General features: G+C 44.8%; 3 protein-coding genes across 3 annotated transcripts; all 3 read left to right on the forward strand.

Moving 5' to 3' along the window:
* The first annotated feature begins 25,131 nt into the window (after positions 1-25,131).
* On the forward strand, positions 25,132-689,984 carry kif6 (kinesin family member 6). The gene is made up of 22 exons (XM_078542714.1): positions 25,132-25,242; positions 33,921-34,027; positions 42,026-42,100; positions 74,139-74,286; positions 79,388-79,497; positions 160,273-160,402; positions 204,045-204,251; positions 205,975-206,118; positions 221,184-221,270; positions 248,854-248,957; positions 282,604-282,709; positions 288,564-288,705; positions 294,342-294,557; positions 449,874-449,976; positions 481,946-482,001; positions 543,635-543,685; positions 593,020-593,104; positions 600,955-601,090; positions 629,474-629,571; positions 670,975-671,064; positions 674,588-674,694; positions 689,139-689,984. The coding sequence occupies exons 1-22, from the start codon at positions 25,183-25,185 to the stop codon at positions 689,153-689,155; spliced, it is 2,379 nt and encodes a 792-aa protein (XP_078398840.1). The 5' UTR covers positions 25,132-25,182; the 3' UTR covers positions 689,156-689,984.
* A 31,552-nt stretch (positions 689,985-721,536) lies between these two features.
* LOC144681034 (potassium channel, subfamily K, member 16-like) lies at positions 721,537-753,814 on the forward strand. The gene is made up of 5 exons (XM_078542718.1): positions 721,537-721,749; positions 740,881-740,995; positions 744,108-744,274; positions 746,780-746,948; positions 752,682-753,814. The coding sequence occupies exons 1-5, from the start codon at positions 721,537-721,539 to the stop codon at positions 752,876-752,878; spliced, it is 861 nt and encodes a 286-aa protein (XP_078398844.1). The 3' UTR covers positions 752,879-753,814.
* Positions 753,815-836,969: 83,155 nt separating this feature from the next.
* Positions 836,970-870,675, forward strand: kcnk5a (potassium channel, subfamily K, member 5a). Its single transcript, XM_078542716.1, has 5 exons — positions 836,970-837,206; positions 863,604-863,715; positions 863,833-863,999; positions 865,020-865,188; positions 866,877-870,675. Exons 1-5 carry the CDS (start codon positions 837,021-837,023, stop codon positions 867,725-867,727), a joined length of 1,485 nt encoding a protein of 494 aa, XP_078398842.1. The 5' UTR covers positions 836,970-837,020; the 3' UTR covers positions 867,728-870,675.
* Positions 870,676-1,128,146: the final 257,471 nt, after the last annotated feature.

Genomic DNA, 1,128,146 nt, shown 5'->3' on the forward strand with positions numbered 1-1,128,146 from the left:
CGTCAAGCCAAAAAGGCGTTCTGCCTATCACACAAATGAGTAATGTGGTATATGAATTTCAGTGCCAGTGTGATGCTCAGTATGTAGGCCGTGTGCCCCAAAGACTGGCTGATCATATCAAACAGCATGCCCCAGACACTGTTCGTACCAGGCAAGGTACATTAGATGTGATTCCGTGAATGGACAACATTTGCTAATTAATCCTCAGTGTGCTAAGAATGACGCTGACAACCAATTGAAGATTGTCAGTCGGGCTCACAGTATGGCACTTTTGCGTATACTGGAAGCTACATATATTAATATTAAAGGCCCTGTTCTTTGCAGACAAAAAGAACATGTACATACATTGCACCTGTTTCAGCTAAACAAAATAAGTGACAGCCATTCGCTGACCCATTCCTCAGGGCAATGCCTTGACCAATCAGTGTCAAACTGCCTGGTTTAAATTTCAAACAATGCTTGGCAGTTAACTGTCAGTCACCATCACTGGTGTATTCTCTGTGGCAATGCCTCTATGAATCAGAGTCCACTTGCCAACTAATCAGCACTCTCTTCACATACAGTATAAATTATTGTTTTCCACTTATATTGGCATTCTTGCAAAGTGTCCTGATGAATGCAAGATGAAAATCTTGTCTCTTTTTCAGCAATACAGAATAACCACCAATCCTGGACCTTCCCAACTAGTGTTGGTTAGCTTCTCATCAGATAATCTCAATGAGTCATCCAAGTTGCTTGCTGAGTCTTCTATTTAATAATGTATGTGTAAAACAGTTGGTGTCTTTGACATGCCTCCAATTAAATCATTTACTCAATATCAAAATATAAATTTTCTTTTAATTCATCCTCAGGATAAGGGTGTCAAAGGTAAGGCCCATTCCTAGTTGCACTAAATTGACTGACTTGCTATACCACTTCAGAGGATAGTTAAGAGTCAATCATAGATTGAAGTCACACATAGAACAAACCGGGTAGGGACAGCAAGCTTCCTTCCCTAAAAGGCATTAGTGAACTGGTTTGGGTTTTTACAACAATTTGACAACATCAAGGGTCATAGCCCTTGTTGTTACAGACCCTGAAGAAGGGTCAAACGGACTCGAAATGTCAACTCTGTTTTCTCTCCACAGATGCTGTAGACCTGCTGAGTTTTTTGAGCATCCTCAATATTTTGCTTTTATTTGACAACATCAGTTATTGATACCAATGTTTTGTTCCAGGTTTATTCAAAAACTGAATTAAATCCACAAACTACCACAGGGGGATTTGAACTCACATTCTCTGGTTTATTAGTCCAATAACATAACCACTACATCACACTACCATATTCAATCATGTAAGCTACCTGTCCTATGTATGTAGGAGTCAATGGCAGCTCTGGCAGCTCCAACCGCTGCCACTATAGTTTCATTAATAACCTCTACTGGGCTGCAAAGGTGTTTCCCACAGCTCCTTTGGATTTGGACTCTATAATCATACCTCCGAGTAAGAAAATTCTTGTTGAGGAATGGCAAAATTGGCAATATTGCATTTAAAGTGCAGGCTAACATGGTTTATTGGACAATAAAGATAGATACTTAACATTTCATTAGTTGAGGCATGGCATGATACACAAGTTCAACACATGTTGGTCTGTCTTTCCCATGGACCCCAGGACTTCAGTGGTCTTCTTTTCTTGTTTCCTTTTACCTGGTCTCTTGTTCACGATGTCCTTTGAGATTTCAGCTAAGCCAACTTAAGTCCACATACATACAAACCCCTTTGCAGCTTTAAGACTTCAACTCTAGTGGGTCCTTTACCAACCCATAACTTCCCAGTCTACCTTAACTGCTGAATCTTCCAGTCCACCTTAACTGCTGAGGATACACACTTCACAGATGCCTGCTGAGCATTCTCTCTCAAAGACTGGGACTTTCCCAAAATGACTAAAACTGTACTTTGCCACTGATTCTCCCAAGCTAGACTTAAAATGACTGAATAATTCCTCGGTGGCTAAGTGGTTATACGCTTTCTATTCACTCTCTCTTAAGGCCTTTAGACCCGGCAATCCTGTCTATACTGGACATTGGATTCTTATCGTAATCCTCAGCACTGTGATAGTTCCTATATTCATTAGCTAAGCCTAATACTGGGTTCTTACAACAACCCCTCAACCTGTGACAAACACCCAGCGACTGGCAAAGTCCTGTGCAAATAATAACTTCCTAATAAGTGTCCTACTCTTGGCAAGTGCGCTCATGGCAAGTGCCCTACTCCTAACTCTCTCTCCTGACAAATGCCCCATCGCCACCTGCCTCCCCACAACCGCGCACCCACCCCCGCACCCCCCCAACCCCTGTAGCAAGTGTCCTGTTACAAATACTAACCCTTGGCAAGTGCAAAGACCTCAGTGAGGCACCCCTATTTTTATACCCTTTATACCCTTTTTTATACCCTTTTTTCAGGTAGCTGTGCAACATTTATGTATAGCTGGATCAACGCAACTAATTACTTCTAACCCAAAAGTGCTCTTAGCATTCCCTCAATGATCTAACCTTAATTTGTAACTCTAACCAGAGGCCCTTGGAACATTCTAGGCCCAATCAGCTTTGCATCCTTGGTGTTTCTTCAAACTGCAAAACTGAAGGCCCTGGAACATCTAGTCCTCAGGCCACCTTCCTGGCTAATCAGCATTGTAGCTTTGGCTTCTCTTTACTTCTAAGCTAAAGTTGCTGGAGCCCAACTTTAGTTCACTTCCAAAGGACATATGTGTTCTTTCTTAAAGCTACATCACAGTATTTGGCACTTAAAGAGATTCCAACTTTAAGACTTTCTTAACAACATACCCCAAAATTCACAAATCACCTCAATAATGCACACAAATTAAGACTTTTCATCACTAAGCTTATGCAGTTTATGAATTATGCAAATGTGCCAATGAGATGAAGTCTAACATTTGGAAGCAGCAACTCCACAAGGGTGAATGTAAATGATGCCTCTGGTACACCGGACCATCTTGTCCAGATTAGGGCCCACCTGTAAGAAGGCAACAATACAGATTCACACTACTGAACCGTCCAGACCTTCCTCAGCCTCTGTGGAAAGTCTGGTGGCCAGAAAATGACATTGACATTTACTGCTTCTGAACTGTGCAAAAAAGAGCTTGAGTGGTGCTGGGAATCTACGCTTAAATGGGACATGATCCATGCCAGCCCTATAGGCTCCTCATAAACCACATCTTCTTCAAGCAAGTTTAATGGAGACACAGTGAAAAATTGGTGTATTGAAAGGTAAGGCAACATCAAGGGATTCAAATTCTCAAACAAACTCCACAAAAGCAAATCAAAGGTTCATCAATCACATTTCATCTCTAATGTGTTTAAATCCCTTGAAACAAACTACTGCCATGCTACTAATTTTATTTTCTCTCTCTCTCCCTTTGAATCTACAAATTACTGCTGGTGATTTCACCAGAGTGATACTTAATGCATTTGTGTAGCATTTTCTGTCTACTGCTGAAAGGAAATGTTAATGTGTTTATTTTACCTTTAAGGCTTAACACCTCCACCAGAATAACAGATAGCAAAATGCCAGACAACCACATTGAAAATTTGTTCACTGGTCGCACCAGCTGTAATTTCTAGGCTAATATTCCTGAAGTTACTGATCAATTTGAAAGATTAACTGACCAATATTGCGCAGTGTTTGGTTTCAAATGGATGGAAGGCACCTGGATACCTTGTGAGTCAAAGTGAGGCACACTGGGTTTTATAGTCAGAACTTTGAGATGAACAGGGTCATAATCAGAGGAAGAAATAGTAAACCCAAAAAAACAGAAAAAATGGTTCTCAACCATGATACGGCTTCTGGCAGAAAAGAACACAATACATTGAACAGGGTAAAAGGTAATAACTCACTGCATATTGTACAGACGCTGCACTATCTTCCAAGGTTGATATGAAATGGATGAAACGATCCCACAATGTTTTTGCAGCTTCTGACATCAACTCAGCATGTTACTACCCTGTAACATTGTCCAAACTATGTGCAATCATCTATGTAACACTACACCATGTTACCTTATTTGCAATGCTGTCCTGCCTGTGGATTATCATGTGTATAACACGGTCCAGCTGTGCTATCCTGTGTAACATTCTCCAGTCCCCCTTTTATAATAACAATATATAGAAACAATATGCGTTTATATAGCAGCTTTAACATAGCATAACATCTCAAGGTGCTTCACATAATCAAATAAAAATTGACATCAAGCCAAAGAAGGAGTCAACTGTGGCTCAGCTGGTAACATTCTCGCCTCAGAGTCAGAAGTGATTGCATGCCGATGTGTTTCACCAGAGCATATATAAGGCGTGCATTTGGCAGGCTGCACTTTGAGCGGAGATTGGAGGTGAGTGCACATTTTGCAGTGCTTGCTCAGGTCACCTGTTGGACTTCAAGGTTGAGGCATGTTGTCGGGGGTGGGGGGGTAGGGCTGCCCTTTGGTTGAGGTGACTTGGGAGTGGGGCCAAGGGCTACCCTGTGGTTGAAGGTAGTGCACAAGCACGTGCAGAGTTGGGGGGAGGGTAGTGACACATTAGGGAAACATTGTATAAAGTGACCATTCCTCTGCAGCTGAGACAGTTCAGACGCAAGCACATTGACATGCGTGGAGTTGGATCTCTGGCTTATCTGTCCACTCAAGCAACACAGAGGCATAAAAGTGCCACCAAGTGCTCCAGAGCTTTTCATCCCCTGGCACAGACTGCAAACTAATGAGCATTTTAGTGAACTGCAGAACAGTTGGATGACTGGGCACATTGTACAATCTTCTTGCTAAAGCTGGCCATGGAGCAGTCACTGGTGGAGGCGCTCACAGCCCCTTGCATTGTCATCATCCCGGTTTGGACCAGTCTCCCCCATGGTTAAAGCTAACAGTGCAGTTTTGCAGCATGGGTTAGGAGAATGCCTGCACCTGAGCTGAGAGCACAGCATGCACTCCAGTGGGCAAAGCTGCCACCAATCAGTCAGGTGGAGTGGGGCGGAGAATTTTGGGGTTTTGGGCAGCCATGCAGCTCACTAAATCCTGGCCGTCCAAGTGGTGGCCAGCATCCTCCAGGATGCATTAAGGGGCCTTCAGACTTAACCAAGCGAGGTTCTTAGTGCACCCAAGCTAACTCACACATCTCTCTGTTTCATCCTGCAGGGGGAGTACATTAGGAGCATGGTGCCTGGTGAACTAGCTGTATGCCTCATGGCTTACAGAGAGCGGAGATAACAGAGAAGAGCGCGACAGAGGCGCCTGGCTGCGCAGTGTGAGGAGCAGCACCCTCAGGAAGAAGGGGCAGCTGGGGCTCCTGCACACGTCCCTGAAGTGCTACAGTGAGCCGTCATTGGTCAGCGCCTAGCTAGACCCAAGGTGTATAGACACTGCCATTCATTCCTGCAGATGACCAACAACCAGTGTCGCCGAAGACTGCACATGTCTAGGGAACTGACTGGTCACATCTGCCAGCTACTGCAAGTTTTGGCACCACGGGAACATGGAGGGCATCCACTGCCAGTGGCCATGAAAATGACTGCGGCACTCAATTTTTACGCCAATGGCTCCTTTCAGGGCTCTACAGGTGACCTCTGTGGGATATCACAAGCCTCCACCCACAAATACATCCATGAGGTCACGGATGCCATCTTCATGAGGGCAGGCAACTTTGTGCATTTTGCCCGGGAACAGGACAGCCAGGATGCAAGAGCGATTGGATTTGCCCAGATCTCAGGTTTCCCACAGATGCAGAGTGTGATCGACTGCAAACACATGGCGCTCAGACCTCCATTGCGACACGCAGTCAACTACATCAAACGCAAGGGCTTCCATTCGCTGAATGTGCAGCTAGTGTGCGGCCACCACAAATGCATCCTGCAGGTCTGCGTATGGTTTCCAGGGAGTGTCCACAATTCCTACATTCTCAGTTGGTCACAGATCCCTGACACTTTCCAGGATCACAGAGACTGCAGCGTTGGCTCCTAGGGGACAGGGGGCTACCCACAGAGGACATGGCTGATGACACCCAACTGCAGCAGAGCGAAGGTATGACGAGGCAACTTGGTGGAGCAGATCATCGGAATGCTGAAAATGAGGTTCCGATGCCTGGACCAGTCTGGTGGAGCCCTGTAATATAGTCCACCATGGGTGTCATGCATTGTTGTCATCTGCTGCTCCCTTTACAACCTGGCACTGGATACTGCGGAGGCTATGGGCCCTGATAATATTCTGGCAAAAGCGCTGAAGACTTGTGCTCCAGAACTTGCCACACCACTAGCCAAGCTGTTCCAGTACAGCTACAATACTGGCATCTATCCGACTATGTGGAAAATTGCCCAGGTATGTCCTGAACAAAAAAAGCAGGACAAATCCAACTCGGCTAGTTAACCACCCCATCAGTCTACTCTCGATCATCAGTAAAGTAATGGAAGGGTCATCAACAGTTCTATCAAGCGGCACTTGCTTAGCAATTGTTATTCCTCTTCCTCCAGTTAGTTGTGTAATTCTTAGCTTTGTTAGTATGAGATGGAATAAGTACGATAGCAAGGAATGATCTTGGATCAGAAGATGTGGAATCCATATGGATGGAGTATGAAATAACAAGGAGAAGAAGACACTGGTGGGAGTAGTCTATAGGCCCCCTAACAGTAGCTATGCTGTCAGACAGAGAATAAATCAGGAAATAATGAGGACATGTAAAAAATGCAACCTATTAATCATGCAGATTGGGAAAATCAAATTGGCAGAGGTAGCCACAAGCAAGAATTCATAGAGTGTATTCTGGACAGATTCCTAAAACAATATGTTGTGGATCCAACCAGGGATCAGGCTATTATACATCTGGTAATGTGTAATGAGGCAGGTTTAATAAATGATCTCAGAGTAAAAGATCCCCTCGGAAACAGTGACCATAACATGGTGGAATTTAGCATTCAGTTTGAGAGTGAGAAACTTAGTTCGGAAATAGCTGTGCTAAACCTAAATAAGGGTAATTGCAAAGGAATGAGGGCAGAGTTGGCTGCAGTGGACTGGGAAAGGAGTTTAGCAGAAAAGACGGTTGATGAACAATGGCAGATGTTTAATAAAATAGTTCATGACTCACAACAAAGATATATCCCAGTGAAGAAGAAGGATTTTAGGGGATAAACCAACCAAGGAAGTTAAGGATAGTGTCAAAGTGAAAGAACAAACATACAATGTGGCAAAGATTAGTGGTAAGCCAGAGGATTGGGAAAGTTTTAAAACCAACAGAAGATGACCAAAAAAATAATAAAGAGGGCGAAAATAAACTTTGAGGATAAACTAGCAAGTAATATAAAAATGGACAGTAAGAACTTCTTTAAATATATAAAAAGGAAGAGAGAGGCCAAAGTCAACATAGGCCCCTTAGAGAATGAGGCTGGGGAAATAATAATGGGGAACCAGGAAATGGCAGAGGAGTTAAATAAATACTTTGCATCAGGCACTAATAGCATACCAAAAATACGAAAGGGGGGAGGAAATAAATACAATAACTATTACTAGAGAAAAATTACTAGGGAAACCAATGGGGTTAAAGGCCGATAAGTCACCTGGACCTGATGGGTTGTATCCTAGGATATTAAAGGAAATAGCAGCAGAGATAGTGGATGCACTGATAGTAATCTTCCAAGAGTCCTTAGATTCTGGAAAAGTCCCGGAAGATTGGAAAACTGCCAATGTAACACCCTTATTCGAAAAGGAAGGGGGACAAAAAAACAGGTAACTATAGGCCAGTTAGCTAAACATCTGTCATTGGGAAAATGTTCGAGTCTATTATAAAGGATGTAATTGCAGAGCATTTAGAAATACATAATATAATTAAGTAGAATCAGCATGGCTTCATGAAGGGGAAATCATGCCTGACAAATTTATTAGAATTCTTTGAGGAGGTAACAAGTAGGATAGATAAAGGTGAACCAGTAGATGTAATATATTTGGATTTCCAAAAGGTGTTCGATGAGGTACTACACATAAGGCTACTTAAAAAGATAGGGGCCCATTGTGATGGGGGTAATATATTAGCATGGATAAAGGACTGGCTAACTAATAGAAGATAAAGAGTTGGGATATGGGGGAGCATTTTCAGGATGGCAACCTGTAACTAGTGCAATGCCACAGGGATCAGTGCTGGGGCCACAATTATTTACAATATATATTCATGACTTGGATGAGGGAAATGAATGTACTATCGCCAAGTTTGCGGATGACACAAAAATAGGTGGGAAGGCAAGTGGTGAGGATGACACAAAGAATCTACAGAGGGATATAGACAGGTTAAATGAGTGGGCAAAAATGTGGCAGATGGAATGTGGGAAAGTGTGAGGTTATGCACTTTGGCAAGAGGAATAGAGGAGCTGAATATTATTTAAATGGAGAAAGACTTAAGAAAGTGCAGCACAGAGGAATTTGGGGATCCTCATGCATGAATCCCAAAAAGCTAACATACAAGTTCAGCAGGTAATAGAGAAGGCAAATGGAATCTTGACCTTTATTTCAAAGGGAATGGAGTATAAAAATAGGAAAGTCTTGCTAAAACTATACAAGGCACGAGTTAGACCATACCTAGAATACTTTGGTCTCCTTATCTGAGGAAAGATATACTGGCATTGGAGGCAGTCCAGAGAAGGTTCACTAGGCTGATCCTGAGGACGGGGGATTTTCTTATGAGGAGAGGTTGAGTAGGTTGGGCCTGTACTCGTTGGAGTTTAGAAGAATGAGAGGTGACCTTATTGAATCTCAGAGTAAAGGGGCGCCCATTTAAAACAGAGGTGAGGAGGAATTTCATCTCTCAGAGGGTAATCAACCTGTGGAATTCTTTACTGCAGAGGGCTGTAGAAGCTGGGTCATTATGTATATTCAAGGCTGAGATAGACAGATTTTTAATCAGTAAGGGAATCAAGGGTTATGGCGAAAAGGCAGGAAAGTGGAGTTGAGGATTACCAGATCAGCCATGATCTCATTGAATGGCAGAGCAGACTCGATGGGCTGAATGGCCTACTTCTGCTCCTACATCTTATGGATTAATAACCTGCTCACTGACGCCCAGTTTGGGTTCCGCCAGGGCCACTCAACTCCTGACCTCATTACAACCTTGGTTCAAACATGGACAAAAGCGCTGAACTCTCGAGGTGAGGTGAGAGTGTCTGCCCTTGACATCAAGGTCGCATTGACCAAATGTGGCATCAAGGAGCCCGAGCAAAACTGGAGTCAATGGGAATCAGGGGGAAAACTCTTGCTGGTCGGAGTCATACCCAGCACAAAGGAAAATGGTTGTGGTTGCTGGAGGCCAGTCATCTCAGCTCCAGGTTATCACTGCAGGCGTTCCTCAGGGTACTGTCCTCAGCCCTACCATCTTCAACTATTTCATGAATGACCTTCCTTCCATCATAAGGTCAGAAGTGGGGATGTTCACTGATGATTGCACAATGTTCAGCACCAGTCGTGACTCCTCAGATACCGAAGCAGTCCATGTCCAAATGCAGCAAGACCTGGGCAATATCCTGGCTTGGGCTGACAAGTGGCAAGTAACATTTGCGCCACACAAGTGTCAAGCAATGACCATTTCCAGCAAGAGAGAATCAAACCATCACCCTTTGATGTTCAATGGCATTACCATCACTGAATCCCCCCACTGTCAACATCCCAGGGATTACCATTGACCAGAAACTGAACTGGACTAGCCATATAAATACTGTGGCTACAAGAGCAGGTCAGAGGCTAGGAATCCTGTGATGAGTAACTCACCTCCTGACTCCCCAAAGCCTGTCCACCATCTACAAGGCACAAGTCAGAAGTGTGATGGAATATTCCCCATTTGCCTGCATGAATGCAGCTCCCACAACACTCAAGAAGCTTGACACTGTCCAGTACAAAGCAGCCCGCTTGATTGGCACCACATTCACAAACATTCACCCCCTCCACCATCGATGCACAGAAGCAGCAGTATGAATCGTTTACAAGGTGCACTGCAGGAATTCACCAAGAATCCTTAGACACCACCTTCCAAACCTACGACCACTACCATCTAGAAGGATAAGGGCAGGAGATAGATGGGAACACCACCACCTGAAAGTTCCCCTCCAAGTCACTTACCATCCTGACTTGGCACTATATCGCAGTTCCTTCACTGTGACAGGGTCAAAATCCTGAAACTTCCTTCTTAACAGCACTGAAGGTGTACCTACACCACATGGACTGCAGCGGTTCAAGAAGGCAGCTCACCACCATCTTCTCAAGGGCACTCAAAGGGGAGGCAATGGCATAGTGGTACTGTTGCTGGACTAGTGATCCCGAGACCCAGCGTAATGCATTGAGTTTTAATCCTGCCATGGCAGATGGTGGAATTTGAATTCAATAAAAATCTGGAATTAAAAGTTTGATGATGACGATGAAACCATTGTCGATTATTGTAAAACCCTCACTAATGTCCTTTATGGGAGGAAATCTGCTGTTCTTACCTGGTCTGGCCTCCGTGTGACTCCAGACCCACAGCAATGTGGTTGACTCTTAATGCTGGGGTGATGCCCACATCCCATGAAGGAATGAAAAAACAACTACAGATGGGCAATAAATGCTGGCCCAGCCAGCGAAGTCCACATCCCGTGAATGAATAAAAAGAAAACACAACCGTCTTAGTTTGTGCTGGGTATGACTTCAACCAGTGGGGAGTTTTGTCGTAAATTTTGCAAAGGCTCCTTGATGCCACACTCAGTCAAATGCTGCCTTGATGTCAAGATAAGTCACTCTCACCTCACCTCTGGAATTCAGCTCTTTTGTCCACATTTGGACCTAAGCTATAACAAGGTCTGGAGTTGAGTGGTCCTGGCAAAACCCAAACTGAGCATCGATGAGCAGTTTGTTGCTGAGTATGTGTTGCTTGATAGCTCTGTCAATGACAGCTTCCATCACTTTGAAGATGATTGAGAGTAGGCTGATTGGGTAGCCTGATTGGATTTGGCCTGTATTTTGTACATAGGATATGCGTGGGCAATTCTCCTTATTGCCGGGTTGATGCCAGTCTTATAGCTGCACTAGAACAGTTTGGTTAGGGGACGCAGCTAGTTCTGGAGCACAAGATTTCAGCACGATAATTGGATGTTGTCAGGGCACATAGTCTTTGCAGTATCCATTGGCTTCAGCTGTTTCTTGGTATCACTTGGATTTAGCTGAAGTCTGACAACTGTGATGCTGGGGACCTCAGGATGAGCCAACGTGGATCATCTACTCGGCACTTCTGGCTGAAGATGATTGTAAACATTTCAGCCTTGTTTTTTGCATTGACGCGCTGTGCTCCACCAACATTGAGGGCGGGGATGTTTGTGGAGTCTCCTCCCCCAGTTATTTATTTAATTGTCCCTACCATTCACAATTGGATATGACTAGATTGCAGAGTTTTGAGCTGATCCATTGGTTGCGTGATCCCTTAGCTCTTTAACGTTTTGTTTCCATTCTTAGGCATGTTCTGTGTTATTGCTTCACCAGGTTGGCCTCTCATTTTTAGATCTGCCTGGTGCTGCTCCAGGCATGTCCACTGCATTCCTCATTGAACCAGGATTGCTCCCCTGGCTTTATGGTAAAGGTAGAATGAGGAATATACCAGGCCATGAAGTTACAGATTGTCATTGAATGCAATTTTCTGGCACTGATGGTCCACAGCCTCTCGTGAATGCCAATTTTTGAATTGCTAAAGCAACTCTGAATCTATCCCAGTTAGCATGGTGGTGATGCCACACATCACGATGGATAGTGTCCTCAGTGTGAATACAGGACTTCATCTCCGCTAAGACTGTGCTGTGGTCACTCTTACCAATTCTGTCATGGATAGATGCATCTGCAACAGGTAAATTGGCGAGGACAAGTTCAATACATTTTTCCCTCTTGTTCGTTTTCTCACCACCTGCTACAGGCCCAGTCTGGAAATGTGTCAGATAGACTTTTGGTAGACAAGGGAGGTTATGGGGGGCAGATGGCAAGGTGGAGTTGAGAGCACAACCAGATCAACTATGATCTTATTGAATGGTGGAGCAGGCTCAAAGGGCTGAGTGGCCTACTCCTGCTCCTAAGTCCTAGGCTTTTATATGTCCTTCAAGATTCAGCCAGCTCAGTTAGCAGAGGTGCTACCGAGCCATTCTTTGTGATAGATATTGAAGTCATCCACTCAGAGTACTGTACATTCTAAGTCTTTTCCACCCTCAGTGCTTCTTCTAACATGGAGGAGCCATGTCTCATCAGTGGAGAAGTGTGCCCATGTTTGCCCTGATGCCATGAGACTTCTGGCATGAATGTTGAGGACTTCCAGGCCATTCCCTCTGACTGCATACCACTGTGCAGCCACTTCTGATGGGCATCAGCCCTAAGATGTGATTATTTAAGGTTATCAGTTAGATCTTCCAATCTTGGCACATGTCTCCAGATGTTAGTGAGGAGGACTTTGCATGTTTGACTGGGCAGAGTGCGCTTTGTCATTTCAACTGCTTAGGTCAATGCTGGGTGGTCTGTCCAGTTTTATTCTTATTCAACTTTTCTGTAGTGACTCGATACAACTGAGTTGCTTGCTAGGCCAATCAGGCACATTATTGTAGGTCTGGACTCATACATTGGGCTAGACCACGTTAGGATGAGAGGTGGGTTTTTGTGACAATCTGGTAGCTTCTTGGGCATCATTACTGAAACCAGGTTTTTAATCCAGATGCATTAATTAATTGAATTTGAATTCCCCAGCTGCTATGATGAGAATTGAACTCATATCTCTGGAGCATTCAAAACAAAAACAGAATTACCTGGAAAAACTCAGCAGGTCTGGCAGCATCGGCGGAGAAGAGCACAGTTGATGTTTCGAATCCTCATGGCCCTTCAGCAGAACTGTTCTGTTGAAGGGTCATGAGGACTCAAAACATCAACTGTGCTCTTCTCCGCCGATGCTGCCAGACCTGCTGAGTTTTTCCAGGTAATTCTGTTTTTGTTTTGGATTTCCAGCATCCGCAGTAGTCTTTTGTTTTTATCTCTGGAGCATTCGCCCAGGTCTCTGGATTACTCATCCAGTAACATTTCCACTGTGCTACCATTTCCTTACTTTGCTGAGTTACCAATCTCAGATAGCACTGGTATAAGGAGCTATCTGGTCTCCATGCAGAAGCAGGCATGTGATAGGGACATTCATCATTAGGTTGCTGTTCCAAGCTGAAAACTGGAAAAGATGCTGTCAGTGGCTGTCTGTCTGCCATCTTTGTCGCAGGTGATGTGTAGATTTACAAAACCTGTTTGGAAAAAAACAGAGGAGGGAAAGAGAAAGATTCTTAACATGCAAGTACTTAACTCAGTGTGAGAAAATGGGGAATTTCTGGTTATATATTTTATTTGGCTTCTGACTGGGTAAATTGGATTTAAAAATTGGCATCAGCCATTGTATCTTGATGGAAATCTCTTTGCTTTTATGGGTGTTCAGCACACCTAACCAATAAGAAACATTTGCCCTGAAAAGATTGTTCTATTATTTCCTTTGCTTGTTTTCTGGAACTAATTAACTGTTTGCAAGATGGCTAGGACAATTTATTTGAAATGCCACTAGATGTGGATCAACAGACTTGAGAATAGATAAGTTTAATATATCTGATGGCTGAATCACTAAAGGAAATGTTTGGGAGGAAGACGGTAATGTCCCAGCATCAACAGCTTGCCTTATAAGGTGTGGATCTTACTGAATGTTTAGGTTACTTTTTAAGAGTGGTTACTAAATGAGAGCCTTCCCACGTGAATAAATTGCAGTCATCTACTATTTAGCTCTAGTTTTATCTAGAAATCTGAATTATCTGGATTGGTCATTTGCACCATTGTTGTTCAACTTCACATTGTGAAGCTTCACAAAAGTCTGTCCTTTACGAGTGTTGTAAAAGCAATACTTCAATTCATTGTGGATTGATTATATCTTTAGTGTGTTGAGCATTATGCTTTAAGTAGCATAGTGTGTTTTAGTGTTCTTCTGTTTGTAAATAAATTAATATGTTTTTGTCTGTACTACTTGGTCCGACAGTGTGCTATTTTCTCCTTGTCACAGAAGATTGGAGACTATGGTGTGCATCCCACATGATCTTCAGTGGCCAATATCACAACATAGAGGGTAATCGTTAACCCTAGGCACCTAGACACAGCAGGTACAAAGGAGCTGGTTTCAGTTTATGGGCTATTTGGTTTGCTTATGGAAACCACATTTTTTACAGTGAATACAAAAGCGCTGGAAGGGAGCCTGAACTGTGACTATAACGATGGTTGTTTTTAAAATTCTAGTTTCTCACAGATGTTACTGAAAGATATTCCAAGTAAAGTTTGCAATTTCTAGGCCCAGAAGAACCCTGTAAAGTCTCTTTCATCTTTGAATGGGAAAATTAGGGATATTCTCAGCACTTCGCAAGAGATTGGTTTTGATCTGTTCCAGCTACCCTGGCCTGTGAACGACTACCTTTTTTAAAAACCTTTTGAATGCTGGCAGCGTGACAGTCTTGTGCAGAGCTGCCAATCTTTTCAGTATTTAAACTGAGTGTTCTGTTTTTTCACTCCCTTGTTAGAAGAGAAAATATAAATTCTAACAATCCAAAAACCCTCAGAGAAAACAAAACACTAAAAGATGTGATTCTTTCATTTTACTTAGAAGTTACACAATGCAGGTGTCCATGAAGATTTTATCCTACCTCCCACCCTCTGTAAACTTGAGCTATCTAAAACTCTCCTGCCTACATCCCAACTTGCACTGTCCTGCTTAGAAGTGGCAGATGGAATACAACGTGGGGAAGTGTGAGGCCATGCACTTTGGTAGGAAGAATAGAGGCATAGACTATTTTCTAAATGGGGAGAGAATTCAGAAATCTGAAGTGCAATGGGACTTGGGAGTCCTAGTCCAGGATTCTCTTAAGGTTAACTTGCAGGTTGAGTCGGTAGTTAGGAAGGCAAATGCAATGTTGGCATATAGTTTCTGCAGTGCATCTTGTAGATGGTACACACTGCTGCCACTGTTTGTCGGTGGTAGAGGGAGTGAATGTTTGTGGACATTTCGAGAGGACTAGAATATAAAAGCAGGGATGTGCTGCTGAGGCTTTATAAGGCTCTGGTAGACCACATTTAGAATATTGTGAGCAATTTTGGGCCCCGTATCTCAGGAAGGATGTCTGGCCCTGGAGAGGGTCCAGAGGAGGTTCACGAGAACGATCCCAGGAATGAAAGGCTTAACATATGAGGAACGTTTGAGGACTCTGGGTCTATATTCGATGGAGTTTAGAAGGATGAGGTGTGGTCTGATTGAAACTTACAGAAAAACTGAAAGACCTGGATAGAGTGGATGTTGGGAAGATATTTCCATTAGTAGGAGAGACTAGGACCTGAGGGCACAGCCTCAGAGTAAAGGGAAGACCTTTTAGAACAGAGATGAGGAGAAACTTCTTTAGCCAGAGAGCGGTGAATCTATGGAATTCATTGCCACAGAAGGCTGTGGAGGCCAGGTCATTGAGTGTATTTAAGACCGAGATAGATAGGTTCTTGATTGGTAAGGGGATCAAAGGTTATGGGGCGAAGGCGGGAGAATGGGGTTGAGAAACTTATCAGCCATGATTGAATGGTGGAGCAGACTCGATGGGCTGAATGGCCTAATTTCTGCTCCTATGTCTTATGGTCTTACGGTCTTACCACTCCTGTGCTTGCTGATCTACATTGACTCCTGATCTGGCAGCACCTCAATTTTGAAATTTTCAACCTTGAGTTCTTATCCCTCTGTGGCCTTGACCTTCCATGGCTTGCCCTTCCATACCTCTGTATCCTCTTCCACCCCTTCTCTATGTTAAAAGCCCTATATGAATGTAACTTGTTGTATGATGTGGCTCTGTCAACAAACTTTAAAAAAAAATTTATTTACAGGATGTGGCCTTTGCTGGCTAGGCCAGTATTTATTGCTCAACCCCAAATGCCCTTGAGAAGGTGGTGGTGAGCTGCCTCCTTGAACAGTTGCAGTCCATGTGGTGTAGGCAACCCACAGTGCTGTTAGGGAGGGAGTTCCAGGATTTTGACCCAGCGACAGTGAAGGAACAGCGATATATTTCCAAATCAGGATGGCATGTAGCTTGGAGGGCAACTTCCAGATGGTGGTGTTCCCATGTGTCTGCTGCCCTTGTCCTTTTAGATGGTAGTCGTGGTGGGTTTGGAAGGTGCTGCCTAAGGAGACTTGGTAAGTTTCTGCAGTGCATCTTGTAGATGTACACACTGCTGCCACTGTTTGTTGGTGGCAGAGGGAGTGAATGTCTGTGGAACGGATGCCAATCAAGTGGGCTGCTTTGTCTTGGATGGTGCAAAGCTTCTTGAGTGTTGTGGGATCTGCACTTATCCAGGCAAGTGGAGAGTAATCCATCACACTCCTGACTTGTGCCTTGTAGATGGTGGACAGGCTTTGGGGAGTCAGAAGTTGAGTTACTCGCCACAGGATTCCTAGCCTCTGACCTGCTCTTGTAGCCACGTTATTTATATGGCCAGTCCAGTTCAGTTTCTGGTCAATGGTAATCCCCAGGATGTTGATAGTGGGGGGATTCAGTGATATTAATGCCATTGAACATCAAGGGTGATGGTTAGATTCTCTCTTGTTGGAGATGGTCATTGCCTGCCACTTTGTGTGGCATGAATGTTACTTGCCACTTGTCAACCCAAGCCTGGATACTGTGGGGGTCTTGCTGCATTTGGACATTGTCTGCTTCAGTATCTGAGGAGTCATGAATGGTGCTGAACATTATGCAATCATCAGCGAACATCCCCACTTCTGATCTTACGATGGAAGAATGGTTGGGCCGAGGACATTACCCTGAGGAACTCCTGCAGTGATGTCCTGGTGAGTTGAAAGTGACTGCCCTTGACATCAAGGCACCATTTGACCGAGTGTGGCATCAAGGAGCCCTGGCAAAACTGGAGTCAATAGGAATCAGGGACGAAACTCTCCATTTGTTTGAGTCATACCTAGCACAAGCCTTTATTCTACAGCAGCCCTATTTTATTGGCAATGTCGAATCAGATGATGAAATACTCTGTCAGGATGATTGTCACAGCATGTTAAAAATAATAGCCAACTTTCCTTAAATTTAGAAATATGGTATTTTTTTCTTCCAAAACTAGAGAAGCTTGGAATTAGGGCTGGATTTTATCAGCTCTCTGGGGATAGGCTGGGAGGTGGTGAGGCCATTAAAATAGTGAGGGAAGACAGGACTGGCATGCCTGTCATCTTCCCGCCACCATGGCATGATGCAAGCGGATGGTGGTGGATGGCCCTCCTGACCAGAGGCCAATTGAGCCACTTAGCCAATTAATGGACGTCCTCCCAGGCAGCTGCCAACTGATAAGATGCGGCCTTGGGTCCTGCAGATTGTCAAAGTGGGATCGCCAACCCCTCACTTTTGGGCTCATCGGCAGCATTCCTACCATGATGACTAAATCCAGCCTGAGAATATTTCCTTGCCACTTTTAGGAAATCTTGCCCTTTATAAAACTTTGTCAGCAAGGTCAAGGTGGGGTTCTCGTTAAAGAGTAATTCACCCCCTGACCCCCTCAAAACCTCTCCACCATCAATCAGGCTCAAGTCAGGAAGGTGATAGTATACTATCCATTAATATTAATGGATACAGCCACAACATCACTCAAGAAGATCAAGATCACCATCAGGGAAGCGGCAGCCCACTTGGTTGGTAGCCATGCCACTGGATTCAATATTCCATCCTTTCTACTACTAGCACATTTAACACTCAGTACTACCTAGAGGAGATATTTCAGCAACTCACCAAACTCTTATCACCAGGGAGGTCATGAGCAGCAACATTGTGGGAACTCCATCACCTCCAAGTCACATGGCATTCTGACTTGGACATCTGCCAACATTCCCGCATTGTTGTAAGGGTCCAAACATTGGCATTTCCTATCTAACATCATTTTGTGAGCACCTGAAGTGGTTCAAAGAGAAGGCCAACCAGCAACTTCTCAGGGCCACTTGGGATAGTCAATGAATACAACTTCCGCAAGTCTTCAGCATGAAGTGAGTAAGGCAGTGAGAATCAACATCACCTGAAATGGCACATCTGGATCTGGTGATGGGTGACTGAACCAGTTGTGCTTCAGGTAAGCTAACATTTGCATCCTTTGGACTTGAGGGAATGAAGATGGTGGAGGGGAGGGGTGGGAAAGTGAGGAAATACCAAGGGGGATGACCTGTACAGGAGGCATTAAAGTGCTTAATAGAGAGTTAAAGCTTATTTTGCTCAACCAAAAATCAGGACAGCTCCTAATAGCCCGAATTGTTCATATGTTTATAATGCCTTATGTGGTGACCATGAGCTTAATTAGATCCCTTCACTTAACATGGTGCAGGCTTTCAACAGGAAAGGAGTGTAGAATATATCATGTACTTCAGTTGATTGGCATGAATCCTTACATTGTATGCTATTTGCCAAGTTATTGCATCGTATGCCGAAGATGGTATCAGAATACATTATATACTCAGGAACTAGAAGTGGAGCACGGATTGAGTGAAACAAACTTCCCTGTACAATCGGGAGCTGTCATTAAATCCTCGGTTCCAAATTGCTAATGGCAAACATTTAAAATTCCGACCAGTGATGAGCTCCTTATTACAATTATGATGCTGAAAAGTTTAAAGCCTTGAATATATTCCTTCAGTTTTGGGGCCAAATTTATGTCATGCCTCTCACACTCAATAAAATATTCCATTGACGATATAATGAGTTGAATCAAAGCCAAAGCCAATATGAACCCAAGATGTTACCCAGTGGAACAGCTTATAAAGAAAAGAGGGGAGCCGCTATTTTTGGCAACAGAATTTGCAGTGCAGATTTAAGATTTTGAACTTCTGAATGAGTTAGTCAGTCAGTCAACATAAGGATAACCAGGTCATAAATATCTTAAAATCTTTGATTATCCTCTACGTCACCACCGCCTGCACCCCCGCCCACCCCCCCCCCACCCCCCCCCCCCCCCCCCCCACCCCCCACCCCCCACCCCCACCGCACCTACCCTGCCCTGCCAGTTCCCTTGGTCGTATGCCTGTTGTCATTTTTCAGTTCAATCTTTCCATACACAGTTATACCATGCCATCTTTACTCTTCCATGGCATCTTTTCTGAGCTGGGACCTATTCCATAATTTTTAGAGTGTATTAATCTTCAGCTGTGTGGCTTTTGAATGATGTTATTAATTTTTAAGAGATATTTAACAAACACTGACTGCTAATTAAGTTCATTGATTCAATCTACAGGATCGAACTGATGGAAATTCTTCAATAGGATTCCTGATGGCCTGGTAGGCTGAAGCGCCACCTGTTGTAAAATGAAGCCAGAAGGAACTTTGAGCAACCTGACCTCAACCAGTACAAATGGTTTGATGCATTTTGACCAGAGACCATGAAAGAAAACAGTTCCTACTCATAATCATTAACTATGTAACCTGCAAGGAAAAGCCGTAGTGGATGGGGTGAGCGCTTTGATGAACCCCGTGGGTGACTGGCCGACATTTAACATTTTGAACAAAAACAGAATTACCTGGAAAAACTCAGCAGGTCTGGCAGCATCGGCGGAGAAGAAAAGAGTTGACGTTTCGAGTCCTCATGACCCTTCAGCAGAACTGAGTAAAGTTAGGAGTGGGGTGAAATATAAGCTGGTTTAAGGTGGGGGGTGGGGTGGGGGGAGAGAAGTTGAGGTGGGGGGTGGGTGGTGGTAGTAGGGACAAGCAAGCAGTGATAGGAGCAGATAATCAAAAGATGTCACAGACAAAGAAACAAAGACGTGTTAAAGGTGGTGATATTATCTAAGAGAATGTGCTAATTAAGAATGGATGGCAGGACACTCAAGGTACAGCTCTAGTGGGGGTGGGGTGGAAAGACTGACAGGGCATTACCGGTATAGATTTAAAAATACTACACCATGAGCTTTTATTTTCTGCAATAACGTTTGATGTGGCACCTTATCAAATGCCTTCTGGAAATTTAAGTACAGTACATCCACTAGTTCTCCTTTATCCACAGCACATGTGACTCCTTCAAAGAACTCCAATAAGTTGGTTAAACATGATTTTCCTTTCCCAAAACCATGTTGACTCTGCCTGATTGCCTTAAACTTTTCTAAGTGCACTGCTATAACATCTTTAATAATAGCTTCTAACATTTTCTCTATGACAGATGTTAGGCTAACTGGCCTGTAGTTTTCTGCTTTTTGTCTTGCTCCCTTTTTGAATAAAGGAGTTACATTTGCCATTTTCCAATCTAATGGAACCTTCCCCGAGTCTAGGGAATTTTGGAAAATTAAAACCAACGCATCAACTATTTCACTAGCCACTTCTTTCAAGACCCCAGGATGAAGTCCACCAGGACCCGAGGATTTGTCAGCCCTCAGCTCCAACAGTTTGCTCTATACCACTTCCCTGGTGATTGTAATTTTCATGAGTTCCTCCCTCTCTTCCATTTCCTGATTTACAGCTATTTCTGGGATGTTACTTGAATTCGCCAGAGTGAAACTGATGCAAAATACTTGTTACTGGTGCAAACGCATCGACCATCTCCTTTCCTTTCCATTGTTAATTCACCAGACTCACTTTTTATAGGACCAATGCTCACTTTGTTAGCTCTTTTCTTATTTAGATATTTATAGAAACTCTTGCTATCCATCTTTATATGTCCAGATAGCTTTCTCTCCTACTCTAATTTTTCTCTCCTTATTAATCTTTTGTCATTCTTTGCTGTTCTTTATATTCTGTCCAATCTTCTGACCTGCTACCCATCTTTGCGCAACTATATGCTTTACCTTTAAGCTTGATACTGCCTATAACTTATTTAGTTAACCATGGATGGTGGGTCCTTCCCTTGGAAGTTTTCTTTCTCATTGGAATATATCTATTCTGTGGATTCTGAAAAATCCCTTTAAAAGTCTGCCACTGCATCTCTATGGAACCATCCCTGAACCTCATTTGCCAGTTCACTCTAGCAAGCTCTGCTTTCATGCCCTCATAATTGCCCTTATTTAAGTTTAAATACTAATCCTGGACCCATGCTTCTCTCCCTCAAACTGAATGTAAAATTCAGTCATATTATGATCGCTGCTACTTAGGGGTGCCTTCGCTATCAGGTTATCAATTAATCCCACCTCTGTTCTGGAGCCAAGCAAAGAGCAGGCTATAGTAGACTTAGTGCCAGTTCTAGTATAGCCTGCTCTCTGGTTGTGCTGTTCCAAGAAACGATCCCCAAAACATTCTATGAAGTCATCATCTAGGCTACCTTTGCCCCTCTGATTTTTCCAGTCTATATGTAGATTAAAATCCTCCATGATTATCACTGTACCTTTCTGATAAGCTCCCATTATCCCTTCCTTTATACTCTGCCCTACCATGTAGTAAATGTAATGGGGCTTGTACATCACTTCCATAAGTGACTTTTTGTCTTTGTTGTTTCTCTTAATGCAAACTGCTTCTACGTTCTGGTTTCCTAAACTTAGGTCATCTCTCTCTAATGTGCTAATTAACAAAGCCACCCCTCCACTGTTTCCTAGCTTCTTGTCCTTCCTATATATCACATACTCTTCAACATTCAGGTCCCAATCTATGTCATCCTGCAGCCATGTCTCTGTAATGGCTATCAGATTGTACTTATTTATTTCTATTTGCGCTATCAGTTCATCCGTTTTGTTTCGAATGCCTTTAATTTTGTCCTTTTATTATTTTTGTAATGTCTGGCCTTATCTGCTGATTTATCCTTAGATTTGTACTCTCTGTTCCTTTCTGCCACGTTCTGCTTATCATTTCCCATATTAATACCTTTCTCTCTTGGCTTGTCTCTACTCTTTGGTTCACCACATCTTCCCAAATTTCATCCCTTACCCCCACTATTTAGTTTAAAGCCCTCTCCACTTCCCTAGTTATGCGGCTCACTACCCCTCCCATATGCCTTTTTTAACCAGTTTCACAACCTGCACTGCAACTTTTAATAATTTGTGCACATATACCCCCAGGTCTTTCTGCTCCTGCTCCCCTTTTAGAATTGTGCCTTTGTTGTATATTGCCTCTCCTTGTATTTCCTACCAAAATGTATCACTTCACACTTCTCTGCATTGAATTTCATCTGCCTATGTCCTTTAAAAGTCTGTCACTATTCTTCTTATATTTCCTAATATTTCCAAATATAGGAGGAAGGTGAGTAGGCAGGTCCCAGGTCTACATCAGCTGGAACAGGAATTGAACCTGTGCTGTTGATGTTATTCTGATGCACACGCTAGCTATCTAGCTACAGCTTTGTTTTTTGTCATTCAGCTAACTTTGTATCCATGCTGCCACTTTCTCTTTTATTCCATGGGCTTCGACTTTGAATTGTACAGTGGATGCACTTTCAAACTGAGCTATGTTGCACTTTATGAATTATATGGCTACTGTTTGACAATGAACTGTGCTACATTGGATGAATTGTATGGGTGCAGTTTTTTCCCGATTCCCATTGATTTCAGTTTTGCTAGGGTTCCTTGATGCCACACTCGGTCAAATGGTGCCTTGATGTTAAGGGCAGTCACTCTCACCTCATCTCTGGAGTTCAGCTCTTTTGTCCATGCTTGAACCAAGGCTGTAATTAGGTCAGGAGCTGAGTGACCCTGGCAGAACCCAAACAGAACGTCAGTGAGCAGGTTATTGCTAAGCAAGTACCGCTTGTTAACACTGTTGATGACTCCTTCCATTACTTTAGTGATGAGAGAGAGTAGGCTGACGGGGCAGTAATTGGCTGGGTTGGATTTGTCCTGCTTCTTGTGTACAGGACATACCTGGGCAATTTTCCACATAGCCAGGTAAATGCCAGTGTTATAGCTGTGCTGGGACAACTTGGTTAAGGGTGTATGGGTGCAATGTCACTGAGCTAAGCTGCATTGTATGAACTGTATGGGTGCAGTGCCACTGAACTATGTTCCATTCCGAAACAAAAACAGAATTACCTGGAAAAACTCAGCAAGTCTGGCAGCATCGGCGGAGAAGAAATCAGTTAACGTTTCGAGCCTTCATGGCCCTTCGGCAGAACTGGAGCATAGTTAGAAGAAGGGAGAAATATAAATTGGTTTAAGGTGGGTGGGGGGGGGGGAGAGAGACACATTGAGGGTGTGGTGTGGTGATTGTGGAGATGAGCAGATAATCAAAAGATGTCACAGACAAAAGGGTCAAAGAGGTGTTGAAGGTGGTGGTATTTGTCTGAGAAAAGTGCTAATTAAGAATGGAAGACAGGATATTCAAAGTACAGCTCTAGTGGGGGTGGGGTGGAAAGACTAAAGGTTTTAGTTTTAGATTTAAAAATAATGGAAATAGGTGGGGAAAGAAGAATCTATATAAATTATTGAAAAAAAAAAGCGGGGGGGGGGGGGGGGGGGAAGAAACGGGGTGGGGATGGGGGGAGGGGGAGTTTAAGATCTAAAGTTGTTGAATTCAATATTCAGCCCGGAGGGCTGTAAAGTGCCTAGTCGGAAGATGAGGTGCTCTTCCTCCAGTTTGCGTTGGGCTTCACTGGAACAAGGCAGCAAGCCAAGGACAGACATGTTGGCAAGAGAACAGGGTGGACTGTTAAAATGGCAAGCGACAGGGAGGTTTGGGTCTTTCTTGCGGACAGACCGCAGGTGTTCCGCAAAACGGTCGCCCAGTTTGCGTTTGGTCTCTCCAATGTAGAGGAGACCGCATTGGGAGCAACGAATGCAGTAGACTAAGTTAGGGGAAATGCAAGTGAAATGCTGCTTCACTTGAAAGGAGTGTTTGGGCCCTTGGACGGTGAGGAGAGAGGAAGTGAAGGGGCAGGTGTTGCATCTTCTGCGTGGGCATGGGGAGGTGCCATAAGTGGGGGTTGAGGAGTAGGGGGTGATGGAGGAGTGGACCAGGGTGTCCCGGAGGGAACGATCCCTACGGAATGCCGTCGGGGGGGGTGAAGGGAAGATGTGTTTGGTGGTGGCATCATGCTGGAGTTGGCGGAAATGGCGGAGGATGATCCTTTGAATGCGGAGGCTGGTGGGGTGATAAGTGAGGACAAGGGGGACCCTATCATGTTTCTGGGAAGGAGGAGAAGGCGTGAGGGAGGATGCGCGGGATATGGGCCGGACACGGTTGAGGGCCCTGTCAACGACCGTGGATGGAAAACCTCGGTTAAGGAAGAAGGAGGACATGTCAGAGGAGCTGTTTTTGAAGGTAGCGTCATCAGAACAGATGCGACGGAGGCGAAGGAACTGAGAGAATGGGATGGAGTCTTTACAGGAAGCGGGGTGTGAGCAGCTGTAGTCGAGGTAGCTGTGGGAGTCGGTAGGCTTGTAATGGATATTGGTGGACAGTCTATCATCAGAAATTGAGACAGAGAGGTCAAGGAAGGGAAGAGAAGTGTCAGAGATGGACCATGTGAAGATGATGGAGGGGTGGAGATTAGAAGCAAAATTAATAAATTTTTCCAGGTCCCGACGAGAGCATGAAGCAGCACCTCATTTCAAAGGATACTTTGAATATCCTGTCTTCCATTCTTAATTAGCACTTTTCTCAGACAAATACCACCACCTTCAACACCTCTTTGACCCTTTTGTCTGTGTCATCTTTTGATTATCTGCTCCTATCACTGCTTGCGTATCTCCACAATCACCACACCCTCAACGTGTCTCTCCGCCCCCCCCCCCCCCGCCCACCCAAAACCAATTTATATTTCTCCCTTCTTCTAACTATGCTCCAGTTCTGCCGAAGGCTCGAAACGTTAACTGATTTCTTCTCCGCCGATGCAGCCAGACTTGCTGAGTTTTTCCAGGTAATTCTGTTTTTGTTTTGGATTTCCAGCATCCGCAGTAGCTTTTTGTTTTTATCTTTATGTTCCATTCCGTCCTCCTGAGAAGCCTCGCGTGCTCTAGGCTACAGCCTGGCGCGTGCCGCTTTCAACCGACACCACTCCTTTCAGGCCCCGCCCACTTCTCTCCTGGGAAACCAATGAACGGTCGTGATACCTGAAAAAGCCCCTGACAGCACTACCAAGGCACCCAATAGGCGCGTCCGATGCTGTTGCTGGGGCAGCGGCTCTGGGTAGTTTACTTGTGGCGGTTGTTAGGGAGACGGGCCTGGCCCTCCTCTCACTCTCAGGCCATGGTCAAACAGACAATTCAGATCTACGCGAGGCTCCGGCCCACCAAGAAACCGATTGCGGTGAGTAATGTGGAGCGAAGCTGCCGCTGCCTGGGAGGAGGGAACGGGAGACCCGGCACTGCTGCCCGGTGTGGCCGTCTTACTCTCACCGGCTGCGGGGACAGCCCGGGAGTATGGAGGGGAGAAGGTCAGCGTATCCACCCTGCTCCCCGGGCTCCCCCCGCCCGCACTCTTCACCCCCGCCCCCACCGCCCGCACTCTTCACCCCCGCCCCCCCCCCCCGCCCGCACTCTTCACCCCCGCCCCCCCCCGCCCGCACTCTTCACCCCCGCCCCCCCCCCGCCCGCACTCTTCACCCCCGCCCCCCCCCCGCCCGCACTCTTCACCCCCGCCCCCCCCCGCCCGCACTCTTCACCCCCGCCCCCCCCCCGCCCGCACTCTTCACCCCCGCCCCCCCCGCCCGCACTCTTCACCCCCGCCCCCCCCGCCCGCACTCTTCACCCCCGCCCCCCCCGCCCGCACTCTTCACCCCCCCCGCCCGCACTCTTCACCCCCCCCGCCCGCACTCTTCACCCCCCCCCGCCCGCACTCTTCACCCCACCCCCCGCCCGCACTCTTCACCCCACCCCCCGCCCGCACTCTTCACCCCCCCCGCCCGCACTCTTCACCCCCCCCCGCCCGCACTCTTCACGCCCCCCCTCCCGCCCGCACTCTTCACGCCCCCCCTCCCGCCCGCACTCTCCACGCCCCCCCTCCCGCCCGCACTCTTCACGCCCCCCCCTCCCGCCCGCACTCTTCACGCCCCCCCCCCCCCCACCAACTCTCCCCCCACCCTCCTGCCACTCCTTCACACTACCGCCGCCCCCCCCCCCCCCCCCCGCCCGCCCCGTTCTCGTGCGGCCCTGTGGCCCCCCCAGCCCCGGCTCCTCAGGGCCTGCCCTCCCCCATTCAAATTTGGTGGCAAGAAAGACAGTCCTACAGCAGCCAACTTTGCCAGCATCAAGGTATTAATTAATCACCCAAAAACATCTCTGCTGGGCAGGACGTGTTGCTTGCAAGCCTTACACCAGACTCCTGAAGCAACTGTTCTGCTTGGAACTCGGTCATGGTGGAGACTCCCAGGAAGACAGTGGAAAAGCTTTAGGAATGTCCTCGAAGGATCCCTGAAGAGGTCAAATATCCCCGCTGACAATTTGTCAATTGACTGGGTCAAATATTTGACCCTGATCTGAATTGCCAGGCCCATGCTCTCTCCATAACTCAGGAGGCCGACATCCACCTCTGTAACATCACTGGTCTCTCCCACTGGCTCAGCTCACCTACTGAAGCCCTCATCCATTTCTTTCCTACCTCCAGATTTGACTATTCCAGTGGTTTTCCTGGCCGGCCTTAGATCCTCCACAAACTTGAGCTCATCTAAAACTCTACTGCCTGGATCCTAACTCATTACAACTCATTCACATATTACCCTTTTCTTGCTAACCTAATTCAACACCACGAGTTTTAAAATTTTCATCTTTTTTTCAAGCCCCACCATGGCCTTACCCCTTCTAATCTCATGGGTAGGGCGATGGCATAGTGATATTGTTGCTGGGCTGAGATCCAGCGTAATGCTCTGGGGACTTGGGTTTGAATCCTGTTATGGAATTCAATAAAAACCTGGAATTAAAAGTTTAATGATGACCATGAAACCATTGTAAATTGTTGTAAAAATCCATCTGGTCCCTAGGAAGAAAATTGTCCTTACTTGGCCTGGCCTACATGTGACTCCAGACCCACAGCAATGCAGTTGACTCGTAATTGCCCTCTAAATGGCCTAGAAAGCCACACAGTTTTATCAAACCTTGACAATTGCCTCAGAAGGAATGAAACTGGACGGACAACCTAACATCGGAAATGACAACTCCTTTAGACCCTGCAAAGCCCACCTGACTAACATCTGGGGCGTTGTGCCAAAATTGCGAGAGCTGTCTCACAGACTAGTGAAGCAACAGCCTGACATGGTCATCCTCACGGAATCATACTTGACAGGTATGGAATCATACAGTACTGAGGGTAGTCCGAGAATGTACACTGGGACTTCAATAGTAGCTCGGTAGCACCACTACTGACCGAGCTGGCTGAGTCCTAAAGGACATAGCTGCTAGACTGGATCTGCTGCAGGTGCTGAGGGAACCAACAAGAGGGAAAAACATACTTGATCTCATCCTCACCCAACCTGCCTGCCGTAGATGTATCTGTCCATGACAGTATTGTAAGGAGTGACCACCACACAGTCATTGTGGAGATGAAGTCCCGCCTTCACATTGAGGATACCCTCCGGCGTGTGTGGCACTACCACCATGCTAAATGGGATAGATTTCAAACAGATTAAGCAGCTCAAGACTGGGCATCCATGAGGCGCTGTGGGCCATCAGCAGCAGCAGAATTGTACTTGAATGCAATCTGTAACCTCATGGCTTGGCATAGCCCCCACTCTACCATCACCATCAAGCCAGGGGGTCAACCCTGGTTCAATGAAGAGTGCAGGAGGGCAGGAGCAGCACCAGGCATACCTAAAAATGGGGTGTCAACCTGGTGAAGCTATAACACAGGACTACTTGCGTGCCAAACAGCATAAGCAGCAAGTAATAGAGCTAAGCGATCCTACAACCAACGGATCAAATCTAAGCTCTACAGTCCTGCCACATCCAGTTCACAGAATCACAGTGCAGAAGAGGCCCTTCAGCCCATCGAGTCTACACCGACACGTGAGAAACACCTGACCACCCTACCTAATCCCATTTACCAGCACTTGGCCCATAGCCTTGAATGTTATGATGTGCCAAGTGCTCATCCAGGTACTTTTTAAAGGATGTGAGGCAACCCGCCTCCACCACCCTCCCAGGCAGCACATTCCAGACCGTCAACATCCTCTGTGTAAAAAAGTTTTTCCTTACATCCCTCCTAAACCTCCTGCCCCTCACCTTGAACTTATGTCCCCTCGTGACTGACCCTTCAACTAAGGGGAACAGCTGCTCCCTATCCACCCTGTCCTTGCCACTCATAATGTTGTACACCTCAATCAGGTTGCCCCGCAGTCTTCTCTGCTCCAACGAAAACATCTCAAGTCTATCCAACCTCTCTTCATAACTTAAATGTTCCATCCCAGGCAACATCCTGGTGAATCTCCCCTGCACCCACTCCAGTGCCATCATATCCTTCCTATAACGTGGCAACCAGAACTGCACACAGTACTCCAGCTGTGGCCTCACCAAGGTTCTATGCAACTCCAACATGGTCTCCCTATTTTTGTAATCTATGCCTCGATTGATAAAGGCAAGTGTCCCATATGCCTTTTTCACCAACCCACTAACATGCCCCTCCGCTTTCAGAGACCTATGGACACATGTGCCAAGGTCCCTTTGTTCATCAGAACTTCCTAGTGTCATGCTGTTCATTGAATATTTCCTTCCAAATTATTGCTTCCAAAGTGTATCACCTCACACTTTTCAGGGTTAAATTCCATCTGCCACTTATCTGCCCATTTGACCATCCCGTCTATATCTTCCTGTAGCCCAAGACACTCAACCTCACTGTTAACCATCCGGCCAATCTTTGTGTCATCCGCAAACTTACTAATCCTACCCCCACATAGTCATCTATGTCGTTTATATAAATGAGAATAATAGGGGACCGAGCACAGATCTCTGTGGTACGCCACTGGACACTGGCATCCAGTCACTAAGGCATGCTTCTGTCATCACCCTCTGTCTCTTACAACTAAGCTAATTTTGAATCCACCGTATCAAATTGCCCTGTGTCCCATGTGCATTTGCCTTCTTTATAAGTCTCCCATGTGGGACCTTGTCAAAGGCTTTGCTGAAATCCATATAAACTACATCAACTGCACTACCCTCATCTACACACCTGGTCACCTCAAAAAGTTCAATCACATTTGTTAGGCATGACCTCTCTCTGACAAAGCCATGCTAACTATCCCTGATCAAACCTTGCCTCTCCAAGTGGAGATAGATTCTCTCCTTCAGAATTTTCTCCAATAGTTTCCCTACCACTGACGTGCGACTCACTGGCCTGTAGTTGTGAATGGTGGGGGAGGAGGCTTCACAAATAAACTCATCCTCAATGATAGGGGACCCCAGCACATCAGTGCAAAAGATATGGCTGAAGCATTTGCAACAATCTTCACCCAGAAGTGCCGAGTGGATTATCCATCTCGGCCTCCTCCTGAGCTCCGCTGCACGACAGATGCCAGTCTTCAACCAATTCAATTCGCTCCACGTGATGTAAAGAAGTGGCTGAAGGCACTGGATACTGCAAAGGCCATGGGCCCTGACAGTTATCCGGCAGTAGTACTGAAGACTTGTGCTCCAGAACTTATCGCGCCCCTAGCCAAGTACAGCTACAACGATGGCATCTACCCAGCTATGTGGAAAATTGCCCAGGTCTGTCCTGTACACAAAAAGCAGAACAAATCCAACCCAGCCTATTACTGCCCCATCAACCTACTCAATCATCAGTAAAGTAATGGAAGGGGCCATCAACAGTGCTATCAAGTGGTACTTGCTTAGCAATAACCTGCTCACTGACTCACAGCTTGGGTTCCGCCAGAGTTACTCAGCTCCTGACCTCATTACAGTTTTGGTTGAAACATGGACAAAAGAGCTGAACTCCTGAGGTGAGGTGTGAGTGACTGCCTTTGACATCAAGGCTGCATTTGATTGAGTGTGGCATCAAGGAACCCTAGCAAAACTGGAGTCAATGGGAATCGGGGGAAAACTCTCCACTGGTTTGACTTATAGCTAGCACAAAGGAAGATGGTTGTGGTTGTTGGAGGTTAGTCATTTCAGCTCCAGGACATCACTGCAGGAGTTCCTCAGGGTCGTGTCCTCAGCCCAACCACCTTCAGCTGCTTCATGAATGACCTTCCTTCCATCATAAGTTCAGAAGTGCGGATCTTCGCTGATGATTGCACAGTGTTCAGGACCATTTGCAACTCCTCAGATACTGAAGCAGTCCATGTCCAAATGCAGCAAGGTCTGGAAAATATCCAAGTTTGGGCTGACAAGTGGCAAGTGACATTTGTGCCACACAAGTGCAATGACCACCCTGCAGAGAATCTAACCATCGCCTCTGACATTCAATGGCATTCCTGTAACTGAATCCCCCACTATTAACATCCTGGGGGTTACCATTGACCTGAAACTGAACTGGACTAGCCATATAAATAATGTGGCCACAGGAGCAGGTCAGAAGCTAGGAATCCTGTGACGAATAACTCACTACCTGACTCCCCAAAGCCTGTCCACCATCTACAAGGCACAAGTCAGGAGTGTATAGGAATACCCTCCACTTGCCTGGAGTGCAGCACCCACAACACTCAAGATGCTGGACACTGTCCAGGACAAAGCAGCCCACTTGATTGGTACCCCATCCAAAATATTTACTCCCTCCACCACCGACGCACAGTAGCAGCAGTGTGTACCATCTACAAGGTGCTCTGCAGGAATTCACCAAGGCTCCTTAGACAGCACCTTCCAAAGGCATAGCCACTACCCATCTAGAAGGACAAGGGCAGCAGATAGATGGGAACACCGCCACTTAGAGGTTTCTCTCCAAGTCACTCTCCATCCTGACTTGGAAATATATCGCCGTTCCTTCACTGTTGCTGGGTCAAAATTCTAGAACTCCCTTCCTAACAGCACTGTGGATGTACCCACACCATATGGACTGCAGCAGTTCAAGAAGGCAGCTCACCACCTTGTCAAGGGCAACTAGGGATAGACAATAAATGCTGGCTCAGCCAGTGAAGCCCACATCTTGTGATTGAATATAAAAAATAATCTCCAGCCTCACAATCTTTTGGGGTAATTGCACTACTCCAATTCTGGCCTTTTGCACATCCGTGAATTATATTGCTCTACAGGCAGTCGGCTGTTTAGGCTCTCTGGAATTTCCTCCCTAAACCTCTCCAATTCTTGACCCCTTGCTTCTTTAATTTGGTTTTGTAGAACCACCTCTTAGCCACCTCTGCTAATACCTCCTTATGTGGCTCGGTGTCAGTTTGTGTCTGACAATGCTCCTTTGAAATGCCTCAGAACGCCTTTGCCATAAAAATGCAAGTAGTTGTTGTAGTAACTTGTTCAAAAAATTCAACCAAATTGCACCAGAAACCGTGTTTCGACTTATCAGTAACCTTTTCTCTGTCAAGGAATCTCTAATGATTTCTTTGAGTAATTTGCTTGTGGTCAAAATTGTGCTAATAGACCTGCAGTTTCCTGGTCCTGACTTATTGCTCTTTTTAAATATTGGCACCACATTGTGCTGGTCCGTGGGGACTCTAGTGCACTGTTAAATTTGTGACAAGGGGCTTATTTCTTTCAGCATCCTTGTGTGAACGGCATCATGGTCAGCAGCACAATCTTTTGTTGGGAGATCCTTTAATCTGGCCAGGATTATATCCAACTCCATTTTTGTACTTTCAACTTTAGTATCAACCTCATGATATATTGTTAATGTAGCATTATCTTCTGTAGTGAAGACAGATGCAAAATATCCATTTCGAACTTCTACCCTGGGAGTTTACCCAAATCTGCTCTGAGGGATTGTTTAACGGTTCTTTGACTCTTAAAATAGCTGAAAAAGACCTTTATTACAAGGATAGTAATCCACTCTAATGTCCAAATGGCTGATTCTGATATTGTGTTCATTGCCTTTAACCAAGATTTATACTATTCTCCTGAGGACTATTTTCTTTATGGCTGTAAAATATTTCTGTGTAAGTCTGATTTACCTTTGAACATGATCAGTTAGCCTATTTGGCTTGGTTTTGCCATGTCACTTTTTAACTCTGGGGACGTACAGAGCTTTCTTTCCATAAGAAGGGCTTTGTTGCTGATGTATTCCACATTGTAAAGCTGCCTAATTGACTTGGAGGGGTCGGTGGTGGTGGTGCGGTTCATTTCCTTTATAAACTAGCTCTCTTAAAGCCTTGTGCTGGCATAACGCTTTGGCTATGATCAAATTTAAATGAGGTTGTGGCCTGTATCCCACAGCTTCAATGAAAATCGCTGACAATTCCGAGGACGCAGCTTGGGAACACATGCTATGCAGGGTTAGCCAGTCTTCTGTTGCATCGGTTTTTGTATGATCCCCTTGATGGATTGCTATGCTGACTATTTTATCCTCCATTTCCCCGTCCCTATTCTATCACCTTTCCCTTTTTTTTCTCCCCTCATTGTTTCTGTCCCCTCTCCCTCAGCACTTTTGCACCCTTCCACTTTTTCACACCCCCTACCCTTCCAATTCTGTGTCTTTCTACCGAGCTAGCCCTTATCCCCTTCGCCTCTGGTGGGTTCAAGCATCCTAACAGGATTCAAATGCTTCACTGCCAATGAATTACTGTTGTTTGGGGAATGCTGCTGCCAATTTACATTCAGCAGGATCCCAACGCATTGAGTAATCTTAGACCTAACCACTAAGCAGGTGCAATTAGCTTTGGTTTTGAGTTTTAACGTAGAAGGGCTAGGCGAATCGAATCCTCATTTTGTGCATTTGCCAAAAATAGGAGGGAGGGGCGGGTCAGCAGTCGAAAAGAAGTAGATTGCTCATTGCCTGGACCTGAACATATGTGAATGCTAGCTCGAGAGGAACTGAGCTGAGCCACATTGTTCATCATATAGGTTTAAGTGCAAAATTTAGGGAGTACTGCATTGGTGTGCATCTTTTGAATGAGATGGTAAACTGAGGTTCCCCTGTTTGAAGAAGGGTAGGAGGTTCTCTGTTGTTTTTTTTATTTGTTCAGGGGATGGGGGCATCACTGGCTCAGCCAGCATTTATTGCTCATCCCTAATTACCTTTGAGAACTAAGTGCTAGACCATTTCAGACGGCATTTAAGAGTCAACCGCATTGCTGTGGATCTGGAGTCACATGTAGGCCAGACCAGAAGAACTGCAGATTTCCTTCCCTAAAGGACATTAGTGAACCAGATGGGTTTTTACAACAATCGACAATGGTTTCGTGGTCATCATTAGACTTAATTCCAGATAGATTATTGAATTCAAATTTCACCACCTGTCGTGGTGGGGTTCAAACCCAAGGCCCCAGAGAATTACCCTGTATCTCTGGATTACTAGTTCAATGACAATACCACTAAGCCACTTCCTTTCCATTTATACCTCAATCAAAATCATCAAATGCATGTGAAAATTTTAAAAATTGTTGTGTTGCTATAGGTTAACAAGAACAGGACGATTATGTGAATGAGTTGTGATATGTTTATCTCATTTATCTCAGTGCTGTATGCAAATTAGCAATTTCATTGGCTGTGAAGCACTTTACATACGAGCATATGAATTTGGAGCAGGAGTAGGACATTTGGCTCCTTGAGCCTGTTCCGCCATTCGATAAGATCTGATTGTAACCGCAACTCCACATTCCGCCTACCCCTGATAACTTTTGACTCCCTTGTTAGTCAAGAATCTATTTACCTCTGCCTTAAAAATATTCAATAACCTTACCTCTACTGCTCTCCAGAGAAGAGAGTTTCAAAGACCCATGACCCCCTGAGAGAAAAACTTTCTTCTCACCTCTGTCTTAAATGGGAGAGTCCTTATTTTTAAACTGAGTCCCTTGCTTTCAAATGCCCTGAGGACATGGAAAGCATAATGAAAATACATGTTCCTTTGCTGATAAATATGCTGGAGCTGAGATTATCCAGAGTGTCTGTTTTTTGTAGCTTTACTCATTAGCTGAAGATGGTGGAGGTCCAGTGCTGGAGTTTGTTGTGCCACATGATGCAGCTGATGGATTTATAAATAACAAACGAGAAAGCTATAAATTTAAGTAAGTACCATATATTATTTATCTTTCCTGTATCATACCATTAAGTGGCAATCATCTTTACAAACTGGAAATCAAGGCTTTTATTGACTGAGATGAGGAAAAAGCTTTAGACTTTTAGCTTTATATTTATATTTGTAGCTGAATTAACCACAGGGGTAGTGTTTTATTTTATTTTGATAGATAAACTGTCTATTTTGTGTTGCTTCTCTTGATCTTGAACTGGCCCTAGCTGCTTTGTGATAGCAGGGCGTAGCATATTTTTTGTGACTTATCAGTAAATATCCCCTTATATCTGCTTTTTGGTGTGATGTCTCTGTAGGTTGGATCGATTAGATCCTTTCATCACACTACCAAAGAGTAGATCTTAGTAGGCTGAAAGTTTTGTAGCAATGTCAGATTGTGTGTTTGCCTCTGCATTACTGCACGCTCTATTTTTGATCTTTGCTACACTGCTGGGCAAGTGATGAGTGCAGGACAGATGCTTTCTTAGAGGTAGAGTTGCTGCTGACCACTCCTAGCACTTGTTGCCAAAGCTACACACTCCAGGAACCAGTGAAACCGAAAATTGCCTGGTGTCTGGGAACACATTGCCTAGCTGCTTCACTACCCTGGAATGATGGATGGGGCTCCAAATGAAGTTACACAGTTGAGGCTCACAGGAATGGTGCGCGTAGGCGGCTCTCGAGACTGAGGTTGTACAGAAAAGGCGTGTCTTTTCCGCAGATGAGCAACGGGCAGTATCGCCGACGCCTCCGCATGTCCAGGGATCTGGTGGCATACGTCTGCCACAGTCTGCAGGATTTGATGCCATGGGAGGACATCCATTGCCAGTTGCTGTGAAAGTCACCGTTACTCTTAACTTCTACTTGATTGGCATTTTCCAGGGCTCCACTGGGGACCGCTGCAGGATCTCTCAAGCTTCCAGGCACAAGTGCACACAGCAGGTAATGGACGCCCTTTTTGCCAAGGCCCACAATCATGTTAACTTCGATAGAAATTAAGCCAGCCAGGATGCCAGAGCACTGGCCTTTGCTGCGATTTCTGGTTTCCCACAAGTCCCAAGGTACCATCAACTGTACTCGTGTGGCTATAAAAGCTGCTTGGCAACAGGCACTCCAAACATGAAAGGCTTCCACTCGATAGATGTCTAGCTGGTCTGTGGCCACAAGAACAAATCCTGCAGGTTTACCCAGGAAGCTGCCACGACTCCTGGCCATATTTGAGGGACCAAACAGGATCCAGGGTTGGCTTCATGTTGACAAAGGGTACCTGTAAAGGACGTGGCTAATGATGCCCATGCGGCAGCCATAAAATCTGCTGAGAGGAGGCGCAATGAAGCTCATACCACTGCCTGAACATTGGTGAAGCAGACTATTGACATGTTAAAGATGTAATTCTAATGCCTCGACAGATCTGGCAGAGTACTTCAGTTCAGTCCCCAGAGAGTCTCTCAGATCATCGTGGATTGCTGCGCGCTGCACAACCTGGCACTGCAAAGAGGGGAGGACTTACTAGATGCCAACATGGAGGAGTTGCACATCTCCTCTGATGAGGATAACATCAAAAGGGATCAGGGTGATGAGGTCAAGGAGGTTGAAGCTGCAGGGGAAGATGCCATTGCACGGGCCAGATGAGGCAGGTGTGCATGTGAGGCCCTCATAGCCACCGGATTTCACGAGGAGGATGATGACTAGGAGTAAGACTCCTCTTGGACAAGTGCCCTCCATCATGGGCCCAAATGAACATCAGCGTGACTCTCCCTCCCATCCACTTCAATCGGAGAGTGAACACTTAAACATCAAGCTCATGTTGTCCTGTTGCTTTGAAGGATGATGTGGCCTCTGGAGCATATGTCCTTGTTGAGCTAAGGTTCTAACTGACATCCGGCATCAGATGTTAGAAGGTGCTGCCTTTTCAAGCGTCGCCACAGCAGCCTAGTAGAGGCAGGAGCTGCTCTACATCCTCAGTGTGCCTGTAGCTGTATGCCCTCAGTCTGACAAAGGTCCTCAAGGAGGTCCATCTTCAGCAACAGGATAACGCTTTATGACTCGCCTTGATGTTGATACTGGCGATAACAGCCGAGGGGATTACTCATGCATTTTGAGATGACTCAGTGTTGTGTGTCACCTTCATCTCCATAACATTGACGTCCAGCACTCTGCAGGTCTACATTTAGCCTGACCTTTCCATATAGATTGATGGCCTGAGGATAACCATGTTCAGACACTTGCTGGCCACACATTAAAATGCTTCCCCTTGAACACAGACAGCCTCCCCTGTTGGCCAGCCCTGGGCTTTGTGACCTCAGTACAGCAATGACACTATGGAGACCTAAAGGTAAGGCTTTGTTCACATCAATGAGCACACATCAACTTCATTGCATTCTGGCTCCTAGGCCATTGCTGCCTTCAACATTGTCTTCCCACCAAGGTCACTTATGCACATCGAGAGCATGGCCAAAAGCTCCATTGACTGTAACACATCATCATTTAGATTTATTATCACTGACCTCAGTGACTGTTTAGGTGAGGGGATGCTATGCACAAAGTCTGGCACAGTGCTGCTTCCCTACATTATGATGAGTGTTTTGTGTGCGAAAAGCTCAAGGTTGTAGCGTTGGAGTGCCAGGGCAATAACGTGGCTGCGAGGGGCAGAGTTCCGGCACATTGAGCTGGGAAGGTGGTCACACTTATAGGTGAACTTATCAGATGTACGCTTGGAAAGTGGGCAATGCTCAAGGCACACAGGAGCGCATATGGGCTGTGATTTTCGGCTCATTGATTGAAAACCTTGCCAGATGACACACACAACATAGAGTTGCAGTATATGTGAGCCTTCTCAATGCTTTTCAACATCCTTCCTTGCACACCAAACCTTCACCTTTCATTAATGCCGAGGAGATGGCTGAACACCTCAGCCTTAACCTTACACAGCCAATATCTAATGTTACATGACCCAGCAAAGCGAGAGAACGAACTCCCTTCCACAAGTATCCTTTACTTTAAAGAAGAGGCATAACTGATGCCAGAAACAATCTGAGAAGGGGCACACAGTGTGGTCAGTTGGAAGCATACAACATTGACCAGAGGTGATAAGTGGAAGGAGGGATCATGGTGTCACACATGATTGACAACAAAACAGCTGATCATAAAGAGGACACATACACAAGGGGTTTTGTGAAATGGGTGCGATTCTATTTACATTCATGAACACTATGTACATGGGCAGAATTTTGCCCTTGGTGGGTGGGCGGGCCCCACTGGCTCGGCGGTAGGCGGGCAGCCGATTGCCACCGCTGAAATGGGCCCTGCCGCCATTTTGAGTGGGCGGGCCAATTAAGGCCCACCCAGCGGACTGCCCGACGGGAAGCGCTATGCGCTTCCTGTGCTGGGGGGGTGGATGGGGGTGCGGATTTCCCAACTGTCAGAGTGCGCTCTTTCGCGCATGTGCGTGAAAGAGCGCACATCTCCCTGAGACTAAGTGCTGCCTCAGGGAGAGCGTTGACAGTTTTTGAAAGTTGAAAAATAGAAAAATTAAAAAATTATTAACATGTCCCCCTCATGTGACAATGTCACACGAGATGGGACATGTTAATAAATATCACATAAACTTTATTAAAGTTTTTTAAAACAGACATGAAACCTCATCCCGCCGGTGGATGAGGTTTCATGTTTTTTCAGAAGCCCGCTGGGGCTCCTGGCCTGCCCACCAACCTTAAGGTTGGACGGGCAGGGCCTTTAATTGTCTTAATTATCCTGTCAATGACCTCAATTGGCCATTGACAGGGTGGGCGGACAGCTGATCGCGCTGTCCGCCCGCCTTCCTGAATATTTAAATGGGGCGGGATGACATTGGGGGTTCCCCCCGACGTCACCCCGCGTCATTTTCGCCGACTCGCCGGCGGAAAAATTCTGCCCCGTGTGTTTAACATCCATGCCACTGATGAGATTCTAATATTCTTTTGTCTTCCTGACCCTACTGCTACGTCTTGGTGCTTTCCCAACACCCACAGCAGAGGTGGAAGGAGACTGCTGACTGCTACGCCCTGTTGTCTGATGATTTTGGTGGGTGTCCTCTGCAGGTCTGAGACTGAGGGCTCCGGCCTGCTGTGGGGCAGGTACATTCTCCTTGGCCTGTGGAGCTGAACCTGATGGGGTCACAGGAAGAGAGGATTAGGACCAATTATACACTGCTGGAGTCACCTGGGTGGATGGCCCTGGGGTGCCCAGCTGCTAGTCCTCATTCCTGTGGGTGCCCGAGTTCCCCTGGCTAACTACCTGAGGAGAAGAGTGACACAGCTGCTCTGAACCCCTCCCCTCCCCCGGCACTCTCACATAGCCACTGATGGATGCCACCAGTGCCTAGACAGATGAAGTGAGGCTCCAGCTGCAGTGCAGGATCTATATCCTGGACCAAGGTCTCCATGGCAGCTGTCGTCCTACCAGAGTTGACCTCGGTGCATTGGCACGTTGATGCTATTAACTGAGACTGAACGCGGATGGACTCCTCCATCGTTTGTTGATATTTGAGGAATGCAGTTGATATTCCTTCCTGATATTCCCCTGATTGTAGTTGCAGCTTGCCCAGCCGAATTTGGACTGACTCCGGAGGCTTGTCATCTGATTTGCAGCAGAATCCTGGCCTTCAGCAGTCCTGTGAGCGCTGGAGAGCTTGGATGTTCCTGCCTCTGCCTGCTGTGGACCAGATTGTGCGCTGTGCTCACCACATTGTGGCACCCAATCCTGCTCTAGGACTAGGTCCAATTGAGGTGTGTGTCTGCGCTGGTAGAGGGTGTGGGTGAGTGCCGTGACAGATTTTCAATGGTGCTGTCCTCAGATTCCTCACCTGAGGTGTCGTTGGAGCTCGAGCTGAGGGCCCGGCTGGTTGAGAGCCTCAAGCGCTTGGCAGAGGTGCCGATGAAAGAAAGTAGAGATGATTAGTGCGTGGCAAGTGACTTGAAAAACAGTCAGTGTAATCACAGTGTGGTTGTCTGAGGGATGAGCTGGTGCAGGATCCTTACTTGGGTGATTGTTGTCGACCTCATCATTGCCACAGGAATGGTCTGCGTCATCTCCAGCCAGTGTGATGGCTTGGTTCTCATAGGGAGTGAGGACCTTGATCTAGAATCATAGAAAAGTTACAGCACAGAAGGAGGCCATCTTGTCCATGCCAGCCCGAGGACACCCAGGTGCCCTTTCTAATCCCACCTTCCTGCACCCGGCCCATAGCCCTGCAGCTTACAGCACTTTAGGTGCATATCCAGGTACTTTTTAAAATAGTTTAAAGTTTCTGCCTCTACCACCAACTTGGGCAGCGAATTCCAGACACCCACTACCCTCTGCGTAAAAAAGTTCTTCCTCATGTCCCCCCTACACCTTCTGCCACTTATCTTGAATCTATGTCCCCTGGTTCTAGAATTCTCCACCAAGGGAAACAATTTTATCCTGTCCACTCTATCTATTCCCCTCATAATTTTCTACACCTCAATCAAGTCACCTCTCAGCCTTCTTTGTTCTAAGGAAAATAACCCCAACCTATCCAATCTCTCCTCGTAGCTACACTTTTCTAACCCTGGCAATATTCTTGTAAACCTCCTCTACACTCTCTCCAGAGCAATTAATTCCTTCCTGTAATGTGGTGACCAGAACTGCACACAATAGTCCAGTTGTGGCCTCACCAGTGTTTTATACAATTCCAACATTATATCCTTACTTTTATATTCTATACCTCTGCCAATGAAGGAGAGCATTCCATATGCCTTCTTTACAACCTTGTCTACTTGAACTGCTGCCTTCAAGGACCTATGTACTTGCATGCCAAGATCTCTCACTTCATCTACCCCCTTAGTATATTCCCATTTATTTTGTAATCCCTAAATAAATTTGACCTCCCTAAATGTATGACCTCACACTTCTCTATGTTAAAATCCTTCTGCCACTTTACCGCCCACTCCACCAACCCATCTATATCATTTTGGAGATTATGGCTATTGTCTACACTATCCACTACTGGGCCAATCTTTGTGTCATCTGCAAATTTCCCAATCATGCCCCCCACGTTCACGTCCAATTCGTTAATATATAACACAAACAGCAAGGGTCCCAACACCGAGCCCCGTGGAACACCACTTGAGACAACTTTCCATTCGCAAGGAAATCCATTGACCATTACCCTTTGTTTCCTGTTACAAAGCCAACCTTTTATCCAGTTTGCCACATTACCCTGAATCCCATGGGTTTTTACTTTCCTGATCAACCTGCCATGTGGGACCATGTCAAATGCCTTGTTAAAATCCATGTACACAACATCCACTGCACTACCTTCATCAACCCTTCTTGTCACTTCCTCAAAGAATTCAATCAGATTTGTGAGGCAAGACTTTCCTTTGATAAATCCATGCTGACCATCCCTGACTAGTCCATGCCTTTCCACATGACAGTTAATCCTATCTCTCAGGATTGATTCTACTAATTTGCTCACCACCGATGTAACACTAACTGGCCTATAATTGTTTGGCATTTCCTTTGATCCCTTTTTAAGCAGTGGAACTACGTTTGAATTTCTCCAGTCCTCCGGTACCTCCCCTGTATCTAGTGAAGATTGGAAAATCATCCTCAGAGCATCTGCTATCTCGCCCCTGACTTCCTTCAGCAGCCTCGGAAACAATCCATCTGGCCCTGGTAACTTGTTTACTTTCAAGGATTTCAACCCTTTGAGTACTTCCTCTCTCTTTATGACTGTCCCGTCCAATATCTCGCAGTGTTCCTCCTGGACTACTATATCTACATCCTCCCTTTCCTTCGTAAACACAGAGACAAAATATTCATTCAAAACCCTTCCCACAGCCTTGGCTACTCCACCCCCCCAGTTTGAAACCCCTCCCGTTGATTGTGTGCAAGCTTGTCCTGCATAAAGACAGATGGAGAGAGTATGAGCAGGACACATACCAGGGCAGATGAGAAGGATGCCTTCCATGTGTGGGTGCTGAGTGGAGCCATGGACAGGATGAGGACGTGAGCTTCAGAGGATAAGAGGCCAAATGGAGTTGAAGGTGCGTGTGAGAGAGTGAGTGGCGAGGTCCCTTGAGCTGACAGTGTGTGAGATGCCAGTGAATGTCTGCCCATTGGACTGGTGAGTTGAGAGTGATGATGTGATTGACTTACCCTGGTGGAATGGATATCATTCATCCTCTTTCTGCACCTGATGGCTGACCTCTGCATAGCGTTGGCACTGACCACCTCTGCCGCTGCCTTCCAAGCCGGAGTGGCGATGTTGGTGGACCTCCTTCAGCCAGAGTGGGGGTAGTGGACATTGCGGCGGTTCTCCATGGCATCCAGTAGGTGGCCCAGGGATGCGTCACTGAACTTGAGGGCTGCTGTCTTCTTGGCTTTCAGGGCCATGTCTTCAGTGGAGCAGTTCTGCGTTGCATTTAGTGAGACAGCTGTGCGTGGCTGCTCTTTAAATATGGTGACTGGAATGAAGTACCAGTGAGATCATGGCGGGGCGGGTGAATCAGAGGCCGCTCGCCCGCGATCTGATGTTTTTCCTGTGCCTGCATAACTAATAAGGCAGGTAGCGGACAATATGACGATAAAACCCTCCATTTGGGTGGAGGGAAAAACGCAGGTTTTCACGTCTGCCACTGCACTTAGAGCCTGGATGGGAAAATCCCGCCCATAGAATGGTTCAAGCACAGCAGGAGACCAATTTGGCCCATTGTGTGCATGCCAGCTCTCTTAGAGCAGCCCAGCTAGCCCCACTTCCCAGCCTTTTCCTGGTAGCTCTGCAATTTTTTTCTTGTTAGATAATTATCCAATTCCCAGAATGTAGCAAAGTTAGGATTGGATTAACTATGGTAGTGGGTGGTGGGGGGTCAATATTTAGGATTTTCAGAATTTACAGGTATGTTTCAAAAGCCAGGCAGAAGATGGGAATTGTTTTTATGAAAAAGTTCTATCAAGGATCATATAATTGAGGTGAAAACAATTTATTTTACAGATTCCGGAAAATCTTTGATCAAGGTGCAAAACAAGAGGAAATTTTTGAAAGTATTGCCAAGCCTGTGGCTGAAAAGTGAGTGTTGTTTTGATTTAAGCTTTTCAATCTGGGACTGAGAGCTTGTGCTGAATTTTGTTGATATGTCACGGGTCCTGACAACAGACAGAATGCCTATGAACGACCCCACCTTGGCCATTTGCAGGACTCCAGTCGTATTTTTGGGGGCCAAGCAACTAATTAGTTGTTGTTGAGGCTGCCACCCCTTTAAAGGTCAGCTAGCCACCCCCAGAAGCTGCCTGCGAATTGGTGGGTTGGCAGCTCAGTGGTCTCGTCAGCAACACCAGGATCAGTGGCCATTGCTGGGGCTGCACCTGAAAGAAGAGGACAATGTGAAAGTATGTTACCCTCCCGACTAGGTAAGTGGGGTTTGGAGACTGCGGGGTCTGTCTGATTAGCCCTTGTAAGGGGGCAGGATGTTGGTGAAGGCAGGTGGGCGTTGCCATGGGCCCCCTCCATGGGCCACAGTATCTGAATGTGGGGAAGGAGTGTTCACTCCTGAGCCCAAAGGGGGTCTGCCATGATTCACCAGGTAGCCACAGGGCGGAATGTCCACTCATTGCTAATGACATGCCAGTGGCGGTGGGAAGAGCCTCTTTAAGTGGCTCAGTTGGCCTTTAGCAGGATGCCTGCCCTCCACCTTCCCTGCCGCTGGTAAAATTGCATGATTGTGGTAAGACCATGCCATTTTCCGCCCCCACTCCCCCTTCTCCTAGCCCATCCCTAGAGGAGAACCTTTGAATTCTGATCCTTTGAATTCAACTTTGAAGGTACCAAAAAGGAGACTTCACAAATTTGAAATTCCAGTTTGAAAATGAAAACGTTTTAGGGCAGGTGAATGGTACATACGAACATACAAAATAAGAGCAGAAGTAGGCCATTCGGCCACTCGAGCCTGCTCTGCCATTCAATAAGATCATGACTGATCTGTTTGTGTTTGGAATTTCACATTTCCATCTACACCCAATAACCTTTGATTCCCTTGTCTGACAAGAGTCTATCTACCTCTGTCTTAAAAATATTCAGTGACCTTGCCTCTACTGCTTTCTGGGGCAGAGAGTTCCAAAGTCGCACAACCCTCTCAGAGAAAAAAATTCTCTTCATCTCTGTCCTATAAGGGCGACCCCTAATTTTAAAACAGTGCCACCTTGTTCTTGACTCACCCACAAGAGGAAACACCCTTTCCACGTCCACCTTGTCAAGACCATTCAGGGTCTTATATACTTCGGTGAGTCTTAGAATTATTCAAAAGTGGTTAATGATGAAGATCCGCTAAACTTTCAGTATTCCATGAAGTGCTCTAATCCAGTGCATTGTTCGCAGTTCCATCTCAAAGGTGAGCTTATTGTTGTACTGTCATGACATTTAAAATGTTGAAAAATCAGCCAGCATCTAAGCCTGCAATTACACTACTGTTGGTGCATTTATACAGCATTCTAGCATCATAGGAGGACTCATTGTGGAATCAGACAGGGCCAGGATTAAGATTTGCACTTCAGCTTTTTAGCTTTGTTGCAAACTGAAACTGCTTCCTTCAGGGAAGTGCCAGCATGCCTCACTTCAGAGTCAGGTCAGGCCCCGTTTTCGGGTTTATGCTGCAGCTTCTGTGTGTTGGTGCAAAGCAAAATCCAGTCTGACACAGCTTGCAGTAACTCCCTGGTTTCTTGTTCTCCTTTGTAGTACAACAATCCCACTGGGTTTTGGCAGGAGTAAGTCCATAAAGATGACAGTTATTCCCAATGGTTGAAAGTGGGGCGATTCTTGTGTCAGTATGGCTAAGCGAGCGTGTTGCATGCTCTGTATCATCTCCCACCATCCCTCAGTTGGACACCCTAGTTAAAATTGGATTTTATGACATTGCTAGGGTTCCCTTGAGATTTATAATGCAGTAACTTTGATCTGCCTTTGGTCAATGCTTATTTTTGGTTGGGAAATGACCCATTGTGCATGGCAAAAATTGGAGCACTTTGGGGAAGTAGAAGTTTATGGTTGATCATGGATAGTAAAAAATAGTGTTTGGACAGGTGGTAATGTTCAAGTAAACTCTTTCAACAGCATATTTCCAATTCTTTTTTTGTTTAGTAGTTTTTGTTTGCCTTAGATATTTTTCTGTCCTCCATTGACTTTGCAACCATTTATTTATTTACTAACTAGCTACAAGTAATGCCTGTTTGATTTGAGTCTTAAATGGTACATTTGTGCGTGGGCTGGAGAAGACTTTGTGAGTAACTGGCTAGTGTCAGGAAGCATCTATAGAAATTTTATTTTATTCATTCATGGGATGTGGGCTTCTCTGGCTAGGCCAGCATTTATTACCCATCCCTAATTGCTCTTGAGAAGGTGGTGATGAGCTGTCTTCTGAACTGCTGCAGTCCATGTGGTGTAGGTACACCCACAGTGCTGCTAGGGAGGGAGTTCCAGGATTTTGACCCAGCGACAGTGAAGGAATGTCAATATATTTCTAATTCAGGATGGTGAGTGGCTTGGAGGAGAACTTTCAGGTGGTGGTGTTGCCATGTGTCTGCTGTCTTTGTCCTTCTAGGTGTTGTTGGAGCTGCACTCATCCAGGCAAGTGGAGAGTATTCCATCGTACCCTTGACTTGTGCCTTGTAGATTGTAGACAGGCTTTGGGGAGTCAGGAGGTGAGCTACTCGCTGCAGGATTCTGAGCTTCTGACCTGTTCTTGTAGCCACAGTATATATATGATTAATTCAGTTCAGTTTCTTTTTTTAATTTCATTCACGGGATGTGGGCTTCGCTGGCTGGGCCAGCATTTATTGCCCATCCCTAGTTGCCCTTGAGAAAGTGGTGGTGAGCTGTCTTCTTGAACCGCTGCAACCCAAGTCAGGATGGTCAGTGACTTGGAGGGGAACTTCCAGGTGGTGGTGTTCCTATCTATCTGTTGTCCTGTCCTTCTAGATGGTGATGGTTGTGGGTTTGGAAGGTGCTTTCGAAGGAGATTTGGTGAATTTCTGTAGTGCATCTTGTAGATGGCACACACTACTGCTACTGTGCGTCGGTGGTGGAGGGAGTGAATGTTTGTGGATGTGGTGCCAATCAAGCGGGCTGCTTTGTCCTGGATGGTGTCAAGCTTCTTGAGTGTAGCATTGGAGCTGCGCTCGTCCAGGCAAGTGAGGAGTATTCCATCACACTCCTGACTTGTGCCTTGTAGATGGTGGACAGGCTTTGGGGAGTCAGAATGTGAGTTAATCGTTGCACGATTCCTGGCCTCTGACCTGCTCTTGTAGCCACAGTATTTATATGCTAATCCAGTTCAATTTCTGGTCAATGGCAACCCCCAGGATGTTGATAGTGGGGGATTCGGCGATGGTATGCCATTGGACATCAAGGGGCAATGGTTGGATTCTCTCTTGTTGGAGGCGGTCCTTGCCTGGCACTTGTGTGGTACGAATGTTACTTGCCACTTGTTAACCCAAGCCTAAATATTGTCCAGGTCTTGCTGTATTTGGACATGGACTTCCTCAGTATCTCAGGAGTTACATACGAACATATAAACATACAAACAAAGAGCAGGAGTAGGCCATTCAGCCCCTCGAGCCTGCTCTGCCATTTAATAAGATCATAGCTGATCTGATAGTAACCTGAAATCTGCATCCTACCTACCCACGATGACCTATCACCCCTTTGCCACGAATCTACCCACCTCAGTGAGACAGCTGCCCCTTTTTTGGCAGGAATGAGTTGGATGAGTTTGCCATTGTAGTTTCCAGTGCCTAGGCTGATGCCGGGTGGTCCATCCAGTATCAGTCCTTTTCTGAGACTTTGTAGCGGTTTGTCACAACTGAGTGGCTTGCTGGGCCATTTCAGAGGACATTTAAGAGTCAACCACATTGCCTTGGATCTGCAGTCACATGTAGGCCAGACCAGGTAAAGATGGCAGATTTCCTTCTGTAAAGGACATTAGTGAACCAGATGGTTTTTACGACAATTGACAATGCTTTCATGGTCCACATCAGACTTTTAATTCTAGATATTTATTGAATTCAAATTTCAGTATCTGCCATGGTGTGATTTGAACACTGCTCCTCAGAGCATTGCCCTGGGTCTCTGGATTAATAGTACAGTGACAATACCACTACACCACCACCCTGATGGATTGCAGCATTTCAAGAACGGCACCACTACCTTCTCAAGGCACGTTGTGATGACTAATAATTATGAATTGCCAGCATCGCCCGTGTCTTCATAATGAAATTCTAAAAGTTCAGTATTTATTTTTGGTGAACAAGTTGTCTAAATCAAGTATATCAATTTAGAATATACTAGAATACCAAATGATGGGCCAAGAGAAAGCCATTGGCTTATTAGATTGCCTTTTCTAAAGGTTGCACTCAAACATGAACTCTTCCTTTTACTTAATCTACGGAGGGAAAGATCTGGATAACTAGTCCCTGACCCCCAGAAATAACAATGATGCTGCTGTCCCAGTTTTCTTTCTTCAGTTCTGTCCCACTGTTCTCCTCAGACAATATTTCACTCTGGCTCTCCTTCAAACCAGCAGCACATGAAATGTCATTGGGGTATATTGCATAAAATAATTTATACCTTAGCTGCTGTCCTTACTTTTGTAGTTGAGCCAGGATACCTTTATCTCACTTCAGTTCCAGAGTGAAAGCAAAAAGGAAACTGATTTGACCAACCTAAAAAGGGAAGAATAGAAAATTAAGAAGAATGTTTTGAGGGAAAAAATATAAGGAAGAAAATTAAAATCAGTTTAAATAGTGAAATATCATAGTCCCATACACAGCAGTGTGATGAATGCTCATTTGATCTCTCTCCAGTGATGTTGAGACAGTGTTGATCCTGAGAACAGGGTTAACATTCTTATTCTGGGGGCAAGGGGAACTTCCACCCTTCCATCTGACACTGTTCGAACCCCCACCCATTTCCCTGGGTTGTATTTCATCTGATGCATTAAATGAGCTCCCAGCTGAATCACTGTCACCTTTGACGTTATAAAATCTTGGCAGTGCTGCAGCACTAGCAGGACCACCATTGGAGCAACAGAATTTGCTTGAAGATCTTACCGCTAAACGCCTCAGCTAAGATTGAGATCCCAGGAAGGCAGGTGGTGGGCTTTAACTGAGGTACAAGCCCCCTCTATGTGACACCTCTGGGCCATTACACTGCTTCCTGGGACTTACCACACTGTCAATTATGACCTGAGAAAGACAACAGATGTGGGTAGGAGGGACATCTGCCAGCAATTTGTGCTCTGCATCCCCCATCCCTCTCCGGCTTACTGCCACCTGATTGTTGTTTTTTTGCACTAGATGGGGAAAGAGAGACCAGTGAAAGTGGTGAGGAGGAAAATATAGATTGGGCAACAAGGTGGCTGTAGTTTGGATTTTTCCCTTGCGTGGGATTGCAGAGGTGAATCCAGCTCTGAGTTTTCCTGTTTTCCTTCAAACATTGAGAGAGGATTGTTCATGTCCATTAGTGCAGCACATCATCTCGTACAAAGGACGAGACATTAAACTATCTTAGAACTATTTGCTTGTAAAAAAATGACTTTACAGGTTTAAAGATTTGCAGTAAATATTTCAAGATACTCTCAAAAAAACATGACTGATGCTTGTTGCTGAAGCTTTTTGTCTTGCACTCATCAGGACAAACACCAGAGTGCCAAATTTCACAACCATTTAGATTGCTTGAGTTGTTCGTAATAGGTAGAGTACAGACTGTATTCTCCAAAACCTCCAAAACCCAAAACAAAGCATCTTCTGTTAGATGTGATTCCACGATTAGGCAGCACTTGCTGAACATTGAGTGTGCTAATACACTAACATCCAATTTAAGATAATCAAGCTCATAACATGGCTCACTTAAACTTGATAGAAGTGAAATAAAATTACTCAGGGACCGATTCTTTGCAAACAACAGGAATAAGTTCAAGTCTTACACCTAATTTAAATTACCTGGGTGCTTAGGAGCCTATAGTTCACCGTTGCTTTCTCCAGGGCAATGCCTCGGCTGATCAGAATTGACTTCCCCAACCAATAAGCACCCTTTTCCCCTGTAGAATAAATTGCTGTGACCATTTGAAATTTGGCATTCTTGTGTCTGTTTTGAATAGAGAAAGATGCAAAGCTTCTGCAATATGTCTCTCTTTTTAGCAATATTCAAGTTTTGTTCTACCAAGCAACAATTGATGCGTGTTGGGTCAAACCACTCCTTACAAAGGATAATCTCATCCTAACAAAAATGTTACTTGCTATAGACACGGCTTGCTCATATAAAATTTAGTTCTACCGATATCCAAGGTTGAAGGGAAACTAGATGGCATAGTGTATTAAAAATATCTGTTTTAGTCATTGGGGTTTGCGTTTGTAGACAAATTAAACTTATGATAGTATTAAGATATGGATGAATCAAAACCTCTACCAATTGAACGTTGGGAAGATTAAAGTGATTGCTTTTAGCTTGTACCATATCCTGCTCCCTCACCACTTCTGTCCCCTTCTCTGTCCACGTGCTGAGATGGAACTAGATCACATGAATCCCTGTTATATTGTTCGATCCACAATGTTTACTGTTGACCAGTAGCTTCCAGTAATGCTGGTTTGGCTGTCCAGTAATTTCATGGCTCAGACTTTGAGCAGTGTCTCTCATAGAGGGATCCTGTTGAGTTTGCTGCATCTATTGACGAACCACAAGCCTGCTAATTATTGTAAAATCCAACTCCTGATCCAATTTCATAAGGTATCCATCCAGAGCTTCTAATGTTACACCTGCCTTAGGAAAGCTAGTTTCCAGTTCTTTTTGGTCTTTTCTGAGGTTGTTAAATAAGGTTAGTCTTGTAGCTTTTCTTATTACTGTTTGTGGGAACTTGCTATGTACAAATTGGCTGCTGCATTTTCTACACAATAGGGAATTCACTTCAAAAGCACTTAGTTGGCTGTAAAGTGTTTGGAATGCCCAAAGGTCATGAAAGACACTATTTAAATGCAAGTTCTTTGTTTCTTTTCCAATAAACTCGCTCGTTGCTTTCATAACCATTATTAAGTTATTCCAAGGGCCCAAAGTGCTAATTTGGACCCCTTTGATTATTTTCGACTTTCTGCTTATGCTACCTATTCCGCTGTGGTAAATGAAAACATTTGTCTTCTGTCTTTAACAATGGTTGTTTTTTTTATTTGGATATGCTTGTTTAGTAAATCACAATTGGATGGAAAGATACTGAGAGCATAAGTGGAAGGCAGAAGTAGGGGCATTTCTTTCATTTGGAAAGAAACTATAGCAAAATAACTATAGGTTGTAGACAACTAAAAAGATTGCATAACGTCTAAAAACAAGATGTTTTAAGTCTGAGGTTATCCTGACCGCCACAATGAAATTTGTTTTTCTTTAAATTAATAAATGCCAGAACAGTGAGTTGCCGTCCTGATTTCATTAATGTTCAATGTGCTCTGCAGTGTGTGGGTTTGAGTTACTTTTCACAGTATTTTCAATAAGGGAATAATTTTAAAGCTTGATGCATTTTTAAGTGTGTATCATAGTAGCTTGTGAAAAATTGGCTTGACAATTTGGGTTCGCCCAAATGCTAATCCTGTTTTAAATAAGTGTTCAACTATGAAAAAGCATTTTTGAAATATCCCTTAGAAGATAAGAGAATAACTAAAACTGAGCACGGAGGATAGCAGTTGAAGGAAATATTTGCTCATTCCATGACTGCATAATGTCATTTTTTCATTTTTCATAAACAATACTATTTAACCTTTCACTAAGTCTGGCTAATGGGAAGTACTCTGGAATTATAAGCAATTACCTGTAATTCTATGTGATGTATTATGCAGCAACTGAGATTTGGCAGAAAACCATTTTGAAATTATAGAAAAGATTTGAGTTTTGAATGCAGCAACGGAAATTGAGTGTTTGAGTTAACTTAGGACAATTATCAGAGGAAAATTATTTCCAAACTTGTAGTGTGTGGAATGAATTTTGAGATGGGAGGAGGTGGAGAGAATGTGGGTTTAATGTGTCCATTATGGGCAAGGTCAGAGTAATGGCATCTAGGGAGTTGACATTTAATGCCTTGTTGCCCTGTTCATAGTACATGTTTTAAATTGGGGGACCTAACTGCCATTGCAAAGTGCAGTCGAACTGGCAGGGTTTACCCCCAAACTGCCCACGATTGGAAAGTAAAATAGGGCAGTGTTTAAAGTGAACTGCCGATTTGTTTGCTATGCGCTATTTTTGAAGAGAAATTCCCTCCGCATTGAATTTGGAAATGACAAATGAATGGCGAAGGCGTTTAGTGACACTGGGACTGAGATGGTGATGAAACTAGTCAACGTTAAAGACGTGGAAGCTAGTAGTCCTTGCTATGGAAGGAGCATGAGATCAGAAGTTCAGCTTCAGGTTGAATAGGCTGTCAAAATTTGAACTGCCTGAGACTGTGGCCAGGGCAGGGTTTGGTGTTTGTGGCAAGGTATGGAGTTTGTGGCAGGGGCCAAAGAGAGTGGCTTTGGCCTTCCTAATGTTTAGCTAGAAGAAATTTGAGTTTCATCCAAGGCTGGATGCTGGATGAGAGAGACAGTGCTGGGTATTACTGCATACAAATAGAAGCTGATCCCATGACTTTGAATTATATCACCTGAGAGGGAAGCATGTGAAAGAGGTAGAAAATGAGGCCATGATATGGGAGTTGGAAGAGAGGTTATTGTTAGAGGGACTTCGGTTCAGACTGAATAACTGATGACAGTGGATTCAAGTGAGGGTAGTCTCATAGGCTGGACTATGGGAGACAGGGACCAGTTGAAGATTGTATGAACATGTTGTTAAAGGCTGCAAAGATGTCAAGGGAGAGACACCATCTGTAACTTTTGTTTGTTTTGGTGGTTTGAATTGATTGGAAGGAGTCAAACAGTTGTGAGATAAGTAGACCTGGATCTGGGAAGCAACAATATATTCATAGTTCGTGGAAAAGAAAGGGAGGCTGGAAATGGGGGTAGCAGTGAGGACACAGGAAGGAAGGATTTTTTGTCTTGAAGCTTGGGTGACACTGAAGAGCCACACTACCACTGGAGGGGTTTGAGCACAATAGGTGATGGAAGGTATAGCCAGATGGGGAAGCTTGTCAAGGGCAAGATGTTGCCACCCACTAGCCAGGTTTTACTCCAGTTGATATCAATAGGAACACCTACAATGTTCTTCAGGACAGTGTTCTGGGCCTAACCACCTTCAGCTGCTTCATCAATGACTTTTCCTCCATCCCGGTGTAGCCTGGAGGGATTCAGATTCTTGAGGCACTGGGACCGGTTCTCGGGAAGGTGGGACCTGTACAAACCGGACGGGCTGCACCCAGGCAGAGCTGGGACCAGTGTCCTTCCGGGGGCTTTTGCTAGTTCTATTGGGGAGTATTTAAACTAGTGTGGCAGGGGGATGGGATCCCAGGAATAGGATCAGATAGATCAGATTCAGATCAGAAAAATGGAGGTAGAACATTAGCTAGGGACGTTGTGATAGACTTGGAGTTACAGGAGAAGCAAAGTTTACAAAGTGTCAAGCAAGGGAAATTGACGAGGCTAAACTGTTTATACTTCAATGCAAGGAGTATTACAAACAGGGTAGATGAGTTAAAGGCACAGGTAGACGCATGGCAGCAGGATGTCATTGCTATAACAGACTCCTGGGTAAAGGAGGGACAAAACTGGCAGCTAAATATCCCTGATTATAGAGTCTTCAGACACGATAGAGTAGGAGATAAAAAAGGAGGGGGGTAGCACTAATGGTTAAAGAATCAATTCCAGTTGTGAGAAGGGATGATATACTAAATGGGTCAACAAACGAGGCTTTATGGATTGAGCTTAGAAATAAAAAAGGGGCAGCCACACTGCTGGGAGTATACTACAGACCCCCAAATAGTGAAAGGGAGATAGAAGAACAAATATGTAGGCAAATTTCTGCTTGTAAGAACAAGAGGGCAATAATAGTAGGAGACTTCAACTATCCTAATATCAACTGGGATTCAAACAATATAAGGGGCACTGAGGGAGAAAAATTCATGCAGTGCGTCCAGGAAAATTTTTTCAACCAATTAGTGACAAACCCAACGAGAGGAGATGCAATTCTAGACCTAGTATTGGGGAATGAAGAAGGACAAGTGGGTGAAGTGACAGTTGGCGACCGTATCGGGGACAGTGATCACAATTCAGTTAGATTTAGCATTACCATGGAAAAGGACAGAGATAAGGCAGGAGTAAAAGTCTTGAACTGGGGGAAGGCAAATTTTGCAGAAATGAGAAGGGACTTGACTGAGGTGGAGTGGATAACACTGCTGGAAGATAAAACAGTGGAAAACCAGTGGGAAGCACTAAAAAGCGAGATCCTAATTGTACAAAGTTTATATGTCCCCTGCAAAAATAAGAGTGGTACTGCCAAATCTAAACCCCCCTGGTTGTCTAGCGGATTACAGGGGAAGATCAAACAGAAAAAGAAAGCATATGATAGGCACAAAGAATTAAGCACTGTAGATAGCCTAGACGAATATAGGAAGTGCAGGGACGAAGTAAAAAAGGAAATAAGGAAATCAAAGAGAGGGCATGAAAAAAGATTAGCAAGTAAAGTTAAAGATAACCCAAAGATGTTTTACCAATACATTAATGCTAAAAGGTTAGTTAAGGAAAAAGTGGGACCTATCATAGATGATGATGGAAACTTGTGTGTAGATGCAGAGGCTGTGGGAAGGGTTTTGAACGAATATTTTGTCTCCGTGTTTACAAAGGAAAGGGAAGATAGAGATATAGTAGTCTAGGAGGAACATTGCGAGATATTGGACAGGATAGTCATAAAGAGGGAGGAAGTACTCGAAGAGTTGAAATCCTTGAAAGTTGATAAGTCACCAGGGCCAGATAGATTGTTTCCGAGGCTGCTGAAGGAAGTCAGGGGCGAGATAGCAGATGCTCTGAGGATGATTTTCCAATCTTCACTAGATACAGGGGAGGTACCGGAGGACTGGAGAAATGCAAACGTAGTTCCACTGTTTAAAAAGGGATCAAAGGAAATGCCAAACAATTATAGGCCAGTTAATGTTACATCAGTGGTGAGCAAATTAGTAGAATCAATCCTGAGAGATAGGATTAACTGTCATGTGGAAAGGCATGGACTAGTCAGGGATGGTCAGCATGGATTTGTCAAAGGAAGGTCTTGCCTCACAAATTTGATTGAATTCTTTGAGGAAGTGACAAGAAGGGTTGATGAAGGTAGTGCAGTGGATGTTGTGTACATGGATTTTAGCAAGGCATTTGACATGGTCCCACATGGCAGATTGATCAGGAAAGTAAAAGCCCGTGGGATGCAGGGTAATGTGGCAAACTGGATAAAAGGTTGGCTTTGTAACAGGAAACAAAGGGTAATGGTCAATGGATTCCCTTGCAAATAGAAAGTTGTCTCAAGTGGTGTTCCACAGGGCTTGGTGTTGGGACCCTTGCTGTTTGTGTTATATTAACGATTTGGATGTGAACGTGGGAAATTTGCAGATGACACAAAGATTGGCCCAGTAGTGGATAGTGCAGACGATAGCCATAATCTCCAAAACGATATAGATGGGTTGGTGGAATGGGCGGTAAAGTGGCAGATGGATTTTAACATAGAGAAGTGTGAGGTCATACATTTAGGGAGGTCAAACAGTTACAGGGATTACACAATAAATGGGAATATACTAAGGGGGGTAGATGAAGTGAGAGATCTTGGCGTACAAGTACATAGGTCCTTGAAGGCAGCAGTTCAAGTAGACAAGGTTGTAAAGAAGGCATATGGAATGCTCTCCTTCATTGGCAGAGGTATAGAATATAAAAGTAAGGATATAATGTTGGAATTGTATAAAACACTGGTGAGGCCACAACTGGACTATTGTGTGCAGTTCTGGTCACCACATTACAGGAAGGAATTAATTGCTCTGGAGAGAGTGTAGAGGAGGTTTACAAGAATGTTGCCAGGGTTAGAAAAGTGTAGCTACGAGGAGAGATTGGATAGGTTGGGGTTATTTTCCTTAGAACAAAGAAGGCTGAGAGGTGACTTGATTGAGGTGTACAAAATTATGAGGGGAATAGATAGAGTGGAGAGGATAAAATTGTTTCTCTTGGTGGAGAATTCTAGAACCAGGGGACATAGATTCAAGATAAGTGGCAGAAGGTGTAGGGGGGACATGAGGAAGAACTTTTTTACGCAGAGGCTGCCCAAGCTGGTGGTAGAGGCAGAGTCTCTAAACTCTTTTAAAAAGTACCTGGATCTGCACTCAAAGTGCTGTAAGCTGCAGGGCTATGGGCCGGGTGCAGGAAGTGGGATTAGAAAGGGCACCTGGGTGTCCTCGGGCTGGCATGGACAAGATGGGCCGAATGGCCTCCTTCTGTGCTGTAACTTTTCTATGGTTCTATGGTTCTAAAAGGTTAGAAGTAGGGATGTTCGCTGATGATTGCACAATGTTTAGCACCTTTCTTGACTTCTCAGATGCTGAAGCAGTTTGTGTCCATGTGCAGCAAGACTTGGGCAATGTTCAGATTTGGGCTGATAAGTGGCAAGTAACATTCGTCCCGCATAAGTGCCAGGCAGTGACTATCTCCATCAAGGGAACATCTGACCATCTCTTCTTGACATTGGCATTGCTGAATCCCCACAACTAACATCCTGGGGGTTACCATTGACCAGAAACTGAATGAGACCAGCTATATAAATACTGTGTCTACAAGAACAGGTCAGTGGCTGAGAATTCTGTGGTGAGTAACTCACCTTCTGACTCCCCAAAGCCTGTCCACCATCTACAAGGCACAGTTCAGGAGTGTGATGGAATACTCCCCATTTGCCTGGATGAGTGCAGCTCCAACACTCAATAAGATTGACACCATTCAGGACAAAGCAGTGTGCTTGATTGGCACCCCATCTACCATCTTAAACATTCATCCCCTCTACCACCGACGCACAGTTGCAGCAGTGTGTACCAGCAATAAGATACACTGCAGGAACTTACCAAGGCTCCTTAGACAGCACGTTTAAACCCACGATTGCTACCACCTAGAAGGACAAGGACAGCAGATACATGGCAACACCACCACCTACAAATCGCCCCCCCACCCAAGCCACACGCCACCCTGATTTGGAACTATGTCGTCGTTCCTTCACTGTCACTGGGTCAAAATCCTGGAACTTCCTTCCTAACAGCTCTGGGTGTACCTACAACACATGGACTGCACTGGTTCAAGAAGGTGGCTCACCACCACCTTCTCAAGGGCAGTTAGGGATGGACAATAAATGCTGGCCTCAGCAGTGATGCCCACGTCCTGTGAAAGAATAAATAAATAAAATAATGGTGATGGATGGCTATGATGATGAGTACATACTGGTAGGCAATGTCTGGTAGTCAGTGATTTTGATCTGCTTCTGAGCTTGGTGAGTGGGACAGGAAGAAAGTTGGTGAGGTTAGTCCCTAGCGGCCCTCAACTTCTACATCCTTAGCTGGTCTCAGATCGCTGACATCTTCCAGGGTCCGGAGAGGCTGCAGGGACAAGGGCTACCCACAGACGATGTGGCTGATGATGTCCGTGCGGCGGCTTTGGAATGCAGCAGAGAGATAGTGCTATGAGGCTCATGCTGCAGCCCGGATTTTGGTGGAGCAAATGATTAGGCATATTGAAAATGAGGTTCCGGTGCCTTGACAGGCCTGGTGGAGCACTGCACTACAGTCCACAGAAGTTGTTGCGCATTATCGTCGCTTGCTGCGCATTACATAACCTGGTGCTGTAACGGCGGGAGGAGCGGAGGAGATGGAGGAGCTGCTCGTCTCCTCCATTGAGAATGCTGAAGGGGATGAGGGTGATGAGGTCCTCGAAGACGAGGATCCCGCCAATGACCACACGAGGCAGGCGTGCTCATGAGGCCCTAATCGCCCCAAGATTCGTGGAGGTTGATGACACGATGCAGTGAGGACAGTCCTGACACCCTCACCTTGCATCTATAAATATGGAAACATAGAAACTAGGAGCAGGAGTAGGCCATTCGGTCCTTTGAGCCTGCTCCACCATTCAATATGATAATTGCTGATCCTCTATCTCAACGCCATGTTCCTGCTTTCTCTCCATACCCCTTGATGCCCCTAATGTCCAAAGATTTATCAATTTCTTTCTTGAATATACTTAGTGACCCAGCCTCCACAGCCTTCTGCGGTAGAGAATTCCACAGGTTGAACACCTTTGAGTGAAGAAATCTTTTCTCATTTCAGTCCTAAATGGCCTGCCCTATATCCTGAGACTGTAGCCCCTGGTTCTAGACTCCCCACCCAGGGGACACACCCTCCCTGCATCCAGCCTACCTAGCCCTGTTAGAATTTTATGTGTTTCAATCAGATCCCCTCTCATTCTTCTAAACCCTCGTGAATACAGGCTCAGTTGAACCAATCTCTCCTCATGCGACAGTTCTGCCATCCCCGGTATCATCCTAGTGAACCTTCGCTGCTCTCCCTCTATGGCAGTATACCCATTCTTAGGTAGGGAGACCAAAGCTGCACGCAATACGCCAGGTGTGGTCTCACCGAGGCCCTGTATAACTGAAATAAAGCATCCCTACTTCTGAACTCAAATCCTCCTTCAATGAAGGCCAACAATGCCATTTGCCTTTCTATTTGTTTGCTGCACCTGCCTATTTACTTTCATTGACTGGTGGACAAAGATATCCAGATCCCTTTGTACATCCACATCTCCCAATATATCACCATTTAAATAATACTCTGCCTTTCGCTTTTTCACACCGGAGTGTATAACTTCACATTTAGCCACGTTATACTGCATCTGCCATGTGTTTGCCCACATACAAAACTTTTCTAAATCGCCCTGAAGCCTCCTTGCATCCTCCTCACAACTCACAACCCCGTCCAGCTTTGTGTCGTCTGCAAACTTGGAAATATTGTAGATAAAGGCAAAATATTGTGGATGCTGGAAATCTGAAACAAAAACAAAAAATGCTGGAAAAACTCAGCAGGTCTGACAGCATCTGTGGAGAGAAAGACAGAGTTAACGTTTCGAGTCCATATGACTATTCTTCAGAGCTAAAGAGAAGTACAAAAGTGGTGAAATATGTACTGTTTGAGGGGGGGTGGAACAGGTGAAGCTGGATAGAAGGCCAGTGATAGGTGGAGGCAAAGGAGAGATTGCCAAAGACGTCTAAAAACAAAAGTCCAAGGGATGTTAATGGTGGTGGTACTGGCTAAAGGAGGTGCTAATGGTGACATTAAGAGTAGAAAGCAGAATGTGTGTGATAATAGCTGGACCAGGCTAAGCACTCTGGAAAGAAGAACATGAGCAAGTGACAGGGATAAAGGCAAAATACTGTGGATGCTGGAAATCTGAAACAAAAACAAAAAATGCTGGAAAAACTCAGCAGGTCTGACAGCATCCGTGGAGAGAAAGACAGAGTTAATGTTTGGAGTCCTTGAGGACAAGGGGGTGACCCTATCATGGTTCTTGGAGGGAGAGGAAGATGTGAGGGCAGAGGTGCGGGAGATGAGTCAGAGACGGTTGAGGGCCCTGTCAACCACCGTGGGTGGGAAACCTTGGTTAAGGAAGAAGGAAGACATGTCAGAAACACTGTTTTGGAAAGTGGCATCATTGGAACAGATGTGACAGAGGCGAAGGAATTGAGAGAATGGGATGGAGTCCTTGGAGGAAGCAGGGTGTGAGGGGCTGTAGCTGAGGTAGTTGTGGGAGTCGGTGGGCTTGTAATGAATATTGGTGGACAGTCTATCACCAGAAATTGAGACAGAGAGTTCAAGGAAGGGAAGGGAAGTGTCGGAGATGATGGATGGGTGGAAATATTGCATTCGGTTTCCTCATCCATGTGAATAGCTGGGGCCCAAGCACTGATTCCTGCGGTACACCACCGGTCACCGCCTGCCACCTGGAAAAATACCCATTTATTCCCACTTTCTGTTTCCAGTCTATCAACCAATTCTCAATCCATACCAGTATATTACCCTCTGTGAACCATCTGTGAACATTTGACTCCCGTGTGGCCGATGGCAGTGCACATACCCTCAGACTCATGTCATGGAGGGGCAGCAGAGGCTCCAATAGTCGCAAGATTCTTGGAGGATGATGAAGACATGCAGTGAGGACACTCCATAGATATTCACATTGCCTCTGTGAATGATTGACTCCCGTCTGGCTGATGGCAGCTCACTTGTGCTCTGTGATCAGGGTCATAGCATGGAGGTGCAGCCAGGAAACTTTAAAAGCACTTGATCCTCCGACAGCCTTCTTGAACTGTCCTATTCAGGACCATACGGTCATCAGACAGAGATGTTGAAGAGATGTGGGGGACAGCCCCACCCCAGAGGTACTGAGAGCACACGGAGAGAATGACAGAACTCTGTGACACCTGCCCACTACATTCTGGCAACAATGACAAGCATCATTGTGGTGCAGGCCTCACTAATGTGTCCAGTGAGTGTGAAGCTGCACCATCACTTTGCTCTGAGGGTTACACACTGCACAGGGAAGAGGCCCTGGACTGAGACACTTGCATTTTTCTTGTGCAGGAACCAAGGTTTCACATTTGAGAGACACGAACACTGCTCATTATAACAAGGAGCCATAGGCATTTTTGGGAATTTATTTACAATAGTGACCATTATGTACAAGTGATTTACACCCGTGCCCATGCGGTGCAATTTTGACCCCTTTAATCACATTTTGGTTTAATGTTTGTAAGTTTCCTTTAAACTTTGTCCTTGGTTTTACAGCTGACCTGAATTAGGGGCTGTGCTTGATTTATCCCTTGTTATTGTTAATTTAGTTAATTGTTTTAACTCTACAAGAGTTACATCTTTGTCACCTTCCTAAACTGATGCTCCCCCGACATCCACGGTGGAGGTGGAGGCAGTTTGCTGAGTGCTATTCCCTATTGTCTTTGAAGACTTGGGTGGGCGTCCTCTGGAAGGCTGAGATCTGGAGGGCCCCGGTCAGCCTTGGGTACCTGGCTGTGTGCCAGGTGCACCCTTCTTGGCCTGTGGAGCTGGAGATGATGGGGTCAATGGAAGAGGGGATTTGGATTGGCTGGACATTCCTGGAGTCACCTGGGCGGATGGCCCCAGGGTTTTGAGCTGCTGTTGGTCCTTCCTATGGGTGCCCGACGGCCCCTGGCCTTCTCCTTGAGGAGAAGGGGAAGCTGGAGTGTGATTGAACTGTCTTGCATCCCTCTTGCACTGACACTGTTGAAGGCCAATTATGGCGTTAGTGACGGAGCTCAGCATGCTCAGTAGTGCAGGACCGATGTCCTGGACCAAGGTCTCCATGATGGCTGCCATCCTGCCAGTATTGACCTCAGTACTTCAGCATGCTGGCGCTATCACCTCTGACTGAAGGCGGATCAACTCCACCATCGTGCCTTGCAATCTGTGGAGTGCACCAGATGCCCCTTCCTCATGTTCCCGTGATTGTCTTTGCAGCTCCAACAACTGAATGAGGACCGAGTCTAGAGGCTCATCATCTGAATTGTCCTCAGCAGATTCCTTACATCCAGCAGTCCTCCGAGTGCCGGCGATCTCTGATATCTTTGCCTCCGCCTGTTGTGGAATAGATTATGTGCTGTACTCACCAGATTGTGGTCCTGAGGCTGCTCTACATCTAGTCCCATCGCGGTGTGTGTTGCTGTGCTGGTGGAGGGTGTGGGTCAGTGCCGTGATGGGTCTTCAATGGTGCTGCCCTCAGGATCCTCATCTGAGGTGCTCTTGGTGTTGGGGTCCGGGTCAAGGTTGCCTGAGGGCGATGTGGCAGATGTGCCTAGGAGAGAAAGTGGAGATTATTGGTGCTTGGCAACCATGTTACACATAGAGCAGTGGACTCAGAGTAGCGTTGACAGAGGGATAATATGATGCAGGATCCTCACATGGATGCTTGCCGCCAACCTCACCATCGCTGCAGGAATGGTCCACGTCATCTCTGACCAGCTCCAGTGCGTGACTCTCGAATGGAGTCAGGACCTTGCTGTCTGGCACTCCACACACGCTCTGGGGACCTCTCCCATTGATTGTGCACAATCTTGTCCCGCGTAAGACAGATGGAGAGAGTGTGAGCAAGGCGTATGCCAGGCCAAATGAGAAGGATGGCAAGCATGCATGTGTGCTGAGTGGAGCCATGGACGGGATAAGGCCAGATGGAGATGTGGGGATGTGTGTGAGAGTGAGTGGTGATGTCCCTTGAGGTGGCAGTGAGCGAGATGCCAGTGAATGTGTGACGGCTTGTGAGTGTGTGAATTGAGAGCGATGAGATGGTTGACTTACCCTGGCGGCATGGATAAGATCATTCATCCCTTTTCTGCACTGGATGGCCAACCTCTTGTGTGCAGCAGTGGCACTGATCATCTCTGCCACCGCCTCCCAAGCCAAAGAGGTGAGACTGATGGCCCTCCTGTGGCCAGTGGGAGTAGATGACATCACGGCATCCAAAAGGTGTCCAGGGATGCGCCACTGTCTTTGCGCAGTTATGTACTTTCCTTTAAGTTTGACACTGTCTTTAAGTCTTTTAGTTAAGTACGAATGGTGGTTCCGTCTCTTGGAAGTCTTCTTCCCCATGAGAATGTATCTATTCTGTGTATTGTGAAATATCCCTTTAAGCGGATCTCTATTGGCCTATTCCTTAACCTCATTTGCCAGTTCACTTCAGCTAGCTTTGCTTCCATTCCCTCATAATTGCCCTTATTTAAGTTTAAAATACTAGTCTTGGACCCACTCTTCTCTCCATCAAACTGAATGTAAAATTCAATCATATTATGATCGTTGCCATCCAGGGATGCCTTCACTATGAGTTTATCAATTAATCCTATCTCATTGCACAATAGCAGGGCAAATATAGCCTGCTCTCTGGTTGGCTCCAACATGTGCTGTTCCAACAAACTATCCCAAAAACATTCTATGAACTCCTCATCTATGCTACTTTTGCCCATCTGATTTTTCCAGTCTGTATGTAGATTAAAATCCCCCATGATTATTGCTGTACCTTTCTGACAAGCTCCCATTATCTCTTCCTTTATATCTGTCCTAGTTACAATTAAGAGGCCTGTACACCACTCCCACAAGTGACTTCTTGCCTTTATCATTCCTCACCTCAACCCAAACCACTTCTGCCTTCTGGTTTCCTGAACTTAGGTCATCCCTCCCTAGTATGCTAATACGATCATTAACTAACAGTGCCATCTCTCCACCTTTTCCTAACTTCCTATCCTTCATAAATGTCACATACCCTTCAACATTCAGGTCCCAATCTATGCCATCCTGTAGCCATGCCTCTGTAATGGCTATCAGATTGTACTTCTTTCTATTTGCACTATCAGTTCATCTGTTTTGTTTCACATACTATGTGTGTTTAGATACAGAGCCTTTAGTTTTGTCCTCTTATTATTTTTGTAATGTCTAGCCTTATTTGCTGATTAACTCTTAAATTTGTACTCTCTGTCCCTTCCTGTCATGCTCTGTTTATCATTTCCCATATTAACACCTTTCTCTCTTGGCTTGTCTCAACTCTTTGGTTTACCACTTCTTCCCCAATTTGATCCCTTGCTCCCACTATTTAGTTGAAAGCCCTCTCTACTTCCCTTGCTATGTGGCTCTAAGCATTATCTTGGAGAAGCAGCCAACCAATGGCAATTTTGATTTGGATATAAACTGCCATTCCTTCATCATTGGTCAATATCCTGTAATTCTCTGTCAACACAGTTGTTGGAGCACTATTAGCATAAGAACCATAAAAATTCAAGGAATTTGCTCAGGGGAACTATTGATAGGCAGTAAATGCGGTCTTGCTGGTGTCAGTCTTCATCTTGAGAGGGCTGGAACAAAGGTGGCAGTCATCTGGAATATTGCATTCACTTCTGGGCATATCAGAAATTGGTCTTGAAGTGGGTGCAGTGTAAATACGCCAGAATGATACTGGGACTGAAAGGAATGCATTATTAGAGCTTTATCCCTAGTTGGTTTCACAATGTATTTCTCCAAGAAACTCACAAAAACATTTTGCAAACTCAATTTCAAGACCACCCTTGCCCATTTGGTTGGTCCAGCTTTTTTTTAAGATTAAAATCACCTCCCATTTATTACATTTTCTTTGTTACATTCTCCATTAATTTCTTATTTAATGCATTGTCCAATGGTATAACTACTGTTTGGGTGTCTATAAACTACTCTCACCAGCATTTACTGACTCCTGCTATTCCTAATTTCCACCCACACTGATTCTATGTCCTGATTTCCTGAGCCAAAATCCTTTCTCACTAATGTCTTTATGTCATCCTTTGTTATCAGGGCTATCCCTCCTCCTTTGCCATTCTGCCTGTCTTTTCAAAATATTGTGCACCCTGGTATATTTATTTCCCAACCTTTGGTCATCATATAACCATCTCTCTGTAATGGCGGTTAGATCTAAATCATTTATCTTTATTTGTGGCACTATGACTATCATTTTGAGCTTGTAGATTCCCCTTGCACAATTGACTCTTTAGAATTTCACCTTCAGAATAAATGCAAAACATTGCCTTCAATTCCCGTGACCAATTCCTTACTTTTAAGCAAACACCAAGATCATTTTTCAAGCTCATCCAGGGGTAAAAAAAACAATTATCTACTGCAATAATATAAAAGCAAAATATTGCAGATGCTGGAAATCTGAAACAAAAACAAAGATTGCTGGAAAAACTCAGCAGGTCTGACAGCATCTGTGGAGAGGAAGACAGAGTTAACGTTTCGACTCTTCATCAGAACTAAAGAGAAATAGAAATGTGGTGAAATATAAGCTGTTTAAGGGGGGTTGGACAGGTGAAGCTAGACAGAGGGCCAGTGATAGGTGGAGGCAAAGGAGAGATTGCCAAAGATGTCATAAACAGAAGGTCAAAGGGGTGATGACGGTGGTGATATTAGCTAAAGGATGTGCTAATGGTGACATTAAGGGTAGAAAGCAGGATGAGCAAGTGACAGATGACCCGAGTTGGGGTGGGGTGGGGGGAGGGGATCGAAATAGGCTAAAAGGTGGGGATAAAACAATACGGAAATAAATTGTAAAAATAATAATAGAAATAGGTGGGAAAAGAAAAAAATATATATAAAAATATATAATAATTATTAGAAAAAAGGGGTGAGGATGGAGGACAGAGTTCATGATCTGAAGTTGCTGAACTTATCTACTGCACATTGGTTGTCAGGGTGCTGGATGAAGCGTGCAGCAATACTGTTTGCATTCTGCTTGTACATCACTAATGCAGTCTATAAATTCAAAGCCTCCAGGGTTTGGGGAACTTGGTTAGCAGGATATTCTGCTGGTGGAATTGTTGCGACAGTGGGGTAACCTGCACAAAAGAGAAATTTAGCTATAGCAGCACAAGAATCTGGTGGGGCAGGAGAGAATAGAGAACTTTGGCAGATATATTCCATTGAAATAGGAGAGAAGGCCACTACAGGGTTCTCGCCTATGGGGCACTGCAGACTGAGTATAAGCACTTACCAGGGTCTACTGCACTCTTTACACGGCAGGAGAATGGGCAATAATAGATAGACACAGAGCGATCAGTTGGATTTCCAAGTTTATTCTTCCACCCACCCCCACCTCCACCTCCTCCACTGCCATTTGCTTTGGCAGGCAGGCAGGGCAGCATCCAGGAGAAAAACACAAATTGGGTCTGCACGACCTACATAAAAAGAATTTATACTTATGGACAACCATTCCTATGGAAATAATGTTGAATTTAGTAATTCTTTGATATTTTATTTTATGAGAGAGATCATGATATTGATTGTGATGAATGGCCACGGGAAGTCCGTGCTAAAGTAATTTGAAATTCACTGGATGGATGGTGCTTTATGAATTGAATGGCCTTTTCTTGCTCTGGACTTATGCTCAAATACATTTTGAGATTATCCAGGCCAGTTTGTTATGATAAGCTGATCCTTTATAATGTAAAAAGAAATGTTGATTCTGAGAAAAGCTATAACTCCAAGATAGATTTGTTGTTGGGATTCACTGTGCTACGTCTATCAGATCATATACCATAAGCTGTAGGAAAGGTGTATGGTGTAATTGGCACTTACAGTGATTTCAGTTTCCTACTTTAATTACTTGAATATTGTTCTCAGAGTGCTAAAACTGAAGCTGTTTACATTCTTCAGTCCTCCAGCAGATTATCATCAAGTCCTACATTTTATGTATCTTATTTTTTCTTTTACTTTTTCCCAATCTTCTTGTATCCTGCATCATTGCTGTTGGCTGTTAGCCCGACATGTAGGTTTTTTATAAAATTAAAATAAAAAAGATGACAATGCACCACAGTGCTACTCCTAGTCGCCACAGGATGGCTCTTCAAACTAGGGCAGGTATTGGATGGGTGGCGGGGGATATGTTGTGCAGAGAATAATCTCTTTCCTAAGTAAGTTTTTTTAAATGGACTGAGAGTCATCTTAAACTGCTCTTTGGCATTTCTGGTCACTTCTTCAGCCCCCTTGTTGGGAAGGATGTGACACTTGCACGGACGGCATAAGTCGTCTATTAAATGGGATCACATCCATTGCAGTGTTATGGCAACAGAGCCAGTACCAACATGGGTAAGGTGGGCTGAATGGACCTCCTTCTGTACTTATGATTCTATGATTTTATGAGAAACTGGATTTATCTTGCAAAATGTGATTTAACTTTCAGGTCCCATGTCCTCTTCTTCCCCAATGTATTCCGTATTTATTTGGTTAATGAGGAAAAGGCATCTGGATTAGATTTTGGATTCCACTCATATCTTTGAGGTGATGCAGCAACATTTGATGGCTGGTATGGGAAATTTCTAGTATATGGGAGAGCAATTGAATATCAGGACTACCCAAATATTAATGTTCTGCCATTTACAAAATCGACATGATGAATGGATTAAAGGACGGTGTGTATTTAGAGAGAGCACAACCATAATGCATTGATAATGACCATTATTTATTTAAACTACTCAGTTATATCAATAATGATTTGATTCTGCTTTTTAAAAAATAATCCTTTAAATCGTTTCCATATGAATATATAGTGACCCTGATGGAGTGGTCTTAAAGCTGTAAACTCAGACTCCAAACCTCATTTTCCCAAGATAGGTTCCATCAATTTGTTGGCGTTCACTAATTTACAGAAACCTAGAAGCCCATAGTTCTACAAAACACAAAATTGAGATTCTATCCTTGGATTGATGCTGAAAGGTCATTATAATACATTTTTTACATATGTTTTCTTTTCATAGTTTGACCGTAAAGCAGTCTAAACCAGATGTCTACTGTTGGACTGGCTGGTTGATTTGGAACTCCTTACTGATTAGGCTAATAGACTGTGAAATTATGGGTTGTTTTCTTCTGTGGCCATACACCCACCAAGAAACATATTGACATTATCCACACAGTCTACTTAACTAATGCAAATATTCACTTAATACTGCAAGTGCAATGTGCTAATCCAGTCCTTTGAATTGTCATTTTGTAGAGAACAATTTTTGTTTTTTTAAAAATCTTATTGATTGGAAAAACTGGATTTGAATTTGTGGGTGCAAGTGGATTGAATTAATGTTGACTCTTGAAATCTTATTATTAACAGCATCTGCAACATTTTTCCCCACATGAAGTAGGGTAAGAAACTTAAGTGCTTCTTATAATAAGAGTTGGGTAAATATGGGATGGAGGTTGGCACGCTATTGAATAATCACATGCGGACTCTGTATGGAACTCGTTTTGATGCCACAAATGGTGAGATATTCTCAGCTCCTACTATGATCACAACTACTCCTCTGTGTAAGTGTTGGTTAAAATAGCATTCTGATCCCAATTATGTCATTGGGTACAGATCTGCATGTTTAGAGAAGTATCCTACTAAGCTTCTAGCAGGTGCCCCTCTCATCTGCTCAGAAGAGCAGGTCTACATCGGAACCCATGGGATGATTGTTGAACTTCGGTGGATATGTCTTATGAGTGGTCAAGATTAAAACTGCCCTTTTATCTCCTTAATTTTAAATCCACGACCTCTTTACTGCTATTAAGGGGATGAACTAAAGATATGGAGAAAAAATGACAGTTGGAAATTCTTTCAGAAACTAATTTGACAGTATTGATAGGTTTACCATTATTTAATCGGTAAGTTCTCTTGGCTGTTCAACCAGGACTTGTTTCCAAAAGTCCTTAGTAGCTTCTTGTTATTTTTCTGGTCAATTCCCTCACTTTCTGGTTTTTATGATCTCTGCTTTACCAGCTATGATCTTTCTATTGTCTTGCTTTGAGTCAGAGAATGTTGTAGTAGGTCAAGTCCTACAGGAAATCGGGGATATGGTACTTCTGTGAAGTGTGTGCTGTGTACGAGGCTTTTAATATTCCACGAGTAAAACCCCCATGGTATTGCAGATGCATATAGTGGTTGTCCTATAAGGCCCTATAGGATTCGGCCATTGTGCAAATGCTTATACTCCATAACTCTAATTTAGCGTCTTCCAACCTCATGTGGCAATTGTATATTTACCAGCCTGTTGGATGTTCACCCCAGGCTAAAGGCTTATGGTAGCAGTGTGAAGTGTGCCAAGGTTGTGCTGATGCTGGCTCCTAAATTGTTCTGTACTTATTTTGAGTGCTGTTTGAGGCTATGTTGGCTCTCTCTGTCTTCTTTTCACAGGTGAAGGTTTTCTATAACAATTTTGTGGCTGGGATTGATTTTTTTTTTTGCCTCTTTTGAAACATTAAAGCTGTTATGAATTCACCCATTGGTTGTAGGTTTAACTTGCCTAGTCATTTACGGTTATTGGTGGCCTGTTTTGTTATGAACGGACTGTACTGCTATTTTCTGGGATGTGTGGTGCCTCTTTTCTGCAACAATGGCCCTGAATTATTTTTGCCAGTTTTTCTGTTTCCAGCCTTCAGCTTGTTACCATTGTTTTATTGCTATTTCACTACTGAAAATACTGTAAGCATTTATAACTGACTATACCAAGAAGTGCAGTATGCTAATATTGTCCAATAGATATAGCTGACTAACCACAAAGGTGACTATGACAAAGTTAGAACAGAAAACACTGGAAAAACTCAGCAGGCCAGGCAGTAACTGTGGAGAGAGAAACAGAATTAACGTTTCACTGTTTAAGCCACTAATTTTAATGGAAAACTTACACAATAGAGGTAAATACACGTGACATATGCATACTTACTTAACAAACTATTCCCAACCACTGCCAACATAAAATCCTCTCCAGAGAATTGGAGACTGGCAAATGTGACACCCTTGTTTAAGAAAGAGTGCAAGAACAGCTCAAGGAACTTTTAAAAAATTTATTTACGGGATGTGTGCTTCGCTGGCTGGACCAGCATTTATTGCCCATCCCTAGTTGCCCTTGAGAAGGTGATGGTGAGCTGCCTTCCTGAGCTGCTGCAGTCCATGTGGTACAGGTACACCCACAGCGCTAATAGAGAGGGAGTTCTATAATTTTGACCCAGCGACAATAAAGGAATGGTGATATATTTCCAAGTCAGGATGGTGAGTGGCTTGGAGGGGAACTGCCAGGTGCTGGTGTTCTCATCTATTTGCTGCCCTTGTCCTTCCAGATGGTAGGGGTCATAGGTTTGGAAGGTGCTGTTAGGGGAGCCTTGGTGAATTCCTGCAGTGCATCTTGTAGATGGTACACACTGCTGCTCCTGTGTGTCGGTGGTTGAGGGTGTGAATGTTTGTGGAAGGGGTGCCAATCAATCGGGTCACTTTGTCTTGGATGGTGTCAAGTTTGTTGAGTGTTGTGGGAGCTGCATTCATCTAAGCAAATGGGCAGTATTCCATCACACTCCTGACTTGTGCCTTGTTGGTGGTGGAGAGGCTTTGAGGGGTCAAGAGGTGAGTTACTCGTCGCATGATTCCTAGCCTCTGACCTGCTCTTGTAGTCATAGTATTTATGTGGCTAGTCCAGTTCAGTTTCTGGTCAATGGAAACCCCCAGGATGTTGATAGTGGGGAATCCAGTGATGGTGATGCCATTGAATATCAACAGGCGATGGTTGGATTCCCTCTTGTTGAGGATGGTCATTGCCCGACACTTGTGAGCCGCGAATGTTACTTGCCACTTGTCAGACCAAGCCAGGATATTGTCCACGTCTTGCTGCATTTGGATATGGACTGCTTCAGTATCTGAGGAGTCGTGAATGGTGCTGAACATTGTGCAATCCTCAGCAAGCATCCCCGCTTCTGATCTTATGATGGAAGGAAGGTCATTGATGAAGCAGCTGAAGATGGTTGGGCCTAGGACACTACCCTGAGGAACTCCTGCATTGTATACTGGAGCTGAGATGACTGACCTCTAACAACCACAACCATCTTCCTTTGTGCTAGGTATGACTCCAACCAGCAGAGAGTTTTCCCCCAGATTCCCATTGACTCCAGTTTTGCTAGGGCTCCTTGATGCCACACTCGGTCAAATGCTGCCTTGATGTCAAGGGCAGTCACTCTCACCTCACCTCGGGAGTTCAGCTCTTTTGTCTATGTTTGAACCAATGAAGTCAGGAGCTGAGTGGCCCTGGCGGAACCCAAACTGGGCATCGGTGAACAGGTTATTACTAAGCAAGCACAGCTTGATAGCACTGATGATGACACCTTCCATTACTTTACTGGTGATGGGTAATTGGCCGGGTTGGATTTGTCCTGTTTTTTGTGTACAGGACATACCTGGTCAATTTTCCACATAGCCGGGTAGATGTTAGCGTTGTAGCTGTACTGGAACAGCTTGGCTAGGGGCACCAAGCTGTTCCAGTACAGCTACAAATCAACAAGCAGCTGAAGATGGTTGGGCCTCGGACACTACCCTGAGGACTTTTTTTAATACAAGTAATAAGCACCTTCCAAACCCATGACCACTACCATCGAGAAGAACAAGGGCAGTGGACACATGGGAACACCACCACCTAGATGTTCTCCTCAAAGCCACTCACCATCCTGACTTGGAAATATATTGCCATCCCTTCACTGTCATTGGTTCAAAACCCTAGAACTGTCCCCCTAACAGCACTGTGGGTGTACCTGCAGCGGTTTAAAAAGGTAGTTCACCACCACCTACTCAAGTGCAATCAGGGTTGGACAATAAATGCTGGCCGAGCTAGCGACGGCACATCCCATGAACAAATGAAAAAAGATGCTTCCGAAGTCCTTCACTGCAGTGTTGGGAATGGTGAAAATGAGGTCTGGAAAGTTTTTTCCATTACAAGTAATGGCTCCTACAGCTTTTGCCTGAACTTGTATGCCCCGATTCCCATGGTGACGAAAGTGGACACAGAGCCGGAAATGGAGACGGGTCTTCTGCACCCCGTCCGCCATTTTTTGTTTCGTTTCGAGATGGACAGAGGCATTCACATCCAGGCTACCATCTTGAAGCGAGATGGTAAATCTGCCAGTGAAATTGAATGACTGTATGTGAACAGCTAGGTCTCCATCTTCATCCCCTTCAACTGGAAAGTGTTTGATATTCAGTTCCTTTCCCTTACCCAAAATAATGTGGCTGAAAACAATAGTTCGCAGGATGTTAAACCAAAGAAGTCTTAGCACACAAATTGGCAAAATTTTTGCAGAAGACTTTTTGTAATAATGCAAGAGCACTGAGCTGTTGACTTGCTCAGGGTTTAAAAATAATTACTGATGACAGCTATGGAATCCAGGAGACACAGTAATTATATTGTGGCCAGCAGGTAGAGGCTTTCAGGGAGGAATACTGGTGAGCGGTACGGTACTGATTACTGACATTGCCTCGTACAGTTTTGCAAATATTTCATTTTAATCTTTTTTATATTCTTTTGTTGGATGTAGGCATCACTGGCAAAACCAATATTTGTTGCCTGTCCATAATTGCCACAGCTGAGTGGCTTGCCATTTCAGAGGACTGCTGAACACAGAGTCAACCATATTGCTTGGTTAACTTCAATTGCATGGTTCACCACCTGAATGGTCAAAATTGCTTCACTTTAATGTTGGAGTGCATCCTTGCTACTTATTTTTACCGAAGAGTTAAGATGCTTTCTCTTTATATTGGTTCTTGATTTTTAGAGTGTTGGAGAAAAATCCATTTCACTCCAAGGGCAGAATTTTCTGCCTGCCGGGTGGGCGGGCTTGATCCAATCTCCGGCGGGTGGGGAGCTGATCCCCGTTAGAGAAGCGGGCCCTGCTGCCATTTTACGTGGGCGGGCCAATTAAGGCCCGCCCAGCATGACGTCTGGCGGGAAGCGCTATGCGCTTCCTGTGCGAGCGGGGGCGATTCCCCAAAAGCGAGAGTGCGCTCTTTTGTGCATGCGCATGAAAGAGTGCACATCTCCCTGAGGCTAAGTGCTGCCTCAGGGAGATCGCTGACAGTCTTAAAAACGTTAAAAATAGAAAAAAAAACTCCTTAACATGTCCCCCTCATGTGACAATGTCACACGAGATGGGACATGTTCATAAATTACACAAAAACTTTATTAAACTTTTTAAATCCCTATATGAAACCTCATCCAGCCTGTGGATGAGGTTTCATGTTTTTTCTAATTCCCGCCGGGGCTCCTGGCCTGCCCACCAACCTTAAGGTTGGACGGGCAGGTCCTTTAATTGTTTCAATGATCCTGTCATTGGCCTCGATTGGCCATTGACAGGTCGGTGGCCCCGCGGCTGATTTTGCTGCGGGCCTGCCTTCCTGAAAATTTAAATGGGGCGGGATGACGTTGAGGGTTCCCCCCGATGTCATCCCGCATCATTTTACGCGTCGGCAAGCGGGTCCCGCCCCCTTCTCGCCGACAGCAAAATTCAGCCCCAAGAGTGTATTAATGAAACGAGGACTGACTGAAATATTTGGCTCTGTTAACTCTTGGCTTACAGGGAACAGTTTAATTTGGACATAAGAAGGCCCTTTTTGGTCTTAAATCTTTCGGTCTGAAATCTTTAGCTTATGTCAACATTTAAAACTTTCAATTGCAGGCACCACAATCCAGGCAGTATATTTATATGATAATGTGAGGGTCAGTGTTCTGTCTGTTGAAAGTGACAGCTATATTTGAATTAGAAAGAAAGACTTCTATATTTGAAAGAGAAAGAAATATTTCTAAAGCACCTTTCACAACCTCCGGATGTCTCAAACGGTTTATAGCTATTCAAGTACTTTCTTGAAGCATTGTATTGTACGAAATAATAGCCAAGGATCATAGTGGAATAACCTATAGCAATCTAAATCCAATTCCTAATTGTGAACAGAAGTGTTGCTTTTATGGGAAAGGAGGGGATGCATATCTTTTTCTTGTTGGGTTATGCCCTGGAGGTCATATGAGATATCTATTCCATGCCAGCATCTTTGATAGGTGGTAACCTGCCATGGTATCAGTGTGTCTCTTCAGGCTAAAACTGCAAATCGGATTTATTGTGAAATGCTCTGAATTTTCTATAATCACCTTAATTAGCGGTGCTCATTAATTGCCAAGAATTCTCTCATGTCAGGTTATTTGCTTGAGCTGCTTCATTGTCAAGAACTAGATTCAGCACTGCATTTTTCTTTGGGATATTCTGTTACATCATGCAACACACTGATTAAGGAATCAGTTTTGAATGCTTTCTAAAATATTCTTGAAACCTCCTCCCCATTTTTCTCATTAACTATCCTGAGATTTACTGAGGCAGAAGTTTATGTCCCTCATAATTACAACTTTGTCACTGCGGGAAATCTCTCTAAATTTCCTATAATTTTCATCTTTGATTTCTTTCCCACATTTGGTGGTCCATAATGTACTCCCGATATGGTTTGATCTCTTATTATTTCTTAACCTTTCCCAGACACTGTCTGAGTACCACCATCAAATAAGCCATTTTTTGTTTTACTGTGGCTGGAATTATATCTTTAATAACACTAATTTCTTCTGGGTATTTACTTTTTTGTCTCCTGAAATTTTTAAAACTGGCAATACTTAGTTCCAAGGCAGCAATGTTGTTTCCATCCATTCTAATTGGTGACTCTAGTTCCCTAACATTATTTCTAATGTCTAGGTGTCAGCCTTGGCTCAGTGGTAGCAATCTTGAACCAGAAGGTCCAAGCCCCATACTAGATACTTGAGCACATAATTCAGACTGACACTTTAGTGCTATACTAAGGGAGTGACTGTCTTTTCAGATGAGATATTAAACTGAGGCCCCATCTGTCCCCTCTATATAGGAATCCATGGCACTATTTGAAGAGGAGTTTGGGAGTTCTAATGGTATCCTAGCTCGCAAGTCCCGTTTACCATCACTCCTGTGCCCTGACTTAAATGGGTTCCGGTTCCAGTAATGCATCTATTTTAAAATCTCATCCTTCATTCATATTCCTCTGTGGCCTAATCTTATCTGTAACTTCCTCCAGCCCTGAGAGATATATGTGTTCTTTTAATTCTGGCCTGTTATGTATCCCCAATTTCCTTCAAAACAATAATTAGCAGCTGTATTCTTGGCTGCCTAGATCAAGAGTCGGCAACCTTAATAACAGGCAGAGCCATTTTTCAAAATTAAAAAAAATGCAATATCTTAAGAGCCACAACACTGTTACTCAAATTCTAATAATAATGAAAAACAAGAGAGGCACAATTCAACAAAGTTTTAAAGGTTTTTATGAAAAAGTTGTTAATTTAATACTTTCTCACAAGTGTACTGTTGACGAAAGTTTAAAAGAAATGAAATATAACATTTTCTAATTACCATTGACCAATGAAGGTCAGGAGCTGCAAATGGTTCCTTCATGAACTGCAGGTTGCAGACCCCTGGCCTATGTCCTAAGCTCTGGAATTAACCTCCCTAAACTTTTCCACCTCTCCACTGCACGATTGCATCTGGTGTTACCCAAGGATCTACACATGATCCTCTCGTTTTCCACATCTAATCTTGACCCTTCTACTGCCTCTGTGCTGGCAGATTATTTGCCAATGTCCAATCTTGCATGAACTTAGTTTCTTCCACTTAAACATTGGGAAGAACAAAGGCATTGAGTTCAGACCCAGCCCACACATTCCATCCTCTTCCTATGCCTTTATCACCTCCAAACCCAAACATTCCAACGTTTTCCAGGACAGCCTTCTGCCTTCCACCCTTAATAAATTTGAACTCGTTCAACGTTCTGCTGCCCATATCCTTTCCCAGTATCCTGTTACCCTAATTTTTGCTGATTTGCATGCTCACCTCTTTCAATACCTCAAACTGAAAATTCTCATTCTTGTGTTTAAATCCTTTCATGGCCTTGCACTCAACATATCTCTGTGACCACCTACAACCCTTCTACTGAATGCTCTGTTCCTTTTGACTCTGAACACTTGTGCACTCCCCCTACCTTTCACTCCACAGTTGGTGGCTATGTCCTCAGCTAGGCCTCATGATCTGGAACTCCCTCCCTGCTATCCCTCGTCTCTCTATCTATTCTTCCTTTTCATATTCAAGACCCACCTCTTTGACCAACCTCAGCATCTATTTCTGAATTAAGCCTCCAATGTGTTTTGGGATTTTTTCTGTATTTAAGGTGCTTTCTAATTGCAAGTTGTTACTGTTAGTACCGCAGTGCTTTATGTTGGAAATCCTGTGTATCCCTGGTGTCCTGAGTTGCTATGGTGTGAAGGATGGAACTTAAATTTTAAGTCATATACTCATCAATTACATTTCTGGATCCACTCAGTTTTAAAAATTTTGTAAGATTTTGCTGCCCACTACAGCCATCAAGGCTGTAGAATCTTCACCAGCCTTATTTCACTCTTTCCTGTGGGTGTGCCTCTGACTGCTAGTGGGTCTAACACTAGAAGACTGTCAAAAATATTGTGTGGCTCAGCTGGTGAATTTCAGGCCAATGCAGGACTAAGCATATGAGTAGAAATTCTGATTAGCTACAGTTCTGGCAGGATCCCACCAGAGAGGAAAATCTAGGCCAGCATGTTATCTATTGGCCTATAAATGATTCGGATAACTGAGATCAGATAAATTTTATGTTAAAATATATGATTAATAACCAGCAGTCCTGTAATATGTTTCTAGCTTCGTGTACTAATATTTGTTTGTTTTTCTTTCCAGTGTCCTTGCAGGTTACAATGGCACTATTTTTGCTTATGGGCAGACAGGCAGTGGGAAGACATTCACTGTTACAGGAGGGGCTGAACGATACAGTGACAGGGGTATCATTCCCAGGACACTCTCATACATGTTTGGGGAGTTTCAGAAGGTAACGTGTTTCATCTGTTAGCTTCTCACTTGTGTTCCTAATGCTAAAGCAGTAGGGGGTTTGGTTACAATTGCAAGGGAAGTAAGTGTAGTCCAAATATTGAAATTTATGTAAGTTGTGATGTGGAACACGAGGAAACCTGTTACTGCCATATAACATAAATTAGCTTGTAAAGAAAATATTAAGGGGGGAAAGAATTACTAGAGGAATTCAGAGCAAATGATCATGTGCATACATTTAGCTTGGTTTAGATTTTTATTTTTAGATTTAATGTCATGTGTCTAAGCCTCAGTCTTCAACAGTCTCTAAAACCACATCTGTGGAGAGTTTCATCAGCTAAGTCAGCTTGCTGGTTGGGGCAACCCCATCTGGAAGAGGAAAATTATGCAAGTTTGACTAACAGTCCTGTTGAGCTTTAGTGTTTGTTCTTTACCTGGCTTAGGTGTCTCAACAGGAGACATAGGAAACTTAACAAAATCAAGAGCTGGCAGACGTTTCCTCCTATGGGCCTCAGTTTAAGCTATGGAAAAGTCATTAACTGTTGTGATTATCCCTGTGGCAGTATCTTAGTCCTTCGCTAATTTCCTGGCAGTCAGAGAAGTCCAGTTTGTTCCCTTTTGTTTTCTGTACAGTATTTCCAATATTCCAGAAAGAAAAAACAGTAAAACTTGGAAATGACTGATACTGATCCGAACTGGAGTTCCATTTTAAGGTATACTTGTATACCTTAATGACAATGTATTCAATGTTTTGAATCATTTGTGTTGGATACAACCTGCAATGGAGATGCACACCATTATATAGGACTATTGCCCCTGTCTAACGTGCTAGGTAGATTCTATTTGTTCTCCAGTACCAGCCAGCATCCACCCAGTACCAGCCAGCATCTTTGTTGTTGTTTAAATCTCAGCTTTTTTGTCACAATGGATTTGCAATTTCAAGATGCACAGCTGATTAAAGGTGACAATTCACTTGTGCATGGCCTTGTATGACTTTCATACACCACTGCAGCTGAAGATTTCCATACAAAATGAAACATGAGTGAAATTTTACATTTAATCAGGTGTTCACTATACACATATAGGTGCCTCACTTACCCTGCTTCTCCCCACTGCTCTTGCTCAGCTGCTGTGGGATTGCTCCCAACTGAGAAATCAGATAGGTAATCGCTCCTGGACCTGCCTTTACTGCTCTGTACCCACCATATGGATGATATACAAATGTACTGTGGAGTCATCATCAACAAGGGAAGCAACTTGTCATCTGATGTCCTAGCTGCTGTCAGAACTTCACCTTGTTAAGAACCCCTGACGAAAAAAGCACGAGAATGGAGGAAAACTGAAAAATAGAAAGATAAGAGCCCTCACACCTATTCAGTATTTCCTATAATCTCTTTTTCCCTCTGTCTGTTCAGATTTGGGCATCATGCAATGCTTTTACTGTCTGCTGCATATAAATACTCTAGGGGGAGATAACAAGTATTTATATTACTAGTTTAACATAGTAAAAGTCTCAAGCCACTTCACAGGAACGTTATGAAACAAAATCTGCCACTGAGCCTCACAAGGAATTATTAGGACAGATGACCAAAAAGCTTTATCAAAGAGGTAGTTTCTGAGGAGTCTCTTAAAAAGGCAAAAAAAAAGTAGAGAGGTTTAGGGAGAGAATTCCAGAGCTTAGGGTCTTGGTAACTGAAAGCACAGCGATCAATTTTGGAGTCATTAAAAGTAGAGGCCAAAATTGGGAGAGTGCAGATAATTCACACTATCACAGTATCTTTACAGTTCAGAAGGTTGCAGGGCTGGAGAGATTACAGAGATAGGGAAGGGTGAGGTCCTGGAGGGATTTGAAAACAAGGATGAGAATTTGAAACTTGAGGTATTGGTTAATCAGAAGCCATTATAGGTGATGGGTAAATAGGGACTTGGTATGAGTTAGGATACAGGCAGCAGAATTTTGAATGTGATCAAGTTTATGGAGGGTAGAACATGGGAGCCTGGCCAGGAGTATGTTGGGATAGTCAAGTCTAGAAGTAACAAATTTCAGCAGCAGATGAGCTTAGGCAGGAGTGGTTCAACTGATGTTACAGGGGTGGAAGTAGGCAGCCTCCGTGATGGTGCGGGTGTGTTGTCAGAAACTCATCTCAGGGTCAAGTATGACACCAAGGTTGTGGACAGTCTGGTTCAGTCTCAGTCAGTTACCAAGGAAAAGGATGGAGTGGGTTGCTAGGAAACAAAGTGTGTGGCAGAGACCGAAGACCATGGCTTCATTCCTCTCAATATCCAGTTGGAGGAAATTTCTACATATCTAATGCTGGATGTTAGAAAAGCAGACTGACAATTTAGCGACAGTGGAAGGATTTGGAGAGATGGTAGTGAGGTAGAACCGGGTGCTAAAACCGGGAAGTAAAAAAACGCAGTGACCATAAACTCAGTTAGATTTAGGATAGTTATGGAAAAGGATAAGGTTGGGCCAGGAATAAAAGTTCTAAACTGGGGAAAGGCTAATTTTACTAACATGAGATGTGATTTGGCCAAAGTGGACTGGGAGCAGCTACTTGCAGATAAAACTGTGTCAGAGCAGTGGGAGGCATTCAAGGAGGAAATAGCGAGAGTACAGGGCAAATATGTTCCCCTAAGGACAAAGGGGACTAAGTCCGAAGTACCCTGGATGTCAAGGGACATAAAAGTTAGGATTAAGAAAAAAAGAGAAGCTTAAGGCAGACACTGAGGGCTCAATATGGCAGAGTCCTTAAATGAGTATAAAAATTGCAGGGGGAACTTAAAAAGGATATTAGGAAAGCTAAGAGACTGCATGAGAAAGCATTGGTGGGTAGAATAAAGGAAAACCCAAAAGGTTTTAAAAAATATATAGAGAGCAAGAGAATAATGAGGGAAAGAGTAGGGCCAATTAGGGACCATAGAGGTAATCTGTGTGTGGACCCGGAAGTTGTGGGTGCAGTCCTCAATGAATACTTTGCGTCGGTCTTTACAATGGAAAGTGATGATGTGGATATAGACATCAGGGTGGAGGACTGTGAAATATTAGAGGAAGTTAACATAGCGAGAGAGGAGGTACTAGAGGGTTTAGCTGCCTTAAAAGTGGATAAATCCGTATCCCAGGCTGTTGAGGGAGGCAAGGGAAGAGATATCAGGGGCCCTGGCAGTAATTTTCAAATCCTCCCTGGCTACAGGAGAGGTACCAAAGGACTGGAGGACTACTAACATTGTCCATTATTTAAAAAGGGAGGAAGGGATAGACCAGGAAATGACAGGCCAGTCAGTCTAATCTCGGTGGTGGGGAAGTTATTATAAAGAATTCTGGGAGACAGAATATATCTGCACTTGGAGAGAAACGGATTAATCAGGGATAGTCAGGATGGATTTGTTAAGGGAAGGTCGTGTTTGACAAATTTGATCAATTTTTTTAAGGAGGTAACCAGGAGATGTTGATGAGGGTAATGCATTTGATGTGATCTACATAGACTTTATCAAGGCTTTTGATAAAGACCCTCATGGCAGACTCAAGAAGGTAAGAGCCCATAGGATCCAAGGCAAAGTGGCACGTTGGATCTAAGATTGTCTGAGATGCAGGAAGCAGGGATGTATCTGTGACTGGAAGTCTGTTTCCAGTGGAGTTCCTCAGGGCTCTGTGCTGGGGCCCTTGCTCTTTGTGGTGTACATAAATGATTTGGACTTAAATGTAAGGGGTATGATCAAGAAGTTCATGGATGACACCAAAATTGGCAGGGTGGTAAAAAGTGAGGAGGATAGCTGTAAACTGCAGGAGGGTATCAAAGGGATCGAAGGGATCAAAGGATTTGGGGAGAAAGCGGGAGCAGGCTATTGAGTTGGATGATCAGCCATAATCTTAATGAATGGCGGAGCAGGCTCGAAGGGCTGAACGGCCCATTCCTGCTCCTATTTTCTATTGATGTTTCTATGTAATGGACTGGTCAGGTGGCAGAGCAATGGCAAATGGAATTCAACCTGGAAAAGTATGAGGTAATGCACTTGGGGAGGGCTAACAATGCAAGGGATTGCATTATGAATGGTAGGACCCTGGAAAGTACTGAAGATCAGAGGGACCTTGGTGTACATATCCATAGATCCCTGAAGGTAGCAGGGCAGGTAGATAAGGTGGTTAAGAAGGCATGTGGGATACTTGCCTATATTAGCCGAGGCATAGAATACGAGAGCAGGGAGGTTATGCTGGAACTGTATAAAATGCTGGTTAGGCCACAACTGAAGTACTGTGCAGTTCTGGTCACCACATTATAGGAAGGATGTGATTGCACTGGAGAGGGTGCAGAGGAGATTTACCAGGATGCTGCCTGGGCTAGAGGGTCTGAGCTATGAGGAAAGATTGGATTGGCTGGGGTTGTTTTCCTTGGAGCAATGAAGGTTGAGAATGGACCTGATAGAGGTGTATAAGATTAAGGGGCATAGGTAGGGTGGATAGGACGACACCTTTTCCATTTGTAGAAGGGTCAATAATCAGGGGGCACAGATTTAAGATAAGAGGCAGAAGGCTAAGGAGTTGAGGAGAAATTTTTTCACCCAGAGCGTGGTGGGAGTCTGGAACTCACTGCCTGAAAGGCTGGTTTAGTCAGAAACTCTTGTAACATTTAAGAAGTATTTAGATATTCACTTGCATTGCCATAGCCTCCAGGGCTATGGATCAAGTGCTGGAAAATGGGATCAGTGTAGTGAGATCTTTGTTGACCAGTGCGGACACAATGGGCCGAATGGCCTCCTGTGCTGTAGACGTCTATGAATCTATGCTATGTGTCTATCTGCTGTATGACTTGGCTGCAATGTTGTACCACTTAATGCCCTAACTGACTTCATTGCGTGAGCCAACAGCACCTGGAGCTGGCCTCATGAAAAAAATCAACTTTAATTCTTTTTCCCTTGTATGACCTTTTGAGTTGCCTAGTCTGAGGTTTTAGGAAAAATATAACTATCATAGTAAACTGTTGAACTAAAAATCATAATGTGAAAATGCAAAACTGTAGAGTTTGCCGTAATAAATTAAATACCTAACCATCTGTATCAGGGCTCACCTCTTTTTAAAATTTGTTTCATTTCCTTCGGAGCAGGACAGCGGCAAAGTCTACACAACCCACATTTCCTACTTGGAAATTTACAATGAATGTGGTTACGATCTTCTTGATCCACGTCATGATGCCTCCAAACTTGAAGACTTGCCGTGAGTTCAATTAATTTCAGCTGCCCTTTTCCATGATCTACTCCCTTTTTTCTCTCTCAGAAGTAATTCCTTTGAGGAAAAGCATTTATAAATTGCCAAAGAAATTGAATAGGTTATTTAACATATTTACTGTCTGCAACATCAGTTGCATATTTGTGACATTAAAATCCTTCATTGACTCATTATTTTTGAAGAGTTCTGATTATGACTCTGTACTTCTTGTGGCCATGCTTTTTTGTTTGATGTCCGCTTTTGTTTATTTCTCACATTGCTTTAAAGTTAATTTAATTGCTGGGTTCTCCCAGAAGAATGAGCAGCCACCAAGTAGTCATTGGAAGAGACCACTCGAGACTATGGAAGAATCTGGAGAGTGATAATCACTTCAAATAGTTTAATGTTTTGCAAAGCAAAAACGTTGCTAAAGGGCTTGCTATGTTTGGTTGACGACAAACTCATACTTTAGGCTGCTATTTCTTATGACGCACGCTAAAAATAACACACTGTCTGTAGTTTTTGTTTTCGGAAACAAATAGATTTCTATGACATTGTTCATGGCTTGTGAGGTGACTTGCCACTAAGTCCTTTATTGTGATCTAGAATCTGATTGATCCCTATAGACACCAGACAGATGACACATGTCTGTTTGAATTAATCGCAAGCTGTTTAGATGGAAGATCTTTGATTAGCTACACTGAAGTTCTATTAAAATACGATTGAGGAGTTTGCAAGGGCAATTGAGGGGTGAAATCTGTCTTGGGCAGCAGTGCTAAAAAGGCAATAATGCAAACGGGAGATTTTCCTTTCTGTTTATTTCAATTTCATCCATATAGTTTTTTTATATGGCAAAGAATAATAAGAATGTTGCAGTCCACAAAGAGTCAGGAGTACTTTGCATTCTAATTAATCCTCTTTTCTTGTTCCTCTTTTTTTAAGAATTTAAAAATATTCTGAAAATGTATCAAAGTTGGATTCAACATACTTAACGCTGAATGTGAAATCATTAAAATTCAGTTGGTATTTTTAATGTAAACATATTGGGCAAAGTTTTCACCTCAGCAGGCGAGTGTGCGTCTGACCAGCTCGCGCGTGAAATGGCACGCGATGACGTCAGGCGAGTGTCCTGACGTCATCGCGCAGTCATGCGATAGTTTGGTCGGTGGGCGCGTGCGGGAATCGGCAGCACGCCCATCGACAATTTAAAGGCCTATTAAGGCCATTAAAGTATTAATTAACTTAAATTTTTCGCTGCCCGTCCAACGTTACGGTTGGCAGGCAGGCGAAAAGATCGAGCAGTCTTTGCACTTTTTAGGAAACCTCATTCACGGGCAGGATGAGGTTTCCAACAGCAAATAAAAATAAAATAAAACATTTTATATTTCATTCATAACGTATCCCTGCTCATGTGACTGTTGGGACATCTTGGGACATGTTTTTTTAACACACAAAAATTCTTTATTTTTGTTTTTCAGAACTCCTCATCTGCCTCAGGGAGCTTTTCCAGTGCGTACTTGCGCACATGTGCGAAGTTTCCTGCTCGCCCTGCTTGCCACCCCTCCCCCCGCCTGCACGGGCAGTGTTGAATGCTGCAGCATGTGTTTGGTGCTGGGCAGGCAGGCAGCGGGCGGCTTTATGACCGCCCTCGCTGAGCCTGCCGACAAGGGCAAAATTCTGCCCATTTTTTACTTGTCTTTTCCCTTCAGGATTGATTGGAATAAGTTTGTCTTCCTCCAAATGCATGTGTTTCTGTATAATGAAAATCTATTATCTGACCCAATACTCATGATATAAATGGCTGAAATGCCTTTCCACACATGCCATTTATTTCTGTATTTTCTAATGCTCTATCATTCCTGAAGCTTTTATCTTACCAGTAGTTACTGATAAAACACAAATGTTATCATTCTACTCCTTTTCACCTTGCCCATCAGTTTCTGTTTGACTCGAAGTGTCAACTGTATCCCTCTCCGCAGATGCTGTCAGACCTGCTGAGTTTTTCCAGGTATTTTTGTTTTTGTTCTAGATTTCCAGCATCCACAGTATTTTGCTTTTATCCTGTTTGAATTCCTTCAGTTCAGTTTCAGCCTGATCCATAAAGCTGAGAGGCCTTGATCAGACTTATCAGTTACATCTTCTGTGTCTGCAGCTATGATGTGTTATCTCTCCAGGAGTGCTTTATCCTGCTCCATTATATCTTCTGCATGAAATTTTTGTTTGTTTCACTCCTACCTTTCCCAGCATATCTCCTATGAAACCTTTTCCTCTCAAATTGTCACCTCAGGAGAGCCCAATGTTCTATCCTTCGTTCCCTGCAGTTCAACTTTGCACTGCCCCTTGATGCCACTTTCCGTATATTGGGGTCAGCCTCTATAAATATTACTTACTTCTCTGCTACCTCGTCATGAAGAGAAATTAATGTGAATAATGTTATTGGAAATTATTTTTTAAAATAGAATTCTAGTGGGGGTCTGTGTCTCTGTGTGTGACTGTGTGTGTCTTAATTGGATTGAAGCTAGCTAGTCTGGGTGCTTTAATGTAAAGTAGTTTTGAGATGTTAATTGGGTGAACAGTAAGGAGAACAGTAAGGTAAAGTGTTCATTTGCATTTGTTGAATAAACCATTCAAGACTGCGGATAAAATTTTGTACTTAGCTAGGAGAAGCCGAAAAATGTGTCTATTTTTTCAGCTTACTAATAAAATTGATGCTCTGGAAGGGGTTTTATTGTGAGAAGAGCTGAAGTTCAAAAGACCTAGTGATACAATGGAAAATTTACATTCAAAGGGAAAGCTAGGCCAATAAAGAAAGGAGTTTGTGTGTGTAAGGTAGAGGCATTTAAGGCCTAATCAGCCTGTATGCCTCCAACCGACTTACAAAGGAACCTCATTTGAAATTCGTCAGGTCAAATGTGCTTTGCCTGGTGTCTGTTTAAAGCCTATGGTTTACTGTTGCCTTGGTGGAGGTTTACCTGGGGGTGATTAATTTGGGGATTTGTTAAAAGTTTTTCTCGTAATTTGTAGCCATGTGTATGTGTTTAATTTGTTGTTAAATTAATAAATGTTTAATTTAGTTTTATATAAAAACCACGAGACTCGGTGGTCTTATTCCTATTGAATTCAAAGTCTGCATTTCGAAATTACAAATTGCATCAATGGATTATGACAGTTGTTTCAAGTTTCCTTCTGGGATTTGAACAACTCCGCCTTTACCATCAGCTGTGTCATAATATACCTCCTCAGTTTGATAACTGTCATTGTGCTGCCTGACATCCAGTAATGAATAAGCCTTAATGTTTTCCAAATTAATAACGGTGAAAGGAAAAACGTTCGGTTTGTTTTCTACAAGAACTCTAAACCTAACCCCAATCTCGTTATCCTTTCGAGGGGAATCTGGTGGTATATAATCTCTGTGTCTTATTTGACTCTGAATTGAGGAATCACCAAGGCTGCCATTTACTTATCTCTAATATTTCCCACCACCATCTTTATCTCATTCTCACTGCTGCTGAAAGTCTCATCCCTGCCTTATTCTGTCCTCCTCCAAGTCCCACTTGACTGTTATTCCTGTGTTCCCTGACTTTCATTCAAAATCCATATCCCCGTTTACAAATCCCTCCATGCCCTCTTCACTGCCTAAATCATGGGCAGAATTTTCTGCCTGTCGGGCCCGACCCAATCTCCGGCAGGCGGGGAGCCAATCCCTGCCGGAGAAGCAGGCCCTGCCGCCATTCTACGTGGACGGGCCAATTAAGGCCCGCCCAGCGTGACGTCCGGCGGGAAGCGCTATGCGCTCCCTGTGCGGGCGGGGAGGAATTCCCAAATGCGAGAGTGCGCTCTTTCATGCATGCGCACATCTCCCTGAGGCTAAGTGCTACCTCAGGGAGATTGCTTACACTTTTAAAAATATGAAAAGTAGAAAAAAAAATTCCCTAACATGTCCCCCTCATGTGACAATGTCATATGAGATGGGACATGCTCATAATTTACATAATTTTATTAAACTTTTTAAAACCCTACATGAAACCTCATCCCGCTGGTGGATGAGGTTTCATGTTTTTTCTATTGCCCACCGGGGCTCCTGGCCTGCCCGCCAACCTTAAGGTTGGACAGGCAGGTCCTTTAATTGTTTCAGTGATCCTGACAATGGCCTCAATTGGCCATTGACAGGTAGGCGGTCCCGCAGCTGATTTTGCTGCGCCCCCGCCTTTCTGAAAATTTAAGTGGGGCGGGATGACGTCAGGGGTTCCGCCCGACATCACCCCGTGTCTTTTTATGCATCGGCGAGCGGGCCCCGCCCCCTGCTCGCCGACGGCAAAATTCTGCCCCATGACTACCTCTAGTCTTATGTACCAATTGTGTGCTCCTTGCTTTTCTGATTGGCCTCCACCTTTAATGACATTGTCTTTAGCTTTTTTACTTCTACACATGGGGCTGAATTTTTCCGTCGGCGGGCAGGGGGCGGGTCCTGCTCGCCGGCACAAAAATGACGAGGGATGACGTTGGGGGGAACCCCCAACATCATCCCACCCCATTTAAATATTCAGGAAGGTAGGGGGCACAATGTGATCAGCTGTCTGCCCGCCGACCTGTCAATGGCCAATTGAGGCCATTGACAGGATAATTAAAACAATTAAAGGACCTGCCCATCCAACCTTAAGGTTGGTGGGCAGGCCAGGAGCTCCAGCAGGCTTCTGAAAAAACATGAAACCTCATCCACCAGCGGGATGAAGTTTCATGTAGGGTTTAAAAAAGCTTATTAAAGTTTCAGTGAAATTTATTAACATGTCCCATCTCGTGTGACATTGTCACATGAGGGGGACATGTTAAGGATTTTTTTATTTTTCTATTTTTAAAGTTTATAAAGCTTTCAGCGATCTCCCTGAGGCAGCACCTAGCCTCAGGGAGATGTGCGCTCTTTCGTGCGTATGTGCGAAAGAGCGCACTCTCGCATTTGGGGAATACCCCCCCCTCCACCTGCACAGGAAGCGCATAATGCTTCTTGCCTTAATTGGCCCGCCCATGTAAAATGGCAGTGGGGCCCGCTTCTCTGGCGGGGATCGGCTCCCCGCCTGCCGGAGATTGAGTCGGGCCCGCCCGTCCGACAGGCAGAAAATTCTGCCCATGGAATTTGCTCTCTAAGCACCTCTGCCTTTCTTAACTTTGTCACCACATTTAAAAGCCTTTGGCCAACTCCCTAATGGTGCTCAACATATTTTTTACATATCTGTTAGGTGTCCTTGGATATTTGTGAAGGTGTTATAAAAATACAAAGTCATTGCTTGCACTTAATTTGGTTACGTCATTTGATAAATGTTCTGATGAGCTGAATTACAATTTGTCACTTTAAGCACACTTCAGACACAGCATATTGACACCAGCATTTTTCTCACTGGCTGTGACATAGGGCGGGATTTTCCACAGCTGCCCGCCGCCATGACCTTCTGGTCCTGCTGCGAGTCAGTGGCCTTCTGGCTGGGGCACCGCCTCGCCCGCGACGGGGCTGGAAATTCCCGGCCATAAAAGCTGTTACTATGAAACAAAAAATGGCTGTTTAGAAAATCTGTTGCTGCGCTCCCTTTGTTCAGTTTGTCAATGATATACAATCTGAAGAGCTTCCAGTTGAAAGACATACTCTACCTGGTTTTACTTGGACTTTAACTGGAGGAAATACATCCATAGTCAGTGTATTCTCAGCGAACTACGTGCTGGGTACATGTGAATAGAAACATCCCCGCTCACTGGAATCGCTTAACTTTCATCCTTGTTCAGTCTGTTTGTCTGAACCATAAACTACATTTGCAAGCTATGCTAATCTTTGAATTTGCCTCTTTAACTTAATAGTATTGTTTTTTGACATGAATTATATAAAGATTCACCCATGTTGTTAGAAATTTGAAAACTTAACATTCCTTTTAACTGGAATGGAGGAGAAATAGAAGGAACAAGTCGAATACAAAACCATGACCAGAATTTCCACGGGTTTCCGTAAAAGCACGTGTTGAGGAACCCTTGTTTATATGAGAAAACTGGATTTCCATTGCATTCTGACAGAGTTACTGTGGTGGAAACTCAGAAGAAGTTCTGGGCCTAAGAATCTTGATTGAGATTTATCTATTTATGATCCCTTGCAACTCTACAAGAAGTACATAGGCATTGACTCTAGCCTACCGCCGTCATGGTTGACTTATTCCTCTCCAGCCCAAGATCTAATGCTTATATTTTCCTCTTCATCCTTACCTCTCCCCTGATTTTGATCAAGTCAAATGTGCCTTGATTTGTTGTATGATATGAATGTGCCATTGTAGAGTATGGTGGCAGAGGGGTAAGTTTAGTGAAAAGTCAACCAGATTCTATGTTAGCATTTTGACAAAATGTTAGACTCTGGTTAGATGAGTAAAGTTAGGATTGTTAAAGTGTGCTCAGATCAGAGTCAGGTTTTTAAATTTACACTGGTTGCTATTGTGAGGGGGTAGTGTCACTGAAGATGAAAAGTTCTGGCTGTAAGTACTTTATGCACCCTAAAACAATCTTTATTAAAGTTGATTGGATATATTTTAGCATCCATTAATTCATGATATTTTACCGTGATCAAGTCCACAACTGATGAAATGTCCTTTGTCTGATAACTCTAATGATTCCATGTCAAATGAGTTTGTGCATTTTCAATCTGGTTCCGTTTGGGCATGGACTCAAACCCAAAAACAATCCTTAAATCAGTAGTAATTGGTATGAACAGGATGGCTGGTATTGGAAATAGAAGTTAAGGCTGAAACATTTCTTCTGAGGCTAAGGCTGAAACATAAGTTTGGGACAAAGTAAACTGAACATCTAGTTATGCCAAAGTTGACCTAGGATACTTACACTGGATGCCCATGATGAGAAACTGTTCCATTCCTCCGCACTAACATCTCCCTCTTTGAAAAGTACGAAATGCACCAAAATATTTAAAGAGAAAGCACAAATATTTAGAAAAAAACTTGATAAGCTTGTGCACATTTCTAAAAATAGAAGTTTTACTCAGCTGAATATGATGCTTAAATGGCCCATGACCTTCTAACTCTTTAACGGTTATAATTTAGGTTCATTTACCCTTGAGCTAAGGTTTAATTTGCTTCTCCTGGCAGATGATCAAAGAATCCTAACAGAACTATTAAAAAAAGCGCAGCAAAGTGGGCATCTGCAACTTTAAAAGAAATCAAACTGCTGCTTGTACCAAATACACCACAGCAGAAATCCAATAATTGTCAAGAAGTAAGAATTTAGTGACGTGACAGTTAACTAATCGCATTCTATCTATATCTTTAATCATAAGTAACCCCCTAGTTCATGTTTTGTAAAGTGTGGAGCTGATTTTCTTTAGTTTAACTTGCCTGTTTGAAACGGCAACCGATGAAGCCAGGCGTATACTCCTTTTGCGCTCGGCATGCATTTGCAGGACCATCCTTTTGAATCGGGCAGGGAACTCTCACCCAAAATAAGTGGGGCCATTTGAATTGCATGGGAATGTTATAGGAGGGATGTTAAAATGCTTCCCGGTTTCCTAGCTTTCTGCCTGACGTCAACTGAAGAATGTGGCTGTTGATAGGATGCAGCAAACCCTTTCAGGTTATATCACCTGATAAAGCTGGTGGTAGCAACCTTCTAACACTTCCAGAAAAGTAAACTGGGAATGGTAATGGACTAGTGGGGCTGGAGGCCATCTGATTGCTGCTTTTAACCCTGGGATTGGCCAGGGGTATTTTCTGCACCTGGGTGAAGGCCAGGCTAGGGCATGCAAACAATCTGAACCCAGAAATATATTCACATCCTGTTGCATTTTAATCGGGTGCTGCGCGGCAGGGTACTGTCCAACTTACAGAGATAGAAGGAGAATGAAAGGTAACTATTATAGATTTTGATAAATATTATTATTTCAAATTGCTAACAATTAATTAAACCCAGCCCAAGAAGAGTTGTTGTGTTTAACAGAGATTTGCAATTTGTATATTGATAAACCCTCTTTTAAGGAAAAAAAAATGTCCGAATATTGGAAGCAATATTAAAAAAAGCTTTTTTCTTTCAAATGGCTTTTTTCAATTCTTGGGTACCATGTCTCAAGAAGGATATATTGATTGAGGAGCGGGTGCAGTGCAGAAACTGGGGCTAAAATTGTTAAGTAATGAAGTCTGGTAGCATAGACTAGACGTATTAACTTGAATATAGAAGATAAGGAGTGTTCTAATTGATGTGCTTAAGATTATTAGTTGGATAGATAGAGATAAATTAATCCTCTGTGGGTGTGTCCAGAACCAGGAGCACAATCTTAAAGTTAAAGTTAGAGTGTTCAGATATGATATTAGGTAGCTCTTCTTCACAGAAAGATAGTGGAAATTTGGAACTCTCTTCCCCCAAAATGATGTTGAGCCGAGTTCAATTGAAAATTTCAAAACTAAGATCGGATTTTTGTTAGGCAAGGGAATTAACCAAGGTGAGTAGATTAAGTTAAGAGTAAGATCAGCCAAGTTGAATTTTAAATTTTAGCTCTGAGCAAAGATTGAATAGGCTGGAGTTAATTTCTTTGGAACAGAAGCTGAGCAGAGATTTGATTGAGATGTATAAAATTATGTGGGGCCTAGACATAGTGTTTAGGAAGGACCTTGTACACAACCAGGGGACATAGTTTTAAGTTATTGATAGGAGAATTAGAGGGGAGTTTTGGATATTTTTTTCACCCAAAAGGTGCTAAGGGTCTGAAATCCATTGCCTGAAAGGGTGGCAGGGGCAGAAAGAGATTACTGCACTGCTGTGAGAGTCTGCATGCCCCTTTGAGCACTAAGATCCTCAGCAATGCTGGCAGCAGCCTGAGTTCCCATGGCACTAAACATAAGCTCTGTCTGAGATACCATTGCAGCAATGAGACATTGGATGGTCTCTGCCTATGCTGCAGTGGAAGCTGAGACAACGGCTAGGTTTGCAAGTGCTATAATGGAGTAAGCCATCACTTATGCACTGGGAAAGATGGGCTCACAACTTTACGTAGTGCCCTGTGTCAAATTGGAGCTGGATCCATGCTGCTTAACACAGACAAGAGGCTGTCTAGCAGGCCTCCCAGTGCATCAGGAATCTTGTTATGCATGCTGATCAGCATTCTCCTGTACACTACCCAACAAAGTCCTCATCTGAGTGCCAAGCAGTAGAATTTGTTTGTGACCACATCCTCTAGGGAGGCCCCTGGCCTTCTAACCACTTGTGCCTGGTGACTCACCATGTGCAGATCGCCTCTCTACATTACCCTCTAAAGTATGTACTGTGCTAGCATTTGAGCTGGTGATTGCAATTGTCAGATCAAGTGATGGTGCTCCTTCATCAGAGCTCGGATCAAGTAATGGTGCTTCTTCATCAGAGGCCTGGTACATCTCTCCTCTTTCCTCATGAGACTGCAGTGGCTGAACAGGAGACAGTCCTTGTACATCTGAAAGCATAAAGACAGAAGGGGAGGATTGAGATAAAGGTAGGGGGCTGGGGCAGAAAGCAAGAGGCCAATGATCCCATTATCTGCAGCTTGCATTTCATTCAGAAAGCAGGATGAGGGTAGGGTGGGATTTAAGAAGGGCATAAAACAGGAACATTAAGTCATCCTCAATGTTCTCGATGACACTGGATGCAACAGGGTGAGTCATTGCTGCCCCTGTGATATAATGCACTATCTCCTCCAGAGGGTGCAGGGATGCCTGCCCCTCTCCAGTTCTAGTCTGCTCGAGTTTTCTCTTTCCTGTTATGGGTCACCATGTCCTGCAAGAGAGAAGGAAGAATGTCTGTGATTGTGTTTCACTGATGTGTCTGCCATGGATGAATAGCTGGAGATATGTGGAAGTAGCAGTAGGTGGGTGTCAGATTGAGAATCTTTGTCAGGAGCACACAGAGGAGACGTTGCGGCATCGGAGGGAGCACACAAAGCTCCAAACACTTCATTTGCCCAACCTTTCAAGCACACATGGCAGAATCTGTAGATCGCATATTGGACTTATCAGCCATCTCTAAGCCCATCGAACCGGAGTGGAAGCAAGTCACCCTGAATCCTGAGGGACTGCCTAAGAAGGAAGAGGTGAGTGTGAGGCTGGTAACATTGGAAGGTGTGTGAAGGTGAGGTGGAGTATCTGAATGTCAGGCCTGAATCATTGCTAGAGCTTGCTGATGGGTGAGTGGGTGTGTGTTGCATTGAGCAGCATGAGAGGTAGGTAGTGTGATGCATTCACTGACCTTACATGTGAGGTCATTGAACTTCTTGCAACACTGCTACCAGGTTTTTCAGCCCAGTCTCATGAAATTGTCCTTAGCCCCATGGGAAAATATCGCTTCTCTCCTCCTTTCAACCTGTATAAGGCCTCGAGCACTGTATCAGAAAACCTGGGAGCCCTCCCTCTTCCCTGGGTCTCTATGTAGGGTGCTTCTCCTTGTAATCAGTTCCTGCCTAGACAATCAACAACAGCTTCCTTAATCAGCGCAGCTCCTCTTTAATGAGAGGTGGACTCCTCCATGCGTCTTGATATTGAATATCTTCTGGCAGGTTTCCCAAAGCACCAAGTATTTTGCTGTGCAACTCCATCAGATTTCTTCGTAGACTGCCTTATCAAAGTTCTCAAGGGAGTCCACTGAAGCCAAACCAGTGTGCAACCTCACTGACTTCCAAGCTGGCATCTTTGCTGTCCTTGCCATGACTGCAGAGCACCTGTGTGCAGTGTCACGCCACATGCAGATCTGCCTCTGATGTATCCTCAATGATGCATGCAGTGTCACGAACTGAGCTGTTGACTGCAAATATGAAATCAAGTGATGGTGCTATTTCTTCATCATAATTCTTGATGCTCTTCAACTTCAGTATACCTCCTACTTTAGTATAACATACAAACTCCCAAATGACCTGGATCATTTATAGGAAGTTTTAAAGCTGGGACCCCAGCATCCGTTTAACTTCATTTATTTTTCTGTATCTAGTTTGAGTTTAATTCACCCTCTTTCCTTATCTGTTGTTTCTGTTTTTTCTCATCCTTAAATCTGACTGGATATGGTCCCATCGTTCACCAAGGTCCCAGCTGCCCTGTTGACCTTGCTATGCTGTTATCAGAACACACAGACTAGATGTTTCTACTTTTGGGGCAAACCAGCAGCTGAGAAGCTACACGATAAGTTGAGACACTGGCCGAGTTGGCCGAGTCCTAAATGACATAGCTGCTAGACTGGGTCTGCGGCAGGTGGTGAGGGAACCAACAAGGGGGAAAAACATACTTGACCTCATCCTCACCAACCTGCCTGCTGCAGATGCATCTGCCCATGACAGTATCGGTAGGAGTGACCACCGCACAGTCATTGTGGAGAAGAGGTCCAGCCTTCACATTGAGGAAACCCTCCATCGTGTTGTGTAGCACTACCACCATGCTAAATGGGATAGATTATGAACAAATCTAGCAACTCAAAACTGTGTATCCATGAGGCACTGTGGGCCATTAGCAGCAGCAGAATTGTACTCGAACACAATCTGTAACCTCATGGCCCGGCATATCCCCCACTCTACCATTACCATCAAGCCAGGGGATCAACCCTGATTCAAAGAAGAGTGCAGGAAGGCATGCCAGGAGCAGCACCAGGCATACCTAAAAATGAGGTGTCAACCTGGTGAAGCTATAACCCAGTGTGCCAAACAGCACAAGCAACAGGGCAAAGCGATCCCACAACCAACGGATCAGATCTAAGCTCTGCAGTCCTGCCACATCCAGTCGTGAAAGGTGGTCGACAATTTAACAATTCACTGGAGGAAGCAGCTCCACAAATACCCCCATCCCCAATGATGGAGGAGCCCAGCACAGCAGTGCAAAATATAAGGCTGAAGCATTGCTACAATCTTCAGCCAGAAGTGCTGAGTGGATGATCCATCTCTGCCTCCTCCGGAGGTCCCAGCATCAAAGATGCCAGTCTTCAGCCAATTTGATTCACATCACGTGATATCAAGAAATGGCTGAAGGCTCTGGATACTGCAAAGGCTATGGGCCTTGACAATATTCCGGCAATAGTACTGAAGACTTGTGCTCCACAACTTGCTATGCCCCTAACCAAGTTTTTCCAGTACAGCTAAAACATTGGCATCTACCTGGCTATGTGGAAAATTGCCTAGGTATGTCCTGCACACAAAAAGCAGGACAAATCCAACCCGGTCAATTACCGCCCCATCAGTCTACTCTCCATCATCAGTAAAATAATGGAAGGGGTCATCAACAGTGCTATCTATTGGCACTTGATTAGCAATAACTGGCTCACTGACGCCCAGTTTGGGTTCCGCCAGGGCCACTCAGCTCCTGACCTCAATACAGACTTGGCTCAAACATGGACAAAAGAGCTGAACTCCTGAGGTGAGGTGAGAGTGACTCCCCTTGACATCAAGGCCGCATTTGACCAAGTGTAGCATCAAGGAGCCCTAGCAAAACTGGAGTCAATGGGAATCAGGGGGAAAACTCTCCACTGGTTTGAGTCATACCTAGCACAAAAGAAGATGGTTGTGGTTGTTGGAGGTCAGTCATCTCAGTTCCAGAACGTCACTGCAGGAGTTCCTCAGAGTGGTGTCCTCGGCCCAGCCATCTTCAGCTGCTTCATCAATGACCTTCCTTCCATCATAAGGTCAGAAGTGGGGATGTTCGCTGATGATTGCACAATGTTCAGCATCATTCGCGACTCCTCGGATACTGAAGCAGTCCATTTCCAAATGCAGCAAGACCTGGACAATATCCAGGCTTGGGCTGACAAGTGGCAAGTAACATTCGTGCTATACAAGTGTCAGGCAATGACCATCTTCAACAAGAGAGAATCCAACCATCGCCCCTTGATGTTCAGTGGCATTACTATCACTGAATCCCCCATTATCAATATCCTGGGGGTTACCATTGATCAGAAACTGAACTGGACTAGCCACATAAATACTGTGGCTACAAGAGCAGGTCACAGGCTAGGAATCATGCGACGAGTAGCCTGCCTCCTGACTCCACAAAGCCTGTCCACCATGTACAAGGCACAAGTCAGGAGTGTGATGGAATGCTCCCCCTTGCTTAGATGAGTGCAGCTCCCACAACACTCAAGAAGCTTGACATCGCCCAGGACAAAGCAGCCCGCTTGATTGGCACCATACCCAGAAACGTCCACTCCCTCCACCACCGATGCACATTAGCTGCAATGTGTTCCATCTACAAGATGCAGGAATTCACCAAGGCTCCTTCGTCAGCACCTTCCAAATCCATGACCACTACCATCTAGAAGGACAAGGGCAGCAGATAGATGGGAACATCATCACCTGGAAGTTCCCCTCCAAGTCACTCCCCATCCTGACTTGGAAATATATCGCTGTACCTTCACTGTCACTAGGTCAAAATCCTGAAGCTCCCTTCCTAACAGCACTGTGGGTGTACCTAGACCACATGGACTGCAGCGGTTCAAGAAGTCAGTTCCCCACCGCCTTGCCAAGGGCAACTAGGGATGGGAAATAAATGCTGGCCCAGCCAGCAAAGCCCACACTCCTTGAATGAATAAAAAAAACTTAAGTGGAAGCTAGATGAACATGAGGGAGAAAGGAATAAAAGGCTATGCTGATTGGGTTAGATGATGGAGGGTGGGAGGAGGCTTGCATGTAGCATAAGCATGGACATGGACTTGTTGGGCCAAATGACCTGTTTCTGTGCAGCAAAGACTAGATATTTTGAACTGAAGGACAAGGAAAAATAATCTAACAAATGGAGTTCTGCTTCAGCAAAATCTGGCACTGTCTTGGGTTCAAAGACCATCTAGAATAGCTTTCTGGTAGGCATGTAGAATGTCACAGTTGGTGTTTGTATTTTCCTATTGTCTGTGATCAAAATATTTTTGTGTGTGAGGTTAGTGTGTGTTCTTACCCTCAGAGTGGTTCATCCCAATTTAAATAATTTCAAGCAGTAAGCTTTTGTGAGTTTAAAATTAAAGTTTATTTATTATCACATTCTTGCCCTGGAGGCTTTAATGCGACATCTCACACATACTATCATACACAAAATAGATACAGCTAAGGGAAAAAAATACAGTTACAAATTGAAATGACTTAGAACCATAGAACTATAGAAAAGCTATGGCACAGAAAGACGCCCTTTAACCCACCGTGTCTGTCCGGGCTGAAAAAAAAAACTAGCAGCCCATTCTAATCCCGCCTTCCAGCACCCGGTCTGTAGACTTGCAGGTTACAGCGCTTTAGATGCAGATCCAGGCACCTTTTAAATGAGTTGTGAGTTTCTGCCACCAACACCAAACCAGGCAGTGAATTCCAAACACCCATTCCCTTCTGGGTGAAGAAGTTTTTCCTCATGTCCCCTCTAATCCTTCCACTAATTGCCTTAAATCTGTGCCCCCTGGTAATTGACTTCTGCGCTAGGGGAAACAGGGTATCCTCCCTCGTAATCTTATACACCTAAATCAGTTCACCCCCTCAGCCTTCTCAATTCCAAGGAAAACAACCCAAGCCTATCCAATCTTTCCTCTTGGCTGCAATTTTCAAGCCCTGGAAACATTCTTGTAAATCTCCTCTCCACAGCTATTATATCCTTCCTGTAATGTGGTGACCAGAACTGTGCACAAAATTCCAGCTGTGGCCTAACCAGCTGGAATTCTACAGTTCCATCATTACAACCCTGTTTTTGTATTCTATACCTCGTACAATAAAGGAAAACATTCCATATGCTTTCTTTATCACCTTATCCACCTGTCCTGCCACCTTCAGGGACCTGGAGCATGCACTTCAATGCCTTTCACTTCCTCTACCCTCCCACCCTCAATATCCCCTCCATTTATTGTGTATTCCTTAGCTTTGTTTGCCCTACGCATGTGCATTACCTCAGACCTCTCTGGATTGAATTCCATCTGCCACTTTTTTGCCCACTCAACCAAACCATTGATATCATTCTGGAGTCGACAGCTATCCTTTGCACTGTCAACTACACGGCCAATTTCTGTGTCATTGTAAATTTCCCTATCATGCCAGCCACATTTAAATCCAAATCATTAATATACACAACAAACAGCACTCAACACTGAGCCCTTTGGAGCGTCATTGGAAACCATTTTCCATTCGCAAAAACCATCAACCATTACCCTTTGTTTCCTATCGCTGAGCCAATTTTGGATCCCACTCACCAGATTCCCCTGTATCCCGTGGGCTTTTTTTCTGAGCATTCTGCCATTTGGGACCTTGTCAAACGTCATGCTAAAATCCATGTAGACAACATCCACTGCACTACCCTCATCAATCCTCCTTGTTACTTCCTCAAAAAATTTGAGTAAATTAGTAAGACACAACCTTCCCCTAACAAAATTATGCTGACTATTCCTGATTAACCTGTTCCTTTCTAAGTTACAGTTTATCCTGTCTCTCAGAATTGATTCTAATAATTCACCGAATTCAGACTGAGAAGCCTATAATTATTTAACCTATCCGTCGCACCCTTTTTAAATAATGGTACAATATTCGCAGATCTTCAATCTTCTGGTGTATCTCCTGTATTCTAGTGAGGATTGGAAATTGATCCTCGGAGCAACTGCCATTTCCTCCCTCACTTCCTTTAACAGCCTGCAATACAATCCATACATAAAAGCAAAATACTGCGGATGCTGGAAATCTGAAACAAAAACAGAAAATGCTGGAAAAACTCAGCAGGTCTAACAGCACATGTGGAGAGAAAAACAGAGTTAACGTTTCGAGTCCGTATGACTCTTCTTCAGAACAATCCACCTGGCCCTGGTGATTTATTCACCTTCAAGGACGTTAGTCCCTCCAGTATATCCTCTCTCACTATGCTAATTGTATCTAATACTTCACAGTCCTCCTCTTTAACAAGAATATTTGCTTCATCCCTCTCCTTAGTGAAGACAGAAACATAGTACTCCTTGAGAACCCTGCCCACATCATCTTCATCAGCGCACAAGTTACCATGTACATCTCTGATCGGCCCTACCCTTTCCTTAGTAAGTCTCTTGCTCTTAATGTATTGGTAAAACATCTTTGGGTTTTCTTTGATGTTATCTGCCAATATTTTTTCATATCCTCTCTTTGCTTTCCTAATTACTTTTTTACTTCACCCCTGTACTTCCTATACTCCTCTAGGCTTTCTACAGTATTAAGTTTTTTGTGACTGTCATAAGCTTCCTTTTTCTGCTTTATCTTGCTTTGTATGCTTCTGGATAACCAGGGCGCTTTAGATTTGGCAGTACCACCCTTTTTCTTTGTGGGGACATATCCGAACTGTGCCCGTAGAATCTCGCTTTTGAATGCCTCCCACTGGTCTGTCACTGATTTCCCTTCAAGTAGCTGTAACCAGTCCACTTTCGCCAGATCACCCCTCAGCTTCGTAAAATTTGTCTTTTCCCCAATTTAGAACTTTTACCCCTGTTCTATCTTTATCCTTTTCCATAATGATGCTAAATCTGACTGTATTATGGTCTCTATCTCCAAAATGGTCACTGCTATTCCATCTACTTGCCAGCTTCATTTTCGAAGACTAAATCTAGAATTGTCCTCTCGGGTTTGTTTCAGCTGGCTAAAAAGGTTCCCTTGAATGCAGTTCAAGAACTTTGTGCCCTCTGTGCCTTTCACACTGTTTGTACCCCAGTTGATATTAGGTTAGTTGAGATCTTCAATTATTATTGCCCTATTGTTTTTGCATTCAGAAATTTGCCTAGATATTTGCTCTTCTATCTCCCTCTCACTATTTGGGGGTCTATGGTGCACTCCTAGTAGTGTGGCAGTCCCCTTTTTATTTCTGAGCTTAACCATATATCCTCATTTGATGATTCATTTGGCATATCATCCCTCCTCACAGCTGTAATTGACTCTTTAACGAATAATGCTACACCCCCACCTTTTTTACACCCCTCCCTATCCTGCCTGAAAACTCTATATCCAGGGATGTTGAGCTGCCATTTTTGCCCCTCTTTTTAAGCCAAGTTTCCATTACAGCGATGATATCATGCTGCAACGTGTCTATCTGTGCCCTCAGCTCATCGGCTTTGTTTGCTATACCCCTTGCATTTTAATAAATACCGTTTAACATTGCCAAATTCCTGTGCTGTAAACTTGTTAATGTTTGTTTCTTGTCTTTCGGAGTCACTCGCTAATTTTCTGTCTCCTGTTCCCTACTCCAAATTTGCCCTATCTGAATCTGACCTCAGGTTTCCACCTCCCGCCAATCTAGTTTAAACCCTCCCCATCAACACGAACAAATTCTCTGCCACGACATTAATCCTGGTCCTAATCAGGTGTAGACTGTCTGGCTTGTACAGATCCCACCTTTCCCAGAACCGGTCCCAAAGTCCCAGAAATCCGAAGCCCTCACTCCTGCACTATCTCTTCAAGCACGCATTCATCTGGTGTTTTCTCCTATTTCCATACCCACTAACATGTGGCCTTGAAGTAATCTGGAGATTACTACCTTTGAGGTCCTGCTTGCTAATCTGTTTCCTAACTCCCTGAACTCAGCCTGCAGGACCTCATCCCTTTTTCAACATATATCGTTGGTACCAATGTGAGCCACGACCTCTAGCTGTGCATCCTCATCTTCCAGAATGCTCTGAAGCTGCTTGGTGATATCCATGACCCTTGCACCAGGGAGGCGACTACCATCCTGGAATTATGTTTGCGACCCTGAAGTGCCTGTCTGTTTCCTTAACTATGGAATCCCCTATCACTATTGCTCTCCTGTTTTGCCACTTCCCTCCCTGCACAGCTGAGGCACCCATGGTACTCTTGTCATGATTCTCGTTGATCTCTTGAGAAGAACTCTCTTCCCCCATTGGTACTCAGAGTACCTGTTAGAAAGTGGGATGTCCTCAGGGGTCTGCTGCACTACCTGCCTTGTCTTTCTTGTCTATCTGACAGCCACCCAGTCCTTCTCTACCCGCTCTTTCTTAAGCTGCGGGGTGACCACCTTCTGAAATGTGCCATCCATGTAACTCTCATCCTTGTGAATGCACCCAGGATAAAGCGCTTGAATTTTTCAATTTGGTGGCACCTTTCTGCACATGTAGTTGTCCAGGACATGGGTAGCATCCTAGAGTCCCACATGGTACAGGATGTGCACTTGACAGGTATGAGCAGCCCTGCCATGCTCAAATTATTTATTTTCTATACCAAAATTAGAATTTAAGTAAACGCAATAAAATGTTAATTAACTCTCATTCTGTCCTCGCGCCGGTTATTTTTAAATTTCCGATTCTTGCTGGAACTCCCGCTCTGTCCTCGCGCCGTTTTTAAAAAAAAAAATGCCTGACTCTCTGGAACGCTCACTCCGATCTTGTGATGGTTATTTTTAAAATCTGCTACTCTCGCTCTGTCGTCATACTAGTTTCCTTTTAAATCCCCAACTCTCGCTGGAACTCTTGCTCTGTCCTCGTGCCAGGTTTATTTCAAATCCAAGACTGCAAATACTAATTTGCTGCCCTCCCCCTTGTATTGATCACTTTAAATGTGTTGCTGCTTTAAGGCAGTAGTACTGTGTACAGTATTGGTCTCCTTCTTTAAGCAAGGATTTAAATGCAGTTCAGAGAAGGTTTAGTAAACTAATACAAGGATTAGGCGAGTTGTCTTACGAGGAAAGGTTGGACAGGTTAGTCTTGCATCCACTGGAATTCAGAAGAGTAAGAGGCAGCTTGATTGAATCCGTTAAAGTCCTGAGGGGCCTTGACAGGGTGGATGTGGAGAGGATGTTTCTCCTTGTGGGAGAATCTATAACTAGGGGTCACTGTTTAAAAATAAGGGGTGGCCCATTTAAGACAGAGATGAGAAGGAATTTTTTCTCTGAGGGTAGTGAGTCTTTGGAACTCCCTTAAAAGGCAGCGGAACAGAGGGCGGAATTGTCCCAGATTTGCACTAAATGTGGTAGCGGGTGGGAAAAAGGACGTTTTACCCACCGCCGCAATGGTGGCTTTTCACACCATATCGTCCCAATCCCGCCTCGTTAATTATGCAGCCACAGGAAATGCACTGTCTCGCTGGCAGGCGGCTTTTGAATTGCCCGCAACGCTGTTACCTCACTCCAGGTGCCATATCTGAACTGCAGCTTGCCCACACAGTTCTCAATGGTTGCTGCCCAGGACTGCTGCAGTGAAGACAGCGTCCTGAAAGCCAAGAGAGTTCAGAGACCTGTCACTGGAATGCCTTTCAGAGGCCGCGTGATGTCCTCCACCCCCATCTGGCTGCAGGAGATCCAGCAATCTCATCGGGAGGCGATGGCAATGGTGGACAATGCCAGCGCTGCACAGAAGAGATTGCCCATCCAGTGCAAAAAGAGGATGAATGATCTCATCTGTGCTGCCAAGGTAAGGGAACTATCTCATCACTCTAAACTCTCACACTATCAAGCCCATCACACATTCACTGGCATCTCACTCACTGTCAGCTGACATCACCACTTACTCTCTGTCACACACACTGTCACATCTCAACTGCAGCCGTTGAAAAGCCACCCCCACCTTACGTCTGGTCTGGTAGGTAGAGACTTGTCCTTGAGCCCCCCTAAAAGTGATGTGTCGCTGCCTGCAAGGCCTGGCACTGATGGCTGTGAGTGCTTCCCGAAGCCAGGTAGGCAAACAAACCTTGAAGTCCCAAGCGAAGTGCAGCTCACCAGGTGCAATCCCGCTGATGTGCTCGGATGATCCAGCTTGGGGGGATGATTCCGGCAAGCTGGGCTTATAATGATATGCAGATGTATTACAATGAAGTTCTCGATGTGAGGCAGCAGGAAATGTGGCCTACCATTGACGGGAGGAGTGGATGATTGCAAGCTGGTTTCACGACGTCGTGGAAATGACCTTTGGCCTTCCTGCTATATTGTCCGCTCACGCCCACTATGATGCCCGATGCCAACAGGCACGGAAAATTCCACCCAGAGTCTTTGAATGTTTTCAAGGCAGAGGTAGATAGATTCTTGATAAACAAGGTGATGAAAAGATATCGGAGGTAGGCGGGAGGTTACAGTCAGATCAGCCATGACCGTATTGAATGGCGGAGCAGGCTCGAAGGGCTGAGTGGCCTACTCCTACTCCTAACTCGTTTGTTTGTATGTTTCTCTGGTGTGAACAGCTTTTGCTATAACTTTTTAAAAGCAGGTACAGGCATGGCTGCCTTAACCATGTGATCTGTACAATTTCAAAGACCTTTCCCAAATAAGGTAGTGGGTAGCATCAATGCACATCCTGTGTTGTGGCTTTTCACACTTTGAGTGTTTTGAGATGAGGGACCATCGCGATACAATGATAGGTTGCTGAGTCTCATTTCATATTTGTCTAACACCCATTGAGTTTTGATATTTCTGTTGTCCATGATGAGGCAGGAAAATAGATCGACTGGTATCATAGCCCTGGTTGTTTATGGTTCATTCTTAATGAAAGGACTTGTGAGTTTCAAGATGGCTAGGAGTTCATATTTTAATGAGATATTTACTTGAGTTTCATGATGTGTTGTCAGCCATCTTAAAAGATTTGTGTCCATTTAAAAAAAAAGCTTTAAAATTTGTAATAGCTCCATGTCTATACTGAGCATGACAAGAAACTAAAACCACCCCAGGAGTAGTTGGATACTAGAAACATGGTTTCTACGAAGGATGCACAAATGGGCCGAATGACCTCCTTATTTGTACTTGCCTATTGCCATCTATTGAACTTCTTAGGGTATCTCTTAATGGAGAAGGGAAAAATTATTTTCTTTTTCCCTCAAGGATAATTTCCCTTTGTTCTATTTGGTCTTGTAGACATGTCACCTACAACTCTAGCTAAGTGGAACAAAATTATAATTTTGGTGAGATAAGAAATCTAGTGTACAATATGAAAGAAAATATTTTTGAAAAGGAAAGAGCTTGAATTTAGTTAATAGCTTTCATGTCCTCAGACCATCCCAAAGTGCTCACCAAAGTATTGTCGCCCATTGTTACATAAGAATACATGACAACCAATTTGTAAGCAGCAAGGTCCCACACACATTAATGAGGTAAGTGATCTGTTGATGTGTTAGTTGAAGTATAAATGTTGGCCAGGGCACTGGGAGAAATCCTCTGTGAGTAATTTATTAGAATATTTTACGTTCACCTGAGAGGCCCGACTGTGCCCCTGTTTAGTGTCTGATCCAAAAGAAAACACCTTGAACAGAGGAGCATGACTCATTACTGTATTGAGGTGACAATCTAACCTTGTTTCTCACTACAAAATTAGAATATAGGTAATGTTTGGCTCTCTGATAACTCTCAGGGAATGCAGGCTTTAGCTGGTGATGGTTTCTATGCAACCTATACTAGAAAGCAGTTAAGCATTTAATTGAGCACTGAGTTCCGTGCATTGCAACATTGACCAAACTTCAGAAGTACTTTATAGGCTGTGAAATGCTATGAGACACCCTAAGGATGTGTAAAGTGCTATATAAATGCAAGTTCCTTTTTAATTGCAACATTTGGAGCTGGTTGGAGCATTTTTATTAATTTTTCGTATAGCAAAGCTACTGAATAGGAGGAGCTCTTGACCCATATCCCTACCACCACCCTCTCTGAATTATTGCTCTTAGCATTTGTTTGGCATAATTTTATTTTCTTATAGTGATTGTGTGATAATATTGGAGGCTTGAAGTAAAATGAAAAAGAAAAGTAACATACAGATTTGAATTCTGAGTTGTATTTCCTGTTTCCAGTAACCAAGTATGTAATACAATTAATTAATTACAAGTTGATGAGGTATGATTATGATTGGTGCCAATTCTAGGCTAAATGTTTTGTAACAGTAAACTCTCTCCAGTTCTCCATCCCCCTGGGTGGTATAAATACCCGCAGATAACTTGTGCAAATGCTGGATCTGTGTGGCATTATACGACTGAAATGCATTAGGAACAGATGCAGTGGAATCATCAATTTTTTCTATAAAGTCTAAAAGAAACAAGGAACCATAAATTAGAAAGAAAGATTTGAGCATGCCTTTGTTTTCCTGCCATCGGGTTTTGTTGGACCTCAGTTGATTGCAGTTGAAGTTCTGCAGGTTTTCTCAGTTGCTCAGCCTCACCAGTCTAATGTATTAATTATTCAAAACTCTGCACTCAACACGTGCCCCAAGACCTAGGCATAATTGAAAGGCCTGCAAACTATAGCGGTAGATATTGACTAAAAGAATTGGATTGATCTATTGGCTATGGACCCCATATCCATATGATACTAGTTGCAACTGGTGTTTGTATCCATGTTTATGAGAAACATCCTATTTGCAGAAAAGATTTTTGAGAATGGTTCCAGGGATGAGGGATTTCAGTTACGTGGATAGTTTGGAGAAGCTCGGGCTGAAATCTATAGAGAAGGGAAGTTGAGAGGAGATTTGATAGAGGTGCTCAAAATAATGAGGGGCATAGACAGAGTTAATAGGAACGGTTCCCATTGGCACAAGGTTGAGAACTGGAAGACATAGATTTCAGGTGAATGGCAAACTAACCAAAAGCGACTTGAGGAAAACTTTTATGTGCAGCAAGTGGCTATGATCTGGAATTCACTGCCTGAAAGGGTGGCAGCGGCCGGTTCGTTCATGGCTTTCAAAGGGAAATTGAATGAATATTTTGACTCCGTGTTTACAAAGGAAAGGGAGGATGTAGATATAGTAGTCTAGGAAGAACATTGCGAGATATTGGATGGGATAGTCATAAAGAGGGGGGAAGTGCTCGAAGGGTTGAAATCCTTGAAAGTTGATAAGTCACCGGGGCCAGATGGATTGTTTCCGAGACTGCTGAAGGAAGTCAGGGACGAGATAGCAGATGCTCTGAGGATGATTTTCCAATCTTCACTAGATACAGGGGAGGTACCGGAGGACTGGAGAAATGCAAACGTTGTTTAAAAAGGGATCAAAGGAAATGTCAAATAATTATAGGCCAGTTAGCTTTACATCAGTGGTGAGCAAATTAGTAGAATCAATCCTGAGAGATAGGATTAACTGTCATGTGGAAAGGCATGGACTAGTCAGGAATGGTCAGCATGGATTTGTCAAAGGAAGGTCTTGCCTCACAAATTTGATTGAATTCTTTGAGGAAATGACAAGAAGGGTTGATGAAGGTAGTGCAGTGGATGTTTTGTACATGGATTTTAGCAAGGCATTTGACATGGTCCCACATGGCAGATTGATCAGGAAAGTAAAAGCCCGTGGGATTCAGGGTAATGTGGCAAACTGGATAAAAGGTTGGCTTCGTAACAGGAAACAAAGGGTAATGGTCGATGGATGCCCTTGCAAATAGAAAGTTGTCTCAAGTGGTGTTCCACAGGGCTTGGTGTTGGGACCCTTGCTGTTTGTGTTATATATTAACGATTTGGACGTGAACGTGGGGGGCACGATTGGGAAATTTGCAGATGACACAAAGATTGGCTGAGTAGTGGATAGTGCAGACGATAGCCATAATCTCCAAAATGATATAGATGGGTTGGTGGAGTGGGCGGTAAAGTGGCAGATGGATTTTAACATAGAGAAGTGTGAGGTCATACGTTTAGGGAGGTCAAACAGTTACAGGGATTACACAATAAATGGGAATATACTAAGAGGGGTAGATGAAGTGAGAGATTTTGGCATACAAGTACACAGGTCCTTGAAGGCAGCAGTTCAAGTAGACAAGGTTGTAAAGAAGGCATATGGAATGCTCTCCTTCATTGGCAGAGGTATAGAATATAAAAGTAAGGATATAATGTTGGAATTGTATAAAACACTGGTGGGGCCACAACTGGAGTAATGTGTGCAGTTCTGGTCACCACATTACAGGAAGGACATAATAGCTCTGGAGAGAGTGCAGAGGAGGTTTACAAGAATGTTGCCAGGGTTAGGAAAGTGTAGCTACGAGGAGAGGTTGGATAGGTGGGGTTATTTTCCTTAGAACAAAGAAGGCTGAGAGGTGACAATTGAGGTGTACAAAATTATGAGGGGAATAGATAGAGTGGACAGGATAAAATTGTTTCCCTTGGTAGAGAATTCTAGAGCCAGGGCACATAGATTCAAGATAAGTGGCAGAAGGTGTAGGAAGAACTTTTTTACGCAGAGGGTAGTGGGTGTCTGGAATTCGCTGCCCAAGTTGGTGGTAGAGTCAGAGCCTCTAAACTCTTTTAAAAAGTACCTGGATCTGCACCTTAAGTGCTGAAAGCTGCAGGGCTATGGGTGCAGGAAGGTGGGTTTAGAAAGGGCAAACTGGGTGTCCTCGGGCTGGCATGGACAAGAAGGGCCGAATGGCCTCCTTCTGTGCTGTAACTTTTCTATGGCTCAGGACCTGGTGTGAAAACTTTGTCTCTCTTGTTGGAATATTACTTGCCACTTATCAGCCCAAGCCTGAATGTTGTCCAGGTCTTTCTGCATGTGTGCATGAACTGCTTCAGTATCTGAGGAGTTGTGTATAGTACTAAACATTGTGCAATCATCAGTGAACATCTCCACTTCTGACCTTATGATGGAAGGAAGGTCATTGATGAAGCAGCTGAAGATGGTTGAGCCTTGGACACTACCCTGAAGAAATCCTGCAGTAATGTCCTGGAGCTGAGATGACTGACCTCCAACAGCCACAACTATCTTCCATTGTGCTAGGTATGATTCCAATGAGTCGAGAGTTTTCCCCCGATTCCCATTGACTTCAGTTTTGCTAGGGCTCTTTGATGTCACACTTGGTCAAATGTTGATGTCAAGGGCAATCACCCTCGCCTCACTTCTGAAGTTCAGCTCTTTTAGTCCATGTTTGGCCCAAGGCTGTAACGAGGCCAGGAGCTGAGTGGCCTTGGTGAAACCCAAACTGAGTGTTAGTGAGCAGGCTATTGGTAAACAAGTGCCACTTGATAGCATTGTCGATGACATCTTCTATCACTTTACTGATCATCGATTGTAGACTGATGGGATGGTAATTGGTCAGGTTGGATTTGTTCTGCTTTTTGTGCACAGGACATACCTGGGCAGGTTTCCTAATTACCCTGCAGATGCCAGTGTTGTATCTGTCCTGGAACAGCTTGGCTAAAGGCGCAGCTATTTGCTGGAATGTTGTCAGGACCCATTGCCTTTGCAGTATCCAGTGACTCAAATTGGCTGAAGACTGGCAACTTTTTCCTCAAGGTGAAAAATGCAAGTACTGAGAATGGGAACATAATTTTTCCAAATTTGATGCTATCTTCAGGCATATCCAAGCTCAAATAATAATTCTTGGGATAAGAGCAGAAAATGCTAGAAAAACTCAACAGGTCTCCAGCATCTGTTGAGAGAGAATTGGAGTTATCCTCTTGAGTGTGTATTACTTTTCTTCACAGTTCTGAAGAATAGTCATATGAAATTGAAATGTTGACTCTGTTTTTCTCTCTTCAAAGATGCTGCCAGACCTGCTGAGTGTTTCCAGCATTTTCTGTTTTTATTTCCGCAGTATTTTGCTTTCATGTTAGTGAATAATTCTTGGGATCCTGGGGACGAGAAGATTTGGTACCCCTTTGCACCCCTTGAATGGTCGCCTCTTGAAGTAGAAATGTGTAGCAAAATTGTGAAAAATCCAGCCTGTAGAATATTTTCATAATGCTGTAATAGTAAAGTTTTTTAAATTCATTCACGGGATGTGGGCTTCGCTGGCTGGGCCAGCATTTATTGCCTATCCCTAATTGCTCTTGAGAAGGTGAGCTGCCTTCTTGAACTGCTGCAGTCCATGTGGTGTGGGTACACCCACAGTGCTGTTAGGAAGGCAGTTCCAGGATTTTGACCCAGCAACAGTGAAGGAACGGCGATATATTTCCAGGTCAGGATGGTGAGTGACTTGGAGGGAACTTCACTGAAGGGCAGCTGGCGTGTGTATTCAAAACTGACTCACTGTCTAACAGAGACAAAATGGAAAAATCCCAGACTAAAAGGTGTCAACTACACATACCTTGACACCATCAGAAGATATTCCTGAATTGAATGGGTCATTTTTGAAACAAAGCAGATGATTGTCTTAACCACCTCATGATGAATGTCTTAAATCAGTAAGCCAGAATGTGGCTAATCGACCCAAGACCATCCCATGTTTGGAAAAGGAACTGCAATTGTGAGGAGTAATGTGTAAGGTTTGTTCCTTTGTAATCTTTAAGTGCTGACTGCAGAAAGTAAAACGCAGCAGCAGGGAGAGCAACACATCTATACCTTAAGAACCGGTGGCTGTAACATCGTAAGGTCTCCAACCTGTCCCTTTTTGAGCCCACCAACACAGCAAACAGAGCTCCTGGTAATGAGATACATGCAACTAACTTTGTTACCTGTAGATAGGCCATCCCTTCGCGAAAATCCTGAAACTACTTCAGCATATGACTTTGACTGTTCAATTCACTTAAACTACCCTTCAGGAGTGAATACATTGTCTTCATCAGGACTGCAACGCATGTATTCCAGAACAAGACAATCACATGAATTATGAACTATACTTTTTGTTTAAAGCTTGTAAAAGTGTACTGTACTGTACTTCCCTTGAGTGTGTTTGTGTGTGTTGTTACGGCACAGCCGATGGTAAATGCCGAGTTGTTCGAATCCCAGAGGGAAACTTGAGACAACTGCCACAACTATTTTTTTTTGCAATTTGTATGTTTCGAGACGCGTGCCTTGAATTCAGTAGTAATAAGACCACCGAGCCTTATAGGTTTTTACAAAACTAGATTAAACATTTATTAATAAGAGAAATGATTTTAAGCGCATACATATGCCTACAAATTACTACTATTATAACTTCTAAATCCCTTATTTAATCTGACTCCCAGTTACACCTCCGTTAAGCAACAGTAAAACAGATTTTAAAAGACTCAGGCAAAGAGACATGATACCCTGAACAATCCAATCAAAGTAAGTTTCCTTAACTTCAGTTCTTTGTAGACAGCAGCTTGAGGTGTAGATGCTGAAGGCTTTTCACACTTTTTAGATCTTAAAATTCCTGCCCTTAAACATAGCCTTTGCTCCTTTATACATACTTTCCCCATTGAATTCAATTCCCATTGTTTCACTCTCTTTGGACTTTACCTCCCTGATCATAAAAAATTATCATAGTACTAATTTTACCAGTAATCTTTGGGGAAAAATAAACACACTGTCTGAACTTCACCTGGCTAGGTGACACATTTCACTTCCTCTTTTGAAAACAATCCAGCCTAAAGCTTTCTGCTGGTTATTCAAATTGTCCATGTATAGAGGGATTAAAAAACACACTCTCAAAAGGTTACTGATTATGGATACTTGGGAAGTGAACAGGGATTTCAGCAGTTCTATCTTGCTTTATCTGTAACGTGCTCTTAAGTAAAACTGTTTAATTTTGCTATATACACAATTCCTTTATATTTGTTCATGGGATGAGGATGTTTCTGGCAAGGCCAGAATGTATTGCCCATCCTGAATTGCCCTTGTGAAGGTGATGATGAGCTGACTTCTTCAACTGCTGTAATCATTGTGGTGAAGGTACTCGCACAGAATCTCAGAATTGTTTTGTTGTAGAAGGAGGTCATTTAGCCCATCGTGTCTGCACTGGCTCTCTGAGCATTTTAACTTAGTGCCAATCTCTTGCCTTTTCTCCATAAGCCTGCACATTGTTTCTATTTAGGTAATCATCCAATCCCCTCTTGAATGCTTCAATTGAACCTGCCTGCACCACACTTCCAGGCAGTGCATTCTAAAACCTAACTACTAGCTATGTGAAAAAGTTTTTTCTTCACCTTGCATTTGCTTCTTTTGCAAAACCTCTGGTTCTTGATCGTTTATGAGTGGGAACAACTTCTCCCTATCTCTGTGTTCAGACCCTTCATGATTTTGAAAACTTCTATCAAGTCTCCTCTCAGCCTTCTCTTCTCCAAGGAAAACAGTCCCAGCTTCTCCAATCTTTCCTCATAACTGAAGTGTCTCATCCCTGGAACCATTCTCGTAAACCTCTTCTGCACTCTCTCTAACGCATTCACATCCTTCCCATAGTGTGGTGCCCAGAACTGTACACAATACTCCAGCTGAGGTCTAACCAGTGTCTTATATAAGTTCATAATAACCTTCCTGCTCTTGTACTCTGTGCCCTATTAATGAAGCCTAGAATACTGTATGCTTTAGAACCAGCTCTCTCTACCTTTCCTGCCACCTTTAATGACTCATATACATATACACCCAAGCCCCTCTGCTCCTGCACACCCTTTAGAATAGTATCCTTTATTTTGTACTGTCTCTCCATGTTCTTTGCACCAAAATGTATCACCTCACTTCTCCATTTTGAACTTCATCTGCCACCTATCTGCCCAGTCCACCAATGTGGCAATGTCCTTTTGAAGTCTACACTGTCCTCCTCACAGTTTACAATTGTCCCAAGTTTTGTGTCGTCTGCAAGTTTTGAAAATGTCCCCTGCACACTAAGATCTAGATCATCTATATGTATCAGGAAGAGCAAGGATCCCAATCTGGACCCCTGGGGAACTCCACTACAAACTTTCTTCGAGCCCAAAAAAACCCAATAACCATTACTCTTTGCTTCCTACCCCTCAGCCAATTTTGTATCCACGTTGCTACTGCCCCTTTTATTCCATGACCTATAACTTTCCTCAAGTCTGTTGTGTGGCACTGTATTGAACGCCTTTTGGAAGTCCATATACACCACACTTACGGCCTTGCCCTCATCAAACATCTCTGTTACCTTTTCAAAAAACTCCAAGTTAGCTAGACACGATTTTCCTTTAACAAATCCATGCTGACTCTGCCAAATGAATCCACATTTTTCCATGTGACTATTAATTCTATGCTGAATAATTGTTTCTAGAAGTTTCTCCACCACCGAAGGTAAACTGACTGGTCTGTATTGCAGGGCAGGTCCTTACAACCTTTTTTGAACGAGGGCGTAATGTTTGCAATTCTCCGGTCCTCCAGCACCTCCCCCGAATCCAGGGAACATTGAAAGATTATTGCCAGTGCCCCTTCAATTTCCACTCTCAGTTCCTTCAATATTCTTGGATGCATCTCATTCAGTCCCGGTGCCCTATCAACTTTAAGTACCAACAGCTTATCCAATACCTCTTCCTTATCAATTTTAAGCCCTTCCAGTGACTGAGTTTCCTCCTCTGTCACCATAGCATGGGCAGCATCTGCCTTGTAGATAAAGACAGGTGCAAAGTATTCATTTAACACCTCAGCCATGCCTCTTGCCACTATGTGTACATCCCTTTGTTGGTCCCTAATCGGCCCTACTCCTCCTTTTACTACCCTTTTACTATTAATGTGCTTATAGAATACTTTGGGATTTCCTTTTATGTTAGCTGCCTGTCTTTTTTCATAATCCCCCTTTGCTCCTCGAATTTGCTTTTCCACATCCCTACTGAACCTTCCGTATTCAGCTTGGTTCTCAATTGTATTTGCTGCTCGATACCTGTTGTAAGCACACTTTTTCTTCTTTAACTTAGTTTCTATCTCCTTTGTCATCCAGGGAGCTTTGGATTTGTTTGTCCTACCCTTCCCTTTTGAGGTAATGTACCTTGACTGTGCCCAAACCATCTCCTCTTTGAAGGTAGCCCATTGTTCAGCTACTGTTTTTCCCACCAACTTTTGGCTCCAGTCTATCCGGCCCAGCTCTGCTCTTGCCCCTTTGAAGTCCACTTTCTGGCCAATCCAGAGTAGGAATAATCAACTGGCAATGTCATTTTCCACCATCATCCTAAACTTTATGATACAATGATCACTCTTCCCTAAACGTTTCCCCACTGCCACTTGATCTACGTGGCCCATTCCCAAGAACCAGGTCTAGCAGTGCTTCATTTCTTTTTGGACTAGACACATAGTACTGTAGGAAATTCTCCTGAACACAATCTAGGAACGCTTGTCCCTCACTGCCCCTTACACTCCCACTATCTCAGTCTATATACAGGTAATTAAAGTCCCCCATTATAACTTCTCCGTGATATTTACATCTCTCTGTAATTTCCTTGCAGATTTGTTCCTCTATATCCTTCCCACTAGCTGATGGTCTATATATTATACTGATCAATGTAATTGCACCCTTCTTATTCCTTAGCTCTAGCCAAATTGATTCTGTCCATGAATCCTCTGACACATCCTCTTTCTCCAGTACTGCAATACTCTCCTTAACTAAAAACGTCACCCCTCCTCCTTTTTTCCCTTTCATATTTTTTCTGAACACCTTGTACCCAGGAATATTTAACATCCAGATCTGCCCTTCCTTAGGCTAGGTCTCTGTTATTGCCACAACATCATAATCCCACAAGGCAATCTGTGCCTGTAACGCCCCAATTTTATTTACTATACTTCGTGCATTCACCTACAGTGTAACCCCGATTTAGACTTCATTACTTGCTCCCTTACTCTGACTCCATCTATTAATTTACTATTCTCTATTTTAGTGCTATTTGCCCCTCCCAGAATTCATGCACATTGGTAGTACTTTCTGATATTGTCTCCTGGTTCCCACACCCCTGCTGAATTATTTTAAACCCTCCTCAGCAACACTCGCAAAAAGCCCTGCAAGGAACTCAGTCCCAGCTCTGTTCATATGCAACCCGTCCAGCTTGTACAGGTGCCATCTCCCCCAGAGCCAGTCCCAGTGTCCCAGGAATCTAAAGCCCTCCCACCTGCACCATCTTTCCAGCCACGCATTAATCTGTCTTATCTTCCTATTTCTGTACTCACTTGCACGTGGCACTGGGAGTAATTGGGAGATTACTACTTTAGAGGTCCTGCTTGCTAATTTTCTACCTAGCTCCCTCAATTCAGATTGCAGGACCACACCATTCTTTCTACCCAAGTCATTGGTACTAATGTGGACCACGACCTCTAGCTGACCACCCTCCCTCAGAAGAATGTCCTGCAGCCGCTCTGAGACATCCTTGACCCTGGCACCAGGGAGGCAACATAGCATCCTGGAGTCATGTCTAAGGCCACAGAAACGCCTGTCTGTTACCCTAACTAGCGAAACCCCTATCACTATTGCTCTCTCTTTCTTCTTCTTCCCCCACTGCACAGCCGAGCTGCTCGTGATGCCACAAACGTGGCTCTAACTGCACTCCCCTGAGAAACCAGCGCCCTCACCAGCTTCCAAAAGGGAAAACCGATTTGTGAGTGGGACCCCAGGGATCTCCTACATTACCTGCCTACTTTTCTTGGACTGCCTGGTGGTCACCCATTCCCCCTCTGTCTCCAGGCCCATTAGCTGCGGTGTGACCACCTCTCTGAACGTGCTATCCACGTAGCTCTCAGCTTCGCAGATGCGCCATAGTGACACCAGCTGCCACTTGAGCTCTGAAATGCAGAGCTCAAGCTTCTGTAGCTAGCAGCAGTTCCTGTACATGTGGTCATCTAGGACACTGGTAGCGCCAGGGCTTCATTTATATCCTGCCTGCCGATTTCTTGCCTGAAATGGGCGGAAAGAAGTTAGTGGCTGGCTTTGGGCGGATAAGAATTGTAGGGCCCAGATGTGGCCTGTGGCAGCAAGATTTGACATGGGGGTGGAAATTGGGCAAGTTTGCGGATGGGCATTGGGAAGGAGCTTGGAGAAGCAGATGCCCAGAATTTCCTAGTTGAGCCCAGAAAATCTCTCCTGCTCCAACTGACCTGACTAAGGAAAGTTTTTTGATTTACCATCCTCTCTGCCAGATTTTACTGAGCGAGTTGCTCATGGAGGGGAGCCCTGCTTAGTCAATGGTTAAAACGTCAGGTTCCTATAGGTGTCATTGGACCCTGATTAGCACATGATATTGAGGCCTATTCCAGTGTCCAGCGGGTGCCTCGACGCTCGTAAAAGATGGTGGCAGGCAGGAATCTAGTCAGAAAGAGGCATAAGATTTATTTAACAGCTATTTTAACTGTTCTGCCACTGCATCCCCTCCAGGCGGGTGGACTAAAATTGCCCACTTCTTTCACTTGGGAGAAATAAAAAGCGAATGCAATTTTTAAAAAAAATTAAGACTCAGTTTCATCAATCCCTATGCAGTTTGACGTGACAAATGCCAAAATGAAAGGGAAATAGTTGCAACAGGCTATTTCTACCCAAAGCCACCACTTCTAACAAGGAAGCTGAAAATTGACTGCAGCATTTAATTTAGTTATGGTACATTTTTCCCTTTAATCATTTCAAGCATGCTTTAATAAAAATGAAAGACATTCAGGTTGATTTTTATTTTCTGATCACAAACACATTATCAAAGGCAAGTGTTTTCTTGCCTCTCAGCATTTATATCTTAAAAAGCAGTTGGAATTTACACAAAGAACAACATTTTGGTACAACAAAAGGTAGGTCTGAAGTCCCACAGTTGCCCAAGGGGTTTTGCATGGTGTAATAATTTTGAGGCAGAATGCAAACCATATGTTAAATGTGAATTGTCTATTTTCAGAATGCTTCATTTAGGGTAATTAAAAGATTGAGTAAAACATTGTACCGCAAATGAAGATAACCACAGGGAAAAAAGCAACATAAGTTGCATAAGTGCAAGGAGAATTCCGGGCAACACATCACTTATGTTTTCCATGCATCCTCTTGTTTTTGTTTCTTGGAGGCAAGCCCCTAGGGTGCAGTGGAATCTACAGATTACATCATAACTGAGAGAGGCTGAATAGCTTCCAGTTTAGCTCAGCACTGGCAAATTCTTTCTGGTTCATAGAAACAGGAGTAGGCTATTCAGCTCCTCAAGTATGTTCTGCAATTGAATCAGTTCATGGTTGATCTTTATTGCAACCCCATTTACCTACTTTTGCCCCATACCCTTTGATATTCTCAACCAACAAGAATTTATTGATTTCAGTCTTGAAAGCTTCAATTTGCCTAGCAGCCACAGTCTTTTGGGTACACAAAATAAGTTTTTTTATTTCAATTATAAATGGTGTATTTTAAATTTGTGTCCTTTGTTCCCGATACCTCACTAGAGAAAATAGTTTCTCTGTATTTACCATATTGAATCTTGTATTGTTTTAAAAATTACAATTAGATCACCTTTCAAACTGTTAAATGGAAAGGAATACAAGGCAAGTTTTTGCAACATATCTTCAAAATATAACACTTTAAGTCTATTATTTTGTTGAAACTGTGCTTCACCCCATCCAATGATCCCAATACTACAGATCGGGGTCTAACCAAGGGTCTGTACAATTTAAATATAACTCTCTCTCTCTCTCTCTCCTCCACCACCACCCCCCCAACCTTCCTGTTTCAACCCCTTCACTTGATGCCCAACATTGCGTTAGTCATTTTGACAGATGGGTAGGTGGTGGCATAATGGTATTGTCGCTGGGCTAGTAATCCAGAGACCCAGGTAATGCTCTGGGGCCTCTGGTTCAAATCCTGTGGCAGATGGTGGAATTAAAAGTCTAATGATGAAGCCATTGTCAATTGTAGTAAAAAACTAATCTGGTTCGCTAATGTTCTTTAGGGAAGGAAATCTGCTGGAAAGGAAATCTCACCTGGTCTGGCCTACATGTGACTCCAAACCCACAGTTGATTCTTAAATACCTTCTGACATGGCCCATGGCCTAGCAAGCCACTCAATTGTATCACAATCGCTAGAAAGTTTATAAGGAATGAAACCAGACAGACCACCCGGCATCGACCTAGGCATCCTGTCGACCCTGCAAATTCCTCCTTACTAACATCTGGGGGCTTGTACCAAAATTGGAAGAACTGTCCCATAGACTAGTCAAGCAACAGTCTGCCATAGTCATACCTCACAAACAATGTCCCAGATAGATACCACCATCACCATCCCTGGGTATGCCCTGTCCCGCCGGCAGGACAGACCCAGCAGAGGTGGCAGCACAGTGGTATGCAGTCGGGAGGGAGTTGCCCTGGGAGTCCTCAACATCGACACTGTACCCCAAGAAGTCTCATGGCATCGGGTCAAACATCGGCCAGGAAATCCCCTGCTGATTACCAAATACCACCCTCCCTCAGGTGATGAATCTGCTCCTCCATGTTGAACACCACTTGGAGGAAGCACTGAGGGTGACAAGGGCGCAGAGTGTACTCTGGGTGTGGGACTTCAATATCCACTACCAAGCGTGGCTCGGTAGCACCACTACTGACCGAGCTGGCTGAGTTATAAAAGAGAGCTGCTAGACTGGGTCTGTGGCAAATGGTGAGGGGACCAACAAGAGGGAAAAGCATATCTCATCTTCACCGATCTGCCTGTCACAGATGCATCTGTCCTTGACAGTATTGGTAGAAGTGACCACCGCACAATCATTCTGCAGAAGAAGTCCCGTGTTCATGTTGCGGAGACCCTCCATTGTGTTGTGCGGCACTACCACCATGCTAAATGGGATAGATTTTGAACAGATGTGGCAGCTCCAGACTGGGCATCCATGAGGTGCTGTGGACCATCAGCAGCAGCAGATCTGTACACAACCACAATCTGTAACCTCGTGGCCTGGTATGTCCCCACTCTACCATTACCACCAAGCTAGGGGATCAACCCTGATTCAATAAAGAGTGCAGTAGGGCAGGCCAGGAGCTGCAGCAGGCATACCTAAAAATGAGGTGTCAACCTGGTGAAGCCACAAGACAGATCTACTTGTGTGCCAAACAACATAAGCCACCAGTGATAGAGCTAAGCAATTTCACAACCAACAGATCTAAGCTCTGCAGCCCTGCCACATCCAGTTGTGAATTGTGGTGGACAATTAAACAACTCACTGGAGGAAGAGGCTCCACAAATATCCCCATCCTGAATGATGGGGGAGCCCAGCACGTCTGTGCAAAAGATAAGGCTGAAATATTTGCAACAACCTTCAGCCAGAAGTACTGAGTGGATGATCCATCTCGGCTTCCTCTGGAGGTCCCCAGCATCATAGATGCCAGTCTTCAGCCAATTCAATTCACTCCAAGAAGTGGCTGAAGGCACTGGATATTGCAAAGGCTATGGGCCCTGACAATATTCCGGCAATAATACGGAAGACTTGTACTCTTGTTGGTCCTCAAGAGATTGACAGTGGGGAATTATTGGTAGATAATAAGGAAATGCCGAATGAAATTAACAAATATTTTGCTTCTGTCTCCACTATAGAGCAGGCTTGTCCAACCTTCTCGTGCGAGGGGCCACATTTCAATTTTTTTCTTACTCAAGGGGCCGATAAGAAAATTTTAAAAATGAGTAATTAATGACGATGACCATTTGAGTGTGAGAGGGTCAAATTCTGTTTGTCTGGCTCACTCCCAGTCTCAGGGTGCTGACACACTCACCTTACCACACCCATTTTGTGAGGTGGTACGAGTGTGTTGTTGTGTGGGGGTGAGGGTGAGTGCAAACCCTGAGACTGGGTGTGAGCCAGACACACACACGCTCCCGCACACACACACACACACACACACACACATACACACGCTCCTTCACACACAAATGCTCCCATACATACATGCATATTCCCACACATACATGCATGCTCCCACACACATACGCATGCTCCCATACACAAGCATGCTCCCACACACATGCACACACGCTCCCTCATTCACACACGCTCCCTTACTCACACACGCTCCCTCACTCTCTCACCCACACACACACACACGCTCCCTCACACAAACACATGCGCTCCCTCACACACACACGCGCACTCCCTCACACACACGCTCCCTCACTCATACTCTCTGTCACACACACACACACACACACACACACACATGCTCCCTCACACACACATGCTTCCTCACACACACACACACGTGCTCGCTCACACCCACCCACACACACAAATGCTCCTTCACACACACACAAATGCTCCCTCACACACAAACACACACCTTCCCTCACTCTCTCCCGCTCCCTCACTCTCACACACGCTCCCTCACTCTCACACACGCACACCTATACACTCACACACTCGCTCACACGCGCACACGCTCAGACACACACATGATTCCTCACACACACACACACACATGTTTCCGCACACACATGCTCCCTCACTCTCACTCACTCTCACATGCTCCCTCACTTACACATACTCTCACTCGCACACCCTCACGTTCCCTCACGCACACACACACATGCTCCCCCACACGTACACCCATACACACACATTCCCACACATACATGCTCCCTCACTCTCACACACTCCCTCACTCTCTCACACCCTCACGTACCCGTGCTCCCTCACACACACACCCACGCTCCCTTACACACACACACACACACACACACACGCTCCCTCACACACACACACGCTCCCTCACACACATGCTTCCTCACACACGCGATCCCTCGCTCACACAACCCCCCTCGCTCACACAACCCCCCTCGCTCACACAACCCCCCTCGCTCACACAACCCCCCTCCCTCACACAACCCCCCTCCCTCACACAACCCCCCTTGCTCACATACCCTCCCTTGCTCACACACCCAGCCTCCCTCACACACGCTCCCTCGCTCACACACACTCCCTTGCTTACACATGCTCCCTTGCTCACACATGCTCTCTCATTCACACACACTCTCCCTCACTCACAGATGCTCCCTCACACACACACACACACACATACACACTCAGCCACTATTATCCCCCCAACAGCAGCTACTCTTCCCCACCAGTAGCCACTCTCCCCCACCAGGGTGTGTGTGTGTGTGTTCCCCCACACCACCAGCAGTCTCTCTCCCCTTGCTTGATAGTTGCCCACTCCCCCTGCTCCCTGAAAACCTCCCTCCCTAAAAGACTCACCGCTGCCATCATGCCATTTTTTCAGGCCCCACACTGAAGGAAGCTGCTCCTCCAATTCACAGAATCACAGTGCAAAAGAGGCCCTTCGGCCCATCGAGTCTGCACCGACACGTGAGAAACACCTGACCTACCTACCTAATCCCATTTACCAGCACATGGCCCATAGCCTTGAATGTTATGACGTGCCAAGTGCTCATCCAGGTACTTTTTAAAGGATGTGAGGCAACCCGCCTCCGCCACCCTCCCAGGCAGCGCATTCCAGACCGTCACCACCCTTTGGATAAAAAAGACTTTCCTCACATCCCCCCTAAACCTCCTGTCCCTCACCTTGAACTTATGCCCCCTTATGACTGACCCTTCAACTAAGAGGAACAGCTGCTTCCTATCCACCCTGTCCATGCCCCTCATAACCTGGTTCTGTCCCACCTTTGCTGCTGATAGACTCACCAGTGAGCCTATCAACAGCAAACGCGGGAGAGAAATGACCTGCAATTGGAGTGGCAGAAACATACAGAATCTTCAAATTTACTTACATTTTAAACAGGGAGTCTGTGGGCCAGATGGAACATATGAACACACGAAATGGGAACAGATGTAGACTATTCAGCCCCTTGAGCCTGCTCCACCATTCATTAAGATCACGGCTGATCTGTTTATGTTTTGAATTCCACCTTCCTATCTACCCATGATAACCCTTGACTCCCTTGCCTAACAAGAATCTATCTACATCTGCCTTAAAAATATTCAATGAACCTGCCTACACCGTTTCTAAGGCAGGGAGTTCCAAAGTCGCACAACCCTGAGAAAAAAGATTTCTCTTCATCTCTGTCCTAAAAGGGGCAGCCCTTAATTTTAAAACAGTACCCCTTGTTCTGACTCATCCACAAGAGGAAACATCCTTTCCACTTCCACCTTGTCTGGCGGGCTGCATAAGCACAATCCTACAATAGAGGATACAAAGAAACATTTCAGTTATAGTTGTAAATTGGGAGGTGGAAGGGAAAGGGAAACTTGATGAAATTACAATCACTAGGGAAGTGCTACTGAGCAAACTGATGGAGCTGTGGGCTGACAAGTCCCCGGGTCCTGATGGACTTTATCCTAGGGTATTAAAAGAGGTGGCTACTGAGATAGTAGATGTGTTGGTGTTAATTTTCCTAATACCGCTAGATTCTGGAAAGGTTCCATCAGACTGGAAAGTAGCAAATATAGCCCCTCTAGTCAAGAAGGGAGGGAGGCAGAAAACAGGAAAGTATAGGCCAGTTATCTTGACGTCTGTTGTGAGGAAGGGGTTAAAATCGATCATTAAGGAGGTTATAGCCAGACACTTAGAGAAACTCAAGGTAATTGGGAAGAGTCAGCATGGTTTTGTGTAACGGAAATCATGTTTAACTAATTTATTGGAGTTCTTTGAAGGAGTAACATGCACTGTGGATAAAAGGGAGCCTGTAGACGCACTGTACTTGGATTTCCAGAAGGCAATTGATAAGGTGCCACATCAAAGCTTATTGCGGAAAATAAAAGTTCATGGTGTAGCTAGGAGTAACATATTAGCATGGATAGAAGATTGGCTGGTTGGCAGAAAACAGAATATGCATAAATGGATCTTTTTCTGATTGGCAGATATAACGAGTGGAGCTCCGCAAGGCTTCTTGCTGAGGCCTCAACTTTTTACAATTTATATCAGTGACTTAGATGAGGGGAGTGAAGGAAGGCATGGTAGCTAAATTTGCAGATGACACAAAGATGGGTAAGAAAGTATGTTGTGAAGAGGACATAAGGAGTTTGCAGACAGATACAGATAGGTTGAGAGAGTGGGCAAAAATATGCAAGATGGAGTATAATGTAGGAAAATATGAAATATGTTCACTTTGGCAGGAAGAATAAAAAAGCAGAGTATTACTTAAATGGTGAATGGCCGCAGAGGGATCTTGGTGTTCTAGTGCACGAGTCACAATAAGTTAGTATGTAGGTATGGCAAGTAATTAAGAAGGATAATGGAAATCTATCCTTTATTACGAGAGGAATTGAACATATGAACATACAAACAAGGAACAGGAGTAGGCCATTCAGCCCGTCGAGCTTGCTCCACCATTTAATAGGATCATGGCAGACCTGATAGTAACCTGAAATCTATATCCCACAACCCATGATAACCTATCACCCCCTGGCTTAGCAAGAATCTATCCAACTCCGTCTTAAAAATATTTCAGGAAGAGAGTTCCAAAGACTCATGACATTCTGAGTGAAAAAATTTCACCTCATCTCTATTTTAAATGGGCAACCCCTTATTTTTAAACAGTGACACCTAGTTCCAGATTTTTACATAAGAAAAAACATCCTCTCCACATCTACCCTGTCAAGGCCCCTCAGGATCTTATATGTTTTAATCATGTCACCTCTTACTCTTCTAAAATCCAGCGGATACAAGCCTAGTCTGCCCAACCTTCCCTCATAAGAGAACCTACCCATTCCAGGTATTAGTCTGGTAAACCTTCTCCGAACTGCTTCCAATGCATTTCCATCCTTCCTTAAATAAGGTGACCAATATTGTACACAGTAATCCAAATGTGGTCTCGCTCGTGCCCTGTACAGCTGAAGCATAACCTCCTTATTTTTGTATAAAAGCAAAAAACTGCGGATGCTGGAAATCCAAAACAAAAATAAAAATACCTGGAAAAACTCAGCAGGCCTGGCAGCATCTGCAGAGAGGAACACAGTTAACCTTTCGAGTCCGTATGACTGTTCAACAGAACTAAGTAAAAGTAGAAAAGAGGTGAAATATAAGCTGGTTTAAGGTGGGGGGGGGGACAAGTAGAGCTGGATAGAGCGCCAGTGATAGGTGGAGATAGCCAAAAGATGTCATAGACAATTATTTTTGTATTCAATTCCCCTCGCAATAAATGATAACATTCTATTAACTTCCCCAATTACTTAAAAGTAAGGACGTTTTGCTCTAGTTATACAGGGCAAAGGTGTGACCACATCTAAAATATTGTGTGCAGCTTTGGTCTCCTTATTTAAGGAAGGATGTAAATGCTTTGGAGGCAGTTTGGAAGAGATTTACTAGATTGATATCTGGAATGCGTGGGTTGTCTTATGAGGAAAGGTTAGGCAGACTGGGCTTGTTTCCACTGGAGTTGAGAAGAGTGAGGGGTGACTTGATTGAAGTATATAAGATCCTGAACGGTATTGACAATGTGGATGTGGAAAGGATGTTTCCTCTTGTGGGTGAGAGCAGAACTAGGGGGCACTGTTTTAAAATTAGAGGTCGCCCTTTTAGGTCAGAGATGAGAAGAATTTTTTTCTCTCAGAGGGTTGTGAGACTTTGAAACACTCTGCGTCAGAAGGCGGGGGAGTGGGGTGGTCATTGAATATTTTTAAAACAGAAGTCGATAGATTCTGGGTCGGCAAGAAAATCAAAGGTTATCGGAGGTAGATGGGAATGTGGAATTCGAAGCACAAACAGATCAGCCATGATCTTATTGAATGGCGGAGCAGGCTCGAGGGGCCCATATGGCTACTTCTGCTCCTAATTTGTATGTTCTTATGCCCCAGAAGTTGCTGCGCCCCTAGCCAAGCTGCCCCAGTACAGCTACAACACTGGCATCTGCCCGTCATGTGGAAATTTAAATTTTTTAAAATTTTATTCATTCACGGGATGTGGGCTTCGCTGGCTGGGCCAGCATTTATTGCCCACCCCTACTTGCCCTTGAGAAGGTGGTGGTGAGCTGCCTTCTTGAACCGGTGTAGGTACACCCACAGTGCTGTTAGGGAGGGAGAATGCCCAGGAATGCCCTGTACACAAAAACAGGACAAATCCTACCTGTCCAATTACTGCCCCATCAGTCTATTCTTGACATCAGTAAAGCGATGGAAAGTGTCATCAACAGTGCTGCCAATGGCACTTGCTTAGCAACAACCTTCTCTCTAACTTGCAGTTTGAGATTTGTCAGGGCCACTCAGCTCCTGACCGCATCGCAGCCTTGGTTCAAACATAGATAAAGAGCTGAACTTCCGAGGGGAGGTGAGAGTGACTGCCCTTGAATCAAGGCTGCATTTGACCGAGTGTGGCATCAAGAAGCCCGAGCAAAACTGGAGTCAATGGGAATCAAGAGGAAATCTCTGCACTGCTTGGAGTCATACGTAGCACAAAGGAAGATGGATGTGGTTACTGGAGGTCAATCATGTCAACTCCAGGACAACACCACAGGAGCCCCTCAGGGTAGTGTCCTCGGCCCAACCATCTTCAGCTGCTTCATCAATGACCTTCCTTTCATCATAAGGTCAGAAGTGGGGATGTTCACTGATGATTGCACGATGCTCAGTGCTATTCGTGACCCTTCAGATACTGAAGCAATATTCAGGCATGGGCTGACAAGTGGCAAGTAACATTCGCACCACACAAGTGCCAAGAAATGGCCATCTCCAACAAGAGAGAATCTAGCCATAGCCCCTTGACATTCAACAGCATTACCAGCACTGAATCCCCCACTATCAACATCCTGGGGGTTACCATTGACCAGAAGCTGAACTGGACCAGCCATATAAATATTGTGTTTAGAAGAGAAGGTGAGAGGCTAGGAGTCCTGCAGCGAGTAACTCATCTCCAGACTCCCCAAAGCCTGTCCACCATCTACAAGGCACAAGTCAGGAATGTGATGGAATACTCTCCACTTGCCTGCATGAGTGCAGCTCAAACAACACTCAAGAAGCTTGACACCATCCAAGACAAAGCAGCCCACTTGATTGACACCCCATTCACAAACCTTCACTCCCTACACCACTGATGCACAGTGGCAGTGGTGTGCACCATCTACAAGATGCACTGCAGGAAGTCACGAAACCTCCTTAACAGCGCCTTCCAAACCCATACCACTACCATTTAGAAGGACAAGAACAGTACACAGATGGGAACACCACTATCTGCAAGTTTCCCTCCAAGCCACTCTATCCTGACTTGGAAATATATTGTCGTTCCTTCGCTGGGGTCCAAAGCCTGTAATTCCCACATGGACTGTAGTGGTTCAAGAAGGCAGCTCACCACCAGCTTCTCAAGGGCATCTAGGGATGGGCAATAAATGTTGGCCTAGCCAGCAAAGCCCACATCTCCTGAATGAATAAAATAAAAATTGTCAGGGGTTGTAGCACAAAGCAAGCAAAGTGGATTGGTAGTCAGATTAGAAATCACGACAAAACTAAAGCAGGAAGAGTGCAATTACCCATCTTGCACTGCCTCTCTGTCTCATCATGCATTTATATCCAATTGTTTCTTCGGATCGCTCATTACTGGAGAGTTTGTATATTCTAGGTGATTGTCTTTTTTCTAAGCATGAAATATCTATTTGGCAAAATTGGATGCCTGAAGTGAAACAGACAGGACATGTCTGCATCTCTGGAACAGAAAATTTTCTGATGCTATTCACTTCCTGTCTGTTGTTCCACACTTCGGAGTCATAGAGTCATAGAGGTCTACAGCACAGAAAAATGCCCTTCGACTCATCGAGTCTGCACCAGTCAAACAAGTACCCTAGTATTCTAATCCCATTTTCCAGCACTAGGCCCATAGCCTTGTATGCCATGGCATTGCAAATGCACATCCAAATACTTCTTAAATGTTATGAGGGTACCTGCCTCTACCACCCTTTCAGGCTGTGAGTTCCAGATTCCCACCACCCTCTGGGTGAAAAAATTCTTCCTCACATCCCCCCTAAACCTCCTGTCCCTTACCTTAAATCTATGCCCCCTGGTTATTGATCCCTCCACCAAGGGGAAAAGTTCCTTCCTGTCTACCCTATCTATGCCCCTCATAATTTTATACACCTCAATCATGTCGCCCCCCCGCAATCTCATCTGCTCCAGGGAAAATAACCCCAGTCTATCCAATCTCTGCTCATAACTAAAACTCTGTAGCCCAGGCAACATCTTGGTAAATCTCCTCTGCACTCTCTCTAGTGCAATCACATTCTTCCTATAATGCGGATTCCAGAACTGCATGCAATACTCTAGCTGTGGCCTAACCAGCGTTTTATACAGTTCCAGCATAACCTCCCTGCTCTTATATTCTGTGCCTCGGCTAATAAAGGCAAGTATCCCATATGCCTTCTTAACCACCTTATCTACCTGTCCCGCTACCTTAAGGGACCAGTGGACATGCACATCAAGGTCTCTCTGATCCTCGGTACTTCCCAGGGTCCTACCATTCATCGTGTATTCCGTGCCTCATTTGTCCTGCCCAAGTGCATCATCTCACACTTATCCGGATTAAATTCCATTTGCCACTGATCAGCCCATGTGACCAGCCTATCTATACTTTCCTGTATTCCAAGGCTATCCTCCTCACTATTTACCATCCCGCCAATTTTCATGTCATCCGCGAACTTATTGATCAACCCTCCTACATTAAATTCTAAATCGTTTACATATACCACAAACAACAAGGGACCCAACAACGATCCCTGTGGAACCCCGTTGGACACAGGCATCCAGTCACGGAAACACCCCTCGACCATCACCCTCTGCTTCCTGCCATTCAGCCAATTCTGGATCCAATTTGCCAAATTACCTTGTATCCCATGGGCTCTTACCTTCGTTATCAGTCTCCCACGTGGGACCTTATCAAAAGCCTTGCTGAAGTCCAAGTAGATTACGTCAAATGCATGGCCTTCATCTACACACCTGGTCACCTCTTCGAAAAATTCAATCAAATTGATCATACACGACCTCCCCTTAACAAAACCATGCTGACTGTCCTTGATTAATTCCTGCCTCTCCAAGTGTAGATTAATTCTGTCCCTCAGAATAGCTTCCAATAGTTTCCCCACCACTGAGGTCAGACTGACTGGCGTGTAGTTCCCTGGTTTTTCCCTTCCTCCCTTCTTGAATAACAGTACCACATTGACTGTCCTGCAGTCCTCTGGCACCTCTCCTGTGGCCAGAGAGGTATTGAAAATTATTGCCAGTGCCCCTGCTATCTCCTCCCTTGCCTCACTCAACAGCCTGGGATACATTTCATCTGGGCCTGGAGATTTATCTACTTTTAAGCCTGCCAGACCACTTAGAACCTCCTCCCTTTCTATGCTTATTTCTTTAATTATATCACAGCCTTTCTGCCTGATTTCCATACCCACGTTGTCTCTCACTTGTGAACACCGACACAAATTATTCATTTAGAACCCTACGTACGTCTTCCGGCTCCACACAAAAATTACCACTATGGTCCTTAATGGGCCCTACTATTTCCTTGGTTAGCCTCTTAATCTTAATGTACTTGTAAAATAACTGGATTTTCCTTTATTTTACCTGCCAATGCCTTTTCATGTCCCCTTTTTGCTCTCCTAATTTCCTTTTTAAGTTCCCCCATACAGATTCTATGTTCCTCTCGGGCTTCCGCTGTTTTGAGCCCTCAGTATCTGCTGTAAGCCTCCCTTTTTCTCTTTAACCAATCCTGTATATCCCTTGACATCCAGGGTTCCCTGGATTTGTTGGTCCCGCCCTTTGTCTTTACTGGAATATGTTGGCCCTGTACTCGCTCTATTTTCTTCTTGAATGAGTCCCACTGCTCTGATTCAGATTTAACTAAAGGTAGCTGCTCCCAGTCCACTCTGGCCAAATCATACCTGATCTTATTAAAATCGACCTTCCTCCAATTTAGAACTCTGACTTCTGGCCCATCCTTGTCCTTTTCCATAACAACCTTGAATCTAACGGAGTTATGACTATCTGCAAAATGCTCCCCCACTGATACCTCTACCATTTGCCCGCATTCATCGCCCAAAATTAAGTCCAGGACCACCCCCTGTCTTGTAGGGCCTTCTACGTACTGGCTTAAAAAGCTCCCCGGATGCATTTTAAGAATTCCGCTCCCTCTAAACTTATCACATTATGACTAACCCAGTTCATGTTGTGGAAGTTGAAATCCCCCACTATTACTACCCTATTATTTTTACACTTCTGTGAAATTTTGCCTACATATCTACTGTTCTATTTCTCTCTGACTGTTTAGGGGCTTATAGTACACTCCCAGCAATGTGATTGCTCATTTTTTGTTTTTAAGTTCTACCCCTATGTCTTCATTTGAGGATCCTTCTAAGATGTCATCCCTCCTTACTGCTGTAATTGATTCCTTGATCAATATTGCGATACCCCCTCTTTTATCTCCTTCCCTGTCTCGCCTGAAGACCCTATGTTCTGGCATATTGAGCTGCCAATCCTGCCCCTCTCTCAACCATGTCTCTCTGACAGCAATTACATCATACTTCCATGTGTTAATCTGTGCCCTCAACTCATCTGCCTCATTCGTCGGACTTCTTGCATTATATAAATACCATCCAACCTTGCCAAACTCCCTTGTGCCTTAACTGGCATAATTTCTATGCCTTCCAGTCTCACTTGCTCTCTTTTCTAATTTTCGCTGTGCATCTCTCCTTGCTGAACCTTGTGTCAGGATCCCAGCCCCCTGCCAAGTTAATTTAAACCCTCCCCAACAGCACTAGCAAACCTCCCTGCAAGGATGTTGGACCCATTCCGGTTCAGGTGCAACCCATACTCCTTGTACAGGTCCCACCGCCCCCAGAAATGGTCCCAACGTCCCAGAAATCTAAAGCCTCCTTACCATCCCTCCTGCACCGTCTCTCCAGCCACACATTCATCTGGACTAACCTCCTATTTCTACACTCACTAGCGCGTAGCACCGGAAGTGATCCAGAGATTACTATCTTTGAGGTCCTGTTTTTTAATCTGCTTCCTAGCTCCCTAAATTCTGCTTGCAGGACCTCATCCCTCTTTCTACCTATGTCCTTGGTACCAATATGTACCACAATCTCTCTCTATTTGCCCTCCCCCTTTAGAATGCCTTGCAGCCGTTCAGTGACATCCTTGACCGTGGCATCAGAGAGGCAACATACCATCCTAGAGTCACGTTTGTGGCCACAGAAACGCCTGTCTGTTCCCTTTACTATTGAGTTTCCTCCCACTATTGCTCTTCCCTTTTTCCTCCACCCCTGTACAGCTGAGCCACTCACAGCACCATGAGTGTGGCTGCACTCCCCGGAGGAACCGTCACTCTCACCGTTATCCAACACAGAAAAACGGTTCTCGAGCGAGATGCACCCTGGATATTTCCTGACTACCTGCCTGACACCTTTCTTCTGACTGATGGTCACCCATTCCCTCTCTGTCTGCACTTCCATAAGCTGTGGGGTGATCACGTCTAAAAACATGCTATCCACGAAACTCTCAGTCTCGCAGATGCACCTAAGTGCCTCCAGCTGCCGCTTAAGCTCCGAAACTCGGAGCTCAAGTAGCTGCAGCTGGTGGCACTTCCAGCACACGTGGTTGGCCAGAGCGCAAGGAGCGCCTAGGACTTCCCACATGTTGCAGGCGGTATATAACGTGGGACTGAGCCACCCTGCCATGCCTCTAGTTGGCAAAAAAAACCCTTATTTTAAGTTAAATACAGTAAAAAAAACGTTAAATTATTTATGTACTTTAAATAAAAACTAGAACCCTTACCTTTCCTTAGCTTAATCGATTTTAAACTGGAGAAAAACTGGAGAAAAAAACTGGCGAAAACACATACTCACTGCTCACCAATCAGCTCTCACCTTTGTGCTGACGTCAGTTTTTGAAGCTTCCCCGCACTCGCGCTGATTCTAATCTCTCCCCCACCCTCTCGCACTGTCTTGTAATGGCATTCTCGTTTATTTTTGGAAAAATATGCTTTATTCATAAAATACCTGAAAGAATGTTACAAAACATTTCTAAATGGCCATCACAAAAAGTACAATCATATTCAACGTTTATACATGGGTCACGAGGTGCTTCAAAACGATCAATGAATATTACAGTCATTCCAATATGGTCATTAGACAGTCAGACATTGCAATGGTATTGGAGTTATTGACATACATCATGTTGCACTCTGAAGTGCTACAATACAATTATGATACATTTAACATTCACTATTTACAATCTTTGTGAGTCGTACAGCCCGAGGGGTCCATATAATTCCCAGCCCCTCAGTGCACTATGGCAAAAATGTCTTAGACAGCGACCCTTCCTCATTGTGTCTTTACGGCGGTTGTCCCAAGCTTTAGTGCGTCCCTCAGCATGTAGTGCTGGACCTTGGAATGTGCCAGTCTGCAACACTCGCTTTGGGACAACTCTTTGCACTGGAAGACCAACAAATTTCGGGCAGACCAAAGAGTGTCTTTCACCGAGTTGATGATCCTCCAGCTGCAGTTGATGTTTGTCTTGGCGTGTGCCCCTGGGAACAGCCCGTGGAGCACAGAGTCCTGTGTCACTGCACTGCTCGGGATGAACCTCGACAAAAACCGCTGCATCTCTCTCCACACCTTCTTTGCAAAGGCATGTTCCACAAGGAGGTGAACAACGTTCTCTTACCCACCACAGCCATCTCGAGGGCAACATGCAGAGGGGGTGAGACTCCTGGTGTGTAAAAAGGATCTGACAGGGAGGGCCTTTCTCACCGCCAGCCAAGCTACATCTTGGTGCTTGTTGGAAAGTTCTGGTGATGAGGCATTATGCCAAATGACTGACAGTCTGCTCAGGGAACCATCCGACAGGATCCACCATCTCCTTTTCCTGCAGGGCCTCTAGGATGTTATGTGTTGACCACTGCCTGATGGACTTGTGGTCAAAGGTGTTTCTCTGCATAAATTTTTCCACGAGGGACAGGTGGTATGTCACGGTCCAACTACTTGGAGCATTCCACGGCAGCGTGGCCAGACCCAACCTTTGCAACATCGGGGACAGGTAGAACCTCAGCACGTAGTGGCGCTTGGTGTTTGTGTACCGAGGGTCGACGCATAGCTTGATGCAGCTGCACGCAAAGGTGACCATCGGGATGAGGGTGATGTTGGGCACGTTCTTCCCCCTGTTATCTAGAGGCTTGTACATTACTTCCCTGCTGACACGATTCATTTTTGACCTCCAAATGAAGCAAAAGGGTGATCACCATTGCGCAGGAGTATGGAATGGGCCAGACCTGCACCACGTATAGCAACAGCGAGAGTGCCTCACACGTGATGACCAGGTTCTTAACCACAATGGAGAGGGAGCGTCGTTCCCACATGCCTAGTTTCCTTTCCACCATAGCCACTCACTACTTCCAGTTTCCAGCACATATCCCCAGCACCCTCAGGCCGTCCGACCCGACGGTGAAGGGGACAAAGAATCAGTCAGCCCAGTTCCCAAAGAACATGGCCTTGCTCTTGCCATGATTTACCTCGGCTCCCGAGGCTAGTTCAAACTGGTCACAAATGTTGACCAGTCTGCGCACCGACAGCGGATTCAATCAGAAGATGGCGACATCGTCCATGTACAGGGAGGCTTTGACCTGAGTGCCTCCACTGCCTGCAATCATCATTCCTCTTATGCCTGGATCCTTCCTGATGGACTCAGCAAAGGGTTCTATGCAAATCACAAGCAGGACAGGGGAGAGAGGGCAGCCCTGCTGACTCCAGATTTAATTGGAAAGCTTTCTGATTCCCACCCATCGATTGAAACTGCGCTTGAAGTTAGTGTAAAGCAGTTGGATCCAGTTGCGGATTCCCTTCCCAAACCTCATTTTGGACAGCACATCCACCATGTAGGTGTGCAATATTCTGTCAAAGGCCTTCTCCTGATCCAGGTTGATGAGGCAGGTGTCCACATCCCTGTCCTGTACATAGGCAATCGTATCCCTGAGTAGCGCAAGGCTGTCAAAGATATTCTTGCTGGGTACAGCACATGTCAGGTCAGGGTGGATCATCAACTCCAGAGCATACTTGACCGGATTGGCGATGACCTTGGATGGAATCTTATAGTCCACATTCTACAGTGGAATGGGTCGCCAATTTCTAATTTCCTCCCTTTCCCCCTTCTGCTTGGAGATGAGGGTGATGATGCCTTTCCTCATTGATTCTGTCATGTTACCCTTGTTATTTTCAACAAGAACTGACTACAGAGTACTCTTCCCAGACTACTTCACTGCGATGCTGATTGCAGGACACTTCCCAGACTGCTTCACTGCGATGCTGACTGCAGGACACTCTTCCCAGACTGCTTCACCGCGATGATGACTGCAGGACACTCTTCCCAGACTGCTTCACTGCGATGCTGACTGCAGGACACTCTTTCCAGCTTTGTTTGCCAGATCGCAGTATCACACTTTCTGATTCACTCAAATTTCACATTCAACAAATGAAAACTCAGTAGCAAGATATCCAGCCAAAATCTACCAATAAAGCAAAGGATAAGATGTACCAGTCAAATCATTGAATTCTATTCAAATCTTTTTGTTCACAACAAATCGTGACCAAACGGTAACCAAAGACTGAACAAAACCTGTCAATAAGTAAAACAAACTGGACCAATAAAATTGCACAAAACAAAGATGCTGCCAGACCTGCCAAACATTTTGTTTTCATTCTAGACTTCCAGCATCTGTAATATTTTACTCTTGTATTTCTTGAAGCTAATTGTGCATCCCATTTTTTCACTGAGTCTGCTGACTACATGTGGGAAGAAACACAATCTTAAATGATGATAATCAGTTTTTGTTTGTCTGGACTTTTTGATTGGTCAGATGTTGATCCAGTAAAAGATTGTACCAGTGGGATAACAGTTTGCTAAACTCTTTCACTGCAACGTTAAGGTACTGTGTGTACTGAGTGCAACAACCTTTCCCATCTGATTTTTCCTTCTTCTTGCCTCCTTTCCTTCCCTTCAGCCGCACCCATCATGCGAAACATTTCAACTTCTTTCGATGAATGTAGGCCAAGAGATCAGAAAGTGCGAGGAGCAGAGCCCGAATTTGTATATGTCCACATGCTCTTTGACTCCCTCTTTGGTTGGGGGCATGGGGATGGGATGGCATGAGAGGGTTGGGATGGAGATGTCATTGGAAGAAGAGGTGGAAAGCAGATGGGATGGGGATGATATGAGACATGAAAGTAATGGGATGGATATGAGAGGGACGGCATGGGAAGGATGAATGGCATGAAATGGGGGTTTAAAGAAGTACTATTCACAGAATCACAGAATATCACAGTGCAGAAGAGGCCCTTCGGCCCATCGAGTCTGCACCGACACGTGAGAAATACCTGACCTACCTACCTAATCCCATTTACCAGCATAAATGGCAAATTTGGCCCATAGCCTTGAATGTTATGACGTGCCAAGTGCTCATTCAGGTACTTTTTAAAGGATGTGAGGCAACCCGCCTCTACCACCCTCCCAGGCAGTGCATTCCAGACTGTCACCACCCTCTGGGTAAAAAAGTTTTTCCTCACATCCCCCCTAAACCTCCTGCCCCTCACCTTGAACTTATGTCCCCTCGTGACTGACCCTTCAACTAAGGGGAACAGCTGCTCCATATCCACCCTGTCCATGCTCCTCATAATCTTGTACACCTCGATCAGGTTGCCCCTCAGTCTTCTCTGCTCCAACGAAAACAACCCAAGTCTATCCAACCTGTCTTCATAACTTAAATGTTTCATCCCAGGCAACATCCTGGTGAATCTTCTCTGCGCCCCCTCCAGTGCAATCACATCCTTCCTATAATGTGGCGACCAGAACTGCACACAGTACTCCAGCTGTGGCCTCACCAAGATTCTATACAACTCCAACATGACCTCCCTACTTTTGTAATCTATGCCTCGATTGATAAAGGCATGTGTCCCATATGCCTTTTTCACCACCCCACTAACGTGCCCCTCCGCCTTCAGAGATCTATGGACACACGCCAAGGTCCCTTTGTTCCTCAGAACTACCTAGTTTCATGCTGTTCATTGAATACTTCCTTATCAAATTACTCCTTCCAAAGTGTATCACCTCACACTTTTCAGGGTTAAATTCCATCTGCCACATATCTGCCCATTTGACCATCCTGTCTATATCTTCCTGTAGCCCAAGACACTCATTCTCACTGTTAATCACCCGGCCAATCTTTGTGTCATCCACAAATATACTAATCCTACCCCCCACATAGTCATCTATGTCGTTTATAAAAATGACGAATAATAGGGGACCCAGCACAGATCCCTGTGGTACGCCACTGGACACTGGCTTCCAGTCACCAAAGCATCCTTCTGTCATCACCCTCTGTCTCCTACAACTAAGCCAATTTTGAATTCACCTTATCAAATTACCCTGTATCCCATGTGCATTTGCCTTCTTTATAAGTTTCCCATGTGGGACCTTGTCAAAGGCTTTGCTGAAATCCATATAAACTACATCAACTGCATTACCTTCATCTACACACCTGGTCACCTCCTCAAAAAATTCGATCAAGTTTGTTAGGCATGATCTCCCTCTGACAAAGCCATGCTGACTATCCCTGATCAAACCTTGCCTCTCCAAGTGGAGATAGATTCTCTCCTTCAGAATTTTCTCCAATAGTTTCCCTACCACTGACGTGAGACACACTGGCCTGTAGTTCCCTGGATTATCTCTACAACCCTTCTTAAATAGCGGAACCACATTAGCTGTTCTCCAGTCCTCTGGCATCTCCCTCGTGGCCAGAGAGGAATTAAAGATTTGGGTCAGAGCCCCTACGATCTCCTCCCTTGCCTCCCTCAGCAGTCTGGGACCCAAATTATCCGGACCTGGAGATTTGTCCACTTTTAAGCCTGCCAACACCTCCAATACCTTTTCATTCCCTATCTCAATTTGCTTAAGAACCTCGCAGTCTCTCTCCCCGAGTTCGATACCTTCATCTTCCTTCTCTTGGTTGAAGACGGATGTGAAGTATTGGTTCAACACTCTACCGATGTCCTCTGGCTCCACCCACAGATTGCACCCTTGGTCCCTTATGGGCCCTATTCTTTCCCTGGTTATCCTCTTCCCATTGATATAAAATATCTTGGGATTTCCCCTACTTTTACCAGCCAGAGCTTTCTCATATCCCCTCTTTGCTCTCCTAATTGCTTTCTTAAGCTCCACCCTGCACTTGCTGATTTGCTTCCCTTGCACCTGCTAAAAGCCTCTCTTTTCCTTCTCATTGTAACCTGAATATCTCTGGTCATCCATGGTTTTCTGGGCTTGTTACTCCTTCCTATCGCCCTAGAGGGAACATGTCTAGCCCGTACCTTCCCCATTTCCTTTTTGAACGCCCCCCACTGCTCCTCTGTAGTTTTCCCCACAAGTACCTGTTCCCAGTCTACCTTGGCCAGATCCTGCCTTATTTTACTGAAGTCCACTCTCCCCCAATCCAAAACATTTTTTTGCAACTTGTCGATTTCTTTTTCCATAACAAACTTAAACTGTACCATGTTGTGGTCGCTATCACTAAAATGCTCCCCCACCACCACCTTAGCCACCTGTCCAGCTTCAATCCCCAGAATTAGGCCCAGCACTGCGCCGTCCCTTGTTGGACCCTCTACATATTGACCTAATAAGTTCTCCTGTACACATTTCAAGAAATCCACTCCATCCAAGCCCTTAACACTCTGTCTATCCCAATTAATGTTGGGAAAGTTGAAATCACCTCATATAATTACTGTATTGGTATTGTTTTTACACACCTCTGCAAATTGTGCACATATTTACTCCTCAATTTCCTGCTGACTATCTGGGGGTCTATAATAAACACCTATCACTGTGGCTGCCCCTTTTTTATTCCTAAACTCTACCCACAAAGCTTCATTTGATGCCCCCTCCAAGATATAATCTCTCCTTACTGCAGTAACCGACTCCTTAACTAATAATGCAATGCATCCTCCTCTTTTACCCCCTCACCTGTCTCGCTTGAAGATTCTATATCCCGGAATGTTGAGCTGCAAATCCTGCCCCTCCCTCAGCCACGTCTCAGTGATGGCTACTATATCACAATTCTATGTGTCAATACTAATTTGGCCACATGTTTTGTGGATCTAATAGTTTAAAAGGCAAAAAAAATTAATACATTTTTGGACCATGTTTTTACCTTTTTAATTCTCTTAGAATTAATCCAATTCACTTAGAATGATGTCCAATTCTAATTGTAAATACATCTTTTAACTTTTAACTCCTTTGGAGCTTGTCCTTGCCATGTGTAGCTTCCAGCTGCTACCCAGTCATGGCCCAGTCTGACACACCCTAGCCTTCAACTATCAGACCTCTAGTCTGCTCTTGACCCATTTCCTTTTAACTTTGCTTCCTTGTTATTCTAGCCCCACGAGCCTGGTGCCAGTGGAAAACAACTTTCTTCTAATGCTAAGCATGCTTACTTTATTTCTCCCAATATACAACTGTGAAATACAGTATAAAATGCAATTAGCACTGAAATCTTTAAGATGGCAATGGGCCCTGAAAATCCAGAAACAGCTCATAGATTGATGGGAAAAAGGCAAAAACAGGTTCGGCGAAACTACAAAAGGGGATGGGTGAGTGGAATGATTCTCTTCTGCCTCTCTGAATGGTCCCAGACCTCAGGAGGCTGCTTACCCTGATTACAGCTTGACCCTGTCATGAAAATATAAAAAGTTTCATAATATTATTATGATTTATTGTAAAAGTGGGTTAATAGCAGGGTTCAGATTAGTTTCTCTGTGTGTATGTGTGTGTGTATGTGATTTAATTGAATTGGAGACTGCTGGTCTGGAGGCTTTGAGTTATCAACAAGAAGCTAGGTTTGAAATGCCAATTTCGTAAACGTGGCTGAAGTTTTAGAATGTGAGGTGTGACGAACATTTGCATTTTTAGATAAATTAGGTTAGTTTTAATTTCAAAGAGATGGTAAAATGTCACACCTAGCTACACCTAGGTTACACCTAGCCAGAAGAAGCTAATCCAAGCAGTATGTTTATTTTTCCCGAAGGTTGCTGTTACAATTAGCACCATGACATGACTTATACTATGAGAAAGGTAAAGTTCCAAAGACATATTGGAACAATGGAATTTGCATTAAAAAGGGAGAAACTTGTATAAAGCAGATGAGGCTATGTGTAAGAGGAGAAGGAATTCTAAGATCTAACACAAGTGTGAAAAGCCTCCAGCCTCTGTGCACCAAGTTGCTGTCTACAGGAACCGAAGCTGAGGAAACTGACTTTGAAACTCACTGTCCAGGGCATCGAGTTGCTTTGCCTGGGTCTGTTTAAATCTATTTGTATTTACTGTTGCCTTAATGGAGGTGTAACTGGGAACTATATTAGTAAAGAATTTTGGAGTTATTATAGTAGTAATTTGTAGACCTACATATGTGCTTGAAATCTTTTCATTTGTTAATAAATGTTTACCTTCAGTTTTCTAAAAAACCCCTGAAGTCGTGGTAGTCTTATTACTTCTGAATTCAAGGCACGCATCTTGAAATAAAATACAAATTGCATAACAGTTGTGACCACATGATCAAGTTTCCCTTGCGGATTTGATCCACCTGGCACACATCACCTGCCACGTCTTAACAACCCTAAGATACCTTTATTGGGAGACAGTGTCATAGTGGTAATGTCACTGGACTAGTAATCCAGAGGTCCAGACTAATGCTCTGGGGATAGGGGTTCATATCTCACCAGGGCAGCTGGAAGAATTTAAATTCAATTAATAAATCTGGAATTGAAACAGTTGAGGTGACATTTGACTGGAAAACTATTATCAAAAACTTATTTTTTGTTTCAGAAAGAGAGGCGCATGTGTGTGGGAGAAAGATGTAATTAGAGAAAAGAAGAGAATGGTCAAACTGTGAGTTGCAGAATAGAGATTTCATCATTGGAAGCCTTGGATAAAGGGAAGGAGAGTCAGAAGGGGGGAATAAAAACTATTTTAATCAGAAGATGAAAGCAAAATACTGCAGATGCTGGAAATCTGAAATAAAAACAGAAAATACTGCAAAAACTAAACAGGTCTGACAGTATCTTTGGAGAGAAAAACAGAGCTAATATTTTGTGTCTATATGACTTCTTCAGAGCTAAGGAGAAGTAGAAATGTGATGGATTTTATACTGTTTAAAACAGGGTGGATCAGATGGAGAAAGATGGAAGGTCAGGGATAGGTGGGAGCCAAGGAGAGATTGATAAACCTGTCATGGACACAAGACAAAGGGAGTGTTAACAGTAGTAGTAAAGACTAAAGAAGGTGCTGACAGTGGCATAAAGGTAAGATAGCAGAATGTGTTAATAGCAGAACATGGGTCAGTGCTCTGTGAATGGGCAACAAGTGTCAGAAGGCACTGTAGATGGGTGGTGGCGGGGGGTGTGCATGTGTTGGGGGCAAAGGATTAAAAAAAGAATAAATAAATAAAAATCAACAAAAATAAATAGAAATAGAAATAAAAATACAAACAAATTATATTGAAAAAGGGGTAAAGATGGAGGAGAGAGTTCATGGTCTGAAGTTGTTGAACTCATTGTTAAGTCTGGAAGGCTGTAGAATGCCTAATTGGAAGATGAGGTGCTGTTCCTCCAGTTTGCATTGGGCGTCACTGGACCATTGCAGCAGGCCAAGGATGGACATTTGGCATGAGAACAAGATGGTGTGCTCAAATGGCAAGCAACAAGAAGGTCTTGTTCATGCTTGCAGACCGAGTGAAGGCGTTCTGCAAAGCGGTCACCCAGTCTGCGTCTAGTCTCCCCAATGTAGAGGAGACCACATTGGGAGCAGCGAATACAGCATTTTTTGTTTTTGTTTCAGATTTCCGCCATCCGCAGTATTTTGCCTTTATCTAAGTGAAGGGAAGTGTTGGAGATGGACCCTGTGAAAGTGATAGAGGGGTGGAAATTGGAAGCAAAATAGATACATTTTTCCAGGCCTGAATGAAAGCATGAAGTGGCAATGATACAGTTATCGATGTGCCAAAACAAGAGTTGTGGGAGGGGGATCTCCTCTGAATATTTTCCCTCCATAGCTTCCAACCACATAGTCTCCCAACCCGACACAGCCCAATTCTATCTCCTTACCAAAATCCACAAACAGGACTGCCCTGGTAGATCCATCATGTCAGCCTGTTCCTGCCCCATGGAACTCATTTCTTCCTTTGTAGATTCCATTCTTTCTCCCCTTGTCCAGTCTCTTCCCTGCTGCATTCTCGTTCCTCTGATGCCCTACGTCATATCAACAATTTCCAGTTTCCTGGTCCTAACCTCTTCACCATGGATGTCCAATCCCTCCATCCCCCAGCAGGACAGCCCGAGGGCTCTCCGCCTCTACCTTGAACAATGGCCTGAACAATCCCCATCAACCACCACTCTCATCCTCCTGGCTGAACTTGTTCTCTCACTGAATAATTTCTCCTTAACATGTCTCACTTCTTCCAAATAAAAGGTGTGGCTATGTCTTTTTGTCGTCTGGACCTGGAAAAAATTATCGATTTTGCTTCCAATTTCCATCCCTCTCTCACCTTCACATTGCCCATCTCCGACACTACCATTCGCTTCCTTGACCTCTCTATTTCCATTTCTTGTGATAGACTGTCTACCAATATTCATTACAAGTCCACCGACTCCCACAGCTACCTCAGCTACAGCTCCTCACATCCTGCCTCTTGTAAGGTCTCCATCCCACTCTCTCAGTTCCTCCACCTCCATCACATCTGTTCAGGTAATGCCACTTTCCAAATGGCGCTTCTGACATGTCTTCCTTTTGCCTTAACCGAGAGCTCCCCCCACCCCCCCAACTGTGGTTGATAGGGCCCTTAACCGTGTCCGACCTATCTCCCACACCTCTGCCCTTACCCTTTCTCCTCCCTCCCAGAGCCATGATAGGATTCGCCTTGTCCTCACTTTTCACCCCTCCAGCCTCCGCATTCAAAGGATAATTCCCTGCCATTTCTGCCAACTCCAGCATGATGCCACCACCAAACACATCTCCCCCCCCCCGCCCCGGGTCAGCATTCCGTAGGGTCTGTTCCCTCTGTGACACCCTGGTCCACTCCTCCATTACCCCAACTCGTCATCCGTCTCCCCTGGCACCTTCCCATGCAATCACCTTGCCCCCTTACCTCCTCACTCCTCACCGTCCAAGACCCCAAACACCTTTCAGGTGAAGCAGCACTTCACTTGCACCTATTTCTTCCTATTTATCTTAATTTTTAATTTTGTTGATTTTCATTTATTTATTTTTTCATTTATTTTATCCTTCTTCCCCAACCCCTGTTAGGGCCATCTGACACTTGTTCCAATGTTGTGCTTTCACAGAATGCTGACTCTTGTTCTGCTATTAACACATTCGGCTAACTTACCTTTATGCCACTGTCAGCATCCTCTTTAGTCCTTATCACTACCATTAACACTCCCTTTGTCTTGTGTCCATGACATCTTTGTCAATCTCTTCTTAGCTCCCACCCATCCCTGACCTTCTGTTTTGCTCCACCAGCTCCACCCCCTCTTAAACAGTATAAAACTCATCACATTTCTACTTCCCTTTAGCTCTGAAGAAGAGTCATACGCACTCGGAACGTTAACTGTTTCTCTCTCCACAGACACTGCCAGACCTGTTGAGTTTTTCTGGCATTTTCTGTTTTTATTTTAATCAGAAGCCCATTTTAAAATACCATGCTCTGACTCTTTCAACCCACCTTGCATTGAAGGTAGTTTGCGTAGAACAGCTAGATGTGTAGTGAAGAATAGTTTGAAACTAGAGTTTACATTAAGTGATGGTAAGTGGAACACTTAATGGATACCTGAGCAGCTGTTAGAATACCCAGCTGGAAACTTTCTTTGGGAGAGCCAATATACCAACATTTTAAAGCATGTTGCTGTTTAAGATTAAAGCTATATGCTATAATGACCCTGTTACTATGAATCAGCACGTGCTTGGAGTTACGGTACCTAATCCTCATCTATTACAAATCAAAATATTAAAATTATATTTTTAAAAAATGTAATTTCTTGCTCGTTTTTTAATTCATTACTGGGATGTGAATGTCGCTGGCAAGGCCAATGTTTATTGCCCATCCTTAATTGCTTTTTGAGAAGGTGATGGTGAGCCGCCTACAAGTATGTGGTTTGTTAGCCCGCTTTAGAGGGCAGCTAAGAGTCAATCATAACGCTGTGGATTGGAAGTCAACATGTAGGCCAGACCAGGTAAGGACGATAGATTTCTTCCACTGAAGGACATTAATAAAACAGATGTTTTTTTTTAACAACAATCTTGTAGTTTCATGATTATTATTAATGAGACTAGCATTTTATTCCAGATTTATAAATTAATTGAATTTAAGTTCCTCTGGCTGACATGGTAGAACGTGAACTCTCCCTCTGGAGCATTAGTCCAGGCCTCTGGATATTAGCCTAGTAACATTACAGCTATGTGACCAACCCCAGCATAGTTTCTAAACTTGATTGCCCAGATTTTCCAGGGTACTTGAGCATCTATGGCATAGGGACTTTTGCATGGCACAAAAAAAGAGAAAATGATGGAGTAAATAATTTAGCCATCGAGCAGAGTTGATATGAATAGACAGGCAGAAGACATTTTCTTTAAAGAAAAGACCCTCCTGATCAGGTTCATAAGTTATATATAGAAAAAGAAAAACTGCACATTACAGTACCAGCATGGTCAGATTTCCTGAATATAGCTAATCAAAAATACTACCTGATCAGAGAGTAAAGTCCATGTAGGGAATAGTAGTGAAAAAAAACTAAATCACGTTATCCATATGTGTGGAGCTTTCATAATAAGACAGATGAACTAGTGGAACAAATGCAGATTGCCAATTACAGAGACGTGGTTACAAGGTGACCAAGGTTGGGAAATAACAATTCCAGGGTACACACAACATTTCAAAAAGACAGGCTGATGGAAATGGTGGAGGGTAATGACAGATAATGACCTGATAATGACAGATGACATAAGGACATAAGTGAGAAAGGATCTTCGCTCAGAAAATCAGGAAGTAGAATAAGTGCAGGTGGAGATTAGAAATTAGAAGGATCAGAAAACACTGATGGGAGTAGTTTATTTGCCCCTTAACAATAATTATACTGATGGACAGAGAATTGAACAAGAAATTAATAATGCTTGTAACAAAGGCAATGTAATAGTTGTTTGGGACTTTAACCTTCCTATAGACTGGACCAATCAAATTAGCAAAGGTTGTCTGAAAGATGAGTTGTAGAATGCTTTTGTAACAGTTTCCTGGACCAATATGTTGTGGAACCAAATGGGGATAAAGCTATTTTAGATCTAGTATTGTGCAATAAGGCAGAGTTAAGTAGTAATGTAATAGTAAAAGATCCAATGGGAAACAGTGACCATAATACAACTGAACTGCTCATTAAGTTTGAAAATGACATACTCCAAACACAAACAAGAATTTTAAACAAAGCCAATTATATAGATATGAGGAGAGAACTGGCTAAGGTTGATTGGGTAAATAGATTGAAAGGCATGGCAGTAAATACATAGTAGGAAACATCTAAAGAAACAATTCAACATGTTCTACAAAAATACATTCCATTGAAAAACAAAACCTCAGAGAAAAATCCATCTGCGGCTTACTAAGGAGATTAAGGATGATATCAGATTAGAAGAAGAGGCTTATAACATTGCAAAGAATAGTATTGGATTGGGAGTGTTATAGAAACCAGCAAAGGGCCACCAAAAAGTGGATAAAAATGGAAGACAATAGAATAAGAGAGTAAACTAGCCAGGAATATAAAAACAGATTGTAAGCATTTTTGCAAGTTATTACACACATTTTAAAAGGTGTTTCCCCGAAGTCATTCGTGAACTATATATATTTGTATCTATGTGTTATGTGTATTTTCTTACCCATGGTGCGAGAAATTCAATTAAAAATAACCCAGCAGCAAAGACTTTTTACTTAAATGAAAAGGTTACTTTATTTCACTCTTGCTCTGGAAGTTACCTAAGAAAAGATAAAGTTACCAACACATGCAAAAAAATTAGTTGCAGAGAACGATAAAAATGATACTTATAAAAACGGAATCACTTTAGTCTCTCTATTGTTCAATGCAGGCCTGATATGTTTTGAAGTGGAAGTGTTATGTTGTCAGAAGTGAAGGTCTTGAGGTTGTAGAGTTGGCTGTGCAGCTACGATGGCTTCCAGTGTTGAATTGCCAGAGGTTGCTTTCACAGGTAGCTTAGTAAATGGAATCGGGTAGGTGGGGTGTGAGGAGTTTCTTTAGTTCTCTTTCAAGGAACTGTAGTGCGGTCCTTTTTTAGCCTGGTTGATAATAACAGTTCGATAGTTGTGTTTGTTGGCCCCTCTTTCCCTGTGTTGAAGCCCTTATCTGTTTCTCTGAAGTTGTTTCTTTTTCTCTCAGCTTCCTGCCCTTTTCAATGCTTTATACAGGAGCTAAGATGACTGCTTTTATCATGTGGCCTGTACAAACATGTCACATCTCCCAAATAAGGCATCAACGTTTCATCAACTCTTTTTCACATGTATAGTTCTTAGCTTTTGTCCTGGCCAAGGCACAATTTACACTCTTACAATGATGTGTCAACAAAAGTTCCCTATCTCCTGGGCGAGACCACAGTGAAGCATAATTACGTTGTCTTTTGTCCTCTTGGAAAATGAGACCCAGTCTGAAATCCAAAATTCTGTCTGGTAGCTTGGAGTCAGTTTGGAACCGTCTTTAAACTCATTCCTAGGTTTTTTAAAAAGAAATTGTAACCTTTAATTCTGTTTTTCTAAAAATTTGTAATATCGTAACTGCGCAAGGAAGAGTGTAGCTAAAATGAACATTGGTCCCTTAGAAACAAAGACAGGAGAAATTACTATGCTAAACAAAGAAATAGCAGAGACATTGAACAAATATTTTGTGTTGTCTTCACAGTAGAAGTCACAAATTACATAGCAGAAATAGTGGGTAACCTAGGAGCTAATAAAAGTGAGGAAATTAATATCAGCAGAGAAAAGTACTGGAGAAACTCAAGGGACTAAAATCCAATAAACCCCCAAGACCTGATGGCTTAGGTCCTTGAGTTCTAAAAGAGCTAGTTGCAGAGATTGTGTATTCACTGGCATGATTTTCCACAATAACCTAGATTCTGGAACGATCCCAACAGATTGGAAATTAGCAAATGTAACACTGCTATTCAAGGAAGGAGGTAGAGAGAAAACAGGGAATTACAGGTCAGTTAGTCTGACATCAGCCATCGGGAAAGTGCCAGAACCTATTATTAAGAAATTCACATTATAATAATAAGGAATACACTTAGAAAAGCATAGTATGATTAGAACAAGTCAAAATGGTTTCACAAAAGGGAAACCCTGTTTGGTGAATTTTATTAGTTTTTTGAGAATGTAACTAGTAGGGTGGATAAAAGGGAACTAGTAGATGTAGTATACTTGGATTTCTGAAAGGCCGATAATGTGCCACACAAAGGTTAATAGGCTAGATAAGGGCTTATGGATTTCAGGTGACATATTAGCATGGATAGAGGATTGGTTAATAGAAAGGAAGCAGAAACCAAGAGTAGGGGCATTTTCAAGTTGGCAGACTATGACTAGTGGAGTGCCACAAGGACCAGTGCTGGGGGCCTCAGCTATTTATAACCTATATTAATGGCTTAGACAAAGAGACAGACAGTATCTAAGTTTGCTGATGATACGGAATGGAAGTCCAGAGGAGGACACAAAGGCCGTAAAGAGATATGGATATGTTAAGTGAGTGGGCAACAAGATGGCAGATGGAGTATAATATGGGGAAGTTTGAAATTATTCACTTTGGCCCTAAGTATAGAAAAGCAGAATATTTTTAAAAAGGCATGAAACTTGTAAATGTTAATGTTGAGAGAGACTAGGTTTTACTCATACAAGGAACACAAAATGTTAGCATGCAGGTACAGCAAGCAATTAGGAAAGCAAATGTCATGTTGACCTTTATTGGAGTACAAGAATAAATAAGTCTTGCTACAATTGTATAGGACCTTGGTGAGACCACACCAGAATACTGTATGCAATTTTGGTCTCCATATTTAAGGAAGGATATACTTGCATTGGTGGCAGTACAGTAAAGGTTCACTCGATTGATTCCTGTGATGAAGGAGTTGTCCAATGATGAGAGGCTGAGTAAATTGGGTCTATATCCTCTGGAGTTTAAGAGAGTAGTCTCATTGAAACATTCGAGATTCTGAAAGGGCTTGACAGGGTAGACACTGAGAGGTTGTTTCCGCTGACTTGGGAATCTAGAACAAGAGGCCCAGTTTCAGGATAACATTTAGGACTGAGATGAGGAGAAATTTATTCACTCAATGAGTTGTGAATCTTTGAAATTCTCTACTCCAGAGGGTTGTGGATGTGCCATCATTGTATATGTTCAAGCCTGAGATAGACAGATTTTTGAACTCTCAGGAAATCAAGAGAAAAGGGGTGCAGATAGGGAAGTGGAGTTGAAGCCCAAGGTCAGCCATGATCACATTGAATGGTGGAGTAGGCTTGATAGGCGATATGGTCGCCTTCTGCTCCTATTTCTTATGGTCTTATCCCAGAATGCAACTTCAACATCCTATTCAGATTTAATCCTTTTAGATCAGATGCATTGTCCAACCGTAATTGGAGCGATTGATGTTAAACTGGGCACAGCCAGAATTCAGTGTGAGTAAGATCAGCTCTCTGAACAGAGTATGTAGTTTGCCATTGAGAAATTAAATTCCCCGGACAAACTTGAATAATTGAGATGAATAGAACTGTAGGTATTTTGGGCAGTTTTCTATGCAGTCCCAAAGGCTGTGTTGCCTGCCCGGTGCCAGGGCTAAGGACATCTCCTCAGGGCTGGAGAGGAACATAGAGTGAGAGGGGAGGGATCCAGTTGTCGTCGTCCATGTTGGTACCAACTACATTGATAGGATTAGAAAGGAGGTTCTGCTGAAAGAATTCGAACAGCTAGGAGCTAAGTTAAAAAGCAGAACTTCCAAAGTAATAATCTCGGGATGACTACCTGAGCCACAGGCAAACTGGCATAGGGTAAATAAAGTCAAAGAGTTAAATGCGTGGCTCAAAGATTGCTTTGTGGGGAAATGGTTTTCCATTCATGGGGCACTAGCACCATTACTTTGGTAAAAGGGAGATGTTCTGGTGGGATGGCCTTCACTTGAACCATGCTGGGACCAGTTCCTGGCGAATTGAATAACTAGGGCTACAGAGAGGGTTTTAAACTAAATACAGGGGTTGGGGTGGGGAGGGTTCTGGAGAGGGGATACATAGGCTTAAAATACAAAAGAATATGGCAGCTTTGCAGGGCAGCTATTTAGGTAATGATACCCAGAGTGTGACAGAAAGGGACATAGTGTACAAACATAAAAAAATGCAGCAAGTAGGGTCAAAGGACGAAAAAATGGTAAAAAGGCAAAATTAATGGCTCTTTACTTAAACGCACACAGCATTCAGAACAAAATAAATGAATTAATGGCACAAATAGAGGTTAATGGCTATGATCTTATAGCCATCACAGAGATGTCGTTACAGGGAGATCAAAGCTCGGAACTAAATGTGACCTTTTGAAAGGACAAGCAGGAAGGAAAGGGTGGCAGGGTAGCTTTGCTAGCACAAGATGGGATAAGTACGATAGCAAGAAATGATCTTGGATCAAAAGATGTAACATCCATATGGGTGGAGGTTAGAAATAACAAGGGGAAGAAGACACTGGCGGGAGTAGTCTATAGGACCCTTAATAATATCTATATTGTAGGACAGAGAATAAATCAGGAGATAATGAGGGCATGTAAAAAAGGCAGTACATTAATCATGGGTGACTTTAATCTTCACGTAGATTGGGAAAATCAAATTGGCAGACGAAGCCACGAGCAAGAATTCATAGTGTGTATTCGGGACAGTTTCTTAGAACAATATGTTGTGGATCCAACCAGGGATCAGGCTGTTTTGGATCTGGTAATGTGTAATGAGGCAGGTTTAAAAAATGATCTCAGAGTAAAAGATCCCCGAAGAAACAGTGACCATAACATGGTAGAATTAACATTCAGTTTGAGAGTGAGAAACTTGGGTCGAAACAACTGTGCTAAACTTAAATAAGGGTAATTACAAAGAAATGAGGGCAGAGATGGCTGGAATGGACTGGGAAAGGAGTTTAGCAGAAAAGACAGCTGTTGAACAATGGCAGACGATTAAGAAAATAGTTCATGACTCTCAACAAAGATATGTTCTAGTGAGGAAGAAGGATACTAGGAAGGGGGTAAACCAACCATGGTAAACCAAGCAAGTTAAGGATAGTATCAAATTGAAAGAAAAAACATACAATGTGGCAATGATTAGTGGTAAGCCAGAGGATTGGGAAAGTTTTGAAAACCCACAAAAGATGACCAAAAAAATAATAAAGTGGGAGAAAATAAACTTTGAGGGTAAAGTAGCAAGTAATATAAAAACAGACAGTAAGAGTTTCTTTAAATATATAAAAAGGAAGAGAGAGGCCAAAGTGAACATAGGTCCCTTAGAGAGTGAGGCTGGGCAAATAATAATGGGGGACCAGGAATGGCAGAGGAGTTGAATAAATACTTTGCACAGTGTTCACGGTAGAAGACACTAATAGCATTCCAAAAGTACTAGATAATCAAGGGGCAATAGGTGGGGAGGAAATAAATGCAATAACGATCACTAGAGAAAAAGTATTAAGGAAACCGATGGGGCTAAAGGCCGATAGGTCCCCTAGACCTGATGGGTTGCATCCTAGGATATTAAAAGAAGTAGCTACGGAGATAGTGGATGCACTGGTAGTAATCTTCCAAGAATTCTTAGATTCTGGAAAATCCCAGAGGATTGTAAAACTGCCAATGTAACACCCTTATTCAAAAAGGGAGGGAGACAAAAAACGGTAACTATAGGCCTGTTAGCTTAACATCTGTCATTGGGAAAATGCTGGAGTCTATCATGAAGGATGTTATTGCAGAGCATTTAGAAATGCATAATCTAATCAAGCAGAGTCAGCATGGCTTCATGAAGGGGAAATCATTCCTGACAAATTTATTAGAATTCTTTGAGGAGGTAACAAGAAGGAAAGATAAAGGGGAACCAGTAGATGTAATATATTTGGATTTCCAAAAGACATTTGATAAGGTATAGCACATAAGGCTACTTAAAAAGTTGAGCCCATGGTGTTGGCGGTAGTATATGAGCATGAATGGAGGATTGGCTAACTAATAGAAGATTGAGTGTTGGGGTAAGGGGGGGGCATCTTCAGAATGGCAACCTGTAACAACAAGCGGAGTGACACAGGGATCAGTGCTGGGGCCACAATTTACAATATATATTAATGACTCGGATGAGGGAAGTGAATGTATTCTCACCAAGTTTGCGGATGATACAAAAATAGGTGGGAAGGCAAGTGGTGAGGATGACTCAAAGCGTCCACAGAGGGATATAGACAGGTTAAGTGAGTGGGCAAAAATTTGGCAAATGGAATATAATGTGAGAAAATGTGAGGTTATGCACTTTGGCAGAAAGAATAGAGGAGCTGAATATTATTTAAATGGAGAAAGACTGAAGAAAGCTGAAGCACAGAGGGATTTGGGGTCCTCGTGCATGAATCACGAAAAGCTAGCATACAAGTTCAGCAGGTAATAGGGAAGGCAAATAGAATGTTGACCTTTATTTCAAAAGGAATAGAGTATAAAAATAGGGAAGTCTTGCTAAAACTATACAAGGCACTGGTTAGACCACACTTGGAATACTGTGAACAGTTTTGGTCCCCTTATCTAAGGAAAGATATACTGGCATTGGAGGCAGTCCAGAGAAAGTTGACTAGGTTGATCCTGGGTATGGAGGGATTTTCTTATAAGGAGAAGTTGAGTAGGTTGGGCCTGTACTCACTGGAGTTTAGAAGAATGAGAGGCAATCTTGTTGAAACATATAAGATTCTTAGGGGGCTTGACAGGGTGGATGCTGAGAGGCTGTTTCCTGTTGTGGGAGAGTCTAGGACTAGAGGGCATAATCTCAGAGTAAGGGATCACCCATTTAAGACAGAGATGAGGAGGAATTTCGTCTCTCAGAGGGTGGTGAATCTGTGGAATTCTTTACCGTAGAGGGCTGCAGAGGCTGGGTTGTTAAATATATTCAAAGCTGAGATAGACAGATTTTTAATCTGTAAGGGAATCAAGGGTTATGGGGAAAAGGCAGGAAGGTGGAGTTGAGGATTACCAGATCAGCCATGATCTCATTGAATGGCGGAGCATACTTGATGGGCTGAACGGCCTACTTCTGCTCCTACGTCTTATGGTCTTACGGCCAGCATTAGAGCAATTCATGAGGAATAGTTGATTACTGTCACACAAACTGTATATTATGGACCATTAATTAAATGTTGCTGATCAGTGTGGGAATATTATTGATTACTTACTGTTTGTGCAATGTGTGGGGCGTTCATCTGATTCTTTTATGTGCACTGCTTCTGAGTTGCCACAATGCTCGCCAAGGCATATTCTAATAATTTTTCCAGCAAAGTTTGGAGTAAGTTGTTAATGGTGTCATGAAACCCATTGACCTGTGAGGATTGTAATGTTGAAAGCACAGGATGTTCCAATTCTGGTTACATTGGTTCCTGCCTAGTAACAAGAGTGGAACCCTCTCAGAGTGTTTTGATAGGTTTCCAGAACACGTCAAGGGTCAGTTAACAACTCTTCTTCAGGGAGTCATTTTAGGCAGTCTGCAAGCCGAGAAGTATCACAGACACAGGGCCAGGAATAGGCCCTGTTAAGTAAGTTCAAAGAAGGGAGCAAAGAATTAGGCTCTGAATTAAAGAAAGAGCTGCAGTGAGCAAACTGATTCCGTACTGTGGACCTTTGGGGCAAAGGTGTCACTTTGTTCTGCTTGAGATTGAAACCCTGTGAGGTGGGCCATCGTTAAAGCCGTCCGAGTGGGAGAGACGTTTGGAGAGAATTCCAAGGCAGGGTCTTCAAAGGTGGAGATTTGAAACCCATGCAAGAAAGACGAAGGGCAGAATTTTTCATCCCGTGGGTGCGCGTGCCCAATCCGATCGGGAGTAAAATAGTGTGTGATGACGTTGGGCGAGCGTCCCGACGTCATCATGCACTCGTGCAATATTTTGCTCGCCGGGCACTCGCCATTAATTAAGTGGCCACTTAAGGCCCTTAAGAGTTCAAATGAATGCGATTTTTCCTTGCCAGTGTGATTTCAAGCTTGTCGCTCAGGCAAAACAGGCAGGTGGCTAGCCAACGTTTTCAAAAACCTCATCCAAGGGCGGGATAAAAAGGGTCAGCAGCATTGCCAGTGAGGAGTTTTGGAGATAGTTTGCTGCTGGTTGCTTATTGGTACTTGGCAGCCTCATTTCTCTTCAGAGCTTCATTCTTAGCATTTACAGGCTTCATTTCAGGACCCATTGCCGTCTGCAAGGCCCTCGGAGCATTCAGACCTTGGGGACCGTTCCAGGTCTCAGACAACCTTCCCTTACCCTGGTAATGAGGATTCTGATTTCCGCTGGGGGCACCTCCTCTGAGGAGGAAAAGAGGAGCAGAAGGAAGAGGAGGCCACGTGTCCCTGTGCAGCTTCCAGGGGAGGGACTTGGGGAGGAGAGGCGCAGGGCAAGCCGGTAGTCCAAGGTGGAAGGGGCCGCAGAAGATGTTACTATCCTGCTGCCAGGGTTTACAGGCAACGATGCAGTTACCTCAATATGTCTGAGGCACGATGCCGAAGGAGCCTCCACCTCTCAAAGGAGAGTGTGACCTCCATTTTCCAGATGATTTGGCCTGAGATCAACTCTGACTGTGTGGATGAGCACCCCATGTCAGTGGCTTTGAAGGCCACAGTGACCCTCAACTTCTATGCCACCAGCTCTTTCCAGTGGTCAGTGGGGGATCTGTGTGGAGTGTCCCAATCTGCTATCCACAGTTGCGTCAAGCTAGTGACAGAAGCTCTGTTCGGGTGGGTACTGACCTTTATTCTTTACCGTACAGATGAGGCCAGCCAGTCTGAGCGAGCCAGAGGCTTTGCAGTGATTGCTGGGTTCCCCCGCGTCCAGGGTGCCATTGACTACACACATGTGGCCATCAAGGTGCCAGCGGGTCAGCCGGGTGCCTTCGTGGCCTGCTGATCCTGCTGTCTTATTGGCCTTGATGACCTTGGCAGTCATCCACTGGCCAGTGGTGCCTGTGCTGGCCCCGTCTGGGAGGGAGCTGCCAGTGCCATGGCTGGCATTTTCCCAGTCATCGCAGCCTCATCAGATGTGACGGTCATTGGCAGAAAGGTGGAGGAGCTGCTGCCATCATCCAGAGCTCCCTAAGAGGAGACTGCAGAGATGACAAGCAACTTGTGCACCAACATGAGGTCGCTCTGAACCCCCCTGCTCACCATTGATGGATGGGAACCTAGCTGGGATACTGTTTGTCTCATCCATCTCCCACACTGACACTGACCACCTGAGGTCAGTGCCTCTGTGAGGGTTTGCAGGTCCGAACACAACCCCAGGAACCTCTGATTCTGTTCCTGGAGCTGCTCTCCATGAGAGTCACCACTCTCTCAATGGAGGAGGCAGTGCGCTTGTCCATGAGGGTCAACGCAATGCTGTTGCTTCGCATGGACTCATCCACAACAGAGACCATGGCATGCATACCCTCATGGATCTCCGCCAGATCCTTCCGCACATCTCGCTGGACATCCAGCATCTGCTGCCTAATGGACGACTCCAGAGGCTCATCATCTGCCTTTGACTGAGCATCGTCCTGGTCCCCAGCAGTCCACTGACTGCCGACGCCCTGGGCAGTCTCTCCCTGCCTGCACCTCAAGTGAGTGTGCTGTGCCCTCACCAATGTGCATCGAGATACAAGCCGGTGATCTAACGCCCACCGAGGGACTGGTATCTGCACTGGTGTCTGGTTCAAAGAGCGGGTGTGATGCGGGTGCAGCAGAAGATTGGTGGTCCTCTGGCGTCAGAGGTGGCCCTCCGGGGCCCAGAGTGAATGCCTGCTGGCGAACCTAAAAGGGAGAACAAGAACGTGTCATTAGTTAAAGTCATCACACTGTCACTGTGCATGCCTGTTACCCTGGTGAGACCTTGGAGATCTGATTCACAGTGCCATCGTCTTTCAATGATCAATGGGGAGTCCAGGGTTGAAGCTCACATCAATGAAGAGACTACACTAGAATAGCTGCACAAGCTGAAAGTCTCACCTCTGTGCACTGCACTCTTACCTTCGTATGACACCCCCACCTCTCCATGCCAGTTGCACAGGGAGCGTGCCGGCTCTCGAGCTCCAGGGTGTTTTGCTCGAACCTGCTGAGCAGCAGGAGGTTGAGCTGCCCTCCGGCTGCACGTGCCCTCTCTGCCTGGTCATGGCTTGCCTTCTCCTGAAACAACAGAGGAACATTGATTCGTCCACTTTCTACCTGCAGCGCCATTGCAGCCTGGCCGCCCCACCTGAGGAACACCTTGCAGGACACATCTGAGTCATGGCCCTTGAGCCTCAAGGCACTCAGCCCAAGCAGCCATGGGTCACCCCCTTGGCCAGCTCCGGCGTCATTAACAGTTGGCACTCAGGCCCTAGCATCCCTGAGGTCCATGGGGGGGGACGATCAAACCTTAACACTTCTGCTCATTGACCCATGCCAACACAGTACTCACCCTTCCCAAGCACAGCAGGTCATTGAAGCGCTTCAGGCACTGCACCCATGTGCGCCGCATCACGTCATGGCTGCTCACCATTGCTGCCTTCTCCTCCCATGTCCTCTTGGTGAGGTGTGGTGGCCTTCTCCCAACCTTGGAGACAAGGGTGTCCTTCTTGGCATCCACCTCCTCCAGGAGGACGGCGAGGCACTCATTAAAAAAGCAGGGGGCTGAGTGCTCACCCAACCTGCCCTCCCGCCTGCTGTTTCCAGCTGCACGCGACTCCATTGGGAATGCTGTATACATGTCCTTCCATGGCAGCCTTCCAGGGAAGGAGCTACATTTCATGCTGGGTGTGCTTTAATTGGCCTGCCAGCATGAAATCGCGGTTGGGGCCTGATCGCGGGCGATGGACCGTTTTCCACCTGCTCCCGGTCCCACCCACCACGCCTGCCTGACGATCTCAAAATCCTGCCTGAAGTTTCAGTGAGATTGGTTGACTCACTGTGGGACTACCTTGTGTGTAATTTCTTGATAAATCTATGGACTCTGTCTTGGTTGCATCTGTCATTTACTCTGCAGTGTGGTGTGTTCGACCACAGTTTGTCTGTTAATTCACATGTACCTCATATTTACCCTGAATGATAAGAGTCTGAGATACATATTGTAAAATCTTTTTTCTTTCTAAACTTGCATAGCAAATTTTGAAATAAAAACAGAAAATGCTGGAAAAACTCAGCAGGTCCGGCAGCATCTGTGCAGAGAGAAACAGAGCCAACGCCTTGAACCATATGACTCTTCTTCAAAGAATAAATTTTGGTTTTGTTTGTTCAAAATCCATGGCTTTATTACAAAAGCAGGTGCCCTGAATCTCAACTGTTAACTACTTTAAACAAAACTTTATTGGTCCCAAACCAGACTTCCCCCTTCTTCTGAGGTCTGGCCAAGGATCGTAAAATGGCGATATCTAAAGTATACTACTGATATCTTTGTTGCAGCAAGATCTATACTATTCACTGCTCAAAGACAAGAGCCAAGGCGTTCCAAGTAGCTGCCAATCTACAGAAATGCCTTTTGAGTATGAGCCTCTAATTATCCTAAGATTTGCCTAATCACTCCACTTCCCTATAAAGGAGTACTTGAGCAGTGTCCTTAAAGAAACAGGTCAGGTTAAAATGCAGCTGCATCTTAGCAGTTAAACATCAGTGACATTCTCCAGGCTCCAAACCATCCACGTGTAATGCCAGATGGGAAATACGCACCATGAAAGAGAAAAACAAAATCAAAATTTGCTGTTGAGTATAAACTGGTCTATTTTTTCAAGTGAAAAGAATTTATTTAGAAGAAACTGTAATGAAGGTTCCACATGGATAATTTACAGTGAAATGGTTTCAGCTAAATTGGAAAGTATTAGTGAATATAAACTTGCAGTTAGTGGTCTTTAGAGAGAGATGCGCTGTTCACATATCAATTTGAAAATTGGTGCTAAGTAGTCTAATTTCCTGTGTGGTGCACAGTTGACTCTACTTGAATGAATTGCTGTTAAATGATTTGAAACCGAAAGCAACTAAACCAATCAAGTGGCAAGATCACATGTAGAGTACAAATTGCACAGCATCTGTATCTTCAGCAATCTACAAGATTACAGCACATTAAAAGTAATGATCACATAAAAATACTCATAGCAGTAAAAAGGCCACTAGAAATTGTGTAACACCCATGTGTTGCTAATATTTTGCAAACTACATGTGTGTGTATGAATAAAGTGCTCAGGAAGACACTTGAGAATAATCTTACTCTGCTAATATTGAAAGGCTCCTAGGAGGTATACTATAGAATCCAAAATTCAAACATGGAAGAATGCCATACTGCTGTTCATTTTGCCTGCACTGGTATTAGCTTCAAACCGGACAAAACAATTAGGAGCAGGAGTAGGCCATTCGGCCTCTTGAACCTGCTCCGTCATTCAATAAGATCATGGCTGATCTGCTTGTGGCCTCAGCTCCACCTTCCTGGACTGCTCCCCATTACCCTTGACTCCCTTGCTGATCAAAAATCTATTTAACTCAGCCTTGAGTATATTCAATGACTCAGCCTCCATTGCTCTCTGAGGAAGAGAACTCTACAGACTAATGACCCTTTGAGGAGGAAAAAAATCCTCCTTATCTGAGTCTTAAATCAGTGACTCCTAATTTTTCAACCGTGTCCCCTAGTTCTAGATTCCTTCACAAGGGGAAACAGCATCCACCCTGAAGTCCCCTCAGAATTTTAGATTTTTCAACCTGATCACCTCTTATTCTTCTAAACCCTAATGGGTATAGGCCCAACCTGTCCATCCCTTTACTTAAAAGGATGACAGTGGATAGGCAAAGGCAAACATTCAAAGAGCGCATGAGTGAACTGCAACAATTGTTTATTCCTGTCTGGTGCAAAAGTAAAGCAGCAAAGGTGGCCAAACTATGGCTTACAAGGGAAATTAGAGATAGTATTAGATCCAAGGAAGAGGCGTACAAATTGGCCAGAAAAAACAACAGACCTGAGGATTGGGAGCACTTTAGAATTCAGCAAAGGACCAAGGGATTGATTAAGAAGGAGAAAATAGAGTACGAGATAAACTTACGAGGAACAGAAAAACTGACTGTATAAGCTTCTATCGGTACGTGAAGAGACAAAGATTGGTGAAGACAAATGTAGGTCCCTTACAGTCAGAAACGGGAATTTATAATGGGGAACAAAGAATTGGCTGACCAACTAAATACATACTTTGGTTCTGTCATCACAAAGGAGGACACAAATAACATACTAGAAATGTTGGGGAACACAGGGTTTAGTGAGAGGGAGGAACTGAAAGAAATCAGTATTAGTAGGGAAATGGTGTTGAGGAAATTGATGGGACTGAAGTCCGATAAATCCCCAGGGCCTGATAATCTACATCCAGAGTACTTAAGGAAGTGGCGCTAGAAATAGTGGATGCATTGGTGGTCATCTTCCGAGATTCTATAGACTCTGGAACAGTTCCTACAGATTGGAGGGTAGCTAACCCCACTATTTAAAAAGGGAGAGAAAACAGGGAATTATAGACCAGTCAGCCTGACGTTGGTAGTGGGGAAAATTCTAGAGTCCATTATAAAAGATTTAATAGATGAGCACTTGGAAAACAGTGGCAGAATCGGACAGAGTCAGCGTGGATTTACGAAAGGGAAATCATGCTTGACAAATCTACTGGAATTTTTCGAGGATTTAACTAGTAGAGTTGATGAGGGGGAGCCAGTGGATGTGGCTTATTTGGACTTTCAGAAGGCTTTCGACAAAGTCCCACATAAAAGACTGGCGTGTAAAATTAAGGCGCATGGGATTGGGGGTAGTGTATTGTGATGGATAGAAAGGTTGTAAGGTTATGGGGAGAGGGCGGGAAATTGGATTTGAGGCCGAAATGAGATCAGCCATGGTCGTATTGAATGGCGGGGCAGGCTCGAGGGGATGAATTACCTACTCCTGCTCCTAGTTCTTATGTTCTTATGTTCTTAAAACTGGTTGGCAGATAGGAAATAAAGAGTAGGAATAAATGGGTCTTTTTCCACATGGCAGGCAGTGACTAGTAGGGTACCTCAGGGATCGGTCCTGGGACCCCAGCTATTCACAATATATATTAATGATTTAGATAAGGGAACTAAATGTAATATCTGCAAATTTGCAGATGACACAAAGCTGGGTGGGAGGGTGAGCTGTGAGGAGAATGCAGAGATGCTTCAGTGTGATTTGGACAAGCTGAGTGAGTGGGCAAGCTCATGGCAGATGCAGTATAATGTGGATAAATGTGAGGCTATCCACTTTGGTAGCAAAACAGGAAGTCAGATTATTATCTGAATGGCCATAAATTGAGAGAGGGGAATGTGCAACAAGATCTGGGCGTCCTCGTACACCAGTCGCTGAAGGTAAGCATGCAGGTGCAGCAGGTGGTAAAGAAGGCAAATGGTATGCTGGCCTTCATAGCCAGAGGATTCGAGTACAGGAGCAGGGATGTCTTGCTACAATTATACAGGGCCTTGGTGAGACCACACCTGGAATAGTGTGTGCAGTTTTGGTCTCCTCATCTGAGAAAGGCTGTTCTTGCTATATAGGGCATGCAGTGAAGGTTTACCAGACTGATTCCTGGGATGGTGGGACTGACATATGAGAAGAGATTGAGTCGGTTCGGATTATATTCGTTGGAGTTCAGAAAAATGAGGGGGGCTCTCATAGAAACCTATAAAATTCTAACAGGACTAGACAAGGTAGATGCAGGAAGGATGTTCCCAATGGTGGGGGAGCCCAGATCCAGGGGTCACAGTCTGAGGGTATGGGGTAGACCATTTAGGACTGAGATGAGGAGAAATTTCTTCACCCAGAGAGTGGTGAGCCTGTGGAATTCGCTACCACAGAAAGTAGTTGAGGCCAAAAGATTGTATGTTTTCAAGAAGGAGTTAGATATAGCTTTTGGGGGCAAAATGGATCAAAGGATATGGGGAGAAAGCGGGAGCGGTCTATTGAGTTGGATGATAGGCCATGATCATGATGAATGGTGGAGCAGGCTCGAAGGGCCGAATGGCCTACTCCTGCTCCTATTTTCTATGTGTCTATGTAACCTTTCCTCAAAAGATAACCCCTTCATCCCAGGAATCAGTCGAGTGAACCTTCTCTGAACTTCTAATGCAATTATATCCTTTGTTAAGTAAGGAGACCAAAACTGTACACAGAACTCCAGATGCTGTGGTCTCACCAATGCCCTGTCCAACTACAGCAAAACATTCCTACTTATATATTCCATTCCCCTTGCAATAAATGCCAACATTCCATTTGCCTTCCAAATCACTTGCTACAACTGTATACCATTTTTTTTTTGATTCTTGTACCAGGACATCTGGAGCCCTCTGTTCTGTAGAGTTCTGCAGTCTCACTCCATTTAAGTAATATACCACTTTTCTGTTCTTCCTGTCAAAGTGGACAAGTTCACAACTTTCCACATTACACTGTATCTGCCAAATTATACTCCCATCAGCTACAGCGAACTGTTCCTATCCCACTGACTATACTGACCTTTACTACCGTCACATTCTTATGTATTCACCCCGCCACTTAAATGGCTTTCTGTACCACACTTGCCGCGTCCCTAGCCAAGCTGTTCCAGTACAGCTACAATGCTGGCATCTACTTGGCTATGTGGAAAATTGCCCAGCTATGTCCTGGACACAAAAAGCAAGACAAATCCAGCCCGGCCAATTACCGCCCCATCACTCTACTCTCCATCATCAGTAAAGTAATGGAAGGGGTGATCAACAATGCTATCAAGTGGCACTTGCTTAGCAATAACCTGCTCACTAACGCCCAGTTTGGGTTCCGCCAGGGCCACTCAGCTCCTGACCTCACTACAGCCTTGATTCAAACATGGATAAAAGAGCTGAACTCCCGAGGTGAGGTGAGAATGATTGCCTTTGACATCAAGGCAGCATTTGACCGAGTGTGGCATCAAGGAGCCCTAGCAAAATGGGAATCAGTGGGAAAACTCTCCACTGGTTGGAGTCATACCTAGCACAAAGGGAGATTGTTGTGGTTGTTGGAGGTCAGTCATCTCAGCTCCAGGACATCACCGCAGGAGTCCCTCAGGGTAGTGCCCTCGTCCCAGCCATCTTCAGCTGCTTCATGAATGACCTTCTTCCATCATAAGGTCAGAAGTGGGGGTGTTCACTGATGATGCATGATGTTCAGCACCATTCGCAGCTCCTCAGATACTGAAGCAGTCCATGTCCAAATGCAGCAAGACCTGGACAACATCCAAGCTTGGGCTAATAAGTGGCAAGTAACATTCATGACACACAAGTGTCAGGCAATGATCATCTCCAACAAGAGAGAATCTAACCATCGCCCCTTGACATTCAATGGCATTACCATCGCTGAATCCCCCACCATCAACATCCTGGGGTTTCCATTGACCAGAAACTGAACTGGACTGGCCATATAACTACTGTAGCTGCAAGAACAGGTCAGAGGCTAGGAATTGTGTGATGAGTAACCCACCTCCTGACTCCCCAAAGCCTGTCCACCATCAACAAGGCACAAGTCAGGAGTGTGATGGATTACTCCCCACTTCCCTGGATGAGTGCAGCTCCCACAACACTCAAGAAGCTTGACATCGTGCAGGACAAAGCAGCTGCTTGACTGGCACCACATCCACAAACATTCACTCCCTCCACCACTGACGCACAGTAACAGCGGTGTGTACCATCTACGAGATGCACTGAAGGAATTCACCAAGACTCTTTTGACAGCACCTTCCAAACCCATGACCACTACCATCTAGAAGGATGAGGGCTGTAGATAGATGGGAACACCACCACCTGGAAGTTCCCCTCCAAGTCACTCACCCCCCACCCGTCTTGGAAATATATCACCGTTCCTTCACTGTTGCTGGGTCAAAATCCTGGAACTCTCTTCCTAACAGCACTGTAGGTGTACCTACACCACATGGACTGCAGCGGTTCAAGAGGGCAGCTCACCACCACCTTGTCAAGAGCAACTAGGGATGGGCAATAAATGCTGGCCCAGCCAGCAAAGCCCAGTTCCCATGAATGAATCAAAAAAGGCACTTACTACAGTGGTGTTTGCTGTGGATCATGCTGGCGTATACCAGTTCTTACATACTGCAGTCGCAACCCATCATCTGCCCAACTGTCTTTATTGTGGTTTAATTAACTAATTAATTAATTATTTTCTTTGAAAAAAATTAATGCCTCTCGTCTTGCTTGTCCTTATATACTTATTATTTCAATTTATCTTCTACTCACCCCAATTCTAAATTCCCTAGTTAAAAAAGATAAATAGGAAACCCTCACTAGATTTTTATTTAACAGAAGCCATTCACATTAATCCCATTTCCATGCTCTCTCTCTGGGGAAAAATATATTTTCTTTACATCCTTTATATTTCTTCTCCAGGTGCTTTCCTAATTCTCTCTCGAATGTTATGATTGAGTTAGGTTCAATTGCCACTTGTGGTAACATATTCAACGTTTCAATAATCAATGTTTGAAAAAAAAACTTCAAATCTTTTTCTTAACATATCTTGTGCTACTTTTCCATTCCCTTGTAATGGACACTGATCAATGGAACTAGTCTTTCAATACTTATTAACTCCAACTCATGCATAAATTTGAACAACTATTAGACATACCTCCCTTAACTTTTTTTGCACTAGTGAATGCCAGGGAGGCGGTGGCATAGTGGGACAATGGGAACACCACCACCTGAAAGTTCCCCTCCAAGTCACTAACCATCCTGACTTGGAAATATATCACCGTTCCTTCACTGTCGCTGGGTCAAAATCCTGGAACTGGTTTTCTAGTATTCTGGACTAGTATTCCAGAGACCCAGAGTAATGATTTGGGGACACAGGTTTGAATCCCACCATGGCAGATGGCGAAACTTGAATTTAATAAAAAACCTGGAATTAAAAGTCTGATGATGACCATTGCTGATTGTCGCAATATCCCAACCCATATTACTTAATACTATAACAACTGCTAAAACTCCGAATTAACCCAACTCCCAGTTACATACCCCCTTTAAGTAACAGTCCAAAATAGATTTTAGATTGAAAACAAAACCAGCAAGTTAACACAGTACTCATTTACAGTGGAATTCCAAATGGCTTTCTCCAACTTCAGTTACTGGACATAACAGATTTATGCACAAATGGCTGGAGGCTTCTTGAAGGCTGTTTCACACACTCCTGATAGATTTTACATGGCCCTCTCCTCACATAGCCTTTCATTATCCTTTATATATGTTTCTCTCTCATTAATATGTAAATTCTATTGTTCCCTACATCTTTGGAATGGTACCTATCTCATAATATAAAAACTTCCATATTTCCAATATTGTTAGTAACCTTTGGGAAAAATAAACACCCTCCTTAGCTTTGCTTATCTGGCTAGTTGTAAACAGACTAACATCCCTTTGAAATCTTAAAAATCCCTTCACTTATCAAAAAACGCAAATTCCTTTCACACCTTACAGGCTAAGTCGGCATCCATTAGCATTTCGAGCACACTTCTGCAACTTTCTTCTTTTGATAATTCCAAACTTTCAGTCTACTTGACTTCAAATGTAATTAAATCACACAGACAGACCGAACTATACTCACACCCATAAGCCTACTTTACAATAAACCAGAAAAATTTAATGAAAATTATTATACTTTCGTAACACATTTATATAACATCTTATCACATATTTCAGGCTATGCTAAAGCCCTTCATATCCAACACTTTACTTTGAAAAGTAGTCACTTAAGTGGATAACACATGAGCTGATTTGCACTGAGCACTGAGCAAAGATCCATAATATGCAAATGAGATCAATGAAAGTAAAGAAAGAAAAATTTGCATTTATATTGCACTTTTCATGACCACCAGACATCTCGAAGTGCTTTAAAGCCAATTAAATACTTTTGAACTGAAGTCAAGTGTGGGAAATGCAGCACTTTGTGCATAGCAAACTCCCACAAGCAACAATGTGATAATGACCAGATAATCTGTTTTTATGATGTTGATTGAGGGATAAATATTGGCTAAGACACCAGGGAGAACTCCTCTGTTCTTTCAAAATAGTGCCATGGGATCTTTTACATCCACCTGAGCAGGGCCTTGGTTTAACATCTCATCCAAAGGTCAGCACCGCTGACAATGCAACACTCCTTCAATTCTGCACTGGAGTGTCAGCCTGGATTTTTCTGCTCAAACCCTGAACCGGGATTTGAATCTAGAACCTTGTGATTCAGAGGTGAGAGTGCTATCAGCTGAATCACAGATGACCGATTGTTCTGTCTTTGGTAGTGTTGGTTGAGGAAGTAATGCTGACCAGGACATTAGAAAAAATCTCTGCTCTTCTTCAGAGAGTCCCATGGGATTCAGTATGTCGAACTGAATTGCCAAAAGAGGCTGGCAGGAACTTAGCTGAAGTGCAGCAGCACTCACTCAGAATCACACTTAAGTGTCAACATAGGTGCTGTTCTGGGGTCCTGGAGTGAGGTGCGAACTCACCAACTTTCAAACACTGAGTGTTGTGAAATGCGTTGAGGAGACACTTGCCAAGAAGAGGTGTTAATCAATAAAATCTTTTTGTTTTGCCAATATTCCAAGGATATACTACTTTGAAGGATATCCTAAAATAAGGATATACTAGAAATAAGGCGTGAAACTTAATAAACTTAAGTATCATTTCTTGACAATATGTATGCATGTAAATGAAATCACAAAAAAAAAACACAGCTTGGTTTTATAGGTAAAAAGAAGAAACAACCTGCATTTATATAATACCCTTCAAATCTCTCGTTGTCTCAAAGCATTTCAGAGCTGTTTAAGTACAGATGACAGATAATCTGCACCCAACAAGATCCCACAAGCTGCAACGGAAGCCAAAATGAATTATTTTAGGCGTTGGTGAAAGGATAAATATTGACCAGGAGAGCTCACTTGCACTATTTCAAATAGCGTCACGGAATCTTTCACGCCTGAGAGTACAGGTGAGGCCTTGATTTAATATTTGACGCAGAGGATGGGAGCCTCCGACAGTGCAGCACTCCCTCAGTACTGCACTGAATCGTCAACCTAGGGTATGCGTTCAAATCCCTAGACATGGGCAACCTTGCAGAAGAAAAGAGCTCCAGCACTCTGCTTAACCTTGATCAGACCCCTGCTGCCTCAGTGAAATGCAACGCTTTCAGCTTTTTAGAAAATTCATTCACGGGATGTGGGCTTCACTGGCTGGGCCAGCATTTATTGCCCATCCCTAGTTGCCCTTGACAAGTGAGCTGCCCTCTTGAACCGCTGCAGTCCAAATGTAGGTACACCCACAGTGCTGTTAGGAAGGGAGTTCCAGGATTTTGACTCAGCGACAGTGAAGGAATGTTGATATATTTCCAAGTCAGGGTGGTGAGTGGCTTGGAGGGGAACTTCCAGGTGGTGGTGTTTCCATTTATCTGCTGCCCTTGTCCTTCTAGATGGTACTGGTTGGGGTTCGGAAGGTGCTGTCTAAGGAGCCATGGTGAATTCCTACAGTGCATCTTGTAGATGGTACACACTGCTGCTACTGTGCGTCAGTGGTGGAGGGAGTGAATGTTTGTGGATGTGGTGCCAGTCAAGCGGCTGCTTTGTCTTGGACAATGTCAAGCTTCTTGAGTGTTGTGGGAGCTGCACTCATCCAGGGAAGTGGGGAGTATTCCATCACACTCCTGACTTGTGCCTTGTTGATGGTGGACAGGCTTTGGGGAGTCAAGAGGTGGGTTACTCGTCGCAGGATTCCTAGCCTCTGACCTGCTGTTATAGCCACAATACTGATATGGCTAGTCCAGTTCAGTTTCTGGTCAATGGTAACCCCCAGGATGTTGATGGTGGGGGAATCAGTGATGGTGATGCCATTGAACATCAAGGGATGATGGCTGGATTCTCTCTTGTTGGAGATGGTCATTGCCTGACACTTGTGTGGCGCGAATGTTACTTGCCACTTGTCAGCCCAAGCCTGGATGTTGTCCAGGCCTTGCTGCATTTAGACATGGACTGCTTCAGTATCTGAGGAGTTGCGAATGGTACTGAACATTGTGCAATTATCAGTGAACATCCCCACTTCTGACCTTATGATGGAAGAAGGTCATTCAAGAAGGTCACTGATGAAACAGCTGAAGATGGTTAGGCTGAGGACACTACCTGAGGAACTCCAGCAGTGATGTCCTGGAGTTGAGATGACCAGGAATAATTCTGGCTTTGCAGCCTAGCACCCTCACTGTCATGAATTGATAATCCATTGTAATACTTGTAACTACATGGAACTAGAAAGTTTGTAAGCATTTTTGAACATTTTTTTTTTAAATGAATTGCTCAGTTAGTTTCCCAGGGCCCCAGCCTGAGTTTCCTGGCTTCCAGTTCCTGAGATTTAACCATTCAATTTAGAAATGGCTGGAAATAGTAAGTAATTATCCGTTGCAAGACTACATTCCTTTTTTTAAAGCACCATTACTGGATTCCTTTGTTCAGTTTTCATTTCAATGATGATCATTGTGTGTTTTGTTTAAATTGGTGTCAGTTGGATTGCTTCTTCATAGACCACCAATTGTGGACCTGTTTTTTAAATAAAAATTCTTAATCGCTGTCAGTTTTTGCATTTGTAGAACTTAATGCAGTGGTACAAAACTACTGTTTAAAAAAAATGGGCATTTCAAATATTGTACAACTTGAAAAGCCAGCTCTGAATTTGGAAATCTGATATAACAGCAGAAAGTGTAGAAAATATGCAGCAGCCCAGTCAGCATCCCATAGGGTTAATTTTGGCCTGAGACCCTTTGTTGGAAAGCTGCTCAAAGATTACAGTGGAAATGTTAGCGTCTTTCTCTTTTGCTTTAACTATAATATTCGACCAGCTCTCTTATTGGTGCAAGCGGGTTCAATGATAAGAGTCTGATTTTTTTTTGAAAGGCACATTTTTAAGAATGATTGTTGGCGTGCAATTTTTTGGTCACCCCATTGTTTACTGCAGCTTAGAACTTTCAGTTTCTAATATGAAGTGTACATAGTGCTTTGTTTTTGATAGTATTTATTTCCTTCCATTAGTAAGGTGACCATCATGGAAGATACTGACCAGCACATTCACCTTAGGAATCTCTCCCTTCACCAGGCGAACAATGAGGAAGAATCCCTCAACCTACTTTTCCTGGGAGATACGAACCGAATGATTGCAGAGGTAGGTACTCTTAAAACCCAAGTTCAGTGACACTTCAGAGAGTTTCTCACGGCAAGAATGATCAACACGTAGGAATGGATCACAAGTAAGGGCAGTGGAGAAACTATGGTACGCTTTGTTAGAAGGACTATAGGCTTTTTTTGGGTGAATGAATGAAGGTAAGCCAAATAGCCGTCCACCTGCATATCTATCTTTGTTTACTGCTTCCTAATTTCTGCCACTGCTCATTTCAGCAGCAGCACTTATCTTGCACTCTGGCCTTGCCCCTTCTTTTTGATAGGTAATCATGATTTTATGAGGTGTTGATAAATTGAACCATAAAAAGCTTCTGATGTAATCGCAAACTCTAACCATAGAGTGGGAGCAGAGGCTGAAACTTAGAAGATTAAAAACAAGCAAGTAGTTCAGCCTTGACTACTTTATTCAGAGTATAGTTGAATGAGGAAAGAAGCATAATATCTGGAATGTTGAAAATTGGTTGGTTGTTTGACGGAGAAAGTAATGTTTGAAACCTTCAAACCGTGGGGCTAGCCAGTTTAAAAAAAAAATTCATTCAGGGAATGTGGGCTTTGCTAGCTAGGCCAGCATTTATTGCCCATCCCTAATTACACTTGAGAAGATGGTAGTGAACTGCCTTTTTGAACGGCTGCAGTCCAAGTGATGTGGGTACATCCGCATTACTGTCAGGGAAGGAGTTCCAGGATATTGAGCAGTGAAGGAACGGCAATGTATTTCCAAGTCAGGATGGTGTGTAGCTTGGAGGGGAACTTGCAGGTGGTTCCCATTTGTCTGCTGCCTTTGTCCTTTGAGATGGTAGTGGTTGTGGGTTTGGAAGGTGCTGTCTCAGGAGCCTTGGTGAATTCCTGCAGTGCAGCATGTATATGGTACACACTGCTGCTACTGTGCGACAGCGGTGGAGGGATTGAATGTTTGTGGATGGGGTGCCAATCAAGTGGGCTGCTTTGTCCTGGGATGGTGTCAAACTTCTTGAGTGTTGTGGGAGCTGCAATCATCCAGGCAAGTGGGGAGTATTCCATCACACTCCTGACTTGTGCCTTGTAGATGATGGACAGGCTTTGGGGAGTCAGGAGGTGAGTTACTCATCGCACGATTCCTAGCCTCTGACCTGCTCTTGTAGCCACAGTATTTATATGGCTAGTCCAGTTCAGTTTCTGGTTAATGGTAACACCCAGATGTTGATAGTGGGGAATTCAGTGATGGTAATGCCATTGAACGTCAAGGAGTAATGGTTAGATTCTGACTTGTTGGAGATAGTCACTGCCTGGCACTTTTGTGGCGCGAATGTCACTTGTTAGCCCAAGCCTGGATATTGTCCAGGTCTTGCTGAGTTTAGACATGGACTGCTTCAGTATCTGAGGAGTCGTGGATTGTGCTGAACATTTTGCAAACACCAGTGAACATCCCCACTTCTGACCTTATGATGTAAGGTCATTGATAAAGCAGCTGAAGGTGGCTGGGCCGAGGACACTACCCTGAGGAACTCCTGGAATGATATCCTGGAGCTGAGATGACTGACCTCCAACAACCACAACCATCTTCCTTTGTGCTAGGTATGACTCTGACCAGTGGATAGTTTTCCCCCTGATTCCCATTGACTCCAGTTTTGCTAGGGCTCCTTGATGCCGCATTCTGTCAAATGCGGCCATGATATCAAGGGCAGTCATTCTCACCTCGGGATTTCAGCTCTTTTGTCCATGTTTGAACCAAATGAATCTATTGATACCTTTCTCTCCCTTTTCCTGGAACTCCCTTATTTTCATAATTTCCTTTTCATCCCTTAGCCACATGCCTTCTGTGGCAGAAATAGAAGATGCTGGAAATACTGAGCAGTTTGACAGGTTCTGTGGAGAGAACATACAAGTTGATATTTCAGGTGTGCATACTTTGTCTGAATTAGAAAAATAACAAATGAATAGTAACCTCCAACACAGTATACTACATCTCCTGATCACGGTGCAGCCTTCTTTACATAGGGTAGACTAAAATCCGATTATGTGACCACTTTGAAAATATGGCCTGAGCTCCCTATGATTTCCCACTTAAATCTTTGGTCCCACCCTAATTCTAACCTCTCTCTTTGAACTTAGGAACGGAGGAATTGCCAGATGAAAAATGTCTTTTAGATAGTCTACAACAAACCCAGTATAAGGTGAAGAAAACCCTCTGTAGTGGAAAGCTTTGGGATCCATAGGTCCAAAGTCACTTGTTCTTTCTGAGCATGTGATGCTTACTATTTGTTGTATCCCATATAGGACATAGAATTGTAGAATAGTTACAGCACAGGAAGAGATTATTCAGCCTGTCATGTCTGTGTTGACTCTCTCCAAGTGCAACTTGCCTACTTTCACACCTTCACCTTTTCCCCATAGCCCTCCAAATTTTTCTCTGCAGATTATTATCCAATTTTGTTTTGAAGGCCTTGATTCAATCTGCCTCCAGCACACTCAGTGTATTTCAGATTCTAACCGCTCACAATGTAAAAACGTTTTTCTTCATGTTGCCGTTGCTTCTTTTTCCAATCACCTTAAAACAGTGTCCTTTATGTCACAACATATTGGTCTGCATTTAGCTGTCAAAATAACAGCGAGTGTAATGGCACTCACCATTATTAATGTGAGGAAAAGAGACCCTATGAGTTGCCACAGATTGCTAGATAGTTTGCCGTTAATTGCTGTTAGCTGTGTGAAAACGGCAGCTGGCCCTCAACCATCCTGTGAGCTTTGTGAAGTTGCTAGATTTTCACATTAGTTGCCAATTAAACTGGCTGCAGAAAGTTAGAGCTAGTAATTAAACAGCGTATGTACCTTTTTGGTGGAGAGATTTAAGTTGTTGGAAAGCCAGTTAGCCTCTTCGGTCCAGGAAGGGAGCAATTTAAACTGTGGACTCTAATCCTGTAGGTGGTAAATTGTTTTTTTTAGAGAATTTTAAATTTAATTTTTTTTTCCTTTTTCTTCCTTATCTCTGGCCTGCGCTAGGGATGGTTTTCTAAAGCAATATGTTGAGGAGCCGACTAGAGGACACGCTATTTTAGATCTCTTATTATGTAATGAGAAAGGGCTAATTAATAACTTTATTGTAAAAGAACCTTTAGGGATGAGTGACCACAATATTATAGAATTTTACATTATGTCTGAAAGTGAGATAGTTCACTCTGAAGCAAGGGTGTGAAAGTTGAATAAAGGAAATTATGAAGGCATGAGGGACAAATTGACTGAGGTGGATTGGGAAAATACATTAAAAGGTATGATTGTACATATGCAATGGATAGTCTTCAAAGAACTATTGCATAGCTTACATTCCTTCAAGGTGCAAAAACCCAAAAAAGTCAGTCAACCATCGTTGACAAAGGAAGTTGAGGATTTATAAGATTAAAAGAAAAGGCTTATAAAATTGCCAGAAGTAGTAATAAACCTGAGGATTGGAAGGTTTTTGGAATTCGGCAAAGGATGACCAAGAAACTGGCAAAAAAAGGGAGAATAGAATATGAATGCAATCTAGCAAAAAACATAAAAACGGACTGTAAAAGTCCCTATAGGCATGTAAAGCGTAAGCGTTTGGCTAAGACAAATTTGGGTCCGTTACCGGCAGAGTCAGGAGAATTCATAATGGGGAATAGAGAAATGGCAAAGAAGTCAAATGATTACTTTTTGTCTGTTTTCACTGAGGAAGATATAGGAAATCTTCCAGATTTAGAGATTCAAGGGGCTAGCGAGAATGAGGAGTTGAAAGAAATTAGTATAAGTAAGAGGGTTGTATTGGAGAAATTAATGGGACTGAAAGTTGATAAGTCCCCAGGACTTGATATTCTGCATCCCAGAGTGTTGAAGGAGGTTGCTATAGAGGTAGTGGATGCATTGGTGATCATTTTCCAAAATTCTATAGATTCTGGAATGGTTCCTGAAGATTAGAAGGTAGCAAATGTCACCCCACTATTTAAGAAGGGAAGGAGAGAGAAAATAGGGAACTACAGACCTGTTAGCCTTTCAACAATAGTAGGGAAAATGCTAGAATCTGTTATAAAGGATGCGATAAATGGATACTTGGATAATCATGATTTGATTGGGCATAGTCAGCATGGATTTGTGAATGGAAAATCATGTTTGACAAACTTGTTGGAGTTTTTTGAGGATGTTACTAACAAAATTAGTAAAGGAGAGCTGATGGACTTAGTATACTTGGATTTTCAGAAGGCTTTTGATAATATCCCCCACAGGAGGTTGATTAACAAAATAAAAGCACATGCGATAGGAAGCAATACACTGGCATGGATTAAGGATTGGCTAACAGGCAGAAAACAGAGAGTAGGAATAAACGGGTCATTCTCGTGTTGGCAGGCTGTGACTAGTGGGGCACAGCAAGGATCAGTACTTGGGCCCCAGCTGTTCACAATTTATTTCAATGATTTGGATGTGGGGACCCAATGTAATATTGCCAAGTTCATGGATGATGCAAAGCTAGGTGGGAATGTGTGTTATGAGGAAGATATAAAGCAGCTACAGGAGGATCTGGACAGACATAGTGAGTGGGCAAGAACATGGCAGATGGAATATAATGTGGAAAAATGTGAGGTTATCCACTTTGGTAGAAGGAACAGATGTGCAGCTTGTTCCCTAAATGGTAGGAAATTAGAAAGTGTAGATATACAAAGGGACCTGGGTGCCCTTGTCCATAAGTCACTGAAAGCTAACATACAGGTGCAGCAGGCAATTAGGAAGGCTAATGGAATGTTAGCCTTTATCTCAAGAGGATTTGAGTACAGGAGTAGTGAAGTCTTGCTTTAGTTGTATAGAAGCTTGGTTATACTGCACCTGGAGTACTGTGTGCAGTTTTGGTCCCCTTACCTCAGAAAGGACATTATTGTCACAGAGGGGGCGCAACAAAGGTTCACCAGATTTGTTCAGGGGATGGTGGGACTGTCTTGTGAAGAGAGATTGGGGAAACTGGGCCTGTATTCTCTAGAGTTTTGAAGAATGAGGGGTGATCTCATTGACACCTACAAAATACTTAAATGAATAGACAGGGTAGATGTTTCCCTGGTTGTGGAGTCTAGAATCAGGGGACACAATTTCAAAATAGCTACTCAGGACGGAGATGAGGAGAAATTTCTTTACTCATGTGAATCTTTGGAATTCTCTACCCAGAGGGCCGTGGAAGCTCCGTCATACTACGTACATTTAAGGTAGAGGTTGATAGATTTCTGATTAACAATAACATAAAGGGTTCTGGGGATAGTGTGGGTAAAAGGCATTGAGGTGTTCGATCAGCAATGATCGTATTGAATGTGGAGCAGGCTCAATGGGCTGAATGGCCTTCTCCTGTTCCTATGTTATCCTTTTTTTAATCTCTCTCAATCCAATCTTTCTTTCCCATGTTAATTCTCATTCTGTGCTTGATTTGCCTCTAATTTTCCTCCTTCTCTGTTGTTTATTTCTCAATCCTTAATTTTCAGTGGTTAATATCCTGTCATTCACCAAGGCTGTCTTGCCCTCACCGCACCTTATCATCTCTCACTTCCAGCAATTCACGGGGCAAAAAGTTCTTGAACTAAAGGGTGAGGGAAGAAGTGTAACCAATGGGGCACATGTGAGATGCCCCACTCCAGGTCCATGGTTTACTGAAAGAAATCAATCTAATTTGCATTTGAATAAGTAATTTCTACTGTCTCCCTATCAACATAAGATCAAGGAATAGCATTTTGTCTTTCTATTAGGCACTTTGCAGCCCTCAGGTTTTAATAGTTACTGCAGTAGGTTCAGATCTTTAACTATTGTTCCCAATTCCCCTTTGACAGGCAGTACTGCCAGTGTGGGTTGGTTGGGTCCCCATTTCTTGTAGGGTGTAAGGATTGGTGCTTGAGTGGCAAGGTGGCCAGGTCTGCTTTGCCACATTTTTGTGCTTTGTTTCTGCTTAAATCACTCCCCCCCCACCACCGCCCCCCACCCCGCCCCCCACAACCTCATCTTTTTTTTAACAATTTTTGGATCTCAAACTTATTTGAACAGTTTCTCTAATTATGCCTCCGGTTGTCTCTAATATCACTAATATCACTTCTACTATTTAACTATCTTGATTTACTCTGAAGCACTTTACAAGTCACGCTATTGCTTTACGTGTGTGTGTTTGAGTGATGCACTACATTACCTTGTTCAGTTCCTTTTTTAAATGCTGTTTATCTGTAATTTCTTCCAATTCTGATCAAGCTTCCGCACCTGAAACAGCTACTTGCCTCTTATCTCCCCAGATGCTGCCTGACCTTATGGTTTCTGTTTTTGATTTGATTTCTAGCATCTGCATGTTTTTGTTTTCCGGTTTTTGTTTGTAGTTTATATGGCAGTGCAGCTGAGTAATTTATTCCCAAACCTCAGCTAGTTTTGCTCTTAAGAGACAGCTGTGTTCAACAGGGACGTGGGCGAGGGCAGGTTTCCATGAAATTCTTTGATCCATCGCAGTAACAATGTATTACAGAGCTCTGGATATCTCTGTAAATATCTCTCATGCACTGAATGTTTTTGTCTGGTGTACAGGGAATAGATGAGAAAAGATTGTAAGGGTTATTAGTGCTCTATACTTTGACTATACGGTGCAACTTATTCCAGCTCTACCGCTATTAATGCTAACTCTGAAGGCAGAGAAAGATTTGTGACCAGTTTCAGGAAGAAGTAGGAAACCGTTCAGCGACTATGTGAAGGAATCAAGGTAAGTACAGGAGATTAAAAGTGCCCATTATCTAATCCATACCCCGATAATATCAATTTCTGATATTGAAAGGACTGATTGAAACTTTGGTTGAAACTGAAGGGGTGGTTTTGCGGGGGAATAATCAATAATTAAGCTCTTTCACGCCACTCATGTTTGCCTCCTAGTGGCCTTAAAAACTAACTATATATGTTCAATATGTTGCTTCTCCTTGCCCTTACTTTAACTTCTCTGTGTCATGCACAGCTCCCGCCATGAAGGTGGACAACCATTCAGACTTTTGCCAGAACTACCCTGTAACTGTCATGAGATTGGCCTGGGGTGACTCACCTTTTGGGTTTCTCTCTGTGAGGAGGTGTGGGAGAGATTTAAGTTTCTGAACTTAGTGTCTACTCCATGGCACCTCTCCTAGCATAGCAACAGAATGCAGAACAGCGCTGCAACTCAGACTTCAGACCCTACATTTTGACATGGTGTGTTTGAACATAAGAGCATAAGAACTAGGAACAGGAGCAGACAATTCAGCTCCATGAGCCTGCCCCGCCATTCAATACGATCATGACTGATCTAATTTTGACCTCAACTCCAATTCCCCACCCTCTTCCCATAATCCTTCAACCCGTTACTGATGAAAAATCTGTCTATCTCCCCCTTAAATTTATTCAGCATCCTGGCATCCACTGCACTCTGCGCTAGTGAATTTCACAGATTCACGACCCTTTGAGAAAAGTAATTCCTCCTCATCACTGATTTAAATCTACCACCACTTAGCCTAAAACTATGGCCTCTCGTTCTAGAATGCCCCACAAGGGGAAACATCTGCTCCACGTCTACTTTGTCTATCCCCTTTAGCATCTTATATACCTTTGGATTTAAGCTGCTCTGTTAGAGGTATCACAAGAAGAGTGGAAAAATCATTCAGTGTTCCTGCAGAGTAACAGAAAATTAACCACAAGAAAATGATCTGGCTGTGGGACAAATGTGCAGATGATGCAGGACTAGGAGGGATGACAAACGACAGGAAGTAGGCTGATCAAGTGCACAAGAACCTGGATAGATTGGAGAGCCGTCAGATTTTATTTAATTTGATCAAATGCTCAATCATGAGATTAGAAAGAGCAAACAACAGTGATAGTAGAAGCTTAATGGTTATTCTACAGATGTAACCCAGGATGGCAATTTGTGAGTGCTGGGGAATGGATTGTTGAAACAATCAACACAGTGTGGATACAGTAAAGAGAGGGAATGGGATCTTTGGCCTCTATAGCTGGAGGAGTAGAACACAAATTTCAAGAAATTATTCTGTACTTTGGAGCTGTGCTCTCTCAGCTGGGGCACTGTGTACACCTCTGGTTCGTGAATTGTGAGAAAGTAATAAAAAGCTACTAAACTGGCAGCTGTGATTAGACGCCTAAGTTGAGAGGTTGCAGTTGCTAGGACTGTTTACAATGGAGGAGATGATCATTAGTATATTTAACATAGTTACGGATCATAGTGCAAAAGGGTGAATGTATGGAATGGACTGCCAAGGGAGGCAATGGGGACTGATTGTACCATCAACTTCAGGAGAGAGTTCGATAAGTATTCGGAGCAAAAAAAAATAATGATCACAGGATATAAAATGTCTTGTAAAGTATGATAGTTCCTAGAGACTAGGTCGGCAGATGGACTACAGTGGTCTGCTCTTGTCCTTCATATTACTATGTTCCCATCGAAAGGTAACGCTGGTGGCTCCGTCTTCAACATAAAATGTGGTTTAATATGAGGCAGAAGAAAACAGCTTAAAATAGATGAGTTTCTTTTGCCTTTTTATTTCTACCTCCATGTTAACCAAACTAAAGGAACACATGAGTAGAATGTCAAACAAAGGCTGAGTAAGATTTGAATAATGACCCTTGCCAACTGAATGCTGCTAATTGTTTAAATTGTGACTAATAAAGCAGAAATATCTGCTCACGAGTTTTGTGTTTTTTAGGGTTCTGGCTGAAGTGATATGAGAATGGTTAATTTAAGAAAATCACTACCTACACTCAGCGCCTTCTTTCTTTCATTCCTTTAACTGTACAACCTTCTAGACTCAACATTGATTCAGCAATTTCAGGTTATAACGTCCATTCCCATTTTCTGAGACAGCAGGTGCTGCCAATGATTCTGCTGTTGCCATTTAACGCACTATTGGATAGATGTAATTAAGTAGATAGAGAGGAGATTTACAAGGATGTTGCCTGGACTGGAGAGTTGTAATTATGAGGAAGATTGGACATACATGGGTTGTTTTCTTTGCAACAGAGGAGGTTAAAGGGAGACCTAATTGAAAAATGTAAAATTCTGAGGGGCCTGGATGGAGTGGGTAGGGAGACCTTATTCCTCTTCATTGAGGGGCCCATAGTCAGGGGGCATAGATTTAGGGTAAGAGGTACGAGAGATACAGGAAGGGTTGCCAACTCTGACTGGACACATCCTGGGAGACATCGGTGAAAATGACATCATGGGAGCAGGTCTGCGAATGCTTGAAAATACCATTCCTAGGGGATCACCTCTGTCCTAAATATCTTCCTGCTTGAAGATGTTAACACGAGAAGTTTAGATTATTCTGACAATAAGCCCCCTCCTGGGCCCCCTATTGCGCTGTCCAGGGTAAAGGAGGATCCGACTTGTAAACTCCCAGGTCCAACTCCTGCTGCTCATGGATCATTTAAAAGTCCTTGGCTGGAGAGCTCTTGGAATCAATCAGAACCGCAGTGCTACAATGTTGTACTTTCCACTCGGAAGAGAAGAGCCACGTCCAATCAGCACCAGTTGGAGTGTCTGAATGTTCGACGAGCACTGAGGAAGCAGCCGCAGGCCCCACACATGCGCACATGCAGCATCAGCTACCTTCATTAAAAATAGTGCAGACCAAACAAACGCAGATGAGAGAAAACAAACTCTGCCTTGGCAAGTCCAGTCTGCGCGCCTGCTCTCTTCGCCGTTGATGTTGTGGTTTAAAATCTCCTAGAAAGCTTTCTTTGGCCACTGGGGATTAATGCCAATTCCAGGAGAATCCCAGCCATTCTGGCAGAATTGGCAACCCTAGTTGGAGGGCATTAGGGGATCTGGCACTCAATCTTTTCACCTGGAGGGGATCTGGCACTCAATCTTTTCACCTGGAGGGGATCTGACACTCACTGCCTGAAAGAGTGGTAAAGGCAGAAACTTAAAAAAAAATGTTTAGATATAAGAACATAAGAAATAGGAGCAGGAGTAGACCATTTGGCCCCTCGAGCCTGCTCTGCCATTCAGTGTGACTTTGAAGTGATTTAACCTACAAGGTTACAGACCAAGAGCTGGGACATGGGATCAGGCTGGATTGCTACTTGTCAGCTGGCACTTAAATAATGGCTTCCTTCCATGCTGTAAATTTCTATGATTTTACAATTCTATGATTTATACTTATCGAGCCATCTTTTGATTCTTTACTTACCATTACCATCCCCTTTTGCTTTGCATCCTCATCCCTTTTGTCATTTAATCACACTGCACCCCACCCTATCATACATCTTCCCATTGTTTATTTATCCCCACCCTACACCACCCCATTCCCCTGGCTCTACACTTATATATAAACTGTTAAGTCACTAACTTCTTCCAGCGTCAATGAAAGGTCATCGAGCTGAATTGTTAACTCTATTTCTTTCTCCACAGATGCAGCCTGAACCACTGCATATTTCTAGAATTCTCTGTTTACATTCCAGATTTCCAGCATCTGCAGTATTTTGCTTTTGTTTCTTTTTGAGACTGACAAAATGACTCCCAGCTGTTCCGACGACTCTCTGGTTATCTTGTCAGATCTTTGCCTGTGTCTGGCTGATTTTTAAAAATTACTGTATTAAACCACAGTCAGCCCATCTGGACACACTGTGGCCTCTGAGCAGCAAACTTATGTTTGATGTTCTTTTGTATGATGTGATGTAACGTAGGGACTGGAATGCCAAGTTGCGAAGTAACCACTTTCAGACAGTTGTTTTCCCACGTAATGTTCCAGTGTTGATTTCAATTGACCAACTTTATTTCCATCTTGTGGACTCGAAATTCAACAGGTTCTTGTAAACCGGACTATCACACACTCAAACTTCTCCAAAGAGGCAAAGATGGCAGTTACTCTGCATGCTTTGTAAATTTCTTAAATTGGGTTTGAAAGCAATGATGGACACATTTTGGGAGGAGTGTTTTATCTTTGTGACTGAAAAGCCTCACTGTTAAGGTCCTGATCTATTTAAGTCTGTAATTATGTTCCCTTGTGAAATGCTCTGATATGTTTTCTACTTGAGGAAGGCTGTATAAATACAAATTGTTAATATTGTTGTTTCTTAGAGATAAACAGGAAATTTGAAATAAAAATGGCATTGCATTAGGATCTGGAAAAGGAAGATATAGGGAAGAATTTTCCGGTTGGTGAGCAGGGGCGGGGCCCACTCGCCAACGCGTAAAATGAAGCATGGTGATGTCGGGCGGGCGTCCAGATATCACCGTGCGTCATTTAGATTGTCAGTTCGGCAGGCGTGCAGCCACGTCGGCTGTGTGTCTGCCAAACTGTCAAAGGCCAATTAAGGCCATAAAGAAAGTAATTAAAATTGTTAAGAATGCTGCCCGTCCAACCTTAAGGTTGGTGGGCAGGTGAAGAGCCCAGGTGGCCTTCGCACTTTTCATGAAACCTCATCCACAGGTGGGATGAGGTTTCATGAAGGGTTTATTAATTAAATAAAAATTCTTGAAAAAATTAATGGGCATGTCCCAACTCATATGACAGTTTCACATGAGGGGACATGCCCTTCAAATTTTTTTTTACCTTTATTAAATTCTTCAGAACTTAAACTAATCTCCCTGAGGCATGGAGGTGCCTCAGGCAGATTTCTGCGCTCTTTCGCACGCATGTGCAAATGAACGCAGGCCCCGACTCAGGGAATCCCCCCGCACGCACAGGGAGCGCACAGTGCTTCCCGGTGTGTATCATGCTGGGCGGGCCTTAATTGGCCCGCCCATGTAAAATGGCAGCACACACCTGATTGGATTCGCGCTCGCTCCCGCCCGCCCCTGCACAACCTCCCCGACGGGGGGAAAATTTCAGCCCATATTTTCCAGTATAATGCCTCAGGACTTTAGAATCATGCTCAAAATACAATCCTATTTTCTTATTTAGTTGCTGACGCTGTGCTTTTCCAACATTTTCTGTGTCTGTTAAAGAACTGAGTTGAATGACTTTGTCATTATAGGTTATGCTACATAAAAGTCTGCAGTTTCAAATGCTCAATCATTTCTAACACATCAGTTTCGAAATCTGTGTAAAATAGCATTTTAATTGCAGGTTTGTCATGGTAGTGGCAGCAATTGAGTTGACCTGTGAAAATCCTTGTTTTGTGAGCTGATTGTACTAAAGATGGATAATGACACTACCAAAATATTTTCATTTTTCAATTATGCTCAATTTAGCTCAGCAATTTGGCAGAGTATTCATTCTAACGCGGTCTGCACGCTAGGGCAAACAATGCAGGACAATTAGTACTCAATTGCTTGGTCCTCTTGCACCAGCTACACTATTTCTGCAGAAATAGGCTTCATTCTGGCATGAACTCAGTGGAATAATGCACAAGCCAGAATCGATGACATCTATTCATTTGTTCTTGAATGGAGCTTAATCTGGTAACAACACTAATGTCCATTGCTTTATAAGAACTGTTTCTACTTTCTGTTCCAGTGCTATAGCATATCGACATAGACTTATTGGTGTGAATGGTGACAACAAATTTTATTATTGAGTTCACAGTTAAGACCATAAGATGTAGGAGCAGAAGTAGGCCATTCGGCCCATCGGGTCTCCTCTGCCATTCAATGAGATCATGGCTGATCTAATAATCCTCAACTCCACCTTCCTGCCTCTTCCCCATAATCCTTGATTCCCTTACTGATTAAAAATCTGTCTATCTCAGCCTTGAATATAGTTAACGACCTAGCCTCTACAGCCCTCTGCGATAAAAAATTTGACAGATTGACTACCCTCTGAGAGAAGAAATTTCTCCACACCTCTGTTTTAAATGGGCGTTCCCTTACTCTCAGAGTATGTTCTCTAGTCCTAGACTCTCCCACAATGGGAAACAACCTCTCAGCATCTACCCTGTCAAGCCCCCTAAGAATCTTATATATTTCAATAAGGTTGCCTCTCATTCTTCTAAACTCCAATGAGTACAGGCCCCACCTACTCAACCTCACCTCATAAGAAAATCCCTCCATACCCAGGATCAATCTAGTGAAGCTTCTCTGGACAGCCTCCAATGCTAATATATCTTTCCTTAGATAAGGGGACCAAAACTGTTCACAGCATTCTGGGTGTGGTTTAATTAGTGCCTTGTATAGTTTTAGCAAGACTTCCCTATTTTTATACTCCGTTCCCTTTAAAATAAAGGTCAACATTCCATTTGCTTTCCCTATTTGAACTTGTTAACTGATTGAACTTGAACCTGCTAGCTTTTTATGATTAATGCACAAGGACCTCCAAATCCCTCTATGCTGCAGCTTTTTTCAGTCTTTCTCGATTTAAATAATATTCAGTTCCTCTATTCTTCCTGCCAAAGTGCATAACCACGCACTTTCCCACATTATATTCCACCTGCTCCGTTTTTGCTCACTCACTTAACCTGTCTACATTCTCCTGTAAACTCTGTGCCATCCTCACCACTTTCCTTCCCACCTATTTTTGTGTCATCCGCAAACTTGGCGATAGTACATTCATTTCTCCCATCCAAGTCATGAATATATATTGTAAATAATTGTGGCCCCAGCACGATCTCTGTGGCACTCCATAAGACCATAAGACATAGGAGCAGAAATTAGGCCATTCGGCCCATCGAGTCTGCTCCGCCTTTCAATCATGGCTGATAAGCTTTTCAACCCCATTCTCCCGCCTTCTCCCTGTAACCTTTGATCCCCTTACCAATCAAGAACCTATCTATCTCGGTCTTAAATACACTCAATGACCTGGCCTCCACAGCCTTCTGTGGCAATGAATTCCATAGATTCACCACTCTCTGGCTAAAGAAGTTTCTCCTCATCTCTGTTCTAAAAGGTCTTCCCTTTAGCCTCAGAGTAAAGGGAAGACTCCACTAATTACAGGTTGCCATCCTGAAAATGCCCCCTTTATCCCAACTCTCTGTCTTCTATTAGTTAGCCAGTCCTCTATCCATGCTAATATACTACCCCAACACCATGGGCTCTTATCTTATTAAGTAGCCTTATGTGTGGTACCTTATCGAACGCCTTTTGGAAATCCAAGTGTATTACATCTACTGGTTCCCCTTTATCTATCCTACTTGTTACTTTCTCAAAGAATTCTAATAAATTTTTCAGGCATAATTTTCCCTTCATGAAGCCATGCTGACTCTACTTGATTATATTATACATTTCTAAATGCTCTGCTATTACATCCTTTATAATAGTCTGAAACATTTTCCCAATGACAGATGTTAAGCTAACTGGCCTATAGTTACCTGTTTTTTGTCTCCTTCCCTTTTTGAATAAGGGTGTTACATTGGCAGTTTTCCAATCCTCTAGGACTTTTCCAGAATCTAAGGATTTTTGGAAGATTATTACCAGTGCAAACACTATCTCTGCAGCTGTTTCCTTTAATATCCTAGGATGCAACCCATCAGGTCCAGGTGACTTATTGGCCTTTAGCCCCGTTAGTTTCCTTAATACTTTTTCTCTATTGATAGTTATTGTATTTATTTCCTCCCCCCTTTTGCCCCTTGATTATTTAGTATTTTTGGAACGCTATTAGCGTCTTCTAACGTGAAGACTGATGCAAATTATTTATTCAACGCCTCTGCCATTTCCTGGTTTCCCCATTATTATTTCCCCAGCCTCATTCTCTAAGAGGCCCATATTGACTTTGGCCTCTCTTCTTTTTTATATATTTAAAGAAGCGCTTACTGTCCGTTTTTATGGGCAGAATTTTCTGCCTGACGTGCGGGTGGCGGAGCCTGCACGTCAGCGTGTAAAATGTTGCGCGAGTGTCCCGATGTCAGTGCGATATTTAGGTCGGCGGGCGCGCTATGCAGCGGGATGCGTGGCCGCCATTAATTAAAGGCCTTGTTAAGGCCCTTAACTTGCCAATCGACGAGGATTTTGAGGGGCCCGTGCAAACTTCAGCTCGGCGCATGGGCCCAACGGGCAGGTGGGTAGGTGATTTTTTAATTAAAACTCATGCACTGGCGGGATATGTGGACTCAGATGGGTTGTTCATGTTTTTCATGAAGTATTTAATGCAGAAAGTGTTTTAAACTTGCCCGTGTGATTGTTAGCAGTTCACATCGATTTCCAAGAGCTTTTTGTGTACTTTGAAGCTTCATCTCACCAGTCTGCAGACAGTAATCTTTATTGGGCCTGTAGCTTTCCAGAGGCCTCCATTTAGCCTGGGAATGGGTTCTGACATCTCCACTGGAGGCAGCTCCTCTGAGGAGGAAGGGAGGGATAGAATAAGGAGGAGGCCAGGAGTGGACAATCAGCCTCCAGGGGAGCCACCTTTGGGAAGCCAGGTGCAGGCACAAGGGGCGTAGGGCCAAGAGGTTATCCAAGGTGGAAGGAGCCGCAGAAGACGCCACTATCCTGCTGCCAGGGTATACAGGCGGCGAAGCAGCTACCTCAATATGACTGAGGTGCAGTGCCAAATGATGCTCCGATTCTCAAGGGAGACAGTCAACTATATCTGTCAGATGATTAGCCCTGAGATCTCCCCTAACTGTGTGGGTAGACACCCCATGCCAGCGGCTCTGAAGCTCACAGTTGCCCTCCACCTCTATGCCTCTGGCTCCTTCCAGGGGTCAGTGGGTGATCTTTGCGGTGTCTCCCAATCAGCTGTCCACACTCGTGTCAAGCAGGTTACAGATGCTCTGTTCAGATGGGCATTGACCTTCATCCACTTCCGCTGCGACCAGGCAAGTCAGGCACAGTGAGCCAGATGCTTTGCGGCCATTGCTGGCTTCCCCCGCGTCCAGGGTGCAATAGACTGTACACATGTGGCCATCAAGGCACCAGCAGGTGAGCCTGGTGCCTTCGTCAACAGGAAGGTCTTCCACTCCATGACGTGTGATCACAGGATGGTGATTCTGCAAGTTTGTGCAAGGTACCCAGGCAGCTCCCACGACGCCTACATCCTCAGACACTCCCAAGTGTCGGGGCTCTTCCGTGCTCTGGCTTGGCTGGATGGTTGGCTGCTGGGTGACAAGGGCTATCCCCTCCGAAGGTGGCTCATGACGCCTTTCCGCCATGCAAGAACAGAAGCTGAGGAGTGCTACAATAGGAGCCGAGCACCACAAGGGCTGTGGTGGAGAGAGGCATTGGTCTTCTCAAGATGTGCTTCCGTTGCCTGGACCGCTCAGGCACTCCAGTACCCCCCAAATCGCGTCTCTGTGATAGTGGTAGCATGCTGCGCTCTGCACAATCTTGCGCTGGAAAGGGGGGATGCAGTTGACGATGAAGACCTTGACGCACTGGATGAGGCTGCACATGATGTATCCAGCAGTGGCTCAGAGGGTGCGGATGCACAGGATGATGATGAGGGGCACCACACCGACCCGCTACTGCACCAAGGAGGCAGGGACACCTGGGACAATTTAGTCCAGCGAACCTTCAGCTAGCTCCACACACATCGATCATTAGGACCAGCATTGCCTGGCGCTTCCACACATAGCACTTAGGTGCTACATCTTCCACATCAGCTGCAACTAAGGGCTTAGTGCAGAAATATCAATGTCCACTCAAACTCTCATGATATGTCTGTGATAAAGAAAAATGCAGCACAAAGGAAACACCCTCAGCCATGGTCAGAAAACTGGACTTTATGCCGTCCAACATCAAAGAGAAACGTCTCTATGACAAATATAACTATTTGTTCCCTAATCTAAGGCCAACACAAAATCACTAGTGACATACCCGTGGAGTGCCTAACATGCCTTATGCTTTCGTTTGCGGGTGCTACGTCTAGGTGCCGCGCCATCGCTTGGAGTGGCTTGTGAGACAGCCTGCTGACTCTGCTGTCCTGTTGGCCTCGATAACCTTGGCGGGTGTCCTCTGGCCCGTGGAGCCTGTGGTGGCCCTGCCTGGGAGGGAGTGGCTAGTTCTAGAACTGGCACCTCCCCAGTTGTCACAGCCTCAACTGATGCAACGTTGACTGCAGAGGGGCGGAGGAGCTGCTGCCCTCATCTGGAATGCCCTGAGAGGAGCTCGCAGTGATGGCAGGCAGCTGCTGTGCCGACGTTAGGTCACATTGGACCTCCCTGCTCACTGCAGATGGATGGGCACCGAGCGACGACACTTGGTGCCCAGAACATCTCCCACATTGGGAATGACCACCCGTGGACATTACCGTTGTGAGGGCTTGCAGGTCAGAGCGTAACCCAATCAGAAGATTCTCAATCTGATCGAAGCCACTCTCCATGAGAGTCGCCAATCTCTCAGTGGAGGAAGCATGAAGCTCTGTCCTGAGGTTCATGCCTTCACTTACACTCTGCCTGGACTTCTCCATCGCAGAGACCAGCATGCAACCCTGCCAGATGCTCCCACGAATCCTGCCGCTTGTCCTGCAGCTGCTGCATTGGTGACAACTCCAGAGGCACATTATCAGTGCCGGACTCAGCATGTGCCTGGTCTCCTGTAGCCCTCCAGCTGCTGGCGCCATCGGCACTCTCTGTCCCTGCCATCTCCTCCAGCGATTGTGAAGTGCCCTCTCCACTGTTCCCCGGGACACTAGCCAACATTAAATTCCCCTCCGAAGTGTTTGTGGCTGTGCTGGTGCCTGGCTGACTGAAATGATGTGCCGCAAGTTGCACGTCTTGGCTCTCAGGTGTGGAGGGGGCCTCCGGTCTTGTTGGCCGCGGCCATGCCGTGGTGATGCTGAAATTAACAACAAGGACAGTGCATCAGTTAGCGTTCATTCAGTAACACCTTTCCCCCTACCCTCACAAGTCGCTCACTCTTCAGGAGACGAACATTGGTGGGATGGAAAAGAGTCAAGAGGAGGCCCAAACATTAGAAGCACATACAGACACGTTGGTTAGATGGCCTAAGGAATGCCACATGGAATGTTATGTGCCATTGGAGTGGGGAGAGTGCAGAGGTACCTGACCTGGATGCATGCTGGCCTGGAGAGTTGCGGTGATGAGGAAACATTGCAAACACTTGCGACATTTGCCATGGAGCACAAGAGATTGACAGGTTACATTATTAATCTTCATACTGTTATGAGGGGAATAGAACGTGTGGGCAGAAGGCAACATTTCCCCTTGGCGCAGGGATGAGTAACATGGTGGCATTTATGTAAGTTGAGTAAGTTGACAGGTGAGGTGCTGAGGACCTTTTGGACAGAGTAATGTGGGGCGCACTGGCTGAAAGGGTGGTGGAGGTACCGACCCCCCTAAGATGCAATAAATCTTTGGCTGTGCAGCAGCGATGTCATGGCATGTGAGGCCATGGTGATAGTGGTCACAAGTGGGATATGGCGACTTTGGAAGGTGGTGGAGACGCGCATCCTCAAGGGGACGAGGGACCTTTGTGTATGACCCACATGTCAGAGTGTCTCAGTCTGTGAATGAGCAGTGTTGCATCATTAACGATTTCAGCAACCATCAGTGATTTGGATGGTGGGCAGACAGAATGGATGGGACTGTGGACCTAAAATGCCTGGCCGCTGCACCCTATCCTTGCTGCCACCTGCCACCCTGGCCGCCTGCCTCCTCCCCAGCTCCATGGCCTGCTCCTCGAAGGTGGTGAGGTGCTGGAGCAGGGCGTGCCCACCACCAGTCCTCTGGCGCTCCCTGAGATTGTGCTCATTTTTGCCTGCAGAACAGAGAAGAGCATCTATTGGGGCTGATCGCTCATGTGCTCTGCACGTGCACGCCACACCCCAACCACAGTGGCCCATCTGAGGCCTCCAGCAGCTCCTGTCCACACTACTGGTGATCAGTCCCCAGAAACTAGTATGGCTGGTTCTAATCCCCTTGCCCCAACAGCCCTTGGACACATTCGGCGTCCATCACTTTGAATAACACACGGGTCTTAGCGCCCATAGCAAGGAGGCGCAACTAGGTGCAGCGCTGAGGCCAGCAGATGGCTCTTGGCCATAACACCTTGCGGCTCCCCTTCCACCATCTCATCACCATCAATATGACATGTGTTGGAGTTCTGAGTATGTGTCTAGCTGCCTCCCCTTCAGGTTGCCCTCAGACTACTCAAATGCCACAAACACCAACATATGCTGCGGGAAGAACCCATCTTCTCCTCAACCACTAAGACTGATGTAAGCATGGTCACTATCTGTTTGCCCACCCAGCTTGCCCCAAATGCTCAATGCAGCAATGACACTAAGGCGTGGGGGTGGGGTGGGGGTGTGCTCAAAGGCTAAGGCTACCTGCTAGGTCAAATGGCCAAGGCTGACATGGTACTCACCCTCCCAGAGCGCAGCAAATCATTGAATCGTTTGCGGCACTGTGTTCCTGTGTGCCACACATCGTCATGGGCGTTTACTGCCTCACCCACCTCCGCCACATCTGCCTGGTGACATGGGTGGCCCTCCTCCCATCCTCCGGATACAAAATATCCTGACAGCTGGACAGCTCTTCGAGGAGGACAGCAAGGCTTGCATCTGAGAAGCGAGGGGCACAGTGGCCCCCGCTGGCCTATCCTGCAGCCTGCCCCCTTCTTCCTCCTCCTGCTCTTGTGCTCTGAGAGCAGTCTGTCTCTCTCTGTGAGTGGCCATGGTGCACTGCCTCAACGAGGCTGCCTGGCCACTCTTTATCCAGACTGCCCATTCCCTATTGGAACTGGCGGTCTGAGCACGCCCGCCTCCCCGACGATTTTCCCGTTCTACACGGGAGTCGCTAACCCGCTGGGCTGGCCTTAATTGTCCTGCCCGCGCAAAATTGCGGCGTGGCCCGTTTCGGACGCGGCAATTGGCTGCCCGCCCGCCACCGAGTCGGTCAGGCCTGCCTGCCCATCAAGGGCAAAATTCTGCCCTATATTACTTGCTAGTTTACCCTCAAAGTTTATTTTCTCCCTCTTCATTATTTATTTGGTCACCTTTTGTTCGTTTTTAAAACTTTCCGAATCCACTGGCTTACCACTAATCTTTGCCACATTGTTTGTTTTATCTTTCTCTTTGATATTATCCTTAACTTGCTTGGTTAATCATGGTTGGTTTATCCCCTTCCTACTATTCTTCTTCCTCACTGGGTTATACCTATGTTGTGAGTCATGAACATTAAATTAAATTTAAATTTAAAAGTTAAATTTATTACTGCTGGTTCGGATCAATTAATGAGCTACTAGAAATTTCATATTGCAATTTCAGGTGCTTAGCTGAATCTTGAAACACTAGTTCATTACTCTGGGAGTGAAAGACGCAGATAGTTCGTTCAGTGCCTGATCACCTTATTACTGTGACTATGCACAATGGCAATTAAAATTATGACATCCTGAGAACCTCATCTAACAGACCCTTGCGGAATGATGAGTGGGAAGAATGTGAACACCAGATTCTCCTACAGTTGAGAGAAAGAGTTTTAGTTCTAAGATTATACAGTGCCGAATTGCAGGTCCCTTCAGCTATCTAGTGCTCATCCATTATTTTGGACAGGCATAGATGGGCTGGATTTTCCTCTCCCAATGGAGATGCGAATTGTATTGTGAAGTGCTGAAATTAGAGTTTTTGATGGAGAAACGGTTCTCTTGTGCCTTCCCTACACTGCACCATTTTTGTTTGGTCTTTTGGCAGATTGGAAGCCCTTTGCTGCAAAATGCACATGCACCCCTTCTGAGGTTGGGGGACCCCATTGTGAGGATCACAGAAATAAATTGTATTTCTTGCTGCACACTATTTTCATGTGCTGGTTTTGTAAGCCCTAACAAAAAATGCACCTCCTTGGAGAATTTCTTGCCACTGGGGGAAGCCTTTTGAGATGTCGGAAACATTCTGAACTGTATGTTTAAAATGTTTTGACATATTTGAATGTCGCGATTAGATGATGTGTCGTAATGTAGGTCTGTTTTTAATGCAGTGATTCATCACAGGGATCTGTCCTGCAAAGGTAAGTTGATCCTTGCATTGAGTAATGGTTGTCATGCATACAGTACTTTTCCGATTGTCAAAAGTGCCATAATGCATTAAAATGTCTATATAAAAAAAGCCCTGTCAGCCCCTGCTATCATGTTTTTGTGCTGTGATTTAAACTGACTGACAGCTCTGGCAGTTAAAAAATAGCCCTGCTTTTGAAAGTTTGAAAAAAAACTCTCTACCTGCTCCCCTCCATTGACTGACAGGCACTCTGCTTTGAAATGGAAATGGATTGCCATTCTGTTCTGTCAGTTTCAGGCAATGTAGCTGGAAGCTTTTGTTATGATAGTTGTAGCCAGTATGAATGCTTGGGTGGTTTTGAAAAAAATTGGAACATGGCTTCAGCTCATAGGTGCTTTATTAATCCAAGAACAATTGATCATTTTAAAAGGCTGTAATAACAGAATATGTCTTTGACGTAGTTTCTTGTTTGTTTACAAACCTAATAGGCAGTTTTATTATATTTTATTATATAATAAGGATTATATTTTTTGCGCTAGAGTAGTTTTGTTTTTCTTTCTGGCATCAGTGATAGTGTGTTTGAATTCAGAGTTTTATTAGATGGTTAGAGCTTTAATTTTTTCTCCACAGTGTTATGACCAATGCAGTTGGTAAAGCGGAGTTATTTAAAAAATCCCAGAGGGAAACTTTAAACAACTGTCTAACCTATAATTTTAAGTGTTATGTTTGAGATGTGACTCTAAATTCAGGAATCAGACCATAAGTTCTTGAGGTTTTACATTAAACTAATTGAAACATTGTATTAATTTACACATTAAAAATATATATACACATGGCTACAATTTACTACTATCATAACTTTTAACAAATTCCTAAACTAATCTCCATTAAGGCAACAGCAACCCATAGACTTAACCAAACACCAGGCAAAACATTCTCACCTTACAAATTCAGAATTAGGTTCTTTTCAGTGTGGAGCCAGTTGGAGGCTTGCAGCTGCCTTTTGATCTTACATTGCCTCTGCTCTGTACACCCGAAAACTACTGAAGTTATACCTACCACCGCTGATTGAATTCAAATTCTCATTGTCTCACCAGTCTCCTTGAACTTTACCTTTCAACAAAGAAACCCCATTCATTGTACCAATTTTATTAGTAATATAAACATATTGCTTGGTAGCTGCCAGAAAGGTATCAAATTTTCACCCCACTTCTTGAATGCTCTATTCAAAAAAATGCAAATACACTCTACCTCTCTGTTTACATCACAAACTAGCACATATCAAAGCGCCCAGACTAGCTGTCTTTAATCCAATTAAGACACACCTGCAAACTAAACATCTATTTTAAAAGAAAAATATTTTCCAAAATATTATACACACTAATAGCTACATTTACCCAGTGATTTTATAATGATTCCCATTGGCTCCTGAGGACTGTTCACAGTGCATACTAGGTGAGTGGCTATGGAGGACACATGAGGGACAAGGAAGTGGCATTCTAGGGTCCTAAAATAAGTGACTGCAGAGATTGCAGATGCATTGGCTGTAATCTTCTGAAATCCCCTAGATTGTGGCAAGGTCCCAAGGGATTGGAAAACCACAAATGTAATATTTCTGTTCATGAAAGGAGGGAGAAAGAAAGCAGGAAACTAGATCAGTTAGCCTAACGTCTGTCATTGGGGAAATGATATAATCCATTATTAAAGAGGCAGTGGCATGACATTTAGAAAATCATAATACTATCAGACAACGTCAACATGGTTTTTTGCAAAGGAAATCATGTTTGACAAATTTATTAGCGTTGTTTGAGGATGTAACAAGCAGGATGGATAAATGGAAACCCATAGGTGTAGAGTATTTTGATTCCAAAAAGCATTTGATACAGTGCCACATAAAAGTTTGCTACACAAGATAAGAACTTGTGGTGCTGGGAGTGCTATATTAGCATGGATAGAGGGCTGGCTAACTAACAGGAAACAGAATCGGGATAAATGGGTCATTTTCAGGTTAGAAAACTGTAACTAGTGGAGTGCCACAGGGTGCTGGGGCCTCAACGTTTTACAATCTACATTAATGACTTAGATGAAGGGACCAATTGTATTATAGCCAAGTTTGCTGATGATGCGAAGATAGGTAGGAAAGCAAGTTGTGAGGAAGATACAAAGTGTCTGCACATGAATATAGATAGGTTAAGTGAGTGGGCAAAAATTTGGCAGATGGAATATAATGTGGGAAATGTGAAGTTGTTCACTTTGGCAGGAAGAGCAGTATTATTTAAATGAGAGAGACTGCAAAATCCTGCAGTACAGTGTCACAACGACATGAACTGTGTCATGACAGTGGATCACAGCCCCGAATTACTTACGGGCATGTTGAACTTTTTAAGGAAGATGTATTTTTTTTTAAGATATACAAGCAAAGATGGCTGAGAATGTAAAGTAACCACTTACTGGAAAATTCCTATGTGGATTATACTTGACTGACTAGTCCCAAGAGAACATGGAATGTCGCACCTAAAAAGGTGTCAAGGCCTACTTCAGACAGACTTGAAAGGAAGAGGTGAAATGCAAAAGACTGAACTTTAATCTCCTGTCATTGTGGAGACAATGGAGACTGATTGCCACATCTCAGCAGGCACCTGAAACCATCTGCTGTTGAGTTATATCTCAGAATATGGAAATGATCTGATTTGAACGAAAATGGACTCTGGGCGAAAGACATGTCACATCAGAAGAAGGTCAACTCAGCATCCCTGCAGTTTTCAGGCAAAAGTCTATCTCTATCTCTCTCTGTTGTTGGAGGCAAGTCAACAAAGCCGCAATAAAAGGGAAATAGGACAGCTTCTTCAGCCAACCTGCAGAATCAAAGTCAGCTCTACCAGAATCACCTAACTTAACGACCACAACATTTCGTCATCTACGCCTCATGGACAAGCCAAAAACTGATTCGTATATCCTTTTTGTCTTTTAGTTGTGATCAACTTCTCATTTCTGATCTGTGTGTCTGTGTGTTCCATTTTATTTTTTTCCCCAGTTTTTAGTAACTAATAAACTTACTCTTTCTTTGGCTCAAGAAAGCCTAGTTGAATTGGCTCCTTCTAAAACATAAATACTTTTGACTGGGAAAAGGTATCCATGGGGGAAAGGGATCCCTTTTAAATTAGCCTTGTTGCGATCAACCAAGGAGGTTGAATAAAGAAAGGGTGCTAGCTCATTCCTCCTCAACTGGAAGCATAACAAAATTGGAGTGCCGTTTGAGAAGTTAACAAATTGGGGGACCTCGCCCGGGGAACGGTCGTAACAAATTGGAGGCTTGGTGCCGGATGTTACGATATGGCAAGTGGTATTTGCCAGGCTGACCAAATCCTAAAGGGAAACTTGGCCACGCTATCACAAAGGTTTTGCAATTTGTATTATTACTAGAAGGCTTGTGCACTGAAGTCAGAAGTAATAAGTCCACTACCACCTTTGGAGATTTTAAAGATTAAATTAAAAGAAAAGAAAAGAAAACTTAAACACACAAGACTACAGTTACATAGTTGCATTTAGTTTTATAACAGTTCTCACAAGATTTCTACTTAACTAGACTTCCGACTATACACCCTTCCAGGCAATAGTCCAAATGGATTCTTAATCTATAAAACATCCAGCAATATTACCACAAGCACCCTCTGTTGCTGTAAGGGAGATATTTCACAGCTTCTTTGTCCTTCTCACTCGACAATGTAACTCCAAAAGCTTTTAACACAACACTGGTTATTGGAGCAGTAAATTTCTCCAGGGTGCCTAGAAGCTTTTTCCCACAGGTCGGTTTCACAGCACACCTTTCAAAATCTCACAAGGACAATCCCCACACAGCTTTTCATCTTTCTTTAAATATATTTCTCCCTTTTGATCTCTAAATCCCATTGTTTCAACCTGTCTGTGAAATTACATTTCCCAGAATATAAAAACCTTTCATGTTGTCATTATGGCCAGCACTTGAGGCAAAAATAAACTTAATAACCTTGCCTTATTTATCTTGCCAGTTGTATATGTCTTATCATGTCCCTTTGAAAATCAAACAACCTCCCAACTTATCTAAAAATGCAAATTCCATTCACTCTGTGCCTCCTTAGTTCGTCAATTTCCAATTCAAATGCCTTTTTTACACTTAATCCCTTTGATGGTTTAAACCTTGCGGTCTGACTGTCTGCAGTTTAATTGAACTTGACACACAAACACACACACACACACAACACAGCCCCCATAAGCCTGCTTTAAAGTATCACGCAGTAATATTAAGAAAAAAATTACCTTTTCTTGACACGGAAGAGTTCCCACAGATGAAACAAAAGAATTAGAGTGAGGAAAGTAAATTGTTCCTTTGAAACCAATGAAAAAAATACAAAAAGGTTTTCTTGAGCCTGCCCTGCTAAAGTGTAAAAATGTCCACATTTGATGCCAGTGTTTTTACAAACAGAAGGGACGTTAGTTATGAAAATTTAACAGTTCTGTCCCTCGAAGAGCTAGTTAAAAGAGCTAGCAAGGCACTTAGGTTTAGAATTTTGCCCAAAAGCCAGAAAACCCGAAATCTTAAAAGTGGTGGCCAACAGTCTACAAGTGGAAATTGAGGACGATGAAATGGATAGAGTAACGAAAGAGAGATTAAAATTGGAGCAGCTGAAATTAAAGTTTCAGAAAAGAAAAGGAAAGGGAAAGAGAGAGAAGGGATAGAAGATGAAGCTTTCCAAAGAAAATGGGAAGAGAGACAGGAAAGAGAAAGAGAAGAAGGGGAAGTTTTCCAAAGAGAATGGAAAGAGAGACAGGAAAGAGAAAGTGAAAGGGGGGAAGCTTTCCAAAGAAGACGCGTGAACTGGAAAGGGAGATAGAGGCCTCCAAGTGAAATAATACTCCTGAGCAGTCAAAAAAAAGCACTCAAATCAAAAGAAGCTGAAAGGGTTGGAGGAAACCAGCCAGGATCTGTAGGAATACAGGGAACCCAGAATGGTTCAGAGGCCTTAAAGAGGGCAATAGAGCTTGTAACTGTTGGAGTAGCTAGGCAAGGGCTACTTGCAATCATAGAGGCAGGAACCGTGCAGCCAAAATCTACAGAGAGGTAGAGAGCTGGAGAGTGTTCAGGGACCCAAAAGGAGGCAATAGAACCAGTAGGGGTTGGAGTCGTTAAGAAACAGCTTCTTGAATTTGAATAGGCCAAGGTTAGGCCTATAAAGTTAATGAGGGCTCAGAAGAGACCGGTGGAATTTAAAACAGACAAAGAAGCTGACCTGGAAATTGAGTTAGTAGGTACATTTTTTGCAGAATTAAACAGGGACCAGGTGAGTTCCAAGACAAGTAAGGAGACAGTGAGAGAGATGGTACGCCCAGCTGCAGAGCTACTGGAAGTTAAAAGGGCCAAGGGCAGACCTGCAGAAGTACAAAGAAACAAGGTAGAACCTGAGCAAGTTAAAGGATCAAAGCTAGACCAGCAGTAATAAAAGAGGTCCATGAGGGACTGTAAAGTTTAAAAAGGGGGATAAGAATAGGTCAATGATCTGTTTGGCAAACAGTTTCATGCCAGATTTAGACAGGGATGAGGGGAGTTCCCTAACAGAGAAACTAATAGTGAGGGAACTGCCTCACACATTCAAAGAGCCACATGGCAGAACAGTAAAAGCTAGCCAGTCCCATGTGAGCCAGGGTGTCCCAGCGGACATGGGACTGAATAGGGACTGGCCCACCCCTGCAGTAACTATATTGGGGAAGGCATTACTTGTGAGAAAGTCCACACTTGCCAACACCCAAAAGGCAGAGCAAGTGTTGCAGTTAACTCCCTGGTATCCAAAATGGGTGGGCAGTACTCAGTTGAGGAGCCGGGGGAAGAAAAAAGGCTGGGATGAGAGCGGCCAAGGTTGGAGGAGATGCAGCCAATGAGGGGCTAGCAAAATCCTTCTCTCTGGAGATAAATAGGGGTACAGAATGTCCCCAGATCCGGCCAGCAAACTTAAAAAAAAAGGAGACTGTACTCCTGCTGGATGAGCAGGAGGTATGGCTAGCCCCCATCATTTTTCCAACTTTAGAGTTAGAACAGGGAGGGTCCCAAGTAGACATGCAGATGGTGAGGGCGATGTCTCACCTAGTTGATGAGTGGCAGGACGGTGCAGCAGGTGCTGAACCTCAACCTGAAACAAAAGGGGAAGAAAGCAGAGCCTCCTCTAAATTAGACAAGTCGTGTGGAAATCACAAGCAGATTAGCAGGGAAACCCATGCAGGGGTTAGCCCTGGTAAACCAGATGAAACTAAACAAGCTTTAGACCTCAGCCAGAACGGTGTTGATGAAAAACTCACTAAATGGGAAGTACTAGAACCAGAATCCCTACAGGGGTGGAAGTCAAAGCACGACCCAGTAACCTCCTGACAATTAGACCTGTATAAGTGCCAGGGTTTGAGCCAGCAACTTCATGGATTATAGAGGGAGGCAAAGAGTTAAACCTGACAAGAACAGCGCAGCACAGCAGCTAAACAAATTTGTATAGTAACAGAGATAAAAACAAAAACTGCGGATGCTGGAAATCCAAAACAAAAACAGAACCAGAAATACCTGGAAAAACTCAGCAGGTCTGGCAGCACCGGCGGAGAAGAGCACAGTTGATGTTTCGAGTCCTCATGACCCTTCAACAGAACAGTTCTGTTGGAGGGTCATGAGGACTCGAAACGTCAACTGTGCTCTTCTCCGCCGATGCTGCCAGACCTGCTGAATTTTTCCAGGTATTTCTGTTTCTGTTTTTGTTTTGCATAGTAACAGTCTTTGTGAAAGACAGCATGAGGCTAGTATCAGAGACTCACCCAATAAGCCCACCAGTTTTGTTCTGTTTGAATTAGTTTTTAGGCATAAAATGCGAGGCCCACTGAAACTAATCAAGGAGAGGATTTTAGAACAGAAGGAGGAAGTCTCCATGTCAGACAACGTAACAGTGTTCCAGGAGCGACTCATGAGAACCTGTGAAGTGGTCCAAGGACACTTAAAAAGCTCCAGAACAGCTTGGCTGTTGTTAGCGATTTGGGAGTTAACAGCCTGGTAAAACAAATTGAAAGAAAATGGACTCTGGGGGAAATACATGTTTGTTTTTTTCCCTTCCGGGAATACACAAAGAAATGGGTTAAAAAGCTATCTGTGCATGTTACTGTGACAGTCACATCAGAAGATCAATAAGGCACCCCTGCAGTTTGCAGGCAAAACGCTATCTCTCTCTCTCTCTCTCTCACTCTCTCTCTCTCTCTCTCTCTCTCCATTGCTAGCAGCAAGTTAGCAAAGCCATAATCAAAAAGGAAATAGGCAGCTTCTTCAACCAACCTGCAGAACCAAGTTGTTCACTGTGGCAGGAAGAACAGTGTATTATTTAAATGGAGAGAGACTACAGAATCCTGCAGTACAGTGTCACAATGACCAGAAACTGGGAATGAGCGAGAGCTACCTACAACTTCACCAGCTAACCACAGACATACGGAACTGTTTAAAGAAGATCTATTTTTAAAAAAATACAAGAAAAGACACTGATAAAAAAAAATGGCTGCCGCAAATCACCTGGTGGTTGATACTATAAAGTTGATCACTTTTCTGGAAAGTCTATATGAATTACACTGCAGACCTGTTACATGGAATTTCACACCTGAGGCGGTGTCAAGGTCCATTTCAAGCAGGGAAGCTTTTGAAAGGAAGGCATTAAAGATGCAAAGTGCTAGACTTTGATCAGATACTCACCGGACATTCAAAACCTCTGTGGAGGACGCAATAACCCACATCTCCTGTTGATTTATATCTTGAAATGTGTCAAAGGCTTCAGAGATGCAAAGATCAAAAAAGGTATTACTTGTCTACAACATTGAATGCAAGACATGCCAATTGAATTCCCTTCTGGGAATATACAGAGAGGAGTTTAAAAACCGGTTCTGCCAAGCAGAATCAGAATAGAAAGCAGGAGGAAACTAAACATGACAATCCTCTAAAAACATTGTTGGAAAAGAACAGGAAAAATAACGTTTTTATTTCTGATATCTGTGTGTGTGTGTGTTGTCGCGTCTTTATTTTTTATCTTAGGTTTAATAGATAATAAGCTTATTCTTTCTTCCTTTGACTCAAGAAAGCCTGCATTCATTGGCTCCTTATTAATAAATAAATATATTTGGATTGGAAAAGGCATTTACGGGGAAAAGAAATTTAAACCCCTTTGTTGTGATCAACTGAGGGGACTGAATAAAAGTGGAGTCAGCTCACTCCTCCTCACCCAGTTGTAACAAAATTGGGGGCTCGTTTCTGAGATTTGTTCCCACAGACTAACAAAAGTATTAGAGTGGGGAAAGCAAATTGTTCCCTTGAAAACAATTTAAAAACTGCAAAATGGTTTTCTTGAGTCTGTAATACTAAGGTGTGAAAATGCCCACATTTGATGCCAGTGCTTTTCTAGAAGAGAGGGAAGTTATTTATGAGGATTATAAAGTTCTGTCCCTTGAAGAGCTAAAAGGGATAGCTAGGCACTTAGGATTAGAAATTTGCCTGAAAGCCAGAAAATCAGAAAATTTTAAAAGGAGAGGCCAAACATCTAGAGGTGGAAATTGAGACCACTGAAACAGATAAATTAGCAGGAGATAAATTAAGATTGGAGCAACGGAAATTGGAAGTGGAGTTTCAGGAAAGAGAAAAAGAGAGAGAAAGACAGAAAAGGGAACGAAAGGAAGAGAGAGAATTCCAGGAAAGGGAAAAGGAAAGGGAAAGGAAATTTAAATTAAAACAGTTGGAACTGGGAAGCAGGGATCCCACTGTGCCCCTCGAAGACACCACTAGTTCAGACTTAAGGGCTGAGGCAATCGAGTTTGCCCATTTAATCCCTAAGTTTGATGAAGCAGAGGTGGACACCTTCTTTATCTCTTTCGAATGGTTAGCACAGTAGTTAAAGTGGCTAGTCCAACTGTGGTTCTTGCTGTTGCAAAGTAAGCTTTCAGGAAAAACTCACGAGGTATTCTCTCTCTTGCCTGAGGAAAGTGCCATATGCAACGAGGCAACAAAAAAGGCTATTTTAAGTGCATACAGTCAGAAATTCCGAACCCTCAGGAAACGGCCTGACCAGACGTACCTGGAATTTGAAAGGCTTAAGCAGCTTGTTTTTGACAGGTGGGTACCGGTATTTAAAACTGAAGCCACTTATGAAAATCTCTGAAATAATTCTCCTCGAGGAGTTTAAAAACTCCATACCTTTCCCAAAAAGAATGCACATAGAAGAGTAGAGAGTAACAGAGGCCAGGCAGGAAGCAACGCTGGCTGATACACATGAGCTGATCCACAAACCCTCATCCCAAAGGAAACCCTTTCCTAGTCACCCCAACCAACTGAAAAGGATGAAAGGTGGGAGAGTGGTAGGAAACTGAGCACCCCCTGGGAGAGAAGGGGCAGCTGGAAATGCAGGGGGCCGTTAGGCCCGAAAGGATGGTGCTGAGGAGAAAAGCAAGGCCAGGAAGCCTGTGTGTTTTTTTAAATTCATCCATGGGATGTGGGCATCACTGGCTAGGCCAGCATTTGCCCATCCCTCAATTGAGTTCAGACTTAAGGGCTGAGGCCACGGCATACTGCCACAGATACCCGATTTAAGAGTCAACCACATTGCTGTGGGTCTGGAGTCACATGTAGGGACAGCAGATTTCCTTCCCTAAAGGACATTAGCAAACCAGATGGGCTTTTACAACAATTGGTCATCATTTTTATTAAGGTATTCAAATCCCATCATCTGCTCTGGTGGGATTTGAACCCAGGTCCCCAGAACTTTACCCTCTGTTTCTGGATTACTAGTTCACTGACAATACCACTATGCCATCTCCTCCCGAACTTAACTGCTGAAATGTAGGACACCTCCGTGCTATCCACTGCAGTTAACGGGAAAAACCTGTGGGATTTTATCGGGGCACATAAGCCCCGTGCAGAGCATGGAAGTCAGTCAGAGAGCATAGCAGACAAGGCTATGGCTCTGACTGCGGCAGCAAATCCCCGTAGATGCACTACCGAGATTGTGGGTGAGGTTAAAAACATTCCTGAGAGTTACAGGGTTTTGTATCAGAAGGAAGAGTAGCCACATTTCCCCAGGGTGAGGTGAGTAAGCCTATAGTGATACTGAGGGATACAGGGGCCAGCCAAACTACTGCTGGGAAAAGGCATGACCTTTCCGCCAGAGAGTGCAGTAAGTGCCAAGGTGTTGGTAAAGGGTATTAAAGGAGGGTACATGCTCATCCCTTTGTACCGGGTGTACTTGGAGTGAAACTTTGTTTCAGGGCCAGTGATTATGGGAATCGTCTCTTGTTTGCCTGTGGATGGTATCAGCCAGCTCCACAGCAGTGACCTGGCACCTCCAGTGGTCTTGGAGGAGCCGAGACAGAGCAGCTGCAGGAGAACATGCCTGGCATTTTTCCTGACTGTGTGGTAACCTGGTCTATAGCCAGACAAGCTCCTTATGTGGAGGCTGAAGTATCATTGCAGACAGATGACTGTACTGTCCAGTTTCTGAAACCTTTTTCGGGAGTCTAGAAGGCCTTAAGGCCCTAAATAGATCTTCCTTAGTTGTGGCTCTGCAAGCTGACCTGCTGTTAAAAAAAAAAAGCTCAGACTGCCCAAAGTGAAGCTGAGGCAAAGGCAATCCCTGAATTTTACTACATTAAAAATGAGGTGCTGATGAGGAAATGGAGACCCCCTGAAGGACTTGCAGATGAGGAGTGGACAGTGATCCACCAGGTAGTGGTGCTGCCGAGATACCATAGGGAAATGTTACGGCTAGCATATTAAATTCTGATGGCTGGGCATGTTGGTATATGAAAAATGCAAACCCGCATCAGCCAATATTTTTACTGACCACACCTCCACAAGGATGTAGCAAGGTTTTGCAGAACCTGCCACATCTGCCTAGTTGTGAGGCTACCTCAATCCACAATAAAACTGAACCTATGATTCCCATGCTGGTTTTTGGAGAACCAATCAGCAAGGTGCTAGTGGACTGTGTGGGACCCCTGCCCAAAACAAAAGAGGACTACCAGTGTATCCTTGCCGTCATGGACGTGGCTACCTGCTTCCCAGAGGCTGTTCCCCTGAGAACCATATCTGCCAAAACAGTGATGGGGGTACTAACCCAATTCTTTACTAGGTATGGACTGCCCACCAAGACCCAGTCAGATCAGGGCTCTAATTTCATGTTCAAAATATTGGAATATTTTGGAGATGGTCATGGTAACCTGGGGATGACCCAGCTGAAGTCTTCAGCATATCATCTGCAGTCGCAGGGGGCAATAGAATGGTACCATCTGACCTTAAAAACAATGATCAAGGCACACTGCCACGGATACCCCATGACTGAGATAAACGACTAGGTTTTCTCCTTTTGGCTACCAGAGACTCATCCAATGAGTCCACCAATTTTACTCCATTTGAATTAGTTTACGGGCACCAAGTGAGAGATCCTCTGAAACTAATCAAGGAGAGATTTTTAGAACAGAAGGAAGAAGTCTCCATGTTAGACAATGTAACCATATTCTGTGAGCAACTCATGAGAGCTTGTGGTGTGACGTGAGAACACTTAAAAATTTCCCGGATAGCTATGATAAAATAGGCAGACAAACATACCAGGGCCTGAAACTTTCAGCCGGGAGACTATGTGTTAGAGCTCTTATTAATACCAGGTGAACCCCTAAAAGCTTGGTTCAATGGCTCATACAAAGTAGCAAAGAAGCTTGGGGAAGTAAACTATCTAATTGACACCCCAGACTGCAGAAAAATGCAAAGGCTGTATCATGTCAATATGATAAAACAATACCACAGTGGAGAAGGGGACAAGTAGGTAACGGTCCATAGCGACTGACCTAGAGGACGAGGGTAATAGTGGGGATGAATTGGAAGGAGACGTGGGTGAGGTCCACATTGAAGCCCTTCAAAGACAGAAAATGCTGCAAAAACTCAGCAGGCCTGACAGCATCTGTGGAGAGAAACAGAGTTGACGTTTCGAGTCCGTATGACCCAGAAAAGAAGGGCCATACAGACTCGAAACGTCACTCTGTTTCTCTCTCCACAGATGCTGTCATACCTGCTGAGTTTTTCCAGCATTTTCTGCTTTGTTTCAGATTTCCAGCATCCATAGTATTTTGCTTTTACACCATAGTCCATTAGTTATTTAATATCAGAATTAAGGCACAGACGGCAATCAGAGCAGATTTGCACCTATGATACTTGAAAGGTTGAGTTAATCCATTTTCAATCCATGCTCCTGTAGCCATGCCTCTAGGTCAGAAGTGAAGGAAATCGTGCTACGTCACTGTGATAGATTTTCCGAGCATACAGTCCATTCCCCTGATAGGAAGGAGAGAAGAGGATGCAGCCCTCAGAAAAACTGATGAAGCAAGTGCAGAGCATTTTCACTTTGGTTAATCAGAGCATAAAATCTAAAAGAATCAGCAATGAAGTAATGGCCATAACATAATGTAAAATTTCAATTCCCGGATTGCAAACACTATTTGTGCAGCATATTTGTTAGCATCTAAATGATCAATTTAATGAATGCAAGATAGGGGGCTGGATTTTGCTGTCCAACCCCAGGTAAATGTCCATCCAGCGGGGGGGTGGAAAAGCAAGTCTGACCGGAATTCCGAAATTGGCACCTGATTCTTGCTGGCTGCCATGATGACTGGTGCAGGATACGTGACAGGTCACAACCCAATGCCCATGTAAACAGATGTCATGACAGTTGCTGCCTATCTCACTTTTGTATTTCCTGGAATTTGAAATTTTCAGCAAGGTGGGTGGGTTTCTGAAGCCTGTGTGAACCACGTTAGGTCAAAGGGTTTGTGATCCATGGGGAAAGCTGGCTCAAGAGTCGGGAACCTTTTGACAGATAAGTTTAAAGTTGTTAACAACTTCATATGTCATTATTATGTGATGTATAATAACTTAAGTAAATTTGTAATGCAGTGATTGATGATAAGCTTGTAGAGTAAAAGCTTCTATAGGTACGTAAGAAGGAAATGTTTGGCTAAGACAAATGTGGGTCCATTCAGGCAGAGTTAGGAGAATTTATAATGGGGAATAAAGAAATTGCAGAGAAGCTAAATGATAACATTGTGCCTCTTTTCACTGAGGAAGATACAAGAAATCTCCCAGAATTAGAGATCCAAGGGACTAGGCAGAACAATGAGTTGATGGAAATTAGTATTAGTAAGAAGTTTGTACTAGAGAAATCAATGGGACTGAAGGTGGGTAAGTCCCTGGGACCTGACATCCTACATCCCAGAGTGTTGAAAGAGGTAGCTGTGGAGATAGTGGATGCATTAGTGATCATCTTCCAAAATTCTATACATCCTAGAATGGTTCCTGCAGATTGGAAGGTAGCAAATGTCACCCCACTGTTTAAGAAAGGAGGGAGAGAGAAAATGGGGAACTACAGACCTGTTAACCTTACATCAGTAGTAAGGAAAATGTTAGAGTCTATGCTAAAGGATGTGATAAATGGACACTTGGATAATAATAATCTGATTGGGCATAGTCATCACGGGTCTGAATTTTTCCCTCATTGGGCACACACGATTGGTAGGCCTGGGAGCGGTCAGGAAACAGGTCGCCGACTGCGATCAGCCCACAACTGCACTTTCACGCTGGCTGGCCAATTAAGGCCCTCCCAACATGAAACGCGTCTTCTGAATGGTCGGGAAGAGCTGGGCGGTTGCCTTTCAGGCGCCGGGTCCAATGGCGACCCAGCGGGCAGTTTAGAATCGACAGAGGCAGATTCCTGAAGGCTGCCAGTGGCGAATCTTTCTGCAGCCTGGAGACTGGAGCAAAGGCCTCACCAACGGCTGGAGACATCAGGCAGGTGGGCACTCAGCCCCCCATTTCTTGGATGAGTGCCTCATGGTTTTCGTGGAGGAGGTAGGTGTCAGATGGACAGCCTCGTTTCCAGGGATGGCGGAAGGAGGCTACCACATCAGACCAAAAAAGCTTGGGAGGAGTTGGTGCTCAGGTCAGCATCCATGATGTCTTGAGGTGCAAATGGGTGCAGTGCCGCAAAAGGCTCAACAACCTGCTGCGCTCGGCAAGGGTGAGTACCATGTTGTCATGGATCGGTGTGGAGAGGTGTTAAGGGCTGGCCGTACCCTCATGGAGCTCAGAGGTGTTAAGGTTGGAGTGTCAACTGTTGATGACGCAGAGCTGGCCAAGGGGGTGAGCCCTGGCTGCTTGGCCTGAATGCCATGACTCAGGTGTGCCCTGCAAGGCGTTCCTCAGGTGGGATTGGCCAGGTTGCAATGGGGCTGCAGGTAGAGAGTGGACCAATCAATGCCCTTCTGTCCTTTCAGTAGAAGAGGAGCCATAACAACATAGAGAGGTCAAGGACAGGCGGAGGCCCCCCATACCTAATCATGACGAGGTTTGAAATGGACACTTTGGAGCTGGAGAGCCGCCACCCACCTCGGTCAGCCGGTCATGTGTAGGCAGGGGTCTCTGCCGAAGGTAAGATTGCAGTGCACAGAGGTGAGAGTTTTGGATTGTGCAAACATTCTTGTGTAGTCTCACCATTAATGGGAGCCTCAAAACTAGAGTCCCCGTTGATCATTGAAAGACAATGGCACCATGATGCAGATCTTCATTGTCTCACCAGGGTGCCTGGCATGCACAGTGACAGTGTGATGACTTAAACTGATGACACGTTGTTGTTCTCACTTAGATTTGCCAGTACGCACTCGTATGCAGGTCCCCGAAGCACCACGCTTGACAGCAGAGGGCTGCCAGTCTTCAGATGCACTTGTGTCACACCCACTCTCTGAACCAGACACCAACGCAGATACCAGCACCTCGTTGGGCATTAGATCGTCAGCCAAATATTGGTGCACAGCATTGAGGGCATTTCATACTCGCTTGAGGAGCAGGTGGAGGCAGAGAATGCCCAGGACGCCGGCAGTTGGAGGACTGTTGGGGACCAGGACGATGCTGAATGAAAGGCAGATGATGAGCCTCTGGAGTCGTCCATCAGGCGGCAGATGCTGGATGTCCAGCAGGATGTGCGGGAGGATCTGGCGGAGATCCATGAGGGTCTGCGTGCCATGGTCTATATGTGGGGGAGTCCATGCGGAGCTGAGCACTGTGTTGACCCTCATGGATGAGCACACTGCCTCCTCCATTGAGAGAGTGGTGACTCTCATGGAGAGGCAGCTCCAGGGACAGAATCAGGGGTTCCTGGGGTTGCGCCCGGACCTGCAAGCCCTCATATAGGCACTGACCTCAGGTGGTCAGTTCCAGTGTGAGAGATGGATGAGGCACCCAATATCCTAGCCAGGTGCCTGTCCATCAAAGGCGAGGAGGGAAGTCCAGAGCGACCTCACGTTGGCACAAAAGCTGCTTGTCGTCTTTGCGGGCTCCTCTTAGGGCGCTCTGGATGACGGCAGCATCTCCTCCATCCCTCTGCCAGTGACCATGGTATCTGACGAGGCTGCAACGACTGTGGAGATGCCAGCCGTGGCACTGGCTGCTCCCTCGCAGGCGTGGCCAGCACAGGCTCCACTGGCCAGAGGATGACTGCCAAGGTCATCAAGGCCAACAAGACACCAGAGTAAGCAGGCTGCCTCCAATGCTGCTGCCAGCATGCAGAGGGGCACCAAGACACAGCACTCGTAAACGTAAGTTTAAGGCACCATGAGCGCAAGAGGTGCTGTTCACAGGTGATCTTCTGTTCTGCCATGTTTTGTTTATATGTTTACTGGTGTGGACATTAACACCAGATATGGTAATGTTCATTTGTTGTGAGTGTCAAAATTATATAAATTTTGCTTTTGTCTTAATGGCCTGAGTATGCTTCACTTTTTTTTTGGTGCAGGGTATGCCAGTATTTAATGCTGGATGTGAGTGACTCTAAACTTTATTGCGCAGGCACTGAGTGGACTTTGGGTTCAAATGAAAGGGTCCTTTCAGACATCTTGGATGGAGGTGGCAGCCCTGGCATGAGGTAGAAGCAGACCTTTGGCAGCCTAGCTGAAGGAGCATTGGATCAAGGCATCCCTGGTGTCCCTCCCTCCCTGAAGGATATAGATGTCTGCCTCCATGCCCTCAGCATTCTCCTCACTGTGCTCCCCTTCTGACTCACTACTAGATTCCTCCTCTGTGGCTTGTGGAGCGGCCTCAAGATTCTCTTCCTTCAGTGGTTCCCCCTTGCCAGTGCCAGATTTTGGAGAGCGCAGCATGCAACCACTATCAGTGACACCCGCTCTGGGGGGGTATTGTAGTCCTCCCTCTGAATGGTCCAGGCATTGGAAGCGCATCTTCAGAAGACCTATGGTCCACTCTATCACCGTCTTTGTGGAGGCATGACTCCTATTATAACACTGTTCTGCCTCTGTTCTTGGGTGGCGGAGAGGCGTCATAAACCACCTTTTCAAGGTATAGCCCTTGTCACCCCACAACCATCTGTCCAGTCGGGCTGGAGCACTGAAGAGCTTTGGCATCTGGGAGTGTCTGAGGATATAAGTGTCATGTGAGCTTCCAGGGTACCTTACACAGGCTTGCAGAATCTGCATATTGTGGTCACAAACTATCTGGATGTTCATCGAGTGTAACCCCTTCCCGTTGATGAAGGCACCTGGCTGTCCCGCTGGTGCCTTGATGGCCACATGTGTGCAGTTAATTGCACCCTGGATGCGGGGGAACCCAGCAATCCCTGAAAACCCTCTGGCCCGCTCAGCCTGGCTGGCCTCGTCTGTACAGAAATGAATAAATGTCACTACCCGCCTGAACAAAGCGTCTGGCACCAGCTTCACGCAGCTGTGGACAGCTGATTGGGACACTCCACAAAGATCCTCCACTGAGCCCTGGAAAGAGCCGCAGGCATAGAAGTTGAGGGCCACTGTGACCTTCAGAGTCACTGGCATGGAATGTCCATCCACATAATCACATGACAAATGGAGGTCACAGTTTCCCTAGAGAGGCGGAGCCTCCTTCGGCATTGCATCTCGGACATATTGAGGTTTCCGCATCGCTGCCTGTAAACCCTGGCAGCAGGATAGTGGCATCTTCTGCGGTTCCTTATGCCTTGGATTTCCTGCTGTCCCTGCGCCCTTGTGCCTGTGCCTTTCCTCCCACAGGTCGCTCCCCTGGAAGTTGCAGTGGGACATCTGGCCTCCTCTCCCTTCTGCCCCTCTCTTCCCCCTCAGAGGGCGTGCCCCCAGTAGAGAGCACAATCCTCACTACCAGGGTTACAGAAGGCTGTCTGATACCTGGAAGGGTCCACACAGTCAAAATTCTCTGGGGGCCTTGGAGACACCAATGAGTCCTGAAATGAAGCCTCAAAATGCTAAGAATGAAGCTTAGAACAGAGATGAAGCTGTCAAGTTCAAATAAGCAGCCAGCAGCAAACTATCTCCTAAACGCTTTACTACTCACAATGGCAATGTTGCTCACCATTTTTGTCTCGCCCTTGGATGAGGTTTTGTAACCTGCCCATTTTGCCCGTGTGACAAGTGCGAAATTGCACGGGCAACGTAAAATCACAAACAGTTGCCTTTTTAATGGCCTTAAGTGGCCTTTTAATTGATGATGGGAGTGGCTCCGACACCCGCGCGCACTCGCCGACCTGAAGATTGCACGCGTGTGGGATGGAGTCGGGATGCTCGCCCAGTGTCATATCGTGCGATTTTATGCCAGATGGGATTGGGCGTACACCCACCCGTGGGACATAACATTCTGCCCATGGATTTATGAACAGGAAATCATGTTTGACAAACCAACTAGAATTTTTTGAGGATATTACCAACAAAATTGATACTGAGTAGTCGGTGGACGTAGTATACTTGGATTTTCAGAAGGCGTTTGATAAAGTCCCCCACAGGAGATTGGTTAGCAAAATTAAAGCACATGGACTAAAGATTGGTTAACAGGCAGACTACAGAGAGTAGGAATAAATGGGTCATTCTCACGCTGGCAGGCTGTGACCAGTTGAATACCACAAGGATCAGTACTTGGGCCTCAGCTGTTCTCAACATATATCAATGATTTGGATTGGGGACCAAATGTAATTATTTCCAAGTTTGCAGATGGGAATGTGTGTTGTGAGGAAGATGCAAAGTGGCTTCAAGTGGATTTGGACAGATTTAGCAAGAGGGCAAGAACATGGAGCAGAATCACAGAATCTTTATGGTGCAGAAAGAGGCCATTCAGCTCATCGAGTCTGCACTAGCTCCCTGAAAGACCATTCCACCTAGTCCCACTCCCCTGCCTTACCCGTAACCTTGCACATTATTTATAATTACTTATCATGTGGAAAATTGTGAGGTTATCCACTTTGGTAGGAGGAACAGATGTGCTGAGTATTTCTTAAATGAAGAGATTAGAAAGTGTAGATGTACAAAGGGACCTGGGTGTCTTCGTCAATAAGTCACTGAAGGCTAACATGCAGGCGCAGCAAGCAATTAGGAAGGCTAATCACATGTTAGCCTTTATCGTAAGAAGATTTGAATATAAGAGTAGCATAGTCTTGCTTAAATTGTATAGAACCTTAGTTAGATTGCAAGTGGAGTACTGTGTGCAGTTTTGGTTCCCTTACCTTAGGAAGGATATTATTGCCATAGAGGGAGTGCAACGAAGGTTCAGCAGTCTTGTTCCCAGGAAGGCAGGACTGTCCTATGAAGAGAGACTGGCGAAACTGGGCCTATATTCTGTAGAGTTTTGAAGAATGAGCGGCGATCTCATTGAAACCTATAAAATTCTCAAAGAGATAGACTGGGTAAATGCAGCTAAGATGTTCTCCCTGGCTGGGGAGCCTCGAACCAGGGAACACATTTCAAAATAAGAGGAAACCACTTCGGAATAAGATGAAGAGAACTTTTTTTACTCAAAGACTTGTAAATCTTTGGAATTCTCTACCTCAGAGGGCTATGGAAGCTCAGTCATTGAGTATGTCTAAAGTAGAGATTGATAGATTTCTAAATATCAATGATGTAAAGAGAAATGGATTAGTATGGGAAATAGGCGTTGAAGTAGATGATCGGCCATGATCGAAGCAGGCTCGACGGGCTGAATGGTCTACTCCGTCTATGGCCTGAATTTTCCTGTTGGCGATTTGGGGCGGGGCCCACTTGCCGACGGGAAAATGACGTGGGATGACGTCGGGAAGAACCCCCGACATCATCCCGGTCCCTTTAAATTTTTAGGAAGGCGGGCGGACAGAGTGGTCAGCCCGCCGACCTGTCAATGGCCAATTGAGGCCATTGATAGAGCAATTAAGATAAGTAAAGACCCTGCCCGTCCAACCTTAAGGCTGGTGGGCAGGCCAGGAGCCCCAGCGGGCTTCTTATAATACATGAAACCTCATCCACTGGCGGGATGAGGTTTCATGTCCGTTTTAAAAAACTTTAATACATTTTATGTGATATTTATTAACATGTCCCATCTCGTGTGACATTGTCACGTGAGGGGGACATGTTAATAATTTTTAAATTTTTCTATTTTAAAAGTTTTTTGGACTGTCAGTAATCTCCCTGAGACAACACTTTGTCTCAGGGAGCAGTGCGCTCTTTCACGCGCATGCGCGAAAGAGCGCACTTTGACAGCTGGGGATTCCCTCTCCCCCCCGCACAGGAAGGGCATAGCGCTTCCTGTCGGGCAGGCCTTAATTGGTCTGTTCACTCAAAATGGCGGTGGGCCCTGTTTCAGTGGCGGGGGTCGGCTGTCCGTCCGCCGCTGAGCCGGTGGGGCCCGCACGCCCACCAAAGGCAAAATTCTGCCCTATGTTTCTATGATAGAGCTTTGTTCTTAAAAGGTAAGTGACCATTAAACTGACCAGCATTGTGAACGTTTTCAGATGTATTGGAGCACATTATCCAATGGAAGAAGTGCTGCAGCATTGAACAGTATTCAAATTCAGATTTTAGTGTGTCATTTTAACCGGTTTTTTAATCTTTATGTTGATTCGCAGTCCAGCCATCTGCTAAGCTTTTGAAGCAGTGGAAAAGGTGGCAGTCTGTTCAGGCCATTTCAAAAGGATTTAATGTATTCATGTTAGTCATTTGTTGAGCCTTTGAGGCAGCAAAACAGATGGCCAAATGTTCCACAACTTCAAGCTTTTAATGTATTTAGCCTTGGAGGCTTTGTTGATACAACTTTGCTGTGTAATTCCATTATGAATACTTGGCTGAGCTCCAAACCCTACTAATGGATTCAGCTTAACAGGGGTTGTTGACATAGCTGCCAAGGAGATTGAACTTTGTTTTCATTGACAATTTTATGAGCAGTTAATAGCATCTTTAGAAGAGGTTTATGATGCCTGTTAGTTTATTTTGACAGTTTTTATGAGCACTTAAAAGGATTATTGCTTCAAATAGAGTTTGAATAGCTGTGTTTGATTGATAGTTTTATGAGCTACTGAGTGAATTAATGGTTTTTGTGGAGCTTTTTGAATGGCTGTCTGTTAATTTTGACAGTTTAATGAACATGCCTTCCCAGTGTTATTATTGGGCTCGTGAGTTTTGTCCAAAGTGGATATTGGGTGAGGGCACATGGAAGTATGGAGGGGTCATGGGGGTACGGAGGGGGCATGGAGGGTGGAGAGTAAGGGCTAGAGTACCTAACTTTCCTTAATTAACCCACAGAACTGGGCAGATGTCCCAGTGAACGGATACAGGCCTCCTAATCTGCCCGCTTCCATTTCTGCCTCTCGTCTGCTTCCGGAGGCAGCGGCTCAAACTCCAGCCCATTCCCATTACCCTGCCATGAAGATAACATGGGCAGGCAATGATAGGCAGGATTAAGGCTGCTCTCGCAGCCGAATTTTAAGGTGAGTTTTCCCTACAGTGGCCGAAACAGCCCACAGCTGATCTCATGAGTTTTTTTTCACAGTTCACAATGCTCCCAAGTTTTATATCATCCACAAATTTTGAAATCGTGCTCTGTACATGAAGGACTTGATCATTAATATATATCAGGAAAAGCAAGGATCCCAACACTGACCTCTGGGAAATCCACTACAGACTTTCCACCAGCCTGAAAAACATCCATTAACCAGTAGTCTGTGTTTCTGACATTCAGCCAATTTCATATCCATGTTGCTACTTTCACTTTTATTCTTTAAGCTATAACTTTGCTCACATGTCTGTTGTGTGGCACTGTATCAAATGCCTTTTGGAAGTCCATGTGCACCACATGAACAGCATTGCGCTCATCAACCCTCTGTTACTTCTTCAAAAAACTCTATCAAGTTAGTTAAATACGATTTTCCCTTAAATCCATGCTAGTTTTTCTTAATTAACCCACGCTTTTCCATGTGACTATTAATTTTGTCCTGAATTATTGTTTATAGAAGTTTCTCCACCACCAAAGCTGACAGGCCTGTAGTTGCTGGGCTTATCTTTACGCTCTTTTTTGCACAAGGGTTTAACATTTGCAATACTCCAATCTTTTGGAACCACTTCTGAGCCTAAAGAAGACTGGAAAATTATAGCCAGCGCCTCTGCAATTTTCATTCTCACTTCCCTCAGTACCCTTGGATGTATCTAATCTGGTCCTGGTGCCTTATCCTCTTGAAGTATAGACGGTCTATCTAATACCCCCTACTTATCAATTTTAAATCCTTTAATGTATTAACTACCTCCTCTTTCATCATGGCCTGGGCCGCATCTTCTTCCTTGGTAAAGACAAATGCAAAGTATTCATTTAATACTTCAGCTATTCCCGCTGCCTCCTTGTGTGAATCCCCTTTTTGGTCCCTAATCAGCCCTACTCCTCCTTTCACCACCCATTTATGATTTATATGCTTATAGAAGACTTTGGGATTCCCTTTTATGTTAGTTGCCAGTCTCTTTTCATACTCCCTCTTTGCCTCTCTTATTTGCTTTTATACTTCCCCTTCAACCTGGTTCTATGTTTATTATCTACATGACATCTGTCAAAAGCAAATTTTTACTTCTTCATCTTAATCTCTATTTCTTTTGTCATCCAGGAAGCTCTGAATTTGTTTACCCAATAGTTTAAATGTGTTGCGAGGGCCCCACCATCTTCAGGTGCTCTATGACCTGGCCTCATCACACCGCTAAATAAATGGATGTGCTTTAAATGTCATTGACTTCCCCAGGGATTTTAGTGAACTTGTCAACTGCCTCTCATATGACAGATATGCAGTAGCATTGAAAGCATTCTTAGTTTTGCAGTGTAGCATCTTTTTGTTTGGTTAAAAATTAACATTTTTGCATGGTGTATGTAGCACTAGCAAAACCCTAAGCACAGTACCCAGGGTTAATCCAACCAAGTGAACTCTGGAGCCATTTCCAGGTGTGTATGATGAGAAGCTGCTTGCCTTCCATGTTATCAGCAGCTTTATTCCAGACACCAGAAAGCCCATGTGGAGCATGCGGCAGGACATTTCCATAAAGAAGCTCCTGCATTGTCACCCTTTACCTAAGTGCAGTGATCCCATGCCACAACTGTCCAAAATCCAATGGAGGGAACCGTCTCATGAAAATACTCATTTTGGATTTTGTCAGATGAGAGGGAAGGAGAATGGCTTACTTGTAATACTTTATTTGGAGCTGATGCAATTTTCTGGCCAGGAAAATAACAGAGATGATCTGCAGCTGATCATGGGAAACAAGAAATTGAAGGTAGACCCTGGAGCATGTACTTAATATATGACAGGGTAGAGCGAGATCACCAGGGCACAATTTTTAAAAAAGTGTCCTAATACTTCATGGTTATTTATATGTGTGAAAGCTGAAGTTCTTTTTTTCAAAAAGGAATGAGGAATCTTTTAATCATGATAGGGACATCTAATATTTGTACTTTTTGTTTTCATTTATCAGACACCTATGAACCAGGCCTCAACTCGTTCCCACTGCATTTTCACCGTTCATGTTTCTAGTCGGGAACCAGGCTCTGCCACTATCCGTCGGTCCAAATTACATCTGGTGGACCTGGCTGGCTCAGAGCGTGTCACAAAGACTGGAGTAGGAGGACAGCTATTGACAGAGGCTAAATACATTAACCTGTCCCTGACATACTTGGAACAGGTATGGTTGGATACCACACTGAGGCATTTTACTTCTTCTTAAAAAATGCAAAACGAAAAAAATAGTCATTATTCTCATTACATTAACCAGTCAACTGGTGTATTATAGACAAAGAACATCTTAGTAAAATATATGTATAATAAGCAACATTATGAATAAATGCAATGGATTAGGATAGAATTTTAAACCAGGTGAGACTGAGGACCAGAGGTAGTTTTCATGGGGTGGATTTTACCAGGGGATGAATGACCTGCTCCCCACCCAACCCCCGCCCCAGCCAAAAGTTGGTTGGCACCGTGCCGTCCAGAAATCTGGCTGCCCCAGCGATAATATGCTGGGGCATCCTTAATTATTTGAGAGTGGGACTTCTGGCCCTCAGGGATGGCCAGCAGCAGCACCAGAAGGCAGCAGTGGCCACTGACGGGACTGTATGCAGTCCCCGGAAGGAAAAATGTCTCCCAGACTTGAAGGTAAGTCTGGGTATTTTGGGCAGGCTTTTTTAAATTATTCTTTCATGGGATGTGAGCATCACTGGCAAGGCCAGCACTTGTTGCCCAACCCTAATTGCCCTTTAACTTAAGTGGCTTGCTAGGCCATTTCAGAGGGCAGTTAAATGTTAACCACACTGCTGTGGGTCTTGAATCACATGTAGGCCAGACCGGGTAAGGATGGCAGATTTCCTTTCCTTAAGGGCGTTAGTGAAACAGATGGGTTTTAACAACAATTGTTGATAGTTTCATGGTCACCATTACTGAGACTAGCTTTCAATTCCAGGTTTTATTATTTTGACTTTAAATTCCACCAGCTGTTATGGCGGTTTTGACCCAGAGCATTAGCCTGGGCCTCTGGATTACTAGTCCAGTGACATTACCACTACACTACTGCCGCCCCAGCAACAGATTGGAGACCTCAGCAAGGCTGTATGAGGGGGCCAGGTTTTAGAGGCAAAGGGGAGGGACAAAGGTGTATTAACCATCTTGGGGTGGGTCCCCCTGATGGGCACAGGGGACCACCAAAGGAGGTAAACCACCTTCCTTCCCAACAGCAGCTGCCTTCCTTCCACTTTCCCCCACAGGCTGAAAAATTGTGGCAAAGGTGGAATGAGGCCCTTTAGTGGTTGTTAATTGTCCACTTAAGGGTTTTAATAGGACAAAGCGCAGGCAGGTGGTCTGACACCTTACCAGTCCCCTGCAATATGGGGGACAGGTTGGTGGTGGGCAGAAGTCGGTGGCCTGGGCACCCACTTTTCTTACCTGCCCCCCACCGCCCTCCCCGGCCTTCAAATACGCAAATGGAGAGGGGGGTGTAAAATTCACTCCCATTCACTTCCAAGCATGTGGTATAAATGGAAGTAAAGTAAAAACTTTTCCACCTGTGAAGCTGCCCACAACTGAGTTCTGTTGCAGCCAGATGTTTTCCTACTTTCATAATTTTACATCAAACTGCTAATATAAAGTGTCACCCGATTACTTCTTGCCACGAGGCTTCACTATTGCTGCGTTAGGTTGACAGTTTATCCTTCTCTACCAAGTCTTGCAATGTGCTAATGTTACATGGATCTTCCTTTTCTGGCACAAAATTGAACTTTAGTCTTAAAAAATGTTAATGTGCAGAAATATGACTAACAAAGCAATCTGCCTTTTACAATTTCCAAATGTGAATTTGTTTGTTGGTTGTTCTATGCATGAAGGAGCACAGCTGAAATTGTTTGTTTAAATTACAGGTTATTATCGCACTTGCAGAAAAGAATCGTGCACACATCCCTTATCGAAACTCAATGATGACATCTGTTCTGAGGGATAGCCTGGGAGGAAACTGTATGACAACTATGGTCGCAACATTATCTGTGGATAAGAGGAACTTGGAGGCATGTTCATGTTGTTTTCTCTCGATTCTATCCATATAGAGTTCAGAAAATAGCTTTGAAGGAGGGCTTTTGACCTGTGTGTCTTCATATTTTTGAAGTGAGAAAAATACCTTAGCAACATGCTTTGGCTATTGTTCATGATTGGAGTAAAGAAAGTACTCTTGGCATTTTCCTTGGCATTTTCCCTAAATTTGTTCTTCACGACCACGAACTTGTGCTCTGTTGTTCTGTTGTCAAAGGGTACCTGAAAGGATTTTCCTGGGAACACAAGACATTTTCTTTTCAATTTTTATGGGTTAGATTTCAACTTTTTTTCCCAGAATGTGATTTATTCAGCTATGCTGAATGCAATTATTTAATGAATTGGTATAGTATCCTAATTGTAATTAATTGATACCAATCCTAATTTTTCAGATCTGGTGGAGGTAACATCTAATCCCATATTATAAAATTTGTTAGCAATGAGCTGTCTAGTTGTGATAAGCTTATTGGAGATCAATGACATTCAAATCGGTGTAAACCAATTGAAAGTAAAGATTAAGGAATAACAGATGCACTTTTATATAGATATTAATAGAAGAAGGACACAATGAATGGGTGCTCACTAACAAAAATGGAACACTTTTTTAACATTTGATTATTAGTCATGCATCAAGTTTTCAGCCAACGCAGAGCTGTTATCAACAAGGCTAATTTAGTACTGGATTGCATCGCAAGGGCATTTGGCTAAGGAACAAAAAAGTAATTTAACCTTGCATTCACCATTGCTAAGGTAGATTTTGGTACATTAGTACTGAAAATTTCTTTGTAACAATGATGGAGGTCTGCTAGAACGTGGATTTGCTGGATCTTGGCTTTTAGTGAAAATTTGAAAATTACAAGAGATGGAACTTCTGCCTTTCCTTTCCAAGTGACAATGAGGGAGCAGGGACACCAAAAATTGAGAGTTGCTGTGGTTGAGCTTGGGATTCATGGAGTAAAGGGTTATTCGCCAGTATGCCTAAAGCAGGCTTGTTTAAACTTTTTGCTTCAGGGGGCCACATTTCCATTTTTTCTCACTCAAGAGGCTGATGAGCAAATTTTGGAAAGATAGGGTTTGGCACCACTTTAAACTGAGGCCGGAACTTCTGGATCCATTGGCATCGGGCATGATGGCGGGCTGGGGGTTGGGGGCATACACAATATGGCGAGAAGGCCAAAGATTGGTTTTATGCCACCGTGTAACCAGTTTGCAATCATCTGCAAGGCAGCACAGACGGGCTGAAGGAAATACTTGAGCATATGCCAGGGTGAGGGACACACTTGGAAAAGTTTTTCAAAAGTCAACATTCTTCTGCAACTGAGACCGTTCAGCTGCAGCTCCATTGACATGATTGGAGTCAGGCCTCTGAAGCTTTTTGGCCACTCGAGCAACGCAAAAGCATGAAAGTGCCACCAAATGCTCCAGGACTTTTCACTCCTTGGGCACAGACTGCAAATTAATATGTGTTTTAGGGGGCAGCAGACCAATTGGCTGACTGGGCAAGTTGTATATTCTCCTTGTGAAAGATGGCTGTGGCGCAGTCAGTGGTGGAGGCACTCAGAGCCCTTTGCAATGTCTTTATCAAGGTTTGGACCAGTATCCGTTATGGTTCAAGCTAACAGTGCAGCCTTGCAGTGTGGGTTAGGAGAATGCCTGCACCTGAGCTGAGAGCACAGCATGCAGTCCAATGGCTAAAGCAGCTGCCAACTGGTCAAGTGGAGTGGGGCGGAGGTGGGTGGGGTTTCAGACAGCCAATGAGTGCACTATACACTGGCCATGCAAGTTGTGGCCAGCACTCTCCTGTATGCGTGAAGGGGCCTTGAGACTTAACCAAGAGAGGTTCATAGTACACTCATGCTAACCCACACGTCTCTCTCTTTGATCCTGCAGGAGGTGAGTGTCAGGATCATCGAGCTTGGTGATTTAGCAGTATGCCTCATGGCTTACAGAGACCAGAGAAGAAGAAGAGAGTGGAGGAGGCGCCTGGCTCAGCAAAGGGAGGAGCACCTCCTTCAAGATGAAGGGGCGGCAGCTGAAGATCCACAGCGAGCCGTCATTCTTAGCCGCCTTGCTATACCCATGTCTATAGACTGCGCCTGTCATTCCTGCAGATGACTGAGAACCAGTGTCGCCAAAGACTGCACATGTCTATGGAACTGGTTGGTCACATATGCCACCTGCTGCAGGATTTGGCGCCACGGGGACATGGAGGGCATCCACTGCCAGTGGCCATGAAAGTGACCGCGGTGCTCAATTTTTACACCAGTGGCTCCTTCCAGGGCTCCACAGGTGACCTGTCGGGATCTCACAAGCTTCCATGCACAAGTGTATCCAGGAGGTCACGGATGCCACCTTCATGAAGGCACAGAACTTTATGCATTTCGCCCAGGATTAGGAAAGCCAGGAAGCAAGTGCGCTGGGATTTGTGCAGGTTTCAGGTTTTCCACAGGTGCAGGGTGCCATCGACTGCACTCAAGTGGCGCTTAGATCTCCATGGCAACAAGCAGTCAATTACGTCAACCGCAAGGGCTTCCACTCACTAAATGTTCAGCTGGTGTGCGACTACCACAAACACATCCTACAGGTCTGCGCTCGATTCCCAGGGAGCGTCCACTACTCCTACATCCTTTGCAGGTCTCAGATCCCTGACACCTTCCAGGGTCCAGAGATGCTGGTGATGCCCATGCGGCGGCCTCAGACTGCAGCAGGGCGGGGGTACAACGAGGCTTATGCTGGGTCCCGGACTTTGGTGGAGTAAACTTTAGGCATATGGAAAATGAGTTCCGGTGTCTCGACAGATCTAGTGGAGCACTGCAATACAGTCCCCAGAGGGTGTCGCGCATCATTGTTGCTTGTTGCACACTCCAGAACCTGATGCTGCAAAGCCAGGATGACCTGGTGGAGGAGGAGGATATGGAGGAGCTGCATGTATCCTCCGATTAGGAGGACGTTGAAGGGCATGACGATGATAACAGTATCACAGAATTGTTACGGTGCAAAAGGAGGCCATTCGGCCCATTGTGTCTGCACCGGCTCGCTGAGCATTTTAACTTAGTGCCAATCTCCAGCCTTTTCCCCGTAACCCTGCACGTTGTTTCCATTTAAATAATCATCCAATGCCCTCTTGAATACCTCAATCAAATCTGCCTTCACCACACTTCCAGGCAGTGCATCCCAAACCCTAACTACTCGCTGCGTGAAAAAGTATTTTCTCAACTCGCATTTGCTTCTTTTGCAAAACGCTTTAAAACTGTTCTCTCTGGTTCTCAATCTGTTTACGAGCGGGAACAGTTTCTCCCTATCTACTCTGTCCAGACTCCTCATGATTTTGAAAACTTCTATCAATTTTCCTCTTAGCTTTCTCCTCTCAAAGGAAAACAGTCCCAACTTCTCCAATCTTTCGTCATAACTGAAGTGTCTTATCCCTAGAACCATTCTCGTAAACCTCTTATGCACTCTCTCCAATGCGTACACATTCTTCCTGTGGCGCCCGGAACTGTACACAATATTCCAGTTGAAATCTGACCAGTATCTTATATAAGTTCATCAAACCTCCCTGCTGTTATACTCTATGCCCCTATTAATGAAGCCTAGAATACTGTATGCTTTAGAACCAGCTCTTTCCACCTGTCTTGCCACCTTTAATGACTGATGAGGTCCTTGAAGACGAGGATGCCGGCGATGAGGCCATTGCACTGGCCAGGTGAGGCAGGTGAGCTCGGGAGGCCCTCATAGCAGCAAGATTCGTGGAACATGATGATGAGATGCGGTGAGGACAGTCCTGACATCCTCACCTTGCATATGTGAACGTTTGACTCCTGTGTGGCTGTTGGCAGCGCACATACCCTCAGTGCTCAGGCTTGTCATGGAGATGCAATGGTGGCTCTAATAGTTGTTAGATTCCAGGAGGATGATGATGACATGCAGTGAGGACGCTCCATAGGCCTTCACATTACCTCTGTGAATGTCTGACTCTGTCTGGCTGAGGGCAGCTCGCTTGCGCTCTTTGATCAGGGTCATATCATAGAGATGCAGCCATGAAACTTTAAATGCACCTGATCCTTTGTCAGCCTTCAACACGTGACCCCTTCAGGAGCACAGCATCACTGGTTACAGATACTGAAGAGATAGGGAGGGCAGCCCCACCTCAAAGGTGCTAAGAGCACACAGAGAGAATGACAGAACTTTGTGACGCCTACCCATGAAACTCTGGCAGCAATGTCAAGCACCATCGAGGTACAGGCATCACTAATATGTCCAGTGAGTGTGAAGCTGGACCATCACTTTGGTCTGAAGGTTACACACTGCATAGGGAAGAGGCCCTGGACTGAGACACCTGTATTTGTCTCGTGCAGGAACCAAGGTTTTACATCTGAGTGACACGAACACTGCTCATCATAACAAAGAGCCATAGTCAAGGAAACAAGGGTGTTTATTTACAACAGCAAACATTGTATACACAATTAACACCTGTGCCCAGGCTGTGCAATTACATCTTAACATTCCTATCCCTGCCGGGTGCTCCACGACATCGACAGCGGAGACGGAGGCAGCCTGCTGACTGTGATGACCGTGGCAGGCATCCTCTGGAGGGCCCCACCATGCTTTTGGGGTCCTGCTGTATGGTAGTGGCACCCTCCTCGGCTTGTGGAGCTGGAGCTGCTGGAGTCACAGGAAGAGGGAACTTGGATGGGCTGGACACTCCCGGAGTCACCTGGGTGGATGGCCCTGGGGTGTGCATCTGCTGGTCCTCCTCCCTATGGGTGCCCGAAGGCCCCTGGCTGACTCCTTGAGGAGAAGGGGAAGCGTTGACACTGTTGGGGCCAACTATGGCGTCAGTGATGGAGTTCAGTCCACGTAGTAGTGTTGACCTTGGTGCATTGGTATGCCAGTGCTATCACTGAAGACTGAAGGCGGATGGACTCCTCCATCGTCTATGGCAATCTGAGGAGTGCAGCGGACATCCTTTCTGATGTTTCTGAGCTTGCCTTTGCAGCTCCAGCAACTGAGATATGACCGAGCCCAGGGGCTCCTCATCTGATTCAGACTCAGCGGATTTCTGGTCTTCAGCAGCCCCCCAAGTGCCACAAACCTGTTAAGACCCTGGCGCCACCTGCTGTGGATCAGACAGTGCTGTGTCCTCAGAAGATTGTGATCCAGAGTCCACTCTAGAACTAGGTCCCACCGAGATGTGTGTGTCTGCACTGATGGAGGATGTGGGTGAGCACTGTGACGGGTCTTCAATTAAGGTGTCATCAGATTCTTCCTACGAGGTGTCTTTGGGGCTTGAGTTGAGGACCAATATGCCTGGCATGTGTGAGTGGTGAGTGGTCCTATGGACAGGATGAGGACAATGAAGGCGTGTGAGAGAGTGAATAGTGATGTCCCTTGAACTGGCAGTGAGTGAGATCTCTGTGGATGTGTGATGGTTTTATGAGTGTGTGAGTTGAGAGTGATGAGGAGAGTATCTTACCCTTGCAGAACATAGGAGATCGTTCATCCTCTTTTGGCACTGGATGGTTGTCCTCTCTTGCAGGTCATTGGCACTGACCACCGCTGCCACCACCTCCCATGCTGGATTGGTGACCTTGCTTGCAAGCACTCGAGGGAGGCGTCGGTAAATCTCTCCCTTTGGCAGTCATCAGTTCCCAGCAGCTTTCTAATGCCCACATCCCATGAATGAAAAAAAAAGAACACACACTCACTCTCTCACTCGCACAAACACTCACTCACTTGATCACACACTCATTCACTCTCTCAGTCACACACATACACTCAGTCACACACACACACACACACACACACTCACTCTCTCACTCCCACACACATTCACATACACACCCACACATGCTCAATCTCCCACACATGCCAGTCAGCCTCTTGCCCACCCACCTCTTCTGACCTGGGGCCCCACAGCCTCTCACTCCGGGCCTCACAGCCACCCTCTCCTGCCCAGGCCCCGGATCTCTGGTTCCCTTCCACCGGGTCCCGGCACACTGCTCGCCCTCCCAGGGCCTTGCACTCTGCTCTCCCGCCGCCGGGCCCCAGAACTCTGATTGTCTTCGGCCAGGCCCTGGCACACTGGCTCCCTGCTGCCAGGCCCTGGCACACTGGTTCCTTGCCACCAGGCCCTGGCACTCGTGTTCCCGCTCCCCAGGCCCCAGCACTCGTTTCCACTCACCTAGCACTGGCACTCGAGTTCCCCTGCTGCCTCCCGTGAAAGAACACCTCTTTCCAGCAAACTCACTACCGCTGGTGTTTGCTGCTTCTCCAATCAGAGACTGTTTTTCTCCCACATTTGCTGCTGATAGGCTCACTATGATTGGAGGAGTAGTTCTTTGCAGAATCTTCCACTCCAACTTACCTGTGACTGGTATTTTGAAAATGGGCTCTGGGAGCCAAATGGAATGGCCCTGGGACTGCTAGTTGGACAAGCCTGGCCTAAAGGGCTATTTGCCAGGTGAAAAAGGCAGAAGTTGTGGCTCAAGATAGGGGCCCATGCCTGGGTAATGGCTTTGAAACTTGAAAAGGTGCCCATCTTGTATTATTGGATGGAGTCCTGATAACTCCTCAATGTCTCAACGTTACCTCCCACCCTCTGACCCCGCCATCTGACCAGCAGTGCTGCACTTTGTGGCCTCTTGGGTCAGATAGTTGCCTATGTCAGGGGAGGGTACAGTTGGCACGGGGCAATGATCCCTAGTTCTTTATATTCTCAGCATCTACCCCATCAAACCCTTTAAGAACCTTGCATGTTTCGATGAGGTCATCTCTCACCTTCTCACCATTCTAAACTCCAGAGAATATAGGTCCATTCAATGCAAACTCTACAAGTAGATGCCCTCTCATCCCAGAAAGTGAACCTTTATTGCATCCCTCTCTGAGTATGCACTTCCTTAGGTAAAGAGATCAAAACTATGCACAGTGCCCCAGGTGTGGTCTTAACAAATCCCTATGTAATTGCAGCAAGATTTCTTTAGTTTTCTACTTGAAATCCCTTGCAATAAATGTTAACATACCATTTGTCTTCCTAATGGCTTGCTGTACCTGTTTGTTAACTTTCAGAAATATTCCCATGGCTCCCACTCAGAATGCGAAATATTTATTCGTATCTTTAAAATATTCTTATGACTGCTGCGCTTGGCTCCTTTCTTTGCCAGTTAACAATTTCAAGGATCTGACAATTTTGCTGAAATATATTAAAATTGATTTTTATGCTTTACTGTAAATCCCACATTACTGAATAAAAAAATAGGCAAAAGAACTGAAAAGCAGATTTTGCTACTTGGTTTACATTCAAGTGTAAAACAAATTGCCTGGCTTGAAAAATGGATCATTGGAACCCTACAGAGAGGCCTGAGTTTATTAAAACCCTGAAACTAGATTAAAGATTAGAATTATTAAATTGAGATATTTTAGAGTGTGTATGGGCACCTTTGAAGGATATATGGAGACTATGCATTATACATACTGTTCCATTCTGAGTCGGAGATAATGCAGTGATCAGATTGTGCACCTAGTTAATGAGGCAACAAATAGAATAACTGTTACTACATTTTGGGGAGGTGATGCAAGGAGCAGACACCTTCTTCAGGGGAGAAATCATAGCATAATAGAGCACAGAAAGAGCCTATCTGGGCTATTGTGCCTTTGCCAGATCTTTGAAAAAGCTATCCAATTAGTTCCTCTGTGCAGTGCCCTGCAGATTTCTTCACTTCAGGTATTTATTCAACTCCCCTTTACCAGTCTATCAAGCCACGTATTATAATTCCTAAAAAGACACTGTGTAATTTTTTCTTTTCGCCGCATCGCCAATTAATCTTTTGCCAATCACCTTAAATTTGTGTCCTCTTGTTATTGACCTGTCTGCCGCAGGAAATTGTTTCTCCACATTTCTGAATTTATTTTATTGGAAAAGAATTACACTAACCCTGAGGAAAAAGTAATTTAACAAAAATTAGATCCATGACAATAATAAAAGCAGCCATAGCTCTACAACAGGGTGTATTATAAAATAAGCTGTTTCCTACTGCCAGAGTTATGTGATCTTTAAAATCATTGAAGGGTTTCAAATGCAGATAAGCTGAAAGGGGATCAAAGCTCAAAGAGGGTGGTGAAGGGGTGGGTGGTGTGGCGTATTGCCACTTGTTTTAAAAAATGCCATAAAATCACTTTTCTAAATCCTACTGGAGCCAGTCAAAAAAATGTCGCCACATCAGTCTGTACCCATGATATCCTTGTTGAACATCTAATTTGCTATGCTTGAAGACACTTAGTGTTATAATTCTATTTTTCCACTCTGGCCAACAAGCTGAGACTGCTAATGTTGGAGATGGACTTCAGTCCATCTTTATAAAGTGGAGGGAGGAGACTTCGTGAAGCAGCACAGAGAGACGGGAGACTTTATAAAGCAGCGTGGAGAGAGGGAAAACTTCACAAAGCAGCCCGGAGAGAGGGGGACTTTATAAAGCAGCGTGGAGAGAGGGGAAACTTCACAAAGCAGCCCGGAGAGAGGGGGACTTTATAAAGCAGCGTGGAGAGAGGGGAAACTTCACAAAGCAGCCCGGAGAGAGGGGGTGCTTTGGGTGGAATCATCTCAGATTTGTACAGGCGGGAGAAAGGACGTTTTAGCCACTGGCCGCAATGGCGGGTATTCATGTCGTTTAACCCCAATTCTGCCTCATTAATCATGCATTCCCAGGAAATATGCCGGGTTGATAGTGGGGTGGTTTCTCATTCACCCGCTCTGCTGTCACATCAGGCCTTCACTAAACTGGGTGCCATAGTTGAAGGGTGCCCCTGCAAAGAGCTAGCCTTCCTCAAGGGACAGTAAGCTGCTGAAAAGTCATGGCAGCCAAAGGGAGGAAACATGCTGTCCCCAGATTTACCTATGCCTCCCTCGAAGGCCTACTGGACGCAGTGGAGGCCCACCGTGATGCCCTCTACCCTACTCTGTGCGAAGACCAGAAAGCAAGGTGACAAATCCCGCATGAGAGGCAGCGACAGCGGTGGTCAGCGCCAATGCCCTGCAAAAGAGGACAGCTACCCAGTGCCGAAAGGGGATGAATGATCTCCTCCATTCCACCAAGGTAAATCACTCTCCTGCTCTCAGGTCACACACTCACAAACCCATCACACATCCAAAGGGATCTCACTCACTGCCAGCTCAAGGGACATCACCATTCATTCTCTCAGATAAACCTTCATTGGCCTCATCCCATCCATGGGACCACTCGCTACCCACACATGCCAGGTGTACATATTCTGGTCTGGCAGGCGGCCTGTTTACACTCTCTCCATCTGTATTGTTGCAGGACAAGCTGGCGCAGAGCAAAAGGGAGAGGTCGCAGATTGGTGGAGGAATACCTGAAATCAAGGTCCACACAAACCTTGAAAATAGTCATCTAACTGGCCAGCGAAGATCTGGACCGTTCCTGTGCTGATTGTGAGGTTGGTGGTGCTCAGTGAAGTGAGCACCTGGCAGTGCAACATCCATCAGACAACTATGCTGTGAGTGATGTGTCCTGTTTCACAGGCCACTGCCATGTCCTAATTATCTCTCCTTGCTTTTGCAGACACATCTGGGAAACAGCCGAGGAAGTCCATGATCCAGGTACTCAACTCAACCCTGAAGACACTTTATAAGAGGAATCTGCTGAACCGTCATTGAAGACCCGTCACAGCGCTCACCCACACCCACTACGAGCGCAGGGACACACACACCTCGGTGGGACCTAGTTTTAGAGTAGACTTGGGATAATAATCTGGTGAGCACATTGGACTGTCTGATCCACAACAGGCGGCGGCGGCAGCAGGGACTTCTCAGGCATCTGGCACTCGGAGGACTGCTGGAGACTGGAAGTCTGCGGAATCTGAGTCAGATGACGAGTCTCTGGACTTACACATATCTCAGCTGCTGGAGCTGCAAAGCCAAGCTCGGGAACATCAGGAAGGGATGTCTGCTGCACTCCTCAGATTGCAAGCCACTTTGGAGGAGTTCGTCTGCCTTCAGTCAGAGGTCCTATTGTTGGCCTGCCAACACACTGAGGTCAACACTGGTAGGATGGTGGCCGCCATGGAGACCTTTGTCCAGGACATCGGACCTGCACTGCTGTATGGGCTGAACTCCATTGCTGACGCCATAGTTGGCCTCCAACAGTGCCTATGTTTGAGAGATGTGGGGTAGCTCGATCTCACTTCAGCTTCCCCTTCTCAAGGAGTCATTCAGGGGCTCTTGGGCACCTGTAGGGAGGAGCAGCAGCAGCTCGACACCCTGATAACTCTACGAATCCCCTCTTCTTGTGGCCCCAGCAAATCCAGCTCCACAGGCTGAGGAGGGTGCCAGTGCTACACAGCAGGATCCCGAAAGCAGGCCGGGGCCCTTCAGAGGATGCCCGTCAAGATAACCACAGATGGTGTAGCGGTCAGCAGGCTGCCTCTACCTCTGCTGTGGCTGTTGGGTTCGCACCAAGATGTAGCGGCAGGGTTAGGAAGGTTAAGAAGATGTAACTCTTTTGTTACAAAATAAATAAACGGAATTAACAAAATCAGGGACAAAGTAAAAGGCAGCCCCTTAAATGGAAATTGCAAAAAAAAAAGGTAAAATTTAAAGTAAACTTGCAAACATTAAACCAAAATGTGATTAAAGGGGTCAGTGATGCACCCCAGTTCCCGCAGTGCTCACTGAGCATGGAAGGCCTCAACGGTGCCAGCGGACACTGTGTGTTCCTTCTTCAGGAATACCTGGCCATGAACGTAGCCGTGGAAGAGGGGCAGACAGTCAGGCCGGACAACCCCCTTAATCGCCCACTGCCCAGACCTGTTGATAGCCAACTTGGCCAGGCCCAGGAGCAGGTTCACGAGGAGGTCCTCCTCCTTTCTTGCCTGCCCCTGCACACCGGGTGCCCGTAGATCAGGGACTGAAGTGCAAACAAAGCAAAAGCAAAAGGATTTTCAAGTAACTAAAAAGTTGGCAGATGTGTCCGACCAGTTCCCTGGACATGCGCAGTCTTTGGCGACAATGGATCTCGGTCACCTGCAGGAATAACAAGCGCCATCTATTGACCCTGGGTCCAGCTCGGCTCTGATCAGCGACAATTCACTGTGACTGTTCAGAGGCATGAGCAGGAGCCCCAGCTATCCCTTCTTCCTGAGGGTGCTGCTCAGCCCTCTGCCCAGCCAGAATGCTCTGTCATTCTCATCTCCTTCGTCTCTGCTCTCTGTAAGCCATAAGACATACAGTCTAGGTCACCAGGCTCCATGCTCCTTAGGTGTTCCTCCTACAGGACGAAAGTGAGAAATGCGTGGGTTAGCATGGGTGTACTAAGATCCTCTCTTGGTTAGGGCTGAAGGCCCCTTAACATAAAAACATAGAAATAGGAGCAGGAGTAGGCCATTCGGCCCTTTGAGCCTGCTCCGCCATTCATTATGATCATGGCTGATCATCCAACTCAATAGCCTGCTCCCGCTTTCTCCCCATATCCTTTGATCCCTTTCGCCCTAAGAGCTATATCTAACTCCTCCTTGAAAACATACAATGTTTTATACTCAACGACTTTCTGTGGTTGCTCTCTGGGTGAAGAAATTTCTCCTCATCTCAGTCCTAAATGGTCTATCCCGTACCCTCAGACTATGACCCCTGGTTCTGGACTTCCCCAACATTGGGAACATCCTTCCTGCATCTAACCTGTCTAGTCCTGTTAGAATTTTATAGGTTTCTATGAGATCCCCCCTCATTCTTCACAACTCCAGCGAATATAATCCTAACCGACTCAATCTCTCCTCATATGTCAGTCCCGCCTTCCCAGGAATCAGTCTGGTAAACCTTTGCTGCACTCCCTCCATAGCAAGAACATCCTTCCTCAGATAAGGAGACCAAAACTGCACACAATATTCCATGTGTGGTCTCACCAAGGCCCTGTATAATTGCAGCAAGACATCCTTGCACCTGTACTCGAATCCTCTGGCTATGAAGGCCAACAAACCATTTGGCTTTTTTATTGCCTGCTGCACCTGCATGCTTACCTTCAGCGACTGTGTACAAGGACACCCAGGTCTCGTTGCACATTCCCCTCTCTCAATTTATAGCCATTCAGATAATAATCTGACTTCTGGTTTTTGCTACCAAAGTGGATAACCTCACATTTGTCCACATTATATTGCATTTGCCATGCATTTGCCCACTCACTCAGCTTGTCCTAATCACACTGAAGCATCTCTGTATCCTTCTCACAGCTCACCCTCCCACCCAGCTTTGTGTCATCTGCAAATTTGGAGATATTACATTTAGTTCCCTCATCTAAATCATTAATATATATTGTGAATAGCTGGGGCCCCAGCACCGATCCCTGCGGTACCCCATTAATCACTGCCTGCCATTCGGAAAAAGGCCCATTTATTCCTACTCTTTGTTTCCTGTCTGCCAACCATTTTTCTATCCATCTCAATACACTACCCCCAATCCCATGCGCTTTAATTTTACACGCTAATCTCTTATGTGGGACTTTGTTGAAAGCCCTCTGAAAGTCCAAATAAACCACATCCACTGGCTTCCCGTCATCAACTCTACTAGTTACATCCTCGAAAAATTCCAGTAGATTTGTCAAGCATGATTTCCCTTTTGTAAATCCATGCTGGCTCTGTCCGATTCAGCCACTGTTTTCCAAGTGCTCAGCTATTAAATCTTTTATAATGGACTCTAGAATTTTCCCCACTACGGACGTCAAGCTGACTGGTCTATAATTCCCTGCTTTCTCTCTACCTCCCTTTTTCACAGAATCACAGAATCACATAGTGCAGAAGAGGCCCTTCGGCCCATCGAGTCTGCACCGACACGTGAGAAACACCTGACCTACCTACCTAACCCCATTTACCAGCACTTGGCCCATAGCCTTGAGTGTTATGATGTGCCAAGTGCTCATTCAGGTACTTTTTAAAGGATGTGAGGCAACCCGCCTCCAGCACACTGCCAAGCAGTGCATTCCAGACTGACACCACCCTCTGGGTAAAAAAGTTTTTCCTCACATCCCCCCTAAACCTCCTGCCCCTCACCTTAAACTTATGTCCCCTTGTGACTGACCCCTTCAGCTGAGGGGAACAGCTGCTCCCTATCCACCCTGTCCATGCCCCTCATAATCTTGTATACCTCAATCAGGTGGCCTCTCAGTTTTCTCTGCTCCAACGAAAACAACCCAAGTTTATCCAACCTGTCTTCATAACTTAAATGTTTCATCCCAGGCAACATCCTGGTGAATCTCCTCTGCACCCCCTCCAGTGCAATCACATCCTTCCTATAATGTGGCGACCAGAACTGCACACAGTACTCCAGCTGTGGCCTCACCAAGATTCTATACAACTCCAACATGACCTCCCTACTTTTGTAATCTATGCCTTGAATGATAAAGGCAAGTGTCCCATATGCCTTTTTCACGACCCCACTAACATGCCCCTCCGCCTTCAGAGATCTATGGACACACATGCCAATGTCCCTTTGTTCCTCAGAACCTCCTAGTGTCATACTGTTCATTTAATACTTTTTAAATAGTGGGGTTACATTAGCTACCCTCCAACCTGTAGGAACTGTTCCAAAGTCTATAGAATCTTGGAAGAGGACCACCAATGCATCCACTATTTCTGGGACTACTTCCTTAAGTACTCTGGGACGTAGATTATCAGGCCCTGGGGATTTATCGGCCTTCAATGCCATCAATTTCTCCAGCACCATTTCCCTACTAATACTGATTTCTTTCAGTTCCTCCCTCTCACTAAACCCTGTGTTCCCCAACATTTCTGGTAAGTACGCCTGGCATGTGTGGTGAGTAGTGCCATTGATTGGATGAGGACAGTGAATCATGTGTGTGAGAGAGTGAATGATGATGCCCCTTGAGCTGGCAGTGAGTGAGATCCCTGTGGATGTGTGATGGGTTTGTGAGCATGTGAGTTTTGAGTGATGTGAAGCATGACTTACCCTTGCAGAATGGAGATCATTCATCCTCTTTCGGCACTGGGTGGCTGTCCTCTTTTGCAGGGCGTTGGCACTGACCACCATTGCCACCACCCCTGGTGTCAAAAGGCATTCTAGCAATGCGTCACTGAATTGGGGGCTGTAGTCTTCTTGCCCTTCAGGGCCATGTCTTCTGTGCTGCAGTCCTGAGCTGAAAGCCCTGAGAGGTGTGCACGCAGCTGCACTTTAAATATGGCGCCTGGCATGAGGAAGCGTCGAGTTTACGGCATAATGAGTGAATCGGAGGCTGCCCGCCAGTGAAATGCCATGTTTCCCGAGAATGCATGATGAATGAGATAGGATTCAGACGACATGGCGTGAAAAGCCGCTTTTGCGGCTGGTGCGTAAAACGTTCTTTCTCCTACCCATGACCGCACTTACTGCAAATCTGGGACGATTCCACCGAATGTTTCTTCTTGCGGTGGAGACTGGAACTAGGGAACACAATTTAAGAATACGAGGTCTCCCTTTTCAGACTGTGATGAGGAGAATTTTTTTCTCTCAGTGGTTCACCACTATGTGGAATTCTCTTCCCCAGAAAGCAATGGAGACTGGGTCATTGAGTTTATTCCAGGCAGATTTAGATTTTTGTTAGACAAGGGAGTCAAGGGTTATGGGGGAAAACAGGAAAGTGGAGTTGAGGCTGCAACCAGATCAGCCATATTATCGAATGGTGGAGCAGGCTCGAAGGGCCGAATGGCCTACTTCTGTTCTTAAGTCATATGTTCCCATGTTCCTAGCTAGGATGTTCAGAGATGATCTCAGAAAGCACTTTGTCACACAATGGACAGTCGAATTCTGGACTCAATCCCCCAAAACGCTCTTGAGGTCTCGGCCAATTGAACTTTTCAAAACACGTGTTGATAGTTCTTTGGTAATGGTATTAAGGGTTATGGAACTAAGGTTAATAAATGGAGTTGAGATACAGATCACCCGTATTTTGGTATTGAGGGGTTGAATGGTCTAATCCTGTTTCTACGTACCTAATGACTTTTTGGTTTGATTGATCAATTACTCAAGTCATTTTTTCCTCTAATGCAGGAATCTATTTCAACATGCAGATTTGCACAGAGAGTTGCACTTATCAAGAATGAAGCTATTCTAAATGAAGAAATTGATCCTAGATTGGTAAGTAAAGTCAGATTTAGGATTTTTAAGATGTTTAATGTTTATTTTTTAACTGAGAGAGACATATCAAGGTATATTTACTAATCCCACTGTGAAATGTACTCACAGGGAGTTTGGGTGAGAGAATCAGTGCTGCAGTGTTCTAGCCCTTTATCTTACCCATGCTTTCTTTGAGAGTAGCTCCCTAGTCTGATTACGGGTTCAGCAGTGACTTGACCCTATGATATGTTTTCACTGCTAATTTTACAAATAACCTGTGCATTTTCATGCTTTTTGTGTTAAACACCTATCCAGATTATGCCTTGAGGGGAGGCGATGGCGTAGTGGTATTGTCGCTTGACTAATAATCCAGAGACTTGGGGTTATACTCTGGGGAGTCGGGTTCGAGTTTTGCCACAACAGATGGTGGAATTTGAATTCAATAAAAATCTGGAATTAAAAGTCTGATGATGATCATGAAACCATTGTGGAGTCATAAAAACCCATCTGGTTCACTAATACCCTTTAGGGAAGGAAATCTGCTGTCCTTACCTGGTCTGGCCTACGTGTGACTCCAGACCCACAGCAATGTAGTTGACTCTTAAATGCCCTCTGAAATGGAGCCACTCAGTTGTATCAAACTGCTACAAAGTCACAAAAAAAGAATGAAACCAATGGACCATCTGGCATTGAAACGACAAGGGGCAAACTCAGCCCTGTCGACCCTGCAAAGTCCTCCTTACTAACATCTGAGGGCTAGTGCCAAAATTGGGAGAGCTGTCTCGCAGAACTAGTCAAGCAACAGCCTGACATAGTCATTCTATCTTACAGACGGAATCATATCTTACAGATAATGTCCCAGATGCCACCGTCACCATCCCTGAGTATGTCCTGTCCCACCGGCAGGACAGACCAGCAGAGGTGGTGGCACAGTGGTATACAGTCAGCAGGAAGTTGTCCTTGGAGTCCTCAACATTGACTCTGAACCCCATGAAGTCTCATATCATCAGATCAAACATGAGCAAGGAAACCTCCTTCTGATTACCACATACCACCCTCCCTCAGCTAATGAATCAGTGCTCCTCCATGTTGAACACCACTTGGAGATATCACTGAGGCTGGCAAATGCGCAGAATGTTCTCTGGTGGGGGATTTCAATGTCCACCACCAAGAGTGGCTCGGTAGCACCGCTGCTGACCAAGCAGGCTGAGTCCCATAGCTGCGAGGCTGGATCTGTAGCATTTGGTGAAGGAACCAACAAGAGGGAAAAACATACTTGACCTCATCCTCATCAACCTGCCTGCCGCAGATGCATCTGTCCATGACAGTATCAGTAGGAGTGACCACCACAGAGTCGTTGTGGAGACCAAGTCCCGCCTTCACATTGAGGATACCCTCCATCGTGTTGTGTGGCACTAACACTGTGCTAAATGGGATGGATTTCGAACAGATCTAGCAACTCGAGACTGAGCATCTATGAGGTGTCAACCTGGTGAGGCTATAATACAAGACTACTTGCATGCCAAATAGCATAAGCAGTAAGCGATAGACAGAGCTAAGCGATCCCACAACCAACGGATCAGATCTAAGCTCTGAAGTCCTGCCACATCCAGTCGTGAATGGTGGTGGACAATTAAACAACTCACTGGAGGAGGAGGCTCCTCAAATATCCCCATCCTCAATGATGGGGGAGCCGAGCACGTCAGTGCAAAAGATAACGCTGAAGCATTTACTACAATCTTCAGCCAGGACTGCCGAGTGGATGATCCATCTCGACCTCCTCCGGAGGTCCCCAGCATCATAGTTGCCAGTCTCCAGCCAATTCAGTTCACTCCACGTGATATCAAGAAACGGCAAAGGCACTGGATACTGCAAAGGCTATGGGTCCTGACAATATTCCTGCAATAGTACTGAAGACATGTGCTCCAGAGCTTGCTGCGCCCCTAGCCAAGCTGTTCCAGTACAGCTACAACACTGGCATTTACCTGGCTATGAGGAAAATTGCCCAGGTACATCTTGTACACCAAAAGCAGGACAAATCCAACCCGCCCAGTTACCGCCCCATCAGTCTACTCTCCGTTATCAGTAAAGTAATGGATGGAGTCATCAACAGTGCTATCAAGCAGCACCTGTTTAGCAATAACCTGCTCACTGACGCCCGGTTTGGGTTCCGCCAGAGCCACTCTGCTCCTGACATCATTACAGCCTTGGTGCAAACATGGATGAAAGTGCTGAACTCCTGAGGTGAGGCGAGAGTGACTGGCCTTGACATCAAGGCAGCTTTTGACCGAGTGTGGCATCAAGGAGCCCTAGCAAAACTGAATGGGAATCGGGGGAAAACCCTCCACAGGTTGGAGTGATACTTAGCACAAAGGAAGATGGTTGTGGTTGTTGGAGGTCAGTCATCTCAGCTCCAGGACATCACTGCAGTAGTTCCTCCGGGTAGTGTCCTTGGCCCAACCATCTTCAGCTGCTTCATCAATGACCTATCTTCCATCATAAGATCAGAAGAGGGGACGTTCGCTGATGATTGCACAATGTTCAGCACCATTCGTGACTCCTCAGATACTGAAGCAGTCCATGTCCAAATGCAGCAAGACCTGGACAATATGCAGCCTTGGGCTGACAAGTGGCATGTGACATTTGCGCACACAAGTGTCAGGCAATGACCATCTCCAACAAGAGAAAATCTAACCATTGCCCCTTGACGTTTACTAGCATTGCCATCACTGAAACCCCATTATCAACATCCTGAGGGTTACCATTGACCAGAAACTGAACTGGACTAGCCATATAAATACTGTTTCTACAAGAGCAGGTCAGAGGCTAGGAATCGTGAGATGAGTAGCTCACCTCCTGACTCCCCAAAACCTGTCCACCATCTACAAGGCACAATTCAGACGTGTGATGGAATACTCCCCAGTTGCCAGGATGAGTGCAGCTCCCGCAACACTCAAGAAGCTTGACACCGTCCAGGACCAAGCAGCCCGCTTGATTGGTACCATATCCACAAACATTCACTCCCTCCAGCACTGACTCTGGAGTGACTACCCTCCAGTAGCAGCAGTGTGTACCATCTGCAAGGTGCACTGCAAGAATTCACCAGGTGTCCTTAGACAGCACCCTCCAAACCCACGACCACTAATGTCTAGAAGGACAAGGGCAGCATGGACAAGATGGGAACACCACCACCTGGAAATTCCCTTCCAAGTCACTCACTGTCCTCACTTGGAAACATACCACTGTTCCTTCACTGTTGCTGGGTCAAAACTCTGCACCTCCCCCACCCCACCATAGCATTGTGGGTGTACTTACACCACATGGACTGCAGCGGTTCAAGAAAGCAGCTCATCACCGCCTTCTCAAATGCAACTTGGGGTGGGCAATAAATGCTGGCGCAGCCAGCGAAGCCCACATCCCATTAATGAATTTTTAAAAAATTAAATTCAGAATTTGATTGCGTGAGATAGACTTTGCAGTTTTGAAAAAGACAGTAACTTGATTTCCATGTTTGTAGAATTTCTTTTCTGTCGATTTCTGTCTTGAGCACGCTCAGTGACTGAGCTTCCACAGCCCTCTTGGTGTGGAGAACTCCAAAGATTCACCACCCTCTGAGCGGAGAAATTCCTCCTCATCTCAGCCTTAAATGCCCTGTCCCTTATTCTGAGACTGTGTCCCCTGGTTCTCGACTCACCAGCCAGGGGAAACATCCTATTTGCATCTATCCTGTCACGCCCTGTAAAAATTTTGTAAGTTTCACCTCTCATTCTTCTAAACTCTAGAGAATAAAAGCCCAGTTTCCTCAATCTCCTCATGGGACAATCCCACCACCCATGGATTAGCCTGGTGAACCTCCGTTGCACTCCCTCTATGGCAAGTATGGATAAGGAGACCTAAACTGTACGCAATACTCCAGGAGCGGTCTCACCAAGGCTCTATATAACAATAACAAGACATCTTTAATCCTGTAATCAAATCTCCTTACGAGGAAGGCCATCATACCATTTGCCTTCCTAATTGCTTGCTGCACCTGCATGCTAGCTTTTAATGACTTATGAACAAAGACAGCTAGGTCCCTTTGGACATCAACACTTCCCAACATCTCACCATTTAAGAAATAATCTGCCTTTCTGTTTTTTCTACAAAAGTGGATGACATCACACTTATTCGTATTATTTTCCATCTGCCATTTTCTTGTCCACCCACTTCACCTGTCCAAATCCCCTTGAAGCCTCCTTTCATCCTCCTCACAACTTACGTTTCCACCTAGTTTTGTGTCATCAGTAAATTTAGAAATGTTACATTTCCAAATATATTGGCATAGGTTGAGAATTGGTTAGCAGACAAGAAACAGAGAGTATGAATAAAAGGGTCTTTTTCGTAGTGGTAGGCGGTGATTAGTGGGTTACCCCAGGGATCGGTGCTTGGGCCCCAGCTATTCACAATATATATCAATGATTTGGATGAGGGAACCAAATGTAACATTTCCAAGTTTGCTGTTGACACAAAACTTAGTGGAAATGTGAGTGGTGAGGAGGACTTTAAGAGGCTTCAAGGCAATTTGGACAGGTTGAGTGAGTGGGCAAACCCATGCCAGATGCAGTATAATGTGGATAAATGTGCAGTTATCCACTTCGGCAGGAAAAACAGAATGGCAGAGTATTATTTAAGTGGTGATAGATTGGGAATAATGATGTACAAAGGGACCTGGGTATCCTTGTACACCAAACATTGAAAGTAAGCAAGCAGTTAAGAAGGCAAATGGCATGTTGGCCTTCCTTGCGAGAGGACTTGAGTACAAGAGCAAGGATGTCTTACTGCAGCTGTACAGGGCCTTGGTGGGACTACATGTGGAGTATTGTGTGGGGTTTTGGTCTCCTTATTTAAGAAAGGATATACTTGGCTTAGAGGGATTACAGCGAAGGTTCATCAGATTGATTCCTGGGATAGCAGGATTGTCATACGAGGAGAGATTGGGTCAACTAGACCTGTATTCATTGGAGTTTAGAAGAATGAGAGGGGATCTCATTGAAATATAAAATACTGACAGGGTTGCACAGACTGGATGCGGGGATGATGTTTCCTCTGGCTGGGGGATCTAGAACGAGGGGTCACAGTCTCAGGATACAGGGTAGGCCTTTTAGGACTGAGACAAAGAGAAACTTCTTCACTCAGAGGGTGGTGAACCTGTAGAATTCTCTACCATGGAAGGCTGTGGAAGCCAAGTCACTGAATATATTTAAGAAGGAAATAAATAAATTTCTTAACTCTAAAGGCGTCAAGGGGTTATGGGGAGAGAGCGGGAGCATGGTTTTGAGTTAGAGGATCAGCCATGATCATATTGAACGGAGGAGCAGGTTCAAAGGGCCGAATGGCCTACACCTGCTCCTATTTTCTATGTTTCTATGTTTCTATTGGATTAGATGGGAGTTGAGGAATAATTTTTTCACTCAGAGTGTGCAAGTGTCTGGACCTCACTGCCTGAAAGAGTTTAGAGGCAGAAACTTATATTGCTTTTTAAAAAAAAATCATTTGGATATGCATTTGAGGTGCCAAAACCTACAAAGCTATGGACCAAAGGCTGGATGGTCCGATTAGACTGGATTGATCTTTTGCGCTCAGCATGGACACGATGGGCTGAATGGCTTCCTTCTATGCTGTTAATCCGTTTACATTTTTTTTTATGTTTTAAAGCTATTGCTGCTCAATGTATGGTACTGGAGTTGTACGCTAGTTGTACTGGAGACATGAGTAAATTAAATGGGAGATACATGCCAGTAATGCAGCTGCTATAACCATCTGAGGTGCTAGACAAGTGAAAGCTTGTTTCTTCAACTCAACACATTATTCTGTGACATGTTTGCACCTTCAGTTTATTGGGCAATCATTTTTACAAAATCTGTACAAAAGTTCTGACACTAGACATATGGGAATGATACAGCATTGGATTTTGACGTATATTTTATATTGCAGGCTTAAAAAAAATACCATGAGGTTTGCTTTCTAAAATAAACCCACAATCAAGTCGCCCCATAAATATATTTAAAGGACAAGTAGAGGAGTGTGCAAAAATAGACACATCTTCCTGAATGTGTTCTCATTCATTTTGTGGTTTGGAAATTAAAGAAAGTATTGGATTAGCTAAGAAGTTCTCGTGTTGTATCTGTCACAGTTCCAGAGTGGATATGGGAGCAACATTGCTAAATTGTAGTTGTGTGTTCACTGGCATCATTTTTCTTGTTGCGATCCTTTTAAGAGATCACAAGATTTTAATTGATTGTATGTTGCTTGCCAGCTCTGGAGTAATAATAGGGTAGAAATTTGCACTGACCGGGCGGGCGCGTGTAAAATGACTTGCACAACATTTCAGACAGCGGGCGCAAGAATCGCCTGCACGCCCACCGACAATTAACAGGCCTATTGAGGCCATTAAAGTTCTAATTGAATGAAATTTTTCGTTGCCCATCCAACCTTCCGGCTGGCGGGCAGGCGAAAAGGCCAAGCGGCCTTTGGATTTCTTTAGGAAACCTCATCCACAGGCGGGATGAGGTTTCCAACAGCAATTAAAAATTAAATGAAAATTTAAAAAATTCATTCATAACATGTCCCTGCTCATGTGACAGAGGCACGTGAGGGGACATGTTTTTAACATTGCTAACTTTTTATTTTTAATGTTATAAACTTTTAGCTCCCTGAGGCAGCTCTGTGCCTCAGGAAGCTTTCACAGCGCGCACTCGTGCGCATGCCTGATTTTCCGCATTCGCTTTCCTCCTGCCCCCACCCCGGCAGCGCTGCAGCGCACGTTTCATGCTGGCTGGCCGTTAATTGGCTATTTCTAGTGGGTCATATCCAGGGATGGTGCTGGTGGAATCTGGAAAGTTGGCTTAAGGTATGATTTTGTGAATATTGCTATATCAGTTTGTTGCTTCACAGTATGTAGGAGAGCTGTCACAATTTTAACATCAGTCACCAGATGCTAGTAAATAGTTCTTCACAGGGTTGGCTGGCCCTTTGCTCAATGTGTAATAATTAAGTGCAAGCTATTGCAAGCTATTTAGACATGATACAGCAACTGGCTCGAAAGCAATATTAGCAGAGATTAAGAAGTGCGTTTGCTCTGTGTTATCTGATCCACAAAATTATACATGATAACCGCAAAGGAGGAAAAAAGTATTCTCAACACATTCCCACATTTATCTGTTTCCACGCCCCCCCACCACCCTCCCGCCTTTCTTTTTGTTTGAAGGCATTTAACCCTCACTAGGGTACCTTCCTGTGGGAACCAGACAGCTTACAGTAACTTACTGATGTGGTTGTGCTTCATGTGTGAGCACAAATCTCAGCTGAATTCAGAGAAAGTTCAGTCAACTGATACCTGGGATGGTGGGGTTATCTCATGAGGAAAAGTTGGAAACGCTGGGCCTCTGTCCATTGGAGTTTGGGAGGTGATCTTAGAGTCATAGAGTTCCACAGCAAAGAAAAAGGCCCTTCAGCCCATCGAGTCTGCACCGGTCAAACAAGTACCTAACTATTCTATTCCCATTTTCCAGCACTAGGCCCACAGCCTTGTATGCCATGGCATCGCAAGTGCACATCCAAATACTTCCTAAGTGTTATGAGGGTTTCTGCCTCCATCACCCTTTCAGGCAGCAAGTTCCAGACTCCCACCACCCTCTGGGTGAAAAAATTCTTCCTCACATTCCCTCTAAACCTCCTGCCCCTTAAAACATTGAAACATATGAGATTGTGAGGGGACTTGACAGTGTGGATGCTGAAAGGATATTTCCCTTTGTATGAGCAACTAGAATTAGGGGACATGGTTTAAAAATAAGAGGTCACCTATTTAAGACAGGGTTGAGAAGAAATGTTTTCTCTTTGGAACTCTCTTCCCCAGAGAGTGGTGGTGGCATTGTCAGTGAATATTTTTAAGGCAGAGGTAGATGGATTCTTGAATAACATGGGGGTCAAAGGTTATTGGGGTTAGGCAGAATATGGAGTTGAGGCCACAATCAGATCAGCTATGATCTTATTGAACGGTGGAGCAGGCACAGGGCTTACTCCTGCTTCTAATTCATATGTTTGTATGAGTATTTAATGATCATTACTACCCATGATTTAGCTTTACTTGACATCCATATTCACTCACCATTAGCTAGGAGCACTTGATAGTAATCAGAAACAGAAACTGTGGCAAATTTTCAGCCACGTATCCCGAGGGTGTTGATGCACATTATGGAATACTTACTGTCATCTTATACGAACATATGAATTAGGAGCAGGAGTAGGCCACTTGGCCCCTCGAGCCTGCTCTGCCATTCAATAAGATCATGGCTGATCTGAATGTAACGTCAGCCCCACATTCCTGCCCATCCCTGATAACCGTTCACCCCCTTGTTAATCAATAATCTATCTAGCTGTGGTTTAAAAATATTCAAAGACTCTGCTTCCACTGCCTTTTGAGGAAGAGAGTTCCAAAGACTCACAACCCTCTAAGAGAAAAAAATTCTCCTCATCTCTGTCTTAAATGAGCGACCCATTATTTTTAAACAATGATCCCTAGTCTGAATTCTCCCACAAGAGGAAACATCCTCTCCACATCCACCCTGTCAAGACCCCTCAGGATCTTAAAGTTTTCAATTAAGTCACCTCTTACTCTTCTAAATTCCAGTAAATACAAGCCTAACCTGTCCAACCTTTTCTCATAAGACAGCCTGCCCATTTCTAATATTAGTCTAGTAAACTTTCTCTGAACTACTTCTAACACATTTACACCTTTCTTTAAATAAGGAGACCGACAGTACTCCAGATGTGGTCTTACCAATGCCCTGTACAACTGAAGCATAACATCCCTACTTTTGTAATCAATTCCCCTTTGTAATAGTTGCATTTAACTATTAGGATTGTTAGACCACTTCATAGAACAGTTAAAAGTTACCCATGTTGGTGTGGGACTAGAGTCAGATATACATCCACAGCCTAAGGATGGCAATTTTTTTTTCCTCAAGGACATTCATGAATCAGATGGGTTTTTACAACAGTCTAACAGCTTCATAGTAATTTATACTTAAATCATCTTTTTTCAAATTTCCAATTAAAAAAAAATTAGCTTTAAGTTCTTAAACTGCCATGGTGAAGACCGTGATCTCTGGAGGCTGACTTTTTGGAAGGGCATTGGAAGATGTGAGCAGAAACAAAAAGCAAATCTTGCCGATAAGAGGACCCAGAGAAAACAGAAGCTAGCGAACCAGGCATCTTCTCAGCCCACTGTCTTCCTCTGTAGCAAATGCGTCAAAGACTGCCATGTTAGGGCGGGGCTCCTGAGCCACACCAGGCAATGCTTAAAAACAGAGTTGACCACCACGGTGCAAACCATCATCTTACGAGATGGAAGGCTGCCATAATGCCACATGGTGAACTCAAGTTCTCTAGATTACTCATCTAGCAGCCCTACACTACTGTATAGGAAATATGCAGAACTTGGAACCTTACAAAAATTCTTTTTTAGTACCTTCAGTGGTTCTGCTAGTTAAATTAATATAAGGTAGATTTCTACAGACAAAGAAGATCCAAGGTCCTGTGTTCAATTAGCCAATTCCAACAGAAATGGCTAGAGTGTGATGCAGAATGTTCAGTCCCCTTACTGGCTGTGGTAATTTTTGGAGACCAGCCTCCTCACCTTGCTCTGAGTTTGTGGAGTGATGCCTCTCAAGCTATTGTCTCTTTGTCTCTAATTGTCTCTCTGTAATGGAGATGGATGCCTATGGTCCTTTTTGGACTATGACTAATTACTTAGTGATGATATGATTATGGAAGCAAATGTGACACCAAGATTGTGAACAAACTGGCTTAATCTCCAACTGTTGCCTGGGAGAGGGATCAATTTGGTAGCTAGGGACTGGAGTTTGGGGTGAGGACTGAAAACAATGTCTTCAGTCTTCCCAAAATATATTTGGAGAAAATTTTTGCTTATCTAGTACTCGATGTTGGGTAAGCAATCTGATAATTTAGAAACTTGAAGGAGTCTAGAGAGGTGGTGGGGAGGTGGAGCTGGGTGTTGTCAGAGTACATGTGAAAACTAATGCTGTTCCTTTCGATGCTGGCGCTGACAGGCAGCATGTCGATAAGACATGTCAACAAGAAATTGAAGGTGGCCAAGATAAGATCCTTAGGGCACAAAAGCGGCATTGGGAGCAGGAAGAGAAGCCATAGCAAGTGATTTGCTGGCTATGATTAGCTAGGTAAGAATTGAAGGTTAGAGCAGTCCCACTCAGTTGCACAATTGTGGAAAGAAATTGGAGAAGGATGGTGTGGTCAACCATGTCAGAGGCTGCAGACAAGTCGAGAAGGATGAGGAGGGAAGGTTTACCTTTGTCACAGTCACATAGGTTGTCATTTGTGACATTAATAAGAGCCAGCTTTGTACTGTAGCATGGGCAGAAACCTGTTTGGAGGAGTTCAAACTTGGATTTCAGGGAAAGGTGGGAATGAGTTTGGGCGGTGACAACATGTTCAAGGACTTTGGAGAGGAGAGGGACAGGAATGGTAGTTTGCAAGGATGCTGGGAGTCGGGGGTTTTTTTTGAGGAGAGGGATGATGACATCAGGTTTAAAGGAGAGAGGGGCAACATCTGAAGATGGAGATGGATATCCTATGATGAGTTCCAGCTTCCCAGTTAATGACTGAAGCCATCGTCTCTGGTCGCCAAGGAAAAATCTGTTCCCCAGCAACCACTCCATTCCTCTCCCTGACAATGTCTGTTCACAACCTTGATCCCAATATGAGCTTCTGATTATATTTGTGCCATCACCAAGACCACCTATTTCTACCTCTGTTACGTTGCCTGACTCCGTCCCTGCTTCACCTCACCTGCTGCTGAAACCCTTATCCATGCCTTTGTTACCTCTAGATTTGACTAGCATAATGCACTCCTAGCTGGCCTGCCTGGTCTAACCTTTATAAACTTGAGTTTACCTGTATTCTAACTTGCACCAAACCTAGTTCACCCTTCACCCCTATACTCGCTGACCTAATTTGCTCCTGGTTAAGATTTTAAAATTCTCATGCTTGTTTTCATTTCCTCCATGGCCTCGCCCCTTCTTATCCTCTAGCCCCACAACCTTCCAAGATATCTGCGCTTCTCTAATTTGGCCTCTTGAGCATCAATGATTTTAATTGCTCCACCAGTGATGGACATGCCTTCAGCTGCCTAGACCCTAAACTCTGGAATTCCCTTCCTTACCCTCTCCGCCTTTCTATCCCTCTTTCTTGCTTTACTGTGCTCATTAAAACCTACTTGTTTGACCAGACTTTTGGTCATCTGCCCTAATATTTCCTTATGTGACTCAGTACCAAACTTTGCTTTATAATAGTATTGTCGCTGGACTAGTAATCCAGAGACCCAGGCTAACGCTCTGGGGACCCGGGTTCGAATCCTGGCAGATGGTGGAATTTGAATTCAATAAAAATCTGGAATTAAAAGTCTGATGATGACCATGAAACCATTGCTAATGTCCTTTAGGGAAAGAAATCTGACGACCTTACCTGGTCTGGCCTACATGTGACTCCAGACCCACAGCAATGTGGTTGGTTCTTAAATGCCCTCTGAAATGGCCTAGCAAGTCACTCAGTTGTAGCAAACTGCTACAAAGTCACAAAAAAGGAATGAAATTGGACGGACACCCCAACATCAACCTTGGCACCGGAAGCGACAACGGCAATCTCAGCCCCGTCGACCCTGCAAAGTCCTCCTTACTAACATCTCGGGGCTAGTATCGCCGTTCCTTCACTGTTGCTGGGTCAAAATCCTGGAACACCCTAACAGCACTGTGGGTGCACTACATCACATGGACTGCAGCAGTTCAAGAAGGCAGCTCACCATCACCTTTTCAAGGGCAACTAGGGATGAGCAATAAATTCTGGCCTAGCCAGTGAAGCCCACATCCCGTGAATGAATAAAAGAAATAAAGCAACTTGGGACGTTTAATTACATTAAAAGCACTATATAACTGCAAGCTGTTGTTGCTTGATTAACACAGAAAAATGATTTGCTGTAAACAAGTGCAAAGCTGATCTATTGGGCCACGCAGGTTAAAGGAGGATGGCTCGAGGTAAGAAATCTTTGAAATAGAATCAACGTAGGAATACGAGAACATGAAATTAAGACATTCTGAATATGGGCATGATTTTGCTTATGAGAAACACATCTATAGTTCTCCATCAGTGAATGAAGCACAAACTTAGTCATGCAGTACCTTTCAAGGTGGTTTTGTCCTTCACACTGAAAGGTGAATAATTACTGACCCCAACCAATCTTTGGTTGTTAATCTCAAAAAATGTTTTTGTTATGAACTTCAATCACCTTGTCCTGTGGTTATGAAAATATTCTATGACCACCATTGGTAGCAAGAAGTATGTTAATGAACGTTGACAGCTGGTCCCAAAAACATGCCCATACTGTGTACTTGGGTTGCAGGTACTCATTAATTACTGCTTCATTGAGGAGCCTGCAATTTGGGGAACATTTTAAATTCCCTTTTGAAGTACGACCAGCTTTTCCATAATTGCATGGCAAATGACTCGCCCTTGTTAATGTTTTCTGACTCAGCCCTAAATTGTTTATCCCTTTTTTCAGTTGTGTCTTACATTATTACTGACGTAGTGCAGACTTTTATTCTAGTAAGGAAATAAGTGGATTTGATCATTTGTTGGACCACTAACTACTAGTGTGAAGTTATAAACTGAATGTCGACACAAGAAAGATTTTTTGAGGCTCCTTCTGTATTGAACCACGCAAACATTCCAAGCCTTTTAACTTGAACTGAAATAGCAGATTGTCAGCACCATTGACAGACATGTCGGTGTTAGGATATTTGTGAGAAGTTAAAGCAAAGATCAGGTTGGGTGTGATAAGAGATGGACAATACAGCAATGCAAAAGAAAAATATTTGAGATGGTCTCTTAACACTTTCCTTGCTGGGAATCATTTCATTACAACCCAGTGATTTAAGGACCTGAACTGGAACCTGAAGTGAGGGTTACAGTTTTTCACCACAATTTTAAAAAATTTTCATTCATGGGATGTGGGCATTGCTGGCTAAGCCAGCATTTATTGTCCATCCCTAATTGCCCTTAAGATGACTGATACTGTGGCACGGTACTTCGAGATCAGCCTTATGTTTTGAAGTAAAATAAATTTATACTGACATTAGAACTAAATTCCTGTTGCACAGCATTAAAAATTGTTTTGCTTTAAATTATTTGGTATTTCCCAATCAGGAGCAGAATTTAATCATTCACTGCCAGGGATTTAACTTACTTGGAAAGTTAGTTAGTGGTAGCTGACTTGCCAAGTATGCAGTGGGGGCAATATTTTTGAGAGTTAAAATACTGTGAGTTGAATTTAGTGCACACTCACAAAATAACTTGAGCGTAAAATTAGTTAACTGTCAGATCCGCCAAATAAGCAACAAATGCAGGAAAACCTGGAAATGTTGTACAGGTTGCTCATTTTAACACACTGATTGAATGTTCCCTTGTACTGCAGGGCAGAAATCGGCCATCAACAGATTGGCCATGCATTTTATGCCCCGCCCAATTTACATTTCCAATGAAGTAGAACAGGCAACAAAAGTGAAATATGTTGTACCAGTTACCATTTGTTAGCATCCTAAGGTCTGCTCTTTACACTTGACACGCTGCAGCAACTATAAGCAAAAGACTCAACTAAACAGGCAGTGCTTTTTTTCAGGCATTGTTATGGTCAAACTTAGGTTTGTTCTGTTCCTAATTTTCATAATGAACAGCCTGTTTTTGTAGCTGACAAAGAAGTCAATATTTCGTGCCCGAGTTTCAAATGATTCCTGAGTTTTTTATTTAAATTGTTAACACAATAACTATTGTGAATGGTGGCAACATGAGCGGTATGGTCTGAAGAGTGAGCTAAGTCAAGTCCTTTTTTCAGTAGAAACAATATGCCCCACGCTGCGTCTCCGAAGCTGATAAAAGACTGAGTACACTGGGACCCCGGCACATCACAAGACCGCGTTATAACAAGGTTCTTTCAAAAGTGTGAACCAGTAGCAGGAATAATAAACCAAACAAAATGAACACAATTAATTCAAATAAATTAAATTTTATTTCTTCTGGTAACAGAAATGTTAATATATACATAAAATTATTGAACGGTTGGATGTGTGTTGGAGAAACAATAATTTTTAGCTGTTCACATTTACTCTTCACCTCTGTCTCTGCCAGATGTAGAATGTTCTGAAGGTGTGTCACAGCAGCAGTTGATTTTTTTGCTGACTTCCAACCATCTCAGTGATTCTTCTCCAATGACTGGCAGTAGTTTGGTCTTGGCATCATTGTTGTCATCATCTTCTTCAACTTGCTGGATATCTTAAGGGTTTGATCTGTTACATTGGCCCATATTTCATCATCTATCATTGTTTCCATGGTAACTTTTTGGTTGTCGATATTTAGTTATGCATTGATGTTGTCAGTATCTAATTTGAGCTCCAAGTACAAACCTGGCGTTTTTTCGATCATGGGCATTGATTTCATCCTAGTCCACAACTATCTTCTTTCTTTCAAGTATTTCTTCTTCACTGGAGTCTTCAAAATCCTCCATGTTGTCAATGTTAGCTTCTGTCTTGAATGCAACACCCAGGGCATGTCTCCAGTAGTTTTTGATACAGTTGATTAGCATTTCTTTCCAGGCATGCCATATTTATACATTTTCTCTTTCACGTTGCTTTCCCTCAGACAAGTTGTCACGTCTTCCTTACTGTCCATCATTTTCTTATTCAGTTCTCTTCTGTAGTTAGATTGGAAGGTTAATCTGATGCCTTGGTTAAGGGGTTGAATTTTTGATGTTATATTTTTCAGTAGATGGATGCATTTGATGTTCCCATCTTGTGTTACCAGATTCTCTAAGGGTGGGTGTGCAGGGCCAGCCAGCATGAAACGCTTGCTGAAAAGCTCAGCGTTGCTGGGGTGGGGGCGGGAAGAGGGCGGGCGATGACATCACCGCGAGCGTGGGTGAGCAATGCGAGAGAGCTCCCTGAAGACAGACAGCTGCCTCAGGGAGCTGCAGACATTCAAATGATGAAATAAACATTTAAAAAGCTGCAAAAAAAGTCCATGCATCACAATCAAGCACCTGAAATAAACCTCATAAGAATGCTGTCCACAGATATTTATTTTAATTTTATTTCATAACGGAAATTTCACCCTGCCCTTGGATGAGGTTTGATGAAAAATATAAAGGCCACCTGCCGATTCGCCTGTCCGCCAACCATAAAGTTGGACGGACCACGAAAAATTGGAGACAGTTGTGCCGTTAGTGAACTCAGTTGGCCTCTTAATTGTCGGTGGGCATGCTTCCAACTTTTGTGTGCGCCCATCGAGCGAAATATTGTGCGAGTGCGCAATGACGCATCCCATCTGATTTTACGCCCCATCGGGTTGGGTGTGAGCCCGCCCGCGGGATGTAAAATTCTGTCCTTTATCTCTGACATAAAGTAATTATGTGTACGTAGTGAAAATCAGATCACTCTTCCTGTTATATCCTGCCATATTGTTGTTCTGTCCTGGGAACACTGAGGACATGATACTTTACAAAGGAGAAAAGGGATATTAAGATATTGATTTGGAGTCAATCAGAAAAAGTGATGGCCCATTTCCTCTCTTCCACAGTTCAAACTGGAACTGGCTGAAATTTTGTTAGCAGGTGAGAACTCATCAAATCTTAATCAGTATTTGAAATACAAGAGAGGGTATGCCTGATTTTGGTTTTCATATTTTTCTTTCAAGAGTGGCAAGTTCCTGATGGCAACTGTTTATACGGGTGAATATGTATTAACTTGTGCCACAGAAAAGGGTGAATACATTATGTTTCCTCATTACCTCAATTCCATTTTGATTCATTGGCATGCTGATATACTACTGCCATCTTAAAAAGCTCTGATTCAACATTGGTGAAGTCTTTCAGCAGGAGCAACAACAGAATGTCTGGTCACGGTAAAACCAGAGGCAAAAGGCGCACCAAGGCCAATACTTGCTTCTCTAGAGCTGGTCTCCAGTTCCCCATCGGCCGTATCCACTGGTTGCTGCGTAAGGGTCACTATGCCGAGCATGTCAGAGCCGGAGCCCCCGTCTACCTGGCCGCCGTCGTCGAGTACTTGACGGCCGAGATTCTTGAACTGGCCAGCAACGCGGCCTGGGACAACAAGAAGACTCGCATCATCACCCGCCACCTGCAGCTCGCCATCCGCAACGACCAAGAGCTCAACAAGCTGCTGGGAGGGGTCACCATAGCCCAAGGCGAGGTCCTGCCCAACATCCAGGCTGTGCTGATGCCCAAGAAAACCGGCCACCTCAGCAAGGTTTACGCCTGAAGGGGCGAGATCGGAAAAAGATTAAACAGCTCATGGCATCCTCTTTTTTAAAATGTAGCTTTAAAATTTATAATATCTTCATACTGAGTATGACAAAAGACTAACATATCATTTGTTTTCTAATTACTTTCACTTTAACATTCTGTGATTCATCTACAAGGGCACCCAGGTCCCTCTAAATGCCAATATTTCCCAATCTCTCACTATTTAAAAATTATTCTGCTTTTCTATTTCCCAACTAACAATTTCACACATTTCCACATTATATCCCCTCTGTCACATTCATGCCCACTCATTTAACCTATCTATATCGCTTTGCAGCTTCTTTGTGTCCTCCTTACAGCTTACTTTCTCGTCTAGCTTTGTATCATCAGCCAACATTACAATTGATGCCTTCACTTAAATTGTTGATATAGATTGCAAATAGCTGAAGCGCAAGCACTAATCCTTGTGGTACACGACTAGTTATAGCCTGCCAGCATTTTAATGACCCGTTTTTTCCCAACTCTATATTTTCTGTCCTTTAACCAATCTTTAATCCATGCTAATATATTACCCCAATCCCATGAGCCCTAATTTTAAGGAATATCTTGTGTGGCACCTTGTTGAATGTTTTTTTTGAAAATATGTTCTATTTCGCATATGTGTTAACGTTCTTTTCTGTTTTCTAGGTTAGAAATCCTTGCTTTACCCTTCTTTTACTTCCACCATTCACCTTGTATATTAAAGCAAGTTTTCTATTTATTTATGAAACACTGAAAACTAAATGTTAAAGGGCTGGTTTTTCAGTCAATTTGAAAGTCCATATTCTGACGTTAAATAATAAATACAAAGCAGTCATTCTTTGACACATGAAACATGCAGAAGGTTGGACCAATGGTAGGCTTTTAGCCTGACAACATGTGAGACATTGAAGTTGCTCCTGTGTGGAAGCATTAAAAATTATGATTGCAGTCTTTGGATAGAATCCCCCCCCCGCAACAGTCTGGGGGGGTTGTGCGGGGGCGGGCGCGGACCCGATCGGCGCCCCCGTTCGCATCTATGCCGCTATTTTATGTGGGCAGGCCAGTTAAGGCCTGCCTAGCGTGACCCGCACCCGGAAGTGCTGTGCGCTCCCTGTGCAGGCTGGGGGAGGGGGTTCCCTGAGTCGGGAGTGCGCTCTTTCGTGCATGCGAGCGAAAGAGCACAGAAATCTCCCTGAGGCACAGAGATGCCTCAGGGAGATTAGTTTTAAGTTTTAACAGTACAATAAAGTGTTTAAAAAAATTTTATGACATGTCCCCTCATGTGAAACTGTCACATGAACTGGGACATGTGCATTAATTTCAATAAAAATTTTTGAGAAAAAGGTTTTATTTTTACACTTATTATTTGTGACTCTTTGTATTGTTTCTTAACATATGAAATTGCTTTTGGAAAGATTTCCCAAAGCTGATTTACCGATACTGCTCGCTTTCTAGTGCTTTCTTGTTCAAAATGTGGACTAACCACTAATGCTTCTTAACACGGTCGACTCCAGATAAAGGCACTTTGCCAAGAAAGGTTCAATTTGAACCACGACTTCTACAAACTGCAGATGAAAACAGCCAGTTGCCAAAGCTTTGTACCACAGGTCATTCAGCAATTCAATCTCAACAGAGACCACAGAACAAAAACTTGTTTTACACAGCAGTGATCAAATTTCTGTCTGCAGGTGAAATTTGGCAGCGGAGATGGTGTATTTTAGCATGCAGAGCTTAAAAACAGGATGATGGGGAACATTTTATGTGGATCAGGATTTTGTACTTAAATTATTGTCCTTGGATCAGGAATTGAGTATTATAAGAATGAATGGGAAGTTTTGATTCATTTGTTATTTCATACTTGGATCAGATATGTTTTGTCTGGAATCAGTTGCATTTATGGCTTGTGAATTGTTTGCAGGTTTCAATAAGAAGATATTTATCCTAACATGTTTATGTTTATAAAGGTCAGCAAAAACTCAAGGGGTTTTTTAGACATTTGGGCATAAGTTCTTGCCACTCATAGGATTAACCAAAATCTTTGCCCCAGTTGTTTTTATCTTTTGATCTAGATATCCTACACCAGACATCTCACTGTTGAAGATGCGAAAACAATCATAGAAACATCTGTCCAAATTGCATATTAAATAATTCACAGTTGTAGGAAATTCCAAAGTTTGAAACCTGCTATACTGAGGTCAATACAAATCATTTATGAAGGGATTTTAAAAATTGTCCAGAGTACTGCTAAGGGCTGCTTTAATTTCAGTTTCCAACACTGAACATATGGAGCAGGTGTCAATTACTGTTGGCCCATCATCATTTTTGTTATTAAAGTATTTTCTATGTAATCCCCATAATTTAGCTTTCAAGAAAGTGTATTACATGTCCTGTCTGCAAAACTGTTAACTATCAAAAGGCACACAATAGCAATATATTCAAGTTTGAGACTAAGTGCTGGTCATATGTTCAGTATAATTCTAAACAAGTCTGAGAGCTTGTCGAATTCTGTTTATTATTCATGTTGCTGACAAGTTTAGTTTATTATTTCAATATTTTGTCAAATAGAAATTGGAATACTTAAATGACAATGTTTATATTAAAAATTAGAATCAGATTGTAAATGATCTAATATCAAACAATTATTAAGTACACAATGGGGGGAGATTGAACTATGTTGCGCCTGATTTTGGACACAATGGGGAGGCATGAGTCACTAGTTTAATGCTGCTATGCACCACACCTGAACTATGCCTGAAGTATATCTGGTGCCACATTTCTGCCAGTGATTTTTAGACATCCCTGGTGGTTGCTTGAAACAGTCATAAGATTCTTTGTATAGGCTAATGGGGCTTCTAATACATGTCATGGCCCATTCCAAGTGCGGCAGAACTGAGCTGAGTGCAGTTTTTTGGCTGCTCCCAAGAATGAAGGAAATTTGATTTGGGGAAAATTAGCAAGAAGCTCATTATCTGACCGGTGAAAGCAGCACTTTGAAATAATGGTATATTAAGTAGAAAGGTTTTGTAATGTGGAAATTGTTTCCTGAATTGTAGTTGAGCTGCACTTAACAGAGTTGTAGGCAAGTCAATACCACTGATTTGATGGTCTCTGTCTGGCTGTCAGTATTTGATCTCTTTGGTTATTCAAAAGATTAAGGAGCTGGAGAAATTGGATTTTCAGGAGTGGTGGATATGTAAATTGGGCACATTCTCACTGGGTTGAGAGGTGATATGATAGTTTTTAAAGGCACTAGATAATATAGACCATGAGAAGCCCCTTACATACAAAATTGGGATTGTATTAAAGATTAGAATTCAGAAGGCCAGGGATAATAAAAGGAGGAAAAAATAAAGATGATGACTAAGTGGAGAGGATAGAGTACTGACTGCAATGGCTGGAGAAGCTGAAGTTTACAGAGGGAGCAGAAAGGGAGGCTGTCCAGGAGAGCAGTGGAATAGTCAGAACTGAAAGTGATGACAGTTTCAGCAGCAGATGAGTGAGGCAGGCATGGAAGAGAATGTTATTACATATTTGGACGCAGGCTATCTTTATCATGGATAGGATATGGAGGTGTAAGCTCAGTTCAGATCAAATAGGATGTTGTAATTGTGATCAATCTTCTACAGTTGTCCAAAACTAAGGATGGAATCAGGAAGCACTCCCTGTCAAAACCCAAATCTTCCTAATGGCAAAGATCAGAAGAGTTCTCCCAGTGTATCGGCCAGCATTTATCCCCCAACTAAAATCCCCAAAAAACTGGGTAAAATGCAAAATATTGCAAGAGTTCTAAATCTGAAACAAAATCCCTGATTTTAATCTAACTCAGTTGGGATGGTGTGGCTCTGGGTCAGATGTCTAGTTTATGCCCCACCCAATTTTTTGCTCCATTGATTGCAGGCAGGGTCTCAGTTAGATATCTGACCTGAACCTGTAACATGCTCACCAGGCAGATTAGGTTAAAATCAACACTAAAAGCAGAAAATGCTGCAAACATTAAGCAGGCCAGATATCATCTGTGGAGAGAACGTACCAGTTAACATCTTGGATGTGGATCCTCGCATCAGAACTAGAAAAATCAAAAATGAGAAGAATCATGATTTTTCATTTGTAATTTTTTTCCAATTCTAATAAGCTGGGGATGAGGGGACCTGGGAGTGGGTGGGGTGGTGATTCCTGTTAATGAGATGTTCGTCTCCTGGCCAGTTACTGGTGGTTTATTTATTATAAATGGAAATATTAAAAGAAACAAAAGCACATTTTCCTATCTGCTTGTTTTGCGGAGACAGAATTAGTAGATAAGTCTCCCCATGCATTTGTTTTTGCTGGCTACTATTTACTCAAGCCTAAGAGTGGATCATCTGTCCTATTCCTGACTAATAGGTGGTAATTGGCAGAGAGAGGGATGAATGTCTGGGATTCAAATGTAGAGCCTATGCACTTGTTTTATCTTTTGGACTCTCAACAATTGATGAGGTGGGCATAGGCTAATTAATACCTAAATATCCACCAGTTTGTTTAAAAATGGACCTTGGATTTGTTGGAAATTACACAAAGATCTAATATCCATTTTTGTGCACTGAATAAGGTTTGAGAGTGATGTACTTGCTCAAAACTAGAGTATTAAACTTAAATAAACTTAAAATACATAGGTATGAGGAGTGAGTTGGCTAAAGTAGGTTGGGAAATTAAAGGTATGTCAACAGATAAGCAATATATGGCAAACAGTTAAGGAAAGAATTCCCAATTAATATACATTCCTTTGAGACATTAAAAACTCCATGGGAAAACAGATTCATCTGTGGTTAACTAAAGAAGTTACAGATAGTTTTAGATTAAAAGACGAGGCTTCTTGCCAAGAAGAATAATAAGCCTGAGGATTGTGTTATGAAACTATTATATTTTTCATAATATTATTGTGGTTTATTGTAAAGTAGGTTTATGAGTGTGAGTATGCATGGTTCTGTCTGTGTGATTTAATTGAATTGGAGTCAGATAGACTGCAAGGTTGAATTTATCAAAACAAGTTAGGTGTAAAAGGTATTTGAAATGCTGATGAGTAAACATGGATGAGGGCAGTATGTAGAATGTGAAGGAAATTTACATTTTTCAATAAGTGAAGGGGTTGTTTCGGTTTCAAAGGGATGATAGGATGTTTACAACTAACAGGATAAGCAAGGCCAAACAGTATGTATATTTTCGCCAAAGGTTCTGACCATATTGGCAACATGAAAGATTTTTATATTATGGGAGAAGTAAATTTCCAAAGACATATAGAACAATGGAATTTCCAGATTAAAGAGAGAGAACCATATATATAGAAGGGCGGAAGGCTATGTTGGGCGGATGGTGTGGGGGGGGCATTTAAGATCTAAAAGGACTGTGTAAAACAGCCTTGGGAAAAAATCTCCAGCCACTTTTGCAGAAGCCTGCTGTGTCCAGTAATCAAAGTTGGAGAAACGCCTTTGGAATTCCACTGTTGTGTGGGTGCTGTGGTAAAACTTGCTGGATTGATTATCTAAATTTAAGATCTATTTTAGACTGTTGCCTTAAAGAGAGTTTGTAGTTGGGAGTCAGGTTAATTAGGAATTTTGGGGTTTGTTATGGTATTCAGTAACTGTAATCCAGGGGGAGAAGGGATTCCAGGGGAGAAGGGGTTCTGGGGGAGGAAGGGGTTCCGTGGGGGAAAAGGGATGTGGAAGGGGTGTGGAGGGGGCAGGGGTGCAGCGAGGGCGATGTACAGGTGAACATGCAAGGGAGGGGTTGGACAGATCCATGCCTGCCCCCTGGGGAGCAAACTGAGGGCAGGTGTAGTATGGAGGAAGGGTGTGAATGACTGAGGGCAGATTGAGGTGATAGGGTGGGAGGGTGAGGGTTTGACGGTAGCGATAGAAGGGACAGCGAGGGTGGTTGGTGGGGACCCAGAGGCAGACATGAACCCTAGGGTTAGCAAGGAGGAGGTTGGGGAGGTGAATGTGGACGTGGGTGGGATTTTGAGGAAGGGAACGTATGTGTTCACCTGAATATCCCTGAAGGAAAAGGATTGTGGCTGGTAGGTAATGGAGAGGAGGTGGAAGGTGAAAGGTGATGCCGGGGGAGTGGGGGTCAACTGTGATGAAGGAGAGGAAATGGGTGACTGGGGGACAGTAAAGGATGGGGGAGCAAAAGTAAAACTGAATTAGCACCATGCTGTCCAAATTGAAAGTGAAACCACAGCCGTGGTGGGCGAGATCAAATGCTGCATGGGAGTGTGATCATTGGGTGGATGGAGATGCAGGTCAGCTCAGATGGACAACTGAAAGCAAACCCCAGCAGGCAGCATTCAAAATGCTCAGGACAGTGAGATGAGTGTGAAATGTGAAGGAACCGTGTGCGTGTGAGAGTGCTTGCACGAGGCTCCGAAAGTACCTGCCACACACACACTTTACCCTGCAGAATCCCTTGTGGGCCAACTACTCCCTCTGCGGTGATGGGTCTTCCAGGCTGCTTATTTCCACCTATTCACTGGAGGAGGTGCCCTCTTGGCTGCAGATGAGGACATGGTTGAAGCTGAGGGACTGGCTGGCTGAGCCTGTTGGTCCCTTGGCAGAGCTCCCTGTGAACCAAAATAGAAATAAGTAGTGCATGACAGCAGAGCCAAAAGCAGAGGAGAGAGCACTCACAGTTGGGTTGAGGGAAGGGTGGTGTGGTGCAGGATCCTCGGGTGGGCGTTCACCGCCTACCTCATCGCCACTGCAGATAGGGTCCACATCCTCACCAGTCATCACAATGGCACACTCCTCAAAGTGAGGGAGGGGCCTAATGTGGGCCACTCCATCCCCAGTCTGGGACCTCTCCCTGCTGATGTGAGCAGGCTTCTTCTGCATGAAAACAGATGGAGACAGTGTGAGCAGGACACATTGGACTGTATGGATTGTTTGTGTGGTGAGCGGCGCCATGGACAGGAATGAAGATGTGAGCTCAAGAAGATATGAGCCCGATGGAGATGTGAGGGTGTGTGTGAGAGTTAGTGGTGTTGTCCCTTGAGGTGTGACGTCCCTGTGGATGTGTGATGGTTTTGTGAGTGAGTGCGTTGAGAGTGATGAGAGGAGTGAGTTAACCTGGTGGAAGGGATGAGACCATTCGTCCTCTTGCAGCACTGGGTGGCTGTCCTCTTTTGCAGGGCGCTGACGACCGCTTCTCAAGTCTAGTTGGTAATACTGCTGCCCATCTAGTGGTAAGAGTGGGGCTAGAGGACAACATGGGGTAGGGCCTCCACATCATCCAAAAGGCATTGCAGTGACGCGTCATTAAACCTGGACGCGGCAACCTTTTTCTCTTTCATGGACATCTTCCCCGCAACAGTCATCGGCTGAAAGCACTGAGATGTGTGCATGTGGCTGGATTTTAAATGTGGCGCCCAGCATGATGAAGTGGAGCAAATGAGAGCCCGCCCGCCATGGAAACAGCATGTTTCCTGGGAATGCATAAATAATGTGGTGGGTTTGGGATGATAAGGCGTGAAAACCCGCCATTGTAGTCGGCGGTTAAAACATCGTTTTACCCACCCACTACCTCAGTGCAAATCTGGGACGATTCTGCCCTAAGTTGTGAGGTAGGCACAATGGCCACAAAACTGGGTTTCATAAGATCTGTAGGCTATGCACTTCCCCGTCTAATGCCATCTTAGTAAGGATGTTAGAAGTGTGTGCCAGGAGTATGGAGTATGCAGAGTAGGCAAACTGAGACACCATTCATCGTGTAATACTGATTTGATGGTAGTGTTGCCATTTTTGATCCCATCGGTCTAGCTCATACTCACCCTTAAACATGTACAGCTCAATATGCATTCAATTTCAGGAAGGACCTCTCCACTTCTCCTCCACATCAGTGCTAGTTAAAGGTATCATCAATCACCTTCAGGTTCATTCCTGATTAATTTCTACTTGCTCTGCTTGAGTGTATAGAAGTGCTTGGTAGTTTACAGAGTTGTTTAAAGCTGGCCAAGGCTGCACAATGCTGAATCCCCCACTATCAACATCCTGGGGGTTACCATTGATCAGAAACTGAACTGAACCAGCCTTATCAATACTGTGGGTACAAGAGCGGGTCAGAGGCTGGGAATTTTGTGGAGAGTAACTCACCTCTGACTCCCCATTGCCTGCCACCGTCTACAAGGTACAAGTCAGGAGTGTGATGGAATACTCTCCGCTTGCCTGGATGAGTGCAGCTCCAACAGCATTCAAGAAGCTGGACACCATCTAGGACAAAGCAGCCCGCTTGATTGGCACCCCATCCACAAACTTCAACATCCACTTCCTCCACCACCGACGCACAGTGGCAGCAGTGTGTACCATGTACAAGATGAATGTGCAGTTGGTGTGTGACCATGCTTAGCACATCATTCTGGTGAATAACTGCTATCCTGGCAGATTTACCATTGTAGCCTCCCTTTGGGCTGGGGTGTGTGGTGGGGGTCCCTGCTGTTCAGGCACCTGTGCCCAACAACGGCAAGGGCTGCCCCCACTTGAAGTACCCACCCCTGGGCCTCTCCATCGCTTTGCCCCACTTATCTTTACTCTGTGCTACACTTTGTCCAGAGCTTCTACAGTCCTATCAATGGCCACCATTCCCAGAGCTGGGACGGCAGAGCTGCCGGCCCTCCGATTGGCTAGCAGTTCTTGGAGGTGGGACATCCTGCCTCATGGGGGGGATGGAAGCCACGACTTTAGGTAAAATTAGTTGAGCCACATAAAATTCAGTAATGAATTACTGGACCGGCAAAGTCAGGCTTACCTTGACTTTCCAGGCAGTGAGCGGGGTCACTGATAACAGGTTAAAACCCTGTCATAGTATTAAGTAGTGTAGGCTCACTATAAGTGGTGCTTGCCTCATGCCAAATTGCCCACCCCCCCACCCCCACTGCTGAATCATGCAGCCACCTAGCAGCATGCTTAGCATTGAGTTGCAAAGCACTTTCATTTAAATTATCAGGTAGCACTAAGATTGCATGCCTCCTGTATCACATTGACTGGGAATGTGTGATGAAATCCACAGTTTGTGGGACTATTGGGGGAGTGTGTGTGAGCTCTTGCCTTAACAGATGACTTGTCGAATGTTTGGCTGGGTGCATTGATCCTGGTTTTTTTGAGTTAGCCCCTAACTGAAGGTAAAACTGAAACTTCAGGTTTCTGGGAAAGCTGCAACTGGCTGAAACCAGGTAAAAGACACAGAGCCATCCAAGCTCACATCACTCAGCGGTGCAGTGCAGGCAGTCTGAAGAAACCAGAAACAAGTTCCAGTAGCTGGCAATGGGCAAATACAAGGTTGCTGCAGCTTTTTTTATTACTCAAGGTAATTGAACGAGTGCCATCAAGACTGGCGTTAGCAGAGCTGAGGAGGTTCTGGAGAAGTCTGCCATTTTGTTGAAGATTGTACCTGTGGAACTCTGGTTGATTGGGAGCTGCTGTCGGATGAGAATCGGCGGCTAAATATTTGAAGAAAAGGACCTGGAATTCTACCTGAGGAAGATCAGAACCTTGAAGAACTTTGTGACTGAAATTGGTGCCCTGTATGCTGAGTGGACTGCCTAGTGAATCCATGAGATCTGCCTTTGTTGTATGTGCTATTCAACGTGTACTTTATGATATCTATTAACTTTGATTTGTCTGTTAATCCATGTTTAACTTATGTTGATTTTGGTTTGATTGTTAAAGTAAAAATTATGAAAAGTAAAATCTTGCCCATTGGTTTCTTGTTGGGGTCATTTGGTCAAGTTGGTTCTTTTGACTTGTTGGCCATCACGGGTATCATTACACATGGCTTACTCATGCATTGTATATGGTGTTGGTCACCATACCTAAGGAAGGATATACATGCCTTGGAAGGTTGCAACAGAGGTTCACTAGATTTATTCCGCAGATGAGAGAGTTATGCTATGAGGAGAGTTTTAGTAAATTGTACTTGTATCCTCTGGAGTTTAGAAGAATGAGATGTGATCTCATAGAAACATAGAAGCCTCTGACAGAGCTTGACAAGGTAGATGTTGAGAGGCTGTTTCCCAAGGCTGGAGAGTCTGGAACTAGATGTCACAGTTTTAGAAGAAGGGGTCAGCTATTTAGGACTGAGATTCAAAACTTGTTCATTCAGAGGGTTGTGATTCTTTGGAATTCTGTACCCTGGAGGGCTGTAGGTGTTCAGTCATAGAGTATATTCAAGATCAATAGATTTTTGGACTCCAAGGGAATCAAGGGATATGGGGATAGGACAGGAAAGTGGAGTTGAGGTAGAAGGTCAGATGTGTTCTTGTTGAATGTTACGGCAGGCTCGAGGGCTGTAAGGCCTACTCCTGCTTCTAGTTCTTTTCTTACCTCTATCAACTTCAGAGATTACATTAATGAGGATCAGAATGATCTGACCTGAATTTGATCTCCAGGTCTTACAAGGGACTCTTTACTCAAAGCTGATCGTGAACTTAATTCTCAAACCAATGTGTGCACTGGCATCTGTTCTTCATTAAAATTAGCAGGATAACCCCATCCGGCTTTTTAGTAGCCTGATGTGAGTCTCTGACTTTTTACCCTAGATCTGAGGCAAGGAGGTTGGATTCTACACTGCTGTGCAATGAGGCAAATGATGCCTATTTCTGCCAGGTTCACTGACAGCAGTGATTGCAGAAATAGTGATCAAATTAAAAAGGCCTAATTCAAATGAAATGACCTAAATAACTGTGAAGCCGTGTTCATATTTAAAGAAAATAACTGCCTTGCTTTATTGATAGTTGTGGGGAAGGGATGGAAAAGGCAAGGGATAAAGTGAAAGTAGTAATGTTACTCCATTGCAGGCAAATACATCAATATGTGTGTCTGTTCAATGAGTCCTGACAGGTGAACAAAATCTTTAGCAAACCGGTTCATGTTAAGTTAATAGGAATTGACTGTACTCGTGGTTCCTCCATACAAGGAGGTAGCTGTCTTGCAAGTCAGATGAAAAGCAGGGATTTATGATTTCAAAAGGATTTTCATAATATATATTTTTATAACTTCAAAATGGATTTATTTTAGGAAGAACAATAGTAATTTTTGTATAAAGTATAATTTTAATTTATTGCTTTGCTGATGAAGCAAAAATTTGGCTCAATTGCAGAGAGAGCCCAAAAAAACACACATCAGGAAACTGATTCCAGCTGTCCTTTTTTTTCCCCCTTTTTCTTGTCCCCATTTGCAGATGATTCTTCGCTTAAAGAAGGAAATCCAGCAGCTAAAAGATGAGCTGGCCATGGTCACTGGACAGACAAGGACTGATAACCTCTCGCAGGAAGAAACACAGAAGTACCTATTGGCTTTTTAACTTTTTTAGCAGAGTGAACCAATGCTTAGAAATTTAAAATAAATGAGTTTATTTGCTTTTGGTAAAATATTGGAACATAAAAATACATTAAACACTTCTTTCTAGACATACAATGTATCAATAAAATCCCAAGTTACAGTTTTTAGAGGACATCACTGATATTGGAATATTGCAGCCTCATAAAATATGTTCCCTTAATTGGATGTATAGTTCTCTCAACTGTACTGTGCTGAAATAAGAAACAGAAAATCCTGTAAGTATACAGCAAGCAGTTAGCATCTGAAAGAGAAAATTTACATCAGCATTTTAAGTGTGACCCTTCATCCAGATTTCTCTTTGAATTTCAGATTTCCATCATTCATACTTTTATCCCTTTATCTCTTCCATGCCCTGCATCCAAAAGGATATGGATGGTGGAAATCTGGATTTTGAATCCTGTGGAAAGGGTGCCGATCAACTGGCACATATGCTTTTATTCTGAATGATCAAAATTTGCAGTATTTACAACAATCTCATCACTTTGATTGCTGGTTTGACGACTCAGCTCCTGTTTGCCATTGTAAGTGTGGTAACAGCAGAATCTTTACATTCCATCTAATCTGAATTGCACCTGGGTTGGGAATACTCCTTACTGACTCTGGTTGCAAAATGTGGAATAGTTTTTTGTTCTAAGCACTTATATCTTTAACCGCTTTGGGCACGGAATTCCCTTCCTTGCACTGTAAAAAGAAACAAGTAATTTTTACAATATTATTTCAAGTGTTAACGCTGATGCAAGAATTGGTAGCAATAACTTTTCCTTCTTGGGAGCAGCACCATCGAGGGAGAGGCCAGAGTCTTGTCTTTCCATATCCCAACTGTGCTATATATTTTTCTTTGTAGCAGCTGCATTGCTCAGCTTCACAGATTCGAAAATTTGCCAAAGAAATAGATAGGAGTTACAATGCAGAAACAGCCTATTCTCCTTAACTAGTTTGTGAGCATGTACCTTTCAAAGAAAAAAGATTTTACTTATATAGCATATTTCGTGAACTAAAGGCATTCCAAAGTTTTACAGTCAATGAGGTATTTTTGAAGTGTAGATGCTGTTGTAATGTAGGAAATGCAGCAGCTAATTTGCACACAGAAAGCTTCCACAGACAGCAATATGATAATGGTCCATTAATCTCCTTTTAGTGAGCTTGGTTGAGGGATAAGTATTGTTCAGGACACTAAGAAGACTCCCCTTCTCTTCAATAAAATAGCGTCAAGGTGTTGGATCCCGTGGATCCTCGTCGCATGCTTGTAAGTGGTGGCCCAGTAGACACAATAGATAGAGTTGATCAGCAGACACTTCTTAGGTGGAAAACATTCTGTTTATTTACAAAGGTACTCAGCAGCGACACATGTGTGCTTTCACATCAAATCCTATCTCCATACTGCTGACTACTAACTACAGACGACTGACTACAGAAGTAGTCCGCGCTACTCTTCTATTGGTTACTGAAGATCATGTGATCTTCCTCAGCATTCTTCTTAAAGGTATATTACGCACTAGATAAAACCATAATTGCCACAGAAGGAATCTTTAACATCCTCCTGAGAGTGCAGATAGGACCTTGATCTAATGTTTCATGTGAAAGATTGCTCCTCTGGCAGTGCAGCACTCCCTCAGTAGCACACTGATGTATCAACCTAGAATATGTGCTGAAGTCATCCAGTGAGACTTGAACCCACAACCTCTGGCTTAGGGGGCGAGAGTGCTACCACTAACCCAAAGCTGACAATTCAACCAATAAATTAGTGCTACTATTTACTCTGCCTGTTTAGATATTGATTCAGTCCTTTTTCCTTAATTCAACTGAGGTCCAGCCTTAATAGTGGCTTCCTTGTGTTTTGTCCCCTACTACAATAAGGCAGGGTCCAAAGCACAATGGGTGGTATTTAATGCAAGTGACAGGGATCTCGCCTGCTGACTGGAGGGCTGGCAAGAGCCCTGCATCATCTCCTTTTGGGAAGGCCCTGCTGAATTTAGTGCCTATTAAGGATCCTGGGGGGTGGAAGTCCACCAGTGGGAGCGGTAGCTGCTGCCGAAAGTGAAGAGGCACAGGATTGCCGAGGGACCCAGGTCACAGGTGAGTGAGGACAGGACGGGACTCATGGGGGAGGGGGGTCGGCAGCAAGGGCTGGGGGCGGCTCTCAGCGGGCCCCCCTTCTCAATGACAGGTCCCTTGTTCACGCACTGAGTGCCTTTTTTTTTGGACTTCCCGGCTGGAAATTCCCATGGTTGAATATCCATTAATTGCCCACTTAAGAGCCTCAACTGGTGGCAGGGTGAGAAGGCTGTGCACGAGCCTTCCTGCCCTGGATTTATTTGGGAAGGGAGTGGGATCTCTAGAATTCACCCTCCCGCCCGATTGAATAGATGCACCTTCCAGGGAGTTACTAACAGAACCACCTTCAGAGTTAAAGACCCATGTAGGAATTTAGCAGAAAAACAAGAATAGGCATTTTGTAAAGATGTGCCAATGAACTCCTAAAGACTGGCCAGCTTACTGTTTATACAATTTGTGTAAATCATGTCCACAAGCACGTGGATGTAAAACACGTCAGCTTGCTTTCGGGCTTAATTGAAGACAGGTTTTCCTGTAAAATAGCAGATAAGGCTGAAAGCTTTGCAAACAGCAAATTCCTCACAATCCTGTAGTTGTAATGTAGTTGCAGTAGAGGCACTGTTGAAATATTGAGCTATGTGGACAGGTGCTAATGCAATGCATTGTTAAGCAGAAGAATTATGAGTTAGAGGGGCTAAGCAGTGTGCATGACAAAATAATTGGACACAATACTTATCCAGCAGACAGATCTGGTCATATAACAAGTTAATGACAGTCATTGTTATTTGGGGTAAATATAGCATCCAATAAGTCTTCAAGAGATTTCCTTGCATCCAAATAAAAATAGATATAATTAAAAATGCTTAGTGCATAGATTAGATCAGCAAAGATAGGAATAGAGCTAGATTTCAAATGTGTTAGTGTGTCCTTAAAGTAAATTTTACTCTGAAGGCAACAACAGAACAAACCTTTAATTGGAATTATAGCTACAATAATAGGTCATTTCACGCTTCTTGTTTTTTGGTGGCATTGAGGTTGCTATGCAGACATTTGTTTTGCAGTGCATAAACTAATGCAAGACATCCATTGAGATTTAATTATTCATCATGTGAGGAATAGAAATGACATTATTAATGGCACACCATGGGTGGAACAGTGTGACTATTATGATTTTGTTCCTGCATCATCTGAATGTTCCTGTTAATGAACTTTAGATAAAATATCAAAAGCATCCAAAAGTCATTATAAGGACTGAAACTCAGAAGATGCACAAATGCTGATAAATTTTGGTGGGGCCCAGCGGATTACAAGTCCATAAAAGTGTAATTTCTGGTGATGTCCACTTTATGGCAGTGTTGCGGTTGCTTCTGTTGAATCAATCCTATGATATGGAGATGTGCAGCTGTGTACAGTGAATAAAAGGAAAACGCATAGCATCTGAAAGAGAAAAGACTATTAATAGTTGAGATCCTTCGTCAAAGGACTGATTTCTGATGAAGTGTCACATTTGATACCTACTTAGCTTTACTTTCTAATACTGATCAAATTACTCTATACTTTTAGCATTTAGATTACAGACATTGGTTTTGTTTTACCTCTATAATATGGAATGATTTCAATGGGCGGAACTTTCCCACCCTCTCATGGCAGGTTTCGTGGCGGGCGGGAGCGGAGAGTCCGGCGGCAGGCAAAAAGTCGTAAATCTGCCAGCGTAAGATTGTTTGCAATTCTCTCGATGGCGGGTTAATGGCGGGTCGGTTAATCCCGCCAGCTTGTGGCCTGAACGCCATTTGCATTCGTTAACATCTCATGAATGCTCATTGAAACAGCTGCTTGCTGGAATCTTGTCACGCCTTCTAACCTTGTGTCACACCAGCAGGAAGTTACGTCGGACTCAAACCCGTTTGAAAAGGGGTGACGTGTACAAGTCGGGTCTCAGTTTGCTGGTAACTTTGAGGTGAATGCAACATACATAGCCTACCTGCCATAGCGCTGCGATGGTCTTGTTGCAGTGAACTGCTGGGGCTGTAGGATTGGTCTGCTCCTGCTCTTTGCCTACGTTGTCCCGAAGAACAGCACTGTGCTCTGGTACTCATTCAGGCCTCCACTTTCAGACAGTGACCAATAGTGCGGCTTGGGTTAGGGATTGCAAGGGTCTTCTACTCTCGGTGGCTGAGGTCCTACAAGGACATCACTGTGTAGTGATTGTCAGGCAGAACGTCACTTTCAGAAACTAACACTTCAGCTGAGGGTGAGTTGTGAGGCGAGGGTGGGGATGACGAACACAAGGTGCGCAATGGGGAAGGAAGGCTATGGAAGGACTGTGAGGGGGAAGGGCGAACACAAGGATAGAAAAGTGAGGGGAGACTGTGGAATGGCAGTGAGGGGGATGGGTGAACATGAGTGGGCTTTTCTGGGGTCACCTAAATTGTTGTCGCCGCAAGAGTGAACAGGAGTCTGCTTAGAAAGAAAGGAGGAAGACCTCCTACTTCCTTGCGATGAAAGGAGGTCATTAGCACTGCTAAAGGGCTACTCAGAACTCAGTGGTTTCACATCACAGTCGCTGCATCTCAAGGGTAACACATAGGAATTTAGATTTTGGGAATGCAGGCAATAGTGAAGGAGGCACAGCTGCATCATATATGACATCCCATCAATAAAGGCCTGTCACATGTTCCCCAGATTTGACATTCCTAACTGGCCAAAGAGCATCCACTCATTAACCATGAGCAACTGATTGGCCATTAATAAGCAGCATCAGAGATTGGAGCACAGAGCTAGGTTGGGTCACTCATCTCAGTTAAACCTTAGCATTGCACGAAGGGCCCAAGATGTTACATACCTGTGATGCCATCTTGGTCACATCGATATGCATACAAGTATCTCAGGGACAAGGCAGTATCAGCTGCCATGCAAGCAGGGCAGGAAAAACTATGGTCCCTTACAGTTTCCATATGTTTCATCTTCTGAGCTTCATTTTCCTGCCCCTTGAATCATTAATGTCTTCAATGTTTCCTTTCAGAGAGAAGATAAAAGCACATATGGGCTCAATGCTGCCTTTGTCAGAGACCTAATACAATGGAGGAGGTGAAGAAGGGAGAAGCGATCCTGCATGCAGCTCCAACAGGAGGCCACGCCTGAGAGACATGGTCAAGCTGAGCCAGAGCATGAACAGGAGGGTCAGGAGGAGACACCCAGACAACGGAGAAGAATTGCCAGAACTAGGACAGGATTTTCTACCTGTTGGGCAGGCGGAGCTGGAGTGGGCGTGGGTGGGGATGATGAACACAAGGTGCGCAATGGGGATGGAAGGCTGTGGAAGGGCTGTGAGGGGGAAGGGAAGAACCATTTGCTGCCCTCGACGCTGCACATAGTTGCGCTTCCTTGCTATGGGAGCAAAGACCGTGTGTTTCCTAAAGTGATGAATGCAAAATGTGTCCAAGGTGGCTGTTAGGGGGGTTGGGAGCAGGCATACTATCTTTGTGTGACTGATCAGCAGTAGTGGGGAGAGGAGGCCTGATATGGGCCACTGTGGTTGGGGTGTGGCGTGTGCATGCAGAGTCCATGTGCAAATTGCCGCAATGAATGGTATTCTCTGTTTCTCAGGAGAAGAATGCTCATAATGCGTCGGAGCGTTCGAGGACTGGAGGCAGCCAGGCTCACCTCATGATGTTAAGCCACCTCGAACAGGATGCCCTGGAGCTTGAGAGGCGCCATGCTCCCAGGCCAGCTAACGTCGGTGAGGCTGGGGTGGAACGGCCAGGTTTTTAAGGCCAACAGTGAGATCCGCAATGTCCCCCCAATATCCATAGTACTGATGATTGTTTAATTTGTTATTGTTGCAACATTGCTCGGTCACAGAATGATAGAGTCAGAGGTGTGGGTCATAGAAAAAGGTCCTTCGGTCCTTCAAGGATGCGCATGTCAAACGTGTTCCTAAATCTCCTAATCCCATTTCCCAGCACTATGTCCATGGCCTTGTATGCCATGGCATCGCAACTGTACATCCAAATACTTATTACATGTTAGGGGGGTTTCTGCGTCCACCGCCCTTTCAGGCAGTATGTTCCACATTCCCAATACCCTCTGTGTGCAAAAGTTGTTCATCACATCCCCTGTCAACCTCATGTCCCTTACCTTAAATCTAGGCCACCTGGTTACTCATCCCTCCGCCAAGGGGAAAAGTTCCTTTATTTCGACCCTATCTATGCCCCTCATAAGTTTATACACCTCAATCATGTCACCCCTCAATCTCCTGTACTCGAGGGGAAATAACCCCAGTCTATGCTACCTCTCCTCACAAGTCAAACTCTCCAGCCCTGCCAGCATCCTGGTCAATGACCTCTGCACTCTCTCCACTCCAATCACATCTCTCCCGTGAAACGCATTTCAGAACTGCACGCAAAACTGTAGATGTGGCCCAGGCTGCGTTTTCTGCACTCGGAACATTACCTCCCTGCTCCTATATTCTATGCCTCGGCTAATAAAGGCAAGTCAGGCATTTGCCTTCTTAAACACCTTATATACCTGTCCCGCTACCTTAAGGGACTTGTCGACATGCACAGCAAGGTCCCTCTGATCCCCCTTACTTTCCATGGTCCTACCATTCATCGTATATTCCCTTGCCTTGTTTGTCCTGCCCAAGTGCATGACCTCACACTTATCCACATTACATCCCATCTGGCATTAATCAGCCCACCTGACCAGCCTGTCTATATCCATCTGTAAGGTAAGGCTATCCTCTTCACTATTTGCCACCAATGTTCGTGTCCATTGGTTCTGGAAGGTTGAGCGCATAATGAACCGGGGGGAAAGGGATGAAGTGTGTCACCGTGTGCACGCTAACTGATCCACTGTCCTTGCTGTTCATTTTAACATCATCAGAACATGGCTGCCAGGAGGAACTGCAGATGTCCCCTCTTACACCTGAGGGCCCTCAAGTGTCACCTGTGTCACACCATTTCTGCGAGGCAGGCACTAGCGCAGATACTAGCACCTTGGTGGGCATTGGAACATCGACTAGTGTCCTGGGGCACAGTGGAGAGGGCACTTCACATTCGCTGGAGGAGCTGGCAGAGACAGAGAGTGCCGATGGCACATGCTCAGTCGGTGCGTGATGATGTGCCTCTGGAGTTGTCTGACGCAGCAGCTACAGGAAATATGGCCAGGTGTGCGGGAGCATCTGGGAGTGATACATGAGGCTGTGCTTCGCTTGGTGTCCGTGATGGAGGAGTCCACGCGGAGCACCACTGATGCAATGAGCCTCATGGTAGAGCGTCATACTTCCTCCATGGAGAGAGTGGCAACTGTTGTGGAGAGGCTCCTCCAGGAGAACACTCAGGTCCTCCTGGGGTTATGCTCGGACCTGCAAGCCCTCACAGTGCCAGTGGCCACAGCTGGTCAGTGCCAATGTGGGAGATGGTGTGGGCTTCAAGCTTCCTAGCTCGTTGCCCATCCATCGATGGTGAGCAGGGAGGTCCGAGGCGACCTCATGTCGGCGCAACAGCTGCCTGTCGTATCTACGGGCTCCTCTCATGGCGCTCCGGATGAGGCCACCAGCTGCTTCACCTCTCTCCCAACGACCGCTTCATCGGGTGAGGCTGTGACGACTGGGGAGATGCCAGCAATGCAACTGGCAGATCCCTCCCAGGCGGGCCCAGCACATGCTCCACGGGCCAGAGGACAACTGCCAAGGTCATCGAGGCCAACAGGACAGCAGGCTGTCTCAGATGTCACTCTGAGCGATCGGGCAGCACCAAGACGTAGCACCCGTAAATGAAAACATAAGGCACCTTAGGCATACCACGGGTTTCTCACTGGTGCTTTTGTGTTGGCTCGAGATTAAGTCCATATCATTTTTTCTGCTTGCTTAATGTTTTGAATTTGTGAGAACATCTGATGTGTAAAATAAAAATCAGATGTGTTACCATAGCTGAGGGTGGCTCCTTTGTTCTTCACGTGTATGTTTAAGATAAATGTCATGAGTGTTGGTTTGGACATTCAGGTTTATGTCCAAAGCCCTTAGTTCCTGCTGATGACCTGGCAGATTTAGCATTTAGGTGCCGAGTATAGAAGCGCCAGGCAAGGCTGGTCCTGTTGATCCATTTGTGTTGAGCTAGCTGAAGGTTCGTTGGATTAAAGCCTCCTAGGTGTCCTTGCCTCCTTGGTGTAGTCGTGGGTCAGCGTCTAGCCCCTCAGCATTCCCCTGTGCTTGCTCATCCTCAGAATCAGTGCTAGACTCATAGTGTGCAGCCGCAGCCACTGCTTCGACGTCTTCATTGTCCACTGCGTCCCCCCCCCCTTTCCAGCGCAAGATTGTGTAGAGCGCAGCATGCAACCACTAGCACCAACACACGATCTGGCGGGGTACTGGAGTGCACCCCCTGAGCGGTCCAGGCATTGGAAGTGCATCTATTGTACTGCTGCTCAGCTTCTGATATTGGTTGGCGGAGAGGTGTCATGAGCCACCTTCTGAGGGGATAGCCCTTGTCACCCAGCAGCCAGCCATCAATCCAAGCCGGAGCACTGAAGAGCCCCGGCATCTGGGGGTGTCTGATGATGTAGGCGTCATGGGAGCTGCCTGGGTACCTTGCACAGACTTGTAGAATCAGCATCCTGTGATCACACACCATCTGCATGTTCATGGATTGGAAGCCCTTCCTGTTGATGAAGGCACTGGGCTCACTTGCTAGCGCCTTGATGGCCACATGCGTGCAGCCTATTGCACCCTGGACGCGGGGGAAACCAGCAATGGCGTGAAGCCTCTGGCTCACTGTACTTGGCTTGTCTGGTCCCAGTGGAAGTGGATGAAGGTCAATGCACACCTGAACAGAGCGCCTGTGACCTGCTTGACACAAGCGTGGACAGCTGACTGGGAGACACTGCAAAGATCACCCACTGACCCCTGGAAGGAGCCAGAGGCATAGAAGTTGAGAGCAACTGTGACCTTCAGAGCCACTGGCATGGGGTGTTCGCCCACACAGTTAGGAGAGATCTCAGGGCCAATCATCTGACAGATATAGTTGACTGTCTCCCTTGAGAGTCGGAGTCTCCTTCGGCACTGCACCTCAGTCATATTGAGGTAGCTGCTTCGCCGCCTGTATACCCTGGCAGCAGGATAGTGGCGTCTTATGCGGCCGGTTCCACCTTGGATTACCTCTTGGCCCTGCGCCCCTTGTGCCTGCGCCTGTACTCCCAAAGGTGGCTCCCCTGGAGGCTGAATGTGCACTCCTGGCCTCCTCCTTATTCTAGCCCTCCCTTCCTCCTCAGAGGAGTGGCCTCTAGTGGACATATCAGAACCCATACCCAGGCTAAGGGGAGGCCTCCGGAAAGCTGCAGGCCCGATAAAGATTACTGACTGCAGACTGCTGACCTGAAGGTTCAAAGTACCCAGAAAGCTGCTGGAATTCATCCTGAACTGCTGCAACTCACACGGGCAAGTTTAAAATACTTTCTGCAATAAATGCTTCACAAAGCAGATTGACGACCCCACTGAGCCCTCTTATCCTGCCCGTGGATGAGGTTCATAGAAAAGTCTCCTGCTTGCCTGCCCGTTGCGCCTGTGTGCCAACCCGAAGATCGCACAGGTGCTTGAAAATCACCATCGATTGACGAGTTAAGGGCCTTTACTTTCTTGTTAATTAATGGCGGGCGCGCGTAGAACTTAATGCGCCCGCCCAGCGAAATATCGTGATGGTGCGTGGTGACATCGGGACGCTTGCCTGACGTCACCGCGCATCATTTTACGCGCTGATGTACGGGGCCCGCCCCCTGCACGTCAAGTAAAAAATTCTGCCCCTAGGGTTTATCTTAGAAGAGTCTCCTATTTACAAATGAGCGAGAGGTAATGCCTTGCATGTCTGCGCTTGTCCCAAGCTCTGGTACATCACAATGCCACATTCTTCATGAAGACCTGATGCCACTTAGAGTTGGAGACTATCCCCTGCCAGTGGTTTTGAAGGTGACCGCAGTGCTCAATTTCTTTGCCCTCAGTCTTCCCAAGGATCAACAGGGGACCTGTGCGGCATCTCTCAGTCTGCAACACATCAATGCATAAAGGAGGTTACAGATGCCCTTTGCAGGATGGCCCAACATTATGTCAGATTTGCTCTGGACGAAGAAAGCCAGGCTTTGAGATTCACTGGCTCCGCCACCATCTCAAGCTTCCCAAGAGTGCAGGGTGCATCCATGTGGCAATACGGGCTCCATGGCAGCAGCCTCTAATGTTTATCAACTGCAAGGGCTATCATATGTGAATAGGAGCTACTAGCTGGATTTTGTACAAGATGGTTTATCAAAGGAAATTACTTGCACAGAAAATTTACCTGAGATGACTGTACAAAGTACATAATTCCTTCCGATTAAGTGCCTTGGGACATTTTACTACATTAAGGGTGTTATATAAATACATGTTGTTACTTTAGGGAACTATTTTCTAAATTGATCAACCATGTAGATCATGATTCAATGCCACCTAATGCCAGAGCAAGTAATTTAGTTGTAAAAGGGAATTAGTACCATGGTCCCATCATGCATCCAATAAAATTTTGACATGGAGCCCCAAAATGCGATTAGGGCCTATAGCAATATTTGGAATGAACTTGACCTCTCTAACCATCATAGCCCAAGCATCAAGACTGTATGATAGGAAAGAAATTGTGTTATTCCAAATGTAAGGAGTCTCTATTTCCGTAGGCTGAGATCAAAGGCATTGAGTTTGGATAATATTTCTGCTGTGATTTCCTCCGAGGTTCCCTGGCTATTGCTATATAACAGTAAATACTGGACCCTCTTCTCAAAATTGAAATATCTCTAAATTAAGGGGGAACTATTCTTAAGTACCCTCGTTTGAGGCATCAGTTGCCAAATACAAAAAAGACATTTGCTTTAATGTAATCTAAGGATATGGTGTTAGAACGTTGTTGCTCAGTGTTTTCTCCTTTGTTTTCTGACACATCAGGCTTCTCTCCACAGATGAGTCGCTGTAGATTTCTTTATTGACTTTTACACTGCATACTCCTATAAAACTGGCAGTCCTCACGGCATGGTGGACTTTACATTTGTGGTTCATTCTTGAAAGAAAATTAAATTTGTATGTTATTGTTAAAGCTATTACTGGTTTATATCTGACCAATATTGGGAAAATATTTTCTAATATTGTCTCCCCAAATTTCAGATTTCTACTTTTTCTCTTGTGAGGAGCTGACTTATGTTTCTGTTAGTGCCAGAAATCCTCTGATTGTGCATCCATCGTGATTCATTCATGCATCACATGTGAATCTGAATGGTGAGAGCTGCTAGACTATTCTTCTGTATAGGGCATCATGCCCAAGATGTGCACACTACTTCCCACCGGTGTTAGTGGATAATGGTAATGAGTCAGAAACCTGTCTTAGCTTTTCTCCCTCCTCTCACCTCAGTAGCCTATCTGCTACCCAAGTTAATATTAGCTAAATCAGCATAGATTAGGGACAAAAGCAAAATGCTATGGATGCTGAAAATCTGAAATAAAAACAGAAAATGCTGGAAGTAATCAACAGGTCTGGCAACATCAGTGAGAGAAAGAGAATTAATGTTTCAGGTCAAGGAGCTTTCTTCAGATTATGAACCCTTTGGCCTGTGTGCTCTGCCCTATAAACAGTACAAGAGTTAATCACTGGGTAACAAGCAGTGCCTTTTAAAAGGTTGGTCACTGTTGTAAACCAATATCCTACTAGTTATTAACGAATTAGTGAATCTTTTTTTGTAAAGATCTCCTTAAATTAACATTTTTTGCTGTGCGAAACTACTGACCAAATTTCATTGTAAAGGGAATGAACCATAACAAATAATACAGCTTGGTGTAGATATGAAATTGGGAAGAGAATAAGGAATACTCCAAAAGATCACAGGCCAAGAAACAAATAGCTGTTGGTTAGAGATGAGGAGGTAAACACTCTGATGCTGCTCACATGCTGATGTGTCAGTTTGTTTTTTCATCACTACAGCAGGAATTTAGTCCACTCTGATGTGCTACATGAGCAGAATTTTCCAGTTTGACTCAAACTGAAGTATCTTGAGCTATCAGAATCCACAATATAGGAAGGCATCCTGGAGGATTTATCCCATCTCTAATTTTTACATGAAATACTGAGCCAGAGTGAATGAACTCTATGCTAGGATATTTGGCATCAGTAGTGAAGTAGACCATAAAATATCCCTTTTGTATTGACAATGTTTTATTATACCTGACTTGTGCCTGACAGCTTGGTTGCCAAAATGCTGGAATTGGTTCAATGAGTCAGGGACAGGAAATCAGGAAATTACTGTGCAAAAGAGAAGTACAAAATAGGCTTTTGCAGAAGTAACAAAGAGGCTTTACACAGGCGAAAGAAAGGACTGCTTTGTTTAGAGCTGTGGCTGGAGCAATTTTTACTAATTGTTTTCTCATTTTGTTGAAGTAACAGTTGAAGAGATTAAAAAGCATATGCAAACACACACACCGGAATTTTCTACAATGTGCCTGTTGCTGCACTAATTACTTGGAAACAAAAGCAAACTGTATGTCTTGGAGACGTGCCAGGCCCTGCTTTTGTATCTGGTAGTGTAGGAAGACTCAACTTGTATGGATCTAAGTAGATAATGATTGCATATTGGGCAGCAGCAATTGGCCTGTTGGTAAAACTATTTTTTTAGATGAGCACTTAAAAGTACTGTTTTGAAATGATGCACGCTGGTGAGGCAAAGTAACCTACAACATCACCTGTACGTTTTATCCTGTGTTTAATATAATTCATAGTGAGATGCAGGATACAGTGTACTTATTAGAATTACAATTAGATGTAGGAAACACATCTAGCACTGAAATTTGGGGACACCTTTGTGAATCTCTGTTTCAAAGGCAGGGAATTTTAAAAAAGGACGAATTTATATCACACCTTTTGTAGCCTTGGCACATTCGAAAGTGCTTTAAAATTAATCAAGTACTTTTTTTTTAAGCGAACGCAGTGTTGAAATGTAGAAAGTAAAGCTGCCAATTTGCCCACATGGCAGCATAGTGGTTATGTTAGTAATGCAGAGGTCTGAACTAATGCTTTGGAGAGATGAGTTCAAATTCCACCACAGTTAGGAATTTAAATTCAATTGATTAAATAAATTTGGAATTCAAAGCTAGTATCAGTAATAGTGACCATGAAACTCATTGGCAATCCCTCGTGTTGAGGGGATTCTTCTTTGTGGATGGCTGAATGGAAATGAGATGTTATTGTTGACTGTGGATTTGCAGATGCCTTATGAGCCCTATCTTAGCCTTGAAGGTTCTCCCACAGTGAGGATATCAGTTGTTGGCTGGTAGAGGTGGTGGAGGATTGTTGGCTCAAGCAGCCGACCTCTCTTTCCATCTCTCGCCATTCTCCCTCAGTGGCTACTCTTGTTGACTGGAGGGTCTTGACACCATTTTTGATGATGGATAGTCATTTTCATCACGATTGGGCATCTGTTTCCCATGTGTTGATGTTAATAGAGCAGGTGTCCATGGAGGGTTTGGGATTGTCTTTGAAAGATTCCCTTTTGTTCCTCTCTGAATAGTGTTGCCGGAGGTCACCGGTAACGGTTATTGGGTTAGTACACAGAGGAGATGAGTCAATTCTCTCTTAACTCTAAATTCGCTTTATTCACATCGTTAGATCATCTACATATAGCTTATACCTTTGGTTAAATATAGACATGCAGTTTACAGCAGGTTATACAGTTTTATACCCAAAACTAGGATCTAAATGCACATCCACTAGGTTTCTCTGACACTCCCTGAGTGGTCACAGAACATAAAAGCTAATACCCGAAAAGGAGAGCTGGCCAGGCGTTCCGTTCTCTCTCTCTTGCGTCTCTACTTTGCTGACGTAGGTTCTTCTGCTTCTGCAATGGTTGGTCTCTGGAGTCTCGCTGCCCCACGCCTGAAATCCTCTCAGTATTATACTGAATCGTATCTCTTCAAGGAGTGCTGTCTCTCTTCCCGTTGGTTTAGGCCTGCTTGCCTGATCTGTGGCATCTTCTCCATTGGCTCTGTTCCAAGACTTGCAGGATCACCTCGTTTCCCCCTTTTCTAAATAAGGACTTAGCACATTTCCTTTGTCTTCAAGACAGTCAGCTACTTCAGAACTGGTTCCAGCCAGTTTGGACCCAGTGACTGGAGTCAGGTTTCAAAAGTTATTCAGGCCAGCAACTGGACTCAGGTTACTTCAGGTCAAAAGTTGCTTTTGCCTGTGTCTGGCAGTTCAGCTGCAGCCCCTGGCCAACAATAGGTTTCCTGGCGTAGGTCTAGAGTATCTAAGTAGCCTTGAGTCTGCCATTCTGACAATATGTCATGTCCCTTGTGGCTAATGATTTTCATGGCCTTTATACATGGCATGTCTGTGTCTTGGAGGACATTCCTGAGACCATCAGATTGTCATAAATACCCATCTGGCTCACTAAGGTCCTTTAGGCATGGAAATCTGCCATCCTTACCTGTTCTGGAAGAAATGTGACTCCAGGCCAGCAGCAATGTGGTAGACTCTTAACTGCCCTCTAAAATGACCTAGCAATACACTCAATAGTATTCAGAAAGGCGGTTCACCACTGCCTTCTTGAGGGCAGCTCGGGACGGGCAATAATGGGCAACGATGCTCATATCCTAAAAAATGAAGCTAGAGAAAAAGGAAAGCGTGTGGAAACAGCAGTAAGATAATGACTGGATAATCTGTTTTAATGATGTTCGCTGAAAGGAAAATAGGGAAAGGCTGGGAACTTGGAGACCTGCTGATTGTAGTGCAGGGTCTCATTTAAAAAACCTGTTGCAGCCTTCCATACTATAGCCAGTCAAATTGACACTCTGGTTGGTGGATGGAAGGGCTAGCCAGCAGCAGGAGGCTGCACAATGATCCCCAGCAGTTAGTGTGAGGCTCTGCTGCAATTGGGATAGCGGGGTGTATCTTGCCACGATTGGGAATTGGGGAAGAAGTCTGGTTACAATCGGACAGAGAGGAGGGTGGACCAGACCAAGTGAGCCCCAAGGCTCCTCCTTGCCCACGAGGAAACTTAAAAAATAAATCTTAAAAAAACTTTAAAATTTTGCTTGTGGTCCTCACTTAGTCTAAAATCAGGGCCATCTCTTTGGTGAGGGTCTTTGGCCTTTGGTAATAGGAAGAGAGTCCATTGCAGAGGGCCCCAGTTAGAGTCTAAGACAGTAACCAAAATGTTTATATTTATTAAATGCTAAAATAAGCTTTTTATAAAAATTGAAAATTATTCTGCATTGCTTAGGAATTCAAACTCCCTGTCTACCTAAAGTTGAAGTGTTAAATGTCTCAAGTGTTTTATCATTTCTAGGGTTATTTTGAATCAATCCTCCCTGAAATGTACTTCTCACTACACCTTTGGGAAAACGGAGAGTTTGAATTTCCAAGCAATGCAAAAGAATGTACAATTTTTAGAAAAATATCTAGATGTATTCAATTGCTTGGTCTTGACGGACCACAAGAGGTGTGAACTATGGAGCCTCCGAGGCAAAATATAAAACTTAAATTAGCATTCCTATTAATCTGCACATATCTCAATATGGATACTGCTCTGAGTTAGGTTTTATCCACTGGTCAGCCAGCAACACTGACACTTCCAAACCTTCCAGTCCCATAAAATTCAAATGAGACAGGCCAGTGAACTAAAAATATTAGCACAAGTAGGACTGAGCTGGCTGGACTTCATGGAATTGATTGTTGGAGCTCAGTGACCTGTTGGTAATTTTGCCATCGACACGATGCCTTTTATGATGTACTACAGCAAGTTGTCAAAAGGTCTCGAACAATACATTTGAAACCCATATCCTCTACCTTTTAGAAGAAAAAGGGCGGCATGCAATTGGGAACACCAACACCTGTGAGTTCCCCTAAAAGTCATACACCATCCTGCTCTGGAAGTATATTGACTCTCCTTTATCGTCGCTCGGTCAAAATACTGGAGCTCTCTCCTTAAAAACGCTTTAGGATGTACCAACACTACACAGACTGCAGCGGTTCAAGAAGGCAGCTCAACTCTACCTTTGCAGGGAAATTAGAGCTGGGCAATAAATGTTGACCTTACCAGCAATGCATATATCCCATGAATGAATTATAAAAATCTTGGTCTGAACATTTACAAAACTTATTTATCATTTTATTGGTATGTTAGCAATTATATTGTTAGCTCTTTGTTTTTAATTGGAGTGACATGGTTTGATCCAATAGTAGTTAATATTAACAGTTAATCCCAAAGAATAAGCCACAGTTGCTGCTAAGATAGATTCCATTTGTACAAATGCAACCTAAACTTTCATTAGGGGTTTTGGTTGACCACAGCCCACATGAATTAATGATTTATATCTGATCCATAGAGATTTGCATAGTCTAAGTACTTGAAGGATGATGTTTCAACACTTCCAAACTATAGTACTCGAGTGTATATTTGAACGAGCCAATTTGTGCCCGAAAGTCGATGGGCAGTCCTGAGTGTTCGTCTAAAAGAAAAGAAAGAGAAACTTTACTATAAAAAATAGGGACAGAGTGGGCAGCCCTTCTTTCCATCTGTGGTGCAAAAAACTGCCTGCAATTTTATGCCACCATGAGGCTCTGATCTCTGGTGTACCATCAGAGGGAGGCAGTAGGTGGGGATTGAGTTATCTCACAAAGGTATGTATGCATGCATGCATCCATGGATTTATGTGTGAAGAATAAGCATGTAAATGAGAAATAGGAAGGACGGGTCAAGGATAGATCCTTGAGGGGCAGAGTTAGCTGTGCAGGAACAGGAAGAGAAGCCATTGCAAGTAATATACTGCCTATGATTAGATAGAAAAGAATTAAATCAGTCAAGAGCAGTCCCACACAGCTGGGTGACAGTAGAAAGGCATTGGAGCAGGATGATGTAGTCAACCTGAGGTCAAGGCTGAGTTAGATTTTTGGTCGACAAGGGAGTCGAGGGTTACGGGGAGCAGACAGAAAGTGGAGTGGAGGCCACAATCAGATTGGCAATGAATGGTGGAGCAGGCTTGAGGGGTAGGATGGCCTTCTTCTCCTTGTGTTCTTGTGTTCAACCTTGCCAAAGGCTGCAGACAGATCGAGAAGGACGAGGAGGGAAAGTTTACCTTTGTCATAGTCACATAGGATGTCATTTGTGACTTTGATAAGAGCTGTTTCGGTACTATGGTATATGTGGAAACCTGATCGTAGCAGTTTGAACCTGAGTTCTGGGAATGATGGGAATGGTTTTGGGATGCAATAATGTGAAAAAGGACTTTGGAGAGGCAAGGGAGGTTTGAGATGGGATGGCTTGCAAGGACAGTGAGGCCAGATGTTTTTTTTTAGGAGAAGGAGAAGGGGGCAACACCTGAAGCGGGAGAACTTTTACAATTTTGGCTCATCTGGGAACCAAATTGTGTGATCGGCGTTTTAGTGGCAAAGGATCAAGTAGAATGGGAACAAAGGTGTGTCTCATGGAGAACATGAGCTGAGAGAGGGCAAGAGGGGAGATAGAAGCGTGGGACGGAGCATGAAAGGAAATTTCACCAGATAGGCTGGTGAAAGCGTAGGACATGGCAGAGGTAGCTGATCGGATTGTCTGATTTTATTGATAAAGAAGTGCATGAGCTCTTCGCACTTCTCTTTGGAGGTGAGGGTGGAGGATATGGGAGTGGAGTTTAAGAATACTGTTTGCAGTAGAGAAAAGAAGCCGAGGGTTATCATTGCTTTCCAGGAGAATCCTTGAATAGCGAGCAGTTTTAGAATTTGGGAGCAGGACCCAATAGTGATTTAAAAACAGAAAATGTTGGAAAAGCTCAGCTTCAGCACTGAAGGACGTGGAAGCCTTGTGAATGGAAACCATAGCAGTTGGACACGGCAGGCGGGAGGGCAGTCGGCTCCGCGTTTCTCGGATGAGTGCCCCACAGCCCTCCTGCAGGAGGTGGAGGAGGAGGCCTCCCCCACCTCACCAAAAAGGCCTGGGAGGAGGTGGCATCTATGGTCAGCAGTCACGACATGGTGAGGCGCACATGGGTGCAGTGCTGGAAGCGTTTCAACGATCTATGATTCGGAAGGGTGAGTACCGTGTTGGCATAGGTCACTTTGCAGAACAGTTAAGAGCTGCCCATCCCCCTACGGACCTTGGAGGCGTTAGAGAGTGAATGGCAAATGTCAATGAGGCAGGAGCTGGCCAAGGGGGTGAGCCTTGGTTGCTAGGACTGAGTGCCTTGCGGATCCAGGGTCACAACTCGGCTGAGCCCTGCGAGGTGTTCCTCAGGTGGGATTGGCCAGGCTGCAATGGCAATGCAGGTAGAGAGTGGACTAATCAATGCTTCTCTGCTGTTTCAAGAGAAAACATCCCAAAACAATGTTGAGAGGTCGCGGACTGACGGGGGATCCCCACACCACCTCATCCTCACACGATATGAGCAGTAGGCCCTGGAGCTGGAGAGGTGCCATGCACCTCGGTCAAGCGGCCGCGGTGAGGTTGGGGTGCCAGAGGAAGGAGTCTAGTGCACTGAGGTGAGAAAGTTAGTTATTGTAACCATTCCAGTGTTGTCTCTATATTGATGTGAGTGTCGAACCTGGAATCCCCATTGAGAATCGAAAGATGAGGGCACCATGATGCCTATCTCTGTCTCATCAGGGTACCAGGCATGTACAGTAACAGTGCCATGACCTAAACTAATGAAATGTCCTTCTTCTCCCTTTTAGGCTTACCTGCAGCCGTTTGTTATGAGAGGCCTGAAGGCCTACCCCTGACCCCTGAGGACCACCGTGCTCACCACACACCTGCATCACAGCATCTCTGTCAAGCAGGCACCAGCGCAGATACCAGCACCTCAGTGGGCATAACGTCGCCATGTAATCTATCAGTGCAGATTGGTGAGGGCACTTCACACTCGCTTGAGGTGCAAGCGGGGGCAGAGAGTGCCCAGGCCGCCGGCAGCCAGAGGACTGCTGGGGACCAGGACAATGCTAAGTCGATGGCTGATGCTGGACCTCTGGAGTTGTCCATGAGGCAGCAGATGCCGGATGTCCAGCAGGGTGTGCGGGAGGATCTGGCGGAGATACATGAGGGAATGCGTGCCATGGTATTCGTTGTGGAGGAGTCCCTGCTGAGCATAAGCACTGCGTTGACCCTCATGGCTGAGCGCAATGTCTCTTCCATGGACAGAGTGGCGACTCTCATGGAGAAGCTTCTCCAGAGTTTCAATTAGGGGTTCCTGGGGATGCGCTCGGACCTGCAAGCCCTCACACCGGCAATGACCTCAGCTGGTCAGTGTCAGTTGGGAAATGGATTGGGTACCCAGTATCTCAGTTAGGTGCCCGTCCATCAGTGGTGACAGGGAGGTCCAAAGCGACTTGACTTTAGCGCACGTGCTGCCTGTCGTCTCTGCGGGCTCCTCTCAGGGCGCTCCGGATGATGTCAACAGCTTTTCCTCCCCTCTGCCAGTGACCCTGGCATCTGATGAGGCTGCGGCAACTGGGGAGATGCCAGCCATGGCACTGGTCGCTCCCTCCCAGGCGGGGCCAACACAGGCTCCACGGGCCAGGTGACGCTCGCCATGGTCATAAGGCCAACAAGACAGCAGAGTGAGCAGGCTGTCTCCAATGCTGGTGCCAGTGAGGGGGGAGCACTTAGACGTAGCACCCGCAAGCGAAAACTTAAAGCACCTTAAGCACAATATGGCCTTATCACGGGTGATATTTGGTTTCCCCATTTTTCTTTTATTTTTTTAATGGTGTGATGGAAAACACCGGTTAATGTTAATTTATGCAATGTTTCGCATTCACAAGTAAATGAGATGTTATTTTGTGCAACTAGCCTCTGCATGCTTCATTTATTCTGTAGGTGCAGGATAGGCCATGATGTTATGATGGACGTGTGATCCTGAAACTACATTGCAATGGCACAAGTGTATATTGTTGACCAAGGAACTGGTTCTGTCAGGGATTGAGTATGGAGCCTGCAGCCCTGGCATGTGATGGTTCTTCTTTGGTCGTCTAGCTGAAGGAGCATTTGATCAAAGCACCTTGGGTGTCCCTGCCTCCCTGGAGCTTACGCAGGTCAGCATCTATGCCTTCAGCGTTCTCCTCACTGTGCTTGTCCTCTGAGCCACTACTGGACTCATCATCTGTTGCCTGTGCAGCTGTGTCAAAATCTTTTACCACCACTGCATCCCCCCTTGCCAGTGCCAGATTGTGGAGAGCACAGCATGCAACCACTATCAGTAGCACATGATCTGGGGGGGTAGTGTAGTGCAACCCTTGAACGGTCCAGGCATTGGAAGCACAGTTTGAGAAGACATAGAAACTAGGAGCAGGAGTAGGCCATTCGGCCCTTCGAGCCTGCTCCGCCATTCATTATGATCATGGCTGATCATCCAACTCAATAGCCTGCTCCCGCATTCTCCCCATACTCTTTGATCCCTTTCACCCCAAGAGCTATATTTAACTCCTTCTTGAAAACATACAATGTTTTGGTCTCAACTACTTTCTGTGGTTGCGAATTCCACAGGCTCACCACTCTCTGGGTGAAGAAATTTCTCCTCATCTCAGTCCTAAATGGTCTACCCCATATCCTCAGACTGTGACCCCTGGTTCTGGACTCACCCACCATTGGGAACATCCTTCCTGCATCTACCCTGTCTAGTCCTGTTAGAATTTTATAGGTTTCTGTGAGATCCCCCCTCATTCTTCTGAACTCCAGCAAATATAATCCTCATCGACTCAATCTCTCCTCATATGTCAGTCCCGCCATCCCAGGAATCAGTCTGGTAAACCTTCCCTGTACTCCCTCTATAGCAAGTACATCCTTCCTCAGATAAGGAGACTAAAACTGCACACAATATTCCAGGTGTGATCTCACCAAGGCCCTGTATAATTGCAGTAAGACATCCCTGTTCCTGTACTCAAACCCTCTGGCTATGGAGGCCAACATACCATTTGCCTTCTTTACCTCCTGCATGCTTACCTTCAGCGACACCCAGGTCTCATTGCACATTCACCTCTCTCAATTTATAGCCATTCAGATAATAATATGCCTTCCTGATTTTGCTACCAAAGTGGATAACTTCACTTCACATGGTTCTCTCTACCACCACCCTTGTGGAGGCATGGCTCTTTTTTAAATTCATTCATGGGATGTGGGCATCACTGGCCTGGCCAGCATTTATTGCCCATCCCTAATTGCCCTAGTTCAGAGGGCATTTAAGAGTCAACCTCATTGCTGTGGGTCTGGAATCACATGTAAGCGAGACCAGGTAAGGACAACAGATTTCCTTGCCTAAAGGGCAGTAGTGAACCAGATGGGTTTTTAGAACAATCGACAATGGTTTCAAGGTCAGTCATCATCAGACTTTTGTTCCAGATTTTTAATTGAACTCAAATTCCACCATCTGCCGTGGACAGGATTCAAACCTGGTTCCCCAGAGATTTACCCTGGGTCCTTGGATTACTGGTCCAGCGACAATACCACTGCGCCATCACCTTGTGTTGTACCGCTGCTCGGCCTCTGTTTTTGGGTGGCGAAGAGGTGTCATGAGCCACCTTTTGAGGAGATCGCCCTTGTCACCCAGCAGCCATCCATCCAGTTGGGCTGGAGCACTGAAGAGCCTCAGCAGCTCGGAGTGCCTCAGGATGTAAGCGTCATGGGAACTGCCAGGGTATCTTGCACACACTTGCAGATTCTGCATCTTGTGACCACACACCTTCATGGAGTGGAATCTCTTCCTATTGACGAAGGCTCCCGGCTCACCCGCTGGCACCTTGATGGCCATGTGTGCAGTCGAAAGCACCCTGGACGTGGGGGAGTCCAACAATCACTGCAAAGCTAAAGGCAAAATACCGCGGATGCTGGAAATCTGAAACAAAAACAAAACATGCTGGACAAACTCAGCATGTCTGACAGTATCTGTGGAGAGAAAGACAGAGTTAACGTTTCGACTCCGTATGACTTTTCTTCAGAGCTAAAGGGAAGTAGAAATGTGGTGAAATATATACTGTTTAAGGGGGGTGGAACAGGTGAAGCTGGATAGAAGGCCAGCGATAGGTTGAGGTAAAGGAGAGATTGCGAAATATGTCATAAACATAAGGTCAATGGGTTGTTAATAGTGGTGGTAATGGCTAAAGGAGGTGCTAATGGTAACATTAAGAGTGGAAAGCAGAATGTGATAATGGTAGGACCAGGGTAAGTACTCTGGGAAGTGACAGATGGCCCTAGTAGGGCTGAGGTGGGGGAGGGGACGGTGTTGAGAAAAAAAGGCTAAAAGCTGGGGATAAAACAATGAATAAAAATGGAAATAAATTTAAAAAAATAATAATAATGAAAATAAGTGAGATAAATAAATAAATAAAATAACAATAAAAATGAATGACAAAAAAGGGGGGGATCAAAAAGGGGTGGGGATGGAGGAAAGAGTTCATAGTCTGAAGTTGTTGAACTCAATGTTAAGTCTGGAAGGCTGTAATTGGATGATGAGGTTTTGTTCCGCCAGTTTGTGTTGAGCTTCACTGGAACATCGCAGCAGGGCAAGGACAGACATAAGAGCAGGATGGTATGTTGAAATGGCAAGCGACAGGAAGGTCTGGGTCATGCTTGCGGACAGACTGAAGCTGTTCCGCAAAGTGGTCACCCAGTCTGCGTTTGGCCTCTCCAATGTAGAAGAGGGCACACTGGGAGCAGCAAATGCAGTAGGAGAAACACCTTTGGTCTGTCCGTAAGTATGAAGAGTCATATGGACTCAAAACGTTAACTCTTGTCTTTCCTCCACAGATGCTGTCAGAATCACTGCGAAGCCTCTGGCTCACTCTGTCTGGCTGGCCTCATCCATACAGTAATGAATGAATCTCAATGCACGCCTGAACAGAGCATTTGTCACCAGTTTAACGCAACTGTGGACTGCTGATTGGGAGACTCCGCAAAGAATACCCCACTGACCCCTGGAACGCGCCGGAGGCATAGAAGTTGAGGGCCACTGCGACCTTCAGAGCCACTGGCTTGGGGTGTCCACCCACACAGTCGGAGCTGATTTCAGGGCTGATCCTCTGATAGATGGAGGTCACTGTCTCCATTGAGAGATGGAGCCTCCGTCGGCATTGCACCTCAGACATATTGAGGTAGCTGCATCGCCACTTGTAAACCCTGGCAGCAGGATAGTGGTGTCTTCTGTGGCCCCTTCCACCTTGGACTTCCAGTTGGCCCTGCGCCCTTTGAGCCTGCGCCTCTCCTCCCACAGGTTGCTCCCTGGAAGCTGAATAGGGGACACCTGGCCTCCCCCCCATTCTGGCCCTCACTTCCTCCTCAGAGGAGGTGCCACCAGCATAGACAAAAATCCTCATTACCAGGGTAAGGGAAGGCTGCCTGATACCTGGAAGGCCCCATGTGACGTGAATCCTCTGGAGGCCTGGAAAACAACACTGAGTCCTGAACTGAAGCCTCTAAATTCTCTGAATGCAGCTCGGAAGCAAAAAGAAGCTGTCCTATCACAGAAGCAACTGAAGCAAAGAGCAGCCAGTGATATCCTGCATTCCTTACTAATCGCTTTGACAAGGCCGCTGACCCCTCTTATCCCGCCTGTGGAAGAGGTTTTGCAAATTGTGGCCTGCCCGTTTTGCCCATGCGATGGCCTAAAAATCACATGGGCTACGTAAAGTCAGAGACAATTGGTGTCTCAAGGGACTTAACTGACCATTTAATTAATGGCGGGCGCGCCTCCATCTCTATCGTGCGCCTGCCTAGCGAAATATTGCAAGATTGCGCGTTGACATCGGCACGCTTGGCTGACGTCAATGCGCTTTATTTAACCCTTGAGCATGTCGGCCGCGCGCCTGCCGGCTCAGCTAAAACTTCTGCCCCGTGTGTATCTTTGAGCTTGCGCCGTGACGGTTCTTTTGGAGCTTCCTCTTTGGATGTGGTCTGGGGGCTCAGACTGGTGCTCGACTGGCTTGGGTTCCTCAGTCTGCTGGTTCCTAGAAAATAGAAAATAGAGTTTCAGTTGATGAGCATGAGCTATGTAAGACTGCATGTGACTTACTGTGCATGTCAGGATTTGATGAAGTGATGAAGCTGTGATCTGTACTAGGTTGCTGGGAGAGGCTGATATCTCTTTCCCCACAGGAGCAATTCCTTTCCTCCCAAGCCAGCTCGGCTGCAGCCTCCTTGAACTGGCCATCCCTCTCCTGGTCTGCGGTCTTTTGTGCTTGTTGTGTGCCAGCTTGGCCTGTATGAAAAAGAAAGAAAGGCATATGATGAGAAGGGATGGAGCAGAGGCTGGGCGAGATGCACATTCCCTGTATCTGGTGAACTCTCCCCAGAAGGGCCAGTGGATGGAGTGTGATTAACATGATAGATGGGATTGTGGTGATGTGAAAGTCTCGTTGAGAGAAAGAGCGTTGATATGTCCCCCCCGTTAATAGTTGTGTGAGATCCCTGAAGAGTGTCGCTGTTTGAGTGCATGATGCCATAATGAGAGTTTGATATTGGAAGGAGTTGAAGGATAACTTACCTTGGTGGAGCGGATGAGATCATTCACCCTCTTCCTGCACTGGATGGCATTTTGGGCTTGGTTGCCAATCGTGCTGACTTGCCTTGCGATGGCCTTTCAAGGCTGCTGCACTCCCTGCAGCCACCCCTGGGATACAGGTCTTGCCTGTGCACCTGCAATCCTCTGATCAAAGCCTGAAGGGCCTGGTGAGTGAAGCGGGGTGCTGCCTTCTTCTTGAGGCCTTCAGCCTTCTTCTGTGGCTATAAGACATCTCTGCATGTGTCCAGAAGACAGGTAGACTGGAGAGAGTGAGATTGTGTGTTAGACTGGTGCTTAAATATGGCGCCCGGACCTATGACTCCGCCAGCTGACACCGGAGGGATAAATCAGCTCCCGACCAGCCAGGTCATTCAGACCAATACTTGCCTGTACATAATTAATAACCCTCCAAGTGCAGAATCAGGCTCGAGTTCCCGCCATTCCGGCCAGTGGGGTGGGCGCCACCAAAACCTCCCGCCACGACACTTAATCTCATAAATGGAAAATTCCACCCAATATTTCTTTTCCCTGTGGTCGCTGCACTGTAAATCCTTCTATTCTCTATCCCTCTTTTTACAGTATGAATGCAAATGAGACAATGTTGCCACCTTCCTCCTGCGTTTTGTGTGTGCAAATAAACTAACCCTTTGAGCTCATCGTATCTGGGGCAGAATTTTCTGCCTGTCGGGTGGGCGGGTGGGCGGGCAGGCCCGACCCAATCTCCGGCGGGAGGGGAGCTGATTCCTGCCGGAGAAGGGGGCCGCACCGCCATTTTACGTGGGCGGGCCAATTAAGGCCCAACCAGCATGATGTCCGGCGGGAAGCATTATGCGCTTCATGTGTGGGCGGAGGGAATCCATAAAAGCAAGAGTGCGCTCTTTCGCGCATGCGCACACATCTCGCTGAGGCTAAGTGCAGCCTCAGGGAGATCGCTTACACTTTTAAAAATATGAAAAATAGAAAAAAAAAAATTCCCTATCATGTACCCCTCATGTGACAATGTCACATGAGATGGGACATGTTCATAATTTACAGAATAACTTCATTAACATTTTTAACACCCTGCATGAAACCTCATCCCGCCGGTGGATGAGGTTTCATGTTTTCTCTATTTGCCGCCGGGGCTCCTTGCCTGCCTGCCAACCTTGAGTTTGGATGGGCAGGTCCTTCAACTGTTTAAATGATCCTGTCAATGGCCTCAATTGGCCACTGTCAGGTCAGCAGGCGCACAGCTGATTTTGCTGCGTGCCCGCCTTCCTGCAAATTTAAATGGGGCAGGATGACGTCGGGGGTTCTGCCCAACGTCATCCCGTGTCATTTTATGTGTCGGTGAATGGGCCCTGCCCCCTGCTCGCCAACGGCAAAATTCTGCCCCTGGAGTTTTCTGTGGGGTTATTAACAGAAAATTGGATCACACCAACATTGAGGGTTTGGGAAATACACCACTGCTTATAAAGGGGGAAGCAAATCAAAAACGCATTCCTGTTTATGGATGGGCGGTGAGAGGAGAAATTAGTGCTGTTTAAATTAAACCCCCCCCACCCCCCCACTGCCTCCTGTCCATAACAAATAAAGTAGAGAAAGAAAAGCTGCCCCCTTACCTAATGGTACAAGGATTAGGATTCAGAAAACAGATTTAAGATTTTGGGCAAGAGATAAAGGATGGATGTGAGGAAGAACTTTTTTATCCCTGGAACCTGCTGCCTACGAGACTGGTGGGATTGGAGACAATCAATGATTTCATAAGGAATTTGGATAGTGTAGGGAGGGGCCTGAAAGTCCCTTCCTGAGTCCACTTAGGTTCGGAGCCGTACTCTGTATGTAACAGGAATGAGTGATTATGACAAGTAATGTGTTAATACAATAATTTTATTGAATATTGAATAAAGGTTTGTAATAATAATGATATGACAATTATAATTGATAATACAGCAATATATAAAAAAAGAAAAATAAGTACAAAGAAAGATAACCTTATTGAAAAGAGAAAGCACTTTATATATATCAGAAGAAAAGAAGAAAAACAGATTTTTCTAAAGCACAAAGAATAACCCCAATTTGGTCTGTTACACGACAGCTCCTCTGATGGATACCTCCAATTTATACTGTTCCATGACAGCACCCTAAATTGTTACCATCTCCTTGGTCCATACATTACCAAGTCGCTAAGTAACCCCACGGGTAGGCATCACGGTCAGTCACTCCATTCCTGGCCCTTCCCATCTTCAGTGGTGACTATTCCACTATGGCTGTGACAACGAGCCCTCAAAGCAATGTTCCTTTTAAGCCCAACTTCTGGCTCCATTCCAGTCTTCCACGGCCTGAACAGTCCTTTTCCAAAACAAGCCTCAGTTCTTATCAATTCTTCTCACAGGCACTGCAGGCCATACAGACTTCGCAATATCGAAGTTGCTTACACATCTTTTGATGATGTCCTCCCATCTGTCATCCTTCAAGTGTTCAAACTTCATCTTCTGATGACCATATTAGGTGACCACCATAAGGCTACTCATCGCCCGGCCTGTAGTACAAGAGTCACAGAATGCAGTAAGAAAAAGGACTTATGATAAACAAAAGATAACTACAAACATGTCGTCTAAATACCGTTTCCGCCAACTCCAGCATGATGCCACCACCAAACACATCTTCCCTTCACCCCCCCTGGCGGCATTCCGTAGGAATAGTTCCCTCCGGGACACCGTGGTCCACTCCTCCATCACCCCCTACTCCTCAACCCCCACCTATGGCACCTCCCCATGCCCACGCAAAAGATGCAACACCTGCCCCTTCACTTCCTCTCTCCTCACCGTTCAAGGGCCCAAACACTCCTTTCAAGTGAAGTAGCATTTCACTTGCATTTCTCCTAACTTAGTCTACTGTATTCGTTGCTCCCAATGCGGTCTCCTCTACATTGGAGAGACCAAACGTAAACTGGGCGACCGCTTTGCAGAACACCTGCGGTCTGTCCGCAAGAAAGACCCAAACCTCCCTGTCGCTTGCCATTTTAACACTGCACCCTGCTCTCTTGCCCACATGTCTGTCCTTGGCTTGCTGCATTGTTCCAGTGAAGCCCAACGCAAACTGGAGGAAGAGCACCTCATCTTCCGACTAGGCACTTTACAGCCTTCCGGACTGAATATTGAATTCAACAACTTTAGATCTTGAACTCCCTTCTCTATCCCCACCCCCTTTCCGTTTCTTCCCCCTCCCTTTTGTTTTTTCCAATAATTTATATAGATTTTTCTTTTCCCACCTATTTCCATTATTTTTAAATCTATACCTTTAATGCCATGTCAGTCTTTCCACTCCACCCCCACTAGAGCTGTACCTTGAGTGTCCTGCCATCCATTCTTAATTAGCACATTAGTTTAGATAATATCACTACCTTCAAAACCTCTTTGTTCCTTTGTCTGTGACATCTTTTGATTATCTGCTCCTATCACTGCTTGCTTGTCCCTACAACCACCCCCCCCCCCCCTCAACTTCTCTCCCTCCACCCCATCCCCCACCTTAAACCAGCTTATATTTCACCCCTCTCCTAATATTACTCCGTTCTGTTGAAGGGTCATGAAGACTCAAAACGTCAACTCTTTTTTTCTCCGCTGATGCTGCCAGACCTGCTGAGTTTTTCCAGGTAATTCTGTTTTTGTTTCGTCTAAATACCAGCTGTGCATGGCCAGTATGGAAAAAACAAGGGGCAGAATTTTGCCCTTGATGGGCGGGTGGGCCCCACCGGCTCGGCAGCGGGCGGGCAGCTGATCGCCACCGCCGAAACGGGCCCCACTGCCATTTTAAGTGGGCGGGCCACCCGATGGGAAGTGCTGTGCACTTTCTGTGCCTGGGGGGGGGGGGGGGGGGGGGGGGTGCGCGGAGTGGGATTCCCCAACTGTCAGGGTGCGCTCTTTTAGCGCACATCTCCCTTAGGCAAAATGCCGCCTCAGGGAGATCACTGAAAGGCTGGCAAATATAAAAAATAGAACAATAAGAAATTCATGAACATGTCCCCCTCATGTGAAAATGCCACACAAGATGGGGACGTGTTAATGAAATAAACAAAAACTTTATTAAACGTTTTTAAAACTGCTATTAAACCTCATCCCGCCACTCGATGAGGTTTATAAAAAAAATCACCTTCCCGCCTGCCCGTTGGGCCTGTGCCCCGAGCCAAAGTTCACATGGGCCCCTCAAAATTGTCGACGATTGGCAAGTTAAGGGCCTTAATGAGGCCTTTAATTAATAGCGGGTGCGCGTCCTGCTGCATAGCGCGCCCGCCGACCGAAATATCACGATGCCGCACGCTGACGTCGGGACGCTCGCGTGACAGCGCGTGACATTTTAAGCGCTGGCGTGCGGGCTCCGCCACCCGCACATCAGCCAGAAGCTTCTGCCCAAGGTCTGGGAAAACAGGTCACTACTGATTATTATTGACTAATTAATCAAAGTTCAATCATAGCTCGGTTAAGATCAATGTAAGATTTAATATAAAATAACTTTAAATATTCACTTTTGGCTTAAAATCAAGAGTAAAGCAGAAATAAAATGCAAAATACAAAATTGCAAAAATTAGTGTCTGCTGGCCTACATGCCTACAAGCCTACAGCCTCCCCCCTTTAAAATACAAATGACAACAGTATTTTACAATCAAAATGGCTAATTTTTGTAATTTATCCAGTTGGAATGATTTTTTTAATATCCTATTGGGGTTTCAAAACTTGTAGAGGTTGTAGCTCTAATTCAGTTACTCGTGAGGGCAGTCGCTGATATTTTTTATTTATTTGTTGCTGTTAGCAGCAGTTAATTAGCAGAAACAGAATGATCAGTAATTGAACAAAGACCAAAACGTGATATAATCCTAATCCATGGATAAATATTCACATTCATGCCCCAATTCCACAAATCCTCCCACCGTGTGGTAATTTTGATATCATTAATCATTTTATCAATATACTCATTATGTTGCTACAAGCGGGAGTTCACTTTCTGGGATTTAGCAATGCTCTCTCCCAATTGTTTTAGGTGTGGGACATCATAAACGAATCTTTCCAGAACCTCTTGTAATCGCCCTTTCACCCCATCTTTTACACTAATTTCTGTGATATTGTGATGGTAGATATTCATCAATTCTTGATCTCCAATTCTGACAGGTCTTTCTGGGTAAAACAAAAGGTTGTTTCGGGAATTGGGCATGGATTTTCGTATCCATAATTATATTCCTTTTCTATAGTGGTAACACAGTATTCTCCCTCTCCTACATATGCAGTTTGAGTCGGCTTTAAATCAGCTCTCACAGTTTCCAATGTACAATTTAATTGTGTTTGATTAAATCCACATGTTGCCTCGGGGTGGCCCCTTATCTTGTTTGGGCGCACAATCACTTCTCTCTGTGTGTTACACCCTTCCATCGAGTTCCTAATACATAATCTCCCGAATTCATTGCATATGGATAAGTATCATGATATTGTATATGACTTCTGTCCTGAGTCAATCCTATGGCCAGGATTTTTCCTAAGGCTGGCGGGCTGGGCGGGGTCGGGCGTGGAGCCAATCGCCTCTCGCGATCGGCGCTGCGCCACATATTATGCTGGTGGTCCAATTAAGGCCCGCCAAGCTTAATATGCGGCAGGTAGTGCTCAGCGCTACCTGTGTGGAAGGGGGGAGAAGGGAGGGTTGGGGCCAACACTCTTTCGCGCCTGTGTGCGAAAGAGCGTAGCAATCTCCCTGAGGCATGGAGCTGCCTCAGGGAGATGGAATGGATAATAAAATAATTAAAGAATTGAATTAAAAATGTATTTAAACATGGCCGCTCATGTAACTATGTCACATGAGTGGGGACATGTTTTTATATTTATGAAAACTTATTTATTTCATAAAAGCTTCAGGAAATCTCATCCCTCTCATGGATGAGGTTTCCTGAAAAACGCGAAGGCCGCTTGGGCTTTTCGCCTGCCTGCCAACCTTAAGGTTGGATGGGCAGTATTCTCAAGTGGCTCAATTGATTTCTTAATGGCCTTAATAGGCCGTTTACATTTTGGCTGGTACGCACCATGGCGCGCAATGATGTCGGGACACATGCCTGACGTCATTGCGCGTCATTTTACACGTCACGCGTGTTGGGCCCACTCCTGCAAGCCGACCAGAAAATTCTGCCCTATGTTTTCCACCTGATATATTGGCAATGGTCCAGTCTCACCCGTTACTATGGGTAAATATAGAAATAAACCAATCATGGTCCAATGAGTAGTTTCATATTTGACCTGGACAGGGTAAGACTGAACCGATCCCCTGAGTTGGCAGGTTGTGATGCTATTTTTATAATTTGACAGGGAAGTTAAATGTTCATTAGTGATCCACGGGGGGATTTCACCCTCATGTATCTGCCTTGTACTCTCTCTCGAGCTTGTTCCACCAGCCAGGACCATTAAATAACATACGCATCATTTTGAGCTGCTTTTATCTTCCCTGATTAATTCATTGATTGCTTCTCCATGGTTCTCTAATTCACTGACTATATCCTTCAAGTGAATTGTCATTACCTGACCTTCCCACAATTGAGTGTCCCGATTGGTGTTCCCTTTCCAGAGAATATTTTTCAGATGTATTTTAAGATTTTCAATTGCACCATTTAAGTGGCCAGATCTATACTACTTATCACCGAAGCTCTGGTATTAAACCCTGTTGCTAAATCATTTATTAACTCCCTCTTGCTTCTGGGGTTATTTCTATTTGGAATATATATTTGTTCCCAGTGATCTGATCCTCCATTCAATTTTATGTCCAGCTCAATAACTTGGTGTAACAGATTTTTGTAGAGTGCCTGTGTTTTTGCCTTGCATCAACTTGGCAATGTCATTTCTGTCAAACTTAGCATCACAGGCACCACCTCTTGATGTAATTTATGATACAGAATCGTTCCCATTGGAATCAATACCAAACAATTTTTTTCATCCCTCCCTATACTGCGGATAATCTGGTTCACTTGCCCTAAGGAGTACTGAATGTGTGTTATAGTTCTTTAAAACACACTGTGGAGCTGCCCACTGCAACATAATCCATGTGTCCCCTTGTTCACAACTACGATCACAGTCAGGGCCACATGGGATAAGTTTGGTCCATAAAATGGGAGTCTCCTTCCCTTGGTTTGTTCTTCGTCTCGGGATGGGGTGGGGCGGGGGTTTGTCATACATTTTACCTCAGGGAGCACCCTTTTTGCTGACTGCTGGAACATCACCACCCGCTCTTCCCTCCCCACCTAAAAAATGTAGTTTTCTGAATGGAATTTACCTTGCCATTTAGACCAATATAACTGGATATAATTATCAAGTGGGCCCGTTGTCATTATTCTCGGATTATCTCCTGGGTTATAACCTCCCACCTTTTTCCATTTGCCACACTCCCCAACATGTATCAAAGCAACAATGTGGAATGTCTAAGGGGCAGAGTCATTTCAGATGCTGTCATAAGGATGGCTATGAACTTGTGACTAATCACTAATGTTTGGGCCCACATCTTCGACTGGCCATCAATCTGGATTTTTCTGAAAAATAAAACAAAATACATAGAGCTCTGTGGGTGAAAATTTTCCTTTTGCTTGCAGGCCTACAATAGTTGCTTGAAGGAAATAAACTTGCAGGGCCACAGGAATAGAGTTGAGGAATGGGACTGAGTGGATTGCTGGTGCTGGCCAGTTTCACCAGGGCAGGAGGATAGGGTGGCCAAGAGATCATGTTCAATTCATTACCAAGGCAAATTAAGATTGTAAAAGAGCTAACAAATAACTCCAGGTCTTTAAGGGGAATGTTCTGATTTTCACATGCATTGTTTGGGACAGACCAGCTGAATGGAAGTGGACGTACAATGGGCAGCCCAATAAATTAACTTGCCCCCAAGCTTGGGTGATGTTCGAGGGTCTTGTCAGCTTACCATCAACGTTAGAGACCACCTGATTTAGGTTCCTTTTGACTGAGTCCCTCTGACCCACAGTGAACGGCATGGTATAGCACTCACCCTGAGCTCCGTGCTAACATTTCCATTGAAAACATAATCTGGAACACTTAAACTTGTACCACCAATGAATGATACACATCTGCCCAAAGGTTTTACCGTCAATGTTGACAAACCCTTGCTCTCCTTTACCACCTCACACCACTTTTCTTGTCCTGCCATTAATCAAAGGAGTCTCACACATCTAGCTTCAAGTGCCACTATTTGCATGCTACTCAGAAAGTGCAGAGTTACAAGAAGAAGACATCCCAGCGATCTACTCAGTGCTCTGTGCAACACGGCCTCCACACTCGATAACCTCTAAATGATGCTCCCCTTGTGGTCTCGGATGAGGTGGAGGCACCCAGGTGACTTGTCTGCACCCGGGGCTGAGTTGCACATAGTGATCGTCCTTGACATGGAGGTGCCCATATGGGCATCTACTGAGGCTGCTATGTCTGAATCATTGCAGGGACAGTGGGCAATTAAGAAATATCACGTTGTTGTTGTGGAGTCACATATAGGCCACATCAGATAAGGATGGCAAATTTCCATCCCTGAAGGACATTAGTGATGTTCTGCGACAACCTGGTACTCTCATGAGACTGGCTTTTATTCCGGATGAATTAATTAATTGAATTTAAATTCCCCCAGATGCCATGGTGAGATTTGAACTTGTGTCTCTGGAGCATTAATTCGGACCTCTGGATTAATAGTCTAGTAACATTACTATTATGCTGCCGTTCCCCATAATCTTGAATCTTGAAGTACCAAGATAGAATTAAGTTTCTGCTTTTTGTCTCATTCCTCATCACTTGAGTGACCAACAACAACTATGAAAACTCAAGTGCTACATCATCCTGCCTTGCAATGCGTTTTACGGGCAAGGAAGAGAAATAAACAATCATGCTTTTTAATTTTATTAATCAACATTTGCTTCAGCAAAACTATGGAAAGCAAAAGGTGAGAGGCAAACCATCTATAACGTGATGGATTTTTAACATGTATTCTTTGGCTCAGGTTGGAAGAGCAGCTCAATATTTTTCTGGAGGATACTGACCCTGAGGCCTCACTTGAAGTTGGAGCTGACATGAGGAAGATTCAGCACTGCTTCCATCGATTAAAGGTCAGTGTGTAAGAATTTTAAGTTACACCCATTGACTAAAACTCGTGATGCTATTGCCCAATGCATTTTGAGTATTATCATCAGTTAGCCATTTCTAGTGAGTGACATCAATGTGTAGCAATACAGAGTAATATCAAATTGTGTCCAAATAATTAGGGTATGCCTGACATTTCCATAGGAGGATTCAGTTTGTGCAGTATCGGTGCAGTATTGTCAGCTGCCAATTGTATCAGTATTTTTTCCCCCTCTATAATACCTTGCTTTAGATTTGAAGGCTTATGACCGCTGTGGTGCACTGCTGGCAGGCCTCTGGTACCTTGTCCACGAAACTATCCTTTCACCTGGAAAGTGTTGGTTCAGCTGAAGGGTGGCATTACAGACAAACCTGATCCTGCCTCACAGAGCATTTGCACCCACCCACTTTCTAGCAGAAGTCTCTGGGAAGCCACGAGGAGCAGGAACTCAAGTCATTTTCCTCCTCTCCATTGCCCAAGAGCACTGACGCAATTATAACATGCTTACCACTGCCCTAGTTAAAGCCAGCAATGTCAGTTCAGTGCAGGGTTCAAAGCTGGGACCTTCTGGCATGAATGGCTCAGAATGACCAACTGTGACAGATGGGAAAATTTAAACTCCTGGCTGGAAAGCCAGTCAGAGGCATGAGTTATCTGCTCAAGAGGTGGAGTGGGAAGCCTGCTCCATTTGTAAATTGGAGAGTCTTGTACGATAAACCGTAGGTCTGACGAGCCGCCCCCATTGTCAGGTGTCTCCTTCTGACCCTCCTGTTCATGCTGTGGCTCCACTTGGCCATGTCCCTCCAGCTGAAGCTGCTTGCGGAGTCGCCTCTCCCTCCTTCGCCTCCTCTACTGCAATAGGACCCTGATAAAGGCAGCATTGAGCCCTGGATCCATGTCTGCTTTTGCCTTCTCTCTGAAAAACTACATTGAAGACATAATAATTCAAGGGGCAAGAAAGCAAAGCTCAGAGGATGACACGTTTGGAGACTGTAAGGGGCCCATGGTTTTTCGTGCCCTATTTGCATGGTGGCTGATGTCGCCTTATCTCTGAGACACTAGCACACATATCGAGGTGACAAAGATCGCAATGCAGATATGGAACACCTTGAGCCCTGTGTGGGTTGCTAAAGTTTAAGTGATATGATTGGCCCAACCTAGCTCTGTGCTCCAATCTCTGATGCGTCATATTAATAGCCTATCAGTTGCTCATGGTCAATTAGTGGATGCCCTTAGTCCCATTAGGAGTGTCACATCTGGTAAACACATAATAGGCCTTCATTGATGGAATGTCATATATGATGAAGCTGTGTCTCCCTCACTATTGCCTGCATTCCCAAATTCTGCATTCCTCAGTGTTACTCTTGAGATGCAGCTACTGTGATGTGTAGCCACTGAGTTCTGAGTAGCTCTTTAACAGTGCTAATAAAGCCATTGACTTTAAATGGCTTTCATCGCAAGGAGGTCTTCCTCCTTTCTTTCTAAGCAGACTCCTGCCCACTCCAGGGGCAACAAGAGGTTAGAGGGAGACCCCATAAGGGCCCCCCTCCTTTTTGCCCTTCCCCCGGTTGCCATTCCACAGCCCTCCTTCCCTGTTGACCCTTTGCCTCACAGCCCACCCCTATTTGAAGTGCTAGCCTCTGAAAGTGGAGGCCTGCACGAGTACCACAGCACAATATTGTTCCCCAGGACAATGAAAGCAAAGAGAAGGAGCAGTCCGACCCTACAACCCCAGCAGAATAGCATTCATCGCAACAAGACTGCGCAGTTCCACTCACCTCGAAGTTACCAGCGAACTGAGTGCACGCCACCCCTTTCCGAACAGGTTTGACGCCGAAGTAATTTCCTGCTGGTGTGATGGAAGATTGGAAGGCCTGATAAGGTTCCGGTGAGCAGCTGATTTAATGAACATTCGTGACATGCTAAAGAATGCAAATGGCATCCGTGCCACTCATCGGTGGGGTAACCGACCCACCATGAAAACACTGTTGGGAGAATTGCGACCTTGGCAGGTTTCCGATTCTTTGTCTCCCGCTGGATTCTTCGTTCCCGCCCGCCACGAAACCCGCTGCAAGCGGGATGGGAGAACTCTGCCCTATATCACTGTACCTTCACTGTCCCTGGGTCAAAATCCTGGAACTCCCTCCCTCGGAGCACTGTGGATGTACCTACACCAAATGGACTGCAAAGGTTGAAGAACACAGTTCACCAGCACCTTCTCAAAGGCAATTAGGGATGGGCTATAAATGCTGGCCTAGCCAGAGATGCCCACATCCCATGAATGAATGAAATAAATAAGCAAGCAGTCCAACTCTTGGACTTTAACTCCATTGAACGATGACTCTGATTTTGCGGAAGGAAAGGCTTCCACTGTTCATTATGCTCACAGCTGCCCACAGACCTTTTGTGGCCTTTTGAGCAGCAACTTACGGTATTTAAATGACCTTTTCATTGCAACGCATTTTAGGGAAGCTCCATGATGTGTGTGAGCAGGGAGAGCAACAGCATTCCTCCTTCACCAATCAGATTTGTTGGGTCCCTGGGACATGAAAAGAAATCCAGGACTTTATTCTTGACACTATTTTTTCAAAAAGTGGACTTCCTGCTGAACCAAAAAGATGGTTGCCATAAGTCACATGACCACAGGGTTGGCCCTTTGTTTCGACATTATCCCCAGGAGTTACAAGAACAAAAGAATTCCTTTCTCAGCCACTGGTATCTCACACCTCGTTGTACAGACCTCTTGTAATCACAAGAGCCAGAGGCTCACATATCGAAACTCATTATGCGTACAGAGTTGCTAACATTCATATCACACCTGGAACTGATCACATCCATTTCAAAGGGGAACCAAAGGGACATCATTTGCATCTGATTAGCTTACCTTGCTAGCGGAGTCAGTGTGGGTCTGCCTAGACAATGGCTTCCTGACGCCAGACCTTCAATGTGTGTGGCAACTCTTTCAACAACTAACGGCTGGGACATTATCAGTCCTGAAAACAAAGGCAATTCCAGACACTGGATAACCTTTCTTTTTGGAAGTCATTGTGGAGAAAGATGAGTCTTGAGTCACCATTTTGAAATCCCTGTATTCCTTTGAGAACTGAGAAATCCTCAGGCTGCTGTTTTTACATAAACTGGAAAGAGCTCCAGCAGCCTGGCTGTGCAAGCGGTCGATTACTGTCTCTCAACTCCACAAAGCCTACTTGATTTTGAAAGTCTCTATCAATGCCTGCCATGAGGCCTAAGTACAGAAAGCCCATCGTGCTGAGGCACCACTCATTTCAAGCATTTTTGCATTCTTATCTCCAACTCGAAACTCATCGGAACTGACCTGTGCGATGATGGAAACACCCTCCGGACTCTTTCAGACCTTGGAAATCATGTGCAATAATATTTATTTCTGTGGTTCTTGTATTAAAATCTTACTTTTTCTACCCCCACCCGTTTCTTCCTCCTCCTCCCCCCCCCCACGCCCCCCCCGCCCCCCCGCTACTGTGTGTGTGCCTGTGTGGGGAGGGGGGTATTTGTGGGGGGTGGGGTGTGTGTGGTGGGAAGTTGCGGACACTCCCCCCCCCCCCAGGTTTTTTGAATGTGAAATAAACTAACCTTCTGAGGTAATCATAGCACAAGTTTGTTGTGGATTAATAGTAAATTATTAGTAACTTGGATCACACAAACTGAGGAATTGGGAAACCACACCACCACACACTGTAAAAATCATACAAAATGCCTTCCTGCTTACTGGCAGCTGGTGAGAAGAAATCAGAGCAGTTTGCCTATCTCTCTTCTGTTTGTAACAGATTAATGAATTCTTACTGAGACATGCAGAGTCTAAACCAGGAAATATAAAGGAGAATATTTAATTTAATGTAAAAGCATGTTCAGAAAATGAAATCAAATGAGGGAAATAGATATGGGATTTGGAGAAAGACAGAAGAGAAATTATTTTGATTTTTAATTTTTAACAATCTCCAACAATAATTACATTCTGAAGGAATGAAATTCCATACTTGTAAAAATTAAATTCTCAGCACTAGAGAGTTGGTTGGCAGTAATTAACTCTTGCTATTTAAATAGCCACTTGCATCTGAATGGACCAGCCATATTTTTTCTGCTAAGTTTATAGGGTAGCTTATGGGTAAATATTGCAGCCTCATGCCCATTATGCATTTTAATGTTGAGTCTTATCAATAAGGAAACGTTGGTGCAAAGTTAGTTGAGGAGCAGGATTAATTGAATAGCAACCTCCAGATTTCCACGTGTAACTGCCCTTCAGCAGATTTTGGAAGTTGCTGTCCAATTTTCTCCTTTAATAACAGTGAGTGCTGATAACCTTCATTTTTTCTACAGCAAAATCCGGACCCATGTCATGTACATTTACAAAGCAGGCTTAAGGTCCTTTAGGGTAAAGCATCATTACAATTTACTTTGACTTCATGATTCCAATGCTGCAAATTACACAGTGTCACAACTCACTGGGGATAGTGCTGTGATATCAAGCCCCACTGCTCCCCGAGCATTGACAAATGTGAAAAGCTTGAACAAACACCAGACTTCCCCAATTCTACCAAACTGTCTAATTTAGGTTAACAGAATTTGAGCACCAGGTTTATAAACTTAATAAGTAAATAACTGTTTATTGAACAAATTGTATTTAACTAGTGGCAAAAGAAAGAAATATGAACTGCCAACTTCTAACACTATAACTTAAACGCTACCCCCTTCTTAAATCCCTATACACACGCACACACACACAAGACACATAAGACACACAAAGCATGGATTTTAAGGGTGGGATAAAACAGTTCAATAACACCAATCTGGAGTATAGGATTTGATGGGCTGATTTTGATCGATGTTTTCCAAATTCCTTTCAGTTCTTGTTGATGACATGAGGTGGTCTTCCAGCGCTTTCAGTATTTAGTTCACTGGTTAAGAACTTGCTTTTCAATGTCTCTAACAGTGGTTTTCCCCTTTTCCATTTTACAGGGGGTTCCCCAGAGAGAGAGCAGGTTATACAGATATGAGGAAAATAGATTATAGATGTTTTCTCTTTGCAGGCCAGGAGCTTTTTGCTGCACTGCTACCACACAAAACTCTGGTCACCTATTCAGGAGCCAATTAAAATGCTGTTGTCAGGCACCTCCCTTGTTCCAGGAATCCTTGCTGGCACCATCCTGTCTTTCATGGCACACTCTGTTCCAGGACTGCAACATTATATATATCTTTCATCCTGTTCCAGTGGACATGTCTTGCAAACTGCAGCCATTGCAATCCCAATCCACAGTCCAACAGAAAATAAAAATATATGTTCTTTACAACAGTCCAACAGAAATAAAAATATATGTTCTTTACAATAGGGACATTTGAGCACCCTTGATTTTCATAATGGGGAGAATTTAGCTCAGCACTAACAGAAATGGGCCCTTTGGGAAGGAGGAAAACTTTCCCCATTTTAAAAGTATAGTCTAAACTTATAATAAAACAAATAATAGCTCCACTTATGAAAAGTAATTGACCAAAGATTACAAAGGACATGCTGTGATTCCTCATTGCCTTTTGACTCTCTGCATTGTAACATGCTGTCACTTCAACAGTGTACCCACAATATACCGCTTAATGTTTGATTGGGATGTTGTGGCATGACATATGAGCACTGTTCAAACCATGCCAACCTGCGGTTTTTTAATTCTGATGGAGATGGAAGCCAGTCAAATTCCAACGACTATGTGTCCAGAAAATAGAAAAATATTTATAATAATCTCTCCTTGGAATGTGAAAGGTTAATCTTTAAAACATGTGACATCATCAGAATTTTCATTATTTCCCTGCATCAGTGTTTAGTAAAAGAGCTGAAACAGTTAAGACCTGGTCTTCAGAGAGAAAATGGACTCTCGTCCCCTGATCCCCATGGAGAAGATATCATGGATACAGAGATGAAATTAAGAGAAATCGTGCAGCAACGAGATAATGAAATCAGTATCCTTTTATGTTTATAATCACTTTCTTGAACTAACAGTTATGTTGGGAGTGTCTCCAAGTGTCCATTTTTGTCCCTCTTAGCATTCTCTCAGTAAAGCATTAATTTTGCAATCGTGATACTGTACTTTAGTCCTAGAGTGGTGCTTTAATCCACAATCTTTGACTTACATGTGCAAGCTGAGCCAAGCTGACAATAACTTTTAAAAATATTACACCAGGGCTCAGAATCCCTTTTCTTAATACCAGAGTAATATTTTTCGATTTTTATTTTTCCATTTCATCAGTTTTACTCAGTTACTTTATTAATGTTTATAATCAATTTGTAACTTATCAGATAATAACAATTATGACTGAAAAAACACAATTTATTGAGACTTATTCGTCAATGTCACATTCCTGGTCAGTTAAGGTGGGCAAGATATTGATAGCGATACTTTCAGTGTTTGAAAGAAGGACCATTAGATCTAGGGACTCAAAATTGCATTTCCTATCTGTAATAAGTACAATAACATCCTATTTGAAACTTCTTTGACTGCTATTTTCATTCAGTTAATGTAATTTATGTCAGCGTGTTAATGGGCAGGATTTTCCTGTCGGCGAGCGAGGGGTGGGGCAGAACTCCCGACGTCACTGCGTCCCATTTAAATTTTCAGGTGGGGGGGGCCTCAGCAAAATCAGCTGTGTGCCCGCCGACCTGTCAATGGCCAATTGAGGCCATTGACAGAGCCATTTAAGTAATTAATGGACCTGCCCGTCCAACCTTAAGGTTAAACCATGGGCAGGATGAGGTTTCATGTAGGTTTTAAAAAATTTGATTAAAGTTTTTAAAAAAGTTATGGACATGTCCCAACTCATGTGACAGTATCACTTGAGGGGACATGTCAGGGATTTTTTTTTCTATGTTTAATTATTTGTACAGTAGAGACGATCTCCCTGAGGCAGCACTTAGCCTCAGGGAAGATGAGTGCGTTCTTTCGTACGCATGCGTGAAAGAGCGCACTGTCAGGTTTAGGGATTCCCCCCCCCCCCACCCCCACCCGTCCGCACAGGGAGCACATAGCGCTTCCGTGCGGACGTCACGCTGGGCAGGCTTTAATTGGCCCACCCAAGTAAAATGGCGGCGCGCCTCCGTGCGCCTGCACTTCAACTTCTCCCCCAGCGGGGGGAAAATCCGGCCCAATGTTTTTGTTATTAATATAGCACAATGTGATCCTCTAATGTAGAAGAAGGCTTAAAAGGGCAGCAGAATATTTGTGAGATATTTTGTTAAACTTTAGAACTTGGGAACTCTATAATTATGAAAAAAGTGGTAAGGATCCAGGTTTCAGGTTCCTTCAGTAACCACTTGAACCCACAAAGGACTCTCAGCTCCTGAGTCAATTAGTATTTTGTACCCTGCAGTTACTGTTGTTTGCACGAAAATGTGCTTCCTGATTTTATTTCTAAATTGTCATCTGCAAACTTTGAAATTTTGCCTTGTATAGCCAAGTCTAGCTTATTTATCAATAAGAGGAGTGATCCTAACACCAATACCTGGGATACTACTTTCTGCTTTCTGCCCTCGGCAATTTTGTATCCATGCTGCCATTGCCCCTTTAATCTCCTGGGCATCAATTTTGTTAACAAGCTTATTACAGTAAATTTAAACTTCCAATAGGGAATTACTCTGCACTGGGAACCATCTGAAACTCCGATTTAAATCTGCGACTTTGGATGGTTCTGACTTTCTCAGTAGAATAATTACCCAGGAAAAGTTAGAAGGATTAAAACCTGGGTAACAATGGTACTGACTCCACCCCCACTCCCCAGTGGACCCCAACTACCTCCGCAACCCCACACCCCCACAGCTCCCCCAACAACCCATCTACCCCCTAAATACTCTCTTAACCTCCCGATTCCCCCCTCACACCCCTACTGACTCCCCCCCCAACCCCTACTGACTCCCCCCCCCACATCCCCTTAACTCCCCTCAATCCTCTTGACTACTCCCAATCCCCTGTTACCCTACTGACCACCTGACTACCCCCACACTCCTCCCGACTCACCCCACCAACCCTGGCCTCCTGATCCTGTCTACCCCTCATCCACAGACTATCCTCCCGACCACCAATTACCCACCCGACCACCTGACTGCCCTTTCACTCCGCGACTACTCTCCCATCCAACTAGCCCTCACCTCTCACCTACCCACACGACTACCCCGACTTTCTGACTACCCCCCCAAACACCTGACTAACCCGGACCCCCACGACTACCCCCCATATGCCCGACTACCCTTCATCCCACCCGATTATCCACCTCCCAACTCTCCTCCCACTCCCGACTATCCTCCCACTCCGCGAGCCAACCCCCCAACTACCCTCCCACCCCTTGAACAACTACCCAATCTTACCTATCCACCCCCCGACCCATCTGGCACCTCCTAGCCCCCCAAGCCATCCTACCCAATTCCTTATACATTTACCTTCCCCCTGGCTTCTCAAAATGCTCTTAAATACAGGGACCTTTAAACTTATCTGGCTTAAGGCAGCTAGTGCCGTAGAAAGAGGGCATAGCTTCACATCCCCCAATGCTGCTGCCCCACATTGGAAGGCCTCAGAAACCAGGTATACTTCTCACTTTTACCGGGTAGGAAGAGCAGGCGAGAAATGTACAGCTCCAGACCTAGGTAAGTGAAAAGGAGAGGAGTGTATTTGCCACTCCTTGTAAGTTCTGGCCCATTGTTATGATACGTTTAGAGGCAAGTAACTTTTTGTTTAAAGTAGACAAGGTTTGAAACCCTAGTTACCCACTAGGAGAATAAAGCTCCAAGATTCCATGCTTTTAAACAAATAAGATAACTTTACAAAGTCAGAAAAGTAGATCAATTTGCAATATCTATTTTATAAATAGTCGTTTGGTAGTACAGAACTTGAATATTGTTGAAAAAGAGACATGTCAAAGTTTTTCATCTTGCACTCATCAGGGCACTTTGCAAGAATACCAGTGTAAGGGGGAAACAACAATTTATACTGTATGTGACGAGAGTGCTGATTGGTTGGCAACTGGACTCTGATTGGTCGAGGTGGTGCCATGGAGAATGCACCAGTGATGGTCACTGACAGTTAACTGCCAAGCGTTATTTGAAATTTAAACCAGGCAGTTTGACCCTGATTGGACAAGGCATTTCCCTGAGAAATGAGTCAGCGAATGGCTGTCACTTTTTTTGTTTAGCTGAAACAGGCACAATGTGTATAAATGTTCTTTCTGTCTGCAAAGAATATACTGTTCTTTTCTTGCGAAGCATCCTGATGAGTGCAAGACGAAAAGCTCCGACATGTATCTTTTTTTAGCAATATCTATCCTATACACTAACATTTAGAATTAACATAGGGTAAATATGAATTAACAAGCCTAATGTAGTCGAACACATCACACTGCACACCAAATGGCAGATGCAACCAAAACAGATCCCACAGATTTCTCAGCAACCCACCCAGATGTCAGTGACCACTGTGAGTCACAAAATCTCAGTAAAACTCTGTCTCCTCAGGAGGAATTTCAACTCTTCACTTTTAAAGGTCTAGCCTCTGAATTCCCTCAAAAACTGCTCCTACTTGGACTGCCTCAACAATTGTTTATCTCCTGAGGGTTCAGTTTCCTCTCCTGAGACTGTGTTCCACGGAATTCACAAAGGTGCAGTCCCGCCTCTTATTAGTAGCACATTTCCAACTCTTTCTCAGACTGCTAGCATCACTAAGCTGGCACTGCTCCTGGGACAAAAATAAAAATAGCTGGAAAAACTCAGCAAGTCTGACAGCATCTGCGGAGAGGAATACAGTTAACATTTCGAGTCCGTATGACTCTTCATCAGAACTGCCCCCTGCGTTTCTTTGAACTTCAGTCTCCTGACTTCACCAAAGTATAAATGGTTCCCAGGACTTTACTGAGCCCTAACTGTCTCCAACACAAAACCAATGATCTTCTGTCGCTTTCTCAGCTCACCAGGACTTCTCTGAGCCATAATTGCCTGGAGCCTGCTAACATCTCCCAGGGCTTATCTGTGAGCTGCAAACCACAAACTGCAACTAAACCCCTCTCCCAGCAAACATGCAGATAAATTGAAACCAGAGAACCTTCTTAAGATGCACCCATCTCCATGACGAAGTATCCTTTCAGGGTTCACTGAATGCTTTTAAACTAATTTAGCTCTAACTCTCAAAACATTTATCTGGATCATACTTCTTTGCAAGCAGTGTAGATATCATGTTTCCAGCTCTCCAGCTAAGTAAGCCCATTTATCTTAAGTTTCTTGCTGCTAACCCGTTACGTAAACATAGCTCCAACCTTTTAAGTGTAATAGACTCCAAGCTGCTTTAGCTGCATTTATCCCATTTTCTACAGTTAAACTTTAACCTTCTCAGAATTAAACATCACCTCTAAAATAGTAACATGAACCACAAACTAGATATTTATCACAATATCCAATTTTTCTAATACCTTCTCCTTTACTGTGATATTGCCAGTATTCTCTTCTTTAGTGAAGACAGGTGCAAGATACTCATTTAGCTCCTCTGCCTCCTCAGGATGATCGTTTTGATCCCTAACTGGCCCACCCTCCCTTTGACTATCCTTTTGCTATGTAGATGTTCATAATGGACTTTTGAGTTCCCTTTTACGTAACAGGTAATCTATTCTTGTTTGTCTTCCTTGTCCCTTTTATTTCCTTTTTATGTTCTCCTCTGTACTTCGTGTATTCAATGTGGTACTCTACTGTATTGTGAACCTGACATTTATCATAAGCCTTTTCTGTTGCATATTAATTTCTATATGTTAATCATATAGTGAGTCCTTGTTCTGGATGCAATTCCTTTCCAGCTCGCGGGAATATGTCTAGCCTATATTCAAACTCCAGACTCTGAAGGCTTCCCATTGCTCATATGCCTTTGTACTGGTAAATCTTTAATTCCAATCCATGTAGGCCACTAGCATACCTCCAATTCTGTGCGCTTTTGATTTTGTATTGCCTCTTGCGGGGAACCTTATTGTCACCTTCAGGAGGTCCATAAAGACAATTTCCATCAACACTCTGCTGTCCACCACGTCAGTGACATCCTCAAAAAAATTCAACTAGATTATTCAAACATTACTTACCCTTCACAAATCCATGCTGGCTCCCTGATCAGCTCATATTTGTTCAAGCACTCAATCACTCTAGTTCTGATGAAAGATTCCAGTAGCTTCCCTATAACTGATGTTAACTGACAGCCTGTTTTTTTCTGGTTTCTACCATCATTTTTTCCTTAAGCAATGGAGTGACATTTTCTGATCAATCCCAAAATCCAGAGAGCCTTAGAAAACGACGACTAAAGCATCTGTAAGCATCTTTTTTTTAATACCTTAAGGTGGAAACGCTCAGGTCCAGGAGATTTGTTTAAGTTCTGTTTTGATTGCCATGACCATTTTCTTACTTAAATTAATTTATATTCTTGACTTATTTTTAAGTTCCCTTATACTGCTTGCTTTTTGTCCTCTTCCTGCACTATGAAAACGGATAACAGGTATGTATTAATTTAAATTGCCATTTCCTTATTATCCATTATAGTAAAGCAAAGACTGTTTTCACTGTTCATTTCCTTGAATGGCTACTTCAGATATTCTAGTGAACATGTTAAAGAAAGAGAAGAAGAGGGCACAGGATGCCATCAACCAAATAAACTCAGACAACTGTGGGAAAATACCTCCCTCTAGTGCCCAGTCTTCAAAGGAATTCAACTCAAGGCAGGGATCAAGACAGTTTTCTGAATCAGGATTTTCTTGCAACATAAGCTCCTCAGGATCTGAGTCTACCTTCAGTTGCAGGAGATTGGGTAAGCACATTAACATTCATTTGTATTTTAATCATCTGCTAGAAATTGAATGATAGCTATACTCTGATATTCATTCTTCTGAGTTTCCATTGTAGCTAATAAGGTGCAATGCACCGGTACCTCATTGATGACTGTCCACTTCTGAGATGGGTAACGACCCAATATTTTTAATACAATGACAGTCTGCTGAGTGATAAGCTTTGGATCAAACTGACATTTTTTTGTAGTGCATATTTGGCATTTGCTTTTTTATGATTTTGTACGGTGTCACCTAACCCAGAGGGTGCAGAACATTTTTCCAACTTTCTTCATTTCTTTTGCTTTAATATGTTTATTAGAATGTTGTCAAAATTACGATTTGAGGTGAATGCTAATCAGCTTTTTAAAGTATGCTAGAGAGCACTTCAGCCAGAAGTGCTAGTGGATGATTGATCCATCTCGGCCTCCTCAGGAGGTCCCCAGCATCAAAGATGCTTGTCTTCCGCCAATTAGATTCGCTCCATGTAATGTCAAAAAACGGCTGAAGGCACCGGATGCTGCAAAGGCAATGGGCCCTGACAATATTCCAGCAATAGTACTGAAGACTTGTGCTCCAGAACTTGCTGTGCCCCTAGCCAAGCTGTTCCAGAACAGCTACAATGTGGAAAATTGCCCAGGTATGTCCTGTACACAAAAAGCAGGATAAATGCAACACAGCCCCATCAGTCTACTCTCAATCAACAATAAAATAATGGAAGGGGGTCATCAATAGTGCCATTAAGTGGCACTTTTTTTATTTGTTCATGGGATGCGGGTGTCGCTGGCTAGACCAGCATTTATTGCCCATCCCTAATTTGCCAGCGACGTCGACACCCCATGAATGAATTAAAAACACAGAAGCTGGACACAGATCCTTTATGCATAAATATCAAGTTACATCTCATGTGCAGTACAGAAACAGGCCATTCAGCCCAGTTGGTCTGTTCCAGTGGTTATGGGCCACATGATCTTCCCGCTTTTCTCCATCTAACCCTATTACCATATCCTACAATTGTTTTCTCTATCACATATTGATGTAGGTCTTTCATAAATGTGTCAATGCTATTCACCTCAACCACTACATGTGATAGTTAGTTCCATATTCCAACCCCTGAAGCTAAGAAGGTTCCTCCTGGATTCCCTGTTGAACTTATTATTCACTGTCATATTATGACTGCTAGCTTTGTACTCCTTCCACAAGTGCAAACATTTTCTCTACTTCCACCCTACCGAATCCTTTCATCATCTTACAGCCCAAGATAAATGTTTCTAAGCACCAAGCTACAGTTACCATCAGTGACCTATTCACACTAAATTGCTAACTCATGAATTAACTGCAGCCTAACACAGTGAAACTTTTTCAAACAGATGACTTGAAAAGAATAGGAAGTGAATTTTTGATTCAGCAGTGAGTAGACAAATATGGGTTAGGTGAGGAAGAATGAAAACAATCAAGCAAGATCTGTGAAACAGAAAGTTGGATGGACTGGACTAGACTGAACTGTTCCCATATTCTTACATGGTAATTACCTTTCAGCTCCATCACTTCTGTTTTTCTGGAGTGTGCATTTTTTTTCATTTCAATCCAAAGGAAACAAATTTAATTGGGGGAAAATTCAATAGGAAGAAATTTAGAAAGGATCCTGAAATGAAAAATAGAAATAAACCTAAAATATTATTAGGACACGCGGTATGCATGAGAGTGCAGAGAATAAGTGGGAGCATTGCACTATTCGATGGACTGTAAGGAAAAAAGATTGTGTGTAGTTTGAGCAATTTCTTCAGTGGTTGGAGTTATCAAGCTGAAGAAGTCACAGGGAAGAAAAAATAAGTTGCAATGCTCATCACCCAGGACCATTTTTATGCACCAGCTGGCAGATGGCAACTGGGCATCATTATTGAAGGCCCGTGAGCTGGGTTATGCCATACTGTTCAATCAAGACGCCGCACAGTACAGGATGATGCCACATAGAAACATGATAAAATAAATTACAGAAAAAGGTTACACTGACTGCTGCTTTTGGCCACTGCTGTTTTTGCCATGCCCTAAAAGCAGAAAGCATTTTGTGAAAATTTTTAGGCCTCATTACTAGAAAGCTGTTATCACCACTTGTTTGGTTTTAGAAAGAGATCTTTATATTTTCATTTTCTTGCATGAAATTGACAACATCTTTCATAAGGTTATTCGGAAGAAACTTTATATTTTTTATTAATATTTGTTCATGGGATGTGAGCGTCACTGGCAAGGCCAGCATTTAAGCCTATTAATAATTGCCCTTGAGAAGGTGTAGGTGTGCAACGCCTTGAACCATTGCATTCCATGTGGTAGGGAGGGAGTTCCAGGAGTTTGGCCCAGTGGCAGTGAAGGAACAGCATTGTGGTTCCAATTCAGGATGGTGTGTGACTTGGAGGGGAAAGTGCAAGTGGTGGTGTTCCCACATGCCCTGCAAAGGTTTGAATAAATAATCAACCCATGCATTTGGTGGTTTCTGGTTGCATCCTTTATAATTGAATTTATAGTTGAGTGAATATGTGGAGAACAAGTTAGCAGCCCAAATAGAGCATCTAACCTCTAATGGGGAAATAGTAAGAAGTAATTTAGTATATTTAAAGCTTGCTAAAGGTAGTTGTGGTTGCCTTTTAAGGCCAAACCTGAAATGAAATAGTTTACATTTCCAGAAAGTACGCCATGAGACACTGAGCACAGATTTGTGAATTGCTACAACAATACAAACAAAGGGGTGAATTTTATGGGGTGGGAGTGTTACATATTCCCTGCACCCCCCACCCTGGTCGAAAAGTTGGTTGGCAGCTCACCGGCTTTAAAACAGGCAGCACCTTCCAAACCACAGAGATAATATGCTGGGGGCAGCTTTAACAAAGTGAAAGTGGGACTTCTGTCCTTCAGGCACAGGAAGTCCCGGTGTCAAGAGCTGTAAGCCAATCAGATTGGCCTGCAGCTGAGGAGTCCCAGAGGCGGCCGAACATGGGAGTGGCTGCTGCTAGGACTACAAGGACTCCCAAGAAGAAGGAAGATGGATACCGGATTTCACGGTAGTCTGGGGATTTTGGTTAGGGATGCAAGGGAAAAGGGAAGGTACCCTAGCAAGGGAAAAGGGAAGGGGTGGAAGGAAAGTGTTAGAGGCCCAGGGAGGGTGATAGGCAGTGGTGGGAGTGGGGAGGTGGGGTTGGTACCACCATGGGTGGAGGTTGCCCCTGGTAGGCACAAGGGACTCCCCAAATTAGGCAGACCCCACTTTCTTGCTGTCTTTGAACCTGGGCTGCTAAAGTTGTGGGCTGGCTACCTTCCTTCCACCTTCCCCCACCCAATTTAATATGGTTGCCCGGGTGGAATGAGGTCCTTAAGTGGCCTTTAATTGGCACTTAAGGGCCTCGATGGACCTAAAGGTGGGCAGGCTCCCTGATGCCTTACTTTTAAAAAAATTCATTCACGGGATATAGGCTACGCTGGCTGGGCCAGCATTTTTTGCCCATCCCTAGTTGCCCTTGAGAAGGTGATTGTGAGCTGCCATCTTGAACTGCTGCAAGATGGCAGCTCACATGTGGTATTGGTACACCCACGGTGCTGTTAGGAAGGGATTTTGACCCACCGACAGTGAAGGAACGGTGATATATTTCCAAGTCAGGATGTTGAGTGACTTGGAGGGGAACTTCTAGGTGGTGGTGTTCCCATCTATCTGCTGCCCTTGTCTTTCTAGATGGTAGTGGTCGTGGGTTTGGAAGGTGCTGTCGAAGGAGCCTTGGTGAATTCCTGCAGTGCATCTTGTAGATCGTACACGCTGCTGCTACTTTACGCCGGTGGTGGAGGGAGTGAATGTTTGTGGATGTGGTGCCAATCAAGCGGGCTGCTTTGCCCTGGATGGTGTCAAGCTTCTTGAGTGTTGTGGGAGCTGCACTCATCCAGGCAAGTGGGGAGTATTCCATCACACTCCTGACTTATGCCTTGTAGATTGTAGACACTTTGGGGGAGTCAGGTGGTGAGTTCTTCGTCTCATGTTTTCTAGCCTCTGACCTGCTCTTGTAGCCATAGTATTTATGTGACTAGTCCAATTCAGTTTCTGGTCAATGGTAACCCCCAGGAGGTTGATAGTGGGGGATTCAGTGTTGGTAATTATTTTGAACATCAAGGGGCGATGGATGGATCCTCTCTTGTTGGAGATGGTCATTGCCTGACATGCGTGGTGCAAATGTTACTTGCCACTTGTCAGCTCAAGCCTGGATATTGTCCAGGTCTTGCTGCATTTGGACATTGATTGCTTCAGTATCTGAGGAGTTGCGAATGGTGCTGAACATTGTGCAATCATCAGCAAACATCCCCACTTCTGACTTTATGATGGAAGGAACGTCATTGATGAAGCAGCTGAAGATGATGGGGCCGAGGACACTACCCTTAGGATCTCCTGCAATGATGTCCTGGAGCTGAGATGACTGACCTCCAACAACCACAGCCATCTTCTTTGTGTAGGTATAACTCCAACCAGCGGAGAGCTTTCCCCCTGATTCCCATTGACTCCAGTTTTGTTAGGGCTCCTTGATGCCACACTCTGTCAAATGCTGCCTTGATTTGAAGGACAGTCTCTCTCACCTCACCTGAGGAGTTCAGCTCTTTTGTCCATGTTTGAGCCAAGGCTGTAATGAGATCAGGAGCTGAGTGGCCCTGGCGGAACCCAAACTGGGACTCAGTGAGCAGGTTATTGCTAAGCAAGTGCTGCTTGATAGCACTGTTGATGACCCCTTCCATTACATTACTGATGATGGAGAGTAGACTGATGGGGCGGTAATTGGCTAGGTTGGATTTGTCCTGCTATTTGTATACAGGACATACCTGGGCAATTTTCCGCATAGCCGGGTAGATGCCAGTGTTGTAGCTGTACAGAAACAGCTTGGCTAGGGGTGCAGCAAGTTGTGGAGCACAAATCTTCAGTACTATTGCCAGAATATTGTCAGGGTTCATTGTCTTTGCAGCATCCAGTATCTTCAGCTGTCTCTTGATATCACATGGAGTGCATCAAATTTGCTGAAGACTGGCATCTGTAATAATGTGGACGCCCGGAGGAGGCTGAGATGGATCATCCACTCGGCATTTCTGGCTGAACGTTGTAGCAAATGCTTCAGTCTTATCTTTTGCACTGATGTGCTGGGCTCCTCCATCATTGAGAATGGGGATATTTGTGGAGCCTCCTCCTCCAGTGATACGTTTAATGACTACCACCATTCACGACTGGATGTGGCAGGATTGCAGAGCTTGCATCTGACCCGTTGGTTGTGGGATTGCTTAGCCCTGTCTATCACTTGCTGCTTATGCTATTTGGCATGCAAGTAGTTCTATGTTGTAGCTTCACCAGATTGACACCTCATTTTTGGGTTAGCCTGGTGCTGCTCCTGGCATGCCCTCCCACACTCTTCATTGAACCAGGGTTGATGGTAATGGTAGAATGGGGGATATGCCGGGCCATGAGTTGCTATATCTCGAAATTGCACAGCCTTGAGCTGCTATATCTGTTTGAAATCTATCCCATTTAGCACGATGGAGGGTATCCTCTCTGTGAAGGCGGGACTTCGTCTCCACAATGACTGTGCGGTGGTCACTCTTACCGACACTGTGATGAACAGATGCATCTGTGGCAGGTAGGTTGGTGAGGATGAGGTCAAGTATATTTTTCCCTCTTGCTGGTTCCCTCACCACCTGCCACAGACCCAGTCTAGCAGCTATGTGCTTGGTAATCAGCAGGAGGTTTCCTTGCCCATGTTTGACTTGATGACATGAGACTTCATAGGGTCCAGAGTTGATGTTGAGGACTCCCAGGGCTACTCCTCCGGACTGTATATGACTCCCGCCATCTCTGCTCAGCCTGCTGGTGGGGCAGGACATACCCAGGGATGGCGATGGTGGTCCCTGGGACATTATCTGTAAGGTATGATTCCGTGAGGATGACTATGTCAGGCTGTTGCTTGGCTAGTCTGTAAGAAAGCCCTCCGAATTTTGGCACTAGGACTTCACAGGGTCGACAGGGCTGAGATTGCCGTTGTCGTTTCCGGTGCCTAGGTCGATGCCGGGTGGTCCGTCCATTCCCTTTTTGTGACTTTGTAGCAGTTTGTTACAACTGAGTGGCTTGCTAGGTCATTTCAAATGTTCATTTAAGAGTCAACCACATTGCTGTGGTCTGGAGTCACATGTAGGCCAGACCAGGTAAGGACAACAGATTTCCTTCCCTAAAGGGCCTACCCTAGAACCAGATTGGGTTTTACAACAATCGACAATGGTTCCATGGTCATCATTAGACTTTTAATTCCAGATTTTTATTGAATTCAAATTCCACCATCTGCTGTGGTGGGTTTCAAACCCAGGTCCCCAGAGTAATACCCTGAGTCTCAGGATTACTAGACCAGCGGGAAAACCACTACGCCTTAATGCTCCCTGTAATATGACAGAGAGGTTGGCGGGAAGGCAGAAGGTTGGACACTCGCTTTATTTATGTGCCCCCCACCACCACCACCTTCAAATACACCAGTGAGGGGTGGGGCCGCATAAAATTCCCCCCATAATAAAGGAAGTGTAAGGCATATATGTTGTAAGGCTCAGTATTATTAAGGATATAGTAGCTGGAGACATGTTTTAGGATGGAAATAACAGACCACCTCAAGAAGAAAATATAGTTGTACAGAAAGGATAAGCCACAGAGTTCAATGCTGCAAAAGTTATATCCTGTAATCCCCTGTCCCAACTTTTGCTGGTTATTTTAAAAAAACCCTTCAGGCATGTACGCCCCATACACCAGAATTTATGGCGTGGAGCAGGATTATAGTTGGGTAAAAGTGTAAAAGGCACAGAATGTTCAGTGCTCTTCAGAAGCTTGTTTTCCAACTGTGACTTTGGTATTTTAGTCTAAATAAATATGTAGCTGAATCGGACAGCTTCTGCTATCCCGAGTGTGCTGCAGAGGCTCTGATCTTTGACCCCAATATGCAAAAGGCTTGCTCTGATAAACAAATGCTTCCTGTGGACATTATAGCAATTTTTTTTAGTGCTTGCACTCCAAAGCTCGACATAATGATATGACTGATGTTAACCAGTGTATCATATTGAATAGTTTGAACTGTCTCTATTGTCTCTTTTTTTTACGGTTCAGTTTGCAGGCTGAGGGAAGATGGCAAACCTGATTCTTTGCCAGTCATAAAAAATTTATTCGTTCACAGGGTTTGGGCATCGCTGGCTCGGCCAGCATTTATTGCCCAACCCTTATTGGTCATGTGGTGTATGAACACCCACAGTGCTGTTAGGGAGGGAATTCCAGGATTTTGAAGCAGTGAGTGAAGGAACAGCGATATATTTCCAAGGAAGGATGGTGTGTGGCTTGGAGGGGAACTTGCATGTGATGGTGTTCCCATCTATCTGCTGCCTGTGTCCTTCTTGGCGGTAGCGGTGGCGAGTTTGGAAGATGCTGTCGAAGGAGCCTTGGTGAGTTCCTGCAATGCATCTTGTAGATGGTACACACTGCTGCCACTGTGTGTCAGTGGTGGAGAGAGTGAATGTTTAAGGTAGTGGAAGGGGTGCTTTGTCCTAGATGGTACTGAGCTTCTTGAGTGTTATTGCCTTGCACTCATCCAGGCAAGTGGTGAGTATTCCATCATACTCCTGACTTGTGTCTTGTAGATGGTGGACATTCTTTGGGGAGTCTGGAGTTTAGTTACTCAATGCAGAAATTCGAGCCTCTGACCTGATCTTGTAGCCACAGTATTTATATGGCTGTTTCCAATGTTTGTTTCTGATCCAACTGCAATAATGTGTATGACAACAGCTTGGGGCAGTAGTCTTCCTGATTTCATTTAGCCTTCCCCTTCCTGTATCGCGGAAGACATTTTATGTTTTATGACCTATTCTCTTGATGATACATCTGAAGTTTAAAAATATTAAATTGGAGGATCATTGATCAGCCTGCCTGTTCAGTACAGTGCATTTTCACTCCAGGCCATTCACCCCCAGTTAGTCTACTAAAGGAAAATTTATTTTAGCCTCTATTATTTCAAATCTACCAACATCCAACCAGGTCTTTGAACATCCCTAAAATCTGCATCCCTACTATCCAATCTGGCAGAATATTGCAGAGGTTCATTACTCCTCACATAAAGAAGAACTTAATGAATTTGGGAGCAATGGCCGAAATCAGTCTGAAGATTAAGTTAACTAAATAAGACAAAAGTTACTGGAAGTACACAACTGCTCAAAAGAAAATAGTAAGGGAAAATTTGACTGAAGTTTGACTCAATTCAATTGCAAAGCTAAGTGACACTTGATTCTCAAGACCATGAAATCCCAGAGTCAAGATTGTCAATTAGAGACAGGTTCTCACTGTAGCAGGCTATTAGCAAGCAATTGAGTCTTTGCAGACATGCATGCCAAGTCACAAATCCACACGGATCAAATGAATTCTGGGATATGGATCTGATCCAAGACAACAACTCCTCAGAAGAGACAGATCCTTTCTAGAAAATCTGGGAAACATTAGAGCAATTTTTTGAAAAGGTCAGAAAGGGCTGGGACTAGAAGTTAATGTTAATGATACTAAGTCACAATCTGTTTTATAGAAAAACCATTTTAAGCCAAGTTTACCATAATATGAAAAGAGACAAGGTGGATTAAAAACCCCAACAAGAATAGTTTTTTTTCTCTTTCTAGCACTCACACTGGCAAATAATTATTTGGCTCAGAAATTGTGGAGAAACAGATAGGTCTAGCAATGTTAGTGAAGCATAGGCTTGAAATTTCTTGTGTTGGGTTACTATGACATGAAAAGAAATCCATCACTGTATGTATCAAAACTTTATTCTTTTTGCTATCTATCTTTAAAATGGACTTTTTGCTGAAGCAAAAAAAGATGGCTGCTACAAGTCACATGAGCACAGGATTGGCCTTTTGTTCTGGAAGCTACCAACAGCAGTTCCAAGAACAAAATAATTCCTCCCTCAGCCTATAGAATCTCACACCTCATTGTACAGATGCCTTATAATCACAAACCTTGCACATCGAACCTTGTATTGCCAGCAGAGCTGCTAACAGACTCATCTCACATGGGACTGCCCAGACCCATTTTAAAAGGGGACCATTGAAGGGACCAAGGGATGCCATTTACATCTGATAAGCTCACCCTTCTAACAGAGTCAGAAAGTCAGCGTAGACAATGGCTTCCCATTGCCAGACCCTCAGTATGGATGTTAACTCTTTTAACAGTTAATGACTGGGACATTATCAGTTCTGAAATCAAAGCCAGTTCCAGACACTGGATAAACATCCCTTTTGAAGTCATTGCGAGAAAGAAGGTCACATGACTCAAGTCACCATTTTGAAATCTCTATATGCCTGAGAAATCTTCAGACTGCTGTTTTAACATCAACTGGAAAGGACTCCAGCAGCCTAGCTGAGCGAACAGTAAGTTACCAGCTATCAACTCCACAAAGCCTGCTTGATTTTAAAAGTCTCAGATCAATGTCTGCCAAGCAGCCCAAGCACAGAAAGGCCATCGTGCTGCAACGTCACTTGTTTCAAGGATTTTCGTATCGATATCTCCAACCAGAAACTTATTTGGATTGAACCTCACCACAAAGGAAACACCCTCTGGACTTTGATTTCTCAGACTCTGGAAATCGCATAAACTAATATTCATTTCTGTGGTTCGTGTACTGTTACTATCCATAGTTGTAAAACTCTTCTATCCCCCTACCTTATTGCACGTGTGTGTGCAGTGCAGTGGAAAATTGTGAACTTGTGAAATAAACCAACTTTCTGAGTTAATCATAACACGAGTTTGCTGCGAGTTATTAGTAAGTTGGATCACACAAACCAAAGGTTTGAGAAGAAATGCCAGAGCATACTGCCTACAATTGGTGAGAGGAAAGAGGTAAGTTTGCCTGTCTCCCTTCTGCCTGTAACACTTGGTAAGTTTTGGTGTAATATTAGCCTTTTTGTTATTTTTTCATGGGATGTGGGCTTCGCTGGCTAGACCAGCATTTATTGTCCATCCCAAATTGCCATTAAGAAGGTGCTGGTGAGCAGCCTTCTTGAACCTCTGCGGTCCGTGTGGTGTGGGAACACTCACAGTGCTGTCAGGAAGGGAGTTCCAGGATTCTGACCCAACGACCGGCAGTATAATTCCAAATCAAGATGGTGTGTGATTGGAGGTGTGGTGTTCCCATGTATCTGTTGCCCTTGTCCTTCCAGGTGGCAGAGGTCACAGGTTTGGAAGATGCTGTCGAAGGAGCCTTGGTGAGTACCTGCAGCATACCTTGTAGGTGGTACACCTTGCTGCCACTGTGTGTAGGTGATGGAGAGAATTGATATTTAAGGTGGTGGATGAGGTGCCAATCAAGCAGGCTGCTTTGCCCTGGATGGTGTCAAGCTTCTTGAGTTTTGTTGGAGCTGCACTTATCCAGGCAAGTGGAGAATATTCCATCACATTTCAGACTTGACCCTTGTAGATGGTGGAGTCAGGAGGTGAGTTGAGCTGAATTTCCAGCTTCTGAGCTGCTCTTGTAGCCACAGTATTTGTATGGCTGGTCCAGTTCAGTTTCTGGCCAGTGATAACCCCAGGGTGTTGATAATGGGGAATTCAGCAATGATAATGCTATTGAATGTCGAGGGGAGATGGTTAGCTTGTCTCTTGTTGGAGATTATCATTGCATGACACTTGTGTGGCGTGAATGATACTTGCCACTTATCAGCCCAAGCCTGAAAGTTGTCCAGGTCTTGCTGCATATGGACAAGGACTATATCATTATCTGAGCAGTGGCAAATGATGTTGAACATTGTGTGAACATCCCCTCTTCTGTTCTTATGATGGAGGGAAGATCATTGATGAAGAAGCTGAAGAATGTTGGGCTAGGACGCCACCCTGAAAAACTCCTGCAGCGATATCCTGGGACTGACCTCCAACAACCAGAACCATCTTCCTTTGCACTAGCTATAACTTTTAAAAATTCATTTACGGGATATGGGCATTGCTGGCTAAGCCAGCATTTATGGCACATCCTTAATTGCCCTTGAGGGGCTGTGGTGAGCCACCTTCTTGAACCACTGAAGTCCCTGTGGTGTAGGTGCACCCACAATGCTGTTAGGGAGGGAGTTCAAGGATTTTGACCCAGCGACAGTGAAGGAATGGCAATATATTTTCAAGTCAGGATGGTGAGTGGTATTGGAGGGGAACTTCCAGGTGGTGTTCTCATGTGTATGCTGCCCTTGTCCATCTCGATGGTAGCAGTCGTGGGTTTGGAAGGTGCTGCCTAAGGAACCTTGGTGAGTTTTTGCAGTGCATCTTGTAAATGGTACACACTGCTGCCACTTTTCATCAGCAGTGGAGGGAGTGAATGTTTGTGGAAGGGATGCCAATCAAGTGGGCTGCTTTGACCTGGATGGTGTCTAGCTTCTTGAGTGTTGTTGGAGTTGCACTCATCCAGGCAAGTGGAGAGTATTCCATCACTCTCCTGACTTGTGCCTTGTAGATGGTGAACAGGCTTTGGGGAGTCAGGAGGTGAGTTACTCGCCACAGGATTCCTAGCCTCCGACTTGTTCTTGTAGCTACAGTATTTATATGGCTAGTCCAGTCCAGTTCAGTTTCTGGTCCATAAGACCATAAGATATAGGAGCAGAAGTAGGCCATTCGGCCCATCGAGTCTGCTCTGCCATTCAATGAGAACATGGCTGATCTGATAATCCTCAACTCCACCTTCCTGCCTTTTCCCCATAACCCTTGATTCCCTTACTGATTAAAAATCTGTCTATCTCTGCCTTGAATATACTTGTTGACCCAGCTTCCACAGCCCTCTGTGGTAAAGAATTCCACGGGTTAACTACCCTCTGAGAGAAGCAATTCCTCCTCATCTCTGTTTTAAATGGGCCAACCCTTACTCTGAGATTATGCCCTCTGGTCCTAGACTCTCCCAAGGGGAAACAACCTCTCAGCATCTACCCTGTCAATTCCCCTGAGAATCTTATATGTTTCAATAAGGTCGTCTCTCATTCTTAAAAACTCCAATGAGAACAGGCACAACCTACTCAACCTCTCCTCATAAGAAAATCTCTCCATACCCGGGATCAACCTACTGAACCTTCTCTGGGCTGCCTCCAAATACAGTATATCTTTCCTTAGATAAGGGGACCAAAACTGTTCACAGTATTCTAGGTGTGGTCCAATGAGTGCCTTGTATAGTTTTAGCAAGATTTCCCTATTTTTATACTCCATTCTCTTTGAAATAAAGGGCAACATTCCATTTGCCTTCCTTATTACCTGTTGAACTTGTATGTTAGCTTTTTGGAATTCAGGCACAAGGACTCCCAAATCCCTCTGTGCTGCAGCCTTCTACAGTTTTTCTCCATTTAAATAATATTCAGCTCCTCTATTCTTCCTGCCAAAGTGCATAGACTATTCCATCTGCCACTTTTTTGCCCACTCATTTAGCCTGTCCATATCCCTCTGTAGACTCCTTGTGTCATCCTCACCACTTGCCTTCCCACCTATTTTTGTATCATCTGCAAATTTGGCGACAGTAGATTCACTTTTCTCATCTAATTCATTAATATATATTGTAAATAATTGAGGCTGCAGCATTGATCCCTGTGGCACTCCACTAGTTACTGGTTGCCGTCCTGAAAACGCTCCCCCTTATCCCAAGTCTCTGTCTTCTATTAGTTAGCCAATCCTCTACCCATGCTAACATACTGCCCCCAACACCATGGGCTCTTATCTTATTAAGTAACCTTACGTGTGGTGCCTTATCGAACGCCATTTGGAAATCCAAATATATTACATCTACTGGTTCCCTTTATCCATCATGCTAGTTACCTCCTCAAAGAATCTAATAAATTGTCAGGCATGATTTCTCCTTCATGAAGCCATGCTGACTCTGCTTGATTGGATTATGTAATTCTAAATGCCCTGCTATTACATCCTTTATAATAGACTGTTAATATTTTCCCAACGACAGATGTTAAGCTAACTAGCCTATAGTTGCCTGTTTTTTGTCTCCTTCCCTTTTTGAATAAGGGTGCTACGTTGGCAGTTTTCCAATCCTCTGGGACTTTTCCAGAATCTAATGATTCTTGGAAGATTACTACCAGTGTACCCACTATCTCTGTAGCTACTTCCTTTAATATCCTAGAATGCAACCCATAAGGTCCAGGGGACTTATCGGCCTTTAGCCTCATTAGTTTCCCTAGTTCTTTTTCTCTAGCGTATGTCAATGTAACCCCCAGCCAATGGTAACCTCCAACCAATGGAGAATTTTCCCCTGATTCCCAGTGACTCCAGTTTTGCTAGGGCACCTTGATGCCATGCTAGGTCAAATGCTGCCTTGAAGTCACTCTCACCTCACCTCTTGAGTTCAGTTCTTTTATCCATATTTGGACCAAGGCTGTAATGAGGTCAGGAATGGAACGTCAGTCAGAAGGTTATTGCTGAGTAAGTTCCACTTGATAACACAGTCGGTGACCCCTGGCATCACTTTGCTGATGATTGAGAGTAGACTGAAGGGACGGTAATTGGCTGGTTTGGATTTGTTCTGCTTTTTGTGATCAGGACATACTTGGGCAATTTTCCACATTGCCGGGTAGTTGCCAGTGTTGTAGCTGTAGTGGAACAGCTTGGCTAGTAGGGGTGTAGCTCATTCTGCAACACCAGTCTTCAGTACTTGTGATATTTTTTCTGAGAAAATTTACGTGTAACTAATTTACAGTGATTTTACATTGAAACGTCACAATTGGTCCTTTCATCGTTTGGACTGTTCCTGAGATGTCAAAACTCCCTGACGCTCCCTTATATAGGTCCACACTTACTGCAAAAGACCAACTAACATGAGTTTTTTCGGGTTATGTGAATGAATATAGAGCACAGCTCACAATTTGGTATCGATATAACTATGATTTACATAGTCTGATATTGATTTTCTTTCCAAATTTTAAAAGAAAAGGAAATTAGTACCGAGACATGCACAATACTTAACCAAAGTGCTCCCAGTCTTGTGAATATGACCGTTTTTGGAACTCACGTTCCTCAAAATGATTCCCTTTGGAAGGGCTCCTCTTGGTATGGGTGCTGCCTGGATCTGTAACCAGTGTCCTACCTCCAAAGGGTTGCATTCTAAGACATCATTCCAAGGTGAGAGAAACACATGCTGGATACTTGAACCCCAACCTTCTGGTCTCCAGTGGAATCCAGATGGCACATGACCAGGCTCAAATTATGAGTGGTGCAATTAATTTCAACTGTAGTGCAAAGTGGATGACTTTTATGTGGGTAAACAACAACACAATTGTCTAGTTTATTAATAAAAACTGAAGGACTCCCTTCTGACCCTTCTGAGGCTTGACAAGGTATATGTTGAAAATATGTTTCTCCTGGCTGGAGAATCTAAAACATGGGCCAGAATTTTATGTCCTGCATGTGGGCACGTGCCCGACCTGAACAGGCGTGAAATTGTGCGAGATGACATTGGGTGAGCATCCCGACGTCATCGCGCGCTCGCACAATATTTCACTTGGTGGGCGCACGCAAAGGTTGGAAGAGCGACCGCTGACAATTAAGTGGGCAGTTAAGCCCATTAACGTCCCAATTGTCAGTTATTTTTCGTGGCCTGTCCAACCTTCCGGTTGACGGTCGTGCTGATCAGCCAGGTGGGCTTTACTTTTTTGATGAAACCTCATCCAAGGGCTGGATGAAATCTCTGTTAGGATTTAAAATAAAAAGAAATATCTGGGAACTGTTTTTTTTTAATGAGGTCTGCTTTCAGGTGCTTGATTGTGCTGTATGGACATTTTTTGCAGCATTTTTGGGCTATATTTTCTTATTTTTAGGTTTGCATCTTCCTGAGGCAGCTGTCTGCTTTCAACGAGCTCTCTCAAAGTGCACATCCTCTTCCTGCCCTCAATGGCAGTGCTGAGCCTTTCTCCTGGTGCGTTTTACATTGGCTGGCCGATAATTGGCCAGCCAGTGTAAGACCGTGGTCGGGGGCTGATTGCAGGCGGAAGCATATTTCACGCCCACTTCTGGACCTGCTGATCGCGTGCGCCCGACGAGCACAAAATTCAGGCCATGGAGTCACAGTCTCAGGTTAAGTAATTGGCCATTTAGGACTGGGATGAGGAAAAATTTCTTCATTCAAAGGATTGTGATCTCTGGACCTCTGTACTTAAGAGACCTGTGAATGAATGCTCAGCTGTTGAGTATATTCAAGACTGGGGTCGATAGGTTTTGGGTGCTGTGGGAATTAAGGGATATGGGAATAGTTCAGGAAGGTAGACTTGAGGTAGGAGAGCGGTCATGATCTTGTTGAATGGTGGAGCAGGCTTGAAGGGCCAAAATGCCCTACTCTAATTGCTATTTCTTATGATCTACAAAGATATTGGTCAATTGTTGCGGCAAATAGTCATTTGCTGCAATTGGAGAATCTCATTGGGCTTATTTTAATTGTCATTCAAAAACATATTTTTTTGAGAAAGTAACAGCAATCAGATCCCTTGCTATTGTTCAAGGAGCATGGACAACAAACATGGAAATTAGCTACTTTGTTGCTGTCATGAAAGCAAATTTGTTTATCTGCATTGCTTCCACCTCCCAAACCCCCGGATTCTTAAAGTATTGCAAAAGATAATGGTGTAGAAAGAAACAGTCATTCTGGTTAATACTTCAAGGCCTCAGAAGCTATAGATCCTAAACATATAGACACTGAGTGATAGTAATCTGATAAGTCCACCTGCTGTAAGGACCTGCTGTTCCAAATGTCAGGTCAGATTGTTCCAACAGGCTTCTCTTTGATAGCCTTTCTTCTGGAGAGAATGGCCACCAGCCAGTTACTCCCTCCCATATTTGATACTTTATACTTTTGGATTTTCAGAAATCTTCCCTGTGTGGTGCAGAATATAAGATGTTTATTCCCTGGTGCGTACCCAGTAAGTTGGATTCATTCTCATGATATCCCCTACATTTATTGATAACACTTGCTGAATTTGGTTTCAAAATCAGGTTCTAACAGGGATTTTATAGACCAGCTGTAACAATGTTCTACTTTCTTCCTAGAAAAGTTCTCCAAAGAAAACTTTTCTGTCTTATCAAAAACCACAGCAAAGGTCCTTTTTTTAATTTGTTCATGGGATGTGGGCATTGCTGGCAAGGCCAGCAATAATTGCCCATCCCTACTTGCCCTTGAGAATGTGGTGGTGAACTGCCTTCTTGAACCTCTGCACTCCATGTGGTGAACGTACACCCACAGTGTTGTTAGGGTGGGTGTTCTAGGATTTTGACCCAGCGACAGTGAAGGAACGATGATACATTTCAAAGTCACGTCGATGTGTGGCTTGGAGGGGAACTTGCTGGTGGCGTTCTCAAGCACCTGGTGCCATTGCCTTTGTAGGTGGGAGAGGTCGTGGGCTTGAAAGGTGCTGTCCAAAGAACCTTGGCGAATTGCTGTAGTGCTATGTACCAGTGCCGGATGGAATGAATTTTTAAGGTGGCAGATGGAGTTCTAATCAAGTGGGCTGCTTTGTCCTGCATGCTGTCAAGTTTCTTGAGTGTTGTTGGAGCAGCAGGCAAGTAGAGAATATTCCATTACATTCCTGACTTGTGCCTTTTAAATGATGAACTGCTTTTGGGGAATTAAGTATTACTCATTGCAGAATTCCCAGCCTCTGACCTACTTTTAGAGACAGAGTATATATGGCTGGCTTAGTTCAATTTCTGGTCTGTGGTAACCCCCAGGATGTTGATGCCGCCTGACTCAGCGATGGTAATGCAGAATGTCAATTGATTCTCTCTTGTTGGAGATGGTATGGCACTTGTGTGGAGTGAATGCCACTTCCCGCTTATCATCCCAAGCCTGAATGTTGTCCAGGTTTTGTGGCACGTAAGCATGGACTGCTGGTTAGAAAACTAATTTTGCCTCCTTCCTTCTGGGACCTCTTTGAGATCCGAAACTGCTCTTTCATATTTTATGTACTTTCGAACAAATGCCATTAGGCTAAATTTTCCTATGGGCTTCGAGATCCCGATATCAGGTTGAAAAGTGGGTCCAGAGATTGCACTTGCTGGCACTTGCTGGCAGTGGGACTGCTTTGGCATTGTTATCACAGGCAATCTCCTAATTGTCCATCTGGGGGCTGCCATCCAAGTAAGGATTGCAGGAGGGCTGTTAATGCTGCTGCACAATCAGAGGGCCAGCAGCTCTGAAACCTTAGCAGCACCACCGGGAGAGGTGGGCACTGCTGAGGCAGGTAGGAGACCTCAAGAGCAACTCAAAATTGAGGTGCCCAGGGACAGGTATGTAAAAATGAAAACTTTGGGGGCTGAGGATGTTAGGCCCTGTGAGTTGGAGGGTGTGGTGGGGAGTCAACAAGGGGTACTGCCTTTAGTGTCTTAGGCCCGTCTGTGGGCCATGAAGCCTTCGGCTCTGATGTCTCTTAGGGCTGCCTCAGGGAGGCCACCTCCATGAAACTGGCAGCCTTCCCATGTGTTATGACACAGCAGTTGGTAAAGGCTGAGTTGTTTATATCCCAGAGGGAAACTTGAACAATTGTCATAATTGGTATGTTTGAGATGCAGCTCTAAATTCAGGAATAAAACCACCAAGCTTCAAGAGGTTTTTCATATAAAACTAAATTAAACATTTATTAATTTAGCAACAAATTAAACACATACACATGTCAACAAATTACTACCATAATAACTTTTAAACAAATCCCCAAATTAATCACTCCCAGGTAAATCTTCACCAAGGCAACAATAACCCATAGACTTTAAACAGACACCAGGCAAAGCACATTTGCGCTTACGAATTCAAATGAGGTCCCTTGCAATTTGTTTCCCTTGCAGACACAGTGCTAGGCTTACAGGCTGGTGAGATCTTAAATGCCTCTGACTCTCACACACAAACTCTGTTCGGTTTATACCTAGCTTCCCTTTCGAATGTAAATTTTCCATTGCATTACTAGGTTTATAAATTTTACCTCTCCTAACAATAATCCTTTCATTGCACCAGTTTTATTCGTAATATGAACACATTGCTTGATGTCTCCCAGCTAGGTGCAAGATTTTACCCATTCTTTTGAATGGTTTATTCAACAAATGCAAATTGCACTTTGCCTTTTACTCCTTATGTTTATCTAATTAACATCTCAAAGCTACTATACATTAAAGCACCGAGACTAGCTGGCTTTAATCCAATTAAGGCACACACAGAAACACATTTAGACACGGACCCTAATACAATTCCAATTTATAAATAATTTCCAATAACATGATGGACATTTATATCTCTTCATGACACCATGCGGCAGGCTGTTGTTCTGCAGTCTGCAAAACGTTGGTGGCCCCATAAACTGACTTGCTTTTGGAGCCTTAATTAAGCATCCATGGAGCTGACAACCGATCCTTCTCCTACCTGCCACTGAGAAATGTTCCCAGCAGGAGGAAAGCAATGGGGAGCCGTTCTTCTTCAGAAGAATGAGAGGTGATCTTATTGAAACATATAAGATCCTGAAGGGCCTTGACAGCGTAGATACTGAGAGGATGTTTCCCCATGTGGGGCAGCCTAGAACTAGGGAGCACAGTTTAAAAATTAGGGGTCTCCCATTTAAGACTGAGTTGAGGAGTATGTGTTTTCTTTGAGGTTCATTAGTCTGCGGAATTCTTTCCGCAAGAGAGCAGTAGAGCCTGAGTCATTAAATATGTTCAGGGTTGAGTTAGATGGATTTTTGATTGACAAGGGAGTCAAGGATTATGGGAGGGACAGACAGAAAGATAGAGCTGAGGCCACAATCAGATCAGCCATGACCTTATTCAATGGCAGAGAAGGCTCAAGAGGCCTCCTACTGCTCCTAATTCTTGTGTTCTTGTGTTGCAGAATCGTCAATATAGTTGAGCAGTCATTTTTGATGTGGCAGTAAGACCACATTCCTTTATTCAAAATTGAATTCAAACTCTTCCTTAATTCATACGTAAGGTATTTTTGAAATTTTATTTTCAGTAAGATCCAAATGCTGCCCTTTCTTTTTCTACATTACTTAAAATTGGAGTGTAGATTCCACCAAGTGGAACTGGGTTTAAGTCAAGATTTTCTGTCTGCTGTTGCCAAAGTGAGGGCAGGAAAATTTCACAGGAATGCATGTAACTGCATTCAGTTTTGCTGGCAATATATTTCAAACTTGCAGGTACTGGTGTCATGATAAGGCTGCTTCCTTTGTCATTCTAGGTGGTAGAGGTTGCAGAAAGTGTTGTCGAAAGAGCCTTGGCAAGTTGCTGCAGTGCATCTTGCGGTTGGTACACACTGCTGCTATGATGTGCCGATAGTTGAAGGAGTGAGTGTTTAAGGTGTGGATTGGGTGCCGATCAAGCGGGCTGCTTGGTCCTGGATGATGTTGAACATCTTGTGTGTTGTTGGAGCTAGATTGGAGGGACAGAGTAGGGCCCATAAGGGACCAAGAGTGCAATCTATGGGTGGAGCCAAAGGACATCACTAGAGTGTTGAATGAATACTTCACGCCCGTCTTCACCCAAGAGAATGAGGATCGAACTCGGGGAGAGAGACTGCAAGGTTCTTAAGCAAATTGATATAGGGAGTGACAAGGTATTGGAGGTGTTGGCAGGCTTAAAAGTGGACAAATCTCCAAGTTCGGATGATTTGTGTCCCAGACTGCTGAGGGAGGCAAGGGAGGAGATCGCAGGGGCTCTGACCCAAATTTTTAATTCCTCTCTGGCCACGGGGGAGGTGCCAGCGGACTGGAGAACAGCTAATATGGTTCCGCTATTTAAGAAGGGTTGTAGAGATAAGCCAGGTAACCAGGCCAATGAGTCTCACGTCAGTGGTAGGGAAACTATTGGAGAAAGTTCTGAAGGAGAGTATCTATCTCCACTTGGAGAGGCAAGGTTTGATCAGGGATAGTCAGCATGGCTTTGTCAGAGGGTTTTGCCTAAATTTGCCTAACAAATTTGATTGAATTTTTTGAGGAGGTGGCTAGGTGTGTAGATGAGGGTAGTGCAGTTGATGTAGTTTATTTGGATTTTGGCAAAGCCTTTGACAAGGTCCCACATGGGAGACTTATAAAGAAGGCAAATGCACATGGGATACAGGGTAATTTGATATGGTGGATTCAAAATTGGCTTAGTTGTAGGAGGCAGAGGGTGATGACAGAAGGATGCTTTAGTGACTGGAAGCCAGTGTCCAGTGGCATACCACAGGGATCTGTGCTTGGTCCCGTATTATTTGTCATTTATATAAACGACATAGATGACTATGTGGGGGTAGGATTAGTAAGTTTGCGGATGACACAAAGATTGGCTGGGTGGTTAACAGTGAGATTGAGTGTCTTCGGCTACAGGAAGATATAGACGGGATGGTCAAATGGGCAGATAAGTGGCAGATGGAATTTAACCCTGAAAAGTGTGAGGTGATGCGCTTTAGAAGGAGTAATTTGACAAGGAAGTATTCAATGAACAGCATGGCACTAGGAAGTTTTGAGGAACAAAGGGACCTTGGCGTATGTGTCCATAGATCTCTGAAGGCAGAGGGGCATGTTAGTGGGGTGGTGAAAAAGGCATATGGGACACTTGCCTTTATCAATCGAGGCATAGATTACAAAAGTAGGGAGGTCATGTTGGAGTTGTATAGAACCTTGGTGAGGCCACAGCTTGAGTACTGTGTGCAGTTCTGGTCGCCACATTATAGGAAGGATGTGATTGCAGTAGAGGGGGTGCAGAGGAGATTCACCAGGATGTTGCCTGGGATGAAACATTTAAGTTGTGAAGAGAGGTTGGATAGACTAGGGTTGTTTTCGTTGGAGCAGAGAAGACTGAGGGGCAACCTGATCGAGGTGCACAAGATTATGAGGGGCATGGACAGGGTGGATAGGGAGCAGCTGTTCCCCTTAGTTGAAGGGTCAGTCACGAGGGGGCATAAATTCAAGGTATGGGGCAGGAGCTTTAGGGGGGATGTGAGGAAAAACTTTTTTTACCTAGAGGGTGGTGACGGTCTGGAATGCACTGCCTGGGAGAGTGGTGGAGGCGGGTTGCCTCACATCCTTTAAAAAGTACCTGGATGAGCACTTGGTGTGTCATAACATTCAAGGCTATGGGCCAAGTGCTGGTAAATGGGATTAGGTAGGTAGGTCATGTGTTTCTCACGTGTCGGTGCAGACTCGATGGGCTATAGGGCCTCTTCTGCACTGTGATTCTGTGATTCTGGACCAGGCAAGTGGAGAGCATTCCTTCGCACTCCTGACTTGTACCTTGTGGGAGGTGGACAGGCTTTGGGGAGTCAAGAGATGAGTTAGTCGCCACAGAATTCCCAGCATATGACCTGCTTTAGTAGCCACAGTAAATATATACCTGGTCCAGTTAAAATTCTGGTCAATTTAACCCCAGGATGGTGATGGTGGAGATTCAGTGATGGCAATGCATTGAAAGCTAAGGGGAGATGGTTAGGTTCTCTCTTGTTGCAAATTGTCATTGCCTGGCACTTGAGTGATGTGAATGTTGCTTGCAAATTATTAGCCCAAATCTGAATGATGTCTAGATCTTGCTCCACGTGGGCACGGACTGTTTCAGTATCTGAACACTGTACAATCATCAACCAACATCCCCACTTCTGACCTTATGATGGAGGGAAGGTCATTGATGAAACAAGTGGAGATGGTTGGGCTTAGGACGCTATTCTGAGGAACTCCTGCAGCAATGTCCCGGGGTGATAATAATTGACATTCAATAACCATCTTCATTTGTGCTTGGTATGACTCCAATCAGTGGAATGGCCCCCCCCCACCGATTCCCACTAACTTCAAATTTGCCAGAGTTCCTTGATAGCAGACTTGGTCAAATGTTGCCTTGATGTCAAGGGCAGTCACTCTTTCCTCACCAATGGAGTTCAGCTCTTTTGTCCATGTTTGGAACTAGTTTGTAATGAGATCAGTAGCTGAGTGGCACTGACAGAACCCAAATTATGCATCGATGAGCAGGTTCATAAAGAGTAAGCACCGCTTGATAACACTGTCAGTGACACCTCCTATAACTCTGTTAGTGATTGAGAGATGAATAAGTCTCTTCTCCTGAGATTCTGTGAGTTTTATAGCCCTTCTTGTGACGTGCCCTCATTTAACTATATGTTAGAGGAACAGAGGCGCTTCAATTTCCTGCTTTTACATTTGCAGTGCACTCAGAGTATCATAGACTGAGAATGAGCAAAGGAGTGAAACCCTGAGCACCTGGATGCAATAGCACAAGGACACCAATCACATCACATGAATGGCTTTCATTGTGTCGTGCTGCGCACTGTGCGTGGGTAGTGCACCACAGTCATCAGCCTTGTGGTCAGCAGATAGCCCTCTTTTGCCCAGTAGCCAAACTTTGCTTTGGTGGCTTAAATGCAGCTGGCACAGTGGGCTACCACAGAATTAAGGTATCATGATTGTTGCTTGGATACTGGGCATTAAGCTGAATGATTCTCTGCATGGGCTGAATTGTCTGGCTGGCAGGAGAAGCGGAGCAGGCGGGTGCGGGTGGGCCCAGACTTGATCGCTGCCCGCGATCGGGTCTGCACCGCCATTTTACACCGGGCCAATTAAGGCCCGGCCAGTGTGAATCGTGGCTCCCGAGGGCAGTGGGAGTGGGCGCGCGGCGGGTCTTCGATGACCGCCAGGTCCAATGGCGACCCGGCAGCCTGTTTTAAAAAGTTGCTGTGGCCTTTCCAAGGCTACAAATCATGGCCAGTGGAAGGGCATCCGCAGAGTGCTGCTGGTGAGGAGGCCAGGCAGGAGGGTAGGACAGGGGGGTACTGTGCCCCTTGTTTTTCCGATGATTGCCTTGCTGCCCTCCGAGGAGGTGGCAGCATGGCGGGAGGTCCTGGTACCCTAGGACGGGAGGAGGAGGCCTCCCCACATGACCAAACATGCTTGGGAGGAGGTGGCAGAGGTAGTGAGCTCCCGCAATGTGGTGCCCCGCACCTGGGTCCAGTGTCGCAAGCACTTCAATGACCTGTTGCGCTCAGGAAGGGTGAGTACCATGTTGGCATTGGTCACTTAACCCAGCAGGTCGGCTTACCCTAACATCTTTGTGTGAGTGTTCGGCAGCAGCGGGGTGAGAAGACACTGGAGCCCTGCAATGTACCACTCTGGTTGGAGTGGGCTGTCTGCAAAGAGTGTCCAGGTACAATTAGCACTAATCAATGCTCTTCTCTCCTTTTCAGGAGAAGAATGCACATAATGTAGCCGAGCGGGTGAGGACTGGCGGCGGGCCAGCACAGTAAGCGATTCTCAGCCGCTTCGAGCAGGAGGCCCTAGATTTGGAGAGGTGCCATGCACCCAGGTCCACTGGTGTCAGTGAGGCTGGGGTGCCACGGGCAGGTATGTTTGCCCAGTAGTGAGGTCACCATTGTTATCCCAGCAGCCATGGCAGTGCTGAATGTTCAGTGATTGAAGTTTGCAACATGGCTTGACCATTGCTTATAGAAGGATGAACGCATAATGATCCGGGGGACAGGGATACACATTGACATTGTCTCCACGTTAATTGATCCATTGTCCTTGTTCTTCCTTTCAGCACTCAGCAAAGCAGAGCTGGGAGGAGGAGCAGCAGAGGCCCCCTCTCACATCTGATGGCCCTGAAGTCTCACCAGCGTCACACCATCTCTGCCAGGCACCAGCACAGGTACTAGCACCTCGGTGGGAATTAGAGCATCGGCTAGTGTCCCAGGGCACAGCGGTGAGGGTGCTTCCCAGTCACTGGAGGAGCTGGCAGAGACAGAGGGTGCCCATGGCTCCAGCAGTTGGAGGACTGCAGGGGATCAGGCACATGCTTAGTCGGTGCCTGATGATGTGTCTCTGGAGTCGTCCGCGACGCAGCAAGCGCAGGAAATGTGCCCAGGTGTGCGGGAGCATCTGGGGGAGATACATGAGGCTATGCTTGGCTTGGTGTCTGTGGTGGAGGAGTCTACGCGGACTATCACCGAAACAATGAGCCTCATGCCTGAGCGCCATGCATCCTCCATGGAGAGAGTGGCGACACTCGTGGAGAGGCTCCTCCAGGAGACCCATCAGGACTTCCTGGGGATGCGCTCTGACCAGCAAGCCCTCACATTGGCATTGACCTCAGCTGGTCAGTGCCAGTGTGGGAGAAGTCCCGGGCACCAAGTTTCCCAGTTCGGTGCCTACCCATCCATGGTGAGCAGGGAGGTCTGAAGCGACCTCGCGTCAGCGCAGCAGCTGCCTGTTGTCTCTGTGGGCTCCTCTCAGGGCTCTTCGGATTAGGGTGGCAGCTCCTCCACCCATCTGCCAGGGACCATTGCATCCGGTGAGGCTGCGATGACTGGGGAGATGCCAGCTGTGGAACTGGCAGGTCTCTCCCAGGTGGGGCCAGCACAGGCTGCATGGGCCAGAGGACGACCACCAAGGTCATCGAGACCAACAGGACAGCAGAGTCAGCAGGTTGTCTCAGATGCCACTCCCAGCGAGGGGTCAGCACCAAGACATAGCACCCGAAAACATAAACATAAGGCACCTTAGGCACACCATGGGTTTATCACTGGTTCTTTTGTGTTGGCCCGCAATGAGGTCTTTTTGAGTTGGTGTGATTTTTAACACCTTTTTCATTTTGTTCCATTAAGTTTCTTTGGTTGCAATATTAAATTCAGACATGTCACCATGGTTGAGGTTGACCCTTTTGTTCTGTAAGTGGATGGTTTCCAATAATGTAACGAGTGCTTTGTGGGACATTCAGCTTTATTAACAAGGACCTTAGTTAATGTTCCTAACCAGGCAGATTTTGCACTTAGGTCTCAAATATAGAGGCTGCAGCCCAGGCTTGTCCTGGAGGTCCATATGTGGTGTGCTAGCTGGATTATAGCCTCCCTGGTGTCCCTGCATCCCTAGAGTATGCCCGGGTCAGCGTCTACCCCCTCAGCAATCCCCTGTGCGTGCTCATCCTCGGACTCACTGCTGGACTCATTGTGTGCATCTGTAGTCAATGCGTCTACGTCTTCCTCGTCCACTGCGTCGTCCCTTTCCAGCATAAGATTATGGAGAGCGCAGCAAGCAACCACTATCAGCGACACACGATCTGGGGGGTACTGGAGTGCACCGCCTGAGCGGTCCAGGCATCGGAAGCGCATCTTGAGAATACCAATGGCTCTCTCCACCACAGCCCTATTTATACCGATGCTCAGCTTCTGTTCTTGGATGGTGAAGTGGCGTCATGAGCCACCTTCTGAGGGGATAGCCCTTCTCACCCAGCACCCATCCATCCAGCCGGGCTGGAGCATTGAAGAGCCCCGGCACTTGGCAGTGTCTGAGCTTGTAGGCATTGTGGGAGCTGCCTGGGTACCTTGCACAAACTTGCAGAATCTGCATCCTGTGATCACACACTATCTGTACGTTCATGGTGTGGAAGCCCTTCCTATTGATGAAGGCACCGGGCTCACCTGCTGGCGCCTTGATGGCCACATGTGTGCAGTCTATTGCACCCTGGACATGGGGGAAGCCAGCAATGGCCACAAAACCTCTGGCTTGCTGTGTCTGGCTTGCCTGGTCCCAATGGTAGAGGATAAAGGTCAATGCATGCCTGAACAGACCGTCTGTAACCTGCTTGACACAAGTGTGGACAGCCGATTAGGAGACACCGCAAAGATCACCCACCGACCCCTGGAAGGAGCCAGAGGCATAGAAGGTGAGGGCATCTGTGACCTACCTCTAGAGCCACTGGCATGTGGTTTCCACCCACACAGTTCGCGGAGATCTCAGGGCCAATCATCTGACAGATATAGTTGACTGTCTCCCTTGAGAGACGGGGCCTCCTTCGGCACTGCACCTCAGTCATATTGAGGTAGCTGCTCGCTGCCTGTATACCCTGGCAGCAGGATAGTGGCGAATTCTGCGGCATGGGCACCGAAAAATCGTGGTCGATTGGCGCCTCAAGGGCCTTAAGTGGCCCATTAATTAATGGCGAGCATGCGTCGGAGAGCATCTCGCGCCCGCCCAATGAAATATCGCGATGGCGTGTGGTGACGTCGGGACGCTCGCCCGACGTCACCGTGCATCATTTTACGCAAGTGCGTGTGGGGCCTGACCCCGCACGCCAATGGGAAAATTCTGCCTCATATGATTGTGCACCAGCTAGATGTTGAGAATGCAGCACTCCTTTTGTTTGCAGTATAGGACAGAGTTGAATATAATATTTATTGTTATCACCTGCTTGGTAGGAAACTTTAGAGCAAGTTTCAATTATTCTACCACATCGACTTTTGCATCATGGGCTATTCTTAAAAATATGTAATGTTAGACAGCACTTGTAAGGCTGCTGTTGTGAATAATCCCCAAGCTAGAAGTAATCCTCATTTATTTCTCAGTTAAGAATGGTTTCACATATTCTGACTACCAATATATTACTTAGGGTGAGAGAGGCTTTCTCTTTTCTCCTGAGATAAGAATGTAAGAACGTAAGAGATAGGAACAGAAGTGGGTAGGAAGGTCCACCAAGCAATCAGTTCTGGAAGATCAAAACCAATGCATCCACTATCTCTGCAACCACTTCTTTTAAAACTCTAGATAGGATGTAAGCCATCAGGCCCAGGGACCTGTCATCTGTTAATTCCATTAATTTCTTCAGTTTTTCTTTACAGATATTAATTACTTTAAGTACCTCACTCTCGTTGGACCCATGATTCATGATTCCTTACAATTTCAGTACGCTCTTTGCATCTTCTATTCTGAAGATAGTACAAAATATTTGTTTAATGTTTCTGCCATTTCCTTATTTTCAACTATAATTTCTCCTGCCTCTGTCTCTAAGGCACCCATGTCTACTTTCACTAATCTTGCTCTTTTTACCTACTTGTTTGTGTATTTCTTACTAGTTTACTGTAATTTCTTCCTCTATCAGTGTTTTGGTCATCCTTTTCTGTATTTTAAAATCTTACCCAATGTTCAGACTTACTACTCTTTTTGGCAACTTCTAGTTACGACTATAGAGTAAAGGGTTAACATCAGAAGCACCTGATACTGATGTAACTGCTGATGTTACTATGATGCAATGTTGCATAATTAAGTAACTAAGGAGAGAAGCAGAAGTACAACCTCATGTAGAGCTACTGAGGTGTACATGGATCTCTAAATACAAAAGAATGTTTTTTTACGAACTAGTTTAAAGTAACTTTCTTAGGGAAACAGGCAAACCCTAAAGAACCCCGTCTAGACCCTGAATGCAAGATGAAACATGGTGGTAGCGGACAGAGTAAAAGACCCAGAAAAGTTCCAATGAAGACTGCAGACCCAACAGACGTACAGATCCTTGGAAGAAGGATAAAAAGAAAATTGATTGAAGGTTCACCTGAGAACTCAGAGCACCGTGGGTGCAGCAGATGCAAGCTGAGAGACAGAACCGGAGTCTGGACAGCAGTGAGCACAAATCACAATCTACAAGCCAAACAACTGAAACAGCAACAGATCCAGAGCTTAGGACAAACATGGAGTCTACACTGTCATTCCCAGAATCTTTTCGAAGCGCTGGAGGCTCTCAACAGGTTCAACACTGGGACAACTGGAGAAGGAGATTTTCGACATAGGGAATAGCTTCAGGTTTGCACAAAAAGGAACAAAATGATCAGGTCAGTACTTTACTATATGTGGTAGGAGCTATTACAAGCAAAGTAATAGCAAAACAGAAAGGTGATGAGGCTTCAAGCTCTTCTGATGAAATCCTCCAGGCATTTGATGCATACTTCAATGTTCGAAAAAATGTAATCATCGAACAAAATTTAATAATGGGAAACAAAAACAGTGGGTGGAATTGTCCGGTCCTATTGGTCACGGGCGTCATGGCGGAGATGGGGGGGAGGAATTCGGCGTGAGGGGCCGAAATCGGTTTCATGTCAGCATGAAAGCACTGCAGGATCTGCCATGGTGGACCGCGAATCCCGTTGAAGGCTGGCATGAAACCAATTTTCATCCAGGTAATGGAATGCAAAGTAAGGCCTGACTGGAATCATGCCCCCACGCCCAATTTACCGTTATGCCGGCGGGAAAACACGCCGGCCCAGAACATGCCTGGACAAGCAAGACTTGCAGAAGTTGGGACCTACCTTTAGGGCTTTGCTCAGATTGCAGATATCCAAGGGGAAGAGGATGCTGGAGCCCTACAGCTACCGGACCCTGGGGGAACATGGCTCTGCCACGAAGCATCTTTCAGAAAGTGGAAGGTCTCCATTGATGGTTCGGAACATCGCAGTCTTGGCTATGGGCTGCTATGGATGATCGGTGAGGGGAGAGGATTGTCTAGCTGCTAGTGGGCAGGAAGGTGTACCAGGGGGTGGGAGAGGAAGGTCTAGGTGTGACTGGGAGAGGAAGGTATACTGGGTACTGGAGGGTGGAAACGAAGGTGTTGTGTGGGGTTGATGTTGGGGATGAAGGTATCAAAGCGGGTGCAGTTTGGAGGAGGGAGTATGGGGGGAGGGTGTAACGGAGGGGGTGGAATACAGCAAGTGGGGAGGTAGGTGTAAGCGGGGGGAAGGAAGGCATAAGGGAAGGTGTTCGGAGGGGGAAATGAATCCAGGGGAGGAAGGTATCCTGGGGGAGGAAGGAGTTCAGAGGGGGGAAGGAGTCTGGGGTGAGGAAGGTGTCTGGGGGGAGGAATCAGGGGGAGGAAGGTGTCTGGGGGTAGGAGGAAGGAGTTCAGAGAAGTGAAGGAGTTTGTAGGGAGGAGTGAGTAAGTGTGGGCTGAACCTGCCTCTTCCTGCTTCGGACATCTGTCCATGCAGTGTCCTTCAGATTGTGAACCCGAGCATGCTCTAGGTTTAGCTGCCACTGAGATGGTTGTCTTTGCGCTGATGGAGGGTGTGGGTAAGCGCTTTGGTGGGTCTTCCATGCTGCTTATTTTTGATCCTTCAATAGAGAAGGTGTCTTCTTCACTGGAGGTAAGGACCTGGATGGAGTTGAGGGGCTGGCTGGCTAAGGGTGTCATTTGCTTGGCAGAGATCCCTGTGAACCAAAGTAGAGATAATAAGTGAATGGCAGCAGAGTCAAAAACAGGAGAGGGAGCACTCACAGTTGCATTGAGAGGGATGATGTAGTGCAGGATCCTCACGTGGATGTTCGCTGCTCACCTCACCGTCACCGCAGGCACGGTCCACTTCCTCACCAGTTAGCGCGATGGCACGCTGCCCAAAGTGGGTGAGGGGCCTAATGTGGGCCACTCTACCCCTTGTCTGGGACCTCTCCCTGCTGCTGTGAGCCAGCTTCTCCTGTATGAAAACAGATGGAGAGAGTGTGAGCGGGATGCATGGCACTGCATGGAATGTTTGTGTGATGAGCAGTGCCATGGACGGGATGAGGACATGAGCTCCAGAGGATATGAGCCTGATGGAGATGTAATGTGTGTGTGTGTGAGGATTAGTGGTATTGTCTCTTGAGGTGTGAGGTCCCTGTGGATGTTGATCCACAGTGTTTGAGTTGTGAGTGATGAGGTGGTTGACTTACTCAGGCAGAATGGATGAGATCATTCATCCTCTTCCTGCAATGACGTCCTCTGCGCTCTGGTGGCACTGATCGCCACTGCCACCGCCTCCCTGACCAGGCTGGTGACTCTAATGGACTTCCAGTGGCCAGAACATGGGGAGAGGACATTGAGGCAGCCTTCCACTAAGTCCAACAGGCATCCCAAAGAGGTGTCACTAAATTTGGGGCTGCTGTCTTCTTTGCTTTTGGGACCATCTGTCGCCTGGAGCAGTCCTGGTCTGGAAACATGAAGTAGGCTATGGTCAGGTGTGCTTTAAATATGGTGCCCGGAGTGAGGAAGTGCTGAGGTCACGGCATGGTAGGAGAATCTGAGCCTGCCTGCCATCGATGCGGCATGTTTCCTGTGAATGTATTATTAATGTGGTGGGACATGCCGAGAAGGGAACATTACGACTGGAAAACTTGCCATTGTGGCTAGCAGATAAAGCAACATTTTTCACCCTTGCTACCACAGTTAGTGCAAATCTGGGATGATTCCGCCCTTTGGTAAAATTCCTAGGGCACATTATGCAAGCTTCAGGAATAACAGCTGACCCACACAAAACCAAGGCTATTAGACTTCCTACACCCTAGGAACATTACTGAGTTGAAAAGATTCCTTGGGATGGTCAACCAAGTTGGCAAGTTCCTCTCAAATTTTGCAGAAATCGATAAGCCATTAAGAAAACTGTTGAGACTAGTTCAACAGTGGTGCTGGAATGTGCACCAACAAATGCTTTTGACAAGATCAAAAATCTTCTAATTTCTCCTGAAACTCTAGGGTACTACGACCCAGAATTGCGAACATCCTCTACAGATTTGGGTGCAGTTTTGTTTCAGGTTCAAAAAGATGGAAAAAGAAGACCAGTTTATCACTTCTCAAGATCACTCACTGACACAGAGAAAAGGTATGCAAACATTGAGAATGAAGCATTGGCAGCCACATGGGCACGCAAGAAGTTCTCTGATTATGTGATGGGATTAAGGTTTCAAATTGAAACCAACCACAAACATTTGGTTACTCTTCCTAACTTCAAGGAGAATGCAAAAAATGCCACCTAGAGTTCAACGCTTCAGATTCGGACTTAGGATTCAGTGACTGAGTACATTCAAGGGAAGAACCAAACAATAACAGATGCACTTTCAAGCTTACAAGTGGAAGGAGTCAAACTGGAAGATTTGAATTTCATTGAGGAAGCCGAAGCATATACTTCACTCATTACCAAAACTTACCAGCCACTGAGGTGAGACTACAAGAGATTAAGCAAGCACAACAACAGGATGATGAATGCTTCCAAATAAAAGACCGAGAGGATGACCAGATTATACTCCTAACAATCCAGTTCTACACCAGTACTTTGAACAGACAAAATATCTCACAATCATTGATGGGTTCTTAGTTTTTAACAAAGAATAGTCATCCCTAAAACACTTCAACTCAAAATTCTCAAAAAAACTCATCAAGTTCACTTGAGGATAGCAAAATGCGAGCGAGAGCCCAGCAGTCAGCCTGCTGGCCAGGCATTACTGGGTCTATTGAAGAATTAACCTTGAATTGCCTTATGTGTGCAGTGACAGAGTGAACCACTGGCACCATCCAATTTTCCTCTGAGGCCATGGGAGCACCTGGGAAGGGATTATTTGAGTTTAAAGGCAAAGAATTCATCATCGCCGTTTATTACTACTCCAGATGGTTTGAAGTGAATAAATTGCACATGCTGTGGAAGCAGTGATTCAATCACTGAAAAGAATCTTTGTGACACATGGCATCCTGGACATTGTAGTGTCAGACAATGGTCCTCGGTATGCTAATGAGTTATTTCATAACTTTGCTTTGGAATTTGGTTTCATGCATGTGACTAGCTCGCCTAGATACTCTCAGTCAAATAGAGAAACAGAAAGAGGAGTTTGAACAATCAAGAAATTGATGAAGAAGAACGAAGAAATTGACATAGTCTTTCTTAGCTACAAAACTGCACTGCTACAAAACGGGTTCTCACCATCAGACTTGTTGATGGGGAGATGTCTGCGAACACAACTTCCAGATCTACAACAAAAACTACAACCTAACATTACATCAGATGATCATGAGAGTGTTAGGAAGTGCGAGGAGCAACAAAGGCATAATCAAGCTTATAACTTCAACTGCAGGCATAGAGCATGAGACTTAAAATTTCTACAGCCAAGGGAGAGAGTGCAGATACGAGACCAACAGAAAGAAGGCACAGTAATAGAAAGAGCTCCACAGCCAAAACCTTATAGAATTGAAAAGGACAAAGAAATATAAGGAACCAAAAAGCCATGAGATCATTGGGAAGGAAACCAATGGAAATTTGGACTTATTATTCAGACCCCAATGGAGACAAGGAACCAGAAACAAGACAAAGCTCTACAATCACCCACCCAAAGACACTCATACTGACCGACAAGAGAGTGCAGATCATCTTCAACTTCCAAGTGAGATAAGAACCAGATCAGGGCAATTGGTCAAGGCACCAGAGAGACCAACTCTGTGAAGCCTGAGACTTTGGGGGGAGTTGTAGGAAGATGTATATAATTGGGATAATGACCTAGAGTAAAGGGTTAACATCAGAAGCACCTGATACTGCTGTAACTGCTGATTTAACAATGATGCAATATCACATGATTCAGTAACAGATCTGGAGGGAAGCTGAAATACAAGCTCATGCAGAGATACTGAGATGTGCATAGATCTGTAAATAAACAAGAATAGTTTTTAAGAACTACAGTCTAAAGTAACTTTCTTAGGGAAACAGACAAACCCTAAAGAATCCCATCTAGCCCCTGAATCCAGGACAAAATAATTACTTCTCTAGTTAGCCATGGATGTGCCTCCTCGCCATGCCCCATCCTTGCAGAATGGTGCCCAAGCTATATATAAACAATTATCTCTCTCTAATGGGAGAGATGCATATGGTCTTTTGTGGACCATGGCTAATTACCTTCCACTTTTATGGAATCTTTTTTTTTCTCAAGGGAATTTATATTAATTTGGAAAAATAATTCAGAATTCTCAATGTTTGCCATTGGTTATTCACTGTTTTATCTTTGATTCTAATTTTCCAATCTACCTCAGGCAAGTCACCCCTCATAACTCCGTAACTGGCTTTGTTTAAATTTAAGACCACATTACTCTTAAACTTTCTATGAAATTGGACCCTGTGGATCCTTTACTATAAGATTACTAATTAACTCTGTCTTATTGCAAAATGTTAAAGTTATAACAGTTTTTTTCCTGGCTCGTTCCTATGCCATAGAAAGAATGTAAAATTGAAATGGTAGTTAAACATCTTGTGAAGTCATCTTTGCTGTTTAAGTAGAAACATCCACCATTTATCCAGATTTATAGGGAAATATTATAAAGATTATTTTGCTCATATGCTGTTGTAATACTGTGTTGCTTATTACATTCAGCCTCCTTTGTAAATAAATAATCTGCCAGTTAGGCAAGATACATGAATACGCAATGTGAAGAAAAGATTGTGGTAGATAATGTGATTTCCAATGCCAAAATTTCTCAAAGGAGTGATGTCCTCTGTGGCCTTCCCTAATGTCATGTTCATCAAAAAATGAAGTATCTTTTTATAAGGTTAAGTAACTTAACCTTTTGACGAGCTCAGTCAGTAGATCCTGAGATTTTTAATCTCGGTCCTGTGTTCGAACCCTCTGTAGGGCGCTCTTATTACTTGACTGAAACATATAAGATCCTGAAGGGACTTCACAGAGTGGATATGGAAAGAATGTTTCTTCTTGTGGGAGAATCTAGAATCTAGGGGCCACTGTTTAAAAATAAGCGGTCACTCATTTAAGACAGAGATGAGAAAAGGTTTTTTCTCTCAGAGAGTTGTAAGAATTTGGAATTCTCTTTCTCAAAAGGCAGTTGAGGCAGAGTCTTTGCATATCTTTAAGGCAGAAGTAGATAGATTCTTGATAAGCAAGAGGGTGAATGGTTATCCGGAGTAGGCAGGAATGTGAAATTGAGGTTAAAATTAGATCAGCCATGATCTTATTGGATGGCGGAGCAGGCTCGAGGGGCTGAATGGCCCTCTCCTGCTCCTAGTTCATATGTTCATATGTTTTTTGTTTTCATATCACATAAAATTGTTTCTTTGGAATAGATGTTGGGGTTGGAGGAGGGAGGCTTGTGCTTGATCTCCTGCTGGAGAAGGAGAGTTGCTTCAAGTTTAGCGTGTATTTAGAAATTGTAATCCAGATTTGGAAGTTATAAGATCTTTGTGAAAACCTGGTGGCTTTTACACTGCTGATGAAATTACTGGAGTTTTCCTTCAACTCTATTTTCTGGTATCTGATCTTTCTGATTTCACAGCCGCAAACCCTGACACAGAACAGTGAGCAGATCTCAGGTCAAACAAGACTGTTTATTTTGGTTTTATGAGAGTTCTTTTGGCCTAACTGTATTTGAACTAATATCAGTTCATCTCAAAACCATGGTAGCATTTTGCACCAAAAATCCAAAAAAAGGGAAATGTTTGTTTTCATTACATTGAAGATGAAGAAAAGCTCCAAGCTTGAACACAGTTGTGTTATTCTCCTTTATGTATGTAATTTCCTCTTAAATAATGTTATAGGCTCTGAAATTTTACACATTCATTATACTTTGAATAGAGAAGAACCATGTGGTGTTGAATTGGTACAGTACTTTAAGTACAACACAGTTGAAGCAGTACAACCCATTATAAGAAGAAATGTTAGAACTGTGGAAAAGACATATTGACGTTTTATTGGAATGCTATCAAGAATGAAAAGTTGTAGTTATGAAAAAAGATATGAAAAATTAGAGTTCTTTCATGAGAATAAGAGAAACTTAATTGGGGATCTAAAAAAGGCTTTTAAAGTTACTGAGAGTTTAGGGAGATTAAATTGTGGTTGGAGAAACAGTAACAGAGGGTATAGACTTGGGATGATCATTAGGAAAAGGGGGAGAATTTAGAAGAATTATTTTCTGCAGAGAGGTCTATTAGAACATGGAATGCTTTACCAAAAATGACAACTGAGGCAGGACCAATAAAGGGGTATATAAAAAATACTGAGAAAGGGAATTAGGATTAGAGCAGACAGCTTAAGCTAAGAACTGATCTTCCAAGTGGTACCTTCTGAGCTGTGAATTCTATATTATTATGAATGCATTGAATGAGAAATTTAAAGATTAGCATTTTTGATGGACTTTAGAAACTCCATTTTATGTAGTTGCAGATGCATGTTCTAGCTTCTAATTCCCCACGAGTCTCTTCTTACTGCAGGTTGGAAATCATAACGAATTTTCAATGGTTTATATTTTTGATTTGATATTTGTTTGATACTTCCTGCAAAATTGTGAATACATTCCAAAAGAGTGTATATTAAAAACAAGGGGCTGAATTTTCCTCTGGCTGTGGAGGCAAATTTTAGTGCGCAAATGGCTGCACTTCGTTTTTTTTGGAAGAAACCTGATTCTCCGCCTCATTCCTGACTGCATGCCATTTTTCTTTGGCCTTTTTGCGATCGTGAATGCCTAGTGTGCAAACCATACTCCTGCCCCTGCTGAGGCCGGGTTCCCCATTTTAAATAGAAGACAAAAATCAGATTTCCTCCCGCAAACCATTTTTGTCTGGTGGTGCAGGCTTTTGGAAGCCCATAGAAACATAGAAACTAGGAGCAGGAGTGGACCATTCGCATTTTGAGCCTGCTCCCACCATTCAATATGATCATGGCTGATCCTCTATCTCAACGCCATATTCCCGCTTTCTCTCCATACCCCTTGATGTCCCTAATATCCAAAAATTTATCAATTTCTTTCTTGAATATACTCCGTGACCTGGCCTCCACAGCCTTCTGTGGTAGAGAATTCCACAGGTTGATCACCTTCCTAGTGATGAATTTTTTCCTCATCCCAGTCCTAAATGGCCTGCCCCATATCTTGGGACTGTGGCCCCTGGTTCTAGACTCTCCAACCAGGGGAAACAGCCTCCCTGCATCTAGCCTGTCTAGCCCTGTTAGAATTTTATATGTTTCAATCAGATCCCCTCTCATTCTTCTAATCTCTAGTGAATACAGTCCAGTCGAACCAATCTCTCCTCATACGACTGTCTTGCCATCCCCAGTATCAGCTCAGTGAACCTTCATTGCATTGCACTCCGTCTATGGCAAGTATATCCTTTCTTAGATAGGAAGACCAAAACTCCAGGTGTGGTCTCACCAAGGCCCTGTATAACTGCAGTAAGACATCCCTACTTCTGAACTCAAATCATCTTGCAATGAAGGCCAACGTACCATTTGCCTACCTAATAGCTTGCTGCACCAGCATGTTTACTTTCATTGACTGGTGTACAAGGACACCCAGATCCCTTTGTACATCCACATTTCCCAATATATCACCATTTAAATAATACTCTGCCTTTCTGTTTTTCACACCGAAGAGTATAACTTCACATTTATCCACGTATTACTGCATCTGCCATGTGTTTGCCCACATACACACAATTTGTCTAAATCGCCCTGACGCCTCCTTGCATCCTCCTCACAACTCACAATCCTGCCCAGTTTTTTGTCGTCAGCAAACTTGGAAATATTGCATTTGGTTCCCTCATCCAAGTGATTTATATATATCGTGAATAGCTGGAGCCCAAGCACTGATCCCTGCGGTACACCACTGGTCACCGGCTGCCACCCGGGAAAAGACCTATTTTTTCCCACTCTCTCTCAACCAGTTCTAAATCCATGCCGATATATTACCCCCGATCCCATGTGCTTTAATTTTGCCCACTAGCCTCTTATGTGAGACCTTATCAAAAGCCTTCTTGAAATCCAAATGTACCACACCCACTGGCTCTCCCTTATCTTTTCTACTTGTTACATCCTCAAAAAACTCTAGTAGATTAATTAAGCATAATTTTAGCATGTTGACTTTGTCTAATCCCGTTAATGCTTTCCAAGTGTTCTGTTACCACATCTTTTATAATAGACTCTAGCATTTTCCCCACTTCTGATGTTAGGCTAACTGGTCTGTAATTCTCTGTTTTTTCTCTCCCTCCTTTTTTAAATAGTGGGGTTAGATTTGCCAATCTCCAATCTGTAGGAACTGCTTCAGAGTCTATAGGATTTTGGAAGATGACCACCAATGCACCCAACATTTTCAGGACCACTTCATTTAGTACTCTGGGGTGTAGGCTATCAGGCCCTGGGGATGTTTAGGCCTTTAACCCCATTAATTTCTCTGGGACCATTTTTTTACTAGTACTGATTTTCTTCAATTCCTCACTCTCACTAGACCCTTGGTTCCCTAACATTGCTGGGAAATTATTTGTGTCCTCTTTTGTGAAGACAGAACCAAGATACTTGTTCAATTCTTCTGCCATTTCTTTGTTTCCCATTGTAACTTCCCTCATTTCTGACTATAAGAGACCTACATTTGTCTTTGCTAATCTTTTTCTCTTCACATATTTATAGAAGCTTTTACAGTCAGCTTTTATGTTCTCTGCAAGTTTACTCTCATACTCCATTTTCCCCTTCATGATCAATCTTTTTGTCAATTTTTGCTGAATTTAAACTGCTCCCAACCCTCAGGTTTGCAGCTTTTTCTGGCAATTTTATATGCCTCCTCTTTGGATCTAATACTATCCCTAAATTATTTTGTAAGCCATGGTTGAACCACCTTTCCTATTTCATTTTTGCGCCAGACAGGAATGAATAATTGTTATAATTCATGCATACGTTCCTTAAATTAGCCATCACCTCTCCACCGTCAACGCTTTTAGTAAGGTTCCCCAATCCATCATTGCCAACTCACACCTCATACCCTCGTAGTTCCCTTTATTTAGATTCAGGACCCTAGTTTCGGATTCATCTTCCTCACCTTCCATCTTAATGAACAATTCTATCATTTTATGGTCACTCTTCCCCAAGGGACCCCGCACAACAAGATTGTTTGTTAATCCTTTCTAATTGCACAATACCCAGTCTAGGATAGCCTGCTCTCTAGTTGGTTCCTCAACATATTGATCTAAAAAATCCATCACGTACGCACTCCAGGAAATCCTCCCCCACAGTATTATTGCTAGTTTGGTTTGTCCAATCCATATGTAGATTAAAATCACCCATGATTACAATTGTACCCTTAATGTATGCGTCTCCAATTCCTTGTTCAATGCCTTCTCTTACATCTCCATTACTGTTTGGGAGCCTATAGACAACCCGCACCAATGTTTTCTGCCCCTTGGTGTTTCTTATCTCCACCGAAACGGATTCCATATCATGATTTTCCAAACCAATATCCTTCCTCACTATTGCATTGGTTTCCTCCTTTACTAACAATGCTACCCCATCTCCTTTCCCTATTTGTCTGTCCTTCCTAAATATTGAATACACCCGGATGTTCACTTCCCATCCTTGGTCACCTTGCAGCCATGTCTCCGTAATTGCTACTATATTATAACGGTTTATATCTACTTGCACTGTTAATTTATCTACCTTATTGTGAAAGCTCCACGCATTAAGATACAGTGCCTTTAGCCGTGTCTTTTTAACCTTGTTAGTCATCTTAGCTTTATTTCGCACTATGATCCCATTTGTTTCTCGCTCTTGTTTTTTCTGCCTTCCACTTTTGTTTCTTACTTTTCTGTCTTTTGTTTCTATCCTTGTTTCCCTTTCCTCTGCCTCCCTGCTCAGGTTCCCATCCCCCTGCAATTCTAGTTTAAACCCTGCCCAACAGCACTAGCAAACACCCCTCCCCCCACCCCCGAGAAGATTGGTCCAGGTTCTGACCAGATGCAACCCGTCCTGTTTGTACTGGTCTCACTTTCCACAGAACTGGTCCCAGTATTCCAGGAATCTGAATCCCTCCCCCTACACCATTTCTTCAGCCATGTATTCATCTGTTATATCCTGTTATTTCTACTTTTGTTGGCATGTGGCACTGGTAGTAATCCTGAGATTACTAACTTTGAGGTTCTACTTTTTAATTTACATCCTAAATTCCTATATTCAGCTTGTAGGACCTCATCCTTTTTTTTTACTTATGTCGTTGGTACCAACATGTACCACAACCACTGGCTGTTCACGCTTACAAGCACACCATCTTTGAGAGTTAGTGAAGGAAAGGGAAAGCCTGCTGAGGAGTCTGGAACATTCTGAAAGGCCATTGTAAAGTGTTTTCACACCTTCAAGTGTCACTATTGGGTACTGTATTGTAATGTAAATGTGTTTTTAATGCAGTGGTTGATCACAGGGATCTGTCCTTTAAAGACAAGTTGACCCTTACATTGACCAGCCTTCTGTATTTGTTCACATGCATTACAGTTCGTTTCTTGCTGACAAAGAACCATAAAGAAGTGAAAAATATTATAAAATGTTCTGTCAGCCTGTGCTGTAATCTTTTCTACTGTGGTTTAAATGGCTCCGGCCACAAAAAAAACTGGTTTTGACACTTGAAATATCTTACCACCTGCTCCCTTACATTGATTGACAGGCACTAGGCTTTGAAATTGAAATGAGCACTTTCTGTTCTTTCCCTCCCAGAGAGCAGTCTATTGTTTGGACAGCCATGGCCATTCTGAATGCTTGGCTGAGTTTCAAGTGCTAAGGGTTCTCAGCACTGTAGGTGTTTCATTCATCTGAGAATGAATGACAGCTTCAAGAAGTTGTAATAAGAGATTGTCCCTTTGATGTGGGTTCTTTTTTTTAACACAAGCTAATTGAATTATAAATATTACAAGGTTTTTTATTTTTACATGGCAGAATGCATTTTTTCCTCAGTGTCAATGACGTGGAAGTTCTCATTAGATGATGGGAGGTTTATTTTTTTCCCCAAGGAATGAAAAATATTTTCCATTGATATTGTATGGACTCTGAGGGCTGGACATAGTGCAGACTGGGTGAGTGGCTATGGAGGATACATGGGGGCATGTGGTGGCATGGGTAATCTGGAGGGCATGGAGGATCCATGCAGGGCTTAGAGGTAGAATTGAGAGGCATGAGTGATCTGAGGGGGTAGGCCAGGGGTGTTGGGCAGGGGCTGAGTAAGGTAAGGGGGTGAGATTTAAGAGGTCTTTGAGCTCTGTTGGGAGCTGGAATAGTGTGTTGGGGAACCAAGGTGGGGCTTGTAACCGCCCCAGCGCCGCACCCACACTCCTCATGCACTCTAATGCACTGTGAACCTGACCCCGGTGTGAAAAGACAAAAATGGCATATGAAGTCACATGTGGGTTTATGAGCTGCAAAGTGTGAAGGTTGGATTTTCCTGAGCCCAGAGGAAGATTCGACCTAAGACATTTTCACAAATACATTTGTGATCTCACTATGCATGTCAACCAGAGGGATTCTTACTCCATTGTGAATTCCGGACCACAGTTACGTATAAAGTGAGGTATTGAAAGAAGAGCAGATGCTTACTTGAGTGGCGCTGACAAGAGTTCTGGGAGCAGGATGCCTACCAAAACACGTGGGCACGTTCAATGGATCTAAAGGTAAAAGCAAAGGAAAAAATTGTTTTTAAATCTGGAAAAGAGAACTAGGAGGTTTTTTTTTTAACAATGGACTTGTAATTGCCACTGTTATATTTTGTCAGCCTTGTTGAATGTGTATATAACATCAGCTGGTTTCCAATCCCAGTATCCATTAATTCATCATTAATGATTCTCAGTGCTTTATAAATTGCTTCACTGGTCCCTCGTAAATATCATCTATCCTGTGAATTGTCAGAGGAAATAATTGTTCAGAATATTTACTGTCTTGTGCTCATCCTCCTTTTTAAGCCTATTTGGTGATTGGATGTTCTCACCTCTTGTTTGACAATCATCTTACTATGTTCTGCAAGCATACTTTATTTTCTGCGTCTTCTTGCTTTTCTGATCACCCTTTTAACTTGTTTTTGTGCAATATTTTATTCATCCTAGGTAGATCCATCTCCTTTCTGCAGAATCTGTAGAGCTCATTTTTCCTCTTTATTTCACTTTTGACTTCTTAATCCTTTTGGGTCACACTTGTTTAGTCTAAGCATGCTTATCCTACACATATACTTGTCCTGCATATGCATCATTGTTTTAACATGTTCTATTTGCCTTCTGCTGAAATGTTGTTAAATGTCCTCCTCCAATCCATTTATTTTAACTCCTTTCCTCAACTCTGCATTGTGCCATTTTATAATGACAAAGCTGGTTCCTGATCTTATATTTAATTGAATCCCAGTTCATGTTGATCTGGATCATTCTGTATCACTGCCTGCTCAGAGGTGGAATGACTTCCAACAACATTTAAAAGTCTCATGCCTTTTAAAAAATATTTGCTCTTGTATTGCTACCAAAGTGAATAACCTTACACTTGCCACATTATAGTCCATCTGCTATTTTCTTGTCCACTCACTTAACCTGTCTATTGCTGAAAAAAGAGACATTCTATCAAAGCTTTTAGTCTTGCACTCATGAGGATAGCTACGTAAGATAAACCAACAGTAAATGGAACAACAATTTGGACTGCATGAGAAGGAAGTCCTGATTGTTTGACAAGTGGACTCTGATTGGTAGAGGCGTTACCATTGAGAATGCAGCAGAGAACAGTTAACTGTTAACTACCAGCTTTCGTCTCAAATTCAAACCAGGCCGGTTGACTCTGATTGGTCACAGCATTGCCATGGGGAATGAACCAAAAAATGACTGTCTCCCAAGCTGTTGTTTAGTTGGAAAAAGCATAATGCATGGACATGCTCCTCCTGTCTGAAAAGGACAGGGCCTTGTGTGTGAATATATGTGGCTTCTAGCATGTGAGCCCTACTCATAATCTTAATTTGTTTTTCAGTGCAATTCATCATACAAGTGTTGTCCAATCATGGAATCACATCTAATGTTGGACACTATGGCCAGGATTTTACGGCCCTGCCGTGGCGTGTCCCCCTCTGGCGGATGCGGCGAGCCATTTAAATTTCCATTCAATTCGGCAGGACCGTAATATCCTGCCGAGCGGGAGGAGCCGTAAAATCCTGGCCTATGTTTTGAGTTTTACAAGCACGGGCTGGTTGGTTATGGTCAGAGCTTTGCCTGTCATGAACAGCCAAAGGGACATGCTGTGATCCACCAGTGGTACCCAGGACACTGTGATTCCGACACTGATCATACCAAAAACTACCCATTTCCTTGGCTATGTTTAAAAAGACCAGACTTCCAATCCACAATGCAGAAGGACTCCCTCAGTGCAGAAATCCTCACAGAGAGCAGCTAAGAGAATCAGTGCAGAAGCCACAACCCATTTTTATAGCATTAGCTGCCGTAAGTTTAAATGTCCAGTATTAAATATTAATGAATGGGTGAGTGGATGAATAAGTAAATGGGAAGGTGAGAAGGTGGGTAGGCTGGTAGGGTGGGCGGGTGATTGAAGTGGGTAGATGAGACGAGGTAGATCGGGAGGGGTTGTCAGGTTGGGAGGCTATTCAAGTTGGGTTGGGGGGTATTTGAGTGGTGGGTTTAGTCAGGTCTGGAAGGGGTAGAGGCGGGTGGTGGGGGCTAGTTAGGTCTGATCGATGGGGGAGGGCAGTCGGGTTGCGTTGGGGTTAGTGAGAGGGTCAGGGGAGTAGCCGGGAGGTCAGTGGGTGGGAGGGGGGGAGGGGGGTTGCGGGGGTGCGGGGATGGGAAGCCGGGTGGGGGTGGGGGTGTCAGTGTGTATGACTTGGGGGGGTCAGTGGTTTAGTTACCCAGGAGTTAGACTAGGATTCTCCTAACATTTCCTGGGTAACTACAGGTAAGTACATCGGAACGGTCCGAATTCTCCAATTGTAGTTCAGAGTCAGAGACATTTTTGTTGGGTCCCAGGGAGCAGGGAAATTGTCCATTGGAAGTTGCAACTTCCTGTACAATTCCCACGGAGTCAGCATGTCAGAATTTCCATGGGAGCCCGATGCATTTCTTAGGTCATATGTCCGGAGACTGGAAGATCTGGGCCTCTCTCTTTGCCCCTCTTATTCCCTTTCTTAGATCTCCCATGAACTTCCTATATTATTTTATTTTTTTGCCCACAGCTGTTTTTGTTTCATTTTCAATTTCTAAAAATCTTAAGTCTGCCGTGTGAGGTGACCCTGACTTGTTTAGTCCCACATTGTTTTACTTTAAATACCTGTGGTTTGGGGGCTCATTTTTTATCAGTGCTCGTCATCAAAGTTGGCACCTGGAAGCAGTAAAAATAATCCTGAAAAACACAAATATTTTAAACGCATTTCTCCTCTGACTCAGTGCATAGTTTGGCTGATTGTAATACCCTTGTTACCAGATCATTAGGAACTTCATCAATGCATAGGTTCTATAATAATCTTTGTCTCGTTGCGCTAGCACACAATATTTACGACAGTGCTTCCCAAACATTTTCCCACCATGACCCCATTTTAAGGCTTGAAAATTGCCATGACAGCGAGACATGAGCCAAGTGAGGGAGCTGTAAGAGCAGGGGGATGAGGTGAGAGAGGCTGTGAGAGTCAGGTGGGTGTTGGTGGTGTTGGGAGGGGGAACCTGTGCAAGCCGGGGTGGGTGAGTGGAGAGCTGTGAGAGCAGGAAGGCTATTTAACCTGCAGGGTTTTAAAATAAAAAGCACCTTCCTTTCACCAACTTTTTTGGAGCAGGAATCAGGTCTCAAAGATCGATCAGTTAGGCCACACACACCATTTAAAAAACATGTGAATTTTAAGGGGCCTCACAGCTGTTAACATGGTCTGAGCTCCATGGCAGCCTTTGCTGCCTTGGAGCTCATGACCCCACAATTTCGTCTCACAACCCCGCTGAGCTGTGACCCACAATTTGGGAAGCCCTCATTTAGAGTCTGCTCAGGAAAGGAAAACATTAACTTATTAAGAAACAACCTACTGTGGCTTCCTTGCCAGGAAGTCTATAAGAGAGAGCAAGATCTTGAAACATTGTATCACTTCCTGTGATGATATGTACATTCTAATTAACATATCACATAGTTAGAATTAACCCTTTATATTACATCCCCCCCCCCCACAAGCCTCTGATTCTCCCCATTATAGTACATCACCCCCCCACCAAAGTCTCTGACTTCCATTTTTCTTTTATAGGGACAACCACTGTGACAGTTTCACAAGGTGGGTCTGTGAGAATGGATGTTATTTTAAAAACATTCTTGGGGAATATGGTGTTATTCTGTCAAGAAGGCTGTGTGTGTGTAAATTATTTAATTAAGCTGGGGAAAGGTTACTAGAGATAGGTTGTCTGTGAGGTTTAAGACCTGAAAGGATAGATGCATTAGGTTTGTCATTTGTAATGAGATATTATGGTGGTTTGAGGTACAAGTAAATAGTTGGGATCTAACATTTTTGTTTTAAGATAAATTGAGAGCTCGTTTGAATATCAAAGGGAAGTCAGAGGTGAAAAACATTTTTGCATCTTACAGGACTTCCCTGGGTAAATAGAAGAGGGTATATTACATTTTATTGATCTGAAAGCAAAGACAAAATAGAAGCATGAAAGATTTTATATTTGAAAGGATTTGAGTTTCAAAGGGGTGTGAGTACAGTGGAACCTGAGAAGAAAGGCGGAGAAAGGTATTTTAGAGTTTCTATTGGCTGTTGGTTATGTGAGGAAGATCTGGGCTGGGATAGGGTGCAGTTTGAATCAGCCATCCAGTCAAGCCAGAAAAACCTTGGGTTGCAGAAAGCAGCCTTGTTCTGAATTCTTGGATTTCCACAGCAGAGTGGAAGAAAGTTTAAGAAGTGGTGCAGTATGCCTTTATTAAAGCTACAGCAGTTTGCTTCGGGTAATATTACTGGATTTTTGTAGTTAAACATCTATAAAGGAGTGTTGCCTGGAAGGTGTTTAGTTGTGGATCTGACCTAGTAGGGAGCCTTTTGGGTGGATGTTTTGTAAGACTAATTTTAACTGTGTAACTGTAATGTGTGTTTAAGTTTCCTTCCTTTCTTGTTAATGAAACTTTTACTTTTAATTTTTAAAATCCCAAAAGTGTGACTGGACTTCTTGCGTTCTCTTCTCGTTTTCAGAATACAAAAAAAAAGGGGCATGGCATATAAGCCAGGTTTCCCTCTGGGATTTGGATTCCTCAGCAATTAACATCTGTTATGGTCATAACAGGTCCTCAACTCCTTTGGAGGAGATTGTGGATTTGAGCCCTGCTTATGATCTCTCAGGCTCTGTTGGGCAGAAATAGAATTTGTAAATGACTCAGAATCACCAACCTGATTGTCATCTGGATCTCTCGATGAACAGAGCATCTCTGGCCTAATTGGCTGGATAAATGACTGCTTCAGCTGTATAGGAGGTTGCTTCAGTGTGGCAACTAGTGCATATCTGTTCCATCTCGCTGTATTGTTTTTAGCTGAAATGACATTGGAGCATGGATGTGGTGTCTGTTCAACCACTTGTCCATAACAAGCTTTGTTTCAGATCCAAACTGGCTCTCCAGGTTGGAGGTCCGATATGTTGCGTGCTTTTTGATGTTTGTCATTGTTCCACATCTGGCTGGAACAAAACTCATCTTCTTTCTCCCCCAACTTGCCCAAGTCGTCAGCTTGTATAAGCAGCATGAGTGTATATGTGGAAGAGTGGGGAGTTGAGTTCTCAGTCTTCTCCCCATTAGGAGTTCACATGGTGTTAAACCATTTTGGTGTGGGGTTGAATGATAGCTTAGAAGTGCAAGTTAGATGTCATCATTCTTCTTTAGCGATGCTTTCACTGTACGCACTCCTCTTTCAGCTTCACTGTTGGTTTGAGGGTATTTTGGTGAATTGGTAGTATGGACAAATCCATGTGATGTCATGAACTCCTTAAAGTATACATTGGCAAGCTGAGGTGCATTGTTTGTGATTACAACGTTTGGGATTCCATTTGTTGCAAAAATCTACTTCAACAATGTAATCACAGCTTTGGAGGTGTGATCCTGCTGTTCCTTGACTTCTTTCCATCTCGAGTAGTAGTCTATCACAATCAAGAACATTTTACCTCTGTGTTCAAAAAGGTCCATCCCAAGACATTCCGATTCTGACAATGAATAACACAAGTAATACAGTTTGATATCAACACTTCCAATGACGTTGAGAGACCTGGCCGCCAAACAGAATATCTTGCACTGGCTCAACGTTTAGGGAAGCTCAAATATCTTTGGTGTGATTGTTGCAGTATATCGAGCCTCAAAACTGTCAGAATGACTGCTCTCTCGTCATAGTTGAGTAAATCATCAACTACACTGAGATGTCCTCTCTGTTCATAGTACTGTCTGAGAATGAGATTGTGTGGCATGTATACTGGCCATCCTTTGACAGTGCTCTCTGGTCTGAGCACATTCTTCATCAGATTTCTGTGCATCTTTGATTTCATTTAGTTGCTGAGTTGTTGCTGGTGGAGTTGTGGTTGTTGTCGATTCAAAACTACATCACCTTGTGCGAGTCTTGACACTGGGATACGGGACAAAGCATTTTCTGTAGTCTGCTATTTTTCCGGAACATACTCTTTCTTTGCATCAAACCCCACCTCATCATCCCGTCTGTGTTGTTGTACTCATGGAGGCATTTTTGCTAACTCCTTACAACTTAAGAGTGTCACTTGGGGTTTGTGGCCTGTCTCTATCTTGAAGTGGAGACCAAGAACATAATCTGAAAACTTTTCACAAGCCCATGTAGCAACTAATGTTTCTTTCTCGAGCATTGTATATCTGTTCAGTCTCTGTCAGGGCATGTGATGCATAGTGAACTGGTCTACGCTTTCCATCTGCCAAGCGGGAGGATAGACACACCAATAACAGTGTCCTGTCTTAAGCAGGCACCACAAGCATCAAGGCTATGATCATCTGCCATCAGCTTCACTGGGTTGGTCATGCAGTTCAGATATCAGATACCAGGGTCCCATAGTAGGTCTTCTTCTCCCTGCTCAGTCAGGGCAAACACACCAGAGGAGGACAGAAGAAGAGCTTCAAGGATATGCTGAAAGCCACCATAAAGAAATGCAACATTGACATCAACTCCTGGGATACCATCACCTTGGACCGAGCCAGATGGCAATGGAGTCTGTGGGGAAGGATCCCAGCGTTTTGAGACCCATTGACAACAAAATTAAGAGGAAAAGTGAAAGCAACAAAAAGAACATGCCATGACCCAAATTGATAACAAACACCCAAAAATCCCACATGACAACAAATACCCTATACGCCATAAAATCTGCAGATCCCGAATCAGCCTCATCCGCCACCTTTAGACTCAGAAAATGCCAGCAAGGGATAGCCAATAATAATAATCTGAAAGAGTACAGTTCCCAATCCTGTAGGAGATGCATCTGCAGTAATGATAGTGGGTGACTCTGGGTCGTTGTGAGCTAAAATATCAGGTGATATCAGCATCTCTTTGATTTCCTTAAAAGGCCCCTGTTGTGCTTCCTCCCAGCACTATGTACTGTCTTGTAACAGCTGACGTAGTGGCTCATTGACGACAGCTAGGCTGGGCAAGAACTTTACAACTTGGTTTACCATACCCATGAATCTCTGAAGCTCAAGTCACATTCCGAGGAGCTGGAAACTCTTTGATTGTTCTTGTCTTGTGTGGATCAACTCCAACATCGGATGCATCCACAATATGCCCAGGAAACTTTGACAGTTGGCTGCAAGGATTCAGATTTGTTGTTGAGTGAAAATCTTGCTTCCTGTAGGCATTGCAGCACAGCTCGCCCTCTGAGTGGATCCATGGATCAGAACATCATCTATGTGACAACTAAATGCAACCCTTCATTGTAGACAGAGAATCACTGAAACCTTATATGTGTTCCTGATCCAGAGCTGTTCACTCTTAAGCAGGAAAGCCTATACAACTTAAATCTGATTTACAGTGCAGAGGAACTGGAAAACTGAGATCAGCTGAAAACTTTGGAGCTGAATTTCCACAGCTGTTTACAGGACTAGGAAAGCTGAAGACAGCATACCACATAAACTTTCATTCTGAAATAAGACCAGTGTCTATTTAGACCTAGGGCTGAATTCTCCGGTCGGTGAGCGGGAGCGGGGCCGGCTCGTCGATGCATAAAATGACGCGCGGTGACATCGGGCAGGCATCCTGGCGAGACCGTGCGTCATTTAGATCTCCAGTTTGATGGGTGCGCAGCTGACTCGGCTGCGCACCCGCCAAACTGTCAAAGGCCTATTAAGGCCGTTTATACACTAATTTACTTAATTGTCAGGGCTGCCCGTTCAACCTTAAGGTGTCATCCTGTGCCAACCTTAAGGTTGGCGGGCAGGCGAAGAGCCCAGGCGGCCTTCGCATACTTCATGGAACCTCATCCACGGGCGGGATGAGGTTTCATGAAGTGTTTTAAAATTCAATAAAAAATTTTATAATAATTCTTTGACATGTCCCAGCTCATGTGACAGTGTCACATGAGGGGGCATGTTTTAAAAGGTTTTAATCATTTTCTTTAAGTTTTTAAATATCAAACTGATCTCTCTGAGGCACAGAGGTGCCTCAGGGAGATTTTTGCGCTCTTTCGCGCGCATGTGTGAAAAAGCACACCCCCGACTCAGGGAATTCCCCACACAGGGAGCGCTTCCTCAGCACTTCCAGACGAGTGTCAAGCTGGGCGGGCCTTAATTGGCCCGCCCACGTAAAATGGCGGCGTGGCCCCGATCGGGGGCACCGATCGGGTTCACGCCCGCCCCCGCACAACCCCCTGATGGGGGGAAAATATTTCCCCTAGAAAAGTTCCTCATCCAGTCTTGCCGAAGGTAAAGAAGGAAAATGACTATATGTTGAAGTAAGGGGCTATTTCACCGATGACAGAACCAACAAGCTGGTGCTCAGGGATGGCCTCAATGCCAAAACCCAGGGTGCCATCGGAATTTGGGAGATCTTACCCAGTTGAACAAAGCCGTTGAACATGAAGTTCATCCTGTGTCATCTGTGGATGAGAGCTTAGCAAAATTGGGAAAGAGTTCAATCTTCATGAAGCCAGATGCAAATAGTGGTTTTTGGCAACTACCCTTCAATGAAAATTCTAAGTTACTCACAACCTTCATTACACAGTCCTTCTAGGACACTTGTCATTATCCTCTGTAAGATTTCTGGTGCAGATGTGATGTTGCAGGGTAATCTTTTGAAACAAAACCTCCCAAACAGTAAACTAAAGCCAAATTCATATCAGAATCTACTCCTTAATTAGCACTCTTTAGAGTCTCAGAATTTTGCTCCCAGCAGCCATTTCATCTATCAGAATTCTCATTCTCCCAGAAATAATATCCCCTTTTGGAATCTACTCTTTTCTTGCACTTTTTTTTAACCTTCCATAATCTCCTTCCTTTCTGAATATAGCTGTGCATTGGAGAACCACAATGACTGGCTATCCCCAAACAATAGCTCTGTTTCAGGTGATGGGTAAAATGGCTTCTGCACAAAGCCTTTGTTTCACCCGAGATGACCTTAGCGGCTGCATGACTATGGCAAGCCACAGTACACAAGAGGCAGCACTGCACAAAGGAATTTCTCCAAACACCCCCTTTTCATAAAAAGAAAAGAAAACCTATTTGCAGTTACAAGTTAACCAAATACACTGTCTATAAAGGAAGTAATCACGTTAGATCTACTCAATTTTCACCGTTGCTTCGGCCTTTCCATTTGACTGAGGATGGTGTGGAGATGATATGTAGCACTGAATTTCCAGATCATTCATGAAGTGCCTAAATTCTTCACTTGTGAACTGAGGGCTATTGTTGCTCATCACAATGCCAGGAATGCCATGATGACTGAAGTGTGCTTTCAGACATTCTACTATCTCACTGGTAGTCATTGACGTCAGCTTGTCAAACTCCTAGTAGTCTGAATAGTAGTCGATGGTGATGAGATAGTCAGTTGCACAGACAGTGAAGAGATCTACTCCAAGTTTCATCCATGGTCTGTCTGGGATGTCATAAGCGACTCTTTTTCTTTCTGAGATTGATGTTCATTGCAAGCACTGAACTGGTTGATGTCGTCCTTCATCTCCTTGCTCATGTTTGGCCAGTAGAGCACTTCTCTTGCATTTCTCAAACTAGGCTTAATTCCTTAATGGCTTGCATGGATGCGCTTCACCATTTCATTTCTTATCTCCTTAGGGATGATAACTCTAGTTCCTTTGTACAAGATGCCATCCTGGGCAATCATTTCATCTCTGTATGCCCAGTCCTCCCTTAATAGCAAAAGGTGTGCCCTTGATTTTTTTTTCAGGCCATCCTTTCATCACTACTTCCTGTAGCACTTGGAGAGTTACATCTGATGTAGTTTGCTTTATCAGAGCAAGACACTTGTCTGTTAGATTCAATTGGGTGGAATCATCCGGTCCCATTGGCGGTGGGCATCGTGGCGGGAAGATGGCAAGAAGGCCAAAAATTGGTTTTATCCCGTCATGAAACCACTTTGCGATCATCAGCTCCACCTGTCAATGGTGGACCACATTTCCCTCCACTGCACGTTGGGAACCTCATTTCAACCGGAATCATCCCTTCACATCACGTTTATCGCCTACGTTGACATGACTTCAGAACAGCGTGCTTCACGCCTGCCTTTAAAAGGCATGCACCTGGCAAGCTGAATTTTGAAGGGAACTCGGAGGTGAGTGCACACAACCTTGTGCAGCACTCATGAGCATCACCCATTGGACATCATAGAAGAGGCGCCATACCTTCGGGGTGGGCACAGACAAGTTGCTTTTTCCTGGCTGGCTTTCAGTGTGGTGCCGGGGCAAGGGCTCCAGTGTGGGTCGGGGGTTGGGCGGGCATGGCGCGGTGGTGGTGCTGGTACGGGGCAAGGCAGGATAGACTGAAGGAAGTGCACATACACATGCCGGGATGGTGGTGAGGGCGCGGAGGGAGGAGGGGTGGAGGAAGCGGCCACACACATGGAAAATTTTGTCAAAAGTAAGCATTCTTCCACAGCTGAGACTATTCGACAGCAGCTGTATTTTCACACTTGGAGTCGGGCCTCTGAAGCTTTTCTGCCCACTCAGCAACGCAAAAAGATGAAAATGCCACCAAATGCTAGAACTTTTCACCACTTGGGTGCACACTGATGATTAATGTGTGTTTTAGGGGGCAGCAAAACAATTAGCCGATTGGGCAAGTTGTAGAATCCCCTTGCGAAAGGTGGCCATGGCACAGTCAGTGGTGGAAGTACTCAGAGCCCCTTGCAATATCTTTATTAATGTTTGGACCAGTATCCCTCATGGTTCAAGCTAACAGCGCAGGCTTGCAGTGCAGGTTAGGAGGATGCCTGCATCTGAGCTGAGAGCACAGCATGCAGCCCAGTGGCCGAAGCTGCCACCAATCGGTCAAGTGGAATGGGGCGGAGGTGGGTGGGATTTCAGCCAGCCATGAAGTGCAATGCATCCAAGCAGTGTCCACCATTCTCTGGCATATGTGAAGTAGCCTTCACACTTAAACAAGAAAGGTTCATAGGATGCATAAGCTAACCCACGCTCTTTGATCCTGCAGGAGGAGAACATCAGGATCATGGAGCCTGGTGATTTAGTGGTATGCCTCATGGCTTACAGAGACCAAAGAAGAAAGAGAAGAGTGCAACGGAGGCCCCTGACTCAGCAAAGGGAGGAGCACCTCCCGCAAGATGAAGGGGTGGTAGGGCCTACAGTGAATGCAGCTGAAGATCAAGCTGTCGCTTGTATATGCTTCGCTAGACTCAGGGTCTGTAAATGGCACTTGTCATTGCTACAGAAGACTGACAACCAGTGTCGTCGAAGACTACGCATGTCTAGTGAACTGGTTGGTCACATATGCCACCTGCTGCAAGATTTCGCGCCACGGGGACATGGAGGGTATCCACTTCCAGTGCTCATGAAAGTGACCACCGCGCTCAAATTTTACACCAGTGGCTCCTTTCAGGGCTTCAGGGCTGTGCAGGATATCGCAAGCCTCCACACACTAGTGTATCAAGGAGGTCATGGATGCAACCTTCTCAAAGGCACAGAACTTTGTACATTTCACCCAGGATCAGGAAAGCCAGGAAGCAAGTGTGCTGGGATTTGCGCATATCTCAGGTCTTCCCCAGGTGCAGGGTGTCATCGACTGCACTCAGGTGGCACTTAGACCTCTGTGGCAGTCAACCCCGTCAACCGCAAGGGCTTTCACTCACTGAGTGTTCAGCTGGTGTGTGGCCATCACAAACACATTCTACATGTCTGCACACGATTCCCAGGTAGCATCCACAACTCCCAGCAGGTCTCACGTCCCTGATATCTTCCAGGATCCACAGAGGCTGCAGTGTTGGCTCATTAGAAACAAGGGCCACACACATGATGACGCCCATGAAGTCGCCTTAGATTACAGCAGTGCGATGGTACAACGAGGCTCATGCCGCGACCAGGACTCTGGGGGAGCAAATGATAGGCACCTTGAAAATGAGGTTCCAGTATCTCAACAGATCTGGTGGAGCCCTGCGTTACAGTCCCCAGAGGGTGTCGCGCATCATCATAGCTTGCTGTGTGTTACACAGCCTGGCGTTGCAACGCAGGGAGGACTGGCTGAGGAGGAGATGTGCTTAAAAAGTACTTTGACAGGAAACAGGGCCAAAAGGAGGTGATAGTGGTGGTAGATAGTGAGGAAGAAGTAAAATTGCAGGATTCTGAAATTGATTTTCCTCTAATCAAATTGGGTAATGAAATGGCACTTGAAAATTTAAATGTAATATTGACTTACCTTCCAGACAACTGTGAAAGTGATTTGGAAAAGCTATTGCGGTCACACAAAGATATTTGTGGAAATAAGCTGGGATGGACAAATTTAGTTATACATGATGTGTCTGTGGAAGTTTCATCTTCACTAAGGCAACATCCTTATAGATTAAATCTGGCAAAGATTTCACAAATACAAAAATAAATCAAATTGTTGTGTCGATTGATTAATTGACTCCAGTTGCAGTAACTGGAGTTTGCCTATTGTGCTGGTACCGAAACCTGAAGGAACACAAAGACTGTGATTTTTTTAATTCATTCACAGGATATGGGCTTCGATAGCTGGACCAGCATTTATTGCCCATCTCTAGTTGCCCTTGAGAAGACGGTGGTGAGCTTCCATGTGGTATAGGTACACCCACAGTGCTGTTAGGAAGGGAGTCACAGGATTTTGACCCAGCGACAGTGAAAGAACGGAGTTATATTTCCAAGTCAGGATGGTGAGTGACTTGGAGGGGAACTTGCAGGTGGCGGTGTTCCCATCTATCTGCTGCCCTTGTCCTTCTAGATGGCAGTGGTCGTGGGTTTGGAAGGTGCTGTCAAAGGAGCCTTGGTGAATTCCTGCAGTGCATCTAGTAGATGGTACACACTGCTGCTACTGGTGGTGGGGGGAGTGAATGTTTGTGGATGTGGTACAAATCAAGTGGGCTGGTTGAGTGTTGTTGGAGCCGCATTTATCCAGGCAAGTGGGGAGTATTCCATCACACTCCTGACTTGTGCCCTGTAGATGGTGGAGAGGCTTGAATCACATGATTCCTAGCCTCTGACCTGCTCTTGTAGCCACAGTATTTATATGACTATCCCAGTTCAGTTTCTGGTCGATGGTAAGCCCCCAGGATCTTGATAGTGGGGGATTCAGTGATGGTAATGCCATTGAACGTCAAGGGGCGATGGTTGGATTCTCTCTTGTTGGAGATAGTAATTGCCTGACACTTGTGTGGCATGAATGTTACTTGCCACTTGTCAGGCCAAGCCTGGATATTGTCCAGGTCTTGCTGCATTTTGACATGGACTGCTTCAGTAACTGAGGAGTCATGAATGGTGCTGAACATGTGCAATCATCAGCGAACACCCCCACTTCTAACTTTATGATGGAAGGAAGGTCATTGATGAAGCAGGTGAAGATGTTGGGCTGAGGACACTACCCTGAGGAACTCCTAAAGTGATGTCCTGGAGCTGTGATAATTGACCTCCAACAACCACAACCACCTTTCTTTGCGTTCCAACCAACAGAGAATTTTCCCCTTGATTCCAGTTTTGCTAGGGCTCCTTGATGCCACACTCGGTCAAATGCTGCCTTGATGTCAAGGGCAGCCACTCTCACCTCACCTCGGGAGTTCAGCCCTTTTGTCCATGTTTGAACCAAGGCTGTAATGGGGTCTGGAGCTGAGCGGCCCTGGCAGAACCTAAACTGGGCATCAGTGAGCAGGTTATTGCTAAGCAAGCGCTGCTTGATAGCACGTTGATGACCCCTTCCATTCCTTTACTGATGATCGTGAGTAGATTGATGTGGCTGTAATTGGCCGGATTGGATTTGTCCTGCATTTTGTATACAGGATATACCTGGGCATTTTTCCACATAGCCAGGTGGATGCCAGTGTTATAGCTGTACTGGAACAGCTTAGCTAGGGGCGCGGCAAGTTCTGGAGCACGTCTTCAATACTATTGCTCGATTATTGTCAGGGCCCATAGCCTTTGCAGTATTCAGTGCCTTCAGCCATTTCTTGATAACACGTGAAATTGGCTGATGACTGGTATCTGTTATTGCTGGGGACCTCCCGAGGAGCCTGAGATGGATCATCCTCTCAGCACTTCTGGTTGCAGATTGCAGCAAATATTTCAGCCTTATCTTTTGCACTGATATGCATCATTGAGGATGGGGATATTTGTGGAGCCTCTTCCTTCTGGTGAGTTTTTAATTGTCCACCACCATTCACGACTGGATGTGGCAGGACTGCAGAGCTTAGACCTGATCTGTTGGTTGTTGGATCGCTTAGTCCTATCTATTACTTGCAGCTTATGCTGTTTGGCACGCAAGTAGTCCTATGTTATAGCTTCACAAGGTTGACACCTCATTTTTAGGTATGTCTGGTGCTGCTCCTGGCATGCCGTCCTGCACTCTTCTTTGAACTAGGGTTGAGCCCCTGGCTTGATGGTAATGGCAGAGTGGGGGAAATGCGGGCCAGGAGGTTACAGTTTGTGTTCAAGTACAATTCTGCTGCTGCTGATGGCCCACAATGCCTCATGGGTGCCCAGTCTTGAATTATTAGATCTGTTTGAAATCTATCCCATTTAGCATGGTGATAGTGCCACAGAACACGTTGGAGGGTATCCTCAACATGAAGGAGGGACTTAGTCTCCACAACAACTGTGGTGGCCAATCTTACTGATACTGTCATGGACAGAGGCATCTGCAGCAGGCAGGTTGGTGAGGATGAGGTCAAGTATTTTTTTCCCTCTTGTTGGTTCCCTCAACACCTGCCGCAGACCAGTCTAGCAGCTATGTCATTTAGGACTCAGCCAGCTCGGTCAGTAGTGGTGCTACTGAGCCACTCTTGGTGATGGACATTGAAGTCCCCCACCCAGATTACATTCTGTGCCTTTGCCGCCCTCAGTGCTTCCCCCAAGGGGTGCTTAACATGGAGAAGCACTGATTCATCAGCTAGGGGAGGACAGTGTGTGGACTATTGAAAGGTGAATGCAGTGACAAAAGTGGATTCATATCCTATACCATGGTTGGAAGATTGTATTTAGAAAGTGGATCAATGAAAATTGACTTCCTAAATGGATATTGGCAGGTATTGTTATCAGAGGGAGCAAAGGAGATATCGGCTTTTGTGATGCCATTTCTACTATATCAGTTTAAAGTCATGCTGTTTGGCATGAAAAACGCACCTGTAATAAAGTAATTGCAGGTCTGAACAATTGTGCTGTTTATGTTGACGACTGGATAGTTTCCAGTCAAACGTGGGAGGAGCATTTACAACATCTGGTAGAATTATTTACTCAAATACTAAAAGCTAATTTGGTGGTGAAATTGGCTAAAAGCAAATTTGCGAAAACGCAATTTATGTATCTAGGCCGTACCATTGGACATGGTAAAGTGGGTCTGAGAGATGTGAAAGTCAAGGCTATTATGGATTTCCCTATGCCTACAACAAAATTTGAGAAGTTTTGAGATTTCTGGGCATGTAGATTTTATCGGAAATTTGTAGCGCATTTTAGTAGTTTGGTTTCTCCACTATTAATTAAAACTATTTATAAAGAACAAGAAGTTTCAATGGACACTGGAGTGTCTGAAGACATTTGACAGTTTGGAAACTATTTTAATTACAACACCAGTTTTGGCAGTACCCAATTATGCCAAGCAATTTAAGTTGGTTGTTATTGCAAGTGACATAGGCATTAGGCCCGTACTGTTACAAGAAGATGAAAATGGAATTGAAAAATTGATAGGGTATTTTTCACAGAAGTTGAATGTACAATAGAGAAGATATTCAACGATCAAAAAGAGACTTTGGGTTTGGTGTTAGCATTGCAGCATTTTGAAATTTATGCTGCAAACAATTCATGAGAAATGATTGTTTATACAGACCACAATTGTTTAAAGTTTCTGGACAACTTTCGAGACAGAAGTACAAGGCTATTCAGATGGACTTTATTACTGTAACCATTTAATCTAAAGATTATACATGTAGCGGGACGAGAAAATCTAATTGCAAATGCAGTATCAAAGGTTGAAGTTTAAAGGAAAATTGGACATTTACAAACCTGGACTCTCAACTGAAATGATTTCTGTTGATACAAAGGATTTGTATATATATTGTTATGTTAATGCATGCATCTGGTAATGTAATAGTGTAAGTATATAGATAAGCATAGGAGATATTATATGGTGGGTTAATATAAATGAAGCCGTTTATTCTTTAATAAGGAGGGGATGTCAGGAAGATATAATAATGTTTTTAGAATTCATTGGAAAATAGTGGTATCTGTTTCTGTGTGTGTGTGTGTGTGTGTGTGTTTGTGTGTGTGACTTAATTGGATTAAAGGTAGCTGGTCTGAAGGCTTTGATGTAACAAATGATAAAGCTAGGTTTAAAATGTTAAGTAGGTAAACATGGGGGAAGTTTAAAATGTAAGAGGTAAAGGGAACATTTACATTTTAAATATACGAGACTAGTTTGTATTCAAAGAAAGGAAGTGAAATATTACACCTAGCCAGGAGAACTGAGAAACAGTGTGTTTATTTTTCGCAAAGGTTACTGGTAAAACTTGGTACTATGAGGGATTTTTATTATTAGACAGGTAACGTCCAAACACATTGTCAAACAATCGGAATTTGCTTTCAAAGGAGTGAAGACTATGTGTAAGGTTAGGCATTTTAGGATTTAGCAAGTGTGAAAAGCCTTCAGCATCTATGCCTCAAGCTGCAGTCTTACAAAGTACTGAAGTTAAGAAGACTCACTCTGAATTGGATTGTCAGGGTATCATGTTTCTTTGCCTGGGTCTTTTAAAATCTATGTGTCTTACTGTTGCCTTAATGAAAGTGTAACTGGGAGTCAGATCAAGCTGAGGATTTGGAAGTTATTATAGTAGCAATTTGTAGACATATGTATATGCTTTAAAATCATTTCTCTTATCAATAAATGTTTAATCTAGTTTTGTAAGTAGCTATAAGACTTGAGGGTCTTATTACGACTGAATTCAGGGCATGAATCTCGAAATTTATACAAATTGCAAAACAAGTTGTGGCAGTTGTTTCAAATTTCCCTCTGGGATTTAAAAACTCAGCATTCACCTTCGGCTGTGCCATAACAATATATTCAAAGAAGCTGTTACTGTCCATTTTATATTACTTGCTAGTTTACCCTCAAAATTTATTTTCTCCCTCTTCACTATATTTTTGGTCATCCTTTGTTGGTTTTCAAAACTTTCCCAATCCTCTGGCTTACCACTGACCTTTACCACATTGTATGTTTTTTCTATAAATTTGATACTATCCTTAACTTCCTTGGTTACCCGTGGTTGGTTTATCCCCTTCTTAGAATCCTTCTTCCTTACTGAGATATATATTTGTTGTGAGTCATGAACTATTTTCTTAAACGTCTGCCATTGTTCATCAGCCATCTTTTCTGCTAAATTTCTTTCCTAGTCCACTCCAGCCAACTCTGCCCTCATTCCTTTGTAATTCCCATTATTTAAGTTTAGCACTTTAGTAAGTTTAAGTTTCCCACCCAAGTTTCTCACTCTCAAACTGAAGGCCAAATTCTACCATGTTATGGTCACTGTTTCCTAAGGGATCTTTTACTCTGAGATTATATATTAAACCTGCCTCATTACACATTACCAGATTCAAAATAGCCTGATCCCTGGTTGGATCCACAACATATTGTTCTAGGAAACTATCCCAAATATACTCGATTAATTCTTGCTCGTGGCTACCTCTGGCAATTTGATTTCCCAAAGTTCAGCTCACCAGGTGCACGTCTTTTAGTCTAAACGCAGACTGGGTGACTGCTTTGTGGAACACCTTCACTCAGTCCGCAAGCATGACCCAGACCTTCCTGTCGCTTGCCATTTCAACACACCATCCTGCTCTCATGTCCACATGTCTGTCCTTTGCTTGCTGCAATATTTGAGTGAAGCCCAACACAAACTGGAGGAACAGCACCTCCTCTTCCAATTAGGCACCTTACTGCATTCCAGATTTAACATTGGGGAGGATTTTTCCTTCATCGGGAGGGTTCGGCTAGGGTGGTCGGGAAGCCGACTGCTGCCCGCGATCAGTGCTGGACCGCAATTTCACATTGGCGGGCCAATTAAGGCTTGGCCAGCATGAGTCATGCACGGCAGCACTCAGTGCTGCCTGTGTTGGGGGGGGAGGGAGGGCGAGCGCGAACTTCGCACGTGCACATGGGTGAGCATTGGGAAAGCCTCCTGAGGCACAGAGGAACATTAAAAATAAAGTTTAAAAAATGTTATAAAACATGTCCCCTCATGTGACTCTGTTTATTGTGAAGTATCTTCTAAATCTTGGTATTTTAATTCTTATGACTGACATTTGGCATTGCTGGGACTTCATGATACTGAATCATGAAGCTTCCAAATTTAAATGGAGCAGTCTGTATACAGTGCATACAACTCAGTGAAAGGGCATGAAGGCCTCATTCATCCAATAGCTGTTTAATAGGAATTTAGTCTGAATAGTAATATGATTATGGAATGATTCAGAGTTCTGTCACATGAGCAGGGATGTTATAAATTAAATGTTAAAATTTTAATTTTATTTTTATTTGCTGTTGGAAACCTCATCCCGCCCCTGGACAAGGTTTCCTAAAAAATGCAAAGGCCACTTGGCCTTTTCGCCTGCCCACCAACTGTAAGGTTGGATGAGCAGCGAAAAAATTTATTTCAATTATAACTCTAATGGCCTTTATAGGCCTTTAACTGTTGGCATGTGCGCTGCCGACTTTTTCCCCATTCCCCCACAGGGTAAGCTGTCGCTTGTTTTTATGTTTTGCTTTCACAGAATGCTAACCTTTGTTCTGCTATTAACGCCTTCTACTATATTACCTTTATGCCACTATCAGCACCTTCTTTACCCTTTACCGCTACCATTAATTCCCTTTGTCTTGTATCCATGACATATTTGTCAGTCTCTCCTTAACTGTCTCCTATTTCTGACCTTCTATCTTGTTCCATCTCAACGTATTTAACATTTCATTATTGTTTCAATTATTTTTGATTGTTGGAAGTCATATATTCAAAATTATGAATAGTTCCGTTTATTGTGAAGTACCTTCTAAATCTTGGTATTTTAATTCTTATGACTGACATTTGGCATTGCTGGGACTTCATGATACTGAATCATGAAGCTTCCAAATTTAAATTGAGCAGTCTGTATACAGTGCATACAACTCTGAAAGGGCACGAAGGCCTCATTCATCCAATAGCTGTTTAATAGGAATTTAGTCTGAATAGTAATATGATTATGGAATGATTCAGAGTTCTGTTTCATTTTAGTTAGTCAGCTTACATCAACATTGAATCATACAGCTCAGAAGGAAGCTATTCTTCCCATTGTACCTATATCGCCTCTGAAGGAGCTGTCCAATTCGCCTTGTTCCCCATCGGCCTGAATTTATTTCCAATTCCTATTTGGCACTAGTAAATGTTATTTTAGACAGGGTATTTCATATCATAAAAGGCACAAGATTTGACACGGGAGGGAAGGCAAAACAGGCGGAATCACATTTGCTGGCTGTTATATAACATGCCCGATAATCAGTCCTGTTGACATCAATGGAACTGAATATTGGGAGGAGCATATAATAGGTGACCAAAGTGATACTCTCTGTTTTGCAGCTCCACCCATCCCTAATTTCACCTCCAGTAACACCATGTCAATAAAATTCTCCTCATCTCTGGTTTTTTTCTAAATTATATTTAATTTGTGTTCTCTGGTTACTTCCCACTTGCCAGTGGAAACAATTTCTCCATATTTACTCTGTCAGAACCTCCCATAATTTTGAACACCTATTAATTCACTGAACCGTCTCTGCTCTAAGTGGGGTATTTTATGTGCTCTCTCTTGACGTGGCGGGAGGGAACAAAGTCTAATAAAAGGAATGAAACTGGACAGACCATCTGGCATCCACCTAGGCACTGGAAATGACAAAGGAACACCCAGCCCTGTTGAGCCTGCAAAGTCCTCCGTACTAATATCTGGGAGCTTGTGCCAAATTGGGAGATCTGTCCCACAGACTAGTCAAGCAACAACCTGACATTGTCATACTCACAGAATCATACCTTACACACAATGTCCCAGACAGACACCATTATCACCATTCCTAGGTATGTCCTGTTCCATCGGAGGCACAGTAGTACACAGTCAGGACGGAGTAGTCCTGGAATCTCATCCCTGGGAAGACTCATGGCATCAGGTCAGATATGGACAAGGAAACCTCCTGCTGGTTACCACCTACTGCCCCCCTCAGCTGATGAAACAGTACTCCTCCATGTTGAACACCACTTGGAAGAAGCACTGAGAGTGGCAAGGTTGCAGAATGTACTCTGAGAGGGGGACTTCACCAAGAGTGGTTCAGTAGCACCGCTACTGATCGAGCTGGCAGAGCCCTAAAAGACATAGTTGCTAGACTGGGTCTGCGGCAGGTGATGAAGGAGCCAACAAGAGGGAAAACATACTTGACCTCGTCCTCACCAGTTGACCTGTCACAGATGCACCTGTCCATGACAGTATTGGTAGGAGTGACCATTGCAACGTCCTTGTGGAGACGAAGTCCCGTCTTCACATTGAGGATACTCTCCATCATGTTTTTTGGCACTATCGCCGTGCTAAATGGGATAGATTTCGAACATATCTAGCAACTCAAGGCTGAAGAAGTGTATACAACCACAATCTGTAGCCTCATGGCCTGGCATATCCCCTACTCTACCATTACCATCAAGCAAATGGTGACAGGCCTGCCCGCAGCTAGGTTAATACCAGCAGTGGCGGGATAAGGCCCTTAAATGGTCATTAATTGGTCACTTAAAGGCCTCAATTAACAGCTGGATGGGAAATCCAACCACGGGCAATCTCACCTGGACTTAATTTTGGTAGAGGTGGCAGGGCCTCCCACACACCACCTTTCTGCCTGATTAATTCCTTTTTTTTACTCTTTCACAGGATGTGGGAGGCACTGGCTAGGCTAATATTTATTGCCCATCTCATATTGAGAAGGTGGTGGAGAGCTGCCTCTTGAACCGCTGTAGTCCATGTGATGTAGGTACACCCACAGTGCTGTTAGGGAGGGAGTTCCAGGATTTTGACCAGCGACAGTGAAGAAACAGCGATATATTTCCAAGTCAGGATGGTGAGTGAATTGAAGGGGAACTTGCAGGTGGCGATGTTCCCATGCCTCTGCTGCCCTTGTCCTTCTAGTGGCAGAGGTCTTGGGTTTGGAAGATGCTGTTGAAGGAGCCTTGATGAGCTGCTGCAGTGCACTGTGTAGGTGGTACACACTACTGTCACTGTGCATCAGTGGTGAAGGGTGTGCATGTTGAAGGTGGTGGATAAGGTGGCAATCGAGCGAGCTGCTATGTTTTTGTCCTGGATGGTGTTGATCTTATTATGTATTGTTGAAACTCTTTCGAGTTATCAAGTCACAGATTGCAACTCTTTCGAGTACAATCACAGTTCTTGGTTTCCGGGAGTGGGACATGAACCCACAACCCTCTGATTCAAAGGCGAGGGTGCTATGAACTGAGCTGTTGAAGATGCACTCATCCACGCAGGTGGAGACTATTCAATCACACTCATAAGTTGTGCCTTGTAGATGGTGGACAGGCTTTGGGGAGTCAGGAGGCTAGTTACCCGCTGCAGAATTTCCAGCCTCTGACATGCCCTTGTAGCCACAGTATTTATATAGCTGGTCCAGTTTAGTTTTTGGTCAATGGTAATCACCAGGATTAGTCGAGGATTCAGCAATAGTACCATTAAATGTCAAGGGGAAATGGTTTGATTCTTTCTTGTTGGAGATGTTCATTATCCAGCACATGAGTGGCGCGAATGTTATTTGTCAGGAGCTGACAAGCCCAATCCTGAATGTTGTCCAGGTCTTGTTGCATATGGTCACGGACTGCTTCCATATCAGAGGAGTTGTGAATAGTACTGAACATTGTGCAATCATCAGTGAACATTCCAACTTCTGACCTTATCCTGGAGGGAAGGCCATTCGTGGCAGATAAGCCGGGCTGTATGATTCCAAATTGTAGTTGAGTACAATTCTGCTGCTGCTGATGGCCACAGCACCTCACCATGCCCAGCTTGGAGTTACTAGATCTGTTTGAAATCTATTTCATTTAGCATGGTGGTAATGCCAGACAACATGATGGAGGTATCCTAAATGTGAAGATGGGACCTTTTCTCCACAGGGACTGTGTGATGGTCACTCCTGTCGATACTGTCACGGACAGACATTCTGCGACAGGTAGATTGGTGAGGACAAAGTCAAGTAGGTTTTTCCCTCTTGTTGGTTCCTTCACCACCTGCCGCAGACCCAGTCTCGCAGCTACGTCCTTTAGGACTCGACAAGCTCGGCCAATAGTGGTGCTACCGAGCCACTTTCTGGACTCGTCTTTATTTTCATGCTAATTGTCTCTCCTAGTTCTCTGTGCACCTTGTTACTCCTCTCTGATGCTTTATTCTGGTTTCCCTCCCCTCACAAAGTTTAAACCCTCCCTCACAACATGAGTTAGCCTTCCATGAGAACATTAGTCCCAACCCTGTTCAATCTCCCAGAATGGTATCAATGCTTCAGAAATCTGAAGCCCTCCCTCGACATTTTTTCAGTCACACTTTAAGCTGCTTTATTTTGCAGTTCCTATGCTTGCTAGCATGTTTTGTGAGAGTTATTCAGAGATTACACCCATTCCACCTCTTCCTCAGCTCCTGAAACTCCAATCATAGAACTACAACCCTTTTCTCTCCTATGCCATTGGCTCCATGACTTCTGGCCATACAATATGAGTTCTAATTCTGTTTAGTTTACAAATCCATAATGCCTGACCTTGGACTTCAACCAGAATTACAGACAGACAGATTAGCAAAGAGAGAAGATAGGTGGCAGATAAAATTTAATCCAAAGAAAAGATAAGCAGAACAGTTTGGACGGAAGTGCAGTAAAAGGAAGTAAGCCAGCGAGATCCCACGTTGCCACTTTCGAGAAGGGCCGCCGCATCTGGTGCCGATCAGGTACTTAACACACCAGCAGCAGGCTTTCCCCAAGGTTCAAAGCTTCATTGCGGAAGAAGTGGCTGCTGCTGGCCAACCGATGCCTCAGATTGAGGAGGAACTGTGGTGAGTGATGGAGTGAAGTGGGTCGCCGGGTGAGGACTGTGGGGGCGGGAGAGGATTGAGGTGGGGGTCAGCAGCAAGCACAGGAGAGTGTCTCTCAGTAGGATCCCCTTCCCGATGCTGGGCTTCTCCATCAGGCACTGAGCGAGGGACCCCTTCGCCCGGGGAACCCACTAGTAAACACTCCAGGGTTTGCTTGTTGCACTTCCTGCACGGTGAACCCCTCCCCACCCATCCCCCTAGTGGGGGACTAGGATGCTTGCAACAGCAACAGAGTCCTATGGAGGAGATGTTTCTCCACATCATGGGTATGGCTGCAACAGAATCAGTAGAGCACCTGGCATTGCAGAGCAACACCAAAACACCGATGAAAAGACCCCATCATTGAAGTTGACACTTTGCTCAGATACTGGCACTGCAAAAACATTAAAAGGCTATTTTAGAGTTGGGATCTGCATAAATTGAGTCATTGGGCACAAGTGGCCTGCATCCAGGCCAGGCAAAAGGATAGTATGTGTGCCAGCTCACCAAAGCGTGAGGTCGCAGATGAGTTCTGCTTGAAGGGGCTCAGATGAGGACTTGTATGGGGCAGCAGAGTGGAGATCGCTGAAGAAAATGCATTCTAAGATGTTGGGTGTATTGGCAGGTCTGCCAGACAGTCTCCTGTCACTAGCAAGGAGTATGGCGGAGTCCAGCAGCCTCTGCTCCATCTGCAGTGTCCTTACCTATTGCAGCCTTTGTCTGGATAGGCCACCAGATGCTCATCCCTCCATGTGCATCCCTCCAGGGGATGCAGCAATACCTCCCTGACAAATCCAGGAACTAACCTCAACACCTCCAAAAACACTTCACAGCACTTCCACAAACTTTTCAGTTGCCGAAGTTAGTCAAAATCACATTACCTGCAAGTTGAATGTTCTTAGGAAAGTGACAAGGAAATGCATTGAGTGGACTTGTACAGTTGAATTTAGGAATACATACATCAAATTGGCTGGAATGGCTGTCAGTGTATTAGTTGCCTACAAAGTCATGTTCAGTTGATCTTGATTTTAGTTTATTACAGTAAAAGTTTTAAAATGTGAAATCTTATGTGATTCTTTGAGTTGGTCACTGGGAAATTTATATCTTTTTAAAAGAAGTTGGTCTCCACAGGGATCAGAACACATTATGGTTATCTTTTTGTGCCAATTAACATATTCTAGTTTGTAATCTACTATTCATAGGAAGTGCTTCCTGAGTGAAATAAGATTGAGCAGTGAGCGGCTGGGCTGTTTCCTCAGTAACCATAGATATCCAAGGTAACATTCATCCCAGTGGGGCCAGCTTCTGGTTGTCTGGTACTTAAAAGGAGTGCATGGCTTATGTTTGAAACTCCCTCATGTGAAGGCATTGGAGGGACCGTTAAGGAAGTGGTTTAATTGCACCCACTCCTTGCAGTCCATTGACACTGGACATGTTTCTGAAATGGTACTGGTCAGTGTCAACACAGACTGAATAATCCCTGTTCAAAGCTTATACTGCAGCAAGATTAGCTGCCACTCTGGAAGCCTCTAATCTTAGAAGCTCTTCCTGATATCTTGATGCTGCAATAGCCTTCCATGCTGCCGTAATCTCCAGGGTATTCTGCAGCTATGAAAAACTTTCGAAATATGTTGCAGATGCAGATAGTGGGCTCTAGCATTTTATCCATCATCGCAACTATATACATTTCCATTATCTGCACATGAGATCAATGATGTTGAATCATTGTCCTTTTGAACACTGGATTCCCGAGAACTAGAAGAAATGGGAGAGATACTAAATGAGTACTTCTCATTAGTATTCACCAAAGAGAAGGACTTAGCGGTCGATTTGTCTAGGGAAGAGTGTGTAGATAGCCTGGATCATGTTGAGATCAAAAAAGAGGAGGTGTTAGTCGTCTTGAAGAATATTAAGGTGGATAAGTCCCCAGGGCCAGATGGGATCTACCCCAGAGTACTGAGGGAGGCAAGGGAGGAGATTTCTGGGACCTTGACAGAAATTTTGTATCCTCACTGGCTCCGGGTGAGGTCCCAGAGAACTGGAGAATGGCCAATGTTGTTCCATTTTTTAAGAAAGGTAGCGGGGATAATCCTGGAAATTATAGGCCGGTGAGCCTTACGTCGGTGGTAGGGAAATTATTGGAGAAGATTCTTCATGACAGGATTTACTACCATTTGGAAGCAAATGGGCATATTAGTGAGAGGCAGCGTGGTTTTGTGAAGGGCAGGTCGTGTCTCACTAACTTGATCGAGTTTTTTGAGGAAGTGACAAAGATTATCGACGATGGAAGGGCAGTGGATGTTATCTACATGGATTTCAGTAAGGCCTTTGACAAGGTCCCTCATGGCAGACTGGCACAGAAGGTAAAGTCGCACAGGATCAGAGGTGAGCTGGCAAGATGGATACAGAATTGGCTTGGTTATAGAAGACAGAGGGTAGCAGTGGAAGGGTGCTTTTCTGAATGGAGAGCTGTGACTAGCGGTGTTCCGCAGGGGTCAGTGCTGGGACCTTTGCTGTTTGTAGTATACGTAAATGATTTGGAGGAAAATGTAACTGGGCTAATTAGTAAGTTTGCAGACGACACTAAGGTTGGAGGAGTTGCAGATAATGAACAGGATTGTCAAAGGATACAACGGGATATAGATCGGTTGGAGACTTGGGCAGAGAAATGGCAGATGGAGTTTAATCTGGACAAGTGCAAGGTAATGCATTTTGGAAGGTCTAATACAGGTAGGAATTATATAGTAAATGGCAGAACCCTTAAGTGCATCGACGGGCAGAGGGATCTGGGTGTACAGATCCACAGGTCACTGAAAGTGGCAATGCAGGTGGATAAGGTAGTCAGGAAGGCATATGGCATGCTTGCCTTCATCGGCAGGGGTATTGAGTATAAAAGCTGGGAAGTCATGCTGCAGCTGTATAGAACCTTGGTTAGGCCACACTTGGAATATTGCGTGCAATTCTGGAAGGATATGGAGGCATTGGAGAGGGTGCAAAGGAGGTTTACCAGGATGCTGCCTGATCTGGAGACTATTAGCTATGAGGAGAGGTTGGAGAAACTCGGATTGTTTTCACTAAAGCGACAGAGATTGGGGGGTGACTTGATAGAAGTTTACAAAATTATGAGTGGCATGGACAGAGTAGATAGTCAGAAGCTTTTTCCCAGGGTGGCAGAGTCAATTACTAGGGGACATAGATTTAAGCTGAGAGGAGAAAACTTTAGAGGAGATATGCGGAGCAAGTTTTTTACGCAGAGGTTAGTGAGTGTCTGGAATTCACTGCCAGAGAAGGTGGTGGAAGCAGGTACGATAGTGGTGTTTAAGAGGCAGCTTGACAAATACATGAATAGGATGGGAATAGAGGGATACAGACCTCGGAAGTGCAAAATGTTTTAGTTGACAGGCAATATGATCGGCGCAGGCTTGGAGGGCCGAAGGGCCTGTTCCTGTGCCGTACTTTTCTTTGTTCTTTGTTCTTTGTAACTGGGTCCTTCGTCTCTCCTGTACATCTGCCTGGTAAGACAAATGCTCCTTATCTTACAGATTAGAAAGTTTTAGTGATGGTGGTCTTCCCTGGTTATCCTTTGTGTCACTGGTTGTATGCAATTTTGTTAACTGTAGAGAAAACATAGACCTGTGAATGTTGTGTAGACTTTAGTATAAGTGGTCGTATATATGACAATGATAAAAGGCTAAGTTGCATTATCTGCTGCGACTCAAGAAAGCAATTAGGGATGGGCCGTAAATGCTGGCCTAGCTAGCGATGCCCACATCCCATAAATGAATAATTAAAAAAATTAAATGCAGCATCATTGAAGGGTAGCAGAAGCTTTTGTGGCAGACAGTGTGAGTTGAGAGAACGGCCTTGAGTAAAGAAGGTGCTTGAATTTTCACAGAGGTGAGTTTCCTGGCAGCTCAGCGTAGAGAGACAAAGTGCATGATAGGTAAGGAGGGAGTGAAGTTGTTCAGACTGCATATTGAACCAGTATTTCAAACAACCTTGAGTAGCTGGTGAAGGTTACAGTGAATGGCTTTGCCTCTCTGCATCACTTTCAACTGCCCCCAATATCTGTCAGAAGGAGGTGCTGCTGGCAGATGTTAGCATGGATGCATCAGATAATCTGGGGGCCCTTCCAGTTGCTGATGCTCACTAATGGTAACTGCTCCTGTCCTTTTTCTGAGAAGTGAGGATGTTCTGGCTGCTGTACTTTTTAATGCCTGCACAGAACTGTATTTTTTACTCTCCCAGTGTGGTTAAGACAATGTTACCCCATATGGGTAATGAGAGTCCTGGGAGGAAATTGCAGCAGGTTAGTGGCGATTTAATATTGTGGGCATTAGCACCACCCTGTCCCAAACCTGCCAATAGGAGGAGTATCTGGGCACATTATCTTACTAAATTGGAGAGAGTTTGGCAACTGATGAACTTTTCAGTCATTCAGCATATTCTAAATTTGGCAAAGCAAATTTGTCCAGTATTTCTCAACATAAATAGTTGGAATTGCGATATCACATCACATTTTGTACATACTGTGTTCACAGAAACATATTTTTGTGCTGCAAGTTGCCAAGATCCATTTCCCAATTGACTTGTTAGAGTGATGTGGAATGTTGGTATTGATGCTCCAGGCATATAATTTAGGAGAGTTTGAAATGGTTATGGTTTGGGCTAATGGGAACTTTTATTTGCTGATGCACAGCAAGAGATCTTGTAGGCTGTTTATATTGCGTGCGATTGCATGCAATTTCACTGTTGACCAGTGTCTTGTGTAGCTTTATCCTGATGGTTGATTTTCATGGTCCAAGTTGTCACTCCTTTCCATGTCATGGTCGCATAGCTTTCACACATTTAAAGTTACAGAGATAGGGAAGGGCGAGGCCATGGAGCTGCTTGTAAACCAGGGATAAGAACTTGAAAATCGATTCATTGCTATACCAGGAACTAATGTAGGTCAGTGAGCACAGGGATAATGGGAGAACAAGTAACAATAAGCTTATTTTGACAGTATCTCCAAGTCTAGTCCATGACTAAGAACAATAGAACAAGAAGATCATGAGAATACCCACCCAGCACCTCCACATTCCCTTCTAAATAACATGCCACCCTAACTTCGGCATTGACTGCTGCTCCTTCAGTGTGGCTGAGCTAATATCCTAGAATTCCCTTCTTGACATCACCATGGGAGCACCATCAGAAGGACTATGGTGGCTGAAGGATGAGGCTCTCTGCCATCTTGTTAGAACAGTCAAGGAAATGCAATTTAATACTTTGCCATTATTGTGAACATCTTGAGAATAAATTAAAGCTTAGAAAGTGTGTCTTAAGGACCAATGTGATAAAAAATTGAATACTCCAGAAACAACAACTTGCATTTATATAGCACCTTTAATATAGTAAAATGCCCCAAGGCACTTCAAACAAAGTTTGACACTACGCCACATAAGGAGATATTAGGGCCCACACCAAAAGCTTGCTCAAAGATAGCTTTTAAAAGAGGGAAAAGTGTTGAGAGGCAGAGAGGTTCAGGGAGGTAAGTCCAGAACTCAGGGCCTAGGCGGGTGATGACATGGCCACCAATGGTGGAGCAATTAAAATCATGGCTGCTGAAGATTCCAGAATTAGAGGAGCACATATATTTTGAAGAGCTGGAGGAGATTACAGAGATAGGGAGAGGCAAGGCAAGGGGGGATTTGAAAACAAGGATGAGAATGTTAGTGATGGCATGGATATGTAGTCAGAAGCTCATCTTGGTCAAATATGACACCAATGTTGTAAACAGTATGTTCAGCTTCAGACAGTTTTCAGGGATTGAGAGAGGTGGTTGTGAAGTAGACCTGGGTGTTGTCAGCTTACATGAAAAAACTGATGCTGTGCTTTCAGATGTTGTTGCGATCGGGTGAGAAAAAAAGAGTGGGAGTGCAATAGTGATAGGGGATTCTGTCGTAAGGGGCACAGATAGACATTTCTGCAGCTGCAGATGTGACACAAGTATGGTTTGTTGCCTCCCTCGTGCCAGGGTCAAGGATGTCACTGGACAGCTGCAGGATATTCTGAAGGGGCGGGGTGAACAGCCAGAGGTCGTGGTCCATATCGGTACCAACGACATGGGTAAAAAGAGGGATGAGGTCTAGAAAGCAGAACATAGGGAGCTAGGAAATAAATTAAAAAGCAGAACCTCAAAGGTAGTGATCTCAGGATTACACTTAGTGCCATGCGCTAGCGAGATCAGGAATAGGAAAATAGACCAGATGAATGCATGGCTGGAGAGATGGTGTAGGAGGGAGGGATTTAGATTCCTGAGGCATTGGGACTGATTCTGGGGAAGATGGGACCTGTACATGCTGGATGGGTTGCACACCAGCAGGACCAGGACCAATATCCTCGCAGGGGTATTTGCTAATACTGTGGGGGAGGGTTTAAACTAAACTGGCAGCGGGGTGGGAACTTGAGCAGGGAGACAAAAGAGAGGGAAACAAAGACAGGAATGAAAGACAGAAAAGTAGAAAGCAAAACTGGAAGGCAGAGGAGACAATAGCTAGCAGAAAATAGGGCCATAGTACAAAGAAAAGATGTGTAACAATGTTAAAAAGACAATTCTAAAGGCACAGTATCTGAACACATGGACCATTCACAAGGTAGACGAACAATGCAAATAGATGTAAATGGGTACGATATGATTGTGATTATGGAGACATGGCTGCAGGGCGACCAAGGCTTGGAACTGAATATCCAAGGCTATTCGATATTTAAGAAGAACAGGCAAAAAGGAAAAGGACGTGATGTGGTGTTGCTAGTTAAGAATGAAATCAGTACAATAGTGAGAGAGGATATTGGCTCAGAAAATCTAGGAGCAGAAATTTTCCCTTGTCGGGCGGGCTCAGCAGGGGTGGGCGGGAGCAGTCAGGAAGCTGACCGCCGCCCGCGATCAGGGCCGGACTGCAATTTCATGCTGGTGGGCCAATTAAGGCCCGCCCAGTATGAAATGCATGCTGCAGCGCTTAGCACTGCCTGTGTGGGTTGGGGGGGGTGGCGAGCGGGGAACTTCGTGCATGCATGCGACTGCATGCTGGAAAAGCACAGAGCTGCCTCAGGGAGATGAAGAGCTTTGAAAAACAAAAATAAAGAATTTTTAAATGTTAAAAAACATGACCTCTCATGTGACTCTGTCACATGAGCAGGGGGGACATGTTATGAATGAGAGGTAACATTTTTTATTTTATTTTTATTTGCTGTTGGAAAAGTCATCCCGCCCATGGATGAGGTTTCCTAAAAAGTGCAAAGGCCGCTTTGACTTTTTGCCTGCCCGCCAACCGCAAGGTTGGATGGGCAGCGAAAAATTTAAGTTAATTAATACTTTAATGGCTTTAATAGGCCTCATCCGACGTCATCACGTGTCATTTCACACTCGAGCGGGTCGGGCGCACGTTTGCCGAGGTGAAAATTCTGCCTTAGATTTGGAATCATCCTGGACGGAGCCAGGAAGCAACAAGGGGCGGAAAACATTCGTGTGATTTGTCTATAGGTCTCCAAACAGTACTGATAAGGTAGTGGATGCATTAAACAGGAAATTAGGGATGCATGTAACAAGGGTGCTATAGTAATCATGGGCAACTTTAATCTCCATGTAGACTGGGCAAACCAAATTAGCAATAATACTGTGGCGGATGAATTGCTGGATTGTGGATGAGAAGGTTTTTTAGACCATTATGTCAAGGAACTGATTAGGGAACAGATTATTCTAGATTTGGTATTGTGCAATGAGAAGGGGTTAATTAATAATCTTGTTGTGTGGGGTCCTTTAGGGAACAGTGACCATAACATGATAGAATTCTTCATTAGGGTGGAAAGTAAAATAGTCTGATCTGAAACTAGTGTCCTGAAATTCAATAAAGGAAACTATGAAGGTATGAAGCGTGAGTTGGCTAAGATAGATTGGGGAACTTCATTAAAAGGCATGACAGTGGATAAGCAATGGCTAATATTTAAGGAATGAATGTATGCATTGCAACAGTTATACATTCCTTTCTGGCACATAAACACCACAGGAAAAGCGGCCCAACCATGGCTAACAAAAGAAATTAAGGATAGTATTAGATCCAAAGAGGATCATATAAAGTTGCCAGTAAAAGTAGGAAGCCTGGGGATGGGAGCAGTTTAGAATTCAGGAAAGGAGGACCAAGAGATCGATTAAGGGGGGAAAAATAGAGCAAGAGAGTAAACTTGCAAGGAATATAAAAGTGAGCTGTAAAAGCTTCTATAAGTACGTGAAAAGAAAAAGATTAGTGAAGACCAATGTAGGTCCCTTACAGTCCAAAATAGGAGCATTTATAGTAGAGAACAGGAAATGGCAGAGCAATTAAACAACTGCTTTAGTTCTGTCTTCACGGAGGAAGACATACATAGCTTCCCAGAAATCCTAGGGAACCAAGGGTCTAGTGAGAAGGAGGAATTAAAGGAAATTAGTATTGCTAAAAAAAAAAATGCTAGAGAAATTAATGGGACTGAAAGCCACATAATCCCCGGGGCCTGATAATCTATGTCCCAGGGTACTAAAGGAGGTGGCCATGGGGAAATAGTAGATGTGTTGGTTGTCATCTTCCAAAATTCTGTAGATTCTGGAGCAGTCCCGGATGGTGGAGGGTGGCAAATGTAACCCCACTATTTAAAAAAGAAGGGAGGAAGAAAACAGGGAATTACAGACTGGTTAGCCTAATAGCAGTTGTAAAGAAAATACTAGAGTCTATTATAAAGGATGTGATTCTTCCTTTTCAGTGTCCTGTTAGGACACTGAAAATATCAACAGGATTAGAAAAAATCAACTTGGATTTATGAAGGGAAATCATGTTTAATAAACTTACTGGAGTTTTTTGAGGATGTAACCAGCAGATTAGATAATGGAGAACCAGTGGATGTGGTGTATTTGGATTTTCAGAAAGCTTTTGATAAAGTTGCACGTTAGAGGTTAGTGTGTAAAATTAAAGCACATGGGATTGGGGATAATATATTGGCATGGATTGAGAATTGACTAACAGGCAGGAAACAGAGAGTAGGAATATATGGGCCTTTTTCAGAGTGGCAGGCGGTGACTAGTGGGGTACCGCAGGGATCAGTGCTTGGGCCCCAGCTATTCACAATATATATCAATGATTTGGATGAGGGAACAAAATGTAACATTTCCAAGTTTGCTGATGACACGAAACTTGTTGGGAAAGTGAGCAGTGAGGAGGGTGTTAAGAGGCTTCAAGGCAATTTAGACAAGTTGAGTGAGTGGGTAAATACATGGCAGGTACAATGTTACATGGATAAGTGTGAAGTTACCACTTCGGTAGGAAAAACAGAATGGCAGAGTGTTATGTAAAGGGTGATAGATTGCGAAATGTTGATGTACAAAGGGACCTGGGTGTCTTTGTATACCAATCACTGAAAGCAAGCAAACAGGCGCAGCAAGCCGTTAAGAAGTCAAATATTATGTCCTTCATTGCAAGAGGACTTGAGTACAGAAGCAAGGATGTCTTACTGCAGCTGTACAGTGCCTTGGTGAGACCACACGTAGAGTATTGTGTGCGTTTTAGTCTCCGTATCTAAGAAAGGATATACTTGCCATAGAGGGAGTGCAAGGAAGGTTCACCAGATTGATTCCTGGGATGGCAGAATTGCCGTATGAGGAGATATTAGGCCGACTAGGCCTGTATTCGCAGGAGTTTAGAAGAATGAGAAGGAATCTCATTGAAATGTATAAAATTCTGACAGGGATGGACAGACTAGATGCAGGGATGATGTTTCCTCTGGCTGGGATGGGGTCTAGAACAAGGGGTCACAGCTTCAGGATATGGGGTAGGCCATTTAGGACTGAGATAAGGAGAAACTTCTTCGCTTAGATGGTGGTGAACCTGTGGAATTCACAGAGGGCTGTGAAGGCCATGTCACTGAACATATTTAAGAAGGAAATAAATAGATTTCTGGATTCTAAAGGCATCAAGGGATATGGGGAGAGAGCGGGAATATGGCCTTGAGACAGGGGATCAGCCATGATCATATTGAATGGCAGAGCAGACTCAAGGGGCCAAATGACCTACTCCTGGTCCTATTTTCTATGTTTCTATGTTTTTTTACAATGGAACCATGGGGTGTTGATTAAACTGGACCTGGAAACAAACCCCCTCCTCAAACAAGTATAAGAAATGCCTTGAATACACTTAGCTTGGGCTGTCATTCAAAATTGTGGTTATAGTGAATTGAAAATTGATCCTGCTGCCTCTTCTTCCAACACAATTGTTATGTTTATTTGCTTGCTAAGGAGTATTGTTAAGCCTCATATACTAAATTATCGCAGTGCCATGAATAGATTATAAAAAAACAAGGAATGTATTTTGTCATGGAGCCACAGGATTCAGGAGACTGGAGTCCCACCTGGTCTTGGATGAAACAGGCAGACTAGCATAGAGTGAGAGTTGATCCAGGGACTAATGATCAATACTGCATTAGCAGACCCACCATCCTGTGAGTTAGGGGGGGAATAACAGTTTTGAAAGTGAACCAGTGTGCTGACGAAAAATGGGGCCAGGCTCCGACAAAGATTAGAAACCATTAATAATCAATTGTAGACATACAATACCATCTGCCCTGCCCCTTGTGTTATAATAAATAAATATTGGTGGTGCAATCTTAATGTCAAGCTGTTCTACCATCACAAGCAACCAGTGAAAGCATACGACTCCTTTTAAATGGGAAGACCAGGATTACTCACTGTGTGCATCCCTGTCAGAATTTTATACATTTCAATGAGATTCCTTCTCATTCTTCTAAACTCCAGCGAATACAGGCCTAGTCGGCCTAATATCTCCTCATACGACAATTCTGCCATCCCAGGAATCAACCTGGTGAACTTTCGCTGCACTCCCTCTATGGTTATGCTGCCCATCATATGCCTGAACAAAAGTCAGCTAATTGTCTGCTATCCTAATTAGAAGAAAAATGACTGACAGTAATTTTCTGTCTCTCAAAAAGCATGACTTGGTAAACTGTGTGTGTATTTTGGAGGGAAGGGATTGACATAATGTTCTGTAGGCAATGGAGGTGGTCCTCACAAATAACACACATTTCTGTGCAGAATGATCATCTCATATTCTAATTTTGACTTTTCTTTAAAACTTTGGTAGAAAGATCATCTTGCTACCAGCTGTACATGACTTTGTGCACCAGTTTAATTTGGAAAATATTTTGATTCAAAACGTTTTATTGTGTGGTAAACCGATTATTTTTAACTTGCAACATCTGAGACCAATTTAACAAATATTATGTAATTCTGAGGGTTGGTTTCATTTATTTTATACCAGTGACTGCTCTTTAGCTTCAAACAACTGCCAGTAGACATGAATCCACAAATGCTCAAGTAGCTTTACTACAAGAGGATGAGTGGGAGTGCTACAGAGTATGAATCTGAATGTTTGTTGCTCCCAAAGCTTTAGCTTTCTGAATTTTCAACATATGCTAATCTCTGCTTCCCTTCATTACTCACCAAATTGGCTTGAAATATCTATCCCCTACCTAGCTCCAATTTAGTGGAAATTATGTTACTCTCTAGAGGTTTAGGACAAAGTTGAACACTATAATGCAAAAAAGATATTGGAGCCTGGAACAGTGTAGGCTTAGTAGGATAATACCAGGTATGAGAGGGTGTTTTTATCATGAAAGATGTGAAAAATTGATACTTTATTCACCAGAGCAGTCAAATCAAAGAATGGTCACAGCATAGAAGGAGACCATTCAGCCCATCACACCTATGCTGGCCCTCTGCAAGGGCAATTTAGCAAATCCCTGTTCCCCAACCTTTCCCCACGCAGCTTTTTTCCCCTTCAGGTGCTAATCCAATTTTCCTTTGAAAGCCACAATTGAATCTGCCTTCATCACCTTTTCAGGCATTGCATTCCAGATTGTAACCACATGATCCTTCCCCCAATGGTAGCAGTTTCTACACCAAACCCCTCATGATTTTGAATATCTCTATCAAATTTCCTCTCGACCTTCTCTTCTCTAAGGAGACCAACCTTAGCTTCTCCAATCCATTGGGTGAACTGAGTGTCAGTAACAGAGTAAGTTACGGGAGTTTCTTATAGAGTTCAGTTTTTTTGGAAGAAATTGAGAAGGTAACTAGTCAATCATTAATAAGTGGGCATTTCTTATGATCCTATGTTGTAATATTGAATATTAATCATAAAGAGGATCAAAACGATTACCATAAAGTGAAATCCACATATCTTTATCCCATAACTTCGTGTGGAGTGTCCCACTAAACTCCATGAAGGGTTCATTAATAACTACCCTGCTGTATCCCAGATGCATAGTACCAGACAGGATTAGTGTTTCAAGGGCCTGACAAATAGCATGAACTGAATTGACTCTGCCTTAGAAATTGCTGTTACTGATATTTGTAGATGATAGCTTAAGGAACTTGAATGGTGATCCCTTCCTCCAGAGGCACTAACCTATTTAAAATAAATGAGTTAATATTTGAGTTAAAATAGCAGACTGAATGATATCATATGAGTGTGATTAGCATTTTTCTGCTAATATTCTTAGCTTAGACGTACCACCAGGCTGACTAAAGAATGGTTCAGCACTTGAATGATAGAAACTGTCTTAGCTAATGATAAAGTCAATTCCCTTTTCTCCAAATAATATTCTTTTTCACTCAAAGAAACCTGTAGAACATAGCAGTGTGGAAGAGTGAAATTTGGAACTGTTCTACTCATTAGTCTAACCTTGCTATTCAGGAGAAATCTGATAGCACCAGCTACAATGGTTGGTTTTAGGATTCCTGGTCCTCTTGCAAGTAAACATATGCGAGTACTCTTATATTTTTCTGCATGTTGATGAATTTATTACTTAATGTCCAGTAGCAACCATAATGCATCCATGAAATTCTGCAACACTTAATTACAGACAGCGGCTTGATATTCAGTTGCATTTCTTTGATAATGATTTTCAGTTCTGTCCTAACTTTTAGAGTTTTTATGGTTTCCAAAATGTGATATTACTCTGTGGTTATTGATATTTTCTACTCTTACGGATGCCCTAAAGACAACAATAAGCATCACAGAATTCATTAATTTAGCATCTTGAATATCTGTGTTTTTATTTCAGTAGAGATATTTGTTAAAGAAAACTGACAATGAAAATGGTCACCCATCTTCACCTTACCAAGTACCTATACCATTAAATGATATGATCAAAGCAAATGTAGATTACTCCTTCAGTGGAAGACAGGAAATCTTGAATGGTAATTGGTGAAAATAAACGTTAGAACTTAAATACCGAAAGTTTTATAAATATTCGGATTAGAAATCACAAATACGACTTCAAAATTTGCACTGACATCAGAATAAGGGTGTGGTTAATACTGAGGGAGACTGACAAAATATAGAATGGCAATGTCAAATGAGTTTCAATAAAGGCAAATGTGACTTGGGGCATTTGGATAGAAGAAATAAGGAAACCACTTGCTTCTTACAAAATAAGACTCTAAATTAGGTACAGGAGTAAAGAAATCTAGAGGTACAACTTTTCAAATCATGAAAGGTAGCAAGAGAAAAATACTTTAGATGCTGGAAATCTGAAATAAAATCAGAAAATGCTGGAAATAGTAGGTCTGCATCTGTGGAGAAAGAAAAACAGAGCTGGAGTTCTTTTCTCTAGTAAAGTTTCTACAAGTATTTAAAAAGGATAAGAATAAGTGTTTCTACAGGTATTTAAAAAGAAAAAGACTAAGTAAAGTGAATGGTGGTCCTTTAGAGAGTGAATCTGGGGAATTAATAATGGAAAGGAAATAACGTATGAACTGAACAAATATTTTGCATCTACCTTCACTGTAGATGATTCAAATAACATCCTGGAAATAAGTGTGCAACAATCGGTGAAAGGGAGGGAGGAACTTAGAACAATTACAATCACCAGAGGAAGTGTACTGAGAAAATTACTGGAACTAAAGGCTGAAAAGCCCCCACATCCTGATGGAATTCATTCTAGGGTATTAAAAGAAATAGCTGCTAAGATAGTGGATACATTGGTTTTAATTTTCCAAAATTCCCTAAATTCTGGAAAGGTCTCATTAGATTGGAAAATAGTGAATGTAACTCCTCTATTCAAGAAAGGAGGAAGACAGATAGCAGGAAACTACAGGCCAGTTAGCTTAACATCTGTTATAGGGAAAATGCTGGAATCTACCATTTAAGAGGTTATAGTGGGGCACTTAGAAAATCACAATGCAGTGCAGAGTTAGCATGGTTTGTGAAAGGGAGATCGTGCTTGACTATTTAAATTTATGAGAGTTCCTTGAGGAATTAACAAGCAACGTGGATAAAGAAGAACCAGTGAATGTGATGTACTTAGATTTTCAGAAGGCATTTGACAAGGAGCCACCTCAAAGGTTACTACTCAAATTAAAAGCTCATGGTGTAAGGGGTAGTAACACATTAGATTGGATAGGAGATTGGTTAGCTCACAGAAAACAGAGTAGACATAAATGAGTCATTTTTCAGGTTGGCAAGATGTAATGAGTGAAGTGCCACAGGGATCAGTGTTGGGGCCTCAACTATTTACAATCTGTATTAATGACTTAGATTGACGGGATCAAACGTAGGTTTTTAAATTTACTAATGATAGGTAAAAAAGTAAGTTGCAAAGAAGAGATAAGGAGTCTGCAAAGGAATATAGATAGGTTACGTGAGTGGGCAAAAGCTTGTCTGAAGGAGTATAATGCGGGAAAATGTGGGCTTGTCCACTTTGGTAGGAAGAATAAAAAAAAGCATATTATTTAAATGGGGAGAGAGAGAGGTTAGAGCACTCTGAGGTGCAGAGGGATCTTGATGTCCTGGTAATTGAGTCACAAAGATGTTAATATGCATGTACAGCAAGTGATAAGGAAGGAAAAAAGAATGTTGTCATTCCTTGCAAGGGGAATGGAGTATAAAAATAGGGATGCGTTTCTACAGTTGTCTGGTATTGCTGAGACCACATTGTACTGTGTAGTTTTGGTCTCCTTATTTAAGAAAAGACATCATTGCATTAGAAGCACTTTGGAGAAGGTTGACTTGACTGATTCCTAGAACGAATGGGTTATCCGATGAGGAAAGGTTGGACAGGTTGGGCTTGTATCCATTGGAGTTTAGAAGAATGAGAGGCAATCTTATTGAAACATATTAGATCCTGAGGGGACTTGACAGCTGAAAGGACCCTTGTGGGAGACACTAGAAATAGGGGACACAGTTTAAAAATAAGGAGACTCCCATTTAAGACACAGATGAGGAGCATTTTTTTTTGTCAGAGGGTTGTGAGTCTGTGGAGCTCTTTTCCACAATTGCGGTGGAGGCAGTGCTTTGAATATTTTTAAGGCTGAATTAGATAGATTATTGATTGATAAGGGAGTCAATGGGTATAGGAGGTAGGAAGGAAAGTGGAGTTGAAGCCACAATCAGATCAGTCATGATCTTATTGAATGGTGGAGCAGGATCAAGGGGCTGAAAGGCCTACTCCTGCTCCTAATTCATGTGTTAGAAGGCTAAGGATGATGCAACAGAGTTCTTTAAAATCCTGAATGGATTTAATAGGGTGGACATTAGAGGAAATGTTTCCACTTGTAGGGGAACCAAAAACTAAGGGCTGAATCTTCTGGTTAGCGTGCAGGGGCGGGCCCAACACGCTGACCTGTAAAATGACACGCGATGACGTTGGGCATGCATCCCGACGTCATTGCGCGCCATCATGATATTTCGTTCAGCAGGCATGTGCCAGAGTTGGCTGTGTGCCCGCCGAAATGTTAATGGCCTATTAAGGCCATTAAGAAAGTAATTAAACTAGTTAAGAACGCTGCCTGTCCAACCTTAAGTTTGGTGGGCAGCTGAGAAGCCCAAGCGGCCTTCGCATTTTTCAGGAAACCTCATCCACAGGCTGGATGAGGTTTCCTGAAGCTCTTATAAAATCAATAAATTAATTTCCCCACCTTTACAAACATGTCCCAACTCAGGTGACACTGTCACATGAGGGGACATGTTTCAATAAATTTTTACATCATTTATTAAACTCTTTCATTATCTATTCACTCTCCCCGAGGAAGCTCCATGCCTCAGGGAGATTGCTGCTCTCTTTTGTGCGCATGCACGAAAGAGCGCAGGCCCCGACTCTCCCTCCTCCCCCCGCCCACATAGGTAGCGCTGAGCACTACCGGCCGCACGTTACACTGGGCGGGCCTTAGTTGGCCCGCCTGCATAAAATGGCGGCCCGCAGCCGATCGCGGGCAGTGATTGTCTCCCCACCTCCCGCCCAGCCCGTCCGCCATAGGAAAAATCCAGGCCTAAGTGTCATAAGTATAAGATAATAATGAGAAACTTCTTTACCCAGAGAGTCATTAGAATGTGGAACTCAGAGTAGTTAGATCCATATGGAGTGCTTGAAGTGAATAACATAGATGTATTGAAAGGGATGCTAGGTAACTGCATGGGGGAGAAGGAAATAGAAAGATATGCTGATAGTGTTAGATAAAGCAAGACGAGAAGTGGCTAATGTGGAGCATTAACACTCACATCGACCAGTTGGATCGAATGGCCATTTCTGTTCTGTAAAGCAAATTGTGAGGGCGACAAGCTGCCTGTTTTAAATTTCATACAATGCTTAGCAGTTACCATCAATTGGTGCATTCTGTGTGGCAACGCATCTACCAATTTATGATGTTTGTGTTTAATGTTTATGCTTTTTTGTAACAAGGACACTTTAGTTAAAAAGAATTGATATATAAAACCTGCCAGCAGGGTGTGCTAAGTCCCGGATGTATTGCCCTCTGATGGAGAATAAGGAATAAAGGAACCTTCTGTTTTTCATACAGCAAGTTGGAGTTCAAAAGCAGATAGCTGTGTGTGTATTCTTAATTGTTAAGAAGTGACAAAACACTTCACAACTAGAGTCCATTGCCAACCAATCAGCACTCTCTTCTAATACGGTATAAATTGTTGTTTTCCCCTTGTATTGGTATTTTTTGTGAATTGTCCTGACAAGTGCAGGACGAAAAGCTTCAACATGTCTCTATTGTCAGCAAGACGTAGGCCGGAATTTTTCAGCCCAGTTGGCATCTGGCGTCATAGCGGGTGGGGGTTGGGGGCAATATGGCGAGAAGGCCAAAAATTGGTTGCACGCCAATCCCTCTGGAGGCTGGCGTGAATCCGCTTTGATTTCCCGCTAATGGGATGCAAAATAAGGCCTAACCGGAATTGTCCCCCACACCAGATTTTCACTTATGTCGGCGAGAAAACACGCCGGCCCAGAACATGTATGGACAAGTGTGACATGCAGAAGTCAGGATTCAGCATTAGGGCCTTGCTCAGATCACGGACATCCGAGGAGCAGAAGATGCTGGAGGCAAACAGCTACCAGACCCAGCAGCTCACGGAAGGTGGGAGGCCTCCGTTGATGTTTCGAGTCTGCTTTGGAACATCATGGTCTTGGCCATTGGCTGCTACAGATGATCAGTGAGGTAGGGGGAGAGGAAGACCCGGCTCTGAGTGGGAGAGGAAGGTGTACTGGTTGTGGGGGGGTGCATAATGAAGCTGTTGGAGGGGGCTGATCCTCGGAGAGGAGGAAACAAAGGTGTCGGGAGGGGTGAGGTTAGGGCGAGTGGAAGGAGTACGGAGGGAGGAGGGTTAATGGGAGAATGCAGCAGGTGGGGAGGTAGGTGTAAGGGAAGGTGTTTGGAAGGGGGGAAGGAGTTTGGAGGGAGGAAGGAGTTTGGATGGGGTGAAGGAGTTTGGTGGGGTAAGGAGTTTGGAGAGGGAAGGAGTTCGGAGCAGGGAAGGAGGCCAGGGGAGGAAGGAGTCTGGTGGGGAGGGAAGATTTCGAAGTGGAGGGCAGAAGTTCAGAGGGGGAAGGAGTCCGAGGAGAGCAAGGAGTAAGGGTGGAGGAGGGAGTAAGGGGGGTGGGGGGGGCGAAGTCCAGGTGAATGTGCAAGGGAGGTGTCTGTGGAGTCAATGACTGAGGGTGGGCACGGTAGGAGGGAATGGTGAGTATGAGAGGGGCCACAGTGAGCTGGAAGGGTGAGAGTGTGATTGTAGCGGTTAACTGTGTTCCTCTCTACCAGACCTGCTGAGTTTTTCCAGGTATTTTTATTTTTGTTAATGAGATAGTAATGCTGTTCAAAGCACAAAGGTATGCTATAGTGGAAAAGTTAGGTAGTAGAGGGACAGACCAAGAAACTTCTAACTCCTGATGTTTCTTATTTTCCATTTATCGTGTTGCATATAACCTTAAAATGAGTGGAGATATTGTAGGTTATAGTGGGACTGAATGGGAAGGAGTGCCTCAATTGCAGATTACACTGTGAATATTTAAATCATCTGCAATCACAGCGCTGTGATGTTAGCATTGAGGAAAAGTGCCACAGCCCTGGAGCTCTGCCACAAAATGCAATCCTGGCATTCATGTCAGCCAGCCATTCAGCAGTGATTTTCCTTGATGAGTGATAACTTCTTGTATCTCTCTGTGATGACATTCTGCTTTGGCACAATGATGCCATCAGAACTTAGTCAACAAATTTTGCCTTCTTCTTGCCTTGTTTCTCATTGAGAAGAGTATCAAAGATTGCCATAGCTGTTCAATTATCAGATTGGTTCAACATAGAAGCCACATTCTGTATGTATGTGCCTAGACCATGAACATTAGCAGCCTATTAGACTGTGGAGTTGAACCTAGTCCTACCTATCTAGACTAATCCTCCAGTGGAGTAATGAAATTTATTTTCGGAAGTGCTCTCTTTCAGACGTCACATCAAACCAAACTTCCATCTGCCTTTCTAGTAGTTCATGTGAATGTAAAGGATTGGAAAAGAATGTAAAGAAGTACAGGGTGTTTTTCAGTGTCTTGGCCAACATATACACACCAAAGAAACAGGTTACCTGGTCATTATTCTCACCTGTTGTTTGTAGGACCTTGCTGTATACAGTTTGGTTGCCATATTTTCCTACATACCAACAGTGACTACATTTCAAAATTCTTTAATTTGTAATTAAACACATTATCGTCTATCAATGTCTCTATTCTGTTAGCCAATTCAGTGGGACAACCCTTGCTTGGGTTCCACATCCTCAGCAATGGCTTCTGTTCCCAACTCTGCACCACATCTGGATTTCCTCAAAGTGCTGCCCTCCCTTACGGCCTTCCCTTAAATCTGCACCTAATTATGCAATTAACATAGGTAGCCGAGAGGGCTACGTACAACCAGCCTAATGTGCCAAAATTAAACGTGGAAATTGACAGGTTGAAGCAGGCTTCTGGAAAGGCTCGCATTTTTGCTGACTTTGACCCTCCACTTGCCTATTTAGGATATTGCTTTAAGAGAATAAGCAAATCATCAGGGGACCAGGATGTAGAGCAGCGTACGACCAGCAGCCAGTCAGTAGTGTGTGAGTGCAGCTGTAGTTGCAGCTGTTGCTGTGAGTAATGATGGTTGCTGAATCCCTAGCATAGTCTTTTTGTTAAGCTATCCTGTAATATGTTAATATATATATATCGAAGGAAAGATATACTGGCATTGGAGGCAGTCCAGGGAAGGTCCACTAGGTTGATCCTGGGTATGGAAGGATTTTCTTATGAGGTGAGGTTGAGTAAGTTGTGCTTGTACTCATTGGAGTTTAGAAGAATGAGAGGTGACCTTATTGAAACATATAAGATTCTTAGGGGGCTTGACAGGATAGATGCTGAGAGATTGTTTCCCCTTCTGGGAGAATCTAGGACCAGAGGGCATAATCACAGAGTAAGGGGGCGCCCATTTAAAACAGAGATGAGGAGGAATTTCTTCTCTCAGAGGGTAGTGAATCTGTGGAATTCTTTACCTCAGAGCGCTGTAGAAGCTGGGTCTTTAAGTACATTCAAGGCTGAGATAGACAGATTTTTAATCAGTAAGGGAACCAAAGGTTATGGGGAGAAGGCAGGAAAGTGGAGTTGAAGATTATCAGATCAGCCATGATTGCATTGAATGGCAGAGCAGACTCGATGGTCCGAATGGCCTACTTCTGCTCCTACATCTTATGGTCACTCCAAGCCAAAAAGCCACTATCATTCGCTTGGGCTGCATTTGCATTACCTGTCTTTCCCAGATCCACCCTTGTGGGGGAGGTACTCCCTCACCGATCATAGGTGTCTAAGAAGCCATCCTAACAACTTGATATCTCAATCCCATATAGGATAGAAGAGGGTTGAGCACAGTCATGTAATTTAAATAGACCATGCAGTTTGCAAGGTTTACTAGAGCTTCTTGCATATGTCCAGCAGCTGTGCTCCCTTAATGGCTGGCTGCCTCTTCCCTTTTCACATTCCTCTGATGGTTAAATGCTCAATGAGACCTCCTCTAATGTGACCCCAATGCCTAGTGTAGTCTTGTGTAAAAGCACATCATGAGTTACTAACTCTAGCTTTTCAATGAAGTCTTCATCAGTTCTCTCATCAGGATCCTTCATCTCCTTGTTGAAAATCTGATAAGCATGAGGTTTCCCCTGAAAGGGCACCCGAGTCTAGTTATGGGCTCCTCCCACACTGCCTCTTGGCAACTTTTTTCAAGTTCATCTTTAAACTCTGTCATTGATTTGGGATATTAACATGGTGGTGTTGCATTTCTCCAGGCCAGCTTCAGCCCTCCCCCTGTCACAGTTCACATCCCTCCAATCATCCTGGAACCCCATGGTGTGCAGGTGGACCTCCCTCTGGTCACTCTCCACCCCCAGTAACCATTGTGATTGTTGTGGGCATTTTTGTGGACATTTCTGCCCTCCGCCGTGAACCCATCACTGTTGATGTCCCCATGCCCCTTGTGGACTTCACCCCTCCCCATCTTGAGGTTGTCACATACAGAGGCCCCCATCCCCCCGAACGAAAGCTTTGGTTACCCTCACTTTTATTACGTTTTCCCAATTTACATGCTGCAGATGCCTCCCCTGACCATGACAATTCCATCTGCAGCCCAGTACCAAGCCAGCCAACCCAGGACCACCATGTGTGAGGCACTGATTATGTCCTGCACACCATGCTGTGAATAATCCCCATTAAGCAGACAGACCTTGCCCCTTCCTGGACCGGGACCATGACGCATAGTCCTGTAGCATGGCCTGCAAAGCCCCAATACTGCCTTTAATCTCTCACCAAGCCTTGGTTCAGACATGGTCCACAGACTCCCAGAATTGCCTTTAATCTGTCACCATGACTATTTGGCCACAGTTCCAGGATTATGACTGCCTGTCACATCCCCCTGCTTCCTTCAGGACTCAGTACCCCCCTCCCTCCGCCTCCAGTCTTGAGTCCATACTTACCCCATCCCTGTTGTGCAACACTAAACCCCCCTTGCCCCAGTCATGAGTCTAGTCTGTGTGCACTCCTTCCATGTTGGGCTCCAGCTCCCCCACCCCCAGTCAACCCTCTACTTGCCATCCCCATCTCTCTTCCTTGTTCCCTTCACCCCCAGTTATCCCTTTGCTTGCCATCCCCCATCCCCTCCCTCTCTTCCCTGTTCCCTTCATTCCCATTGCTCTGCCTATTCCACCCACCTCCCACCATCCTCATGCTGCTCACTGCTGGTAGAGTGCAGCCCTGCCTGCGAAGTTGCAGCACCCAGTGCCAGCAGCCCTGCGTGCGCCCTGCAGCAGCCAGTGATAGCAGCCCTGCCTGCTAACCTCACCGATCTCGTCTGACACACCAGCTTCGGTAGCCGTGACAAGACAGTCTTCTCTCGATCATCAGTAAAGTAATGGAAGGGGCCATCAACAGTGCTATCAAGCGGAACTTGCTTAACAATAACCTGCTCACTGATGCCCAGTTTGGGTTCCATTCAGGACCACTCAGCTCCTGACCTCATTACAGCCTTGGTTCAAACATGGGCAAAAGATACTGAACTCCTGAGGTAAGGTGAGAGTGACTGCCCTTGACATCAAGTCCGCATATGACCGAGTGTGACATCAAAGAGCCCTAGCAAAACTGGAGTCAGTGGGAATCAGGGGGAAAACTCTCCACTGGTTGGAGTCATACCTAGCACAAAGGAAGATGGTTGTGGTTGTTGGACAGCTCCAGGACATCATTGCAGGAGGTCCTCAGGGCAGTATCCTCGGCCCAACCATCTTCAGCTGCTTCTTCAATGACCCTCCTTCTATCATAAGGTCAGAAGTGGGGATGGTCGCTGATGATTGCGCAATGTTCAGCACCATTCGCAACTCCTCAGATACTGAAGTAATCCATGTCCAAATGCAGCAAGACCTGGTCAATAGGCTTGGGCTGAGAAGTGGTAAGTAACATTCATTGCCACACAAGTGTCAGGCAATGACCATCTCCAACAAGAGACAATCCAGCCATCGAACCTTGATGTTCACTGGCATTACCATAACTGAATCCCCCATTATCAACATCCTGGGGGCTCCCATTGACCAGAAGCTGAACTGGACTAGCCATATAAATACTGTGCTACAAGAGCAGGTCAGAGGCTAGGAATCATGCGATGAATAACTCACCTCCTGACTCCCCAAAGCCTGTTCACCATCTACAAGGCACAAGTCAGGAGCGTGACCACTTGCCTGGATGAGTGCAGCTCCCACAACATTCAGGAAGCTTGACCCTGTCCAGGACAAAGCAGCCCACTGGATTGGCACAACATCCACAAATGTTCACTCCCTCCACCACTGATGCACAGTAGCAGCAGTGTGCACCACCTACAAGATGCAGTGCAATAATTAACCAAGACCCCTTAGTCAGCACCTTCCAAACCCACGACCACTACCATCTAGAAGGACAAGGGCAGCAGATAGATGGGAACATCACCACCTGGAAGTTCCGCTCCAAGTCACTCACCATCCTGACTTGGAAATATATTGTTGTTCCTTCACTGTCGCTGGGTCAAAATCCTGGAACTCCTTCCCTAACAGCACTGTGGGTGCACCTACAGCACATGGACTGCAGCGGTTCAAGAAGGCAGCTCACCAGCACCTTCTCAAGTGCAACTAGAGTTGGGCAATAAATGCTGGCCCAGCCAGCGAAGCCCACATTCCGTGAATGAATGAAAAAAAGATGAAGCAGCAGCGAGAGAGGGCAGCAATGCTGTTGCAGGTACAATAATGTTGTACACACCGCAAAGATGTGAGTGAAGTGAAGGTGTGTGGGCGCACACCACTTATCGTGAATCAGACTGGCCTAATTTCCTGCTGCTGGGAGAATGTGATTCCATTGAATTTTGTTGTTAATGAGCATTCATGGTACGTTAATGCATGCAAATAGTGTTCCCGATATGGAGCAGCGGGAAAGTCGACCTGCCATTAGGCCACCATGAAAATGCTGAGGGGAAAACTCTGACTTGTTTTCTCACCAGCAGAAATCCAACTTTTGGCCTCAATCCGAATTTTCCGCTCCCTCTTGGCACGGGAACGGAAAATTCTGCCCTGTGACTTCGAATCTGGGGACCACTTGTAGTCCTGTCCAGTCCAGACTACTTCTGCTACTGGCACTGTTACTGGCACTGCTGGGACTATAGTGCTAGTCAATCAGATCGGCCGGCAGCTCTCAGAGACAGGACTGGCGGAAGTCGCATCTCCAGCCAATTACTCCGTGATGTTTTGAACATGGAAACATACATAGAAAATAGGAGCAGGAGTAGGCCATTCGGCCCTTAGAGCCTGCTCCGCCATTCATTATGATCATAGCTGATCATTCAACTCAATAGCCTGCTCCCGCTTTCTCCCCATATCCTTTGATCCCTTTCGCCCCAAGGGCTATATCTAGAAAACATACAATGTTTTGGCCTCAACTACTTTCTGTGGTAGCGAATCCCACAGGCTCACCTCTCACTGGGTGAAGAAATTTCTCCCCATCTCAGTCCTAAATGGTCTATCCCATATCCTCAGACTGTGACCCCTGGTTCTGGACTCCCCCACCATCGGGACCCTATCTAGTCCTGTTAGAATTTTATAGGTTTCTATGAGATCCTCCTTCATTCTTCTGAACTCCAGTGAATATAATCCTAACCGACTCAATCTCCCCTCATATGTCAGTCCCGCCATCCCAGGAATCAGTCGGGTAAACCTTCGCTGCACTCCCTGTACAGCAAGAACATTCTTCCTCAGATAAGGAGACCAAAACTGCACACAATTTTGTAGCACCAGGCCACAGCTGCGCAAGGAAACCTTCTACTGATTAGCAACATGCACATGCCCTCAGCTGATGAATCAGCACTCCTCTGTGTTGAACACCGCTTGGAAGAATCACTGACGGTAGCAAGGACACAGAATGTACTCTGGGTGGGGGGGACTTCAATGCCCATCACCAGCAGTGGCTCAGTAGCACCACTGTTGACCAAGCTGGCTGAGTCCTGAAGGACATGCCTGCTAGACTGGGCCTGGGATAGGAGGTGAGAGAACCAACTTAAATGGGGAAAACCCACTTGACCTTGTCCTCACCAATCTACCTGTCGCAGATGGAACTGTGCATGATAGTATTGGTAGGAGTGATTACCACACAGTCCTTCTGGAGAACAAGCTCCATCTTCACATTGAGGATACCCTTCCATCATACTGTGTGGCACTACCACTGTTCTAAATCGGATAAATTTAGGTCTCACAACTCAAAACAGGGCATCCATGAGACGCTGTGGGCTCTCAGAAACAGCAGAATTGTATTAAGCCACAGTCTAATCTCAAGGGGTCTGGCATATCCCTCACTCTATCATTACCGTCAAGCCAGAGAGTCAAATGTGAAAATGCTGGAACAACTCAGCAGTTCTGGCAGCATCAGTGGAGAGAGAAGCAGAGTTAACGTTTTGAGTTCAATATGACTCTTCTTCAGAATTCCGGAGTTTTATAGTTGCTGGGCTTATCTTTACACCCTTTTTTTAAATCAAAGCTGTAACATTTACAATTTTCCAGTTCTCTGGCACCATCCTTGAGTCTAGGTAAGACTGCAAAATTATGGCCAGTTCCTCTGCAATTTCCACCCTCACTTCCCTAATTATTCTTGGATGTATTGCATTGGCCCTGGTGCCTTAACAACTGTAGCCTAGCCAATATCTCCCCCTTACCCATTTTAAACCTTTCTCATGTATTAATTACCTCCTCTTTCACCATGGCCTCCGCAGCATCTTCTTCCTTGGTGAAGAAAGATGCAAAGCATGCATTTAATACTTCAGCTATGTCCTCTGCCTCAAGGTAAATACTGTAGTTATAAGTACTGTGGCTGCAAGAGCAGGTCAGAGGCTGAGAATTCTTCAGCGAGTAACTTGCCTCCTTACTCCCCAAAGCTTGTCCACCACTTAACACGAGTCAGGACCGTGATGGAATACTCTCCACTTGCCTTGATATGTCCGGTGCCAACAACACTCAAGAAACCTGACACCATCCAGGACACATTAGCCTACTTGACTGGCACCCCATCCATCAACTTAAATACTCACTGCCTCTAGCACTGGCACATAGTGGCAGCAGTGTGTACCATATACAAGACGCATTGCCCAACCTTATCCAGGCTCCTTTGACAGTACCTTCCAAACCCGCGAGCTCTATCATCTAGAAGGACAAGGGCAGCAGATCATGGGAACACCACCATCTGGAAGTTCCTCCCCAAGCACTCACCATCCTGACTTGGAACTATATCACAGCTCTTTCACTGTTGCTTTGTCAAAATTTGGAACCTACTTTTAATTGCACTGTGGATGTACCTACACCACACAGACTGCAACGATTCAAGAAGATAGCTGACCACGACGTTTTCAAGGGCAATTTGGGATAGCCAACAAGTGCTGTCCCTGCCAACGATGTATAATTATTATATCAAAAATATGACAGTGAAATAGTTACTCTGAGTAGTCAAAAAAACACAACTCAAAATATCATTTGGAACTAATATCAAGTTTCATCATAGTACAGTCCAGGAAATGTGTTACTTTGTACTCAGTTTCAGGCTTCTATTCCTTCCAGTGGAAGGTATTACTGTATGATTGAATTTGTAATAATACAAGCCGGGGTAGCAAAAAACAGTTGAACAATTTCAGTTGATCTTATGGTTTGACAATATTCCAAAATCTAACCGTATAAATTTGCAAATAGTAAGTTTCTCTATGAAGGAACTGCACGGGTTATAATATTCATACTTTAATAATTCCTATTACTCCGCCCCGTATTTATCTAATATAGCACAATGATTTTAAACACTTAATAAAGAGCCACATATGGTTTTCATTTGAAGGATTTTACACGTTAAAAAAAATTTTGTCCGCATGTTTTTGTCTCTAATAAATTGAATAATGACCAAGTGAAGTTGAGTAAGAGGTGAAAAATTTAGCCCTCACCAAAGATTTTACATCAGCACATACCATTAAACTTCATTAAAACACAGTGGTGAAAATATTTAACTGTATGCTGCCAAGACCAGGGCCAAAAACATCCATTGACTTGAAAGTCTGTAGTCTGTCTCTGACAGAAAAATGTTTGTAGCTTCTTCAGTAATGCGTAGGTTTGACATATGTTGCAATCATTGCTATCCTGTGATTGGAATTTCACTATTTTCAATATAAACATCCATTTGCTTGAATGTTATTCATTCCAATCTGACTTATTTATCAGTCAGCACAAGAAGGTCATTTGAGACTTTTTAAAAATATAAGTAGAATTTTTTTGTGAATTTGTGTTCACCAACATGAGGGATGCCAGTGGAAATATGTGAATTTTTTTTTGTTGCACTTACAGTCATAATTTTTACTTCAACTGATGGTGTAAAATAGGCAAATTCAGCCGACCACTTTACACACACTGCCTGGCTTCCCCACCCATTGACTTCAATAGAAAGGAAAATTGGGCATGGTATGTAATGGTCAGCTAATTCACTATCACCCAATCTACATCATCAACCAAAGTTAAAATTAACCCCATTGATAGAACTAGTAAACCTAAGGACAGAAATACCATCAGCCAAATGCAGAGTAAATCTCTGCCTCAACAATGTGTCTTCGGCCAAGCCTCAGTAAAGCATTTCCCCCAACCGCCATCCTTCCTTAGTGCTGACGATGACTCTAACCAGCGAGCAGGTACAATTGTGAAGATAAATGGCTGTTTTCCTTTTCATATTTTTACAAATATATTTTCTTTAAAACTTGCCATTTTCTCCACATTTTTGTTTACTCCTAATTTTATCTCTTCTTCCTTTCTAGAAGGTAGTGACAACTGAAAGAAACTTGGGCTCTTGCGTTACCCTGTGTCCAAGTGTTCATTCTTTATTTTTATTTCATGGTATGTGGGCATCCTGGCAAGGTCAACATTTGTTAGTTCATCTCTAATTGCCCTTGAACTGAGTGGCTTCTTAGACCATTTCAGAAGAAAAGAGTCAACCACATTGCTGTGGGTCTGGGGTCACATGTAGGCCAGCCCAGGTAAGGATGGCAGATTTCCTTCACTAAAAGACATTAGAGAACCAGAAGGTATTTTACAACAATCAATTATAGTTTCATGGTCACCATTACTGAGACTAGCTTTATATTCCAGATTTATTAACTGAATTCAAATTCCACCAGCTGCCATGGTGGGATTTGAACTCATGTCCCCAGACCATTAGCCTGCGTCTCTGGATTACTAGTCCAGCAACATTACCACTACATCACCATCTCCCCATGTGAGTGTTGGTTAGCTATTAGATTATGGAAGGCATCACAAGTAAATCTAATCTTCTTGTTTGCTACTTGACATCCACACATACTTTCTTTCCAGAAGGGGATAATGCTCGTCAGCAGGAATCTTATTTGGTTTGCCTTTCTCTTCCACAACCTAGGGGTGATGAGTACAACTTTGATTGCCTCTATTGCCACCCTGACTGTAGGAACATTACCTAAAGGTGAATTGAACATGAGACATCTGATCTCTTTGGCACAATTGGCCACTGCCTTTAGCAATGAGTCTTCACGGAAACCACTAAAGACACTGACCTATAATGGATGTAAAAAGGATGTTAGATATTGCTCATCAATGTAACATTAAGCCTCTCATTCTTGCATTTCATTATGTTATTTGGAGCCCAAATAGCTTTGCATACCTTTTAATGTGTTTACAATTTTTATTTCTACAGTACCTCCCCTTTTGTTTTCATGCACTAACTTTTGCGTACATTGAAGGCATTTCTACATTTAGGTATGCCATGTTCCAACTCCAATCGTGTGTCTCACCAAGTTCCTGTGGTTTCAGCTCCAGGATTTTTTTGTGCCAAGTCTGCTGTCACTGCCAGACTCACTATTCATCGAGCCAGCAGCAAAACTACTATCTTCCATAGCCTCTGTTGTTTGCCATTCTTGGAAGTTCAGGTCATTTATGAATATAGCCATGTTCCATCCCCATTGATTTCCACCATCAATGCAACCCCCCTTCCCACCCTTCCCCAATAGTTCAGCCACCCTTTGGGATCACATTTTTAGCCTGCAGACTAGAGTACATATGGAATATGAATATCCTGGCAGTTCACTACCATATCTGGCTTACAAAAGTGAAATACTGCAGATTGTGGACATCTGAAGTAAAAACAAAAAATGTTGGAAACATTCAGCAGGTCTGGCAGCATCTGTGGAGAAAGGAACACAGTTCAAATGATGGAATTCTACACTCTGCCAGGGAGTGAGCTGGGAGGCTGGTGGGGTGAAATGGGTAGCATGGCAGAGGTGCCATACCTGTTGCCTACCCACCTTCGCTGGTATTTTACCAGCGGTGGAAGAACTCTTGGGAAGCCTGCCCTCCCTTGGGCCAATTGAGGCACTGACACCCAATTAAGATTATGCTAAAGCATCATGAAATCAGCCTGTGAACTATAGGTATGATCAAATTCTGTGTTATATTATCACACGCATGGTATACTTTCATTGTTAATGTATTTTGAAGTGGCGGATGTTGAAAGTGAGACTAGAAAATCATTAAATGGAAATTTAATGATTGTTATCAATCATAAATCACTGATGAGGAAAAGAACTTGCAACAGGAATATCAATGAAATAAGGCTAGAAACACATGGCATCCATAAAGAGAAAAAACAGTTTAACCATTGGATATAAAACCTTTAGACATGGCTCAGTTGGTAATAATATAGTCTTGCATCTGAGTCAAAGGCTGTGGGTTTGAGGCCCCTTCAAGAATTGAGCACAAAAATCATGGCTGGCATTCCAGTGCAATATTGAGGAAGTGCTGCAGTGTTGGAAGTGTCATTTTGCGGATGAGATGCTAAACTGAGGCACTGTCTGCCCTCTCAGGTGGATGTATAAGATTTCATAGCATTCTTTTGAAAAAGAGCAGGGCAGTTCTTCCCGATGTCCTGCTCAATATTTTTCCCTCAATCAACATCACAAAAACAGATTATTTGATCATTATCACTTTGCTGCTTGTGGGAGATTGCTGTGCACAAATTGGCTGTTACCTTTCCTACACTACAACAGTGACTACACAGCGAAGGTATTTCATTGACTCTGAAGTGTTTTGGTCCTGAAAGGCAATATGTAAATGCAATTCTTTCTTTTCTTAAGAGTTTGCATCAGGAATATTAATCTGTATTTTCTCTTCAGAGATGCTCACCAACCTGCAGTGTATTTAAGCATAAGCAGCTGTTTTGGTCTCAGACCTATTCTTATAGCTCTAATAGAATTAGCTCGTCTAGAGTTCAGAAGTTACCAATTATGCCAATTATGGAAACGATCCTCGATTTGCCACTTTTACCTTCTTTCCGTGAAAATATCAGAGGTTATTTATTCTTTTAAATTCTATTTTCAGCCCTCTTCTAAAAGCATTGACTCTGCTGGAATACAATTTCACAATTTCTGTAACTTGCTCAACTAGCTATTTTTGTGATTTTTTCCGAGATAATGACTTGACAAGCTAGTCTTCTGGCAAAGGCATCGCAATTAACCCTGCTCCTCTTCTCATCTAATTCGCACACGTGCACATGCACACATACACAGTTTCCAGTTAGAGTCACTGACAGTGGTATGAAGCAAGAACCCTGGCTGATTTTTGCACTCCCTGAGCAGAGGAATTTGTTTAAATAGCATGCATCTCTTGCTAAGATTACCTAACTCAGTATAGACCAAGGATTAAACCTGGAATGTTTGCTTTGTACAGTTTTGGGCTACACAGGTGTGTTGCCTTTAATCACAAGGCCAGTGGAGGAACTTGCAGTTTTGTTTTTAAGTTATTTGACTTGCTGTAGTAGAAAATGACAATGGAAATTGTGGCATTTGAATACTTGTCATGTTGGCTTTCATTCTTTGCTGCTCTAGTCAGTCACAGAATCAGGAACCAGGGAGGGGAGAAGACTGATGGTCACATTTCACAAGTGCACTGTTATGTGCCTCTGAGTTTGCATCTTTGATAGTTAGCAGCTCAGAACAAGGCACATCATATCGCAGCGCTTCCTTCGTCACATACCCAAATTGTAAGTTGCCTGGACGTAAAAGAAAAAAAAATTCAGTCAAAGACTTTGAACTGTACCCATTTACATTCCTCATGTTTCATGGGGAAATTTATATAAAAAGGATCTACAACATTATGGATATTTGACAGTTAGAACTTGTACATGAGTTGGCATTGGTTGTTTCAAATGATAACGTTTCTTCCTCTGCCAGCCCGTCACCCACAGTAATTCTTGCTTGCTCCCTTCTCTTCATAGTGGTGGGTTAAAGTTTTTGAGAAATGTTTCAGTTATTTCAGGACATTCTAGTAACAGAGCACTCCACTAACCCCATTATCCTGTAAAGAGGAATGGATGAGGAGCATGCTGGAAGCCAGCAGTTTTGGATTCAGGCAGAAAAGTCGATCTTCTGTTTTAGAGCTGTGCTTTGTGTTCACTTTTCAGAAGTACTTTAAATCATAGAATGATCACAGCAAAGAAAGAAACTATTGGCCCATTGTGTCTGTGCCGATTCTCTGCAAGAGCAAATCAGCTAGTCCCACGCTCCCGTCCTTTTTTCGTAGTCCTGAATTTTTTTTTCTCTCCAGGTGCTTATCTAATTCCCTTTTGAAAGCCATGATTGAATCTGCCTCCACCACTCTTTCAGCCCTATACATCTCTGCTATTTAGCAGCTCAGAACAATGCAAATCATACAGCAACACTTCCCTCAGCATACACCCTCCCAAATAATGAGCTGCCTGGGCGTTAAAAAAAACAATCAAATTTAAGTCTATTTATGAAGGCCTGGATTCTGTATGCCTTTTTAAATGTTTTCTCAACCCTGCTGCCATCAACAATTTCTGCACATATACCCTCAGGTCTTTCTGTTCCTGCACCCACCTAGAATTGCATTTTTTGTTTTATATTACCTCTACTCGTTCCTCCAACCAAAATGTATGACTTCACGCCTCTCTGCATTAAATATCACCTTCCATGTTCCTGTTCATTCCACCAGCCTATGTTCTCTTGAAGTCTATCACTCTTCTTCTCACAGTTCGCTATACTTCGAAGCTTTGTGACACCATCAAAATTTGAAATTGTGCCCTCAAGAAAAGCAGTAGTCCTAGTACCAACCCCCTGCTGACAGTGGCGTTGGAGGCAGCCTGCTCACTCTGCTGTCCTGATGGCCCTGATGACCTTGGTGGTTGTCCTCTGGCTGCCGGAGCCTGAGTAGGCTCTGTCTGGGAGGGTGCATCCAGCCCCATAGCTGGACATCATCAGATGCAGCGGCCACTGGCAGAGGGGCAGAGGAGCTGTTCCCTCATCCAGAGCACCCTGAAAGAAGCCCACAGAGATGACAGGCAGCTCATCTTCCAGCGTGAGATGCGTTTGCACCTTCCTGCTCACCATTGATGGATGGGGACCTAGCAGGGAGACTAGGTGTCTCATCCATCTCTTAGACTGTGAGGGCTTGCAGGTCTAAGCACAACCCCAGGAACCCTTGTGTCTGCTCCTGAAGCTACCTGTCCATGATAGTCGCCACTCTCTCAATGGAGGAGGCTGTGCACTCAGTGTTAAGGGTCAATGCAGAACTCATGCTCCGCATAGACTCCTCCATGACGGAGACCATGTAACGCAAACCCTCATGGATCTCCACCAGTTCTCCCCACGCACCCAGCTGGATATCCAGCGTCTGATGGACGACTCCAGAGGCTCGTCATTTGCCTCAAATGCAGCATGGTCCTTGTCTCCAGCTGTGTTCCCACTGTCAGCTCCTTCAGACCTCTCTGCTTCTGCCAGCTCCTCAAGCAAGTGTGATGTGCTCTCACTGCTGTGCATTTTCCACGGACGTGTGAGAATCTGCTGGTGTCTGCTTCAGAGAGAAAGTATGATGCTGATGCAGGTGCGCTGTTTTCCCTGGAGTTCAATGTGGTTCCTCAGGGTTGCCTGTGGAAGGCAAAAGATCAGTACATTCAATCATCAAAGTCGCTATGCATGCTGGACAGGCTCCTGAGACAGCAGAGACCTGCTACGTGGTGCCATCTGCATTGGAGCTTCAGTAGGCTCTCTGGCTATAACGGTTCAGTTTCTGGTGAGAGGAACCTGTTACGTTTCCATACCCACCACTCATGCACCTGTCACCTGCACTCTTATCTTCACCCAAGACCCCCGCCTCACCACGACTGGAGGAACGAGCTGGCCGATGGCATTCAAGCTCCAGTGCATCACTCTCATGCTTAATGAGGAAGCACAGATTTGGCACTCCTCCACCTATTCTCCGGCGCTCCACAGTGGGAGGAGGACTCCTGATAGGGAAAAATAGCCTCATTATTGCTTTGTCCCCCTGAAGGTCCTTTCCTGGTTCCCACCCAGGCATTAGATGGACCATGTCACTGTGGCACATCTCACCCTGCAATGCACTGAGACCAGTTGTGCTGACATCCCAGCCTTGGCAAGGCAGACATACACGCTCTTAGACCCCTGAACGTTCTGAGAAACGGGCACCCGACTGAAGTCTTCTGCACAGGTCCATGTCATTTCTGCACTTAGCCTTGCTGACCGCAGCAGATCATTGAATATTTTGTGGCACTGAAACCATGTGGGGCACACCGCGCCATGCCCACTGACCTGGGCAGTGACCTCTGCCCAGGCCTTCTTGGTCAGCTGGGGCGACTTTCTATTGCCATCCCTGGGCATTAAAGTGTGCTGCCTGGCAATGACCTCCTCCTCCAACACTCCTAGGCACTCACCTGAGAAACAGGGGCAGAGTGCCCACCCAACTTGCCCTCCTGCACTCCATGACCTCCAGGTGCTGAGGCCATGACTGCACACCAGGATACCTCTTGAGCAGCTTCCAGATAGCTCCCTCAACCTCCTCCACAACTCCTGGCAACCTTCAGGGAGCTGCCTCTTCTGTTTTTGAACACCCCACTGGGTCTTCATTGGACCTGGCGCCCGACATGTTCCTGCATGGAGAACGCATGCGACAGTCACGTTTCACGCTGGGTGGGACTAAATTAGCCACCCAGCATAAGATCACATTCACAGCACGATATAAGCCGGGAGCAGGTTTTACATCTGCTTTCAGCCGTGCTGACCTCAAGAGCACCCGGAGGGTAAAATTCAGGCCCATGTTTTAAATATTAAATTTGTCAAGCTTAGTATCTGAGAGCTGAATTTTCTTAAATGTTAGTGAACAATGTAGGTTTTCTAATACAGCATTGCTGCAAAAATGAATTCTGTCCACATTTTCGATTGCATTTTAACATAAGGCTACATGCTTTTGCTTTATTTTCATGAGAGTATTTGGGGAGCTCCTCCCATTTTTTATTTTCATGTTTTTATTCTCAATGTTCCTGTTTGCCTGGACCTGGAAATAACCAGTACCCTCATCCTGCCAGAGGGAGGGGCAAGATAATAAACTTATATTTAATTTTAATTTTGAAGCATTGAAAGACTGGGAACCACTGTAGACCAACATGGGTGATTGGTAATCGGGACATGGGATACAACACAGACATCAGAGTTTCTTAGAGGCTGAAATTTATGGAGGTTGGAGGATGGTAAGGAAAGCATAGAATAGTCAAGTCTAAAGGTGAGAAAGGCAGAAAGGAGAGTTTCAGCAGGTGGGCTGAGGTAATATTATGGAGGTGGAAGTGGGTGGTCCTTGTAACAGAGGGGATTATAGAAACTAGGAGCAGGAGTAGTTCAGTAAGTTGTAAGTTCAGTAGTCCAGTTAAAAGGTTGGTAAGGTAGCTGACTCAGCTGACTGTGAGACAGTTAACTGTCAATCACCTGAAGCCTGATTAGGGCCTGAATAAGTGTTCATTACTATTTGAAGCATGTCAGCACACCTCAGCTCTATTTAGGAAAGGGACTATTTAGAAGCACACGAGCAGGGGAGAGACCTCATCATGAGTGAGACACAGCCAGAGTGAATGTGGGCATTGGTAATTTGGTGCACAGTGGGAATTCAGTGCATAGGGGAAGAGGTGCTCTTTGCATTTTTTATTTGCTATCCAACTTCTTAAATTTTCAGAGAGTAGCCTTGCCCTGCTGCAGCAGTAGAGGCTACAAGGGAAAGGAGTGACTGGTAAGTAGTGGGTAAGGTCGGGTAAGTATTTACTACTTTTATCGCTTATAGTTTAAGATCTTTTTGTGGTTTATAGTTTGTATATTCTGTAGTAACGAGGATCAGGAAAGAAGGGCCCTAGAGTAATTGATTTAATTAAAAGGGATGAGTCATGGCAGGAGAGCTCAAAGACATGGTGTGCTCCTTGTGCTCCATGTGGGAAGCCGGGAACATTCCTACTGCCCGGGACCAGCGTGTGTGCAGGAAATGTGTCCAGCTGCAGCTCCTGGAAGCTCAGGTTTCAGAGCTGGAATGGCAGCTGGGGACACTGTGGAGCACCCGCGAGTCTGAGAGCATTGTGGATAGCATGTTTAGAGAGGTGGTCACACCGCAGCTGAGGGGACTTGAGGAAGGAAGGGAATGGGTGACCACCAGGCAGTCCAAGAGAAACAGGCAGGCAGTTCAGGAGCCCTCTAGGGTCCCGCTCGCAAATCGGTATTCCATTTTGGAGGCTGATGAGGCTGGTTCCTCCAGGGAGTGCAGACAGAGCCAAGCTTCTGGCACCACAAGCAGCCTGTCTGTGCAGGAGGGGAGGAAGAGAGGAAGAGCAATAATAAGGGTTCTATAGCCAGTGGAACAGATAGGCGCTACTGTGGCCGTCAATGTGACTCCAGGATGGTGTGTTACCTCTCTGTTGCCAGGGTCTGGGACGTCACTGAACAGCTGCAGGGCATCCTGAAGGGGGAGGGTGATAAGGCAGAGGTCATGGTACATGTTGGTACCAATGACATAGGTAGAAAGACGGATGAGGTCTTACATCAAGAATTCAGGGAGTTAGGCAGTAGACTAAAAAGCAAGACCTCTCGGGTTGTAATCTCTGGATCACTCCCAGTGTCACGTGCTAGCGAGCTCAGAAATTGGAGAATAGTGCAGATGAATACGTGGCTTAAGAGTTGGTGCAGGAGGAAGGGTTTTAGATTCCTGGATCACTGGGACCGTTTCTGGGGAAGGTGGGACCTGTACAAGTGGGACGGTCTACATCTGAACCAGAGCAGGACTAACATCCTTGCGGGCGGGTTTGCTAGTGCTGTTGGGAGGAGTTTAAACTAATTTGGCAGGGGGAGGGGACACAGAATGTTAGCAGAATAGGGATACATCATAATACAGTAAAACAATCAAGTCCGAGGGAATACAACTGCATTAAGTTTCAAGGGAGTAAGGCAAGGCTGGCTGGCCTCTACTTTAATGCCAGGAGTATTACAGGTAAAACGGATGAGTTAAGGGTGAGGAATGACATGTGGAATTGTGATATAGTAGCCATCACTGAGACGTGGGTGAGGGATTGGCAGCTTAACATTCCAGGATATAGACTGTTCAGACAAGACGGGGAGGAGGTAAAAGACGAGGAGGCGTTGCATTATTAGTTAAGGAGTCAGTTACTGCAGTGAGGAGAGATGATATCTTGGAGGGGGCGTCGAATGAAGCCTTGTGGGGAGAGCTTAAGAATAAAAAAGGGGCAGCCACATCGTTAGGTGTTTATTATAGACCCCCAGATAGTCAGCGGGAAATTGAGGAGCAAATATGTGCACAATTTGCACAATTAAAAACAATAACAATAGGGTAATTATATTGGGTGATTTCAACTTTCCCAACATTAATTGGGATATACATAGTGTTAAAGGCTTGGATGGAGTGGATATCTTGAAATGTGTACAAGAGAACTTTTTAGGTCAATATGTCGAAGTTCCAACAAGGGATGGCGCATTGCTGGACCTAATTCTGGGGAATGAAGCTAGACAGGTGGCTGAGGTGGTGGTTGGGGAGCATTTTAGTGATAGCGACCACAACATGGTACAATTTAAGCTTGTTATGGACAAAGAAATAGAAAAATTGCAAAAAAATATTTTGGATTGGGGAGAGCGGATTTTAGTAAAATAAGGCAGGATCTGGCCAAGGTAGACTGGGAACAGCTACTTGTGGGGAAATCTACAGAGAAGCAGTGGGGGGCGTTCAAAAAGGAAATGGGGAGGGTACAGGCTCAACATGTTCCCTCTAGGGTGATAGGTAGGAGTAACAAGCCCAGAGAACCATGGACGACCAGAGATATTCAGGATATGATGAGAAGGAAAAGAGAGGCTTTCAGCAGGTACAAGGGAAGCAGATCAGTGGAGGCATTAGTGGAGTACAGAAAGTGCAGGGTGGAGCTTAAGAAAGCAATTAGGAGAGCAAAGATGGGATATGAGAAAGCTCTGGCTGGTAAAAGTAGGGAAAATCTCAAGATATTCTGTAAGTATATCAATGGGAAGAGGATAACCAGGGAAAGAGTAGGGCTCATTAGGGACCAAGGGGGCAATCTATGGGTGGAGCTGAGGACATCGGTGGAGCGTTGAATGAATACTTCACATCCGTCTTCACCCAAGAGAATGAGAATGAGAATGAAGGTATGGAACTCGGGGAGAGAGACTGCGAGGTTCTTGAGCAAATTGATATAGGAAGTGAGAAGGTAATGGAGGTGTTGGCAGGCTTAAAAATGGACAAATCTCCAGGTCCGGACGATTTGTGTCCCAGACTGCTGAGGGAGGCAAGGGAGGAGATCGCAGGGGCTCTGACCCAAATTTTTAATTCCTCTCTGGCCACAGGGGAGGTGCCAAAGGAATGGAGAACAGCTAATGTGGTTCCGCTATTTCAGAAGAGTTGTAGAGATAAGCCAGGGAACTATAGGCCAGTGAGCCTCACGTCAGGGGTAGGGAAGCTATTGGAGAAAATTCTGAAGGGGAGAATCTGTCTCCACTTGGAGAGGCAAGGTTTGATCAGGGATAGCAACTGCATGGCTTTGTCAGAGGGAAGTCATGCCTAATAAATTTGATTGAATTTTTTGAGGAGGTGACCAGGTGTGTAGATGAGGGTAGTGTAGTTGATGGAGTATATATGGATTTCAGCAAAGCCTTTGACAAGGTCCCACATGGGAGACTTATAAAGAAGGCAAATGCACATGGGATACGGGGTAAGTTGATAAGGTGGATTCAAAATTGGCTTAGTGACTGGAAGCCAGTGTCCAGTGGCATACCATAGGGATCTGTGCTGGGTCCCCTATTAATTGTCATTTATATAAACAACATAGATGACTATATGGGGGGTAGAATTAGTAAGTTTGCGGATGACACAAAGATTGGCCATGTGGTTAACAGTGAGGTTGAGTGTCTTGGGCTTCAGGAAGATATAGACGGGATGGTCAAATGGGCAGATAAGTGGCAGATGGAATTTAACCCTGAAAAGTGTGAGGTGATACACTTTGGAAGGAGTAATTTGACAAGGAAGTATTCAATGAATGGCATGACACTAGGAAGTTCTGAGGAACAAAGGGACCTTGGCGTGTGTCCATAGATCTCTGAAAACGGAGGGGCATGTTAGCGGGGTGGTCAAAAATGCATGTGGGACACTTGCCTTTATCAATCGAGGCATAGATTACAAAAGTAGGGAGATCATTTTGGAATTGTATAGAACCTTGCTGAGGCCACTGCTTGAGTACTGTGTGCAGTTCTGGTCGCCACATTATAGGAAGGATGTGATTGCACTGGAGGGGATGCAGAGGAGATTCACCAGGATGTTGCCTGGGATGAAACATTTAAGTTATGAAGAGAGGTTGGATAGACTTGGTTTGTATTCGTTGGAGCAGAGAAGACTGAGGGGCGACCTGATCGAGGTGTACAAGATTATGAGGGGCATGGACAGGGTGGATATGGAGCAGCTGTTCCCCTTACTTGAAGGATCAGTCACGAGGGAACATAAGTTCAAGGTGAGGGGCAGGAGGTTTAAGGGGGATGTGAGGAAAAACTTTTTTACCCAGAGGGTGGTGACAGTCTGGAATGCGCTGCCTGGGAGTGTGGTGGAGGCGGGTTGCCTCACATCCTTTAAAAAGTACCTGGATGAGCACTTAGCACGTCATAACATTCAAGGCTATGGGCCAAGTGCTGGTTAATAGGATTAGGTAGGTAAGTCAGGTGTTTCTCACGTGTCGGTGCAGACTCAATGGGCCAAAGGCCTCTTCTGCACTGTGTCATTCTGTGATTCTGATTAGGCCCTTCGAGCCTGCTCCGCCATTCAGTATGATCATGGCTGATCCTCTATCTCAATACCATATTCCTGCTTTCTCTCCATACTCCTTGATGCCCCTAATATCCAAACATATTTCGATTTCTTTCTTGAATATACTGAATGACCCGGCCACCACAGCCTTCTATGGTAGAGAATTTCTCAAGTTGACCACCCTCTGAGTGAAGAAATCTTTCCTCATCTCAGTGCTAAAGGGCCTGCCCCACATCCTGAGACTGCGGCCCCTGGTTCTAGGCTCCCCAACCAGGGCAAACGTTCTCCCTGCATCCAGTCTGTCTAGCCCTGTTAGAATTTTATACATTTAAATATCATTCTTCTAATCTCTCGTGAATACAGGCCCATTCGAACCAATCCCTCCTCATGCAACAGTCCTGCCATCCCCGATATCAGCCTAGTGAACCTTTGCTGCACTCCTTCTATGGCAAGTATATCCTTTCTTAGATAGGGAGACCAAAACTGCACACAGTACTCCCGGTGTGATCTCACCAAGGCCTTGTATAACTGCAGCAAGACATCCCTACTTCTGAACTCAAATCCTCTCGCAATGAAGGCCAACATGCCATTTGCCTACCTAATTGCTTGCTGCACCTGCCTATTTACTGACGCACAAGGACACACAGATCCCTTTGTACATCCACATTTCCCAATATATCATCATTTAAGTAATACTCTGCCTTTCTGTTTTTCACACAGAAGCGTATAACTTCACATTTATCCACGTTATACTGCATCTGCCATGTGCTTGCTCACACACAGAACTTGTCTAAATCGCCCTGAAGCTTCCTTGCATCCTCCTCACAACCCCGCCCAGCTTTGTGTCGTCAGCAAATTTGGAAATATTGCATTTGGTTTCCTCATCCAAGTCATTTATATATATCATGAATAGCTGGGGACCAAGCACTGAGCCCTGCGGTACACCACTGTTCACCGCCTGCCACCCAGAAAAAGACCCATTTATTCCCTCTCTCTGTTTCCGGTATGTCAACCAATTCTCAATCCATGCCAGTATATTACCCCCAATCCCATGTGCTTTAATTTTGCCCACTAGTCTCTTATGTAGGACCTTATCAAAAGCCTTCTTGAAATCCAAATACACCACACCCACTGGTTCTCCCTTATCTATTCTACTAGATACATCCTCTAAAAACTCCAGTAGATTAGTTAAACATGATTTCCCTTTCATAAACCCGTTCTGACTTTGTCTAATCCCGCTAATGCTTTCCAAGAGTTCTTTTACCATGCCTTTTATAATAGACTCTAGCATTTTCCCCACTACTGATGTTAAGCTAACTGGTCTGTAATTCTGTTTCCCCCCCCCTACTCCTTTTTTAAATAGTGGGGTTACATTTGCCACCCTCCAATCTGTATGAACTGCTCCAGACTCTATAGAATTTTGGAAGATGACCACCAATGCATCCAATATTTCCAGGGCCACTTCCTTTAGTCCTCTGGGATGTAGATTATCAGGCCCTGGGGATTTTTAGGCCTTTAACCCCATTAATTTCTCTAGCACCATTTTTTTACTTATACTGATCTTCTTCAATTCCCCCCTCTCACTAAACCCTTGGTTCCCTAACATTTCTGGGAAATTATTTGTGTCTTCTTTTGTAAAGACAGAACCAAAATATGTGTTGATTTCTTCTGCCATTTCTTTGTTCCCCATTATAACTTCCCCCATTTCTGACTGTAAGGGACCTACATTTGTCCTTGCTAATCTTTTTCTCTTCACATATTTATAGAAGCTTTTACAGTCAGTTTTTATGTTCCTTGCAAGTTTACTTTCATACTGCATTTTCCCCTTCTTGATCAATCTTTTTGTCCACTTTTGCTGAATTTAAACTGCTCCCAATCCTCAGGCTTGCTGCTTTTTCTAGCAATTTTATAAGTCTCCTCTTTGGATCTAATACTATCCCTAAATTATTTTGTAAGCCATGGTTGAGCCTCCTTTCCTGCTTTACTATTGCACAATTATTCAGGAATGAATAATTGTTGTAATTCATGCATACGTTCTTTAAATATTAGCCATTTGCCGATCCACTGTCAACCCTTTTAGTAAGGTTCCCCAATCCATCATTGCCAACTCATGCCTCGTACCCTCGTAGTTCCCTTTATTTAGATTCAGGACCCTAGTTTCGTATTCGACATCTTCACTCTCCATCTTAATGAACAATTCTATCATTTTATGGTCGCTCTTCCCCAAGGGACCCCGCACAACAAGCTTGTTAACTAATCCTTTCTCATTGCACAATACCCAGTCTAGGATAGCCCGCTCTCTAGTTGGTTCCTCAACGTATTGGTCTAAAAAACCATCACATACACACTCCAGGAAATTCTCCTCAACAGTATTATTGCTAGTTTGGTTTGTCCACTATATATGTAGATTAAAGTCACCTATGATTACAGTTGTACTCATACTGCATACGTCTCTAATTTCCTGCTTAATGCCTTCCTACATCTCCATTACTGTTTGGAGGCCTATAGACATCCCCCACCAATGTTTTCTGCCCCTTGATGTTTCTTATCTTCACCCAAACAGATTCCATATCATGATTTTCCGAGCCAATATCCTTCCTCACTATTGCATTGATTTCTTCCTTTACTAACAATGCTCCCCCAGCTCCTTTCCCTATTTGTCTGTCCTTCTTAAATATTGAATACCCCTGGATGTTAAGTTCCCATCCTTGGTCACCCTGCAGCCATGTCTCCTTAATTGCAACTATATCATAACCATTTATATCTATTTGCACTGTAATTGATCTACCTTATTGTGAATGCTCCACGCATTAAGATACAATACCTTTAGACTTGTCTTTTTAACTTTGTTAGTCATCATAGCTTTATTTTGCACTATGACCCCATTTGCTTTTCTCCCCTGTTTTTTCTGCCTTCCACTTTTGCTTCTTACTTTTCTGTCTTTTGTTTCTATCCTTGTTTCCTCCTCCGCTGTCTCGCTGCTCAAGTTCCCATCCCCCTGCCATTCTAGTTGTAACCCTCCCTGACCGCATTAGCAAACAACCCCCCTCTCCATCCTCCCGAGGACATTTGTCCTGGTCCTGCCCAGATTATGAGGTCAGAAGTTCACCTTTGCAGAGAAGTGAATACTAAAATTGCAAATAGCCTGGCTCAGCATGAGACAGTGGAGGGGGAGGATGATTGCACAGGTGCTGAGGTGTATTGAAAGCTGGAGATGATGGCTTTGATTTTTCCAATGTTTAACTCGAATAAATCACAGCTTATTCAAGAGTGGATGCCAGACAATCAGCCTGGCAACAGGACAATTTGTCAAACACCCGAAGCCTTCAGGAACATAGATAAGTAGTGGGAGGAAGAGGAGCCAGTTATTGTGGTCTATTTAGGAACCAATGATATGAGTAGAACTATGAATGAGATTCTCCTGATGGAGTTTGAGGAACTAGGTTCGAAATTAATGAGCAGAACATCAAGGGTCGTGATCTCTGAATTGTTACTTGAGGCATGGTCATTAAAAGGCCAGCTCACCAGAATTAGGTCCCCTCACATAATTAAGTTCTCCGTGAACAAGAAATGCATGCTTTCAGATTCACGACTGCATATAAATGGCATGCACCAGGCGAGATAGTCATCTTCCTGTACTTTGGAGTGAGTAGCCACCACCTTGCCCTCTTTCAGGAACGTTTTTCTATAGCAGGTTATGATTGAGTGTCGGTTATTGAAGGTATGCAGAGGATGACCAAGGGAAAGAGGAAGGAGCTGACTGGATTAGGGTGAAGGAGGCTTGCATAGGTGCAAAGGTCATTGGAGCAGGGTGAGAGGGTGTCTGGGAAGGAAACCAGACTGTCCGGGGCAAAGATGGCTTCTGGAGAATGAAGCCCGATGCTGTGGGACAGGGATGGTATCTGGGGAAGGAAGTGTAGACTGGCTGGGGCAGGGATGGTGTCCGAGGAAGGAAGCCAGACTTCTGGGGCAGGGAGGGAGGCAGGCTGTCCGTAGCAGGGAGGGAATTCAAGGTGAAGAGATGTGGGAGGGAGGGAAGGGCCTTGCTTGTTGGGTGTAGGGGTCCTGTAGTTGGGTGGGGGCAGAGGGTTTCTTGGAAAGGATGGTGGAAGACAGATGGTCATAAATGGCAGGTTGGTGCTTTATATGGTGGGTTCTGGGGGCTGAACTGAGGATGCTGGGCAGTGGATGGTCACAGTGATGGTGGGGGGGGGGGCTGTAAGATGCCAGGTAGGGTGGCACGTTTAAGGTCCTGGTCAGGTAGCAGATGATCTCATGGGGCAGGGGGGATCAATGAAATGAATAAAACAGGTGGCACAGATAGCAAGAGGGGTCACGTTGGGCATGGGGACAGTAACAAGTAGGCTCAGAAAGAAGAGAAGGCATGTGGCTGGTGATGGTTATAGGCTGAAGAGTAATGGAGAAAGATTGAAGGGTAACAGAAAGGAGATTAATGGTTATATCAGGTTGGTCAAGGGTAATAGGGGAGGTGGTTGCATAGTGGTATTGTCACTGGACTGGTATTCCAGAGACTCAGGGTAATGGTCTGGGGATGCGGGTTCAAATCCCACCACAGCAGATGGTGAAATTTGAATTCAATAAAAATCTAGAATTAAAAGCCTAATGATGACCATGAAACCATTGTCAATTTTCATAAAAACCCAACTGGTTCACCTTTAGGGAAGGAAATCTGCTGGCCTCACATGTGACTCCAGACACACAAAAATGTGGTTGACCCTTAAAATGCCCTCTGAGCAAGGGCAATTAGGGATGGGAAATAAATTTTGGTCTAGCCAGCGACGCCCACATCCCACGAATGAATGAAAAGAAAAGTTGGTGAGTGACGGGGCTGGAGTGGAAGGCGATGGAGCAGGTCTGCAATGTGCCACGCAACATTTTTAAAATGTGTTTGTCGAAATGCAGTCGTTCTTAAAGTGCGATCGTTTGAAGTGGAAACATAAGAACATAAGAAATAGGAGCAGGAGTAGGCCATTCAGTTCCTCAAGCCTGCCCTGCCATTCAATGAGATCATAGCTGATCTGCCTCAGACCTCAGCTTCTCTTTTGTGTCAGCTCCTCATATCTCTCAACTCCCCAATATTTCAAAAATCTATCTGCTTCCTCTTTAAATACTTTCAGTGATCTAGCCTCCACAACTCTCTGGGGTAGAGAATTCCAGACATTCACTACCCTCTGAGAGAAGAAATTCCCTCACATCTCAGTTTTACATGAGTGTCCCCTTATTCTGTAACTATGTCCCCTAGTTTGAGACTCCCCCACCAGTGGAAACATCTTCTCAACATCTACCCTATCAAGCCACCTTAAACTCTTGTACGTTTCAATAAGATCACCCCTCATTCTTCTGAACTCTAGGGAAGAATTTTCGGGTCGGCTTGTAAAATGACGCGCGGTGATGTGCGGCGGGCGTCCCGACGTCACTGCATCATTTAGATTTTCAGTTCAGCGGGCGCACAGCTGACTCGGCTGCGTGCCCGCCTAACTGTCAAAGGCCTATTAAGGCCATTTAAATAGCCATTAAAACAATTAACAGGGCTGCCCATCCAACCTTAAGGTTGGCGGGCAGGCGAAGAGCCCAGGCGGCCTTCGCATTTTTCATGGAACCTCATCCACGAGCGGGATGAGGTTTCATGAAGGTTTCATTAATTAAATAAAATTTTTAATCAAAATTCATGAACATGTCCCAGCTCATGTGACACTGTCGCATGAGGAGACATGTCTTAAAATATTTCCTTTTCTTTATTTAAATTTTGTAACCTTAAACTAATCTCCCTGAGACACAGAGGTGCTTCAGGGAGATTTCTGCGCAGGCCCCGATTCTGGGAACCCCCCCCCCCCACCCACACAGGGAGCACTCAGCACTTCCGGACGCGGGTCACGCTGGGCGTGCCTTAATTAGCCCGCCCACATAAAATGGCGGCGCAGCGCCGATCAGGTTCGTGCCTGCCCCTGCACAACCCCCCCGATGGGGGGAAATTTCTGCCCCTAATGTATAAAGGCCTAACCTATTTAGCTATTCTTGATAAGTCAACCCCTTCTTCCCAGGAACCAGCCTAGTGAATCTCTTTTGAACTGCCTCTAATGGCAGTGTATACTTTCTTAAATACGGGACCAAAACTGTACACAGTATTTCAGGTGCGGCCTCACCGACAGCCTGTATAGTTGTAACAAGACTTCTCCATTTTTAAGCTCCAGCCCCTTAGCAATACAGGCCAAAATTCCATTTGCTTTCTTAATTACTTGCTGTGCCTGCATACTAACTTTTTGTGTTTCATGCACAAGAATACCCAGATCCCTCTGTACTGCACATTTTTGGACTCTCCATTTAAATAATAGTCTGCCTTTTGATTCTTCCTACCAAAGTGCATGACCTCACACTTTCCTACATTAAACTCCATCTGCCAAATTTTTGTCCACTCACTCAACCTATCTATATCTCCATGCAGATTCCTTATGTCCTCAGCACAACATGCCCTCCCACCTATTTTTGTATTGTCAGCAAATTTGGATACATTACACTCTACCCCCCACCTCCAAGTCATTAATATAGATAGTAAATAATTGAGTCCCTAGGACTGATCCTTGTGGCACTTCACTAGTTACATCTTTCCAACCTGAAAAAGACCCATTAATCCTGATTCTTTCTCCTGTGTGTCAACCAATCCTCAATCCATGCTAATACATTACTATGAGCTCCTATCTTGTGCAAAAACCTTTTATGTGGCACCTTATCGAATGCCTTCTGGAAATCCAAACACACTACATCTACTGGTTCCCCTTTATCAACTCAGCTTGTTATATCCTCAAATAACTCTAGCAAATTTGTTAAACATGATTTGCCTTTCACAAAACCATGTTGATCCTGCTTGATTGTGTTAAGCTGCTATTTCTTCCTTAATAGACTCTAGCATTTTCCCAACTACAGATGTTAGGCTGACTGGCCTATAGTTTCCTACTTTTTGTCTCCCTTCCTTCTTAAACAGGGGCATCACATTAGTGGTTTTTCAATCCACTGGGACCCTCCCGGAATCCAGTGAGTTCTGGAATATTTCAACCAATGCTTCCACTATCTCTGCAGCCTTTTCCTTTAAAACCCTTGGATGCAGGCCATTAGGGCTTGGCAACTTGTCTGCCTTTAGTCCCATTAGTTTGTCAAATAATTTGTCCCTCGTGATGGAGACTATTATAAGATCTTTCCTCTCATTAGCTCCTTGCTTATCTGATATCTTTGTGATGTTTATGGTGTCCTCCACCGTGAAGACCAATGCAAAATATTGGTTTAAATTATCTGCCATTTCCCTGTTCCCCGTCTTCAATTCTCCAGTCACATCCTCTAATGGTTCCACGCTCACTTTAGCCACTCTTTTTTTAAATACCCATAGAAGTTCTTGCTGTTTGTTTTTATATTTCTTGCCAGTTACTTTAATAATCAATTTTCTCTCCCTTTATTAGCTTTTTGGTCATCCGTTGCTGGTTCCTAAAAAATTCCCAATCCTCTGGCCTACCACTAGTTTTCGATGCTTTGTATGCCTTAGTTTTTGATTGGATACTGTCCTTGACCAGCTTTGTTAACTATGGGTGGTTCATTCTTCTCATTGAACCCTTCTTTTTGACCGGGATAAATTTTTGCTGACTGTTATGAAATATCTGCTTAACTGCCTGCCGCTACTCATCCACTGACTTTCCCCTTAGTCTATTTTCCCAGCCGCTTTAGACAGCTTTTGCTTCATACCTCTATAATTGTCCTCATGTAAGTTGAGGACACTGGTTTGAGACCCGAGTTGCTCACCCTCAAATTGAATTTGAAATTCTACCATGTTGTGATCGCTACCCCCTAGAGTATCCTTAACTACGATATCTCTTATTAATCTCACCTCATTACACATTACTAGGTCTAAAATAGCCTGTTCCCAGTTAGGTCCTGCAATGTATTGCTCTAAGAAACAATCCCAGATGCACTCTACAAATTTGCCTTCCATGTTACCCCTGCCAATCTGATTTGCCCAGTCAAGGAGGGAGGAGGGTCATTTTGGCTGGGAGGAGTTAATGGTGAGCACAATTGGCTGACTAAAAGGATGCCCTAACAATCATGAGACAACTGGATGAGAACCATGCTGAGGTGTGTTCTCCTCTCTATGCTGAAGCCCAAACAGCAGCAGGTTTGGCCCCCTCATGGGTCTCATGACATTGAGGTCCCAGCAAGGTCAGGAGCTGCAGTAAACCCTGTACTAAAGGACAACTCAAGTTGATCAAGGCAGAGGGGAGCGAATGGAAGGAGGGAGGCAGGTGTTAGCTCTCTACGGCCTGGGGTAATGGAGTGGGGGTAAGACAACAATGTGCCGATTTATATCCTCCAGGGTCCTGGGTCTTTAGCTACAAATCTATCGATCTACTAGTTGAGTATGACAGAGCCTCCACTGCCTTATGGGGTGGAGATTTCCAAACACTTACCACTCTCTGAGTGTTAAAATTCCTACCCATGTCAGTCCTTGATAACCTACCTATTACTCTGAGACTGTGTCCCCTTGTTCTGGACACCCCAGACGTGGGAAACATCCTTCATGCATCCACCCTGCAGAGCTCTCTAAAATGTCCTTGTGCTTCACATAAATAGCCTCTCAGTCCTCTGCATTCTTGAGGATACAGACCCATTCTCCTCACTCTTGCCTCAAAGGACAATCCCTCAGTCCCTGGAATGAGTCTAGTGAACCTTGGTTGCAATCCCTTGATGGGAAGGCTATCCTTTCCTAGATAAGAAAACAAACAGGACACACAGTTGAGGTCGCCAGGTGAGTTAACTGCAGCCAGACCTCTTTAATCCTATACTCACTCCGTTTTGCAATCAAGGGTAACTTCCTAGTTGCTTCCTTACTTACTGCCTGCATGTTAGCTAACAGTTACTTTTGAAAAAGGACAGCCAGGTCAATTTGGCTGTCCACGTTGCTCATTATATCAACATATAGGAAAGACTCTGGTTTTCTATTCCTCAGATCACAGTGAGGAGCCACTGTGACCTTCATATTCCATCTGCCATGCTCCTGGCCACTCATTTAGCCTCTCTATCTCCCCTTGAGGCCTCTGTGCATCTTCCTCACAAATCACAGCAGGACACCCGCAGGACATGCAATGTCTTGGCTCCAAATGCTGCGCAGACAGCACTCTCAGAGGGCTCAAAACCAGTTGAGCAATACCTGCTGGGTTGGCTGATGCGTGTCTAGGCCGCACTTTCATGAATGATGACCAGTTGGCCTTAAGGCTTAAATATACTCAAGTCGGGATACTCAGGATGACATTACTGATGATGCGAGACAAAAAGTGGCGCATTGGCAGAACCACATCATCGCAATCCGATGGGGAATGAAGCACAATGCTCTTAAATCCTCGCAACCATTGCAGCAACTAGTAGCATAATGAGAATACAGCAAACCTATACACAATTCAACTAAACATATACTTGGAAGTGCGATTCATATAACTCTGCCAGCTATGTGCCTTCAAAATTTCTGGAATTGTGAATCATATAACTGTGCCACATATGTGCCTTCAAAATTTCTTCACCTTTCTTTTTCTGTTGCTGCGCCTAGATGCAGTCCCAGCATCTACAGCTGAGGTGGAGGCAGCCTGCTGACTACTATGCCATTGACTGTGATGACCTTGGCAGGAGCCCCCTGGTGGTCTGAGGCCTCGAGGGTTCCAGGCTGCTGAGGGTCTCCTGCACAGATGCAGGTGTACCTTCCTTGGCCAGTCTCTCTCAGACTTATGGCTGAGTCCAGCAGGGGCCTAGTCTCAGTCCTCTGAGCTTAAGAGACCTCGACTGTCATTTCTTCCATCAGCTGTAGACCCGTGTCTATGATGTGCTCAACAGATTGTGACCCCAAGCCTACTCTAGAACGTGCACCCATGGAGGTGAATGTCTCTGCACTGGAGGAGGGCGCAAGAGAATGTCATGACAGCGCTTCCACTGTGAATTGAAAGACATCACCCTCAGAGGTGGAGCCATATTGCCATATTATGAAAGGGATATATAGGCATTGAAGAGAGTGTGGGGGAGATTTACAAGGATGATACCTGAGATGCGTGGATAAACAAGAAAGGATGAACAGGCTGTATAAACAGGGTAAGTGGCTGCAGCGAGTAAGCACCTTCTAGCCATTCAAACTTCAGGGAGCAGTCCAGTTGTCAGCTGTTGACTAACCTCCTAGAATTGTTTTTTAATTCATGCAAGGGGTGTGGGCTCTGCTGGCCAGGCTAGCACTTATTACCCATCCCTAATTGTCCTTGAGAAGGTGGTAGTGAGCTGCCTTCTTAAACTGTTGCAGTCCATGTGGTGTATGTACACCTACAATACTGCGAGAATGGGAGTTTCAGGATTTTGACCTAGCAATAGTGAAGGAACGGTGATATAGTGCCAAGTCAGGATAGTGAGTGGCCTGGAGAAGAACTTCCAGGTGGTGGTGTTCTCATGTATCTTGCTAACCTTGTCCTTTGAGATGTTAGTGGTCATGGGTTTGGAAGGTGCTGTCTAAGGAGCCTTGGTGAGTTTGTGCAGTGGATCTCGTAGATGGTAAAAACTGCTGCTACTGTGTGCTGGTGATGGAGGGAATGAATGTTTGTGGATGGGGTGCCAATGAAGGGGGCTGCTTTGTCCTGCACGGTGTCAAGCTTCTTAAATGTTGTTGGAGCTGCACTCATCCAGGCAAGTGGATGTATTCCATCACACTCCTGACTTATGCCTTGTAGATGGTGGAGAGGCTTTGGGGAGTCAGGAGGTGAGTTACCCTCCGCAGGATTCCTAGCCTATGACCTGATCTTGCAGCCACAGTGTTTATATGGCTAGTCCAATTCAGTTTCTAGTCAATGGTAACCCCCCCAGGTTGTTGATAGTAGGGGATTCAGCAATGGTAATGCCATTGAATGTCAAGGGATGATGGTTAGATTCTCTCTTGTTGGAGATGGTCATTGCCTAGCACTTGTGTGGCACGAATGTCACTTTTCAGCCCAAGCCTGGATGTTGTCCAGGTCTTGCTGCATTTGGACATGGACTGCTTCAGTATCTCAGGAGCTGTGAATGGTGCTGAACATTGTGCAGTCATCAGTTGAACATCCCACTTCTGACCTTAAGAAGGAAGGAAGACCATTGATGAAGCAGCTGAAGTTGGTTGGGCCAAGGACACTACCCTGAGGAACTCCTGCAGTGATGACCTGGAGCTGAGATGCTACTTTTATTCTGTATCATTCACCAGTAAATCAAAACTTTAAACATACTTTTCCAAGGTAGCATTGTCTGAGTGACATCACATAGAGCCAAGGAACCCAGACTCAATCCGTTCACAGCATTGCTCTAGTGCACTGTCTGTTGGTTTGAATTGTAACTAGCACTGGATGGCTGCGATTCAAACTCTCTGTTCAGACTGCAGTCCTCATTTGAGGGAAATGGGCCTTTGGGCTGCATTGTCGTTATGTTTTTCCTAGAATTTCTTTCCTTTGTGAACTTTGTTATGTTGCCACATATGCTGTTTTCTTATCCATTTCCAATATTCCCAAGATTCTGGGTCCAGTTCATCCGGACTCTTTGGGGGTCCAAGGTTCAGCGTAAACAACCACTCAGGGTATTCGGTATCTGGCCACAGTTCTGGGTCTTTGCCTTGTTTGTAGACATTGACTCCCACAGCATGCATGGCCAGAATGACAGGATCCTTACAAACTTTTGGACCTTGCAGAACTTCTTTGACTCCCTCCCTATCTTTCCCTTTCACAGTGGCTTTCTTGGTGTATCCGTTGGCAGCAACTCTGTGGACTCAGCTACACTACAGCAATGCGCCCCTCACCAAGCGACAGCCCAGCAACCAGCCGCTCCAACAGCATTCACTCCTGCCACCTCCAACAACCACAATCATCTTCCTTTGTGCTAGGTATGACTCCAACCAGCAAAGAGATTTCCCCTTGATTGCCATTGACTCCAGTTTTGCTAGGGTTTCTTGATGCTACACTCGGTCAAATGTGGCCTTGATGTCAAGGACGTCACTCTCACCTCACCTCTGCAGTTAAGCTCTTTTGTCCATGTCTGAACCAAGGCTGTAATGAGGTCAGGAGCTGAGTGGCCCTGGGTGAACCCAAACTGAGCATCAGTGAGCAAGTTATTGCTAAGCAAGTGCCGCTTGATAGCATTGATGATCACCCCTTTCATCACTTTACTGATGGTGGAGAGTAGACTGATGGGGCGGTAATTGGCCGGGTTGGATTTGTCCTGATTTTTGTGTACAGGACATAGCTGGGCAATTTTCCACATTGCTGGGTAGATGCCAGTGTTGTAACTGTACTGGAGTAGCTTGGCTAGGGGTACAGCAAGTTGTGGAGCAGAAATCTTCAGTACTATTGCCGGAATATTATCAGGGCCCAAAACCTTTGCAGTATCCAATCCCTTCAGCCATTTCTTGATATCATGTGGAGTGAATCGAATTGGCTGAAGACAAGCATCTGTGTTGCTGGGGACCTCAAGAGGAGACCAAGATGGATCATCCATACGGCACTTCTGGCTGAAGATTGTTGCAAATGCTTCAGCCTTATCTTTTGCACTGACGTGCTGGGCTCCCCAATCATTGAGGATGGGGTTATTTGTGGACCTTCTTCCTCCAGTGTGTTGTTTACTTGTCCACCACCATTCATGGCTGGATGTGGCAGGACTGCAGAGCTTAGATCTGATCCGTTGGTTGTTGGATCGCTTAACTCTGCCTATCTTGTGCTCCTTGTGCTGTTTGGCATGCAGGTAGTCTAGTGTTGTAGCTTCACCAGGTTGACACTTCATTTTTAGGTGTGCCAGGTGCTGCTCCTGGCATGCCCTCCTGCACTCGTCATTGAACCTAGGTTGATCCCCTGGCTTGGTGTTAATGGTAGAGTGGGGGATATCCTGGGCCTTGAGATTACACATTGTGGTTGAGTACAATTCTGCTGCTGCTGATGGCACGCAGCGCCTCATGGTTGCCCAGTCTTGAGTTGCTAGATATCTTCAAAATCCACAGTGGTAGTGCCACACAACACGATGGAGGGTATTCGCAATGTGAAGATGGGACTTCATCTCCACAACGACTGTGCGGCAGTCACTCCTACCGATACTGTCATGGACAGGTGCATCTGCGGCCGGCAGGTTGCTGAGGATGAGTTCAAGTATGTTTTTCCAAGTGTAGGTTCCCTCACCACCTGCCACAGACCCAGCATAGCATCTATGTCCTGAAGGACTCAACCAGCTCGGTGCTGTCGAACCACTCTTGGTGATGAACATTGAAGTCCCCTACCCAGGGTACATTCTGTGTCCTTGCCACCCTCAGTGCTTCCTCCAAGTGATGTTCAACATGGAGGAGTACTGATTCATCAGCTGATGAGGGGCAGTGCCTGGTAATCAGCAGGAAGTTTCCTTGCCCATGTTTGACCTGAGCCATGAGACTTCATGGGGTCCCGAGTCGATGTTGAGAACTCCTAGGGCAAGCCCCCCCTGACTGCATGCCACCATGCTGCCAACTCTACTGGGTCTGTCCTGCAGGTGGAACAGGACATACCCAGGGATGGTGACGGTGTTGTCTGGGACATTGTAAGGTATGATTCTGTGAGCATGACTACATCAGGCAATTGCTGACTAGCCTTTGAGACAGCTCTCCCATTTTTGGCACAAACGCCCAGATGTTAGTGAGGAAGGGAGGGCCAGGTGGGTGCTGGTGAGTGATGGGAAGGGGTAGACATTTTCTCTTTGGCTCCAAAATGAAATATCTGTTGATGAACGTTTGGACCAAAATTAGACTCTGTGGGAGTAATGTGACTGTTGACTAAGTTTGGTTGCTGTGCTCCTTGAAAAATCAAAAACAATCTCTTTTATCATGCATTTGCCAATTTATTGTACCTCTTAGTACTGCTATGGTACACGTTGCACAAAACTCCTTGGGATGTTTACTATGTGAGAGATGCTGAACGAATGCAAATTACACAACACAATGACGGCCTGGAATACCAAGCTGTGGAATTTCATTCCCACTCCAATTGACAAGTTGTGATCTAGCACCTATTCAGCTTTGATTTAAAATCTACCACTGTTTGAATTGATAATATGACTATGCCTGTCACCTGGTATGCCTGTTTTAAATGGGAACATAATTTGGGTTCTTCACAAGTTACGCCACCCACAGTTTGAACCGCTTTGAACATTTTAGTTTACACTTTTTATGTGGAAAATGGACAGGTTGTTTGGGCCAACTTCAGGGTGTTATTGTATATCAGCTTTATTTGACATTCTTACTGCATGGCCCTTGGCATTTACTCAAGAGGTTTCTTTTTAACCAAAGGTTAAGGTCTCAGATGCATTTGCTTCAGGAAATTGTTGTCCCACTGTTTTACCCACAAAGTCCGGGACATTGTTTTGCCTCTGGCACCAAGCAAGTTCGCAGTCTGTGGTTCAAGGACTCAAAGGAAACTAAAACTTGGTAGCCAAATACTTGGTTTAGTGCATCCTACACTCCTACCATCTTGCTGGGAAGAAGCCCAAGTAGCAATCATTCCACCCATTCCATTGCTGCTTTCTGGGCATCTTTCAATTAAGTTCTAATTGATGACATATGATAGGCATACATGAAGCAATACTCATACACATATTAAGTATTAATGTCTAGATTTAACAGAAACCCTCAACATTTTTAGCTAATCATTCTTTTCAGCCGTTATTAAGGCTGTAGTACAATGATCTCTTCTACCCTTTCTTATTGTTTTATATACTTTAATGCATGGAGGATTCTAAATGGAAAAGACAATAGATGATCTATGATCTTCTTTCATTCTACATTCATGCTCTGCACACCATCATTTCGTTTTTCTATTCCTCCAGATATTTGGGGAAAAGGAAGAAATGTGATTAGTTAATTTCAAGTTAATTTTAAGTGAAATCAAGTTTATGCTATTATTAAAAAAAAAACTTGCATTGATTTGGTGCCTTTTATGACCTCGGGACATCCTAACATACTGTACAATCACTGATATATAGTTACTGTTGTACTGAAGAAAAAGTGGGAGTCAATTTTCATGCAGTAAGGTCCCACAAACAGCAATGTGATAATGATCAGATAATCTATTTTTGTGATGCTGGTTGAGGGATAAATATTGTCCAGAATGCTGGAGAGATTTTCCCTGGATTTCTTTAAAATGGTGCCATGGGATCATTTACATCCACCGAAGAGGGCAGCCACACCCTCAGTTTAACATTTCATCTGGAAGATAGCAAGCACCTCTTGCTGTGTAGAATTCCCTCAGTATTGCATCGGACTGCCAGCCTAGATTTTTTCTCAAATCTTAATCACCAACCACAGGAGAAATAGCAATGATGCGATAATGAGCTGACTTACTGCCAGTCCCATCAAAAGCAAAGGGAAATCCCACTTTAGAGGCAGCAGGACTGGCATTTTGCTGGCGGCGGATGATTAAGAGCTGCCACACTGCCCCAAGAGCCACCAATTCAATCAGAAGGCTAGAAGCTCAGCAGCCTCAGCAGTGCCACTACTAGTGGTGGCCATTGTTGAGGCTGCAGCTTCAAGGAGAGGACAACCCAAAGACAGAGAAAGTTGGGAAAAGCAGGAGCTTGGTAGCCAGATGATCGAAGGTATTGGGGGAGGCTGTAGAACACTGGCAGCGCTGTGGCCGTGAGGTTGGAAATTGCCGCTAGGGAATCCTTCTGTGGGCAATGGAGCACCCAAGAAAGGAGGGCCCCACCCCACCTCCTGGACACGCTGGAAGGCCCTTGTGGTTTCCCCATGCAGTGACAGACCAACATGGGCAAAATGCCTGCGGAGGCAGGAAATGGCCCTTAATTGGACATTTGAGTGGCTCAATTGGCCACCAACTGGGTGCCATGTTTCTCACTGGTGATTATATCCTATGACAGTGTGAAAATGTCGGGCTTCCCTCCTAGCTTCTCTCCCTGTCATTTTGCCAACCTGTTTCCAATGGGCCAAGAAATTTCAGTCCAATTCAGTAGACTTTCCCAGAACCTATTAATTTAGTCTCTACTCCTATGATGTGCGTAGGATCAATATCATTTTAAAAATGAGAAAAGTTACTGCAAGACGTATATAGCCTGTCATTTAGCTGATTGCTGGCAAGGTAAAGTATTGGTCACCTGCCTGAGCCATGAAGACAATTATAAAAATAATGTCAGGGAAACGAGTGTGGTGGCTAAAACAGCAGTGACAACTGATTGGGCATTAAATAACAGATTCCTGAAATTTCAAAGAGAAAAATTGAGACATAATCTTTAGTGTACTCCTTCAGATTGACCAGCCTCTTCCCTGTTCATTGATTCACTATTGGTGCAGCCCATTGTTACATAACTAAAATTAATAACAGGGTGCAATTTCAGAGCTATAATTTAATCCTTATGGTTCAAATAGCTTTTCCAACTTGCATCCATTTAAGAAAGATATTTAGAATAAAAGAATAGAAAAAAACACATCTGACTTTCATCCCAAGAGATGTGGTGGGGTGGTTGGGGGTGGGTGGAGGGATGAACAGGAGGAGGGATAGTTGGATACCATCAATGGAACAACATTGAATTTTTGGGGAAATGCACAATTACTCATCAAGACAAAAGGCATGTGTTGGAATAAAACACGTTACTTGAGGGATTGGCCCTAGATTGGACATGAAATATGCCAGATGCACAATACAGAGTTTTTGGTGCATTGTTTCGACAGTATGTAACAATTTCAGTCATGCACATACTTCCCCAGTGTAACATTTACATTTCATGCACTCTTGATTTTTCTGGCCTCTTTGAATTTGATCCACTTAGTGGCAGTTGGAGAGCAGTTTTGTGCTATGTATTTGAGCCTTTTGGGAACTGGGTTAAAACTGTCCAATTTCATTTTAGTCAGGAAAAGACTATTTATATCCCTTTTATCTGCTGAATTCAAATATAGGTCATGCCAAATCCCATGAGTGGAATATTTTAACACATAACTTCTTGTAAATCTGATTCAAATTGGCAAAATAAATCCATTACAATATACATTGGCTGTAGGATTTCCTGGTAATCAAGCACAAACACTTTGAATGATGCTGTCTCAATCATTTAGTTGTAGCATAAGCTTCATTAAGCTCATGGAGGTCACGACAGACCTAAAATGAAATGAAATTATTTAATTAAGCATCTAAATTATAGAAAATATTAGCCATTGTGGATCTTGGAATGCAAATATATTAGAAATCACTGTCACTTCTTTGGCATGCTTTGATAGCTTCTGATCTTCTTGATTAGATTGCTGCCTTGTAGGTGTAGTTAACGTTAGTCATCTGGTATTTTCTATATAAACATCAGAATCCTTTCAAGAATATTATCATTTCATTGCTTCTTAACATTATTTTGCACAAAATGAGAAGATCAGGGTGTAAAAGGTATGAAGAATGGGTGAGCAATATAAAATGAAGAGTATAGTTCTAAAGGGCTGGGGTACAGAAGCAAAGGACCTGAGGGTATATGTGCACAAATCATTGAAGGTGGCAGGGCAGATTGACAGAGTGGCTAATGAAGCATACGGCACCCTGGGCTTTATAAATAGGGGCACAGAGTATGAAAACAAGAAACTCCTGATAAACCTGTATAAAATACTGGTTCAGCCTCAGCTGGAGTATTGCATCCAGTTTTGCACACCACGTTTTAGGAAGAATTTGAAGGCATTAGAATGCAGAAAAGATTCATGGGAATGATTCCAGGGATGAGGATCTTCAGTTATGTAGATAGATTGGAGGAGTTGGGCTGTTCTGTTTGGAGAAGGTTGAGAGAAGATTTGATAGAGGTATGCAAAAATCATGAGGATGGAGCAGATAGTGAGAAACTGTTCCCATTGAAGGAAGGGCACCAATTTAAAATGATTGACATAAGAAGCAATGGAGACATGAGGAAAACCTTTTTTACACAGCAAGTAGTTAGCATCTGGAATGCACTGCCTGAGGGTGTTGTGGAGGCACATTCATTCATGGCTTTCCAAGGAGAATTGGATCATTATCTGAGGAGAAAAAAAAATTCCAATGGGGAAAAGGCAGGATGTGGGACTAGGTGAATTACTCTTGCAGACAGCTGGCAGAGACATGATGGGCTGAATGTCCTCCTTCTGTGCTGTAACCATTCTATGATTGAACAATAAAGTGGAAAAGACTAAGTAGAGAAAAAAATTACAAATGCTGGATAGCCAAAGTAACAGAAAAGATTGAATCATATATTTATGAGCATACTATTGATTAACTATTGATTAGGCGTGTACCCTTTCTCAGAACTTTGACTCAAACACCTGAAATTGATTAATTTTGAGGCTTGCACACGATGCTTGCCTTGACATGACTTTTGGTTGTGGCATCATGATTATAGCTGACATTGTGAGCCAGCCTTTCTGGCAAATACGATGGGTGACTGATGCACCAGGAAAAAAAAAGATTTTACAGCTCTGTCTAAGGACACGTGACCACATATTGACCACATACGGAGGTCAACAATAGAGTCTGGCAAAGGGAGCTCATTAACACATTATCATAGTAATCCTGGTGTCCAGTGCATGATATTCTGGGAGTGTACAGGAGTCAGGGTTACTATCATGTTACCGAAGAGGTTGTGGGGAATTAATTACAGCAAGTCATCAAAGATGCACTGTTCCATTCATCCTTGTGTTTATGGTGAAATCTATTTTTTTAAATTTCTTTTTGTCCGCATGTTTTTTTAAGTTAGCACCTGTGGGGGTAACCTTTGGTTGACTGGAGATTGTAGCATTTAACGCACAGAATGCATGAAGAATTGATACATTCGATCCTGCCCAGGAACAAGGGTAGAACACTAAGGTAAAGTTAAAGATAACCCAAAGATGTTTTACCAATACATTAATGCTAAAAGGTTAGTTAAGGAAAAAGTGAGACCTATCAGAGATGAAGATGGAAACCTGTGTGTAGGTGCAGAGGCTGTGGGAAAGGTTTTGAATGAATATTTTGTCTCCGTGTTTACAAAGGAAAGGGAAGATGTAGATATAGTAGTCCAGGAGGAACCTTGTGAGATATTGGACGGGATATTCATAAACAAAGAGGAAATACTCGAAAGATTGAAATCCTTGAAAGTTGATAAGTCACCAGGGCCAGATGGACTGTTTCTGAGGCTGCTGAAGGAAGTCAGGGACGAGATAGCAGATGCTCTGAGGATGATTTTCCAATCTTCACTAGATATAGGGGAGGTACCGGAGGACTGGAGAAATGCAAACGTAGTTCCATTGCTTAAAAAAGGATCAAAGGAAATGCCAAACAATTATAGGCCAGTTAGTTTTACATCGGTGGTGAGCAAATTAGTAGAATCAGTCCTGAGAGATAGGATTAACTGTCATGTGGGATTAACTGTCATGTGGAAAGGCATGGACCAGTCAGGGATGGTCAGCATGGATTTGTTAAAAGGAAGGTCTTGCCTCACAAATTCAATTGAATTCTTTGAGGAAGTGACAAGAAGGGTTGATGAAGGTAATGCAGTGGATGTTGTGTACATGGATTTTAGCAAGGCATTTGACAAGGTTCCACATGGCAGATTGGTCAGGAAAGTAAAAGCCCATGGGATTCAGGGTAATGTGGCAAACTGGATAAAAGGTTGGCTTTGTAACAGGAAACAAAGGGTAATGGTCGATGGATGCCCTTGCGAATGGAAAGTTTTCTCAAGTGGTGTTCCACAGAGCTCGGTGTTGGGACCCTTGCTGTTTGTGTTATATATTAACGATTTGGACATGAACGTGGGGGGCACGATTGGGAAATTTGCAGATGACACAAAGATTGGCCGAGTAGTGGATAGTGTAGAGGATAGCCATAATCTCCAAAATGATATAGATGGGTTGGTGGAGTGGCAGATGGATTTTAACATAGAGAAGTGTGAGGTCATACATTTAGGGAGGTCAAACAGTTACAGGGATTACAAAATAAATGGGAATATACTAAAAGGGTTAGATGAAGTGAGAGATCTTGGCGTACAAGTACACAGGTCCCTGAAGGCAGCAGTTCAAGTAGACAAGGTTGTAAAGAAGGCATATGGAATGCTCTCCTTCATTGGCAGAGGTATAGAATATAAAAGTAAGGATATAATGTTGGAATTGTATAAAACACTGGAGCGACCACAACTGGACTACTGTGTGCAGTTCTGGTCACCACATTACAGGAAGGATGTAATAGCTCTGGAGAGAGTGCAGAGGAGGTTTACAAGAATGTTGCCAGGGTTAGAAAAGTGTTGCTACGAGGAGAGATTGGATAGGTCGGGGTTATTCTCCTTAGAACAAAGAAGGCTGAGAGATGACTTGATTGAGGTGTACAAAATTATGAGGGGAATAGATAGAGTGGGCAGGTTAAAATTGTTTCCCTTGATGGAGAATTCTAGAACCAGGGGACATAGATTCAAGATAAGTGGCAGAAGGTGTAGGGGGGATATGAGGAAGAACTTTTATACACAGACGATAGTGGGTGTCTGGAATTCACTGCCCAAGTTGGTGGTAGAGGCAGAAACTTTAAACTCTTTTAAAAAGTACCTGGATCTGCACCTAAAGTGCTGTAAGCTGCAGGGCTATGGGCCGGGTGCAGGAAGGTGGGATTAGAAAGGGCACCTGGGTGTCCTTGGGCTGGTATGGACAAGATGGGCCGAATGGCCTCCTTTGGTGCTGTAACTTTTCTATGGTTCTATGGGAGACATTGACAGGTTCAAGAGGCAGAGTGAATAGCAGCAGCCAGTGGGCAGCAGATGAAGAGGAAGGTTGACTCCCCATAGCTGAAGTTCTGCTGTTATCTCAGTACTGCTGAGGGGGCCGGGGCTCAGAGAAGCCCTGTGAACCATTGGTAGCTCTGTGCTGCTAAGGGTTGGGGCTCAGGGAAGCCCAAGGAGCGCCATTTTCTCGTTGCAGCTATAGTTGGCACTCAAGGAAGCCCAGGAGCAGTTGTTAGCAGCAGTGTGGCTGGGAAGCTAAGACTGTGCCTGTGTTTAGATGCTGGAGTGTAGCCTGACTGACACAGGGGAAACTCAGTCTCAGTAGGAGGTCAGCTCAGCTGGAAAATAAGACCAAGAAAGCTGGACCTGTGAGCAGATTTGGGAGAAATTTGGAATAGTGTGCCATTTGGTTTAAGATTGTACCTGTGGGACTCGGGTAGAGGAGAGCTACTATCAGCTGGGGATCAGACTAGCTCTTGGAAGAAGAGGAGCTGAAATCCCTCATGAGGAAGATAGAACGTTTAAAGGATTTTGTGAGTCACAGTGTTAACTGTTGTCTGCATGGTTTATTGAGAAATTCGGGGAACCTATCTTGGTGGTGTCTGCCATTTAATGTGCAGTTTGTGGTGTGTTCAATCACAGTTTGCCTGTTAATTCATGTTACCTCATGTTATTTCTGTGTGTTAGAGTATAAGATAGGGTATTGACTGTTTGCTTTGTTGATTTTTGTGTAGCAAAATTTCTTCTATTTGTTTAAAACAGTGGAATTTTGTGGCTTTATTCTCTTAGTAAGTAATTGGGATTTCAAATTTTATTGACTTTAACAAAAAGGTTAATGGTCTCCAACTGGATCCTAACAAATTTTGGGATCTCATACGGGACTGTAACACAATTTGGGAGCCTGGTCTGGGATCATAACACTTTAGAGGAGCTGCTGTACAAAGTCCTTGAATGTTGGGGGTGGGCATTTTTAGGGATGAAGACATCTCTCCAGTGAGGAACTAGAGCAACCTGGATAAAATTGTCCCACCTTTACACTGAACCTGGAACCAGGTGTGAACATAATTTGCTGGCGTCAGGTAGATGTCACATTTTACAATGTTGCTTTAAAGGCATCTTAACAGCACTAGCACTGTAAGTGCACCATCACAGAAGAACATAGGAGCAAGAGTAGACCATTCATCCCCTCGAGCCTGCTCCGCCATTCAACTAGATCATGGCTGATAATCTACCTCAACGTTATTTTCCTGCACTATCCCCATATCCCTTGATGTCATTAGTATCTAGAAATCTATCATCTCTGTCTTGAACATACTCAATGACTGAGCTTCCACAGCCCTCTAGGGTAGATAATTCCAAAGATTGTCTACCCTCTGAGTGAAGAAATTACTCCTCATCTCAGTCCTAATTGGCCTGCACCTTAATCTGAGGCTGTGTCCCTGGTTCTAGAACCCCCAGCCAGGGGAAGCTTCCTTTCCACCCTGTCATGTCCTTTAAGAATTTTGTAAGTTTCAATGAGATCACCTCTCATTCTTCTAAATGCTAGAGAATACAGGCCTATCTCCTCAATCTATCCTCATAAGACAGTCCCAACATCCCAGGAATTAGTCTCTTGAACCTCTGCTGCATTCCCTTTATGGCAAGTATATCCTTCCTTAGGTAAGGGGACTAGAACTGTGCCTAATACTCCAGGTGAGGTTTCACCAATGTTCTACACAATTGAGTTAAGAGGGAGAATGCACAGTGCTCATGTACTTCCCAAATATGTAGGCACGCTTGTTTTCAATCAATTACTCTGCATTTGCTGCTATGACATTGCATTTTCCCAGTGGCCCTTTAAAGGTGGCAAGCAACAAAGGCCACATACAGGTTACACATTCATATTCGCATATACATGTAAGATGGATGTTAGTTGGACAGTTAGGTGATGCAAAATTTCTCACATCTTTCTTGTTTCAATATATGTCCCTTTAGCAGTTTCCTTTGCTTTGGACCCTTTGGTTTTGATATTCTCCGCCCCCAAGATGGTTGGGAGAGGTTTGGGTAGGGGGCTAAACAGATAAATATGGGAACACAACCCTAAGGCACCTTAAAGGGCCTGTCACCTTTTTTATGGTTGCTGATATTGGAATGTCCGATCTTAGAGTGACAGAATGCTTAATTAACATATTTAAATCAGGCTCCCACAGTGCAATTGTGAACCTGATTTGAAATTTACTGTTGTTACATAGGTTTTCCAGGGATTGGGAAATCCAGCACTGAACGGAAGGTGGGAGCGGCTGGATCCACAAGCTCAGCACATCTTTTAGGCCAGGTGGTGCAGGAGTGTTCCCCCGGTTAATTAAGGAAGCCTTTGGTTTCCACTGGCCCCGATCACCAACTCCTCCTCTCTCCCCTCCCGCTCCAGTTCCCCCATCTCTCCCTCCTGCTGCACCCCTCAGTCCTTCCAATTGCCAAACCTCTCCAACCTCTCAGTTGTGGGAACCATCCCCAAGGATTCCTAGTTGCCATCTCCTGCCAATGGTAATCCCTTCTGTCCACAGATTAGGCTGTTCATTTAGCCCACTGCCGGGCAGATGAGGGATCTTAAAAATAGTCATGAGGCCCTGCCATCAACTTTAGGAGAACCTTTGCAATCCTGGACTTGTTGATTCTTAAGTCATTTACCTCACCTGCGCCCTCCCTGTCTTCTTGTACATATCGGGGCCTTTATCTCCCTATTAACTCTTTCACTTTCTCACAAACATGCATATATTGCAATGCTGGAGCATTAACTATATTACAGCGCATGTAAGCTCTGTATCAATAGCTCTCTTACTGCTAGCATTCTAAAATATGTTGCTTTGCTTCTCGATGAGCCCAAGAAGAGGAGGTGACTGAGTCCAGTAGTTAATCTCAACCAAGCAATCATAACACTCTCTGTCACCCACTGGCTTGATCCCAACTGGAGCACTGTGTTCAATTCTAGGCATCACACTTTAGGAATGATGTGAAGTCTTTAAATTCACAAGAATGGTCCCAGGAATTTGGGACTTCAGTTATGTGGAGAAGCTCCAATAAAGAGAAAGTTGAGAGGAGATTTGATAGAGGTGTTTTGAAATCATGAGGGGTCTGGGCAGAGTAGATAGAGAGAAACTGTCCCCATTGTCAGTCGCTAACCAGAGGACACAGATTTGAGGTAATAGGCAAAAGAGCCAATGGCAAAATGAGGAAAAGTTTTTTTTGCGATCGGAATATACTGCCTGAAAGGGTGGCAGATTCAATCGTGCTTTTCAAAAGGGAATTGGACAAGTACCTGAAAGGAAAAAAATTGGCAGGGCTACAGGGAAAGGGCAGGGGATTAGGTTGAGCTAAATTGCTCTTGCAGACAGCCAGCATGAGCTGGACAGGCGAACTAGCCTCCTCCTGTGCTGTAACCATTCAATGATTCTATAATTAGACAATAATTGCTGGACTTGCCAGCGCTACCCACATCCCATGAACAAATGAAAGAAAAGAATGCTCAGATAAATGTGCAGAGCTTTCTTGATTCAGATACTTCAGAACCAAATTATGGTGTGCCCTATGAACAGGGAGCACTAAACCGGCCTGGCATTCCACAATGAAGGACAGTGGTAGTTTTACAGCAAAAATCAAATTTAGTCGTTTGGTAGTACAGAACTTGAGTATTGTTGAAAAAAAGATACATGCCATCGAAGTTTTTCATCGTGCATGCATCAGGACAATTCACAAGAATACCAAATTGTAAAGGCAACAACAATTTATACCATATGAAGAGAGTGCTGATTGGTTGGCAAGTGGATTCTGATTCATTGGGGCATTGCCATGGAGAATACATCAGTTAAGTGATAATTGACAGTTAACTGCCAAGCTTTGTTTACATGCAAACCAGGCAAATTGACTCTGGCTGGTCAAGGCATTGCCCTGGGGAATGAACCAGTGAATGGCTGATGCCTATTTTGTTTAGTTGAAAAAGGCGCAATGTGTGTACATGTTGCTTCTGTCTCCAACCTTTACAATTTGGTATTCTTGTGAATTGCCCTGATGAGTGCAAGACAAAATGCCTGACAGCATCTGTCTTTTTTCAGCAATACTAAAAATCACATTATCAGCCTTATAACATAGAATTAAAAATATTAGAGAACAGAAGGAGGCCATTTGACCCATCATCCTTGTGCTGACTTTTTGAAATAGCTATACATTTGCCCTACTCTCTTGCTCTTTTTCCTGTATCCTGCAAGATTTTCCCCTTCACATAGTTGTCCAATTCATTTGGAAAGTTGCTACTGAATCTGCTTCCACCGCCCTCCAGACAAAGTGTTCCAAATATTGTGTGAGTAATTTTCTGACCCGTTGCAATTGTATTCACCATGATCTATTACCAAAACTTCAAAGTCTTTGATCAATGTAACATCGGAAGCACCATTAACATGTTTTTTATTATATTGGAACCTCAATGTGTGTTATAAAATAACGTTTCCTACATTATAACATTGACTACACTTCAGAAGGTACTTTACTGGGTGTAAAGTTCTTTGGGATGTCTTGAAGTTGTGAAAGACACTATATAAATGTGAACTCTTTCTCTACTGTAGAAACTGGTTAATACTAGGATCAAATAAAATTTTCCTCTTTTTTGGTGCATGAGAATATTTTTACCCAGACTATGAAGACTCTACAGAGTGCATTGTTTGGAGCACCAAATTTTTTTTTGGATTTTTTTTTATTTTATTGATTCATGGGATGTAGGCTTCACTGACTGGGCCAGCATTTATTGCCCATCCCTAGTTGCCCTTAAGTAGGTGCTGGTGAGCTGCCTTCTTGAACCGTTGCAGTCCATGTGGTGTAGGTACACCCACAGTGCTGTTAGGAAGGGAGTTCCAGGATTTTGACCCAGTAAAGGAACAGCGATATATTTCCAAGTCAGGATGGTGAGTTACTTGAAGGGGAACCTTCAGTTGGTGGTGATCCCACCATCTGCTGCCCTTGTCCTTCTAGATGGTAGTGGCTGTGGGTTTGGAAGGTGCTGTTGAAGGAGCCTTGGTGAGTTCCTGCAGTGCATCTTGTAGATGTTACACACTGCTGCTACTGTGCGTCAGTGGTGGCAGGAGTGAATGTTTGTGGATGTGGTGCCGATCAAGTGGGCTGCTTTGTCCTGGATGGTGTCCAGCTTCTTCAGTGTTGTGGGAGCTGCACTCATCCAGGCAATTGGGGAGTATTCCATCACACTCCTGACTTGTGCGTTGTAGATGGTGGTCAGGCTTTGGGGAGTCAGGAGCTGAGTTACTTGTTGCATGATTCCTAGCCTCTGACCTGCTCTTGTAGCCACAGTATTTATCTGGCTAGTCCAGTTCAGTTTCTGGTCAGTAGGAACCCCCAGGATGTTGATAGTGCTGGATTCAGTAATGGTAATGCCATTGAACATCAAGGGGCGATGGTTGGATTCTCTTGTTGGAGATGGTCATTGCCTGACACTTGTGTGGCATGAATGTTACTTGCCACTTGTCAGCCCAAGCCTGGATTTTGTCCAGGTCTTGCTGCATTTGGACACGGATTGCTTCAGTACCTGAGGAGTCACGAATGGTGCTGAACATTGTGCAAATATAAGCGAACATCCCCACTTCTGACCTTATGGTGGAAGGAAGGTTATTGATGAAGCTGCTGAAAATGGTTGGGCCTAGGACACTACCCTGAGGAACTCCTGCAGTGACGTCCTGGAGCTGAGATGACTGACCTCCAACAACCACAACCATCTTCCTTTGTGCTAGGTATGCCTCAAACCAGTGGAGAGTTTTCCCCCTGATTCCCATTGATTCCAGTTTTGCTAGGGAAGGAAAGTCAGGTGAGGTGTGTAGCGGGTGATTGATGTACACTACCACCAAAAGTTTAAATTACCTCCTCAGTGATTCTAACAAAGAGAGACGAGAAATTAAAATTGAGAAGGAGGTTGGAGGCAAGAGATGAGAGGATTAACTATTAATTTGTATTACTGAAGGCCTTGATTAAATTACAATGCTTTTCCATTCCAACCATTCACAATTCTACATTTTGCACTTTTGAAAATACCTTATATATAGAACATAGAACCATAGAACACTACAGCACAGAAAAACAGGCCATTCGGCCCCTCTAGTCTGTGCCGAAATATTATTCTGCTAGTCCCATTGACCTGCACCCAGTCCTTAACCCTCCAGATCTCTCCCATCCATGTATCTATCCAATTTATTATTAAAACTTAAGAGTGAGCCCACATTTACCACGTCAGATGGCAGCTCGTTCCACACTCCCATCACTCTCTGAGTGAAGAAATTCCCCCTAATGTTCCCCCTAAACCTTTCCCCTTTCACCCCAAAGCCATATTCTCTCATGTTTATCTCTCCTAATCTAAGTGGAAAGAGCTTACTCGCATTTACTTTGTCTATACCCCTCGTAATTTTGTAAACTTCTATCAAATCTCCCCTCATTCTTCTACGCTCCAAGGAATTAAGTCCTAACCCGTTTAATCTTTCCCTGTAATTCAACTCCTGAAGACATGGCAACATCCTAGTAAATCTTCTCTGCACTCTTTCAATCTTACTGATATCCTTCCTGTAGTTAGGCGACCAGAACTGCACACAATACTCCAAAGTTGGTCTCACCAATGTCTTATAGAACCTCACCATAACATCCCAACTCCTATTCTCAATACTTTGATTTATGAAGGCCAGTATGCCAAAAGCTTTCTTTACAACCCTGTCTACCTGTGACGCCACTTTCAGGGAATTATGTATCTGAACTCCCAGATCCCTTTGTTCCTCCGCACTCCTCAGTGCCTTACCATTTACTGTGTATGTCCTACCTTGGTTTATCCTTCTAAAATGCAACACCTCACACTTTTCTGCATTAAATTCCATCTGCCATTTTCTGGCCCATTTTTCCAGTTGGTCCAGATCTCTCTGCAAGCTTTGAAAGCCTTCCTCGCTGTCCACAACGCCTCCAATCTTCGTGTCATCAGCAAACTTGCTGATCCAATTTACCACATTATCATCCAGATCATTGATATAGACAACAAACAAACAATGGTCCCAGCACAGATCCCTGAGGCACACCACTAGTCACAGGCCTCTAGTCTGAGAAACAATCATCCACTACCACTCTCTGTCTTCTCCCACACAGCCAATTTCGAATCCAGTTTACAACCTCTCCATGGATACCAAGTGTCTGAACCTTCTGAACTAACCTTCCATGTGGGACCTTGTCAAAGGCCTTACTAAAGTCCATGTAGACAACATCCACAGCCTTTCCTTCATCTACTTTCTTGGTAACCTCCTCGAAAAACTCTACAAGGTTCGTTAAACACGACCTACCACGCACAAAGCCATGCTGACTATCCTTAATCAGCCCTTGGCTGTCCAAATAATTGTATATCCGATCTCTCAGAACACCTTCCAATAATTTATCTACTACTGACGTCAGGCTCACTGGCCTGTAATTACCTGGTTTACTTTTGGAGCCTTTTTTAAACAACGGAACAACATGAGCTACCCTCCAATCCTTCGGCACCTCACCCGTGGCTAAGGACATTTTAAATATTTCTGCCAGGGCCCCTGCAATTTCTACACTAGTCTCCCTCAAGGTCCGAGGGAATATCATGTCAGGCCCGGGGGATTTATCTACCTTTATTCGCTGTAAGGCAGCAAGCACCTCCTCCTCTTTAATCTCTATATGTTCCATGACACTACTGCTTGTTTCCCTTCCTTCCTTATACACTATGCCAGTTTCCTGAGTAAATACTGATGCAAAAAAACTGTTTAAGATCTCCCCCATCTCGTGAGGCTCCACACGTAGACGACAAATCTGATCTTCAAGGGGATCAATTGTGTCCCTTACTATCCTTTTACTCTTAATATACTTGTAGAAACCCTTCGGGTTTACCTTCACATTATCTGCCAAAGCAACCTCATGTCTTCTTTTTGCCTTCCTGATTTCCTTCTTTAGTATTTTCTTACATTTTCTATACTCTACAAGTACCTCATTTGCTCCTTGTTGCCTATACCTGCTATACACCTCTCTCTTCTTCTTAACCAGATCGCCAATATCCCTTGAAAACCAAGGTCCCCTGTGCCTGTTAACTTTGTCTTTAATCCTGACAGGAACATGCAAACTCTGCACTCTCAAAATTTCGCCTTTGAATGCCTTCCACTTACTGAACACATCCTTGCCAGAAAACAACTTATCCCAATCCACTCTTCATAGATCCTTTCTCATTTCCACAAAATTGGCCTTTCTCTAATTTAGAATCTCAACTCGAGGACCAGACCTATCCTTATCTATAATTAACTTAAAACTAATGACATTGTGGTCGCTGGACCCAAAATGTTCGCCTACACATACTTCTGTCAACTGACCTGTCTGGTTCCCTAATAGGAGATCAAGTATTGCATCCTCTCTCGTTGGTACCTCTATATATTGATTTAGAAAACTTTCCTGAACACATTTGACAAACTCCAAGCTATCCAGCCCTTTTACAGTATGGGAGTCCCAGTCAGTATGTGGAAAGTTAAAATCTCCTACTATCACAACTTTCTGTTTCTTACATCGGTCTGCTATCTCTCTACAGATTTGCACCTCCAATTCTCTTTGACTATTGGGCTGTCTATAATACAACCCTATTAGTGTGGTCACACCTTTCCCGTTCCTCAGCTCCACCCATATGGCCTCTGTAGATGAGCCCTCCGGGCTGTCCTGTCGACGCACAGCTGTGATATTTTCCCTGACTAGTAATGCCACTCCTCCCCCTTTCATCCCTCCCCCTCTATCACGTCTGAAACAACGGAACCCCGGAACATTGAGCTGCCAGTCCTGCCCCTCCTGCAACCAAGTCTCACTAATAGCAATAATGTCGTAATCCCATGTGCCATCCACACCCTAAGCTCATCTGCCTTTCCGACAATACTTCTTGCATTGAAATAGATGCACCTGAGAACATTTCTATCATGTACAAACCCTTGATTTCTGTCTATACATGCATTCCTCGCTTGACCTTTATCCTCCTCCACCTCACTATCTGCTCTAACACTATGGTTCCCCTCCCCCTGCAAATCTAGTTTAAACCCCCCGGAGCAGCACTAGCAAACCTACCCGCAAGGATGTTAGTCCCCGTCCAGTTCAGGTGCAAACCGTCCCGTCGGAACAGATCCCACCTTTCCTGGAACAAAGCCCAATTGTCCAGAAACATGAAGCCCTCCCTCCTGCACCATCTCCTTAGCCACGTATTTAGCTGCGTTATCTTCCTATTTCTAGCCTCACAAGCACGTGGCACGGGTAGCACCCCTGAGATTGCAACCCTGGAGGTTCTGTCCTTCAACTTTGCACCTAACTCCCTAAACTCTCTTTGCAGGACCTCCTCCTCCTTCCTATCCACGTCATTGGTCCCATCATGGTCCACGACATCTAGCTGCTCACCCTCCCTCCTGAGAATACTGAGAACTCGATCCGAGATATTGCGGACCCTGGCACCAGGGAGGCAACAGACCATCCGGGATTCTCGATCTCTCCCACAGAACCTCCTATCTGTCTCCCTAACTATCGAATCCCCTTTCACTACTGCTCTCCTCTTTTCCCTCCTTCCTTTCTGAGCTGAGGGTCCAGTCTCGGTGCCAGAGACGCGACCACTACAACTTGTCCCTGGTAGGTCGTCCCCACCAACAGTATCCAAAAACGGTATACCTATTGTTGATGGGAACGGCCACAAGGGTGCTCTGCTCTTTCTGTCTATTCCCCTCCCCTCTCCTGACAGTCACCCAGCTACCTCCCTCCTGACTTTTAGAGGTGATTGTCTCCCTGAAACTCCTGTCTATTACTGCCTCTGCCTCCCGTATGATCTGAAGTTCATCCAGCTCCAGCTCCAGTTCCCTAATTCGGTTTGTCAGGAGCTGTAGCTGGATGCATCTTTTGCAGGTGTAGTCATCAGGGACAATGTTGCTGTCCCAGACTTCCCACATGCTGCATTCGGAGCACTCGATTGCCCTACCTGCTGCCTCCATTACCTACTCCTAATTTAATTAAAGGAACTTACCTGGCCTTACCTCACTGGGAGCAAACTCGCCCTTAGCCTCTACTCACTGAAGCCTCTCGAGCCAAAGCCTCAAAGCTCCACTCCTTCAATGGGCCACTCACACGCTGGCCGCTCCTCTTCAGCTTCCCCTCCTTTTATTTTCAATCTCCCGACTGACTCTCCTCTCACGCTGTTTTCAATCTCCCAATCACCTCTCCTTTCGCGCTGTTTTCAATCTCCCAACTGACTCTCCTCTCGCGCTGTTTTCAATCTCCCAATCACCTCTCCTCTCGCGCTGTTTTCAATCTCCCGACTGTCTCTCCTCTCGCGCTGTTTTCAATCTCCCGACTGACTCTCCCCTCGTGCTGTTTTCAATCTCCCAATCACCTCTCCTCTCGCGCTGTTTTCAATCTCCCAACTGACTCTCCTCTCGCGCTGTTTTCAATCTCCCGACTGACTCTCCTTTCGCGCTGTTTTCAATCTCCCGACTGACTCTCCTCTCGCGCTGTTTTCAATCTCCCAATCACCTCTCCTCTCGCGCTGTTTTCAATCTCCCGACTGACTCTCCTCTCGCGCTGTTTTCAATCTCCCAGCGCTCTTTTTTAAATGTGAATACTCCAAACTTTATCACAGTTTACCAGACAAGACTATATTGATATGTTTTGGCAGAAACTCAGCAAGCACTGGTTTAGTAGTCTGGGCAGACTCTTGTGATCTTAGCTTGACGAATGTGCAAGATAGACAGAATGCAATGTGCATATCAGCAAAGTTTATTATGAACAATAGGACTTAATTAATGTGGGCATGGGATACCTGATCATTTTAGTTCCAAAACAATTTGTACCATAAACCCAAATTGCACACTGGGTGTAATTAACCTCAATTTCTGTAGTAGACTTTGGTTGAGATGCAGACTGAATGACTAATTCCATTTAAATAACCAGGTTTAAATGATCACCAAAATAGAAGTGGTGACAACTCCACTGTGATGGAGACCAGGAAATTACAAACACACTAGTCAACACTGTTGATTTTCTTTCAATTGCAGATGTGAAAACCACAACACGGGTCTATCTGCATTTAATAAGGGGAAGGAGAATTCGGCTTGCCGTGCAAGATGATCCATCTTATTTGGATTGCATGTATTAACATTCCAACAAACTGAGTACTGTGTGGCCTTATCTGTATCTGATCAGATGTAAGTTCCATGTTTCAAAAAATCAGTACTTAAACTGGATACTAAAGTAATATAATGGAGGATCATTTGCTTTCAAATAATAAAAACATTTTTTCTGCCCAAACCATGTCACTTGATACAGTGCAATTTAGGGAAGGAAGGAAGATAAATCTCTTGTTGAAATGACCTTTCAGAAAGAAACTATAATGTAAAAGACTTTGGGTAGCTGGTTAAAACATAGATTTTCTTTATATCTCACCTACCCTCTCCTTTAAAAAATGTTTTCCATCCTCCCCACTGCACCCCCCCCCACCACCCTACCCCCCACAAAAGAAAGAAGCGAGATGGGGTCAGGCACTTCTAAGATGGGCACATTATCAAGCAGTAGTACAACATGTTGTTGATTTGCCTTAGGGCTGATCCCAGTGGCACCTTGCCCACTAAACAGGCCTAATGATGGAGTGGAGTTCAAATAGTATTTGTATTTTGCACATGCCAGAGTCTTTACAGTAACAAAACTTTTCTGCTCTCTCAAATAACAGTTTTAAATCAGTGCTACTCCCATATTTTTGACAACCTTCTACTTCAAAGTGGAAAACATACCATTGAAAAACCTTTACAGAAAACCAAACTACAGTTAGCTTAGAAATCCCCCTTTCTCCTGATTTCTTTAAACTTTCTATAAAACAGACATGAATTTTAGGATAAAACAAGTATCTAACAAGAAATATGATGGGCCAAATGGCTTCCTTCTGTGCTGTAGTGACTCTATGTAGTAATGGCTTTAAAAGCATAGATGGATAAAGCATTATACCACATGGTTGTGCTTGCAAAATCAAAAATAGGATGAAGTATATATTGACTTGAATAAGTACCCATTCAGATCTCTGGAACTTCTATTCATAATCATTTCACTCACTGCTGTGCTTCCTGACAATCAAAGTTTATTATATCATTCTCCAGTGGGCTTAGCCTCATGCTGGCAAAAGGCCTGATTTGGTCAGTTCCTGTTAAGTTTCTTTTGGATAAACTGTGAACGCTTAGGATATCAAGGGTACTGGCTGTGGGAAGTAACTGAGCTCTGGCAGTGTGAGGAAGCTAATTTAATATCAGAAGAAATATCTGTTAACCCCAGGATGCTTTGCTAATTTCCCCTTTTTAACTGCATATTTCAAATCAAATGCTCAACTGACTTTTTCCTCCAAATAATTTCCAAGATAAGGTCATCTCCATTCACAGCTTAAAATCTGGGGGGAAAAATCAGCAGAAATAAAGAAAAGAGGCATCATGAAGTTTTGCTGCAAAAGCATCATTAATGGACAGTGCAGCTCAACAGCCCATCCATTCCTTTTCTGATACCATGGGAGAATATCAAATAAGTGGAGGTTTACACAAAGGAGATAAAATTAGGCTTCAAAAATATAAAGAATGCATTTTTCTTCATAATTAATAACTGACAACTGCATCTCCAGAATGCATCAAGGCTGCATGTTTCTGTGCTTTTATCAGTGACCATTAAACATGAAAAATAATCAGATATTCTCTATTTTATTATTTTTGGGAGAAGTTTTTTCCAAAAAGGGGTTCTGGAGTCACCCAACAGCGATTTTTGCAGGATTAGGCAATTAAGAACAGCGAGCAAGCTCTCAAAGCTGGAGGGCCAATAGGAGGCCCTTACATCACTGAAGAAGCTGCAACCTGCTGTTGAAGATAAGGGACAGAGAGGGGGAGGGGGAGGTGGCAGGGGGCTCCTCTCAGTATTTTTTACAAGACTGGGGAAAGGAAATGGCCATAACTGCCAAACCACCATTGTGGAGACTGCAGATGTCAGCAGCAACCTGCTGTGAAAGCTGAGCCTCCTGAAGCACTGGTGCTCCCACATAGTGAGAGAGCTGATCTTTTTGTTCCTCATTTGAGGTGTAAGGAGACCTGCAAAAGTTGCTCCCATGTGGTGAAGGCCTGCAGCAGGGAAGTGCAGCTGAAAGTAGGTGAAGTGAACTGAATTCCAAGAAGTTGTCAATCAATTGCCCAGCAATAAAAGCACTTTAGCCTTTATTGCAAGACTTCCCTACTTTTATACCCCATTCCCCCTGCACTAACTGTGCAGTTAGCTGTTAATTTTTGGAATTTTCTACCCAAGAGATCAATGGTGGCTGGGTCATCGAATATATTCAAGGCTGAGTTAGACAGATTTTTGATCTACAAGGGAGTCAATGGTTTTGGGACCCGGACAGAAAGTGGAGTTGAAGCCATAATCCAATCAGCTTAGATCTTATTGAATGGCGGAGCAGGCTCAATGGGCCAAACGGCCTACGCCTGCTCCTATTCCTTATGTGCTTATGTTCACTCTAAGAAGAGCAGCAGCCTCTCAATTGGGCATGGCTGCAGCTCTTCAGTTTCACAGCCTTGCCAGCTTGTCAGTTTTACTCAAGAATCTCTCCCTGGTTGACCCTAACGAGTTGCTAACAGCTCAGGAAATAAGTCCATTGGCAGATAAATCCAAAATGGTTGGTTAAAACAGCAAGTAATGACTCATTTGCATATCACAGTTACTTACCCGACAGCTCCAAAGGGTTTCCTCACTCGCCTGCAAAACTGCCCTGTTGAAACCTGGAAGTGGATGGGATCCTGACCCGATGTCACTTTTAGGGTATTTAACTCCCTGCGTGCACCCAAACTGCCTCCCATGTCTTGTTAAAATTCCCTCCATTAAACAAATATTAATTGCACAGCTGTGAAAGGCCTTTCTCTGCTACAGTACTTCTCATCCCAGGAGGAACAAAAAACATCTACAAACCAATTATGCATTGACAATAGACAGTGAAACACCTAATGTATTGTAGAGCACTGATTATTACAGATTTTTTTCTTGAATCCTAAGGGGGCTAGTTGATAATGTGTTAATTCACTGACATATATCCTGCTGTTTTCTCATTATATCCTTGGATAGAAGTGAAATGGCAGTCAAGTTTCCATTTCATGGGATTCTGTGCACATGTCGGTAACTCGCTTTTGCGGTCTGCTTTGAATATGGTATTCCTGCTTTCCCACTTGATATCAAAAACAGTTCTTGGGGGAAAAAGAATAAAACATTCCTTGACAGGATCAGTGATCAAAGGACGATATACCATGTTTGTTGCTGTTTTTCTCTCTCACTTTCCAAACACAATTTTTTTGTGTGGAGCAGTTGAAGTCATGTCAAAAAAAAGGGAATTTATTAAACTCACATTTAGATGAGACAGCAAATACAGGGTGACTACTTTGTCAGACTGTAACAGCAGGTAAACCAAACAGCTCAGTTGTTGGCTGCTTAGCCAGTATGGAAGTTTCCCAACTTGGATGCCTCCCAACCAGGACACAGTTTAGGAAAACTTGCCACCTTATTTTGTAAAGTTACTAGTTAACTGGTCACCTTGCTGAGGTCAGCTGAGCAGCTCCCCACTGAGTGCAGGGGTGTGGCCTTGTTGGGGTAAAAGAATAAAATAAACTTGTAACCAGGAGATTTTTTATGTCGTTCCTTTTCACATTGCCTAGAAGTAACAGAGTGGATTTAGAGATGCCACCAGCTAATTGCCCAGCCTATGACTCCTGCGCTGAAAGAAAGGTTGCGCTTGTGTATGTTTGGACTTATTCAACCAAATATGCAGGTCTGGATTTTAATGCCTCCATTTGAGCCGGAACAGAGATAGATGGAATTTGAAACTGGCAGGTGGGACCCAACTCTGGGGTTTTATGGACCCTGGATAAAGATGCTGATCGCGAACCTGCACACAGCAATCCAGCCTTTGCCTTGCAGGGGTGGGCATTTTAACTCCCACTATTTCTGTGGAGTCTGGCCCGTTTTGTTAAGAAATGTGTTTCACAGCACCTCAAAGGAGTTGTAAAGCATGGGGGAAGCCTGACCTGAAGTCAGGAATATTTTATAGGTAAGTTCAAAAGGTGTTGACCATTTCATGTGTCATGATGTTGAATATGTTTTTCATACAGTGATCAATGCTAGGATTGTGTTTAGAAAAGGTAAGTGACCATTAAATTGACCAGCATTGTAAAATGTACATTACAATACTTTATCTAATGGATAAAGTGCTGTTTTGCATTCAAGAGTATTGAGATTAAGATTTTAATTTGTCAATTTTCCCCTGTGATTTGATCTTTTTGGATTGACAGTCCTGTCCATTTTAATGTATTCGGCTCTAGAGGCTTTGTTGACACAAGTGTTCTTTGGAATTCCGTTATGAGTCCTTGGTTGAGCTCCAAACCCCAACTCAGCAATGGTAGTTGATACAGCTGTCAGGGGTACTGTGAGCTTTGTTTTGACTGACAATTTTATGATCAGTTAATAGGATTAAAGCTTTTTGAAGAGGTTTTTGAATGGCTGTTTGTCTGTGTTGGCAGTTTTATGACCACTTAAGAGGATTAAGCTTTTTCAAGTGGCGTTTGAATGGTTGTGTGTTTGATTGACTGTTTATGACCTCCTAAGAAGAGGCAAGGTTTTTGAATGCCTGTTTATTTTGACAATATCATGAGCATCCCAAAGACTTCTCAATGTTATTATAGGGCTCATGAGTTCTGTCCATAATCGATACTGAGTAAGTAGGCATGGGGAATATAGAGGGGGCTTGGGGGATATGAGAGGGCATGGGAAGTATAGAGGGGGCATGAGAGCTAGGTGGGTTGTAGATGGATGTAAGGAGTGGTGAGCAGTAAGGGCTAGTGTGCCTAACCCTCATTTACAGAACTGGGCTGATGTCTCAGCGAATGGAGGCAGACCTTCTAACCTGCCTGCCTCGGCATCCACCGTCTCTGTTCCCGGATTGGGCTTGCTTTGGGAGATGGTGGCCTCAACTCCAGCCTGTCCCTGCCACCCAACCATGAAAATAGCGTTGGCGGCATTGCCAGGTAGGGGGGATTGGTTCCTGATGTTGGAAAATAGCTCGACTCATGATTCCCGACTCTAACATGAAAATCTGGTCTACAGACTCTAAGCTTGACTATTCTAAAGCACTCCTGGCCTCTTTCCCACATTCTACACTCTGTAAACTTGAGGGCTTCCAAAACTCTGCTTCCCGTGTCCTAACTCACACCAAATGCTGTTCACTCATCCTCCTGTACTCGCTGGCTTCTGGTTAAACAAGGCCTTAATTTTCAAATTATCATCCTTGTTTTCAAATCCCTCCTTGGCCTGGCCCCTCCATCTCTATAACCTTCAGCTATGCAACCTTCCGGAATATCTGTGTTTTTTTAATTTCAGCCTCTTGAGCATCCTAATTTTAATTGTTCCACCATTGGTAGCCATACCTTCAGCTCCCCAGGCCCTAAGCTCTGAAATTCTCTCCCTTAAACCTCTCCAGTGTTCTACCTCTCTTTCCTCCTTTAATAAACTCCCTAAAATCTACCTCTTTGACCAGGCTTTTGGTCATCTTCCCGAACATCTCCTTATGTAGCTTGAGGTCATATTTTATTTTATATTGCCTCTCTAAAATGCCTCAGACATTTTATTATGTTATTTAAAAAAAAATGCTGCATCCGTTTCTGACTTTGGACCTCTTTGTTCCTTCATCATCTGAAGTACTTTGAGATGTTTTCCATCATATGATCTCTCAAGTATAGAAATGCTTTATGTGGCAAGTAGTGCCTCTCCACCTATTTTCTCCTCCTGATGCAGCTTTTAACAAGGCTGTTTGGAGAGCACAGTGAATAAATACCACCATCTGGAATGGAGTATCCCTGAGTTTATGCAAATTGAACTATTGTAAAATATAACTTGAGGTCTGCAATGGAAAAAAGCCACTTTTCCAGAAATCAGTAAACATATAAGCACGCATATAATGCCTCTTTTCCTCTTGGCCTTGTTTTAGGATATGCTTAGACTTTATATGAGCGTGCCACCAATTGGTGGGTGAGCTCATCCTGTAATCAGCATGACTTTTTGTTCTAAAAGGAAAGCTAATCTGCATCTGTTTGCAATTGTTTGTTTTTCTTCCGTTGATTTCAAGCAAACCCAGCAAAATTATCCACGACCTACTGTGGCTGGTTTTAAGGTCAACTGTTTGTGGCCATGTTATTTATGACCAAGTACTTTGAGAAAATGAAATCAGAAGTATTGCATGGCTGTGACCTTTTACTCAGTCCAAAAGCAGCACGATTGTGTGAAGTGGGTTTGTAAACGCATAAGACGGGGGTACAGAAGTCGGCCATTCGGCTCATTGAACCTGCTTTGCCATTCAATGAGATCATGGCTGATCTGATAATTCTCAACTCCACTTTCCTGCCTTTCCCCCATAACCCTTGATTCCCTTACTGATTAAAAATTTGTCTATCTCAGCCTTGAATACACTTAACGACCCAGCCTCCACAGCTCTCTGCGTTAAAGAATTCCACAGATTCACTACCCTCTGAGAGAAGAAATTCCTCCTGATCTCTGTCTTAAATGGGTGACCCCTTACTCTGAGATAATGCCCTCTGGTCCTAGATTCTCCCACAGGGAGAAACAACCTCTCAGCATCTACCTTGTCAAGCCCCCTAAGAATCTTATATGTTTCAATTAGGTTGCATTTCATTCTTCTAAACAGCAACCTACTCAACCTCTCCTCATAAGAAAATCCCTCCATACCTGGGATCAACCTAGTGAATATGCTCTGGACTGCTTCCAATGCCAGTATATCTTTCCTTAAATAAGGGGACCAAAACTGTTCACAGTATTCTAGGTGTGGTCTAGTTTTAGGAAGACTTCCCTATTTTTATACTCCATTCCCTTTGAAATAAAGGCCACATTCCATTTGCTTCCCTATTACCTGCTGAACCTTTATGCTAGCTTTTTGTGATTCATGCATGAGAACCCCCAAATCCCTCTGTGCTGCAGCTTTCTGCAGTCTTTCTCCATTTAAATAATATTCAGCTCCTCTATTCCTCCTGCCAAAGTGCGTAACCTCACATTTTCCCACATTATATTCTATCTGTCAAGTTTTTGCCCACTCACTTAACCTGTCTATATCCCTCTGTAGACTCTTTGCGTCATCCTCACCAATTGCCTCCCCACTTATTTTAGTGTTATCTGCAAACTTGGTGATAGTACATTCACTTCTCTCATCAGTCATTGATATATATTGTAAATATTTGTGGCCCTTGCACTGATCCCTGTGGTACTTCACTAGTTACAGGTTGCCATCCCAAAAATGCACCCCTTATCCCAACTATCTGCCTTCTATTAGTTAGCCAATCCCCCATCCATGCTAATATACTAACCCCACCACTATTGGCTCTTATCTTATTAAGTAGCCTTATGTGTGGTACCTTATTGAATGCTTTTTGGAAATCCAAATACATTACAACTACTGGTTCCCCTTTATCTAACTTGGTTGTTACCCCCTCAAAGAATTCTAATAAATTTATTAGGCATGATTTCCCCTTCATGAAGTCATGCTGACTCTGCTTGATTAGAATATGTATTTCTAAATGCTCTGCTATTACATCCTTTATAATAGACTCCAACAATTTCCCAATGACAGATGTTAAGCTAACTGGCCTATAGTTTTTTGTCTCCCTTTTTGAATAAGGGTCTTACATTGGCCGTAGTCCAATCCTCTGCGACTTTTCCAGAATCTAATGATTCTTGCAAGATTACTATCAATGCAACCACTATCTCTGTAGCTACTTCCTTTAATATCCTAGGATGCAACCCACCAGGCCCAGGAGACTTCTCGGCCTTTAGCCCCATTAGTTTCCCTAGTACTTTTTCTCTAGTGATGGTTATTGTATTTATTTCCTCCCCACCTTTTGCCCCTTGATTATTTAGTATTTTTGGAATGCTATTAATGTTTTCTACCTTGATGACTGATGCAAAGTACTTATTCAACTCCTCTGCCATTTCCTGGTTCCCCATTATTATTTCCCCAGCCTCATTCTCTAAGGGGCCATGTTCACTTTATCCTCTCTCTTCCTTTTTATATATTTAAAGAAGCTCTTATTGTCTGTTTTTCAGAACTGGCACCTCCCCAGTTGTCACAGCCTCAACTGATGCAATGTTGACTGGCAGAGGGGCGGAGGAGCTGCTGCCCTCATCCGGAGCGCCCTGAGCGGAGCTCGCAGCGATGACAGGTAGCTGCTGCACCGACGTGAGGTCACATTGGACCTCCCTGCTCACCGCAGATGCATGGGCACCAAGCGCCGACATTTGATGCCCAGAACATTTCCCACATTGCGAATGACCACCCCTGGCCATTACCGCTGTGAGGGCTTGCAGGTCAGAGCGTAACCCAATCAGAAGACTCTCAATCCGATCAAAACCTCTCTCCATGAGAGTCGCCAATCTATCAGTGGAGGAAGCGTGAAACTCTGTCCTGAGGTTCATGCCTTCACTTACAGTCTGCCTGGACTCCTCCACCATGGAGACCAACTGAAGCACACCCTCATGCAACCCTGCCAGATGCTCCTGCAAATTCTGCCGCTTGTCCTGCAGCTGCTGCATTAGTGACAACTCCAGAGGAATATCATCAGTGCCGGACTCAGCATGTGCCTGGCCCCCTGCAGCCCTCCGGCTGCTGGCACCATCGGCACTGTCTGTCCGTGCCATCTCCTCCAGCGATTGTGATGTGCTTTCTCCACTGTGACCCGGGACACTAGCCGGCATTAAATTTCCCACCAAGGTGTGTGTGTCTGCTCTGGTGCCTGGTTGGTTGAAATGATGTGCCGCAAGTTGCACGTCTTGGGCCTCAGGTGTGGAGGGGGGGCTGTGGTGTCTATGGGCGCGTTGATCTGGTGGTGATGCTGAAATTAACAACAAGGACAGTGCATCAGTTAGCGTTCAGTCAGTAACACCTTTCATCCCTTTCCACCCCAGTATCATAAGTCGCTCACCCTTCAAGACCCTATGGAGACGAGCATTGGTGGGGTGGAAAAGAGTCAAGAGGAGGCCCAAACATTAGACGCTCATACAGACAGGCTGGTCAGATGGCCTAAGGAATGCCACATAGAATGTTATGTGCCATTGGAGTGGGGAGAGTGCAGAGGTACCTGACCTGGATGCATGCTGGCCTGGAGAGTTGGAGTGATGAGGAAACATTGCAAACACTTGCGACATTTGCTGTGGAGCACAGGAGATTGACAGGTCACATTATTGACCTTCATACCGTTATGAGGGGTATAGAACGGGTGGGCAGAAGGCAACATTTCCCCTTGGTGCAGGGATGAGTAACGTGGTGGCATTTATTTAAGTTGAGTGCCATGAGGTTGACAGGTGAGGTGCTGAGGACCTTTTGGACGGAGTAATGTGGGGCGCACTGGCTGAAAGGGTGGTGGAGGTACCAACCCTCCTAAGATGCAAAACATCTTTGGATGTGCAGCAGCGATGCCATGGCATGTGAGGCCATGGGGATAGTGGTCACAAATGGGATAAGATGACTTTGGAAGGTCCTGGCTATTTTTAAGAAAAGGAGAGAAACAAAAAAACAAGAGACCTAAACACAAACTGAAGACCTTATTTTTAATTTAAAGACTGGAAATACTCACCAATCCTACTCACCAATCAGCTGCTTTCCCTGCAGTCGTGTCACTCCGCTTCTGGTCTTGCATGAAGTCTTCGCACTCTCTGTGCTCTTTTTAAAATGCAGTCTCCCTGCTCTCTGCACTTTTTAAACAAATGAAGCCTCCCTGCTATCCGCGCTCTTTTTTAATATGAACACCCCCCACTTTCCGCACTCTTTTTAAAATGAAATCTCACTGTTCTTCATGCCCTTTTTAAAAATAAATTTTCCTCACTCTCCCCGCTCTTTTTAAAATGAAATCTCCCTGCTCTCTGGGCTTTTTTTAAAAATGAAGTCGCCCCACTCACTGAGCTCTTTTTAAAATGAAGCCTCCCTGCTCTCTATGCTCTTTTTTTCTCCCCGCCCTACACGCTCCTTTTAAAAATGAAGTCTCCCCGCTCTCCCCGCCCTTTATAAAATGAAGACTCCCCGCTCTCCTCAGTCATTTTTGAAATGAAGTCACCCCACCGTCCGTGCCCTTTTTTACATGACGTCTCTGCGCTCTTTTTTTAAAATGAAGTCTCCCCACTCTCCGGGCTCTTTTTTAAATGAAGTGTCCTGGCTCTCTGCGCTCTTTTTAAAATAAATTCTCCCCGTTCTCTGCACTCTTTTTAAAATGAATTCTCCCTGCTCTCCAGGCTCTTTTTTAAAATGATGTCTCCCCGCTCTCCGTGCTCTTTTTTAAATTAAGCCTTCCGGCTCTCCGCGCTCTTTTCAAAATGAACTTTCCCCGCTCATTTTAAAATGAAGTCTCCCCGCTCTCCACGCTCTTTTTTAAACGAAGTCCCCCCCTGCTCTCCGCGTATTTTTGAAAATGAAGGGCGGAATTTTCCGAGCCCGCTGGCAGCAGGCATGATAGGTGGCATGCACAGAAAATGTGGCACGACCAGCTTCTTGATGGCGTGAAGGCAGACCGCAATCGTCCGCTCAGCTCGCCAATGGCAGGTTGCGTTTCCCGTCGTCGGTTGGTGAGCTAATTAAAATGCATCCGCATATAATTAAAAAGCCATCCCGCCAGGCCCTTGGAATCCCGCCATATCGTCCGTCCACGTTGACGGGAAAGCATGCCGATGCGTTTCACAACGTTGGCGACGTGCACTAGGTGACCTTCACTTTGGGAAATTGAGGTGAGTGAGCAGCAGCGTTCTCCACAGCTCGTCTGCTGTTTACGGGCCTCAGGGGCACCGGGTAGGAGGCGGGGGCAGCTGATGCCTGGCCCCGGAGGCGACTGCTGAGGAGGGGGGTGTGTAGTGTCCAGGGGCAAGTGCTGGCCAGCCTCGGGAGCAGCTGTTGTTGGTGTGGTGGGGGGTCAAGTGCTGCCCTGGCGCTGCATCCCACGCACAGGCAATCGAGGTGGGGGGCAGGATAAGCGAGGGAAGTGGCCACACATTAGGGACACCTATATAAACTGACCATGCCTCTGCAACTGAGACAGGTCAGGCTCAGCCACAGGGGTGAAATAGGTGGGGCTCCTAGATTGCCCACCCATACAAGCAACGTGGAGGTACCTAAGGGCCACCAAGTGCTCCATGCCTTACCCCACACGCCCCCCCCCTCCCCCTAGCACAGACTTGGAGTCCACCACCACGTAATTGGACCGCGGAGCAGTTGGACTGCATATGTACAATCGCCTAGCCAACGCTGGCCATGTAGCAGTCACTGCTGGAGGTGCTCACAGCCCATTGCAATCTCAGCACCCAGATTTGGACCCGTGTGCCCCATGTCACAGATTGACAAGGCAGCCATGCAGCGCACTCATCTCTGGCCATCCGAGGGGTGACCAGCACTCTCCGGGAAACATTAAGGGTCGTTCACACAGGGCCAGGAAAGACGGTAAGTACAATCATGACAACCACGTCTCTCTCTTTCATGCTACAGGAGGACCACGTCAGGATCATGGATCCTGGTGATCTAGCTGTATGCCTGATGGCCTACAGAGACCGTAGAAGACAGAGGAGAGAGCGACTAAGGCTCTTGGCTGTGCAAAGGTAGGAACAGTAACCTCATGAAGAAGGGGCAGTAGGGGCTCCTGCACAAGCTGCCCAGGACCGACAGCGAGCTGTGGCTTGTCGATGCCTAGCGACATCCAGGGCCTATAGATACCGCCTACCATTGCTGCAGATGACTGAGAACCAGTGTCATCTATGACTGTGCGTCTCTAGGGACTTGGTGGCTCACATCTGCCACTTACTGCAAGACTTGGCGCCAAGGGGACATGGAGGGCATTCACTGCCAGTGGCTGTGAAAGTGACTGCGGCGCTCAATTCTATGCCATTGGCTCCTTTCAGGGCTCCTCAGGTAACCTCTGTGGGATTTCACAATCCGCCACCCACAAATGCATCCATGAGGTCATGGATGCCATTTCCTCCATGGCACACAACTTTGTGCATTTCGCCCAGGTCCGGGACTGCCAGGATGCATGGGCCATTGGATTCACTCTGATCTTGGAATTCCCACAGGTGCAGGGTGTGATTGACTGCACTCATGTGGCGCTGAGGTCTCTGTCGTTACATTCGGTGGACTTCATCAGCCATAAGGGCTTCCACTCATTGAACGTGCAGCTGGCATGCAACCACCAGATACGCATCCTGCAGGTATGCACATGGTTTCCAGGGAGTGCACTGGATGCTACATCCTGAGTCACTCACTGATCCCTGCAGTCTTTCAGGGTCCACAGAGACTGCAGGGTTGGCTCCTTGGGGACAAAGAGGAAGTGGCTGATGACACCCGTGTGGCGGCCTCAGACTGCAGCAGAGCGACGCTATAATGAGGCTCATGCTGCAGCTCGCAACATGGTGGAGTAGACCATCGGGATGCTGAAGATGCGGTTCCGGTGCCTGGAGCCCTGCAATACGGTCCATAGCGGGTGTCACGCATCATCATCATCTGCTCTACCCTTTAAAACCTGGTGCTGCGACGGGGAGATGAGCTGGCTGAGAAAGAGATGGAGGAGCTACACACCTCCTCCGATGAGGAGGATGTCGACAGGGCCGAGTGTGAGGGGATTCTCGGTGGTGACGATGATGGGAATGAGGCTCTTGCACTGACTAGATGAGGCAGGTGCGCTCGAGAGGCCCTCATAGCTGCCAGATTTATGGAGGATGATGACGACATGCAGTAAGGTGTCCCTGTAGATCCTCACATCGCAGTTGTGAAAGTTTGACTCCAGTCTGGCTTATGGCAGCGCCAATACCCTCTGTGAAAATGCTCCTGCCATGGAGATACAGTGGATGCCCTAATAGTCACTCAATCACAGGAGGATGATGACAACATGCAGTGAGGACACTCCATAGATCTCCATAAAGCCTCTGAGAATGTCTGACTCCTGTCTGGCTGATGGCAGTGCACTTGTGTTCCATGATAAGGGCATCTCGGGGATGCAGCCATGAAACTTTAGATGCATCTAATGCTGTGTCCGCCTTCAGCACCTCAGCCCTTCAGGAGCTGGTGCACAGCATCATTGGTCGCAGATGCTGGTGTGATAAGGGCCAACCCCCCCCCCTTAAAGATGCTGAGAACACACAGAGAGAATGAGAGAACCCTGTGGCACCTGCCCACTACATTCTGGCAGCAATGACCAGCACCGCCGAGGTGTAATCATCAGTAATGTTTCCAGGGAGTGTGAGGCTGGACCATCACTGTGGTCTGAAGGCCGCACAGAGCACAGGGAAGAGGCCTTGGGCTGAGACACCTGCCTTTATCTTGTGCAGAAAGGTTTCACATCTGAGTGACAAGAACACTACTCATCAGAACAGGGAGACACAGGTAGGGAGACATTCTTAGGATAAAGGCAAAATACTGTGGATGCTGGAAATCTGAAACAAAAACAAAAAGTGCTGGGTCCAGCACATTTTGTTTTTGTTTCAGACATTCTTAGGAGTTTATTGACAATAGTTAACAGTATGTACAAGTGACCAACATCCGTGGCCAGGCTGTGCAACTACTTTTACCTAACTTTCCTAACCCTGCTGCTACGGTTTGATGCTCCTCGGACATCCACAGCAGAGGAGGCAGCCTGCTGACTGTGACACCCTGTCTGTGATGACTTTGGCGGGCCTCTGGAGGGCCGAGACTTGGTGGGCCCCGGCCTGCTTTCAGGATCCTGCTGTGTGGCAGTGGCACCCTCCTCAGCCTGTGAAGCTGGAGCTGCAGAGGTCACATGAAGATGGGATTCGGATGGGCCGGTCACTCCCAGAGTCCCCAGGGTGGATGGTCCTGGACTGTGCATCTGCTGATTGTCCTCCCTATGGGTGACTGGGAGCCTTTGGCTGACTCCATGAGCGGAAAGGGTAGCTGGAGTGAGATCGAGCTACCCAACACCCCTCTCAGATACACACGGTTGGACGCCAACTATGGCATCAGCGATGGAGCTAAGCCCGGGCAGCAATGCAGGAGTGACATCCTGGTCCAAGGTCTCCATGGTGGCCGCCACCCTGCCAATGTTGACCTCGGTGTGTTGCAATGCCGGCGCCATCACCTCAGCCTGAAGAAGGATGGACTCCTCCATTGTGCCTTGCAATCTGAGCAGTGGACATCCCTTCCTGATGTTCCCTAGTTAGCCTTTGCAGCTCCAGCAACTGTGACATGACCAAGTCCAGAGGCTCAACATCTGACTTGGACTCAGCAACGTTCTGGCCTCCAGCAGCCCTCCAAGTGCCAGGGACCTGGGAAGTACCTGTCTCCACCTGCTGTGGATCAGAAAGTGTGATGTGCTCACCACATTGTGATCTCGAGGCTACTCTAAAGCTAAGTTCCACCGAGGTGTGTGTCTCTGCGCTGGTGGAGGGTGTGGGTAAGCACTGTGATGGGTCTTCAGTGAGGGTCCGTTCAGATTCCTCTTCAGAGGTTTCTTCGGGCTTGAGTGGAGGCCCTGGGCCATGAACTCTGTCGGCTGTTTGGCATATGCCTGCGAATGCAAGGGGTGTCAATTAGTGCATGGCAGTGGCCTGTGAAAGAGGATACATCAGTCATGGCATGGTTGCCTGATGGATGCTGCACTGCTGGATCCTCACTTGGTAGAGCAGCGCCGACCTCACTGTCAGCACAGGACCAGTCCCGGTCATTGCTTTGTTTTCGAATTTTATCAGAACTTTGATCTCCGGTACCCCTCCACCTGTCTGCAACCTTTCCCTCCTGTTGTGTGCCAGTTTGCCCTGCATGGATAAAGATGGGGAGAGTGTATCAAGATGCCTGCCAGGCCAGATGATAAGTATGCCTGGCCTGTGTGGGTGGTGAATGGTCCCATGGACGGGATGAGGATAATGAGGATGTGTGTGAAAGAGTGAACTTTGATGTCCCTTGCACTGGCAGTGAGTGAGGGCCCTGTGGATGTGTGATGGGTTTGTGAGTGTGTGAGTTGGGAGTGATGAAAAGAATGACCTACCCTGGCGAAACGGTGGAGATCATTCATCTTTTTGTGGCACTGGATGACTGTCCTTCTCTGCAGGGCGTTTGCACTGACCACCGCTGCCACCATCTCCCAAGCCAGGTTGGTGACTTTGCTGCTCATCCTGTGGCTAGGGTGGTGGTAGAGCACATCCCAGTGGGCCTCCACAGCATTCAGCAGTCGCTCAAGGGACCCATCATTGAAATGGGGGGCTGCTGCCTTTTTTCCTTTGCTGACCATGTCTCCTGGGCAGCAGTGGTGAGCTGGTGGTGGTGAGCACTTTGCTGGCAGCTGCCTTTTAAAGATGGCGGCCAGTGTGATGCAACAATGGGATGATGGCGAGCATGTAAATGAGCACCTGCCATGGAAACTGCATGTTCCCTTGGAATTAATAAATAGTGAGGCGGGCTCAGGAAGATACGGTGTGAAAGCCCGCCATTTTCATCGGCAGGTAGGACTCCATTTTACCCGCCTGCTACCGCACTTAGTGCAATTCTGGGTAAATTCATCCTGAAGCCTCCTTGTCCGCGCTATTTTTAAAATGAAGTCTCCCCGCTCTCCGCGCTCTTTTTTAAATGAAGTCTCCTGCCCGCCATGCTCTGTTGTAAAATGAAGTCTCCTCTCTCTCCGCGCTCTTTTTTAAATGAACTCTCCCTGCTCTCCACGCTGTTCCATTTTTCAAAAGCAGCAGGGTAAAATCAGGTATTTGCTATCCTGTATCCATATCTCTATATAACTATCAGGTGGCTACCCCCAAAGTTAGAATAAGCTCTCCATTGAATCTTCTTTACCTGTGCATAATATCAGTGGATGTAGTGGAGGAATAGGATTCAATGCTAACGTCAGGAGCAATTTTAATGTAATGAGCCACGCATACTGGTCAGTAACAGATAGTTTTCAACCCTCAGGTTATCATTTATTGACTTATTTTAATGTGTTTCTCTGGCACATTTGTATAGGCACACCAGGGAAGTAATGGCCATTTAGTCCCGAAGTGTAGGATCAAACTTTTGGCAGTGTTGCGTGGGGGCAGGTAGGATAAACCAACTTTTAAGCCTCTCTGATGGAAAATTTGCAAGTTTGTTGCAAATTAGTAAATGTTTGGTTTTTTTTTATTTGTTTACTACCTGTTGATTACGTACAACATTGCACAAAATGTTTAGTCTGCTGCTTTGGCTTTATATGTATCACACAGACCATACGTTGAGCAGAAAATTTTTGACCTTAAAGTAAGGGAGCTCTCTTCATACCATGTTTAGTTGATTATGATTTGCTTGATTACAGTAGAAAGAAAAATGTAATGCTGCCCTTGGTACTTTGCTTACTGGAAGGTTCACTATGTGTGTCTCAGTGTTGTTTATGCCAGAAATCTACTCAGACTACCATTTTTTTCCAAACCTAAGGACAAGACACAGGAAATTAGAAATGTTTAAGCAATTTTGCCCTATTCTGTAATGATTCCATCCAAATTATCTAACCCCATGCAGCTCTGTAACCTGGCAATCCAGAAACACATTTATAAACAGGCTATGACTGCTGTTGCATAGTGGAAGATGTCAGGGCAGGTTTCCTCACCTTCTGATTTTCCTTAACTTTGCCTCCAATTGCTACCTTCCATGAATCAGTCCATATCTAAATGCAGCAAGACCTATACAATATCCAGGCTTGGACTCATAAAGCCATAGAGTCATATGGGGCTACAGCACAGAAAAAGACCCTTTGGCCCATCGAGTCTGTGCCGGTCAAACAAGTACCTAACTATTCTAATCCCATTTTCCAGCACTAGGCCCTTAGGCTTATATGCCATGGCATCGCAAGTGCACATCCAAATACTTCTTAAATTTTATGAAGGTTTCTGCCACTACCACCCTTTCAGGCAGTGAGTTCCAGATTCCCACCACCCTCTGGGTGAAAAAATTCTTACTCACATCCCCTGAAAGGTGGCAAGTAACATGTGCCATTCAAGTGCCAGGCAATGACCAACTCCAACAAGAGAGAATCTAAACATCGCCTCTTGACATCCAATGACATTATCATCGCTCAATTGCCCACCATCAAAATCCTGGGGGTTACCATTCACCAGAAACTGAACTGGACTAGCCATATAAATATTATGGCTACAAGGACAGGTCAGAGGCTAGGAATCCTGCGGCGAGTAACTCACCTCCTGACTCCCCAAAGCCTGTCCACCTCCTACAAGGCACAAGTCAGGAGTGTAAGGAATACCCTCCCCTTGCCTGGATGAGTGCAGCTCCAACAACACTCAAGAAGCTTGACACCATCCAGGACAAAGCAGCCCGCTTGATTGGCATTGCACCCACAAACAAAAGCGTGTACCATGTACAAGATGCACTGCAACAATTCACTGAGTTTCCTTCAACAGCACCTTCCAAACCCATGACTGTTACCATCTAGCAGGACAATGGCAGCAGATGCATGGGAACACCATCACCTGGAAGTTACCCTCCAAGCCATACACCATCCTGATTTGGAAATATATCGCCATTCCTTCACTGTCGCTGGGTCAAAATCCTGGAACTCCCTTCCTAACAGCACTATGGGTGTACCTACGTCACATGGACTGCAGCAGTTCAAGAAGGGAGCTCACCACCACCTTCTCAAGGGCAATTAGAGATGGGCAATAAATGTTGGCCTAGCCAGCAATGCCCACACCCCATGAATGAATTTTTAAAAATTCCTCCTGAAGGCCTGGATAAGATGCAGAGCTAGCCCATTAAGAAGTCACTAGTGTGCAGTGTTAATGTTGCACTAGCTATGCTGGGCAGCCTTACAGATGTATATCTAAAAATGAATAAGGGTCCACCAGCACCGCTTATCACCATGTAATTTGTGACAGCTTCAGTTCTCACAGTCAAATATGGTTGCCACTCAGAACACTGAGATACAAGATCAGCCTGTTTGTGGGAGGTGGGTGGGGTGAGCTAGCAGCTGACATTTCTGATATACAATTTTCTCTGGTGTTTTTAAAAAATGTGGCGTTTTGGAGAAACAGTCATTTGGATTTAATGTTGAAGCCTGGCCTCATCTGTTTATTCTCGGTGGTGCTCTTTGATGCATCAGGTTAGTCTATGAGACTAAATCTGTAGATTAGCTTAGAGGCAAGAGTGCTACCAACTGAACCATGTTGCATGCTGTATGTTCAGTTCAGTAGGTCCTACAAAGAGGTTCTGAGTCTTGTGTGGTTGAAGCTTAAGTGTTTGTTGATAGCACATAACTATGTCAATATATATATAGGACATAGCCCAATCTATGAGCTAACTCCATGCTTGCTTCTACACAGGTCTCTAACCTCAGGCCATGTGTTTCTTTACATCACATTGTGGACAGTACTGTTTCCCAGTCCTACATTAACCCTTGATAGGCCAGATACCCTTATACAACAAACCAAGGTAAAATTTGTTGAGTTAGATATATAACTTTAGCATTTTGAGTATTTCTTAATGAAAATCAGCTAACTTTATTTTCCTAAGTCAGAGTCCTCATAAGAACCTCAATTATAACCTGGTCAGAAGTGTACATTTCTGTGCCTATTGATCACAAAAATGGGTAAATCATCCACCATTTGAGTGAAGCATCCCTTGATGAGACCATTCGGTGTCAAACCATTTTTGGTACATGTACAATTTAAATTATGGATGTAAAATTGGCCCCCGTTCACCAGTAGTTTTTATGCTATAGCTGTTGACTTGGTACCAAAATAGCCTCTGGGTCGCATGCACACTTTCTGCTCTGAAGAAGAGTCCTCAGGACTCAAAACATTAACTCTGTTTCTCTCACCACAGAAGCTGCCAGAACTGCTGAGTTTTTTCAGCATTTTCTGTCTTTATTTATTTCTTTGATAACTGGAGGATCAGTTTCCTTTCTATGTTTCCCTTTTCTGTTCCCATTTTCAGTTTTTTTTTCACTTTGGTCACGCATTAAGTTTCTTCACCTATTGTTTTATAGCTATGTCTCTTCTATTCTTATTTGCGTTGCATTCACCCCATTCTCTACAGGTAAAACTTTAATTTCCTAAACTAAAAGTTATATTGCAAATCCCATGAATCATGAATTAGATATTCACAACACCATGTTAGTGAGGGTGTTAGAGCTGGTGATAGCATGCACCAGAAGTATGCAAAGAATGCAGATCTTGACATTAGTCAGCATGTAATGCTGACCTGATGCCAGTAAAGCTCCAGCTAACGCTTTCTTTTAAAGAGACACAGCTGAACATAGGCTCAGCAGCAGGAAGAATCCCACACCAAATGCTATTTAAAGAGATAATCAGTTATTCTCAGTTTAGTTACCGTTTATTCTTTCCTTACTCTTTCTGAATTTGTAGGAGTGCTTGGCGATTTAAACTCCATTAGGTCAAAAAGAGTGGTGTTGCTTGAAGAGAAAATCTTGCCGCTGACTTCAAGAATTCTGGTCAGACCTCTTAGCATTGGAGCATCGTTGCATGTTCAGAACACGCTCTAACTACCTTCAGATGTCTGAGGGTCAATGCCAGGGATGCCTAAGGCTTTCCTGGGAGCCGGTCACTGACCCATGTGTACTCCTTCAACAAGACCTGAAGCCCCCTGGCTTCGGAGGGAACTCAATGACAGTTGCTGCCAAAGTGACACTGGCTGTAAATTTCTGCACCATTCCGGGGCCCATTTTCTAGGCTGTAACGCATAAATGCATAAGGGAGGTGGATAATGCCCTGTTCAGAAGGGCCAACAAATTAATTTGATTCACAACAAATTATGATAGCCAGGCAGCAAGAACAGTTGATTAGGGGCCATTACTTGCTTCCCATAAGTACAAGCTGTATTTGAGTGCACTCACGTGATCATTAGAGCCTCCTGGGAACAGCCAGCTGCATTTGTAAATTGGAAGGGGTTTCTCTCCCTTAACATTCAACTAGCCTGCGACTACCGGAAAAAAATTATGCAGGTGTGCTTGCGTCAACTGAAGCGGGGATGGACACTTTCTGCCTGCCCCCACCACGTGATTGCATGTGGAGCATCTGCCAGCCGCACACATGATTTGCATCATAATTGTGTGTGATACAGTTCCCGACACATGAGTAGAAGTGACGCTCACTTCCTTTCCTGCTGTTGGGAGGTGCGCTCTTCTTATTGAATTTAGGAATCTATTTAGTGAACCTTTGTTGCATCACATCTAGGGCAAGTAGACCCTTCCTCAGGTATGGAGATCCAAACTGCTGTTGTGTGTCCTGCAAGTCCTGTTTCAGCAAGACCCTTTTACTGTATTGCAACCCCCTTGCAATAAATCCAAACATACCATTTGCCTTCCTCATTGCTTGCTGTATCTACATGTTATCTTTCTGTGTTTCATGTACAAGGAAATCCCTCTGAATAACAACATTTAATAGTTTCTCCTATTTAAAGAATAACCTGTTTTTCTATTCATACTACCAAACAGAATAACCTCACATTTCCCCACATTATCTGTCACCTTCTTGCCCACTCCTTTAACCTATATATAACCCTTTGCAGACGTTGTGTTCTCCTCACAGCTTACTTCCCCACCTAGCTTTGTATTTTATTATACCTGGCATAGTTGAATGGCTGACAGTGTGTGCCTGCTGAGAGATGTGGAGGTGAGGCTTGCCACAGTGCTAAGTGTATGAGGGTGCAATGGGGCTACGATGGTAGTTATAATGGTGATTACGATGATAGATTTAGATGGAAAAAGATGGGAGGAGGCTTAAGTGGAGCATAAACACCAATATTGACTGGTTGGGCTGAATATCCTGTTTCTGTGCTGCATGTAACATTATGATCACAGGCTTCTGGGTTTCGGCTTGTGTCATTGGATGGTAATCAGAAATGGCACCCTTTGTTAATAATTCTTTAAATCCCTAACTAACCTTAGACACAGAGCTAATGGCACTCTGGTGGCTGCTAACTCAGCAAAGATCTGGAATCAGACCTAGCTACTTTTGATTATTATGTCCTATAAACACCTAAATTTTAGGTGTAGCAAGACCAGAAGCCACCATGTCTGGTGTTTTATAACAATTTTGTTCGGTGGTATTTTTTTCCAGTGTTTCCCCTCACTGCATGCTACGTTCACTGTATTCTTTATATCTTTGAATGCTGTTTTATGGCATCAGAATTTGTTACAAAAAATCGAAAGCTTGCATAATCACATTTTCAAAAAATCGAAAGCTTGCATAATCACATTTTCTTAAAAATGCTGTGCTTTCATGTGCATAGATCATGGATTGGAAGCTTCAAGCTCATTTTCATAAGATGAAGAGGGACTTAAAGAAGAGAGGTCGTGTTTGTTCCTTACTTGCCTTGAGCCCCAGTTATTTACACTGATTTCCATTGCCTTACAACATTCTTTGTTTCAACATTCTGCCATGTGTTAATGCATTTTTCAGGAATTTGGGGTATAAGTTCTCACTGACAGTATCGGTGTATAAAGCCACTTTAATTTTGAGGTATTTTCTCCGTAACTGATATAGCAAATTTCTTGTTTAAGCATGTAGGTGAAATTGTAGATTTTGATTTTACGCCAAGAAAATACATTTTTACTGCTTTTGGCAGTGGAAAGAAACCCCGAAAAATGCTTTGCACCTCTTTTATTAATTGACAGGTGACCTTTCACTTTTTATTATGTAGCTGAGACATTTCTACAATCAACACCATGTTGGTCTGCTGATATTTACAAAGAACATATTCACTTAGTTGTTCTGCCTTCCATCTATTCCACAGCAGGGGAAATGTCACTTGGACGTCAGGAGGCTTTTGAGATATTCAGGAGGGACTATGCTGACAGCATGAATATTGAAGACAACAAACAGCTTCTGAAGCAGAGGTGAGTCATTTCTGAATGGTACCTGATGAAGGATTAAAAGGAAAGACTGCCTGTTATTTAAAAATTAGTCACTGACTGCTTGACGCATTAAGACTAGCATCCTGGTGAATGCAGTGACAGCTTTCAAAAAAGTATTGGGATACCCTGTTCTGTAAGATAAATAACCACTGAAAAGATTGCCAGACCCAACATTTCCATTATAAAAAAGTGAACAGCAATGAGTTACAGCTGATCATTGTTGTTTTACAACCTTGACGAACCTCAAACAAAGCCAGTAGAAAGTAATCAGCAACTGACCTGCAAGTTATTGCTGACCCCTTTAAATAGCATTGGTGGGGTGGTGCCCTTTTTGCTGTAGCTTGCATGTTATGCTGTGCATGTTGAAGAAGAAAAAGTGAAAGACTTGCATTTATATAGCACCTGTCACAACTATCAACTGCTCCAAAGTGCTTTAAAATGAAGAAAGTGGTTTTCTTTTAAGTGTAGCTACTGTTGTAATATAGGAAATGTGGCAGTAAATTACACACAGCAAGATCCCATCAACAGGAATGTCATATTGACCGGGCCATTTGTTTTTCTGATGTTAATTGAGGGATAAATATGGGCGAGGTGTTATGACGCGGCAGATAATGTGTGCCAGGCAGACCAAATCCACAAGAGAATCTTAGTTACGCTATCACAACGGTTTTGCAATTTGTATTTATTATGAGATGTGTACACTGAATTCAGAAGTAATAAGTCGACCAAGACCTATAGAGATTTTAAAAATTAAATTAAAATATGTATTAACAAAATATAAAAGATTTCAAGCACATACATTATATTACTATAATAACTCCTGAAATTCCTAATTAACCTAACCCCCAGTTACATTCTCTTTAAGGCAACAGTCCAAAATAGATTTTAGATTTAAAACAGAGCCAGCAAGTTAACACAATGCCCACTTGACAGTGGAATTCCAAATGACTTTACCCCAACTTCAGTTTCATTATATAGCAGACTTATGCACAAATGGCTGGAGGCTTCATTAAGGCTATTTCACATACTCCTGTTAGATCTTACATGATCCTCTTCCCACATAGCCTTTCATTCTCTTCTATATATGTTTCTCTCTTTGTAATATGTAAATTCTATTGTTCTGTGTGTCTTTGAAACTGTATCTTCATAACATAAAAACTTTCATGTTGCCAATATTGTCAGTAGCCTTTGGGAAAAATAAACACACTCCTTAGCCCTGCGTATCTGGCTAGTTGTGAACAGACTAATGATCCCTTTGAAATCCAACAATCCCTTCACACCTTACATGCTAAGCCAGCATCCATGTTTACTTGTTAGTATGTCAAGCACCAAGCTTATTTTGTTGATTTAAAACTTGCACTCTACCTGAATCCAAATGTAATGAAATCACACAGACAGACCCAACTATACTTGTCCCCATAAACCTACTTCACAATAAACCAGAAAAATATTATGAAAATTATTATACTTTCGTCACACAAGGACACCAGTATAACTCCCTTGATCTTTTTTGAAGTAGTGCCATGGGATCTTTTACATCATTTTGAGAGGGTAAATGGGGCCTCAGTTTAATGACTCATCTGAAATACGGCACCTCAGACACTGCAGCACTCCCTCGGTACTGCAGTCCTGGAGTGAAACTTGAACACACAACCTTCTGACTCAGAGGCAACAGCGTACCCAATTGTGCCAAGGCTGATACCTGGGACATTAACTAGCCTGACGAGGTCCAAAGTGACAAGTCAGGCATCAAATCAACATTAGATCATGACTGACATCACAATCTGCCTACTCTGCATACTTCTGGCACACGGACGTAACGCTCAAACCAATTGCATTTGATGCGCTAACTACCAGTGCCACCAAGCTGAATACAGTGGCGTGATGTAGTATTGACACTGGAGAAAACTCACACCTATACACGCACATGCATACATTTCTCCCATACCCGCAATTACATTGTACTCATCAATTTGGGAAATGAAGAACATGGGAGAATGGAACAGATTTTATTTTTGTACTATATATCAATATTAAAAGAAGTGCTAGCTCCAGAGAAATAGAGTTTTGTATGTGGAATGAATTCATATAACTGAAAATTAATGTACTAGTCTTCACAATCAAAGAACTTGCGGCACTTGCTGTCTAAACTCAAAGATGAAGAATAGCCTCTTGGGTGAGGTACTTAGAGCTCCCAGGAATACACACGTGGGCCTTCAGGAAAGGAAGGAAGAAAAGGGCCATAATTGAAAAATATATGATAATGTTTGAGAAAGTACAGAGAAATGAAGACAAGATCTGCTAGAATGATAAATCAAAAAAATGCGTATTTTAAAGCTTAATAATGGAGGGAAGTAGATTACTGCAGCTTCTCAGGAATTTTAACAGTTTTCCATCCATAAACTGCTTAAATTAGATCCAGCCCCCAAAAAACTGAAGTAAGGGCTCTCTACAGTGAGCAGATCCACAACTTTCCAGAACCTCTGTCTTTAAGATCCTAAGGTACCAGACATGTTATGATTTACTACAGTAATCAAGGGGGCCCTTTTCCGTTGCTATATTTTGATTTATGCAGACCATATTTGAACCAAAAGAAAAAGGTTTGTAGTAGTCACTTGCACAACAGGAGATTATAAAATGCTGTTGGTTGTGAATGGCCCCTTTATAATGAACTACTTATCCACATAAGATTGAAGCTGGAGTTTGTGAAGTTCAAAAGAGGCAGTCTTTGGCCCAAATTTTCACAAAGGCAGAAGGGCTCCACATCTTAGTCAAAATTCCGCAGGAGCCTGGAATCCAGAAGTCCCACCCCCGAATCTGGCACCAACGTTTTCGCTGGGTGGTGGGGTGGGAGGAGAGGGGAACAGGACCAGGCAGTATTTTACACATCTGCGTATCATGGAGGGAGCGGTACATTTAGGGGAGGCGGTGGAGTAGTGGTAATGTCACTGGACCAGCAATCCATCGGCCCTGGCTAATGTTCTGATGTTCATGGCAGCTGGTGGAATTTAAATTCAATTAATAAATTTGGAATTAAAAGCTAGTCTCCATAATGGTGACCATGAATCGATTGTTGTAAAAATCCATCTGGTTCACTAATGCCCTTTAAGGAAGAACATCTGCCATCCTTACCCAATCTGACCCTACATGTGACTCCAGACACACAGTAATGTGGTTGACTCTGAAATGGCCTAGCATGCCACTCAGTTGTATCAAACCGCTACAGAAAAGCCAATAAGGAATGAGACCAAACGGACCACCAGGCATCGAACTAGGCACCAGAAATGACAACGGCACTCCCAGCCCTGTTGACCCTGCAAAGCCCTCCATCCTAACATCTGGGGGCTTGTGCCAAAATTGCAAAATTGGGAGAGCTGTCCCATAGACTAAGCGAGCAACAGCCTGACATAGTCATATTCACGGAATCATATCAATCATCTCAGTCCTGGGGCATCACTGACAGAGTTCCTCAGGGTAGTATCCAAGGCCCAACCATCTTCAGCTGTTTCATCAATGACTTTCCCTCCACCATAAGGTCAGAAGTGGGGATGTTCGCGGATGATTGCACAATGTGCAGCACTATTTGTAACTCCTCAGATACTGAAGCAGTCCATGTTCATATGCAGCAAGACCTGGACAATATCCAGGCTTGGGCTGATAAGCGGCAAGTAACTTTCGCACCACACAAGTACCAGGCAATGACCATCTCCAACAAGAGAGAATCTAACCATCTCCCCATGACATTTAATGGCATTACCATAACTGAAGTCATTTAATCCCTTGCCTTTTAAATTTGGAAAAAAACAGCTAACCTGCAGTTGAAAAAAATCGGTGTTGCAATTTTACCAGATGTCATTGACATAAGCCTAAGTGCTATCATTATAGTATTATTTCTGCCTGACTGCTTCTACAACCTATCATCATTAAAACTAGCGGGGCCTGTAAGTTCACAGTTTGATTGACAGCTCCAAGCGGTCATAAAGAAATTAGCTTTCTTTGATGTGAGGCTGCCTCACAGCTCCAGCGATCTGGGTTCAATTCTGACCCCAGGTGTCTGTCTGTGTGGAGTTTGCATGTTCTCCCCTTGTCTGTGTGGGTTTCTGCTGGGTGCTCTGGTTTCCTCCCACTGTCCAAGACGTGCTGGTTAGGTGGATTGGCTATGGTTAAATTGCCCCTTAGTGTGTGCGAGTGTGTGCCCTGTGATGGGACTGGGTGCACCCCGCCTAGCACTCTTGCCCTGTTGGGATAGGCTCCAACTCCCTGTGACCCTGAATTGGATAACGTGGTTCTGGAAAAGTGAATGTGGTGTGAGGCTATGAACATAAATGTTTTCCAGAATGAAAATCCAACTCCCACCATTCGGGGAAGTCTCCCAACTCTGCACAGCTGACTTGGGAGCAGAAGTTCAGCCCCTTGTCGCTTAGCATCTTTCTTTTTCTTTAGAGATTAGCAGAATGGCCTTTACCAGTATTGATAGTTTATCGAATTCCAAATGCAAATCAAGCTTAACACAAAAATAGAAATTGCATCCTCAGGATGTCCCAAACCCTTTACAATGAATGCATTACTTTTTGAAGTGTAGTCCCTGATGTTATGTAGGCTAACACAACAACCAATTTACAGACAACAAGATCCTGCAAATAACAAATGATTTGAATGAGTAATGGTTGAAGCAGAACGCTGAGAGAACAAGGTGTTCTTTGGATAGTTCTGTGGGTAGGCAGACAGAGTTGTATTGGAAAGGCACCAGATTTCAGAAGAGCATTACCACTAAAAGGACAGACGATTTGGAATGGGTAAATTGGCTAACTCTATTAGGTGGTGATGAAACCAATGTGAATACATATGGAAAGCTTTTAAGAACAAGATAAAAAAATGTAGAAGACAAATGTGGACCATTAAACTGATTCCGGTACAATAAGTCCTCGTTTAACGTTGCCTCGTTGAATGTGGTTTTGTTTTAACATTGGTAAGTTAGTGGAGGCTGTAATCTTGTTGAGCATCGCGAGATTCGTTAACATTGTTTCTCGCATGATGCCAAAATGGTGCCATTTTGGAGCTTCCCGAGTTGTGGCCTCCCCCTCACCCGACCTCTGAGTTGCGGCCTTTACCCCCATGCCCCCACCCCCCGATGTCCAAACCCTCCAACTTGCAGCCTTCCTCATTCCCCTACCTCCAAGTAGCAGTCTCTCAACCCCCCACCACCTACTGCCCCCCCACCCCCCCCCACCCGACCTCAGAGTTGCAGCCTCTCCCCCTCCCTCATCTCCTCCCCTCACCGCTTCCCTCTCCCGCACCTGCATTTCTGTTCAAGATCCTGATTCGATTTGAAGCTGGAGCTCAGATGCTGTGGAAGTGCAAGCCCCAATGGGGCTGCTTAATCCGTATTTTTTTTAAAAATTGACTGTTGAAGCTGCTCCTGCCTCACTTTTCTTCCCCCGAGTCCTCACTCACAGTGAGGATTCAGACGAGGGAAGTGGCGAATGGGAGCATTTTAAAAGAACTTGCATTGTAGCAGCCTAATCACGGCATTTCTGCACCATTTATGCACCATCAGCGCTCCGGTTTTGAATCAGAACTGGATCTTTAACACAAGTCCAGGAGACAGCAGAGGCGAGACGGTGAGACAAGGAACGGGAGATTTGGGAGGGGAAGATGCCACAACTCAGAGATCAGGAATGGGGAGAGGCCACAGCTTGGATGGTCAGGAAATGGGAGAGGCCACAACTCAGAGGATCAGAGAGGGGAGAGGCCACTGCTTGTTGAGTCAGGGAGTGGGGAGAGGCTGCAAATCGGAAGATCAGAGAGCGGAAAGAGGCCACAACTCGGAGGGCCAGGGAGGGGGAGAGGCTGCAATTCATAGGACCATGGAGGGGGAGAGGCCACAACTCACAGGCCCAGGAGTGGGGAGAGGCAGTTATCGGGGGTAGGCAGGAATGTGTGGTTGAGGTGGCATTCAGATCAGCCATGATCTTATTGAATGTGGAGCAGGCTTCAAGGGCCGAGTGGCCTGCTCCTGCTCCTAATTTGTATGTTCATAACCTCTAGGAGCTGTCAATCAAACTGTGAATTTATCGCTCCCCCCACTATGATAATGGCAGGTTGTGGAAGCAGTCAAGCAGTAATAATTCTAAAATGATAGCCTTGAAGTTTTTGTCAACAAACAGCTATTGAGACTGCAAGCACTGATTTCTTTTAGCTCAGAGACACATGCAGGCTGTTTGATTAATTTAAAATACCTGGGAATTTTAATAACTTGACAGCTTTACAGTTCGACAGACCTTATCCTCCTTTAACGAACATTTATGTCTACGCTAAAAAAATTGTAAGCCACACACTTGGGGGAAAAAACCCTTACTCCAGTAAAAATGAAGCATTGAGTTCAAATGGCCCTGCTGGGTTCGGGGTTCCACCGTGAGTGAGATCCGTTCTGGCGAAAATAGGATCTGTCAGAAATGGGTGGCGGGACTTCCAGATCCGGAATCTAGCAGGAATCCAGGCTTATAATTCTGTTTTATGAAGCATTTGCCATGTGTGCTCAAATCGGACTCAAGCAAGTGAAAGTACTACTTATTGCTCAAAATGCTGCATTCAGCAAGGAGATACCAGAGGTATCGGGAGGTATTGCATTGGCAAAACCAAATATATTCACATCACTGTGGGGATGACACCTGGGATAATTACAGTGGGTGTGACACCTGAAATAATTATAGCAAGGATAGTTGAATAAATTGGATCAGATTTTGGGATGTAAATTGAAAGCAAATACAAAATTGAAAATTATCCTAGAAGTGCACGAGTCTATCAATCTCAGTTTTAAAAATTACAATTGACCTAGCCTCAACAGTTTTTTATGGATCCAGTTCCAGATTTCTATTATTAATGATGGTTAAGATACCAGAATAATTTTCAAATGGTTCCTTAGGATCTTTACAACCACCTGAAAGGTATATATGGCCAAGTTACATCTGAGCATTGACACCTCCAACACAAGTGAAAAAAGCTATACAGTTGAATAGATTATATTTAAGCAGTATTCATGCTTGGAGACACTTGGAAAATTAAAGATTAACACAAACTAGAAGGGATAAGTAAAGGTCAAGTGGCCAATCAAAGCTCATCCCTCTAATATCCTATACACTACCATTGAGGTGTCTAGTAGCGTTTTTAATAGCCCCAATATTTCTTGTTTAGCAGATTTCAAGCATTTATCACTCATTGACTCATGAAGTTCAATAGAGAATTGAAAAAGAAATGTCCTAGCCTGTGGTAATTTCTCCTATACACTCAGAATTCCTAGGACTTATACTTAATAATAACAATGTGAGACCTGGCAAAACTTGCCAGGTTAGTTTCCAACTTCAATAAGTCAACATGCTTTCATGCACTTATCATGGCATTGAAAATAAACTCCCAACCATACTATGTTTGTAAATGAATGTGGTCAGTTTATCATTACCACAACTGTAACTGCATTACAAAGCCGAATTAAGGTTCGTTAATTACTCCCATTAAAAATAACCGTGGGAAATAAAATATTATTTCTGTCTCATGTGAAACATGCAACGTAGTTAGAAGTTAAATCTGTCCATGTAGTGCTTAGCTACTGGGTAAATTGATGTATGCCCCTGATATTCCTTGCTGGTATGACCAATTTGCTGAAGTATTTCTGGCTACTGGCAGTGAAGAGGATATTGGGGGATCAGCTTTGATGGGCCACATACGAACATATATACTAACATAGCCATGCAAACTTTGCTTATCCTTTCCAGTTTTTGTGTTAATCTTTAACTTTCCAAGCATCATCAAGCATAAAAACTTTTCAAATCTAATCCATTCAGCTGTACCATACTGTTTTCTGTTTGCATTTTAAGGGGCAAAATCTCTGGTTCCCCTTATAATGGAAACGATGGCCACAGGGTGAAGCCAGCCATGTTGACTAGCTGCACCAGAAGTTTCTAGTCTTTAGGCACAAATGGGATCTGGTGTATCATTAGGTATGCTGGTAACTTGAGTTGTACAGGCCTCCACACAATAAATAGGTGCTACTGTTAGGCAACCAGAGAAACTAACACAGGAACTGGGGAGGGTGATTTATTATATGGTATTCGCTGCTCATGATGTGGCCTCCTCAACATTGGCAAGACCAAATGCAGACTGAGTCATCACTTTGCAGAACATCTCAATTCAGTTCAGAGATGTGACCCCAAGCCTCCAGCTGCCTGTCATTTTAATTTACCGCCTCACTCCCACTCAGGGGAGGGTTTTCGCGTCGTATCTTCCCAAGCACACCTCATTATATATTCACTCCCGCGAAACACGCCATTTCCATGACAGGCGTGCTCTCATTCACTGCTCGCCATCACCTCGCTGTTGCATCACACTGGCTGCCATCTTTAAAAGGCAGCTGCCAGCAAAGAGCTCATCGCCACCAGGTCACCACCGCTGCCCGGAGACATGGCCAGCAAAGGCAAAATGACTGCAGCCCGCCACTCCAATGACAGGTCCCTCGAGCGACTGCTGGATGTCGTGGAGGCCCACCGGGATGTGCTCTACCCCTGCCCTGGCCGCAGGATGGGTAGCAATGTCACCAAACCAGCTTGGGAGGCGGTGGAAGCGGTGGTTGGCACGAATGCCCTGCAGAAGAGGACGGCCACCCAGTGCCACAAAAGGATGAATGATCTCCTCCGTTCCGCCAGGGTAAGTCACTCTTTTCATCACTCCCAACTCACACACTCACAAACGCATCACACATCCACAGGGCCCTCACTCACTGACAATGCAAGGGACATCACCATTCACTCTTTCACACACACCGTCATTGTCCTCATCCCGCCCATGGGACCACTCACCAGCCACACAAGCCAGGCATACTTATCATCTGGCCTGGCAGGCGTCCTGATACACTCTCCCCATCTCTATCCTTGCAGGACAAACTGGTTCACAACAGGAGGGAAAGTTCACAGATAGATGGAGGGATACTGGAATTCAAAGTTCTGACAGAATTTGAAAACAGAGCCATCCAGCTGGCCGGTGATGATCGGCGCCAGTCCTCTGCTGACGGTGAGGTCAGCACTGCTCTAACAAATGAGGATCCAACAGTGCAACATCCATCAGACAACCATGCCGTGAGTGATGTGTCCTCTTTCACAGGCCACTGCCATGCACTAATTATCTCCCCTTGCGAAGCAGCCAACGGAGTCCACAACCCAGAGCCTCCAAGCAAGCTTCGAAGAAACCTCCCTGAAGTCCTGTCACAACGCTCACCCACACCCTCCACCAGCGCAGAGACCACTCTTTGGTGGGACCTAGCTTTAGAGTAGCCTCGGGATCACAATCTGGTGAGCACATCGCACTTTCTGATCCACAGCAGGCAGGGGCAGAGACTTCCCAGGCCCCTGGCACTTGGAGGACTGCTGGAGGCCAGAATGTTGCTGGGTCCGAGTCAGATGACGAGCATCTGGACTCAATTATGTCACAGTTGCTGGAGCTGTAAAGGCAAGCTAGGGAACAACAGGAAGGGATGTCCGCTGCACTCCTCAGATTGCAAGGCACAATGGAAGAGTCCGTCCACCTTCACTCTAAGGTCATTGCGCCGGCATGCCCACGCACCAAGGTCAACACTGGTAGGATGACAGCTACCATGGAGACCTTGGTCCAGACTTCACTTCTGCATTGCTGTGTGGGCTTAACTCCATCGCTGATGCCATAGTTGGCCTCCAACAGTGTGTACGCGAGACGGGTACTGGGCAGCTTGATCTCACTCCAGCTACCCCTTCCGCTCACAGAGTCAGCCTGGAGCCCTCGGGAATCCATAGGGAGGAGAACCAGCAGGTGCACGCTCCAGGGCCATCCACCCAGGTGACTCTGGGAATGACCAGCTCACCTGACTCCCCTCTTCCTGTGACCTCCACAGCTCCAGCTTCACAAACCAAGGAGGGTGCCACTGCCACACAGCAGGACCCCAAAAGCAGGCTGGGGCCCTCCAAGTCTCAGCCCTCCAGAGGACGCCCGCCAAAGTCATCACAGACAGGGCTTCACAGTCAGCAGGCTGCCTCTACCCCCGCTGTGGATGTCTGAGGAGCACTAAGATGTCGTGGCAGGGTTAGGAAAGTTAAGGAGAATTAGTTGCACAGCCTGGGCATGGGTGTTAATCACTTGTACATAATGTTCACTATTGTCAATAAACTCCCAAAAATGTCTCCCTGCCTTGTTCTGATGAGCAGTTTTCTTGTCACACAAATGTGAAACCTTTCTGCACAAGATAAAAGGGAGGTGTCTCAGTCCAGGGCCTCTTCCCTGTGCTCTGTGCAGCCTTCAGACCACAGTGTTAGTCCAGCCTCACACTCCCTGGAAACATTACTGATGCCTGCACCTAGGCAGTGCTGGTCATTGCTGTCAGAATGTAGTGGTTACCTGTGGAGCCCTGAAAGGAGCCACTGGTATAGAAATTGAGCTTTGCTGTCACTCTCGCAGCCACTGGCAGTGGATGCCCTCCATGTCCACTTGGCGCCAAGTCCTGCAGTAAGTGGCAGATGTGAGCCACCAAGTCCATAGACATGCACAGCCGTCGGCGACACTGGTTCTCAGTCATCTGCAGGAATGACAGGCAGCGTCTATAGACCCTGGGTGTTACTAGGCGCCAACCAAGCTCGCTGTCGCTTCTAGGCAACGTGTGCAGAAGCCCCTGCTGCCCCCTTCTTCATGAGGTTGCTGCTCCTGTCTTTGCACAGCCAGGTGCCTCAGTCGCTCTCTCCTCCATCTTCTTGTCTATACATCTCTGTAGTCCATCAGCCATACAACTAGGTCACCAGGATTCGTGATCCTGATGTGGTCCTCCTGCAGCATAAAAGAGAGACGTGGTTATCATGCCTGTACTTAGCACCTGTGTGACTACCCTTTAATGCTTCATGGAGCGTGCTGGTCACCCCTCGGATGGCCAGAGATGAGTACGCTGCGTGGCTGCTCTGTCAACCTGCGACATTGGGGGACACTGGTCCAAACCAGGATGCTGAGATTGCAAGGGGCTGTCAGCACCTCCAACAGTGACTGCTATATGGCCAGCGTTGGCTAGGAGATTGTACAATGTGTGCAGCCCAACTGTTCCGTGGTCCAATAAAGTGGTGGCAGACTCGAAGTCTGTGCCAGGGGTGGGGTTGGGGAGGCGGGCGGTATGCCTGACCTGTCTCAGTTGCTGAGGCATTGTCAGTTTATACAGGTGTCCCTAATGCGTGGCCACTTCCCTCACTTACCCTGCCCCCTACCTGTGCGCAGGATGTTGCGCCAGGAGAGCACTTGACCACCCCCCGCTCAGCAGTTGCCTCCGAGGCTGGCCAGCACTTGCCACCCCCCAACCCCTCAGCTGTTGCTTCTGAGGCTGGCCAGCATTTGCCCCCAGACACCCCCCGCCCCTCAGCAGTCTCCTCCGAGGCTGGCCAGCACTTGCCCCCAAACAACCCCACCCCTCAGCAGTCGCCTGTGGGGCCAGGCATCAGTTTCTCCCGCCCCCCCCAACCCCCCAGTGCCCCTGAGGCCTGTAAACAACCGCCGAGCTGTGGAGAATGCTGCTGCTCACTCACCTCAGTTCCCCCAAAGTGAAGGCCACCAAGTGCACATCGCCTGCGTGCTGTTGTGCAACAGGTCGGCGTGCTTTTCCGCCGACATGGACGGGCGATACGACGGAGTTCCAAGAGCCTGGCAGGATGGCCTTTTAATTATATGCTAATGTATTACAGTTAGCTCCCCACCGACCGATGGCAGGAAATGCAGCCTGCCGTTGACGGGCTGAGCGGAAGATCGCGACCTGCCTTCACACCATCGCGAAGTCGGTCCCAACATATTTTCTGCGCATGCCACCTATCACACCCGCCACCAGCGGGCTCAGAAAAGTCCGCCCTAAGGGTGGAATCATTCCAGACTTTTCACTAAGTGCAGTAGTGGGTGGGAAAAATCATGTTTTACCACCTGGCCACAATGGTGACTTTTCTCACCGTATCGTCTCAATCCCACCTCATTAATCAAGCATTCCTGGGAAACATGCCAGGTCACTGATTCGCCTTCCCGCTCCGTCACCTCAGTCCTTCAGTAAACTGGGTGCCATGTTTAAAGGCCACCCCTGCACAGAGCTAACACCCTTCAAGGGATAAGAAGCGGCTGTGAACTGATGGCTGCCAAAAGGAAGAAACATGCTGCCTCCAGATTTAGTGACGCCTCCCTCGAGCACCTACTGGATGCATTGGAGTCCTGCCGTGATGTCCCCTACCACTGCTCTGGGTGAAGGCCAGCAAGCAAGGTCACCAATCCAGCATGGGATGTGGTGGCAGTGGTGGTCAGCGCCTATTTCCTGGAAAAGAGGACAGCCACCCAGTGCAGAAAGAGGATGAATGGTCTCATCCATTCGGCCAGAGGGAGTCTCTCTTCTCATCAATCTGAACTCACACAGTCACAAACCCATCACACATCCACAGGGATCTCACACCTCAAGGGGCAAAACCACAAAATCTCACACACACCCTCACATTTCCATCAGGCTCATATCATCTGGAGCTCGCGTCCTCGTCCCATCCATCTCTCCGCTCACCACACAAACATTCCATGCAGTGCCATGTGTTCTCACATTCTCGCCACCTGTTTTCATGCAAGAGAAGGTGGCTTACGGCAGTAGGGAGAGGTCCCAGACTGGAGGTGGAGTGGTTCACATTAGGCTCCCCACTCACTTTGAGGAGCATGCCATCGCGCTGACTTGTGAGGACGAGAACTGTGCCTGTGGTGACGGTGAGTTCGGCAGCGAACACCCACGTTAGGATCCTGCACCACATCATCCCTCTCTCAACACAAATGTGAGTGCTCTCTCTCCTGCTTTTGACTCTGCTGATGCACTAATCATCTCTACTTTGGTTCACAGGGAGCTCTGCCAAGCGACCGACACCCTCAGCCAGCCAGTCCCTCAGCTCCATCCAGGTCACACCTCCAGCCAAGAGGACACCTCCTCCATTCAAGAGGTGGAAATAAGCAGCCTGGAAGACCCGTCACAGCACTTACCCACATCCTCCATCAGCGCAGAGGCACACACCTCAGTGGGACCTAGATCTAGAGCAGGGTCAAGTTCACAATCTAGTGTTCACCACACGGACACGTGTCCGCAGCAGCAGGAAGCAGGTTCAGTTGAGCTCCCAGGAGCTCAGAGGACTGCTGGGGAATTGGCATCTATGAGGTCCGAGTCAGGTGATGTGCCTCTGGATTCAGCCTTCCAACTCATCGTGGAGAGTCAGCAGATGGCGGGGGATCATCACACAAAGCAGTTGGCAACCCTCAACAAGAGTGATAGGTGAGTCGGAGGAGTGCGTCAGCTTGCTCTGTGAAGAAATGCTGCCCACATATGCGCTTATGGACGCCTCCGTGAGAAGGAAGGTGGATGCCATGAAGACCCTGGTCCAACAGAATGTGGAGGTGCACACAGACCTGCACATCATCGCGGGATCCATGGGTGAGTTCCTGCAATGGCAATGCAAGAGGGAAACGGGGCACTTTGATGTCCCTCCAGGTGCTCCTTCCCTTCAAGGAATCAGACTGGGGCCCTCGAGCACCTGAAGGAAGGAGGAGCAGCAGCTGGACACCCCTGGGTCATACACTCAGGAATCTCAGAAGCTGTCCTCTCCCTCTGAGTCCCCTTTGCCTGTGATCCCCTCAACCTTGTCCTATGTCTCCGCAAAGGGAGCAGCTGGCCCACGGAGGACAGCCAAAGCACACCTGCATCCCAAGCCTCGGCTCTCTAGAGGACCCAAGCCAAAGTCATCAGAGGTAACAGGACCAACCATTGCACAGCCTGTCTCCACCCTTGCTGCAGATGTCAGGGCAGCACCTAGAAGAAGTGGTAGGCCTAGAAAAGAATTTCTGATCACGTGGTTGCACAGGTGAACACATTTGTCACTTTATAATCGGAAAACATATTCACTTTCACTGAATAATGTGTAATGGTGTCTTTCAGCTTCATTTGGAAATATATCGCCGTTCCTTCACTGTCGCTGGATCAAAACCCTGGAGCTCCCTTCCTAACAGCACTGAGGGTGTAACTACGCCACATGAACTTCAGTGGTTCAAGAAGGCAGCCCACCACCACCTTCTTAAGGACAACTAAGGATGGGCAAAAAATGCTGACCCAGCCAGCGAAGCCCACATCCCGTGAATGAGTAAAAAAAATGTACAGGCTTCGCAAGTCCTCCCCCTGCATCCCCCCAACTAGAAGTTCAGCTGCACGCAGCTGGCCCACAAGTGATTCTGGAGGGAGAAATATGTGTGGGGCAGGCTCTTCTGGAGCTTCGTGCAAGGACACTCCCATGCACACAGATCCTTCCTCCATTGCACTCATCTCAATGTCCTGAGCATTTTCAATTCTGCCTACTGTGGCTCTCCTTCAGTTGTCCTTCTGAGCTGACTTGCATCTCCGCCCACCCACTGATCCCACTCCCATGCAGTACCTGTTCCCGCCTAACACGAGGCTCTTTTCACTTTTGATTTTGCAATTTGGTTGTAGTGAAGTATGTCTTCAGCTCCCCCATCCTTTCCCCTCTTCCAGTCACCCATGTCCTTTCCCTCATCACTGTTGAACCCCCTGGCATCACCTTCCACCTCCCCACTGTCACCTACAACCCAGAACCCTTTTCTTACCAGGATGTCCAGATGAACGTACATGTTCCCTATCTTCCCGAGAATCCCACCCCCATCCACATTGACCTCCTCGATTTCCTCCTTCCTACCCCCAGGATGTCTACCTCTGAGTCCCCACCAACCATCCTCGCCGTCCCTTCTACTGCTACCGTCGCACCCTTACCCTCCCACCCTACTGGCTCACTCTGCCTGCTCTCATCGTCACCATTCCCTCTGACCACACCCACCCTCATTTCACTCCCCAGGAGGCAGTCATCGACTCAAAAGACCACTCCTTTGAGTGTTCACCTGGACATCCCTCACCTTTCTCCTTCCTCCGCCCTTACTCCTTCCTCCCCCCCACCCGTTCCTCCCCCTGGACTTCTTCACCCCTCCGACCTCCTTCCTCCCCTGAAGTCCTGCCCCCCCCTGAACTGCTTCCTCCACCCAAAGTTCTTTTACCCCTCCGAACTCCGTCTGCCCTCCGAACTCCTTCCCTTACACGTTTCTCCCACCTTAACCCTACCTCCTCAGTTGCTGCATTTTCCCCTGTTACACCCTCCTCCCCCTGTACACCCTCCCCCCGCCACCTCTCCCCTCCCGACACCATCATTCACCACCCTCCCAACCTCACCTCCCCCCTCCTGACACCACTGTTGCCTCCCAACCTCACTCACATCGGTGCACTTTCCTCTCCCAGTCAAACCTAGACCTTCCTCTCCCATCCACCCCACCCCCGGTACACCTTCTCTCCCACTCATAACTGGACCTTCGTCTCCACCTCCTCGGCCATTTGTGGCAGTCCATGGCCAAGAAACTGAAGCAGACCCTCAACAGTGGTGTTCCACCTTCCCCGAGCTGCTTTGCGGTGGAGCCATCTCCATGTCCATCAGAATCGCCCCAGATTGCGATGCACGAGTTCCTCCAGGGTCTGGTTGCTGTAGGGCTCCAGCATCTTCTGCTCCTCAGATGTCCGCGGTGTGAGCAAGTATTATGGCACACCTGATGGTAAATGCCGAGCTGCTCAAATCCCAGAGGGAAACTTGAAACCGCTGTCACAACTGTTTTGCAATTTGTATTTTTATTTCGAGATGTCTGCCTTGAATTCAATAGTAATAAGTCCACCAAGTCTTAGAGGTTTTATACAAAACTAAATTAAACATTTATTTATTAAAAAAATGATTTTAAGCACATATATAGGTCTACAAATTACTACTATTATAACTCCTAATTAATCTGACTCCCAGTTACACCTCCTTTAAAGCAACAGTAAAAACAAATAAATTTCAATAGACACAAGCAAAGCACACAATACCCTGGGGAGTGATATTCACAGTGAGTTTTCTTAGCTTCGGTTCCTGTAGACAGCAACTTGATACCTAGAGGCTGGAGACTTTTCACACTTGTTTGATCTTAGAATTCCTTCTTGCTTACCCATAACCTCATCTCCTGTATACACGTTTCTCCCTTTTTAGTATAAATTCCATTGTTCCAATATGTCTTTTCAACTTTACATTTTCCATAATATAAATCTTCCTAGTACTCATATTATCAATAACTTTTGGGAAAAATGAACACACTGTTTGACCTAGCTTCATATGGCTAGGTGTAACATCTCATCATCTCATTGAAATTCACAATCCTGGTTTATCTAAAAATGCAAATGTTCCTCACACTTCACATTCTAAAACTTCAACCATGTTTACGTATTTAGCATTTCAAACTTAGCTTTTTTTTTGATCACTTAAAAGCTCCAGACTAGCTGTCTCTAATTCAATTAAATCCCTCATCCACACATCCACACAGAGAAATTAAATCAAACCCTACTATTAACCTACCTTTACAATAAATCACAATAATATTATGAAAATTATTATATTTTCATGACACAAGACCCTGATGGTAATTCCCAACTTCTGCACGCCACACTTGTCAAGACGTGTTCTGCACCGGTGTGTTTTCCTGCCGACGTGTGTGGTTAATTTGACGTGGGGGGGAATGATTCCAGCAAGCAGGGCTTATAATGATATGCACATGTAAAAAGTGATATCCCTGATGCCTGGCGGCAGGAAAGGCAGCCGCCATTGATGACAGAGACAATGATCGCAAACTGCTTTCACAACAGCGTGAAGCCAATTTTTGGCCTTCCTGCCATATTGTCCTCTCATGCTTGCATGACGCTCAATGCCAATGGGGACGGAAAAATTCCACACGAAAAGTTGATCTTTGGGTCGTGAGAAGTCCAGCTTTAAAACACAGGTTAATACATGCTCTGCTTGTAGCTGCAGATAGTTAATTTAATTATATATCTGGCTTAAACAGGTTTTCAGAAGCTAGATTTGCAGAGCATAAAAGCAGGCCATCTACAGTGCTGCCTTGTCTGCACTGGAGTGCTGCTTTGGGCTGTATTAGAGTGCTTATGTTGGAGTTTGGTGAGTGAGGAGGGTTGGTGAAGATGGAAGGAGGTGATTCTTTTATTTCCTACCATTCCTTAGAAACAAGAGGGCCAGCCTCAGTGAGTAGGACCTCGTGAGTATTCCTACTGTCCTTAATATTTTCTAAACTAATGGAAATAAAAGTAAAAGGAGTAATTTAAGGGTAAGTCACGGCAGGGGAGCTCTGCTACGTGGAATGCTCCTCCTGTGCATTGGGAAAGTCAGGGACACTTCCAAAGCTGGAGCTGTGGCTGGAGTCACAATGGAGCATTTGCAAGGATGAGATCTTCATTGATAGTACATACAGTGAAGTGGCCAGACCGCAGGTAAAGAGTGCACAGGCAGAAAGGGGATGGGTGACGGCCTGACAGAGTAAAAGCACCATGCGGGTAGTGCAGGAATCCCCTGGATCCATCTCCCTCTCTAGCTGATTTTCTCTTTTGGCTACTGCTGGAGGAGATTGCTTTGCAGGGGTATGCAGCAAGAGTCAAGTCCATGGCACCAGGAGTGGCTCAGCTACACAGGCAGGGGGATAGAAAAAAGAGTGGGAATGCAATAGTGATATGGGATTCTATCGTAAGGGGTGCAGATAGATGTTTTGGCAGCTGCAAACGTGACACCAGAGTGGCATGTTGCCTTCCTGGTGCCAGGGTCAAGGATGTCACTGAGCATGAGCATATGAGGATGTCATATCGGTAATAAGAGAGATGATGTCCTGAAAACAGAATATAGGGAGCTAGGAAATAAATTAAAAAACAGGACCTCAAAGGTAGTAATCTCAGGATTACTCCCAGTGCCATGTGCTAGCGAGATCAGGAATAGGAAAATAAATCAGATGAATGCATGGCTGGAGAGATTATGTAGGAGGAAGGGATTTAGATTCCTGAGGCTTTGGGACTGATTCTGGGGAAGATGGGAACTGTACAGGTTGGACGGGTTGCACCCCAGCAGGACCAGGACCAATATCCTTGCAGGGGTATTCGCTAGCACTATGAGGGAGGGTTTAAACTAGAGTGGGGGAGATGGAACCATGAGTGGGGAGGGACAAGAGAGGGAAAGAAAGCTAGGAATGAAAGACAGAAAAGTAGAAAACAAAAGTGGAAGGCAGAGGAAACAAGGGCTCACAGCAAATAGAGTCATAGTACAAAAAAATGTTAAAAAGGCAAGCCTAAAGGTACTGTATCTGAGTGCACAGAGCATTTGCAATAAGGCAGATGAATTAACAGCGCAAATAGATGTAAACGGGTATGATATGATTGTGATTACGGAGACATGGCTGCAGGGTAACCAAGGCTGGGAACTGAATATCCAAGAGTAAAATGAAGGACAGACAAAAAGGAAAATTAGTGGGTTGGCATTGTCTGGATGGAGCTAAGAAGTAACATGGGGTGGAAAAAATAGTGGGAGTTGTCCATAAGCCTCCAAACAGTAGTGGTAATGTAGGGGGCAGCATGAAATTAGAGATGCATGTAACAAGGGTGCTACAGTAATCATGGGTGACTTTTAATCTATATATAAACTGGGAAAACAAAATTGGCAATAATACTGTGGCGGATGAATCCCTGGAGTGTGTATGAGATGGTTTTTTAGACCAGTATGTCGAGGAACCAGCTAGGGAACAGGTTATCCTAGATTTGATATAGTGCAATGAGAAGGGGTTAATTAATAACCTTACTGTCCAGAGTCCTTGAGGGAACAGTTACCGTAACATGATAGAATTCTTCATGAGGATGGAAAGTGAAGTAGTCTGATCTGAAACTAGGGCCCTAAATCTAAACAAAGGAAACTACGAAGGTATGAGGCGTGAGTTGGCTAATATAGATTGGGGAACTTCATTAAAAGGCATGATATTGGATAGGCAATGGCTAATATTTAAGGAGCGAATGTATGTGTTGCAACAGTTATGCATTCCTTTCTGACACAAAAACACAGCAGGAAAAGCGGCCCACCTTTGGCTAACGAAAGAAATTAAGGATAGTATTAGATCCAAAATGGAGTCATATAAAGTTGCTAGAAAAAGTAGCAACTGGGGCCATTTAGAATTCAGCAAAGGAGGACCAAGAGATTGATTAAGAGAGGAAAAATAGTGTATGAGAGTAAACTAGCAAGGAACATAAAAGCAGACTGTAAAAGCTTCTATAAGTATGTAAAAAGAGAAAGATTAGTGAAGATAAATGTAGATCCTTTACAGTCCAAAATGAGAGAATTTATAATAGAGAACAAGGAAATGGCAGAGCATTTAAACAACTACTTTAATTCTATCTTCATGGAGGAAGACACAAATAACTTCCCAGAAATGCTAGGGAACTTAGGGTCTAGAGAACAGGAGGAATAGAAGGAAATTAGTATTACTAAAAAAGCTGATAAATCCCCAGGGCCTGATAATCTACATCCCAGGGTTCTAAAGGAAGTGGCCATGGAAATAGTGGACGCATTGGTTGTCATCTTCCAAAATTCTGTAGATACTGGAACAGTCCTGGTAGATTGGAGGGTAGCAAATGTAATCCCACTATTTAAAAAAGGAGTGGGGGAGAATACAGGGAATTACAGACCAGTTAGCCTAACATCAGTAGTAGGGAACATTATAAAGGATGTAATAACAGGACACTTAGAAAATATCGACAGGATTATACAAAGTCAACATGGATTCATGAAAGGGGAATCATGTTTGACAAACCTACTGGAGTTTTTTGAGAATGTTGCTAGCTGAATAGATAAGGAAGAACCAGTGGGTGTCCTGAATTTGGATTTTTAGAAAGCTTTTGATAAAGCCCCGCTTAAGAGGGTAGGGTGCAAAATTAAAGCACGTGAGATTGGGGGTAATATATTGGCATGGATTGAGAATTGGTTAACAGACAGGAAACAGAGAGTAGGAATAAATGGGTCTTTTTCAGAGTGCCAGGCAGTGACTAGTGGGATACTGTAGGGATCAGTGCTTGGGCTCCAGCTATTCACAATATGTATCAATGATTTGGACAAGGGAACCAAATGTAATATTTCCAAGTTTGCTGATGACACGAAACTTGGTGGGAATGTGAGTGTTGAGGAGGAAGTTAAGAGGCTTCAAAGCGATTTAGACAAGTTGAGTGAGTGGGCAAATACATGGTAACTGCAGTATAACGTGGATAAGAGTGAAGTTATACACTTCGGTAGGAAAAACAGAATGGCAGAGTATTATTTAAATGGTGATAGATGAGAAATGGTGATGTACAAAGGGACCTGGGCGTCCTTGTACACCAATCACTGAAAGCAAGCATGCAGGTGCAGCAAGCAGTTAAGAAGGCAAATGGTATGTTGGCCTTCTTTGCAAGAGGATTTGAGTACAGGAGGAAGGATGTCTTACTGCGGCTATACAGGGCCTTGGTGAGACCACACCTGGAGCATTGTGTGCAGTTTTGCCCTCCTTACCTAAGAAAGGATATACTTGCCATAGAGGGACTGCAGCGAAGGTTCACCAGACTCTTCCCTGGGATGGCAGGATTGTCTTTTGAGAATCGTCTAGATTGGGCTGTCTAGGCCTATATTCATTGGAGTTTAGAAGAATGAGAGGGAATCTCATTACAATATATAAAATCCTGACAGGGCTGGACAGACTGGATGTAGGGATGATGTTTTCTCTGGCTGGTGGAGTCTAGAACATGGGGTCACAGTCTCAGGATAAGGGGTAGGCCAATTATGACAGATTAGGAGAAACTTCTTCACTCAGAGGGTGGTGATCTTGTGGCATTCTCTACCGCAGAAAGAGGCCAAGTCACTGAATATATTTAAGAAGGAAGTAGAAGGATCTCTAGATTCTAAAGGCATCAAGGGGTATGGGGAGTGGGCGGGAGCATGGCTTTGAGATAGAGGATCAACCATGATCATATTGAATGGCGGAGCAGGCTTGAAGGGCCGAATGACCTACAACTGTTCCTAAAGTTTTCTATGTTTCTATAATCCTGGAGGGACAACCCTTCCAGGGGGTGGCCTGCTGCCACAGCTTTGGCCCAGTGACTGTTATGGGTCCAAAACAGGGTTTCTCTAAGGCCCCCTCCCTCCCACCTACTCTGAGTCTACATGGTCTAGGCCAACGGGGGCTGTCTGCAATATCGACTAGAAATTCCAGTGGGTGTGAGATCGTGGCCTTAATAGACCCTGTAATTAAGAAGTTTTATCCTTAATTGTTTCGCTGGCCATGCTCTCTGTTCCCAAGCTGCCATTACTCAAATTCGCTGAAGAGTGGTGAATAGGAAACAGAGGTCAACAGCGCCAAATTGCATGCCAATGCACCTCCAGTCTGGGCCCTGATTGTTTCTGTTTCTGTTTCTGTCTCCAGATACTGATAGACCTGCTGAATATTTCCAGCATTTTCTGTTTTTTTACTTTTGACTGAGGAGGATATCGGCAGACTAGGCCGGAAACCTAGACTGCCCTTAAGGACCCAGGATGTCAGGAAGATATAATAATTATCATAAAGTTATTGGAATTTATTATAAAGTAGTGGTATCTGTGTCTGTATGTATCTGTGTGTGTATGTGTGAGACTTAATTGGATTAAAGGCAGCTGGTCTGAAGGCTTTGGTGTAAACATGGGGGAAGTTTAGAATGTAAGGTGTAAAAGGACATTTGCATTTTTAAATAAACCAGAATATATTGTTTTCAAAAGAGCGAGTGAAATGTGTCACCTAGCCCAGTAAAGTTTAGAAACAGTGGGCAGAGTATTGTTCTCGTTAGGCGGGTGTGAGCCCAACCTGAACGAGTGTAAAATGACACGCAATGATTTTGGGTGAGTGTCCCGACGTCATCATACACTCACGCGATATTTCGGTTAGCGGCGCGCGCAGGAGTCAGCAATGCACCCGCTGACAATGAACAGGTATATTAAGGCCATTAAAGTAATAATTAAGGCCACGATCTCACTTAAAGTAATAATTAGATGAAATTTTTCATTGGACATCCAACCTTACGGTTGGCGGGCTGGCGAATAGGCCAAGTGGCCTTTGAAATTTTTAGGAAACCTCATCCACGGGCGGGATAAGGTTTCCAACCAAATAAAAATTAAATAAAAGTTTTTAAATTTCATTCATAATATGTCCCTGCTCATGTGACAGAGTCACATGATGGGACATGTTTTTAACATTACTTAAGTTTTAAATTTTTTATTTTAAAAATCTTCAGCTCCCTGAGGCAGCTCTGTGCCTCAGGAAGCTTTTACTGCGTGCACTGTGCGTGTGCGCAAACCTCAGCACTCGTGCTCCTCCCTGACAGCGCTATGGTATGTGTTTCACGCTGGCTGGCTGTTAATTGGCCGGCCAATGTGAAATTGTGGTCGAAGTACGATTGCGATCAGCGGTCGGCTTCCCGATCGCTCCCTCGTCTGCCTGCCGAGCCTGCCCAACCACAGGAAAATCCTGGCCAGCGTGTTTATTTTTCCCAAAGATTACTGGTGAAATTTAGTGCTATGAGAGATTTTTATTATCAAAAAGACAAAGTCCAAAGTCATCGTGAAACAATGGGAATTTACAGTCAAAGGGGAAAATATATATCAAAGAGCGAAGGCTGTGTGTAAGTGTAGACATTTTTAAGATCTAACAAGCGTGAAAAGCCTTCAGCATCTATGCTTAAGCTGCTGTTTTCAAAGAGCTGAAGTTAAGAAAACTCACTTTGAATTCGACTGGTTCTGGTTTGTGTGTCATTTTGTCTGGGTCTTTAAAATCTGTGTGTCTTACTGTTGCCTTAATGAAAGTGTAACTGGGAGTTAGATTGATTAGGGGATTTAGAAGTTATCTCAGTAGTAATTTGAAGATCTATGTATGTGTTTAAAATCATTTATCTTATTAATAAATGTTTAATCTAGTTTTGTAAAAACCTATAAGAATTGTTGGTCTTATTACAACTGAATTCAAGGCACGCACCTCGAAATTTATACAAATTGAAAAACAAGTTGTGGCAGTTGTTTCAAGTTTCCCTTTGGGATTTGAACAACTCAGCATTTACAATCGGCTGTGCCATAACAAGGGTAAGAGGTTTCCACTTGGCTACCCATTAGAACAGCCAAATGCTGCATATGCACCTAAAGTAGCACTTGCAGTCAACTTTCCCCATACTAATTAGGTGCTCTCTCAGTGATCCCATAAAATCTGACAGGGGCAGCACTTGTGAATGTGTCGTTGTGTAAGTGCCCAGATCACACCCTCATATTTTCTTCCTTTACATGTGAGATAGAAGGCCTTTATTTCATGAACAAACAATGCTTTTTAATAAGAAAAATCTTTGTTGATTTTCAGAATTGTGATGACTTTGGCCAGGTACTCATTGTTCTGGTTTTGGTTACTTTTCCAGATGGCTTTTGGGATTAAGAGGTTAGGTTTCCTTTTACATCCAAGTTCTTCTATTGTTCCATGTGGAAAAAAATCTTAAAATCTCTCATTTAAAAAAAATCGTATTTTAACAGCTTCTCCATAGAGTCCTGTTAGATTTCTATTGGCTGAATAAAGACCGAAATTAATTCATTTTGGAAACGTCAGCCAAGAGTTGAACATTTGTGAAGTGTATCTTGTTCCCACCACATGACAGTTCATCAGAAACTGAGGTAAAACAGAGGAAGCTTGTGATTTGTCTGATAACAGTTCAAGTGCATTGATACAATAATGACAGCTTTCATTTTTATAGCACCTTTAATGTACTAAAATGTCCCAAGGCACTTTGCTACATTAGGACAAATGAACATAAGCTTGATTTAAAGAGCATGTTAAAGGAGGAAGAAGAGATGGAGAGGTTTAGGGGGGAAATTCCAGAGCTTTGGTGATAGGTGGCCGAAGGCTAATGGTGGAATGATTAAAATCAGAGATGTTTATGGGCTTAGAACTGGAGGAGTGCAGAGTTGGGGTTCTAAGGTTACAGAAGATTACAGGGATATGGAAGGGCAAGGCCATTGGAGGAGTTTGGAAGTGAGGAAGAGAATTTTAAAGTCAAAACATTGCTGGATTAGGAGGCACAGGGGGAATGTGAATAGGACTTACTGTGCGTAACAATATGGGCAGCTGAGTTTCAGATGAGTTCAAGTTTATGGAGGGTACAAAGTGGGCCTGGAGAGCATTGGAAGAGTCACCTTTTAAGGTAATAATGTAGGCTTCGTTTCAACAGCAGGTGTGCTGAGGCGGGGTGAGACCGCTGATATTACAGAGATGGAAATAGGCAGCCTTGGTGATGGAGAGAATATGGATCAGAAACTCAATTCAGAGTTAAATAGGTTATTAAGATTGACAGAGATTTTGTTCAAACAGCCAGTGGCCAGGGAGTGTGATAGAGTCAGGGGCTTAGTTCATAAGGTATAAGAGCAGGAGTAGGCCATTTGGCTCCTCGAGCCTGCCCCGCCATTCAATAAGATCATGGCTGATCCGATTTTTTCCTTAACTCCACTTTCCTGTATGGTCCCCATAACCTTTGACTTCCTTCGATATCAAAAATCTGTCTAATTCATCCTTGAGTATATTCAATGACCCAGTCTCCACTGCTTCCTGGGGAAGAGAATTCCAAAGACCTTTTGAGAGAAGAAATTCATCCTCAAACTCCTTCATCCCTGGAATTAGCCGAGTGTACTTTTGCTGAACTGCTTTCAATGCAAGTGTATCCCTCCTTAAGTAAGGAGAGCAAAACTGTACACAGTAATTTGGATGTAGTCTCACCAATGGCCCATACAATTGTAGCAAGACTTCCTTACTTTTATATGCCATTCCCCTTACAATAAAGGTCAACATTCCATTTGTCTTCCTAATTACTCTCTGTACCTGCATGCTAACTTTTTATGATTCAGGTACAAGGACACCCAGGTCCGGTTGTACTGCAGCATTCTGTGTCTCACTCTATTTAAATTATCCTGCTTTTCTATCCTCGCCAAAGTTGTTATGATCACAACCAATGTTAATTGCTTCACACATCAAATCCCAGAAGGAAACTTGGCTTACGGGCTATACCCTTTTTTTTTACATACTGAAAATGAGAAGAGGACATACTGATCTCAGCAGTAAGAAGTCCAGTAACACTTTTGGGATTTTAAAAATTGAAAGTAAAAGTTTTATTAACAAGAATAAAAGAAAACTTAGCACTCAAGATTACAGATACACAGTTAAACTTAGTCTTACAAAACATTCCCTCAAAAAGACTCTCTACTTGGTTAGACCCACATGTAAACACCTTCCAGGCAACACTCCCTTATAGATGCTTAATTATAAAAAATCCAGTAATATTACAAGGGAAACTGCTGTAGCTTCAATAAAGGCATACCGCATGACCTGTAACTCTCTTCCACTCAGCTGTGAAAAGCAAAACTTCAGAATAAAACTGCTTTTTGCAGCCCAAGACTTTTCTGGCTTGACTGGATGGTTGATTCATGAATGCTCATTAAAAACGCTACTTGCCAGAATCACGATCCGCTTCCCAATTATGTGTCACGCCCGCAGGAATTACAATGGTCAAAGTCACGACAGGATATAAGTGGCATGCAGCTGTCTGCCCTCATTTCACTCGTGACTTTGAGGTGAGTGCAACATTCAAAGCCAACCTACAACAGCGCTGCTCTAGTTTCTCAGCAATGGCAGTGTTACGCCACGTTGGTGAGGCTGTAGGGTTGGTCTGCTCAAGGTGGGTGCCTCCGTACTCCGGGAAGACAGCACTCAATGTGTGCTGTAGGTCTCAGGCAGGGCTGCACTCTGAAACACAGACCAGCATTGTGTCCGGGGGTGGGGGTAAGGGGGAGAATGATGAAATAGACATGGGTTTCAATGGGGTATGGTGGAGTTGGGGGGAAGGGGTGGGAAACGATGGCAGGCAGAGGGGAAACCGAGGGTGGGGAAGCTGGAGCCGAACATGGAAGAGTTGAACACGGAGACAGAAGGCGGTGAATGGGAATTGAAGGATATGAATGGGAGAGGATGAACACAGACTCTGGAACAGGAGCGGGGGCTTATGTTTGTGTGGCAGAAGAGGGATGGGTTGCACAGAGACTCATGGAGGGTGGGGGGGTGGGGGGGGGGGGCGGCGAGGGAGGGAGACTGTGTTATGATCAGCCATGAAGGAATGGGAAAGCTCATTGAAAGACAGTCATAGCCCCTGGCCTGGGGCCAAGAGTTCAGAGTGAGAAATTAAAGGCAGTCCTCGGGCTTTGTGGACCTCATAGTCAGGTATAGAGATTAAAGGCAGTCCTGGGGCTTTGTGGACCATGCTACAGAGCTATGTGTGACTCTCACATCATAGTCCTGCTCCAGGGAGGGGCAAGGCCTGTATGTTCAATTGGGATAAGGCACAGATTGGTGTGCAGGGCATGTTCTTGGTCTTAGTCCATGGCAATGCGGTTGTCTGGCTTGGTACTGAACTGCAGATGGGATGGTCATGGTTAGGGGAGGTATCTGCAGGCTGTAAATGGGGAAAAGGTAGTAAAGGTGGGGGTGCTCGAAGCTCCCCTGGGAGAATTCTCCTCTGTATGTCACCGTGCACACAGCCTTGAGATAGGGAGGGGTGAGGCCCACATGGGACATGGGGACATCACCAGTGATGGGTTTAGGCGGGAGGGCTGGAATTTCCACTTCGGTAGTCCCTCGGGGTTGAGAATGACTTGCTTCCACACTAAAAATGAGTTCTCAGGTGACTGAAAAGCCCAATGCGTGACCTACAGGAACCGCACACACTCGTTCTCCTCCTCCTGGCTGCTGGGCGGCCTCCTGTTGTTGTACCTTCCCTTCCCCCTCTTGGAGGCCAGGGCTTTAAAGGCGGTTATAGTGAAAATTTCTGGATACAAAAGCTCTACATCTGTGCCAGATGGAGAGCGAGAGAGTGGCTTGCAGGGCTCCGCGAAATAATATTGTCCCAGGAAGATATAAAAACAACTTCAGCGGCTTGCTTGGTAAGTGCTGGGGCGAGCAGGATTTGCTGAGGAGAATGTTAGGCCGAACACAGCCAAACGTTCACTGCCATCCAACGCCATGATCACCACAATGACAATGGGATCCAGGGTTACTGGGCATTGCTGGAGAATAACCGGAGGGAGGTCTACCTGCACATTGTGAGGTTCCAGGAAGATTGGAGGGACTTGAGCACTGACATGGGGAGGGTCAAAGCTGGTCTCAAAGTAGAAATACAGCACCACTATCTTGAAATCTCTTCCAACCTCTATGGGATAGTGATGCCAAGTATCAGAGTTGGCATCTTGGTCACCTAGATCTGTGAGTTTACGCCTCATTACAAGGCTATATCAGCAAAAAGCCAGCAGTGCAGATGCAGCTCTCGGGAATGACATTGGCTTTCTGTTTGTGAGTGAGAGGTCTACTATATTTATCCAGCATTCATTAATCTGTTGCATCTAACAGTCCACAGGGAGAAGGAGGCTTGAATACTGGTGCCTGCACTCAATGCTGCCTTCTTGATGGCAGTGATCCAATTGAAGAGAAGGAGAAGGGCCTAGTGCCACCTAGTGCAGCTTTGAGAGGAGGTCCAGCCAGAGGTCCATGGTTCAGGGGAGCACCACTAGACCCAGAGGATGAGGAGGTTAGACTCATCCCAAGGAGGCTATCCAGAGTCTACCGATGAAGCATTTTCTATCTGGAGATGAGCAAAAGACAATGCCGTGTACGTCTGTGCTTATCAAGAGATGTGGTGGATCATATCTGGCACATTCTATTGGAGGATCTAAGGCCCCATGGACTGAGGGGACATCCCCTGCCAGTACACCTGAAAGTCACCACCGCACTCAATTTTTTTGCCTGTGGATTGTTCCAGGGATCCACAGGGGACCTATGTGGCATTTCACAGTCCTTAACGCATAAATGTGTCAAGGAGGTGACAGATGCCCTCTACAGTAAGGCTCATCATTATGTGCAGTTCACACTTGATGAGGATGGCCAGGCTGCTAGATTTCTGAGGTTTGCAGCTATCATAGGCTTCCCTAGAGTACAGGATGCAATCAGTTGCACACTTATGGCTTTGAGAGCTCCATGGTAGCAACCCCTGATGTTCAGGAAAGGATTCCACTCCCTGAATGTTCAACTGGCACGTGATCATCAAAAGCACATCATGCACATTTATGCCAGGTCCCCTGGGAGTTCTCATGACTCATACATCCTGAGTCACTCCCAGGTGCCTCACATATTCGCAGGGCCTCAGCAATTACAGGGCTGGCTAATTGGGGATAAGGGGTACCCACTGAAACGATGGCCCATAACACCCGTGCATTGTCCTCAGAGTGCCTCAGAGGAGAGATCCTACACGGTGCATAGCTTGACACAATCCATCATCGAGCAGACAATTCTGAAGATGCACTTCCAATGTCTGGACCGCTCTGGTGGCACCCTGCAGTACTCTCCACAGAGGCAGCCCCGCATAATCGTGGCCTGTTGCGCCCTTCACAACCTGACGCTTCAGAGGGGTATCCCTTGCCAGAGGGAGATATGGAGGAGGCTGAGAACTCTTTGGACGTTGAAAAGCAGGAAGGGCAGGAACCTGAGGAGGGAGTTGAGGGTCAGTTTCCATGTGAGGATGCCACTGAAGAGCACAACGTGGAACACGCCCGTGCCACACTGATAACCAGATTCCAGAAGGAGAAAGGGACACGACCACATTTCTTCTGTCCCTTAGTGCCATGCCAGTGCACTGAAAGACGTTTACAGACAGTAACATCAAAATCAAATTCAGCACTTGGACTTGCACTTTCAACTCTCATGATTCACGATGCCCTAATCTTTGGAAAAGTCAGCGACGAAACCTGCAACCATGCGCTCTGGGAAGTGAAAGCACGACAGCGCAAACACTGCATCAGAGGGATACAGTCATTGCCACCTTAATGAGAAACTTAGCGACACTGAGATGTGCGCATGGTTGGAGAGACCTTCATGGCAGCAGGTCTTGTTCTTTGGCACCGCCAATGAAGATGGCCGTCTGATCTTGAGAGACAATTACAGCTAACCCACCAAGGCTATTGAGCATGCCTTGCTCCATGTAATCTTGTAAGGAGTAGAGGCTACTACCTCATTTTGCAAACACTTCCAGTAAAGAGTTTGACACATCTCCCTGAGATAACACAAGGGTGGAGTAACTATCATGACTCAGCTACACATCATGAATGTGAGGTACCAAGGAAGGCGATCACTGAGTGGGACCACGGCTCACCCTCGCAATAAGTGGGCGCGTAGATGCACATGCACGAATTCAAATTTCAAATGACTAGACCCTTCCCATGAACAGCAAATGTATTTGCAAAATTGCATGATATATGCAGTGATTGAATATACATGACTCAGAAAACTGTGTTAATTTTTCCAACCCTACCGCTACATCTTGGTGTATCCCCAACATCTGCAGTGGAGGTGGAGGCAGCTTGCTGACTGCTGCGCCCCGTTGTCTTTGATGATTTTGACGGGCAACCCCTAGAGTGCCGAGACCTGGAGGGCCACGGCCTGCTTTATGTGTCCTGCTGTGGGGCAGGAGCATCCTCCTTGGCCTGTACAGCTGGAGTTGATGGGGTCACAGGCAGAGGGGATTGGGATCAGCTGGACACTCTCAGAGTCACCTGGGGGGATGGCCGCGGGGTCTCCAGCTGCTGGTCCTCCTCCCTGAGTGCTTGAGGGCCCTTTGCTAACTCCCTGAGGAGAAGAGGCTCATGGAGGGAGGTCAAGATGCCCCGCCCCCCCTCTCGACTAGCCACCGATAGATCCCACCAATGCCTATAGTGATGGAGTGCAGGTCTAAGTGCTAATCCGGCAGGATCTGCTGGACCAAGATCTCCAAAGTGGCCACCACCCTTCCCATGGAGACCTCGAGGCACTCTTATGTCAGAGCCATGACATCAGGGAGAACGCGGACGGACTCCTCCATCCTTCACTCTAATCTATTGACTGCTTCTTGTAACTCTATGTGATTTCCTGCCGTCTGTTATTGTATCTCTTAGTATGTTAGAGACAGCTGCTTGCAGTGGCTCATCACCTGACTCAGGTCAGTGGGTGCCTGATCTCCAGCACTTCTCCAAGTGCCAGAGACCTGTGCTGTCACTGCCCCTCACTGCTGCAGATATGTGTCAGTAAAGTGTTCTCCAGAATGTTACCCTGGGGTGTGTGTCTCTGCACTGGTGGAGGGTGCAGATGAATGCGGTGACCAGTTTGTCATCTGATGCATCCTCAGTATCCTCCTCTGTGGTAGCCTGGGGGCTGGGACTTATGGTTGGGCTGGAGCCCTGTCTGGGCCTGCTGTTGCCTGTAGGGGAGAGAAGATAGATTTAGTTCATAAGCAGGCAGAATACAACATTGCATGTCACTCACTGTGATTATCAGGAATGGTCAACGAATGGAGGGTTGATCCCTACTGGCTTGCTGGGAGAAGCTGATCTTTTCTTTGCCTGCCAGCTAGGCAGCATCCTCCTCAAAGTGGGACAGTTTCTGGACGTCTGTTGTCCCCCCTTCCATCTGGGATATAACCCTCTAGTTGTGGGTGAGCTTGGCCTGCATAAAGATAAATGGAATAGAATGTGACGAGGAGAGATGCCTGAGAGATTGGAAAGCGTGCTGGCCTGCAGTGTGTGCTGAGCTCTCCCCAATAAGGGCTGAGGATGGAGTTTGTGCAGCATGACGGACAAGATGCTGGTGATGTTAAAGTGTCCGTCAGACAATCAGTGCTGATGTCTCCCCCACTAATATTGTGTGAGATCCCTGAGCAGTGTGACCCTTTGAGTGCATGCTGCCATTATGAGAGTGGAGTGAGCTGAAGGCTAGCTTACCCCGGTGGAGCGGATGAGATCATTCATCCTCTTCCTGCACTGGATGGCATTTCTTGGGCGGGTGCCCGATGAGCTGACCTCCCTTGCAACTGCCACCCAGGCTGGCGAGGCAAGGCTGGTTGGCCTCCTGGAGCCATCTGGTGCTGGCGGACTCCATGGATGAGGGCCTCAAGGGAGTTGCTGAACCTGGGAGCAGCTTTTTTCTTTGGTGGAGCCATATCAAGAAGTTTCCCACACACAGTTGGCCTCCTGAGAGTAATCTGTGTATTCGGGTGGCATTTAAATGTGGCTCTGAACCATCGATCCCATTAGGTAACAGTGGGGCAGATGAATCAGTGCCTGCTCCGCCATGTGATTCGGGGAGCTACTTACCAATGCATAATTAATGAGATTCCGAGTGTGAAACTGGATGCAATTTCGCACCCCTGCCACACATGAAACCCTCCCCCCACCCACGGGAACAGAAAATTCCACACAAAATGTGATTCAATACAGTGACAGACCCTAACCGTCAGTATTGTATGTACCCCAGTGTCCTACAGTGACAGACTCTTACCCACCAGTACTGCTCCCCTATGTTATGCAGCGGCAGGCCTACACTCACTAGTACTGTACCCTAAGTGTTAAGCAGTGCCTCTTTTCACTAGCCCAAATTTGGATCTGGTGATAGCCCTGGTGAAGGCATTCCTTTTGGCAGGAGTTTGTGCTGGAAGAGAGGGTCACAAAAAGACAGTAAGCCAGAGGGGGCACTAGGTTGGGGGTACTAGGTGGCACTAACATGAAGTTAATGCAAACTGGATGAAGGCTCAGTGTCACTGGTGTCAACCCCAGTTTTCTGCCACTCGTACCCAGGATTAATTAAGTATTCTCTTGCTGCTGTTGACGGAAAAGTTGGCTCCCATATTAAAATTAGGATGACTGTAGTCCAGGGGAGTCTGTACTTCGACTGCTTGACTAGGGAAAATTAAAATATAAGAAGTGAGAATTTTCATGAAAAGCACTGACATGAGAAAATAATCAAAATTAATATGATCTGTATCTACGAGTGAGGTTTTACCAATCATAACTTCCCCTAGAGGGAACTTTGTTCCTTTTCTATTTTCATCTTGTCCAATTTATTTTGTTTTCACCAGGTTCACTGAAGCAAAATCACTTGGCGAAAAAGTGAATCAGTCCAGGAATAAGATTAGTGAGTACCCATATCATGTTCAAATAGTATAACATTACAAAAATACCTCACTGATGTGTGTATAACCATGAAAATAAAAGTGAAGGGAGGGAAATTGGCTACACCCTGAAAATGGGGGTGCATTTTGCAGCACATAATAATCTGTGCCCATTCATTGCATTGCAGGCACCATATTAAATTGATGCTGCCTGCTGTTTTAAATAATTGCTACATGCAGCTGGCACTCTCCAGGCTGTTCATTGGCTGCATGCTTCAGCATTGGGACCAATATCATTAATTATTTACACTACTTTAATAAATCTATTAAAGCGAAGGTGCATTGTGGCTGCAACAAGTGTTGGCAGTCAGTTGAAAACCGAATGTGCTCTGATGCTTTAAACAATGACTGAACATGCAAGAAATTAAGCACCAAAATTTACATACAATGCGCTGGAGGCCTTGTTGGTGGAAAGAAGGGGACATGCTCTACATCTACAGTTACCAACTCAGACAGGCTATGATAGAGGAGGGATCTGCATTGAGGTATTGGGCACAAGAGCATGAGAGCTGGGGCATGGGGGAAAGGATTGCTCAGGTGCCAGCTTGTTGGACAGTGAGGTCGCAGACTAGTTGTTTTGTAGAGGAGGCAGATGAAGACTTTGAAAGGCCATGCTACAAAAGAAAGATGCACTGAAAAGCCTTCCAAAAAGCCTCCTCTCAATGTCAAGGAACATGGATTTTCAGCACTAATTTAGCTTAGAGTTTTATGCAGAGCTTGGAGCCCATTCCTTCTAATGTTGGACTAGTGGTCAGGTCAATCAGCATACCTTTGGAATCCACCACGATGCAGTGAATGATGGCTGATGTCACAGCTTATATTACAGCACAAATGGTTTCTATCAAGGTCCCGAGTACACCAGTGTTCTAGGCCCAGAGCTGATGAATGGGGAGGTGTGGTTAAGATTACTGGTATCACTCATGAATTGTTTGATCAATTAGAGCTCAGGCAGAAAGGGGCTGTCGATGTTGAATCCTTTACTCCTTTTCATGTTCCTCCGCTTCCAGTTGGACTTCTTCCTCCTTCTTCCCCCCCTTCCGCTTCCAGCAGCAGCTTGCAACACGCCAGGCAATACTTTCCTTGCACTACTTTGAGGTTGCAGCTGTGACTGCAGCAGATACCAGATTTCAGCCAAGAAGTCTTTGTAAGGTGAAGACATCTAATCATTGGTCCTCCCTGAAGTTGAGGTAATAGAATTGCTTCCAGAAGATCCTCTGTGAATATGGCTTCCTGCTGAGAGCCCTTTGCACTCTACTTTTTTATTCATTCACAGGATGTGGGCTTCGCTGGCTGGGCCAGCATTTATTATCCATCTCTAGTTGCCCTTGAGAAGGTGGTGGTGACCTGTCTTCTTGAACCACTGCAGTCCATATGGTGTAGGTACACCCACAGTGCTGTTAGGGAGAGAGCTCCAGGATTTTGACCCAGCAACGTATAGGAACAGCGATATATTTCCAAGTCAGGATGGTGAGTGACTTGGAGGGGAACTTCCAGGTGATGGTGTTCTCATCTATCTGCTGCCCTTGTCCTTCGAGATGGTAGTAGTCATGGGTTTGGAAGGTGCTGTCGGAGGAGCCTTGCTGAATTCCTGCAGTGCATCTTGTAGATGGTACACACTGTTTCTACTGTGCGTCAGTGGTGGAGGGAGTGAATGTTTGTGGATGTGGTGCCAATCAAGCTGGTTGCTTTGTCCTGGATGGCTAAGCTCCTTGATTGTTGTGGGAGCTGCACTCATCTAGGCAAATGGGGAGTATTCCATCACAGTCCTGACTTGTGCCTTGTAAATGGTGGACAGGCTTTAGGGAGTCAGGAGGTGAGTTACTCATCACACTATTTCTAGCCCTTGAGTTTTCTTGTAGCCACAGTATTTATATGGCTAGCCCAGTTCAGTTCCTGGTCAATAGTAATCCCCAGGATGTGGATAGTGGAGGATTCAGCGATGGTAATGCATTGAACATCAAGGGGCTATGGTTGGACTCTCTCTTGTTGGAGATGGTCATTGCCTCACACTTGTGTGGCGTGAATGTTACTTGTCAGCCCAGGCCTGGACATTGTCCAAGTCTTGCTACATTTGGACATGGGCTGCTTCAGTATCTGAGGAGTCATGAATGGTGCTGAACATTGTGCAATCGTCAGCTAAGATCCCCAATTCTGACCTTATGATGCAAGGAAAGTCATTGATGAAGCAGCTGAAATGGTTGGGCTTAGGACACGAGCTTGAGGAACTCCTGCAGTGATGTCCTGGAGCTTAGGTGACTGACCTCCTACAACGACAACCATCTTCCTTTGTGCAAGCTTTGACTCCAACCAGCGGAGAGTTTTCCCCCAATTCCCATTGACTCCAGATTTGCTAGGTCTCCTTGATGCCACACTCGGTCAAATGCGGCCTTGATGTCAAGGGCGCTCACTCTCACCTCACCTCAAGAGTTCAGCTCATTTACCCATGTTTGAACCAAAACTGTAATGAGGTCAGGAGCTGAGTGTCCCTGGCAGAACCCAACCTGGGTGTAAGTGAGCAGGTTATTGCTGAGCAAGTGCCGCTTGATAGCACTGCTGATGACCCCTTCCATTACTTCACTGATGATCGACAGTTGACTGATGGGGCAGTAATTGGCCAGGTTAGGTTTGTCCTGCTTTTTGTGGACAGGGCATACCTGGGCAATTTTCCACTTTGCCGGCTAGATGCCAGTGTTATAGCTGTACTGGAAAAACTTGGCTAATGGCGTGGCAAGTTCTGGAGCACAAGTCTTCAGTACTATTGCCGGAATATTGTCAGGGCCCACAGACTTTGCAGTATCCAGTGCCTTCAGCTGTTTCTTGCTATCACGTGGAGTGAATCAAATGGGCTGAAGACTGGCACCTGTGCTGCTGGAGACCTCGAGAGGATGCCGAGATGGATCATGCACTCGGCACTCCTGGCTGCAGATTGTAGCAAATGCTTCAGCCTTATCTTTTGCACTGCTGTGCTGGGCTCCTGCATCATTGAGAATGGGGTTATTTGTGGAGCCTCCTCCTCCAGTGAGTTGTTTAATTGTCCATCACCATTCACGACTGGATGTGGCAGGACTGCAGAGCTTAGATTTGATCCATTAGCAGTGGGACTGCTTAGATCTGTCTATCACTTGCTGCTTATGCTGTTTTGCACGCAAGTAGTTCTGTGTTATAGCTTCACCAAGTTGACACCTCATTTTTAGGTATGCCTGGTGCTGCTCCTGGCATGCTCTCCTGCATTCTTCATTGAACCAGTGTTGATCCCCTGTCGTGATGGTACTGGTAGAGTGGGGGATATGCCAGGCCATGAGGTTACAGAGTGTGGTCGAGTACAATTCTGCTGCTGCTGATGGTCCACAGCGTCTCATGGATGCCCAGTCTTGAGCTGCTAGATCTGTTCGAAATCTATCCCATTTAGCAAGGTGGTAGTGCCAAACAACACAATGGAGGGTATCCCCAATGTGAAGGTGGGATTTTGTCTCCACAATAACTGTATAGTGGTCACTCAAACTGAAATGTCATAGACAGATGCATCTGTGGCAGGCAGGTTGGTGAGGATGAGGTCAAGTGTGTTTTACACTCTTGTTGGCTCCCTCACCACCTGCCACAGACCCAGTCTAGCAGCTATGTCCTTTAGGACTCGGCCGGCTTGGTCAGTAGTGGTGCTTCCGAGCCACTCTTGGTGATGGACATTGAAGTCCCTCACCCAGAATACATTCTGCACCCGTGCCACCCTCAGTGCTTCCTCCAAGTGGTTTTCAACATGGAGAAACACTGATTCATCAGCTGAGGGAGGGTGGTACGTGCTAATCAGCAGGAGGTTTCCTTGCCCATGTTTGACCTAATGCCATGAGATTTCATGGGGTCCAGAGTTGATGTACAGGACGCCCAGAGCAACTGTGTCGTCACCTCTGCTGGGTCTGTCCTGCCAGTGTTTATGTAAGATCATATCTATGTAAGATATGATTACGATATTACTCTGTCAGATTGTTGCTTGACCAGTCTAAATTTTGGCACGAGCCCCCAGAGGAGGACTTTGCAGGGTTGACAGGGCTGAGAGATTGCTGTTGTTGTTTTCGGTGCCTACACCGATGCCAGGTGGTCTGTCCAGTTTCATTCCATTTTTGTGATTTTGTCGCAGCTTGATACAACTGAGTGGCTTGCTCAACCATTTCAGAGGGCAGGGGCAGTCAATGTAGGCCAGGTAAGGACTTCCTTCCCTAAGGGAGGTTAGTGAACCAGATTGATTTTACAACAACAAACACTGGTTTCATGGTCATTATTTGACTTTTAATTCCAGATTTTTTTATTGAATTCATATTCTACCATTTGCTATGGTGGGATTTGAACCCAGGTCTCTGGATTATTAGTCTTGCAACAATACCATTACACCATCACTTCCCCTCCCCTGCTCCCTATTCCAGCAGCTTGTCCAACTCTATGTGACCTTTCTTCAAACTCCAAGGGCAGAATTTTGCGCTTGGTGGGCGAGCGGGCCCCACCGGCTCGGTGGCAGGCGGGCAGCCGAACTCCGCCGCCAAAACGGGGCCCTCCGCCATTTTGAGTGGGCAGGCCAATTAAGGCCCACCCAGCGGCCTGCCCGACAGGAAGTGCTATGCGCTTCCTGTGCAGGGGGGGGGGTTGTGGGGGGGGGGGGGGGGGGGGTGGGTGAGTGAATTCCTATCTGTCAAAGTGCGCTCTTTTGCGCGTGCTCCCTGAGACCAAGTGCTGTCTCAGGGAGATTAGTGACAGGTAAGTAAAGTCTAAAAATAGAAAAATATTGAAATTATTAACATGTCTCCCTCATGTGACAATGTCACACGAGATGGGACATGTTAATAAGAAACATACAAACTTTATGAAACTTTTTAAAAATGGACATGAAACCTCATCCCGCCAGTGGATGAAGTTTCATGTATAATCAGGAGCCTTAAGGTTGGACAGGCAGGGCCTTTAACAATCTTAATTATCCTGTCAATGGCCTTAATTGGCCATTGACAGTTCGGCAGGCGGACAGCTAATTTCGCTGTCCGCCTGCCTTCCTGAAAATTTAAAGGGATCGGGATGACGTCGGGGGTTCCTCCCAATGTCATCCCGCGTCATTTTCCCGTCGGCAAGCGGGCCCCGCCCCCAAATCGCCAACGGGAAAATCCTGGCCCAAGTCTTGCTTGGTTCCCAGAGGAAACCCTATCAGACCACCTCATTTCTGGAAGCAGCTTATTTCAGCACAAGATCTTAAATGACCAAAAAAGCATTTAAGACTAGCTAGCTCACTTCAGTAACATATTGAAACTTTAGCCGAGTCCAAGAAAACTCCAAAAATAGATACAAATGCTCCAGCAATGAGAAGAAAAAAACCCAGCAACTAATCTTTAATAATGCTGGAGGGGGAACCTCCATTTGTTTAATGCGTGTTCAGCTGTCCGAGGTTATGATAGGGTATAGGCTTGAGTGTGACAATCAGAAATGGTAGCATTGACATAAAATCAGTGTTTTACATGCGTTGACATAACCTGTTCTGTATGCTGCTGACGGTCATTAGGCCAGTGTGTGCAAAACTCCTTTATCAAGATGGGATCCAGCACACTTTCCACCAAGAGTGCGCAGATCATCTTAAAACCCATTTTCAAGCAGTAGGAGGCTGCATAGCGCCTAAAGAAAATGGCCGCTATAGAGCCTGATTTCTACGCCCAAATGTCTTTCACCTAATTTTCAAGAATCCAGCATTACTTTTAAGGGATAAAAATAAAAAGTGCTGGTAATACTCAGCAGGCCTGGCAGCACCTGTGGAGAGAGAAACAGAGTTAGCATTTTGAGTCTAATGTTTTAAGAAGTAAAGCGTTCTTCATCACTGAAGCAGTCCAAGTCCAAATTGAGCAAGACCTTGATAATACCCAGGCTTGGTCCGACAAGTGGCAAGTAACGTTCACTCCACACAGATGCCAGACAATGATGAACTCCAGCAAGCAAGAATCTAAGCATTGTCCCTTGACATTCAATGGCATTACTATCGCTGAATCCCCCACTATCAACATCCTAGGGGGTTACCATTGACCAGATACTGAACTGGACTAGCCATATAAATACTGTGGCTACAAGAGCAGGTCACAGGCTAGGAATCGTGCGACGAATAACTCACTTCCTGACTCCCCGAAGCCTGTCCGCCATCTACAAGGCACAAGTCAAGTACGTGACGGAATACTCTCCACTTTCCTGTATGAGTGCAGCTCCCACAACACTCAAGGAGATGGAAATCATCCAGGACGAAGCAGCCCGCTTGATTTACACCCCATCCACAAACATTCACTCCCTCCAGCAGCGATGCACAGTAGCAGCAGTGTGTACCACCTACAAGATGCACTGCAGGAACTCGCTAAAGCTCCTTGGACAGCACGTTCCAAACCCACGACCACCACCATCTAGAAGGACAAGGGCAGCAGATAGATGGAAACACCACCACCTTGAAATTCCCCTCCAAACTACTCACCATCCTGACTTGGAAATATATCACCGTTCCTTCACTGTCACTGGGTCAAAATCCTGGAACTCCCTTCCTAACTGCTCTGTGGACATATCTACACCACATGGACTGCAGCGGTTCAAGAGGGGCAGCTCACCACTACTCAGGAACTCAAAGACAATAAGGGATGGGCAATAAATGTTGGCAAAGCCAGTTGACATAGCCACATCACATGAATAAATAAAAGAATCATGGGTCAGCTTGGATTGGAAGGTTTTATGGATTTCCAGAGTGTTCTGGAGCTTTATTGCCATAGGAGTTTGAGAAAATTTTGCAGACTTATCTTAACCTTGGATTTTTTTTATCATCTCTTTCTTTACCTCTCCTAGGAAATTTCAGGATAAGAGGGTCAGTCAGTGGTGTATGTAATGTGGTTGGGGCAAGATATTTCATTATTATAAATTCTAGAAATACATATCAGTTCATGCGGCACATAGTCTGCACTAGCAACATCTCAAAAACAGCGCTGAAATGAATGACCAGTTTTGGTAATATTAACAATGCATCCCCTATGGCTCAAGTCACCGTAAATAATGAAGTGCCAATTCAGTTCACATTATTTTATTATGGTGAATTCCAGAGTACACTCAATCAACCTACCTTTTATTAACTCCTTACTTCCCCAGATGCCGACAGGCGTTTTTTTTTTAACCTGTTTTGTGCTTCATATAGTTGCCACCTGAGAGCCTGATTCATGGGAAGTGATTGGCTGCTTATGCTATGCAGAACACCGTGGAACTGAGGTGGTCCTCATTTCATGTCAACTTAGTTCTTGGCCGTTTTACATTGCTTCCCACATTTCACTGGTGTAGTCCTGAAGGACTGCAGTGTCTTGCAGTTGAGACTCCTGGGATAACTTGGCCCTTATCCCTTGGCCCTCTTCATTGCAACTTTCCTCCCTCTGTGTTGCCCATTGTTGTTGTGAAACTGCAGGAAAGGTGGATGGAAACTAAGAATGGATTAGCATCTCGACCTTGGGAGCAAGATGACAGAGAATGAGTTGGAAGATTAAGGTAGTCTGGTGCTTCACAGGGATACCAGGATGTCATTTTAAGTGCTCGGTCAGGAATCCGGAAGTTTAAAAATTTCACCAACCTCAGTATCTCTCAGAAAGAACTGAGCATGTTCTTCTTCCCTGCCTTGGTTCCATGCATACTGGTGACTTCCACAGATTAGATTACGCACAAATGCATCCTCAGAACCATATTTTGTTTTGAATCATTTAAAATAGAATGGGGCTGCACCTTCCCATCTACTTACTGTCTAAAACCCATCATGAGAAGGGATGCTGCAACCTTAATAATAAACACAGTTATACATCTCAATGTCAGCTCTTATGTATCTGCACTGTAAACTGGGTAAACGGCATGCTTTCCATGACAGAAATGGTGATGCAGTTGAACTTTTGCAGTAGATCGAGGAAACACCACAGTAATGCTACCTTTTTGGATTACTGTATTTGTAGAAAAATAGAACAAGATGCTGAGTAAAACTGTTAAATAGGAATAAGATTAACATGATACAGCAGCTAGCCTCGTCCTCTCTTGATTGTTATGCCTCCATAGAGAAGAATAGCTCACCATACCCCTCTGCCCAGTTTCACAATGAAGAACGACTACTTCAGAAAGATACCAGAGGACTTCCAGCACTCATGGAACCATACTCCCATGAAAGTCAATGCCTTCAAGAGCAGAGGGGATAAATAGACTGAATCTTCTGCCCTCACAGGAGGTGAGGACGGAGGCAGGTGGGTCTGAGAATTTGGCGGGTTGGCATCGGGACCGATACCCGACACCTTCCTGCCTCCACTGGAAGAAAGTTCTGGGCAGGAAAGTCTATAGTCAACTTTTCCGCCGCGCCTCCACTTGTGTCCCTTAGGTGGTTAATTAACAACCACTTAAGGGTGTCTTGCTGCCTCCGCTGCAATCTTCCCAGCTTCAGGCGGGCCTGCTGACATGCAGCCTGCATGACTGGTAAAACTATGTGGGCTGCATGTCAACTGGAGGTTGGGGGGGTTGCTGGTCTCTTGATCTGCACTAATCTGTGCATGATTGAGTCATGGACATGGGGCAGAGGGTGGCTGCAGACAGCCAAGCCCTTGCTGCCGACTCCCATTGCCCCCCTCTCCCCATGTCTCCCACTCAGTGAGAACCCCCAACAGCACTTACCTTTTTCTTGGGTCGCTCTGCGATTTTGGGACTCCGGGGGATGTTGTTCTTGCAGCAGCCATGGCACCTCCGTGGTGTTGCTAAGTGCAAGAGCTGCCGGACTTTGATAGAACAACAGCTCTTGGCGAGCAGGTGGTTGTCTTCTGGAGTCCTCAGAATAGAGGAAGGCCTACTGCTACCTGATGGGTAGAAGATAAGGCAGGCCTTCCTCCTATTAGTGCGGGTGTCTTACCACTTTTTCAGACAGCAAGAGAGACACCTGCTGAGAACAGAAGATTCTGCCCATATTGTATGATCAAATTTGTACTTTATTTAACTTCTGGGAAGAGTAACCTTAAAAAAATTGTTTGAATTCAGTGTTTATCTAACACTTCATTTTTAAATGGAGCATGAATTGGAACACAGCATGTAAATGATGAAGTGTCTTTATGGTGTCTGCTTTTCAAGTCTGCTAAATCACAGCAGCTGAGGAGGCACTAAAATTTCAAATAAAATTAGCCAGTATCCCTTTTTAAAAAAAATAGATTTTCCATTGTTTAGGCCATTAGCAGTGATATATATATGGGAAACTATTCACTGGGTTTTGTCTGTGCCTGCATCTTAACATAATCACATAGAATTGTTTTGGTGAGCTCGAGACATATATTTGTGTGGCCCTATAGACTGTAGGTAGAAGCTGCTGAGAAGCAAGTTAAATTAACTCTCATCAAACAGCCACAGCAACTAGTACTTACAGAATCCCCATGTGACATAAGTGTTGATAGATAATAGCGAGTTTGGAAATAATTCAAAAAGCAGTCCAAATCAGATGAGAATGGACCACACGCTAATTTTGCTGCAAGTGGAAAAATCTTTCTTTGACTAAATAAGTCAGGTTATTCTGTAAACATTTAAGATGTTGAACTATTAAGGTGTCATTTTAGTGGTCATTGACGGACAGATGAATAAAATATCTGTTCCCAGACTGACTTTTTTATAAAGAATTATGTCTAGGAATGGTGGTGCATGCAGAAGGATGAAATCGGTACCTGCTTTCATTTAAGAAAAAAAAGGCTTTTTTTTATTAAATGTTTTAATTTAATAAAAGATAAGAAATAGTCATTTTTGCGGTAACGTGTTCATTTTTATCAAACGAGAAACCTGAATAAAGGACATAGTCCAGGACACCACCAAGTTTGAAAAGAATAGATTGGAGGCCTGGTAATTCAATGAAAGGGCAACAAAAAAGAAGTTTAGGAGATATTTTTATTATGCAGAGTTGTTGTGATTTGGAATGTGCTGTTTGATACAAAACCCATAAGAAGTTTAACCATCTAAAAGGAACAGCAACAAAAACAACTTATTCATATCACAGCTTTAACATCATAAATGTGATAAAACAGGAACATTTTCTAACAAAATATGACGCCAAGCCAGATATAGAGATTTCAGACCAGATGACCAAAAGCTTGGTCAAAGAGGTAGATTTTAAGGAGTGAACCCTCATTGAGCAGTCCATTGACCTGCTGAAGATGTGTTTTGTTCCCTGGGCAGCTCAGGCAACGGCCTACAGTATTTACCTGCCAGAGTTTCTCGCATGATTGTGGTCTGCTGTATGCTTCACAACATAACCCAGCAAAGGGGAGTGACCCTTGAAGAGGTGGAGAGAGTGGCAGTTGTGATGTCATCAGAGGAAGATAAGCAGGACATGAGAGAAGATGGGACAGGGGACACAGAGGGATAGCCTTTTGCTGCATGAGGTATCCTAGTGATCATGGAGGTGGCCAGGCCTGTAGTCTCACAATGAAGCCTGTCCAGGAAGCCATTATTGAGATATTGATCCAGTAAAGATTAAACAGATGAACTTTGAGAACTGTGGGACCAACCACATGACTGAATGCCGGAAGTATGCACTCCTACAGAAAAAAACAACAGTGCATTCAGCCTAAGCAATCTGGCTGTCACAGGGAGAGGGACTGCTGCTTTTAGTCTCCACTGTCACCAGTGAGAAGACTTTTTGTTTAGACACTATTACTACTTTTTTGCACAAAGTTTTAAAGAAAATGCATGCCATTATAACAGTATTTATTTACATAGTGAGTTAAAGTTAATATTTGCATGCATTATTTACAACACTCCACAGTGACCAACTAAGTGATCTGCCAACGTGATGTGCTTTGCATTCAGGCACTCCTTAGTTGTGCCTCCCTTGCTGCCTGAAGGGGGTAGAGGCAGCCTCCTCCAATCACTGGCTTCTTGGTTGTGAGGACCAATTCTCATTTTGGAGGTACCAGTTAGGGCTTCTCCTGGGATTGCTCTGCCTGCATCTCTGCAGAGGCAGCCGTCATCACTGGGACCTCTTACATGGATGCTCTCTTTGTCAGAGGGGCCAAGGAAGCTGAGGATGATGAGGATGCCACAAGTGATGTGCAACCCTCATCCTCCTCTAGCACATCCTCAGCCCTGGTAGGCTTTCCTGTTAGCTTGAGGGAGTCTGCTGCAGGCGCACTGCTGGAATCCCCTCCAGTCACCATTAGGCCACCTATGCTGCTCAGAGCTTAATGTATTCCATGGACATCAGTGCCCAGATTCTGAACTGACTGGCCCAGGCTTCTTAAAACATGCTATATCCTGTGCAGGATATCGTGCTGTTCTTGCATGCACGCTAGGTGCTGCGCATATGATTCCCCATGAGAGTGGCCACTCTTTCATGGAAGGAGCTCATATGCTAGAAGCCGTGAGACATGGCGAAGCTCATCTACTGCATCGACATTTGCATTCCATGAGCCTGCACAGCCTCAGGGAACTCCAACATATGACCACACATCTGCACCTGGTGCTTCAAGTACCGAGCCCCAAACTGTGACTCCTGAGGCTCTTCCTTACTGCTCAGCGGAGCAACACTGTGATTGTTCTCAACCCTTCGAGAGGGACTCTCCATGAATGCCTTTGCCTTAGATACCATCTCCTGCACATGAGTGCTGTGCTCCTCACCCAGTGCCACCGTTCCTATACGTGCACATGGACCCACTGAGGTGCTAATGTTGTTAGACTCGGGTTCGGTCCCAACTCCCAATTCCCATGCCTACGGGAAAACCGTGGCCCTTGCATCGAAGAATATTTAATGTCCAATCCAGCCCTCTTTTGAGCCGGGTCTCTATAATCGCCATGACATCATACTCCCACATGGGAATTGCCTGCGGCTTTCAAACCTTATTTACCACACTCCGTGCATTAATTTACATGCACAGTAAAACATAATTTAAACCTTATTACATTCCCTCTTACTCTGACCCCACTTAATACGATAATATTTCTTGCTCTAGTGATATCTGTCTCCCAGTTCCTTTGGGCAAGAAAAAGGGCAGCAAGTTAGCAGAACATTCACTCCATGCCAGAGCAGGGCAGATGCCAAATAAGCACTGGATCTCATGTACAAGCGATGAGCTTCACACACCCGTCAGACATCCTGACGCAACTCACTAGTTTGGAAGTCATCAATTTAGATAGATGGAAATCAGATAGATCCTGGGAGGGCAGCGGACGTAAATGAGGAGGGGAGGGGTTTGGCAGAGGGAACTGGCAGATGCTGGTATTCATAGTCCTGGGCTTCAGTATGTAACTTGGAGAGCGAATGTACAAACACTCAGGAATAGCACCCGACAGTTATTTTGCTGGGGAAGATGACCAGTGTGGCTTCATAGAGTATACTTTTGTTGGTCATTGCTGCCACTTTCATTATTAGTCCCAATGCTTATGCTTAGAAATGCAGCTAAAAACAGGAAAGCTAAATGTCTCCAGTTGGCCGCACTCCAGAAATATAAACATGCTTTAAGTAAACAAAAACAGAATTACCTGGAAAATTTCAGCAGGTCTGGCAGCATCGGTGGAGAAGAAATCAGTTAACGTTTCGAGTCTTCACGACCCTTCGGCAGAACTGAAGCATAGTTAGGAGAAAGGAGAAATATAAGCTGGTTTAAGGTGGGGGGGGCGGGGGGAGAGAGAAGTTGAGGGTGTGGTGATTGTGGAGATAAGCAAGCAGTGATAGGAGCAGATAATCAAAAGATGTCACAGACAAAAGGATCAAAGAGGTGTTGAAGGTGGTGATATTTGTCTAAGAAAAGTGCTAATTAAGAATGGAAGACAGGACACTCCATCATTTTCACATGGTCCATCTCTGACACTTCTCTTCCCTTTCTTGACCTCTCTGTCTCAATTTCTGATGATAGACTGTCCACCAATATCCATTACAAGCCTACCGACTCCCACAGCTACCTCGACTACAGCTCCTCACACCCCGCTTCCTGTAAGGACTCCATCCCATTCTCTCAGTTCCTTCGCCTCCGTCGCATCTGTTCTGATGACGCTACCTTCAAAAACAGCTCCTCTGACATGTCCTCCTTCTTCCTTAACCGAGGTTTTCCACCCACGGTCGTTGACAGGGCCCTCAACCGTGTCCGGCCCATATCCCGCGCATCCTCCCTCACGCCTTCTCCTCCTTCCCAGAAACATGATAGGGTCCCTCTTGTCCTCACTTATCACCCCACCAGCCTCTGCATTCAAAGGATCATCCTCCGCCATTTCCGCCAACTCCAGCATGATGCCACCACCAAACACATCTTCCCTTCAGCCCCCCCGACGGCATTCCGTAGGAATCGTTTCCTCCGGGACACCCTGGTCCACTCCTCCATCACCCCCTACTCCTCAACCCCCACCTATGGCACCTCCCCATGCCCACGCAGAAGATGCAACACCTGCCCCTTCACTTCCTCTCTCCTCACCGTCCAAGGGCCCAAACACTCCTTTCAAGTGAAGCAGCATTTCACTTACATTTCCCCTAACTTAGTCTACTGCATTCGTTGCTCCCAATGAGGTCTCCTCTACATTGGAGAGACCAAACGCAAACTGGGCGACCGCTTTGCAGAACACCTGCGGTCTGTCCGCAAGAAAGACCCAAACCTCCCTGTCGCTTGCCATTTTAACACTCCACCCTGTTCTCTTGCCCACATGTCTGTCCTTGGCTTGCTGCATTGTTCCAGTGAAGCCCAACGCAAACTGGAGGAACAGCACCTCATCTTCCGACTGGGCACTTTACAGCCTTCCGGGCTGAATATTGAATTCAACAACTTTAGATCTTAAACTCCCCCTCCCCCCATCCCCACCCCGTTTCTCCCCCCTCCCTTTTTTTTCAATAATTTGTATAGATTCTTCTTTTCCCACCTATTTCCATTATTTTTAAATCTAAAACTAAAACCTTGTTAGTCTTTCCACCCCACCCCCACTAGAGCTGTACCTTGAGTGTCCTGTCTTCCATTCTTAATTAGCACTTTTCTTAGACAAATATCACCACTTTCAACACCTCTTTGATCCTTTTGTCAGTGACATCTTTTGATTATCTGCTCCTATCACTGCTTGCTTATCTCCACAATCACCACACCCTCAACTTCTCTCTCCCCCCGCCCCCCCACCTTAAACCAGCTTATATTTCTCTTTTCTCCTAACTATGCTTCAGTTCTGCCGAAGGGTCGTGAAGACTCGAAACGTTAACTGATTTCTTCTCCACCGATGCTGCCAAACCTGCTGAGTTTTTCCAGGTAATTCTGTTTTTGTTTTGAATTTCCAGCATCCGCAGTAGCTTTTAGCTTTTTGTTTTTATGCTTTAAGTAACACTGTCAGGAGAGACATGCTGGGCAGCTTCACCCACTGAATTGTACGTGCTGATGTTTTGGTGCATAGGCATTTAAAGCAGTCTGAGATTTGAATTTGATTATGTTTTAATGCTAGATGCAAATTTCTTTATGAACTGTTTTATAGGAAGGTCTCAGATTCACCACTTTCACTTATTTCAGGTCATACTGACCCCTGTAGCATTTACATTACAAATGATGTGAAAAACTAAATTTGCCTATTTCTGATCACTCCTAGAGACTTTGTAATGTAATGACAAATTTATGTAATGTGACAGAATGGAAAAGTAAACCCAGCTGTATTTCATATCCAAAAAAATCAGTATGTGTTAGCCTGAGTTTGGTTCAAATGTTGCTAACACCAGTTAGAGGAATAGGATAGTGTAACAGCTTGTTTGGAGGTATTTCTTGTGATCACGAATAGCTTTGTAACATTCAGGTCTCCTTTGAGCTCTGTTGTCAGCATTACATGCAGTCCACCATAGACCACCATGCACAATCTTGACCTCTCTCTTCAGCAGCATGGTGTTAAATTATTCCATCACTGTCTTGCTTCTTACTTCTATATCATTCTTCATCTACTCCATTGCTTTACTGAAAAAAAAATCTTTTTTTCTTTCTTTTTGGTTGCAAGCTGAAACCTCATGCAGCTCTTGGATGCCAGCCATTGCCTATCTGAACCCACCTTCTCTACACACAATGCACTCAGCCAGCCAGTCCCTCTGCTCCGTCCAGGTCCCCACCTCCAGCCAAAAAGACACCTCCATTGAAGAGCTGGGAATAAGAAGCCTGGAAGACCCGTCGCAGCGCTTACCCACACCCTCCACCAGCGCAGAGACACACACATCGGTGGGACCTAGATCTGGAGCAGGCTCGGGTTCACAATCTGGTGGTCACCACATGGACATGTGTCCGCAGCAGGAGGAGGCAGGTTCAGCCAAGCTCTACTGCACATGGAGGACTGCTGGGGAAGAGACATCTGTGAGGTCTGAGTCAGATGATGAGGCTCTGGAGTTGGCTTCCAACTCATTGTGGAGTATCAGCAGAAGGCAGGGGAACGTCACGCAAAGCCCTCAACAGAGTGGCATGTGAGTCGGAAGAGTGTGTCCACTTGCTTTCTGATGAAGTTGTGCCCACATGTATGCGTATGGAGGTCTTCATGGGAAGGGTGGCGGATGCCATGGAGACCCTGGTCGAGCAGAACGTGGAGATGCGCGCAGAACTGCATTCCATCGCGGGAGCCATGGGTGGGTTCCTGCAGTGGCAACAAGAGAGGGATACAGGGCACCTCGACATCCCTCCAAATGCTTCTTTTGCTCAAGGAGTCAAACTGGGGCCCTCGGGCACCTAAAGGGAGGAGGAGCTGGACACTCCTGGGTCATCATCCTGTCAGGAATCTCTGAGGCTGTCCTCTCCCTCTGAGTCCCCTGTCACCGCAGAGGGAGCAACTGGCCCACAGGAGGACAGCCAAAGCAAGCTGGGGTGTTCAATGCCTCAGCTCCCCAGAGGATGCACGCCGAAGTCATCAGAGGCAACAAGGCCAAGCATTGCACAGGCTGTCTCCACCCCTGTTGCGGATGGCAGGGCAGCACCGAGAAGAAGTGGTAGGCCTAGAAAATTAAGAATTTCTGATAACAAGTGGTTGCTCGGATGAACACATTTTGTTGCTTTATAATCGGAAAATATATTCACTTTCACTGAATGTTGTGTAATGGTACCTTTCAGTTTAGTTTACAGGCTTTGTGAGTCCTTCCCCTGCATCACACCTCCCTGCCCCACCCACTAGCAGTTCAGCTGCACATAGCTGGACCATCAGTGATTCTGGAGAGAGAAGTGTGTGTGTGTGTGTGGCATGGGCTTTCAGAGCTTCGTGCAAGCATTCTCACCTGCACGCAGAGCCTTCTTCCATCACACTCATTTCAATGTCCCGAACGTTTACAATGCTGTCTGCTGCTGGGGTCTCTTTCGATTGTCAATCTGAGCTGACTTGCATCTCCGCCCACCCACTGATTGCGCTCCAAGGCAGCACCTATGCCCGTCTGACACGAGGCTCCGCTCACTTTCAATTTGAGAAAAATGTTGATCATCATGTTTCTGCTCAGCTGCCCTGTCCTTTCCCCTCCCCCAGTCACCCATGTCCCTTCCCCCGTCACTGTTGACCCCCCACCACGACATCACTTTCCAAATCCCCACTGCCACCTACCAACCTGAGCCCTTTCCTTTCCAGGATGTCCAGGTGAACTTGCACATTTCCTACATTCCTGAGAGTCCCACCCCCATCCTCATTGACCTCCCCGACCTCTTCCTTCCCACCCCCAGGGTCCATGCGTGCCTCTGAGCCCCCACCAATCACCCTTGCCATCCCTTCTACTGCTACTGTCGCACTCTCACCCTCCCACCCTTCTGGCTCACTCTGCCCCTTCTCACACTCACCATTCCCTTCTACCATGCCCACCCTTGGTTTGCTCCCTAGGAGGCAGCCATTGACTCCACAGACCCCTCCCTGTACATTCACCTGGAAATCCCCCCGCTTACTCCCTCCCCCACCTTACTCCCTCCTCCACCCTTACTCCTCCCACCTGACTCCTTCCTCCCCTGGCCTCCTCCCTCCCCATGGCCTCCTCCCCTCTCTGAACTCCTTCCTTCCCCCAGACTTCTTTCTCCCTCTGAATTTATTCCTCCCCCGAAGTCCTTCCCCCCTCTGAATTCTTTCCTCCTTCCTTCCCTTCCTTCCCTTACACCTTCCTCCGCAGTTGCCATATTCTTCCCCCTCCTCCCCCCCCGTACTCCCTCTCCCCCACAACCTCACCCAATCGACACCTTTGTTCCCCCCTCAACCTCACCCCCCAACTTCTTTGTCCACCCCCACCTAAGTTCTCCCCCACCGAGACCTTCATCCCCCCATCCCAATCTCTCCCCCCGCCCCGCCCCAGTACACATCCCTCTCCCAGTCAAACCTAGACCTTCCTCTCCCATCCATCACCAATCATCCGTGGCAGCCCATGGCCAAGACCGTGATGTCGTGAAGCAGAGCCATCAACGGAGACCTCCCATCTTCCGTGAGCTGCTTCACGGCGAGCCATGTCCATGAGAATCCACCCAGCATGCCGTGCACATATTCCTCCAGGGTCTGCTGGTGTAGGACTCCAGCATCTTTTGTCTGCAATGTGAGTAAGGCCCTAACGTTAAGTCCCAACTTCTGCACACCACACTTGTCCAAACCTGTTCTGGGCCAGTGTGTTTTCCCGCCAACATCGGCGGTAAATTTGACATGGGGGGGATTATTGTGGCAGGCAGGCAAGGTGATGAGATACAAATGCATTGAAATTAGGTTCCCGATGTAGGACTGCAGGAAAGGCAGCCGCCATTGACGGGCGAAGCGGATGATCGCAAACTGCTTTCACATGGGCATAAAATCAATCTTTGGCCTTCTCGCGATATTGTCCGCTCACGCCCGACACCAATGGGGGCAGAAAATTCCAGCTATAATGTCAAGTTCATCTGCTACTCTTTTCTTTGCCAAGAAGATCTCCCACATGATTCTGGTCCCTTCTTTAATCTCCTCAGTGCCTTCTTCTATTTCTTACCATCCCTCAATCTCCAAAATGCTAACTGATTCTAATCTAGAGGATACAAATAGCTGCATCGTAGCAAAGTGATTATATTACTGGACTAATAATCCAGAGCCCTGGGAGAATAATCTGGATCCACAAGTTTAAATTCCTCCAGAGCAGTTGGGGAATTTAAATTTTGTTAATTAAATAAATCAGGAATGAAAATCCAGTATTAGATAACAAAACTACTGGATTGTTGTTAATAACCCAACTGGTTCGCTAATGTCTTTAAGGGAAAGAAATCTTCCACCTTTAAACATCTGGCTGATAAGAGATTCCAGACCCACAGCAGTGTGGTTGGCTCTTATCATCCTTTACAGCAACAACAACTTGTATTTATATAGCACCTTAAATGTAATACAATGCCCCAAGATGCTTCACAGTAGTATTACAAAGCAAAGTCCAATAACGAATCACATAAGGCAATATTAGAACAGATGGCCAAAAGCTTGGTTAGTCAAAGAGGTAGGTTACAAGGAGCATCTTAAAAGAGGAAAAAGACAGAAAGGCAGAAAGGTTTTGGGAGCAAAGCCTAGATCCAATGGCTAGGCAGCGCAAGGCAGGGTCGACAATGGCGAAGCAATTAAAATCAGGACTCCCAACAAGCCAGAATTAGATGAGAGCAGTTATCTTGGAAGGTTGTGCGGTTGGAGGAGATTTTAGATGTGGGGAGGGACAAGGCCATGGTGGGACTTGGAAAGAAGGATGCAAATTTTAAAAACAGCATTGCTTGATCGAGAGCTACTGTATGTCAGTAACTGTAGGAGTGATGAGTGAATGAGACTTCTGTGAGTTGGGACAATGGCAGTAGAGTTTTGAATGACCTCAAGTTATGGAGGGTAGAATGTGGGAGACTAACCAGGAATGCATTCAAATATTCAAGTCGAGATATAGCAACACCATGGATGAGAGTTTTAGCAGCAGTTGAACTTAGGCAGGAAGAAAGTCAGGTGATGTTATGGAGGTGGAAATGGATGACCATAGTATGACCACAGATATGTGGTCAGAAGCACAACATGGGGTCAAATATGACGACAAGGTTGGAAGCAGTCTGCTTCAGCCTCAGACAGTTGCCAGGAATATGGAGGGATTTGTAGCTGGAGAACAGAGTTTGTAATGATGACCAAACATAATGGTTTGGGTCTTCCCAATATTTAATTGGAAGAAACTTCTGCTCATCCAGTCTGGAATTCAGATAGGCAGTCAGAATTTAGCATCAGTGGAGTGATGAGGTAAAGTTAGGTGTCATCAATGTACATGTGGAAACTAACGCAGTGATTTCTAACAATGTCGCTGAGCGGCAATATGTGGAGGATAAATAAGAAGGGGACAAGGATGGATCCTTGGAGGTAATAGTGCAGAGGAAATCAGCAGTCCTCACCCAGTCTAGCCTATATGTGGCCCCAGACCAACAGCAATATGTGACTCTTAACTTCCCCCTGAAATAGCCTAGTAAGCCACATTATTCATATCAAAAATTGCGACAGGAAACTGTAAACCACACAGACTGCAAGAGTACAAGAAAGCTGCTCACCACCACCTTCTCAAGGGCAATTAGGGATGGGCAATAAATGCTGGTCTTGATAGTGATGCATACTTCCCCTGATTGAATGAAAAGAAAACAAATATGGGTTGTTCATCAGAACACTGTTTGGGGGTGGGGTTTGTATACCAGGGCTGGCCTGCTTTCTCTTTTTTAGTGTTGGTTTCCAGTATTTTCTTCTTTTCCAGATTTTCTTCATTTGCATTTTTAATTGTTAGCTTGTTTTTCCTTCCCCCCCATCCATTTAATTGCAATTATTAGCTTCTCTATTTACAAAGGGTCCAAACCCAAAACCATAGCCTGTTTCTTTTCTCTTTACAGGTAGTGACAGCCTGCTGTGTATTTCTAACATTTTTCGTACTGATCTCTGAAACAATATTATTCCTCTCATTTAAACCTCCACACAAATATGTTTTATTTGAATTAAGAGCAGGAGTAGGCCACTCAGCCCCTTGAGCCTGCTCTGCCATTCAATAATATCATGGCTGATCTGGTTGTAACCTCAAATCCATGTTCCCGCCTAGCCCCGATAGCCTTTCAGCCCCTTGCTTATGAAGAATCTATCTATTTCTATCTTTAAAATATTCAAAGACTCCGGATGGAATCGTCCCAGATTTGCACTAAATGCGGTAGCAGGCGGGTAAAACATTTTACACGCCGGCCATATGGTGTGTTTTCACGCCATGTTATCCCAAACCCATTATTATGCCACATTATTTATGTATTCCCGGGAAACACGCCCTTTCAACGGCGGACGGGCTCTCATTCACCCGCCTGCCATCACCTCGCTGTTTCATCAATCCGGGTGCCATATTTAAAGCTCAGCTGCACACACACACACTTCAGTGCTTTTTTTTATAAACTCATTTATTCATGGGATGTGGGCATCGCTGGCTGGGCCAGCATTTATTGTCCATCCATAGTTGCCTTCTTGAACTGCTGAAGTCCATGTGGTGTAGGTACATCCACAGTGCTGTTGGGAAGGGAGTTCCAGAATTTTGACCCAACGACAGTGATATATTTCCAAGTCAGGATGGTGAGTGATTTGGAGGTGAACTTCCGGGTGGTGGTGTTCCCCTCTGCTGCTCTTGTCCTTCTAGGTGGTAGTGGTCATGGGTTTGGAAGGTGCTGTCTAAGGAGTCTTGGTGAATTCCTGCAGTGCATCTTGTAGATGGTACACACTGCTGCTACTGTGCGTCGGTGGTGGAGGGAGTGAATGTTTATGGATGTGGTGCCAATCAAGCGGACTGCTTTGTCCTAAACGGTGTCCAGCTTCTTCATTGTTGTAGGAGCTGCACTCATCCAGGCAAGTGGGAGTATTCCATCACATTCCTGACTTGTGCCTTGTACATGGTGGACAGGCTTTGGGGAGTCAAGAGGTGAGTTACTCATCGCATGATTCCTAGCCTTTGACCTGCTCTTGTATCCACAGTATTTATATGGATAGTCCACTTCAGTTTCTGGTCAATGGTAACCTCCAGGATGTTGATGGTGGGGGATTCAGTGATGGTAATGCCATTGAACATCAAGGGGCGATGGTTGGATTCTCTCTTGTTGGAGATGGTCATTGTCTGACATTCGTGTGGCACGAATGTTACTTGCCACTTGTCAGCCCAAGCCTGGATATTGTCCAGGTCTTGCTGCATTTGGACATGGACTGCTTCAGTATCTGAGGAGTTGCAAATGGTGCTGAACATTGTGCAATCATCAGTGAACATCCCCACTTCTGACCTTATGATGGAAGGAAGGTCAGTGATGAAGCAGCTGAAGATGATTGGGCCACTACCCTGAGGAACTCCTGCAGTGCTGGAACTGAGATGACTGACCTCCAACAAGCACAACCATCTTCCTTTGTGCTAGGCATGACTCCAACCAGCGGGGAGTTTTCCACCTGATTCCCATTGACTCCAGTTTTGCTAGAGCTCCTTGATGCCACACTTGGTCAAATGCTGCCTTGATGTCAAGGGCAGTCACTCTCACCTCACCTTGCGAGTTCTGCTCTTTTGCCCATGTTTGGACCAGTTATTGCTGTGCAAGTTATTGCTGTGCAAGTGCTGCTTGATGGCACTGTTGATGACCCCTTCCATTATCTTACTGATGATGAAGGGTAGACTGATGGGGCAGTAATTGGCTGGGTTGGATTTGTTCTGCTTTTTGTGTACAGGACATACCTGGGCAATTTTCCACATGGCCGGGTAGATGCCAGTGTTGTAGCTATACTGGAACAGCTTGGCTAGGGGTGCAGCAAGTTCTGTAGCACAAGCCTTCAGTACTATTGCCGGAATATTGTCAGGGCCCATAGCCTTTGCAGTATCCAGTGCCTTCAGCTGTTTCTTGACATCACGTAGAGTGAATCGAATTGGCTGAAGACTGGCATCTGTGATGCTGGGAACCTCCGGAGGAGGCCGAGATGAATCATCCACTCAGCACTTCTGGCTGGACATTGTAGCAAATGCTTCAGCCTTATCTTTTGCACTGATGTGCTGGGCTCCTCCATTATTGCGGATGGCGATATTTGTGGAGCCTCCTCTTCCAGTGAGTAGTTGAATTGTCCACCACCATTCACGACTGGATGTGGCAGGACTGCAGAGCTTATATCTGATCCATTGGTAGTGGGATCGCTTAGCTCTGTGTATCACTTGCTGTTTATGCTGTTTGGCACACAAGTAGTCCTATGTTATAGCTTCACTAGGTTGACACCTCATATTTAGGTATGCCTGGTGCTGCTCCAGGCATACCCTCCTGCACTCTTCATTGAACCAGGGTTGATCCTCTAGCTTGATGGTAAAGGTAGATTGGGGGATATGCTAGGCCATGAGGTTACAGATTGTGTTTGAATACAATTCTGCTGCTGCTGATGGCCCACAGCTCCTCACAGATGCCCAGTCTTGAGTTGCTAGATCTGTTTGTAATCTATCCCATTTAGCAAGGTGGTAGTGCCACACAACACGATGGAGGGTATCCTCAATGTGCAGGTGGGACTTCGTCTCCACAACGACTGTGCGGTGGTCACTCCTACTGATACTGTCATGGACTGATGCATCTGCAGCAGGCTGGTTGGTGAGGATGAGGTCAAATATGTTTTTCCCTCTTGTTGGTTCCCTCAACACCTGCCGCAGGCCCGGTCTAGCAGCTATGTCATTTAGGGGTCGGCCAGCTCGGTCAGTAGTGGTGCTACCAAGCCGCTCTTGGTGGTGAAACTGAAGTCCCCCACCCAGGGTATATTCGGCGCTCTTGCCATCCTCAGTGCTTCCTCCAAGTGGTGTTCAACATGGAGGAGCACTGGTTCATCAGCTGAGGGAAGGCGGTACGTAGTAAACAGCAGGAGGCTTCCTTGCCCATGTTTGACCTGATGCTATAAGACTTCATGGGGTCTGGAGTCAATGTTGTGGACTCCCAGGGCAACACCCTCCATACTGTATACCACTGTGCCACCACCTCTGCTCGGCCTGTCCTGCCGGTGGGACAGAACATACCCAGGGACGGAGATGATGGTGTCTGGGGCATTATCTTTAAGGTATGATTCCATGAGGATGACTATGTCAGGCTGTTGCTTGACTAGTCTGTGAGACAGCTCTCCCAATTTTGGCACTAGCCCCCAGATGTTAGTAAGGAGGGTCTGCAGGGCTGAGATTGCCTTTGTCGTTTCTGGTGCCATGTTGATGCCGGGTGGTCTGTCCGGTTTCATTCCTTTTTTGTAACTTTGCAGCGGTTTGTTACAACTGCGTGGCTTTCCCATTTCAGGGGGCATTTTGAGAGTCAACCACATTACTGTTGGTCTGGAGTCACATGTCGGCCAGACCAGGTAAGGACAACAGATTTCCTTCCTTAAAGGACATTAGATGTGGTGTGTTTCCCGTCAATCCTTTATTAATGAGGCGGGACGCGCTGGAATTGGAACGATAAGGCACGAAAACCCGCCAATGCAGCCGGCCGGTAAAACGTCCCTTCTCCACCCCCAGTTACCACACTTTGTCCAAATCTAGGACGATTCTGCCCAAAGTTATAATAGTTGCCTCTCTAGTATGTTGCTCTGCAGTGATAAAACTTAAACTGAGAGGGGAGGTAGTGGCGTAGTGGTTTTGTCACTAGACTAGTCATCCAGAGATTCAGAGTAATGATCTGGAGACCTGGGTTCATATCCCATCATAGCAGATGGTGGAATTTGAATCAAATTAAAGGTCTAATGATGACTATAAAACCTTTGTTGATTGTCATAAAAACCCATCTGATTCACCAATGTCCCTTAGGGAAGGAAATCAGCTGTCCTTACTTGATGTGGCCTACATCTAATTCCAGATCCACAGCAATATGGTTGACTCTTAAATGCCCTCTGAAATTGTCAAGCAGATTCTCAAGGATAATGAGGGATGGGCAATAAATGATGGTCTAGCCAGCGATGCCCACATCCCATGAATGAATGAAAAAAAGCTAAATATACTCTCAGCTGTCGACTAATCTTGAGTTAGTCACCAGTTTAGAAATGCCCTAATGTTGGATGAATATGGGTGATTTTAATAGACAGAAAAGTCTATGGTGTATGCTACCCTCAATGCCTGAATTCCGAATATGTGCACCTGGCACATCACATCAGAAGATCCACATCAGAAGTGAAATCTACTCCTATGCATGAAGCATTGCATGTTTTGTAAAGGCAAAATACTGCAGATGCTGGAAATCTGAAACAAAAACAAATAGAGCTGGGAAAACGCAGCAGGTCTGACAGCATCTGTGGAGGCAAAGACAGCATTAATGTTTCGAGTCCATATGACTCTTCTTCAGAACTAAAGAGAAATAAAAATATGGTGAAATATATACTGTTTAAGGGGGGTGGACTAGGTGAAGCTGGATAGAAGGCCAGTGATAGGTGGAGGCAAAGGAGAGATTGCAAAAGATGTTATAAACAAAAGGTCAAAGGGGTGTTGATGGTGATGGTACTGGCTAAAGGAGATGCTAATGGTGACATTAAGAGTAGAAAGCAGAATGAGCAAGTGACAAATGGCCCTTGTGGTGGTGGGAAAAATGATTAAAATGGGCCAAAAGGTGGGGATAAAATAATGAATAAAAATGGAAATACATTTTAAAAAAAATAATAATAAAAATAGGTGGGATTAAAAAAATATATATATATAAATTAAAAAATAAAATTAATATTTGAAAAAAGAGGATCAAAAAGGGGCAAGGATGGAGGAGAAAGTTCATGGTCTGAAGTTGTTGAACACAATGTTAAGTCCAGAAGGCTGTAAAGTGCCTAATTGGAAGGTGAGGTGCTGTTCCTCCAGTTTGCGTTGAGCTTCGCTGGAACATTGCAGCAGGCCAAGGACGGACATGCGAGCATGAGAGCAGGATGGTGTGTTGAAATGGCAAGCGACAGGATGGTCTGTATCATGCTTGCGGACAGATGGAAGGTGTTTCGCAAAGCGGTCACCCAGTCTGCATTTGGTCTCTCCAATGTAGAGGAGACCGCATTGGGAGCAGCGAATGCAGTAGACCAAATTGAGGGAAGTGCACGTGAAGCGCTGCTTCACTTGAAAGGAGTGTTTGGGCCCTTGGATGGTGAGGAGGAGGCAAGTAAAGGGGCAGGTGTTGTACCTTTTGCGATTGTATGGGAAGGTGCTGTGGGAAGGGGTTGAGGTGTTGGGGGTGATGGAGGAGTGGACCAGGGTGTACCAGAGGGAACGGTCCCCACAGAATGCTGACGGGGAGATGAAGGGATGATGTGTTTGGTGATGGTATCATGCTGGAGTTGGCGGAAATGGTGGAGGATGATCTTTTGAATGCGAAGGCTGGTGGGTTGAAAAGTGAAGACAAGGTGGACCCTATCATGGTTCTGGGAGGGAGAGGAAGGTGTGAGGGCAGAGGCGCGGGAGATGGGTCGGACACGGTTGTGGGCCCTTTCAACCACTGTTTTTGGGGGGGAACCTCGGTTAAGGAAGAAGGAAGTGTCAGAAGCACTGTTTTGGAAAGTGGCATCATCAGGACAGATGTGAAGGAGTTGAAGGACCTGAGAGAATGGGATGAATTCCTTACAGGAAGCGGGGTGTGAGGAGCTGTAGTCAAGGTAGCTGTGAGAGTCGGTGGGCTTGTAATGAATATTGGTGGACAGTCTATCACCAGAAATTGAGACAGCGAGGTCAAGGAAGGGAAGGGAAGCGTCAGTGATGGACCATGTGAAAGTGATGGAGGGGGGGAAATTGGAAGCAAAATTAATCAATTTTTCCAGGTCCAGACGAAAGCCTGAAGCTGAAACAGTCATCGATGTACCGGTGAAAGTGTTATGGGAGGGGGCCTGAGTAGGACTGGTTCAAGGAATGTTCCTCATATCCCATAAAGAGACACGCATAACTGGGGCCAATGTGGGTACCCATAGCCACACCTTTTATTTGGAGGAAGTGAGACAAGTTTAAGAAGAAATTGTTCAGTGAGAAAACAAGTTCAGCCAGACGGAGGAGAGTGGTGGTGGATGGGGATTGTTTGGGCCTCTGTTCAAGGAAGAAGCGGAGAGCTCTAACACCATCCTGGTAGGGGATGGAGGTGTAGAGGGATTGGATGTCCATGGTGAAGAGGAGGCGGTTGAGGCCAGGGAACTGGAAATTGTTGATATGATGTAGGGAATCAGAGGAATTGCAGATGTAGATGGGAAGAGCCTGGACAAGGGGAGAGAGAACGGAGTCAGATAGGAAGAAATGAGTTCCGTGGGGCAGGAACAGGCTGACACGATCGGTCTACCGAGACAGTCCTGTTTGTGGATTTTGGGGAGGAAGTAGAAGCGGGCTGTCTGAGGTTGGGAGACTATGAGGTTGAAAGCTGTGGAGGGAAGATCTCCAGAGGAGATGAGGTCAGTGACAGTCCTAGAAACAATGGCTTGATGTTCGGTGGTGGGGTCATGGTCCAGGGGGAGGTAGGAGGAAGTGTCTGCGAGTTGGCGCTCAGCCTCTGCGAGGTAGAGGTAAGTATGCCAGGCAACAACAGCACAGAATCACAGAATCACACAGTGCAGAAGAGGCCCTTCGGCTCATCAAGCACCACCCTTGTCAGCAGGTTTGATAACAAAGTCAGGGTTGGACCTGAGAGAACGGTGTGTGGCAAGTTCAGAAAGAGACAGGTTAGAGTGGTTGAGAGGAGCAGAGAAATTGAGACAGCCGATGTCACGCCGACAATTAGCAATGAAAAGATCAAGGGCAGATAAGAGGCCAGAGGGAGGGGTCCAGGTGGAGGGAGAATACTGGAGGCGGGTGAAAGGCTCCGTTGAACAGGGGGAGGACTCCTGCCCAAAGAAGTGAGCACAGAGATGAAGGCGGCGAAAGAAGAGTTCAGCATCGTGCCGAGCCTGGAATTCATTGAGGTGAGGGTGTAAGGGTATGAAACTGAGTCCTTTGCTGAGTACTGAACATTCAGCATCAGAGAGGGGAAGGTCAGGGGGTATGGTGAATACATGGCAGGAGCTGAGATTAGAAGATAGGATGGGGTCAGATGGACAGGAAGGGGTGGTGAGTCTTGGATGGGCGTTGGTATCAATGAGTTGTTGGAGCTTGCGTTCCTTAGCACCTGAAAGAAAGAGACAAAGCTTTGTAACTGCTTCTGTGAAAACAAGGCAACTGCACAACAGAATGGGGAAGAAGATGCTCAAGAATAAAAATATTTGGAATAAAGTCATTTTGAAAATACCCTTCTCAAGAACCATTGGAAGTGCATAATCTGCAGCCATCTCAATGCAGTGTGCTGTTATATCAAGTTACAAGCAGTGCCCTACTTCAGTAATCTCACTGAACTTCCCATATGCAGATCTTGTCTCCCTTATGAGTTGAAAGATGTATTCCTGTGGTTTGCTGACGTCATATCCCTCAGGACTTGCAGAATTCTGGATCACTAGTACTTTCCTCAATGTACTCCTCTCCAGGCCATTTCAGAATTTGTATAAGGCAACGTGCAGCAGTTATCTTCAGAGCCTGAATTAACGAACTAGCATTATTGACAGAAATTAAGCAAGTGGGACGCATACAAAACAGCATAAGCTTGTATACATCATAAACAGCGGTAAATGTGCTATATTTTCAGAACCATATTCTGTTACTGACAGCAGTCAATGCAGTGAGAATCTCTATATCCATAGGCATGTAAGCCATGGCTTAGTGGTAGCACTTTTGCCTCTGTATAAATATCTGTATATCTATTATATAAATGAAAAATCATGAGGCGTCTAGACAGAGTAAACAGAAAAACTGTTCCCATTGGCAGAAGAGCTGAAAACCGGAGGGCAAAGATTTAAGAACCAACGGTGAAATGGGAACTTTTTTTTTAAAGGAACAGGTGGTTAAGATCTGGAATACACTACTCAAGAGGGCAGTGGAGGCAGATCCAGTTCTGACTTTCAAACGGGAATTGGATAAGCGCCTGAAGGTAAAAAATTTGCAGGGTTACAGAAAAGGGCAGAGAGTGGGACCGGCTAAGTTGGTTTTGCAAAGAGCCCATAGGGACTCAATGGGCTAAATCGCTTCTTTCTGTACTGTACCATTCGTGAGTCTAAGTTGTTCTTTCTTTCTTTAATTTATATCATGCTCCAGCACGCTTACAATTCTGCTCCACCCAGGACCAACAGTTCTCAAACTTTTATAATTCAGTCTCTCGCTTTGGCTCACACACTATAGCTGAAATGATCATTAACCTTTGAAATGCACAAGCAGGCATATTCTTAGGTTAGGTTCATGATAGAACTGTGTCCTCTGGCATATTTTCCATCATTAACGCCCATTAACATCTGGAATGTTATTGCCATGGCACTTCTGGGGCCGGATTTGCAACCCATGTCCATATAATTGACATTATATGTCAATTGTGCTATTTTCCCTCCAGGGCAGTGGAGCAGGATGGAGCTGGACCCACCGACCCTGAAAGCAGTTAGGAGATGGCCTCGTGCATGAGTGCCAAGGCAGCTGGTTAGAAGGCCCACTTTCTCTGGGACTTCGGCTCAGTTGTATTAAAGGCCATTTGCCCCTCTAGCCCTCACGCCTCAACCCCTCTCAGTCCCATATCCACTTCCCATTCCCCCTCATATCTCCCACCTCAATGCTCACTCACCCAGTATGCACTATGTATAGAACCAATGAGCAAGTCTTGAAATGCTCGTGCAGAAAAATATCACTCAAACACTGCTGTTCATAGTTTCAATAACAGAAGCTCTACCCTACTTAACACTTCTTAATCTTGTCCGAATTAACATACAGACATTGAAAAGACATTAAAGGAATAATAACTTATTACAACCTCATAAAGATGCCAATTAATCAAAGCTAACACTCCACTTCAGCCTGTTGTAAACAGTCCCCTGCTAAGCTAAGCTATTAGTAAGCCTTGGAGCTCAGCATTCATAAAAAATAAAAAATATATATATAAAAAAATATATAATTATTAGAAAAAAGGGGATCAAAAAGCGGGTGAGGATGGAGGAGAGAGTACTTTTTGATCACCTATTTTCTAATAATTATATATTTTTGATATATTTTTTTCTTTTCCCACCTATTTCTATTATTATTTTTAAAGTTTATTTCCATCCATTGTTTTATCTCCACCTTTTAACCTATTTCAATCCCTTCCCCCCCATCCCACCCCCACTAGGGCCATCTGTCACTTGCTCATCCTACTTTTTAACCTTAATGTCACCATTAGCACATCCTTTAGCTAATATCACTACCATCAACACACCTTTGTCCTTTCGTTTATGACATCTTCGGCAATCTCTCCTTTGCCTCCACCTATCACTGGCCCTCTAACCAGCTTCACCTGTCCCACCCCCCTTAAACAGCTTATATTTCACCACATTTCTTATTCCTCTTTAGTTCTGAAGAAAAGTCATACGGATCCGAAACGTTAACTGTCTTCCTTTCCACAGATTCTGTCAGAACTGCTGGGTTTTTCCAGCAATCTTTGTGGATATGGAAAGAATGTTTCCTCTTGTGGGTGAATCCAAAACTAGGGGGCACTGTTTTAAAATAGGTGTCGCCCTTTTAGGACAGAGATGAGGAGAAATGTTTTCTCTCAGGGGGTTATGCGACTTTGGAACTCTCTGCCTCAGAAGATAGTGGAGATAGGGTCATTGAATATTTTTAAGGTGGAGGTGGATAGATTCTTGTTAGGCAAGGGAATCAAAGCCTCCGACTTTGGCTTACAGACTATTGCTGAAATGATCAAATAACCTTTGAATTGCAGTCAGGCATATTCCGAGGTTCAGTTCATGACAGAACTATGTCCTCTGGCATTGAATGATCTTATTGAATGGTGGAGCAGGCTCAAAGGGCTGAATGGCCTAGTTCTGCTCCTATTTTGTAAGCTCGTATGTTCATAATGAGGCCATCTGTTTCTGTTGATACAGTTTCCAGCTCACTACACGAACCCTTATCCCGCACCTGCAAAAATTGCCAGCACTAGAAATGGGGGCCAAAATCCCATCTGCCATCTTTAAAGGCCTCCAGAGTAGACCCGACTCCATGAAAATCTGCCTGCTGGTGTCTAACACTGGCAAGGAGGTGACACGGGATTTAAGATTTAAAGAGCGGTTAGTTGCATGAGCAAAGCAGAGTTTTAAAACAAATTAAAAATATATGTTTTTCCTTCAGTTGGAAGGGAAGCCATGCTCTGCTGTGACTTTGATTCAACAATTTTCTCCCCCGCCGAAACCGCCCAGCCAATTCCCATCAGCCAACATGGTGGCGGAGAAATATCACTGGGGGCCAGTCATCAATATCTGAGTGATTCTAACCTTGAACCGACTCATCAGAGTCAGGGTAGAGTAAGACATGTGGGCATAATATTTGTGTTCTCTGTTTCTATTGATGTACTCATGTCACTGTAGTTCTAATGTGATACGTTTGCATTTCGAATTACTGAAAATCTTCAGATAATGTTTTTTTTTAAAAGTGCTTGCCTCATTAAGTTGCATGAAAGACTGCACAAAATTTGTAAAATTCTGATGTATTTAATTTGGCAGCACAGCCAAGCCACAAGATTTTTTGAGTAGAGTTTTACAGAAGTATTTGTATAAACTCTTTGAATTGCGGTATTTTTAATACAATCAGATGACAGTGACATAGTTCTAGAATTCCAATTATTCCAAATTTTCACTTATCAGATGCTGTTAACACTCAAAACGATAGCCTGCTTTGATAAGCTGAGTCTGGTTTCTATTAAAACATCAGCACTCTTTTTGCATTTTTTCTTGTTCTTTCCTTCACGTTTTTTCACTCTTTCCTTCTCTCACTCACATGTTCTCCCATGATCAAGAGACTGAATTCTGATGCGAGACTTGGGTTAAACTTGGGTTATACTTCCTGCAGATAATGATTTTAAAATAATGAAAGGAATCAACAGAATAGATCCAGAAATGACTATGCAATCTCATAGGAGAATCCAGAACAGGGGGAAAAGACTGGATTATCCTGATCCTGCTCATGGAGGGTCAGGGCAAAGACTTCGTCCTGCATGAGTGGGAGCCCATCAACCGCCCCAAGGATCAGGGCAGCCCATCAGCTCCTGGAGAGGTGCAGGCAGCATTAAAAGGCATTGACACACTGAAGGCAGGAACAGCACATTGTCCAAGATTGAGGTTTTGGCAAGTATTTGGAAGGAGTGGAGGCCTTTATTAAGCCTTGCCCTCCATCTCCTAGTTGAGCTATTTCTGCTGCATCCCAGGGGCTGATGGTCCTGCAAAACACCAAGCACAGGGGTTGATGGGAGGGAAATTTGAAATCTGAGCCTAATCCTTTCACCTTGCATTTGCAGTGGGGAACAAATGCCAGGGTGGAGGAGTGAAATTCAGATGAGACAACAGTAGGCCTGACCATCCAGTTTCAGTCCTTTCTATTGCTGTCTTCCTCATAATCTTAGAATTGGAGCTAAAGTGGTGAAGAATAAATTCAAGAGAACTCCTTCACGGAAGAACGTGCTATGACCAAATAATTGATTTCAGTGATGGTGGTGAAGAGATAAATAAAGACCAGGACAGTATTTGAAGATTAGTGAGTTCTTTTGATATTCTGTCAATATTTGCCCTTCAACCATTGCCATCAAAGACAGATTATTGTTCAGCATTTTTATTGTTGCTTTTGGGATCCTGCTGCACATAAAGTGCCTCTGAGACATTGGCTGGAATTTTCCGGTCCCATTGGCAGGTGGTGGGGAGGGGAACTATATAGCATGAAGGCCAAAAATCGGTTTCGCACCGTCGTGAAACCAGTTTGCGATCGTCCGCTCCATCATCAATGTCAAGCTGTGTTTCCCGCCGCCGCACGTTGAGAACCTAATTTCAATACTTTCGCATCTCATTATCAGCCCTGCTTGCCAGAATCATCTTCCCATGTCAAATTTACTGCCCACGTCGGCATGACTTCAACGGCGTGTTTCATGACGGCCTTAAAAGGTGTGCACCTGGTGACCTGAACTTCGAGGGAAACTTCGAAGTGAGTGTACATAACCTTGTACATCGCTCGCAAGCATCTCCCGTAGGACATCAAGGAAGAGGCGCCTGTTATGACGTGGCAGGTGATGTGTGCCAGGGGAACCAAATTCACAAGGGAAACTTGGTCACACTATCACAACTGTTTTGCAATTTGTATTACGAGAAGATTTGTGCATTGAATTCATGAGTAATGAGACCACTAACACCTTTAGAGATTTTAAAAACTAAATTACAACATTTATTAACAAAAGAAAAGATTTCAAGCACATGCCTAATATTACAGTTACTTAATACTATGACAAATCCCAAAATCCCTAATTAACCTGACCCCCAACTACACACCCCCTTTAAGGCAACAGTTCCAAGATAGATTTTATTTTTAAGTATCCAAGCCAGCAAGTTTACCACAGCACCCACTTGACAGTGCAATTCTAAAGGCATTTTAACATAACTTTAGCTACTGGAGCTAATATAGGAGCTACTGGAGCTACATACTTCTGCAAAAGTGGCTAAAGCTGTTGCTCGTAGGCACCTTGCTAGACCAGAGTCTATAGACAGCGCCTGCCATTCCTGCAGATGATTGAGAGCCAATGTCACCGAAGACTGCACACGTCGAGGGAACTGATTGGTCACATATGGCACCTGCTGTAGGATTTGGCGTCATGGGGACATGGGGGGGCATCCACTGCCAGTGACCATGAAAGTGTCCGCAGTGCTCAATATTTATGCCAGTGGCTACTTTCAGGGCTCCACAGGTGACCGGTGTGGGATCTCGCAAGCCATCACACACAAGCGTATCCAGGAGGTCACAGGATCAGGAAAGCCAGGAAGCAAGAACGCTGGGATTTGCGCAGATCTCAGGTTTTCCACAGGTGCAGGGTGCCATCGACTGCACTCATGTGGCGTTTTGTTCTCCATGGCAACAAGCAGTTAGCTACATCAATAGCAAGGGCTTCCACTCACTGAATGTTCAGCTGGCGTGCGACCACCACAAATGCGTGCTACAGGTCTGCGCATGATTCCCAGACCGTCAATGACTCCTACATCCTTAGGAGGTTTCATATCCTTGACATCTTTCAGGGTCCACAGAGACGCTAAAGTTGGCTCCTCAGGGACAAGGGCTACCCACAGAGGATGTGGCTGATGATGCCCGTGCAGCGGCCTCAGACTGCAGCAGGATGATGGTATAACGAGGCTCATGCCACTACCTGGACTTCGGTTGATTAAACAATTGGTATTTTGAAAATGAGGTTCTGGTGACTCGGCAGGTCCGGTGGAGCACTGCAATTCAGTCTCCAGAAGGTTTGGTGCATCATTATCGCTTGCTGTGCTGCAACGGGGGAGGACCTGGCTGAGGAAGAGATAGAGGAGTTGCATGTCTCCTCCCATGATGAAGATGTCGAAGGGGATGATGATGATGAGGTTCTCGAAGGCGAGGATGCTAGCGATGAGGCCATCACACTGGCCAGACAAGGGAGGCCGTCATTGCCAGAAAATTCATGGAGGATGATGATGAAATGCAGTGATGGTGATGCACGACATCCTCACCTTGCAACTGTGAAGTTTGACTGAGGGCTGAGACTTGGAGGGCCCCGACCTGCTTTTTCTGCTGTGTGCCAGTAGAAGAGGGGATTCAGATGGGCCGGACACTCTCGGAGTCACCTGGGTGGATGGCTCTGGGCTGTGCACCTGCTGAACCTCCTCTCTATGGGTGTCCAAGGGCCCCTGGCTGAATCCTTAAGGAGAAGGAGAAGCTAGAGTGAGATCGAGCTGCCCCGCACCCCTCTCACATTGATACTGCTGGAGGCCAACTTTGGCATCAGCGATGGAGTTCAGCCCAAGCAGCAGTGCAGAGCCTATGTCCTGGACCAAGGTCTCTATGGCGGCCACCATACTACCAGTGTTGACCTCAGTGTGTTGGCATGCCAGCGCGATCACCTGAGACTGAAGGCGGATGGAATCTTCCATTGTGCCTTGTAATCTGAGGAGTGAAGTAGACATCCCTTTCTGATGTTCCCGAGCTTGCCTTTGCAGCTCCAGCAACTGGTATGACTGAGTCCAGAAGCTCGTCATCTGACTCGGACTCTGCAGATTTCCAACCTCCAGCAGTCCTCCAAGTGCTGGAAACCTGGGAAGTCCCTGTCTCCGCCTGCTGTGGATCAGACAGTACGAAGTGCTCACCAGATGCTGACCTGAGGCTACTCTAGAACTAGGTCCCACTGAGGTGTGTCTCTCTGCGTTAATGGAAGGTGTGGGTGAGCGCTGTGACGGGTATTCAATTAGGGTGCAATCAGATTCTTCTTCTGAGGTGTCTTTGCGGCTTGAGTCGAGGCCCTGGCTTATGGGCCTCCTCGGCTTCTTCCCAGATGTGCCTGCAAAAGCAAGGAGAGATAATTAGTGCATTGCGGGGGACTACGGAACAGGGGAACTCACTCACAGTATGCTCACCGTCAGCACAGGTATGGTCCAGGTCGTCACCAGCCAGCTGGATGACTCTATTCTTCACAGCTGGAGTACTGTGTGCAGTTCTGGTTGCCACATTATAGGAAGGATGTGATTGCACTGGAGGGGGTGCAGAGGAGATTCACCAAGATGTTGCCTGGGATGAAACATTTAAGTTATGAAGAGAGGTTGGATAGACTTGGGTTGTTTTCGTTGGAGCAGAGAAGACTGATGGGCGACCTGATTGAGGTGTACAAGATTATAAGGGGCATGGACAGGGTGAATAGGGAGCAGTTGTTCCCCTTAGTTGAAGGATCGGTCACAAGGGGACATAAGTTCAAGGTGAGGGGCAGGAGGTTTGGGGGGATATGAGGAAAAACTTTTTTACCCAGAGGGTGGTGACGGTTTGGAATGCGCTGTCTGGGAGGGTGGTGGAGGCAGGTTGCCTCACATCCTTTAAAAAGTACCCGGATGAGCACTTGGCACGTCATAACATTCAAGGCTATGGGTCAAGTGCTGGTAAATGGGATTAGGTAGGTAGGTCAGGTGTTTCTCACATGTCGGTGCAGACTCGATGGGCTGAAGGGCCTCTTTTGCACTGTGTGATTCTGTGATTCTCAAAGTGTGTGAGTACCTTCATGTCGGGCATTCCTCCACCAGTCTGCAACCCCTTCCTTTTGTTGTGTGCCTGCTAGCCCTGCATCACAACTGATGGAGAGGGTGTAAGCAGGGCACCTGCCAGACCAGGTGAGAAGGATGCCTGGCATGTGTGAGTGGTGAGTGGTGCCATGGACAGGATGAAGGCACGATCTGTAGGGTAGATGAAGGTGTGTGTGAGAGAGTGAATGGTATCCCTTCAACTGTTAGTGAGTGAGATCCCTGTGGATGTCTGATGGGTTTGTTAGTGTGCGAGCTGAGAGTGGTGAGAAGAGTGACTTACCATGGTGGGACGGAGGAGGTCATTCATCCTCTTCGTCACTGGGTGGCTGTCTGCATTTGGAGGGCTTTGGCGCTGACTACAACTGCCACCACCTTCCTTGCTGGATTGCTGACCTTGCTTGCTAGTCTTTTGCCAGAGCAAGGGGTAGAGGACTTCACGGTGGGCCTCCACTGCATCCAGTAGGCACCCGAGGGAAGCGTCACTAAATTTGTGGGCAGCATCTTTCCTCCCTTTGGCAGCCATGACTTTCCAGCAGCTTCCGATCCCTTTGAGAGTGCTAGCTCTGTGCAGGGGCTCCCTTTAAATATGGCACCTGGATTACTGAAGGCTTGAGGTGACAGCAGGGTGGGAGAATCAGAAGCTGCCCTGCCAGCAATCCGGGAATGTATTATTAATGAGGCGGTACACTCCAGGAATGTGACAATACAACTCGAATACCCACCATTGCGGCCAGCTGGTAAAACAACTTTTTTCACGCCTGCTACCACACTTTGTGCAAATCTGGGACAATGCCGCCTATTATTGAGAAACGTGATAAGGTGTAATAGAATGCACATGTATCAGTCATTATCCTTAATCTGTTTGTCATTGCCACCTGATTTTCATGGGCAATATGAGTTTTTAAATCTAAGCTGTAATCACTTGCCAATATGGAAGCATTATCTAGAACAAGCTGAACTTCACAATGAACTTGGACACTGTGAGTCATAAGTAAGTCATAGCACCACATGGCACCTTTAAGAAGTTTGACAATTAAGCTATCTTGTCATGAGTTGTCTGAGTTTCTTGTTTGGCTGCAGTAAAATTTAAAACTGTGCACCTTTTTTTGGGATTTATCCTCCCAATGTGGTAATAGCAACCTGAACAACCTGAATGGTATTCCTCTCCTACCAAAGTCATGGAGTCTTTTGGAGTTTTTGGAGATACTCCATTCCACAACCTAAGGTTTTGTTTTATTTATTTATTGTCCAAATTTTTTAGCTAATGAGGAAAAACAGTCCTCAGGTCAAGTACTCACCATGTGGGGAGTTGCAGCCACGTATCTGTGTCCTGACATTTTGCAGCAAAGCCACCAGCTATATTGTTTTCAAGGCACCCACCTTTCCCTCTAGCAGAACACTCTTAAGAATGTAAGAATGCTATGTAGTTATGTTATATTAGAGTAGATTTTTTCCATTTTTCATTCATTATTCACATTGTTCAATTTCTTTCTCATAAACCTGAACCAAGAAATATTCCAGCTGATATAATTGTTGACCGTGATGAAATATTTCAGTATTATTTCCCCATCTCTATTTTTATGACAAGGTATCTTTTGAGGTTATGCAAGTAAACAAATATCTGCATTCTGGATCTGCATAAATCCTCAGGCATAAGGTATTTCTGTGGGGTGTACCTCCACCAGATGAACTGCAGCGGTTCAAACAAGGCAGCTCACCACCACTTTCTCAATGCAACAAAAGCTAACCTAGCCAGCGATGCTGACATCCCATGAAATAAACAAATACATTGAAGTTCAGATGATTCTGGTAAACAGAGGGAAAAAATTGAATGTCATATCGACCATCATATCAACTTGCCCCAAGTAATAATGCTATTGCCTCAGAATGTTTAAGGTTTCAGTTCGTTACAGACTCAAGCATATAGGGCTGGATTTTCATCTTCGAGGTGGGTAGTGGGAGTTGGGAAAATTTCTCAGGAGAAAGTGCCCACAAGGATGGGATTTTCATGTGGGGATGGGAGGTAGGGGGAAGATCCGAGCTGAAGTTGGGACAGCCGACCCGGGACAAAGGTCAGAGGTAGCCACGAGGGTTGCCAGGTGCCAAGGAGGGCTATTTAAAAGGCTCTCAGTGCTGTAGGACTTTGTCCCAGGTAAAAAGAAACATAATGGCCCTCAAGCTCTCACCGCTCACCACACACTCCCCATGTCCCATCCATGCCACCTCATGCCTGCCACCAACTCCCTTGGCCCTCATACACCCCCATGCCAAGGTATGCTGCCCAAACAACCCCTAAGGTCTCTCATTCCTCCCCACCCCATGCTAAAGTATGCCTCCCAACAACCGCTATGGCACCTCAGCACCCCCCCGTTGCCAAAGTATGCCCCCCAAACAACCCTTATGGCCCCTTATCCCCCATGCCAAGGTATGGCCCCCAAACAAGCCCTGTAGCACCTCATACCCCATGCCAAGGTATGCCCCCAAAGAACCCCGTGGCACCTTATTCCCCCATGCCTCCACCCACCTCCCATTGTCCATCAAGCCCTCTATTTCAATCTATGCCCTCTACCCACCCCTATGACCCCTCATACCCCCTGTGCCAAGCTATGCCCTGCAACCCACCCCCCATGGCCCTTCATGCCCCCTGTGCCAAGCTGTGGCACTTCTATGCCAATTAACACTGTACATTGTATAGAAGAAATGAACCCTTTAGTGACATTGGGATGTGCAAAAAAAAGCTTTTGAAAAAGCCATTGATTCATAACTTTCCACTAGGTTAAAAGAAAATCCATTTTCTACAGGGCAATAAAGGTATCAATCATTCAGACCCTTTAAAGTTTCAGTAGTTGAAACCGGAAACTATTGAAATGTCTTTATATTGTGTAAATAAACATGGTGCAATTGACAGCATAGATGCAGCCAGAGCTGTCAATCAAGCAGTATTTTCTCTGAGCCTTAGGTGTTTGATCAGAATAATGAATTTATGGTCGTCAGCTGAGCCTCATTATGTATTCAGCAATGGTAATGTCATTGACTGCCAATGGGACATCTCTTGTTGGAGATGTTCATGGCACTTGTATGGCATGAATGTTACTTGCCACGTATCAGCTCAAGTTTGATTGTTGTCCAGGTCTTTCTGCATATGGACACAGATTGCTTCAGTATCTGAGGAGTCACAAATGGTGCTGAATATTGCACAGTCTGCTGAATAGAAAAGAATAGATCCCATGGCCATATTTTTAAAAGAGTAAGGAGTTATTCTCATGTCTTTACCACTATGTGTCCAACAACAAAAACAGACTATCTGGTTAAAAATTCATTCCTTCGATGTTTGTGGGACCTAGCTAAAGGAAATTGTCATATCAACAGTGATTGCATTTCAGTGATTGTAAAGAACTTGGGGATGTCCTGAGAGTGTGAAAAGGTGCAATACAAGTGTGTTTTGTTTTACCCAAAACAATATTTTGACAGAAATTGATGCATCAATACTAATGTTTTTGCCTAGAGGCTATCAGGCAGCATTTGTAAGTTGTTGAGGGGGATTTTGGCAGGACTCTGTGGATGGGAAAGGAAGAGAGCCTAAAGCAGCAGAGGCCAAGACCTTCACTGTGGGAACCACAAAGTAAAGTATTTTCACACATTTGAGGGGAACGCAGTGCGCTGCCATGGCTCTATTAATTAGACTACGATTGAAATTTGAACTTAGGGCAGAAACTTCTGCTCTCGCCGATGGCAATCTTGGAGGCGGGCAGGGAATGTAATTAGGTGGGATGGTGGCTAACTTGAACCCCCGCCAACTTTCCACCTCCACCAGAATTAAGTTTTAGGCGGGAAGGGCCATGGTTGACATTCCAACCCCATTGCCAATTGAGGCCCTTAAAGCCAATTAATGACCACTTAAGGGCCTCATCCTGCCACCACTGGGATTAACCCAACTGGAAGTGGGCTTGTTGCCATGCAGCAAGCACGACAGGTGAAATTGTATGGGCCATGTCATCATGGGGTGGGGAGGTGCTTCCTTTCGATCAAAGGCAATCAGTGTCTGATCGAGGGACTCGATATTGGGAAGGGGGGCCCATTGAGAGCCAACCCCTGCCTTGCTTCTGACCCCCCTCCCCGCGAACATCCCCCTTCCCCACCCCCCTCCACCACCACATTACTCACCTATGGTCTAGGTCCTCCGTGATCCTGGGACTTCCATAGTGTCCTTCCAGCAGCAGCCACGGTCTCCTCAGTGATGCTGCTGAGCGCACGAGTTACCAGCCTCGGATTGGCTGGGACCTCTGCCTCCGGGGTCTTTTTTCTAGGGGGAAGGCCCACTGGTGGCCGCACCACTGCCTGATTGGAGTGTGGTTCAGCAAGCCTTCCTAAAAAGAGGAAGCAAAGGTCTCTTGTTGGCTCTCAGCCAGCAGGCAAGACCCCTGATGCCACAACAAGATTCCGTGCCTGATACGTGTCCCTGATTTGGACAAAAAAATACATTCACCAGTTACCCATCAGTCATCCCATTTCTTTTATTTGTCCTTGGGATATGCGCCTCACTAACAAGGCCACCATTTGTTGCCCATCACTAATTGCCCTTGAGAAGGCGATGGTGAGGCTCCTTTTTGAACCACTGCCGTCCATGTAGTAGACACGAACAGTGCTGTTAAAGAGGGAGCTCCAGGATTTTGACCCAGAGGCAGTGAAGGAACGGCAGTATAGTTCCAAGACAGGTTGGTGTGTGGCTTGGTGGGGAACTTGCACGGGTGGTGTTCCGAAGCAACTGCTGTCCTTGTGCTTCTAGGCGGTAAAGATCACCGGTTTGGATCGTGCTGTTGAAAGAGCCTTAGCAGGTTGCTGCACTGTACCTTATAGATGCTACACACTGCTGCCATTGTGGGCTGATGGTGGAGAGAATGAATTTGTAAGATGGTGAATGGCGTGCCAATCAAGCAATGCTGTTTTGCCTTGAATAGCATTGAGATTTTTGAGTGTTGTTGGAACTGCACTTGGCCAGCCAAGTGGAGAGTTTTTTTAAGTTCATTTTATTCATTTATTGCCCATACCTAATTGCCCTTGAGAAGGTGGTGGTGAGGTGCTGCCTTGAAGCGCTGCAGTCCCTGTGGTGTAGTTACATCCACAGTGCTGTTAGGGAGAGAGTTCCAGGATTTTGACCCAGCGACAGTGAATGAACGGTGAAATATTTCCAAGTCAGAATGGTGAGTGGCTTGAACTTTTTTTTCCCATCACATTCTTGGCTTGTGCCTTGTAGATGGTGGACAGGCTTTGGGAGTCAGGAGGTGAGTTACACATCAGTCACCTTCATTCTATGATACTCATCTTGAGAATGGTGCAATTTGCTAGAATCTGGAATTTATCGATTTTGCTATTGTAGGTCTCTATGGATGTTTTTGTCTGCGTTGAATTCTCTTGGGGAACGATTTTAAGGGGTCTAATTTTCCTACTTTGACCACAAATTAACCTAATTTTACCACTTTTTCCTCATATCTTTCGATATTGATGTGACTCAGATGTGACTCAGTTGGTAGCATTCTTGTCTCTGAGTCAGAAGGGTGAGTGTACAAGTCCCACTTCGGAGACTTGAGCACAAAAATCCAGGATGACACTCCAGTACAGTACTGAAGTAGTGTTGCACTGTTGAAGATGCCATCTTTCAGACTCCCTTGCTCTTCTTTGAAATAAAGGCATGGGATCTCTTACATGTACCTGAGAGGGAACATGTTTCCTCAGTTTAACGAATCATCTGAAAGTGGCAAAGAGTAAGATAGAGTAGAAGATAGTGCAATAAGTTTTGATTTCAGCAATGAGAATCGAAAGGAAGGATGACTTCTTTGCAGTGTAGGTGCAATGAGAGAGTAAAGTTTAGAGGAACATTAACTAAAGCATGACCAATAAAACGGAGAGACAAGAATGGTCAACAGATAAAGTTGGAAGCCGGAGGCGAGAAGGACTCCCCTTCAAGTGATGAATTTTTCTGTACATAGAGGAGAGTGCGAGAGGACGACCTCGAGCCAGGAAGTCAGCAGCACCTAGAGGACAATGGAGGGGAGGAGGACCCTGGGACAGGCAGTCAGCAGCACCTAGAAGAGAGTGCAAGAGAAGGACCCCGAGCCAGGCAGTCAGCAGCACCTAGCACCTAACATCACAGGAGAAACACAAGTTCATTAGTTGGCGAGAAACTGCTGTTCGGGAGTGTCATCAAGTAGCTGAGAATTAGAAAAACACATTTTTAAAAGAAGGGGCTACTTATATTTAAGTAAGAAACACAAGCAATAGGGAAATAAAGTTAAGTCAAGGCCAGGTAAAATAAAGTAGCATAACTAAACCAAAGTAAAATAAAGTTAATGCAAGGGAAATAAATTGAAGCCATGGCAGGACAGCTCAGTCGTGTGGAATGCGTGTCTTATAATATGTGGGAAATTGTGGATGCTACCGATGTCCTAGACGACCACATGTGCAGGAAGTGTCACCAGCTGCAGAACCTTAGGCTGCGGAATTTGGAGCTCGAGCAGCAGCAGGAGTCACTATGGCACACCCGCAAGGCTGAGAGCTATGTGGATAGTACATTCAGAGAGGTGGTTAGGAGCCTGGAGGCAGAAAGGGAATGGATGATTGCCAGACAGTCCAAGAAAATTAGGCAGATAGTGCAGGAGTCTGCTGGGGTCCCGCTCACCAATTGGTTTTCTGTTTTGGATACCAGTGAGGGTATTGGTTCCTCGGAGGAGTGCAGTCAGAGCCAGGTTTGTGGCACCACAGGCAGCTCTGCTATACAGGTGGGGAGAAAGAAGAGGGGAAGAGCAGTAGTAATAGGGAATTCGTTAGTTGGGGACAGACAGGCATTTCTGTGGCCATAGACATGACTCCAGGATGGTGTTTTGTCTCCCTCGTACCAGGGTCAAGGATGTCACGTAGCAGTTGCAAGACATTCTCCTGGGGGGTGAGGATGATCAGACAGAGGTCCTGGTCTACGTTGGTACCAACGACGTTGGTAGGAAGGGGGATGAGGTTCTGAAAGCAGACTTTAGGGAGCTAGGAAGGAGATTGAAAAACAGGGTCTCTAAAGCAATAATCTCAGGATTACTCCCAGTCCCACGTGCAAGTGAGTATAAAAATAGGAGTATTGAACAATTAAACACATTGCTGGAAAGCTGGTAGGAGGGAGGACATCAGATTTCTGAAGTATTAGGACCTATTCTGGGGAAGATGGGGCATATATAAGCTGGATGGTCTACACCTGGACAGGACTAAGACAAATATCCTCACAAGGGAGATTTTCTAGTGCTGTTGGCGGGGTTTAAACTAGATAGGCAGGGGGATGAGAACCTGAGGGAAAATTCAGAGCAACAAATGGGGAGATGGTTAGTGAGTAACTCTGAAAAACAGAAGCAGCACAGGTTAAAAAGTGTACAACACAGGAATTTGGCAGTGTTAAAAGGTATATGCGTAAATGCAAGGAACATAGTAAATAAAGCCGATGAGCTGAGGGCACAGATAGACACATGGCAGGCTGATATCATTGCTATAATGACTTAAGGGAGGCAAAAATGACATCTCAACATCTTTGGAGTTTTCCGGCAGGATAGGGAGGGGAACAAAAAAGGTAGGGGTGTAGCATTATTGGTTAAAAAATCAATTACAGCTGTGAAGAGGGATGATATACAAATGAAGCATCAAATGAGGCTAAATGGGTTGAGCTCAGAAATAAAAAACGACAGCCACACTGCCAGGAGTGTACTATGGACCCCCAAATAATGGAAGGGAGTTAGAAGAGCAAATATGTAGACAGATTTCTGAATGCAAAAACACCAGGGCAGTAATCGCTGGGGACTTCAACTACCTTAATGTTAATTGGGATATGAACAGTCTGAAGGACACAGAGGGTGCAAAATTCTTGAATTTCAAGAGAACTTTTTTAGCCATAATGTAACAAGCCCAGCAAGATGGGGTGCAATTCTAGATTTTGTCTTAGGACATAAAGCTGGGCAAGTGAATGAAGTAGCAATGGCAGACCATTTTTGGAGATAGTGACCATAATATAGTTTGATTTAGCATCATTATGGGAAAGAACAAAGATAGAACAGGAGTAAAAGTTCTGTATTGGGGAAGACAAATTTTACAAAGCTGAGAGTGGATTGGATACAGCTATTAGCAGGAAAAACTGTGTCGAATCAGTGGGAGGCATTCAAAGGCGAGATTCTATGGGCACAGTGTAGACATGTCCCTACAACGAAAAAGGCTGGTACTGCCAAATCTAGAGCCCCCTGGTTATCCGGAAGCATACAGGCCAAGATAAAGCAGAAAAAGAAAGCTGATGACAGTCACAAAACACTTAATACTGTAGGAAGCCTAGAGGAGTATAGAACGTATAGGGGTGAAGTAAAAATGGAAATTAGGAAAGCAAATGGAGGATATGAAAAAATATTGGCAGGTAAAATCAAAGAAACTCCCAAGATGTTTTACCAGTACATTAAAAGCAAGAGACTAACTAAGGAAAAGGTAGGGCCTATCAGAGGTGTGCATGGTAACTTGTGGGTTGATGCAGCAGATGTGGGCAGGGTTTTCAATGAGTACTTTGCCTCTGTCTTCATTAGCGAGAGGGATAATGCAGACATTCTAATTAAGGAGGAGTATTAAATATTAGATACAATAAGCATTGTGAGAGAGGAAGTACTGGAGGAACTGGCATCCTTGAAGGTGGATAACTCACAAGGCCAGATGGATTGTATCCCAGGCTGTTGAAGGAAACCAAGGAGGAAATAACAGATGCTCTGAGGATCATTTTCCAATCCTCACTAGATACAGGTGAGGTTCTAGAGGATTGGAGGTCTGGCAATATTGTACCATTATTTAAAAAGGGTGCGAGGGATAGGTCAGAAAATTATAGGCTAGTCAGTCTGACTGTGGTGGTGGGCAAATTATTGGAAACAATTCTGAGAGACAGGATAAACTGTCACTTAGAAAGACATGGATCGATCTGGGGTAGTCAGCATGGTTTTGTTAGGGGAGACCGTATCTCACTAACTTAATAGAGTTTTTGAGGAAGTAACAAGGAAGATTGAAGAGGGTAGTGCAATGGATGTTGTCTACATGGATTTCAGTAAGGCATTTGACAAGGTCCCATATAGCAGATTAGTTAGGAAAGTGAGATCTCATGGGGCAGCATTTTCCCCCCGTCAGGGGGGTTGTGCAGGAGCGGGTGCGAGCGGGTGGGTTCAACGCGCTGCCATTTTACGTGGGCGGGCCAGCGTGACGTGCGCCAGGAAGCGCTATGTGCTCCCTGTGCAGGCGGGGGGGGGATTCCCTGAGCCAGGAGTGCGCTCTTTCGTGCATGTGCATGCGCATGATAGAGCGCACAGATCTCCCTGAGGCAAAGGGCTGCCTCAGGGAGATCAGTGTTACTTTTGAAAAGATAATAAACAATGAGAAAAATTTTATTGACACTGTCACATGAGCTAGGACATGTCAATTACTTTTATTAAAAATGTAACACAAATTTTAAATCCCTCATGAAACCTCATCCTGCCTGTGGATGAGGTTTCATGTCTCTTCTGAAGGCTGCCTGGGCTCGTCGCCTGCCCGCCAACCTTAAGGTTGGACGGGCAGGTCCATTAATCATCTTAATTACTTTTCAATAGGCCTTAATAGGTCTTTGACAGTTCGGCGGGCGCGCATCGAGTCGCTGAACTGAAAATGTAAATGACGCGCGGTGATGTCGGGACGCCCGCCCGACGTCACCCTGCGTCATTTTACACGTCAGCAAGCGGGCCCTGCCCCTGCTAACCAAAGGGGTAATTCTGCTCATGGAATACAGGGGGAAGGTGGCAGGTTGTTTCCAAAATTGGCTCAGTGACAGGAAACACAGGGTAATGGATGGATGTTTTTGCGTATAGAAAACGGATTCCAGTGGTGTTCCACAGGGCTCAGTGTTGGGGCCCTTGCTGTTTGTTGTAATATATTAATAATTTAGACTTAAATGTGGGAGGCACAATTGGGAAATTTGCAGATGACACAAAAATTGGCCATGTAGTTGAAAGTGAAGAGGATAGCTGTCAACTCCAGAATGATATCAGTGGTTCGGTTGAGTGGGCAGAGAAGTGGCAAATGGAACTCAATCTGTAAAATTGCGAGGTAATGCATTTGGGGAGGGCAGACAAAGCAAGGGAATATTCAGTAAACAGAAAGCTATTGAGAGGGTTTGAGGAAATGAGAGACCTTGGAGTGCATGTCCACAGGCCCTTGAAGGTTGCAGGACAGGTGGACAAGGTGGTCAAGAAAGCATATGGAATGCTTTCCTTTATTGGGCGCGGTATTGAATACTAAAACGAGGATGTAATGATGGAACTGTATAAAATGCCGCTTAGGCCACAACTGGAATTTTGTGTACATTTCTGGTCAACACATTATAGGACAGACACAATTGCTCTGAAGAGAGCACAGAGGAGGTTTACAAGAATGTTGCCAGAGCTTGAAAATTGCCGCTTGAGGAGGGATTGGATAGGCTAGGGTTGTTTTCTTTAGAACAGAGAAGGCTAAGGGGTGACCTAATTGAGGTATACAAAATTATGAGGGGCCGAGCTAGGTTAGACAGGAAAAACTTGTTTCCCTTAGCTGAGGGGTCAGTTACCAGGAGGCATAGATTTGAGGTGATTGGTAGAAGGATTGGAGGGGACATGAGGAATAACTTTTTCACCCAGAGGGCGGTGGTCATCTGGAATTCACTGCCTAAGCTGGTGGTTAAGGCTGAAACGCCTAACTCATTTTAAAGGTACCTGGATCTGCATCTGAAGTGTAGTCACCTGCAAGGCTACGGATCAGGTGCCGGAAAGTGGGATTAAAATGAGCGGCTAGTTTCTTTTTTCTCTTTTTTTGTCTGGCGCAAACACGGTGGGCTGAACAGCCTCTTTCTGCACCGTGACCTTTCTATGGTTCTTGCTTGCCTTGAATACATTGTATTGAATAACTGTTGTCTGCCAGTGAGCTTCAGAAAGTAACTTAATTGGGACCTCTGCTGATAGCTTCAAAAACTGAATTGCTACCTTGCAATTTACAACCAACTTAATTATGTGTATTTCTTTCCCTGCAACTGGGAACCTGAAAGGGTTAAAAATTGAAAATCTCCAGCTATGCAGTTGTTTGTGGTCACATTAATTGAACTCAGTTTCTCCTTCTGCTTTTTCACTTTAATTATTTATAATTTATAGCACCAGCTTGTTTGAGCTTGGATGCTGAGGCCAAGATCTGGGTTAGTTTAGTGTGATTCTCAGTTTTCTGATCAGCCAGACTTATTCGGTAACCCCAGTGAGTCTGACTATTTGGAATTCTTTTATGACAATGCCACAGGCACTTTATTTAGACAGTCCTGAAGATCTATCAAAAGCTGATGCACAGACTTAGTTGTTCTGTTAAAATTAGACTGCCATTCTCTCTTGTTACTCATGCATCCGGTTGTCTTTTTTTAACCAGCCTCTTTACTAAAAACACACCTCTGACAATGTAATAATCCTTCGATACTGCACTGAAATATCAGTCCTGAGGTGGGGCTTGAATTCACAACATTTAGTTGGGGAAGAAAGTGCCATTTCAGAATTTCACTCTCTCGCAAGAATGCTAGCAACAGTGCCAAAGTGGCACTTAACCATTTTATCATCTTTTTGACAAGACATTAAACTAACCGTCCAGATAGACGCAAAAGATAGCATGGGCAGAAATTTCCTTTCGTCGGTGGGGGGGAGGGGGTTGAGTGGGGGCGGGCGCGAACCTGAACCCGATCAGCGCCCCTGATCGGGGCTGCACCACCATTTTACGTGGGCAGGCCAAGTAAGGCCCGCCCAGCGTGACGCACGCCTGGAAGCGCTGAGCGCCACCTGTGCGGGTTGGGGGGGTGGGGGGGGGTGGTTGCAGGGAGGGGTATTCCCTGAGTCAGGGCCTGCGCTCTTTTGCGCATGTGCACGAAAGAGTGTAGTTATCTCCCTAAGGCACCTCTGTGCCTCAGGGAGAGTACTTTCACTTATGAAACATTGAAGAAAGGTAAAAAAAAAATTTAAGGACATGTCCCCTCATGTGAAACTGTCACATGAGCTGGGACATGTCCATTAATTTTTTCAAAATTTTTTATTTAATTAATAAACCCTTCATGAAATCTCATCCCGCCCGTGGATGAGGCTTAATGAAAAATGTGAAGGCCACCTGGGCTCTTCGCCAACCTTAAGGTTGGACAGGCAGCATTCTTAATAGCTTTAATTACTTTCTTAATAGCCTTAATAGGCCTTTGACAGTTCAGCAGGTGTGCAGCCAATTCGGCTGCACTCCTGCCGAACTGACAAGGTAAACGATGCATGGTGACGTCAGGATGCACGCCGGACGTCACCACGTGTCATGTATGCGTCAGCAAGCGGGGGCGGGGCCCGCTTGCCAACACAAAAATTCTTCCCCATGGCACCTTTTCAAAAAAGAGCATGGAGTTCTCTTCTGTCATGTTCTGGATTCACTCCTTAACCAACAAAAGAAATCAATATCAGAATTATGGTTGATCCATCTCATTGCATTGGGAGCTTGCTGTCTGTGGGAAAGGGAGATGTTGGAAACCATGGCCATCAGAAGCCAACAGAAGTACAGTAGAACAGGAAGGAGCACCACTGCTGCTCCTTCCTCCACATGAATTTTGTTTTAAAACTTTAATTGACCTTTTTGACTGCATCTATGCACAGAAATCTCATGGCAGCTCTGAAATAGGTATAAAACCTCTCAGTAGCAAAAGTAAGATGCTTAAAGCTGTTTTAGAAAACCACTCTGGATACCTGAAAATCAACTGAAGCTAATATGACGTCAGGCATCTTTGGCACTCAGCATAGCCCTGCAAAATTGGACATTTTTTTCCCTCATTTGCACCCTGACCCAAAATTAGCTGCTGCTGTAAAAGGGTAAACTGGCTGCTGGAGGCGCAGCCAACACCGGCAGCTCATCAACATTATTTAAAGGAGGCTCAGTGCCAATTTCGAGCCCCTCGGTCTGGCTGCGCTTTGCGGTCGCCTCATACTTTTGTGCCTTAAATTGGGTACTGACAAATTTTCATGTCATTCTCTCCTATTTGCAATGTACCTAGTCAATGCCCCTAAATGTGAAACTGTGAATGATATTTATACTTTTTATGTATTTTTGCATGTGCAACTCTTTTTATAGTCGCTAGGTTATTCTGCTCCTCCATTCTTTTGATAATTTTTCCATTCAGAGTATATTTAATTCAACTCTGTAACATCCTTCTGTACTCTCACATGTTCTCATTCATGGTTTGCCATGGTTCGATTTAGCACAGTCTGAAAATTTTAATATCATTCCAGAACATTTAAACAAAAGAGATCTTGAAACAGATCCCTGAAGCACACTGAAGACATATTAGCTATGTCTTGCCAATCCAAGAAAAATCCGTTGATCTTCCTGTCTGCTTTCTTACCCATGCTGCTAACTTTACCTTTAGTATAATGGACCTTAATGCTTTACAACAAACCTCTTATGTGACACTTTGTCAAAGTTTTTATTAAAGTCCAAATACATCGTACCTACTTTGGACTAGTTTAACAATATTTAATTAATTAAAGTCTGTTAGTGCTTTTCTCTGTTACAATTTGGGGTTCTTATTAAACTATTTTCTTCCCCACTATATTTGGAAGTTGTACCTTTTATGTAACCTGCCCTTATCGGCGTGCACAACCTGAGGAAGAGCAATTACTAGACATAATCACATGCTATACATCCAAACTCATTTGGATATTAAACTCAAGGGAGTGAAGAATATGGTGAAGGGCATACATGCCAACTGCTGAAAGTCAGTCAACATTTGCTAACGAAAACCTGTACAAGCTCTTTACTGCCACTCCTCTCTTTTCCACTCCCTGCTCCTAAACCACATCAGCTGAGTTCCAAAGAGTCATATCATACTTGAAACGTTAACTGTTTCTCTCGCCAGACCTGCTGAGTTTTTCCAGCACTTTCTGTTTTTATTTCACACTGGCTACTAATGGGTCTATTAATGGACTGGGTCCATTTTCAGCAGCTCATGCTCAATGCTTCTAATGGCAGTGACTTCTGGCATGCTAAACTGTAGGCAAGAACTCTCAGTGATCAGAACCACTGCTATTAGTGGCAGGAATGGGGGCTAATGTTGAGCTTAATAGCAGCTGGATTCCAGTAAGAGCGGAATGGGAGAAATGAGTGGTAATAAAGAGAGTACAACAGTGAAGAGCTAAATGAATGATGAAGAGAGAAATAGATGGCACTGAAGGGCCAGCAGACAGCAATGAAGTGCAAAAAAGTGAGAGAAGAAAGGACAATGATTGGTAATGCAGAAGAGGGAAAGGCAATGATGGAAACATAGGGTGAAAATATGGAAATGAAGAGGATTGGGAAGGGAGTATCAGATAACAAATGGGAAAAAGAAGTCAATAAAGGGTAAAGGAAATTGAAGGGCAAAAAAGAGTGAGGAATGGGGCATAAATTGGGCATTGTGCTTTGAGATGGTAAATAATCGAATGCCAGCAGTAGTGGATGGAGGCAAGAATAACAATTGAAACGAGGGATAGAAAGAGTACCAGGATGAAGTGGAAGGTAAAGAAATATCAGTTTGAACTGGGGGATTTGCAGGATGGAGAGTGTATAGAGGGGGAAATGTTTGAAAAGGAAGGTCGGTAGACTTGACTAGGCTTGTTTGAGGCAATCAGCATGTTCCTATTCCTAAATGTTTTTGTTCGTGTCTAATCTCAAATAAACTTGCAACACCTCAGTGGCTACTGTCAGCACTATAACAAAGATGCACACTTAATTGACAAATAATTTTGTAATAACACGATAAGTATTAATTAGTTTCTGTTTCGTAGCGTGAGGATTACTGTTGCTATTAAAATGTGCATGCTTTCTGTTGTATCCCTGTAACTATTTCAAGGCGTTCATTTTTTCTTCCAGTAGTCATGTGAGTATGGGTCACCATTTGTTTCTTGAGCAGAGATTGGTGATTGGTCAGCTTGCAATTCATGGCATTGGCTCAGAACCAACATGTCAATCATAAGGAAGGGGATGTAATAGCTTAAGAATCTGAAAAGTGCTACACGCCTGAATATTCTATTGGTCATGTCCCAGTGAAGTAATTCCATTTTTATGAGGTCAAGTTTTATGACAGACAATTCAATTTAAGACTGTCATCTCTGGGTCTGCCCTAGTAGGGGGGCAGCAATTGTGCACTGTGGAAATATTTCCCTTGCGTGCTTAATAACCTTTTTCTATAGAATTTTATGATTCACAGCTGCATAAGTAGCATGAACAGTTCGGTATGGCTCTTAGCTCTGCAATTAACTATGTTGCTTGGTAGGAGAATCTGTACAAAGTATGCATGTGGGCTGGAAAAGAGCAAAACATCTCACATTCAATGAAAGGATATTTATTGAATGTTTTACACATTTCCAAATCATTACCTTTGATCCTATCACCTTGAGATGTTGTGAAAAAAATCACTGTCAATTATTGTTACTTTGTTTTACTGGCAGTTCACAAGGTGCAGATGAACTGCTACAGGGGAACCAGGAAGTTAGTTTAAAATGTAGTACATGGACCGCGAGCCAGTGGCGGCTCCCATCCTCGCTAAGTGCCGCTCCCCGACACTCCCTTTCCTGCAATCTCGTTGAGCGTCGCGAGATTTGTTTTAATATCATTTCCATTATGATTGGCTTGGCGTCACTTTGGAGCAGTCTCTTGCTGCTCCCCGACATCCAAGCTGTGGCCACTCCTCGACCTATGAGTTGCGACCTACCCCCTACCTATGAGTTGCAGCCCATGCCCCTCCCCAACCTCCGAGTTGCGGCGGGATCTTGAACAGGAACACAAGTCCAGGAGAGGAACGCTGTGAGAGGGTGAGTCAGGGAGTGGGAGGTTCTGCGAGAGGGTGGGTCAGCGAGGGAGAAGAGGCCACAACGCGAAGGTTGGGGAGGGGGTGAGACCACAATGCTGAGGGTTGGGGAGGAGGAGGATCTGCAGCAACCAGGAGGATCAGGGAGCAGAAGAGTCAGGAAGCAGGATTGGTGGCAGACAGGTTTAAGTAGAAAGTTGTATTTTTTTAAATAAAATGAGTTTAAAAATATAAAAGTTATTTACCAATACCACTGTAGGAATTTAGCAATGTAGAATATTGTAACTTAGTGGGTATAATGTTTTAATATTTGTTTTTTTCTGATGAGGAAGTTCCTACAGAACCTAACATTGATTCCTGTAGGGAACCAGTGATTCACTTAAAGTTGTTTCACTTAAAGTTACGATTTTCAGGAACGCAACCACAACTTTAAATAAATGCATGTCTATTTATTTTTAAGTATAGTATGTGATTTGGTTTTAGTTACATGCATTGCCCTGTAACATTACATCATGAAGGAGTAGCAAGCAATTATAATTTATAAAGTAGTCGATGTGGCTCTCACATTCCAGGTTTTTTTTGCTAAAGTGGCACTTGCTTGAAAAATAGTGATTGAAAATAGTGATAGAAAAATTGGTGTATTAAGTAATTGAGGTGCATAAGATGATTGAAGGATTCAGTAGAGTGAATAGAGAAATACTATTTCATCTGATGGGACACTCAGAATAAGATGTCATATCCTTAACATTAGGGCTAAGCTGTTCAGGGTGATGTCAGAAAGTACTGCTTCACATGAAGGATAATGGAAATTTGGAACCCTCTCCACAAAAGGCTGTTGTGACTGGGATTCAATTGAAAATTTCAAAATTGAGATTGATAGATTTTTATTAGGCAAGAGTATCAATGGTTACCAAGGCAGGTGGATGAGGTTAAGATACAAATCATGATCTGGTTGAATAGCAGAACAGGCTCGAGGAGGTAAGTGGCCTACTCCTGTTCCTATGCTCCTTTGTAATGGGTGTTACCCACTAATTGGTTATCAACGTTAGGAAATTCTCAAATTTATAACTCAATCACAAATTGTTCATTAGGTCAACAAAAAAATGGCTGACTAATGTCAAGATGTTTTATAAAATGATGAAAACTTGTGGAAACTAATAGCTAAACTGAATTTTGTTATGGTCAGACATTAGGTTTGGTTTTCTGGTTTCCTGCCTACACCAGATGTTGCCAAATAACAAACCAGCCTTTAATGTGCTTTTTTGTTCTTTTTCCATTTCTATTCTGTGCACTTCACTGCTCTAATAGCCTACAGGCAGTGGTTGTGAAATAGGAGTCACTACAATCTATATCAATGAATTAGATAACGAACAGAGTTTATCCAAATTTGCTAATAATACAAAGATAGGTAGGAAAGTAAGCTATGAAGAGAATGTATAGAGGCTGCAAAGGGATATAGACAGGTTAAGGAAGTCGGTGAGAACATAACATATAGAATATAATATGGAGAAATTTGAAGTTATCCATTTTGGCAGGAAAACTAAAAAAGAATACTTTATATAAGTTGAGAGACTAGGAAATGTTGGTAATCAGAAGGACCTGAGTGTCCTTGCAAACAAATTACAGAAAGTTAACATGCAGGTACAGTAAGCAATTGGGAAAGCAAGTGGTATGTTAGCCTTTATGACAAAGGGAGTGGAGTATAAGAGTAGGCAAGTCTTACTGCAATTATATAAGGTCTTAGTGAGACCATGCCTGTACAGTTTTGGCCTCCTTATGTAAGGATATATGTCTTAGAGGGAGTGTAACAAAGATTCACTCCACTGATTTCTGGGATATGGGGATTAACCTGGAAAGAGAGATCGACTTGACCGGGTCTATATCCCCTAGAATTTAGAAGAATGATAGGCGGTCTCATTGAAGCATGTAAAATTCTCAAAGGGCTTGTCATGATAGATGCTAGGAGGACATTTCCACTAGCTGGGGAGTCAAGAACTAAGATTCACACCCAGAACAGGACTGAGATGAGGACAAATTTCTTCACTCTGAGTGTTGTGACTCTTTGGAATTCTCTTTCCCAGTGTTCTGTGTGTGCTCAGTCATTGAGTTTGTTCAAGAGAGAGGTCATTGGATTTTTGGATCCTAAGGAAATCAAGAAATATGGAGATATGGCTGCAAAGTGAAGTTGTGGCAGAAGATTATTGTAAAGTGTTGGCTGTAGATCGGTAGAGGGTATTAGTAATCTTAGGTAGTTCAACAGTAAGTATTTATTAACTACTAGAAATGATATACATAAGTACAGTAAAGGTCCAAGTTAGGAGCTGTCCCCATGCTTGCTTCTACACAGAGCTGTCCAACACTACACTGACAGGTCATGTGTTCTCTTACATCACTGTGTGGGTGGTATTGTACTCAGTCCCATATTAACCCTTTATGTGCCAGATCCTTATACTACACCTCCCCACACCCCCCCAAGTCTTTATCCAATGTATTTACAAGTTATCCCAGTTTACCCCATGTATTTTTACCATTACTACCACCCCAAACCCCCACCTCCCAAGCCCCTGAGTTCATAGGTCTGAAAGCCTTTTAACCCTCCCATATTTTGTTCTCACTACTGTTTGAGGAGTGGTAGGCTCTGTCACTGCAGGTAAACTTTGTTGAATTGGAGGTTATTCTGACATTTGGGTATCTTTCTCAATTTCTCTCCATGTACACTGGGAGGAATCCTTCGAAGGATGAGGAAGAGGCTGCTTCTGTTTAGCCTGACTATCTGGTGGGGCCAACCAGGTATGACCAGGGCTGGTCGTCGTCTTTCCAGATGATAGTGCCCTCTCTGTTTTCTGTCTGTTAACCAATTTTCAATCCAAACCAGTATATTTCACCCAGTCCCATGTGATCTAATTTTGTTTACTAACCTCCTGTGTGGGATCTTATCAAAAACTTTCTGAAAATCCATATACGCCACATTCACTGGTTCTCCTTTATCTGTGCTATAAGTAACATCCTCAAAAAACCCTAAAGATTTGTCAAACATGATTTCCCTTTCATAAATCCATGTTAACTCTTCCTAATCAATAAGTGTCTAGTTATGGTTTAGAATCGAGTCTAGCCCTTTTCCCTACTACCGATGTCAAACTAATAGGTCTGTAGTTCTCTATTTTCTCTCTCCCTCCCTTCTTAAATAATGGGGTTACATCTGCTACTTTCCAGTCTGCAGAAACCTTTCCAGAATCTGTAGAGTTTTGAGTGATAACCACCAATGCATCCACTAAGTTGGCAAATGTTCCACCACCTTTCGTGAAAGAGGGAGAGAATACACAGTGAACTACAGGCCAGTTAACCTAACATCAGTCATTGGGAAAATGCTGGAATCTATTAATAAGGAAGTTATAACAATGCACTTAGAAAAGCATAGTATGATTAGAACAGGTCAACATGGTTTTACTAAGGGGAAATCCTGTTTGATAAGGTTATTAGAGTTTTTTGAGGATGTAATTAGTGAGGTAGATAAAGTGGAACCAATAGATGTAGTAAAGCTGGATTCCCAAAAGGCATTTGCTGAGGTGCCACACAGAAGACAAAAGGCTTTTTGGGCTCATGGAGTTGGGGTTTGTGTTTTAGCATGGATATAGGTTGGTTAACAGACAGAAAGCAGAGAGCGGGTATGAACGGGGCTTTTCCAAGTTAGCAGGTAGTGAATAGTGGAGTGCCACATGGAGCAGTGCTGAGGTCTCAGCTATGTACAATCCATGTTAATGACTTAGATGAAGAGACAGAGCATACTGTATTTATTGCTCATCCCTAATTGCACCTGAGAAGGTGATGGTGAGCTGCCTTCTTGAACTGCTGCAGTCCATGTGGTGTAGGTACACCCACAATGCTCTGAGGGAGGCAGTTTCAGGGTTTTGACCCAGTGACATTAAAGGAACGGCAATATATTTCCAGGTCAGGGTGGTGTGTGGCTTGGAGGGGATCTTCCAGGTGGTGGAGTTCCCATGTGTCTGCTGCCCTTACCCTTCTAGATGGTAGCGATCGTGAGTTTGGAAGGTGCTGTCCAAGGAGCCTTGGTGAGTTCCTGCAGTGCACCTTGTAGATGGTACATACTGCTGCCACTGTGTAGGGAGTGTTTGTGGATGGGATGCCAATCAAGCGGGGTGCTTTGTCCTGGATGGTGTTAAGCTTTTTGAGTGTTGTTCGAGCTGCACTCATCCAGGCAAGTGGAGAATATTCCATCACACTCCTGACTTGTACCTTGTAGATGGTGGACAGGCTTTGGGGAGTCAGGAGGTGAGTTACTCGCTGCAGAATTCCGAGTCTCTGACCTGTTCCTGTAGCCACAGTATTTATATGGCCAGTCCATTCAGTTTCTGGTCAATGGTAACCCCCAGGATGTTGATAGTGGGGGATTCAGTGATGGTCATGCCATTGAAAGTCAAGGGGTGATGGTTAAATTCTCTCTTGTTGGAGATGGTCATTGCCTGGCACTTGTGTGGTGCAAATGTTACTTTCCACTTGTCAGCCCAAGCTTGGACATTGTCCAGGTCTAGCTGCATTTGGACATGGACTGCTTCAGTATCTGAGGAGTCACAAAAGGTGCTGAACATTGTGCAGTCATCAGCAACATCCCCACTTCTGACCTTATGATGGAAGGAAGGTCATCGATGAAGCAGCTAAAGATGGTTGGGCCTAGGACCCTACCCTAAGGAACTCCTGGAGTGGTGTCCTGGAACTGAGATGATACACTTTGCTCGTAAGAATAGAAAAGCAGAGTATTTTTTAAAATATGTGAAAATTGTAAGTGTGGATGATCAGTAAGACTTGGATGTGCTTGTGCAAGGAATGCAGAAAGGTAGCATTCAGGTGCACCAAGCAATTAGGAAGGCAAATGGCATGTTGGCCTTTATTTCATTGGGATTGGAGTACAAGAATAAAGAAGTCTTGCAGGGTTGGTATAGAAGTTGTGCAGGGTTTTAGTGAGACCACATCTGGAATACGGTGTGCAGTTTCGGACTCTACATTTAAGAGAGGATATATTTGCATTGGAGGTGGTACAGCGAAGGTTCACTAGATTGGTCCCTGGGATGAGGGGATTGTCCTATGATGAGAGGTTAAATAAATTCTCTGGTGTTTAGAAGAATGAAAGACAATCTCATTGAACCTACAAAATTCTGAGGGGGCATGACAGGGTAGACGCTGAGAGATTGTTTCCACCGGTTGGGGAGTCTAAAACACAGGGACATTGTCTCAGGATCAGGATCCAATCATTTAGGACTGAGATGAGGAGAAATTACTTCATTCAAAGGGTGAATTATGTATTTGGAATTCTCTACTCCAAAGGATTTTGGATGCTCCATCGTTGAAACATTTAAGGCTGGGATAGACAAATTTTTTCTCAGGGAATTAAGGGATGTGGGGAGCGGGTGGGAAAGTGGAGTTGTAAAGCAAATAACACATTTAATGAAGGAATTGGGTGTTAATTGAATTAATAAGCAAATATCAGTAAGTAATTATACTGGGTTATATGTACAATACTTTATAATCAATATTTGTTTGTATATCCAAACTGTTTATTAAGGTGAATTTAAAAATTCTATCTTATCTTAAGTATAATTAACATGTTATAATTAGCTTTAGTTACCATTTATGCTATGATATAATTCTCTTCTATAAATTGTAATTTATAATTGGTTTTTACAATAAATATTCATTAAACAAATATAAAGGAGTTGTAGTCTCACATTTATATCCTCACGAGCCCACATATAACAATAATATCCTATAATCCTAATTTAGTATTCTTTAAGAGCTGATATTGGTAAGCTCAACAATAGTTTATTCTGCTGTAATATGCCTTTAAGTATATTCTATCCTAAGATAATTTTGCTGGTTTGGAAACTTCTGGGAGAAAGGACTTTATATTTCAGGACCCAGTCTACAGCTGATAAAGCAGACTCATTTCCTTTAATGATTTGAAATTTATTTTAGTTAAGGCTCTAAGCTAACAATAAGTTCAAGGAAATAGGTTGCCGGGAGATAAAGATAGTAGAGTCATTAACAGAGTCGAAGCCCAAGATCAGCCATGATCGTATTTAATGGTGGAGCAGGCTTGATGGGCCATATGTTCTACTCCTGCTCTTATTTCATGTGTTCTTGTGTTCAAATAGTCGTTTGGTAGTACAGAACTTGAGTATTGCTGAAAAAAGACATTTTGCCAAAGCTCTTCATCTTGCACACATCAGGACAATTGCCATAGAGAATGCACCAGTTAATAGTGACTGACAGCTAACTGTCAAGCATCGTTTGAAATTTTAACCAAGCAGCTTGACACTAGATTGCTCAGGGCAATGCCCGGTTTAAATCTCAAACAATGCTTGGCAGTTAACTGTCAGTCACCATTAACTAGTGCATTCTCCATGGCAATATCTCTACCAATCAGAGTCCTCTTGCCAAACAATAAGCACTATCTTCAAATACAATATGAAGTTGTTGCTTCCCCTGGCATTGGTATTCTTGTGATTGTCCTGATGAGTTCAAGATGAAAAGCTTCATCAAAATATATTTTTTCAGCAACACTTGTGTCCTTATGTTCTTAAGGATCGTTTCACACTTCTCTGTGTTAAATTTCATCTGCTACTTTTCTGCTCATTTCACCAACCCATGTCCTTTTGAACTTCTACATTATCCTCATCACGGTTCACAATGCTTCCAAGTTTTGTATCATCTGCAATTTTTTAAATTGTGTCCTGTACTCCAAGGTCTAGGTCAACAATGTATGTCAGGAAGAGGAAGTGTCCTAACACTGACCCCTGGGGAACTTCACTACAAACTTTTCTCCAGCCTGAGAAACATTCCTTTAATGGCTACTTGCTGTTTCCTGTCACTCAGCCAATTTCGTATTCATGTCGCTAGCGTCCCTTACTTCCCATGAATTATAACTTTGCTCATAAGTCTGTTGTGTGGCACTTTTATGAAATGCCTTTTGGGAATGATGGCAGGCTACACATGAGCACATTTAATCAGGGGTTGGACAGCCTGCAGTGCTCCACTGTGCCCAAGCAGGGAGCCCATCCTATGGTTTGATTACAGGAAAGCCGCAAAGCAAGAATCATTTTGACACTGTAACCACCGCCAGTGACAAGATGTTATGATCCTTGACCAGACCGCTACATTTTTGGTAAGATCCAACTCAGAACCAATAATGTTTTACTTAAAGTCGACAAAGTTTGAGATTTTACACACTTGCTAATAGAATAAAACCACAAAATTCCATGGGTTTTGTGAAACAAAAATAAACTTTACTATACAAAGTCTGAAAAATAAAACAATTTACAATATCTATCTTTACTCTACCATTCGGAGTTAATACGAGGTAAATGTGAATTTACAGGCAAACTGTGGTCGAACACACCACATTGCACAATAAATGGCAGATGCGACCAAGACAGAGTCCATGGAATTCTCAACAACCCACCCAGACGTCAGTAACACTGTGAGTCAACCAATCTCACTGAAACTCTGTCTCTCTCACAAGGGATTTCCGTCTTCACCATTGCAGCTTTTGCCTTGGAATTCTCTTCCAGACATAGTGATGGGCAAAGTGAGTGCCCAAACTTCTTACAGTGAACTTGCATCTGAACAGTCTCAATGGTGAGACTCTTCAAATGCAAAATGCATACATTTACAACTGCACAAAACCAAAACTTGCTAGCAGTATGAGCCTAATGGTGTAATAAGATATTTGCATCAGAACATTGTGATAAAGGTTTGACTCGCAGCACAAACCAATACTCAAAGTCATAACTGATGGCTTATTTTTTATTGTTAAATAACAGATGGCTTATTTTTTTATTGTTAAACAGTTTAACAGGAACAAATGTGTAACCTGTCAGACTGGATAATGGTACATCTTGGATTTGGTTCAGCGCAAATTAAGGTCTCAGAATTGAAGCTGTAACAGAACCTACTTGTCCACTTGTCCTCCAAGATGAGGGAGAGTGTATTGTAAAGTGTATTGTAAAAAAAATTGGACAGAGCTAAATTGTAAAAAAAAGTCACAAGAGGCTCTTTAGCTCCTAACTCGTACAAACCAGAAATAGATTCCACATTTCCCTTCCAGTTTCTCTGTTACATTTCCTATGCTTCACTTGTGTTTTCTATAATGCTTTCCTCTGATGGATGTTCTTCTCATGCTTCTCCCATCAGTGCTGATGAGTTCATTGATCTTTCCATATTTTAAAATGTAGCTCAGTGTAGCCAAAAGGGGAAGCCAAATTCAACAAACATATTAGTTTAACTGCAGACCTGTGTTATGTCCTGAGACAAGTGATTATGAACTTAAGAATGTGGTGATTTTTTACATAAATGACTAGCTGAAAGTGGTAAATGAGAAATTAAGCATTTCTTTTTATATGCTATTCTTAAACATTATGAGTACTTTTCCATCTATATGCTCCAAACAAGGAATCTTTTACATTTTTATAATTTGTGTGCAGGTGATACAGCTCTGAACTATCTATATCAATGACACGTTTAATATAGAGGGGGTAAATTAGTTAGCCCCCAAAAATGGAGGTGGGGATTGCAATGGGTGCTTATCTCAGCCCAGTTCAATAAAATACAGCCAAAGCACCAACTTTGTGTTGTCTGCTCATATGCATGATTGTTCCCTACCGCTGGAGCTAACTGTGCTGTTCATGTGCATCAAGGGGGGAGGGGGGCTGGGGGGAGGGGTGGGGGGTGCAAAATCATAACTTCCTAGCACCACTTAAAGATAGACTGCACCTCTTAAAGGGAGTTACATTGTGGCTGCAGCAGGCACTGGATGTTTTGTAGGAAATGAATCTGACTAGGGAAACAGTGAGAAAGGACACAAAATGGCGACAGTGGGCTCCAAGATTGTTGGATGCGGCACTGCAGTCCTTGCTGGAGAAGGTGGAAAATAGGAGAGATATTCTGCATCTGGAGGGAGCCAGGAGGCTTCCGAAGCACCCTAGGCAGAGATGGTCTCCTGCTGAAGGTCTTTCTCCACCTCCTTCCTCATTTGGCAGCTTATCTTACTCTGTGTGGCCAACATTAATTCTTTAACCCATGCTGTAATCCAAGGGGAATGCCTACTAGCGCATCTATGTCTGGGAGCAACTGGATTTTGCTGAATCCTTGAAATTAGCAAAAAGTCAAAACCCAGGAACTCCTTTCCTAGCAGCACTGTAGGTGGACCTACACCACTGGGGCTGCAGTAGTTCAAGAAGATGGCAATTAAGAATGGGCAATAAATGCTGGCTTTCCACTGATGTTCCACATCCCATGAACAAATAAAAAAATACCAGCAACGCCATCTCCCGTAGATGTATGCAACTTGAGATATCTATACAAAGCACCAAGCACTTGTAAAATCGTAGCAACAGCCAAAAGTTCAAAACAGCAACTAAAATGTAAGTATTTGGCAATCACTTTTCTGGTGGTGGGGGTCTTTCCTGCTGTTGAATGCATGTTCAGCTGTGTGAGGCTAAGAGGCTAAAATGACAGCACTGCTATCAAATTGGCATTGCACACTGATTGACAAAGTTTGCCTGCTCTTTATATTTCCTGCAGCAGTTACATGTGTTAATGCCCTCACCAGCCTAGCATCTGGTGCAGTTCCCGCAAAAACTGCATGGACACGTGGAAACCATTTTTTCACTCAGAGTGTCCAAAAAAGTAGGTGCTAACAAGGCCACTGCCTCGTCCAGAGTGTTACAATGCCATAAATTATCTATACCCACAAGTTGGTGAAATGAAGCATATGAAATTTAATAGAGAGAAGTGTGAAGTGACGCATTTTGGCGTTAAAAACGGGGCAAGGCAATATAAATTAAATTGTGCCATTTTAAAAATGATCCAATAACAGCGACCTAGAGGTTCACAAATGCAAATCAATTAATGTAATAGGAAAAGTTGATGAAGGTGTTTATAAAACAAGCAGAATTCTTCGCTTTATAAAAAGAGGCATTGAGTATGAAAGCAAGGAAGTTATGCTACACATTTATAAATCACTGATTGGACTCAAATGTTGTGTTGAAATTTCTGCACTTAATTTATCCATTGATGGGATGTGGGTGTCGCTGGCTAGGCCAACATTTATTGCCCATCCCTAATTGACCTTGAGAAGGTGCTGGTGAGCCGCCTTCTTGAACTGCTGAAGTCCATGTGGTACAGATACACTCACAGTGCTGTTAGGGATTGCTGCTTGCAGTGAATTGGGCATGATTAGAAAGAATGTCAGTGCCTTGGTACCTGGTATGAGGGAGTTCAGTTTTAAGATGTAGAAAGAACAAAATTGAGAATATACTGAATTGTTGCTTCTGAGGAATCAGTATGATTACACAGACATTTAGACTTACCTTACATTGGCTGCTCAAACGATAAAGGTCACACCCAGTGCCTAATATACAGCGCAATTAGTCATCTGAGGTTATTAGAATCATGAACTAACTGGTCACAGAGTTTGCCTCCTCTTATGATTGAATTAATATTTGGTTTGTCTCACATTAGAAACAAGCTAAGAAGTCTCCTGTAATGCCTCTTTGAAGACATTTTTTTCAAAAGGAGAGTCAATCGCTTCATAATTGAAATAACTGACCTGAATCTATTTTATTCTCTTGCAGACCAACTGAAAGGTCAACTAGAACAGAGAAGAATGCAAAGGGCTGCCTGTAGTAAGTGCAAATGATTCTGGAGTCAATATTTGACACCAATTAGTTGTTTAAAAAGGGAGATGAACAAATAAAGCAAATCAGAAGGAATAGTGACAATTACTTAATTTCAAAATCTCAAATGACAGAGCTGAGCAATGCTAACATGTTGGTGCTCCGCCATCGTTGAGCATGGGGATATTCATGGAGCCTGCTCCTCCTTCTAGTTGTTTAATTGTCTATCACCATTCACATCTGGATGTGGCAGGACTGCAGAGCTTTGATCTGATCTGTTACTTTTGGAATTGCTTAGCCATATCTCTAGCATGCTGCTTCAGCTATTCAGCATGCACATAGTCCTGATTCACAAGTTTGGTGTCTCATTTTTAGGTATACTTGGTGCTGCTCCCAACATGCTCTCCTACACTACTCAATGAATCAGAGTTGGTCCCCAGGCTTGATGGTAATGGTAGGTTGGGAGATATGTCAGGCTATGAAGCTAAAACATGTCTGCTGTGGCTAATGGCCCACAGTGCCTCATGGATTTCTTCTTATGAACCGATGGATCTTCTGAATCTATCCCATTTAGTTCAGTGATGGTGCCAAATAGCACGATGGATTTTGTCCTCAGACAGGACTTGGTCCGCACAAGGCCTTTGTAGTTGTAACAGCTACTAATACTGTCATGGGCATACGCATCTGTGACAAGTAGATTGGTGAGGGTGAGATCAAGTAGTTTTTTCCCTCATGTCGTTTCTCTCATCACCTGGAGTCTGGCAGATATGTCCTTCAGGACTCGTACACCTTGGTTGCTAACAGTGCTACCAAGCCACTCTTATTAGTAAAGATTGAGCACATTTTGTGCCCTTTCAACGCTCAGTGCTTCTTCCAAGTGTTGTTCAACATGGTGAAGCTAAGCAAAGGCAATAGTTGGTAATTAGTTGGAGGTTTCCTCCTCCATGCTTGAGCTGATGCTATGAGACTTCACGGCGTTTGGAATCAATGTTGAGGGCTCCCAGGGCCCCTCCTTCCCAACTTTATACTACTGTGCCACCTGCCATCTCTGGTGAATCTGTCCTGCCAGTGGGATAGGACATATGCAGGGATGGAAAAGAAGACTTTGGCTGTAAGGCATGTTTTGGTGAGTATGACCATGTCAGTCTGTTTTTTGACTATCTGTTAGACAACCCTCCCAATTTTGGCACAGATCCCCAGATAACAGTGAGGGGAACTTTAGGGTGTTGTGTCGTGCCCAGTGCATAGGTCGATACTGGTTGGCTGGTATGGTTCAGTTCTTATGAAGTGGTTTGATACAACTGAGTGGCTTGCTTGACAATTTTAGAGGTTAATTAAGAATCAACCACACTGCTGTGGGTATGGAGTCACATATGTGTCAGGCCAGGTTAAGGACAACAGATTCACTTAAAGGACATTAATGGACAAGATGGGCTCTTAAGACAACCTGGTAGTTTCATGTGTGTTTTTATAGTACCATTACTGATATTACCTTCTCATTCCCAATATTATTTATTTAACTGAATTTGAATTGCTCAGCTGCCTTTGAGGCATTCGAACATTTGTCTCTGGATCATAACTCCGGGTTTCGGAATTACTATTCCAATAATATAACCAGTGTTCCCTTGCACCCGTAAAACCGGGAAACACATCAGTATTCCTTCATCAACTCTGGATCAAAACCCTGGAACTCCCTACCTAATAGCACTGTGGGAGTACCTTCACCACACATACTGGAGCTTTTGAAAAAGATGTTCAGCACAACTTTCTCAAGGGCAATTAGAGATGGGCACTAAATGCAACATCCACATCCCGTGAATGAATAAATAATATTTAAAATTTTGATGCGTTTAATGGGAAGTTAGATGAATATATGAAGAAGAAAGGAACAGGATATGTTGATAGGGTGAGATGAAGTAAGATGGGAGGAGGCTCATGTGGATCATAAACAGCTGCAGAGTCCTGCTGTGCCAGATGGACTGCTTCTGTATTGTCCATTCTATGTAAATTTATGGGAGTAACTGTAAGCCAAAGTATAAAAATACCTCCAAACATTCATTTTGAATTGATTGAAATTCCAGTCACTATCAGTTTAAACTAGTTCGGTATACCAGATACTTTCACAGTCAAGATAGGGTCTGAATGAGGCTACAGCACAAAATATGCACAAGCACACTAGCAAAAAAATATAGTCAGCCTGAAGATCACCAGCAGTTCTAAAACAGGGGGAAGAAACTCATGTGCATAGCACCGTTTTTGGATGGCACAATACAGACTTACATTGACTTTCTGGCAGCATGCTGCAGACTACTTACTATCTATGCAAAGTTCTTTATTGATATCATTGAAGAAAGCCACACACATAGTGGCCCGTGGCACTATCTGCCTCAGTGAATCGAGTTAAGTCTGCGTAGAGCCGGTAGAAGCAGCGCCACATGAGCAAATTTCATCTCCAGGATGCGTTTCATCTTATCAAATTTTCCAATCACCTGTCTCTGCACAGTGGAGTGCAGGGAACACCTCATAGAGTTTTCCACAATTAACAACAAGTCACATCTCCAATCTGTTGCTGCCTTGTTTAATTTTTTTTGTTAATGTTGGCTTCTATATGTATTTGTCCATCATCTCTGCCGGTTTAACCAGCTACCCAGCAGGAGCATTGTAACCATACCTTTCGACCAACTGCTCTCTGTGGCTGGATTCCAGCCATCACTCAGCTTTCTGAAACTGATGTTTCTCATTCAGTTGGAATTGGATCATCAACAGCGGGAGCACTGATTAGAATCAGACCCTTGAAGCCTGAGCTCTGTGAAGCTACTAGAATGAGGTTCATTTACAGTAAGCTTGTTACTGATTTCAGCATGTACCAGGCTCAGATTCAGAAGCCTTATAAATTCAGCATAAAGCAGGAAGGAATTTGGGTAAACCAGACTTCTGTCACACTCACCAAGAGATACCGATCAATTGAGTTGACAGATACCAAAAATATTTCAACATATGACAATCAGATTGATACATGTGTGAAATATATTGGCATCTGTCAACTAAACTGATTGCTGGTCTTGATCTGAGATTAATCCAAAATGAAGTTGCAAAGGATGGGTTTATTCTAAACAGTTGTCATGCAGAACCAGTGATTTTGGTCCTGGATCCCACAAATTCTACATGACAGTGTTTTAGAACAAATGCTTCCTTTGCACCTTTCTTCAGCTGGAAGTTAAGCACAGATCTGGACAAGCATGCCAATCTGATAATCAATAAATATGAGAAGTTTATCTCCATTCTTTGGAAGATCAGTAGATTTCATGCAGTTCTCAGTAAGCCCAGAATAGAATTTATACCTTACTGTACCATAAGTGGAATTTATTAACAACTGAGGATACTTGGATTGTATTATTCTGAGAGACTGTACAATGACAAAACTGAGGATTGGAGAATGGTTTAGTTTTCTCCCCTTGTCACCTTGCATTTCTACCTGCCATCGCGTCCTCTTATTGTAATTGTGGTAGCACAATGGGAATCTTTGTACCTACTATACCAGTGTTAATTCATCTCTGATGGAAGGAACTCTTTCTGTATTTTCTTTCAGCTAAGATTGAACAGTCAGACTACTGCAGAATGCAGCAGGTTAGTCGAGAACTAGCTTGGCTTATCCAGCCTGGAGAAGAGAGAGTATGAGTTAAGGGTAGTTTTTCAGAATGGGTAGAAGTAGGGTGGTGGTGTCCCACAAGTTTTAGTTCCAGGACAACTCCTGTTTAGTGTGTACATCAATGATTGGCAATGGGCTTTGAGGCAGCAGTTTCAAAATTTGTAGATAATACCAAAATTCCAGGTATAGTTAGTTCTTTAGAATAACAAAGGAAAGTGCAAAGGGATATTGATAAGATGGGGGAAATGGCCTAAAAAGTGGCAGATACAATTCAACGTCATTAAGTGTGAGTTAATGCATTTTCATTAAAAATAAAGCAGTAATTATGCATTGCTGTAAAAACATAGAAGAACTTGGGAGTACAGGTTCACAGAATATTAAAGGAAGTGCTTCAGGGTGATAGGGCTATAAAAAAATAGCTAATCAATTTCAAGGTTTTAATTCAGGAAATATAGGGGAGGCGGTGGCCCTCTCCCTGGATTTAAAAGTTGGGGGCAAGTCCTCCCCCATGTGGCTGGGAAACTCCAAGCTGATTTTATAGTCATTGGAATATTGATTGGCTCAGGGAGAGACTTCTGACCCCATCTGGGAGGAAGACCACCTCTGAGAGCTGCCGGCAAATAAATGTCTGTCAATTTTCTAGTCTTAGAGCGCCACAGGGAGTGGTGGCCACTGCTGGGTTTGCAGGCAGCCTCCAAAAATGATCGTTACTGGAGCCAGATTTGAACGTGATTGGGGGTTTTCGCCAGGGCCAGGCTGGCAGGCCCTAGCAAGGGGGGTGTGAAGGGCTAAGATCAAGAGGGCAGGGGTGTGAACATGCAGGGGCAAGTAGTACTGTGGTGGAGAGCCTCCATTGAACTCACAGGGTGACCACACAGGAGGGAATCCACCACCCAGCCCTCAACAAGGCTGCCAGGGTTCATCTGCACGGCAACCTGGCTTGGACCCCCTCCCCACCACTAACAAATTACCAGTGGTGGCAGGAACATATGGACACACAAATTAGGAGCAGGAATAAGCCACTGAGCCCTTCAAGCCTGCTCCACCATTTAATAAGATCATGGCTGATCTGATTTCAACTTCAACTCCACATTCCCGCCTAACCCCAATAACCTTTCACCCCCTTGCTTATCAAGAATCTATCTACTTCTGTGTTAAAAATGTTCAAGGACTGCTTCCACCACATTTTAAGGAGCAGAGTTCCAAAGACTCACAACCCTCCAAGAAAAAAAAAATTTCCTCATCTCTGTCCTAAATTGGCGACCCTTTCTTTTTAAATAGTAACCCCTAGTAATAGATTCTCCCACAAGAGGAAACATCTTCTCTACATCAACCCTGTCAAGACCCTTCAGGATCTTATATGTTTCAATCAAGTGATGGAGGCCCTTAAGTTGGCATTGATTGGCCACTTGTAGGCCTTAATTGGCCCAAGGGTGCACGGGCTGTCCGATACTACCCCGACCCCTCCCCCACCCACCCGCCACTGCAAGTAAGATCCCAGTGGAAGCGGATAGGTAATGGGCCTGGTACCCCTGCCATGCCACCTAATTTTACACCCCTGCCCCTCCCCCACCCTCCATTTCCCAGCCCACTCCTGGGGAGGGGCTTGGGGTTATGTAAAATTCCACCCACAGAATATGAAAACCAAGAAGTAAGAAGTAACAAGGACCCTATATAAACATTAGTCTCTGTTAGAATATTGTCTGTAATGTTAGGCTCCGCACTATAAAACATAACACTAGAAACACGAGCGGGAGTAGAGTACATGGCCCAGCGAGCCTGCTCTAGCATTCAATACGATCATGGCTGATCTTGAGCTTCAACTCCATTTTTCCACTGTAGGGGTTCCCCTTTTCCCTCAGAGATCCTCCCCATGCTCAAGTTCGTGACACCAGATTCACAAGTGTATGGCTTGAACAGAATGACCAGAGAGACAAGTTTCTTCTGATAATTCATAATTGCTTTATTGAATCACCTACAAACCCACAGTGGAAAGCCCAAAATTTAAAACAACCTATACCCTGTACCTGACACAGTCACCGTGACTCAGTTAAGACTTACAAAACCATAGGCAAAACACCACGTTGTGTCCTGAAACCTTAAGAAAAAAATCCCTCAGACCAATATCACCAAGACATAGCTGAAACAAGTTACATGGTACCAACAAAAAACACCAAGTTTTCGCCCCAAACCTTCACAAAACTTGCAGGCCAGTATCACCACGATATGGCTGAAAACACTTACAATCCCCAACATGGCTGGTCTGTCTGATGTTGACTGTAGGCCTGGAGATTGACCTATCACTGGCCCTCTATCCAGCTCTACCTGTCCCACCCCCCCTTAAACCAGCTTATATTTCACCTCTTTTCTAATTTTTCTTAGTTCTGGTGAAGAGTCATACGGACTCAAAACGTTAACCGTGTTCCTCTTTGCAGATGCTGTCAGACCTGCTGAGTTTTCCCAGGTATTTTTGTTTTTGTTTCGGATTTCCAACATCCGCAGTTTTTCGCTTTTACCCTTGATTCCCTTACTGATTAAAAATCTGTCTATCTCAGCCTTAAATATACTTAACAACCCAGCCTCTCCAGCCCTCTGCGATAAAGAATTCCATAGATTCACTACCCTCTGAGAGAAGAAATTCCTCCTCATCTCTGTTTTAAATAGGCGCACCCTTACTCTGAGATTATGCCCTCTGGGCTTGACTCTCCCACAAGGGGAAACAACCTCTCAGCATCCACGCTGTCAAGACCCTAAGAATCTTATCAGTTTAAATAAGGTCGCCTCTCATTCTTCTAAACTCCAATGAGTACAGGCCCAACCCATTCAACCCCTTGTCATAAGAAAATCCCTCCATACCTGGGATCAACTTAGTGAACCTTATCTGGACTGTCTCCAATGTCAGTTTATCTTTCCTTAGATAAGGGGACCAAAATTGTTCACAGTACTCTAGGTGTGATCTAACTAGTGCCTTGTATAGTTTTAGCAAGACTTCTCTATTTTTACACTCCATTTCCTTTGAGATAAAGGTCAACATTCCACTTGCCTTCCCTATTACCTGTTGAACTTGTATGTTAGCTTTTTAGGATTCATGCACAAGGACTCCCAAATCCCTCTGTGCTGCAGCCTTCCGCAGTCTTTCTGCATTTAAATAGTATTCAGCTCCTCTATTCCTCCTGCCAAAGTGTGCAACCTCACATTTTCCCACATTATATTCCATCTGCCAAGTTTTTGCCCACTCACTTAACCTGTCTATATCCCTCTGTAGACTCCTTGTGTCATCCTCACCACTTGCCTTCCCACCTATTTTTGTGTCATTCACAAACTTGGCGATAGTACATTCACTTTCCTCATTTAAGTCGTTAATATATATTGTAAATAATTTTGGCGCCAGCACTGATCTCTGTGGCACTCCACTAGTTACAAGTTGCCATCCCAAAAATGCCCCACTTATCCCAACTTTCTGTCTTCTATTAGTTAGCCAATCCTCTATCCATGCTAATATACCACCTCCAACACTATGGGCTCTTGTCTTATTAAGTAGCCTTATGTGCGGTACCTTATCGAATGCCTTCTTGAAATCCAAATATATTGCATCTACTGGTTCCCCTTTATCTAACCTGGCCATTACCTCCTCAAAGAATTGTAATAAATTTGTTAAGCATGATTTCTCCTTCATGAAGCCATGCTGACTCTGCTTGATTAGATTATGTATTTCTAAATGTTCTGCTATTACATCCTTTATAATAGACTCCAACATATTTCCAATGACAGATGTTAAGCTAACTGGCCTATAGTTATCTGTTTTTTTGTCTGTCTCCCTTTTTGAATAAGGGTGTTACATTGGCCATTCTCCAATCCTCTGGGACTTTTCCAGAATCTAAGGGTTCTTGGAAGATTACCACCAGTGCATCCACTATCTCTGTAACTACTTCCTTTAGTATCCTAGGATGCAACCTATCAGGTCCAGGGAACATATCGGCCTTTAGCCCCATTAGTTTCCCTAGTACTTTTTCTCCAATGATAGTTATTGTATTTATTTCCTCCCCCACTTTTGCCCCTTGATTATTTAGTGTGTTTGGAATGCTATTAGTATCTTCTACCATGAAAACTGAAGCAAAGTATTTATTGAGCTCCTCGGCCATTTCCTGGTTCCCCATTATTACTTCCCCAGCCTCACCCTCCAAGGGGCTTATGTTCACTTTGGCCTCTCTCTTCCTTTTTATATATTTAAAGAAGCTCTGACTGTCCATTTTTATATTACTTGCTCGTTTACCCTCAAAGTTTATTTTCTCCCCCTTTATTATTTTTTGGTCATCTTTTGTTGGTTTTTAAAACTTTCCCAATCCTCTGGCTTACCATGAATCTTTGTATGTTTTTTCTTTCAATTTGATACTGTCCTTAACTTCCTTGGTTAACCATGGTTGATTTATCCCCTTCCTTAAATCTTTCTTCCTCACTGGGATATATCTTTGTTGTGAGTCATGAACTATTTTCTTAAACATCTGCCACTGTTCATCAGCCATCTTTTCTGCTAAACTCCTTTCCCAGTCCACTCCAGCTAACTCTGCCCTCATTCCATTGTAATTACCCTTATTTAAGTTTAGCATAGTTGTTTTCGACCCAAGTTTCTCACTCTCAAACTGAGTCCTAAATTCTACCATATTATGGTCACTGTTTCCTGGGGGATCCTTTGAGATCATTTATTAAATCTGCCTCATGACACATTACCAGATCCAAAACAGCCTGATCCCTGGTTGGATTCACAACATACTGTTCCAAGAAACTGTCCCGAATACATTCTATGAATTCTTGCTTGTGTCTACCTCTGCCAGTTTGATTTTCCCAATCTACATGAAGAATAAAGTCACCCATGATTAATGTACTGCCTTTTTTACATGCCCTCATTATCTTCTGATTTATTCTCTGTCCTACAATATAGCTACTGTCAGAGGGCCTATAGACTACTCCCACCAGTGTCGTCTTCCCCTTGTTATTTCTTACCTCCACCCATATGGATTCTACATCTTCCAATCCAAGATCATTTCTTGCTATCGTGCTTATTCCATCTCATACTAACAAAGCTACCCCAACACCCTTTCCTTCCTCCCTGTCCTTTTGAAAAGTCACCTGCCCCTGAAAGTTTCCAGCTTTGATCTCCTTGTAACCACGTCTCCCTAATGGCTATAAGATCATACCTATTAACCTCTATTTGTGCCGTTGACTCATTTATTTTGTTCTGAATACTACATGCATTTAAGTAAAGGGCCATTAATTTTGTCTTTTTATCATTTTTTCTCCCTTTGACCCTATTTGCTGTGTTTTTTTAGGTTTGTACACTCTGTCCTTTCCTGTCACTCTGGGTATCATCACCTAAATAGCTGTCTGCAAAGCTGCCATCTCCTTTTGCTTTGTAAGCCTATATAACCCCGTTCCAGAACTCTACTCCGCAACACCTCTATTTAGTTTAAAGCCCTCTCTACTGCCCGAGTTATTCAGTTCGCCAGGACACTGGTCCCAGCGCAGTTCAAGTGAAGCCCGTCCCCATCGGAACAGCTCTCTTCTACCCTAGTACTGGTGCCAGTGCCCCATGAACTGAAACCCATTCCTCCCACACCAATCTCTGAGCCACACATTTAACTCCTTGACTTGATTTACCCTATGCCAGTTTGCCCGTGGCTCAGATAGCAATCCTGAGATTATTATCTTGGAGCCTCTGCTTTTTAATTTAGCTCCTAACTGTTCAAATTCTTTCAGCAGAACCTCCTTGCTAGCCCAGCAATGTCGTTGGTACCAACATGGACAATGACAACTGGATCCCTCCCCTCCCACACCAAGTTCCCCTCTAGCCCTGAGGTTATGTCCTTAACCCTGGAACCGAGCAGGCAGCACAACTTTCAGGACTCATGCTCATGGCTGCACAGAACAGTATCTATCCCCCTAATTATATGGTCCCCTACCGCTATTATGCTCCCACTTCCTACCCCAACTTGAATGGCTCCCTGTACCATGGTGCCGTGGTCAGTTCGCTCACCCTCCCTGCAGTTCCCGCTCTCATCCACCCAGCTTGCAAGAACTTTGTAACTGTTGGACAGTTGCAGGGGCCAAGGCTCCTTGAACACTACCCCCTGGGTCCCCACACCTGCTTCACCTGCACTCACACCCTCCTGGCCCCGCTCACAGACCAAATTTGAATTACCTAATCTAAGAGATGTGACCGCCTCCTGGAGCAAAGTGTCCAGGTAACTTTCCCCCTCCCTGATGTGGCACAATGTCTGCAGCTCGGATTCCAGCTCCTTAACTTGGATCCGAAGTCCCTCGAGCTGCAAACACTTGGTACAGATGTGTTCGCTCTGGATCACCTTGGTGTCCAGCAGCCCCCACATGCTGCAGCAGCAACATATCACGCGTCCTGCCACCGCTATCATATTTTTTCAATTTATTAATTAATTGCTCTAGTACCTCCACTTTAAATTTCTCAGTTGGAGGGGATTTGGATCCTACACCACCCACTCCCTTCATTCGCTGAAAGACCAAATTGAGGCTTCAGAGGGAGTACAATGCAGAATAACTAGATTTTGTCAGATTTGAGGAAATACAAATACAAAAGGAAACTTGAAAAATTGGTTCTTTCTGCACTGGAACATTGTAGAATAGAAAATAAAAGGTGCAATGAAACATTTAAAATTTTGAGAAGTTAGGACAGGGTAGATGGAAGTAGACTGTTTCCAGCAGTTCAGGGATCTGAAGCAAGATACAAGATTAAATGTAGGAGATAATTGCTTGGCAGCATAGATCTTGAGTACTGCTGAAAAAAGAGATACGTCAAAGCTTTTTGTCTTGCACTCATCAGGAAACTTCGTAAAATATCAATATAAGGGGAAAACAACAACTTATACTGTATGTGAAGAGTGCTGATTGGTTGTTAAGTGGACTCTGATTGGTAGAAACGTTGCCTTGGAGAATGTACCAGTAATGGTGACTGACAGTTAACTGCCAAACATTGTTTAAAATTTAAACCAGGCAGCTTGACCCTGATTGGTCAAGGCATTTCCCTGAGGAATGAGTCATCAAATGGCTGTCACTTATTTTGTTTAGCTGAAACAGACATGTGTGTACATGTTCTTTCTGTCTGCAAAGGACAGGGCCCTGTGTATTAATAAGTGTAGCTTCCAGCACATGCAAATGTACCACACTGTGAGCCCAACTGACAATCTTAAATTGGTTGTCAGCGTAATTCTTAGCACACTGAGGATTATTTAGCAAATGTTGTCCAATCGCAGAATCACATCTAATGTTGGACACTGTGTTTTGGGTTTTACAAGCATGGGCTGGTTGGGTACGGTCTGTATCTTGCCTGCCACTAGCCAGTGTCCACGAAAGATGTTGAGTCCTTGAAAGCGTGCCAAGCTGATCTAGTGCACGCATATTGTGGGATTCCAAATGACCTGTCTAACTTTCACCTGCAACCCAAATGTCTTACAGCATTACAAGGCCTTAAGACCGAATCGGACACACACATCAGTAAACCTGACTAAGGGACAGGAATAGTCATCCCTAACAAGTGTGACTATATCAACAAAATGCACACCATTCTTAATGACAGGTCCAAATTCATATCCATTGGACCTGCAACTCAACACGACCAGACTGCCTTGCTCCAAAGTAAGCTAAAAAAATGCTTGCTGGACTTGTGTAAGAGCGATGAGCTACCACGTGATGTATATGACAAGGTTCATCCTCACAGTTCGGTACGTCCGCGTATGTATGGGCTGCCCAAGACACACAAATGTGATGCCCCTTTATGCCTTATCTTATCTATCACTGGTTCTGCACAACACAAATTGGCCAAATGGTTGGGCTCATTGTTGCAATCAGTCTTGACCAAGTTTTCCACATACACGGTGAAGGACTTCTTCACATTCGCGAAGGTCATACGGGACTTGCCTATCGATAGCAATGCTGTGTCCATGTGTTCATTTGACATTGCTAGTCAAATTAAGGAAGCCAAAGATATTTGTGCTGCAGCACTATATCATGGCGATTTAGACCCACCACCATTACGTAAATCAGTATTCATTGAACTTATGAACTCGGCAACTCGTGCAGTTGAGTTCAGTTTTAATGACACCACGTATGCCCAAATAGGTGGTGTTGCCATGGGATCCCCTCTAGGCCCAGCTCTCGCAAACATCTTTGTTGGGTTCAATGAGACACATGTCTTCGATGGAATGACAACTAACCTACCCCTCACATATTTCCGATATATAGATGATGCGTTTGTTAAATCTGCAGCTGCTGTAATAAATTTCCTTACATGTCTTAATGGGCTTCATCCTGCGCTCAAATTCACCTTTGAAATAGAGCAGTCATATGAACTCCCCATCCTTGACATACTAGTTAAGAAATCTGTCCGGGGGAACTCTACCAGGGTCTACCACAAGCCTACCTTCACTGGTCAATGTACACGTTGGGATTCTTACAGTTCCACACGTTATAAGATTGGTCTTATTGGCAACCTTGTAAATAGGGCCCAAGCCATTTGCTCACCATGCAAGCTTGATGCTGAAATAGAGCACATCAAAGGCATCCTGCAGGACAATGGCTACACTGATCAGATCATTGCGTGCTGTATATTATGCAAACTCATGAAGGGGCCTAAGGCATTGCTGGAGAATGCACCAGTGATGATGACGGACAGTCACCATCGCTGGTGCATTCTCCATGGCAATGCCTCTACCAATCAGAGTCCACTTGCCAACCAATCAGCACTCTGTCCACATACAGTTTATTTTTTTCCCCTTATATTGGTATTTTTGCAAAGTCTCTTGATGACTGCAAAATGAAAAGTTTTGACATGTCTCTTTTTTTCAGCAATACTCAAATGTAGGAGATTTTGAGCAGAGGCCAGAAGAAACCTCTTCACACGGAAGCTGTGAAATTCAGCTTCCAGGGCTAGTGGCTGAGACAGGAACAAAGTCAAGATTCAGCATTAGCTTGGATGGGTGGATGAGTGTCACAGGAAAGATTGAAAACTGTGGTTGGGAATCTCATAGTTTTAGACAAATCTTCTCATTTTTGGCCCTCATCTCTCACCTTAATGAGAAGATGTAACGTAAAGGTAAATATTTGAATTCAGTGGTTCCCTTCCACTTCACTGTTAACCTGATTTACTGCGTCTATTCCTCTGGCTTTTCACAGACCATACAAATCCATGATGGTGTCTGACCTGAAGAACTGCTTCACCAGACTTGAAGTAATTTTCAGACTCAGTATAGGAAAGACTGTGTTGCTATATAAGATTAACAGTTTCAACTCTTTCTGACAGAGAGGGAGTAAGAGAGAGAGACTGTTATTACTTGTCATTCGTGCCAAAATTGCATTCCTGAGGCCCAGGTTTTGCTTCCCAGATTTTCTGCTATCTCCTCATCTGATTTGAACTTGGCAGGATTTGAATTTGTAAAGTTTTCTTTTAAAAGAAGGGGGAATTTGAACAAAACTTTCCTGTAAAACTCATCAAGCCAAGAGGTTGTCTGGAGAGCAGTGAAGTGAAGCAGAACGTGTAACCAGATCTTGTAGCTGCCCTCAGCTCCATTGCCATTCATGTCCCAATGACCCCAAGTTCAAAGCTAATTCAGCACCATTTTCAAACTGACTGATTTAAAGTGGTAAAACCCACTGTTTACACAAGGAATAGAACATTCCACCCGTAACCAAATTAAATTTTAATTTTGGTCGAACTGGACAAGAAACAACTCAATTAAAAGAGTAAAAAAATTACAAATGTAGGAAATCTAAAATAGAAATGGAAAATGTTAGAAGATAGTAGGTGCAACAGCAGCCTTAGAGAGAAAAGGCATTCTAACATTTCAGGAGCACCTTCCAGTTAGAATTGGAAAGCAAAGCAATTTGCCAGCTTCCAAAATAAATTGTGCTAGTGCTTTCTTCTGTTTGCATATGTTGGTGACTAAGTCAGCATGAGTTTAATTTCAGGTTTCCTCATTTTATTCTCACATCAACTCATTTATCCAGTACTGGATGAGCAAAAATTTCTTCCCTCGAAAGACCAAAGCCATTGTCATTAGCAAAAACGCAAAAAACTGCGGATGCTGGAAATCCAAAACAAAAACAAAATACCTGGAAAAACTCAGCAGGTCTGGCAGCATCTGTGGAGAGGAGCACAGTTAACGTTTCGAATCCGCATGACTCTTCAACAGAACTAAGGAAAAATAGAGTCCGTGGACTCGAAATGTTAACTTTGTTTCTCTCTCCACAGATGCTGTCAGGCCTGCTGAGTTTTTCCAGCATTTTCTGTTTTTATTTCAGATTTCCAGCATCCACAGTATTTTGCTTTTATCAATTTTAAACTTATGATCCTTAGCTTCAAGTCCATGGCCTCAAGCCCCTCTATCCCTGTAATCTTCTCCAGCTCTACTACCTTCCTACATCTCTGTGCTCCTCAATTTTAGCTTCTTGCACATCCCTGATTTTAATGCTCCCTCCTTTGTGCCTTCAGCTGCCTAGGCACAAAGCTCCGTAATTATCTCACTAAACCTCTTTACTGTTCTAATTCTCTCTCCTCCTGTAAGACTCTCCTTAAAGCCTATATCTTTTAGTCACCCATTCTAATATAGCCTTATGTAGTTTGGTGTTATATTTAGTTTGATAAATCTCCTGTGAAATGCCTTTGGACATTTTACCATGTGAAAGGCATTATATAAAATGCACATTGTTGTTGTTCACTAGCGTTAATAAATAGTGGGAAATGTATAACCCTTATGTTGAAATTGTGCCTTCAGTTCCTCACCTTTAGTATTTCTCTCTTTGCTCCTTTGCTGAATAGGATTCTACTTTGTCCTGTGACAGCCAACCTCTGACTAACTCCTCATCCTGATAAAAATGGTGATATATTCCTTTTTAAAGGATTAAATTCCTCTTGTTGAATTTTCAGATTTTGCTGAGCACAAGTACAGAATAAATAACTTGTGACAGCAGAGTATGCAAAATAATTCATTGCTGACATCAGGCTGCATAATTCACTTACACTTTAGACTCACAAGCTATGTAGTCTCTGTCACAGTGCACTATGTTACATATTATGCAACTCCAACACATATTATATCCATGTAGCTCATATTTCTGCATATTTCTCAACAAACTAAGTTTGTTGACATTTAAATAAAATGTCACATTTAAATAAAAAACAGAAGATTTACTATACACATACATTTGACTTTTATCTGGCCCAGTTCAATGACAGTTTTTGCCTACAGTCATATCGATGATGCTTGATAAATAGTTGGGAGTAAATATGCAATTTTTGTCAATCAACTTGGTTCTGTCACTTTGAGTGATCAACATTAATTCAGAGAAGGTTGCTGATTTCCCACCCCATTGCTCATTGTGTAAAAATGATTTACACTGTGCGTCTTGCAGGGCGCTGTGGGCACCGCTTTTATTTTTCAGCTGGACATGTCATTGGAAACTCAGGAAGGAGAGAACAGGGCTTGAAACTGGATGGGAAGGAGTGAAGCCTAGGCGAAGTACTCCTAAGCTGGCTTGTGATTTGGGAAAGGGTGGATGAGGTGAAGCATAAACAGATCCAGAAGCAGAGCACCTGGGCCCAAATAGGGAACTCAATTTGAATGCAGTGGTGTGGTGAAGTGCACACCTAAAGCTGAGTCCAAGGCTTTTAGAGGTTTAGGAATATACACAAGACTGTGTTCTAAATTAAGTTCCATGTTTTGCGGACAGTATATACTTCAATTTATCCCTAAGAGCATCTACTCAAAAGTTTACAACCAATGGAGTGCCAATTTGTAATAAGGAAATCTTGCATTTATATAGCGTCTTTCAAAACGACCGGATGTCCCAAATGCTTCATAGTCAATTAAGTAATTTTGAAGTGTAGTAAATAATCTAATATAGGGAAACATGACAGCCAATTTATGCACAGCAAGCTCCCACCAACAACAAAAGGATAATCGCCAGATCATCTATTTTTGCGATGCAGATCGAGGGATAAATATTAACCAGGACAGTGGGGAACAGCATCCCCTGCTTTTCTTCAAAATAGTCCCATGGGATCTTTAACATCTGCCTGAGAAGGCAGAAATGGCCTCGGTTTTACATCTTTGACATTGTTTATCGTCACCATCAGGGTACTGATAAAAGGTCATCAACCTGAAACATTAACTCTGTTTCTCTCTTCACAGATGCTAACTGGTCTGTTTCCAGTATTTTCTGTTTTTATACCAAGGAGAATTCTCCTGCTCTTGTTTGATTAGTGCAATAGGATCTTTTATATATGTCTAAGATGGCAGACACACTCAATTTAATGTCCCATCTGAAAGATGGCACTTCTGACAATGCAGCATTCCTTCAATTAGAGCATAGCTGATCTGTATCTTTATACACTTGTCTAACAGAAACCTATTAATCTCAGTTTTTACATTTCCTATTGACCTCTAGCCTCAACAACTTTCAGGGGGAGAGTTAAATTGGTTCAAGGATCTGGTGATTTACTGTGGTGAATGAAAGGGTGGGGAAGCTTCTGTTCTTTCTCAAGGGAGGTGAATGGGCTTATCATGATTTGTCTCCTCGATCCACATCAACATCGTTAGCTTGGGGCTTGTAAAAGTGCTTTTAACTTTTAGTTTCTGGTTATCTGACATCTCTGCTGTTGTTCAAACAAAATGTTGTTTGGGCAGCCCTTATTTTGAAACTGTTTTTGAGGTGAAAACTTCCTCTTCCTCGCTGCCTGTACATCGTGATGCCTGGGATTTATTCTTTTTGTTATTTGTGCCTCTAAGTTACTGAATGAACTTTACCAATATGTTCACTGATCTCAAAGGATAGGATTACTCCAGTCCCACCTAGTGGACAAGATTACTCTAATCACACTGTGATTTCACAGAAAAGACTTCAGATTAGTTATTTGATGGCCATGTAATGTTAGATTAGCTGCAATTTAAGTTAATGGGCACATAACCGTGCTCTGACAGCGCCATCTGCTGGATTCTGCAGCCACTCTTTTTTTAGTATCTGTAGATAATATTTGGCTACTTAAAATATTGTCAGACAGTTATTGGGATTGATTGTTCTTGGCTACGTGAATCAGATCATTTAGTTTAATTGATAATATTGGACTATTTGAATCACTATCTTTTGTTATCATGGCACTGTAACACTGTAACATGATAAAAGCAAAATACTGCGGATGCTGGAAATCTAGGACAAAAACAAAATTACCTGGAAAAACTCAGCAGGTCTGACAGCACCTGCAGAGAGGGATACAGTTGACGTTTCGAGTCTGTATGACCCTTCATCAGAACATGATAACTGTCTTTGAGTCTTGAAGGTTGCAGATTGAAGTTGCAGTCCATCACTTGAGTGCATGATCAAGCTTGCTGCAATGTAAGAGGTGACATCTTTTGGAGAAGATGTTAAATTAAGGTCCTGTCTGGCAGTTCAGGTGAATATAAAAAATCCCCAAGGCACTATTAAAATATTATCAAGATATCCTACTGACTAATATTCACCTCCAATCCAACACACTGCCAGATTAGGCGTCATTTTAATTTGTTGGCAGTAGTTCATACAGAAGATATCAGATCAGGCATCCATTATACACCTCTTCCAATTTGTCTTTTTTTAATACATTCATAGAATGTTGGCATCACTGCCTAGGCCAGGATTTATTGCCCATCCCTAATTGCCCTTGAGAAGGTGGTGGTGAGCTGCCTTCTTGAACCGCTGTCATTGTAGAGTAGTCTTTGTAGAGAAGGCCACGCACAATGCTGTTAGGGAGGGAATTCAGGATTTTGACCCAGTGACAGTGAAGGAATGGCGATATAGTTTCAAGTCAGGGTGGTATGTGATTTGGAGAAGAACCCGCAGGTAATGGTGTTCCCATGCACCTGTTGTCCTTGTTATTCTAGGTGGTAGAGGTCTCGGGTTTGGAAGGTGTGCTTTGTAACAAACTTAGATGAGTTTGTTACACAGCGCCTTGAGTTTAGATTGGGAATTTGGAGGTCGGGAACTACATTTCCCGGCGGGCCTTGGGACTTCTGCGCATGCACCAACTGGGAAAGGGCTGCACATGCACAGTTTGTCCATTTCACATGCCAGGAACCAGCCCTGCACACATGCACAGAAGAGAAAGAAGGGAAGTGAAATAGTGCAAAACTGCAGGTCAGGTGACCTGAAGAGGCATGCCATTGCAAAGAAGGTGTCCCAGGGAAGAGGACACAGGGAAGGAGACAAGGGAGAGGTCTCAAACCAAGAAGACTAAAAAAAAACTTATTAGTTTATGGGATGTGGACCTCGCTGGCTAGGCCAGCATTTATTGCCCATCTCTAATTACCCATGAGGTGGTGGTGAGCTGCCTCTTTGAACCACTGCAGTCCCTGTGGTGTAGATATACCCACAGTGCTCTTAGGGAGGGAGTTCCAGGATTTTGACCCTGTGGCAGTAGGGGAATGGCGATATATTTCCAAATCAGGATAGTCAATGGCTTGGAGTGGAACTTCCAGATGGTGGTGTTCTGGTGTTCAGAAGGTCCCAAACCAGGGACTGGGACAGAAAGAGATCCTGGGTAAAGAGCAAGGACGGAGATCAGAAATGGATCCTGTTAAACAAAGTTAAGAGAAAGGAGCAGAGTAATTGAATTAAAAAGAGAGAGCTGTAGGGAGCAGACTTGAAGCAAAGAGGGCCCGAGGGAAGCCCTGAAGATCTGAGAGGATAGCCGAAGTTTGGTGACTCCATGCAAAGGTATCCTTTGGAGCAGTGGCGTTCTGCTTGACATGGCCAAAGATCTGAAATTGTGCTAAGAAGGTGAAGCTTGAGTGTCCGTGGACATCCAGAGGAAAGGAATCTCAGAAGGCGAGGTTGAAACCCTGCAGGTGGATCCTTGTTGAAGCCATCCAAGTGGGAGCAACGTTTGAGAGAGAAATCCAAGGTGAGTTCTTCAAACCTGGATATTGGAAAGCTTCGTGAGAAAGACAGTGTTTCAGTGAAACCAGTTGGCTCTCGGTGTGACAAGTTTCTGAGTGGATTGCTGAGAAATCCTAATAACCTGCTTTGGTCACATCTGTCATTTACTTTAAAGTGTGATGTGTCCGCCCACAGTTCGCCAGTTGGTTCACATGTACTGCAAACCCATCCTGAATATTAGAGTATAAGATAGGTGTGGTAAATTGTTCTATTTTTCCAAATTTATATGAGATAGCTGGGGTGAAGGAATAGTGAATATTTGAATCATTTTCTTGTTTGTATTGAGATCTTCCCAACCTTTTTGTCTGGTGTAATAATGTTCATTTTTCTTGTCTAATAAACGTTTTTTCTTTATGTTAGAAGTTCATCAGCAGACTCATGTGAATTTGTTCAGTAACTTATCGCCATGGTTTCTAAAAAAATTAAAAGTTAGGATCTATCACGCCAGATTTCATTCTGAGATCTGATTTGTCATGTATTAACATCATCTGGGATCGTAACAAAGTGGGGGCTCTTATGGGATTAAAGATCCTAGAATTTAAGTGGGAGCTGTGAATCCTTAAAGAAACAAGTATGTGGAGGTACTGGGCATGGGAACAGGATTTGCTGTGAAGTATATTACACTGGCTGGAACTCAAAAATGGCTTTGACTGTTGCTAAGACTTTTCTGGGAGTAGAAAATGTAGCAGCGGATTATTTGAAATCCTTGATTAAGGCTCAACTGAGAGAGTTAGCCAATAAATTGAAGATAGAAATAAAAACAGGATTTTGTAAGGAGGATACGATTAAAGTAATTACCCAGCATTTAGGATGAAAAGGAGAGAAAACTGAAATTGGTGTCTCAAAGCTAGAGTCATCTAAAATTCAGTTGCAAATAGAGCAACTTGAGGTAGAAAGAGATAGAAAAAAGCAGAAGCTTGAACTGGCAAAAAGAGAAGAAAGAAAAAGAAAGAGAAATGGAAATGTGAAAGCTTGAATTTAAGTTTTAAGAGAGAAAGAAATCAGACAACATGACTTGGCTAGAGAAAATGAATAGAATAAAGCAAGAAAGGAGATATAGTGGTTCAGAGGATGATTCTGATTCCACTGAGGATTTTAATTTAACTTAAAATCTTTCTTTAGTGCCTAAATTTACAGGGGCTGGAATTGAAAGATATTTAACCTCATTTGAAAAGATAGTTCTGAAATTTAAATGGCCAAAAGTTGCTTGGACCTTAATGTTACAAAGTGTCCTGTCAGGTACAACTACGAATGTATACAATAGTCTGTCAGAAGAGCGATCTGCATTCTGTGAAGTGGTTAAAAGAGCAATAGGCTCTGAATTAAAGAGAGAATGAGCGCTGCGGGGAGCAGACTTGAAGCAAAGCGGGCTTGAGAGAAGCCCTGAGGAATCGAGAGGGCAGCCGAAGGTTGGTGACTCTGTGCTGTGTGTTTTAAGGGCAAAGGCACCCTTTGTGGTGTTCTCCTTGGCATGGTTAAAAATCTGAAATTGTGCTTGGAAGGTGAAGCTTGAGTGTAAGCGGAGATCCAAAGGAAAGAAATCTAGAAGTCGAGATTGAAACCATGGAGGTGGATCCTTGTTGAAGACATCCAAGCGGGAGCGATGTTTGGCAGAGAATTCCAAGGTGTGTTCAGATTATTGCTGAGTAACTGCTGCATGATAATACTGTCAATGACACCTTCTGTTAATTTGCTGATGGTTTAGAGTATACTGATGGGGTGGTATTTGGCTGAATTAAATTTTTCTTGCATTTGTGGACAGGAGATACCAGGGCACTTTCCACTTTGTCGGATAGCTGCCAATGCTATAGCTGTACTTGAACATCTTGGCTAGGGATGCGACTACTTATGGAGCACAAGTATTCAGCAATGCACCTGGGATGTTGTCGGAGTTCTTAGCCTTTGCTGTGCCTGTTTTACGCCATTATCGAAAGTCACAACTATCTACACTAACTGGTCAGTTACCTTGGCCGGAATTGTGCAACTAAGGGCGATAGCAGGCGGGAAAAATGACGTTTTATCCGCCAGCCGTGATGGCGACTTCTCACACTGTATCGTCCCAATCTTGCATTAGTTATGCATTCCTGGGAAACACGCCATTTTGATGGCGGGCAGGTTCCAATTCGCCAGCCACACCGTCACCTTGCGACTTCATCATGCTGGGCACCACATTTAAATACAGCCTTTAAATTTAAATTTAAAACACACCTCTCAGTGCTTCCAGCCCAGTACTGCTGCAAAGAAGACATGGCTCCAAAAGGCAAGAAGACTGCAGCCCCTGAGGTTTAGTGATGCATCCCTCGAGCACCTTGTGGACGCTGTGGAGGTTCCCTGTGATGTCCTCTACCCCCGCTCTGGCCGCAGGACAAGCAACAACATTACCACTCCGGCTTGGTAGGCGATAGCAGTGGTGATCAGTGGCAATGCGGCACAAAAGATGCTGGCCATCCAATGCAGATAGAGGATGAATGACCTCAGCCAGGATAAGGCAACCATCTCATCACCCTAACTCACACACTCAAGCCCATCACGCATTCACTGGCATCTCACTCACTGCCAGCACAAGGGACATCGCCACCCATTCTCTCATCACCATCTGGCCTCCTCCTCTGGAGACTGCCTCCTTAGCCCTCACCATCTTAAGGCCACTTGCACAGATTAAGAGGTGCCCCCAGACACATCCTGGGATACCCTCCTTCCCCAAGCAAACCCTAGCCCTGCAGCCATTGCAAAGCCACTCAAGACTTTTGATTGGTCTGGTAGGTAGAGACCTGCCCGTGCCCCCGCTAAAAGTGATGCGGTGCTGCCTATGAAGCCTGGCGCTGATCACTGCAAGTGCTGCCCGAAGAAAGATAGACAATCAAACCTTGAAGTCGCAAGCAAAGTGCAGACTGCCAAGTGAACGCCTTATACATGCTGTTGTGAAACACATCGGAGTACAATCACACTGATGTGTTCGGACGATCCAGCGTGGGGGGATGATTCCAATGGGCTGGGCTTATAACGATATGCAGATGTATTAAAATGAGGTTCCCAACGTCCGACAGCGGGAAACACAGCCCGCCATTGATGGGCAGAACAAATAATTGCAAACTGGTTTCACAAAGTCGTGAAACCAATTTTTGGTCTTCTCGCCATATTGTCTACTCACGTCGCCAAACATGCCCGACGCCAGCAGGCATGGAAAATTCTGCCCCTTATGTCCTGTTTGAGGGACCTTGTTCTGCGTAATTTAGTTGTCCTGTACAAAATAACAATGACCTCACTTCAAAAGTAAGTCAATGGTTAAAAAGTGTTTTGGTATGTACTCAGGACATGAGAGGCACTACATAAATTAAGTTCCTTTCCCAATAGTGCAGCTATTGGGATTGATAACATTCAGATATTTGATATCACTGAGTTGCTGGAATTACATAGAAGAAAAACAATTACAGCTGCAGCACTATGAATTTGTTTCTCTGAAACTGAAATAGAGTTGCCAATTGATCTAAAATCCACAGGTTGCATGTATTTCAATTGAATAGCTTGGTCCCTCGCTAATATGCCTGACACAGCATATTATTGTCTGTCAAAGCAAGCTATTCCATTTTCTCAAACCACCCAGTATTAACTGGATCCACGTTGATTGGTGAAGTCAAAACTAAGACACAGAGCCTTTCCTTGCTGAGAGAGTGTATTGACTTTGCTCAGTGTTAACACTCCTCACCTCAATCCAGTGTGTCCCAGCTATCCCCTATTCATATGTGTTCAAATACCCAACACCAGTTTCCTTAACAATGAAATTGACATTATGTTATAATTTGGAAGGTGGTAATAGCCAGGCTGACCAGCTCCCAAAGGGAAACTTGGCCAAGCTATCACGATGATTTGCAATTTGTATTTTATTATGAGAAGGTATTTGTACTAAAATCATAAGTAAAGATTCCACTACCACTCTTAGAGATTTTAAATATTAAATTGAAACCTTTATTAACAAAAGAAAAGAAAACTTAAACCCACAAGATTACAATTACAGTTAAATTTAGTCTGAAACATTTCCCAAAAGATTGCTAATTAGCTTCACTCACAAATAAACATCCTTTTCCAGGCAACCGTCCCTATAGATTCTTAAGCTCTAAAACATCCAGTAATATTACCGCAAGGCACCCACTATTGCTATAAGGGAGGTATTTCATAAGCTTCTTTCTCCCTCTCACTTGAAAATGGAAATCCAAGGCTTATAACAAAACCTTGCTTTCTGGAAAAACCAGACACTCTTCTGGGGTTACTAAAAGCTACTTCCTTCACAGGTCTGTCTTCAAGATCACATGGCCATACACCTCATACAGCTTTTAATCTTTCCTTAAATATTCTCCACTTTTATCTTTTAAACCCTAGTTCTTAACTTTCTTTTTGAAAATTACCTTTCCTAGAAGCTAAAAATCGTTCATGTTGTCACTATGGCCAGCATTTTGGGAAAAATAAACTTAATAACTTTGCTTTATTTCTTTATGCTCTTAGCCAGTTGTAAAACGTCTATTCTGTCTCTTTGAAATTCAACAGTTAAAAATTCAACTCCTTACCTATCTCCTAATGCAAATTCCTATTCAGGCCGTACCTACTACCCATCTTAGCTCGACCATCTCCACTTCAAAATGCCTCCTTTATACCTTATCCCCTTGATGATTTATACCTTGCAGTCTGACTGTCTTCAGTTTACTTAAATTAGTCACACACACAACATGCACACAGTCCCCACAAGCCTGCTTCACAGTATCCCACAGTAATATTGGAAAAAATTATATTTTCTTTATAATTAACAGACCTTAACAATGTAATTGATATTAACAAACCTTAACAATGTAATTGATAAACATTGACACCCAGTGCATTACTCACCTGCCAGGTTCAATCCTTATTAACCTCAATGAACATAGCATTAAAGGTACTATGATAGGTCTCAGTGCCCGTAAATTGGGAGGGAGAAAAACAGTGCTGGCTCCTTCTCCAAATTAGTATTATGTTATTTGAGGGAGACAATTGCATATTGTCGCTGGACTAGTAATCCAAAGACCCAGGGTAATGGCAGATGGTGGAACTTGAATTCGATGAAAACCTGGAATTAAAAGTCTAACAATGACCATGGCCAGGATATTGGGGGGACGGAGCCCGTTCGCCGATGCGGGATGATGTCAGGCGGAACTCCCGATGTCACCCCGCGTCATTTCAATTTTCAGGTCAGCGGGAGCGGAGGCGAATCAGCTGCGTGCCCACCGACCTGTTTGCGGCCATTAAAAAACTAATTGAACTAGTTAATGGACTGCCCATCCAACCTTAAGGTTGACGGGCAGGCCGGGAGCCCTGGCGGGCTTCAGAGAAAGCATGAAACCTCATTCACGGGCGGGATGAGGTTTCATGTCAGTTTTTAAAAATTTAATAAAAGTTTAATTAAAAGTGATGGACATGTCCCGACTCATGTGACAGTGTCACCATAAGACATAGGAGCAGAAATTAGGCCATTCGGCCCATCGAGTCTGCTCTGCCATTCAATCATGGCAGATAAGTTTCTCAACCCCATTCTCCCGCCTTCTCCCCATAACCTTTGATCCCCTTACCAATCAAGAACCTATCTATCTCGGTCTTAAATACACTCAATGACCTGGCCTCCACAGCCTTCTGTGGCAATGAATTCCATAGATTCACCACTCTCTGGCTAAAGAAGTTTCTCCTCATCTCTGTTCTAAAAGGTCTTCCCTTTACTCTGAGGCTGTGTCCTCGGGTCTTAGTCTCTCCTACTAATGGAAACATCTTCCCCACGTCCACTCTATCCAGGCCTTTCAGTATTCTGTAAGTTCAATCAGATCCCCCCTCATCCTTCTAAACTCCATCGAGTATAGACCCAGAGTCCTCAAACGTTTCTCATATGTTAAGCCTTTCATTCTTGGGATTGTTCTCGTGAACCTCCTTTGGACCCTCTCCAAGGCCAGAACATCCTTCCTGAGATACGCGACGCAAAATTGCTCCCTAGGACTCCCAAGTCCCTTTGCACTCCAGATTTCTGAATTCTCTCCCCATTTAGAAAATAGTCTATGCCTCTATTCCTCCTACCAAAGTGCATGACCTCACACTTCCCCACATTGTATTCAATCTACCACACAGGTTCCCCTAACCTGTCCAAATCCTTCTGCAGCCTCCCCGCCTCCTCCATGCTACCTGTCCCTCCACCTATCTTTGTATCATCTGCAAACTTAGCCAGGATGCCCTCAGTTCCTTCATCTAGATCATTAATGTAAAAAGTGAAAAGTTGTGGTCCCAACACTGACCCCTGCGGAACTCCACTAGTCACCGGCCGCCATCCTGAGAAGGACCCCCTTATCCCCACTCTCTGCCTGCTGCCTGACAGCCAATCTTCTATCCATGCTAGTACCTTGCCTCTAACACCATGGGCTCTTATCTTACTGAGCAGCCTCCTGTGCGGCACCTTCTGAAAGGCCTTCTGGAAGTCCAAGTTGATAACATCCATTGGCTCTCCATTGTCTAACCTACTCGTTACCTCCTCAAAGAATTCCAACAGATTTGTCAGGCATGACCTCCCCTTGATGAAACCATGCTGACTTTGCCTTATTTTACCATGCACTTCCAAGTATTCTGAAATCTCATCCTTAATAGTGGACTCTAAAATCTTACCAACGACCGAGGTCAGGCTAATCGGCCTGTAATTTCCCATCTTTTGCCTCACTCCCTTCTTAAACGGGGGTTACACTAGCGATTTTCCAGTCCTCTGACTCCAGTAATTCCTGAAAGATCACCAATAACGCCTCCACTATCTCTTCAGCTATCTCCTTCAGAACTCTGGGGTGTAATCCATCTGGTCCAGGTGATTTATCCACCTTCAAACCTTTCAGTTTTCCTAGCACCTTCTCCTTGGTAATGGCCACCATACTCACCTCTGCCCCCCGACTCTATTGAACTTTGGGAATGTTACTCGTGTCTTCCACTGTGAAGACTGACGCAAAGTACTTATTCAGTTCCTCCGCCATTTCTTTGTTCCCCACTACTACTTCTCCAGCGTCATTTTCCAGCAGCCTAATGTCCACTTTTGCCTCTCTCTTACCCTTTATATATCTAAAATAACTCTTGCAATCTTCTTTTATATTACTGGCTAGTTTACCCTCATATTTAATCTTCTCCCTCCTTATTTCTTTTTTAGTTGTCCTCTGTTGGTCTTTGTAGGCTTCCCAATCCCCTGGTTTCCCACTGCTCTTCACCGCATTGTATGCTTTCTCTTTAGCTTTTATGCTGTCCCTGACTTCCCTTGTCAGCCATGGTTGCCTCATCCTCCCTTTAGTATGCTTCTTCTTCCTAGGGATGAATTTTTGCTGTGTCTCCCAAATTACTCCCAGAAACTCCTGCCATTGCTGTTCCACTGTCTTTCCTGCTAGGCTCATCTCCCAGTCAATTCTGGCCAGCTCCTCCCTCATGCCTCTGTGGTTGTCTTTATTCAACTGTAATACCATTACATCTGATTCCAGCTTTTTCCTCTCAAATTGCAGGGTAAATTCTATCATATTATGGTCACTTCCTCCTAAGGGTTCCTTCACCTTAAGCTCCCTTATCAAATCTGCCTCATTACACATCACTAAATCTAGAATTGCCTGTTCCCTAGTAGGCTCCACCACAAGCTGCTCCAAAAAAGGGTCACATGAAGGGATATGTCAGGGAAATTTTATTTCTCTACATTTACCACTTTTGAATTTGGTGCCGATGTCCCTGAGGCAGCACTTAGCCTCAGGGAGATGAGTATGCTCTTTCACGCACTCCCGGCTTAGGGAATCCCCCCCCCCCACCCGCACAGGGAGCGCATAGCGGCCTTAATTGGCCCGCCCACATAAAATGGCGGCGCGCCCCCAATCGGGAGTGCCGATCGGAGGCGCGCGCGCCCCTGAACCTCCCCACCAACGGGGGGGGAAATTCTTCCCCATGAAACCATTGACGATGGTTGTAAAAACCCATCTGGTTCACTAATGTTCTTTAAGGAAGGGAATCTGCCGTCCTTACCTAGTCTGGCCTACATGTGACTCCAGACCCACAGCAATGAGGTTGGTTCTTAAACGCCCCCTGAACAAGGGCAATTAGGGATGGGCAATAAATGCTGGCCTTGCCAGCGACGCCCACAACCCAGGAATGAATATTTTAAAAAATTCCAGCCATTACAACGCTTGATGCTGGCAGCTGTCTCAACGATGGCAACACTGTTAACCCTGAGGTACACACCATTTAATGATCATACCTTCACAGATTTTTGGTAATATCTTTCAATTTCCTACCTAACATTATTGTGAGAGCACCAACCACAACTGACAACTTCTCAGAGAAATGAGAGAAATATGAACTGATTTCTTAAGTCCTATTTATCTGCTGATGTATTAGTTTTAATTAATAAATAGTTGTCCTGTGTGAAAATTCCTTCAGCAGATAATGTGAAAGTTAACCAAACACCTTTTCAACATCTGGATGATGCATATTGTCATGTAAAATTAATTAAAAATAAGCCTCAATGGATTTAATTTCTTCTGTTCACTATTTTCAGTGGTTGAATAAATCTCTGTACTGTTTTAATGCAAGTGTTGGTTAATCAGTTTAAAATGGAGGAAATTAAACTGATGGCATAGGCTGCTTATCAAAGGCTTCATAGAAGGAACAAATTTGCCTGATTCAAGTCTATGTTCTGCTTATTGAATCCTGTTCTTATATATTCAGCTGGTACTCGGTACATATTTTTGCAGTTAATTGCTCAAAATAGTGATTTTATGTTCTCCATAAGGAAAAAAATTGAACTCCCGGTGATCAGTTGAAAGAAATTATGCCACAAGATTTCACGTTTTAAATAAAAACAAAACTTACTGTATAAAAAAAAATAAAAAATTAAACAAAGCAAGTATTACTAATTTAACACAGTCTTAGTTAATTACTTTGTACAACCATAGAAACATACAAACATAGAAAATAAGAACAGGAGTAGGTCATTCAGCCCTTCGAACCTGCTCCGTCATTCAATGTGATTATGGTTGATCCTCTATCTCCATGCCATACTCCCACTCTCTCCCCATACCCCTTGATGCTTTTAGAGTCTAGAAATCAACTATTTCCTTCTTAAACATATTCGGTGACTTGGCCTCCACAGCCTTCTGTGGTACAGAATTCCACAGGTTCACCACCCCCTTAGTGAAGAGGTTTCTCTTCATCTCAGTCCTAAATAAGTCCTAAACCGTATCCTGAGACTGTGACTCCCAGCTAGAGGAAACGTCATCGCTGCGCCCAATTTATCCAGCCCTGTCAGAATTTTACATGTTTCAATGAGATCTCCTCTCACTCTTCTAAACTCCAGTGAATACAGGCCTAGTCAACCCAATCTGTCCTCATATATCAATCCTGTCTTTCCAGGAATCCATCTGGTGAAGCTTCGCTGCACTCCCTGTATGGCAAGTATATCCTTTCTTAGGTAAGGAGACCAAAACTGCACACAGTACTCCAGGTGTGGTCTCACCAAGGCCCTAGACAGCTGCAACAAGACATTCTTGCTCCTGTACTAAAGTCCTCTCGCAATGAAGGCCAACATACCATTTGCTTTTTTACTTCTTGCTTTCAGTGATTGGTGTACAAGGACACCCAAGTCCCTTTGTACGTCAACATTTCCCAATCTATCACCATTTGAATAATACTCTGCCATTGTGTTTTTCCTACCAAAATGGATAACTTCACACTTATCCACGTTATACTGCATTTGCCATGTATTTGACCACTTAGCTGTGAGTCAGAGAGGCGGCAGACCTGCAAGGAAGCAACCTGGAGCAAGGGAGTATAAATCGGGACCGAGACTTGAGGCCACTTACCTGGGAATCAGAGAGGCAGCGGGACCAGTCAGCTGCTCAGAACCTGCCCGCGCTGATTTCAAAAGCAGAGTGAGAAAAAACAAATAGTGACATCACAGGAGAACCGTAAGCTCTTTGGATGGTAAGAAACTGCTGTTAGGGACTGTCTTTAAATTGCTGTAAATTAGAAAAGCGCATTACCTTTAAAGAACTCTCGACACTTGGATTTAAGTGAGATACATCAGGAATAAGGGAAAGTCAGGGCCAGTATAATAAAGTAACATAAATAAACCAAAGTAAAATAAAGCTAAGGCAGGGCAGCTCGGTTGAGTTGAATGTGTGTCCTGTAATATATGGGAAATCATGGACACTGCCAATGTCCTTGGCAACGATATGTGCAGGATATGATGAGAAGGAAAAGAGAGGCTTTTAGCAGGTACAAGGGAAGAAAATCAGCAGAGGCATTAGTGGAGTATAGAAAGTGCAGGGCGGAGCTTAAGAAAACAATTAGGAGAGCAAAGAGGGGATATGAGAAAGCTCTGGCTGGTAAAAGTAGGGAAAATCCCAAGATATTCTATAAGTAGATCAATGGGAAAAGGATAATCAGGGAAAGAGTAGGGACCAAGGGGGCAATCTATGGGTGGAGCCAGTAGACATTGGTAGAGTGTTGAACGAATACTTCACATCCATCTTCACCCAAGAGAATGAGAATGAAGGTATCAAACTCGGGGAGAGAGACTGTGAGGTTCTTGAGCAAATTGATGTAGGGACTGAGAAGGTATTGGAGGTGTTGCCAGGCTTAAAAGTGGACAACTCTCCAGGTCCGGATGATTTGTGTCCCAGACTCCTGAGGGAGGCAAGGGAGGAGATCGCAGGGGCTCCGACCCAAATTTTTAATTCCCCTCTGGCCACAGGGAAGGTGCCAGAGGACTGGAGAACAGCTTATGTGGTTCCGCTTTTTAAGAAGGGTTGTAGAGATAAGCCAGGGAACTACAGACCAGTGAGTCTCACATCAGTGGTAGGGAAACTATTGGAGAAAATTCTGAAGGAGAGAATCTATCTCCACTTGGAGAGGTAAGGTTTGATCAGGGATAGTCAGCATGGCTTTGTCAGAGGGAGGTCATGCCTAACAAATTTGATTGAATTTTTTGAGGAGGTGACCAGGTGTGTAGATGAGGGTAGTGCAGTTGATGTAGTATATATGGATTTTAGCAAAGCCTTTGACAAGGTCCCACATGGGAGACTTATAAAGAAGGCAAATGCACATGGGATACAGGGTAATTTGATAAGGTGGATTCAAAATTGGCTGAGTTGTAGGAGACAGAGGGTGATGACAGAAGGATGCTTTAGTGACTGGAAGCCAGTGTCCAGTGGCGTACCACAGGGATCTGTGCTGGGTCCCCTATTATTCATCATTTATATAAACGACATAGATGACTATGTGGGGGGTAGGATTAGTAAGTTTGTGGATGACACAAAGATTGACCATGTGGTTAACAGTGAGGTTGAGTGTCTTGGGCTTCGGGAAGATATAGACGGGATGGTCAAATGGGCAGATAAGTGGCAGATGGAATTTAACCCTGAAAAGTGTGAGGTGATACACTTTGGAATTTGACAAGGAAGTATTCAATGAACGGCATGAAACAAGGTAGTTCTGAGGAACAAAGGGACCTTGGCATGTGTGTCCATAGATCTCTGAAGGCGGAGGGGCATGTTAGTGGGGTGGTGAAAAAGGCATATGGGACACTTGCCTTTATCAAGAACAAAGAACAAAGAAAAGTACAGCACAGGAACAGGCCCTTCAGCCCTCCAAGCCTGCGCGATCATATTGCCCGTCAACTAAAACATTTTGCACTTCCGGGGTCCGTATCCCTCTATTCCCATCCCATTCATGTATTTGTCAAGCTGCCTCTTAAACACCACTATCGTACCTGCTTCCACCACCTCCTCTGGTAGCGAATTCCCGATACTCACTACCCTCTGCGTAAAAAACTTGCCCCGCACATCTCCTCTATAGTTTTCTCCACTCACCTTAAATCTATGTCCCCTAGTAATTGACTCTTCCACCCTGGGAAAAAGCTTCTGACTATCTACTCTGTCCATGCCACTCATAATTTTGTAAACTTCTATCAAGTCGCCCCTCAATCTCTGTCGCTCTAGTGAGAACGATCCGAGTTTCTCCAACCTCTCCTCATAGCTAATAACCTCCAGACCAGGCAGCATCCTGGTAAACCTCCTCTGCACCCTCTCCAACGCCTCCATATCTTTCTGGTAATGTGGCGACCAGAATTGCACCCAATATTCCAAGTCTGGCCTAACCAAGGTTCTATACAGCTGCAGCATGACTTCCCAGCTTTTATACTCAATACCCTTGCCAATGAAGGCAAGCATGCCATATGCCTTCCTGACTACCTTATCCACCTGCATTCCCACTTTCAGTGACCTGTGCACCTGTACACCCAGATTCCTCTGCCCATCAATGCACTTAAGGGTTCTGCCATTTACTGTATAATTCCTGCCTGTATTAGATCTTCCAAAATGCATTACCTCGCATTTGTCCGGATTAAACTCCATCTGCCATTTCTCCGCCCAAGTCTCCAACCGATCTATATCCCGTTGTATCCTTTGACAATCCTCTTTACTATCTGCAACTCCTCCAACTTTAGTGTCGTCTGCAAACTTACTAATTAGCCCAGTTACATTTTCCTCCAAATCATTTATGTATACTACAAACAGCAATCGAGGCATAGATTACAAAAGGAGGGAGGTCATGTTGGAGTTGTATAGAACCTCGGTAAAGCCACAGCTAGAGTACTGTCTGCAGTTCTGGTCGCCACGTTATAGGAAGAATGTGATTGCACTGGAGGGGGTGCAGAGGAGATTCACCAGGATGTTGCCTGGGATGAAACATTTAAGTTATGAAGAGAGGTTGAATAGACTCGGGTTGTTTTCGTTGGAGCAGAGAAGGTCTGGAATGCGCTGCCTGAAAGGGTGGTGGAGGTGGATTGCCTCACCTCCTTTAAAAAGTACCTGGATGAGCACTTGGCACGCCATAACATTCAAGGCTATGGGCCAAGTGCTGGTAAATGGGCTTAGGCAGGATGGTTAGGTGTTTCTCAAGTGTTGGTGCAGACTCGATGGGCCGAATGGCCTCACCTTCACTGTGTGATTCTGTGAATTGCTGCTGGCTGCAGAACCCAGAGCCCTGGGTTTCGGAGCTCGAGCGGCAGCTGGAGTCACTAGCACATCTGCGAGGCTGAGAGCTATGTGGATATCACATTCAGAGAGGTGGTTACACTGCAGCTAAGGAGCCTGGAGACAGAAAGGGTATGGGTGACCACCAAGCAGTCCAGGAGAACTAGGCAGGTAGTGCAGGAGCTCCCTGTGGTCCCACTCACCAATCAGTTTTCCGTTTTGGAAGCTGGTGAGGGGGCTGGTTCTTCAGAGAAGTGCAGTCAGAGCCATGTTTGTGGCACCACAAGCAGCTCAGCTGTACAGGAGGGGAGGAAGAAGAAAGGAAGAGCAATAGTGAAAGGGGATTCATTAGTTAGGGAACAGACAGGCGTTTCTCCGACCGTAGCTGTGACTCCAGGATGGTATGTTGTTCCCTGGTGCCAGAGTCAAGGATGTCATCTAGTGGCTGCAGGACATCCTTCTGGGGGATGGTGATCAGCCAGAGGCCATGATCCACATTGGCACCAATAACTTAGGTAGGAAGGGGGATATGGTCCTGTGGTCAGAATTTAGGAGCTAGGTCAAAAGTTTAGCAAGCAGGACCTCAAATGTAGTAATCTCTGGATTACTCCCAGTGCCATGTGCAAGTGAGTACAGGAATAGGAGCATAAGGCAGATGAATGTTTGGCTGGAAAGATAGTGCAGGAGGGAGGAGTTTAGATTCCTGGGACACTGGGACTGACTCTGGGGAAGATGGCGCCTGTACAAGCTGGACGGGTTGCACCTCAACAGAGCCGGGACTGAGTTCCTCGCATGGCGTTTTACGAGTGCTGTTGGAGGGCTTTAAACTAACTTGGCAGGGGTGTGGGAACAAGTAGAGAATATTAGAGAGGAATACCAGAGTGCACAAAATAATGGGAAAGACAGATAGCACTAGTATAGAGAATAGTAAGTTAGTGGGTAGAGTTAGAGTAAGGGAGAAAGTCATGAAATCTAAATCAGGGTTACTGTGCATGTCTGTGAATGCACGGAGTATAGTAAATAAGATTGTGGAGTTACAAGCACAGATTGCCATGTGGAAATATGATGTTGTGGCGATAACAGAGACCTGTCTCAAGGAAGGGCAGGACTGGGTGTTAAATATTCCTGGGTACAAGGTATTCAGAAAAGATAGGAAAGGAAACAAAGGAGGAGTGGTGGTAGTATTGGCTAAGGAGAACACTGCAGTGCTGGAGAAAGAGGATATCCCAGAGGGTTCAAGGACAGAATCAATTTAGCTAGAGCTAAGGTGTAGTCTATAGACTGCCAGCTAGTGGGAAGGATGTAGAGGAACAAATCTGCAGGGATATTACAGAAAGATGCAAACTTTATAGAGTAGTTGTAATGGGGGACTTTAATTACCCGAATATAGACTGGGACAGAGGTAGTGTAAAGGGTGGAGAGGGCAAGAGTTCCTAGATTGTGTTCAGGAGAATTTATTACAGCAGTATGTGTACAGTCCAACAAGAAAGGATGCATTGTTGGACCTGGTTCTTGGAAATGAGGTGGCCAAGTAGATCAAGTGTCGGTGGGGGAACATTTAGGAGACAGTGATCATTGTATCATAAGGTTTAAGATGATGGCAGAAAAGGATAATGTGCAATCCAGAATAAGAATAATTAACTTGGGCGAGACCCAACGTCAATGGGGCAAAAATGGAGCTGGGCCGGTAGACTGGAACCAAAGGTTGGCAGGAAAAACTGTCGCTGAACAATGGGCTATCTTCGAAGAAGAAATGATTCAGGCAGTCAAGGTATATTCCCTCAAAAGGGAAAGGTGGGGAAAACAAATTCAGAGCTCCCTGGATGAAAAAGGAGGTAGAAATTAAGATAAAGAAGAAAAAGTGTGCTTATGACAGGTGTCAGGTAGAAAATACAATTGAGAACCAAACGGAATACAGAAGGTTCAAAGGGGAGGTGAAAGAGCAAATAAAAGAAACTAAGAGGGATTATGAGAAAAGACTGGCAGCCAATACAAAGGGGAATCCCAAAGTCTTTTATTGGCACACAAATAGTAAGAGGAGGAGTAGGGCCAATTAGGGACCAAAAAGGGGACTTACACATGAAGGCAGGGGGCATAGCTAAGGTGTTTAATGAATACTTTGCATCTGTCTTTATCAAGGAAGCAGATGCTACCCAGGCCACGGTGATAGAGGAGGAAACTGACACCAGAAGGGTTCAAAATTGATAAGAAAGAAGTGTTGGATAAGCTGCCTGTACTTAAAGTTGACAAGGCACTGCGACCAGATGAGATGCATCCAAGGATGTTGAAGGAAGTGAGAGTGGAAATTGCAGAGGCACTGCCCATAATCTTTCAGCCTTCCCAAGACTCAGAGGAGGTGCTAGAGGACTGGAGAATTGCAAACATTACGCCCTTGTTTGAAAAAGGTTGTAAGGATAAGCCCAGCAATCACAAACCAGTCAGTTTAACTTCAGTGGTGGGGAAGCTTCTAGAGATAATTGTGGGTTGATTAGGAAGAGGCAGCATGGATTTCTAAAGGGAAAATTGTATTTAACGAACATGCTGCAGTTTTTTGAAGAGGTAACAGAGAGGGTAGATGAATGTGGTGATGCTGTTGATGTGGTGTACATGGAGTTTCAAAAGACACTTGGTACAGTGCCACACAACAGACTTGTGAGAAAAGTTATAGCTCATGGAATAAAAGGGGCAGTAGCAATGTGGATACAAAATTGGCTGAGTAATAGGAAACAGAGGGTAATAGTCAATGGATATTTTTTGGGCTGGAGGAAGGTGTGTAGTGGAGTTCCCCAGAGGCTGGTATTGGAACCCATGCTTCTCCTGATATATAAATGATCTAGATCTTGGTGTGCAGGGGACAATTTCAAAGTTTGTGGATGATACGAAACTTGGAAGCATTGTAAACTGTGAGGAGGACAGTATAAAATTTCAAAAGGACATGGACAAGTTGGTGGAGTGGGCAGATAGGTGGCAGATGAAGTTCAATGTGGAGAAGTGTGAGGTGAAGCATTTTGGTAGGAAGAACATGCAGAGGCAATATAAAGTAAGGGGTACAATTCTTCAGGGTGTGCAGGAGCAAAGGGACCTGGGTGTATGTGTGCATAGATCATTGAAGGTGGCAGGACAGATGGAGAGAGCAGTTAATAAAGCATACAGTATCCTGGGCTTTATTCATAGGGGCATAGAGTACAAGAGTAAGACAGTTAAGCTGAATTTAAATAGGACACTAGTTAGACCTCAACTGGAGTTTAGTGTACAGTTTTGGGTGCCACACTAAAGGAAGGATGTGAACACTTTGGAGAGAATGCAGAAGAGGTTTACAAGAATGGTCCCAGGGATGAGAAACTTGAGTAACAAAGGTAGATTAGAGAGGTTGGGACTGTTCTCCTTGGAGAGGAGAAGGCTAAGATGAGATTTTATAGAGGTGTTCAAAATCATGAGGGGGCTGGATATAGCAGATAGGGAGAAAATGTTCCCGTTCATAAAAGGATCAAGAATGAGAGCACAGATTTAAAGTGATTTGCAAAAGAAGCAGATGTGATGTGAGAAAAAAATTTTTCACGCAGCAAGTGGTTCGGGAGTGAAATGCACTGCCTGTAAGTGTAGTGGAGGCAGGTTCAATCGAGGCATTAGATGATTATTTAAATAGAAACAATGTGCAGGGTTACTTGGAAAAGGCAGGAGAATGGCACTAAGTCATAATGCTCAGTTGGAGAGCCGGTGCAGACACAATGGGCTGAATGGCCTCCTTCTGCGTCATAACAATTCTATAATTCTGTGACTCATTCAACTTGTCTAAATGGCCTTGAAGCCTCTCAACAACCTCCTCACCAATCACATTCCCACCAAGTTTAACATCGTCAACATACTTGCATATATTAAATTTGGTTCCCTCATCCAAATCATTGAAATATATTGTGAATAGCTGGGGCCCGAGCACTGATCTCTGTGGTACCCCACTAGTCACCGCCTGCCACTCCAAAAAAGACCTATTTATTCGCACTCTATGTTTCCTGTCTGCTAACCAATTCTCAATCCATGCCAATATATTATCCCCAATCTCATGTGCTTTAAGTTTATACAGTAACCTCTTATGTGGGACTTTATCAAAAGCTTTCTGAAAATCCAAATACACCACATCACTAGTTACATCCTCAAAAAACTCCAGTGGGTTTGTCAAACGTGATTTCCCTTTCATAAATCTGTGTTGACTTTGCCTAATGCCGTTGATATTTTTCAAGTGTCCTGTTATCACATCCTTTATAAAATACTCTAACATTTTCCTTACTACTGAGGTTTGGCTAACCAGTCTGTAATTCTGTTTTCTCCCTCCCTCTTTTTTTAAATAGTGGGGTTATATTTGCTACCCTCCAATCTGTCAGGACTGTTCCAGAATCTAGAGAATTTTAGAAGATGACAACCAACATATCCATTATTTCCATGGCCACCTCCTTTAGCGCCCTGGGATGTAGATCATCAGTCCCTGGGGGTTTATCGGCTTTCAGCCCCATTAATTCCTCTAGCACTGTTTTTTCAGTAATACTGATTTCCTTCAATTCCTCCTCCTCACGAGATCCTTGGTCCTTAGGATTTCTGGGAAGTTATTTGTGTCTTCTTCCATGATGACAGAACTAAAGCAGTTGTTTAACTGCTCTGCCATTTCTTTGTTCTCTATTATAAATTCTCCTGTATTGGACTGTAAGGGACCTATATTTATCTTCACAAATCTTTTTCTTTTTATATACTTATAGAAACTTTTACAGTCCGCTTTTATGTTCCTTGCAAGTTTACTCTCATACCCCTCTTAATCCACCTCTTGGTCTGCCTTTGCTGAATTCTAAACTGCTCTCAATCCTCCGGTTTACTACATTTTCTAGCAACTTTATATGACTCCTCTTTGGATCTGATACTATCCTTAATTTCTTTTGTTAGCCAAGGTTGGGCCACTTTTCCTGTTGTGCTTTTTGCACCAGAAATGAATGTGTAACTGTTGTAATGCATGCATTAGTTCCTTAAATATCAGCCATTATGTATCCACCTTCATTCCTTTAAATGAAGTTCCCCAATCTATCTAACCCAACTCACGCCTCATACTTTCGTAGTTTCCTTTGTTTAGATTTAGGACCCTAGTTTCAGATCGGATTATTTCACATTCCATCCTAATGAAAAATTCTATCATGTTATGGTCACTGTTCCCTAAAGGATCTCTCACAACAAGATTATTAATTAATCCCTTCTCATTGCACAATACCAAATCTAGCCTGTTCACGCCTTCTCCTCCCTCCCAGAAACATGATAGGGTCCCCCTTGTCCTCACTTATCACCCCACCAGCCTCCGTATTCAAAGGATCATCCTCCGCTATTTCCGCCAACTCCAGCATGATGCCACCACCAAACACATCTTCCCTTCACACACACACACACACACACACCCCCCCCCACCCCCCCCACACGGCGGCATTCCGTAGGGATCGTTCCCTCCAGGACACCCTGGTCCACTCCTCCATCACCCCCTACTCCTCAACTCCCACCTATGGCACCTCCCTATGCCCACGCAAAAGATGCAACACCTGCCCCTTCACTTCCTCTCTCCTCACCGTCCAAGGGCCCAAACACTCCTTTCAAGTGAAGCAGCATTTCACTTGCATTTCCCCTAACTTAGTCTACTGCATTCGTTGCTCCCAATGCGGTCTCCTCTACATTGGAGAGACGAAAGGTAAACTGGGCGACCGCTTTGCAGAACACCTGCGGTCTGTCCACAGGAAAGACCCAAACCTCCCTGTCGCTTGCCATTTTAACACTCCACCCTGCTCTCTTACCCACATGTCTGTCCTTGGCTTGCTGCATTGTTCCAGTGAAGCCCAACGCAAACTGGAGAAACAGCACCTCATCTTCCGACTAGGCACTTTACAGCCTTCCGAACTGAATATTGAATTCAACAACTTTAGATCTTGAACTCCCTCCTCCATCCCCACCCCCTTTCCGTTTCTTCCCCCTCCCTTTTTTTTCCAATAATTTATATAGATTTTTCTTTTCCCACCTATTTCCATTATTTTAAAATCTATACCTTTAATGCCCTGTTAGTCTTTCCACCCCTCCCCCACTAGAGCTGTACCTTGAGTGTCCTGCCATCCATTCTTAATTAGCACATTCGTTTAGATAATATCACCACCTTCAACACCTCTTTGTTCCTTTGTGACATCTTTTGATTATCTGCTCCTATCATTGCTTGCTTGTCCCTACAACCCCCACCCCCCCCCCCACCAACTTCTCTCCCCCCACCTTAAACCAGCTTATATTTCTCCCCTCTCCTAATATTACTCAGTTCTCTTGAAGGGTCATGAGGACTCGAAACGTCAACTCTTTTCTTCTCCGCCGATACTGCCAGACCTGCTGAGTTTTTCCAAGTAATTCTGTTTTTGTTCTAGCCTGTTCCTTAGTTGGTTCCTCGACGTACTGGTCAACAAAACCATCTCATACACACTCCAGGAATTTGTCCACCACAGTATTATTGCTAATTTTGTTTGCCCAGTCTATATGTAGATTAAAGTCCTCCATGATTACTGTACATATGAATTAGGAGCAGGAGTAGGCAATTTAGCCCCTCGAGCCTGCCCCGCCATTCAATACAATCATGGCTGATCTAATTTCGGCCTCAACTCCAATTTCCCACCCTCCCCTTATAACCTTTCAACCCGTGACTAATTAAAAATCTGTCCATCTCCTTAAATTTATTCAGCGTCCCAGCATCCACTGCACTCTGAGGTAGTGAATTCCACAGATTCACGATCCTTTGAGAAAAGTAATTCCTCCTCATCTCTGATTTAAATTTACCACCCCTTAGCCTAAAACTATGGCCTCTCATTCTAGAATGCCCCACAAGGGGAAACATCCGCTCCACGTCTACTTTGTCTATCCCCTTTAGCATCTTATATACCTCAATTAGATCTCCTCTCATCCTTCTAAACTCTGGCAAGTATAGGCCTAAACTGCTCAATCTCTCCTCATAAGACAAGCCCCGCATCTCTGGAATCAATCTAGTGAACCTCCTCTGAACCGCCTCCAATCCTTCCTCAAGTAAAGGGACCAAAACTGTGCACAGTACTCCAAGTGCAGTCTCACCAATGCCTTGTACAGTTGCAACAACACTTCCCTATTTTTATACTCTATTCCTTTAGCCAAAATTCCATTTGCCTTCCTTATTACCTACTGTACCTGCATACTAGCTTTCAACGATTCATGCACAAGGACACCCAGATCCCTCTGCACTGAAGCATTCTGAAGTTTCTCTCCATTTAAATCATAAGCCGCCTTTTTATTCTTCCAACCAAAATGGATAACCTCACACTTATCCACAACAAACTCCATCTGCCAAATTTTGGCCCATTCACCTAACCTGTCCATAACCATTTGTAAATTTCTTATTTCTTCATTGCAACTTACTTTCCAACCTATTTTGGTGTCATCTGCAAATTTAGCTATAGTACCTTCTATCCCGGAATCCAAGTCATTAATACAGATTGTAAACATTTGGGGCCCAAGGACCGAACCCTGTGGCACCCCACTAGTTACAGCTTGCCATCCAGAAAAAGACCCATTTATCCTGACTCTCTGCTTTCTGTTGGTTAGCCAATCCTCTATCCAAGCTAATATATTACCCCAACTCCGTGTGATCTTATCTTGTGTATTAATTTCTTGTGTGGCACCTTATCAAAGGCTTTCTGGAAGTCCAGATATACTACATCTACAGGATCCCCATTATCCAATTTGCTTGTTACATCTTCAAAGAACTATAGCAAATTAGTCAAACACGATTTACTGTTCATAAAAGCACGCTGACTCTGATGGATTGCATTTTAACTTTCCAAATACCCCATCACTACTTCCTTAATAATGGATTTCAACAATTTCCCAACGACAGACATTAAATTAACTGGTCTATAGTTTCCTACTTTCTGCCTCCCTCACCTTTTTGAATATGGGCATTATATTAGCATTTTTCCAATCCACTGGAACCTGTCCAGAATCCAGGAAATTTTGAAATATTGTAGACAGTGGATTCATTATCCCCGTTGCCACTTCCTTTAAGACCCTAGGATGTAGGTCATCAGGTCCTGGGAACTTGTCACCTTTTAATCCCAATAGTTTGCTCAGTACTTTTTCTCTAGTGATGGTGATTGTTCTAAGTTCCTCCTTCTATATACCCTCTGCACTGCCTGTTACTATTGGAGTGGTACTAGTGCCCTCCACCATGAAAACTGAGGCAAAATATTGATTAAGCGTCTCTGCCATTTCTGCGTTCCCCACTCCCCAGTCTCATCCTCCAAGGGACCAACATTCACTTTAGCTACTTGCTTTCCTTTTATATACTTGTAGAAGATTTTGCTCTTAGTTTTTACATTTTGCGCTAGTTTTCTTTCATAATTTACCTTTGCTCTTTTTATTATTTTTTTTTTAGTAACCCTTTGTTGATCTTTAAAAGTTTCCCAATCTTCCAGCCTGCCACTGACCTTTGCAATTTGGTATGCCTTAGTTTTTGTCTTTATGTTATCTTTAACTTCCTTGCTTAGTCTTGGATGCTTTTTCCCCCTCTTACCATCTTTCTTCCTCTTTGGAATCTATTTTACTTGGGAGGAATTGAATATCTCCTTAAGTATCTGCCACTGTTATACCTTGTCGTCTTCCTGCCCAGTCCACTGGAGCCAAATCTGCCCTTATGCCTATGTAGTTACCTTAGTTTAACTCCAGAACACTAGTGTGGGACTCAAGTTTCTCGCTCTCAAACTGAACTTAAATTCTAGCATGCTATGATCACTCTTCCCTAGAGGATCCTTTACTATGAGTTCGTTAATTAATCCCATCTCATTACACAAAACCAAATCCAGAATAGCCTGCTCCCTGGTTGGTTCCACAACATATTGCTCCAAGAAACACTCTATGAACTCTCCCTCGAGGCTACCCTTGCCAATTTGATTAGTCCAGTCTATATGCATATTAAAATCACCCATAATTATTGCGATGCCTTTCTTACATACTCCCAGTATTTCCTGGTTTATACTGTGCCCTACTGCTGAACTACTGTTTGGGGACCTATAGATTATTCCCACCAGGGACTTATTTCCCTTGCTATTTCTTAGTTCTACCCAGACTGACTCTACGTCTTGCTCTCCAGTGCCTATATAATCCCTCACGATAGCACTGATCTCTTCCTTTACAAACAAAGCTACACCACCTCCTTTTCCTTCCTGCCTATCCTTCCGAAACACTGAGTACCCTTGGATATTCAACTCCCAAACCTGTTCTCCCTGTAACCACGTCTCAGTAATCGTCACCAAATCATACCTATTTATCTCTATTTGCGCTGTTAACTCATTAGTTTTATTCCGAATGCTACGTGCATTCAGATACAAAGCCTTTAAGTTTGCCCTATTGTCAATTTTCCCTACTCTTATATGATTATTTGGTGCAATATGGCGTTCACACACTCTGTCCCTTCCTTTCACTTTTTGGTAACAATGAGCCTCGTCACTAACCTGCTCCACTAATCTGCACTTACCCTCTCCTTAAACTTTGATTTTTTTACATTTCCATGCAACTGAACCCCCTCCCCCCGACTATTTAGTTTAAAGCCCTATCTACAGCCCTAGTTATGCGATTCGCCAGGACACTGGTCCCAGCATGATTCAAGTGGAGCACGTCCGAACGGAATAGCTCCCTCTTTCCCCTGTACTGATGCCAATGTCCCATGAATTCAAACCCATTTCTCCCACACCAATCTTTGAGCCACGCATTTACCTCTTTAATCTTATTGACCCTGTGCCAATTAGCTTGTGGCTTAGGTAGTAATGTGGAGATTATTACCTTTTTGGTTCTGCTTTGTAATTTAGCCCCTAGCTGCTCGTATTCCCTCAGCACAACCTCTTTCCTTGTTCCACCTATATCATCGGTACATACGTGGACCACGACAACTGGATCTTTACCCTCCCACTCCAAGTTCCTTTGCAGCCCAGATGAGATATCCTTAACCCTGGCACCAGGTAGGCAACACAGCCTTTGGGACTCTCCATCCTGGCTGCAGAGAACAGTATCTATTCCCCTAATTATACTATCCCCGATTACAACTATATTTCTCTTTTCTCCCCCAACTTGAATGGCTCCCTGTACCATGGTGCTATGGTCAGTTTGCTCATCCTCCTTACAGTCCCCGCTCTCATCCACACAGGGCGCAAGAATCTCGAACCTGTTGGGTAAGGGCAAGGGCTGAGGCTCCTGCAGTGCTACTTCCTGGATCCCTCTTCCTGCCTCACTCATAGTCACACCCTCCTGTCCCTGACCACCGGCCGAATTTAAGGTAGTTAATCTAAGGGGTGTGACTGTCTCCTGAAACACGGCGTCCAGGTAACTCTCCCCCTCCCTGAGGTGTCGCAGTGTCCGAAGCTCAGACTCCAGCTCATCAAATCTGAGCTGGAGTTCCTCGGGAAACCAACTTTTGCTACAGATGTGGTCACTAGGAACCACAATGGGGTCCACCAGCTTCCACATCATGCAGCTACAACACATTGCCTGGCCCTGCATCTCTATTTTATTTAATTAGTTTTTCAATTTGTTTTTAAATTTCCTACTGGTCTTTAGTTTATCAATCTGTAAAATATTTCTCCTATTTGCCTTTAATCTGAAAGCAAGCTAAAATAAAGATTCAAAATACACTTTATAAAATCAACTGGAACTTGCTCTCTCTGCTGAGTTGAAGCTGAAGTGTTCGGCCTCCGATCCTGGGCCCCAGTAATCACCTTTAACCTGAAATCACTTAGAATAGGTAGTTCAAACTAGCAGTTACTTACCAGCCAATTAACTTACGGTTTTCCTTTGATGTCACTCTTTGTGTTTTTTCACTCGGCGACAGTGACTGCAGAGGATACTCTTCCCAGACTGCTTCCTGGCGATGGTGTCTGCAGAGGACACCCTTTCCAGCTCCTATTCCCAGCTGTAGTACACTTGTTACACACATCTCTAATTTCCTGTTCAATGCATCCCCTACCTTATCACTACTATTTGGAGGCCAATGGACAACTCCCACTAATGTTTTCCGCCCCTTGTTGCTTCTTAGCTCCACCCAGACTGATTCTACATCTAGATTTTCTGAGCCAGTATCCTGTCTCACGATTGCACCGATTTCATCCTTAACTAACAACTCCACCTCACCTCCTTTTGCTTTTTGCCTGTCCATCCTAAATATCGAATACCCTTGAATATTCAGTTTCATCCTTAGCCATTTTGTAGCCATGTTCTGTAATCGCCATCATATCATACCTGTTTACATCTATTTGCATTGTTAATTTGTCTACCTTATTGCAATTGCTCCCTGCATTCGAATACAGTGCCTTTAGACTTGTCTTTTTAACATTTTTACACACCTTTTTTGTACTATGGCCCCATTTGTTGCTAGTAGCCCTCATTTCCTCTGCCTTCCACTTTTGTTTTCTACTTTCTGTCTTTTTTCCTATCTTTGTTTCCTTCTCTTGCATCTCCCCGTTCAGGTTCCCATCCCCCTGCCACTCTAGTTTAAACCCTCCCCAGGTTAGGAGAGGTAAATTGACTCCTCCCTTTGTCCCACTTCTGGGTTGGTTATAACAGTTTGAATTTTTAAAAAGATTTGATATTGCCAATTTAATATGCTCTTGGCTGTATATAGCTCAGTGTAAGAAATAAGCCAGCCAGGTTCCCTAAGTTATTAAGTAAACAGTTAGTTTTATTGCTGAAACTCACTCAGGTAAAGATGCAGAAATTATTAATAAAAGGTTTAAAATGTACAAAAATGTCCACTACTCACACACAACCATCTCCCCCAAGCATGCAAAAAAAAACTCTGCAAAGTATCAGATCCTAAAACTTGGCCAAGTAAAAAGTAAAGTCAGAGAAAAAAATATTCACGGATTGTCCGGATGCGTGTTTACTGCTGAAGGATCACTTTCCACAGTAGCTACTGGTACTTAGGTTTCCCACTGGAACAGTTGTGGCTAGTTGATTCTCTTTTCTCTTGGAGACAGTGGTGTTGATTCAGAATCCTCTTTTAAGAACACTCGGTTTTCAGCAAGGGGGTCATCTGGTGGGTTTCAAATCACAATGTTTCAGCTTTGATGAGAGAGGTTTCAGAGAAATCCAGTCAGACAGTTGCCCCTGTCACAGTCTCCCTGACTGTTCCAATCTGGCTTATTTTAGCGACTGTTTTTGAGAGCTCCATAGACTCCGTTTCTCCATAAAGCGGCTTGTGGTCTTTGCAAATGCAACATAGTAGCTGTTGCAGGCCAGTGTCCTTTGCTTAGCAAAAGTGTTCTTTTCAAAGTGATGTCCAGCCGATGACATTATAAATTAATATTTGATATAACATATCTTCATAACAACTTATACCTTACGTTGAAAAGCACAATAAAACACAACCACAGATACCTTAATCTAAAATGGTCAACTCAACCTTCCCTTTTCCTTTGTGAGTCGCCCCCAGAAAGTCTTTGGCTACTTATCTGATTCTTGAAGGTCCTCCACTTTCTTGGGATCAACTCCAAATTTTTCCACAGCAGCCTTGTAAGGCCTGGGACTTTTCAGCTTGAGCTGGATCTTCAATCTCATTTCCTACGCAGTGCCTTAAGCAGAATATTAGAGGCACTCCTGGTTTCTAATAGCTCCAAGCTAGGCAAATCGTCCAGCCTCTATTTCCCTCATGAACTCTGTCTCCAAACTGAGCTCGAGCTCCCACCTGCATCCCACGCTGTGAATGATAAAAATTAGTGTTTTCTCGTTTTGAGTTGCAGGCCTGGCCTATGTTCTTTGCTCCTTCGACTTAGTTGCAAACTACGGAAGACCCAAAGCTGCAACTACCACTGCTTCTGCGAGCAGAAACACACACACATAAATTAAACAAAGAAACCTCCCTAATCTCCGCAGGCCATCTCCAAGGCACTGTGACATACTTGAAATGATCCAAACAGAAATGTAAATTAACTATATTTTACCTTCAAAACAACCTTGTAATTTTATATTTCTAATGGAGTTAACGGCCTTCTCTCCAGACTCTCTGGTTCCACAACGAACCCCAGTGTTAACAAAGGTGCTTTCAGCTTATTTGATCTGGGAACTACATATATAAGTTAAATCTTTTATTGAGGTAGGTGTAGACCTTGTAGCTCTATCAAACTCAGAGACAGGTCATCCATTGTTCAAGCTTTCTCACTTCCAACCCTGACCGTAGTAACTAAACATAGGTCACCCCTTGATTGCTGTTACTTGAGTTGTTCTGGCAATTTCTAAAGAAATTGCAGCAAGTTAATTATCTTTCCCATCCAAATTTAATCTCCCCAAAACTAAGAGTTACCTCTAAAATATTAATATAAACCCATGAAACTAGATGATTATGACAATATACTTTCTGAAAAAACATACAAAAAAAGAGAACAAGTAGATATAACAATACCTGGAGGCAGCCAGACAGAATCCAAGCAAAAGGGAGAAGCAGATTGGAAGAGATTAAGGTTAAGAATAAGATAACCAGCTGGGAGAGAGACAGAAACCTCTTTCATGGAAACCAATGCGCTAAGAAACGAGAACAGCAACATAAAGCTTGTGAAGAACAAGTGAAGGGAGAGGTAAAAAGGCTTAAAAACTGACTCGTATGATGTAAAATATACTGTAAACTGGAAAAAAAGGCATATGCACTAGCAGTTTAAAGTAATTCAAGCAAAGGCATGTGATTCCCTTAAACCATCAAGTGTAAACCACAACACGCGCAATATACCATTACAAAATCTCTTTCAAGGAGTTCTCTGTTTTTTGGCTGTTTGAAATTTCAGCCATGTTAACATTTGATCGGAGTTATAGATGGATGGAAACAATTAATAAAGTATGCACATTTTAGCAGCAAGAACCTTAATTGCCTACAATTGCCCAAAGTAAAAATACCATGTGGGGTTATGTTCTCCAGGCAGATTATATTTGCTGTCTCCATGCTGCATGCAGAATGCAGCAATTTGAACTTCTAAGTAACCATAACAACATTTGTTTTGTTGTCTAAACATAAATGATCTGCTATTGCTTTAACTCAGCCATGGAATTCTCGGAACTTTAGGACTGTTCAAAATGTTAATTATCAAATCAGAATGGAGATCCAGTTGCTGCTTTTTTACAACTTCTGTTTCATTCAGTAATCCTTTAAAGGCAACATGTACGTGGAGGAGAAGCTCTTTTAATGCAAATTATATTACCCATTTCCCGTCTCTCCTCACTAACGTGGATTTTTTTGTTTATCCGTTAGCTGTATCCCTTCTTCTACAGACATACGACAAAGGAGCAGAAGTAGGCCATTCGGCCCCTCGAGCCTGCTCTGACATTCAATAAGATCATGGCTAATCTGTTTGTGTTTTAAGTTCTACATTCCCATCTACCCCGATAACCTTTGATGCCCTTGCCTAACAAGAGTTTTTTAAATTCATTCATGGAATGTGGACGTCGCTGGCTAGGTCAGCATTTATTGCCCATCCCTAATTGCCCTTGAGAAGGCAGTAGTGAGCAGCTTTCTTGAGCTGCTGCAGCCCATGTGGTGTAGACCCACAATGCTGTTAGGGAAGGAGTTCCAAGATTTTGACCCTGCAACAGTGAAGGAACGGCGATATATTTTCAAGTCAGGATGGTGAGTGGCTTGGAGGGGTATTTCCAGATGGTGGTGTTCCCATCTATCTGCTGTCCTTGTCCTTCTGGATTCTAGTGGTTGTGGGTTTGGAAGGTGCTGTCTAAGGAGGCTTGGTGAGTTTCTCCAGTGCATCTTGTAGATGGTACGCATTGCTGCCACTATGCGTTGATGGTGGAGGGAGTGAATGTTTGTGGATGTGGTGCAAATCATGCGGGCTGCTTCGTCCTGGATGGTGTCAAGCTTCTTGAGTGTTGTTGGAGCTGCCCTCATCCAGGCAAGTGGGGAGTATTCCATCACACTCCTGACTTGTGCCTCGTAGATGGTGAACAGGCTTTGGGGAGTCAGGAGGTGGGTTACTCGTTGCATGATTCCTAGCCTCTGACCTGATCTTGTATTCACAGTATTTATATGGCTAGTCCAGTTCACTTTCTGGTTAATGGTAATCCACAGGATGTTGATAGTGGGGAATTCAGTGGTGGTAATGCCATTGAACATCAAGGAGTGATGGTTGGATTCTCTCTTGTTGGAGAGGGTCATTGCCTGACATTTGTGTGGCGCGAATGTTACTTGCTACTTGTCAGCCCAAGCCTGGTTATTGTCCAGATCTTGCTGCATTTGGACATGGACTGCTTCAGTATCTGAGGAGTCGTGAATGGTGCTGAACATCATGCAATCATCAGCGAACATTCCCACTTCTGACCTTACGATGGAAGGAAGCTGAAGATGGTTGGGCTGAGGACACTACCCTGAAGAACTCGAACAGTGATCTCCTGGAGCTGAGGTGACTGACCTCCAACAACCACAACCATCTTCCTTTGTGCTAGGTATGACTCCAACCAGAGGGGAGTTTTCCCCCTGATTCTCATTGACTCCAGGTTTACTAAGGCTTCTTGATGCCACACTCTGTCAAATGCGGCCTTGATGTCACTCTCACCTCACCTTGGGATTTCAGCTCTATGTTCAGAATCTATGTACCTCTGCCCAAAAATATTCAGTGACCCCCACCTCCACCGCCTTCTGAGGCAGAGAGTTCCAAAGTCATAACCCTCTGGAAGAAATCATTTCTCCTCATCTCTGACCTATAAGGGTGACCCCTAATTTTAAAACAGTGGCCCTGGTTCTGGACTCACCCACAAGAGGAAACATCTTTTGTGTTAACATCCTGCCCTGCTCCCATTCTCTAGTTTCTGTGTATTAATTACTTTGTGAACAAAGACTTGCACTGAAATAGTGTATTCATAACCTCAGGATGTCCCAAAGCGCTTTACAGAAAATTAAGTACTTCATGAAGGATAATCACTGATGTAAAGTTGAAATTGACAGCCAATTCATACATGGCAATCTCCAGCAAGGAATGTCCAGATCAGCTGTTTTAGGTTTTGTTGAGGGATAAATATTGGCCAGAATAGCAGTGAGAATAGTTGTTGGAGGTCAGTCATCTCAGCTCCAGGACATCATTGCAGGAGTTCCTCAGGGTAGTGTCCTCGGCCCAACCATCTTCAGCTGCTTCATCAATGACCTTCCTTCCAACATAAGGTCAGAGGTGAGGATGTTCGCTGATGATTGTACGATGCTCAGCACCATTCACGAATCCTCAGATACTGAAGCAGTCTGTGTCCAAATGTAGGAAGACCTGGACAATATCCAGGCTTGGGCTGACAAGTGGCAAACAACATTCGCGTCACATAACTGTCAGGCAATGACCATCTCCAACAAGAGAGAATCCAACCATTGCCCCTTGATGTTCAATGGCATTACCATCACTGAATCCCCCACTATCAACATCCTGTTTGACACATTTGTAGAGTGGGAAATGGAAAGAAGAAGAAAAGAGGGTCCATTGATCAGAAACTGAACTGGAAAAGCCGTGTAAATACTGTGGCTACAAGAGCAGGTCAGAGGTTAGGAATCATGCGACGAGTAACCCACCTCCTGACTCACCAAAGCCTGTCCACAACCTATAAGGTACAAGTCAGGAGTGTGATGGAATACTCCCCACTTGCCTGGATGAGTGCAGCTCCTACAACACTGAAGAAGCTTGACACCATCCAGGACAAAGCAGCCCACTTGATTGGCACCACATCCACAAACATTCACTCCCTCCACCATCAACATACAGTAGCAGCAGTGTGTACCATCTACAAGGTGCACTGCAGGAATTCACCAAGGCTCCTTTGACAGCACCTTCCAAACCCATGACCACCACCATCTAGAAGGACAAGGACAGCAGATAGATGGGAACACCACCACCTAGAAGCTCCCTTCCAAGTCACTCACCGTCCTGACTTGGAAATATATTGCCATTCCTTCACTGTCGCTGGGTCAAAATCCTGGAACTCCCTTCCTAATGGCGCTGTTACCACATGGACTGCAGTGGTTCAAGAAGGCAGCTCATCACCACCTTCTCAAGGGCAACTAGGGTTGGGCAATAAAAGCTGGCCGAGCCAGCAAAGCCCACATCCCATGAATGAATTGAAAAAAAATTCCCCTACTTTTCTTCAAACAGTGCCATACGAGCTTCTAAGTCCACCTGAGTGGGCAGCACTCCCTCAGTACTGCACTGGAGTCTCAGCCGAGATTATGTGCTCAAGTCTGTACAGCTACTCAGAGCACTACTACTGAACTATAGCTGACACCATTGGACAATATCCTTTTGTCATTGTGTGTTAGCTACATTGTAAAAACACGCAAAAGGAAGCTCTCCTTTGATTGCAATTTTCATCAAAATCAGTAGCATATTCCGAAAGAGCCCAGTTATGATTTGGCAGAAGTCTTCACACATTCACTTGGTGACTCGAGGAATTCCTACCCCAAGAAAACAGAAGGTGACTTCTGTCATTGGTGCTAAATTTCTTTTTGTCATGCTGGGACAACATGGCTGAGAACTTGTGTGCTTGCAGCAAATAAATTGCACTAAAGGATTTCAGTAAATGATCCTTTCTACTGCACTTCAATATTTCTTTGTACAATATCTCACCAGGTGTGACCAGTGAGCCAGGAGATGTCACTGAACCAGACCACTTAGAAGCTGATCTTCGAGAGAAAATTGAAGAAGAAAAAAAGAGGTTTGTTTATTTGATTTATTTAATTTAATCTTGTTATGTACAGCTCCTACAAAAAATGTAATATAAAACAGTCGAGTAGGAAGCTGGGACAATGTTCCTGTTTAATCCTGTGGGCAGAATCTTCTGCCTGTCAGGCGGGCTAATTGGGAGCGGGTGCGGGCGGTTGGACTGGCAGCCCTGTCAATTAGTTTAATTGCTGTATTAATGGCCTTAACAGGCCTTTGACAGTTCAGCGTGCGCACAACCACCTCCAGCGCGCGCCTGCTGAACGAAAGATCGGAATGACACGCAGTGATGTCGAGACGCACACCCGACGTCACCGCACGTCATTTAACACGTCGGCATGCGGGGCCCGCCCCTGCACGTCAAAGAGAAAATTCTGCCCTGTATTAATTTAAATTCATGTTATTGTTTAACTGGCAGTTGTTATTATTGCAATTCTGACAATTATTACTTTATTACTTACTAGTCTAGCCCTCATCTACCCAGCTGAGGGTGACACCTTCAAAATGGGTGACCCCCAGGATACTGTGCCACTTCATCTGTTTCTCAATCAGCATGCAATGCTGTAAAAAATGCATTCCCTTTTCTGGTGAGGCTGGGGTCTAGCCTGGTTCAAAGTTAAGGGTTTTTTTTTTGTTTTTAAACCGCACCAGACACCCCTCCCCACCCAATTTCAACCACTTTGCTAGGGAGTGTATTGAGTTCGGGTAGCCCTGTTGGAGGCCCAGAATCAGGTCAGCTGCAATCATTAGTGACCTGGATAAAGCAGGTAGAAAGACGAAGGGGCAGATTTCCGTGGACTTTTAAAATGGTGGACTGGACTTGGATCCGGAAATCCTGGTCCCATTTCTGACAGATTCCATTTTCACTGGTCAGGGTAAGGGAGCAGGGCATGAAGCACACAGGTGTGAATTACAAATCAGCTGGACCATTTAAACTCTGTGCACAATACAAGCAGATCTAATTGTTGCTCCAGGAACAGACTCAACCCGCAATGTGTGTTCCATGACTTCATGGTGGAAATGTAATTGTTCTTGAAGGGCAGATAAAGTATGTAGAACTGCCAAGCTGTCAAGTTATTTAAATTCCCTGCCCTTTAAAATTTGAATAAAATTGCTTGCTTGTGTCTGTGAGGGTAAAAAAAATTGGTTCTCTCAATTTCAATTGATGTTTGTTGTCATAACCCTAAATGTTATCATTATAGCATTATTACTTCTTGACTGCTTCCACAACCTGTCATTTTCACAGTGGGGTGGGGGGTGCACTGTAAGCTCATAGTTTGATTGACAGCTCCAAGAGGTTATTGACCAATTAACTGTCTTTATTGTAGAGTTATGAGTACAAATGTTTGTTTTTATAAGGGATTAAGTACTTCATGGGATTTAAATATATTGACTGGGCTTTCATGGGTTTTTTAATTCGTAAAGTCTGTAATAGATACTTAGATCTTAATTTTATTTCATCTCTTCATGATTCCTGAGGTCTACACATGGTTGATACTGGGTGCATTGGCATGGAGGGTGTAAGGGCGAAGGCTGGTAGGTGATGAGCATAGGTTTGGATGAGTTAGCACTAAGTTGTCACAAGGAACCAATAGGACGAGTGTGGGGTCATGATTGGCATGGAGGGTTTGAGGGCGATTGGAGGTGTGTGGAGGAGACTGGGTTGGCATGGATGATATGAGGAGCCATTGGGAGTGGGCGGAATGGCATGGGTTGGCATGAGTTGGCATGGAGGAATGAGGAGATGTGAGGGCTAGAGTGCGTATTATTTATGGAAACAGCTGAGACAAAGTCCGAGAGAACCAAGACGGACCTTTTAACCAGCCACTTTGGCACTCCAAAGCCCTGTAGCTGCCTCATCTGGGTGGGGTGGCCCAACTCTATCCTACACTTGACCCGCACCCCGGAACAAAACTCATGCTTCCCCAACCTTCTCACTCGGCGCTTCGCTCCCCTACCCTCCAGCTCACTGCCTCCCTCCCCCGGCCCTCTTGCTCACTGCTCCCCTTACCTGACACTCCCGCTCGCCACCTCTGTCCCCTGGCCCTCTGCTTGCTGCCTCCCCAACCCTCATGTTCACCCTTTCCCTTCCGTGACCCTCCTGATCTCCACTTCCCTTCCCTGCCCCTCCCACTTGCTGATTCCCTCCCTGACTCTAATGCCAGCCGCTTCCCATCCCCAATCCTCCCACTTGCTGATTCCTTTCCCAACTCTCTCACTCACTGCTTCCCTCCCTGACCCTCCTGCTCGCTGTCTCCTTCCCCCAACCCTCCTGCTTGCCGCCTCTCACACCCTCTCGCTCACCACTTGCCTTCCTGACCCTTGTGCTCACAGCTTCCCTGCCCAACCCTCCCAGTTGTCACCTGTCCTGACCCTACAACTCGCCGCCTCCTTCCTTGACTCTTGCACTCGCCACTTCCCTCCCAGATCCTTCTGCTCGCCACCTCCTTGACTCCCCCTTTGCCACTTCCCTCCATGACTCTCCCATTCACCAATTCCCGCTCCAACCCTCCCATTCACTGTTTCCTTGCCCGACCTTTCCAGTCACCAATTCCCACTCCGACCCTCCCACTCACTACCTCCTTCCCCCCAACCCTCCTGCTCCCCCACCCCACTTGCCAGCTCCCCCACCCAGACCCTCCTGCTTGCCACCTTCCTCCCCCAACACCCCCACTTGCTGCCTCCTTTCCCCAACCCTCCTTCATGCCGCCTCTCTTCCCTGACCCTCCCACCTACTGCCTCCCTCAATGACCCTCTTGCTCGTCACACCCTCACCCAACCCTCGTTCAAATAGTTGAGTCATGAGGTAACAAAGGCATGGGTGAGAGTTTCAGCAGCATATAAGCTGAGGCAGGGTTAGAAGTGGTCAGCGTTACAGAGGTGGAAGTAAGCATTCTTTGTTATGGAGAAGATATGGGGTCAGAAGCTCAGCTCAGGGTTAAATAGGACGCCAAGGACATACGTGAAACACTTGGGTTTTTAAGACAACATGGAAGCTTTTCTGATGCCAGCCCAGATTTGTAGAATTCAATATCACATCTTGCTTTGGTGAAATTTCATCTCATGACAATAATAATGCTACTAATGGTAAAGTGGCCTTAGAACATAAGAACATAAAAAAATAGCAACAGGAGTAGACCATTTGGCCGCTCAAGCCTGCTCCGCCATTCAATAAGATCATGGCTGATCTTCTTATGTTTTGATTTCCACATTCCCATCTAACCCCGATAACCTTTGATTCCCTTGCCTAACAAGAATCTGTCTACCTCTGCCTTAAAAATATTAAATGACCCCACCTCTACCATCTTCTGAGACAGAGACTTCCAAATTCGCACAACCCACTGAAAGAAAAAATTCTCCTCATCTTGGTCCTAAAAGGGCAACCCCTAATTTTAAAACAGTGCCCCCTAGTTCTGGACTCACCCACAAGAAGAAACATCCTTTTGAAATCCATCTTGTCAAGGCCGTTCAGGATCTTGTATACTTCAATCAAATCACCCCTCACCCTTCTAAACCCCAGTGAAACAAGCCCAGTCTGTCTAACCTTTCCTCATAAGACAACCCACTCATTCCAGTATCAATGTAAACCTCCTTTGAACCGCCTCCAATGCATTTACATCCTTCCTTAAATAAGGAGACCAAAACTGCACACAGTATTCGAGGTGTGGTCTCACCAATGCCCTGTACAACTGAAGCATAACATCCTACTTTTATGTTCAATCCCTCTCGTAATAAAGGATAGCATTCCATTAGCCTTCTTAATTACTTGCTGCACCTACATACTAATGTTTTGTGACTCATGTACTAGAACACCTAGATCCTTCTGCACCTCAGAATTATGCAGCCATTCTCCATTTAAGTATTACTTTGCTTTTTTGTTCCTCCTGCCGAAGTGACCAACTTCACATTTCCCCAAATTAAACTCCATTTGCCAGATCTTTGCCCAGTCACTCAACCTATCTATATCCATCTGCAACCTCCTCATGTCCCCTTCAAAACATGCTTTCCTACCTATCTTTGTGTCATCTGCAAATTTAGCTACTATGTCTTCACTCCCCTTATATAAGTCATTGATATAAATCATAAAAATTGAGGCCCCAGTACAGACCCTGTGGGACGCCACTCGTCACATCCTGCCAATTAGAAAAAGACCCTTTTATGCACACTCTCTACTTTCTGCCAGCCAGCCAATCTTCTATCTGCGCTAATATGTTACACGCTACACCATGTGCTTTTATTTTCCATAATAATCTTTGATAGGGCATCCTATCAAATGCCTTCTGGAAATCCAAGTACAGTACATCTACAGGCCTGCCTTTATCCACTGTGCATGTTACTCCTTCAAAAAAAACTCCAATAAATTGGTGAAACGTGCTTTCCTTTTCACAAAACCATGCTGATTCTTCCCAATTGCCTTGCGCTCTTCTAAGTGTCCAGCTATAACCTCCTCAATGATCCATTCTAATAACTTCCCCGCAACAGATGTCAAGTTAACTGGCCTATAATTTCCTGTTTTCTGCTTCTTTCCCTTCTTGAATAGAGGGGTTATATTTGCTAGTTTCCAAATTGATGGAACCTTTCTAGAATCTAGCAAATTATGGAAAATTAACACCAGCGCACCGACTACCCCATTAGCCACCCATTTTACTATTACCTCCCCACTGTCACTCTGTAGAGGACCAACACTCACTTTACTTACTCTTTTCCTTTTTAAGTACCTGTAGAAACTCTTGCTATCAATTTTTACATTTCTAGCTTCCTCTCATACTCTTAATTTCTTTCTCCTGATTAACCTTTTTGTCATTCTCTACCTTTCTTTATATGCTGTCCAATCATCTGTCCTGCCACTCATCTTTGCAGAGTTGTATGCTCTTTCCTTAAGTTTGATGTTTTCCTTAATATCTCTAGTTGACCACGGATGGTGGGTCCTCCCTTAGAATTTTTCTTTGTAGTAGGAATGCACTTATTCTGAATACTCTGAAATACTCCCTTAAATGTCTGACACTGCTTCTGTATTGATCTGTCCTCTAGCCTAGTTTCCCAGTTCACTTCAGCTAGCTCAGCTTTCATCCCCACATAGTTGCCCTTGTTTAAGTTTAAAATACTAGTATTAGACCACTCTTCTCCTTTTCAAACTGGATGTAAAAATCAATCATATTGTGCTTACTGCAGCCGAGGGATGCCTTCACTCTGAGGTCATAATTAATCCTGTCGCATTACACAATACCAAATCTAATATAACCTGCTGTCTGGTTGGTTCCAGAACATGTTGCTCTAAGAAATTATCTTGAAAGTATTCTAAGAACTCCTCATCCAGGCTACCACTGCCAATCTGATTTTTCCAGTTTATGTGTAGATTAAAATCATCCATGATTATTGCCATCCCTTTATCACAAACACACAATATTTTCTCGTGAATACTTTGTCCTACACTGTGGATACTGTTAGGGGGCCTGTAGACCACTCCCACTATTGACTTTTTTCCTTACTATTCCTCATCTCCACCCAAACCAATTCTACATCCCAATCTCCTGAACCAAGCTCATCTCTAACTATTGCACCAGTGCCCTCTTTGATTAACAATGCTACCACTCTGCCATTACCCAGCTTCCTATTCTTCTTGAATGTCATGTACCCATCAATATTAAGGACCCAATCTTTGAGTCCTGTAGCCACTTCTCCGTAATTGCTATCAGATCATATTTATTTACTTCAATGTGGGCCATCAATTCATTTACTTTGTTATGAATGCTACGTGCATTCAGATAGAGAGCCTTCAGTTTTGTCTTTTCGTTACCTTTGTAATATCTAGTCTTGCCTGTTGATGTATTCTTAGGTTTTTTCTCTCTGTCCCTTCCTGCCATTCTCTGACCCTCATTTCTCTTATCACTATTTTGCTCTCCTGTCTTGACTCTACACCTTGAATTGCTACCTCTACCCTCACCCCTCTTGCTGAGTTTAAAGCCCTCTCTACTTCCCTAGTTATGTGATTTGTGAGGACACTCGTCCCAGCATGGTTCAGGTGTAAACCATCCCAACAGTACAGCCCCCACTTTCCCCAGTACTGATGCCAGTTTCCCACAAACCAGAATCTACTTCTCTCACACCTGTCTTTGAGCCACGCATTTGTCTCTCTAATCTGATTTGTCCTATGCCAATTTGCATGTGGTTCAGGTAATAATCCAGAGATTATTACCTTTGAAGTTCTGCTTCTTAATTTGGTACCTAGCTCCTCATACTGACTTTGTAGAACCTCTTTCCTAGTCCTACCTATGTCATTGGTACCTACATGGACCACAACAACTGGATCCCCCCCTCCCACTGCAAGTTCCTCTCCAGCCCTGAGCAGATGTCCCGAACCCTGGCACCGGGCAGGCAACAAAGCTGTCTGGACTTTCGTTCTTTGCTGCAGAGAACAGCGTCAATCCCCCTCACTATACTATCCCCTACTACCACTACATTCTTTTTTGCTCCCCCCACTTGAATAGCTTCCTGTACCACAGTGCCATGGCCAGCCAAGTCATCCACCTTGCAGACTTCGCTTTCATCCACACAGGTTGTGAGCACCTTAAACCCGTTTGACAATTGCAAAGTCTGAGGCTCCTCCACTACTGTCTGCTCGGTCCAATTACCTGCCTCACTGACAGTCACATCCTCCTGTCCCTCACTGCTGACCAAAACAGATGACCCTATTCTAAGAGTTGTGACTGTCTTCTGGAAGAAAGCATCCAGGTATTTCTCCCCCTCCCTTATGATGCGCAGAGTCTGCATTTCGGCTTCCAGATCAATAATCCTGATCCGGAATTACTCAAACAACTTACACTTCCTGCAGACGTGTTTGTCATGGATCACCTTGGTGTCCAAAAGCGCCCACATCTCACAGCTGCAACACAGCACCTGTCCTGCCATTCTAACTTATGTTATTTAATTTACTTCAATTACTTTCTTCCCACGTATGCTACAGTTTACTGTGTTTATTGAATGCTGACAACTAAGGTTATACGCTTCTTAACTACAAGGTATGTCTTCGCGCTCTTTTATCCTGTGTCTCCTCCGCTCTCTTTGTGCTCTTTTATCCTGTGTCTCCACCGATCTCTTCACGCTCTTTTATCCTGTGTCTCTGCCACTCTTCTCACACTCTTTTATCCTGTGTCTCTGCTTTCCTCGTGCTCTTTCGCTAAGGTCTGGCTGCAGAGCACTTGCCATTCCTCAGTTAGGGATGTTGCATCGAGCAGAAAGGCATAGAAAACAAAGGAGAAAAAATCAATTAATATCTTCTCTATGAATAATTGCAATACATGATTAACATTCGAGTTGGACTGTATGGAAAAAGTCCAAACAGCTTTTGCAAGACCATCTGTTTCTATGATGTAAAACAAAAGTCTACCCCTTTTTAATACATTTATCTTTTTTTAACTAGTTAAATCTCAATTGTCTGTACAATTTCTCTCTTTGAACTGCAGTTTGTTCTCCCTCGTTACAGCCACTATGATTACTTCAAACAATTTATGAGGGTTCCACTTAACCTGTACCCAGTTGGATCTTAAAAACTTCATTCAGGTCTCCCTGGAGGTGTCTTTCCAGTCACCAGTGTAAACATTTCCAGATCCAGGTTTTACCACAGCACAGCAGAGTCCCCTGAATCATCTGTATGCTATTGATTAACTAGATGTGATATTTTACACTTATAGCACATAAAAATAAGACTTGTACATCAGTGCAATTTATACTTTGGTTTTTAAGTATGGCTTCCAAACAGCTGAATTACTTCTCTTGGTGAGCACCTCCTTGAAATCTCTCAACTCTCACCGTCAATATAACTATTCTACTTTAACTCCTGTCCAGTTACAAAATGACCTTCAATCGCCTGAAAGCACTGAAGACGGAGATTGAGCACTTACAGCACCTCTTAGAAAAGGCCAAGGTGATGATGCAAAAGGATTTCGAGGTCTGGTGGTCTGAAGAGACAACGAGGCTCCAGGTAATACAACCTTTCAACTGTGGCTTATTCTCAGTGCCAAAGTTGAAGCAAATCCTAGCATGCAGTGTCAAACTCCATTGGCAATGCTACAGGCTTATTTTCAATACAGATTCATGTCCACGATGGGCTTACACAGGCAACTTTCTGACCTTCAAAGCTGCTCTCAGGAAGTGGAGGGTACTTCCCAGAATGGAGGAAAATTGAGATGTCAATTTCTGCACAATTGGCTGATTTGAAGGCTCGCCTCTCCCTTGCCCCCTAATATTCCCCATGCCCCCTCCACCAGTCCCATGTATCCTCCATAACCACTCACCCGCTGCTAGGCAAAACCCAAGGCCATTCCATCAGATGGCTACAGAGCAGCAGAGGCTTTCATATAAGGGTAAAAGCAAAATACCGCGGATGCTGGAAACTCTGTTTCTCTCTCTAAAGATGCTGCTAGACCTGCTGAGTTTTACCAGCATTTTCTGCTTTTGCTTTCGAATAAGGGCCTTGATTTTCTCTTGGGCTCGCAAAATGTGAGTAGGGCCCTTCTGCAGCTTCCGAAACCCACACACGACTCATGACTGACATTGCCAGGATTTTCATGTTATTCAAACAAGATTTGTGTTCAATGTGCAGTTTGTTAGCTGCTAGACAGTGTGGGAGGAGTGTGGGTGTGGATGCGGGCTGGTTAGAAAGCCCACCTCGGTTCCCAGGGACACCACCCCAACTCCCAACATTGTTCTGATAGCCCCTTAATCTCACCACTCACCCCTCAACACATGTCCCCTCCATGCCACCTCATACCCCCATTCCCTCATACAACCCATGCCCCTTCCCAAGCCGCTCATATCCCTCATGCCCATAACCACTACCCCAGTATCCATTATGTGCAGTCCTCATGAGCCTCATGCAATAGCAATGGGCGCAAGTGAAAAAAAAAGCCTGTAACAACCTAATAAAATTCTCATTCAAAACTTTGTCATTGATAGTGCAAAGTAAAAAAAGCACAGTCCCATAGAAACAAATGTTAATCCCCTAAGTGGCCATTAAGTTCTATAAATAAACAACCATGTATTCAGCGACCATATCAAAGCAGATTATGTTTTTATAATCTCTTAAAACTGCCAATAACTTCCCTGAGTAGATGTGTCAACAGAACTGAGCACGCCATAAGATTATGGAGCTCAGCCAAGTATTCATAGTAGCCACAGCTATTAAAACATTAGGTTTTAGCACTAGAACCCCCTCAAATTCAAAGACCAGATGGTGTTTCATTTCCATTTCAAAGCAGATTGCCTGTCAATCAATGGAGTATTATTTTAACGTTCAATGGCAAGGCCATTTTTTTTCAAAGTAAAAGATACCTGGACATTTAAACCTCAGTTCAAAACATGCCAGGAGAATTTGGAGGCAGTTTTTTCTACAATTATGAATGCGTTATGACACTTTCTCCTTTGGGAAGAGTACTGTAATGCATATCAACGAAAGTAATGCTCAACTTACCTTTGTCGGACAAAGCCCTGTGATTAACTATTACATTAAAAATACATCTACATTACAATACAGCATCTAATAGTGACATTTGAATGAGGAATGTAGGACTTCGGAGCAGGAGTGGGCCATTCAGCCCTTCAAGCCTCTCCGCCATTTGATAAGATGATGCTGATCTGCTTGTGGTCTCAATTCCACTTTTGTGTCTACCCCCCGCATAACCTTTGATGCCCTTGTCTATCAAGAATCTGTCTAACTCAGCCTTGAATAAGTTCAATAACCCAGCCTCCACTGTTTTCTGGGGAAGAGAATTCCACAGATTAAGGACCCTCTAAGAGAAAAAAAAATCTCCTCATCTCCATTTTATAAGGGAAAAGTCAAAAGGTGAAAGGGAGCGAGGTACTTAAAACGATCACCATTACCAGGGAAAAGGTACTGAGAAAACTATCAAACCTAAAGGCTGACAAGTCCCCAGGACCTGATGGCCTGCATCCTAGGGTCTTAAAAGAGTTGGCTGTAGAGATAGTAGAGGCGTTGGTTATAGTCTTTCAAAATTCCTTAGATTCTGGAAGGGTCCCAGCAGATTGGAAAATAGCAAATGCAAAACCTTTATTCAATAAAGGAGGGAAACAAAAAGCAGGAAATTGCTACAACTCATTATTGAGGAGAAAACTTAGAAAATCAAAGTAAGATCATTCAGAGTTAGCATGATTTTGTGAAAGGGAAATCATATTTAGCTAATTTATTAGAGAGCTCTGAGGAAATAACAAACAAGATGGATAAAGAGAAACCTGTAGATGTTGTGTACTTGACATTTGATAAGCGAGAGGATAAATGCTGTAGTGTTCAGAAAAATTCCAATTTAGAGAATTAGGAGGAGTACGGGTGTTAGCAAGGAGATAATGAAGTAGTTGAGTCTGGAGGTGACAAAAGGCAAGAGGGTCTCGATGGCAGAGGAGCTGGGGTAGGGGCAGAGGCAGTCAGTGTTGCAGAAATGGTGGTGAAGCATATGATGTGGGGCTTAAAGCTCAGGTCAGCATCAAGCAGGTAAATTAAATTATTAACAGTCAGGTTTACTCTAAGAGAATGGCTGAGGAGGTGGATAGTAAGTGGCAATTGAGCATAATTCATTGCAAGTGGTTGAACACCCCCATTGCACATTAAATAGCAAATGCAACCAAGGCAGATCCCATGGACTTCTCAGCACCCCACCCAGGCATCAGCATTCACAGTTAAACAATTGTGTTAAGACTCTGTCTCCCTTCAAGTCTTGCAAGTCTTCACTCTTCCCTCTCGAAGATCTAGCCTTGGAATTCCCACCACAAGTCTCTCTTAATTTTAAAATCTTTATTTTGAATGTTAGAAATCTTCAGTTCCCTGAGGCAGCTCTCTGCCTTCAGGGAGCTTTTACTGCAGGCTCCCCTGTGCCTGCACTCACTTCCGTGCTTGCCCTCCTAAGGCAGCGCTGAGCGTTTCATTATGTGATTAACGCTGGCTGGCCGTTAATTGGCCAGCCAGCGTGAAATTGCGGTCGGGGCCCGATCGCAGGTGGCAGACATTACTCAGCCGTTCCTGGGCCCACCCGATGAGGTAAGAATTCTGCCTTTGGAGTTTTTTGAAGGAGTAACGTGCGCTGTACTTGAATTTCCAGAAGGCATCGGATAAGAACAAAGAACAAAGAAAAGGACAGCACAGGAACAGGCCCTTCGGCCCTCCAAGCCTGCGCCGATCATATTGCCCATCAGCTAAAACATTTTGCACTTCCGGGGTCCGTATCCCTCTATTCCCATCCTATTCATGTATTTGTCAAGCTGCCTCTTAAACACCACTATCGTACCTGCTTCCACCACCTCCTCTGGCAGCGAATTCCAGACACTCACTACCCTCTGCGTAAAAAACTTGCCCTGCACATCTCCTCTATAGTTTTCTCCTCTCACCTTAAATCTATGTCCCCTAGTAATTGACTCTTCCACCCTGGGAAAAAGCTTCTGACTATCTACTCTGTCCATGCCACTCATAATTTTGTAAACTTCTATCAAATTGCCCCTCAATTTCCGTCGCTCTAGTGAGAGCAATCCGAGTTTCTCCAACCTCTCCTCATAGCTAATAACCTCCAGACCAGGCAGCATCCTGGTAAACCTCCTCTGCACCCTCTCCAACGCCTCCATATCCTTCTGGTAATGTGGCGACCAGAATTGCACGCAATATTCCAAATGTGGCCTAACCAAGGTTCTATACAGCTGCAGCATGACTTCCCAGCTTTTATACTCAATACCCCTGCCAATGAAGGCAAGCATGCCATAGGCCTCCCTGACTACCTTATCCACCTGCGTTCCCACTTTCAGTGACCTGTGGACCTATACACCCAGATCCTTCTGTCTGTCAATGCACTTAAAGGTTCTGCCATTTACTGTATAATTCCTGCCTGTATTTGACCTTCCAAAATGCATTACCTCGCATTTGTCCTGAGGTGCCACATCAAAGGTTATTGCGGAAAATAAAAGCTCATAGTGTAGGGGGTAACATGTTAGCATGGATAGAAGATTGGCTGCCTGGCAGAAAACAGAGAGTGCGCATAAATGGGTCTTTTCCTGGCCAGATTTTTTTTTGTTATTGTAATTTTAAGGAAGTGATTTTGAATTGCCTACATGTGATCTCAACAGGTTTTGTCAAAACTGGGATTATAAAATGAAGCATTAAAGGTCTAAAACTTTATTCTGTGATTGATAACTTTAAGGGAAATTGCTTTTAAGTATCAGCTTCCCCTCCCTCCTTAATGATTTCCATCCTTTCTCAACTAATCCCATGACTTGAGGACTTGACGCAGCCTCCGTAGTCTTTTTACTAATTCATTTACAGAAGGTTGGCGTCGCTGGCTAGGCCAGCATTTATTGCCTATCCCTAACTGCCCTTGAGAATGTAGTGGTGAACTATCTTCTTGAACTGCTGCAGCCCATGTGGTGTAGACCCACAATGCTGTTAGGGAAGGAGTTCCAAGATTTTAACCCTGCAACAGTGAAGGAACAGCAATATATTTCCAAGTCAGGATGGTGAGTAGCTTAGAGGGGAATTTCCAGGTGGTCGTGTACCCATGTGTCTGCTGTCCTTGTTCTTCCGGATTCTATTGGTTGTGGGTTTGGAAGGTGCTGTCGAAGGAGCCTTGGTGAGTTCCTGCAGTGCATCTTGTAGATGGTTAACACAGCTGCCACTGTGCGTCGATGGTGGAGGAAGTGAATGTTTGTGGATGGGATGCTAATCAAGTGGGCTGCTTTGCCCTGGATGGTGTCAAGCTTCTTGAGTGTTGCTGGAGCTGTCCTCATCCAGGCAAGTGAAGAGTATTCTATCACGCTCCTGACTTGTGCATTGCCCGTGGTGGACAGGCTTTGGGGAGTCAGGAGGTGGGTTTTTCACCACAGAATCCCTAGCATCCCTACTCTTGTAGCTACAGTATTTATATGGCTAGTCCAGTTCAGTTTCTGGTCAATGGGAACCCCCAGGGCTTTGGTAGTGGGAAGTTCAGTGATGGTAATGCCATTGAATGTCATGGGGCAATGGTTAGATCTTCTCTTGTTGGTGATGGTCATTGCCTGACACTTGTGTGGCGCGAATGTTACTTGCCACTTACCAGCCCAAGCCTGGATATTGTCCAGGTCTTCTGCATTTGGACATGGACTACTTCAGTATCTGATGAGTCGCGAATGGTGCTGAACATTGTGCAATCATCAGCGAACATCCCCACTTTTGACCTTATGGTGGAAGGAAGGTCATTGATGAAGCAGCTGAAAATGGTTGGTCCTGGGACACTAACGTAAGGAACTCCTGCAGTGATGTCCTGGAACTGAGATGATTGACCTCCAACAACCACAGCCATCTTCCTTTGTGCTAGGTTTGACTCCAACTAATCCTCCTACTAATAATCCAGAGGTTCAGTCGCCATGGCATAGCTTTCTTGTTTCTCTAATTAAACAACTCCTCTTCCCAGCGGTTCCTATCGGTGGTCTTCTCCTCCCAGTGGCTGCTTCCCTGGTTTTATCTCTCTTTCTGGGACCTTTCCCTGTCCCCTCTCCCTGGGTTCCCTCTTTGGGTTCCCTCTTGAAATCTCTCCCTGACCTCTGTCCCAGTCTCCTCTGTGTATGGCACCTCACTCCTGGGTCCCTTGATCAGGATTTGGCTGCTTTTTACCCTTGCAGGTGCACTGGGCGCTTGGCCCCAGCCCAAAGATCTCTAAAATGTTGGACATGGTCTGCCCACTCCTGATCCATGGATTTGTGGAAACTCCCAGGGCATTCTTTCGGGAGTCAGATATGTGGGGATTCTTAACACCGTTCTTAGTCCAAACACTTAGCTGATGACTCACTCACATTAACTTTGAGAGATGTCACAACTTCTTTTCCAAACATTTGGATTTGGGTCTGTTTGTATTCTGAAAACCACTCCCAAAATTCTGCTGTAGGGACAGCGGCAGAAGAAAAAATTGATGCTTTAACACTCATTTTTATATTTATGGTTCCTCAGGGCAGTGTCCTAGGCTCAACCATCTTCAGCTGCTTCATAAATGACCCTCCCTCCATCATAAGGTCAGAAGTGTAGATGTTCGCTGATGATTGCACAATGTTCAGCACCATTTGCGGCTCCTCAGGTACTGAAGTAGTCTGTGTCCATATGCAGAAAGACCTGGATAACATCCAAGCTTGAGCCGATAAGTGGCAAGTGACATTCGCGCCACATAAGTGCCAGGCAATGACCATCTCCAACAAGAGAGAATATAACCATCTCCCTTGACATTCACTGGTATTACTATTGCTGAATTCCCAAGTATCAATATCCTGGGGGTTATCATTGACTAGAAACTGAATTGGACCAGCCATATAAATACTTTGGCTATTAGAGCAGATCAGAGGCTGGGAATTCCACAGTGAGTAACTCACCTCCTGACAAAGCCTGTCCACCATCTAGAAGGCACAAGTCAGGGGTGGGTTTTTTTTATTTATTCATCCATGAGATGTAGGCATTGCTGGCTCAGCCAATATTTTTGCCCATCCCTAATTGCCCTGTTCAGAAGGTATTTAAGAGTCAACTACATTGCTGTGGGTCTGGAGTCACATGTAGGCCAGACCAGGTAAGGATGGCAGATTTCCTTCCCTGATGGAATATATTCCAATTGCCTGGATGAGTGCAGCACCAACAACACTCAAAAAGCTTGTCACCATCCAAGACAAAACAGCCCGCTCAATTGCCTTTCACCAATTTAAACATTCACTCCCATCACCAAGGACGCAGTGGTAGCAGTGGCAACAATGTGTACCGTATACAAGATGCACTGCAGCAATCGACAAAGGTCCCTTCAACAGCACCTTCCAAATCCAAGACCTATACTAACTGGAACTCCCTCCCTAACAGCACTGTGAGTGTACTTACACCGCATAGACTACAGCGGTTCAAGAAGGCAGCTCAGCACCACCTTCTCAAGGGCAATTAGGGATGGCTAATAAATGTTGGCCTCACCGGCAATGCTGACATCCCATGAATGAATAAATAAACTAGAAGGGCACCACCACATACAAGTTCTCCTCCAAGCTACACGCCATCTTGATTGGAAATATATCGCCATTCCTTCACTGTTGCTGGGCCAAAACCCTGGAACTCCTTTTCTAACAGCGCTCCGGGTGTACCTACACCAGATGAGCTACAGTGGTTCAAGAAAGCAGCCTTCTTAAAGGCAATTAGGGATGGAAATAGATGCTGGCCTAGTCACCCACATCCTGTGACAGAATAAAAACATTTTCTCTGATCCAAAAGCTGACAATGAAAAGAGGAAAATTGATCTGAATGCAATCTTAGTTTACATTCTTCTTCCTGTCAGCTTTCTCGTAATGTTGAAATTAAAACTTATCATGCATCTCCCACTCTTTAACTTGTTCTTTGCTGCACTGTAATTGTGAAACTCTTATCTCACTGTACTTTCCCTTCCGCCAACAAACTACAGGATTTTAAAACCAAGTTTGAGGTCTGTTCTTAATTTATCTTATCTTTTCACCCACTCCTTTTGGCTTTCCACAGTGTAGGCCCTAGGTATTCACCAACAAAGACACCCCTATGGAACTTGAAATTGTCAGTTTTCTACTGAGATGTGCTGAACAAATTTCACTCCAGCACAGGACAGATCACTGGGCTGAATTTTACGGGCGGGAGAGGGAACGCACTACTCAGCCCCCTCCACCCGACCAACTACAGAAGTCAGTTTCAAACCGACCAACTTAAAAAAAGACCGCCCCACAGTAATAACAAGCTGGGGGCAGCCTAAGCAAGCAAAGAGTGGGACTTCCGCCCCTCAGTAGAAGGTAACAGTACTAGAACTCAGTATTGGGCGCTGCCAGGACTGCAAGCAGGCCTGGGAAGAAGAGCAATAGATCCTGGACTAAGTTAAGTCCTGGGCTTTTAGAGCAGGAAGGGATCAGGTGCTCTAGGGAGGGAGGTGGGGGTATGAGTTTAGGAAGTCATGCAGGGAGACACAAAGGTGGTGGGTCATCCTGGGGTGGGGTGCTCCTGCTGTGAACAGGGCACCCCTGAAAGACATAACACTCCCCCTCCCCCGCCCCTTGCCTTTTAACTGGTTGGGTTAAAACAATGGCCTGCTCACTCCCGTCCACCTGCCCACATAAACTGTATTATAGTATGGGCAGTGTAATATTTGGGTTAATTGGCTTGTTAACAAGCTGAATTGCCTGTTAATTATTTTAAGTTTAAACCAGGCAGCTTTACAATTTCAAACCGTTAACTATTGCATTCTCCATGGCTGCCTCTACCAATCAGTGTCCACTTGCCAACCAATCAGCACTCTCTTCTTAAATGGTATAAAGTTGTTGTTTCCCCTGACATTAATATTCTTGTGATTGTCCTGATGAGTGTAAGATGAAAAGCTTCAACAAAATGTCTTTTTTTCAGCAATATTCAAGTTCTGCACTACCAAACGACTATATGTTTTCAAAATTTATTTATGATGTTTCAGTTCCTATCCTGAATGCCCCAATCATTTATTTAACTTTCTGTAGAAGTTGATAAAAGTGAAGGGACGCCTGGAAGCCTCCTCAACTTACTGCCAGATTCAAATTGAAATCCACACCACAAAACTCACTAGATCTTGTAGGCAGTTTAATTCGAGGCCAGTAGCGAACGTCACATCTAACCACAAAATCCGAGCTATTTTGAGTTTTTTTGAGTCAAGATTTCATTACCTGTGAAAAGCTCACAATCTTGTCAACTTTTTCTTTAATTAAAAAAATTAGTGAATTCCAGGAACCTAATCAGTCTTTATGATTTGGAATTGAGACTGGGCTATCTTTAGACATCACTCTTGATTCCAAACTTAAGTAAACCCTGAACTTCGCATACAAGAGGAAATGACTATTCCAGCATTTGTTCAACTCCACACAAACTGAATATGAAGCACAGATTCTAATATGTGGATGCCAAATGAGGTTTATCCTATTGGATTGAAAGATTAATTTTGTAAATCCAGACAATTTTCATTGTCTCACATGGGAAATGTCACCAGTTCTGCTGATTCCAAATGGAGACTGACAAAACAGCTAACTGAATATATTTTATATTGTTATCATTTTAAATAAAGGAAACTTCAGGTGATGTCCATTAGGCCCACTGTTGCAACTTGGATTAGTTGGAAACAACATAGTCTAGATATCATCTGGAGGGCTGTGTTGAGAGAAATTGTCATACCTTTACAAAATATTATTTGAGATCCTCAACCAAGAATGATCTGTACATGGGCAGATCAACTCTGATGAGAGGTGCCTTGCTTAAACCAGAGAGTCACTTGCTTCCTCTCATGTACAGTTCCTTGAAACTTATCTTGTAACTTTTTATTATACACAATTTAAAAAATATATTATTTGCTGTCCTTGTCGTATTCAAGCACAATATTTAAGGAAGACTGGGTGAGTGACCAGATTGCAAATTTCTGACGATGCTGCTCTGTAATCAGTTTATCGAAGCCTCATGTGAATACCAAATCAGTTTACTCTTCAACTTCATGTCCCTTTTTTGTGGATGTTTCTGGGCTTTATTGGACTGAGATGAGGAGAAATTACTTCACTCAAAGGGTTGTGAATCTTTGGAATTCTGTGGATGCTCCATCTTTGAATACATTTAAGCCTGGGATAGACAGATTTTTTGGTCTCTCAGGGAATTAAGGGATATGGGGAGTGAGCGGGGTGGGGGGGGGGGGGCGGGGAGCATGGATTTGAGGCCAAAGATTAGCCATGACCGTACTTGAATGGTGGGGCAGGCTCTGCGGGCCATATGGTCTACTCCTACTCCTATTTGTTGAGTTCTTGTGTTCTTGTATTTGGAACTTCTTTCTCACAGCATGGCTGAGGCCAGAAACTACTGACAAGGAGAAAAAAACTGATGGCAATCTGGCATAGTGTGATTGCTCTGACACCTTAGTTTTATTTTCACATAAAGGATGCTTGTACCTATTGTGTTTTATTCCTCAGAGATATGCAAAGATGACAAAACTAGTTTCTATGTCTAAACAGGACTTGATTTACAAAAGCTTTTAAAATATCTGTTCTCTCATGCTTCTAGCTGGTTCTCTCAGTTTAGATTCTGTTTCACTCTGTAACCAAACCCAGGCTTGACCAACAACAAATAGTGAGCAGTCGTCAGACACACGATCAAACATTGAACAATTAAATACTACATCTTTCCCCTTTGTAAAACTAAAGACCTTATTTTAAATTAAACAATCATAAACAACAAACATTGAGTCATTCCTTAGAGTTCAGAGTGACTATTTTCAGAAATACAGAGATATTTACGATATAAAGGTTGTTGATGATGGCACTGAGATCTGCAAACTTGAGGCTGTGATTCTGTGTGATCCGCTCAATAAGGTGGATGACCAACAAATCAGTCACATATTGGAAAAGGAAATATATCCTCATAATCACTGTCCTCAAAGTAGCCTGGTCTGCTCGCTATCAAATGTTTCACATTCTACTTTGTCTTGTCATCCAACAGATAAGCATTGGTTTGTTTTGGTCCTGAAAAAGATAATGCAAGTATGTGGTCTAAATTTGATGCAAATCCAATATCCAACTTCAAATCATAATTTCCTTGCATAGAAACAGAAAAATAGAAGCAGGAGTAGGTCATTCAGCCCTTCAAGCCTGCTCCGCCATTCCATATGATCATGGCTGATCCTCTATCTCAACACCATACTCCCGCTCTCTCCCCATACCATTTGATGCCTTTAGTGTCTAGAAATCTATCTATTTCCTTCTTAAATATATTCATTGACTTGGCCTCCATAACCTCTGTGGTATAGAATTCCATGCATGTGAATTCCTTGCATGTGTTCACTTATCGAAGTATGTTTTTGCTTTACCTTGTCACTTTGCGATTTCTTTTGCTTTCACTCTGACATTCTCGGGTTGCAGTGACGGCAGAAGAATGGTCATTGGCATGCGAAAGTTATGACCTATCATTAGTTTGGCCGGCATCTTTCCGATCATAGAGTGTGGGATAAATTGATATGTGTAAAGTGGGATATGGATGGGTTGTTCAAACATTTTCCCCTCTGACATACTAGCTCTCAGAATCTCCTTTAACATCCTGTTGAATCACAGAATCACAGATTCACACAGTGCAGAAGAGGCCCTTCAGCCCATTGAGTCTGCACCAACATGTGAGAAACACCTGACCTACCTACCTAATCCGTTTACCAGCACTTGGCCTATAGCCTTGAATCGTTCAATGCCACTATTCGATCGTGGGTTTTATTGCAATGTCAGATGATGATGGATTTTGTAGCTTGCTAGAAGCCATGAACTGACTGGAAACAAACTGTGGTCCATTGCCAGTAGTGATAGCCTCCAGCAAACCCCATTTTGTAAACAACTTGTCTAAAATGTTAATGACTGAAGTTGTGATTGTGGAATTTGTTGCAGCAATTTCCGGCCATTTGCTGTGTAGGTCATTTTCAATGAGCAAAAAACGTTGATTGTTAGGATCTTCTTGCACTTCTCCAAAAATATCTACTTGGAGTTGTTACCATGGTTTTGTTGGTCATGGGGTCAGTTGTAGAGGTGCAGAATATAGCTTAACAGATTTTTCACTGAGTGTACAAGCTACGCTGTTTCCAACAAACTCTTCCAAGCATCAACCTATTGTTGCCCACCAGTCTGCTTCACAGGATCATTGTTTCATCTTAACAACACCTAGATGTCCTTCAATGACGAGATGCAATACATGTTTGTTATGATCCTCGACCAGACCCCCAAGTTTTTGGTAAGTTCCAGTTAGAGACCAATAATATTTTGTTTAAAGTAGGCAAAGTTTGAGATTCAAGACACTTGATAAGAGAATAAAGCCAGAAGATTCTATGGGTTTTGAACAAACAAAAGTAAACATTTTACTATATAAGTACTATATGACACAAAGATTGGCTGGGTGGTTAACAGTGAGATTGAGTGTCTTGGGCCACAGGAAGATAAAAACGGGATGGTCAAATGGGCAGATAAATCACAGATGGAATTTAACCCTGAAAAGTGTGAGGTGATACACTTTGGAAGGAGTAATTTGACAAGGAAGTATTCAATGAACAGCATGACACTAGGAAGTTCTGAGGAACAAAGGGACCTTGGCGTGTATGTCCATAGATCTCTGAAGGCGGAGGGGCATGTTAGTGGGGTGGTGAAAAAGGCATATGGGACACTTGCCTTTATCAATCGAGGCTAGATTACAAAAGTAGGGAGGTCATGTTGAAGTTGTATAGAACTTTGATGAGGCCTCAGCTGGAGTACTGTGTGCAGTTCTGGTTGCCACGTTATAGGAAGGATGTGATTGCACTGGAGGGGATGCAGAGGAGATTCACCAGAATGTTGCCTGGGATGAAACATTTAAGTTATGAAGAGAGCTTGGATAGACTTGGGTTGTTTTCGTTGGAGCAGAGAAGACTGAGGGGCGACCTGATCGAGGTGTACAAGATTATGATGGGCATGGACAGGGTGGATAGGGAGCAGCTGTTCCCCGTAGTTGAAGGGTCAGTCACGAGGGGACATAAGTTCAAGGTGAGGGGCAGGATGTTTAGGGGGAATGTGAGGAAAAACTTTTTTACCCAGAGGATGGTGATGGTCTGGAATGCGCTGCCTGGGAGGGTGGCGGAGGCAGGTAACCTCACATCCTTTAAAAAGTACCTGGATGAGCACTTGGCGTGTCATAACATTCAAGGCTATGGGCCAAGTGCTGGTAAATGGGGTTAGGTAGGTAGGTCAGGTGTTTCTCACGTGTCGGTGCAGACTCGATGGGCCAAAGGGCCTCTTCTGCACTGTGTGATTCTGTGATAAGGTCAGAAATATAAAACCATTTATGATATCTATCATATAATATAAGAAGTACATGTGAATTATCAGGCAACCTGTGGCCGAACACACCACATTGCACAATAAATGGCAGATGCGACCAAGACAGAGTTCACGGATTTCTCAACAAGCGACCCAAACATCAGTAAACACTGTGAGTCAACTAACCTCTCTAAAACTCTGTTTCTGTCATGAGGAATTCTAATCTTCACCTTCAAAGATCTCGTCTTGCAATTCTCAGACTAACTCGGACGGCCTCAACAACAGGGTTTCAGAACTGCACTCAAACACCAACTCACAAGCACAACTTCAGCTCTTCAGCCACGCCGAGCAGAACACTACTGCTCCAAAGGGTTACCTTTGTCCCAAAGGCCTGCAGCACGGAGTCATCAACCTTCTGCTCCCTTCTTAGATCTTCACAGCTTCTCCAGAGCCCTCCTTAATTGCCAGAGCTTCTCCTAAGCCCTAACTACTTAAAGTCTGCCATCCACAGCCCTTTTGCTGCTTGGAGCTTCTTTCTCTGCTCCTCTGTTTTTAACTTATCTGGGACCTATTCCTGTCCTTGTCCCCTGTCTGGGACTCTTCTTTTGGGACCTCTCCCTATTCCCTCTCCCTGTCCCCTGCCTGGGACACTTGTTTGTAGTGGCACTCCGGGTTTTCGTGCCATTTTCCCTGTATTTTGCGAGGTCACTCGGTTTTAGGCACTGGCTTACTTTCTGCATCCTTGCGCAGTAGCTTTCAAAGAGGCTCTGTGATCTCTGCCTGCTTAGGAACAAATTTATGATAAAAGTTGGTACTTGGCACTCTTACATGTTAGATGGGTCGAGAGCACATGAATGGCTTGACTTTGTTGTGTGTGGACTTTACTCCAGCTGTGTCTCTCTGTATCCTAGAAAGTCAATCTCGGATGCTGTGAATGTGCATTTATCCTTATTGAGCGTCAAGTTGTGTTGTGCAAGTTGACTGAGTACCGTTGATTATGTTTGGCTTTGTCCCTTCCACGGACAACAACATTGTCAAGTAGATTGGACGTAAGCATCCCCTCAACATCTGTCAAGATAGGAAAATTGAAATTCTGGAATGCGTTAGGTACTGAATGTTGTCCACTGGGCATTCTGCGGTTCTGAAAATCACCTTCATGAGTAACAAAAGCTGTGAGTTATCAGCTTTGCTCTGCTATTGATATCTGAATTAAACTCAGTCGCATGTTGAGCTTTGTGAAAACTGTAGAGTCATGAAATGATGCTGATAGTTCTTGGGTCATAAGAGGCGGATGCTTGTCTAGAATGATTCTTTGTTGACCAATTTAAGGTCACACAAAGTCTAAGTTTGCCCTTTTTACATCGTGCACTGACTAGGTTCGATATCCACATCGATGAGTCAATTTGCTCAATGATACCGTATGCTTTAAGCCATTTCAGCTCTTGTAACACTTCAGTGCAGATTATAAATGGCAACTGTCTCAAATTTTGCAAAACTCACAGAATTAGTGTGTCCACACAAGAAGCATGATCTTAATCTTAATCTCTCCAAACCTGGTAAATAAGGAAAAATACTGTTGTGTATACTCTGTATCATTGATTACATTAATGTGTGCTCCAGTGGGGTCTTCAAGTTTAAAGCCAATGTTATTGAAAAGGTTTATTCCCATATGGTTTCTACCTTGGGCTACGTAGAACTTGAAGCTGTCTAGAGTGATGTTTTTGTAGCGCTCCGGAACTGTGATCATTTCCAAAACTGGAATAATTGAGTAAGTTTAGAGAATGCCTTTCGCAGGAGTGAAAGTTGTGAAAGTAATGAGGGGAGAGTTTGTTGCTTAATATAGATACTTTGCGTCCACATCGATGAGGAGAAACACTGGGATACCCAAAATTTTGACTGAACATTGCTTAAAATGACCTGGGCTTGAATCTTCTGGTCGGCGACGGGCGACGCTCGCCGACACGTGAAATGATGCGCAGTGACGTTGGGCGTGTGTCCCGACGTCACCGTGCGTCATTCCGATCTTCAATTTGGTGGGCGCACGCCGTAATCGGCTGGGCACCTGCCGAACTGTCAAAGGCTTATTAAGGCCATTTAACAACCAATTAAAAGAATTAACGGAGCTGCCCATCCAACCTTAAGGTTGGCAGGCAGGCGAAGAGCCCAGGCGGCCTTTGCATTTATCATGAAACCTCATCCACAGGCGGGATGAGGTTTCATGAAGTGTTTATAAATCCAATAAAATTTTTAATTAAAATTCATTGACATGTCCCAGCTCATGTGACACTGTCACATGAGGGGACATGTCTGAATAATTTTTTCCATTTTTTTTTTGAAGTTTTAATAATGAAAATAATCTCCCTGATGCAGCTCCGTGCCTCAGGGAGATTTCTGCGCTCTTATGCGCTAAACAGCGCAGGCCCCAACTCTCCCCCCTCTTGCCCGCACAGGGAGTGCTCAGCGTTTACGGGTGTGCATCACACTGGGCGGGCCTTAATTGGCCCACCCACATAAAATGGCAGAATGCAGCCGATCGCCGCCCACCCATGCCTGCTTCCCCCCGACGGGGAGAAAATTCTCCCCCAGGTGTTTTACAGTCCATGATGGTATATACATGCTGTGCCTCACTCTCAAGAAGAGACACCCCCTCATGTCAAACCTATGAAGACCTGTTTGACAAACTGTACGCCTTGTGAAGTGGTCCCAATTTGAGCAGGCGTTACACTTATTCCCTCAAGATGGGCATGATGTTGAGAACTGATGGGTGCCTCCACAATTTGGGCATATTTTTAAGGGTATCAGATCATGATGGGCTCTCTGGCATCTCTGCCAGAAAGTGTATCATTTAATCACCACACTTTTGTTTGACCTGAAGTACTTTTGGAGAGCACTCACCGGCGTATCAAACGTCGATGTGCCTTCGGTGAGCTTCTCAAATATTCGCTGGCTTTCTGCTCTGAGACAATGTACAAGTATCATCTTCTTGCAAGTTGCTGCTACATCCAGACTTTCCGTCCCTGTAGTGAGCAAGTAAGCCTTGAACCCTGAAATCCATCGATCCCATGGCATAGGTGGACCTCATGTGAAGAAAGGAATGGTGCTGGAACTGGTAAATTTAAACTATTTTCCATCTTGTCGCTAATTGTTTTATGACTCAGAGATATGCTAAGGTGACACACCAGTTTCTATGTCTTCACAGGACTTATTTACAAATGCTTTTAAAGTGTCTGCTCTCTCATGCTTCCAGCTCAGTTTAGTTTCATTGGTCACTTTGTAACCACACACAGACTTGACTAATACAAAAAGTGAGCAGTCAGCAGACAAACACCGAACAATTAAACGATTGAATAGCACAGTACCAATACTTTCAGTCTGCTGGACAGAACAACTGGCGTAAGGAAGCAGCTCAGGTTGTGCTCCAACAAGAAATGCAAAGCAGGGGAAGCACAGTACCATCCAGAACATGAATTAATTATGTGTTGGTCCAACATCAGCCACCCTGCTGATATAGGTACAGACCTAATTATTATACTGTGTGGCTTTACAGCTTCTGGACAAAGATGCAGTAAACCCTTCAAAACCCCAGAGTTCCAGACATAATAGCTCTGCCCAAAATGACTACCGGGACGATGAAGACTTTTAAATGTTCTGTTGGCAATGTTCCTTGCAGTCAATTCTTTTTGGTACATTTCAAGATAAATGCTGCCATGTGTTTTTTAGTGCCCTGTAATTAAACATAGAAGCTGGTTTCTGCACAATTGCGAACAGATTAATGTATATTAAATTTTGCAGCATGGCCTGGTCAGATAAAGAACATTTCATTAGTCTATACAAAAGCTGCTGCTCAACAAACCCCAATAACAGTCAATCTCAACAGAAATCACATTTTTGTGTGATCTGAGCAATTTTAATATGCTGTATTTCCCAGTGTCAGAATCTTAAAAATAGATTTATATCTGTGCCAAATGATGTCTATCAATACGCAGAACATGTTGTGCGACACAGAATTTTGCCCTTGGCATGCGGGCTCGGTGGGGGCGGTCGGGAAGTCGACCGCCGCTCGCTATCGGCGCCGCACCACAATTTCACGCTGGCGGGCCAATTAAGGCCCGCCCACCATGGAACGCGAGCGGCAGCACTGCCTGTGCAGGCGGAAGGAGGAGGGCGAGCAGGCCGAACGCGAACTTGGCACACGCGTGCAAGTGAGCGTTTCATAATCTCCCTGAGGCACAGAGCAGCCTCAGGGAGATGAAGCGCTGTTTGAAAAAATAATAAAGAAAATAAAAATGTCATAAAACATGTCCCCTCACGTGACTCTGTCACATGAGCAGGGACATGTTTTTAATTCAAGTGTAAAATTTTTATTTGATTTTTACCGTGGATGAGGTTTCCTAAAAAGTACTAAGACCATTTGGCCTTTTTGTCTGCCTGCCAACCGTTAGATTGGACAGGCAGCGTAAATTTGAATTTAATTCCCTTTTCAATGGCTTTAACAGGCCTTTTACTTGTCGGCAGGTGCACTGCCGACTCCAGTGCGCACCCGCCAAACGAAACATCACGGGACTGCGCAATGACTTCGGGATGCTCGCTTGATGTCATCGCATGTCATTTTACACTCATCCAGGTTGGGCGCATGCCCGCCCGCCGAGCTTAATATTCTGCCTATAGTGTAGGATGTAGGGTTGTCCCTGAGACTTTTCTCAAATGGCAAGCTTCTGATTTTGATTTTATCAATAGTGTGTTGATGGAATTCACGTGCTTTCCGGTAAAGATGGAGATTTGGACCGTAAGTTTTCCTGGGCTAGTTTTAAGCACCTCCAGTCAGTTGGCTTCAACACTGCGCTTCCAGAGGCTTGGATCTGGCCAATAGCTTGTGGCAAGTTTGGATGCAGTCAACTTAGTGTCACCCTGCTTCAACAGCAATCTTATCACCTTCCCATTACAGTTTCCACAAATATCCCCATTGGTGCAAACGACAAGGCTGAAGCACTTGGAACCATCTTCAGCCAGAAGTGCAGAGTGGATAATCAGTCTAAGCCTCCTCCTGAGGTCCCCAGCATGACACATGCCAATCTTCAGCCAATCTGATTCACTCCGTGTAATATTAAGAAACTGCTGAAGGCATTGGATACTGAAAATGCTATGGGCCCAAACAGCATTCCAGCAAGAGCACTGAAGACTTGTGCTCCAGAACTAGCTGCGCCCCCTAGCCAAGCTGTTCCAGAACAGTGACAATGCTGGTATCTTCCCGGCAATGTGGAAAATTGCCCAGGCGTGCCATGTACATAAAAAGCAAGGAAAATCTGACCCAGCCAATTACCGCCCCACTCTCGATCATCAGCAAAGTGATGGAAAGTGTCATTGACAGTGCCATCAAGCAACACTAAAACAGCAACAACCTGCTCACTGATGCTCAGTTTGGATTCCGCCAGAGCCAGTCAGCTCCTGACCTCATTATAGCCTTAGTCCAAATATGGGCAAAGGAGCTGAACTCAAGAGATGAGGTGACATCAAGGCAGTTTTTGAATGAGTATGGCATCAAGGAGCCATACAAAACTGGAGTCAAAGGCTGTGACTCCATCCAGTAGGGAGATTTCCCCAGGTTTCCATTGACTTCAATTTTGCCAGGGCCCCTTGTTGCCACACTTAATCAAATGCTGCCTTGATGTCAAGGGCAGCAACTCTCACCTTACCTGGTCAGTTCAGCTCCTTTGTCCATGTTTGGACCAAGGCTATAATGAGGTCAGGAGCTGACTGGCCCTGGTGGAATCCAAACTGAGCATCAGTGAGCAGGTTATTGCTGTTTTAGTGCTTGCTTGATAGCACTGTCAATAGCATCTTCCTTCACTTTTGAGAGGCTGGATATGAGACAGATTCAGCGGTAATTGGCCAGGTTCAATCTGTCCTGCTTTTTTGTGCATAGGATGTTCTTAGGCAATGCCCACATTGCCGGGTAGATGCCATGTTGTAGCTGTACTGGAACAGCTTGGCTAGGGGTGCACCTAGATCAGGAGCACAGAATAGTCTTCAGCAGAATTGCTGAGATATTGTCAGTGCCCATAGCCTTTGTGTTATCCAGTGCCTTCAGCTGTTTCTTGATATCACATGGAGTGAATCAAATTGGCTGAAGATTGGCTCCTGTGATGCTGGGGCCCTCAGGAGGAGGCCAAGATAGATCAGCAATGTTGAAATCCAAAGAATAAAAGGGGCAGAAGCAGCATGGCTAGGAAATTGGCTCAGTGACAGGAAGTAGAGAGTAGTGGTGGACGGTTGTTTTTTGGACAGGAGGAAGGTATATAGTGGGGTTGCCCAGGAATCAGTACTGGGACCAATTTTTTGATATATATGATGACATAAGTTTGGGAATGCAGGGTCCAATTTCAATATTGCAGATGACACAGGACATGGAAGTGTTGCGAATTATGAGGAGGATAATGGTAGACTTCAAGAGGACATAGACAAGCTGGTGGAATTTTTTTTCATTGTCTGTACTTTATTTTCGGTATTACAAGCTTATGCCATATTCATCCATTCCTTTCTGTTGCAACATAAAATGGTTGACAATTCCAGTTTGAAGAGAAGTATTGAAAGGCAAAAACTGATCTGATCTATTCTTCTTGATTCGTTTGCACGGATCTATTAATCTCCCTGTTATTACTACTGTCACCCCCTGCCAGACTGTTACATAAATAGTCAGCCTTTTGCTTTCTAAAACTCTCCACTAGCTGCAGGATAGGGCTGCTCATCTCCATGGTGGCAAGTGACCTGGACACATGGCAGATTAAATTCATTGCAGAGAAGTGTTTAGTGATACATTTTGGTAGGAAAAATGAGGAGAAGCAATATAAACTAAAGGGCACAATTCTAAAGCGGGTGTGGGATATGGATGCCTGGAAGTATATGTTCACAAGTTGTTGAAGGTGACAGAGCAGGTGATTGAAAAAGAGATTGAGAAGCCATTTGCAATCCTGTGCATTATCAAGAGTGGCATATAATACAAAAGCAAGGTAGTTATGATGAACCTTTATAAAACATTGGTTTGACCTCAGCTGGAGTATTGTGTCAAATTCTGGGCACCACAATTCAGGAAGGATGTGAAGGTTTTAGAGAGCGGCAGAAAAGATTTAGAGAATGGTTCCAGGGATGAGGGAATTCAATTGGATAAACAGATTGGAGAAGCTGGGATTTGTTCTCCTTAGAGAAGAAAAGGTTGAGAGGAGATTGGATCGAAATGTTCAAAATCATGAGGGGTCTAGACAGAGTAGGTAGAGAGAAACTATTCCCATTGGTGGAAGAGTCAAGAACCAGTGGACACAGATTTAAGCAGATTGGCAAAAGCCCCAAAGGTAACATGAGGTAAAATGTTTTTATGCAGCAGTTGGTTAGTATCTGGAATGCACTGCCTGAGAGTGTGGTGGAGGCAGGTTCAATTGAGATGTTAAAAAGCGTTTTGGATAAGCACTTGTAGAAAAAGAATTGTAGGGCTACAGAGAAAGAGTGGGGGAGTGGGACTAGCTAAATTGCTCTTGCAGAGAGCTGGCACAAATTTGATAGACCAAATGGCCTTCTTCTGTAACTACTCTATGGGAAACATTTTCCCCCCCGGGGGGAAGAGCGCGAGCGGGCGGGCTCCCGATCAGCAGCCCTGGTCGGGGGCGCACCGCCATTTTACGTGGGCGGGCCAATTAAGGCCCGCCCAGCATGATGTCGGCCAGGAAGCGCTGTGCGCTCCTTGAGCAGGCGGGGGAGGGAATTCCCTCAGCCGGGAGTGCACTCTTTCACGCATGCGCACGAAAGAGTGCACAGATCTCCGTGAGTCTAATGCTGCCTCAGGGAGGTCGTCTCCATTTTGAAACTTTTAATAAAGGAGTTTAAAAATTTTCCCTGCCATGTCCCTTCATGTCACACTGTTGCATGAGTTGGAACATGACCATAACTTTTATTGCAACCTTTCATTAAAATTTCAAAACCCTCATGAAGCCTCATCCCGGCAGTGGATGAGGTTTCATGTTTTTTCACAAGCACGCCTAGGCTCCCGGCCTGCCCACCAACCTTAAGGTTAGATGGGCAGGTCCAATAATAAGCTGAATTTGTTTCTTAATGACCTTAATAGGCCATTGACAGGCCGTTGACCTGAAAATGTAAATGACGCGGGGTGACGTCGGGAGTCCACCTGACGTCACCCTGCGTCATTTTACTTGTTGGCGTGCGGGTCCCGCCCCCCGCATGCCGACAGAAAAATTCTGCCTTATGAATCTATGGTGTTTTTCTTCAGCTAAGCCACTGAATCAGATTCCATTCTCCTGTCCGCTCTCCATACCCTTTAATATTTCTCTTTTCCCTGCAACTTTTTGAAATAACCTACGGACTCTGCTCCAACAATGGTCTGTGACAGAGAATTTGAAATTGTAATGACCCTTTGTGTAAAGAAATTTTAGTAATCTCCCCTGCACTGAGACAGCAGCTCATCACTGAGTGTAGCTAGTCAGAATGTGAACTTGGGAATTTAGTGAGTGAGAGAATTTTAAGGGTTAAATTTAAGGGGTAATCTTTTTCCAAAATCTAGTTTGCATTTAGAATTTAACTACAATTTACTGTTAAAGTTAAGTTTCGTCTAGCCTTAGTCAGGGATAAACAAGCTCCCTACAGGAGAGGTAGCTACAGTTAGTTAATTGGGTAACTAGTTTGAACTAGATTTTCTAGCCAGCAGTGCTGACTCATCCTTGTTGAATTTCAAACATTATGAATATAGGTGGGCTTGCTAAGCACACAAAGCATGCAAAGACGGCAGCTCATCATTTAGTGCAGTTAGTCACAGAGTGTGAACTTGGGAATTTGGTGAGTGAGGGAATTTGGTGAGGGAGGAGAGAAACGGCTAAGTGATTGGTTAGTGAGTATTTGGCTTATTTATCTTTCAAAGCTTGTGTAACTTATTAGTAATTGTAAGGTTACTTGTAGTAAGGTTTACTAGCGGTAGTAAAAGTCATTGGGAGTATTAAGGGTTATTAATTATAAAGTAATTAATTCATCAATTAAGAAAACAATAAGTAATTAACACATAACAAAAATGGCAGGGCAAGTGATGTGTTGTGACTGCAGAGTTTGGGAGTTCCTGAACACTAATGTGATCCAGGGCAAACACATCTGTAGTAAGTTTCAGTGGCTTGAGGAGCTTCGGCTCAGAGTCATTGAACTGGAGGCTGAGCTGCAGACACTGTGATGCATCAGGGGGAGGGAAAGCTATCTGTATACTTTGTTCCAGGAGGTGGTCACAGCCCTTAGGTTATGACCTTCTGATTTGGTCAGTGGTCAGGGAGAAGAGGGTATTACTGATAGTGAGATAGGTAAGGGGATCGAGAAGGTATAAGAGCCTCAGGCCTTGCAATTGTCCAACAGATTAGAGGATCTTGCAGCTTGTAAGGGCTACAGGTGGATGAGCGAACTGACCATGGCACCATGGTACAGGAAGCCATTCAAGTGGGGGAGTTAATGAGAATGTAGCAGGAGTATGGGACAGTACAGAGAGGGGGATAGACATGGTTCTCTGCAGCCAAGAGCATGAGTCCAGACAGCTGTGTTGTCTGTCTGGTTCCAGGGTTTGGGACATCTACTCAGACATGGAGAGGAACTTGCAGTGGGAGGAGGAGGATCCAGTTTTTGTTGTCCACGTTGGAACCAATGATGTGTAGGACTAGGAAACAGGCTCTGCTTTGGGATTATGAGCAGCTGGAGGCTAAATTATAAAGCAGAACCACAAAGGTAATAATCTCTGGATCATTACCTGAGCCACAAGCATAGGGCAAATAAGATTAGAGAGATGACTGCATGGCACAAAGATGGTTTGGGAAAAATGCATTTCTATTCATGAGGCACTAGCACCAGTACTGGAGAAAGTGGGAGCTGTACTATTAGGACAGGCTTCACCTGAACCATGTTGGGACCAGTGTTCTGGCGAGTTGGATCACTAGGGTGATAGACAGGGCTTTAAACTAAATAGTGGGGGAAAGGGATTGTGTGTGAGGAGATGTAGTAAATCAAAGAGTAACAATGAGGTTTAAGGGCAGGATAACAATTTGGGTAAAGATAACCAGAGTGTGGCAAGAATGCACTAACAGAAAAAGCCAGAGATTGAAAAAATGGTAAAAAGACAGAGGTCAGGATTTTACAGCCTTGCCCTGGCGTGTCTCCCCCCAGTGAGCCATTTTCTCCATTAAATTCAGTGGGACCATAATATCCCGCCAGGCAGGATGAGCCAGAAAGTCCTGGCTGGAGTTAAAGGCTCTGTATCTGAATGTGCACAGTACTCATATCAAAATGGATGAATTGTTAGTATAGATAGAAATAAATATGTGTGACCTGAAAGCCATCACAGAGATATGGTTGCAGGGCGACCAAGACTGGGACCTGAATGTTGAAGGGTATTTGACATTTTGAAAAGATAGGAAGCTAGGAAAAGATGGTGGGGTAGCTTTGTTAATTAAACATGTCATTAATACATTAGTGAGAGAAGACCATAGCTCAAAAGAGCAAGGTGTAGAATCAGTTTGGGTAGAGATAAGAAACAGGAAAGGCAAGAGATCACTTATGGGAGAAGTTTATATGCCCCCTAACAGTAGTTTTTTAAAATCATTCAAGGGATGTGGGCTTCACTGACTAAGCCAGCACTTATTGTCCATCCCTAATTGCCCTTGAGAAGGTGGTGGTGCGCTGCCTTCTCAAGGGCAATTAGGGATGGGCAATAAATGCTGGCCTAGCCAGTGAAGCCCACATCCGTTGAATGAACAATAAAAAAAACTACTATTAAGGGGCTTATAAACTATTCCCGCAAGTGATCTCTTGCCTTTCCTATTTCTTATCTCTACCCAAACTGATTCTACGTCTTGCTCTTTTGAGCTAAGATTATCTCTCGCTGTAGTTACACTGTAGCACAGAGTATGTAGGAAGAAATAAATGGGACATGTAAGGAACGCACTGCAATAATTATGAGTGATTTTAATCTACATGTGGATTGGGTGAATCAAATTGGCAAAAGTAGCCTGGAAAAGTCATTCATAGAGTGTATGTGGGACAATTTATTGGAGCAGTACGTTTTAGAGCCAACCAGGGAGCAGGCTATTCTAGATCTGGTAATAAGCAATCAGACAAGATTAATCAATAACCTCATGGTAAAGGAGCCTTTAAATGACAACAATCAAAACAAGATAGAATTTCACCTTCAGTTTCAAGTGGTGAAGTTTGGATCCAAGACTAGTGTTTTAAACCTGAATAAAGGTAATTGTAAGGGTATGAATGCAGCACTAGCTAAGGTGAACTGGGAAACTAGGTTAAAAGGCAGGATAGTAGAGATGCAGTGGAAGATTCTTAAGGAGATATTTAACAACTGTAAGCAAAAATTTATCCCAGTAAGGAAGAAGGACTCTGTGAGAAAGATGCATCATCCACATCTGAATAAAGAAGCTAATGATTGCACCAACTTGAAAGAAACACTGTATAAATCTGCAAAGACTAGTGGTAGGTCTGAAGATTGGCAAGATTTTAAGAACCAGCAAAGATTGACTTGGAACAAAATAAGGAGGGAGAAAATTGAGTATGAGAGAAAGCTAGCTAATAATATGAAACAGATACTAAAAGTTTACGAGTAGTTAAATAAGTGTTGGTCTCTAAAGAGTGATTCCGGGGAATTGATAATGGAAAACAAGGAAATGTTAGGGCTGCTGAAAAGGTATTTTGTGCCTCTTTTCACTGTAGAAGACTAGAAAACTTCCCAAAGATACTTGAAAATCAAAAGGTGAATGGAAGGGAGGAACTTAAAACAATCACTAAGGTGCTGGGAAAGCTATTATACATAAAGGCTGACAAGTCTCTAGACCAGATTGCCTGCATCCTCGGGTCTTAAAAGAAGTGGCTGCAGAGATAGTGGATGTATTTGTTATAATCTTCCAAAGTTCCTTAGATTCTGGATGGGTCCCAGTCGATTGGAAAATAGCTAATGTAACACCTTTATTCAGGCAAGAAGGGAGACAGAAAGCAGGAAACTATAGGCCAGTTAGCGTAACATCTATCAGGGAAATTGCTAGAATCCATTATTAAGGAGGTTGTAGCAGGATACTTAGAAAATCATAATGTGATCAAGCAGAGTCAACATGGCTTTGTGAAAGGGAAATCATGTTTAACTAAATTATTAGAGTTTTTTGATGAACTAACAAGCAAGATGGATAAAGGGGAACCTGTGGAAGTGGTATACTTCGATTTCCAAAAGGGATTTGATAAGATGCCACATCAAAAGTAAGATAAGAAAACATGGCTTAGGGGGTAACCTGTTAAAGGATTGGTTTGCTAACAGAAAGCAGAGAGCAGGAATAAATGGGTCTTTGCTGAGTTGGCAAGCTGTAACTAGTGGAGTGCCACAGGATTTACAATACACATCAATGATTTGGATGAACGGACCATATGTATGGTAGCTATATTTGCTGATGATCCAGGATAGGTAGGAGAGTAAATTGTCAAGATGAGGTAGAGAGTCTGCAAAGGGATATAGTTAGGATAAGTGAGTGGGCAAAAATTTAGCGGATAGAGTATAATGCAAGAGAATGTGAGCTTGTTCACTTTGGCAGGAAGATTAGAAAAGCAGTACACTATTTAAATGGAGAGAGATTGCAGAAACTGAACTGGAATATCCATATAAATACTGTGGCTACAAGAGCAGGTCAGAGAATAGTAACTCCCCTCCTGACTACCCAAAGCCTGTCCACCATCTACAACGCACAAGTCAGGAGTGTGATAGAGTACTCTCCACTTGCCTGGATGAGTGCAGCTCCCACAACACTCAAGAAGCTTGACACTGTCCAGGACAAAAAAGGCCGCTTGATTGGCTTCACATCCACAAATATTCACTCCCTCCACCACCGACACACAGTAGCACCAGTGTGTACCATCTACAAGATGTACTGCAGGAATTCACCAAGGCTCCTTCGACAGCACCTTCCAAACCCACGAACATTACCATCTATAAGGACAAGGGTAGCAGGCAGATGGGAACACCACCACCTAGAAGGTCCTCTCCAAGTCACTTACCATCCTGACTTGGAAATATATTGCTGTTCCTTCACTGTCACTGGGTCAAAATCCTGGAACCCCCTTCCTAACAGCACTGTGGGTGTACTTACACCCACATGGACTGCAGCAGTTCAAGAAAGCAGCTCACCACCACCTTCTCAAGGGCAACTAGGGATGGGCAATAAATGCTGGCCCAGCCAACGAAGCCCACATCCCGTGAATGAAGTTTTTAAAAACCTCAGCGGTACAGAGGGATCTAGGTGTCCAGGTACATGAATCACAAAACGTTAGTATGCAAGTGATTAGGAAAGCAAATGGAATGTTGGTGTTTATTGCAAGGGGAATGGAATATAAAAGTAGGAAGGTTTTACTGTAGCTGTACAGGGCCTTGGTGAGACACATCTGGAATACTGTGTATAGTTTTGGTCTCCTTGCATTAGAAGCAGTACAGAGAAGGTTCACTCGACTCTTTCCAGAATTAAGAGCTTAACCTATGAAGAAGACAGGTTGGTTATACACATTGGAGTTTAGAAGAATGAGAGATGACATTACTGAAACATATATGATCCGGAGGGGACTTGATAGGGTAGACACTGGAAGGATGTTTCCCCTTGTGGGAGAGATTAGAACTATGGTGCACAGTTTAAAAATAAGGGGTCTCTATTTAAGAATGAGATAAGGAGATTTTTTTTTCTCTCAGAGAGTCAATAATATGTGGAATTCTCTTCCCCAAAGAGCATTGGAGACTAGGTCACTGAAATTATTCAAGGCAGAGTTAGACAAATTTTTGATGAACAAGGGAGTCAACGGTTATGGGGGGTAGACAGAAAAGTGAAGTTGAGACCACAACCAGATCAGACATGATCTTACTGAATGGTGGAGCAGGCTCGAAGGGCTGAATGGCCTACTCCTGCTCCTATGTTCCTGTTTTCCCTTCATTCTTAATATGATTATCTTTACCTCATATTACAACCTAATCTTGCCAGCCAGTCAAAGTAGTATTTCACCATTTAGCTGATCATTATCTACTATATATTAAGATACCAAGACTACAAAATCCGTAGCTAACAACTTGACTGCCTTTAAGAACCAACAGTTCGGCTGCTCGAGTCCTTGTACAACTAGGTGATGTTTGCACAGTGCAAGATCCACCAACCTGCAGCTGAATTTTGCATCAGGGTCCTACATGTGGCACAGGGCCCCAATTTACATGGTAAAGCTGCCTTCTTCAGGTGATCTGGCTGTTCACCCATTTGTAGGCCTATCTCAATATGGCAACAGCTGAACCTTGAATGACTCCAACTCAAGTGCAAAATGGGAAGGCTGTACGATGAATTTCTCCTCCACTGTTTGCCAAATGTTCCCCTACCTTTAGGTCACCAATCAGCACTGCCTCATTACCCAGAATCAGATCAAGCAGTGCTTCCTCTCTGCATTGCAACATACTGATGGAGAAAAAGAGTCCTTAAAACACTCAAGGAATAATTTCTCTTGCTAATCAGAAATATTTTCTCATTCCAGTATATTTGCGCAGTTAAAATTCCTACATTTATAATGCTATTGCAAATATACATCTCTCAGAGTTGACTATTCATAAGTATACATATATCTCTTTGTATAGCAGCAATTCCATAAGCTGCAATTCTGCTTTAAGCTCAAGGTCAAAATATGCTCCCTCTATTATGTATTCAGGGCAGTGGTGGACATTTCTGAGAAACCAAAAATTTGTGTGTGAAAGCAGATTATTTTGTGATTTACTAAAGTCAGTTCCGTTTAACTTTGAATCCTGTGAGAAATGAACTCCCTCTGAGGAGTTTAAACTGTGTTTTCAATAAAGTTCAATAAAACTTTGAAGCTGAACCTTCAGCAAAGATTTTATTTTGGCCCTTGTCCACCCATCACAAAGACCATGCACAACTGACTATTACAGATTGCAAAGGGAGAAACGTGTGCAAAGGTTTAAAAGAGTGCTAAGGTTTTATTTTTGGTAAAACATACCCTTGTCCAACTGGAAGTTACAGTTTAAAATGAGACACATTGGTGCATTACTGATTTGATCCTCATCCAGCATCAGCCCTGGTGACAGAGGTAATTCTTCCTGTCACATTTGTCCACTGTAACGTAATGTCCAAGCAATATTTTCATCTGTGGTCTACTCTACCGTCCCACATTGATTAGCAGAGCTGTGACACTGTATAATTTCTTCATCGACAGTAGCTTGTGCAGTGGTAATTTGAGGTTAAATTCTTCCAGAAAGACTCTCAAAAGACTAAAATGCATGTATATTGGAACGTGTCTAACACCTGCGTATGTTAATTGGAAGACTGAAACTTAAGAGCTGCAGTTCTAACCTGGCACCAAGCACGTCTGTTAGGAACATTTGTGTTTTTTAATCATAGCTTTGCAACCTGAGGTGGTGGAGCTTTTTTTTAAAGAAAAAGTCACATGCATGCTTTACCATTTTGCATTTACTCTGTTACTTTAGGTCCAACAGGAACAGCTGTCTGAGGCCATCTATCAGAGTACCTGTAAGACCCCTTCTGTGACTCCAACAGCTTCCCAGAGGAGCCTCCACAGCAGCAGGTGAGAGATAACAGCCTATGCCTTGTGTATTTCTAGGATATACTGGTTTTAAATGATTCTTTCCCTCACAATATCCTATTTATATTGTATAACACTTATAAATGGTTTGATTTGATTGGTAAATTCAAAGGGGTAGACAAAATACTAATCAGTTGAGTTTTGAAAATTTTACAAACTAACTGCTGGGGAGTTGGGTGGGTGTAATGGGTTAAACTCTAGCTTTTCAATTCTGGAACTAAATTAAAGGGATGACAATCCCAGTGGCTCCTCTAAATTGCGGAGGTGCATGGCCATGCAGCAATCTGGAACATACCACATAATACAACAAATAAGCTGCGCACAACCAACGCTCCCCTTAAGATATGCGCCGGTGCAGCCATGCAGCAAACTTAAAGAGACTGCACAGTTTAATAAACAGGCTGTGCACAACAACAAAAAAAAATTAGAAAGAATATTGTCTCTGGTCTGGATTTCCTCCCACTTGGCAGGTTAACAGTCAATCAGGAACATTGCCTGCCAGTGTCAATATATTGCTAACCCCATTAGAATGACATTCCCAGGACTGTCACTTGCTTTGCAGGGAGTGCTTGGTTGTAATACCACTTTTGAAAGGTTTAACCTCCACAAGAGGGGCAACAATGCAATTTATTTTTCATTTGTTCATGAGATGTGGATGTCACTGGCTAGGCCAGCATTTATTACGCATCCCTAATTGCCCTTGTTCATTTAAGAGTCAACCACATTGTTGTGGGTCTGGAGTCACATGTAGGCCACATAAGGACAGCAGATTATCTTCCCTAAAGGGCATAGTGAGCCAGATGGGTTTTTATGACTATCCACATTGATAGCTGAAGGTAAGCAAGCAGGCACAGCAGAAGGTAAAGAAGGCAAATGGTATGTTGGCCTTCATAGCGAGAGGATTTGAGTACAGGAGCAGGGATGTCTTGCTGCAATTATACAGGGCCTTGGTAAGACCACACCTGGAATTTTGTGTGCAGTTTTGGTCTCCTTATCTGAGGAGGGATGTTCTTGCTATTGAGGGAGTGCAGCGAAGGTTTACCAGACTGATTCCTGGGATGGCGGGACTGACATATGAGGAGAGATTGAGTCGGTTAGGATTATATTTGCTGGAGTTTAGAAGAATGAGGGGGGATCTCATAGAAACCTATAAAATTCTAACAGGACTAGACAGGGTAGATGCAGGAAGGATGTTCCCAATGGTGGGGGAGTCCAGAACCAGGGGTCACAGTCTGAGGATACGGGGCAGACCATTTAGGACTGAGATGAGGAGAAATTTCTTCACCTAGAGAGTGGTGAGCCTGTGAAATTCACTACCACAGAAAGTAGTTGAGGCCAAAACTTTGTATGTTTTCAAGAAGGAGTTAGATATAGCTCTTGGGGCAAAAGGGACCAATGGGTATGGGAAGAAAACGGGAGCAGGCTATTGAGTTGGATGATCAGCCATGATCATGATGAATGGTAGAGCAGGCTTGAAGGGCTGAATGGCCTACTGCTATTCTCTATTTTGAGTGGTCATCATTAGGCTTTTTTAATTCCAGATTTTTATGGAATTCAAATTTCGTTATTGGCTGTGGTGGGGTTTGAACCCAGGTCCCCTACCCTGTGTCTCTGGAATATTAGTCCAGTAACAATACCACTATGCCACCATCTGCTATAGACATTAAAAGGTTGCAGCTAGTAACAGGGCTTCATCAGTTTTTAGCAACAAGAAGGCTACCAGGTACTTGGATACATCCCTGGAAGCCTTTTTAGGACATTAATGAGGACAGAAATGCCCATAAAAGGATCGTACAGGTTCAGTGTTACCTACACCATTGCAAGAACCTTTTCTACATTTGTTCATGTGATGTATGCATTGCTGATCCCATATTGCCCTAAGATTAGGAATTGATTCTATGCCTTCACAAACGTCGCTAAGATATGACTAGGCATTCTTGCCAATGTACTTCCTCTATCATTTTGACAGCCTTCACCTAATTTTTGAAATGTCTTTATTTTTGGGATGTGGTCATTATTTATTGCCCATCTCTAATTGCCTTTGAAAATTGGGTCTGGTAAGTTGCCTTCTTGAACCCCAGCAATCTGTACAGTGAAGGTATTCCCACGGTGCTGTTAGAAAGGATATTCCTGGATTTTGTCTCAGAAACAATGAAGGAAAGGAAGAGCGATATATGTCCAAGTCAGGGCAGAGTGTAACTTGGAAGGTCACTTGGAGATGGTAGTATTTCTATGCACCTGGTGTCCTCATCTTTCTTGGTATTAGAGCTCATGGATCTTGGCAAGTGGCTGTAGTCGATCCTGTAATATAGTTGGTGCACACTTCAACTATGGTGCGTCGGTGAAGGAAGACATGGTGTTAAAGGTAATGAATGGGACGCTGATCAAGCAGGTTGATATATCCTGGATAGTGTTGAGTTCCTGGAGTGTTATTAGACCTGTACTCATCAGGGCAAGTGGAGAATACTCCATTACACTTCTGATTTGTGCCTTATAGGTGCTAGAAAGGTTTTGGGAAGTTAGGAGATAAGTCACTCACTGCAGAATACCCAGCCTCTGACCTCTTTTAGCCATAGTGTTTATGTAGTTGGTCTTGCATTTATAGAATCATAGAATGGTTACAGCACAGAAGGAGACCTCTCAGTTCGTCGTGTCTGTACCGGCTCCCTGCAAGAGCAATTCACCTAGTCACACTCCCCTGCCTTTTCCATGTAGTCCCTCATTTATGTTCTTCTTCAGATAATGACCCATTTCTCTTTTGAAAGTCATGATTGAATCTGCCTCCACCACACCCTCAGGCAATGCATTCCAGATCCTAACCACTTGCTGCATAAAAAAGTTTTTCCTCATGTCACCTTTGCTTTTTTTGGCCAATCGCCTTAAACTGGTGTTCTGTTGTCTTCAATCTTTCCACCAATGTGAACTATTTCTTTCTATCTACTCCATTCAAACCATTAATGATTTTGAACACCTCTATCAAATCTCCTCTCAATCTTCTCTTCTCTAAGGAGAATAGCCCCAGCTTCTCTGATCTATCTACGTAACTCAAGTTCCTCATCCCTGGAACCATTTTCATGAATCTTTTCTGCTCCCTCTCTAATGTCTTCACATCCTTCCTAAAATGTGGTGCCGGAACTGGACAAAATACTCTAGTTGAGGTCAAACAAGTGTTTCATACAGGTTTATCACAACTTCCTTGCTTTCATACTCTATGCCCCTATTTATGAAGCCCAGGATCCCGTATGCTTTAAAAACTGCCCTCTCAACCTGCCCTGCCTGTTTCAATGATGCATGCATATATACCCCCATGTTATGGCACAGCGGACGGTAAATGCCGAGCTGCTCAAATCCCAGAGGGAAACTTAAAACAGCTGCCACAACTGTTTTGCAATTTATATTTTTTATTTTGAGATGCATACCTTGAATTCAGAAGTAATAAGTCCACCAAGTCTTAGAGGTTTTTTACAGAACTAACTTAAACATTTATTAATAAAAGAAAAGATTTTAAGCACATACATAGGTCTACAAATTACTACTATAATAATTCCTAAATCCTCTAATTAATCTGGCTCCCAGTTACACCTCCATTAAGGCAATAGTAAAACAAAATACATTTCAACAGACCCAGGCAAGGCACACAATAACCTAAACAGTGATATTCACAATGAATTCTCTTAGCTTCGGTTCCTGTAAACGGCAACTTAATGCACAGAAGCTAGAGGCTTTTCACACTTGTGTTAGATCTTAGAATTCCTTCTTCCTTACACATAATCTCATTTCCTTTACATATGTTTTTCAATTTTTAATGTAAATTCCATTGTTCCAATATGTCTTTGCAACTTTTCTCCTAATATAAATCTTTCATAGTACTCATATTATCAGTAACCTTTGGGAAAAATAAACACACTGTTAGGCTTAACTTCTTATGGCTAGGTGTAACATCTTACCATCTCTTTGAAATTCAAACTACTCTGGTTTATCTAAAAATGCATATATTCATCACCTCACATTCTAAAACTTCAGCCATGTTTATGTACTTATCGTTTCAAACCTAGTTTCCCTTTTGATAACTCAAAAGCTCCAGACTGGCTGTCTGCAATTCAATTAAATTCCCCACACACACCTCCACACAGAGAAACTAATCCAAACCCCATTATTAACCTACCTTTACAATAAATCACAATAATATTATGAAAATTATTATATTTTCATGACAGCCCACATCTTTCTGTTCTACGCCCTTTAAAATTGTACCCTTACCTTTCCTCATTCTTCCTACCAAAATGAATCACTTCACACTTCTCTGTATTAAATTTCACCTGTCACTTGTCTGCCCTTTCCACCAGCCTGTCTGTGTCCTTTTGAAGTTTAATACTATTCTCCTCAGTTCTCAACACTTCCAGGTTTTGCGTAGTATAACACCTTTCATGAATTCAGGATGTCCCAAAGAGCTCCTTACTCTAATGATTCTTTACTCTTTTATTCAACATCTGAATGTCATTTCTGCACAGGTCAACCTCTGCAAACACTCTGCATTTCTTTGCTCAAAACCACTCTGCCAACTCACATTGTCTGGCGCAAGAGTACAACTAGATTTTTAAAGGCACTTCCTACACATTTTATCATCATAACATGAGTGTACTCAAATGAGGTAAAGTGTCTATGCCACTTAATTGGCCTTAACATTGCCTTCACGCCCTCCAATACATAATTGGCTGTAAAGCACTTTGAAATGATTGTGAAAGGTGCTATGTGCAAGCTCCTTCTTTGCAAAGAAAAAGATGACCTAATCAGAGATGGGAGAAGCAGCAGCACTGAAAACCCTATGCATACATGAAGAGGAGGTGGCGCTCATTTTGGGCAGGTATGTGAATCTGGGCTCCTGCCACTTGCTCAGTTGTTTACATGGTGACCTCAGAGTTCAAAATTGAGTTTTAAGTGTCAGTATGTAAAAAAAGAAATGATTAATTCAATCCAAAAACATCTCAAAACCTTGCCATTAAATTACCGTGCCCATTAGGATGAATTCCTAGATGACTCCCATCAACACAGGCCGCTTACCTGAGTGATCATTATTTTACATACCAATATCGAGAATCTGCATGTAGAACACCTCTGCTCACATTTTGATTTGCAAATGAAGCTCCAACCTGATTCAGGTGGCAGGGACTCCCTCCATCTTCCTGCAGTCCACTGGGAATGCTTGCCTGACATAAGAGGCTGGAGCCCCAGTCTTACAGGTTCTGGTCCATTTTGCCCTGTGAATAGAGTAAAATGGACATAACACACAAAGGGCCACCTTAAGATGGCTCTATTACTCTAATTCAATTTGGTACTTTTGATTTGTGATTTCTTTCCTCCCTTCCCCCCGCCCCCCCCGGACCCCCACACCCCCGGACCCCCACAACACCCCCATCCATTTAAAAAGAGAACATGATATCCCTTTTAGATCACTGGGCCTCTTTGCTATGTTTCAAGTGTTTAGAAAGGAAGTGTGATTTTAAAACTACCTCTGCAAAAGAGGTTTCAAGTCATCTCTTCCCACCTCTACAAGAATAACCCTTTCCTTCCCTGAAGGCATTGACTTATGCTGGGTATTGCCTGCAAAGCTGAAGCTGCCATCTCCCAAGTAGCCCTTCTGTAATAGTGGGCAGTGAGGCTATTTGATCATGCAATGGATCACGGCAAAGTTTGATCCTGTCTTCATTGAATGATGGTACAAACATAATTTTTTAAGAAGTGTCTTTCGGGAGTGATCAGAGTGATCAGAAACAAGACGTTTATTTTCTCTTCTGAGCACATAGATGGTGAAACAGACTGTAGGGTACTGACTCCATTCCATATGAGATCAGTTAACACAGCACCCAGTATCAGGCTTTGATCCTGGTATCCAATGCCCTGTTCAAGGCAAGTTATTACCAACTGAGCTATTAGGACACTCCTCAGTGAATAACTCATTAACACACATTATAAGACTGCCTTTTCAAAAGGGGCTCTGATGATTTGTCTGCTTCTTTAAGTAGTTTGTTAAATTTGAAATCTAAATAATATTTGAGCAGGAAGTGTGTAGGAATGAAACTTTTGTAGATTAAATAGTTTCAGGACTTGAAATTAGCTTTTGATTGAAGTTGTTGGTTGAAGTATTTCCTCATGAATGCAGTAATCAGTATTAGTTTGTGTATGTAATTATTTAAAATTTGAAACTAGCCATAGAATGTGTAAGAATGCATTCGGTCTACATTATAAGAAAACACTTTTTTAAAGCATCTGCTTACTTCAGTAGAACATGTTGTGTTTGTAGCCCTTCTGTTGTCTGTCTGTATGTCTACGACCAGTAACCTGGCCTAGCTAAGATCCATCCCTCAGCCAGCACCACAAAAATAAACTATGTTTTCCACTTCTTTTTATCAGACCTTGCTCAGAGCATTCTGGCTATTATGGGTCATGACTGCAATTCAAATGTAACTTTTTTAAAAATTCTTTCACGGGATGTGGGTGATGGTGGCAAGACCAGCATCTCTAGTTGCTCTTGAGAAGATAGTGGTGAGCCACCTTCTCGAATTAATTCAGAAAAACACAGAATCTCGGAAATAGTAATTTGGGATGCAGTATGTGAGTAATTTGAGACATGGAGTGTGGAGTGGCATGAAAGTGTAAGCATGTTTGTGAGGAACAGGTGATTTTGGACTTCTGATTCCCAAAAATCCATCACTACGATTTTCCTCACCTCATGTCTGGCTTTGTTGTAGACTAATTGTTAGAGATTGATTGCTACAATTATTCAACAACTCCATTATTGTTGCATGATACAACTTTATTCCCCCTCATGTTCTCATGTTTCTGTTATACATATCTTTCCTGTGTCCTTTCACTCCTTTCCTCCAGAATTTGCACATTGTTTTGCCCTTTTCTTATTTCCATCTCAACTAACCTATGACCTTTTATACCATCTAGATGTTTTCTATTAAACAGCTTACAGGTCATTTAGTCAACTTCTTTTTCATGATCAGCAAATGTGTTGGTGTATCCCTCCTTCTTCTCCATTCTGTTTTTTTCAAACTTTGGCTAGTGCCAAAATTGGAAGATCTGTCTCACAGACTAGTCAAGCAACAGCCTGACATAGTCATCCTCACGGAATCATACCTTACTGAAAATGTCCCAGACTCCGCCATCACCATACCTGGTAATGTCCTGTCCCACCGGCAGGACAGATCAAGCAGAGGTGGTGGTACAGTGGTATACAGTCGGGAGGGAGTTGCTCTAGGAGTCCTCAACATCGACTCCGGACCCCATGAAGTCTCATGGCGTCAGGTCAAAAGTGGGCAAGGAAAGCTCTTGCTGACTACCATGTACCACCTCCCTCAGCTGATGAATCAGTGCTCCATGTTGAACACCACTTGGAGGAAGCACTGAGGGTGGCAAGGGCGCAGAATGTACTCTGGGTGGGGGGACTTCAATGTCCATCACCAAGAGTGGCGCGGTAGCACCACTACTGACCAAGCTGGCCGAGTCCTAAATGACAAAGCTGCTAAACTAGGTCTGCGGCAGGTGGTGAGGGAATCAACAAGAGGGGAAAACATACTTGACCTCATCCTCACCAACCTGCCTGCCGCAGATGCATCTGTCCATGACAGTATCAGTAGGAGTGAACACCGCACAGCCGTTGTGGAAACGAAGTCCCGCCCTCACATTGAGTCTACCCTCCATCATGTTATGTGGCACTACCACCGTGCTAAATGAGACAGATTTCAAACAGATCCAGCAACTCAAGACTGGACATCCATGAGCGGCAGCAGAATTGTACTCGAACACAATCTGTAACCTCATGGCCAGGCATATCACCCACTCTACCATTACCATCAAGCCAGGGGATCAACTCTGGTTCAATGAAGAGTGCAGGATGGCATTCCAGGAGCCGCACCAGGCATACCTAAAAAAGAGGTGTCAACCTGGTGAAGCTATAACACAGGACTACTTGCATGCCAAACAGCATAAGCAGCTGTTAAACAGAGCTAAGCGATCCCACAACCAACGGATCAGATGTAAGCTCTGCAGTTCTGCCACATCCAGTCATAAATGGTAGTGGACAATTAAACAACTCACTGGAGGAGGAGGCTCCACAAATATTCCCATCCTCAATGATGGAGGAACCCAGCACAGCAGTGCAAAAGATGAGGCTGAAGCATTCACAACAATCTTCAGCCAAAAGTGCTGAGTGGATGATCCATCTCGGCCTCCTCCGGAAGTCCCCAGCATCACAGATGCCAGTCTTCAGCCAATTCAATTCACTCCACGTGATATCAAGAAACGGCGGAAGGCACTGGTTAGTGCAAAGGCTATTGGCCCTGACAATATTCCGGCAATAGTACTGAAGCCTTGGGCTCCAGAACTACCACACCCCTAGCTAAGCTGTTCCAGTATAGCTACAACACTGGCACCTACCAGGCTATGTGGAAAATTCCCAGGAATGTCCCGTACAGAAAAAGCAAGACAAATCCAACCTGGCCAATTACCACCCCATCAGTCTACTCTTGATCATCAGTAAAGTAATGGAAGGGGTCATCAACAGTGCTATCAAGTGGCACTTGCTTACCAATAACCTGCTCAACGATGCCCAGTTTGGGTTCCGCCAGGACCACTCAGCTCCCGATCTCATTACAGCCTTGGTTCAAACATGGACAAAAGAACTGAACTCCCGAGGTGAGGTGAGGTGAGAGTAACTATCCTTGACATCAAGGCTACATTTGACCTAGTGGCATCAAGGAGCCCTAGCAAAACTGGAGTCAATGGGAATCTGGGGGAAAACTCCCCGCTGGCTGGAGTCATACCTAGCACAAAGGAAGATGGTTATAGTTGTTGGAGGTCAGTCATCTTAGCTCCAGGACATCACTGCAGGTGTTCCTCAGGGTTGTGTCCTAGGCCCAACCATCTTCAGCTGCTTCATCAATGACCTTCCTTCCATCATAAGGTCAGAAGTGGGGATGTTTGCTGATGATTGCACAATGTTCAGCACCATTCGCGACTCCTCAGATACTGAAGCAGTCCATGTCCAAATGCAGCAAGATCTGAACAATATCCAGGCTTGGGCTGACAAGTAGCAAGTAACATTCGCATCACACAAGTGTCAGGCAATGACCATCTCCAACAAGAGAGAATCCAACCATCGCCCCTTGATGTTCAATGGCATTACCATCACTGAATCCCCCCACTATCAACATCCTGGGGGTTACCATTGACCAGAAACTGAACTAGACTAGCCATATAAATACTGTGACTACAAGACCAGGTCAGAGGCTAGGAATCATGCAACAAGTAACTCATCCCCGACTCCCCAAAGCTTGTCCACCATCTACAAGGCACAAGTCAGGAATGTGATGGAATGCTCCCCACTTGCTTGGATGAGTGCAGCTCCCACAACGCTGAAGAAGCTGGACACCGTCCAGCACCACAACCTGGAAGTTCCCCTCCAAGACACTCACCATCCTGACTTGGAAATATATAGCCATTCCTTCACTGTCGCTGGGTCAAAATCCTGGAACTCTCTTCCTAACAGCACTGTGGGTGTACCTACACCACATGGGCTGCAGCGGTTCAAGAAAGCAGCTCACCACCACCTTCTCAAGGGCAACTAGGGATGGGCAATAAACGCTGGCCCAGCCAGGCAATCCCACATCCTTGAATGAATAAAAAAATCTAAAATGCATTGTTAATTATATGAATTGAAGTTAAATACTTACAAGTGGAGGACATTGACTGGATAGTTACTTAAGCACATATAAAGTGACACTTCGTAATACAGGCGTGATGTAGAGTCAGGAGATATAATCCTGTAATGTTTCACTCTGAATAAATCTATTCCAAGTAAACTTCCTTTACCAGCTGGCTATCAGGAGTATAACAGGCACATCTGCCATTCAGGCTTTAAGCTTGATAAAGCACACAGAACCAAAATGCTGTAACACCTCTTTACAGATGTTGACTGAACAGCTATGTACTTCTGTTTTCATTTTATTGTTGAGAGGCTATCGTCATCACTATCCACCACTTCTGGGTTGAATGAAATAACTGCCAGCTTGGCTGTGTTGCTGACTCTATATCAACTATGAGTCAGAAGTTTGTGTGTCCAAAACCCGCTATAGCTTTGAATATGAAATTTAGGCTGACATAAGACAGCCTTGTCAGAGGTTCTGTCTTTTGGGTATGGTGTTAAACTAAGGTTCTGTCTGCTTGCTCACATAGACATGAAAGATCTCTTGGGTCTTATTTGAAGAAGAGCAGAGAGTTATCTTGTTTTCCTGGCTAGCAATCCTCCCTTATCAGTTAATTTGTTGCACACAGCTTGTTGTGTGCAAATTAATTTCTGTGATTGCCTACAGACCTCAGGGACTACACCTCAAAGTTAATTCATTGGCATTAAGACATGTTGGATTATCTTGAGGATATGACATTTTTTTGTAAGAATCATTGAAATTTGAGGACTCTGGGTCTATACTTGATGGAGTTTAGAAGGATGAGGGGGGATCTGATTGAAACTTACAGAATACTGAAAGGCCTGGACGTGGGGAAGATGTTTCCATTAGTAGGAGAGACTAGGACCCGAGGACACAGCCTCAGAGTAAAGGAAAGACCTTTTAGAACAGTGATGAGGAGAAACTTCTTTAGCCAGAAAGTGGTGAATCTATGGAATTCATTGCCACAGAAGGCTGTGGAGGCCACGTCATTGAGTGTATTTAAGACCGAGATAGATAGGTTCTTGATTGGTAAGGGGATCAAAGGTTACGGGGAGAAGGCGGGAGAATGGGGTTGAGAAACTTATCGACCATGATTGAATGGCGGAGCAGACTCGATGGGCTGAATGGCCTAATTTCTGCTCCTATGTCTTATGGTCTTATGGTCTAAATTGTCACCCAGAAGAAAGCGAATACACCTATGCCAGTGGTGCTAGCTCTAACTAGAGCTAGTTATTTTACTTCCTTTTTCTTGCTCTGTCTGTATTCTTTTCAAATGCTTATTCAGTCCTCATTTAAATAACGTTTTAGTAGCTGTGTCAGCGTCCTCTATTTAAGTAGGAAAAAACCCTGGGAGCTGGAGTGGTTCAGTGGATAGCTTTTCTGCCTTTGAGACGCAAGGCCCTAGATTCAAGACTCTCCCAAGGACTTGTTGGTTATGAAATAACCCAGTTGCTGGTGCAGGTAAGCCAGTTTGTGTCAGTGATGGTCTTCAACCTTGATAAATGGGGAGCGTAGATATCTGGCTATAAAAAGCCGCTGCCACATCCAAACAAACAAAGGTTATCAAGCAGCATTGTGACAACCCCATATAACATGGGAAAAGCCACAAGAGGAGAGAAGAGAATTCTTATAGCCATTATAACAGGTTAATTTTTTTCCCCAAAAATGTCCTTTATTCTTAAAATTTGTAATGGTACATTAAATTTGAACTGTTACGTAAAGTGCAAAACTAATCAGTTTTCTTCAGTATAGTAAGTGGCAATCTGAAGTGCCTTACTGCACTTACAATTACAGGGTGTATTTACAGCATTCATTTCTTGTCAACCATACACCCCAAGGGGTTTTACATGGTCTCCAGCTCCTTGGTATACTATGGAGAGAGGGCCTTAGACAGTGGTCTTTCCCCCTTTGTGGCAGCTGCCCCAAGCTTTATTGCATCCCTTAGCAATATATCTGGACCTTGGAATGTGCCTGTCTGCAACTCAGTCATCGTCAGTTCTTTGCACTGGAAGACCAGCAGGTTTTGGACAGACAAAAGTGCGCCTGTCACTAATTTGTTGGTCCTCCAGCAGCTTATGTTGGTGTGCATCTCTGGGAACAGCCAGTAATTAGAGCACAGATCAACCGCTACAAAAACTACTGCATCTTTTTCCAGATCTGCTTTGCAAAAGCACATTGGAGAAGGAGGTGGGCAGTGAATGAAGGAACCGAAGGTATGGTTGCTAAATTTGCTGGTGACACAAAGATTGATAGGATAGTAAGATGTGAAGAGGATACTAGGAAGCTACAAAGGGATATAGATAGATTAAGTGAGTGGGCAAAGACCTGGCAAATGGAGTATAATGTGGGGAAATGTGAAATTGTCCATTTTAGCAGGAAAAATAAAAAAGAAGCCTATTATCTAAATAGTAAGAGATTTTGGAGCTCTAAGATGCAGAGGGATCTAGGTGTCCTAGTGCATGAATCATAAAAGGCTAGTATGCAAGGATAGCAGGTAATTAGGAAAGCTAATAGAATGTTATTATTTATTGCGAGTGGAATTGAATACAAAAGTAAGGAGGTTATGCTTCAGGGCATTAGTGAAACCACATCTGGAGTACTGTGTACATTGTTGGTTTCCTTATTTATGGAAGGATGTAAATGTATTGAAAGCAGTTCAGAGAAGGTTTACTAAACTGATACCTGGATTGAGTAGGTTGTCTTATGAGGAAAGAGTGGACAGGCTAGGCTTGTATCAGCTGGAGTTTAGAAGAGTGAGAGGAGACTTGATTGAAATATATAAGATCCTAGAGGGTCTTGACAGAGTCGATGTGGAGAGGGTGTTTTCTTTTGTGGGAGAATCTAGAACTAGGGGCTACCTTTTAAAAATAAGGAGTCACCCATTTAGGACAGAGCGAGGAGAATTTTTTTTCTCCTAGAGGGTTGTGAGTCTTTGGAGATGGTGGTATATGGGGAGATGGCGGTGTAAAGGTAATGACACTGAACTAGTAATCCAGGTGCCTAGGAAAATGCTCTTGTCTCAGAGGCTCAAATCCCACCACGACAGCTGGTGGAATTTAAATTCAATTAATAAAAAATAGTCTGGAATATAATGATGGCAACCATGAAATTATCATCGATTGTTGGAAAAATCATCTGGTTCACTGATTCTCTTTAGGGAAGGCCATCCTTACCTGGTCTGGCCTACATGTGATTCTGGACCCACAGTAATGTGGCTGACTCAGAAATGGCCTAGCGAGCCGCTCAGTTCTAGGGCAATTAGGGATGGGCAACAAATCCTGGCCTTGTCAGTGACACCCACATCCCATAAAAGAATAAAAAAAGACGGTGGAAGCAAAGTCTTTGATTATTTTTAAGGCAGAGGTAGATAGACACTTGATTAGGGAGGGAGTGAAAGGCTATTGGGGTAGGTGGGAATGTGGAATTGAGGTTACAATTAGATCAGCCATGATCTTACTGAATGGCAGAGCAGGCTTGAAGGGCTGAGTGGCCTACTCCTGCTCCTAATTTGTATGTTCGTATGTATGTTCATATAACAGTCTCTTTTCCACCGCAGCCACCATGTGAGGAGGTGGTGAGACTCCTGGCGTGTAGGAATGCTTGTTTGAAAGTTCTGGCACAGAACTTGCTGCATCTCTATCACAACTCGCATCTTATCAAGATCAGGGCAAAGTCCTTCCGCTATCAGTACATGACCTATGTACTTGACTTCAGTCATCTTCAGTTGCAGTCTTTTTTTGTTCAGCTTCAATTTCATCTGGCAAGCTCTCTCCAGCAGTCTCACTAGATTCTGATCATGAACTATGAACTGGCTTCTTCCATCATAGCTCCACATCCATAAACTAGTGTTTGCTTCCACCCCTGGAAGATCATTCACTATCTCAAGCTGCAACGTTGATATTCTTCTGGAGCAGTAGAAATGCCAGATGGCGTGTGCAACCATCTGTACTTCCCAAATGGCATCCAGAAGGTAGTCAGGAAACTGCTACTTTCATCCAGCTTATTTACCAGTATCCATCCTTCGCATCTAGGGGAGTAAAGACCTTTGCCTTGGGAGGTTGTAGCAAAATTTCTTCAATAGTTGGTATGGGGTAGTGAGATCTCGTCAAAGCTTACTGAGGTCCTTTGGACCTATGCATACTCTCAGCATTCCAGGTTTTTTCACTGCTACTGTGCTGCTAATCCAGTCTGTAGGAATTGCCACATCCTTTTTTACTCCCATCTTCACAAGCTCCTCTATCTTGTCTTTCAGTCTGTAATTGAGGTCAGCTGGAACTCTCCTTGGTTTCACACTCTCATCTACTTCAAGATAAAATTCACCAGGAAGACATCCAAGCCCTGTGAAAACATCTTTGTAATTTTTTTAGGATTTGTTCAACAGTCAATGGTTTTGTGCCATGCAAACCTCTTCTGGTACACAAAGGGTTATTAGTCCAAACTTCTGACTTCTTTCAGCTGAGATGAATGGATTTAGTGTCTACTATTTGGAACTGCAAATCTTCTTTCTTCCAATTGCATTGGGCTCTCGGCTTAGTTTGTCCTTTTGGGGTGAACACCTTCGACAGCTTCATTTTTGTGTCACTATCTTGAGCAACTTCACACAGATCTGTGAAGCTCATGATGTTGCATGCAGCACTAGTGTCTGACACTTCATATTAACTTGTCCTTCTGCAGTAATCATTCCAATAGTCACAAGCCATTTTTCACCTTGAGATTTGACAATGCCAACCTGTTCTCGGATATAGAGTGGTTCGTCAGAATCATCATCCAACATTTTTCCAGCAGCCATTTTTATAGGCTTGCTTTTCTTCTTTCCAGCAAAACACTTGCGTGCAAAATGAGTCAGCTTCTTGCAGTGAGAGCACTGCTTTCTCCTTTTGCATACATGTCATTTTCTTTCACGTGGTGTCCTCTGCAATATTTACATGCTGTGCTCTGGCCTTGATCTTTCTGCTGGCCCTTCTGTAAATATTTCTTCCTTTTCTCCATTGTCTTGCACTTGCAAGGCCTGGACTGCCTCTCAGTATAGTGCAAAGCCTCAGCAGTTCTCCCATTCATACTCTTCAGCTGATGATCAACAACTTCAGAGCTTGTGCACATGTCAATAGCTTTCTTGAGAGTTAAGTTTCTCTTCTCTCAGCAGACATTCTCACGAAGGTGTCTCTTGTTCCTAAGACAACTCTGTCTCTGATCAGATCATCCTTCAGTTGTCCAAACTCGCAAGGTCAGCTGGGCATCTCAGTGCAGTCACATGCGGACCAATTCTCACCCTCTTCCTGAACTTTAGTGTAGAAGACATAGCGTCATAAATAACATTAGTAGAGGGCTCAAAGTGGGTTTTCAAGACCTCCAAAATTTCACAAGGCTGGCATTTTTGCTCCTCAGTGAGGCCAAAGGTGCAATGCAGCTGTTAGCACTCTTTCCCCAGCACTGATAACAGAATTGTTACTCTTGTTCAGATTTCTTGATTAACTGTGGCAATTTCATAGTTCTGCCATTGAGACTGGATTCCAATTCATCCTCAAATCTCCCGTCATCTCTATAGGAGCAGGTACTGCAATATTCAAAGCCATACTGACTGACCCAGCAATCAATATCCTGTACAAAGTTGTTTCTTACAGGGGCTGGCTCTCTTACAGCTATCAAAATCCACTCAATTTCAGTTGCACATTCCTGACACCATGTTCTAAGTGATGGATAAAATGGCTTCTGCTCTCAAGCCACTATACACAAAGGTTGACTTCAGAAGTCACATGACTATGGCAAGCCATAGTGCGCAAAGGCATTTCTGCAAACACGGACCACTGCCTGATGGACATGTGGTTAAAGGTATTCTTCTGCACAAACTTTTCCATAAAGGACGGATGGGATGGCACTGTCCAACTGACTGGTGCGTCCTGTGGCAATGTGGCCGGATTCATCTTTTACAACACTGGGAACAGATAGAACCTCAGCACATAGTGACACTTGATGTTTGCATACCAATGGTCTACACAAAACTTGATGCAACTGCACACAAAGGTGGTTATCAGGTTGAGGGCTATATTGGGCACTTTTTGTCTCCCTTTGTCCAGAGATTTTGTGTCCCTGCAGACACGGTTCATTTTTGATCTCCAGATAAAGTGGAAGATGACATAGGTGACTGTCACGACACAGGAGGGGAATATGAGCCAGACCTGCGCCATGTAGAGCAACACTGAGAGTGTCTCGCACCTCATAGCCAGATGGATAGGCAACATCGCTCCCACATGTCCAGTTTGTGTTTCATCATGGATAAAAGCTCATTCCAGTTTTTGCCACATGCCCTTCCCTTTTCCAAATCATATCCCCAGCAGCTTTACATAGTCTGACCTGATGGTGTAGGGGATAAAGGATCGGTTGGCCCAGTTCCCGAAGATCATGGCTTCGTTCTTGCCATGATTTACTTTGGCTCCCAAGGCCAGTTCAAATGGTCACAGATATTCTGCAAACTGACAGCAGAACCAAGCAGAAGGCAGCAACATTGTTCATGTACAGTGCAGCTTTCAGCTGAGTGCCTCTGCTGCCTGGGATTGTCACCCCTCTTATGCTCGCATCCTTCCTAATAGACTCAGTACAACATACAAACAAGGTGAGAGAGAGGACAGTTTTACCTGACTCCAGATTTGATCTGGAATCTTTCCGATTCCCACCCATTGATTAAAAGTGCGCTGTCGATGTTTGTGCAGAGCAGTTGGATCCAGTTACGGATTCCCTCCCCAAATCCCATTTTAGAAAGCACATCCGATGTGTAGGTGTGCAATATTCTGTCAAAGGCCTTCTCCTGGTCGAAAATGATGAGGCAGGTGTCCACCACCCTGTCCCGCACATAAGCGATCATATCCCTGACTCAGAGATCCCCCTGTTGGCTACAGTACAGGTCAGAACAGGGCGGATCACTAATTCCAAAGTAGACTGACCCGATTGATGATGGCCTTGGGCGAATTTAGTTGTCTACATTAAGCAATGGACTGGACCATCATGGATTCCAACATGCTGCCATACAGAAGCATGATCTCCTACATTTCTAGCAGGTCTGGGTCACTGATCCAGCCTCACAGAGTTAAACAAATCTCGGCTGATATTTCTCGGGAGTTTTATTTGTGTTGAAGGACCTTTGTCAACTCATCCAGAGTTAGCAGCTTGTCCAGTGTCTCCCACGTACTATTAAGACCTCCATGATAGAGGGTAGAAAGGACTGGGAGGCCATGCTGTCAAAGGGCTTCACATCATACAGGCTGGCATAAAAGGATTTGCTAATCCTTAAAATGTAAGGCTGCAACAACATTACTGACTTACACTCTACCTTCAGGATGCTGATCACAGTGCTCTATATGTGTACCTTTTGGAAAAAGAAATATGAGAACATCTCATCCTGCTCCATAAAGCAGATGCTGGACCAGAAGATGATCATAGAAGCCTCCTCAGCAAAGAGTGAGGCCTTTTGTAGACATTCCTTGACATCAATCCCCATCTGCAGAAGAAACAGATTTTCTGGAGTCAGGACATTTTCCTTTCACATAATCACAGAATCACACAGTGCAGAAGAGGCCCTTTGGCCCATCAAGTCTGCACCAATCCGTGAGAAACACCTGACCTACCTACCTAATCCCATTTACCAGCACTTGGCCCATAGCCTTGACTTTTATGACGTGCCAAGTGCTCATCCAAGTACTTTTTAAGGGATGTGAGGCAACCCGCTTCCACCACCCTCCCAGGCAGCGCATTCCAGACCATCACCATCCTCTGGGTAAAAACGTTTTTCCTCACATCCCCCATAAACCTTCTGCCCGTCACCTTGACCTTATGTCCCCTCGTGACTGACCCTTCAACTAAGGGGAACAACTGCTCCCTATCCACCCAGTCCATGCCCCTCATAATCTTGTACACCTCGATCAGGTCGCCCCTCAGTCTTCTCTGCTCCAACGAAAACAACCCAAGTCTATCCAACCTCTCTTCATAACTTAAATATTTCACCCCAGGCAACATCCTGGTGAATCTCCTCTGCATCCCCTCCAGTGCAATCACATCCTTCCTAAAATGTGGCAACCAGAACTGCACACAGTACTCCAGCTGTAGCCTCATCAAGGTTCTATACAACTCCAACATGACCTCCCTACTTTTGTAATCTATGCCTCGATTGATAAAGGCAAGCGTCCCATATGCCGTTTTCACCACCCCACTAACATGCCCCTCCGCCTTTATCTCTCTCTTTCTCTCACCTTCTGACCACCTCTGAGGATGAAAAACCTCTGACAAGTTAAAAAATACAATTGTTCAAAAATAAATTGGTAAATGAATTTAGGTTTGTTTTCCCTCTCCTTTTGAGACCTACCATCTCAGTTTTCTAGACCCAACAGTAAACACTGCTAACATAAGCCACAGAAAACAGTCTGACAGCAAGTAATGTAGGTCGGCATTCTTTCTGGGTTAGGTTACTCACTACGATGCTACCAAGTTGGAAAACTCCACCCAAAAATGGATACGCAATTTCTTTGAATAATATACAAATGAATAAGACAACTTTTAAAATAATTGCTAAGTTCATACATTTTAATAAGGGATGACTTACTTTGTGTACAAATTAAAACAGAGAAACATGATTACATAGAATTATGTAGAATATATAATACAGAAACAGGCCATTCAGCCCAACCTGTCCATGCTGGCATTTATGCTCCACTCATACTTCCTTCCATTCTTCCTCATTTAACTCTATCAGTATAACCCTCTATTCCTTTCTACCTCGTATGCTTAAGTAGCTCCTCCTTCATTGCATCTACACTATTCACCTCAACAATTCTCTGTGTAGTAAGTTCCACATTCTCACCAGTCTCTGGCTAAAGAAATTCCTTCTGAACCCAATATTTGATTTCTTGATGGCTATTTTTTATTAATGGCCTATAGCTTTGCTCTTCCCCTCAGAAACACAGTGCAAACCTGGGACAATTCCGCCCTAAGTGCAGTAGCAAGCAGGAAAAAGGACGTTTTATCTGCCAGCCACAGTGGCGGCTTTTCACGCCATATTGTCCTAATCCTGCCTCATTAATAATGCATTCCCGGGAAACCCGCCGTTTCGATAGCAGGCGGGCTGTCATATACCCGCCAAGCCATCACCTCACGGTTTCATCACACTGGGCGCCATATTTAAAGTGCAGCCATGCGAACACCTCTCAGTGCTTCCAGACAAGGACTGCTGCAAAGAAGACATGCCCCTGAAAGGCAAGAAGACTGCAGCCCCCTGGCTTAATGACACGTCCCTCGAGCGCCTTTTGGACACAGAGGAGGCCTGCCGTGATGTCTTCTACACCTGATCTGGCCACAGGAAGGGGGACAACATCACCAATTCAGCATGAGAGGTGGTGGCAGCGGTGGTCAGTGCCAACGCCCTACAAAAGTGGACAGCCACCCAGTGCCAATAAAAGATTAATGATCTTCTCTGTTCCGCCAGGGTAAGTCACTCTTCTCATCGCTCTCAAGTCACACACTCACAAAACCATCACACATTCACAGGGATCTCACTCACTGCCAGTTCAAGGGACATCACCATTCACTCTCTCACACACACCTTCATTGTCCTCATCCCATCCATGGGACCACTCACCAACCACACATGTCAGGCATGCTTATCATCTGGCATGGCAGATGTCCTGCCTACACTCTCTCCATCTCTATTCATGCAGGGCAAGCTGGCACACAACAAGAGGGAGAGGTCGCAGACTGGTGGAAGAATGCCCGAAATCAAGGCCCTCTCGGACTTTGAAATTAGAGCCATCCAGCTGGCCAGCGAAGATCTGGACCAGTCCTGTGCTGACCGTGAGGTCGTCAGTGCTCAATCAATTGAGCATCCAGCAGTGCAACATCCATCAGACAACCATGCTGTGAGTAATCCTGTTCTGCAGGCCCCTGCCATGCACTAATCATCTCTCCTTGCTTTCACAGGTAGATCTGCCAAACAACCGATGGAGCACACAACCTAGGGACTCCAATCAAACCCGAAGAAACTTCTGAAGAGGAATCTGAAGGCACCTTCATTGAAGACCCAACACAGCGCTCACCCACAGCCTCCACCAGCACAGAGACACACACCTCGGTGGGACCTAGCTTTAAAGTAGCCTCGGGATCAGAATCTGGTGGGCAGATCGCACTGTCAGATCCACAGCAGGCAGCGGCAGGGACTTCACAGGTCTCCCGCACTCGGAGGAATCTGCTGAGTTCGTATCAGATGTCAAGCCTCTGGACTCGGTCATGTCTGTTTTGACTCTGAGGTCATCCCTCAGGGGAGGTGGTGGCTTAGTGGTATTGTCACTGGACTGGTAATCCAGCGACCCAGGGTAATGCTCTGGGGACTTGGATTCAAATCCTGCCATGGTAGATGGTGGACTTTGAATTCTATAAATATCTGGAATTAAAAGTCTAATGGTCACCATGAAATAATTGTTGTGAAAACCCATCTGGTTCACTAATGCCCTTTAGGGAAGGAAATCTGCTGTCCCCTTACCTGGTCTGGGCTACATGTGGTTGACCCTTAAAAATACAAAGGCAATCAGCGATGCCCACATCCAACAAACAAATTTTAAAAAAAAGTTACTAGAGCTGCACAGGCTGAATTACATCGCCTCCTACAGTGTGTACACGAGAGGGGTGCAGGGCAGCTCGATCTCACTCCAGCTACCCCTTCTCCTCAAGGAGTCAGCCAGGGTTACCCATAGGGAGGAGGATCAGCAAGTGTACACCCCAGGACCATCCACCCAGGTGACTGCGAGAGTGTCTGGCTCATCCCCTCTTCCTGTGACCCCAGAAGCTTCAGCTCCAGAGACTGAGGAAGGTGCCATTGCCACACAGCAGGACCCTGAAAGCAGGCCGGGGCCCTCCAAAGGAAGCCTGCCAAAGTCACCACAGACAGGGTATAGCAGTCAGCAGACTGCCTCCACCTCTGCTGTGGATGCTGGAGAAGCACCAAGATGTAGCGGCAGGGTTAGGAAGGTTAAGAAGATGCAGTTACACAACCTGGTCATGGGTGTTAATCACTTATACATAATGTTCATTATTGTAAATAAATTCCCAAGAATGTCTCCCTGCCTTGTTCTGATGAGCAGTGTTTGTGTCACTCAGATATGAAACCTTGATTCCTGCATAAGGTAGGCAGGTGTCTCAGTCCAGGGCCTCTTCCATGTACTTTGTGCAGCCTTCAGACCAAAGTGATGGACCAGCCTCACACTCATTGGACACATTACTGATGTCTGCACCTCGATGGTACTTGTCATTGCTGCCAGATTGCAGGCATCACAGAGTACATTCATTCACTCTGTGTGCTCTCAGCATCTTTAAAGTGGGGCTGGCCTCCAATTCGTCAGCATCTGTGACCGGTGACATTGTGCTCCTGAAGGGGTCAAATGCTGAAGGCTGTCAAAGGATCAGGTGCATTTAAACTTTCATGGCTGAGTCTCCATGATATGACCCTGATCGCAGAGTGCAAGTGAGCTGTGCTCGGCCAGACAGGAGTCAGACATTCAAAGAAATGTGAGGGTCTATAGTGTCTCCTCACTGCATGTCGTCATCATCCTCCACAAATCTAGCAGCTATGAGGGCCTCCCGAGCGAGCCTGCCTCGTCTGGCCAGTGTGAGGGCCTCATCGCCATCGTCGTTGCCTTCGAGGACCTCCTCACCCTCATCCCTGTCGGCGTCCTCCTCATTGGAGACCTCCAGCTCCACCATCTCCTCCTCATCCAGTTTCTCTCCCCGTTGCAGCGCCAGGTTGTAAAGGGAGCAGCAGGCAATGACGATGTGTGACCCTCTGTGGAATATATTGCAGGGCTCCACCAGACTGGTCCAGGCACCAGAACCTCATTTTCAGCATCCCGATGGTTTGTTCCACCAAGGTGCAAGTTGTAGCATGAGCCTGGTTTTACCTTCACTCTGCTGCAGTCCGAGGCCACTGCACGGGCATCATCAGCCACAACCTCTGCGGATAGCCCTTGTTCCCAAGGAGCCATCCATGCAGCCTCTGTGGACCCTGGGCTATGAATGTAGGAGTCATGGATACTTCCTGGGAACCAGGCACAGACCTGAAAGATTCCTTTGTGGTGGTCACACACCAGCTGAGTATTCAGCAAATGGAAGCTCTTGCAGTTGACATGGTTGACCACTTGTTGCAATGGAGATCTGCGTGCCACGTGAGTGCAGTCAATGGCACCCTGCACTTGTGGGAAACCTGAGACCTAGGCAAACTCCAGCATTTTTGCATCCTATCTTTCCTGGTACTGGGCAAAATGCACAAAGTTGTGTGCCTTTGCGAAGGTGGTATCCGTGACCTCATGAATGCATTTGTGGGTGGAGGCTTGTGAGATCCCACAGAGGTCGACTTTGGAGGACTGAAAGGAGCCACTGGCTTAAAAATTGAGTGTCGCGGTCACTTTCAAGGCCACGGGCAGTGGATGCCCCCCATGTCCCCATGGCGCCAAATCCTGCAGCTGGTGGTAGATGTAACTGACCAGTTTCCTAGGCATGCACAGTCTTTGGCGATGCTGGTTCTTGGTCATCTGCAGGAATGAAAGGCAGTGTCTATAGACCCTGCGTCTAGCGAAGTACCAAACAGCGATGGCTTGCTGTGGCTTTTCAGCGGCGTGTGTGGGAGCCCCAGCCATCCCATCTTCCTGAGGTTGCTTCTCCTCCTTCTGTCCAGCCAGATGCCTCCGTTGCTCTCGCCTCTCGTCTCTGCTCTCTTTAAGCCATGAGGCATACAGCTAGATCACCAGGCTCCATGCTCTTGATGTACTCCTCCTGCAGGATGAAAGAGAGAGACGCGTGGGTTAGCTTGGGTGTTCTAAGAACTTCTCTTGGTTAAGTCTGAAGGCCCCTTAACACATTCTGGAGAGTGCTGGTCACCACTTGGATGGCCAGAGTTTAGTGCGCCATATGGCTGCCTGAGACCCCACCCATCTCCACCCCACTCCACTTGACCAATTGGCGGCAGCTTTGCCCACTGGACTGCATGCTGTGCTCTCAGCTAACCTGCACTGCAAGGATGCACTGTTAGCTTGAACCATGGGGGAGACTGGTCCAAACCTGAATGATGATATTGCAAGGGACTGTGAGCGCCTCCACCAGTGACTGTTCCAAGGCCAGCTTTAGCAAGGAGATTGTACAGTCATCCAACTGTTCTGCAGTCCACTAAAATGCTCATTAGTTTGCAGCCTGTGTCCGAGGGGTGAAATGTTCAGGATCATTTGGTGGCAATTTCATGCCTCTACATTGCTTGAGTGGGCAGATAAGCTAAAGACCCAACTCCAAGCTTGTCAATCTGGTTGCTCCTGAACTGTCTCAGCTGCGGAGGAATGGTCACTTTATACAAGGTTTCCTTAATGCGTGGCCACTTCCCTCCACCCAACCCTCCACGTGCCTGTGCACCACCATCAACTGCAGTGCAGGCCTTGCCCAGCCCCCGCAAATCGCCTCAGCTGCAAGGCTGCCTTTACCCAGGCACCACACTGTCAGCCAGCCGGGAAAAAGCAACTTGTCTGTGCCCTCGCCTGAATATGCGACACTTCAACCTTGAAGTTCAACAGGCGACCCTGGCGAGCGCTGCACAGTTTAACTGTGCACTCATGTCCGAGTTCCCTTGAAGTGCAGCCCACCAGGTGCCCAACTTATATATGCTGTTGTGAAACATGTCGGCGTGAAATCATGACGACGTGCTCGGATGATCCAGCGTCAGAGGATGATTCCAGCGGGCTGGGCTTATAATAATATCCAGATGTATTACAATGAAGGGAAATGCTGCCCCCCATTGTCAATCAGAGCGGACGATTTCATGACTTCGGCAAAACCTTGCCACATTGTCCACTCACGCCGCCAAACACAACCGACAAGAGCGGGCATGGAAAATTCCACCCACAGTCCCTGTGTATACACTATCAAAACCTTTTCAGAATTTTAAAGACCTCAACAACAGTAACAACAACAACTAATGGCACCTTTAAAGTAGTAAAACATCCCAAGATGCTTCCCATGAGCATTCCAAAACAAAGTATAAAACCGAGCCACATAACGCGCTATTAGGTCAGATGACTGAAAGCTTGGTCAAAGAGTTTGGATTTAGGGAGTGTCTTAAAAGAGGAAAGCGAGGTAGAGAGGCAGAGTGGGGTAGGGAAGGTATTCCAGAGCAGAGGGACTAAGCAATTGAAGGCATGGCCACCAGTAGTGGAGCAAATTAAAATAGGGGGTGCACCAGGGTCCAGAATTAGAGGAGTGCAGATATCTTGGAGAGTGTAGAGCTATTAGGTGACCCTTCATCCTTCTCTTTTAAAGAGAAAAGAAAACCAGCCAGTTCATTCTTTCCTGATAGGTTTAACCTCACAATTCCAGTATCGTTATTGTAAATCATTTTTTGCACGTTCTCCAGTGCCTCTATATCCCTTTTCAATAAGCTGCAAGTTTGTTCTAACCAAGATCCGATATAAGTTTAGCATAACTTCTCTACTTAGCAAATCCGTCCCTCTTGAAGAAGAGCTTATGTTATGCTTTTATTGACATGGTCGTAATTGAATTGTGTATTTGCACTCCCAGATAGCTTTTCTCCCCTACCCATTTTGATTCTTCTGTTTAAGTAATATGTGACCTTCTTATTTTTCTTACCAAAATGTAACACTCAAACATACCTATATTGAAATTCATTGCAAGCAATATATCCATTCTTCAAGATTATTAATGTCTTCTTGTAATATGTTGCAGTCCTCCTCAGTATTAACTATCTCTTTCAATTTGGTATTGTCTGAAAATTTAGAAATTGTGCATTTTAATTCCAAAGACTAAATCATTAATACAAATTGTGAACAGCAATGGTCCCAGCACTCATCTTTGTGGAACCTTACTTCCTACCTTCTGCAACTTTGAATAACTACATTTACACCTATCTTCTGCTTTTTGTTTTCTGCTGGACAGGAGGCTGGTCCATTGAGCCTGCCTCATGCAGTCATGATGCCTTAAACATCATGATTCACAACACTTCCCATTTACTCATGACCATGCAATCTTCTGGGAGATTCTTATGAGAATACTTGTAGTCATATTGTAACCCTAAATGCAACTGGAGAAAATCATCCTCATAGTTGGCACTGGATTCAGGATATGAGAGGGTGTATTTGCATAACCAACCTCATTTAGTTTCTTCTGGGACTTGTCATAAATTTACTCAGGTTGCACGCTGCAATATTGGAAGTTTGCCTTCAAAAATTCCCGTTGGAAGAAACTTTGAGACAGAAGAGAACTTCGTGGGTTCAATTTTAAGTAGATTATCAGAGAAGCCAGTAGGGGGCAGCAGCACAGAACCTTTTTTTTGCAATCCCAGCCATTTTCCATGCAAGTGAGGTTGCAGGTTACTAAAGCAGTAGTTCTTTTTGGCATGTTGTGAATTACATAATTCATTAGTAATCCTAAGTGTTTTCAGATGGACTTCAAAAAGCTCCTGTGTTTAATTATATTTCAGTTTACTGCACACTTGACTGCAAGCAAAAATGTATTACAGTATTTAATAGTTAAGTACATTTTAATGGATCTAAGATCTAAGAAAATTGGGTTGTTGTGCAAAGTCTCCTTTTTAATCCTTCTGACGACATGTTTCTCAGTTGCTCTGTGGTTTTCTGTGAAGCAAATTTCGTCTCTGTAATTTATCTGAGCCATTTATTTCTCTGGACCAAAATGACCTGGACTAATTAAGATTAAAAATAATGTAACTTAATATATCTCCTAGAATCACCCCCAGGTGCTTCACTTGCAAGGTGAGGAATTACTTTCAAGTGCAATTACTCTTTTCATGTAAGCAAAAGGATGTAGTAGCTATTTTGCACATGGCAAGATCCCATGAAGAGCAATGAAGGAATAACTAACAAGTTTGTTTATGGTGGAGTTCATTGAGAGAGGATGCTTCATTGAATGGACGACGCACCAGATGGAGGTGTGAGACTATTGAGCAACTGATGCCATTTCTGCAACCAAAACATGACTGGCACTGGATTCTGGATATGAGAGGGTGTGTTTGCATAACCAACCTCGATTAGCTCTTTCTGGGATTTGTCATCAATTTTCTCATCAGTTATTTTGACAAGCAGCTTCCTCTAGCATTGGTGAAATTGCTTACAATGTCCTCGGCCAGGATATTTAGGATCGCAGGGTTTCCCCTCCTGCCCTCTGAAGAGTTGGCGGAGAACATATCCCCACTAATACTGTCTGCCCCACAGGCACTTAGCGCTCTGTTGATTGGCTGGAGGCAGGACTTCCACCTCCTCATTCTTCCAATCTGATCAGCCAGCAGCACTCTGGTCCCTGCAGTGCCTCAGGCTGCAGTGGACAGGACTGGGACTGCAAGCCATCCCCAGAGCCTAATTCCCAGGATTCCAGGACCAGGTAGGTTTTGGGGGTCTCAAGGCGGGGGGCGGGGGGGGAAGGTGAGGCCTGGGGTTGGGCAGAGGGTGGAGAGGGCAGGGGGGCAGGGAGAACCTACAGGGGCCAGACTTTCTGGGGGGGGGACACCCGATGTTAAAAGGAAGCTGTTGATGGAGGCACCCCCCACACCCCCACTTCTCCCTTCTTCCCACAAGCCGGCCGGCCTAGGCCTCAACCATCCAAAAGTTAAATTGCAGAGAGCTCGGGCAGGCAGGAGCTCAGTGGGAAGGCCATCTGAAAAATTTTACACCCCCCTCTCCCGCCCCCTACAAACCTGCCAGTGAGGAAATCGTAGAATTCTGCCCCTAGCCTATCTTAAGCTCCAGACAGCCAAGTCAAATGCTACACAACAGGCTTGTTCACCACCAAATGCATGCAAAACAAGAGCTTTGAAGATGATTCCACAGCTTAGAGCTCCAAGATATGAAGAACTACACTTATTTTCATTGAAGAAAAGAAAATGGTCAGGTGATATGTTGTTTAAATGATGTTGACTGCTTAACTTGAACATGCAAGTGTAGAGCTGAGAGTGTATTCGAGGTAACATTAACAAACCTCTAGTGAGATTAATGCTATAATTTTCATAAAGAATAGTGGGTATGTGGAAAAGGCTTCCAACACTATGTCAAGTAACTCCTAGCGCCTTAGGATGTTTCATTACTTTTAAGGCGCTATACAAATTAGGGAGAGATGGTGATGTCCTGATAATGTCACTGAACTAGTAATACTGGTACCCAGGCTAATGCCCTGGGAACATGGGTTCAAATCCCACCATAGCAGCTGATGGAATTTAAATTCAATTACATAAATCTGGGATATAAAGCTGGTCTCAGTAAACCATGAAACAACCATTGATTGTCATAAAATCTCATTTGGTTTACTAATGCCCTGTTGGGAAGGAAATCTCCCATTCTTGCCCTGTCTGGCCTACATGTGATTCCAGATCCACAGCAATATGGTTAACTCTTAACTGCCCTTTAAAATGACCTAGTAATCCACTCAGTTCAAGGGCAATTAGGGATAGGCAACAAATGCTGGCCTTGCCACTGAAGCCCACATCCTATGAAATAATTTTTTAAAAAGTTGTTCTTAAAAGGCTGGGGAAGACAGTAGTTAGAAAATAAATTGTAAGATAGAGGGCTAAATTTGGAAAGTTTTTATATTCGTTCATGGGACATCACTGACAATGCCAGTATTTATTGCCTAGCCCTAACTGTCCTAGAGAGAAAGTTGGGGATTCACTTCCTTGAACTGTTGCAGTCCATGTGGTGGAGGTTACATCCACAGTGCTGTTAGAGAGGGTGTTTCAGGATTTTGACCATACAACTGTGAAGGAACAGTGATTTAATTCCAAGTCAGGATGGCATGTGGCTTGGAGGAGAACTTGCAGGTGCTGGTGTTCCTATGCATCTACTCCCTTTATTCCTCTTGGCGGTAGAAGTCCTAAGTTTGGAAGGTGCTGTCGAAGGATTCTTGGTGAGTTGCTGCAGTGCAGCTCGTAGGTGGAACACATGGAAACCATGGTGCGCCTTTGGTGGTGGGAGCGAATATTTAATGTGGTGGAAGTGATGCCATTGAATGACAAGCGGAGTGGTTAGTCAGGTTAATGCCTGACATTTGTGAGGTGCAAATGTTACTTGCCACTTAGCAGCCCAAGCCTGATTGTTGTCCAAGTCTTGTTGCATATGGACACTGGCTGCTTCATTATCTGAAGAGTTCCGAATGTAACTGAACACTGTGCAATCAATCAGCAAATTACTCCACATCTGACCTTTTTTTTTCTTTTTGCTGTTGATGCACATTTATTCAGGAATTTCTACAGTACAGCAGGTATAATCCAAGTACATTTTTTGCTTCACTAAATATGTTTTGATTACAATTTTCTAAAGTGTTGCTGCAGGAAACTGTTCAATCTAAAATGACAGAAGTTTTCCAAGTTTACAAGTTGCTGATGAGACAGAGACTGGGAAGGCACATGGAAACTTCACTTTGCACCTGTTACGCCCAGATCGTAACCACTGAACACGCCTGTTGCACATTGAAGAGGTTTAATAGAGTAATCAGCTGCTCTGACAAGTGTCCCTCCATCTGGGAAATAAATGATTGATCCTTGCCAAATGTCTATTGTGACAGAGGGAATGGCATGGTTGTGAAGTGCTTGGCAGGCTTACATCTGACCTTTTGATGGAGGGAAAATCACTGAAGAAGCAGCTGAAGTTGATTAAACCTAGGACACTACATGAAGGAACTCCTGCAACAATATGTCCTGGGGCTGAGATGATTGTCCTCTAACAACCACAGTCATCTTCCTTTGTTCTCAGTGGAGAGTTTTCCCCCTGATTCTCATTAACTTCAATTTTAGTAGGGCTCCTTGATACCACATGTGGTCAAATGCTGCCTTGATATCAAGGACAGTCACCTCACCTCTGGAATTCAGTTATTTTATCCATGTTTAGACCAAGGTTGTAATGAGGTCAGGAGTTGAGTGGGCCTGGTGAAACCCAAACTGGGCATCAGTGAGCAGGTTATTGCTGTGTAAGTGCTGTTTGATAGAACTGTTAATGACACCTTCCATCACTTTGCTAATATTTGAGAGTAATTGTCTGGATTGGATTTGTGTGTTTTTTTGTAGGCAGGACATAATTGAGCATTTTTCCACATAGCCAGGTAGTTGCCAGTGTTGTAGCTGTACTGGAACAGCTTGGCTTGGGGCGTGGCTGGTTCAGAGCACAAAGTCTTCAGTACTATTGCTGGAATGTTGTCAGGGCTCATAACTTTTGCTGTATCCAGTGCACTCAGCCATTCCCGTGGTGAGAATTGTATTGGCTGAAGACTAGCATCTGTGATGCTGAAGATCTCAGGAGGATGCCAAAATGGTTCATCCAATCAACTCTTCTGGTTGAAAATGGTTACAATTGCTTCAGCCTTGTGTTTTGCACATGTTTGCTGGCTCTGCCATCATTGAAGGTGGGAATTCTCATGAGCTAGTCCTCCCATTAGATGTTTAATTGTCTACTATCATTCACGACTGGATGTGCCAGGAGTGCAGAGTTTTGATCTGATTGGTTGGTTATGGGATTGTTCAGCTCTGTCTCTCACATGCTGCATCTGCTGTTGGCAAGCAAGTGTTGTAGCTTCACCAAGTTGACACCTCATTTTCAGGTACACCTGATCCTGACATGTTCTCCTACACTCCTCATCGAACCAAGTTTGATCCCTTGGCTCAATGGTGATGACAGAGTGAGGGATATGCCAAGCTGTGAGGTTACAGATTGTGATGGAATATAATTCTGCTGTTGCTGGTGAGGAAATCACACTCTCCAGGCTGGTTCCTGCTATGTATAATGAAATCATCTGTGAACAAAAAGCTCATTGCCTAGAAAGGTTCCTTTACAAATCTAGTCAATACAAAACTTAATCCTAAATCTGCAATGCTTCTTCCCCAGGACTTCTATAAACATCAGAACTCCTGACCTACCTGTCTTTCCTCCATGGGCAGGATTTTCCTGTTGGCGAGCGGGAGGCGGGGCTCGCTCGCCGAAGCATAAAATGACACAAGGTGACATCGGGCGGAACTCCCGACATCACCGCGCCCCATTTAAATTTTCAAGTAGGCGGGGGCGCAGCAAAATCAGCTGTGTGCCCGCCGACCTGTCAATGGCCAATTGTGGTCATTGACAGAGTCATTGAACTAATTAATGGACCTGTCCTTAAGGTTGGCGGGCAGGCCAGGAGCCCTGGCGGGCTTCAGAAAAAGCATGAAACCTCATCCACAGGCGGGATGAGGTTTCATGTAGGTTTTTAAAAATTTAATTAAAGTTTTTTAAAAAGTTATGCACATGTCCCAACTCATGTGACAGTGCCACATGAGGGGACAGGTCAGGGATTTTTTTTTCTCTATTTTTAATATTTTTAATTGTAGAGCCGATCTCCCTGAGGCAGCACTTAGCCTCAGGGAGATGAGTGCGCTCTTTCGTGCACATGCACCAAAGAGCACACTCTCAGGTTTAGGGACTTCCTCCCCCCCCCCGCCGGCTCACACAGAGAGTGCACAGTGCTCCCTGGCAGATGTCACGTTGGGCGGGCCTTAATTGGCCCGCTCACATAAAATGGCAGCGTGCCCCCAATTGGGGGCGCTGATTGGAAGCGTGCCCACACTTCAACTTCCCCCCCGACGGGAGAGAAAATCCTGCCCCATGTGACCTCCAGTTTGGCACAACACCCCACCGGTTCAATTCAAATAAAACATAGGCTTCAAAATGGCTGTGACGTCTTCACTGCTGAAACAGGCCAGTGTATTCTGCTAGTTACCCAGTGCACTTCCACAATTGCTACCATTCACACAGTGCAACCTGGCAGTCGCTTAGTGTGCTTCTACAGCCTCCTCCACTTGTCCAATCCACTCTCACAGTCTACCCCATTCGCCCACTGCCGTCCTAGTCTCCTCCCTTCACCCAACACGCTCTCACAGCCTTTCCATTCAACCACCACGCTCCCACAGCCTCTGCTGTTCAACAAGTGCCCTCCAACAGTCACTCTGTCCAGTTCCATTGTATCCCATTCAACCAAAGCACTCGCCCATTTTCCCAGATCGCTCCCAGTCTCCCTGATTCTTCCAGTGTACTCTGCAAGTCACCCAGCGAGCTCATTGTCCACAATGTCACCCATTTGCCCAACGTGCTCCCACGGTATCTGCCCAGTGCAAAAGTTAAAATCTACCCCTTTGCCTGTTCATCCACATGTGAACCAAATACACATCTATAAATTTTTCAGTAAACTTAACACATGTAGAACAGTTTAAAAGTCTGAGTTTATATTTGTTTCCACGGTTGCATTTGATCTGCTCTGTCTGTGAAACCTGCCATCATCTGTTGAATCTTTGAAGTCAAAAGGTGACTTAGTTCATCAAAAGAGAATATTTGTGATGTGATTTGTAAAAAAAACATTAAAGATTAGGAAGAGGAATTCTATTGCTTCAAGACCTTCCTGGTGTCAGAGTTTAATGGAGCTTTATCAGAGACTAAATGAAGAGAAATCACATTGTGCGGTTTTAGTAATGAATGTACTAATTAATACATATGAAACTGATTGATTGCTATTTTGGCAAAAGTGTTTACCCATTTTAAATAGGCTAAAGTTTTTCTTAAAATAGAAGACATGAATTGCAGATGATTTAATTATTGATATCTCTTGTGGGTGTGGACTAGATCTGTTGGAAGGGCGCACGATTCTTTAGCATCCTTACATAAAGGTGGTGGGGGTGCCAGTAATACCCCTCCCCACCAGTGGCACTGCTGGGCCTACAGAGTTGCTGCCAGTTCTGAGGCAGGACTTCCTCCGGAGTAAGGAAGAGAAATCTCGTCTCCAGTGAATGAAAACTCCTCGGAGCATCAAATAGCTGCAGAGCTGGCAACATCCCACTGACTGTTTGTGTGGTGGGGCAGGAAACCCCGCCATCCGTTAAATTCTGCCGAAAGTATTTTGAGTGTGGACCTTCCCTGATCTGGGAGATCTGACAGATGAACAGCATTTATAAAGAAACTGTCTGGCAGGCTTAAAAGCAGATAAATCTCCAGGCCCAGGTGAAATGTTTCCCAGGCTGTTGAGTGAGACAAGGGAGGAGATAGCAGGGGCGCTAGCAATAATTTTCAATACCTGTCTGGCCACAGGAGAGGTGCCAGAGGACTGGAGGACAGCTAATGTGGTGCCGTTATTCAAGAAGGGAGGAAGGGATAAAGCAGGGAACTACAGGCCAGTCAGTCTAACCTCAGTGGTGGGGAAAACTATTGGAAGCAATTCTGAGGGACAGAGTTAATCTACACTTGGAGAGGCAGGGATTAATCAAGGACAATCAGCATGGTTTTGTTAAGGGGAGGTCATGTCTGACCAATTTGATTGAGTTTTTCAAAGAGGTGACCAGGTGTGTAGATGCATTTGACTTGGGCTTCAGCAAGGCTTTTGATAAGGTCCCGCATGGGAAACTAATAACGAAGGTAAGAGCCCATGAGATCAAAGGCAATTTGGCAAATTGGATCCAGAATTGGCTGAGTGGCAGGAAGCAGAGGATGATGGTCGAGGGGCGTTTTTGTGACTGGATGCCTGTGTCCAGTGGGGTTCCACAGGGATCGGTGTTGGGTCCCTTGCTGTTTGTGGTGTATATAAACGATTTAGGCTTGAATGTAGGAGGATTGATTAGTAAGTTTGTGGATGACACGAAAATTGGTGGGGTGGTAAATAGTGAGGAGGGTAGCCTTAGATTACAGGAGGATATAGACGGGCTGGTCAGATGGGCAAATGGAATTTAATCCGGAGAAGTGTGAGGTGATGCACTTGGGCAGGACAAACAAGGCACGGGAATACACGATGAATTGGAGGACCCTGGGAAGTACCGAGGATCAGAGAGACCTTGGTGTGCATGACCACCGGTCCCTTAAGGTAGCGGGACAGGTAGATAAAGTGGTTTAGAAGGCATATGGGATACTTGCCTTTATTAGCCGAGGCATAGAATATAAGAGCAGGGAGGTTATGCTGGAACTGTATAGAAACATAGAAACTAGAAGCAGGAGTAGGCCATTCATCATGATCATGGCTGATCATCCAACTCAATAGCCTGCTCCTGCTTTCTCCTCATATCCTTTGATCCCTTTTGCCCCAAGAGCTATATCTAACTCCTTCTTGAAAAAATACAATGTTTTGGCCTCAACTACTTTCTGTGGTAGCAAATTCCACAGGCTCACCATTCTCTGGGTGAAGAAATTTCTCCTCATCTCAGTCCTAAATGGTCTACCCTGTATCCTCAGACTGTGACCCCTGGTTCTGGACTCCCCCACCATCGGGAACATCCTTCCTGCATCTACCCTGTCTAGTCCTGTTAGAATTTTATAGGTTTCTATGAGATCACCCCTCATTCTTCTGAACTCCAGCGAATATAGTCCTAACCGACTCAACCTCTCCTCATATGTCAGTCCCGCCATCCCAGGAATCAGTCTGGTAAACCTTCGGTGCACTCCCTCTATAACAAGAACATCCTTCCTCAGATAAGGAGACCAAAACCACACACAATATTCCAAGTGTGGTTTCACCAAGGCCCTGTATATTTGCAGCAAGACATCCCTGCTCCTGTACTCGAATCCTCTCGCTATGAAGGCCAACATACCGTTTGCCTTCTTTACCGCCTGCTGAACCTGCATGCTTACCTTCAGCGACTGGTGTACGAGGACACCCAGGTCTCGTTGCGCATTCCCGTCTCTCAATTTATCGCCATTCAGATAATAATCTGCCTTCCTGTTTTTGCTACCAAAGTGGATAACCTCACATTTATCCACATTATACTGCATCTGTCATGCATCTGCCCACTCACCTCAGCTTGTCCAAATCACACTGAAGCATCTCTGCATCCTCTTCACAGCTCACCCTCCCACCCAGCTTTGTGTCATCTGCAAATTTGGAGATATTACATTTAGTTCCCTCATCTAAATCATTAATATATCTTGTGAATAGCTGGGGTCCCAACACCGATTCCTGTGGTACCCCACTAGTCACTGCCTGCCATTCGGAAAAAGACCCATTGATTCCTACTCTTTGTTTTCTGTCTGCCAACCAGTTTTCTATCCATCTCAATACACTACCCCCAATCCCATGCGCTTTAATTTTACACGCTTATCTCTTATGTGGGACTTTGTTGAAAGCCTTCTGAAAGTCCAAATAACCACGTCCACTGGCTCCCTGTCATCAACTCTACTAGTTACATTCTCAAAAAATTCCAGTAGATTTGTCAAGCATGATTTCCATTTTGTAAATCCGTGCTGACTCTGCTGATTCTGCCACTGTTTTCCAAGTCCTCAGCTATTAAAATCTTTTATAATGGACTCTAGAATTTTCCTCACTACGAACATCAGGCTGACTGGTCGATAATTCCCTGTTTTCTCTCTACCTCCCTTTTTAAATAGTGGGGTCACATTAGCTACCCTCCAAACTGTAGGAACTGTTCCAGAGTCTATAGAATCTCAGAAGATGACCACCAATGCATCCACTATTTCTAGGTCCACTTCCTGAAGTACTCTGGGATGTAGATTATCAGGCCCTGGGGGTTTATCGGCCTTCAATCCCATCAATTTCTCCAACATCATTTCCCTACTAATACTGATTTCTTTCAGTTCCTCCCTCTCACTAAACCCTTTGTTCCCCAACATTTCTGGTATGTTATTTGTGTCCTCCTTTGTGAAGACAGAACCAAAGTATGTATTTAGTTGGTCAGCCATTTCTTTGTTCCCCATTATAAATTCCCCTGTTTCTGACTGTAAGGGACCTACATTTGTTTTCACCAATCTTTGTCTCTTCACATACCTATAGAAACTTTTACAGTCAGTTTTTATGTTCCCTGCAAGCTTACTCTCATACTCTATTTTCCCCTTCTTAATCAATCCCTTGGTCCTCCTTTGCTGAATTCTAAAGTGCTCCCAATCCTCAGGTCTGTTGTCTTTTCTGGCCAATTTGTATGCCTCTTCCATGGATTTAACACTATCTCTAATTTCCCTTACAAGCCATGATTTGGCCAACTTTCCTATTTTACTTTTACGCCAGACAGGAATAACCAATTGTTGCAGTTCACCCATGGGCTCTTTGAATGTTTGCCATTGCCTATCCACCGTCATCCCTTTAAGTAATGTTTCCCAATCCATCATAGCCAACTGGTGCATCATACCATCGTAGTTTCCTTTATTAAGATTTAGCGTATAAAACACTGGTTAAGCCACAGCTAGAGTATTGCATGCAGTTCTGGAATCCGCATTATAGGAAGGATGTGATTGCACTAGAGAGAGTACAGAGGAGATTTACCAGGATGTTTCCTGGGCTGGAGAGTTTTTGTTATGAGGAGAGATTGAATAGACTGGGGTTATTTTCCTTGGAGCAGAGGAGATTGAGGGGGGACATGATTGAGCTGTATAAAATTTTTGGGGGCATAGATAGGGTAGACAGGAAGGAACTTTTCCCCTTGGTGGAGGGATCAATAACCAGGGGGCATAGATTTAAGGTAAGGGGCAGGAGGTTTAGAGGGGATGTGAGGAAGGATTTTTTTCACCCAGAGGGTGGTGGGAATCTGGAACTCACTACCTGAAAAGGGTGGTAGAGGCAGAAACCCTTGAAGAAGTATTTGGATGTGCACTTGCGATGCCATGGCATACAAGGCTATGGGCCTAGTGCTGGAAAATGGCATTAGAATAGTTAGGTAATTGTTTGACCAGCGCAGACATGATGGGCCAAAGGACCTTTTTCTGTGCTGTAGACCTCTATGACTCTATGACAGTCCGAGGGAAAGGGAAATCAATGGCCCAGCTTTTAACCACAACGGAGAGCTTCTCCTTTGTGGCAAAAATAGCGGAACTGCTCAAAAATCACAAGTACTGCCCCTGAGCAAGGCATTTCCAATTTTTGCATGGTTGGGATTGGGGCAGGGCACGTTTCGCACATGTGCATTTTATGGAGGCAGCTACTGAATTGGGATTTTGGTAGCCTTGGAATGTGAAACCCAAAATGTGCAAATTAGACCTGGTAAGAGGAGGTCTGAACTTTGTGGATTCCTTTGGCTAGCCAGAGCATCTCTTTGGAAAGGTAAGGTACCCCTTTGGATCTGGTCCTGGGACAACTTTAGGGGAGGAAATGTTCCCTTTGGTGGAGGTAAGGTGCTCTTTGTGGAAGGTAAGGTGCCCTTTGGAATTGTTAAAAGTAGGCATAAATGTGCATAAAAGTGCACAAGCTCATTATGGTCAAGCTCATTGGAACTGTCAACAGACCTTTCAACATCAACTGTCAAAACTGTCAGAAGCACCCGTCAAAAGAAGCTGCCAAATTGTAAAAAGGACCTGCCAAAGGGAGCTGTTAAGCTGTCAAGGCATTTAAAAGTCCTGGCATATAAATCTTTGAAAAAATTTCTGGAATGTAAAAAAAAGATTGCTTGCTATTCCACTCTGTTTGTTGACAAAAGCCTGCGGGCCTCCACTACTGGATGCGTGCTGCATGACTGATTTCATAACCACCCATTATCTCATTAGGGTGTTTAGTGGTTTTAGACTCATTGATGTGGAATTATGAATTCAATACTTGTTGTTATAAGGACATTCAACCCTGTCGGAAGTATATGATGTGTGATATCAGGTACCTGTTCAACACCACGCCCAACCTGGCTTCCACGGGGCTGTAAATTTTCCGTTGGAAAAAATGGGCTGAGCGAATTCCACCCAGAACAGCATGCACAGTGATCCGAGTTGAATTGGCTGGACCAGTAGGACACGACACTGAGCAGATGAATGTTCCCACTCCTGCTTGCAATCCATTACTGGAGCATGTGTGTGTTTATTTGCAGATTGCCAGTGATGATAGGAATAGGTTTAACGCTGATTCTCAATGTCTCTTTCTTCTGTTCTCCCCATGGTTGAATATTCTGCTATTGCTCACAATCTAGGCTCGTACGTGAAGTTAGTTACTTGGGTGAAGTGCCAGAGGGTTGCCACTGACTGTGAGTCATTGCCTTCAGGAGAAAATCGGCTTTTATGTGCATATCTCATTAAAATGCCATGAATAGGTACAGAAATTAATGAAAGAGGCCAATAGAATGTTTTTCTTTATATCTAGAGGATTAGAATAGAAGGGGGTAGAGATCATGCTTCGGCCAAACAAATCTCTGGTTAGACTATACCTGGTGTATTGTGAGCAGTTCTGGGAACGACACCTTAGGAAGGATATATTGGCCTTGAAGGCAGTGCAGCTTAGATTTATCAGAATGATACCTAGACTCCGTAGGTTAAGTTACAAGGAGAGATTAAACAAACTAGGGTTGTATTCCCTAAAATTTAGAAGATTGTTATGACTGGGATGGGAGGAGAGTGCGAATTATCAAGCCCCACTACTCCGCAGGCCAAACCATTAATCCAAACATATAATTTTCTCACCAAAATGGCCAATCGTCTATTTCCCCTACTGGTGCCCAGGATAAAAGCGTCTTCAACCAGGCTTCTTTCAATAAACTCAGAACGATTGTTTATTATAAATTAACACTTCTTTTAACAAGTTGCAAGTACTGGTTGACACACAATTGTAATTGGGAAGTATAACTATCTATCTCTTCCTAAAGAATTCCCCCAGCACACACAGACACACACACACAGACACACAAAGGACAAACAGATAGTCTCTCTGCAGAGATGAGCTTTAGAGGATGGGCGTTATAAAATAAAGGATAAAGTTCGCAGGGTCTCGACGCTGTCGACCTGGACTTCCCTCGTGCTGGTCCCGATGGATGGGCCACTGGTCCCGATGTATGTCTGGAAGTTCTCACCGACCAGTCTCAACTTTGCAGGTCCAAATACAGACCAGTTACACTCAGATGAGCGTTCTCTACAGGTTAATAGCCACACACAATTTTAGGCAATGTGGAGAGAGGGAGCCAGTTAGGGTAGCTTTCCTTCCTCAGCTTATTCCCGAACAAGACTGCCTTCAAAACAAGCAGGTTCACAAGTTGTTTTTTATTTCTTCTCTCCCATGTGATTTCCAGCAAGTTACAACCTTCCTTTTCAGGTTTTTTTTTCTCCATCAATGAAAGTGATTGCTGTTCAAAACAAACAACCAGATTTTCCTCAAGTACCATGAAGGTCGGGTGATTTCTTTGTAGAGGCCTGCTTGCTGATATTTCCCAGGTGAACTTATGACCTTTTTAAAAAAAATCCAGGTTAGCATCCAAATGTCCGGATCATGCCATGTCCTTCCATTTTTGTAAAAGAATGATTCAGTCTTGAGAGATATGATTCTGACAGCGCCAAGGGGCGATTTGATTTGAAGTTTTCAAGATACTAAAAGGAACGGATTGGTTAGTTAGAAACAATTTCTGCTGTTCCCCCAGGACTAGGGGGAACAGTATAAAAATTAGAGCCAGGTCTTTCAAGAGTGTAAGTAGGAAACACTTCTACATACAAAGGGCGGCAGAAGTTTGGAACTGTCTTCCACAAACGCAATTGATGCTAGATCAATTATTAATTTTAAATCTGAGATTGATAAATTTTTGTTAGCTAAAGGTATTAAGGGATATGAGGCAAAGAAAAGTATATGGAGCTAGGTCACGGATCAACCATGATCTCATTGAAAGGCGGAATAGGCTAAAGGGACTAATTTACCTCCTGTTCCTTAGTACTTACGCTGTGCTCCTATAAAAGGGGAAAAAATAGAGGATGGGGGAACTTCTGTCCCCACTGACTGGAAGTCAGCAGCTCACTCTATGTCCCTCCTCCCTAGCTGCAGTAGCAGACTGAATAATTTTGCATGGAACCAAACAACAGCTGAAGCAAATGATTTTCTTCAGGCACTAAGTGAATTAGGAGCGATTTAGAAACAGTGCACTAAGAGCTGGCCGTGCCTCAGTGGGTAGTATTTTCGCCTCTGAGTCAGAAGGGCATGGGTTGAGTCCCATTCCAGAGACCTGAACACATACCCAGGCTGGCACTTCAGTGCAGCACGCCTTCAGTACTGCACTGCAATGGGAAGTGATGTCCTTCAGATGCGATGTTAAACTGAGGTTTTGTCTGCCATCTCAAGTGGACATAAAAGGTTCTAAGGCATCATTTTGAATATTGCCCCAGCCAACATTTACCCCTCAACCAACATCACTAAAACACTGAAAGTTATCACATTGTTGGTTATGGGATCTTGCTGTGCAGAAATTAGCTGCAGTGTTTCCTACCTTACAGAAGTGACTATATTTTAAAAGTACTTGATTGGCTGTAAAATGCTTCAGGACAATATGTCATGGTGAAAGACAGTAAATGAGTGAACTCTTTCTTGCATGTGGTCAGATCTCTGAAACTTCCACACCTGCTGTGACATAAAGAGATCGAAAGTACGCTTCTACTGCCATCTAGTGGATATTTTACTGCTTGCATCAGACTGGTGTGCAATATAATCGATACGACTGCTGATCCTACCATTAGCAGAAGATGGCGATTACTCTTATCTCACCAGAGGAGTTAATGCATTTATTTTAGATAAGTTCTATAAATTAGCAGCTGCATTAACTCTTTGCCCATCAATAATAGTTTCTAAGCTCCCGGTGTGGTTGTTTGACACTTGTTATGACACCAGCTGGAACAAGCATTTTATATGGATATCAGGTGACAAGAGGATGAGCTAGGCTGCAAGTTCCCCATTAGTCAAACAGCTTGTTGCCGCAGTGTCAAGGCGCATACATGAAAAATGGCCTTTTGGGAGAGATACCAGAATACATCTGCCTGTGGCAAAATTACTGTGCAGATCAACAAGGAGGGCAACAAACGGAAAATGAACTGAGGAAACTATGATTGTGAATAAGAGTAACAGAAATAAAAAATCAAAATACTGTGGATGCTGGAAACCTGATGCAGAAATGAGGGGAGAGTGACTGCCCTTGACATCAAGGCCGCATTTGACCGAGTGTGGCATCAAGGAGCCCTAGCAAAACTGGAGTCGGGGAAAACTCACCACTGGTTGGAGTCATATCCAGCACAAAGGAAGATGGTTGTGGTTGTTGGAGGTCAATCATCTCAGCTCCAGGACATCACTGCAGGTGTTCCTCTGGGTAGTGTCCTCGGCCCAACCATCTTCAGCTGCTTCATCAATGACCTTCCATCATAAGGCCAGAAGTGGAGATGTTCGCTGATGATTGCACAATATTCTGCACCATTTACGACTCCTCAGATACTGAAGCAGTCCATGTCCAAATGCAGCAACGTTTGGACAATATCCAGGCTTGGGCTGACAAGTGGCAAGTAACATGCGCGCCACTTAAGTGCCAGGCGATGACCATCCCCACAAGAGAGAGTCTAACCATCGCCCCTTGACGTTCAATGGCATTACCATCACTGAATCCCCCACTATTAACATCCTGAGAGTTTCCATTGACCAGAAACTAAACCGGACTAACCATATAAATACTGTGGCGACAAGAACAGGTCAGAGGGTAGGAATCCTGTGACGAGTAACTCACCTCCTGACTCCCCAAAGCTTGTCCACCATCTACAAGGCATAAGTCAGGACTGTGATGGAATACTCCCCATTTACCTGGATGAGTGCAGCTTCCACAACACTCAAGAAGCTTGACACCATCCAGTACAAAGCAACCTACTTGACTGGCACCGCATCCACAAACATTCATTCCCTTCACTACTGACGCACAATGGGGGCAGCGTGTACCAACTATAAGATGCACTGCAGGAATTCGCCAATGCTCCTTAGACAGCACCTTCCAAACCCATGACCACTGCCATCTGGAAGGACAAGGGCAGCAGAGGCATGGGAACACCACCACTTGGAAGTTCCCCGCCAAGTCACTCACCATCCTGACTTGGAAATATATCGCCATTCCTTCAGTGTCGCTGGGTCAAAATCCTGGAACTTCCTTCCTAACAGCACTGTGGGTGTATCTAAACCACATACACATACCTGCCTGCCTTCGGGATGAGAATCCCACCTCTAATCAGAGGGCCAGCAGCTCTTCAATCCCAACAGTGCTGCTGGAAATGATGGCTAATGCTTAGACTGCAGGAGGGACGGGACAATGAGTAGCATGGTGGCCAGTCAGGTACGCTCTGCTGAAGACAAGTGGGCGGGGGTGTCTTCCCAAGGGCTGCCAGGAGGTAAATGTTGGCGGGCTCTTGGTGCAGCCAGGATATGAAACTTTGTGGGGATGCTTGGGGGTGTTGTGGGGGGGTGGGATGGAAGTGAGTGGGGTGGGGAACGGGGTGCGAAGAGCAGGGATGAGGTGACACTCAGCTAGGTTGGGGGGCCCCCAACCAGAAAAGGGAGCGCTTGAAGGAGGCATCAACTTCCCCCGCCTGCAAATTGTAAATTCTGCCCATTATTACAGAATTGGTGGTGAATGACTCATTTCTGTGCAATTATCTGGCTCTTTGTGTGCAGCCAGCAGCCCTTCACTTGCTACCGATGGCCAATATTGCAGTCCTGACACTCGCAGCCTGTTACAAGAGAGACGTCTCAGAATTATGCAAATATGCTGACCGTGCTCTCTGGTGTGAGGTTGACCCGCCTGAACAAATTTGATCTAAGGATACAGTAGTTTCATTATTAATACATGCCTGAGGATTGGGGGGTTTGGGTGTAGTAATCACTGGTATACTAATTGTTTCTCTGACCCTTTCTCACGGTTATACAGCAGTGTTGAAGGAAGTAGTGGTTATATGAGCACAGACTCCGTTGCACGAAACAGTGTCAGGACCTGCAAACTTTCTTCACCTGAACTCAGGTATGACTTTCTTTTATACTCTGTAGTCAACCTCTAATGGATCATAGAATCAGAAAATGCAGAAGGAGGCCATTTGGTCTATTGTGCTACGCAACTCTTTGAAAGAGTACCAATTAATCCCACTCCCCTGCTTTTAGCCCATAATCTTGTCAGTTTTTCCAATTTTCAATTATGTATCTATTCCATTCTGAAAGTTACTTTTGAATCTGCTTTTTTAAATTTACTCTTTCATGGGAAGTGGGCATCGCTGGCAAGGCCAGCATTTGTCGCCCAACACTCATTGCCCTTGAACCAACTTGCTCAGCCATTTCAGGGGAGAGTTATGAGTCAACTACATTGCTGTGGATCTGGAGTCACATGTAGGCCAGACCGGGTAAGGTTGGCAGATTTCCTTAGTGACCAGATGGGTTTTTGCCACGATCCATGATAGTTTTGTGGTCACCATTACTGAGAATAACTTTCAATTTCAGATTAATTAACTGAATTTAAATCTCACCTGGCATTTGAACCCATGTCCCCACATCATTAGCCTGTCCGGCCTCTAGATTACAAGTCCTCTCCTGTCCCACCCTCTTCTACCAGTTTATATTTCATCTCATTTCTATATGTCTTAGTTCTGATGAAGGGTCATACGGACTCGAAACGTCAACTGTATCCCTCTCCGCAGTTGCTGTCAGACCTGCTGAGTTTTTCCAGGTATTTTTGTTTTTGTTCTAGATTTCCAGCATCCGCAGTATTTTGCTTTATTAAAGAAAAGGGCAGCTGTAACTGACCGCAAATCCGTGCATTACAGTGAGTCGAGTTAGTCAAGAAGGAAGATATTTATATGATATATGTGCTGCATTCAACATGTTTGAATTTGCTGACATTATCATCCAGGAACGTTAGCTGTGACCATGGCAGCTTCATCACCACAGCCAGTCCTAAGCTGTCATGGTACAAATATTACGCATTAGTGCTCCCAGTACAAACAGCAGCCAACAAATTGTCCCAAGCAAACCTTTTAACTAACAGCAAGTTTATCAACAAACTCACCCCAGCAACCCCGCAACCTCATTGTCTAATTTCTAACTTCCCTGCTCCCACCCGCACCTATGTCCCAACAGCCGCCTTGATATATCCCAGCCACTGTAGGTTTGCTGATCTCTTCTGTGAGGTGAGGCGGGGGTTGCGGGTGGGGAGGGCTGTTGGGGTCAGAAATTTGGTGAAAGGGTAGAGGAGGTCAGCCAGATTCTGTGAAAGAGGAAGAAGCCAGATTTGCTTGCCAACCCTGAGGATTGCTCTGGAGTCTCCGGCAATTGAAGCTTGGGGCTGAATCTTCCGAGGAATGGCAATCACCGTCAGGTTGCCACTGCGCTCCTCTTATTACCCTAAGATGGAGTTCCACATTTCTGGTCTGGATTTCCAAACCGGGCCTCTTGCAGAGCGCACCTGTTCTAGGAGTTCTTCTTCGAAGTGCAGGATCATTTGGGGAAGGCAAGCCCCCTTTTCACAACTCTACCATATTCCGGCAAGTAGAGAGTTCAAATGTTCCAAAACCACTTTGAGAAGCTACGGAGAGAAGGAAAGAAGTGTAAGGAAGGGGGCAAGGTAGTAGGGTGCCAGTTAAATGGGTGAGGGGGTAGTGTGGCAGGTAAGTGGGTGAGAGGGTAGGGTGGTCGGCAGGGTCGTGGGATAATCAGGTGGTTGGGCGGTTAGTTGGGTCGGGAGGGTAGTTGGGGCGTCAGGGGGGCTTGTCGGGTGGTCATGGGTGTGTAGTTGGGTCGGGAGGGTTATTTGGGTGGTCGAGAGGGGGGTAGTCTAAGGGTCCAGTGGGGAATTGGGTGGTCAGTAGCATAGTTATCTAGGAGTAACAACTGGTTTTAAGATATAACATCCTGGGTAACTATTCTGTTAAGTGTAGAAGTCTCCGGAGGGTTCCAATTGCAGGGGAATTGCCCAATAGAAGTCCTGGGCGCTTTCCACATAGTCAGTATGTCAGGACTTCCGAGGAGTCTCCCAGTGCATCTTATAAAATAACACGACCACCCGGAGATCAGAAGTTCTGGGCCTAGGTCTCCAGGATACAGCTGTAAGCAGTCCCGGATAAAAATCATTGTGACCATTAAACAAAATTCTGTTATTTGGTTTTCTTTTTGTTCGTGCACTTTCATTTATTAGATATAAAAGTATAGAAACAAAAATTAATCAAAGCCTCCAGCTCATGACCGATTGGGAAAATTTGAAGACAGGATCTCAAACCTGAGACTAAGGTCTTATTTTCCTGGCAGTTGTAAACCCTGCACTCCTATATTCTTTAGAGACTTGCACAACCTACAGCAGGCATATCAAAGCACTAGAGAAGTACCACCAGCAGTACCTTCGCAGGATCCTTCAAATCCAGTGGCAAGAAAGGCGGTCCAACAGCAGGGCCCTTTTGCAAGCCGAACTTGCCCAGCAACAAGGAACTAATCACCCAAAAATCAGCTCCGTTGGGCAGGACATGTAGTTTGTATGCCTGATTCCAGACTTCCAAAACAACTGCTCTACTCGGATCTCAGTCACGGCAGGAGACTCCCAGGAGGACAGTGGGAACACATTAGCAATGTCCTCAAAGCATCTCTGAAGAAGTCAAACATCCCCACTTACTCATGGGAGATCCTGGCTTGATGATTGAGAAGTTGGAGTGAGGTATTAATATTCCACTAATTCTAGTGTGACAGGAGCTATGGGTAGGTTAATGCTTTGCATGGGGCCCTTCATAGGGTTTCTAATGCTGGTCAGGTGCATACTTGCATATGACTTCCAGCCTCGAACAGCCCAATCCTCACACTCCTGCCATTGATTCAACCTCTTGACACACTGCTTTCCTACACCATTTGGGAAAGAAACATATTCATTTGTTACCCAACTGGGCTAATCTAGACTCTAGTGAAACTGCCTTTTACAACATCGCTCATAGTTTTATATCCTTCTTCTTAGGCAGTCCCTCGAGATCTAGGATGACTTGCTTCCACTCCAGTTCGATGGGTTCTGTAATGGTTGATAAGTCCAATCCAAAGCTGATTTACCAAACTCACCCAGGTCTCAGGCTGACCCAGTGAGAAGACAGCAGCTAATAAAAGCAGGTTTTATTTTCCTGCTCTACATTTCTGGTACTTCCGGCACCAGAAGTTGTTGCATTATGGATATTCAACTTGTGAAGACCTGAGTTCCACACTCCCTTTCACGCTAGAAAAAAATAATTATTTTCAATGGCTTCATAAGACCATAAGACATAGGAGCAGAAATTAGGCCATTTGGCCCATCGAGTCTGCTCCGCCATTCAATTATGGCTGATAAGTTTCTCAACCCCATTCTTCCGCCTTCTCTCCGTAACCTTTGATCCCCTTACCAATCAAGAACCTATCTATCTCGGTCTTAAATATACTCATGTACTCACTACACATTTACTCTTTTATTTCATTTACTTCGGAAAGTCGGAAAGTAATAAACCATTTTGAATTTTTAATGTTTACATGTGTGTACCATTCATCTCATCCAGCTTGCCTTCAAGTATTGGCTCATCCATTCCCCTGACTGGTGATGGACAGACTGATGCTGACATTCTGGCATTCGTTCGAGCAAGACAAAACCTCATGCAGAAGAAAGGTAAGACCAAAGAGTGAGTGCAACTCTTAGGAAAAAAGGTACGGAGAAAGGGGGCAGAGGAACCACAAAAATGCATAGGTTGTTCATCACAGTGTAACATGCCTGCCTGAGACCTCTGGTGCCAACCCTTCCCAAAGTAAGCAGAGTGATGGCAGGTCGCCTAATTTCAATAAACTGGGCAGGTTTCAATAAACTAGACCAATAGGGCATGTCTCAGGCTCAGACCAGAGGAAGATAGCCGTAAAACACGGCGGAGGTTCTAGTCACACAGGGTTGCAGAGATCTTTCCCCATTGGAAAGATCATGCTTATCTGCTGCCTTTGGAAAGAATCTGATAAATGTTCAGAACATTTCTCAGATCTTCACTAATCCAGACCACGACCAAGGTCTGAGCCCTCCAGATATGCTCCACTTGGGCTGGACACCATGTCCAAATGCCTGGTCTCGCTAATCTATCAACCCTGCCTCAAACAAGACCCCACAGAAGCTGCCAAGGACAGCCAGGGCCCAGCTCATTAGTGGTCGCACCATTTGAGAGTATGTTGGAAAGACTGTAGATTTTTAGCCCACTTGTCAAAACTTATACAAAAACAGAATTACCTGGAAAAACTCAGCAGGTCTGGCAGCATCGGTGGAGAAGAAAAGAGTTGACGTTTCGAGTCCACATGACCCTTCAACAGAACTGAGTGTAGTTAGGAGAGGGGTGAAATATAAGCTGGTTTAAGGTAGGGGGCAGGGGGAGAGAAGTTGAGGGTGGGGTGGTTGTAGGGACAAGCAAGCAGTGATAGGAGCAGATATTCAAAAGATGTCACAGACAAAAGGATCAAAGAGGTGTTGAAGGTGGTGATATTATCTAAGAAAAGTGCTAATTAAGAATGGATGGCAGGACACTCAAGGTACAGCTCTAGTGGGGGTGGGGTGGAAAGACTGACAAGGTATTAGTTGTAGATTTAAAAATAATGGAAATAGGTGGGAAAAGAAAAATCTATATAAATTATTGAAAAAAACAAAAGGGAGGGGGAAGAAACGGGGTGGGGATGGGGGGAGGGAGTTTAAGATCTAAAGTTGTTGAATTCAATATTCAGCCCGGAAGGCTGTAAAGTGCCTAGTCGGAAGATGAGGTGCTGTTCCTCCAGTTTGCGTTGGGCTTCACTGGAACAATGCAGCAAGCCAAGGACAGACATGTGGGCAAGAGAGCAGGGTGGAGTGTTAAAATGGCAAGCGACAGGGAGGTTTGGGTCTTTCTTGCGGACAGACCGCAGGTGTTCTGCAAAGCGGTCGCCCTGTTTGCGTTTGGTCTCTCCAATGTAGAGGAGACCGCATTGGGAGCAACGAATGCAGTAGACTAAGTTTGGGGAAATGCAAGTGAAATGCTGCTTCACTTGAAAGGAGTGTTTGGGCCCTTGGACGGTGAGGAGAGAGGAAGTGAAGGGGCAGGTGTTGCATCTTCTGCGTGGGCATGGGGAGGTGCCATAGGTGGGGGTTGAGGAGTAGGGGGTGATGGAGGAGTGGACCAGGGTGTCCCAGAGGGAACGATCCCTACGGAATGCCGCCAGGGGGGGTGAAGGGAAGATGTGTTTGGTGGTGGCATCATGCTGGAGTTGGCGGAAATGGCGGAGGATGATCTTTTGAATGCGGAGGCTGGTGGGGTGATAAGTGAGGACAAGGGGGACCCTATCATGTTTCTGGGAGGGAGGAGAAGGCGTGAGGGCGGATGCGCGGGAGATGGGCCGGACACGGTTGAGGGCCCTGTCAACGACCGTGGGTGGAAAACCTCGGTTAAAAAAGGAGGACATGTCAGAGGAACTGTTTTTGAAGGTAGCGTCATCAGAGCAGATGCGACGGAGGCGAAGGAACTGAGAGAATGGGATGGAGTCCTTACAGGAAGCGGGGTGTGAGGAGCTGTAGTCGAGGTAGCTGTGGGAGTCGGTAGGCTTGTAATGGATATTGGTGGACAGTCTATCATCAGAAATTGAGACAGAGAAGTCAAGGAAGGGAAGAGAAGTGTCAGAGATGGACCATGTGAAAATGATGGAGGAGTGGAGATTGGAAGCAAAATTAATAAATTTTTCCAGGTCCCGACGAGAACTCTCCTCAACTCCCACCTATGGCACCTCCCCATGCCCACGCAGAAGATGCAACACCTGCCCCTTCACTTCCTCTCTCCTCACCGTCCAAGGGCCCAAACACTCCTTTCAAGTGAAGCAGCATTTCACTTGCATTTCCCCTAACTTAGTCTACTGCATTCGTTGCTCCCAATGCGGTCTCCTCTACATTGGAGAGACCAAACGCAAACAGGGCGACCGCTTTGCAGAACACCTGCGGTCTGTCCGCAAGAAAGACCCAAACCTCCCTGTCGCTTGCCATTTTAACACTCCACCCTGCTCTCTTGCCCACATGTCTGTCCTTGGCTTGCTGCATTGTTCCAGTGAAGCCCAACGCAAACTGGAGGAACAGCACCTCATCTTCCGACTAGGCACTTTACAACCTTCCGGGCTGAATATTGAATTCAACAACTTTAGATCTTAAACTCCCTCCCCCCATCCCCACCCCGTTTCTTCCCCCTCCCTTTTGTTTTTTTCAATAATTTATATAGATTTTTCTTTTCCCACCTATTTCCATTATTTTTAAATCTACAACTAATACCTTGTCAGTCTTTCCACCCCACCCCCACTAGAGCTGTACCTTGAGTGTCCTGCCATCCATTCTTAATTAGCACTTTTCTTAGATAATATCACCACCTTCAACACCTCTTTGATCCTTTTGTCTGTGACATCTTTTGAATATCTGCTCCTATCACTGCTTGCTTGTCCCTACAACCACCCCACCCTCAACTTCTCTCCCCCTGCCCCCCACCTTAAACCAGCTTATATTTCACCCCTCTCCTAACTACACTCAGTTCTGTTGAAGGGTCATGTGGACTCGAAACGTCAACTCTTTTCTTCTCCACCGATGCTGCCAGACCTGCTGAGTTTTTCCAGGTAATTCTGTTTTTGTTTTGGATTTCCAGCATCCGCAGTAGTTTTTTGTCAAAACTTATAGTTTGAATGGTTTGTTTTACAGTCATAGTGCTGACAATTTCTCACAAAGTGCTTCCAATAATATCTATTCTAAAGTGCTGGAAAATGAACAAAACAGAGATTTTTAAAAATCATGAATTAAACTTGACATCACCCAGGAAAACAAATCAACCCCCTCTTGATGTTATACAGGTCTGTGTAGGCTCCTCCAGTCTGATATTGTCCACTCAGATTAACATTTCATTAAAAAGACCATGTCATTATCTGTGTCACAGTGATCATTACCTCCAACGCCTTTCAAGAATATGCTTTTAATTAATTTCTAATGCATATTTGGCAAGAATTTCCTCTTCCTTTCTAATGATATTGTATGTTTTTCCCGCTATTTCTTATCAAATTACATTTTGGTTTGCTGCCATAGCTGTTAGAAAATCACAGTTTAGTTTGTTGGCATATCAAAACACAACTGAGTATGTTAACATAGCAAGTTTAAATTTGTCATGTTAAAATGGCAAGGAAAAATACCCTAAAAAATATTGTTTTGTATGTTGGGGTGGAGTTTGATTTTTTTTTTCTTTAAAGGCAGAAAAATTGTAGCATTTTTCCTTTCCTGCTCAATTTTCTCCCTTTTATTTTATTTTATTTTCTGGCCATTATTCTTACACAAGACTTGACAATGAACAGCAGCAGGCCATTCAGTCACAGCTAAAACCAATGCTGTTCTCACCCCATGTATACAATTGGACTCTCCAGTGGAAATCAATGAATATTGCTCAGATACGGCAGTCGTAACCCTCATTGAGACTAATTTTAATATAAGTCCTGCTGCCTTGGCTGAGATTACCTAACTCAGCACAGACTGGTGACCCCCCCCCCCCCTTTTGTTTTTATGGTTCAGTTGCACGCTGCCTTTTCCAGCTGAGCCATTAGGAGACTGGCTAGCAATAGTTTGGGGGGTGGAGGGGGAGGGGCAGTTCTTTTGCAAGGGTTGAACATCTTGGAGGTCACGAAAACATACATCAGTGGAGCTTGTTAGTCTACAGCATTCAGACCGTTGCATACAATAGCACTGCAGTGTGAATTCCCATTAGGCACATATTCACAGCCCAGGAAGTGAGAAAGCAATCAGGTTATTCATACATTGAGGATAATTCTTTATACCCACATTTGAATTTTCCATTTGCCCAGCTGATATCTGTCTGTGAACAGATGGTGTTATCACTAGTATGGTTCAGTACTTTGTTATCTAATTCGTCACAAGCTTGCAGCACTCAGTAAACAGTAGCGTGTGATTACAGAGATGATAAATTTTAAATAGACAACAAACATATTAAAGGACTGAAGAAGTGGACATTTCTTTTGAATTTGATGGATTTTTTTCCTTCATTCCCTGATTGTTCCAGCTTTGGGCAACTACCCACACCTTTTAGAGAATTAAATAAGGTCTTTTTGGGACCAAATCGGCTCCCAGGTGACCTGGAATCACATTGATGCTCTGCCTTGCAGACTGTAATCCTATATCTTAACTGTACATGTCAACAACATGTACTCAAATGTTCCAAGACAGTTCTCAAGAGCATAATCAGGTGAAAACTGACACTGATCTAAAGCAGGAGATGATAGGCAGGTGACCTAAAGCTTGGTCAAAAGGTAGATTGTATATATATATATATACGCAGTATTCCAAAGGAGGAGAGAGGTGGGGAAACAAAGAGGCCCAGGGAAAGAATTCCAGACTTTACTTTCCAGACAGCTGAATGCACAGCTATCAATGCTGGGGCAAAGGGAGCCGTGGGTGCACAAAGCTGAATTTGGGGAAATGCAGAGTTCTCGGAAGATTGTAGGGTTGGAGAAGCCTACAGAGATAGGGAGGGATGAGGCTCTGTAGGGTTTTGAACACGGGGCTTAGATTTTTAAGTAGGAGCCATAGAGGTTATGGGTGAAGGGACCTGCTACAGCAGCAGAGTTTGGATGAGCTTAATTTTATACAATGTGGAAGATGGGAGGCTGACCAAGAGAGCATTTGAATAATTGAGTGTGGAGGCAAGAGAAGCATGGATGAAGATTTCAGGAGCAGATGGACTTAGGCAGGGGTGGAAGTAGGTGGTATTACAAAGGTGGTCTTTGTGATGGAGAGGATATGTCCAAGTTGGTAAAAACAGAAAAAATATATAGAATATGAGAGTAAACTAACCATAAATATAAAAACAGATTGCAAAAGTGTTTCCAAATATATAAAAAGGAGTAGATTGTACACACAGCTGCTGTTGTGCATCAGTGGTGGAGGGAGTGAATATTGAGGGTGATTGATGGGGTGCCGATCAATTGGGCTGCTTTGTCCTGGATGGTGTCAAGCTTCTTGAGTGTTGCTGCACTCATCCAGGCAAATGAAGAGTATTCCATTACACTCCAATTTGGTGCCTTGTAGATGGTAGACAACCATCTTCCTTTGTACTAGGTATGACTCCAATCAGTGGAGAGTTTTCCCCCAATTCCCATTAACTCCAGTTTTGCTAGGGCTCCTTGAAGCCACATTTGGTCAAATGCCGCCTTGATGTCAAGGGCAGTCACTCTCAGCTCACCTCTTGAGTTCAGCTCTTTGTCCATGTTTGAACCAAGGCTGTAATGAAGTCAGGAGCTGGGTTGGTCTGGCAGAACTCAAACTGAGCATCAGTGAGCAGGTTATTTTTAAGTAAGTGCTGCTTGATAGCACTGTTGACCACCACTTCCATCACATTGCTGATGATCGAGAGTAGACTGGGAGGTAATTGGTCGGGTTGGATTTGTCCTGCTTTTTGTGCACAGTGCATACTCTGGGCAATTTTCCACATTGTCAGGTAGATGCCAGACTTTTTTGGAGTCAATCAAATAAACTAAATTAACAAAATCAGGGACAAAATAAACGCAGCCCCTAAATTAGGGAGACTGAAAAACCAAAGACAAAATTTAGGTGTACTGGAACAGCTTGGTTAGGGCCAATGCTAGTTCTGGAGCACAAGTCTTCAGTACTATTGCTAGAATTTTGTCTGGGCCCGTAGCATTTGCAGTATCCAGTGCCTTCAGCCATTTCTTGATATCGCTTGGCGTGAATTGAATTGGTTGAGGCCTGGCATCTGTGTGATGCTGGGGACCTCAAGAGGAGGCCGAGATAGACTATCCACTCAGCATTTCTGGCTGAAGATTGTTAAATACTTCAGCCTTGTCTTTTGCACTGATGTGCTGGGGTCCCTGTCATTGAGGATGGGTTTAAAAAAAGCAAAATACTGCGGATACTGGCGATCAGAAATAAAAACATAAAATGCTGGAAAAACTCAGCAGGCCTGGCTGCATCTGTGGGGAGAGAAACAGAGTTAACATTTTGAGTCCAATATGATTCTTCTTCAGAACTGGAAAGAGGTAGAAATATGATGGGTTTTATGCTGTTGAAAAGGGGGCAGGGGCAGGTGGAGGAAAATACAAAGTCAGGGATAGGTTAGAGGACAGGAGAGATTAAATGACAAAGATGTAATCGAACACAAGACAAAGGGAGAGGTAATGATAGTATTAGAATCTAAAGCTTTGGCCCACAGTAAGTGTAAATAGCAGAATAAAGGCCAGCACTGTCTGAAAGCAAAATAGCAGAAACGTTAACTCTGTTTCTCTCTCCACAAACACTGCCAGACCTGCTGAGATTTTCCAGTATTGTCTGCTTTTATTATTGAGGATGGGGATATTTGTAGAGCCTCCTCCTCCTCTAGTTAGTTGTTTGGTTGTCCACCACCATTCACGACTGGATGTAGCAGAGCTGCAGGGCTTAAATCTGATCCGCTGGCTGTAGGATCACTTAGCTCTATCTATTGAATGTTGCTTACTCTGTTTGGCAGCAAATAGTCCTGTGTTGTAGCTTCGCCAGCATTTTTAGGTATGCCGGGTACAGCTCCTTGCATGCCCTCCTGCACTCTTTATTGAATCCCCCAGCTTGATGGTAATAGTAGAGTGTGAGGATATGCTGGGCCATGAGGCTACGGATTGTCATTGTTTTCAATTCTGCTGCTGCTGATGACCCTCAGCGCTTCATGGATGATGTAAACTGATTTGCAATCAAACTATCAAGATGACTATTATGCCAGTGCCTGGAGGTTGATGGGACGGAATCTCACTTTAATGTACTTTTTGGGGCATCAATTTGAGAGGACTCACATAAAGAGGAAGACATATGAACAACAAGGGCCCTGCTGAGAAAATCTGTCAGCACAGTCAGAAGGAAAACTCCTACAGAAGCCAAGCCTGATCACTTTGGGTCTTCAGGAAACCTGGCCGTATGAGTTTATTGCGTAACTAATAATTACTGTATTTTTGTGTCTGGTTGATGAACTTTCATTTGGACAACACACTCGAGCCTGAACCACAAAGAATCATTTAACTAATTAAAGGAGGAGTCCTCACAGTATGTACTGTATATCAGACAAACAGAAACTCTCCCTGTGTAGATTCTCGGTGGTTTGATTTTGAGACTCTTAAACATTAGGATGGGTGTTCATGTGTCTCAAACATCCAGTTGACTGGAAAAAAAGAATTCTAATTTTATGCTGTGTATCAGCTGAAGGTATATAAGACTTACAGCCCACTTATGCCAGAACTTTCTTACAACAGGCCCATGGAGACCCCTGGCCCTGACGTTTCCTGGATCTTAATTTGGCAAGTGCCTGGTTTTTGTCTTGCAATGATCAGTAACGAACAGCTGAGATGAGAAACCTGACAGGAGGAGAGAATCACAAGCTTCAAAGTGCACTCAGCCACAGGGCTTTTAGCCAAGTACAATCTACACTTCCACAGACTGTAAACCATTGACTTGATCTTCTGACAGAAGGTTTTGCAAACATTTTTCATGATCCTTGAAGATAACTGACCAAAACTCCACAACGTTGAGCCATGGCGCGGCGTCCTCCATGCAACAATCTCCCTTCCCTGCCCTTAACACGAGAGACTTTCAATGTTTCCCCCATTTAATTGTTTCAGCCCCTACTTATCCCTCCAAACCACTAGATAATTGATACAAAAACAGAATTACCTGGAAAAACTCAGCAGGTCTGGCAGCATCAGCGGAGAAGAAAAGAGTTGACATTTCGAGTCCTCATGACCCTTCAGCAGAACAGCTCTTTTGTAACACTTGCTCAGCTGGGCTTGTCGAGATATAATGTAGACAGTTAATTGAGATGTATGGCAATCACTGTACATGTTATTCTGTTGGTTTTGTAATGTTTACCAGAATAGATACTTTTTATAGTCTGGAGAAAGTGGTCCTAAGCAACAAGGGCATTAAGGTGTGTAAGGTGACAAAGGGTATGTAATAATGCTGCAGAAAGCGCATATTAAGCAGTTTTCCAGAAACAGGCTCTTCAAACGAGATATTTACTGTGCATAACAAGGCTATGTTACACAGGAGAGGAAAATTACAGATGCTTAATTTAACATAAGCTTCCCTGTTCCCTTTCCTACTGTACAGCATAGAATTTGGCATTTTACATTTCCAACCCTTTCAAAGAGCAGAATTTTACGCTGATCAGGCAGGCGCGCGCCCAACCCGATCAGACATGAAATTGCACGAGATGCGATGCATCAGGCGAGCGTCCTGATATCATCCCGCGCTCGCACAATATTTTGGTCGCGGATGCGCGCAAAAGTCGGAAACGCACCCGCTGACAATTAAGAGGCCAATTAAGGTTATTAAAGGTACAATTGTCTTCAATTTTTCATGGTCTGTCCAACCTTACGGTTGGCAGACGGGCGAATCGGCCAGGCAGACTTTGCATTTTTCTTGAAACCTCATCCAAGGACGGGATGAGGTTTCTGTTATTAAATGAAAGAAAAAGAAAAATCTATGGACAGCATTTTTTATCATGTATATGTCCAGGTGACTGATTGTGATGCTTGGACTTTTTTTTTCCCTGATTTTAAAAACTTTATTCAATGCTTTTCAGGGCTTCAGCTCCCTGGGGCAGCTCTCCGCCTTCAGGGAGCTTTCTGTCAGTGCTGGCCCGCGCTGATGTCAGCGCCCGCCCTCCTCCCACCCCCACCCCGGCAGCACTGAGCTTCTCAGCGCGTGTTTCATGCTGGCTGGCTGTTAATTGGCCAGCCAGTGTGAAATTGCGGTCAGGGACCGACCGCAGTTGGTGGTCCGTTTCCCGGCCAATCCCGGGCCCACCAATTGTGCCCACCCGCCGACCTAAAAATTCTGCCCTTAGTATATAGAATATTAAAGGGTATAGAACATTAAGGAAGGACAGGAGGTGAGGAAAAGTTGGAGGGGGCTCTGTTCATTAATTATGGTATTAGCACAACAGAGAGGGATGACTTAAGTTCAAGAAACCAGGATGTGGAAACGGTTTGGGTAGAGGTGAGAAATGGTAAAGGCAAGAAGTCACTTGTGGGAGTCGTGTATAGGCCACCTAATAGCAACTACATGGTAGGATGGAGCATAAAGGAAGATATAATGGGAGCTTGTCAGAAAGGCACAGCGATAATCATGGGAGATTTTAATCTACATATAGACTGGAAATGTCAGGCAAAGGGAGCCTAGATGAGGAGTTCATAGAATGTTTCCGGGATAGTTTCTTAGAACAGCTCGTTCTAGAGCCAACCAGACAGCAGGCTATACTAGACCTGGTATTGTGCAGCAAGATGGGGTTAATTAATGATCTCATAGTGAAGGCGCCCTTAGGTAGCAGTGACCATAATATGATTGAATTTTACATTCAGTTTGAGGGAGAGAGGATGGATCCAAGACTGTTTTAAAACTTAAATAAGGGCAAGTATGAGGGCATGAAAGCAGAGCTGGCTAAAGTGAATTGGCAAATTAGGTTAAGGGATAGGTCAATAGAGATGCAGTGGGAAACATTTAAGGCAATATTTCAGAATGCACAGGATAGATACATTCCTACGAGTAAGAAAATGCCCGAGGGAAGGTCACACCACCTGTGGTTAACTAGAAAGGTTAAAAATAGTATCAAACTTAAAGAAAAAGTATATAATTGTACAAAGATTGGTGGAAGACCAGAAGATTGGACAGAATATAACAGCAAAAGATGACTAAAAGATTAATAAGTAAGGAATAGTTAGGGTATGAGAGAAAGCTAGCCAGAAATTTATAAAATGAGTTTCTATAAATATTTTAAAATGAAACGAGTTGACAAAGTGAGCGTTGTTCCTATAGTAAGTGAGTCTGGAGGACTGATAATGGAAAATAAGGAAATGGCAGATGAATTAGATGTACTGTACTTAAATTTCCAGAAGGCATTTGATAAAGTGCCACATCAAAGGTTATTGCGGAAAATAAAAGCTTATGGTATAGGAGGTAACATATTGGCATAGATAGGAGATTGGCTGGCTAACAGGAAGCAGACAGTAGGCATAAATGGGTCTTTTTCAGGTTGGCAAGATGTAACGAGTGGTGTGTCACAGGGATCGTGCTGGGACCTCAACAGTTTACAATTTATATCAATGACTTGGATGAAGAGATGGATGGGATGGTTGCCAAATTTGCTGATGACACAAGGATAGGTAGGAAAGTAAGTTGTGAAGAGGACATAAGGAGGCTATAAAAAGATATAGATAGGCTAAGTGGGTGAGCAAATATCTGGGAAATGGAATATAATGTGGGAAATGTGAAATTGTCCATTTTGGCAAGAAGAATAAAAGAGAGGCATATTATCTAAATGGTGAGAGATTGCAGAGCTCTGAGGTGCAGATGGGTTTGGGTGTCTTAGCGCACGAGTCGCAAAAGGCTAGTATGCAGGTCCAGCAAGTAATAAGGAAAGCTGATAGAATGTTATCATTTATTGCGAGAGGAATTGAATACAAAAATAGGGAGGTTATGCTTCAGTTATACAGAGCACTAGTGAGACCACATTTGGAGTATTGTATACAGTATTGGTCACCTTATTTAAGGAAGGATGCAAATGTGTTGGAAGCAGTTCAGAGGACGTTAACCCGAAGAATGCCTGGAATGGGTGGGTTTTGAGGAAAGGTTAGACAGGCTAGGCTTGTATTGGCTGGAGTTTAGAAGAGTAAGAGGCGATTTGATTGAAACATATAAGATCCTGAGGTGTCTTGACAGGGTGGATGTGGAGAGGATGTTTCCTCTTGTGGAAGAATCTAGAACTAGGGGTCACTGTGTAAAAATAAGGGGCTGCTCATTTAAAATGGAGATGAGGTGAAATTGTTTCCCTCAGAGGGTCGTAAGTCTTCTGAATTCTCTTCCTGAAAAGGCGGTGGAAGCAGAGTCTTTGGATATTTTTAAGGCAGAGGTGGATAGATTCTCGGTAAGCAAGGGGGTGATAAATTATCGGGGACTAGTGGGATGCAGATTTGAGGTTACTATGAGATCAGCCATAATCTTATTAAATGCTGAAGCAGGCTAGAGGAGCCGAATGGCCTACTCCTGCTCCTTGTTTGTATTTTGAGGCTAGGATCAGGAGGTGAGAGGTCAGTTTTGAAGCAGCCTGCATCACCTAGGCTGTAAGGTTATTTATTTATAATGGGAACCAGTTCCTCTGTTGTAAGATATTTTGTTTTCCATGTGTTTCCTTGCACTCCTCTGCAGTTTGTGTTATCTGGAAGCAGGCTAGCGATCCAACTCCCAAAGCTCAATTACTTCCCACTTTGAAAGCAACAACTTAAAGGTGCAAATGGCCGTTGGCATAGCTCAATGGTTAAAACACTGGTATTGTAAACCAGGGGTTGTGAGGTCCAACCTTGGTGGCGCCTGTAATTACTTGCGGCGCTGGACGGGACCGCTCCGAGTGCTGTCTTACCGGGATTGAGCTCTAGTCATAAACCAGCTGATTGCCACCATGTTGTGGTACTGGCTGGTCACTTTGACCCCTCCCCCGGACTTTGTCACAAAAATCCAGAGAATGCTTATCGACTTCTTCTGAGCCAAAAGGCTGCACTGGGTCGCTGCTGAGGTTCTAAGCCTCCCGCTTAGGGAGGGCGGTCAGGCGCTGGTGTGCCTAAGCACCCAGGTGGTGACTTTCCACCTTCAGGCCCTGCAGCGATACCTTTACGTCGAGCCCCCTCCGAGATGGTGTGCCCTGGCGACGTATTTCTTCCGCCAGGTGCACGGCCTGAATTATGACGTTCAGCTCCTTTATAGATCTGAGAGGCCTTTGTGGCTCCTTGCAGGCATTGTCCGTATTTTACCAGGACCTGATCAAAGCCTGGAACATGGTCGCCTCACGACACAGCTCTCCGCCTTCAGGAGTAGCGGCTATCGTCAGAGAGCCGCTGCTCAGGAATCCGCCCCTCCATCCTTTTCAGTGGCTGGCGGAGAGGAGGGCTGTGGCTGTCAGGGTGACCAGGATCGGGGACGTGCTGGGTGGCAGAGGAGTGGGCTGGATGCTTCCGCAGGAGTTGGCACATCGCAAGTGCGCGGTGGTCTTCCGTCTGAGCGTACCCCTGTTTGGACGGAATTCCACATTGGCCCCAAGCCCTGAACCCTCCCTCGGGAGCCGGTGCCCCGCAACCTGAGTCGCCTCGGGGAAACGCCCTCTGTGTCCTTTAGCACAGCGCAGAGAGGTTTCCTGTACGGGCTGCTGCTGCACACCCTCGCCCACCACCCGGACACGCCCTGGCGTGCCTTGTTGCCGTCTGGCGGTGGAGGTCCCCATTGGGGGGCCCTCCCGCCTTCCATCAGGGACCTTGGGAGGGTGTTGCATTCAGCAGCCCCATATAACCATAGGATGTGGAAGTGTTGGTTCACGGACTCCCAAGTTACCTGCACCTTTTGTGGCCTTGTGGAGTCCGTGGACCACATCTATATAGGGTGTTGTAGGCTGCACTCCCTTTTCAGTTATTTAAAAAACCTTTTATTGATGTTTTGTTAGCACTTCAGTCCTACGCTCCTGATCTACAGGCACCTGGTGCGGAGGAGGGCCGAGAGGGAGGAGGACCTCCTTATGAACCGGCTCCTGGGCCTGGCCAAGTTGGCCATTAACAGGTCCAGGCAGCAGGCGATCAAAGGGGTCGTCCGACCCGACTGCCTGTCCCTCTTCCATGGCTAAATTCACGGCCGGGTGTCCCTGGAGAGGGAGCACGTGGTGTCTGCCGGTACTGTTAAGGCCTTCTGTGCTCGGTGGGCACCGCGGGAACTGGGGTGTTTTATCGACCCCCTTTAATCACATTTTGGTTTGATATTTGTAAGTTTCCTTTAAATTTTGTCTTTGGATTTTCAGTCTCCCTAATTTAAGGGGCTGCGTTTATTTTGTCCCTGATTTTGTTAACTTAGTTTATTTGGTTGACTTCAAAAGAGTTTAAAGGTGCAAATGATGGCAGAGAGTATATACCTCTGCCTCACTGTCCCTTTCTGGCTGAGATGGCTGCACTGATAAAGTAAGCTTGGGAAGAGTCTCATATTCCACTCTTCTATGTTTAGCAGGTGTCTTGGAGGCACTGAGAGCTATTCAACCTTTTAACACTTTAAAATCTAAACACTTCATTGTTTCCCGTTGTGGACCGCTGTAGGGCTCAGGCTGATAATGGATGGAAAGGCCGCAGTTTCCAATAAGAGGAAGGGGATACTGAGAGATGCGCCCCAACGGGAATCAGGAACTGATCAACATTTTTTGTCAAGGCACAAACCTAACTGAAGAGGGGACGGGACTGCGGCCAATTAATGGTGAGGGGGAGGAGCAGGAATGGAGGCTGGACACTAGGAAAGTGGGTCTTGTTCTAGCCAGACTCTGCAGCTATTGCTTTGGTTGCCATCTGTAATCTGCACCTTCAAATTGGTCAAGGCAACTGGAGAGCTGGAACCAGGGATAGGGTAGGGAAATATTAATGTTATTAAAATTCCATCGCTGTGCAATAGATTTTAGTCAAAACTTTCACTTTTTAAACAATCACATAAAACTTTGCAACACTGTCGATCCTGTTCCGACAGGCTGGAGCTTTATACATTCCAGCGGCCTCCCACTCCTGCGAAAATCTTGGGATATTAGAAGGCGAGCTCTTAATGAGTACCTTAATTACATAAATGCGCCCAATTAACAATCCAAACGACTACTTTGTCACCGTCCCCTGCCTTTGCGAAAGTCGGCAGGGTCAGGAACAGAGACCACCAGCTTATTTTATTAGGTCTCCCACCTCCATGCTGACCCGATTCGGCACAGGAAAATCCGACCCTGAATATCAGGGACACTCATACTGCTCTCCTGTGCCTTCTGGTGGTTGGTTATAGATTAGTTTCCTTCCTGAGGCAAAGTCACTTGTCTGCCTTCTCTGAATGGAAAATAATGTAGAAGCTGGGGAACGATATTTAATCTTCAGCATGGGTAAGAGAGATTTAAAAACAGCAGATCAAGGAACCAATTCACCCATCAAAAGTGAAAAGAACGCAACAATTGCTTATATAAATACTGACCCTAACAAAATAATTTTACCTTTCAGGTCTGCGAAATAAATAAATCCCAGTGGAGTTCAAGGCTATTTATTCAACTGTACTGATGCTTGGAAGACTCCTGGATATGTTGCATTCACACTTCAGAATCAGGGAAAGAGCACAGAAATTTTCAAACTGTTATTGAATGCATTTGAAAAAGGAATAGGCTACGATTTTCACTGAAAACCTTTTCCTTAGGATTTGTATTGGAAATTCCACCATCACAATGCCTTTTCGATAGTCAAATATCACGGAGATTTTTTTTTCTGACCATCCTTTGTGTACCCTTCCTCCTACAATGTACAAGATTTTGGAAATCACAAGAACACAAAAGTCCAAGCGATCTGGTACATCTCGATTCCTTCCTGTCCTTTTAAGACTTGATGCTGCCCTGTTCTGTAGGCCTTTAGCTCTGAGTTTCATCATCCTTTTCCTTATCTATGCCTTACTGTGCCTTTTTACAGATAATGCACACTGATGTTATTAACAGTGGAAATGATGTTTGATACAGTAGCGCCACTGGTTTTAGTACTGGAATAGCAACTCAGTGGTAGTGATTCTATGTCCCGCCATAGCAAATGTTGAAATTGAATTAAGTGCCATAAATATAAGATAGTCACTAATAAATCTAATAAGGAACTCAGGAGAAATTTCTTTACCCAGTGAGTGGTTAGAATGTGGAATTCATTACCACATGAAGTAGTTGAGTTGAATAGGGTAGATGCATTTAAAAGGAAGCTTAAATAAGTAGATGAGGGAGAAGGAATGAAAAGATGTACAGAGGTGAGGAGAATTTTTTTCTCTCAAAGGTTAGTTAGTATGCAAAATTCTCTTCCTCAGAAAGCAGCGGAGGCTGGGTCATTGTTTTGAATAAATTCTGATTTTTGATAGACAAGAGAGTTATGGAGGGCCGGGTGGGGTTGGGGGGTGGGGGGAGGTGGGGGTGCACATACAGCAAAGTGGAGTTGAGACTCAGCCAGAGCAGCCTTGATCCTATGGACTGGCTGAGCAGGCTCGAAGGGCTGAATGCCCTACTCCTTAATCCTATGTTTCCTATATAAAGTGAGATGAAGTACAGTGGTAGAGACTCATGTGGAGCATAAACACCACCTTAGGTTAGTTGTGTCAAATGACCTGGAACATTCTCTGAAATTCTAATTTTCAAGGATTTTCCAACCTTGCATCTTTTTTGAATTACCCGAGAGCTTGGGGGGCTTATAGTTCCCTGTTGCTTTCTCCATGGCAATGCCTCAGCCAATCAGAGTTGACTTGCCAACCAATCATAACCCTTTTCTCCTGTAGTATAAATTATTGAGATTGTTTCAAACTTGGCATTCTTGTGTTTGTGAGTGCAAGATGAAAAGCTTCGGCAACACGCCTCTCTTTTCAGCAAAATCCAATAATTTGTGGACTGGTACGTGAAATTTTCAGTTTTGTAGTAAAAACCCAACTGGTTCACTACTGTCCTTCAAGGAAGGCAACTCCTATCCTTTTGACTTACATGTGATTCGAGGTTCACACTATACGGTTGTGTCTTAATGCCCTCAGGGAAACTAGGATGGCAAGTAAAAACAATACAAGAGTCGCCTTTATCCCAAGGGCAAATAAAAACAAACCAAGCTGCAGCTCCAGGTGGACTCATTGAGCTTACCGGTTAACAGATAAGCTGTACCGACCAGGAAACTGCCAAATTTGAGCCACACTAAAGTCTGTGCTGAGCTAAGTGATCTCCAATAGGGCAGGGTTTCTGTACGTGCTGGGAAAGCACATTTGTGGATATTAATGATAGAATGGGGGCTAACGATGATGCCTGTATGCAGCCTGCTGAATATTCATTATAATGGCTGACAGCTGAGTAATTGATGCGATGTAAGGTGGAAACTGGTGTCAGTGGAACTGAACCAAAAAATTAGCAGGATTAAGTAAATTGCCAAAACAGTTAGTTCAAGCTGAAGCATTATGGTCTACTGAATTGGAAATGTTGATTCTTCGTGTTTGTCGCAAGTCACTCAGGTTACATCCTCAGCAATTTCCATTTTTGGTTGCATCCATACCCCACCACCAGTAAAACTCCTACTTATCCTCCATTGCTAGCACTGGCTCTGGGAAGCTCTTCCTGTTTCCTTTCTCCTCAGCAACAGTTAATTGTCTGGAAAGCTCAAGGTTGCCCAAGACTGGAGGCTGCTGTCCTCCCTAAGCCATTCCAGCAAACCTCACATTATTGGATTAAATACAAGAAAAAGCTTGGCACCTGATAACATCCCAACACCTCCGGCTTGAAGGTTCTCTTAGAATCATCCATGTTCCTCAATTGAGTCTATTCCTTAACTTTATGTTCTCTTAATATAGCTTCTGGTACACCTTACTCTCTTCCTATAAGCTTTAAATTTTTGAAATCAAGATTCACACCAAGCTATGAATTCCTTCCTTTCCATAATCTTTGATTTCTTTTACATTCTTTACATTTTTTTGGCATTATCTGATTACCACTTCCTGGATATCTCAAATCCTCAGGTTCTGTGCTCTTTTTAACCTTGGCCCATCTTGTGCTTTAACCTAATGTCAGTTGATCTCAATGTTTATGCTGGAATTTTCTACCAGAAGGACTGAAATAAAAAGAATAGCGAAGTTAATGAGAATTTTTACTTTTGTAATTAACTTTTAGGAGTTTTGGCTGCTTTTTAAATTGTGAATAAATGTCTTTTACTTAAGCGATAACACTTGCCTCTGAGTATGAAGGTTGTGGGTTTTATCCCCACTTGGAATGTGCAAAAAATCTGTGCTGACACTTCAGTGGAGAGCTGAGGGAATACTGGTCCCTTTCTGGTGATGAAGAAGCCTTGTGATTTAGAAATTCCAAGCTAATTTATATTCCCTGTGCAAGCTGCATGGCACCAAACAAACATTCCAACACAACTCGCCGGATTCAACTAAGGAAGCTGCACTGGTCCTGCCACTAGCAAAGTAAATCAATGAGGATGGGTCGCAATTGCAGACATTGGAGGTGTCCCAGGGCAGCAGCAGCAGCCCAGATTGTACTTATGGGCCCTGTAAGTTCACTGCTTTCCTGAGCCTTTTCCCCTCCATCACCTGTGGAACTCTGCAGGCTCTAACCAGTTCTTTTTCTAAATGGCAAACAAGGTTCTATTTGCATGGACACTCATCATTCGTTTTCACCATAGCCTTAGTGCGGCTGTTGGCATCATGTTGTTTCTTTGGCTTTCTTCAAGCCTCCCTCAGTCCACGTCTCAATGAGCTCACTTCCTCTTCTGTTTTTCTCCTCAATGTTTTCTTTATTTGTTGTCAGGACAAGGCTGTCTGGTTTTATTTTCTGGTGTCCATTCTTGGCTATCTTTCTGCCTGTAACTGCTTAGCAACCACTTTGATTCCTGAACTTCTATTCTTGATGTAACTTACTTATTTGTCTTTCTGTCTATACAGCTCATTTCCATATTAAAAGGGGCCTATCACCTGAAACAGGTCTGCATTTTGGACAGCCAGAAATAGATCCATCTTAAAATGGAGCTGGCCACTTTGCTGGTGTTAACAAGGTGGTGAGGACACCAACCCCATTTTAGGGCCATTACTGGCCCATTAATATTCAGAAACAGGAGTGAAAATCGATCCAGAGATGTTAAACCAGAATCGGCCATGGAGATGTAACAAATCCTATGACACTATTGGATGAGGACGATAAAGTTTTCTCCACATCAAGCCAAATTCCCCCCTCAACGAATACCACTTAAAAAATATTAACAAGTAATTCAGCTGATCTGTGGGATCTTGCTGTGTTTAATTTCCTATCACATTTGTCTACACAACAATTGACTGAACTTTGAAAGTAATCCATTGGTTATGAAGTGTTATAATATGGCAGATGATGTGTGCCAGGCGGACCAATTTCAGAAGGGAAATTTGGCCACACTATCACAACGGTTCTGTAATTTGTATTTACCTCAAGAAGATATTTGCACTGAATTCAGATGTAATGAGTTCATTAAGACCTTTAGAGATTTTAAAAATTAAATTAATATATTTATTAACAAAATAAAAGATTTCAAACACATACATAAGACTACAATTACTTAATACTGTAACAAGTCCTAAAATTCTTAATTAACCTGACTCCCAGTTACAAACCTCCTTTAAGGCAACAATCCAAAATAGATTTTAGATTTTAAAAAAACAGTAAGTTAACATAATTCCACTTGACAGTGGAATTCCAAATGGCTTTCTCCAACTTCAGTTACTGGACACAGCAGTCTTATGCACAAATGGCTGGAGGCTTCTTCGAGGCTGTTTCACACACTCCTGTTAGCTCTTACATGACCTTCAACATAGCCTTTCATTCTCCTTTATATATGTTTCTCTCTCTTTAAAATGTAAATTCAATTGTTCCATATGTTTTTGGAACTATACCTTTCCCATAATATAAAAACTTTAATGTTGCCAATATTGTCAGTAACCTTTGGGAAAAATAAACACACTCCTTAGACTTGCTAATCTGGCTAATTGTAAACATACCTAACATCCCTTTGAAATCCAAACAATCCCTTCACTTATCTAAAATCGCAAATTCCCTCCACACCTTGCATGCTAAGACAGCATCCATGTTTACTCATTGGCATTTCAAGTACATTTCTACACCTAGCTTCTTTTGATAATTTCAAGTTTGTAGTCTACCTGACTCCAAATGTAATTAGATAACACAGACAGAACCATCTCCTCTCACACACATAAACCTACTTTACAACAAACCAGAAAAATATTATGAAAATGATTATACTTTCATAACATGAAGTCCTTTGGCATATTGTCAGCATGTCATAAAGTGCAGTATAAATGAAAATTCTTTCGTTTATATTTAAAATTTCAGTTTTTGGATTTTGGCTTATGACTAATTAATCAGAGTCAGATCCAAAACATGTAGTCAGAGGAGCATGCTTCACAAATTACTGCTAGGTGTATAAATAGAGTCAGAAAGTTAAGGGTTCAATTCCAACACTGCCACTTAATAGCCCACCTAATTTTTTTTGTATGTGGCCAGTTCACCTCAGTGCACTGTACCTTTAAATATTTTTGGGTGGCATCTTAAAGGGGGCAGCTTATGAACGGTCTGTATGGTACCTTCCAAGCTGCTGCAGGAAACTTTGCTGATACTTCAGTCCAGTACTGAGAGTGGGCTGTACTGTCAGGGGTGCTGTCTTTCCGTTGAAATATTGAACCAAGGCCCCATCAGTGGGAAGTAAAAGACCCCAAAGAAGATTAGGGAGATCTCTCTTAGTGTCCTAGTCAATATTTAACCTCTCAACCAACACCACTAAAAATATGAAAATCTGGGCATTATCACACTGCTGCATGTGTTTTGGCTGCCGTTTCCTACAATAGTAACTACATTTCAAATGTACTTAGTTGGCTGTAAAGCACTTTGGGATGCCCTAAGGTCCTATATGAATGAAAGGTTTAAACTTCAATTCAATGTAATTTTATACAATCATCCCACTGCAAAATTAGACATCATTAAAGCACTTAATTTATCTCAATGTTTAATGAATATATTTCTAAAGTTAAATGATGTAAATATATACCTAGGACCTTACATTGTAACTTACATCTATATAGTACCTTTTAACAAAGAAAACAACCCAAGGGGCTTCATAGAAGCAAAGAAGTAGAGAAACAAGCGATTACACAAAGATTTAGACCATAAGATGTAGGAGCAGAAGTAGGCAATTCGGTCCAGCGAGCCTGCTCTGCTGTTCAATGAGATCATGGCTGATCTGATAATCCTCAACTCCACTTTCCTGCCTTTTCCCCATAACCCTTAATTCCCTTACAAATTAAAAATCTGTCTATCACAACCTTGAATATACTTAACTACCCAGCCTCTGCGGTAAAGAATTCCACAGATTCACTACCCTCAGAGAAGAAATTCCTCCTCATCCCTGTTTTAAATGGACGCCCCCTTACTCTGAGATTATGCTCTCTGGTCCTAGACTCTCCCACAAGGGGAAACAACCTCTCAGCATCTACGCTGTCAAGCCTCCTAAGAATCTTATATGTTTCAATAAGGTTGTCTCTCATTCTTCTAAACTCCAATGAGCACAGGCCCAACCTACCCAGCCTCTCCTCATAAGAAAATCCCTCCATACCCAGGATCAACCTAGTGAACCTTCTCTGGACTGCTTCCAATGCCAGTATATCTTTCCTTAGAGAAGGGGACGAAAATTGTTCACAGTATTCTAGGTGTGGTCTACCTAATGCCTTGTATAGTTTTAGCAAGGCTTCCCTATTTTCATACTCCATTCCCTTTGAAATAAAGGCCAACATTCCATTTGCCTTCCTTTTACCTGTTGAACTTGTATGCTAGTTTCTTGGGATTCATGCACAAGGACTCCCAAATCCCTCTGTTCTGCAGCCTTTCTCCATTTAAATAATATTCAGCTCCTCTATTCTCCCTGCCAAAGTGCATAACCTCACATTTTCCCACATTATATTCCATCTGCCAAGTTTTTGCCCACTCACTTAACCTGTCCATATCCCTCTGTAGACTACTTGTGTCACCCTCACCACTTGCCTTCCCACCTATTTTTATGATATCCACAAACTTGCCGATAGTACATTCATTTCCCTCAGCTAGGTCATTAATACATATTGTAAATAATTGTGGCCCCAGCTCTGATCCCTGTGGTACTCCACTAGTTACAGGTTGCCATCCCAAAAATGCACCCCTTATCCCAACTCTCTGTCTTCTATTAGTTAGCCAATCCTCTATCCATGCTAATATACTACCCTCAAAATGGGCTTTTATTAAGTAGCCTTATGTGCGGTACCTTATCGAATGCCTTTTGGAAATCCACATATATCACATCTACTGGTTCCCTTTTATCTCTCCTGCTTGTTAGCTCCTCAAAGAATTCTAATAAATTTGTTAGGCATGATTTCCCCTTCATGAAGCCATGCTGACTCTGCTTGATTAGCTTTTGTATTTCTAAATGTTCTGCTATTACATCCAACATTTTCCCAATGACAGATGTTAAGCTAACTGGCCTATAGTTACCTGTTTTTTGTCTCCCTTTTTGAATAAGGGTGTTACATTGGCCATTCTCCAATCCTCTGGGACTTTTCCAGAATCTAGGAATTCTTGGAAGATTACTACCAGTGCATTCCCTATATCTGTAGCTACTTCCTTTAATATCCTAGGATGCAACCCATCAGGTCCAGGGGACTTATCGGCCTTTAGACCCATTAGTTTCCCTAGTACTTTTTCTCTAGTGATTGTTATTGTATTTATTTCCTCACCACTTTTTTCCCCTTGATTATTTAGTATTTTTGGAATGCTATTAGTACCTTCTACCGTGAAGACTGAAGCGAAATATTTATTCAACTTCTCTGCCATTTCCTGGTTCCCCATTATTATTTCCCCAGCCTCATTCTCTAAAGGGCCCATGTTCACTTTGGCTTCTCTCTTCCTTTTTATATATTTAAAGAAGTTCTTACTGTCCATTTTTATATTACTTGCTAGTTCACTCTCAAAGTTTATTTTCTCCCTCATTTTTTTGGTAATCTTTTGTTGGTTTTTAAATCTTTCCCAATCATCTGGTTTACCACTAATCTTTAGAAAAGATTTCCAAAAAGCATGTAAAAGATGGGTTTTGAGATAGCTTTTAAAAGCGGGGAGAGGAGTGGCAAGTCATGGGAGTTCAGCAGGTGGGGGAAATAGGTTGAACATTCTGTCAACGATGGCAACTTAGGGTTATAGGGCAGCACGGCAGGCTGAAATCAGAGGAATAAAGGATTCAACTAAAATGTAGGGCTGGAGAACTTTGCAGAAAAAAATGGGACAAGTTTGAAGGGTTTTATGTCAATGAAAAATTTTGAATCCAATACATTTGGGACAGCAGCACTGGAGATCACTAAAGATGGGACCGACGGGTTTGTGGGTCAAGAAGTGGAGGTTTGGTTGGGTAGATTTGGAAGGCTGATGAGGGGGGTACTAGAGAAATCAAGATTACGGGTGGCAAAAGCATGGAAAAGAATTACAGTAGCCGTGAGATTAGATAAGAGGAGAGGCAGATGGTATTGCAAAGATGGGATTAAGTGATCTTGGTGATGGATATGATGTCAGATTTTAAGCATAGCTCAGGGTCAGATAGGACTTCTGAGATGCCTACCAACTGCTTAAGCCTGAACAAGCAGCCAGGGACTGAATTGGGCCATGAAAAGGAAGTTGTGGGTGATAGCCAAATAAGGTAGTTCTGGTGTGTCCAGCCCAGATACCACTACCTTCAATGACCTTGAGTCAAACATCTCCATTACTGAATCCAGGAAGATGAGTTTCATTCTTTTGTCAAGTTTTGTATGACCTAATTACTATTTCCAAGTTTTATCCTTTTTGACCTGTAGTGCGTGTCTATCCCTTCACCCTAGTTTCTTAATTAGTAAGTTGTGAGTTTTCCATCTTTGCCAATTGTAAGGAATAGCATAGGATTTAGGAGAAGTAGTAGGCCATTCGGCCCTTCAAGCCTGCTCCGCCACTCAAGAAGATCATGGCTGATCTGATTGTGGTCTCAATTCCACTTTCCTCTCTGCCCCCCAATAACGCTTAACTCCCTTGTCTATCAAAGTACGTCTGATTCTGCCTGAAATAAATTCAGTGACATGGCCTCCACTGCTCTCTGTTCCACATACCCTCTAGGAGAAAAAAAAATTCTCATCTCAGTCTTAAAAGGGAGACTCTCTATTCTTAAACTGTGTTGCCTATTTCTAGCCTCCCCCAAAAATAGAAACATCTTCCCAGTAACTACCCAATGAAGTCCCCTCAGGATCTTATATGTTTCAATAAGATCACCTCTCATTCTTCTAAACTCCAATGGGTATAGGCCCAACTTGTTCCACCTTTCTTCATAGGATAAGTGCTTCATTCCAGGAATGAGTCAAGTGAACCTTCTCTGTCCTGTCTCTAACACAATTATATCTTTTTTCAAATAAGGAGACTAAAACTGTTCACAGTATTCAAGATGTGGTCTTGCCAATGCCATGTATAACTGCAGTAAAACTTTCTAATTACTTGCTGTACCAGCATATTTACTTTTAATGATTCACGTATCAGGACACCCAGATCCCTCTGTACCACAAGTTCTGCAATCTCTCTCCATTTCAATGGTATACTGCTTTTCTATTCTCCCTGTCAAAGCAGACAAGCTCACATTTGCCCACATTATACTCTGCATGCCAAATTTTTGCCCACTCATTTAACCTGTCTATAATCTCTTTGAAGATTCTCTACCTCTTCTTGACAACTTACTTATCTAACTATCTTGGTGTCATCGGCAAATTGAGCTATCATACATTCAGTCTCTCCATCCAAATCATTGATGTAAATTATAAATTGTTGAGGCCCCAATGTTGATCCCTATGGCACCCCACTAGTTACAGCTTCAGAACCTGAAAAAGACTCATCTATCCCTATCTGCTTCCTTATAGCTAATCAATCCTTTATCCATGCTAATGGATAACACCTACAGCATGTTTTCTTATCTTATGTAGTGACCTTTGATGTGGCACCTTCTTCTGAAGAAAGGAAATTATGAAGGTATGAAGGGCAGGTTGGCTATGGTGGATTGGGAAAATACACTAAAGATTTGATGGTAGACAGGCAATGACTAGTATTTAAAGAAATACTACACGGTCTACAACAGATATACATTCCTCGAAGGCACAAACACCCAAAGGGAAAGGTAAGTCAACCATGGCTAATGAAAGAAGTTACAGATTGCATTAGATCAAAGGAAGTGGCTTATAAGGATGCCAGAGAAAGTGGTAAGCTCGAGGTTTGGGAGCAATTTAGAATCCAGAAAAGGAGGACCAAGAAACTGATAAAGAAAAGGAAAAGAGAAAATGAATGCAAACTAGTGAGGAACATAAAGGCAGATTGTAAAATCTTTAGGTACGTCAAAAGAAAAAGATTAGCTAGGACAAATGTGGGCCCTTTACAAGCGGAGACAGGAGAATTAATAATGGAGAACAGGGAAATGACGGAGAAATCAAACAATTACACTTTGTGTCTGCCTTCATGGAAGAAGATACAGAAAATCTTCCAGAAATACTAGGCAACGAAGGGACTTGTGAAACTGAGAAACTAAACGAAATTAGTATTAGTAAAGAGGTAGTACTTGAAAAGTTAACTGGATTGAAGGTTATGGATTGAATATAAATAATTTGGATGTGTGGACCAATTGTAATATTGCCCATTTTGCTGATGACACCAAACTGGGAACTTAAGTTGTGATGGGATGTGAGGAGGCTTTAAGAGGCTTCAAGATAAGGCTGAAGCATTTGCTGCAAACTTCAGCCAGAAGTGCCGAGTGGATGATCCATCTTGGCCTCCTCCACAGGTCCCTAGGCTCACAGATGCCAGTCTTCAGCCAATTTGATTCATTCCACGTGATATCAAGAAACAGCTGAAGGTGCTGGATAATGCAAAGGCTATGAGCCCTGACAACATTCTGGCAATAGTACTGAAGACTTGTGCTCCAGAACTTGCCACGCCCCTAGCCAAGCTGTTCCAGGTACAGCTACAACACTGGCATCTACCCTGCTATGTGGAAAATTACCTAGGTATGTCCTGTACACAAAAAGCAGGACAAATCTAACCCAGCCAATTACTGCCCATCAATCTACTCCATCATCAGTAAAGTATTGGAAGGGGTCATCAATAGTGCTATCAAGCAGCACTTGCTTAGCAATAATTTGGTCACTCACACCCAGTTTGGGTTCCACCAGGGTCACTCAGTTCCTCACCTCATTACAGCCTTGGTTCAAACATGGACAAAAGAGCTGAACCCCCAAGGCGAGGTGAAAGTGACTGCCCTTGACATCAAGGCAGCATTTGACCGAGTGTGGCATGAAGGAGCCCTAGCAAAACTGGAGTCAATGGGAATCAGGGGGAAAGCTCTCCACTGGTTGGAGTCATACCTAGCACAAAGGGAGATAGTTGTGACTGTTGGAGGTCAGTCATCTCAGCTCCAGGACATCACTGCAGGAGTTCCTAAGGGCAGTGTCCTAGGCCTGACCATCTTCAGCTGCTTCATCAATGACCTTCCTTCCATAATAAGGTCCAGAAATGGGGATGTTCACTGATGATTGCACAATGTTCAGCACCACTCACACCTCCTCAGGTACTGAAGCGGTCCATGTCAAAATGCAGCAAGACCTGGACACTACCCAGACAAGTGGCAAGTAACGTTCACACCACACAAGTGCCAGGCAATGACCATCTCCTTCAAGAGAGAATCCAACCATCACCCCTTGATGTTCAATAGCATTACCATCACTGAATCCCCCACTATCAATATCCTTGGGGTTACCATTGACCAGAAATTGAATTGGACTAGCCAGATAAATACTGTGCTACAAGAGCAGGTCAGAGGCTAGGAATCGTACGACAAGTAACTCACCTCCTGACTCCCCAAAGCCTGTCCAGGGCACAAGTCAGGAGTGTGATGGAATACTCCCCACTTGCCTGGATGAGTGCAGCTCCAACAGCACTCAAGAGGCTTGACACCGTCCAGGGCAAAGCAGCCAGCTTGATTGGCATCTCATCCACTAACATTCACTCCTCCACCACTGATGCACAGTAGCAGCAGTGTGTGCCATCTACAAGATGCACTGCAGGAATTCACCAAGGCTCCTTTGACAGCACCTTCTATGACCATTACCATCTAGAAGGACAAGGGCAGCAAATAGGTGGGAACATCAGCACTTGGAAGTTCTCCTTCAAGTCACTAACCATCCTGACTTGGAAATATATCGCCGTTTCTTCACTCACTGGATCTAAATCCTGGAACTCCCTTCCTAACAGCACTGTGGGTGTAATTACACCACTTGCACTGCAACGGTTCAAGAAGGCAGCTCACCACCACCTTCTCAAGGGCAACTATGGATGGGCAATAAATGCTGGTCCAGCCAGCGAAGCCCACATCCCATGAATGAATAAAAAAAAGGATTTGGACAAGCTAACTGAATGAGCTAGAACATGGCAGATGGAATATAATGTCAATAAGTGTGAAGTTATCTACTTTGGCAGAAAAAACAGAAAGGCAGAATATTTCTTAAATGGTGAGAAGTTGGGAAATGTGGGTGTCCAAAGGCACCTGGGTGTCCTTGTTCATGAGTTTAGCACCCCATCCACCAACTTAAATATTCACTCCCTCCACCACTGACACACAGTGGTAACAGTGTGTACCATCTACAAGATGCACTGCAGAAACTCACAAGGGCTCCTTAGACAGAATCTTTCAAACCTGTGACCTCTACCACCTAGAAGGACATGGGCAGCAGATAGATGAGAACACCACCACCTGGAAGTTACTCTCCAAGCCACTCACCATCCTAACTTGGAAATGTATCACCGTTCCTTCACTGTCACTCGGTCAAAATCCTGGAACTCTGTCCCTAACAGCACTGTGGGTGTACCTACATCACGTGGACTGCAGCAGTTCAAGAAGGCAACTCACCATCACCTTCTCAAGGGCAATAGGGATGGGCAATAAATGCTGGCCTAGCCATCCCATGAATGAATTTTTAAAAAGTCACTAAAAGTTAACATGCAGGTGCAATTAAGAAGGCAAATCGCCTTTATTGCAAGAGGATTTGAGTACAGGCGTAAAGATGTCTTGCTACAGTTATATAGAGCCTTGGTGAGACAGCACCTGGAGTATTGTGTACAGTTTTGGCCTCCTTATCTAAGGAAGGATATACTTGTCATAGAGGGAGTGCAATGGAGGTTCACCAGATTAATCCCTGGGATGGCGGGGTTGTCGTATGAGGAGATATAAAGGAAACTGGCTATGTATTCCCGGTGAATAAGGGGTGACCTCATTGAAACTTACAAAATTCTTACGGAGCATGACAGGGTGGATATACAGAAAATGTTTATCCTGGCTGCGGAGTCTCAAACGAGGGGACATAATCTCAGGATAAGGAGCAGGCCATTTAAGACTGAGCTGAGGAGGAATTTCTTCACTCAGTGGGCGGTGGATCTTTGGAATCCCCTACCTCGGAGGGCTGTGGAAGATCAATCACTGAGCATGTTCAAGGTATTTCTGTATACTAATAACATTAAGGGACATATAGATAGATTTATCCACTTTGCTTGTTTCTTTCTCAAAAATCTCTAATAAGTCAGTTGAACACGATTTCCCTTTCACAAAGCCATGTTGACTCTGCCTGATCACATTATGATTTTCCAAGTATCCTTTCTTAATAATGGATTCTAGAAACTTCACTATGACAGATGTTAGGCTAATTGGCCTGTAGTTTACTGCTTTCTGCCTCTCTCCTTTCTTAAATAAAGATGTCACATTAGCTATTTTGAAATCCACTGGGACCCTTCTAGAAGCTAAGGCATTTTGGAAGATTACAACCAACACATCTTTCTCTGCAGCCACCCTTTTAAGACCCTAGGATGCAGGCCATCAGGTCCTGAGGACTTGTCAGACTTTAAATTTAATAGTTTCCCCAGCACCTTTCCCCTATTAATGGTAATTGTTTTAAGTTCCTCCCTCCTGTTCAACTTTTGATTTTCAAGTAACTTTGGGAAGTTTTCTATGTCTTCTACAGTGAAGACAAACAGAAAGTTCCTCTCCCATTTCCTTATTTTCCATTATTAATTCCCCAGACTCAGTGGGCAGAATTCTCCCTTCCGGAGCAGTGGTTGGCGGGTTTCACGGCACATTTCCCACTGGACAGCAAGGCAGAAAATCACGCCCGATATCACGCTCGGAAGCTCATTAATTGTGCATTGGCGAGCAGTTCAATGAATCACATGGTGGGGCAAGAACTGATTCGTCCACCCCGCTGTTATCTAATGGGGCCGAAGGTCCTGGCACCATATTTAACCACCACCCGAACACACACATTGCTCTCAGCCAGCCAGCTGTGTGCAGGAAACTTCTTGATATGGTTCCGAAGAAAAAGGCTGCTCCCAGATTCAGCAATGACTCCCCTGAGTCCCTCATCCATGGAGCCCGCCAGCACTGGGATGTCCTCTACCCAAGGGATGGCTCCAGGAGGCCCACCAGCCTCACCTTGCTGGCCTGGGAGGCAGTTGCAAGGGAGGTCAGCTTGCCAGGCGCCCGCCCGAGAAACACCATACAGTGCAGGAAGAGGATGAATGATCTCACCCGCTCCACCAGGGTAAGTCAATCTTCAGCTCACTCCAATCTCACACTGTCATAAATGGCATCGTGAACTCAAAGGGTCACACTGCTCAGGGATCTCACACAATATTAGTGGGGGAGGCATCAGCACTGATTGTCTCAGCATCACCAGCATCTTGTCCATCATGCTGCACAAACTCCATCCTCAGCCCTTACTCGTGAGAGCTCAGCACACACAGCAGGCATGCATGCTTCTCAACATCTCCTCCATGTCTTCTCATCATGTTCTATTCCATTTATCTTCATGCAGGCCAGGCTCGCCCATAACCGGAGGGTTAAATCCCAGATGGAGGAAGGAAGGCAGACGTCCAGGAACTGTCCCACTTTGAGGAGGATACCGCCCAGCTGGCAGGCGAGGAAAAGATCACCTGTGGGGAAGGCGAGATCGGTCTCTCCCAGCAAGCCAGTACGGATGAGTCCTCCATGAGCTGATCACATCCTGATAATCATAGTGATTGACATGCAATGTTGTATTCTTCTTACTGTAGAAGATCTAAATCTGTTTTCTCTCACTTACAGGCACTAGCAGGCCCAGACAGACCACCTGACACGTCTCCACAGCAGTCGGAGGCAGTGACAGTCCAGGCCTCAGGCACTCGAAGGACTGCTGGCGATCAGGCACCCGCTGACTGAGTCAGATGATGACCTTTGGAAATGGCCGTCTCTAACATGCTAATGATGCTGCGAGCTCCTCTCAGGGCGCTCCGGATGAGGGCAGCAACTCCTCCGCCCCTCTGCCAGTGACCGTTGCATCCGTTGAGGATGTGACAACTGGGGAGGCGCCTGTTCTGGAACTGGTCACTCCCTCCCAGATTGTCTTTCAATGAGCTCTCCCGTTCCTTCATGACTGATCACAACATGGTCTACCTTCCACCACCCCATCCATGAGTCTCTGTGCAACCCGTCTCTCATGTGCCACACACAACATTGTCCCTCATATCTCTGACATCTTCCCCTCCTCCCCACCCCCCCTTCGCCCCCCCACCATACCCCATTGACCCACATGTCTCTGTCATCCTTCCCCTCCCCTCCCATCCCGGTCACAATGCTGGTCTCAGAGTGCAGTCCTGCCTGAGACGTGCAGCACACATTGAGTGCAGTCCTCCCAGAGTATGGAGGCACCCACCATGAGCGGACCAACCCTATACCCCCCCACCAGTGTGGCATCACACTGGCATTGCTGAGAAACCGGAGCAGCGCTGTTGCAGGTGGGCTTTGAATACTGCACTCACCTCAAAGTCACAAGTGAAGTGAGGGCGGACAGCTGCACATCACTTAGATCCGATCGTGATTTGGAACGAGCTAATTTCCTGCTGGCGTGGCACATAGTTGGGAGGGGGCAGGTGATTCTGGCAACTGGCGTTTTTAACGAGCATTCATGACATGGTAATGCCCACAAATGTCGTTCTCAACATGGGTCAGCGGGAAAGTCGACCCGTTATTAACCTGCCATCAAGTGGTGAGGGGAAAATTTCGAATTGATTTCCCGCTGGCGGGATTCCGATTTTCGGCCTCTCTCCGAATTTTCTGCTCCGGCCTGCCAGGAAACTTGCCACTGGCAGGACCAGAAAATTCACCCAATGTCTGGAGGACCAACAGTAGCTTTAGTTACTCTTTTCCTATTTAATTAAATAATAAGTTTCCTATTTAATTTCCTATTCCCTGTAGAAACTCTTGACTATCTGGTATTACTAGCTAGCTTTCTCTCATACGTACTTTCTCCCTCTTTATTATTATTTTTTCATCATTCTTTGCTGGTTCTTAAAACCTGATCAATCTTCTGACCTACCACTAATCTTTGCAGATTTGTACAGTGTTACTTTCAATTTGACACTCCCTAACTTCTTCATTCAGCCAGGGATAATGGATCCTTCTCAAAGTGTCTTTTTTTTTTCTCACTGGGATAAATCTTTGCTGAGCGTTATTAAATATCTCCTTAAAAGTCTGCCACTGCATCTCTACTATCCTACCTTTTAACATAGCTTCCCAGTTCACTCCAGCTCGCTCTGCTTTCATACCTTTTTTCAGGTTTAAACACTAGTCTTGGACTCACAATTCACCCCTTTAAAATGAACATGCAATTCTATCATGTTATGATCAGTGTCATCTAAAGGCTCTACATGGTGGCATAGTGGCAAGGTCACTAGACTAGTAATACAGAGTCCCAGGTTAATGCTCTGGGGAATGCAGGTTCAAATCCCACCATGGAAGTTAGTGGAATTTAAATTGAGTTAATGTGATTGACTCTGAAATGGCCTAAGAAAGCACTCAATTCAAGGGCAGTTAGAGACAGGCAACAAATGCTGGCCTTGTCAGTGATGTCCACATCCCATCAAAGAATTTTAAAAAATGAGGTTATTGATTAATCCTGTCATTACAAGGTCTATAATAGCCTGCTCCCTGGTTGTCTTGGGAATGTAATGCTATAAGGAAATTGTCCTGCACACACACTCTATTAACTCATTTTCCAGGCTACTCTTGCCAATTACTTTCAAAGCACTGAGAGAGATTAGTATCAAGCAATAATAGCTTCGAATATTAGTCTGTCAATTGATGCAGAGACCTTTTTAAGTTTTCTATGTGTTTATTGAGATGTTGAAAGAATACTTGGTTTCCATGACCTTTCAAATCTAACACAGCAGTATCTGGTGATGTTTGCTAACCCCTTTACCTCATTGGATCGAAGACATATAAATGTCAATTCTGATAAACAGTTGTTTAGAAATGAATGTAAAAGCCAAAGTGTCAGAACTAGTATCGAGGGATAGTCACCTCCTCATATACAAACACACACATCTCAAGCCTGTGACCTTTCATCAGAACTAGACCTGTAACTGGACTCTGTTGTCTCTCCACAGACACTGACAAACCTCCTGATTATTTCCAACATTTTGGGCTGAATTTCACATTTGTCAGGCGGGCTCGACTGAATCGACGGCGGGCGGGGAGCCGATCCCCGCCGGCGAAACGGGCCGCGGGGCCATTTTGCGTGGGGGGGGCCAATTAAGGCCCGCCCAGCGCTTTTCAGACTCCCGTGTTCAGCGGGAAAATTAAATCGGCGGCGGCATGTTCAGACCCCTAGTTCCAATGGGGAACCAGAACCAGCAGTCTGTACAAAGAACGGCCAGGCAGCCTCCTTTATGCTGTTGACCATGGCCAGCGACCGGGCACCACAAGAGGTGCGGGCAGAGGAGGAGGAGGGGGGTAAGCCAGCGGGGGGGGCCAATGTGCCCCTCGGTTCTCTGATGCAAACCTTGCTGTCCTCCTGGAATAGGTGTCAAACCATCGGGAGGTGTTGTTTCCGGAGGATGGGAGGAGGAGTGCCCCCCACGTCACCAGGCAGGCGTGGCAGGAGGTGGCGGAGGCTGTAAGATCTCATGATGCTGTGCATCCCACAGGAACCCAGTTTGCTGCGCTCTGGAAGGGTGAGTACCATGTCGGCCTTGGCCATTTAACCCGGCAGGTAGCCGTCCCCCTACGTCTTACTGTCGTTACTGCATTGGGCATTTGGCGCATGCTGGGTGAGCAAACAGATAGTGACCATGCTTACATCAGCCTTAGTGGTTGAGGAGAAGATGGGTTCTCCCCGCAACATATGTTGGTGTATGTCGCATTTGAGTAGTCTGGGGGCAACCTGCAGTGGAGGCAGCTAGACACATACTCAGAACTCCAACACATATCTTAATGATGGTGATGAGACGGTGGAAGGGGAGCCTCAAGGCCAAGAGCCATCTGCTGGCCTCAGCGCCGCACCTAGTTGTGCCTCCTTGCCATGGGCGCTAAGACCCGTGTGTTATTCAAAGTGATGGACGCCAAATGTGTCCAAGGTGGCCGTTGGGGGAGGGGGTTGCCGTACTATCTTCTGGGGACTGATCACCAGTAGTGTGGACAGGAGCCTCTGGAGGCCTCCGATGGGTCACTGTGATTGAGGTGCAGCGTGCGCGTGCAGAGTACATGAGCGATCAGCCCCAATAAATCCTCTTCTCTGTTCTGCAGGCAAAAAGTGATCACAATCAGCGGGAGCGCCAGAGGACTGGTGGTGAGCACACCCTGCTCCAGCGCCTCACCACGTATGAGGAGCAGGTCATGGAGCTGGGGAGGAGGCAGGCAGCCAGGTCGGCAGATGGCGGCAAGGCTGGGGTCCAGCGGCCAGGTATTTGAGGGCCACAGTCCCAACCACTCTGTCTCCCCACCATCCAAAGCACTGATGGCTGCTGCAATCCTTAATGCAGCAACACTGCTCATTCACAGGCTGATACAGTCAGACGTGTGGGTCATACACAAAGGTCCCTCGGCCCATTGAGGATGTGCGTCTCTAGCACTTTCCAAAGTCGCCATATCCCATTTGTGACCACTATTCTCATGGCCTAATGTGCCATGGCATCACTGCTGCACAGCCAAAGACTTAATGCATCTTAGGGAGGTTGTTACCTCCACCACCCTTTCAGCCAGTGCGCCCCACATTACTCTGTCCAAAAGGTCCTCAGCACCTCACCTGTCAACCTCACAGCACTCAACTTAAATAAATGCCACCACGTTAGTCATCCCTGCGCCAAGGAGAAATGTTGCCTTCTGTCCATCTGTTCTATGACCCTCATAACGGTATGAAGGTCAATAATGTGACCTGTCAATCTCCTGTGCTCCACGGCAAATGTCACAAGTGTTTGCAATGTTTCCTCATCACTCCAACTCTCCAGGCCAGCATGCATCCAGGTCAGGATCCTCTGCACTCTCCCCACTTCAATGCCATCCCTCCCATGAAGCACAGGTCACAACTGAACGCAGAAGTGTAGATGTGGCCTCGACAGCATTTTCTGCACTTGCAACATGACCTCCCTTTTCCTACATTCTATTCCTCAGCTAATAAAGGCATGTCTTTCTTCGATCTTGTTAAACGCCTTATGTTCCTGTTCTGCTACCTTAACGGGTCTGCCCAGCAAGGTCCCTGTAATCGTCGTGACTTCCCACGGTCCTACCATTACTCGTGTTTTCCCGTACCTTGCTTGTCTTGCCCAAGTGCTTAACCACACACTTATCCACATAACATTCCATGTGGCTTTCCTTAGGCCATCTGACCAGCCTGTCTGTATGCACGTGTAATGTTTGTGCCTCCTCTTGACTATTTACCACCCCACCAATGTTCGTCTCCTTAGGTTCTTGAAGGGTGAGCGATTTATGAGACTGGGGGTGAAAAGGGATGAAAGGTGTTACTGACTGAACGTTAACTGAAGCACTGTCCTTGTTAATTTCAGCATCACCACCGCATGGCCGCCACCAACAAATCCAGAGCCCCCCCTCCACAACTGAGGGCCAACACTTGCAACTTGCATCACATCCTTTCAGTGAGCCAGGCACCAGTGCAGCGACAAACACATCGGTTGGGATTATGACGTCGGCTAGTGTCCCGGGGCACAGTGGAGAGGGGATTTCACAATCGCTGGAGGAGATGGCACGGACAGAGAGTGCCGATGGCGCCAGCAGCCGGAGGACTGCAGGGAACCAGGCACATGCTGAGTCCGGCAGTGATGATGTGTCACCAATGCAGCAGCTGCAGGACAAGCGGCAGGGATGCGCAGGAGCATCTAGCAGGGTTGCATGAGGGTATGCTTCACTTGGTCTCTGTGGTGGAGGAATCCAGGCGGAATGTCAGTGATGGTATGAATCTCAGGACAGAGCTTCAGGCTTCCTCCATTGAGAGATTGGTGACTCTCATGGAGAGGGGCTTCCAGCAGATTGAGAATCTTCTGATTGGGTTACGCTCTGACCTGCAAGCCCTCACAGCGCTAATGGCCACAGGTGGTCATTCCCAATGTGGGAGATGTTCTGGGCACCAAGTGTCGCCGCTCGGTGCCCATCCATCTGCGGTGAGTAGGGAGGTCCAATGTGACCTCACGTCGGCGCAGCAGCTGCCTGTCATCACTGCGAGCTCCTCTCAGGGCACTCTGGATGAGGGTAGCAGCTCCTCCGCCCCTCTGCCAATGACCGTTGCATCCGTTGAGGCTGCGACAACTGGGGAGGTGCCAGTTCTGGAACTGGCCACTCCCTCCCAGGCGGGGCCATCACAGGCTCCACGGGCCACAGGACGGCCGCCAAGGTCTTTGAGGCCAACAGGACAGCAGAGTCAGCAGGCTGTCTCACAAGCCACTCCGAGCGATGGGGTGGCACCCAGACGTAGCACCCGCAAACATAAGCATAAGGCACGTTAGGCACCCCACGGGTTTATCACTGGTGATTTTGTGTTGGCCCTAGATTAGGGAATATATCATTATGTACGTCAGAGCAACGTTTGTTGTTTATTTTGTTGGGAATAAAGTCCACTTTTCTGACCATGGCTGAGGGTGTTTCCTTTGTGCTGCATTTGTATGTTTCACAGATATATCATGAGTGTTTGAGTGGACATTGATATTTCTGTACTAAGCCCTTAGTTGCAGCTGATGACGTGAAAAGTGTAGCACCTAAGTGCCACGTGTGGAAGCGCCAGGCAATGCTGGTCCTGCTAATCGATGTGTGTGGAGCTAGCTGAAGGTTTGTTGGATTAAAGTGTCCCGGATGTCCCTGCCTCCTTGGTGTAGTAGCGGGTCAGCGTGCTGCCCCTCATCATTACCCTGTGCTTCCTCATCCTCTGAGCCACTGCTGGATTCATCATGTGCAGCCTCATCCAGGGCGTCAAGGTCTTCATCATAAACAGCATCCCCCCCTTTCCAGTGCAAGATTGTGCAGAGCGCAGCATGCGACCACTATCACAGAGATGCGATCTGGGGGGTACTGGAGTGCGCCCCCTGAGCGGCCCAGGCAACGGAAGTCATCTTGAGAAGACCGATGGCTCTCTCCACCACAGCCCTTGTGGTGCCCTGGCTCCTATTGTAGCGCTCCTCAGCTTCTGTTCTTGGATGGCGGAAAGACGTCATGAGCCACCTTCTGAGGGGATAGCCCTTATCACCCAGCAGCTAACCATCCAGCCGAGCCGGAGCACTGAAGAGCCCCGGCACCTGGGAGTATCTGAGGATGTAGGCATTGTGGAAGCTGCCTGGGTACCTTGCACAGACTTGCAGAATCTGCATCCTGAAATCACACACTATCTGCATGTTCATGGAGTGGAAGCCCTTCCTGTTGACGAAGACACCGGGCTCACCTGCTGGCGCCTTGATGGCCACATGTGTGCAGTCTATTGCACCCTGGACGTGGGGGAAGCCAGCAATGGCCTCGAAGCCTCTGGCTCGCTGTACCTGACTTGCCTGGTCGTAGCGGAAGTGGATGAAGGTCAATGCCCATCTGAACAGAGCGTCTGTAACCTGCTTGACACAAGTGTGGATAGCTGATTGGGAGACACCACAAAGATCACCCACCGAGCGCTGGAAGGAGCCAGAGGCATTAAGTGGAGGGCAACTGTGACCTTCAGAGCCGCTGGCATGGGGTGTCCACCTACACAGTTAGGAGAGATCTCAGGGCCAATCATCTGACAGATATGGTCGACTATCCCACTTAACAGTCGGAGCCTCCTTTTGTGCATGAAGCTAAAATTTAATAAAGAGAGATGAGGTAAATCATTTAGAGATTTAAACGCCTGCAGGTTGCAAGAGGAAGGGAGGATTGAAAATGCTAAGGAATTCCATTTGTTTGAGATCCTGGGGAAAAATGTTTTAGAGTGAGATTCAGTGTGATGGAGTTTTAGGGAAGGGGAAGAGAATGTAGGACTAGTTTAGAAGTAACAAACAAGGGAATTTTGAAGAGCACTGACACTACAAGTCTCAATAGTACAGAGAGATGTGTGTGTGATAAAAGATGCTGGAAAACTGAAATAGAAATGGAAAGGGCAGAATTTTATGACTGACATCCCGACATCTGCGCACAGCATCACGATATTTAGCTGGGCGGGCACTATAAAGTGCAACGCGCGCCCGCCATTAATTAAAGGCCTTGTTAAGGCCCTTAACTCGGCAATCGACGCCGGTTTTGAGGAGCCCATGTGATCTTCGCCTCGGCGCATGAGCCCAACGGGCAGGAGGGTAACTGATTTTTTAGCAAACCTCATCCACAGGCTGGAGATGTGGGCTCAGGGGGGTTGGTAATGTTTTATCTGAAGTATTTATTGCAGAAAGTGTTTTAAACTTGCCTGTGTGATTGTTAGCAGTCCAAATCAATTTCCAACAGCTTTCTCTGTACTTTGAAGCTTCAACTCACCAGTCTGCAGACAGGAATCTTTATCGGGCCTGCAGCTTTCTGGAGACTCCATTTAGCCTGGGTATGGGTTCTGACATCTCCACTGGAGGCAGCTCCTCTGAGGAGGAAGGGAGGGATAGACTAAGGAGGAGGCCAGGAGTGGACAATCAGCCTCCAGGGGAGCCACCTTTGGGATGCCAGGCGCAGGCACAAGGGGCGCAGGGCCAAGAGGTTGTCCAAGGTGGAAGGGGCCGCAGAAGACGCCACTATCCTGCTGCCAGGGTATACAGGCCTAATTTTCTCAATAAAAACAAATAATCTATTCATACTGGACAGAAATGGATGTTGACTCGGCTTCAAATCTCCCAAACCCTTCGACACTCCCTATTCTAGAGATGGGTTTCATTGAGGAGGGATAATGGAAAACTGGAACACTTAGCATTTTTTTGAGTAGTGAGGATGATCTCTTAAACAACATGTAACTGCACCAACAGCCTGCATTTATATCACACCATAACATAGAAAAATCTCCAAAATGTTTCACGTGGGGTGCCTGGGGAAGGGGGTGGGTTTACGAGAGGACAGAGTCAAGGAAACGGCGTAATATTGGATGAGTTGTGGGGCTGGAGGAGATTACAGATAGGGAGCAGCAAAGCCATGAGGATGAGAGTTTTAAATTGCAGGGAATGGAGCCTTTTGTTTACTTTATTCTTTCATGGGATGCAGGCATCGCTAGCAAAGCCAACATTTGTTGCCCACCCTCAATTACCCGCAAACTTAGTACAGTTCACCGAGGGCAGTTAAGAGTCAACCACACTTCTTTTGAGTCTGGAGTCACGTGTAGGCCAGACCAGGTAAGGAAGACAGATTTCCTGCCCCAAAGGGCAGCAGAGAACCGCATGGGTTTTGGCAACAATTGACAATTTTTTCATGATCAACATTATTGAGAATCATTTTAAATTCCAGACTTTATAAATTGAATTCAAATTCCACCAGCTGCCATGGTGGGATTTGAACCCATGTCCCCAGAGCATCAGCCTGGGCCTCTGAAGTACTAAGATAAAGGCAAAATACTGCGGACGCTGGAAATCTGAAACAAGAACAAAAAATGCTGGAAAAACTCAGCAGGTCTGACAGCATCTGTGGGAGAGAAAAGACAGAGTTAATGTTTCGAGTCTATATGACTCTTCTTCAGAGCTAGAGGGAAGTAAAAATGTGGTGAAATATATACTGTTTAAGGGGGGTGGACTAGGTGAAGCTGGATAGAAGGCCAGCGATAGGTGGAGGCAAAGGAGAGATTGCAAAAGATGTCATAATCAAAAAGGTCAAAGGGGTGTTGATGGTGGTGGTACTGGCTAAAGGAGGTGCTAATGGTGACTGAGTAGAAAGCAGGATGAGCAAGTGACAGATGGCCCTAGTGGGGGTGGGTGGGGGGAGCGGACAGTGGTGGGAAAAAAGATCGAAAATAGGTTAAATAAAACAATGAATAAAAATGGAAATAAATTAAAAAATAATAATGATAATAAAAATAAATGGAAAAAAATATATAAAAATTTAAAAATAGAAATGAATATTGATAAAAGGGGATCAAAAAGGGGGTGGGGATGGAGGACCGAGTTCATGATCTAAAATTGTTGAACTCAATATTCAGTCCAGAAGGTTGTAAAGTGCCTAATTGGAAGGTGAGGTGCTGTTCCTCCAGTTTGTGTTGAGCTTCACTGAAACATTGCAGCAGGCCAAGGACGGACATGTGGGCATGAGAGCAGGGTGGAGTGTTGAAATGGCAAGCAACAGGGAGGTCTGGGTCATGCTTGCGGACAGACCGAAGCTGTTCCGCAAAGCAGTCACGCAGTCTGCGTTTGGTCTCTCCAATGTAGAGGAGACTGCATTGGGAGCAGCGAATGCAGTAGACTAAATTGAGGGAAGTGCAAGTGAAGTTCTGCTTCACTTGAAAGGAGTGTTTGGGCCCTTGGACGGTGAGGAGGGGGGAAGTAAAGGGTCAGGTGTTGCACCTTCTGTGATTGCATGGGAAGGTGCCATGGGAGGGGGTTGAGGTGGTGGGGGGTGATAGAGGAGTGGATCAGGATGTCTGGGAGGGAACTGTCCCTAAAGTGGGGGTGAAGGGAAGATGCATTTGGTGGTGGCATCATGCTGGAGTTGGCAGAAATGGCGGAGGATGATCCTTTGAATGCGGAGGCTGGTGGGGTGAAAAGTGAGGACAAGGTGGACCCTATCATGGTTCTGGGAGGGAGAGGAAGGTGTGAGGGCAGAGGTGTGGAAGATGGGTCGGACACGGTTGAGGGCCCTATCAACCACCGTGGATGGGAAACCTCGGTTAATGAAGAAGGAAGACATGTCAGAAGCACTGTTTTGGACATCTGACACATCTTCCCTCTTGTCAGCCCAAGCCTGGATATTATCCAGGTCTTGCTGCATTTGGACATGGACTGCTTTAGTATCTGAGGATTCGCAAATGGTGCTGAACATTGATGATTGCACAATGAACATCCCCACATCTGACCTTATGATGGAAGGAAGGTCATTGATGAAGCAGTTGAAGATGGTTAGGCCGAGGACACTACCCTTAAGAACTCCTGCAGTGATGTCCTGGAGCTGATATGACTGACCTCCAACAACCACAGCCATCTTCCTTTGTGCTAGGTATGACTCCAACCAGTGGAGAGTTTTCCCCGATTCCCATTGACTCTAGTTTTGCTAAGGCTCCTCGATGCCACACTCAGTCAAATGCGGCCTTGATGTCAAGGGCAGTCACTCTCACCTCATGAGTTCAGCTCTTTTGTCCATGTTTGAACCAAGACTGTAATAAGTGCAATCGATGCTCACATTATTAAAAAAAAATTCAACTGTAGGGTGATGTTCCCAAGCAGGTGCTGCTCTTGTCCTTCTAGGTGGTAGAGGTCGTGGGTTTGGAAGGTGCTGTCGAAGGAGCCATGGTGTGTTGCTACAGTGCATCTTGTAGATGGTACACACTGCAATGCCATCCAAATTTAAGTGGTGGCCTCAAACTCTTCAATAACTGTCAGTAGTTTCCTTACTGTAAATGGGCTAAATTCTTTTCCCATAACTTATTTTAATTTATTAAGGAAGACGGTGGTGTAGTGGTAATGTCACTGGACTAGTAATCCAGAGATCCAGGCTAATGCTCTGGGGGCATGGGTTCAAATCCCACCATGGCAGCTGGTGGAATTTGAGTTCAGTTAATAAATCTGGAATTGAAATCTAGTCTTAGTAAGGTGACCATGAAACTATCTTCGATTGTTGTTAAAAGCCCATCTGGTTCACTAATGTCCTTTAGGGAAGGAAATATGCTGCCCTTACCTGGTCTGGCCTACATGTGACTGCAGACCCAAAGCAGTGTGGTTGATTCTGAAATGGCCTAGCAAGGTCAGATCAAGGGCAATTAGGGATGGGCAACAAATGCTGACCTTGTCAGTGACGCCCACATCCCATGAAAGAATGAAAAAAAATCCCCAGTAGGACAAACCAAACCAGAGCTCGGAACAGATGGAATTTTAAGAGGAGGCAGTGGCCCCATACCCCCGGCTTAAAATTTCTCCACATGGCCAGGCAGCCCCAAGTTGATTGAATGGTGGTTGGGCTATTCATTGGCTCAGGGTGAGACTTCTACCCCCATCTGGGAGGAAGTCCCGCCTCCAAGAGCTGTCGACCAATCAAATAGCCAGCAGCTCTCTAGTCCCAGCAGCGCCACTGGGAGCAGTGGCCACTGCTAGGACTGCAGACAGTGCTGGATGGCGATCGTTGCTGGATTAGAAGGTGATAAGAGGGGGATTTTGGCAGGGTGCATGCTGGCAGGCCCTAGCAAGGAAATGAACCTACAAAAATAAAAGTGGACACGAAGCTGCCAGATTGTCATAAAAACCCAATTGTCGTCTCGCCTGAATGTAACTCCAGTGCCGCACCAATATGATTGACTGTCAATTGCCCACTGACATAGCATAGCAAGTCGCTATCATATTCTACAGGCAAGTAGAGGTGAGCTATGAATACAGTCACAATAGCAGACTGTCGCTACCAACCATCTACTGGCATATTGAATTTTTTTTAAAGGAAGACCTGTGTTTTTAAAAGAAAACATGTAAAGACTGATCAAAAGATGGCTGATAATGTAAAGTGTCCACCTCTGGAAAATTCCTTTGTGGGTTATACTGACAGACCTGCCTTGACAGAACATGGAATGTCGCACCTGAAGAGATGTCAGCGCCTACTTCAAATAGAGACACCTGAAAGGAAAGTATGTTTAGAGATGTACTAGCAAGAGGCTACTTTAGTTGAACAATGAACTGTATTTACAGAGCTGCTGGATTAGCTGCAGGCCTCTAGCAAGGCTACAATACACACTTTAGACTAGGAAAACTCCGCCCCTTATAAACTTCCTCGTGCTTAGTGCTAATTGGTGGTTCTGGCCACATGACCCTTAATCAGTAAGGCTGACCATAAAACAACAATCATCACGTTCCTCCCCCTTTAATTCCTTGTTTTACATTCCTTATTTACACAAATTACTTTATACGAGTGAATATAAAACAATATCAAAAATCTCAGAAATGATCAAATTGGCACGGTGTCATGAATTCAGATTATACACTTATGTACATAGGTCCAGTAATTACAAATCAAGTCATTGAGGGGGTTTTCTGTTCTGGGTAGAGCAGCGTACCTCTATAGCCTGAGGCTCTCCTACAGGATCGACACTCACAGGAACTGCGATAATGGGTACCCCTTTTGGCACAGGCAGTTCATCACCATTTGATTCAGTTATGTCTATAATAGGTCGATCAGGTACTTCGGTGCTTATTGGCTGGATAACATTCCTCGGTGGTAACACTGACTGTGGAAGCATCTCTCTACCTCTCAGGTGATCCACGCGTTTATGAACGATCCGGCCTTCCAGATCTACTTGGTATGAAAGGGGCCCGGTCTCACAGACAATAATTCCTGGGATCCAACTTGGACCGCTACCGAAGCTCCTTACACATACGGCTTCATCTACCATAAATTTCCGGGCTCTACTATGCAAATCGTGGCTTGTTTTCTGGTTACCTTGGTTCTTCTCTAACCTCCCTGGCAAACTTGGAAACATGGAGGCTCGGTCTCGTTCTGAGACACTTTAGAAGCAGTTCTGCTGCTGGAACTCCCGTAGAGTCGTGCGGTAGCTAAGAAGGAAGTGTGAGATTTTGGTTTCCAAGGCTCCTCCCTTTTTTTGATGTCCCGACTTGAAAGTTTGGATGACCCTCTCGGCTAGTCTGTTTGATGCTGGGTGGTGAGGCGCAGTTCAGATGTGTTTAATGCCGTTTAGGCTGGTGAGGTTCTGAAATCAGCACTTGTAAATACGGCTCTGTTGTCTGATACAATAACTTTGGGCAATCCGTGAGTCGAAAAGCATTGACGTAACCTTTCGATGGCAGCATGTGACGTAGGTGATTTCACCTCAAAAATCTCCCTCCATTCTGAGTGTGCGCTGATTATGAGCAAAAACATTGTGCCCAGGACTGGACCCACATAGTCTATATGGATCCACACCCCATGGACGGCCAGGCCATTCCCAAGGGTGTAGGGGGGGCTGTGGCTGGCAACTTTTGCTGCAGTTGGCACCGTTGACAATTCTTGACTAGCTTCTTGATATCTGCATCTATACCCCAGGCCGCCACATGTAACTCCTGGCGAGCATTTTCATTTTAGAAATGCCAGGATGAATGCTGTGTCATTCGTGTCATTAGGAGCAGTTCTCTGTCTGGTACAGGAACGACTACTCTTGCTCCCCAGAGTATGATGCCATCCTGACATCTCAATTCGTATTTGCGGGTAAAAAATGTTTTCATTTCCTCAGAGGCTGGCTCGATTAACCAGCCTGTAGGTATCTGGTCTTTCACTTTGGACAGAAGTGGATCTCGGTTGGTTCAGTTCCTGATCTGCTTCACGTAGACGGGCGATGTGTCTAAAAAAATTCAATGCAAGGACAATTTCTTTGGGTACAGGAATACACAAGATGCTTTCTTGCAAAGGCAGGTGGCTAATGGCGTCCATGTACACTATGTCTATCCCAGGTAGGTGCTTGAAAGTGTATTCGTAGGCGGACAGAATTAATGCCCATTGCTGAATTCTTGCCGAGGCTGTTCGCGGGATAGCCTTGTCTTCTTTGAAAAGACCCAAAAGCTGTTTATGATTGGAGACCGTAGTAAAGTGTCTGCCATGTAAGTACTGGTGGAATTTTCTAACTCTGAAGACTATTGACAGTTCTTCCTTCTTGATCTGCAAATATCCTTTATCAGCCACTGAGAGGGTTTTTGATACGTAACCTATTGGCCTCTCAGAGCTGTCATCCATTTCATGGGACAACACTGCACCAATGCCATATGGAGAGGCATCGCAGGTCGATATCAATTCTTTAGATGGGTCAACATGCACTAACAAGGTTAAGGAGTGCAGCAGTTGTTTTACTCTGTTGAAGGCTGCCTCCTGTGCAGCCTTCCAGGACCAATGATGTTATTTCTTCAGTAGTATGTGCAAGGGGCCAGTCCAGTCCATAAGTTGGGTAAAAATCTCCCGTTGTAGTTTACCATCTCTACAAATGATTTGTGTTTGGTGATATTTGGACGGAGAAGGCGCCTCCTTTAATCGCCTTAACCTTTTCTTCCAAGTAATCCTCGTGCGTCTACACGGTGCCCCAGACAGGTAACCTCTGTGGCTCGGAAAGTGCATTTCTCTTTATTTAGACAGACTCCAGCTTCCATAAATCTTTTTAATATCTCCTCTAAATTTGCTAAATGCTCGGCCTCTGTCGATTCAGTTATGAGGACATCGTCAAGGTGTACGACAACCCGGGGTAATCCCTGTAGCAAACTCATTGTCCTTTGAAATATTGCACATGTCGAGGACACGTCAAAAGGGAGATGTGTATGCTGAAACAGGCATTTGTGTGTGTTTATTGTGACATACCCCTGGCTGTGTTATCTAACTCGAGTTGCTTGTACGCGTGGCTCATATCCAACTTAGTGTAGGATTGACCTCCTGCCAGCTTTGTGTACAAGCTTCAATTCTTGGAATTGGATATTTATCCAACTTGCTGGCCTGATTTTTTTGTTTGTTCATGGGGTGTGGGCATTACTGTCTCGGCCAGCATTTATTGCCCCTCCCTAATTGCCCTTGTTCAGAGGGCATTTAAGAGTCAGCCAGATTGCTGTGGGTCTGAAAGTCACATGTAGGCCAGGCCAGGTAAGGATGGCAGATTTCCTTCCCTAATGGACATTAGTGAACCAGGTGGGTTTTATGACAATTGATAATGGTTTCATGGTCATCGTTAGACTTTTAATTCCAGATTTTTTTTAATTGGATTCCAATTCCACCATCTGCCGTTTGGCACGCTTGGGACTGAGAGACTGCAAATAAGGTTGTAGGTTTGACTCCCACAGATGCTCAAGAGAATTGCTTTGCGTTTTGCCTCCTCCCCTATTCTGTTGGTCTGGAAATAAAACCCGAGACACTCGACATATTGAGTCCAGTCCTCCGTGGAAGAATCAAATGGGTTGATCCTCCCAAAGAGACACATCCTGGTGAATCTATATTCTTTTCCTTCTTTAAAATGAGATATTCACAGTTGTAGGGTGAGAGGTAGCGCCAGGATTATTTATCCTCGTCACCGGATGTAGAGGTGTACTACCAAGGGGCTTCTTTAGTTGAACAACCAATGTTATTTACAGAGCTGCTGGATTAGCTGCAGGCCTCTAGCAAGGCTACAATACACACTCTAGATTAGGGAAACTCTGTGCCTTATGATTGGTTGTTCTGATCACGTGACCCTTACTCAGTAAGACTGGCCTTAAAGCAACAATCACTACAATATGGAACATGCAAAAGACTGGACTTTAATCCCTTTGGTTGCGAAGACAATGGAGACTGTTTCCTACCAAAAACCCATCTCCTGTTGATTTATATCTCAGCGCTTGTAAAAAGTTCTGGTGTGAATGCAAGACATGACTATTTCCCCTCCCAGGAATACACAAGGAAAATGAGTTAAAAAGCTGGCTGCAGACCAGTGTTTGTGAGTGACAGAAAAAAGAAGAAACACCAGTCAGTCACCCCTGCAAAGACAAGCAGGCAATTTCTCTCTCTTTTGTTGTGGGGGGCAAGTGTGTTCTAACAGACGCCACAAGTAAAAAGAAACATGATAGCTTCTTCAGTTACCCTGCAGAGAGAACCAGGATTCCTCCCTCTGGGACAAGCCAACAAGTGTCTCCAACAGACTGCAAACCTGCCAAAGTCAGCTCTACCGAAATCACCCAACTTAACGGCTGCAACATACCACCACCTATGCCTCATGGACAAGCCAAGGACTGATTTGTATATTTTTAAACTTTTATTTGAACTCTTAACTTCTCCTTTCTGGTCAGAGTGTGTATCGCATCATTTTATTATTTTTCCTCAGGTTTTAGTAACTAGTAAACTTACTCTTTCTTTGACTCAAGAAAGCCTGGTTAAATTGAGTCCTTATAAAAAGTAAATACATTTGGACTGGGAAAAGATATCCACGGGGAGAGGATTTTTAAACTAACCTTGTTGCGACCAGCTGAGTGGGTTGAACAATGAGGGGGTCCAACTCATTCCTCCTCACCCGGGATCATAACAAAATTGGGGTCCCGTCCCAGTCGTAACAAATTGGGGATCTCGTCTGGGAATTTAACAAATTGGCAACCTCATCCAGGGCTGGTCGTAACAATACCAACCGTGCCAATGGATCCCTGGTGTCAAGGATTTCAGATATGAGGAAGGACAGGAGAAACATGAGCTTTCAGCCATGAAAGAAAGCAGCTGAATGGTGATCTTATAGAGATACATGAGGTAGTTAAAGAAATAGAAAAATGCATCTAGAATAATACTTTAAGTTAAATACGATAAAGGAACCTAGTAAACGTCAGTATAAGAATGATATCAGGAAATTCCTCTTTATACAGAGAATGATTATAACATCGTGCATTTCTATAGCCCTGTAACTGAAGTAAAACATTTCAAGCCACCACTTTCTCATGGGCAACTAGGGATGGGCAATAAATGCTGGCCCAGCCAGCAAAACCCACATCCCATGAATGAATAATGAATAATAACTTCACAAGAGCACAATGAAACAAAATTTGATACTGAACCACATAGGCAGAGATTATGATCAATGAGTAAAAGCTTGGTCAGGGTAGGTTTGAAGGAGTATCTTAAAAGGGGGAGAGAGAGAGGGAGAGAAGCATAGGTCTAGGGTGGAAATTCCAGAGCTTTCCCAGCACTTTCCTGGATTTTTTTTTTCATTCTTTCACAGGATCTGGGCATCACTGGCTAGGCCAGCATTTGTTACCCCGCCTGCTAATTGCGCTTGAGAAGGTGGTGGTGAGCTGATTCCTTGAACCGCTGAGGTCCTTGTGGTGAACTAAGATGGACCAAATGGCTTTCCAAATCTGTAACAATCTTGTGATGATTGCAGCCACACTTGACTACAACAGAAGGGCTGTTCCTCTGTTCACCCACATCACACAAGTGAATACCATTTAACACCAAAAGATAGTCATGCAAATTTTACCAGAGTGAGGTGTAGGAGGAACATTTATTTTACTGTGTTTATTAGTAACCTTACAAAACCAGTTGCTGAATCTAGCATTTGTATCAGAAGGTGTAGGGTCTTGGCTGTAACAATCCTATTGATCATCTGCCTGTAATGAACTTGTTTCCTGATTTCACGTCCTGCCAAGTAGCAAGTACCTGAGTGAGGTAAGTGGAGTGTAATGGGCTGTAAAAAAAGAAAATTGACTGGATATCTGTTGAATAAGGTCAGCTCACACAGAATAAGCACAGAGAAGGGCTTTCATTCCTGATGCAAGGTGCAATGTAAAACCACACAGGCAACAATGAGCCTGTCCTCGACTCAGCCTGTCTGATTCAACCAGCCAAGTGAGATAGTGCTTGATAGTTAGTGGTGCAGTGGGTTTTTAACATAGCCAAAGCCATGTCATATTTTACTGTGCACAGTATCAGAGTCAGTTGGACGGTGATTCTGCTGCTGGGATATTTTGTTTACTTGTTCCTGGGAGCTGCAGTATTCCAAATGTTGGAGAAGCAGGCAGAGTCTCATACTCGGAGTAACTTCCAACTGGCAAAGCTCAAATTCCTTACAAATTACAGCTGTCTGGATGGACCAGCTCTGGAAAGGTTTGTGCAGGTAAGTAGAAAAATACTGAGGTGGGAGTGGGGAGGGAATGGTGGGGATGATACCTGTTGACTTTAAGAATAATGCAAGGCACAAGACTGTGGACAGCCAAGTAATGCCTGAATGGGTTCAGAACAATTCGATGAGGTTAGATTAAATGCAAAACAGAGAAGTTCTAGCTAAAGGGTAAGATTAGTATAAGGTAAACATTGACAAAATCCTATACCTCTCATGTTGAAAGGTAGTTTCAAAGGCCTTGTCATTTAAACAACTTACTAACAGTGTAGATGCACTCCAATTATCAAAATTCTGAGCATTCCCAAGGGCTATGCCTGCTAACTAGTACTGAGTTTTCCAGTTTTTGGTACATTAAAACACAGTATGATTTTTAAAAATGTCCCCGCTAAGCCTTTTCAATAACTCAAATAGGCGAGGTATCATAAAATTAGCTTTTACACTGTTGGAAATCCGATTGATAAGATCCACAGTTCTGGGAATGATATGATGTAACCTGAGCTCATTGAATTCTGAGTCAAATTTGTCAAATCTTCATGAAGTCGTGTGTAAATAGCAGCAAAGCATGATTTTGTTTTCTCTCCCTTCTGCTGGCACTGATTCCTGGCTGAGGGGCAGTTCCCTGGGCAGTGGAACTGCTTCCCTGTTCGACCATGTGAGAACAAGGGGTGGGGAGAATCATTGCAAAGACTAAATCTTCCCTAACCCAACGCTCTTGAACATCCATGCTTTAGCAACAGGGGCGGTTGGGGGTCGGGAGTGTGGGGAGGGTAGAGGTGGTGGTTAATCAGGGGGGCAATTCTTGCTGACTATTCTAACATTCCTAGTCAAGGGATGATGTGGCCAATCGTAGCTGCACGGCCTTGATTAAGATGAGGTAACTCAGCACAGGCTAGGAATTGAAACTGGGGCCTTCCAGTTACCATACCGGGCAGTGCACATTCCACCTGAGCTGTGAAGATTGTCTTTGGCAAATTATTATTGATAAGCTGCAACATCGCCAGCAGATGGCCAAATCACTTTGAAGTATTTCCTATTTCATCCGCTCACTGGCGTTCCAACCAAGTGTATCTCTTTAAGCAAACACATATCAGACATTTACTTAAACAAACTCTACACAAACACTAATCCCTTTCTAAACATGCAAGGCTGTGAGGCAGACAACTGGCGACTGTCAGCGAAATTTCATTTTCTGCTTTCAGTTGCTGAAGGCTTCAGAGGCTCCCCTGTTCACTGTGGCGTAAAAGGTTTTTCAGGTTCGTTTCTGATGTTCTGTTTATTTTACAACACATTGAGAGCTTGGGGCTGGGAAGACACAGATAGTGCCACTTGACATAAATGGGAAATGTGCATCAGCAAATGTTTAAGCAAGCAGTAGACTGTTACCATTGATGCCACAAAACCCTGCTGCAAAATGGAAGGTTAACTGTGATGGTCAAAGATGCATCAATGCTTTTCTTATGGGAAACTGGAGATAGAAATACAGCATACTTACCTGGACCCAAGGCCTCCGTCTTAAAGGATGCTAAAGAGAGCAGCATACTGAAAGTTCCCAATGTCAGTGGCCAGAAGAGCAACTGTTGGCTTCTCAGGCCTCCAGCTGTGCTCTTTCTTCTTCCTCAGGGCATGGCCCTATGTTAGGAATGTGCCTGGGTCATGTAAATGGCCAAAATCTACATGACACGACTGCAGCTTACCCCCGCCACCTCAAGGGCAATTGGGGACGTGCAATAAACCCTGACCTTGCCAGCGATGCTCATATCCCATGAATGAATAACAAAAAAAAAAAAAAAAAAAGAGTTCAAGAGTTCCTTTCCATTTACAGTTACCGAACACTGGTACCCTGCACCTGTGGAGGGGAATCTATTCTACTGCATCTTTGAAAAATTGAAGGAAATAAGAGTTTCAGTGCTTCAGTGAATGGAAAGGAAAAGATCAGTTAGACATGATGCAGCTATTGCACTACAAAAAGGTCTATGAGTTTGTGAACACTTAGATTATGCTGAATATACAGTAAAAACAATGGATAAAGTCAAGATGATAAGTAGAGGACGTTATTGAAATGATGGGAAAGCAAAGGGAGGGATCAGACAGGGCCTTGAGGAAGTTCTGAGTTCATGAGAAAATAAGATGAACCATCAATGACACCATTAAAAGATTTGCATTTTTATAGAGCCTTTCACAACCTCATGCAGTCACAAAGCACTTTAGAGACTATGAAGCCTTTTTTGTAGTATATTTTAATGTAGGAAGCACAGCAAATTTAAGCAAGGTCCCACAAACAGCAAATTGCATAAATGGGCAGGTTAGCTGTCACACAGCCAGATGTCGTGGTCCATATCGGTATCAACGACATAGGTAAAAAGAGGGATGAGGTCCTGAAAGCAGAATTTAGGGAGCTAGGAAATAAATTAAAAAGCAGAACCTAAAAGGTAGTGATCTCAGGATTACATCTAATGCCATGCGCTAGTGAGATCAGGAATAGGAGAGCAGACCAGATGAATGTGTGGTGGGAGAGATGATGTAGGGGGTAGGGATTTAGATTCCTGAGGCATTGGGACCAATCCTGGAGAAGATAGGACCTGTACAAGCTGGACAGGCTGCACCCCAGCAGGACCAACATCCTCGTGGGAGTATTTGCGAGGACTGCGGGGAAGGGTTTAAACTAGAGTGGCGGGGGAATGGGAACCTGAGCAGCAAGACATAAGAGAGGGAAACAAAGGTAGAAATGAAAGACAGAAAAGTAGAAAGCACAAGTGGAAGGCAGAGGAAACAAGGGCTAGCAGCAAATAGGGCCGTAGTACAAAAACAGATGCATGAAAAGACAAGTCTAAAGGCACTGTATCTGAATGCATGGAGTATTTGCAATAAGGTAGATGAATTAACAGTGCAAATAGATGTAAGCAGGTACAATATGATTGTGATTACGGAGACATGGCTGCAGGGTGACTAAGGCTGGGAATTGAATATCCAAGGATACTCGATATTTAGGACGGACAGGCAAAAAGGAAAAGGAGGTGGTGTGGCGTTGTTAGTTAAGGATGAAATCAGTACAATAGTGAGAGAAGATATTGGCTCAGAAAATCTAGATGTAGAATCAGTGTGGGTGGGGCTAAGAAGCAACAAGGGACGGCAAACATTGATGGGAGCTATCTATAGACTTCCAAACAATAGTGATAAGGTAGGGGAAGGCATTAAACAGGAAATTAGAGATTCATGTAACAAGGGCGCTGCAGTAATCATGGGTGACTTTAATCTCCATATAGACTGGGCAAGCCAAATTAGCAATAATATTGTGGCAGATTAATTCCTGGAGTGTGTACAAGATGGTTTTTTAGACCAGTATGTTGAGGAACCAACTAGGGAACAGGTTATCCTAGATTTGGTATTGTGCAATGACAAGGGTTAATTAGTAATCTTGTTGTGTGGGGTCCTTTAGGGAACAGTAACCATAACATGATAGAATTCTTCATTAGGATGGAAGGTGAAGTAGACCGATCTGAAACTAGGGTCCTAAATCTAGACAAAGGAAATTATGAAGGTATGAGGCGAAAGTTGGCTAAGATAGATTGGGGAACTTCATTAAAAGGCATGATGGTGGATATACAATGGCATTGCAACAGTTACACATTCCTTTCTGGCACAAAAACACAACAGGAAAAGCGGCCCAATCATGGCTAACAAAATAAATTAAGGATAGTATTAAATCCAAAGAGGAGTCATGTAAAGTTGCTAGAAAAAGTAGCAAACCTGAGGAATGGGAGCTATTTAGAATTCAACAAAGGAGGACTTAGAGATTGATTAAGAGGGGAAAAATAGAGTGTGAGAGTAAACTTGCAAGGAACATAAAAGTGGACTATAAAAGCTTCTATAAGTAAGTAAAAAGAAAAAGATTAGTGAAGACAAATGTAGGTCCCTTACTGGCCGAAACTGGAGAATTTATAATAAAGAACTAGGAAATGGCAGAGCAATTAAACAACTACTTTAATTCTGTCTTCACAGAAGAAGACACAAATAACTCCCTAGCAATGCTCGGGAACCAAGGGTTGAGTGAGAAGGATGAATTGAAGGAAATTAGTATTACTAAAACAATAGTGTTAGAGAAATTAATGGGACTGAAAGCAGATAAATCCCCAAGGCCTGATGATTTACATCCCAAGGTACTAAAGGAGGTGGCCATGGATATAGTGGATGCGTTGGTTGTCATCTTCCAAAATTCTGTAGATTCTGGAACAGTTCTGGCAGATTGGAGGGTGGCAAATGTAACCCCACTATTTAAAAAAAGGAGGGAGGGAGAAAACAGTGAATGGCAGACCGGTTAGCCTAATATCAGTGGCAGGGAAAATGTTAGAGTCTATTGTAAAGGATGTGATAACAGGACACTTGGAAAATATTAATGGGATTAGACAAAGTCAACATGGATTTATGAGAGAGAAATCATGTTTGACAAACCTACTGGAGTTTTTTGAGGGCATGACTAGCACAATAGAGAAGGGAGAACCAGTGGATGTGGCGTATTTGGATTTTCAGAAAGCTTTTGATAAAGCACCGCATAAGAGGTTAGTGTGTAAAATTAAGGCACATGGGATTGGGGGTAATATATTGGCATGGATTGAGAATTGATTAGCAGACTGGAAACAGAGAGTAGGAATAAATGGGTCTTTTTCGGAGTGGCAAGCAGTGACTAGTGGGGTACCATTGGGGATCAGTGCTTGGGCCCCAGCTATTCACAATATATATCAATGATTTGGATTAGGGAACGAAATGCAATATTTCCAAGTTTGCTGACGACACGAAACTTGGTGGGAATGTGAGCAATGAGGAGGGTGTTAAGAGGCTTCAAGGCAATTTACACAGGTTGAGAGAGTGGCAGATGCAGTATAACGTGGATAAGTGTGAAGTTAGCCACTTTGGTAGGAAAAACAAAATGGCAGAGTATTATTTAAATGGTGATAAATTGGGAAATGTTGATGTACAAAGGGACCTGGGTGTCCTTGTACACCAATCACTGAAAACAAGCATGCAGGTACAGCAAGCAGCTAAGAAAGCAAATGCTATGTTGGCCTTCATCGTGAGAGGACTTGAGTACAGGAGCAAAAATGTCTTAATGCAGCTGTACAGGACCTTGGTGAGGCCACACCTGGAGTATTGTGTGCAGTTTTGGTCTCCTTACCCAAGAAAGGATATACTAGACATAGAGGGAGTGCAGCGAAGGTTCACCAGACTGATTCCTGGGATGGCAGGATTGTATGAGGAGAGATTGGGCTGACTAGGGCTGTATTCACTGGAGTTTAGAAGAATGAGAGGGGATCTCATTGAAACAATTAAAATTCTGACAGGGATGGACAGACTGAATGCAGGGATGATGTTTCCTCTGGCTGAGGGGTCTAGAGCAGGGGGTCACAGTCTCAGGATAGGGGGTAGGCCAGTTAGGACTAAGATGAGGAGAAACTTCTTCACTCAGAGGGTGGTGAACCTATGGAATTCTTTCACACAGAAGGCTGTGGAGGCCAAGTCACTGAATATATTTAAAAGGGGAGCAGGTAAATTTCTGGATTCTAAAGGTGTCAAGGGGTATGGGGAGAGCGTGAGAGCATGGTGTTGAGATAGAGGATCAGCCATGATCATGCTGAATGGCAGAGCAGGCTCGAAAGGCCAAATAACCTACTCCAGCCCCTATTTTCTATGTTTACAAGTGGTGCGAGCTGGCCCCAAATCTACCTCAGCTAGAATGGGATCAAACCCTGCTGTTGGCACTAATCTGATCCACACGCTAGCCATCTAGCCAACTCAGTTAACCAGCCCCTAGGATCAAGCCACTAAAAGATAAATTTTGGACTAAGACTGGGATGTTCTTCTTCATAGAAATAATTATCAATGTATGGAATAGAATCCCAGATAGATTAGTGGGGTCAAATCATTTAAGAAACAAGTGTACGTTGCATTAGACATCTTTCCATTTGGACAAACCAAGATGAGCTGATTGACCTTCCTTGACTTACATTCTATATTCCTGTAAGGAAGAGTGTATAGGGAGAAGGCGGGGGGGGTGGGGAAATGGGTACTAGATGCATTTCTCATTCAGAGAGCCAGTGCAGACACGGGCCAAATGGCCTCCTTCTGCACTGTAACAATTCTGTGCTTCTGTATTAACCTTGTGATGTACGAAGTTAAGTGGATAATATTGTATAGTTTATCCCTTAAGCTTTTTAAGACACACCTGTTTAACATTTGGCCAGCTTTCAGGACAATTTTTGGTGCTTTTTAAGAATTTTGCAAAATTAGCGCCTCTACCATTTCAGTATTCTGCGGGGTGGGCTTATCAACTTAAGGTCCAATAAATCCTGCTGTTTTTAATATTTAAACCAGTGAATTGTTTGCAGTATTGCTTCCCGTCGGTCAATGATCAGAAGTTTATTTTATAAACAAGAAAGAAACAGAGTTGGAAGAGAGACTTCAGAAACTTGCTCACAAGAACTACTTAGCGGCCAGAACTACTGTGACCATTGACATAACAAATTGAATGGGAAATGTTGAAATAATGTTAAATGTTGGCTAATGTATCCTGGACAATATTTATCCCTCACCCAACATCACTAAAAAAAAAGATTAACTGGCCATTATCACATTGATGGGACCTCTCTGTACACAAAATGACTGCCAAATTTCCTGAGGTAACTGCACATTAAAAGTGCTCCATTGGCTGAAAAATGGTTGAGACTTGGTGCGAGTCAGGATATGGGGAGCAGAGTTTTGGATGAATTGAATTTATGGGGGGTGGAAGGTCAGAGGCCAGTAGGAGAACAATGGAATAGTCAAGTCTGAAAGTTACAAAGGCACGGTTGTGGGTTTCAGCATCAGATTAGCCGAGACAGGGGTGAGATATCTGAGTATCTGTTTTGTACATGCCACTGTCTCCTAGGGGGTTCACCTGATCAGCCACTGTGGCTTCAGTGGAAAATCAATGGAAATCCCAGATAGATCAATGAACAGGATTCCTGCCAAAGTTACAAATGCCAAATGCAACGACCCCTGAGAAAATCTTTGATGCCTGCAGTTTACACGCACTGCAGTCATTTGGCAGTGTCCACTTTTATCCTTGAAATTTGCCGTGTGGAGCCATTAGCCTTCCTCTACTCCTTAGGAATTTCAGCAGAACTCACCAGCCAATTTACTAAAACTAACGGAGGCTAATTTCTGCAGAAATTATTCTCATAACAACTTTTGTTTATATAGTGTCTTTAACATATTAAGATGTTCTTAGCAACACTCCCTCTGAGCCGCACAAGTGTGTAGCTGTGCAGGAATTGGATATGTGCCATGCAGGGAACAAACAAGTAGTGCGCATGCAACTGTTTAAGATGTGCGCATGCAGAGTCGTGCAGCAATCTTAAAGGGACCTCAGAGCAGCAAGCAGGCTGCATACAGCAAACAGAAATTAGAAGGAACATTGGTCCTAAGGCACATCAAAAAATTTGACAAATTGAATATATGAGTTCCAACAAGAGGAGTCTACAAAACTGGACCTTTAAATGGCTGAAACTGTGCCTGTCTGTAACCCCAGAACAAAAGAAGCCCCTTTGCACTTTCGGAAAAACTCCCACCTTGTTATCTCCAAGGACCCATTAACAATCACCTGGGGACTGCAACTTCAAAGAGAGCTATACAAAGGCCATTCGTATTTGATAACCCAGGCTTTCCAACAGGAGACTGAGGGTCAGCTAAGACAAAGGCCCCTTCAACCTTCCTTTCAACTCATAATGGCTGGGACGTTTAGCAGCCTTTGAGCCCCAGCCGAATTCCAGACGATGGACACACATACTTCATTGGGAGAGGTGGAGGTCCATGTGGCACAGGCCTCTGAATTGTTCAATAAGCAATATTGCCTTGCTGAGCTGAAGAGTTCAGGCTATCTTTAACGTCTGACTAGCAGCCACACACAGAAAGGAGTGCTGCCCAGGTTGGACATCCTACCCCATCTACACTGCTTCTGTCGGAAGTTCTGTACCATTGCCTACAAGACTAATTCATCTCTGCATGCCTATCTCAGCATGTGAAGTCAACACCACCAGATAATTTCACAACATTGGTTTTCAGCCCAACAACCTCCGTGAAAGAATACCTCATTGGACTTTAATTTTGGACTCTGGAACCCACGTGAACCAATGTTTATTTTCTCTGTGGTCTTTGTTCTCTATCCCTCTCTTCATTTTATGAGTGTGGAGGCAAGGTTGCGAACCCTCCTCCTGTGTTTTGAGTGTGAGCGATAAACTAACCCTTTGAGTTCATCCTATCACAAGTTTGCTGTCGGGTTATCAATAGAAAATTGGATCACAAAAAAAAAAAACAAGGGGTTGGGAAATACGCCACCATGATAGAAAGGGAAGCAAATCAAAGCACCTTTCTGTTTATGGATGGGTGGTGAGAGGAGAAATTACTGCAGTTTAAATTAACCTCCCCTCCTGTCCATAACAATAATCATTATTGATTAACAAAAACAAATTAAGAAATGTCAATGCCAACATTGATTAAATATGTTTAAGTGTCAGTGGTAGGTATAGTATAAGGGTCTGGCACACATAGGGTTAATGTGGGACTGAGTATAGTACCGTCCACGCAGCGATGTAAGAGAACACATGATCCGTACCTAGGGGTCAGTGTGGTGTTGCAAGCGCGTACAGACCCAAGCATGGAGACAGCTCCTAGCTTGTACCCTTACTGTATATTTGTAATTAGTTCCAGTCGTTAATAAAGACTTACAATTAACCTACTTCAAACCACGAAGACTTCATTAAAACTTCCCAAGATGTAACCAACACCCAACAACAGTAGGGACTGAACCAGGTTAAGTTGTTTTCAATAAAAGCGAAATACTGTGGATTTTGGAAATCTGAAATAAAAGCAGAAGCTGGAAAAACTCAGCATGTCTAGCAGCATCTCCAGAGCTAATGTTTCGAGTCCAGTCTGATTCTACAGAATCACAGAATTATTACAGTGCAGAAGGAGGTCATTCAGCCCATTGTGTCAGCTCTCTGAGCATTTTAACTTAGTACCAATCTCCTGCCTTTTCCCCCATAACCCTGCACATTGTTTCTATTTAAATAATCATCCAATGCCCTCTTGAATGCTTCAATTGAACCTGCCTCCACCACACTTCCAGGCAGTGCATTTCAAACCCTAACCACTCGCTGCGTGAAAATGTTTTTTCTCACCTCGCATTTGCTTCTTTTGCAAAACACTTTAAATACTGTTCCCTCTGGTTCTCAATCCATTTACGAGCAGGGACAGTTTCTCCCTATCTACTCTGTCCAGACACCTTATGATTTTAAAAACTTCTATTAAATTTCCTCTTAGCCTTCTCCTCTCCAAGGAAAACAGTCCCAACTTCTCCAATCTTTCCCCATAATTGAAGAGTCTCATCCCTGGAACCAATCTTATAAGCCTCTTCTGCACTCTCTCCAATGCGTTCACATCCTTCCTATAGTGTGGCACCCAGAACTGTACACAATACTCCAGCTGAGGTCTAACCAGCGTCTTATATAAGTTCATCAAAACCTCCCTGCTCTTATACTCTATGCCCCTAATAATGAAGCCTAGAATACTGTATGCTTTAGAAACAGCTCTCTTTACCTATAATGACTGATGTACATATACATCCAGGTCTCTCTGCTCCTGCACACTCTTTAGAATAGTATCCTTTATTTTATACTGTCTCTCCATGTTCTTGGTACCAAAGTGTATCACCTCAAACTTCTTCACATTGAACTTCATCTGCCACCTATCTGCCCACTCCACCAATGTGTCAATGTCCTTTTGAAGTTCTACACTGTTCTCCTCACAGTTTACAATTCTTCTTTGGAATCCCGGGGAACTTAAGTTGCGTTCATTTTAAAAATTATCTGTATTCTGGCTTGAAAGAGAATTATACTTCTCAGAATTATATCATGTAAAGGATCAAAAATCACATGTTCCTGGACTGGCCCCAGTTGCAGTTGGGGTCAGGGAGGACCATTGTTTCCAACTTGTGGGTTGAGGAAAAACACACCTGCTCCTCCTGGCATAAGAGGACACTATATAAAAAATATGAAATTCATTCATCTTTATGGGCTTTCTCCCTCTTCAGAATATCCTGCAGCTGCTCAGTGACATCTTGACCCTAGCAGCAGGGAGGCAACATGCCATCCTGGTGTCACACCTGTGGCCACAGAAACCTTTAACTATTCCCCTTACGGTAGAATCCCCACTTTTTTTTCTGCCCCGCTGTGCAGCTGAGCCACTCTTGACTCTTGCTGCATTCCCCTGAGGAAACATCTCTCCCAGCACAAAGTAAAACAGAAAATCTGTTGGAGGGGGAGATGGACCCAGGGAACTCCTGCACTATCTGCTAGTGTTTTTACTCTGTCTGGTGGTCACCCATTCCCTTTCTGCCTGTGCACTCTTTACCTGTGGTGTGACCACCTCACTGTACATGCCGTCAACAAAAATCTCATCCTTATGGATGCTCCACAGTGACTCTGGCTGCTGCTCAAGCTCCAAAACATGGATTTCGAGCAGCTGTAGCTGGAGACATTTCCTGCACACGTGGTCACCCAGGACACTGGAAGTGTCCCTGACTTCCCACTTCATACAGGAGGAGCATTCCACTTGGCCGAGCTGTCCCGCCATGACTTACCCTTAAATTACTCCCTTTACTTTTACTTTCTCTAGCTTAGAGAATATTAAGGACAGAAGAAATACTCACCAGGTCCTACTTACCAAGGCTGCTGCACTTCTTTCTTAGGAAAGGTAGAAAATGAAAGAATCACCTTCTTCCCTCTTCAGCAAACTCCCTCTCTCACCAAACTAAAATACTCTAATGCAGCTCAAAGCAGCACTCAAGTGCAGAGTGAAGCAGAACTCTAGATGGCTTGCTTTTATGCTGTCTGAATCAGGCTTCTGAAAACCTGCTTAAGCCAGTTAACTAATTAACTAGTTACAGCTGCAAGCAGAGCCTGTTTTAAAGCTGAACTAAAACTCACTTTCTCCCAACCCAAAAAGCAACTTTTAGTTAGCTCTAAATTTCAGAAAGATTAGACTTTAGGTAGAAATTAACCCTTAAAAGTCCCTCTCTCACCAAACTCCAACTTAAGCACTCTAATGCAGCCGCAAGCAAAAATCATGGCACTTTTCTTTGGTGTGGCAAATAATCACCAAGGACCTGCCTTCAGACAGAGAGTTCAAGAAGAGTAGAAGAAGTTTGGACACACCTAGACTTATCCAATTCTTTCAACTTAGTTTCAATTAATTTTCTGAATTTATATTTCCATTCCATTAATATTATCTTACACATCTCCATAAGGTCATCTTTCAAAGTTGAAAAATCCATTTCTCCAGTTTTTACTCACAACTCAGACCCCTGGCATTAAGGGTGAGTTCATGTACTCTCCAGCGCTTGAATATCTCCCCACTATCTTGGTGATCGGAATGGACACACTACTCACATATGATCTAATCAGATCATAATGGTTTGATTGTGACTTTCTTTGACTTATATTCAGTTGTTGGTTACATATTTCAACATTCAGCTTGTTTTCAGCTCTGTACTCCTTGGATATGTTGGCCGGAGTTTTCCAGCACCCCTCCACGGTGGGTTCTCCTGCACTGGGGCCGGCGAGCCATTGAAAGCTCTGTTTACATCGGCAGGGCTGGAAGATCCCGCTGGCGTGAGGGGCTGGAAAATTCTGGCCGTTGTGTCTAACGGGACTCTTAGGCATTGTCAAATTCATCTATAAGCATCATTCACAAAGTATGTGCCTTGCTTTTATTCCTTCCCATTTGAAGCAATTTACTTGTCAGAGAAAACACGTATTTCACATCCTTGGGATGTCATAAAGCCTTTCACAGCTATTGAAATATTTTGTAGGTTAGTTGCTGCCGTAATGTAGACAGATGAGCAGACAATTCGCATATGTCAAGGCTCCACAAACAGCATTGAGATGAACAAAGAGATAAACTGCTTCCAGTGGTGTTGGTTTAGGGATAAATATTTGACAGCACTGGGAGAATTCTTCATCTCTTTAACTTGTGCCAAGAGACTTTTTACGTCTACCTGAGCATGTAGACATATTTAATGTCTGACATTGTGGCACTCCCTCAATGTTGAACTGAAGTGTCAGCCTGAATTATGTGCTCAGGTCTCTGGAGTAGGGCTTGAACCTATGATCGCCAGAGCTAAGAGTATTATCAGGGCCAACATATTTGTCAGGCATAATAGTTAATGTGGAATCATCCCAGATTTGTACTAAATGCTGTAGCAGGTGTGAATAAAGACGTTTTACCTAATGGCTGCAATGGCGGGTTTTTGCGTCGTATTGTCCCCTTCCCACCTCATAAATTGTGCAGACACGAGAAACATGCCGGATCGCTGGCAGGTGGTCTCCGATTGGCCCGCCACTCCACTACCTCGCTGCTTTCTCACGCCGAGCGCCATATTTAAAATGCAGCCGTGCACACAATTTTCAATACTTGCAGCCCAGGACTGCTCCTGTGAAGACATCACCTCAGAAGCCAGTACGAGTGCAGTTCCCCCGATTCAGTGGTGCCTCCATGGGATGCCTTTTAGATGCTGTGGAGGCCCGCTGCTATGTCATTTACCCCATCTCTGGCCGCAGGAGGTCCATCAGTCTCACCACTCTGGCTTGGGAGGCGGTGGCAGTGGTGATCAGTGCCAACGTTGCACACAAAAGGTCAGCGATCCAGTGCAGAAAAAGGATGAATGATCTCATTCATGCCCCCAGAGTACATGGTCAACCATCTCATCACTCTCAACTCACACACTCACAAGACCATCACACATTCACTGGTATCTCACTCACTGCCAGCTCACTACCACTCACTCTCTCACATACACCCTCGCATCTCGTCTGGCCTCATCTCCTCTGGAGACCGCCTCCTCATCCCGTCCATGGCTCCACTCAGCACACACACATGCCTGCCATCTTTCCCATTTGGCCTGGCATGTGTCTTGCTCACACTCTCTCCATCTGTCTTTAAGCAGGACAATATCGCGCACAATCAACAGGAGATATCCCAGACTCGGGGCCGGACATCAAGGGCCTCACTCCGTTTGAGCATCGCACGTTGAAGCTGACATCGACTGTTCCTGTGGCAGATCCTGCACCACATGATCCATCTCTCAATGCTACTCTGTTCTGAGTTCAACGTGGCTGCCAAGCACTAATAATCTCCACTTTCTCTCTTAGGCACATCTGACACGTCGCCCTCAAGCAACCTTGACCCGGACCCCAGCGCCGAGAGCACCTTGAATGAGGACCCTGAGGGCAGCACCATTGAAGACCCGTCACGGCACTGACCCACGCCCTCCACCAGCGCAGCAACACACACCTCGGTGGGACCTAGATGTAGAGCAGCCTTGGGGTCACAATCTGTTGAGTACTGCACACAATCTGTTCCATAGCAGGTGGAGGCAGGGACACCCTTGGTCGCTGGCACTCGGAGGACTCCTGGAGGCGAGGATTCTGCTGAGTCTGAGTCAGATGATGACCCTCTGGACTTGGTCCTCAATCAGTTGGTGGAGCTGCAAAGACAATGATGGGAACATCAGGAAAGGGATGTCTGGTGCATTCCTCAGATTGCAAAGGACAATGGAGGAGTCTGTCCACCTTCAGTCCGAGGTGATAGCGCCGGCATGCCGACGCACCGAGGTCAACACTGGCAGAATGGCGGCCGCCATGGAGACTGTGGTCCAGGACATTGGTCCTGCACTGCTCTGCAGGCTGCACTCATCACTAATGCTATCGTTGGCCTCCAACAGTGCGTACGCAAGAAGGGTGCGAGGCAGCTCGATCACACTTCAGCTTCCCCTTCTCCTCAAGGAGTCAGCCTGGGGCCCTTGGGCACCCATAGGGAGGAGGATCAGCAGCTCAACACCCCGCGGCCACCCACCCAGGTGACTCTGGGAATGAACGGCCGATCCAAGTCCTCTCTTCCTGTGACCCCCGAACTCCAGCTCCACAGGCTGAAGAGGGTGCAGCTGGCCCACAGCAGGACACCCAAAGCAGGCCGGGGCCCTCCAGGTCTTGGCCCTCCAGAGGACGCCCGCCAAGGTTATCACAGACAGGATGTAGCAGTCAGCAGGCTGCCTCCACCTCCACTGTGGATGTCGGGTAAGTACCAAGGCGTAGCGGCAGGGTTAGGAAGGTGAAGAAGATGTAGTTGCCTAGCCTGGGCACTGTGTTAATCACTTGTACTTAATGTTCACTATTGTAAATAAACTCCAAAGAGTGTCTCCCTGCCTATGGCTCCTTGTTATGATGAGCAGTGTTCGTGTCACTCAGGTGTGAAACCTTGGTTCCTGCACAATACAAAGGCAGGTATCTCAGTCCAGGGCCTCTTCCCTGTGCAGTGTGTAACCTTCAGACCAAAGTGATGGTCCGGCTTCACACTCACTGGACACATTACTGATGCCTGCACCTCGATGGTGCTTGTCATTGCTACCAGAATGTTGTGGGCAGGGGTCACAGAGTTCCGTCATTTGCTCTGTGTGCTCTCAGCACCTTTGAGGTGGGGCTCACTGTGACCTCCTGGGCACACTTGTGCGTGGAGGCTTGCAAGATCCCACGCAGGTCACCTGTGGAGCCCTGGAAGGAGCCACTGGCATAAAAATTGAACACTGCGGCCACTGGCAGTGGATGCCCGTGTGGCGCCAAAGCTGCAACATGTGGCATATGTGACCGACCAGTTCCCTAGACATGCGCAGTCTTCGGCGACACTGGTTCTCGGTCATCGACAGGAATGACAAGCACCGTCCATAGATCCTGGGTCTAGTGAGGTGCCTACAAACGACAGCTCTCTGTGGACCTTCAGCTGCATCTGCAGCAGGCCCTGCTGCCCTTCCATCTTGAGGGCGATGCTCCTCCCTTAGCCAAGCCAGGTGCCTCAGCCACACTTCTTCTCTGCTCTCTGTAAGCCATGAGACATGCCACTAAATCACCAGGCTCCACGATCCTGTTGTTCTCCTCCTGCAGGATCAAAGAGAGAGTAGCATGGGTTAGCATAGGTGTCCTAAGAACCTCTTTTGTTTACATCTGAAGGCCCCTTCACACATGCAGGAAAGTGCTGGCCACCACTTGGATGGCCAGTGTTTAGTGCACTCATTGGCTGTCTGAAACTCCATTCACCTCCGCCCCATTCCAGTTGACCGATTGGCGGCAGCTTTGCCCACTGGACTGCATGCTGTACTCTCAGCTCAGGCACAGGCGTTCCCCTAACCCGCACTGCATGGCTGCGCTGTTAGCTTGAACCATGATGGATACTGGTCCAAGCCTTAATAAAGACATTGCAAGGGGCTGTGAGCATCTCCACCAATGATTGCGCCATGGCCACCTTTTGCAAGGGGGGTTCTACAGCTTGCCCAGTTGGCCAATTGTCCCGCTGCTCCCTAATCCACACATTCATTTTCAGTCTGCGCCCGAGGGGTGAAAAGTTCAGGAGCATTTGGTGGCACATTTGTGTTTAGGCGCTGTTTGAGTGGACAGAAATTCTACAGAGGCCCGACTCCGAGCGTGTCAATGGAGCTGCAGCTGAATGGTCTCAGCTCTGGAAGAATGCTCACTTTTCACAAGCTTTTCTAAGTGCCTCCTCCGCCCCGCCCCCCTGCTCCGCCTCCCCCACCCCGGTGTGTGCTGGTGTACATCCTTCAGTCTGTGCTGACCAGCCCCTGCAGTCCCCCGGCCCCACCCGCACTGCAGCCCTCGCCTCAGCACTGCACTGAAAGCCATCTGGGAAAAAGCGGCCCCCGCTTCTCCAGTGCGCGGCACCACGTCTTTGATGCCCTATGGGTGCTGCTTGCAAGTGCTTCCTAAGTTTGTACGCACTCACTGCCGAGCTCCCCGCGAAGCCCAGCTCGCCAGGCGCATGCCTTTTAAAGGCAGTCGTGAAGCATGGCCTTCTGAAGCCACGCCCATGTGGGCGGTAAATTAGATGTGGAAAGATGATTCTGGCGAGCGGAGCTTATGATGAGAGGCTAAAGAACTGAAATTAGTTCCCCAACGTGCGGCGGTGGGAAACATGGCCCGCCATTGACGGGCGGAGTGGATGATCGCAAACTGGTTTCACGACGGCGTGAAACCGATTTTTTACCTTCTCGCTGTATTGCCCGTTCACGCTCACCATGATGCCTGCGCCAATGGGACTGGATGATTCCGCCCTTAGTAAGAAAACCGCTAGAGACCCATGATAATGGATAAGGGGGTAATACTAGTGAACATTAATAAAGGATATGGATAGCAGGTTATACTCCTGTCATGCTCCTCATGTACAGAAAGACGATAAAGATCATTTTTACTCCTCTGACCTTTTGTTCATCCTTATTTCCTTTCATCTGACCTTGGTTGCATGGTCTTCAAACCACTGACCCCCTACTCTGGCATATCCTCCCTAAATTATTTTTCCTTTCTATACTCTATCCTCCTTTGGAAAGCTTTTCAAAACCCAAGATTGGTTGACCAAGATTCCAGTCATTTCTCTTAACTTTCACACCGTAAATTGAATACTACTCCTTTATTTCTTTTATCAGTTTTTTCTGCCCCTCCATATGGCATTTGAGATGTTTTCGATATCAAAAGGAAAGGAAAAACAATTTTCATTGATATGGCACCTTAGGGAATCCCCTTTCTAACAGCACCGGGGATGTACCTACACCAAATGGACTTCAGTGGTTCAAGAAGGTGGCTCAAGGGCAAATAGGAATGAGCAATAAATGCTGGCCTTGCCAGCAACACCCACATCCCACGAAAGAACATTAAAAAATCCTTAACATCCTCAAGTACACCCAATGTGGGGAATTAGAATGGTAATTACACTTAAAAAGTGCACCACTGGCTGTAAGGCATTTCAGGACATTCTCAGGTCAGAGAAGTTACTACATAGATGCAAGTCTTTTCTTTAATACATTTTAAAATACATTTAGAAGGCTTTATTTTAACACATCTACTAGCCAGTCGTAACAACAGTTGGACAGAAACATCTATTCTCTGAAATCTCTTAGGTTTACACACTTTACAGCCTTGCAAACATTCCCAAGGATTCCGTTACTACAATGCTTGCAGCTCTAATATTACACGTTTGAATCCAAGATCCCTCTGGTAGGCTGCACAGCAAAGAAATTACAGATGAAGCAAAGGCCACCCAGTCCATTGACCCTGTTTCCTAACCAAAAACACGTCAATTAGAATTATTATGGATCCCGTGCATTCAGTCGCCTGAGGGATTTTCCCCTACTCTGAAAGACCATTAACACACTGTCCTAGTGTCATTCAGAATGTCTTAGTTATAACTTTTGAGCCCTAATGCCTTGAACAGATGGAAGACCTGTGTTGACGTGATTTGTTCTCTACATCTCAGAATGTCCTTGGTGCTTTGGGGGAGGGTCTTCTGGTCGGTGAGTGGGGGGCGGGGCCCGCTCGCCGACGCGTAAAATGGCACAGGGTGACGTCGGGCAGAGCTCCTGACATCACCCCACGTCATTTCCAGTTTCAGGTTGGTGGGGGGGTGCAGCCGAGTCGGCTGTGTACCCGCCGACCTGTCAACGGCCTATTGAGGCCATTAATAAACCAATTTAGGTAATTGATAGGGCTGCCCATCCAACTTTAGGGCTGGCGGGCATGTCAGGAGATCTGGCGGGCTTAAGAAAAAGCATGAAGCCTCATCCACGGGTGGGATGAGGTTTCATGAGGGTTTTAAAATATTTAATAAAGGTTTGAGTAAAAGTGATGGACATGTCCCAACTCATCTGACAATGTCAAATAAGGGGACATGTCAGGGAAATTTTTTAAACATTTGTCTTAAAAGTTTTAATACCGAGGTGATCTCCCTGAGGTAGCACTTTGCCTCAGGGAGATGAGTGCGCTCTTTCATGCGCATGCACGAAATAGCACACTCCGGCTGAGGGAATTCCACCCCCCACCGCCCACACAGGGAGCGTATAGCGTTTCCTGGCGGACGTCACACTGGGTGAGCCTTAATTGCCCTGCCCACGTAAAATGGCGGCGCACCCCCGATTGAGGGTGCCGATTGGAGTCACGCCTGCCTGCGCCCGCTCCTGCACTTCCCCCCAACGGGAGAAAAATTTTTCCCTTGGTGTTTTGGCATGAATCTCTGTCTTCTGATTACTGGGTTTCTCCAACACCTTCACTGCTGACCTCCCAAACTCCTCTCTTCACAAACTCCACATCATTCATATTCCATTCTATTCCATTCTGCATCCCCACCCCCTCCCCAACTCCCTCACTAGTCCACTTCCCCAATCTCTAGTAAATTCCATATCTCCTTGTTCCCCAACAGAACACATCCAAAAATATTTGTCATTCCTACAAATCTTTTCGTTGTTCTGTCCCACCCTATCTCTGATTCTGACTTCTTGCATTCCTCCCTTTCTCTCCTCTATATTCGGTTGCAGAACTCTTGGCTACTTTGGTCCTAATCTTTGTAACCCCTTCCCCAAACCCCATTGCCTCTCTAACCCTCTGTTATATATAGCTGTATTATCTGTAAATATCTGTAAAGAGCTAGTAAATAATTAGCTTGGAATTAATTGTTATGTGTAAGTGTTCCAGGGGGCCATATTTCATGGCTGTATTTGATGCTGATGCGATGTATAACATAACCAGTTCAAACTGGTTCCTCTTGTACAAGGCAGCATGGCAATTTAAAGAGTTCTGATCTTTCCAAGCTTAATGTGTGTGATTATTACCAACATCTGGGAACCAAAGACAACAAGAACACTTAGCAACTACACATTCAAAAACCTCCCACAAACCTCTTCAACCAAGTTCTTGCTTACCTCTCCTCACCCTCTCATAAAGACTCAGTGATCCCCTCCTTTACACCTGTGATGTGCCTTATGTTCTTTTAATGCATTGAGGGTGTCAGAACTGTGAGTTGGTGATCTGCAATGCTCAAGCACCAAAGGGAAAAATCTGCCACCTATAGAATATTCTGTCAATAACATTATTGAAGTACAATCAAAATAATTGAAGACTTATTTGTCTCCCATCCTGATTTGCTTTTCGCGGTTACAGTTAAGCTTTGGAACTTTAGTACTAATCTCCATTCTCTCATTTATTTAAGATTATTATAGATGCCTGGGATAAAGGTGTAAATCCAACAGGAAACTCCACCAACCCAAGCAACTGGGACTTCAGTAGTTCATTTTTCTTTGCAGGAACCGTGGTGACTACAATAGGTAAAGAGTTATGTTCAAATGCCTTACTGATTTTTATTTTTGTCTTTCTGACTCAAGACTTGGATTTTGGCAGGGGCAATTTTCAGCTTCATACATTCGGTGGGAGCCTTGCCTGGTGAAAGTGCATATTAGAAATTTTAGGTGTGTCTCACAGATTATCTCCTGTCAGTTCATTTAAATGGTTAGAAAATCAGCACAATTTGTTTCTTCGATGTGCTTTTGGTGGCTGATGCTCCTTGCAAGTGATGCAAAGTCTGAAATTTACCCCGTTCTTTTCCAATGATTTGGGCATTTCACCATGATTGTGGCCCCCCTCATAAATTGCTGGTGAATGGAACATTTCTGCACTTGTTGCAGCCAGTAGCAAGGGAGGGAGACAGAAAGCAGGAAACTATAGGCCAGTGAGCCTAACATCTGTCATAGGGAAAATGTTAGAAGCTATTATTAAATATGTTATAGCAGGGCACTTAGAAAAATTCAAGGCAATCAGACAGAGTCAACATGGTTTGTAAAAGGGAAATCATTTTTGACCAATTTAATGGAGTTCTTTGAAGGAGTCACATGTGCTGTGGATAAAGGGGAACCAGTGGATGTACTGTACTTAGATTTCCAGAAGACATTTGATAAAGTGCCACATCAAAGGTTAGTGTAGAAAATAAAAGCCCATGGTGTGGGGGATAACATATTGGCATGGATAGAAGACTGGCTAGCTAACAGGAAGCAGAGAGCAGGCATAAAGGGGTCTTTTTGCTGGTTGACAAGATGTGACCTGTAGTGTGCCACAAGGATCAGTGCTGGGGCCTCAGCTTTTTCCAATTTATATAAATGACTTGGTTTAAGGCACCAAAGGAATGGTTGCTAAATTTGCTGACAACACAAAGCTTATTAGGAAAATAAATTGTGAGGAAGACGTAAGGAGGCTACAACGTGACATTGATAGGTTAAGTGAGTGGGAAAAGATCTGGCAAATGGAGTATAATGTGGGCAAATGTGAAATCGTTCATTTTGGCAGGAAGAATAAAAAAAAAGCTTATTATCTAAATGGTGAGAGATTGAGGAGCTCTGAGATTCAGAGGGATCTGGGTGTCCTAGTGCATGAATCACAAAAGGTTAGTATGCAGGTACAGCAGGTACTTAGGAAAGCTAATAGAAGGTTATCATTTATTGTGAGGGCAATTGATTACAAAAGTAGGGAGGTTATGCTTCAGTTATACAGGCAATGGTGAGACCACATCTGGAGTATTGTGTACGGTACAGGTCTCCTTATTTAAAGAAAGATGTAAATACGTTAGAAACAGTTCAGAGAAGGTTTACTAGATTAATACCAGGAATGGGCGGGTTGTCTTCTGAGGAAAGGCTGGACAGGTTAGTCTTGTATCCACTGGAATTTAGAAGAGTAAGAGGCGACTTAATTGAAACCTTTACGATCCTGAGGGGTCTTAACAGGGTGGATGTGGAGAGGATGTTTCCTCTTGTGGGAGAATCTAGAACTAGGGGTCGCTATTTAAAAATTAGGGGTCGCTCATTTAAGACAGAGATGAGTAGAAATTTTTTTCTCTCAGAGAGTTGTGAGTCTTTGGAACTCTTTTCCTCAAAAGGCGGTGGAAGCAGAGTCTTTGAATATTTCTAAGGCAGAGCTAGATAGATTCTTGATTAACAAGGGAGCGAAAGTTTATCGGGGGTAGGCAGGAATGTTGAGGTTACATTCAGATCAGCCGTGATCTTATTGAATGGCAGAGCAGGCTTGAGGGGCCGAGTGGCCTAGTCCTGCTCCTAATTCACATGTTCGTACGCAGTCTAGGATCGGTTAGATCACAGGTGGGCTTTGTAACAAATCCAATGCCTTGTCCGACAACTTACCTCAGCCTCAACCTCACTTAGCCACAACTTCCAGGGGGCTGAATTTTACTGGGGTGCTTGTGGTTCCACACTGCCGGGGCTGAAAGTAGTAGACCATCTCGCTTAGACCAACAGCGGGACCCTGAGAGACATTTTCCCAATGGTGGCCAACCAAGTGACCAAGGTCACCGCCAGGACAGCTATCTCGATTAAGAACAGACACATGCTCCAAATAGCTGCTGGCTAATCAGAGGGTCAACAGCTCAACAGTGCCATTGTTAGTGGTGGTCATTGCTGGGGCTGGACTTGCCAGACAGGCATGTCCACACTCTCAAAGACAGGTAAGTGGGCTCTGGGGTGCTGGGACCAGGCAGGCAGGCCCCGTCAATGGGAAGGGTTGTGGAGTCGGGGGAACCGGTGGTCACTGAGGAAAGGTAATACCTTTGCTGCTGGGGTGGCCATTGCCCCCAGGACACCTCTCAGTGGAACATGGAGTGCCCAAAAGGAGGGCCCTCCCTTGGAGCCCCCTGGGAGACTCTGCACTGGGAGGCCAGGTTTCACTGGATAGTCTCCCCATGCTAGAAATATGCCAAAAGAAGCAGGCAGTGGCCCGTAATTGGTCACTTAAGTGGCCCAGTTGGATTTCAGGCAGGCAGGCTGTTTGCCACCTTCTCCACTGCTGGCAAGACCACATGGCAGTGGAAGGATGTCAGGCACACCACCTTCCCGCACCATTTTGCCAGCCTTCCCGCCTTCAAGCTCTTCCAGAGCCGATAAAATTCAATCCCATGGTTTCTCTAAGTCAGACCGATATCTAGGACAACATTTTCCTTAACCCTGTGCCCCATATTTTGGTCTCCATTATTTGCTGTTATTTCGATATATGTTGAGACTGGTGGTTCTGAGGGGTCTAGCATTCCGCAAGGGGTGCTCTTTCGGAGTCCTTTAATTTTCTTTTGGAATTCAGTATGCTGGGAGGATCATTAACTTCCCCAAGGGTGCCTGGGTGCTGATGAGGGCGGGGAGCACGAAATGGATGCTGATCCATTGTCCCCTCAGTACAAACCCCTTAAGCACTTGCGGAGAGGCACAAACAACGCTGCACATTACGGAGGAGTGACCCTCGACAGACTAATTGGTGGACTGATCACATTAACCTCAGCAAATGAGGAGGCTGTCGATTGGCTTTGGGGATTTGCATTCGCTAAATAAATAAATTTCAGTCTATGTGAAACTCAAACGAGAGACTCAAAATTTTTCTCTGGTTTGACAGGTTTTGGTAACCTGTCTCCCAGCACTGTAGGAGGACAAGTTTTCTGCGTGTTCTACGCATTATTTGGAGTCCCTTTGAACCTAACCTTTTTGAACATCCTGGGGAGAAGCCTGAATGGCTACTTGAAGAGGCTGGAGAGAAGCGCTCAGAAATCAAGCAACCACAAGGTAAGCTTCGTACCCAGATAGCTAATAGGAGTTTCTCAGGAAGGAAAACTTGACCTTTGCCCATGTCAGTATTGGGACACTCAGTGAATGCTCAGTTAACCGTAGAACTCCAGTATAGAAATGAATGCATGCCAAGGGTGTAGCTTAGATGCCAAAAGTGATTACAGATTGAATATTCATGGATAAGAAGAATAGGCAAACAACAATGAATAGGGCATGGCAACAAATTTATTTGAGAAGTAGATGGGCTTGGACCAATGATATTACCGCAGCGAGATTTTTACTGTCTGGAATGCACTGCCTGAAAGATGGTGGAGGCTGACTCAACAACAATTTGCTCAAGGCAATTGGGCAAATGCATAAAGGGGAAAATTGCTTGGGTGTGGGCTAAGTGGGACTAATTGGACAATTCTTTCAAGTAGCTGTCACAGACACAATGGGTAGAATAGACTCCTCCTGTGCAATGATTAATCTTCAGACCTTTGTTGACATTACAGATGATAAATTAATTTTTCATTCTTTGGTCACTTTGACTTCTTGAGTTTTGGGTCTGCTCTTCCTGTGAAGTACATAATGCGCAACATTTCCCCCCACCGTTGAGGGGGGGATGTGCGGGACCGGGCACGGGCAGGCGGGTCCTCAACTGGCACCCCCACTCGAGGGCGAGCCACTATTTTACATGGGCGGGCCAATTAAGGGCCCGCCCAGCGTTACGTCCATCAGGAAGCGCTATGTGCTCCCTGTGCGGGTGGGTGGGGGGGAATTCCCTGAGCCAGGAGTGTGCTCTTTCGTGCATGCGCGTGAAAGAGCGCACAGATCTCCCTGAGGCAAAGTGCTGCCCCAGGGAGATCGGCTCAGGTTTGAAACATTAAATAAAGATGAGAAAAAAATTTGCTGCCTTGTCACTGTCACATGAGTTGAGACATGTCCATAACCTTTATTTTAATATATTCTGAAATTTTTAAATCCCTCATGAAACTTCATCCCGCCCGTGGATGAGGTTTCATGTTTTTTCAGAAGCCCGGCCTGTTCACCAACCTTAAGGTTGAATGGGCAGGTCCATTAATGATTTCAATTACTTTCCTAATGGCCTTAATAGGCTGTTAACAGGTCGGCGGGTGTGCAGCCGACTTGAGAATGTAAATGACGCGGGGTGACGTTGGGATGCCCGCCCGATGTCACCCCGCGTCATTTTACACATTGGTGAGCGGGCCCCGCCCCCCCCCCCGCTCGCCGACCGGAAGATGCAGCCCAATGTGAAGAGTGTGCACTGTGTGCCAGCACCATAAGTAATACTTTCGCACACCCCTTAACGTGGTGTTTTTTTTTTCCTGCTGAAGAATATCAGCAGAAGGTGAAAAATAACAAAAACAGCTGCTTGGTAATCATAAAATATTTTATTGTACTGAACTTGAGTATTGCTGAAAAAAGAGACATGTGGAAGATTTTCATCTTTCACTCATCAAGACATTTCACAAGAATACCAACATAAGGGGTAAACAACAATTTATACTGTATGCAAAGAGAGTGCTGATTGTTTGGCAAGTGGACTCTGATTGGTAGAGGCATTGCCATGGACAATGCACCAGTGATGGTGTCTGACAGTTAACTGCCAACCATTATTTGAAAACTGTCTGTCACCATCACTGGTGCATTCTCCATGGCAACACCTCTACCAATCAGAGTCCACTTGTCAAACAATCAGCGCTCTTTTTTCATACAGTATAAATTGTTGTTTACCACTAACATTGTATTCTTGCAAGTGCCCTGATGAGTGCAAAATGAAAAGCTTCAACATATCTCTTTTTCAGCAACACTCAAATATTTTATTTTTGTTTAGTATTTGGTAAATCTGGTTATTCTGGCTTTGAAACTAGTCTGGTTTCTTGAACTGCCCCAGTGGTTTAACTGGAGAATGGTGCTGAACCTTATTAAGACATGAAGATCTCAGGTTTGATCAATAATCTGGTCTCAGTAGTTAATGTGCTACAACTGACCTTAATGTCCTCGGGCCAAAGAGGATAGAAAATCTGCCAAGACTCCTTTTCCTGGCTGCTATTCAGGATTATCTCTGCTATTGGTTGAAAAGTCTACAGGATATAAACCAAGAACAGGATCATGTTCTGTTATCAACTATGGCCAAACAGACAGTCTGGGCTCACACATGCACTTGAATGAAGTACCAGGTAAAAGATGGCATGATCCATACCTCAGGGTCAACATCTTGAGGTGATAAAGTGAAGATAATTGGGAATTCTGGAAATATTGGGAAATCTGGATCTCTAAATGGCTGTTCAGGTTAGGACAATTGAATATTTCAAAATTGAGGTTGATAGTTTTTTAATTAAATGCGACAATGGATACAGTGCCAAGGCAGGTAAATGGAGCTGAGATACAGATCTACCAGGCTCGAGGGGTTAAATGGACCACACCTGTTCCTATGGAATAAATATTTTAACAAAGAAATTCCCCTATTTTTACATGTCATTTTCTGTCCTTTTGCAGCAAGTGACGAAGATTTTCACAATGGTTTTCTTCTTGATTATTGGCACGGTGCTATTTCTGGTGTTCCCGCCATTGCTCTTCAGCCATGTAGAAGGTTGGACATACGGTGAAAGCTTTTACTTTGCCTTCATTACTCTCAGTACCATCGGATTTGGAGATTACGTTGTAGGTATGACTTCAGTAGTCCAGGAATTCAACGATACATATTGGTCACCTGTGCAGATATTTAGGAGAGAGGAAACTGCCTGAAAGCAAAGTCACACACAGTAGGACTGATTTCACCAAATCTGACCAAACAGAGCAATGGCCGTGTGTTACCTACAGAAAGTGGCCATACAACCCATGGCACTGAGTCTATCTGCCATGTCATGAGAATGCCTACAAAATAATACAATTTAAACCATCAATGCTGATCCCTGCCAGATCTCTATTGCTTACACAATAGTCACTATGTTCCAAAGTCAAGTCACTGTGTCAAGCCTTTTGAGATGTTTTGACAGTGTAATAATGCCTGTCCTCCTCCTACTTTAAGTACCATGCCCTAAGAGGGCGCTGGCCACCATGAACTTCGATTGGATTGGTCCATGAATATGCTTGGCAATGGCTCTGCATTATGGCTGACCAGGAAAATCTCCTTTTTACCGCCTGCATTCAGGGGAATTAGGTGGATTTACAGGCTGATAATCAACCTGTTTGGCCATGTTATGAATGTACTAGAGGAGAGTGCGAGAGGAGGACGCTGGGGCAGGCAGTCAGCAGCACCTAGAGGATCTAGTCTATCTAGAGGATCTAGCATCTAGTCTATGCTCAAGTAGGAGTAAGGGTAAAATAAAAGCAAGGGTCCATATTCTATTTAGTTAAGATATGCCTGGGAAGCTCAGTCCCATGATTTGCACATCCTGCACTATGTGGGAAATCCTAGACACTCCTGCCGGTCTGGATGACCATTTGTGCAGGAGGTGCCTCCGACTGGAGCAACTCGAGCTTCAGGTTTTGGAGCTTGAGCAGCAGCTGGGGACACTACAGTGCATTCCCGAGGCTGAGAGGTTCGTGCATAGCACGTTTCAGGACATGGTCGCCCCACAGCTTAAGGAAGTGCAAGCAGAGAGGGAATGAGTGACCGCCAGGCAGATGAAGGGGACCAGGCAGGGAGTGAGGGAATCCACTGAGTACATCTCACTCGCAAACTATTTTTCAGCCTTGGAAAACAGTGAGAGTGACGGTTCATTTGTGGAGGCCAATCAGAGCAAAGGCCTTGGCAATGTGGGTGGTCCAGCTGCTCAGTGGGGAGGAAGAAGTGTGAAAGGGCAATAGTGGCAGGGGATTCAGTAGTGAGGGGAGTGGACAGACACTTCTGCAGCCATAGACATGACTCCAGGGTGGTATGTTGTCCCCCACCCCCAGGGTGCCATGGTCAAGGATGTCACGCAATGGCTGCAGGGCATTCTGAAGGGGGAGGGTGAACAGCCAGAGGTCATGGTCCATGTTGGGGCCAATGACATAGGAAGAAAGAGAAATGAGTTCCTGCAAGCAGACTTTAGAGTGTTAGGTAGGAAATTGAAATGCAGGACTTCAAAGGTAATAATCTACGGATTATTCTCGGTGCCACGCAGTAGTGAGTATAGGAACAGAAGGATAGAGCCGATGAATGCGTGGCTGGAGAGATGGTGCAGGAGGGAGGGCTTTAGATTCCTGAGGCACTGGGACCGTTTCTGGGGGAGGTGGGACCTGTACAATTTGGATGGGTTACATCTGAACAGGAACGGGACCAACATCCTCGCATGGAGGTTTGCCAATGCTGTTGGGGTGGATTTAAACTAAATTGGCAGAGGATGGGATCCTGAAAAGTAGTTCAGAGGGGAGAAAAGCTGAGATGGGATTAGAAGTTAAAACGCTTGTAAGTGAGTCTGGAAGGCAGAGAAAACATAGGCTAGAAAAGAAAGAAGTGAGTTTAGCAAGGCTAAATGGAATATATTTTAATGCAAGGAGCCTGACGAATAAGACAGACTAGCTGAGGGCACAGATAGACACGTGGGAGCATGATATCATAGCTATGACTGAGACTTGGCTAAAAGAAGAGCAGAATTGGCAGCTCAACATTTCTGGCTATAGTGTATTCAGACAAAATAGAGAGAGGGATAGAAGAGGACGAGGGGAGCACAATATTGATCAAGGAATCGATTATAGCAGTGAGGAGGGATGATATTCTGGATGGATCATCAAATGAGGCCATAGGGGTAGAAGTAAAAAACACAAAAGGGGAAAACACGCTGTTGGGTGTGTACTATAGCCCCCAAATAGTCAGGGAGAGATAAAGGATCAAATATGTAATCAAATTTCAGAGAAGTGTAAGAATAAGAAGGCAGTGATAGGAGGGGATTTTAACTACCCAAATATTAACTGGGATTGTTTTAGTGTGCAAGGTAGGGAGGGAGCAAAATTCTTAAGTTGAATCCAGGAGAACGTTTTTAGCCAGTACTATTATGACACAGCCGGTGGTAAATGCTGAGTTGTTCAAATCCCAGAGGGGAACTTGAAACAACTGTCATAACTAATTTTTTCATTTTGTATGTTTTGAGATGCAGGCTTTAAATTCAGTTATAATAAGACCACAGAGCCTTAAGAAGTTTTTATAAAACTAAATTAAACATTTATTAATTAAAAGATTGTAAGATATGTCTACAAAATACTATGATAATGGCTTCTAAAAAAAATCCCCTAATTAATCTGACTCTCGGTTACACCTCTGTTAAGACAACAGTAAAACACACAGATTTAAACAGACCCCTGACAAAGCACAATCTGGACAGTCGCATTCAAAATGAGTTTCTTTCAGCTCTGGGCCCTTGCAGACAGCGACTTGAGGCTTACAGGCTGGAGGCTTTAGATCTTAGAATCCCTCCTTTTTACCAACAGCCTTCTCTTCCTTTATACATATTTTCCTCTTTGAATGCAAATTCTCATTGTATCATTAGGTTTTTGGAATTTCACCTTTTCTAACAATAAAACCCTTTCATAACACCAATTTTATTAGTAAGCTTTGGAAAAATTAAACATATTGTTTGGCTTCTTCTGGCTAGGTGTAATATTTCACCCATTCTTTTGAATGGTTTATTTAAAAATGCAAATTACCCCCTTTACACTTCAACATGTAATTTATCTAATTAACATTTCAAGCCTACTTCTCTTCTATACATCAAAGCCTCTAGAACAGCTGGCTTTAATCCAATTAAGACACACACACACACAGAGACACCACTAGAACTCTATTTTAAAATAATTTCCAATAGCATTATAGACATTCTTATATCTTCTTGACAGTACATAGAAAGCTCAAGAGAGGGAGCAGTTCTGGACCTAATATTCGGAAATAAGCCCGGGCAGGTGGAAGGCATATCAGTAGGGAAGCATTTTGGAGATAGCGACCATAACACAGTTAGATTTAGGATACTTATGGAAAAGGATAAGGTTGGGCCGGGAATAAAGGTTTTAAACTGGGGAGAGGCTAATTTTATTAAGATGAGATGCGATTTGGCCCAAGTGGGCTGGGAGCAGCTACTTGCAGATAAAACTGTGCCAGAGCAGTGGGAGGCATTCAAAGAAAAAATAGCGAGAGTACAGGGCAAATATGACAAAGTGGGAGACAAAGTCCAGGCAACCCTGGATGTCAAGGGACATAAAGGTTAGGATTAAGAAAAAAAGAGAAGTTTATGGCAGATACTGAGGGCTCAATACGGCAGAGTCTCTAGAGAAGTATAAAAAGTGCAGGGGGATCTTAAAAAGGAAATTAGGAAAGCTAAGAGACTGCATGAGAAAGCATTGGTGGGTAGAATAAAGGAAAACCCAAAGGGGTTTTTTAAATATATAAAGAACAAGAGAATAACTAGGGGAAAGAGTAGGGCCAATTAGGGACCACAGAGGTAATCTGTGTGTGGACCCGGAAGACGTGGATACAGTCCTTAATGAGTACTTTGTGCCAGTCTTCACAATGGAAAAGGACAATGCAGGAATAGACATCAGGGTGGAGAACAGTGAAATATTAGAGGAAATTAACATAGAGAGAGAGAGGAGGTACTAGAGGGTTTACTGGCCTTAAAAGTGAATAAGTCCGCAGGCCCGGATGAGATGTATCCCAAGCTGTTGAGGGAGGCAATGGAAGAGATATCAGGGGCCCTGGTAGTAATTTTCAAATCCCCTCTGGCCACAGGTGAGGTGCCAGAGGACCAGAGGACTGCTAACATTGTCCCATTATTAAAAAAGCGAGGAAGGGATAGACCAGGAAATTACAGGCCAGTCAGTCTAACCTCGGTGGTGAGGGATTACTAGAAAGAATTCTGAGGGGCTGAACATATCTGCACTTGGAGAGACACGGATTAATCAGGGATAGTCAGCATGGATTTGTTAAGGGAAGGTCATATTTGACAAATTTGATCGAATTTTTTGAGGAGTTAATCAGGAGTGTTGTTGAGAATAATGCATTTGATGTGGCCTGCATGGACTTTATCAAGGCTTTTGATAAGGTCCCTCATGGCAGACTGGTCAAGAGAGTAAGAGCCCATGGGATCCAAGGCAAAGTGACACATTGGATCCAAAATTGGCTGAGAGGCAGGAAGCAGAATGTGATGGTGGAGGGATGTTTCTGTGACTGGAAGTCTGTTTCCAGTGGAGTTCCACAGGGCTCAGTGCTGGGGGCCTTGCTGTTTGTGGTGTACGTAAATGATTTGGACTTAAATGTAGGGGGTATGATCAAGAAGTTCGCCAAGGACACGAAAATTGATAGAGTGGCAAATAGTGAGGAGGATAGCTGTAAACTGCAGGAGGATATCAATAGACTGGTCAGGTAGGCAGAGCAGTGGCAAATGGAATTTAACCTGGAAGAGTATGCAGTACTGCACTTGGGGAGGGCTAACAAGGCAAGGGATTACACTATGAATGGTAGGACCCTGGGAAGTAAAGATCAGACGGACCTTGGTGTACATATCCACAGATCCTTGAAGGTAGCAGGGCAGGTAGATAAGGTGGTTTAGAAGGCATATGGGATACTTGCCTTTATTAGCTGAGACATAGAATACAAGAGCAGGGAGGTTATGCTGGAACTGTATAAAATGCTGGTTAGGCCACAACTGGAGTATTGCGTGCAGTTCTGGCCACCACATTATAGGAAGAATGCGATTGCACTGGAGAGGGTGCACAGAAGATTTACCAGGATAATGCCTGGGTTGGGGGTCTGAGCCATGAGGAAAGATTGGATAGGCTGGGGTTGTTTTCCTTGGAGTAGCGAAGGTTGGGAGGGGACCTGATAGAGGTGTATAAGATTATGAGGGATAGACAGGGTGGGTAGGAAGGCACTTTTTCCATTAGTAGAGGGGTCAATGACCAGAGGACACAGATTTAAGGTAAGACGTAGAAGGCTAAGGGGGGAGTTGTGGAGAAATTTTTTCACCCAGAGGGCGGTGGGAGTCTGGAACTCACTGCCTGAAAGAGTGGTTGAGTCAGAAACTCTCGTAACATTTAAGAAGTATTGAGATATTCACTTGCGTTGCCATAGCCTTCAGGGTTATGGGCCAAGCGCTGGGAAATGGGTTCAGTGTAGTCAGATCTTTGTTGACCGGCGCGGACACAATGGGCCGAATGGCCTCCTCCTGTGCTGTAAACGTCTATAAGTTTATGAGCACCTTCTGTGCCCATCAAGTTCTGAGGTGGAACTTGAACCCATAGCTTCTGGTCTGGAGATAGGGACACTACACCTGAAGCCTTAATGTCCTTGCCCTTTGGAAATACACTGCATTTGCATGATTTCCTTTTTAATAAAAAATCAGATTTTTTAAAAAAAAAATCATAATTTCCCTTTTCTTCACTTCCATTGTGTGTGCCACTAATAATTGCAATCTTCCTATTGTAGGCACTGATCCAGATAAGCACTACATTTCCATCTACAGAAGCCTGGCTGGTGTCTGGATTGTCGTTGGCCTGGCCTGGTTGGCATTGCTCTTTAACCTGGGCAGCAGAATAATGGGACGGATCTTCCAACTGAAGTGGCAGAGGAAAAAATCAAAGCCCGAGGTTAAGCATGGCCCCAAGCAGGAGGATTGTACCTAGTACCTAGTTTCATCGTGCTGAATCTGCTATTTGACTACCTCATTTCACTCATCCCCTCCCATCCTAGTTAGGTTTTCTTTTCCTCCCTCAGTGCTTACGTTCATGTTTTCTTTATTTTCCTGGCAGGTGTTTCTCTTCTGATTTTATAGTTCATCAGGTGAACGATGTTTGTGTTGTGGAGTGGAACACTTCCCCAAGTGTCAGCGTTATGTATTCCTAGTTCAGGTGGGGCACTAGTTAGATGCCTAACTAAGTGAAGGACCCTCTTCAATGCCTGGACAATCTGCCTCAATCCCAAAATCAGAAGAGCTCCCTCTAATGCAGTGTAACATATTTCCAATTCTCACACCGGTCAACTAGTGGCGTCTCTGATAAGAATGCCAAATTTGTGAAAAGTTCATGGGTAATTTATTTTACCAGCCCAAAGGACCACCTGGACACTGTAACCTCGCAGTTAATTTTCAATGTTTCTTTTGTCCTTGCACCTTCTCTTTTGTATTGAATGAAAGGGCCTCAGGATTACCTGTAGGAAGTACCCACAAACTAACAGCTAATAGTGGAAATAAAAGCAAAATACTGCGGATGCTGGAAATCTGAAACAAAAACAGGGAAGGCTGGAAAAACTCAGCGGGCCTGACAGCATCTGTGGAGAGAGAAAAACAGAGTTAATGTTTCGAGTCCGTATGACTCTGGCTCTGAAGAAGGGTCATACGGACTCGAAGCGTTAACTCTGTTTTTCTCTCCACAGATGCTGTTAGACCTGCTGAGTTTTTCCAGCATTTTCTGTTTTTGGAGCTAATAGTGGAAATTTAATTCAGTGGAGTGATTCTGAAGTAGGATGTTAGCAAATTAACACTTCCCCATTGCATATCAATTGTGGGAAGGGCTATTTTTGATGTATGAAATCCATTTTATTTTTGTCCTTGGTTTCTTTTTATCTATACATACCAAAGAATAAAGTGTTGGTTAATTTACCCCCAGGCCTAACGTGTCTGAGTTGGTTGCTGAGAGGGTGCGTGAATGTGATCTGAAGAGGGAACCTCCCCTTCTCATTAGCTTGAGCCTGTGGGGAGATGACCTGACTTGCTTGCTTGGTGGGGGGTGAGGTGAGGGTAAGGTGGGGTGGTGGGGGAGGAGGTGATGGCATAGTGGGATCATCACTATAGTAATCCAGAGGCCCAGGGTAATGCTCTGGGGACCCAGGTTTGAATCCTGGTGCAGCAGATGGTGGAATTTGAATTCAATAAAAATCTGGAATTAAAAGTCTAATGATGACCATGAAACCATTGTCGATTGCCGTCCTGGCCTACATGTGACTCCAGACCCACAGCAATGTGGTTGACTCTTAACTGTCCTCTGAAATGAGCAAGACAATCAGTTGCATCAAACCACTACGAAATCACAAAAAAGGAATGAAACTGGGCAGGCCATCCAACATTGACCTAGGGACCGGAAAATACAACGGCAAACTCAGCCCTGTCGACCCTGCAAAGTCCTCCTTACTAACATCTGGAGGCTAGTGCCAAAGTTGGGAGAGCTGTCTCACAGACTAGTCAAGCAACAGCCTGACAAAGTCATCTCCTTAGACAGCACCTTCCAAACCCACAACCACGACTGAATGACAAGGGCAGCAGATAGATGGGAATACCGCCACCTGGAAGTTCCCCTCCAAGCCACTCACCATCCTGACCTGGAAATATATCGCTGTTCCTTCATTGTCGCTGGGTCAAAATCCTGGAATTCCTTTCCTAACAGCACTGTGGGTGTACCCACACCACATGGACTGCAGCGGTTCAAGAAGGCAACTCACCACCACCTTCTCAAGGGCAACTAGGGATGGGCAATAAATGCTGGTCCAGCCAGCAAAGCCCACATCCCATGTATGAATAGAAAAAAAATTCCCACGTAACAGTACATTGGGGATGGGAAGGTCGACAATGCAGGGGATCTTCACAGCATAAATTGATGCGAAGGTGGTAGGAATACCTATCAATAATTTATTGCAAAAGAACATTGAAATAATGCTAACAGATTAAAATGCTTTCTCGAGTAGTTCCATTGTTTGGTCCATATTATTCAGAATGTTGTTATTCAGGGACAAACCTGCAAAAAAAAAGGCCTTGCTTTGATGATGTTATTGTGATTGCATTACATGTCCGGACTCCATTTTACCCGTCACCTTCCCAACATCGCAGTAGGCTGTCACATTTTTCCATCTTCCCCTGATTGGTGAATATCAAATTTGAGCCAATGAAAAATCCCAGCCAACCAGGCGTGGAATGCACCCATTGTAAAAGTTGAAGGAACTGCGACTTGTACTTGAACTTCTGGAGAAATAACTTTCCGTACGATTTCAATACATCCGTCCAGTCCCAAAATTTAAAGAGGGGAACAACATGGATGTTTTCTCTTAGAACTCGTGCAAGTGGGACAAAGAAATTTGGGCCAAAAAAGCATGTACATCACTTATCAGTGAAGCACTCATTGTGCTTTCTCATGAATCCAATGGGCAATGCAAGAGATTAAACTGTTCCATATGGTCTTCTAACTACTTGTGAAATATGCTTAAAATGTTTAGCTTTGTGTGACTTGTGCAAAGAGTGTCTTAGAATCACAGAACTGTTACAACACAGAAGGAGGTCATTCCACCCATCGTGTCTGCACCTGCTCTCCATAGGATCACCACCCCCCCACCCCCTACCTTCCCCCCATAGTCCTGCACACTCTTCCTTTCCAGATAACAATCCAATTCCCTTTTGAAAGCCACCATTGAATCTGCTTCCACCACACTCTCAGGCAGTGCATTCCAGATCCTAACCACTTGCCACATGAAAAAGATTTTCCTCATGTCACTACTGTTTCTTTTTCCAATTACCTTAAATCCTTGCCCTCTGGTTCTCAATCCTTCCACCAATGGGAACAGTTTCCCCCTATCTACTCTGCCCAGACCCCTCATGATTTTGTACCCTCTCTTCTACAAAGAAAACAGTTTCAAGTTCTCCAACCTATCTATGTAACGGAAGTTCCTCATCCCTGGGACTATGCTCTTGTCTTGTGAATCTTGCCTGTACTCTCGCTAATGCTTTCACATCCTTCCTAAAGTGTGGCACCCAGAGCTGGACGCAATACTTCAGCTGAGACCGAACCAGTGATCTATACCAGTTTAACATGACTTCTTTGCTTTTATACTCTATGCCCCTATTAATAAAGCCTCAGGCGCTGTAGGTTTTATTAGCTGCTCTCTCAACCTGCCTGCCACCTTCACTGACTTATGCAATAAGAACTGGAGGCAATTGTGGGCAAATGGAGAGAATGTAACAGATTTTAAAGGGTGACACCAATAATGTCAAGGGATAGGTTTGTGAAAAGAAAAGAAAGAATTTGCATTCATATAGTACCTTACATATTCTCAGGACCAACCAACAAGCTTCATAATCAATGACTTACCATTGTTAAGTGAAAGCTGTTGAGGCCAGAGCAATTAAAAATGCAACACAAAGAGATTTTTGGTTGGGTAAGGGCTGGTAAATGGAGTTGAGGTTTGGATCAGCCGCGACCTAAGTGAATGGTGGAATGGGTTCTTGATCCCAAATCCCTACGGAAGCAAAATAGCTCTTGGTAATCTCAGGGTCGCTTGTTTGGCCAGAAGTGCTGGATGCTGAAGCAGTTAGCTAAGCATGCCAATCATTTTGTGACCTCATGAAAGGGCCTGAATTTTCAGATTGGCGGGTGGGTGCGGCCGATGGGCCCGGGAGCTGTCGGCAAACAGACCGCCGACTGCGATCAGTGCCCGGCCGCGATTTCATGCTGGCTGGCCGATTAACGGCCGCTGAAAAGCTCAGCGCTGCCGGGGTGGGGGAGGGAGGGAGGAGGGCGGGTGGTGACGTTTCCGCGGGTTAGCGTTGAGAGGAAAGCTCCCTGAAGGCAGAGAGCCGCCTCGGGGAGCTGCAGATCCGAAAACCACGAAATAAGGTTTTGAAAAATCAGGACACAAATGTCCCTGAGCATCACAATCGGGGAACCTGAGTGTATAGGTGATAGAAAATGCTGTCCATAGATTTTTATTTTTATTTTATTTAATAACGGAAACCTCATCTCGTCCTTGGATGAGGTCTTTTCAAAATGGGGGCTGCCCGCCTGCCCGCTTTGCCCGTGCGACGAGCGTGAACTCACACGGGCAACGTAAAATCGGCTTCAGTTGGGTTTTTAACGGCCTTAAGTGGCCTCTTAATTGATGGTGGGCTTGGCTCTAGCTCCCGCGTGTGCCCGCCGACCAAAATATTGCGCGTGCGCGCGGGAGACGACGTCAGGGCACTCGCCTGGCATCTTCTCACGCGATTTCACGCCTGATCAGGTCAGGCCCATGCACGCCCACCCTAGGTAGGTGGGAAGTCAGAGACCCTGTGCCATCCTTCCGACGACCCCCTTCCCAAGTCCGCCGATTTAGCCCTTGCACGAGGCCGGTCTTAATGAATCCAAGTGGAGGACACAAAGGCGATGCAAGGGATACTTGTGCTCTAAATGTGAGACAGTGGTTGCAAAGTCAACAGTTTCCCGTCTTCAGGGTGGTGTTGCAGTTCAGTTGGTGAAGCCAAACACATCATAGACTGTGAGACTGGAGCTAGGTGATCCACCCAAGGGATTGGGCAGGGGCCAGGCAGACAGACAGACAGAAAAGATGTCACAATAGTTCCAATGGGTCACGGTGAACAAAGGGGTAACCAAGTCGATGTTCTCTACGCAGGCATAAAATTGTATCCATGGCCAGGTTTTAGCCAGAGTGTCCAACCTGGACACAAGTGAAAGAAATTGGGGTTTTCAGCAACCACGCCAGCAGGGGTTTTGATTCAGAACAATGGGGGCACTGAAGGTATTGCGGCTGAACAATTTTACAAAGAGGAGGCTGGAGCTGGGACAGGGCATGCAGGCTTTGTGAGCCGAGTGCAGTCAGCAGCAGCAATTACTGATACACGTTCACAGGCCCCCACTATCTGGCTTCCAATTGTGATTCTGTGTGTGTGTGCACATGTGTGTGTGCACGTGTGTGGGCTCACAACCTGACCTCTGTGCTGAAAATGGCAGAAGTGGCCAAAAATTATAAGTTGCACCTCTGAACATGGCGCTTCCCATTTTTGCTGGGGGTGGAGGGGTGGGTGGGGTGGGGGGGGGCCTGTTTTGCACATGTGCATTTTATGGAGGCAGCTGGCCATTCAAATCATTGGCTACCTCCCACTGAAGTGGGCTTTTGGTAACCTTGTAGTGTGAAATCCGAAGTGTGCGGATTAGACCTGGTAAGAGCAGGTCTGAACTATGTTGATTCATTTGGATAGCCAGGGTACCCCTTTGGAGAAGTAAGGTACCCCTTTGGATATGGTCGGGGGACACCTTTGATGGAGGTAAGGCACCCTTTGGGTAGGTCAAATGTCCTTTTGAATTGTTATAAGTAGACATAAATTAGCGTAAAAAATGCATAAACTCATTATTGTCAAGCTCATTGGAACTGTCAACAGATCTGTCAAAGGGACTATCAAAACTGTCAAAGGGACCTGTCAAAACTATTAAAAGCACCTGTCAAAGGGAGCCATCAAGCTGTCAAGGCATTTAAGAATCCTGCCCTTTAAGTCTTTGAAAATTTGCCTGGAGTGTTAAATAAATTATTGCTTGCTATTTCACTCTGTCTGTTGACATAAACCTGAGTGTTTCCATTGCTGGATTAGTGCTGATGGACTGATTTCATGACCATCCATTATCACAGTATGGTGCCTGCCATTTCAGTTTGATTGACAGCTACAAGTGGTTATAGACACTTTGATGTGGGACTATGGATGCCAATGGTTGTTGTTATAAGGGATTGTACAGTTGAAAGAAATGCTTGTTGTTAAAAGTCTTTATTTAGTTGAGGGAATGTAATTGTAGTAAATGGGTTTTTATGATGAGTGTTTTCTTTTCAATATAGTGAAGTCTGCAATAGACATTTTATTTTATAGAGCTTTATTTTATCTCATCTCTGCGTGTGTCCTGAAGTCTGCCTATGGTGGATACTGGGCGAGGTGGTATGGTAGCTGTGATGGTAAAGGATAGTGGATGGAGGCGAGGGGGAGCATGGGCTGGTCTGAGCTGACATTAAGTTGGCATAGAGGCTATAAAGGACCATGGAGGGTGGATGGAGAGGCATAGGTTGATATGGAGGGTGTGAGGGGCTATAGGGGTTGTTCAGGGGCATACCTTGACATGGGGGCATGAGATGGCATGGGTTGGCATGGATGGGGCACAGGGACTTTGTGGGTGCTGAGGGATGGAGGGATGTTTCAAGTTTTATTCTTTATTTTGAAACTTTGGACATAAAGGCTGGCCTTCTGCCCGGCCCAACTCTGCACCTGTCAGCCTCCTTGGTTCTTCCCTGGCCGCCCGCCCTGACTTCCAGTCCTGCCCCCCCACCACCTTCCCCCCACCCCCCCCACCCAACAGAAATATCTGATGCATGGGCAGCCATTTTTAAAAGTTGAGTTCACAGAGCCGGGAATTCTCCCATCTCTGCCCACCTGACCTGGGAGTGAAAATCAACGCCAATGTTTGACATCTCAACTGACGAGGCCTCACCTTACTAGTTTAACATCGGGAGTGAATGTCTTCTGTTTCAGCTGTGGATATCTGGGCTTAGAGTTTCTTCACATTTTTCTCTAGTTTTCAGGTGGATTTGAGAAGAACAAAATGGTTAACCCATGTCCTAATGATCCCTGTAAAAATGTTCCTCCCAGGATGATCTTGTCAACAATAACTACCCATCTGTGCACCGTATGAAAATACCATTAAAATGGTGCCATAATGTCTGAGGTTCAATGTCCCTCTGGTACTAGAGCCCTCCCATTACTGAGAACGCCAAAAAGAATTCAGCATTGTTATGTGGCTGCAGATCGGCACAAGTGGAGAAGATATAAGTAGGCTGCAAAAGGATATGGATAGGTAAAGTGAGTAGGCAAAAATCTGACAGATGGAGTATATTGTGGGAAAATGTGAGGTTGTCCATTTTGGCAGGAAGAATAAAAAAAGTAACATATCATTTAAATGGAGAGAGATTGCAGAACTTTGCGGTACAGAGGGATCTGAGTGTCCTGGTACATGAATCACAAAAAGTTAGTTTGCAGGTGCAGCAAGTGATTAGGAAGGCAAATGGCTTTTATTGCAAGGGGAATGGAATATGAAAGTAGGAAAGTTTTGCTGCAGTGGTACACGGCATTGGTGAGTACTATCTACAATTTAGAAAGGATATAATTGCATTAGAAGCAGTTGGGAGAAGATTTACTTGACTGATTCCTGGGATGAAGGGGTTATCTTATGAGGAAATGTTGGGCGGGTTGGGTCTATATTCATTGGGGTTTAGAAGAATGAGAGGTGATCTTATTGAAACATATAAGATCCTGAAGGGACTTGACAGGTCAGATACTGAGAGGACGTTTCCCCTTATGGGAGAGACTGGGACTAGGGGACACTGTTTAAAAATAAGGGGTCTCCCATTTAAGACAGAGCTGAGGAGAATATTTTTCCCCTCAGAGGATTGTTTGTCTGTGGAATACTCTTCCCCAGAGCAGTGGAGGCAGGGTCACTGAATATGTTTAAGGCTAAGTTAGATAGATTCTTGATTGACGCGGGAGTCAAAGGGTATAAGGAGTACTCAGGAAAGCGGAGTAGAGGCCACAATCAGATCAGCCACGATCTTATCAAATGGTGGAGCAGGCCCAAGGAGCTGAATGGCCTACTCCTTCTCCTAATTCGTATGTTCCTATAGAGAGACCTTTGTGAGGACATTTCCCGCCATGTAACTTCGCTTTTGATTAATTTTTAATTTTTTTTTCCACTTAAAGTTTGCCAATGGGTTCCACATCCCTCCTTATGCTTTGGGGGGGTTTCTTTTGGTTATAACTAGTGGCATTCACCTCAGGAGCCAATGTCCTTTGCCTTATGGGTTCCCCTCTGTCTGTAGCCTGAAGAGAAGAGGAGGATAGGAAAGAGCAACATGTGAAAGCTGGCTGGTCAGATACCATAGGGGAGGACTGGCATCCAGCCATACGTATTCACGCACACAGAGGGCAGAATTTAAAGAGGGTAGTGGGGGACCTACCATCAGCCACCAAAACTGGTGGCACCCCCACTGATTTGATCTCTAGGAACCCTGAGAGAATCAAGTCCTTAATTGGCAACAGGAACCTTGCCACATGGTGCTCCTGGCCCCATGGGAGACATTGAATTTCCAGGTCTTCCCGCAGTCAGGTGGAAATCCTGCCACTGAGCACTGCTGGCCAATTAGAGGCCTGCAGCTCGCCGCTACCGGCAGCGCCACCGAGTGGCTGCTGCTAGTAATACACTTGGGATTCCACCAGGGCTCATCATGGGACCTCTGGAGAAAGGTAAGTGTGGAAGGGCTGGTGGTCACGGAGAGGGGTTCACTGGTGATGGGAGGAGGGACAGGGGTCAAAGCGCCCCCTTCCCAATGTGGCATTCTTTGATCAGTCACAGAGTGCCTTTTAATGAGGGACCATAACCCCCACTTCACCACCCCACCCCCCGCCTCCGCCAACTAGTCCACAGGGTTTGCTTGCTGGTCTCCCCACATGGTGAAACGCAGCCTGCTGTTGATTGAATACCAGCTGTAAATGGCCATTAAGCACCTCAACTGACATCAGGATGGGAAGGCTCCCCATAAGCTTTCCTACCCTGGACTTAATCAGGGGGAGGCGGAGAGGAACCACAGGCCCTCCCACAACTTGTATTTTATCATGGGATGTGGGCATTGCTGAGTAGGTCAGCATTTATTGCCCATCCCCAACTGCCCTTGAGAAGGTGGTGGTGAGCTGCCTTCTTGAACCGCTGCAGTCCATGTAGTGTAGGTACACCCACAGTGCTGTTAGGAAAGGAGTTCCAGGATTTTGACCCAGTGACAGTGAAGGAACGGTGATATATTTCCAAGTCAGGATGGTGAGTGACTTGGAGGGGAACGTACAGGTGGTGGCGTTTACATGCATTAGCTGCCCTTGTCCTACTAGATGGTAGTGGTTGTGAGTCTGGAAGGTGCTGTTGAAGGAGCCTTGGTGAATTCCTGCAGTGCATCTTGTAGATGGTACACACTGCTGTAACTGTGTGTCAGTGGTGGAGGGAGTGAATATTTGTGGATGGGGTGCTAATCAAGTGAGCTGCTTTGTCCTGGACAGTGTCCAGTTTCTTGAGTATTGTGGGAGCTGCACTCATCCAGGCAAGTGGAGAGCATTCCATTACACTCCTGACCTGTGCCTTGTAGATGGTGGACAGGCTTTGGGGAGATCAGGAGGAGAGTTACTCACCACAGGATTCCTAGCCTCTGACCTGCTCTTGTGGCCACAGTATTTATATGGCTAGTCCAGTTCAGTTTCTGGTCATTTGTAACCCCCAGGATCCTGATCAAATGCACCCCCCCATAACCCCAGCTTGGAACTCACCTCCAGGATGGGATGGGCGGAGGGGTGGGGGGGCGGTGCTGTGGGCAGAGGGTGTTTGAATTAAATTCAAAGGCCAGGTAAGAGTCAACCACATTGTTGTGGGTCTGGAATCACATGTAGACCAGATCAGGTAAGGACGGCAGATTTCCTTCCCTAAAGGGCATTAGTGAACCAGATGGATTTTTACAATAGTCTATGATAGTTTTGTGGTCACCATTACTGAGATGAGCTTTCAATTCCAGATTTATTGAATTTAAATTCTACCAGCTGCCATGGTGGGATTTGAACCTATGTCCCCAGAGTATCAGCCTGGGCCTCTGGATTACTCGTCCTGTGGCATTATCATAAAGCCACCTACTCCCTTAATTAGTCCTAATGTGCTGCTCTTTCCCCATAGCCGTGCAAATTCTATTTTGAAAGTTACTATTGAATCGCTTCTTGCTAACCTTCAAGGCAATGTATTCTAGGCCATAATAAACACTATATAAATTAAAATTCTTCTCATTTCTCTTCTGATTTGTTTGCCAATGATCTGAGATCTTTGTCCTCTGGTTACTTGTCCTCTGCCAGCAGAAATAGTTTCACCTTATTTGCTCTATTAAAACCCTTCATAATTCTGAACACTTCTCTCAAATCTTCCCTCTACCTTCTCTGCTCCATGGAGGGCAATCCCAGCTCCTCTGGTCTCTCCACATAACTGAAGTCTCCCATCGCTGTACTAAATCTCCTCTGCGCCTTCTCCAAGGACTTCACATCTTCCTAAAGCATGACCTAGAACTGGGCACAATATTTCAGCTGTGGTGATTTCTATCGCCACCTGACTATCCTCGAACTCCTCAGTACCTCGGAATCCCGAATCCACAGGAAATACAAAAGCCTCACAAGTCCCTACACATTATATTGTTATTTTCTATACATTCCGAGCATTGTCTCTGGTAACTTTTGACGGGTGGATAAATACAAGCATAACTGTACTAGAGGGAGTTAATGTTATGTAAATACTCAGTGTTACATTGAGGCCAAGTCAAACACGGCAGTCGAATTAAACTCAATAATCACAGCATGGCAACAAATAGTCATGTTGCTGTGAAAACATTAGCTCAAGGAACTAAAACAAATTTCAGTGCCACTTACATAGCTCTACTGAATTGCTGCAAGTCTCTGTCTATCCACCACCCCGCCCACCCCAACACCCCTCGAGTCACAGCATTTCATTTAAAAATGCATCAAAAACTCCTTTTGTTACATTAGTTCAATGGGAAAATGCATCAGAGAATGGTCACCATTCACCCACAGTACCTATTATGCCTTTAGATGGTGCTGTAATTCGCATTTATCAATGTCACACAAGTATAAAAAACAGCAATGGAACTTTGAAGTCAGCATGAGTGGAAACATGTGGCTCCGTTTACCTCCACTGGGTGGCAGCGTATAATAAGAACTATATTCGAAAAGAGATTCCTGAAATTATAGCAGTATGTACATGGAGAGTCTTTAAATCTTTATGTACCGTTGGTGGTAGAAGTTTGAAACTCTCTTCCACAAAAAAGTGAATGAATTTTACCGACAGCATAAGAACATTAGAAAAAGGAGCAGACTGTCACTTATACACTGGGGTCTGTTCACATTCACTGGATAGTGCAGTGCAGACTGTCCCTTATACACTGGGGTCTGTTCACATTCACTGGATAGTGCAGTGCAGACTGTCCCTTATACACTGGGGTCTGATCACATTCACTGGATAGTGCAGTGCAGGCTGTCCCTTATACACTGGGGTCTGATCACATTCACTGGATAGTGCAGTGCAGACTGTCCCTTACACATTGGGGTCTGATCACATTCACTGGATAGTGCAATGCAGACTGTCCCTAATACACTGGGGTCTGATCTCATTCACTGAACATCACAGTGCAGTGCAGACTGTCCCTCACTACACTGGGGTCTGATCTCATTCACTGAACATCACAGTGCAGTGCAGACTGTCCCTCACTACACTGGAGTCTAATCACACTCACTGGACAGTACAGTGCATACCGTCTCTTACTACACTGGGATCTGATCTCATTCACTGGACAGTACAGTGGAGACTGTCCCTTATACATTGGGGTCTGATTACATTCACTGGACAGTATAATGCAGACTATCCCTTACACATTGGGGTGTAATCACATTCACTGAACAGTACAATGCAGACTGTCCCTTATAGTGCAGTCAGCATTGCTGTGAAGCAGTCTGGGAAGAGTGTCCTGCAGTCAGCATCACAGTCTGCACTGGAGTGTTGCTTTGGGAGATCAGTGAGGAGGGAAAGAGGTGATCCTTTGAGTACCGTGAGTACCATCAGGTAATTATTTGCTACTTTTATCACTTATAGTTTTTAAGGTCTTATTTTGTGGTTCATCGTTTGTAAGGGCTATATTCTGTAACAATGAGCAGCAGGGAAGAAGGGCCCTAGAGTAATTGATATTATTTGATATTAAGTATCATCCAAAAGGTTAATTTAATTTAAAGAGGTAAGTCATGACAGGAGAGCTCACAGCCATGGTGGGAAGCCGGGGACATTTCCAGTGCCCGGGGCCAGCATGTGTGCAGCAAGTGTCTCCAGTTGCAGCTCCTGGAACGTCCGGGTTTTGGAGCTGGAGTGGCAGCTGGGGACACTGTGGAGCATCCGCAAGGTGGAGAGTATCATGGATAGCACATATAGAGAGGTGGTCACACCGCAGGCTAAGAGTCCACAGGCAGGAAGGGAATGGGTGACCACCAGATGGAGCAAGAGGACTAGGCAGGCAGCGCAGGAATCTCCTGTGGCTATTCCCCTGCAAAACAGATTTGGATACTGTTGAGGGGAATGGCCTCGCAGGAGAAAGCAGCAACAGCCAAATTCGGTGCACCACGGTTGGCTCTGCTGCACAGGGGAGGAGTAAAAAGTGTGGGAATGCAATAGCTATGGGTGATTCAATTGTAAGAGGAATAGATAGGCGTTTCTGTGGCTGCAAACGAGACTCCAGGATGGTATATTGCCTCCTTGGTGCTTGGGTCAAGGATGTCTCAGAGCAGCTACAGGACATTCTGAAGGGGGAGGGTGAACAGTCAGTGCTCATGGTACACATTGGTACAAACGACATAGGTGAAAAAAAGGGATGAAGTCCTAAAAGCAGAATATAGGGAGGTAGGGAGTTGAAAAGTAGGACCTCAAAGGTAGTGATCTCGGGATTATTACCAGTGCCACGTGCCAGTCAGAGTAGAAATAGGATATATCGGTTGAATACGTGGCTGAAGAGATGGTGTGAGGGGGAGGGTTTCAGATTCCTGGGACATTGGGACTGGTTCTGGGGGAGCTGGGACCTGTACAAACTGGACGGGTTACATCTGGGCAGGACTGGGACTGATGTCCTAGGGGGAATATTTGCTAGTGTGGTTGGGGAGGGTTTAAACTAAAATGCCAGGGGGATGGGAACCTATGCAAGGAGTCAGAGGAGGGGGAATCAAGGACAAGAACAAAAGACAGAAAGGGGAATAAGAAAAGTGATAGGCAGAGAAATCAAGGGCAAGAATCAAACAGGGCCTCAGTGAAAAATAGTGGGAACGGGACAAGTAATGTTAAAAAGACAAGCCTTAAGGCTTTGTGCCTAAACGCAAGGAGCATTCGCAATAAAATGGATGAATTAACCACGCAAATAGATGTGAACAGGTATGATACAGTCAGAGTTACAGAGACATGGCTGCAGGGTGACCAGGGATGGGAATATCAAGGGGTGTTCAGTATTTAGGAAGGACAGACAAAAGGGAAAAGGCGGTGGAGTTGCACTGCTGGTCAAAGAGGAAATTAACGCAATAGTGAGGAAAGATATTAGCTCTGACGATGTGGAATCTGTATGGGCAGAGCTGAGAAACACTAAGGGGCAAAAAGCATTAGTGGGGGTTGTATATAGACCCCCCAGACTGTAGTTGGGATGTTGGGAATGGCATTAAACAGGAAATTAGAGCTGCATGCAAGAAAGGAACATCTGTAGCTATGGGTGACTTTAATCTGCATATAGATTGGGCAAATCAAATTAGTAACAATACCATAGAGGAGGAATTCCTGGAGTGTGTATGGGATGGTTTTCTGGACCAATACGTTGAGGAACCAACTAGAGAACAGGCCATCCTAGTCTGGGTATTGTGTAATGAGAAAGGAATAATTGGCAATCCAGATGTGCAAGGCCCCTTGGGGATGAGCGACCATAATATGATAGAATTCTCCATCAAGATGGAGAGTGATGTAGTTGATTCTGAGAGGGTCCTGAATCTTTACAAAGGAAACTACGATGGTATGAGGCACAGGTTGGCTATGATAGTTGGGAAACGTTACTTAAAAGGATGATGGTGGATAGGCAATGGCAAACATTCAAAGAGTGCATGGGTGAACTGCAACAATTGTTTATTCTTCTCTGGCGCAAAAGTAAAATAGGAAAGGTGGCCAAACCATGGCTTACAAGGGAAATTAGAGATAGTATTAGATCCAAGGAAGAGGCATACAAATTGGCTAAAAAAAAACAGGCCTGAGGATTGGGAGCAGTTTAGAATTCAGCAAAGGAGGACCAAGGGATTGATCAAGAAGGGGTATGAGAGTAAGCTTGCAGGGAACATAAAAATTGACTGTAAAAGTTTCTATAGGTATGTGAGGAGAAAAAGATTGGTGATTGGTGAATTTTAGTGATTGTGACCACAGCATGGTACAATTTAAGCTTGTTATGGACAAAGAAGTAGACAAGTTGCAAAAAAATGTTTTGGATTGGGGGAGAGCGGATTTTAGTAAAATAAGGTAGGATCTGGCCAAGGTAGACTGGGAACAGCTACTTGTGGGGAAATCTACAGAAGAGCAGTGGGGGGGGCTTTCAAAAAGGAAATGGGGAGGGTACAGGCTCAAGGGTGATAGGAAGGAGTAACAAGCCCAGAGAACCATGGATGACCAGAGAAATTCAAGATACGATGAGAAGGAAAAGAGAGGCTTTTAGCAGGTACAAGGGGAGCAAATCAGCAGAGGCATTAGTGGAGTACAGAAAGTGTAGGGTGGAGCTTAAGAAAGCAATTAGGAGAGCAAAGAGGGGATATGAGAAAGCTCTGGCTGGTAAAAGTAGGGGAAATCCCAAAGATATTCTGTAAGTATATCAATGGGAAGAGGATAACCAGTGAAAGAGTAGGGCCCATAAGGGACCAAGGAGGCAATCTATGGGTGGAGCCAGAGGACATCGGTAGAGTGTTGAACGAATACTTTTCATCTGTCTTCACCCAAGAGAATGAGGATGAAGGTATCAAACTCAGGGAGAGAGACTGCGAGGTTCTTGAGCAAATTGATATAGGGAGCGACAAGGTATTGGAGGTGTTGGCAGGCTTAAAAGTGGACAAATCTCCAGGTCCGGATGATTTGTGTCTCAGGCTGCTGAGGGAGGCAAGGGAAGAGATCGTAGGGGCTCTGATCCAAATTTTTAATTCCTCTCTGGCCACGGGAAGGTTCCGCTATTTAAGAAGGTTTGTAGAGATAAGCCAGGGAACTACAGACCAGTGAGTCTCACGTCAGTGGTAGGGAAACTATGGAGAAAACTCTGAAGGAGAGAATCTGTCCCCACTTGGACAGGCAAGGTTTGATCAGGGATAGTCATGGGAGAGGTGCCAGAGGACTGGAGAACAGCTAATGTGGTTCCCGCTATTTAAGAAGGGTTGCAGAGATAAGCCAGGGAACTACAGACCAGTGAGTCTCACGTCAATGGTAGAGAAACTATTGGAGAAAATACTGAAGGGGAGAATCTATCTCCACTTGGACAGGCAAGGTTTGATCAGGGATAGTCAGAATGGCTTTGTCAGAGGGAGGTCAGGCCTAACAAATTTGATTGAATTTTTTGAGGAGGTGACCAGGTGTGTAGATGAGGGTAGTGTAGTTGATGTAGTTTATATGGATTTCAGCAAAGCCTTTGATAAAGTCCCACATGGGAGACCTATGAAGAAGGCAAATGCACATGGGATACAGGGTAATTTGATAAGGTGGATTCAAAATTGGCTTAGTTGTAGGAGACAGACGGTGATGATAGAAGGCTGCTTTAGTGACTGGAAGTCAGTGTCCAGTGGCGTACCACAGGGATCTGTGCTGGGTCCCCTATTATTCGTCATTTATATAAACGGCACAGATGACTATGTGGGGGGGTAGGATTAGTAAGTTTGCGGATGACACAAAGATTGGCCGGGTGGTTAACAGTGAGGTTGAGTGTCTTGGGCTACAGGAAGATATAGACGGAATGGTCAAATGGGCAGATAAGTGACAGATGGAATTTAACCCTGAAGTGTGAGGTGATACACTTGGAAGGAGTAATTTGACAAGGAAGTATTCAATGAACGGCATGACACAAGGAGGTTCTGAAGAACAAAGGGACCTTGGTGTGTGTGTCCATAGATCTCTGAAGGCGGAGGGGCATGTTAATGGGGTGGTGAAAAAGGCATATGGGACACTTGCCTTTATCAATCGAGGCATAGATTACAAAAGTAGGGAGGTCATGTTGGAGTTCTACACAGCTCCACAGCTGGGGTACTGTGTGCACTTCTGGTCGCCACATTATTGGAAGGATGTGATTGCACTGGAGCGGATGCAGAGGAGATTCACCAGGATGTTGCCTGGGATGAAACATTTAAGTTATGGAGAGAGGTTGGATAGACTTGGGTTGTTTTCGTTGGAGCAGAGAAGACTGAGGGGCAACCTGATCGAGGTGTACAAGATTATGAGGGGCATGGACAGGGTGGATAGGGAGCATCTGTTCCACTTAGTTGAACGGTCAGTCACAAGGGGACACAAGTTGAAGGTGAGTGGCAAGAGGTTTAGGGGGGATGTGAGGAAAAACTTTTTTACCCAGATGGTGGTGACAGTCTGGAATGCACTGCCTGGGAGGGTGGTGGAGGCAGGTTGCCTCACATCCTTTAAAAAGAACCTGGATGAGCACTTGGCACGTCATAACATTCAAGGCTATGGGCCATGTGCTGGTAAATGGGGTTAGGTAGGTAAGTCAGGCGTTTCTCACGTGTTGGTGCAGACTTGATGGGCCGAAGGGCCTTTTCTGCACTGTGTGATTCTGTGATTAGACAGGGTAGATGCAGGAAGGATGTTCCCGATGGTGGGGGTCACAGTCTGAGGATATGGGGTAGACCATTTACGACTGAGATGAGGGGAAATTTCTTCACCCAGAGAGTGGTGAGCCTGTGGAATTCGTTACCACAGAAAGTAGTTGAGGCCAAAACATTGTATGTTTTCAAGAAGGAGTTAGATATAGCTCTTGGGGCGAAAGGGATCAAAGGATATGGGGAGAAAGCGGGAGCAGGCTATTGAGTTGGATGATCAGCCATGATCATAATGAATGGTAGAGAAGGCTCGAAGGGCCGAATGGCCTACCCCTGCTCCTAGTTTCTATGTTTCTATGTTTATGTTCCTATATCTGGGGTCTGGTCACATTCACTGGACAGTACAGTGCAGAATGTCTCACACTACACTTGGGTCTGAGCTCATTCACTGGACAGGACAGTGCAGACTGTCCCTTATACACTGGGAACTGATCTCATTTGCTGGAAATTTTCAGTGCAGACTGTCCCTCACTATACTGAAGTCCAATCACATTTACTGGACAGTTCAATGCAGACTGTCTGTTGCTATACTGGGGTCTGATCACATTCACTGGACATTGCAGTGCAGACTGTCCGTTACTACACTGGGGTCTGAGCTCATTCACTGGACGGTACAGTATAGACTATCTCTTATATCTGGGGTCTGATCACATTCACTGGACAGTGCAATGCAGGCCGTCCCATATACACTGGGGATGATCATATTCACTGGACAGTACAGTGCAGATTGTCCCTTGTACACTAGGGTCTCATTCACTGGACAGGACAGTGCAGACTGTTCCTTATCCACTCGGGTCTGATCTCATTTACTGGACAGCACAGTGCAGACTGTCCCTCACTATACTGGAGTCTAATCACATTCACTGGACAGCACAGTGCAGGCTGTCTCTTACTACACTGGGGTCTAATCTAATTCACTGGATAGTACAGTGCAGACTGTCCCTCACACACTGGGGTCTGATCTCATTCACTGGATAGTACAGTGCAGACTGTGTATCGCAGTCAGCATCGCGGTGAAGCAGTCACTTCAAAAAGTGACGTCAGCACAAAGGTGAGTGTTGATTGGTAAGTAGTGGGTAAGTGTTTTTCTCCAGTTTTTTTCTCCAGTTTAAAATAGATTAAGCTAAGGAAAGGTAAGGGTTCTAGTTTTTATTTAAAGTACATAAATAATTTAACTTTTTTACTGTATTTAACTTAAAGTCAGGGTTTTTTTTTTCAACTAGAGGCATGGCAGGGCAGCTAAGTCCCGTGCTATGTACCGCCTGCAACATGTGGGAGGCCCTAGATGCTTCTTGCGCTCTGGCCGACCACGTGTGCAGGAAGTGCCACCAGCTGCAGCTACTTGAGCTCCAAGTTTCGGAGCTTGAGCGGCAGCTGGAGGCACTGAGGTGCATCCGAGAGGCTGAGAGTTTCGTGGATAGCACGTTTTTAGACGTGATCACCCCACAGCTTACAGAAGTGCAGAGAGAAAGGGAATGGGTGACTATCAGCCAGAAGAAAGGCAGGTAGCCAGGAAATCCTCATGGTGCATCTCGAGAACCGTTTTTCTGTGTTGGAAAATGGTGAGAGTGACGGTTCCTTTGAGGAGTGCAGCCACGCTCATGGCGCTGTGAATGGCTCAGCTGTAAAGGGGGAGAGGAAAAAGAGGGGTAGAGCAATGGTGGTAGGAGATTCGATAATACAGGGAATAGGCAGGCGTTTCTGTAGCCATAGACATGACTCCAGGATGGTATGTAGCCTCCCTGGTGCCAGGGTCAAGGATGTCACTGAACGGCTGCAGGGCATTCTAAAGGGGGAGGGCAAACAAACAGAGATCGTGGTACATATTGGTACCAACGACATAGGTAGAAAGAGGGATGAGGTCCTGCAAGCAGAATTTAGGGAGCTAGGTAACAGAATTACTTCTGGTGCCACTTGCTAGTGAGTATAGAAATAGGAGGTTAGTCCAGATGAATGCATGGCTGGAGAGATGGTGCAGGAGGGAGGGCTTTAGACTCCTGGGACATTGGGACCATTTCTGGGGGCAGTGGGACCTGTACAAGGCAGACGGGTTGCACCTGAATGGGACCAACATCCTTGAGGGGAGGTTTGCTAGTGCTTTTGGGGAGGGTTTAAACTAACTTGGCAGGGGGTGGAATCCTGAGAGGAGGTTCAGCAGGGGGAGATGAGCAGCCAAAATTACAAGAGAGAGCAAGTGAGTCTAGAAGACATTGAAATTATAGGCCAATTAAGGCACAAGGGAGTTTGGCAAGGTTGGATGGTATTTATTTTAATACAAGGTTGGATGGTATTTATTTTAATGCAAGGAGTCTGACAAATAAGGCAGATGAGTTGAGGACACAAATTAACACATGGAAGTATTATATCATTGCTGTCACAGAGACATGGTTGAGAGAGGAGCAGGATTGGCAGCTCAATATTCCAGGATATAGGGTCTTCAGGCGAGACAGGGAAGGAGATAAAAGAAGTGGGGGTATCGCAATATTGATCAAGGGATCAATTACAGCAGTAAGGAGGGATGGTATCTTAGAAGGCTCCTCAAATGAAGCCATATGGGTAGAACTGAAAAGCAAAAAAGGAGCAATCACATTGCTGGGAGTACACTATAGGCCCCCAAACAGTCAAAGAGAAATAGAAGAGCAGATATACAGGCAAAATTCAGAGAAGTGTAAAAATAATAGGGTAGTAAGAGTGCAGGATTTCACTTCCCCAACATTAACTGGGTTAGTCATAATGTGATAGGTTTAGAGGGAGCAGCATTCTTAAAATGCATCCAGGAGAGCTTTTTAAGCCATTATGTAGAAGGTCCTACAAGAGAGGGGGCGGTCCTGGACTTAATTTTAGGGAATGAAGCCGGGCAAGTGGGAGAGGTATCAGTGGGGGAGCATTTTGCAGATAGTGATCATAACTCTGTTAGATTCAAATTGTTATGGAAAAGGACAAGGGTGGGCCAGAAATCAGAGTTCTACATTGGGGGAAGGTCGATTTTAATAAGATCAGATATGATTTGGCCAGAGTGGACTGGGAGCAGCTACTTTTAGGTAAATCTGCGTCAGAGCAGTGGGACTCATTCAAGAAGGAAATAAGGAGAGTACAGGGCCAACATATTCCAGTAAAGACAAAAGGTGGGACCAACAAATCCAGGGAACCCTGGATGCTGAGGGATATACAGGATTGGATAAAGAGAAAAAAGGAGGCTTATGGCAGATCCTGAGGGCTCAAAAAGTGGAAGCCCTAGAGGAGTGTAGAATGTGTAGGGGGGGACTTAAAAAGGAAATTAGGAGAGCAAAAAGGGGACATGATAAAGCATTGGCAGGTAAAATAAAGCAAAATCCAAAGTTATTTTACAAGTACATTAAGAGTAAGAGGATTGCTAGGGAAAGAGTAGGGCCCATTAAAGACCAGACATAGTGCGAATTTGTGTGTGGAGCCGGAAGACATCGGTAGGGTTCTAAATGAATACTTTGTGTCGGTGTTCACAAGTGAGATGGACAACGTGGGTATGGAAATCAGGCAGAAGGACTGTGATATAATAAAAGAAATTAGCATAGAAAGGGAGGAGGTTCTAAGTGGTCTGGCAGGTTTAAAAGTATATAAATCTCCAGACCCGGATGAAATGTATCCCGGTCTGTTGAGTGAGGCAAGGGAGGAGATAGCAGAGGTGCTGGCAATAACTTTCGATACCTCTCTGGCCACAGGAGAGGTGCCAGAGGACAGGAAGACAGCCAATGTGGTACCGTTATTCAAGACGGGAGGAAGGGATAAACCAGGGAACTCCAGGCCAGTCAGTCTGACCTCAGTGGTGGGGGGACTATTGGAAGCAATTCTGAGGGACAGAATTAATCTACACTTGGAGAGGCAGGGATTAATCAAGGACAATCAGCGTGGGTTTTTTTAAGGGGAGGTCATGTCTAGCCAATTTGATTGAATTTTTCGAAGAGGTAACCAGGCGTGTAGATGAGGGCAGTGCATTTGACATAGTCTGCTTGGACTTCAGCAAGGCTTTTGATAAGGTCTCGCATGGGAGACAGATAACGAAGGTAAGAGCCCATGGGATCCGAGGCAATTTGGCAAATTGGATCCAGAATTGGCTGAGTGGCAGGAAGCAGAGGGTGATGGTCGAGAGGTGTTTTTGTGACTGGATGCCTGTATCCAGTGGGGTTCTACAGGGATCGGTGTTGGGTCCCTTGCTGTTTGTGGTATATATAAACTTGAATGTAGGAGGGTTAATCAGTAAGTTTGTGGATGACATGAAAATTGGTGGGGTGGTAAATAGTGAGGAGGATAGCCTTAGATTACAGGACGAAATAGTCGGGCTGGTCAGATGGGCTGATCAGTGGCAAATGGAATTTAATCCGGATAAGTGTGAGGTGATGCATTTGGGCAGGACAAACAAGGCACGGGAATACACGATGAACGGTAGGACCCTGGGAAGTACAAAGGATCAAAGGTACCTTGGTGTGCATGTCCACCAGTCCCTTAAGGTAGCGGGATAGAAAAGGTGGTTAAGAAGGCATATGGGATATTAGCTTTATTAGCCGAGGCACAGAATATAAGTGCAGGGAGATTATGCTGGAACTGTATAAAACACTGGTTAGACCACAGCTAGAGTATTGCGTGCAGCTCTGGAATCCACATTATAGGAAGGATGTGATTGCACCACAGAGAATGCTGAGGAGATTTACCAGGGTGTTGCCTGGACTGGAGAGTTTTAGTTATGCATTGAGATTCGATAGACTGGGGTTATTTTCCCTGGAGCAGGGGAGATTGAGGGGAGACATGATTGAGGTGGATAAAATCATGAGGGGCATAGATAGGGTGATCAGGAAGGAACTTTTCCCCTTGGTGGAGGGATCAATAACCAGGGGGCATAGATTTAGGTAAGGGGCAGAATGTTTAGAGTGGATTTGAGGAAGAATTTATTTCACCCAGAGGGTGGTGGGAATCTGGAACTCACTGCCTGAAAGGGTGGTAGAGGCAGAAATCTTCATAACATAGAAGTATTTGGATGTGCACTTGCGATGCCATGGTATACAAGGCCCTGGATCTTGTGCTGGAAAATGGGATTAGAATAGTGAGGTACTTGTTTGACCGGCACAGTCTCGATGGGCTGAAGGGCCTTTTTCTATGCTGTAGACCTCTATGACTACACCAAGGTCTGATTACCTTCATTGGATAGTACAGTGCAGACTGCCCCTTATACACTGGGGTCTGACCTCATTCACTGGATAGTATAGTGAAGACTGTCCCTTAAACACTGGGGCCTGATAACATTCATTGGACAGTACAGTGCAGACTGTCCCTTACACACTTGGGTCTGATCATATACACTGGACAGTGCAGTGCAGACTGTCTCTTACTACACCAGGGTCTGATTGCATTCACTGGAGAATATAGCGCAGACTGTCCCTCACCATACTGAGGTTTAATCACATTCACCAGACAGTACAGTAGTTTCAAAAGGGATTTGATATAGTGCCACAAAACGGACATGTGAGAAAAGTTATAGTTCGTGAAATAAAAGAGACAGTAGCAACATGGATACAACATTTGTTCAGTGATGGGAAACAGCGTGTAAAGGTTAATTAATGTTTTTTGGGCTGGAGTAAGGTTTATAATGGTGTTCCCAGGGGTTGGTATTGGGACCCTTGCTTTTCCTGATATATTTGATGATCTAGACCATGGTGTACAGGGGACAATTTCAAAATTTGTGGATGGTACAAAACTTGGAAGCATTGTAAACTTAGGGGCATAGAGTACCAGAGCAAGGAGGTTATGTTGAGCATCTATAAGACAAAGTTAGACCTCAGCTGGGGTACTGGGTACAGTTCTGGCTGCTGCATTTTAGGAAGGATGTGAACACACTGGAGACAGTACAAAAGAGGTTCACGAGAATGGTTCCAGGGATGAGAAACTTCACTTATGAAGATAGATTGGAGAAGTTGGGACTATTTTCCTTAGAGAAAAGAAGGCTGAAAGGAGATTTGATAGAGAGAAACTGTTCCCATTGGCAGAAGGATCACAAACCAGAGAGCACAGATTTAAGGTAATTGGTTAAAAAAAAGCAAAAGTGACGTGAGAGAAAACTTTTTCACACAGCAAGTAGTTAGGGTTTGGAATGCACTGGCTGGAAGTGTGGTGGAGGCAGGTTCAGATGAGGCATTCAAGAGATTGTTTCTTTTCAAAAAGTCATCTGCAGAGATATGGGAAGAATGGTACTAGGACTAGGTGAAATGCTCATTCGGAGAGGCGGTGCAGACATGATGGGCCGAATGGCCCTCTTCCACTCTGTAACAATCCTGTGAAATGCAATTGATGCTCAGTCGATTGTTAATTTTAAATCTGAGATTGAAAGATTTTTGTTATCCAAAGGTGTCAGAGTTATGGGGCAAAGGTGGGTATATGGAGTTCGGTCACAGATCAGCCATGATCCCATTGAATGCCGACGGAACAGGTTTGACAGGCTAAGTGGCCCACTCCTGCTCCTATGTCTGACCCCATAACCATGTTTGCCTCTGGAACCCTCTGCATGCTGCACACTTCCAGAGATACAATCCCTGTGAGAAGCGCTTCCTGTGGGATTACTCTGATGACGGACTGTGACTGAGATGGGCTGGTTGGGGCAAATGGCCAAATGAACCAGATATTCCTATCCCTGCTTCTATTTTCGTTCCAGTTGCAACCTAACAACATAAGCTTACATTCATTTGCAATGTAGTAAAATGCCCCAGGGTGGTTGACAGGCGAAAATAAAATCAAGCCCGTGGACAAGGAAGGCACTCAGTTCATAACTTGAAAAGAAGCCCTGCTGCTGGAGATTTCAAGACTAAGATTGGTCTCTATTATTAAATAGGAATATCCAGGAAGATGGAACAAAGGCAGGAAAATTGAGTTGAGATACAGATCACTCACGATCACATTGAGTAGCCGACTCTTGAATTGGACCAACTGAGGATTCACAAAGCCTGAAAATAAAAAAATAAATAAAGTACCTTGAGGACACTTAAATTCACCCCCCTCCAAAAAAGCTCCTGTCGTGTATTTCTGGCTATTTGATTTTAACTCTATACTCATGACCAATGAGTTGACAGCACTGCATCTGAGTAGATGAGGAAGCCTGAGGCTTTAAATACCTCTGAGGCCTTTTGCGCCCTGGAAACCTGTGTACACAACCTTGGGGAAGGCTCATGAAGATTCCTTTCCCCTGTGGCTCGGGTAAGTTGCTGCAGCAAAATGAAATTATTCCCCCTGCACCACCCGACGCCCACCCCACCCCCCCACCCCCCCACCTCAAACCCACTTGTTCACTACTGGCACCCCCCTTTCTACACCACCGGCTCCCTGCCCCCACTCTCAGACACCAACAACACTTCACCATATAAGTGTAGATTGGTTGGGCGGGAGGGGGTGGGGGGAGGTGGTGGTGGAGGGGGCATGAAGTGAACCTAACCAGTCAAACTGTGGCCAGGCACGTCAATGAAAATAGGGTACGTGCAGTTCAAAGCGATCATGTGGTGTTTGCCAGGTCCTAGTCTTGCATCGCCGCTGTGACCTGGTGGCCTTTGCTGTTTGCCTTTTTCTGAAGGACCTGCAGCTGCCTGCTGAGTGCTCAGAGTGGGGCTGAGAACAATCAGCCACTGGCTGCGCAGCGGGCAGGATGTAACCTGTCAACCATATAAGCAAACATTTATCTTTTTACGCGAGTTTTGAACCAGTGTCATGACACTGTGCATCAAAATGTAACGTGCCAGCTGGCTACTGAACAACCTGCTGATCGAAAGCCAGCACAGAGCATGTCTGGGTCACACTCCACTCCATCACATCCACATCCACCCGCACAGCATATGTTTCAGCAGGCTTCTTTCTGTTTATTTAACTTTGGAGCATTGCAAATATCTGTTTCACGATATGCTTTCGGGTATATTTCCGTTTGACTGCAAAAGAATTTTGGAGGAAAGAATTGCTGACAGTTTTGGAAAAAATGTTTGTTTTTTTATCCCAGAATTTAAGAGAGTCAGACCTTCTGTTTCCAAGGAATCTTTTGCCTCCTTCGAATGCCCCAAAGTGCTTTACAGCCAGGGAAATGCTTTTGAAATTTGGACATTGATATAATGTAGGGCTCATGAGTTCTGTCCATTGTGGATACTGGATGAGTGGGCATGGGGGTGGGGGTGGGGGGGGTGGGGGGGGGACGACAAGCGGGGCATGGGAAGGGGTATGGAGGGGGAATAGTGGGTGGGCGGGGTGTAAGTAGGGATGAGGATCAACGTCCTGGAGAATGGAGGCAGGCGCTTTAACCTGCCCACTCAGCATCCACCCATCCATGTTCCCACCTTAGGCCTTCGTCAGGAGGTGGCAGCTCTGACTCCAGACCACCCCCCACTGCCCCTCAATGAAAACAGCATGGACCCTGCCAAGCAGGGGGCAGGATTGCGACGCCGGGAAACGACCCAACTCGTGATTCCCGCCCTGTAGATGAACATCTGGGCCCAAGGGTCGGCCATGACTCAGTGAAGAACTTGAGCCTCTGAATCTCCACTCTTAGGGACGTGTGAGCACAATATGTGGGCTGGCAATTCAAATGCTCACATTCAGAGAATGAATTAGAAAGTAGTTACCTCAGCCGGGCAGGTGGGTTGTACTTTAGAGCACTAGTGGTGATTGACGAACCCAGTATGGCTTATTGAAGGGACAAAGCCTTTGTTTCTGGAGACTGGTACTAGATCCCTTCAGTTTTAAATATCCCAGCAAGCTAATGCCTTAATAAGCACAGTGGCTCTGAGCAGATAGAATGCTGCAATAAAAGTAAAACACTGCGGATCCTGGAAATCTGAAACAAAAACAGAAAATGTTGGAAAAACTCAGCAGGTCTGGCACCCTCTGTGGAGAGAGAAACAGAGTCAACATTTCTAGTCCGTATGACTCTTCTTCAGAGTTAAAGAGAAGTAGAAGTGGGATGGATTTTAATATTGTTTAAGAGGGGTTGGGGCAGGTGGAGCAAAGTACAAGGTCAGGGATAGGTGGGAGCTAAGGAGCAGTTTGACAAAGATGTCATGGAGATAGGACAAAGGGAGTGTTAATGGTAGCGTTAAAAACTAAAGAAGGTGCCGATAGTGGCATAAAAGTAAGATAGTAAAATGTGTTAATAGCAGAACAAGGGTCAGTGCTTTTGAAAGCACAACTTAAAAACAAGTGACAGATGGCCCTGTGGGGGGGAATGCTGGAATGCTGTGCCATGTTAGTTGGCTAAACTGCCATACTACCCCTCAGCCTCGGTCCCTCAGCCTCAATCCCTCAGCTTTGGTCCCTCAGCCTCGGTCCATGCCAACTTGCACCCACGTTCTCTAGAGTTAGGTAACTGGGGTGTATCCCAATGTTAGAACAGTGTGCACTCTGTACTGGATGCACAGGAACTCTACCTGGACAGATTTCCTGAAGGCTTGGTTTGGGAACGTTTCAGTGAGTCTCCGTCCAATCTGGACATCTAGCCGAAAAAATACGACGGCCACCCTGATGAAAATGCCAATTTAATGTCATATGCCGACTGTAGGAACTGACGTTTGGCTGGCCAAACCTGTTTTATATGGGAGATTCACACCAGCAGAGGAAAGGCTCATCTTATTAGCCCAAGTGGCATTTTGATTTACGTGTCTATCCTAACAAATGCCCATTACCTGATACAATGGCTAAACTCTTCAGACCCTGCCCTTTCTTTCCGGTGCTTCTGTTTCAATTTCATTTTTCCGGTCTCCATAAGACAATAAGACATAGGAGCAGAAATTAGGCCATTCGGCCCATCGAGTCTGCTCCGCCATTCAATCATGGCTGATAAGTTTCTCAACCCCATTCTCCCACCTTCTCCCCCTAACCTTTGATCCCCTTACCAATCAAGAACCTATCTATCTCGGTCTTAAATACACTCAATGACCTGGCCTCCACAGCCTTCTGTGGCAATGAATTTGATAGATTCACCAATCTCTGGCTAAAGAAGTTTCTCCTCATCTCTGTTCTAAAAGGTCTTCCCTTTACTCTGAAGCTGTGCCCTTGGGTCCTAGTCTCTCCTACTAATGGAAACATCTTCCCCACGTCCACTCTATCCAGGCCTTTCAGTATTCTGTAAGTTTCAATCAGACCCCCCCTTATCCTTCTAAACTCCATCAAGTATAGACCCAGAGTCCTCAAATGTTCCTCATATGTTAAGCCTATCATTCCTGGGATCGTTCTCGTGAACCTCCTCTGGACCCTCTCCAGGGCCAGAACATCCTTCCTGAGTTACGGGGCCCAAAATTGCTCACAATATTCTAAATGTGGACTGACCAGAGCCTTATAAAGCCTCAGCAGCACATCCCTGTTTTTACATTCTATTCCTCTCGAAATAAATGCCAACATTGCATTTGCCTTCCTAACTACCGACGCAACCTGCAAGTTAACCTTAAGAGAATCCTGGACGAGGACTCCCAAGTCCCTTTGCACTCCAGATTTATGAATTCTCTCCCCATTTAGAAAATAGTCTATTCCTCTATTCTTCCTACCAAAGTGCATGACCTCACACTTCCCCACGTTGTATTCCATCTGCCACTTCTTTGCCCATTCTCCTAACCTGTCCAAATCCTTCTGCAGCCTCCCTGCCTCCTCAATACTACCTGTCCCTCCACCTATCTTTGTATCATCTGCAAACTTAGCCAGGATGCCCTCAGTTCCTTCATCTAGATCATTAATATATAAAGTGAAAAGTTGTGGTCCCAACACTGACCCCTGCGGAACTCCACTAGTCACCGGCCACCATCCTGAGAAGGACCCCCTTACCCCTACTCTCTGCCTCCTGCCAGACAGCCAATCTTCTAACCATGCTAGTACCTTGCCTCTAACACCATGGGCTCTTATCTTTCTGAGCAGCCTCCTGTGCGGCACCTTGTCATAGGCCTTCTGGAAGTCCAAGTAGATAACATCCATTTGCTCTCCTTTGTCTAACCTATTCATTACCTCCTCAAAGAATTCTAACAGATTTGTCAGGCATGACCTCCCCTTGGTGAAACCATGCTGACTTTGCCCGATTTTACCATGCACTTCCCAGTATTCTGAAATTTCATCCTTAATAATGGACTCTAAAATCTTACCAACGACCGAGGTCAGGCTAATCGGCCTGTAATTTCCCGTCTTTTGCCTCACTCCCTTCATAAACAGGGGGGTTACATTAGCGATTTTCCAGTCCTCTGGGACCCTCCCTGACTCCAGTGATTCCTGAAAGATCACCACTAACGCCTCCACTATCTCTTCAGCTATCTCCTTCAGTCTCATTTCATCAACACCAAGTTTTCCAGTAACTGACATTGCAAAACTATTTCCAATCAACGGTTCTCTGCCATGTGGCAACTGGGAGCTATGAGAAAGGAGTTTTCAAGTCCGAAGATAAATAATTCATTACCAAACGGTTTTCGGTAAAATTGAAGATGTGCCCTTTCTCACATGGAAAAAGTGCATTGCTCATTATCACAGGAGATTCCAAAATATTGGAAAAATGCCAAATAAAGGTTAAGAAAATCAAAACTTCCCTCCTTAGAGTACAAATGTTGTCACAGGTTTTCATAAATTCAGGGGGTGATGTTCTATCAACTTCTCCCATTTGTATGCTGTTACCTTTGCACAATAATCCTGGAAAATGGATGTGACCAGTGCTCACAGCATTTTTCCAGACTTTCCACAGCTCTTCTGTGAAAGTCACTGCAAACAAGTGAGAGAACTCGCCCCTTTCAGGTTTTCCTTCCAACATGTGAAAGGGCATAAATCACTAGTCCATGTCCCCCTGCACTTTCAGTCTAATTAATTTTGGGAGGATATGCCAGTTCTTTTGATGTTGTTGGTTACCGTAACAGCTAATCTGGTCACTTATCTCATGGTTGTTTGTGGGGCCTTGCCAGGTTCAAATTGGCTGATGCAGCTTCCTACATTACAACAGTGACTAGACTTGAAAAAAGCACTAAACCAGAAATCTGCAGGTTTAACATTCACTCCCACTGAAGGTGTGCAGTGGCACTGGAGGATAAGGCTCCAGAGAAACAGGGATGTCCTTTACACAAAGGATGTGAGAAGGATGTCAGCTGACCCTTATGCCCCTCTCTTGTCCTGCTCCAAATAGTTATCCAGGCCAAGGGGGACCAGTAGCAAGATGTCCATGACCAAGCCTGGTTCTCCTGGTGACTCCCATAATGTGTCCAATAAGATAGATTAGCACAGCATTTGCTCCTTTTAAGTGACATCCTGAAATGTTGCTTGAGCGTGAGTGAAGTCAAAATAGAGTGTCCCAGAAAGCCTCACAGCTCAAGCAGTGTGAATATTGAAAGGTGAGTGCCCCTTAAAGTACATGAAGTATTGAAGTATGCATCTTCACCTTGTTTACTCCCAAACAGCTAGTTGCTGTTCAGAGAGGGCACTAGGATAACCAAAATGCCATGGGGCCTCCTTAACGAGTGTTCAGGAGCGTTTTTAGTGTAAATCAAATCCCTTAATGAGCCTCTAGACGGTTGTTCCTAGAACAGACTTCAATTCCTTTCATAAGATTCTGGCCCTAAGCCATAAACTAAACAAGGGCTTACCTGCATTTCCTGGTCACCTTGGAGGCTCTTTAGCTCCTGAGCATATAGTCACTATTGTTATGGGGGGAATGTGGCAGCTAATTTGCACTCAGCAAGCTCTCACAAACAGCAACGTGACAACGAGCAGGTTAAAAACCTTTTTGTGATGTTGACTGAGGCATCTTGGCCATGACGCCAGGGATCATCCCTTGCTCTTCCTCAAAAAGGTGCCATGAGATCTGTCGCATCCCACCCGAACAGGTGGACACGGCCTCAGTTTAACATCTCGTCTGAAAGATGGCACCTCCGGCAATGCAGCTCTCCCTCACAGTGGGGTGGGCGGGCAGCGGCCCGCACTTCGACATCACGGTGTCAGAAATAAAACAGCTGATTCGCTGTCTCGCGGGCTCTAAGCTCAAAATGCGTGTTTCCTGGTGGATGTAAGTGAATAAACGAAGCAGGTATCCCCTCTCCAAAACTCCTAAAAGGGTGGAAGGGAAAGCAGATTAAAACCATATGAACTGGGCTAAAACCCCTGCCGAGGGTAGAGGACCAGGTGACCGGAAGCAAGGCTCAAGAGCGCCGTCTGTCACCCTTGGAGATGGCAGCGCTGACCTCGGCGGCAGGCAGCGTCTTTCATTTCAACTCTCATCCACCGCAGGAGAGCACGATGAAGTTTCAAAAACAGTCAACGTCTCTAAAGCCGGCGTGTAGCACATAGCGTCGGACCTGCGGGGTAAGGCACTCGCTCGCTGGCCTTTTTCCGGTCCCGGGCAACTGAAACCCTCTGCTTCTTATTTTAATTTTCTTCTGGCACGTATCTGCAACTAACGTTTGGCTTAACTTTGGAAGATGGACAGTCGTGTTTTTTTTTAAAAAAGTCGAATTATTTATTGCACTGCATTTATTGTTATTTATCTACAAGTTGAATGCAGTGAGGCTGGAATTTTCCAGGCACCACCCACCCCCCCCACCCCCCCCCCACCCCACCCACCCCCCGGCTCCACCCCCCACCCCCCCACCCCACCGGCTCCACCCCCCACCCCCCACCCCCCCCGGCTCCACCCCCCACACCCCTCCCGGCTCCACCCCCCACCCCCCCCGGCTCCACCCCCCTCCTCCCCACCCCGCGGCGAGCCATTGAAACCTCCGTTCACATTGGCGGGAATGGAATATCCTGTCGGCGAGAGGGGCTGGAAAATTATGTTCAGCCTGGGAAGCGCGGTGTAGTTTTACGTGCGACACAGTCATCACCGTCGACAGTGCAGTACGTGCTTGCAACCAAGCGCTCAGCCGCTGGGACGCTGCCGGTGGTCCTTTTCACACACACGCTCAGGGGGCCCACACAGTGCGGTTTGCTCTGGGCCCCGCACCCTGCTAGGGGCAGCCCTGCCCTCGCTACTGCACTGGGTGGCCAGCCTCTTTTTTCTTTGTGCGTAATCCCTGGGATGGGACCTGAACCTTGGAACGTTAGGACTCAGAGGGGAGAATGCTACCAACCAAGTTTCAAGCTGACACTGACTGTGATGAACTTGGTGTAGCGGACAGGTTTCTTATTTGAAACGGGTAACTTTATTCCAGAGCTCATTTTAGAAGCTACATGCTTGAACCAGGTCCACGACTAGAAAGCTCCACCCCCCGAGATTACCCACGTTTAGGACTCATTCATCAGTACAATCACATGACCCCTAAAGAGGGTCGCCGAGGTTATACCTCCAATCACTACATTTCCTCCCCCTTTAGATTTTTTCACATTTCCTATTTGGAAAGGATATCTTAATCCACAACATATACATTGGATACACAGGTTATGTGATTAAAGATTAAGCCTCGGAGGTGGTTTTCTAATTAGGTTAGAGCGATTTAGCTCTACCACTTGGGATTCTCCCACTTTGGATTGATATGATCAGGAACTGCAGCAGACAGTGGCAGTTCAGTGTTAGGTAATTCAACAGTGATATCAGGTATGCCTATTCTAGGTCGATCTTTCACCTCAGGGATTAAAGGTTTGACGTCAATTACAGGAGGATTAACTAGTTGTTAAGGGTCCAGTTTCAGAGACAGTTACACCAGGAACCCACTAGGACCATTTCCAAAATTTTGCATGAAAACCGTCTCTCCCACAGTAAACCTTCGAGTTTTGCTATGAATACCATGACTCAATTTCAGACTACTCTAATTCTTCTCTACCTTCCTCTTAAATGTGGAAATACCAGACATAACCTTGTATGAAGGCGGCATTTCATCAGTAATTCAGACGGTGTTGAACCCGTAGCTGCATGAGGAGTCAGACGATAATTGAGAAGAAAGTGTGAAATTCGAGTTTCTAAAGTACTTTCAGATAACTTCTTCATTCCTGATTTGAAAATTTGCTAACCTATTTCAGCTAGCTCTTTCAGCTAACCTATTTGATGAGGAATGACATGGTGCTGTTTTAATATGCTTAATTCCATTTAAACTCATGAATCTCTGAAATTCTGCGCTAGTGAAGACAGTACCGTCATCCGAAACAATAATTTCCGGTAGGCCATGCACACTAAAACATTGGTGCAGCTTTTCAATAGTTGCACACGCTGTCGGTGATCTAACTTCATACACATCCATCCACTTGGTATGCACATCGATCAATAAAAACATGATACCTAAAAATGGACCTACATAGTCTATATGTAATCCAACCTAGGGTCAACCGGCCACTCTCACGGATGCAGTGGAGGTGAAATGGGAAAGTTATGTTGTTGCTGACACTGGAGGCAGTGCTTGACGATGCTTTCAATGTCACTGTCAATGCCTGGCCACCAGACATAGCTTCACACAAGCATCTTCATCTTCGAAATGCCTGGATGCGCATTGTGAAGCTCTGTCAAGAGTGGTTCTCTACCTTGCGAAGAGATGATGACTCTTGATCCCCAAAACAAGATTCCATCTTGACAAATTAACTCTGTTTTACAGGCATGGAATGGTTTTATCTCTTCAGAGACTGGTGAGTTTGACCATTCTTGCAATACCTGGTCTCAGAACTTTGACAATATTGAATCCCTGTTTGTCCAATTCTTTATTTTCTTTGCACAGACCGGCAAAGAGTCCAAAAAATTCAACACAAATACAACTTCTTGTGGCACTGGAGCATGTACAATGCTATCTGGTAATGGAAGATGACTGGGTGCATCTGCATTTGCAATGTGCACACCCGAACGGTGCATAAAGGTGTACTCATACACGATAAAATCAAGGCTCATCGTTGAAATCTGGCACAGGCTATCGACAGGACTGCTTAGTGGTTTATGATCTGACACTGGAGTGAAATGTCGACCATGTAGATATTGATGGAATTTCTTTACTCAAAATATTATGGATAAACCTTCTTTTTCAAGTTGTGAATAACCCTTCTCGGCTGCAGAGTGGCATTTGGAGACTTAGCCGATTGGCCTTTCGGAACCATCTTCCATCCTGTGTGACAACACCACTCCCACAACGTAAGGAGGCGCACCACAGGCTAATATTAATTCTTTTCATGGGTCATAGTGTACCAGTAGACATGATGAGTGTAATACCTTCTTGACTTATACGAAGGCTTCTTCTTGTTGCGCATTCCATGACCAACGATGGTTCTTTATCAATAAGTGTAAAGGGACAAGTTTGGCAAGAAGTGGCCATAATACTTTATCATGCCCAAAAAGGCATGAGTTCAGTGACGCTGGTAGGAGAGGATGCCTCTTTCATTGCCCTGACTTTCTTCTCTATTGGAAGCAATCCTTTGCCATTCACTCAGTGATGCCAGTAAGTGACTTCTGTCACTTGGAAGGTACATTTCTCTTTCTTCAATCGTACACCAGCTTCCAAAAATCTTCTTAAAACCTCTTTTAGGTTGACCAAATGTTCGGCTTCTGATTAAATCCTGTGATCAGGACATCATCCAGGTACACTACCTACTCGGGGAAGTCCTTGCAATAGGTTTTTCATGGTCCTTTGGAAGATTGCACATGCAGATGATACACCAAAGGGTAGGCGTGTATATTGGTACAGGCCCTTGTGCGTGTTGATGATTACATACCCTCTAGATGTGCTGTCCAGCTCAAGCTGTTGGTATGCATGGCTCATGTCCAGTTTGGTGTAAGATTTTTCTCCAGCTATCTTAGTGTACAGATCTTCAATCCTCGGGATTGGATATTTATCTAATTTTTCAGCCTTGTTCTCAGTTAATTTGTAATCTCCGCAAATGCGAATAGATTGATCTGGTTTCATCACAGGGACTATGGGCGCTGACCAGTCCGATAATTAGACTGGCTGGGTGATGCCCAGCTTCTCTAGATGACACAATTCTGCTTCCACCTTCTCCTTTAGGGCATAAGGCACAGGTCTGGCCCTAAAGAACCAGGGTGTAGCCTTTGGATCTACATATATTTTTGCTTGTAGGCCTTTTATCTTTCCCAATTTGTCATGAAACATGCTGTTGTATTTCCTTAACAGCTCAGGAATTCCTTCTGTTCTCACTTGAAAGATTTCTGACCAGTTGAGCTTAATTTTTTGCAACCGATCACGGCCCAGAAGACTATGTCCTTCACCTGTCACTATGATCACTGGACATTAGGCTGTCTGTTGCCTGTAGGACACAGGTACTGTAGTAATGCCTTTTACCTGTATTGACTCTCCAGTGTGCATCTTCAGCTGAGCTGTGGTTTGCTCCAGATTCAGTGGCTTGGTGCCTTCATTTTGGTATTTAAATGTGTGTTCTCCCACCAATGTGCTCAAGGCTACCGTGTCTACCTCCATGACTAGAGGCTTCCCATTCACTTGAAGGGTGACGGTGATTGGTTCAGTTTTTACTGCTTTGGCAATGTATAGGGAATAGATATCAGTACCAGCAGCTTCTGGTTCAGTTATATTGTGTGCACTTCAATCATCTTGGTCTGATGTCTGATTGGCTGTCTCGATTTTGCCCTGCATTGTTTTATAACATGCCCTTTTTTCTGACTGTAATGGCATTCTGCCTCCTTAAACCTGCAGGTTTCCGGTACATGGTTATCCCCACATCGGTAACAGATTAATTTCTGAATCACTGGTGAGTGGCTTCCAGTGTAACTTTTCATTTTTTTTGAGCAGTAGAGACGGTTTCCCACTTCGCGGTTATATCCCTGGCTTTTGCACCACGCCCGGTAGCAGGTTCCCACCCCAACTGAAGAACGGCGTCACGTTGCACACACTGCAGAGTCTGCGAGTCCCTCTCAGCGCTCTCCATTGCCAGCGCTATTTCCATGGCGCGCTTCAGATCAATATTCACTTCTGCAAGTAAACGGCGCTGAATGGTGACGCCACAAACCAAACGACCTCGCAACATATCATTGAGTGTATCTCCGAAGTCGCAGTGCTCAGTCAACTATTTCAACTTCATGATATAAGTTGTGATTGTCTCCCCCAGACCCCTTACCCTGGAGCTGAACTTAAACCTCTGCATCATTACCGATGGCTTCGGCTGAAAATGCTTCTTCAAGAGGTCCACCAGCTCGATAAAAAGTTTATAACTGGACGCGTTCAGGGCCGTCAGACTATGGATGAGGTTGTACATCTTGCTTCCGCAGACACTTAAAAGAATTGCTTTCTGATCTCATCCGCTTTTATTTCATTTTCCACGGGGTAAAAACCTAGGCGCTCTATGTACTGGCTCCAGTCTTCCATGGACGAGTCATAGGGTCGATTTTGCCCAAAGAGTGGCTTGGTTGGCGAGTGTACTTTTCTTTCTTTCCTTAAGAACTGTTGTACTCTCATTCACAAGGGCGAGGTTCAGCGTCCGAGCTATTTTACCCTTGTCGCCAAATGTAATAACAGTGATGTACCGGACAGGTTTCTTACTTGAAACAGGTAACTTTATTTATAGAGCTCTTGTAGAAGCTACATGCTTGAGCCAAGTCCACAACTAGAAAGCTCCACCCCCAAGATTACCTGCGCTTAGGCTCATTCACCAGTACAATCACGTGACCCCTAAAGGCAGTAGGAAAGGTTATACCTACAATCACTACACTGACATATCATAAAAAGTTTCTAGATTAATACAAATTATTTTTTTCTTCTTAGGTATTCAAAACGTCTGCCCCTGGGGGAGAAAATCTTCTAGAATCTCTCTGTTACCCTAGGTTATGTACTTCAGTCTCTATAGTGGGATTTGAGCACACAACCTTCTGACTCAGTGGCAAGAGAGCTACTAACTGAACCAAGGCTGACTGACACCCAATGCCTCAGGATAAAAGAAACAAAATACTTACATTTATATAGCACCTTTCACAGCTGCAGACATCCCAAAGTGTTTTATAGCTAATGAACATATAAGAACTGCAACATCACATTATTTCTAAAAGGTTGATACGTTGGGACCTGAATATTAACCTCATGCCATGAGAAGATAAGGCAGTGCTAGTCAGTACTCAGCTTCTAAATTCAGTAAAATCAATACACCCACAGAGTACACTAAAGAATAACATACAGGCAGGCCATTTTTAATCTGTAAGGAAAATAAATTGCGTTATGGGCAGGCAGTCTCGGTATAGTGTGGTCACCATAATCAGAAGGTCTCTCACATGTTAAAGGGGGTCTTTCCATTTATGCAATCTCTCTCTCTCCCTCTCTCTCATTAAAGGATTTTCTATCGGAACAGGAGGAAGCTATTCAACCGCTCGAGTCTGTTCCACCATTCAGTTAGCGCATGGTTGATCTGTACCTCAACTCCATTTACCCATCTTTAGCTCTATATCCACTAATATCCTTACCCAGCAAAAATACACCAATTTCAGTCTTGAAGACTCCAATTGTCCCAGCATCCACAGCCTTTTGGGACTAAAATCCCAGATTTCCACTACCATCTGTGGGAAAAAGTGCTTCCTGATTTCACTTCTGAACAGCCTCGCTCTAATCGTAAAATTCTGTCCCTTCCTTCTTGGTTCCCCCACCAGAGGAATTAGATTCTCCGTATTTGCTCTTATGAATCCTTTCAACATTTAAAGCATTTCAATCAGATCGACATCCATCGATCTTCTTTACTCAAGGGAATGCAAACCAAATGTAGCCAATCTGTCCTCTAACCTTTGTGGACAGAGGGATCCCCAGACTACATTAAACCCCCTGCAGATAGAGAGTGAGAGAAGGGGGCCTCCTGTTTGTAACGGCGATGGACGGTAACAGATTTAGAGTGAACGTGGCTGTGGACACTGAAATAAAGCAGCAATAACCACCACCACGGATTAGCTGCTGTGACACTTTAGGCTCGTCTACACTGTTACGTCACTGTGGCCCCACTGCACAGTTCTGCTTACAGCCTTTCTCTCCTTCTCCACAAGTGCAGCCTCTTTACGCACTGTTCCTCACTCACAAGGGGGTCGGGGGCGATTCTTTGGAGGAGGCAGCTGATTGGTGAGATGAGAAAAGTGGGGGGGGGGGAATTGTACACAAACAAAAGGGATCCCAGTTTTCAACAGGGAGCGAAAGATTGCGCTGCGTGGGAAGAAGCCTGCACACATGAGCATCCCCAATTTCCTTCCAATTGTCCGGGCGTAACTTCAGTAGAAACCTTGTTCACACATTGGCCAATCAGGCGAGACCCATCCCCTGAGGAAATTCGAATTCCCAAGCTGTCAGGGGTTTGTTGCTAATTAGAACAGTAACTCAAACTGTCATCAGCTGGATTTTAACCCACATTCTCTAGATTACTAATTTGGTAAGATAACCACTACACCACTGAACCCCAAGTACTAGCGCAGTCCTGTTGAAGAGTCATACGGACTCGAAACGTTAACTGTGTTCCTCTCCGCAGATGCTGCCAGACCTGCTGAGTTTTTCCACGTATTTTTATATTTGTTTTGGATTTCCAGCATCCGCAGTTTTTTGCTTTTATACTAGTGCAGTCCTACCTGGCTCATGTGTAAGATTGTTGGGCACGTCAAACAAAGTTTGACTCACTCAACCTTACATTGCCAACAGTGTCATATTGGTAACATAATGAAGACCAAGTAGTTGGTTGAATTAATTATCACTGGTATTAACCTCTTCCCACCCAAAGTGCAAACTTTAAATACAAATAAAAGTGCATACATGCTGAGCAACCAGAACAGTATTTCACATGCTGTATAATTTGCAGTACTAGCATTCAAAGCCGTCTACACTTAATGTGGCAGCAATCCCCATGCTGGATTACTGGATAGAGAACAGAAGGCGTGACCAAGAGTTTTCATCACCTTAAGAAGATTCCCATTTGCAGGGAGAAGTGCCTGGAAAAATGTATGTTCTTTTTATTTTAAGATGATTTAGTGGGAGACAATTGCAGGGCTGCAGGGCAAACACAGAAGGGTGGGACTAATTAGTTATCTCTCAGCTCACAGACGCAATGGGTTGCATGGTTTCCTTCTGTACTGTATGATTCTATGCACTCTCCCAGTGTGGCACTGAGCTTTACCAGGCAGGTGCTAGATTCAATCTACAATCAGTCTGCACTGAATTAATTGATTAGCTGGTTAAGGGAACAGCAAAGGAGAGGTTACAACTTGCAACACATCCCTGGGTTAACGAAGAGTTGCTGTCCCCGATTAGCATCCAGTGAACGCTTGCTGGAAAGTGGGTATGTGGATGGAAATATTATGTAGGAACATAAATGGGTGACTGTAATTCCGCACCCACCTCCCCCCGCCCCTCACCCGCCTCCCCCTCCCCCACACATGCCTCCAACCACCCTAAGATTCCAGTAGCTTATTGACATTCAAGGGCAAATTTTAAGACATACCCATTTGATCTAGATCAGTTTCTCGAGCATTATGGAGTGTGAAATTCTGCCTTTTGAATGAGCATCCAAATTTCTCATGTGAAACAGGACTTGATTTTTATTTCCAATGGCTTCAACAGAAATGAGAATAGGAATAGATATAAAATTGACTGCCAATTCACTATCACCTATTTGATACTATTGCACAAAATTAAGATCAGAGAAAGAAACTAAAATAGGGAGAAAGGCAGATAGACAATTCCTTTCCTTTCCATTCTAATTTGATTTCATTGTTTTTGAGTTGTACTTTGAAAGTAGACAAAGCCTCTTTGAGGAAAACAGATAGAAAGGGAGAGGAGGGAAAACCTTTGAGGATGGGGAACCTTGCTTAACCTTGGGGGTAAGCGAGTTGGTGTAGGGACAAGTGGATGGAGGGGTAGGGACGAGGCAAGTTAGAGTGAAACAAGAAGGCTGGGTATTTCAAAGGTGAAGTTATGGGAGTGAGGGTGTGGCAGAAAGGGAGATGGACAATTTGAAGCTGAAGAGGTGAGGGATATAATGGGGAAGGGCTTGGGGAGGGATACATTTTTGGTACAAGCCCTAAAACTAAATGTAGTGTGTAGCTGTTGGTGACACCTTCCCCCCCATCATGTTTCACCACTTTCACCACCTCTCATCCAAAAGAAAAAGTCAGGGAGCAGCTGGAGAGCACAAAGAGATAAGTAAATAGATTAAGAGGGCAAGGATCATCCTAACAGCTGCAGTATATAGGGTCAGTGAGGTTACCGGGGAAATTGCATAACTAGTCAGGAGAAGAAAGTATCACAAAAATTTTACATCATACACGCCAAAAGAAAGCCTCATCATCCTTGCCAAGGAACTGTGTCTGCTATGTTTGGCTCAGATGTCACTCACCACTGCCAAAGAGCATTGTTTTTCTACATTTCTGCACGCTTGTGGATTTTAATATGACCCTAGAGGAGGGGGCTGTGAGGTTGGTCACTACCTCACTTCGGGCATCTAGCTGTGTGAGCCTTGGCTCGGAAAGAAAAGCAGGGGGTTCCAATGCATTTATGAAGCATTCACACTGCTTTTAGTCTTCGTGCTTAAAACTCCAGGACCGGTTTTATTTTCCATTTTACCTTACATACATGGCAAGAGCTTAGTTGTCTATCTGTGGCGTGCCCAGGAATGGCCTGTGGGGTATCATGGGCACTGATGGCATTGTGTTTACCGTATCAGACAAAGAGTCACTTCCCACACTTACCATGATTCTGGCCAATAATTATCTCTCAGCCAAGTTAGAAAAAATATTATCTGGTTATTCACTCAAGGGCCTTACGTCACCACCTCAATATGGAAAGAGAGTAGGGAGTTGAAAATTTTAGGACTGCATTTCAGGTAATGGCAATTTTTCTTTGAAGCCCTTTCAAGCATTTCTCCAATCCCTATTGAAAAGTTACTAACTAAACCAATGAGGAATTCAGGAGCAGTGTCTTTACCCAGCAAACGTTTAGAATATGGAACTTGCTCCCATATGGAGTATGAGCGCAATAGTGTAGATGCATTCAAAGGGAAGCTAGATAAGTATATGAGGGAGAAAGGAATAGAGAATATTGTTTTCTTTTTTGATTCACTTTACGGGATATCAACATCGCTGGCTGGGCCAGCTTTTATTGCCCATCCATAGTTACCCTTGAGAAGGTGGTGAGCTGCCTTCTTGAACTGCTGCAGTCCATGTGGTGTAGGTACACCCACAGTGCTGTTAGGGAGGAAGTTCCAGGATTTTGACCCAGTAACAGTGAAGGAACAGTGATATATTTTCAAGTCAGGATGGTGAGTGGCTTGGAGGGGAACTTCCAGGTGGTGGTGTTCCCATGTATCTGCTGCCCTTGTCCTTCTAAATGGTAACGGTTGTGGGTTTGAAAGATGCTGTCTAAGGAGGCTTGGTGAGTTCCTGCAGTGCATCTTGTAGATGGTACACACTGCTGCCACTGTGTGTTGGTGGTGGAGGGAGTGAATGTTTGTGGAAAGGGTGTCAATCAAACGGGTTGCTTTGTCCTGGATGGTGGCAATCTTGAGTGTTGTTGGAGCTGCCCTCATCCAGACAAATGGAGAGCATTCCATCACACTCCTGACTTGTGCCTTGTAGACGGTGGAGAATCAAGAGATGAGTTACTCATCACAGAATTCCTAGCCTCTAACATGCTCTTGTAGCCACAGTAATTATATGGCTAGTCCAGTTCAGTTTCTGGTCAATGGTAAGCCCCAGGATGTTGACAGATTAGATGAAGTCAGGTGGAATGAAGTTTATGTCGAGCATAGACACCAATACTGAGCCATTGGGCCAATGGTCCGTTTCTGCACTGTAAAAATGATGCAATATATTTCCTCACATTTCCCAGTACTGAGCCCATTTTACTCATTTTCTGTAGATCTCTTTAAATGTCCTGTTTTTCCATCCAACTTAGTGTATTATTTCTCCCGGTGTGTAGGCTATTTAAAGATAGGATTGCTCTTGGTAAATGAGGCGATATCTTGTTTTGTAATAGTGGAAGCATTATACTGTCTAATACAGTCTGTTGAGGTGTGGGTATGGTTAAGATGGCCCTTCGCATTAGTCCACAAAGGTTAATTAATTAAAATAGGCACCTTCTGAGGTCAAATTTCTGCCAGCAAGGGAGGTTTACAGATTGCTTGTTGTTCACAAATTCAAAGTTCCAGGTTAGTGAAAATCCAGGATTTTTAAGGTGGCTGCATGTTTCTTCCTGCCATCTGAAAAGTCAGTGGGGAACACATCCCTGCTGACTTCAAAAAATTCTTTCGAGTTATCAACAGTCACAGATTGCAACTCTTTTGAGTACAATCACAGTTCTTGGTTTCCAGGAGTGGGACATGAACCCACAACCTTCTGATTCAAAGGCGAGGGTGCTATGGACTGAGCCACAGCTGACACCTCCCTGCTGACTTCAAGTACCTCGCAGCAATTTCACGTTCCAACGAGCGTTAAGTGGTTGCAGGCGGGACTTCCGCCCCTCACTCAAACAGAAGTCCTTCCTTAGAGAGCTGCCGGGCAATCTGATTGGTCAGCCGCTCTCTAGTCGCTGCAGTGCCAGAAGCTGCAGTGGACAGGCTGGAACTGCATCCAGTCCCTGGAGCCCAAGGCCGGGATTTTCCGTGCCTGCTGGCATAGGGCGTGTTCGGTGACGTGCGCGAACAATATGGCGAGGAGGACAAAAATTGTTTTTGTGACGCCATGAAGCCAGTTTGCGATCGTCCGCTCCGCCCGTTGATGGTGGGCCGTGTTCCCCGCCATCGGACGTTGGGAACTTCATTGTAATACATCAGCATATCACTGTATGGCCAGCCTGCCAGACTCATCTCCCGCCCAGTTAGATCGTCCTCCCACATCGGCGGGAAAACACGCTGACGTGTTTCACAACAGCATATATAAGGCATGCACTTGGCGGGCTGCACGTCACTCGAGACTTCAAGGCTTGTTTGCCTCCTCTGCTTCGGTCAGCACTCGCAGTCATCAACGCCAGGCTTCACAGGCAGCACTGCATCACCTTGAGGTGGGGGCTCACGGACAGGTCTCTACCTACCCGATCAGCCATCTTTTCAACAGCTGCAGGGCAAGGTCTTGCTTGGGGAAGGGAGAGAAGTGGCCTCAGGCCAGGGAAGAGGCTGCAGGACGAGAGCTGTACTGGGGAAGGTGGGTATCCCAGGGTGTGTTTGGGGACACATGTTGATCTGCGCAAGTGGCCTCAAGATGGTGAGGGCTGAGGAGGCAGTTTCCAGAGGAGATGAGGGTCTGTGTGTGAGAATGGGTGGTGATGTCCCTTGAGCTGGCAGTGAGTGAGATACCAGTGAATGTGTGATGGGCTTGAGGGTGTGAGTTTAGAGTGATGAGATGGTTGCCTTGCCCTGGCTGCATGGACAACATCATTCATCCTCTATCTGCACTGGATGGCTAACATCTCCCATGCAACCTTGGCACTGATCACCGCTGCCATCGCCTACCAAGCTGGAGTGGTAAAGTAGCTGCCCCTCCTGTGTCCAGAGCAGGGGTAAAGGACATCACAGCGGGGCCTCCACGGATCCCAAAAGGCGCTTGAGGGCTGTAGTCTTCTTGCCTTTAGGGGCCGTATCTTCTATGCTGCAGTCCTGGGCTGGAAGCACTGAGAGCGACTGTATTTAAATGTGGTGCCTGGTGTGATGAAGCGGCGAGGTGGGGGTGTGGCAGGTGAATAGGAGCCCACCCGCCATGGAAACAAAGGGTTTCCTGGGAATGCATAATTAATGCGGCGGGTTTGGGACGATACGGCGTGAAAATTTGCCATTGCGGCCAGCGGGTAAAACGTTTTTACCTGCCTGCTTCCGCACTTAGGGCAGAATCGTCCCAGATTCGCATGAGGTATGTTTTGGGGGTCTCAGGGACAGCGGGCGGGGGGGGGGGGGGGGGGAGAGACCTGGAGGGGGCGGGGCGGTGGATTGTGGGGGAGATCCTGTGGTTACCGGACCTTGGGGCCGGGGGCGGGGCAAGGGGAGTGGGTGTTGCCCAATGTTCAAAGGGGGCTGCTGATGAGGTGGCCCCCACCCCTTGCCTAGAAACCTGCTGGCGGGGGAGCATAAAATTCAGACCACTGCCTTTTTTTATTTTTAAAAATACATAATTTGGACAATTTGGAGCATTTCATCTGAATGTCTGAAGTCTGACAGGTGTGCATGACAAGCAAGACTTCATCCAGGCTATCAACAGCAGAGGTCTCTAGAGGACTCTGTTGGTCATGATTCTTCCCACCGATCACTGCAATTATTATGCCGATTTTTAAAATCCAATTTCTAAATTCCTCCTCCATCATTAGTTCACCACAAGTGCCAACACCTGGTAAATCTCTTACATCTTCAAAACCTTCCAATCAATTTGTTTAAGTGCAACCATGTTTTTCAGAAGTCTATATTGACATGATGCGGTAACACTTAACCTTGGTAAGTGGCCTCAAATTGGTTGAAGTGTTGCAGGGAGGGGAAGATGATTTGCACTGTGTGTTGCGTGTAACAGTCACAAATGTTCCTTTCTAAACGGGTTTATAATTTGTCACAGATAATTCAAAGAGGAAACCTTCCCCCACTGTCTTTAACTGCCACAGATGTCAAGCAGACGGGCTTAAAATCTCGCCTCTGATGTTTCTTTCAAATTGGAACAGTGTTTGCTATTTTCCACTCGTCACTGTGTTAAAGGAACTGCTGAAAGAATTGTACAAGTCCATCAAATATTATCTCCTTACTCTTGAAGGCATTGCACCTGGCCGTGTTGCTTTGCAGCACTATTATTTTATTAGGTATAATCTGACAAGTATAATTGATGATGTTACTGCATGAACAATTAATTATTGCAAGCTCAATGTAAGGCATTAGCCTAGTTGGCTTAAATACATTAATATCTCCATTAACATGCAGCTTAATAACCCTATTAACATAGCCAGGAGGGGAGTTTGAAATAACCATGTTAAGAATTTGTTTTGAAGACATCAATGCCAGCAGTCATTTATACATAGAAATACTTACAACAGAGAAACAGACCAACCCTTCCATGTTGGTGCTCTATTTACTCAGTTTCAGGGTGGGAAGGTTTTTGGCAAAGCCAGCATTTATTGCCCATCCCTTGATGCCCTTGTGCCACCTCCTTGGCCGCTGCAGTCCACGTGGGGAAAGGAGACAGTTCCAGGATTTTGACCTAATGGTGATGAAGGAAGGGCGATATATTTCCAAGTCAGAATGATCAGTGACTTGAAGGGAATTTGGAGATGGCATTGCTACCATGCGTCTACTGTCCTAGGCGGTGGAAATCATGGATCAGAAGATGCTGCCTAAGAAGCCTTAGCAAGTTGCTGCAGTGCATTCTGCAAATAGTACATCCTGCATCTTCAGTACGTCAGTGATGGGGTTTGTGGATGTCCAGACCAGTGGATGAGCTGCTGATCAACCAGATGGTTTTGTCCTAGACAGTATTGAAATGTTTCGAGTTGTTGGTGTTGTACTCCAACAGTCAGTGGAATCATTCACATTTCTAATTTGTATCTTGTATCAAGAGGCTTTTGAGATTTAGGAGGTGAGCCACTAGCTGTAAAATAACCAACTTCTGACAGTCTTTAGGAGCCACGGCAATTATATGGCTAGTCCAGTTCAGCTTCTGGTCAATGGTGACCCCCAGGGTCTTGATGGTAGTGGTAAAGCCATTGATTGTGGATTAGATGCAGAGTTAAGCTCCCTTTAAGCTGCCCCAGCAAACAATCCAAAGTCAGATTTAGCACAAGTTAGAAAGAATCAATCTCTATATCTTGTTGAAGATGGCCATTGCCTGACACTTGTGTGGCCTGAACATTCAACTCCCCTGTGGAATTCAGTTCTTGTGCCTATGTTTGGAACAAAACTGTAATCAGGTTCAGAGCCATGGTCCTTACTTGTCTTTTCCACTCATATACTAGGCTCCGTGTTCCCTGAAGATGAGAATGTTCTTGGCGCTTTCACCCTCTGTTAATAGCATACTTTGGCATCATCATTCATGACCGCATGTAACAAGATTGCAGAGTTTTAACCTGATCTGTTGATCGTGGGGCCCATTACATCAATCTATAGCATGCTGCTTATGGGCTATTTAGCTTGAATGTAGTCCTATGTTGAAGCTTCACCAGGCTGCCACCTTCTTTTCAGGTACTTCAACGCTCCTTGCAAGCTCTTTTACACTCCTCACTAACCAAGGTTGGTCATCTGTTTTGATGATAGTGACAGAGTGAGGGATATGCCAGGCCATGGGGTTACAGATTATGGTGGAGTACTATACTGTTGCTGATGATGGCCCTTAGCACCTCATGGCTGCCCATTTGAGCTGCTGGGTCTTTTCTTAATCTATCTTAATAAGCATGGCGGTTGTACTAAATGAGACAAAATGGTCGAGTAATGTTCCTTTCATTAATAATCTCTAAGATCACTGAACTTTGGTTTATTGGAAAAAATTGGACAGAACTACAGAATCTGATCCCCTTAACACTAATCAGAATTAAAACTGGATTTTGAAACATTCAGTGGAATTAAAAGACAATAGCAGCCTCTTTCCATAGGCTAGCCAAGGATGCTGGCTGTCCGTCTTCATGGGAAAGTGGTCAGACCGAGGCACTAAATACGATTCCTAAAGCAGTGCTAATAAGCAAACACACTGGGCTGAATTTTTCCGTCGGCGAGAAGGAGGCGGGGCCCGTTCGCCGACGTGAAAATGATGTGGGGGCGAACCCCCGACATCACCCCGCCCCATTTAAATCTTCAGGAAGGCGGGGGCGCAGCGCGATCAGCTGTCCACCCGCCGACCTGTCAATGGCCAATTGAGGCCATTGAAAAGACAATTAAAACAATTAAAGGACCTGCCCGTCCAACCTTAAGGTTGGTGAACAGGCCAGGAGCCCCGGCGGGCTTCTGAAAAAACATCCACCAGCGGGATAAGGTTTCATGTCGGTTTTAAAAAAGTTTATTAAAGTTTTTGTGCACTTTATTAACATGTCCCATCTCGTGTGACATTGTCACATCAGGGGGACATGGAAATGATTTTTTAATTTTTCCATTTTTAAAGTTTGAAAACCTTTCAGTGCTCTCCCTGAGGCAGCACTTAGCCACAGGGAGATGTGCGCGTGCGCGAAAGAGCGCACTCTCGCATTTGGGGAATTCCCCCCCCCGCCTGCACAGTAAGCGCATAGGGCTTCCTGGCGGACATCACGCTGGCCGGGCCTTAATTGGCCCGCCCACTTAAGATGGCGGTGGGGCCCGCTTCTCCGGCAAGGATCGGCTCCCTGCCCGCTGGAGATTGGATCGGGCCTGCCCGCCCGACAGGCAGAAAATTCAGCTCACTAATTTGCCCAGTTACTGTATATCAATGGCCCTATGTGACCCTTGACTCAAAAACATCTTTACCCTCTCCAACTAACAAACAAGAAAATATTTTAACATGCAAGCTGTTGGAAAAAAAAGGTGCATTTTTGCATCTCTGCTGTATCGGTATTTCACTTCCGTTATCTTTACTGGAACTCAGTAGGAGGGGACTTTTCCTTCATGCTGACACCTTCATTGGTGCAATTTCCTGTCACATTTTGAAAGTGCTTTAATCTGGTTAAACTATTCCTCAACTGAGTTCACACACTGTATTTTCAAACACTGATAACACTCTCTACATGCACTGTATATCTATTGAGTAATCTTTCTCTACATGTATATGCAGCCATATCCTAACTTGTAACTAAACCATTCACTGACCTACATTGGCTCATCTCCGCCTCAAAATCTTTCACAGTTCTGTTTCAGCTGTAGCTTCATCAAGTCCCACAACCCTCCAAGGCCTCTGTGCTCCTCCAACTCTGGCCTCTTGTACATCACTCACCTCCTTCTATCCTCCACTGAGTCATGACTTCAGGTATCTACACCCAAAGCTCCTGAGTTCCCTTCCTATCCTGTCCATCACACCACCTCCCTCATTCCCCTTAAGATTTACCTCTTTTTTTTAAAAATGCGTTCATGGGATGTGGGCATTGCTGGCTATTGCCTATCCCTAATTGCCCTTGTTCAATTATGTCTGTAGGGAGTCCTTAAATCACAGTTTTATTGACAACTCAAAGAAATTATTAAAGGATTGGTTGTCTTTGATGTGGGATTTTGAATAAAAGCCTGTTTGTTTTTATAGACGATTAAGTACTTGATGGGATTTAAATGTTTTGAATGGGCTTTCAAGGATGGGCGGTTTTTTAACATAGTAATAGATATTTAGAACTTCATTTTATTTCATCTCAACATGGTTTGGTATGTTTGTATGGAGGGTGTAAGGTCAATGGGTGGCGGGTGGGTTGGCAGGGATTGGCATTAAATTGGCATAGGACTATAAGGGGTCATGGTTGTGGGTGCAGAGGCATGAGGGTATGAGGTGCCACAAAGCTAGGTGGGGGCATGCGTTGGCATGAGTTAGCATGGATAGGGCATGGAGAGTGGGTGGAAGGGTGAGGGGGTATGAGGAGTGAAGGCTCAAAGGCAAAAAACCAAAATAACTGGGCTGAAGTCCTAGAGAACCAGTGAGTGGTTTAGTTACAAGTTAGGATATGGCTGCATATATATGTAGAGAAAGATTACTCAATAGAAATACAGTGCACGTAGAGTGTGTAATCAGTGTTTGAAAATACATTGTGTAAACTCAATTGAGGAACAGTTTAACCAGAGCAAAGCACTTTCAAAATGTGACAGGATATTGCACCAGTCAAGGTGTCAGCATAAATGAAGAGCCCCCTCCTCCTGAGTTCCAGTAAAGATAACGGAAGTGAAATACCGATGAAGTCCTAGGGGCCTTTTATCTAGCCCGCCTTGGCACTCTGTAGCTCCTGTGGCCATCTTTGATCTGCGTCTAGGGGGCGGTGGGCCCAACCTCATTCCACACCGGCACCACCTCGTCTGAGCTTCTCCCAAGGCGAGCCAAGACATTTCCCAACTTGGGAACAAAAATCTGGGCCAAACTATCCACATAAACACAGTCTAATCCCTTCTTCATTTTCTAATCCTTGATCAAATCATTCCTTAGTCTATGCTCCCACAGAGTAGAGATCCAGCTCCTTGAGTCTATCTTTAGTTACTAAGCTGCTGCAAATTGGGAATTAGTCGTGTAAATCTGCTCTACACTGTTACATTTCAGAAGGCCAGGTGGTTGACGGATGAAACTGGATCTAATTTTTATAGCTTTCCAAGCATTTGTTTACAGAGTCACACATTACAAACATGTATCTCCAACCCAACAGCCACAATGTCAGTCTGTTCTTATTTACGAATGTGTGAACGTACTAATGAGGAGCAGGTGTAGGCCATTTGGCCCCTCGAGCCTGCTTTGCCATTCAATAAGATCATGGTTGATCTGATATTAACCTCAAATCTGCATCCCGCCTACCCCCAATAACCTATCACCCCCTTGCTTACCAGGAATCTATCCACCTCTGCCTCAAAAATATTCAAAAACTCTGCTTCCAGCACCTTTTCAGGAAGAGAGCTCCAAAGACTCAGAATACCGTCAGAGAAAAAAATTCTCCTCATCTCCGTTTTAAATGGGCGACCCCCTATTTGTAAACAGTGACCCCTAGCTCTAGATTCTTCCACAAGGGGAAACATCCTCTTCACATCCGCCCTGTCAAAACTCTTCAGGATCTTATGTTTCAATCAAATCTTCTCTTATTCTTCGAAACTCCAGCGGATACAAGCCTAGCCTGTCCAACCTTTCCTCATAAGACAACCTGCCTATTCCAGGTATTGGCCTGGTAAACCTTCACTGAACTGCTTTCAATTCATTTACGTCTCCCCTTAAATGAAGTGACCAATACTGTACACAGTACTCCAGATGTGGCCTCATTAGTGCTCTGTATAACTGAAGCATAATCTCCCTACTTTTGTATTCAATTCCACTCACAATAAATGATAACATTTTATTGGCTTTCCTAATTACTTGCTGTACCTGCATACTAGCCTTTTGCGATTCATGCACTAAGACACCCAGATCCCTTTACATCTCAGAGCTCTGCATTCTTTTACCATTTAGATAATATGCTTCTCTTTGTTCTTCCTGCCAAAATGGACAATTTCACATTTTCCCAGGGGTATAAATGAATTCACAGTAAATTCCCACCACCAGCATACAATTACATGTGTATACAATTAGCATTGCAACACTAAGACTATTGTGATGGCAGTGTGGCTAATATTGCTAAGTTATACCGTGGCCTGTTCCCCCCTGCTCCTCTGACATTTTCTCCTCCTTTGAGCATCACCTCTTTCAATACCTTTAGTACCCTTTGCAGCTCTCATTTAGAATCCTCTCCAAGTAGTACAGAACTTTTCTCACTGAGATATCTCCACTGCTTTACTCCCTTAATCTCTGCACTAAGTGACTTCTCATCTTTGTGATTTCAGCCTTCATCCCAGGTCATCATGCTCTTTCTTCCCTGAATTCACTGCCTTTTTATCCTGCCTTAATCTTTTCATCTTCATAAACTCTGTATCGGGTATTATAGGCCATGCCTTGACCATGCCATCTCACGTGGTCCTGCTACTCCCATGGTACCAAGCACAGATATGGCCATCTCTGATCACTTCCTTGTGTTAATCTCCACCCATAGTCCCATTCCACACTGCAACTCTACCTCTGGCCTACCCCAGAAAAACTATTCCCCAATGACACTTTCAAATTCCCAACTATATCCTTTGGCTCTCTATTTACCAGGACATTTCTATAGCTACCAATTTGTTCATTCACACCCTCACTTCCACCTTTGATGCCCTCATCCCATTAAAAGCATTATTCTCCCTTACCCTTGGTATGGCTCTCATCTCCACTCCCTTAAGCCCAAGGGATGCAGACTTGAATGGATATGGAGGACAACCGATTTACCCGTTCATCACTAGATCTGGTTGGGCCACCTAGAGCATTATAGAGTCATGCTCTCTTCTGTTTTAACTGCATACTATTTCCAGAATATTCCTGGAATGCAAAGATATCCCCAGGCTTCTTTCTCTACTGCAAACCACCTTCTTAAACCTCTCTCCCCTGTACCCTCCAACCTCACCTCTAACAATAAGTGCGAGGAGCTCATGGACTTCTTGTCACTAAGATCTGTTAATTGCCTCTACTAGTTCCTTCCCTGCCTCTAGCCCACCAGGCTAACCTTGCTCTAAAGTTTTCCTCTGCTCCAGCACTGAACTCATGTCATTCTCCAGTTTCTTTTCTATCTACGCTCTCCGTACTTGTCCTGTAAGCCATGGCTCAGTTGGTATCACTCTTGCCTCCAAGTCACAAGGTTGTGGATTCAAGTATCTCTCCATGGCTTGAGCACAAAAATCAACGCCAACACTCCAGTACAGTACTGAGGGAGTGCTGCACTGTCAGAGGTGCTGTCTTTTGCCCACTCACTTAACCTGTCTATATCGCTCTGTAGATTCCTTATGTCATCCTCACCACTTGCCTTCCCACCTATTTTTACGCCATCAGCAAACTTGGCAATAGTACATTCATTTCCATCATCTACGTCATTAATATATATTGTAAATAATTGAGGCACCAGCACTGATCCCTGTAGCACTCCACTAGTTACAGGTTGTCATCCCGAAAATGTCCCCCTTATCCCAACTCTCTGTCTTCTATTAGTTAGCCAATCCTCTATCCATGCTAATATCCACGCACTATTCCCCAACACCACGGGCTCTTATCTTATTAAGTAGCCTTATGTGCGGTACCTTATCTAATGCTTCTTGGAAATCCAAATATATTACATCCACTGGTTCCCCTTTATCTATGCTGCTTGTTACTTCCTCAAAGAATTCTAATAAATTTGTTAGGCATGATTTCCCCTTCATGAAGCCATACTGATTCTGCTTGATTAGATTATATATTTCTAAATGCTCTGCTATTGCATCCTTTATAATAGACTCCAATATTTTCCCAAATGTTACATGTTACATATGTTAAGCTAACTAGCCTATAGTTACCTGTTTTTCGTCTTCCTCCCTTTTTGAATAAGGGTGTTATATTGGCCATTCTCCAATCCTCTGGGACTTTTCCGGAACCTAAGGATTCTTGGAAGGTTACTACCAGTGCATCTACTATCTCAATAGCTACTTCCTTTAATATCCTAGGATGCAATCCATCAGGTCCAGGAGACCCCTTGGCCTTTAGCCCCATTAATTTCCCTATTACTTTTTCTCTAGTGATAGTTATTGTATTTATTTCCTCCCTCTCTTTTGCCCCTTGATTATTTAGTATTTTTGGAACGCTATTAGTGTCTTCTACTGTGAAGACTGATGCAAAATATTTATTGAACTCCTCTATTTCCTGGTTCCCCATTATTATTTCCCCAGCCTCATTCTCTAAGGGGCCTATGTTCACTTTGGCCTCTCTCATCCTTTTTATATATTTAAAAAAGCTCTTACTGTCTTTTTTTATATTGCTTGCTAGTTTACCCTCAAAGTTTATTTTCTCCCTCTTTAAGATTTTTTTGGTCATCTTCTGTTGGTTTTTAAAACTTTCCCAATCCTCTGGCTTACCACTAATCTTTGCCACATTGTTTTATCTTTTAATTTGATACTGCCCTTAACTTAAAATGATATGTTATTTACAACAGTCCAACAGAAATAAAAGTATATGTTCCTTACACCACCCAACTCCCCTTCTTGACCCCCACGTTAGTGGACACCATTAAATATTCTCTTCAGGTACTGCCTCTCTCTCCTGTAAACCTGCTGCTGTCAACCCTCTCAAAGAAACAACCCTTGACACGACTGTCCTGGCAAATTACTGTCCCATTTGCAATTTCATTATCCTTGAACGTGTTGTCAACTCCCAAAATTATACGCATCTCTCCCGGAACTCGATGCTTGAATTCCTCTGATCAGGCTTCCACCCATGCAACAGTACCAAAACAGCTCTTATCCATGTCATAAACGATAACTTATGTGACTGAAACAAAGGTAAACCTCCTGATCCTTCTCAATAATGTCATCTATGGCTCAATTGGTATCACTCTCACCTTTTAGCACTTTTCATGACCACCAGGTCTCTCAGTGCTTTACAGTCAGTGACGTACTTTTGAAATGTGGTCACTGTTATATGGCAGCCATTCTGTGCACAGCATGTTCCCACAAGCAGCAACGTGATTAAGACCAGAAAGTCGGTCTTAGTTTGAAGGTAGCGGGCGCAAGTTCCACTCCAGCGACAGAATCTTGTTGAGACGTCGGCTGTCTTGCCGGCTGTCGGCTGGCAGCGGAAGGCCTGCCAAACCACATGCCAATCAGGCAGAGGTAAGGCCACTGGCCTGGAGGCAGGGCAGAAGTTTGGGTCAGGTTTGGGTTGCGACCCTGCATGCATGTCCTCCGATGTTGGGGTCGTCCGACGTGATAAAGCAGCGAGGCGATGGCGTGGTGGGTGAATGAGAGCCCGCCCGCCATTGAAACAGCATGTTGCCTGGGACTGCATAACTAATGCGGCGGGTTTGGGATGATACGGCGTGAAAACCGCCATTCCGGCTGGCAGGTAAAACAATGTTTTACCTGCCCGCTACCGCACTTAATGCAAAACCTGGAAAGATTCCGCCCTCGGTGTCAAATATTGTTTTCTAATGCTCCTGTGAAGCACCTTGAAACATCCTATTACATTAAAGATGCAATATAAATATATGTTGTTGTTGTTGTCAATATGACCCACCGTGTGTGGAGAGCAAAAGTGAACATAATTTGCTAACAGAGGCCTAAGCTTGCTGCAAAGCTTTTCATGGGTGATTTTGCCAGTGCAAGAGATTTATTTTATTTTATTTATTTGCTCATGGGATGTGGGCGTCGCTGGCTACGCCAGCCTACATATCCCTATTTGCCCTTGAGAAGGTGGTGGTGAGCCACCTTCTTGAACTGCTGCAGGGGTGTAGGTACACCCACAGTGCTGTTAGGGAGGGAGTTCCAGGATTTTGACCCAGTGACAGTGAAGGAATGGCGATGTAGTTCCAACTCAGGATGGTGTGTGACTTGGAGGGAAACTTGCAGGTGGTGGTGTTCCCATGCATCTGCTGCCCTTGTCTTTCGAGGTAACTTGTACCTTGCAGTGGGTGGACAGGCTTTGTGGAGTCAGGAGATGAGTTAATCACCACAGAATTCTTCGTCTCTGACCTGCTCTTGTAGCCACAGTATTTTTATGGCTGGTCCAGTTTAGTCTCTGGTCAATAGTGACCTTGATAGTAGGGGATTCAATGATGGTAATGCCTTTGAATGTCAAGGGGCGATTGTTAGATTCTCTTTTGTTGGAGATAGTCATTCCTTGGCACTTGCGTGGCAGTCATGTTACTTACCACTTACCAGCCCAAACCGGAATGTCTTGCTGCATATGGACATAGATTGATTCAGCATATGAGGAGTCATGAATGGTACTAAGCACTGTGCAATCATCAGAGAACATCCCCAATGTCAGTGGTGAAACAGCTGAAGATGGTTAAGTCTAGGACACTACCCTGAGGAAATCGTACAGCGATGCCCTGGGGCTGAGATGATTGACCTCCAACAATTACAATCATCTTCTGTATGACTCCAAACAGTGGAGAATTTTCCCCCTGATTCTCATTGACTCCAGTTTTGCTAGAGCTCCTTGATGCCACACTTGGTCAAATGCTGGCTTGATGCCAAGGGCAGCCACTTTCCCCTCACCTCTGGAATTCAGCTCTTTTTTCCATGTTTGAGCCAAGACAATAATGAAGTCAGGGGCTGAGTGGCCCTGGCGGAATCCAAACCGAACAGTGGTGAGCAGGTTATTGTTGGTAAGTGTTGACTGATAGCACTGTTAATGACCCCTTCCATCACTTTACTGACGATCAAGAGTAGACTAGATTGGCTGGATTAGATTTGTCCTGCTTTTTGTGGACTACACACAGTACAACAAGCATTTGGAAACCGACAAAACAAAAGGAAGCTAATGTCTGTCCCGTAAGGTTTCATGGCATCCTCTTACTTATTATGTACTTAGAGAAGACTTTATCATCACCCTTTCTACCTGCTCTCTCTTATTCCTCATAAGCTTTTCCTTTATGCTCCTCTCTTCTGCTTTTGGCAATTCTCTCTATTTGGCAACCTATTATAGTTGCCTAAATATTGATGCAAAGGCCACTTAATTTGCAGTTGAAACTCCGAGTAACTCTGGGCAGAAATTTATGGCTGAGGGGCGGGTGGTGGAGCCTGCACGTCAGCGCTTAAAATGTTGTGCGCTGACGTCTGCATACGGCATCTCGATATTTAGCTGGGCAAGCGCACTATGATGTGCAACGCGCGCCCGCCATTAATTAAAGGCCTTGTTAAGGCCCTTAACTTGGCAATCAACACCGATTTTGAGGAGCCCGTGTGATCTTTGCTTTGGCGCACAGGCCCAACGGGCAGGCGGGTAACTGATTTTTTAGCAAACCTCATCCACGGGCGGGATATGTGGGCTCAGGGGGGTTGGTAATGTTTTATCTGAAGTATTTATTGCAGAAAGTGTTTTAAACTTGCCTGTGAGATTGTTAGCAGTTCAGATCGATTTCCAATAGCTTCCTCTGTACTTTGAAGCTTCAGCTCACCAGTCTGCAGACAGTAATCCTTCTTGGGCCTGCAGCTTTCCGGAGGCCTCCATTTAGCCTGGGTATGGGTTCTGACATCTCCACTGGAGGCAGCTCCTCTGAGGAGGAAGGGAGGGATAGAATAAGAAGGAGGCCAGGAGTGGACAATCAGCCTCCAGAGGAGCCACCTTTGGGAGGCCAAGCGCAGACACAAGGGGCACAGGGCCAAGAGGTTGTCCAAGGAGGAAGGGGCCGCAGAAGATGCCACTATCCTGCTGCCAGGGTTAACAGGCGACGAAGCAGCTACCTCAATATGACTGAGGTGCAGTGCTGAAGGAGGTTCCGACTATCAAGGGGGACAGTGAACTATATCTGTCAGATAATTGGCCCTGAGATATCTCCCAACTGTGTGGGTGGACACCCCATACCAGCGGCTCTGAAGGTTACAGTTGCCCCCCACTTCTATGCCCCTGGCTCCTTCCAGGGCTCTGTGGGTTATCTTTGCGGTGTCTCCCAATCAGCTGTCCACACTTGTGTCAAGCAGGTTACAGACGCTCTGTTCAGATGGGCATTGTCCTTCACCCACTTCCGCTGTGACCAGGCAAGTCAGGTACAGCGAGCCAGAGGCTTCGCGGCCATTGCTGGCTTCCCCCGTGTCCAGGGTGCTATAGACTGTACACATGTGGCCATCAAGGCACCAGCAGGTGAGCCCAGTGCCTTCGTCAACAGGAAGGGCTTCCACTCCATGAACGTGCAGATAGTGTGTGATCACAGGATGGTGATTCTGCAAGTCTGTGCAAGGTACCCAGGCAGCTCCCACGAGGCCAACATCCTCAGACACTCCCAGGTGCCGGGGCTCTTCAGTGCTCCGGCTCGGCTGGATGGTTGGCTGCTGGGTGATAAGGGCTATCCCCTCAGAAGGTGGCTCATGACGCCACTCCACCATCCAAGAACAGAAGCTGAGGAGCGCTACAATAGGAGCCACAGCACCACAAGGGCTGTGGTGGAGAGAGCCATCGGTGTTCTCAAGATGCGCTTCCGTTGCCTGGACCACTCAGGGGGCGCACTCCAGTACCCCTCAGATCGCGTCCCTGTGATAGTGGTAGCATGCTGCGCTCTGCACAATCTTGCGCCGGAAAGGGGGGGATGCAGTTGATGATGAAGACCTTGACGCACTGGATGAGGCTTTACATGATGAATCCAGCAGTGGCTCAGAGGATGAGGAAGCACAGGGTAATGATGAGGGGCAGCACGCCGACCCGCTACTACACCAAGGAGGCAGGGACACCCGGGACAATTTAATCCAACAAACCTTCAGCTAGCGCCACACATATCGATCAGCAGGACCAGCATTGCCTGGCGCTTCCACACATGGCACTTAGGTGCTACATCTTCCACCTCATCAGCTGCAACTAAGGGCTTAGTACAGAAACATCAATGTCCACTCAAACACTCATGAGATGTCTGTGAAACATACAAATGCAGCACAAAGGAAACACCCTCAGCCATGGTCAGAAAAGTGGACTTTATTCCCACCATAATAAAGCACAAATGTTGCTCTGACGTACATAACGATATATTCCCTAATCTAAGGCCAACACAAAATCACCAGTGACAAACCCATGGAGTGCCTAACATGCCTTATGCTTATGTTTGAGGGTGCTACGTCTAGGTGCTGCCCTAACGCTTGGAGTGGCTTGTGAGACAGCCTGCTGACTCTGCTGTCCTGTTGGCCTCGATGACCTTGGCGGCTGTCCTCTGGCCCGTGGAGACTGTGATGTCCCCGCCTGGGAGGGAGTGGCGAGTTCCAGAACTGGCACATCCCCAGTTGTTGCAGCCTCAATGGATGCAATGGACACTGGCAGAGGGGCGGAGGAGCTGCTGCCCTCATCTGGAGCGCCCTGAGAGGAGCTCGCAGCGATGACAGGCAGCTGCTGCGCCGACGTGAGGTCACATTGGACCTCCCTGCTCACCGCAGATGGATGGGCACCGAGCGGTGACACTTGGTGCCCAGAAGATCTCCCACATTGCGAATGACCACCTGTGGCCATTAGCGCTGTGAGGGCTTGCAGGTCAGAGCGTAACCCAATTAGAAGATTTTCAATCTGATTGAAGCCACTCTCCATAAGAGTCGCCAATCACTCAATGGAGGAAGCCTGAAGCTCTGTCCTGAGGTTCATGCCTTCACTGACACTCTGCCTGGATTCCTCCTCCACTGAGACCAACTGAAGCACCCCCTCACGCAACCCTGCCAGATGCTCCCACGCACCCTGCCACTTGTCCTGCAGCTGCTGCATGGCGGACATCTCCAGAGGCACATCATCACTGCCAGACTCAGCATGTGCCTGGTTCCCTGCAGTCCTCCGGCTGATGGCTTTGGCACTCTCTGTCCATGCCATCTCCTCCAGCGATTGTGAAGTGCCCTCTCCACTGTGCCCCGGGACACTAGCCGATGTCATAATCCCAGTTGATGTGTTTGTCGCAGCGCTGGTTCCTGGCTCACTGAAAGGATGTGATGCAAGTTGCAAGTCTTGGATCTCAGCCATAGAGAGGGGGCGGCCATGCGGAGGTGATGCTGAAATTAACAACAAGGACAGTGCATCAGTTAACGTTCAGTCAGTAACACCTTTAATCCCTTTCCCCCCCCAGCCTCATAAGTCGCTCACCCTTCAAGAACCTAAGGAGACGAACATTGGTGGGGTGGTAAATGGTCAAGAGGAGGCCCATACATGACACGTCCATACAGACAGGCTGGTCAGATGGCCTAAGGAATGCCACATGGAATGTTATGTGGATAAGTGTTCGGTTAAGCACTTGGGCAAGACAAGCAAGTTACGGGAATACATGAGTAATGGTAGGACCGCAGGAAGTCATATCGATTACAGGGACCTTGCGGGACAGACCTGTTAAGGTAGCAGAACAGGAACATAAGGCGTTTAACAAGGTCGAAGCCAGACTTGCCTTTATTAGCCGAGGAATAGAATGTAGGAAAGGGGAGGACATGTTGCAAGTGCAGAAAACGCTGTCGAGGCCACATCTACACTTCTGCGTTCAGTTGTGAGCTGTGCTTCATAAGACCCTAAGACATAGGAGCAGAAATTAGGCCATTCGGCCCATCGAGTCTGCTCCACCATTCAATCATGGCTGATAAGTTTCTCGACCCCATTCTCCCGCCTTCTCCCCATAACCTTTGATCCCCTTACCAATCAAGAACCTATCTATCTCGGTCTTAAATATACTCAATGACCTGGCCTCCACAGTCTTCTGTGGCAATGAATTCTATAGATTCACCACTCTCTGGACAAAGAAGTTTCTCCTCACCTCTGTTACACTGAGGCTGTGCCCTCGGGTCCTAATCTCTCCTACTAATGGAAACATCTTCCCCACGTCCACTCTATCCAGGCCTTTCAGTATCCTGTAAGTTTCAATCAGATCCCCTCTCATTCTTCTAAACTCCATCGAGTATAGACCCAGAGTCCTCAAACGTTCCTCATATGTTAAGCCTTTCATTCCTGGGATCGTTCTTGTGAACCTCCTCTGGACCCTCTCCATGGCCAGAACATCCTTCCTGAGATACGGGGCCCAAAATTGTTCACAATATTCTAAATGTGGTCTGACCAGGGCCTTATAAAGCCTCAGCAGCACATCCCTGTTTTTATATTCTAGTCCTCTCGAAATAAATGCCAACATTGCATTTGCCTTCCTAACTACCGACTCAACCTGTAAGTTAACCTTAAGAGAATCCTGGACTAGGACTCCCAAGTCCCTTTGCACTCCAGATTTCTGAATTCTCTCCCCATTTAGAAAATAGTCAATGCCTCTATTCTTCCTACCAAAGTGCATGACCTCACACTTCCCCACGTTGTATTCCATCTGCCACTTCTTTGCCCATTCTCCTAACCTGTCCAAATCCTTCTGCAGCCTCCCCGCCTCCTCAATACTACCTGTCCCTCCACCTATCTTTGTATCATCTGCAAACTTGGCCAGGATGCCCTCAGTTCCTTCATCTAGATCATTCATGTATAAAGTGAAAAGTTGTGGTCCCAACACCGACCCCTGCGGAACTCCACTAGTCACCGGTCGCCATCCTGAGAAGGACCCCCTTATCCCCACTCTCTGCCTCCAGTCAGACAGCCAATCTTCTATCCATGCTAATACCTTGCCTCTAACACCATGGGCTCTTATCTTACTGAGCAGCCTCCTGTGCGGCACTTTGTCAAAGGCCTTCTGGAAGTCCAAGTAGATAACATCCATTGGCTCTCCTTTGTCTAAACTACTCGTTACCTCCTCAAAGAATTCTAACAGGTTTGTCAGGCATGACCTCCCCTTGGTGAAACCATGCTGACTTTGCCCTATTTTACCATGTACTTCCAAGTATTCTGAAATCTCATCCTTAATAATGGACTCTAAAATCTTACCAACGACCGAGGTCAGGCTAATCGGCCTGTAATTTCCCGTCTTTTGCCTCACTCCCTTCTTAAACAGGGGGGTTACATTAGCGATTTTCCAGTCCTCTGGGACCCTCCCTGACTCCAGTGATTCCTGAAAGATCACCAATAACGCCTCCACTATCTCTTCAGCTATCTCCTTCAGAACTCTGGGGTGTAATCCATCTGGTCCAGGTGATTTATCCACCTTCAGACCTTTCAGTTTTCTTAGCACCTTCTCCTTGTTAATGGCCACCATACTCACCTCTGCCCCCTGACTCTCTTGAACTTTGGGGATGTCACCCGTGTCTTCCACTGTGAAGACTGACGCAAAGTACCTATTCAGGTCCTTCGCCATTTCTTTGTTCCCCACTACTACTTCTCCAGCATCATTTCCCAGCAGCCCAATGTCCACTTTTGCCTCTCTCTTACCCTTTATATATCTAAAAAAACTCAGGATGGCATTTGAGTGGGCAGAGTGCACAGGTTGCTGACCTGGACGCATGCTGGCCTGGAGAGTTGGAGTGATGAGGAAACATTGCAAACACTTGCGACATTTGCCGTGGAGCACAGGAAATTGACAGGTCACATTATTGACCTTCATACCGTTAGGAGGGGCATAGAAAGGGTGGACGGAATCCAACATTACCCCTTGGTGCAGGGATGACCAACGTGCTGGCATTTATTTAAGTTGAGTGCCATGAGGTTGATGGATGAGGTGCTGAGGACCTTTGGACAGAGTAATGTGGGGCGCACTGGTTGAAAGGGTGGTGGAGGTACAAACCCTCCTAAGATGCAATACGTCTTTGGATGTGCAGCAGTGATGCCATGGCATGTTAGGCCATGGGGATAGTGGTCACAAATGGAATAAGGTGACTTTGGAAGGTGCTAGAGACGCGCATCCTCAAGGGGACGAGGGACCTTTGTATATGACCCACACGTCTGGCTGTATCAGCCTGTGAATGAGCAGTGTTGCAGCATTAACGATTGCAGCAACCATCAGTGCTTTGGATGGTGGGGAAACAGAATGGTTGGGACTGTGGCCCTCAAACTCCTGGCCGCTGCACCTCAGCCTTGCCGACACCTGCCAACCTGGCCGCCTGCCTCCTCCCCGGCTCCATGGCCTGCTCCTCATAGATGGTGAGGCGCTGGAGCAGGGCATGCCCACCACCAGTCCGCTGCCGCTCCCGCATATCGCTCTTAGTTTTTGCCTGCAGAACATAGAAGAGCATTTATTGGGGCTGATCGCTCATGTACTCTGCACACGCACGCCACACCCAACCACAGTGGCCCATCTGAGGCCTCCAGCGGCTCCTGTCCACACTACTGGTGATCAGTCCCCAGAAGATAGTACGGCTGGTCCCAACCCCCTCCCCCAACGGACACCTTGGAAACATTTGGCATCCATCACTTTGAATAACACACGGGTCTTAGTGCCCATGGCAAGGAGGTGCAACTAGGTGCGGCGCTGTGGCCAGCAGATGGCTCTTGGCCATGACACCTTGAGGCTCCCCTTCCACCATCTCAGCACCATCAATAAGACATGTGTTGGAGTTCTGAGTATGTGTCTAGCTGCCTCCACTGCAGGTTGCCCCCAGACTACTCAAATGTGACAAACACCAACATATGCTGCGGGGAGAACCCATCTTCTCCTCAACCACTAAGGCTGATGTAAGCATGGTCACTATCTGTTTGCCCACCCAGCATGCACCAAATACCCAATGCAGTAACGACAGTAAGACGTTGGGGGGGGTGCTCAAAGGCTAAGGCTACCTGCTGGGTCAAATGGCCAAGGCTGACATGGTACTCACCCGTCCAGAGCGTAGCAAATCATTGAAGCGCTTGTGGCACTGGGTTTCTGTGCGCCACACATCGTCATGGGAGCTAACAGCCTCTGCCACCTCCTGCCACGCCTACCTGGTGACGAGGGGGGGCCCTCCTCCTCCCATCCTCCGGAAACATGATATCCCGATGGTTGGACACCTCTTCGAGGAGGACAGCAAGGCTTGCATCTGAGAACTGAGGGGCACATCAGACCCCCCCACTGCAGCCTGCCCCTCTCCTCCTCCTCTGGCCTCACCTCTTGTGCTGTCCGGTGACTGGCCATGGTGAACAGCCTAAAGGAGGCTGCCTGGCTGCTCTTTATACAGACTGCTGGTTTCCCATTGGACCTGGTGGTCTGAACATGCCCACCGCCGATTTAATTTTCCTGATGTACACGGGAGTCGGAACCCTGCTGGGCGGGCCTTAATTGGCCCGCCCGCGCAAAATGGCGGTGCGGCCCGTTTCGGTAGCGGGGATTGGCTGCCCGACCACCGCCGAGTTGGTCGTGCCCGCCCACCCGCCCGTCAAACGCAAAATTCTGCCCTCTGTCTGAGCATCACTTGCAATAACATTCTTTCCTTATGATGCTGTTGTGTAACACCAATCTCCTCTGTCTTTTTCCACTTTCTTTATCTCCTGGAGATATTTTATAGCCAGGCCTCGGGAGTTCCCAGCCTTGCCTTAAATGAAGCCAAGTTTCTGTCAAAGCCATGACATCGCACATCCCCACACTAATTAGTGATTTGCATTAAATTATTTCATTTCTAATGATATGTGCTTAGCATGTATAAAACTCAATTAGTTAGACCAGTGCAGTCTAGAAAAACTTGCTATGGGAGTTGAAGTAGTGCTGTGCAATATTAGTAACAGAGGCATCAACACATTGGCAACTACCCAATACTGCACACATTAACCCGGCCTGTTAGCACTGTGTCAACTTCCTTTCAATAAAAGGATGGAGGAGGCAATGATATTCACCAATATCCTGCTCATTGATGCTCAATTCAGATTCCACCAGGGACACTTGGCTGCAAAAGTCTTCACAACCTTGATCCAGATATGGACATAAGTTGAATATCAGAAGAGAGCTGAGAGTAACCCTCATCAGCTTTAAGGTAGCTTTCCACTGAATAAGGTGACAAAGTACTGTGTAAGTTAAGGTCAAATGTGGCTCAGAGGGAAAGCCCTCCAATGGCTGAATTGTACCTGACAACAAGGAACACAGTTGCAGTTGTCAGAAGTCAATCATTAAAGCGCCTTGACATCACTGCAGGAATTTGTCAGAGAAACATCCGCAGCCCAGATATCTTCAGCAGCTTCATCAATGGCTTTTCCTCCATCATGCCAGTTATAAGGTTCAAGACGTGATCAAATACTCACCCTCACCACTTTCCTAGATGAGTGCAGCTGCAACGACACCAGAATCTTGACAAAGGCAGTTCAAATGATCAGCACTCTTGCCACTGGACTCAATATCCACCCCATCCAGCACCAATGCACTCATAGAATGAATACAGCATGAAAGGAGGCCATTCAGCCCACCTTATCCATACTGGCTCTCTGTGGGAGCAACTCAGCTCGTCCCACTTCCCTATCCTTTCCCATCATTTTCTCTTCAAGTAATCATCCAATATCTGGTGGAAACCTGGCGAGCAGACATTTCGAATCCCTGGGGCTACCTTCCTGTGGGTTGCGATTTTAACCTGTTCCTTTGAGCAGGTCTAAGGTCACATATGAGCCAGGGGTTCCCAGCTCCGCTCATGGCTGGCATTTTTCAGTGCCACCGAAAGTCAATGAACTTTTGTCTGGCTCTGCAAATTTTCATGCTGTGGGCGGGACTGGAAAAATCCCAGCCTGAATATGGGTTAGATGTTGAGCAAAGCTCCGTTTGCTTAACCGCAAGTTTGCAAGAGCGCTCTGACATGTCAGTGTGGCAATCTTCTATGTATCAAACCGTGGCATCTCTGATTGAGATTTCAAATTTAGGGGCAATTTTATACTGTGAGCCAACACTGTGGGTGTACCTACACCACATGGACTGCAGCGGTTCAAGAAGGCGGCCCACCACCACCTTCTCAAGGGCAAATAGGAATGGGCAATACATGCTGGCCCGGCCAGCGTTGCCCACATCCCGTGAATGAATAAAAAAAATGCCCACAAGGAGCTGACTGGAGAAGGTAGAACACAGGAAGTACCCAGATGGATGGTTGTTAGCCTTTTCCAATTAAGACCATTACTCTGTTGCTATGACTACCCGAACTAACTTCACACAGGACTCTTAAAGTCAAGGGAGAGAACATTTTCCATCCAACAGTCTGGGTTGGATTTGAATCCAAGTCCCAGAGGTGAAAGGTCATTGTGTCAATCAGTCCCTTCAATACAAATTTTACCTCATGTCTCAACAAAACCCATTTTACTTACACTGAAAGAAATGAACCTGTCTATGTTGCCTTAAAGCTTATTCCTTAGGAAAGAGAGTTTTTCATTGCCGGAGTGCAGGGAGATGATGAAGCTTACTTTTTAAGTGCCCTTGTTCTGTTCGTACAATAAAAACATTCTTTCTTAATACAAAGTATGTATCGGATGTAGTCAACAAATTATTCATTCTGATTATAACCATTATGTGCAGCTTAAAGATGCACTGCAATAACACAACCAGCTTACTCCTTTTCTTGCGAGCTCTAAATTGAATCTCGGCAACAGGAACAATCCATGGCAATATCAACACATTCAAGTCACACTCCTTCCTGAAATTTTTATTTTATCCATTCATGGGAGGTGGTCTTCGCTGGCTGGGCCAGCATTTATTGCCCATCCTTAGTTGCCCTTGACAAGGTGGTGGTGAGCTTCCTTTTTGAACCACTGCAGTCCATGTTGTGTAGGTACACCCACAATGCTGTTAGGGAGTTACAGAATTTTGACTCAGCGACAGTGAAGGAACGGTGATATATTTCCAAGTCAGGATGGTGAGTGACTTGGAGGGGAACTTCTAGATGGTGGTGTTTCCATCTATCTGCTGCCCTTGTCCTTCTAGATGGTAGTGTTGGTAGGTTTGGAAGGTGCTGTCGAAGGAGCCTTGGTGAATTCCTGCAGTGCATCTTGTAGATGGTACACACTGCTGCTACTGTGCGTCGGTGGTGGAGGGAGTGAATGTTTGTGGATGTGGTGCCAATCAAACGGGCTGCTTTGTACTGGACAGTGTCAAGCTTCTTGAGTGTTGTGGGAGCTGCACTCATCCAGGCAAGTGGGGAGTATTCCATTTCACTCCTGATTTGTGCTTTGTACATGGTGGACAAGCTTTGGGGAGTCAGAAGATGGGTTACTTGTCGCATGATTCCTAGCCTCTGACCTGCTCTTGTAGCCACAGTATTGATATGGCTAGTCCAGGTCAGTTTCTGGTCAATGTAACCCCCAGCTGATAGTGGGGGATTCAGTGATGGTAATGCCATTGAACATCAAGGGGCGATGGTTGGATTCTCTCTTGTTGGAGATGGTCATTGCCTGACACTTGTGTGGCGTGAATGTTACTTGCCACTTGTCAGCCCAAGCCTGGATACTGTCCAGGTCTTGCTGCATTTGGACATGGACTGCTTTAGTATCTGAGGAGTCGCGAATGGTGCTAAACATCGTTCAATCATCAACGAACATCCCCACGTCTGATCTTATGATGGAAGGTCATTGATGAAGTAGTTGAAGATGGTTCGGCTGAGGACACTACCTTGCGGAACTCCTGTGGAGCTGGGATGACTGACCTCCAACAACCACAACTATCTTCCGTTGTGCTAGGTATGACTTCATCCAGTGGAGAGTTTTCCCCCTGATTCCCATTGACTCCAGTTTTGCTAGGGCTCCTTGATGGTACACTCAGTCAAATGCGGCCTTGATGTCAAGGGCAGTGACTCTCATCTCACCTCTGGAGTTCAGCTTTTGTCCATTTTGAATCAAGACATTGTAATGAGGTCAGGAGCTGAATGGTCCTGGCGGAACCCAAACTGGGCATCAGTGAGCAGGTTATTGCTAAGCAAGGGCCGCTTGATAGCACTGTTGATGACCCCTTCCATTACTTTACTGATGATCAAGGGTAGACTGATGGGGCGGTAATTGAGTGGGTTGGATTTGTCCTGCTTTTTGTGTATAGGACATACCTGGGCAATTTTCTACATTGCCAGGTAGATGCCAGTGTTGTAGCTGCACTGAAACAGCTTGGCTAAGGGCGCGGCAAGTTCTGGAGCACAAGTCTTCAGTACTATTGCCAGAATGTTGTCAGGGCCCATAGCTTTTGCAGTATTCAGTGCCTTCAACCATTTCCTGAAATCACGTGGGGTGAATCAAATTGGCTGAAGACTGGCATCCATGATGCTGGGGAGGCTGAGATGGATCATCCGCTTGGCACTTCTGCCTGAAGATTGTAGCAAATGCTTCAGCTTTATGTTTTGCACTGCTGTGCTGGGCTCCTCCATCATTGAGGATGGGGATATTTGTGGAGCCTCCTCCTCCAGTGAGTTGTTTATTTGTCCACCACCATTCACGATTGGATGTGTCAGGACTGCAGAGCTTAGATCTGATCCGTTGGTTGTGGGATCACTTAGCCCTGTCTATCACTTGCTGCTTATACTGTTTGGCACGCAAGTAGTCCTGTGTCATAGCTTCACCAAGTTGACATCTCATTTTTAGTTATGCCTGTTGCTGCTCCTGACATGCCCTCCTGCACTCTTCATTGAACCAATGTCGATCCCCTGGCTTGATGGTAATGGTAGAGTGGGGGATATGCAGGGTCATGAGGTTACAGATTATGTTCGAGTACAATTCTGCTGCTGCTGATGGCTCACAGCGCCTCATGGATGCCCAGTCTTGAGTTGCTAGATCTGTTTGAAATCTACCCATTTAGCACGGCGATACTGCCACACAACACGATGGAGGGTATTCTCAATGTGAAGGCGGGACTTCGTCTCTACAATAACTGTGCGATGGTCACTTCTACCGATACTGTCATGAACAGATGCATCTCCAGCAGGCAGGTTGGTCAGGATGAGGTCAAATATGTTTTTCCCTCTGTTTGGTTCCCTCACCATCTGCCGCAGACCCAGCCTAACAGCTATGTCATTTAGAACTTGGCCAGCTCGGTCACTAATGGTGCTACCAAGCCACTCTTGGTGATGGACATTGAAGTCCCCCACCCAGAGTACATTCTGTGCCCTTCCCACCCTCAGTGCTTCCTCCAAGTGGTGTTCAACATGGAGGAGCACAGATTCATCAGCTGAGGGGGGGACGGTATGTAGTAATCAGCAGGTGGTTTACTTGTCCATGTTTGATCTGATGCCATGAGACTTCATGACTCCTGAGTTGATGTTGAGGATTTCCAGGGTAACTCCCTCCCAACTGTATACCATTGTGCTGCCACATCGCTGGGTCTGTCCTGCCTGTATGACATACCCAAGGGTGGTGATGGTGGTGTCTGGGACATTATCTGTAAGGTATGATTCTGTGAGGTTGACTATGTCAGGCTGTTGCTTGACTAGTCTGTGAGACAACTCTCCCAATTTTGGCAATAGCCCTCAGATGTTCGTAAGGAGGACTTTGCAGAGTCGACAGGGCTGAGATTGCCGTTGTCGTTTCCGGTGCCTAGGTCGATGCCGGGTGGTCTGTACGGTTGCATTCCTTTTTGGCTTGTTAGGTCATTTCAGAGGGCATGCAAGAGTAAATCACATTGCTGTGGGTCTGGAGTCACGTGTAGGCTAGGCCAGACCAGGTAGGATGACAGATTTCCTTCCCTAAAGGACATTAGAGAACTAGAAGGGTTTTTCCAACAATCAACAATGGTTCCATAGTCATCGTTATTATTTTGATTCCACATTTTTATTGAAATCAAATTCCACCACCTGCTGTAACGAGATTCGAACCCGGGGCCCCAGAGCATTACCCTGGGTCTCTGGATTACTAGTCCACTACACCATCCTGTTCATGTATTGCTTTTCCTTTATCCAAAATTCTGTAATTCCTCAGCACCTTTGTGCTGAGCACCATCACCTGAAGAACTGTAGCATTTCAATGAGAGGGCTCATCACCACCATCTCGGGGCCAGACACCAAAGTTGCAGCGGCTCCAGGGGGCTTGTGTGCTACCGGCAGCACGTGGCCCTGTAAGGCCCAAAATGGACTGAGTCTTCACTCAGCAGGATCTTCTTTAACATAATAGACACAAACATCTTTGAAACTAATATTGCACAGCGTGATTTCAATCCCATGATAAATGGTGCAGAATCATACAGCACAGAGGAGTCCATGTAGGCTATTGTGTCTGTGACAACTCTTTGAAAGAGCCATCAAATTAATCCCACTCCCTGCTCTTTCCCCATAGCCTTTTGAAATATTTATCTTATTCTATATTGAAAGTTATCATTGAATCCGCTTCCACCGCCCTGTCCGGCATTGCATTCCAGATTATAACAACTTGAGATGTAAAAGAATTTTTCATGTTCCCTTTGGATCTTTGGTTAATTACCTTAAATCTGTGTCCTCTAGTGACCAACTCTCCTTAGATGTGCCTTATTTACTCTATTAAAACTCTTCATAACTTCAAATATGTCTATTAAATCTTCCCTAACCTTCCTTTCTCTGGCAAGAATAACCCCCAATTTTCCAGTCCCTCCACAGAACTGAAATCCCTCATCCCTAGTAGCAATCTGATAAAACGAGCGTACAGCCTCTCAAAGGCCTGGACATCCTTCCTAAAAGGTGATGCCGAGAATTGGACAGAATACCCCAGCTGGGCCCTAACCAATGACTAATAAAAGTTTAATGTAACTTCCTTGTTTTTGTGCTCTATGCCTCTATTTATAAAGTCCAGGATCCCATTAGCTTTTGTTTTTTTGAAACAGCTTGCTCAACTTCAGTGACTTGTGTGAGTCCAATGCCCCAGTACTCTCTGCTCCTGGGCCCTCTTCAAAATCACACTATGAACTGTTGCTTCATTACTCACAAGACTATTCTCTGTCATCCCAATCGCCAGTGTTTGTCCACTCTCACATTGTTTGGTTTCTCCCTTTGCACAGTCGTCCCTTCATATTTATTATTGTTGGATTTGTCCAATTGTAAGATTAGAATGAGAAGGCAGTTGGATTGGTTTTCCGGAAGGAAAAAGTCTAAGGGCTTTCTTCATCTAATCCTCTTATGCCAATCTTCCTCTCGCTGCTGCTCTCTTGCTGACTAGAGCCAGGGGAGACAGTTTAAGAATAAGAGGTCTACCTTTTAGGATGGAGATGAGGAGAAAGTTTTTCTCTGAAAGTATGTGGAAGCCTCTTCCCCAGAAAACAGTGGAAGTTGGGTCATTGAATTTATTCAAGGCAGAGTTAAACATATTTCTGATAGACAAGGGAGTCAAGGGTTATGGGGGGCAGATGACAAAGTGGAGTTGAGACCACAACTAGATCAGCCATGATCTAATTAAAAAGCAGAGCAGACTTGAAGGGCTGAATAGCCTACTCCTGCTCCTGACTCCATTCTTCCTATTTACTTTTCCCTCTTACAAGTTTTGTCTAATTAAGGAAAGTACATTGAAACAAAGAACTAAAATTTACACAGGGCAGCAGCTCCTAGAATAGGAAATCTCCTACTCATTCAGTGAAAGAACATGCATAGGTAGGAGGGAGCTGAAAATAGTTCTCAACATTGAATAGAAATGTTGCAGGGCAACTTGCAGCTGAACTCCAACGTCATAAAATTGTTTAATTTTTTTATTGTGCCATGTCAATAAGACATGAAAAGAAATAAAAACTGCGTGTATCAGAACTTTTTTTTTGCTATTTTAAAATGGACTTTTGCTGAACCACAAGATGGCTACTACGGTAGGTCACATTACTCAGAAGATTGGCCATCTGTTCTGGAAGCTTCCAACAGAGGTTACAAGAACAAAAGAGTTCACTCTCATCCTTGTGGAATCGCACACCCCATGGGCCACAGTATAATCACAAAACTAGACCATTAATAGACAAACTGACACTCCCCACCCAGCTGGGAAGATAACAAAGACAGACATCAAAACTTGTTACACCTGAAGAGAAGTTAACAGTCACCATTTTGTTCCTGAGGGAAACAATAGATTTAGGCCAGAAGCACAGACACTGCTTGCAAGGCTGTGATTAACTCATTAATGGGCCAAGGCACATGACCCCATGCTTCTAGCCTTTTGGACTGCATCAATATAACATTTCTAGCTTCACAGCTCATTTAACATCAACCAGAAAAACTCCAGCAGATCTCCCAGCTGACTAAGCACCTTCTCTCAACTCCTTGAAGCCTGTTTGATGTTAAAAGTTTCTGATCATTGCCTGCCAAGCGGTCTAAGCACAGAAACCCCATTGTGCTAATTTGTCATTCATTTCTAGGATTTTTGTGTTGCTGTCTCCAACCAGAATCCCATGTGGACTGAAATTCGCCACGAAGGAAAATTCCTGTGGGCTTTGAATTCTCAGTCTTTGGGAATTGCATGAACTAATATTCATATCTATGGTTCTTTTAGTGTTGTTGTCCATAGTTGTAAATCTTTCTCTTTTCTATCCCGCTTACTGCATATCTGTGTGTGTGTGTGTGTGTGTGTGTATTTGTGAGGTTGCAAACACTTGCACCCTACCCCCTTGCCCCCAGCCACCACTGGGTTCAAATGTGAATAAACTACTCTTCTGAGTTAATTATAACGCAAGTTTGTTCTGAGTTATTTTTAAATTGGATCATACAAACTGAGGATTTGGTGAAACAAGCCATAGCCTACTTTAAAAATAATTCAAAAACATCTCTGCTTATGGGCAGATGGGGAGAGGATAAAGAAGTTCAATGTTTTTCTCTCCTGCCCATAACAATTTTTTAGTGCTGGAGACTGCCCATGGCATTGCTCACAGTCAGAGTTTGCACTGCTTTACAACATTAGCCTGTTAGGGGCTGACAGGAATAGTTCTGCTATCTCTGTCTCCCTCGCCATCCAGTACCATAGGATACTCTTATGTGAAGGCTGGCTGTGTTTCATCTGTAAAACTAACATCTTGCATGAGCTGTTTGTGTTATTAGTGAGGACACTAAAATACTGATGCCACTTGAGTTTCACTCTTCCTACCTTTCTATCAATTCACTTGCCTTCCCTATCAGTCGAACCATGTAAAGAGCGAGACAAATACTGAGTGAAGGAGAGAGTGTGGGGGGGTGGGGGCGTATGTCGTTAATCACTTTTTGCCATGCCAATTTGAACATAAAAAAGTGAATTACAGGAGAGGGAAGTGACCATAAAATAGCCTGACACAGAAATTATATGGGACCTAATTTTAACTCTGTGTAAGTGGATGGATTTTGAGCAAGTTAAAATCTCACCCCTTTTTCTCTACATCTGTTCTTTTTCCAGAAAGTGCACTCAACATTATTTTGCAATAAAATCAACGTAAAAGAATGACTCATTGATTTGGAATAACCATTGTAAGGCAAGAAGAAACAGGAACTTAAATTTCTGCATTGGCATGACATTGCAGAATTGAACAAGGTGAAGAATGAGGAGAAAGTGGACACTGAATGGAGAATGGAATGGATGGAAGAAATTAATGGGGAGGACTGAAGGCACTATTTAAGAAATAGGTTTGTCACGCTGCTTGTTCAACATCCAGTAAAGGATGAGCAGAAATTTCCTCCATTAAACATTGGGAAGACCAAAGCCATTGTTTACAATCTCAGCCTTCAGCTCCCTTCCCCAGTCACCAAATCCATCCCTCTCCTTGGCTGCTGTTGGAGGTTGAACCAGACTGTTCACAAACAATGTGTCCTGTTGCCCTTGAACTGAGCTTGTGACTCCTATTTCTCCTCCATCACTAAGAATGACCATAACATTGCCCGACTCTGCCCATGCCTCAGACATCCATGCATTTGTTACCTCTAGTTTCAACGCTTCTCAAGGGCAAATAGGGATGAACAACAAATGCAGGCCTTGCCAGCAATGCTCACATCCCCTAAAAAGGGGGTGAATGGTTATTGGGGATAGGCAGGAATGTGGAGTTGAGGTTAGAACCAGATCAGCCATATTGGCAAATGGCGAAGCAGGGTTGAGGGGCCGAGTGGCCTACTCCTGCTCCTAATTCATATGTTTGCATATTCCAATACACTCATAGCCAGCCTCAGCTCATCCAAAACTCTTATCCTAACAGGCAACATGTTCTGTTCACTCGCCATTCCTGTGAGCACTGACCTACATTGGTTCCCAGTCTGACAACACCTCGATTTTAAAATGCTGATCCTTGTTTTCAAATCCTTCCATGACCTTGCTCTTTTCCATCTTTCCAACTTCAGCCCCACAATCTTCTGAGGTCTTTACATTCCTCCAATTCTGGCCTTTTGGTGGCCATGTCTTCAGCTGCCAATGGCAGAGGGATAAAATTGCAAATGTATAGGCCATAAGCTCTGAAATGCCCACCCTCCATCTCCCCACCTCTCTACACCTTTAAGACGTTCCTTAAGATCTAACTCTTTGGCCAGGCTTTTGGTTACTTATCCTAATATCTCTTACATGGCTTGGCATCAAATTTTGTTGGATAATGGTGCTTAAGTATCATGGGACGTTTTACTACATTAAAGTTGCTATATGAATGCAAGTTATTATCGTTGTGGGTGGATTTGGCAGAGAATTGCAACAAATCTATTTCCTTATGAAATAAATTTATCGTAAAAAAGAAATGCTTTACTTTTTAGAAAGTGTATCCTGATTTTCAGATCTGTGTCTGCTTTGGGCTGCACACCTAGCAGTATAAGATGAATGTGATAGCAAATATACAGCTTAATGTGGTCTGAACCAAAAGAGACTGAATGTATTGCTGCAGTTGATCACATCCTTTGTTATTCTGTACCTCTTACGTTTGCACTGGTGGCGTGGGTTGCAGAGATGAACAAGGCAGTTAAAAAAGGCGCAATATTGCCACAGAAGCGTTGCATGCAGGTCCTGAGATACCGCTCAGCCACCTGTTTTTATAGGCTAACAGACTTAGCAGCCATGACCTGCCCCCGATGTAACAGAAGATTTTATATCCTCAAGGGTCAACTCTCCTCACCCCTTCCTCCAATTCACAAGTGTAAGCCTTGGCTCCTTAGTTCTGCACCTCACTTTGATACCAGAACTAGCTGTTCACATCAGAAGTCTACCCGGGCATGACTTATTTAAATCTTATTATGCAGCACCAAAGCTCAACAACAAGGATGGTTATGTCCTTTGTGGGGACAGAAGGAGTCAGGGTGATGGTGATCTCCAGGTTTGAGGGCCTGTTGATGGTTGAATGGGTGGCTTTTGAGACTCACAAAGCCACTACCCAAAAGAAGCTTGCTGGATATTTCATTAGAAATGGGACTTTAACCATTCAGATGTTACTGTAGTGCTCGAAATAATTGAGTTTATAAGAACAGCAAAAATGGTGATGGCAACTGCACAAGCAGCAGGAAAACACTTCTACTCTACTTGTGCTACTGGAGGCAAAACTCATTAATTGTTCCTGATGTTAAATTGACATACAAAGGCTTCGCAGCAAAAAACAACTGAAAAACAATTAATTTATTGTGAGATATTGTTTGTATATTACAGGACCCAGGAGTCTTTTGGTTATTGGATATGCCTAAACAAAACATGGTGCTGGGGTCCTGAGGTAATGGTGCAAACCTGTTGCAGGACTAGGCCAAATCAGGATACAACAACTTTGCTGGCATGAACTCAATTGGTCAAGTGGCCTGCCTGATGTGCCCTGATGAGTCCATACCTCCTGAGATAATTGGGACTGCCCTGCAAACAACTAACCCAAAGCAGAGGCCCAAAAGATAATTGGGATATGGTAATTGTGCTAAACCAAAAATAGGAGCAGGAATTCCAAGGTAAAAGTAGGGCCTTGCATGCAGGCAAACCAAAGCAGAGCCAAAGAATACAGAATTTGCAGGGCTGGGCTAGAGCATGCCCTAAACCAACAGGAAGGATAAAAGGTGTTTAAAAGGAGGTGGGTGCTGAATTCCATTACCAAATGGAGAACATAATCAGTCAGAGAGTAGGAATGAAAGTTTGAGTCCATCTTTCTCTAATCTGCCTACCTCTGTCCCCACCCCCTCTTCCTGTTTTCAACGTCTTGAATCATGAGCATAACATTGGCTGAACTGAGTGTGTTTCTTTGAAATTAAAGTGTAAATGAGTAAGAAGTGTTCAGAAAACTGTGACAGGAAACCAAAATGAAAGCACTTGTTTCCTCCTTCTCGTGGGGTAGCAAAGGATAGCTTGCTCATTGCAGATACCACAAGCTGATAATGCCTTGCAAAAACCGTCACAACTTGGCCTTCCTCTTTTTGCTGCTGGTAGAGACATTTGGTAAACAAGTTCCAATTCATCTTTACCATTTTGCAAGTGTGAAAATTAAAGCTTTCACATGTTGTGTAGCTTACCTGATATGCCTACAACAGTGGCACTGCCAAGAGGTAGCACAGCACTGGAAGGAGGACTGGTGAACCAGCATGGTCTCTCATCTTTATGGACATTCCATTAATTTTTCAGGATTTTAGGGAGTGATGTTAAAGCAAGTTTGGGGGGCCACCAGTCCACTTCATTGTATTTTGTATTGGCTAATGGGGGTCCTAATAGATTCTAACTCAGTCTCTGTTATGGATGCAACTTTCGTTGTTCTTCAATGTTGTATCCCAGTTTATGGCTGCAAAGCAGAAATGCTCATCTTAGAAGTTCCCTTCTTGACTTCATATCATTGTACCATTCTATCTTCTCCTTCCTACATCACAGCGCATACCCACTGCTCCTCCACCTCTGTTCTGCTGTGTGCCCTCGCCTCCTCCTTCCACTTCATTGCACCCTGTGGACTTAGGAATGTCTTTGTAAACCTCTTCACCTTGTTCATCTCCCCAAAAATCTGCTTGAAACTGATCTCTTTGACTGCATCTTCAGTCACCTCACTTAACCCCCGCTCCCCTACTCTCATTCAGCATCCATCACTCACAACAAGATATCCTGAAGTGCTTTGCAAGGTACGAACAGAATTAAAACTAGGGCTGACCATTGAGGCACAATGTTAGGAGGGACTTTATTTGTACAAAAGGCAGCGGAAATCTGGAACATTCTTCCCCAGAAAGCTATTGAGGCTATTTTCCAAAACTGAGCTTGATATGTTTTTGTTAGGCAAGAGTACTAAGGCTTAAAGAACAAGGTGGGTAGATGGAGGTAAGATGTAGATCAGTCATGATCGAACTGAATGGCAGAAGAGCTGCATAACCTTTCCCTGCTATGTTTTTAATTTAAAGCAATTAAGAAAACCACTATATTTACTCATTGCTTTTTGTCTCTGACATTTCTTGTGACATTTCAGTCCACCAGAATACACCACAGCAATCCTGTAACTCTTGATGGCTTAGAATCTAACTGTGTTTTGAATGGCTGGTGCTAAAGGGTGGTGCTGCACTCTTCCACACATTTCTCGCTTATTGCATGAAAAAGTCTTCTCTGAATCTGTTCTAAGCGTACTTTTTGCAATCGTCCTAGCATTGACCCTTGGGGAACACAACTGTGCACCACCCTCCAGTCTGAAAAACAACTATTTACCACAACTGGCTGTTTTCTGTCCTTAAGCCAACTTTTATTCAAGCTGACTCTGACCCTTCCGCCACTCCATCAGCTTCAATTCTGTTAATCGCCTGTGATGTGATACTTTGTCAAATGCTTTCTTAAAATCCATAAGGACAACTTCTATTGCATTCTCTTCATCAAGAAAACTCAATTAGATTAGCCAAGCACGATCTGCCTTTTTCCAATCCATGCTGGCTATCCTTAATCCTCTCAAAGTGCCTGTTAATTATGAACATCGGACAGTAGGCCATTCAACCCCTCGAGCCTGCTCCCCCATTTAACTAGATCATGGCTGATCATCTACCTCAACACCATCTTCCCGCACTATCCAAATATCCCTTAATGTCATTGGTATTTAGAAGTCTATCAATCTCAGTCTTGAACATATGCAATGACTGAGCCTCCACAGCCTCTGGGGTAGAGAATTCCAAAGATTTACCACCCTCTGACTGAAGAAGTTCCTCATCTCAGTACTAATTGGCCTACTCCTTAGTCTGAGACTGTGTCCCCCTGGTTCTCGACTCCCCAACCAGGGGAAACATCCTTCTTGCATCTACCCTGTTGAGCTCCAAAAGAATTTTGCACACTTCATTTATCATTCTTCTAAACTCGAGAGAACACAGGCCCAAACTCTTCAATCTAATTCGTTCCCTGCTGTTATGGCAGGTGGATGGTAAATGCCAAGCTGCCCAAATCCCAGGGGGAAACTTGAAGGTAGAAAGAGGGATGAGGTCTTGCACAAGAATTCAGGGAGTTAGGCAGTAGACTAAAAAGCAAGACCTCTCGGGTTGTAATATCTGGATTCCTCCCAGTGCCACGTGCTAGCGGGCTCAGAAATAGGAGAATAGCGCAGATGAATATGTGGCTTAAGAGTTGGTGCAGGAGGAAGGGTTTTAGATTCCTGGATCACTGGGACCATTTCTGGGGAACGTGGGACCTGAACAAGCGGGACAGTCTACATCCGAACCAGAGAGGGACTAACATCCTTGCGGGCGGGTTTGCTAGTGCTGTTGGGAGGAGTTTAAACTAATTCGACAGGGGGAGGGGACACAGAATGTTAGCAGAGTAGGGACACATCATAATACAGTAAAACAATCAAGTCAGAAGGAGTACAGCTGAGTTTCAAGGGAGTAAGGCAAGGCTGGGTAACCTCTACTTTAATTCCAGGAGCATTACAGGTAAAACGGATGAGTTAAGGGTGAGGATTGACACGTGGAGTTGTGATATAGTAGCCATCATTGAGACGCAGTTGAGAGAGGGGCAGGATTGGCAGCTCAACATCCCAGGATAAAGAATATTCAGGCAAGACAGGGGAGGGGGTAAAAGAGGAGGATACATTGCATTATTAGTTAAGGAGTCAGTTACTAAGGAGAGATGATACCTTGAAGGGGGCATCGAATGAAGCTTTGTGGGTAGAGCTTAAGAATAAAAAAGGGGCAGCCACATTGTTAGGTGTTTATTATAGACCTCCAGATAGTCAGCGGGAAATTGAGGAGCAATTATGTGCACAATTTGCGGAGGTGTGTAAAATCAATAACAATAGGGTAATTATATTCGGTGATTTTAACTTTCCCAACATTAATTGGGATAGACATAGTGTTAAGGGCTTGGATGGAGTGGATTTCTTGAAATGTGTACAGGAGAACTTTTTAGATCAATATGTAGCGGGTCCAACAAGGGATGGCACAGTGCAGGACCTAATTCTGGGGAATGAAGCCAGACAGGTGGCAGAGGTGGTGGTGGGGGAGCATTTTAGTGATAGCGACCACAACATGGTACAGTTTAAGTTTGTTATGGACAAAGAAGTAAACAAGTTGCAAAAAAATGTTTTGGATTTGGGGAGAGTGGATTTTAATAAAATAAGGCAGGATCTGGCCAAGGTAGACTGGGAACAGCTACTTGTGGGGAAATCTACAGAAGAGAAGTGGGGGCCGTTCAAAAAGGAAATGGGGAGGGTACAGGCTTAACATGTTCCCTCTAGGGTGATAAGAAGGAGTAACATGGATGACCAGAGAAATTCAGGTTACGATGAGAAGGAAAACAGAGTCTTTTAGCAGGTACCAGGGAAGCAAATCAGCGGAGGCATTAGTGGAGTACAGAAAGTGCAGGGTGGAGCTTAAGAAAGCAATTAGGAGAACAAAGAGGGGATATGAGAAAGCTCTGGCTGGTAAAAGTAGGGAAAATCCCAAGATATTCTATAAGTATATAGAACTTATACTGGGAAGAGTATAATAAGAGTATATAATGGGAAGAGGATAACCAGGGAAAGTGTAGGGCCCATAAGGGACCAAGTGGGCAATCTATGGGTGGAGCCAGAGGACATCACTAGAGTGTTGAATGAATACTTCACATCCGTCTTCACCCAAGAGAATGAGGATGAAGGTATCGAACTCGGGGAAAGAGACTGCAAAATTCTTAAGCAAATTGATATAGGGAGTGACAAGGTATTGGAGGTGTTGGCAGGCTTAAAAGTGGACAAATCTCCAGGTCCGGATGATTTGTGTCTCAGGCTGCTGAGGGAGGCAAGGGAAGAGATCGTAGGGGCTCTGATCCAAATTTTTAATTCCTCTCTGTCCACAGGGGAGGTGCCAGAGGAGTGGAGAACATCTAATGTGGTTCCGCTATTTAAGAAGAGTTGTAGAGATAAGCCAGGGAACTACAGGCCAGTGAGTCTCATGTCAGTGGTAGGGAAACTATTGGAGAAAGTTCTGAAGGAGAGAATCTATCTCCACTTGGAGAGGCAAGGTTTGATCAGGGATAGTCAGCATGGCTTTGTCAGAGGGAGGTCACGCCTAACAAATTTGATTGAATTTTTTGAGGAGGTGACCAGGTGTGTAGATGAGGGTAGTGCAGTTGATGTAGTTTATATGGATTTCAGCAAAGCCTTTGACATGGTCCCACATGGGAGACTTATAAAGAAGGCAAAGGCACATGGGATACAGGATAATTTGATAAGGTGGATTCAAAATTAGCTTAGTTGTAGGAGGCAGAGGGTGATGATAGAAGGATGTTTTAGTGACAGGAAGCCAGTGTCCAGTGGCATACCACAGGGATCTGTGCTGGGTCCCCTATTATTTGTCATTTATATAAATAACATAGATGACTATGTGGGGGGTAGGATTAGTAAGTTTGCGCATGACACAAAGATTGACTGGGTGGTTAATAGTGAGGTTGAGTGTCTTGGGCTACAGGAAGATATAGATGGGATGGTCAAATGGGCAGATAAGTGGCAGATGGAATTCAACCTTGAAAAGTGTGAGGTGATACACTTTGGAAGGAGTAACTTGACAAGGAAGTATTCAATGAACAGCATGGCACTAGGAAGTTCTGAGGAACAAAGGGACCTTGGCGTGTGTGTCCATAGATCTCTGAAGGTGGAAGGGCATGTTAGCCGGGTGGTGAAAAAGGCATATGGGACACTTGCCTTTATCAATCGAGGCATAGATTACAAAATTAGGGAGGTCATGTTGGAGTTGTGTAGAACCTTGGTGAGGCCACAGCTTGAGTACTGTGTGCAGTTCTGGTCGCCACATTATAGGAAGGATGTGATTGCACTGGAGGGGGTGCAGAGGAGATTCACCAGGATGTTGCCTGGGATGAAACATTTAAGTTATGAAGAGAGCTTGGATTGACTTAGGTTGTTTTCATTGGAGCAGAGAAGACTGAGGGGCGACCTGGTTGAGGTGTACAAGATTATGAGGGGCATGGACAGGGTGGATAGGGATCAGCTGTTCCCCTTAGTTGAAGGGTCAGTCACGAGGGGACATAAGTTCAAGGTGAGGGGCAGGAGGTTTGGGGGGATGTGAGGAAAAACCTTTTTACCCAGAGGGTGGTGACGGTCTGGAATGCACTGCCTGGCAGGGTGGTGGAGGCGGGTTGCCTCACATCCTTTAAAAACTACCTGGATGAGCACTTGGCACGTCATAACATTCAAGGCTATGGGCCAAGTGCTGGTAAATGGGATTAGCTAGGTAGGGTCAGGTGTTTCTCACGTGTCGGTGCAGACTTGATTGTCTGAAGGGCCTCTTCACTGTGTGATTCTGTGATTTTGTGAAGCAGTTGCCACAACTATTTGTAATTTGTACTTATTTCTTATTTCTTAGAAGAAATGATTTTAAGCACATACATAGATCTACAAATTACTACTGTGATAACTTCTAAATCACCTAATTAATCTAAACCCCAATTACATCTCTGTTGTGGCAACAGTGAGACACGGATTTTAAAAGACCCAGGCAAAGTACCACACATTACCCTGAACAGTCAAATTCAAAGTGAGTTTTTCTCAGCTTCAGTTCCTTGTAGACAGCAGGTTGAGGCTTCGATGATGGATGCTTTTCATATTTGTGTTAGATCTTAGAATGCCTGCCCTTACACAGAGCCTTCTATATTTTCATATACATATTTTCTCCTTTGAATGCAAATTCCCATTGTTTCACTGTGTCTTTGGACTTTACCTCTCTAATAATAAAATCTATCATAGTACTAATTTTACCAGTAATCTTTGGGATTCACTGTTTCTTAACTTCTCCTGGCTAGGTGAAACATTTCACCCCTTCTTTTGAATTCAAGCTCGTCTGGTTTATTTAAAAATGCAAATGTTGTCTGTACACCTGACATTCTAAAACTTCCCCTGTGTTTACCTATTTAATATTTCAAACCTAGCTTATCTTCTGATACATCAAAGCTTTCAGATCAGCTGCCTTTAATTCAATTACGTCACACGCACACCGACATAGACACAGACTGCACTATTGCTCTGCTTTACAATTAATTCCAATAACATTACGAAAACTATTATATCTTCCTGACACTGATCATTGTTTCTAAAATCTCCCCACCAGCCATGTTAGGCTGACTGGCCGGTAAAATCTTGTACACTCCTATCAGATCTCCCTTCAACCTCCTTTGCTCTAAACAATCCCAGGCTCTCCAACATAACTTTGTAGCTAATTTCTCTCATCTCTGGAACCATTTTGGTAAATCTCCTTTGCACCCTCCCAAGGATGTTCACATTCTTCTGAAAGTATGGTGACCAGAACTGGATGCAATTCACTAGTAGTGGCCTAACTGCAGCTTCATAAAGTTTCAGCATAACTTCCCTGCTTTTGCATCCAATACTTCTCAACATGTCCTGCCATCTTCAAGTATCTATGCACATGATCCCCAAGTTCTCCTGTCCCTGCACACTCTTTTGACCATGTCATTATGTATAGGCTGCCTCTCCCTTTCCGTCTGCCAAAATGCATCACTCCACACTTCTCTGTATTAAATCCATCTGCCATGTGTCTGCCATTATGCTAGCCCATCGACATCCTCTTATGGTCGATTTTGTCACGTTCTCCGTAGAGCTCGAAAACTTTTAAAAAGAGATTTGAACTTCCAATCATTAGCTGGAAGAAAGGCCCAACAAGATTTCATGTGTTAAAACCTTTTCTGTAACAAATAACTAAAAATAAAAACACTATTAACTAAACACTAAAGGCAACTTATGCTTAAATTACAGAAAGTCACATTCCCCTTGTGTACTTATCACCCATCGCAATCTCCACAGAATTACAGTCCTATTAGCAAACAGGCCATAGTTACTCCCAGCTTCCAATGGATTCCCGTATCCCCGTTTCCGAGCAGTAACTTCGAGTAACCGTCTCCAGGCGCTTTCCTCAGTTCTTGGAGAGTTGCTTACATCCACCACCAGCAGTAAAGCCTGTTCTGATGATTCCTCTTGCCATACCAGAACAAATCTCCCAGAGTCTGTAGAAAACAGAAGGATGTGGGTGCATCTCTTCGACTAGATACCGCCTCTCTCCCACAATCGAGTTGCGTTAGCTCTCAAAGTCAAGCAGTTTTTCCTCTCTGCTGACCACACATAACCTCTGTTTTTCTCCTCTCCCTCTTTTCTCTTCTGCCCAAAAGCCTGAAGCCGGCAAGTCTATACTTTGTGAGCGTAGCTTTCTGGCTCTTTGTCCCAGGTGTAAGAATTTCGCACATTTCAGCAAGTTGACTTGGGCCTCTTACTTCCATCGCAACTTAGCCAGGCTTACTATCGTGCAGCAGTCGGAAGAGGTCACATGATCTCCTTCTTTACTCCATTTTACTGAAAATGAAACATATAGGTTAAAAGAGAACAATCTTACAAACCTCAATTGTGTGACACTTGGTATCATCCTCGCTGTTTGCCATACATCCAAGATTAGTATCATGGCAAATTTTGAAATTTTAATCATGGCTTATGCCATGATTTTACTATGGGGCAGTGTGAGGAAGCAGGCCCCAAGTCTGCACCAGACACCTGAAGCAACTGCTCTACTCAGAATTCAGTCATGGTAGCAGACTCCCAGCAGAAATTTGTTAGGGAGTAACCTCAAAGTATCAAAGTATCCCTGAGGCGGGCCAACACCCTGCCAAATCATGTAAGTCCATGGCCAGGATTATCACCACCACCCCCCCACCCGACCCCATCGGTGGGGAAGTTGAAGAGTGGGCGTGCACAGGCACGCCTCCGATTGGCGCCCCCGGCCATTTTCTGTGGGCGGGCCAATTAAGGCCCACCCAGCGTGACGTCCGCACAGAAGCGCTATGCGCTCCCTGTGCGGGCGGGGGGGAATCCCTAAACCCGAGAGTGAGCTCTATCATGCATACGCACGAAAGAGTGCACTCATCTCCCTGAGGCTAAGTGTTACCTCAGGGAGATCGGTACTACTGTAAAAAAAACATTAAAAATAGAAATAAAAATCCCTGACATGTCCCATCATGTGACACAGTCACATCAGTTGGGACATGTCCATAACTTCTAAAAACACTTTAATTAAATTTTTAAAAACCTACATGAAACCTCATCCCACCCATGGAAGAGGTTTCATGCTTTGCCTAATGCCCGCCAGAGCTCCTGGCCTGCCTGCCAACCTTAAGGTTGGACGGGCAGGTCCTTTAATTACTTAAATGACTCTGTCAATGGCCTCAATCAGCCATTGACAGGTCAGTGGGCGCACAGCTGATTCTGCTGAGCCCCCGCCTACCTGAAAATTTAAATGGGGCACGGTCACCGCACATCACTTTACGCGTCGGCGAGTGGGCCCCACCCCGTGCTCGCCGACGGGAAAATCGTGGCCCATAGCTTGTGACTGTCTAAAATGGAGACGGTTCATTCAGGAAGGCAATGAACACATCGAGAGACTTTATTGGGAACACACAGAGGTGAAGTCAAAGTGTCAGAGAGAGTGCACAAGCCTCCCAACAAGGGTCTACCTGACCCTTCAAGCACCATCTGACCCACATGTGGCAGAGTCTATACTTATCAGCCATCTCAGAACACATTAAACTGGAGTAGAAGCAAGTCATTCTCGATCCCGAAGTACTGTCAAAGGAGCAGACCAAGGCTCCACTTAACAGATATAACCACTGAGATTGAAAAAAACAGACTGACAATCCTGCTCCAGACATTAAAGTGGCATTGTTTTCATGGAAAAGCCATTTGGCAAACTTCACTTAGGAGGAAGATAAGCAGTCAGAGGAATCGCCTGTTATCTGTTCGCTAAGAGATACAATGTCATATTTTGTCTTTGTGTTGTGTAAATACCCAACTTTTCTCTCTTGCTGGCACTAATCCTTTGCTGCCTAAGCGTCCACAAGTTTTGAACGTTGATTGGTTTCGTGACCATACTTCTCAGGTGTGCACAGACGTTGATATCCATTGTCTATTCAACCATGGGGAGAAAGGGTCTCAACCCTCACTATCTCTGTAACCACCTCTAGCCCTATTACCTTCTGAGATCTCTGTGTTCCTCCAGTTTAGGCTTCTTGCCCGTCTCCTACTTTCTTTATTCTACCATTAGCGGTTGTCTTCAAACAGCGAGGCCCCAAGCTCTGGAATTCCCTCCCTTGACCTCTTTGCTGCTCCCCCTAAATCTCCCTCTCCTCCTTTAAAACACTGCTTAAAACCTAACTCTATGACCAAACTTCTGATCACCTGTCTCATGCTTCAGTTTGGCACAATTTTTGGCTGATTAAGCTCCTGCGAAGTGCCTTGGGGTGTTTTACTGCTATGAGATTGATATATAAGTGTAAAATGTTATTATTGCTGAACACTTTCTGGTCCCTTGCCCAAATGGTCATACTTCCCTGGCGAGCATAAGCATTGAGTTCTGTCTGTTCAACCAGGGGAGAGAGTATCACAGCTGAGCTCAATTCCATCCCCATGTACAAGCCTATTCCTTCCTAGGGGAATGATTGTCATTGGTCATGAGCAGAAAAGGCTGAGTGCTTTATCAATGTTTTGAATCTGAAGTATAATGCTGAGTTAAGAAGTTATGGCTGCAGCTTGGCCCAGTCACCACTCCATCCATTTGGCGTCAGACGACTTGACTTTATAGCACTAATTGCTCCAGGAGCTGAGTCAACCTGATTAATTAATTAATTTTTAATAAAGGTATGTCCATTAGGAAGGGACAGAACAGCATCAATTTATTTTTATGTCCCATGAAAACAAAAATGGTGGCACTTTTCCAATATGATTGCACTTTCCTATCTACCTTGCCCTTGTTATCTTCTCAGAGATGGTTAGAAAACTGGAACTTAGGCTCCATTGTCTACATTCCAGTTAACCACGATATATTGTTTTGCATGACTAACCCTCACATGTGGTTGCATCATTGCACAGCCTGCCAGCACCAGGCTCCTCCTTCTGGGGCTAGCCAGTTGCACTATAATGGCCCATTTCTATACACGCACACATACATATGTGTATATATATATATATAGACATCAATCAATCTCACAGCCCAAGAAAAATTAAATTCACGTTTGTAGTGTATTTTGCTTATTACTGACCCAAGTCTGGAATTTGGAAACACATTGAATTATTTGCCATTTTCTACCAAGAAACTAGTATTCATTGGCTTGTGGAAAGCCTTTATTTATGGCTAAAAATTGAGCTTCCAAAGTGTACTAGTGACCGCTTTTCAGGCTTAACACCTCCTCCCTCCTCCCTTAATTGTCAGGGCTGTGATGTTGAATCTGAATGCACTTGCAGTCCCACTCAAACTGGGGGTGGGGGGGTGCGAACAATGGCCCAATTGAGGCGTAGAGAGAAAGAGAAAAGGGGGAGAGAAGTTGCTTGAACTTGTTCACGCCAAACCAAGGATAGGACAAACTGCATTAACAAAACATTTAAGATTTCAAACCTGTGCGTGTTAAACCTCTAATAAACAGCCCCCACGAGACCCAACAGGGGCGCTTCATGACGTATGAACCTTTAAACTTATTTGCCATAAGTCGAAACAGTTTTTCCAACTTATTTACTTAACTTGAAATGGGGAGCAAGTTTTGAAAGCAAAATAAACATTTTTTTCCCCCCTCAAAAAAAAACTGTACTTTTACTTTTTTTAAAAAAAACAATATATCCCTTGACGTTTAAACATGCTGTGTGTTTACCTACACCTCGAATAGGGATTTGGCATGAACTTACTTTGTGTCAATATATGTTTGAAAAAAAAAAGCCCCTTCTTGCGCTGAGCAGAGGGCGGGAAGAACTCCACCTCCTGGACGATCATAAATTCCTCAGAGCCACTTCAAATATGAACTTTCCTGCTGGGGCTGCACACTTTAAAGAGCTCGCCTAGACCGACACGTGTCGTGAACACCAGGAGAAAGTGGTGGTGGTGGTGGTGGTGGTGGGGGGGGGGAGGGTGGGGAGAATATTCGAAATTCCATAACAAGGCAACTTTATATATTTTAAATTTAAAAAAAAAGTACACCAACTATTTACCTTTTTTTTTTCTCCCCCCCCCTTAGAAAGAACACAAGTTATTTCCCCTTGGGGGGGGAAAAAAAAAATTCCAATCGGATGGTGATTGTTTCAGAGTGTACTTTTGTGGGGTGGGGGGGGGGGGAAATCACGGACGACGTGGATTTTTTTTTTAACAAGGATTTGTTCTTTGATCCCACTCCCTCCCCAGAAAAGTTTAATTTCGGGGGAAGGGGGGAAGAAAAAGAGTTGAATCTTCAAGGAAGTTTGCTGGTTGGAACGCACCGCGCAGGCGCCGGCGGACAAGAGCGCCACAAATTCAAACGAGAATTTCGCAAAACTTAAGTGCCGTGTTAGATGCACACATAAAAAAAAAAAGACGTGTTTGCTGCTTTTTTTTTTGCTTTTTTTTTTCTCGCGGGGGTTTGCCAGCCATTTTTTTTCAATTTTTAAGGGAAAAGTATGGTAGACAGGGGCCCCTTACTGACTTCAGCCATCATCTTCTATCTGTCAATCGGCGCCGCTATCTTCCAAGTGTTGGAGGAACCGAACTGGACCGATGCGGCGGAACGCTACAAGTTCCAGAAGTCTCAGATCCTGAAGGATCATCCCTGTCTCACCCATGCAGCTCTGGAAAAGATCTTAGAGGTAAGAATTGCACCCTCGAACTAATTTCCCCCCTCCAACCCCATTCACCCGCTCTCCCCCTTTCATTCCTTTTCTATCACTCTCTCGCACACACATTCTCTCTCTCTCTCTCTCTCTCTTCTCCGCCCAATAACTTGGCATTTACTAATCCTTGTATTTTTTTTTTCCTTTTGAATGGTGCAACTTCTGTCCTCGCCACCACCGGCCCCCCAAGTCACAGTTCTGGTCAGCTCCTCCTGAATTCCACCCCCCCGCCAAAAAAAAAGTTATATATCTTCAAGTTCCCCAAATGATATGATAAAGTTTCCACACATTATCTTTCTGATTTTTAAAGTTCCCCACAAATTCATCTTTTGATGAAATTTTAAAAGTTTCCCACAAGTTATCTTTCGCGTGATTTTAAAATCCCCCCCCCCCCAAAAAGAAATTGTCTTTAGGTTTTAAAGTGACCTCCAGTTATCTTTCTCATTTTGGGATATTTTAATGTGCGGCCTTTTTTTTTAATTACTGAGAGGTGTCACTTTGAGAGAGGCGTTTCTGGTTAAAGGCTGTTAGTTAAATCCGTAATGGAAATGAAAATATACTTTTTTTTTTCCCCTCCTCGGGAATCCAATGTTTTTTTTTGTTGTTGAGCCGGGACTGAGAGTCCCAAGTTATGCACTAGAACTCGTGATCGTTTCATTTGAAGCATTTCCCAAGTTTCGGCATAACAGAAGCTGTGTATTTTTTTTTCCCAAAAAAAAATGTACCGGCAATGGGTTTACTCGCAGTGCAAAAAAAAAGACACCAAAAAATGGGTGAAACCTGACTCTCCATGAGGGGGAGGGGGAGAGGGGGGTCAACACTTCACTGACCCTCTGCAGGAAAGGTGGGGGGGGTGGTGTGGTCGGAGGGATTGATACTTGTCTCGCTTTCCATTTTAGCACACAATAAATGTGACGGTGGTCCGTGTCTCCCAGGCAGAAACGACTTAGAATTCCCCCTCCCAAAAAAAAAAGGAAAGCCGGTGCTGGAAACGCGAAATACAAACAAGAAATCCACGTGCCGTCCGTCAAATGTTAAGACTTTTAATGTGTAGTAGGGTCGCACAAGCTGGGATCATTGGATTGCCCTTCGGTGGGCCGGGGTCCATTTGGTTATCAATTTCCTATCCAGCCCTACATTCATTGACTTGTTCATGTTATCTATCTCTCAATGCCGTTTGCCAATTGGGAGGGTTTCTGCAGCTTCGCAGCCGACCATTGAGGATAACGATCAGGCGATGCATGCACAAGTGTATCAATATTTGCACGGGGTATATCTCTCCTCACAGAAGAAAACTTTTTTTTTAAAAAACTGTTCGGTTTAAAATAACAGACGAGAGATGCTCTCCCCCCCCCATCCATCCACCCACCCACCCCCTGTCAAGAGAAATGTTTTCTGGGAGGAATTTAGATTTTCCTCGCATTAAACGAAGTTTGGAAGTACTGCACCGTCCGATATTTAGATTGAATGAACAAGGACCAGGGAAGGAATTAGTGCTCTCTGTTTGTTCATTGATAAGATACTCTCTCTTTACACCGCGAGGCAGAATACATGTGTGTACATAGAATACCTCAGCAATTGTTAGGCGGAAGCATAGAGGATTTGAATAATTAAGAGGAGGGAAAAAGCCGATATAGCATGGGAACACCAAGCGTGCAGGGGCATGTGTGGTGGTGAATGAGTGTATTCTTATATTGAAGGCCTGGCCGGAGGGGGTGGAGGGGGCGAGAATGAATGTTAAGACGCGAGCGTCCGGATTTTGCACTTAAGTTAATATTTTGATGACGAGCCGAATGCCAGCATCTCAAGCTTTGAACCCAGAGTTCAAACTCCACCTGCAGATACACCGAACTATTGTGTTGCATTAAGGATTCCTTCTCTAAAAGTTGTGTTGAATACAAATGATCGGCGGGGAGGGGAATAGTTCCTAACGATGCGATTTCTTTCGTCGAAAGAAATTGGATCTTTCCTGTCTCCTCCTTGGCGGTGCATGGCCCAAGTTCTGATCCCTTTCGCCCCTCTGACTTATGATGACTCTAAATGTAAATATGGCTTTTGAAGATGTGAGTTTACTGAGCAGGTGGACTACAGTTCCTTTTCTGCCTTGCCTTTCCTCCCTGGCTTTCCTCCTCCCCCCTCTTTTTTAAAAAAACAAAAACTTGAACTCAGTGGGTTTAACTTGAACTCGTTTGCCTTGCAACCTGCCCCGAATGTTGGGGAAGCAGGTGGGTGTTTTCACAGTGAAGTGCACATGTTTTGTGTTTTTTCAGACTCGCCACTGGTAGCTCTCGGCAGAAGTGAAACTTGGTGAGTGAGAAAGAGGCTGGTGGGCTTGAAGGCGGGGGAATGGGGTGTTCGCACGTCTGGAGGCAGAAGCAGGTTCTGTCGGTGGCCTGCATCGGCGCTCACATGTTGGGCAGCTTGTTGGTTGGACCCATCGAGTAATGGGAATGGGCAACACCGTTGAGGCTGGGGGAGGGGGTCAAAAATTCTGCTGATCATCTCGCAGAGGAGTTCACGTTGCAGCCAGCGTTGAAAATCCAAATCCAGAACTGAGGAGAGGCAGTGTTAGGAGGTGGAAGAGTGAGGACGTCTTTGGGATCACGGCTTCAGCTTTGAAAGCCTTGCTTCCGAGAGGGGGGGAAAAAAAAAACTCATTTTGACATCCTCAATAACTCAATATACAAATATCAGACAGTGAATAAATTCAGGAGAAACTTCTTTACCCAGAGAGTGGTTAGTTTGTGAAATTCGCTAAGAAATAGTTTGAGGTGAATAGCATACATGCATTTAAGGGGAAACTAGATAAATACGAGGGAGAAAGGAATAGAGTCTTCTCCTGGAGAGGAGTGGGAAGACCATTAAAAAGCCCAAGGACCAGTTGGTTCGAGCACCCCTGTATCTGTGCTGTATATCGTATTTAATTCTACGCAATGTCTCCACATTGTGAGAGACAGAAGTGAGGAGGGGATGGGGGTGGAGAAAGAGGCAATAAATAATTAAGTTTCCAAAACTGTGCGCAAGCTACTCAAACTATAATTGTCCGGATCCAGAGCCACATAGGTGGACAGTTCAACACAGAGGCTGAATTTCAGAACAATGTTATTAAGATTTTTTTCCCTCCACTGACAGTTTTTGTTTGTTGATTAATTAGTTTTTACATTATAGAGCCATTTCTTTTGAGGGGTGGATATGCTTGTTGTCAGTTACTGGTTACAGCTCCATTTGCCACTGGCCAATGTTCAGGCGATGACAATGACCCATGAATGTAGCTGCCATGTTATGCTTTAAATAACTTTTGCGTCTTTGCCAAAGACCAACAGTGTAAATGGCTTTCCCTTTAACATATCCCCATCTTGGGAGCAAGGAGATAAATTAACCTCTAATTGGGTGCTTGTTTGCCTTTCGTAAAAGTCAGTTTTGTTGCCTTCAGCTTATTGAAGACCCACCGTGAAGTAGTTTTTCAAGCTGTCCCAGCTTCTGACCTGAGCACAGCTTTTGGTGCCCGTGCCATTGCAGATGGAGGAGGTGGCATTAGTGGAGTATGAAAAGCACTGGGTACTGCCAGCTTTTGAGTTGATCCTGATCCTCCTAGTATGAGTAACAAAACATCGCTGCCATTCACTCACTCGTGGAACAACCCCCTGTTGACTTTGAAGAGGTGCCTTTTTATCAGCCATGGCTTAATTGGGTAGCAGTCTTGTGTCTTGGTCAGAAGATCATGGCAAGTCCCACTCCAGAGACTTGAGCACCAAATCAAGGCTGACACATCAGTGCAGTACAGTGGGAGTGCTGCACTGTCAGGGGTGTTGTCATTTGGGTGAGACATTAAACTGAGGCTCCTTCTGCCCTCCCAGGTGGAAGTAAAAGAAGAAGAGCAGTGTCCTGGCAAATATTGATCCCTCAACCAAAAACACTGGTGACTTCTATCATTGTTTTCTGGGAGCTCCCTGTGTGCAAATTGGCTGCAGTATTTCTGAGATTACAACAGTATCTTCCCTTCTTCAAAAGCACTTTGTTGGCTATGAAGTCCATGGCAACATCCTGAGGTCGTAAAAGGTGCTCTATTAATGCAGATCCTGTAGAAGTTGTCGAAGCAAGATAATTGTAAAACTCAGGTCCCATAGTTGGTCTGTGTTGCGTTAGCTGATCACGTTGTCAATCATAGAATTATCTTCAATGCCACTGAGCCAGGGGACAAATCCATCAGGATTTTCGTTCCTGCTGGAAAGTGTACATAAGGACATAGGGATGGGTGTTTTCCGGTTTGGCTGTGAGGCACCCTCCCCTCCCCCCTGCTCTCCCCCTGTTGAATAGTGTGTTACTGCTTGAGCACAAAGAATGGTCACTTCTCCAAGGCATCATAAAAAATCAGGTTCCTATGGGAACTGCACTGCAGTATGAATCAGTGACCCCAAGAGAAGCAGGATGGTGGTTTGGAGAGAAATGGGGATGGGAGGTAATTTGAAGGGGGAGAGTAGTGAGGGGATGATGGTGGGGATGTTGCACACAGTATGTGCAGTTGTTTTGAAAAAAATATTCAAATATGTGTCTTTTCTTTTATAGCTCCACAAGCTTTTCCCAGTTGCCGGGTAATCTTTGTATAGGTGAGTGACGCTGAAACCCTAACCCTCACCCACAGAGGGAGGAGTGGGAGAGCGTCGGTCACTCTTGTTGGTGGCAGCCAAGTTGATTTTCATCCTCTCTCGTGCTCTCACGCTCTCTCTCTCTCTCCCTCTGCTGAAAACCGCTTTTAAAAGCAGCTGCTTGCTTGTGAAACCCAAGGTGACGAAGTGATGTTGGGCTGTGGGGGGTGGGGGGGGAAGAGAGTCCCAAGTGTGGCCACCTTGTCTGACGTAAGATGTTTTGTTTTATGCATGGGTGTGATGGTATCTGTTTGCTGCATGGACTGTTGTCGTGAGCTCTTGTCGGACATTTTTAATTTACATTTTAGAGTGCACTAAAATGTATTTTCTCATGCAGCTATGATCGGCGACATAATTGCATCACGGCTGAACTGGCTAACGACACGCCATACATGAGCGCTGTGGAAAAGTCCGCTAAGCAGTTCGCAGTGGTGGTGACCCCCCTCCCCCTTCAGTAAGCTGAAATGACTGAACTCTATTTTTCTCTCTTTTGACTTGACTGTTGGGGGGGGTTTAATTCCCTCTGTCGCAACAAACTGGTTGAACGGCTGCGATAGAGATGGAGCACTTTGGGCAGGAATTTCACGCACACGTTAACCAGCGTGCATTCTGCACGGAGGAAAGAAAACCCCTTCGTTCTGATTCTGAACCAATTCCGGTTCAATCGTGGCTATGGTGATGGCCCTTCACCCATATGGTAATGGCTACAGTAATAATTGTCTAATAGGTTCCTGTTCTGCTGATTGTTGCATTCCAACATGTACTTCGTTGGTTGCCCTTTGACATTCATGTGGAAACTATGTTACTATCTCACTAATTTTATAGTTCCCATCACCTGATTGTGAACTGCAAGGAACTTCTCATGGTTTCCTACCAAACTACACGAACCCTTGAAACTTTTAAAAAATTTTGAGAGGATATAACAAGGAACTCTTTCCTGCTGCCTACCTGTAGCTGTTGACTCCTTGTTGGAGTACAGTTCTGAGGGGCGCTGGTGGCCCTCTTGGACCATGGCTAAATTTGCAATTCTGGTTGTGTGAGCTTTAACAGAGAATGTTGACCGGCTATTCGACTGCAGAAACTGCCACAGCCAAACCTGGCCCTGTCCTACATTGACGCATCTAGTAGGAGTCGCTGAAGGTGATCAAGTGTCAGACCTTCAGGTGTTTTGTTGCATTGCGGACAAGCATTTATTTTACACTCGTGGTTTTTGATCCCCTGCCCCCACCGATCCATCATTTTTTGGCGCAAAGGTGCCCTCACCTCAGCTAAGCAGTATACTCAAGTAACCCTTCTTCCTTCTAGGTGGATTAGACACTGACCTTTCACTGCTCATGCTAGGGGTTGACCCAGCCCACAATAATGGAGGGATAATTCTCCTCTCTCTGTTCTCTGTAATGGAAAATGAAGTTGAGGTGCCTCAAGCCCTTTGCTAATGGGCACTGATTCACAGCATATTATACACCACTTGACATGAAGTTCGCAATCTTGCTTGGAGATTCCACAGGATTAACGGAGTGTGTGTGTGGGGGGCGGTGGGAGGTGGAGGAGGGAAAACGATGTAAAGATGCCGTGCCCTGAGTTGCGACTGAGGCTTGTTGTTGGGTTGTCTAACATTATTTCACCTGCTCTGGGAGAGCCTGACACTGCTGATGCTGGGGACATGAGGTGTGGCTTGAAATTCAACTTTTGACGAGGGTGAGTCGCCTGCCCGTTCTGCAGCCCACCCAACTAGCCTTTCCATTCAATTCAATGGAATGGAAGCTGGGGCAGGATTGTTTTATCGGGCCAAAGTTGAATTTTGGCCAAAATGAAAAGTTGCTCTCTTTCCCAGAGCCAGCACCCCCTCACTTCAAGAAAAAATTTCACCCAGGAAGGGCTTGGTTGATAGCCTTTTCTTTCTGCACCTTTCGTCTCCCACAGTCTTATCCTGACCACCAGGCTACAGAAGAACATTTCCTGCTTGATGTAGCCTATGAAACCAGTAGCACCCAAACCTGGGGGGGCCACTGGCCACTGTTCTTAATCCCTAACTTTATTCTTTTCTCTTTTGTACGTTAAGTGGCATAACAGGGTGCAGCCGGAGGCAACTGCAACGAGCGCTGATGTCTCTCGATTTTGACCCTGGTGGCTACTGGGAGCACAGAAGAACGCGGGAGAAATTGTACTGGAGTACCATCGGGCAAGTGACAGATTTTCCCCAAGATTTAGTTAGCAGTGAAAAGCTAGGCTTGAAATGTGTCATACCAAATGGCCAAGGAAGAGGGCATTTGCAAACACTCATTGATCTCAAGGCGGGGCTTTAAACTTGTGTAGCCCGCGTAGGCTGAATTGCCTTTTCATGACCTATGTTGTTTTTTTTCCATCGACTAATTTGGGAAAAGGGAATTGGCTGGATGGGATCAAGGCCATCTCTTGCTCTTCCTTAATTATATAGTCTGTGTGTGTGTATATAAAAGTTTTTAGATGCATTTGTCATACTTGAGGCATCACACATGAAAGTTACTGATGTCATTTTATATATAAAAAAAGTATTTTTTTCCAAAAAAAGACAGAAAGCCAGTGATTCCCTGGCTGGTTTCTGCTGATGGATAAGAGTCTAGTATTTGCAAATAACTGGCCAACTGTCCAGCCTAGTCAGTTGGTCTCCAATTTGAGCTCAATTTCTGCATATTCAGAGCAATTAACCATGGTAGCCTTGAAAGCACACACCAAATTAAACATGGTAGCCTTGAAAGCACACACCAAAATGCATGGGATTCTGCATAGTCAGTTGGTTGAATTGTTGTGCTTTACATGGTAATATACTCCAGTCCTTCTAAAACTGTCTTCTTTCACTTAACTCATGATCAGTGCCAAGGAAGATCTACTTCTTAATCAATTTTGGATGTTTCCATAATGATGAATTCACTTTGAAGGCAGCACCGGACTTTTGCAGCATAGAGTAAACTAACAACGCTATAGCTGCCAGGATGTCGAAGGCCTATCTCCAACGCAGCAGCGACCCTGGCTGCAATAAGGACATTACCTTTGAAGATGTAGGCAGCCATCCTTGGTCACTTTGAAGCAGTTTAGGCCAGCAAAGTTGTTTTGCGGCCACCATTGTGGATGATAGAGAACCAAAGTTAGAAATTTAGACTTTTAGAAAGATCTTGGTGGAGAATTTGGCAGTTGTAAACATTTCCCAGCATAAAACGGGACACAACATATGCCAAATTGTGGGTGCACAGTCCTGCATGGCACCTGCCATTTTGGCCCTCACTTATCCTGGTAGTCATTCCTGGTAGTTGCAAAGCAGGGGCCTGTGCCTTTTTGAAGACCCTCCAGCAATATTTGTGAGAAACTAGGCGGAGTGTGTGGCAAACATGCCATACCAGGCCTAACCATTAGTCCGTAAAAGGACCACCTGAGGCCATGAAGCAAAAGACTAGATATTTACTCTTAACTTTACATTGACGTGGAGCCAGGAGGAGCAGGAATTTCCCTTGAGATTCGTGGGAAAACTGCAGGCAGCTACCATATTTGGTCTATGGTTGCTTCTCCCCTTCCCAACTGGACTTGTCTGTAGCTGGCTCTGCATCCAAACTGGCCAAAATTAGGATAACAATTGAGAAAAGCCAACTGGAATGCTGTTTAGTGCCTTATCGCTATTATTATGATGAGGGCCAAGGGTCAATTACTCGCTAGCTTCTGGCCTCAGCCTTGGGAATTGTTCCCTGTGCACATTTGGTATCCGAAAACTGCTCCGAGCCTGTTCTGTCTGCCATGAAATTTGATTCATAATACACACGGATACTCTGAGTGACAATGGGAACATGGGGACTGAAGAGCAAAAGAGGGTTTGCAGTATATCCTGCCTCACCCCTACCCCTCCCCTACCTGGTCTAAGGAAGATAGTGTAAGGAGAAAATGATTCCCTTCTGTGCACTGTTTACTGGCCAATAATTCAGGCCCTGTGACCTTGTCCTCTGGAATTTTTCCCAAAACCTCCCACTCTGCTGACTCCTAGAAGCTCTTCTTCAATTGCATGTTCTAACCCTTTCACCTCTCATTTCCCATCCACAACAAATTGCACCCTCTTCCTAGCTCTGTGGCCATCCTCATTCACCTCGCGAGGAAGTCTAGCTCGGATCTTTTCTATATTTGATGCTCGTCGTGCCAGGTTTAAAAACAAAACATTGTGTAAAAATATTGTTTATTTTCAGGCAGTTTTCTTATGGTTCCTAAGCTCTCCCACACAATTTTGATAATGTCCAGTTCCAAACAAATTTGTCCTTTTACCCACTGCTGTTTAAAAAAAGAAAATATATTTCAATCATTTATCACAAATGTTGCTTTCCTTTGGCGATTCTTTGCCAAGGACAGTGGGTATTACTGATTAACTACAGGCCTTATCGACCAAGAAACTTTCTGACCTTCTCCTCCTCCAATTTGGAACGCCTGCACGCCTGGGATGCTGTGGAAACTTCCATTCCTTTCTCTTTGACAGCACTCCCTTTTATGGAAGGTCTCAGTTTATTGAAGTATTTTGCCACTTGAGGTGGTCTGCTAGAATGTGTATGACAGTACCCTCTTCTTTCCCAGGAACAATATTCCTCTTCGCTTTTTTTTTCCTCTCTCAACTTTTCTAGCAATGACAAAATGTGTTGGAAGGAGCTAAAATCTGGTTTGACTCAGTCATGTTGTGTTTAGGCCGCTTCAAGTCTCGTATTGCGACATTAGCAAACTGTTGTTTAAACATTCCACCCAGTTCCAGTTTTACCTCATGCAGTGTGCCTTTGCACGAAAATGTAAGGATTGAGCCCTGAGTAAACCCCCCCCCAACCCTTCCCAAGCACCCCAGCTTCGCTGTTGTGTGCACCCCAACCATACGGGGAGGGAATGAGGTTCAATCCTGAACTATTCTGTGCTGGAGGGCAGAGGGTATTCAGCCCTAAGGAGAGAGGACCTTCATCTTCCAACTCTGTTGTGCTTCAGATTTTCTTCATCCTGTCTGTAGTTTGTTGGCAGAAGCCCGCAACCCCATTGTAAAATGCCAGGCTATTTGTAAATTAAGGAAAAATGGCATTACACTGGTGATTTTCTTGGCATATTGCTTAATCTCTTGACTAAATGCAGGCTAATGTTCAATTTTCGTCTCTGCCACTGATCTGAAAGTAAGAGCCAGCTACTGGCTGACAAACTATCTTGAGGTCTTGTTTCCACCACCACTGCCAACCCTGACCCCTTGGCTTTTTGTGAAAAGCAAATGTGATTGAACAATGAGGAAGACCAGTGAAAATCAGAAAACCACTTTTTGTTTTTACCACTGCATGGAGTCTCAGTCCCATTTTAGAACGCGCTTACAGAATTTATCAGCATAGCAGCAAATCATGAGAAACTATCGGTGAATTGTGTAGGAAGGAGAGGAAAAATTGAGCTCACTACTTGTAATCAAACTCCAGTAAGTTATATGAAGGATAGGTAAAGTTTTAATCACACTGCTGTTCACATTTCAGTTACATTTCAATATGAACCATAACGTGTAGCTCGCATTGACTGATGAGCAATAAATAACACCAGCAATTCCTTTCAACGTGCAGCTGGTGTTTGGTACAATAAAGTGATTGATATCATGGTATTCAGTGACGTAAGGTTAACATCTATTGGGATACAATGAAGTTTTCATGCAAAAACTGAAAATGCAATTCAGCTTCTATTTAAAAATGTGATGGACAGATATAAATCACTGGCTTACTTGAATCAAAAATACGCAGCCACAACGTTCTGTTTTATGTTTTCAGACTTTAATATTACATACTATTTCACATAGTCTTTAACCTCGTGAAACATTCCAAGACACTTAATGGCTGTTTACAGTAGGAGATAGAACACCCATGGAAATTTCTGGTGCACATGTCCAAAGTTAGGTTCAATAAAATTGGATTAGAAATTGAAAATTAAGATTGCTTTTCAATATTCAATCTTAATATTATCGGTAGATATAGCCTTCTCCATTTAATGGAAAGAATCCCAAAACCATTAATAATAAATTCTGTAATAAATTAGTAATAAATTTTTGGCACTTATTATTTTATTGCAATGAGTTGTGCAATTCTGTTTTAGCATATCAGGCTTTACTGGGCTATTTTAATGTGTAAAGATTCCTTCCCAATGCACTGTGCTGTAAGTGCTCCAGGTTTATCATGCAAAAAAGCTGCAATTAAATTCTTCTAATTGTTAACGTAGAATGCTTTATTGCTGGGAGTGTTTGGGGCAGAGACCATGTTATCTTTTGAGGGGGAAAAGTTGATGCACAATTATAGCATAGGATGATGCATGTTGTGTGGGATGAGGGAGGTGGTGGCAGTGAGATTAGATTCAGGTTACTCCATCAAAGAGTCAGCACAGATATGAATGGATCCTGTAAACTTAGAGAGTCATAACGGGAAAGGGGAGGCCATTTAGCCCATTGAGTTCTAAATGGTTATCCATGAGGTTATTGCAAATGACTTGGTTATTATTGTACATTTTGATTCTGAAGTGGCAAGGATTCAAGACCATGATGAGAAATGATAATGAAATAACCATTGGGAGTGGACTTTCAACTTGTTTGGGAAATGAGCTCACATTCTTAGCTTTGTGGCTGTGAAGCTGTAGAAATAATCACGAGTAGTCATGCTTACCTACCTCCAATGTTGCGTTTGAATGTGTTTTCAAATGTTACTTCAAAACTCTTCAAACAAAACACTTCATATGCTGAATGCACCAAAAATAGCACGGATTTGCTTGTTTTTGCTGTGGGTATTATGCCTGTGGGAACTGTTAAGACCTTGGAATCCTCTTCAATGTTTTGTCTGACTTGTGCACAGAGACAACTCTTCGATGACTAATAAGTGTAAAAAATGTTTGCAATCCAAGGCAGAAACCTCTTTGGAAGGTAGGCTGTTGCCTTGAAGATTTCTTAATTTAAAAAAAATTACTTATTTATCTAAATACATTTTATTAACATCCCTTTTCACTCTTCGGACGTGCACTGGGATGATGGAGCACCCTGGGGTCTGCTCTGATTAGCCGCTATTCACATAGCACCTGGAGAACGAGTACCATAAAATCTATTTCACAATGGCGCTGCATATTGGTGGCACCCTGCCCTCGTTTACTCAAGTCAGTGGGTATGTGTTGGCAGTGTGCTGTGCCATGCATTCACCCACTCAGTTAACAGAAAGTTAGGGCTGGAAGAGGGCTGTACTTCTATTTTGGTGAAACAGTAAATTCTGAGATCACCATCCTGACTCATGGAGGAGGGCACAGGGTGGTAACATTTACTGAATGCGACAATTGTATGGGGCTGAATGATCTATTACACGTATGTAACCAGCACCCCAGTCAACTATCGTCAACTATGTTTTTCTTCATTGCAGTTGAGTAACTACCTGTTATGTGATATTGGCGCTCACTTGACGAAAGGAAATGATGTGAATCCTGTTTCTGCATTTTTAACAATTTAGTTTGATGGTGAAACTGTGCGGCTTGGATTATCTTCCCCAAGGCGGGAAAATTCTTGGCTTGGTCCACCCGCCTCAGGAGAAAGTGTACACAAAGACGAGATCATTATTGCTTGGGGGAGGGGAGGGGGGGAGGGGGAGGGGGTGGGGGGGCGCTTTGTGGGCTGGAGTTGGGCCAGCCGAGCCGGGAAAAGGTTTGGAGGCTGCTGAGCAGGGATACGGCTTGTTTAAAAGGCCCGCCTCAGTGCTGAGGGACTTCACCCCAGTTAAAATAAAAACACCCCTCGCACACCCACTCACACCCACACACTCCCCATCCTCTATCCATGCCTCCTCATGGCCCCATGTTAGCCTATGCCCCCCACCTACCCCTCATGCTGCCAATGGGGGTAAGGCCCCACCCAGCCCCGTGGCCCCTATGCTAAACTGTGGCACTTCCATCTGCAGTGACCCACTGTACACTGTATAGAACCAATGAACCCTATAGTGACAGGAGGATATGTAAAACAAAAAGCTTTAAAAAATGGTAATTCATTCAATATCTTCCTCATTATGTATGCTTGGTTGAGAACCCAGACATCCATTACTCTTGTTGAAAATGGGGGTGGGTGGCTTGGCATTGAAGGGATGAGGGGCCATGGGTGGGTGGAGTGCTATAGCAAGGTATGGGGGACATAAGGCAATGGGGGATAGGTGGAGGGCCTTACCTTGGCATAGGGGGCATGAGGAGGACCTTTGGAACTCACCTTTTAAAAGGTCCCCTCATGTAGATTAGGTTTCATGACTCCTCTGAAGGGCTGTGAAGCAGGACTCTTTAAGAATCTGGCCTGACACCCATGAAAATTGCGGAGTAGTAGTTCATGGCCATCTCCACAATAGAGCCAGCCAGGGCAGGGGTGCCAGGTGTGGACTTTTAACAGGAACAAGCCCACACCTTTTAAAGCCACCCCTGAAAATCAGACAGCCTGGAAATGGGGTTGGGAATCCCGGAATCAGGACCTGCCTGCCATTTTTAAAGGACCCCCAAGTCATCCGAACAATGAAAATTCAGCTCTCTCTCTCTATAAGCAAAGGTTTTTGGCTGGGCTGATCTTGACACTGCATAGGAAAGAACAGTCTAACCCATGCTATTTTATAATGGCAATATAGCAGCCTTCAATTGTTGGCCTTCAGTTGGCCCTTCCCTGCCCTTAGTAGCCTTGTTTGTTCCTTCAAGTCTTCATCATTTGATGTCATGTTTTGTTGTCCATGCTTGCGTATGTGTGTCAGAGTTTGCGCGTGGCACACATACAGACTCATATATTCTTGCTCACACTTGCACATTGCTGAGTTTCCCAAGGTCAACCCAGCTATGAAGAGATCAGCTACCTTGCTGGAAGGGGCTGTGCACAGTCAGTCGTTCCTTGGTTGCTGCAACTTGCACTTTGAGAAATGGGGCAAGGGAAAATTTGATGGAAGCCTAAACATAGATTGGATAGGTGCTCCAGTCAGTATGAGACTTGGATGCGACCATGAAGATTAAGAGAGGGGTGAACTTGGGTAACCTGGTCGGTGGTGAAACCTAGCCTGTGTCTAGACTGGAAGATCAAACAAGACTACAATAGGACGAATCCAATGTGTGTTGGTTTTTCGCAAATTAGTCACTTTTTACGTGTTGGCAGCACTCTAGTTATTCTGTCTTAATGGCTGATGTAATCATTGCTGATTCAACCAGTTTAGTTGCAGTTGTTGAACTGCAGCTGCATGTAATAAATATTAACTTGATCATTAGTGAGGAGCCAGTATTCTTAAAGTCTTTTACGTCGACCTTTGTTTAGCTCGAGCCACGTGAAAATAGTAACCAAGTGCTGGCTCCCTCTCCCTACTATGTTTATAACCTCCAGCTGTATTAAAACTCTGATAGACCTCTTCAGGCACATATCTGCTATTAGTTACTTACTAACAGACCTCTCGTGGTAGTGCTCCCAATGAGCCAGCGGTTATGCTAAAAAAACCTGGCACCAGAAGTGTGATGAGAATTAAGTGTGACTCTTACCAAGAAATAGGCCCCATTGGCAAGATTGTGAGGGACTAGGCTGTGGGGATCAATGTTTTGCTTACTTCCATTATGTTGAGTAGGGAGGGAGTCGTTTAATATATAAAACGACACATGGAAGGCTCCAATGGACGTGGAGAGAGATGAAATGTGTAGAGATTTGTGTTCTGGCTTATACCACGGATATTTGTTAAAAGGTGTACACTTTCTCCTCTATCTACAATGTTACCTGAAGCTTATTCAGCAGTTGTAATTGCAGTTATGTGGTATTTTCCATGGGTCTTTGCAATTTGATGGATTCTTTGTTGCTGGGGCCTGGGATGAATAGATAAAATGGATTTAGCTTGATGGCGTTTGGAGAGTGATTGTGTCCTAAGTAGAGAACCTTCTGTTGGGAACCAATGGAAAGTTCTGCAACCATGTTCCCTAGTTCAGATTGAGTGGGTGGAGTGGAATCTATAATGGGATCAATTGTAGACTGTCTATTTAAAAAGTGGGTTGAAAAGGCAATTTTCATTCCATGCATTAATTTCATATAGACAGCTCAATCACTCTGGGCTAATCTGTTCTCTCCCTGTTGGAGAAAGGGACAGAAACTTCTGCCCTGCTCACAGTAAGATAGGGAACTTGCATTCTGTTCCATAATATTGTGGTAGGGAGGTGAGTCAGCCCCTGACCATTGTATCACAGTATGTTTACAATACAGAGGAGGCCATTTGGCCCATCAAGTCTGCACTGGCTCTCCGAAAGAGCAACCTACCTAGTCCCACTCCCTTGCCTTATCCCCGTAACCTTGCACTTTCTTTCTATACCTATGAGAAAATGTTCCAATGTTTTCCATTTAACCAATGTTTCGTAAGCAATGGTGCCTGTGGTGTAGTTTTGCTGTGGAACTTTCTACACTATCGTGATTCTAAAAGAAGTTCAGTAAGTCATGGTGAATACTTGGAATATAATTCTGGTTATACCAATGGAGACTAATCTTTGAAAGTAATTGGATATCACCATGGGGGACTTCAGGGTGTTTTTGATTTGCAAACTATGATGAGCCAATGGCTGCCTTCTCCTGCGATTATGTTGTGAAACCTCCTGGACCAGATAGTCAATCGCAAGCTAAATTTGGAGAAAGTAGTCCATTTTGTTCTGAGAGAATTTTAGCCAGTCAAATTTCAAAGAGAAAATCAATGAGATTGCTAGTACGGTGTAATGATCATAATGAATTCTGATCAATGGTATTCTGTTCAGGTCATTTCTGCGGTTTTATCTTCTGAATTAAGGTTATGGTTAACCTTTGGAAGAGGTAAAGTCATGAAGCCTGAGATAGATGACTCATTTGTCAACTGCATGTAATTCTGCTATTTGGACTCCTGTCCAAACGACACTCATGGTATTGTTTGCAATTCCTGTTTTTGTTTTTTTTGCAGAAATTAAAAATATTTACTAAAGTTAACGGGAACCAAAAAAATGTAATTTGCAACACGGGAAATGTTGGAAAATGTATCTGTAAAGAAAATGTAGACTTTTCAACAGAACTGCTGTAACTTTTGGAGGCCGTATCTCCAGCCCCTTCGGCCCTAATCCCTGGAGTTCCCTCCCTAAATGTCTCTGCTTCTCTATGTATCTCTCATCCTCTAAGATGCTTCTTGAAATCTGTCTATGACCAGACATTTGGTCACCTATTCCAATATTTCCTAAAGTGGCATTCTGTTTTACATTTGTATTTATTTTCAAGTACTATCCCCTTCCCTTTCAAAGTCAAAAAAACCTTGCATTTATATAGTGCCTTTCACAACCGCAGGATGCCTTGAAGTACTTTTGACACGTAGTCACTGTTGGCATGTAGAAAATATGGCAGCCAATTTGTACAGTGCACAACAAGCAACAAACAGAATCTGGTTATGACCACATAAGTGGTTCTAGTGATGCTAGTTGAGGGATAGACATTGGCCAGGACACCAAGACAGCTTCCCCTGTTCTCCCTTTTAAGATAGTATCTCTTACGTGCACCTGAGAATGCAGATGTGGCCTCTGTTTAACATCTTATCCAAAAGACAGCACCTCTAACAGTGCAGCCCTCGCTCAGTTCTGCTCTGGAATGTGTCTATGTGGGTGCACACAGTTAGGATGAGGATGGGCTTGTATCTAATGTTCCCCATGATCACGTACCCTACCTGCGCATGAAGTATAGGGCTCTGATGGAACAATATGTTATAGAGTTAGTACCTTGTAGAGGGGAGAAAACTGGCAGAGAGGAAGAAATACAAAAAAAATGAAACCCACTAATTGCAACAAAAAGACTGGGTGTGTACTCCCGGAAGTAGCCTGGAGATACACTTACTCTCTAATTAGACTCTTGAACTGACTGAGTTCAAGGTTAAAACTTCAAAATGGTTTTAAATTGCTTTATTCCCTCACTGAGTCTTGCAGAGACATTTGGATTCCGACTCCGTCTCGTGCACTGCTTCCAGCTCAAAGCACCGAAACCCGGGAGATGTACAACTGCTGGAATCAGAGTGGAAAAGAGCCACAAGATTGATTCTTGGTTATGAGGCCCTTGTTCCGTGAAAGTGTTGGGTGAATTTAGGCCTTTCTGTCTTGGACAGGTAACCTCACCACGGTATCAGAAGAGGGGATTTTAGAGGGTGTTAAGAGGGTTGCATAAACTTGGCTTGTATTTTGAAAATAGAGGGTATCTAAGCAAGCTGGTTAAAATTTTAAAAGGATTTGATAAGTTGGTTATGATCAAACTATTACTTCTACTGAGGGAATCAAAAACTAGAGAAATACATATCTTCGTCTTAAAACAAAAGCTAAGCCATTCAGGAGTGAAATCAAGAGGCAGTTTCTTGAAGGGTGGTTGGAATCTGGAATTCTCTCTTTATTTTCTCCCCCCAACCCCTCCACACACACACATGTACACATACCAAAGAGCTGTGCACTCTGGGGACAGTTGGAGTTTGCAAGACTCAAGTCAATAGATTTTTGTTAGGTATGGTTATCAAGGAGGCCTTGTAATGCAGTGGTAACGTCCCTACCTCTGGGCCAAACGCTTCAGGTTCAAGTCCAACCTCAAGACTTGATGGCCATGGTAGGTACATTCATAATGTGGCCAAGCATGTTGATTATGAGCCTGTAAATCCTTCCAACATGCCTGATGGCAGGCGGTTAGAGCGAGAGAGTTTCCTGATCAGCCATGTTTCAGAAGACAAGGGCAAAACACTGCAGTACTTTGCCAAGCATAATCATAGACCAATCCAATGGAAGTCCATGGTCGCCAACATCCTCTTAGGGTATGGTACCTGAAGGAGGAGGAGGAATATTATCCAGGGAGATGGAGCTCGGGCAGGTAATTTGAGTTGAGGTACAAATCAGCCAAGGGATATAGAGCTCAGTCTGAGAGGTGGCATTACAGTTAGAAAATTGTGAGAATAGGCCAAATGGACACAAGTTCAAACTATTAATAGGAAAATCTATGACATTAAATTCATGAAAAAAGTGGTTGACATATGGAAAGCATTTTCATTCAGTGAAAAATCTGGAATTAAGAAATGATTGGATACTGTAATGGCGGGAATGGGCCGGCTGACCCTTTTTCATCCAGAATTATCTACAGTGTGTGGTAAGCATATTCTAGGGACCACAATTTTTTTTTTCTCTATTGTGTATTGATGCCAAACACACCCAAGGCTGGGGGGAGGAAATAGCGAAACAATTACATTGTTTTCAAGGGTACAAACACGGTAACTTTTTTTCCTTAATAATCTAAAGTTAGATTATAACCAAGGCCATAGATTTGTAATTTTTCACAGAAAATGATGGAAGCGCTGAATGCAAATCCCCAGAACACTAGGAAATATCCCAAACCCTGTGGCAAAAGTGGGGTTCTGTTGATCCGTAAACTAATGATGGCGATTCACTCCCCTCTTTTTATTTTTAAGCCCCCCCCCACCACCCCTACTTGTCCCATGCTCCTTTTCTGCCGTCTCCTGTGTTCAGAATTATTCCTTTGGTTCCCGTTTTAATGTTGAGTAAGGGAGCACAGCTAGGAATTAGTGGGGTGGAGAGGGAGGTTCTGTTTGGATGGGCACAGCAAATAGCTTGGAGAGCGATGTTGGGAACACTTGACCCGTGGGCCTGGTGTTGGTTATATATTTCTGAATATTGCTGTGAATTAATTTAGAATGATATACTTCAGAGCTTATCTGCACCACGTAACAATGCTGTGCAGCAAGGTGCAGGCAAAACTGCTGCAAAATGCCATGACATGTCCTTCCCCCAATGTCCCCATGTGGTGGAATGTCACTTGATGTCAGTGTTGCTTTCTGGTTCTGCATGGTTATACTCAATGAGAGCAGTAAGGAGGAATGGGTGTGCTGATAGGGTTATGGTTGCGCGCTCTCTCTTTCTCTTTTTCCCCCTTTGCTTTGCAAGTGAGATAAAAGATCACAGAGCTAAAGGAGGCACTGCACACCAGGGATCTGTTTAGTATCTGTATGGAGAAAGGAGAGTGTGGCTAGCGTTTTGGGTGACCGTCAACAGAACTTTGCCTGCTCTTATGTTGGCTTTAAAACTGGAACGATAATCTCTGGGAATATGGGAATTTACAGGGCTGTAAGAGTTTTCAGACCCATTTGGCCAGTCTGAAAAGCTCTATACTACTTATCATCCTACCGTAGAAATGTACTTTTTCAGAAAAGATGATTGTTGTAATTAACAATATGAACAGCTCTTCAGCTGCTGTCAACGTCTTTGTATATTTAAATTTACAGTGCACAATTTTGAGAATTCACAATTTTCTTCTCAAATGATAAAGATGCAATATTCATGTTTCTTTTCTCATATTGGCTTGAAATGAAGCTACTTTTTTCCTTGGGTTACCTGCAGATGAGGAGGAGGCCAGCTGATCAGTTCCAGGACTCTGCTACCCTAGAATTAGGGAAGTGAGACGAAGAGCGTGGGGATAAGATTGCAAGTTGGAAATTGCTCTTGTGAGTTGGAAATTTGGCAGAGGGAGTGATCAGAACTGTGCTGTATTCCCCTGGTTACTCCTGACCAGTGTTGCATCGTGATCCCTGTAGTTCAGTGCTGTGACTCTGTGTAAAAACATAAATAGGAGTAGAAGTAGGCCATTTGGCCCCTTCCACATGCTCCACCATTCAATACTACCAGGGCTGATCTGATTGTGGCCTTAACTCTACTTTCTTGCCTGGCCCCTTAACCCTTAATTTCCTTGTCAATCAAAGACCTCTCATTTAGCCTTGAATATATTCAATGACCCAACCTCCACTGCTCCCTGTGGAAGAGAATTCCAAACACTAGCAACCTTCTTAGAAAAGAAATACCTCCTCATCACCGTCTTAAATGGGAAACCGTTTTATTCTTGACCATACTTATTTTGAAACTGCCCCTTAGTTCCAGATTCTCCAATGATGAGAAGCATCCTCCTTAGCATTTACCCCGTCAAGCCCCCTCAGGATCCTATAGGTTTCAATAAGCTCACCTCATTCTTCTAAACTTCAATGAATCTAGGGCCAACCTGCTCAACCTTTCCTCATAAAACGAACCCTTCATCCGAGGAATCAGCCGTGTGAACCTTCTCTGAACTGCTTCCAATGCAAGTACAAATAAAACCATGCCGCTGTGGTCATACTCTTATGTAACATGACATTTAAGTGCAGTGAGACAGCCCCCTTAAGGGTGTCATGTTGCTATGCTCCAGAACCTGACCAGGAGTGGAATGAGGAGCTGTACTGAAACATCTATATTGCTATTAAGCTGAAATAGTATTGGAAGAACACAAAAGTGACTCTAATTGATTTGCGAGAACCTTCCAGACTTGTCCTTTACTATCAAAATGATAACCACCTCAGGATTTCGAGGCATAAAGGCAGGATTTTGTGTGTTTGGAATGGAGGATGATAAACATAAGCTTTTATCACAGAAGTACTAATTAGGAATTTTCAAAAATCCCAAAGCAAAATTCCAGAAATGTTTCTCTACTGGTCAGAGAAGGGAGTCTACCAGACTGAGAATCTTGCAGTCTGATCTTGGTCAGGTCACTTTGTGGGAGTTGGGATGCCTGAAGGTTGCATTGGAGAGAGACAGAGGAAAACATGCATGTCCCCATACAGAAAGCACATCTGTTAGCAGAACCCTGTTTCCCAATAAAAGAAAAAGATTTTTGAGGCTAGTAACACCATATGGAAAGTGTGTGTGTGTGTATATTGATTTTTTTATAAGTACATTAATATGGTAGGACTTTACTTCTCCAACTGTCGAGTAATTTGAATGTCTCTGAGTTTAACATCAGCGTTTTGCTACGTGAAAAAGTTATTTTATTTGCTGCAGATGCTGATAAGTGGTTGTGGTGCTGAGCCATGGGGCAGAAGTGCAACTTTGCTTCTGGAAATTTCCTTCTTGACTTCCATTGCTCACTGAAGGTTATGTGGCCGATCAAAATTTATCCATGCATAAGACTGTACGGTCCTCCCGACCCCAACCAGCAACCGTTTCTTAAATGATTATAGAGTTTCTATGTTGCCAGTTACATCTGCTTTAGTGTAATTTTTTTTTTCCCTGTTAGCCAATGTATGGCTGAAGACCCAGAATGGGAGGGGGCCCACGTCTTTTCTGGCAGGTTCCACTGCCTTCGCAATCTTCTTTAGGGCTGAAATAGATTTAAGTTGTACTTGCCTCTCACCCTATTTGTTAAAGAAAGCTTTAGTTCCTGTGCCCCTGTAATGTTTGATTCTACTCCCGTGGCAGTTAGCAGAGCTGTGTTTCTCTATCCACTTTGAAAGCAGTGTTGTTATTTAGTACATCCATATCGGTATGCTTCAGGATAAGTTGTTTTAAGGCAGATATGCTTTTGGTGTGGTATGATCTGCTGCATTCATTATCATCACCACATCCATCAACCTGACATTATACAAGGCAATACAATGCATTCACACATGACCTGTAATTTGTACCTGTAATTGTACTCCTGAGTATGTTCATAATGGAAATGTAACATGCCACCATTTGCACTTTTGTGAAATCCCATGAATAAGAAAAAGGGGCAGGAGTAGACCATTCAGCCTTTTGAGCCTGCGGTGCCATTCTGTACGATCATGGCTGATCTTCTGCCTCACAACCACTTTGCTGCCATATTCTGACTATATTTTCTTCCATTTGTGTCAACCTGGGCTCAGTGGTATAAAAGACCACTGAATAAAAAGGCTATGGGTTTAATGTCGTGAACACATAAATGTATGAGTTTTCTTTCATTCTGTAGTGCCTTTCCAAACACTGAGGACATTCTAAAGTGCTTCAAAGCCAATGAAGTGCTGTTGAAATATAGTCACCTGCCCTGTAGAGTGAGACGGCAACCAACTTACAGTGAGTCCCACGAATAGCATTGTGATTAATGGCCACATAATCTGTTTTTAGTGATGATGATGAAAGAATAAATATTGGCCAGGACAGCAAAGAGAATTCCCTTCCTCTTGTTTAATATTGCCGTGGGATCTTTAATGTTTGCCTGAGATAGAGCCTTGGTTTTCTGTCTCGCCAAAGAGTCCCTATTTAACTGCTGTTGTGCTCTTTCTCCTCCACAGGGACACAGTCCAAGTCCCAAGACTTTGGCTAAACATTAACCAAAAGCCAAGGTTTAGCAACCTCCCAGGTGTGTGCAGGAGAACAGCTTGAGTTTAACCAGCTAAATGCTACTCCAATTACTGGTGCAGAACATTGGCAAGCCCCCTTCTATTCACTATCTCATTGGGGCTTTAGTTTCCAAAGTTATTTGGAACCGAGTGGGAAGAATGCTAGTGCCTAGTGAAACTCTTCCTCTACTCCAGGCCCAGCACTGAGCTAGGCTGATTCACCTGCACACTTGGAGTATTGCAATCCTGCCTTGAGTGTCAGGTGTGGCTCAATTGGTAGTACTCTCGCCTCTTGAGTGACAAGGTCCTGCGTTCAAGTCCTACTGGAACACAAAATTCAAGATTGTCGATCCAGTGCAGTACTGGGGGAGTACTGCACTTTTGGATGATATGTTAAACTGAGGCCCTGGCACCCCCTCAAGGGGATGTAAAAGATGCAATGGCACTATTTCAGAGAAGCGTGGAAGTACTCTCCCTGGTGTCCTGGCCAAATGTACTCCGTAGTTAACTTTGTAAACTAACTGGTCACTATCACATTTCTGTTTGAGGGAGCTTCCTACATTGCGACAGTGACTATACTACACTTCAGAAAGTACTTCATTGGCTGTAAAAGACTTGGAGGCATCCAGTGACTGTCTTGTCTTTTCGATTTTGAACTGCGTGAGGTTGACTCACATCAAATCGTACCCATATGAATAAATTTATTTAAACATGGGATGTGTTTCTAAATGTTCCAAGTAGATTTGAAAGCCATTGTCTTTTAATTGCTGCATGAGATGCGCTTCCTTTCTCAAGTGTTCCTTTTTTAAAAAAAAATAATTGCAGTTTCTATTTGAACTGTTCTCTTGTGACAGTTCCTCTTGACTGCAGACATTTCTTGTGGTGGCTAGTCCCCAATCGAAATGGCGTGTACTTATCACTGTTGTAGCTGCTGTAATGTAGATAAACATACTCACAAAGAGGAAAGGCGGAGCCTTTTTAGACATTTTTATGTTTATAAACTAGGTTAATTCACAGCAATGTAAGTATCTCATTTGTCAATCACAGAATCACAACTATAGGAATTTTTTTTAATCAGTAGTTACAATGGACTGTTGTCACGAAATGTTGTGTGACTGTAATCACAAGGTCAGTTTGATTGGGAGTGACCTTTTGGCCTATTTTCAGCTGGTCCTTCTCAAATGACAACAGTGTTATTTTCCCATTACGGCAATCAGGCAGAAGTCCAGTGTCCTGGGTGTATTACTCTTCCCAATTGCAACCCCATTGCACCCTCTCTAACAGAATACTTTTGACACTTGCTCTTCACAACCCTCAGTCCCTTGACTTGCTCCTCTATTGTACTTGAAAGTGTTGTCTTCAGCTGTTTTGCTTAACTCTGTATATCCTGTGACCGAAAGAAATGCCTGGAAGAGAGAATGTTTTCTTTAGCTTTCTAGTGAAGTACCTTATACCCTTTTTAGGTGCTATCTGTGACTTGTTTTTCCATGTAGGGATACCACTGCTCTAATCCTGTCTCAAATGGAAAAAAACGTATAATCTAATTTTGTGTTACTCCTCAATAAGATACTTGTCCAACTTTTCAAACGACTAGTGTTCAGGGAGTGTCTTCAAAACTTGGACTAAAGGGAAACTCCTGACCAATATTCCCTCTAAAATTTAGCTGTTCTGCGCAACCTATTAAACCATGCACACGCATTATTTGCCTAAGATGAGACCTACACAGTACCTTTTTTTGCGGGGGGGGGCTGCTGTAAGACCACACATCCAAGCAGTTTCGCAGGAACGCTGCTACTGACCTCTGCCTTTCTTTGTCTCTGTTTATAGTCAACACTGTTGTGCCTTTCTTCTGGCAATTCTGATTTGATTTGTTTTAATGAGAATTCTTTGCACTTGTATTTTTAACAAATTTATTTTTAACTAAAAGTGATAATGTCTTCATAAATAACCCTGGTCGACATGTCAGTGTGCACTGACCATCTGTGGAAATAGGCCTGAGGCCTATGTTAACCATCGACTACAAATGCTTTCAAATTCCTTATCTAAAGTCAAGGGATCAATACCTTTTTACACTCCAAAATAAACAGGTCTCCACAAAGTTGCTTTACACTGTTGAAACTTCTGAATGCTCTGACAGTCAGCCCAGGGTGTAAATGTAGTATTTACCTTCCAGGCCTATGTGCACGTTGCTTACTACAAAGGAGATTACAGCATGCAGTATGGCTGCTAAGATAGCCCGAGCATATGGAAAGGGTTATTGGGATAGGTCGTCTGCTGCTGCTCTCAGTTTGCCCACAACCCAGGTTATCAGTGTAACCAGCAAAGATCTCACAAAACACAGTTGAGATTACATCACCTTGTTTCAGGAAGGCCTTTGGCTTGACCTTTTGATTGGGTTTCTGTGTGGGGGTTGTCTTGTTGGTGGGATTTTTGGTATTGGGGTGGGGGGAGGGAATGAGGTTGCAGAAGTAGAGGTAGAGGGGCAATAAAATTGCCAGCTCTCGAGTGACTTGGCATCTGGAGCGAACCTGGAGCCCACAGAACACTCTGCCATTGTGTACCGACCTTGAGAACCGGGGTAATATCTGTGATGTTTTCAAACTGACGGATCGGAGGGCAGCAGGTGGATCTGGGGGCAAAACCACCCCCTGAAAACCTTGTGTACCGAGGTTGATGCGGTGACGCTCTCCAGCGACCAAACGTTCATGTTCATTTTTTTTTTCTCTGCAATAATTTAGCAGCAAAGGAGTTGAGTGAGTTTTCTCCGTCCAGGCAGCCAAGCGTGATCAGTGCATTGGGTGGGGTAGAGCGGGCGGTGGTGGTGGTGGTATGGTGGGGGATTATTTTCTGGTGGGTAGTGGAACGCTGCTTTTGAATATGTTGTTGCCCTTTTTTTATAAGTACAAAAAATAAATTGTTTTGTGGTTTCTGGAAACTGCAATAACAGGAGTTCAATCAGAAGTCCTGATGGCGCCACCCAGCTGCTCTTCAACCATAAATATTCACGAGAAGTGCCAAGTCTCTGCTTTGTTTTGCTGAGTTTGTAATGATCACCTGCTGAATTAGCAGTAAATCCCTTATCCCAAATTAATGTTTTAAAAAGTTGCCCATTCTCTTCAGAGGCAGCTTCCTGTTTTCTGAACTGTGCTCGCTATAACTGTGCACCTATAATTAAATCTCTCATTTGCAGACTCACCAGGTCTGTGGGTCCTCCTTGCATTTTGAAATTACTGTTACCATCTGCATTGCTGCAAATCCTGACGCCAACGGTTTATTAACCCTTGGCCACCATTCCAATTCAAAAAAAAAACAAACTTGCCTTGTGTCCTGCTGAGTCTGTGTTGCCCTGCCTCTGCCTGTGTTGTGTGCTTGATGTGTCTCTCTCTCTGCTCTCTGGGTTGCTCTGTCTTTCTCTCTTCCTCTCTCATTGTATGTGATGGCACTTTTGATGTAACTTTTCAGCTGTGAAGCATCTTGAGATGAAAGGTGCTACATAACTGCTTGTTCTTAAGTGGTTGCAGTGGCATGTTAGTTAAAGGGTTGTGGATTGAGTTGATTATTGAACACTACTGGGTCACTTGGAGTGTTAATCATCCTGAAGCACTCAACTACTGGCATTTCCACTGTGTTGCATAAGAAAAAGTGGGTAGCAAATCGCACCGCTGGCAGTAAATATAGAGATTTTTGGGATGCTATACAATGCAAATTCTGCCCTCCACATTTTGTTATTTGGCTTCACCCATCTGCCCGTTAGCTATAGTGAGAGAGTGTTGAGACTAAGTGCTGCTGTCGCTTGACACTCTGCCAGCTTGATCCAGATGACATTCTTCACACGACTGTCACTCGCTGCTATTTCCTTATTCTTCCATGAGCTATTTCTTGTTGATTTCTCCTTTTCTCTCTCCCTTTCCTCCCTTCCTGTCATGAAGGTGCTGTCTCCTTTATTGTGCTACAATTGGCAAACAACCCTCTGGCACGTGGTCATTGCTCATTAATTAAGATGCGCCAGTGATCGGTAGCCATGGAAGTCTTTAGACCCCAACTTGGCCTGGCCCTCACCTGCAATCGACATGCATGGCTTACTCCTGTTCCTTTATGTTGGTTACCTATTTCTGCTTCCTATGTTGCTCCATGCACTGAAAACAAGGTTGCTGGGCACTTAGGTCAATTGTAGCACTATTACTGCACATGCAGTGAGATCAGCCAAAGTCATGGATTGAACGCTGGACCCCCTCATTTCTGTGTTTCTCAGTTTCACACCATGTAGCGCATTTATCTCCCTCAGAAGTGTCCAGTTTTTAATTGAACTCTTATAATGATACAATAAGATATGTTTCACAGGCATGTCTTAGGAAACACTTCAGGAGAGGAAAGAACCTTGAGTGTATCCTTGTGTTACAATAATTCATTGCATTGTTACAGTGGGGGAGGGGACGAGTGATCATCTTTGAGGAGGAGGTTAAAAACTTAATTGCTTTGTGCTTTTAGTCCTTCTGAATCTGTGAGGGGCTCTAATTTTTAAGTTGGCTTAGTAAATTTCCCCCGTTTTGTGTTTGCAGACTGTCGAAGAAGCTGCTGGACAAGGTGTCACCATCACCGGCAATAAGACCTTCAACAACTGGAATTGGCCCAATGCGGTTATTTTTGCAGCAACAGTCATCACCACAATCGGTAAGTCACCTCACCGGCGACAGATCTGTATATCACGAGGTGAAGCCACTGTAGGAGTGGGTCATTTATTGTGTTCTCTTTTTTTCCCTCCTCTCTTCCCTTCACTTGTGATAACAGGGTATGGAAACATTGCGCCCAAGACTTCACAGGGACGCCTCTTCTGCATCTTTTATGGGCTGTTTGGCACACCACTCTGCCTCTCCTGGATCAGCGCGTTGGGGAAGTTTTTCGGAGGTCGGGCCAAGAAGCTGGGTGAAGCCTTGACCAGGAAAGGCATGAGTCCGGTAAGAGTAGCATTTCTTCTTTCTGGGCATTTGGAATTCTAAGTAACTTTCAGCAGGAGTAACAGGAAGATCAGAGTTAGATTGATAAACGCTTTATTCCTAAGGAAACACCACAAGCAGAAACGCATAATGGTGAGATGTTGAGCCACGCAGACCTGAAAATTGAGATATTGCCACAAAAATCTGCTAGGGTTCCTCCCCCCTGATCATTGACCTTATTCAACAGTCTGTTTGTTTGGTTAGAACCTGACTGGAAAGAAATACTTGCCGTGATTTAGTGCTTGCCATGGCCTGAGGGCATCAAAAACTGCTTCACAGCCAATGAATTATCTTGGTGTAGTCTGTTGTAATGTGGGGAATGCAGCTGCCAATTTTCTGTGGAGCAAGATCCCACAAAGTGCAGTAAGGCCAGATAATCAGTTTCACTGATAGTTGATGGATAGATATTGGCCTGGATACCAAGAGGAACTCCCCTGCCCTTCTCCAAATGATGCCATACAATTTTTTACATCCAACTGAGAATGCAGACAGGGCTTTGGTTTTACATCTCATCTGAAAGATGGCATCTCCGACTGCGTAGTACACCCTCAGGACTGCACAGGAGACTCAGGCTAGATCATGTGCTCCAGTCTCTGAGGTTAGTCTTGAACCCACAAGCTCCTGACTCGAGAGGCAAGTGTATTATCAACTGATTCAAAACTGAAAAAGCTAGTCCATCTGTCATGGTTAAATAACACCTGTGAGGAGAGAGGATAGGTTAAGATTTTGGTTTACCATGCTCTGTCAGTACAGCTATATTACCTAGGGCTTTAAAAATATATATAGTCAGTGTCATTATAGTGGCTTTCTTGGCCTGAAGCCATTAATTGAAATTGGAGATTGAGGTGGAAAAGCACTTACAAGGAATGTAACCATGTTGAAGAAATTCTGAAGGTAGAATTTGCTGTTATGGGGAGTAATATGTGCCGTGCACCCCTCTGCCCTCATCCTAATGCTCTGTTTCATCCTTTCATTTAATAGCGGAAGGCCCAGATAACCTGCACGGCTATTTTCATTGTTTGGGGTGTCCTGGTGCACCTGGTAATGCCGCCGTTTGTCTTCATGGTAACTGAAGGCTGGTCATACATTGAAGGCTTGTACTACTCTTTCATCACGATCTCCACCATTGGATTTGGAGACTTTGTGGCAGGTAAGGATCATTTTGTGATTGGATCGCCTTTTATTGAGTTATGGGCATTGAGTCAGCTTTCAGATAAAGTAAATTTGTAATTTGAAATTATGGTGAGACTTGAGCATGAAGACATTTTTGTTTGAAAATGCCTGCTCCACATGGTGCTTTGCAACAGTGCCCTCTGTCACAAGTCATGGTGCAAGATTCCAATAGGACTCTACTCCCTACTAACTGCTGTTGTAGCACAACCAATATATTGCACAAGCTTATATCAATCTGCTGCATCGATTGTTTACACTGCTTAACCTGGGATTCCTCCAGTGGGGACACGACTCCTGAATGGTAGTCACTTTTGTTCCACTGTGAAGCAGAATGAATATCTCCAAAGATTCCCTGCTTTTAGCACAGTGAGACGCTGGATAAGGACCCTACAAAAAGGACAAGGCTAGAATGATGAACTATTCACTACAAGCACTGTCACCACACTATGGTCCTGTCAAGGCAAAGATCCCATCACACTTGACTCTTTAAATGCCATGAGTTACTTTAGAATTGATGGGATGTACAACTGCTGTTGATGCTATCTGTTCACTTGGCCATGAGCTTTGCATTGACATGTTTTACACTGCAGAGAGGGATGAGGCGGGGAAGATAGTGTTTTGACGTAACTACGTCTCAGTGCCATTCTCAAATAAGGGATGCATGGCAGGGTGTGCAATCTGATGATCTCTTTGCGCTCCCACTGCCCACCATGTGGTTTTATTATACGTTCGCAGTTTTAGTCATAAAGAGGGGGGATCTGAGATTTTCTCTATGACCACCGGAACAAGTAGTCCTGAAGTGAAGAGCCAAGGAAAATGAGGCAAGAAGGGCAGAATCCCCTGAAATTGGCCACCAAGGTTTACCACAGTTTTACAATGACAGCCATCCAACCTGTCTCATTGACAAGGTTGGATGGGGCACGGGAGTCCTGATTGCCAAAGTACTCCTTGTTTTAACTATTGGCCCTGGCCAATTCGGCTACTAGAACAAATATCCAACTGCATTACTACAATGCTTCCTTCCCACCCAAGGCAGGTCCCCTCCTAAAGAACATTGGGTGCCCCGTCTGAATATGTATCTCAGGGAAATGGGATGGGGCCACCCAGTGAGAAGGTCGGAACAGCTGACCAGAGGAAACCCATTCAACTTGTTCAGTTTTGCCTTGGTTTTGCTTCAGTCTGGCCAATTGGAGTCAAGTGACTCAATCTCAGCTCATGGTCTTCCTGAGATATGTGCAGTTGCTTGAAATAGTGGTTTGACTTTTAAAAAATTCCTCTCCTCTTCCTCATCCCCTCTTTCACTAGTTCTGGATTTCTGAGAGAGTAGGAGGGGAGAAGGGAATGTGTGTGGAGTGGGAGGAGCCATTACCAGGCTGCTCTTATCTGCCTCTCCATCACCCACCAGACAGCATTGGTAGAGTCTTTGAATCAGGGTGTTCAACCTCTTAATGCCAAGAGGCATGTAGACCAACCAGACCAGGATAGCAGAAAAAAAGGAAGAATAAAATAATTTAATGTTTGTATAAATGAAATAAATTCAAGATAATTGGAGTCATAGACTTGGGCGAATCTTCTTCTCTTTGCCCACACAAGATGATTTTTTTGGACTTTTTTTTTCAGTTTAATAGCTGTACAACAATCTTTAACTGTACTCTTCTTTCATAGGTGTCAATCCAAACGCAGACTACCATATCCTTTACAGATACTTTGTAGAGCTGTGGATCTACTTGGGTCTGGCATGGCTCTCCCTTTTCTTCAACTGGAAAGTTAGCATGTTTGTCCAGGCACACAAAGCCATTAAGAAGCGACGGAAGCGAATGAGGGAATCTGTGTTAAACGTGTCGAACACCCAGCCTCTTAATTCAAAAATGTCAGACTCTAAAGTGTCAGACTCCACTGAGGTAAACATCTTTCGCTTCCTTTCCAAAAAACAAGAAAGCTACAATGATCTCATCAAGCAGATTGGATCAAAGACTTTGAAGAATAACAGTAGCAAACTATTGGGTGTTCAGGTTCCTGCCAAACCTACAACGAAGGATGAGAGTAAAGGTAAGCCTGGAGCAGTTCAGTTGAGAAAAATAGGCCTGAGAAGATTCCGTTATGAGCCACCCAACCTACCTGCCATCGAAGACACTGAGATTACAGTACCACTAAATGAAGGAAAAGACCTGAACACTCAGCCAGATTGTACCACACAAGAGAATCAACTGGATAAAACTGCCCGAGAAGATTGTTCAGTGTGGGACACGCGTGCCCGCCCACCATTGTTCTTTGAGAATGTCAACATCAGATTCATAGATGAACAAAACCTTCTCAGTGATGACGAGAAGGTGGAACTGTCGCTGGATGAGAACCTGGTGAACGAGGGAGAATCTGACGTCCTGGTGCTGACACCAGACACAGTCCGTTCAGACTTCCAGACATGCAAGCTGGGAAGTCCACCTGACTATGAGCAGCTGATGAACGGATACAACAAAGTGCACAACAAAGTGCACAATGTTGAAGTGGTGATATAATCAAAGGCATCTGGGACTTGCTTCTCCAAACTTCCTGGTCCCACTTTGTTCATTCAGCACTAGGACCTGAGCAAAAGGGGACAGATGACACCCTGTTAGTTTGGAGGAGCTGCTAATAGTACTTGGCTGTACAGTCAAAACACCTCCAACACATAAGCACAATCCTTTTTTTAAAAAAAAAGAGGCCTTAGCTGAAAAAGAAGCATCCCTCTCCTAAATAGGAGAGTTGGAGAGCAGAATTTCCAGCATAAATGTTGACTGAGATGGAAACTGTGACGTAAACTAAAACATTTCCAACTGTAAAGATATTCAAAGAACTCTTTTATATACTGTGAGCTTTTCTTTTCTTTCAAATGACCAATTTTTTTTTTTAAAAAAAAAAGCTTTTTAAGATTTTATTTTTGAGCCAGGAACTGTAGATCTTAAACAAGGCAGTTGCTTTTAGTTCCAAGTGTTTTCAAGGCTGTATTGGCACAGAAGCTTTCCTCCTGACCTAGATTCAACGATGTACAAATAGAAAATTTAGAAAGCCTGATCTTTGCAACTTGAGAGATTGGGAGTGGGGAACTGTTGGGTTACAACAAGTTCAAGTGACTTGTTTTAGCGAGTGATTTATTGCTGAGAAAATGCCATTTTCACTGCCTCCAGAACTTACTAATGCAAAATCGTGTATCGTGCAGTTAGTGCATAAATCCCTGTGCGGCGGCACAACGCCAAATCCCTGTCTTAGCCGTCACGTTACAGCCACACACATTCTTAATTTTGATCTGCACCTTATGAGTGACTCTTATGTATATTTTGTACATACTTTTGCCTTTGTTTGTGATTTTTCAACAATACTCCAGAGTTATAAGTTTCCCTAGCCTTTGATTATCCAAAATCCCAGGAGAAAAGCAGCTGGAAATTGATGGGCATTGAATCAGCCAAACAGCATTTTCCATGCACTTTTCGCCCTGAAGTGCCGAAATTGCAGGCAAAACCTGGTGACAAGCATAGGAAATATCCTATGATGAACTCACTAGGACAAGACTCCTTCTTTCTCCCCTCCCCCCACCCCCCCCAAACCCCTTCTGCTGTTCCCTCCATGTGTTTTAACTTATAAATAGTGGTGCCACTGAGCCATTGCACCTTTCTGTTCTCCATCCTGTTGCACGCTGAACTGTTCGATCATGAGGCAAAGTTTACCAGTGGAAACTGGAATGCTTTTTTTTTGGCACTTAATTGTTTACATTTATTACCAGCCTGGTACTCATTTCAGTTAGAGGTGGGTCGCTACCTGTTTTTGAAGGAAGAGAAATGGGAGATGAATTTAGGCTAAGCGCCTGGCTATGGTACTTCGCTCGGCCCCAAGCACGCCAAAAGGCTCAATCACTACAGGCATATTATCACTGATATTCGTTTTGTTACTGGGGTTTTTTTTTAAGAAAAAGAATATATCGGTTACAGAATGGAACTACTGCTGGAACTCAGTTTAATTGTGCTTTTCCACTTTTAATGTGAACTAAGCCCGAGGAAAAAGAATATTGTGACATTCATGTCCCACTAATCACAGGCTGCTCTTTCTGTTTTTGGGTTGGTGGGAATATTTACCAAAATGGCACAGTACCCTGAAGGTACTAAAACCATTAAATCTGCAAGGCCAGGTTCACATCAAGGAACCCAATTGGACACAAGAAGTCAATGTCCCTGATGTCTGCCACTCCTGACTTTACTAAAGATTTTATAATTTCTATTGGCAGAAACCTTGCTTCTCCAGATTTTCTTTATTTTACCTAACTGGATGACCGTTAAAAGTTCCCATTCTTAATCAATTGCTATTTCCTTTGTGGAAATACTGCATTATTGTTGAGGAACTGTATGGTGAGGCATTGATGTACTTTTAAAGCTTAATTATGAATTGAAGGAGCAGGATGATGTTAAGGATTATAGAAGTTTTTAAAAGTCTTAGGTTTTTTTTTGTTGTCTTCATTCGTGTCAGTTATTAACGAGTGGAAATCGATTAGATATTCCACAGAGAACACACCCCACTCGACTGTTCTGTTCTTATAAGTTACAGATGACTCCACTGAAGTATATTTAATTTGTGTGTCTCCAGTGCAATAACGGTTTAACAATAATCTCCAAGTACCGGGTACACTCGTCCCTTTTTATCTTGAAGGCTAGCTGGGAATGTGTTTGTTTCGGAAGTCTTTTGTGGAGAGACAAGGACAACAAACAGCCAACCTAACCTCTTTCCTTCATGGAAACATTCCACCTCCCCCCCCACCACCCTAGAAACATGTAATCAGTGGAGAGTTTAGACATCAACTGTTTAAAAACACCCGAAACCAGACTACATGTTGAATGATGGAAGCCGGGCAGCAGGACATCCGTTACAGAGCAGGGACTAGGTGGCCTCACGATAAAACTAAAAGGACAACGTAAACTATTGAGAGCAAAAACAGAATGCAGACAGTGTATTACCATAAGTTCATTGTCGAGCATTAATCATGTGATAACGAGCTTGGAAATGCCAATCACTTTATTTAAAGCAGCATTTGAGAGAAACATTACAGAAGCAGTGAGACGCAGGGTGAACTGATATTGTGTATGATCTGGATAGGTGTATGATTTTGAAGTTTTAAGATCAGTTTATTCTCTTCCACGTGCACGCAAGAAGGAAGATCTGGGTTATACACATTTTCTGAAGGGGGTTAGTGTCAACTGACTTTTCAAGACTGGCTGCATAGGAAGGTTTAAAACTTCTTAAAAGTAAAGGAGAAGCTAAAAGCTATTCCTGTCATTCCACGTATTGAAAAACCGTTGAACTCCAGAAGCCTGTTTGTTGTATTTATTCCTGGAAATGTCTTGTATTAAGTGCCGTCCTTTATGGTTCTCTGTAAATTGTGGACCTAATTTATTTCTATGTTCATTTCAGAATGTAAATAAATTTTTTATATATATATATACAATGCTAAATGTCTGATTAATTTTTTTAAAAAGTTACTAACTCCTTTCCCAGGACTTTTAACTTGTGGTATGTCTTACCTGTTTCAGTTTCCCCTTCCTTCCATCCTGAATTCTGCAGGTCAGCCCAAACCTTTGTTACATCGTATTTACTACTTCTTCATTTACCCAATACAAAAGCAAAATACTGCAGATAAGAACATAAGAAGTAGGAGCAGGAGTAGGCTAACCAGCCCCTCAAGCCTGCCCCACCATTCAATAAGATCATGGCTGATCTGCCCTAGGCTTCAACTCCTCTTTCGTGCCAGTTCCTCATAACCCTCAACTCCCCGATATTTCAAAAATCTATCTACCTCCTCTTTAAATACTTTGTGATCTGGCCTCCACAACATTCTGGGGTAGAGAATTCCAGACATTCACTACCCTCAGAGAGAAGAAATTCATTTGCATCTCAGTTTTAAATGAGTGGCCCCTTACTCTGTTATTATGTCCCCCAGTTTGTGATTCCCCCACTAGTGGAAACTTATTGTCAAAATCTACCCTGTCAAGCCCCCTCAGACTCTTGTACATTTCAATAAGATCTCCCCTAATAATTCTAAATTCAAATTAATAATGGCTTAACCTGTTCAGCTGTTCTTGATAAGTCAACCCCTTCATCCCAGGAATCAGCCTAGTGAATCTCTCTGAGCTGCCTCCAATGCCAATATATCTTTTCTTAAATACAGGGACCAAAACTGTTCACAGTACTCCCAGGTGCGGCCTCACCAACACCCTGTACAGTTGTAACAAGACTTCCCTATTTTTGAACTCCAACCCCCTAACAATACAACCCAAAATTCCATCTGCCTTCTTAATTACTTGTTGCACCTGCATGCTAACTTTGTGTTTCATGCACAAGAACACCCAGATCCCCCTCTGCTCCACTTTTTTGGAGTGTGTCTCTATTTAAATAATAGTCTGCCTCTTGATTCTTCCTACCAAATTGCATGACCTCATACTTTCCTGCATTAAGCTCCATCTGCCAAGTGTTTGCCCACTCACTCAACCTATCTATACCCACTTGCAAATTCCTTATGTCCTCATTTCAACATGCCTTTTCACTTATTTTTGTATCATCAGCAAATTTGGATATATTACACACTGTACCCTCCTCCAAGCTATTAATATAGATAGTAAATAACTGATGCCCTAGGACTGATCCTTGTGGCACTCCACTTATTATGTCTTTCCAACCTGAAAAAGACCCATTAATCCCAACTCTGTCTTCTGTGTGTTAACCAATCCTCAATCAATGCTAATACATTACCCCCAATACTGTGATCCTATCTTGTGCAATAAACTTTTAGTGGCACCTTATCGAATGCCTTCTGGAAGCCCAAATACACTACACCTACCGGTTCCCCTTTATCAACTCTGCTTGTTATATCTTCAAAGAACTCTAGCAAATTTGTCAAACATGATTTGCCTTTCACAAAACTATATTGACTCTGTTTGATTGCGTTAAGCTTTTCTAAATGCCCTATTATTTCTTCCTTAATAACAAACTGTAGCGTTTTCCTAATGACAAATGTTAGGCTGACTGGTCTATAGTTTCCTGCTTTTTGTCTCCCTTCTTGAACAGGGGTGTCACATTAGCGGTTTTTCAATCCGCTGGGACCCTCCTGGAATCCAGTGAGTTCTGGAATATTTCGACCAATGCCTCCACTAACTCTGCAGCCACTTCCTTTAAGATGCTGGAAATCTGAAATATAAACAAAAAATTTGTTCCGCTGAAAGGTCATTGACCTGAAGCATTAACTCCTGTTTCTCTCCACAGATGCTGCCTGACCTGCTGAGTCTTTCCAGCTTTCCTCCTCCTTCGTTTACCTCTTTCTTTCTCTTCTCTTTTCAACCCGTAACCTTAACATTAGAGCTTGATCGATCAATGATGTCAGAAAGCAGTTCTTCACATTATGGGATCAAGAAACATAGGGGATAGGGTGGGAAAGGACAATTGAAAGGTAGGAGATCAGCCACGATACTGAATAATAGAGCATGCTTGAAGGATCTTATGGCCTTCTCCAACTCCTATTACAAGAGCACAAGAAATAGCAGGTGTAAACTGCATAGCCTATTGTGCCTGCTCCACAATTTAACATGATTATGGCTAATGTTGGGCTTCACCTCCACTTCTCCGCCCACTCCTCATATCTCTTGATTCCCCGAGAGACCAAAAACCTGTCTATCGCAGCCTTAAATGTATTCAACGGTGCAGCATCCACAATCCTCTGGGGCAGAGAATTCCAAAGAATCACAACCCTTTCAGCAAAGTAATTTATCCTCATCTTAGTCCTAAATGATCAGCCCCATATCCTGAGATCGTGCCCCCGTGTTTTTGATTCCACAGCCCCATGGAAACAACCTCTGTGTGTACTCCATCAAGCCCTTGCAGAATCTTGTATGTTTCAATGAGACCGCCTCTCACTCTTTTAAACTTCAGAGAATGTGGACCCAGTGAGAATCTAACCACTGCCCCTTGACATTCAATGGAATTACCGTTGCTGAATCCCCCATTATAAACAGCCTCGGGGTTACCATTGACCGGAAACTGAACTGGACTAGCCATATAAATACTGTGGCTACAACAGCAAGTCAAAGGCTAGGAATCCTGCAGCAAGTAACTCTCCACCTGATTCCCAAAAGCCTGTCCACCATCTACAAGGCACCATCTACAAGTTAGGAGTGTAATAGAATACTCTCCACTTGCCTGGATGAGTGCAGCTCCCACAGCACTCAAGAAGCTTGACACCATCCAGGACAAAGCAGCCCGCTTGATTGTACCAAAGCACCACACCCACAAACATTCACTCCCTCCACCACCAACACACAGTAGCAGCAGTGTGTACCATCTACAAGATACACTGCAGGAATTCACCAAAATTCCTTAGACAGCATCTTCCAAACCCATGACCACTACCATCTTGAAGGGCAAGGACAGCAGATAGATGGGAACACCACCACCTGAAAGCTCCCCTCTAAGTCACTCACCATCCTGACTTGGAAATATATCGCCGTTCCTTCACTGTGGCTGGGTCAAAATCCTTCTCCCACTAATAGCACTGTGAGTGTACTGATACCACATGGACTGCAGAAGTTCATGAAGGCAGCTCACCGCTACCTTCTCGAGGGCAATTAAGGATGGGCAATAAATGCTGGCCTAGCCAGCAATGCCCACATCCCATGAATGAATAAAAAAAACTTACTCAGCTTCTCATCATTGTTCAACTTCCTCATCCCAGGAACCAATTTATTGAACTTTTTCTGTACCACCTCCAAAGCAAGTATATCCTTTGTCAAATATGGAGACCAAAACTGCACACTGTATTCCAGATGTGGTCTCACCAAAACCTTGTACAACTGTAGCAAGACTTCTTTATTCTTGTACTCCAATCCCCCGGTAATAAAGGACAACATGCTGTTTGCCTTCCGAATTGCTTGCTGCACCTGCATGCTTTCTGCATTCCTTGTACAAGCACATTCAAATCTCTTTGAAGAATAACATTTGCAAGTCCTGCATCTTTAAAAAAAGTTCTGCTTTTCTATTCTTATGATCAAAGAGAATAACTTGATATGTTTAATAGGTAGTGGAGATTTAGAACTCCTTCCCTTTCCCACCAAATAAAAGCTGTTGAGACGCGGTCCATTGAAAATTTCAAAACTGACCGTGATCGATTTTTGTTTGGCAAGGGCATTGAGGGTTACAGAACCAAGGTGTGTGGATGGAGTTAAGATATAGATCATTTAGCTGAATGGCCCATTCCTGGTCAGATGGTGTTTTCCTGCACTTGGTGCCTCAGACCTTCCCTAGATTTTTGTAATTTGGTTTGGGTTCGGGTTGGGGGGAAGGGGGTTGGAGAAAAGAACCTGGAATGACCTGTAAAAACTCAGCAAGTCTGGCAGCGTCTGTGGAGAGGAACACAGTTAATGTTTCGAGTCCGAATGTCCCTTCAACAGACCCTTCTGTTGAAGGGACATTCGGACCCGAAACGTTATCTGTGTTTCTCTCCGCAGATGCTGCCAGACTTGCTGAGTTTTTCCAGGTATTTTTGTTTTTGTTTTGGATTTCCAGCATTCGCAGTTTTTTGCTTTTATCTAGAATGACCTGTGTCTCCTTGATCTTTGGCTTATCCTTGGGCAAGGCACTGTTCAGACTTTCCTGAAAGCTTTTACTGCTGTTTCTCTGCCAATATGATTTTAAAGGCATATATTCCATTCAAAACGTGTAATGCATGCAAAATGGGAAAACTTAAATATATCTAACACCATTCATGTCCTCAGCAAGTCCCAAAGTGCTTCGCAGCTAATGAGGTGTTATTGCGATGTAGGTAATGGCTAGTTAATCTGTTTCAGTGAGGTTGGTTGAGCAACAAGCATTGGTCAAGACACCAGTGAGAGCTGCTTTGAACATTGTCACGAAATCCACCTCCCAACACAACAGCACTTCATCAAAATGTCAGCTTAGATCATGTGCTCAAAGCTTAGAATGGTGATTGAACTTTCAGCCTTTTCACAAGGGTGTCTTAGCAGCTGAGCCAAGCAAATGTGTAGCCTAAAAGAAAAGTCCTGCTCTTATTAGGGATGTGTTTTAGCATTTCCCAACATATGCAACAAATCTTCAAATTATGTCACCAGTCTGGGGAGAGAATTTTGTATTGCTGTGTCTCCTATCGGCTCTTGTTTGGCGCTATCTTCTATTATTAGTCTTGGTTTGCATAATGTGCTGGTGCGCAACAGAACAAAAAAGCAACATAGTTCTGCCAGTGCACGCTACTCCTGTGTGCTTCTTTTAACCCATCAGCTCAAAGTGCTCCCATCACCATCCCCACTAGCGGCAGACATGTAATCACGAGTCCTAAACCTGAGCCTCGTACAGCTCAAAATAATCTCTCTAGGCATAACATACATTTAGCAGATCAAAGTCTATTATCACAGTTGTTGTCAATTGAGTATGAAAATTTGACATGACAAAAATGATGGTCTTTACTGTTTCAAACAATGTTATGTTTTTGTTGAGATTACAGCAAGATCAGGCACTGGGGTTTTTAAAATAGAAATCATAAGCTGTACCCTTAGGTTTTCAGTCTCACTTTTAGCTTGAGAACATTACATATAAACGATAAATTTAAACTGTGTTCTGCTAACCGCTTCTTTTTAAAGCATTTTGTGTTTATGGAGTGGGAGTTGTGGGGGGTGTGGGGCAGGGTGTGGGATCTGGTGGTGGTTGGGTAGTGATGGAGAAAGTCAGGCAAATATACATTTGCTGGCTGGAGCATAAGTGCTAGTTGCAAATGACAAAAGATTTGTCTGAATCACTTGCGGACAGGCTGCAAACAAACCAGTATCGGTTTGATTAATACTTCAGACTGTCTGTGTAATTTTCTGTAGTGAGCAAGAGGCAGGTCAATTGTCTATCTCCATCAGGGGTTATCATTGGCTCCTCAAAGTTGTTGCCTGTGGTTTGAAAGGCTTCCTTTGGCTTAAAAGCCTTGAGGTCATTCCTCATCATTAGTTTGCTGCAATGAGACAGATTTCCATGAATGCCTTAGGTTAAAAAAAAAATCATCCAAAGGTTCAGAGTGAATGGAACAAGGGTTGAAAGAATCGCAACACTATTTCTGCGTCAAAAAAACAGTTATAAGTATCAGGGAGTTAAATATCGCCTCCCTATTTTATCTGTTGGTCTAACTTGCTCCTGTGAATATGCTTTTCTCCTAAAAAGCAATTTATAAACAGAGGAATAGGATATAAAAACAAAGGGATCATGACAGGACTTCTAAGCAGGTAACTGGTCAGTGTCACTTGATTGGACTTTGCTGATCTCTCCCATCATTTTGCTGATGATTGCGTGTAGGCTGATCTGGTGATAATTTTGTGGATTGGATTTGTCTTGTATTTTAGTTACCATGCCAACTTTTGGAAAGTGGCACTTTATTGATCTCCGGTCAGTTAAACTTTTCCACCCAGCATCAAACACGTTGGCTAGAAGCAGAAATGGCAAAACCAATGACTATTCACAATGCTCCAAAAAGTGCGATGTCAGTATGCCACACCTGACTGCCACCACGGTAGAATCATAGCAAGGTTACGGTACGGAAGGAGCAAATTTGATCTGTTGAGCCCTTGCCAACAGCAATTTAGCTAGTCCCATTCCCCCATTCTTTCTGGTAGTCCAGAACCCGGAAGATCTTTCCCTCCAGATGCTCATGCAATTCCCTGTTGCAAGTGATAATTAAAACAGCCTCCCATCGCCCTTTCAGGCACAGCATTCCAGATCCTATTGGTAGAAAAAAAAAAGTTTTTCCTCATGCTGCCTTTAGTTCTTTTGCCAATCACTTTAAATATGTATTCCCTGATTCTCAATCCTTCTGCCAGAGGGATCAATTTCTTTCTATTTACTTTTGAACACCTCTATCGAATCTCTTCTGAACCTTCTCCTCCTCTACACTCGTTTTAACAATTTCACAAAATCAAGAAATCTTCATTCCCAGACCGGGAATCGAACCTGGGCTGCGGCGAATCTTAACCATTAGACCACCAGGGGGACAACCTCAGCTTCTCCAATCTGTCTATGTAAATGAAGTCTCTCATCCCTGAAACCATTCTTGTAAATCTTTTCTGCATTATCTCTGAAAGCCTTCACATCTTTGCTAAAGTGATGTAGTGCCCAGAATTGAACACAACACTCCAGGTGAGGCCAAACCAGTTTTTTATCCAGGTTTATCAAAGCTTCCATGCTTTTTTACTCTATGCCTCTATTAACCCTGGGATTCATTACAAGGTGGGTCAGCAATATTATTTTTCTGGTTACATTTGCCATCAGTTGCACTTTATAATATACAAGCACCTTTACACCCAAAAAGAGTACCTAGACAACAGGATAGTTCTCAGGAACACCGAAGTGCAAGAGCAATAGTAAAACACAGCACAAGCTGATAAATCATGGTAATTATTCCCAATAGCTGTTATTGTTACTTTTAATCACAGCACTCAGTGCTCGTTGATAGGTACATCAAAAACACATACTATGTTATTTACCAACCCTTCCAATCTTTATAGAATATAAAAGCCTGTGATAAGCAAAGAACAGGTTAAAGGCAGTCAGAAACCTTGACCTGCAAGTGCTCTTTTCAAGGCGAGTCAGAGTGAATGTTTATGAAAACATTTTATTAAAAGGCAAATTCACAAAGGCGTTAATGTAGTCAGGGTGTAAATGTACAGGTGGATAAAGGCATTGAAGCGGCTGATCAGCCATGATTGTATTGAATGGTGGAGCAGGCTTACTGGGCTGAATAGCCTACTCCTGCTCCAATATTCCTATGACGTATTGGATAGTCCCTGAAAAGGCACTTGGCTCTTGCCACATGCAGTTAGCCTGCACCTGTTCAATGTCACGTAGGCAGTGAGGCAGCTCTGTCCTGCCCAATCATTACCAAGATTGCATGATGCAGTCAGCGCTAAGCATGCTATTGAGTAGCTGCACACCTCAGCAAGGGGCCCAAAATCATGAGAGGCTAGCACAAGTTAAAGCTAGCCTGCACTACTTAAAGCCAGCCTGCAGCCCTTAAAGGTTAGGTGCATTGTAGCTGGAACAGGTGGCTAAGGTCTGTGCACAAGTTACCCTGACATGGAAAAGACTGAATATTGGCACAACATAGGAGTGAGCACTTCAAGGTTCTCTGAAGTTACACTGGAGGCCTTGGTGGAGGAGCAGCAAAGGGAGCCAGAAAAAATCTCATGCGGCAGTGAGACTAGATAGCTGTAGTGGTCAATGCCAGGATTCAAGCCCTGAGGCACCTGGATGCAGTGAAGCAGCAAGTTCAATAGCCTTATACAAGTAGTCAAGGGCAATGAATTCATCTTCAAATGCCAAATTCCATCAACTCTATTACTAGCCTTGGACACTGCTCGATGCACCACACCTCCCCCCCATCATTCATCTACAGCCATCCCTCTATCAATCAGGACTCATACCTAACATTCATATGCTTCATTTACCTGTCCTCGCACACCTGACACTGCTGCAAACCTCATGCCCGTATCTCGCAGGTTGCACACATTGCCGGCTATTCAAACGTGACAGCCAAATAACCCAAAGATATTGCTTCACACTCACTGACACACTTTCCTCTCTCTTACAGGACAAGGTCATGCATAATTTGAAGTCGCAGGAACTTATTGGTATGAAACAGGCATTCCTGCATGTCCTTACTCCCATGGAAGAGACAGTGCTCATCATCATTGGAGAAGCTGCAACTGAGGCTGTGGTCAGTAGCAAAGGTGGAACCATCGAAAATGATGGTGTCCTCATACTCAATCCATCTTCTCACATCCCACATCCCCCTCATCCCACACTCTGTTCTGATTTACCAGCTACAGATGATGTAAGCTTGTACATCTTGCTTTCCCATGATAGCCTTAATCTTGAGCCTTTATCCTTCCAGATCTACCACCTGACCAGACAGCAGTGGCAGGCAACAACACACTGATGATGAAAAAATGTCATCACTTGCTCTCATACTTGCAATTAGCAGCTCAGACACTGACACTGCCTGTCATTTAAAGGATGGCACGAAGGCATATTTTGCAAGTGGTGAGACACCAAGTAATAGTAGGCTGCAGCCAGGGCAAGGACGATGCAGGTGCCAGCTCGCCAGAATACAAAGTTGTACACCAGTCCTGATGAGGAGGACTCTGATGAGGAACTTTGATGGGGCAGGTTGCAGAGGAAGGCTGATGAGTAATCACAATGAAATGCTTGGATCATTGGCAGGCCTGCTAGAAAGCCAATGCGTCAAGGGGAATGGAGGAGTCTAGCACTAACTTTGCCCCGGGGTTTGCACAGAGGTTGGAGCCCACCTTTTTCGAGCAAGCAAGTGTTGGGCAACACCATTAGCGCACTTATGGACCAAACCAAGATGCAGCATCTGATGGACGATATCTCAGCTTCCATTCCAGCACAAGCAGAAACCATCTATGGTTTGGATGCAACAGTGGAGTCTCAGGTTTCTGTCCTAGACAGCCAGCTTGATGCTATGCAAGCTCAGACTGCTGTCACCATGGCTGCAGATACCTGTGCTCAAAGGGGCTTGCAGGGTCTCATAGTAGTTCAACAATCTATCCTCCAAAGATTACTAGGACTGCTGAGATGCCCCCTCTCCCTTCTCCCCCCGCACCACAAGGGATTGGCTGGGCCCTTGCCGTTGCCTCTCAGCCAGGCCAGATGTCAACGGTGCAGTCTGAAGCCAGGCCTTCTAGACCTTGAGATGCTGGAAGGCTCCTCCAAGGTCATCTGTAGTGTCCCTCACTGAAAGTCAGCAACTTCCACCAACCATGCTGCAAAACTGGAGTAACACTGTGGGGGAACAGTAGGAGATGCAGAAGCAGAAAGAAGGCAGGCACTGAGGGAATTCACAAAGGCGAATGCTAGACTTTAGTAAGTGATATGGCATAGTGTGATTTATAGAATGTTAATCTGTGTTGGCTTGATTTTTGTATTGTGGCCAAGTGGATGGTGTGATGACCAGTGACGGAAGGAAGGAAAAAGTGTGGGGCTGTTGATGAGTGGGGAATTGAGGTTACGGTCACATGCTGATGAGTAGACAAACTCATGGATAAATCGGCCAGAATGGGACTGTTGCTGCCTGCTTTCTTCATCCTCTTCCTCCTTCTTCTGCTGCTCTTCAGCTATTCGCTGTATAGCTGTGGCCTCATGGTGGCCAGGATATGCAGTGGTGCCTCAAATGCAGCTGATGCACTGGACTTCCATCGAATGAAGGTGTCATGGCTGCTGCAGGCATTGACGAACATGATTCTCTGTGTGTGGTCACACACCAGCTGGATGTTGAGGGAGTGGAATCTGTTTCAGCTGCAGTACACCTCAGAGCTAAAATGAGGCTCCTGCAAAGCAGTGGATGTACAGCCAATGGTACCCTGCACCATGGGAAGCCTACATTCCTCATAAAGATGCATGCTATCTCTGCCTGCTTATCTCTGACAAGAGAAAATGAAATGTAGGCATCTCTCTTTGATCAGAGAGCCTCAGCGACTTCCCTAATGCAGCAGTTGACGGTAAATTGCGAGATGTTGCAAGTTAACTCCAGTCTGGGAGCCCGATGTATCGAAGTTTATGGCTACCATCACATCCACAGTCACTGTGAACGCTGCCTTCACCCTCCTCTGTGCTTACAGCTGTGGCTTCAACCAATGGCAGATTACAGCGAGGACATCCTTACTGAAGTACACACATATTTCCTCACTGAGGCTCGGTGCAGACATAGTGCAGACACGATGGGCCAAATGGCCTCCTTCTGTGCCTTTAAAATTTCGTGATTCTGTGAGATTCAGGTAAGAGAATCGCTTCCTGAATATCCTGAGTGGATATATGACCTCCTGTTGAGAGCCTTTCTCCCCGTCCTCATTCTCCAGCTTATCTTGCCGTGTGTGCCCTCTGCTCATTCTGCAATCATGTTGCCTGGGAGCAACTGGTTTGTGCAGAAACCTTACAGTCAGGACAAAGTCCTCCAGCACCTGCCCCACCACTCTCTGTAGATTTTAGGAACTTTAAAGAACTCTGAAAATCACCAAACTCCTTTACAGCAATAACAAGAGCCATTAGAAACCAATCGACATCTAACCTATAACTATTTGAAGGTCCCTTTAAAGAACATTGGTCTTTCCTATTGCTGAATTTTTGTCTCACCAAGTGTGATTGCGATAAGAGTGGGAAATAGCTGTGGGCACTGAGCTCCAAAATGTCAGTGCTGGCACCAAATTAGCATTACACACTGATTGGCATTGCAATCTGCCTATTCTGCATACTCTGCTCACTGCCTGCTTGTCACCGCCCTCACCAAGATGGCACCTAGTGTGACCTGCACCAGAAATGTGCATCCATGTCATGGACATCATTTTGGATCTTTAATGGCCCAAAACTGGGCAATACAAATCTAAATTTTATGCCCATGATATCATAGAAGCATCTCAAAGCACAATGAACTACTTTTGAAGAATAGTGACTTTAACAAATGTGGCAGCCATTGTACACTAATCACATCACACAAATGGCCATAAGGTGCATGGGCAGTTAATGTAGTGTTGATTTTGGATTGTTCAGGTTAGGAACATGATGTCAATTGCGACACTGGGAGAATTTCTCTTTTTCATATAACTACTTGAAGAATGACCAGTTGGTGAGGCGCTAAGGAGTTGAAATTTCCTGTAAAAAGATTATCTTAAGGCCTTAAGAGAGAGAAGAGAAGAATTGCAGGAAAAGTGACAACAAATAATGACGCACGGGATTTACAGGGTAGCACCTAAACCTATAAACATTGACAAATATAATTACAGGTCCAAAGGTGTGTGTTGAAACTTCATCCAAAGGAGTCCATTGAACTCAAAGATAAGCCAAAGCTCAAAAATCTTGAATCTAAGATAGCATTATCTCCTGTCTGAGTACTTGCAGTGTGATGTCAAACAGCTTGTAAATCTACTATCTTTGTTTCAGAGACATGACACTTAGATAAGTGTCCTCTAAGCTATAGAGATATAGACTAATCGCCTTTGTTAATATGTAATGTGACTTGATATGTGACGCACTGAACATGTTACTTTAGTGCCACCCAAGGCTCCCATAGGTATGCACGTTGTTTCATGAGGTTTACTCTGGTTAAATATTCACTTTGCACTTTTTGTTTATCGAGTGCAAGACTTCCTCTTCATGAAGTAACTTCACTCCTTCCTTAAAAGCAAAGAACTGCGGATGCTGGAAATCCAAAACAAAAACAGAAACAGAAATACCTGGAAAAACTCAGCAGGTCTGGCAGCATCGGTGGAGAAGAGCACAGTTGACGTTTCGAGTCCTCATGACCCTTCATCAGAACTAAGTAAAAATAGGAAAGGGGTGAAATATAAGCTGGTTTAAGTGGTTTCAGAATTCAGACTGAATACTGAGTTCAACAATTTTAGATCATGAACTCTCTCCTCCATCTCCAACCCCTTTCCGTTTCTTCCCCCTCCTTTTTGTTTTTTCCAATAATTTATATAGATTTTTCTTTTCCCACCTATTTCCATTATTTTTAAATGTATTTCCACCCATTGTTTTATCTCTACCTTTTAGCCTTTTTAGTATTCCTTCACCCCACCCCACCCCCACTAGAGCTATCTGTACCTTGTTTGTCCTGCTTTCTACCCTTAATTAGCACATTCCTTTAGATAATATCACCACCTTCAACATCTCTTTGTCCTTTTGTTTGTGACATCTTTTGGTTATCTCCACCTATTACTGGCTTCTTGTCCCAACACCATCCCCCCCCCACTTAAACCAGCTTATATTTCACCGCTTTCCTATTTTTACTTAGTTCTGTTGAAGGGTCATGAAACGTCAACTGTGCACTTCTCCACCAATGCTGCCAGACCTGCTGAGTTTTTCCAGGTATTTCTGTTTCTGTTTTTGTTTTCACTCCTTCCTTCTTGCTCGGGTTTGCCTGTGCCACTCCCGACTCATGATCTGTGGCGGGTTCAAAGTAGCTCCACTTTGGGTGGCAAGAATTGTGCAGTATGCAGGAAACAATAATGTATCTTGGCTGTATTGAAGCAATCCCTCCCTCACCTCCTAGCTGCCCAGGCATCTGTTGCTTCAGGACACAATGGTTTCTTCAATCAGAACTCTTCTCGCAGCACATCTCTCATTCAGCAGGATCTTATTAGTTGCATGGAGGCGACTTTGGACATATGAACATACGAATTAGGAGCAGGAGTAGGCCACTTGGCCGTTTGAGCCTGCTCCGTCATTCAATAAGATCGTGGATGACCTGATTGTAACCTCAACCCCACATTCCTGCCTACCCCCGATAAACTTTCACCCCCTTGTTATTCAAGGATCTATCTAGCTCTGCCTTAAAAATAGTTAAAGACTCTGCTTCCACCGCCTTTTGAGGAAGAAAGTTCCGAAGACTCACGACCTTTTGAGAGAAAAAAATATCCTCCTCATCTCTGTCTTAAATGAGCGACCCCTAATTTTTAAACAGTGACCCCTAGTTCTGGATTCTCCCACAAGAGGAAACATCATCTCCACATCCACCTTGTCAAGGCACCTTAAAGGTGTCAATCAGGTCACCTCTTACTCTTCTAAATTCCAGTGGATACAAGATTAACCTGTCCAAGGTTTCCTCATAAGACAACCCACCTATTTCGGGTATTGGTCTAGTAAACCTTCTTTGAACAGCTTCTAATGCATTTACATCTTTCCTTAAATAAGTGACCAATACTGTAAACAGTACTCCGGATGTGGCCTCACCAGTGTCCTGTACACCTAAAACATAACCTCCCTACTTATGTATTCGATTTCGCTCATAATAAATGATGACATTCTATTAGCTTTCCTAATTACCTGCTGTACCTGCACACTAAACTTTTCTGATTCATGCGCGAGGACACGCAGATGCCTCTGAATCTCAGAGCTCTGCAATCTCTCACCTTTTAGATAAGAAGCTTTTTTTTTTGTTCTTCCTGCCAAAATGAAAGTGTGGTGAATTTCTGAAAATTGCACATTGGGTAGATAAAATGTGATCCTGCCTCCAAGTGATTTTGCAGATCCAGACTCAGATCAGCACCAGTTACCCAGCAAGGGGCCATTTCGGATCAATTAAATTGGGGACAAATTGGTCAGACCACCGGGATCTTTCACCAGGATTGAAGGAAAGCAGAGAATGGAGAGGGTAAAGAGGAATGGACCAGCATGACAAGCGTCAGGACTAGGGTCAGGAAACTGGAGTTTGACATATGCGAGTCGATGATTGTGGTCATAAAAAGTTGAACACTGAACAAATTAAAGTCCTTCCTGTTAAGAAACATAGATCGTTCCTACTGGGGACCACACAGGGCTACATGAGGGCAGTATATAGTGTCCTGTACCTGCAAGAATCCAGCAATTCCAATTCGGCCTGTCAACCTTAATGGGGAGGGTAATGGAGTGTTGATGCCTGGCAAACTGTACATCAGTCATCTGCTGGATCACTGTGTGCACAGCAAACTCTCTGAATTACCTTACGTCATCAGAAGAGATTTATAGAGAAGCAAAGGAATAAAAATTTAGTGCCCAATGAATTTCACAATGACATATGTTGTTGAAGGGGTCACCAACAGTGCTATCAAGTAGTACTTGCACACCAATAACCCAACTCCTCGATGTTCATTTTGGATTCTGCTGAAACCTCATTATAGCCTTGGTCCAAACATGAACAAAACAGCTGAATTCCGTGGAGAGGTGAGAGTGACCGCCCCTGGCATTGGACCAAATGTGGCATTTAAAAAAAAAAAATCATTAATGGGATGTGGGCTTCACTGGCTGGGCCAGCATTTATTTTCCATCCCTAATTGCCCTTGAGAAGGTGATAGTGAGCTGCCTTCTTGAACCGCTGCAGTCCATGTGGTGTAAGCACCATCCGCGACTCCTCAGATACAGATACTCAGAAGCAGTCTGTGTCCATATGCAGCAAGTCCTGGATAACATTAAGGCTTGGGCTGATAAGTGACAAGTAACATTCCCACCACAGAAGTGCCAGGCAATGACCATCCCCAATAAGAGAGAATCTAACCGTCACCATCACTGTGCATTAACACAGTTAAATCCTCCGCCATCCTCCACCTGAATCCATTGACCAGAAACTGAACTGGACCAGACACATAAATATTGTGGCTCCAAGAACAGGTCATAAGTTGGGTGGGCAGTGATGGGTGACCCACCTCCTGACTCCCCCAAGACTGTTCACCACCTACAAGGCACAAATCAGGAGTGCAGTGGAATACTCCCCACTTGGCTGGATGGATACTCAAGAAACTCCATGCAGGAAAAAGCAGCCTGCTTGATTGATGTTAAACCTTCATTCCTTCCACCACTGGCGTACAGTGATAGCAGTGTGCACCACATACAAGGTGAATAGCAGCAACTTGCCAAGGTTCCTAACTTGTGACCTCTACCCCATAGAAAGGGCAACAGGTGCATGGGAACTCCTTCAATTTTCCCCCCCATCACTCGCCATCCTGGCTTGGAAATATATTGCTGTTCCTTCACTGTTACTGGGTCAAAATTCTGAAAATTCCTCCCTAACAGCACTGTGGGTGTACCTACACTACATGGACTGCAGTGGTTCAAGGAGACAGTTCACCACCACCTTCTCAAGGGCAATAAATGCTGGCTTTGCCAGTGATGCTCACATTCTGCAAATGAATAAATTTTAAAAAAAGGTATGTGACCATCTCCCTGTTGAAACACAGCTGCCTCTCACACCTCTGTGTGGTTCAGGTGCAATGCTCTCTTGTTGAATTCCCTCCCACACCATAATGCTACCCTGTGCTCTCATTTTGCAGTCTGTGCAGATCTTTGCTGCCTTCCTCACTGCTGCTGCTGTTGCTACTGTTGGGAGCCTCAGTTGTTACAAAACTCTCACATTTGACAGAGAATCTGGAGGTGTCAGCTGTGGCTCAGTTCATAGCACCCACGCCTTTGAATCAGAGGGTTGTGGGTTCATGTCCCACTCCCGGAAAACCAAGAACTGTGATTGTACTCGAAAGAGTTGTGACTGTTGATAACTCGAAAGAGTTTGACAGAGAATCTAAAATGTTAATTGCTAATTAGCAGAATAGATAGGGAGAAGCTGTTTCCACTTGTAAAAGGGTCAAGAATGAGAGGGCACAGATTTAAAGTGATTTGCAAAAGAAGCAAGTGTGACATGAGAAAAAACTCCTTCACACAATGAGTGGTTCAGGTCTGGAATTCATTGCCTGGAAGTGTGGTGGAGTCAGGTTCAATCGGGACATTCAAGAGGACATTAGATGATTGTTTGAATAGAAAAAATGTGCAAGGGTGTGGGGAAAAAGGCAGGGCAATGGCACCAGGTCATAATGCTCATTTGGAGAGCCTGTGCAGACATGATGGACCAAATGGCCTCCTTCTGTGCTGTTACGATTCTGTGATTAATAGGCAAACGTAATTGGAAATAGCAACTTGACATAAAAAGTTAGAAATATGGCTGCTGTATTTGAGTCATTGCCAGGCCAAGTGTAAGTAATTGAGCCTTGAGTTTCCGAGAGTTGGGAAGCAGCCAAATTTCCCACCTGCTTTTCCAGACGTTTGGAAGATGCTCCGAGGTGCTCAGATTTGATAAGAAATGTGTTTTCTTGAGGAAACAAAGCATAATGGAAGCCTATTTTCAGCTCAGCTAAACTCCTTATTAAATAGCCAGATGGCTAGCAGACACAGTTAGTCAGGCATTATTCAGCCACCTTTGGACATGGGTTGAGTCCTAGCTTACCCCGGATCCCCTCGACAAAGACACTTCAAAATCTAATATAATTGGATTGTGAGTATAATCTTTGTTAATCAATATCTGTTTGATTACCCAAAAACAAAACTGCCGACTACAGTGCATTTAAAAATTGTATGTATCTCAAGTAAGAATTGCAAGTTAAGGCTTTATTTACCATCTCTGCTATTATATGATCCTCATTTATAAGCTGTAATCTATAATTGGCTTCAATAGAAAAACATGTATTAATGAAGCATATAAGGGGTTGTATTCTCCAATCTATATTATCTCGAGGACCCACATATATAATCACACTACTCTCATAATCTAAGTTAGACTCCTAAGGGTTGGTATTAGGAAACTTTAAAGAAGTTTGGTCTGTTAAGACATGCCTTGATGTATGTTCTGTCCTAAGATAACTTTTGTTAAATTAGAAACTCCTGGAGGAGAGGACCTTTTATTTGAGGACCACTCTAAGACTATGTTCATTTAATACTTGGAAATTTCTTTCAGCTGAGATTCTAAGCTAGCAGTAAGGACAAGGGAACAGGTTTACTTTGCCATGGGGGTAAAGGTAGTGGAACTATTAACACATTAACCATTCACAACAAGTAAATCCCATGAAACAATTCTTGAGTTTTTTCAGTCCACAAACTCAACTATTCAAACGTATTAAAGCAGGAAACACTTACTAAAACAACAACAGGACCCTATCAGCATAAATCGTCAAAAGGGGGACTTACTTTGAAGAAGGATGTGAATCCCATTAAATAGCAACTGTGAAAGCTGCTTGGCAATTGTCCCCAACATGATTTCCTGGAGAGGGGTGGGGGGGCTTTTAAAAAAGCGGTGTTTCAGGCATGCACAGACACCAATTTAACAGGATCCAATCCCACCGCAGAACCCCTATTATCACATTTAATGATATCTGCAGTTGTTGGAAGCTGCCATCTTGGATGGTTATCGAGCAACAAAGGACAAGGGAGTAAAGGGTTATGAGGGGGCCTGACGGCAAAGTGGAGTTGACCACAACCAGCTCATCCATGATCTTATTGAATGGTGTTAGCAGGCTTAAAGTGCTGAATGGCCTACATTTGCTCTAAGTCCTATATTCCTATGTATGTTCAACCTGGATCATGATGGCATGCGTGCACTTCTGGCAGTCTTCCAGTGCAGACTTGGACCTTGTTTTGCCTGTTTTGAACCCTGGAAATGTGCAATAACGATCACAATTTCTTTCTCTTAATATCCTTCCTGGGATTATATTCTCTGGCGTTCAGAAGAATGAGGGGGGATCTCATAGAAACCTATAAAATTCTAACAGGATTAGACAGGGTAGATGCAGGAAGGATCTTCCCAACGGTGGGGGAGTCCAGAACCAGGGATCGCAGTCTGAGGATACGGGGTAGACCATTTAGGACTGAGATGAGGAGAAATTTCTTCACCCAGAGAGTGATGAGCCTGTGGAATTCGTTTCCACAGAAAGTAGTTGAAGTCAAAACATTGTATGTTTTCAAGAAGGAGTTAGATATAGCTCTTGGGGCGAAAGGGATCAAAGGGTATGGGGAGAAAGCGGGAGCAGGCTATTGAGTTGGATGATCAGCCATGATCATAATGAATGGCAGAGCAGGCTCGAAGGGCCGAATGGCCCACTCCTGCTCCTAGTTTCTATGTTTCTATCCCTTGCAGTGAGCTCTATCACTATGTTATTCAACATGGCTGTTGAGGTGATGAAACATTTGCCATATTGGTGGCATTTTAAAGAGCAAGTTGTCTAAACAGAACTGATATTAAGGGAAACAAATTCTGCAGTTAATCTGCTTTTACTAATAGATCCAATATGTCCAGCTGGTGTTTATAATGGTTCTAATTCTGTTTTTATTTTATGGTCAGTAAGTCCTACTGTGATAATTCACTGCAGTGACATGAAAATGATTGTGAACATGTGTCAATTATACCGTTTTAGAAGATTCCGCTGCAGCTTCCTAATTCAAACAATTTGGTTTCAGATGGTTTCTCAACAATCGAATTACTGCCCGGAGGCTCTTTTGAGGTTTGCAATTAAAGTCGGAATGAGGGTCATGTTGACTTAACTGGAGTTTATGAAGAGCACACTGCTACCTGGATTTGAACTGTGGTTTCTAAATTAATTGAAGCGCTATCCTTTTGGCTTTCTTCCAATGTTTCTATTCTCTCCAATGAGCAGTGATTCATGGTGAAGCATGATTCAATGGCCAGCGACTCGTGATGGAGCATTGTTCAGTGGGCAGTCATTACTGGTGGAGCATTGTTCAGTAGGAAGCAATTTTCTGTGGTGGAGCATGTTACAATGGGCAGGGACTGATGGTAGGACGTTGTTCAATGATGAACCTATGATGAGCTATCACCACCCCTGTCAACATTGAAGGTTCACATTTCCATCAGGAGTCGCTTGATAGCAAGCATGATCAGGAACCCTTGCTGAACTCTGTCTGCTCTAGCCTGGGTGATAAAGCTGATCGAGATGATTTCACTACTTATGACTGAACCTTGGACCATTTCATGCGATGCAAGGGTCAGTTTTGGCTCAATTTCAGCATTCCAGCCTCTGCCAATGTTGAAGCCTCAGTTCAAAGTCTTGAGTTTGTATCTAGATTGATATTTCGGTCCAGTACTAAGGGAGTCCAATACTGCTGGAGATGTCAAAATTGGAATGACGTGTAAAAGTCACTACTCTCTGTTAGACTGAAATATCCCACGACTTTATTTGTGAAGTAACAGGGGAATTTCTCTTGGTGTCCTGGCCAGTATTTGATCCCTTAATCAACAGCACTAAAACAGATTATTTGGACATTTGCTTTTTGTGGGACCTTGCTGTGGGGAAATTAGCTGCCTTGCTTCCCTACATCATTTTGCAGTTACTCACTTGTGAAGTTCTTTTGGATGAGATTAAGGTCATAAAACTCTCTATCACCCAGGGGTTGAACCAGAAGAGGGACATTACCAGGCCAAATTCTTCCAGCCATTACAGACAAGGCTCTCAACTTTTGCCTCACTGGCAATAAGGCTCATGCTGTCAAAAAGCTCTTTTATTTGGTCACCCCTCTTGTTCTGAATCTTCCTTGTGTTCTCTGCCATGTTGGGTTTTTTTTGTGGTGCTTTAATCTGTCATTTTGGAATAGTTGACCAATTTTCCATCGAAAGCATTATTTAAAAAAAGGAGTTTTTTAATGTTAGAGTTTTGCAGCAAAGTGTACCATGCAAATTTTTATATTTAATACAACCAGTAAGATGGTAGGCAGTTAAATGATAATGAGGTAAGTTTGATGTAATTTTTTTAAGTGATAAGTAGTTCATAAGTCTATCTTTGCATGTTCACTTACTGTGAAAAGAGAAGCTTTAGCAACTCATATCTAGGATTGAGAATTTGAATGCAATTAAAATTATCTGCAAGTGATAAGCTAATACCTTTAAAAATGACCGTAAAGCTATCATATTGTGGTAAAAATCCAACTGCTTCACGAGCTTCCTTTAAGGATGGAAACCTGCTATTCTTATCTAGCCTGGGCCATATCAGGCCTCGAAACCCACAGCAACATAGTTGACTCTTAGGGTTCCCTCAGAAATGGCCTAGCAAGCCAACCAGTTGCACCAAACTACTAGAAGACCCGTCATCAGCTTCTCAAGCCAACTGAGGATGAGCAACGAACACCAACTTTGCCAGTGGCGCCCACATCCCAAGAATTTTTCTCAAATTTTGGGCTGTATTCATTCTTCCACATGTCCCATTGGGTATTTATTGAGCTATATACGCTATATGCGCTAGGGTCAGATGCTAACTGTCTTGGCAAAGAAGTAGAATGCAGTATTGAAAAAAAATGGGGATGGAGGTAGTTTGGTGATTAAAGGGGTGGAATATAAAAAATGGCTCAAAAGTGTTTATGCAATGATCACAGTTGAGAGCACGGGCCTGATTTTTGCACCCGAGATGGGCAGCTCAGGTTGGGAAATTTCCAGGCTCCACGCACCCGCCTTGAGAAAAAGTGCCCGGAATAACGTGATTTTCACTCCAAGACTCTGAAGAAGAGTCATATGGACTCGAAACATTAACTCTGTTTCTCTCTCCACGGTTACTGCCAGACCTGCTGAGTTTTTCCAGCATTTTCTGTTTTCATTATTGAAATGTCCAGAACGTTTCAATGAAATTGGCAGTTTCAAGGGAGCTGCAACATAATACTTGCAGGTGAATGTGAGTCTGTCAAGTGATCCGGCACATTTTGCACATTGCAAATGCCAGCAACTACGAGAAGAAACAATGAAAGATTCCACACCACAGAAACTGTGGAAAACTATCATTGAAGGATGGCCTGATTCAAATCAGCATGTTCATGAACACATAAGACCATTTTAGCCTTACCAGGACAAGCTAGGCATTTCCCAGAAGTCATTTTTGGAGGCAGGCAGGTCATAATACCAGGATCATTTGACCTGATATTCTTCAACTTCATCAGCCACACATGGGCATAGGTCAGATGAGAAGACTTGCAAGAGAGACAGTCTATTGGCCGGGTATGAACATTGACATTGGAGTCATCTCAAGAAGTGCGAGGCATGTCAAGAGTATATGTAAAATCAGCACAAAGAACTGCTGATTCTACATAAAGTTCCTACCCATCCCTGGTTCAAAATCACATCTGACCTCTTTCATGTCCATGGTACTGACTTCATCTTCATCGCATTCTACTTTACCAAGTACCTCATCACTCGACAATTGCACAACATGTCAAGCACAACTGTTGCACATGCTCCAAGTGCTAATTTTAGTTTATTTGATGTGCCTAGACGGATTATTATGGATAACAGCCTGCAATTTGTTGGTAAGCCATTTCAGGATATGTGAGAGAAATGGAACATCGATCACACTACTTCTTCTCTTCATTACCTTAGATCCAACGGGCTAGTTGGATGAATGATTCACATGGTGAAATCCCTAATTCTCAAATGTAGACAGACCAAACAAGATCTACATACTGCAATGGTACACCTGAGAGCGACACCTTTAAATGCAACTATTCCATCACTGGCAGAGCTCATGTCCATCAGACTAGTGCATACCAATTTACCCTCTTTTATCTATTCTACTCTCTCAGAAACTAGAGAGCAACTTTTAAACTACAAGAGAAGATGACCAATGTGTACGATAAAAATGCAGGTACAGAACTGCAAGTTTACAGTTGGGACAAGTTTGCATCCAAGATCTGACAGAAGGTATGTGGCAACCAGCCGAGGTGACAAGGATTTGTTCAGAACCTATATCCAATGAAGCCATTACACAAAAGGCGTAATGGTGAGATGTAACTGGGGGAAAATCAGATCCAATCCAGCTCCTTAACCACTGTGCAGTCCTATTGCATTGAGGACTGAATCCCAAATGCAACCAGGAACAACATCCAAGGATGGCAATCCCACAGATCGCTATGAGCAATTAAAGAAACCTCTAGACAAAGTTACCTTTACATGATTTGGTTGTACCAGCAGATTTACATTATGCTTCAGAGACTCATAGATTCATCTGTTCTATACACTTATGTAATGATAACTGAACATGTAGATGTATTACAAATCGTTATACTTCTTTGGAGGTTGGGGGAGAGTATCTTTAAAAAGAAAGGAGGATGTTGTAATATGCCTTTAAGGGTTTGCAGCATGACATCACCAGAAAGGAAGTGTATCATGTGATCCAGTTTTAGTTTCACTTTTGCTTTTCAGCAGAGCACACACACACGCATAGCTATGTAGCTCTGGTGTCTTCATGCTTTATGCCTCTGTATACATGTTCCCATGTGCCCATTCTCACTAAATGAACACACAACATGTTTGAACAGCCGCTATCAGTGGTTGGTGCATTTATATTCTTATAAAACAGGGCATGGGAAACCTGACAGCCAATTTGCACACAGTAAATGAAATTAATGCTCAGATGATCTGTTTCAGATGGCAGGTAAATGCTAGCCAGGAAACGAGAAGCACATCCCTGCTTTTCTTCAAATAGTACCATGGACTCTTTAAGATTCACCTGAGAAAGCAGGTGAGGCCTTGGTTTAAAGTCTCATCTAAAAGACACCCTCAATATTGCACAGAAGGGCCAGCCTAGAAGATGTGCTCAAGTTTCTGGAGTGGGACTGGAATGCACAAGTTTCTGACTCAGCTGTTACTTTTGAGAGGTAATAGAACACCACTTGAAGCAAAGTTACAGCTATATCCCAGACGTCAGTTTCATGTTATTTTAAGGAGGAAAAAAAAACCTTGAGACAAAATTTCATCATGCAAAAAGTTTCCTATTAAAAGTCAAAATGCCAGTGATTCAAGGGCAATCTCATGCCAGACAAAGCAAACTGTGTTTTTCTCAGATGTCAGGGCACATTGGAACAGTTCATTTAAACCACCAATGATTGGAGTGCTTGTGTAAACCAACTGGGAGCTTTGTCCAAGGCAGCACGGTAGAAGTGGATGTAGCAAGTGGGAAGGGAAAGCAAACCGCTGTGAAATAAGGTGTGATAGACAGGGTGGTCTCTTTCTGTTCAGGAAATTTCATACCAATGTGAATAAAATTCTTAGCCTTGTTTTCAAATCCTTCCATGGCCTTTCCCCTCCCCATCTCTGTAACACCACTCGAGCTCTAGATTCCTCTAAGACCCCTGCGCTCCTCCAATTCTGGCGTCTTGCACATCCCTGATTTTAACTTGTTTCACCACTGGTTAACTGTACCTCCAGCTCCCTAGGTGCTAACCTCTGGAATTCCCATCTTAAACCTCTCCACCTCTTTACTTGTCTCTCCTTCTTTAAGACTCTCCTTAAAAACCTGACTCTTTGACCAAGCTTTTGGTCACATCCCCTACTATCTCCCCATGTGGTTTGGTGTCAAATTATATTTAATAACTCTCCTCTGAAATGCCCCTGGACATTTTGCCACATTAAGGATGCTATATAAATGCAAGCTAGTGTTGTTGCAGATGGGTGTTTTATTCTGCAATTTAGCTGTTTTGCAGTCTACATGGGATAGCTGAGGCTCGATTAGCAAAGCACAGTTGCAGAGTGGCATTGGGCTCTTTGACCTGGGCAAATTTATAATCTTTCAGTTAACAGTTGATGTTTTTATTCTCGCTAGCTCTGAGGTAAGTTTAAAACATTGAAACTTGTCTGAAGTCTCCAAAGCAAAAACTGTTACTAAATTCCTGAGGCTGGAATAGTTCTCAAATTAATCACTGGAAACTATGCCAAATCAGTAACCATTTCCCTTTAATAGAGAGGAATGTGTTCCCACTGAAGCTTTATTCAGCTTTAACATCAGTCTCTCTTTTGGTGTATTTCTCCCTTGTAGCACTAAACCTCCTTGCCTGTTAATCTATAATTTGATGTTTTAATGGGCAATCAGTGCTTACAGACCTTATTAAACACCAGAGCAGTCTACTCTGAAGCAGCCCGTGTCGATATGCAGCAACGCCTGGACAATATTCAGGCTTGGGCTGATAAGTGGCAAGTAACATTCGCACCTGACAAGTGCCAGGCAATGATCATCTCCAACAAGAAAGAATCCAACCATCTCCCCTTGACATTCAATGGCATTACCATCGCTGAATCCCCCTCTATCCTGGGGGGTTACCATGACCAGAAACCGAGCTGGGCTAGCCATATAAATACTGTGGCTATGAGAGCAGGTCAGAGGCTGGGAAATCTGTGGTGAGTAACTCACCCCCTAACTCTCCAAACCCATCTACAAGGCTCAAGTCAAGAGTGTGATGGAATAGTCTCCACTTGCTTGGATGAGTGCAGCTCCAATCAAGAAGCTTGACACCATCAAAGGGCAAAGCATCCAGTTCACCACCTGCAACATTTGTTCCCTCCACCACCAATGCACAGTGGCAGCAGCGTGTACTATATGCAAGATGCACTGCATCAATTCACCACTGTTCCTTCGACAGCACCTTCCAAACCTATGACTTCTGCCACCTAGAAGGACAAGGGCAGCAGATGCATGGGAACACCACCTCTGGGAAGTTCCTGTTCAAATCACACACTGCCCTGTCTTGGAACTACATTGGCATTCCTTCATTGTCGCTGGTTCAAAATCCTGGAACTCGCTCCCTCACAGCACTGTGGGTGTTCCTACAACACTTGGACTGCAGCGGTTCAAGAAGGCAGCTCACCGCTAACTTCTCAAGGTCAATGAGGGATGGGTGACAAATACCAGCCTAGCCCATGAACAATTAAATAAAAAAAATTAAAAAGAGGCAATTCCATATTCCTGCATGGAAACCAAGGGGTTGGCAGCAGCAGGCCGGACAAAGGATTGCAACACGATAGCGTGCATTCTTTGACCCCTGACCCCTCTGCTTGGAGCTATGGAAACAATGACTTTCTGACTCAATGGGTGAGAGTGCAGCCAACTGAGACATGTTTGCAATTATAAGTGTTTGTGTGGAAAGGCACAGCTTTGAAAAAAGGAAAGATTTGCATTTATAAAATACCTATCGCAGCCTCAGGACATCCCTAAGTGTCTTGAAGTGTAGTGACTCTTGTAATGTAGGTAGCGTGGCAGCTAAGTTGACCGCAGCACCTCCCACAAACAGCAATGTGATAGTGACCAGCCGGCTTTCATGATGTTGATTGAGGGATAAATATTGGCCAGGACACTGGGGGTCACTCCCCTGCTCTTCTTCCAAACAGTGCCATGGGATCTTTTATGTCCACTTGAGAGGGTCGGACTTGGGTTTATCCAAATGACAAAACCTCCAACAGTGCAGTGCTCCCTCAGTACTACATTGGGGCGTCAGCCTAGATTTTTGAGCTCATGTCCTGGACTGGAAATCCTTATGGCTCAGTGGGTGAGAGTGCAAGTCACTGAGCCAAGGCTGACACCTAAAAGCATTTGATTCCTGATAACACAACTTCATGCGTTAGTCTTTAAATGAGATTGCAGATGTTGGCTCAATTATCGCTAAAATGGGATTCGCACGGCCTGATGTGTGTTGGAATCAACCACAAGTTACACTTTGTGACAAAGTGTAATTTTCCCCTTTCCTCCTGCCACTGGAAGCACGCAGACAGGATAGATATCAAGCACCGCTCTCTGTCAGAGTGGACATTTTTGTTGATTTGTGTGTGTGCCTGTGTGTTTTGATTGGATTGGAATGCCCGGCAGACTTATTGGTAAAAACATTTGGGCGTCTCATTTGGACGACTGCCTTGACATGATTTGGACGGAGACTGTACACTGAAGTGTTGCAATCATTTCATTTGCCTCTGTACAGAGATGAAAATGTTCTGCTTTCTTATAGTTGCCAGCACTTTTGGCAAACCAGTCTTGAGGAGAGGAGGGCGGGGGAGGGGTGCAGAGAAATCAGTTTTCAGCAGCGCTCTCAAAGTGACACACAGGCTTCTGCTCACCGGAGAAACTCTCCGAATCCAGTGTGCCCGTCTTCTCGGTTCAATGCTGGTTTTGGGATTGGAAGGGATTGGGGAATATAAGGAAGTGGTTAAAGAGTAGGGCCTTGGCTGTGATTGATCCATCCCCCATTCAGAGTGGAGTGGAGTTTTCTCAAGGGGTTTGTGATACTATTGAGCTAGGAGGGTATTGCAGCAGGTGGTGGTGGTTGGGGGGTTGGGATCTTGAATTAGCCTCAATAGTTCAATGAAGAGAAAGATTAGAAGGCCATCCTGTTCATGAAACTGAACCTGTGACTGCCAGAGCGTACAGATGTGGATGTTAGGTGGAGACAGCATCTGGCAGGGTGGCACAGCCTCCTCCCCCATAATTGAACAGACAATAGTCCTGTTGCTTCATGGCTGCTTTTAACAAGTTGCAGGTAAATAGAGCGCGCTTCCCTGTGGTCTGGTCAGCTGATGATGTGATGTGAATTGACTACATTTGCAGAATATCTGGGGAAGGGCGTCAGCAACGGCAGGTGGGCATGCTTTCTACTTTGGCATCAAACGTCAGCATCACAAGAATCCGATAAGGTATGACACAGCTAGCCGCAGAGCAAAGTCCCCCCCCACCCCCCCCACCCCCACCTTCTGCCTCAAAACTCGAAATCCGCTGCACCTGTTTAACATTCCCTCTTCCTGGCAACAGCTGTGCTGTTTCCCTGAATGAGATGGTCAGTTCTTTGGAAAGTAGAAGCAGCCCCGTGTTGTGTTCCAACATGAAGGAGGAACTTGGTACAAACTGCTCAAACACAGAGTAATTCTCTGGTTTTGGGGGTAAATTTGAACCCAGTTCCTGTAGGTGAAAGGACAATCGGGTATCTCCCTGAACACTCCCAGATCCTTAAGTGGGGTGTGTCAATGTAGCTTTTCACATTGGCTGTGAATGATACCAGCACTAGTCCTGTGCCACTGAACATGTTAATAAAGAAAGAAAGACCTTTTTTTCATTAGTTCATGGGATGCGGGCACTATTTTTATTACTCATCACTGATTGCCCTTGTGAAGGTGATGGTGAGCTACCTTCTTGAACTGCTGCAGTCCATCTGGTGTAGGTACACCCACAGTGCATTAGGGAGAGAGTTCTTGGGTTTTAACCCAGTGACAGTGAAGGAATGGCGACATAGTTCTAAGTCAGGATGGTGTGTAGCTGGGAGGGGAACTTGCAGGTGGTGGTGGTCCCATGTGTCTACTGGCCTTGTCCTTCTAGATGATAGTGGTTGTGGGTTTGGAAGGTGCTATCGAAGATGGTACACACTGCTGCTGCTGTGTGTTGGTGGTGGAGGGAGTGAATGTTTGAGGATGGGGTGCCAATTAAGTTGGCTGCTTTGTCCTGGACAGTGTCAAGCTTCTTGAGTGTTGTTGGAGCTGCACTCATCCAGGCAAATGGGGTGTATTCCATCACACTCCTGACTTGTGCCTTGTAGATGGTGGACAGGCTTTGGGAGTCAGGAGGTGAGTTACTTGCTGGCGATTTCTAGCCTTTGATAAAATCATAGAATCACAGAATGATTGCAGCACAGAAGGAGGCCATCCGGCCTATCCATGCTAACTCCCAGCAGAGAAACTCAGATGGTTTCACGCACCTGCCCATTCTCTGTAGCCCTGCAAATATTTTCTCTTCAGGGGCTTATCCAATTCCCTATGAAAGTCATGATTGAATCTGCCTCCAGGCAGTGCATTCCAGACCCAAACCACTCACTGAGTAAAAAAAGCTTTTCCCTATGTTGCCATTGCTTCTTCTGCAAGGGGATATATACAGGTTGTGCGTGTGGGCAAAAACTTGGCAGATGGAGCTTAATGTAGGAGCTTAATGAGGTCATCACTTTGGTCGGAAAAAGCAAAATAAGAGAGACTCCAAAAAAGTGCAGCATAGATGGATCTGGATGTTCTTGTGCATGACACACAAAAAGTTAGCATGCAGGTGCAGCAAGTAATTAAGAAGGCAAATGGAATTTTGGCCTATATTGCTAGGGGGTAAAAATAGGGAAGTCTTGTTACAACTGTATAGGGTGTTGGTGAGGCCGCACCTGGAGTACTGTGTACAATTTTGGTCCCCGTATTTAAGAAAGGATATACTGGCATTAGAGGCAGTTCAATAAAGATTCACTAGGCTAATTCCTGGGATGAAGGGATTGACTTATCAAGAACGGGTTAGGTCTTTATTCATTAGAGTTTAGAAGAATGAGGGGTGATATTATTGAAACGTACAAGATTCTGAGGGAGCTTGACAGGATAGATGTTGAGAAGATGTTTCCACTAGTGGGGGAATCTCAAACTAGGGGACATAGTTACAGAATAAGGGGAGCTCATTTAAAACTGAGATGCGAAGGAATTTCTTCTCTCAGAGGGTAGTGAATGTCTGGAATTCTCTACCCCAGAGATTTGTGGAGGCTAGATCACTGAAAGTATTTAAAGAGGAGGTAGATAGATTTTTGAAGTATCGGGGAGTTGAGGGCTATGAGGAATTGGCACGAAAGAGGAGTTGAGGCCTGGTGCAGATCGGCCATGATCGTATTGAATGGTGGGGCAGGTTTGAGGGACCGACTCCTGCTCCTATATCTTATGGTTTTATGTTCTTCTGCCAATTGCCTGAAATCTGTGCCCTCTGATTTTCAACCCTCAATCCATTTCTCTCTACCTACCCTGCCTAGACCTTCAGAGTTTTGAGCACCCCAATCAAATCTCCTCTCAACTTTCTGTTTTATAAGGAGTATTTCTCCAACCTATCCAGCTTCTCCAATCAATCCACATAACTTAAGTCCGTCATTCCTGGAACTATTCTTGTGAATCTTTTCTGCACAACTTTCCTAATGTAAAGTGCCGAGACTAGACTCAATACTCCAGTCGAGTGGAGCCAGTGTTTTACAAAGGTTCATCACGACATCCTCTACACCACTATTTATAAAGCTTTGTATCCCGTATCCCTTATTACCACTCTCTCAAACTGCCCTGCCATCTTCAACAGTTTGTGCACATATGCCCCCAAGTGCCTCTACTCCTTTCCCCTACTTGATTTCATATTTCCTCTCCCTGTTCTTCCTGCCAAAATATATCCCTTCACACTTCTTTGCATTAAATTTCATCTGCCACATATCCTCCCATTCCACCAGCCTGTCTATGTGCTGTAGTTTATCACTGTCCTCCCTACAGTTTACAATACTTTCAAGTTTTATGACACCTTCAAATTTTGAAACTGTGCCCTGCCCACTGAAGTCTAGGTCATTAATATATATCAAGAAAAGCAGGGGCCTCAGTACCGACTCGTGAGGAACCCCAGTGTATGCCACCCTCTAGTCTGAAAAATAACCTTCAACGCTATTCTGTTTCTGGTCACTCAGCCAACTTCTTATCCGTGCTGTCACTCTTGTTTTTATTCCATGGACTTTAATTTTGCTGGCAATCCTTATTATATGGCACTATAATCAAATAACTTTTGGAAGCGTATGTACACGTAACAGCATTACCCTCATCAAGACTTCCTGTTGCCTCATCAAAAAATTCAGGGCAAACAAAGCCAGAGTTCTCTGGATGCCAAAAGAGATAGAGATGAAATGGATGAAAGTTCATTGATCAGTAATGTTTGTTTCTCTCTCCATGGATGCTGACCGACCTGCCGAGTATTTGCAGCATTTTCTGATTTTACTCCAGGGGAGCTCCTCTGCTTTTTTATAGATATACCAGATGGTACCTGAGATCCTTTCTATCCACATGAGATGGCAGAACAGCCTTGGTCCCTCCGTACTGCACTTGAGTGACAATCTAGATTACTGAAGTGTCTGGAGTGGGGCTTGAACCCTCAGTTGAGAATACTCCTGCTGACTCCTGAAGATGATACACGTTTCCGTAGAATGGGGCAAGTAGATATCTGATCAGTTTGAGAAATAATTGAAGCATAAACCTACACTAAAATCTGGCTACACAGTGATGTTACTTTACCTCAGGCCGCACTGCACAAGGCCGACGTATGGGCCTGAATCCGAAGAGTCGGCCGGGAGCACATCTGCAGGCCCGATGCCATTTCGCGCTCTAATAGGCGTTGTACAGCATAAGGCCGGACATCTGCCCGTCACCTGGAGGGACTCCCACCTTGGAGAGCAGCCAGCCAAGCATATTGGCCGATCGCTCTCCAGCCTCTCCAGGAACAGCACTGCAGTGGCCAGAAGAGGCACTGCAGGGGGCTGCCTGGAACTAAGTGTTGGGAACCGGAGGAGAGGAAAGTGGCAGGGCTCCCAGGGCAGGGAGAGCAGGAAAGGCCTAGGGTAGCTCGCAAAGGGGGTGGGGACGGGGACTAAAAATTGAGGCTGGGCAGGAAAAGGCCTTTAAGTGGTTGTTAAGTGGCTACTTAAAGGCCTTAATTGGGGCAAGGGTGGACTTCCCATCTGAGGCCCTCTCCACCCCAGTGTAAAGTTGTAACCAGGTCAGGGTGGGCCTGATCCCAGAGGGAATCCCGCCCATGCAATTTCACGCTCCCCCTCCATTCCCCCCCTGCCTTACCTCAGGACCTGCCGGGGGGTTGGGGGAGTGTAAAATTCTGGCCATGATTGTGGCAGCTCAAAGGTTTTAATTATAAATCAAACAATTAATGGTTTTGTGACTTTTTGTTATGATGTAGCAGATGTTGTGAGCCAGGCAGACCAAATCCATGAGGGAAACTTGGTCGCGCTACACAATGGTTTTTCAATTTATATTTATAACTAGATGTATGCATTGAATTCAGAAATAACAAGTCCACCAAGACCTTTAGAGATTTTTTAAAAAATTAAATTAAAATATTTATTAACAAAATAAAAGATGTCAAGCACATACGTAAGATTATGATTACTACTATAATAACTCCTAAAATTCCTAATTAATCTGGCCCCCAGTTACACTCCCTTTAAGGCAGTGGTCCACAATAGATTTTAGATTTTATTAAACTCAGCAAATTAATGCAACACCCTGGACAGTGGAATTCCAAATGACTTTTCTCCAGCTTCAGTTTTGTTAGATAGCATACTCATGCACAAATGATAGAGGCTTCATTAAGGCTATTTCACCCACTCCTGTTAGATCTTACATAGCCTTCTCACACATAACCTTTCATTCTCCTTTATGTGTTTCTGTTTTTTTAATATGTAAATTCTATTGTTCCATATGTCTTTATAACTGTATCTTCCACATAATGTAAAAACTTTCATGTTGCCACAATATATTGTCAGTAACCTTTGGGAAAAATAAACACTTTCCTTAGCCTTGCTTATCTGGCTAGCTGTAAACAGACTAAGATCCCTTTGAAACCCAAATATCCCTTCATTTATCTAAACATGCAAATTCCCTTCACACCTTACATTCTAAGCCAGGGTCCATGTTTACTCATTAGTATGCCAAGCACCTAACTTCTTTTGATGATTTAAAGCTCGCATCTGCTTGACTACAAAATGTAATTAAATCACACACAGACCCAACTATACTTACCCCCATAAACCCACTTCACAATAAACCAGAAAAATGTTATGGAAACTGTTAGTTTTATGACACTTTTCTTCTTGCACAATTAAACACCTGTCTGGAGTGTTTAAGTGGCTAAGGTCATGCGGTGGTCATGTTATTCCATGAGTAATTCAGAAATTGAGACTAATAAATCAGAGATCATAAGATCATAGGAACACAAGAATTAGGAACAGGAGTAGGCCATTCCAAGCCTGCTCTGCCATTCAGTGAGCTGATCTAATTGATCTACTTCCTGCCTGTCCCCCATAATCCTTGATTTTTTTTGTCAATCAGAAATCAGTCCAACTCAGCCTTGAATATATTCAATGGCCCGGCCTCCACAGCTTTCTGGGGAAGAGAATTCCAAAGATTAATGACCCTCTGAGAGAAGAAATTCCTCCTCATCTCCATCTTAAATGGGAAACTCCTTATTTTTAAACAGTTCCCCTTAGTTCTATATTCCCTCACAAAGGGAATCATCCCCTCAGCATCTACCCTGTCAATTGCCCTCAGAGTCTTATAGGTTTCAATAAGATCACCTCTCATTCTTCTAAATCCAATGGGTATAGGGCCAACCTGCTCAACCTTCCCTCATAAGGCAACCCCTTCATTCTGGTGTTTAACCTAATGCACCTTCTTTGAATTGCCTCAAATGCAAGTATATCCCTCCTTAAGTAAGGAAACCAAAACTGTGCACAGTACTCTAGGTGTAATCTCACCAATGTCCTGTACAGTTGTAGCAAGACCTCACTACTGATATACTCCATCCGCTTTGCAGAAAACTTGAGGCCAAATCCCATCCATGGAAGTTTGACAATTTGATTTCAGTATACAAAGCCTGGAAATTAAACCACTCTCAGTTAAAATGACCATGAAGTTTATTGGAGTGTTGTAAAGCCCCAACTGTTTCATGAATGTTCTGTGCCGTCCTTGCCCACTCTCATGGCAATGATTTTGACTGTTAATTCTGAAGCGGGGCTGCAGTTGTATCAAATTGCTATTGGCAGTTGAGGGGAAAGGCCCAGCACCACTTGCTCAGGGAAACTAGGGATAATGAATAAAAGCCATTGATGCCCACATCCTGAAAATGAATTTGTAAAAAGTAAGCTTAGGTGTCCTACATGCACCACCCCACCCCCGCACCTCACCCATCACCCTCCCAACTTTCTACTGATCACACTTGATTCTTCAGCTCTGTGATACTGGGCCATGAAAGGACATGCATTTATTTAGCGCCTTATATTTACTCTGTCAGAAACATCCCAAAGTAGCACCAAGACATGGAAGCACATTGAGAAGCTCCCTGATTCAACCCCAGGACAATGTTGGGTTAACTAATAGCTGAGCTGAGCTGGTGATATCAGCATTGCATCACACCTCAGTCCCACTGGGTTGTGAAAACACAAATGAATCATTGCTGGCTGCCATCCCATGGCCCCTGTAGATATTGGGGGAGAACAGCTGTAATACATTCAACAACCCAGGTTCACCCATAAGGGTGAGGGATTGGGAAGCAGCTGGCTGGGCTCATTTCCCAGCATTAGTCTTTGTCTTTAGCAGAGGAGATGGGAGGGAGCAACAAAACATGCTACATGGAGCTTAAATGCAAATTCTTCTAGCCCAGAAGTTAAACTGAATGACTTTCTTTTGAGCAGAGCCCTAACAAAAAGAGTATCATTTTTCCTTGAGAAAATCTGTAAAGAACCTCATCAACAAAGGCTTAGATTAGTGAATTGTTCAAGAATCCCTTGTTTGCACATTCTGCTGATGTGAAGTGAAGCACTTACTGCACTGATGATGGGATCTCCTATTGAATTGAAGGGTGAGCGACTGATGGATTACTACACTGGACAGATCTCAAAGAGCTTGAGGAAACAGCAGCTACTGCAGTGGAAGGATAGGCTCTTAATGTTCTTGTTGTGCTTGTGTTTACGTACAAATATCAAATGTGGTAAAACCATAATTATATGATAGCTTGTTAGCTGTGCAGATGAGGCTGACGAAGGCTCTTATTTGAGATCTTGAGTTAGTATTTTTTTAAATTTATTCTTTCACAGAGTGTGAGCATCACTGGCTAGGTCAGCAGTTATTGTCCAACCCTAATTGCCCTTGAGAAGGTGGCGGTGAGTCGCCTTCTTGAATCACCGCAGTCTATGTGGTGTAGGTATACCCACAGTGCCTTTAGGAAGGGAGTTCCAGGAGTTTGACCCAGCAACAGTCAGGATGGTGAGTGACTTGGAGGGGAACTTCCAGGTGGTGGTGTTCCCATCTATCTGCTGTCCTTATCCTTTGAATTTGGTGGATGGGGTGCCAATCAAGCAGGCTGCTTTGTCCTGGATAGTGCCAAGCTTCTTGAGTGCTGTTGGAGCTGCACTCATTCAGGCAAGTGGGGAGCATTCCATCACACTCCTGACTTGTGCCTAGTAAATGGTGGACAGGCTTTGGGGAGTCAGGAGGTGAGTTACTCATCGCAGGATTCCTCATCTCTGACCTGCTCTTGTAGCCACAGCATTTATCTTATTGGTCTAGTTCAGTGTCCGGTCAATGGCAACCCCAGGATGTTGATAGTGGGGGATTCAGTGATGGTAATGCCATTGAATATCAAGTGGAGTTGGCTGGATTCTCTCTTGTGTGGCACTTGTGTGACATGAATGTTACTTGTAACATATCAGCCCAAGCCTGAATGATGTCCAGGTCTTCCTGCACATGGACATGGACTGCTTCAGTATCTGGTTCTGAACATTGTGCAACCATCAGCGAATATCCACACTTCTGACCTTATGCTGGAAGAAAGGTCATTGGTGAAGCATTTGAAGATGGTTGGGCCTAGGACACTACCCTGAGGAACTCTTGCGGTGATGTCCTGCGGCTGAGATGACTGACCTCCAACAACCACAACCATCTTCCGTTGTGCTAGGTATGACTCCAGTCAGTGAAGAGTTTTCCCCCTGACTCCCATTGACCCCAGTTTTGCTAGGCCTCCTTGATGCCACACTCAGTCAAATGCAGCCTTGATGTCAAGGGTAGTCACTCTCAACTCATCTCTGGAGTTCAGCTCTTTTGTCCAGGTTTGGACCAAGGCTGTAAAGAAGTCAGGAACTGAGTGGCCCTGGCGGAACCCAAACTGAACATTAGTGAGCAAGTTATCGCTGAGCAGGTGCCGCTTGATAACACTGTTGATGACCCCTTCCATCACTTTACTGATGATCGAGAGTAGACTGATGGGGCGGTAATTGGCCAGATTGGATTTGTCCTGCTTTTTGTGTACAGGACGTACCTGGGCAATTTTCCACATAGCCGGGTAGATGCCAGCATTGTAGCTGTACTGGAACAGCTTGGCTAGGGTTGTGGCAAGCTTTGGAACACAAGTCTTCAGTACTATTGCCAGAAAATTGTCAGGGCCCATAGCCTTTTCAGTATCCAGTGCCTTCAGCTGTTTCTTGATATCACGTGGAGTGAATCGAATTGGCTGAAGACTGGCATCTGTGATGCTGGAGACCTCCGGAGGAGGCCGAGATGGATCATCCACTGCGCAGTTCTGGCTGAAAATGTTTGTAAATGTTTACACACTGATGTGCTGGGCTCCCCCAACATTGATGATGGCGATATTTGTGGAGCCTCTCCTCCAATGAGTTGTTTAATTGGCCACCATCATTCATGACTGGATGTGGCAGCACTGCAGAGCTTATATCTGATCCGTTGGTTGTGGGACCGCTTAGCTCCGTCTACTGCATGCTGCTTCCACTGTTTGGCACGCAAGCTGCCCTGTGTTGTAGCTTTGCCAGGTTGACACCTCATTTTTAAGTATATCTGGTGGTGCTCCTTGCAGGAATGGTGATGGTGTTATTTATGACATTGTCCATAAGTATGAGTATGACCATGTCAGGCCATTGCTTGACTGGTCTGTGGGGCAGCCTTCCCAATTTTAGCACAAGCCCCCAGATGTTAGGCAGGAGGGATTTGCAGGTCTGACAGGTCTAGGTGTGCTGTTTTGGTTTCCAATTGTTGATGTCGGGTGGTCTGTCTAGTTTCATTCCTTTTCGACTTTTCTGCAGTGGTTTCATACAACTGAATGGCTTGCTTGACCATTTCAGAGGGCACTCAGAGTCAACCACATTGCTGTGAGTCTGGAGTCACGTGTAGGCCAGACCAGGTAAGGATGGCAGATTTCCTTCCCTAAAGGGCACCTGTGAACCAGATGGGTTTTTACAGCATTCGATTCATGGTCACCATTACTGAGACTAGCTTTATATTCCAGGTTTATGAATCGAATTGAAATTCCACTAGCTGCCATGATGGGGTTTGAACCCTTATCCCCCAGAACATTTGTCTGGGCCTCTGGATTACTAGCCCAGTGACATTACCACTTCGCCACCAGCTCCCCTCGCATCCATTTGCTAGTGTCAAAGATATATAGTTGTTCCTGAAACCAGATGATGCTTGACTCCTGACTCTGTGGTAAGAAGCTTGAGTTCCAGCAGTGGTTTATCCTGAGTCATATGATCAGCTCGAGCTGGCTTTTCTACACCACTGGACAGGATGAGGTGCAGAGAGGAAACAGCTGTGTTTGGTGTCTGTCTCATTCCACTGCATCTGAATAAACACTTTGAAGGTTGTGTGATTCCGGGTGGGTGGCAGGATTGTAGCATTCTACCTAACCTCCACACTTATTGTACGTTTCCTACATGACAACAGTGAGTACACGACAAAAGTGCTTCATTGGGTATAAAGCGTTTTGGGTTATTCTGAGGTCATGTAAGGCACTGGGCGGAATCCTCTGTGCCTGCAGGCATCGGGTGTGCTTGACAGCATGAGTGGACAATATGGCGAGAAGGCTAAACGTTGGTTTCACGACGTTGTGAAACCAGTTTGCGATCGTCCGCTCAGCCCGTTGATGGCGGGCCACGTTTCCTGCTGTCCGACGTCGAGACCCTCATGGTAATAGATTTGCCTATCATTATAAGGCTAGCCTGCCGGACTCATCTCCCCAGCCCGGATCGTCCACCCATGTCGGCATAATTGCACGCCGACGTGTTTCACAACAGCATAGAAAAGGCGTGCACTTGCTGGGCTGCACTTTGAGGGGAACTCGGAGGTGAGTGCACAGTAACATTGGACAGCGCTTGCGAAGATTGCCTGTTGGACTTCAAGGTTGAGGCACGTTGCGGGCAGTGGTGGGGCTAAGGGTTGCCCTGCGGTTGAAGCAACTTGGGGGGGTGTAAGGGCTGCCCTGCGGTTGAGGCGTCATTGTGTGGGGGAGTGAGGGGGGCAAAGGCTGCCCTGTGATTGAAGGTAGCTCACAAGCATGTGGAGGGTGAGGGGTTTGGCGAGGGAAGCAGCCATGCATTAGGGCCACCTTGTATAAAGTGACCATTTCTCTGCGCAGACACATTGATATGACTGGAGTCGGGCCTCTGGCTTATCTGCCCACTCAAGCAATGCAGAGGCATCAAAGTGCCACCCGGTGCTCCAAAGCTTTCCACCCCTCGGGCACAGACTGCAAACTAATGAGCATCTTAGTGGATTGCAGAACAGTTGGATGACTGGGCAGATTGTACAATCTCCTTGCTAAAGTTGGCCATGGAACAGTCACTCGTGGAGGCGCTCACAGCCCCTTGGAATGTCAGCATCCCGGTTTGGACCAGTCTCCCCGATGGTTCAAGCCAACAGTGCAGCCTTGTAGCACGGGTTAGGAGAATGCCTGCGCCAGAGCTGAGAGCACAGCGTGCAGTCCAGTGGGCAAAGCTGCCACAAATCAGTCAGGTGGAGTGGGGCAGAGGAGCTTGGGTTTTGGGCAGCTATGCAGTGCACCAATCTCTGGCCATCCAATTGGTGGCCACACTCTCCGAGATGTGTTAAGGGGCTTTCAGACTTAACTGAGAGATGTTCTTAGTGCACCCATGCTAACCCACTCATCTCTGTCTTTCATCCTTCAGGAGGAGGATCATGGAGTCTGGTGAACTAACTGTATGCCTCGTGGCTTACAGAGAATGAATAAGATGGAATAGAGCGCGACGGAGGCGCCTGGCTGCACAGATGGAGAAGCAGCACCCTCAGGAAGAAGGGGCAGCTGGGGCTCTGGCACATGCTGCTGAAGTGCTACAGTGAACTGTCGCTGGTCAGTGCCTAGCTAGACCCAGGGTGTATAGACCCCGCCTTTCATTCCTGCAGATTGACCGAGAACCAGTGTCGCCGAAGACTGCACATGTTGCTGGTCGGTCACATCTGCCGGCTCCTGCAGGATTTGGTGCCACGGGGACATGGAAGGCATTCACTGCCAGTGGAAGTTAAAGTGACAGTGGCGCTCAATTTCTACGCCAGTGTATCCTTTCAGGACCCCAGAGGTGACCTCTGTAGGATATCACAAGCCTCCACCCACAAATGCATCCAAGAGGTCATTAATGCCATCTTCATGAGGGCACACAACTTTGTGCATTTCGCCCGGGACCAGGACAGCCAGAATGCAAGAATGATTGGATTTGCCCAGATCTCAGGTACAGGGTGCCATCAAATGCACTCATGTGGCACTCAGATCTCCGCCGCAACACACGGTGAACTATGTCAACTGCGAGGGATTCCATTCGATGAAAGTGCAGCTGGTGTGCGACCACCACAAACACATCCTGCAGGTCTGCGCACAGTTTCCAGGGAGTATCCACAACTCCTACATTCTCAGTTGGTCACAGATCCCTGACATCTTCCAGGGTCCACAGAGGCTGCAGGGCTGGGTCCTCGGGGACTAGGGCTACCCACAGAGGCTGTGGCTGATGACACCCGTGCGGCGGCCTCAGACTGCAGCAGAGCGAAGGTGTAATGAGACTCATGCTGCAACTTGTAACTTGGTGGAGAAGACCATTGGGATGCTGAAAATGAGGTCCCGATGCCTGGATCGGTCTGCTGGAGCCCTGCAATATAGTCCACCAAGGGTGACACACATCGTCGTTGCCTCCTGCGCCCTTTACAACCTGGCACCGCAGATGGGGAGAGGAGCTGGCTGAGAATCACAGAATCACAGTGCAGAAGAGGCCCTTCACACCATCGAGTCTGCACCAACACGTGAGAAACACCTGACCTACCTACTTAATCCCATTTACCAGCACTTGGCCCATAGCCTTGAATGTTATGACGTACCAAGTGCTCATCCAGGTAATTTTAAAGGATGTGAGGCAACCCGCCTCCACCACTCTCCCAGGCAGCGCATTCCAGACTGTCACCACCCTCTGGGTAAAAAAGTTTTTCCTCACATCCCCCCTAAACCTCCTGCCCCTCACCTTCAACTTGTGTCCCCTTGTGACTGACCCTTTAACTAAGCGGAACAGCTGCTCCCTATCCACCCTGTCCATGCCCCTCATAATCTTGTACACCTCGATCAGGTCGCCCCTCAGTCTTCTCTGCTCCAATGAAAACAACCCAAGTCTATCCAACCTCTCTTAATAACTTAAATGTTTCATCCCAGGCAACATCCTGGTGAATTTCCTCTGCACCCCCTCCAGTGCAATCACATCCTTCCTATAATGTGGCGACCAGAACTGCACACAGTACTCCAGCTGTGGCCTCACCAAGGTTCTATACAATTCCAACATGACCTCCCTACTTTTGTAATCTATGCCTCGATTGATAAAGGCAAGTGTCCCATATGCCTTTTTCACCACCCCACTAACATGCCCCTCTGCCTTCAAAGATCTATGAACACACACGCCAAGGTCCCTTTGTTCCTCAGAACTTCCTAGTGTCATGCCGTTCATTGAATACTTCCTTGTCAAATTACTCCTTCCAAAGTGTACCACCTCACACTTCAGGGTTAAATTCCATCTGTCACTTATCTGTCCATTTTACCATCCCATCTATATCTTCCTGTAGCCCAAGACACTCAACCTCACTGTTAACCACCCAGCCAATCTTTGTGTCATCCCCAAACTTGCTAATCCTACCCCCCACATAGTCATCTATGTCGTTTATATAAATGACAAATAATAGGGGACCGAGCACAGATCTCTGTGGTACACCACTGGACACTGGCTTCCAGTCACTAAAGCATCCTTCTGTCATCAACCTCTGTCTCCTACAACTAAGCCAATTTTGAATGCACCTTATCAAGGAGGAGATGCACATTTCCTCTTATGAGGAGGATGTCAACGTTGATGAGGGTGAGGAGGTCCTTGAAGACAAGGATGACGGCGATGAGGCCCTCTCACTGGCCAGACCAGGCAGTGTGCTCAGGAGCCCCTCATAGCTGCTAGATTTGTGGAGGATGATGAGGACATGCAGTGAGGAGGCACCATAGTTCCCCACATCACTTCTGTTAACATTCGACTCCATTCTGGCGTATGGCAGCGCAAATATCCTCTGTGATAATGGTCCTGAAATGGAAACGCAATAGAGGCCCTAATGGTCGCTCAATTGCCGGAGGATGATGACGACATGCAGTGAGGACTCGCCTAACATAGCCTCTGAGAATGCCTGGCTCCTGTCTGGCCAAGGGCAACTTGCTTGTGCTCTGTGATCAGGGTCATACCATAGAGATGCAGCCATGAAACTTTTAAAGTATCCCTTCAGCACCTGACCCCTTCAGGAGCACAGCGTCACTGGTCACAGATGCTGAGGAGATGGGGGCCAGCCCCACCTTAAAGGTGCTGAGAACACACAGAGAGAATGATGGATCCCTGGGACACCTGCCCACAACATTCTGGCAGCAATAACAAGCACAGCCGAGGTGCAGGCATCAGGAATGTGTCCAGGGAGTGTGAGGCCTGACCATCACTTTGGTCGGAAGGCTGCACAGAGCACAGGGAAGAGGCCCTGGACTGAGACGCCTGCCTTTATCTTGTACAGAAAAGTTTCACATCTCTGACAAGAACACTGCTCATCAGAACAAGGAGCCATAGGCAGGGAGACATTCTTGTGAGTTTATTGACAATAGTGAACATTATGTACAAGTGATTTACACCCGTGCCCAGGCTGTGCAACTAATTCTCTTTACCTTTCCTAACCCTGCCGCTACGTCTTGGTGATCCCCGACATCAACAGCAGAGTTGGAGGTAGCCTGCTGACTGCTATGCCCTGTCTGTGATGACCTTGGCGGGTGTCTTCTGGAGGGCCAAGAACTGCAGGGCCTCGGCCTGCTTTCGGGCCCTGCTTTGTGGCAGTGGCACCCTCCCTGCCCTGTGGAGCTGGAGCTGCTGAGGTCACGGCGGATGGGTTTCAGATGGGCCGGACACTCCTGGAGTCACCTGGACGGATGGCCCCTGGGTGGGGGGGTTGTTCACCCCCCTATGTGTGCCCAAGGTCCCCTTGCTGACTCCTTGAAGAGAAGGGGTAGGAGTGAGATCGGGCTGCCCACACCCCTCTTGCATACACATTGTTGGAGGCCAACTATGGTGTTGGCGATGGAGTTCAGCCTGCGCAGCAGTGCAGGAGCGATGTTCTGGACTAAGGTCTCCATGGCGGCTGCCATCCTACCAGTGTTGGCCTCAGTACATTGGCATGCCGGCACTATCACCTTAGGCTGAAGGCGGACGGAGTCATCCATCATGCCTTACAATCTGAGGAGTGCAGTGGACATCCCTTCCTGATGTTCCCGAGCCTGTCTTTGCAGCTCCAGCAACTGTGACATGACCGAGTCCAGAGGCTCGTTGTCTGACTCAGGCTCAAGCACAATTCGGACCTCCAGCAGTCCTCCGAGTACCGGACACCTGGGAAGTCCCTGCCGCCGCTGCTGCCTGCTGTGGATCAGAAAGTGCGATGTGCTCAGCAGATTGTGATCCTGAGGCCTACTGTAAAGCTAGGCCCCACTGAGGTGCGCGTCTCTCCATTGGTGCAGGATGTGGGTGAGCACTGTGATGCGTCTTCAGGGAGGGTTTCAGCGGATTCCTCTCGAGCTTCCCTCCGGGTTTGATTGGAGACCCTGGATCATGGACTCTCTTGACAGCTTCTCAGGTGTGCCTGCAAAAGCAAAGGAAGATAATTAGTGTATGGCAGTGGCCTTTGAAACTGGACACATCACTCACAGTATGGTTATCTGATGGATGTCGGCTGCTGGGTCCTCACTTGGTTGAGCACCGCCGACCTCACCGTCAGCACAGGAATGGTCCAGATCATCACCGGCCAGCTGAATGGCTCTGTTTTCAATGTCCGTGAGGACCTTGGTTTCAAGCATTCCCACACCAGCCTGCAACCTCTCCCTCTTGTTGTGTGTCAGCTTGTCCTGCATGGATAGAGATTGAGAGAGTGTAAGCGGGATGCCTGCCAGGCCAGATGAGAAGTATGCCTGGCTTATGTGGGTGGTGAGTGGTCCCGTGGACAGGATGAGGACGATGAAGGTGTGTGTGAGAGAGTGAATGGTGATATTCCTTGAACTGGCAGTGAGGGAGATCCCTGTGGATGTGTGATGGGTTTGTGAGTGTGAGAGTTGAGAGTGATGATTTGAGTGACTTACCCTGGCAAAACGGAGGAGATCATCCATCCTCTTGCGGCACTGGGTGGCTGACCTCTTTTGAAGGGCATTGACGCTGACCACCACTGCCACCACCTCCCAAACCGGATTAGACAAGCTGCTGCCCATCCTGTGGCCAGAGCCGGGGTAGAGGACATCACAGCAAACCTCCACCGGGTCCAAGAAGCGCTCGAGGGACGCGTCATTGAACTTGTGGACTGCAGTCTTCTTGTCTTTCAGGGCCATGTCTTCTATGCAGCAGTCGTGGGCTGGAAGCACTGAGATGTGTACGTGCAGCTGCACTTTAAATATGGCGCCTGGTGTGATGAAGCAGCAAGGTGATGGCGTGGCGGGTGAATGAGAGTTTCCCAGGAATGCATAATTAATGTAGCGGGTTTGTGATGATATGGCGTGAAAAACTGCCATTGCAGCCAGCGGGTAAAACGTTGTTTTACCTACTCACTACCGCACTTGGTGCAAGTCTAGGACGATTCCGCCCAGTGCCTTTCTTATAATACATTAACCAAGAGACAGAAAGCAGAGAGTAGTCATGAAACCGGTTGTTTTCCAGCGTGGTGGGAAGAAGACAGTTGAGTTTGTTTCCCAGGGAAAATGAGGAGATTTTTTTTTATTATCATGCAGTGAGTTGTGACCTGAACTGCACTGCCTGAAAGACTGGTGGAAGCAAATTCAGAAATAACTTCCAAAAGAGACCTTGAGGTTCACATAACAAATCTTTTAAAGGGGAATACTCGAAAGGGGGAACTTTATAGGCTGTGGGGAAGAGCTGGGGTGTGGGAATGATTGGGTAGCTGTTGCAAAGAGCTGGCAGGGGCACAATGGGCCAATTGGCCTCCTCCTCTGCTGTGTCATTCCATGTTCCTTTGGACAAGTGAAATATTATACATAGAGGGGAATTGATTGCTTGATTGGCTCCCCATCCACCACCTTCAACACCCACTCCCTCCACCACTGATGCACAGTGACCTGTAGCAATTCATCAAGGCTCCTTAGACAGCACTTTCCAAACCCGCGACCTCTACCACCCAGAAGGACAAGGGCAGCAGACACATGGGAACCCCACCACCTGCAAGTTCCCCTTTAGGCCACTCACCACCCTGACTTGGAAATATGTCGCCGTTCCTTCACTGTCACTGGGTCAAAATCCTTGAACTCCCTCCCTAACAGCACTGTGGGTGTACCTACATGATATGGACTGCAGCGGTTCAAGGAGACAGCTCAGCATCACCTTCTCAAGGGCAACAAGGGACGGTAATAAAAAGGCTGGCCTAGCCAGTGATGCCAACGTCCTGTGAAAGAGTAAAAGAAAATGAAAAGGAAGAATAAAAAAAGAAAAGTTATAATGGAGACTGAGTCACGCAGTCAGTTTGCACACTTGCCTTTTTTAATAAAATTTGTTCCGAGGATGTGGGTGACTTGGTAAGGCTACATTTATTGTCTACTCCTAGTTTTCCTGAGAACATGGTTCTGGGCTCTCTCCTTGAACCCCACTACCGCCCCTGGGCTGGTGTTGCTCTCACAACAGTTTTATTTAGGGAATTCCAGGATATTAATCCAGCAACAGTGATGCATATCAACATGAGGCGAGTGAAGGGAATTCTTGCTGGTGTTCTCATGACACTGCTGCTTATATCTTTCTTACAAGTTACCTGGACTTCAGAATGCATATGCTGTAAAGAATCCTGTTCTGGGAAGCCTGCATTGTGTTTGAGGTTGCTAGGAAATGGGTGCAATTGAAGTAACCTTGGTGAGTTGCTGCAGCGCATTCTGTAGGTATCACCACTGTGTGCCTATGGTGGAGGAAATGGATAATACCTGTTGTTATGACCGGACAAGGTCGCCAATTCTTTAAATTCCCGGACGAGATCCCCAATTTGTTACGAACGGGACGGGACCCCAATTTTGTTATGATCCCGGGTGAGGAGGAATGAGCTGGATCCCCTCTTTGTTCAATCCCCCCGATTGGTTACAACAAGGTTAGTTTAAAAATCCTTCCCCCGTGGATACCTTTTCCCAGTCCAAATGTATTTGCCTTTTATAAGGAGCCAATTTAAGCAGGCTTTCTTGAGTCAAAGAAAGAGTAAGTTTACTAGTTACTAAAACCTGAGGAAAAATAATAAAATGATGCGACACACACATACATACTCTGACCAGAAAGGAGAAGTTAAGAGTTCAAATAAAAGTTTAAGAATATACAAATCAGTCCTTGGCTTGTCCATGAGGCATAGGTGGTGGTATGTTGCAGCCGTTAAGTTGGGTGATTTCGGTAGAGCTGTCTTTGGCAGGTTTGCAGTCTGTTGGAGACACTTGTTGGCTTGTCCCAGAGGGAGGAATCCTGGTTCTCTCTCCCCCCACCAACCCCCACCACCCCAGCAAAAGAGAGAGAGAGAGAAAAATCACCTGCTTGTCTTTGCAGGGCTGAATGACTGGTGTTTTTTCTTGTTTCTGTCATTCACAAACTGGTCTGCAGCCAGCTTTTTAACGCATTTACCTTGTGTATTCCCAGGAGGGAAAATAGTCATGCCTTGTATTCGTACCTAAACTTTTTACACACTTTGAGATATAAGTCAACAGGAGATAGATTTTTGGATATTTAACGAAGTATGAAACAGTCTCCATTGTCTTCACAACCACAGGAGATTAAATTCCAGTCTTTTGCACTTTTCATACCACCCTTTCAAGTGTCTCTGTTTGAAGTAGGCCTTGACACCTCTTCAGGTGCGACATTCCATGTTCTTTCAGGACAGGTCTGTCAATATAACCCACAAAGGAATTTTCCAGAAAGTGGTCACTTCACACCATCAGCCATCTTTTGATCAGCCTTTACTTGCATTTCTTTTAAAGATACAGGTCTTCCTGTAAAAAAGCTCAATATGCCAGTAGGTAGTTGGTAGCTGTAGTTCGCTGTTGTGACACTGCCATCACTCAGACTTGGATTTAGATCCACATCATCCCAATTGGATGAAAGAACCCCCCCTTATCTGCTAGCTCTAAGACCACTGTATGAAATCTGTGTGAAATCTAGGTTATGCTTACCCCTGTTACGTAAAAGACTATTGCTGGCCTTGAATGAATGAGAGTAGAATTTTGTGTTTTATTTAACCACTGTTCCATTCCAGGGTTTGGTTCAAGCAAAATACTGCAGATGCTGGAAATCTGAAACGAAAACAAAAATAGCTGGAAAAACTCAGCAGGTCTAACAGCATCTGTGGAGAGAAAAACAGAGTTAACGTTTTGAGTCTATATGACTCTTCTTCAGAACTAAAGAGTAGAAATGTGGTGGAATATATACTGTTAAAGGTGAAGCTGGATAGAAGGTGGAGGCAAAGAAAAGATTGCAAAAAATGTCGAAAGGGTGTTGATGGTGGTGATACTGGCTAAAGGAGGTGCTAATGTTGACATTTAGAGTAGAAAGCCGGATGAGCCAGTGACAGATGGCCCTAGTGGGGGTGGGGTGGGAGGAGGGGACAGTGTGGGGAAAAAAAGATCGAAATAGGCTAAAAGGTGGGGATAAAACAATGAATGGAAATAAATTTTCAAAATAATAATAGAAATTGTCGGAAAAAATATATATATATAAAAATTAAAAAATAAATATTGAAAAAAGGGGATCAAAAAGGGGTGAGGATGGAGGAGAGAGTTTATGATCTGAAGTTGTTGAACTCAATGTTAAGTCCGGAAGGCCGTAAAGTGCCTAATCGGAAGATGAGGTGCTGTTCCTCCAGTTTGCGTTGAGCTTCACTGGAACATTGCAGCAGGCCAAGGACGGACATGTGGGCCTGAGAGCAGGGTGGTGTGCTGAAATGGCAAGCAACAGGAAGATCTGGGTCATGCTTGCGGACAGACCGAAGGTGTTCCGCAATGCGGTCACCCAGTCTGCGTTTGGTCTCTCCAATGTAGAGAAGACTGCATTGGGAGCAGCGAATGCAGTAGACTAAATTGAGGGAAGTGCAAGTGAAGCGCTGCTTCACTTGAAAGGAATGTTTGGACCCTTGGACGGTGAGGAGGGGGGAAGTAAAGGAGAAGGTGTTGCACCTTCTGCGATTGCATAGGAAGGTGCCGTGGGAGGGGGTTGAGGTGTAGGGGGTGATGGAGGAGTGGACCAGGGTGTCCCGGAGGGAATGGTCCCTACGGAATGCCGATGGGGGGTGTTGAAGGGAAGATGGGTGACATCTTGCTGGAGTTGGCAGAAATTGCAGGCTTGGCGCAAGGCTAAACTCTTCTTCTCTTGACAGTTGAAACTGGCAAAACTGACAGCCAGCTGGGAAGCTGGTAACCAGTCTGCCGACTTCTGCATTTGATTCCACTCAGTTAGGTTACTGCCTGCAACCCCTCTGGGGAGATGGGTTATCAATTTTCATGTGATAAGCACTCAATTAGAATGATACTGACGTGCCTTTCTCATTTTAACAGGCCTATGGGTTTCTCGCATGCTGTCAGACATTCTCTGCTCTTCCACTTGAAATCAGGATCGATGTCTCAGGTCTAAGCCATTTCATCTGAACTGGGAGAAATTAGAAACATAGCAGTTTTCAACCAAGTACGGAGGCAGGGAAAGTGGGTGTGGGAGGAATGAACAAAAGGGAAGGCATATGAGGGGGCCAAAATGATTGAAATAACAAAAGGGATGAGGGTACAAGGCAAAGAAGCAAGACGTGGGTCTAGATGATGTAAATGATAACAACCACAGAAGTCAATGAGGAATTTGGCAGTGAGCGGGCAATGTTAAATATGGTTATCTATTTTGAGGAAGAAGAACATTAAAGGATGTTGTCGGTCTCAACAAAGATTTAATTCATAAAATCTCGTCTGCCGCTTTAACTAACAGTTGGCTTTGGAAGTTTACTCTTCAAATCGATACAGGGTATGTTCAATTCAGGCCAGAGGTTTAATGAACAAGGCTGCCAACAGTTTCTATAGGCTGGATTTGGAGCTGTCTGATGTGCTCTATGAAAGCAAGTGTGCCATTGCCTCCTGTACACTGACCTTTTACAGCAAGAAAAGTTACTTTACTGAAGTAAGTGTTAAAGTGCTTATAAAGCCATACAGACAATAACTCAGGGGTTATTAGTGACTTTCTTTTCACTTTTGACCCTTGCCAAACCTGCTCTCCAGGCTGCCCAGACTCCATTCCTGGCCTGCTCAGCTTTGTAATATTAACTGAGCTGAGTTTTGGTGCTGATCCCACCCCATTTTTTTGCTAACAAGCAGAGTCCATAAAACAGTCAAGATGCCCTTGGGACTTTTTACTAACTTAAAGGCAACAACAGGAACTTGAATTTGCACACGGCTTTTAACATATTTGAAATGTCCCAAGGTGCTTCACAGGAGTGTTATCAAGTAAGATTTGACACATATGAGGACAGGTGACTGGAAGCTTTGTTGGAGGGGTAGGCAGGTGTTAAGGTGCACCCCAAAGGAGGAATAAGAGGCAGTGAGGTTTAGGAGTGGACTTCCAGGACTCAGGTCCAAGATGGTTGAGGAATGGTTGCCAATGGTGGAGCGTTAAAATTTGGATAGAAATAGGAATACAGAATTGCAGGGCAGAGATCCTGTAGGGTCGATTGGCAGGAGAAGGTCGCAGAGAAAGGGAGGAGCAAAGCCCTGGAGGGATTTGAACACAAGTCTGAGAAAGGCTTAGTTATTATTGTCATCCTATTAAAATAGAATTCCTTCCTATAGCTTGCCTATAAGAAACTGCCTAGTCCCAGTACATAGGAACAGGAGTAGGCCATTCAGCCCATAAACCTATCCTGCAATTCAAGTAGATCCTGACTAATCTGTACCTCAACTCCATGTTTCTGCCTTAGCTCATAACCCTTAATATCCTTACCTAATAAAAATCTAAGTCTCAGGTCAGGATTTTCACGGAGTTGGGATGACCCGATTTCGGATTCCTGGGCCCATTCCCAGTACCCGCAATTTTTGTGCAGTCGAGCCAGCTTCTCCATGACTCCTATGCTTACGACCCCTCAGTGGAGTCGCGAACCACAGATTGGATTCAGGAACCTTTTGAAAGGTAAGTTCAATAGGTCTTACCCATGCCCCCAGCCAATGCCATGACCCTCCATGCCATTTCAGTGCAATTCACGACCCCCAAGACTTTGCTTGATTGGCATCTTTAAGTGATTGTAATAAGTTTTATTTCTGTAACCTCTTTTGCCAATGTCTCAGTGTCCATTTGGACAAGATTAAAAGGTGTGAAATGTTTGAAACCTCGGTTATTGATACTTTAATGGTGTGTCTGATTGACACTTGCAGGAGCAGCATTTTGTTTCTCAAAGGACTTTTCTGAATGAGTGTTCTTTTTTCTCAGCAGTTCCACACTTGCCATTGTTAATATATGGTTCAGTCATTATGTACACCGTGCATACTGGTTGAATTGGCATGGAAAGAGCATGAGTTTGCACTGAATTAGCATGGATAGTATGAGGGGGCCATAGGGAATGGCTGGGGGAGGATGAACTGGCATTGAATTGGCATAGAGGGTATAAGGGGCCATGGGGAGTGGGTTTGGGATAAGATGGTGTGAAGGGTGAGGGATAGAGAGCCCAAGCGCTTCTATTACAACTGGGATGAAACCCCAGAGAACAAAGGCAGGACTTCTAACCAGCCAGCTTCAGCACTCGCCTGTCCCATTGGTTAACTAGGATCTGCTTCCTGGGTCAGCGGGCCAGACTTGATCCTGTACCCACTCCTCCAGATTGAAAATTGTGTGAGTGGGTGCTTAAAATTGAGGTGGATCTGCCAAGCCAGGAAATTTCCTGACTCAAGCTACCTGCTTCAGTAGTTAAAATCCAGTCCTCAGTGTTGAACACTCCAATAACCCTTGACATTTATAGACTTGTAGTCAAAAATGTTCCATAATATTGCTACCCACCATGGGAAAAAGCACTTCCTGATTTTGTTTCTTGATGGCCTAGCATTAAGAACCTTTTGGAAATATGTCCAGATGTTCCTGATTCCCCAAAGGAAGTAATTCCTTCATATCGACCCGAGCAAACCCTTTTGAAATTTTAAACATCTCGATCAGATCATCCAACAATTTCTTATACTCAAGGGAAGATAAACCAAGTTTATGCAACCTGTGCTTAATCTCTAACCTCTGGTATCACTCTGGTGGGAACAGAAGACCACAACCTATAGAGAGATGACTGAAGTCAGGAAATGAATGCCATTGTTGGAAATGGGAAACTGAAGGTGCTGACTAATCTGGAGACGGCTCGCAAACAGGCTATTGATTGCAATTGTAGCCTTAGATAACACGTCAGTGAGTAACAATGGTCCAGTTAATCAGTGAGTTCTCGTGATTATAGGGAATTTCCTAAAGGTTAAACATGTAAAAGGGAAGCTAGGTAAACAGATGTGGAAGAGAAGAATAAAATGCTGTGCTAATCCAGTTAGATATAAAAAGGTCATAGTCATAGAGTCACAGAGGTCTACAGCACAGAAAAAGGCCTTGCGGCCCATCAGGTCTGCGCTGGTCAAACAAGTACCTTACTATTCTAATCCCATTTTCCAGCACTATGCCCATAGCCTTGTATGCCATGGCATCCAAATACTTCTTAAATGTTATGCAGTGAGTTCCAGATTCCCACTACCCTCTGGGTGAAAAAATTCTTCCTCACATCCCCTCTAAACCTCCTGCCTCTTACCTTAAATCTAAGACCCCTGGTTATTGATCCCTCCACCAAGGGGAAAAGTTCCTTCCTGTCTACCCTATCTATGCCCCTCATAATTTTATACACCTCAATCGTGTCTCCCCTCAACCTCCTCTGCTCCAGGGAAAATAACCCCAGCCTATCCAATCTCTTCTCATAACTAAAACTCTCCAGCCCAAGCAACATCCTGGTAAATCTCCTCTGCACTCTCTCTAACGCAATCACACCCTTCCTATAATGCGGATTCCAGAACTGCACGCAATACTCTAGCTGTGGGCTAACCAACGTTTTAAACAGTTCGAGCATAACCTCCCTGCTCTTATATTCTATGCCTCAGCTAATAAAGGCAAGTTTCCCATATGCCTTCTTAACCACCTTATCCACCTGTCCTGCTACCTTAAGGGACCAGTGGACATGTGCAGCAAGGTCCCTCTGATCCTCGGTGCTTCCCACAGTCTTACCATTCATCGTGTATTCCCGTGCCTTGTTTGTCCTGCCCAAGTGCATCACCTCACACTTATCCAGATTAAATTCCATTTGCCACTGATCAGCCCATCTGACCAGCCCATCTATATCCTCCCTTTATCTAAGGCTATCCTCCTCACTATTTACCACCCCACCGATTTTCGTGTCATCCGCGAGCTTACTGATGGGGACAGGCATGCTGCAAGGGGTCAGTTGAGCTGAGTGGCTTGTTTCTGTACTGTACATTCTATGTAATTCTATAAGGACTTTTGGTTGCCTCAAACTGACATGGATTACTCAAGGAATATTTCCACTGGCTGGTGATTTTGTCATGATGGGGCATTGACACAGGATGAAGACATGGGGCATGAAGAGGGAGGCTTTGTTTCTTTAAAATATAGACCTGAATTTTGCGCTCGTCGGGTGCGCTCGATCGACGGGCTTGGGAGCGGCTGAGAAATCGTGATCAGCCCCCGAAACGTGCTCTGAAATGTTCAGCGCTGCCGGGGTGGGGATGGGAAGAGGGCAGGCGACAATGTCACCGCGGGCGTGGGTGAGCGCTGCAAGAGAGCTCCCTGAAGACAGACAGGTGCCTCATGGAGCTGCTGCAGACCTCCAAATAATAAAAGGAAGCACAAAAATGCTGCAAAAAATGTCCATGGAGCACCATCAAGCACCTGAAAGCATCCCTCATAAAAATGCTGTCCCCAGATATTTCTTTTTATTTTATATCCTAACAGAGATTTCAATCCGCCCTTGGATGAGGCTAGGGTAAGGATGGACAGCCCACGAAAATATCGCTTACAATTGTGCCAATAATGGGCTTAATTGCCCACTTAATTGTCGGCGGGCGCTCTCGTGACTGCTGAGTGAAATATCGCGCAGGTGTGAGATGATGGCAGGATGCTTGTCCGATGTCACCTCGCGCGATTTTATGCCCGTTCGGGTTGGGCGCGCGCCCGCCCGTGGAACGTAAAACTCTGACCATAGAGAAGTTGAAATTAAGTTAATCACAATAATCAAGGTAGTTAGCTCAATGTTGGAAGAAGAAAATTATTAAACAGTGCAGGGACAGAGCAGGGAAATGCACTGTGAGTAAATAAGTAGGCCCAGTGGGCTGAAAGGCATTTTGCTGTGTTGAAATATTTTATGCTTCTTAGCTTATGTAGGCTGTACATTCCATTTGGACTTCAGTACTTGGATGTTCGTACACACAGTTACTTTGTTTTCAAGTACGGATACAGGAGCTGGCTTATTTTAGATCACGCTACTTAACAAAACATAAGAAACAGGTGCAGGAATAGGTCCCTTGGACTTGCTCCGCCATTCAGTAAGATTATGGAGGATCTGATCTTTGCCTCAGCTCCACTTTACTGCCTTTTCCAATAACCCATAAAGTTCAAGAATCTGTCAATCTCAGCCTTGAATATACCCAGTGACTCAGCCTCAGCAGCTCTCTAGGCTAGTGAATTCCAAAGATTCATGACTCACTGAGAGAAGAAATTCCTCCTTATCACCCTCTTAAATGGGTGACCCCCCCTAGTTCTGTTTCCCTATGAGAGAAAACATTCTCTTAGCATCTACCCCATCAAGGCTGCTCTTATCTGTTTCAATAAGACTCTCACTCTTCTAAACGCCAATGAGTTTAGGCCCAACCTACTCAATTTTTTTCTCATAAGACAGCGCCTTCATCCCAGAATTCAACAGAGAGAACCTTCTTTGAGCTATCTCCAATGCAAGTGTATCCCAGCTTGAATAAGGAGACCAAAACTGTACACATTGCTTGAGGTAGGGTGTCACCAATGTCCTGTACAGTTGTAGCAAGACTTCCCTATGTTTATACTCCACTCCCCTTGCAATAAACACTAACATTCCATTTGCTTTCCTGATTACTTGTACACATTGCTTGAGGTAGGGTGTCACCAATGTCCTGTACAGTTGTAGCAAGACTTCCCTATGTTTATACTCCACTCCCCTTGCAATAAACACTAACATTCCATTTGCTTTCCTGATTACTTGTACCTGTGAGCTGACTTTTGTGAACAATATCCAGGCTTGGGCTGACAAGTGGTAAGTAACATTTGCGCCACATAAGTGCCAGGCAATGACCATCTCCAACAAGAGGGAATCTAACTATCGCTCCTTGATGTTCTATGGCATTACCATTGCTAAAAAAGCCACTATCAATACCCTGGGGGTTACTATTGACCAGAAACTGAACTAGCCATATGAATATTGTGGCTACAAGAGCAGGTCAGAGGCTAGGAATCCTGTGGTGAGTAACTCTCCTGACTCCCCAAAGCCTGTCCACCATCTACAAGGTACAAGTCAGGTGTGTGATAGAATACTCCCCACTTGCCTGGATGAGTGCAGCTCCAAAAACATTCAAGAAGTTTAACACCATCCAGAAGAAAGCAGCCCACTTGATTGGCACCACATCCACAAATATTCACTCCCTCCATCACCGATGCACAGTAACAGCAGTGTGTACCACCTACAAGATGCACTGCAGTAATTCACCAAGGCTCCTTAGACAGCACCTTCCAAACCCACGACTGCTACCATCTAGAAGGCCAAGGGCAGTAGATACATGGGAACACCGCCACCTGCAAGTTCCCCTCCAAGTTGCTCACCATCCTGACTTGGAAATATATCACCATTCCTTCACTGTCACTGGGTCAAAATCCTAGAACACAGCACTGTGGGTGTACCTACACCACATGGACTGCAGCGGTTCAAGAATGCAACTCACCACTACCTTCTCCAGGGCAGCTAGGGATGGGCAATAAATGCTGGCCCGGCCAGCGATGCCCACATTCTGTAAATGAATGAAAAAAAGGACACCCGATCCCTCTGTCTTGTAGTCTCTCTCCCTGACAAAGCGGATTACCTCACAATTTCGTACATTATGCTCCAACTGTTATTTTTTCCCCACTCTCACTTAACCTGTCTATATCCCTTTCCAGACTCTTTGGACAGGATTTTTGTATTGTGGCCAGGACCCCTACATCGGGACCATTTCTATGTTCTGAACGTTCATTGCTTTGGCGCCGGAGATCCAGCGCAATCTTTGAATGGCTGACCAATCAGTGGTGAAGCTGTATGTTCATCATCCAGTTAAGGATGGAGGTTGGGCTCCAGAGGTTGGAAGGCCAAAAGGAGGTCCTCTAGAGAGATTGGAAGCCCCCCCCCCCCACCCCATCATGTCAATGTAGGGAAGAGAAGGAGAGAGAGGCACCTCAAAATGGAGGAGGCCTCTGCAGACATTTTAATAGAGGTGAAGCTTATATTGGACACGGCTGCCAGACTGTTACTTTCTAAGGGTTAAAAAAGCTATTTGGAGCACTGATGCAACCTCCTGCCACCAGGAGGCTGAATCCATGCTTTGGCCAGGATCAGCCACCATGAGGGGGCCCAACAGATGACTGGAAAGTTCCAGTCACATCCCTTCAGTGCCCTTGCGAGGCCCTTTAAGGCTCTTAATTGATTTCCCATTTTCCAGTGGGATTTTACTGCTTGGACAGGGAGCCTGGTCGCCAGGGTTTGATTGTCTTCTTGACAGCATGAGTGTGCAGATTTTCAAGTTAGAAAACTAGCTTTAACAGGAGGATCACGCGAAGATTGCTGCCTCCCTCCCCTGGCTGAGGAGCTGCCACACAAAAAAATGTGGTAGATATCTACCTCCAGGAAGCCATAGGACTATTTCTGAAATGTTGAGACCAACACAGCTTGAGTGGCTTTCTGTGTGAGCACATACTGATGTCTGCTGGGGAAACATCCACATCCAAGCGGATCACCAACTGACAGCTAACAAAGTACTCCCATTGATGCTGGACCTTAAACCCCCCCCACCCACGTACCTGCCTGAAATCCCTATCCCCTACAGAAGCAGACTCCAAAGCACCTTCCACACCCGTGATCTCGACCAACTAGAATAACAAAGGCTGCAGATGCATGGGAACACCACCACCTGCAAGTTCCCCTCCAAACCACAGAGCATCCTGACTTGTAACTATATCGCTATTCCTTCACTGTTGCTGGGTCAAAATCCTGAATTTCCTCCCTAACAGCACTGTGGGTGTACCTACACCAGAGGGAATGCAGCGGTTCAAGAAGGCACCTTCTCAAGGGAACTTAGGGATGGGCAATAAATGCTGGCCCAGCCAGTAATGTCTACATCCTGTGAAAGAATGGCAAAACTCCAAACCCTACAGCCTGATGCCAGCTTCACCTCTCAATGGTGAACCTCCTAGTTGAGTGTAAACATTACCAACCACAACCTGTTAACTGTCCTGAGTGGTGAAATGCCAGGTTTCAACCTTACACTGAAAGCCTGGACAACCCCCAAGCGGATGGGCCAGGTGAGATGTGACCACCTGCTTCACAGTGGAACTTGAGGAACAGCACAAAATGTGACTGTGGCCATCCAAGTCAGACCATCGCCCACATGCTGAACTTCTGCCCTCAGAGATCCATCCCTGGTGGCATCACATCCATTCACACTGCGTCAGCTGAAGCCGTTGAATGGGCCGTGAACCTTGGTATCGAACTATAATTGCTTCCCCAGTCATTCCAAATTATTTATTGGCTACCCGCCACTTGTGGCTGGGTAGACATCAGCCCGGTTTCTCCCTCCACAACCTCTCCTAAGCTAATCAAAAATTCTGCCTTTTCTTCACAATTTGCTTTCCCACCTATCTTTGTGTCATCAGCAAATTTGGTTACAATATACTCATTCCCTTTATCCAAATCATTGATATAAATTGTAAATAGAGGCCCCAGTACTGTGACACTCCATAGTTTGTCAGCTTGAAAATGACCCATTTATCCTGACCATCTGTTTCCTAACATGTTAGCCAATCCTCTGTCCATGCTAATATATTATGCCCAATGCCATCTTATCTCTTGCAGCAACCTTTTATGTGGCATCTTATCGAATGTCTTTTGGAAATCCAAATACGCTACATCTAATTGTTCCCTCTTATTCACCCTGCTTACTACATCCTTGAAGAGCTCTAAAATATTTGTCAAGCACAATTTCCTTTTTGCAGAACCGTGTTGGATCTGCTTGATTGTATTACGATATCCTGATACTACTTCCTTAATAATGATGTCCAACATTTTCCCAATGGCAGATGTTCGGCTAACTGGACAATGGTTCCCTGCTTTCCAGCTACCTCCTTTCTTGAATAATGGTGTTATATTTTCCTATCCTTTGAGACATTCCAGAATCTAGAGTGTTAATAATTGGCTGTTAGTACTTGTGTTTTTGTGTTGATTAGTATCTTCATAAACCAGACAGGGACTAATTATAAGTTCATCAGCTCATAACTCAGATTGTATTATTGTGGGGGACCAGGAGAGAGACACAGTGTTCAAACTGAGCAAAGTGACTCAGTCTTGCTAAGGGAATTCCCACCCCATGTAGACAAGCGTCATAAAGAAGGGTGTGCTTGACATTCTGGGTGTATGCACTGGGAGCATATACTTAGTGACATTGTCTAGACTGCCTCAGATCTTACACCATATAGTTTAATTAACTACAAGTACCATCAACTGTGAGAACACTGCAGGAAAACATATGGGCTTGTTAAAGCTAACTTGACCTTCAGATATATTGCAAAATTTCACTGATTTCTCCTCCAACTGGGCCTGTGACTACCACAGGTGTAAGGAGACAGCTATGTTCTGTCTTGTACCTTGAAGACTGACTTCAGCTAGTGAAAAAGATGGAATGGAGAGTGTGTGTTAGTGAAGAATTCAATAAGAGTGCTAGAGCTTCTCTTATTTCTGTTCATGAGATGTGGGTGTAGCTGGCAAAGCCAGCATTTATTGCCCATCCCTAAGTTCCCTTGAGAAGGTGGTGATGAACTGCCTTGAACCGCTGCAGTCCATGTGGTGTATGTACACCCACAGTGCTGTTAGGGAGGGAGTTCCAGGATTTTAACTCAACGACAGTGAAGGAATGGTGATGTAGCTCCAAGCCAGAATGGTGTGTGGATTGGAGGGGCATGTGCAGGAAGTGGTGATTCCATGTATCTGCTGCCCTTATTCTTCTAGGTGGTAGAGGTCAGGTGTTTGGAAGGTGCTGTTGAAGGAGGTTTGGTGAGTTGTTGCAGTGCATCTTAAAGATGGTACACACTGTAACCATAGTGATGGGGGAGGGGGCAGGGTGAAGGGAGTGAAAGGATGTCCTAGAGTTGTCCTAGTCTAAATCCATAGAGATGTAGTTAAGAAAATGAAAATATACTGTTCTTGCTGCACTTAACATGATGCGAAACAGTGGAGGTGAGATATAGAGAAAGGTCTGTAGATCTATTTGGGAAGAACAGTGCAATAACACTGCCCCAAAATAAATTAGATTCTAAGTAATTCATGTAGTCAAAATGAGGAACACTTAACTGGGGGGAAGAAAGAAGGAACCTGAATTTACATTGTGTCCATCATGACCTCAGGGCATAAAAGTGCTTTACAGCCAATTAAGTACTTTTGACATGTAGTCTCTGTTGTAATGTAGGAAACGCAACAGCCAATTTGCACATCATGAGTTCCCACAAACAGCAATGTGATAATGACCAGATAATCTGTTTTCAGTAATGTTGGTGAATACAGTAGATGTCGTATTCTTGGATTTTCAGAAGACATTTGTTAGGTTATCGCACAAGAAACTGTTTAGGAATGCTCAAGTATATATAGTGTAAGACGAAAATGTAACAATTTGCAGTTGATGTTCTGGAAACACAGAGTGAGGGTATATGGAGTTGCTCAGGCTGAAAGGGTAGGGCATAGTTTACCGTAGAGAAGAATGCTCGGTTCACTTTTTTCTCAGTATATAAGGATGATTTGTATTTGGGTGGAGGGAAAACATTTTTGAAGTTTGCTGGTGGCACAAAAGCATAAGTTTTGGAAACAGCGGGAAGACTGCAAAAGATCCCAGGATGGGTTAGTGGAATGGATAGGTAGCATCTACAATACCATGCTGATAAGTCTAAGGTAATACACGTGGGGAGGAAGAACAAAGAATGGGAGTACCCATTCAAGGGAAGGACAGTAGGAATGAGCAGAGAGTCCTAGGGTTTTGGATACATTGTTGACGGAAGAAGAATGTAGAAATAGATAAAACTTACAAGAAAGTCCAATTGAATTTTGCGTTTTATAAATCGGAATATTCAGTACAAAAGTACAGTGGAAAGGTCAGTAAAGCTAGAGGGAGATTAGAATATAATTTCACCAGAATTATACCACCAACAAGAGTAACTTGCATTTATCTGGCACCTTTAACATAGCTAGATTGCTGGGGTGTGGCGAGGAAAATTTAAACCACAGAAACAATGCAAGGGTGGTGGTAGACACCTCATTATTCAAGTATGTACAAGCTGTAGGTGACTTCATCGTCTTCTGCGGGTCCTGTCGTGACTGAAGAGTCTGATGCGTGACACTTAGAGCGGGCAGCTCATTTTGTCATTGTTGGTGCTTGAGGGAACTTCCACAGCTGTACCACCTCTGGCTTTACTCTGGGCACATTGGATGTCGAGAGTTTAGTGGAGATGGTCATCGAAGCGTGCTGAACCAAATTTCAGTGCTTGCCTCCTCCTTGGGCAAGTCGGCAGCAGTATTTTTCCAAGACAGGTGGCCTGCAAAGCAAATGTTTGTAAGGCTCATTTTTTAGGGCGGCCTTGTATTGTTTGCCCTGAGACAGTTCCCCATAGAAGGTCTGCTTGGGGATTCTGTAGCCATCCGCATGGGAGACATGGTCTGCCTGTCCAAGTTGAATTTTCTGGAGAGTGATCTTCATGCTGCTGAGCCAAGCATGATGAGGGACCTCGTTGTTTGTGATTTTGCTTTGCCATTGAATTCCCATGACGGACTTAATGTGTCTTTGGTGGAAGTGTTCCAGAGCTTGTATGTGGCATTTATAGTAGACCCAAGATTTTGCACCAAACAGCAGGGTGAAAGGACAATGGCCTGGTGGAATCCAATGCAGCCAGTGACATCAAAACCCAATGCTTCCATGTTTTCAGCTGCTATTCAATCAATTTTCTAGTGGGATAATGGATAGTGAATCCCCAGTGTCTTCAGAGGCCTGTTCAGCCCTTGAAAATAAGTCATCATAAAAACATTCCATAAGGCTGGCAATGCAATATCTGATCATATTGTGGAAGTGTATGAACAGGCCCGTCAAGAATGGTGAATGAAAGGTGAAATGACCCATTTCTGTATCATTGCTTTAACCATTTACACCTCCTCTAGGCCCAGTTTTTGTTTCTTACTTGTCCCGTTACCAATCACTATTAGCCTTGCAGCATCATCCCTTGTGCTATTTAACCTCTCCTCCCTACCACAGACTTTCCTTTTTGTTCATCCCTCCTCCTATCACTTTTCCCTGCCTCTGTACAGCTCTCGAGGATGGGACTTTCTCCCACTGAAGGGTGGAAGTCCTACTAGCACGTGTTCAGTCTGGGGATTGAGCTTCTTTCAGGTGTGTCAGCTGTCAGCTGACTTTTTTTCCAGGGTGAGGTGGAGGTGTGGGGGAGGAGGTGGGGGGGTGGAGGGGTGGTGGTGAGAAGTCCACCTCCACCCCCAAGTAATATCCAGCCAGTTAACTCGATTTCGTTCTCCGTAGATGCTGCCAGACCTGCATTTTCCAGCATTTTCTGCTTTTATTTCATATTTCTATCATCTTTAGTATTTTGCTTTCATGTTACTTTTACACAGTTGACATGGATAATATCCTGGATGAGATTATTTGAGTAACTATAATTTTGAGCGGCTGTATAAGATGAAAGATATCCAATCAGTCACCACACATCTCTCCTGACCTTCATTTCTACTGGAGAGGTTTATAATAAGTCACTCTTTTCACACTACAGTATTGGCCAGAGCCCTAACTGAGATATATCTATCTAATCTCCCTCTGAAGTGTTCATGCAACATAAAAGAAGCAATGCTTTCAGCTGTCTGGGCTCTATGCTCTGAATTTCTTCTCTAAACATCTTTGCGTCTCTACCTCTCTCTAGAGACATTCCTTAAAATTCTTTGACTAAGCCTTAGGTCACTGATCTAATGCCACTTCACGCAGCTCAGTACCAAATTTTGTTCAACAATTATTCCTGCGAAGTGTCAAGGTCCTTTCGAAAACACCTTCCAAACCTGCAACCTCTAACACCTAGAAGAGCAAGGGCAGCAGACGCATGGGAACACCACCACCCATGAGATCCCCTCCAAACCAAACACCATCCTGACTTGGAACTATTTTGTTGTTCCTCCACTGTCGCTGAGTCAAAATCCTGAAACTCCCCTCCTAACAGTGGTTATAACTGCAACACATGGAATGCAATGGTTCAAGAAGGCAGCTCACCACCACCTTCTCAAGGGCAGTCGGGGATGAACAATAAATGCTATCCTTGTCAGTGATGTCCACATCCCATGAATAAATACAAGAAACACATTGAAGGCTTTACATAAATGTTGTGATGCATAGAGAAGTTTAGATTCATATTCAAGCATAAAGACCTGAGAAAATACACTGCAATAACTGAATTCATGCCACATTACCGATATCATTACCTAGAGTATGAAAAATGTTGCTTGTATAGAGAGAACTCTAGCTTTGAAGGTCAGATGCTAGTAAACCTTGTAAAAAAAGGAAGTGGAAACTGCTTCGTGCAAAATCCTCAGAGGCTGCAGTGTGCATATGTCGCATATAGGTTTACTGTGGTATTGGGGTACGTTGTGCTATTGAGCTTCACCAGAAGCCAATTTCCTGACTTCAAATGGTGCTAGCATGGGCGGTGCATGCAAAGATCTCTTTGCAAATGGTTGGGGTACAGTCTGTACCAGTTGGTGTATGGAAGAAATCCAAAGTTGCCTTCAGTGCTATCGGATGCTCCCCCTGCTCTTGGTGGGACTAGCATTAACTCCACTTTTTTTCTGCTCCTCCAATTGCTTTGCATGCAGGCATAAAAGCTTTCATTAAAGCTGAGGTTTCAGAGAAAATTCGGCAGGCCCTATGGCACCACATAAGACCATCGGGAATACAGTTTAGACAAGGAGGCATGGTATATTACAAAAAAGAAGAGTGGACAGGACCTGACAAGGTAATAGGGAGTGACAGGAAAGTAGTAATTGTGCAGCATGGCAATTAAACTGTTAGGGTACATTCTTCAAGGTTAGTTGGTACTGACTATACCTTTACAGGCTCCGAACAGGACATAGAAAGCGAGGAGGCACCATGCACAGCACGTGCACACACCCAGTAGTTATGAGGAGCAGACTATGGCAGATACAGGTCAACTGACGATGAACAAAAAGGTACAGGATAACGCCATTTGTCCAAAAGGGCAGCTACCCAAAGTAAGAGCAAAGGTAACAGAAGGGACCAGTGTGTGGAAGGATGCCACCACCATGAGAGCAGGAAAGGCCACTGGTAACAACAAACATTGGCTAAATGTGCAGCATGAAGGACAGGAGATAAGACCCACGAATTGGCAAACTGAGGTAAAGATGTGGAAGCCCAGAAAATGCAGGATGAGCCCTGACAGTGGACCAAAAAGTGGTCGTGACCCCAGAAAAAAAATCATGGACTTGTGAAAGTGATTCTGCCTGCATGGGAGTAGGATCATATAGCAGTGCAGAATTAGAGGAATGTGAGTAGAGGTCATAGCTTGACAAGAACAAGGACTGTAGAATAAGCTAGGAATATCAATAGAAGAAGCCCTTATGACCGAGAGATCTTTGTAGCTGCTAATAAATTGGAAAATAGGCTGATAAAGGAAGCCAAACAGGTTTGGAAAGTTGGTGGGAATTTGGGGTATATACTGAAATACCTGACAGGGGACAGCCAGCCTTCTTGCAAAGGTAGATTTGTGCAGATAAGGTACTCTCAGATGGTATATATAAGGCCAAAGCGAGATTAGTAGCCCAAGGCTTTGAAGAAAGACTCTGGGGTCAGGATGTCACCTACTGTGGGGAAAGTGTGATGATGTGCCATGTGATGTGTGCCAGGTGGACCAAATCCACAAGGGAAACTTGGTCACTCTCACAACGGTTTTGCAATCTGTATTTATTACGAGATGTGTGCATTGAATTCAGAAGTAATGTGTCTGCTAAGACCTTTTAGAGATTTTTAAAAATTAAAATATTTATTAACAAAATAAAATTTCAAGCACATGCATAAGATTACAGTTACTTAATACTATAACAAATCCCAAAATTTCTAATTGACCTAATTCCCAACTATATACCCCCCTTTAAGGCAGGAGTCCAAAATAGATTTTAAATTTAAAAAGCAAGCCAGCAAGTTACCACAGCACCCACACAACAGTGGAATTCCAAAGGCTTTTCTCCAACTTTAGTAACTGGACACAGCTGACTTTTGCAAAAAATGGCTGGAGGCTTCTTCAAGGCTGTCTCTCACGTTCCTATTAGACCTTACATGACCCCCAACATAGCCTTTCATTGCCCTTTATATATGTTTCTTCCTCATTAATCTGTAAATTCCATTGTTCCATATGTCTTTGCAAATTTACTTTTCCCATAATATAAAAATCTTTCATGTTGTCAATATGACTTCTTTCATTTTGGGGAAAATAAACGCACTGCTTGGCCTTGCTTATCTTACCAGTCGTAAACATCCTACCATCCCTTTGAAATCCAAATCGCTTATCTAAAATTGCAAATTTCTTTCACACCTCATAGGCTAAGACCCCATCCATGTTTACTCATTAGCATTTCAAGTGCCCTTCTACACCTAACTCCTTTTGATAACTTCAAGCTTTCAGCCTAGCTGAATCCAGTTCAATTAAATCACACACAGACAGAATCATCAATGCACATTCCTGTAACTTACTTCACAATCACCCACAGTAATATTATGAAAATGATTATCGCTTTGTGGCAAAAGTGAAATTTTTAGTCATTTTGGGAGTGCAAGTAGAAGTTTAAAAGGGAAATCTTTTTTTTTGGAAATGGCCCAAAGAAACTGGTGATGTAGAAGGAAAGCTGTGGAAATTGAACAAGTGTTTACGGATTGAACGATGTGTCAAGGGTATGGTACTAGGAAGTGTGTAGCACTGAGGAGCTGTATAGAGGAGAAACCAGCTTTGGATTCATTCTTCCACCATGAGCATTTATTGTGAGTAGCATGTTTTCCCCTTCGGCCTTGGGCTGTAGCCAGGTGGTGAGGACCTGCTGCCAGCTAATGAATCCTTTCATTTTTTTCACCTGTAAGTTTACAGCAATGAAGCTGAAATAGATTCTTTAATGGGTGGGAGATCTGCTCCTTCAGTCTCCTGTATGAAAATTGCCCTCTTCTCCCTTAGTGCTTTTGGCTCATGGTTGAATTTGCCCAATAAAGTGAAAACACTTCTCTTGTGCTCGGGCAGGTGAAGCGCTGGGCATATTCAGCTGAGAGCCAGAAATGTTGCTCTCCTGTTGGAGCTGGAAGGCTGTGGCTTTGAGTCCCACAGCTTTGAGCACATAATCAAAGCTGACACTTAAAGTGCAGTACTGAGGGAGTGCTGCACTGTTGGAGGTGCCAACTTTTGGATGAAATGTTAAATTGAGGACCTGTCAGCTCTTGCAGGTAAATGACCCTGTGGCACTATTTTAAGCAGAGAAGCTCTAGCCTATATTTATCCCCTCAACAGACATCATTAAAACACAGTATCTTGGTATTAGGTCTTCGGCCAGAATTTTACATTCATCGGGCGGGCTCGGCAGGAGTGGGTGAGGGCAGTTGGGGAGCTGCCCGCCGCCCGCGATTGGTTCTGCACCGCGATTTCACATGGGCTGGCCAATTAAGGCCCGCCCTGCATGGATTCTGAGCGGTAGTGCTACCTGTGCGGGTTGGGGGGGGAGGAGGGAGATTCGGGCCTAGCGCACAGTTTGCATGGAGCTGCCTCAGGGAGATTGAAGCACTTTTTAATAAACAAAGACATTAAAAATTTAATGAAACATGTCCCCTCATGTGACTGGGTCACATGAGATGGGACATGTTTTTATCTTCAAAATAAAGGCTTTATTTAATTAGTATTAGCTTTAGGAAACCTCATCCCGCTTGTGGATGAGGTTTTCTAAAAAATGTAAAGGCCGCTTGGCCTTTTCGCCTGCCTTCCAACCGTAAGGTTGGATGGGCAGCGTAAAATTCAGCTTAATTAACTTGTTAATGGCCTTAACAAGGCCTTTCAATTATCAGTGCCCGCCGAACAAAATATCGCGCGAGTTCGCGATGACCTCGGGACGTATGCTCGAGGTCATCACGTGTCATTTTACGTTCCGTCGTGTCGGGTGTGTGCCCGCCCGCCAAATGAAAAATTCTGGCCTTTGTTGCTTTGTGGTTTTTGGGAGCTTGCTGTGTGCAAATTTGGCTACTGCATTTCTTGCATTACAACAGTGACTGCACTTAAAAAGTGCTTTATTGGCTGCAAAGTGCTATGGAATATCCTGACATCAGGACGCCTAAGAAATGCATGTACTTTCTTTATTTAACTATTACAAGCAAAGCTATCATTCCCTATAGCATTCGGAGCAGTATTTATAATGTGTACTGGCAATGCTCGATTTAGTTGGATGGGAGTGCATAATCAGAATTTCCTGTTGGACAGGAAAACGTATTCATCTAGCTGAATCATTTAAGGTTTATCAACATTGGCAGACAGCTCGTGTGCTTCAGCTGCACTTTGGATGATTTATGACCCAAGATTGCATCAGTTCCCCACACTTCTCTTTATGGCTGGCAGTTATTGACTGGCAGCAAGTCTGGGCCGGAGAGCTTACCTTGGATGCCGAATTAAGTCGCTCTGTACCAAGAGGGTCCTAACAGTGACATGTTAATCCTTTGTCTCTAGATTCACCTCTATATCAGTGCGCTCCTGGCTGACCTCCCATTCCACTATCTGAGTTTAAGCTCGTCCAAAGCTCAGCTTGTATCCCAACTCGAATTACGTCCTGTTCCCTATTCCACCACTCCCCTGCCACACCCCACGCGTGCTGAGTTACATTGGCTATATGGCAATGCCTCAATTTTAAAATTTTTATCTTCTGTGGGATTGTTTATCTTTCCCCCCCTCCCACCACCACTCCCTACCACCCCCCCCACCAGAGCCCACCTCCTTATCTCTGCAACCTCCTCCAGCCCCACAACCCCTAGATATCTGCACTCGTCTAATTCAAGCTCGTTGTGCACCCCTGATTTTTGCTCTGCCTTGAACTGCTGAATCGCTGAACTCTGGTATTCCTTCCAACAAACCTCTATCTCGACTTCTCTCTCCCCCCTATCAAGATGACCTGTCCTAATATCTCCTTATGTGATTCAGTGTCAAATTTTATTTGCTGACCATTTCCATTTTACTTTGTTACAGGCACAAAATAAATGCAAACTTTTGTACGATGCGACTGCCAGGATGAAGTGAACTAGATAGGCCTCGGTGTCATCTTGCGTCCCGCGTTGTTCCTTTTATTGTACTTGTCAGTTTGAAAGTCATGGTCTCAATTGACCTTTTTCTGCTCCACTTGCTACTGCGCACCTCTGAAGAGCTACCCCCTTATTAGGTCCTCAAAAAGTGAACGAAAAACTATCTCAGTTCCAGTCAAATTCTGTCAGCACTCTCTGCTTCAAAGCCCAAGATTTTTTTTTTTCCCCCAGTCGTCGGTCATGAAACAAGTTTCCACACGGCAGCTGCCAAAACATCTGCTGCAGTGTGAAGCTCCCTGGTGGTGCTGTTTGCAGCTGGGTATTTGAAGCAAGATGCTCACAGTTTTGCTCAAAATCGAACCTGATGGAAACTCCCCTTAAAGCAAAGTCTCATTTACATAAAAACTGGTTACCAGTTGCAAGAAGAGTTATTTTGCATTCTGGGTTTTTCCCCAGTGTACAATGAACTTCCCCGCTGCTCTTTCTTCACCATCAGCCCAGTGATGTGGTATTTTCGAATGCCAGTGCCATGCCGACAAGTGGCACGCAGACATAGCTCCCTTCACTCTGCTGAGCTGCCTGCCTCTGCAGAGTGTACTGTTGTAGGAACATCAAGAATGGTACCCGCAGAGGTGGCCACGTCCCTTGCGCAATAGAGATTGGTACAGTTGACTAGCAAGGGATAAAAGTCTGAGGGGGCAGATGGGCATCACAAGAGGCCCAACAGTCATTTGGGTTTATGTCATTTTTGTTAATGGTGTTAGAGAACTCACTGTCGATGTTAGAAAAAAGAACTAAGTGTCTGCCATATAAGCAAAAGAACCAAATACAGGCCACCTAGTTATTCACCTCATGGCTGTTGGTGGGATCTTGCTGTGCACAACCTAATTTTTTTTCATTCATTCACAGGATGGGGGCTTCGCTGGCTGGGCCAGCATTTATTGCCCATCCCTAATTGCCCTTGAGAAGGTGGTGGTGAGTTGCCTTCTTGAACCGCTGCAGTCTGTATGGTGTAGGTACACCCACAGTGCTGTTAGGGAGGGAGTTCCAGGATTTTGACCCAGCGACAGTGAAGGAACAGCAATATATTTCTAAGTCAGGATGGTGAGTGACTTGGATGGAAACTTCCAGGTTATGGTGTTCCCATCTACCTGCTGCCCTTGCCCTTTTAGATGGTAGTGGTTGTGGGTTTGGAAGACTCTGTCTAAGAAACTTTGGTGAATTTCTGCAGTGCATTTTGTAGATGGTACACACTGCTACTATTGTGTGTGGCCGGTGGAGGGAGTGAATGTTTGTGGATATGGTGCCAATCAAGTGGAGTGGGCTGCTTTGTCTTGGATGGTGTCAAGCTTTTCTTGAGTGCTGTGGAAGCAGCACTCACCCAAGCAATTGGGGAGTATTCCATCACACTCCTGACTTGTGCCTTGTAGATGGTGGATAGGCTTTGGGGAGTCAGGAGGTGAGTTACTCACCCCAGGATTCCTAGCCTCTGACCTGCTCTTGTAGCCATATTTTTATATGGCTAGCCCAGTTCAGTTTCTGGTTAATGATAACCCCCAAGACAATGTTACTGGGGGATTTGGTGATGGTAATGACAGTGAATGTCAAAGGATAATGGTTGGATTCTCTCTTGTTGGAGATGGTCATTCCCTGACACTTGTGTGGCATGAATGTTACTTGCCACTTGTCAGCCCAAGCCTGGATATTGTCCAGGTCTTGCTGCTTTGGACATGGACTGCTCCAGTGTCTGAGGAGTCGCGAAGGGTGCTGAACACACAGCAAACGTCCCTTCTGACCTTATGATGGAAGGAAAGTCATTGAAGTAGCTGAAGATGGTTGGGCCAAGGACACTACCCTGAGGAACTCCTGCAGTGATGTGCTGGAGCTGAGATGCCTGACCTCCAACAACCACAACCATCTTACTTTGTGTTTGTCCTAGGCGACCCATCAAGTCTGCTCCACCATTCAATCATGGCTGATAAGTTTCTCAACCCCATTCTCCCGCCTTCTCCCTGTAACCTTTGATCCCCTTACCAATCAAGAACCTATCTATCTCGGTCTTAAATACACTCAATGACCTGGCCTCCACAGCCTTCTGTGGCAATGAATTCCATAGATTCACCACTCTCTGGCTAAAGAAGTTTCTCCTCATCTCTGTTCTAAAAGGTCTTCCCTTTACTCTGAGGCTGTGCCCTTGGGTCCTAGTCTCTCCCACTAATGGAAACATCTTCCCCACGTCCACTCTATCCAGGCCTTTCAGTATTCTGTAAGTTTCAATCAGATCCCCCCTCATCCTTCTAAACTCCATCGCGTATAGACCCAGAGTCCTCAAACGTTCCTCATATGCCTTTCATTCCTAGGATCGTTCTCGTGAACCTCCTCTGGACCCTCTCCGGGGCCAGAACATCCTTCCTGAGATACGGGGCCCAAAATTGCTCACAATATTCTAAATTTGGTCTGACCAGAGCCTTATAAAGCCTCAGCAGCACATCCCTGCTTTTATATTCTAGTCCTCTCGAAATAAATGCCAACATTGCATTTGCCTTCCTAACTACCGACTCAACCTGCAAGTTAACCTTAAGAGGATCCTGGACTAGGACTCCCAAGTCCCTTTGCACTCCAGATTTCTGAATTCTCTCCACATTTAGAAAATAGTCTATGCCTCTATTCTTCCTACCAAAGTACATGACCTCACACTTGTCCACGTTGTATTCCATCTGCCACTTCTTTGCCCATTCTCCTAACCTGTCCAAATCCTTCTGCAGCCTCCCCGCCTCCTCAATACTACCTGTCCCTCCACCTATCTTTGTATCATCTGCAAACTTAGCCAGGATGCCCTCAGTTCCTTCATCTAGATTATTAATGTATAAAGTGAAAAGTTGTGGTCCCAACACTGACCCCTGCGGAACTCCACTAGTCACTTGCCGCCATCCTGAGAAGGACCCTCTTATCCCCACTCTCTGCCTGCTGCCAGACAGCCAATCTTCTATCCATGCTAGTACCTTGCCTCTAACACCATGGGCTCTTATCTTACTGAGCAGCCTCCTGTGCGATGTTGATTGAGAGACATGTTGCCAAAACTTTTCATCTTGCACTCATCAGGACAAATGCTGGAATGCTAAATTTCAAATTATACAGCCGTGAGGATGACATTGTGTTAATGTCACTGGGCTAGTATTCCAGAAGCCCAGGCTAATGCCCTGAGTACATGGGTTCAAATTCCATTAGAGCAGCTGGTGGAATTTAAATTTGATTAATAAATCTGGAACATTATCTAGTCTCATAATAAAATGAATTACATCTTACATTATAATTTGTTTTCCTATTACTTAGTGGTTGCTTTTCCATTCTTCAGTTTCACATTTTCATTGAATAATAGAGCATAGGAGGTCATCTGGCCCATTGAGATTGTGCTAGTGTCATTACAGTTGTGGATTGTCAATCTAAATTTTGTGCGCTGAAGTTTCTGGAGTGGAATTTAAGTCTCCAATCTTCTGACTCAGAGTTGTACCACTGAGCCAGGTCTGACAGTTTTACATGTCATACAAGAAGTAATTCCATTACATAATACATACAAAACTCCAGTTTAACTGTAAATTATAACAGCACTGTTTGTTTAGTGCAGATTTGGACTTGTAATTCTGATACACACCCAGAGAACCAGCCCAGCATCTCTGAAGACCTCATCACTTGTCACCATTGAGCACAGGCTGAGAGGCGCTGTCTGTAACGCCTCAGGCTATACAAAAACTATCATTGTCCTTCCTTTGTGGAAGGTTTACCTATCCAAATATTTTGTCTCCTGATTCTATAAACAGTAGGTACAGACATCATTTGAGGGAACTTGCTTTGAAGAGCATACTGAGAGTGCGGGCAGGGCGATTGACTGGGCTAAGAGACAAAAGACAGTGATAGAGAGATCCATTTATGAGTCCAAGTATACTTCAACAGGTTTTCTTCTTTCAGTTGTACATCGAACCATGTTTCCCTTACAATGTCTGAGTCACCAACTATGAATCATTTCCCTCAGCGAGCACGCGCTCTTGGAACAGGCTTTTTAGCAGAAATACTGAAAATGGAAAAAACCCAAAAGGAAGTGAAAATCAACCATGTTTCACATTGCAGTTGCGATACTGTGCAGGCGTCACTATTAACCTCACTGTTCTTTCTTTACTGCAAAGTATTTACAGTACAGAAACAGGTCATTTGTCCCAACATGCCAGCATTTATGTTCCTCAAGCCTCCTTCCATCCCTCATAGTGCAGTGGATGCTGTCTACATGGATTTTACGAAAGCATTTGTCAAGGTCCCACATGGCAACTGGTCAGCAAAGCGAGATCCAATGGGATACAGGGGAAGGTGGCAAGTTTGATCCAAAATTGTCTCGGCGACAGGAAACAAAGGGTAAAGGTCAATGGGTGTATTTTACAAATGGAAAGCGGTTTCCAGTGATGTTCCACAGGGCTCAGTACTGGGGCCTTTGCTGTTCGTTGTATATATTAATGATTTGGACTTAACTTCCTCGATCATGTCTCCCACATTTGCAGATGACACAAAAATTGGCCGTGTAGTTGATAGTGAAGAGGATTGCTGTTGTCTCCACAATAATATCAATGATTTGGTTAAATGAGTGGAGAAGTGGCAAATGGAATTCCATCTGGAAAAGTGCGAGGTAATGCATTTGGGGAGGGCAAACAAAGCAATAAATGTGAGGATATTGAGAGGGGTTGAGGAAGTGAGAGACCTTGGGAGTGCATGTCCAGAGGTCCCTGAAGGTGGCAGGACAAGTGGATAAGGTGATAAAGAAAGCATAAAGAAAGTTTTGGAATGGAATGACGGAGCAGACTTGATGGGACGAATGGCCTAATTTCTGCTCCTATGTCTTATGGTCTTTTCCTTTATTGGTTAACATACTGAATACAAAAGCAGGGATGTAATGCTGGAACTGTATAAAACAGTGGTTAGGCCACAGCTGGAATTTTGTGTACAGTTCTGGTCACAACATTACAGGAAGGACATAATTGCTCTGGAGAGAGTGGACAAAGGAGATTTACAAGAATGTTGTCAGGGCTTGAAAATTGCAGCAATGAGGAAAGATTGGATAGGCTAGGGTTGTTTTCCTTCTGTCATCTCTCAGCCTCCTCTGTTCTAATTGAGATGTACAAAGTTGAGGGGTCGAGACAGGAAAGACCAGTTTTCCCTAGCTGAGGGGTCGGTTACCAGGGGGCATAGATTTAAGGTGATTGGTAGAACGATTAAAGGGGACATGAAGAAAAACCTTTTCATCCAGGTAGTGAGCGTCTGGAATTCACTGCCTAAGTTGATGGTTGAGTCTAAAATGCTCAACTCATTTAAAAGGTACCTTTTACCTGGTGTGCTGTAACCCACAAGGCTACAGATCAGGTGCTGGAAAGTGGGGTTAAAAATGAGTGGCTAGTTTCTTTTTTCTCTTTTGTCTCAGGTACGAAGGGCTGAATGGCCTCTTTCTGCACCATAACTTTTCTATGATTCTATATGTACCTATTAACATTGTCCTATTCCTTTTTCCCTCCTTTGCTTATCTGGCTTTCTCTTGAATGTACCTATGTGGTTTGCCTCAACCACCCCTTGTGGTAGCTTGCTCCACCTTCTAATTGCGCTCTGAAGAAATGTTACATTTTTTTTCTTTTTGGAATTATTATCTTTCTGGCCCCAATTCTAGTTCCACCTGCAAATGAAAACATCTCTGCATCTAACCTCTCGAATCCTTTTAAAGGCCACCATCAGGTCACTTCTCAGTCTTTTCTAGAAAAAGTAGCCTCTGCTTTTTTTTTTCTGCCCTTCTTAGCTTGACTAAGAGCCCAAGCAGCTACTTAAAATGTGAGAACACCTCCCCAGAGGAAACATTGTTTGATTGACAGCACAGGCTCTCTGACCTCTGTGGTCAATTTCACAACGCTTGTTGACCTAACTTAAGTGGTTTCAAGGATTTGTGATCTTTGAAACTTCCAAGTGCCTGGATGATTAACACTTCTTTATTAGCTTGGTCCACACTTTTTTTCATAGGAGAAATGTATCAATAGATTGCATTTTTTCAAAGCTATATTTTCTTTTAGCAAATCCCACCATACGCTATGGTGTTCATTGGTCCTAGAAAGTATATAGTGGATCAATAAGCATGGATAGGGGGAATTAGGGGACATAAGGATGGGTGGAAGGGCAGAACTTGGCATAGGGGACAAGAGAGGCCTGAAGGGGTGAGTGGGTGCATGAGGTGGCATGGATGGGGCATGGTGTTTGGAGGGGTGAGGGCTTGAGGACCTTTTCTCCACTGGGACAAAGTCCCACACACTGAGGGGGTCTTTTAAACAGCCCAACTCAGCACCCGGCAGCCCCTGTGGCTGCCTCCATCCTTCTTCCAGGGTCAGCTGTCCTGACCCCAGCCCTAACCCTGCCCCCAGCAATGAAGATCCCATCTTTGTGGGCACTTTCTCCCGAAGTGGGCAGGCTGAGCCAGGAATTTTCCTGACTCACTCACCTGCCTTGAGGATGGAAATCCAGGCCATTAACTTTGTTTCTCTCTTCACTGATGCTGTCAGACCTGCTGAGGTTTTTCAGCTCTATCAGTTTTTATTTCAGATCTCCAGCATCTGCAGTATTTTGTTTTTATTGCTACTCATTTCTGCTACTTGCCCTGACTCCACATAACCAGACCTTAGTCATAAATCTACCATATGGTAACTTATCAAAGGCTTTTCGAAAATCCAAATATATTATGCCTAATGGAATGACCTGCCTGCCCTTTCTGTTACTTCCTCGAAGAATCTAATGAGATTGGTTAAGTATGAACTTCCCTTTTGAAATCTGTGCTGATTACTCTGTATTTCGTCTTCAATTTCAAAATGTTTTTCTGTCACATTTTTCAGTAATGGCATTATCTTTCCTACTATTGATGCCAAACTAATTGGTCCAGTTCCCTGGATTTGTTCTGTCTCCTTTTCTCATATGTAGGAATGAAATTAGCTGCCAACCAGCCCTCTGCACCTATTCCCTTTAAATAATTTTTTTGTATATATTTCACAATGCCAGGCCCAAATGAAATGCATCCCAGGCTGTTAATGCTCAAAGGAAATAATAGCACAGGCTTCGATCATCATTTTCCAATCCTTTCTGGCTACAGGTGTAGTACCAGAGGACTCAGAGGGCTGCTCATTTTTGTACCATTCTTTAAGAAGGGAGAAGGAATAGGCCGAGTGGTTATAGACCATCCAAGGTAACCTCGCTAGTGGGCAAGTTATTGGAAAAAAATTCAGAGGGGTAGTACAAATCGTCACTTAGGATTAATCAGGGTCAGCATAGGTTTGTTCAGGGAAAGTTGTGCCTGACCGCCTTGACTGAATTTGTAGAGCAGCTAACAAGGAAGTTTGGTGGTAGCATGTTTGACAGAGTCTTCCTGGATTTGACTCAGTCTGACATGGCAGTCTGATCAGAATCGTGTCCTGGAAGTATAATTTCATATTTTTCTGGGTTATTGTGAAGTAGCTTTACAGGGTAAGTACAGTTGGGTCTGGCTGTGATTTAATTACAATTGGAGTCAAATAGACTGTAAACCTTAACTCATCAAAAAGAAGCTAGGTGCTTGACATACTAATGAGTAAATGTGGATGCTGGCTTAGCATGTAAGATGTGAAGGGAATTTGCATTTTTTGATAAAGGAAGGGAGATTTGGATCTCAAAGGGATTTCAGTCTGTTTACAATTAGCCAGACGAGCAAGGCTAAATGTATTTATTTTTCCCAAAGGTTACTGACAATAAATAGTAGCAACATAAAAGTTAATATATTATGAGGAAGATGCAGTTTCAAAGACCTATGAAACAATAGAATTTACATATTAAAAAGAGAGAAACATATAAAAAGGAGGATGGGCTATGTGTGAGAAGGCACTGTGAGATCTAACAGAAGTGTGTGAAATAGCCTTAATGAAGCCTACAGTATTTGTGCATAAGTCTGCTGTCTACCAAAACTGAAGCTGGAGAAAAGCCATTTGGAGTTCCGCTGTCCACCGTATTGTGTTAATTTGCTAGATCTGTCTAAAATCTATTTTTTGGACCGTTGCCTTAAAGGGGGTGTAACTGGGAGTTGGGTTAATTAGGAATTTTAGGAGTTATTATAATTCAGCAGGGGGAGGGGGACACAGAATTTTAGCAGAATAGGGATTCTTCATAATACTGTAAAACAATCAAGTCAGAGGAGGACAGCTGCATTAAGTGTCAAGGGAGTAAGGCAAGGCTGGATGGCCTCTACTTTAATGCCAGGAATGTTACAGGTAAAATGGATGAGTTAAGGGTGAGGATTGACATGTGGAATTGTGATATGGTAGCAATCACTGACACATGGTTGAGGGAGGGGCAGAATTGGCAGCTCAACATTCCGGGATATAGAATCTTCAGGCGAGACAGGGGAGGGGGTAAAAGAGGAGGAGGCGTTGCATTATTAGTTAAGGAGTCAGTTACTGCAGTAAGGAGAGATGATATCTTGGAGGGGGCATCAAATGAAGCTTAGTGGGTAGAGCTTAGTAATAAAAAAGGGGCAACCGCATTATTAGGTGTTTATTATAGACCCCCAAATAGTCAGCGGGAAATTGAGGAGCAAACATGTGCACAAGTTGCGGGGGTGTGTAAAAACAATAACAATAGGGTAATTGTATTAGGTGATTGCAACTTTCCCAACATTAATTGGGATAGACATAGTGTTAAGGGCTTGGATGGAGTGGATTTCTTGAAATGTGTACAGGAGAACTTTTTAGGTCAATATATAGAGAGTCCAACAAGGGACGGTGCATTGCTGGACCTAATTCTGGGGAATGAAGCCGGACAGGTGGCTGAGGTGGTGGTGGGCGAGCATTTTAGTGATAGCGACCACAACATGGTACAGTTTAAGCTTGTTATGGACAAAGAAATAGACAAGCTGCAAAAAAATGTTTTGGATTGGGGGAGAATGGATTTTAGTAAAATAAGGCAGGATCTGGCCAAGGTAGACTGGGAACAGCTACATCTGGGGAAATCTACAGAGGAGCTGTGTGGGGGGGGAGCGTTCAAAAAGGAAATGGGGAGGGTACAAGCTCAACATGTTCCCTCTAGGGTGATAGGAAGGAGTAACAAACCCAGAGGACCATGGATGACCAGAGATTTTCAGGATGCGATGAGAAGGAAAAGAGAGAGTTTTAGCAGGTACAAGGGGAGCAAATCAGCGGAGCCATTAGTGGAGTACAGAAAGTGCAGGGTGGAGCTTAAGAAAGCAATTAGGAGAGCAAAGAGGGGATATGAGAAAGCTCTGGCTGGTAAAAGTAGGGAAAAATCCCAAGATATTCTATAAGTATATCAATGGGAGGAGGATAACCAGGGAAAGAGTTGGGCCCATTAGGGACCAAGGGGGCAATCTATCGGGGGAGCCAGAGGACATCGGTGGAGTGTTGAACGAATACTTCACATCCGTCTTCACCCAAGAAAATGAGGATGAAGGTATGGAACTTGGGGAGAGAGACTGCGAGGTTCTTGAGCAAATTGATATAGGGAGTGACAAGGTATTGGAGGTGCTGGCAGGCTTAAAAGTGGACAAATCTCCAGGTCCGGATGATTTGTGTCCCAGGCTGCTGAAGGAGGCAAGGGAAGAGATCGCAGGGGCTCTGACCCAAATTTTTAATTCCTCTCTGGCCACGAGGGAGATGCCAGAGGACTGGAAAACAGCTAATATGGTTCCGCTATTTAAGAAGGTTTGTAGAGATAAGCAATGGAACTACAGACCAGTGAATTTCATGTGAGTGGTAGGGAAACTATTGGAGAAAACTCTGAAGGAGAGAATCTGTCCCCACTTGGAGAGGCTAGGTTTGATCAGGGATAGTCAGCATGGCTTTGTCAGAGGGAGGTCATGCCTAACAAATTTGATTGATTTTTTTGAGGAGGTGACCAGGTGTGCAGATGAGGGTAGTGCAGTTGATGTAGTTTATATGGATTTCAGCAAAGCCTTAGACAAGGTCCCACATGGGAGACTTATAAAGAAGGCACATGGGATACAGGGTAATTTGATAAAGTGGATTCAAAATTGGCTTAGTTGTAGGAGACAGAGGGTGATGACAGAAGGATGCTTTGGTGCCTGGAAGCCAGTGTCCAGTGGCGTACCACAGGGATCTGTGCTGGGTCCCCTATTATTCGTCATTTTTATAAATGACATAGATGACTATGTGGGGGGTAGGATTAGTAAGTTTGCGGATGATACAAAGATTGGCTGGGTGGTTAACAGTGAGGTTGAGTGGTTTGGTTTACAAGAAGATATAGGCGGGATGGTCAAATGAGCAGATAAGTGGCAGATGGAATTTAACCCTGAAAAGTGTGAGGTGATACACTTTGGAAGGATCAATTTGACAAGGAAGTATTCAATGAATGGCACAACACTAGGAAGTTCTGAGGAACAAAGGGACCTTGGTGTATGTGCCCATAGATCTCTGAAGGCAGAGGGGCATGTTAGTTGGGTGGTGAAAAAGGCATATGGGACACTTGCCTCTATCAATCGAGGCATAGATTACAAAAGTAGGGAGGTCATGTTGGAGTTGTATAGAACCTTGGTGAGGCCACAGCTGGAGTACTGTGTACAGTTCTGGTCGCCACATTATAGGAAGGATGTGATTGCACTGGAGGGGGTGCAGAGGAGATTCACCAGGATGTTGCCTGGGATGAAACATTTAAGTTATGAAGAGAGGTTGAATAGACTTGGGTTGTTTTCATTGGAGTAGAGAAGACTGAGGGGTGACCTGATCGTGGTGTACAAGATTATGAGGGGTGGATAGGGAGCAGCTGTTCTCCTTAATTGAAGGGTCAGTCACAAGGGGCACTGCCTGGGAGGGTGGTGGAGGCGGGTTGCCTCACATCCTTTAAAAAGTACCTGGGTGAGCACTTGGCACGTCATAACATTCATGGCTATGGGCCAAGTGCTGGTAAATGAGATTAGGTAGATAGATCAGGTGTTTCTCACATGTCGGTGCAGACTCGATGGGCCGAAGGGCCTCTTCTGCACTGTGTGATTCTATGATTCTGTGAATAGTAATTGTAGCCTTGTGTATGTGCTTGACATTACTTATTTCAACAAATATTTTAATTTAATTTTAAAAAATCTCAGTCTTGGTGGGCTTTACTTTTGAATTCAGTGCACGCATCTCAAAATAAATACAAATTGGAAAACCATTGTGATAGCATGACCAACTTTCCCTCATGGATTTGGCCCACCTGGCGGACATATTTGCTGGGTCATAACAAAAATATTCGAGGGAAGTTGATGAGATGGATCCAATATTCACTCAGTAGCAATATGCAAAGGGCAATGTCCAACAGATGTTTCTGACCTTTTTTAGTTTTTCAAGGGAGTTGGGCATCGTTGGCAGGGCCAGCATTTTTACTACCCATCCCTAGTTTCCCTTGATCTGCCTTAAACCGCTGCAGTCCATGTGGTTTCGGTACGTCCACAGTGCTGTTAGGGAGGGAGTTCCAGGATTTTGACCCAGTAACAGTGAAGGAACGGCGATATAGTTCCAAGTCTATGGTGTGTGGCTTGGAGGGGAACTTGTAGCTTGTGGTGTTCCCCTGCACCTGCTGCCCCTCCTCCAAGGTGGTGAAGGTCACCAGTTTGGAAGATGCTGTCAAAGGAGCCTTGGTGACTTCCTGCAGTGCATCTTGTAGATGGTACACACTGCTGCTACTGTGCATTGGTGGAGGGAATGGATGTTGAAGGTAGTGCATAGGGTGCCAATCAAATGGGTTGTTTTACCCTGGATGGTGTTGAGCTTCTTGAGCATTGATGGAGCTGCACTCTTACAAGAAATTGGAGAATATTCCATGACACTCCTGACTTGTGCCTTGTAGATGGTGGACAGGCTTTGGGAAGTTGGGTGATGAGTTATCCTCCACAGAATTCCTAGCCTCTGATTTGCTCTTGCATATTTTTATGGCTGGTTCAGTTCAGTTTCTGATCAATGGTATCCCCCAGGATATTGATAATGGGGGATTCAGCGATATTAATGCCATTGACTGTCAAGGGGAGATGAATAGATTCGCTCTTGTTGGCGCTGGTCATTGCCTAGCACTTGTGGCGTGCATGTTACTTGCCAAAATGATTCAGACTTCAATATGTGGGTTTGATTAAGAAGTTTACAAATGATACTAAACTTAGATAAAAGCAAAATACTGTGAATGCTGGGAATCTGAAACAAAAACAGAAAATGCTGGAGGAGTCATACAGACTTCAAACGTTAACTCTGGGCTGGATTTTACCGTCGGCAAGCGGGAGCGGGGTCCGCTCGCCGACCCATAAAATGACGCGCGGTGACATCGTGGGAAACTCTTGACGTCACCCCGCCCCATTTAAATTTTCAGGAAGGTGGGGGCACAGCAAAATCAGCTGCGCACCCGCCGACCTGTCAATGGCCAATTGAGGCCATTGACAGGGTCAATTAAAGTAATTAGTGGACCTGCCCGTCCAACCTTAAGGAGCCCCGGTGGCAACAAGAAAAAACATGAAACCTCATCCACGGGTGGGATCAGGTTTCATGTAGGGCTTTAAAAATTTTAATAACGTTTTTTGGAAATTATGAACATGTCCCAACTCATGGGATATTGTCCCATGAGGGGACATGTTAGGGAAATTTTATTTTTCTATTTTGAGCTTTTTCACATTTGGAGCCGATCTTTCTGAGGCTGCACGCAGCTTTAGAGGGATGAGCGCGCACTTTCGTGCACATGTGCGAAAGAGCACCCTCACGATTTTGGGATTCCCCCGCCTGCACAGGGAGCGCATATCGCCTCCCTGCGGACGTCACACAGGGCGGGCCTTAATTGACCTGGCCAAGTAAAATGGCGCCGCGCCTCTGATCGGGGGCGCCAATCGGAAGCACTCCCATATGCGCCCGCCCATTAACCTCCTCCCCAAGGGGGAGGGGGCGGGGGCGGGGAAATTCATTCCTCCTTTTTTTAATCTCTTCACAGATGCTGTTAGACCTGCTGAGTTTTTCCAGCATTTTCTGTTTTTGATACAAAACTTAGTTGTGTGCAGAAGTCATCAACAGATTGACCATGTGTAGAGAAAAGTGACAAATGGAATTCAATCCAGAGAAGTGTGAGGTAATGCGCTTGGGGAGGAAGGTCAATAAATTGGCCAAAAAGGCACACAGGATACTTTCTTTTATTAACCGAAGCGTAGAATATAAGAGTGGGGAGGTTATGCTAGAACTGCATAAAACACCAGTTGGGCCATGGCTGGAGTATTGCATACTGTTCTGTTTGCCACATTACAGGAAAGATGTGACCACATTAGAAGAGGGTACAAAGGAGATTAACAAGGATGTTGCCAGGAATGGAGAATTTTAGCTTTGAGGAAAGGTTGTAGGCTGGGACAAAAACAAAAATACCTGGATAAAACTCAGCAGGTCTGACAGGCATCTGTGGAGAGGAACACAGTTAACGTTTCGAGTCTGTATGACTCTTCAACAGAACTAAGGAAAAATAGAAATGAGGTAGAATATAAACTGGTTGAAGTTGTGGGGGGGGGTGGGGGGGGGGGCGCTGGTGGGACAGGTAGAGCTGGATAGAGGACCAGTGATAGCTGGAGGCAAAGAAGAAATTGCTAAAGATGTCATGGACAAAAGGACAAAGGGGTGTTAACGATGGTGGTATTAGCTGAAGAATGTGCTAATGATGACATTAAGGGTAGAAAGCAGGACGAGCAAGTGACAGGTATCCCTATTGGAGATGGGGTGGGGGGAAGGAATCAAAATAGGCTAAAAGGTAGAGATAAAACGATGGATGGAAATACGTTTAAAAATAATGGAAATAGGTCGGAAAAGAAAAATATATAATAAATATATATATAAAAAATTATAAATTATAGGAAAAAGGAGGATCAGAAAGGGGGTGGGGATGGAGGAGAGAGTTCATGATCTAAAATTGTTGAACTAAATATTCAGTCTGGAAGGCTGTAAAGTGCCTAATCGGAAGATGAGGTGCTGTTCCTCCAGTTTGCCTTGAGCTTCACTGGAACAATGCAGCAGGCCAAGGACGGACATGTGGGCCTGAGAGCAGGGTGGAGTGTTGAAATGGCAAGCGACAGGGAGGTCTGGGTCATGCTTGCGGACAGACTGAAGGTGTTCCGCAAAACGGTCACCCAGTCTGCGTTTGGTCTCTCCAATGTAGAGTAAACCGCATTGGGAGCAGCGAATGCAGTAGACTAAATTGAGGGAAGTGCAAGTGAAATGCTGCTTCACTTGAAAGGAGTGTTTGGGCCCTTGGTCAATGAGGAGGGGGGAAGTAAAGGGGCAGGCGTTGCACCTTCTGCGGTTGCATGGGAAGGTGCCATGGGAGGGGGTTGAGGTGTAGGGGGTGATGGAGGAGTGGACCAGGGTGTCCTGGAGGGAATGATCCCTGTGGAATGCCGCCAGGGGGGGTGAAGGGAAGATGTGTTTGGTGGTGGCATCATGCTGGAAATGGCGGAGGATGATCCTTTGAATGCGGAGGCTGGTGGGGTGATAAGTGAGGACAAGGGGGGCCCTATCATGGTTCTGGGAGGGAGAGGAAGGTGTGAGGGCGGATGCGCATGAGATGGGCTGGACATGGTTGAGGGCCCTGTCAACCACCGTGGGTGGAAAACCTCGGTTAAGGAAAAAGGAAGACATGTCAGAAGCACTGTTTTGGAAAGTGGCATCATCAGAACAGATGTGACGGAGGTGTAGAAACTGAGAGAATGTGATGGAGTCCTTACAGGAAGCGGGGTGTGAGGAGCTGTAGTTGAGGTAGCTGTGGGAGTCGGTAGGCTTGTAATGGATATTGGTGGACAGTCTATCACCAGAAATTGAGGCAGAGAGGTCAAGGAAGGGAAGGGAAGTGTCAGATGGACCATGTGAAAATGATGGAGGGGTGGAGATTGGAAGCAAAATTAATAAATTTTTCCAGGCTGGGCTTGTTTTCTTTGGAATAGAGGTTGTTCAGGGGCGATTTAATTGAGGTGCTTAAAATTGAAGGGCCTGGATAGAGAGAATACTAAGAACCTATTTCTATTTATAGAGAAGTCAACCACCAGGGGGCATAGATTTACATGAATAGGTAGAAGGATTAGGGGGAATTGAGGATTTTTTTTCAACCAGAGGTTGTGGGGTCTGGAACTCACTGCCTGAAAGGATGGTAAACATAGAAACTCATGTTGCAAGAAGTTCTTGGCTGTGCACTTCAAACACGTAACCTACAATAGCTGCAAAGTGGGATTAGACTGGATAGCTCTTTTGTGACTGGCACAGACACGATGGGCTGAATGGTCTCCTTCTTTTCTGCTGTAAAATTGCTTTGGGTCCGTGATTCTAGCAGCACCTCTGCTATTTCTTCACCAACTTCTTTTAATTTGGGGAGATGCAACCCATGCAGGGGCAGAATTTTCCATTTGACGTGCGGGGTCCGTGCGTAAAATGACGCGGGGTGATGTCGGGCGAGTGTCCCGATGTCACCGCGCACCATCGCGATATTTCGCTGGGAGGGCGCGCGATGAAGTCCGATGCAGGCCCTTCATTAATTAACGGGACACTTAAGGCCCTTTAGTGCTCAATAGACACTGATTTTTCGGCGCCTGTGCGATCTGCGGGTCAGCACAATGGGCAGGCGGGTAGGAGACATTAGTATTAATCTCACCCACGGGCGAGAAAAGAGAGCTCAGTGGGTTCATGAATCTGCTCTGTGAAGTATTTATTGTTGAAAGTTTTTCAAACTTGCCTGTGTGATCTGCAGTACTTCAAAACGCATCCCAGCTGCTTTTTCTGGACTCTTAACCTTCAGGTCAGCACTCTGCAGTGAGCAATCTTTTCCAGGCCTGCAGGTTTCAGGAAGCCTTCCCTTAGCCTGGGTATGGGAGCTGGTATGGAGGCAGCTCCTCTGAGGAGGAAGGGAGGACTAGAAGGGGGCGGTGGCCAGGAGTGTACATTCAGCCTCCAGGGGAGCCACCTTTGGGAGGCCAGGTGCAGGCACAAGGGGCGCAGGGGCAAGAGGTTGTCCAAGGCAGAAGGGACCATAGGAGATGCCACTATCCTGCTGCCAGGTTATACAGGCGGCGAAGCAGTTACCTCAATATGACTGAGGTGCAGTGCTGAAGGAGGCTTCGATTGTCAAGGGAGACAGTCAACTATATCTGTCAGATGATTGGCCCTGAGATATCTCCTAACTGTGTGGGCGGACACCCCATGCCAGTGGCTCTGAAGGTCACAGTTGCCCTCCATTTCTATGCCTCTGGCTCCTTCCAGGGCTCTGTGGGTGATCTTTGCGGTGTCTCCCAATCAGCTGTCCACACTTGTGTCAAGCAGGTTACATATGCTCTGTTCAGATGGGCATTGACCTTCATCCACTTCCGCTGCGACCAGGCAAGTCAGACACAGCGAGCCAGAGGCTTCGCAGCCATTGTTGGCTTCCCCCGCGTTCAGGGTGCTATAGACTGTACACATGTGACCATCAAGGCACCAGCAGGTGAGCCCAGTGCCTTTGTCAACAGGAAGGGCTTCCACTCCATGAACGTGCAGATAGTGTGTGATCACAGGATGCAGATTCTGCAAGTCTGTGCAAGGTACCCAGGCAGCTCCCACGACGCCTACATCCTCAGACACTCCCAGGTGCCAGCGCTCTTCAGTGCTCCAGCCCGGCTTGATGGATGGCTGCTGGGTGACAAGGGCTATCCCCTCAGAAGGTGGCTCATGATGCCTCTTCGCCATCTAAGAACAAAAGCTGAGCAGCGCTACAATAGGAGCCATGCCTCCATGAGTGGAGAGAGCCATCAGTCTTCTCAAGATGTGCTTCCAGTGCCTGGACCGCTCAGGGGGGCACACTCGTGTCTCGGTGATAGTGGTTACATGCTGCACTCTCCACAATCTTACGCTGGGAAGGGGGGATGCAGTGGACGATGAAGACGCCGCCAAGGTCATCAAGGCCAACAGGACAGTAGAGTCAGCAGGCTGGCTCAGGTGCCACTCCGAGCGAAGACACAGTAGATGCGGCTGCACACGATGAGTCCAGCAGTGAGTCTGAGGATGAGCAGGCATAGGGAAATGCTGAGGGGCTAGGCGCTGACCCAGGACCACTCCAGGGAGGCAGGGACACCCGGGATGCTTTAATTCAACGAACCTCCAGCTAGCACAACACAGCTGGATCACCAGGGCAAGCCTGGGCTGCCGCCTCGATACTCGACACCTAAGTGCAAAATCTGCCAGGTCAGCAGCACTAACTAAGGGCCTTGTAAATAAAGGTGAATGTCCAACAAATCACTCATTACACTTTTGTCAACCATACACATGCAGAAGAAACGAGGCACCCTCAGCCATGGTCACACATCTGCATTTAATGTGTGAAGCAAAGAAACTTATCACAAAGAGAAAACAATAGGGTTAACAATCAAAAAGAAATCATAGGGATCTCATCTCGGGCCAACACAAAAGCACCAGTGATAAACCCGTGGTGTGTCTAAGGTGCCTTATGTTTCTGTTTGCGGGTGCTACGTCTTGGTGCTGCCCCGTGGCTTGGAGTGGCATCTGAGACAGCCTGCTGACTCTGCTGTCTTGTTGGCCTCAATGACCTTGGCGGCCGTCCTCTGGTCCGTGGAGCCTCTGCTGGCCCCGCCTGGGAGGGATCTGCCAGTTCCACAGCTGGCATCTCCCCAGTCGTCGTAGCCTCACCGGATGATACAGTCACTGGGAGAGGGGCGGAGGAGCTGGTGCCCTCATCCGGAGCGCCCTGAGGGGAGCCCACAGAGACGCCAGGCAGCTGCTGCGCCGACATGAGGTCACTTCTGTCCTCCCTGCTCACCGTGGATGGATGGGCAATGAGCTGGGAAGCTTGATGCCCACACCATCTATCATACTGGCAGTGAGCAGCTGAGCTCATTGCCGATGTGAGGGCTTGCTGGTCAGAGCGCATCCCCAGGAAGCCCTGTCAGGTCTCCTGGAGTAGGCTCTCCACGAGAGTCGCCACTCTCTCCATGGAGGATGCATGGCGCTCGGATGTGTGGCTCATTGCTTCGGCAAATGTCCACATGGACCCCTCCACCATGGAGACCATGCCAAGCATAGCCTCATGTATCAACCCCAGATGCTCCCGCACACCCGGCCGCATTTCCTGCACCTGCTGCATTGCGGACAACTCCAGAGGCACATCATCAGGCACCGACTGAGCATGTGCCTGGTCCCCTGCAGTCCTCTGACTGTTGGCACCATGGACACTCTCTGTCTCTGCCAGCTCCTCCAGCGAGTGTGAAGTGCTGTCACCACTGTGCCCCGGGATACTAGCCATTGTTCTAATTCCTACCGAGGTGCTAGGTGCCTGGCAGAAATGGTGTGACGCTGGTGAGACTTCAGGCCCCTCAGGTATGAGAGGGAGCATCTGCTGCTCCTCCTCCCAGCCCTGCTCCAATGATGCTGAAAGGAAGACAGTGGATCAGTTAGCGTGCAGACAAGGACAAAGTTCATCCCTGTCCCCCCGGCTCATTATGCGCTCAACCTTCCATAACCAATGGTTCAGAAATGTTGCAGCAATAACTAATTTAACATTCAGCAGTGCTATGGTTGTTGGGAGGACAATGCTGACCTCAGTGTTGGCCGTGGCACCCCAGCCTCACCGATCCCAGTAGACCTGTGTGCATGGCGCCTCTCCAGTTCAAGGGCCTCCTGCTCGAAGCAGCTTAGTATGGAGAGCTGTGCCTGGCCACCTCCAGTCCTCACACGCTCGGCTGCGTTTTGCACATTCTTCTTCTGAAAAAGAGAAAAGTATTGATTAGGGCAAATTGCACATGGACTCTGTTCGTGTATGGCACACCCCAACCAGAATGGGACATATCAGGCCTCCAGTGCCTCCTCACCCCGCTGCTGCCGATCACTCAGACAAAGATGCTAGGCCTGCTCCCCATCTGCCCATCGACCCCTTGGACACATGCTGCCTATGTCACATTAGGAACCACACGGTATTTCCTCCCATAGCAAGGAGGTGCAAGCACGTGCAGCATAGAGAGTAGCAGATAGTTCGTTGCTGCGCCACCTTGAAGCTCCCCTTCCACCGTCTCATCACCCGGACTAGGACATGTCCTGGAGTTCTGAGTGTGCGCCTAGGTGCATCTACTCCAGGTTGCCCCCAAACCAGTCATGTGGGACTCAGGTCAACAAATGGTGCGGGGGAAAACTCTTCTCCTCATGACCCACTCAGGCTGACCTCGGCATGGACACTATCTGCTTGCCCACCCAGCAAAGGAAAAATGCCGTCAATGATTCAATGCAGTCACAACACTGAGATTGGGGGGGAGGGGAGGGTGCGGGGGGATTATGGGGAGGTGGTTTGGGCGCCGGGGGGGCGGGGTGCGTAGAGGGTAAGGATACCTGCTGGGTTAAATGCCCAATGCCAACATGCCCAATGCCCCCTTCCAGAGCATAACAAATCGTTGAAGCGCTAGCAGCACTGGAGGTGCGTGGTACCTCATTGCAGGAGCTCACCACCTCCACCACCTCCTCCCAGGCACGTTTCGTCGTGTGGGGTGGGGGCCTCCTCCTCCCATCCTGGGGAACCAACATCTCCCGCTGTGCTGCCATCTCTTCAGAGAAACGATGACTGGCCCCCTGGTGGCCTACCCTCTAGCTTGGCCCGCTCACCCAAACCCCTCTGCTGCGGCCTAGCACTGGCCATTGTGAGCAGCCTACAAACAGCTGCCAGGCCTTCTTTTAAACAGATTGCCGGGTTGCCATTGGACCTGGTGGTCTGTGCACGCTCGCCACTGCCTGCGCACTCCCGCTATCCTTGGGAGCTGGGAAATACGCTGGGTGGGCCTTAATTGGCCCGCCGACGTAAAATGGCGGCGTGGACCCAATCGCGGGCGGCGATCAGGTCTGCGCCCGCCCACACCTGCTCCCACTCCGCCAGATGGAAAATTCTGCCCCAGGAGTTCTGTTAATTTTGTTTGATTGTGAATCAAATTCCACCCCCCCTTAAATATTTTAATGTTCTTTTTGATCTCTTTTTCTATTGTCAAGTCCATCATGTTAAACACTGAGACAATGTGTGACCGTGGAATACTTTACTATTTCTTTTTCGTAATTCAATCTTTTCTTTGCTTTCCTAATTGCTTTGACTTCTTTCCTAAGCGTTTCATATTCTCTTTTGCCATCCATCACATTGTTGCCTACGTACTTTGTATATTTATTTTTCTTTAGTTTCATTCTTGCCCTTGTTTCTCCATCCGTGGTGTGATGTGGCTGGTCAGTTTGTGCTTGCTTTTTAGTTGGGTGTCTATCTCTCCTACTATTCATACTTTTAAATGGTTCCCATTGTCATCCGATTTTTCATGTACCTCAGTAATCTTTTTTTTCCCCAGCTTACTTTACTTTGCTCTGTTTAGGTCCCCTTAAAATCAAATTTTTCCCAAATGATTAATTTGTTCTTTGTCTTTCTTACATCCTTTTCAATCATTGTTTTAAACCTATGGGGTTGGATTTTACAGGGTGCCAGATAACTGCACCACCCACCTCGAATAAAAAGTCAGTCATGAGCCAACCCCGCCCGAAATGCCGACTGCCCCACAGCCAAAATATGTTCGGAGGGCCTTTCATTGCCCAAGATCGATTTGGGAAGGAAGTTCACTTTAGAGAGCTGCCGGCTAATCCAATTGGGGTTTGGCAGCTCTGTAGTCTCAGCATATGCCAGGTTCAAATGGTGGCCATCTGCTGGACTAGCCGTATAAATGCTGTGGCTACAAGAGCAGGCCAGAGGCTGGGAATCCTGTGGAGTGTAACTCACCACCTGAGCACCCCCCACCCCCACAAAGCCTGTCCACCATCTACAAGGCACAAATCAAGAGTGTGATGGAATACTCTCCACTTTCCTGGATGAGTGCAGCTCCATAAACACTCATGAAGCTCGACGCCATTCAGGACAAAGCAGCCTGCTTGATTGACACCCCATCCACCACCTTCAACATTCACTCTCTCTACCACACACAAGGTGGCAAGTGTGTACCATCTGCAAGCATTGGGAACTACAGTTAGTATTAAGTAAGTTATATTTGTATGTGTGCATTAGGAATAAGCTATAGCTTTAAGTTTGTTTATATGTTTTTTTAATTTGAGTTAAAAGGATGAAACCTGGGTCTTTGTTTCACTTTAGAATGTTGCCTGCAAGTGTGTAGGTTTTTATGCCTACATTTTAATGAGGTTTTGTGATCTTGAAGTGGTTTTGGGAAGTTAAAACAAATTAGTAAAATTTATGGCACTGGCTATGTGGCCATCATGTCTGTGTCAACAAAGAGCTCCCATTATTTCAGCTCTTGGTACATATCTCCCCTGTATGTTACTGCTTTTCAAGTGCATATCCTGGTATTTTTTTTAAAATGCGAGGGTTTCTGCTTCTACCCTCCCGCCCCCATGCCACACTTTCATGTAGTGAGATCCAGACCCCCACCACCATCTGGATGAAACTATTTCTCCTCAACTCCCTTCTGATCATTTTTACCAATTGCTTTAAATCTAGTTATTGACCTCTCTGTTCAGGGAAATAAATCCTTCCTATCCACTCTATCTAGGCCCCTTGTAATTTTATACATGTCAATTACATCTCTCCTCAGCCTCCTCTGTTCCAAAGAAAACAACTCCAGCCTATGAAATATTTCTTAATAGCTAAAATTCACCATTCCTGGCAACTTCTTTGTAAATCTCCTCTGTGTCCTCTCTAATGCAATCGCATCCTTCCTGTAATGTGGTGACCAGAGCTGTACGCAGCACTTTAGTTGTGGTCTAATTATAGTGATTTAGTTATAACTTAACCTTCTGCTCTTCTATTCTATGCCTCAGCTAATAAAGGGAAGTATCCCTTATGCCAAAAAAGAGACATGCTAATGTTGTCTAATATTAGATGTGACTTTGTGGTTGGGTAACATTTGCTGAACAACTAGAATTGCACTAACAACCAATTTACGATTATCAGTTGGGCTCAGTGTGGCTCACTTATGCTTGCTAGAAGCTACATTTATTCATATGCAGGGACCTGTCCCATGCAGATAAAAGGAATGTGTGCATACATAGTATCTTCTTTGAATAAACAAAAGATTGACGGACAGTAGCTTCCAGGTGCATTCTCCATGGCAATGCCTCACTCAGTGTTGACTTGCCATCCAAACAGCACCCTTTTCTTGTGCAGTATAAATTATTGCTCCCTTTGAAATTTGGCATTCTTGCACCTGTCCTGATGAGTGCAAGATGAAAAGCTTCGACAGCATGTCTCTTTTTTCAGTAACAGTCAAGCTCTGTAATACCAAACGACTATCCCATATGCTGCCTTCTGCAAATGTCAAATGATGCTAGGTCAATTGTTTAGTTATAAGTCTGCAACTGATATAAATTTTTGTTAACCAAAGTTAAGGAATAAGGAGCAAAGGAGGGTATATGTTGCAGAGTTAGGTTGCAGATCAACTGCTATCTTACTGAATGGAAAAATAGGCTTGATAGGCTAAATGGCCAACTCCTGTTCCTGTGACCTTATGTCCCTATCCAATATTTCACATCCATCTTCCTTAATTACGTTGTATCATCCAAAAAAAAACAAGGTGAAGAAAGATACAATGCGTTCATCAAGAGCCATGCCTAAGTCTTCCACTGCCAGGCCATCCCCTTCCCTCGGCTATCCTCTTGCTCTTTCTGTATTTATCAAACATCTGTTGGCTTTTCTTGATTTTCACGTCAGTTTTTTTGTTTCATGCATTTATTACTTTCTTAATTTCCTTTTTAATTGCACCACTGAATTTTCTATCCTCCTCTAGGCTTCCAGCAGTATTGAGCTTTCAGAATCCGATATAAGATTCCCTTTTTTCTCTCTTCCGTGTCTAACCCAGAGACTGCACGCTAATCTCCACGTGCAATAGCATTCCCCTGGAAATCCACGAAGGGAAGAAAAATCTTTGGAAGACGTGACTAGAAACAAGGCAGATTCATGATCTATCACAAATGTGTGAGTAAAATTGTCAGCAAACGGTGATGTGTCAGTATGGAATTCTTATGCCATTATGACAATAAACAATAAGCTGTTAGAATTGCAGCAAATGAATTTCAAATGAACACACTGACCTGTTACTTACCGTTACTGCACAGACAGTATCATCTCCAGTGTGAGGACGAGGTGGTCATGCTGGAGAAGAGCTGGTTACCATTTTCATGCATATGACATCTTGCTAAAATGTCAGAAGATAGAGGCTTAGGACTTAGAAGAAGGAATAAGCTGTTCAGCCCTTTGAGCCTGCTCCACCATTCAATGAGATCATGGCTGATCTGGTTGTGGTTTCAACTCTACTTGCCTTTTGCTCCACCATAACCCTTGATTCTCTTGCCTATCAAAAACCTGTCTAACTCGGCCTTGAATAAATTTTAAGACCCAGGCTCCACTGCTTTCTGGGGAAGAGGATTCCACATACTAACGACCCTCAGAAAAGGTTTCTCCTTATCTCCGTGTTAAATGGGAGACATTTTATTCCTGAACTGTGCCCCCAGGTTCTGGTCTGTCCCAGTATCTACCCTATCAAATCCCCTCAGGATCTTACATGTTTCAGTAAGGTCACCTCTCATTCTTCTAAACCCCAATGGGTATAGGCCCAACGTGTTCAACTTTTTTTCATTGGATAAGCCCCTCATCCCAGGAATGAATTGAGCGAACATTCTTTGAACAGCTTCTAACGCAAACGTCTTTTTTCAAATAAGGAAACCAAAACTGTTCACAGTACTCCAGATGTGGTCTCATGTCTTTTTGGTGACAATTTTCTTCAGAGCAGTGTTTTTGGCACATATGGGGAAACTTGGCCAAACCGTTTCTGATGAAGAATCCTTTAACACTCGGTCGTATTAATCTGGGAAATTCAATTTCTAGTCTGTGGTGAGTTAGGCGATTTGGCCAGAGTGGCAACAGGGGCTAATTGGAGCTGGAAAGTGAAAAACATCAACCTGGCCGTTGAGGAACCATACCTCAGGATGGTCCTGAGCCTCCAGAAGGGCAAAAGTGATGGGCAGGCCTTGCAAAGACTGCAGAAGAGGTTTACTGGAATGGTACCAGGAATGAGGGTCTTCAGTTAAGTGGAGGGGCTCGAAGCTGGGGTTGGCTGAGAGGATATGACAGATGCATTCAAGATCGTGAATAGTTTTGATAGAGTACATAAAAATCAACTGTTTCCAGTTGCAGAATGATCGGCCACCAGGGGACACAGTGAAGGTGATTGGCAAGAGAATAAGAGGACATAAGGAAACATCTTTTTTTACACACACTGGCTTGAATCTTGCGCTTGTCTGGTGTGTGCGATTGGCGGGCCCGGAAGCGGAGGCGAAATGCACTTCTGGCCCCCCCACCCCGAACACGATTTCACACTAGCTGGGCAATAAATAGGCAGCCAGCGTGAACGGCTCAGCGCTGTCGGCGGGGCGGGAAGAGAGCGGGTGCCGAGGAAATGTGAGGGTGCAAGCAGGTGCTCCTAACAAGCTCCTTGAAGGTGGACAGCTGCTGCGGACTTACCTCAGGGAGCTGCAGACTTGTACAGATTAAATGAGGAGAAAAAAATGCAGCAAACTGTGTCTATGCAGCAAATTCAAGCACCTGACAGCAGAACTCAAAAAACGTCAGTCCCCAGTGTCATGAAAAGCCGATTACAGCCACAAATTACTTATGGTCATATTGAAATTTTTAAGGAAGGCTTGTGTGTTCTTAAAGAAATACAAGTGAGGGCACTGAACAAAAGATGGCTGATGATGTAAAACAACCACTTTCAGTTTAATCCACGTAGGATACAGACTCGAAACGTTGACTCTGTCTCTCTCTCTCTCCACAGATGCTGTCAGACCTGCTGAGATTTTCCAGCACTTTTTCGTTTGATTTCCAGCATCTGCAGTATTTTGCCTTTATTTACCTATTATCCATCTGCTGATTCATATCTCAATGTGTGAAAGGGTCAGAGATCAAAGAAAGCAGACTCTGGGCGCAAGACAAGGGCCAGAATTTTCTGCCTCCGTTGGCATTGGGCACCATGACAGTTGGGTGGGGGAGGGGGCAATATGGCAGGAAGGCCAAAAAATGGCTTAACACCAGCATGAAAGCCCAATGGGATCATCTGATGGTGTCTGCCGTGGCAGTACACCAATCCCGCTGGAGGCCGCAAAGTAAGGCCTGACTGGAATTAGTTCCACCCCCACTGCACCCACCCCACTCCCCCATGCCAGGTTTAATGTTATGCCGTTGGGAGAAAACACCGGCTGAGAACACACCTGGACAAGTGAGGTGCGGAAGTCGGGACTTGCCGTTAGAGCCTGGCTCAGATCTCAGACATCCGAGGGAAGATGCTGGAGGAGCTCATGGAAGGTGGGAGGTCTCCATTGACGTCTCGGGTCTGCTTTGGAACATGACAGTCATGGCTATGGGCTACCACAGATGATTTGCAAGGTGGAGGAGAGGAAGATATAGCTGTGAGTGGGAAAGGAATGTGCACCAGGTGGGGTGGGAGATGGTGTGGGGGGTTGGGGTTGGGGGGGCCAGAGGATTGAGGTTGGGAGGAGTGGACGGAAGGTGTCGGGGTGAGGTGGGGAGGAGGGTGTAACTGGAGAGGTAGGTGTAAGGGGGGAAGGAGTCCAGGGAGAGGAAGGAGCTTGGGGGAAGGAGTAAGGGTGGAGGAGGGAGTAAGGGTGGAGGACTGAGTAAGCAGGAGGTGGGGGAATGTCCTGCTGAGCTTGTAAGGGAGGGGTCTGTGGAATCAATGACAGTTCGCATCCCAGGAAGCAGAGGCTGGGTGTGGTAGGAGGGAATGGTGAGTATGAGGGGGCAGAGCGAGCCAGTAGGATGGACGGGGAGGATGTGACGGCAGTGGTCAAAGGGACGGTGAAGATGGTTCGCGGGGACTCTGCGGTAAACATGGACCCTGGGGGTTGGAAGGAGGAGGTCAGGGGAGTCAATGTGGATGGTGGATTCTCAGGAAAGTAGGGAACATGTATGTTCATCTGGACATCCTTGAATGGCAAGGGTTCGGGTTGGTAGGTGATGGTGGGAATGGATATGGGTGACCGGGGGAGTGGAAAAGATTGGGGAACTTATGAGAAACTTGACTACGATCACGTTTTTCAAATCTAAAGTGAGCTGAGCCTCGTCTTGGACAGGCACGGGCGCTGCATGGGAGCGCAATCAGTGGGTGGGTGGGGATGCAGCTCACCTCAGATAGACAACTGAAAGTGAACCCCAGCAGGCAGTATTGAAAATGCTCGGCACAGTGAAATGGGTGTGATGGAAGATGGCTCCGCCCCATGTGTGTAGGAGAGTGCTTGCACAAGGCTCCGAAAGGCCTGCCACACACATACCTCTCCCTCCAGAATCACTCGTGGTCTGGCTGCTGAACTGCCAGTGGGGGGGATGCAGGGGAAGGACTCGCGAAGCCTGTCAATGAGCTCTTCAATGGAGGAGGTGTCCCCTTGGCTGGAGGTGGGTACCTGGATAGAGCTGAGGCCCTGGTTGGCTGCGGGCATCAGTCATTTGGCAGAGCTCCCTGTAAACCAAAGCAGAGATAATCAGTGTATGGCAGCAGAGTCAAAAGCAGGAGAGAGAGCACTCACAGTTGTGTTGAGAGAGGGATGATGTTGTGCAGGATCCTTATGAGGGTGTTCACTGACCTCGCAGTCACTGCAGGCACAGTCCACGTCCTCACCAGTCAGCATGATGGCATGCTCCTGAAATGAGTGAGAGGCCTAATGTGGACCACTTCCCCCCCCCGCCCAACCCCAGTCTTGGACCTCTCCCTGCTACTGTGAGGCAACTTCTCCTGCATGAAAACAGATGGAGAGAGTGTTAGCAGGACACATGGCACTGCGTAGAATGTTTGTGTGGTGAGCAGAGCCATGGACAGGATGAAGACACTAGCTCCAGAGGATATGAGCCTGGTTGAGATGTGAGGGTGTGTGTGAGAGTTAGTGGTGTTGTCCCTTGAGGTGTGAGATCCCTGTGGATGTGTGATGGATTTGAGAATGTGAGTTGAGAATGATGAGGAGGTTGACTTACCCTCGCGGAATGGATGAGAGTATTCATCCTCTTCCTGCACTGTGCTCTGGTGGAGCTGACCCCCACTGCCACTGCCTCCTAGGCCAGATTGGTGACTGGTGGACCTCCTGTGGTCAGAGCAGGGGTAGAGGTCATCGCGGTGACCTTCTGCTGCATCCAACAGGCATCCCAGAGAGGCGTCGCTAAATTTGGGGGCTGCCGAGTTCTTTGCTTTCGGGGCTATCTGTTGCCTGGAGCAGTCCTGATTTGAGGACCTGAAGTAGGCATGCATTTTAAATATGGCACCCAGAGTGAGGAAGCGGTTTGGCGGGCAAATCTGAACTCACCCACCAGCAATCCCTCAGCGTCTCTCGCCCACTGGAGGCAAGACAGCAAACGCCACAATCAAAAAGGAAGTGGGACAGCTTTTACATCTAACCAGGTGTCTCCAAACCCATTGCAACACCGTCAAAGTCAGTTCTACTTGAAGCACCCATCTTAACTGCTGCAATATGTTGCAATCTATGCTTCATGGGCAAGCCAAATATTGGTTCATATATCTTTTTTAACTGTTATTTGGATTCTTAACTTCTCATTTCTGATTTGCGTTGCATTTTTATTATTTTACTTGGGTTTTTAGTAACTAGTAAAGTATTCATTCTTTGATTCCAGAAAGCCTGCTTAAATTGGCTCCTTCAAAAAAAAACATTTAGACTGGGGTAAGGGATCCTTTGTAAATTACCCTTTTTGTGACCAACCAAGGGGGTTGAATAAAGAAGAGAAGTCGGCTCACTCCCCCTCGCCCAGGAGCATAACAAAATGGGGGTCCCGTTTGGGAAGTTAACAAATTGGGGACCAGTCGCTGTACCAGACATCTTTTTTATTATATTCCACCCCAGACATTTCATCCTGCCCTGGATCGAGGTTGGAGTAAAAATGTGATGACGGCCTGGACAATTTGCTGGTCCACGAACTGTAAAAGTGGTTGGACCACCTAAGATCGCTTTCAATGGACTCCTTAACAGGCGCCCACTGAGCGAAACATTGCGCAAGTACCTGATGACGTCAGGACGCCTGATGTCTTCTCGCATGATTTCACAAGCTGGTGGGTTGGGCGCGCACCCGCTCAAATGATGGAAAATTCTGACCAGTGTGTTTTTGTGATGTGCAATACGCTGACTGAAATGGCAATGGTTGCAGATTCAATAATAACAGAATTGGATGAGGGCTTGAAGGAAAGAAAGACAGAGCTGTGGGAAGAAAACAGGGAGCTGACCTTGAACAGCTCCGCAAAGTACCAGTTTCGAAATTTTCAATAAGTCCCCCAGCTTCCACAGCTTTTCGGGAGATGGAGTTCCAGATTTCCACTGTTCCTCATGAAAAAAAGTGTCTCCTGACACCACCTCTGAATAGCCTAAACTTTACGGTTATGCCCCACTATTTTGGACTGTCCCACTGATGAAGTTAGTTTCTACCTATGAATTTCTTTAATTAGCTCACCCAGTGGATCTAATTGGATAGCTCTTTTTTAAAAACACTGGCATATTAGACCGACTAGCTTCCTTCTGTGTTAGGAGCATTTTACGTGTTCTATTCTGAGTGAAAGTGAGGTGAGAGTAACTGCCCATGACATCAAGGCAGCATTTGACCGTGTGTGGCATGAAGTAGCCCGAGCAAAACTGGAGTCAATGGGAATCAGGGAGAAAACTGTCCATTGGTTGGAGTCATACCTAGCACAAAGGGAGATGGTTGTGGTTGTTGGAGGTCAATAATCTCAGTTCCAGGACATCACTGCAGGAGTTCCTCAGGGGAGCACCCTCGGCCCAACCATCTTCAGCTGCTTCATCAATGACCTTCCTTCCATCAGAAGTGGGGATATTCGCTGATGATTTCACAATGTTCAGCAACATTCATGACTCCTCAGATACTGAAGCAGTTTGTGTCCAAATGCAGCAAGACCTGGACAATATCCAGGTTTAGGCTAACAATTGGGAAGTAACATTCGTGCCACACAAGTGCCAGGCAATGACCACCTCCAACAATCCAAGTCTAACCATCGTCCCTTGACATTCAGTGGCATTACTATCACTGAATTCCCCATTATCAACATTCTGGGAATTACCATTGACCAGAAACTGAACTGGACTAGCCATATAAATATGGTGGCTACAAGAGCAAGTCAGAGGCTAGGAATCCTGCGGCGAGTAACTCACCACCTTACTCCTCAATGCCTGTCCACCATCTACAAGGCACAAGTCAGGAGTGTGATGGATACGTGCAGCTCCAACAATGCTCAAGAAGCTAGACACCATCTAGGACAAAGCAGCCTGCTTGATTGGCACCCCTTCCAAAAACATTCACTCCTCCACCACCAACAAACAGTGGCAGCAGTGTGTACCATCTACAAGATGCTTTGTAGAAACTCACCAAAGCTCCTTGAGCAGCACCGTTCAAACCCAAGATCACTACCATCTAGAAGGATGAGGGCAGAGATGCATGGGAACACCACCGCTTGGAAGATCCCCTCCAAGCCACTCACCATCCTGACTTGGACGGGAGATTTCCTGATGTCACCATCCTGACTCCTGCCTGGCTGTGTCCAACAATACTGCTTTCATGGAAGGGTTGGAGTTGGGGCTGCTGTCTCCTGAAGCAGGCCGGAGGTGGGGAATGGAGGTGAGCAGATACCAAGTTGGCAGGTTAGAAGGCCCACCTCTGTTCCCTGAGACTTCAGCCCAGTTCTGTATCCTAGCGTTCACACCTGCTACCCCCTCTCCCCGCACCCACCCCCCTACCCCCTTATCTCCATAACCCCTTGACCCCTGTATACTGACCCTTGTCCCCATCATACCTCACTTGCCCCCATGTCCCATGATGCCCACTCACTCAGTATCCACTATGAACAGAACTCACGAGCCCGAGAATAACATTGGGAAGTCTTTGAGATGCTCAAGAAGCTCTCAAAATAAAAACACAGTCATTCAAACTCCACTTGAAAAATGTTTTAATCATATTAAATAGTCTTAAACCTGTCAAAATACATAAACATCCATTGAGAAACCACCTCAAAAACATAATCCTCTGCGGGGTGGGGGGTGATGGTGCCATAGTGATCATGTTGCTGGACTAGTATTTCAGAGGACCAGGCTAATATCCTGGGCACATGGGTTCAGTTCCCACCATGGCACCTGGTAGAATTTAAATTCAATTCATAAAATCTGGAATTGAAGGATCATCTCAGTAATGGTGACGATGAAACAAACATTGATTGTTGTAAAAACCCATCTGGTTTACATTAGCATCTTTCCTTTAAGGAAGGAAAATGCCATCCTTACTTGGCCTGGTCCACATGTGACTCCAGACCCACAACAATGTCGTTGACTCTTAATTGCCCTCCGAAACAGCCTAGCAAGCCATTCGATTCAAGGACAATTAAGAATGGGCAACAAATGCTGACCTTGCCAACAATGCCCACAGCCCATGAAAGAATAAAGAAAAAAAGCTCATAAACTGCCAACCTAAACAAAGCTCACAGTCCCCTTGACAATTGTATCAACAAACCCTGCTGTGCTGAATCTATCAGTGGATTTTTGGAGCTCAGCCAAGCATTCATAAATAAAATTCCACTGCACAACAGTGCCAAAAGCGCCTTCAGACTTGAATATGTTAAAGCCTTTGAAATAGTGGAACAAATGGCTGACATCTCAATCAATGGAAAGATCAAAACACAGGGCACAATTCTTTAAAAAATCGTTCATGGGATGTGGGCTTTGCTGGCTGGGAAGTGAATTGTCACAGCAAAATCTGAATCTCAATACTATTCAATGTAGAGGAGCACTTTATTCACTGGATAAACTGATGCATTGATAAATTGAGGAGGATGCAGAGATGCTTCAGTGTGATTTAGACAAGCTGAGTGAGTGGGCAAATGCATGGCAGATGCAGTATAATGTGGATAAATGTGAGGTTATCTTCTTTGGTAGCAAAAACAGGAAGGCAGATTATTATCTGAATGGCTATAAATTGAGAGAGGGGAATGTACAACGAGACCTGGGTGTCCTTGTACACCAGTCGTTGAAGGTAAGCATGTAGGTGCAGCAAGCGGTAAAGGCGCCTTCATGGCCAGAGGATTCAAGTACAGGAGCAGGGATGTCTTGCTGCAATTATACAGGACCTTGGTGAGACCACACTTGGAATATTGTGTGCAGTTTTGGTCTCCTTATCTGAGGAAGGATGTTCTTGCTATAGAGGGAGTGCAGTGAAGGTTTACCAGACTGATTCCTGGGATGGCGGGACTGATATATGAGGAGAGATTGAGTTGATTAGGATTATATTCACTGGAGTTCAGAAGAATGAGGGGGGATCTCATAGAAACCTATAAAATTCTAACAGGACTAGACAGGGTAGATGCAGAAGGATGTTCCCGATGGTGGGGTAGTCCAGAACCAGGGGTCACCATCTGAGGATATGGGGTAGGCCATTTAGGACTGAGATGAGGAGATGGGGTAGGCCATTTAGGACTGAGATGAGGAGAAATTTCTTCACCCAGAGAGTGGTGGTGGAATTCGCTACCACAGAAAGTAGTTGAGGACAAAACATTGTATGTTTTCAAGAAGGTGTTAGATATAGCTCTTGGGGTGAAAGGGATCAAAGGATATGGGGGAAAGCGAGAGCAGGCTATTGAGTTGGATGATCAGCCATGATCGTGATGAATGGTAGAGCAGGCTTGAAGGGCCGAATGGCCAACTCCTGCTCCTAGTTTCTATGTTTCTATGAAGATGTTTACACTTTCACAATGCTTAGCAACTTAATGTCCATATTGCAACTTATCTTTTCTAAACAATGCCCTATCATCAGTCAGTGCATTGAAAACCTATTTAGCTTATCATACAGCATTGCACAATGATTTGAAGTCAGTAACACCATTTCAACTTACCTGTCAAAAGGCACCCAACTCCAGAACAAGTTTGCCCCAAGGTTCACGACACCTCTGAGCTAGCATGGGCTGCATCTCCTTCAGAAGCTGGCCTGACACCAGGAAAATTGCGGGAGGTGGGGTCTTAAATCACCAACGCTGCAATGGAGCCACTGACGTCGAGATTGCTGTGTGTGGGCTTGCAACCTGCACACATATACCACACCCTCAAAAATTCTCGGCATCAGCTGTCCCTCAATTCGAGGCTGAGGTCTAATCAGTCGCGAGTTTCTGCCATGGGTCTTCATGTGACTGAACAGACTGATTCTCAACTCACAGATCTTCAGGCACATGGGACAGGATATCCTATGAGGGGGTGGGATAACACCCTGGTAGAAGCCTGTGCATGACTTTGTTTAACTTTAGGGCACCGTCATTTCTACACAATCTTGACAGTTTGGAGATCAGATTTTAGTGATGGGTCAAAGAATAATGACCAGAACCACCTTGCCTCTGCAGTATTCTTTCACCTCCATCTCAGTGAAATGCACAATCTTCCTTTTCCTTTTCTGCCAAAGAAGGCTTTTTGGACTCCACATTGCCACCATGGGTGACCATACCAGGAGCAAGGAACTCCCGATGGTATCACTCAAGAGATCATTGGGTTGTGTAAGTCTCTCCACCAGGTCACAGTGATGGTACTTGGAGAAGCCTTAAACATACCACATGACAGGAACGGGGGTGAAAATCCCAGAATCGGGTCCTGCCCAACTCTTTTTTCTCCCCCTTGCTCAGCATGGGTGTTATGATCGAAGCTGAGGTTACCCCTGGACAATCCTGATCCCAGAGTGGAACCCAGCATGTTAGATCCTTGTATTTTTATTTGTTTAGATATGTGAAGATTATCAACCGAACAGAGGCATAGGAGACAGCTGATGAACTTTCAACAAAAGGATAAAATATTTATTCAACAAGAAAATGTGAACTATATTACAATACTCCACCCACAACTATACATTTACATATGCATACAGATTTGTAAGGATAGCACAAGTTACAAAAGCTATCTTATAGCCTTATGTTCACAGTAAGTGCACAGTCCATGTAAACTAACAGGCGGACTGTGGTCAAACACACTGCATTCTGACCAAGTGACAGATGCCACATCAAACAGATGCAATGGATATCTCCTCAACTCCCCCAAGACGTTTGTCACACCGTGAGCCAACCAGTCTTACAGAATTCTGTCCTTCACACGATGGACTCCAATCTCCACTCTCCAGGACCTCACCTTCGAATCTTCTCCCAAACTGATGTTTTCTCTCAGATGTCTTCCACAAGGGCTCACCTCCAGGGTATCGAACTCTCCTTCCAATGTTCCCCTTCCCTGGGTCACCATCTGCATTCAAGCTGTCTTCCATGCACCTTCTCTCACCAACTCAGCCTTAACAGTACACCACTGCTTCACATGCCCATAGCAAAGAGATACACAACTTCAATTGTCTCTTTGAATCTTCTTGCTTCTTGCAAGCTGTTCTCATTTTAAATCTGAAGCTTGGAGCCTTTCTCTCCACCCCTCACTCTTAACTTCACTTAACAGGAACTTTTCCCAGGCTCCTCTCCTTCCTTTAACTAGAAGGTCTTCTTCCACTCCCCTGGACTTTTGGGGTTTTTCTTAGCATGGGACTTGCTATCTGTCCCCTTTTAGGCTGCTTATGCTTCACAGCTGCCTCCAAACCAATTGAACTCAAACAGCTTCCAAAACAAACTGCTGTCTTTCTTCTTGTGTGTGTTGGTGCCTGTGCGAGGAACCTGTCCATCTGGCCCCCTGTTGTTAAGCACCAGCACTGTTCTTCCCACTCAAAAACAAAAACAAAAATACCTGGAAAAACTCAGCAGGTCTGGCAGCATCGGTGGAGAAGAGCACAGTTGACGTTTCGGGTCCTCATGAAGAGTTGAAGGGTCATGAGGACTCGGAACGTCAACTCTGCTCTTCTCTACCGATGCTGCCAGACCTGCTGAGTTTTTCCAGGTATTTTTGTTTTTGTTTTTGTTTTGGATTTCCAGCATCCGCAGTTCTTTGCTTTTATCTCTGTTCTTCCCACTCTTGTGTTTACTTTCACTTGATAGGGGTCATAAACATCTCATTAGAAATGCAAGTAGCCTTTTTAAGTGAAACTAAAACTCCATTTGACCCTTCTTAACACACAGATACAGAAATACACTTTAAAGCTAAATCTCATTCCTAACACCCACAAATACAAGAATAACTTACTTAAGCTACCTCTATTTCCTAACAATGGATTTGTCTCAAAATGCAAAGTACAATGGTTAATTTAGTCAAGAGAAAGCCTTGCTAGAATCAGCAAGTTCTGCAAAATGACTTAACCTGTAGGAGAGCTCATACCAGGGAAGATAAGCTGACTGAGAGTTGTTAACAGACAATAAATGTGCGTCCTTCTCCCAACTCTGGAAATTGATAACAGTGTAAAAGATAACAAAGCGGAGTCAAGCTAACTATTCCTTCAAGCACAGCCTTGTGAGAGGCCCAGGATATAAGAACAAGGGAATAGACATGAATGTAATTGGATACCAATTAAATGGCCAAAAGCAGGCTTTATCTTATTTGGCACAAGGCCACAGCAAAGGAAGCTCTCAAGAAAGAGCCCACAGAAACATCTTGGCTTCAGTGGGTCAGAGCAATTTGTTCAGTCACTCAGAAGTCGTGCACAGATGACTCGTCCACCAGACGGACTCCGGCTTGTGGGGAAGCTAAACAACTGACCTTACTGTGAGTATGTAGCATTGCTCAGTGGTTTAATAAAGGTTTCAGCTTAGAAACACAGAAAATAGGTGCAGAAGTAGGTCAATTGACCCTTCGAGCCTGCTCCGCCATTCAATATGATCACAGCTTATCCTCTATCTCAATGCCATACTCCCACTCTCTTCCCATAACCCTTGATGCCCTTAGAATCTAGAAATCTATCTATTTTCTTCTGAAATATATTCAGTGACTTGATCTCCACAGCTTTCTAGAGAATTCCACAGGTTTACCACCGTCTGAGTGAAGAAGTTTCTCTTCATCTCAGCCCTAAATATCCTATCTCATATCCTGAGACTGTGAGCCCTTGTTCTAGACCCTCCAGCCAGAGGAAACATCACCCCTGCATCCAGTCTGTCCAGCCCTGTCAGAATTTTATACATTTCAATGAGATCTCCTCTCATTCTTCTAAACTCTGGTGAATATAGGCCTAGTCGGCCCAATCTCTCTTTATATGACAATCCTGCCATCCCAGGAATCAGTCTGGTGAACCTGCAATGGCAAGTATATCCTTTTTTAGGTAAGGAGGCCAAAAGTGCACACAATACTCCATGTGTGGTCTCACCAAGGCCCTCTACAGCTGCAGTAAGACATCCTTGCTCCTGTACTCAAGTCCTCTCGCAATGAAGGCCAACATACCATTTGCCTTCTTAACTGCTTGCTGCACCTGCATGCTTGCTTTCAGTGACTGGTGTACAAGGACACCCAGGTCCCTTTGTACATTAACATTTCCCAATCTATCACCATTTAAATAATACTCTGCCATTCTGTTTTTCCTACCAAAATGGATAAATTCACACTTACCCATGTTAAACTGCACCTGCCATGTATTCGCCCACTCACTCAACCTGTCTAAATCGCATTGAAGTCTCTTAACATCCTTCTCACCACTCACATTCCTACCAAGTTTCAGGTCATTAGCAAACTTGGAAATATTACATTTGGTTCCCTCATCCAAATTATTGATATATATTGTGAATAGCTGGGGCCCAAGCACTGATCCCTGCGGCACCCCACTAGTCATTGCTGGCTACTCTGAAAAAGACCCATTTATTCTTATTCTCTGTTTCCTGTCTGCTAACCAATTCTCAATCCATGCCAATATATTATCCCCGATTTCATGTGCTTTAATTTTACACACTGCCCTCTTATGTGGGACTTCATCAAAAGTTTTCTGAAAACCGAAATCACACTACATCCACTGGTTCTCCCTTATCTATTCTGCTAGTTACATCCTCAAAAAACTCCAGTAGGTTTGTCAAACATGATTTCCCTTTCATAAATCCATGTTGACTTTGCCTAATCCCGTTGATGTTTTCTAAGTGTCCTGTTATCACATCCTTTATAATAGGCTCTAACATTTCCCCTACTACTGATGTCAGGCTAACCAGTCTGTAATTCTCTGTTTTCTACCTTCCTCCTTTTTTAAACAGCGGGCTTACATTTGCCACTCTCCAATCTGCCGGGAATGTTCCAATATCTTCAGAATTTTGGAAGATGACAACCAACTTATCCTCTCTTTTCATGGCTACCTCCTTTAGTACCCTGGGGATTTATCAGCTTTCAGTCCCATTAATTTCTCCAGCAGTGTTTTTTTTTTTAGCAATGCTTATTTTCTTCAACTCCTCCTTTTTACTAGACCCTTGGTTCCCACCTTTGGTTGAAGCTCATCCAAGTTGTTGTGTGCTGTTGATATCCAGAATAGAGTCAAGAACCTTTAGGCCTTACATCCACAAGGACTGTGTGGTGGTCACACCTACCAATACTGTCATGAACAGGGGGAGAACCACCCATCCAAGCCACTCACCAGCCCGACTTGGGAATACATAGCCATTCCTTCACTGCCACTGGGTCAAAATCCTGGAACTCTCCTCCTTAGCGGAAGTGTGGGTGTACTTACACCACATGGACTGCAGCAGTTCAAGAAGGTGGCTCACCACTGCCTTCTCAAAGGGAATTAGTGATGGGCAATAAATGCTGGCCTAGCCAGCGAAGCTTACATCCCATGAATGAGTAACAAAAAAATACATCTGCAGCAAGTAGATTGCTGAGGATGAGGTGAACCTTATTGGTTCCCTCAACCCTTACCACAGATCCAGTCTAGCAGTCATGTCCTTTAGGACTTGGCCAGCTCTGTAACCCTTGGTGATGGACAGTGAAGCACCCCACCCAGAGTATATTATGTGCCCTTCCCATCCTCAGTGCTTCTTCCAAGTGGCGTTCAACATAGAGAAGTACTGATTTATCAGCTGAGGGGTAGGGGTGGGGATTGGGGGGTGGTGGGTGGACGGTGGGTGTCGTACGTGGTTTCCTTGCCTATGTTTCCTGATTCCCTGACAGTTCATGTCAACGTTGAGGGCTCCCAGGGCAACCCTCTCCTGACCGTATAGCACTGTGCCACCCACCTCTGGCGGGCTTGTGCTGCCTGTGGGACAGGATATACCTACGAATGGTGATGGTGGTGTCTAGGGCATATAACGTATGATTCCGTGAGTATGACTGTATCAGCCTTTGCTTGGCCAGCCTGTGGGACAGCTGTCCCAATTTTGGCACAAGCCCCCAGGTGTTTATAAGGAGAACTTTTCAGAGTTGACAGCACTGGGAGTGCCATTGTCATTTGTGGTGCCAAGGTCAATGCCAGGTGGTCCATCCAGTTTCATTCCTTTTCTGTAGCGATTTGATACAGCTGAGTGACTTGCTGGGCCATTTCAGAGTTAGAGTCAACCACATTGCTATGGGTCTGCAGTCAGACCAGGTAAAGATGGCAGATTTCCTCCCTTAAAAGTCTTTGGCGATACCAGGTGGTTTTTTTTTTTACGACAATGGTTTTATGGTCACTATCACTGAGACTAGTCATTAATTCATGATTTATTAATTGGATGCAACTCATCAGCTCCCATGGTGGGATCTGAACCCATGTTCCTAGAGCATTAGCCTGGACATCTGCATTACTAATCCAGTGCCAATACCACTTAGCCACTGTCTCTCCTGCACCTCCCCACGCCACCACCACCTCCCCACCAACCCTCCCGCCCCTGGCCCCCACTACACTCGAAAAGAACTTCAATGACTGTGACGGTCACGGGGAATTCCCACTCTAAACCTTGATGCGTCTCTTTCCTCCTTTGATACTCCTTAAAACCTACCCCTTTGGCCAAACATTTGTCCATCTGCCCTAATATCGCCCGATGTGGCTTGGTGTCAGGTTTTTGCCTTATGTGGCTCCTGTGGGACATTTTATTATGTTAATGGTGCTATAAGAAACGCCAAGTTGCTTTTGTTGCAACTTCAGTGGGAGGTTGGTGGAAAACCCTAGAGGAATGGGAGAAATGGTGCAAGCCAAGTTCTGTTTGGAGAATAGGAGGGCGTCTTGGGAATATTACCCCTCAGAGGCTGCTGAAATGGCCTGGCATGCAAAACTGTTGATTCATGTAGGCAGCAGCTGACTCCATCTGAGAGCAACCAAAAATAACCGTGGACTTGTCAGTGTTGCCCAATTTTACTAGAATGAGTTTATTTTTAAAATCGGGTTATTGTTTTGCAAAAACTCTTGAATACTATCTCCTATGTACATATTTTACTTATTGCGTAGGCCTTATCTATTACACTGTTGCAGTGTGCAACCGCTCTCAAGTCAGTGGACTCTTCTGTGCCACCCACGCAGATGTGATGAATGGACAGACCTGCTTCTTGAATCAAAGTCCCAAACCAATCAAGAACATAATCAAATCTTTCTCACTCATTTTTGGCTTGCTTAGTTGGGAACTAACGCAAGGGAACATTAATGCCATTTGGAAAAATGTATTTTCACCTTAAAAGCACAATGTAATCTACATGTTCGAAAGAATGCTTTGTGGCATGGGCTGTTAGGATCACAATGCTTTATAACTGGGATTTTATCATGATGTCAGACGTCATCTCGCCTCTGAGTCAGAAGGTTGTGGATCTAAGCACCACTCCTACCTTGGGCTGACACTTCATTGCACTCATGAAAGGATCGGAGACGAGAGGGCACAGATTTAACTAGTTGGCAAAAGAAGCAAAAGCAGTTTGAGAATAAACTTTAAGGTTAAAGCCTGGAATGCACTGCCTGAGAGTGCGTGGAGGCAGGTTCAATTGGCACATTCAAGAGAAAATTAGACTGTTATCTGAAAAGGAACAATATGCAGAGGTATGGGGAGAAGGCGAGAAAATGGCACTAGGTGAATTGCTCATTCGGAGAGCTGGTGAAACATGATGGGCCGAATGGCCTCCTTCTGCTCTGCAACAATTCTGTGACTCTGCAGCACTGAGGGAATGCTACACTGTCGGAGGTGCATAACTTTGCACGGGATGTTAAACTGAGGCCCCTGTCTGCCCACTCAGACCTGTAAGGTGCATGAAACTCTTCTGAAGAAGAGCAGACGAAATCCCTCCAGTGTTTTGGCCCATATTTAGTCTCCAATCAACACCCCTAAAACAGATTATCTGTCTATCATTACATTGCTGTACCTGCAATGGGATAGCACTTCATTTTCTGTAAAACACTTTGGGGAGTCCTCTGGCTGTGTTAGGTGCTATATAAATGCAAGTGTTTCTTTACGTATATGTAAGAAAGTTATCAAAGTTTTGAAGTAGAGGCTGTTTAGAGCAACAATGCTTTATGATTGGAATCTAAGTTGGTGTACTGGCAGGTTGTGATAGTGAAGGAGGGGACAGAGGTACAGTGCAGATAGATTGGAGCAACCCAGAAGTTCCAACACAGGACGAGCACAAGTTGATCCCATTAAGTAACCACGAGTGCATGGCTGTACAAAAAAAATTAAAGGGTCCACGCACTCAAGTGAAAAGGCTGTCCACTATAAAGATTTTGAGGGGACAATGTTTGAACCTGCATGGTACCGGTATCACAAAATGGGTAGACATGTTTTACACTGGGGGTCTTTATATTTACAGAATCACAGAATCACAGAATCACACAGTGCAGAAGAGGCCCTTCGGCCCATCGAGTCTGCACCGACACGTGAGAAAAGCCTGACCTACCTACCTAATCCCATTTACCAGCACTTGGCCCATAGCCTTGAATGTTATGATGTGCCAAGGGCTCATCCAGGTATTTTATAAAGGATGTGAGGCAACCCGCCTCCACCACCCTCCCAGACAGCGCATTCCAGACCGTCACCACCCTTTGGGTAAAAAAGACTTTCCACACATCCCCCCTAAACCTCCTGCCCCTCACCTTGAACTTATGTCCCCTCGTGACTAAACCTTCAACTAAGGGGAACAGCTGTTCCCTATCCACCCTGTCCATGCCCCTCATAACCTTGTACACCTTGATCACTTGCTCCTCAGTTTCTCTGCTCCAACGAAAACAACCCAAGTCTATCCAACCTCTCTTCACAACTTAAATGTTTCATCCCAGGCAATATCCTGGTGAATCTCCTCTGCACCCCCTCCAGTGCAATCACATCCTTCCTATAATGTGGTGACCAGAACTGCACACAGTACTCCAGCTGTGGCCTCACCGAAGTTCTATACAACTCCAACATGACCTCCCTACTTTTGTAATCTATGCCTCGATTGATAAAGGCAAGTGTCCCATATGCCTTTTTCACCACCTCACTAACATGCCCTTCCGCCTTCAGAGATCTATGGACACACACGCCAAGGTCCCTTTGTTCCACAGAATTTCCTAGTGTCATGCAGTTCATTGAATACTTCTTTGTCAAATTACTCCTTCCAAAGTGTATCACCTCACACTTTTCAGGGTTAAATTCCATTTGCCACTTATCTGCCCATTTGACCATCCTGTCTATATCTCCCTGTAGCTCAAGACACTCAACCTCACTGTTAACCACCCAGCCAATCTTTGTGTCATCCGCAAACTTACTAATCCTACCCCCCACATAGTCATCTATGTCATTTATATAAATGACAAATAATAGGGGACCCAGCACAGATCCCTGTGGTACGCCACTGGGCACTGGCTTCCAGTCACTAAAGCATCCTTCTGTCATCACCCTCTGCCTCCTACAACTATGCCAGTTTTGAATCCACCTTATCAAATTGCCCTGTATCCCATGTGCATTTGCCTTCTTTATAAGTCTCCCATGTGGGACCTTGTTAAAGGCTTTGCTGAAATCCATATAAACTACATCAACTGCACTACCCTCATCTACACACCTGGTCACCTTCTCAAAAAATTCAAACAAATTTGTTAGGCATGACCTCCCTCTGACAAAGCCATGCTGACTATCCCTGATCAAACCTTGCCTTTCCAAGTGGAGATAGATACTCTCCTTCAGAATTTTCTCCAATAGTTTCCCTACCACTGACATGAAACTCACTGGTCTGTAGTTCCCTGGCTTATCTCTACAAGCCTTCTTCAATAGCGGAACCACATTAGCTGTTCTCCAGTCCTCTGGCACCTCCTCTGAGGCCAGAGAGGAATTAAAAATTTGGGTCAGAGCCCCTGAGATCTCCTCCCTTGCCTCCCTCAGCAGTCTGGGACACAAATCATCCGGACCTGGAGATTTGTCCACTTTTAAGCCTGCCAACACCTCCAATACCTTGTCACTCCCTATATCAATTTGCTCAAGAACCTCGCAGTCTCTCTCCCTGAGTTCGATACCTTCATCCTCATTCTCTTGGGTGAAGACAGATGTGAAATATTCGTTCAACACTTTACCGATGTCCTCTGGCTCCACTCGTAGATTGCCCCCTTGGTCCCTAATGGGCCCTACTCTTTCCCTGGTTACCCTCTTCCCACTGATATACTCATCTTGGGATTTTCCCTACTTTTACCAGCCAGAGCTTTCTCATATCACCTCTTTGCCCTCCTAATTGCTTTCTTAAGTCCCATCCTGCACTTTCTGTACTCCACTAATGCCCCCGCTGATTTGCTCCCCTTGTACCTACTAAAAGCCTCTATTTTCCTTCTCATCGTATCCTGAATATCTCTGGTCATCCATGGTTCTCTGGGCTTGTTACTCCTTCCTATCACCCAAGAGGGAACATGTTGAGCCTGTACCCTCCCCATTTCCTTTTTGAAAGCCCACCTACTGCTCTTCTGTAGATTTTCCCCACAAGTAGCTGTTCCCAGTCTACCTTGGCCAGATCCTGCCTTATTTTACTAAAATCCACTCTCCCCCAATCCAAAATTTTTTTTTGCATCTTGTCTATTTCTTTGTCCATACCAAGCTTAAATTGTACCATGTTGTGGTCGCTATCACTAAAATGCTCCCCCACCACCACCTCTGCCACCTGTCTGGCTTCATTCCCCAGAATTAGGTCCCAGCACTGTGCCGTCCCTTGTTGGACCCTCCACATATTGACCTAAAAAGTTCTCCTGTACGCACTTCAAGCAATCCACTTCATCCAAGCCCTTAACACTATGTCTATCCCATAGATATATGTCTATCTCTATGTCTATTAGGGAAAGAGGTTTTTTTTAACAAAGTGGTCTGCCAAACAATCATAGCTGTGCCAGAAAGTTATGAAGATATCTTTTCTTGAAAGGAGTACCCATGATAAAAACATCCCACAGACACTTTAGAGATGGCAGCCCTTACATCAAATGAATTCCCCGTCAAGTGCAGGCAAAATTCCTGAAAGCTATTAGGAATTAATAATTCTTCTTTTTTTTTGCTGAAATTAAAAAATAAACATCTCTGGGAACAGAAAAAGACAGTTTTACTTTTTATTTGCTTTCAAGCATCCCCTCGCCTGTCTTCTCATCAAATCGCCCATTGTATTCTTTCACTGAGAAAGGTATCTAAACCATCCATTCCTGCCCTGATAGCCTGTCCATAACCCTGTCACTCTTTGCTAAGCAGCTCAATCTGACTTTCTTTTTCATTGCCAGCTTCTCAATTCTTTACCAGAGCCAGATAGGTTTGCAGCAGTTAAGTGTGCTGGTAGTCGGCCAGCTAGCTTGGTTTCATAATTGGACCTGGAGGGGTAGCTTGTTACTGGCGGCATGAGGTTCTTCAATGACGCTATGCTCATTAAATTGGTCTACGCCAGGAGTTGACTCATAGGAATCGGCAGTCCTGTTTTACATGGTGTGCGGTTTTTTTCCCCCATTGGTGTCAATTGGAATGAAACTTGACCACGACATAAAAAGATGGCTGCTGATTCACTGCTACTGGCCAATTACACACACTGTACATAGATGTTTGGTTTACAAACTGCTTCTGGGAATGTCAGCGGCATTCTTTTCCTCTTGATGTCGTCCATTTACAATATCCGTTTCATCCATCACCTAGAAGTGGCATTATAATTCCCAGAATTTGAGTGGCTCTCTAACACTGTTGTATTGGGTATAGGCCAGCCAGCTAGATCTGATGGGGTCATCAGCAACTTCAGTGAAATTAATGCCTATTGTTATTAATTATGAAGGTTGTTAATTGGATATTTGAGGGAGCCCTGATGGGAGCAAATATATTGTAGACATCACATCCTAGGACCTACTCTTACAATGTTTGTTATATGTCTAGAGAGCATGTCCAAAGAAACAGAAATAAAAGCAGCTTTTATAGAGCTGCATTATTTGGGGGAATTGGTGGTGCAGTGGTAATGTCATTAGACTAGTAATTCTCAGGCCCAGCCTATTGCTCTGGGGACAAGGATTCAAATCCCATCACAGCAGCTGGTGGAATTTAAACTCAATTAATAAAATCTGGAATATAAAGCTCGTCTCAATAACGGTGACCACGAAACTATCATTGATTTTTGTGAAAACCCATTTGGTCGCTTATGTCCTGTGCAATCTGCCGTCCTCACCTGGTCTGGCCTACATGTGACTCCAGACCCACAGCAATGTGATTGACTCTTAACTACCCTCTGCAATGGCCTAGTATGCCTAGTACTGTTCAAAAGCAATCAAGGATGGGCAACAAATGCTGGCCTTGCCAGTGACGTCCACATTCTGTGAAAGAATAAAGAACACCAGTTTGAGTGTTTCCTTGGTCAGAATAAAGTGGACCAACATTCAGCAGAAACAAACAGGAGCATTAATCAAGATTTTTTTTTGCTTTTATCCCATTCTTTTCTGTTTTCTTAAATACATGTTTAATATTTGTCTCTCTCTCTGCCTCTCTCTGCTGTCTTCATTCAGCATACACTGAGCCCATTGGCGGCATAAATGGACGATAGATCCACGTTGGGCCTCCTTTTGCGCTGTCAATCTCCGCCAATTTCAGGATTGAAAGCATTAGGTAACCTGCATGCAGGCTTCTGGTGCAAGGAGGTGCCTTGCTGTCTGATTTTATTTCCCCTTTATGTCAGAGTTTGGGTACTGGCTCCTTTCTACACCTTTTCCCCAGCTGCGCAGCTCACCCTCTAAATCCCTGCACGTGGACGGGACAAATCGCTAACAGGATCGTGCACTCTGCAATTCCACCTGTACGTTGGCTGCACTTTTGAAGGGGTCCTGAGCGTGCAGCTATCTCTTTAAGAGAGAGCGCTACCCATGTGCGGGTTTGTTCTCACTGTTTCCATAGCAATTTACATTCTGATAAGAGTAAGTGGGTTCACTCGTAAACAAGGTTTTCTTTCAGCTCCAGTGATCCAAGGTAAATTGACTTTGTACCTTTCATGCCGCAGTCTGCAGCATTAGTCATCCATTAATGATCTACAGCAATGAAGCAATGGCCTTTCAATGTACAAAAAAATTTGTGAATATTGATAACTTGCAACAATATTCCCATTTACATTGCTAAAGTTGTATCAGAATGAACTTGGAACGAACAGCAATCTAGGCCCTTATCTTGTCGCTGTCAATCCAACACATCAGATGCAGTAATCCATATGAGGCTTTATTGTGCTGGGTAATGAACCTTATTTAGTCAACAACATAACAACATCGGAATATTCAGCTAAAAGTGACCATAATACAACAGAATTCAGAGGGAGAATGGTGGACCAACAGACAAAATTTTAAATTTAGGTAAGGCTGACTTTGGAGGGGTAAGGCAGAAACTCACCCTCTTAGACTGGCCATAAAGCTATTAATAGATAAAAACACAGAACAGCAGTGTGTGAGGGGTGGGGGGAATGTTCAAAGAATTATTTGGTGCGGTATAAGGCCGCTATATACCCTGAACAGGGCAAGAACTCGACTTGTCCAATTAAACAACCTTGGTCAACAAGTGAAGTGACAGACAGTTTAAAACTAAAAGAAAGGACATATATGAAGGCAAAGAGCATAGTGATCCTATAGGCTGGGAAGGACATAAAGAACTGCGAAGAGAGGTAGAAAATAGTAACAGCCACAAAAAGGGAATACGAGAGAAAGCTCCTGAGGGATATCAAGGGCAACATGAAAGTTTTTAATGAAGCTATTAAGTGAAAGAGAGTGGCTAAAAATAACATATTACATAGGATATATGGCACCATATATCCATAGGATATATGGCACCATATATCATCTTAACTAGTTCATGCCAGTGATTATGATCCACTTAGTCTTGTCTCAAATTTTCTCATCTAATTCTACCATTGTAACTATCTTAGTTCTCCCTCATATATGCTTCTCCAATTTCTCCTTAAATACATCCATACTATTTGCATCAAACACTCTCTGTGGTAGCGTGTTCCACGTTCTCACCTCTCTTTGGCTGAAGAAGTTTCTTCCAAATTCCCTGTTGGATTTCTTGGTGACTTTCTTATATTGATGGCCTCTAGTTCTGCTCTTCACCCTTTGGAAAAATAACGTGGGCCTGTTAATGAAGGACAGGTGATGTTGTAATTGGAAATCAGGGGATATCAGACTTACTATCTATTTACTTTGTATCTATCTTCATAGTTGAGGACTCCCAGGAATTATCAGAGATAAAAAAATGCAAAAATAAGATTAAGTAAGGAAACAGTAATAGAGAAAATGAGATCAAAGATAAACAAATCTCCATGTCTTGTATACCAGGGTTATACAAGCGGTAGGTATTCAAATTGCCGATGCTCTAAACATCATTTTCCAAAATGGTCTTGATTGTCCCATTGAATGATAGAATTTCCAATGCCAAGAGAGAGAGAAACTCGGAAAGTATAGCCCTATTATTCTCATGTCAGTTGTGGGGAAGTTACTAAGGTTTGCTATTAGAAACAGAGTGACTGAGCACTTGAGCAAACATGAACTGATCAGATGGATTTGTAAAGGATAATCATGTCAAATGAACCAAGTTAGGTTTTTTGTGGAGCTAACTAACATGGCAAAGAAGAGAAAGAGGACATATTTTACATGGACTTCCAGAAAGCATTCAATACGTTTTCACCTAAGGGATTGTTAAAAATGAGAACATATGACATTGGAAAACTATTGGTATGGATAAGGAATTGGTTATGAGGTAGGAGATAGTGTAGAGATATTGTCTATGTGCTATGTGTTATAATATGCCTTTAAAGGATTGTAGCATGACATCACTTGAAAGGAAGTGTGTCGTGCAATTCAGTTTTAGTTTTGTTTTGCATTCAGCAAAGCACTCACAAACACACACACAGACACATATATGTGCACACACACACCTCTGCAGTCCTGATGTCTTCAAACTTTCTGTCCATGTACATCTGTTCACATGTGCTTAGAATTAATAAATGAATCCACAGCATGTTTACCCAATCCCTTCTGAGTGGGCAGAATTTTGCCGTCGGCGAGCAGGGGGCGGGGCCCACTCGCCGACGTGTAAAATGACGCGGGATGATGTCGGCGGAATCCCCGACGTCATCCCGCCCCATTTACATTTTCAGGAAGGTGGGGGAGCCCGCTGACCTCGCAATGGCCAATTGAGGTCATTGACAGGATCAATTATACAATTAAAGGACCTGCCCATCCAACCTTAAGGTTGGCGGGCAGGCCAGGAGCCCCGGCAGCAAATAGATAAAACATGAAACCTCATCCACCGGCGGGATGAGGTTTCATGTAGGGCTTTTAAAAGTTTAATAAACTTATTATGTAAATTATGAACATGTCCTATCTCATGCAACATTGTCACATGAGGGGGACATGTTAAGGAATTTTTTTTTCTATTTTTAATGTTTTTAAAAGTGTAAGCGATCTCCCTGAGGCAGCACTTTGCCTCAGGGCGATGTGCGCTCTTTCGTGCGCATGCGCGAAAGAGCGCACCCTCGCTTTTGGGGAATTCCCCCCCACCTGCACAGGGAGCGCGTAGCGCTTCCTGCCGGACGTCACACTGGGCGGGCCTTTATTGGCCCGCCCACGTAAAATGGCGGCGGGGCCTGCTTCTCCGTCGGGGATCGGCTCCCCGCCCGCCGGAGATTGGGTCGGGCCTGCCCGCCCGACAGGCAGAAAATTCTGCCCAGTGATTGGCGCTTCTATACCATTATAAAAACACAACACTATGTAGTTAGTAGATTGTGATTAGTGGCATCCCCAACGATCTGTACTGGGGCAACAGCTTTTAATTTTATTGATAAATGACATCATTGAAGGAATAGAGGGCCATATATCAAAGTTTGCCGGTGGCACTGACTTATTATTGATGAGAGAGGATCGAACATGACGACAACCAAGAAGTCAGCCGGAACATTCCTGATTGTTCTGAAACAAGGGCTGTTTGAAAGGTGTGAGACAGATTGGGCGCAGTTTTACGCCAGCAGGGTTTTATGGTCCCGCCAAAGTCAACGGACTTTCCGAAGGGCTTGCCGCATTTTACGGCCCTGTTCCCCTGCCGTGACAGGACTGTAAAATTCCACCCACTATTCTGGAAATCCTCCATCACCCAACTTAACTTTGCCTCAGGAGACCCTTCTGCAGGGCACTGCCAGGTCTAATAAAGAACCATTTATAAAATAACAAGTTGGAATGTTTGCGCGAAGTATGGAATTCTCTGCTTGTAAGATAGTCTTTCTTGTTCGCGTGCAGCCAAATCAATTCTTCTGCAATATTCCAGACTATTCTCAGTGACCAGAAAAGGCTGGTGTCATGCATAACCGAGATTAATAATATTTTTAAAAAAAAATAGAAAGTTGAATAGCTATCTGATTAGGAATGGGTGTAAAAGATAAAGGGACAAACACAGAGTGCATTAAACAAACAGATCATGGTGGTTCCAGTTCTGCCGGGATGGAAAAAATGTCATGTGGAATGTTACTCGCCAGGGATGAATAATGGAGATTCAAAGAATGGTAACTAAATACAGATGTGACAGACTTGTTTTCAACTTGAAAGGGAAGGAATTTTCTTGCTTGTCCTTAAACTCGATTTCTTCCTTCGGTTGGCAGTGCATTGATCTGCCTGTTGCCTACGTGAGGTTCATAGGCTGAGAGTTCCCTCAAAGCTGCCCTGGTTCCCTCACTGTAACTTTGGTGGAAGTGTGAAGGAAATGACATAGCACCACATGGAATCCACAATACAAAACAGGTCATTCAGGCCAACTGGTCCATATCAGCACTTATGTTCCACTAAAGGCTCCTCTCATGCTTCCTTATCTAACTATTAGCATAATCCTCTATTCCCTTCTCCCTCATATGCTGATCTAGTTTCATCTTTAAATTCATCTGTTCTATTCACCTCAACCACTCCCTGTGCACCTTGCAATTATAGTAGTTTCTCCTGAATTCCAGATTTGATTGCTTCATTATTATTTTCATTGATGACCTCTAGTTTTGCTCTTCCCCACAAGTGGAATCTTTCTCTCTCCATCTATTCTATCAAAACCTTGCATAATTTTAAAGGCCTCCATAGGTCACTCCCTCCCCTTTCTCTTTTCTAGAGTAGTGAGTCCCAGCCTGTTCAGTCCTTTTTCCTGGTTTTGAAGGTGCTGTCTAAGGACCCTTGGCAAGTTCTTGACATGCATCTTGTAGATGGCACACACTGCTGCAACTGTGTGTCAGTGGTGGAGGGAGTGAATTGTAGATGGGGTGCCAATCAAGTGGATAAAGACAAAACGGCTGCATTGTCCTTCCAGGCAGTGGAGAGTATTCCATCACACTCCTGACATGCGCCTTGTAGATAGTGGACAGGCTTTGGGGAGTCAGGAGGTGAGTTACTTGATGCAGGATTCCTAGCCTCTGACCTGCTCTTGTAGCCATTGTATTTATATGGCTAGTCCAGTTCAGTTTCTGGTCAATGGTAACCCCCAGGGTGTTGATAGTGGGCGATTCAGTAATGGTAATGCCATTGAACATCAAGGGATGATGGTTGGATTCTCTCTCATTGGAGATGATTATTGCTTGGCATTTGTGTGGCATGAATGTCACTTGCCATTTGTCTGCTAAGCCTGGATATTGTCCAGGTTTTGCTGCATTTGGGCATGCAAGTGCTTCATCTGAGGAGTCGTGAATGACGCTGAGCATTATGCAATACTCAGCGAACATGCCAACTCTTGACCTTATGATGGAAGGAAGGTCATTGAAACAACTAAAGATGGTTGGGCCGAGGACACTACCCTGAGGAACACCTGCAGTGATGTCCTGAAGCTGTCATGACTGCCCTTAACAACCACAACCATCTTCCTTTGTGCTAGGTATGACACCAACCAGTGGAGAGTTTTCCCCCGAACCCCATTGACTCCAGTTTTGCTGGGGCTCCTTGATGCCACACTCGGTCAAATGTGGCCTTGATGTCAAGGACAGTCACTCTCCCCTCACCTCGGGAGTTCAGCTCTAATGGCCATGTTTGAACCAAGGCTGTAATGAGGTCAAGAGTTGAGTGGCCCTGACAGAGCCCAAACTGGGCGTCAGTGAGCAGGTTATTGCTAAGCAAGTGCCGCTTGATAGCCCTGTTGATGACCCCTTCCATTAATTTAATGATGATCGAGAGTAGACTGATGGGGTGGTAATTGGTTGGGTTGGATTTGTCCTGCTTTTTGTGTACAGGGCATACCTGGGCATTTTCCACAGAGCTAGGTAGATGCCTGTGTTGTAACTGTACTGGAACAGCTTGGCTAGGGGTGCGACAAATCTTCAGTACTATTGCCAGAATATTGTCAGGCCCCATAGCCTTTGCAGTATCCAGTGCCTTCAGCCATTTCTTGATATCACGGGGAGTGAATTGAATTGGCTGAAGACTGGCATCCGTGATACTGGGGACCTCCAGAGGAGGCTGACATGGATCATCCACTCAACACTTCTGGCTGAAAGTCGTAGCAAATCTTCAGGCTTATCTTTTGCGCTGATGTGCTGGGCTCCCCCATCATTGAAGATGGGGATACTCCAGCGAGTTGTTTAATTGTCCACCACCATTCATGACTGGATGTGGCAGGACTGCAGAGCTTAGATCTGATCTTAGCGGTTGTGGGATCGCTTAGCTCTGTCTATCACTTGCTGCTTATGCTGTTTGGCATGCCTGTAGTCCTGTGTTATAGCTTCACCAGGTTGACACCTCATGTTTAGTTATGCCTGTTGCTGCTCCTGGCATGCCCTCCTGCACTCTCCTTTGAACCAGGGTTGATCCCCTGGCTTGATGATAATGGTAGAGTGGAGGATATGCTGGGCCATGAGGTTACAGACTGTGTTCGAGTAGAATTCTGCTCCTGCTGATGGCCCACAGCGCCTCATGGTTACCCAGTTTTGAGTTGCTAGATTGTTTGAAACCTATCCAATTTAGCACGGTAGTACTGCCATACAAAATGATGGAGGGTATCCTCAATGTGAAGGTAGGTCTTTGTCTCCACAATGACTGTGCCATGGTCATTCCTACTGATACTGTCATGGACAGATGTATCTGCAGATGGCAGGTTGGTGAGGATGAGATCCAGTGCAGTTTTCCCTCTTGTTGGTTCCCTCGCCAGCTGCTGCAGACCCAGTTTATCAGCTTTCTGTCCTTTAGGACTCAGCCAGCTCAGTGCTTAGTGGTGCTACTGAGCTTCTCTTGGAAATGGACTTAGGTGTCCCCCACCCAGAGTACATTCTGCACCCTTGCCACCCTCAGTTCCTCATCCAAGTGGTGTTCAACATGGGGAAGCATTGATTCATCAGCTGAGGGAGGGTGGTACATGGTAATCAGCACGAGGTTTCCCTGCTCATGTTTAACCTGATGCCACAAGACTTCCTAGGGTCCAAAATTGACGTTGAGAGCTCCCAGGGCAACTCCATCCTGATTGTATCCTACTGTGCCACCACCTCTGCCCTACTGGTGGGACCAGACATACTCAGGGATGGTGATGGCAGCTGTGTCTGGGACATTATCTGTTAGTGGTCCTCATGGAATCATACCCACATTAGGCTGTTGCTTGAGTAGTCTATCAGACTGCTCTCCCAATTTTGGCACTAGCCCCCAGATGTTCATAAGAAAGACTTTGCAGGGTCGTGTCTGGTGCCTAGGTTGTTTCATTCCTTTTATGAGGCTCTGTAGTGGTTTGATACAACTGAGTGGTATTTAAGAGTCACCACATTGTGTCACATGTAGGCCAGATAACAGATTTCCTCCCCTAAAGGGCATTAGTGAACCAGATAGGTTTTTAACCACAATTGACAATGGTTTCATGGTCATCATTTTACTTTTAATTCCAGATTTTTATTGAATTCAAATTCCACCATCTGCAGTGGCAGGATTCAAACCTGGGTCCCCAGATCATTACCCTAGGCCTCTGGATTACTAGTCCAGCGACAATGCCACTAAGCCATCAACTCCCCGTTGTAAGACTGTGAGGTGATAGTAGGGAGAATGTTCGTCGATGATGGTTACTGCAATTTTATCTGCACTTGAATGCAGCTCAGACTGACCAAAAACAAAAAAGTGTCTCCTCCCTTTGGCTGCAGGGTCTTACATGAGATGAATGTGCAACACAAAATTCCACCATAATTTAGTGCACATTGGGATCTGTATAGGGAATGCTGCGTACATTGGGTCTTTAATAGGCTGCAGGCCTTGGTATCCAATAAAGAAAGGCACTTGCAAACAAGGTGCTGCAGTGCTTTGAACTCTTGGAATTGCATTATTGGCTCCGCTGACTGAAAGGGAAAAGATAGGTTAGATTTTCAGTCTTTGTCACAGTTAATTTTAGCAGTGTATATTCAAAGAGCCCACTGGGATTGCTGTTCTTCTTGAATTCATTCCTGAGACATGGGAATGGCTAGCAAGGCCAGAATTTATTGTTTACCCCTAGATGCTCTTGCGAGGTTGGTGGGTATGGTAAAAGGAAATTAATCCTACATCCAAGCCATACTTTACCCAATCTTGGAACCATTGAATCTAATTTTGGCATCAAATTAACATCTTTCAACTTGCTCAGCACAAAAATTCAAAAGCAGATGATAATGGTGTGAAAAGCAGCAATTGTCAGTACCCCTCAGAGCCCACAGTGGCATCATCGGCATGCAACAGTTGATGCTCAAATTTGGAGACTTAAATTGTTAATGATGATAGATGAACTGGAGTACATGGAGGGTGGAGAACGGCCCATCGAACATGGAGGTATTGAGTATTGAGTAACATGACAAAAACATTGATGAGGCTCTCAGCAGCAGATAGTCTGAGGTGGGGATGAAAGTTGTTATGACCGGTCCCTGGGCACCGTCCCCCACAATCTGCTAATTTCCTGAATGGGACTCCAATTCTGTTATGCTCCTAGGTGAGGAGGAATGAGCTGAACCCCCTTCTTTATTCAGCCCCCTCAGTTGGGTGCAATCAGGTTAATTTAATCCCTTCCCCCATGGATACCTTTCCCCAGTCCAAGTGTATTTATTTTCCAGAAGGAGCCAATTTAACCAGGCTTCTTGAATCAAAGAATAAGCTTATTAGTTACTAAAACATGAGAAAAGTAATAAAAATGCAACACATATAAACACAGATCACAAATGAAAAGTTAAGAGTCCAAATAAAAGTTTTTAAAAATTATTCAAATCAGCCTGTCCGTGAGGCATAGGTGGTGGTACGTTGCAGCCGTTAAGTTGGGTGATTCCGGTATAGCTGACTTTGGTAGTTCCATAGTCAATTTGGAGACACTTGATTCTGGAGGGTAGCTGAAGAGGCTGTCCTATTATTTTTTGATTGTGGCTTCAGCTGAGCCTTGTCTTCAGCAACAGAGAGTGAGAGACTTCGTTTGCAATTGCAGGGGTGACTAGTTGGCTGTCTTTTGCTGTCACTCTCACAGCACCCAAGCACACACTGCACTGCTCTGCAGCTAGCTTTTAACCTGTTTTCCATGAGGGGAAACAGTCATCTTGCAGTCATATCAGAGCTATTTACATATTCTGAGATATAAATCAACAGCAGATGGAGTCTTGGGTGACTGCTGAGACATGCAAATCAGTCTTCTGTCTCGGCAACCACAGGAGATAAACGTTCAGTCTTTTGCATATTTCCTATCTCCCTTTCCTGTGGCTCTGCTTGAAGAAGGAGGCCATGACACCTTTCCAGGTGCGACATTCCATGTTCTCTCAGGGCAGGTCTGTCAGTATAACATACATAGCAGTTTTCCAGAAAGTGGTCAGTTTACATTATCAGCTCCTTTCTTTAAGAACACACAAGTCTTCCTTAAAAAGGTCAATATGCCCGTAAGTAATTTGTGGCGGTAATCGGCTTCTCATGACAAAGTCGATGCTATTACGGAGGTGGTAATAGGCGATCTTTGTGATTGAGGGGATATGGCATCAGAAGCTAACATCCCTAAACTTTATGTTCCAACACAGTGTTTAGTCTTCTCCTGTAGTATTAGAAGGTGTCTCCATTCTTATGTACTTGAACTTTCTCCTCATCATACTTGATCACTGTATGCATCCCATTTGGGTATTTCTTCATGGCATATTCGATTGATTGGAGGACGAGGGGGGGTTGCAGGGTGAGCTGTATTTATGTAAAGGTTTAAGTCAATAGGATGTCAAGGTTGTGAACATCTGATTCAACTTCAGACGGTGTGGCATGGGGATGAAATTGGCAGTGAGGGAATGCGATTTGTGGCAACGATCAAATATGTAATGGCTTCGGCCTTCCCACTGTTTAGCTGGAGAAAGTCAAGACTCATCCACAACTGGCTGTTCAACAAGTTGCCCGGCAGCGCAGTTAGTGGAGGGGGTCAAGAGGGGTGGTGAAAATTAAGTAAGGCGTTGGCCCAATATTTGAAGTGTTTTGTTTTCTGTGTGAGTTCAACTTCCTTCAGCTTTGTTACAGTTTTGCTGGACTTGCTGTCCCATCTCGTGACAGGTTCCTGCTTATGGAAACCTGATATAATGTAACACATCACAACAAGAGCGTTGTTGTTTAGAGTGTCAGTTCTGGAACTTCTGTCAGAGATATAGCAGCAGATGGACCCAGTTGAATAAAGGGTCCCAATCACAAGAAAATTTGTGTAAAATGGAATGTTTCCAGTTATTCTCCATATTCCTTTGGTGCCAGGACATAACTCTTTTGTGTTTTGGTTTGGTTTGCCTCTTTGCTTCAATTCCAGTGCTGGACTATCCAATGCCTTTCGTTTCAGTAGCAACCTTTGCCTCTCAGTACTGCTCCTTACTGGAGTGGCTGGTGATCGAGCCCATTAAAATTTCATTCAGGTTAAAAGTCCCTTGTTGTTTTTGTGTTCTAAATGTCCTTTAAGCTACCTTCTGGTTCAATAACAACAAACTTGGCCTTTAATAAAACAGTATTTTGATAAATAAGTGTTTAATATAAATCACACAGAGTTGGACTCGGATTGATTTTGGATTCGGGGTGTTTGTAAGTAGCCATGAGCAACCCAAGACAGTAAGGCTTCCCATCAGTTGCGATTCACCTTTTTGTTTTTTACAGGGGCAGGTAAAATGCAAGTTGACCTGCTGAATAAGGAATGTTTCCGCCCTTAGTTTTCTACCAACCTCCTGCTCTCATTTGTGCCAAAACCCAACAAAATGCCCTGCTCAATTGGTATCTGCTGCATATGTGAGTTAATAAAGAAAGAAAAGTGCTGTGATAACCAAAGTATTGGTAAGGTGCCTCTCATGAACCCCGACACCCCAAACTGCTTACCAGCTCATGAAGTACTTTCGAAGTGTAGTCACAGTTTAATGTAGGAAAGACGATAGCCAATTTGCACACATAAGAACATAAAAAATAGGAGCAGGAGTAGGCCATTTGGCCCCTTGAGCCTGCTCTGCCATATAAGATCATGGCTGATATGTTCTTTGCCTCGAATCCACTTTTCAGCCTGCTCCCCACACCCCCCCCCCCCCACCCCCACCAACATCCCCCCCATAAAAACGTCATTCCCTGACTGGAAATCAAATCCGGCCACAAAGGGTGAGGATGCTGAATCCTAACCGCTAGGTTACCAGGGAGGCTGAGTAAGGCATAGCAAGCTCCCACAAACAGCAAGAAGACACCAGAAAATCAGTTCTATTCTTTGAGGGACACATGTTGACCAGGGCACCAGAGAGAACTCCCTGGCTCTTCTCCACGATAGAATGCTGGGATCTTCTCATCCATCTGAGAGAGCAGGTGGGCCTCAGCTTAATGTCACAACCAAACAAAATGGCCCCTGCGATGATACAACAGTTGACCAGAACTGCACTGGACCACCAGCCTGGACTTTGTGCGCAAGGTCTCTGGATTTGGAAGTGAATTTACAACCTTCTGACTCAGAGGTGAGAGTGTTACCAACTGAGCGACACTTAGCATCTAAACGGGAAATGTGTTAAATTTCCTCAGTGGCTAACTTAGCTGGTGAACTTCTGCTTTTGAGTCAATGACAAACTATTAACCCACGCTCTCAAACTGACTGCCCTGATAACACATTCACTCATTAATTCAGGGCTAGTTTGCTGCTCAAGGGCTTGTTAAGCAAAAACCAAGTTGGTTTGTGTGAGCTGAAGCATTTTGCTGACATCACAAAGAGTGGCCCAGCTATTTGTGATCGGGGAGCACTGGGAGGTTGCTGAGGAACCGTATTATGTAAAATTTTAAGTCTCCACAAAGAGATATGTTTCTGTGTCGCTCCTCTGCTGTAAAATAGACGCGGCTTCTCTGGCTGAATGGTGGGCACTGATCAGAATTTCTAATTGCGAAAGGCCAGCCAAGTAATAACTGACTATGGCAAATTGTTATCCTATCACCCAAAATGAAAAGGACCTGAGAATCTTAAATGCTGGAAAACAGCTGAGAGCAACATACTTCTGTCAGCCTCTTTCCATTCTTGCTCTCTGATGCCCCACAGAGCCCAATACATGCAGATAAACACATACACACACACTAAGATAAAAGCAAAAAACTGCGGACGCTGGAAATCGAAAACAAAAACAAAAATACCTGGAAAAACTCAGCAGGTCTGGCAGCATCTGTGGAAAGGAGCACAGTCAACGTTTCGAGTCCACATGACTCTTCTGTTCTGCCAGACCAGCTGAGTTTTTCCAGATATTTTTGTTTTTGTGCGCACACACACACACTGCGCAGCCTTTTGATCTATTAAACTAATGTGAATCCAAGGCCGCTGCTTCTAGTGGGTAGATATTGTTGGCACAAACTGCCCCCACAGCTGCCACTACAGCTGCAAGAACATTGAGGAGTATTTGACCTAAGTGTGTCCTCTTCCCTAGATCTCTGTGAAATCTCACCCCACCCTCTGTCAGCAACTCCCACCAGCTTAAAATCCCCTCCTGCACACTTTGTGTCCTTCCACTCTGGTCTTTTGTGTGACCTCCCCTGGCGGCCAATTCAATCACCGTTCGTGGAAGAAACTCTTGCTTCTGTTGCCTGGAATTATCCTCCTAAATCCCTTCATCTACCTTTCCACATCTTATAACCTTCTTGAAACCCACCTATTCAATCAAGCTTTCTATCATTCTCCTAAAGCGCACACCATCATATGCCCCTTTGTCCTTTATCTATATTTTTTTGTCTACCATCATTAAGTTTTTTTTTTACTGTGTGAAAGGACCTAAAGGTTTTGGCTAAAGGCAAAATACTGCAGATACTGTAAATCTGAAACAAAAACAAAAAATGCCGGAAAACATCAGCAGGTCTGACAGCGTCTGCGGAGAGAAAGACAGAGTTAACGTTTCGAGTCCGTATGGCTCTTCTCCAGAGCTAAAGGGAAGTAGAAGTGTGGTAAAATATATAATGTTTGAGGGAGGTGGAACAGGAGAACCTGGATAGAAGGCCAGCAATAGGTGGAGGCGAAGGAGAGATTGCGATAGATGTCATAAGCAAAAGGTCAATGGGTTGTTAATAGTGGCTATGCTGGCTAAAGGAGGTGCTAATGGTTCCACATTAAGAGTGGAAAGCAGAATGTGTTAATGACAGGGCCAGGGTAAGCACTCTGGTAAGTGACAGATGGCCCTAGTGGGGGTGGGGTGGGTGGTGGGAAAAAAGATCGAAAAGGCTAAAAGCTGGGGATAAAACAATGAATAAAAATGGAAATAAATTAAAAAAATAATAATAATGAACATAAGTGGGGAAAAATATATAAACAAATAAATAAAAATTATAAATTTAAAAATAAAAATGAATAAGGAAGACTTGTCAGAAGCACTGTTTTCGAAAGTGGAACAGATGCGACGGAGGCGAAGGAACTGAGAGAATGGGATGGAGTCCTTACAGGAAGCGGGGTGTGAGGAGCTGTAGTCGAGGTAGCTGTGGGAGTCGGTAGGCTTGTAATGGATATTGGTCTACAGTCTATTACCAGAAATTGAGACAAAGAGGTCAAGGAAGGAAAGGGAAGTATCAGAGATGGAACATGTGAAAGTGATGGAGGGGTGGAGATTGGAAGCAAAATTAATAAATTTTTCCAGGTCCAGACGAGAGCATGAAGCAGCACTGAAGTAATCATCGATGTACCGGAGAAAGAGTTGTGGGAGGGGGCCGGAGTAGGACTAGAACAAGGGGTGTTCTACATACCCCATAAAGAGTCAGGCATAACTGGGGCCCATGCGGGTACCCATAGCCACACCTTTTATTTGGAGGAATTGAGTGGAGTTTAAGGAGAAATTGTTCAGTGAGAGAACAAGTTCAGCCAGACGGAGGAGAGTGATGGTGGATGGGGATTGTTCGGGCCTCTGTTCAAGGATAAAGAAGAGAGCCCTCAGACCATCCTGGTGAGGGATGGAGGTGTAAAGGGATTGGGCATCCATGATGAAGAGGAGGCGGTTAGGGCTAGGGAACTGGAAATTGTTGATATGATGTGGGGCATAAGAGGAACCATGGATGTAGGTGGGAAAAGACTGGACAAGGGGAGAGAGAATGGGGTCTAGAGAGGTCCCCGTGATCTAGGTGTGTGACCTAAAGGTTTTGTTTGGCATTTGCCAGACTCTACCATTAAGTTTGAGAAAAATCATGTCCAAAAGTGTCATTGTGTTGCAGAAGTATAATCTTGTTGTCTGTGTCTGCCCTCCCTCTCCATAGCAAGGGCAAACCAGAGGCATAGTTGCTGTCTGTTGGATGGTAAACAGCATGAAAGCATAAAGTATATTATGACTATGAGTGTCAAAAAACAAAAGGCTTGTGAAATGCTTAATTTGAGTTTGTTTAGCTGATCCTGTCAATTAAGCCCATTCTGGTAATAAGAATGTTCTCCAGAACCAGCTGAAGGACTTAAAGCATATTTTGGTTGAGGTTCTTTAGTTACTGCTTTCCCTGCTTTCAAAAGCCTGCTCATTACCTTCCTCTTCAGCCATGCCTTCGTTCCCCATCCTGGCCTCTACTGCCCTTTGCCATCAATGTGTGCCATATACCTTTCCCTTTAATGTTAGGCACTCGGGCAGCCCTTTCTGCTTGAGGCATAATACGCAAATGCAAGGTTTATTGTGTCTAGGTACAGATTAAACACAATGTTCTATACCTGACATGGCTGCCGGGAGTGCTGCACTCTGAGTACAGACAGTCCTCACTTTGATAAGTGCAAAAAGATATTTCTTTTGGGTAGGGGGAGTCGGGGAAGACTAGAACACTGTGTAACGAAAGCAAGCAAGAAGCCATTGTGTGAGTTTTAACTAGATGCTTATTAATATTTCATCTGATTGTAAACAGTAACCATTAGCCCATGGTTCACTGCAGGTCCTGCTATTTGTTTTTTTTTGTATTGTTCTCAGGAATGTTCTTCACAGCCACCAGCACCCTTGAAAATAACAAGTGTGAGATTTTTAAAGAGATTGCACTCATTTAAAAAAAGCAATTAAAACGCTTTGTTCAATTTAAGGCCGTGTGTTGAGTAAAGCCTATGCAGATCAAATAAGGAGCGACACAGATCACTTGCCAATTAACACACTCCAGTGCCCATTGGTCTCTGAAAGCAGTAAAGATAGGCTGATGTTTCTCTTTTCCCAGGAGAGTGATGAAGTAATAGACCTTGTTCATAGGTTTGAGAGACATTAACACAGCAAGTGCTGTTCGAAGAAGATCATGGAATGTCCCGATCTTCTGGCCAACATTCCTCTGTCACCCAATGCAGCTCGATCACTAACACTATCCACAAATGGTGCTATAAGCCTTTCACCATCACCATTGGAGTCATTACATGGGTGCCACTTGTAATGTACTTGACATACTGACTATATCAGGCAGTTGAAAAATTACTTACCCGCTACTGACTGGCTTAAAAAGCTCTGTTGATTTCTGGAAAAGTTGGGTCTTCACTCAGTTCTAATTAGCTGTTCGCATCTGGTTAAAGTGCGAGCACCTTAGCCTGGCATTTTTCAGCCCCATCGTGGAGGGACCCGCCACAGGAGATTCAGTGGCCCAGCCCAAAGCCCATTGGCACTAATGCACCTGCAGTCGATGGCGATGACTACATCTTCAGAAACGCAAACTGACTGGTCAATTATTTTATTGCTGTTTTGGGGACCTTGCTACGTGCAAAATGCCTGCTGCATCCAACTATGAAATGAGAGCCATTGCAAGATGAGTGTTGAATGATAAGTTCCCAAGAAACATGTTAAAAAGGCAACATTCTACACGGCTACTATCCCCATAGCAGCCTGTGCTCTGGGGCACTATCGACATGTCTCTATTCATGGCTGAAGAAAAGCATTGAGCAGGCCCTCTCCCATAGACCCACTCCTGAGGCCCCTGAATATAAAATGTCGCAGCTTCAACACTTGGAGTGGTCACAAGACTGGCATCAAATCAGTGGTGGGGGGGAAGTAAAAATACCACAGATCGCGGAAATCCGAAACAAACAGAAATTACTGGAAAGACACTCAGCAGCTCGGGTGGCATCTGTGAAGAGGGAAACGGGGTTCGTGCTTCAGGCCGATGACCTTTGGAAAGCAGCATTTTCTGTTCTGAAATCTAATCGCAGCTAGTTTATATTTATAATAGTAGATACTTGGGAACAATCTCAAAACAATAAACTAATTGAGGAGTTTTCACCAAATATGAATCATGATGGTGAATTATAAACCCAGACAATACCTTACAGGTTTAATGTTACTTTGCTGGGCTATTAATATTTATAATATCTAATGTTGGTTTTAAGCGGGCACTTTCTCACGGTAATAGCTTAATTATCGCTGACTGTGATCTGTAATGTGAATGCCACTGTCAGACCGATTTATCTGCTTGATCAACAACATTCTGACAAGAACATTATCAATTGGGCTGTTAAGGCTGATGGCGTAATGAGTAAAAATATATGGTTGATTGACAATTCTCCGGGCTAGTGTTTTCTTATTGATCTTTACTGTTTATCAGCAGAGTAGGTTTAATATAATGGGAAAAGTTGTTAATAAAACTTCATTAATTTATGCAGGGCCGACAAGAACGAGAGTTACAACTGGTGCTAAACTCAATTTACCCACTGAGGATTTTCTGCAAAACTCAATTTGCTCATTTGAGATGATTTGTAATGGCCTACGTTTGAGTTTCATTTCGTTTGGAGATGTATTCATTTTGTACAAATGGATATAAATGTGGTGCATATATTTGCTGCAACTTTTGTCTTCAACCATTGCTGACTCATGCACGCAGGAATGTGCTCTCCCGTCGCCAATCCACATGATCATTTTGGCCACATATTTTGTGGTCAGTGGCAGGCAAGCGGCTGTGAGCACTGGCAGAAGGATACAGCAAACTGCTACTTCACTCTGGTGTCCACTCTCCATGCATTAGCCTATTTATTGGATGCTGAAATTATATTCAACTTTGGAACGATGAGAGGGAAAAGCTGACAGAGGATTAGCAACTATTATAATGCCACTTGAGAGGCGGCAGGGTGAACCCATTTACCCCTGGGCTTGATACAGTTAGAGGCCATTGATTCAATTCACGTAAATTGATTGACCTGCCTAACACACGGACAGGCGGGTGGGACGCAAGGGCATGTTTTCTGGCTCATGTGCTCTCAGCACTTGCCAAGACCACATATTGAGAAATTGTGCAAGTCGAGCCCTAGATTCCTCATTTACAATTTCCTGCTACATGCATCCATTTTCCTTAGATTAGTGAGATAGGAATGCTTTGGACTGGGAAAGACCATTATGACCCATCTGCCCACACCCTTTGCTGAGCAGATTTTGTTCTCCAGGTACTTATTCAACTGGCTCTTGAATTTTCTGAAACAATGATCCTCGCTACCCCCAACTCCATGCATTCAACGTCCACTGTGTAGTTCATTCTACACTGCCTTTCACTCCACCTACCTCTTCTTTCTAATTTTGAGACTATGCTCTGTTGTTTAAAACGTATTGGGGGGCCTTTTTGGCTTTGGGAGTTTTCAATTCAGCTGCTCGTATCTATAACTTATTGCAGTTTAATCTCTGTTGGTTTCAGTCGTGAGAGCTGTAGAAATGGGCAACTAAATTAATATTGCCGGTTTGACACTATTGAACAAAGGTTAAATAAACTCTGTTGATGTTGATCTTGACTGGGAATTTCCGTTTAGCTGCTCGCATTCCACGACCAAAATATTGATCCCTTTGAGACTTTGATCACTCCTAAGGTCACCTTGGCCTTCTTCTCCCCAGTGTCTGAGTTCCCAGTTTCTGCAAACTCGTTTCCTATCTCAATCTGAGCTGCCAGTTTAGTTGCCCTTCACTGCACACTTTCCAGTACCTGGATCTCTTTGTCATAAGGGACCAGAATTTTACACGTTACTTCAGATGGAGCTGATAAGAAGCTTTATGACATTGGTGGAAAACAATGAGAGAAGCTCTGATGAAAGGTCATTGACCTGAAATGCTGGGTGGGATTTAATGCTTCACCTGCGGGTGAGTTTTGAGGTGGAGAAAGTGCTGTGTGATTGGGTGGGAGGGTGCGATGTGGAAATCCGGCCACTTTCCCGCCTCCTTCCAATTAAGCCCGAGGCAGAAAGTCTTGTGGAAGGCCTTCCTGCCCTGAGGCCAATAGCGGCCCTTAAGTGACCAATTGAGGCCTGTAAGCAGCCACTTAAGGGCCACTATAGGGTCTCATCCTGCTGCTGCTGATATTCAACCAGAGGCAGGCGTCCAGGGAGGTTGCCCAACAAATCCTGTTGGGTTTACCTGCAGCCTTCTGGGGGAATCACTGGTTTAAAGACACTCTGTACCCAGTCAAGAGACCAGGCATTGGGAAGGATGGGGGTGGTGGGGGAAATGTAGGTAGCTACTTTTCTCTTTGCTGTTGACCCCTCCTTCCCCACTCTGGCCATGTCGTCCTCCCTGGGGACCCCATCTTGCCCCACTTACCTGTCAGCAGAGGGTCCAACGTTGATCCTCTGGGTAAGCCCTAGTGCAATACCGGCTGTGATCACTGCTCCCAGTGGCACTGTTGGCACTGCAGAGAAGGCTGGCAGTTCCCGGGGTGCGATTTCCACCTTACCTGGGCCTTAATTCAGTGGATACTGTTCAGCTAAGCGTCTGATTGCCCTGAGGAATGGTGTCGTGGGGTTCCCAGTGGTTACCCAACGACATCGCCACTAAATTCCTCCTTTGGTCAGAGAAGGGAGGAGAGAAGATGATTAGGCCTAGGACAATAAAATAAAAGCAAAATGCTACAGGTGCTGGAAATCTGAAATAAAACAAAGTGCTGGGAATACTCAGCAGGTCTGGCACCATCTGTGGAGAGAGAAACAGAGTTAGTGTTTCGAGCTGAATTTGACTCTTCATCAGAAGTGGGCCTAGGACACTACCCTGAGGAGCTCCTGCAGCAATATCCGGGGGCTGAGATGATTGATCCCCCATCTTCCTTTCTGCTTGTTTTTTCAAAATCTTTCATGGGATGTGGGGATCGCTGGCTGAGCCAGCACTTGTTGCTCATTTGTTGCTCCCTCAGGGGAAGGGATGACGTGGTGGTATTGTCGCTGGACTAGTAATCCAGAGACCCAGGGTAATGCTGTGGGGACCCGGGCTTGAATCCCACCATGGCAGATGGTGGAATTTGAATTCAATAAAGATCTGGTATCAAAAGTCTAATGGTGACCATGAAACCATTGTCGATTGTTGTAAAAACCCATCCATAATGTCCTTTAGGCAAGGAAATCTGCTGTCCATACCTGGCCTGGCCTACATACGACTCCATACCCACAGCAATGCGGTTGACTCTTAAATGCCCTTTGAACTTGGGCAACTAGGGATAGGTAATAAATGCTGTCCTGGACACCCACATCCCATGAACGAACAAAAAAATAATCACCCCTAAATGCTGTTGAGAAGGTGGTTGGTGGGCTTCCTTCTTGAACTGCTGCAGTCCATCTGGTGCAGTACAGCCACAGTGCTGTTAGAAAGGGATTTAGGATTTTGACCCAGTGACAGTGAAGGAGTGGTGAGGAAGTTCCAAGTTAGGTTAACGTGTGACTTGCAGGGGAACTTGCAGGATGTAGTTTTCCCATATGTTTGCTGCCCTTATCCTTCTAGGCGGTAGATGTCATGGTTTTGGAAGGTGCTATTGAAGGAGCCTAGCTGCAGTTCATCTTGTAGATGGTGCACACTACTGGCGCTATGTGTCAGTGGTTGGAGGAGTGACTGTTTAAAGTGGTGGAAGGGGTGCTGATCAAGTGGACTGCTTTGTGTTGATGGTGTTGAGCTTCTTGAGTGATACTGGAGCTGCACTCATCCAGGCAAGTTGAGAGTATTCAATCCTGACTTGTGCTTTGTAGATGGTGGAGAGAGTTTGTGGAGTCAGGAGCTGAGATACCCACTACAGAATTCCCAGCCTCTGACCTGTTCTTGCAGCCACAGTATTTGTCCAGTTTTGCTTCTGGTCAATGGTAACTCCCAGGATGTTGATAGTGGGGGAATCAACGATGGTAATGCCATTGAATGTCAAGGGGAGATGGTTAGGTTCTTTCTTGTTGGAGATGGTCATTGCCTGGCACTTCTGTGGTGTGAATGTTATTTGCCACTTATCAGCCCAAGCCTGAATGCTGTCCAGATCCTGCTGCATATGGACTAGGACTGCTTCAGTGTCTGAGGAGCTGTGAATGGTGCTGAACATTGTGCAATGATCAGTGACCATCCCCACTTCTGACCTTATGAAGGAGAGAAGGTCATTGATGAAGAAGTTAATGATTGTTGGTCTTAGTTATGACTCCAACTAGTGGAGAGTTTTCCCCTGATTCCCATTTATTTCAATTTTGCTAGGCCCCTTGAGACCACACTTGGTTAAATGTTGCCATGATGTCAGAGACAGTCAGTCTCACCTCACCTCTGGAATTCACCTCTTTTATCCATGTTTGGACCAGCGCTGTAATGAGGCCTGGAGCTCGATGACCCTGGCAGAACCCAAACTGAGTGTCAGTGAGCGGGTTGTTTCTGAGGAAATGTCGCTTGATAGCGGTCAACGGCACCTTCCATCAATTTACTGGTGATTAAGAGTAGACCAGTGGTGCAGTAATTGGTTAGTTTGGATGTGTCCTTTTTTTCTGGTGACAGGACATATCTGAGCAATCTTCTCTATTCTCAGGAGATACCAGTGTTGCAGCTTTGGCTAGGAGCATGGCTAATTCTGGAGCACAAGTCTTCAATATTACAGCCGGGATACTGTCAGGACCCTTAGGCTTTGCTCTGCTGCTCCAACCCTTTATTCCACTGGTGCTGACACTTATGTCCAATCAGATACTGCGTTTTAGGGCCAAGTGGAGTGGAGTGGAGTATTAGTAACTTTTTCTGGGGTCTTAGTTGGAATCAATTTATTACCGCTGGACTAATAATACCAGGAAGTGTGTAGCCCTTCTGCCAAGTGTAAATTGAGATAGAGAAATGAGTGATAAAAGTTAGAAGTTAGGGCTGTTTTCCTTGGAGAAAAGAAGGCTGAGAGGAGATCCTATAGAGATATTCAGAATCATGAGAGATCTCGACAGAGCAGTTAGGGAGAAACTGTTCCCGCTCATGAAAGGGTTGAAAACGAGAGGGCACAGATTTGAAGTAATTCGTAAAAGAAGCAAAAGTGATATGAGGGAAACCTTTTTCACGCAGCGGGTGGTTAGGGTTTGGAACGCACTGCCTGAGAGCGTGGTGGAGGCAGGTTCAATTGAAGCGTTCAAAAGGGAATTAGACTGTTATCTGAAAAGGAAGACCATCTAGGGTTACAGGGAGAAGGCGGGGAATGGAACTAGGTGAGCTGCTCAATCGGAGAGCTGGTGCAGATACGGATGGACCAAATGGCCTCCTTCTGTGCTGTCACAATTCTGTGCTTCTGCGATATGTAATATGTTTATAAATAATAAAGGCAAGCTACACCCTAATAACTGATCAGATTTTACAGCACTCTGGGCTGGTTAACTTAGAGGTCAAAGGTCATCTGCCTGCTAATCCTCGCAAGTTTGACATTTCACAGCCCAGAAAACATGTCTGCTTCTAAAATCAAACACCCTAAACAATACCCAATAATAAAGGATGGTGTTCTCACATAAATCCCAGTTTAAAACAATGCAAGTATGCATGTGAAAGTGATTAAAGAGAAAAACATTGTTCCTATGAATTTGCCCCTATCTGAATACAAACATCAATACTGATTGTTTGGTGAGAACATTACTGGCAGATAATAGCATTAAAAATAACATGCCAGGAACAAGGCTGGAGATTAGAAATAATTGTATTCTTTCCCTTCATAGCTCCATGAGTACGAGGACTCGACTCCCAGATAAATGCTGTGTTGTCTAATAAGATCACTTTAAACAAAAATGAATGATAGCCTACAGATAAAGACATGTGATATAGAGCAAGGTGCTTTGGAGTTGCTAAAACCTTGTACATACCATGCTAAAGAACACCACAACTTTAGGATGCAATTTTGGTTGGTTAGCCTGGAGGATGGCGTGACTTAATATGAGAAGGTTCAGGAGGGAAATAAAGCATTGCCAAATCTTCCTGAAGGAGATTAAGTGGGTTTGTAGAATCGTTAATGGAAAGGACCTTAACTGCTTGGTGCAATTCCATACCTACCATTGTCTTATGCTTATTCTTAACAGTAAATTCTCGACTGAATAACACTTTGGGAACATTCTATTCATGAAAACAATTCATTGTCGATTTGTTTCAGTGCACTGTATGACTCATTTTAGATTACCGGAAAAAACTTGGCCCGACTAAATCATCCTTCTTACAGACCCATGATCTCCCTCTCCTACATGGCATCTCGAGATGCTTCTTTTTCATGGGCAGGATTTCCCGGTCATCGGGTGGGCGTGGCGGGCGGGGCCACAAAACGGCCCGCCGTCCGCGATGGGCCCCTGACCGCGATTTCATGCTGGCTGGGGACAGCCAGACAGCCGGCGTGAAAGGGGCGCCGAGGAGCTCAGTGCTGCTAGGGTGGGGCGGCGGGAGGAGGGCGAGCGCAGAAGTCTGCGCGTGCGCTGGGGGGGGAGCGTTCGCAGAAAGCTCCCTGAAGGCGCAGAGCCGCCTCAGGGAGCTGCAGGATTGTACAATCAAAAAGAAAGATCTTAAAAACCTCAGAAACATGTCCCGACATAGAACACAGTAACAAATAGCAGAAACACAATAAAAATTACGTCTAAAAGATTTTAATTTTTTTAAATTACTGTTGGAAACCTCGTCCCGCCCGTGGATGAGGTTTCATAAAAAATCCAAAGGCCGCCTGGCCGATTCGCCTGCCCACTAACCGTTAGGTTGGACGGGCAGTGAAAAATTGCTTTCAATTACTTGATTAAGGACCTTAATAGGCCTCTTAACTGTTGGCGGGCGTGCTGCCGACTCTCACACGTGCCCGCCGACAAAAATATTGCGTGAGTGCGCGATGACGTCAGGATGCTTGTCCGATGTTATTGCGCTCTATTTTACACCCCCCAGGGACGCAACGTCCTGCCTCATTATTCCAGACAGTCTGACTCCACTGCTTTACTCAGAAGACCATGATGTGCCTTAATCACTGAAGAAATTATCCTTGATAGCAGCCCTACATTAGCTCCTGCCTGGCAGTGTCTTGATTTTAGAATCCTCTTCCTTGTTTTCAAATCCCTCCATGGCTTCTCCCCTTCCTATTTGTGTAATATCCTTCAGCCTTACAACCAACAACAACAACAACATCAGCAACAACTTATTTCCATACACTGCCTTTTACATCATAAAATGCCCCAGGCTGCTTCACAGGTGCATTGTAAAACAAATATGACACCAACCCACATAGTGCATTAGGCCAAATGATCGGAAGCTTGGCCAAGGAGGTAGGTTTTAAGTGAGGAAAGTAAAGCAGAGAGGTGGAGAGGTGTAGGGAGAGCATTCCAGAGCTTGGGACCTTCAAGATCACTGTTTTCCTCCAATTTTGTCCTCCTGTACTGATTTAAATTGGCCCCCCATTGGCGGCTGTGCCTTCAGCTATTTAGGTTCTAAGCACTGGAATTGCTTCCTAAACCTCTTTGTTAAGAAGCTCCTTAAAATCTACTGCTATGACCAAGCTACCTGTCCATATGTGGCTTTGTGTCATATTTTGTTTGGGATCTCTCCTGTGAAGTGGTTCGGGACATTTCACTAAAGGTGTTATGTGAATATAAGTTGTTCTCATTCTTGGAAAATGCCCTCAGTTTGATACCTCACCACAGGCTATTGCTGCACACCCCATTGTTGCTGGGTGATGAGCAGCATTGGCAGACAAAGTGCCGCGATCAAGCTCCATCAGCAGGATTGCAATTACTTTTGGCCACAAGGGTCTAAAATCCAGGACAGCTATCCAAGCCTTGAAAGCAGAGCCAAAAGAGGGACTAATCTCTCATCTTGGAAAGAAAGATCTGGCATTCATATTGCTCCTTTCATGGCCTCATGACGTCAGAAAGCACAATTCACGTGTTGCAATTTTGGAAATGGGGTAGCCAATTTACACAGAGCAAGGTCCCATATAGTAATGTTTGTGAAACCACAGCAAGAGGCCAGAATTGGAAGAATGCAGAGGTCTCGGGAGGGCAGGGTGGGAAGTTGTAAGATAGGAGGAGATTACGCAGAGGTAAGGAGCGGTGAGGCTCACCAGAGATTGGGAACTGAGCAGAATGGGTGCAGCAAGTTGCTTTCCCTCTTGGTCTGCAGGGCCAACCACTGATGTGATATCTGCAATAAATCTCTTAAAAGACGTGAATCATTTGGTAATGAGGAAAACATGTCATTGGTGTGCAAGGTACAACACTGGACCAAGTACAGTGTACTGAAAGGGCCTTGTGAGTTATATTCGAAGGTGGAGCAGCTATTGATTTGTAGATTATATTGTATGTGATGTCTTCTTGGCTGCATTGTGCCTGCATTGTGAAACCTTGCATTTATTAAGCATGAAGCAATTCCAGAGGGTATTCACGTCCGGATATGTGAAACTCCACTTACCACTACTCATCCTTCTTCACTAGTAAATAAGATGACCTGAGATAGATCCCAGTTTTCTTCCTAACCTTTGACAGCTGTGAAAAGGGGCCCAGAACGAGAACCACGTGGTGACAGGCCAGAGTTTCATCAACATATATGCTGGTGCAGGTAATTGAATAGCAAAGGTTAGAATGGGTTGAAAGAAGGAAATATGGTACATTAATCATAAAAAAAAGCATTAAAGGGAAGTTTCAAAAAATGTTTCCACAGAGAGTTGCTGGAATGTGAAATTCTCTACCACAAACTATAGTCAGCTCAGAATCTATAAAATGCTTCCAAAAAGGATCATAGAACCATAGAAAAATTACAGCACAGTAAGAGGCCATTCAGCCCATCATGTCTGCTCCAGATGAAAAAAATAACCATCCATTCTAACCCCATCTTCCTGTACCGGCCCGTAGCCTTGCAGGCTACAGCATTTTAGGTGCAGATCCAGATACCTTTTTAAATGAGTTGAGGGTTTCTGCTTCAACTACAAATCAGATCAGCAAATTTCAGACGCTCACCACCCTCTGGGTGAAAAGCTTTTTCCTAATATCCTCTCTAATCCTTCCACCAGTCACCTTAAACCTGTGCCCCCTGGTAATTGACCTCTCCACTAGAGGGAAACAAGTCTTCCCTGTCTACTCTGTCTAGGCCCCTTATAATTTTGTACACCCCAATCAAGTCACCCCTCAGCCTCCTCTGTTCGAAGGGAAACAACCCCAGCCTACCCAATCTCTCCTCATAGCTGCAATTTTCAGGCCCTGGAAACATTCTTGTAAATCTCCTCTGTACTCTCCCCAGAGTAATTGTGTTTTTTTTATTCCTTAATGGTATGTGGCCATAGCTGGGCAATGCCAGCATTTGTTACCCATTCCTAATTGCCCTGCAACTGACATTGCTGGGTCACTTCAGAGGACAGTTAAGAGTCAAAAACATTGCTGTGGGTCTGGAGTCACACGTAGGCCAGACCATGAAAGGACGGCAGATTTCCTCCCCCAAAAGGACATTAGTGAACCAAATAGTTTTTATGACAATCGATGATAGCTTCATGGTCACCATTACTGAGACCAGTTTCAGTTACAGTTTCCTGTAAACTGATGATCAGAACTGCAAACAACATTCCAGCTGTGGCCTAACCAGCGATTTATGCAGTTCCAGCATTACATCCCTGCTTTCACATTCAGTACCTCACCCAATAAAGGAAAGCATTCCATATGCTTTCTTTACCATCTTACCTGCCTGCCCTGCCACCCCCAGGGACCTGTTGGCACGCACTCCAAGGTCTCTCACTCCCTCGAGCCTCTCAATATCCTCCCGACAGGAATTAAAGAATCAAAGAATTTGGAGAGCTTAGAGCCGGGGAGGAAAGAAAGGAAATAGCTCAGGATGTCCCAAAGCACTTCCCACCCAATAAAGTACCGTTGAAGTCTAGACATTGTCATAATGCAAGATACATGGCAGCCAATTCGTACATGTAGCAGCAATAAATGACAAGATAATCTTGTTTTACTGCTGTTCATTGAGAGTCTTTGAAGTTAATGGCTGGGCCTTGTTAGCATTTTGTTGGCCGGCCTTCAGCTCACAATAGCTGTCTATGGCAGGTTAAGGTTGGGCAGCCCAGAGGCTGCCCTCTAGCTCTCTCAGATATGTCATGAAGTGGTAGGTTTGGATAGGAAGTGAGGGGTATCCCAGGGCGACAGAGGCCCATAATTACATTGTACAACCCAGAGGAAGGAAAAAAAAGAAAGATTTTCATTTAAGTCGCTCTTTTCAGGGTCACAGGTTAGCCCAAAGTGCTTTGCACCCAATGAGTTACATTTGAAGTGGGAGTGGGTTGTCCAGCAGGCTTCACTAGTTGGGGTGTGCAGGCCGGTTGAACCTGGCCAGTGAGCCATCAGACTCAGATAAGAATAATTTAATGATATGCCTGAGTGACCCAGGTGGTCATGTCAACCACCTGACGTTAAAATCGAGGTGGAATTGGAGGGGGTGCAAAAGTTCAATTGTAACCCCCATCCTGTCTGATTTCTTCTGGCCAGAGAATACCACATCTGTTGTGTCATTTGTCTAAAGGCAAACAGTGCTATGAATGCAGAGAAGTATTTATCATGCGCTGCCTCCACTTCACTAGACTGACAGAGGTGTTGATGCAGTTCTGATGGAACCTTGCTCACCATCACGGCACCCTTTTGCAGGAAGAAGCTCGATCTACATTTTGTTTACTCATATCCGTGCTCAATGTACAGAATCTGCTAACCCTGACTTCACCTGTTACCTATGACTTTAAACATTCAACCTTAAGCTTTTCCAATTCTTCCAAGGAAAACATTACAAAATGTCTCGGCCTATCTTGATAACATAGGTTCAAAGTCCACAACAACATGTTGATATTTTCTGGGCCCTCGATAATCCATTTATGACCGTCCTTCCTGGAGTAAGTGCTCCCTCTGTCAAATCGAAGTGTAAAGCCGCAGCCTACAAATCTGTCTGATTCTGCAGGGAACGTTTTAGTGGACATTTCACTGTCATATCCCAATTCTTTTTACCAGTTTGCTGTCAATTAACTGCTTGTCGTTAGGGCATGTTCAAAGTTTCTTACGCCACCATGAATTATTGTATATTATTCTACAGCCTTGACATGGAAGAAAGTGACAGACACTAATGGAAAAATAATCAATCATTCCCCCAGCTTCCTGATTTTTTATTAGCTTGTTATCCCTGTTTTCTTCACCGAGAAGCAAGTTCAACAACAAAAATACACAAAGGCCAGGATTTTGTGGCCGTGTTGCAATGTGTCACCCTGCTCCTCTTTGGGAGATGCAGCGAGTCATTTAAATCTCCATTCAGTTTGGTGGGAGGGACCATAAAATCCTGGTCAATAACTTGTATTTATATAATTCCCTTAACGTAGTCAAACATCCATATGTGTTTCACGAGAGCCTTAGAAAACAAAAATTTAATTCTGATCCACAAATAATCCACTCTTTTCAAATAAACCAAATAATTCATTAAATAAACTAATAAATGAGGGTGGACACACATAAGGTTATATTAGGACAGCCTTCATCAAAGAGGTAGGTTCTGTGGAGGGCCTTAAAGAAAGAAAGAGAGGTGAAGAGGTTTTAAGAATGAATCGCAGAGCTTGGGGCCCAGTAAGCGAAAGGGACGGTGATCAATGGTGGAGTGATTAAAATCGGATAGATGCAAGAGGCCAGAATCAGAGGAGCGCAGATATCTCAGAGGGTTGTAGGGCTGGAGGCAATTACAGAGATAGGAAGGGGTGAGACCATTGATGGATTTGAAAGCAAGGATGAAAATGTTAAACTCGAGGCATTGTTTAACCAGGAGCCAAGGTAGACCAGTGAGCACAGAGGTGATGGTGTCATCCTGAGCTACAACACAGGCAGCAGAGTTCTAGGTGACCTCAAGTTTCGAATATAAGGCCCTGTTATTGTGCTGTGGCAAAGTGGCTCAAAGGTGTTTAACTCATTTGTCTGCAGTGTTTTATCTTGTTATTCTAGACAAGGAAAATGCTCACCATTTAAAGAGATAATCAGTTCTTCTGTTGTTGCAGGGAGAGGGATCTATATGCTTTCATGACGTCATTTGGGCTCTTAAATGATCTTCTGCTTTGTGCTGCTACCAAGTTAAAAACTAGCAATATAAGTGCTTTCCAATGAAGGAAAGTGCAAAAGGATCCCCTCCTTCTGAGACAAGTCTCAGTCCTGGCTGTTACTAATGCTTTACAAGTCCCTATAGGTACGTGGTACATTCGTTTACCCATGTTTTGACACATTTATTACAATTTATTGACCTAGTGATTTAGCTATCAGGGCAACAGTCCTGAGCCCTGCAAAGTCTGGGCATCCAGCCTGTTCTCAGTTGGAAGTCAAGAGTTTTGAACAGCTAAAAGGTCCAACAAGCCTGCAACTTTTAAAATCTGCTGATGAATTGTAATCTTTCACGGACAAACATTGGCTCTGGTCCACCAGGCACCCTGATTTTAAAATTCTCATCCTCATGTTCAATCCCTACATGACCCTGCCCCTCTCTATCGCCGAAACAACCCCCTGCACTCCCTCAAGAACTCTCTGCTTTTTCAGCTCTGGCCTGTTCTGCATCCTCCACTTCCTTCGCCTCATGTTGAAGGCCAATCATCTCAATGCCAGGATATCGCTGCAGGAGTTCCACAGGGTAATGTTTACTGACGATTACACAGTATTCAGTACCCTTGATGACTCCTCAGATACTGTAGCAGTCTACCCCCGCATGCAACAAGACCTGGACAACATTAATGCTTGGGTTGATAAGTGACAAGTAACATTCGCCCTACACAAGTGTTAGGCAATGACCAATTCCAATAAGGGAGAATCTAACCATCTCTTGACATTCAATGGCATTACCATCACTGAATCCTCCACTATCAACATCCTGGGAGTTACCATTGATCAGAAACTGAACTGGACCAGCTATATAAATACGGTGGCTGCAAGACCGAGCCAGAGGCTGCGAATTTTGTGGCGCATAACTCACCTCCTGACTCCCCAAAGCCTGTGCACCATCCACGAAGCACAAGTCAGAAGTGTAATGGAATACTCTCCACTTGCCTGGATGAGTGCAGCTCCAACAACATTCAAGAAGCTCAACACCATCCAGGACAAAGCAGCCCGCTCCATTGGCACCCCATCCATCACCTTAAACATTCACTCCCTTCACCACTGACACATAATGGTAGCAGTATCCTCCATCTACAAGATGCATTACAGAAACCCACCAAGGTTCCTTAGACATCACCTTCCAAACCCAAGACCCTTATCATCTAGAAGGATAAGGCAGCAAGTACATGAGAACACCGCCACCTGCAAGTTCCCCTCCAAGCCACTCGCTATCCTGCCTTGGAAATATATCGTTATTCCTTCACTGCCGCTGGGTCAAAATCCTGGAACTTCCTTCCTAACAGCACTGTGGGTGTTCTACACCACATGGACTGCAGCGGTTCAAGAAGGCAGCTCACCACCACCTTCTCAAGGGCAACTAGGAATGGGCAGTAAATGCTGGCCCAGCCAGTGACGCCCACATCCCGTGAATGAATAAGAAAAAAAAAACTCCCTTTCTAACAGCACTGTGGGTGTTTCTACATCACATGGACTGTAGCAGTTCAAGAAGGCAGCTCACCACCATCTTCTCAAGGGCCTTTAGGGCTGGGCAATAAATCTGGTCTAGCTTTATACTTGCTGCAGGATGGTGGTGGACATTGAAGTCCCCCAAACAGAGCACATTCCGTGCCCTTGCCACCCTCATTGTTTCTACCAAGTGGTGTTCAACAGGGAGGGGTACTGATTGGTCAGCTGAGGGTGGGGGGAAGGGTGATGTGGGGAGGGGCAATAGGTTTTTTTTATTCTTTCATGGTATGTGGGCGTTACTGGCTAGGCCAGCATTTATTACCCATCCCTAATTGCCCTTGTTCAGAGGGCATTTTTTAAGAATCAACCACATTGCTGTGGGCCTGGAGCCAGGTGTCGGCCAGACCAGGTAAGGATGGCAGATTACCTTCCCTAAAGGACATTAGTGAACCAGATGTTTTTTATGGCAATCGGCAACGGTTTCATGTTCATCATCAGACTTTTAATTCCAGGTATTTATTGATTCAAATTTCACCATCGGCCATGGCGGGATGGTAATAAGCAGGAGGTTTCCTTGGTCAAATTTGACCTGATGCCATGAGACTTCATGGGGTCCAGAGTCAATGTTAAGGATTTCCAGGCAACATCCCCCTGATTGTATACCACTATGCCGCCACCTCTGCTGGGTCTGTCCTGACAGTGATGATGGTGGGGCCTGGGACATTGTCTGTAAGATATGATTACGTGTGTATGGCTATGTCAGACTGTTGCTTGACTCGTCTATGTGACAGTTCTCCCAATTTTTGGCACTAGCCCCCAGGTGCCAGGTGGTTCATCCCGTTCCATTTTTTTTCGACTTTGTAGTAATTTGAAACAGCTGAATGGCTTGCTGGGCCATTTCACAGGGCAGTTAAGGGTCAATCACATTGCTGTGCATCTGGAGTCACATGTAGGCCAGACCAGGCAAGGATGGCAGATTTCCTCCCTAAAAGGGCATTAATGAACCAGGTATTTTTTTTTTATAACAGTCAGCAATAGTTTCATTGTCATCATTACTAAAACTAGCTTTTTATATCAGATTTATTAATTGAAATTTAAATTCCATCAGCTGTTGTGGTGAGATTTGAACCCGTGTACTCAGAGCAATAGCCTGGGTATCTGGATCCCTAGTACAGTGACATTACCACTATGCTACCCTTTAGTTAGATTGTTAGAAGTTTAATTTGTTTTCATCTCCTCATGGCTCCTAAGGTCTGCCCATAGTGTACACTGGATGAGTGGCTGTGGAGATGGCATGGGTGAACGAGATAGTGTGAGGTGGCATGGGGTATGAGGTGGTATGGAAATGACATGGGGGTATGAGGTGGCGTGGGGTGAGGGCTAGAGGGCCTAGCAGTCTTTTATAAAACTTGGCCGAAGTCTCAGAGAATCAATATGGGCCTTCTAACCACCCTGCCTCGACACTTGCCTGCCTCAGTAGTCGCCTCTGGAGAGCGGCAGTTTTGTAGTTCCAGCAGTACTAGGATTTTTTAATATATATTATTCTTTCACGGGATATTGACATCACTGGCTGGGCCAACATTTATTGCCCCTCCCTGACTGCCTCTTGAGAAGATGTTGGTGAGCCACCTTCTTTAATCGCTGCAGTCGATGCAGTGTAGGTACACCCACAGTGCTGTTGGGAAGGGAGTTCCAGGATTCTGATCCGATTGTGAAGGAGCAATGATATAGTTCCAAGTCAGGATGGTTAGTGACTTGGAGGGGAACTTGCAGGCAGGCAGTCAGTCCCCAAAGAAGAGGAGGTTGTGGAGGCCAGACTTAAGGTAAGTCCGAGGTGTTGGCGGGGCCTGGTTGGCATGCCCCTGGGAGGGAATTTAGGGGTGGGGGAGATGTGTTTGAGAGGCCAGTGGGAAGATTAAAGAGGGACCTTAGAGGATGGTGCCTCCGATGGGCACAGGAGACCACCAAAGAAGTCCTCCCCTTGCCCGACACCAGCTCACCCAGTAAAAACTGCCAGGCTACCCACTTGCTGTGGGCCTCACTCTGCCCCAGGTAAACTTGAGGCGGGTGCAGCATGAAGCACTTAAATCACCATTAATTGGGCCATGCTATGCCTCCACCACCATGCTGTAAAATGGGAGATAGGTCGTGGTCAGGGGGAAGGCAGTGGGCAGGCCACATAAGAACATAAGAAATAGGAACAGGAGTAGACCATTCGGCCCCTCGAGCCTGCTCCGCCATTCAATAAGGTCGTGGCTGATTTTCTTGTGTTTCGATTTCCACATTCCCATCTACCCCCGATAACCTTTGATTCCCTTGCTGAACAAGAATCTGCCTACATCTGCCTTAAAAATATTCAATGACCTCGCCTCCACCATCTTCTGGACTACTATCTAAAGTTGCACGACCCTCTGAGAGAAAAAAATTCTCCTCATCTCTGTCCTAAAAGGGCGACCCCTAATTTTAAAACAGTGCCCCCTAGTTCTGGACTCACCCAAAAGAGGAAACATCCTTTTGACGTCCACCTTGTCAAGACCGTTCAGAATCTTATATACTTCAATCAAATCACCCCTCACCCTTCTAAAGTCCAGTGGAAACAAGCCCAGTCTGTCCAACCTTTCCTCATAAGACAACCCACTCATTCCAGTATCAATGTAAACCTCCTCTGAACCGCCTCCAATGCATTTACATCCTTCCTTAAATAAGGAGACCAAAACTGCACACAGTATTCGAGGTGAGGTCTCACCAATGCCCTGTATAACTGAAGCATAACATCCTTACTTTTATGTTCAATCCCTCTCAGAATAAAGGATAGTATTCCATTAGCCTTCTTAATTACTTGCTGCACCTGCATACTAACTTTTTGTGACTCATGTACTAGAACACCTAGATCCCTCTGCACCTCAGAACTGTGCAGCCATTCTCCATTTAAGTAATACTCTGTTTTTTTGTTCTTCCTGTCAAAGTGAACAACTTCACATTTTCCCAAATTAAACTCCATTTGCCAGATCTTTGCTCACTCATTCAACCTATCTATATCCATCTGCAACCTCCTCATGTTCTCTTCACAACATACTTTCCTACCTATCTTTGTGTCATCTTCAAATTTAGCTACTAAGTCTTTGCTCCCCTCATCTAAATCATTGATGTAAATCGTCAAAAGTTGAGGCCCCAGCACAGACCCCGGTGGGAATCCACTCATCACATCCTGCCAATCTGAAAAAGACCCACTTATGCATACTCTCTGCTTTCTGCCAGCCAGCCAATTTTCTATCCATGCTAATATGTTACCCCCTACACCATGCGCTTTCATTTTCCGTAATAACCATGAGCCCCACCTCCTTCAAACATGCCCGTGGTAGAACCAATGATGGCAAGAGAGGGCCATTTGGCCCATCAAGTCCATGCCGGCTCCCCACAGAGCAATCAATCACTCCCGCTACCCTGCTTCATCCCTGTAGCCCTGAAATTTTATTCTGGAACCATTCTCTCAAGGACCTTCACATGTTTCTTAAAGTGTGGTGACCAGAACTGTTTGCAGTATTCTAGTTGGGGCCTAACCGGGGCTTTAGATCCAACATAACTCCCCTGTCTTTGTATTCAAAGCCTCAATTTATGAAGCCCGATGTCCCATATCCTTTGCTAATGATACTTTCAATATGTTCTGCAACCTTCAAAGGTCGATGCACATGCGCCCCCATGGATTGAATTCGTCCTGTTTAGATTTCTCACTGCCTTGGTGTCAACCGCAGCCACTTTGAGATTTTTTGCCCTTGCACTGTTGGGCTCCCATTTTGACAGCAGAAATCACCTCAGCAGCCGATAGAATGAACTCTGACCCAAAAATTGAATACAAGGAGGTTAGAGGTTATGCTTCAATTAAACGAAGCCCTGATTAGACCACACCTGGAATACTGTGAGCACTCCTGGACCCCATGCCTTAGGAAGGATACATTGGAGTGCAGCATCGGTTTACCAAAACGATACCTGAATTTCAATGGTTAAATTATGAGAAGGGATTACACAAAATAGAGCTGCATTCACCCAGAAACATAAGGGGCATTAGCGACAAGGCTAGTTTTCAGATTGTACCCTAAAAGCCATATCAGCAAGTTGTCTTTTCTTTACAAACTGAACAGAAAAACTGAGGGCTAGATTGCCCATTTGGTGAAGTTCAATTATAAATACTTCAGTGACAGCATGGATAAAATGCTGGCTTAAGGACAGAAAACAGTAAGTTGTGGTAAATATCTAACATTCAGGCTGGAGGATGGTAGGCAGTGGTGTTCCCCAAGTGTCTGTGCTGGACCATTGCTTTTTTGATATCTAAATGTCTAGCATATTGGAATACAGGGTAAAATTTCAAACTTTGCCAATGATTCAAAACTTGAATGTGTGACAAAGAGTGAGGACGATACCAATCAACTGCAACATCACATAGATAGGCTAGCAGAAAGGGCAGACATGTGGCAGATGGAATTTAATGTAGAGAACCGTGAGTTGATGCACTTTGGCAAAAGGAATAGGAAGAGCCAATATTGACTAAGTGGCCAGTTCTAAAAAGTGTTAATGGGTGTTATGATCCCAAATGATGTTATTACTGAACAATTCAGATCCCAGAGTGGAACCTGGCTTGATAGGTCCTAACTTTTATTTTTTGTTTAGAAGTGTGGAGTGCGGCTAATGAACAGTCACGTGAGTCTGCTGATGAACTTTTAACAAAAGCATAAAACATCTATTAAACAAGGAAAAAAAACTATTACACTAGACAAAAACGTTGAAAAGGTTTCAATACAAACACCAGTAAATGAATCAATTTACAATACTCCTTCACCCCAACTATACCTTTTGCAGATACATACAAACGCGTAAAGATAGCACAATTTGTAAAATCTATCTTAAACGCTAATATTCACGGCAAGTATGCAGTACAAGTAAATTAATAGACAAACAGCGGTCAGAAACCCACACTCCAAAAACTAAGTGGCATATGCTACCCAAAGCAGATGCTATGGATTTCACATCAACCTTGCCCCACCATCCCCATCCCCCCCAGAAACCTGGTGAGAAATTCATGGTGAGCCAACTGGTCTCACTGAAACTCTGTCTTTCTCATGAAGGTTTCCAGTCTCTATGCTCAAAGAACTCACATTGGAATTCTGACTGAAACAACGCTTTCATTCGGATGTCTTCAACAAGGATCCACCTCCAGGGTTTCAACATCTCTTTTTGATGTTCCTTTCCCTTGGATCTCCACGTGCATTCAAGCCTCACCTTCCACATGCACTCTCTCAGATATTCAGCCATACCAAGCAGAAGACCGCCGCTCCAACATCCCGTAGTAAGGTGTTGTAAACCTTTGGCTGTATCCTCTGATCCTCTGGCTTCTCTCAAGCCCACTTTGCTTTAAGTTTGCTCCCTGCAGCTCTGTCTGCTTAATTTTGAGTCTTTTCCTTTACTCCTTACTTTTAACTTCACTCAACAAGACTTGTTTCAGATTCCTGTCCTTGTTCCTTGACTTGACTGTCTTCCTGGGACCTCTTATTGTCCCACTCCTGATTTGGGACCTTCTTCTTTGTTTTGGTACCTACTCCCAGTCCCTCCCCTGTGTCCAGCTTCTTCTAGCACTTTCCTCCCAATGGTGTTCTCCTCTTGGTTACAAGGCCCTCTTCTGGTGCTGTTTCGCTTTTGCTTTCTTCTGTGCAGGTGCAGAGCTGGCTTTGATCCTGAAAAATAAAATTAAGAAGCAAATGTGATGACCAGAATTAGATGCAATAGTCTAGTTGTGGTCTAACCCAAGCATGCGCGCAGGGCTGTTTACCGGTCTGACAACGAGAAAACAGACCAACTGCGCGTGTGTGGCCATTCTCCGGCCTGTTCACATGCAGAACTTGAAGATCATAAAGAAAGGCAAACTGCACATGGGCATCGATTCCAAGGCAGGCACATGCGCAGAGACCACCAGAGCTGGCTGGGAACTGCAGTTCCTGAACTCCAAGGCCTGATCTCCGACTTAAAAGGTAAGTTTTTTTTTTCTGCTTTTTTTTTAAGTGTTCGTAACAATGGAGAGTGGGACCTGGGGGTTCATGTGCATAGACCTATGAAGGTGGCAGGCATATTGAGAGAGTTGTTAGCAAAGGATATGGGATCTTGGACTTCATAAATTGAGGTATTTAATACAAAAACAGGAAAGTTCTCCTGAACCTGTAAAAATCTTAGGTTAGACCACAACTAGACTGTCGCATCTAATTCTGGTCATCACACTTTAAGAAGGATGTGAGGGCTCTTGAAAGGGTGCAGAAGAGATTTTACCAGAATGGTTCCCGGGATGAGGAATTTTAGCTACAAGGTTGGAGGAACTGGAATTTTTGAGCAATGAAGATTGAGGGGAGATTTGATAGAAGTGAACATGACTATGGCAGGTTTAGATAAGAAAGACAAAGAAAAAGCTGTTTCCATTAGCTGTTTCTACAAGGGCCAAGTGGACACAGACCCCCCTACAGGGTGACGGGGAAAAGGCAGGAGAATGGCACTCAGTCAGAATGCTCATTTGGAGGGCCGGTGCAGACGCGACGGGCCGATTGGCCTCCTTCTGCCCTGTAACAATTCTGTGATTCTGTGAGCATCAAGGTTTTGGGAGATGGAGGTAGGGGCGAGGGGATGTGAGGAAGAACATTTTTACACAGTAGTCACCTGAAACTCACTGCCCATGAGGGTGGCGGAGGTGGAGACGATGAATGATTTCAATAGGAGACTTGGTGCTCACTTCAGTGAAATAAACTTACATGACTGCAGAGATAGAGTGGGGGAATGGGACTGATTGGATTGCTCTACAGAGAGCTGGCATTGCGTTAATGGACCCTCTGTGCCGGAATGAACCTCTGACTTTATATTCGTTTGTGAACTCTTCCTCGGCAGATGGCAATGCCAAAGAAATAGTGCCAGAGGAATGTAAGTGCTAGTTCCTGAGCCTTACTGATTGAGAATACATTACACCCCACCCTCCACTCCTGACTTCAATGAATTCTGTACTAATCAAGATGAAGCATTTATCAGGGGAAATTGAATACAATTAGCAGCAGCAAACATCCTTTCATCAAGTGAAGCATACTAAATACACAATATAGCCTCCTCTATTTGTCCTCAACAGCTCCTCTCCACTGCACCTTTCATTTCCCAGATTAGCAGATTTCACTGCAGCCTGAGTGCCAGTTTTGAGTGGTGCCCATTAGGGAATGGAATGAGGCTGGCCAGCAGTGACTTAATGCACAATTAAAAGATCCCCGTTGGCTATAACGACCCATTCAGTCAGGGACTGGAACCAAAGCCAATGGCAAGAGGTAAAAGCCAACGTTCTAACTGTGTGAGCCAAGCATCCAATTTGATCTTTTGTCCTTTTTGTCTCTCTAGACAGGAACCTAGTCTTAAAGGTTTGCCGTGTGCAAGTTGGCTGCGGTGCTTCCGACATTACAACAGTGACTGAACTTCACTGGTTGTAAAGAGCTTTGAGACATGAAGACGGACACATTAATGCAAGTCTTTCTTTTCTTTTGAAAAACTGAAGCTAATATGATTTTCCAAATTCACAGCCATTTAGATTCCATCAGGAAATAAATGCACTGGGTCTGAATCTAAATATCAAGGCTTCATTAGGAAGCACCTTCAACATCAGGTGAGGGAGGTCGTTGTTGGGGTGGGGTGGTGGGTGTGGGGGGTGCGGTGCGGTGATGGGAGGGTCAATGCTTTTGGTGGGTATGACAGGTGGCCCATCTGATATTGTCCCCATTGATGCTAATAGTTCTGGGGAATGTTTCTGAAATGTGAAGATACCCACCCAAGATGTTTTTTCATTAAATGGCAACAGGTTTAATCCATACCGCAGACTCAGCTGGTCCACAAAATGAAACCTGTAAGCAAAGGCTGACCTGTTGACCTTGGCACTGTTTTGAACTTGAATATTCTTTAACATTCGTAGAATCATAGACTTTTTTACAGCACAGGAGGCTATTTGGCCCATTTTGTTCCCGTGCCAGCTCTTTGAAAGAGTGATCTAATTAGTCCCACTTCTCCAATTTTAACTCAAAGCCCTGCACGTAACTCCATTCCAAGTATTTATCCAATTCCTCTTTGCAAGTTACTCTTGAACCTGCTTCCGTCACCCGTTTAGGCAGTGCATTCCGGATGTTAATAACTCACTGTGTAAAACAAATTATCTTTGTCTCCCCTCTGGGTCTTTTGCCGATGGCCTTGAATCAGTGTCCTCTGGTTACTGGCCACCCCAGGCGTGTTACAGTTCCTCTTTGTTTACTCCCTCAAAACAATCATTCACTTGGAATTCAATGCTGATTAATTATGGGCCCTCAAAACAAGAAGTGTCACGAAGGAAATAAAAATATTGGCGTCTTGAGGCATACTTGTTGTGATAGCATATAAACTGTTCTGAGCTGAGCACAGCCGGGTCCAGCATCTTAGTGAGGAGGTTTGTTAGTGCTCTGTTGGGTATGGTGTAAAGTAATTCGGCAGGGGACCGGGAACCTTACAATAGATTTAGGGGGAGAGGAGCGAAGCTGCAAATAAGAGGCAGAAAATTAGCAAACGGGTATGGAAGGCAGAGAAAACAAAGGCTAGAAAATAGGCAACAAAGGAGTTATTCAATGATTAGTAGTACACACTTCAATGCAAGGAATCTAGTGAACGAGACCGATAAGCTGAGGGAACAGATAGATTCTTGGAAGCATGCTAGCGTAGCTATTACTGAAAGATAGCTTAAAAAAAGGCATTAATGTCAGCTCAAAATTCTTAGTAACAGGGTTTTCAACTGGAATAGAAAGCGGGAGGCTGAGGTAGGAGGGGATAAAACATTTATTAAACAATTATAGCTGTGAGGAGAGATGATATGCTAGTAGGATCATCAAATGAGCATGTGTAGGTTGAACAAAGGAGCAAAGGAAGCATTAATCACATTGTTAGTAATAAACTGTGGATCCTCAACTGCTTAGGGCGGAATCTCCTGCTGTCGTTGGTGGTGGGCGTGTTTGGCTGCTTGGGCAGACAATATGGCGAGAAGGCCAAAAAACAGTTTTACGCTGTCGTGAAACCAGTTTGCTATCACCGCTCCTCCTGTCAATGGCGGGCCACATTTCCTGCCTTCCAATGTCGGGAACTTAATTTTAATGCATTTGTACCATCATTGTGCCTGCGTGCTGGGATTGTCCCCCCGCATCATATTTACCGCCCACATCAGCGTGACTTCAGAAAGGCGTGCTTCACGACTGCGTTTAAAAGGTGTGCACCTGGCGGCCTGAACTTCGAGGGGAGCTTGGAGGTCAGTGCTCACTCGCGGGGATCGCCCATTGGGCATCAAGGAAGAGGCACTGCACATTCAGTGTGGGGGGGGTGGGGGTGGGGATGAGGATGCACAGGCAAGCTGCTTTTTCCCAGCTGGCTCTCAATGCAGTGCCAGGGCAAGGGCTCCAGTGCGGATGGGGCTGGGTGGGACAAGGCAGCACAGACTGAAGGAAGTACACAAGTACATGCCAGGGTGAGGGGGTGGGGAGGAAGAGGATGGGTGAGGGAAACTTGTTAAAAGTGAGCAAGTTGTAGAATGTAAAAGGCGGCCATGGAGCAGTCACTGGTGGAGGCGCTCAGAGGCCCTTGCAATGTCTTTATTAAGGTTTGGACCAGTATCCCTCAAACTGACAGTACAGCCTTGTAGCGTGGGTTAGGAGAATGCCTGCGCCTGAGTTGAGAGCACAGCATGCAGCCAACTGGGCAAAGCTGCCACCAGTCGGTCAGATGGAGTGGAGGTGGGTGGGGTTTTGGACAGCCATGACGCGCACTACACACTGACCGTCCAAGTGGTGTCCAGCACTCTCCAGCATGAGTGAAGTGGCCTTGAGACACACCTGGAGCTTGAAACTTAACCAAGAGAGGTCCTTAGGATGCATCTGCTAACCCATGCCTCTCTCTCTTTGATCCTGCAGGGGGAGAACATCAGGATCATAGAGTCTGGTGATCTAGTGGCATGCCTTACAGGGAACAGAGAAAGAGAAGAGTGCGATGGATACGCCTGGCTCACCAATGGGAGGAGCACCACCCTCAAGATGAAGGGGCGGCAGGGCCTGTGCACATAGCTGAAGACTCACAGCCAACCGTCGCTCGTAAGGGCCTCGCTAGACCCAAGGTCTATAGACGGTCATTCCTGCAGATGAGCGAGAACCAATGTCGCTGAAGACTGCACATGTCTAGGGAACTGGTCGGTCACATATGCCATCTGCTGCAGGATGTGGTGCCACGGGAACTTGGAAGGCATCCACCATTAGTGGCCGTGAAAGTGACCACACCACTCAACCTTTACACCAGTGACTCCTTTCAGGGCTTCACAGGTGACCTGTGCAGGATTTCGCAAGTCTCCACCCACAACTGTATCCAGGAGGCCATGGACACCATCTTTGCGAAGGCATAGAACTTTGTGCATTTTGCCTGGGATCAGGCAAGCCAGGAAGCAAAAACTGGGACTTGTGGTGAACTCTGGTTTTCCACAGGTACAGGTTGCAATCGACTGCATTCATGTGGCACTTAGATCCCCGAGGCAATGAGCAGTCCAGTATGTGGATTGCAGGGGCTTCCACTCTTCAGCTGGTGTGCGACCACCATAAATACAAACAGTCTGCGCACGATTCCCAGGGACTGTCCGCGACTCCTACATCCTTAGCAGGTCTCAGATCCCTGACATCTTCAGGGTCCATAGAGGCTGCAGTGTTGGCTCCTTGGGGACAAGGGCTACCCGCAGAGGCTGTGGCTGGTGATTCCCGTGCGGCGGCCTCAGACTGCAGCAGAGCGACGGTTTAATGAGGCTCATGCTGTAACCCGGACTTTGGTGGAGCAAATGATTAGACATATTGAAAATGAGGTTCCGGTGCCTCAACAGGTCTGGTGGATTCCTGCAATACAGTCCCCAGAGGGTGTCGCGCATCATCGTAGCTTGCGGCACACTATACAACCTGGCGCTACAACCGCGGCAGGACCTGCCTGAGAAGGAGCTGCACGTCTCCTCCAATGAGGAGGACATTGAAGGGGATGATGGTGATTAGGTCTTCAAAGGCGAGGGTGCCAGTGATAAGGTCATCACACAGACCAGATGGGGCAGGCACTCGGGAGGCCCTCATAGCCACAAGATTCGTAGAGGATGATGTTGAGATGCAGTGAGGACAGTCCTGACACCCTTACCTTGCATCTGTGAACGTTTGACTCCTGTGTGGCTAATGGCAATGCACATACCCTCAGTGACCATGCTCATGTCATGGAGATGCAGTGGAGGCCTTAATAGCCACTAGCTTCCAGGAGGATGGTGATGACATGCAGTGAGCACACTCCATAGGTCTTCACAATGCCTCTGTGAATGCCTGATTCCTGCTCACTTACGCACTGTGACCAGGGGCATATCATGGAAATGCAGCCATGAAACTTTAAATGCAACTGACCCTTTGGCAACCTTCATCACCTTCAGGAGCACAGTGTCACTGGACACAGATGCTGAAGAGATGGTGGAGGTGGGGGGGTAGGTGGCAGCCCCACCTCATAGGTGCTGAAAGCACACAGAGAGAATGACGAAACTCTCTGATGCCTGCCCACAACATTCTGGCAGCAATGACCAGCACCTTTGGGGTGCTGGCATCACTGATGTGTCCAGTGAGTGCGAAGAGGCAGCTCTGGGCTTAGGTTTAGCAAATGAATCTGGACGGGTGGAAGAGATATTGGTGGGAAAGCATTTAAGTTGTGGTGATCATAATTCAGTTAGATTTATTGCAGGTGATGATAATTCGGTCAGCTTTCGTGTAGTTTTGGAAAAGGACAAAGAAGGATCAAATTGGGGGAAGGCCAATTTTTCGAAGCTGACAATTGATTTGTCAAAATTGGACTGGTAACAGCTACTTGAAAGTCAGCTAACATCCAAGAAGTGGGAAGCATTCAAGGAGAGATAGAGAGGGTTCAGAACAAATATGTTACCTCAAATTAAAATAATGGGACTCCCAAATCTAGAACTCCCTCCGTCCTCTCGGATGCCAAAGAGCATACAGGAAAGGATAAGGCATAGAGTGAAGCTCTTGTTAGACACTGAGGATTCCATGTTGCAGAAAACCTGGAGGAGTGTAGGAAGTTCAGTGGTAAGACAAAGAGAGGGAATAAGAAAATATTAGCAAGTGAAATCAAAGAAGGTCCAACAATGATTTCTAAATAGACAAAAGTATAAAGCATAATTAAGGAAAGAGTAGCAACAATTAGAGACCAAAGAGCTAACTTGTGCATGAAGGTGCAAGGACTGGTCAGTGTTCTTGACGAACATTTCAAAGAGGGAGATGATGCAGATATTGTAGTTGAGGAGGACGTGTGTGAAATGTTAGGTGGGATAAGCATAGTGAGAGGGGAAATATCAAAGAGTTTAGCATCTTTGAAAGTGGATAAACCGCCAGGCTCAGAAGAAATGAATCCCAGGCAGTTCAGTGAACCAAGAGAGGAAATAGAGAAGGGTCTGACCATCATTTTCCAATCATCTGTGGTTACAAGCACATGCAGAAGGGGGAAATGGAGGACTTCTAACGTGGCACTGTTGTTTAAAAAAGGAGGAAGGGAAAGACTCAGTCATTGTAGACCAGTCAGCCTAATGTTTGTGGTGAGCAAATTATTGGAAAAAATTCGGAGGGACTGTATAACTCACCATTTAGACCGGTGCAAATTGCAGGTACAGAAGCCTGTCCACCATCTACATGGCACAAGTCAGGAGTGTGATAGAATACTCTTCACTTGCCTGGATGAGTGTAGCTCCAACAACACTCATGAAGCTTGACACCATCCAGGACAGAGCAACCCACTTGATTGGCACCACATCCACAAACATTCCCTCCCTCCACCACTGACACACAGTAGCACCTCAACAATGTTCCTTCAGCAGCACCTTCCAAACCTGCAAACTCCACCACCTAGAAGGACAAGGGCAGCAGTTAGATGGGAACACCACCTCCAATCTGCAAAACTAGCCTGACTTGGAAATAAAGCACCATTCCTTCACTATCGCTGGATCAAAATCCTGAACTCTCTCTCTAACAGCACTGTAGGTGTACCTACACTACATGGATTGCAGCGGTTCAAGAGGGAAGCTCACCACCACCTTCTCAAGGGCAATTAGGGACGGTAATAAATGCTGGCCCAGCCAGCGAAGTCCACATCCCAGAAAGAATAAATAAAATCAAGAACCAGTCAGCATGGATTTGTTAAGGGAGGGTTGTGTCTGATGAACTGGATTAAATTTTTGAGTGGGTAACAAGGAAGGCCAATGAAAGCAGCACGTATGATGCGGACAAAATTGAATTTAGCAAGGCTTTTAACAAGGTCTCATGTGACAGACTGGTCAAAAACAATGTGGGCCCAAGAAATCCAAGGGAAAGTGGTCGTTGGATCCAAAATTGACTCAGTGGCAGGAAGTAAGGGGTGATTATATGATAGGGAGGTTGTTTCCAGTGGGGTTCTGCAGGGCTCAATATTAGGTCCCTTGCTTTTTATGGTATATATTAATACTTTGGACTTAAATGTAGGAGGGCATGATTCAGAAGTTTGCAGATGATACAAAAAATTGTATTGTGGCTGGTAGTGAGGAAGAAAACGGCAGACTGCAGAAAGATATCAATGGACTGGGCAGGAAATTGGCAAATGGAATTCAATCCAGAAAACTGTGAGGTAATGCATTTGGGGAGGGCAAAAAAGGCAATGGAAAACACATTAAATGGCAGGAGATTGAGAGGCATAGAAGAGTAGAGGGACCTTGGTGTGCATGCCCAACAATTCCTAAAAGTAGCAGGAAGGTAGATCCAGTGGTTCAGAAGGCAAAAGGGACACTTGCCTTTATTAGCCAAGGCATGGAATTATAAGGGAGGTTATGCTAGAGTTGTGTAAAGCACTAGCTAGAGTACTGCGTGCAGCTCTGGTCATTGCATTACAGGAAGGACGTAATCAGACTAGAGAGGGTACAGCTGGACATTTATGAGGATTTGCCAGGAATGCAGAATTTTAGCTCTGAGGAAAGACTGGATAATCTGCAGTTTTTCCTTTGGAACAGAGGAGGTTGAGTGGAGATTTAATTGAGGTGTGTAGAATTATGAGAGGCTTAGATAGAGGTGATAGGAAGGATTGATTTCCCTGAGTGGTGAGGGAAATAACTGGGGGAACAGGTTTAACGTAAACTTCCAGATCATCACTAAGACTTCTTATTTCAACCTCTGTATGTTCACCGAACTTAACCGCCACCTCACCCTATTTCAGCTGAAGCTCTCTCTCATAAATTTGTTATCTCTCTACTTGGCTATTTCAGTGGAGTCCTGGCTGGACTTCCGCATTCTAGCCTTCGTAAACTTTCTCCAAAAACCTGCTGCCTTTATCCTAACTCGCATCAAGTCCTGTCCCCCATCACCCCTACGTGTGCTGTCCTCTATTGGCTCCTGGTCGAGCAATGCCTTGATTTTAAAAGTCTGATTTTATTTTAAAAATGCTCCTTGGCCTCACCCCTCCCTATCTCTGTCATCTGCAGCAGCCCTTCAGCTCTCCGATATACTGCACTCATCTAATACTGGCCTCTTCAGCATCCCTGATTTTAATGACTCCATCATTGGTGGTCCTGCCTTCAGCTGCCTCAGCCCCTAAGCTCTGGAATACCCTACCTACACACCTCCGCCTCACTACCTCACTTTCCTACTTTACGACACTCCTTAAAACCTACTTCTGTGAGTATGCTTTCAACCAACTGCCCTAATATCTCCTTATGTGGCTTGGTGTCATAATATATTTATAATGGTTCTGTGAAGCTTTGGGATGTTTCATTACATTAAATGCACTGTATAAATATTAGATGTTGTTGTTGTACATGTCATATATTGATGCAGTGTTAGCTGTGGCTCAGGTATTACCAACCTTACCTCTGAATCAAAAGGTTGAAGGTTCATATAATCCATCTCCAGAGACTTGAGCATGAAGTCCAGGCTGACAATGTAGTGCTGCACTGCATCAATGGAGGTGTAGCCTTTCAGATGTTAAACTGAGGCCCCATCTACCCTCTCAGACAGACGTAAAAGATTCCTTGGCACTATTTCGAAGGAGGGGGAGCAGGGAAGTTCTCTCTGGTGTTGAGGCCGATACTTATCCTCAACCAACATCCCTAAAGTGGTTACCCAATTCTATTCAATTCAATTTTATTGTCCATTCAGAAATTCATTGCAGGTACATTGCTTGTTCAATAAAAGTCACATATGATGAAAAAGAAAAAAAATACTTTGTCACTAAACAAGCCAAAAAAACAAGTCACTGGTTTCACAATCATCCCCATGAATGTAGTGACATCACCATCTCACAGGAGACATGCCAAGAACTGATGAAAAACTTGAAGAAAGCAAACTAATAGGATGAACAATGGAAAATCCCAAGTAGCCACAGTGCAGTGCCCTCTTAATCACACAACGTTAAACATGCAACAGGTCTACCTTTAAACGTACAGCAGCTTGACATTTTAAATGTACAGCTTTTAAGACGGACATGAGGAGAATTTTTTTTCTCTCAAAGGGTCGTTACTGTGCGGAATTCTCTTCCCCAGAAAGCAGTGGAGGCTGGGTCATCGAACTTATTCAAGGCAGAGCTAGACAGATTTTTAATAGACAAGTGAGTCAAGAGTTATGGGGGTGGGGTAGACGGGAAAGTTGAGACCATAATTAGATCAGCCATGACCTTATTGAATGGCGGAGCAGGCTCAAAAGGCCAAACGCCCCAATTCTGCGCCTAAGCTCCTATGTTCCTAGCAGGTCCACATTTTAAACATAGAGCAAGTCAGCACTGTGAAATGTATAGCAGCTCCACAACATTTAACATACATCAGAGTCACAATGTTCAATGTGCGGCAGGTCCCCATTTTGAACGTCGAGTAGACTTAAACTGCTTGACACTGAAGCTCCAGGTTCGGCCTGTGGGGAGGTTGGGTCATTATTTGGCCATTTAGCTCATTGCTGGCTGTGGGACCTCACTGTGCACTTATTGGCTGCTGCGGTTCCAATATCATGCTCTTTAATTAGCTTTGGGTTGTCCTCAGGATGTGGAATTTGCTATATAAATGCAAATTCTTCCTTTCTTTCTGATTGGCTGTCCCTGTGTTTACTACTTCCTCTGACCATAGTCAGATGTTTGGTCAACATTTGCTGTGCCTGCAGACAGCTTTTCGGTCTCACTCTGAATCAATGCCAAAGACACGGCACAGGGTCTTTGGGACTGGGCCCGAAAATACCAGTGCCAGCCATCATGCTGGCTTTGCGACCAGGTTCCCGTGAGGTGGGGAGTCAGTTAGGTGACCACACTTAAATGAGGCTAACTGGGATTTTTCCCGTTGTCCTCCAATTTATTGATGAGACGGGGAGAGGGGTGGGGCAGGGGGCCGGGGGCAGTTCAGCTGCATAGAGGCAAGCACCCAGTGTCAGTGCTGTGTTCAATTGCTCTGTGTTTGATTATGTGAGTGTGGGTAACTGATCTATGCTCACTGTGCTTGATTGGTTAAGTCTGGATGCGGATTCAGGGTCAAGCAGACAGACACAAAGGGTACTAGAAGCTGAGCTGGGAGAAATTTTAAAAAAGCTTTTATAAAGCAGATTAAGTTCCTGCGCACTTAGAAACTAGTGCCATCTCTACTTTGTTGTGAAGAAAATCACATTTATAAAATGTGCAACAGGCAGGTCGGGGGTGGGGTTGGGGTGAGGCAGCCCTCCAGGCAGGCCTACAGGCCCTTCCCTGCCTGCCTGGTTGTGGGTGCAGACACAGGCTGCCCTCTATCCCCTCCTCCCCCCAACAGTGTTGGCTTGGCTGCATTTTCTACATTTCGTGTGAATGTTTAAAAAAGCTGCTGCGAGGGTGCTGTCAAGCACCCGTTCAGCTATTTCTCCTTTATTGCAACCCCCTGCTCCTCATGAAGTTGGAGGGCCTACGATTGGCCCTCCAGCTTTGAGAACCTACCTCCTCCCCTTGATCGGACGTGGAACCTGTTACCACGCCAACTAAGGCGGCGGCCCTGTGAAAACCCCAAAGGGTTACGTTGTCCCTGCCAGGGTAGGTTCGAGATCTGGAGACAGTCCCTGCTCCAGTTCCGTGCCCCCAAAGTGAAAATCCATTCCGAGACGATCCGCCTTTCCAACTTTCTCTGAGTTTAGAACTTTAATGTGCTCCAGTGTACCGAGACACTGTGGTCTCGCACCCTTGTTTAGTGAAAACATTTCCTGGAACACAGGTCAAATAGCATTAGAATTGTTTTATTTTACATGGGTCTGGTAACATTGGAAGGGAGAAACTACGTCAATTGTATTATGGGGCAGAAAGTCAGATGAGTGTCCAACTTGCACAATACTCTGGCTCTAAGGATTAGGATAAATAGTCTGCATTTTATATTATAAATCAGTTTGCAGGATTGGCAGTGAGGTGGCACATCTGAATGCAAGTACAGGCTGACCTTCTAAATGGCCAGTTCAGTCAGCTGATTACTTACCCAGCCCTTGATCTCTACCTTTAATCCATCTGCTTGTTTACTTTAAAAGTACAACTGAATTTTGTTTTATATTTCTTGGTACAGGGCCTATGCAAAATGGATATCCATAAAGTTGAAGTAGAAAATGTTAATGATCCCCAGAGTGCAAGTGAACCTCCTAAGGTATGTGCACCTCTGAACTCACTATATCTGCCAGACATTGGATATGGGCATTGCTGAGATTCAGCACCATTCACTCACTCTCTCTTTGCTAAGAGGAAACCCAGCAAAACTATTGAGAGAGAAGGTTATCCCAGCCTCTATAGCAATAGATATAAGATATCATTTAACTAAGCCCTCACTTCCCTACACATATGGCAACAGCTTCTTCTCCACATATTGGGCAGAATCTTGTGGTGGCGAATGGGGTCTCGATCAGTCGCCGACAAAAGCCCCATGTCACCTCTTTACGAGAAGGCCCACCGACTCTTGTGCCACTCAGGACAGGCCAGCAGCGGGCCACCCCTCAGGGTCAAGGAACCTAAGGGGCAGAGATCCCACTGCCAAGAGCTGCCAGTCAATCAGAGGCCGGTGGCTCATCTGTACTCAGTGGTGTCACTGGGGCGGCGGTGGCTGCTACAGGTGTGACACCCACTCGAGGCCTCGGGTTGAAGAGGAACCCAGGCACAGGGGATCACGGGATGGTGGTTGCAGGGGAGCGGGAAGGAGGGGGATGGCATCAAGGGCAGAGGGAGTGGCTTTTAGCTCCCCCTCCCCCAATTCTCAATGTCAGGTCTTTTGACCAGGCACTGAGTGCATTTGAATGAAGGACCCTCACACCCTCCCCACCTCTCCATCTGGAAGCCCGCAAACAAACATGCCAGGGTTTGTTTGTTGTGGCCCCTGCATGGTGAGCCCCTACCCATGGCTGGGTTAGTATCAGCGGAAGTAGGGTGAGGCCCCAAAAATAGGCACTAACTCAATTGGTGGTGTGGTGGGAAAGCTGTCAATTGGCCTCCCTTCCCCAAACTTAATCGAGATGGAAGCGGGATGGTGGCAAGGTCCCCACAAGCTGTTAACAGAATCCAAGCCAGTTGGATAAGTCAAAACCAAGACACAGAGCTTTTCTTTATAGAGAGTGTTTATTGACTTTGTTTAGTCTTCAGCTTTCCTCCTACACACCCAGAGTCCCAGCTATCGCCTATTTATATGTGCCTCAAGTACTTAATTAAACAAAGCCTTTCACTTATGTATCCTAACAGTATAATTAATACACCATTAGCCTCTGCCACCTCCCTATCTGATCAAATGCCCCCCTCCACCAAGCCCGCCACAGGGGAGGGCACAAGATTCTGCCTGTTGCTTCCAAGCTGGGAAAGGGAAGTTACAGAATTGTGAAAGTGGCAATGTGGCAAGGTATGAAAACAGGGCAACAATCAAAGCAGAGAGCCTCCTAGGAATATAGGCAGACACATGGAATTATGAAACCTGCTCTGATTCCTAGTCAGTTTCCAATTCATCTAAGCTGACACCATCCTTGCACTGGCAGATGCTGCTGGAATTTAAAAGATACAAGTGTGATGCCACAGAATCTTACAGCATGGAAGGAGGCCATTTAGCCCATTGAGCCTGTGCCAGTTCTTTTGAGGGAGCTACCCAGTTATTTTCACTCTCCCACTCTTTCCCCATAGCAGTGCAAGTGTTTTGTCTCAAGTAGTTGTTCAATTCAATCCTCTTTGAAAGTCATTTTTAAAAAATTCATTCACGGGATGGGGGCTTCGCTGGCTGGTCCAGCATTTATTGCCCATCCCTAATCGCCCTTGAGAAGGTGGTGGTGAGCTGCTTTCTTGAACCGCTGCAGTCCATGTGGTGTAGGTGCACCCGCAGTGCTGTTAGGGAGGGAGTTCCAGGATTTTGACCCAGTGAAAGTGAAGGAATGGCGATATATTTCCAAGTCAGGATGGTGAGTAGCTTGGAGGGGAACTTCCAGGTGGTGGTGTTCCCATCTATCTGCTGCCCTTGTCCTTCCAGATGGTAGTGGTCGTGGGTTTGGAAGGCGCTGTCTAAGAAGCCTTGCATCTGCTTCCACCAGCCTTTTAGGTAGTGCAGGTATGGCCATTTAGCATTCAATCAGATGGGTTTGCCTTTGAGTGTATTGCTGAAGCAGGAGAAATAATGATCAAAAGACAGTGGCAAGATTTTGGTTGTTCAGTTCTGTTCAATGTAAAATAAGAGGTTATATAAGATCTGGAAGAATCACAGAGGACAGGGATGAGTCTAATCTCTGAGAGAGATGATCTTTGAGGGATGATTAAAAACCTTAGGGGGATGAAATTGGTCTTCACCAGTAGCATAAAACAAACTCACAGTGAATTGGCAGCATTGTTTGAAATCCAAGGAAAGTAAAATCCGGCATAGAGTAAAAAGTATTCACAAATCACTAATGATCTGTTCTGCATTACTGACACAAATTGATTTCGCCCCCTGAACTCTTCGGTCTAAAATGGAGGGGACATTAGAAAAAGTCCTCCAGGCAGAGTTTCTAGAGCTAGGAAAAGGATTAAAAACAAAACGCTTCAAAAGATAGCCACCTCAGAATTACTCCCAGTCCCACATACTAGTGAGTATAGAAACATGAAGATAGTACAGGTAAATGTGGGGTTGGAAAATTGGTGCAGGAGGGAGGGTTTCAAAGTCTTGGAGCATCGGGACTGGCTCTGGGGAAAGTGGCACCTATACAAGATGGATGTATTGCACCTGAACTGGGCCAGGATCAAGGTTCTTGCCAATAAATGAACTAGTAATGTGCGGAAGCGTTTAAACTAATTTGGCAGGTGGAGGGAGTCAGAAAATAGTAAAGAGGCAACTGATGCACCTTAAATTCAATTAATAAAATATGGAATTAAAAAAGCTAGTCTCAGTAATAGTGACCATGTAACCGTTGTCAATTGTTCTAAAAACCCATCTGGTTCACTAATGCCCTTTAAGGAAGGAAATCTGCCACCCTTACCTGGTCTGACCTACATGTGACTCCAGACCTACAGCAATGCGGTTGACTCTTAACTGCCCTCTGAAATGGCCTAGCAACCTCCTAAGTCATTAAGGGATGGAAAACCTTGCCAGTGATGCCCACATCCCATGAAAGAATAGCATCAATTTTTTAAAAAGAGATCAGGGGACTGAGAGACATAAACAGCAGAAATACCCCAAAAAATGACAGGGATCAGATTAATGGAAATATCAAATGTGACAAAGAAGGTACAAAGTTGTTTGTATGTCAATGTCCATACTGTAATTAATAATGTTGGTGAATTGCATGCACAAACGCTCCATGGGATTAAGATGTGGTTACATCAATAGAGACAAGGCTCAAACAATCGATGGAATGGCTTCTGAATATTCCTAGTTATCAAGTACTTCAGGAATGATAAAGAAGGAAAAAGAGAAGAGGGTGTGGAAGTATTGATTAAGGATGTTAACAGTTCTAAATAGAAAAGATCTATAAATGGCCCTAGAACTTGATTTGAGTGAAGTAATGGGGTGTGGGGTGTAGCTGTTACATAGCTGGATTTTTTTTATGGAGCTGCACATAAGTGAGAAGGAAATGGATGAGGACATTTGTTAGCAAATTTCAGTCATGTACAAGAAATAGAGTAGCAATATTAGGCAATTTTAATTACCCTATTTACTGGGAAGAACAGTGCTAAGGGTAAGGAAGGAGAAGAATTTCTGATATGTGTGCAGGAGAACTTTATTGATTAATATGTCTCCAGTCCAGTGAGGAAGGGAGCAGCATCAGATCTGGTTCTGGAAAATGAAGTAAGGCAATGGAATGTGTTAGAGTAGGAGATCATCCAGCTAGCAGTGACCACAACATCATTCGGTTTAAAGTAATTAGGGAGAAAGAAGTGAATATATCGAAGGTCAAAATGTTCAACTCAGGGAATATCTAATTTCACTGATTCATGAGGGGAGTGTGCACAGGTAGACTGGAAAAGGCGATTGCAGAGTTAAGCATTAACACAGCAATGGGGAGCATCCAGTCTAGGGGCAATTTAGTTACAAAATACACATATAGCTTTGGAAGGGAAAATGTAACTTATTCAAAGCTAATATGTGCTTGGTGTGAAAGGGAATAACTGTTAAAGCACAAAAGAGAAAAAAGAGGCTTATGACAAATATCAAGGTCAAGATTCAGTTAATAGCCAGGAAGAGCACGGAAAGTGCAGAAGGGAATTGACAAAGTTAGTATGGGAGGCAAAGAGAGGTCACCAGAGAAGAATAGCAGGCAACATTGAATTAATCTCTAAAAAAAATCAAGTGTAAGCTGTTAGCTATAGAAAAAAAATAGTTCTGTTAATGACCCAATGTGAAACCTGTATGTAGAAGCAGAGAATATAGCAAAAGTATTGAATGAGTACTTTGTATCTATCTTCACAAAGAAAACAGATGATGTGAAGGTTACATTAAAAGGGGGGGTGGGAGGTTATGGACAGGGTAGTAAAAAAATACAGAAGGCGCATTCAAGAAGAGTAGCATTACCGAAATTTGTTAATTCACCTAGTTTGGATGGAATGCATTCTAGGATTCTGAAAGGAGCCCAAGTAGAAATAGCAGAGACATTGGATCCAGGAGTAGCGTAAGAGGACTGGGGGGGCTGCTAATGTTATACCACTATTCAGGATAGACAGAGAAATAAACCCAGGAAGCTGTAGGCCAGCCGGCCTAACATCTGTGGTGGAGAAGTTATTGGAAATCAAAATCAGGGTCAAAATAAACTTTCATTTGGAAAGGCATGGGTTAAACAAAGAGAGCCAGCATGGATTTGTTCAAGGCAAATCATGTCTGGCTAACTTGATTGAATTCTTTGACAAGGTAACACAGAAGGCCGATTAAGTTAGTGCAGTAGATGTTTTATACTTATGGGCTTTCAGAAGGCATTCGATGGAAGTGCCATTCAAGGGGCTTATGAAAGGAGTAAAAACCCACAGAATTAAGGGGAAACACTGATATGGATACCAAATGACAGGGAGATGATGGCATTGTGGTAATGTCACTGGGTTAGTAATCTAGAAGCAGAAGCTAATGCTCTGGGGACATAGGTTCATATTCCACCACAGCAGCTGGTTCACTGATGTCATTTAGAGTTGGAAATTTGCTAGAATGGTATGGCCTACGTGTGACTCCAGACCTGTAGTAATGTGGTTGACTCTTAACCGACCTCTGAAATGGTGTGGCAGGGCAATTATGGATGGGCAACAATTGCTGGCCTTGCCAGTGAAGCCCACACCCCATGAATGAATAAAGAAGTTGGCTCAGTGACAGGAAACAAAAGGGTGGCTGTTTGGATGGCTATTTTTTAGACTGGGAGGTGATTTGCATTGGTGTTCTCCAAGGGTCAGTTTTAGGTCAACTATTCTTTTAATTTTTTATAAATTACCTAGACTTGGGTGCAGGGAGCAGCGTTATAAAGTTTGCAGATAGTGATGAGGAATTATAGGATTCAGAATGACATAGGCAGGGTGGTGAAATGGACAGGAGCATGGCGGATGGAGTTAAATCCTGAAAAGTGTGAAGTGATGCCCTTTGAGAGGACTTAGATGGACAGACAATACAGTATACATGCTGATGATTTTGATAAGTGTAGGTGAGCAGAGAGAACAAATTCTTAAAGGTGGCAGAACACATTGATTAGATGGTTAAGAGGACATGGGTTACTTGGGTTTATAAATAGAGGAATAGAATATAAAAGCAACAAGATTATGCTAGAACTTTATAAGTCACTTGTTAGGCCTCAGCTATAGTGTTGTGGACAATTCCGGGCACCAAAGATCAGGCAAGACATGAAGGCCTCAGAGGAGGTTTATAAGGCATGTCGGGCTTCAGTTATGAGGAGAGTTTGAAAAAGTTAGAACTGTTCTTGGAACAGGAAAAGTTAAGCAGTGACTCACTAGAAGTTTTCAAGATTTAAAAAAAAATCATTTATGCGATGTGAGCGTCGCTGGCTAGGCCAGCATTTATTGCCCATCCCTAATTACCCTTGTTAAGGTGGTCCTGAGCCACCTTCCTGAACCGCTGCAGTCTATGTGGTGTAGTCACACCCACAGTGCTATTAAGGAGGGAGTTCCAGGATTTTGACCTAGCAACAGTGAATATTTCCAAGCCAGGTGGGTGAGTGACTTGGAGGGGAACTTCCAGGTGGTGGTGTTCCCATGTGTTTGCAGCCCTTGTCCCTTTAGATGGTAGCAGTCATGGGTTTGAAAGGTGCTGCTTATGGAGCCTTGGTGAGTTTCTACAGTGCATCTTGTAGATGGTTATACACTGCTGTCACTGTGTGTCAGAGGTGGAGGGAGTGAATGTTTGTGGAAGGGGTGCCAATCAATGCTTCGTCCTGGATGGTGTCAAACGTCTTGAGTGTCGTTGGAGCTGATGAGTGACAGATAGAAAAAAATTGTTCCCTCTGGAGAGTTGGTCAATAACTGGTGGTCATAGGTCCAAAATCATTGGCAAAACATCTGGAGAGGAGACGAGTAGAATTTTTTCCACTGAGGGTTGTTGGGCTTTGGAATGGTCTTTCTGAAAAGGTGGTGGAAGCTGATTCAATAAATAATTTTAAAAGAGATTTGAACAGGTACATGAGGATGAGGAATTTACAGAGCTATGAGCCAATAGCCCCAGCACAGACACAATGGGCTGGAGCCTTCTGTGCTGTTCTATGCTTTATGGAAGTATGTAAGATACTTAATGTGACAGAAAAGTTGAACCTGGAGAAAATCCTCTGATAGCCCACGTTAAAAGAGCACAGATTTGGTATTGTGAAGAAGAAGTTTGGGGCAGATGTCACCAAGTATTTCTTTTTGCATCTGGATTGAGTTGCCTGGAATGAGGTTAGGACCAAGATATTTAAGAAATGGAAGACGGAAGAGCTGGTATTCTGGAATAATAAGATCAAATGGTCTGAAGCGCATTTAGACTCTTTGAGCCTAACCTTGTGATCGTGGAATGAGAGATTGAGAAGACAGACAGAGAAGCAAACTGCAAGGAAAACAAAAGGAGATTAAAAGGACTGGAAAAGGGAGGATGTTTTTGCAGACAGAAAGCAACAGAAACAAAGCAAAATCTCAATGAAGAGGAAGCAGCTAGACAATTAGTAAAGTCATTTTTCCTCCCCTTTTTCATCTCCATGCCACTTCATACAAGATGATCGGCTATATGAGTCCCAGGCTTCCAGCAACACCATTCTAAAACCTCTTCTTAGGAGGCAGTGGCTGCTGGATACCACCGTCTATCTATAGGCCCCATGGGGAAGTAACAGCTTTTCATCTGACAATTCTCGGTGATGACAGGGTTCAGTCTGCAGACTGACCAAGCGGTGTAGCTCACAGGCGTGGTTCCTGTCATTTGGCAGTGTAACTCATGAGAGCGGCCCTTGGACTACGCCCTGCTTAAAACTGTGAATCTTTGAATTTGAAGTGAGTAGCATTGCTGCGCTGCACAGTCTGATGGTGGGCATCCAACTCTAGCCGATTGATCCCTGCGTTATTTGTGCGTGGCCTGCTCATAAACTTTGTACTAGATTTTATGAAATACCTCTGCAATAATGTAACCTGACTTTGAGCGTATGTTATTGTACTCATGTCGCATATTGTGTCAGCAGTGAAACAAATCAGTTATTGTGTATATGGCCAGGACATTCTGACCCTCAACGTCATTGAAAATAAATGATTGATGCAAACTAACACAGGCACTTATTGCTAACACCCTAGCCCGACTATCATGGATGCAATACTGGGGTTATTTTGAGCCTAGTGCAATTACCCTGATAACTAACATGAGTTAAGGTATGAGACCCTGGCCTGTGGAATGTATTGAATGCTTTGCTTGTTGTACTGATTTCCAAGTGGTCTTTGATTAGCTTCAAAGACAACAATGGAGTTATGGGGCTTCTCCCCAATAAATTAATGTTGCGGGTGAATGGTTTTCCACAGGGTCGAAGAATACAATTTCCTATTGAACGTTGTATCACGGGTTTTATTACTTCAGCATTTGGTCAGCCAGAAACCACAAGAAACTCTGCTGATCTGCTCAACAAATAACTTTCCATTTCTTTTTTTAAAAGACAACAAAGCTCAACGATATATTTTTTCCACAAATCCACGTAATCTTCATACAAATTTCCTGTCGGATAATTGCCTGGTAAGCTCATCCAATGGAGTGCGTTTCCTTCCAACATTGTGCACCCCTAATGCGAGGCAGCTGTTGCATCCTGGCCTTCATTCTGATGCACAGAAATACAGCTGCCACTGAGTTTGACCCACTGCCCTTGACCTATGACCCTCAGCGACTGCTATAAGTACGACTAGAGGTGAATAGAGCCTGCTCCTGGAAGGTGGGGTTTGGGATGGGGTGGGGTGAAGGGAGGGGCGTGGACATTTTGAGCTCTCACAGGTGGTCCCAAACGCACAGCCTTTGATGCTTTATTTGGAACAAAAAAAGCATCATGGGAATGCGGCCCAGTGATGGTGGGGGGGGAAAACGGCAACAGCATCTGGGTGATCTCTCTTGTGCCCTTTCATCCTGACTTCTACAAAGCTGTCAGGAAAAAATGTAAACCTCTCCTTCTCATTAATTAGTCTAAAGGCAAATGTTCCTAACATGGAGGGGGAGGATGTGTGAACGTAACACCCCTGACCAACTTTCTCTCATACCAGCATCAGGTATTGCTGGCCTGCTGGCTTAGTTGGGAAGGATACTGAAACAGTGCAGGCTCAGTAGTTCAATAGCTGTCTAACAGGTCACTGCAGTGGAAAAATGAAGGAAAATCAGGTGGCGTATCTTACAGCCATCTCCCCCACCCCTTGGGGCAATGGCTGCGATTTTGTTTGCTCCCCCTAAGTGGCCTGACCCCACACTGCGCTCATCGCCTGATGGTGGGGAGGCTTTCCCTGAACGGCCGTGAGGGCACTCAAAGAGAGGGGACTCTGAGAACAGCTTCAGGAAGTCCACTGATCCCTCCTTTAGCAGGGACAGGGTCCGCTAGTGGGAACTATCCCTACTCGGCCTCCAAAACCTTAGCCCTTGGTTCATTCTGAGACCACACAACCGGGACGTTGTCCAGGCCTCTCGCCCAATTTTAAATTTGTTCCCCCACCCCTCCCCACCCACTGCAGTCCTACTGCATCTACCCTCTCCCATCAGTGGCAGGCTCCAATCTTGCTGATGGCAATTCCACTCCCAACCCAACCCAGGAAAACGACCCGGGGCTATCGCAAAGGCCAAGGTACCAACAGAAGCCCTGCCCAGGCCTCCCCTTGGGAGAAAAGCCTTGTTGTCCAGGTTCACTTGTGAGAAATAGTAACTCAGCCAACAACAACTTTCATTGATACGGCACCTTGAAAATAGTAAAATGTTTCAAGATGCTTCGCAGGGACATTATCAGCCAATAAACAATTTGCATCAAACCAAAGAAGGTAGACATTACTAGCAGAGGTTGACCAAAAGGAGCAATTTGAACACAAGGCTGAGAATTTTCACTTCAAGGACATGGTACTGGAGGGCAGCCAGTACTTGTCATACTGTGGCCTAGAAAAGGGTCAGTAGGAAAGTATGGGGAGTGGAGGGTAGTGGAGGCTAGGGGAACATTGCAGATGTCCAGAAAGAAACATCCCAAGGCACTTCACAATGGACTAATTACTTTGTAGTGGAGCAAATTGTGTAAATAATTGTGGCAGCCATTTTGCACATGGCAAGATCCCAATAAAAGTAAATGAAACTGTCTCTTGGTTGAAGGAGGAATGTTGGTCAGAACAACGGGAGGACTCAGTTCTTTGGTATAAAGTTAAGCTGCCGGAGCAGGTGGTTGGGCCCTTGCTTTAACAGCTGAAGGACAGCACCTCTGGCGATGCATCACTCCTCAGTTGGCCTAAATTAAGGGCTTGAGCCTACAATTTTCCAACCCGGGAAAGGGATGTTAACTCAGCCAAGCTGATCAGTGGCAGAACCAGTGTAGAAAAAGAAATGAACCTCATCCCCATGTGAATCAGTGACCATTGGGACAGCTTGGGAATAATGGATCTGTTAAGCAACTCCTCTCAAGGAACTGCATTCCCAAGAGATTTGCCTGCAGACATAAATTAGCTATAGTGCACTCTTGTCATGTACATATGTCGATGATTCACTGGAAAACTCTTAAACATGCCGTCTGTTAAATATTAGTATTTGATTTTTATTTATGGTTGAATTCTTTTCTGTTTCTTTGAAGATATATCAGTAGGAGCTACTCACAGATAGGTTGTTTGATATGCTGGTTTATAACAACAGCTTACATTTATGTAGCATCTTTAAGGCAGATGGGTAGGAAAGTATGTTGTGAAGAAGACATAAGGAATTTGCAGACGGACATAGATAGGTTGAGTGAGAGGGCAAAAAATCTGGCAGATGGAGAATAACGTAGGAAAGCATGGGGCAGGATTTTCCCCCTGTCGGGGGCGAAGTTGAAGGGTGGGCGCGCACAGGTGCGCCTCCGATCGGCGCCCCCAATCGGGAGGGCGTGGTGCCATTTTACGTGAGCGGGCCAATTAAGGCCTGCCCAGCGTGACGTCCACATGGAAGCGCTATGTGCTCCCTGTGCAGGCGGGTGGGGGGGATTCCTAAAATCGAGAGTGAGCTCTATCACGCATACGCACAAAAGAGCGCACTCATCTCCCTGAGGCTAGGTGCTGCCTCAGGGAGATCGGCTCTACTGTCAAAAATATTAAAAATAGAAAAAAAAAATTCCCTGACATGTCCTCTCATGTGACACTGTCACATGAGTTGGGACATGTCCATAATTTTTTAAAACACTTTAATTAAATTTTGAAAAACCTACATGAAACCTCATCCCGCCTGTGGATGAGGTTTCATGCTTTTTCTATTGCCCGCCAGGGCTCCTGGCCTGCCCACCAACCTTAAGGTTGGACGGGCAGGTCCATTAATTACTTTAATGACTCTGTCAATGGCCTCAGTTGGCCATTGACAGGTCGGCGGGTGCACAGCTGATTTTGCTGCCTACCTGAAAATTTAAATGGGGCGCGGTGACGTCAGGAGTTCACCGCGCGTCATATTACGTGTCATCGAGTGGGCTCCGCCTCCCAATGGGAAAATCCTGCCCATGAAGTTGTTCACTTTGGCAGGAAGAATAAAAAAGCAGATTATTACTTAAATGGAGAATGGGCTGTAGAATTCTGAAGTGCAGAGAGATCTTGGTGTTCCAATGCATTAGTCACAAAAAGTTAGTATACAGGTACAGCAAGTACTTAAGAAGGTAATGGAATGTTATCCTTTATTATGAGAGGGATTGAACATAAAAGTAAGGATGTTATGCTTCAGTTATACAGGGCATTGGTGAGGCCACATCTCGAATACTGCTGCAGTTTTGGTCTCCTTATCTAAGGAAGGATTTAAATGCATTGGAGGCGGTTCAGAGGAGGTTTACTAGGAGGAGATACCTGGAATAAGTGGGTTGTCTTATGAGGAAAGGTTAGACAGACTGGGCTTGTTTCCACTGGAGTTTAGAGGAGTGAGGGGTGACTTGACTGAAGTATATAAGATCTTGAATGGTATTGACAAGGTGGATGTGGAAAGGATGTTTCCTCTTGTGGGTGCGTCCAGAGCTAGGGGGCACTGTTTTAAAATTAGGGGTCGCCCTTTTAGGACAGAGATGTGGAGAATTTTTTTCTCTCAGAGGGTTGTGTGACTTTGTAACTCTCTGCCTCAGAAGGCGATGGGGTCGGGGGTCATTGAATATTTTTAAGGCAGAGGTAGATAGATTCTTGTTAGGCAAGGGAATCAAAGGTTATCGGGGTTAGATGGGAATGTGGAATTCGGAACGCAAACAGATCTGCCAAGGATCTTATTGAACGGTGGAGCAGGTTTGAGGGGCCGAATGGCCTACTTTTTCTCTTGTTTTGTATGTTCGTATGTTAACATAGTAAAAAGGTCCCAAGGCCTTATGACATTAGAGCTATAATTCTCTAGGGTGTTCTGTAAAAGATGGAGATATTCAAACAGTTTTCAACAGAATGGCGACTAATATCTCACCGCAGCTTAGGTAAGCAATGCATATTATGCAGATTGTTGGATCATTAATTGTCCATATTATTTCTTAGAACAGTGTAATATAATGGAATGAAGAAAGCTAGGATTTATATTATATAATGCCGTATCAACAACAACTTGCATTTGTATAGACTCTAAAGCTGTAAAACATCACAAGGCACGTCACAGGGGCGATTATTAAACAAAATTTGAGTGAGCCCACGTGAAGAGATATAAGGACAGGTGACCAATTGGTTAAAGAGGTCGGCTTTAAGAAGGTAGGAGAGGTAGAGAAGCGAAAAGGTTTCTGGTGGAGATTCCAGAGCGTAGGGCCCAGTCTGCTCAAAGAAGGACATTATATCATATAATACATGCTGTATAATTCTGCCACTAGTGCACCTGTGTGGCCGCTTAGCTCAGTTGGGTAGAGTGTGGTGCAGAGAGATGCCAATGGTATAGGCTCAGCCCCCTTGCTTTTCTCCATGCTTGATGTGGAGTTGTGCCAGTCAAACTATATATAACCACTTTTGTCCCTCTCAAACAGTGAGATCTTTGGACCCTTGCAGATGATGGCTCCCATCCAACTGTGTTTAACTATGTCGGTTTCTTTAACCAATAAAATTTAAATACAGTTTATAGTGGACCCTGTGGCTAATCGGAGGTTTAGCTGCTGGGATGAGACAGATTTGCGGTTTGACAGGCGTAAACCCAGGTCAGAAGGAAGTTAGACAGAAATTATGTTTTCTTAGACTTGTTTTATACTTTGAAGTGTGTTGGATTCAGGATTTATACACCTATCTATTAAAGATACACATCTGTCTACAAACCTTACTTCCTGTTTTCACAGCTCCTGATAATGATTTTATGTCAATGTTTATAATTCAAACTGCCCATGTGAACATGTATAATGGCAGTAAACAGACATTTATCGACAACAACAATTTGCATTTATACAGCACCTTTAAACTAGTAAAACATCTGAAGGCATTGATCCTCTGGTTGCAGGCTGCCATCACTAGATGGTGTTAAATTTTAGGGACCAGTTTAGACCCTGCTGCTGCCTGCACTGCTGTCCTTTTATCATCCTAGTCCTGTCGGTGTGTCGTTGCCATCTAAAATATATCACCGTTCCTTCATTGTCGCTGGGTCGAAATCCTGGAACTCGCTCTCTAAAAGCACTGTGGGTATATCTACACCACATGGACTGCAGCGGTTCAAGAAGGCAGCTCACCACTACCTTCTCAAGGGCAATTAGGGATGGGCAATAAATGCTGGCCCAGCCAGCGAAGCCCACATCCCGTGAATGAATATTAAAAAAAACTGTGGCTACAAGAGCAGGTCAGACTCTAAGGTTCACCTCCTGTCTCCCCAAAGCCTGTCCACGATCTACAAACACACGTCAGGAGTGTGATGGAAGACTCTCCACTTGCCCGGATGAGTGCAGCTTGGACAACACTCAAGAAGCTCGACACCATCCAGGACAAAGCAGCCGGCTTGCCGACGGCACCCTGTCCACCACATTAAATACTTACTCTATCCACAACCGGCACACAGTGGCAGCAGTGCGTGCCATCTGCAAGATGCATTGCAGCGACTCATCAAGTCTCCTTCGATAGCACCTTCCAAATCCACGACCTCTACCACCTAGAAGGACAAGGGTGGCAGACACATGGGCAGAACCTTCGGCTCGGCGAGCGGGGGGGCGGGGCCCGTTCGCCAAGGTGTAAAATGATGCGCGGTGACGTCGGGCGTGTGTCCCGACATCGCCACGCGTCATTTAGTTTGGCGGGCGCGCAGCCAAGTCGCAGGCGGGATGAGGTTTCATGAACGTCTTTAAAGTGTTTGAAAAATTTTTAATACAATTAATGGACATGTCCCAGCTCATGTGACAGTTTCACATGAGGAGACATGTCCTTAAAATTTTTTTTTTTTTACCTTTAATCAATGTTTCATAAGTAAAAGTAACCTCCCCGAGGCACCTCTGTACCTCAGGGAGATCTCAGCGCTCTTTCACGCGCATGTGCGAAAGCGCACGCTCCCTGACTCAGGCAACCCCCCCCCCCCCGCCAACCTCACAGGGAGTGCTCAGCACTTCCGGGCGCACGTCACGCTGGCTGGGCCTTAATTGGCCTGCCCACATAAAATGGCGGGGGTGCCGATCGGCTGTGCGCCCGCCCACGCCCACCCCCGCACAATCACCTCCCCCCACCCCCCGGACGGGGAGAAAAATTCTCCGTTTCCTGTAGGCCACACACCATTCTGCCTATCTCACTGTTCCTTCACTGTTTGTTGGGTCAAAAACCTGGGATTCTTTCCCTATCAGCACTGGGGGGTGTATGCACCCCCGCCCCCAGATGGACTGCAGCAGTTCGAGAAGGCGGCTCACCACCACCTTCTCAAGGCCAATTCAGAGTGGGCGACAAATGCTGGCCTAGCCAGTGACGCTCGCATCCCAGGAAAGAATAACAAAAATGTGCTGTTGCCTCAATGCGTTTTTTAATCCCACTGATGACCCCCTTCTCCATTCCTGGTCTACACCTGTTGGCTAATGGGACTTAATTCCCTCCCTCACTCACTTGCTCCCCTGTTCTCTCTTCTGACGTCATTCTTGGCAAGGCCTTGCCACTCAGTTCGATTCTCAGTCGCCGAGGCTGAAGGAGGAAATATCTGGAAGCACTGGATGAGAGAATGGCAGCCAACAAGCAAGGGTAAGGACAAAATCTTGAACTCATTAAAGGACAATAGGGAGCAGGAGGGATGTTCAGTGTAAAGGAGATGTCCACACATCATAGGACACCAGTTAACGATGAGCAGGAGGAAATAAATGGATGCAGATCCCAGTGATATGGGGGGAAAAGATTTATTTTAATTTCTTTCTGAAAATAGCATTGTGTGACACAGTAATTTGAATCATGACATGTGATAAGTTGAACAGGCTCAGGGGGGGGACAGGTTACTCTGGACGTGTGGTTCCAACGTCCTTTCTGACAGTGGGTTTCCCACACTTTATGGTCTGGGTCTGTGTAAACTAGCTGATAGAGACTGATTGCTATGATTAGTCAACTACTCCATCGTTTTATCACGCAACCCCTAGAATGGTCGAAGGTGAACCGGATGCTCCTTGTTCACTTTTTGCCGAGCTTTTTCTCTCTTCCTATGGGAAGCGATGGTGCAAACCATTAAGGATGATGCAAAATGTCTGAACAATTCCATATTGGATTTAAAGCAAGCTTCTCTGTACCAGCTCCAGATCCCCCTGTACCAGCTCCAGATCCCCCTGTACCAGCTCCAGATCCCCCTGTACCAGCTCCAGATCCCCCTGTACCAGCTCCAGATCCCCCAGTACCAGCTCCAGATCCCCCCGTACCAGCTCCAGATCCCCCAGTACCAGCTCCAGATCCCCCTGTACCAGCTCCAGATCCCCCTGTACCAACTCCAGATCCCCCTGCACCAGCTCCAGATCCCCCTGTACCAGCTCCAGATCCCCCTGTACCAGCTCCAGATCCCCCTGTACCAGCTCCAGATCCCCCTGTACCACAAGGAAAGAACAAGAGATTGGACCACTGAGACAAGCCAAAACAAAGACAAAGAGAAAGACAAGCAGATTAAAAGGGGAGGCAGAAGGAAAGCATAAACATGACTGAGACAGATAACAGGAAAACCGCAGCCTTCAACTTACAGGCAGTAATATATGAATAAACCCATTAATATAGCAAGAGAGAAAGAATATGCATGTGAGAGAGAGAGAGGCACGGCGACAGAGTAGGAAAGGGAGTGATAGACAGAGGGCGTAATTTCCCCAGATTTGCACTAAGTGCGGTAGCGGGCGGATTAGACGATGTTTTACCCGCTGGCTGTGATGTCGGGCTTTCACACCGTATCGTCCCAAACCCGCCTCATTATTTATGCATTCCCGGGAAACATGCCATTTCCATGGCGGGCAGGCTGTCATTCGCCCACCCGCCGTCATCCCACCTCCACATCACGCCGGGCGCCATGCTTAAAGTCCAGCCGCCAGTACAGCATCATCGCCACCAGCTCACCACCGCTGCCCGGGAGACATGGCCAGCAAAGGGAAAAAGGTTGCAGCCCCCAGCTTCAACGACGGGTCCCTCGAACGCCTTCTGGATGCCGTGGAGGCCCATCGGGATATCCTATACCCCCTCTCTGGCTGCAGGATGGGCAGCAACGTGACTAATCTGGCTTGGGAGGCGGTGGCAGTGGTGGTCAGTGCCAAGGCTCTTCAAAAGAGGACAGCCACCTGATGCTGCAAGATTATGAATGATCTTCTCCATTCCGCCAGGGCAAATCAGCCTTCGCATCACTCCCAACTCACACACTCACAAACCCATTACACATTCACAAGGCCCTCACTCACTGCCAGTGCAAGGGACATCACCGTTCACTCTCTCACACACACTATTGTCCTCATCCCATTCATGGGACCACTCACCATCCACACAAGCCAGGCATACTTATCATCTGGCCTGGCAGGCATCCTGATACACTCTCCCCATCTCTCTCCATGCAGGGCAAGCTGACACACAACAAGAGGGAGAGGCTGCAGACCGGTGGCGGAATGCTTGAAATCAAGGTCCTCACGGACTTTGAAAACAAAGCCTTCCAGCTGGCCGGCCAAGATCTGGACCGTCCCTGTGCTGACAGTGAATTCAGCGCTGCTCTACCAAGTGAGGATCCAGCAGTGCAACATCCATCAGACAACCATGCCGTGAGTGATGTGTCCTGTTCCATAGGCATCTGCCATGCACTAATTATCTCCCCTTGTTTTCGCAGGCACAAGTGGGAAACAGCCAATGGAGTCCATGACCCAGGGCCTCAAATCAAGCCCCGAAGAAACCTCTGTGTAGGAATCTGGAGGCACCCTCCCTGAAGTCCCATCACAGCGCTGACCATCACCCTCCACCAGCACAGAGACACACACCTCGGTGGGACCTAGCTTTAGAGTAGCCCCGGGATCACAATCTGGTGAGCACATCGTACAGTCTGCTCCACAGCAGGTGGAGGCAGGGACTTCCCAAGTGTCCGGCACTTGAACGACCTCTGGAGGCCAGAACGTTGCTGAGTCCGAGTCAGATGATGAGCCTCTGGACTCGGTCATGTCACAGTTGCTGGAGCTGCAAAGGCAGGCTCAGGAACAACAGGAAGGGATGTCCGCTGCACTCCTCAGTTTGTAAGGCATGATGGAGGAGTCCGTCCGCCTTCAGCCTGAGGTGACAGTGCCGACATGCCAATGCACCGAGGTCAACACTGGTAGGACGGCAGCCACCATGGAGACCTTGGTCCAGGACTTTGCTCCTGCACTGCTGTGTGAGCTAAACTCCATTACTGTGCCATCGTTGGCCTCCAACAGTGTGTATGTGAGTAGGTGCGGTGCAGTTCGATCTCACTCCAGCTACTCCTGCACCTCAAGGAGTCAGTCTGGGGCCCTAGGGCACCCATAGGGAGGAGGATCAGCAGGTGCACACTCCGGGCCCATCCATCCAGGCGACTCCGAGACTGTCCGGACAATCCAACTCCCCTCTTCCTGTAACCTCAGCAGCTCCAGCTCCACAGGATGAGGAGGGTGCCACAGCCACACAACAGGGCCCTGAAAGCAGGCCGGGGTCCTCCATGTCTCAGCCTCCAGAGGACGCCCGCCAAAGTCAACACAGACAGGGCTTCACAGTCAGCAGGCTGCCTCCACCCCCGCTGTGGATGTCTGGGGAGCAGCAAGACGTAGTGGCAGGGTTAGGAAAGTTAAGGAAAATTAGTTGTAAAGCCTGGGCATGGGTGTTAATCACTTGCACATACTGTTCCCTATTGTCAATAAATTCCCAAGAATGTCTCCCTGCCTGTAACTCCTTGTTCTGATGAGCAGTGTTCTGTCACTCGGATGTGAAATCTTTCTGCACAAGATAAGGGCAGGTGTCTCAGTCCAGGGCCTCTTCCCCATGCTCTGTGCAGGCTTCAGACCAAAGTGATGGTCCAGCCTCACACTCCCTGGAAACATCACTGATGCCTGCACCTCGATGGTACTTGTCATTGCTGCCAGAATGTTGTGCACAGGCATCAGAGAGTTCTGTCATTCTCTCTGTGTGTTCTCAGCACCTTTAAGGTGGGGCTGGCCCCCATCTCCTCAGCATCTGTGAGCAGTGACGCTGTGCTCCTGAAGGGCTCAGGTACTGAAGGTAGACAAAGGATCAGAACTTCTAAAGTTTCATGGCTGCATCTCTATGATATGTCCCTGATCACAGAGCGCAAGCGAGCTGCCATAAGCCAGACTGGAGTCAAACATTAACAGATGTCATCATCCTCCACAAATCTAGCAGCTATGAGGACCTCCTGAGCACGCCTGCCTCATCTGGTCAGTGCAAGGGCTTCATGCCCATCATCGTCGCCTCCGAGGACCCCCTCACCCTCATCCCCGTCGGCGTCCTCATTAGAGGAGACATGCAGCTCCTCCATTTCCTCTTCAGCCAGCTCCTCTCCACGTTGCAGGATCAGGTTGTAAAGGGCACAGCAGACGACAACAATGTTTGTCACCCTCTGAGGACTGTATTGCAGGGCTCCACCAGACTGGTCCAGGCAGCAGAACCTCATCTTCAGTATCCTGATGTTCTGCTCCAGTAAGTTACGAGTTGCAGCATGAGCCTCATTATACCGTTGTTCTGCTGCAGTCTGAGGCTGCCGCACAGGTGTCATCAGCCCCGGCCTCTGCGGGTAGCCCTTGTCCCCGAGGAGCCAATCCTGCAGCCTCTGTGGACCCTGCAAAACTCCAGGGACCTGTGACTGACTGAGGATGTAGGCATTGTGCACACTGCCTGGAAACCGTGCGCACTCCTGCAGGATGTGTTTCTGGTGGTCGCACACTAGCTGCACATTCAGCGAATGGAACCACGTGTGGTTGATATAGTCCACTATGTTGCAATGGAGACCTGAGCACCACATGGGTGCAGTCAATCACACCCTGCACCTATGGGAAACCCGAGATCTGGGTGAATCCAATCGCTCTTGCATCCTGGCTGTCCTGGTCCCTGGTGAAATGCACAGAGTTGTGTGTCCTCGTGAAGATGGCATCAGTGACCTCATGGATGCATTTGTGGGTAGAAGCTTGTGATACCCCACAGAGGTCACCCGTGGAGCCCTGAAAGAGCCACTGGCGTAGAAATTGAGCTACACTGTCAATTTCATGGCCACTGGCAGTGGATACCCTCCATGTCTCCGTGGCACCACATCCTGCAGGAGCCGGCAGATGGGACCGACCAGTTCCCTAGACATGTGCAGTCTTCGGCAACACTGGTTCTTGGTCATCTGCAGGAATGAAAGGTGACGTCTATTGACCCTGGGTGTGGCTAGGCGCCGACCAGCCACGGCTCACTGTTGCTCCTGGACAGTGTGTGCGGGAGCCCCTGCTGCCCCTTCTTCCTGAGGTTACTACTCCTGCCTTTGCACAGCCAGGCCCCTCACTCGCTCTCTCTCCTCCGTCTTCTACGGCCATCAGGCATACAGCTAGGTCACCAGGCTCCACGCTCGTGATGTGGTCCCCCTGCGGCGTGAAAGAGAGAGAGAGAGAGAGAGACGTGGTTAGCATGGGTGTACTTCGCACCTTTCCTGGCCCTGTGTGATGGCTGCTTAATGATTCCCGGAGAGCGCTGGTCATCCCTTGGATGGCCAGAGATGAATGCGCTGCATGGCTGCCCTGTCAGCCTGCGACATGGGGAGGCTGCGCCTAACTGGGATGCTGAGATTGCAAGGGGTAGTGAGTGACTCCAGCAGTGACTGTTATATGGCCAGCATTGCAGTCCACCAGCTCTGTGGTCCAGTAAAGTGATTGCGGGCTCACAATATGTGCTGGGGGGGTGTGGGGGGCTGGTGGGGGTGGCGTAAGAAATGGAGCGCTTGGTGGTCCTTTGGTGTCTCTGCGTTGCTTGCGTGGGCGAGCAGGCTAGGAGCCCGACCCCAATCATATCACAGCGGCTGCACCTGAAGTGTCTCAGTTGCAGAGGAATGGTCAGTTTATACAGTTTATACTGCGTGGCCCCTTCCCTCGCCTACCTCAATTTCTTGTGCGCGGGATCCAACGCCAGGGCAGCAGTTGCCCCTGGACACCACCCTTGAGAACATTTGCCTCCGTGGCAGGGCGGCACTTCACCCCAGCCCCCTGGTGCCCCTGAAGCCTGCAAAGCAACTGGTAACCCTGGCGAGCTCTGCAGACCGATGTTGTTCACTTACCTCCAGTGCCTCCAAAGTGAAGGCCGCCAAGTGCACGTCGCCTGTGTGCTGTTGTGAAACGCGTTGACGTGCTTTCCCGCCGACATGGGCGGACAATCGGCAGGGATCCAAGAGCTCGGTGGTGATGTATCACAATGAGCTCCCCGACCACCATTGGCGGGAAACGCGGCCCTCCGTTGGCAGGAAACGCGGCCCTCCGTTGGCGGGAAACGCAGCCCTCCGTAGGCGGGAAACGCCGCCCTCCGTTGGTGGGAAATGCAGCCCTCCATTGGCAGGAAACGCGGCCCTCCATTGGCGGGAAACGCGGCCCTCCGTTGGCGGGAAACGCGGCCCTCCGTTGGCAGGAAATGCGGCCCTCCATTGGCGGGAAACGTGGCCCTCCGTAGGCGGGAAACGCCGCCCTCCGTTGGTGGGAAATGCGGCCCTCCATTGGCAGGAAACACGGCCCTCCATTGGCGGGAAACGCGGCCCTCCGTAGGCGGGAAACGCCGCCCTCCGTTGGTGGGAAACGCGGCCCTCCGTTGGTGGGAAATGCGGCCCTCCGTTGGTGGGAAATGCGGCCCTCCGTTGGCAGGAAACGCGGCCCTCCATTGGCGGGAAACGCGGCCCTCCATTGGCGGGCTGAGCAGACGATCAGTCTTCCTGCTGTTATGAAACCGATCGCGCCATATTGTCCGCACATGCCACCAATCACGCCCGCTGCCAGCGGGCATGGAAAGTTCCGCCTTGAGAGAGATACTGTTGTCATGGTCGGCAACATGTTGACTTTCAGTTTTTTGTGATTCATTCCTACGTCTCCCCAGCAACCCAAAGATTAGAGCGCACGATGTGGACGGGATATGAGGAATGGTTCAACCATTATTACACTTTTCAAGGCTGAATATTTGCATTGCAACACCACAAGTAGTAACTTTATAGTAAAGAGATTAGAGAAGGATTCTTCACACTGAGTAGTAGACATCTTCCGACGCTCACTGGGTATATGGAATTAGGCAGTATTGACTTGGAGACCCAGGTTCGAATCACTGGCACATGCTCAGTACGGCGATTTAATCCAAAGCAACAGTTAGCCTCAGTACCTCTGAGCTATGGTGGGGGAATGTGAATCAGAGGGTGGAATCTTTTTGAGGTATTGGGGGCCTTGCCTGCCGGCTGGAGATCCGGTGAGAGACCCGCGCTGCCTCTTTTCAAGAAGGCACGCTGCCCCTCAAGCCAATCAGGCATGGCAAGGCCTTCCCCTGGAAGCAAGACTTTGGCGATGGAAGTCTTGCCTACAAAGAGCTGCTGGCCAATCAGAGGCCGGCAGCTCTTGTGCTCAGCAGTGCCACCGGGGAGACGTGGCTGCTGCCGGAAGGACAGGCACCGGAGTCCTTGGGTTATGGAATGACCCAGGCCACAGGTAAGTAGTGTAGAGGGGTAGAGTGTTTAGAAACATAGAAAATAGGAGCAGGAGTAGGCCATTCGGCCTATCCTCTATCTCAATACCATACTCCCACTCTCTCCCCATACCCCTTTAGAGTTTAGAAATCTATTTCGTTAAATATATTCGGCCTCCACAGCCTTCTGTGCTAGAGAATTCCACAGGTCCACTACCCTCTGAGTAAAGAAGTTTCTCCTCATCTCAGTCCTAAATGTCCTACCTCTTATCCTGAGACTGTGACCCCTGGTTCTAGACCTCCCAGCCAGAGGAAACATCATCCCTGCATCCAGTCTGTCCATCCCTGTCAGAATTTTATACGTTTCAATGAGATCCCCTCTCATTCTTCTAAACTCCAGTGAACACAGGCCTAGTTGCCCAATCTCTCCTCATACAATAATCGTGCCATCCCAGGAATCAGTCTGGTGAATGGTTTTTTATTCTTTCCTTTCAGGTGGGAGTTGGTGGCTGGTGTAGGAATCACCACAAAGGGACAAATGGCTTTCTTCTGTGCTGTAAATTTCTAAAATAACAGCAACCGAGGCCTTTTGAGATGGATTTTACATTGACAAGTATGGAAAAATGTGACAGCTTCTCTCAATTCCCTACCATTTCACTGATGTTTCCCCCAATCATTTTACTCTGTCACAGGCATACTCAATCTCCTTTCCTGATACCTCTCTCTCTCTTCCCACACTTGGTCCTCATACATTTACCACCTTATCATTACTTGTTCATGCCTTGTATGGATGCCTTAATCTCTCATGGCCCTCCTAGCCCTGTCTGCTGCCAACCCATTCATTTCCTCCTCTCTTACTCTTCACCATCTGTCCCATCACCAACTGCCCCCTGCAGATACCCCCTTATTATCATCAAAGATCCTTGCCCTCACCCTAACCTCCATTTGTTCTCCTCTCACTTCTTCCAGCAGCTTTATTCCATTTCCTCTTCCAACCTCAGAAATTCCTTCCTTAGACACCATTTTGTCTCTCCTTCAAGCCCACGGTCTTATCCAACCAGCTCTATTGCTATCCATGTTCCCCAGCTACCTTGGTCTACATCCTTTTCCTCCCAACCCTCACCCCCTTTTATCTACTTTTCCTAATTCCTGATCCAATCTATCAGCATCATCCATAACTCCGATTTCCACATGTCCCTCCTCTGCCAGCAGCCTGGTTTTAAAGTTGCGTTTCTGTTCTCTCCCCCAACTTGCGCATTCTATCTCAGTTTCCCAGCCTTTGGATACTGTTGAATGGGGAGCTCATCAGGAGACACAGGTAGGCATGGAATAGGAATGAGGTAGGGGAGGGGATCTGGGTGGGGGTTTGCTGAAGCCTGAGGCCAGCTGGCTCCATGGCTGTGGGAAATAGTATGGACCAGCTTCAGGACTGGTGCTGTGTCCATGTGTATGAGGAAGGCAGGTCAGCAAGTCACTGAGTGCAGTTAATCACAGGGTGTGAACTTGGGACTTTGGTAAGTGAGGGAATTTTTGAGTGAAGTAAATTTAATGGTTGATATCTTTCCAAAATCTAATCTAGTTTTTATTTACAATTTAACTACAACTTACCGTTAAGGTTAAGTTTCTTTCTGTCTTAGTCAGCGATAAACAAATTCTCTACAGGTGAGGCAGCTGCAATTAGTTCATTCGATAGCTAGTTTGAACTAGATTCTCTAGCCAGCAGTATTAGTAAGCTTCTTGGGAGTTGTAGGACGTATTAATTTAATTAAGATAATAATTACGAATTTGATAATAATTAATTAAGCAACACGTTACAAAGATGTGACTACAGAAGGTGTGAGATCCTGGACACCAGTATTATCCAGGGCAAACATGCCTGCATTAAGTGTCTGCTTCTTGAGGAGCTTCAGCTCAGGGTCATTGAGCTAGATGCAGAGCTGCAAAAACCGTGATACATCAGGGAGGAGGAACGTTACCTGGACGTTTTGTCCCAGGAGTCCAAGGCGGTCACACCCCTTAGGATAGGATCTTCTGATTTAGTCAATGGTCAGGGACAGGACATGTGACTGCGGGTGAGGCAGGTAATAGGATCGAGAAGGTACAAGTAGAGGAGCCTCAGCTTGTGGGGATGAAAGCAGAGGCTGCTGGGTGGGTGAGCAAACTGATCTTGGCACTGGAAGTCATTCAAGGTGGCGGGGGGGGTGGGGGGAGTTAAGTGGAACATAGTGGGAGTAGAGGATTGTATAGTTGGGAGATAGACACTGTTCGCTGCAGCCGAGAACGAGAGTCCAGATCATTGTGTTGCCTGCCCAGTGCCAGGGTCCCAGACAACTGCTCGGGGCTAGGGAGGAACTTGCAGTTGGAGGGGGTCAGGCTAAACAGATAAGACAGACCCTCACTCATCCGAAAGATAGCTTCTCCAACAATGCAGCACTTCCTCGGTACTACCCTGAAGCCTCGGAGGCAATGGCACTACCACTGAATCATGCTGCTAGGATTTAAAAAAGGCTTAAAATAAAACATACCCATTTGATACCTTCAATAGAAGCGCTTACCTGCAGCGCCACCTAGAGAAACAGAGCAGCTGATGCAGCAAGGAGCAGTATCAGCGCCACCTAGGGGCGAGTGGCCCATCTAGATCAGTATAAGCTGTTCGATTTAAAACAGGAATTCTTGGCATGACACCACAAAATGGTAACACAAGGCTCAGCGTATTGGCTGATGGATAGATTTTTGTTTAGCAAGGACATTAAAGTTAATGGAACCAAGGCAGGTAGATGGAGCCATGATACAGATCAGCTGAAGAAGACAGGGGCTAAATACTGAAGCTGAGAATAAACAAAGATACAGTTGCTGCAGATGTTGGAAGATAACATTAATGGATCTATGCCATCCCTACTGAGTTGAGGACATTCTTCAGAGGTGTGCCATCTTTGGTGGAGACTGTGCCCGCAGAACTCAGGTTGGCAGAGCCCTGCTGTTGGCTGGAGATCAGGCCTCACCTGAGAGGAAGAGAAGCTGAAATTCTATATGAGGAGAACAGCGTCTTGAGGCACTTTGTGACTGAGATTGATGACATACGTGCTGAGTGGACTGTCAAGCCAATTCAGAAGCTCTGATTTACTCGTATCAGCCAGTTAATGAGTAATTTATAGTTTATAATCAACCGTAAATTGCTGTTAAGTGACATTTAACCTAGAGATAAAAGCAAGGAACTGCGGATGCTGGAAATCCAAAACAAAAACAAAAACAAAAATACCTGGAAATACCTGGAATACCTGGAAAACTCAGCAGGTCTGGCAGCATCGGTGGAGAGGAGCACAGTTGACGTTTCGAGTCCTCGTGAGGACTCGAAACGTCAACTGTGCTCCTCTCCACCGATGCTGCCAGACATTTAACCTATGTTGATTCGGAGTTTTAAAGTATAGACTATCATCTAAGATAAAGAGTGAGTGCAGCGAAGGTTCACCAGACTGATTCCTGGCATGGCAGGATTGTCATGTGAGGAGAGATTGGGCCGACTAGGCCTGTATTCACTGGAGTTTAGAAGAATGAGAGAAGATCTCATTGAAACATGTAAAATTCTGACAGGGATGGACGGACTGGAGGCAGGGATGATATTACCCCTGGCTGGGTCGTGGGAGGGGGTGGGGGGGGTGGGGGGATGCGGTTTAGAACAAGGGGTCACAGCCTCAGGATAGGGGGTAGGCCATTTAGGACTGAGATGAGGAGAAACTTCTTCATTCAGATGGTGGTGAACCTGTGGAATTCTCTACCACTGAAGGCCTTGGAGGCCAAGCCCCTGAATATATTTAAGAAAGAAATAGATGGATTTCTGGACTCTAAAGGCATCACGGGATGTGGGGGGAGTGCAGGAGTGTGGCATTGAGATAGAGGATCAGCCATGATCTTACCAATGGTGGAGCAGGCTCGAAGGGCCGAATGACCCACTCCTGCTCCTATTTTTCTATGTTTCTATGGTAATTAGTGTTGGCTTTGTTTGACTCGTGTATAGTAAGTTTTTTTTGCTTTCACTGTGAAATCCTGCACCTTCATTCTTTCAGTAAATAACTTGGGTTTCAGATTTCTTCTTTGTCTTTACAAAGAATAGAGTTACCGGACCAAAATCGTAACACCGAGAATGAGTGCAAGAAGTAAAGAGCTACTTTGAGACATATCAACCTGATCATTTTATCGGAAGCTAAGCTCAACATCTAATATGTGCTGCAGCTAACGTGGGTGAAGAGCTCAGGATCGGATCATTTTCTTGATTTGAGATCCTGTCAGGAGGGAAGATTGGAATTTCAAGGCCGGTATTACCTTCTCTAGGAATGGGGTAGACAGTGACATAGTATATATCACTGAGCTAGTGATTCAGTGACCCGGGCCAAGCCTCTGGGGACATGGGCTCAAATCCCACCATGGCATCTAGTGGGATTTAAATCCAATTAATGAATCTGGAATTGAAAGCTCGTCTCAGTAATGGTGACCGTGAAGCTATCGTCAATTGTCATAAAACCGACCTGGGTTGCTGATGTTCTCTCAGGGAGGAAATCTGCTCTCTGGTCTACATGTAACTCCAGACGCACAGCAATGTGGTTGACTGCTCTGAAATGGCCTAGCAAGGGCTATTAGGGATGGGCAACAAATGTTGGCCTTGCCAGAAATGCCCACATCCCATGAAAGAATAAAAAAAATAACTGGTTGAGATGCCGTGACTGGTGAAATTATCGAGTTTATTTCAAAAAAATATACTTTATTCATAAAATTTGTAAAAAGTACATTAGTAGCATTTCAACAGTGATGGTAAATAAAGTGCAATACGGTTCATTTTCTTTCAATACAGTGTGTGGCACCTCGAGGTGCGTCATTATGCTTACATTTACAGGTTATATTTACAATACATATTTACTTGAGTATTGCTGAAAAAGAGACATGTTGAAGCTTTTCATCTTGCACTCATCAGGATGCTTCACAAGAATACAAATAAAAGGGGAAAACAACAATTTATACTGTATGTGAAGAGAATGCTGATTGGTTGGCAAGTGAACTCTGATTGGTAGAGGTGTTGCCATGAAGAATGCACAAGTGATGGTGACTGACAGTTAACTACCAAGCACTGTTTGAAATTTAAGCCAGACAGCTTGACCCTGATTGGTCAAGGCATTGCCCTGAGGAATGAGTCAGTGAATGGCTGTCACTTATTTTGTTTAGTTGAGACAGGTGAAATGTGTGTACATGTTCTTTCTGTCTGCAAAGAACAGGGCCTTGTGTATTAATATATGTAGCTTCCAGTACACGCAAATTCAGCGTAATTCTTAGCACACTGAGGATTATTTAGCAAATGTTGTCCAATCGCAGAATCACATCTAGTGTTGGACACTGTGTTTTGAGTTTTGCAAGAATGGGCTGGTTGGGCATGATCTGTACCCTGCCTGATGCGAACAGTGGCTGGGACATGCTGTTTGATACGATTTGCCAGACTTTGGGACGTACAGCCTACATACCTAGCATCGCACTGACACTGAAATTCATATACCATATTCCGCCAAATGTCTTGGACAGTGTGCTCAGCTGGGAACCCATTCAACCGGATCCATCTTTTCCCGCAGGGTTTCCAAGACCATTTCGCAGAGGTGATGGACTTGTGGCCAAAGGTGTTTTTCTGCAGAAACTTTTCCATGGGGATCAATTGCGCCACCTTCAGGTGATGACATAAAACAGCAGAGGGCACAGTTGGAAATTTCTCTTTCGTTGATCAATGAATTTGTCATCCTATCATGGGAAAGTACGTGCAAAGTCATCCCCCCTCTTGCTTAAAAACATTTTAAATTTATTTTCCTTCCCCCTCTTCTCCTCGAGACACTGACTCCATATTGGGGTGCTGGTTCCGTAATATCGAAGGCTTTCCAATACCTCCCCCTGGTGGCTATCATTAATCCCTGAGGCGGTGAAGGCTGACAGGCTTATTTAACCACGAAATGCAGCGCAGCCAAACCCAATCTTTTCCTTTATTTACATGCCTTTCGGATGAAAAGTTACTTCAAGGGCCTCTCTGCCCTCTCAGGTCGATGTAAAGGGCCTCGTGAAGGGAAGTTCATTCTGGTGTGCTGGCCCATGTTTATCCCTTAACCACCGAAACATGTTATCTGGTCATTCTCACCTTATTGCTCGTGGAGCCTTGCTGTGAGCACATTAGCTTTCACATTTCCTATATTACCAGTGAATTCACTTCAAAAAGTACTCCATTGGCTGTAAAGCACTTTTAAATATCCTAATGTCATGAAATGCAGTCTATAAATATGAGTCTTTCTTTTATTTTACATCTGCATATAGCAATTCCAATAGGGGACATTGGCTTTTGCATTTCCTACAACAGAGAGCACATTTCAAAACATACTTCACAGAACAAGGGTGTAATGTTTGCAATTTTCCAGCCCTCTGGTACCTCCCCTGAGTCTAGGGAAGACTGAAAGGTTATTGGCAGTCACCCTGCAATTTCTACTCTCACTTCCTTCAATATCCTTGGATGCTTCTCGTCTGGTCTTGGTGCCTTGTCAACTTTAAATACAGACAGTCTATTCAGCACTTCCTCCTTATCAATTTTGAACCCTTCTAATGACTGAGTTTCCTCGTCTGTCACCATGGCCCGGGTAGCATCTACCTCCTTGGTAAAGTCGGGTGCAAAGTATTAATTTAATACCTCAGCCATGGCCCCTTCGTCCATGTGTAAATTCCCTTTTAAGTCCCTAATCGGCCCTACTCCCCCTTTTACCACCCTTTTACTATTTGTATACTTATAGAAGACTTTGGGATTCCCCTTTACGTTGACTGCCAGTCCTTTTTTTATAATCCCTTTTTACTTTTCTAATAATCTTTTTCACCTCCCCTCTGAACCTTCTGTATTCCTCTTGGTTCTCAGTTGTATTTTCTACCTGGCACCTGTCATAAGCGCACTTTTTCTTCTTTAGCTTAATTTCTATCTCCTTTTCCATCCAGGGACCTCTGGATTTTGTTTGCTCTACCTTTCCCTTCTGATGGAATAGACCTTGACTGTGCCCCAACCAATTATTTTTGAAGGTAGCCCATTGTTCAGCTACAGTTTTTCCCACCAACCTTTCGTTCCAGTCTAATATAAAAGCAAAATACTGCGGATGCTGGAAATCTGAAGCAAAAACAGAAAATGCTGGAAAAACTCAGCAGGTCTGACAGCACATGTGGAGAGAAAAACAGAGTCAACGTTTCGAGTCCGTATGACTCTTTTTCAGAGCTAAAGAGAAGCAAAAATGTGATGAAATTTAAACTATTTAAGGAGGGTGGAGCAGGTGAAGCTGGATAGAAGGCCAGTGAGAGGTGGAGGTAAAGGAGAGATTGCCAGAGATGTCATGACAAAAGGACAAAGGGGTGTTAATGATAGTGGTACTGATTGAAGGAGGTGCTGATGGTGGCATTAAGGTCAGAAAGCAGAATGTGATAATAGCAGGACAAGGGTAAGCACTCTGGAAAGAACAACATGAACAAGTGACAGATGGTCCTTGTAGGGGTGGGGGTGAGGGGAGGGGACGGTTGTGGGGAAAAAAGATTGAAAATAGGGTAAAAGGCGGAGATAAAACAATGAATAAAATGAAAATAAATAAAAATAAGTGGATGAAAAATAAAATTTAAAAATGAAAAAAGAATTAAAAGAATAAAATGAATATTGAAAAAAGGGGGATAAAAAAGGGGGTGAGGATGGAGGAGAGAGTTCGTGGTCTGAAGTTGTTGAACTCAATGTTAAGTCCGGAAGGCTGTAAAGTGCCTAGTCGGAAGATGAGGTGCTGTTCCTCCAGTTTGCATTGAGCTTCACTGGAACATTGCAGCAAGCCAAGGAAAGACATGTGGGCATGAGAGCAGGGTGGTGTGTTGAAATGGCAAGCGACAGGAAAGTCTGGGTCCAGTCTGTCTGGCCCAGCTCTGTTCTTGCTCCATCAAAGTCAGCTCTCGTCCAGTTAATTATTCTTACCCTGGATTGCCTATCGTCCTTTTCTATCATCATCCTAAAACGTACAATACAATGATCACTGTCTCCTAAATGCTCCCACACTGACACTTGATCTACTTGGCCCACCTCATTTCCAAGAACCAGGTCCAACAGTGCGTCTTTTCTTGTTGGATTGGACACTTACTGCTGTAGAAAATGTTCCTGAACACAATCTAGGAACTTTTGCCCCTCTCCACCCTTTACACTACCACTGTCCCAGTCTACATTTGGGTAATTAAAGTCACCCATTATAACTACTCTATAATGCTTGCATCTCTCTTTAATTTCCCTGCAGATTTGTTCTTCTACGTCCTTCTTGCTAGTTGGCGGTCTATAGACTACACTGAGCAATGTAATTGCACTCTTTTTGTTCCTTAGCTCTAGCCAAATTGATTCTGTCCTTGAACCCTCTGGGACATCCTCTTTCTCCAGCACTGCAATGCTCTCTTTAACCAATACCGCCACTCCTCCTTTCCTATCTTTTCTGAACACCTTATACCCGGGAATATTTAATGCCCAGTTCTGCCCTTCCTTGAGCCAGGTCTCTGTTATCACCACAACATCATATTTCCACATGGCAATCTGTGCTTGTAACGCCCCAATCTTATTTACTGTACTCCGTGCATTCACAGACATGCACAGTAACCCTGATTTAGATTTTGTTACTTTCTCCCTCACCCCAACTTCACCTATTAACTTACTATTCTCTATACTAGTGCTATCTGTCCCTCCCAGTATTTTGTGCTGCCTGGTATTCCTCTCTAATATTCTTTCCTGGTTCTCACACCCCTGCTGAATTAGTTTAAAACCCTCCCAACAGCACTAGCAAAAAGCCCAGCAAGGAACTCAGTCCCAGCCCCGTTCAGGTGCAACGCGTCCGGCTTGTACAGGTGCCATCTCCCCCAGAGCCAATCCCAGTGTCCCAGGAATGTAAGCCCCTCCCTCCTGCACCATCTTTCCAGCCAAACACTCATCTGCCTTATCCTTCTATTTCTGTACTCACTTGCACATGGCACTGGGATTAATCTGCAGATTACTACGTTTGAGGTCCTGCTTGCTAATTTCCTACCTAGCTTCCTAAATTCTGATTTCAGGACCACATCCCCCTTCCTACCTAAGTCATCGGCACCAGTGTGGACCACGACCTGATCACCCTCCCCCAGAAGAATGTTCTGCAGCCGCTCTGTGACATCCTTGACCCTGGCACCAGGGAGGCAACATACCATCCTGGAGTCACATCTACAGCCACAGAAATGCCTGTCGATTCCCCTAACAAATGAATCCCCTAACACTATTGCTGTTTCTTTCTGCTTCCTCCCCTCCTGTACAGCCAAGCCGCTCGTGGTTCCACAAACATGGCTCTGACTGCACTCCTCTGAGGAGCCAACACCCTCACCAGCTTCCAAAACGGAAAACCGATTTGTGAATGGGACCCCAGGGGACTCCTGCACTACCTGCCTACTTCTCTTGGACTGCCTGGTGGACACCCATTCCCTCTCTGTCTCCTGGCCCTTAAGCTGTGGTGTGACCACCTCTCTGAACGTGCTATCCACATAGTTCTCAGCCTCTTGGATGTGCCACAGTGACCCCAGCCGCTGCTCAAGCTCTGAAACCTGGAGCACAAGCTTCTGCAGCTGGGAGCACTTCCTGTACATGTGGTCGTCTAGGACACCGGTAGCATCCATGACTTCACACATATAACAGGACACACATTCCACTCAACTGAGCTGCCCCATCATGTCTTAACTCTACTTCCCTTACATTAATTTTATCCTACTTTGGATCATTTATATTACTTGATTATATTGGCCCTAAATTTCCCTTATTCCTGGCGCTTCTCAGTTAAATATACTACAGCAACTTGTTTAAAAGTATTACACTTTTCTAATTTACTCATCAGTTCCTACTCACCAAGGCTGCCACTCTTCTTTCTGGGGAAAGATAGAAAAGGAAAGGAACACCTCCTCCATCCTCACTGAACTCCCTCAGTCACCTCCGCTCTCGAACTCTCGCTGCTTCTCATGCTTTTATAAATAGCTCTTCTGCTCTCCTCCACGTGCTGCTGACTGCCTCGTTTGGGCTCTTCCTCTTGCACTCCCCTCTAGGTGCTGCTGACTGCCTGTCCCAGGGTCCTCCTCTCACACTCTCCTCTAGGTGCTGCTGACTTTTTTTTTGTAAAAATATACTTTATTCATAAATTATCTTCAATCACATTCAAAACCATTTCAAAAACAACATTACAAGGGTACAATCCAGGTTAAACTTTTACAAAATGTATCACCAGGTGCATCAGTACAAACAATATTACAGTCATTTACAGCCTTTCCCACCCATTGATTGAGACTGCGCTACTGATGTTAGTGTAGAGCAGGTGCTGCTGACTGCATGTCCCAGGGTCCTCCTCTCACACTCTCCTCTAGGTGCTGCTGACTGCCTGGCTCAGGGTCCTCCTCTCACACTCTCCTCTAGGTGCTGCTGACTGCCTGGCTCAGGGTCCTCTGCTCGCACTCTCCTTAACTGGCCGTAAAGTGCTTTGAGACTCTATGTAAGGCATTGTGGAAAGGCAAGTTCTTTCTGTCATTAGATAGTGGTTGGGAGTGGGAACTCAATCAGGTTTTCCTCTCTATAAGCCAGGAACATTTCAACCAAATATAGCACCCTCTGCTGCCAGAGTGTCAGACACCCTGCTGAAATCACTACCAGCTGGAGATTCATGCTCCTTCACAGCCTTCACTGTATGGCTCAACTGCTCAGTGAATAAAGACACTGACTTCATTGGGGATTTCAAAGGATACTTTTCCTCTCTGCATGCTTTACACTATCCCAGGCCTCCTAGAGGTATGGAACAGGAGATGTAGCAACACTGCCACTTATTGGTCTGGAGTGGAAGCTATAAAAACAGTGCCACCTAGCTGTGCAGAGTGGGAGCTGATGTAGCAGCACCACCTAGAGGTGAGCGCAAGAGCTGCTGGTTGACCTGAAAACTTGTACAAGCTTTTTGCTGTCATTGGGTTGCCTCGCTCACCTGCGTCGCTGCAACAACTTTGAGAGTGTCGAGCCTCAAAATGGTGTCTCTATCAACCTTTAAAACCCACAATTCAAACTAAATCTACTAATGGTCAGGAGATTATGAATCTGGGATTTAACATTGGAAAGAAGAGTGAAAGAAAGCTTAAGGTGCATAGAAATGATATTTCTTTTCTGCTATTTTACTATAGGTTTTAATCCATTTAAGATTAAGGGGTGGTGCTAGCTGAGTTGTTCTTAGAGAGACCCTGCACGGTCATGCTAGGCCGGACGATCTCCTTCTATGCTCTAACCTCTTCTGTCATTCGAAATACAGTATAACACCTACAGAATGGAGGCAGAGGAGAGTGATTCTGTAGGCTGAGTCCTTATAATGCTGAACACAGCCAAGTCTGAATAACATGGAATATATTTCCTTTCTCTAAGATTATGAATCTAAATGATTAAAGTGTTGCGGAGGGGAGTGTGTTGATATCTCTCTGAAGAGCCAGTATAGCAATTGCTGTATAAGCATTTTATTAAGTATATTAAGCGGGAAGGATGTAAAAGAAAAAACTTACAAGGAAATTATACAGATGTGCAAAATGCTGCTAATGTGCGTCAGTGGTGGAGGGAGTGAATGTTTGTGGATGTGGTGCCAATCAAGCGGGTTGCTTTGTCCTGGATGGTGTCAAGAATTTGAGTGTTGTGGGAGCTGCTAATGACCGACTAAGATGGCAAACGCAACACTGGGAAGGCACCAATCAGAATCACAGAATTGTGAGACTTCATTTGGAACGTGCCGAGGCGAAGTCGAACGCAAAAACCTCCTAACAGCCCATTTACCCGCACGTACCAGAGCCTGCAGATCGGACACTGGACATTAGCCATCTCAAACTCAGCGAACCAGACTGGGTTACCATTGACCAGAAACTGAACTCGACTAGCCATATAATACTATGGCTACAAGAGCAGGTCAGAGGCTAGGAATCCTGCAGCGAGTAACTCACCTCCTGACTCCCCAAAGCCTGTCCAGCATCCACAAGGCACAAGTCAGGAGTGTGATGGAATAAAGCCCACTTGCCTGGATGAGTGCAGCTCCCACAACACTCAAGAAGCTTGACACAGTCCAGGACAAAGCAGCCCTCTTGATTGACATCACATCCACAAACATTCACTCCCTCCACCACCATCTCACAGGAGCAGCAGTGTGTATCATCTACAAGATGCATTGCAGGAATTCACCAAGGCTCCTTAAACAGAACCTTTCAAAACCCACAGCCACTACCATTTAGAAGGACAAGGGCAGCAGATAGATGGGAACATTCCCACCTGGAAGTTCCCCTCCAAGTCATTCACCATCCTGACTTAGAAATATATTGTCATTCCTTCACTGTCGCTGGGTCAAAATCCTGGAACTCCCTCTCTAACAGCACTGTGGGTGTACCTACACCACATGGACTGCAGCAGTTCAAGAAGGCAGCTCACCACCACCTTCTCAAGGGCAATTAGGGATGGACAATAAATGCTGGCCCAGCCAGCGAAGCCCACATCCCGTGAATGAATAAAAAAAATAGCTTAGGATGGAATTTTCTGGGGCCACTGGCATCAGGCATGAGCGGACAACATGGCGAGAAGGGCAGAAATCAGTTTCACAACGTCGTGAAGCCAGTTTGCAATGGCCGCATTTCCTGCCATCGAACATTGGGAACTTCATTGTAATACATCTGCATATCATTATAAGGCCAGCCCACCGGAATAATTCCTCCACCCGGGATTGTCTGCCCACGTCTGTGTGATTGCACTTTGGAATAGTTCTTCACAACAGCATATATAAGGTGTGCACTTAGCGGGTTGCACTTTGAGGGGAATTCGGAGGTGAGTGCACAGTAATTTTGTGGAGTGCTTGTGAGGTTTGCCTGGTGGACTTCAAGGCTGACGCGTGTTGGAGTGGGAGGCAAAGGCTGCCCTGCGGTTGAGGGGTGTGGGGAGTGGGGGCAAGGTCTGCCCCACTGTTGAGGGGCATTGGGTGGAGCAAGGGCTGCCCTGCAGTTGTAGGTAGTGTACAAGCACGTGTAGGGTGAGGGGAGGGAAGTGGCCTCATATTAGGAAAACCTTGTATAAGGTGACCATTCCTCAGCAGCTGAGACAGGTCAGACGCAGACACATTGACGTGCATGGAGTCGGGCCTCTAGCTTATCTGCCCAGTCAAGCAATGCAGAGGCATGAAAGCGCCACCATGTGCTCCAGAGCTTGGGCACAGACTGTAAACGAATGAGCATTTTGGTGAACTGCAGAACAGTTGGACGAATGGGCACATTGTACAATCTCCTTGCTAAAGCTGGTCATGGAGCAGTCACTGGTGGAGGTGCTCACAGCCCCTTGCAGTCTTATCATCGCGGTTTGGACCAGTCTCCCCAATGGTACAAGCTAACAGTGCAGCCTTGCAGCATGGGTTAGGAGAACGCTTGCGCCTGAGCTGAGAGTGCAACCTGCAGTCCAATGGGAAAAGCTATCGCCAATCTGTCAGGTGGAGTGGGGCAGAGGTGTATGAGGTTTCGGGCAGCCATGCAGCGCACTGAACTCTCTTTCTTCCATCCTGTGGGAGGAGTACAGCAGGAGCATGGAGCATGGAGCCTGGTGAACTAGCTGTATGCCTTGTGGCATACAAAGAGTGAAGACGACAGAGAAAAGAATGACTGAGGCGCCTGGCTGCGCAGAGGGAGGAGTAGCACCCTCAGGAAGTAGGGGCGACTGGGGCTCCTGCACACGCCACTGAAGAGCCACAATGAGTGGTTGCTGGTCAGCGCCTACCTAGATCCAGGGTCTATAGATGTTGCTTTTCATTCCTGCAGATGACCGAGAACCAGTGTTGCCGAAGACTGCACATGTCTAGGGAACTGGTCGGTCCCATCTGCCGGCTCCTGCAGGATTTGGTGCCACGGGGACATGGAGAGTATCCACTGTCAGTGGCTGTGAAATTGACAGCGGCACTCAATTTCTACACCAGTGGTTCCTCTCAGCGCTCCACAGGTGACCTCTGTGGGGTATCACAAGCTTCCACCCACAAATGCATCCATGAGGTCACGGATGCCATCTTTGCGAGGGCACACAACTCTGTGCATTTCACCCGGGACCAGGACAGCCAGGAAGCAAGAGCGATTGGAGTTGCCCAGATCTCGGGTTTCCCATAGGTGCAGGGTGCGATTGACTGCATTTATGTTGTGCTCCTTGCAACAAGCAGTCAACTATGTTAACCACAAGGGATTCCATTTGCTGAATGTGCAGCTGGTGGGCGACCACCGCAAACACATCCTGCAGGAGGAGATGGAGGAGCACTGGCCAGACAAGGGAGAGGAGCTAGCGAGGGAGTTGCTAGATTTGTGGTGGATGATGATGGCATGGAGTGAGGACGTGCCATAAATCTTCACATAGCCTCTGAGAATATTTGACTCCTGTCTGGCCAAGGGCAGCTCGCTTGTACTCTTTGATCAGGGTCATATCTTAGAGACACAGCCATGAAACTTAAGAAGGATCTGATCCTTTGACCACCTTCAGCACCTGAGCCCTTCAGGAGCACAGCGTCACTGGTCATAGATGCTGAGGAGATGGGGGCCAGCCCCACCTTAAAGGTGCTGAGAACACACAGAGAGAATGACGGATCTCTGGGTTGCCTGCCCATGACATTCCGGCAGCAATAACAAGCACAGCCGAGGTGCAGGCATCAGGAATGTGTCCATGAGGCCTGATCATCACTTTGCTCTGAGGGCTGCACAGAGCAGAGGGAAGAGGCCCTGGACTGAGACACCTGCCTTTATCTTGTGCAGAAAGGTTTCATATCTGAGTGACAAAACCACTGCTCAGCAGAACAAGGAGCCATAGGAAGGGAAACATTCTTGGGAGTTTATTTACAATAGTGAACATTATGTACAACTGGTTAACACCCGTGCCTGGACTTTGCAACTACATCTTTTTAACCTTCCTAACCCTGCCACTACATCTTGGTGCTCTCTGGACATTCACACTAGAGGTGGAGGCAGCCTGCTGACTCCTACGCCCTATCTGTGATGACCTTGGCGGGCGTCCTCTGGAGGGCTGAGACCTGGACGGCCCTGGCCTGCTTTCAGGGCCCTGCTGTGTGGCAGTGGCCCCCTCCTTGGTCTCTGGAGCTGGAGCTGCTGAGGCCACAGGAAGAGGGGAGTTAGGTGGGCCGGACATTCCAGGAGTCAGCTGGGTGGATGGCCTCCAGGATGCGCACCTACTGATTCTCCTCCCCATGGGTGCCCAAGGGCCCCTGGCTGACTCGTTGAAGAGAAGACGTAGCTGGAGTGAGATAGAGTTGCCCTGCACCCCTCTCGCATACACATTGTCGGAGGCCAACAATGGCATCAATGATGGAGTTCAGCCTGCGCAGCTATGTAGGAGCAGCACCCTGGGCCAAATTCTCCATGGCGGCTGCCATCCAGCAGCATTGGCTTCTGTGTGTTGGCATGTTGGCGCTATCACCTCAGCCTGAAGCCCGACAGAATCCTTCATTGTGCCTTGCAATCTGAGGAGTGCAGCGGACATCCCTACCTGATTTTTCCAAGCTTGCCTTTGCAGCTCCAGCCACTGAGACATGACCGAGCACAGAGGCTCATCATCTGACTCGGACTCAGCAAATTTCTGGCCTCCAGCCGTCCTCCAAGCGCAGGACACCTGGTAAGTCCCTGCCGCTGCCTTTTGTGGATCTCACCATCAGGACAGACCCAGCAGAGGTGGTGGCACAGTGGTATGCAGTTGGGAGGGGGTTGCCCTGGGAGTCCTCAACATCGACTCCGGACCCCATGACGTCTACTGACATCAAGTCAAACATGGGCAAGGAAGCCTCCTGCTGATTACCATGTTGCCCTCCCTCAGCTGATGAATCAGTGCTCCTTCATGTTGAACACCACTTGGAGGAAGCACTGAGTGTGGCAAGGGTGCAGAATTTTCTCTGGGTGGGGGCCTTCAATGTCCATCATCAAGAGTGGTTCGGTAGTACCACTGCAGACTGAGCTGGCCAAGTCCTAAAGGAAATAACTGCTAAACTGGGTCTGCGACAGGTGGTGAAGGAACTAACAAGAGGGAAAAACATACTTGACCTCATCCTCACTAACCTGCCTGCTGCAGATGCATCTGTCTATGACAATATTGGTCGGATTGACCACCACACAGTCCTTGTGAAGACAAAGTCTCAACTTCACATTGAGGATACCCTCCATCGTGTTGTGTGGCACTACCACCATGCTAAATGGGATAGATTTCAAAGAGATCTAGCAACTCAAAACTGGGCAGCCATGAGGCACTGTGGGCCAACAGCAGCAGAATTGTACTCAAACACAATCTGTAACCTCATGGCCTAGCATATCCCCCACTCTACCATTACCATCAAGCCAGGGGATCAACCCTGGTTCAATGAAGAGTGCAGGAGGGCATGCCAGGAGCAGCACCAGCCATACTTAAAAATGAGGTGTCAACCTGGTGAAGCTATAACACGGGACTACTTGCGTGCCAAACAGCATAAGCAGCAAGTGATGGACAGAATGAAGCAACCCCACAACCAACGGATCAGATCTAAGCTCTGCAGTCCTGCCACATCCAGTTGTGAATGGTGGTGGACAATTAAACAACTCACTGGAGGAGGAGGCTCCACAAATATCCCCATCCTCAATGATGGGGGAGCCCAGCACATCAGTGCAAAAGATAAGGCTGAAGCATTCGCGACAATTTTCAGCCAGAAGTGTCAAGCGGATGATCCATCTCTGCCTCCTCCGCAGGTCCCCAGCATCACAGGTGCCAGTCTTCAGCCAATTCGATTCACTCCATGTAATGTCAAGAAACGGCTGAAGGCATTGGATACTGCAAAGGCTATGGGCCCTGACAATATTCTGGCAATAGCGTTGAAGACTTGCGCTCCAGAACTTGCCGCACCCCTAGCCAAGCTGTTCCAGTTCAGCTACAACACTGGCATCTACCCGGCTATGTGGAAAATTGCCCACGTGTGTCCTGTGCACAAAAAGCAGGACAAATCCAACCCAGCCAATTACCTCCCCATCAGTCTACTCTCGAGCATCAGTAAAGTAATGGAAGGGGTCATCAACAATGCTATCAAACAGCAGCAATAACCTGCTCATTGATGCCCAGTTTGGGTTCTGCCAGGGCTACACAGCTCCTGACCTCATTACAGCCTTGGTTCAAACATGGACAAAAGAGCTGAACCCCACAGGAGAGGTGAGTGACTGCCCTTGACATCAAGGCCTCATTTGACTGAGTGTGGCATCGAGGAGCCCTAGAAAAACTAGGGTCAATGGGAATCAGGGGGAAAAGTCTCCTTTGGTTGGAGTCATACCTAGCACAAAGGAAGTTGGTTGTGGCTTTTGGAGGTCAGTCATCTCAGCTCCAGGATATCTCTGCAGGAGTTCCTCAGGGTAGTGTCCTCGGCCCAACCATCTTCAGCTGTTTCATCAATGACCTTCCTTCCATCATAAGGTCAGAAGTGGGGATATTCGCTGATAACTGCACAATGTTCAGCACCATTCGCGATTCCTCAGAGATTGAAGCAGTCCGTGTCCAAATGCAGCAAGACATGGACAATATCCAGACTTGGGCTGACAAGTGGCAAATAACATTCACACCACACAAGCGCAATGACCATCTCCAACCAAAGAGAATCAGATCATCACCCCTTGACGTTCAATGGCATTACCATCACTGAATCCTGCACTGTCAACATCCTGGGATTACCACTGACCAGAAACTCAACTGAACTAGCCATTTAAATAATGTGGCTACAAGAGCAAGTCAGAGGCTAGGAATCCTGCAACGAGGAACTCACTTCCTGACTCCCCAAAGCCTGCCCATCATCTACAAGGCACAGTAAGGAGTGTGATGGAATACTCCCCACTTGCCTGGGTGACTGCAGCTCCCACAACACTCAAGAAGCTTGACACCATCCAGGACTAAGCAGCCCGCTTGATTGGCACCATATCCACAAACATTCACTGTCTCCACCACCGACACACAGTAGCAGCAGTGTGTCACCTACAAGATGCACTGCAGGAATTCACCAAGGCTCCTTAGATAGCACCTTCCAAACCCACTACCATCTAGAAGGACAAGGGCAGCAGACACATGGGAACACAACCACCTAGAAGTTCCCCTCCCAGCCACTCACCATCCTGATTTGGAAATATATCACCATCATTCACTGTCGCTGGGGCAAAATCCTGGAACTCGCTTCCTAACAGCACTGTGGGTGTACCTACACCACATGGACTGCAGCCGTTCAAATGGCAGCTCACCACCACCTTCTCAAGGGAAATTAGGGATGGGCCTAGCCAACAAAACCCACATCCCATGAATGAATAAAAAATAAAGAAAGTGTGATGTGCTCACCAGATTGTGATCTCCAGGCTACTCTGAAGCCAGGTTCCACTGAGGTATGTATCTCATGTGCTAGTGGAGGGTGTGGATGAGCGCTGTGATGGGACTTCATGGAGGGTGCCTTCAGATTCCTCTTCAGAGGTTTCTTCAGAGCTTGAGTTGAGGACCTGGGCTGTGGCCTCTGTTGGCTGTTTCCCAGATGTGCCTGCAAAAGCAAGGAGAGATAATTTGTGCATGTCAGTGCCCTGTGAAACCGGACACATCATTCACAGAATGATTGCCTTATGGATGTTGCACTCTGGACTCACTTGGTGGAGCTCCGCTGACCTCACTGTCAGCACAGGACAGTCCAGATCCTCACTGGCCAGCTGGATGGCTCTATTTAGAAAGCCCGTGAGGATCTTGATTTCAGGCGTTCCTCCACCAGCCTGTGACCCCTTCCTCTTGCTGTGTGCCAGCTTGTCCTGCATGAATAGAGATGGAGGGAATGTAAGCAGGTTGCCTGCCAGGCCAGATGATAAGTATGCCTGGCGTGTGTGGGTGGTGAGTGGTCCAATAGACAGAATGAGGACAATGAATGCCTGCGTGAGAGAGTAAATCATGATGTCCCTGCATGCTGATGTCCCTTGAACTAGCAGTGAGTGAGGACCCTGTGGATGTGTTATGATGCGGCAGATGATGTGTGCCAAGTGGATCAAATCCACGAGGGAAACTTGATCACGCAGTCACAACGGTTTTGCAATTTATATTTATTTTGAGACGCATGCCCTGAATTCAGAAGTATTTCAACAGAGGGCGGTAGTGAGAAGTGACTGAAGCATTCTGGGAGAAGTCACCACAGACACCTCGACTCAGAAGGGGATCAAGGAGAAGGACTCTTGCACTCAACAGGAGCAAGAGCATCCAACAGAGGGCGGTAGTGAGAAGTGACTGAAGCATTCTGGGAGAAGTCACCACAGACACCTCGACTCAAGGGGATCGTGGAGAAGGACTCTTGCACTCAACAGGAGCAAGAGCATCCAACAGAGGGCGGTAGTGAAAAGTGACTGAAGCATTCTGGGAGAAGTCACCGCAGACACCGCGACTCAGAAGGGGATTGAGGAGGATCCACTGTCAAAGAATGGAATAGCCCCAAACATTAAATTGCTGTAGTGTTTCGATCCTTCCCTCCTCCTCAAACCAAAAAAAAAAGAGGGAGAGGCAATACCTTCAGGAGTGCACCAGACCTTCAAGGGACACTCTTCTGAAAGTAGATTTTTTAAAAAAGCAGCTGATTGGTGAGTAAATCCTGGTGAGTTTTTTTTTCAATCTATTAAAGTTATTCATTGCTTAATACTGAGGTAGAAGCTAAAAAAAAGTATAGAGTAGTACTGTACAAGTATAATTAGTCAAGAAACAAAAGTTCCTAGCTAACATAAATAAGGCCCCGAGCTAGGGTATTTTTTAAGGGAGTAACTAGCTTAATTGAGAGGAACATCATGGCAGGAGATCTCAGACCCGTGATATGCGCCTCCTGCAGGATGTGGGAAATGAGGGACGCTTCCAGTGTCCCTGTTGACCATGTGTGCGGAAGATGTGTCTAAATGCAGCTTCTAGCTGGATTTCGGAGCTGGAGCTGTGGATGGACTCATTGTGGAGCATCTGCGATGCTGAGCAAGTTGTGGATAGCACGCTTAGCGAGGTGGTCACACCGCAGGTGAAGATTACACAGGCAGAAAGGGAATGGGTGACAATCTGTAACAGTAAAAGACTCAGGAAGGTAGTGCAGGAGTCCCCTGTGGTCATCTCCCTCTCTAACAGATATACCGCTTTGGATACTGTTGGGGGGGATGGCCTCTCAGGGGAAAGCAGCAACAGCCAAGTTCATGGCACCGTGGGTGGCTCTGCTGCTCAGAGGGGCAGGAGAAAAACAAGTGGCAGGGCTATAGTGATAGGGAATTCAATAGTTAGGGGCACAGACAGACGCTTCTGTGGCCACAAACGTGAATCAAGGATGGTATGTTGTCTCCCTGGTGCCAGGGTCCGGGATGTCACGGAGCGGCTGCAGGACATTCTGGGGAGGGAAGGTAAGCAGCCAGTGGTCATGGTACACATTGGTACCAACGACATAGGTAAACTAAGGGATGAGGACCTGCAAGCTCAGTACAGGGAGTTAGGAGATAAATTAAAATGTAGGACCTCAAATGTAGCAATCTCAGGATTACTCCCAGTTCCACGTGCTAGCGAGAGCAGGAATAAGAGGATAGACTAAATGAACACGTGGCTGGAGAGATGGTGTAGCCGGGAGGGATTCAGATTCTTGAGGCACTGGGACCAGTTCTGGGGAAGGTGGGACCTGTACAAACCAGACGGGCTGCACCCAGGCAGAGCTGGGACCAGTGTCCTTGTGGGGGCTTTTGCTAGTTCTGTTGGGGAGTATTTAAACTAGTGTGGCAGGGGGATGGGATCCCAGGAATAGGATCAGATAGGTCAGATTCAGATCAGAAAAATGGAGGTAGAACATTAGCTAGGGACGTTGTGATAGACATTGAGTTACAGGAGAAGCAAAGTTTACAAAGTGTCCAGCAAGGGAAATTGACGGGGTTAAACTGTTTATACTTCAATGCAAGGAGTATTACAAACAGGGTAGATGAGTTAAGGGCACAGGTAGACACGTGGCAGCAGGATGTCATTGCTATAACAGAGACCTGGCTAAAGGAGGGACAAAGCTGGCAGCTAAATATCCCTGATTATAGAGTCTTCAGACACAATAGAGTAGGAGATAAAAAAGGAGGTGGGGTAGCACTCATGGTTAAAGAATCAATTCCAGTTGTGAGAAGGGATGATATACTGAATGGGTCAACAAACGAGGCTTTATGGATTGAGCTTAGAAATAAAAAAGGGGCAGTCACACTGCTGGGAGTATTCTACAGACCCCCAAATAGTGAAAGGGAGATAGAAGAACAAATATGTAGGCAAATTTCTGCTTGTAAGAACAAGAGGGCAATAATAGTAGGAGACTTCAACTATCCTAATATCAACTGGGATTCAAACAATATAAGGGGCACTGAGGGAGAAAAATTCATGCAGTGTGTCTAGGAAAATTTTTTCAACCAATTAGTGACAAACCTAACGAGAGGAGGTGCAATTCTAGACCTAGTATTAGGGAATGAAGAAGGACAAGTGGGTGAAGTGACAGTTGGCGACCATATCGGGGACAGTGATCACAATTCAGTTAGATTTAGCATTACCATGCAGAAGGACAGGGATAAGGCAGGAGTAAAAGTCTTGAACTGGGAGAAGGCAAATTTTGCAGAAATGAGAAGGGTCTTGGCTGAGGTGGACTGGACAACACTGCTGGAGGATAAAACAGTGGAAAAACAGTGGGAAGCACTAAAAAGCGAGATCCTAATTGTAGAAAGTAGACATGTCCCCTACAAAAATAAGAGTGGTCCTGCCAAATCTAGACTTCCCTGGTTGTCCAGAGGAATACAGGGGAAGATCAAACAGAAAAAGAAAGCTTACGATAGGCACAAAGAATTAAGCACTGCAGATAACCTAGACGAATATAGGAAGTGCAGGGACAAAGTAAAAAAGGAAATAAGGAAATCAAAGAGAGGGTATGAAAAATGATTAGCAAGTAAAGTTAAAGACAACCCAAAGATAGTTTACCAATACATTAATGCTAAAAGGTTAGTTAAGGAAAAAGTGGGACCTATCAGAGATGAAGATGGAAACTTGTGTGTAGATGCAGAGACTGTGGGAAGGGTTTTGAATGAATATTTTGTCTCAGTGTTTACAAAGGAAAGGGAGGATGTAGATATAGTAGTCCAGGAGGAACATTGTGAGATATTGGATCAGGGATAGTCATAAAGAGAGAGGAAGTACTCGAATGGTTGAAATCCTTGAAAGTTAATAAGTCACCAGGGCCAGACGGATTGTTTCCCAGGCTGCTGAAGGAAGTCAGGGAGGAGATAGCAGATACTCTGTATCTTCGCTAGATACAGGGCAGGTACCGGAGGACTGGAGAAATGCAAACATAGTTCCATTGTTTAAAAAGGGATCAAAGGAAATGCCAAACAATTATAGGCCAGCTAGTCTTACATCGGTGGTGAGCAAATTAGTAGAATCAATCCTGAGAGATAGGATTAACTGTCATATGGAAAGGCATAGACTAGTCAGGGATGGTCAGCATGGATTTGTTAAAGGAAGGTCTTGCCTCAGAAATTTGATTGAGTTCTTTGAGGAAGTGACAAGAAGGGTTGATGAAGGTAGTGCAGTGGATGTTGTATACATGGATTTTAGCATGGCATTTGACAAGGTCCCACATGGCAGATTGGTCAGGAAAGTAAAAGCCCATGGGATTCAGGGTAATGTGGCAAACTGGATAAAAGGTTGGCTTTGTAACAGGAAACAAAGGGTGAAGGTCGATGGATGCCCTTGCAAATAGAAAGTTGTCTCAAGTGGTGTTCCACAGGGCTCAGTGTTGAGACCCTTGCTGTTTGTGTTATATATTAACGATTTGGACATGAACATGGGTGGCACGATTGGGAAATTTGCAGATGACACAAAGATTGGCCGAGTAGTGGATAGTGTAGATGATAGCCATAATCTCCAAAATGATATAGATGGGTTGGTGGAGTGGGCAGTAAAGTGACAGATGGATTTTAACATAGAGAAGTGTGAGGTCATACATTTAGGGAGGTCAAACAGTTACAGGGATTACAAAATAAATGTGAATATACCAAGAGGGGTAGATGAAGTGAGAGATCTTGGCGTACAGGTACACAGGTCCCTGAAGGCAGCAGTTCAAGTAGGCAAGGCTGTAAAGAAGGCATATGGAATGCTCTCCTTCATTGGCAGAGGTATAGAATATAAAAGTAAGGATATAATGTTGGAATTGTATAAAACACTGGTGAGGCCACAACTGGAGTATTGTGTGCAGTTCTGGTCATCACATTACAGGAAGGACGTAATAGCTCTGGAGAGAGTGCAGAGGAGGTTTACAAGAATGATGCCAGGGTTAGAAAAGTGTAGCTACAAGGAGAGATTGGATAGGTTGGGGTTATTTTCCTTAGAACAAAGAGGGCTGAGAGGTGACTTGATTGAGGTGTAGAAAATTTTGAGGGGAATAGATAGAGTGGATAGGATAAAATTGTTTCTCTTGATGGAGAATTCTAGAACTAGGGGACATAGATTCAAGATAAGTGGCAGAAGGTGTAGGGGGTACATGAGGAAGAACTTTTTTACACAGAGGGTAGTGGGTGTCTGGAATTCGCTGCCCAAGTTGCTGGTAGAGGCAGAAACTTTAAACTATTTTAAAAAGTACCTGGATCTGCACCTAAAGTGCTGTAAGCTGCAGGGGTATGGGCTCGGTGCAGAAGGTGGGATTAGAAAGGGCACCTGGGTGTCCTCGGATTGACATGGACCAGATAGGCCGACTGGCCTCCTTCTGTGCTGGAACTTTTCTATGGTTCTAATAAATGCATCAAGACTTCAGAGAATTTTTAAAAAAACCCATATTAAACATTTATTAACAAAAGAAAAGATTTCAATCACATACATAAGGCCTACAAATTACCACTATAATAACTCATAAAATCCCTAATTAATCTGGCTTCCAGTTACACTCTCATTAAGGCAATGGTAATAAATTGGATATTAAACAGATCCAGCCAGTTAACACAATAGCCTGGACAGTAGAATTCAAAGTGACTTTTTTGAGCCTAGGTTTCTGTAGACAGCAAGCTTAATGCGCAAGTACTGGAGGCTTCTCAAACTTCTGTTAGATCTTACAATGCCTTCCTCCTGACACATAGCCTCATTCTCCTTTATACATGGTCTCCCTTTAATGTGTGAATTCCATTGTCCGTATGTCTTTGGAACTTTACCTTCCTTATAACATAATTCTTTTCATGTTGTCACTATATTGTCAATAGCCCTTGAGAAAAATAAACACATTCCTTAGCTTGCTTATCTGGCTGTTTATAAACAAACTGAAATCCCTTTGAAAACCAAATCTCCTTTGCTATCTAAAAATGCAAATTCCCTTTAAATCTTACATGCTAAGACTCCAACCATGTTTGCTCATTAACATTTTAAAGACACTTCTACACCTTACCTCTTTTGGTAACTTCAACCTGCAGTCTGCTTGGTTACAGGATGTAATTAAATCTCACACACACACACACAAACATACACAACTCCCCATAAACCAACTTTACACTAAACCAAAAAATATTATGAAAATTATCATACCTTCATCACAGGATACGTGATGGGTTTGTGAGTGTGTGAGTTGAGAATGATGAGAACAGCGACTTACCCTGGCGGAAAGGAGGAGATCATTCATCGTTTTGCGGCACTGGGTGGCTGTACTCTCTTGCATAGTGTTGGTGCTGACCACCACCTCCTAAGCTGTATTGGTGATGTTGTTGCCCATCGTGCAGCCAGAGAAGGGGTAGAGGACATCGCGGTGGGCCTCCACAGCGTCCAATAGGCACTCGAGGAATGCGCCATTAAACCTGGCGGTTGAAGCCTTTTTGCCTTTTGGGGCCATGTCTCCTGAGCAGCAGTCATGGGCTGGAAACACTGAGAGGTGTGCGCACAGCTGCACTTTAAGTATGGTGCCTGGCATCATGAAACGGTGAGGTGATGGTGTGGCGGGCGAATGAGAACCTGCCCGCCATTGAAACAATGTGTTTCCCAGGAATGGATGATTAATGCGGTGGGTTTGGGATGATACAGCGTGAAAAATCCTTATTGTTTTACCCGCCCCCTGCCGCACTTAGTGCAAATCTGGGACGATTCTGCTCCTAATCTTAAATGTTGACAAGGTCTCTGCTTCAGTCATTAACTCTGATTGTGCACTCCATAGCTTCTGTTCTCTATTATGAATCTGTTGTACCTTGTCAAATCATCTTTCACTGTAAAAGAAGGAGAGTTTATCTGATACCATCACCACCTTTGTGATTGACATTTCCGTTCTTCTGATTTTTCTTTGAAGGTCTCCTCTTATATAATCCCACTATCTCAGCTTTCACTTTTCCAACATAGATTGACTCCATCACACCTTCCAATGCTACTGGCCTCACCCACATGCAGCTGTGCGTCCCTGTGCACCATCATCTTGTTTCCGTAACATTACCGCGCACAATCTGATTCCCCTCATTCATTTCACTTTTAGTCCCTCAATCCTGCAAACCAACTGAATTAGATATTTGATTTATTAATCTTCAATGGTGTCCAGCACACTGGGATGAGAGCATCATGCTACTTGCATTCACACTTGCAATACTGAGAAAGTGTGAGCATACATTTATATATCCAACTTCATGACATCCCAAGGCACTTCACATCCAATGAAGTCCTCCTGAAATGTAGCCACTGTTTTGTTATGAAACATGGTGGCCAATTTGGGCACCACAAACTCTCAAAAGCAACAATGAGATCAATAACCAGGCAATCACTTGCTCACCTTGCCAACAACATCTACATCCCATAAACGAATGAATAAAAAAAAGAATGTAATAATAGCTTAAGAAATCATGGAACCAGCAAACACTATGTGGCCCTTCCATAGCATTATGAAAGGACTGAAGGAGGGAAAAAGGGTATATGGAGAGAACTGGGGAATAAGAGTAACTTTTTTATCCATTTATCCGTGATTGCCCTTGACAAAAGGACAGACATGTTGGTGGATTGGGCAGACAAGTGGCAGGTGAAGTTCAATGCAGAGAAGTGTGAGGTGATTCGTTTTGGTTGGAAAGATACGGTGAGATAGTATAAAATAAAAAGACAGCCTCTAAAGGAGGTGCAGGAACACAGGGATCTCAATAGGTCATTGAAGATGGCAGGGCGTGTTGAGAGAGCAGTTAATAAAGCATATAGTATCTTAGGCTTAGCCCTTTTGTTCTTGATCCTTTTACAAGCGGGAACAGTTTCTCCCTATTTACTCTGTCCAGCACCCTCATGATTTTGAACATCTCTATCAAATCTCCTCTTAGCCTTCTTCTCTCCAAGGAGAACAATTCCAACTTCTCCAATCTACCTTTGTAACTGAAGTTTCTCATCCCTGGAGCCATTCTTGTAAACCTCTTCTTCGCTTTCTCCAATGTGTTCACATTCCTATAATGTGGCACCCAGAACAGTATACAATACTCCAGCTGAGGTCTAACAAGTGCCTTATATAAATTCAGCATAACTTCCTTGCTCTTGTACTCTATGCCCCTATTAATTAAACCCAGGATACTATATGCTTTATTAACTGCTCTCTCCACCTGTCCTGCCACCTTCAATTATCTATGCACATATACACCCAGCTCTTTCTGCTCCTACACCCCCTTCAAAATTTCGCCCCTTATTTTACATTGTCTGTCCATGTTCTCCCTACCAAAAGGCGGCACCTCACACTTCTCTGCATTGAACTTCATCTGCCACTTATTTGCCCACTCCACTAACTTTTCTATGTCCTTTTGAAGATCTACACTTCCTCCTCACAGTTTACAACACTCCGAAGCTTTGTAACATCTGCAAACTTTGAAATTTGTCCCCTCCACACCAAGATCTAGATCATTAATATATATCAGCAAAAGCAAGGATCCCAATACTGACCCCTGGGGAACTCCACTACAAACCTTCCTCCAGCCAGAAAAATATCCATTAACCTTACTCTCTGCTTCCTATGTTTCAGCCAATTTTGTGTCTACATCAGCGACTACATTTCTAAGAAGCACTTCTTCCCTGTGAAGTAATCTGCAATGTGATGCAAGTTGCTCTAGAAGTGCACGTTCTTTCTTTAGAATGCATTTTAAAATAGCTCTGTTCCCATTCCCCAACTCCTCAGGAATTTCCTGTAAATGAATGCAAGGTTCAAGAAGGCAGCTCATCACCATGTTCCCAAGGGCAGTTAGGCATGGGCAATAATTGCTCACCTTGCCAACAACATCTACATCCCATAAACGAATGAATAAAAAAAAGAATGTAATAATATCTTAAGAAATCATGGAACCAGCAAACACTATGTGGCCCTTCCATAGCACTATGAAAGGACTGAAGGAGGGAAAAAGGGTATATGGAGAGAACTGGGGAATAAGAGTAACTTTTTTATCCATTTATCCGTGATTGCCCTTGACAAAAGGACAGACATGTTGGTGGATTGGGCAGACAAGTGGCAGGTGAAGTTCAATGCAGAGAAGTGTGAGGTGATTCGTTTTGGTTGGAAAGATACGGTGAGATAGTATAAAATAAAAAGACAGCCTCTAAAGGAGGTGCAGGAACACAGGGATCTCAGTGTATATGTGCATAGGTCATTGAAGATGGCAGGGCGTGTTGAGAGAGCAGTTAATAAAGCATATAGTATCTTAGGCTTTATTAATGGGGCATTGAGTACAAGAAGAAGGAGGTCATGTTGAACTTGTATAAGACACTAGTTAGGCCTCATCTGGGATATTGTGTCCAGTTCTAGGTGCCATACTTGAGGAAGAATGTGAAGGCATTGGAGAGAGTACAGAGGGGATTCACAAGCATGATTCCAGGGATAAAGAACTGTAGCTATGAGGATAGATTGGAGAGGTTAGGACTGTTTTTCCTTGGAGAAAAGAAGGCTGAGAGGAGATTTGATAGAGATATTCAAGATCCTGAGGTGTATGGACAGGATAAATAGTGAGAAACTGTTCCCACCCAAGAGAATATCAAGAACTAGAAGGCACAGATTCAAAATAATTGGCAAAAGAAGTAAATGTGATATGTGGAAAAATGTTTTCACCCAGAGGGTGGTTGGAGCCTGGAACAAACTTCCTGAAAGGGTGGTGGAGGCAGGTTGGATTGAGGTATTCAAAAGGGAATTCACTTGCTACCTGAAAAGAAAGAATGTGCAAGGTTACGGGGATAAGGCAGGAGAGTGGGACTAGGTGGAATGCTGTTTCAGAGAGCCAGTGCAGACTCGATGGGCCAAATGGCCTCCTTTTTCACTGTAAAGATACTCTGATATAAACTAGTAGTGAGCTGCCTTCTTGAACCACTGCAACCCATGTGGTGTCGGTGCACCCACAGTTTGATACAACTGAATGGCTTGCTAGGTCATTCCAGAGGTCACATTGCTGTGGATCTAGAGTCACAGATAGTCCAGACTTGGTAAGGAGGGCAGATTTCCCACCCTAATGGACATTAGTGACATTCGATGAAGTGGAGTAATCTTTTTTGTTTCCCCTTTATTCTTTCATGGGATGTGGGTATCACTGGCAAATCCAGCACTTGTTGCCCATCCCTATTGCCCTGGAACTGAATCACTTGCTAGGCCGTTTCAGAGGGCAGTTAAGAGTCAACCACATTGCTGTGGGTCTGGAGTCACATGTATGCCAGACCGGGTAAGGCTTGATGATAGTTGTCATAGTCACCATCACTTAGAACAGCTTTATATTCCAGATTTATTGATGAATTCAAATTCCACCAGCTGCAATAATGGATTTGAACCCATGTCCCCAGAGCGTTAACCTGGGCCTCTGGATTACTAGTGCATTGACATTACAACTATACCATTATCATTATGCCACCAGCTCCTCCTACATGGTGCAGGCCTGGTGGCCAAATGGTCTTCTGCTTCCAAGGTTCATTGTGGATAGAGTGAGGATGTGTTTCACTTGATCGATAGTTTCTTCTTGCTGGCTGCTGCTGCCATTCTGTAATTTCTATTTATTGACATTTTTTAACATAGTGGAACATCCAAAGTGGCCTCTCGAGCTGGATTGTATAACTCGAGGGGGGTGGGAGTGGGGGAGGTGGGATTGTGGTGGTGTTGGTGGAAAGAACATTTTGAAGGTTTGAAGAATTGTAGGAAGGGATTCGTGAGAGGGTTCCAAGGTATGGGGACAAATTGTTAAAGGTTCTCTTGCCAACCATGTTCATAAACAAGTGGAGGATACACTCTTGGTTTTGATCTTTCAGGATTCCCTGGATTTTAGCATGATCCCAGGATTTGGAAGGTGGAAAATGTAACCTTGCTCCTCCAGAGAGGAGGGGAAGAGAAAATAGGGAACTACAGGCCAGTTAGCTTGACATCAGTGGTAGGGAAAAAACTAACATCTATTATTAGAAAATGGGGCACTGAGAAAATCATAATATAATTGGCAGAGTTAACATGGATTGTGAAAAGGAAACTGTGTTAACAAATCTATTATAGGTTTTGAAGTTATAAATAGCAGGACTGATAAGGGAGAACCAATGTATTTGAATTTTCAAAAAACTGAGATAACATTCCACACAAAAGGTTAGTGCTTAAAATTAAGGCTTATGGGATTATGGGTAACGTATAAACACAGATTGAGGATTGGTTAATGGGCATAAAAAGAGTAGGAATAAAAGGGTAATTTTTGGCTGTAATTAGTGGAGTACTGCAAGGATCAATGTTTGAGCCTTCGCTAATTACAATCTATATCATTGACCTATGTGAGGGGACTGAGTGTAAACTATTCAATTTTGCTGACAATACAAGATTGTGGTGAGAAAATAGGCTGTGAGGAAGACGCAAAGAGGTGACAAAGGGTTAAATACAGGTTAAATGAGTAATGACCTTTTGTGTGACACCTATCACAATGATGTGATGTGTAATATTATTGGCTGATCAAACATATATTGAACTGCTTTAAAAATGACTTTAAAAGCAAGCAAAGACACTGACTTAAGATGACTGCCACAAGTCACCTGACACCTGATATTACAAGTTGACCAGTTTCTGGAAGGTTCCAATGTGAATTACAATTAAGGCACATTAAGACAACCTCCAATGAAATTTCACACCTGCTGATGTTAAGAACAACTTCAAAAGATTTACTGAAAATGTACCAGACCTCACCATTTGCATTTGTATAAATCTACCTTTCAAGCAGAGACAGAAATTCAATAGCAATATAGAAAGTATCATCAAAATGAAGGAGGGATCATTCAGGAGTTAATTGCTGGGACATTACAGAATTTAATCACCTAGGCCATAAAACAATAACTATGGTTTATCCAGACATGAGCCAATGAAATACCTTCTGAAATAATTATGGGGAGAGGGGTCATTTAACTAGAATAACCAGTTTGTAATGTATTATTACAACACCCCAAGCTGCTAAGCAGAAGCCTGAAAGTAGGCCATAAAAGGAGCAGTAATGATCTGTCTCCCCTCTCTCCCAAGTTCAAGACCGTATCTCTATTACATTTTGAAATCCAATACAAAGATAGAGAATTTCAATCGAAAGGAACATTAAGTGCACTTTTGGAAAAGACAGATTCCGTTTAAAAAGAGACTGTCTCCAGAAATTGCAAATTACATGGGCTTCAACTCCACTGAAGTTTTAAGATCACATTGGGAAAATTCTGCTTCAGCCACGGATGCCAGGACATGGGTTTACCTTTTTATCTATCTTTATATCTTTCCCTGAGTAGGCTTTTAGCTCAGTAAAAAAAAAACTAACTCCTTTGTGTTTTTAACTCAATAATGCCTGACATACTGCCACCTTTGCAATCCGCACATAAATGGTTAAGACAAGCATTGAATTAATACCTTCATCCTTATAAATTCACAAAAAAAAACCTGGTTATGGTCAGACCTGGAGTGGTGGAATAGGGGAGTCATTTTACCCTTCCTCATGTGGCTGTAACACACCTTATTAAATGCTTTTTTGAAAATCCAAATATGCTATATTCACTTGTTCACCTTTATCTATCCTGCTATTTGTAACCTTAAAAAAACTCCAACAGTTTTGCCAAATACGATTTCCCTTTCATAAATCAATATTGCCTCTGTCCAATCATATTCTGATTTTCTCAATTTTCAGTTCACTAATAGTAAATCTAGGCCTGAGTTTTCAGCTCGGTGGGCGGGCACAGTTGGTGGGGCTGGGTGCGGTTTGGAAAAGGATCGCCAACCGTGATCGGCCCCTGACCGCGATTTCGTGCTGGTTGGCCAATTAGCGGCCAGCCGGCGTGAAACGTGTTTTGAAATGCTCAGCGCTGCCGGGGTGGGGGGCGGGAGGAGGGTGAGCGATGATGTTTCTGCGTGCGAGCGCTGAGAGAAAGCTCCCTGGAGGCAGAGGCCCAAAAACCATGAAATAAAGTTTTGAAAATCAGGAAAGAAATGTCCAAGCATCACAATCAGGCACCTGAGCATAGAGATGATTAAAATGCTGTCCACAGATTTTTATTCTTATTTGTCCTTGGATGAGGTTGATGAAAATTGCAAAGTCCGTCTGGCCGATTCGCCCGTCCGCTAACCATAAGTTTGGATGGACCGTGAAAAATCAGAGACAATTGCGCTGTTAATGGGCTTAATTGCCCTCTTAATTGTCGGCAGGCACACTTCTGACTTCTGCACACGCCTGCCAAGCGCAATATCTCGTGAGCGCAGGATGACGTCGGGATGCTCACCCCACATTTTACATTTGATTGGGTCAGGCGCCCGCCCGCCCGCCCATAGGACATAAAATTCTGCCCCTAGTATTTTCCCAGGTTAAATTTGTGGAAAAGCGGCCAAGTGAATATAATATGGAGAAATGTGAAGTTATTCTCTCTGATACAAAAAATAAAAAGGCAAAACATGTTTTAGATGGTGAGAGGCTGAGAAGTTTGCACTGTATTCGGAGGGATCTGGGTGTCCTTGTATATTTTTAAACAATTCTTTCATGGGATGTGGGCATCGCTGACTAGACTAGCATTTTTATTGCCGATCCCTAATTGCCCTTGAGAAGGTGGTGGTGAGCTACCTTCTTAAACTGCTATAGTCCATGAGCTGTAGGTATACCCACTCTGTTAGGGAGGGAGATCCAGGAGTTTGATGCAGCAACAGTGAGGGAACGGCAATATATTTCCAAGTCAGGATAGTGTATGACTAGTGACTAGGAGGGGAACTTCCCGGTGATGGTGTTCCCACCTATCTGCTTCCGTTGTCCTTCTAGGTGATAGAGGTCATGGGTTTGGAAGGTGCTGTTGAAGGAGCCTTGGTGAGTTGCAGCAGTGAACCTTGTAGATGGTACACACTGTGCTACTGTGCAATGTTGGTGGAGGGAGTTCATGTTGAAGGTGGTGGGTGGGGTGCCAATCAAGTGGGCTGCTTTGTCCTGGATGGTGGTGAGCTTCTTGAGTGTTGTTGGAGCTGCACTTATCCAGTCAAGTGGAGAGTATCCCATCACACTCCTGACTTGTGCCTTGTAAATGGTGGACAGGCTTTGGAGAGCCAGGAACTGAGTTACTTGCCACAGAATTCCCAGCCTCTGACCTGCTCTTATAGCCACAGTATTTATATAGATGGCTCATTTAAGTTTCTTGAATTTAATAAAAATCTGGAATTAAAAAGTCCAATGATGACCAAGAAACCAATGTCGATTATTGGAAAAACTCATCTGGTTTACGGAAGGAAATCTGCTAACCTTAGCTGACTCCAGACCCACAGCAATGTGGTTGAGTCTTAAATATCCTCTGAACAAGGGCAATTAGGGAATAGCAGTGACATCCACATCCCATGAAGCAATTAAGAAAAAGTCATGAATGGTGCTGAACATTGTGCAATCATCAGCGAATATCCCCACTTCTGACCTTATGATGGAAGGAAGGTCATTGATGAAGCAGCTGAAGATGGTTGGGCCTAGGACACTATACTACATTACCTTGATCCTGGTCCTGAGATGATTACTGAGATGAATTATAGAAAGTAAACATGCAGCCAATTTGCTTTCATAAGAGTACCAGGTGGATTTTTACTGACAATCAGTCAACAATAGTTTTGTGGTCCTCATTAGACTTTTAATTCCTGATATTTATTGTATTTTCTGTGGTGGGATTCAAACCCAGATTCCCAGAAAAATTACCCTCAGTTTCTGGAATACTGGCCCAGTGACAAAACCACTATGCCACTATCACCCCTTAGTAGACTAGGGCTATGTTCCCCAATGTTTAGAAGAATTAGGGCAGATCTTATTGAAACATATAAAATTCTTAAGGGGCTTGTCAAGGTAAATTCTCAGTGGATGTTTCTCCTGACTGGAACTGGGAATCTCAGAATAAGGAGTCAGACAATTAGGACTGAGATGAGGAAAAATTTCTTGACTAAAAGATTTGTGAATCCTTGGAATCCTGTACTCCAGAGAGCTGTGGATCCTCAATCATTGAGTCTATTCAGGACAGTGGGAATTAAGGGATATGGAGATAGTACGAGAAGGTGGAATTGAGGTAGAAAATAAATCATGATCTTATTGAGCAGGCTTGAAGGGCTGAATGGCCTATTCTGGGTCTTATTTTTATGTTCTTACAAGCAGGCCTGTAGGACAGGTGGAGGTAAAATTCAGTAAGCTTGTAGGGGGACCATGCCTAGTCCTTCTATAGGCCATGTGCAATTCCCTCTAATGAATTAGAAAAATGGGCCAAATTCCATTGAGTTCCTGTCAATGTTGACATAACACACAATAAGCTCTTCTATGCAAACGTTGCATGAAGCAAAAACAAATTGCCAACCTGATGTAGCTGCTGAAATATTTTTTACTGGCATTAGTGGGCCAATTTTATGACTACAGTGTTGTAAGGTATTGGGTGGAAACATCCCTGATTTTCACTAAGTGCAGTAGCAGACAGGAAACAGGGCGTTTTACCTGTCGGCTGCAATGGCGGCGTTTCACGCTGGATGGCCCCATTTCCAGCACGTGCCCCCTCATTAATAATGCATACCTGGGAAACACGCTAGGCTGTTGGTAGGACAGCCTCTGATTCGCCTGCCCCTCCGTTACCTCATGCCTTCAGTAAACCGGGCGCCATATTTAAAGGCCGTCCCTGTACATTGCTAGGACTTCTCAAAGGATAGGAAGCTGGTGGGAACTGATGGCTGCAAGAGGGAGGAAACGTGCTGCCCCAAACTTAGCAATGCCTCCCTTGAGCACCTACTGGATGCACTGGATGCCCTCCACAAAGTCTTCTACTCCCGCCCTGGGGGAAGGTCAGCAAGCAAGGTCACCAATCCAGCATGGGAGGAGGTGGCAGCGGTGGTTAGCGCCAACACCTTGAAAAAGAGGGCAGCCACCCAGCGCAGGGAGAGGATGAAAGATCTCATCCATTCCACCAAGGTAAGTCGACCACCTCATCACACTCAACTCACTCAATCACAAACACTTCCACAGGGATCTCACACCTCAAGGGACAGCACCACTAACTCTCACACACACCCTCACATCTCCATCAGGCCCATATCCTCTGGAGCTCGCGTCCTCATCCCGTCCATGGCTCCGCTCACAACACAAACATTCCATACAGCGCTAGTGCCCTACTCATACTCTCCGACTGTTTTCATGCAGGAGAAGCTGGCTCACAGCAGCAGGGAGAGGTCCCAGACCAGGGGTGGCGTGGCCCACATTAGACCCCTCACTCACTTTGAGGACCGTGCCATTGTGCTGACTGGTGAGGACGTGTACTGTGTCTGCGACAACGGTGAGGTCAGTGGCAAACACCCATGTGAGGATTGTGCACCACATCATCCCTCTCTCAACTCAACTGTGAGTGCTCTCTCTCCTGTTTTTGACTCTGCTGCCATGCAGTAATTATCTCTCCTTTAGTTCACAGGGATCCCGGCCAAGCGACCGACACCCTCAGCCAGCCAGACCCTCAGCTCCCTCCAGGACAATCCCTCCATTGAACAACTGGAAATAAGCAGCCTGGAAGACCTGTCACTGTGCTTACCCACACCCTGCACCAGCGCAGAGACACACACCTTGGTGGGACATTGATCTAGAGGAGGCTCGGGTTCATGATCTGGTGGTCACTGCATGGACATGTGTCTGCAGCAGGAGGAGGCAGGTTCTGCCGAGCTCCCCAGGAGTTGAATGATGGTTGAGGAAGAGGCATCTGTGAGGTCTGAGTCAGATGATGAGCCTCTGGATTCGGCCTTCCAACTCATCTTGGAGAGTCAGCAGAAGGCGGGGGAACATCATGCCGAAATCTTGGAAGCCTTCAACAGAGTGGCATGTGAGTCGGAGGAGTGCATCCACCTGATCTCTGATGAAGTGGTACCCAAATGTACGTATATTGAGGTCACCATGGGGAGGATGGCAGACGCCATGGAGACCTTGGCCCAGTAGAATGCTGAGATGCGCGCAGACCTGAAATCCATTACGGTAACCATGAGTGAGTTCCTGCAGTGGCAACGTGAGAGGAAACGGGGCACCTTGACGTCCCTCCAGGTGCTCCTTCCCCTCAAGGAGTCAGGCTGGGACCCTCAGGCACCCACAGGGAGGAGGAGCGGCACCCCTGGGTCAGCCACTCAGAAATCTCAGAGGCTGTCCTCTCCTTCCCTGACCTCCTCCTCCTCACCCCCAGGGTTCGTGTCTGCCTCCGAGTCCCCACCAATCAGCCTCGCTGTCCCTTCTACTGCTACTATCTCACTCTCACCCTCCCACCCATCTGGTTCACTCTGCCTCCTCTTACTCAACATTCCCTTATAACACGCCCATCCTCAGTTCGCTCCCCAGGAGGCAGTCATTGACTCCACAGACCCTTCTCTTTCACATTCACCTGGAAATCTACCCCTTACTCCCTCCTCCACTCTTACTCCCTCCTCACCCCAGGCTCCTTTCTCCCCCTGGACTCATTCCCCCCTCTGAACTCCTTCCTCCCCACGAAGACCTAAACCCCTTCAAGCTCCTTCCTCCCCATGAAGTCCTGCCCCCCACAAAACTCCTTCCTTCCCATGAACTCCTTCCTCCCCCGAAATCCTTACCCCCTCCGAACCCCTTCCCTTACACCTTCCTCCCCCACCTTACCTCTATCTCCCCAGTTTCAGCATTCTCCCCATTACACCCTCCTCCCCCTGTACTCCCCCCATACTACCCCCATCCCAAATCTCACCCCTCCAACACTGTTGTTTCCCTCCCTCCCAAACTCACACCGCCTTCCCCGACACCTTTGTTCTCCCCCTCCCAACCTCACACCTACACCCCCCACCCAGAGTCCGATAGCTGTAGGGCTCCAGCTTCTCGGTTGTCCATGATGTGAGCAAGGCCCTAACCGTAGGTCCTGACTACTGCGTGTCACACTTGTCAAGATGTGTTCGGGGCTGGCATGCTTTCCCTCTGATGTGGGCAGTAAATTTGACATGGGGGTATGATTCTGGTGAGTAGGCTTATAATTAGATGCAAATATATTAAAATGACGTTCCCGAAGTGCTGCAGTGGGAAACTCGACCCCCCCACCCCATTGACGGGTGGAGCCGGATGATCGCAAACTGGTTTCACCACAGCATGAAACCGATTTTTGGCCTTCTTGCCATATTGTCCGCTCGTGCCCGCCGTGACGCCCGACGCCAACAAGGTTATATTTATTGCTCAGCCCTCTCTGTTCTGTGACTGCGCCTGTCCCACTGGGTCTTCTCCATGAACAACTGCAGCCCTGGTGGTATTGGCATCAAGTTGGTAATTCCAAGATCTTGACCCAGTGACGATGAAGGGGCAGCAGCGTGTGTCCAAGTCGGGGCGGGGCTTGATTTAGACAAGAATACAGAGGTGGCGGTGTGGCTGGGGATGTACTGTCGAAATCAGTGAGTTGCCGTGGTGCATCTGATGGATGGTACACATTGCAGCCACAGTATGCCAAAGGAGGTGGACATTGCATTCAGTGGCAGGGGCACTTACAAACGGAAACCACCTCTTATTTGTGCAATTTAATACATGAAACAAGAAAATCTCGCTTGCTTGCAAGAAATGAGTAGGCCATTAGGCAATAAATGTGAGGCATGTGCACTTCAAGGTTACACCACAGCACTGACCTTTCTGGTACAGAGTCACTATTGACATTTGATTACAAAGCTGCGTCAGGTAGACGGTAAACATTTGAACAGTTTCTGTTGATGTAGGATTATTACTTTGCGGGTTTTTTTTGTCTCACAATCATGTTATTATTTTATTCATCCTGACGTCCTTCTGTGCACCAAACACTGCTTCCCAGGCTGAGAGGTCCTAGGATACTTCGGCTGGACCCTTAACCGGCTATAGGAAGAACTCTATAATAGGATTAAGAAGGTCAACGGAAGGCAGACAAAAAAAAAAGGAGTCCCTTGTGTTTCATGAATATGTCTCATTCTCCCTTTGGGTCAGAGAAACAAAACTAAAGAAGGGAACTCAGCTCTGAAGAAGGGTCGTGCAGACTTGAAACGTTAACTCTGTTTCTCTCTCCGCAGATGCTGCCAGACCTGCTGAGTTTTTCCAGCATTTTTTGCTTTTGTTTCAGATTTCCAGCACCCGCAGAATTTTGCTTTTATAAAAAGAAGGGAACTGTTTAGCTTGCAAGAAATTAAAGGAAATGAAGGAACCCCAAATGTTCCAGGGTGATGAGAAGAACAGAGTATTGGGGGCATGAAGGGTGAAGTAGATGCTTTGTAACCAAAGTGGTAACCAAGTTAATGTCCTAATGTAACTGTTCTCTTTGCATGATTTAACAATGTGTTAAACCCATGGTGATAGCGTTCACTAAAATAAAGAGTTCAGGAGTTTCTAAGTCACACAAAAAAAATCACTGCACACTGAGGTTGTCCTAAGGTTTAAGTGAGATTTTATTAGACGTGCATCAAAATAAAGAATTTTAACTGAGTAGAGCAGAGCTTTGTTTACACTTACAGCTTGAGCTTTCTCCATTTTATTTTTACAGTTCATGATACCAGTATTGGGGGTACCTGGTCCCTTCAGTATGAGTAATACTTTGACATTGTTGGTGCCCGGACATATTTGACTCATTCTCCCATTCCTTTCCTGGTTTTGAAATCAATTGGAAATAAGATCAAGTGGGGTTCAAAGCAAGTTACTGATTGGCTACCATCTCTTCTGTGGTGCCACCCAAGATCAAGTTCACTCCCTTGTTGTTCTGTTCTGAGCAGCATGGTCCAGAACCCTCTGGCCTGCCATCCTCTGCAAAGTCACACTCAGCCATCAACTCAGCCATTACCCAAATTTACAAGCTCGCTGCCCCCTTGTGAAATACTTTGAAATGTCTTGTGATACAGATCGCCTTCACGGATCTTGCTCCACTCTGAAACTCCCCCGCTATGAGGGCCACTATGGGGCCAGTTTGCTTGCAAAGAGGATGCACACTTATCTGTCGGCAGGCGAATCAATCACAATATACTGCAGACTCAGAGACCAATATGAAATGAAGCACATACTGTTTACAGTGTCAGTTTGCACCTTCACACTCTCAGCATCTGGACTGCTGTTTGTGCCATGGCAATGCCTCAAAAGTACCTCGTCGGCTGTAAATCACTTTGGGAAGCCCTGAGGTTGTAAAAGATGCTGTATGAATAGTTTCCCCATCACACTCTACCTCAAAAATATTCCAAAATTTATGCTTTACCTATTTTTGAAATTCTTTGGGAAATCAAGCTCATAGGGATGGATTTTACAGCCCTCCGCCAGCATGTTTGAAGGCCGGGGTGGGGTGGGGTGTTGGGTAGGGGGGGGCCAGGGCTCGTAAAGTGCAGCATGTGTCCTGCCTGTCGCCTTCCCGCCCATCCCCTACCTGTCTCCCATTTTATAAAGCATGGTGGAGGTGTTGGCCGGCCCGCTCGCTCCTGGGCCTATTGAAGTCCTTAAGTGGTCCCTTAAGTGCCTCATCCCATCTTTTCCACTATTTTGCCTGTGGCAGTGGGGAGGCCCAGGCCAAGTGGTGTTGTGTTTCACTATGGGGCCAGTTTGCTTGCAAAGCGGATGCACACTTATCTGTCGGCAGGTGAGTTGATTACAATATACTGCAGGCGCAGAGACCAAAATGAAATGAAGCACATACTATTTATTTACACAAACAACAGAGCGCTAACATGATGTGTGCTTCTCCAACCAGACCCTACTCTAGACTAACAGTAACATGGTGGCCCACACTACACAGCTATTGGACCTTACAGTCACGTGGTCAATCTGCTCACATTCTCTTAAAGGTGTATTACACCTCAGATTACCACATCCCTCCCCCTTTACTTGAAAGTATATTTTCCAATATATTAACTATTTACATAGTAAACTATTTACAAATTCAGTCTCTCAAGAGGATTTTTCAAACGTGTCGATCATTGTAGTTCTGGAACTTCGGATGGTTTACCTGAGGCGTCCCTCTCAGGAGTTATCTGTCCACTAGGCTCCCCAGTAAGAACCTGTAAGTTTGCCTCTTCGACTCTCTTAGGCTCAACGGGTCCTGCAGGTACTCCCAAAGCAAGAGGAGTTCCTTCTACCTGTGGTGTAGACTCCAAAGGGGATGTGTGGCGCACCTTTTCTTGTGGATCTGTTTCCCGTTTCCTGAGTGATCTACATGTCTCCTGATAATCCGACCTTAAACCGATATATGCCAGGACAGGGGTCTTATCACTGCACTGACTTCACTTGATAGCCACTTGGGCCCATCTCCAAAGTTCTTTGTAGAAACTGCCTCTCCTACAGTGAAGTTTCTTTCATGACTGTGGTGATCGTGTTAATTATTCTGGGCCTCCTGACTTCTCTCTACCCTCCCCTCTAAATTTGGCCATATGAGGCTTAACCACGCCCTGAGATGTCTCTTCATTAATGATGCTGCGGGGGCAATACCAGTGGTCTTATGTGGCGTAGTCCTATAGCTGAGCAGGAAGCATGATAGCTTTGTTGCTATAGAGTCCCCCTCTAGTTTTTTCATTCCGATTTTGAAGGCTGGATGGCCAGCTTGGCTGCCCCATTGGATTTAGGGTGGTGTGGCGAGGTCTTGACATGTGTTATGCCATTGAGAGTTGTAAATCTTTGGAACTCCTCGCTACTGAATGCCATTCCATTATCAGACACTATTGTCTCTGGTAACGCGTGTATCGCAAAACTCTTGATGCAATCTGTCTATGGTGGCAGCAGATGTGGGTGATCGCACCTCATATACATCCATCCATTTGGAGTGAGTGTGGATAAGTAAGAGGAAAATTGTGCTCAAAAGACCCCACGTAGTCAATGTGAGGTGGACCCATGGTCATCCTAGCCATTCCCAAGGATACAGTGGATAAGAAGGAGACAATTTCTGCACCTGTTGGCACTGCATGCAGCTCTTGATCATGTTTTCGATCTCAGTGTCCATCCCTGACCACTATAACTCGCTGCACGTCAACATTTTCATTCTGGAAATGCCGGGGTTGAGCGCTATGCAGTTCTATCAATAACGGTTGTCTTCCTCTGGGAGGCACAATGACTCTCGCTCCCCACAGTAAGATGCCACCCTGGCAGGTGAGCTCGTATCTCCTGTTAAAATAAGGCTTCATTTGGTTCGACTTTGGCTCTTTAGACCACCCCTATAAGGCTTGTTCCCTGACATGAGACAAAACTGGATTGCGGTCTGTCCATTCTCTGATCTGTTTGGCATTCACTGATGATGAATCCAGAAAGTTTTATAACAAGACAAGACCTTGAGGGATGGGGATGTTCACAGTGCTCAGTGCGTCAGCGTTGGCAATCTGGCTTCCCAGCTGGTGGATAAAAGTATGCTCATAAGCAGCTAGAGTAAATGCCCACCTTTCGATGCGTGCTGAGGCAATTGGGGGAATTGCCTTATCTTCCCCAAACGAGCCTAGTAGTGGCCTGTGGTTGGATACGATAGTGAAGTGGTGACCATGGATGCATTGGTGGAATTTCTTAACACCAAATACAATGGATAAGCCTTCTTTCTCTATTTGTGAGTATCTTCATTCTGCCACACTGATTGTTCTTGAGACCTAGCCAATGGGCCGTTCGGAGCCATCCATCATCTGGTGGGAGAGTACTGCCCCTACTCCGTAAGGGAAGGCACTGCAGGTTAAAATTAATTCTTTCTTTGGGTTGAATGTACCAACAGGGCCGATGAATGTAATAACTGCTTCGCTGTCATAAAAGCCTGTTGATGTGGGGCTTGCCAAGTCCACCTGTGGTTTTTCTTGAGTAACCTGTACAATGGAGTTAGTACTGTCGACAAATTTGGGAGAAAACGACCATAGTCATTAACCATTCTCAAGGAGGACTTGAGTTCTGTGGTATTTTTCGGTGCTGGTGCCTCACTAATAACTCTCACCATTTCTTCTACTGGGTGAAGGTCCTGAGAGTCAACCCTATGACCCAGGTAAAACACTTCTTTTGCTTGGAAGATACATTTTCCTCTTTTCAAACGTACTCTGGCTTGTGAGAAATGCTTCAATCCCTCTTCCAAGTTAGCCGGGTGTTCTTCATCAGTTAGTCCTGTCACTAGGACATCATCCAGATAAACCACCACATGGGGTAGACCTTGGAGTAAATTTTCCATAGTCCATTGGAAAATGGCACAAGCCGATGAGACTCCAAAGGGTAACTAGTTAAACTGGTATAACCCCCATGTGTGTTGATAGTCACAAAATCCCAAGAGGCCTTTTCTAGCTCGACTTGCTGGTAAGTGTGGCTCATGTTGAGTTTCATATATGTGGTTCCCCCTGCCAGTTTGGAGTGCAATTCATCAATTTTTGGTAGAGGGTGCCAATCAAGTGTGGCTACTTTGTTAACAGTCAACTTGTAGTCCCCGCATATTTGCACACTCTGGTCAGGCTTCAGTACTGGAACTATGGGTGCTGTCCATTTGGAAAATTGTACAGGTTGTTAGACTCCCAACCTTTCCAATTCAATATCCATGTTTTCTCCGAATGCACAGGAGACTGGCCTCGCCTTCAAATACCTGGGGGTTGCTCCAGGATCCATGTGAATTTTAGCTTGCAGCCCCTGAGTCTTCCCGAGCTCTTCCCTGAACACAGGGGCATATTTCTGTCATCATTATTGCAGATCTTTCATTCTGAGTTGAAAAACCACGGCCCACTACAATTTTATTCCCTTAAGCTAGTCCTGACCAAATAGAGTTGGACACCCCACTCCACCCCCGCTACCACTATCAGGGGTAGGTTAGCAGACTGGCTTCCATTTGTACTGGAATCTTGCATATACCCTTTACTCACATGTTTTTGCCAGTATATGTTTTTAGCCTGGCATCTGAGTTTTCTGGCTTTAGTGAGTGGCCTTCCCCATTTAGATATCTAAATGTGTGTTACCCTATGACTGTCATGGATCCGCCTCTAATCACCTCCATTCGAATGGGTTTTCTGTTGACTTCTACTGTCACGTAGATTGGCTCTGTTTTACCCATTTTTAAGTTGTGCAGCGAGTAAATATCTGATGCTGTTTCTCCTGGTTCCTCCATCATATAAATTTCACAACTTCTGCCTTTTTGTTTGAAATTTGGCCTCACTCTTCCTTTACAATATTGCATAATGTGCCCATTGCGATGGCAGTAGAAACACTCAGTTCTTTTAAATTGAAGAAGGGTGAAGAGGGAGAGTCTGAAGAAGAATAATACAGACTCGAAAAGTTAATTCTGTTTTTCTCCCCACAGATGCTGTTAGACCTGCTGAGTTTTTCCAGCATTTTATCTTTTTATTTCTTTAAATTGCTGTTCATTTGTAGGCTGTCCGGTTCAAATTCTGCTATTATTAATGTGGTTTCTATCCGTTAAGTCATTGCTTTTTGCTGTCTGTTAGTGGCGGCTGTTTCTCACCTTTCCACAGAGCTCTGCACTTCCGTGCTATTTCTAGCCGGTGCCTCCCTCCCAACATGAAGAACGGCGCCATTTTTTGCTCCCTTGATTTCTTCGGAGTCCCTGACTGCGCTTTCCATTGCAAGTGCCAACTCCACAGCCTTGCTAAAGCCTAAATTTGTTTCTCACAGCAACCTTCTTTGAATGACGTTTTCACTAATCCCACATTCTAATCAGTCTCTTAACATGTCATTAATTGACATCCTGAACTCACAATGATCTGTCAATTGTTTTAAGGCTGCTACACATCAAGCACCTGTCTATCCAGGGGCGCAACACCCCAAATTCAATTTAAAACACTGCGTTGTTACCGAGGGTTTTGGCTGGAAGTGGCTTTTCACTGGATCCACCAGCTCTTGGAATCTGGGGTGTTGGGTGCCATTAGACTATGAATTAGGCTGTATGTTTTACTACCACATGACGATAAAAGGATCGCTCGCCTCTTCTCCTCCCACGATATGTCATTGGCCAAAAAGAAAAACTCAAGGCGTTCAATATAATGTGACCGGTCATCGGTGGTTTGATCAAATGGTTCGATGCGGCCAAATTGTGGCACACTGGAGGGCGTTAACTTCACCGACTATGGGCTTACAATTGTAATGTACCTACAATCGGCCTGCAAGCATGGTTGATTCACTACAGTTGAGTTTTCGCAGCTTTCCTTGGTGTGTCGTGTTTTGCCTCGTCGCCAGTTGTTATGTTTCACTGTGGGGCCACTTTGCTCGTGAACCGGTTGCACGCTTACCTGTCGGCAGGTGAGTCGATTACAACATACTGCAGACACAGAGACCAATATTAAATGAAGCACATACTATTTATTTACACAAATAACAGAGCGCTAACATGATGTGTTCTTCTCCAACCAGACCCTACATGAACATGATAACCCGCGCTGCACAGCTATTGGGTCTTACAGTCACACGGTCAATCTGCTCACATTTTCTTAAAGGTGTATTACACCTCAGATTACCACAAGTGGGTAGCTTAACAGCTTTTACCGGGCAAGCTGGTGTTGGGCAAGATGTGGGGGAGCCTCCTTTCTGAGGATTCCTCTACCTAACTGAAGCATCTTACCCCGCCTCCCACATCATACCCTCCCCCGCCACCCAGCAAACTTTAACCCTCTCCCCTGGCCTCTCAAACCTGGACCGTTCCCGCCCTGGCTCACTGGGGACTGCCAGATGGGGGAAGGAAGTCTCATCCTGAGCCAATTAATGCCCTGCTGAGTGTAAAATGGCTGCTGGGCAGCCGGCTTTATCATGAGTGGGTGCTTGACCAACTTTTTTAGTCGGTGGATCGGGGAGCACAGATTTAATCTTGACAGGGCTCCCGGAAATGGCTGCTATGGGGTTGCCATTGGCTCTTCACTGGGCCTACCACCTCAATCGGTAAATCTTGCCTGCTAACTCTGTTTCTCTCTCCACGGATGCTGCCTGAACCTGTTGAGTGTTTCTCGCATTTTTTTGTTTTTAATATCAGGAAATTAAACTTATGACCAACATTGTTCCTGAAGAGAACATCTCACTTTAGGGTGAATGTTCAGTGACTCCAAACCACCAGTCTGGGAACACATTTCACAGGAAAATTCCACCCTGGGTGGAATCTTTTGTTCTCGCTGGTGGTGGGCTTGGAGGCGGGACGGGCATGTAATTAGGTGGGATGGTGGTGAACCAGAAGCCTGCCGCGCCACACCCCCCCTGCCTCCTCCAGAATGGGTGGGACAGCCCATGGTGGATCTTCCAGCCCGTTCATCTATTGCCAATTCACAACTGCTTGAGGACCTCATCCTACCGCCGCTGGTATTAGCAGGCGGGCCAGTCACAATGAGGCGTGCATGGCAGCTAAAACCCTGCAGCCGGCTTGCCACCTTGTTAGGTAATACCAGCGGCGGTGGGATGAGCTCCTTAAGTGGTCATTACTTGGCCTTAAAGGCTTCAATAGACAGCAGGGCAGGAAGACCGACCATGAGCCCTCCCGCCAAGAAGTTCATCCTGGTAGAGGTGGGAAGGCGGCGGGGTTCTGTTACACCACCACCCGACCTAAGTAAACGCCCTTCCCCCCCCTCCAAGCTCACCACCAGAGAGGGAAGAAGATTCTTCCCTATATTTCTAGCCATGGCCTGGAGTGGGTGTACTAGCGGGCTACAGAGTTTCACGGGCAGACTGCTAGACGATTCTGGCAGCCCTGGTTGACTTTTGGCTGCGCATTGTATGAGGTCTATATATGAAGCAGCCTCGTCCAGGATGGCAGCTTACCTGCTATCTGCCACAAACAGATGGACCCGGCGTGGTGGGGGAGAGAGAATATTGATCAGGCACTTTACCTCTTCACCCAGAAAGTGATGATGTGGAACTGGCTACCTCAAGCAACTAGCATAGACGCATTTAAGAGGAAGCTAGGTAAGTGCGTCAGGCAGAAAAGGATAGAAGGTTATGCTGATAGATCTGGATGATGTAAACGAGGAGGAGGCTTGTGTGGAGCATACACACCGGCACAGACTTGTTGGGCCTGTGCTGTAAATTCTGTGGCCGGGATTTTCCTGTCCTGCCTGTGGCAGGACCCGTCGTAGGCGGGTCAGAAAATTTGGCGACCCAACGAAATGTCCATTGACTTTCAGCAGGAATCTCGGGCGGGACCGGAAAATCCCGGCCTATGTATTTCCACATAAAACGTGTGCACCCTCTTCCTGACTCCTTATAGCAGAGTTTCCAATCTTAATAGTACACCAAAAATAAAAGTAAACCACACTAACTGAGTTCCAAAGAGGAGTCATGCTGGGCTAGAAACATTAACTCTATTTCTCTCCACAGACGCTGCCAGATGGGTTTTCCAGTACTTTCTGTTTTTATTAACAGTACACCTAACCTTGCTGAAACGCTGTGTTCTTCTGCAATTTATTTTTCACTTAAGTCAGATAATCCAGGCAAATCATTGGGTAAACTAATTACTTGAGTAAAGAGGTTTCAGTGGCAGATTTACCGAAGCTGATCTGACCAGCTGAATTCTAGCTTCCATGTAGAGCATGTTCAATAGAGGTGGAAGAGATACAAAAGTAGATCAGGACATTGTCCGAGCAAGGTGACAAAAAGAGCAGATTCCTGCAAACTTTGCAGGATTCTTTCTGCCCATTCACATAAAACTACCCAAGGCAAAGTGCTGTTCCTGAAGGATTTCACAACAGATTAAGTCAGGCCGTGTTCCCAGAATGAATGGAAAAGCCCGCGTAGAAGCCCATCACAAAGTGTGCCCAGTGTTGAATGGACCAAGTTACTGTATTCTGGAAACGGATAGGAAAGGAGGTGGAAAATATACAGCAAACACTTGCATAACGTGTGCTAGGAACGAATTTAAGGTGAGCTGTATTGGTCTTGTGATTAGTCTTAATCCTTTATAATTACACGAGATTGAATCCATTTTCTATACAGTTTAGGACTGAGAAACACAGGCTGGAACCTTGGGCTGGAGGTGGTTGGGGTGATGAAAGGCCATGAGTTAATTATAAATGATAAGCTTAGTTACTGTTGGTCTGATACATTGATTAAACGTTTTTATAGTCTCTGATCTAAGTATATATCCCTCCATATCTCTGTAGTCTCCTCCATCCCTGCAACTCCCTGAGAACTCCAACTCTGACCTCTCGAGCAACCCCAGCTTCACCTCACCATCGACAGCTGTACCCTTTCACCCATCCAGGCCTACCTTCTGCAATTCCCTTCAGAAACCTTTCCACCTCTTTCTCACACTTTAAGACACTGCTTAAAACCTATTTCTTTGACAAAGCTTTTAGTCACACTTTATAATTTCTCCTCCATTAGCTTGGTGTCAATTTTCCTCGAATTATAATCCTGAGACACTTTAGTATGTTAACGGTTCTATATAAATGCGAGTTGTTCTTGTAGAAGATACGGCTTATGGTAGCAGCCTAGGAATACAGTTCAGAGAAGGTTCACTAGGCTGATTCCTGGGGTGAAAGGGGTTGTCCTATGCAGAAAGGTTGAGTAGGTTGGGCCATCCTCATTGGAGTTTAGAAGAATGAGGGGTGATCTCATTGAAACATATAAGATTCTAGGGGGGGTGCCAGACAGGGTAGATGCTGGGAGGATATTTCCCCCCCATGGGGGAATCTAGAATTAGAGGTCACTGTTTAAAAATAAGGGGTCTCCCATTTAAGAAGGAGATGAGGGGGAATTTATTCTGTCAGAGGGTTGTTAGTCTTTGGAATTCTCTTCCCCAGAGAGCAATGGAGACTGGGTCATTGAATTTATGCAAGGCTGAGTTAGACTGATTTTTGATTGACGAGGTTATCAAGGGTTATGAGGGCAGGCAGGAAAATGGAGTTAAGACCGCGATCAGATTAGCTATGATCTTATGAAGGCACTCTTGATCTCTAGTTAAACAGAGCTGCTGACCCTTTTAAATCAACAGTCAAATGAGTGCTTAAAGCATTTAAGTGCCAAAATTATATTTAGGAATCTTCAGTCTCTGGTAGTGCTTGTCATGTGGGTGAAATAGTTCCTGGTGTATTTCTGCCTCCATTTTTGGCGTGTCTATGGATTCTCCTGAGCATGGTGATGATACCTGGACACAGGATCCTGCAGGGCCAATTTTATGAGTTTGGCCAAAACAAAGGCCAAGTACTGTGGATGCTGAAAACCTGAAATAAAAACAGAAAATGCTGGAAACGCTCAGCAGGTCTGGCAGCATCTGTAGGGAGAGAAACAGAGATAATGTTCCGAGTCCGTATGACTCTTCTTTGGGCCTTCGAGCTTTCCTGCTTCTCTTTGGTTCCTTAAGAAGAGTCATATTGGACTCGAAACGATAACTCGGTTTCTCTCTCCGCAGATGCTGCCAGACCTGCTGAGTTTTTCCAGCACTTGTTGTTTTTATTTATCAGTTGGGCTATGGGTGTGGAGTTGTCTGCCGTTCACACATAATGGGAAATTCTGGGGGCCTTAACCTGGATTAACGGACTGAGAATCAGTGACAGCGGATCCGTAATTTGCTGAAATGCACGACCTCTGGGCAAGACTCCATACAGGGACACTAACTTAGAATATGACCACTTCTATGTGGCCCCACTGACACTTTTTCCCAATGTGCCACCGTCATTTCAGCAGGAGCGTAGCACCAATGGATTTTCCACCGGCCGGACTGGGATCAAATGAAGGCGTCTTGATGTAATTCGCTCCCTCCCCCTGATGTTCTATCGTTATGTTTCTTTAGCGCCGACTTGTGATCAACTTATGCCTTTAAAACCGAAGGTTTTCAAAGGCACTTCACAGAGCAGGAAGGAATGCTGAAAATCTGTAGCACTGTTGGGATGGGACCAAGCAGAGATTGTTTGAGGAGGCCAGTGAACAGTATCTGAAGAATGGAGTAGGGAACGGAGGGCTAGTGGCTTGGGCATTAATACTTGGCAGATGTAATAATTGTTGCTTTTCCTCTACATTTATTATCTGATGCATCCATTTTGTTTGCTGTATCTCTGGTATCGCTGCCAATTCATCCTTTGCCCTTCTTCCCCTCTTTGCTCTGGTTTTGTATGCTCCAAGCCAAGCAGACACAGAGGCCTGAATTTTACGCTTGGCGGGTGGGACCAATCAGTCCGCAATTGGCCCCCGAACTGTGATTTCACGCTGTGCTGGCCAATTAAGGCCAGCCCAGCGTGAAGCACCTCTTCCCAATGGTCAGGAAGGGGCAGGCAGGGGCAGGGGCCTGTCAGCCAAACGGCACAGGCTGCTCCTTGAACTCTGCCGGGGAAGAACATATTTGCAGCGTTCTGAACACCGAGGTTATGGCCTCAAGTGCGGCTGGAGATGCCAGGCTGGAGGGCAAGTTGGGTGGGCATTCGGCATCCCGGTTTTCGGATGAGTGCCTCATGGTCCTCCTGGAGGAGGTGGCTGTCAGGAGGGACATCCTCATTCCCAGAGGTGGAAGGAGGAGGCCACTGCACCTGACAAAAAGAGCTTGGGAGGAGGTGGCAGTGCTGGTCAGCAGACATGACGTTGTGCGGCGCACATGGGTCCAGTGCCGCAAAAGGTTTAACAACCTGCTGCACTCTGGAAGGGTGAGCCCCATGTTGGCATGGATCAGTGTGATGAAGTGTTAAGGTCTGGCCATCCTCTCGTTGAGCTCAGGGGTGCTAGACTCTGAGTGTCAACTTTCAATGATGCTGGAGCTGACCAAGGGAGTGAGCCCTGGCTGCTTGGACTAAGTGTCTTGTGGCTCGAGGGTCACGACCCGGATGTGCCCTGCCAGGTGTTCCTCAGGTGGGGTTGGCCATGGCAATGCAGGTACAGAGTGCACTCATCCATGTCCTTTCAGGGGAAGACAACCCATAACAACACTGAAAGGTCGCAGACAAGCGGAGGGTCCCCAAACTTCCTAATCCTATCCAGATTCGAGCAGGACACCTTGGAGCTGGAGAGGCACCACACACCTCGGTCAACCGGTTGCGGAGAGGCTGGGGTGTCAGATGAAGGTAAGAGTGCAATGCTCTGAGGTGAGAGTTTCGGATGGTGCAAACATTCTTGTGTAGTCTCATCTTTGATGGGGCTTCAAAACTGGAGTCCCCATTGATCATCGAAGGAAGATGACACCATGATGCAGATCTCCAATGTATCACCAGGGTGCCTGACATGCACAGTGACAGTGTGAAGACTTAAACTAATGACATGTCGTTGTTCTCCCTTTGATTCACCAGTAGGCGTTCATTCCCCGGACCCTAAAGAGCCACCCCTGACGCCAGAGGACCGCCGGTCTTCAGCTGCACCTGTGTCACACCCACTCTCTGAACCAGGCACTAGTGCAGATACCAGCACCTCGGTGGGCGTTAGATCTTCGGTTGGAATGTTGGAACACAATGGTGAGGGCAGCTCCAGGGACAGAGTCAGGAGTTCCTGGGGTTGTGCTCTGACCTGCAAGCCCTCATACAGGCAATGACCTCAGGCGGTCAGTGTCAGTGTGGGAAATGGTGGAGGCACCCAGTATCCCAGCTAACTGCCCGTCCAACAATGGCGAGCAGGGAGGTCCAGAGCAACCTCATGTTGGCGCACAAGCTGCTTGTCGTCTCTGCGGGCTCCTCTCAGGGCGCTCTGGATGACGGCAGCAGCTCCTCCGCCCCTCTGCCAGTAACCGTGTCATCTGATGAGGTTGTGGCGACTGGGGTGATGCCAGCTGTGGCACTGTCTGCTCCCTCCCAGGCAGGGCCAGCACAGGCTCCACTGGCCAGAGGACGGCCGCCAAGGTCATCAAGACCAACAAGACAGCAGAGCAGAGTTCTGAAGAAGAGTCATACGGACTCGAAATGTTAACTCTGTCTTTCTCTCCACAGATGCTGTCAGACCTGCTGAGTTTTTCCAGCAATTTTTGTTTTTGTTTAAGACAGCAGGGTCAGCAGGCTGCCTCCAAGGCTGGTGCCAGCGAGGGGGGAACATCAAGATGTAGCACTCGCAAACGTAAGTTTAAGGCACCATGAGCACAAGAGGGACTGGTCACGGGTGATCTTCTGTCCCGTAATGTTTTGTTTATGTTTACTGGTCTGGGAATGAAGAGCAGAGGATGTTATGTTAATTTGTTTGGATTGTTAAAATGAGATACATTTTGCCGTGAAGAAGGATCATACGGACTCGTAATGTTAACTCTGTTTCTCTCGCCACAGACGCTGCCAGACCTGTTGAGGTTTTCCAGCACTTTCTGTTTTTTGTTTCAGATTTCCAGCATCTGCAGCATTTTGCTTTTAAATGTTAGTTTTTGTTGTATTGGCCTTGAGTATGTTTCACCTTTGTATTTTTTTTGGTGCAGGGTATGCCAATGCGTCATGCTGAATGTGAGTGGCTCTAAACTTTATTGAGCAAGCACTGAGTGGGCTTTGGATTCAAATGGAAAGGTCATTTCAGACACCCCGGGCATGAGGTGGAAGCTGATCTTTGCCAGCCTAGCTGGAGGAGCTTTGGATCAAGGCATCCCTGCTGTCCCTGCCTCTCTGAAGGATACAGAGGTCTACCTCCACGTCCTCTGTATTCTCCTCATTGTGCTCCTCTTCTGACTCACTACTGGATTCATCCTCTGTGGCCTGTGGAGCTGCCTCAAGATCCTTTTCCTCCAATGGGTCCCCCCCTTGCCAGTGCCAGGTTGTGGAGAGCACAGCATGCAACTACTATCAGTGACACCCGCTCTGGGGGATATTGTAGTGCTCCCCCTGAATGGTCCAGGCATCGGAAGTGCATCTTGAGTAAACCTATTGTTCCTCTCTATCACTGCCCTTGTGGAGGCATGACTCCTAATATAACACTGCTCTGCCTCTGTTCTTGGGTGGCGGAGAGGCGGCATAAGCCACCTTTTCAAGGGATAGCCATTGTCACCCAGCAGCCATCCATCCAGTCGGCACCTGGGAATGTCTCAGAATATAAGCATCATGGGAGCTGCCAGGGCACCTTGAACAGACTTGTAGAACCTGCATCCTGTGATCACACACTATCTGCACGTTCATGGAGTGGAAGCTCTTCCTGTTGACGAAGGCACCTGGCTGACCCGCTGGTGCCTTGATGGCCACATCTGTGCAGTCTATGGCACCCTGGACACGGGGGATCCCAGCAATCGCTGCAAAGCCTCTGGCTCACTCAGCCTGGCTGCCCTGGTCCGTATGGAAATGAATAAATGTCATTATCTGCCTGAACAGATCTTCTGTCACCAGCTTGACGCAACTGTGGACAGCTGATTGGGACACTCCATAAAGATCCCCCACTGAAACCTGGAAAGAGCCGGAGGCATAGAAGATGTGGGCCACTGTGACCTTTAGTGCCACTGGCATGGGGTGTCCACCCACACAGTCGGAGCTGATCTCAGGTCCAATCATCTGACAAATGGAGGTCACAGGCTCTCTTGAGAGGTGGAGCCTCCTTCGGCACTGCACCTCAGACATATTGAGGTGGCTGCATCACCGCCTGTAAACCCTGGCAGCAGGATAGTGGCGTCTTCTGTGGCCCCTTCTGCCTTGGACAACATGCTGGCCCTGCACCCCTTGTGCCTGCGCCTCTCCTCCCACAGGTCGCTCCCCTGGAAGCTGCATTGGGACACCTGGCCTCCTCTCCCTTCTGCCCCTCTCTTCCCCCTCAGAGGAGGTGCCACCAGCAGAGACCACAATCCCCATTACCAGTGTAACCGAAGGTTGTCTGATACCTGGAAGCGTCAACCCGGTCAAAATTCTCCAGGGGCCTTGAAAACACCAATAAGTCCTGAAATGAAGCCTGGAAATGCTAAGAATGAAGCTCAGGACTGAAATGAAGCTGTCAAGTTCAAAGAAGCAACCAGCAGCAAACTATCTCCTAAGCTCTTCACTACTCACACTGGCAATGTTGCTGACCCTTTTCATCCCACCCTTGGATGAGCTTTTGCAAAATGTGGGCTGCCCGCCTGCCCATTTTGCCCATGCGACGAGCGTGAAATCGCACGGGCAACGTAAAATCGGGTTCAATTAGGTTTTTAATGGCCTTAAGTGGCCTCTTAATTGATGGCAGGTGTGGCTCTGCTGACCTGAAAATTGCACGCGTGCAGGATGCTCGCCCAACGTCTTCTCGCGCTATCTTACACCCAATTGAGTTGGGCCCGAGGCGTAAAATTCTTCCCAGAATGTTCTGGATAATGTAGGAGGAAAGGGAGGGTTGTATTGTAATGTCTTGGGGCTTATACTTAAGAGGCACTGGTGCTCTCATTTTCTTCCAACCTGTTAAGGTTCAGAACTCTCGCTTGCACCTTGTGAGCTGTAAGGGCCACGTCATTAAGAAGCACTTTTATGATGGAACATCTTGTAAGGTCTGCCTCATGGCCTCTTCCATGTTGGTGGTGGTTTGGTGGTGAATGCTCTGACTCAGGGTAGCGATTCAGATGCGATTGAGATGCTCACAATGGAGGAGTTGGTCATGATCAATCAAGGGACTGCAGCGGTTCAAGAAGGCAGTGCACTGCCACCTTCTCAAGGGCAATTAGGAATGGGCAATAAATGCTGGCCTAGTCAGCAACGCCCACATCCCGTAAATGAAGTTAAAAAAAATTGGGACATGAATGGTCAGGTTGTGTCCAGTCTCATTTAAGGTTGTGTCCTAGCTGAGGCTTCACCTTTGCGTGCAATTCTGGAACCCGCATTATAGGAAGGATGTGATTGCACTGGAGAGAGTGCAGAGGAGATTTACCAGGATGTTGCCTGGGCTGGAGAATTTTAGTTATGAGGAGAGATTGGATAGACTGGGGTTATTTTCCCTGGAGCAGAGGAGATTGAGGGGAGACATGATTGAGATGTGTAAAATTATAAAGGACATATATAAGGTAGACAGGAAGGAGCTTTTCCCCTTGGTGGAGGGATCAATAACCAGGGGGCATAGATTTAAGGTAAGGGGCAAGAGGTTTAGAGGGGATGTGAGGAAGAATTGTTTTTCACCCAGAGGGTGGTGGGAGTCTGGAGCTCACTTGAAAGAGTGATAGATGCAGAAACCCTCATAACATTTAAGAAGTATTTGGATGTGCACTTGCGATGCCATGGCATTCAAGGCTATGGGCCTAGTTCTGGAAAATGGGATTAGAATAGTGAGGTACTTGTTTGACCAGCACAGACTCGATGGGCCGAAGGGCCTTTTTCTGTGCTGTAGACCTCTATGACTCTATGACTCTATGACCTTTCAATGTTATTTTTTAATTCATTCATGCAAATGTAGGCTTTGCCAGTGAGGCCTGCATTTATTGCCTCATTGACTTGAGAAGCTGGTGGTGAACCTTCCTCTTGAAATGCTTCAGTCTGTGTGGTGAAGGTGTTGTAACGCAGTGAGATCCTGAATTCTGACCCAACAACAATGAAAGAATGGCGACGATAGATGTCCAAGTCAGGATAGTGCTTGATTTAGGTGATCCCTCTCTCCACAGATGCTGCCTGGCCAGATGAATATTTTGAGCACTGTGGGGTTTTATTTCAGATTTCCACCATCTGCAGTATTTTGCGGTTGTCACACTGACTTTGACTTTTCCAATGGGTGAATATGGCCTTCCACCTTCTCACCATCAGTTGTGCCCTCTGTTCACTGAATGCTGGACAGGACACGAGGAGAACCCCATGTTCTGCATTGAAAAACTGGAATGGGATTTTTACACCCAGATGAACTGACAGACAGGGCCTTACTTTAATGTCTCATCCAAAAGTACACCTGAGAGTGCAACGTTCCCTCAGTACTGAACTGAAGTGCCAGCCTCGATGATGAGAAGGAAACAAGGTGAAATTTTGGGAGGGAACTTTTGGCCTGATAAAGTGACTGGGTTTGGGAGACAATGCTTGGTTAAAGTGGCTTGTCAGGAAGTCGCCAGAAATATGCCTTTTCCTTCAGTGCGATTGCAGGTAATAAAGCTCCTCAGGAGAGGTGGGTTGCCAACTATAATACGTAAAAAGGCGATTAGCAACTGTTTTAATTTGGCTTTTTGGATTTAACTCTGAGTGCGCGGGTTTCCTGGAACTTGCCAGTGAAAGCGAGGAGAGGGGATAGCAGGAATTGAGGGGGCTGATCAAATAGCAAACAAAAGATAATGTCAGGACTCAGACCTCACACATGCAAAATGTAACCCACAAGTTATTCTACTGTTTGGATATGAGCATTACGTGAAATAATGGGCTGAATTTTATACAACCAATGAACGTGGATCAGGATTGGCCCTCAAGCCTGCTCCATCATTCAACAGGAACATGGCTGATCTGATTGTAGCCTCCCACCTACCCCCACTACCTTTTCACCCCATTGTTAATCAAGAATCTATCTAGCTCTGCCTTTAACACATTCAAAGACTCCGTTTCCAATGCCTTTTGAGAGAGTTCCAAAGACTCATGTCCTCTGAGAAAAAAAAAATATTCTCCTCATCTCTGTTTTAAATGGGTGACCACTTATTTTTAAACAGTGACCCCGAGTTCCAGATTCTCCCACAAGAGGAAACACCCTCTCCACATCCACCCTGCCAAGGCCCCTCAGGACCTTAAAGGTTTCAATCAAGTTGTCTCTTACTCTTCTAAACTCCAGTGGATACAAGACTAACCTGTCTAAAGTCTCCTCATAAGACAACCGGCCCATTCCTGGTATGAGTCTAGCAAACCTTCTCTGAACTGCTTCTAACGCATTTACATCTTCCCTTAAACAAGGAGACAAATTCTGTAAACTGTACTCCAGATGTGGTCTCAGCAGTGCCCTGTACAACTGAAGCATAACCTTGCCACTTTTGTATTCAATTCCCTTCACAATAAACAATAACATGCTATCGGCTTTCCTAATTTGCTTACTGTACCCACCCCCAACCGACGGTTTTGAAGGCGGCGGGTCATGTAAAATCCAGTGGACAGCCTAACTGCTACCTAGCCACCTGCCCAGCCCCCATTGCAATTTTACCACTGGCAGGGGTGGTATTCACTGCCCGTGGACCAATTGAGGTACTTAAGTGGGTAATTAATGCCCCCTTAATGTCCACTCAAGGGCCTCATCCTGTTGCCGCTGGGATTTAATAAATGGCATGAGAGGCCCATGCCAAGTGATCAGCCCAGCAGGTTTCTCACATGGGGTGATGGCAGGCGAGCAAGGGAGGACTCCCCTTAAAGTGCCCCCTGGGCCAATGGGAGGGATCCCCTAATGTGTTGGCCCTCCTCACCTGGTTTCCCCTCCTCCCCATGGCTTTTCACACCCTGGCAAAATGACCAAACACGTACCAAGTCCTGATCCAGTGCTGATCGCCTCCTCAAGACCTGAGAACTGTACCAGCGGCAGTCACCATTCCCAGTGATGCTGTTGGTACTGGAGATCCAAGGGCCTCTGATTGGTCAGCAGCGCTCTGAGCTGGGAATTCTTGTCCCTTAGGGACAGAAATGTTGCCTTAACTCTATTGACAGCCAAAATTCAATGGCATTACCGTCGCTGAATCCCCACTATCCACATCCTGGGGGCTACTAGACATATAATACTCTGGCTACAAGAGCAGGTCAGAGTCAAGGAATCCTGCAGCAAGTAAATCACCTCCTGATTCCCCAAAGCCTGTCCACCATCTACAAGGCACAAGGCGGGAGTGTGATGGAACACTCTCCAGTTGCCTGGATGGGTGAAGCTCCAACAACACAACAAGATTGGCACTATCCAGGCCAAAGCAGCCCGCTTGATTGGCACCCAACCACACAGTGGCAGCAGTGTGTACCATATACAAGATGCACTGCAGATAATCACAAGGCTCCTTAGACAGCACCTTCCAAATCCACGACCACTACCATCTAGAAGGTCAAGGGCAGCAAACACATGGGAACACCACCAACTGGAAGTCTCCCTCCAAGTCACTCACCATCCTGACTTGGAAATATATCTTCGTTCCTTGACTATTGCTGGGTCAAAATCCTGGAACTCCCTCCCTAACAACACTGTGGGTGTACCCACATCACATGGGCTGCAGCGGTTTGAGAAGGCAGCTCACCACCACTTTCTCATGGGCAAGGCAATTAGGGATGGTCAATAAATGCTGTCCCGGCCAGTGATTCCCACATCCCATTAACGAATTTTTAAAAATCAGCTGTTAAACGGCTGTGAGATGTTTTAGCAAGGAATGGGCTGGCTCCAAGGCAAAATCCAACCCAATGAGATAACACTCAAAGCACGAATTGAACATTAATTTCTTCACTTGGTTTGGTAGGAAAACCAGTTAACAATATAATACACCATTAGCAATATACCCATGAGCAATACAGCTTTGAGTCACAAATAGATTACACGGACATATACACATGATCAGCTATGAACACTCTTTCCTATTGATTGTATTCTTCAGCAACTGATCAGGGTGCTCAGCTACAATGCTGAATCACTCTTTACAATGATCTTTATGCCCTTCTTTCCAAGGTGGGCAAGCCTTGACAGCCTCATACTCTCCTATCAAAATCCACCTTAAGCTGCAATTATCCAATGAGGCCTCTAATTCTTTGTTTAAACCAAAATATTAGAGTCCATACTGATATTGTACATCTATTTTAAACTTCTTTCTGTAATTTTGCACCTTTTGGGTGGTATCTTTTAAGACCTTTAGATCTTATATCAGCATTCAAAACAACAGAAAGTAGGTGAGACAAAAACATTGTATGTTTTCAAGAAGGAGTTAGTTATAGCTCTTGGGGCGAAAGGGATCAAAGGGTATGGAGAGAAAGCAGGAGCAGGCTATTGAGTTGAATGATCAGCTATGATCATAATGAACGGCGGAGCAGGCTCGAAAGGCCGAATGGCCTACTCCTGCTCCTATTTTCTATGTGTCTATGTTAACGGCTTCCAAAATAATTAAACGATCAGAATCCCTCAAATTACTAACTTCTGACAAGTTATCGCTGTGTGAATTAAAGACAGATTTTATCTGATGAAGCATCTATAAAAAAGCATATCAGCAACACAAAATAAGTCAATCTCTGACATCATCAATCACTGTCATTTATGTCAATTTCTGAAGCTTTCAAAACACCCTGTACACCACTTAGCCATACATTTTCCATGCTTCTCAATTACAAAAATATAGCAAAATAAAACCTTTAAATGAAGAAACCTGTTAATTGAAAGTGCCGTGACCTCTTAAAAAGTGTTTCCTCAAACTGGTCCATTGGCTAAGAATTTATGTGTGTATGTAGCCCCCTTTTGATTTACAAGTGGCTCAGTTGAAAAATAGCCCAGCAGACAAGCTTTAGTCTTAAATAAGGTAAAAGCTAGTTTACTGCAAAACTATTGCTGAAAGTGATTTAAGTAAAAGTGATAAAGTTATTAACTAAAATACAGATTCAAAAATTAAAGACAGATAAAGATAAAAAAGATGCTTAAAGATGAAATTTGAAATCAGCCTCTGTGCGATATCATCGAAGGCCTGTTGCTTGAGTTCCTGCTTTCTGAAGTTAAGGGGTTGAGGTTCGGTTTTGCAACTGCGATAGCTTCTGCGGTAGACTATTGAGAGGTTTGCTTTTTCAGGTGGACTCATCAAGAGAGAGGTTTCCTCATTAATTCTGCAGTTACGGCACTTGCAGATTGCCTGGACTTTTTCAGCAGAACAGCAGCTGATTTCTTAATACCTTCCACGTTGTTCTCCCTTGGCTAAGAAGCCTCTCTGATGTTGTTTCTCAGAGTTCTTCTTGGGACTCAGCACACAAAATGGCTGTTCTCAGCCAGACTTTATAGGGTTCCAAAACTTAAAATGGCTGATATCCCAGATTGTCGAATCATGCTTCCCATATTAGATATTGGATTAGTCCCGGTCTGAGAGTGGAGGAGTGGGGTGCTGGGGAGTGGTGGGGGGAGGGGGGAGGTTGGCGGATGGCAGTGGAGGGGGAATAGTCCCATCCATTGCCTTTTTAGCTGAGGTAATTAACCTTTTAAATGTCTCAGCCATTAACTTGAATGGTTCCCAATCTCCCCAGGTTTGAGGAAATAAGAAAGAGCTACCCACATCTCCAGGGAAGCCACAATGAGTTTCTGTTTACCCTTGTGGAAACGTGAACTGAATTTCAAATGTCTGGATATATCTACCACTGCTATATCTATATCATTGGAGTGCTGCTTTGGGCTGCAGTAGAGTGCTTAAGTTGGAGTTTGTTGACTGAGGGAGTTTGGTGAGGAGGGAACGAGGTGATCCTTTGAGTACCATGAGTACGGTTGGGTAAGTATTTACTACTTTTATCGCTTATAGTTTTTAAGGTCTTATTTTGTGGTTCATCATTTGTAAGGGCTATATTCTGTAACAACGAGGAGCAGGGAAGAAGGGCCCTAGAGTAATTGATATTATTTGATATTTAGCATCTTCCAAAAAGTTTAATTTAAAGGGTTAAGTCATGGCAGGAGAGCTCAAAGCCGTGGTGTGTTCCTTCTGCTTTATGTGGGAAGCCGGGAACATTTCTAGTGCCCAGGGCCAGCATGTGCACGGGAAGTGTCTCCAGCTGCAGCTCCTGAAAGCCTGGGTTTCGGAGCTGGAGCGGTGGCTGGGGAAATTGTGGAATGTCCACGAGGCGGAGAGTATCATGGATAGCACGTATAGACAGATGGTCAGACTGCAGGCTAAGAGTCCAAAAGAGGCTAAGGAAGCAAATGGGTGACCACCAGGCAGAGCAAGAGGACTAGGCAAGCAGGGCAGGAATCCCCTGTGGCTATTCCCCTGAAAAACAGATATACCACTTTGGATACTGTTGAGGGGAATGGCCTCTCGGGGGAAAGCAGCAACAGCCAAATTTGTTGCACCACGGTTGGCTCTGCTGCACAGCAGGGGCGGGGGGGGTAAAAAGTGTGGAAATGCAATAGTTATAGCGGATTCAATTGTAAGGGGAATAGATAGGCATTCCTGTGGCCGCAAACGAGAAACCAGGATGGTATGTTGCCTCCCTGGTGCTAGGGTCAAGGATGTCTGAGAGCGGCTAGAGGACATTCTGAAGGGGGAGGATGAACAGCCAGTGGTCGTGGTACACATTGGCACAAACGACAGTGGTGAAAAAAGGGATGAGGTCCTAAAAGCAGAATTTAGGGAGATAGGAAGTAAGTTGAAAAGTAGGACCTCAGACAATGATCTCAGGATTACTACCAGTGCCACATGCTACTCAGAGTAGAAATAGGATATATCGGACGAATACGTGGCTGAAGAGATGGTGTGAGGGGGAGGGTTTCAGATTCCTGGGACATTGGGACTGGTTCTGGGGGAGCTGGGACCAGTACAAACTGGATGGGTTACACCTGGGCAGGACCGGGACTGATGTCCTAGGGGGAATATTTGCTAGAGTGGTTGTGGAGGGTTTAAACTAAAATGGCAGGGAGATGGGAACCTGTGCAAGGAGTCAGAGGAGGGGGAATCAAGGACAAGAACAAAAGACAGAAAGGGGAATAAGAAAAGTGATAGGCAGAGAAATCAAGGGCAAGAATCAAACAGGGCCTCAGTGAAAAATAGTGGGAATGGGACAAGTAATGTTAAAAAGACAAGCCTTAAAGCTTTGTGCCTAAACGCGAGGAGCATTCGCAATAAAGTGGATGAATTAACCACACAAATAGGTGTAAACAAGTATGATATAGTCGAGATTACAGAGACATGGCTGCTGGGTGACCAGGGATGGGAACTGAACATTTAGGAAGGACAGACAAAAAGGAAAAGGCGGTGGAATTGCTTTGCTTGTTAAAGAGGAAATTAACACAATAGTGAGGAAATATATTAGCTCCAACGATATGGAGTCTGTATGGCTAGAGCTGAGAAACATTAAGGGGCAAAAAACATTAGTGAGGGTTGTATATAGACTCCCAAACAGTAGTGGTGATGTTGGGAATGACATTAAACGGGAAATTAGAGATGCATGCAACAAAAAAACATCTGTAATTATAGAAATAGGGTTATCTGTACCTTGCTCGTCCTGCTTTCTACCCTTAATTAGCACATTCCTTTAGATAATATCATCACCTTCAACACCTCTTTGTCCTTTTGTCTGTGACATATTTTGGTTATCTCCACCTATCACATGCCCTCTATCCAGCGCTTCTTGTCCCCCCATCCTTAAACCAGCTTATATTTCACCCCTTTTCTATTTTTCCTTAGTTCTGTTGAAGAGTCATGCGGACTCGAAACGCTAACTGTGTTCCTCTCCGCAGATGCTGCCAGACCTGCTGAGTTTTTCCAGGTATTTTTGTTTTTGTTTTGGATTTCCAGCATCCACAGTTTTTTGTTTTTATCTGTAATTATGGGTGACTTTAATATGCATATGGATTGGGCAAATCAAATTAGTAACAATACCGTAGAGGAGGAATTCCTGGAGTGCATATGTGATGGTTTTCTGGACGAATACGCTGAGGAATACTTAAGGAAATGGCCTAAAGGGTTCTCAAAATTCCCACACTTTTCATATCATCAACAAGGATATGTCTTTTGGACTTTTACCTGAAATCAGACAACGAGATGAGACAGAACACGCATTCTTTCCTTTAAAACAATCAACCCAAAGAAAGACTTCATCTTACACAAAACTTAAGCCCATCAAAATCTTGCATAAATAATCGCTACTAACTACTAAGGCAGGAAGACAACAATCAATGCAATTATGCGAACCCATCAATACTCCACATATACAATGGCTTTCAGTTCAAGACTAGTTACGGGGGCAGGAAGACAATGATAAACATCATGCGAGCCCATTAAAAACAATGAGACAACAATCACCTGGGGAAGCCCACCAAAATCAAACAAAGGACTAACATTGATTTGGATTGAGATAAGAAATTTGAAAAAAACAGTATAACTGGGCCAGCAGATCTGAAGTGAGCAGTTTTTGGGCAGTGAGCAGTTGGGAGCGGTTGAAGCCGAGTTTAAACAGGGAGCTGAGCCAAGTGGAGGGAGGAGATCTAGAGGTTTGCAGGTCCGCAGGCAACATCATGGCGAGGGGCACGGTGTGGCAGGCTCAACCGAAGATAACAAGGCTGCAACCGCAGCCCTCCACGAAGATCGACCATCCACAACCGCGCCCTCCACCCAACTGAAGAACCTTCACAGATTCCACAGACCAGGACCATGTGGGGACGGCAGGCCCCAGAGGACACAAAGAACGTACCCCAAAACTGCAACCGGCTTATCTGGCTGGATTTCGAACTGTCAAGGAACCCTGGTTGGTGAGCATGATCCCTGACCTCTCCTAGATTTTGTGGGTGGGACAAGGGTAAGGGGATTAGTAGCGTGATTTTCCCTTGTTATGCCGTGTGTTTCCCATTCTTAACTAATTGTACTTTGTAGGTCTGTATAATCTCAGTGTAATCCTAATGTTATACGTTCATTTATGACTTCAATAAACCCAGTTTTTTTCTTGCACCAAAACCAGTTGTCTGCTGCACTTTGTCACAACCCCCAAATAAGTCCAAGGTCTAGAACCCAGGGAGTGGGAGCGATTCGGACCACTCAGAAGCCAGAGGTGAAGCTGACACACACCACCAACCCTTACAGGCCCTAGAAATAGTGGATGCATTGGTGGCCACCTTCCAAGATTCTATAGACTCTGGAACAGTTCCTACAGATTGGAGGGTAGCTAATGTAACCCCACTATTTAAAAATGGAGGTAGAGAGAGAACACGGAATTATAGACCAGACAGCCTGACGTCGGTAGTGGGGAAAATTCTAGAGTCCATTATAAAAGGTTTAATAGCTGAGCACTTGGAAAACAGTGGCAGAATTGGACAGAGTCAGCATGGATTTATGAAAGGGAAATCATGCTTGACAAATCTACTGGAATTTTTCGAGGATATAACTAGTTGAGTTGATGAGGGGGAGCCAGTGGATGTGGTTTATTTGGGCTTTTAGAAGGCTTTCGACAAAGTCCCACATAAGAGATGTATGTAAAATTAAAGCGCATGGGATTGGGGGTAGTGTATTGATTTGGATAGAAACCTGGTTGGCAGACAGGAAACAAAGAATAGGAATAAATGGATCTTTATCCGAATGGCAGGCAGGGACGAGTGGGGTACCGCAGGGATCAGTGCTGGGACCCCAGCTATTCACAATATATATCACTGATTAAATGAGGGAACTAAATGTAATATCTCCATATTTGCAGATGACACAAAGCTGGGTGGGAGGGTGAGCTGTGAGGAGGATGCAGAGATGCTTCAGTGTGATTTGGACAAGCTGACTGAGTGGGCAAATGTATGGCAGATGCAGTATAATGTGGATAAATGTGAGGTTATCCACTTTGGTAGCACAAACAGGAAGGCAGATTATTATCTGAATGGCTATAAATTGAGAGAGGGGAATGTACAACGAGACCTGGGTGTCCTCATACACCAGTCGCTGAAGGTAAGCATGCAGGTGTAGCAGGCGGTAAAGAAGGCAAGTGGTATGTTGGCCTTCATAGCGAGAGGATTCGAGTACAGGAGCAGGGATGTCTTGCTGCAATTATACAGGGCCTTGGTGAGACCACACTTGGAATATTGTGTGCAGTTTTGGTCTCCTTATCTGAGGAAGGATGTTCTTGCTATAAAGGGAGTGCAGCAAAGGTTTACCAGACTGATTCCTTGGATGGCGGGACCGACATATGAGGAAAGATTGAGTCATTTAGGATTATATTCGGTGGAGTTCAGAAGAATGATGGGGGAATCTCATAGAAAACTATAAAATTCTAACAGGACTAGACAGGGTAGATGCAGAAGGATGTTCCCGATGGTGGGGGAGTCCAGAACCAGGGGTCACAGTCTGAGGATAGGGGGTAGACCATTTAGGACTGAGATGAGGAGAAATGTCTTCACCCAGAGAGTGGTGAGCCTGTGGAAATAGTTGAGGCCAAAACATTGTATGTTTTCATGAATGAGTTAGATATAGCTCTTGGGGTGAAAGGGATCAAAGGATATGGGGAGAAAGCGGGAGCAGGCTATTGAGTTGGATGATCAGCCATGATCATAATGAATGGTGGAGCAGGCTCGAAGGGCCAAATGGCCTACTCCTGCTCCAATTTTCTATGTTTCTATGTTATCTGAAATCCACTTGTAGCTTTCTGGAAGCTGGAAGACATTGCAGCTGAAAAGGTGAGGTGACTTTTGGAAGCCATCTTTAAGGCTTCTTGTGTCCATTGTGTTCAGCACTGTGGGTTTTCCTACACCACATGGACTGCAGCGGTACAAAATGGCTGCTCACTACCACCTTCTCAATTAGGGATGTTCAATAAATGCTGGCCTGGCCACTGACACCCACACCCAATGAACGAATAAAAAAAAATAAAAGATTAGCAGTTTTACAGAATCTGTAATATCACAACTACACATTCATGACAAAAGGTATTTTACTTAAATGGCATAGAATTTTTGTATGCTCCATAGGCTGTTGCAGTTGCTCCACTTTGATTATAGATCTGATATTCTCTGATACGAAAATGTTCTGTTCTGTAAACTGAGTTGTGCAATAAACAGCACACTGTTTAGTTTCCAAATTTCAAGTGTTTGCTGCATTCATTTCACTCAGAGTCGACCAGGCCAATCAAGATAGCAGATTGCAGCTTCATAAGTCCAGAAAAGTCTGCTCTATATTCGAGTCTTTATAAAAATTAATCCTCAAGACGTGGGCATTGCTGACAAGGCAGCTATTTAATGCTCATCCCTGTTTGACTTGAGAAGGTGGTGAAGAGCCATCTTCTTGAACTATGCTCTCACAGTGTTGTTAGGTCGTGAGTTCCACGATTGTGATCCAGTGAAGATGAAGGATTGGTCTCTGACTTGGAGGGAAACTTAGAGCTGTTGGTATTCCCATCCACCTGCTGCCCTTGTCCTATGTGATGTAGATCACGACTTTGGGAGATGCTGTCAGGTGGGGAGATTAGTCTGTCCTGTTGAATTAGTGTTCTGTTAGCACCTCAGATATTGTAAAGATATCAAAAGCAATGGTCTTCAGGATAAGATATGATTGCTTCCCCTGCCTGAAAGCAATCAGTTATTTTCCTCACATTAAATTAGGCAGATAAGCAGGTTGCAGGATGAAGCAGTGATGTGTTGGCCTGGAATCCTTGACTGTCAGGCGAATGGAAACATTATTGCAGGTCATAGAATCATTGAACCATTACAGCATGGAAGTAGGAAATTCAGCTCATCGAGTCCACACTGGCTCACTGTAGAACAATCCTATCCATCCCATCCTCTCTCCATCCCCATAGTTCCGTATGCTTATTTCCCTCAAGTTCCCATCCAATTTCCTTTTGAAATTGTTCATTGTCTCCACTTCCATCAGCCTCATAGGCAGTGAGTTCCAGGTCATTACCACCCACTGTGTATATGCGTTCTTCTTCATACCTTGACTGCAATTCTTGCCCAAAACCTTAAACCAGTGTCCACTGGTCCTTTTACCATCAACTAATGGGAACAGCTTTGTCTACTTTATCTAAGTCTGTCATAATATTGTATACATCAAATCTTCCTTCAATCTCCTTTATTCCAAGGAAAACAACATCAGCTTCTCCAACCCAATCTTGTAGCTAAAATTCCTCATCCCTTGAACCATTCTGGTAAATCTCCTCTGCATTCTCTCAAGGATCCTCACGTTCATCCTAAAGTGTGGTGACCAGAACCAGACGTAACCAGTTGTGACCTGATCAAATCTTATTACAGGCTGAGCATAACTTAAAAGCAAAATACTGCAGATGCTGGAAATCTGAAACAAAAACAGAAAATGCTGGAAAAACTCAGCAGGTCTAACAGCATCTGTGGAGAGAAAAAAAGCGGAGTTAATGTTTTGAGTCCTTATGAATCTTCTTCAGAGCTAAAGAGAAGTAAAAATGTAATGAAATTTATGCTGCTTAAGGGGGTGGAGCAGGTGAAGCTGTACTTGTGATAAAGGGACGGCGATAATCGTGGGTGCATTTAATCTATACATAAATTTGAAAAATCAGATTGGCAGTAGTAGCCTGGATGAGGAGTTCTTAGAATGCTTTTGAGATAGTTTCTTAGAGCAGCATGTTCTGGAACCAACCAGAGAGCAGGTTATATTAGACTTGGTATTGTAGAACGTGACAGGTTAATTAATGACCTCGAGTAAAGGCACTCCTAGGTAGCAGTGGCCACAATATGATTGAATTTTTGAATGATGGAGCAGGCTCGAGGAGCCAAATGGTCTACTCCTGTTCCTATTTCTTATGTTCTTATGTTCTGTGGCCAGTCATCAGAATTAGGACAAATTAGAAATGTTTTTAGTTTTTAGTGAGTGAAAGTTGTGGGGGGGCAGGGGAGGCGGTATGTGGGAAGAAGAACAAAAGTGAAGATCTGTGTTAGGGTGGCAGCCAGGAAAGATTACGTGACAAAAACGTTTCATGCTATAGGGCCAAAGGGAGTGGTAATGGGACAAGTAAAGAAACAAAACTTGTGTCTAGAAGATGCATGAATGGTAGGATCCTGAATAGCTTCCATCTGAAGACAAAGCAAAGGAAATAAGAGAGAAACAAAAATGCCAAACCAAGAAAGAGAAAGGGAATGAAATAGGGGAGCGATTATGACCTAAAATTGTTGAACTCAATGTTGAGTTCAGAAGTGTGCCAGAAGATGAGGTAGTGTTCCTCAAGCTTGTGTTGAGCTTCATTGGGATGCTGCAGCAGTCCCAGGGCAGGAAGATCAGAGTTGTAGCAAGGTGGAGAATTCAAATGACAGGTGAGACTGGAAGCTGGGGATGGAGGGGTTCTGCAAAGCAGTCTGCATTTTATCTTCCTGATGCAGAGGAGACCATATTCTGAGCAGTGAATTTTCATCTTCAGTCCTCTGCTCGGAGGCAGGTCCGACCTACAGCGCCACGATCTCCACCACAGGTAGGGCAAGGAGACAGGTTCCAAATCCATCCCAACAGGAACAGGGATCAAACCTCATGCTGCTGGCATCAATCTGATCCACACCGGCCTTCGGAAGCAGGGACACTACCCACTGTGCCATGCTATGATGATGCAGTTGGTAAAGCAGAGTTATTTAAAATTCCCAGAGGGAAACTTTAAACAACTGTCATTACCTATAATTTTAAGTGTTACGTTTGAGGTGTGACTCTGAATTCAGGAATCAGACCACCAGTTCTCGAGGTTTTACATTAAATTAATTGAAACATTTTATTAATTTACACTGGTTAATATATATATACATGGCTACAAATTACTATTATCATAACTTTTAACAAATTCCCAAACTAATCTCCATTAAGGTAACAGCAACCCATAGACTTAATTAAACACCAGGCAAAGCATTTTCACCTTATGAATTCAAAGTGAGGTTATTTTCACTGTGTTTGCAGCTGCCTTTTGATCTCCCATTGCCTCTGCTCTGCACACCCGAAAACTACTGAAGTTATACCGACCACCACTGATTAATTTCAAATTCTCATTGTCTCACCAGTCTCTTTAAACTTTACCTTTTAACAATGAAACCCCATTCATTGTACCGATTTTATTAGTAATATAAACATATTGCTTGGTAGCTGCCAGAAAGGTGGCAAGTTTTCACCCCACTTCTTGAATGCTCTATTCAAAAAATGCCAATTTATGCTATCTCTCTGTTTACATCTCAAACAAGTACATCAAAGCACCCAGACTAGCTGGCTTTAATCCAATTAAGACATACTTGCAGACTAAACCTCTATTTTAAAAGAAAAGTATTTTCTAAAATATTATGTACATTAATAGCTTCATGATGTGCCACAAGTCTGCCTTTGAACAGCGAATACAGTATACACAATGGAAAGAAGGACAAATAAGTCATTGTTTGATCTGGAAGGAATGTTTAAGGTCTTGGCTGGTGAGAAGGAATATTATATAAGATCTATTGTTGTGTGTGACCAACTGTTTGTTGGCATCCTTGGATAAATGAACCTCCCTAGCCTTCTAGAACAATCTATTAGCCACCTTCCCAAACAGCTGGTGGTGTCTTGAGCAAAAGTTGACAATCTCCACCTGATGCCCAGCACAGACCTAATAGCAAAAGAAATAGTGACTTTTACAGCCACAGGCTGAGAAATTGGACTTCTTCCAAATCTAGAGCTGGTGTCGCATATTGGCCTGTTACTTCCTTTATTGTCATGATGTTACTGGACTGAAACTCCAGAGGCCTTGCCTACAGAACATGTGAGTTCAGAACCCACCATGGCAGTTTGTGAATTTGAATTTAGCATTTTTTAAAAAGAAAACATTCCTATATAAACCTTGTGGATGCTGGAAAGCTAAAATAGAGGCAGAAAATGCTGGAAACACTCAGCATGCCAGACAGCATCTGTAGAGAGGGAAACAGAGAGTTAACGTTTCAGTTCTGATGAAAGGCTCTTGACCTCAAATGCCAACTCTGCTCTCTGTATTTATTTATGGATACTCTCAGTATCTATAAGGGTCACAAAATAATCATACTTTATTTGACAATACATTGCCAATACCCAGAGTATAGGGCCCACACTGGTTAACAGTTTGACTTTGAAATGACCCCGGGATGAACTGATTGTTTTTTTTTACCCTATTATTTATTTAACTGCTTTTCCACTCTATTACTCAGAAATGCATTTTTGATGTGTCATTGAGGAGCACAGAAGAGACACGGTTAGCCATGAACTGAAAAATGTATCTGATAAAACAGCCATAGTATGCAAAGCTCATTGTTCAGATATAACAAATGGGTGTTTTGGAAGCTTTACTTATTTTTACAACAAAGAGGTCACTGAAATATGTGGAGAACTCTCATTTTGTTTTGCCGAGTCAAAATAAATGGTATAAAAGAAGGACATAGCACCTTTAGGCATAACACACAGGTCATTATCAAATTGCAGTTTTTGCTCGAATTACCTGCTGTATTTCCTACATGAGGTTTTTTTTTTAGCTTGGAGAGTTTTTAAAATCTGGAATGTACCACCTGAAAGGATGGTGGAAGCAGGTTCAAATTTTTTAAAAGTGCAGGGATAGAACAGGGTAGTGTGACTATTTGCCTAGCTCTTTCAAAGAGCTCTTACAAACATAAAGAACATAAGACGTAGGAGCAGAAGTAGGCCATTTGGCCCATCGAGTCTGCTGTGCCATTCACTTAGATCATGGCTGATCTGATAATCCTCAACTACACTTTAGTGCCTTTTCCCCATAACCCTTGATTCCCTTACTGATTAAAAATCTTTCTATCTCAGCTTGAATATACTTAATAACCCAGCCTATACAGCTCCCTGCAGTAAAGAATTCCACAGATTCACTACCCTCTGAGAGAAGAAATTCCTCCCCATCTCTGTTTCAGTGGGTGCTCCCCTTACTCTGAGACTACTTAGACTCTTCCACAAGGAGAAACAACCTCTCAGCATCTACCCTGTCAACCTCCCTAAGAATCTTAAATATTTCAATAAGGTCGCCTCCCATTCTTCCAAATTCCAATGAGTACAGGCCCAACCTACTCAACCTCTCCTCATAAGAAAATCCCTCCTTACCCAGAATCAACCTAGTGAACCTTCTCTGGGCTGCCTCCAATGCCAGTATATCTTTCCTTAGATAAGCAGATGAAAACTGTTCACAGTATTCTCAGTGTGGTCTAACAAGTGCCTTGTATAGTATTAGCAAGACTTCCCTATTTTTATACCCCATTCCCTTTGAAATAAAGGCCAACATTCCATTTGTCTTACCTATTACCTGCTGAACTTGTATGTTAGCTTTTTGGGATTCATGCACGAGGGCTCCCAAATCCCTCTGTGCTGCAGCTTTCTGCAGTCTTTCTCCATTTAAATAATATTCAGCTCCTCTATTCTCCCTGCCAAAGTGCATAACCTCACATTTTCTCACATTTAACCAGCTTATATTTCACCCCTTTCCCATTTCTACTTAGTTCTGTTGAAGGGTCATGAGGACTCGAAACGTCAACTTTGTTCTTCTTCCCCTGATGCTGCCAGACCTGCTGAGTTTTTCCAGGTATTTCTGTTTTTGTTATTGCTTTTACAGTCCTTGTGCCACAAGGTCGTTCAGTCAAAGGTCATCCATTAACCTTTTGCAGAACCAGTTTGCTCTGTACCTTTACAATATTGTCCATTTTCCCATCACGCTTAGCAGCCTCTTTGATCTGTCATCTTCTACTACCCTTTGCAAATTCTGCACACAAAATCGCCAAGTTCCCAGTTTACATCTGTAGCAAATACATTTCACAATTTGATAAAACAGTTAAACCACAAACTGAAATTCAGAAAATCAAGCAAAAAGCTGAAACAAAAATAGCATAAAAATATTTTCCCTCTCATAATTTAAGCCATTGCCAGGTGGAAAGCAGTTTCTCATCAATAGCACAGAGATCAGCACAATTCACTCCAAAATATGTGAGTGCCTTGACACTCTATCCTGATCTCAGCATGGACACACATCTTCCTACATTCATTTTCAATGGAACTATGCTGCACATGTGGAGCTTGGCTTTCTGCAACCCAACAGAGCTCCAGATATTCTGATTATGTGCTCTCATAGTTGGCCATCAGGCATTGCTTTCGAGCAACAGTCTCAGAGTTTCACCAGCCACAAATAACAATGTAATAATGACCTGATAATTATAGTTAAAGAATAAATATTGGCCAGGACGTTTCCCCGCTCTTCTTCGAACTAGTCCGTGGGACTTTTTATGTCCAGCCAAGACAGTAGAGCTCAGTTTAATGCCTCATTTGAAAGGTACTTCAGCAGTACATTCCTTCCTCAGTACTGGACTAGAACTGCAGCCAAGATTATCTGCTCAAGTCTCTGTGGTTGGTTTGAACCCACAACCTCATGCCTCAGAAGTGAGAGTGCTACCACCAACATGAAGGGTGGCACTTAATGGGGCCTGTAAGGAACATAGGAACAGGAGAAGTCCATTCAGCCCGTCGATCTTGCTCCACCATTCAATACGACCATGGCTGATCGAACACTTCAATGCCTTTTCCCACACTATCCCCATAACCCTTTATGTTATTGTTAATCAGAAATCTATCAATCTCTACCTTAAACATACTCAATGACGGAGCTTCCACGGCCCTCTGGGTTAGGGAATTCCAAAGATTCACAACGATCTGAGTAAAGAAATCTCTCAACTCGGTCCTACATGATTTCCCCCTTATTTTGAAATTGCGTGCCCTGGTTCCAGACACCCTTACCTGCATCTACCTTGTCTATTCCTTTAAGTATTTTGTGGGTTTCAATGAGAACACCTCTCATTCTTCGGAACTCTAGAGAATACAGGCCCAGTTTCCCCAATATCTCTTCATAAGATATTCCTGCCATCCCCGGAACAAATCTGGTGAACCTTCATTGTACTCCCTCTATGGCAATAATATCGTTTCTGAGGTAAGGGGACCAAAACTGCACACAGTACTCCAGGTGCGGTCTAGCCAATCTTCTATATAATTGAAGCAAGACTTCACTACTCCTGTACTGAAATCCTCTTGAGATAAAGGCTAACATTCCACTAGCCTTCCTAATTACCTGCTACACCTGCATGTTAGCTTTCAGTGACTTATGGACAAGGGCACCCAGATCCCTTTGTACATCTACCCTTTCTAATCTCTTACCGTTTAGGAAATACTCTGCACATCTCTTCCTTCTACTAAAGTGGATAGTGGCCTATAAACAACTCCACCCAATGTTTGCTCCCTTTGCAGTTTCTTAACTCCAGCCACACGGATTCTGCATATTGTTCTTCCAATCTGAGATCCTCGCTTACTAATGTATTGATCCCATCCTTATTATCAGTGCAACTCCACCTCCTTTCCCTTCTTGTCTGTCCTTCCTAAATGTCGAATATCCTTGAATATTCAGTTCCCAGTTTGGTCACCATGCAGCCATATTTCTGTAATGGCAATTATATCATACCCATTTACCTTATTTGTGTCTTTAGATCATCTACCTTATTGCAAATGCTATGCACTTTCAGGTAGTGTGCCCTTAACTTTGTCTTTTTGACATCATTTCGCATCGAAGCACACTCAATGCTCTGCTTTGTTTCTCCTGCCTTCTAGTCTCACTACTACCTCCTGTTACCAACTTTACTTCCTTCCAATTTGGGCCATCCCTCCCCCCCCGACAAGCTAGTTTAAACCCACCCCAATAGCACTAGCAAATCTCCCTGTGAGCATATCAGTCCTCGTCCTGTTAAGATGTAACCCATCCAGCTTGTACAGGTCCCACCTGCCCCAGAACAGGTCCCAATATCTCAGAAATCTGATGCCCTCCCTCCTACTCCATTTCTCCAGCCACATATTTAATTGATCAATCCTCCTATTCCTATGCTCACCAGCATGTGGCACTGGGAGTAAATTACTGCTCTTGAGGTTCTGCTTTTTAATTTCCTTCCTAAGTCCCTGAAATCTGCTTTCAGGACCTCATCCCTCTCCCTACCTATGCCGTTGGTACCAATGTGGACCACGGCTTCTGGCTGATCCCCCTTCTCCCGAAGGATGTCCTGCAGCTGCTCCGTGACATCCTTGACCCTGGCACCAGGGAGGCAACACAGCATCCTGGAGTCACATTTAATGCTGCAGAAACGCCTGACTGATCCCCGACTGTGGAATCCCTTATCACTATTGCCCTTCCATTCTTCTTCCCCCCCCACCCCTGTACAGCTGAGCCGCCCATGATGCCACAGGCTTGGCTCTGGCAGCACCTCCCCTGAGGAACCATTGCCCTCATCAGCATCCAAAATGGAAAACCTATATGCAAGCAGGATAGACTCAGGGGACTCCTGCACTACCTGCCTGGTTCTCTTAGACTGCCTGGCGGTCACCCATTCCCTCTCTGGCTGTACGCTTCTGACCTGCAGTGTGACCATCTCCCTAAACGTGCTATCCACGTAGTCCTCTGCCTCACGGATGCACAGCAGTGACTCCAGCCGACGCTCAAGTTCCAAAACCTGGAGCTCAAGCTTGTGCAGCTGGTGACACTTCCTACAGATGTGTTTGTCAGGGGCACATGGTGCGTCCACAACTTTACACATACCGCAAGATGTACACTCCACTTGACCGAGCTGACCTCCCATCCCATAACTCTAAAAACTATTTATTACACTTAGAGTAAGTGGAATGAATAGAATAAATTACTAGTAACTTAACTTTATTACACTTATGTTAACTTTATCTTACTTTGGTTTACTTTATTACTTTATTTCACTGTGACTTTATTTAACTTTACTTCCCTATTACTAGTGTTCCTTATTGAAATCCAAGCAGCTACTTCTTTATAAATGATTCATTTCTTCAATTTAAAGGCATTTAAACACACTCCCGAACAGCAGCTTCTCACAAACCAATGAACTTCCATTTTTCCTGCGATGTCACTCCTGGATCTTCTTCAAACTCAGCCCGCTGCCCGCTAGAGTTATCCCTCGCAGTTCTAGCTGTGTCTGCTCCCGCAAGGTGAGTGAAGGCCCCGAGCCTCACCCTCTGTTTATCTGCTGCCCGAGTAGAGGTGTCCCCCGGAGGTCCAGCTGTGTCTGGTCCCAGAAGGTGAGTGAAGGCCCCGAGCCTCACCCTCTATTTATCCTCTGCCCGAGAAGAGATGTCCCTCGCAGGTCCGGCTATCTTCACTCCCAGAGCGGGAAACAAGGCAGGTGGGGGGACTTAATTGGGTAGGAGCTGAAATCTCAGTTTTCTGACATTGGGTTGAGTGTGAGAAATTCAGGGTGATGCGTCAGCAGCGGAGTGACCATCTTGTAGCCCAGAAGTGGGAATCCATTTACCATGCATTTGCACATATGAATACACAATAAATGGGAGCTTCACCAAATTAAGTCCTTCTGTTAAGAATGATGGGGGGAGACTCAAGGAAAATGGCAGGAGGGTCAATGGTGAGGGGGGAATGGGTCAAGGGGTGCGAGATAGAAAGTTGAAGGTCATTGGTTGTGGGTAAAGGGTAATGATTAGAGGCTCCAGGATGGATGGCGGAAGGAGCAGGGTGAGTTTCAAGGGAGATGGAAGGAAGGGCAAGAGTGACAGAGGGAGGATGGAGGTGGATGGACTCCAGATGCAGGGTCACACTGTGCATGTCTATCAGCATGCCTACCAAGAAAGTTGTAAGTCACAGGAAATCAGGTTCTTATGGGAGGAGGCCATTGCGAGATGGGAGGAGTTCTGTGTGTGGCCCATGGGAGGTTCAAGCATTCCCATTCATCAAGTCCAGTTGCTCAAAGAATGAAGGCCATGTAAACAGAGTGTATTCATATCATTGCCTGCTTTCTTCACACAGTTCACTTCGTGGATTTGCAATGGGTCTCATACAGCCAATATTTTTGCAACCTCAGGTCGTGGGGGATGTTGTATCATGCCTTTATGCGATATCAGTATGACATCGCTGGAAGAGAAATGTGTCATGTGATCCAGTCTTAGTTTCAGTTTTGCTTTGAGCAGGGTACACATACACACATAGCTCTGATGTCTGAAGCTTTATATCCATGTAAAACTGTTCTCATGTGCCTAGTCTTAATAAATGAACCCACAACGTGTTTACCAAATCCCTTATGAGCGATTGGTGCCGATTATATCATTATAATAACATGACAGAGGAGACGGTTCACCAGGAGAGGGCCGTGATCACACAATAACATGGGCTACAAGACAATCAGCTGAGGGGGCAAGAAGTCAGGAGGAAGCAACCAGGACCGTTTTCCTGACTGAAGAGAATTGGTACATCATTGCGTGTTCAGAACGTGCATCAACTATCTCTAGATGTCTGAGGCCCAATGCCAGAGATAGCTAAGGCCTTCCCAGGAGACGGTCGCTAACCTGTGTATGTTCCTTCAGTAAGCCTTGTGTTCCTGTGGATTTAGAGGGAACCCCATACCAGCTGCCCTCGAGTCAACTGTGGCCTTAAATTTCTATGCCATTCCACGGCTCCACAGGGGACGCATGTGGCATCTCCCAGACTGCAACATATAGATGCATATGAGAGTTGACCAATGCCCTGTTCAGAAGGGCCAATGAATTCATCTGGTTGACAACTGATAATACTTACCAGGTTGCAAGAGCCACCTTGCACATCCATCGAGGCCATCACGTGATTCACACAAATAAAGGCTGCATTCATGGGACCATTAGAGCTCCCTGGGAACAGCCAGTTGCATTGGTAAATCAAAAGGGGTTTCACTCCATTAATGTTCAACTAGTCTGTGACCACTGAGAAAAAATGGTGCAGGCCTGTGCTGGTTTCCCAGGGAGCTCTCATGGCTCCTATGTTTTACAGAACTCCCAGCTGGTACCGCTCTTTGAGGCCCTTCCCCAAGTGGATCCTGGGTGTCACGGGCTATGGTGTGGGGATGTGGCTCGTGACACCGGTGTGTCATCCCCACAATCCTGCGGGGGAGTATTGCAATGCAGCACTCAGATCAATCAGTGCAATCGTAGAAAAGACCACAGGATTGGTGAAAATGCAATTCCAATGCCTTGTCTGCTCCAGCGGAACATTGCAATCCGTCCCACACAGGATATCCAGGATTCTTGTGGTCTACTTTGCAATGAACAACTTTGCATTGCAAAGGGGAGAAGAATTTCCATGTGAGGGCTGCTCACCTCCTCAGCTGATGTTGATGATGAAGGAGAGGAATATGAGGAAGAGGACAGAAATATTGCAGTAATTTTGCAAGATGCCAGGGACCTGGAGAGACCTGCCAGAGACAACCTCATCTTCAACTGTTTTGCTCAGGAATGGGGTACCTACAAAACCATCAGTGCATCACCTGCAAACCTTTGCCTGCTCTGAATATGTGCCAACCTCTGCGACTTGTATCCGGACTCACCTCGCTGCCCAATTCCTCTACCTTCTAGCAGGCAAGGGCAGCGGACCTTTACCACACAAGATGATTGCACTGGCACTAAGTCACTGAAGCTATTATAAGCCATCTTTCTGCCCCCTAACCAAGGCTGACAGGGCCAGGAGCGCACAAGCAGCACATCACTTCTCACGTCCGGAAGTAACCTCAGCCAATTTTTTTGGCATGTCATTTATGGTACAGCCAGCAGGTGGCATATGTTCAGCCATGTAACATTGCCTTGGGGGTACATTAAAGCCGCACAATACCATCCAATAAAGACCGCCCTCTGACTGACTGCCACATTGTCGCCTACACAAGTGAGATGTCCCAAAGCACCCGTCATTCAGCAACAATTCAAGCATGAAGCATGACAGTGCAATATGCCCTCTGAATGTGGGCGTGCCAAAAATGCACCTGATGCATACAATAATGAAGTGAATAAAATATGAAGTATATATATTTATAATGTACATAAATCAACAGTCATGCTACCTTTGTGCCCTCATAACGTCTTCATTTTTAGCTTACACCCACTGCGCCTTCCTAAGACCCCGACACCAGCAGCTGATGAGGAGGCAGGCTGGTGAAAGTGATACCCTGTTGCATGTGATGGACTTGGCAGATGTCCTTTGGTGGTCCAAGGTCCTGAGGGCCCCAGCCTACTGGGGATCTCTGCACGCGTGCAGGAGCACCCTCCTCAGCCTCACGCACTGAAGGCTCTAGGGTCACTGGCAGAGCGGGTGAGAAGCGGCTGAGAGCACACCCCTGGGGAGTCTGGCTCGTGCTCCTCCTCCCTGTCAGTACACAACAGACCTCCCTAAGTCCCTGAGGAGAAAGGGCACCTGGAGGGAGGTCCAGGCACCTTGTTCCCCTCTTTTATTCATTCATTCATAGGATTGTGGCTAGAACAGCATTTATTGCCCATCCTAATTGCGCTTGGTCAGAGGGCATTTTTAAGAGTCAGCCACATTGCTGTGGGTCTGGAGTCACATGTTGGCCAGACCAGGTAAACACAGCAGATTTCCTTAGTGAACCAGGTGGGTTTTTATGACAATCGACAATGGTTTCATGGTTATCATTAGACTTTTAATTCCAGATATTTATTGAATTCAAATTCCACCATCTGCTGTGGTGGGATTTGAACCCAGGTTGCCACAGCATTACCCTGGGTCTCTGGATTACCAGTCCAGTGACAATACCACTATGCCACTGCCTACCATTGTTGTAATGAGCCCATGGCTAGGGTGACAGAGTGTAGGTCTTCGCACATATGGGTCATGTGATAGACCTGGCTCTTCATGGCTGTTGCCAACCTTTCCATGGAGGAAGCATTGCGCTCACATGCTGGACCCATGGCAGAACTCAAGGCTTGGATGGACTCTTCCACCATCCACGCAAAGTTCTGCACAGTCTCTGACACCTCCGATAGATTTTCCCCTGCCTGTCTCTGCATCTCCAGCAGGCTCACTGAGGCCGAGATGAGAGGCTCATCATCAGCCTGGGGCTCAGCATGACCATTGTCAGGGACTTTGGATGACACAGCCTCCTTCATCTGCTGAGGTGTCTGTGAAGTGATCACCAGCATGCGCCCCCAACTCTACACAAGAACCCATGGAAACCTGGGTGAGTGTAACTGTGCAGGTGGAGGATGAGGGCAAGGCAAATGGTGGTAAATTCTGTGGGTGCTATAGGTCTTCATCAGAGGTGGAGCCATCTGTTGCCCTATCAACTTTGGCTTACTCAGCCAATGGTGATAATCTGAAGTGGAAAGCAACAAGAAAGACATTAAGGAGTAGCTCGTCACATCAGGAAACCACAGTTTTACACGTCTCTCTAATGTGCCCATGTCTCAACATCAAGTTGGAGGCATTCTCACTCTCTTGGCTGGCTAATACAGCCTTGCAGTCTGCAGTTCACCCACCATCTTCATTGTGTTTTGTTTGGAAGGTGTTATCACTTTGAGTTTGGCCACTCCTCCTTCTGGTCTTGGCACTCTCCCTGGCATTGAATGTCTCCTTATCTAGTACGACAAGTGGAGAGTTTGTGGCATATCAACTTATCCCCAAGCATCCCCATGCCCCATACTGGCCACACATTCTAACTGGTACCCACTCACCTTATCATGTACAACTGTCACATGGTGTGGCCTTTTTTGCCATGTGTTACTGATGATGACCACACATTTCCCAGGCTGGCCTCCTCTCTCCCCACTTGCAAAGTGCCGTTGTGTGATACTCTCATAAGAGGCGCTTTGATGCAATGCACTTTGCCACTTATCCGGGCTGATCGGAAGAGGTCATCCATCCTTTTCAGGCACTGCGCCATGTTTGTGTCTGGACCCCATGGCTCCTCAACTCCTCTGTGGAATCCGTCTAGGCCACCTTGGTCAAGCAAGAGGGTCTACTATTGCCATTCCTGGGGAACAGCACCCTCCACTATTCTGGGATGGCCAAGTGGAGAACCTGCAGGGAGACAACGCTGAACCCTGGGCTTTGTCTGTCTTGATGAATGGAATGGTAGGGGGCAGGATTTTGGCAGGGGGGGGATGCATGAGGCGCGGGGGCAGGAGATTTAAAAAAAATTCTTTCATGGGATGTAGGTGTTGCTGGCAAGGCCAGCATTTGTTGTCTATCCCTTGGACTGAGTGGCTTGCTGGGCCATTTCAGAGGGCAGTTAAGAGTCAACCACATTGCTATGGGTCTGGAGTCACATGTAGGCCAGAGCAGGTAATGGCAGATTTTCTTCCCTTAAGGACCTTGTGTGAAGAAGATGGATTTTTTTTTTACAAAATTCAATGATAGTTTCATGGGAGCCATTACTGGGGGCTAGCTTTATATTCAAATTAATTGCATTGAATTTAAATTTCACCAGCTACTATGGTGAGATTTGAACCCATGTCCCCCCAGAGCATTAGTCTGGGCCTCTAGGTTATTAGTCCAGTCACGTTACAAATATGCCATTATCTCCTCCATGGGAGTGATGGGGGTCCCAGTTCCAGATGAAAGTGGGGAGTGCTAAGGGGCAAATGCTGAAATATTTCAAGAGGGAGTTGGGCAAAAATGCTCTAAATGGCCCTGCAGGTGGAGGATCTTGATGTAAACTTGCTACCAGTTCTCCTGCCTGCAGCGGCAGGCCTTTTATAACCTGCTCTGACCTGGAGCTGAATCAGCTGACGGGGGGGGGGGGGTGAGGGGGGTGGACACTTCCTGCCTGCCCCACCGTGTGGTTGCACGTGGGGCACGTGCCCACCACTTACAACTTACATCTTATTTGCGTGCATTGCAGCTCCCAACACGTGAGAGGAAATGGTGCCCACATCCAATCTTAGCATCAGCAGCCACATTCCTGCCATTACATTCTGCCCTAAGTGCCCACTAAGCATGGGTCCACGAAGCAAACTAACTAGCCATTAATTTGAACCTTACAACAACAGCAGCAACAGCAGCAGCAACAACCTGTATTTATATAGCACCTTTAACATTCCCCAAAGCCCTTCAAAGGAACGTTATCAAACTGAATTTAACATTGAGCTACATAAGGAGATATTCAGGTAGGTGGCCATATGTTTGGCGAAAGGGATGGATGGTACGGGGGGAACCTCAAGGAGGGAAATGGGCGAGAAAGGCAGGGTTAGGGACGGAATTCCAGGGCTTAGGGCCTTGGCAGCAAATAAAACCGGGGATGCTGAAGAGGCCAGAATTCAAAGAGCATGGATGTCTTGGTATGTTGTGGGACTGGAAAAGATTACAGAGGCAGGAAGGGTGCAGGACCACGGAGGGATTTGAAAGCAAGGATGAGAATTTTAAAATCGACGTGTTGCTTAACCAGAGACCAAAGTAAGTCAGCCAGCATAGGGGTGATGGATGAAGGAAACTCGGTGCATGTTAGAATTTGGCCTCAAGTTTATGGGGGGGTTAAGAAATGGAAGGCCGGCCAGGAGTGCATCAGAATAGTCAAGCCTTGTGGTATGAATGAGAGGTTCAGCAGCAGACCGGCAGCTGCAGTGCTGGATTTGGGTGATGTTACACAGATGGAAATTGGTGATCTCGCATGGATGCTCAGGAATGTAGGAGGTGTAGGAGGTCGACAACGGGGCAGTGGGGAATGTTTTTTGAAACGAGAGTCAAGTGTTGCTATTAGGACAGAATTGGTCAAATGGTTAATATTGTAAATATTTTCCACACAAAAATATTGACTTTGACCCATTGGCTGATCTGATCCCTGTAAAGTTCAAGGGCACATCATCGCATCTGTTTCCATTGCAAAACTTACCACATATTTTTCATCGTTTGCACGGAACTTTCACTTGCAAGGTTAATATGTATTTATATAAAGATTTAATCTACCATCTCAGCAGTGTAAACACCGCAGGTGAAAACCAAAACAGATTTTTGTCAGGAATAAAACTGCACAAAACTAAGTTTTAAAATAATCATCAGTGGACTATTTTCAGGATTTGGGATCATTTATGCCACCCAGGGATAAATGCTAGTGCCACACAACACGCTGGAGGGCATGCTCAATACGCACAAGGGACTTTGTTTCCACAAGGGCTGTGTGGTGGTCACTCCTACCAATACTGTCATGGATAGATGCATCTGCAGCAGGCGGATTCGTGAGGACGAGCTTAAGTGGGTATTTCCCACTTTTTGGTTCCCTCACCAGCTGCCGCAGACTCAGCCTAGCAGCTATGTCCTTTTGGACTCGGCCAGCTCAGTCAGCAGTGGTGCTACTGAGCCACTCTAGGTGATGAGCTTTGAGGTCCCCAGAGTACGTTCTGTGCCCTTGACACCCTCAGTGTGTCCTCCAAGTGATGATCAACATGGAGGAACACAGATTCATCAGCTTAGTGGGGGGCAGTGTGTGGTAATCAGGAGGAGGTTTCCTTGCCCATGTTTGACCAAATGCCATGAGACATCATGGGATCCAGAGTTGATGTTGAGGACTCCCAGGGCAACTCTCTCCCGACTGTATACAACTGTGCCACCATCTCTGATGGTTCTGTCCTGCTCCACAACATACCCAGGAATGCTGATGGTGGATCCCATCCCATTCTCCCAGTTCCCCCGTCTCTGTTGCATCTGTTCCGATGATCCTACCTTCCAAAATAGCACTTCTGATATGTCTTCCGTTTTCCTGAACCATGGTTTCCTCCCCAACTATGGTTGACAGGGCCCTCGACCACGTCTGACCCATCTC

Source organism: Cetorhinus maximus, chromosome 5 (genome assembly GCF_964194155.1).
Source record: "Cetorhinus maximus chromosome 5, sCetMax3.hap1.1, whole genome shotgun sequence".
In the NCBI taxonomy this organism is placed as follows: Eukaryota; Metazoa; Chordata; class Chondrichthyes; order Lamniformes; family Cetorhinidae; genus Cetorhinus; species Cetorhinus maximus.

Bases quoted from the DNA above. Each gene is read 5' to 3' on its own strand.
- kif6 (XM_078542714.1), top strand. From the start codon at position 25,183: ATGGTCAAACAGACAATTCAGATCTACGCGAGGCTCCGGCCCACCAAG. The intron at 34,028-42,025 runs GTAAGTACCATA...TTTATTTTACAG, and splicing joins CGAGAAAGCTATAAATTTAA to ATTCCGGAAAATCTTTGATC. The intron at 74,287-79,387 runs GTAACGTGTTTC...CCTTCGGAGCAG, and splicing joins TGTTTGGGGAGTTTCAGAAG to GACAGCGGCAAAGTCTACAC.
- kcnk5a (XM_078542716.1), top strand. From the start codon at position 837,021: ATGGTAGACAGGGGCCCCTTACTGACTTCAGCCATCATCTTCTATCTG. The intron at 837,207-863,603 runs GTAAGAATTGCA...TTGTGTTTGCAG, and splicing joins CTCTGGAAAAGATCTTAGAG to ACTGTCGAAGAAGCTGCTGG. The intron at 863,716-863,832 runs GTAAGTCACCTC...TTGTGATAACAG, and splicing joins AACAGTCATCACCACAATCG to GGTATGGAAACATTGCGCCC.
- LOC144681034 (XM_078542718.1), top strand. From the start codon at position 721,537: ATGTCATATTTTACTGTGCACAGTATCAGAGTCAGTTGGACGGTGATT. The intron at 740,996-744,107 runs GTAAAGAGTTAT...CTGGTTTGACAG, and splicing joins AACCGTGGTGACTACAATAG to GTTTTGGTAACCTGTCTCCC. The intron at 744,275-746,779 runs GTAAGCTTCGTA...GTCCTTTTGCAG, and splicing joins AGAAATCAAGCAACCACAAG to CAAGTGACGAAGATTTTCAC.